The sequence below is a fragment of the Phyllostomus hastatus genome, unplaced genomic scaffold (assembly GCF_019186645.2).
Source record: "Phyllostomus hastatus isolate PE091 unplaced genomic scaffold, TTU_PhHast_1.1 phas_contig_1, whole genome shotgun sequence".
NCBI lineage: Eukaryota > Metazoa > Chordata > Mammalia > Chiroptera > Phyllostomidae > Phyllostomus > Phyllostomus hastatus.
In genome coordinates, this window is record NW_025333498.1 from 30,197,385 (window position 1) to 31,350,817 (window position 1,153,433).

The 1,153,433-nt window shown below is 39.0% G+C and overlaps 6 protein-coding genes, 1 long non-coding RNA gene, 1 other non-coding gene and 5 pseudogenes across 29 annotated transcripts; 8 read left to right on the top strand and 5 right to left on the bottom strand.

Annotated features, from left to right (window-relative positions):
- Positions 1 to 27,015: 27,015 nt before the first annotated feature.
- On the top strand, positions 27,016 to 27,205 carry LOC123814368. The gene has a single exon (XR_006784892.1). It is a non-coding gene; the product is annotated as a U2 spliceosomal RNA (small nuclear RNA).
- A 65,128-nt stretch (positions 27,206 to 92,333) lies between these two features.
- Positions 92,334 to 116,448, bottom strand: DAPL1 (death associated protein like 1). Of its 2 annotated transcripts, XM_045826434.1 has the most exons (5): positions 116,338 to 116,448; positions 107,351 to 107,438; positions 104,867 to 104,927; positions 95,956 to 95,985; positions 92,334 to 92,575 (listed from the first exon to the last, which is right to left on the bottom strand). In XM_045826434.1, exons 1-5 carry the CDS (start codon positions 116,393 to 116,395, stop codon positions 92,459 to 92,461), a joined length of 354 nt encoding a protein of 117 aa, XP_045682390.1. In that variant the 5' UTR covers positions 116,396 to 116,448; the 3' UTR covers positions 92,334 to 92,458. The 2 variants fall into 2 exon arrangements, with proteins under 2 accessions (XP_045682390.1, XP_045682482.1); XM_045826526.1 differs by lacking the exon at positions 95,956 to 95,985.
- A 42,938-nt stretch (positions 116,449 to 159,386) lies between these two features.
- Positions 159,387 to 159,904, top strand: LOC123817592 (annotated as a pseudogene).
- A 78,978-nt stretch (positions 159,905 to 238,882) lies between these two features.
- PKP4 (plakophilin 4) lies at positions 238,883 to 493,520 on the bottom strand. 14 transcript variants are annotated; one of them, XM_045839468.1, is made up of 22 exons: positions 493,391 to 493,520; positions 415,410 to 415,546; positions 351,007 to 351,119; positions 319,182 to 319,216; positions 303,054 to 303,185; positions 302,753 to 302,943; positions 299,444 to 299,996; positions 292,336 to 292,629; positions 290,651 to 290,870; positions 284,366 to 284,498; positions 283,043 to 283,256; positions 262,139 to 262,322; positions 259,004 to 259,121; positions 257,337 to 257,528; positions 256,970 to 257,143; positions 253,929 to 254,079; positions 250,537 to 250,732; positions 246,181 to 246,262; positions 245,940 to 246,057; positions 243,389 to 243,517; positions 241,709 to 241,782; positions 238,883 to 239,890 (listed from the first exon to the last, which is right to left on the bottom strand). In XM_045839468.1, exons 2-22 carry the CDS (start codon positions 415,539 to 415,541, stop codon positions 239,642 to 239,644), a joined length of 3,684 nt encoding a protein of 1,227 aa, XP_045695424.1. In that variant the 5' UTR covers positions 415,542 to 415,546; positions 493,391 to 493,520; the 3' UTR covers positions 238,883 to 239,641. The 14 variants fall into 14 exon arrangements, with proteins under 14 accessions (XP_045695424.1, XP_045695554.1, XP_045695625.1 ...); XM_045839598.1 differs by lacking the exon at positions 493,391 to 493,520 and adding an exon at positions 492,278 to 492,572 and having other exon boundaries at positions 303,060 to 303,185; XM_045839669.1 differs by lacking the exon at positions 493,391 to 493,520 and adding an exon at positions 492,278 to 492,572 and having other exon boundaries at positions 292,369 to 292,629.
- Positions 338,586 to 339,193, top strand: LOC123813421 (annotated as a pseudogene).
- Positions 372,141 to 372,293, bottom strand: LOC123814372 (annotated as a pseudogene).
- LOC123817657 lies at positions 445,259 to 460,246 on the top strand (annotated as a pseudogene).
- Positions 493,521 to 494,134: 614 nt separating the features above from the next.
- Positions 494,135 to 726,634, top strand: CCDC148 (coiled-coil domain containing 148). The gene is made up of 15 exons (XM_045819379.1): positions 494,135 to 494,226; positions 560,899 to 560,961; positions 561,879 to 562,000; positions 570,323 to 570,426; positions 576,294 to 576,376; positions 576,803 to 576,954; positions 578,100 to 578,195; positions 578,273 to 578,454; positions 601,489 to 601,627; positions 603,787 to 603,993; positions 653,505 to 653,645; positions 676,919 to 677,037; positions 719,970 to 720,087; positions 722,525 to 722,665; positions 726,345 to 726,634. Exons 1-15 carry the CDS (start codon positions 494,190 to 494,192, stop codon positions 726,489 to 726,491), a joined length of 1,851 nt encoding a protein of 616 aa, XP_045675335.1. The 5' UTR covers positions 494,135 to 494,189; the 3' UTR covers positions 726,492 to 726,634.
- Positions 652,066 to 652,958, bottom strand: LOC123806372 (ribosome biogenesis protein NSA2 homolog). The gene is given in 2 exon segments (XM_045819512.1): positions 652,066 to 652,812; positions 652,815 to 652,958. Coding segments are annotated over 2 exon segments (780 nt in total). The 5' UTR covers positions 652,945 to 652,958; the 3' UTR covers positions 652,066 to 652,162.
- On the top strand, positions 690,998 to 691,093 carry LOC123814363 (annotated as a pseudogene).
- A 23,016-nt stretch (positions 726,635 to 749,650) lies between the features above and the next one.
- UPP2 (uridine phosphorylase 2) lies at positions 749,651 to 784,615 on the bottom strand. Its single transcript, XM_045837610.1, is given in 7 exon segments — positions 749,651 to 749,805; positions 761,299 to 761,445; positions 764,815 to 765,021; positions 767,566 to 767,680; positions 770,363 to 770,521; positions 777,119 to 777,236; positions 784,551 to 784,615. Coding segments are annotated over 7 exon segments (963 nt in total). The 5' UTR covers positions 784,613 to 784,615.
- Positions 784,616 to 789,557: 4,942 nt separating this feature from the next.
- Positions 789,558 to 845,783, top strand: LOC123806113. Of its 3 annotated transcripts, XR_006783440.1 has the most exons (7): positions 789,558 to 789,911; positions 796,999 to 797,091; positions 807,144 to 807,204; positions 814,685 to 814,812; positions 837,898 to 837,965; positions 839,713 to 839,767; positions 842,839 to 845,783. It is a non-coding gene; the product is annotated as an uncharacterized LOC123806113 (long non-coding RNA). The 3 variants fall into 3 exon arrangements; XR_006783427.1 differs by lacking the exon at positions 796,999 to 797,091; XR_006783431.1 differs by lacking the exons at positions 796,999 to 797,091; positions 837,898 to 837,965; positions 839,713 to 839,767; positions 842,839 to 845,783 and adding exons at positions 831,038 to 831,288; positions 832,460 to 834,310.
- Positions 845,784 to 952,815: 107,032 nt separating this feature from the next.
- On the top strand, positions 952,816 to 1,091,010 carry ACVR1 (activin A receptor type 1). 6 transcript variants are annotated; one of them, XM_045861666.1, is made up of 11 exons: positions 952,816 to 953,102; positions 1,002,273 to 1,002,602; positions 1,025,441 to 1,025,514; positions 1,044,968 to 1,045,231; positions 1,047,307 to 1,047,518; positions 1,051,381 to 1,051,480; positions 1,055,059 to 1,055,205; positions 1,063,722 to 1,063,997; positions 1,067,833 to 1,068,030; positions 1,088,879 to 1,089,009; positions 1,089,794 to 1,091,010. In XM_045861666.1, the coding sequence occupies exons 3-11, from the start codon at positions 1,025,448 to 1,025,450 to the stop codon at positions 1,089,926 to 1,089,928; spliced, it is 1,530 nt and encodes a 509-aa protein (XP_045717622.1). In that variant the 5' UTR covers positions 952,816 to 953,102; positions 1,002,273 to 1,002,602; positions 1,025,441 to 1,025,447; the 3' UTR covers positions 1,089,929 to 1,091,010. The 6 variants fall into 6 exon arrangements, with proteins under 6 accessions (XP_045717622.1, XP_045672557.1, XP_045717574.1 ...); XM_045861618.1 differs by having other exon boundaries at positions 952,817 to 953,102; positions 1,002,273 to 1,002,486; XM_045816510.1 differs by having other exon boundaries at positions 952,818 to 952,904; positions 1,002,273 to 1,002,486.
- Positions 1,091,011 to 1,153,433: the final 62,423 nt, after the last annotated feature.

Here is a 1,153,433-nt window from a genome sequence, read left to right on the forward strand (position 1 = left end):
ATCCCTCGGAGCTGAGCTCGGGCCGCTCAGGGACTAGGACAAGATGGGTGATAGTCTTTTTTTTTTTTTTTCCCCAATCTCTTTGAAATCAGTGAGGTGACATGGCCTGTCCTCCTTACGGCCTTTTGAAAACAACCGAGGACATATGGGAGCAATTAACCAAGCTGTTTTGGTGAATGCTTTAGGGTGACTTTGTGTGGCTGTCTTGAATTTTCTCTGCCTCGCTTCTCTATTTCTCCCCCACACCCCCCCCCCCACACACACACTTTCTGGGGGCAAGAATGAGCTAGAAAAGGTGGAAGGTACAGGGGGGCATCTCTCCTGCAGTGTCTTTTTCTTTGCTGAAATCGTGTTAGTCATGTTAAGGGCGCGGAGGTTGCCTGGGCGTCCCCTGACCGGGGGTCTGCAACTTCCTCTGACCGGTCCAGGCTGGCCCTGTGCTGCCTGAGCTACAACCGCGGGGGGCCAAAGACGTGCTTCCAAGGGCGGGAGGAGGAGGTATGGAGCGAGGAGAAACACAAAGATGCTATTATTGTTTCAGTTAGTAGCAGCAAATGAAATTCCAGAGGCCCCAAGATGTTTTTGTTATTCCCCAGCAGCGCGAGAGCTGGGATAGGGCCCATGGATTTAGGGGGCCTGGGCTCAGCGGGTTCACCTAGGAATCCCAGGCAGCCGTTACAGGCTGGGGGGCTCAACCCACTCCACACCCAAAACTCGTTACACCCGCGTTGGTCAACGAAGGATCAACCAGGACGGCAGCTGCCTTGTGTGGCCTGCGGGGATTGTGCACAGGTCACCCCCATGGTGGGTCTGGAGCAGGGAATCCAGAAGTTGCTGTAAATGGATTTATTAGCAACCTCTAACCTTGCTGTGGCAAACCTGCCTTTAAAGTCAACTGTTTTAAACAAGTTCCCCCATAAAAACTTCAACCTCATGCAGAGCTTTCCAATATAAAGATATCTGGGGAGGGAAGTATCCATATTTAAAGTTCTTATGAAAAGGGAAAGAAAGCAAAATGCCATACAATCGCTCTACATCAATAAAAGATGAGTGAATTTGCGGATTTTTCACCCCTAGTTTCAAAGGCCTGATTATTACTGGGCTGTTATTTGAGCAGTGAGCAGCAGCAGCAGCCTTGAAATCTTCCTATAGCAAAACAGAATATGAGTACTTAAAATATAAAGTTATTAAACCAGAAAGGTTATGGACTCATTTCTTCACTCTGAAATGCCTCGTTGCTGGAAAACATGGTAATAGGTTTTATTTAATTTCTCTTGAAATGATATGCATAAAGTTACCAATCTTTCAACAACAGATGAGAAAGCCGGGCAGCAACCTTAATGATAAAAGAATGACACAAACAACAGCAACAACAAAAACCTTCACAGATTTTAATCAGAAATATTAAGATACAAAAGAAACAATGCTAGAGAAACAAACTGGTACAATTCCCTACCTGAGACTACTTTATAATGGGTGAAACGTATAGTGGATGCAATTTATCATTTGTATAATACCATGTTCTGTCTTTGGCTCTTCTAAGCTATATTCTCCAAGTTTTTGATGAAATTGCTTTGTTAAATTGGGCTTTGAAGACAGTGAAATTCATCCCCCACCCCATCTTCAGAGCTCCCTAAGTAGTAAGTAGAAAAACACAGAAAGTAATTATGTTAATTACCAGCATCATCTTTAGTTGAAAAAAAATGTCTTTATAGTTTCAGAAGTCACAGTCCCTAAAGAAGCAACTTCATCACTACCTAGTTAGGAGTGTTTAACATTTGAAACAAGCATACAGCTAGCAATCTGAAATTTGTACACAGACGGGCCCCATCTCCCCTTCCTCTGTAATGTTTATACAATACAAACTACACATGTTATTATGCATAATCTGATCTCCAGCTCTCACCGGCTAACATTCCATACAGTATGTCACACTAAGAACATCAAAGCTATCTGAAGCTGTGAGTGGAAATGCTACATTTTATAGAAGACAAGGCCAAAAAACACAAAGTTATAAAAATTTGTGGGTAAGAGAAAACGGGATACATTAAAATCAAGTCTGTAAGAAAATACTTGAACATTTTCTAAGCATTTAAATACAGGGCGGGGCAAAAGTAGGTTTACAGTTGTTTATATGGAAAATAATACAATAATTAAAAAACAATAATACAAGAATAAACTATTTTGCATACTCACAACTGTAAACCTACTTTTCTCCCACACTGTATATGAAGTATTAGCTGAGCACAGGTTCAAAAAGCGAATTTTAATGCTTTTTTAAAATCTGCTTTTCCCTTAAAAAATATGACGCTTTTAGTTAATTATTAAGTGATGGTTTATTTGTATTTTTAGGGGTAGGGGAAAGAAAGAATCACTTCTTGCTTTTCTTAGGGTACTTCCACTCACCCAATTCAGTATCAAAAGCTCACTCATTACATTTCTGTTGATTCCAGTTGGAAAAAAAATTTTTTTAAAGCCCTGACTGGTATGGCTTCATGGGATGGTGGGGGAGGGTCCTACCACAAAGCATAAGGTCACCAGTTCAAATCCTGGTCAAGGCACATACCTGGGGTTTTGAGCCAGGCCCCTGCTTGGTGGCGTTTGAGAGGCAACCAACCGATATTTCTCTCCCTCTCTCTTTCTCTTTCCTTTCCCCTCTCTCTAAAAATAAATAAGTAAAATCTTTAAAAAAAATAAGAGAGAAAGAGCACATAATATTCCATATTAAACACATTCACCAAACATACATACAATATACTGGATCCCATTTTTAAATTTTCTGTCAGTTTGCCAACAGTGTACCTTTTCTCAGCAGAGTGAAAGAAAACAACAAATAATAAACTGGTTATTTTACCTTATAATTTACTGCCCAAGGCAATAGGCTGAGGAAGATGTGAGAAAAGAATGTGGCTCACGCATGTTAGAATGCTTCTACCCTTGCTCAGATTCTTAAGTACTTCTATTTTAAATCAAGCCTAAGTTAGGATCAGAACCAGTGGTTACTATGGTGTGTGTAGTATAGAATACATAGTGAGAAGCGAAGTGTTTAAAACAGTGTTGCAATTAAAGACAAAAAGTGAGACAGAACTAAAAAGAGTTAAGACAAACTAGGAAAACAACTCAAAACAATTCAGCCCACAAATATTTTTCACCTAATTTGGGATGTCTTTTCACATTTATAGAATTCATCCTATAAACGTTGGTCCATTCAATCCTCCTTTCCCTTTTAACGCTTTGGGGAAGAAAAAAATGTTTTAAAGACATGGGGAATAATGAAATGGGTGCTAGTTAGAAATCACTTGGGAGAAGCAGGGACATTACAAACCCTACACAGTGCCTGTGTGTGTAATGAGCCACAGTCACACGTGCGTGCCCACACCATGATCAGAAGTGGACTGAGGCAGACACTCAGTTGTACACAGTTAGCCAGGCAGTTAAATTAAAAGAGTCATCTAATGAGACACAAAACCCCCTCTGCAGGTCTAGCATATGGTCTGCCAATATTGTAGAAACTCATCCAACAGGGGCTAGGCAGTGAATTATTTAAACCGATAAGGATTCCTCTGAGGGGAGGAAGTAGGGAGATAGATTCAGGGGTTCACATTTCTTTATAAGAATGTAGCAGTAACTAAAATCCTGGGAGAATCTGGTTTGAGATGGCATGCCACCTGACCAGCATTTTAAATATAGATTTAAAATTTCTATTTCCCATGTTCAGGAAGGGTGAGGGAATGCAATCAGGTAGTAATCCTTACAACAAACGTTACCAAGTCAAGACAAGATGGCTTAAAAAGAAATGTGCCGTTTAACTTTGAGTATAACAAATTCATTTTGATATCTCCACCCTGGAAGTGGTGCTTTCCCTTTTCTCGGTAGGTTTTCCACAAGGGCATTGCCACAGGAGTCTAGACTCCACTTCTGACTTTGGCAGCTGTTGTTTGCACTCCCTGGCAATTCTTCTAGACTTTCTGAGCCTCGGGCCCCTCGTCTGTGAAATAGGAGGATAGCATAGAATCTCTGCCTCATCTTTTGTCAGCAGAACTAAACAAAGTAAGATGAAAAGCAACTTAAAAATTAGAAAATACAGAAGCTAACTTTTATTTACTAGATAAGAAACTATGTTTTCCCCTTCCTGTTACCAGGGACCACTTTGGTTGGAATAACAACCTAAAGGCTTCGTTGGAGCAGTCCAAAATGCCATGTTCACCAAATGTGAAAGGCAGAGAGCCTTAAAGATGATTTAGTAGTAGATAACAACTCCAATTAAGCTCTCAGAGGCTCATCTGGGGGTAAATTGTCAGTTCTTGCCTCAAACAGTGGCAGTCAGGAGCCATATATAGAGTTATATTTTTCTCCCATGTTCATGTTAAAGAGGAAAAAATACACAAACAATTCAGGTGTATCTCATTTTATGCAAATCGACATACAAAAATTCCTAATTACTCAATATGCTAATTTAAAGGAAATGTTTTCTTTAAAACATTCTTGCTGACATTCTTTGCAATTGCCACTACAATCCTATTTACATTTTTAATTACTAACCCTCCTTTCAATTCTGTGAAATAGTGCTGATGACATTAATGAGCTTGAACCCATATATATCTTTTCTGTAAGATCAAGCACTAGTCAAAACTCTTTTGCTGCTGCATATTAATCTGAAGAAATATAGGCCAGACAATGGCACCTACAAAATGTTATGGCTTAAGAGGGTGAGGGGCATAAAAATGGAGGGCTTAGCCAAAACGGAAACTGTGGTTTTGTTTAAAAAATCAGTTTGCTCTTTCCCCTTTAATGATCAGACAACCTAATCCCGAAAAGGATGAGGAACACTGATACTATTGAAGATGATGACAATCAATTTCCTAGAAGGAAGAGAGGTTTCCCCACTGAAGAGTAATGCAGAATAAACAGCAGCGACTTTCAAGCCGAAATGTATGTAAAGCAGGATTCCTGCATCTAGAAAACCATTTTTAAATTAATCTTGGGATTTTAACACAATAATTAGAGATTCTGTCTAAGTCTATTAAAGATCTGAACTTTTTAGATTTGGGGCATAAATGTTTAAATATAAACTTTTGCTCTCTGTATCTTTTGTCATGTCTTACTTAATATTTCAAAGAATGTAACAGGAGTCGTGTCTGCCTAAGGGAAAATAGGGCACTATGTAATTATCAGGAGAAATTAAACTGCTGGACTTCATTAGAGAAGTCATCCCTTACCTAGAGCATTTGCTCTAAAAAGCAGCTACTTAGTAAAGATTGATTTGACTACCTAGTGAGCTGTAGCTAAGGCCCTGTTACCTTTCAGTGAATTCAAAGCTCTTCCTAAGCCTCCTTTTGCTTTTACAGCTAATCTGTTGCCTCTCACTCTGTAAGGGTTTCAGTGCCTTTGAAAAGACCACCTGAAGGGAAAGAAATTATGGACAATAGAAACAGGTTAAAACAAGACAGCAGGGACCCAAAATAAAACAGCAATCACTGGGGGTTAAAATTAGATGGTGTCCTCTTAGACTCTAATTTTCCATGCCCTCATTCTGCCCCTAGGAGCCAGAATGTTAGAGGTCTAAATCTTGACAAAGAACTGGTATGTGCAATTTTTAAAAAATGTTCTAATAGTTAATCTGGGAAACTACATTTAACTTATTTAATACCGGATGGCATCTGGAGAAGTTGGATCACTCATACATTGCTGGTGGAAATACCAAATGATACGGCCACTCTGGGAAATGTTTGGGCAGTTTAAAAAATATACATGCAACTACCAGATGACCTAGCACTTGGACTCCTGGACATTCCCTGCAGAAGAATGAAGACTTGTGTTCACACAGAAACCTACACACAAATAATTATAGCAGCTTTATTGGTAATCGCCAAAAAGTCAAAACAACACAGATGTCCTTCAATAGATGGATGGTCAAACTGTGGTACATCCTTGTCCTAGAATACTAATCAGAAAAAAAAAAATAGAATGAATTATTATGTCATACAGCCTGGTAGAATCTCCAGAGAATTATGCTGAACGAAGAAAGCCAATTCTAAAAGGTTATATATTCTATAATATATTTATGTACTATTCTTGAAGTGACAAACTTATGGAAATGGAGGACAGATTAATGGCTGCCAGGAGTCAGGGATGGTGTGGGGGTGCAGCCCACCGGGAGTGTGGCTGTAAAAGGACAACAGAAGGGATTCTTTTTTAAAAAATAATTTTTAAATATTTTATTTATTTATTTTTAGAGAGGGAAGGGAGGGAGAAAGGGAGAGAGAAACATCAATGTGTGGTTGCTGGGGGCCATGGCCTGCAACCCAGGCACATACCCTGACTGGGAATCAAACCTGCGATGCTTTGGTCCACAGCCTGAGCTCAATCCACTGATCTACGCCAGCCAGGGCTAGAAGGGATTTTTGCAGTGATGGAAATGTTCTGCTTCTTGACTCTGTCATTGTTGATATCCTTGTGGTCATGTGCTAAAGTTTTACAAGCTATTGCCATTGGCAGTAAAGTAGGTAAAAAGCATATGAGAGCTCTGTATCATTTCTTACAACTGCATGTGTTATTAACAATGATCTCAAGACAAAAAAGTTTAATGTTAAAAAATGAGGTAGCAAAAATACTCAGGAACCTGAAAACTAAAATAATAATAGATAAAATTTCCATTAAAAAAAAAGGTCCTGAGTATCATCACGTAGAATGACAAATGTATTGAGCAAAGATTTGTCTCTGGATGTTAAAACGTAATATCCAGAGGCCCTTGAGAGGAGTGTGATCTGTACGATAAATAGTGCCAGTCTCCAAATGGCAGAGTGGCATAAAAGCTGGTCACAGTGAGTCTGACAGCTTTTCCTGCTAGAATGTGAGCTCCATAAGGACAAGGAACATGCCATATGATTGAATGAATACAAATTGTGCCATTTTCCTCAGTTATCTATTGCTGTATATCAAACCACCCCAAACGCGGTGTCTTTACATAAAAATGTCCTAGGGCTCAGCTGGGTAATTCTCACTCGTGATCCGTCATGCAGGCGTAGTCAGACTGTGGCTCTGGTGGGGTCTGGCACCTGGACTGGGGACACCCAGAAAAGCTGTGGCTCCTTAGGGTAGGCATCTCTTTGTCTCTATGTGTTTTCTCCACATGGTGGCCCCAGCATAGCCCAAACCTCTTACATGGCAGCTGAGGGCTCCCAAAGTGAGTTCCCAAGAGCAACAGAAGACGCTATTTGACCTAGACTCAGAAGTCACACAGCAACCTCAATGGTCTTGTTGAGAGTCTCCACATTGTGATGAAAAGGCCTTGGGCTTGTGAGGCAGGGAGACCTGCATTCATAGCCCCACTCTCCCCTTCTTAGCCATGAGCCCTGTAAAGTGATTTAGCCTGTTTGCAACCCAGGGTGGAACTGTTATCTTAATAACCGGCCTCAGAATTTCCCTTAGAAGATCTTTACTGGGGAAACATTCATTGGGTAGGAAGTAAGACCTTGGGTCCTAAGTATGAGGTAGGCAGCAAGGCATGGCAGACAAGGGCCAGACTGCTCTGTGTGTGACAAGGAAAGGAATCTGTGTTTGCTTCTGAGGAGAAGAGGTAAGAGGTAACTGTAAGATAGCAAAAGTACAAAGCAATGTGTATGAAGGACCGCCCCTACCCCAGAAGGTGCCTGCAATGGGTGGCCCAAGGACATCTTAAGAATGAGGGAGTACCTTTAATTAAATTTAAAGTTGTTTGTGGTAATGTGTTGCTTCTGTGTGTCATTCTGTGCCATTCTCCCTCCCTCTGTGGTTGACATGAGTTATGCTTTCAGGACAAGGATTGTAACTACTTTTCAATATAATGGTGCAGAGTAGATAATAAATGGTAACAGGTATTATAATTATTTAGTCAAAACTCAAATTTACATATCTTAATAAAAATGACTTATTAATTATTACTTTATATATTAATTAACTAGAATCTAAGAAAACTTTGATTAAAGGGCTTGCCAATAACAGCATGTTATATTGACTCCCTTAAGTGGCAAGGCCACAGGTAGAACAAGCTTCACAACTGGACGATTCAGCAACTCAACAATATCACCAAAGATCTATTTTATTTTCATCCTCTACTCAGCTATATACAACATGAGTTTCATCCTTCATCTTAATGCCAATTCCCCTTGACAATGAAACACAGCTGCCACTTGCAAGTGGGCTATGTGCTTTCTTGTTTACATCCAATAGAATAGAATACACATTCTTGTCCCGACATTCTAAGCAAGAATCCTGAAATTCACCTTGGGTGGACCATCTGAGGTCCAATGTCCACTTCTAAATCAATGACGGTGAACAGGGGACTCAAACACGCTGATTAGCCCAAGTCTATCGTGTCCTGTCTCTGGGATGAGAAGTGAAGGTGATTAGTTTGCCTTGATATATGTGGCTACCCTAGGAAAGGGCATGTTCCCAAAGGAATATTTAATTAGAGAGAAGCAAACCAATAAATATTCACCACAACTGGCAAATAAGAGTTAGAGAGCGACAAAAGTCCTCCAAATTTGAACAATACAAGGGAAAAATCATCAGGGGATCTTTGGTGATTTTTACCACAATTAAAAAAAATAGGTTGGAAATCATAGATTTAATAAGAAGAAAAATAAAGGGAACAGAATAATAGATTGAAATGAAATAAGAAGGACTGGAAGGAAAAAACAGAGAGGCAAGGATAAATTAATTGTAAGAGTCTTGGCTCAATAAGAAACTAATAGGATTTTTTCCTCCTTGACCATTAATGACACCGAGGCCCAATTATAAAGCTTGTTAGAGTCATCAGGAAAATGGGAAAGAACAGAACAAGAACAACTTGTAATAAATCTCACCTAGAAAAAGGTGGAAACAAATACCAAATAAGAGATAGATGAATGCAAGTAGAGAAGTACCTGAAACCCAATTATCTAATGGCAATATTTATGTGATTCTTTTCCCTTTTAATGTATGAATACTTTAAATACTACACATGAAATAAAGAAAAAATGGTGTTTAACAATAATATTGAATTTATATAATATTTGTACTACTTTTTCATGACTGCTACCACAAATGGCCACAAACTTGGTGTCTTAAAACAGCAAAAATGTATTTTCTCACAGTTCTGGAGGCTGAAAGTCCAAAGTCAAGGAGGTGTCAGCAGAGCCCTGTTCTCTGCTCCCTCCGAAGGCTCAGAGCAAGAAGCCTTCCTTGCCTCTTCCAGCTTCTGAGGGCTCCATGTGCTTCTTGGCACATGGCTGCAGAATTCCTGATTCTGCCTCCATATTCACATGGTCTTCTCTTCTCACGGCTGCATCTTCCCCTCTTCTCTCTGTCTCAAACCCCCCCTCTGCCTTTCCCTTATAAGGACACTCATTGTTGGACTTAGGGCCCCTACCCAGATAATCTAAGATGATCTTATCCCCAACCAGGTAATGTAATTACATCTATAGATACCCTTTTTCTGAGTTAAAGTAACATTCACAAGTTCCAAATACAGTATTTGGACACGGACATATCTTTTGGAGGGCCACCACTCAGCCCCCTATGCTATTTTTTAAAGCAGAAAATAGCCTAACAAAGTTAAATAAAGATATTAAGTCTAGATCTAAATTTACTAATCAATTATATTTGTTAATGAAAGGTTTATGGTTCTATTTTTATTTTGTCCTGTTTAATACAAGTAATTTGATGTACTGTATTAAAATAATGCACATATAGTCATCTAGACATTTTATCCTTACCCTTACAGACATGCAATTAAGTTGATGAGAAATGGATGAAATGTTTACAGTTTAAGAAAATCCATTTCCACTAGTAATTTTTAAAAATGCAAAAATTGGATCTTGGGGAGGCATTACACACACATGACCCTGATAAAATACAGGGTCTGGCAGAAGTAATGCCTTCTTGAGTATGGTTGGTAGGGTAACAACATGGGTGTAATAATTTATAGTTTTAATTTGAACATTTCACCTAAAATGTCATATGGTGTGCTTGAGTGTGACATTGTTATGTTACAGAATTACATGCTTATGATTTTGTAATAAAAAGGGGGTTGTTTGTGCTGGACCCTATATATTAGGATTATAAGACCCAGAGTATAAGTCAGAGTCTAGTCAGGAAAATAGAAACCAAGTTAGGTGTTTCAAAGAGAAAACATTTAATACTGGAAACTATATTGTTGGGAGAGCCGAAAGGTCAAAAAGAGAAAGGTAGGCAACCCTGAGATCAGCAGGACAGAAAGACAGAAAGCAGCTGAGGGAACAGGAAGGAGGAGGCAACACTGTGACAGGACAGAAGTACACTTCCTACCGTGTCACTGGGAGTGCTGAGCAGGGTGCTGCCAACGAGGGGGAAAGGGCATCCAGAAATGAAGTCATTCCTAGAGCTACTGCCAGGAAACAGAAAGAAAGCAAACTATGACACCTCCCATCTTTCTTTTGAATGCCTTCGGATTCCCTGCTGGTACCTTCTATTGGCAGAACCTACCAGGAAACAGCTAGGAGTGAAGCCTGGCGAATGGGGTGCGCAGGCCCCTAGCCCCAGCCAGCATTTCAAAGCAGATTATAGCAGGGTTGGTGTGGAGCTAAGACACAACAGGTAAATAACCAGCACATCCAATGAAGTAGAAAAGCATGTATATTTCTACATTGTTGATGACCCTGTAAATTGGAACACGTAGGTAAGTAATTCTTCACACCCATTGACTAAATAATGCCGCTTTGTGGAACATGATGGAAAGAAATAATCTAAAGACAAAAAAGAAATGAAGAATTTATATAGAAATATTGGGCCCTGGTTGGTGTGGCTCAGTGGATTGACTGCTGTCCTGCAAACGAAAGGGTCACCGGTTCAATTCCCAGTCAGGGCACATGCCTGGGTTGCAGGCCAGGTGCCCAGTAGAGGGCGTGCGAGAGGTAACCACACATTGATGTTTCTCTCCCTCTCTTACTCTCGGCTTCCCCTCTCTCTAAAAATACATAAATAAAATCTTTTTTTAAAAAGCTATTGGAAGTGGCATCATGTATAACAGCAAAACCATGAAAAGAGTCCATATATTCAACAACAGGGAGATGAGTGAGCAAACCATGGCAGACTGATATAATAAAATACTCAAAAGTTTTAAAAAAAGGAATATATATTTCAAGCAAGTATGAAAATGCTCATATGAAAAAAGTTGACATGAAAAAAGTTGAACCCAGAATGTCTACTACAATAATTACAATTGTGTAAAAATGTGTGAAAGTATATGAACAAAGATCAGGAAGACATGGAGTGATGTAACTAGTTTAGAACTTAATGCTTTTTAGGCTTCTTCTATAAATTTACTTAAGTCCTGAATTAAAAAAGAGAAGTAAATGAGTAATTTCATTTTTAGATTCCAAACCAACTGAAAATTACATGTTTCATGTTAAGCTGCTTTGAAGAAAACCCAACACACACACACACACACACACACACACACAATCAAACCCCTAACCATTCCCAACATAGCACTTTTTACAACTCTGGCACTAATCACTGCTATGGCCCTAGGCCAGGGTCCGACTGGTCTAGAGATTTTATTTTACAACCTGAGAACACTGGCCGGCTCCCAGAGCCTCCGCTCTCCTGCCTTACCCTCAGCCTTTCTCCTCGCTGTACTTGATGTATTTTACTCTAGACCAGGAGCTGTTTAAAGTTAACTATAGCAATGAATAAAGATAACAGAGTGAATACAAAAAAAAAACCCAAACCCACAGCATTTTAATGACTATCTGAATCTTTATAAATACTTGTTGTTTCAATACAGTTTGTTCCTTCCCAGAGCCTGAAAAGTGCCTCATACCTCACCGCAAACAAAACTCCCTGAACCCAAAGGGCAGAAAGGCCACACCTTTGATCCACCCCTCCCCCATCCATGTTGCTTCCCTAAAACATAATGTGCCAAGTTTTTTGACTCATGAGCCTGTCTCATTAGCAGGCTCATACAGGTGCTTGTCACAGCTGCCTCAAGACTACTCGGAGTCTGAGAGTATGTGGTCACAGCAGGGAAAGCATGACAGCATAACTGCCTCCCAGAGGGGCCTGCTGGCAGATTGCCTGTGACCCCTGGCGGTGCCCTGGGTTGGCTCTCTGTGTGCTTGCTGAAGCAGTTAGAGGACTTACAGGAGCACCAGGCTTCCATCTTGGTCAGCTTTCCACTTTTTCCTTTTGTGACTAGTTGAGAATCATCTTCCAAAGGGTGCCTAGCTTCATATTCCAGTTTTACCACATACCATCAGTGTAATCTTAGGTTTCCTAACATGTAGAATGTATAAAACATAATGCCTTGGCTTCCTGATGTATAAAATGGGGAAATAACAGTAACTACTTCATAGTTTTGTTGCAAAGATCTGGGATGATGCTCTTAGAGTTTATTCGAGGATATTGTTAATTGTCTACCCAAGACCCATTCTGTCTTTCTTTGTTATTAACAGAAACACAATTTTGTTTGGTGTGGCAATGTGCCCAGCTAAAATATGCCCTCTGCAGACTCCCTTACAGCTCTGCTGATCATATAATTTTGCTCTATAAGGAGGGGCTTCCAGGAAAGTGACAGGTTCTGATAAAAAAAAAAGTACAGAGCCAGCCAGGATGTATATTTTGCCCCTTTCTCTTCTTTTTTCATTCTGCATAGAATTGGGATACCTGGAAGAGAATCAGCCATCTTGCAGTTAAGAACAAAACCACACCTGGCTGGCGTAGCTCAGTGGATTGAGCGCGGGCTGGGAACCAAAGTGTCCCAGGTTTGATTCCCAGCCAGGGTACATTCCTGGGTTGCAGGCCATAACCCCCAGCAACCGCACATTGATGTTTTTCTCTCTCTCTCCCTTCCCTCCCTAAAAATAAATAAATAAATAAAATCTTAAAAAAAAAAAAAGAACAAAACCACAAGATCAGGAAGCCAGGATGAACCTGGGTCCTCGATGACTTTCTCAAACAGCTGTGCCAGGAGTGGACTACCTACCACCACTGACTTCTTGTTGCAAGAGAACAACTAACTCCATTTGGCTACGCTGCTGTGGTCAGGGTACTGCTTTATGCAGCTGAATACAATCCTGATTTAAGCACTCAGCATACTGCCTGCCAAAATAATGCCTTATAAAGGTTACCCTTTTATTTTTCTACAAAGTATCGTAAGTCAGATGTCATTACACTGAGCATTAAGAAAGGTTCACAGTTACTGTTCTGAAATTTAGTTATGAAAAATAATGCATAAGGTTCTCCATTATCAACTAAGGCTGGTAAACATTCTCATTATTAAGAAGCACTGGCTGTAATAACATTTTTTTAAATAGAATTTGAAATTTTATTGTAAGTTTTGTTGCTGCTGCTAGGTTATATTCAACTAGCTCTGTAAGGAGATAATTTTATTGATAAATCTAGTACATTATTGAGAGAGAAGGGAATAGGACATTTAAATATTTTGACTGTTTCATTTTTTTTCCAAAATCAAATTTTATTTGGTGGACAGAAATGTTCATTTCCAAGAGATGGTTTCTTTATTTTTATTCATGAATATAATAGATTAGCTTATTGGAACTCAATAATATTTTAATCCTTTTTAAGTAAGAGTGGGGATGGAAGCCCTGGCTGGCATAGCTCAGTGGATTGAGCGCAGGCTGCGAACCAAAGTGTCGCAGGTTCGATTCAGGGTACATGCCTGGGTTGCAGGCTATGACCCCCAGCAACTGCACATTGATGTTTCTCTCTCTCTCTCTCTATCTCCCTCCCTTCCCTCTCAAAAAATAAATAAATAAAATCTTTTTTAAAAAAGCAGCAAAGGTAGAAGTCACTTCTAAAAAAAAAGAGTGGGGATGGGGAGGTAGGGAAAATAGAATGTCATTGACTTACACAAGAGTAAATCTGAAATATTTAAAAGGCTTAGGAGATTTCTCAAGATTATCCCAAGGGTGAGTATATAAAACCGTGAAGAGCTTGCCCTCACATCTGTTTCCTCAAGCTCCTATGCTTGGACTAAAACAGGGTGTATCCTCAACGCCAGAAAAGCTTCAATCTGGAAACATGACTTCACTATGGGACTGGATATCAGAAAACATATCTGGTGCCTCCACAGTCCACTAATGAAATTGTGTTCCTCTTCTCTCGGTGTTTATACTTTATTTTTCAAGGAGAGGAAAGCAACAGCATAGGTTAGATTAGACTGCAGTGATAAATAAAATCTCAGTGGCTGAGAAAAATAAAAATTTGTTTCTTATTTATTCTGCTCATTCTTCATGGGTCATCAGGGACACTCTCCTCATTAGAATAGTCATTGAACCCAAGCTGCGAGAGTGGCCCCCGTCCTGAATGTGGCCGGTCGCCATGGCAAAAGGAAAGGCCCTTGCATGGCCATTTCAAACGTGTGCTGTGTTTGCTCGCAGTCCATCAGCTGGAACTAGTCCCAAGCCCCATCCAATCAGAAGGGGGTCGTGAGGAGTAATCCTGCCACCTGCTGGGAAGGAGCACAGGGAAGAGTCGGCGGATCGCACCAGTGACTGCGTTAGACGGAGAGCATTACTGGCTGCCTGTTCTGTACATTGCTGTACGTCACATCACCTTATTCTCATAACAGTAATTCTTGTAACCGTTTTCACACTGTTGAATTTTCATACAGAAAATCTGTGATTTAGGTAGGCCAAGTAATTTGCCCACGAATTCCATCTAATATATAGATTTTATTTTAGTTTCATCTGATTCCCAAATCCATGCTTTTCCCATCATTTCCCCAAGCCTCCTAGCATAACATGCTTAGCTGCTCACAAACTCACAACCTTGGGAAGCCAGGTGGAGTAGGGGAATGGAAAGTGGAACCAAAGAGTCTGAAACCAAAGCCCACAGGACCAGAAACAAAAATGATTGATACGTGATTGTGGAAAAGGAGATACTTGGGACACCAAGTGAGTCCGACATGCAGTCCCATCAAACAGAGAGGCAGTAGTACACTATTTCCACTCCTCAAAAACCTTCAAGTGATCACTTCAGAACGTCTCCCATTTCCCAGGTTGATGCCCAACTTCTTCAAGAAGCTCTTTGCCACTATATAATGCTCACCTTTAATCCCTGATGTGTTTGAAATTTTGGGAAGTTCACTAGAAGCACTATGTATATATTTTTTATTACTGCTCTGAATATACTGATTCTGAGAGGGATTCCCATTTTGAAGTCAAGTACACACTGCAGCGTGCCAGGGAGGCTGATTCCATCTAGAAGTCTCAGGCAGAGTGCATTTGTGTGTCAGTGACCTGCTCCCACAAGGGATGTCATTTTTAACAACAACAAAAAAAGCTGACCTTTTAAGCTTTTAAAGTAGTCGACCAAAATTGAAGATGCCAATTAATGTAGCTATATTTTGATTTTTCCAAGTGCACTCTTAAAAAGTATATAAACCTGAAGAAATAGAATTCCTTCTCTTATGAACACTGTAGCTAAAACGGCTTGTGAAAACATGTCACATGTAAAAGGCTGTCTGTGTGCTTTCACAGCATCAGTTCTGGAGAGACTTGGCAGCAGCACTCACTGGCGGTAACAGACCAACCTGGGTGTGCTCAGAAGGGCCTGTGCCTCACCCCTGCCCTCTGATTAGGTCTATTTTGGCAGTACTTGTGTTTGAGTTCTGGGTTGCAGATGATTTCCCCCCTGTTTCTCAATTTCTTGAGCATTACTTTTATGATAAAAGCAATCTTTTATCTTTTAAACTTGAAGAACATTTACAATATGAGTTCAAGTATTTCACATAACACACTTCTATACTTCCATAGATTTTTTAAAAACGGAAATCACCTTGAAGATAGACTGTCAGAGACTCAAATAGTACTCTTAAAATAATCAGTAAGGCATGGAAGTCAAAACTCAATTTTAAGAGGAATGTCCTAGACTTGAGGGTCAACCCCTCCTTATAACAGCCAGAATTTAAGTCACCTGAACAAATAGAGACGAGAAGGAAAGGGTAAGCTGAACTCTGTGACCTCCCATGTTTAAAAGAAGAAACAGAAGAGGTAATGCCAATTGACCCTTTGTGTCTTAGGGGTTTTGCATCTCTGGGAAGGTTAAGATGACAGCCCATTCCAAATGCATGTTCATTTACACTAGCCGCCTTTTCTGTGGGTGACTTAAGTGCATATTTGAAACACTCCAACAAAGGGGGGGGAGACATCAAAGGACCAAGTAAGTCCACACAAGCATGAGAATTTCAGAGCCAGTTTATTTGGATTTAATCTCACTCTTATTTGCCCACCAGAATCCAAATGAGACCATAAAGCACTCGGCCCCCTAAAGACCTGCCTGCTTTCCGTAGTCAAAACGGGATAGGTCTTGACTCCCTTCTGGGAATGTTGTAGTGGGTGCTTTACCTGTGTCGGCAGAGGGGACTCAGGGAAGAGGCTGGGACAATGGTTTTACTAACATATTTTAAGAGAGTCAAATAGGTGTCAAATCCCTGCCTGAACACAATTAAGCCTGGATATTAAAACTGCACAGGAACGGGCTGAGGGCAGACTTCATACTACTTGGGTGGTTAGTTGCAACAGTCGTGACTGGAAGGCCCCGAACACCCCAACTTGGGCTGATGATGTAATGCCAGTGGAACAATTACTGTAACTTTTCAGACAGTCGGTCTAGGTCTAGATTCCTTTGTCTTAGCCTAACATTCTCTTTTTAATGACTTTTCCCCTTCTTGTCTTACACTCCTTCCTCCCTTGGTGGTATCATTTAGATGGAAAGTTGCAGATGTTTAGTTTATAAAACAGGCAAGATTAATACTCACTTTTTAAAAAATCTGGTACATGGATAAAATCCCTATAACAGCACATACAATACTCACACAAAGAACTCTGGGGCCCTTAACTTTAGTAAGAGCAAAAGAATGTTTTTAAGTGCAGAGGAAGAAATGATGGGAATATTTGCTACAGGATGCAGACATCAGTCCCCTGGTGCCATTAACTCAACAGGAATTAAATGTGACTATGAACAGGGGAGGTCATGAAGTCAACGGCACTTTTTAGAAGGCCCTGCACACTGGCTAGACAGGTTTGTCGGGTTTGCTCCAGGAGTGCCGAGATATCATGACTGGGCGCAACAGAAGAAATGATGTGAGCAGAAGACAAATGCTGCGGTTCTAATGGGCAAATCTCAGAGGAGGGCCATGGAGGGGGCAAGAAAGAAGCAGATGTTAAGTACTTCTTAATTGTGTCTCAACTTGAGGCATTACCATTAATCAGTACTGCACCTTTAAGTACTGGTTCTCTAAGGAAAAAATCAGAAAAGCGTTCTTTGTCCTTTGTTAACACAAACATAAACATTTGCACAACAGAAAGAAATATCCTTCTGTGGTTTTTCTCCTTTGCCAGTAGAGATGACTGGGTAATGTTCAGTCAGAAAAGCAATGATGACTGATGACTGGCAATGTCCTGTGTTTTATGTCACTAGGAGTAGATATTTCATATCTCCGTGGCCTGTTTCTCCATATATGCACTCAAAACTACTATTCATTGAAAGAGTTTCTTACATGATCTTTTTTTGAAATATATATTGTTCTTTCTAGGCCCCACAAATGATGAGCTAGTAACTTTTCTTTAAAGGTTGCCTTTTTCATTTTAACGTAATTTTTTCATTTAAAAATTGCAAATGCTAATTATAAAAATATAAACAATGAAGAGGAATATAAAAAATTCTTAAGTAAAATGTTCTCCCCTAACTCTTCTCCTATTCATACTCATGGTAGTTACCTATCGCTGAAGAACAAACTTAATGGCTTAAAACAATAAACATGTATTACCTCACATGGTTTCTGTGGGTCAGAAATCCAGAGTGGCTTAGTTGGGTGGTTCTTCGCTCAGTCTCCCACAGGCATCCATCATGGTGCCAGCAGGGACTGCAGCATCAGAAGGCTTGACTGGGGCGGAAGGACCCACTCCCAAGGACGCTCACTTAGACACTCACAAACGGGGCACGTCCGTACTGGTAGGCAGCCAGCCTCAGTTCTTGCCACATGGACCTCACTGTGGGACTCTTTTTCCAAGATGGAAGCTGGCTGTGCCTGGTGAATGTTTCAACAGACCGAATAAGGAGGCCAGGTGTCTTTTAAAACCTAATTTTGGAAATCTCACACACACACACACACACACACACACACACACACACACACACTAAATCCAGCCCACACCCAAGGGGAGGGAAATTGAACCCCACTTTTGAAGAGAGGAGTACTGAAATGCTATGAACATACTTGAAAACCACAACAGTGCTTCTATTCTTTAAAGGTAGCTACTATTTATTAATATATTTGTATATAACTTTCTAGGTCTTTTCATGTATATACAAATATATATGATATATATGTACTTATGTTACATGTTTTACATACATTTGTAGTTGCTTTATAAAAACTATTAGAAAATGCACATTTTTATTCATTAAATAATTAAGGACATAATTTCTCATAATATACACATTGTTCTCTTTAATTGCATTTTATTAGAACTTATAATTGGCTCATGTATTTCCCTAAAGATGTACATTGGTTGTCTACAGTCTTCTGTTACTATGACTGATATTGCAGTGGACCACCTGGTACATAAAACCTTACCTGCTTGTTTAAATATTTCTGTATAATACATTTTTTTAACTAAAACCATTTTTTTATCCTCACCCAAGGACTTTTTAAAATTGCTTTTTAAAAGGGACAAAGGGAGGGAAGAAGGGAGAAACATTGGTGTGAGAGAGAAGCTGTCAATTGCCTCCCGGATGCACCCAGACCAGGGATTGTACACGCCCAGACTAGGAATCAAACCCACGACCTAGTCATATGCCCCAAATGGGAATCAAACCCGCAACAGTTAGGCCACCAGACGATGCTCCAACCAACTGAGCCACACTGACCAGGGCTGTATGATACATTCTTATAAATGGAATTGCTGCATCAAAACATTTCTGCTTCCACTATTCTGAGAGGTCTTATCACATTGCCATTCAAAAGTGTAACAACATCCATTTAGTCATTACATTGGTTAGAGTAGGCTAAGCTGCAATAATAATGAGAGATAAAAATGGCTTAAAATAAGTTTCTCTTTTCTGTAACAGTTCAAAGCAGATTTCCCTAACAGTAGCAGTGGACCTGGGGTATGGGAGGAGTTTGCTCACACAGCTCTTATCTACACAGTCCTTCAGGGACCCAGGATTTAGCGTCTCTGCCATGTTTATGATGTTCCAATGTGACTCTGTTTGTCCCCTATCACCATTGTAAGCAATGGAGAAGGAGAAAAGAGCATGGAGGGATGAGCCTGGAAATTTTTATTGGCTAGGCCTGGAAGTAGCATTCATTACTTCCACTCACATTTCATTGATAAGAACTGCAAAGGGTGATGGGAAGCATGGAAAAGTTGTGTAACTATATGCTCATCTAGCTTTTTCTGACAGAGGTTTAAAAATATTTAAAATTGGTATGTCACTGATATCCAGAAATTTAAATGCATGTTAGTTGTAAATGACTAGAAGAGCCAAGCAGTACATACCTGCTAAATATTAACTCTGCTATACTACCATGAAAAATTAAAAATCAAAATCCCAATAATATGTTTTGTGGACTCAAAAGCAGATTTTTGTTTTGCAAATTAAGTTGTTTTTAGCTTATCCAAGAAAGCAAATTTTGAAAATGAAGATAATTAGGATGTTATACTACATATCAAAATATACTCATATATGAAGTTATAGTAATTAAAACAATAAAATGCATAGAAATAAATCAATGAGATATTATCCTAAAGACAGAAATTCTGCAAAATTCTCAAATATATTAACCATCATTTTTTTCCTGGAGACCACTCTCTCCAAACCCATCATCTTCGGGCTTCAACATGAAGCAGTTGCTCTCTAGGCTTCCTGCACTGCCTAAGATTTCCCTTTGTGGCTTTCCTTTTGTTGTTGTTGTTGTTGTTGTTGTTTTTGTTCTATACTATCTTTTTTTTTTAGTTTATTTTTAGAGAGAGGGGAAGGAGGGAGAAAAAGAGGGAGAGAAATATCAGTGTGTGGTTGACTCTCAAGTGGCCCCCACTAGGGACCTGGCCTGCAACCCAGACATGTGCCCTGACTGGGAATCGAACCAGCAACCCTTTGATTGGCAGCCCACACTCAATCCACTAAGCTACACCATCCAGGATCATATTCTATACTATCTGTTTTCTTGGTTTACTCAATCATTTTGCTGGAGCCCAACCTTTGGTGACTTCCTAAGTAAAGGGTCCTGAAAGGTAAATTTTTTGAGGCCTTGCACGACAAAGATATTTTTATTCCTCCTTCAAGCTTGAGTGACAGTTTAGCTAGGTATTAATCAATATATATTTTTTTCTCAAAACTATCTCCTGGCATTCAATGTTGCTGTTAATGGCTGGGGTGGGGGGTGTGGTAGAGGAAAATGGAGACAACTGTACTTGAATAACAATTAAAAATAAATAAATAAAACTCATATTAAAAAAAGAAAACTTCCTTTGTAGTAAAAAATTTTTTATACAAAAATATATTGTTGGATTTTATTGACAATAACAGAAGTTGAGATAAAGTATACTATTAAATAAAAGTATACTCAAATATATGAAAAAAAAGTTGAGTGTCGTTCTCCTAATATTTTATTTTATTTTATTTTATTTTATTTTATTTTATTTTATTTTATTTTATTTATTATTTTTAGAGAGAAGAGAAGGGAGGGAGAAAGAGAGGGAAAGAAACATCAATGTGTGATCAGTTGCCTCTTGCATGCCCCCTACTGGAGACCTGGCCTGCAGCCCAGGCATGTGCCCCTACCAGGAATCAAACCAGCAACCTTTCAGTTTGTAAGCCAGGGCTCAATCCACTGAGCCACACTAGCCATGGCCCCATTTCTTTATGTATCATCTGTTTTGGTTTCTTGAAACTTTTAGACTCTTGTCTTTCTACCTGGTGTTTTGGAATTATGTAAAGGTATGCCAATGGCTTGTTTGTTTGTTTTGTTTTGTCTATCTCATCTATTTTACTGAGCACTCAGTTGGGCCTTACCCTCTGAAGAATCACACCATCTAGTTGTGGAGACTTTTATTACTTCTTTGATAATTTCTTCCACTCCATTTCTTTCTGTTTATTATTTTTTTAATCTCTCTATTCTGTTAATCAGAAAATAAACTCCCTGGATTGATTTTTCTAACTTCCTCATTTTCTCTCTACCACTTTTCTATTAGTACTTTGAAAAAAAAGTTTTACCCTTGTCATGAGATAAGATATAATATTCATTGTCTGCAGGCTCAGTCTTTCTTGATCATTGTCTTTATAGCCTGGTCATCTGCTCAAGTTCATTTATTTATTTTAAATTTTTTTTTATTATTATTACTTTAATTGAATTTATTGGGGTGACACTGATTCACAAAACCATACAGATTTCAAGTGTACAACTCAACAAAACATCCGCACACTGTATCGTGTGTCTATTGCCCCAAGCAAAGTCTCCTTCCATCCCAATTCCTCTCCTTTATCCACCTCCACCTCCCCCCACCTCACTTTCCCTCTGGCTGTCACTACAGTGTGGTCTGTGTCTATATGTTACTTATATATGTTTTTTGCTTAATCCCTTCACCTTCTTTCATCTAGTACCCCAGTCCCCAAACTTAAAGAGAGAGAGAGAACTGAACTGCAGAGGCTGGACTAAGACCACTAAGCAGCAGGAGTGTTGATTCGCTGTCATGGGAACTTTGTCCCCTGAAATCTTTGCTTCTGGTACTGCCAGTGCCACTTAGATAACTCACCTTCTATTTATAGCAGATGTGTATTTACTGCTCACAGTTACCAAACTCTTACTCATATGGTTTATTGATGATTCTGACTGCCTTAGGGTAACTGTATATCACTTTCTCATTTCTGGTGTCTTTTAGCTTTTTTTGTTATAATGACAGCTTCCTTATAATTTTCACACAATGTTTCCAAAATAATTTAATCCCTAATCACTATCATTCCTGTTTGGGAAGATATGTTTCTCTAAGCCACCCAGTACATATCTCTGCTCTGTAACTTGGCTGCCCTTGAGTCAGATAACCACTCCTGACAAAATCACCTGTGGACGGGGTGGTGGGTCAGGAGACACCATGAAGCAACCCAGAGGTACTTTTCTGCCAAAAGGCTGTGGGTATGGCAAGTATTCAGAGTTACAGGTACCCCTTTACAGTGACTTTAGGTGAGGCATTCAAACCTTAGGAGCCTCAGTGGCCTTTATAGAAACTGAAAATAATTAGGTATCTTCTATCTATTCCATAGAATTGTTAGGAAAGGGAAATAAAATATTGTTATTTATAAAGCATTCCACCATGTAGAACAACTAGCACAATCCCTGGCATATAACACTGTTGATAGATCCTCCATCAACAGAGATATGACAGGATGTGTGAAGTGCCCAGTATCAAAATGGGCTATTCAGGCCCACTGCTGAGAACTATAGTGCTAAGCTCTACATCTTCTTAGTCCAGGGCACTGCCAGCACTGGGGCTGCCAGTCGGGCTTGCTGACAGTGCCTGTCAGAAGAGCCATCAGTCCTGGCTATTGCAGCTCAGTGGATTGAGTGCAAGCCTGTGAACCAGAGGGTCACTGGTTCAGGGTACATGCCTGGGTTGCAGGCCAGGTCCCCAGTAGGGGGTGTGCAAGAGGCAACCACACACTGATGTTTCTCTCCTTCTCTTTCTCTCTCCGTTCCCCTCTTTCTGAAAAAATAAATCAATAAAATCTTAAAAAAAAAAGAAGACCCATCAACACTATCATCATTCTTGACTGTGAGCAAGAAGTAGGGGAGAACTTTTGGGGGCGCTGCAGAGTTCTGGACTAGAGTCTATTCCCTCTCCTCCAGACTGGGAAGAAGAACAAAGGTTCTTCCTTCTGAAGCCCAGGTTGGGAAGCCCCACAAGTGTGTGTGTGTGCGTGCGTGTGGGCATGCATGTGTGACCATATCCACTCCTGCTCCACTGAGTCAGGGACATATGAGAGTCTCAAGTGTGAAGCTGCTAGTGCTGGAACTACCAGAGATCCTGCTGACACCCCATATGGAGAAAGGGGTGGGAGAGGGGTGATGGAGACGAGAAACAACAGATGTTTTTTTTTTAATAAAAGTTTCCCTAAGGCTAAACATTTTAATTAAAAGAACTACATTTTTTCCTTTAAAAATTCCTTTCTGTGGCAAAACCTAGCACACAGGTAGAAAAAAACATTAAATGTGACGCTGAAGCTATCAAGGCGATATCTGTGTAACTACCACTAAGGTCAATCAATAAAACACTGCCAGCATTCCAGCAGTCTCCTTCTGGTGCCTGCTCACAGTCAGCAAACCCTCCCTCCCCCAGAGGCAACCACGCCCAGACCTTTATAATAATCACATTTTCGCTCTTTATTGTTTTTAAGTTCTTCATCCAAGCATACATCCCGAAGCACTTACACTTTAGTATTGCTTGTTTGGGGACTTGATTTATATGGAATCATACAGTATGAATATACAACAATTTGTCTATTCTACTGTTAATGGACATTTGGTTTGTTTCCAGTTCAGGGCTGATACGGACACTGGCCCGCAGTGTCCGCGACATTGTGGATGAGACAGACAAATTTACACAGACTACTGAGTCCTGTGGAGGAAAAGGGATGGCACAGCCACTCTCTCAAGGGGAGAGTGCCTTGGAGCGCCTCGGCACCCTCTCAATAGGAGAGTGCGCTGACCCTTGCCTTGACAAGCTTTTATTGGCTTTCTAACAGCATACATCAAAGAAGGTTTTCATTCATTATACTTAGGTTTGCTTTAGGTAATTATTTTTTACAGATAGCAACGAAAGGGATGTTACTGATTACTTCTTACAGAAAAGCAAGGAAAAGATCCTGCTTTTGCAAATACAAGGGAACGATAAGAGTAATTGGTCTGGTTACACTTCAGTCCTTGGGAGAATTAGCACAGACTTCAGGAAGTTACTTTAAAGATATGCAGTAAGCATTTGCTTCCTCAACTCAGGGTGAGGGAGTTTTAGCAAGAGCAAGTCACAAAGCAGCCTAGGCATAATGCAGGCCTGATTTCCCACGGGAGAACCCATCTGTGGGTTTGGCATCCTGTGTGCCACCATGCGACTATGGGCTTTCCCATAGGGCTGAGCTACATTTGCCATGCCATGAGAATAGGTTCCCTATACAGGGCTATTATTAACATGCTGCTAATCACATGCTGGTGTGTGTGTGTGTACATTTCTTTAGGGTGTATACATAGGGTTGGAATTGTTGGGTAATAGAGTATGTGATTCCCCAACTTGGCTGCAAAACATTTTCCAAGTGGATTCCCAATGTACATTCCCACCAGCAGTTTAGGAGAGTTTTCATTGTTCCCCATCTAAAATGATGTCTCCATTTGGAGATCATGTATTTCTGAATGTAAAAGGTCTTTTTTAAAAAAGTGAAAAAATAATGGTAGTAGAATTGACAGGTTGGGTTTTTTTTTAAATGACTTTGCATGCCAAAATAAATATCTAGTAGTTCCAATTAGTTCCTATATTCCGCCCCCCACTGAAATTCTACTGGAGCCTCAAAATGCTATAAACTATTGTATAGATAAACTATCTATACATACCATGATATAGATCACCTCTACTTGTCTTTTTTTAACAGCAAAAGCTGCTTTAGTCTGGGTGTGGCTGAGTTGGTTGGGCATTGACCTGCAAAATGAAAGGTCACCAATTCAATTCTGATTCAGGGCACATACCTCAGCTGTGGGCCAGGTCCCTGGTTGGGGGCATGTGAGAGGCAACAAGTCGATATGTGTCTCATACATCTATGTTTCTCTCCCTCTCTTTCTTCTTCCCTTCCCTTCTCTCTAAAAATAAATAAATAAAATCTTTTAAAAAGTTAAAAAATCCTTATGTTAAAAAAAAGTGTTGCCTGATATATATAGTAACCAACCTCCAAGATGGCCTCCAACAAACCTCCTCTCTCTCAGCTGATCTGAAGGTTGTGAGTTATCGACAACCTGAACCTCCTTTCTTGGTATTCAGGCCCTTGTGGAGACTTCCCACATTGAATAGGGACTGAAATTGTGACCAATAGAAGTGTCAGTGTATGAATTCACAAGGTAGGTCATAGAAGACACTGCTGCTTCAGCACTGGTCTTTTAGATCAGTCACTCTGGGGGAAGTCAGCCGCCACACTGTGAGGATGTTCAAGCAGTCCTGTGGACAGGCTCACAGAGAAAAGAAGCAGCTTACCAACACAAACTGGCTAACCAAGGAACCCTTAGCTTCAGTCAAGACTTCAGATGATTTTGGTCCTTGAGCCTCCGGGGTTTCCTTCTAAGACTCCAGAAATCGTAAAGCTTAGACAAGCCATCCCCCCGCACCCTGTCTAAAGTCTTGGCCCAAAGACATCATGAAATGATACATGATTATTATTGTTATTTTAAGCCACCAAGGTTTGAGATGATTTGTTACAGAGCAGGAAAAAACTAAAATAATATAATATGACCACCTAGGAAGTATCCTTGCCAAAAATTTAAACCTGAATCTAATAATGCCTCTGTATTTAACTACAGCTTTAGAAGAAGTAGAAGTGACAGAGGAACATGTTAAACAAGTGTACCACAGGGATATAATTAGCAAAATGCAGAATACAGACAATTCTGCAGCAATAAATGACCCAGTTTTTTCAGCTAGTAAATTAAGGGAAAAAAGATGAAGGAAGGAACCTAAAGATTAAAAGGGATTTATGAGGTATGGTAGATTGGATTGCTAGTAACATTTGCTGCCCTCTCCTGTGGGAGAAGTATACTTCCCTTTTCCCCACTGACATCAGCTTTGGCCATGTGATTTGCTTTGACCAATGAAACATAAGCAGATATGATAGTTGCTACTTCTGAGCAGAGTTCTAAAAGTCTTTGTGTGTTTCAACCATTCTTCATTTCCATCTGCCAGGAAATAGGTGTACACCAAACAGGGACTGTTCATGCCCAGGAGTGAAGAGGTTTCGGAGCTGATTCTGTGGAAATTCACGTGAGCAGGAAATATACCTGAGTTGATGTAAGCCACTGTGATTTTCGAGTTCTCTGCTAATATAGCACAGCCTAGTGCAATCTGATTCATGCAAGAAATGTTTCAATCAACAATAACAGATAAGTCTGGTTTGTTAGGATCCCAGTGTATGAAACCATTGTAGAAATCTGCATACAGACTGGACATTTAATAATAATTAAGAATTGTCCTTTGTTTTTAGGTGTGTTGATGATATTGTAATTATGTTTAAAACAACAAAAAAAGTTCAGATATTTCAGGGGTGTAGTCTGGTGGGGAAGGAAGTCAACGTGAGGGTATGTTCATGAGTTGGTAATTGTTGAGCTGGGCCGTGAGTGCATGCCAGGTTATCACACAAGTGTTTCTACTTTTGTTTAGGCTTGAAATTTTCCATAATAAAAGTTTTTTAAGTTTTTTTTAAGCTTTAAAGAGTTTTAAAAAATCCACTGGGGTGGCTCAGTAGATTGAGTGCAGCCCTACAAACCGAAAGGTCCCGGGTTGGATTCCCATCCAGGGCGAGTGCCTGGGTTGTGAGCCAGGTCCCCAGTTGGGGGAATGCGAGAGACAACTGATCATCTCTTGCACATCGATGTTTCTCTCCCTCTCTCCTTCCCTCCCCCTCTCTCTAAAAATAAATAAATAAAATATATGTATTTTAAAGCTTAAAATAGTTTGTTGACATGAGTCCCGGAGTTGTTTCTGACTCTCAAAGGAGTATAGAAAATATGGAAGCTGGGAGAAAGGAGCTGACCAAGGAAATTTAGTGAGTACGAGTACACAGAAGTGTTTGGATCAGGCCTCAAAAAGAATGCATCAGAAATGACCACTTTCAGTGAGACTGAGAAAGATGATCAGCTCAGAACAATATCAGGGAGAGATCTAGGGTACTGGGGAGGGGTAGGGAGCTCTGGAGGTGTCAGCCTCCACATCAAGTGAGCTGTGTGGCCTAGGTGGGATCATGATCCCTTTTCTGCCTATTGGCTAAAGTCAGATGTGGTATGTTCTTACCAATTAAAGCATCTGTTGCATTTTCCATTTGTGTACTGGGCACTAAACTAATGTTTGGAATTAGGAAATGGATTGGGAGTTTACTTTATCTACTTGCTGCTTCAACCTATAATAGCTTTACTTCCAGGAATGGTGAATTCCTTTTGAGTTAATGACAGATTGTTTTCTGCTGTTCCCCTTGTCTCCTATAAAGTGCTCTATCTAATTCACTCTTACTGAGGCTCCAGAATGCATTTCTGCCATTTGCTCTGCTAGGACAGAACTTTCTCTCAAGGGAGTAGTAGACAGAGTAGCTGAGCTAGCGCCATCTTGCCAGTACCACACCCAGCAGGGTGTTGGACAAGGGGCCCACTGGGGTAGGGGCAGGCCTGGGTTCAGAGAGAGAAGAGGCTGAGCCTGAGCCAGATTCTATGTCAAAAGACTGTGTGCCAGCACACATGACCCAGAGGCATGGGCAGCTTGGAGGGGCAAGAAAACCTGTTGGTATTAGAGAGACTGCAGCAACATTGGTGGTAGCACCCACTGGCACCCCAACCCTCTACAAGAGCCAAGTAAGGAGACCCTGTTTCTCATTCCATCCTGTAAACTTAGGGTGGTTCTCTCTGGGAAATAGGGAGAAAATGGGTGTGTGAGACCAGAAACATCTCCCACTCCCACAAGATTGATGTCAAAGCTTAGTGTATTAGAAACTGGATTGCAGAGTTACAGAACTGGATGGAGACATCATTAAGATATTAAGTGAGCCCACTGCCCAGGGATTGCATCCTGGGAGGCTGGGAGCAGGTAAACAGCTTCATGCTTATGCCCCAGTGAATTGCTGTGCCTCAGTAACAATAGCATCCCTTCATTTCCCCTAACAGTGCAATAAAAACCCCAAAAAATTCTGTTCCTGTTTTTGGTGGTACACCACCCACTTCAAACTAGACAAAGCCTATCTTTGGCAATTGCCCTTCTGAATCTTCCCCTCCTCCTGCCTGCTGTCCCTCCCCTGCAGAAAAGCTGCCCTCCTGCTGCCCTCTGGGCAATTAGCTAGAACCCTGCTTATGTACCATGGAGGACACTAAAAATAAATATCTATATTTTCTTTTCATATTTTGCCTACTGTGACCTACTTTTAGTTCACTTTCAAAAACAAGGGGGTGAAGTGTGTTCTAAATAAACATGCCAATGAACTCTGTTCCACCATTCTGGCTGTGTGGCTTATAGAGCATAAACCAGAGTTGTTCTCTACAGACAGCAAAAGTTAAAAAGATCTGTGTGCATACCCTGATATTTAGGTTCCAAAATTCCACTTGCTTCACCAAAAAATCTGTTTCTTTGAGGACTGTTTCCCACTGATAACCCTGGTACTAAAGAGCCCAGGTGGGTGTTGCCTCTGATGTGTGTGTGTCACGTGTAGAACCACTGCCCACCCACCCACAAGTCTGAAGTCACCTTCTATAGCAACTAGGACATCCAGGGATTCCTTACAAAGAAAGCATGTGACCAACTGATGTTATTTTAACCACTCATTTTTAAAGTAATTTCTTTTTAAAAAATATTTTATTTATTTATTTATTTTTAGAGAGAGAAGGGAGGGAGATAGAGAGAGAAACATCAGTGTGCAGTTGCTGGGGGTCATGGCCTGCAACCCAGGCATGTACCCTGACTGGGAATCGAACCTGTGACACTTTGGTTTGCAGCCTACGCTCAATCCACTGAGCTGCGCCAGCCAGGGCCTAACCACTCATTTTTTATGAGGAATCAATGAATGTCTTCAAAAACTGGAATCCATAGGTAGGCTGTTGCCTAAAAAAATAAAATAAAATTACGATCTGAGGATTTCACCAGCCTTAGGTGATTATTGTCATCATTTAAATGCTTCAGCTTAGAGAGCAAGATATATGTGTGTGCTTTCAAAGTTAGTTTTAATATTTGCTCTAGGAGTTGTTAGTAAACTTTGAAGTGCTCTATGGGAAATACACACTCCAGGGGGTGGTTTGTGGGCACTGAAGCGTCCTAATCAGGACTTGGACTTGGAATCTGTGCCTACTACAGCTTTGTCAACTCTGTGTTTCTGCAGCTACATGAGAGGACTTTTTTTTTAACATGAGATATTAGAATACCTCTCCACTGGTGAAATGTGTGTGTTTTGAGGAATATGTACCACATAGGCACCTCACCCTTAGCAAATGGGGCATAAGCTTTGGGTGAGCCCAGAACAGTGCTCTAGGCCTGGGTCTTTGTTTAGTCCTGTGTCCCACAGGATTCTGTGACCTGATTCAATAAGAAGCATGGCTGGAAATCATGGCATCCTGCTCTCATTAACATTTCATGACAGGCCCTAGTTGTGAGCCTTGAGCTCATGGCACATTACAAAGCTGATTTACCTGTCTCATGCTTGGGCACATTGGCAGAGGCCCCACCAAGACTGACAATCATTACCATCCAACTGGTCTAAGCCTGTTAACAACCTTTGGTCCACAAATAACTACAACGAGATGCATTAAATGAAAAAAAAATTGAGGGCCAAACAGAAATAGAGAAAAAAATCTGCATACAATGACAAAGAGTCAAGGAAAGATTCATAAGGAAGTGTGGTTTTGCCTATGTAATAGTGCCATCAAAAATTAAATGGGGCTTACTATGTGTCAAGCACTACTCTAAGTGCTCACTCTCTCTCTTCATTTAACACTTGCCCCAACTGTATGAAGGGATACTATTATCATATTATTAACCCCATTTACTGATGAAGAAACTGAGGCAAAAAGTGCGACTTGTCCTCGTTTGTGCAGGTCAAGTAAGTGGGGAAGCAGTGACTTGGGTGCAGGCAGTCTGAGTCCAGAATCCGGGCTCTCGCTGTCACAGACGCCAGCATCCCCTTTAAAATGGCAGTCGGCGTGTGACCAGGAGCCACAGGAGTTCACAGAGTTAAAGAAAACTGAACTTGCTGTAAGAGCCCAGGGGAAAACTAAGGAATTCTGAGGTTTTCCTTGGCTTGAGAAAAGGCTCTTACCAACAAGAGATTTTTTCTGTCAGGCATCATTTGGGCAACAGGGCTTCTGTGATGAATTAAAAATAAAGACCTGTCACTTGGTTGATGATGTGTATAACAGTTTTCCTAGACGCAACAAAGCTGCCAAGCATTAGAAGACTTTAAAGAGAAACGCAGGCAGCAGCCAAGCTGCTTCTCTCTTTTCCATATTTGACTTCCTTCCTCTTACATTTCCCTGTATCTTCCTGTACTAGAACAATTGTTCACGTGTGTGAAGCAACAGATCTAAGTCACAGCAAAACAGCCCGTCATGAAACCGTATTTTTCTCTGTTCCTTTCATCCCTCCACTGAGGCCAGAGTGAGATGGTCTGATTACTAACACAGTTATTTGGTGACCTCTTTATCTGAGGCTACAAATGTGACTTGTATTTCCCTTTGCAGGGACCTCTCTGGGCATGGTTCTCAGAGGGGACAGAAACCACCAACCACTGGCCTACATCCTATGGCTGTCCTTTACCCATGTTCTCACTGTCATTCCTGCAGCATAATTTTACCCACACATTATATGAGCAAGTACTCAGGGTCTTTTTCCATTTCCCTGTCACTGAGGCAATATGGTACATGCCTCCGGCACTCCTCCTGTCTCAGTACCTCTGTGTGCACTCAGGATCCGGGCAAACGGCTCACTCAACAACGTCACAGAGAACTGCTGGAAACCGACCTGGAGCACGGCAGACTCACAAAGTGACTCCAGGGGCTGCCAGATCACCAAACTTTACAAGGTTCTAGGATTTGTTTTGGTTCTCATAACTTGGCAAATCACCGATTCTTTTTAGAAAATCTCCAATGTGTGCACATATTAGATTGCTTTTGTGTAAAAATATACTAATTAATTAATGTATTCATCAAACTTGAATTGAGTACTAGGAATAAGAATTGAGCCCAATGTTGGAAATTCAAGAAGATAAGACCCTGCTGATTTGTTGAAGCTGTTTTGGTTGCAGGTAGTAGAAATGCAAGTTAAACCAGCTTAAATGAAAAAGGAAATTTGACTTGTGTAACTGCAAAGTCTATAAATTTCAAGCATGGCTGGATCGTGTAAGCTCAAATTATTTCATCAAGATTCCCTTTTTTCTTTTCATTTCTGCTCATCTTTGTCTCTCTTTGGATCCTGGCCTCATTTTCTCTAACTAAAGATAGCTTTCTCCAATATGACCTGAAAATGGCTGTAAGAAGCTACAGCTTAGGTCATTCACAGAGCTCAAAATAGCAGAGGAATAGAGACCCTCTCTCCCTTAGAATCCATATATCAAAAATCAAGGAAGATTCTAATTGGCCCTAGTTAATCACATGTCCCTTTGACTGACCACTCCAGCCATGGGAGTGGAGTTTTCTGATTGGCCAGTCCCAAATTACACATTTCCCCCTCAGATGAAAGTGTTGTACCCTAGTTATACAACATAAAACGTGTTTCCCACACAAAGAAAGAGGCAATGGATAGAAACACACACACACACACACACACACAGTCACAGATATTCACTGTGGTTACCAGCCTCAAAGAGGACCCCAAGTGAACCTTACTTCTGGTATTTACACCTTAGCATAATCTTCTCCTACACTATGTCATGGCTGGCCTGTGTGACCAATAGAATCCTGCAGAAGTGATGGTGTGAGAGCTGCAAGTTTAGGTCATAAAAGACACTGCAGCCTTCACCTTGCTCTCTTGAATTACCTGTGCTAAAGGAAGCCAGCCACCATATTGTGAGGATGCTTAAGAAGCTCTATGAAGAGTCCATCTGAAGAGGAATGAAGGCCTCTGCCTACAGCTGGTACCACTTGCTAGCCACTCGAGTGTGCCATGTTTAAAGTGAACTTTCCAGCCCCAGTCAAGCCTTCAGATTGACTGCAGCCCTGACCTACATACACCTTGACTGCAGCTTCATGAGGGACTCGAGTCTAAACTGACCTGCTAAGCTGCTTCTGAATTCCTGAACTAAAGAAGCTGTGAGATAAGTTTATTGTTTTTCTTAAGACAATAAGTTTTGGGGATAATTTATTACTCAGGAACAGATGACTAAGCAACCATTATGGTTATTCTCAAGTAGCTTATTGCCCAGATGAAAGATAAAAATATTTAAATGACTAATTCTAACTGTGAGTTGAAAGGAAGAAGAAAGAGATAGAAGAGAAGCCTCTGTGTGGTTGGTAGAGGAGGCATCCTTTGAGGTGAGCTTTGGGAATGAGAATCCAGGCCAGTGAACAGCACCCAGGCTCTGAGACGTGAAAGTGAGCCACATGTTTAGGGAAATGTAGACAGACAAGTGTGGTCACAGTTAAGGCACTGATTTGTCAGCATAACCAGGAGAATTTAAAGGTATATAGATACAGATATTCTGACCCCATTCCAAGAGAATCTGATGATTAGGAAACATTAGGTTTCTTAGGTTGTTTTTGAGTTTTAGTTGGTTGGTTAGCTGGTTGCAGTGGAGGGATAAGGCTGCAACAGTGCTTCTCAGTGGCATCTTTGGACTACACGCTATAGAAATCAGGAAATGTAGGCTCTTAAGTGGAAACCAATCTTAGTGAAATAGGATCTCTGTGAGCAATCATTTCATTGGAACAGAATGGGGTCCAGGCATCTGAATTTTAATAAGTTCTTTAGGAGATTTTTTTGCACATTAGTATGCAAGTTTGGAAGATGGGTGGGTTGTGGAAAAGCCAGGAAAGAATTGTTTTTATGGAAATAAGGAGATTTTCAAGAGGAAGGTGTGAATTCAAAATTGGATATACATTTAAACCGTGATGATTTAAAAATATGCTTATGTTAGAAAAAAAAATAGCAGGAAAAAAACCTAACAGGAAATAGTCCACAATGGCCTTGGTTGTATTATGATAGTGGCATTGTAGATGATGGTTCTTTATTTTTTGAAGTGTAGGTACATTATCTTATAATGTAAACAGTGCTTTTCAGAAAGTTTAAGGAGTTGTGTCAGTGCTTTGGAGAAGTCATATTGGATGAGGGTTGAAAGAAGTCTTTGGCTTGGCAAGTGGGAGTCTCTAGGAGACGTTCGGAAGAGAGGGTGGAGGCCAGATTACAATGGCTGGATTCTGTGGACAGGGAGGAAGTGGAAGAAGCCACTATAGACTAGTTCAAGGAGTTTGGCAGCAAAGGCAAATTTTAAAATAAAATTGTTCTCTCTCTCTCTCACTTTTTTTTTACTGATTATAAGAGTGATATTTGTTTATTATGTACAAATTTGTAATAGAGAGCAAAATAGTAGTCACCCATGATCCCACCAGCCAATACCAGCCATATTAACAGTTTGGTATATTTGTTGAATGAACATTTCTCCTTCACAACAGTGGAGACAATCAGTCAAAACCATCCATATCATTATCAGCTGAGGAAAATGGGGCTCAGAAAGTGACTTTCCTGAGGCAGTGAAACAATCCATAATGAAGACTTTGGCTTCCAAAGTACTTCGCAGTTTCCACAGCGCTGTGACTTGCATTTCCTGATTGCTCTGCCCACAACATCCTAGCCCTTTCCTTGTGCTCTGCTGTGTTCTTGACAGACTTTATCTACTGCAGCTCTAACAGTTCATTTCACCTGTGGGGCCCATTCACTACGGTATTCCCAGCTTCCAGCACAGCCCTTTCCACAGAATCATTGCATGACACCTGTTTTTGGAACGCTGGGTAATGGGTAATGTTCTGGTGTAGTCACTGATGCAGTGTTTATTCCCAGTACTCCCCACTTCTTGGTCATATCTCCTGTATTCCAGTAGCAGGTAGGGGGTTCTGTGCACAGACTGCCTCATGGTAAGAATCACACAGTTGAATCAAAGTCAAATTCTTGGCTTTTGACTTTAAAGCTAGGTGGGGTATGAACAACAGACTTAAAAGACTGGCTCAAATGCTATTTTATCCATACCCTGACTAAATATTGTCTAACTGTGAGAAGAAAGAATGACAGTGAGGAAAAGAAAACCAGTGAGAGACTGGTGCGTGTTCCTGAGACAGGAGCGGAGGTGCTGCCTCCCTCCCTGCTGGACCCCATTCCAGAGTAGAGCTCGTGGAGTCGACCCAACATCAGAATTCCCACTGCATCAGTGTGGCGTGAAGTAGTAGGGAAGAAATAGCCACGTGGAAAATCTAGAGCAGCACACTGTCCAACAGAAACATAATGTAAGCCACATAGGTAATTTCCCATTAGCCACATTAAAGAAAAGAAAAAGAAACAGGTGAAATAAATTTTATGAAAATATTATATTGAACCTGATGTATGGAAATATCATACTTTCAACATGTAATCAAGAGAAACATTAATGAAATATTTTTCATTCTTTGTACTACATCTTTGAAACCTAGTATGTACAGCACATCTCAATTGGGATTAGCCATATTTTATTTTATTTTTTAAATTATATTTTACTGATTATGCTATTACAGTTAATCTGATTATACCCCGTTTGCTCCCCTTCCACCAAGCACCCCACTCCCTCAGGCAATCCCCTCACCATCGTTCATGCCCATGGGTCATACATATAAGCCTTTTGGTTACTTCATTTCAATCCTCTCACCTCTTCGCCCATTTCCCCACATCCCCTCCCATCTGGAAACCATCAAAACCCTCTCTGTATCCATGATTCTGTCTGTTCTTGTTTGCTTAGTTTGTTTTTTTAGATTCAATTGTTGATAGATTTGTATTTTTTGCCATTTTATTGTTCATAGTTTTGATCTTTTTATTTTTCTTAGAATTCAGGCGATTGTAAACCTTGTCCGCTGTTTTCTCATAGGCTGCCAGTAGATGTCAGACAAAAAGGGGAAGTTATAGCACTCTTCTACCTAAAAGATACCCAAGAGACATAAAAATCAGATGTAATATATTGAAGCATTATGTTGATTGGATCCTGATTTGAACAAATAAAACATAAAAGACATTTTGAGGAAATTGGAGAAATATGTATTTTGATTGGCTTATTAGATAGATCGTTAATTTGGATGGATTGCTAATTTGTGGCTATGTGGGGAAGTGTCCTTATCCTTTAGAGATGAGTATAAAGGGATAAAATATCAAATTATGTGTATACGAATGTTTGCAGAAGTCTCATTCATAGTGGTAAAAAAAAATGGAAGCAACCCAAATATCCATCAACTGATGAAGGGATAAATAAAAATATGGTATATCTAAACAATGGGATATTGTTCAGACATAAAATGTTGACTCCTGCCACAACTGGGATGAACATTGAAAATGTTATGCTAAGTGAAGGAAACCAGTCACAAAGGCCATATGGTATGATTCCACTGATAGGAAATGTCCAGAATAGGCAAATGTGCAATAGAGACAGAAAATAGATTAGTGATTGCCGAGGGCTGGGCATGGTGGGGGGTGGGGGGGCAGTGGGCTCAATAGCTAAAGGGTTCAAGGTTCTTTTGAGGGTCATGAAAATGTTTCAAAATTGATTGTGGTGATGGTTGCACATACTTGTGAATATTCTAAAAAATATTGAATTGTACAGTTTAAGTAGGTAAATTGTATGGTATGTGAATTATACCTCAATGAAGATGTTTTTAAAATGAGTGAAACGTAATGCTCTCTAATTTTGTTTGAAACTGTTTTTTTTTTTAAAAAGAAGCTAAGACAGAAAAGTTAATATTGTTAAATTTAGGTGATGGATATATGGGGGTTCATATACTATTCTCTCTACCTCTTTGTATATTTAAATTTTTTTAAAATTAAAGAAGCAGGGTGGCGGTTCTAGTTTAAGATCTATGCCTGTGGGAGTACACTGGAGAAGGTACTCCCCTGCCCTTCCTGACCGCAGACCAAAGCGGTGGAAGGGAGCCCCTCCTCTCTTTTGAGGGCGCCTGTAATATAAGGGACTGTCTGAGGGACAGTACATATTATTTCATTTCTTCTGCTACTGATAAGCTCTCTGGGGAGCAGTCAGGTGACAACTGGAGAATTAGGCCATGGGGGCCACTGACAAAAGGGACCCCTCATCCATCCTGGCCACCACAATGCTAAAGCAAGCCTGGCACTCAGTGGGGCAGCATCGTCAGGGGAAAGTGCAAAGAGGGGAGATGGAGGAAGGGAAGAACAGGCATCACAGCTGTGTCTGTGAGGGTTCAGAATAAGCCACCCCAAGATGTGCCTCAATGGTATACAGATTACTGTGAGCTAAAGGCAATTTTAACTTCAGGCTCAAGTGAAACTGCCCCCTCCCTTTAACTACCTAGAAGAATTTGAATCAGAGGCATTACTCATAATGAGAGATTATTAGAGATAACCTCTTTTGATTTACAGGGCAGAACCAACTTCTATTTACTAAACGTCTGTTTACTTATCATCCTGCAATGGCCCTTCAACCCCCAGGGTGACTTGCCTCATCCCTAGCCCCGGATGTCTTACATACCTCAGTCCAGCTTTCTGTCTCTGAACCTCTTGTGTGTGTGGGGTCTCTGACTCTCTCATGGACGTGGGGCTCCCACCCATATGGATGTATTAAATTTGATTATTTTCTCTTGCTAATCTGTCTCCTGTCTATTTGATTACTTAGAACAGCCAGAAAAACCTTGAGGGTAGAGAAAGTTTGTTCCTCCCCCACATGGCTAACCGTAGACAAATTTTATAAAAATAAAATCCCAGAAAACATAAAGAGTATGAGATAATTATTTGCTGTATAGAAATATTTCTGACTTATAAACAGAAACTAAATTATTTTCAATAATTAATGCATGCAAAATACATGTAATAATAAAAGCAATCGTCATATAGCACTCACTGTGTTCACTGTTCTGAACGTAGTAAAGTTATAATTAACTCATTTAATCCTCATTATAATCCCCATGTTAAAGCTGAGGCCATTGGGGGTTGAAAACCCACACAACCACCACAGGACAGGCCAACGCCTCCAGGGTCACGTTCTTATCAGCAACAGTGGACCACCCCCTGCAAAAAGACACAAAAGGGCTGCTCCCCTCCCCAGAAGCCACCACTGTTACCAGCTTCTTGGGGCTCCTTCCAGAAGTTAGAGAATTCAAGGGAACTTTTTTCTTTTGCAGGCTCATTCAAGACTGTTTTTCAATCAGCAGTTTGGAGAATGAATTAAGATGCTCCCCCCCATCCACATGACTAGTTCTGACCCATAAACTGTGAAGTCCCTGAGGCGCCTGCAGAGAGGCACAGCCTGTTACATTGCCACCTGTAAGCCCACAGACCCACAAACAAGGGGCCTCTGATTTACTAGGCTTCTTCCCGCTGGTCCAGAGAGCAGTTAATCTTCTGCCCTGGGGCAGAGTTTGACAGCTCCCAGAGGTCCCGTGAAACACTCTTTTCAAAGTGAAATTGTCAATCAAATAAACTTGAAACAGACTTGGTCTGGATCCAGGTACAGACCCGCTCCCCCATACCCCCAGGCAGCAGTTGGCTACGCTTCACTTCCTGGGTTTTTTGAGTCCTCTGGTGCAGGCTAGTTTCCCTTCAATAAAACAGTGATTTAAAACCTTCATTCTTCCTGTTTTAAAACTGTGCCAGGGCATAATCATTCTGTCTTCACAGCAGAGTACACAAAGATCAACCGGGCCCTGCAGCCACCCCCATGGTGCCTAGTCATGTAGACACTTTACTAGACCCATCTATCTGCTTTTTGAAAAATCTCTTTTATCCAGTTAGAACTAAATTTTCATTTCTCCTTTATTTCCTCACTTGAAAATGCTTTGGTTCTTTCTAAGTGTTCACTTTTCCCTTAGACATTCAGATTATTCCTTTGACACGTACCTTCAAAAGAGGGACAAGATGTGAGATAAATGTAAAATCAGTTGAGAGTTTGTATCAGGGGCAATTAGATCCCTTGAGCTTCTACCCCACTTCCTGAAGTCCTGTGATTACACGCCACCACCACCCCCGCCCCCCGCCCCCACCGCCCCCAGCAGGAATCCGGAGGTTTGATCCATGGGGACAGTATGCCAGAGAGACTCTGCACCCAAGCACCGTGGGAAGCACAGCTGAAGGTGGGACTGAGTGGAAGTCATGCCAGGCCTTCTCCCATCCTCAGCCCCCAGCATGCTGGCAGGAAGACCCCTTATACCCTTCATTCGGCAGCCTGGCCAATTCCCTGGAGAAGTTTCAAGAAAAGAGACTTATAGACCTTTAGGTTTGTCCAGTAAAGCCTCCCATGTTCCACTTGATTACCCCACAGTGAAAAACGGGTAATAATGCTCATGTACTCAGAGCTTCCAATCAGCCTTTTAGCACCTCACTTTTAATATGAATAGGCAGCCTTTTGAGGAAAGCCTCTGACAGGAGAAAACAGCAAGAAAACAAACAGTAAAAAAGGAACTCAGAAGAATCAAAGATTCTTCTGCGTGGAGCAGAAGAAAGTTTGAACCAACTATGAATCTCCTCGGAAGGATGATTCTGCATCCATGAAATAAAAACAGGATGCTCGGGCAGTGGAGGAGCAAAGGACTAAAAAGAGATCTAGAAATTAAAATAAGTTACCTTAAGTAAAAAAATGTCAATAGAAGTGTGGAAAGATCAAGTTGAAAAATCCCTCATAAGTGAAACCAAAAAGCTAGAGAAAGAAAAGATATAATTAGGGCAGTTCAAGAGGTTCAATATCTGATTAACAGGGACATCAGAGAGCGGACAAAACAGACAGGCAGACATTGTCAAATGTACTGTATTAGTCTGGGCTCTCCAGAGAAAAAAAATACACTCGGAGTAGCATATTTTGTAAAAATGAAGAAAGGACACCTAAATAAAAATGGCCATGAAGGGAGGTCCCCTCACATATCACTCACAGTGGCTTGAAGATTCAGCAGGAAGAAAAAGGATTTCTTTCGGGCCCAGCAACAAGCTGCCCACCACTTGCAGCCAATAAAAAAACTGCCACAGCCCTTCCCAATTTCCTCCAAAAACCTAAGGAAAGCTGGCCTGCCTTTTGTCTCCTCAGACTTTCCGATGGTTCACCATAGTTGCTGGTCCCGAATTGCAGTTCCCTATCATTCTAAAACTCATTTTGGCTTCCTAAAGACCTGTTGTATTTCATTTTTAAAGTCAATACGTAAATAATATAAATGGAGTCACTTTATTTTTTAAAGGGTATTTTACCAACTATGTTAGAGAAGGTAGTATTGGTACACACAATTCCCTGTTTTTGCTTTTTGTTTTTAGCAGAGAGCAGAAGGGACAGAGAAAGAGAGGGAAAATGCCCTGGCTGGTGTGGGTCAGTGGACTGAGTGCCAGCCTGGGAACCAAAGGGTCACCAGTTCGATTCCCAGCCAGAGCACATGCCTGGGTTGCAGGCCAGGTCCCCAACAGAAGGCACGTTGAGAGGCAACTACACATTGATATTTCTCTCCCTCTCTTTCTCCCTCCTTTCCCCTCTGTCTAAAAATAAATTAATAAAATCTTTAAAAAAAAAGAAAAGGAAGAGAGGGAAACATCCATCAGTTACCTCTAATATGTGTCCCAACCAGGGATGAAATCCGTAACCCAGGCATGTGCCCTCACTAATAATCAAACCGGCAACTTGTCTCTTTGCAGGACAATGCCCAGCCAAATGAGACGCAGCCGTCAGGGCTGGAGCCACTGTAAAATGGAGTCAGAGCTGACATCCCAGAGGAACTGCCTTGCGTGCCTAATTCCTCAACGCACTGGACTGGGTCTAAAACAGCACTGTATTTTAAGCAACTGTTTGTTACAACGACCAGACTGAAAATTAAAGACATTGCTTAGAATTAGCATCACCATGTTAACTTGCCTGCACGTACAGAAATTCTTTCTTTAGCTTATTAACATGCATAGCAATTCTTTCTTTCTATCCATGTAATTATTCCTCTTCTCCTTTTTGTAAATATCCCTTGCCTTAACCTCCTTATCTGTATACAATTTGAGTTTCTGCCTGAATCAGTGCTTCCAAAGTAGCTGTTCTTTTAGACTGAATAAATGCTTGTTGACTCTCACTATAGCCTTTTATTTCTATCTATATATCCCTTAAGAAATTTATTAATTTATTAATTTAAATTTAGAAGTATATAAATTTATTGTAAGGAATTGGCTCACATGATTACAGAGGACAACAAGGCCCGAGATCTGCAATCGGCAAAGTGGAAAACCAAAAGAGGCAATAATATAAGTTTCAGCCGAAATCCCAGTCTAAATGCAAAACACCAATGTCCTAGATGGAAGACAGGAAGAGAATAAGTTCTCTGTCATTCAGCCTTTTTGTTCTATTCAGGCCTTCAATGGATTGAATGAGGCCCACCCACATTGGGGAGGGCAATTTGCTTTAATCCCTTCCAGAAGAACCCTCACAGACACACCCGGAATAATGTTTGATCAAATATCTGGGCACCCTGAGGCCCTGTCAGGATGACACAAAAAATCAACCATCACAGATACAATGCAGCAACATATCCAGAATAAAGAATGAGAAGGTCCCCATTAGAACAAGAAATAAAAATGGCCCGTATTTTGGCACATCATTGTAACATTCCCTGTAAGGATAAAAAGGATCTAAAATCTTCCAGAGAGAGGAAGAGAGGTAATGAGGAAGTGGAATGGCTCTGGACTCCCCACACGAGGAGAGGAAAGCTACTGGAGCAATCAATGCCTTCAAAAATCAGAGAAACAATCTCTCCACCCCAATTCTTTGCTCAACCGAATGATTAAATAGGAGAATAGCAAAAAACATGTTGATGTTTTCAAACAGGCAAGACCTCAAAAACTTTGCTTTCTTTGTATTTTTATTTCAGGAAGCTTCTGAAATATGTGCACCACAAAAATAAATACATAAATAAATAACCAAGAAAGAGGAACATCTGAGTAAGGAAACAAAGGAAAGGAGCAAGTTCAATGACTAGAGTGATGATGAAGAAAAGTCCTAGCATGACAAAAGCTAGCAATTCTAGAGATCAACCAGTCTGGATAAAAACAGAACAATGGAAGGATCCATTTCGGGGGGGCGGGGGCGGGGGAAGAACTACTAACATACTTGAGGAGCTTGACCACAATGTTGGAAACAGAATTGGAAAAGTATGAGGAAAGTTTATATACATGTATATGAAGTATGCTATCTCACATACAAAATAAAATAAAATTAGTAAATAAGCATATTCAACTCTAGGAAAAACCAAAATATGGGAAAGAAATGTCAACAAAGTATTACTTACTTTTGGGCAATATTTGCATTATTTTATTATAAAAGCTGAATATTCATTTAATACAAAATTGTGATTAAAACACACGGGATGGGAAAAGTGAGTAGGGATGGTAAAAGTGTACTAAGTCCTTATCTTGCATAGTACAAAGTGAGTAGATATATCTAATATTGTTTACTCAGTATATGGCAGCATAAAATTATTAAAAATAAGTAGTTAAATATAAAGGAAGAAACAGCTAATCAAAACTGATGTGCCTTTCTACCTTTAGAGAATCTAATTCTGGGCCCAATCCTGTTATTTTCTTGTTTTCAGTGCCATTTATTTGTTTGTAATGATACATTTTGTAGTGTTAGTTGACTTTTCCAAACATGTCTGGGTATTTTTTGATTCCCCAAAATATTTTTATGACCAAAAGAAATTGTGCATAAGGTGATATAAAACACATTTGTGTTTAAGATTTTCTTTAATCATTCCAGAACAAGGTTGGGTCTAGATGAACAAGATATCTTGATGTTAATTGCCTACTAGGTGTTAATCACTATTTTTTTCTTAATTCAAATACTTAATTCAAGTGGCTAAATATACTATGGCATATAATTTATTGTATTAGTTAAAAAGTGTTTCAATCAGAGTAAAATATTTTCTAATATTGGGAAGAGCAAAAATCTTTTCTTCCTACCCTTCTAGATTCTTGTTTGGAGCTCTGTAACAAAAGACATATTAGGGAAAAAAAACATACAAATTTATTTAATATAAGTTTTATGTGAGCCTTCATGAGAAAGTGAACATCCCCCAAAATGGTTAAGCCTGAGTATTATTATACCAGGTTTGATGAAGAATGGAAAGTATTGAAAAAATGTAACTGGACAAGTATACAAGCTAAGGGTGGTAAACTGAGGGAAACTTGGCAAGACCTGCTTGTACAGATTCCTCACAGTATCTCTCCATCTTCGAAGATAAGAATGCTCTTTTTCTCTCGGTTTAGGGAGAGCCCTTCTTTCCCAAGGGTCTTATGACCGGCTTTAGGGGAGAAGGGAAGGTCAGAGAGTCCTTCCTGCAGCTGCTGCTTCTCACATTCCTGCAGCTTAAAATATTCAGTATGCTAAGTTGCCACAATCTGAAGTAGCATGTTCTGAACACTGTCACAATCATAAAGTAAATGTACTAACTCTTTTTGAAATATTACTGCTAAGAATCTTTATATAGAATCAGATGGTTCTGTAATTTTATTTTACTCTTGTATTAATACATGACTTTTCTATCACATTCTCTTAATAACCATCAAAGGAAACAACTCTAATACTTTAAAAGTTAATAAATTATTTACATATCCTTTACAGAAATTTAGAGATATCCTCTCATGTAATTTCCTCCTTCTAATTGGCACAGAAGTAGTAATATCCAGTGCCTATGTCTTGGCTTGAATTTCTTTATCCTCATGGAAGCAATGCTCTTAAGCATGTGTTGTGCAGAAAACAACTTCGAGGGGTATATAACAAACAGCTAACAGTGGATACTTGGGAAGTGAATGGGGGAGGGTTTTCAGAAATGTTTTACAGCCTTGTGTGTTACTTTTATAATCAAAATATATTTGTGTATATGTGTGTGTGTATATATGTAAAATAAAATATGAGGTTGTACAGAGTAGGTTTGGGCTCTGTTACTACAGTTTGTGATGGTCTTCACCTTCATCACAAAGGTGTTTCACTAGCGCAAACCTGAAAAGATTTTTTGTTGAACTTCAGGTGACATTTAAAGATCTAGTTCTCTATACTACCCAAAGCAATCTATGGATGTGGTGCAATCCCTCTCAAAATGCCAATGGCATTTTTCACAGAATTAGGACAAATAATTCCTAAACTTACATGGAACCACAAAAGACCACAAATAGCCATATCAATCTTGAGAAAGAAGAACTAAGTTGGAGGAATCATGCTACCTGATACTCAAACTATACTACAAGGCAATAATAATCAAAATAGCATGGTACTGGCATAAAACAGATATATAGATCAATAGAACAGAATAGAGAGCCCAGAATTAAACCCATGCCTACATGGACAAAGGAGGCAGGAACATACAATGGGGTAAAACCATCTATTTAATAAATGGTGTTGGGAAAATTGGACAGATACATGCAAAACAATGAAACTAAACCACCTTTTTATACCATATACAAGAATCAACTCAAAATTCATTAAAGACTTAAGTGTAAGACCCAAAACCATAAAACTCTTAAGGAAAACATAGACAGTAAACTTTCTGACATTGTTATTAGTAATATTTTTTTTCTGATGTATCTCCTTGGGAACTGGAAATAAAAGAAAAAAAATAAACAAATGACTACACCAAACTAAAAAGTTTTTGCACAGCAAAGGAAACTATTAATAAAATGCAAATACAACTTACTGATTGGGAGAACATATTTGTCAATGATACATCTAATAAAAGGTTAATATCCAAAATTTATAAAGAACTTATACAACTCAACTCCAAAAACCCCAAACAATCTAATTTAAAAATGGGCAGAGGACCTAAATAGATATTTCTCCAAAGAGGTCATACAGATGGCCAAAAGATGGAAAAGATGCTCAACATCCAGAGTAATGCAAATGAAAACCACAATGAGATATCATCACCTCACACCTATCCAAATGGCTATCATTGATAAATCAACAAACAAATGTTGGCAAAGATGTGGACAAAAGGGAACACCCATGCACTGCTGGTGGGACTGCAGATTGGTACAGCCATCATAGAAAACAGTATGGAGTTTCCTCAAAAAAATAAAAATAGAACTGTATGACCCAGTAATTCTACTTCTGGGAATATATCCAAAGTAACTCAAAACACTAATTTGAAAGAACATATGCACCCCTGTGTTCACTGCAGTGTTATTTACAATAACCAAGATATGGAAGCAGCCTGAGTGTCCATCAACAGATTGGGTAAAGAAGTGGTACATATATAAAAGGGAATATTACTTGGCTATAAAAAAGAATGAAATCTTACCTAAGGAGTATTGTGCTAAGTGAAATAAGTCAGACATTGAAAGATAGATATCATGTGATTTTCATTTATATGTGGAATCTCAAGGACAACATAAACAAACCTGTGCAGACAAAACAAACAAAGAACAGAAACGGACAGAAACGTGATACAGAGAACAAACTGATGGTTGCCAGGTGGGAGGGGCTGGGGGACTGGGTAGAAAAGGTGAGGAGATTGAGAAGTACAAACTGGTAGTTACAAAATAATCATGGGAGGTGAAGGACAGAACAGGGGATATAGTCAGCAATACTGTAATAACTGTATGGTGCCAGGTGGGTACTAGACTTACCAGGAGGTCACTTTGTAAATTTTATGAATTCTTACCACTGTGCTGTACACCTGAAACTAGTATAAAATAATACTGAATGTCAACTGTAATTGACAGATTTTTTAAAAAGATCTGGTTTACCGTCTTTGTCCAAATAACTCTGAACTGAAGTTCCCAAAGGCACCTGCCCTGCTCTCGACCATGAGGCCCAGGTGGGGTCAGCATGTTCACAGCAAGCTAGGTGAATGGACAGTCATTGGTCAGTCCCTACTGAAGGGGCCAAAGTTTGGCCACCTTGACGCTGCCTTTGGGGGATATTGATTTTAAGCAATCTATTAAGAAACAATCTTCAGAAAGAACTTTTGACCTTCCTCCCTTTTCTGCTCAACAGATTCAGACAGAGAAACCTGCTTCAGGAAGATTTTAGGATGCTGCCTTAGCCTGATCTGGATTAAGTGTGGTAAACAAGAGGGCCTCAGGCCGGGGCCTGTTGGCTGGGTTCCACTTTTTCTGAGGTGCCCAGTGAGGATTTTCTTGCCATGTGTATTCCCCTTGTCGTCAGCCACCTGTAAATCATCCCCATTCTCACTTCTGAAATCTAATACCCTGTACCTCCCCTTTTCTGCTTTGTCCAAATATTGCATTGCCCAATATTACCTCGCTGTCTCTTGAACATCATGCTTACATGAATTCCCCATGCACATGTATTAAAAACTTGATTTTCTCCTGGTAATTTGTCTCTGTAAATTATTAGCCCATCTAGAAGAACTTAGATGGTGGGAGGAGAAGTATTAAGTTTTTTTAGCCTCCACAATAATCAGCCAAAGTAAATACACTTGTAAGCACAGGAAATAAACTTTATAGAGAAAAACGTAATATAAATAAATTATAATGATTAGCGTTAATAATAAATGGAATGCTTTTCAGCCATGTTTTTCCCTCCTCTTTTCTTGCTAGGCCATTTTTTTTTTAATTTTTTAAATATTTTATTTATTTATTTTTAGAGAGGGAAGGGAGGGCGATAGAGAGAGAGAGAGAAACATCGATGTGCGGTTGCTGGGGTTTATGGCCTGCAACCCAGGAATGTACCGTGGCTGGGAATCGAACCTGGGACACTTTGGTTCCCAGCCCGCGCTCAATCCACTGAGCTACGCCAGCCAGGGCTGCTAGGCCATTTTTTCGATGGCCAGAATATACAAGTAACAGAGTTTCATTTTCTTGCTGTTGTCCTTCTGTGGTGGGAAGCATCTTCCCTCAGAAGGGCCCTTCTTATATGAGAAGACGTTGACCCAATTGGCCCTGGGACAAACAACAAAATGATTCTTGATCTCATATTCCCCAGTTTTCATGTTATTATTCTATTTTTAAAAGATTTTATTTATTTTTACTTTTAGAGAGAGGGGAAGGGAAAGAGAAAGGAAGAGATACATCAATGTGTGGTTGCCTCTCACATGCCCTCTACTGGACACCTGACCCAAAACCCAGGCATTTGCCTTGACTGGGAATTGAACCAGCCACCCTTTGGTTCTCAGGCCAGCGCTCAATCCACTGAGCCACACCAGAGAGAGCTGCATGTTATTATTCTACCCCAAAACACGTTTAGAGATTCTGCTGGAGGTGTGCAGGTACTTCACAGTAAAATTAACAACAGAACTGTTTGATAGTCTTTGCTTTACACTTGCTTCTAAAGGAATAGTGCTGCAGACTAAATATTTGTGTCACTCCCAAATTCATATGTTGAAACCTTATCCCCAGTGTGATGGTGTTAGGGGGGCACCTTTGGGAGATGATCAAGTCATGACAGTAGAGCCCTCAAGGTTTCAAGATCGGGATTTATCCCCTTTTAAAAGACACCCCGAAGAGCTCCTTGCCCCTCTGCCATATGAGGACACAGCAAGAGGATGGCTGTCCAGGAACCAGGAAGTGGCCTTCAACAGACATTGAGAATCTTCCAGTGCCTTGATCTTGGACTTCCCTCCTCCAGACTGTGAGAATTAAATATTTGTTGTTTAAGTCACCCAGTCGGTGGCATTCTTGTCATAGCAGCTTGAATGGGCTGGGACAAATAGGATATAAAACTCTTTGAAGTCCTGCTTTGATAACTCTAGGTCTCTCCTGACCCAAGTCCAGTCCATTAGCAAATCTTCCCAATTCTCTTTCCAAAATTTTTCTGATAAGCCTGCTTCTCTCCACCCTCCCTGCCACCACCCTGGTGCTGGATGGCAGGAGAGATGTCTGTCATCTCCCAGAACGCTTGTAACAAGCACACACAGGTTTTTCCTCTTGCTCAACCCAGTCTTTTACCACATAGCAATCAGAGTGGCCTTCCCAAAACAGAAATGTGACTATGTCTACCTTCTATTTATTATTACAATTTTTTATAAGTCAGGTTTGTTGAGATATAATTTACCTGCAGTAAAATTCACCCTTTTCAGTTATACAATTCCATGAAGTTTAACAAATACACTCTGTGTTAAACCTCCACCACAGTCACGATATAGAACAGTTCCATTAACCCCCAAATTTACTTGAGCCCCTTTATAGACAACCTTTCTCCACCTATAGCCTCTGGCCCCTGATCTGTTTCCTGTCTCTATAGTATGACCTTTTCCACAAGGTCACATAATTGTAATCATACACAACATAGCCTTTTGAGTCTGGTTTCTTTCATTAACAGAATGCATTTGAAAATGATTCATGTTGTTGCACGTATCAGTAGTTCATTCTTTTTTATTGCCAAGTAGTTATTCCACAATATAACTGTTTATTGACCAGTTGGTAGATATTTTTGTTGTTTCTAGTTTTTGGTGACTACCATTAAACTACTATGAATATTTATGTACTGTGCAAACTGGGTTTTGGCCACTTGGCTCCTTGAACCCACATGACCCAGTGGTTTGTGTTGAAGGAAACAGGTTTTTATTAACAGGGTTCCAACCTTGGGGGTGCTGAGAAAACTCCTGCTTGGAGACCTTTTCTCCCATGAGACCCAGAATTTTTGTTGTTCCCCAAAAAGCTACAAGCCAAAACCATACCCAGAAGTTCCCCACATCCTTATCTGTCCATAAACTGGTCACACAAACAGGTCTCCATCCTCTCTGGAATGTGTGCTTGTGGGTTTCAGAGTCATCAGGAACCTTGAACCTTTCTAACAGACCTACAGACTTACAGACCAAACTACAGACAGACAGGTAGCCCTCATGTTTATGGGTGCACTGAAATTTAAATGCTTGGCTCAGAAATTCCTGCAGGACCAAACATCTAGCTCTTCCTATAGTGTGGTAGTATCTGTCATTTTTGTCATCTCCCCAGTATCTTTGATCCTCTTTTGGCTGCCATCTTTAGTCAGGACAAGAGTGTCCCAGTCATGTACAGGTGTACCTGTATCTGTCCATCCTGGGTGGGGCATCTGGCCCCCATAGCTCACACAGGTGCTACTTGAGCTTCTACCCTGTGTACGTCATAAGTCACTCTGCCAGCACCTGTTCTCACAGTCACATCCGGAGTTTGCCCTAGGCAGCAGCCTTCTTCCACAGTGCCTCCCTTCAGAAAGGTACGGGCTGTCAATCTGCCTTTGTTGTGCAGTGTGCCTCAAACCTGTACTTTCCACTGCTCAGTAGACACTGCCCTCCCCACCCACCTTTTGGGGGTTCCCCTATTTTGTGGAGACCAGTGCTCCAACCTACACTGTTACATACAGGTTTGTTGGAGTTTTATTTTAGGGAGGACATATGGATCCATTTCTCTCAATTCAATATGTAGAAGTGGAATTGCTGGGTAATATGGTAAATGTATGCTAAATGTTACAGGAAGCTGATGCTCTGCCTTCCAAAGTGGCTGCACTACTTTGAATTCCAGTTGCTCCACATCCTCCTCAGCACTTGGTATTATTAGGTTTTAAAATTTGAGCTGTTCTGGTTTTAATTTGTGTTTCAGGAATGACTAATAATGTTGAGCATATTTTCATATGCTTGGTTACTGTCCATATCTTTTTTTGGTAATGTATCCAAATTTGTTACCCATTTTTAAAAAATTGGGTTCTTTTATTATTGAGTTCTACTATTACTTTAAATAAAAAATTCTGAATATGTAATACAGTCACATAGTTGAAAAAAATTATTTTAAAAATTGATTCATTGAGACAGCACCCATCTCTGTCCCTATCAGTCCCTGACAGTGCCGCCTCAGTCAGAGAACAATCTCATTAATTCGGGTTTTCTCCCAGTGTTTATGTAAATGCAAATATAAACTCCCATCTCCTTTCCATCTTTACACCAGAAATAACCTAGTTTGTACACTGCTCAGCACCATATATCCTAGAGAGCATCCCCAGACTTAGGAGGTTTTTTTGTTCATTTGTTTTTACAATTAAATGTGATTCTATTACAGGGATAAGGCTTACGTAACCAGTCCCCTATCCAAGGACATTTGAGTTGTTTCCAATTATTTCTTTACAAACAATACTATAATGAATTAGCTTGTATGCAGGTTTTCTGGTATGTGTGCAGTGATATCTGTAAGATATATTCTAGAAATGATTTTTTGCATAACTATTTATTAAAGCATGACCTCACTTAACTCCTATGCAAATTCCCTCTATTATTTCAACTTAGCTCAAGGGCCTTGTGTAAACCCTATTTATGAAAAAGAAAGTCGGTGTGTGTGTGTGTGTGTGTGTGTGTGTGAATGGGGTCAGCATGGGAGGCTGCAGATGGAGAGTGCCCCCAATTCCCGCTCTGCCCATCCAGAAAGGTGCAGGGAGAGGGCTGAGAGGGGCAGCCCAGCACCACCGGTTCTCCCGTGTTGGTGCCGTGCTTCACCCCACGTCCGACCTTCTTTCGGCTTCTGTTGCAGTGGACATGTCCTGCTTGTGTCTGTGTCTTTTGCTTCCGATCTCTATCTGACGAAAGGGAGACCTTTGTTTCTGATCTGTGTTTCAGTCTCACCAACAGTTTATGGAGCTTGTGCTTCTGAAGTTTTTCTTTTGATCATTGTTCACCCTCAGTTAATTTGCTCAAGCAAGAGCAGAATCTTGGGAGGAGATTAGCAACGGGAAGGCTCACATTTAGCTTTACCAAATGAAGTGTTTGTGAATTTGATCATTCACTTCTCACTCAGGGGGATATTTAGGATGTAGCAATGTAACCTCTTTGATATTTAACAATCTCATTGCTTGTCTCAGTCATTTATACGTTAAAGAACTACACGGACTTTAAATACCAATTATTCCTTTAAACTTTATTCATATGCTAAAAACATAAAGTCAAGGCAGAACACTACTGCTAATCAGACTGCCTTCTGATGAGTCCCATCCTACCTTTCATACTAGAGAGACCTTGTAGTTGTAGCCTTCTTCTCCACACACAGGTATTGTGGTAAAGGGGAGCTGCTTGTTTACTCTGGGGGTGGGGTGGGGTGGGTGAAGGTGAAGGTGAAGGCAGGGAGCGTTGCCTAGGCATGTGCCACTGGTTCAGCTCTCCTGCACAAGTTACTTTCAGAACAGAATGCTACAACAGAGACCATCATATTTCTCGTTTCACATTGTTTATTTCAAGAGACATGGGAACCATCATGAAGAAGATTCATAGGCTTAAAATGTAAACCCTGCAACTCTACTTTGATTGAGTTAATGAAGATGTGATTTTGGGGTCTCCTCTTCCCTGTTTCACCTCTGCCCTGAGAAATGGCAGGGACTGAAATTTATGGGAATTCTGACCTCAGGGGCCAAGAAGTGCAGGAGACTGGAGATGGTGGGGAGCAAGGAGACTGGCCCCTGCCTGATGGGGTGTATTTCCCAGAAGAGAAAATAATGTTACCTGCAGCTCTGGTTTCCACAGCGCTGTTTTTAAACACTGAGAGATTTGTTACTTCTCTTGAAATAGCCTAAGGCATGTGGAAGACACAGAAATTCATTTAAGTGACTTCCCTTCCTTTCCAAGTCTTTATAGGCTGATAACCTATCACTTTATCTGGAAAAAAGATATCTTGAAGCACTGAGAAAACCCCTACTCTTAATATTGTAGACACAAACTGCATGTGCCTAGTCCAAGCAAAGTTTTAGGGGGAAATGATCACTTTTTGGTTGAAATTTTTTTTGTGAAAAAAATTTTATTACAGAAATCAATTTTTGTCAATTCTATTAAGCTAACAGGGACAAGGCTAAAGGCTGAAAGAAGTCTTAGACTAAGTCATGAAAGCTCCAGATTAAAAAATATTTTTTAAATGGTCTCATTGAGAAATTTTTCAAATGAGGGTCACACTTGAATGAATGAATGCTGTATCAAATTATCTGGAGACAAAGAAGAGAAGCCATTCTACCAGAACAAATGCAGCCTGCTTTGTTTCCAGGACAAATCATTCTTGCAGCCAGTTTGGAAAATGTCACTTTTAAGTCAATGAGAGTTGTGTTCAAGTAAGAGGGGGATGCAAGACCTTATTATGTTCACTAGGATGTGATGTTTTGCCTCTGAATGGTTTTTATAGTGCATGAAAATTCCTCTTTTGTTGGGGAGATGTGTGTGTCTCTTTAATGTCTTAAACTGTTTTCAGGTTTTACAAAGTACTTCAGTTTTTGCATTGAAAGGGCAGACGTGATCATGCTGGAGCACCAGCTGTCCAGATACAGAACTTCTGACTTTTTGGACAACTCTTTTGAACTCTTAACCTGGTAAAAATAGATTCACTGGCTAAAATGGGGACGTTGTCTTCTGGAAGCGATCCAGGCCTTACCGTGGTCCTACCCAGCCATTTTCTCTGTCTTTCCGTGATACCAGCCCTGGAGCTCCGGCAGGATGGAGATGATCTGAGCAGGGACGAAGTTCAGTAGGGGCAGGAAGTTCAGAGGTGAGGCTGAGCAAAAGTGACGGAAAGTCAATCCAGCGCCCAGAATTGCCCAGAATTGCTGGCAACAGTGGATTCATAGGTCAGCTGAAGCAGTTTGGCCTTCTTGGTTCATTCTGGCAAATGATAAATCCTCCAATACTATCGGTAAACTCATGAAGTCAATTTGTTTTTGTTGCCAACATTAAAATAAACTTTGCGGGGGGGGTTACTAACAGAGATTACATATTAAGCAACAGTCCAAACTCATCAAACTCTTCTGGCAGATATAATAAAATACTAAAAATGACTGATGATTTAAAAAAAAATTGGGGGGTATGATTTTTCTTTATCTGCCACACATGGGTGTGGGACCAGCCAGCTCTGTGTCTCCACCACTCCTACCAGTTTCAGTTTCATTGTGGTTTCTTCTTTAATTCCATAGTTGTAGGACTCTCATTCAGCTCAATTTCAGGTGGTTCTGAATGATGGTTGTTCTGCAGTTCAGCTGTAATTTTGATGTGGTCATGCTAGGAGGTGAGCTGTGTTTACCTATGCCGCCATCTTGAGCAGAAGTCCATCTGATTTTTTTTTTAAAGACAAGTTTCTCCATGGAGATAGGAGGACGTAAACCAGGCTGCCAGTGTCAAGCCATCCTTGCTCAATGACAAGTACGACCCAGGCAGACACCAGCCTGGGCAGAAAGCCGACACTCACTTTGATACATGAATGTCTATCCAGAAATAAACAGAGGAAAATACCTTGTGCACAATTTCAGAGCAAAAACTCAGTTTCAGAATGATCCAAATGAAATATCTCCTTCTGAAAAGAAAGGAAGTTTTATAGGGGCACATATTATATATGTTGTTGACAAAAATCAAATTAAATACATGACTTTCCACTTCAGTTTTCTGGGAGAGACAAAGCTTTAGAGCAGCAGTGAGCAGGTTGTGGTCAAGAGCCTGCCCATCTTCAAAAAAGTCAGAAAATGCATCCATACTGCTGTTTCTTGAATATGCCAAGGCAAGAAATGGCACAAATATCAGTGCCAAGTTTTTGTTACAAGTCTAACAATAAAATCATCAGTAATGATAAAAGAATACTAAATATAACAATAGCAATATGTATATATTACATTTTACTATGTGCCAGCCACTCTGCTAAGAATATTTAACCTTCAAGCAGTTGCCACAGGATTGATATTATTAGCCTCACTTTATAGGTAAAGGCACTGAGGTGAAGAAAAGTATCAAGCTATTTGTTTAGCTTGGTAGGGACAGTATTGGAATCTAGGCAGTATAACTCTAGAGCCTGAAGACTTAACCTTTAATAAGAGCTGACAGTTTATGGAGCACGCTCACCCTGTGCAAGGCAGGTACTGTCCTAACTACGTTCTTACTATCACTTTACAGATAAAGAAACAGAGAGGTGGAATCATTTTTCCAAGGTCATACTGTTCCAGCTGGAGGTGAGATTTAAACCCAGTCACTCTGACCCTAGACTCTGAGCACTTAATGTCTAAGGTTGAGAATGTACATATTTTTCATGGAAATTAGTAAAGGTATTTTTTTAATGCAATTGACTGTTCTAATGAAGCAGTTGGTTACGATAGCTTAGGTGTTCTCAGGACTGTTGGAGCGAACTGAATGGTTGGGCTTTTTGCTGGTTTGTACTGCCCTCTGGTGGTTGAGAGAAAATTCTGATACTATAGCTATTTGATGACAGACAGAATGTTGTCCCTTGTGGATACTTTTTAAACATAAAGGTTAAATCATGAACCAGTATTAACAGTATTTGTACTTTTAGTATCTTTTGACTGAAAAATATATAGAAACAAAGAGCTACTATGAATTTAGTGCCTCTTTTATGTGAATATATTTTTTACTAATCTCAGAAGTATACAGATACATTGGAAATAAGATGATAAATATGTATATGTATCTATGTATTATATTTTCTACTGTGCATATGTATATGTATATCAACACAATTAATTAACAATTTAATACATATATACACACATGTGTTTATGTGATTTATTTATGTCTTGGCTATAAACAATGCTGGAGGTACACTGACAGGTTGGAAAGCCCTCACAACAGATTTCCCTTCTAGGCTCCTCAGCTAGAATTTCAATAAATACCCACGTCTAAGCCAATCACAGGCAAGGGAAACTGAATTAACACAAAGTCTTAGATTAACCCGTATATTCTCCTGAATCGGGCCTCTTCCCTGAGAGGCAGAGCCCTGAAGAACACTGGTGTTCTGTCCACCAGGAAGAAGTCCGGCTACGGCAGTACAGAGCAGGTTCCCCGGTGCTCTCGTGACCCCTATCTCCAGCCCTGGCAGACCGTGGAGATGGCGGCCTGCCGTGGGAGGGCAACGGGAACACCCCTTCTAGTGCGGGCAGTAAGGGGTGCATTGTCTGAAGGGAATTTAAAAACAGCAGAAATGCCAACTACAAAGGGGCCTGCTTTTCATTACCACCATCACCCTGAAATTCTAAACCATGACAGTGATAAAATAATGCTCCCTGAAATTTTTTTTCTGGTTAGTTTCTAAACAACCTCTTTGGTTTCTGCTTAGGCAAATAATATATTGCTCTCCAATTAACACGATTTAATGAATCACTTATCCTTTTGTAAACATTGTGCTCAACGTCGTGGAGGTTAATTGGGAGAACTTCGGTTACACAGTTGGCCTGTGACACACCCAGACTCAGCTACAGGCATTTGAAAAATACAAGCGTATTTCAGGAGTAAGTCCGTGAAACACTGGAATCATTAGACCTCGATTTGGGAACAGCTGAATCACATATTCCTGAGTCTAAACTGTAGATCCAAATAGTCAGTAACAGTGATTATAAAGAAAAACAGAATTCCAGCAACCTTAGTTCTGTCATTCTACGCAACCACGCGGACATGAGTGCGAGCAGCCAGACCAGCCCGGGACAATGCCCAGTGAAGTGCTAAGTTTTAGAATTGTCCACTGAAGACTGGCGCATGGAAACGGGGGAGAACACCATCATCTCCACAGAACCAAAGCATGAGAAAATGGATGTTTCAAAGGAGAATGCAGGAGAAAAGACAAAAGATGCAGCTCTCGCATTTCCAGGAGCAGTCAAAAGGACAATGTTCAAATGCCTCAATCACTTTCATCAGGAACCGAATCAGCATTTTAAGGTAAAGGATCAAACACAATTGACGTTTACTGTCATTTAGCCACCCTCTCTGATTTCTGCAAAAAAAAAAAAAAATTGAGTAAGTGTTTAACCAAATACAGTAGAAATTTATGATGAATTTTTGTTAAAGAAAATTTAGGGTTCTTTTTAACTGCAGAGACATTTGAAAACTGCTATAATGCATCCTGAAGAAACAAAGACATGGACAGTGTGACAAACTCTGGGATTTATTGTGAAATGGGATTAGTATGAATCTCTGCCAATTTCATTCTTATGTTGTTTTTCTTAACTATTTGTGCACAAATTGCTTCATCTGGAAAGCATTTCAAAATTAAAATAATTGAAAGTGTACTTTTCATGTTTAATACGAGTGGAGACAGCTGTGTTCTCTCTCTATGAGACACACGAAGAAGGTTGAATTTTACCGTCACTGAGAAATGAGAGGAGTGACGGCCTGAGAACGGAAACTGCAGTGTCAGTCATTTCCACACACTCTAAACGTAGGTACAGGGTTTTGCTCCTTCCCATAAAAAATTCATGTTCTTAAAAGTATTAATCCATTGCAGATTTCCTTTTGTGTCCTATAACTTTTATTTTATTTTTTATTAAAATTTTTTTTACTGACAATCACATTGATGACTGCTGATGCCCTGTGGATATCACCACCTCAGTGAAGTCTTTGTAGCATCTCAGAAGACGGAGGCAGAGGTAGGACATTCACAAGGTTTCTGGGGTCCATTTTAAGGTGGGTCTTTCAATGTCAGGTTTAATTGGGATTGGACAAAGTTAACAATATAATAGTATTGATTGATGCAGTGAAGTTAGGATTTTGAAGTGAGTCTTCAAAAAGTAAACAATTATTTGATAAGCACAGTTGAGCTAACTATTGCTTTGAGAAGGAGCTACTTACCTAGTGTTACGGAAGAAGTGTTTGTTTCCCCCCAAATTCATATGTTAAAGTCCTGACCCCCCAATGTGATGGTATGTGGAGGCAGGGTCTTCAGGAAGCAATCAGGTTTAAATGAAGTCAAGAGAGTGGGGAATCCCTCACTGGGATCAGTGTCCATATAAGGAGAGGAAGAGACACCGGAGCGCTTCTCACATGCATGCACCCAGGAAAGGCCACGGTGTGAGGACATGGTGAGAAGGCGGCTATCCACGAGCCGGAAGCGGGCTCTCACCAAGGACATAACCAATGAGCACTTTTATCTTGGACTTCCCAGGCTCCGGAACTGAGAAAATAAATGTCTGTTGTTTAAGCCACAGTCTATAGTATTTTGTTATAGCAGCCCAAATTAAGACACTCACTAAGGGCAAGTTGATAGTCAATTGTTTGGATAAATCAAGTTTTTCAGGAAATTCAACTTTATCTTTTTGATCAAGAATTTTCTGGAAGAGTAAAGTTATGTTACTGCAGGCTGTCGACAGTTTCAGTTCTCAACATTTGCAAAGTTCGATGAAGTAAAATTGACACTGTCTGAATTTCTTTTCTGGCTATCATCTTTACTTATTTCATTTCATGATTATTTCTGGAAATAATTTTGTTGTTTAGAGGAGGGGTGTTAAAAATTATTTATTCTGGTTGCCCATTATGCAAGGGAGGCCTGCTAAAGGGATCATGTAAAAGGAGCCTACAGCGGCCCTGCCTGGTGTGGCTCAGCTGGTTGGGCATCACCCCTCCAAGTGAAAGGTTGCCGGTTAGATCCCCAGTCAGGGCACACGCCTGGGTGGTGGGTTCACCCTCACCCCCCGTTGGGGCGTGTATGAGAGGCAACCAATCAATGTTTCTCTCTCACATCGATGTTTCTCTCTCCTCTTTCTCCCCCCACCTTCCTCTCTTTCTCAAAATAAAATAAATAAAATCTTTATGTAAAAAATGCCTACACTGGTTTCGGGTGGGAGCAGCAGGGTCCTGGCCACATACACACAAAAGGAAGTGAGGTTAAATGAATAATCCCAGAGGAGTTATTCACCATGCAACTTCTTTGGTGTGTTAAGAATACTAATTTGTACACCTAAATTCATAGCAGCATTTGTTCACAATAGCCAAAGGTAAAAGCAACCCAAATATTCACTGACATATGAACGGATAAACAAAATGTGTAGGAGACCATTCTGCATGGCATGGGCCCAGCTCCCACGGGGAGATGCACAGGACTCACGCCCACAGATAGGTTCTCCAGTAGGGAATCAGGCCTAGGCAACTTTGAGTCTTGCTCTTGCTAAAAAACTCCCTCAACCTGAATTGAGGACTTTTACTGCAAAGTAACTTCCTAAAATCCATGCTAAACCTTCCAAGGATGAGTGTAACCGGTTCAACCACTTTTGCCTTTTCATTTGCAAATATCCCTCTTTCTGTGATGTCATTAGCGGCATTGGCTCCTTTGTTTTCTGCAAAAGGTAACCACCTAAAGTGAACCTGTGCATAGTAAATGAGGATGATCATGTAATGTGCCCAGAGATAGAAATAAAGGCCTGTCATGGCAGAGGCCAAGGCTTTTGCTCCCCTTGAGAGAAAAGCCATGCTGTCCCTTTTCCTCCACTAGACTTGGTAGTCCATGTGAATGCCTCATTTCATCCATAATGATGTGGACACTGTGGGCTGGTGTCTGCATCAAAAATGTGTTGCATCCATACAACAGAATACTGTTCAGCCTAAAAAGAAAGAACATTCTGTCACATGCTGAGACATGGATGGAGCCTGAGGACACTGTACTAAGTGAAACAAGTCAGTCACAAAAAGACAAATTCTGTGCAATCCCACTTATCGGACATACCTAAAGTAGTCAAATTCCTGAAGACAGGAAGCTGAAGGGTGGTAGCTAGGGGAGGGGGGGAGGGAAGTGGGAATTGTTGTTTCATGGGTGTAGAATTTGTTTTGCAAGATGAAAAGAGTTCTGGAGATTGGTTGTACATCAATGTGAATGTATTTGACACTATTGAGTTTTACATTTAAAATGGTTAAGGTGGTAAATTTTATGTTATGTATATTTTACCACATTTTAAAAAAATATTAACTTTTACATGGAAACATTAAAAATTCACCAAAATGTGCATAACCTTATTTTGGCATCATTTCTTTTAAAAGGGGGGACCACCACTGAAGCTGACCTTGAAGTATCTTTGAATGAGTAAGAAAAGGCACCTTTTCCTCAGATACTTTGCTGCTATTGGCCGAAAAATCATTCCAATGCATGCACAACTCTACAGTGATCCTGGCATGAAGGGTGCCCCTGGAGTTGTGTAATGTGCTATCTGTGCAGACATTTGCAGGAGCTGACAGAGAACTTCACAAAATGCAAGAGCCCAGGCCTCTGCACCTCTGAGAGGCTCTGCAAATAGTCCAGGGTGTAAATGGTGGCTCTTCAAAACTTCAAAACTTCAAGACATGGGGAAACATGAGACATTTGTTGATACGGACAATATGGACCTTCTCTGTTGTATCAGTTGCAATGCTGTTGCGTCAAAGTGAATACGTCAAAAGCGAAGCCTCCAAGGTGCTGCGCTGGCAGCACAGGAGGTGGTTCTGGGTCAGAAGTGGTGGGAGGGACACACCAGGGCAGGAAGGCGTTATCACCAAGGGGACCGTATTCACTGGTAAACAGATAGGCATTACACGGAACACCAAAAATCCCTGCACAGAGAGGTAATTTTTTAATTTTGGGGGACTGCCTAGAACTCCAATGACTTTCTGTAGGACTTATAGATGGTTAGAACTACAAATAACTTTGGACATCACCGTGTTCAAACCTGTCATTTCTCAGATGAGCCTAGAATGTGAGGTGACTCAGCCACGGTCACATACCAATAGCTGGTATTTGGCTTTGCTCTCCCTCTGGCACCTGGAGGAGGGGAGGGTTCTCAAAGGAGGGAAAGGGCATCAAGAAAGGGTAGACAGAAGATTCTGGAGACCTGGGTGCCTCACTTCACAGTCATCATAATCCCCCTTTCCTAGAACCTCTAAGCCCAGGAAAGGTGAATGGGGAGGGAGAAGGAAGAAGCACACAAATATTGATAATACAGAGAAGCATATTAAAACTTAAGAAGAAACAACAAGTAGTGTATATTATTAGACTTTCTATCAACTCATTCACTGAATATATTGAATATCAACTTGTGGTAAGAGTTATGTACTTGCGGACTTACTTTGTAGTGGAGGACAGAAGTACGTAAACAAATTAGTTATAAGAAAACCTGAAATATGTGGTATTAGTTGTATGACATCAATGCAAAGGAGACCCTGAGAAGGGAACGACTCTTCTGACAAAGGTCTCCGGAGAGGACGGGATATTGGAGTGGATTTTGAAGGGCGAATAGGAGTTTGGCAGGTGGGAAGGTCCTAGGAACTCCGTGCTCTGGGCAAAGGCTGCAGAGTGGCTGCAGGTATAATGGCTTTCAGGGCTGGAGAATGACAGCATGGTCATGTGACAGGAGCCCACTGTGATTAGTAGAGCATGGGAAGTGTCAGGGACCAAGCCAAGGAGGCAGCATTTTATCCTGTTGCTTCTGTGCAAGTCAGTGGACCTGCGGGGACCAGCCTAGCAGGATGGGTGAAGGGTGCCTGGCCCCACCCTCTGCAGCCATCTGCTCCTTCACACACCGATGGTGCCTGCTGTCATTCCCGAGTCCCCAGCGCTGCTGCACTGACATCCGAAACAGTGGGGAAGGCTTAGAGAAAGGGAGGCCTGGGTGACGTAACCCCACGCAAACTCCTACCTGGTGGTTGGGTCTGAAAATATGATAGATTATGGTTTCTGCGCACAGGACAGGTCTCTAGCAGTAAGGGGGTAAACAAGGAATGTCTGTTCATCCCTCCCAGAGAAATGAACTGCATCAAAAAGCAGGAGAAACTGGCCATCTGGGTGCAAGCAGAGAAGACAGCTAGTGGAAGAGAAAAGGCTCGAACTTGGAAGTGGCTGGATACCAGGCAAACCATGGCAGGGTGAGCCTGAAGGTTGCTGTCAGCCTCTGTAGGAGCAGAGGCTGAGATGACCTCTTGGACCCTCCACCTTTGGGCTCAGGTAACATTAGTCTTACCAGCTAAGGATGCTCTCTAGCTCAGTTGAAAAGAGTTCCTTGTTTGATAGCCTTCAGCTCAATGTAATGCCAACTCCAGTAAATGATTCTTAAATGGAATCAGACTGAAGTGATTAACCTATGAGATGCTTTATTTATAACTGCATACACCTGAATATAGCCCCATGGCTTGCTGCAACATTAAGAAAAAAAAGCTGCAGATTATTATCCGGACAGGTTAATATCAGGAGAGGAAGGAGCGAAAAAGGTGTCGCAGGGGCTGGACCCCAGCACGCAGGTGGGGAGTCAGGCAGAGCTGCGCTGCAGGGCAGGCCTTGGAGCCCTTTCTAGAGACCCAGGAGAAGTGTTTACCCTTTGGCGGCATGACAGAGAAACCTGAGTGTCCCAAGGGAGAGGTGGTGGTGGTGGCAGTGGCAGGGACACTTGAGGAACTTGTACAACTGGATGGAAGTTTCTCAATATTTTAAATAACTACTGTGGCCATACTGGTGCACCTGCTTAAAAGTGTGAGAGGTGAGAGGTGAGGGGGCAAGTGTCACAGAAGGACTTGCTACGCTCTGGTTGTTCATGGCATAATAGGTTGCTCTGGAATCTGAGCTTGGAGAAAAGAGGAGGTAATAATACTGCAATAAAAACTGTTTCTAAGCCCTTCACACTTATGTAACTCATTTAATTCTCACAATAGTGCCATGAGGTAGATACACTGTTAACCCTGTTTTACCAATGAGGAAATCAAAGAGTACACTGGGTCATACACTTGATAACATGAAAGCAACAGATACAACATAAAGAGCACCCTACTGTCTCATAGAAATGTAAGAAATGACACCTATCTCAATCTGCCTTCATGGTCCGCAGTCTCCCAATATCTGTGACTCATATCAAAACCTTGTTTTGTAATTGATGGATTTCAAGGCAAGAGATTAAAAACCAAATTCACAGAAAAGAGATTAGAGTAGATTATGTGAGAAATTGTTGAAAAATTTTACAAGTAAATCAGTGAGAACTGAACAATAGTTCTCTGTCCATGAGCTGATCAGTGCTGAGGTAGAGCAGAGATAGGTCAGTTGCTTGCTCCAGGAAACTCTTACTCCTGAAAGAGGAGTACGAGTCAACTAAACAGCTTTCCAATCAATAGTAACAATTTGCTCATCAGGACACCCCTCAATACCCTTCCCCTATTGAGCCCATGAATGTAAAGCTATTGTATCATAAATTCTGCTTAATGCCAACCAGTTCCTCACTTGCAAGATCTGTTCAAAATTATTCAGTCCAGATCCTAAAAACTTGAAAATATCGTGTCATACAAGATGGTGTTTATCAACAGATTTTTCTGGTGGTTTCAGAGCAGTTAACAATTGACATTAGCATATATTTAATTATATGGCTCTGATAACATTGTGGCTTTCTCATTTAGACTACCAAGCCTTAGTGCAGTCTTATGGGTATGAAACATTCATTTGGATTCTTCCTGCTGCAGTGATGTGTGTTCCAAAACTGGAGCCAGAGATTTAAAAACTGGGGGGGCCCCAGGGGCTCTGCTTCCCTGAGATAGAACGTGGTCATTACAATGTCTGGCTCAGGGACCTCCAACTGCCCATCATCCACAGCCTTTTGAGTTCCTGCCTTCCACCATACCAACTGGACCTGAAATAGGGTTCTGCCAAATGAAAACACATGTTGCAGAGATATCTGCACCCCCATGTTCATAGCTGCATTATTTAAAACAGCCTAGTACACACACACACACACACACACACACACACACACACTATGGAATGTTATTCAGCCATAAAAACAAAGGAAATACTATCATTTGTGACAATGTGGATGGAAATTAAGGGCATTACGTTAAGTGAAATAAGTTAAGCAGAGAAAGACAAATACTGTATGATCTCACTTATACATGGAACTAAAAACAAAACCAAACCAACAAACCAAACTCATAGAAAAGCAATCAGATTTGTGGTTATTAGAGGTAGGTGGTGGGGGTGGAGGAATTGAATGAAAGTGGTCAAAAGGTATAAGCTTCTAGTCACAAAAATTAAGAACTGAGGATGTAATAATGTATATAAGATGACTATGATATTTTTGAAAGTTGTTAAGAGAGTAGATCCTAAGTGTTCTCATCACAAGTAGAAAAATATTTTTTCCCTTTTTGTGGAAAAAGAAGATGATAGATATTAACTAAACTTACTGTCAATTATATCTCAATAAATATAGAGAGAAATAGGCAACGGCAAATTTATATGTTATCAGTAAGGAGAGCAGAGCCTTCTGAGGTGCCTGGACATGAGAAATCCAACCCATATGGATTCAACAGAAAGCTGACACCCTGAATCTTATTCCTGCTGGGAATGAGAAAGGGAAGTAGGAAAAATTACAATAGGAGCCAAGAGAAGTAAAGATGGAGGCAGCGGAAGTCTCTCAGAGAGAGAATCTGTGTCGTGAGAGTGCGGGACCGAAGCTCAGCCTGATGGGACTGCAAAAGGCTGGAGTTTGCCCTGGCTGGTGTAGCTCAGTGGATTGAGCGTGGGCTGGGAACCAAGTGTTCCAGGTTCGATTCCCAGCCAGCGTACATGCTAGGTTGCGGGCCATAACCCCCAGCAACCGCACATTGATGTTTCTCTCTCTCTCTATCTCCCTCCCTTCCCTCTCTAGAAATAAATAAATAAAATCTTAAAAAAAGATGGAAGAAGATAAGCAGTATTTAAAAAAAAAAAAGGCTGGAGTTTTGTACATCTGTGGGTCATGTTCCAGTTCTCCCCAAGCCCTCAGCATTGCTGATGAGATGATTTGTTGTAACAATGATGAAATAAGTAACATACCTTGATGTTTTTTGCTGCTGTACAACTTAACACACTATCCACAGATCTTAAATATTCAGTTCAATGAATTTTAAAAATTGTGATATACCCATGTAACCAAACTTCGCTAGAACATTTTCATGACCCTGGAAAGTCCTCTTTTCTCCTCTCTAGTCGATCCTTCCTGCATCAAAGTTACTATAACTAAATGTGCCTGTTCTGGTGCTTCATGTACAAGTGCTTTTGCTCAACATCATAGTTTAGAGAGTTATCCATGTTGCTGCGTGTAACAATAGTTGTTTTTGTTTTCTTTAATCCTCACCTGAGGACATTTTTCATTGCTTTTGGAGAGAGAGAGAAAGCAAGAGAGAAACACCAATGTAAAAGGGAAACATCGATTGGCTGCCTTCTTGTGTGCACCCCAACTGGGGATCAAACCTGCAACCTAGGTATGTGCTGTGACCAGGAATTGAACCCATGACCTTTAGGTGTGTGAGACAAAACTCCAACCAACTGAGCCACGCCAGCTGGAGCAATAGTTTGTTTCTTTTCATGGCTAAGTAGTATTCCATTGTTGTGTTGTGCTATAATTTATCTTTTTTCCTGTTGATGTGCATTTAATTGTTTCCAGTTTGAGGCTACAGACATTCATGTTTAAGTCTTTTGGGAGATATATATTTGATTTTTTTTTGATAAATACCAAGGTGTGTAATTTCTGAGTCATCAGGTTAGTGTATGCTTAAATTTATGGGAAACTGCAGGCTGTTTTCCACAGAGACTACCATTTTACTCTCCTATGAGCCCCACACAAGAGTTCCAGCTGTTCCACACCATTGTCAACATTTAGGGGTCAGTCTTTTTGAATTTAGTCATTCTACTGGGTGTGAAATGGTATCTCACTGTAGCCTTAATGTGCATTTCTCTGAGGATTAATGATGTTGAGCATCTTTTTGTGTGCTAATGTTTAGTTGTACATCTTTTTTTGTGAAGTATCTTTTCAAGTTTTTTAAAAAATCGGGTGGTTCATCCATGTATTGTGGATGTGGAACAGTTCTTTGTATATTCTAGATATGGACACTTTTTTCAGGTAAACACGCTGTACATATTTTTCCTAATCTGTGGCTTGCTGTATTAATTTTTTAAATTTTGCATTTTGAGAAAAAATTAACACTGTTTTGAATGCTGCTTTTTGTGTTACTAGCAGTATTTCATTAAATCTCAAAAATTGTATAAGTTAGATATTAGTCCTCCCATCTTACAGATAAGAAATTGAAGACTAAAGGAGGTTAAACAGTTTATACACTAGCCTAGGGATGAGAGAGCCAGTCTCAAATCAGGCATCCTCCTGACTTTGCAGCCTGAGGTTTTAGCTTCATACCAGATGGCAGGTTTTTCCTTTCAATTTTTAAAAATTGATAAGAGAGAGATTAAATTTGTTATTCCACCTGTTTATGTGTTCATTGGTTGCTTCTTGTATATTCCTTGACTGGGGATCACACCTGTAACCTTGGTGTGTTGGGACGAAGCTCAAACCAACTGAGCAGCCTGGCCAGGGCTTTACATTTCCATGTTACTCATAAATGCCAGGTTCTGAAGGCCGGACGCCTGAGTCTTTGTCCAGACAACCCCAAAGAACCTCATGCTGGCAGCAGTGACCCCAACCCTGGGCCGTGCGGACCTGCTGCTGCAAACTACAATCTGTGCTTTCGCCCTTTGGACGGTGAACAGTGGCTGGGCACAGGTTCTTACCGGGACTCTCAGGGTGCTTTGCTTCACCTTTGATTGTTCTGATGGCAAGGGGTCCACTCTGTGCATGTAGGATTGTTGGCGCCATAAAATGCTTTGAAGGGAGGTTATAGAGTTCAGTGAAGAGAGGTTTCCTTCTGGGGAGTTGTTCACATTTGAGACTTACCTTGCCCCTTTCTTAATTCTCCCCCATTAATTACACATAATAACAAAGTTATCTACCCAGATAAGGTCCTCTGAACAGTGCTGACCAGTTTCCTACTTTGGTTGTGCTTACAGGGTAGCTATGTCACCACTGCTAAATATTAACGCTTCTGTTCTCTGAAGAATCTCTTGTGTCCAGTAAAACATGGTCATCTGAGTTTGCATTACACAGTTCTTCGCCACAATTCAATTATTTATAAAGGCTTGACTGTAGCAATACTTGAATTTGCATAATGACAACCAGGAATACCACTCGTGGTAAAGTGTTCCACCAGACAGAACAGTGGGCCAGAGCTGTACGACTTCGGAGGAGAAGGGGCTCTGGGAAACCTGAGCACCCAGGGCAGAACAGAACTCTGCAGTGGAGGGGTCACGGCACTTTTCTGAAATGATAGGTAAAGACAGAAATGTAAGCAGCAGGTCTGCAAAGGAAGGGGCTCCTTGCCCTGAGGAACTGTTTAGTGTGCAGCTGACAGAGGGGGAAGGGCGTCCTGGAAATGTTTACAGGAGTGTTCCAGCACATAACCTCCCACCGCCATCCCTAGAGCTCTAGGCTCTGGGCTCCTAATGGGTAAGGTAGAGGCTGGACTTTGTTTGCCTCACTTGAAATGACTCAGTGTTTATCTTGGTCTGACTGTGGTCTCAAAGTAGTCACTTCACAAAGGTGTGTGACGACTTTCACTATTTCCTCCAATTCATATTCCTTTTCACTCACTCTTAAATGCCAAGATTGGGAACCATTAAAGTCTATTCTTTCTGGCCATTTGGCCTTCTGCTAACATTATGATCCAATAAAATACCCCTATACCTTTTTTTCTGATACGGGGTGAACATCAAAGCATTTTATGGGTAACTGGTGAAGTCTTAGTTCAAGAGAGGAGATTAACAGAATCGTACAGCAGAAAAGCACACTTACTGGCTTTGTGACTGGAGAAATTATTTAACGTGTCTGAGGTTTCCTGGGGGTGATAATAACACCCACTTTGTATATTCACTATGGACATGAAATGAACTTATAAATGTATAAAACCCACCCAGCACATAACTGCAGTCACCCAATGTTAGTGCCCCTTCCTGTGTGGGCCTCACTTACCTCATCTGTGAAATGGGACTTGTTTCATCCTTGCCTCACAAGGATCAAAGGAGAAAACTGAACAGATACTTCCTTAGCTGTGAAGTGCTATGTGTGGTAGTTGTTATTGTGAAACAGTTCTTTGTAGTCTCATCATGTTTGAGAAAGTCGCCCTTCTGGGTTCCAGATATCCCTTAACATTGAAAAGAACAATGGATGAGAAGCTCTCTGCGGCCCCCTAAACTGCCACCAGAACATAAAGCAGCAGGTTAAGAGCTTTAACAATTAATAGAAAAGACAAGAAAAGAGCTTTAATGGACGGGCAAAAAAACCCTCCTAAACGTTCTTCTACACGAAAGTACTATTTTCAAAATTCAGCTTGAAGAGGTATTGGATTATGAAAATGAATTGTGCAATATGTACTTTACAATGTTGTGGAAATTCAGACCCAGAGGTTCTCCCCCATTGAGAATCCAGCTCTAAACTATTTGTTTTGAAATTATTCTTATTTCCACAGTCAGATGTTAAGATGGAAGTTTGCACTAAGGTGCCGTAGATATCACATGCCAGAGGCAGGCCCCAGTCACCACAGGCTGAATGAAGGAGAGCAGTTCCCTGACCCTTCACCCCTTACTCCAGGGAGGCGGGGCGGGGATGGGGGTGCTGCCCTGGGGAGCCAGGGGTTGAGGGGGCATGGCCTTGAGAAGGGAATGCATTCTGTACTTTCTGAGAGTTGTACCAGAGATTCCCAAAAGGGGAATCTCCCTGCCAAAACCACTAAAGCCCCCCCAAAGGAAAACCCAGGTATGATCAATCATCAGCAAGAAACTTGGAAACTGTTTTGAGCCTTTCCCCAAGAGCTGTCCCCACTCAAGGGAGCAGGCTGGGGCCCTGGTGGGACCTGGGGGAGTTGACCGCAGTCCTTTTCCTACTGCAGAGTCCCCAGCAGCAGCTCTAAATCCATCAGAGTTCTGGCTTTTGTATGGAATCAGGCATCCCAATTACTGACAGAGACTGTGCACACGACCTGAAGGGACCATAAAACAATTCCTCCCTGAGGGCCTGCAAGTGACCAGATCGGTCCTGAGCCTGCGGGAGTTCCCCCTCCCTAGGGGTCATTAGCAAATGTGTTGGGAGTGTTTTGATTGTCACAATGATTAGTGTGGAGAGTGCTCCTGGCATTTAGAGGGCAAGGGCCTGGGAGGCCAAATATCCTAAAAATTGTCCTGACTAAAATGCTAACAGTGCCCCTGTTGGGACCCAGTCATGGTGGCAAGGACAGGATGAACCCCTCCCTGAACAAAGTTTTAAAGGACTGTAAAAGGCAAAAATAAAAGTATATTTTGATTAGATCATCATTCAGGTTTATTCACCATATCCATTTCATTTGGGTTAAAATGATTTTGTGGGTTCTTTGCGGTGACCTGACATCTCTCTTCCAAGGCTGTTCACTCTGTCCTGGCTGCTCGGATGCGTTGGAGCAGGAGCAGGCTGCGTGCAGAGTGGGCCAAGAGTCAGGCAGTGGTGCACTGGCTGGGGTTTTGCCGACCCGCTGTGGTGGCTGAAGACCAAGGTCAGCCCCAGGTCTCAGGAAATATGGCCGGCCCTGCTGTGGGAGGCTGAAGAATGTCCATGTCCTAATCCCTGACACTGGTGACTATGCCACTTTACAAGGCAAAAAGGACTTCATTGAGGCGATTAATTTAGCATGTTGTGATGCAAAAATTAACCAGGATTATTGGACCCGGTGCATTCACAAGGTGCCTGATAAAAGGGAGGCAGCTGGATCAAAGCCAGATGGAGGAGAGATGACACAGAAGTGGGAAAGTTGGAGTGCTGTGTGTTCATGATGGAGAGATTCAGGTGGCCTCCAGAAGATGGAAGAGGCAAGAAAAGTTATTCTCCTCTAGAGCCTCCGGAGGAGCACAGCCTGGCTGACACCTTGACTTTGGACTATGCAACTCATTTTGGACGTCTGATCTCCAGAACTGGAAGATAGTCAATCTGTGTTTTTTCAAAGCCACTAAATGTTGTGGTAATTTGATGCAGCAGCAGTAGGAAAATAATATGCCTGGTGGAAAGTATAATACAAACCTGCCTAGTCAGGAGACCCTAGTAGTTCTCAGAATTTTCCTTGAAGAGCCTCCACGCCACAGTGCACCCTTCCCTACCGGTCTGAGGACTCCAAGGAGATGGGAGAGCAAGCCAGGCGACTCCCCTACCAGAACCTGTGAGTGCTTGCAGTCAGAGAACACCGTGGTGCGATGTAAGTGTAGGTGCATGAGGACAAGGGTCCAAAGAAAATACACAGGGTTTCTATATCACCTGTGGCTTTCCTCCCTACACCTGCCCTCTCTCTGCAGAGCTAACTGAGCCCTTAACCTGCTGTACTGAGGACATCCAACAGCTTGCTGCTTTTGTTTTCACAAGGACTTCCTCATCCCGCAAGTTCCTAGGCTAGATCCTCCGTGCCTCAGATCTTGCAGAATTGTAAATAGCAAAGAAAAATAATAATTAAAGAAAATATGTGGACATAATTGTGAAAAGAAAAAGAATCTCCTTTGCTGGCTGACCTGAGCTTTAAAATGGCAGTAATCATAACACCGTTTTCAAGGGTCTGATGGTGTGAGCAGAAATGCAGTCACCACAACCAGTGTGACTTTTGCCTCTTTTTTCAGACTGTAGATAAACATTTAGCTACAAACTTGAAGACAGACTTAAGCCAGACTTTTAGTTTATTTGACAAGAAATCTTAGTATCAGGTACTTACATCATGAAAGAGAAAAGACAGACTAATGTGTTGTAAAAACTAAAGATTAACTAGGGTCAACTTGTATCCTCCTATGGCCTGTTTTTTACTCATCCCAGTAGGGAAAATGTTGTTAATTCACTCAGAATTGGATACTATGGCACTAGTCTGGATTTCCCGAAAAGGTCTGTTTTCTCTCAGGAATACTTTGTCTGGTGCAGGCAACACGAAAACAAGTTTAAAAAAATCATTACTGGGCAGTAATTTCCTCTGGAGACTTAAAAAAGAAAAGAGGCATTTATGTTGAATAAAAAGTGTTCTTTGTAAGCTCATTTGGAATGTCAGGTAAAAATGCACAGAATGGGTTACCCTGGTAGCTTGGGTCCATCTGTAACTGCTTAAAAACATAATTAAAAAAAAAGATGTTTCCTTTCAGCAGCAGAAAAATTGGGAAGGAGAAGTTTATATGTGTGTTTAACAGGAGACAAAGTAAGTAGTGCAGTGCAGAGTTCACATGGTGCATCGACCCTAATTTTGCTAAACTCTGACAAATGAGAAAATAATCGATGTTATTAATCAATGTGTAATTACGTGGGTTTCTGTGTAAACATATTACTCAATGTAACAGGCCTATGGGGCTGCATTAGGTGAAGGTCCCATTATGGAAATGCACAGCTAACGGGTTATGTTCGGGAACCTGAGGCCTCTGACCTGGACAGCCCCCTCTGAAGCCCTATGGGGTTGTTTCACTGCTCACCACGGAGACCTTGGGGGCCAGCCTTCTCAGCTCACCTTCTCCATCTCCTCTGAGATCTGTGGAATTTCTGATACCATCTAGGTCTCTTGAGGGTCAGAGAGCCTTATCAGAGGAGAGGCTGGCTTGGGCCCCCTTTCTGTCTAGATTTGTCCTACCTAGGTTGCTACTGAAGTAAGCTGCCCAGTGCTGGCAAGAGGCCACCTCCTCCCAGGGATTCTGGAAGAAAGCAGGTCACAAGGGCTTCCAGCGTGTGCCACTCACCCCCAACCAAGTGGTCAAACTCTCTTTTTAAAAAGGTATGTTTTAAACATTACAACTGAGCAATGGTTATGAGTATATTTGGCTGTTATTCTGAAGTGTATCTCACCTTCCCCTAAAACAAGTCTGAGTGAATTAAAAGGTGTTGGGCTGTAAAACAGGGGAATAAAGAAATCCCTGGGTGATACTAGGAAAAAAAAAACTGTGCCCAATCCTTTCTCCTCTCCCCGCAGTAAGTTTTGGGCTATTAGGTTTTGTTTTGGCCAGGACAGCATCTAAAACACTCAATTAGTTGCCAATACTTGCAATTGGATGATTTTCTCTAAAAAGCTGCACTTTTGCTTTCTCTTGGAGTCAGGGTGACACTGGGCTGTGGTAGTCACCAGGACCCACACTGGATAATCCTGCCTACCCCATTTCTCTGAAGTCCCTCTTCCCCCTGCGCCACCCCCGCACCCCAACATTTGCCTCCTGGCCCAGTTCCTGAGGGCCTTTGTAGCCTCTGCCCTGACAGTGCTTTCCAGTGGGCCTCAGTGGCCTTCCTTGTTGTACCTCTTAAGTCACTCCCGACTTGTGCACCTTCCTCAAACTCCCTGTCCTCCCCAGCCCCCATTCCCATACATGCTCACCGGATGACCTATTTTACTGAGAAAATTGAGGCCAGCGTTACTGACTCTTTTCTCTATTGTCCAACATACACAGTTTTCTATGTCTGCATGGATCCTGCCTTCACTCTCAGGGGATGAACAGTTCTGCTTTTGGATCAAAGCAACCTCTTCAGCTATGCAATATAAAAAACAATACTTGTTATAATTATAGAAATGATATACCCTCATAACCCATTCAACCTAAGTTAAAAATAAAAGTCATCACCTCCACAAACCCACAGGGATACCACTTGCCAAAAGTCAATACTGTTAAATTATTACTAAGTAATTGGCAGATACCATCTGGTTTGCACACATGCACACATACTCAGACACAGAGACACCACATATATACATACTTTTATTGTGTTTTTCCCAAACTGTGATTGTATGTTGATGTATAATTTGTTTTTTCTACTTAACAGTGATTACGAATGCCTAGATGTGTTAGTAGATGTAAGTTTACTTCTAATGGCCGAATAGTGTTCTACTGTTTGAGCACGTCATACTTATGACACCTTTTCAAAAATTACAAAACTATTGTATGCTTACTAAAAATAATACAAATTACACAGAAGTATAAAAAGTGGAAGAGTCTTCCCTTTCCATACTCCCCCACTCCCATTCTCTAAGGGTAACTATTACTAACAGTTTACTGGGAACCTTTATGACCTTTTAAAAAAGTCAAATACATTGAAGTAAAATTCGCATACAATAAAATTCATCCTGTATAGTGTACAAATGCACATAGTGTGGAACAAATACCACAGTTGAGAAATGTAACATTTCTGTTGTCACGAAACACTTCATTTGTTCTCTTTCATAGGGACTTTTTTCCAGCCCCAGCCGTGGCAACCTGTTTTCTGCTCCTGTAGCTATGCTTTTTCCAGGGGGTCATATCAATGGAATCGCACCGTGTGCAGCCTATTGAGTGTGGCTTTTTCACTTAGGACAATGCCTCTGAGACTTGTCCACGTTGATGTGTGCATCACTAAATCCCTACTCTGTCTAGTTCATAGAAATAGTTTTTGTTTCAAAAATGGGATTGTGGGCCCTGGCTGGCATAGCTCAGTGGACTGAGCGCGGGCTGTGAATCAAAGTGTCGCAGGTTTGATTCACAGTCAGGGTACATGCCTGTGTTGCAGGCTATGACCCCCAGCAACTGCACATTGATGTTTCTCTCTCTCTTTCTCTCCCTCCCTTCCCTCTCTAAAAAGAAATAAAATCTTAAAAAAAAAAAACCCAAAAAACTGTCTTCAGCACAAAGTTTAGGTTTAAAAAAAAAAGGGATTGTGCTATACCTACTGTTGGGGACCACCCTGCCTGGTCTCAGGAAGCTGTAACCCCCCGTGACTTAGGCTGAGTGAGAGACCTCTGGACCAGGAGCCACTAAGGAGACAAAACTTATTTCCCTGGCATGAACACTGCCTATTCTGTGCCTAAACCTCCTAAGCTTGATCAGTTAGCCAATGACGGGTAAGATTTCCCATGGAGGGAATTATCTAAGACAGGCATGATCATGTGGAGGCTTCTGGGAAGAGACTAGGGGCTGTGGAAATGCAGGGGTGATGGACATCAACCCCTGCCTCCTCGGCTTTATCAAAGCCTGAGTCCTTGTTTTAGATGTAAGAAATCCAAGTCTCCTGGCTGCCTTTGTCTTCTCTGTTAACTCAGGCCTGCGGAAATAGCAGGGGCGGTGCAGCCCAGACCAGAGTCAGTGGACCCCCAGGGTAATCAGGCCTGGGACACAGAATATGCAAGATCCTGTGAGATCTGTTTGCTTGAGGATGTTATTAGATTAGAATTTGAAGGCACAGACAGGAAACCAAAACTAGCCCTCTGAGCCCTGTTAGACCTTTCAAATGATAAAATTCCAAGCTCTGCCCAGAATCACAGCGGGGGTTCTGTCTGCACCTTTGTAAGTCACCTACTTCTTTTGATCTTTTCTGCCAGACTGTGAATCCACAAACTAAGTCTGTATTCTCAATAAAAATCTGCCTGGGAATGGAGACGAGGTGCTCTCCACTAGAGAGAGTGGCCATTCTGTCCCTATTTCCCCACAGGACCTGGTTGTCTCTGTGTATGTTTTTCTCATGTTTCAATGAGCATCCGCAGCAGAGATGGATACTGCTGGCCGGTATCCGTCTCAACCTACAATTTAGCTGTATATATTTTTTAACTAAATATTATAAACCTGCTTTATATAATTTATTATATCTAATTCTTAGATAAAATTCTTTCTTTTTAATAGTTCCCCAGTATTCCATTATGTACTTGCTACATAAGGTATTTAACTGTTCTTCTCTTAATGGACATTCATGTCATGTCCAATTTTTCCTCATTCCAGGCAAATATGAAAATATGATCCAGTAAAATAGATACTTACTCATAATTTCTTGTGTATGTGTGAAAGTATTTCTATAAGAAAGATTCTAAGAAGTAGAATTGCTGAGTCAAAAGTCGGATACATTTAAAATTTTGATAAACACTCCAAATTGCTCTCTAAAATTCACATATATTTGAATTCTACTGACCATGCTTGAGAATGTCCTTTTCTTCATAATCTTACCAAGAGATTTCAATCTTTCTGATTTTTGTTGATCTTACAGGTAAAACAATGGTATCTTATTGTATATATTTCATCCCTATTGAGACTGATTATTAGAAATATTTTTATTAGCTATTTGATTTTTGTCTCCTATGAAATGCCAGTTCAGAGATTTTGTCCATTTTTCTGTTTGGTTGTTATTCAAAAATAAATTTGAAGTAATTCTTCATATATTAGGTAGACTTGAAATCTTTTTTCAGTCTTTACTTTTTTATGAGGTCTAAAGAAACTGTATGTTTGTCATCAGTTCTGTAGCACCTTCTTTTATGGTGTCTGGAAACCATATTATATATAGGAAAACCTTTCCACTCCAAGATTTAAAGGCTTTCTCAACTCCAGAGCTTAACTAATCTTTTGCTCATAACTATGTAAGTTGTTTAGAATTTACCCTATTATAAGCAACACTGCCTTGAACACTCATATGTATCTCTTTGCCTTTGAAGAATCCCATACATTTTTTTCTCTTATGTGAGCATTTTTAAAGATTTTTTTGATGTTTTTTTTTTCAGATAAATTCCTAGAAGCTGGAACAAAGTGAAGGCTTATTTCAAATTTTGCTTATCTTTGCTCCTGGAATTCATACCCATCAGCCCTTTTCAGGACCTTGTTCTACCACGTGTTCCTCCTCCTGCATAAATCTTTAACCACTCCCCTCTGTGGGCTCTTCCTTGCAGCCTACAAGTATGCCACAGACTCACACCTTCCTAGAAACAAATCAGAATAAAACAAAGTAACTTCCCTTGAGTCTGCTTTTTTTTTTCTAGTTGCCATCACCTCTCTTTTCTTTTCTTTTAGCCAACTTACTGAAAGGGCAGCCCACCCATCCTCATTGCCCAGCGCTGCCATCCACTGCCATGTTTCTCTGCCCCGTGGACATCACTGAGGCTGCCACGGAGACATACTGCAGGAGCACTATGTTCAGGACCTCCAGATGGTTTACCTGACTTCGTCTGTGGACCACTCCTCCTCCCTGGTATTCTCTACTCTCCACATCTGTGACACTAGCTCTTTCCTGGCACGCCCCTTCCTGTCAGGGTTCCTTCTCCACCTTCTTTGAATTCCCCTTCTATTGCTCGCTCCCTAACTTTGGTGTTGCAAGGGCTCTGTTCTTGATCTAACGCTCCTCTCTCCCTACACATGCACCCCATCAATTGCATGTACTCTAACTTTATGCAAACAGAGAATGCAGTAGGCTGAATAATGGCCCCCAAATACATTCAGGTCCTAATCTTTGGAACTCATGAGTATTACCCTATTTGGCAAAAGGGACTCTGCAGACATGATTAAGGCTCTAGAGATGGGAAGGTTATTCTGGATTATCTGCGTGGGCCCAATGTAATTACAAGTGTCCGTATAAAAGGGAGGCAAGAGTCTACAATGCTGGCTGTGGTAGAGGAAGAGCCATAAACTGAGGAGTTCAGGTGGCCTCTAGAAGCAGGAAAAGGCAAGGAGAGGATTCTCTCCTAGAGCCTCTGGGAGGGACCAGCCGGCTGCCACCTTGCTTTTAGCTCAGTGAGGTGGATTTCAGACCTCTGACCTCCAGAAATGTAAGAGAACAAATTTATGTGTATTTAAGCCACTTTTGGAGGTAAATTATTACAGTAGCCTCAGGAAACTAATACAATGCCCAAATCTGTGCATCAAATACTAGAACTCTCCTCTGATCGTCAGAGTCACAGCTGCATCTGCCTGCTCGCCTCAAATTCAGCATGACCCAACCTGAACTCATCATTGCCTCCCTCCTTCTCTGCTTCCCTGTTTCATGGAGTGGAGCCACCATTGCTGAGTCACACAAGTTTGAACCCAAGGGTCTTCTTGGTCTCTTCACACCCTCAGCCAGTAATCATCAAACCCCGCATGGCTTGCTACCCGCACTGTAAAAAATATGCTTCACCCTATCGATTGCTGTGGCCCTCTCACTATGGCCTGATCTCTTTCTCAAACTCATCTGCTACCTTAAAGCCATGATGAACCTTCTCAAAGGCAAACCTACCTGTCCAAACGCGTTCTTTTAGCAGCTGCCCAGGGTCAAGTACCAGCTGGCAGGCTGTGCAAAGCTCCCCCCTTTTCAGATATATCTTCTGCTGTTTACTGTCTTGAACTCAAATGATACTGAGCTGTTTGCCATTTCCCCACCTGTACTAGGTACTTTCATGCCTTCATAAAACTTCGCGGCCTTCACTTCTGCTGCCCCATCCTTCTATTTCTGAGCAGCTTTCACTCATTCTTACAATTAGATCATTTCCTCTCATGAGGCAGGGCGAGGTGTCCTTCTTTTGAGCTTCTGCAGTATGTGCAGTGCCTGATTACCTAGCATAACAATTCTCACACAAAAGAGACACTATGGTCACACATTGCATAGTGACGTTTCAGTCAATCAGGGACTGCATGTATGATGGTGCTCCCCTAAGGTTATAACAGAGCTGAAAAATTTCTATTGCCTAGTGACACTGGAGCTGTCATAACCTTGTAGCAAAACACATGACTCCTGTGTTTGTGGTGATACTGGTGTAAACAAGCCTGCACTGCCAGTCATGTAAAAGTGTAGTGCATGTAATTGTGTACAGTACATAATACTGGTTTATGCATTTACCACAGTATACTTTTCACTGGTGTACTCTTTCTACTTATTAAAAGAAGTTTGCTATAAAACAGTATCCCATGCTGTGTTGGCAGCAGCCTTATACATCACATGTTTACCATGTCTCTTGATTGTATCATTTTCTCTTGTGCTTGATTTAATTTCATGTTGTTTTATAGGTTTTGTGTAGCCTAAGTATATGGCGTTTATAAAGTCTATAGTCATATATAGTAATACTCTAGGTCAGTGATTTTCAACCATTTTCATCTCATGGTACAACATAAACTAATTACTAAAATCTGTGGCACAACAGAAAATATATTTTTTGATGACCTGACAAGAAAATAGGTATAACTTTGACTCATTCACACTGGAGGGTTATTGTTTTGCTGTCTGTTGTCATTTTTTATTTGACAATCTAAGGGAAAAGAGGTTGATGCCCCTGATGAAGTCATCAGGTACCGCATGCTCTAAAAGTTCTTGTGGCTCACTGCTTGAAAGTCGCTGCCCTGGGCCTTCACATGCACTCACCACTAACTCACTGATTCTCCAAGAGTAATTTTAGTCCTGCAAGATCTTCATTCATGGTAAGTGCCCTATGCAGGTGTACTGTTTTTACCTTTTATACCTTTTTTTTTTACTGTACCTTTTCAATGATGAGATAAGTTTAGATCCACAAATACTTACCATCGTGTTACAGTTGCCTGCAGTGTTCAATATAGGAACGTGTTCTGCAGCAATAGGCTCTTTCACGTGGCCGAGGTGTGTAGCAGGCTACACCACGCAGGTTTACGTCAGTGCGCTTTGTAATGAGCCACAAGGGCCACAGCTTCACCCAACGATGCATTGCTCAGGACACACCCTGTTGTTCGGTAGCCCATGACTGTGCTTGTGAGCATTTTGAGGCCAGAACCAATTTCCTACCCATCTTTTAAAGCTCAGTCATTTGCACAAGGCCAAGTAAGTGTTTGTTGAACTGAACTGAATTGCACTGCAGGCAGAAGAGAAAAAGTATTTCATTTGGTCATAATGTTTCAAAAATTTAGGGACTTTTCTTTCACAAACTTAATCTCCACTGACAGCTTTGTGCTAACTGTACTGACATGTATAGAAAAGAACAGGAACACAAAACGAACACAGTCTGAAAATTCCCAGAGCAAGACATTTAAAAGAGGGGCAAAGAAACTGTGAGTGAATTCTGTGGTCAATCCTTCTTTTCAGTGTTGTTTCAAGAAAATATTTGAAGTTTTATTGTTCCTTGATGTTCAAAACTGATCAGAATATTTAAGCAAGTATCTAGGTATTTTGAATTTGACTTTTGACATTCTTAGAAGTTGACTTTCTTAGTTATTTTTAAAATGTATATTGAAAGCACATTTAATTCAACTGATAGCCAAGTAGTAGGGTTGGGTGCACATTCTGTATAACTGCAAGAAGCAGCTATTGTATCCATTTCTTCAGAAACAGAGAGAGCACCCTAAAGTGATACCGGCATGGACAGCTCTATGTAATGTGCTGCTATGTGACCGAAGCAGAGCACAGAACGGTGTGTACAGCAAACCCCATTTAGCGTAAGGAAGGTGGAATGATATATACTCCTGTTTGCATAAATAATCACTGGGAAGGTAAGTCAGGAACTAATAGATGCAGTTACCTTCAGGGTGTGAGATGTCACTGAGTGGATGGGGATGGGGCAGGAGTGACATTTCTCAGTATCTCTCTATTTATAGTGTTCAGATTTTTCAATCATATAAATACATAATCTATATAAAATAATTGAAAAATAAAGTAATATCAGATATGGGCCAATAATATTCTGATGTGATGTGTTAACATGTGAGAAGCAACAGTGTATTCTTTGTCTGTGGTCTAGAGTATTTTTTATTTTTAACTTTGGGTTTAGAAATTACTTCAGATTTTAAAAAATATATAAAAAATAAAGATAGTACAAAAAGATATGTGTGTCCTTTATTAGATTAATCTATTGTTAGCATTTCATCCTATATGAACTCACCCTATTTATCATCCATCTATATTTATTTATACCTATCTATCTATCACTAATTTTGTGTCTGAACTATCTGAGGTTCATGACTCTCTACCTCTAAATATTTCACTATGTATTTCCTAAGAACATAACCATAGTACAGTATCAAGTTCACGAATTTATGGTGATGCAATATGAACTAGAAAGTCTTCCTGTGGAAAGAAATGTTTCCTAAACATAGACTCATCTTAACTTTTATATTGTACAAAATGGTCACGGGAGAAAGGCAGTTCAGTGTGTCACTGTGGAGCCCATCAAACACTCTAACTATTGTTCATCAGTCAGCTTCAGAAGATTTTTTCCCTCTTCCCTTTGGTAGAAATCAAGCTATTCATCCTTTAAGGCCTGCAGCTTCCCCAAAGTCCTAAATAAAACAGTTGTGCATGCTCCCCAGTGATGGACTTGGAAGAAGGAAGATTCCACAATTACATTTTGTTTAAGAGCAATTTAAAAATATAAATGGCACCTGGTTTCAAAGCCATCCATTTGCTTCCATATGCAACAGTGATAGATGCGCTCAGGCTACAGACCTTCCTTTTTTATTCCTGACTCTGAGCTGAGCTTGCTCCTGCTGGACAAAGAGGAGAAATATGCATGTGGGGTGAGCCTGAGAGCTCTAAAGATGTAAAGGGGGCTCACCTCACACCCCATACCCCTCACCAGGGCTTCTTCAAAGACCTCCTTCAACCTACTTAGAGATAGTGTTTTAAAGCCCCAGATCTAGGTAATTTTTTAAAGCATATTTCAGGAGCATTCCATAAACATCTTAATGTCAGATGTCATGTTTCAGGTACATGACATTGAAGAATGGTTCTGTCATTAAGACAATCCTCATGAAGACTCCAATAGTGGTAAGGCGACCTTCCCAAGTGTGACATGTCAACTTAGGCTGGGATTTTTGATCGAGTTTAGGGGCAGATTCTCCTCTTCTACTCCTTTATTTTTCTCACCACCTCTGCAGTCCCCAGTTACTCGCTGTGGGACATGCCCTTCCTGAGCTGGGTCACTATGGCAGAGAGATGTGTTTTGCTGTAACAACAGCACTCTGTGGATGGAAATACAGATTTTTCTTATTTTTTTTTTTACTATTAGTTTTTATATAGCACCCTGTTGGGAAAAAATATACGTATGTTTACATATGGTCCAGCAACCCCACTTTGAGAAATTTATTCTACAGAAATCATTGGACAAGTGGGCAAAGATATATTTCTATAGAATAAATTTCTCTAAGTGAGGTTGCTGGATTAAAAGTACGCCTCTTTTTTTTTCCCTTTCCTGGCCAGCGTGGCTCAGTTGATTGGAGCATCATCTGATAACTGAAACTTTTGTGGGTTCAGTTCCTGGTCAGGACACATACCTAGGTTGCCAGTTGGATCCCTAGTCCAGTCTGGTTGTGTATGGGTGATGACGAATCAATGTTTCTCTCTCTCCCTTTCTCTCTCTCTAAAGGCAATGAAAAAATGTCCTTGGGTGAGGATTAAAAAAAAAGTATGTATCCCTTTATGACTTTTGATACAACCTGCCCAGTTATCCTCCAGGGACACCTGTTTCCAGTCCCACTAACAGAGCCTGAGGAAGTGGTGTCTTCTTCCCATGAGCCACCTGGCCTCTAGGGGTTTGAAGTTAAAAATCCTAGCCATCTGGGCTCAAACTCTGGCTGTGCAACACACTAAATTCACTCTAAAAAATGATGTGACCTGACTAAATATTTCCTTTTTCTTCCAAGGGGAATAATAATAATACCCTCCTTGCAGGTCTGTTGTGACAGTATATGTGGAACATACATGTGATGCTTGCCTCTTGCTACTGTTTCCAGCTCCAGTCCGAGCTCCAACACAGCTCCTCAGCTGCCCTTCCTAGTCCCAGGCTGGTTGGGAGCAGGGCCAAGCTCCAGTGTTGAGGGTCATGAGACTGGGGATAGAGTCTCAGCTTTGCTGATGAGGGAGTTAGAATATAAAAACACTGCCAACCTGAATTACATTCTCTATGTGCTTCATGACACATGACTGATGGTTCAAAGCCAATTTTTCTCTTACTTTTTGTTGGTAACAACTTTTTAAAGATAATTTATGCCAATTTATCAATTTATTAAGATAATTTATATCAATTGTATATTGATATACAATTTACCTATTTCAGTGTAAAATTCAATAGTTTTTTAGTATTTTTTGAGTTGTGCAATTAACCATAAATGCAATCAATTTTAGAACATCTTCATTACTCCAAAAAGAAACCCCATATACTTTAGCCCCTCCATTCCACCCCAGCCCTAGGCAACATCTAAGCTACTTTCTGTGTCCAGATTTGACTATTCTGGACTTTTCATTTAAATGTAATTATATGCTATGTGGTCCTTTGTGTTTGGCTTCTTTCACATAGCATAGTGCTTCCAAAATTCATCCATGCTATAGCATGTAGCAGTAAAGTAGTCCTTCCTTACCCTTATCCTTATCCAGCAAGACCCTGTGTGTGCGCTGTTTTTTTCTATAATATATATCTATGATAAAGTTTAATTTATAAATTAGGCACAGTAACAGGTTAACAACTCACAAAATAGAACAATTATGACAATTACTGTAATAAAAGTTACGTGAATATGGCATTATTAAGTAAAATAAGGGTTACTTGAACATGAGCACTGTGATATCATGACAGTGGATCTGATAACTGAGAGGCCTACTAAGCGACCAATGGGGTGTGGAGTATATGCAGTGTAGATGCGCTGAACAAAGGATGATTCATGTCCTAGGCTGGATGGAATGAGATAGCAAGAGATTTCATCACATTACTCAGAACACTGCAACTTAAAACTTATGATATATTTCTGGAATTTCCCACTTAATAGTTTTGGACTGCAGTTGACTGCAGGTAACTGAAACCATGAAAAGTGGAACTGCAGATGAGGGTGGGCTACTGTATTTCAAGACAAGGGAAAGATTTCTGTGTCAAATGAAAAGCATAAATATAGGCCCAGGGGCACAGGTGCTTCAGGTTTTAACCTCTTTGAACAATCCATTCAGCATCTGTAAAATGAATTGTTGTAGAGCAGTGATTTTCAACAAGTGTTCCCCAATAATTTTTAAAACATGCAATGCCTGACTGTTTAGTCAGGGGGCACTGATCTATTTTCTCTTAGACTGTCAAGTAAAAAATGACAACAGCAAACCTCCGGTCAAGATGGAGGCATAGGTAGATACACAGTGCCTCTTTGAACAACCAAAAGAAGGACAACAACAAATTTAAAAACAAAAACAATTTGAACTGACAGAAAATCAAACTGTATGGAGTCTTAGAACCAAGGAGTTAAAGAAGAAACATTCATCCAGACTGGTAGGAGGGGAGGAGATGGGCAGCCAGACAGAGAGGACTCACAGCAAGGCAGCAACTGGTGGAGCAGGAGGTCCCACATTTGCGTGCAGATAAACTGGAACAACCAGGGCATGAGACAGACTACACAACCCAGGGTTCCAGTAAGGGAAAAGAAAGCCTCAAAATCTCTGACTGAAAAAACTTGTGGGGGTTGTGGTAGTGGGAGAAACTCCCAGTCTCACAGGAGAGTCCATTGGAGAAATTCACAGGATCCTAGAATGTACACACATGCACTCACCGACCTGGGAATCAGCACCAGAAGGGCCTGACTTGATTGTGGGTAGCAGCAGAAGTGACTGAAAGCCAGACCAGAGCTAAGCTAGCAGCATTGTTCCCTTTTGGACCCCTCCCACACAAAACAGTACCACTTCACAGCAACATGGGTTGCCCCACCCTGGTGAATACTTAAGGCTCCACCCCTTATTATGTAACAGGCATGCTGAGACAAAAAAAAAATGGCCCAAATGAAAGAACAGATCAAAACTCCAGGAAAAATACAACTAATCAATAAAGAGATAGCCCACCTATCATATGCACAGTTCAAAACACTGGCAATCAGGATGTTCACAGAACTGGTTGAGTATGGTTGCAAAATATAGGAAAAAGTGAAGGCTATGAAAAGTGAAATAAAGGAAAATGTACAGGGAACCAACAGTGACAGGAAGGAAAATAGGACTCAAATCAATGGTTTGGACCAGAAGGAAGAAATAAACATTCAACCAGAACCGGATGAAGAAATAAGAATTGAAAAAAATGAAGAGAAGCTCAGGAACCTCTGGGACAACTTTAAATGTTCCAACATCTGAATCATAGGGGTACCAGAAGGAGAAGAAGAAGAGCAAGAAATTGAAAGCTTATTTGAAAAAATAATGAAGGAGAGTTTCCCCAGTCTGGCGAAGGAGCTAGACATGCAAGTCTAGGATGCTCAGGGAGTCCCAAAGATGTTAGATCCAAGAAGAAACACAACAAGATACACATAATTATATTACCCAATATTAAAGATAAGCAGAGAATCTTAAAAACAGCAAGAGAAAAGGAGACAGTTACCAACAAAGGAGTTCCCATAAGACTATCAGCTGATTTCTTTTTTTTTAAAATATTTTATTTATTCATTTTTAGAGAGAGAAGAAGAGAAGGAGAAAGAGAGGAAGAGAAATTCCAATGCGTGGTTGCCTCTCACATGCCACATACTGGGGACCTGACCCACAATTCAGGTATGTGCCCTGCCTGGGAATCGAAGTGGCGACCTTTTAGTTTACAGCCTGTGCTCAACCCACTGAGCTACACCAGCCAAGGCTGCCAGCTGATTTCTCAAAAGAAATCTTACAGACAAGAAGGGGCTGGAAAGAGGTATTCAAAGTCATGAAAGGCAAGGACCTCCATCCCAGATTACTCTATCCAGCACAGCTATCATTTAGAATGGAAGGGCAGATAAAGTGCTTCCCAGATAAGGTCAAGTTAGAGTTCATCATCACCAAGCCCTTATTATATGAAATGTTAAAGGGACTTAGCTAAGAAAAAGATGATAAAAAACTATAAACAGTAAAAGGACAACAAACTCACAACTATCAATAACCGAACCTAAAAAACAAACACCAAAAATGAACTAAGCAAACAACTAGAACAGGAACAGAATCACAGAAATGGAGATCACATGGAGGGTTATCAACGGGAAGGGGAGAATGGGAAATAAGGTACAGGGAATAAGTAGCATAGATGGTAGGTAGGAAATAGACAGGAGAAGGTTAAGAATAGTATAGGAAATATAGAAGCCAAGTAACTTATATGTAGGACCCACGGACATGAACTAAAGTGGGGAATGCAGATGGGAGGAGGTATGCAGGGCAGAGGGAGATAAAGAGGGAGAAATGGGATGACTGTAATAGCATAATCAATAAAGTAAAGTATGTTGTCATTTAAAAAATTACAACAGCCAACACAACAATAGCCATCTGGTGTGAATGAATCAAAATTATACCTATTTTTTGGTCAGATTGGCAAAAAAAATTTTGGTGTGCCACAGAATTTTATTAATTAGTTTATATATGCCACAAGGTGAAAAAGTATGAAAATCACTGTTACAGATATTAGAGATGATATATAATGAAAAGTCCCCAACACAGTAAATTCTCAATAACTGGTGATTACTATTCTATCCTCTCTAAACTTTGAAGAAAAACTCCTTACAGGCCTACCCTCTTCATTTGTGTATACCATCCATATTATTGGAAATCCAATAATCCTGTTTTAGTTTAAAAAAATAATCCTATTTTTTCATCAGTAATTGCCTTCAGTAAGTGCCAGAGTGGTACCACCTGAGGAAGCTAAAGCTGAGCTCTGCCCGAAGTCAGTCATTTCCTTTCCTCTTTGCCTCTTGCTTCCAGCTGGATTCTCCTTGCTGTTAACTTCTTCCCTACCCCCCTTGCCCCCCCCCCCCCACTCACCCGCCAATGCAAGCACAACTTGAATATCCCTCAAGTCCTCAAGAACTTCAGGCCGTTGTGCAGACCCAAGGTGAAAAAAATCACATCTTGTATAAAATGGTGGTCTGTGGGCCAAATCCAACCCACAGCCCAGAGCCTGCAATTGTTTGGTCTGCACAGTGCACAGTAAAAAATATAAAAAGTTGAACCAATATATAAAAACCGGGAGATTTCACACAAAACTGTATTTCAGACTGCTTTTGAAAAAAATCAGACAATGTGCCAATATTTGGGCTTCATTTTTGCATGATAAATGTAGACTGGCATGTCCTACCCCGGTGTCTCCTTTTGGTGTGTTTCAGGGATACCCTGAAGGGGGAGAGAAGTGGCCGGCACATGGGGCCACAGCAAAGACTTTTTTTTTTTACATTTTTTTGTGTTCAGGCGTCACCTGTCCTCTCCAACCTTCACTCCCACTGCTGTTTCTCCCCTGGCATGTGTTGTGATTTCACACTATTCCAACTTTTTCTTTGCTTTGTTGAGTATTGTTATGTTGTCTCCTATTCCATGCTCATATAGTTCCCAGCATCTATTCTCTTTAAAAAATATTATCACAAGCTTCTTTTTCACCGCACAGGTCACTTTACCTTTGTCTCAAGTGTTTGCCGTTGAAAACAGTGGTTTGCTCAGTTCTTAAAAGCCTGCTAGAACGAAGCAGTGTGTGTGTCAGAGTGAGAGTGCTCCCTGGCTGCAAAACCCAGCTCGCATTGACCCACTTGACCCAGGATGTCTGCTGTCAGATCACTTGTTTCTTCATCAGCCCACAGCCAAGCTCATTGCTCAATCTTTCCTTGCACTTGATATATTTAGTTAAACCCTTCCATTATCTTAAGGCCCTCTTTTGGTGTCTTACTCTGCTCATTTTAATCTTGCAACAAGCCTCTCTCTTCTCATACACCTTAGATTTCTGAAGGGAGTGTTTTTGTTCCTGCATGACCTGTTTCTGCTCTCATCGCCTCTCTTGCTGTTTCATCTGTTCTTTGATTTTGCTATTTCTGCCCTAGTGTGTTCACCTTGGTTTTCTCTCTCTGTGTTCTCCCTTAAGTGCTTCTGTGGTAATATCTGTTTTATTATTGAAAGCCTGTGGCCATCTTTCTTCGGAAAGCTGTCTTTATGTCATTTAAAAAAATGTTTCATTATGCTAAAATCTTTACAGAGCACAACATCACAACTCCGGTTCTTTGCTTCTTCACCCACTTCCCTATGTTTTAAGAAATTAGTTTCAGTGTCTACCATTGCATAAATAGAAATGATAAAACCTTTTACTTTGCATCTTATGACCACTAGCATTTTTGCATATGATGCTCCTGATCCTACTATAGTCAAATGGCTACCATTGGCAACTAAATAAAGATCCCTCTCTTTAATCTATTGTTAAATTTTAATAATTGACAGACCCTTTAGAAACAAAAACAAAATAATTTTTTCTGGACCCGAACTGTTGATCTAAATTACTTTACTTAGAATCCTTTGCTGTTTCAACATAGATATGGTTTTGTCTAATTTGGGCTGTTTCTTGACTTTAGCAAGGCTAGAATGACTCGATTGTCTCACTGTTTTTCTTGTCTTTTGAAGCTATTCTCTAACTTTTGTTCATGAGGAACATCTATGTGTTGAGGCTTCCTGTTTCCTTTTCTCACAGGTCTCTGACAACCTTAGTGGCGATCTGATCGACCTCATTGGGGTTGAGAACACGAGCGCAAACTGGGGCCCAAGGTCCTGTGGCACGCCCATGAGATAGGCATTCAGGTCAACCAAAGGGTGCTTTTGCAATTATTCAGATCAATTGGAAAGCTTGTAGAAAACATTCACATCTCGGTTACGACATCTTACATCTGATAATAAATACCTCACTGCAGAGGTCACCTCTTGTTTATCTACTGCCCTTGTTCTTCCCCAAAGTGCACTTGGCATCTCCCCCAGCCTCATGCCTCTGGCTGTGCTCAGGGAGACATTCTGCACACATTTTCCTTTTTTAGCTTTCATTTTTCTTTTGAGAGGTTTTATCTATAAATTGTGTCTTTTCTCCCAACCTCATTCACTTTGATGATTTTTCAAACTTCAGTATTGTGTCCCTTAAACAAACATCCAAATATCTGAACTTGAATGGTTCTTCCCCTGTTGAGGAATTTGATTAGTCCCAAACAAGTCCTTTCACACAATTTCTCTCTTCATATTCAGCTCTATCTCTTATATAAAAATTACATCCAGATCCTCTGTTTTTAGAGATTTCTAAGCTCCAGCTCCAGCCTGCATTCTGATGGGATAACAGAGAGAGCTCTAGATTTGGGATTAAAAGATCTCGAGAAAAGTTTCTCAATTTAACAAGGTACAAAACCTTGGGAAACTCTTAACTTCTCTGAGATTCATTTTTCTCATCTGTAAAATGGGATAATGATAGCTACCGTCTAACAAGATTCTTGTGAAGATGAATTATTGTATGCAAAATCATGTTCACAATTCTACATGCATTATGGATTTTTAGTTGAAGCTCTGCTTACCCTAATTTTTTTTAGTCCTCACCCAAGGACATGCTTATTGATTTTAGAGAAGGGTGAAGGGAGAGAGAGAGAGGGAGAGAAACATCGATGTGAAAGAAACATCAATCATTTCCAGGGACTGAACCTATAACCTAAGCATGTGCTCTGATCAGAAACTGAACCTGTGGCCTTTCTGTTTGTGGGACGACACTCCAACCAAGTAAGCCACACTGGCCAGGGTCTATTTGCCCTAATTTTGTGTGCTTTTCTTTCAGTCCTTCATCATTTCCTCTAAAAGTTCTCTTTTGGCTCCTCATTTTTCTTGGTTCAGGTTCTCTGGCACTTCTTTCTTTTTAATTAATTAATGAATTAATCACTCATCCATTCTATAATATTTGAATGAAAATGTTGACATCCTGATAGCTGAGGTCTGACTTATTGGAGGAAGGGAAACTATTTTGGGATAAGGTGATTTCCTGAGGATGTGGATTTTCTAGGAGTCAAGACAACCTAAGAAACACTAACTGTTAACTTGGAACCAAACAGATATGAGGAGGAGGAAGAGAGGGGGGGAAGGGAAGGGGAAAGCATTGGCAAGATGGTGTGAGGAATGCGGGACTGCCGGGGTGCAATGAGTAGTGAACAAAATCCCGGGTGGGGGGCAATGGGAAGTAAGGGCATATATATAAAATCAGGGATATCTAATATTCTGTTATAAGTTGTCTGATTACTGTGATGTAAACTCTCTACTAAATCTTTGGTAAAGCTTATTACTTGCTGGAGTAGGCTTTGGGGAAATCATGGGAAAGGGCTGAGTCTAAAGCCTGGGTCAAGATGGTAGGACACAGGGACAGAAATTAATGAACGGATTTGTTGAAAATCAGAGGTGACTATGACCATGTAACCCTCCTGGAGATTCACAGACAAGTGCTCTTGTGGGGAGTACTTTGAACACCCATGACAGGGAGGAGCGGGGTTTGAGCTTATCTTACCTATTCGGAGGGGATGGTGGTTTCAGTTGACATATAGACATTCGTATTAAAACATAATATGTACCAAATGTCATCTAAAGGAAGCTGATCACACAGAAGGAACCAGGTGTTTGCTGAATAAATAAATTTTAGTTTTTTCTGTCATTAATTTGTCTTCTTTTGTTCCTTTCTTACACCACTTTTCCTCTGAGTGACCTCAGAACTAGGTATTTTTATGTTTTCTATATCCTTTTTCTAAGCAAGAATTGATTTCCCCTAGTGTTTTCTTCCTATATTTCTTCGTCTCCACCAATTTCATATTTACCTTTTTCTTTCTTTCAGCCTAAAAGGCATCTTCATTTTCTATTCCCCTGCTCTCTCAAATTTCCCAGTAGTCATGTCTGTGGATGTTGCTGGCTCATGTGTGTGTGCATGTGTATGTTGTTCAGTTTTGGCTTTGGTTTCTGGCTCTTGTGGCCAGCATAGCAATGCCAGTCTCTCTTTTATGGTGAAAGATACCTGAAGGTTTACATAAATGCTCCTTTTCGCTCCACAATGTTTATAAAATTGAGTTAAGAGGAAGAGAGACACAATGACAAAGATAGAGAGTGTGTGCACACACAAGTACTTATCTCTTGAAGTTAACACACTGAAGTATTTCTATGATGTTTAGGATTTGCTTTAAAATAATCCAGAAGGAGAGAGGAAAAAGAGCGAGCAGGTGAGGGGTGAGGGGCTAGACACCATGGATGGAATAAGATAGACCACATTCTTGAAGTTCTGTGATGGGCTCCTGAAGGTTCATTATAATATTCACTCAACTTTTGTGTATGTTTTTAAATTTCCATAAAAAGCTTAATTGAAATTTGTTTATTAATGTGTTGAACATACAATACAGTGTACAGATGATGTAGAATTGTGCACCTGAAACTTGTATAATTTTGTTAACCAGTGTCACCCCAACAGAACATTCAATAAAAAATGAATAAATGAAATTGGTTGTTGGGGACCACTTTGTGTGGTTTCGGAGACTGTAGTCCTGTGTGAGCAAGGCCTTGCCTATAAGTTTCGACCGGAAAACCAGGAATGCAGGTAGCAGGCATGATCTGATACCAACACCAAGGGTCCTCGTGGGAAATCAGCCCTGAAGTATATGTTGTATCCTTTGAAGCTTGCTTTTCTTTGCTATAGCCCTGTTGGTATAAACCAGATGTTTAAGTTCAAAGCATAAGGCGTGAACTTGTCTTAGGAAATACACCTTAACAACCATCTGGCACCAGCATGTCTAACAGACCCTGACCTGAGGCAGATCTCTGTGTTTCTTCAATTGTCATCTATAGATAGTATCCGTTTTTTATAACTATAGCCTTTGGACATTGATTGATGAGCTATGCATGTATTCTGTATATCCCTACACATACTGATCCCAATAAAAGCCATTTTGGAGAAAGGCTCAGAGCATTCTCCACTAGAGGGAATCACCACCCCCTTTCCTCCCAGAACAACAGATTGTGTCTGGGACAATTTATTCTAATCTGCAGAGACCTGGAGAACTCTGTGGGACAGCCCCTCCCACAATTTATTTATTAAGATCTGCATGTGGGTATTGATTTCCACACCCAACACATTTATAAGGTATATTTTTTATTGCTATTACAGTTGTGCCAAATTTCTCCCCTTTATCCCCCTCTGCCCTGCACACCCCCTCCCACCAGCATTCACCCTCCCACCCCACCCACTTAGTTCATGTCCATGGGTTGTACATATAGTTCTTTGGCTTCTCCATTTCCTATACTATTTTTAATCTTCTCCTGTCTATTTTGTGCCTACCAATTTTGCTTCTTATTTGCTGTATTATTTCCCCCATTCTCCCCCTCCCCACTGATAACCCTCCATGTGATCTCTATTTCTGTGATTCTATTCCTGTTCTAGTTGTTTACTTAGCTTTAGTTTTTGTTTTTTAGGTTTAGTTGTTGATAGTTGTGAATTTGTCCTTTTACTGTTCATAGTTTTGATCATCTTCTTTTTCTTAGCTAAGTCCCTTTAACATTTCATATAATAAGGGCTTGGTGATGATGAATTCCTTAACTTGAACTTATCTGGGAAGCACTTTATCTGCCCTTCCATTCTAAATAATAGCTTTGCTGGATAGAGTAATTTTGGATGTAGGTCCTTGCCTTTCATGACTTTGAATACTTTCCAGCCCCTTCTTGTCTGCAAGGTTTCTTTTGAGAAATCAGCCGATAGTCTTATGGGAACTCCTTTGTCAGTAACTGTCTCCTTTTCTGTTGCTGCTTTTAAGATTCTCTTCTAATCTTTAATATTGGGTAATGTCATTATCATGTGTCTTGGTGTGTTTCTTCTTGGATCTAACTTCTTTGGGACTCTTTGAGCATCCTGGGCTTGCATGTCTAGCTCCTTTGCCAGATTGGGGACATTCTCCTAAATTATTTTTTTCAAACAAGTTTTCAATTTCTTGCTCTTCCACTTCTCCTTCTGGCACCCCTATGATTCAGATGTTGGAATGTTGAAAGTTGTCCTAAAGATTCCTCAGCTTCTCCTCATTTTTCTGAATTCTTGTTTTTTCATTCTCTTACAATTGGATGCTTATTCCTTCCTTTTGTTCCAGATCATTGATTTGAGTCCCACTTTCCTCTTCACTGTTGGTTTCCTGTATATTTTCCTTTATTTCACTTTGTATATCTTTCATTTCTCCCTTCATTTTATGACCAAACTGAAATCATTTCTGTGAGCATCCTCACTACTAGTGTTTTGAACTCTGCATCTGATAGGTTGTCTATATCCTCATTACTTAGTTCTTTTCCTGGAGTTTTGATCTGTTCTTTCATTTGGGCCATATTTCTTTATCTCAGCACACCTGTTACATTGTAAGGGGTGGAGCCTTATGTATTTGTCAGAGTGGGATAACCCAGTTTGCTGCATTATGGCACTATATGTGGGGGAACAGTGCTGCTTGCTTTCTTGCTTGGCTCTCACACCTCTTTCTATGATTTCCCTTGCTTCCCACCAGCAAATTGGGCCCTTTTGGTGCTGATTCCTGAGTGGGTAGGTTTGTGTATGTTCTAGGACCCTGTGGATTTCTTCAATACACTCTCCTGTGAGGCTGGGAGTTTCTCCCACAGCCACAATCCCCACAGGTTTTTACAGCCAGAGGTTTTAAGGCTTTATTTTTCTGCGCTGGCACCCTGGGTTGCATGGTTTGTTAACACTCAAATGTGGAAAGTCCCATCTGCTAGCTGCCACCTGGGCTACCCAATCTGCCACCTTACCATGTGTCCTCTCTGTCCCTGGCTTCCTGTCTCTGCCCCTCCTACAGGTCTGGATGAATGTTTCTTCTTTAAGTCCTTGGTTGTCAGACTTCCATGCAGTTCAATTTCTGGCAGTTTTGTTTTTTGTTTTTAAATTGGTCATAATCCTTCTTTTGGTTGTGTGAGAAAGTGAAGAGAAAGTTTGTACCTATGCCTCCATCTTGACTGGAATCCTCCCAACACATTTTTTTTTTTTTACTGTACATGACCTTTGAGTGATTGCATAAGCCTCTTCCCCAGCATGTCCCCCACCCACCTACCAAGTCATTTCTAAACTTTCTCTTCATATTGATTTGCCAGCATGCCTACTTCCCTTTGATCTAAGAGCTCCTGGTGGCAGAAGCAGTATCTTACTCATCTTTGTGTTGCAGTGCCTAGCATAGAGCCTCCTGAACTGAAATGAAATGAGTTATAGGGGAGTGAAGTGGTGTTGGAAGGAAACTTGATGTGGGGTGGTGAATACACCATGCAGTGTACAGATAATGTATTATAGAATTGTACACCTGAAACCTATATAATTTCATCAACCAATGTCACCCCAAAAAATTAAATTAAAAAGTAAAAAAGAAAAGAGCTAAAGAAGAGGATCTGCCAGCAAACCCGTAGCCATACCCTTCTCCTGGTGCCATGGCTTTTCTGGGCCTGTGAACACGTCATAGGGGGCTTGCACTGAGTGGAGCCACAGCGCATCCATGTGGGGCTTATTCCTCAGGAGAGGTGGGAACGGCCCCTTTGACTTTCTATATATGCAGTTATCTCACCAGCAAGTTCTCTTACTGATCTATTTTGTTTTCTTCTGATACATTCTCCAAGATAATTCCAATTTCCCTTCATATATGAAATTCACATCAAACTTCTTATTTTCTATGATTTGGTGACTTAAGTGGCTAAAATTATGAACCTAAATTAATGCGGGGTCCTCGCTGCATAATCTCCCTTTGAGCAGCCTCTCTCCCTCTGTCACACATCTTCCATCTCTAGACAAAGAGAATGGTTCTTTCTTCTCTTCTAACGTCCTGTGGGTAGTTGGCCTCATCTTACCCTCAGGAAAGCTGAGTGTTGTAGTGCTGCCATCTTTGCTTCCCATTTCCCTTATCTTCCTCCCCAGCTCTCTGCTTCTGTCTAGCCCAAATCTTCAGTTTTCCTTTGAATTTCTCATTCTAGCCTCAGCTTATACTTATAGTTTTACCACTATAGTTCTGGAAGCTTCTAGAATAATCATCCTGGTAATAACTTGCTCTCACTACTCTTTAAAAGGCTTGTTGCAAATCCTGTTGTCCATTTTGTCTTCTTAGTGTGCCACTGGGAAAGTTAAATTAGGGGATCAGATGCTGTTGTCCTTGTTTGACAAGGGTCAGAAAGGTTGAGTGGCTTGCTTAAGGTTAACAACCTAGTAAGGGTCAGAAGTAGAACCCCAGTCTCCTAATCTCAGTTCAGTGGTCCAGGTAGTATCCACTGTCAGGCTTATACTTTGTTACTATATCCTGGGGAAGTGGTGGCTGACTTTGAGCTTCTGTGCATTTATTTGCCTGGCAACACTTACTATTCTGGAATATTCTGGACAACAATCCCAGAAGACTAGGAACTGAGCTAAGCCCAAGTTGGGTGTTTATGATTGCTTTATTGATTTATGCTGGCACTCACCAAGGCTTGATATTATCTCAAACAATTCTATTACTCCTGAAAAAGAGCCAAACAACACAGAGGAGGAGGTGGGATACATCATTTAGACCACTGGGCCTTAGCCAGGTGCCTTTGGAGTTCCAGGAACCAGAGACAGGCTTGGCATCAGGTCACACTCCAAGGGCTGTCAACCTATAAAATTATGGACTCGAGTGCTGACCTCATTTGGAGTAAAGAGAAGTGCTAAATGTTGGATAGTATTATAATGTAGAGGTTCAGCATGGTGAAATAGTGAGTGACAGCTAACCTCTGTGGAAAAAGAATGTACCTTCCCATCCCCTGAGGATGCCCTTGGTTAGTCACCTGTGAGTATATGAAGGGTGTGTGTGTGTTGCCGAGGATGGGAGAGCTAGAGCGGGTTTAGCTAGGGCAATGCTTTCCCTCTTGCCCCCACATCCAATTAAAATCAACTTCTACACCCCAATCACATACACTATAGCATCATAATCCCTTCAGTTCTAGAGCATGCACTTTCTGGGAGGCCCTAAGCAAATCTCCTGCTGAAACTATAGCTCAACCTCCCATCTTTGATTGCTTTGTAGAAGAAAATATGTTTGTAATAAATCTATTTTTTCTAATTTTCCCCCACTTAACCTTAAAAAAACATGTATTTATGTGTGAAACTGGAAAAGACATTTCACCTCAAGTGAAAACTTGAGCATCTTAAGACAAACACACTGAGAAGAATAACTCATGTTTGCATAGAATATTGGCCTTTACAAAGGTCATGGTACTCCTCTCCAACCTTCGCTTTCAGGAGCTCATGGTGGGTGGAATAACTCAGGGTCAGCATCAAGGATAAGAGAACTTGTCTAAGGAGGGAGAGTCAAAGAGTCAAGTGTTCTGGATTTTCCACTTATTCAACAGAATTACTTATATAAACATCAATGGGAAATGTCCTGGACCAAAACAAGGCCCAAGAATACACTGAATTTATAATTTCTGATGCTTTATTATCTAAAGTCCAAAGAGAAGATACAAAAGCTGTTTTATTTATTGAGCAAGCACACAAAGCCTAAGGAAAGTCTTGGTCCTTTTTGCTAAGCTGTCAGATGTTTGAGGCAGTTGGCCAGATGGCGGTGTTTTATGTTCCAGTTTAACATTTTCGAGGCTGTTGAATAATGTAGATCCTTCTCATTGGGGTGACCTTCTCCAGAGCAGGTCTGGGTTTTTGATGTGTCATGTGCACTATTGCTGGAAATTTATGGCTGAGCTAAATGTGAGAAGGAAAGAAAAAAGAAACATATTGGATCTTTTTGGCTATGAACTATTAAAGTAGCAGAAAGCAATACAGTTCATCAGGAAAATTTCAGTTTTGTTTACTTCCCTGATAACATCTCTTTTTTCCATATCGCTTCCAGCTCTGAGCCCATGGCGTGCTAACCTGGGTTTTCCCTCATTTGTTCATCTCTAATTTGTAAAATTACAAAATGTATTATATTAAATATACAAAATGCATATGAGCATTTGTATCTATCTCTTTTTTGAAGTGACATTTTTAAAGGTAGAGGTGCTTCACTGTTTCTGCATCAGTCTTCCAGTGTTAGCAAATTGATTTGGCACAACCAGCACACACATATGGATCACTATATTCTACGAAGGCTTCGGAAACATTTGGGAAAGTCCTGAGGGGGAAGAGCCCCCCAATTTTCAAAAGATTAGAAATAAAGAACCTATGAAAGAAGTTAGGAAGAGTTAGAGTTCTTTATCAGGTTGAAATACGTGAAATTGCTACTTTAATTTTTTTTTATTATTTTTTTATTTTTTTGAGGGAAGGGAAAGAGAAAGAGCGGGAGAGAACCATCAATGTGTGGTTGCCTCTCACGTGCCCCAAACTGGGGATCTGGCCCACAACCCAGACATATGCCCCAACTGGGAATTGAACCAGCAACCCTTTGGTTCACAGGCCTACAATCAATCCACTGAGTTATAGCAGCCAGGGTAAAATTGCTATTTTAATAGGTAAAAATGGTGCAGTATTAGTCATTTTATATGGTTCAACCTAAACAGTCTGGTGAAGAGAAGGCTGAGGAATGATAGCTTCAGGTACAAATTTCTCATTAGTCGTCTCCACAGAAGACATGTATGAGGAAACAGGCTTAACTAGATTGAAATTAACACAGACTCAGACTATTTGACAATAAGAGAATTTTCACAAGGAACTAAAAGACCTTATGGAACTTACATTAAGCGTGGCTTAAAATCAAAAGGATGTCCAATGCTGCAAGAACCTCAGATAAAATTTTCCTAGGAGGATAATTTGGACCCAGTGACCTTTTGGGTCCATTATAGTTCTTGGTTCTCAAGTCCATCAATATAAGCATGAAGGTACCTAAGGATATCCTCCTTAGCAAGCGAGGAAGGGATGCCTCAGCTCACTAGGAATTTAACTTAATCACTATTGCACCTGGATGCCCTTGCCTTGACACTCAAATTAAATAAAAGGTGAGATAAATTGCTCATGACCCCAAGCATCACCCTATTTAAGGTTTGTTTGGGCTCTTCTCAGCCAGGGAAAACATATGTGCCTTAAATCTCTTCTCAAACGAGCCTGAGCACTAGGCACACGGCCTTCCCTTTCATGTGAAACTGAGCACTGGCAAGACTTTTCTTCTTGGTCTTAAAAAATTCAACACATGGGAAGAACAGAAACTGAAATGTTAACAATGGTTATCTCCAAGGGATAGAATTATGGGCAATTCCTAGTCTTACTCTTTATTTTGCCTATCAGTATTTTTCTAAACATTTTCTTCTACATTTAGCAGGCACAAGTTACATAATAATTAAACCCAAAGCTGGCCTATGCTGGCATTCTAGCAGAAAGAAAGAAAAATCTTTAAAAAAAAATCCTGAAGAGTCTTTTTTTCTGTTTTGTCAGATCAGTTATCATCAGGCCACAGCACATCCATTTTAGAGTGTGGTAAGGACAGAGGGTTTTGTTTTGTTTTTCTTTTAACATTAGAACCAAAAGGAAACTTAAGAGGTCACTGACTTCAGTAGTTTTATTCCAGACTGGGTGTCTTTAGTGTCAACTAAAACAGATGGATTATTTCAAGTTAGCTCTAAATCATGTTCAAGAGATTACAGGTAGGAAGAACAACCAGTTGAGTTACTTAAAGTCAAATGTAAACTAAGGTAAAGGGGTTGGGGTGGGGGAGAAAGGAAATGAACAAGCAATTATGATATAACAGAAATCTGGGCCATTAGCCAAGGTGAGAGGGAGCCGGGTGACAAGGTGAGACGGAAGAGAGAGAGCCACAGTGCTGACGGCTGTTCTCACAGCGGGCGTGAGAGTGAGGACAGTGGCAGAGGGAAAGCAGAGGGGCCGGAGAGCCATGTGTGGGAACACACTGATTGCTTAATGTGGCGCAAATTCATTTTCGATAATTTAAAAATTGTGGTAAAATACACTTAACATAAAATTTACCACCTCAACCATTTTTAACTGCACAGTTTAGTAGCATTGAATACATTTACATGGTTGTGCAACCGTCACTACCATCTACCTCCAGAAATATCTATTAGGCCAAACTGAAACTCTGTTCCCCTTGAACAATAAATCCTCATTCCTTCCTGCCCCCCGCCTCTAGCAACCATCATTTTCCAGAGCGACTGCACTGTTTTGCATTCCCACCACTAAAGTGTAAGGGTTAGGGTTAGAACCAGGGCATCTAAGGTTCTGAAAGCTCTGCTAACTGCTTCTCAGAAGGGGAGCACTGTGGATCAGAACTAACAGGGACTACCTCTGGGGCCCACTGGACATCTGGAACTGGCTTGGGAAAGTTTAGGGGCAAAAAATCAATGGGACTGAGAAGGAAGTGGAAATTAATTCTAGCAAAGATAGTAGCCTTAAGGAAACTGCCCATAATTATTAAATTACAAATGTACATGGTGTGCGGGATAGTAATAGGGTTTACTAGCATCTCTTGTACAGGGTGGGGCAAAAGTAGGTTTACAGTTGTGAGCACGTGAAACATGGAGTTTAATCTTATATTATTATTTATTAATCATTCTATTATTTTCCATACAAACTGTAAACCCATTTTTGCCACACCCTAGTATTTACAATAAAAGAGTCAAGTTCTCTTTCTCAGATATCCACCCCCTTAATCAGGAGCATCCTGATGTAGAAGGACTTGGTGGGGGGTATGGGTACAGTGTTTATAGAGAGTCTTCCATTAGAATTGAAACTGTAAATAAAATAGTCAGTCCCTAAATGTCCTAAATTTGTGGTGTCGATTTTATGTCAGTGGAGATAGGAAGATTTTATCCTCAAGTCTGAATTAGAAGTAAGTAGGAACAGCTTTGTGGAGTATAACCTACAACCAGCTGTGCCTTTAGTCTGGTGTCTTCACTTTGGGGAAGCTTTGGATTTTTCATCATTCATCTTTGTAAAATGATAGGGTTTGTAGAATGAAAGGTATTTCTTGTCTGATTCATTAGGGTAAGAGAATCTAGGGTAACTCCACAAGAGAAAGAATTCAAGGCCAGAGTATGTGTAAGGATTCTGTCCTGCTGTGGCTCCATCACATAAGGGCCAATATATTGAACTTGAAAAGCAGATCAATAGAAACTCCCACATTGAAAATTTACCTTCATCTTGGGTAGCTGTGACCTCAGAACCTATATTTTTGGTTTCAGAGAAAAAGCAAAAGAGGTATGTTAAAAGTCTTTTCGATCGGACCTGTGGAAGAAATTCTAGATGCAGGACAATCAGCAACAGGTTTTGTTTTAGAGCCCGAAGTTAGGGAGTATTGCAGATGGGCAGCTCTTCCATTCATCTTTCCGGGGTGTTAACTTCCAACTTGAACACTGGCACTTAGATTTCCACACCCTGTTTAGTAAAGTGCTTAAAACAAAACATTCAGCTTGAGTCAATGAAATTCAAGGCTACTCCTACTGTGTTGCTAACTTACAAAACAAGAGAAACCTTTTCAGATTTGCAGATGCCTTTGATAGTTTCCACTCCCCTGGACCCCATTTCATATCATCTCACTTTCGCACCGGTGATGCATCTGGCAACTTGAAAAGCAGCCCCAACTTTAATTAGGCTTCAATATTCCTCCCCCCTCCATACCATAACCCAACCCTGTTACTAGTGTTTTAACTGGATACTTTCAAGTTTGGAGAAGCTTCATAACTAATGCCATATTTAACTGCCATAACCATCCAGAGAATTAATATTCTTGGCAGTATCATTCTCTCTCAATCCCACCTTTAAAAAAATTAAGTACATGAGCAATCATAAATCTCAAAGGAGCTATGTGACTTCTAATAGGTTAAACAATCTCTAAGGAGTAGGTGGAATTTGGTCTAAGACCAGGTCTCTCAGATATTTAGCCTAGAGAGTTTTCAGGGTTACATAACTCCTTTTCTTCCAAGAATGCCATGTCGTGTGGTCTGGCATTAGGCAACATGAATTCTCCTATTATTTCGGCAGGGAGAAGTGGAAGGGGCTGGCTGGAGAGGTGGGAAGGGAAGGGGAAACGTAGTAGGGACAGAGATCTGCGTGCAGGGAGGAGTGGGGGCAATAGTGGGAGGAGGAATTTTAGGCTGCTTCCTACTTAGATTTATAGAGTTCCAACATTTTTGGGATTGTTTTCCAATCTCCCAAATCTTAAACTCTAGGTTGGTTTTAACGTAGGGTATCTTGAAATAAATAGCATATGGATTGAAATTCCCATTTTCAGGGAAGTAGGTCTTTCTTTTCTAGGTCGTTTCTCTCTTAGCGACCGCCTATAATTGGGTAAATAGTAATTTAATTCTCAAGTTTGGGGAAAAAAAAAAGATTTGCCTTGAAAAAAGTAATCAGGTGATTTATTTTGGCCAATTAAAAGTAAATAAAAGTAAGCTTTTTCTTTAAAAAAAAAGAAGGGAGGTAAACATAGGTTGTAACTTATCTAAAGGGCAGAAATCTTTTCTGCGTATATTACAACAAGTTCTTAAAGAAGCAAAGTATAAGGAAGTATAAGAAAGTATAACAAAGTATAAGAAAGAAAAGCATTTGGTGCAGCTTTTGCAATCTATAAGAAAATGTTGTCCTTCATTTCCTGATAGAGGGACGTTAGACATTCATGTTTGGGAAAAAGTGGGTGAAAGGTTGAAATCTTTGCAAAACAGTGGTATATCTATTGGTGCACACACCTTTGTAACCTGGAGGCTTGTCAGGGACTCTCTTGAGTTCATTTGGACAAAGAAAACAGAGCTAGATGATGATGAATCTGATTCTGACAGTGAAACGGTGTGCAAATTGAGTGAGCAGATCACGGAGGCCCCACCTTCACCCCCACAGAGAAGGATGGATTTTGCTCTGTATCTGCTCTGAAAAAAAAAAAAATTGAGGATTCCAGGGAAGGTTGAAACTTCACACTCTAGGAATGTAAATGGGAAACTGTAAAGATAAATGGAAAAGTAAAAGTTTTAGGAAAGAAGTTATGTGATGTTAGTTAATAATTGAAGGTATAAGGCATGGAAATGCAATCTTGGTGAATATCAGAAGGAGTATGAAAGAAAGATTAGAAGGTTTGTGAATGTTTCAGAAAATCTGTGGAAGTAAATGTTTTAAGAAAGAATTATGTGGTGTGTGTTAGTAATGGAAGGTATAAGGCATGGAGATGCAATCTTGGTGGATATCAGAAAGTGTATGAAAAAGAATAGAGAGTTTGTGAATGTTGCAGAAGGTCTGTGGAAGTGAAAGTTTTAAGAAGCCTGGTAGGTAGCAGAAGGAAAAGGATTTTCCTTCACACTTTATATTTTTTCTCCCTACCTGATCCCTCCAGAATTTGGCATTCTAAAGGAGTGAATGATGACATAAGGTCTCTTTGCATAAATCTAACAAGATCAGTCGTTAATAGTGGTTATGATTTAATTGTGCCTTCCAACTCTTTCCAAATCTGTTATCTCCAGAATATGACCAGAAAAATGAATGAATCCAAATGGCATTATAGCATTTAACAATGCACTGCTCTCCTTATGAGTCCGACAGTTTGTTAACACCTGGTTGCACTTATGGTTTAATCAATGCTACTTTAGAATTAGTCCAACAGGCTCAAATAGATCAGGAGATCCTGACCCGCCTTTCTGCAGTTGAATCAGCACTGGACTGGATTGGCGAACGCCAGGACGCTCTCGTGATTCGTCAACACCTAACCTGTGACCCTGGTTTCTCCAGACTGTGTGTCACACCGCTACAGTGGAATTCCAGCCAACATACTTGGACTGATATACAACATCGCTTGAGGGGAGCTTTCTCCACTAACTTAAAAGGACAAATTGATAAATTGCAGTTGGAGTTACATCATCAGCTGCAGGACATTCAACGTTTAACCAAACAGGACATTTTTTCGAGCCCTTAATGAAAATATTAATTGGCTGAATCCTAAAACATGGTTTGATGGAATTAATTTGAGAATTTGGGTTTTTGGAGCTGCTGGTTGTTTACTGATTGTGATATTGATTTGTGTACTTCGGTGTATTTGCAAATTGTTTTCCCAGGGTCGTGTCAGAGACCAGCAGGTAGCCACCTTTATGGAACCCTTAGCAGTCCTAACTGAAAACAAGGGAGAAGGTATGAGAAACCACTCTGGCAGGCGTGAAAATTAAAACTCAACACCCACGTAAGAAAGTAGGTGATGAGTCGGTGCGCAGAACTGCACCTGTTAAGAAATCCTCTTGTAAAAAGTCAGGCTTGCATTATGCTCAAACTGCCATGTAATTTGCCTTTCCTGATATCTGTGTAATTTCTATCAAAGATTGAAATGTAATCAGACCTATTACTTTTGTTTTTCCCTTAATATGTTTTCTTGCACTGAATTTAGAAATTTAGGTATTCACCACCCATAGAATTTAGTTTCTGCTTTATATTTCTATTATTGCCTTTATGATGTATGTAGATGTTGCTTTTCTTCTGATTTGCATTCGAAAACAGCAAAAGTAGGTTTCACAGGCTTAACGACCACAATTGATTTTAAAAAAAACTAAAAAAGGGGGATATGTTGGGAACCGCCCTGACTGGTATTAGAAGCTGAGACCCCCGCCTAGGCTAAAGCTAAGGGAACGCCCTTGGAACCCGTGAGCCCGGCAAGGAGAAAAAAGCTTATCTCCCTGGCAGTAATGCTGTTTCTGCTGCTGAACCCCCAGAAAAAGCTTGGTCGGTTAGCCAAAGACTGGGTAAGATTCCCCACGGGGGGAACAACCCAAGCCAGGCACGATCACTTTTGGGAGGCCCCCCCCCCAAAAGAAGGACTTGGGGGGGGCTGCAGCAAAAGGGGGGTGATGGACCCTCACTCCTCGGCTTTGACAAAGTCTGAGTTCTCAGCGTCCGGAAGAAAATCTCCTTATCTCTCGGTGGCTTTAGTTCCCGCGCTCCACCTAAGCCTGAAACAATGACGGGGAAGTGCAGCTCGGTACTGGGAAGTGCGGATTTCCCGGGGTGATCGGGCCTAAGAAAGAACATGTAAATTACTGTGAAACCTTCTTTGTCCAAGAATGCTCTTAGTTGAATGAGGAGGGTCTTAGGAGGAAGCTAGTTTGTTCCTCAGCCTTACAGCTCTTTGACCCCCCAACTCAATAGACCGGCAGAGTTCTTTGTTTTATATGTTCCTTACTTCCCCTAATGAGTATTGTACGTTACCTGAGTTATTATGTAGCATGAGCCCAATAAAAGCAGGTATGGACGGTGAAATCAGCGCGCTCCCCACTAGGGGGGTGGCCATTCTGTCCCTACTTCCCCACAGAAACTGGTTTGTCTCTGTGCATGTGTGTTTTTTCTCGCGTATTGTCGAGCCATCCACAGTGTGCCGTGGTCACTGCTAGCCGGTGACCCACGCGCAACACCATGATTGAACGTTTATTGCGATACTGTGAATCAGGCTGCATTTTCACAGTCTTAGACTCTAAGTTCTTAAATGGGTATGAGAATTAACATGTGTTCTTGGAACTAGACAGAATTCTAGCTGAGGGCATGAATGAATGTTAATAATTAGATCTTCTACTACTGTGCTTCTTCTGGCCAATTGCTATTGTTAGGTCTTTGTGACAATATATTTTGCAGATGAAATCATTGTAATACAGATGAAAATTTATCAGTAGATATCAATATCTGTATCACTTTATCTTTTGTGTCTTACTTTTTTGGTATGTGGTATATAGTTTATACATATTTATTTTTTAAAAATTAAGGTATAATTTATCTACAGTAAAATATACCCTTTTCAGTGCACAGTTCCATGGGTTTTTTACAAGAATATGCAGTCTGTGACCGCCACACTCAAAACATACAACCGTTTCATCACTGCCCCATCTCAAAAAATTCCCTATTGTCTCTTTGCGGTCAATCCCTTCTCTCACTCCCAGCCCCTGACAACCACTCATTTCAGTAAATCTATTTTTGTAAATATATTTTATTGATTATACTATTACAATTGTCCCATTTTTTCCCCCTTTATTCCCCTCTGCCCTGCATCTTCTCTCCCACCAGCATTATCTCACCCTCTTAGTTCATGTCCATGGGTCATATATAAGTACTTTGGCTTCTACATTTTCTATATCATTTTAAACCTCCCCCTGTCTATTTTGTGCCTACCAATTATGCTTCTTATTCCCTGTACCTTATCTCCCATTCTCCCTCCTCCCCCTCCCCACTGATAACCCTCCATGTAATCTCCATTTCTGTGATTCTATTCCTGCTCTAGTTGTTTACTTAGTTTTTGTTTTTGTTTTTTAGGTTTAGTTGTTGATAGTTGTGAGTTTGTTGTCATTTTACTGTTCCTAGTTTTAATCATCTTCTTTTTGTTAGATAAGTCCCTTTAACATTTCATACAATAAGGGCTTGCTGATGATGAACTCCTTTAATTTGACCTTATCTGAGAAGCACTTTATCTGCCCTTCCATTCTAAATAATAGCTTTGCTGGATAGAGTAATCTGAGATGTAGATCCTTGCCTTTCATGACTTTGAATACTTCTTTCCAGCCCCTTCTTGCCTGTAAGATTTCTTTTGAGTAATCAGCTAACAGTCTTATGGGAACTTCTTTGTCAGTAACTGTCTCCTTTTCTCTTGCTGCTTTTAAGATTCTCTCCTTCATTTTAGTCTTGGGTAATGTAATTATGATGCGTTTTGGTGTGTGCTTCCTTGGGTCCAACTTGTTTGGGACTCTCTGAACTTCTTGGAGTTCCTGGAATTCTATTTCCTTTGCCAGATTGGGAAAGTTCTCCTTTATTATTTTTTCAAATAAATTTTCAATTTCTTGCTCTTCTTCTTCTCCTCCGATAACCCTATGATTCAGATGTTGGAACATTTAAAGTTGTCCCAGAGGTTCCTAAGCCTCTCTTCATTTTTTTTCAATTCTTGTTTCTTCATTCTGCTCTGGTTGAATGTTTATTTCTTTTTCTGCTCCAAGCCATTGATTTGAGTCCCAGTTTCTCTCCCTTCACTGTAGATTCCTTGTATATTTTTCTTTATTTCACTTTTCACAGCCTTCACTTCTTCCTCTATTTTGCAACCATACTCAACCAATTCTGTGAGCATCTTGATTACCTGTGTTTTGAACTGTGCATCTGATAGGGTGCCTATCTCTTCATCATTTAGTTCTGTTTTTGGAGCTTTGATCTGTCCTTTCATTTGGGCCACATTTTTTTTTTGTCTCAGCATGCCTACTATGTTGTAAAGGACAGAGCCTTAGGTATTCACCAGGGTAGGGCAACCCATGTCATTGCCCAGAGATGGACCAGAGAGGGAACAATGCTGCTTGCTCAGCTCTCACTCTGTTTTCAGTCACTTCCCCCTCTTACCACCAGCAAATTGGGCCCTTCTCGTGCTGATTCCTGGGTAAGTAGGTTTGTGTGTATGTTCTAGGACACTGTGGGTCTCTCTAGGGAACTCTCCTGTGAGGCTGGGAGTTTCTCCTGCTGCCTCAACCTACACAGGTTTTTATAGCCAGAGGTTTTGAGACTTTCTTTTCCCATGCTGGAACCCTAGGTTGCATGGTATGTCTTGCTCCCCAGGTGTTCCTCCTGGTTTATCCACATGCAAATAATGGACTGCCCAGTCCACCAGCTGGTGCCTTGCCTGCCTGGTCCTCCAGCTGCACCTTGCAGTGCATCCTCTTCTACTCTGGCTGCCATTTCCACCCCTCCTACTGGTCTAGATGAATGTTTCTTCTTTAACTCCTTTGTTGTCGGACTCCCATACAGTTCAATTTTCTGGCAGTTCTGGTTTGTTTTTGTTTTTAAATTTGTTGTTGTCCTTCTTTCAGTTGTGCAAGGAGGCAAAGTGTATCCACCTATGCCTCCATCTTGGCTGGAAGTCCCAGCATATCTATTTTTTTAAAGGAGCTGATCTTTTTACTCCAGGTTGAGCTTTATTATGAAATCCTATTACACGTCAGATGGAATTATGAATTCAGGGAGGACTTTTCTTAACTGTAAGGAAATATGTGGATCCCACTAACTTCCATATTCAAGGTAGTCACTATGGTAATCTTGGGACTTGTTTTTTCTGGCCTTTTAGCTTTTTCCCAGGATTCCAAATAATGTCCTATAGGGTATCTGCCTGGGAACAGGAACTAACACTTAATGAGGGCTAACTGTCTGGCTCTGTGCTAAGTACTTTGCATGTATTATATAATTTATTTTATTCTCACAATATCACTTTGACATGGATACTACTAATGATCTTCCCATTTACAGATGAGGAAACAGGCACAGAAAGGTGAAGAAATCTGCCCAAGGACAGATAGCCAGTGAACAACAGAGCCAGCAGCAGACCCAACGTCTCATGCCAGAACCTGGTTCAGTCAGCAATCTGTGTAGGCTTCGTGGCATTGTCACTTCAGGAAACACTGAGCTAAGTGTTAACGTTTTTCTTTTTAAATGTATAGTTGCTGTTAAAACTATTTGTAACAGTACACCATCTCAATGTTGTCTTACTTTTCCAAATATAACTTATTACTGTTGTTATTTGAGTCTTCTTTTATCTTTGAAATAAAGAATTGATATTTTTAACTGAAAGTGAAAGAACCCCTCTATGTCATAGACATATGCACAGAGGTGTGTAAAAAATGATATAAACTCTTGCATCATACCTAATGTGTGGCATAATAAACCTTTATTGACCTCTCTCTTAAAACAGTTTATTTTGGGTGAACATATATTCTAGAGAAACGTGCCATCCGGTTTTCTTACAACTATGACATTCTCTTTCCCCTGAGGAAGAGGCGTTTAGTGATCAGGAGCAAAAGAACATGAGATGCAGGAGCAGACATCATCCACCTCTGCCCTTCTTGTAAAGCCAGTAAGGGAAAGAGGTACTTATGACCTCACCTGACATGCACTTGATGGGAGAACAAAGACCCCCACAGGAGAAGCCTCTATAGCTAGAGTCTATAATCAAGATCTTGTCGTATACTATCTACTTTGTAACATCCATGGACTTCAGACGTATCTTTTTATTTCATTGCCATGAAACCAATGCTACTACCAGAACAGACAGTGCAAACAGGCAACTCTATTCCAGGCACTATTCTAGGAGTGGACTGTGTGTGAACTCATTTATTCCACACAACAAAGCTGTGAATGCATTCTCTTTCTTATCTCCATTTTACAAACAAGAAATCTGAGGCACAGGATAAGTGACTTGCTCAAGGTCATACAGACAGGAAGTAGAAGAGTCAGACGCTGATGGGGACTCAGAGGTCTAGCCACACAATTCTGCTCTAATTTTTTTTCAGACCCTTGATTTGGCAGTAAGAGAAAGCCTTTATTCTATAAAGGATACCCAGTTCTGTCCCTTTAATAAATGTGTACAAGCTGAAAGAGTGGTTCTTCATTGCCTTAAATGCAACCTATCTGCCCCCTAGAAATAAAGTAAGAACCTTCAGCTCACCTACATAATTCAAAAACAAATTCTTGAATACAAAAGCAAACCACTGTCTTTCTGGTAAGAGTTTTCTTAGTTTCTTGAGTGACTTGGAAGGAATTCAAGATATAGACATAAAAATAGCCATGGTCAACCACCTTTATAAAGAGACTTTACTGAATAAAGCCAGCCAGTGCCCAGCCTTCCCCAGCCCTAAACCGTGCAGACCTCCACCACCCACACTCACCTCAAATCGAGTATTTCCTTACGGGAATGCAGTGGTGAGGAGGAAGGTCAGAAACGGATGAATTCCCATCAGGCTGCCTTTTTGTAAAAGCATGCCAATGTTTCCGAGAAATAGTTAGGATGGCAAAGTAAAGTTCTGCCAATTTGGTGTCATGATTCTTGCTTTATTTTCTATCTTATTTTTGAGATGATTTATTAAGTGGACACTAGGGGTTTGGCAGAAACAGCTTTTCTCCTCAGACCCCTTTGTGTTTCTCAGACTGAGAGCAGATTCCTTCACAAGAACATCATACGTCTGAGCTGGAAAACACCTCAGTGGCCACTCGGCTCACTTGCCCATGCAGCCTTATGGCTAGGTAAATGCTGTCTGGAGTGTCACATGGTGTATCTCACCCATAGCTCACCTTCTCCAGCGTGTCATTCACAGCATCTGCCGTCTGTATTTTAGCAACATTTATAATGGCACTGCAAAGATGAAAAGAAACTTCATAGAGGACCTGAAAACTTCCCCACTTAAGAGGTTAAATGATTTATACAGAGGGCAGTCTACTTGGTTTTTAAGATTTCACTCTGTGTGGCTTCATGTAAAAGATGAAAAATCCTGCCTCTGTGTGCCCACATGCTGCCACAAGTTTGTAGGCCAACTTATTATTACCATTGCTTTTAAACTTTTCATTGAAGTATATATATATATATATATATATATGCTGACAAGTGCACATATTATCACTGTATAGCTTGGTGAAGATTCACACACTTAAAACACTAGTCTAACCAGCTGCCATACGGATAACTACTACCCTGACTTATAGATTAGTTTTGATGGGCTTTGAACTTCATGACATGAATCATATGGCATGCACTTTATTGTTTCTGCCTTCTTTTCTGAGGCCAAGTTATCTTGTAAAAGAGTTTCAATCAGGGCTGACCCAGCAGTAGTTTCTTGAAAAAAACTCTGTATTTGGCATATTTTTTTTTCTGGATGGTGTGTGTAGGATGGTACAAGTTAATAGGTAATGGACATAGATTGATAATGGCTAGAAACTTATTTTCCAGGTACATTTTTCAAAAGATATTCTCCAAGAAAATGGAAGGGGAGATGCTTGTCTATGCAGATGAGGCACTTGCATCCTATGCGAATGCTCATGAAGCAGATGCCAGCGGCAGAGGTGAGTTTATGGGGGAGCTAACGAAGCTCCAGCTCCTCCTGCACAGGCTTCTTCCACAGCCCTGGGAGGGGCCCTAGCCATTTCATATTGCTGATTTTTTATTGTTTTTCTTTAAAATGGCACTCAAATTCTATAAACTTTGGGTCCCACCTACTGGTATCTATACCTGGTAAACAGGAAGCAAGAGAGAGGGAGAGCTATTTCTTGCTGTTCAAGTTCTGTAGTAGTCAATACCCATCTTCTAACAACTACTGGAAAAAAATGATTTTTTTTAAAGAGGGTTCCAATCACCACTTTATTACTCTCTAGGCAACTCCCCTTCTGGCATTGTTCAGCTGGTGTTGGAACGAATAGTAAGCTCTCTTTTTCTGAGGTGCAGAGAAATAGGACTTGTCCACCAAGTGTCAACTAGAAAGTCATTTCCAAGCTATGACTCCAGGTCCTGAGCCCCTGACCCAGGCATGTGAAGTGTCACAACAAACAGGGCTTATGCTTAAGGCAGGTTTTAGTAACAGAATAAACTTTCGAAATAACCAGCTTACAATTCAACAACAGTCCGTTATCAATGACAGAGTGGTTTTGCTCTTCCAGCAGCTGTCCTCGATGCTGGGTCACAAGAGGGGAATATGTGACCCACTCTTGAGGACTCACAGCCTTACTTCCCTCATGTGATGGTTATTTCCTGGTATCAGGAGAAAGAAAAACTTAGGGCGAAAGGGGCTGATGAGTATTTTATTTAAACGTAGAAAAGATCCTCAAACAATTTCCTTCACAAAAATCAGAAAGAAAGCTTTAAAAGTGATCCAAAAATATTTTATATGAAATAGCCAAAGAAAGTCCATAGTACATTTCACTCTGAATTCTCCTGCTGAGACTGTTGCCATTTTAACTCTTATGGAGGCACCTTAGGCATCCTCTCATCGACTCCTTTTCAAATACTTATCGACTCACCTATGGAGACCATCTGAAAAAGTCTCTGAAGTGCCCCTCGTTACACTACTTGGAGGAGCCAGTTCCGTATGTTTATTTCTGTTTTGAACGTGCTAGTTTTCCTTAACTAAGGCATAGAGTGATTGGGCCCTTTTGCATATCTGATCCAGCCCAGATTTCTGCTTAATTCTGGGAATAGTGCTGTGTGTCAACGTTATGGTGGAAAGAATAGGGAGAAACCAGCCTCAGTATAGATAATAAGCCTTCCGGCCTTGTCAAATATAGTAGCCATTAGTAGTTTCTAAATAATTGAGTGATGAATTTAAAACAACAACAAAAACAGCATTTATTTTTAATTCAGGAGATTTGCTTCAGCAGAAAGCATATGATGAAAATAGGGCAGCCTAGGGATAATATTTTAAAGGCTAGTGTGAAAATAGGATAAAGGGACATCTGTCAGGTTTGAATGCAGTTAGGATTGTGTCATTTAAGTACAAGACAGCTGGGCTGGACTCAGAGAGAGGTGGAATGGATGGGGTTAGTGATGGAGGCCCAGAAAGAGTCCTCCAGAAAGTCTCTCACCTGAGTGTGCCTTTCACTTCCATTCTGCATCACCACCAATCTTGATCCCCCGCCACCTCATCTCAATGGCTGTCTCTAACCCTGCTTAGCAAAAGCCTAGGAGCCCTTGGTTTGTCCTAAAATACAGGGAGGCCTCTGACTTCTGGAAGAACAGTCACTCAAAACTCCTCAAGGTACTGAGGGGGTAGAAATTAAGCAGGCCCATACCTTGTTTTCTCTAACCCTGTTTTTCTGGTGTGTCTCTCCAAGATGCCAATTTCTTGTTTTTTGGAAATCCGCATTCCTCCAGCTTTCACTGTAAACAAATAAACATCAACATTGGAGTCCTGGTTAGAACAGCAAGGAAAGCATGCTTTGTTATTCAAAGTATGCATTTAGATTTGAAAAGAATTTTAGAACATATTTTTCAAAGATCTAAACTTTTATCGAAAACAACACAATATAAAAAGTTACCCTGAAACCACAGTAAGATAGGAGACAATATGTTGTTCTGTGCAAACAAGGTGGGGAGGGGAAGAAGCGCTGAGGTCTGCTTGTTTATGTTCAGACAGGGGGAACTGAGGTTCAAGAGGCAGCAGGTTACATCTTCGATTTGGGGAAATGAATAACCACATACTCCCTTAGGCATTTCACAGAAAAACATTTTTTCTTGTTATCAGACCAATTACATTCTTCATGTTAGCAACTGACAATTACAGCGTGACCCTCCTGTTTTCCCACAAGATTAAAGTTTGTGCAAGGATTGCATTTTTTTTTCAACCAAAGCTTTCAAAAAGCCACATTCTGAGAATGAGCCAAAAGTCAGGGCAGTGGTGATAACAGGCATTAATTCAACAGAGATTCTTCTGATCCCACTGGATACCTACCTTCCATTTCAGACCCGAACCTCGGATGCTGGCCAAACTCAGATATTGTAATGAGTAATTAAACTGCATTAATAATACTGCCATTCAGAAGATCAATTAGTGTTAATTAGGCTACAGATGGCCTAACAGCAATTCAAGTGTTTAACAATGTCAGATGAAATCAACTTTTAAAAAGGAAAAACCCATTTCAAATTGCAAGTCAAAGCAAATACTTTTTCCTGTTCCCAGGAAGTTTGCACATCTAAAATCTGACACGCTCAAATGAGAAAAAGCTAAATGGACATTGATTTGTTTGAACATGTTAATTCCTTTTATGGGAATGTCAAATGGATAGTTTTCTAAAACCAGATTCAATAAGGTAAAAAAAAACCCAAAACAATTCTGTTTCACTATGTCCAGTGAACTGACTTAGTAATTGTTCTTTTAAAATTATTATTTAATTTATTGGTTTGATTTTTTTTTAAGAGAGAGGGGAAGGGAGGGAGAAAGAGAGGGAAAGAAACATCAATTGGTTGCCTCTCATATGCACCCCAACTGGACACCAAACCTGCAACCCAAGCATGTGCCCTGACCAGGAATCAAACATGTGACCTCTCACTTTGTGAGACAACACCCAATCAACTGAGCCACCCCGATCAGGGCTTTACTGGTTTGATTTTAATACATGCATAACACACACAATTGAAAAAGCATGAAAAGGTCTGCAGTCTCCTTCCCACCACTGTTTCCCAGTCCACTGGTCCATCTCCCTAGAGACTGCTAATGTTCAAGATTCCTATGCATTCATTCACAGATATTCTGTATATCTACCTACATATTACTATTTTTATTTTTTAAATATTATTTTTTTCAAAAGATCTTATTTATTTTTAGAGAGAGGTGGGGAATGAACCTGCAACCCTGGCCATGTGCCCTGACTGGGAATCAAACCCAGAGACCTTTTGCTTATGGGATGGCACCCAAGAAACTGAGCCACGCTGATCAGGGCTCTTCTAGAACTTTTATGATTTCATTTTGCATAATCAATCTTTGATCATATATATGTATATATGGATTTTATATACACATATATATGATCAGAGATTGATTATGCAAAATGATATATAAATCCTTTATAAATTTAGATTGTATTTTGTGTAAGTCATTTGAAGCCATGATAGATTTTTTAGATAATCCCAATAAATTAAAAAATCCATCTTGTATATATTAATTTGAAAGGTCATTTTTATCACACACTAAGTTCTCATATATGTGTATATGTGTATATATATGCATATGTGTATACATATGCATATATATATATTTATATTTATGGCTATTTCTGGACTTCTATTCCATTAATCTCTCTATACATTTATATGTCATTACAACTCTATAAAATTATTGTAATATTATATTTTAATACTTGACAGTTTGTCCTCCTTTGTTTCATTTTCCTTGCAGAATTTTACTAGCTATTCTTATTTACTTTTCCATATGAACTTTAGAATCAGCTTGTTAATTTCCTATAAAATCCTATTGGTAATATTTTTTAAAAACCTTGCTTTGAATTTATAGATTTTTTAAAAAAGGAAAACTTTGTTGACAGGTTCCACTTAAAGGTGAGGGGAAAATGCAGACAACTGTACTTGAATAACAATAAAATAAAATAAAATAAAATAAAATAAAATAAAATAAAATAAAATAAAAATAAAAGGAAAACTTTGTATCTGTATATTCCTGGTAGCTCTCTTTTCAAGAACATGGTATGCTTTTCCATTGTTTATATCTCCTTTTGGGTCCCTCAGTAACCTGTTCACATTTATTAGTAGATTTATTCCCTAAGCATTTTATTGTTGTTGTTGCCATTGCTATTTTAAATAAGGCCTAGTCTTCCATGATAATGCTAACAGATTGTTCTTTTATTACTAATATTTATATACAAATCTTATTAAATTCTCTTGTTTTTTAAAATTATTTATTTATTTTTAGAGAGAGGAAGGGAGGAAGAAAGAAAGAGAAACATCAATGTGTGGTTGAATCTTGGGCACCCCCTAAATGGGGACCTGGTCTGCAACCCAGGCATATGCCCTGACTGGGAATCAAACTAGTGACCTTTTGGTTCTCAGACCACTGAGCCACACCAGCCAGGGCATTTGTCTTATTGTTTATAATAGTTTTAAACTGATTCTTAGATTTTCCAGGTTAAAAAAATGGCTAACATGCAAAGAATATTATTTCCCCAAAATAATGTTTAATAGTGATGATAGTGGACACCTTCATTGTTCTAATTTTTAAAGAATTGCTTTTAGTGTTTTCCTATTAAGCATAATGTGTACTTAGGAGGCTATATACATAAGTATGTATATTTTTATAAATATAGAATTTCATTATGTTAAGGAAATATCCTTCTAGCAGTTTTGTTGTACTTGAAAATTACAAATACATATTGAATTTTATCAAATGCCTTTTAGCATAAACAGATACATATGATTTTTCTGCTTATTGTGGTAAATTGTGTTAATAGATGTCTTACTATGAAACCAGTTTTGTATCCATGGAATAAACTCCGCTTGGCCATTTTGAATCACCACCAGCTTGTTTTTTTATTGATTATGAAAGCCTCTCACTAGAATTTTGTAATGTTAGATGTAGGCTACAGAAAAAATGCTATTCTTTTTTTTAAGATTTTATTTATTTATTTTTAGAGAGGGAAGGGAAGGAGAAAGAGAGAGAGAGAGAAACATCAATGTGCTGTTGCTGGGGGCCGTGGCCTTCAACCCAGGCATGTGCCCTGACTGGGAATCGAACCTGCGACACTTTGGTTCACAGCCCATGCTCAATCCACTGAGCTATGCCAGCCAGGCTAAAAAATGCTATTCTTATAATGGTTTCCTTTAATTGCATACATATATACACATATACATATACACATATATGTGATTTATGAAAAAAGGCATACAAAGTAATCAGCAGCAAAACTGAAATTATGTGGAAACATGTTCTGAACAGCCATGGACTACAGAGGTAAAATAAACCTTTTTGGGGGAAGACTGGTTGAGGAAAGTGTGTACCTGTGTGAGGGGTGGTAGTGTTCATGGCACCATTGTCTTGTCTATTAAGAGGAATCAGACAGGAGCTCATGTCTTCAGTGCCACTCCCAATGGTCCTTTTCATTCTCCTTATGACAAGCACTTTTAAAATAGGGTGTATTGTGATTATTTTCTTTTTAGTGTTCCTTTTGTTTTTCCTGATGCTATTGTTTCTATACATTGTCTTCCATCTGGACTGATTTTATCACCAACAATCAAAGCAAATTGTTATCATTTAATAAGCAATCTGAAAATGAGAAGACCTCCGGAATGCTAGATTTGTGCATGCATTTGAAAGGACACTGACAAACCAGAGAGTGTCCAGAGGAGAGTGACCAGTGCAAGGAAGGGAGCCACGTCACATGAGGACCTAAGGAATCAGGAAAGGTCACTTCTGAAGAAGAAATGACTGGGACCAGCTTAGGGTGCCAGGTTTCTTGGTGAGAGTATGTTACATAGGGTCAAAGAGCTCTATTCCTCCTGGGCTCTGTGCTCTTGAGCAAGACACTTACACCCCTCTGAGGCTCATTTTCTGCATCCCTCACCTGGTTGGTCAGGTTGTTCTACAGAATAGAGGTGATATAAGCACCTTCTATATGGTTGGTACTCAGCAACTTGTAGTTATTATTATTTCCACTTATTTTATGTTTTTCCAGGTGAGAGAATGAAGACCAAAGAATGGAAATTCCAGAAAGGCAGAGTCTGGCTATTTATAACTGTGTTATTCAAAGTGGAGTAGATCGCTTAGTCCATCAGTATGTCCTTTGCCCCTCGGTGTGATAAGGAAGTCTGCCTGCCATGATCTTAGGGGAATTTGGTGAATTTGGTAGAAGTTTAACTAGATGATCTTTATTATGAAATCCTTACTATGATTTGAACTCTTCACATCTACTGGCAAAAGAAAACCTATAATTTCCCTCCCTTTCAAAGGAATACAAGGCACTTAACAGAGAAACAAATGGCAAAAGAAAATTTAAAAAATGCAAACATGGGAGTTCTTTATTCTTAAAAACAATAAAATAGTGACATTTGGGTGGAAAATTGTAAAATCCTCTCAGAAGATTCCTACTTCTACCCAGGAGTGTTTGAATCCTCTCTGGTATAGGGCTATGGGCTGTAAATGAGTGATTTAGGAAGTACAAGTGAACCACACCTTGGATCTCCAGAGCACAGTTCTTTACCAAACTTGTTCTGGTAGGTACTCCCATTTGTCAGCCAGGTACAGCAGAAAAAAGCAGGAGATAATATTCCTATACCATAATGGACACCCTGGATATACGTAAGTTAAGGCCCTCACTACACTGAGGCGACTGAACCAGATGGACCCAATTTGTGGGAGGGTCATCTTCAAAGTTCTGCTGGGAACACTGCTTACACAGGTAGCCTGGTCTGTATAAACCCTTGTAAATAAGTACTTACGGACAGGTCAGACTCATGGGGACTCTTCAAAGCCTCACTGTAACCAAATTAATTCATTTACATTCGTGACATGCCCTTAGTTTCCTGTTTGGGACTATATTGTCTTTTGAACCTCTGTACAATAGAAGGATGAAATGGAGCTGGGTAAAGTGAAATATGAGCTGATTTAACACTTTAATGGGCCTTTGAATATAAATACATAAGGTAAAACTTCAGGCCCTTTCAATAAACAAAATGAACTACAGATAAAATGTAAAAGAGAGAGATACTCTTTTGGATAGTTTCATTAGAAAACTGAAATTTATGTAGGGAAAATGAAACTTTGTTTTCCTATCTCTGAGTAAGAGCTATACTCTTGTGGCTTCTTTTGTACTTTTTTTTTCTTTTTTTGTACTTTATAACTTTAAAAACAGACCTTTGAATTTAGAATGCTATATAATAATTTTCCAGTTAAGATTTCCAGAAATTTTGCAGTTTTTCATAGAAGGTAGTCAAGATAAAGAAAAGCCTGCCAGAAAAATTAAGTTTTTTTCCTTTACTAATCGGTGGAGAATGTGTGCAAAAAAAACTGAACCCAAAGGTTTGTGCAACTCTGCCTTATGACTTCGAGTTTTTATGTAAAGATTTTAATTAAAAGGTTAGATGTTTACAAAAATGCTTCCTTTGCATTTACATTTGATTTTTCAGAAAATTTTAAGCTGCCAATCAAGACCTAAAAGACCCTCATCAGGAGGCAGGGCAGTAAGAAGAACGGCTTGGGAGCACTGTGCGATGTGGTCCATTTTATTTTCAGGTCTCAGCCCCTCTGCCCTCCGGCTGTGGAGCTTCAGACAAGTTCCTCACCTTCGCTGTCAGCGTACTCCTCTGTGACACAAGCATGATGGTACATGCTCGGGCTTCAGGGGTGCTCCTGTGTCTAGAAGGTTCTGTGCAGTGCCAGGAGCACGGTTAGTGCTGAGGAATGCAGTTGTTGTTGTGGTCATCACCCCTTGTCCCTGGATGCTAGTGGTCTCCCACCCTCTCTCTCGAACCGCACAGACCAAACCCTATAAGTTGACATAAGCAGACTGAAGTTGAGAGAATTAAGCCTTTGCTTTCATTTTATTTTTCTTATGCAGCTATGGTTACTGACATTTTCTGCATTAGTTTCACACTTGGGGATATACTTCCCAAACCTCATTCTTTCTTTAATGAGCCAGAAAACTGATTCTCTCTGGGGGTTCAGTGGTGGCCCCTCTGATGTCTCTAATTCATTTGACTTAAACCAAATTAAAAAGTGCAGGGAATATACAGAAAAGTTATGAACTCCTGTTCTCTCTCGTCCATTATGCATGTACTTGGCTTCCTTGATCACCTCCTACTTACACATTTCTGGCTGTTGATGTCATGGGGTTCTTATAAAACTGAGAGTGAGGCAAATCAAAAAAGCAGAACATCGAAAGCTAAGCTTGCTAGAGTCCAGGCCAGCTCATGTTTAATGTAGTCTTGTTTCACAGCATAAATTTATAACCAGGGCTAATAGAGGTGTAATCTATTATATTAATATACATGAAAGAAAGAACATAAGCACTCGACATGTAGGTGGAAAAGAGTTACAGCTGGCTGACTTTTGAGTGGTTTTGTTTTTGGCTATGACAGGGCAGGCACGTGTGTATTTTCCACTGCAGTTTCCTTCTGTTCTGCCTCCTGCAATGGTGCCTAGTGTCAGAGCCCTCAGACATCTGGATGCCTTTCAAATGGGGAGGATAATTTCTTCTGGCAGCCATGTGTTGTATGAGGCCTGCATTTTACGGGCATTAACATTCATGTGCAGGGTACCTTACATCGGTAATCATCTTTAATCATCATAACAATCATATATATATATATATCATATATATATATATATATCATATATATATATATATATCATATATATATATATATATCATATATATATATATCAATGTTAATTATTACCCCCGGTTAGAGATGAGAAAAAAACTGATGTTCAGAGATGTGGAACAAAAGCAGAGTTTAAACCTATGTCTGTCTGATTCCAAAGGTCATGTCAGGACCTTCCCATTTTATCATGTCTGCTTCCCACTTTCAGGGATCTGTATATTGTTTATTTAAAAATCAGGCGAAGATTTAATGGAATTTTGCTGATAAATTATTGTTGTTCCATAAATTAAATTTTATACCATAGCATACTGACTGAGACTTAAAATGGTAGCAAAACCAGTTGAAGAATAAGGCATCTTTTTTTTTTTTTGCCTTAGTGAGGAGGCAAAAGTCTGCCTTCATCTCCATTTTATTATCCCAAACCTCTTATCCGTAGTGTCACTGTTTATAATAATTAATTGTCATTCCAGAGGCACTGTGACATGCTTGATGGATTCATGGTGTGCTATGTACACAGAGTAATTAGCAATCATTAGTGGTGGGGGCAGAAAGTTGTCAGTGGTTTCATTCAAACAGTCACTTGGTTAAGTTTATGTCTGTGTTCTTTGTGCATAAATGTAATTCAGCAAATCAGGTTTTAGCTTAACTGTTTTATGAAGGATTGGTGCAGAAGTAGTGGCAAGAGAATGGTGTCCTCTTTCCTTTTTTCTCTATCTCTGTAATGACTTCTCAATAATTTGCATATATAGTTCCTGACCATGAGGTAGCATCATTAACCTTAAATACGGATAACGTTAGATTTTGCTAAATCCAATTACAAATATAAAATGTTGAGAATCTGCCACAGGAGAGTAGGGCACAGAGCCCAGAACTGAAAACTCAAAATTCGTAGTAAAAATTCTGACTCTTTTCAGCTAGGCTGCTCACCAGAAAAACCACTGAACCTCTGGGGCAGTTTTTCAAGCTTTGCAAAGGTTATTATCTGCCATCATCCTCTGCAGCAACGATGACTGAATAACCTTGGCTTAGAGGTGCCAAATAAGTATACCAATAATAAATTTTATAAATGGAGAAAGGCAAGAATAAAGAAGTCAAGTTTTTGAGATCTTTCTTAAAAGAAAAAAGAAGGCATCCAGTTGAAAGTACATAAAACTGGCTAAAAATAGGGCTACATGCCTCGGTCAATCTATATGAATATATGGTTAAGTACAATAAAACTAATTTCCATATTCCAAAGAGATGATATATATAGCATATGTTTAAAATAAAGAAGGAGGGGAGTGGAGAGAGAGAGAAAGAGAGAGCGTGTGAGTGAAGTGAGGATTCTCTGCAAACATCTTGACAGCTACCGTTTCCAGTCATTCCTCCAGCGCTTGGGTCCTTATTACAAAGTGCTCCTCAGCCTGTTGACAGGCGAACTACATCACTGAGAATACTGCGCAGCCCAAAAGCCTGAGGAGGAGGAGAGAATGATGGCTGTTTTTGTTGTGGGATCTGGTTTGCCCGGCTATGATGTCAAGTGATGCACAGGTATCTTGGGGAGACTGAGTCTTAGAGCTGGAACCTCTAGGAAGGAAGGTTTCCATGGCAGTAAATCATCTTCCAGGTGTGGATGTGTCACTCCTAACCTACAGCCAGGAAGGAAAGGACGAACCTCCCTCCCTGTCTTTTTCTACAAGCACACAGTTCCTCCTACTCCCACATATAATTAGGTTTTAATTCATCTGCGGCCTGACAAATCCCCAGGTGGTTTTTACACACAAGCCAAGAAAGATCAAAGACAGAGGAGGAAATCAGGTTGTATGAAGTCAGAGTAACAGTGGGAGGCTGAGGATCTCTGCTTGGTTGGGGCGCCTCTGTTGAACGCTCAGATGGGAGAAGAAGCAGCAGCAGCAGCAGCAGCAGCAGCGAGGCCCTTGCTATCCACAGGACAGAGGGCAGCTGGGCAGCCTACCTGCAGGAGGATGCCCCCCTTTCAGCGGGGAGGGCAGGACTTGCACTTCGTTTGCCATAGCGCGTGCCAGTGCCAGTGCCAGTGCCGGTGCTGTGCTCTGGAGGGTGAGTGCCAGCTGTGGCTGCCCCACTGCACCCTGGCTTTATAAGGCTGGGGGCGGGGCCCCTCAAGGGCATTGCTGAGCAGCAACAGGGCTTGTCACCCAGCTCTTTGGGAACTTGCATCTCCTTGGCAGGTTTTCTCTTAGGAGAAAACATTCTACTTATTCCCTTCATCTGAGAGGGCAGGTAGATGGCTAAGGGAACTTTTACTCTCTTTCACAAAGAAAGGAGGGGAAATGAAGTTCAGTGGAAAATTTTTTTCTCCCCAACTATCCATCCATCAAATATATATGGTGAACCCACAATGTGATAGGCTCTTTGTCATGTGCTGGCATGACAAGGAGGGAAAGACTAGACCTTTGCTTCAAGACATCTGTAGTCTTTTAAAAGAGACAATTATAAAACTAAGTGCTATGCATTTCTCTGTCTTTGCAATTGTATGCATTTATACCAGGAAAATAACTGGAGATGTAAACAAAGATTTGTGATAAGAATGTAATCATATATTTCTTTTTTATATTCATTAGAATGAATATAAACACCCCTAAATAGAGATAGTTAGATAAAATATAGCCATGAGAGGATCAGGTGCACATTTACAAATCATGCTTTAAAATAATATTTAATGATACAAAAAATATTCATGATAAGACAGTTAAAAAGCAGGCTAGAAATCAATAGGTGGCAATTCTGTTAAAAAGAAAAAGTACAAATTTAATGTTAAGCATTATTGTATCTCCTGTGCTGAGCAACATTTAGCATATGGCACGTACTTAGAAATATCTTTGTTCTTCAGTACAATGAAAAACTTCTGCTCTCCAAAGGGCATTGTTACAAAAATGGAGACCAGCTGCAAACTAGGAGAATATATTTATAGAACACATTTCTGATAAATACTAGCATCCAGACTTTATAAAGAATTCTTACAACCCAATAACAACTCAATTAAAAAATAAGCAAAATATTTCTTAAAACTCCACAGCGATAATGACAACAAATAAGCACACAAAAAGATGCCGTGCATCATTAATCACTTGGAAAATGCAAATTAAAAGCACTCTGAAAGCCCTGATTAGTGTGGCTCAGTTAGTTGGAACATCATCCCATATACCAAAAGGTTGGGGATTCAATTGCCAGTCAGGGCATATACCTAGGTTTTGGGTATGATCCCCAGTAGGGACGCATATGGGAAGCAACCAATCTCTCTCTCTCTCTCCCTGCCCCTCCTTCCCCCTCGCTCTAAAAATCAATAAACACATTTTAGAAAACATACTGAAATATACTGCACATGTATTAGAATGGCTCAATTCCTCTCCCTCAAACTGCCCTCCCCCCAAAATAGAAAACTATGACATATTTGTGAAGAGGTAGAGCAACTGTAACTCCCATACGTGGCTGGTGGAAATGCAAATTGGTAGAGCCACTTTGGAAGGCAGTATGTCAATTTTGTATAAAATTAAACATATGCAACTAACAATTCAATTCCTAGAAATTTTCCCATGAGAAATGCAAACATAAAAATCTGTATACATCTGTTTATAACAGGTCTATTCATAATTACGAAGAGTTAGATACAACATAAACCAATTGTAGAATGGATAAACAGATTGTGGCACATCTATACTATAGAATGTAATCAGCAGTAAGAGGGAATGAGCAGATACATGCAACAACCTGGGTGAATCTCAAAAGTTTAAACTAAACGAGAGTAAAAAAGCTGCTTAATGTATAACTCCATTTCTATGTCATTCGTGAAAAAGTCAAAAACTACAGAACAGAAATCAGATCAGTGACTGTCAAAGGAAAGGGTGGGGAAACAGTTTGACCACAACAAAGCAGGAGGGGACGCTTGGGGGCTCCCAGAAACATTCTGTACCTTGACTGTGGTGGTGATTACATTCATCATGCATTCTACATGTGTCACATAAAAGTGGTGAGTTTTACTATAGCAAATTATACCTCAGTATATAGCTCATGATTTATCTCATTATACAATAAAAATATTTGTTAAATAAATGGATAAAAACACTCTAAAATGTTAATGGTTGTCTCTCTGTAGGTTGGAATATTACCTGTTGATTTTTATTACCTTTTCTCAGTTTTTCTGTATTACTTTTCAAATCAGTAAAAACCAATAAAATACCACAACCAAAGGCAACATAAGCAAAAATAAACAAGTGGGACCACGTCAACTAAAAAGCTTCTGCTCAGCAAAGAAAACCACTAACAAGAATGAAAAGGCAACCTAATGAGTGAGGAAAAAACTGCAAATCATGTACCTGATAAAGAATTAATATTTAAAATATATAAGGAACTCATATAACTCAATAGCCAAAAACAAACAGATTTTAAAAATGGGCAGGGGGATCTGAATAGATTTTTCCAAAAAAGACATTCAGATGATTAACAGGTGCATGCATCAAAGGTGTTCAATATCACCAATGATCAGGGAAATGCAAATCAAAACTACATTGAGTTATCACCTTATACCTGTTAGAAAGGCTGTTATCAAAAAGACAAGAAATCCAGATGATGGAGAGGACATGGAATAAAGGAAACCCTGTGCACTGTTGGTGGGGATGTAAATTGATATGGCCACTCTGGAAAACAGTATGGAGGTGCCTCAAAAAATTAGCAAAATAGAACTATCATATGATCCTGTGATACCACTGCTGGGTATTTACCCAAAGGAAAGAAATCACTAATGGGAAGAGACACAGCACCTCCATGTTCACTGAAGCATTATTTAAAATAGCCAAGATATGGAAGCAACCTAAGTGTCCATTAATGGATGAATGGATAAAGAAATTGTGGTATATATATACACAATGAAATATTACTATATTTTGCCATGTATAATGTACACTTTTTGCCCAAATTTTTTAGGGAAAAATAAGGATGTACATTATACATGGGTAGTACCTGAAATACTTTATATCTATTCTTGTGTTTTATAATTATTTTTTACCAAAAATGTCTTATAATATGTTCAAAAATACATGCTAAAATTTCTTTATAACACAAAAACAACTGTCTAAATATAAATAAATAAATAACTGAATTTAAAAATTAAAACAAAATTTTTTTTCTTGAAACTTTGGGCCAAAGAGGTGGGTGCATATGGCAAACTATGGGTATTTGGCCATAAAAAAGAAAGAAATCATGCCATTTATGGCAATATGGATGGACCATGAGGACATTATGCTAAGTGAAGTTAGTCAGATAAAGGCAAATACTATACAACCTTGTTTATATGTGGAATGTACAAAAAAACAAGTCATAGATACAGAGAACAGATAAGTGGTTGCCAGAGGCAAGGGGTTTGGAGTGGGTGCAAGGGGTGAATGTGGTCAGAAGGTACAAACTTTAAGTTATAAAATAAATAAGCCATGGGGATATAACATACAGCATAGTGACTATAGTTAATAATACTGTATTGTGTATTTGAAAGTTGCTAAAAGAGTAGATCTTAAACGTTTTCATCATGAGGAAAAATCTTTCAATTTATGTATGGTGATGGATATGAACTAGACTTATTATGGTGATTATTTTGCAATGTACACAAACATGAAATCATTATATTGTACACCTGAAACTAATAGGGTGTTATATGTCAAATATATCTCAATTAAAGAAAAATAAACAGTAAGCCCTGGCTCATGTGGCTCAGTGGAATGAGCAATGGCCTACAAACCAAAAGGTCACCAGTTCAATTCCCAGTCAGGGCACACGCCTGAGTTGCAGGCCAGGTTGCCCACTGGAGGCATGCAAGAGGCAACCAATGGATGTATCTCACACATTGATGTTTCTCTCTCTCTCTTTCTCCCTCCCTTCCCTCTCTAAAAATAAATAAATAAAATCTTTAAAAAAAAAACCCCACAAACAAACTCTTCTTTGCGGGGGGCGGGAAAGTGTGTTAAAGTGTTGTGACCAAGATAGGTGGATGCTGTGGGCACAAAGAGAAGGAATCGTTTGTGTCATCTGGCAAATATTTGTGAGTGGCCTTCTCTTGGAGAGCCCCAGACTGGGAGCTGGGGTTTAGAGGTGACGAAACCCCATTCCTGCTGTCAGCAAATCTCACAGTCTTGTTGGGATGTAGAAGATGGCATGAGAAGGCTAAGGGGATTCCTTCTATGGTTAACAAGGTTTACAATGAATGGTGTTCAGCAGAAATTTCTGTGATGATGAAATGCTCTGTATCTCCTCTGACCAACATGGCAGCCACAAGCCACAGTAGCTGGAGCACTTGCATTGTGGCTAGTGCAACTCAGAAACTAAATTTTAAATTATAATGAACTTAAATACAAAACTACATGTGGTTTGTGACTACTGTACTGGATGGCATGTGTCTGTAGCATAAAACCTAGGTGTATGATTGTTGCCCATGTTTTAGCAGAAATATGAAAGGTACAAATAGCTAGAATCCACAGGGCATCCCCTCTCAATTCAACTCCTCCCAACCCTACCTATTTAACATGAGCTCCATAGACGAATACATACCAAGTTAGCTTTTGCTTTTCTATTTACCCTCAAATGAAAAATATCTACAAGTTAATAACAGACCCGTAAATAGGGATATAATAAAAGAGTGGCATAACTTACAAAGAGACAACTTGTTTAACTGTAGAAATTTGAGAAGAGGGAGAAAAAGGAAAATGAGGCCGATGCAGTTTTCTTTCCTGGTTGCCTGTTCGCCACTCTGCTACCACCTCTGCTTCCACAAGAACAGGAGATCCAGAGTCTCGACCCTGACTCTCTGTACCACCACAAGGCAGCTCCCTCAGGGTGGCGGGGTCTTCCATGGCCTTATCTTATGTCAATCACCAAAAGCCCAGGCCTGTTGTGTGTACTGTGAGATGAGGAGAGCCTGGATTACTTATTTTGTGGATGTACTGTAGCCTCCATCAGGATGAAAGTCTCAACCAAGGAAGGGAACATATTATTAGCCTTTAACAGGGCTTATAAACCTCATTTGAAGAGTCATTTGTCCAGTTAACTGCAGTGGGAGAGTAGTTCATGCAGGACCAAAGCATTTGGAATTGTGCTGAGTAATGGTCAAAGCCTAGTAAAATGGCTTCTCACGACACTGAGGTTGCCCGACAGCTTTTTGTCTTTTAACTGAAAGGACAATTAATGACATTAATAATATTTCAAAATTATACAACGCTTCATCAGAGTACTTTCTTCTTTTAGTTTGTGTGTTGGCAGCCATTATTACTTTCTTCATGTACTTATAGTTTTGTAGTGTGTATCTCATTTATATATATCTATATATTCTTTCTCTTCACATACTGTATCTAATACCCATTTCTGAAAGTATGAGAAATCTGTGTTAGATCAGCAAGAAAGCTAACCAGGAGGGTAATGACTTTCATGTGATGGGGTGGTTTAGAGGGGAGCCCCCTGGTAAGATATTTCTGAGCTTCCAGTGCCTACCTGGGTTTACCAGCTTCCTTTGTCTGTTTATAAGATGCAGTATGCCTTCCTCTCCCCTTTCTCTTCACAACATCAGAATTTTCCTTTCTTCCAGGGACTCCTGAAATTCCTGGTATTCTTTATCAGCAAACTTGTGCTGACTTCTCTGCCTTTGTTGGACTCAAAATAAAGAGGTCATTAATAATTCAGAGACGTATATAGGGATCTTTCCTCTGTGTTATCACACAGACACACACCTTGGCAGATGGGGGATTTCCCCAGAAACAAAACAAGCCTCCACTCTGTGCGCAGGATGGTGTATAGGCATAGTTTTGGTAACAATGTAAACAGCGAACAGTATACTTTCTCTTGTCTTAGGCCTTGAAGTTTTAGTGGTGGGTGTTACAGCAAAAAGGCAATGTCTTCGTTAGAAGATAATAATAGTTACTTGTTTTTAAAGTACACTTGAGAAGATTAGTAAAAACACTAATTTCTCTGATCCCCTATCTTCACTATCTCCTATAAGGCAAAAACTTATTTACTCCACTTTACAGGTGGGAAAAGGCCATAAAAGGAGATAAAGAGAGGCAAATGAGCCATGAAAGATTATAAAATGGCAGAGAAATAATTGGAAGCTGCTATTGCTCCATTGCTAAACCAATCTTTAGCATCTGAGAAGTCACTGGAAATTGCATAACATATCAGTAAGAAAACAACATTCTTTCTAAGCAGCTGATGCAAATAGTAGGTTATATGACACAAGGATAACTGCTCCTTCAGTGTGTTGGAAAGTTTCTGAGATTCTGAAAGGAGTTCCAACTGGAACCAGACTGAGCCACTGGCCTTTCATGGACCAGTGTTGGACTGTATCTGCTGTGTTGATGGCTTCCCTCCCCTACTGCCCAAGGTCCTCTCTGCCTTTCCTATTAAAGGAAAAACTAGAACTGAAAATTCACAGTGACATTTTTGCTATTTCTTTAGTCTGTATCAGTTCATTTCAGTGCTTTGTTTTCTCTTTCAATTTTATTTGGTATTTTCCCTGTGGATTCCCCATTATATGTTCTCTAGGTGTGGTGTGGGACATGGGGGTGACTTTATGGAACTAATGTTCACTTGGGCCTTAAGGACTGACATATTTGCCTCTGGGGACCTTGTCGCTGCCACACAGGGTAGCAGGGTAGGTTTTTTTAGCCTGGGGATTCCTTTACATGAATCCTAGACCCCTGTAGTTGTGACGTGATGACCCCTTTTCGATCGGTGAGTTCCATCTCACTGTCAGGAAAACACTCCCATTTAGGTATGTACTGTGCATCTCTTTATTGTCAAAGCCCTGTCTTATGTCTCTTACAAATTCATCATCTAATTTAATATCTCTGAAGTTATTTACATTTTTATTTTTTAAACAGATAATATATTCATGTGATTCAAAACTTAAAAACTACCAAAGGAGACATTAAAGAAATTAAAGGAGACACCAATAGATGACAAGGTATTTCATGTTCATGGATTAGAAGTATTAATAATATGTTACAATATCCATAGCACCCAAAATAAGCTACAGATTCAATGCAATCCCTATCAAAATTCCAATGGCATTTTTACATAAATAGAACAAACAATCCCAAAATTTGTATGAAACCACAGAAGACCTCAAGTAGCCAAAGCAACCTAGAAAAAACACAAAAACCCAAAGCTGGGGGCATTATGTTTTGAATTTTAAACTATATTACAAAAATATAGTAATCAAAACAATATGTATGTGCATAAAAACAGATACATTGATCAATGGAACAGAATAGAGAGCCCAGAAATAAACCCACACATATATGGTCTATTAACTCATGACAAAGGAGCCAAGAACATACAATGGGGAAAGGGTGGTCTGTTCAATAAATAGTGATGGGAAAACTGAACAGCCATATGCAAAAGAATGAAACTGGACCATTATCTTATACCATACACAAAAATTAACTCAAAAATATTAAAGATTTGAATGTAAGACCTAATCCATAAAACTCCTAGAAGAAAACATAGGTGGTAGTTTCCTTGATGTTTGCCTTGGCAATTTTTTGGATCTGACACCAAAAGCATTGGCAACAGAAGCAAAAATAAAGTGAGGCTACAGCAAACTGAAAAGCTTTTGTACAGCAAAGGAAATCATCAACAAGATTAAAAGGCAACCTACCAAATGGGACAAAATATTTGCAAATCATATATCTGATGAGTGGTTAATATAAAAAATATATACATAACTCATAGAAATAAAAAGAAAATAATCAGGCAATCTGATTTAAGAATGGGCAGAGGATATGAATTGACATTTTTCTTTCTTTTTTTTTTTAAAGTTATGCTATTTTGCATGTCTGAATCTCGGAAGCTTTTTTTTTAAAGATTTTATTTATTTATTTTTAGAGAGGGAAGGGAGGGAGGGAGAGAGAGAGAAACATCAATGTGTGGTTGCTGGGGGCCATGGCCTGCAAACCAGGCATGTGGCCTGACTGGGAATCGAACCTGCAACACTTTGGTTCGCAGCCTGCACTCAATCCACTGAGCTACGCCAGCCAGGGCTGAATTGACATTTTTTCAAAGAAGACATACAGATGGCCAATAGGTACATGGAAAGATGTTTAATATCACTAATCATCAGGGACATTCAAATTAAAGCCACAATGAGATATCACCTCATGCCTCTCAGATTGGCTATTATCAAAAAGACAGGAAGTAACAAGTGGAGAAAAGGGAATCCTTGAGCATTGTTGGAGGGAATGTAAATTGGTACAACCACTATAGAAAGCAGTATGGAGGCTCCTAAAAGAAAAAAAAAGAACTATCAGATGATCTAGCAATTCTACTGCTGGGTATTCATCAGAAGAAAATGAAAACACTAACTAGAAAAGATATCTGTACCCCCCCACATTCATTGCAGGGTTATTTGCAATAGCCAAGATATAGAAACAACTTAAGTGTTCATCAGTGGATGAAAGGATCTACAAAGTATGAGATATATATACACACACACATATATACATATACATATATATATTTCCATCATATCCATTTATATGTATGTGTGTGTGTGTATATATATATATATATATGTATATATATATCTCCCATATATATAATGGGACATTATTCAGCCATAAAAAAGAATAAAACCTTGCCACTTGTAACAACATGAATGAACCATGAGGTCATTCTGCTAAGTGAAATAAATCAGAGAAAGACAAATGCCATATGACCTCATTTATATTTGAAATCTAAAACAAACAAACAAAAAAAACCCCAAGCTCATAGATACAGAGAACAGATTAGTAGCTGCTAGAGGCAGGGAGGAGTTGGCAGGGGGCAGGGGGTAGACAAAATGGGTGAAACTGGTCAAAAGGTACAAAATTACAGTAATAAAATAAATTCTGTGGGGATATTATATACAGCATGGTGACTCTAGTTAATAATACAGTGTTGTATATTTGAAAGTTGCTAAGAAAGTAAATCTTAAGGGTTCTCATCACATGAAAAAAGTTTTTTGTAACTATGTATGGTGATGGATGTTGACTTACTATGGTGATCATTTTGCAATTCATACAAATATCAAGTCATTATGTTGTACACCTAAATCTAATATTGGGTTGGCCAAAAAGTTTGTTTAGTTTTTCCTGTATGATGGTTCTAGTAGTGCTTAGATATCTCTAACTTCATTCAAAAGAATTTTGTTAGATTGTATTGTGACAGCCGTCATATCAGTGTACATTTAAAAAAATAAAAATTGGTGAATTTTTGTGTAGCCATTTTAATTTTGAAGATGGAAGAAGATACACAACATTCTTGGTATATTATGTTTTATTATTTCAAGAAAGGTATAACACAACTGAAACGCAAAGATTTGCGTAGTGTATGGTGAAGGTGCTATGATTGATCGAATGTGTCAAAGTGGTTTGCGAAGTTTCTTGGCACTATTGACATTTTGAGCAAATAATTCTTTGCTGTGGGGCTGTCTTATGCATTGGAAGATGTTTAGCAGCACCCCTGGCCTCTACCCACTAGAAGCCAATAGCGGGAGATAGCTGACATATTCAAGGTATCCAAATCAATAAAGTTAGTGGTGAAAGTAAAAATGTGTTTTTTATTTTAAGGAAAAAACTAAACAGACTTTTTGGCCAACCAATATAATGTTATGTGTCAATTTAAAAAAAACCAGTACAAAATGGTATATAGTGAACCTATATGCTTTTCTATCTCTCATTGACCCTAACACCCACCTTCCCAACTTCCAGGTAACCCTGTCTGGAGCAACCAAAGTTATGTTTTCCTAAGGTATTTTATACATTTAGAAGAAATGCACACACATATATTTTTATCCTTGCTAACCTGTGGTAATATATACATACACTATTGTGTGCCTAATGTTTTTCATTCACAGTATATCCCGAAGATAGTTTCCCAATTGGATATAAAAGCTTTGTTATTATTTAACCTCCCATTTTATGGATGGATCAGAATTTATTTTACCAGTGCCTTATGAAGAAGATTTACACTGTTTCTAACCATTTACTATTTCAAGTAACGTTGCAGTGAATAATCTTGTACACATGCACATTTGGCTGCATGTGTCAGTGTGTTTATAAGATAGATTTCTAGAAGATTGCTGTATCATAAGACACGGCATTTGTACAACTGATATTGACAAACTGGCCCTCAATTCCCACTAGCAACAAATGAATAGCTTTCCCCCCAATATGTCAACTTTTGATCTTTGTGGAGCTGGTCAGTAAAAATAGCATTTAATTTTATTTTCAAGTTTATATCTCATAGTATGAGTGAGGTTGAACCTAATACTTAAGACTTATTTGTATATTCTTTGTTGTAATTATTTATTCATAAATTATGTTGATTCTCCTATTGGTTTGTTGGTATTTTGTTATTGCTTTTTTGAAGCTTTTTATATCCAGATATCTGTGTAATAAAGGGTGCAGCAAAAATTGGTTTACAGTTGTTTACATGGAAAATAGTACAATAATTAATAAGTAGTACAAGAATAAACTGTTTTGCATACTCACAACTGTTAACCTACTTTTGCCCCACCCTGTATTATTACTGATATTTTCAAACATATAGAAGTAGAGAGAATAGTATAGCATACTGTGATGCACTCATTACCCAGCTTCAGAAATTATCAACACAAGGCCCGTGTTATTTCACCTATAACCTTCTGCTGCTCCTCACCCCCACACATTTCCCCCTCCTCCTTGGACTACTTAGATGCAAAATTGGTGGTATTATATAATGTCATCACACTGATTGCTATTGTTTTAAAATATTACTATAATATCTCTTAGGCAAAATTAACAGTCATTCCTTAATATCATTAAATATTTAATCAGTATTCAAGTTTGTTTGATTGTCTCATAAATTTTTTTGTTATAGTTTGTTCACATCAGAATGTACACATTGCATTTGGTTACTGTGTCTAAGTTTTTAAAAAAAATCTAGAGGTTCCCTTCCCTTATTTTTTTCTTGAAATTATTTATTGAAGAAGCTGCATCTGTAGTCCTGTAGAATTTGCCAGATTCTGGACTTTTTCCCTCTGGTCTTTGTATTTCCTGCAAAATGGTGTTTAGATCTAGAGACTTGATCTGATTCAGGTTGGGTTTCTTTATTTTTAGCAAGTATACTTCAGTGGTATTATTGTGCACTTCGTGTTCAGTCTTGTCAAGAGGCACATAGAGTCTTGTTGTTTCTCTTTCTGTGATGTTGAGGTTGATTTGTCAGCTTAGATACATATCAAGAATGCTATTAGATACAGAAAACAGAACTTCTCTCTACAGAAAATGAAGTGCCAAAGAAATCCACAATCTCATTTTGAGTAGAGAATACACAATGTGTTAAGCTCACTCTCATGTCTAATACAGTGAAAGATTTGGAGCAAAACTGGTCTTTTGGTTCACGTTTTGTTTAATCCCCAGTTTGGGTACTTGTGGGACATATATGTGGGTTTATGGTGTCAAAAGCATTTGACATTTAGTTATTTTTCTACCTTCTTTTCCTTTCATTTGTCTTAGAATAAAAATTTCTTAATCTTATTTATTATATCTCACTTTTAAAAGTACTTCTGCCAGCTTCCTGTGAAATGTTAGTGGAAGTTTAGAGATCTTGGAAAATGTCCCTCCAGGAGGTCTTGATGGCTGAAGTCTCGCCTGTGATCATGTAGGCTTTCAATTTCTAAGTGACTATTGCTCACTCCATCTTCCTGCCTCTGAAATTTCACTTTCCTCTTCTCTCTACACTCCCTTGCTCTGGTGGGCCCCCCAGCCTTCCATGACCACATGTCTAGAAGATATACCTGCAATCATCCTACTCTCCCCATTCATAATGCTTTGTGGGGTTGATGAATGAAATTTCATACTATACCAAATTTGAATCACTCCACAGGTCCTCAAAAGTACTTGTTTAAAGGAAATCAAGTTTCTTAGTTTGTGAATTGAAAACTAAAGTTTTCTCTCTTTTTTTTTGGAATTAAAAAATTTTTTTTAAAGATTTAATTTATTTATTTTTAGAGAGAGTGGGAGTGAGAGAAACATCAATATGTGGTTGCTTCTCATGTGCTCCCTACTGGGGACATGGTCTGCAACCCAGGCATGTGCCCTGACTGGGAATTGAACCGGAGACCCTTAGGTTTGCAGGCTGGTGCTCAATACACTGAGCCATACCAGCCAGGGCCAAAATGGCAACTTTCAAAGAAAAGAAGCCCACACGGTTTCTAAACAGAAAATGACTTTCCCCAAAGCCTTTCTGTGATTTTGCTAGTAGTGCTAACACATGTAGATGAAGTGAATATCAACTTCATGGCCATCTTGGATAACAGGTAATTCTGTTATTCAAATAAAGAAACAGAAATACAACTATGAATAATGTTATTTTCTGAATGGTTTTAAAATTCTCTCAATCCTATTAGTTAATCCTATTTTAACCATAAAAATTACTTTCCTAAACATATGATAATCTTGTTATGAAACACAAAGTAATAAACTAATGAAATTATAAGCAAAGTCTCTTCTTTGAAAGGTTTCTGCAGATGCCCCTGTGGGTATGAAGGAAATAATGATAATCTATCTTCAAGTAAAAGATGTGTGCTTGTGTGGGTTGAGGAATGGATGGGCTTGGAAGAGAGGCACATGTGTTCTGTTCTCTCTTAGATATTGTGCTGTGGGTGTATGCGGTGATTGATGTGTTTTAGAAATTGAAAATTTAATGAAAATCTAAAGATACCAACAGGCCTTGTAGAATTTGATTTCAACTGTCGCTGAAAAGACATTGTGAGAGAATATCCACTTTCCAAACATAATCTGCTCCTTAATGGCATTGGTTGGAAGTTAAAAAAAAGACATGTATATACAAAAAAGTTTATACTATATTATTAATAGATTTAGTGGATTGCATTACCTAAGAATCTGGTTTCTGAATAAAAAACCTTTTCATGATAGATGATATTAAAACAATTCTTTCCTATATGACCACGACTAAACAGAGATTTTAAAAAATAGTCCCTTCTTTTTATTTGCTTTACACTTTTTGAAATCCCTTATCTGTGCATAGGTATGGGAAATAGAAAGACCATAGATTTTAAGATGCAGAATAGCAAGGACAAGAACCTTGACTCTAGATTCTAGGCCTGGGTGTAGTCAGCTATGCAACATCAGCATTTTAATCTTTGCACGTGCTTGGTGTGGGGGGTGGGGTAGATGAGGAGAGTTAAATCTGTTTGTTATTCAGATCACATAGCATGTGGTTGGCACAAAATAAAGGGCATGTTATTGATGCTGGGAATACCAGGCAGAACAGTGGTGAGAGGAGTGGCACCTCTCTTAATAGTGCGGCACCAATAGCAGTCAGCAGGAAAGTTGGCTGCTGCAACTTCTAGCATTCTGCTTCAGAAAGGAAGGGCCATCAATCTAGGTCACCAAAAAAATTTACTGGTGCACCTGGAAGTCAAAATGACAAATAGTTGTGATAAACAGTTATTTTAATGGTTCTCCTCTGCAACCAGTGTGTATTCTATGAAAACAGAAGCGACGAGAAAAGGATTTTCAGCTTGTGAACTATGGAAAAGGTCAGAAAACAGCTATGCTATCAGGCAAAGAGTGGAAATGTCAAAATTAAGTGGGAAAAAGAAAGTACAAAAATGCAAAGAATACCTTGTATAAAATGAAAGTTGGGTGGTAGAATGTAGGTGTCAGGCAGTATAGGAGCTGATTTCAAGAACAAAGCCATGTAAGAACTGGTCCCTACTTAACTGACAACAGATAATACTTCAGAAATGCAGAATCCACTTTGCCAAAGCCCATTCCGTTTAGAGGTAGAAATGTCAGTACAGACTGTGTGCCTAGCCTTCTAAACCAGGCATCATCATATTTTGTGTTGCAGAAGAGAAAGTGGAGCCCCTAGGTCTCAACAAAATATTTCTTCTAAAAATTAAAAAAATTATTTTCTTGCGCAATTAAAATGCACTTCTTTAATGCACAATTAAAATGAAGTTATTTTCCTGGCATGCCAGATGCTGACTCAGTTGGAGAAAAAAACAGTTCCATTCTAAGCACCCTTTTCACCATTTTCTAAGCACCCTTGGAGTTCAATGAACTCCGAGAAGATTTTGTCAGCCAAACTGCATTAGATAAGCAAGTTATATTACTACTTTTCTTCCTCAACTGTATAGATCAAAACTTCGTATGGGCATTTTCTCACTGATGGTAAAATTCCAGCCAACATTCTATGTCTGAGCTAGCCTGGAGTTGCAATTTGGCCCTCTGACTGCCCAGATTAACTTGGAGTCTATTTGGGCAGTTTGGTTAAAATTGGATTTGAATATTTTTAGGTAGGATCAGTACTCTCCAGTTTGCCCAGGGCTATGCCATAGGCTATGGTGTTACTTTTGCTTCATCCATTTAAATGGGTGGCCTGGCTCCTGAGGGAGAGTATGTAAATTCTCCTCTTTAAAAGGAGTTCTGGATCCAGAATGCCAATCTCGTAGTCCCTGAACTGCCTAGAGATCCCAGAATGGGAACCATGTTGTTCCTACAAGGTAATCTGGGTGGTTTCTGGGTGGTGTGATCATGTCCTGATAGCATTTTAATCACCTGTTTGAAGAATGGGCTGTTTTTATCAACTTTTTCATATTTTGCTTAACTGTTGTACACCCATTTGGACCCAGTGTCCTCGTGGCTAACTATCACTCAGGCAACTCTTATTAGGCACTCAGGCACTCTTATTACAGGTCTTTCGTTCAGTGTTTGGTTATTTGGTTCTTATCCTCCTCCACTGATGTTTAGACAGAAACAGAGGAAAGGGCCAGCTCTAACCAGAAAGGAAATCAAAATAACTTTTAACAACAGTAATATCCTGCTCTGCTAGTGTCTCAGGTTTTAAAAAATAAAGGAAATTTGATCTGAATATTGGAGAAAAAATAATTTTAAAGCTTTGTCAAAAAAAATCACACCTATTTGATGCTGTGGTTACCATTTTACAATGAATGAAAATCTGTTAAAAAATAGAAAAAAGTTAGTTCCTATGCCATAATCTTAGTTGTTTTTCAAATAATGAAACTTGTTTGCTAATTACTCTGACATAAAATATATACCCCCAGTTAGGTATAATTCTGCCTGTATTCAAAATGAGGCAGAATAATATTAATTATATATGGGGCATTTATCACAAGAGGAAAGAAAATAGCAAGTAGCAAGAATGTGGAAGGAGAATCATAACCTCTCAGGACAAGAAGAGCCCTTAGAAGTCAATTAGGGTAACTGACTCATTTAACTTTTTTGGATTATAGTATCGTTTCCACAATACCTCTAAATTTCTATTCCCTAAGTTAATCCAAGAACGAAAATACCATATTTAAAAAATATATTAGTAAGAGTTCAAAGATTCAACTAAAAGAAAAGCTGACCCTCCTTGGCCTTAACTCTGTAAATCTGAGCATAATAACTTACGAGGGAGGGTATTTCATGGGTTTTGACACACGAAAGATCTGGATTTGAATACTGTCTTCACCACTTACTAGCTGCAGGAGTTGGGAGATAGTTTGCTACATCTCTCACATTTCTGCCTCTGTGAAAGCTTTTGTATCGGATAATCTTTTCTAGGATGTTTGCGCAGTGAACAGTCTTAGAAGATACCATGTCTCCCTCCAGGGCACTGGGCAGATTTGTTTACTACCCAAAGTGATAAAAATGTCTCTTTCTTGGACAAAAGTGGGGTAAGTTTACTAACAGCTTCCTTATAGATTGGCGGCTTCTTAAGCTTGGGGTGTCTCAGCTGTGAGTCAGACCTGCTGTGTGGGTACCATACCTGGGCTTCTTCTCATAGCCTTTGTAGGGCTTGGTGGACGAGGAAAACTAGAGGGACAAACTGCCCTGGCTTGTTTGGGACTTCAATGCTAAAACTAACTGTCCTGGGCAAACTGGGCGGTTGGTCATTCTAACTAGGTGGTTGATGTGTACATGAAGCTCATGCTGTCTGCTGTGCCAGGAAAATAAAGTCCTTTGTCTCTGACCCGGGAATTTGGTGTTTTCTGCCAGCATGCATAAAACAGTGGCAATCTGACTCATTAGCCAGCAAATAGGGTAAAATCTCAGACCCTTCAGAGTTCTTCACAGTGGGATATTTGACAAGCACTTCCCTAAGCCTCAGTTTTCTTAACTGTAGAGTGGAGATAATAACATCTGTCTCAAAGAGTTGTGAGGATAAAGGAAATGGTGCAGGTAAAGCCTGAGCACCCAGCCCAGGACAAAACAGGTCCTTAGCTGATCTCGACAGCTGCCACTTCATTACTGCAGTATTAGTCCTATCAGATAAACTGTTTCTGAACCAGTCATTTATGTGTTGGCTTGTGTGTGTGTATCTCCTTCGCAATGTTCTCACACAATAGAACACAGTAGATTTAAAAATGCTCAATTAAGTATTTTTTATTATTTTATTACCAGTGTCAAATTGATTTATGGCTGAGTCTAGTTACTGATTAAAATGTCCCCCAACTCAATGATTCAGTGACCCTATGTATTTATTGCACTTTTTGTAAAGCTCTTTTTAATCTGGTAAAGCTGTATCTAATGATATTTAACAAATGAACTTTGACTTCCTCCTTTAAAGATCTCTAGGAGACAATAAAATTAAAATGACAGGAAACACTCTTCAGAGATTATTTGCTTGGCATCATGTGGAAGCATTTCATCTGTCATATAATATAAGGTAAATACCACACACAAACCCATTAATCTAAGCAGCTATGACAAACAAAGCTGAAAATAGCATTTCCATCATTATTTGTATTTCCAAAGATTTTATACATTTTTGTGTGAATATATGCTACATTTATGGTTCTTTCTTCTATGAGTCAGGGAGTTTTCTTTAGAAGAAAAAGACTCCCAGGTTTTCTTTGATTTGGAGGATTCAGAATGCCAAGCAATGTCTAGGCAGTCTTCTGCTTGTGTGGAGACGTGGTAGTGCTCATGTTTTGTGCAACAGAGGAATGTAACATTCCTTTCATGGGTTACAAGGAAAGCATATTTAAACTGTGTGGTTTTGAGATGATTTGAAACTGTCTAGGCAAAAAGATCCATTTGGGATGCTATGATTATACCTCAGTTATCTGGTTCACTTATGTGTGGGTAAGAGAAGAATGACAAACAGAAATGAAAACCCAGTCAGTGCCTCTGCCTCCACTCAGATGTGATCAAGAGCGATAGAGTTCATGCATTATTCTATCTTTGTTCTGAAACACTGATTTCCATTTTACTTGTAGGCTCAGCTCAGTTCTTGTTTTGCAAATGTAAGCTGAGACTCAGTAAATTCATTCTCAGGCCATCAGGAGTTGTCTTTTCTGAACTGGCATCTGCCTTAGTATTTCCCTTGGTTCAAACATGAGATTTATAGCTTGATGCTTAACTGTAGGAAATATAAAACATTCAGAAATGCTGGTTAATAGAGCCAGTTAAGTTCTTCATGTGATGTAGCCATACAGAGACAGGGTATCCCTCTCTGGCCAGAGTTGAAAATCCAACAGTCTCAAATGTTCTGTTGGTTTCTGTACATGGTAAGGAAACTAGACCCACCAACAATGACCACTATGCACATTTTAATTTTTAATCTTATTTATTTTTATGGAGGTAAAATGGACATATCATAAACACATTTTTTTTTATTTTTGAAGAACCGTTTATTACTATTTTTCAGCCTACTTGCTTTGATTGGAGTCAGGAACTCCATTCTCTATCTCCTAATGGCTGGAGTCTCTTGGCTCTGAGTGTGCTTTTTCTTAATCCCAAAACCTTGTCTTCAGCCAAGGCCCTACATTTTATCTTACTTCTTTGCTATTGGTGAGATGTCTGCTGGCAGCTCTCTCCACAGACCTCGTGCCGGCAGCCCCGGTACCCTGATCAGGCCTCTGTGCACCCCACACCTTCCTCCAGAGTTGGCTTCCATCCCTCCCCCGTAGGTCTACAGTTCTACAAAACTTCCTTAGGCTCATTTTGTGCCTCAGCTATGTGGTGTCCACCATCCTGGGAGACAGCTTTGGGTGAGTGTGGCCGCTGTTGAATCCTGACTTCCTGGTCCAGGACACACGCGGAGGCTTTGCGCGCTGCTGCAACCCTGTGTTTGGCACTGTATTGATTTGCTAGGGCTGCCTTAACAGAGTACCACAAACTACATGGCTTATATAACAGAAATTTATTGTCTCATGATTCTGGTGGCCAGAAGTCCAAAGTCAAAATGTCAGCAGGGCTTCTCTCTCTCTCAAAATGGGAAGGAATGATCTGTTCCAGGCCACTCTCCAAGCTCCTGGTAGCCTCAGGCCTTCTTGCCTTGCAGATGACTGTCTTTTACCTGTGTTTTCACAATGGCTTTCCTTGGTAGGTATCTGTCTCTGTGTCCAAATTTCCCCTTTTTATGAGGATACAGTCATACTGAATTAGATTCTACCCTAATGACCTCATGTTAACTTGATTTTTGCTAAGAACCCTATTTTTAAACAAGGTCACATTTACGGGTCCTGGGCATTAAATCTTCTACATCTTTTATGGGGGACATAATGTAACCCATTATAGTCCCATTGCCTTTATACGTCAAAACTCTTCTTTTAGTGCTGGACCTGAAGAACCCAACAAGAAACTGATCTGAGGCTCAGGCCATGGGATGAGCCAGGCACCTAAATCAAGGTAGTGAGTGCTAAAGTCCACCCAGGACCCTCACCAAGACATGCACCCTGGAGTGTGGCCTCTTTTGCTACAATGCATAGCCATGTTCCCACCACGGTTTCAGCCACTCAAAAGGCATTGTCTTTTTTTAACTTGCGCATGTTGTTCTGCAAGCTAGCTGAAGTCCCATGATGTCAACTTCTGCTTTTTTTCATGGATATTAATTATTAGCTATACTGAACACAGATTTTTTCCAATTCTGTCATTTTGTATTCATTTTCATATATAAATTATGTAGTCGGTTTTGTTGAAAATGGCCGCAGTCTTTCAGCAGAAATAGCCTCACTGTCATCATTTTTATAGTCAGTCCAAACTTTATTTTCTGTAAAAGTTCAAGGTTCAGAGGAAGGAAGCACAACAAACGTATACTATGAGTCAGATGAATTAAAATACAGATAGGCCACTTGGCCTGGCTTCCTGCCTCCACTTCTATTCTGGTTTTACAAGTACCCCACAAGCTCAGCATATGAAAATATGGAAGAAAATATTATTGCCAGTATTTTTTCATAGCATCCAACTGTGGAAATGAAAATCGAGGTCTGGATCACTTATTATTTGACAAATTTCAAATATAGTTCATTAGTGGTTTGTAATTAAAAGAAAATTCCATCCTCCACAGTGAGAACTTTCTCCACTAAGATCATGACTGAGTGCTGAACACATTTAAATTACCTTCAAATCTTGTCATTGTTCATTAGATTCATGGGATGACAGTAGTCCAGACTCAGCTTTCTAATTCTGGAGTTTGGCAAGCATGGGCAGTACCCCGGGTGCTCACTGGGGATGGCAATGCCAGCTTCAAAGAGACCAGCCTGAATAGCATCTGCTTCTCCATTTACTGCTGACTCCAGGCTTGGTCTTCTCATAGATTCACCTGCCTGGGCATCTCTGCCAAACCAGTAGGGTACATCTGAATGGGACTGGAGATCATGTTTCCCTGCCCATGACCTCTCCAGAGAGCTCAAAGTCACAGGATTCTGAGTAATGACCTGCTGAATTAGCAAGGACAGTGGGTAATCTGTAAATCCCAGGTTGTACACTATCCTGAAGAGCTGGACAATGTCTATGAAATTTTGCTCGATGTGAGCCATAAAAAAGCCAAGGTACATCAAAGTCTACTGTGGGGATAGATTTAGGAGCAGACTAATGATTTTTTTTTGTCAGTATGTACTGCTTTTCTAAATCAATTCTGAGCATATTCTTCTAATGTGTTTAGATTAAACAGAGGATTTTTACATTATTTATCTTTACCTATAATGATGGCTTACAGCCTCACAAAAGAGCTTATTTTATGCTCATTACCTTGTATGTTCATACAAATATTGGAAGAGTGTTCCCAGATGGTGGAATCAGAGACCTGAGAGCTGCAATATGGATGGTAGAAGAGGTTCCAGGAGCCAGGTCCAAGATGGCTGCATAAACGGATACTGAGCTCACCTCCTCCCAAGAACACAGCAAACTGTACACCTATATTTAGAGCAATTCTTCCTGAGACACAACTGAGAGACAATTGAATAGCTTCTGTACAATAAGCAAGAGAGAGACCACATTGAGAAAGTTGGGAACTGTGAGAGCTCTCTGGGAGCTGAGGGAATAATTCAGGACTGGAGGAATAGGTAAATGCCACTTGTGTGTGTGTGTGTGTGTGTGTGTGTGTGTGTGTGTTTAAGATTTTATTTATTTTTAGAAAGGGAAGGGAGGGAGTGGGAGAGAGAGAGAGAGAGAGACAGAGAGAGAGAGAGACAGAGAGAGGCATCAATGTGTGGTTGCTGGCGGCTGGGGCCTGCAACCCAGGTATGTGCCCTGATTGGGAATCGAACCTGCGACACTTTGGTTCACAGCCTGTGCTCAATCCACTGAGCTACACCAGCCAGGGGCTAAATGCCACTGTTTTTATCTTCCTGATACTTGGATAGCTCCATCCAGGTTCTCTGGATGACCCATAGGGCCACTGTAGCATGTCTCCAGCCACCCTCCTATGAGCTAAGTCCATCAGAAACAGGAGGGTGACACAGTGTGCATACAAGGGGTCCCTCCACCATGAGACTGATCCAGTGGGTATGGCAGGGTGCTACTTCAGGCACCCACTGGGCTGTGCGTGCATGCAGGGTTGCCCCACCTGGAGAGAGTACTTAGCTAACAAAACACTGTAGCATCTGCCTGCAAGGTAACCTTGTCCAGAGAAAATGCAGAGATAGTGGGGTATTACTGTGCTCATGAGGGGCTGCCCATCCAGGAGAGAGTGTGGAGCTAACAAAACATTGTGATACCTGCATGCAGGACTGTCCTGCCCAGAGAAACTGCAGAAATAGTGGGGCACTGCTGTACCTGCATGTGGGGCTTCCCTGCATGAAGAAAGTATGGATCTAGCAAAACCATACTTTATGGTATCCACATGCAGGGCTATCCTATGCAGAGTGAGTGGGGCACTGCTGTGCATGCACACAAGGCTACCCCACCCAGAGAGGGTGCAGAACTAGCAAAGTGAGGCTGTGAGCATGCATAACTCTGCCCCACCCAAAGAAATGGTGGAGCTAGTAAGCATTGAGACATAGGCATGCAGAGCAACCCTGGCAACAGATAATTAAAGCACAGGACACGTTAAGTGCATGCACAAAGCAGCTCCTTACACAGACCAGGCTGTCACACTTGGAACCTGCTCCTTCAAGCCAGGCATTATACCAGGCACTGCATACACACACGCTGACTAAAACCAGTCTGCCAAAACTATCTGACATAATCTACACAGAGACTACTTTTCAAGACTGGGAGAGACAGTTATTCCATCTTACAGGAACAAACATTTAAAGTCAAACAAAATGGGGAGACAGAAGAATATGCCCTAAATGAAAGAACAAAGGAAACCCCAAAGAAAAACCCTAATGAGATAGATATATGTAATTTGCCTGATAAAGAATTCAAAGAAATGATCTTAAGAATTCTCAACAAACTTGAGAGTACAACAGAGGAACTCAGAGCACCTCAACAAAGACAAAGAAAATTCAATAAAGAATGAACCAGAGATAAAGAATACAATAACTGAAATGAAGACTACCTTAGAAGGAATCAACATCAAATTTGTTAATATAGAATGGATTAGTGACCTGGAAGGCAGAAGAGTGGAAATCACCCACTATCAGAACAGAAAACTAAAAAAAAAATTTTATTTAATGAGGAAAGTATAAGAAATCACTAGGATAACATCAAGCACCATTATATCTGTACTACACGGTTTCCATTAGGAGAAAAGAACGAGGAAGGGGTAGAAAGAATATTTGAAGGAATAATGGCTAAAAATGTTCCTAATCTGGAGATTAAAGTAACCTTCCAGGTCCAGGAAGCACAGAGATGTCCAAACAAGATGAACCCAAAGAGACCCAAACCAAGACATATTGTAATTAAAATAGTAAGAGTTAACGATAAAGAGACCATCTTGAAGGCAGCATGAATGAAACCACAAATCACATATAAGGGAAGCCTTATGAGGCTATCAGCTGATTTCTCAGAAGCAACTTTACAGGCCAGAAGGGAATGAGAGGAAATATTTAAAGTGCCTAAAAAGAAGAATAAACAAAGTACAAAGTAGAAGAAAGGAAATAATAAAAGTTCAGAACCAAAATAAATGAAATAGAGAAAGGAAATAGAATAGAAAAGATCAATGAGATTAAAAGCTGATTCTTTGAAAGGATAAATAAAGTGGACAAGCCTACAGCAATACTCATCAAGAAAAAGAGAGAGAACAAATAAATTAAACCAGTAAGGAAAGAGGAGAGATTATAATTGACATCACAGAAATCCAAAGAATCACTAAAGAATATGAAAACAATTATATGCCAACAAATTGGACTAGCTAGAAGAAAGGAAAATTTGTAGAAACATACAACCTTCTAAGACTAAACCAGGAAGAAACAGAGAATCTAACAGACTAATTACTAGCAATAAAACTGAAATGGTGATTGAAAACAAAACAAAACACAAAACCTCCCAACAGACTAAAGCCCAGGACCATATAGCTTCACAGTTGAATGCTACCAAACATTTAAAGAATTAGTACCCATCTTTCTCAAACCATTCAAAAAAAATTAAAGAAGGCACACTTCCAAACTCATTGTATAAGACCAACATTATACTGATACCAAAACCAGACACAATACAAAGCACAAACAAACCAACAAACAAACAACAACAAACAAACAAAAAGTACAGGCTTATATCTCTGATGAACTTAGGTCCAAAAATCCTCAACAAAATACTAGTGAACCAAATCTAGCAATACATTGCAAAGATCATACACCATGACCAAGTGAGACTCATACCAGAGTTGCAAAGGTGATTCAACATCTGTAAAACAATTAATGTGATTCATCACATCAACAAAACCAAGGGTAAAAATCATGATAACACCCACAGTTAACATCGACTCAATGGTACAAAGCTGAAAACTTATTCTCTATGATCAGCAATATGACAAAGATGCCCACTCTCACCACTGTTATTCAATATAGTGTTGGAAATCCTAGACACAGCAACTGGACAAGAAAAAGAAACAAAAGGCATTCAAACTGAAAAGGAAGAAATAAAACCACGACTATTTGCACATGATATCAAACAATATATAGAAAACCCTAAAGAATCCACCAAAAGTTAAGAGAGTAAAAGAATTTAGTAAAGTAGCAGGGTACAGAATTAATGTATAGAAATCCATTGTGCTCCTATACACTGAAAACAAACAATTAAGAAATTAAGAAAACAACCCCATTTACAACTGGATCAAAAAGAGTAAAATACCTAGGAATAAATTTAACCAAGGATGTGAAAGGCCTATACCCTGAAAACTATAAGATATTAAAGAAATTAAAAACAACATGAATAAGTAGAAGGATATGGTAAGCTCATGGATTAGAAAGATTAATATAATCAAAATGACCATATTACTCAGAGCAATCTACAGATTCAATGCAATCTCTATCAAAATACCAATGACATTCTTCTTAGAACTAAAAAAAAATCCTAAAACTTGTATAAGCCGCAAAAGACCACCAATAGCTAAAGCAATGTTGAGAAACAAGAACAACATTGAATTGCCCTGGCCCATGTGGCTTAGTAATTGGAAAGTTGTTCCATGCACCCAAAACTTGTGAGTTCAATTCCTGGTCAGGGCACATACCTAGGTTGTGGGTTCAGTCCCCAGTTGGGATGTGTGTGGAGGCAACGGACTGATGTTTCTCTCTCACACTGATCTTTCTCTCTCTTAAAAGGGAAAAAAAGAAGGTTGAAGTTATCACACTCCCTGATTTCAAACCATACCATAACTATAATAATCAAAACAGTATGGTACAAAAAAGGCCACATATATCAGAGGAAGAGAATAGAGAGCTCAGAAATGAACCCTCATTTATATGGTCAATTAATCTACAAGAAAGGAGGCAAGAAAATACAGTGGAAAAGTGATGGCCTCTTCAACAAGTGGTGTTGGGATAACTGGACAGGTACATGCAAAAAAAAATGGAACTACACCACTCTCTTATACTGTATACAAAAATAAACTCAAAATGGATTAAAGGCTTAACTGTAAGGTCTGAAACTATGGAACTCATAGAGGAAAACATAGGTAGCAAATTATTTGATATCAGTGTGAGTGAAATCTTTCTAGATATATCCCCTCAATCAAGGGAGACAAACACAAAAATAAACAAATAGAATATCATCAAACTAAAAAGCTTCTGCATAGAGAAGGAATCTATCAACATAACAAGACAACCTACTGAAAAGAAGAATATATTTGCAAATAGTATATCTGATAAGGAGTTGTCCAAAACACATAAGGAACATATTCAACTCAGTAACAAAAAAATAAATCATCTAATTAAAAAATGGACAGAGGACAGGAAGAGACACACAGATAGCAAACATACATATGAAAAGATGCCCAAGGTAAGTAATCATCAAGGAAATGCAAATCAAAACCACAATGATATAGCACTTCATACCTGTCAAAATGACTGTTATCAAGAAATAAACAGATTATCTCTTCCGGCCAAGATGGAGGCATAGGTAGACACACTGTGTCTCCTTGCACAACTAAAAGAAGGACAACAACAATTTAAAAACAAAAAACACCAGAACTAACAGAAAACTGAACTGTATGGAAGTCTAACAACCAAGGAGTTAATGAAGACATATTTATCCAGACTAGTAGGAGGAGTGGAGACCAGAGGCTGGGAAGAGGACTCATGGCAAGGTGGCAGCTAAAGGATCGGGATGGGCAAAGTGGTGGCTGGCAACCAGGCAAGGCAGCAGATTGCGGGCTGGGTGGTCCCACATTCATACACAGATAAACCAGGAGGAACAACTAGGGAGGGAGATAGACTGCATAACCCAGGGTTCCAGCATAGGGAAATAAAGCCTCAAACCTCTCATTGAAAACACCTGTGGGGGTTTCAGCTCTGGGAGAAATTCCCAGCCTCACAGGAGAATTCACTGGAGAGACCCACAAGGTCCTGGACTGTACACAAGCCCACCTACTGGGAATCAGCATCAGAAGGACCCCATTTGATTGTGGGTAGTGGGGGAAGTGACTGAAAACCAGCAGAGAGCAGAGCAAGCAGCACTGTTCCCTCTTGGACCCCTCCCCCACATACAGCATCACAATGCGACCACGTGGGTTGCCCTGCCCTGGTGAACACTTAAGGCTCCACCCCTTACTTCGTATAGGGCTTGCTGAGACCAAAAAAAAACAAAAACAAAAACAAAAACAAAAACAAAAACAAAAAACCCAAATGAAAGAACAGATCAAAGCTCCAGAAAAAAACACAACTAAGAGAAGAGATGGGCAACCTATCAGAGACACAGTTCAAAACCCTGGTTATCAGGATGCTCCAGGAACTCATTGGGTACTTCAACAGCATAAAAAAGACCCAGGCAGCAATGAAGGTTGCATTATGTGAAATGAAGGAAAATCCACAGGGAACCAACAGTGACAGGAAGGGAACTAGGACTCAAATCAACGGTTTGGAGCAGAAGGAAGAAAGAAATATTGAACCAGAACAGAATAAAGAAACAATAATCCAAAAAAGTGAGGAGAGGCTTAGGAACCTCCAGGACATCTTTAAACATTCCAGCATCTGATTTTTAGGGGTGCCAGAAGGAGAAGAGAAAGACCAAGAAATTGAAAACTTATTTGAACAAATAATGAAGGAGAACTTCCCCAGTCTGGCAAAGGCAAAGGAAATAGACTTCCAGGAAGTCCAGGAAGCTCAGAGAGTCCCAAAGAACCTAAGGAGGAACACATCAAGGCACATCATAATTACATTAGCCAAGATTAAAGATAAGGAGAAAATCTTAAAAGCAGCAAGAGAAAAGGAGACAGTTACTTACAAAAATAGTGTAAAGTTCCCATTAGACTATTAACTGATTTCTCAAAAGAAATCTTGCAGGCAAGAAGGGACTGGAAAGAAATATTCAAAGTCATGAAAGGCAAGGACCTACATCCCAGATTACTCTATCCAGCAAAGATTTCATTTAGAATGGAAGGTCAGATAAAGTGCTTCCCAGATAAGGTCAAGTTAAAGGAGTACATCATCACCAAGCCCTTATTAAATGAAATGTTAAAGGGACTTATGTAAAGAAAAGAAGATAAAAAATATGAGCACTAAAATGGACCACAGACTCACACCTATTAAAACCGAATCTAAAAAAAAACAAAAACAAACGAAGCAAACAACTAAAACAGGAACAGAATGACAGAAATGGAGATCACATGGAGGGTTATCAGTGGGGGAGTGGGAGGGGGAGAGAGGGACAAAAGGTACAGAGAATAAGTAGCTAAATGGTAGGTAGAAAATAGACAGAGGGAGGGTAAGAACAGTATAGGAAATGTAGAAGCCAAAGAACTTATATGTACAACCCATTGACATGAACTAAAGGTGGGGAATGTGGGTGGGAGGGGGTTTGCAGGCTGGAGGGGAATAAAGGTGGGAAATGGGACAACTTTAATAGCATAATCAATAAAAATATATATTTTTAAAAAGAAGTAAACAGAATCGGTATTGGCAAGGATGCAGAGAAAAGGGAGCACTTGAGCACTGTTGGTGGGACTTGAAAATTGGTGCAGCCATTATGAAAGAGTATGGAAATTCCTCAAAAAACTAAAAATAGATCTACCATACAATCCAGCAATTCCATTTATGGGTTTTTATTTGTAAGAAAACAAATACACTAATTCAAAAAGAAACATGCACCCCTATGTTTATTGCAGCAGTATTTATAACAGCCAAGATATGGAAGCAACCTAGGTGTCCATTGCTAGGTGAATGAGTAACACACACACACACACACACACACACACACACACGCACACAGAGGAATATTACACAGAAATTAAAAAAAAACACAAAAATCTTGCCATTTGTGACAACACAGGTGGACCAAGAGGGCATTATGCTAAATGAAATAAACAGATAAAGACAAATACAGTATGGTTTCACATACAGGTGGAATCTAAAAAAAACAAGGAAACAAAACAAAGAAAAATGACTCATAGAAACAGACCAAAGGGATGGCTGCCAGAGGAGGTGGGTGGGGCTGGGTGAAAAAGGTGAAGGGGAATATAGTCAATAATATTGTGATAAATTTGCATGGTAAGAAATGATTACTAAAATGAGGGAGGTGATCACTTTGTAAGGTATAAAAATGTTGAATCACTATATTGTACACCTGAAATTAGTCCCACTAATATGATATTGCATACCAACTATAGTTCTTAAAAAAGAGAAAAGTAAGGTTCCACAGAAGTGTAGAAAAAGTAAATATCTGAGATGTGTAAAAATGATCTGGGGAAGGGGTAACCCTGGAGCTCCATTTTGCAGCTTTTCTGCAATAGAATCACTTGATTCTATTTTCAATTTCCCAAGATCAAGTCAGTAATCAAGTCTGTTCTGCTAAATGTCCAGTTAGTTTTTTTCCCCCAGCAAATAAAGAGGCAGTAGCCATGGAGAGCTCTCTCAGGGCAAGTGCTGGCTACAGCAGGGTCAGGTCCTAGGGCCTGCAGTGTTGCCAGCTGGGGGAACAGGGAGGCACCTTACCACTCAAGGCCACAACAGTAGTTTCTGCCACCAGACCACTTCTGCAATGTGACCTTGGACATCGCCCCAAATGCCTAGGCTATGAGCATGCTTCTCCAGCTTTCCTGGCAATTTTAGATGATCATCCCCAATTTTTTTTTTTTGAGAGAGAGAGAGAGGGGAAAGAAGGGAGAAAAAGAGAAAGAGAGGAACATCTATCAGTGGCCTCCCATACATGCCCTGACTGGGGACCAAACTAACAATCTAAGCATGTGCCCTGATTGGGAATTGAATTGGCAACTTTTTGCTTTTCGGGATGGTGTCCAAGTAACTGAACCACATGGGTCAGGGTGACCCAATTCTTTAGTGAATTCCCTTTCTGTTTAATTAAGTCAGAGTTTGTTTCTGTCACTTGTAGTTTAGCACCTAACTGATTTGGGCTTTCTCGGGCGGGGGGGTGGGAGCTAGATTTAGACCCAGACCACTGGACCACAGAGCCTACACTCTTAAGCACTACAGGCACGACCTCTACTGCAGGCCAGTCACTAGGCTAGGAACTGAACTGCACGTGCCTCACCCATGTGAGATTATTGTCAAAAACTTTTAGATTATTGTCAAAAACTGGACATTTTTTGAGAAGAAAAAGGGCTTCTGTTTAAAATTACACCAGGGCTGTCCTGGGAAAATGAAATGGTCTTTGTATCTATAAGCCTTACTGAGAAATGCCTTTTTCCTTATGTTATGGCAGCTAATGGGATCTGCTGGAAATTATGTGTGTAGCATAAAGCCCAGAACTAATGGTCAGAATCACTTGGTTCTATTTTCAATTTCCCAAGATCAAGTCAGTAATCAAGTCCATTCTACTAAATGTCCACTTGTTTTTTTTTTTAACCAGCAAATATTAAAAACCAAGAGGAAGTATTTTTCTAGAAGAGTAATGTCTACCTGCCTTTAAGTGCATATGTAAAAGTGTTCTAGGTCATGGCTTACCATGAAGAATAATTTTAAGAAAAAATGAAGTAAAAGGGGAAGCACTGAATTCTTTTCAATGAGCCCATAAAATTAACAAACTATGAAATAAATTGGTAACTGAGGATATACCTGAGATAAAGTCAGTTGTTCTATAGAAATCCATAGGACAGAAGCATACAGAGACATTTTATTTTCTCAGCTGCTGGTCATTTCCCTTAAGAAGGGCATGATGTTTGTTTGGAAGAAATACACATGATAAGCTATAAGAGAAAGTGAGGTCCCAAGGGTCAAAGTCAGGCAACAAGAGAGAATGAGTAAGTTGTCTTCCAGAGAGGGCTTCTGTCCATTGACAGGTCTTTGGTTAAACTCCTTGGCAAATTTAAGTCTGCAGAGATGGGCTGTGCAAAAATGGGCTCAAAGCTGCAGCAGAGCTCAAATGCTCTGAACAGAAAAAGGAGTAGGGAGTAGGGAGGGAGAATAAAGGAGGGAAAATCGGAGGGGTGTGGAGCGGGGTGTGGAGCCCTGTGGGAAAGCCTTGGAGACAAAGGTACTCAATAACAATGCTCTTGGGGGCAAGGCCAGAGAGGGCCTTTAGGAAAAGGGAACTATCTAAGGTGCTGCTTGATTTGACCTCTCTCTTTGATCCACAAAACTTCAGTCAAGATCAGAAAAAAAGAAATCAAAGTTCTTGAAGTAATGGCGTTTCTGGGATAATTAGTGAAGGGTCTGTGTTCTGCCTCCAAGTTGATGTGGAGTTGAGATGTAATTAATACACTTGGATGAAGGGATTGCTGACCCCTTTTTTAAAAAATAAAAATAAAAATCTGCTTATTTTGCATTTTAGCAGAGAACCAGGAGAGGTGAGGGAGAAGAGCATAACTCTGGGAGAGCTGAAACTGATGAAATGAGAACAAAGGGGATAAAAAGGGTTAGAATTCTGGAGGGAATTTGGGCAGGGAACTCTGTCAAGATTCTAGCTAAAGTACAGACATGGGGTGACAAAGGGTGGTGAGGAAATGAGCAAGTAAAACAGATATCCCTGCATCACTGAAGACTGGACTAGCTTACACCATAAGTCTGAAAGAAACTAGGCCCAGCTAAGCAAAAAACTTGGGATACCTGGGTACAAATCTCAGTGATACTGTTGACTACTCTACTGAACTTTGGTGAGGCCATAAGCGATTTTCCTCCATCTCTTTTGTTTTTTTGTTCTTCAGTTATGCCAAGTAGATTAACCAAGTGGATGTGTGATGTGTGAGGTAGAAAAAGCCTGTGAATTGTCTTCTATTCCTACTTCTTCCCCTATTCACTTCCAATTTCTATCCAACCTCCAGAGCAGGGCATCCCAATATTTTTGAGAACAAAGATTATTTAACATCAAAAGTCTCCAGAAAACCTGCAACAGCAGTTGTTTCTCCTAATTAAAAAATATATACTGTTAAAAATATTGTTAATGCAATAACATTTTACTTGTATATTTATCTTATTAATTTTAACAGCATCAAAATACAACAGAAAAAAATAGTAACATATATTTGTTAGGATTAGGTCTCTTTGTAAGAGAGATCTGAAAAACAGTGGCTTAAACAACATAGAAATTCATTTTTCTACCACATAAAAGTCTAGTGTGGGGGATACTCTGTCACTGGCAACCAGGGCTATTTACAGATTTTGACTTTAGAGTAACAAGAACGTGGCTCTTGACATCATGTTCCAATACATAATTCCACTCAACATTTCACAACCCCAGAAGTAGGGTGAAAAAGGCAGGGGAGAAAAAGCAAAGGGCACAGTTTCAGTTGTCTCTTAAGGAAATTTCTGTAAAATTCCATGTGGTTGTTCTTTTTATATCCCATTGGTCAGAACTTAGTCACATGGCTACATTTAGCTGCAAAGAAGGCTGGAAAATGGACTTTTGTTTGTGGCTGTCACATGCTCAGATAAAATGTGGACAGCCTACAAGGGCAAATGCATATTTGGATAATTAGCACTTTTGTTCCAACAGATGTTTGTGATTTGCCCACAACCACATAGCAAGTTAGTGTAGAGTTAGGATTAGCTAGAGCTCAGTTCTCCCAGGCTTCCTGTTACTGTTGTCTGGTATCATTTTTATTCTAGCTCCTTATCTTGTCCACTGAACAGCATACATATCTATCATGAGTGGATGCCTCTCTGGTGACTTAACAGGTTTTCTTAAATTGCCATTTTCCTTTGTGTGTGTGACATTCTGGTAATGTATGTGATGCTGTGTTTAGTCCTCTTGCTACACTTAGTGCCACATGGCAGAATATTTTCAAGTCACAACAGATGAGTCATTTGGGGCTTAGAATGGTCTCTTGGGCACCGAGAATGTGTAGAGAAAGAAGGAGGCAGCAAAAATTGTTTTCAGCTCATGGAGGAATTCACAAGGTAATCAGGAGAAGCTGCATTTGGCAGAGACTGAAATGAGACACTTGGGAGTATGTAAGTGGGTGAAAAATGTGAATAATAACGGAAGTCAATGCTGGGGAGATCTCTTGTGTAATATACTTTCAGAAGGTGGAAAATATTTATGATTACTGTGTTGTTGTTGTACACAGCTCAAAACTAAATATGGGAACCTTACAATTTAAACAGGGCATAAGAACTATAGCTTCCCACATCCTTTTCCTTCGTGCATGACTGTGAACGAGCATGTAAAACTGGGGCCACAAGAGTGAAAGAAAACTGACACTGACTGTACTTAACGCTAACTTTGAAATCCAAAAGGACAATTGAAAACCAATAACTTCTTAGCCATTTTACAAGGTCAAGTCCTCCTTTTAAATCACAAGAAGATTCATATAGAATATTGCCTTAAATGGGTTATCTTTATTTCCCTGAGAATTATTAATAGATACTGAGTTTTACTCCACACCTTTCTGCAAGAACAAGTGTGGAGCCAACTTTTAACTAGGGTGTGAAGTCTCATTGGCTGGTTTACTGCTTCCAACATGTTGAGGCAAAGGACTCAGTCAGGGTTTAATCAGGGAAGCAGAACTACTGGAAGTGTTGTGGAGGAAGGGATTCATTATACAATTGTGGCATGGGTGGGGAAGTAAGGGCCTGAACGGAGCAGTTGGGGGAATCGGAGAAGAGTCCTTAACCTGCCCCACAAAGAGCTGGCATGCTGGGAAATTTGGAATTTGCAGGGGAATCTATCTGGGAATCCAAATATATCCAGTTGCCAGAGTAGGGCCACGAAGGAAAGCTAATGAGAGATATGGTTTCTGCATAACTACTGCTTCTGAAGGTCTGCAGACAAGCATTTGGTGGAGGGCCCTGGGTGCTGTTGGGCAGTAGGGTTGGCAGTTGGGAAAAGCTGGATACAAAGTGGGAGAGAGTGGGGATAAGCTGGATGTGTCTGCATCTCTGTGCCTGTCACCTTTGGAGAATAATGACTACTGCTTTATTCTTACCTTTCAAACCTCATTCAAATTTTTCTTTTGGCCAATTCTGTTTCAGAACTATAAGGGGATTCTAGGAAGCATAGTGCAAGCTAAACTAAGTTCTTAGTACACACATCCCCACAGAAAAATAGAAAGGGCTAAATCATAGTTCGTGCAATTAGAATAAAAATTCTTGAAATTCCAATATTAAATTAAGTTCTAATATCAATGAGTCCCCAGTCGACCTGATGCATATATTTGCAAGTACAGAAATGAGAAAGTCATAGAAAATTAACCAGTTATAAACTAGCATACAATATTTACATTTCATAAGTATAGAACAACTATAAAATTTTGCCCTTAAAGTTCCCATTAGCATTGTGGCTTTGTTTTCTAGTAGCTACAGGAGAAAATGTCCAGGAGAATTAGTTAAAATGCTGAGTTCTTTCCTGGGTTTCATAGAGTATCAAGAACAGAGGGCTATACTCTGTGGCCCACAAAGTCTTCTATACCATTTACAAAGACAATGTATCCCAGTTACACCCCCCACCCCCCCAATAGCTTCACACATGGGTATTGAAGCATTTCAGCGTCAGCACTCTTTCTGTTCTCTCTCAGGTGGAGGCCGGCTTGGGAGGCACCGAGAGGCGGTGTCCCTTTCCTGCTTCCATTAGCAATGCTCAGGGCTGACCCAGGGCCAGACATGGGCAAGGCCACTCCCTCTCTGGTGCCTCTGCTCCCACTCTTTTTTGCCTTTTAGATACCTCCTCCCCTGATGCCAGGAATCTTCATGAAAACTTTGGTTGCCCAAGGTTGGTTTACTCCTTAGGCCAGCTTTGATTGGACAATGCTTTATGCTTCAGATGTTTGATTTTCTCTGCCCCTATAAAAACATACCAGTCCAGTGTCCCTCTGAGACCTCCCCTCAGCTAATATCACAATACTGTTAATGGCTCCAGAAATAGTCAGCAAGAGTCTCTTTAGTGACAACAGTTGAGTGTGTGTGGCTTTCCATATTTCCCTGCAAATCCCAAACTGGGCACCTAACAGAAAAATAATCTGGGCAAATCTGTGGCAGTTTCACCAGGCCGCATACTCCATCTACATATAGGGTGATGGAGGCAGAGTATGTCTCTTTGGTTAATTATTAATGTGACTGATGTTTACTGATTGCTCAAACTCAAGGCCATAAATATTTGAATCTATTAGGTACTTAATAAGTGCTTGTTGGCTGAAGTGATCTTTGAATAGTGTTTGTGCAAGAATTTTACTCTTTTAAATTACAGGCGCAAGTGGGGCAACAATATTCTAGGAAAGAGCGAGGAAAGGAAGCAATTATAGATGGCAAGACTGAGTGTGCAGGTAGAATCCACAGCAAGGACATCTGAGGCTCTAGGCCAGGTTTGTCAGCATACCTGAGCTTGTGGCAAGATCTGGGGAAAAAAGGCAAGCCATTGTTGGGCTTTGTCATGGAAAATGTAGGGAAGCCCCAGGTGCAGCCACATCAGACAAGACAACTGATGGAGAACAACTCAGTCAGTGCCTGGAAGGGGTTCCGACCATTCACAGGAGCTCGTCCTTTTCTCAAGTCTCTTGGATAGCTCCAACTCCTTTCACAGGTGCTGTCAGGGTGTCAGTCTGAAAGGCCTACCTACTCTCCGACTGGGAATTGTTTGACACTTAGCCTGCAGCATTTACTGTCTGTAGGACATATGTGTTGATTGGCATATGCCATTTGTTATTGAATAAATTCTGCTGTTCTCACTGAACTATTTGCTGAGGGTATAGGAGCTAAGTTTTGGGCCTCTAGGATTAGCTCCAAATCCTGCACACAGTGGGAAGCCAAAAATGGTGGTTACTGATGATGTTTGGCTAATTGCTTTGACTGTACAGTATAGCAGAAGAAGTAGGCTTGGAGTAAGATATTTTGGAGTGAATCTTGGTTTTCTTTATTGATCACTTCTGAATCTGGGCTACATACAACCTCTCTAGGCATCAGTTTCCTCATTTATAACATGGAGGCTTAATGATCCTTCCTCCTAGGGTTCTTAGCAAGATCAAATCAGATCATCTTTGTAAAAGTGTGTGATCAACTCTAAAGCATTATACAAATGCAGGGTGTGTACATATTTATACTAGATGAAAATTTTTATTTTTATTTACCAAAATAGTTTTAGAGTGAGTACTTGTTTGAAAAGAATTTTCTGATAAGCCTGCTTGGGGAAGAAGTTAAGATTGCAAACGCCAGTGTTTCAGAGAAGGGAGTGAAGAGTCTTTACCTAAGTTGAATTATGTTTTGTTTGTTTGGAGGTTTTGTTTGTTTGTTTGTTTTTGCTAAGGAAGAGAAAGAATCGAGTAAAGAGGAGAGAGTGAGAAAGAAACATGGGAAGTTATTAACTCCAGGCTGTATTACTAAATCCATATGGGCCAGTCTTCTTCCACTAAGAATTTTTGAAAACACAATTTGGGAAATAAATTCTGCTCTCTCAAGTTCATTGTCATCCTTAGAATGGTATCTGCCAGGACAAGGAAATGAGCCCTTTATTTATTCTTTATAGAGTATGTTGGCATGCTTGAGGAGTTTTCAATGACAGTAATGGTGAGTATTGGTGCAGCAGAAGTGAGGATGAACATGCAGGGTTAGAATGTGAAGGGACCCATCAGCCAAAAATGGCTGTGCCTGGGCTAGTTAAGAAGAGGTTGCTGTGGGTGCTGGTTGTGGCTGAGAAAGACCGGGGGAGGTGCCAGCTGGTGAGAGAAGGGTAACATAGGCTCAAGATGGAAACTCATGAACCAGATGATATCAGGGAAAACAACCAGAAAAATTAACCAACTTCCAGAGTAAAAACAGATCTACTTGAGCATGAATCAGCATATATTTGTTGGACTTAATGATGCTCTCTATAACATAGTAACAGTCTTTTGAAAATTATTTTGTAAATAATAATTGTTATTACAATTATTAAAAATTTCAAATTTATCACTTTAGCCATTTTTAAGTGTACAGTTCTGTGGCATTGAGTGCATTTACATTGTTGTGCAATTGTTACCAGCATCCATCTTCCCAGACTAAAACTTTTTATCATTAAACACTAACTCCCCAGATCCTGGCAAGAATCTGTCTATTTTCTGCCAGTATAAATTTTACTACTTTGGTTTCCTCATATAAATGGAATCCTGCAATGTTTGTCTTTTGTGACTGGTCTATGGCACTTAGCACAATGTCTTCATGATTCATCCCCACCGTAGCATGTGTCTGAATTTCCCTCCTTGTAAAGCTGAATAATGTTCTGCTTGTATATATACCACATTTTGTTTATCCAGCTCCTTGCAGGACTTTTGGTCCTGTCCAAAACATCCATGGAGATATTGGTCCATGTCAAGAGGTCCTTGATCATGTGCCATTACCAGCTAGGCTACTGAGGCAAGAAGGGTTATTACTAGCAATACAGCCACAACACAATTATCAGACCAATAAAACATGATAGTATGTTTCTATGTATTAATCCTATAAACCACAAGTAGAAATAAACATTATGAGGTGTCTGAACCCAGGGGTCTTTCCTAAGCATGGGCATGTTTGACAGAACCAAGGGTTATTTGGCATGGACCAAATATCTCCATGGATGATTTGGACAGACCAAATGCTTGCTAATCATCCACTCAATCATCAATGGACAACTTGAGTTATTTCCACCTTTTGGTTCTTACAATAATGCTGCTCTGAACATGAGTGCACAAATATATATTTGAGTCCCTACTTCCACTTCTTTTGAGTATATACCCAGAAGTGGTATTGTTAGGCTATACACTTATTCTATGGTTAATTTTTCTGAGGAATCACATAATGAGGGAATGAATCATTTTATTTATTTATTTTATTTTTTATTTTAATTGTTATTCAAAAACAGTTTTCTGTCTTTTACTCCCATCCCAGCCCACTCCCCCAGTCCTCCTCACCTCCCTCCTATTTTCACGCCCCCCCCCCCCAATTTTTGTCCATGTGTCCTTTATACTTGTTCCTGTAAGGAATGCATCATTTTACATTCCCACCAGCAATGCGCAAAGGTTCCCATTTCTCCATGTCCTCCATAACAGTCTTTTATTAATGCATCTTAAAAATGTGACATGGGTTAGTACAGGTGATGGCTTACCAACGGCAGTGATAATATTTTGACTGCACATATATATTAAAAAGATTATGTAATTTTCCCTTTGAGTGCAGATATATGAATTCAGGTAACTGTTCAATAACATGGGGTATTCCATGTATCACGGCTGATCTTGTGTTTGGTAGTGTGTATCTTCCTTTCTTGGTGATGTCTGTAAATGGTGGCCAGATATAACTCAGCCCTGCTCCCAGAGAAAGGAGCATCTTAACTCATGGGTCAGAATTTCTAACCTCTGTTTAAAAGACGCCATTTTCCACTTCACTGCAGACTGTGTTTGCAGCATACCTTGGATCTAGACAACATAAACTACTCATAAAGCCCTTCTGATATCTGAACCTGGCCTAGAAATCTGATTTTAAACAAATATGTGCACAAAAATGAAGTAATAAAAACATGGAGGATGAAGACACTGTAGGGTGGCAGTGGCAGGGGTAGCCGGCCTTGCCCTTTGATGGGGGCGGTCAAGGATGGAGGTGATGGGGAGGCAGGTGAGCAGAAGGGAAGCTTCTCAGGCTTCATCTTTAGCAGTCTGCCCTTGCTGGTGGCAGGCGGGGTCCTTGCTGCAGAGCTGCTGGCAGTGTCACAGGACGTGAAGGAACTACCTTTCCTGTTGGGGCTGCCTACCACTGAGATTGGCATTTTCCATTTCCTGATCTTTAAAGAGCATCAAAAATATAACAAAGAGTATATTCTTTTCCAAATTAACTTTTATGTTGTTCTCATTTTATTTTATTTCTTAATTAAATTCCCCAAATGGGAATTCTTTTTTTTTAAAGATTTTATTTATTTTTTAAAGAGGGGAAAGGGAGGAGAAAGAGAGGGAAACATCAATGTGTGTTGCTTCTCACATGCCCCCCACTGGGGACCTGGCCCACAGCCCAAGCACGTGCCCTGACTGGGAATTGAACCAGTGACCCAAATGGGAATTCTTTATCTCTGAGCCAATTACGTCTTAATTTTTGTTATTTTTCTAAGGAGACTCTCAGGATTTATGCTCCTGATGGCCTCTCCCCAGGCAGACCAAGAGGGCATCTCAACCAGTCAGGAACCTAGCTCTCACTACAGGGAAAAAGCCCAGAACATGCATCACTTGCCTTTAGCACAAGGGACAAGCCAGTTTTATGAATTTCACGCTAACTTCTCTGGACTGTGATGAACTTGGGTTAATCTGGATAGGGTCAAATTCCCCATGAACTTGTAGTAAGTAATCCAGTGCTTGGTCTCGTTTCACAAGTGTCTTGCAGCCAGTGACTCCCATATTTACCATTGTGGTAACTCCCTTCTCCTACACACATTCTCCAGGCAAGTTCTTACCTGACCAGGGAGGGATTACAGGAAGAGGGAGGAGGGAAGGACTCATTTAGTCAGTTATCAGAGACTTGTACTGACTTGGTTAAGAGCATCTTTTGAAACTATGATGTCCAGTTATGCATGTTCACACACAGGCCTCGAAAACCTATTAAATATTGGGCTTCCTATGTTTGATCAATATGTTCAATGCTTTTTGAAGAAAGTTTTATTTGAAAATTAACAAGTTTATTTTTTAAAATAAACCAAAGTATATGAAAGGGCAAAAGATAAAATTCCCCATTCCCCTTTCTGTTGGGGCCTGCCCTGCATGGTTTCAGGAAGCTGTAACCCACTGTGACTTAGGCTAAGTGAGAGACCTCCAAACCAGGTGCCACTAAGGAGACAAAACTTATCTCGCTGGCATGAACACTGCCTGTTCTGTGCCTGGCCTACTATACTTGATCAGTTAGCCAATGACGGGTAAGATTTCCCATGGGGGGAATCGCCTAAGACAGGCATGATCACAAGAAGGCCTCAGGGAAGAGACTCGGGGCTGTGGAAATGAAGGGTTGATGGGCATCAACCCCTGCCCCCTCGGCTTTGTCAAAGCCTGAGTCTTTGTTCTAAATTGTGAGAAGTCCAAGTCTCCTGGCTGCCTTTGTCTCCTCTGTTGACTCAGGCCTGAGGAAATAACAGGGGCGGTGCAGCCCAGACCAGAGTTGGCGGACCCACGGGGTAATCAGGCCTGGGACATAGAATATGCGAGATTCTGTGAGATCTGCTTGCTGGAGGATGCTATCGATTTAGAATATGAAGGCACGGGCAAGAAACAAGACTAGCCTTTTAGGTCCTGTAGTGATAAAACCCCAAACTTTGCCCAGAATCCCAGCGAGAGTTCTGTCAGACCCTTTGAAAATTACCTATTCCTTTTGATCTTCCCTGCCAGACTGTTAATCCACAAACTGTGTCTTTATTCTTAATAAAAACCTACTGAGGCAGGGGCTTGGGGCACTCTCCACTAGAGAGAGTGGCTGTTTCATCCCTATTTCCCCACAGGACCCAGTTGTCTCTGTGTATGTTTTTCTGATGTTCCGACGAGCATCTGCAGCAGGGATGGATACTGCTGGCCAGTATCCTCCACACCTTTCCTCATCTCAGCTTCCCAGTGTTGGATGTGATCCTTTCAAGTTATATTCTAACAAGAGAAAAATTCTGAGGTATCCTAAATTAAATTACTGAAAAAGACCAGATGGTGGGAGAAGCAGGGGAAGTTAATCAGGCCAAGGCTGGAGCCAACAAAAGGCCACTCACATTCCTGAGTGCATGTTGAAACTGAATCAATTCCAGGCAGCTCCTTCAGCCGGTGATCTAGAAAACCAGCCTACCACCAGACACCATCACATCCTCTTACCTACAAACCTTCCAGATGGTTGCCTACAACCAATCCAGAAGCATCAGTACTTATTCGTGACGAACTAGTCACCTATCCCAGAACTTTCCCTGCTTGACCTTTTTTCCCTGATCCCCTTATCTATAATCACTGCAAGTTCTTTCAAAACAACTTGCATATTTCTTCTCCAAACTCATTTTACTAAGGAGCCTCGTCAACCCCAGGACAACGAACATTCCTCTTCTTCTACTAGCCCTGCTGTGGAGGATTTAGACTGCGAGTCCCAGGGCCTGCTCCTTTTCCAGCTAGCACATGTCTCCGTAATTCCTTTCTTTCAAAGCAACTTTTGCTTCGAAGGTTTTTGTTTAACACTACACGCACATACATATACTTTAAAAACCTTAAATAGGTCCTATTATAATACTGCTATACAGTATACTTCTGTCACTTACACTAGAAATATCTTTCCATGTTAATTCTTTTTTTTTTTTTTAAGAAAAGTGTATAACAAGAAAAGTAATCAGCTTCCTGATAGGTTCGTGAACCACAGCAAGACCCAAACATTCAGCTTAGAATCAGTGGTACAAATGGCACTGGGATATTGGCTCCCTGGCCACTGCTGCCTGCACCCTCAGCTCATGTGTGCCCACCACAAGGACTGCAGCATCTTATCAGGTGCCAGTGGAGAAGCAGGCAGGGATTTCTGGCAAGGGAGAGTGAGCACATGGCTGCTTTGGCAGAAAAATGAAAAGACCGGAAGGCCTCCTGGCTCCGTGTTTATCCAGGGGTTGGCAGAAGTACTTCAGATGTTATCTGGGTCAGTGGATGCTGATGCTATTTCTCCCTCTGCATGGGTCCAACATCAGCGGCCAGCCACAATCTCTGGAAGCTTATAGTTTGTTTGTGGCCCAGGCATGCCAAGGGGTCAAAGTACAGGAGCCTTGGTTGTTTTATCCCCACCTATAGTGCAGAGGCATTTTGCCACTACTGTTTTGGGGTTATGAGCATGTGGGGGAGGGGGGGAGTTGTTATAATGATTAGAAAGGACCTGGTGTATGACAAATTCCTTTGAAGAATCATAATTTGAACAAGTCCTGGCATTTCAAAAGTTAATTCTCTCAGTTAACACACTCTCTAACTGTGTCTCTGTGATCATGGCTTCCAGGCTCTCCTTTCTTTGGCTCGACCTCCTTCTTGAGCTCTGGTGTCTGCTGGATCTACTTCCTTCCATTCCACCCTGGATCTCCAGGCCCTTCACATCTAACATGTTCAAAACAAGGCCAATATCTTTATCTGGAAACCTGCACCTATTTCTGATTTCTAGCCATCTGGTCACCTAAGAGAGAGAAAGTTCTATATCATTCTTAATTCTTTTCTTTCTTTCCTCTCTAATTATTCAGTAAGTCCTATTGATTCTAGCTCAAAAATGTCTTTCAAATGTCTTTTTTCTAGTCCCACTGCTACTGCCACCATCGAGACTCATTGTCTCTCAATTCAATAAATATTTATTAAATACTACCATGTACATTTCTGCCATCCACAGCTTCATAGTTCACTGATCCCATTTAACCTCAGGAGGGATCTTACTAAATTAGAAATCTGTTCTTAACACAAAAACCTGCGTTAGCTCCTTCCTGCCTAAATTTTCTGACTCCTTGGCTGGATGAGCTCTTCTCTACCTTCTCACTCCCTCCTCTCACCATCCCCCTCACCAGCCTCTCTGAGGCAAGTCCCAGTGCCCACCAGGCCACAGACCTTGTGTTCCGTGGATCCTTGTTTTGCACATGCTCAGTCCTCAGCTGGGAGCACCACTCCCCATATCAAACTCCTGGGAAATCCCTTCTTTTTAAGATTCTGCTCAAATGCTGACCCATTTGTCAGTCCTTCATGCAGAGTTCTGAGCTCCATGGCAGCACGTAGGATCTTTACTGCATGATTTGCTCACATCTTTGACTGTCCCCAAGCCCCAGCTCCCAGGTTGTCAGCATCTTGAAGGCAGGGGCTGTGCATTCTCCACAGTGTCCTTGGCCCTCAGCTTGATGCCTGGCACATAACTCTACAGTATGTAGGTACTACATCGATCAAACCAATCTTGATCGATCAAACTCTGGGCTGAATACAGATTTATAGCAAACAGGGTTTATGAGAAAACCATATAATACCTGAAAATATTGGTTGTATGTATCTGAAATTCACTCTAATGAGTACAAGCACAAATTGCCTTATAGAACTGGTAAGTCCCAGGGTGCAGCTGGAGTTGGGAGCCCAGGCCATGCTGTCAGATCTCTCTTTTTCATTGATCAACTCTGGTTTTCTTTTCAGGTTAGTCTCATTATTTTCCTACTGGAACCTGGCAGCTTTACACTTATGTCCTTACAATTTATGGGGAGGCTCTCTCTCTCTCAGCACCCATATATGAAATCTCAAGGGAGTCTGCTTGGACCTGTTTGGTCATATGCTTTTACAGATCACAGGGGACAGGCAGAAGGGGTAGTGTGATTGACTAGGCTTGGGTCATGGGTCCACCCCATAGACAGGTGGCTAAGTGAATGACTAGCCCTGTGGGAAGTACATGAGATAGACCAGTTTTCCAACAAAAAAAGCATAGTGCTGGACAGACAAAAGCATCAGTTATCTACTCCAGTTACATGTTTTTGTAAAAAAAAAAACAATAAAAAAGATTTCATCTAATTTGTCTGTTAGCTCTCAGTGTAGCTAAGGTACATGAGAAACCCATTATATTGTATCGAAAACATAATAGAGTTTCAAGGCAGTAGGTATTCCTAAACAGTGCTTCTAAAACGGCAATGTACATGTCAATGAACCTACAATGTTCAAATGTAGATTTTCATTCAGTAGGTCTGGGGTGAACCTGGGATTCTGCATTTCTTATAAGCTTATATTATCTACTTGGATGGCCATAAAATACCAAAGACTGGGTGAGTGAACAAAATCTGGAGCCTGGAAGTCCAAGATCAAGGTTGATGAGAATACTCTTCCTGGCTTGCAAATGGCTGCCTTCTCACTGTGTCTTCACATGGCCTTTCTTCCGTGCACATGTGCAGACAGAGAGTGAGCCCTGGCATCTCTTTCTCTTCTAATAAGGACACCAGTCCTATTCAGTTAGGGTCCTGCTCTTATAACCTCATTTAACCTTAATTATCTCCTTAAAGACTTTTTTTCCAAATATAGTTACATTGGGGGTTAGCACTTCACCATACGAATTTTGGCAGGGACAGATTCTGTCCATGACAAAACTCAAAGTTGGATCTGTGTACCACAGCACACGTGCCACAGCAGTGCTGAAGAAGTCAGCTGGAGAAGGGCCAGGCATCGCAAGGCAGCAAGAACCAGTGGAGCGAGAAGCCCACACACTGGGGATTCAGAAGGACCAAACACTGTGTGATTGAGTCTCCTAAATTCTCTGGGTGTTGCTCTCTGAGTACATCTCCAGTAAATATTAAGACAAAAAGTGTCTCTAATGTGGTGATTAGTAGTTCAGTTTATTTTCAAATTGGTCTGAAAGTTTTATTTTACAAGAGCCTTTTTTCAATTTTAAGAAAGTAGGCCCTGGCTGGTGTAGCTCAGTGGATTGAGCACAGGCCTGTGAACCAAAGAAAGTGTGATTGTGTTGTAGAATGTCCTCTAAGTACCCTTAGAGCTCCAGCCCTGTTAGGGAGAAGCCTGCTAAGGGAGCTACTACCCTGGAAAAAAGGCTGGTCTCCAGTCTCAGTTTGTTGGGCTTTATGTTTATCATGATACCTAAATGGCAGCAAAAGGAGTAGGGGCAGAAGTGGGAATGTAAAACTATTACATTGCCCCAGGGCACCACCTATGCTGCTCAATAAGTTGTTCCAGACCTGTAATGGTCTGAATTGTGTCCCCTGAAAAAACCTATGTCAAAGCCCTAACCTCATTTGTACCTCAGAATGTGATTGTTTTTGGAGATAAGATCTTTAAATATTAAGATGAAAAGTGCTTTTCACGAAGATGGTGCCCAAAGCAAAGAAGGAAGCCCCTGCCCCACCCGAAGTCAAAGCCAAAACCAAAGCAAAGGCTTTGAAGGCAAAGAAAGCAGTGCTAAAAGGCGTCCACAGTCACAAAAAGAAGAAGATCCGCACGTCACCCACCTTCAGGAGGCCTAAGACACTGCGGCTCCGAAGGCAGCCTAAATATCCTCAGAAGAGCGCCCCAGGAGAAACAAGCTTGACCACTATGCCATCATCAAGTTCCCCCTGACTACTGAGTCAGCCATGAAGAAGAGAGAAGACAATACACTTGTGTTCATTGTGAATGTCAAGGCCAACAAGCACCAGATCAAACAGGCTGTGAAGAAGCTGTATGATATTGATGTGGCCAAGGTCAACACCCTGATCAGACTTGGTGGGGAGAAGAAGGAATATGTTCAGCTGGCTCCAGACTATGATGCTTTGGATGTTGCCAACAAAATTGGGATCATCTACACTGAGTCCAGCTGGCTAATTCTAAACATAAAAATTTTATACTAAAAAAAAAGAGTGATTAAGAGTGAAAAAGAGTGATTAAGAGTGATTAAGTTAAAATGAGGCTGTTGGAAGAGACTCTAATCTGATAGGACTAGTGTCTTTATAAGGACAGGTGGAGACATCAGGGATGCACACACACAAAGAAAAGGCCATGTGAGGACACGGTGAGAAGCTGGCCATCTGTCTGCAAGCCCAGAGACCTCAGGAGAAACCAAACCTGCTGGCACCTTGATCTTGGACTTCTGGCCTCCAGAACAGTGAGAAAAAAATTCCCGTTTGCTACAGCCACTGTGTCTGTGGTATTTTATTATGGTAGCCTGAGGAGACTAACACAAAACTTAAAACGGCTAGGTTCCATTGTATTTGGTAAGCATTTATTTGTCACTCAAATTTCAATTCACTGAAAAAACATTTTTTTAATTCACTCAACAAATCTGCACTAGTGCTCTTCTGGTGTGGAGGTTAAACTCAGATAATAAGACACAAATCCTGTTCTCATCTGGTGGTGGAAACAGGCCCAGAAAGAGCCAGAGCAGTACAGAAGGGTCTGGAGGTGAGAGAGGCTGGTGCACCTGGAAAACTGAGTCCAGTGGCCCAGTCCTGCAGGGTGGCCGAGGAGGGGCAGTGGGAATGACTAACAATGAGCCAGGGAGGAAGGTCATCAGAGCCAGATCATGACAGAGCTTGGACACCAAGTTGACTAGCGATGGCCTTTAGACAGAAAGTATAGAAGGATCATGGGGGAGAATAAAGAATTGACAATAAGCCCTGGCTGGCATAGCTCAGTGGATTGAGCGCGGGCTGCGAACCAAAGTGTCGCAGGTTTGATTCCCAGTCAGGGCACATGCCTGGGTTGCAGGCCATGACCCCTAGCAACAGCACATTGACGTTTCTCTCTCTCTCTCTTTCTCCCTCCCTTCCCTCTCTGAAAATAAATAAATAAAATCTTAAAAAAAAAGAATTGAGAATACATTGAGTGAGGAGCTGCAGTGATCTGGGGAGGGCCAGGGCGCCTATGCAGAGAGTAAGGCACATATTTAATAGCCATTCCTTCTAGGTGCCCATTGTAGTCACTGCAGGGAATGGGGTTCTTTAAAATAGGGCGCAGAGTTGCATTATGGTTGTTGGGGTGGAATGAGAGGCACACTGCACTGAGTTGGGCTTCCTCCTTCCTCTACCATGTGCCTGATAAGAGCAGTTTCTGGGTAGTTTTTCTACATAGGTGCTACCCCTACCCACACACACGCATATGTGCACAATGAAAGCTGCTTGAGCAAAGCTGTCATTACTAAAACTGCTCATTGGTAGTACACAAACGTCACTACCCAGAACTTGCTTGACTAGTTCTACAGAAAAAGCAGGCGGAAAACCTAAGGTCCATCTCAATGACCCCCCACCTCTCCACTGATCATGCCCCTTGACACCCCTCCTCTGAGTCCCACTATCCATCCCTCTTGCTATGCTTTCCTTCAGCTCAGCACATCTCCTCTCACCTGCTATCTCCAACTTGTTGACAGCACACCTAAGCTAATTTGGCAGTGTACTTTTTCCCTCATTTGTTGTTGTTGTCATTAGATACCAATGACAATCAATGAGTTTGTGGGATGAAAGTTTTAGCTACTGCCCCATATCCTCCCTTCTAGGTTGTAATGCACAGTTTCTTAAACTGGGCTCAGTGAAACATTCTTCATTTTTATTTGCTTCCAATGGAAATTTAGTATTTCTGTTGTATATGAAAAAAGGGGACATGTACTAAACCTAACAAGCTCAGGGGAGGCCTGCATGGAGCCTTTACAAACTCAGAGCTCAAATGTAACCTCATAGGATGGTCTGAAATTAAAACTTTCTAGCTAAAAGTGAATTGTGGTGATAGCCATGTCCTAGGCCAATACCTTTCATGACAAAGGTCAACCTTTACCTTAACTGAGCCTGTCTGTTGTCTTTTTGCATCTATAATAACAGACCTTTGGAAGGTCAGGGTAATTTCCTTTTTCCAGACCTGTCAGGGCACAATCTTCCACCAGAGCAGCAGATCACTGTTATTGTCATCATATTAATTGTTATACCCGCCAATGTAAAAGAAGTGTCTATTCATTGACTTTTTATCCAATCCCATAGATATTCCCCCTCATGCTTTGCTTTCTCCTGCCTCCCTAACCTATCACTAGTGAATTTCATGTAATCCCTTTACACCTCCTTCTTTGATTGTAATGTAAAAAATAAGGTGCAAAACTGCCATTCTTTGGAGTGTTTTCTCAATCCATTGAGTTTTTGCTTCCTGGCAATTCTTACAGGTGTGGGCATTTCTTATGTTGACACCTTCAGTCATGATCAGAGGTGACAAACCACCAGAGTGTTAGCAACTCCCATGACTTTTTCAGCAGTAGCCAAGGGTATTTTTATATCGCATTATACTTGGTGCAGACATCTCAGAATACTGTTTATTCAGAATATCATTTATCACTGAAGTGTGATTACTAGAACCACCCCTAGATCATGTTATTTCACAATCTGTTAATGAAGAAGCATGCAGGATCCAAGGCCTTGGAGTGTAACTTAAAGGTCTTAGAAGGTTCCTCAGTGAAGATGACTGTAGCCCTGACTCATGAAGTAGAAATCTGGAGCCTTGACCATTCATTTGTTCAAGTGATGATTAGAGACAGACCTAGAACTGATCGTTTCTAAGAAAAATCTGAGTTCTGGCCTCGGGTGAGGCCTGGTTTGCTCTGTGTAGTGCTAGACACACCCCCTGGTTGGCTCAACTCCTGCCTTCACTTGGCCAGTTGTCTAAACATTTGAAATTGCTTGTGACAGGACACACAGACTTAGCAAAAACATATCCGTGACCTATTTGCCATCTAATTCTCTGCTCCTTGGTAGAGCCCCCTCCACCCCTAACTCCAGTGAACCTGCAGCTGGCATGCAAGACTGCTTCCAGCAGCCCCAGACATGCCACCACGTCAGGTTTTGTGCTGCTTTCCTCTTACACGCGATGCTCTCTCTGAGTCAGATGTCCTCCTCCGGGCCATCTGTCAAGGCCCTGCTGTCATCCTGCTTCCAGTAACCTCTTGGCTCAAGCTTGAGTTTAAAAAAAACTTGTTGAGGTGAAATTCACACAGCATAAAGTTGACTATTATAAAGTACCCAATTTCATTGTATCGAGTGCAATGTTATATAACCATCATCTCTAGCTAGTTCCAAAACACTTCCATCATTTCAAAATAAAACCTCACACTCATTAAGCACTCAGTCCCTGTTCAACACTCTTCCCAGACCCTGGTAACTACCAATCTGTATTCTGTCTCTATGGATTTGCATATACTAGATATTTCATATAAATGGAATTATATAATATATAGCCTTTTTGTTTCTAGTTGCTTTCACCAGCCACAGTGTTTTCTAGGTCCATCAAAGTTGTAGTATGTATAGGTACTTCAGTCTTTTCGGTGGTTGAATAGACAGGCCACAATTTGTTTATCTGTTCATCTGTTGATGCACACTTGTGCTGCTCCCCGCTTTTGGCCATTGTGAACAGTGTTGCAGTGAACATGTGTGCACAAAGATTAGAGTACTTGTTTTTAGTTTTCTCAGACATATACTTAAGAATGTATTTGCTGGATCATATGATAATTTTATGTTCAATTTTTGAGTAACTGCCAAACTATTTTCCATAACAGCTGAACCATTTTACATTCAAATCATCAATGCACAAGTGTTCCAACTTCTTCATAATCTTGCTAACACTTATTATTTAAAGTTTTACTTTTGGTGGGGGTGGTAGTTTTTCTATTTATTTTGTGGTTAGTAAGAGAAACGGAGTTTAGTCCTCTCATCCAAGTTTATCAATCAAGCATAGAAAACATATAAGGTACAGTGATTTTGGTAAGTAGAAAGTCTGGTTTAATTAATTTAACTAATTAAAAGTGTTTTAATACTGTCTTTTGAGTTACTTCACTTACTATAATTTATGCTGAAGGTTTCTTTACTTTTTATTATTTTTATCTTTCTTTACTTTGTAAACCCTTCAATTATTCCCTCCATTTTATGTCCACCCCAGATTCTCCACAGCCATATCCATCCCTGCAGCATGGCTCTTACTACAGTATGTTGTAATTCTTACTGTAATTCTGCATTCACTTGTCTCTCTCCATTTTAGACTTGGCAGAGTAGCTTGTGGGCAAATGCTTGAGGAGGGCTCATGAGCTCCCCCTTGCGGTGAGTAAGAATAAATCTACCTATTCTCTCACCATCCCTGGTCCTAAGACCAGCATCATACCCTTTTTTTAAGCCCCACCCCTTTTTAAAGCCCCACCCATCATCACACCCTTTATTGACTTCATAGATGAAATGGAAGACAAATGAGATACCAGCTAAAGAGAAGAAAGGCTGTGTGAATCCAAATCTTTCTTTTACTGGAGAAACAAAGCAAATGACTCCAAATTGTGCTGACTTTATCATGGCTGCACAAATCACTTGGGAGGATAGAAATGGCATTTGGAAGCATCTGAATGAATCATCCAGTGAAATGTAAGAGTTTTGGGGGAACTGATTGCGGTGTGCAACTCTCTGGACTAGTGTTGAGGTGAATGTGTGCCCTGTATGACTTAGCTCTTTGTTGTCTCTAGCTGTAAAGCTGAAGTAGCATATGAATTCTTCCTCCTGCTGCCCATGTCAAAGCATTTGTCCACTTCCCATTTCTCAAAAGGTGCTGGGCCCTGGGAAGGCAAAGATAAATAACATCTCACCCTGTTCTCAGTGTGTCCATGTGCAAGGTGATGACCATTAAGATGCCACATACCTGCATCATTTTGGAGGAGAGAAATCTCAATGAAAAGAAATAAAAAATTTGTTTCTAGGCACACATGAAAAATATTGGGAAGAGCACTTATATGTGCTTTATTTCTGTTTTATTTGCTCAGTTGGGTCCCATCCTCAGAGGAAGAGCTAGATATTTTTCAGATGTGTTGGCAGTTTTAGGGCTGTTGTAACATTGATTTTTCTAGTACCTATAGAAAGGCAGTAGTTTAGGTCAGAGAAAAGGATTTGACTATGAGCTTTTCTCAACTGAAGTTATTTCACCATAAAAAACCAATAAAATGGGTTTTCTGTGTCAGAAAGGCAACATAGGATATGAGAAAAATGTGGAATCTGCAATTAAAGATGTGGGCTTGCTCCTGGGTCTGCAACTCACCTGTCATGTTCCAACAGAAAAGTCTCTGGACCCTGGTTTGCTCATCAGAGTCTGACTTCCCTCTCTTCCCCTGACCTCCTCCCCTGGGAAATTTAACTAAATCTGAAGGAATTTAATCAGCTTATTCCATGGTTTTAAAATTACAGGCATTGTTTCTGAACCCAAATATCACATTCTTTATTTCTCCATTGGCTTGAACCATTATCAAGGTATTTTATTGTTATAGGCTTCCCCTCCTCCACAGAGATCTGGTTAATCCTGGATAATTATGGTTCAATCCCCTCCCTTGATACCTGTGAGTTCCAGGGGCTTACTTCCTGTACTTCTCTAGGTCACCCCACTCCTGTGCTCACATGCTACTTTAGCTTTGGCATCAACTCTGACGCAGAGCTCAGCTCCCTTCTGAGAGGCCCAGAAGAATCTCCTCCCAACACTGATGGGCAGTGGAGAATCTCTCATCTGGCTTTCTCACTTTTTCATTCTTCCTTTTCATTTTCACATTTTTGGGCTGCAGTAAAAAACACAACACCTCCCCACCCCCCGCACCCCCACCGGGTCCAGCCAGGACCATTCTGTCCATGTAGGTCTCAGCTTCTTACCAAATATTTTCCCATCAAAAACAGCCTTTCCTTCTCAGAAGGAATTCTGGCAAGAGAGTTTCCTCTAGCTCAGTACCCTTGCTTCAGGAACCTGTCCAAGCCCATCTAAGACACAGAGGGCTCAATGCTGAGAGGCCAGTGCCAGGCAGCTTCAATAAAACCTGCCAGCATTTGTGGACAGCTCAGATGTCCATTTTTCCCACCCATGACTTGTAATTGATACTTTAAATAAAATTCTAAAGTTAGCTTTCCATTATTAAAATTTATTATTTAAGTGTTCTGAGGCATCCTGTCTTTCTGTCTCCACACTCCTGACTGATTTTCTCGGAAATGACCATCTGGCTGGGACTTCCTACAGATGACCACTAGAGGGCACATGATTTCCAGCCCACAAGCCCTCTTGTCAGCCAATTCCTGTCGTTTTGCTGCAGAAATGACACTTTTTGCCTGTTTCTTTTCCCTCAGAAACAGGAGGAAAGCACTTGAAATTCCCTGGATACAGCTAAGGCATTTTCTACTGCATTCATCTGTGAAATGCTGGCTACAAGAAGCAGACATTCTGGTGTGTGGAGGAAAGACTGTATTCCCTATTCTTGTCATTCATTCCCCTCAAGAGGCGGAGAAAAAGGCTACAGAAAGCTGAACAAATGAGTTTTGCTGTTTCTAAGATTACTAGGAGAATACAGTTGTAGGCTACGTGTGTCAATGCAGGCCTCACGGCATAGTGAATATAGTGTGTTTGGAATGAGACACATGTGGGATGCATTTCCCACACCCAAGCTTCCTGCCAAGATGGCAAACTAGTACGGGCTACTGGCAACCCGGGAGAACTGCAATCTTAGTTTGCTGGGAGGCAGGAGAAGAGTTAGGGAGACCAAGTGACTCTCATGTCACTTGGAAAGGCCCCTAGACCCGGCTCTCAGAAGATGGGTAGACAGAGATAGTGATGGGACTGGGAAGTAAACAGGAGTAAATAAACATCAGTACAGGTCAAAGGTTAGGATAAGATCAAAATTGGAATGCTCTAACTTCTAAACTAGCTGGTGAAAATTCAATGGTAAGTGGAAATGGCTGGCGGGGGTGGGGGGGGGTGGGGGGGTTTAAAAACCCTGTACTATAAATGAAAAGTCTCAACTAAGATGCTGAACTAAGGCCTCACAAAATAGTATTTTCCAGCTCTCACACTTGTTAACTTTGTGACTTTGCGGAGGATACATAATTTCTCTGAGCTTCAGTTTCCTCCTCTCTAATAAGGGTACAACTACTATGAGGTTTGCTGTGAAGATTAAATAATATGTCCATGAAATAGTCCTCTCCTTGGCTCTTGGTAGATGGTCCATGTTTTACTTCTCTCTTCTCTCCTTTAGCATGTTTAGCTCATAAAGACTTACTCATTCAAGAGTTTTTACTCAGTGCCTGCATTAGTTAGTTGCCTTCAGCTCCAAGTGACAGGAAACCTCACCTAAATGGCAGTTAACAATAAGGAAAAGGTATTATCTCATTATCAGTCCATAGGTAGGGCAGTTCCAAGGCTGATTAATGTAGGGGATCAGCAAAATCACCAAGGACTCTGATCCCTTCCACACTTCGGCTCTTGCCATCCTCAGAAGGTTCATGTTGTCCTGGTGCCTCTCTCATCATGGCTGCAGATGGGGCCACTCCACTCCCCTAGAGGCAGGCCTGGCTTTTTCCTCTCACACAGCTCCTTAGAATTTCCCTGGAACTATTTCCCAGAAGTCATCCCAGCAGCCCTTCCCTCATGTCTCATGGACCAGAACTAGGTCACACTGCCCATCCCTAGATCAGTTCCTGGCAAGATGAATGGGTTTCCATGTTTAAACAAAGCAATCATGATTCACCCTAAGGTGTCCCTTAGTCTTCCAGAATTGTTGATATGAGGTTCAATCAGGTGAAGAGATGCTACTGGTAGGCAATAAAGAGTGTTCTCCAGGCACTGTAGATGATGTTTGGCACACAGTAGTTAATAAGTCAGATGCCATTCCTAGGGAGCTTGTGGGGGAGGTTACATACATGTCATTAACAATATAGTGTGTGAGTGCTATGCAGGAAGAACTGTAGGGAAGTAACCCATAACTGGTGGTCCAGAAAGACTTCCTGGAGGAGGTGCTCTTTGACTGAGGCCTGAATGATACAGTGGGAGTTGAAGTCCTGGGAACAAGAGTGATTGTGACATATTCAGGTAACCAAAGTGTTCACTGAAGGTAGGGAGACTGCAATATAGGAGGGTTGGTGGTCAGCAGGGACTGGTCATGAAGGCCTTAGAAACCATGTGGGAGGGGGTTGAAATTCTATTATGACAGCAATGCATAGGTATATTTAAAGCAATGTCCTTAAAAATGTGTATATGATATCAATCCAGTGGTTTATATAACCAGCATATAAAAACAAAAATAATAATAGTAAATTCTTACATGAAAATTACTGTGTTAAAGGCACTGTTCTGAGAGTTTATATATTCTCCATGAATGCACTGATTATCAGAAATATTACTGTTATCTCCATTTTGCAGGTGAAGAAACTGAAGCACTAGCCCAAGGTCACTGTTATAGGTTGAATTGTGTCCCTGCAAAACAGGTATGTTGAAGTGCTAACCCTCTGTATGTCAGAATATCTCTTTATTTGAAAATAGGATTACTGTAGATGTTATGAGTTAAGACAAGGTCATACTAGAGTAGGGTGGGCCTCTACTCCAATATGACTGGTATGCTATAAAAAGAGGGATGTCTGAAGACAGAGATGCAGAAACAACAGTGTACGAGATGGAGGCAGAGATGAGAGTGATGCATCCAACAAGCCAAGGAACACCAAGGACTGCTGCCGTCACCAGAGGCTGGAGACAGACATGGAGCAGATTCTGCCTCTCCACGCTCAGAGGAAACAACTTTGCCAACACCTTGATTTTGGACGTTTAGCCTCCAGAACTGTAATAAAATAAATTTCTTTCATTTTAAGCCATCTAGTTTGTGATGCTTTGTTATAGCACACAGAAAATTAATACAACCACACAGCTAGTAAATGGGGAACTGGGATTGAAACCCAGAGTCGGGCCCCCTAGTCATACTCTGAACCACTGTACTTTCCTCAATAGTAAAGAGAATGCAGTGTAGGCAGTTGGGGAGATGGTTTTACTTACATTTATGTATGTAGGTATATGTATGTGTGCTGGGTCATAAGGCAAGATGTATTTCACTAAAGTTTGAAAGCCACTACTTGAAGGGGTTTGAATAGAGTAATAAGACCAATTTTCATTTTAGAAGGAAGAAAGAATCTTGTCAAGATTTCAGGACTCACAGTCAAGAAGGATAAGCTCTCGTTTATGAACAAGTTCAAAGGCCTCGTCCTTCGGTGGGTGTGATGGTAGGATTTCTGTTAGGTAGATGGTGCTGGGCAGGAGTACCACCTAATGGTGTGCAGGTCCAGTGGGTGATTATATGGGGCACTGTGATACCGTGCAGCATACAGTCTGTATGGCTGTTCTTGGTGGTCCTAGGACTGGATTGGAGATGTTCATTGCAGAAGAAGTATAAGCAGAGGGGGGAAGCACCTCTACTAGACATGAATATGCTTCAAAAATATTTTCTTTTCTACAGATCCTTAAAGATAACACATTGGTATTCTAGCTATAAAGTCTATGATGAACAGGCATCAAAGGCAGCAACACTGGGAGAGCCAGGTGTCAGAATGCAGGCTCCTCCCAAAGTCTGGCTCCCTCACCAGAATGTGACTCCATGAGGACACAAACTTCACATGTGACACTCACTTCTGACCTCCAGTATCAGAATATATACCCAGCAGGTGTTTCATGACTACTAGTTGAATGCATATTGAAGGAAACATAGTGAGAACATGAATGAAGGCTGGTGAAACCGTGGTTATTTTAAAGTCCTTGTTCCCCCGTCTGCCTCCACTACCCACTGCAGCGCCGGCCCTCTCCACACAGGACTCTGGCTGCACACCTCTTCCCATGTCCTCTCCACCTTTGACACCACAATTCCACGTCCTTCTCGCCTATTCAGTACACAACCAGAAAAAATGAACGCTGGTGGCAAGGTGTGTGGCCTCTGCTGAATCCTATCCCTTCTGACAATGAACTGAACACTATTAACAGCTCCAAGTCAGCTGCAGAGGTGCCTGTGACATTTGTGGATGCCCTGAGCCCTGTTCCACGGCAAGGGATTACAGCAGTGTGCACAAATCCTTGTCTGCCAAGAGCACAGTGCCGTCTCAGAGTGACTGACAGAATTAAACACGGTCTAGACTGATGCAAAGTCCAAGAGGGATTTATAACTCAATATAAAGAAATGGAAATTTTGTTCTCATTCAAACCATTCCTATGCCACCATTATTATTTTTTTCTAGGTGTCAGTATTAATCCAGCCTTTTGCATTAGGAAGTTAACTCCATCCCAGGCACCTCCCTGCTAGCAAGGCTCTGAGCGACCAGATCCCGTTGTTTCTTGGTATGTTCTCTGATAGGGGCTTGTGGCTCACAAATGTATCATAATGAACCAGCTGTCACCTGAGTTTTGTTCTGAGGGAGATTTTTCCTGCCCATTTAAGGTGATCAACTCTCCCAGTTTGCTTGGAACTTGCCCAGTTTTAGCACTGAAAGTCCTGTGTCCAAGGAAATCTCTCAGCCCTAGGCACACAGGGACAGTGGGTCACTAGAGCATGTCACACTCAAACAGGACCAGGAGCTTCTGCCTGCTTGTTGGCCCAACCAAACTGGTTCATGCCAACTGTTCCAAGGACCTCCCAAAATTAGGAATGTTTTTCCTTTTTGGTAAATCATGTTTTTTTTTTTATTTCAGTGAAATGGAAATGCAAGACACCCAGAAACAGAGAGTAGCCACAATGGGTTTCCTTTTCTCCCCAAGTGGGTGGTAAGCAAAAACTCCAGACTGCCTGCTTTTGAATTCTAATATGATCATTTAACTACAAGCTATTGAACCTCTCTGTGCCTCAGTTTCTCATCTATAAAATGGGGATAATGAAAGTATCTATCTCACGGGTTCTTTGTAAGGATTGGAAGAGAAAATATGTAATAGTCTTTTGACTGTAACTAGCCAGAGTAGGTGCTCAGAAAATATAATTATTACTGTCACATCTCCCCCTGCAGAAATGGGGTTCTTCCATTTTCCAGAGCCAGCTTTGCTCCCTTGGTAATGGGTGGAGGCAGTGGGGCAGAGGGACTCCCACAGCGATCTACAGGAGAGCATGACTAGGGATAGTCCCAGTGGGAAGATGTCACCTCTCCCCCCACCCCTTTTCAACCTCTTATGTTAAATATAACACAAACACAGAAAATAGCATAAAACAAGTGTATAGCTTCATAAATTACTAATAGCTATAAATTACTAATTAGTAAAACTCTTCTAATCAGTACCTTTGTGGGAAGGTAGAATTTTGCCATCCATCTGAGTTCTCCACTGCCTTGTCCAAACTCTACCCCCAGCCCCTTTCTTTGCTAAGAGTACCCTAATGTGTATTGTAACAAGAACTGATCCTTTTCTTCTTCCTCCTTTTTTCCCCTTCAGGGCGAAACAAAGAAACAAACAAACAAAAAAATGGCATGCGTGCTATCCAAAAGAGAAGGGCCTGGGTTTCCTCTTACTAATTGAGGGTGTGGGGGAGGGAGGATATAAAAGAGCAAAGAAGCCATGGTTTCTAAAAGAAAGTGTTTAAGCAGGAATTTGCAAATTTTACCTTCCTTTTTCTGACTATGCATCACATCTCCTGGAAGGGGCACCCAGATCTCAGTGTATGTTGCTTAAAGAAAATAGACAACTGTCACAGTTCATTAAAATCCCATCTGCTTCCTGCAAAATGAAAAAGTCATTCCTGGCCGAGTCAGGGGGTCTGGCTTCATGTGCAGGAAGAGATCACCTACACGTTCTCCCCTTGCAAGCTGCAGCTTGCACAGGGCAGAGCCACCCTCTTGTTTTCCTACCGGGGCAGTGCTTGTTATATCAAACTATGCTTCTCCTCAAACAGTGGTTAGTGCAAAGCATTCCTAATACTATTGTGAATGGTGCTCAAAAGAATACAGGGCCCAGATGTGTGGTTCTGGTATCAATCACTGGATTTAGAATGGGAGAGGCTGGTGGGTGTGGAAGAGGTTACTAGGATTTGGGACTTGAGTCAGACAGGGAGGGAGCATGCTTCCCAGGGGAATGGGGTGTGGGAGGGAAACAGGGCTTAGTGGAGGAAATTATTCATTGATGGGACAGGCAGTTTAGAAATTAAGACCAGGAAGCACACTTTGAAATACGGCTTGGAGATCTGCTAGAATTAGTTTCATCTTCATAGAATGGAAAACCCCAATAAACGTGGTTTAAATACAATAAAGGCTAATTTACTTATACAGTCCATAGTGAGTATGTTGGTTCCATGATTGGTAGGAACCTCTATCTTCCTGCATTGTCATCCTTTGTAAGTGTTGTCCACCCCCACGGACCTCAAGGTCCAAAATGACTGCTGAAACTCCAGCCATCACCTCTAAGTTTTAGCCAGGAGGAAGCAGGGAATGTCAACAAGGTTTGCCCTGCAGCAGAGTAGGCTTTTGAGTAGCATTCCCAAAAGCCACACTCAGCAACTTCTGCTTACATTTTATTGATTGTGACAGGCTGAAAGGGAGGCTTCAGAAATATGGTCTTGACTTTCTAGAATAAAAGATTCTTCTGGAAAGGTAGATACAGAGAATCAATGGGAAGACGAATCAACTAGCAATCTTTTCTAAATAGGATGAAGCAGTAAATCCTCGTGGGTTAGCATGAAACCTCTGCATTCTTTGGGTTAACACCTGAGATCAGGGCTCCAGCACCTTACTAGCTATATAATCAACAAGATACCTAACATTTCTAAGAGTTTTCTCACCTGCAAATGAAGAAAGTAATCAAATCTCTCCCAAAGGTTTTCTTTTGTGAGTGTGAGTCAGATAAAAAAACATTACTCTAAATGGTTCAGGGCAGAGCTTGGCACACAGAAAGCACTCTACAGTGGCAGCTAGTAGTATGACTATGATTTAAGAGGCTATAAAAGCAAAATTTTGACATACGTTTACATAAGATAAACCCCAATGAAATAAACGTGTCATCCAAAGAACATGATTGAGATGTCTCCAAGCCCGTGTTGATGGCTCCTTTTAAGTGCAATCCCCACAGGGCTAAATGATTTGCAGTGTCTGAATTCCCATGTGAAGGAGTTAGGCCACTTAAGGATATATAAGTTCCCATGGGTACTTAAGGGGATGTAGGTTTTCCCTGATCCCATTGCTGCTGGCCTAGTGGAGATGGAAGGACAGATGCTGCATTGACTATACTCAAAAGGGACAGACTACTGTGGGGAGATCTAGAGCTGGACCGTCTTGTCCTGTCCTCGCTCCAGGAGTAAGCCCCTTCCTCTGCTGCTCTCATCTGGGCTTCAGGCCAGCCTTCTTAGATCTTCAGCTCCCTTCCCCTCCCTGGAAAGCTCTTATTTCTGCCTGTTGGTGGTTCTGATCTCTCATTGGGCCGTAGGACACCATTCCATTATCAAATATGAGTGAGAAACATTATGTACTCTAGCCTCCCTCAGGGAAGTCACAATGCACATAACTAAATGCATACAACATAAAGGCCTGCAAAGAAATGTTAATACCATTTAATTCAACATTTCCCACTGACTAAAAACCCTTGGATTAGAGGTAAGCTTTGGGAGCCCATGTCCCATATTTGTTACTTTTACTATAATTTCCAGTCAAATACACTTTTTTTCAAATGTCCGGTTTTCTTATTCCTAGGGACCTCCTATATTTTTAAGGTTTTATTTATTTATTTTTAGAGAGAGGGGAAAGGAGATAAAAAAGGAGAGAAACATCTCTGTATGTGAGAAACATCAATCAGTTGTCTCTTGTATGTGCCTGGGTTGGGGACTTAACGTGCAACTCAGGCATGTGCCCTGACTGGGAATCAAACCAGCAACTTTTTGCTTTGCATGACAATGCCCAAGCAAATGAGCCACACCAGTCAGGGCCCTAGAGGACCTCCTAATGAGTCTCTCTTTTTAGCCAAGGATATATATCTGGTATGAAGCCCATTTAAAGATTTGAGATGATCACCACTTTTTTTTTAACCAATAAATGATGCATCCCTTTCTGGTGCCACTTATAAACTCTCCCTACCTCTTTACAGTCTCTGAAATGAGAAATGAGATCATGTGTGTGAAAAGTGCTTTATAAGCCATTAAATGCTATATAGATGTTAGTTGTTACTATTAGGATGACTCACTCCAGTGCTCTGATCTCCTTCTCCCAGGGAAGTGGCATTTTCAGAATTACAGCTTCATAATATAAAAACAACTGAAAACTACACAAATAGTAATAGCCATTTCTACAAGAGAGTTCTTTTTGTTAGTGCAGTAAAAAGCTGACTGTAAAGTGGGCAACCAGTTCTTCACAGAATGGAGAAAGGAAGTATAGGCATCACCCCTTTGAATCTTCAGACACACAAGAAACCATCCCACCAGCACATCCAGTCCCTCAGAGCTGCCTCTTGCCTCTCTGGCCCCAAATCTTCCAGGTCAGATTCTCTAGTTACCCATGGACTCTGCAGTGGCAAGAAATTTGAAGTCATCAGATCTTACAGTGATGGCTTTCTTGGGATCCATTGAAAACAGGACCAGGAAATTCCAGCCAAGTGCTTGATTCACATAAGCCCTCAAACAATGGACCCTTCCTTGTTTATTTTGTGATATGTTCTCTGGGGCTCCTCCTTTCCTCAGCACCACGGTGGTTTCCAGAGGCACGCCCAGCCAGAGAGCACAGCCAGGGTTGGCAGTGGCTCAAGGGCAAGGTTTATGTTCATTTTGCTGACTTCTTTCCCGACTTACTCCAGAGTAAACAGAACAGAGATCCAGGCCTCTAAAACCTAAGTAAATCAGCCACAACTGAAAATATTTGGCTAAGCCAGACACAAAAGGACAAAAATTATATGATTCCACTACCTAGAATAGGCAAATTCACAGGGACAGAAAGTAGAAGAGAGGTCACTCACGGGCTGGGGGGAGGGAGGAAGGGAAAGTTACTGTTTAATAGGTATGGAGTTTTTTTTTGTTAAGAATTACAAAAAAAAAAAGGTGCTGGCAATGGATGGTGGTGAGGTTGCCCAGCTTTGTGTATAAACTTAATGCCACTGAAACTACACTTAAAAGTGGATAAAATGGCAAATTGTGTTATGTATGTTTTACCACAATAAAACTTAATAAGCAGCAATGACACCAATAAAAATATTTGATATCAAGTTCCCCTAACGTGGCATCCATCCCTGGGGACACCCGCCTGTGCTGTGTGCTGTGTGCTACAGGTGTGACCCCAGGAGGCAGGATAAGATTCACTGGGTCTTCAGTCCTGGCCGCTGCACCCCACACAGAAGAGTCCAGCCGGAGGGCAGCTCAGAGTATCTGAGCAGGAAGCCTCACCTTATCTTTTCAAAGCATCTTCCTTAAGTCTTAAGACAGCCTGAAAAGTTCTTTTCCTCTGACAGGGACAGAGGCTATGACGTGTTGAAAAGATTTCCTGGTGGATCAGGCCTCCCTCAGGCTGAGAGCTCCGTGACAGAAGGTTTGGGATCACAGAGAGCCAGTTTTGAGGAGGCAGAAACAGAATGGAGTCTACTTAGCACAGACAGGTTTTTTGAAGTCTTTTGATTGACAAGAAAGAGAGAAAAAGAATGAGACGAGAGGTTGGTGGGGGGGAACTGAGGGTGCATTTAAGACAGTGGCCTCTAGGTGGCACACACAGCATAATAAAAACCCTGAGATGAGGCGATTTCATCTGTAAATTGATTTTCGAGGCTCATTCAGAAGCAGGCGAGCTTTTATAAATAAGTTTCCCCACCCACTTCAGCTGAAATACAACCCCCAGATCTAAAACCTCTGGATCCAATTTAAAGATGGCACAACTTTGATCATCTTGATGACAATGGGGGGAAGACATCTCAGTAGCTGAGCATCACGGAGCTGTGAGGTAGCATGTGCCCATGGAAATGTTCAGCTCTGAGAAGAACATTATCACTCCTGAGAAAGTGTCAACGGTGGCATTTGGTTTCCTGAATATAATGGTAGAGGGGATGATTCTCTCAGTCGTCAAGCTACAACATCTTCAGCCTGCTCAGCTCCAAGTGGTGTTTTTTTGTTTGTTTTTTGTTTTTTGTTTTTTTGGCTCAACTTTTCAAATGTGTATCATCCCAGCAAGTTCCCAAATGAGCAGGAGACCAGGATGGAGGCCATCAACTTGGAAGACAGGGACAGGAGCCAGGAAGATGAGGAGGAGGCCATTCTTATTTACACAAACAATTAACAGGCACACATTCAAACCAGACAGGGACAGACTTGATAATGACCTGGATAATGAAGCAAAACATTGCTGCAGAGAATGTAGCAAGCAGCACTTCATTCTCAGTGCCTGGGGATAATTTCATTTTTCTTCATTATATCACAGAGCTGTGAAGGGTCAGTAATTTCACCTTTACTGAAGAGTGCTATTCATGACTTTGTGCAAACTGCAATCGCTTAGTCGGTTAGTCACATGCAGTTATGGAGGGGCCTCCAAGGGCCCTACACCTGACTCAAGGCTATGGCAAGATATGGAAAAAGCAGAAACTTCTGTATCAGCTTTCGGGAAGCTAAAGTCTATGGCTGCATTATTCATCCATTACAAAATAGCCACTAGTCATATATGGCTATTTAAATTAAAAGCTACTAAAATTAAAAATTCATCTCCTCTAAATCATGCTAGTCACACTTCAAGTGCTCAATAGTCCCATGTGGCCAGTAACCACCATACTGGACAGCATAGAAAACACTTCTGTCATTGCAGAGGGTTCTACTGAACAGGATGGTGGTGTTTTGGACACCCATGGGAACAAAGGTAGGAGTTAACTAGGAGCCAATTAATAGGAAGAAATAAAGGCTCAGTCAGACAGGTTGTACCTCTCAGCCAGTACATGGTCTTGTGATTACTCCAGAGTTTAGAAGTGTCTGGAGGGTGGCCTTTTTTAAAATTTTATTTTTAATTTTTAGCTTTTCAATTAGTTTATATTCAGTATTTTTCTGTATTAGTTTTGGATGTACAGCATAGTGGTTAGATAATCATGTACTTTACAGAGTGGTCTCCCTGATATTTCAAGTACTAACCTGGTTCCATACATAGTTATCAGAATGTTATTAACTATATTCCATAATTTACATCTCTGTCACTATTCTGTAACTACTAATTTGTACTTCTTAACCCCTTCATTCTTTACATGGTCACCCCCTCCTCATCAACCATCAGTCTGTTCTCTGTACCTGTGAGCCTGTCCCTGTTTTGTTCGTTCCCGCACACATTCTTGGATCTGTCCTTCTGGAGGATGGTCTTAGCACTCATACACTACATGTTAGTGTTTGGGGAGTGGGGCTGGGGTGGTGGTTTAGTTATCTGAATAGCATTTCAACTAATTTAGAAACATGTCCTCTAACCTGTAGCCCCAGATATGTGAGTGGTTCATTATTCGTTTCCCTTCATCTGTGGTATTTTCCCTTACCTGTCACCTTGAGAAACTGAAATTTTACTGTGCCGGGGCTAAGGGCTTTCACACATCTCATTTAACCCTCACAATCTTCTGTGGAATTGGTTCTTTCATTTGAATTGCTGCCTACCTAAGCATCATCATTCAACCCTCTCCTCCAGACCCTGGCATTCTCAGTAAACAGATGCCACTCCTGCCTCCGCCTCTGGCTCTGGTTCCAGGTCCATCAGTGGGCCTGTTTGATCCAAGTGGGCCTGTTTGCCATCGACAGACTGGGGAGTCCAGCTCTTGGCCAGTCAAAGTATGTATTGCATTCTCATTGCTAATGCAATTAGTTTAGAGATGGCATGTGACTTCTTTGGGACAATAGGAAACAAGAGGACTTCTGGAAAAGCAACAAGCTCTCCCTTAAGAGATAGTTCCTGGAGAGAGTCTCTCTTCTCCTGATCTTGTGTGTGCATATAAGACCTGGAACTGCTGCAGCCATTTCTCCACTGCTCAGCACGTGACAGAGTAGAAAACCCAGGTACAGAGAAAGTGAGCAGCCCAGATTGAGCTGGTTCTAATCCTCAGTGATATTAGCCACTTGATCCCTGGATTGCTTGAGCATTAGGAGTTAGACTTCCCATGACCTCAACTGATAATCCCAATCTGCTGATAGTGAAACTCGGGCTAAGAGAACTTTAATAACTTGCCCAGTCACCTAGCTAGTAAAAGGCAGAGCCAGGACACAAATATAGATAGATGCTCTTGACCCCAAAACACATGCTTCCTTGTTTTTATCATGTTTCTTCTCTACATGAACTATGTGTATATTTCAAAGGATGTGGGGTAGAAACTGACAAGAACCAGGAAATGATATCTTTAGGGCCATAAGAATAATATTTTACCTTGGATACTACCTGAGCATGCTCTGATGGCCTGGTTTCTGTAGGCCCTTGCAAACCACATGCAGACTTTAAAACTTACCAGCAGCTACACTTGGTGGTCCTTTTTATTTACTGTTCTTTCCAAGGGTCCATAGGAAACTTGGGATCTTGGTGTTTTTTTAAAGAATGGGTGGGAAGCTTCCAGACAGAACTGTTGGAGCCCATGCCTTTTAGCAGCTGAATTAAATTAAGTATCTTGGCTTCTCCTGAGGGCTCAGCAAAAGTGAGCTCCAAGGCAGCCAGGCCTCACTTGACCCTTTGCTTTCATTTATGAGTGTATGGGGCACTTGCTGGTGAACCAACAGGTCACTCAGCATCCTCTAATGTTGGGAAGCTGTGGTCATTTCCAGAGAGACCTATTTCAATTTTTCTGTATTCATTTAACACCTGGATTGGGGCTGGGGTGGGGGGTGGTAGTAGGGATGAGGGGATGGTGGTGGGAGGTTTGTTGTGATTCCCTCCTCTCTTGTCACTCTTATGGTGTCTTTTGGCTTCCTCCTTCAATGGTGCCCTTGACCTTACCATGTCATTAAGGTCATTCTTCCTGTAAAGACCAGATTAAACATATCAGGAATGGATCAACTAAGAGATGTGCTAGCAGAAAGGCATCATTTTGCCCAGCTCCACTCAGCAGTGGCTCTGGAGGAGAGGCCTGAGGGAGGCAGAGATGCCCACTCACACACACACACGCATTGAAACATACTGAGCTAGTATATGCACACTCTTGCTGTTGTACTAAACAGGGGCACTAACTTCAACGATGCTGCCATCAAGAACTTGTAGCTTTGCTCTGGCTGAAGGGGCAGTCCACGTCCAGAGCCATCAACCTAGGAATATGGGTTCTTTTGATGATTTGTCCTAATGGTGGGGTTTTCAGACATCTAAAGCTGCAAGGAGCTTTCCTCTCTCATCTCCACTCTCCTCTGTGTTTGCTGTTTTGGAAACAGTTTCCAATTATTAAAGAACCACATGGGTTTAATTATTCTCCAAAAGAAAGACCAGGGGCTACCAACCATGATAGGCCACCAGGACGGCCAGGACAGGATGAACTGTCCCTAATCACCCGAGGTGTGGTGCATTCCCTGTGACCTCTGCTTCCCCTGTTGGCACCTCCTTGCACTCCAGCCTCACACATCCTGCCCCTTCCTTATTCTCAGCCAAGGTCCTTACTTACAGCCCAAACTCAGACCTCCAGTTTTTTGGCTGAGCTGGGGACAAACCTTATTCCAAAGACATGCAAAGAAGGGACAGTTTGGTCCTGAGGGGAGCAGAATATGTGACACCAAAATATGCCACTTTGGTATGCGGATTATTTTGAGCTGAAGAGAATCAAGGCCCAATAGACTCAGGAAGGGCTTTTTACCTGTCCCTTGACTGCTTAAAAATTTAGATAGAGGGTCTGGTCCAGGGGGAAGAAAAAAACTATCACTAGAGATAACTCCAAAGGGTATGGGCCAGATATGGTAAGCTGGGGAGAGCTCAGAAGGGCACTTGTTCAAAGTCCCGTCTGTGTCTCATTGTCTCTGCATGCCATGACAAACATTTCCTTACTAAACTGTGGCTTTTTCCATCTTCCTGTGAACTGTCGTCCTCCCCTTTGAAGCCTCAGATCCCTAACCCCTTCTCCTTAGCTCAGGATGGCATATAAGCCTCAATTATTTGTCTTTGAACCTCTCATGTCTATATGAGACTTTTGTACATATGAAATTAAATTTATTTTTCTCTTATTACTGTCTTATGCTAATTTAACTAATAAGCCTGCCAAAAGAATCTAGAAAGGGAGAGGAAAACTTTTCCTCCCCTACAATCCTCAGCAATGTAGAGATCTGCCATGTGGCTCCGTGGAAGTCAGGCATGAGTGAGGCCCAGGCTTTGAACATGTCCAGGTTGAACTGAGGCACCTGACAGGATAAGAGCGGTGATCGGCGGGGTGGAAGAAGTGAGGGGGAGCGTGTAAGCACTGGCTCCAGATTAGACAGACCTGGGTTTAAAACCTGGCTCAGCCACTTACTACGGTACATATGTGATTTGGGCAAGTTACTAGATTTCTCAGAGCCTTAGTTTCATCATTCTCACAAAGTTGATCTGAAAGAATGCAGGTTCCATAGAGACATAAAGTAGGTTAGGGGTTGGGGAAGTGGGGAATGATTGCTAAAGGGCACCAGGTTTCTTTTTAGGGTAATAAAAATATTCTGGAGTTAGACTGTGATGATGGTTGAAAAACCTTGTAAATATACTAAAAACCACTGAATTACATACTTCAAAAGGGTGAATATTAAGGTATGTGAATAACCTCACAAAAAGTGGAATAAAAGGAATACATATAAAACAGCACAGTGTCCAGTATGAAAATTTACTGTCAGTAAATGGTAGTGAAAGATGTTACTATTATTCCATTTATGGTGGTAACTGACAGGACCCACTCTCAAGTCCTATGGCAGGGAAGAATAATGAACAGCAGGCATTTCCCTTGGGAGTCCATTTAATTTGAAGACTTATGGGGGAAGGTTATTATTTAACGTGTAAGTAATTAAAACATTGTTTTTATATTAAACAAATAAATATGGAGAATGCAAAATGTGCATGAAGTAGGAAGACCTATGACTTTAATAGCTTCCTAGCTTGAGAAGGACCCTGGGATACATATTTATACTCGTCTGCCTTTAGGGTTACTTCTTTGAGTAAGTTTGGGTGGAGCCTACAAAGGGGGGTTTTGCATTAATTGCTGAGAATCTGAGGCTCCAGGGAAACATGACCCTGAGCATTGTGACATCCATCCCCAATAGTCTCAGAGGGGATTTCTCAGACCATGTGCTTCAGAAGGTTGGTCTGCAGACAGCTTCACCACCCTCTAATGCTACTGCTCCTTCTTCCTCATCTCAGACTCTGAAGGCTGGAATAGAGAGGACTTGCATGCAGAGGCTGACACACCCAAGCTTTGGGCAACACCAACTCAGAGATCCAGGAGTTAGGTGTTTGGAAGAACACAGTCCATCTCAAACACTGGGTTTCTCTACACCCAACCACCACAGGTGAAAGGTTAGCAGAGTACACGATGGGGTCTGCGGGCCACAGAGACTCGAGGCTTGCATGCCTTCCTGTGATTGTTGGACCAATAGTATTGGACCGTTGTGGTCTTCATTTGCTCTTCACAAATACCCCAAGTACCTGCCCTGCCCCTAGTAGAGATTCCACCATGCAAATATACCCTCAGTGGCCTCGCTATGTCTCACTATAAAGCAGCTCTGATGTGTATGAAGGAGAGAATCTGAAGAGGAATTGTGCTGGACCTAAAATGATGAGATTCGAATGAAAATTGATGCTTTAAGTAATGATAAATAAATAAAAGGCAGATTATGAGTTTGTTTCTAAACCACGTTATCATGTACCATTTCTACTTAAGAAGTTTTAAAAGATTTTATTTATTCATTTTTTAGAGAGAGGGGAATGGAGGGAGAAAGAAAGGGAGAGAAACATCGATATGTGAGAGACATACTCATTGGTTGCCTCCAGTACACCACCAACTAGGGATGGGGCCCGCAACCCAGGCAAGTGCCTTGATTGAGAATCAAACCAGTGACCCTTTGGTCTGCAGGCCAACACTCAATCCACTTAGCCACATCAGCCAGGGCACTACTTAAGAATTTATTGCTCTTCTGGGATTGGGATTGAGCTACGTCTTGCCCCCAGACAGAATTACTAAGAGGCAACTGTGATTGCTGGGGGTGATTTGGGTGGCGTCCTGCTGGTTCCCTCAGGCACTGACGAATCATTTGAGATGCTGTCTGGCTTTGTGTTTCTGTCTGTCAGCTGGAAATTCACTGCACCAGCATTAATTGGCAAATGGAGTTTAGAACAAGAAGGCTTCACTGGACTTGATCCTAAGGGGTGTAGCCACTGCAATTCTAAAGCTCTGGGCACCTAAAGTTCTTATGACTGCAGAGAGTCACAGAAGATGACTGCAGGAATGGGTCATAGCCTGATTCCCTGTGTGTGTGAAGAAAGAAAATCCTCTGCTGGCTGCATGTGGATGCTCACCGTAGAAGTTGTACTGAGACTAGGGACCTCTCCATTAAGCCTTAATTTGAAATGGGGCTTTAGCAATGTTGCCTTCTATTTTTTGTTTACCTCCTCTTCCTCGGTGAATGCCAGTTCAGGTGTGTTTGCCTCTGAGGGCCAGTCCCCATGCAGATTACCAGTTAAAGCCGCAGGGTAAAATGGACTACTTCATCTACCTCAGGACACAGCTCTTCCTGGGAGTTCTGTCACTGAGTTCTGGATTCCTTGCTTAGTTGATCAAGTCCAATTATTTCCATCTCAGGCCCTTCTTGCCCTGGTTCCTAAGAAGTTCCTATTCTCCCACCTCCACTCTGCAGCACACAGCAGGCCAGGCTACCTTCATACCTATGCCCTGCTGCCACCCGAAGGAGCAGCTGTGTTCCCACCTGCTCAGCCTCTGCCCCCACTCCCCACAGCACACTCTTTCAACTCTGCCTTCCTACTCTCTCTTCTCCCAGCCATCCTCTGATCCACCCACATGCCTTTGCTCTTTTGTTCCAGCAGAAACATTCAGTGTCTCCTGCTCACCCACTCAGTGTGGCAGGAGCAGTGACTCCTAACAATGCACTCGGCTTATTTTCCTCCCAAAGGTCTGCAGGGGAGGATCTCAGGGGCAGACACACAGGAAGATAGGCTAGATGGCTGATGAATTACACACAGAGATAATGCCAGCTACAGTCCTATGAGACAGGCTCTGTTTGGTTCTCCTCTGTGGCTCCAAAGCATGACACAGAGAAGTGACCCCTGCAGGTGGACAGCTGACTGAGGGGACAGAAGAGAGGGAGCCATGAATTCTTAGGACCATAGCAGTCACCTCAGATAGGGCCCTAAGTTGGTGGACCAGGGCATGCTCTTTGGAGCTTGGTTCTGTTTTCTTTCCCCTGATACAGGAACTAGAGTCTGGGAGAAGCAGAAGCTGGAGTTCCCCCAGCCCTTTGGGTGTCAGCACTCCCTCCGCTTCACCAGCTTCACCCTGTCCGGAACACTCTGATGGTGCCCTTTTTGTCACCCGATTGCTTATCTGTGGTATTAGTCACAAAAACCTTGACCCTGAGTGCTTAGACTATGCCAACCTAACCATTCTGTTAGGAGATGATGCCTTTATTACTACCTCCCTCCAGGTCTGATGGACCCCCCCGAACACTGACCTGACACAGTTACAGACCCACCTGGTGCCCCAGCCTCATATCCCCATCCTCTATGGAGAGCTCTGGAGGCAGAGTGGCTAGGTTCACACGCTCGCTCCTCGATTCACTCACCACATGCTCTCAGACATGTTACTCTGACTGTCCATCCCTCAGTTCTCTATCAAGCGGGATTTTAGTGCCTACCTGATAGAGCTGTAATGGGGATTAACAAACCGGTAACATGACGTGTTTACAACACTAGTTAGAAAGTGCCAGCAGTTATTGTGCACAGTAGAAGCAACACTATGGCTACACAAGTCCCAGCACAGCTGCAGTGAGTGCCTACCACGAACTACCTTCAGAGCAGACATGGTTGCCTCTTGCCTGGAGCCAGCTGGGCCAAGCGTGAAATGTGATCCTCACCATGAATAAACACATGGCTTGCTTCCTGTTCAACTGTGGCCAGCTGTTCCCAAAGACATCTCCCCTCTCCCTGCCCTCATCAGGACTGAGAGTGGCTTCCCTTTAGGGCAGTTGAGTCCCTTTGGCTTTGGGGTGGCTGCTGCTGGCCAACCTTCCTCTGAGGTCCTGACTGGGGGTCTAGATGCCTGGCTCCCTGACCATGAGGTGCACCTGATGGGCTTCAGGGCTTGCCTTTGTTTCCCGGGTGGCAAAAACTTGGCTCTCAAAGAGACAAATTATGAGAAGATTCCCATCTAGTGATTCCAGATGTCTAGTGATGTTTTTCCGGTGAAGGAGAAAATGAAGAAGGTGGGAGAAGCACGGATCACTTGCTACATTCAGCTCTGCAGCATGCGACATCGGCAGACCTTTAGCTGAAACCCCCTAGCCGATGGTCCGCTGTCTGGTGAGACTGTCTTCCTTGTCGATTGAGGTCCCCTCTCAAGTTTCCTTCTATCTTTCCTTTATGTTTATGAAATTCAAGGCTCCAGGGATAGGGAAATGTGTTGCAACCCTGTTCCAGACTCACTGAACTCACACCCCCACAGGGGGAGGCCAATCTCCCTCCCTGATTCTGAGGCACTTTCCTTCTGGGAAGCCCATGAAATTTGTGGGAATAATGAGGTCTAGGGTCAGATGGTCATTTATTATTTTTTAAAGAGTTTCTTTATTTTTTAGAGAGAGGGGAAGAGATGGAGAAAGACATCAATGTAAGAGAAACATCAGTCAGTTGCCTCTCATAAGCACCCCAACTGGAGACCAAACCCACAACGAAGGCATGTGCCTTGATCAGAATCAAACCAGTGACCTATTGCTTTTCTGGGTGACACCCACACCACTGAGCCACACTGGTCAGGGTCAGATGGTAATTTAGTGGAGCTGACCTTTTAACAACTAGGGGTGCCAACTGCCCATCTCTAAAATCTACGAATAACCTAAGTTGGCCCTCTGCACACACAGATTCCAAACTGCCAGTTGATGCTTGAACAACATGGGTTTAAACGGCAGGTCAATTGAACTAAGCGGGTCAATTGAAAAAAAAACCCGGGTGTAAGTGAATGTGTACAACTAACAGGTTCTGCCCAAAGGCAGGCAAAACCCAGCATTTTCTGTCCCAATTCTAGTTTTCTGAGAACTCTTTGAGGAAGTCAACACTTAGATCTAGATGAAAACTGTGTTCCCATTTTTATTAGCTGAATTTGGACCATGCTGCATAGCTTCCCAGCCCCACTTCTGCAGGGCCACATGCTGAGATGGGTGCCACCACCCACATGGGGGTCTTTGAGTGTCTGGGTTAAGGTGTGCCCTAGTTTGAATGGCAGAGCAGGCTGGAGCTGGGAAGGAACCCACTGGCCTGCCTGGGAGGCAAAGTTGGAGCCACATTAGGTCACCAACTCAGGCCCAGGAGAGGTCCCTGGTGGGCAGTTGAACATGTTGCCATGGATGAGTGGAGACAGCTCTGTGGGTCCCAGCCCTAAGAGCCCCGGGGCTTGGCAGAAGCCTGCAGTCTCCAATACACAGCTCACTGGATGCTGTTTAACAGCCTCGGGCATATGTGAGAACAGAAGGCTGAAATATTTCCCTGCAGGCTCCTTCCTGAGAACAGCCACCCGGGCAATCAGCAGGCTGCTGCTGGAAAGGCCTGAGGCCTAGGAGTTTGGTGGGCTCAGGATTCACACAGAATGAGCCCACCTCTGAGAATGAAGCTCTTACTGGGCGGCCCAACAAAGCCCTCCTCTGGGGATTCCATGGGAGAGAAGCCTGCGAAGGCTGAGGTCCACACATCTGTGACTCTTTAAAATATGGACTTTCATAATCTTACACACTATTGGTGGTGGGGGGGAGAGCAAATAGGCAATGAGGATTAAATATCTGTGAGGTGCCTTGTTACTTCACCAGACAAATAAGAGGCCTGTGCTGCTAATCCCAGACTCGGCCAGCCATGTCAGCTGACAGGGGTGGACACTCATTGGCTTCTAAGTTGGAGAACATCTGTTGCCATCGTTTGACTTGTTTCCTCTAGACTTGCTGCAGAAATGGTTTGTAATAGTTATTTGCGAAAGCAGGCAAAGTGCTGTGAAGAAAAGCCTGGTTTATACAGGGTGAACTTAAACAGCAAGTTGCTCTGCTTTGAGGCTAATCTGACCCCACCCAGCTCTGCCTGGTATCAGTCAGCTGCTGCCTTCCCCAGAGAATGGCCTTTGAGAGGGCCAGAGAGAGAGTACCCGAAGTGGCATTGAGGTCAGAAGACCTAAAGTTGAGCCCTTATCTGACTGTACTACCTTCGCTAAGTCACTCAACATTTTTTTTCCCTCAGCCTGTTTTGTCATCTCTGGAATATGGGAAGCAGAGCTACTCTGGTGTTCTGTGAGGATTAACTAGACAATGTGAAAGAAATGCATTGGCTGAAAAGCCCATAGAAAGTTCAAGTTTCAGTCATGGCTTCATTTAGAGCCCTAAAGATGCCACCATGTTTTACCCTCTTGGTCTTTCTTCCCCTGGGTTGGCCCTGTTCTCAGACATGTCTGGCAGCTTTGGCACCAGTGTCAGACTATTACAACACCTAGGGCAGCAGAAAAAAACTGTGCACTCACGCTCAGTATCCTGGTGGAGTCCTGAGATTCACTCTGTCTAGACCAGAACAAACCAATGTGACCAGGCCACTGAATGAATGATCGCCTCATTCACTTTCTTGTCACTCACCAGGTGTTTACTGAGTGCCTACTATGTGCTAGGCAGTATTGTATATTCTGGGACATTGCAGAGACAAGACAGATCAGACTTCTACCCTGAGGGCTTGCTTACTTACTTACTAGTAGATGAGACAGAAAACAAACCAGTACATTCTATAAAATGATACAAAATCAAAATGATAAAAGCCATTAAAAAAAGAAAATAAGAAAGCATATTAAGTGGGTAGAGAGTGATGTGGGTTAATGTGAAGTGGTGGTTAGGGACGTGCTCTCTTAGAGGGTAACATCTGAGTTGAGACCCAAATACAATGAAAACATAGGTTGGATAAAGATATAGATGTAGAACATTCTGGGCAGAGGGGCAAATGCAAAGCCTCTGAGGCAGGCTTCTTAAACAAGAGCTACAAAGGCCAGAGTGGCCAGAGCAGCATGGACTGGGCAGAGCCAGGTGATGTTGGACTCTGCAGGCCAAGTGAGGGAGAAAGAATTTTACTTAGATGGTGGTGGAGAGTCTGGAGACTTTTCAAAAGGGAAGAGATACAATATGAGTTGTTTGAAAAAGATGTTCACATACAAATGGCCAATACACACAGGAAAATGTGCTCAACATCACTAATCACCATGGAAATGTCCATCAAAACCATGATATCACCTCACACCTGTTGGAATGGCTATTATTAACAAGATGGAAAATTAACATTGGTGAGGACATGGAGAAAAGGGAACCTTCCTACACTGTTAGTGGAAATGAAAATTGGTGTAGCTGCTATGAAAAACAGTATGGAAGTCCTCAAAAAATTAAAACTTTAACTGCCATTTAATCCAGAAATCTCACTCCTGGGTATTTATCTGAAGGAAATTAATTCACTATCTTTTTTGTAAGACTTTATTTATTTTTAGAGAGAGGGGAAGGGAGAGAGAAAGAGAGGAAGAGAAATATTGATCGGTTGCCTCTCACACACCCTCATGTGGAGACCTGGCCTAAAATCCAGGCATGTGTCCTGACTGGTAATCGAAACTGTGGCCTTTTGGTTTCTGGGATGATTGCCCAACCCCCTGAGCTACACCAGTCAGGGCATGAAATCACTGTCTTGAAAGGATACATGCTCAATGCATGTCTGCATTTTTAAATGCACAATATTCACAATATTGTATTATTCACAATAGCCAAGATATGGAAACAACCTAAGTGTCCGTCAACAGATGAATGAAAATGTGGTATATGCACTCAATGGAATATTACTCAGCCATGAGAAAGAAGGACATCCTGTCATCTGTGACAATAGAACCTGTCCTTTAAGGCATTATTATAAGTGAGATAAGACAGACAGAGAAAGAAAAATACTGGTGTATCACTTATTTGTGGAATCTAAAAAACTGAACTTGTAAGAAGAGAGAATGACAGTTACCAGGGCTTGGGGGGAACTGCAGAAATGTTGTTTAGGGTATAAATTTACCACAGATGAGTAAGTTTTGGACATCTAATGCACAAAATAGTGGTTGCATTGTATTATAAATCTCGAAGTTGCTTAAGACACTAGCTATGGACTGTTCTCAGTACAAAACTAAATGACAAATATGTGACATGATAAAGGTGTTAGCTAATGCTACTGTAACAACATTGCAATACATAAATGTATCAAACCAAAATGCTGTCCACCTTACACTTACACAGTGGTATATGTCAATTTAAAGAGACGTACATATAAAACAGGTAAGAACAACAAAAGATCTCTTTGCTGCTGTGTAGAGAGGGCTGGGGGAAGCCGGGACAGACCACAGTGGCCCAGACAGTGGGTGGTAGCAGAGCTGGTGAGAAGGGCCTGAACTCAGGATATATTTTAGCTATGGGTTCCACTATCTAGAAGCAGAACCTTGTGATCAAAGGAAATGAAAATTGGGGGCTTTTGTCAGAAGTGGCAGTGAGGGCCCTGCATGGCTCAGTTGGTTGGAACATCGGGCAGTACATGAAAAGGTTGCAAGTTCGATCCCATCAGGGCTCATACAGGAGGCAACTGATCTGTGTTTCTCTCTCTCTCTCTCTTCCACTCTCTCTAGAATCCATAAACATATTCTCGGATGAGGATTAAAAAAAAAAGAACTGGTGGTGACAGACAGTGGTGGAGAAAAAGCAGGAACTTCTCGCCACTTTCACCACTTGTAGTTTCACACAGCTTTTTGTTTTGGACTTTTGTTTTCACCGTCAGTTGCTTTTTTGGGGTTAGGGACTGTATTTCCAATCTTGTTTCTTTCCTCTAAAGCCTAGAATTGCTGTGCAGGAGCTTGGAGATAACACAGTCCAATCCCAATCTCTTTACAGATGAGAATCCTGAGGCTTCAAAAAAATCTGGGGTCCTGCACAGTCCCCCTCATTAGGGAAGAACAGGCCACAGCTCTCCTCATTGTAGTTCTGGCTTCCTTCACTGAACAAGGGCTCCATTTAGGCTGCTGACAAGGTATTGTGGGGGTGACAGGTGTGGGTTTAACCCTCCTGCAGCCTCCATCAGCATCCTCCAAATAACCAGTGTGCTCAATAAACACCCCTCTGCCACCCTAATGCCACCTCTAAGGCCCCCATAAAGAAATATTGGAGCTGCCACTATGCTCTGTCAACCAGCTTTTTGTTAGCATCTCTGATGAGAGTCAAGCATCCAGGCCATAAAAGGCAGGCACACAGATGGGAAACACCAGGGTAGTGCCTTATTTTTATTTTAATTTTAGAGGAAACTTCAACTGAAGTGCAGGCTTTCTATTCCTGCTGGGAGAGCTGCCAGGGGACAGTTCATTGCTCCTGAGCCAGAGGGACATGCATTAGTCTTTGAGGCAGAGCTGGAGTTGTGCAGTCTATAAAGCAAGATGCACTTGGCAGCTCTGCAGGATGGACAGCAGGGAGAGCCGGCCTGAAATCCTCCCCCAGACACTCAGAGTGAGCTGGCCTGCCTGCCTGCCTGTGGGAGAGGGAGGCTGGGCAACTAGCTTTTGCACTCAGGGCCCAACATGGTGCCTGGCACTCAGGAGGAATGGATATATACTGGGTGAGCTGGCAGCTGTGCCCCCAAGATACGCACACTCACTGGGCAATAACATGTGTCTTCTGGGCATCTCCTGGATGGCTGGGGGTGCCAGATGTCTTGAGAACAGAGATGGATTAAGCAATCTGTGGCTTCTGGCAACAGCGCTATAGTGGAGGGCCCCCTCTTTCTCTTTTTCTGTGTGGTTTTAACTTCCTTTCAAGAAAAATAATCCAGCTCTTCTTTAATCAGTAACCACTATGGTCAGGAGAAGCCATCACAGAGGTAATGGGCCTGGTTAGTGGGTTTAAGCATAAAAATGGCCAGGCTGTGCTCTCTGCAGAGGGCAGGGAAGCCTTCCTCACCAGCTGGCTGCTGGCTGTGTGTATGTGTGTGGTGCTGAGGGGGCAGGCAGGGAGCATGAATAATCGGTATGAAATCCATGCAAGCACAGGGAGACATGAAGGAAGCTCTTCCAAGATGATACAGGCAAGAAGAGCAGTATCTCCGGTGTGAACAGAGAAGTAGAGAGAGCAATCTGTGTATTCAGAGAGAGGGAGGCTCAACTACAAAGCTGACCTTCCTGGACCAATCAAAGACATTTTTCTTGCAGGCAGGCTGATGTCAGCCAGCAAAACAAAACAAACATTACACTGGAGCAGGGTGCTCAGGTGGAGGAGGCAGGGGGAGGGGGAAGGCAGCAGGGGAGGCTGTTGTGGTTTGATTTGAGGGAACGGTGGGTGAAGGGAGCCTGGTGTCCTGATCTCTAGTTCTGACTTTAGAAAAAAAGAGATGGGGTCCTACACATACACACGAATTTCCTGCTCTGACCTTAAACAGAGGCGTGAGACTGCCACAGTAGGATGGCGCAAGCAATGGGCTTCAGAATAATGCTGTTCATGGCCGCTAGCAATGGGGAAAGTGTTCTTGCCATAAAGGGGGGATGTGGCATGGGTAAGTCACTAAGAGAGCCCAGGAGGCTTTAGCCAATGTATCCTTCAAAGGTGGTCAGCTGGAGGGGGTACAGTCCTGCTCTGACCTTTCACCTTTGGCATTCTGCCACAATAGTCCAGCCCCTCCAAGGTGCTCAGCCACCTGCCTAGTGTCCCTGCCCAGTGCCCCTGCCCAGCCAGAAACAAACTGGCTCCTGGACCTGCCCCCCACCCCCCCAAAGACATCTCAGCCCTCAGCCTGACACTACCTACAGCCTCCACAGCTACCAAGGACATCCTCCAGCACTTCCTCTGTGTGTGTGCTCCTATGCTTTCACTTTAAATTTTTCCTCTCTTCTTCTCTAGGTGGCAAACACATCCAGGGGAAGAGCTGGCTCACATCTCTCTTTTCCCCACCTGACCCCTGCACCCAGGGAAACTCTGTTTGAAGCAACACACCTCCTGCTCTATAAGGGCCATGGTTCTGAAAGAGGATGCCCACTTTTCCTTATATACAAACTGCTCACACATGCAGGGAACAGATGGATTTTTCTAACCATGCTGTATTCAGCATTCTCTTTAACTCAGAATTTCAGCTCTATGTGTGCTGGCCAATTTTTGCCCACCTTAAAAACAAATCATCTCTAATATCTCTGCTTGCATCACCATGAAATCTAATAGGCAGCATATTGAAGTCTTCCTCTAAAAGATGTTAACCTCTCCAAAGGTTTTTTGGAGAGCAGACTGAGATGTCTAGAAGTAATGGGACCCCAGATACAAGCACAAAGGGCATCTCTCCTGAAGGAAATCAGTTGGTATCACTTTGGTTCCATGCATGCAACATAGAAACCCCAATTGTGTTTCTCTGGTAACCACTCACATCAGAGGTACCTCTGTGGCCATCCCTCACAGATCAATTTAATTACAGGCATGAATGCCCACTGAAGGGTAAACTGGAAGCCTTGGGTTTCAATAAAGTCCAAGCTGCTTTGAAATCCAAATACAGCTAACCTTCAATTATCCACGCTAAGTAGAGGAAGCATGGATAATCCTGAATATCATATGATTAAAAAATCATTTATTTTGACTTTTGGAAGGTAGCATATGCTACTTGCAACAGAGCGGCAAAATTTCCTCTCTAGTTGTGTTTTGCTCAGATTAATATTGCAGTGAACTTGCATTTTTGCTTATGCACAAGCAGATAGCAGAGGGGGTAGGACAGAGCAGTCTGTGCAGAAGCAAGCTGAGTGGTGGGGGAAGCCACATGAAAGGAAGAAGGGATGTGGGCTGAAGTACTGATAGAAAATCAAAGGCTCTGACCTCCTCTCTTCTAACTTTAAAAGAGAATGGAATAAATGTAGGAGAAAGAGAAAGAGAAGAAGAAAAAGAAAGATTTAAAAACTGAATGGAGAGACCAGATACAAGCACTCCTGAAGCATCACCTTACTCCCATCAACCTTTCCAAGCATATGATTCTGTGACATGGACACCTACTTAGAATACCTGACCTATTTACTCTCTGTTTATGAAATGACTAGTGCTCTCTGCCTCTTCACCTTTGCTTATGCTGTACAATCTGCCCCAAAATCCCCTTATCCTCTCCTGTTCTATTCTAATTCCATCCACCTTTCAAGACCCAGCATATTTCCTAACTTTTCATAAAGCATTTTCCAATCATAAACCACAAAAAGCAACATTCTTCTTCTCTTCACTCACCTTCTGAATGCCCAGAGCAGAGTATTCTCTTTTCACCTATTAGGAATGTAAGCTCTGTGAGGACAGAGAAAGATGCTGTGGCAGACAACCTGATGTTCCCTTTAGCCCTGGCACAGTGTTTTTGGTTTGTGGTAGGTGCTCCCTACCTGGAGACTGATGGACTAAATCCTGTGTCAAGGTGCAAAGACCCTAAACCCTTGAGTGGTCCTGGGCTCTCCTGGAGGACTTGGTGAAAGAGTTTCCTGGGACTGGCTCCCAGACATGCTGCTTTAATAGGTTGGGTGAATTCAGTGTTAGTCATTTTCTGCAAGTGATTCTGACCACTGAGAAGTCAGTTGTAAACACATATCATCAACTCTCACACTGATAAACTTCCACCCTGTGTTCCATTTACACAACTGAAGCCAAATGGTTAAAAAACAGAGACACTGAGAAACTCACTGGGGTTATTACTGTTATCTCTCCTACTTTCTAATGCAGACTTCAACATTTTATTTAAGTGGAAAAAAATGAAAGGAGTAGAGAGCTAAAATAGGACAGAGGTTGACAGCAGATACAAAGATTTGTCTTGGGATAAAAATGTGGCTCTTTGCACTTTTTAGCATCTCTGACATTGGGGTGCAGCTGATAATTGATGGTACATTACAATCAGCATTAGGGTGTAGCAGCGACTGTATCCTTCCTCTTTAGTCAGCCATTATGTCAATGAATTATGTGCATCACTGGGGCTACATATGTTGATCTTCATTGCCATTTAAGTGACTTCAAAAAGATTATACACTAATTTGGTATTGAAATGAAAAATTGTTGTATATGTAGAAGACCATGACAACAGCACCAGGGCATGCATTTGATGTCAGTGAGACAAGCACTTCCTTACATAACAATGTTTCCGCATTTTCTTACAAAGAAGCAACCAATGTAACCAACAGCTTTATCGCTTTACTACTCAAACTATGGTACAGGGACCAGTAGTGTTGGCCTCACCTGGGGGCATGTGAGAACTGCAGAATCTAGGCTCTAGCCCAGATCTATTTTGTATCTGCTTTTTAGCAAGACCCCTGGGTGACTCGTGTGAACATGAAAGTGTGAAAAGCATAGCTTTATAGGATATAAGAAGGGAAGATATCCACAAGCAGATAAAGCTGAGTTATGTTTAGTTACTGAGACATACACAAAAGGATTGTCTATTATATGCTACAGAAAAAAAAATTTGCCCCAAAAGATGGCAGTGACCTAGAAGAAAACACGAGGAATCATAAGAGTGTATCACCAATTTACTTGAAATCCCAGAGGTCATCACTGTGGTCAACTAACATAGGTGTCAGTGACCAAAAGTGATTCAAAAGAGTTAAACTGAACATGAACGGGTTTTGTGGATCGCCTTGACCAATTTATTTCACTGTTTTCTTTTTTAGTATAAGAGTGACACATGGTAACCATAGATGTTTAAATTAATCTAAAAGGGCTCTTTTCAAAAAGAAAAAAATATATGAGGAAAGAAAGCAATGTCCTAGTTTAATTAGGAACATTCTTTTTCCTTAATGATACATACAATGACAGTATATGTTACAACTAAAGGCATCGCAGATTTAATGGGATGTAAAAGTCCCACACACTTCACCACAATTGGCTTTTACGTTAGAGTTTACATTTCAATAATCATTGTTTCACTCTGTTGATCCCTAAATCAAGATATTTGAAGTAAAAAACTAAGTTTTGAGTGTTTTGATTCTGTATTTTAAGTTTTACTCTTTTAAAAGTCCAACAATTCCATGCCATTGATCTTTTACTATGAGAAAAAGTTTGCTCTATTCACCATTTTTTTTGAAAGTTAAGTAAGAATGAGGAAAATGTCAGGCAAGAGATGGAAATGAGGCAGAGAAACATTGATCCAAACTGATTCTAACAGCTATTGTATTCCCTTTTCCTATTTCAAACATCAGCAATCAGAAAACATTAAAAAAAAAACCTATTAGCTGTTCTTACAGTATTACTGTATTTAACCCCGAGAAACCCATCAAACAGATTATTATCCTCTTTTCCACAAGTGAAGAGAGTGAGGTCAGAGAAATAAAACAACTCACCCAAGAAGAGCAGGATGGTCAGTGGTGGGACCAGAATTCGAAGGAGGCGTCCATGCAGCCCTCCTGAGCCAGCATCGCGTGCACTGGAACCCACAGCCTGAACTGCTTGAAAATCATTCCTCAGTGTTAATGAATAATCCACACACTGTTGTCCATGGACGTGAGGGCTTTTAGCTGAGTTTGTGTCCTGACATTGACGTCTGTTTAACAAGACTTTAGGATGCCAGAGCCCCTCAGCTTTGAACACGGTGTCAGCTGCCACATTTCTTGACTGCACTGAGTCTTCCATGACTATAGGTTTTCTTCCCGTGTAAAATGCCCCCATTTCTTGCAAAGTTTCTTGGAGCTCCTTTTTTTTTAAAAAAAGATTAAGTTCAGTTCATTTCACTCAGCTATCATTTAAGAGCCTACTGTGTGACTGACCTTATGCCTGACCCAAGGATGCCATCTCACTGCTAACCTCTGACCCTGCCTCACGGCCTCACCACAACAGCCTTCTTCCTGGATTCTCACTCCTTTCTAAATAACTCAAAATGCTATTCTGAAAGCGATCCCTCTTGCTTTCCTTTAGTGGTTTTCCATCTTTGCTGACATTAAAGTCACCTGAGGATCTTTAACAACTCTCCAGTCTCAGGGCATGCTTCCTGCCAACAAAATCAGGATCTCTAGAGGTGGGATCTAGGATCAGTACTTTGCGAGCTTTGCCAGTGATCCCAATAGTCAACCAAGTTTGTGAGGCAGTGAATCAGTTTCTCATTTCCTTCAGCTGTCCACTAGCTCTGTTACTGCCCTTGCCCATTAAGCTCTTCACTTTCAGTTAAAAGCCCTTTAATAATCTTTCCTCACTCACCTAGCCACTTCTGAAAAATAGCTTTGTTTTTATTACAAAAATAACATATTTATTGTACAATCTTTAGCTTTGAAAATACAAAGATAAGGAAATATAAATCCCTAGTAATTTCACTACAAAGCAATAACTACTGCTAACATGCTCACGTAGACAGAGCCAGTGTCTTTTCCTTCTATAAAGCCTGTGCATGTGGGTGCATTTTATTGTACATGTGCTTTTGTAGCCTGCTCTGCTCATCTGAGCATCTTTTCACTTGAACTTCTCAACCACTTGCCTTTCCCCTTTCTGTCCTGACCTCCATCACTCTAATAAGTCAATCTTTCTTGGGGCTTTCTGCAGTGAATTCTGAAGCTTCCTTTTATCCTAATGGGTGATTCAGGTCAGAAGCACTAAACGTGTTCCCTTTGGAGTCACTGTCTTTCCAAATGGTTCTACCATCTGGCTTGCCAACTGCTCAAGCCAGATGTACCTGAGGTCATCCTAGATTCCTTGGACAACTCACACTTCATTTCTCACTAATTATTAAACACACTCTTTTTAATATTTTTGAATCTGTACACACCTCTCCATCACTGTTTCTTTCCATCGAGGCCACTGTCGTCTTTGCCATGGCCTCCTAACTGGGTCTTCTTATCCCATTGCTTCTCTTTAGTCCACTCCCACACTGTCTGGGTAACTTTATAAAGTCATTCTCATTGTCTTTAAAATAAAGTCTATGCTCCTTACTAAGGCTTTCAAAACCTATGTGACCCAGTACCTATTTAAGTCAGGGCTCCTCCCCCCTCCTCCTACAGCCCAAAACACACCTGGTCAACAGTGCTTTCAGGAACACTGAACTCCTTCCCTCCTCATTCAGCTTAAAACATGGCTTTCCTCCTTTCTTCTGGTGGATGCCTACCCTTCTTGCACATCTGAGGTGGTTCCTCACTGCAGAAGTCTCCTCCAACACCCCACATCTGGATTAGATGCCCTTTTTGTTCTCCCATAATATCTCGTATCTGCCCTATCAAAGCACATATCTCACTGATTTGCAACCATCTTTTGGCTTGTCTGTATACTCTTTCAGATGAAATGATGTTTGCTCATCACTATGTCTGTAGCATCTAGCAACAAATACTTAGAACATTTACTGAATGAACAATGAATGACTGAGTCCCTTCACCACCTTTCAGCACAGAAGAAGGTCTTTTCTGGACTGTGACCTCAGTTACTACTTAGAACATTAGCAGGGGCTCAGTGATGTTTTTCTCCATGCTGTAAGGGGGGTCCATGAAAGGGGATGGCTTTCTCCTGTCCTACAGACCAGTCTGCCGATCTTCCCTGCTTCGTAGCCTTCTCTACTTCTTTTTTCCTCCTCTTCCTGGCTTCCTCCTGCTCTGCAACCTTCAAGTCAAATTAGCCCAGTTTTGTATGAGCTTAGTTCTGTTTTTTCACAGTGGCAGCTACTCATCTCTTCATTAGTAAGAGACACCATTATAACCCAAAGCTTTGTAGCCTTTCAAGTAGAATCACGTAAATGAATACCTATGGCTACCAACATCTCCAATACTTTAGTGATGGGGAAAAAAAGAAGTTGGCAAAAGTAGGGATAAGAACGTATGGTTTCCAGTCTTCCTCTCAAGAAGTTTGGGGTCCTTCTTCAAGATGTTGTGAACCTGAATTAAATCTGAATTCAACAACTCTGAATTAGCAACATGACACCATCTGGGATAGATGAGGTTTTGCAGAGTCTTAGGAATTTGTAATCTGGGATCTTTTTAAAGTAAAAGACGCAAAATTTTAAGTTGAGGGCACTGTAAATCAGCCATCATTAGGTAAATCTGTTCTCTTTTCTATTTTAATTTTTATAATTAGAGAAACAGAGGCCTAGAGTAATAAGTCCATTTCTGATTTGGCTTGAGGACTAACAGCTGACCTAACCATTCCTTCTGGAGGAACTGCTGCTCATTATGGAGTTAGATAAAGCCTCAGTTCCACATTTCATTTATACAGGTCAAGCCAGAGGGTAAAAACATAGGTGAAAAAAAAGTTTTTTTAATGAATTCAGGCTCTGCAAGAGCTATGAGCTTCTTGGTCTTGTGGGAAGAGTCATAAGCTGGGAGTTGGGAGGGACAGTTCTGTGGGATCTTGTTTATACTATTAAGCACCTACAAAACTGACCTATTTATGCTGATTTTGAAACAAATTAATCTTGAGTCAGTTAACATGCTTCTACTTCACATTAATAGGGAAAAAAAGCAGATTCTAAACCTGAGGTTGAACAATGTAGACAGCTATCCAGTTTTGTAAGAACAGGAAGCAAGAGCCATCATTCCACTGAAGCAACTGATGGCTGCAGCCCTGCCACGGCAGAAAGCCCTTTCTCAGGCCCCGCCTCCCAGCCTCGAAGCCTCGGGAGGCCTTGTGCCTCGTTTCCTTCTGCCTGACTCACTTCTTTAAAGACACTGGGATCAGTCTGTGCCTGTTTGTGACCACTTTTGCCTCCTGACCCTCTCCTGTAATCTGCAAGCTGGAATAATGTTACTGGGGTCACGCAATTTAAAAATTCACTCCCAGCTGTGTGCCTTGAAGGACATCCTTGCTCCAGGTCCATAATTTCTGTAGCTAAGAGCTGTGCTTCATACTTTTGAAGGTCCTTTGAAGCTCCACAGTCTGCAGATACTAAGTAAAGTTATAATTAAAAAAACCCACAGGACATCCACTTATGTGTTAGGAGTGGGTTTATTTATTTATTTTTGTTACTCATGTCATAGATCCAGTCCACATGGGTCATGTTGCTATGCCTGCAGCACTTTCTACGTTAAAGGAGGGTTTCAATGAAAAGAAAGACTGTATGCTGCCATGAGGGCTGGGCATGAGCCCTGGTGCCAGCGTGCACTGGCTGTTTGCACTTGGGCAAGGCCTGTGACAAAAAGAACTGTGCTTGGCAGTGAACTGTGCTTGGCAGTGAGGCACTGACTAAGTGCAGTGGAAGCAGATTCATCACACTGTGCTCTTTGAAGGGCTGGAGGGAGAGGCCAGTTACGTGGATTCAGGGTAGGAACTAGAGATACCAGGTAGGAGCAGGTAGGTCTGGCACTGAGGGTAGGAGGTTCATTTGGGAAAAACTCACTAAGACCCTGGGGAAGAACCATAGAGCATTTTTATATGCTCTCCTGGGATGGGATAGACAAAATTTAGTACACAATGGTACTCAATAAAGGGCAGATTCCCTCCTGACTGGGTGTCAGGTGTGCCTAGACTGTGGCTCATGGGAGTCAATGCCATCCCATTGCTCACCCACAGCTAGGTTCTGGGTGCCTGGGGCAGCTCAGTCATGTCCACAATGGTTTCCCTTGGGGCACCCTGGGCTAGGTTGCTTCCAGAGTCAATGTTAGACTATTGTTAGGTCAGTCATATTTGCTAAAATAATGTTATTGCTTTAAAACAACTTGTACAATCACGGGCCTCTCCTGCAACTGGATTCACAGCTCTGAAAGAGGTTCTTGTGCAGACAACCTCCCTGCTGGAAAGCCCAGGACAGGAGATGGGGTTGCCTCCTGCTTTTCCCAGTCTGGCTGCCAGCCCTGTGGTTGTAGCTGGCACTGGGGGTGAGGCTGGGCCTGCTGAAGTCCCCGAGTAAGCTGAACATCTCAGTCCTTGAAGCCCATCAAGACCATGTAGGCGATAGTGGTGGAGAACAAATGGGCATTTATCAGGCTTCCCTGTTGTTTGCTTTACTGAGGGTTAAGAATGGATTTGCTGGGGAGGCAGAAGGGCAGACCTGGAAGAGTACAGTTGCTGCAAACCCAGATGCTCTTCTGTATAGAAAGCCCCTTCCTAAGCAGATCAGCTCAGGGGCTGCATGCTTGCTTTGGGCCCTCCCGCCAGCCAGGGGAGGAAGGAGCCAGGCTGGGGCAGGCCCTGCTCTCTGTATCTGGGCAGGGGTGGGAATCTTAATATTGGTTATCTGGGCATTTATGTGCCAAACACCACACTCAACACTGTACTTATTTTAATAAGAGCTGAACCCATGGGGTAGATACTTCCTGTAGCAGTACCCCCCGTTTAGAGAAAAGAAAGCAGGTGCAGAAAAGTTGTGTCCAAGACCACATGGGCAGTAAGTACAGAGCCAGGATATGAGGCCAGATCTGTCCAAACTGAACTGAATTGGAGCCCTTCGCCTCAACAGAACACAGAAGATGGATGTGCTATGTAATTGTGAACAAATCACTTCACTTTTCTGAACTACAGGTGCCTCATCTGTAAAACCAGGGCTAATATACCCCCCTCCTAGGGCTGAGGTGAGGATTAGATTACTTTACCTATGGAGAGAGCCTGGCTCTGTGCTTGGCACACAGGAGCTAAACTTGGCTCTTTGACCTTCCTTCAGATCTGGGGTGCTCCAAGGTGAGCATGAGAAGGATTGTGGTCACTGCCTGCTTCCCTTCAGCCCCAGAGCATGTGATGCTGGGAGTGCCTGGGTACCTGCCAGGGCAGCCAGGGAGGATCTGTGAGTCTGGATAATGACCTTAGCCTCTGGCTGAATCCCAGCCACCCTTCCTTGACAAGGGATCCATCTTAAACTGCCCCTCCCCCAGGGTTGGGACAGCACCTCCAACACCAGGAAGCTAGACATTGGCGGTGCCCTCACCTGTCCAAGATGCCAGTCATTCCCCTGGACCTGCTTTTCGTTTGTCCAAAATCCCAGTTCTTGACCCTCTCTTTTCCTCCCCCATCATGGCCCCATTCCCTAGAATTTTGACAAATAGTATGATAGGCTGAGAAATGGCTCCTGACTAAGCCACACCTTAATCCCAGGAAGTTGTAATTGTTATTTTGTAAGGCAGAAAAGGACTTTGCAGATGTAATTAAGTTATGGATCTGAAGAGGAAAAGATTATCTGCGTGGGCCCTAAATATATAACCACAGAAGTCCTTATATATAGGAGAGAGGTGGAGGGAGATTCCAAACAGAGAGAAGAGGAGAAGGCAATATGAAGATGGGAGTCAAGACTGAGGTGAAGTGATTTCAAGCCAAGCATGCTGGCAGGCACCAGAAACTGGGAGAATTGAGGAACAGATTCTGCAGAGAGCTCTGGGAAGACTGTGGCCCTGCCCCCACACTGATTGTAACGCAGTGATACTGAGGTTCAACTTCTGGCCTCCAAATCTGTGAGGGAATAAATATCTTTTTGTTTGTTTGTTTGTTTTGTTTTGTTTTATTTTTAGCTTCTTGACATTCTGTTAAAATATACATAGTATGGCCCTGGCTGGTATAGCTCAGTGGATTGAGTGTGGGCTGCGAACCAAAGTGTCACAGGTTCGATTCCCAATCAGTGTACATGCCTGGGTTGTAGGCCATGACCCCCAGCAACCACACATTGATGTTTCTCTCTCTCTCTCTTTCTCCCTCCCTTCCCTCTCTAAAAATAAATAAATAAAATCTTAAAAAAAAGAAATACACTAAACTGCACACTAAGATATGAGCATTATTAAAAAAATATATACATAGTATAACATTTACTATTTTAACCACTGTTAAGTGTACAATTTTGTGGCATTAAGTACATTCACACTGTTGTGCAACTGTCACCACTATCCACTTCCAGATTGTTTCATACCCCAAACCGAAACTCTGTACCAACTAAACACTAACTCCCACTGCCCACTTCCCACTGCCCCCTGGCAAACAACCTTCTACTTTCTTAAATGTACTACTCTTAAGTCCTTTATGTAAGTGAAATCATATAATATTTGTTTCTTGTGTATATCTGGTTTATTTCACTTAGTATAATGTATTCAAAGTTCATCCATGTCATAGCATGCAGGAGCATTGCCTTCCTTTTTAAGGCGGAATTGTCCTCCATTTTATGTATGTATCACACCACTTTGTTTATCCATTCATCCATCCACAGACAGTTGGGTTGTTTCCACCTTTTGACTATTATGATTACTGTTGCAAATTTCTGTTGTTTTAAGCCACCAACTTAGTGGTGACTTGTAACAGCAGCTATGGGAAACTAAAGCAGATGGTTATTTGATCCTGGGCATCTCCAATTTCCTCTCCATAGATCAAACAGAAAAGCAGAATTTTTGTTTGTTTGTTTTAAAGATTTTATTTATTTATTTTTCAAGAGAGGGGAAGGGAGGGAGCAAAACATCTATGTGTGAGAGAAACATTGATTAGTTGCCTCTCACACACACCCCTACCAGAGACCAACCTGAAACCCAGGCATGTGCCCTTACCGGGAATCGAACCTGTGACCTTTTGATTTGTTGGATGACGCTCAACAGAGCCATGCTGGTCAAGGTGAAAAACAGTGTTTTTCAAGGTGTGATTCTGCATCAGAATCACCTGAGGGAGAGGTGGAGGTGGGACACTTTTTAAGCACACAGATTCCTAGGTTTACCTCAGCTCTTTAGTATCAGACTCAGGATAGAATCAGGGAAACTGTATTTTTAATCTGTGCACCGAAAGATTTTTATACACACTAAAATTTGAGATCTTCTAACTTAATGAGTAACTTCTAAATAAAATGTTGATTATATGTGTCTTCTGTATCTAATCCCTTCACCTGAAAAAATGACCTTTTGGTGGGGGTTTCAGACATGGAGGTGAGGCGCAGCTCTCTGAGCTTTCAAATCGTATGGCAGACAGAACAGACAGATGACAGAAAGCACCTGCTAGTTTAGGAGTTGAGTGCAATTTTTCTTTGTTGATCTAAGAGGAAGAATTGTTCTTAAGTGGGATAACTGCAATTTTGCTCCGGAAACAACTACAGGGGCATCTATAGGGCTGAGAAAGGAGGCCCCTGGGCCTGAGCTGGATGGGTAAGGATGTAACAAGAGAAAGCTAAACAGCTCTTGGAAATAACACATGTTGAAGTTGTGTGGGCATCTTCACAGGCAGATGGAAAGGTAGGTAGAGGGAAAAGAGATGAGTGGCTAGAAGCTCAGACCAGCAAGGAGATGGCTCAGTGGTCCAGAAGGAGGTATGAGGAGAGCCTGGGGCATGGTGCAATGGCACAAGCTGGAGCACAGAGGTGACAGCCAGAGAGAAAGTCCTGAGGGTAAGTATAGGCAACCAAAATTAGGAACAGTGATGTCTGTCTGACAGTGAATATACTTTCTGCCTTGTGCTGTAATTATCCTCTTTAGCCACAAAACCTTCAGTAAAATCTGTTACATGAGGCTGTGTATAAAGAACTTTGCAGGAAAGGAGGTTTTGAGCTGTGCCAGGACATCTTAAGAAAGGAGAGAGGTGAGCACTGCTGGAACTGAGGTGACAGTGAGGAAACAGCTGGTCACAAGAACTGACCAGAAGAAAATAAGCCCCTGCCCTGGAAATGCGTAGGTGTAATGGGGGATGCCAGCCTTCCTGCAGTAGGTGGAATGGGGACTTCGCCAATCCATTGTATCTGGCATTGGCGAAAGTTTCTCTGATAGAAGTTTTGTGAGTGCATGTTTGTATGTGCAACATGTTTTATCAAATTACTGAAAGGCTAATAAAAGATGTTCAAGAGGGACCTATTAATTTTAAAAAACCACTAACTTCTCTTTTTGATATTTTTTCTTCTTCCTCCTGAGTCAAATGCTCAAATATGTGGAATCTAAATAATTGTTTTTAAGTCTAATCAATTTTAGAACAGAGAGACTTAGAGGTTTATAGACTCCCTAGGTCGTCAGTGATTGCTGATTAATGATGCTGGATTCTGTAATTATACTGCTGTCAAGAGGCTGAGTGTCCTCAATAAATCCAGGCTCCTTTGCCTTCCCAAGACACCAGGAGAGGAGTATCTTGATTTATCCCCCAACTGGCACATATTCTCTTTACTGTACCTTAGAGAACTCTTGACTGCTTAATGGTTTGAGAGGTCATTTTCATCTTACTCCTATTGAACAACCTAGAATTTGTGTCCTTGCCCATGGCTGTGAGGACATAAATTGGACTTTTCTTCTTATTGCCTTTTTGATTCATTTTTTTCCTCCTTAACTACCTCTTCCATTCAGAAATCTGGGTGTGGTACTGTAAAAATGGTGACAACTCCCCACTTCTCTCTGAATCCATGCCCTTTAAAATGTGACATCTTCTTATTAAGAGATGGAACGATGGAGTCTATTTTGCTGTCCTTTGAATCTGAGCTGGCCTCAGGGCTTGCTCTGGCCAACAGAATGTGGCAGAAGTGACAATATACCAATTTCAAGTCTGGTCCTCAAGAGGCCTTTCATTTTCCTCTCTGAGAACCCTGCCAGCTGCCATGTGAGCAGATCAGGTCCATCACCCTGCCCCACACTTCCTGGCCCTCAGGTCACAGCCTATATGACCTACAGCCCATACCAGAACCACCCAGCTGAGCCTGGCTTAGCCTAATTGCAGAATTATAAGCTAAATAATGATTTTTTAAAAGTTTGGTTTGCTATGGGGCATTACTCTGGCAATAAATAACTGATACGCTGGGTACCTACTATATACTACCATTGTTCTGAAGTCTGGGGTTACAGAGAATAAGAGATATAGAGAAGAGTAAGGCATAGTTCTTACCTGTGAGGAGCTCACTGTCTAATGGGGTGGATAGGCTGACAAACATATGATTGCAATAGGAAGTGGCAAGAGGAATATTTTATTAAGCATTATCTGTATGCCAGGTATCGTGGTAGACATTTTATCTACATTATCACCTTACTGAGTCTTGCTGCAAGCCTATAAGGCTGACACTATTAGCCCATTTCAGAGATGAGGAAGGATAGTGAGACACAGAAATTAAGTCATGCCCTGCCTGACACCAAAGCCCACACTTTTCCTGCCAGCTCTTATGATCCTTCACAGTATGGATAGATCTTAAAAGAATTAGAGGAAGGGGCAATTGACACTAAGCGGTAGGAGGAAAAGCCTCAGTGGGGCCTGGCTGATGAAGTAGACTGGGAGCCTGGGGTCACAGGCCACCAAATCAGCCCAGGGATGAGCTGTTGGTGTGATGAGGTGGAGAAGCAGATAGCATGCACTCAGGCCAGGGACGTGCTGGGAAGCCTGGAAAGGTCTTTATTTCATTTTGCGGGGAGTTTGAAGAAAGCAAGATATAACATAGGGGAGGCAGGGATGCATGGGGGTGGGGGCATTTTATTAGCTCTCTGTATCAAGAAGCATGTCTGCATTTCTTTGCTGCAGAGTATTCAACTCCAGACAATGCCTGATTGGAAAGCTCTGCATGGAATGGACTTTTTTAAAAACCCACATTATTAATAATAAATTCAGTTTTTCCCTCTGTTGCTTTTCCTGCAATGTTATTTTCAGATGTCTGTTTTTAAATGAATTGTCCAGTTTCCTTCTGAGGATTCCTTCAGCTAAAGGGATTGCACATGGTGATGTCACACAATGTGCGATGCACCAGTTCTGGGTGGCTCCTTAACTTCTTGCTCTACCCAGCATTTCCTTCCCTCTACAAAATGTGCACACAGAGGGGCATGGAATAGACGCAAAGTGGGTCCTGACATTTGCCTGGGCTGACTCCTTGCAGGTAGCACTCAGGTCTATATTTGTGTTCCATTATTGTAAGTGGATGTCCACAGTAAAACTGCTGGCGTGTATTGGACACCATATATCAGGCATTGCTATGTATATGTTAATTCATAGTAACATATATACTATTATTGTCCTAGTTTTACAGATGAAGAATAAGAAGCAGGAGAGGACAGCTGTGTTCAAGCCCTGGAACTGGGAAGGAAGAGGGAATGGATTTGAAGCAGGCCATGTGGTTCTGGAGCCCATGGTCTTAGGCAATCTGCTCCAATTGTGAAAAAGTGAAATCCCAGGGGCAAGGACCTTGGGAAAGTGGGGCAGGGGAGATGGGCAGGGTCCTGTCCTTTTTACTGTATACACGTTTGTAATTTGTTACGGTGAATATGTAGTAATAAAAATGCAAATCAGGAGAAATGGAAGAAAGTAAAAATACCCCAAAACACTTTTTAAAAAATCATGTACTGTTAAAGCTAAATGTGACTTTGGAGATGATCCAGCCCAAGGAGGAAGTTGTCCTGAAGGGGAGGCAACTGCCCTGGGCCACACAGTCAGGTGGTGGTGACAGAATGTGGGGGCCCTCTGTCATGCCTGTCCTTGCTCCTTCCTCTCAGCTCCACATGCAGGACTGTACTTACATCAGGGCCCCAGGTTGTGGGGTTCAAAGTGGGTTTGCTGTGTTTTTCACCTGAGTTTTTACATCCCTTTCACCGCTGGGGTGTGGCCTCAGGGGCCTGGGGCCCTCATGCTGGCCCTAGGCTGACCACAGTGGCTTTTCCAAGCCCCTTTTGGGCCTACCATTGGAACATGCTCTGTTTTTCTGACCTCCCTCTCAGTTAAATCTGATTCATGGCCATGTCTGATTCCTTGAGCCTATCTGGTCAAGCTGGAAAAGCTAATCCAATCTGAAGAATAAACAACGGACACTATTTTTCCCTTTACAGATTATAGCTGGATTTTAACAGCAGCCATCAATGACTTAGGTAGGCAAAGGAAGCCTGTAACCATTGCAGCAGCTGGGTCTGATCAGTGGGGGAACAATTTAAGAATTTAATGCATTAGTTAATGTGCTTAGTAGCAAGAATTGCTAAGTAGGAAGGAAGAACTAATTGTAGGCAACAGTAAATTCCATTCTCTGGCAAGACCAGTCAGACAAGTGATGTGAACCACAAAATCCCTGTTTTCTCTCTCATCTCTTCCCCTACTAAAGAACTGTCCTCCTTTGTGACCATTAGCAGAGAAAAGGGGGGCTGTGACATTACCACCAAGGAAGATAAACACCTAGGGCTTCAGAGAGGGGCTCTTTTCTGGGACACATATTTAGTTTTCACAGCATCATCCAGCGTCTCACTTTATTCGGTGATTTTGTCCTCATGCTGAACCTTCTTCAAAATAAGAGAGTGCTCATTTCCTTCTCCTGATTCCCTGAAGGCAACGTGGCAGACAAGTCACTATTGTGTTAGTCTGGGAGCAGCAGGCATGCCACTTGGATGTTATGTTTATGGGGAACATTTCTTCACAGTTAAAATGCTTTCTGAAGTCCTGGCCACTTCCTCTCTCCAATCACACAGTGCGCTGTGGTGGCCAAAGAGGAAGTGAGGGTCAGGGAGCAATTTTGATCCTCATCCTCTATTTAGAATTCTAGCTCCCCCCCCCCAGAGGTTTAGTTCTGGAAAACAGCACTTGGTTTCCATGGAACAAAGATTTCTGGAAAGCAGGAAGAACATCCTGGCAGCGCTCTCTGTGGGGCAGGGGGTGAGGTTCTGGAAGCCCCATGGATGTGCTTCTGCAAGGGAGGCCCAGCTAGGATTTGGGGCACAGAACCCCAGAGGGCAGGCCCAGGAGGTCAGATGACACCTGTGTCTGGTGGAATAGGGCTGTGGTCAGGACTTGCAGAGACTCAGAAATTATGAAGGGTTTGTAGTCCAAAGGCTACACATCTAGATCTATCTGGCTCTTGTAGGAACATACTTTCATTTGTTTGGACCTATTTGTCACCTGCAAAATGGGGAGAGTAATACTTACCCTTCTTACCTTGTAGAGGTAATGTATAGTTAAAAATTTTAAAAAGCAAAAGAAAGTAAGAACACAGAGGTTCCCAGAGTGGGGAAAATGCAAAGGATTACTATGTCTTCTCCAGCTACTGTGTATGTTCCATCAAGACAGATGGTCCACCCTTCCCGAGACCTGGGAGGACAGTTCACTCAGTTAGATGTTAGTTCCCTCCCTTTCAAAGCCTGTGTCTTGAGATGACTCATCTGGATTATGGGTATAGCTCAATATTTCTAAAGTGGACACTATTACAGGATATTGTTAGATGTTCTGAAATAACATGTTTCAGTAATTTGGGAATCACTGGATTAAAAACTAATCACATTCTTTATTGCAGATCTTCTCAGAGCCTTTAATAAGCTAATTGCATTGCCAGTCCCGAAGTGGGGTGGGGGAGGACATAAAATGCACCCTTTCCTAGATGTTTTTGCTCACAGAGAATTTTTTTTTCATGGTACAACTGTTAATGTGTCTTAGAATAGTGTGGTAAATGCTGATGTTCATTCTTATGCCTTTGGTTATATAAAATATCTGTAGTCTTTATTGATTTTGGCTGAAGAAGATTATGCTATTCTTGATATTAGCTTCATTTTTGAAAAATCCACTGCTAAAAACAATTCTCTCAGACTCCTACTTCTGGGAAGATGGAACAGACATTCTTTCCTCTATTCTTTCTGCTAACAACAACTGAAAACCATGGACATTATATTAAAAGCAAATATAAGAAGAATTTGAAAGGTAAAGGAAAGAAGGAAGACCAGCTAGGGAACTTGGACCTGAGGAATCACACAGTCTCTTGATTTTCTTTTTTGCCTCATGTATCCAAGATTTAGAAATGAAGAAGCTGGAAATAGCAACAAGCACAGACAAAATAAAAATCTCCCACAAAAGTCTGTTTCCTTTAGCCAAAGGACCAGGAGAGGGGCTAACCAGATAGAAATCCTTCAGACAATAACATCTCCACTCCCACCAGACATCACAGAAAAAATTGTGACCCCTACATTCACTTCCACTAGCAAAGGCCAAGTAGGGAGTCTAGACTTCCATCCTCCTGAGGCTCTACTGAGGAGCTCCAACACTGCCACCAAAGTGGTATCAGAGAAGGTCTTTATCCCTGTTGGTGGATAATGATGCATCACCATGGTGTTAATGGAAACCACACAGGGAGCTTAGACTTCCACCCCATCCAAGAATAATGATGCATCTCCTCTGCATCCATCCCTGGCTGGGGCAGTGTCATGGAAGACCTGGTGGAGACTCAGGGCTTTCACTATTGCCTAGAGGTAATCAAGCCACCCCCATGGAGATGTCAGTGAAAATCATGTTGGGAGCCAGAACTCCCACCCAGAATAACCAGGAACCCCCTTAGCTCTGGGTATTAATGGAGGATGAATGGGGAACCTGGAATTCTACCTTCATGTAGTAAAAGTGAGGCAGCATGTCCCCTCTTCCCCTGCTTGTGCAGTGTCAAAGAAAGCTGGCTAAAACAGAAAAAAATATGAAAATGTTGAAGCTTTGCCCTGGCTGGCGTAGCTCAGTGGATTGAGCTCGGGCTGGGAACCAAAGTGTCCCAGGTTCGATTCCCAGCCAGGGTACATGCCTGGGTTGCAGGCCATAATCCCCAGCAACCGCACATTGATGTTTCTCTCTCTCTCTCTATCTCCCTCCCTTCCCTCTCTAAAAAATAAGTAAATAAAATCTTTAAAAAAATGTTGAAGCTTCAACTGGAGATCACTCATCATACCCCAAAACAAGGAGATCTCAAACTGACTACAACTAAAAAATTGTTAAATGCCATTACTGAAGTAAAAGAGATTTTGGAATTATCTGATGGTTATTTTGAAGCAACCAAAACAGACATCTGTCAGAGCTGAGGGAGTTTGGGAGGGTAAAAAAGGTGAAGGGATTAAGAAAGCAAAACAAAACAAAACACATAGACATAGACAACAGTACGGGATTCCCAGAGGGAAAGGGGGTGGGGAAGGGTAGAAGAGAGTAAAGAGGGGATAAATAGTGGTAGAAAGAAAGTTGACTTTGGGTGGTAAATGCAGTACAATATACAGATGATGGATGTTTTATAGAATTATACACTTAAAACCTATATAATTTTATTAACCAATGTCACCCCTAAACATTCAATAAAAATTTAAAAATGCTTCAACAAGCCATTAACATACTTGAAATAAATGCAAAATAGAAATTAAAAAATCAGCAATATAATAGATAATATAAAGAAAAACCAAATGAAATTTTAGAATTGAAAAACACAATAACCAAAATTTAAAAAAATAAAACAAACCCTCCATTGATGGGCTTAAGAGCAGCACCCTGGAAACAGAAAAGATTCAGTGAGCCAGAAGATAGAATAATAGAGATTACCCAATCTGAACAACAGAGAGAGACTATATGGAAACAAATAAACAGAGCTACAGGTACCTGTGGGACTACTATTTGCATCAAGGGAGTCCCAGAAAGAGAGAGAAAGACAAAAAGAATGAAAAAGTATTTGGAGGAGGAAGATGGTGGCGTGGTAGGAGGGAGCAGATTCCATTTCCCCCTATGCATGGGAGAGAAACTAACCGATCTATGGAGGAACAGAGCAAGGGGCCAACAATATCACATTTATAAAAATAGGACATCAAAAATTATAGCGGACATTGAAAAACCAGACAGTAAGGAGACTGCTTCTGCAACAAGCCCGGTGCTCCCGGATCTGCCTCAGGACACTCCGGAGAGAGCGGAGTCAACCGCTCCCCCACGGTGGGGGGGAGGCCTTGTTGCTTGAAGGCACAGAGAGGGGAGAGAGCACTGAGAGACAATCACACAGGGGCTGCGAGCACCCACATATAACCCAGGGAAGAGTGTGCGCCCCAGCCTGTGCGACCAAGGGTGGCCTGGCTGTGCGCCCGCATCCCCAACCCGGAGATAGTGTGGTTTTGTGGAAGACCCAGACCCCTCCACCCTGAACACGGAAAAGGCATGGGCGCTCGCAGGATCCTGGAGCCCGCAGCGGTGAACTCGGGGGAAGTGCATGCCCCCTCAGGATCCCCAGAGCTTACATTGTGAACCCGGAAAAGATGCAGGCACTTTGCGGGATCCTGGAGCCTGTGGCGGTGAACTCTAGAGAGCATTCTTGGGAGCACCCAGACCCACACCCCGGGGCCCTGCAGAGAGGCACCAGACTGGCTCTGGGGAGAGCACGTGGCTAGCCCTGGGGACAGTATGCAAGAGACTGACTGAGTCCTGACTGGGAAGGGTGAAAAACATTCCAATCACCCCTCAGCCTGCTGAAGCCAGCAAGATCAGAAAAACTGGTTGGACCACTTAGAAACCAACAGGTTTTTGTTGTTGTTGTTTGATTGTTTGGTTTTATCTTTTTTTTAAGTAACTTTTTATTTTTTAATTCTTATTGTTTTTATATCTCTGAATTCCTTATGCTTCTCTTCCTTTCATCCTAATGTTATTCCTTCCTTTCCAAATTTATCTCTTCTTCATTCCATTCTGCTTTTTTTCCTTTTTTTTTTTGAACCTGCAAGTTACTGCAAATTTTATTATCTTTTTTCATTATTCTTAAATTTTTTATTTTAATGGTATTTTGGTATTCCTCCTCTTTCTGTATAGTCTTCTTTGCCTGGCTGGTTATACTGTATCATTTGATAGGTTTCCCCTGTTATCTCATTCATAGTGTATTGATAATTTACTGTCCTTCATTTGTGTTCCATTAGTAAACTACTCAAGGTTCTATACTCCCTATTCTTGTTATCTAGATTGCATAGATTCTGCCATATGACTGTTGCTCTAATATTACTGTAAATAAGATCTATTGCATACAATTATAAATAGTACACAACACCCCTCCCAGATCTCAGCCTACTTTGCCGTTTCCTGAACTCTATTACTGTAGTGGTTAACTCTATTCTCTTACACACTACACCTATTTACTATTCTTTACCCTCACCCTACCTCAGAATCTGACCTCCCACAGCCTCACTGCTTTCTAGATCCAACTAACAATCCTTTCCTCCCCAATAAGAGTCTTATCTTCTTTCCATCCTTTCTATAAAACGTGGCAAGTGGGGTGGAAGATCATGGTTTACACTATACGTAGCCAAAGAATCTCCTAGATGTTTTCTACTGGCTGCTATTGTAAATATCATAGACTACTCTCTTGCTGTCTTAAACCATTTTTCCTTACTCCTCCAACTGATCACAAAAAAGAGTAGGGGGAAGCTGTGAATACCAGAATACTGAAGAAGACTGCACCACTGAATCTCACAGGTATTCTACGACAGAAGTTCACACCATAAATCCAGGGAACCAAGAACAGATCAATTTAAGAAACAGAGGCTAACAAGAAGAGTATCATGAACAGTGAGAAGACAAAGAAACAATCCCCAAATGAAGGGAAATGAGGAAGCCTCAGAAAAAATGCTAAATGAAATAGAGGCAACTCAACTATCAGATACTGAGTTTAAAGAAATGATTATCAGGAAGCTCAATGGGCTCACAATGAGCTACCAGAAACTACAGGGAAGCAACAATGAACTCACTGCAAACTATATTGACATGAAAAAGGAAACAAAAACTATCAACAAGGGACAAGAGCAAATGAAGAATACAATTCTGAACTGAAGAACACAGTAGAAGGAATGAAAAGCAGGATCGATGAAGCAGAAGATCGGATCAGCAAAATGGAGGACAAAGTAGAAAAAAACACCCAGAAAGAGCAAGAAAAGAAAAAGAGGCTCAGAAAGAATGAAGAAGGATTAAGAGAAATGCAAGACAGTATGGAATGTAATAATATCTGAATAATAGGGATACTGGAACAAGAAGAAGAGCAAGGGATAGAAAACCTATTTGAAAAAGTAATGATGGAAAACTTCCCTAATTTGACGAGAGAAAAAGTCACACAAATCCAGGAAGCACAGCGAGTCCCAAACAAGAGGAACCCAAAGAAGCCCACCTCAAGACACATCATAATTAAAATGGCAAAATTTCAAGACAAAGAGAGAATGTTAAAGGCAGCAAGGGAGAAACAGGAAGTAACATACAAGGGAGCCCCAATAAGGCTAGCAGCTGACTTCTCAATGGAAACTCTCCAAGCCAGAAGAGAATGGCAAGAAATATTCCAAGTAATGAGAACCAGAGGTCTGCAACCAAGACTACTTTACCCAGCAAGGCTCTCAATCAAGACAAAAGGCCAAATAAGAAGCTTACCAGACAAAAGAAGTCTAAAAAAAATACACCTCCACCAAACCAGCTCTGCAAGAGATGCTAAAGGGACTGCTTTAAGAAAAGGAAGGATAAGAGAGAGAGACAAAGGAACACAGGTACATAAATGGCAATGAATAAGTACCTATCAATAATAACCTTAAATGTAAATGGATTAAATGCTCTAATCAAAAGACATAGAATTGCTGAATGGATAAGAAAGCATGACCCACACATATGCTGCCTACAAGAGACACACCTTAGGATAAAAGACCTACACAGGCTGAAAGTGAAAGGCTGGAAATAAATTTTCTAGGCAAATGAACAGGAAAAAAAAGCCAGGGTAGCAATACTCATATCAGACAAAATAGACTTCCAAAAAAGGGCCATACAGAGAGACCCAGAAGGTCACTTCATAATACTCAAGGAAGAATCCATCAAGAAGACATAAATATTGTAAATATATATGCACCCAACATAGGAGCACCCAAATACATAAAGAAAATCTTAGAGGACTTCAAGAAAGATATTGACAGCAACACAATTATAGTGGGGGATTTTAACACCCCACTGTCAAAAATGGACAGATCTTCCAAACAAAATATCAACAAAGATATTGAGGCACTGAACAATGCCCTAGATGAAATGGACTTAACTGATATATACAGAGCCCTCCATCCCAAAGAAGCTAAATACACATTCTTTTCAAATGTACAAGGAACATTTTCAAAGATAGACCACATGATAGGACACAAAACAAGCCTCAACAAATTCAAGAAAATTGAAATCATACCAAGCATTTTCTCAGATCACAAGGGACTGAAGCTAGAAACCAACCCCAAGGAAAAAAACCCCAGACACTCAAAATCATGGAAATTAAATAGCATGCTATTAAACAATGAATGGGTCAAGAATGAAATTAGGTAAGAAATCAAAAGGTTTCTGGAAACAAATGAAAATGAACTCACAACAACCCAAAACTTATAGGACACAGCTAAGGCAGTCCTGAGAGGGAAGTTCACAGTGATACAGGCATACCTAAAAAATATAGAAACATTTCAAACAAACAACCTAACTGTACATCTACAAGAACTCGAGGAACAACAACAAAGACAGCCCAGAGCAAGTAGAAGGAAGGAAATAACCAAGATCAGAGCAGAATTAAATGACATAGAGACTGAAAACACAATTCTAAGGATCAATGAATCCAGGAGCTGGTTCTTTGAAAAGATAAACAAAATCAACAAACCTTTAAGCAGACTCATCAAGAAAAAAAGAGAGAAGACCCAAATAAACACAATCAGAAATGAAAGAGGAGAGATTACAACTGATACCACAGAAATACAAAGGATTGTAAGAAATTACTATGAAGAACTGTATGCCAAGAAATTTGAAAACCTAGGTGAAATGGACAAATTTCTAGAAAAATATAATCTTCTAAAATTCAATGAAAAAGAAGCAGAAAGCCTGAACAGATGAATAACAGCAAAAGAAATTGAAGCAGTAATTAAAAAACTCCTGACACACAAAAGCCCAGGACCAGATGGTTTCACAGGAGAATTCTACAAAGCATTTAAGGAAGAGCTGACCCCTATGTTTCACAGACTATTCCAAAAAATCCAAAAAGATGGAAGACTCCCAAACAGTTCTTATGAGGCCAGCATCATCCTAATCCCAAAACCAGATAAAGACACAACAAAGAAAGAAAACTTCAGGCCAGTATTACTGATGAACATAGATGCTAAAATCCTCAACAAAATATTGGCAAACTGCATCCAACAATACATTAAAAAGATCATACACCATGACCAAGTGGAATTCATTCCAGGGATGCAAGGATGGAACAATATTCGCAAATCAGTAAATGTAATACATCACATAAACAAAAGCAAAGACAAAAATCACATGATCATATCAATAGATGCAGAAAAAGCATTTGGTAAGGTACAGCACCCATTTATGATAAAAACACTCAGCAAAGTGGGAATAGAGGGAGCATTCCTCTACATAATAAAGGCCATATATGAGAGACCTACAGCCAACATCACACTCAATGGGCAAAAACTAAAATCTTTTTCACTAAGATCAGGAACAAGACAAGGCTGTCCACTTTTACCACTTCTATTCAATATAGTACTGGAAGTTTTAGCCACAGCAATCAGACAAGGAAAAGAAATAAAAGGCATCCATATCAGAAAAAAGAAAACAAAACTCTCATTGTTTGCAGATGACATGATAGTGTATATAGAAAATCCTATAGACTTGGCCAAAAAACTGCTTGACCTAATAAATGAATTTGGCAAAACAGCGGGATACAAAGTCAATATCCAGAAATCAAAGGCATTTCTGTATACCAACAATGAAACAGCAGAAGCAGAAATCAAGAAAAAAATCCCAATTGATATAGCAAAAAGAAAAATAAAGAGGTAAAAGATCTGTATTCAGACAACTCCATAACACTGAGGAAAGAAATCAAGGAAGACAGAAACAAATGAAAACATGTACCGTGTTCATGGATTGGAAGAATTAACATTATCAAAATGTACATACTACCTAAAGCAATTTACACATTCAATGCAATACCTATTAAAGGACCAATGGAATATTTCACAGACATAGAACAAACACTTCAAAAATTTATATGGAACCATAAATGACCCCGAATAGCTGCTACAATTTTGAGAAAGAAGAGTAAAGTAGAAAGGATCACAATACCTGATACTAAACTACATTACAAGGCCACTGTAATCAAAACAGCCTGGTACTGGCATAAAAACAGGCACATGGACCAATGGAACAGAACAGAGAGCCCAGAAATAAACCCAAGTCTCTATGGTCAATTAATATTTGACAAAGGAGGCAGCAACATAAAATGGAGTAAAATTGGCCTCTTCAACAAATGGTGTTAGGAGAACTGGATAGCTACATGCAAAAACATGAAACTTGAGCACCAATTTACATCTTACACAAAAATAAATTCAAGGTGGATAAAAGACTTAAATATAAACCATGGCACCATTAAAGTCCTAGAAGAGAATGTAGGTAGGAAAATCTCAGATATTTCACACAGAAACTTTTTTACTGACATGTCTCCTAGAGCAAGGGACATAAAGGAAAGAATAAACAAATGGGATCTCATCAAAATAAAAAGCTTCTGCATGGCTAAAGAAAACAGTATTAAAATAAAAAGAGAACCAACTGCATGGGAAAACATATTTGCCAATGATACCTCAGACAAGGGTTTAATCTCCAAAATATATAAAGAACTTACACAACTTCACTCTAAGAAGACAAGCAACCCAATTAAAAAATGGGCAAAGGACTTGAACAGACACTTCTCCAAAGAGGACACACAGAGGATCCAGAGACACATGAAAAGATGCTCAATATTGCTAGCTATCAGAGAGGTGCAAATTAAAACCATAATGAGATACCACTTCACACCAGTCAGAATGGCCATCATAAACAAAGCAACAAACAACAAGTGTTGGAGAGGTTGTGGAGAAAAGGGGACCCTAGTGCACTGTTGGTGGGACTGCAGACTGGTACAACTACTATGGAAAACAGTATGGAACTTCCTCAGAAAACTGAAAATGGATCTTCCTTTTGATCCAGAAATTCCACTGTTGGGACTATATCCTAAGAACCCTGAAACACCAATCCAAAGGAACCTATGCACCCCAATGTTCATAACAGCACAATTTACAATAGCTAAGTGCTGGAAGAAACCTAGTTGCCCATCAGTAAATGAATGGATCAAAAAACTATGGTATATTTACACAATGGAATTCTATGCAGCAGAAAGAAAGAAGGAGCTCCTACTCTTTGCAGCAGCATGGATGGAGCTGGAAAACACTATGCTAAGTGAAATAAGCCAGGCAATGAAAGACAAATAGCATATAATCTCACCTTTAACAGGAACCTAAACAACAAAACAAAAAAAAAAACAAGCAAAATATAGTCAAAGACATTGAAATAGAGGACAGGCTGACAGTGACCAGAGAGGTGAGGGGAGAGAATTTCAGGGGAGAATGGGAAGGATTTACAGGAACAAATATAAAGGACACATGGACAAAAACTAGGTGGAGGGGGGGTGGAAATGGGAGGGAGGTGGGGAAGGATGAGTGGGTGGGCTGGAATGGGAGTAAAGGGCAGAAAACTGTACTTGAACAATGATTAAATTTTTTAAAAAAGAAAAGAAAAAGTATTTGAAGAAACAATCATTGACAACTTCCCCAATTTAGCAAGAGATATAAAACTACAGATTCTAAAAACTGAGTGGAACGCAAATAGGAAAACCTAAATAAATCTACATTAAGACATATAATGATTAAGTATTAAATACTAAAGACAAATTAAAAAACTTGAAATAAACCAGAGAAAAACAATACCATACCTACAGGTAAAAACTAATTTGAATGAGTGTATTTCTCATGAGAAACCATGGAGGCCAGAAGTTATCAGCATAATTATTTTAAAGAGCAGAAAGCAAGGAATGGTTAGCATCCTATTGCTTACTGTAAAATATTCTACACAAATAAAGAGAAAATCAAGACATTCTGAGATGTAGGAAAGCTAAGAAAATTTGTGCAAGCAGACCTATCCTCAAAGAATAGCTAAAGAAAATTCTCTAAACAGAAAGGAAATTTAAAAAAAAGGGACTTTGTAATATCAGGAAGAAATAAAGAACATGTTAAGTAAAAATATTAATAACTACAATAGGCTTTATATCTTATCTTGAATTTTCTAAATTATTTTTGATGTTTGAAGTAAAAAATTACAATGTGATATAATGTGTTCTAAACATATGTGGAGGAAATAGTCAAGGAAGTGATATTATCAGTTCAAACAGAGGAAAGTAAAGAGTTATAAAAGGAAGAAATGTTTCTATATTCATTCAAACTGGTAAAATAACAGTACCATTAGACTGTAAAAATTTATGTATATGTAATGTTATACTTATATCAACTAAAATGTTATATAAAGAGATATACTAAAAATTATAGATTATCCAAATGTAAAAATTATTCATAAATCCAAATTTTCAAGTAATCCACTGGAAGTCAGAAAAAAGAAAAAATAATAAGAGAAAACAAACATAAACAAAAATAAAATGGCAGACTTAAGCCTTAATGTAGTATTAATTAATAATTTCTTAAATGCAAATGTTTAAAAAACACTAATTAGAAGGCAGAGATTGGCAGAGTGGATAAAAAACATGTTGTTATAAGAAACTCACTTCAAATATAATGATAAAGGCAGGTAAAAAGTAAAAGAATAGAACCACTTCACACCCATTAGTATAGCTATTATTAAAATAAGTAAAACAAGACTTCTGGTCAAGAAGTCAGTATAGGTAAACACAGCTCACCTCTTTGCATAACCACATCAAAATATAGACCACAACTAAAATAACCACAACTAAAATATAGAACAACCATCACTCAGAACTGTTAGAAATTGAGTTGAATGGAAGCCTGACAAATACGGAATTCACATCCATCTGGACTGTTAGGAGGAGTGAGATGTGGAAGGGGCTGGTCCCACATCCACAGGTGTGATAAAAATTTGGGAGGGATATCTTGGGAGTATATAGTCCCCAGCCCCACAACAGACCCTCCCCCCCCCTCCCCCAGCCCAGGGTACCAATGCCAGTTCCAGGAAGATAAGTTCCTGTAATTTCTGGCTGCAAAAACCAGCAGGTATTGAGTTGGTGGAAGAAACTGCCAGAATCCCAAGCAGTTTCTCTTAAAGAACCCACACATTGATATACTCAGACTCCCTCCCTCTGAGCTCCAGCACTGGGGTAGCAGCTTAAAGGCACCAGTGGCATACAGGGAAAAACTGAAGTGTATAGCATCCAGGTGAGACCTGGGGGACAGCTTTCTCCCAGATAGAAAGGAGGGCAGAGGCCATTGTCCCTTTTCTGAACTCTCCCCCTGCAGAGCAACAGACCTGGTGGGCTGGTGCCATATCTGAGTCTCCATCAACCTAGTTAACACTGTCCCATCATGGAGATCCCTAGAGATTCTGTCCCACCCAACTTAAGGGGCCACCCAAGCTGCTTTTCATATGGCTGTCTTGGCTCATACTTCATAACTTCCTAAATCCTATCAAATAAGCTACAGCCAGCCTCAGTAAACCCCCATCCCTAAAGCTCTTGCTAAGTGCCTTGAGGCCCAGCACTAGCAGCATCCAGCCTAGATTCACAGCTTGGCTTCCCCTGGGAATCTCCAAGTCCAATGCACAAGTAGCAACCATCTCAGATTGCTTTATAGCTCAGGCAGGGTGGCCCCAGACAGAACACAGGTGTGGGCTGACCTTGGTCTGTACCTCCGAGGAAACCCCAGAGCCTGTGTACCCAGTGGAAAGCTACAGACCACATCAGAGCACCACCATCCTGCTTCCACATAACTGATCCTTCACAGAGGTTGGTGGTCAGTGGTCATAGCCAGTCCTTGCAGCTGACTGGCCTCAGTAAATCCCTCCTATTGACCTGCCAACAGTAATCAAGGCTCAACTACAAAAGGAGGGTGTTCTCAACCGACACATAGGGCACACCTTGAGTACTTGACTTGGGTGATAAGGGATGCTGTGCCACTGGACCCTACAGGACACCTCCTATATTAGGCCATGCTACCAAGACACAGAGTCAAAGCACCTCTACTTAATACATAGAAACAAACATCGGGAGGCTGTCAAAAAAAAAAAAAAATGAGGGGAGAAAGAAACATGGCCCAAATGAAAGAGCGATCAAAACTCCAGAAAAGGAACTAAACAAAATGGAGGTAAACAACCTATCAGATTCAGAGTTCAAGACATTGCTTATAAGAGTGCTCAAGGAACTTAGTGAGGAGCTCAAAAGCATAAAAAAGATCCACTCAAAAATTAAGGATACACTAATTAAAACAAAGAACAATTTATAGGGAAACAATAGTAGAATAGATGAAACCAAGAATCAAATCCATGATTTGGAACATAAGGAAGAAAAAAACAATGAATCAGAACAACAAAAAGATAAAAGGATAAAAAAAAAAGAGGATAATATAAGCAGCCTCTGGGAAAACTTAAAGAGGTCCAACATCACATTATAGGGGTTGCAGAAAGACAAGAGAAAGAACCAAGGAATTGGAAATCTATTTGAAAAAATAATCAAAGAAAACTTTCCTAATTTGGTGAAGAAAATAGACATGCAAGTCCAGGAAGCACAGAGAGTCCCAAACAAGATGGATGTAAAGAGGCCCACTCCAAGACACATCATAATTAAAATCCAAAGTTTAAAGAGGGAATCTTAAATACAGCAGGAGAAAAGCAGTAAGTTACCTACAGGGGAGTTCCCATAAGACTGTCAGCTGATTTCTCAAAAGAAACTTTGCAGGCTAGGAGGGACTGGCAAGAAACATTCAAAAACATGAAGAGCAGGACCTACAGCCAAGATTGCTCTACCTAGCAAAGCTATCATTTAGAATTGAAGGGCTGATAAAGAGCTTCCCAGACAAACAAAAAACTAAAGGAGTTCATCATCACCAAACAATTATTGTATGAATTGTTAAAGGGACTTATTTAAGAAAAAAAGATAAAAATTATGAACAATAAAATGACAATAAATACATATCTATCAACAATTGAATCTAAAAAAAAAAACAAACTAAGCAAATAAGAAGAACAGAGACAGAATCATGGATATGGAGAGCATTTTGATGGTTGCCAGATGGGAGGGAGGTATGGAAGAGTAGGTAAAGAGGTAAGGAGATTAAGAAATACAAATAGGTAGTTATAGAATAGCCATGGGGATGTAAAGTACAGTATAGGAAAGGGAGCAGTCAAAGAACCTATTCGTATGACCCATGGCATGAACAATGATGTGGGGATTGCCTGAAGGAGTGGGGGGTGCTGGGTGGAGGGGGACAAAGGGGGAAAAATTGGGAAAACTGTAATAACATCATCCATAAAATTCAAAATAAAATAAAATAAATAAAACAAATAAAAAATAACAAATGTCAGTAATGATGTGGAGAAATTAAAACTGGTGCATTGCTGATAAGAATGTAAAATGGTATAGCCACTATGGAAGACAGGATGGTGATTTCTTGAAAAATTTAACATAGAATCAATTACTATATGATTCAGCAATTCCACTTCTAGGTATATACTAAAAGAAACAAAAGTGGATACTTGAATAGATATTTGTACATAAATGTTTATAGCAGCATTATTCACAATAGCCAAAAGGTGAAATTAGTCCAAGTGTCTATTGATGAATGAATAAACAAAATGTAGCATATACATACAATTGAGTATTATTCAGTCTTAAAAAGGAAGGAAATTCTGACATATGCTGAGACTTGGATGAACCCTAAAGACATCATGCCGAGTGAAATAAGCCAGTCAAAAAAAGATATATACTGTATAACTCCACTTAAATGAGGTACCCAGAGTACTCAAATTCATAGAGGCAGAAAGCAGAATGGTGGTTTCCAGGGGCTGGCAGAAAGAGGGCAATAGAAAGTTTGGTTTAATGGGAATGAAGTTTCAGTGTGCAATCATGAATAAGTTCTGGCTATGAAGAGTGGTGATAGTTGCACAACATGAATGTACTTAGTGCCACTAAACTATATACTTGAAAATGGTTAAAATGGTGAAAAAAGTAAAAGGATAGAAAAGGATATGTCATGTAAATATTAAAAGGTAAGCAGGAGACTTGGCCTGTTTGGCTGAGTTTGTTGGAGCATCATCCCATACACTGGAAGGTCGCAGGTTTGATTCCCAGTCAGGGCACATACCTAGATTATGGGTTTGATCCCCCTCAGGGTGTGTTTGGGAGGCAACCAATTAATGTTTCTCTCTCACGTTGATGTTTCTCTCTCCCTTCCTCTCTCTCTAAAATCAATAAATTTATTTTTTAAAAAAGGAAAGCAAGAGTGGCTAAATTAATGTTAAAGTACATGTCAGAGCAAAGAAAATTACCAGAGACATAGCAGGACACTTATCATGATAAAAGGATCAATTCAGTAAGAAAACCAGTATAGTAATACTCAATGTTTATCCACCAAACAATGGAGCTGCAAACTATGTGAAGCAAAAACAAATGGAATAGAAAGGAAAAATAGACAAATCCACAATTACATTTAATATAAACAGCATCTCTGCTCTATCTGAGTCTGGTTCTGATATTTTTTCTCTTCAAACTGTGTTTTTTTGCCTTTTAGTTTGCCTGGTAATTTTTTTGTTGAATGCCAGATATGATGTACTGGGTAAAAGGAACAAAGGTAAACAGGTCTTAAGTGTATAGTGTTAAGGTACAAAGGGTGCTGGGGTATTCTATAAGCCTATGATTAGGTCTCAGTCTTTTAGTGATACTGTGCCCCTGGGCTGTGACATTCACAAGTGGTTCTCAGTTTTTCTCCCACCTTAGGTTGAAGGGGATGGAGTTGGGTGGGTATTTACCTTTTACTAGGCTGTTTAGGTTTAGGTTAAAACCCCAGTAGGTAAGGCTCTGGTAAAATAGTTTATCTGCAGAGTAGGCCTTGTTAGGAACAGAATGCTCTGGTCTATTTTATTTTATTATTTTTTTAAAATATTTTATTTATTTATTTTTAGAGAGAGGGGAGGGGAAGGAGAAAGAGAGGGAGAGAAACATCAATGTGTGGTTGCCTTTCACACACCCTCTACTGGGGACCTGGCTGGCAACCCAGGCTTGTGCCCTGACTGGGAATTGAACCAGCAACCCCATTGGTTCATAGGCCGGGGCTCACTCCACTGAGCCACACCAGCTAGGACATCTGGCCTATTTTAAATGACTATCTTTTACCTCCTCCTGCAGGAAGTACAAGGGGATCTGCCAGAACCTGATAGGGCTCTGGGGGTTGAACTCACAAAAGTGTGAGGTCCCCCACTCTCAAGAGTAGAGCGCCCTGGAGTTTTTAACTCAAAGGTGAGATTAATGAATTATTAAGCCTCTACCAATTTGCCAATCACAGTTTAGGTTTTCCTATATCAGTACTGGTTCCTACAGAGGTTTCTGCTCTGCTGGCAGCAGTACACCCTCTTACCTCAATTCTCTGGCCAATCTGAGGAGGGTTGTTGTTTTTCAGTTTGTTCAACTTTTTCTTGATGTTAGGATGCAGTAGTGATTTCCAAACTCCTTACATGCTGGACCAGAAACTGGAAGTCTAAAGGGTTGTTTAATATAATAATATAAAGTTGTTTCTTTAATTTTTGATTTTATAGTTTACAGGTAAACAAGCTGCTTTCATTTTCCTTTCAGGAAAACTGATTTCAGGGGACCCGAGGAGAAAACACCAGGAAAACAGGACTCTGTCCCTTGCAAGTTTTCACTGTCAAGAAGAATATTTTCTGTGAGCTTAAAAGAAAACATCCACACAAGGGAGCCAAGTAAACATTGGTTGTGCCATCTTGAGGCAAAACATGCCCAGGAATATTTTAATTCAATTAATCCTTCCTGAGATGCGGTTTCAACAGTGCCCTAATTTAGTTTTCTCAAGAACATAAGCTTCCAGAAAGTTAAGTTGCCTTGAGAATATGTAGGTAACCAATGCAGACATGCTGTGCTTCGAAGTAACACAATGTAGAGGTTAGGAACAAGGGCCACAGATAAGCCCACACAGAATTCCTTTTTTCAAAGGCTCAATATTATCCCATTGTATGTATATACCACATTTTGTTTGTTCACTCATCTACCAATGGACATTTGGGTTGTTTTCACCTTTTGGCTCTTGTGAATAGTGCTGCTATGAACATGAATGTGCAAATTCCAATTTGAGATCTTGCTTTCAATCCTCTTGGATATACACTCAGAAGTGGGATTACTGGGTCATTTGGTAATTCTATCTTTAATTTTTTTGAGAAATCTTCATACTGTTTTCCACTGCAGCTATACCATTATCACACAAATGCACAAGAGTTCCAATTTCTCCAAACCCTTATCAACATTTGTTATTTTCTGTTTTTTTTATAGTAGCCTTCCTAGTGATTTTGGTTTGCATTTCTCTAGTGATTAGTGATGCTGAGCATTTTTCATATGGTTGCATTTGAATATCACCTTTGGAGAAATGACTATTCAAGTTCTTTGCCCATTTTGTGATTGGGTTATTAGATTTTTTTGTTGTTATTGTCTTTTTAAGTTCTGATGTGTTGTTTCCACAGTAGTTAGTAAGTAGCAGTGTATTCACAATAGTTGCACATGGTAATAGAGGAACTTTTGCAGCATTAATTTATGTTACTTTAAGTTTATATATATGATGGTCTAGAGGTAAAATGCATAAAGCATGATAATGATTATTCTGGTATCTAGGTGGACATGCATGCTGGAATTGTAAAAAGTTTCCTTTTTATCAAAATAAGGAAGAAGATTGAATCAAATTTCAAAAGTTAAATTAATGTCAATTTTATAAAAATTTTTAGATTTAAAATTTTATATTCATGAATTAGAATTTATATTTGCTTTTTATCATTTGAACATATATAAAAATATTTTGAAACATTTTATGTTTTTTGGTTTTTACCTGTGCTTTAGTTTACATTTTGATAAAAATATATTCCTGCACTTTGAATATATGGCACTTTAAATATAATTACATTTCATTTGAAAATTTTAGTATCAGTGGGACACAAATTCTGTAAAAATATTGACCATAACTGTATCATTTGATTTTGTTAAAATGAAGACAAAAAAGTATTATATGAAATAAGTATAATGAGAAATTATATTTATATTTATTACTTATCCAAACCATTTGACCCCCAGATTTGTGTAACAGTAATTAAATTCAGTAAGATCTGACACTTTGAAAACTTTTTGTCTTATGGAAATCATACCGTAAGGCATGTTTTAAATTGTTTGCTTTTATAAAGAAATATTTGTCAAGATAAATATATGAAACATTATAGGACTTCTGGCCAAGATGGAGGCACAGGTAGAAACACTGTGCCTCCTTGCACAACCAAAAGAAGGACAACAATAATTTAAAAATAAAAAACAACCAGAACTGACAGAAAACTGAACTGTATAGAAGTCTGACAACCAAGGAGTTCATGAAGACACATTCATCCAGGCTGGTAGGAGAGGTGGAGACCGGCAGCTGGGCAGAGAGGACTCAAGGCCAGGTGGTGGCTAGAAGACCGGGGCAGGCAAGGCTGCAGCTGGCCAGCAAGGCAGCAGCTTGTGGACCTGGCAAGGAGGTGGATTGCAAACTGGGTGGTCCCACATTCATACACAGACAAACTAAAAAAAACAACTAGGGAGCAGGATGGACTGTGCAACCCAGGGCCCCAGCACAGGGAACTAAAGCCTCAAACCACTGATTGAAAATACCTGTGGGGGTTTCGGCTGTGGGAGAAACTCCCAGCCTCATAGAATTTGTTGGAAAGACCCACAGGGTCCTAGAACATACACAAACCCACCCACACAGGAATCAGCACCAGAAGGGCCCAATTTGCTGGTGGGAAGCACGGGAAGTGACTGAAATCCGCAGAGAGTGGAGCAAGTGCCATTATTCCCTCTCGGACCCCTTCCCCACATACAGTGTCACAACACCTCAAAGTGGGTTGCCCCGCCCTGGTGAACACCTAAGGCTCCACTCCTCAGTATGTAACAGGCAGGTCAAGACCAAAAAAAGTGGCCCAAATGAAAGAACAGATCAAAGCTCCAGAAAAAACACAACTAAGCGATCAAAAGATAGCCAACTTATCAGATGCACAGTTCAAAACAGTGGTAATCAGGATGCTCACAGAATTGGTTGGATTTGGTCACAAATTAGATGAAAAAATGAAGGCTATGTTAAGTGAAACAAAGGAAAATGTACAGGGAACCAATAGTGACGGGAAGGAAACTGGGACTCAGATCAATGGAGTGGACCAGAAGGAAGAAATAAACATTCAACCAGAACAGAATGAAGAAACAAGAATTCAAAAAAATGAGGAGAGGCTTAGGAACCCCCAGAACATCTTTAAACATTCCAACATCTGAATTATAGGGGTACCAGAAGGAGAAGAGGAAGAGCAACATGTAGAAAAGTTATTTGAACAAATAATAAGGAAGAACTTCCCCAAGCTGGCAAAGGAAATAGACTTCTAAGAAGTCCAGGAAACCCAGAGAGTCCCAAAGAAGATGGACCAAGGAGGAACACACCAAGGTACATCATCATCACATTATCCAAGATTAAAATGAAGGAGAGAATCCTAGAAGCAGCAAGAGAAAGGGAAACAGTTACTGACAAAGAAGTTCCTACCAGACTGTCAGCTGATTTCTCAGAAGAAACTTTGCAGGCAAGAAGGGGCTGGAAAGAAGTATTCCAACTCATGAAAGGCAAGGACCTACATCCAAGATTGCTCTATCCAGCAAAGCTTTCATTTAGAATGGAAGGGTAGATAAAGTGCTTCTCAGATAAGGTCAAGTTAAAGGAGTTCATCATCACCAAACCCTTATTAAATGAAATGTTAAAGAGACTTATCTAAGAAAAAGAAGATAAAAAACACGTACAGTAAAATGACAGCAAACTCACAATCATTAACAACCACACCCAAAACAAAAACAAAAGCAGACTAAGAAAAACTAGAACAGGAACAGAATCACAGAAATGGAGATCACATGGAGGGTTATCAACAGGGGAGTGGGAGGGGGAAAGAGGGAGAAAAGGTACAGAGCATAAGTAGCATGGATGGTAGCTAGAAAATAGACAGGGGGAGGGTAAGATAGTATAGGAAATGTAGAAGCCAAAGAACTTCCATGTACAACCTATGGACATGAACTAATAAAGAGGGGGAATGTGGGTGGGAGGGGGTGTGCAGGGCAGAGGGGAGTGAAGGGAGAAAAATGGGACAACTGTAATAACATAATTAATAAAATATATTTAAAATATATGAAACATTATATAAGAGTTTATTAGGATATTTATATTTTTTACCTATCTATGTATCTAGATGGTATGCAAGCTTCCATTTATATTTCTCTGTGCTCTGAAAATGTTTAAAGTGTGTCTGCACGTTTGTGTCCCTAATTGTGTTAGAAGGTGAGCTACAGTGCAAAATAATGGCTAGCATTTATGGAATGTTAATTGTAGGCCAGACATTGTGCTATGTGCTTACATACACAATTTCAGCAAGCCCCACAATAACCCATTTTATAGATGACTAACTAAAACTTAGATGGGCCATGTGCTTTGTCCAGGTCACCCTGCTAGTTAGTTAGTGCATGAATGGGGACTATGTCCTAGCCACCCAACTCCAAAAACAAAACTTTTCTTGAATCTCATAAACACAGGTTCTTACAGAAGGAAAAGGGGTGTAACTACTGCCACGGTACACAGCAGGATCCTCGGGGTTTCGTTTTCTCTCATTTCCACCCAAGACAGAAAAGTTGTTAGCTGCACTTGACTGATCACCTGGAGATGCTACAGAACGAGGACCCACCCAGGTTCTACTCATCTAGACCCATCTCTCACTTGGTTTTAGGGGGTTGGCCCAAGGGAAGGGCTCCTGTGGTAGGCAGCACATCATCCTTGTGTTCACTTCTACCAGAGCTGGTGTCTTTCTTTACTATTTCCTTTGTGTCTGGGCTTCAAACCTCCCCAGGGCCTAGATGAAACACTGTTTCATTCTCCACGCATGTGTGAACAGGAATAAAATATAGCTTTTCTTGGCTCATTCACATCATGGGCCCACTCAAACCCCACAGGAGAACAGGGCATGGATTACAGATAAAGCTTAAATCCATTTTTGCAGGAATTATGCAGCTTACAAATGAAGGCAATATCTGTGTTTGGACAATGGCTACCTTGGGGCCCTTATGGCCTTAATGAAACTCTATACATCAAAGCTCTTCAAAAACCTCTGAGACAAGAACATGGAAACCGACCCCCTACTCCAGTGGGCTCCAGAAAGCACAGTGAGTAGTGGTGGGCTGCGAAGAGAAACAAGCATCTGCTAGCCTGGGCAATATTGGTTGATGGCTGCAGCTGACCTCTAGGTAGTCCTACCCCAGAAAACTCGGACTCCCTGACAGGCAGATCTCCCTGGTCATGGCTGTGTTAATCCCAGGACCAGGGAGACATATCCATTCCTCTACTCCTCTAGGTGCACAACGAGAAAGAAGGACCTGGGCTGATCATCTGAAGTAGTATTTCTCAAAGTGTGGCATGGGATCCTGGGGTACTAGTAACTAACACCTTCAGTGTTTCCACAAAGTCAAAACTATTATCATCACAATACTAATATGGTATTTTCTCTTTTCACACTTACCAGTGTAGAGTGGCACATTATGAAGACCACATGATGTGTGATAGTGAAACATTATGTGTGGAAGCAAATATGAGAATCCTGTTGTCTTTTATTGAGCCAGACATTAAAGAGGTTTGTAGAAATGTAAAACAATGCTATTGTTTCTATTGATTTTTTATTTTAGAAAATGATAGCTATTTTTTGGTAAAATGTGTAATTTATGTTAGCATGTAAATTTTTTAATGAATTATTAAAATATTTTTTAAACTTCTGAGTTTTAATTTTAATTTCATAAATATCAATAGCTATAACCCACATAAATGAAAGTTCTCTGAGGTTCTCAATATTTTCTAAGAATATAAAGGGGTCATGAGACCAAAAAGTTTGAGAATTACTGAAGACACTGAGGATACAGAACACCCCAACATCGTTTAGTCTCAGTGCCACATTATATGCCTGCTCCCTACCTCTTCAGAACAAATAAATGAGTCCAGCTTTTACTTAGGCTATCTTTGAATTTAAAGAGGCCTTATAGTCTAAGAAGATATATTTTAATTACAAAGTATAGACTGAAAGAAAAAGAATATTCATCTATGAGTGAAGAAAAAGAGCTTCTTTTTTTCTACTGTCATATTGCACAAAGCCAGTTCCTCTGAACACCCGTTTCTGAAGGAGGTGTCCCACCTGCCCTGAGCCCCCAAAGGGTTCTTGGGTCACATAAACTTGAGAAATACTGGGCTTCTGAATCCAGTAGTTACTGCAGGTTTCACAGCCTTCAACATGAGCATTAAAGGTACTGTGAATCTCTGAGACACACACCACTGTGTTTTCCACACCTACCTGACCATGAAACTCTTCTAGGGACGACTTGTAGAGCCAGTCTTCCAAGAACACTGGGAACTGCTTTACTCAGTGAGAGGACGTGGTCTCCTGAGTGTTGAGAGTGGCTTAGCAGCCTGAAACCCGCCGGCTTGCACCAGTGAGGACAGTTAGGGCTGGCAGCATGCTCACTCCGAGGCGGGCAGCTGGGGGTTTGGTTGGGGGTGGGACTGCCCTTTAGAGCACAGAGGAAAGACCATTCCATGGCTGGGGAGCATTCCACCCAACCTGAGGTGAATAATGTGGCAGTGGGGGTAGAGAGGTGATCTGGAAGCCCAGGGCAGGCCTGGGACTTGGGGGAGAGAAACAGAATTGGAGGCTTTTCCAGAGCTGGTGAGGACCAGATCCTGCGGACAGGAGAGCAGACCCCCCAAAGCAGGCACAGTGATACAGCGAAAGATGGGCAGCCCAGGACACGCACGTCCTACCTGCCTTACCCTTCAAGTCCGAGGACAGGAGGTTGGGAGGAATTCCCACCTCTGCCCATAAGGAAAGGGAGGTCCAGGCTCACTCCCCAGAGCACGTGGCTGAGGAGTGGAGCTCTGGCCCCTGGTTCCCTGCCCGCCAGAGGGCCCGTTGCTCATCTGAGAGGTGAGAGCCTGCTGTTCACTGGGGAGGTGGCCTCTCGAGTCTGACACAGCCAATATCACTGGGGTGAGTTTCTTAACCTCCCTCTCCTGGCCTTTCTCATCTGTAGAATGGAGTGATACACCTTCCTCACAACTTCCCAGTGAAATAATTGACGGGAAGGGCTCCGCTCTGTGCCTGAGGTGCAGCGTGCATGACGCGGCGTCGTCCTTCCCACGCCATATGTCACCCAGAGGTGGCCCGAGGGCTAGCCCTCAGTGTTTCTTTCCAGGAGGTGAGTGCGCTCACCCCCTGGGCCGCCCTGCGTTCACGCTCCCTCTGGTCTCCCTGCGGACCGTGACTCGGTGCGCAGTTGGCTCTGACCAGTAATAGGGCCTGAGTGTCAAAAACCCCACGCGCGGAGGGGAGGTGGGAGCGGGAAATCCAGCATATACTTTGGGCTGCACCGCGTTCTCCAGAGAGAGCTGACTGGAAGTCTTGTCCCTGGGGCCTCTGCGCTTGCCCAGGTCCGGAGGGTGGGAACGCAAACCCTCTTACCCATGCCCAGGGAGGGGGCCTGCTATACACCTTGAGGTTCAGCCTGGTCTCTGTGTAGTCAGGAGGCAGTCCACAGGTCTTGTCGTGCTTGGCATACCCCTCTCCTCTCTGAGGTGAGAACCATGGAGGAATATGCGCAGGGACTGCCTGTGTTAAAACACCCTTATCAGCGTTCTCAATTGGGAAGTGGGGCCTATAGATTGAACCAGAGCAAAAGTAGGCTTCTATGGCTACCTGGACGAACTGAACTCACCTGACCAGGATTTCAGGGGCCCTGAGCGCAGAGCCGGCCTGAGGCGAGGCCAGGTGTCCTGCCTTTCACCCCGCGCAGATGAGCATAATTCTACCCTCCTGTTTCCTAGTCTCATGGAATGGTCCTTCCTCTGTGCTCCAAAGGGCAGTGAGTGTAGAACGCAGGGAAAGATAAAAGGTTTCTTTCAGCATCTTCCCAAACGTCCATAGTTCCCTTTTTATAGACATGCAGGGCTGTGAGTAAGCCATTATTTGGGAATGGTCTTTCCTCACATAAGCTAGGGCAGGATGTAGGGCCCTTCTCTCCTATGAGGCTTCCCAGGATGAACTGCCTGCCCTGCCCACTGCTCCTCCTGCTGCCTAGGCCTCAAATGTTCCCTTCTGGCTGAACTGGTGGCAGTGGCCTGGCCCTAGATGGGAAGGTGCTCTCTTGGGTTCACTTGATTCTGTGAGGTCTGTCAGGACTCATCATAGTTTTCAAACAGACCACTTCAGAGCCTGCCTTCCCTCCTTCCTTCCTTCCTCTCTCCCTCCATTCCTTTCCTCACCTGAAGATATGTTTATTGATTTTGAGCGAGAGCGAGAGCGAGAGCAAGAGATCAGTTGCCTCCCATATGCACCCCCACTGGGGACTAAACTAACAACCTTGGTATGTGCCCTGACCAAAAATTGAATCCACAACCATTTGGTGTATGGGACAATGATCCAACCAACTGAACCATTCAGCCAGGGCTAGAGATTTCTTTTTTAAGTAATCAACTTTGATTTGAACCATTAGGATATTTTTCCAATATCTTTGCTAAGGCAAACATTAAAACTAGTTTGCATTCTTGGAGCCTAATTTGACCAGGAAGCTAGTAGGAAGCTCGATAGAGATTCCTGGCTGGGAGAGAGGTTGTCACACAGGCTTACCTTGGCATAAACAAAGATTATGTGGAGGCTGGAGGTGACTGTTATGCTCCTTCAGGAGCACTCCTGGTCTAGGTCTTCTAGTGCTAATGGAAGCTCTGGAATCCAACAGATCCTGGTTACAATCTCTGATTGCTATGACCTTGGGCCACTTACTCCCATTTCTGAGGACAATTTTCTCTTTTCTTGTATATTGAGTGAGTTAGGACTGTTGTGAAAATTAAATGGATAATATGGGTAGAGCACTTTGCACAGTCCTTGACACATAATATCCTAGTAAACGCTCAGCATAGGGTTAGGATGAGAAGGTTTGTCTTCACCAAAAATCAGTCAGAGAAACTCACTGTTGTTTCCTTCCTGCCTCTCCCCCTTGACCTCCTTTCAATACTTGGGTTGAACTGGTTTTCTCCAAGTCCCCTGTCATTCTCTTATTTCCAGGTGTCTTTGCTTAGAATTAACCTGAAGTAAATTAAATGGAGGTTAAGTCCTTTTCACTCTAGGAGGCTTTCCTTGACAGCTGACCTGATGGCTACTACCTGCTACCTGCTCTAACAAGGTCAGAGGGACTCCATATTCTTACAGTGATGGTAGCTTCATCAGCTTCCAGGATTACTCACAATGCCTAAGACTGTAGGGGGATGCTCCTTAGATGCACAATGAGTTGAAGTATCTCTTGCTTGGATAGCTGAAGGGTACTGCTGCTACTGTGACTCCATCAGGTTTGCCAATCAGGAGCAACCCTTGGTCACAAAATGGCCAGCATTACTTTCCTATATTTTTAGTTGTAGAAAATTTGCTAAAATAATCTTACATGGACATGTGATATAGAAAGCTATTCATGGTGGGCTATTCTTGGTGCAGTGGGGTAAAGGGCCCAGAGTCTCTCCCCTTGACTCTTGAGGAGCATTAGGGGACTGCCATGTCTCTGCCCTTTGGAGATTGGAAGGCCACCAGGAGAGCAGGGGTTCTGACCACAGATTACTGATGGTAACTGGCTGTCCATGGTTAACCTCTAAGCTATGAGATGGAGCAGTATATTGAACCTGATCTGCTGGGGAGTCTAGCCCCTGGGACAACCTGAGCTTGAGAAATTTCATCCAGCTTTGGGAGGGATGGGGACTGTGGCTTCTGACCAAGTATTGGATTAATACAACACAACTCTCTGACTTGGAGCCTACATTAATAGAAAGCCAAGTAATGGAATTGTAGGGTCACCTCATAGCATTATCTGTAGCCTGGGCAGAGACTGATAATACCATCTCCTCATTTGCCTTATTAACAGAACCTCTATATGAGCAGAGGTGTCAATGAGCCCAGATAAAAACTACTTTTCCAAGGAGATAGTTAGGTGAGGATTCCAGGAAAGGCCTTTTAAGAGGCTGCTTCAGTTGGCAGGATCCACTTTCCCAACTCTTTCCTCATTGTTGAGGAATGAGGAGGATGTGATGGTGGGAGCTCCAGCAGCCACCTAGGAAATCATGAGGATGAGGGTCATGTATAGAGATTAGGATAGAGCCTGAGTCCATGAGAACATTGTAGAACCACCAAACTAGCAGTGGTCTGCTTTACTCTGTTCATTTCAGAATGTGAGGAGAAAAAAGTCTCTGTAACTCATGTTGTTGAAGCTACAACATTGGGGAACTTTATCAGTCAAATATAATTCCTCAATGATGATACATGACTGCTAGAACCCAGTGATGTGTCCTTGGAGGACAATATTAGCAGCTCTAGGTGGTGTTGGACCAGCTTTTCTCCAATTAAGATGTTATGTGGTGACTGGTTTGATGAGTTTCAATGTCCCCTTACCTTTATTCTCTGATACCTTTTCTCCATAGAAGTGTTATCAAAAAAGTGATTAAACAGTAGAATACATGCAATAAAAATGGGGGGAAAAAGAGGCACCTGATTATTTGCAAATGGAATAAGCACACCATTATCTTTTGACCACAATTTAGAGATAAGGAGGAGAGTTCTGGTCACTGGGGCCTTTCATGATTTTAGTGATGTTGATAGACATGTAAATATTTAAATTATACAGCTATAGAATGTGCTTCCTGGTTTATCTTTATGAAATATTTTTTTTGTGAAGGCTAAAATGCATTCTTTATAAATACCAGATTTCCCTCCTGTGAGAGTAATTTCCAGTCTGGAGCCCATCTGGATTGAATCCTTTCCTCAGTCCCCAGGAAACTGAGAACACCTCACTGTACTCATTCTCACACCTGGAAAGGAGAGAGCTCCCTGGGTCTGGGCTGGGATGGCCACTGACTCTGAAGAACCCTGAAGAGAGACCCTAGAGGGTATCATCCTCCCTGAAGTCATGTTATTGGATTAGTACTCAGCAGACGGCAGTTTATCAAGGCATTGATGCCAAATATGTTACATTTCATCACCAGTAAATAAGGGCAAATTTCAGGGGGTGTTGCCTTTGGGGAGTAAATGAACAGTTTACAAGAGGTTTCTGAGGAACAAGTGGATATTTTCCCACTTGATCTCAGAATTACACCTTTGACTCAGCACTAATTGTATCTAATTTTATATTACAAGACAATGCATTGGTCAACTCTGTAATCATGGGGATGTGAATGGAGGGTGAAATAGCCCATCATGTCAGGAAGTCTTTATTAAAATTCCCCCAACTGTTGGATGGGGCTTTAATAATGAAACTGCTAGTTATGGCCCATGCAAATGGTTATAACAGCACAAAGTGCTTTTTAGTGATTTCTAGTTAGAATTTGGCAATAGCAATAGGCACAAACAGCCAATTAGGGGACATGCCAGCTACTTCCAGTGAAGCTGCTGACACAAAGGCAGGGAAAGGCACTACAAGAGATAAAATTCATGTCATAATTTGCTTGCTAATAATTTCCTTTTTTGTGTCTGAAGCCTTGAAGGATTGTCCTAAATTAGTGTATTCATAAAGACAGCCAGTTAAGCCATCACATAAGTGAGTTAACAGCAAACTGCTATCACAAGGGTGAGTAAGCCTGGAGACAGAAGTCAAGATCTTCTAAATCGAGGCAAAATTGACAAGTACCAGCTGAAAAGCGTTACTTCTGTGGGTGGCAGCTCAGGGCTGCACATAATCTCTGAGGCCCACTGCAGCCTCTGGCATAGGCCAGCAAAGGGCAGCTGTCCATCGGTGGAAACTGCCCTGTGAAATTCTAACAGGGCTTGCGCCATGTGCTCTCTCCTCCAACTTCTTCCACAGTTGCAGACTAATTAAGAATAAGACAGTTCACTTTCTCTCCTGCAAGGATTTCCTTGACCTACAGTAAATATCCTCTGTGAATTCAAATTCTGCCTTGCATTTGCAGTATTTAAAAAAAAATCCCATTAGTTGCCTGGTTTTATTGACTGTTTTTCTGCTACCCTCTCTGGCTGAAAATGCTCTTCATCCACATTCTGTCCCTGCAATGAGGTGAGTGAGGTGTTTATTTATACATCCCTTTGGATCCTTCCATGAAAAGAGTGACACACTTCTCTTGCTTGGCAACATGTTTAAACATGAGCCTGTGTTTTTACTTCTCAACTTACTTTCTTGTCAACACATGTAAATCAGTACAATCATAGCTCAGGGACACTCCCTTATAGTATTTTTCAAATACATATTTTCTAAGATTCTGTCTAAATTTAACGTTGGTAAGCTGTAAGCTTTTAAATAGACTTGTGTAACTATGAAGAATCTTGTGCTAAAATCTTCTGTGTGAGAAGCTACTCTGAGCGAATGTTTTGTAAGGTTTGAAATATGTAAATTGGATTTGTTTTCAACTCAGGGGAGACTAGTAATCATAGCTTTGATTCTAGGTCATAAAATTAGATCTCAGACAATGTCACTACCAATTTTTAAAGTATATTTGATTGATTATGCTATTACAATTGTCCCATTCCCCCCCCCTTTATTCCCCTCTGCCCTGCACCCTCCTTCCCACCAGCAACCCTCCCCACCAACCTTAGTTCATGTCCATGGCTAATATATATGTGTTCTTTGGCTTCTCCATTTCCAACACTATTTTTAATCTCCTCATTTATTTTGTACCTACCAATTATGCTTCTTATTTTCTGTACCTCCTTTCTCATTCTCTCCTCTCCCCCTACCAGCTGATAACCCTCCATGTGATCTCCATTTCTGCGATTCTGTTCCTGTTCTAGTTGTTTGCTTAGTTTGTTTTTGTTTTGTTTTGTTTTTAGATTGAGTTGTTGATAGTTGTGAGGTTTGTTGTCATTTTACTGTTCATAGTTTTGATCTTTTTCTTAGATAAGTTCGTTTTACATTTCATATAATAAAGGCTTGGTGATGATGAACTCCTTTAACTTGAACTTATCTGGGAAGCACTTTATCTGCCCTGGACTTCCTGGAAGTGTATTTCCTTTGCCAGATTAGGGAAGTTTTCCTTCATTATTTGTTCAAGTAAGTTTTCAATATCTTGCTCTTCCTCTTCTCCTCTTGGCACCCCTATGATTTGGATGTTGGAACATTGAAAGTTGTCCCAGAGTTTCCCAAGCCTCTCCTTATTTTTTTTTTGAATTCTTGTTTCTTCATTCTGTTCTGGTCTAATGTTTATTTCTTCCTTCTGGTCCAAACCGTTGATTTGAGTTCAGGTTTCCTCCCCTTCACTGTGGGTTCCCTGTATATTTTTCTTTATTTCACTTTTCATAGCCTTCTTCCTCTATTTTGTGACCTTATTCAACCATTTCTGTGAGCATCCTGATTACCAGTGTTTTGAACTATACATCTCATTGGTTGGCTATCTCTTCATTGCTTAGTTCTATTTTTGGAGCTTTGATCTGTTATTTCATTGGGGCCATATATCTTTGTCTCAGCGAACCTGTTATGTAGTGATGGGTGGAGCTTTAGGTATTTGCCAGGACCAGGCAACCCACTTCACTGAATTGTGGCACTGTATGTGGGGGAGGGGTCTGAAAGGAAACAAAACTGCTTGCTCAGCTCTCAGCCAGCTTTCAATCACTTCTCCCACTATCCACAAGCAAATAGGGCCCTTCCAATGCTTATTCCCTGGGTGGGTGGGTTTGTGTACATTCTAGGGCCCTGTGGGTCTCTCCAATGAACTCTTCTGTGAGGCTGTTTCTCCTGCTGACACAACCCCCACAGGTTTTTACAGCCAGAGGCTTTGAGGCTTTATCTCCCCACACTGGAACCCCGGGTTGTGCCGTCTCTCTTGCTCCCCTGTAGTTCCTCCCAATTTATCCACACACAAATGTGGGACTGCTCCATCTGCCAGCTGGTACCTTGCTGTGCATCCTCTTTGCCCCAGCTGCCTGTCTCCACCCTTCCTACCAGCCTGGATGAATGTTCCTTCTTTCACTCCTTGGTTGTTAGACTTTCATACAGTTTGATTTTCTGGTAGTCCTGTTGTTTTTTGCTTTTAGTCTTTCTTTTAGTTGTGTGAGAAGGCAAAGTGTATCTATCCATGCCTCCATCTTGGCTGGAAGTCTCCCAATTTTTTTAGTGACTTTTGAAGTATTAGTATTTTTTTTATTGGAGTAAATTTTACATTGTATGAAGCACCAACCTTATGTGCACATTTTCATAAGTTTTGATAAATCTATATATCTGTGTAAGAGTCACCCCAATCAAGATATAGCATCATCTCCAAAAGATCTCTAGTCAGTACCCCTCCCCATAGGCAACAATGGTTCTGATTTTCTATCACTATCATGAGTTTTGGCTATTCTTGAATCATCTTGTGTATGTGTGTGTAGATTCTTCTGTGTCTGTTTTCTTTCATGTTTTTGATCCGTGTTATTTGATGGAATGTTTTTATTAATGGTATTATATCTGTGGTTCATGTGTTTTTATTGCTATTATTACATCTATATATATCACAATCTTTTATTTTGGAAATTTGGGTTGTTTCTAATTTTTGGCTATTATGAATAATGGTGCTATAAACAATTTAAAAAAGTCTAGTAAGTGAAAAGTAATGGTGAGGTTTCCAAATTTTTTCTTATAATCTGGATGATCATGAAAATAAAACCACCATCCAGGGGATTTATATGTGTTCTTACAAATGTATCACTGAGGCCCCCAAATGAGAGGGTCACCTAGAGGCAGATTTTGTTTGAATGGGCCTACTTTCATAGACATGACTTACAATGGTGTTTTAAGGGGAGTTCTCAGGCCAACCAAATCATCACACATGTCAAAATGAATTTTGGTGTTGCAAGGACATATATATATATATATATATATTCATTTTTATGGTAACCTTGTGTTTATGGCAAGTAATGATGGTTTTTTCTTCAGAGTATTGATAGAGGTTCACTTGGCAAATTTAAGACAATGATGAAAAATTTCCAGGAAATATTTCAGTTGGAACTCAAATTAGTCAAGTTTCAAAACACTGGCATTGTAGTTTAGACTGTAGAGCTAACTCACCCTGCTTCAGCCACTTATTCACTGTGTCATCTTTAGCAAGTAACTCTCAAAGTTTGCCTCAGGATCTGTAAAATGGGATATTAATACAGACCATACACTGCTGTGAGGATTAAGTGATAACATATGTGATACTCATAGCACACAGTGAATGCTTGATAAACTATTCACTGCAGGAATCAGCAATCATGTGGACAACCAAACACCAACCAGTGACTGAAGGCTAGAACAGTTTTGGGTATGTAAGGTCATCATTTCTGACACTCATGAAACATTCATGAGCTTCAAAGGACATAACTTAAAAGGTATGCATCAGCAAAAGATACTCTGACAAGAAAAAAAAACTTCACTTCTGACATTAAAAAATTAAGATCTCAGTTACAACACCTCAAATCTCTATCACTCTCTTCCAGGCAAACTCCACACTCCAAACCCAAGCACTAAATTTTCAGGTTACAAGGGAGGAAGGAGTGAGGGCATGGTGTGCAGGCCAAGTGGTTCTACCCCGACTGAGCATTGCAGTCACCCAGGGAGCTTTTCAAGAATACTGATGGCTGGATTTACCTGTTGTGGTTTGACTGGTCAGGGTGGGACCCTCCTAGCTGTGAAAACTGCCCATGTGATTCTGATGTGGGATTGGGCTCACCAACATAGGCTCAGTTCAACTTCGGGCAGCAGGGTCGGGTGGAAATGTTTAAAGCTGGCTGAGTACAACCCCAGAACTCTTCCTGAGAGGTGAATTCTGCAGGCTACTTGGGGAGATTAGAGTAGAAATAAAAAGTCAACTTTGTTTTAGTAGATCTTGTTTATTCCTACAACTTAGAGGGAAGGATGGGCTCAGTTTTTTGATCAATGGTACAGCTTTGCATTTTTCAGGCTCCTTTTGCAGTTTTTCTCTGGTTATAAGAGAGGAACACTTGAGGGCACTCATTACCCATCCACAGGCCCCTTTCCTGACCCCAACTGGTCTGGCTGGAGGCCCAAGCAGTTCTTTGTGACCCAAATTTGGATGTTTCTGAAATGCTGTCAGAGTGGTGGACCTGAGTCCACTAAGCTACCCCAAGGACTAACAAGGTCACTAAAAGCAAGTTGGTCATTGTCAATCAGCTCAGGCCAGCTGCAGCTTCCCGTGTATTCCTGATTCCCCAAGGAAGGACCTGAACCCCATTACAAAATATCAGGTTCAGGGAAGTCAGTGATTCAAAGCTTAAGGGGTACCAGACATCTAAATCCAATTTGCCAATTTCTTGGGGGAAATCTGGCAGCTTTCTGAGCTCGCCCAGAGGCAGCTGGGTAGTCTGTGGGAAATGGCTTAGGTGTCATTTCAGAAAGCTTGTACATCAGAAAGGCCCCCAACTAGCAGACTTTAGGAAACTTCTTACTTATCCTCAATTTCCATTTCACTTTGCTTCCTGATCTTGGGTTGTAGGTCTATTTGGCAAGCAAGCACTTTTCTTTTGGGTCTCTTTCCATATACTCACACACATAAGCATGTACATTTTAATCTGATTGGTATCATGTTTGTAGAATGTACTAAGTCAATACCTCTGGATTTGATTTGCCATATGGGTTGTTTTCCAAGTAAGATCCAAGGTGGAAACTGCGATTTGGGAAGGCCTCAGACTTTGGGCCTTTTGGGGCTGGTGCCCCTCATTGTCTCCACTGATGAAGAAAAGCTTACAAATAATGCTGCTTGGGTACTGAGACTCCTGCCTACCCCCATCCTGTCTCTAACCCTGAAATTATTGTTGCCTGGAATTACTCAGCAAAATCATCATTTAGAATTATTTAGGTTCACTGCATTGGTGCCAACCAGTAAGTGCTCAACCAGTTTTTATGTAGTTATTGGTTCTTAAAAATGATGTCAAAAAGAGTCCATCAATTTAGTTAGGGCCAGGCTGCCAGATAAAAGTGAATACTTGTTAAACACATAGCAGCTTGGAAAAAAAAAGATAAAATAGTAAGGTGTATTAGATTCAAAACAGATCCCAAGAACTAAAAATACTAAGATAAAGAGGAGGAGAGTCTATAGCTTCAGTCTTTGGTATCATCCATCTTACAAAGTCTATTAACTATACAAAACTAGGAAAAGTCCAAAATAGTTGGATATATTTAAGCTGTTTTCAACATGTAATTAGAATTGCATATTAAATCTGCTTTTCTGTATTACACACAGAAACTAAAAAAAGAGCAGGAAACAAATTCCCAAGGATGAAATCTCCACATTTATTTTTCTTTCATGTGCATAGAAAATGGCAGTGAACTGTCCTATGAAAGAGGCAGGGAATGGCCATGGCGCTGCTATACCAGACTGGACTTTGTGCTTCAAAGGTACACTACTCATTGTTAAAAACAAAAGATGTAATTTGTTTTTAATCGCTAACAATTCATTGGATTCCCCATTTGTTTTCTCAGCTGTCGTTTTCTTCAAATCTCTTTTCAAATGACACACTGCATTACAAATGATGGCACTTAACCAATGTGGCATTTCCATATTTACACCAACAAAAGAAATTTACAAGACATAATAGCATACAATCTTGACATTTAGTAATAGCAATAAAACATGAAGGGCATCCATTTTATTTCATTTTCTGTACAAACTATCAGAACATAACTTTATTCACATTAAAAAAATCATTTTTAATTTGATTTGACCTACACATACCCCATTTCCTTTCACCCATTCCCCAAATCTCTCATCACATCGCCCACACCTTCACCAAACTATGGAATCTACAAGTAATTGGATCTGACACCTAAATTAGAGCTTAGAAAGTTCTCTGTCTCTCAAATGTTTCCTCACTTCCCTGATAATTCCTCAAAAAAGAAAAAAAAAAGCTCTTCACTCATTCCTTCCATTTCACTTTCACATTTCATCAGCAAATCAGCACAACAGAATTTTCATTTCAATCCAAACGAAGGTAGAAAGAAAGAGTTCCTCTACTGAGCATCTTGATGCTACACCCACGAGTCTGGGGACCCTGGGTACTGTTCTGCTCTATAAGAAGGTCGTTTAGTGGAATAGAAGTCTACGTAATTTGTGGTCGATTTCAGTCCATACTGTGTTGAATAATCAGTAGAAGCTGGAAAGTGAACTCGGTCATCAAAATAGGGATCTTCATAGCGATGAGGAGACTGCAAATACAATCTGTATGCATCAAAGTTCTTTCTCTGCGTGTCATCTTGACTGTAATAGAGCTGTTGATGCTGTTGACAAAATGAAAAAGCAAATAAATCAAAGCAATTTTTGAGAATACATGTTAAAGGAAAATTAATGTGGACTTCCTGCTTCATATTTTTAGAGCAATATTCAAATTTTTTATGAACTTATGTTTCAAAGTTGTTTCTGGTATACACTGTATATTTACTGATAGACTAAGTATTTTGAATTACAGTTACAGTTGGGCTTGCAGTTTGTTCAAGTCCTGTCCTATAACCTCTAGAAATTCATGTTTCAGGAAAGCCCAAGATAGCCCCAGGCTAGCTTCCTCTTCCTCCTCCTCAGAGGCCCAGTTTGTGCCCTGAGGTGGAAAGACCTGTTACTTGGGCATGCCCAAGGAAAGGATGGCCTTGATTATTGCGTTGACACAGGGGAATGATTAACACATGATGGATTAAGTTGGGGGTTGGCTTTTTGGGCTTTGGATAGTTGTACCATTGTAGAACCATCTTTTACCTTAATTTTTTTGTAGAACCATTTTTTAAAACAGGTACCTCAGAGAAGAACATTGACTCCATCCCTCACTTCCAGAGGAATATGTAGTCTGGTGAACAACAGTTACACTTTGGACACTCTGCTGTACTACTAAAAGAATAAGCAATCTCCAGGCACAAGAGCAGTAAAATTAGAAAGGACACATGAGTAAATCCAATTCTAAATGAAAATTCTGCCCCAAGCCAAGGCTAATAAATTTGCTTATAAGGGAGCAAGGTGAACCATAAGTGGGCATCCACACAGGGCACCTGCTCCTATTTCCTTTGGGGTTGTCTTTATCTCTGACCTCATATCAGTTTCTTCAAATATGTTTAGAGAAAAATTGTCATGTCTTTCTAATGTCTGTGTTTCCTCTTGATCTTGCCCAAATTCCCCCACTCAGTAAGATTTGACAAATTTACACACAGATTATCAACATCATATTCTGGAACTAAATGTATTCTAACATTATATGAATTAAGAACTAAATTCTTTGTAATTTAAGAGTTATGATTCTGAGAATATTTCTCCTGACTAAAAAACTATAGTATAAATTATGAGTAACTTGGGAAGTTCCTTTCCTTCCATCTACAGAGAAAAGGTGATGAAATAGAAGGAGGTTTTGGAGAATCCTTATCTGAAAGATGGGATACAGGCTTGCTTGCCAAACCCCACTTGCTCATGTGTTACTGGAAGGTGAGAGGAGACAGCAGATCCAGGAGACCCAGGCGGACATGACATCAGGAAGGACCACCCTGAATTTTAGGCCTCCCATGAAAGCAGACTGAATGGGTACAGTCTATGGGAGAGTGGGGTTCCCTCCAGCAGGGGTGAGACCACTTTCACTTCTGAGACTAAAGGAGACCTGGCCATGGACTCAAGCGTTTTCAAACCATGGGAGTCTGAGCGGGAGGGAGTCATGAAGATGGAGAATGAGGTGCACAAAGAAGAGAACCATGAGATGAGAAAATGGAGTGTGCTCATCAACCTTTCCCCACCCAGAGGGAGGAGGAGATTTTAGAGATTAACAGGGAAAACGACAGTGTGGAAAGGAAATTGTTGGATAAAGAATACGAGTCAAAGACTTCACAGCATGTTCCCATCAGTGGCATGGTGGTCTCAGCAGCACCAATTTGGTTATTCAAGGACATGAGGCTACTGTGCAAATGATTTGCTTAAACCATGATGAGCTTCCAAGGAGTGAAGACCCCCAGAGAAAGCTACTCAGCCCCTGCTGTACTGGCCCAGCTCTGGTAGGTCACCGGCGCTGCCCCCTTACGGTATTGATGCCTGCTAATCGGCCTTCTGTAAAAATGATATTGCAAATTCACCTGTAGCCGTCTATTTTGTTCTCTTGCTGGTGAGGAATAGGAACTGATGTAAATTGGTGAAGGTTTGCTGGAGCCTGTAAGAAAATATTTTATGAAATTAAAACTAGAGCTCATTACTCTGGTCCATTAAGCTGCATGGGCTCTCTTCACTAGCACTGACGAGGCCTGCCTCCCCAGGGCCAGCAGACTGGCATTGCTTGGGCTCCCTGGACCTGGCCTGGCTGCTGCCTACCCTGGTGCTGTTAGGAGCTAACGAACAGGCTGTGTGTGCTTCACCAAAAAGAAATGCCAATGCACAGCTCATCCAAAAAGGGTTCCTTCTCAACCTCTGGTCATCCTACGGACTGGTCACACCTGAAGATCTTCCTGGCTGGCTCTGAACAGCAGCCTTACTCCTTTAGACTGAGAAACATCACTTTTCCAAAGCTATGAGCTAGAACACTGGGGTCAGACAGCAAAAAGGAAACATTAGAGCAAGCTCCGTGCCTTTAAAACAGCTTTGATTCCAAATTCCAGGTCCTGGAAAGAGCAGGTACAGGTGTGCTCTAAGTAGTCTGGCTACATAGAGGCATATTGTGTTTGCCATATTACTACTTTTTACTTTTTAAAACAAAAATAACCTGGTGATTAATTGTCTTTAAGAGTCCACGGTAGACTCCTGATGCTGATGATGTCATAGGTTACCCTTCTATTATTGTTAAGGCTAGCAAAGATTTTTACCTGTTTTTTTTTTTTTAATGAGGAAAATGAAACATACTTGAGGCAAATTAGTTTATTGAAGCAAGCAAAGATTCAGAAGGGTGTGCATGCTAAGAAGGCAATCTTAAAATAAAGCAGGCTGCTGCAAATCTGAAGTAACAATGCATTTCTGTTTGAATGTGCAGTTCTTTTGCAAAGAGCCTGATGTTGGAAGTGTAGCATATGCAATTTTCTGAGCTATTAATTGCCATAGTAACAACAGTCGATTAGTAAACAGTTCTGTGAAATCACAATTTCAAAGACAACAGCACAACTGAGACTGCTCCCCCAGCAGTTAAGTTGCCATCAGCTTTTCTTTCTTTTTAATAAATAGGTCTTTTGAGGAAAGAGTACTTTTTCTGATAGCTCACACTGCCTTATTTGAAACCTCTAAAGTAGTTACAATATGCAAGATAGTTGAGAATAGGCACAATATGAAATCTTAGTAACCCTTCAGGTTGGCATTCTTTCAATCAAGTATATACATAGCTTTCAGAATAGGACACAAAATAGTAATACTAATAACATTATTTTTGTTATTCTTAAAAAATAATCACTCTGAGGAGAATCATATTATACATTTCATTATTCATTCAAACTTCCATTCGCAGGCCAGCCTAGGAGATATGGCCCTGCAAAGTGGCACAGAGCTTGGGTTCTCATGCGCTGGGACATACAGGGAGAGACCACACTGGAGCAGGCAGCAGGGGAGCCAGAAATCTTCTCATTTGGATGCAGTGCTCTATACCTCAGCTTATTTAACTTATAACAAGCAGAAAAGGCAACAGCCCCCCGAAGCAGGAAACAGAGAGACTGGAATGTGGTTTGCTGCTGGGGGACCGTCTCAGTGTAGGCACGGGTGATTTCCCAGGCTGCTGGCCAAGTGCCTGGGAACACACAGCTTTTCAAGGTACTCTATCACACACCCAACTGGCATCTTACCAGGGTACAGGCCTTTCTGTGTGGCATCCCCTTGGCTATTGTAATACTGCATAGGTGGCTGGGTCCTATCGTATTCAGAGCGAGGGTCTCTGATTCCTAACAGTGCTGGTGAGGAAGAGGTGCTGCCGACTGAAGGGAGAGGCAAAAGCAGGAGGGAGAGAGAAAGAGGAGAAGAAATAGAAATCAGATTGTCAGTGCCCCTGGAAAATCCTCTCTGAAAAAACAAAGGTCAGTAATTAGAAGTGCTGTGCAGCTGGTACTAAAAAGTCAGCTCTGAGCAGTGCTGAGTTGCACAGCAGTCAACCCTCAGTAACTGGAAGACGACCTGCAGGACTGCTACTGGGAAGCACTGTCAAAACCTGAGCTCACAGGCTGCCCAGCTGGGGAGGCACAGCACAGAGGTCAAGCAGGGTTCCCCAACAGTGGCCTTGGCCTAGATCAGGCCCATGACAATGAGCAAGAACAATGACTAGTCACACCAGAGTTACATTTTCTGCTGTATGGGCTCAGTTCATCTGCCTGGAAAACACCCATCTCTTATGCTTTATGTATAAGTTTTCAGTAAATAAATAGATTTTGGGGGGATATTTTGATTTGTAATTATTTCAAAAATATCTGCATTTTCAAATGTGTTTGAATAAGAGTACCCTGCCCATAAAATTTACAATTCTTTTTATGGTGATTGGCTGTGGTGATTAGGGAAATTATGTAAAATCAGTAAGCCCAGCTCATCCAGAATCTCATGGTGCTGAGAAGACTGGCTCACAAAGGCCCAGACTTTTTATTCCAGCTTGAGCTGAACACTCTATGGCTACATAGGTTTCTTCTTGGACATTTTTGCCTGAAAGGAAAATACTGCATATCTTTTTTTTTCTCATTAAAAAAAATCATCTTGCTTGCACTAGTTAATTATAAATTAGAGGTCACTCAGTCACCTGATCGACTTGAAAGCAGCAGCACCCAGACCCTGCCACCACCAGTGGGTTTGCATGCACCGATGCTTTCAAAGAAAGACTGATGTTGAAATTTTTCCCTTAAAACGTCTCTTCACTGCTGCAGGGTTGCTCTGTGTGCTTACTTTCTAGAAGGTGCTAGGACAGATAGCAGACCCACTTGCCTCCCACAAGTACGTTAGCAAGACATCGGAGGTGCCCACCAACAGCTTCCACACTAGTGCTCAGGGATGGGTAGTCAGTCCTTAGAGTAACTAGAGAAACAGTGTGAGTTACTCTACCTCTGAACAAACCCTACAGAGGTACCTAGGAACTTGGGTAGGGACTCAGCAACACTGATTGTTTTGTATAATCAAAACAAGTTCATTGTTTAGTAACGGTCTTTATTGGTCTGAAATTATTCTTTTGTCTGTATATATGCCTTCTTTTATGCAGCCAAGCCTCTTACTTCCCCTTGTATCCCTAACTGTGAGTCCCTAAAATAATTCTCAGCATTTTAATAAAAGAAGACAGCCTCAGGTGACACCTGGGAGCTGGGCAAGGATGTCAAATAGCAGGCACAGGTCTCTTTGAAGAGGACAACCCATAATTTAAAACTAAGATTAAAATATACACCATACACAGTAGGCACAGATAATTTTAAAAAATTCCTAGTACAAGTGGAGACATCCAGTTATGTGACAAAAACCACTGGTCACATATTAGTCTTCTTGGACACATATGTCCACATGAGAAATAATACTGCCAGTAGTAGCACAGTTGAATACAACTGATAATATTTATATGTCAGAATAAGAGATTTACAGTCAAATAAAAAATTACTTTCCCTGTTTCATTAGTTAAGAATTAAATTTATAGGACTGACTTGGTAGTAATATTCTGTCCTTACATGTAAAAAAAATTAGCCTGAATCTCAAAACATTTTTTCTACCAAATTAAACTCAACCAATAAGTAAGTAGCAAATCAAAGGGAATTCCTATAAACCTACCTCTAGGGTCTGCTCCCATCGGTCATGGAAGGAAGCTGCTGGTCTGGGACACAGCCAGGGGGTGGAGGTTTAACTGGTGAGGAAGGTATAGGAGATCACAACTCTCTCAGGCTGTGGGCATCAAGATCCTGTCTAAAGGACCTTGCATGAAAGAGTTTTCACCCAGAAAACTCAAAATCACTTTGGAGGAGATTCTAAACTTACAGCCAGCAGGCGGGCACAGCAACCACTTTCAGGCACAAATGTGGGGGTTCCCAAACTGTGTTCCTAGCTCTCCTGCACCTGCATCCCCAGGGCAGTTTGTCAGATGTGACTGGTGGGCCACTTCATAAACCTAGTGAAGCAGAATCTTGGGGGAGGGGTTGGGATGGAGGGCCCTGGAACACTTGTATGCATTGCAGTTGGTGTAAATTTGCATAAACTTTTAAAATGAAAGGATTCGTAAAGTGAGTTTGTTGCTTACAGTGGCAGTGATTCCCAGAGACTGGGGGAGCAAAGAGTGTTTGAATATGACAGGCTTAATCAGCTTATGTTCAATCTTATCTGGGTGAGAAACAAAGCCTGTCACACAAACATTCTCACCAAAAAAAGCAGAGTATACCCACTGACCTGACTGAATGATGGGTGACATCTGTTGGTTGGTGGTAGACAAGGAAGGATGTGATTTGAAACGGTCTCGTTCTAACGTTGATACAGGTGTAATAAAATGGTTCTGATTCCACCCATCCTGTGGAATTAAAGGAGAAAAAGAAACCTCTCAAAATGAATAATGACATTTCATTACAATAAATGACTATGGATGTGTGCTCTGATGAATGCTAATTATGCCAGAGCTATTCTTGTAAGTTACCTTTTTATAAATGCTCCGGAGATCCCGATATTGCCATAATGTATTCAAGACCTGGGCTGCTGCCTTCACCACTTTCAGAGATCTAGGGAGAGAGAGTGGATGTTAATGACTGTGCACGGCACAGCCTCAGGCTCCTACAACATTCAGGCTGCAAACCAGTGGCCAAGAGGCCGTCTCTCCAAGGACCAGACAGAGGGCATAGAAGCTGCTGGTAGAAAACACCACCAAAGAAGCAGGTGCACCTGGGAGTCGGTAAGTTCAGGGCTGGCCAGGGGTGGTGAGAACCAAATCGAGGCTCCCAGGTGGTCAGCTTGCAGTGAGAAGGTAGGTTTGGCATGAACCTGTGACCTTTAAGTTGAGGGCCTCTTTCAGCCTCCCTGTGAGAGAGGTCCCCAGCCACTCCCCTCCATGTCTCCCAAGGCGCTGACTTTGCTGGGGCTTTGGGATTAATGTGACCATGACCACACATCCTGAGTGTCTGAGGACCCTCTTAAGTTAATTTAATATGTCTCCCCCCATTATCAGGCCTTGATAAAACACCTTCATTGCCTTATCTTTTATACCTCTATGTAAACAAATGTACTTATGTGCTCTAATGTTTGATTTAGAAAATATGGTCAGTTATTACTGCCTTTCTCTGAAGACATGGTGCTGAAGCCAAGTGCTCTGTGTAAGCCCTGCTACCCTGAGTTACTGCATCTCACCCTCGGGCCGCTTCAGCAAAGGCCCTCAGATCCCCACGTTGCGGGTGGAGCAGTGCTCAGGGAGGCAGGAGTAAGGATGGCTGACTCCCTTTCTTCAGAATTCATTTTAACATTGAAAATTGACTTTAAATATACAACATGGATCCAAGATCTGATTTCCTTTTTTACTCCGTATCTTCCCAATTAAACACTCCTGAATACAGGAAGAGAGGTGAACAGGTGGTAAGCACCGTCTCCACCCCTCATAACAGGCCATCTGGGTTGCTAACGATTCCAAGGTCTTTGGTGAGGGCAGAGGAAAGGGAAATTCGGGGCTTCGCCCCCTCTGTTCCTGAAGGTAGGGCATTTCTGGATTCCCCCCCCTCCCACCAAGACTCCCTCTTCTCAGTGTTCCTGACAAGTGAAGGGCAGAACCAGGTCAAACCAACCCACTCAAAGCCTTTCTAAATTATATGTTTTCAAAATGGACCACAGAGCAAGGAGATACTTCAAAGAAATGAACAGAAATGAAACTTCAGACACCCACAGTGGACTCACAGGGTCTTAATGCCTCTCAGCCATCTCATTCTCAGGGTCCTGACTTTCCTGCATTTGTTCATCTCCCTGCCTTTAAGTACTAGGCAGCAGAGACAGAGGCAGAGAGGCAGACCCTGTGCCTGGCTCCCAGAGCTACCTGAAACACTCAACAAAGCAGGAGCATGCCAGGTACACGCCCTGACACAAACAGCTGGGCTACAGTATTTTTAGGGACAAATTCTATGAGCAGAAACCTGACTCCTGAGAAAAGCAAGGGAGTTTCTCTGTTCCCCTTTGCAGCGCAACTCCTAGAAAGAGTTACATATTCTCATCTCCAATTTCTCTCACCTTATCTTCTTTTAAACCTATGACCTCAATACTATTCCACTGGAGTCTCAACCCTCATCCCTATCGGACTGAGCAGGATCACATGGCATGTGCTCACCTTTGAAACACTTCCTTCACTTGGCTCTGGGATACCACTTGCTCCCGGTTTTCTTCTGAAGAATCTGGCTACTCATTGGGCTCCTCATCTCCTTGGCCTCTAACTAGGAGGGACATCGGCCCTTGAGCCTCTTCTGTATCTATATCTGCTTCTTTATTGCTCTCAGCCACTTCTCTGAGCATGCCATTTATACACTAATGCCTCCCCAAATTTGTATTTCTAGCCAGGACCTCTAATGCTGAACTTCCGCACATTCTCCTGCTGACCAGACACTCAGGTAGATGTCTAAAAGACACCTGAAATGTGACATGTCCAAAACAAACTCCTGGTCTTTCTGAAAACCTGCTCCTCCTGTAGGCTTCTCTATGTAGCTATGTGGCAATTCCATCCTACAGTATCTTTTGCCAAAGACCTTGGAATCCTTCTTTGACATTTAGCTCCTCTCACAGTGCTCGTGTAACCCTTTAGCAAATTCCGCTACCCTACCTTTCAACTGTGTCAGAACCAACTACTACTTCACCACCCCAACTGCTGCTGCCACAAGTTTCCAGTTGTGGGGACAGTTTAAAGGTATCACTACGATACCTTTAAGGAATGTCAGATCCTACCCTTTCTCTGCTCAACACTCCCAATGGCTTTCGGTTTTACTCAGAGTAAAACTCCAAGTCCTTATGCTGACTTTTCTTCCCCCTCCTTTCCCCTTGACTTGCTTTTCTGGTCCCACTGGCTTCATCACATGAGATACTCTCTGTCTCAGGGCCCTTCTTTTATAGTTCTCTCTGCCCGACATGCTCTTCCCTTAGAGACCATGCCACTCTCTCCCTTTCCTCCCCTAGGTCTGTGCGCAAAAAAGTCTCCCTGAGGCCTATCTGACCGCCTGTCTAAAGTTGTGATCTCCTCTCTCTACCTGCCATGCCCTATCACCTTCTCTGATTTTTTAAAAAGATTTATTTATTTATTTTTAGAGAGGGAAAGGAGGGAAAAAGAGAGGGAGGGAGAGAAACATCCATGTGCGGTTGCTGGGGGCCATGGCCTGCAACCCAGGCATGTGCCCTGGCTGGGAATCAAACCTGCGATGCTTTGGTTCGCAGCCTGTGCTCAATCCACTGTGCTACGCTAGCCAGGGCTACCTTCTCTGATTTTATTATTTGCCCCACCGCTCACCACCATCTGACAGGCTAAGTGTGTTTTTCCCTCAGTTGATGCCTCGCCTCTCTCACCCATGGAATACAAACTGGCTGAGGCTGGCAAACACACAGAGGCTGCTGTGTGCGCTGCTCACTCCTGCAGCACACAGTGGTAGGCAACACGTACTTGGCAAATATGTGATAAGGGAAGGTAAGTATGTGTTCAGCAGATAACTTGATTTGATGTAGGACTTTCTGAATCTCTTTGGAAAACAAGGATTAGATTTGGTGACTTTTTTTTTTAACTATACAAAGTTTTGGCACTGGTTTGGGATTTCTCCCAGCTTCTTTGTCTGCCTTTCACAAATGAAGGCTATAACAAAATTTTAAGAGCACAAAAAGTGATTATGGTACCTCTCCAGGGGAGGGGACTTGGGGGGGTGGGTGGGTTAATGGACTGAATCTTAGCTTTATTTGTAATGTTTCATTTCCTTTAAAATAAGAGTGTATGTTTTTATTATTAACGAAATAAAAATATACATAAGTAAAGGACTGAAAGGAAATATGGTTAATGTTGATAGGTATAGTTTCTGGAGGAAGAATAGATTTTTAGAAATTCCTTCAAAAGTATAAACTAAATGACAAGACTTAGTAAGTTCTAGAACTAATTGTCACTCAGCCAATTAATAATTATTTACTGAGCACCTATGTTAGGGGCCAGGCTTTGTTATAGGTGCAGAGAATGCAGTGGTGAACAAAAAGACAAAGTCCCTGCTACGGAGGGAGTCAGAAGCCAGAGGAAGCCATAACAACTTACAGGGGGAAAGCAGTGCTGTGAGGAACGGAGCGGGGGTAGGGGGTGGAGAGTGGGGCCATTTTACTAGGATCATGTGGCTGCTGTCCTCTTGTGTTGTGCGGGCACCAAGTAGCCTTCCTTTCCACTTTCTCCAAAGGAATCTCTGAGTTGAAACTAAGACAAATTCATAGCCATGCTATAGCTCCAGGACAAACACCTTCTATCTTTGCCATTGATTCTCTGATCCCTGCTTTTCTTGCTTCATCAATTAGGTGTTACCCAGAAGCAAAGTTAAACGCAGGAAGCAAACCAAGGGCACATCCTGAGGCCACAGAGCAGGCTCTGCTGCAGAGTGGTGGTTTTAATATTTTCTGGGCAGCTGCAGAGGAACCAACCCCTCTACAAAGGGCTGAAGATGTTCTTGCAGAACAGGCCTGGAGCAGAGCCAAAGGTGCAAGGGAAACGGGGCTCCCTGATTTTTCTCAGCATGGCATTTCTGATTCCTCCAGGGTCGGCACAACCAAATGTGACTTTAGAGACAAAAATGAATGTAGAGGTGTTATAATAAAGTAAAAACCAGAAAAAGGGCTATATGACTGTGAATGCCTGCCCCAGCAAATCCACTGGAAATGGTTAGCTTGTTGGCATATAAAAAAATGAAGAAATACATCCTTTCTGATAGGAAACATATCCTTGACAAAAGCCCTTCTCACAGGACCATCCCAGGAATTAGAGGCTTGTGATCTCATCTCCTTGCAGCAGACTTGCCTGTCTCCTCTGCCCTTGGTTATGTTCACCAGCTTTTCTATGCCCCCGGAGTCGGCCAGGGCTTTGGCGTTCTCCATGTTTTTGCTGGTGACCTCATGCAGAGCACAGCAGATGGCCGCCATGGTCTCATCAGACAGCACGCTGGGGCCGGTGCCTCCGGGAAGCCGGTTTACCAGGTCTCGCATGGCATATTTACCTGCCGGGTGCAAAAGATTTCATTCTACTTTTAGAAGGTTTTTGTTATTGTTCTTGATGAATTGTGACTGTGCAGTCTCTTAACAACAAAACCTCAAAAGAGAACATAATAGGTAAAGAAACCATGGCAGAGAATAAAATGAGAAATATTAACTGTAAGAAGAATGGTAACATTTATTGCAATGTCACTTGAAGAAGTTTCAACTGGTTTATAAGACATTACTGTAAATGGCTAAAATAAAATGTAAATCAGTGTATAAAATCAAGTTGCTTTAGTTCAACTATTTTCATTATAGAAAGAAAGAAAGGAATTATGATAGTAAATTTAATTCTTGATTCAATGTTTATGCATCAAAAATACCTCAATTTCCTTTCACAGCTTTTGAAAACTTTTTGTTGAATAAGGTTTAAAACTGGACAAAGTAAGACACCAAATAATACTTATCATTAAATCTTTCTTGATCTTACCATTTGAACTATGAACAGTTACACACTTTTATCAAGTTGAGAGTGTGTATCAGCTGTTCTGACATCAGTAATGATGACAACATGTTAGTTTCTTTTAAAGAAGACACAAGTAAAATTCTGGTATTATAATTATGGGTATATTGCTTCCCAGGACTAATTTAGTAATAATAATTAAAGTAATAATAAAGTTCTTGATAGGACAGGCTGGGGATCCACTAGCTACTGAAGTATTTCTTTAAGATACTCAATTTCTCTTACTCCTCTCTAAAAAGAGATTATCTCTCACTTTTTCAATTTCAATTACCAAGTGACAAACTGGAATAATTGCACTACAAACAAAAGAAATTAACTACAGTACAGCCCAAGTAAATATTTTCTTAGTTTTTTTCTTTCCTCAGTGAATACATGGACTTTTATTAAAGACCTATTTATACACGCTGGTAAGGAACAGAAGACAGGCCCTGACTGCATGCTGCAGAAGACACAGGGCTTCAAAGGGAAGACCAGCTTCCTCCCAGCGCACACTGTTATGAAGAGTGGAAAAACTGCCCTGATGCTGTAAGCCAGAAGATAAATGTGGTTTTTAAGATCAGATGGTAAGTTAGCACTGGTGATTTTGAATACTCACAAATGCCCAAAAGGTCCATGATGTGTAATTTGTCATTTTGCTAAGGTGTAACTTTAAGTTGTACTCCTGACTCATGGGATAAGCCAGCTCACTCTGCTGCTGAGTGAGCCCAGCGGTTCCCTCAGAGCCTGTAGCTCCAGACAGCTCGGTTGGCTGGAATATGCAGTAACTTTTGTGAAGGGACAAAACTTTGTTTACTTGTGAAAAATGGCTCTGAAGAGAAAGTCCACTGCTGGTGCTGGTAATGGACATGAGGAGAGAGTCAAGGGGTCAGAGAAGTGGATGAGTCACATACCGATTCCAGGAGGGGCTCAGACCTCTTAGGAAGGAAGGAATCTTTACAGAGAAACTAGAAAAAGTAATTCATGAAACAGGGCAAGAGTGCTCCAGGTGGGTAAAAAATAGTATTTGACAGTGGAGAGGGAAGAATCTCGTGGAAGTTTAAAAGGGAACTGGGATGTTCGGAGACAACTCAGGGGTGCACCAAGAGAAGGCTGACACTCTGCTGTTCATTTTCCCCAAAGATCTGGGCTCCAGAGTATTGGCCCTGCACCTTCTGCTCTCCTGTGTCTCCTCCCTTAAGATTTATGTTGTCGACCCTTTACTTCTTAGCATTAAGAACCCTCAAACTACATGTGCTCTTTTATAAAAAATTCTAATAAAGATTTAACAAAAATAACTTAAAAATATCTTTTTAGGGACCTCAGGTATTTCCTTGAAGGAAGTGTGGGGACTAAGAGTTCTGACAAATCTACTGGAATCAGGCATGCACTAGACTGTATGAACAGGGCAGGAAAGCTCCTTTCCTTTCCATGGGGAATGATTTGACTCAAAGAAATGATGTGTTAAGAGTAGGTTAACCCAGGTGATAATTTAAAATAGCAAGTGTGCCAGGCACTGTGTGAGGGGCTTTTCTGTAAGTTGCCAGTGAATCCTCACAGCAACTCTTTAAGGTAAACATTATTGCCCTATTGTCTCTTTCCCTCTCTTGCTATCTTCATTTTTGTCTCCCTCCCTCTCTAATGATGGGTATATTTTAATGAGTTCAGTGTACATATATTCACTAATGCACATAAAATCTTATGAACCACCCCCCAACCCACCTCCCCTGACCTGCCACAGCTGTGGGGCTGGCTGGGAACTTGGCAGTTTGTAAGCAGCTGCCTCACTCTCTCATTTTATTTACACAGCACACCCATCCATGGAAGGATGAGGACAGCAGGCATCGTCAGCTCCCTTCCAGAGACAGGCTGAGGAAGTTTTCTACTTAGATGAAGGAACTGAGCCCAGTGGGCTCAATACAGGACCACACTCCCCCTCCTCACACTCCCAGGTTTCACAGCCAGTGAGCAGCAGATCCAAGATTTAACCTGAGATCTTCTGGACTGTCTCTGGTCTTTTCCTCACTCTATACTCTGTGCTTGAGATGTGGCAATGACTGGAGACAAGCAAGCTAGGCTTCCCAGGGTGCAAAACTTGAAGAGGCACCTGCTCTCAGGTTCATGCAAGTGCCAGCCCTATGTCTGGGTGGACCTGAGGGTAAATGCCTCCTAAAATTTTGTATCCTGTGTCCCTCACTTGCCCAACCCTAGTCTGACACTGCCCTAGGATGGAAATGGCCTTGGGACAGTGAGTCTACTCTGTCTAGGGTTGAGCAATTACACAGACCTGAGGGGGGAAAAGGTACAAACTTTTTGCGTGGTTTCTTTTTCTTTAAATTTAGAACATTGTAGTGTTGGAAGCATCAGTCTCAAGAGTCAGAAATGAAGTAAACTTTTCTTGTTTCTCTAGAAATGAATCTCTCTTAGGAAATGGAGACATCAAATCTATTAAGTAGTGTTGTAATGTGTAAGTGAAATTGCTAACTTTTCTGAAAATGTACCTTCCTTAATCAAGATTTAATTAATGAATCTGCCTTTAGAGGAAAAGGACTGGTCATAAAGAACAGACAGCAGGGGTACCCAAATATGCAAAGAAAACAGGACCAGGACTCAGTTGCTAATAATTTTAAATGTCATATTTTTACAAATCAAAAGAAGAGTTTTATAAATGTAGTTGGTCTTATTCTCTCCTTATAGCTCACCTGGTCACCAGAACATACCTATGAGCTCCTTGTTGCGAACATCTAGTGCCATATTCCTCAAGGCAGTCGCCACAGAAGAAACCACTCTATCATTATCCATTCTCAGAAGTTCTACAAGGATGGGGAGCCCTTTTTCTTTGCGGACGGCTGCCCGGATGTACGCTGCAAACTAGTGAGCAAAGAGCAAAACAAGACATAAGTAACACAGAACAGAGTTCAACTCTCAGATGTTAATGTTGCCTAAAAATGATGTTTCCAAAAGATGAACTAATGGATTAAATGTTTTCTTTCCAATTGGAGATTAAATCTGTGGTGTCAGTAAAGAGAAAATCATAGTTTGGGATAAAGATAGGCTAGGATGATGGATTAAAAAAAAAAAATCCCAAAGTCTGAAAATCTTAAACCACCATCTGCCAGATATTTTTGTGCAGAAAAGAGAAGGCAGTGACTACTTTCTACCTCAAATACATTAACACAATTAAGGAAGAATCTCGTGTCTTTGCAGCTGGACCCATTGCAGGTCCAGAGGCTATAAATAGGATGGCGGTAACCGATCAGTGCACATTAAAAGGGAACCTGTCTCCATCAAGTCATTTTTCCCAACTTCTCTGCAATAATATTTACAGTACAAAACCTTTCAAAGAGATTCCTTGGAAATATCCCTTGCCTTGAAGAAAATGAATTCTCCAGAAACCCTGAGCAACATAACTCATGCACACTGGTGAAAAAGTAAGTATGTTTCTGTGTAAAAATGCTCTCTCATTCAAGATTAGTTAGCTGCTGCTGCTGCTGCTTTTAAAAAATCTGTAGTTAAGAAAGTCTTTCGTGATTATGAGGCAAGTCTGTACGATGAGTCAGTGTGTGTACTGTATGAACTGGAAATGAATGCTAAGTCATCAGGGAAACACCAACAGAATTAGAAAAAAGGTAACATTTGAAAATGGGTCTTTAATCTTGTTTTGAGCTTTCACTGACATTTTTACCAAGGCAAACTGTCTTTCAAAATTTAGGATAATTGAAAAATGTTGCTCATTAAACATCTAATCCTTACCTGCTGTGGTCAAGACATGAGGACAAAGATCTACTAGACCTTGGTACTATTTAGTTCATTAAAATATGTGATTTACCACTTAGCTTCTTGAATACCAAAAGAATAGATTATTTTAGTAATACAAATAAGAGGAAAGATGCATTTCAAAGATCCTATTAATATTTTTCAGATGAAACAAATACTCCTCTTTCTCAAATCAAATGAAATCTATAGCGGGAAATAGAATATATGACTGCTATAAGGCAGGCAACTGTATTGACCTTTCCCTCCCTGAAACCCGCAGCGCCCGCCACCCCCGTCCAGAGTACCGCAGTTGCCGATGCTCCCCAGATAGCTTCTGACTGGATTGCATCTGTGGCCATGATTATCTTGTTTTCTTAACAAGGGTCCAATATTTCAATTTACTATTTTAGACACTGTTCATATTGTGAATGAGCTTACCATCTAATTTTCATTCACTGGGTGATCCTGGAAATTAAATTCTAGACAACTCAAATCACATCTCTTTTAATTATTATCTTTTTTATTATCATCAAATGGCCCTGAAGTCACAAGCTGGAGGTGAACGCTGAGTCATTAGCAGAAATATTATGAATACTTATGTGCTGGGCACTGTCCCAGGTTCTCCACATTTATTGTCTCCTTAATCCTCACCACCACATCATGACGTAGGTATTATTTCCATTTTATAGATTAAGAAACTAAGTACAGAGATATCCAAGGTCCTAGCTAGTAAGTGGAGGAGCCAGGATTCAAAGCCAAGGGTTCTGACTCCAGAGACAGCACTTACAGGCGAAGCTATTAGCACTTTAATTAAAAAGAACAATAACAAAATGACCACACTGGCTTAGCGCTAGGCCATAACTGTCTGTATATATCCATTAACAGCAGCTGGTTGCATGAAATAAACCATACCCAGGCTTAGCAATGTTTTTTGCTCTTATGGATAGCACAGTGGCCAAAAGATTCTCATTTTGGATAGTGGTGGTGGAGGCAGCCAAAAACAAGCATTATAGTAATTCTACTAAAATACACTTGTCAGGAAATTTCTAGAGGTTAAAATCTTTCAGACAAGGATTGTCTGGGAAGTTGCTAGATGACATTTAAGTTTTGAGAACATGCTTAAAACAGTAATGGTAGGAAACCACCTTCAATTTTCATCAAGAAGTCACACACCTACAAGGGAATGTGGAAACTTGCACCATGTGTATGTTCTGTAAGTGTCTGAGAGGAGCAGTGGTCCCTTCTCCTTCCCTACGCCACTGCCCAACCTCAGCTCCAATTCAGGTCTTTGGCATTTCTCACATGGCTTCTCAGGGAACTCCCTGCCTCTACTTTCCTCTTCTTCGAATTCACTTTCTGCACTGCCATATCCAATAAGGTCTAACATTGGCCTGTGTCACTTGTTTGCTTAAACCCTTTCAGTGATGCCTCTGGTCTGTATTGCAGGTCAGGTCCCAGCTCCTGAAGCTTGTCCATCAGACCACCTCATGATGCCTGGCTCCAGTAAGGGCTGCCTCTTGCCCTGCCCTCAAATGATCCAGCAACCAGCCTGTAGTCTGTCCTCACTTTAAGGCCTTCCTTCTCTTGTCCCTTTACCTGAACCACTTCTTCTACATGCCCAACCTCAGACTCTGCTGGCTTAATTCTGCTCATTCTTAAATAGTCCATTTGGGCAGCACCACCCCTTGAGGAAACCTTGCCTACCTCTTCGCTCTCCCCTTTCCTTACCTTTCTCTCACATGCTGCTCTGGAATAGATGTGTCCTCTCTCAAGACCCCGCAGCACACACATCCTGTGTGTCTGCACTATAGTGACTTAAGCTGTCTGTTTTCCTCACTAGGCTTCAGGTGCTCACAGTGAGGGCTATGTCACACTCATCTCTGGATCCCCTGAGCCAACTACTATCTCCCCCTTTCCATTCTAAAACAACCATGTCTCTTTCACCACCACTGCTAACGTGAATGCGCAGATGGAAAGAAGTGTGGACAAGTGGAAGGCATCCTACCTTCCAGTTTCCAGCAGAGAGGTTCTGGAGAGATCCAGCAGAGCCTTCCAAGGTGGCTGGGTTAGAACTTTCTGCTAGAAGAGTCAGATATGGTTTTACCACTGACGGATGCCACAGCATCTCAACCCCTTTGGGGGACTTTGACAGCCCTGGGATAGGACCAACTCCATCCCACTGAAAGGCAAAGAGCACTCATTAAATGGGAGCAAATGAACACAATCTCCAACATCTGAAGACACCCCTCTATGATGGATTCAGCTGTTGCTATGAAAAGCTATATCATGAGAATTGTTTTTTTCTTGCAAATATGTGATTTCTTACTCCCAGAAGAATGAAACTTAAGTTTCATGTCAAATAAAATACTAACTTGATCCTCTTGTGGTGTTTTCTTTTTCTTTTTCTTCTTCTTCCCCCAGCAGCTTGGCTCTGAATCTTTGCTTGGAGACTCTTTTCCTAGTAAGTCATCCAATTCGTTCAGCCCCAGCAGCCGGGCCTGAGGGACCTCCAGTTCCAGCCGATAGGACAGGTTCCTCAGGGTGCACACGCAGTTCTCCACGGTCTGAAATCCAACACAGCATATAATTAAAACCACTGTAGCACATTCATGCAAAATGCTTCTGTACTGAATGCCAGTAAGATTAAATAAATGTAGAATATGAAAGAATTTCCTTTTTTATGGGAACATGAAACAATCTAAAGAAAATGATGACCCTAGAACTTTTATGGAATACCCGAATGAGAGAGTGCAGAGTCACTCTTGGTATTTCTGAGGATCTCATTTTATGCTAACTAAAATGTGCAAGGCCCTGGAAGAAAAAATGCCCAGTGCTTCTGCCTCAGGGCAGCTGCAATGGCAGAAATGCAGTCAGCTGCTAGAACCTCACTCCTCACCAGAAGGCCTTGCCATGAAAACAGGTGCAACCAACACCGCACCCCCTGACCCTGGGGACTGTCCATCCCCTCAACTCCCATCTTTGTCTCCTTCTTCCAACTCCCAACTCTCCCTTCCCTCTGGAAAGTACCATGATCTCTTTTCTCTGCTGACATTTTGACTTCTGTACATGGTCTTTTGCTCCTAAAAGTCTATTTCACACCTCTAATTGGGAAGCAAAATGTCATTTCACTAAGAGCATCTAAAGTCAAGTTCAGTTTTTGCTCAGCAAGCTCCTCTCTTTCAGCTTGCTTACCCTTCTCAATTGCATTTGTAGTTCTTTTGGTCCAATAAGGCTCAAATAAAAACATGGCTGTCATCCCGAATTCCTCCCTGCCTTTTCTTAGAGCCTACCACTCATCATTCTTCTTTTCTCTCTCAGACCCCTATTTATGACCCAAGGACTTCTTATGGCCTCTTCTGGTCCAGCCCATGGTGAACACCAAGTACCCTGCCCACCTTGAACTCCTGATATGTTTAGTCCCTCCTTCCTCGGGCCCTCCTCCTGGGATAATCCTGGATGGTTGTCACAGCTGAAAACTGATGAATAGATTGCCCGTCTGTCCAAGGCAGGGATGGAGAAAAGAGGAGGGGAGAAGGAGCTCATGCTGGTAACAGATCAGCATGACAACAGAAGGAGGGAAAGGACTGAAACTGGGGATGAAAAAGAGGCATTTAAAGCTGGTGCTGGGGTCAGGGCTGTGGACTGCTCTGAGGAATTTTGGTGTCTCAATTAGGAATTTTTATCCAGTAGAGATGCAAATACTGATTCTGGCAGGAGGAATACAGAACTGGAGAGAATAGTAGCAGGGTCAACCACCCAGACAAGGGGTCCAGGAGAACCACAGAGAATGTCAGGACCCTGCCGCCCTGCTAGGTCACAGTCACTCAGTTTTCATGGTTCTAAGACTATTTTCTTAAGTTGTCACATCCCTGTGAACTTGTAATTTTTAGAGAGACTCTCCCTTTAATCTGGGGTGTAGCCTAATGAGGAGGAGAAGCTCAAGAATTCCAGAAAGAATCAATGGCATGCAAATAGTGGTGATAGGCAGTTGGTGTCATTTGTCATTGTGCCTCCCTCACACAGCTGGGCAGGCACTGACCTTGCTGTCATAATCGGATGTGTTCACACATGTGTGGATCACGTACAGCAGCGAGTCCACCAGCCCTTCACAGGATCGCATTTGTTTCCGGGCTTCCTCCCCTGCGGAGCTGAGGTTCCTAAATGGGCAGAGACATGTGGTAGCTGCTAAGATCAACAATTCACTTGTTAGCCATGGAGCCTTACCTTAATGATCTGAAAAACAGACAAGACGGCAGCCATGCAGGTCTGCTTGGAGCAAGCATTCAGGGGGCTTACATTATAACATCCGGAGAGCTCACAAGAGCTAACTCCCCATTATGCACACAAAGAGAACAGCAAAAGCATTTCAGCTTTGTATCTCTTCCATGACATGCCACTTTCTAACCTCTTAAAATAATGATTTTGGGGCCTTTTCTCCTTAGTTTCCTCATATGTCAAGAGCAGAATAATAGTAACTACCTCATAGAGTTGTTGAAAGTGATGAGTAGCTGCATCATTTACAGCAACTAGAAAAGTGCATGCCACATAAAAGTCACCTGCTCGCCACACTTGTTCATTTTAGACATGCTTTATCCACCCTATTAGGGAACCTTAATGTTTTCCATGTAGTGGGTGTGGTCATAAATGCTTCTCAGATAAATACAGGAAACATAATTTCTTGTATAAACATTTAAGTTAAATATGGAAATTTGCTTATGCTGCAATTTTTAACATTTTTTCAATTATTTAAAAAAACCCTGAAAATTGTTTTTGGCCTCACCCACATTGAAATTTTTCATATTAGTATGTCTTCATGAATTGATACCAAATTATAAGGATCTATTTTATGCCCCATTAACAAGATTCTAGGCTAACTGAGATTTTTCAAATATTAAGATTTTTTGTCTCATCTTTATTTTTCTGGGGCCAGAGAATGTCACCTGCAGTCCCTCCTCTACTCTTTTCTTGTGTCACCTCTTAACACACTCCATAGCTGCCCTCTTCCATCACTCCATGAGCTCCTCAGCCCCCTCGCTCCTCTGGGTTTTCCTCCCACCTTGCTGCTTTTCCCTCTCAGCCTCTTCTGCTTCTGGGTCTCTCTGGAGTGTCCAGGGCTCTTTGGTCCATTCTTTACCTTTGCATTCTCCTAGGTGGCCCTTCCTTCTGTTCCTTGGCTTTAATACAACCTATCAACCCTTAACTTCGAAATGCACGTATTTAGCCTGACCTCTCTTCAGAACTTCAGACTCATTTCTCCAACTGTTTCTGTGACATAACCACATGGATACCTAATTAGACATCTCCAAAGGGATCTGGCCAACACTCAAAACTGCTCACCCCTCCCCATTTTGTCCCCCTGACTCCATCCATAGCACTTCTGTGCTCCTAGTTGCTCCAGCCAAAGATCTAGATGTTATCCTTCTTTCCCCACTTCCCCTCGACCCTGATATTCAGCCCACTAGCAAACCCTCCCTGCTTCACCTGCCTACTTGTGTCTCTAGTGCCTGGTCTAGGCCACTGCCTTCCTGTCTGGATTGCTCACTGCAGCAGCCTTGTCTTCTGTCTCTATTGTCGCCATACTCAGTTTTCCACATTGCAGCCAGAACCCAGTGCCATCACTCCATGATTAAAAACCTGATGGCTTCCCATGGCACTTGGAATAAAATGCAAACTCCTTTGACTTAAAAAATCCTACATAATATGATTCTGCTCCGACCCTTGACCATTCAACTCCAGCTGCAAGCTCATGCCTGCCCCAGAGCCTTTATGCTACCCATTACTGCTGCAGAGAACTCATGTCTCCCTGACACCCACCCTCAAATGAGTAGCTCCTATGGTATTTCAGGTCTATGGTTTAAATTTCAGCTCCTTATGGGAGACGACCTGATCATCAAAATAATCACTGAATAACTCTTATATCACCCTATTTTGATAGGTACCTATTGTTATTTTCTTATTTGTCTGTCTGTCTGTCTTCCCCAGCAGAACATGAGCAGGGACCTAAGCTGTACGGTTCATCATTGATTTCACAAGGAAGGGATTCACCAAATGTTTGTAGCCATGAATCACGGGTGAGCCTGAACATGTCCTGCCTCTGGGCTTTCCTGGAAGCCTGGCAGGCTGGCTGAAGAGTAATCACAGCCTCGCTGGATCCAGGTATGGGGAGAAAATGAGATGCTGCTTCCACAGATGATCAGTAGGTGAGCTGCCCTTTGATACAAGCACCCGAGCTGGGAACTGGCCTGTTTTCCAGAATCCTGACTCCCTCGCCCCGTCTTCAGGGCCAACAGTCACCTGTCACAATAGTGGAAGACTTCAGAGCAGCAGTCCAGGCTCCTCCCTCCCCCTCTTCCAAGCTCTCTGTTATAGAGATGTTTAGATGTCAAATAGTGCTCGCTGTGTGTCAGATACAACACTAAGCACTTTATATAAGCTGATTCTTCATGACTCTGAGGTGGTACTAATATCCCTATTCTAAAGATGAGGAAACAGGCTCAGAATGGGATGGGAAGCCAGGCTGTCTGAGGCCAGAGCCCACTTTCATCATCACTATGCTTCTCTGTTCCAAGACTTCCGCTTCCAGTTCCAGGGCATCTAAGCCTGGGAAATGGGATAGAAATTAAGCTGATGAGTGTTAATGGCAAACAATGAAAAATACTGTGTAAAACTTAGGGGAGGTTTTATAGATTATACATGCTAAAGATAATGACCGAAAATACTATTTGGGCTCACTTTCATTTATTTATAAAACCCAAACCCAATGATTGTTTGAACCACACACCTCTTTGTACTCTTTTAAAAGCAAAAATATTTTAACCTTCACATTTTGAACTTAAACAAAAACGAGGCTACAAGCACATCAGCAATCAGAATGTGATAACCAGAAAAATGCTCTTCAAGTGGAAAACACAGGAATTTTGGCACAGTTTCAGAATGAACGGTCTTCTGACTAAATCAAAGAAGAGTCATTTATATGATAATGTCTTTCAGGACACCAATCTCAGCTCATAATGTTTTCTTCACGGATAACGAAGTCCAATGGCCTCAATTTTGAAGCAAACTTGGAAATTCAGGTGGGTGTTAATAAAATGAACTAAAACTGCCCAGGATCAGCTTACCTATGTCATATTATTGAAGCACAGAATTAATTAGAAAGAAGAGATAAAGAATTTACCTCAGACAACCTGTTGTATTACGCAGAACGAGTGAAGTCTGAAATTTAATTTTATGATCATCATCAAAGGAAGCGTTATTCCATCCAGAATGTGGAACGATCACAGTGTTTGTTAGGGTTGAGAGAGCATCTCGAATGATTGTCATCTTTACAGCATCACATGAGGATAAATTCCAAAGAACTCCTAAAAATGAGATTTTAAACAGCAAATTATCAATTAAAGATCCTGCAGCTTCAGTAATAAAATAAACATATTAGCCCTAACTGATGTGAACTCAGTCTGTTCCAAACCTAATCTACTGCAACCGGGCTGGGCTGGACCTCTGGTAAATGTTGAGTGAACATATGTGAGCTTCTGGCAGTATTACAAAGTTGTAATAGTCCTTCGCTTAAGTTTTAGAGCCTACGTATCTGTCAAGCAAGGCAGCTATGGCTTTTGCAAAACAAATTAGTTACTCTGTGAGGGTAATAGGTCATAATGTAATGCATCTATGATTGCTGTCAAGCCATCATTCATTGAACTATCCCTGACATTCAATGTTCTATGAGACTAACGATTTTTAGAATTTGGAAAATTTCTCTTTCTCAAGAGCCTGACAAGTCTCTCCTCTTCTTCCTTTTGTTACTGGGAAGGCTCAAGCTTAATGCTGGCAGTAACTTTGCTGGCACAGAGGGTGGTTACACTTGCTTTATTCAAATAAGGCTTAGATATTTCTACTTCCCCTTTGAGAGTTTTATTACTATGTATTTTAGAGGCAGTGCACATTACTGCCACTCCTCCTTCTGGATACAGGTGAAACTCACAATAAATTAAAAGCCACTCTCACATTAGATTATCTTGATTTCTGTGTCAACTATGAGGTGGGTTATTGTTACAGTACACATTTCTAATAATTACTGGTTTGGAAATTACAGCAAAATCAATATTATACCTACTCTAATGTCATTTTCACATCAATTCATTTCCTAAGTAAGAGGGAAAGAGATGTTAGGGAGATGTTGCAGTTTCTCTGCGTCTGACGTGTCTCAGAGCCCTGTTTGCCTCACACCTCCTTGGCAAGCTGCTCAGAAGTCTGTATAGCACTCTTAGAACTGTCAACACACAGGAACACTTTTGGAGAATAGGTCGACAAACCTTCCCTCATCCATGGGAGCAGGTCAAGCTTGTGAACCTGAGAATAGTGCTGGGTCAGAGACAAGGAGGTGCACGTTGACCCAGGAGCTGGCATGGAAGCTGCTCAGCCTTCTTGGGGCCTGGAGAAAGTACAAGGCCCTTCATGAAGGACGGTGGTTAAGAGAGCTGATAGGAGCTTTTTACTCTTTTTGGAGGTAGGAGAGGTAAGAGCAAAGGACTAGAACAGAAGGTGGTGAAATAATGCTCTGATGATAACCTGAGAGGACCATCCCTTGCCCGAAAGCCTGCCTTGCTCTGTCTACATGTTGTGGAGGGATTGGTGGACACTGGGGGCTGATGCTTGGGCTCCAATCTGGGAAGGCGTCTGAGTGCTGTGTTCTCCACACTGTGCCTGCTCCTTTCCTTTTTCACTTGGCTTTGACGTCTGCACCTTGGTGACTGGCTTTTCCTTGTTCCCTAAGGACTTGCACCTTTCTCTGCTTGTACCCTTCTGCTGGGGCAGGGTGTCCAATACAACCCCAGCTTTTCAGGACCTCGGCCTCAGCAGCAGCCCATCCAGTCAGGCCTGGACAGGGAGGGAGATTCAGGCAGTTCTAAAGACCTTGGTTTGTCTCTGAAAGCTTGTTCTTTCTGCCATGATAGATCATTGCATATATATATATAACATATAAATATATATATATATATATATTTATATATATATAAATATAAATATAATATTTATTTATATAAAATATATATAAATATATATTTTATATATATAAAATATATATATTTAATTTTATTTATTTTCAGAGAGGGAAGGGAGGGAGAAAGAGAGAGAGAGAGAAACATCAATGTGTGGTTGCTGGGGGTCATGGCTTGCAACCCAGGTATGTACCCCATTGGGAATGAAACCTGCGACACTTTGGTTCGCAGCCTGCGCTCAATCCACTGAGCTACGCCAGCCAGGGCGTTCATTGCTTATATTATTAACTGTGGCTCCATACTTATCTATCCTCAAACTGGGCTTCAGTGTGTGTTTGTTTGAAAAAGGGCTTCATGCCCAAAGGCATTTGAAAAGCACTGTCTTAGTGGAAAAGTATTCGAGGACTAGTGACCACAGAAGGAACCTAGGAGCTAAGTATGAGTCTCTGGAGGTCTGTCCTGACCCAAATAACAAAAGGTGGTAGACGACACAGAAAAAAAAAAATGGGCCCTGGCCAGAATGGCTCACTTTGTTGCAATGTTGTCTGGTAAACCAAAAGGTGTGGGTTTAATTTCTGGTCAGGGCACATGCAAGAGGCAACTGATCAATGTTTGTTTCCCACATTGATGTTTCTCTTTCTCTCTCCTACCCTTCCCTTCTCTTTAAAGTCAGGGAGCATGTCCTCTGGTGAGAGCACAAAAACAAACAAAAAAACCCCAAAAACCCAAAAACAAAAAAGAAAGAATGGAATGAAGCATTGAATGGTATCATGAATAAGGCTTTAATACTTCCTGCTAACAAGGCCAACTACACTCATCCCAGGGCACCAACAGGACCTGCTGGAGCATGAGCCACCCACAGGGGTGGCAGTGGCTCAGAGCCCATTGGTGTGGACGGGTCATTTCATAATCATCTCTGCTGACAATTTTATAACATGTGATTCTTAATGCCACAGGAGCAAATTATCTTTCTGTCAAAGCTTTTAAAATTCCTCACTCTGCAAAATTCGTCACGTACAGGAAAAACTAGGGTTTCTAACACACAGAATAAATTCATCCCAGCAAAATTAATAGTAAGACAAGGTTTATGGAAAGCAATGCCCATCATAATATAGGCTACATGTGTAAAATTAGATAGCTCTCTAGAGAAAATTAAACAGTGTGGGTCACAAACCTTAGGTGAAAACGTGACTAAGAAGAGAGAAGAGGGCATTTCTTTAGAACATTGGATCTTGGAGTTGAGGCAGAGAAGTTCTTTGATGGTTGGCAGCAAAGCTTGTTTTTCATGGTTCCTAACTCTACTCCTGGCTACTGCTGAGACCTACTTTTGGTAAGAGGATATTTCCCAGATCTGCAAATTTCCTTGATTTTCTGTGTAGGTACTGGAATTTTATACTGCTTTTTATTTTTCTTACTAGGCATTTAAAATGACCAGTGGAATTATAGGGCGGGACAAAGTAGCTTTATAGTTGTGAGTACATGAGACAGAGTTTATTCTTGTATTATTATTTATTTATTGTAATAACTATAACATGCATGTCTTTTTGCATACAAACAACTGTAAATCTACTTTTGCCCACTCCTATACAGATCACCTTACAATTTACTATTGCCTTTAAGTCTACATGGGAATGAACAGGTCAACGCACATAAATCAATACAAAGAAGAGTAACATGAACATGTACTGTGGTGTTACCCTGTCCCAGGAATTGTGTGCTTTACACATAATACCTTAAAGAGCCAAGCTGCACAAAATCAATTAATTTCCCATTTAATTATTTTGTATGCTTGAAATTTTACATGTTGATATTTTAAATGATGATGAACATTTGTATTTCTAGATTTAATTTTAATTTCCATTTTATTAGCAAATATGTTGAGGAACAAAATTCTATCATCATCTTTTTATATATCTTGTTACACATATGTAAGAAACATAATAGGAACTCAAAAATATTTGTTGATCAATCCAACTTAAAGCTCCTATTTGTTTCTGGATTGCCTTTTTATTTCCTTGATGATCAGACTTTAGTGCTTCAGTGTTACCTCCCTTTCATGCCTTTTCTTAAGGCTCAGTATTAAGGAGTGTCTTTATGGCCTATAACTATGGGGAAAGGGTTAGAACAATATTCTGGATCTGTAAAGAAATTTGCCAGCATAGTTATGCCTGCCTTTCACTTGAAGACCAAACAGATGGTGGTTGAAACTACTGTTCTAGCTATGGGGATAGAAGAATCCCATTGCTGCTCTATGTCCTGAAAACAACATGCCAGAATTCTCATTCCTCCAATGCAAACAGAAAGGAGCAGTGTTGTCTAATTGTAAAATGTTAAATTATTAAAAATATGTAAATCCTCTAGGTTCCACCAAAAAATACTTGACATAATAAGTGAATTTGGCAAAATAGTGGAACACAAAGTCAATATTCAGAAATTGAAGGCATTTTTGTACACTAACAATGAACTATCAGAAACAGAAATTGGGGAGAAAAATCCTACTTACTACAGCAACAAGAAAAATAAGGTACCTAGGAATAAACTTAACCAAGGAGGCAAAATACTTGTACTCAGGAAACTATGGAACACTGAAGAAAGAAATTAAGGCAGGTACAAACAAATGAAAGCATATACCATGTTTATGGACCAGAAGAATTAACATCATTAAAATGTCCATACTACCCGCAAAGCAATCTACAGATTCAATGCAATCCCTTTTAAAATACCAATGACATATTTCACAGACTTAGAACAAGTATTTCAAAAATTTATATGGAACCAAATGACCCTAAGTAGCTGCAGCAATCTTGAGAAAGAAGAACAAGTAGGAGGGATCACAATACCTGATATCTAACTATATTACAAGGCTGCTATAATCAAAACAGTCTGGTACTGGCATAAGAATAGACACATAACTCAATGGAGGAGAATAGAGAGCCCAGAAATAAACCCATGTTTCTATGGTCAATTAATATTTGAAAAAGGGGACAGAAGCATAATGGTGCTGGGAGATCTGGCATCGTACGTGCAAAAAAATGAAACTAGACCACCAACTTAAACCATATACCAGAATAAACTCAAAATGGATAAAAGACTTAAACATAAGCCACCACACCATAAAAGTCCTAGAGGAAATCATAGGCAGTAAAATTTCAGATATCCCACACAGCAATATTTTTGCTGATACATCCTCTAGGGCAAGGGAAACAAAGGAAAAAATAAACAAATGGGACTATTTCAAACTAAAAAGCTTCTGCACGGCTAAAGAAAACATCATGAAAATAAAAAGTGGACCAACTGTATGGGAAAACATATTTGCCAATGATACCTCAGACAAGGGTTTGGTCTCCAAAATATATAAAGAACTCATAAGACTCAATGCCAGGAAGACAAACAATCCAATTAAAAACTGGGCAAAAGACCTGAACAGCCACTTCTCCAAGGAGGATATACAGAGGGCCCAGAGACACATGAAAACATGCTCAACATCACTAGCCACCAGAGAGATGCAAATTAAAACCACAGTGAGATACCACTTCACACCAGTCAGAATGGCCATCATTAACAAATCAACAAACAAATGTTAGAGAGGATGTGGAGAAAAGGGAGCCCTAGTGCACTGTTGGTGCAGCCACTGTGGAAAACAGTATGGAATTTCCTCAGAAAACTAAAAATGGAACTGCCTTTTGACTCAGCTATTCCACTGCTGGGATTATACCCTAAGAATCCTGAAACACCAATTCAAAAGAACCTATGCACCCCAATGTTCATAGCAGCACAATTACAATAGTCAAGTGCTGGAAACAGCCTAAGTGCCCATCAGTAAATGAGTGCATTAAAAAACTGTGGTACATTTACACAATGGAATACTATGCAGCAAAAAGAAAGAAGGAACTCCTCCCCTTCATGACAGCATGGATGGAACTGGAGAGCATTATGCCAAATGAAATAAGCCAGGTGGTGAAAAACAAATACTGTATGATTTCACCTGTAAGTGGAACCTAATGAACAAAACAAACAGCAAGCAAACTAGAACCACAGGCATGGAAACAAGAAACAGACTGACAGGGACCAGAGTGGAGTGGAGAGGGGGATAAGGGAGGAAAGAAGGGGAAGGGACTAGTTAAAGAACAAGTATAAATGACCCATAGGCATGGACAACAGGGTGGGGCAGGGAGAGCAATGAGGGGGCAGGAAATTGGGACAACTGTAGTACAACCACAATTTAAAAAAGAAAAGAAAGAAGAAAAAAAAACACCCATCTTAGATAAGCTGACTATGCTCCCTTTTGGTCAACTGAGTTGACTTATTGACTATAAAACCAATCTTACAGTATGAAAATACAGGCTTTCATTTCTGCAACTTCAAAAAATTTCGAAATTATTCTTGACCAGAAAAAAAAAGGGGAGATTCTATTTTTACTAGGTCTGTGGCATTCAAGGGACACACACAAAGGTAGCTTTATTATCTGCACTGTAAGTTATAACATCCCACCAATCCTGCACTTTACTGTGTAACACAAGGAGCGACAACATTTGGTATGGATTTAATTGGCCATTTCCAACATCAAAACAAGTCTCCAGATAGTGGGTTTTCTTCCTCACTTTCCATTTCAAAAATAAGGTTATGGAAAGCCAAAACAACCTGTTTTGATCAACCAATATTGAATGAAGAAGGTTCAATTAAACTTAAAAGCTTGAGCTATGGAATGATTAATTTGGCTTTTCAACTTGAAGTAAAAAGCACCATTCTTAAGACCAGCTAATAATACCTGTGTGCACTCCACCTCACTAAAGTAGTAATAAAACAATGTTCTCTCCACTTAGTCTGTCTAGGGCTTCATTTAATGGGTCAGGAAGAAGGTTGCTAGAGCAGTACGTAATGAATAGAAAATACACCAACTCCCAGATGTAGCGGGACTGATGAGAAAATACAGAGCTGCAGGATTAGCCTTTTCCATTAACATGATAAAACTCTAGCTCCAACATCCTAACACAAAATTTGCTTAAAAAATAGTTTGCAGCACACTCCACTATCTCCTGGTTCCCAAAGAGAAAGTTATAAATAAACTATATTTGGTTTTAGAATGCTTGAGGTTTTTATTTAATTTAAAGCAATTGGATGTTTGTTGTGAGGACTAAGAATATACACATATGAACTAATTTAGAAAATATTAGAAAGCTTTATGTATATTATTTGAGCAAATGCTACTTATTCTCTACCACAGGAAAAAGTATACACTAATCACAAAAGTAACCAATAATCACAATGAAATACTGCCATGAGATGAAAGTTCATTTTCCCCACAAAGAATGAATAAAGTAATTAAAATACCATTTCACATAAATTCTACACTGCAGAATTTTCAAAGAGCTCATGTTTAAACCTAACTTTATGGCTTATTCTAAAAGCCAACTGATAATTTTATAGTCAAATTAGAAATGGATTTTACTGATTAATTAAAATAATAGCATGATTTTAAAAATGTGTTTCTTAAAGGACATTAAAAACCAAACAAAGAACATTTGGAAATGTGATTTCTCTGGAAGGACACATACTTAACACCCTATACAACTACTTCTCTTCTGATATAAATCAAAAACCATTAATTTTACAGAGGGCTACATTCATTCCTTGTTTCCTAATTATAAAAACCCCCCACAAGTGTTCATTGACCTTGCAGAAAGAAAAATAAAATAACCCAAATCCTTAGTGCTCTTCAAATATCACCACTGGACAAACCCCTGCATTTTCTTCTATAAGTTACCCTAGTTCTCAGTGTCTGTTCTTGACATTCCTGTTTCAGTCATGCTCTTCACACGATGTCTGTGAGGTCAGTTAAAAAGACCCCCAGGCTTAGGGATGTGGAGAGTATGTATTCAGAGAACAGATGAATAGGTCTTGTCCTCACTGTTCCTGGCAGAGAGTGAGCATCACGACACGTCACCATCATAACTATGTTCAGCTCCCTGGGGTCAGGGACACTTCCCGGTAGATGCATCATGCCTCCTGGCAACTGTTCATCTATGGGCTCTTTGGAACAGACTGGGGCCATGGACACCCAACCCTGCAACATTCTTGATAAATTGGGGTAGAAATATCAGACTAAGTGTAAGACTTCAAGGCTGCAGATTGCACCTGAGGGTCAAGGTGTCTGCGCATCTTGTAAACTCAGAGTCTGTGGATAACAAAGCAAGACTGCAGGCCTTTGAACCGAGGGCCCTGCCTGATCCTAGCACCTGCCTCCAATGTACTCCCCAGAAGTCCCTGGCTGAAATCCAGGATCTAGAAAATTTTTCCGTTTCTTCTCTCTGTAGAAATGGAAAAATCTTTGCCATTTCTCTGAAGCTCTTCCTTAACTCCAGTGTGGTTTTTATAAACTTCTGAGACTTTTTTTTGGAAGCAAGTAATGTCAAGATAGTACGGCGACTATGTGCTGTCACAATATGGCCACCTGCATCCCTGTCCGTTAAAGCCATGCACCTCATGCCTCTTAGATAAATTTTTCCCAGGACAGTCCAGATCTGCACTATGCAATATAGTAGCTGTTAGCCACATGTGGCTGCTGAACAATTGAAATGTGGCTAGTCCAAATTGAGATGTGCTGAGTATAAAGAACTGGTACACACAAAAGATTGTAGAACATCTCAATAATTTTTATATTGCTTATAAGGTAATTTAAAATTATTGGATTAAAAAATTACATCATTAACAAAGTAACACCTGTTTCTTTGATGTGGTTACTAGGAAGTTCAGAATTATGCCTCCTGCATTATACTTCAATTGGAAAGTGCTGGTAGGGATGCTATTCATTTTATGCCCACTGACTCTAAGGGAGAAACATAGGTAGAATCTTTGGAAGGCCTTGTCACAGTTAACACAAGGCACCAGGGACAAAGCACTTGAGCACAGGAAAAGCAACAGTACAGCTCTTGCATTGTTTGTGCCAGGCACTCCACATCCATCTGCAAAAGACACTAAGCAGCAGGGACTGTTTCTCACCGGGAAGCTGATACTGGGAGAGGTGATTTGCCTGGGGCCACAAAGCTGCAAGGAAACATGTGGATCTGATTATGGCTCACACTTATTTATTCCCTGACACTAGGCTGCCTCTTCCTGGATGTTTTTCTGAGCACGGGAACCTCTGTTTGGTGGAACTGGAGACTACCACATCTGGTCTAGAGTGTGAAGGGCAGAAGCCGGGCATAAGCAGGGAGAACCTTCCAGGTGGACCAGCCCTGAGGGAGGAGCATGAGTCGGGGAGCCTTGAGGCAGTGAACTGGCCAAGAAGGTGAGCACAGGGGATGCAGGGTTGACTGATAGGTGGGGAAGAGTGGAATGACAGGTGTTATTCCAGGGATGACAGTGAGGCTGATGGAGCAGCAGCGGCAGAGCCTATGTCCCACAACAGCAGTTTAGGGGGAATATGATGAGGACCTGAAGGAGGGAGGAAGGGATGGGGAGGCAGAGAGTGAGGGGGAGTACTTGCTAGGAGAACTGGAGCCTGAGTGGAAGCTAAGAGTGCAAGCTAAGAGTGGAGTCAAAGATGAGCCAAGTGTTCAGCATGTGTGAGAATATGGTGCTAGAACAGGAATGAAGCAATCGGGGGGAGTGGGGAGAGAGTAGTGCAATAAAAAATGCCTGGCCTTTGTGGCTTCAGGCAAACCACTCAAGCTTTCCACCAGTACTGCAATTCTGTGAACAAATAATGAAACTGAAATGGAATTAAAGTAATGGGAAAGCAGTTATTATGAGAGTGAGACAAAGTATTGTGTTCAGTGATAGAAAAGCCTAGCTGTGGATACATTCTGAGGGAAACAAGTTACTGTGGTGTATAATTATTCCCAGGGTCCTAAGATGCTACCCTCTTAGCAGAGGTTCTTGAAACTTGCACAGTGACCCTCACAGAAGCGAATGTACAGTCCTGGTCCTGGCTCACAGACATGTCAGGCTTTTTTCTTCCTGCCCCTGCTGTCAGGACAGGCTTGCTCGCTGCATCCCCTGCTGGCTGGTGTAGCCAGCCTCCTTGGCGGAGGACAGCCCAGCCCAGTGGACCTCGCTTTGTTCACCTGGTTGCTCCCAGATATTTCCTGCACACAGCTAATGCATATTCCATGTCAGGCATGGGAGAGCTAACTCAGTCCCAGCTGTGATCATACGGGTCACTATCTCTAGTTTCAGAAGAGGAAGCGAGTGGGTCCTTAGGTGACCTGGGGGAAGGAAGCTTCCCAGGGGCTGGGTGTCTGGAAGTGAAGACCTGTGCTGGCCTCGAACGCTACACCCAGTGGGGCCCCAGACTACATACTCCATTTGAAGGGGGTTACCCCTGCTGTTTAAATTTTTCCTCAGTTAAAGGACATGAGTAATAGATCTTTAGAGTCTTTAAAGAACATAAATAAGGATTAGCCTGTGCTTCTGTGATTTTTCAGATACAAAGGTGGATCACAGCATCTTTGAAAAGATCTATCAATTTGCAGAGATTTCCTTATGGACGCACATTTGCATTTCAACATACTCTTCTTTATTCCAGGTAATTTTCCAACTTCATGGGTAGGCTGAGAGCATTAATGATATAATGTAGCACTACATGCCCTGAAAAGGCATTTCCACAGAAAATAAATGAACTTACAGTTCCAAAATACTTAGACTGCCCATCAGGCACATAAAGGACGGTTCTGTCTGTTAGGGAGAGTTTGTAAAAGTGAAGAGGTCAAAGGAGGGGAAATTCTCTGAGAAGATTGGTTTGGTCCAGAAGTAGCACAGAGGGCAGTGACCAGGCCTCCCAGGTTGTTCTTGAGGACACAGAAGAGAGTCATTTATACTGTTAGACATTTACAGAGACCAAGTCACTGAAGTTGCATGTTCCACAGCTGACTTTTACCTGTTCCAAGAATGTGCCTATTCATTTGTAATTGCACCAATCTTTAACCTAGTTGTTTGGTACCTGCAGAACCTTAGAGACAAAAGTGCTTCCAGTCCCAAGCCTTGGGAAATCAGACAGACTAAGAATCTGCAATGAACCTGAGGGACCTGAATTAGGGTTTCTTGAGCACTTTTTTAGATTTTTGTCAGGTGCCCACATCTTTCTTGCATTTATTGGCTTTCTGGTCTACTGAGGGAGTGTGCCATTACAGGACTATTCTTGTGCTGAGAAAATCTACTCTGACCGATGGCTGACCGCCTGAGTTCCACAGGGCCTCTGTGCCTGTCTCCACCCTTAGCTGCCTCATTTTGCTCAGCATTCGGAAGCCAACACACAGACAGCCATTCTCCACTTATAAGTTTGAATCCTTTTATACTCAGACTATAAATCTTGCACTAGTCACAAGACTGTAAAATCACATTTCATGTGCTTTCTAAGCAACCTGAAACTTTGATCATACCTGATCACTAGTCTGCTGTCACTGTGCTAGTGGCCAACCGAAACAACACTTTTCTATATTCCTGGGTAAAATTCAGAGAGTAAAGGAGATGCTGTGGGGCATTTTTTCCTTTTACCTTTTTGGTGAGAGTTTAAAAGAACAAGGGAAACAACGATTGACAACGGGCAGTTGCACCTAGATTCTGTGCCTGCTCAGCACTTCTTGGTGGCTGTGGTTGGGCCAGGGTGGGCAGAGATGGTGGCAGGAAAGGAAGAGCTCCCGCCTGCATGCCAGGAACCCAGCCTTCGGAACTCAATCTCCCTGGACCCCAGTGTCTCATCTTAGGTATGGGTAGTATGGAGGTAGAACAGAGGATTTATTTATGGTCCTTTCCAGTTCAAAGTTCTGTGACTGTGAATTAAGCGTTATCCCATTGATAATAAACTATTTTTCTAGTTACTATTAAATTTTTGTCATTTTATTTCTCGTCAATTTTTTTGATGGTTTGAAGTATTCAGTAAATAAGAGCACACATTTCTATTGCTATTAGTTTACAAAGTGGGCCAAGTGGTAAATATCCTACTGACTTGGGCTAGGAAGTGAGAGGGATGTTACCTAATTTGTGAAAACTACCCATGCAGCTCCTGATAGATCTAGTGACCCACAAAAAGCAGGACAGAAACGAACAGGCCAACTCCTCTCTGAACCACAGAATAAACAACTCTTCTAAAGGCATTATCAATTAGGCCAAGGAGTCATGTTTAGTAAATTATTTCATCCTGAAATGGCATGTAATAGTCCAAAAAGCTAAATGCATGTACACTGAGCTCCAGCTCTTTATGAAACGTCCTGCTGCCTGTTGACCTTTAGCCTGGCCCACCTACTGTTCCTTAGTGCATGACTGTCATTTTCTTATGAATTTATTGTCTAATTAGAAATATGAAGCCCACAACCAGGAAGAGAAAATGCCTCATTTCATGCTCTGTATAGTGTCTAGAATGCATTGCTGGCATCCAAAAATTTAAAAAGGGATGTGCAGAAATATTTTACTTAGCCATATGGATGAATAATCTCTTGCTAAATTGAAAGAAATGTGAATAGAGCTGTCACTGAAACAAAATCTATTATTATTCAAAAACGAAAGCTACTTTTGGTATTTTGACACCAGTGATGTCAAAATACCAAGATTTTGCACCTAGGTAAGGTAATAGACATGTGATAGTTCAGGACACCTGGTGCATTAAGAGGCAGGTCTCCCGATTCTGTGCAATATCTTCAATTTCTATAGTCTTAAAAAATGATGCTTTTAAGTTGCTCAAAAACTTGAAACTCATATTTTCTAACATAGGAACACTATTTAATTACCTTCAACAAATGAATTCTTTTGTTCAGTCAAGAACAAATGAGTTCTTTTCTGCTTTCCTACTTTCCATCCATAGTTTGTAGCCCAGCAGACATTCATCTTATAAGCCAACAGGAAAGCCACATGTCATCTAGCTTTCAGATGCCTTTGTTCTCTTTCTTTCTCTTTCTCTCTCTCTCTCTTTCTTTTTTAAAGAAAGCAACCTTACTTGAAGCACCTATGTATATCAGAAATTACTAAAATAAATTCATTAGGCTTCAACCTGGACAATGGTCAACACAATGAAAAAAACACAAGAATCATATTACATGTTGGAGAACTATTTTAACTAACAATGACAGCCCAACTGTCTTTTATTTCCCTGCACAAAGATGTGGCCAAAAATGAAAGCCCTGGACAGTTATTAAATTTAAAGCAAAGGAAAGCTATCTTTAAAAAAATAGCTAAAATTTCTTCATTTAAGTACATTAAAATGCCAAACTGAAACAAAGGGATTAAGAAAAAAGGCACTGAATTAATAACTAGGTAGAATTACCTGATGTTAAGGATAACAGAACACTTAACTTCAATGGGATAGTAAATTACTAAAATGTAATTTCGAACACATCAGTTCTTTGTGCTTTATCAGTTTATGATCCCAAGGTAAATGTGATTTGCACTGAAGAACTCTTAGGCTGCACCTACAAAGTCCGAGTATCATATAAGGCTGGCCAGGGCCATAGTAATTTGTAGGTGACTCTGGAAGATCACTGACATTTGGAAGGGTAATGTTCAAAGGGGATTTTATAGAGATGGGTAGCTGATAGGGAACATGGGGCAACATGGTCACATAGCACCCTGCTATCCATTTTGAAACAGACACACTTTAATGAAGATGGTTCAGATGGGGACCTACTTTTCTGTTTGGGAGAGAGATAGGAGGCTGGATTTGGGGCTAACAGGTCTTCTCCTATAGAACTATTGCTAGCAAAATGAGCTTCTGAGGGCTCATCTCCGTGGCCTTCACAAGTCATATTTAATGTCTCCTTATTGCTTTTGAATAACCCTGCTGCTCTGACTTAATTCCAGGAAGTGTTGAGCTCCTTGGCCCTGTGGGTCCAAGCACATGACGGGCAGTGACTTCGTGTGAAAGCTGTACAGGGCACCCATGGCTAATTGGGAAAAATGAATTCTGAGGTTCCCATCCAACCCTGTGATTCTACAATTTAAAGATAGTGTATGAGTATTTGGCTTGAGGAAGAGTTAATGAAAGAGCTCGAGGATCTTTTAAGGTCATGCTTTAAAACATATCAGGGATTAGTCACTCTTAAAATGTTACTGAATATTAAGGTTGATAACACTCAATTTTGGGACTGAGAAATGTGAATAATTTTTCTGATCTCCATTAATCTTGGCAAATAAGTGTAAACATACAACACACATATATGCAACTATGCTAGATTTAATTGTGACTTCGTAGTTTCATATTAGCTACATGATGTTTAATACCAGTTAAATTTGGCTGATATTTAGCCCTTTGAACCAGAACTCACTTCTGAAGTCCTCTGGTCCAGTTCCTTAACATGTGACAATTGAGTATTTACAATTGACCACACTCATTCCAAAGTAAAGACTACTTTTTGAAGACAACATTTCATAAGCAATCAGTTCACATATCAGACTGAATTATTAGGGGTAAAAGTATCTAGTTAAAAAGCTATTTATAATTTCCCCTACCCTACAAGTATGGCCAAAAAATACTTCTTAAAGCCTAAAAGCTATTGACAGCTATTTATAAAAAAGAAGCAGGAGGTTGTTGCTAGTTTTACACTGGAAATGATACAATCTATTCAGGGAAATAGCTCTTTTGGAATTTGGAAACACTAATGCCCTCCTTTCAAGGCTAGGTAGGGTCCATGTCTTAAAACATCTGTGCTTAGCAACTGGTACTGTAGCCACACAGAAACGATAAAATATGGAGGGAAGAATCTAAATTAGATTTAGATTTTGTTTATACTCATATCCAGAGTATAAACTAGGTAAATTAGTACATAAAAGCCCTTAATAGTGAAGTCTGGCTGTACTTCAAATAAATTTGATTTATTCTCAAATGAAAAAGAAATCACCAAACTCTTCATATACTTTTCTTCTTGTTTACCACTACATCTCACATTTTGCTAGAGCTCAGCTCAAAAGTCACTGCAGCAGTTCCTCCCAAGGAAAAAAACCTCAGAAACGAAACTCCAACAGAGACTCACTATGAGAAATAACGACAGAAAAAGCGAAAAAAGCTGAAGATTAAGAATATAAGGATGAAGTCATGATTAACCTGTCTAATTAATCAAAAGAGAATCACCATGAGCATGAAGCTATGCCTCTAAAACCAAGTGGTCTCCCTGGATCATTGCTGGAGATCCCAGGCATCATTCTTCAGCCTTTTTGGCTGCACAGGTCTGTTACTGAGAGAAGACTACACAGCAAGTTGAAAGTGATGGGAAAGAAACACCAAAAAATGAAAGAAGGCACTCAGTGACCACAATAGCACTGTCTTCTCTATGCTTCCCTAACAGGGAGCACAGGTTAATTTTGCAGGTATTGTCACAGGGATTATGTTGACTTCTAGGATGGATATTCTTAATTCTATTTAGCTTCTTCTAATTTTCATTTTATATACACACATATGTATGCATGTGTAAATACAGTAATTTATATTTTGGTGTGAGAGGGTGAGATGTCTCAAAATACTTTAGAAACAGAGAGCACATACTAATAAATCAGTATGTAATTTAGTTGTGTTAAAACATAAACATTCAGGGGACTTCTGGCAAGATGGAGGCATAGGTGGATGCACCGCACCTCCATGCACAACCAAGATTAGAACAACAACAATTTAGAGGCAGAATAACACCCAGAACTGACAGAGAATTTATCTGAATGGAAGTTGGACAGCCAAGAAGTTGAAATAGACCCATTTATCCAGACCGGTAGGAGGGGCGGAATGAGTGCGGGGAGAGCTGGGCGCCTAAGGCAACCCGGAGCATGTAAGCCAGCCGAGGCACAGCGAGTGGACCCTGAGTACGCAAGCGGCAACTGGCGGACCCAGTGAGGCTGTGATTGTGGACCAGGGCGGAGCTCGCAGCCCAGGATGCCAGGGAAGGGACTGAGATCCCAGGAGAGTGGGGCTGCCTCCATTGTTCCCTCCCGCCACCGCCCCCACATACAACGTCACAATCTAGTGACTGGGGTGCCCCGCCCCGGTGAACACCTAAGGCTCAGCCCCTCACCATAACAGAAGTGACCAGACCAAAAAAAAAAAAAAAAAGAGAGAGAAAGAGAGAGAGACAGAGAGAGATGGCTCCAATAGAAGAACAAATCAGTGCCCCAGAACTCATCCTTTTGAGTGACCAAGAAATAGCTAACCTACCAGATGCACAGTTAAAACACTGGTGATCAGGAAGCTCACAGAATTGGTTGATTTTGGGTGCAAATTACATGAAAAAATGCAGGTTACCATAAAAGAGATGAAAGAAGATGCACGGAGAACCAAAAGTAATGGGAAGGATGCTGGGACTCAAAACAATAGAGTGGACCAGAAGGAAGAAAAAAAAACAACAACAACAAACAAACAGGAAAGAATGAAGAAATAAGAATTCAAAAAAATGAGGAGAAGCTTAGGAACCTCCAGGACATCTTTCAACGTTCCAATATCTGAATTATAGGGGTACCAGAAGGGGAAGAGGAAAAGCAACAGATTGAACATGAATTTGATCAAATAATAAAGGAGAACTTCCCCATTCTGGCAAAGGAAATAGACTTCCAGGAAATCCAGGAAGTGCAGAGAGCTCCAAAGAAGTTGGACCCAAGGGAAAAAAAAACAAGGCACATCATAATTACATTAGCCAAGGTGAAAATGAAGGAGAGAATCCTAGAAGCAGCAAGAGATAAGGGGACAGTCACCTACAAAGGAGTTCCCATCAGACTGTCAGTAGATTTCTCTAAAGAGACCTTACAGGCAAGAAGGGGCTGGAAAGAAATATTCCAAGTCATGAAAAACAAGGACCTACACCCCAGATTCTCTATCCAGCAAAGCTTTCATTTAGAATGGAAGGGCAGATAAAGTGCTTCTCAGATAAGGTCAAGTTAAAGGAGTTCATCATCACCAACCCCTGATTTTATGAAATGCTAAAGGGACTTTCCTAAGAAAAGAAGATAAAGAAAAAACATGTATAGTAAAAGGACAGCAAACTCACAATTATTAACAACCACACCTAAAGCAAAACCAAAAGAAACTAAGCAAACAACTAGAACAGGAACAGAACCACAGAAATGGAGATCACATGGAGGGTTAGCAACAGGGGGAGTGGGAGGAGGAGAGAGGGGGAAAAGGTACAGAGAATAAGTAGCATAGATTGTGGGTTGAAAATAGATAGGGGGAGGGTAAGAATAGTACGGGAAATGTAGAAGCTAAAGAACTTATAAGTATGACACATGGACACGACTAAAGGGGGGGATATGGGTGAAGAGAGGGAGTACAGGGTGTAGGGAAGTGAAGGGGGGAAAATGGGACAACTGTAATAGCATAATCAATAAAATAGATAAAAAAAATTCGTAATAAATAAAAACAAAAAAAAAAAACAAAAAAAGAAAAAGAAAAAGATAAATGCAAAACATAAACATTCAAACTATATTAAGTCAGGCAGTCCAATCCAGAGTCTAAAGATTATACATAAAAATATATTCTACATAATATAGATAAAATATATGAATACGTAGTCTCAAAGTTTATTTGGAGTACAAGGTACTATATTTTGAACACTAATATTTTATGAGAAAGTTGGAGAGGCAGAGATGGGCAGCCAGGCCAGAGAGGATGTGTGGCAAGGCAGCAGCTGGAGGACCAGATGGGTGAGGCAGCAGCTGGCAGAGCAGGCGGACCCACATTTGCATGCAGATAAACTGGGAGGAAGAATTGGGGAGTGAGACAAGCTGCACAACCCAGGGTTCTTACGTGGAAAAAGAAAGCCTCAAAATCTCTGGCTGTAAAAATCTGCAGGGGTTGCAGTGGCAGATGAAACTCCCAGCCTCACATAGAGTTCGTTGGAGAGACCCACAGGGTCATAGAATGCACACAAAACAACCCACCTGGGAATCAGCACCAGAAGGGTCCAATTTGCTTGTGGGTAGCAGAGGAAGTGACCAAAAGCCAACAGAGAGCAAAGCAGGCAGCATTGTTCCCTCTTGGACCCCTCCCTGACATAGAGCACCACAATGCAGCCACATTGGTGGCTCCACCCCAATTACTTAATAGGTGAACTGAGACAAAAAAAATATGGTCCAAATGAAAGAACAGCTCAAAACTCCAAAAATAGAACTAAGCAATGAAGAGAAAGCTAACCTATGAGATGCAGAGTTCAAAACACTGGTAATCAGGATGCTCATACAAATAGTTGAATATGGTTGCAAAATAGAGGAAAAGTGAAGGCTATGAAAAGTGAAATAAAGAAAGCGTACAGGGAATCAACTGTGATGGGAAGGAAACTGGGACTCACATCCATGGTTTGGACCAGAAGGAAGAAAAAACATTCAACCAGAACTGAATGAAGAAACAAAAATTGAAAAAAATGAGGAGAGGCTTAGCCTCTGGGGACATTAAAAATGTCCTCTGGGACATTTTTAAATGTTCCAACATCTGAATCATCGAGATGCCAGAAGGAGAAGAGGAAGAGCAAGATACTGAAAACTTATTTGAACAAGTAATAAAGGAAAACTTCCCCAATCTGGAAAAGGAAACAGACTTCCAGAAAGTCCAGGAAACCTAGAGTCCCAAATAAATTGGACCCAAGGAGGAGCACACCAAGGCACATAATAATTACATCACCTGAGATTAAACATAAGGGGAGAATTTTAAATGCAGCAAGAGGAAAGGAGAGAGTTACCTACAAAGGCATTTTCATAAGACTATCAATTGATTTCTCAGAAGAAACCTTGCAGGCAAGAAGGGGCTGGAAAGAAGTACTCAAAGTCATGAAAGGCAAGGACTTACATCTCAAATGACTCTATCCAGAAAAGCTATCATTTAGAATGGAAGGGCAGGATAAAGTGCTTCCAAGATAAGGTCAAGTTAAAGTAGTTCATCATCACCAAACCCTTATTATATGAAATGTTAAAGGGATTTATCTAAAAAAAAAAAAGAAGATGATTAAAACTATAACAATAAAAGGAAAACAATCTCACAACTATCAAAAACTGAACCTAAAAAACCCCCTAAACTAAAACAATCTAAGCAAATAACTAGAATAGGAACAGAATCACAGAAATGGAGATCACATGAAGGGTTATCAGCAGGGTAGGGGGAGGAATGGGGGAAGAGGTACAGGGAATAAGAAGCATAAATGGTTGGTACAAAATAGACAGGGAGAGGGTAAGAATAGTATGGGAAATGCAGAGGCCAAAGAACTTATATGTATGACCATGGACATGAACTAAGGGGAGGGGAATGCTGGTGGGAGGGGAGTACAGGGTAGAGGGGAATAAAGGAGGATGGGAATGGGACAACTGTAATAGCATAATCAATAAAATATATTTTTAAAAATAAATTTTAAAAAAGGAAAGTTGCTTCCCTTTAATATTAGATTCATGATAGTTTGCTACATTCCCAAGTGTTACTGAATTATATCTGACAGAACCTGCCACTCCGATTTCACAGTGGAAGCCAGTGGGGAAGGGATTAATTTTGGGGAAAAAAAAGTTGTTAAAATATTTAAATTAAATATTTCAAGCATGAAAAATAGCACAGCAATCATAAAACACCCAGTTATTCACCATTCAGCTTTGTTAAATATTAACACTGTCTTGTTTCAAAATTATTTTTCTTTTAAAGAAACAGAACTGGATTATATCCCCCGATCCCAGTTTCTTCATACCATACACCCCAGATAGCCACTATCATGAATCTATTATGCTAATAAAAAAATTCAATATATGTGCATATACTAAGAAATAGTTTAAAGTGTCAATCTGCATATTTAAAAACTCTGTAAAAATAGTATCATACTGCACTTAATGTGCAAATGCTTCTAGGTATTTACCTATGTTACTACAGATAGCTCTAATGCACTTATTTTCATCCTTGTATATCCTTTCACTGTGTGAATGTACTATCATTTATTAATTTGCCTACCAATGAATACTCTTTATTTCCCAATTGTCTATCGGTAATAACGCTGTCATATATTTGCCCTCTGGCAGAATCATTCTTTCATCTTGACCTTAGGCACTTTTCATCCTACCCGATGGTGTCACAATGTCCAGCTCCTTGGACAAATCACTCAGTTCTTCCTGGTCTCTCACTCTCTACCCTAGACCACCATTCCTTGACCATGAATATTTCTCTAATTATTCCCTCTTCTCCATTGCCCACCTCTTCTTTCTATTATTGATAGAGCTTGAGTGTTATCTTTAGATGGCTGACGTCCTCATAGTCCTCTCAGATGTCCAGCTAATCTCCTTTCAATCAATCCTCCACTCCGCTGCCTGCTGGAAGAATATACTTAAAACCCAACCTGGCTATGCCATGCCCTAGCACCACTCCCACTGCATGCAGGACACAAGTTCCTTATATAAGTTCCTCAAACCAGGACTGCATTTCTCGCTGGTTTGGTCTTCCTTCAGTGTCCTCTTCTGACCAGTGTCTCTGACCCTGTATCCATCCCATGCTGGCTCTGAGCCTCTACTTATGACTGGAAATACCTCCCCATTTACCCAGTGAGAGCCTCCTCATCCTTTAGGACAACTTCAGTTTCACATCAACCAGGCAACTTCTCTACCCATTGATTCTCTGTGCTCCCAACACAACATTTAATGATTCCTCATATTTTGCATTTTTCACTGATACTCCCAGAGCTCTTGTGTTCCTCCTGAGTCTGAGCGCTACCTGAGAGCAGGGACTGAGTTTTAGTCATCTTTGCATCCCTAGGTCCTAGGAAAGCACCCGAGACACTAAAAGGCATTCAGACATGGGCTGAGCTGAAGTGGAAGGTAGACAGTCCATTAAGTGTGTTTTATTTTCATAACAAGGGAGAGCCAGTCTACTTAAAACAAGCCGATTTACTATAGAAGACATAATAAGAATGGCATCCAGCCCTCTATGAACAAGACACCTGCCAGCTGACACTTCTGCATCGGTAAGTATAATTGATCTTAGTAGCACTGCAAGTGCCTTCGGAATCATTAGATCAAATGACACTCAGCCTCCATCACAGTGTGAGCACTGCACCATCTCCTACCTAGAACTTCCAACTACTTTACAATGTACCATCAAGGGACATAGTCTAGACAGTTTTCAACATTTCCTCCGAGACAAGATCACATTCTTTACCCACCTGTAACAAGCTCCCTTACTTCTGCATCAATAGATTTTCTCAACAGTCTCAACAAGGCAGGTATCCCACCAACATTCTTCATTGCTATTTTATTTTCATCTGTAGACTTGCCAAAAACCAGATTTCGGAGGGCACCACAAGCATTCTTCTGAACTTCCAAAACTCTGTGGTCCAAAAGGTCAACCAGATGCTTGATCCCCCCTAACCTACATACCTGGAATGAAAAATATTAAGTACCAGGCCTAAGTGACATGTGATTCAGCAGTGATAAAACTAAAGTCTGCTATAAAAAGATCATGGGAAATGGACAATTCCAGATCATTTCCAAAGGTTACTTTTCATTCTACATAACACATCTTTTATAAATTTTAAGGACAATATCCAAGATGAAGCTCTTTTCCTGGGTTCATAGCTTAGAAAAGGGAAGGAAGACCAAGGTGGATGAATGTCACATGTAGGCAGCATGGTCCTACTCTGACCCTCGGAACACACACAGGGATTTACTTCTACTCCCACATGGAATGAACGAATACTCAAACACAACAAGGCTGTATGTAGGGTTGGAGATCAAACAGAAAAGGACTTTTGACCAAAGTCATTCGGTTTCTAGAAGTGTTTCTCTAAGGTACTTTCTCTAAAATTATTTCCACTTGTCAATTCATTGTTATGCTATATGCATATTTCTATATTTCTAGGTTTTTTTTTTAACTGCATCCACCTTTGGTCTGTAGCTGACATTTTGTTTTGCATATTAAATTGATGAGAAACACTTAAATTCTATATAAAATTTCAGGGGAAAATGGCCTAAAATGTTAAAAGAAAGAATCTGTATAGTATAGGACACTAGCCAATAACCAATGGCTCACTGTTTCTGTAAATGCCAAAAAACTTAAAAATGTGAAATAAAATGTTCCTATATGTTCAGTATTAGTAATGGTTATAAATTCTCTGCAACTTTACTTAATTGGATGTTGGCTTCAATCTTCACCAGAATCTCATAAAATACATGAGCTCACTCATTTCAAACATACTATAATTTTTATGCAACAAATTTTTGTAAAATACTTTAAAAATGCAGATTAAATTGATTTTTGCTTCATGGTTTCTATTTTTACAAATAACCTAATGAGTGGACACATAATTTGAAAATTCTAAAAGCACTCCAAGAAATATACTCATCCTCACTTTCCTTGAGAAATAATGAAATACAGAGCTAAGTAGTAAATGATTATCTGATATCAAAATATCCTTCTTAAAGGGTATCTGATAATTTAAGTGCACAATCATGTGACTGCCAAACGGAAAGGCACTGGGGTCCTGTACCTCCATCTTCACTTTGTTGTCGCCGAAGCACAGGTGCTGTAGGTAGGCTGCTGCGTTTGCCTGGACTGAGGGGAACTGGTGCTGCAGCATGTGAATCACTTCAGGCAACTCAGGATCACGCCAGGCAAACTCCCTGTATGAGAAACAGACGGCTTCAAAAATGAAGGCCCATGTTTTAACAATACATTGAATGAAACATTTGGCATAAGAAAAAAACTCAGCTGAGACCAGAATTGGAAGTTACAAAAATCCTAAAATACACACATATATAAATAATTTCTTTCCCTGATGAACACACACAGAGTCCAGATGCTTATGATCTTAAAGAACTCATGATGCACAGATACACAAAGATTCAAAGGAACAAAGAAGTTCTTAAAGTGAATAACTTTTTCATTTTCTTTTTCCTCATCTTGATTCTAATTCTATGCCTTTATACCTATGTAAGAAACTTGTAGGTGCAGGCTAAGGTAAACTCAGGTAAACAAGTGTACTTTAGCTAGGAGAGCTGTCACGTGGAGAAAGGGAAGGGCTGCCACGAATACACAGATCTGATGTCAGCCCAGAAACCGCAAAAGTTGCGGGCCTCATGATTTTCAAGAAACATCGTGTTTATGGTTGCTCTTGATTATAAGCAGTAAACATAGAAAATTATTTAAAAAATTTTTTATCACAAATATGCAGACAAAAAAAGACTGCTGACGCTTCCTGCTGGTCTTTTTTTTCTTTTTTTAAATCCTTACCAGAGGGTTAATGTTTTTTAAATTGATTTTAGAGAAAGAGAAAGGAAGAGACAGAGAGAGAGAAAGATCAATTGGTTACCTCCTGTATGTGCCCCAACTGGGGCTTGACCAGGGCTAGAAAGGGCAACCTAGGTATATGCCTCAACTGGGAATCGAACCCACACCTTTTGGTGTCTGAGACAATGCTTCAAGTAACTGAATTACCTGGCTGGGTCCTGCTGGTCTTTAATTTTTAAACATGTGTGCAAATGTGCACATATGTACGTGCACATTTTCCCCCTAAAGAACTGGATTATTATTAAATAGCACTTAAAATTTCACGAGTACGTATTCTGTGCCAGGCACTATTCTAAGCATTTTATCCATATTAATTCATTGATTCTTATAGATTTGGAGATTGAGACAGAAAGGCTAAGCAACTTTTCTCAAGTCACCCAGCTAGCTAACAGCAAGGCAACATTTGAACTCAGGCAGTCTGACTTCAGATTTCTTGTATATTTCTTGCTACCCTATTTTTGTATAACAAGCATACAATCAGACTAAGCGTATATAGTTTTACAGTTGTTCATATGAAAAAGAATACAATAATTAATAATGCAAGAATAAACTGTTTTGCATACTCACAACTGTAAACTTACTTTTGGCCAATCCTGTCTCTCCATAAGGAATAGAAAACTAATGCATGTTTCGAAGCAGAAGAGTAATAGAATGGGACATGGCCACATTTATAAGGAGAATAACTCTATGGCTAAGTAGAGAATGTACTAGAATCAGAAAAAACTGGTAATAAGGAGACTATCCACCATTCACATATTTGCTTGAAACAAAATACAGCCCTCCTTAATTTTTCTCTTTTCCTTATCCTTGTTATTCAATCCATCAGCCAACTCTGCTGACTATCTCCAAAATATTTAATATAAGCCAAACCCACCCATTCTGTCCATCAAGCTGGGACCACTCTAACAGACTCCTATATGTTCTCTCTCCTTCAAATGCTACCCCTTCCCCACTGATTCACTCTCTGCACAGCACCCAGATGTCTTCTGAAAACTGAAGTCAGCAGAGCTATCTGGTTTGGGGACAGACTGGATGATCGTGTTATTAATAGACACTAAGAATACCACAAATGCTGAGAGGCAGGATAACCCATCAGAAAAAGAACAGAATTTAGAGTTAGATTGCCTATGCTGAAGTCCCAGGTCCTTCATTTACTATGTGATTTTGAAAACCAGCTAATTATTTGGAGCTTCAAATTCACCATTTAGAAAATAGAAGCAATAAAACTATCATTTCTACCTCTTTGTTTGGCTGTGATAATTAAATTGTGATGATGTATATTAAAATGTTTCATATACTTCAAATTATGATACAGACATTTTATTAATGTTCATCACCCCTGAAAAATGATTATAAATAGGGGCATTTTCTGCAATAATAGATGTCCTTTAATGCACTGAAACTATGTTAACTATTTATGATGAAAATCTAAGACGATTATATAAATCTATGCTGTAATTAACAAAGTGCAAGGAATGTGATTTGATCTTTCCTTGAGGATTTAAAATTATTACAAATACACATTTTTGTCCCTTCTAAATGACACAGGGGTAGCCCAGATTTCCTGGCATTCCTGGGTGCCACAAGGGCCAGCCAATACAAAGAGTAGGCTCCAGCTAGAGATGGGCAGTTAGACTTGGTTGGCATCAAGGCCAACCTTGATTTTCAGTGGAAATTTACCCTAGAAAGACTGCCATCAGTTCATGGTCTGGCTAGATGGCATCAATGCCTGGCAGGATTTGCTTCACTGAAACCTAAGGCATGGTGGAGTAATGTACTGAATTTTACCCTTCTACCGTAACTAACTATGAAACCAGACTAAATGTATGAGGACCCTGTGGCACAATGGACTTCTAAATGCATGAGAACACTGTTTTCAGGCCCTGAACAACAGGTACCAAGACTAATAATCTCTGAGAGAAGGGAATTACCGGAGGTGCCTTGTATTCACCTGGTTTTTTGCCTGAGGGTACTTTTGGGGGCAAGGCATAAGAAGTAAAGCAATGACTACCTTAGAGAGCTGAGGGAGAGAGGCTGGCCATTTGGAGATGCCAAAGTGGTTAGAACTTGTGGGATGGGTACTGGAGAAAAGGGAGCTATGCAGAGGAGATTCTCTTAAGACAAATATGTGGGAAGATTACTCAGAAGTTTTTAGTTAAGTGCTGTGCATGTAGAGGGTACATGTATAGGTCTGGTGGGCAGTGGCTGCTGCAAAACTGACAGCTACGCATGTGCATGCTTTGGCAGTACATACACAGAAATTGAGACTGAATTTATGCCGGGCGATGGTGGACTTCCATCTCAGTCAGTGCAGATCTTAACAAGCACCTTAGCATTTAGAATCAACAAAGGCCATGTAAGAACCATGCTGCAGAGGGGTCATGTGCTAGGAGTAAAACAAATCGAAAACAGACCCACTCTAACAAAAACAAAGAAACAAACAAACAAACAATCTCAACAGAATCAAAATCACCTGTCAGTAATTTAGTTATCTGCCTCAAAAAATTCAGAACCCTAATGGGAGACAACATAATCCAGAGTGCCTACAATGTATCATCCGTAACAGTTCACACATCATTTAATTGCTAGGTATAAGAAGAAACTAAAAAATGTTTCTTACAAAGATATAACCCTCCCCAAACAACAGAAACAGACCCAGAGAAAACCCAGTTGTTGAAATTAACACAGGAGAACTTTAACGTACTCAAAGATTTAAAGAAAAAGATGTATATAAGAATTGAATAGATGGGGAAGATCACCAAAGACATTGAAACTATGTAAAATGACAAATTCAAGTATCTGAAATAGAAAAAATTCACTGGATGAGCTTAACAACAGATTGGATACTACAGATGAAAAGACAGTAAATTTGAAGACAAATCAATCTAAAAATCTAATCTGAAGAGTATAAAGAGATTAATACCATGAAGAATGTTTCAGTACCTGTGAGATAATGCCACATTATCTCAGAAAAGGAGAGTGAATTGGGGGTAGAAAAAATATTTAAAGAAATAATAGTGGAAAACATCCTCATTTTGGTAGAAATCATCAATCAACATTTAAACAATCTTAGTGAATCACAAGCAAGTTAAATGTAAAGAAAACTATACCTAGGCCTTTCAGTGTAAAACTGCTTACAGTAAAAAATAAAAAGAAAAATCTCGAAGGCAGCCAGAGAGAAGATACATTACAAGGAAAAGGATGGTATAAATGATGTCTGACTTCTCATTAAAAACAATGAATGAGAAGACAATAAATGACATCTTTTAAAACTAACCCCCCAAATTATACCTGTTAATCCTGAAATTTATATCTAGTAAAACTATCCTTTAAAAATGAGTGAAATAAAAACGTTTCCAGATTTTCAGCTGAGAGCATTTCTTGCCAGCAGGTATGCAACACAAGGAAGGTTAAAGGATGTTTTTAGATTATAGGGAAATGAGTTGAGATGGAAAACTGAGTTTATGGGAAGACAGGAAGAGAACTATAAATAGTAAATATGTACATGAATATAAAGACCCTCTTTTTTACTTCTATTACTTCTATTACATTGTCTTAAAAGACAATGGACTATTTATAGTAAAAATAGTAACACTCGATGCGTTTATTATTAATAAATTTTGCTTCCAAACTAGACAACTCTGAAAAAAACCTCATAAATTTCCTTTTATATAGAAAACATAAATAACTTCTTCAGACTTAAAGAATTTTTCAGGTTTAGTATAATATTAACATTAATGATGAAGTAGGTTTAGAAATAAATAAAAAATATTACTTAAAATTGCTATTTTCAAAACAAAATTAAATAATTATTATGAGCTTTTTATTTTGCTTTGAATATTTACACTTCAAAATCCTCTGGATTCTAGTTTCAGCTAGAATACACCTATTATTAAAAGATAATAATTTATTCCATTTTACAAAATGAATTATCAGTCAAGTTTCACATAATTGAAGATAGCTGTAACAGTGTTTTATGCATTAGACTGTGGAATTATCTATCATGCCTTGAATTGCTGAAATATAATCATACATAAAATTTTTGTTTATAGTGAATCAACTCACATCAGAGGTCAAAACTGAATTCTTCAGGGACACGTATTAAACTCAAAGCTCTAATCATACTTCATGAACTTTCTGGGTAGTTATTCTTTTCTTTGCAGGTTTAGCAGAAATTTGGTCTAAATTACCTATCACTCAAAGTCCTTTGGGGGATTTCTGCATGTATTAGGGTGCCCGTGTCTTTGTCATTTTGAGGTTTTCAAATAAAATCATGTAAAAGTATTTCTGAATTGTATTAGAGGTGCTATTAAACAAATTATTTTATGAAATCCTTAAAATGACAAAAAGGAGGCAAGGAAAACAGCCAAACCAAATGCATATATAAACCATAAAGAATTTTACACAAAAAGAGTGAATAGGTGGAGTGGTTTTAGTGAAGCAGGTGGGTTTCCCATTCAACTCAAAATTACCTTTAGTTATTTTGTTTTAATGACCAAAAAACCCCACTCATGCTTTTAATTCATTCATTAGAATTAGTTGGTAGGTTGCTAAAGATGAACTGATAACCATAACAATTTTTCAGTGAAATGACTATTTGTGGGCAAAAAGTGAATGAATTCTTGCTAATGTATATATGCCTTAATATAGCATTCATGCTGCTTAAAAGTTAGCAATAATTTCACTCTTACAGAAATTTAAAGTTCTCCTTTAGTTTCTAAATGTTTATTTCCTGAATATTTTAAGTGATTTTCATTAAAGAGGAGGCCAGTTTCTTAAAACCAAGCAAATACTAAAGGACTCACACTTATCTTAATAAAACATGTTTTCTACATGGTCAAGTAGAATTTACAAGAGGAAACATTTATTATTTGCTAAATATTTTTAGCTTATGAGATGAGAATTTTTTGTAAATGATTTTTTCCTCAAATGATAGGAAGCTTTTTGAAGGACCAACAAAAGGGGACTCACAGTAATGGAAAAAATATAACAATACAGATTATATATTTAAAAAAGCACAAAAGAGCATTGACCGGTATGATTCAAAATATACCACACAGGTCTTTTCCATTTTAAAACAACCATGTATATTTTCTGAAGTCCTCAAGTAGTCACAAAAAAGAAAAAGTGGTAAAATAGTCCTTTAAAAATCTACGATGCAGACACAGAAGAGGATGTGCCATGCAGTTGCTGTGGTGAAGGATTTTAATGATGAATGCTGCAGATGTTCACACAGGCCTGTGCATTCTCCAACTAATTATTTAAGCATTAAAAGAAGGAATCCATCTCCTTCTTTAAATAAATTATTTAAAATGAAGTTAACCTCAATGACCTACGTGCTGCAATGCAACTGTAAATATTAAAGATAAGAAGTTACTGATATTATAATAGCATAGTCTTGGCAACCTGAGTAAAAGTGAGGATGAAGGCACTGACTGACTTCTGGGATACTGTAGCATCCTGAACACACACAAACAGTACTTGCCTGGGGTCCTTCTGAATGCTATCTATTGATGGGGATCTTGTGGTGCCATCATCAGTTGGTGCCGTGTGCTGCAGCCTGCTATAACTGCACTCTTGCACTCGGTATTGTATTGGCCTGTAGGGATCCGCATAGGTAGCTGTTGTGTTCAGAGCATAATTATTTCTTTGGTATGTAAGGGTACTTCGTTGGCTGGATGTCCTTTGGAGATTTCCAACACCTACTAGAGAGTCAACATTTAAAAAAAGGTTAGTGTGTTCTCTATGAGGTGACACTTACCAAAGTCAAAACATGTTTAATTTCAAGGATTATAGTTTTTAACAACTGTTTAACTTGCTTACTTTTAGATTTTACCAATCTAGCTCACTAATGCTAAAAAAAAATTAAGGTTTTATTATACACTAACAATAAAAAACTAACAATATTTTGTTTTTATTAGAACAGCAAAACTAAAATTATAAATCTGATTCATAATAGGTCTTAATATGTTTATTAAGATTCAGCAATAAAACTACAACAGAAACATAGGGAAATAATTCATCTTAGAAATAACAAAATTTTATAATTTCATTTTAGCAATAAAATACAAGATATGTCAAATCTGTAGAAAATTAAAACTATCAAACTTTTAACATTTCGTGTATATAGGTTATTCATTTAGACATACATTTCATTTATAGGCCTGTGGATTTTGATAACTTGGAAAATTCATTTCACAAGAGAGAAGACTGATATATCAAATTCTTCTAATAGCTACTCCCTTAAATTACTGTGTAATGCTAAGTGTAAAGGTACTAAACACTGTATTTAACACTTCTTTCCTAATTATTGCAGTACTTCTCCAATGATTGTATATATACTATTCCTGCAATTAAAATGTTTTAATAACATTATCTGTTAATCCTATTGAAGAAAATAATATGCAGAACATAAGAGAAATATTTCTGGACTACCACCATTAAAAATTGGTATGTTCTACTAGAAAAAAATCTTGCAGTGGAACAAATTGTCAGTTTTGACAAAGAACAAATTCAAATACATTTTTACCCTCCCTGTGTCCTGGGAGTTACGTCTCCTAGAGTTATGCCTTTAGGGTGTTATCATTGCTACCTGGAGTTCATTTGTGGACATGTTAATAAACCTGCACTATTTTATACTGGTTTTTTTTTCTTTTTTAAAGAAGGGGTCACTGAAGGTTCTGTGAGCCAGGCTGGGAGCACCACCTGGCAGCTTACATGACCATGGGCTGCAGCTCTGCTCTGTCAGCCACTAGAGTGTGGCACAGATGTCAGGGTCGGGGGGTGTAAGGCTGTGACACACTAGCTCCCTGTTTTTATAAATGCCTTTATTGCATTCTGTCCCAGGTTGAGTTCATCATAAAGAACATTTATTTCCCATTTTACACTTAAGCATTCAGAGGATATCCATTATACAGAAAAGAATAATACCAAATACACTTGGACTCCACATGTGCTCAGTCTAAAATAGCCAAAAACTCATGTAGGGGTTTTCTAAATACATGTTTCAGGCAACAAAAAAGACAAATATTCCAACAAAGGCTTTCCTTTGTATATCTGATATGGTTCTAAACCCAAGGGCAGTCAGATTTATAGCTCTACAAACTTATTTGGGAATTCACAGTACACTCACTATATTGATTAGATTGAACTAAGGTAAAAATATATCACCTAAAATAGGTACAAAATGAATTTTTGTTTTACTGTTAACTGATGTGCTGTCACAGTTGCTTTTCTGACAACCAAATGGGCAACAGAATTTTAGCGGATGCCCACCCGAGCCTGTGCGATACAATGCTGTCTGCGATCCTTGGAGCTCCACAGTCCCGTGGTTTGGGCTGCGGTACACTGGGCTGTAGTAGGTCCTCCCCTCATATATAGGAGTGATGTGCAAGTCGGGAGACACAGCTGAACGAAGGTCTTGTCCAAGCTGGCTGTGCTGACTGGCATAGGAACTCCGTAAGCCTAGAGGCAGGAAAATTCTATCATTAAGAAATTAAGAAAACTGTGGTGAGGTCAAAAGCTCTAAAGAAACTCCTAACCAATGTGACCAAATGTTATTAACTCAAAATACCAAACCTAGTGAATTTTACAAAGGAAGGATGCCAGATATGAAAAGGACACCCCATACATTTTTAGAATAAAATTCTCTTTTTGGCAGCAAAGTTAAGTTTCTAAGAAAAAAGATAAGACATTATTAAATGGTTTGGTTTTCTGAAATTTATTTCTCCAACTATAATTCATTTTTTTATGATGACCAAAAAGAGAATATCCTCTTCTACCATCATATAATTTTCATAGTTAAAAATACATACAAACAATGGTTCATGCCAATCTCTTTTCCTGCCCCGCAGAAGGGCCTTATCTCCCCAAATAGACAATCAGCCCTTTGGGGGCGGGGCCCAGCACCGATATAACAGTGCTTAGTACAGGCTGATTGTCAAGAACTGTTTTTAAATGCCTTTCAATTCATTCATGATTTTTACAGAAAAATAAATTTTATGTTATACAATTTGGAATATTAGCAATGAATTAATACCATTTAGTAAGTATTACGCAGTATTATTTCACCATTTATCTCTGCATTTTTCATTTTTCTTAAAAAATAGTTATTTTTATAGAAACCCACATACCAGATTCTTGTTTACCTTCTTTCCAGTGTAAAAAAAAAGTACAAAGTTAGTATACGAATATAAAATCATTCAAAATATTCTTTCATTCAAATTGCTAATAACTAATGTTTACACATGGGACTCGTGATTTAAAAAAGGGTATTTCAAACACAAACATTTTATTTTGGTAATAAAAGTGAATTAGTGTATTCTTTATTATGATTCTCAAAGTTTGTGATTTATCCTCAATTTCACAGTATGTGAAATCTGTCATTTGGTAAGAATACCAACTATAGTTATATGAACAAGAGAAAGCAGAAACATATGAAGTCAGTCAGCATATATTTGCTTTTAAAAAGATTGCAAATAACACAGTAACTAATTACAAAGACAGCATCAGTCACATCCTGTTACCTCAGTTAATCATATCACAACTAAAATAAAAAAGGCCTGAATTGGAGTGATAATTTTATGTTGCTTACTGAGAGGTAGCAAGAAAGTTAATACATAAAACTTCTAAAATGAATGATTATTACCTACCCTGGACAGCAACATGACATGGAAAGAAACTAAATGCATTAATGTGTGTTTTAGTTATTGGCTCCCCACTTGCTAAAATGAAGATCATAGGTTTAAACAATCTTACAATTGGGGGATTATCCAGCCAAACCCTCTCATTTCAAAACCAAGGGAAATGACAGCCCAGAAGAAAATGTGACTTATCCCCTATTGTCATCAGAGGTACTTTCTGGTAGAGCTGAGAGGTACCTCAGGTTAGTGTTATAACATTCCACACTCAGCACTGGACATGGCTAAGGCTCAAGAGTCAATGAGAAGTGGTGGGAGAAACTTTGAACTCCACAGAGCCCTCTGCAAACATAAAATTAAAGAGCGAGAGCAAAGTTAGCTCAGCAGGGGTCCATGGAAGCCAATGTTGTTCTAAAGATGATATAATAATTGTTATTTGAAAGCTCTCACTTTAGGATTTGAGCTTTTTATTCACTGGCAGGTTTCTCATTTTTCTTAGCATAGTATAAGCTCCGTTCCTTTATGGAGTCCATGAGTATCTTGAACAAAAGTGCAGGCATTGTTTTTTGTTAATGGTGACATAAAGCCAGCAGGTAAATACAGCCAGTCCTTAGTAATCTTATTAATACAAGATGCTATGTTAACACTCAGCAGAGCCTCTGAACATCACTCACACTTGGGCAGAGGCAAGCCAAGCACAATGGTGGCCCCACCACCCCATGGTGATGTGAGGTAAGAACAAAGCATTCTGTACCATTATCAAATGTTAAGTGCTCATGGTGCATGGAATTGGCCGGACCCTTCACTGGAATCCAAAACTATTGTAAACATTTACTATAATTTCATAGGAAAGGTAACAATATGATCTTACTCAGAACTATTAAAAGTATCCAGTAAATATTTACTTGTAGGACTAGTACTGAGATGAAATTACCATATATGACAGATTATAATGGGAAATAAAAGACAGAATTATATTGAGACGGAGTAGTTTGATATTATAAATCTTTGTGAATAACCTAACAGTGACTGTTAACTATTTTTGTTTATGTTCATGCATGAAAAAAGGTAAGAGTCCTACAAATTAATATTAAAAAAATACAAAATTATATAGCCTCTACAGATTAAGTCAAATGACTATGTATATAAAACCCACTAAATTTACTACCTTTTAAAGTGGAAGATGAGTTAATTATGTTCTACACTTGCTATGAGAAATAATTTTTCCAGAAAAATTTCCATAGATTAATTTTAATCTCCCCCTCCAAATAATGGAAAACACTAATCTCCCACAGTAATATTGAACTACCCTATAGTTTCTATCTGCACTACACATATATATTAGTTTACCTATTACAATGGTTTATTACCTGTGATTTAAAACCTTTATATTTAAGACATTGGATTAACATAAAGTTATCTTCCAAATATGGATTCTTTGTATTCTGCAACCTTTTCTTGACATGATTAAACTGACACGAATATTTTAGGACAGATGAATTTTTTTGTGGTAGGTATTAATTTATGCACATATTTTATCATCATTTGTGATCAGCAAATATCCAAGTGTCGGAATCTGTTACAAAATATTTCTTCAGGCTTATCAATTAGCAGGTTATTAATCCTTTGAAATCAAGAACCATAGCAAATATAATCACAACACTTTCTGAAGAATACAGAAGGGAATTCACAAAATAGAATCCACATTCAGAGTAAGCGGGCAGGTAGATGACAGGAAACATTTTCAAGGAAACCTTTTACTTCTGAAGACTGTAGCAGGGAAAAAAAAATCTGTTGATAGGCTAGGTATAATCTTTTTTCTGTTGGAACATAAAGTCTAATTTCACCTGCATTGTCAAAGAAGCATACTTTTTGATTTTCAGGGCAGAATATACTATTTTTGTTATTTTTTAAAGTATATTTTATTGGTTATGCTATTAGAGTTGTCTCAATTCTTTCCCCTCTGACCCCGTCCACCTAGTACCTCCATCCCACCAGCATTCCACGCCGCCTTAGTTCATGTCCATGGGTTGTACATATAAGTTCTTTGGCTTCTCCATTTTTCACATTGCTCTTAACCACCCCCCACCCATCTATTTTGTACCTACCAATTATGCTTCTTATTCACTGTACTTTCCCCCCATTCTCCCCCTCCCCACTGATAACCCTCCATGTGATTTCCATTTCCATGACTTTGAATACGGTTTTTCAGCCCCTTCTTGCCTGCAACGTTTCTTTTGAGAAATCAGCTGTTAGTCTTATGGGAACTCCTTTGTAGGTAACGGGTTCCTTTTCTTTTACTGCTTTTAAGATTCTCTCTTTATCTTTAACCTTTGACATTTTAATGATGTCTTAGAGTGGGCCTCTTTACATCCATCTTGTTTGGGACTCTCCATGCTTCCTGGACTTGTACGTCTATTTCCTTTGCCAAATTAGGGAAGTTTCCTTTCGTTATTTTTTCAAATAAATTTTCTTTTTCTCGTTCTTCCTCTTCTGGCATCCCTGTGATTCAGATGTTGGCACTTTTGGAGATGTCCCAGAGTCTTATTCTCTCCTCATTTTTTTGAATTCTTATTTCTTCATTCTGTACATTCTGAGTATTTCTCCCTTATGTTCCAAATTGTTGACCTGAACCCTGGTTTCCTTCCCTTCACTGTTTACTCCCTGTGGATTTTACTTTATTTCACTTAGTGTAGCCTTCACTTCTTTCCTTATGTGTTTGTTGTACTCAATGAGTTCTCTCAGCATGTTTATCACTAGTGTTTTGAACTCTGCATCTCACAGGCTGGCTATTTCCATTTTGTGTAGTTCTTTTTGTTGAGTTTTGACCTATTTTTTTTTTCATTTGGGCCATACCTCCTCAATTTGGCAGCCTTCCTGTGTTTGTTTGTGTATGAGGTAGAGCTGCTTTGACTCCCTGTCTTGGTGTACCTGTTATGAGTAAGGGGAGGAGCCTTAGGCATTCACTAGGGAAGGGCAACCCACTTCACCACTTTGTGGCACTTATGGTGGGGAGGGTTGAGAGAGGGAACACTGCCATTTGCTCACTCTTGCCCTGTTTCCAGTTACTTCTCCCACTTCCTGTATGCAATTAGTGCCTTTCTAGCTGCCGCCCTAGTGCTGAACCCCAGAGTGGGTAGGTTTGCTTACATTCCAGGACTGAGTGGGTCCTTTAAATGGACTCTTCTGGAGACTTGCAGTTTCTCCGGTTGCCCAACCCCCACTGGTTTTAACAACCAGAGGTTATGAGGCTTTATTTTCCCAGTGTTGGAACCCTGGGCTGTGCGGTCTGATCGCTCACTCCTCAGGTGGCTGAGTTTGTGTCCACCACACGTGAATGTGGAACAACCTGTTCCACTGGCTGCCACCTTGCTGCTGCTACCTCACTGCCACCACACCGTGTCCTCTCTGTCCCAACTCCCCATCTCCACACCTCCTACTCATCTGGATTAATATTTCTTCTTTAAATCCTTGGTTATCAGACTTCCATACAGTTTGATTTTCTGACAGTTCTTGTTGTTTTTAGTTTTGAAGTTATTTGTGTGAAAAAGTGAAGTGTGTCTACATATGTCTCCATCTTGGCTGGAAGTCAGAGAAGCAAACTTTTTAAACCAAAGGGTTAATATGGTGACAATGTTTATGTGCTTGCTTCCTTCCCTGGGTTTCTCCTTCGCTCTTCAGAAACATAGTTACAGCATAGCCATTCTATACACATACAGCAAGGAACAGAGAAATCCTCACGACTGTTTATCTTTTAAGGTTTCCTAGGGAGACAGAATTTCATAAATGATTTCTACCTCACATTTCTGCATACTTTTCAGAGGCATGCCAGAAAATATCTAAGCCAAGTACATTTACTTCTCTGATGGCTGAATGAAAAAGAGATGGTTTCTCTACTAGGAATTTCTTTGAACTCAAAATCAAGTTCAATATTAATTCTTCATGCAAAACTATTCAATTAGAAAACCTTGAAAAGGCTTTACGTTTCCCAGAGGCCATAAAGAAAGGATATTAATTTTACTACATAAAATATTAAAAACTTCTGTAAATACAGCAAAAGCAAAGTAAAAAGACAAACTACAAAATGAGAAAAATACTTGAGAAGTATATTAAAAGAGACTAATTTATTTCAAGTATAAAAAGCTCTATAACTTACAAAAATAGACAAAAGACCTAATTTATATTTTGCAGAAAATAAATAAAATGGCTGATAAACATGAAATCTCCAACCTTCAGCACAACTCAGTACAGGCCATTTACAACAGTAAGGTACAGTGTTGCCTACTACATTGGCAAAAATAAAACATTTTGACAATGTGTAGTACTAGTGAAGGTATGGGGAAAACAGGCACACTCAAAACATTGGTGGAAATATACTTCTGTGCTACCTTCCTGGAGGACAATTTGACAATATTTCTTTAAGAACGAATAATAAGCCAGCAATTCTATTTCAAGAAGTGGATTCCAGTTATCTTTGTGTCTAAGTGTAAATATACAGGAAAAGCAGTATGCAGGGGTGGGCAAACACATTTACAGTTGTTCATATGGAAAAAGATATGCAGGTTATAATGATTACAGTAGCTCTACTGACTCAAAAGAATGTCACAATGCAACCGAAAACCTACTTTTGCCCATGCCTTTATATTGCATCGTTGTCTCTAATTGCCAAAAATGGAAAAGAACCTACAAGTCTTTTATAGGGAAGTGATTAAATTATATTTATAAAAATGAGGTCCCAGGCATCTGTTGAGAGAACAAAGCTCTCAAACCAATTAAAAAAAGATTCATATTGTAGAACTCCAACAGTATAACACAATGTGCATATTTGTATGGAGTGTATAGACTTGAGACACTTAAGCAAACATTCTGGAAGATACATAGAGTGGTAAGTGGGTAAGGAAAAAGAGGAGTTTGAGACTTTCATTTCCTATTTCATTGTATAGTTTCAATTTTTTTTTCCATTGTGTATATATTACATTAAAAATATAATTTAAAACACTAGTTGAAGATAAATTTCATTTTAGCAAGAAACCACGTCTATATATTGTGTGGGAAGCCCTCCATGAAAATAGCCTAAAGGACATGGTACACTATCAGGAACCTGGCTGATGTCTTTCGGATTTAATCTAAGTGGCATTTGAAGGTAATTCATTACAGCTTTGTGTTTTTCCCATTGGGTGCTCAAATCAACACTTTTGGTGAGAAAATCCATATTCTAGTCTATACTATAAAAGCAGTTAAAAATTAATATTTAATCAGTTGTTTTTATACTGCCTTTTAACATAAGTTATGTGTTTGAGTATGGATAGGCTAGCTGATGAAAAACCTTTCATTAAAAAAAAAAAAACAAGTAAAAAACAGCTTAGAATTCCAACCATTCTTCTAAAATGCAAAAAACAAACAAACAAACAAACAAACAAACAAACAACAACAAAAACCCCTTTATGTCCTAGTATTGTAAAAGGGAAAATGTATTCATTGTAGAAGAGTTCTGGTGACATGGATCACAGAGCCTGAAGTCTGCAGTATTAGTCCTGAGAGGAACACAGGAGCCTGCTCATGCTATCATGCTGTTTCAGCCAAGGCTGCAGGAAGATTTCCTCACTGGACTTTATGGAGTGCTGTCACCTAGTACTCACCTGTCAGGCTGTCTGGCCGAGGTGGAACCATTCTCTCGTAAATCTCATATTGCTGCTGTCCAAATTGTTCCATGTCATGAACAGTCCTTTGCAGTGAAGGTCCCAGATGCTGTGGAACGGCAGTCATCCCCGAGCATTTGGGGGATGACGACCCCACCTGGCCTTGGGTTGGGGAAGCTACTCGAGTCTGTGCATCCGTCAGGGTCAGTGGAGACCCAACTCTGGCGGTGGTTTGGTACTGAGGGGTTGGTCCGTTGGGATTGGAGGTCTGCCGGGAGGTGACGGACCCAATCCTACGCACAGCTGCTGGGGAGGCGGGTCTCTGTGCAGAGTACGGAGATGCTGCCCGCTGAGCAGGTAATGTGGTGGAGGAATATACACTGGGGTTCAGTGGTCGGGAGTCGGTCACTGATGGAGAGCCAAATCCACTACCCAGAGAAGTTCTCAGTGACCCCCTTGAAGGAGACACGCCTGTGCTGATAACATAAGAAGGAGACTGTGCTCTAGATGGAACTGAACTAACTCTTCTCATGGCCCGATTGGCTACTGATGGCTGATGAAAGGGGGAAAAAAGAGAATGGGTTTAACCAGGGTTTTATGTTCAATGTCATTACAGAAAAAAATGCACATAGCTCACTACAACATGATTATGTTAGGCATCCAAGTTGTTTCTTTTTCTTTTTATGCTTTAGAACTGGATCTTAATATTTCTTTATTCTACACTTTTTTGGTGTTATTATTTCTACCTTTCCCCTTAGAATACTAAAATCAACCAATAAAGAGAGATGTACAGATATTTAATATTCTTTTTTCTTTTGTCTTTACATTTTTTACCCTCTTGCTTATGCATTTTCTACAACACATAAAATGTATTGCAAGTATGAAGTGTCATTGGAGCAATGAACTTATTTTATTCCCTGTGAGTCAAAATTTGGCCAAGGTAATGCATTTCTGTTAAACAAAAAAATGTTTTTTTAACACATCAATCTAATGTAGCTAGAAGAGCATCTATAATTGTTTAGTCTTTATGGATTGGTCTCATTAACAAAAGGAATGTGTTCTTTCAGTGCAGAATAAAATGAATGTTTGGACAGAGCCTGGGGACCAACCCTTTCTTTTCTGAATTTACTCTCAAGGGATGGCTTGTTTGGACAGGTGTTAAAGCATAATCTGTGACTTCTTTTAGCTCTAGTGTGGCTTTTAGTGATTTCAGTCATTTCTACCTCCTTTACTATGTAAGCTCTTATCTTTAGCTGGTGAATTTAAAGAGATACAAACAAAGGTACCCCAAATCTATTCCCACAGAAGGAATGTCAAAGTCTCTGGTGGGTCCTTGGCCTAGCCAGCTGGAAAAGACCAGAACAAGAAATGAGAAACATTTCTGCCCAGGCTGGTCGTTCTGTGAATCTGTAGATTCCTGCAGACAGTGAGTCTCAGATCCCTTTCTCGATGCAGTACAACAATGAGGAATACTGGCTGGACTGGGGAACTGGTGTGAGAAGAACAGGGATGGGAAACAGACACTAGGGCACTGGGTTACTAGCTCAGGAGCAGGCTGCTCTGTATCTCCTTGGTGATTGTTGAAATACAGCTGCCATCAACCCATCACTTTTAGTTGGGGCAATATGGGAAGAAAATGGATAAGATAAGGACTTTGTACACTAGTAGATGCAATAAGAGTAAGCAGGTTTACTCTCCAGGTGTCACAAGCTATTGAGCTGGCGAAAGACCTGCTCTGAGACCTCAGGTGTGCCCAAACTCAATTCTGGAAAGGCAATAGCCATGGAGAGTAGAGGATCTGAGGAGGGAAGAGAACTGTAAATAAGCAACAAGGCAAGAAAGAGGGGGGTTAAAAATTAGTAGACAGAAAATTAAAATCTGTGCATGGGGTTTATTAATAGTGCTAAAAATAAGAAAATGCCAGACTAGCTCTTTACTACCAAAATGGGATAATAATTGGCCCAGATAGCTAGAAAATGTATTTTCCAAACTATATGTAAATTAACTTTTAGAGACCCCTCCCCCAACTTAATTCTTCAGATCTAGGAACAAAATCAACTCACAGCAGTTTTTTAAAAAGTAATAACCTTTTAGAGAAAAAAAGACATAATTTCTGTAGTTAATTATTATTCAAAAGTGTGATGTCTAACCTGCTGACACAGAAATTCACCTAAGCAGATGAACTCCTGTAAGCACTTAATCCAAAATGTCTCAAACTTTTCCATCAAAGCAATCCTGACAGCAAAGGAAAAAAATCTATAATCTGAGGCCTGGGGTGTAGTTTGAAGCAGATTGCTATAGACATAAGATTTCCTGTTTTAGCTTAAAATTTGATATTTGTGTTTAATATATAAATGTTTCTAATTACTTAAAAACTTCCTTAAATATCTGAGCCAAAGCTGTATTATTTCTCCTTTGGCACTGGGAACTCCGGCTGGCTGCTGTGGCACCTTCAGGGCTTCCTATATTGCATTATGGGAGGACTAGTGTTTCCCTAACTTCTTTGATCATCTTGCCATTTTTCAGCTCCAGATAAATCACTAAGGAACTTGGACAGATAATTATCCTCACTGATTACTGATACTCAGGACTCCTATGGCTTCTAATAATTCTTGAATATGCTGGTGAACTGATGTGAATAAATTCTGGAATATGCTGGTGGACTGATGTGGTAATGACTCAGGAGTTAAGAAGTTTTTATAAACGTGCATGCAGTATTATTATTTTTTGATTATCAAATTAGAAAACCCTATCTTAACAGAATGGTTATGCTTCTATAAAATGACTTTCTATAGGCAGGAATATCTATATTCTAAGCAAAGGAAAGAAAGGTGTTTTCAGGGAATAATTCCAATAAAAGGAAAAACTTTGGTTAGAATAGGCCATTCCCCCTTTATGCAGTTGTAGAAATAGTGTTCTGCCCTATAGGGCTCCACAGCATATTTTAGCTGTAGTATTTTTGGGAACTCTTAACTCCTCAGGCACAACATCCCACCCAGTTCTCTCTCACTCCTGCTGGGCTTCTCCCCTTATTCCAAACTTGTTGCTTTCAAAAGAATTAATCTCCTGTGTCTGGAATTTATCAGAATTCATTAATGGGAGCTAATGAAAAGAAAAGAATATGTACATTTTATGGCTAAAAATCCCTAATACCATAAACTTCCACAATGTAAAATGAATTTACTACTTTATCCATTCTATACATTCAAAATTGAACATATTGGTTTTACTTAAAAAAAAAATACTTATAACAGATATTCAATTAGGAGGAAAAAATATTTCTTTCCAAGGCTCTTGTATTTGGTTTACCTGGCCCAGTGTTTGTCCTTCGGCTCTTGAATTCCTCACCAAATGGTTATTAGTTGATCCTATGAATGAATGCTGTGGTCTATTATCTGCTTTACTCAAGTTCTGGCTATTGTGGAAACTTCCTGTTTCCTGGTATCCACTGTCGGAATAAGAATTCATTTGTGTTGAACTTCTTGAGTTACCCAATGATCCTGGAGGAATGAAACCAGCAGAAAATATCTTTATTTTACACTTCTGATGCTCATTTTTAAAAATAAAATATTAAAAGAAAATCTAATATGTAAAAGATAATATAACAGACCCTCACTTTCATGGAGGGATGTCTGTTCTGGTGAATAGAGGGCTCCTTGTTCTGGCTCTGTCCTGATGAGATAGTGGTTGGGATGGACAGCGTCAGAAACTCTAGGTTTGTTTACACCAGTGTTTGGCACATCTGTAAGAAGATGAGTTTAATTAGCTAAATCTAAGGACAATAATACATAAAAACTGGCTGAAAAGGTTCAGGTATTTATCAGTAACATATTATAATCTTTATGATAATAGAAGACTTTTTCACCTAAACTGTACAATTATTTTGATTCTTTTCTATATGAAAGTGTTCCATATACATAGCTTATTAACATATTTTGCTAAATTTCATGAATGTTGTTCATGAAATTAATTTACACATTGTATGAAATTAAAATCTGAACACTGACCTTGTTTTCCCTGGGAAAACTCACCTCTCAGGTGACTTCCTCCAAGAGGATTATCAGACTTGAGTGAGAATGGTGCTAAGTATTTAAAAAGACCCTCCCATACCTCCAACTTTTGAAATGAAAACTTGCACGGTGTTCATATTATTGATTGGTGATTAAAAAATCTGAAGATTGGGTTATAGCTTTTCATGTTATATTTCATATCAAAAATCAACAGAACTTTGTAGTTTTCAGAGTTACAAAAATGGAAACTATTTCAGATGCAAACAAAGGAGACTTTAATTTCTTATCCATTTTTTCCTTTTAGTCTTTTTCCAAATGAACACAGACAAATCTAACCTGATCACTGTCTCCTCTAGCTAAACCTGTTTCTCTCATTATCTCGTTTTATTGTCAACTTTAGCATTCTGCCATCTTGTATTTAAAAACAATATATCTCCCTTTCCCCTATTACAACTTCTGTTTTTTATGCTGTAAATTTACGTAAAATTTAGCCTTTTCCTAATTTCATTCAAGTATGTTCTCTTTTCTCTGTATCTTTGAAATATATTTGCCCATGTTGTGATTATCTTCTAAGTCTGTCTTTCCTCAAATTTAACCCTCATGCTGCTATCAAACATTTTTTCCCCACAAACGCTGCTGCCCTCTCATTTCATAGATTTAAATTAAGTTTGCAACAGATTCTGAGTTCAACACAGAATCTGAATAATTTCAATGTCTTTATTTCTCTTTCCTTTCTGACTGTTCAAAAAAAGATTATTTTAGAGAGAGGGGAAGGGATGGAGAAGGAGAGGGAGAGAAACATTAATTGGTTGTCTATTGCACTCCTGCAACAGCCCACAACCCAGGCAGGGGCCTGACAGGGAATGGAACCGGCGACTCCTCTGCTCACAGGCCGGCACCCAACCAACCGTGCCACACCAGCCAGGGCCTGACTTTTTTTCTTTAACTATTTATTAAGGCTCTATTTTATGCCAGTCCCTAGGAATGCAGTTATGAGAAAAGATAGTGTGTGTGTGTGTGTGTGTGTGTACAGGAGTGGGGGGGGGCAGGAAATGGGTGACTAACAGTATCTGGGGGAAAGGAGCTTAGGAAAAATTTCATAAAGGAAGAGGTAAGCAGTATGCACTTATCACAGGAGGCCGGCTTCTCCCTTCTTTATACCAAGTATAACTACTGCTCTCCGCTAGAACATAAGCTCAATGTAGGCAGGAACTTTGATTTGTAAACTGTTGTTGTATGTCAGTGCCCAGGATAGGTGCATAACACAGTCAGCAGGTGCCCAGTTAAGTATTTGTTGATAAAATTCCCAGCAAGACTAGCAGCTTTTCTGAGTGCTGAGGCTTTACCTTGCTGTGGTCAATAAAGTTTGTCTATGTGAAGGGAAGTACAACTTTCAGGCAGTGCTGATCAAGCTAGTTTGGAAAATGAATACAAGCTTTATGGGAGAACTTGGAAATCCTCCTATACTCTAACCCTTCAACTTGATGTCAAATTATCCAACATTTTGTTTCCTAGACTCCAGAAAGATGCACTGACATTCTTAATAGAGGTTTTTAACAACCTATCTCCTGATTTACCATTTGATGCTATGTCAGTTCTGAATTCTTAGTTTGGAATTTCAATAAAAATTACAGATTGTATATAGTTTCCCTGGTACATGTTGAAACGTGATCTAAGTATCTGTCAGGTTGATGGAGTGATCTGCTTCATTCAAAGTCTTCTCTCATGAGATTCCAGACTTGTAAAAATTATTATATAACAATTCCTGAAGGGCTTTTATTAAGGATTAGGTAAAATACTTAGTTTGCTAGGCTAGAAGACTTTTACAGGGGATTGGAGTGCCTGAGGAGAGCTACACAAGACAGGGCCTGAAATCAGAGCTATGCAGCAGTTCACCTTTTTGATTTCCAGGAATGTGACACTGGAAAATCAAATATGAAACTATAACAGACTATAGACAGAGAAGGGCCAATGTGGTGGATTTAAGAGCTGTCATACATGGAAAAAATACACTGTTACTTTTCAAAAGAAAACAATGGTTAGCTAGTTCCTAGCTTCAGGTTTAGTACAAGATAAAATCTGGGACATCAATATAGCAGAGCTTTTGGCTTGGAAACACTAGGTGGCATGCAGTGTCAGAATCTGAAAAATTATCACCATGGAAACCGGAAACCATTAGTGTGTGTATGCCTCCATCTTTTATTTTTAAACTATAGGGAGCTATTATTTAAATACAGAAAGAGAAAGAGACACCCTAAAAATCAGCAATTGTGTCTCTTTATCCAGTGGAACATTTTCTCAGAACCATGTGACAAATAATTGTGCTCATTTAAACTCTTCTTTAGGAGAAGCTGTTTAAAGTAATCATAAATAGAAAGCACAAACTGTGACATACACGACTCTATACAGGTCATTCTAATAAAACTTCACAGAACTAGTGCTGCAAAAAATACAAAAACAAACAGATCATCCCCCACATAATATAATCATGTGCCCTCCAGATGTTAGTACCTGCTTCTTAGATTTTTAAATGCAATACCTCTCAGTAAATAAAATATAGAAAAGGACATTGAGATGGTTAATGAGGACAGTACATTACTAAATGTACTGTCCTCATTACATGCCCCCCTCCCTCCAAATCAAATTTGCCCCCCTCCCTCCAAATCAAATTTGAGGATTTAAATAGCTGGGCTTACAGAACAGGCGTACATTTTGTGTTTTATTGTGAGTACCATGTTTTGCCGTGTATAATGCGTACCCACATTTTTGGCCCAAAGTTTCAGGAAAAAAAAATCTTTCGTTTTAATTTAATTCAATTGTTAATTTACTTATATTTAGAAACAAAAGTGATTATCATACTCTAGGGTATTATTTTACATATGATATTGTTATTGCTTCCTAGAGTTACACTTTTAATTCATAAACATAAATAAAAATTAAAAATATGTATATAGATATGGAATTAGCACGACCCACATATTTTTCCCTCAAAAATTTGGGGAAAAAGTGTTCATTATACATGGCAAAATATGCTATATATAAAAGTTTTAAAAAGTTGATATGAGAGATTTATTTAGTGAAACAGCCAAATTCTATACTATGAAAGAGGTCTTCAGTCAGTTTTCTGCCCAACAATAATGGGCATCTGCTAAGACCAAAAGATCCTGAAGTCTCCTGTGCATCATTAAAACTAAGTTAAGCTGTTTTCAAAATAGTTTTACTGTTATTTACTGTTTCTTTGAAAACTTATAATTCACAAATTCTATACACACACATAAATGTATGTACACCCAACCACCACACCTCAGATAAACAGAAGGCTAATTTCCTAATTAACAAATAAAGTGCTCCTTGCTGTAGTATGGTAAACTCACAATTATCAGTAGTATGGCAAGGCTCACAATTATTAACGATGCATTATTTATGCAATTTTACTTTAAAATAAATGTCTTTTAAAAGCATCTGCTATGTAGAATGCAAGAAGACACTAGCTTAATTTATTAGAGAGACTACAGATAGAATGGTGTTAATCACTTCGCAATCAATGCTATAACTATAATTAAATGGCTAGCATGTTATAGCACAATCAGAACATGAAATCAAGAGACATTTTTATGAGTAAAAATGACAAATATAATATGAATGCTACTTCTTTGATCTGTATACCAACGAACATATGTTCCTTCTTTAAGAAAATCACAAACATGTTTTCTGGAACACCAGAAATATACTACAGGGCATTTTCAAACATCAAATTAGCATCTTCCACGAAAATGCATGTCTAAAAATATAGAACTTGAACAAGCTTCAAGGTACTATGAAATAATCTCCATCAGTGTTTAAGACTGGAAGATTATTGGAAGCACAGCCCTTCTTGCCTATTACATTTCATCTGATTGCCCCAATATTTAACAAAAAAAAAGGCAATTAGGAAAAGTAGAAGGTTGCAGTTAACACAAATATTAGTGGGCAAGGAACAGTAATGAGTATCTGGTATGTACCTCCTAAATATATATACCAAGTCTGAATAAAAAATGCTCAGTAAAAAGTCTAAAGCTTCTCTAAAGAACTTCAAATTATATAAAATTATAGAGGTCTGTACTGTGTGTAGAATCACCATGGAAACAGGAACCTAGAGATCAGTAAGGCGAGTTTTAGTATATACAACTCTGTAGCTAGTCTTTCACAGTCCAGATACTGTGACCTTATGTGAAAAATTCTCTCATTGTTTGTGCCTGTCCTGAGTTGCTACACTGTTTAGAGATTTGCCCTTACATAAAAGACAGTATAGTGTGAGTTTTGGCAGACTCTTGGGATGGTCATAGCATGCATCATAAAGGCAAACGGATAGTCTTGTTGACAGTTAACTCATGAAGGAGTCTGCTTTCCACAGAGCTGTGGCAATATTGTAGTGTGTTCTATGGCTAAGAAGTGTAAGTACTGTGCCAAATCATGAAAGAACTAGAAGATGACTCTGAGAAAATGTCTCTTCAGTAACTTCTTTGACATACAAACAAGACTCAGGTAACCTATACCAGGTAACTTTTTACTGGAGGGAATGAGATTAGAAAAATACTGTTTCAGAGTGAAAATATATTTATAGTGATGGGAACATAAAGCATAAGAACATTCTTTGGCCCATAGAAGATATAGACAGATATTGACTGATACTTTAAGAATATTACAGATCATTGGAGATTGTTGGATCAAATATAAACTACCTACAAACATCTGATATTGTTGAAATATTGCGTTTTAATGGAAACAAAGACACGAGGCAGAAGACCATATTTCCTGCAACAATTTCTAGTCTGGTTCTCTTGAGTATACCTAGGTTCTTGGGTTTTAGATATGTTTATACTATCTTTTTTTAAAAAAAGATTTTATTTATTTAACTTTAGAGGTGAAGGGAGGGAGGAAAGGGAAAGACAGGAACATCAATGTGTGGCTGCCTCTTACATGCCCCTACAGGGAACCTGGCTCAAAACCCAGGCATGTGTCCTAGACTGAGAATCAAACCAGTGACCCTTTGGCTCACAGGCAGCACTCAATCCACTGAGCCATAGCAGTCAGGGCTGTTTATACTATCTTTTAAATATTAACACAATGGCTCTAAAATTTTTACTCATGGAGAAAATGTTATATAAAAAACCCAGGAAAATAGAAACCATTAATGAAGTATATTTTAGTTCACTTGAAACATTGCTTTAAACATCAGTCTACCTTGAAATCCACTGTGAAAGCTCATCTATCTGGATTCAATTTTATAGTTTAAGCAAATTTTTCAACTCTAAAAACTGGTATAAAGTATTTTGTTTGATTTCTAACAATGACAGATCTGAGAAATATTTTAGTTGTATATATTACTACAAAGACCTAGTCACAAATATTTTCAAATTCCTGAATTCTATTAAGGGATACAAAATGATTAAAAATAATTTTTAGGAAAAAAATAGTAACTTTCACAAATAGTTACGTTAAAATGAATTTTTACTAAGTATTTTTAGTCTGGGTACTAATTAAAATGTAGGTATCATACATACCTTAAAAAATTTATATTCTCTATCTGTAAGAGGAAAACTTAGAAAAACAATGAGTTCAAAAGTCACTGGTCTATGGAAAATTAGTGCTCAAAAGTTACTCTAAAATATTTTTTTCAAAGATGTATTCTATTCCTTTTAGGAAAAATGTTACTAAATATAGAAATGATCATATTTCATAGTAGGAGATACAAGACAGATTCCTTCTATTAAAAAAATTAAAACCTTCTTTAAAAAAAACTGTACACATATTTACCATTGAAAGAAATGAATGATCTTCTGAAACTAGGTTTCTCTATAATTTTCTACTGAATAATCTATTTTGGTAAAGATCATCAAGCTTAAAGCTAAATGCAGTCTGACTCTGGCATAATAAAATGTGGAGTTATAGATGGTTGGCTTTCTGATAGTCCCCAAAGGAACAATCTTGAACTGAGGAAGTGTGGCTTGGTGTGTTGAGAAGGTGGTAATAGAAAAAGTGGAGCTTTCTGACTTGATGATTTGTTTTATTTTTAGATAGTTAATAGAATATTTCTTCACCTATCACTAAAAGCATGAGAAATTTTAAATATTTGACATGTTTGTATCAAACATAAAATGTTAAAGGCTAAAACTAGATATTTGATTTTCATAAAGCAATAACCCATTTAAGCTTTTTGGGGATGTGTTGGCATATCATATGTAAATGGCTTAGAAACATTCACATACAAGTTTGCTAAAGCAAAATGCTAGTATTCTTATTTGGTAGCTGCCACCTATGCACAAACCCAGTGATAAATGTAGAGTTCTAAATAAACTACCAGAGAGGCCGATGCCCAGCACGTTGTAGATAATTTTGTTCTGCAAGGATTCATTTAACAAAATACCAACTTTGTGGAAATACAAATTAAATTAACATCCACTAGCTGGGAAACTCATGTCGTCTGTCACATAGCTGGCCTCATCTCATGCTAGGGCTGAACTTCAGAGTAGTTTGTTGGCTTTAACACATGTCACTCTGGTGTACTATTTTAAACCCAATATTTTGAACCCTTCGTTTAAAGAGTTTGTACTTAGATTTTTAAAATTAAAGTTGTCAAACATATATACAAGTAAAGAGAAAAGTAAAATTAACTCTTTCCCCAGACGGAATGATTATAATATTATGCCACTTTTTGTTTCATTTATCTTTTTCTTTTGTTACAGAATTTTAAAACAGATCCCTCACATTATCATTTACCTCTACATACTTCTGTATGTAGCTCCATAACATAAGCACTTCACAAAAATACCATTATTCCATTATGCTATATAATGAGTTCATACCAAATTTTCTTGATGTTTCAGAAATGTCTTTTTTTCAGTTGGCTTATACTTGTCAGGCTGAAATGAGGTTCAATGACTGTTTGAATGTGATTGTTACTTAAGTCCCTTAAACCTAAAAAGATTCCCTTATTTTCATTTTCTTGGCTCACTGATGAGATCACAATAATAAACTTACACAGGGTGATCTGTATTCTGAATTTGTGTGATAGGTTTCTCATGGTGGCATTTATACATCCTCCAACCTTAATATTTCTTGTAAGCAGAAAGTTAGAGCTAAAAGCTCTCAGGTAAAGCTTTTGTAGTAGGATACTTTATGGATGATACTGTGTACTTCACATCATGTCATATCATAACTTTTACAGTTACAATCTTTTATAGTTGCCAAGATTAAACAGCCAATTCACGTGGAGGCAGACTGGTCTTTCTCTTTTAAGTTTACCATCAACCTTTCTCCTAGAGCAATGGTTCTCAGCCTTCGTTGCACACTGCAATTGTCTTGGTTCAGGGTTGAGAAACTGCTGCTGACTGAGTCCAAGCCCAGATAGTCCAATTCAATCAACCTAAATTGTAGTCTGAATATGAGAAATTTAAAAAGCTTCCAAGGGGATTCTCATGTGCAGCTAGGAGTGGAAATACAAAGGTTTTTGCATACATTGACCATCTTTGCTTGAATCAATTGTTTCATTAGGGATGCAAATTGTGATTTTTCCCCCTAATTTTACTGTTTTTTCTATATTTATTCACAGGAATTCTTTTGGCATACTCTAGAAATCTGTATACAGTTAGTAATGACTAGGATTATTTGGTTATCCTGAAGTACAATCTATATAGGATAGACAGATTAATCAAACAGTTAACTCTTCTCTTTACTTACCTGTAATTAAATTAATTTAATTATGAGTAAGGCAGTGGTGCTCACACTGCAGAGCAGAATCACCAGGGGGATTTGTAAAGACTACCGATGCCTGGAGCAGGTCTCAGACTCTTGAACTGTGTAGGGAAGCCTGGACATCAAAATTTTAACAGCTCTACAGGCAATTCTAATGTACAGCAAAGTTTGGGAACCTCTGGAGATATTTGTACTCAAATTATGTTCACTAGTGATAAGTTTGTTTTTTTGACAGGTGTGAGATGGTACCTCATCATCAGTAAATCAACAAACAAGTACAATGGAGAAAGGGGAAACCTTTTGCACTGTTGGTAGAAATGCACACTGGTGCAGCCACTGTGGAAAATAGTATGGAGATATCTCAAAAATTTAAAAATGAATCAGTCTTTTGACTCAGCAATCCAATTTCTGGGAATATATCTGAAGAGACCCAAAACACTAATTTGAAAAAACACAAGCACTCCTATGTTCACTGCAGCGTTATTCACAATTGCCAAGATATAGGAGCAGCCCAAGTGTCCATCAGTAGATGAATGGATAAAACAAGTATGGGGCATTTACACAATGAATACTACCCAGCCGTAAAAAAGAAAAAATGTTACCCTTTGCAATAGTATGGATGGACCTGGAGAACATTATGCTAAGTGAAATAAGCTTGTAAGAGAAAGACAAATACCATATGATTTCACTCACAAATGAAATCCAATGAACAGACTGAACTAATAATAAAAATGGGGACAGACTCATACATGGAGGGCAGGATGATCACCACTGGAGGGGGCTGTGGAGGGTAGCGGGTGGAGGGATTGAGGAAAAAGGAAAAAAGGACTCATGGGCATGGACAAGTATGGTGATTGTTGGGGGAAGGGGAGTATAAGAGGATTAAATGGTAATGGGAAAAATGCAATGAAGATAAAAAATTGTATTTTGCTTGTTTTGGTAGTGGTTGTTGTACTTTTTTTTTTTGATAGAAAATGTATCTGATCATTTTGAGCCAGATATAAAAAGAGAAAAAAGTGAAACTGACAGGACACAAGAAAATTTTATTAAACTCCAAGCTCAGGGTGATTTGCAAGCTTCATAAGAAGTAGTCAAATAATATAATTATCACTGGTAATGCTGAAGCCTCCATGGAATATTCTAATTTAATAAATATTCAATAACTATTTCTTTAAATAATTTTATTGTTTTATCTGTCCAAGATTTAGAAGGAAATTTGAAACAAACGTTTTTAAAGCCTAATAACTTATTAAAATTTAAAACACTCATGAAGATTTACACTTCTATTCCTGGTAACAGAGTAAGCATTGGTAAGTATAGACAGGAACATATACTTGTGGGAACCCATTTGGACCTCAATGGAGTTGGCATGAAGATCATTTTAAACTGAAAACATTTGAAACTCAACAGATGCCTTCTTGGAGCTTCCCTTATTTCTTTTTCTTTTTTAATTTTATTTTTCAACCAAAGTCTACATTTAATACCATTCCACACCAGCGGCTAAAATTAGGGGCTAATAAGGGAGGAGGAGGAGAAAAGGTATCTAAAGGAAGAATGAATTGTTTCTAGGGAACAAATAGGAGATAAGCTAGTTTGTGATAATGTCTGTTTATGCAGGTGGTCTTTTCCGGGTTTTTTTTTTCTTTCTTTCTTTCACCAGGTCACAAAACTCCTCCAGAGGGGATCCGTGGCAGCCTCACTCTCAGTGTGTGGGGCAATGGCCATGGGATGAAGAGATGCAGCAATGAAGGAAGTTTTCCCCTTTACTTCAAATATTTAAACTTATTATATTTTAAAAATAAGAAGCATGCCTTACTTTTATAACAAAACATTAAAAAGAGACTCATCAGAGTGGTGATTGGGAAGCTACATCACTGTAATTGTGGTAACACGACTACCAAGTCTATGTGATGAAAAAGGCCTAAATATATGGGAGGCTGAACTTGGACTCTAAGGATAATTCAACAGAAGTTTGTATTTCTCCTGGTATTTAGACGAGAAACACTAAGGAATCCATAGTAAAATTTTGTCATCTATATAATTTGTAGCTATAATAAAAACAATCCAAAATCCTCAATAAAATAATAGACTTTATACATAACCGCTAATCTAATAGTCTATTTATAAACATGTATAACTTCTTCCTGTAGCTATTTTATAAATTCAGTATATTTCTACTGAGGCATAAAAGGTTCCCATTTAAGTTAGATTCTTATGATATGTTGATACTTTTTTGTGTTGTAAATTACTTGTTCCAGATGGAGGAAAAAAAGACAAATAAATTAACTTAGGGCTAGTCTCTCATCATTCATGTTTAGTATTATTATTATTATTTTTTAAACCCACCTCAGTGGAACAAACTTGTTTCTACACATTTTAGAAACAAAATTTAAATACATAAACAAAATACAAAACCTACCTCCTATACAGTATTAGTATATGTTAACTACTGTCAGTATGTATCACAAAATCATGATTCAAATGTACAGTATGTTAAAATTACAGCACTTCAATACATATTCTATAATAAACAAATATAGCACTGTGAAATTAAATAATCTGATCAGTTTAAAATTTGCTATTTCATTACAATCTTTTCTCATCTTTCTTCCCTTTCATATTTATTTTTCAACATCAAATATCTTAACTGCATGTAATTGTTACAGTTCTCTCTCCTATGCACTACATATCCTAAAAGACCCAGCTATGTCTATTGATCCTTTAATGCCTTCTGGGTCAACCAGAAATTTCCCCATTTATGCTCCTGTGTCCTTTGATAACTCACTGCTTTATTAGATACTGTCATCTTTTGATCTCTTCAATTTCTTATCTATGAGTAGTAATTCTCAATTACTTAAGTTACATTAATTTCTGCTCCTGCAACTATTTTCTGAACACTCTCTTGAAGTGAAAGTGGGCCCTCTCTGGTCTGGTGGGAACAGACAGTGCTCAGCTCTGCAGGCTGCTCTTCCTCCTCATCTACATGGGAGGTGGGGGGAAGAGGGAGGGGCAGATTCTCAGGCTGATGCCACTCCCCTCCTCTTATTTTATATATAAGTCGCCAAATTGCTTGGGCTCCAGTAATTTTTTCCCTGGAACAGAAATACAGTAAAATTGTGGCAAAGTTCACTTTACAGGATATGGCTGGAGTATTTAAGCAACAACCAATGATAACTTTGACAAAAGGATTCAATATATGGCTTCAACAGCTTCTTCCTGGTGGTAGCACACACTGTGTATGGTTATTTTTATGACTGCATTGGTATGCTTTTTCTTTTCTTTTTTTAAATTTTATTTTAATCATTGTTCAAGTACAGTTTTCTGTCCTTTACTCCCATCCCAGCCCACCTACCCACCCCTCCCCACCTCCCCCCCATTTCCACCCGCCCCAGTTTTTGTCCATGTGTCCTTTGTATTTGTTCCTGTAAACCTTTCCCAGTTTTCTTAAATGGTATGCTTTTTCTCAAAGAGGTAAGTCCAAGGTTCTTTCTTTAAAAGATATTCTGCACAATGTTTTCCATCATGAAGAAGTATAATTACATGTGCATGTATTTGCATTCTCATTTTCCTCAAGACCTATTATTATAATATGTATAATATTATAGTATTATAATATGTATAATAATAGGTCTTGATGTATGTATATGTTTGATTCTGGTGTTTATTTTTATTTTTTATTATATGTCTTCTTAAAAGCTACCTCAAACTTTGGTGGAACATAAGAGATTGTACAAATACATAAATTGTTGAGAACTATAGATATGAACATGGGAAAATGGCACACCAATAAAAGAGGGGGGAAAGGAACACTGAGACAACATTCCCTCTTCACCCCCTCTTAGAGAATATGCATGAAAACACAAAAATGCAAGTTTATAAAACAATGCAAGGCTAAGGAAAAGACTAACCCAAAACAAAAAATGACACTCTCTCTTCTTCATAAAAGACAAAAAGATGTGCACGTATGTTTTTAGAGAGTACGTATGCAATGCTGATGAGCTACACAATGCAGACTAATGAAGAGAGAAGGCTACAGGAAGGCAAGGTAACAACAGAGAATAAATGGGTCAAAACAACTAACTATTACTTCTAGGGAAGCTTCTCCTTAAGTCTCCTTCCCGGTTAGCCTAGGATAATAAAATGTTTGTAAAACGAACAGTTTTCCCCCACAATTTGGGAAGTTCTCTCTTTGAGCATCCAAACTTAAAAAGCTTTGGCTATTTTACTTTCAAACACCTTCCTATTCCTAATACAGGTTAAAAACCAACCAACCAGAAAAAAACAAGCAATCTGATTCTGTTGAACTGAGCCAGAAAGAAATGAAAATCTTTTCGGCTTAGGGCAGCCTGAGCCGAAAATGACTCTTGGAAAATGACTCTAAAGGAAGTTAGGTCTTTAAAAACAAAATTTAGCAGGTGGTTTCATTTTCTGTCACTTCAACGGAATGTAACATCCTGAAAACACCTGAGTAGGTAGGGCGCTCTCCCAGGTAGTGAGTGATTAAACCACTGCTCCATTAACAATTCACCTTACTGCAGACAAGCTTTAAAGCACTAAGCTTTTCAAGACAAAACTGTAATAAAAAAGACAGAAAAATTTACATGTAAATGTGCAAAATATTGAAGGAAAATAAGGAACAGTAACAGGCCTTCAATCGTAGGTCCTTTCATGCAATCTTTTCTTATTTAGGAAATCAAGAAAAGTGAATAATGATGTTTTTCTTGTCAAAACCCAGACAAAGACAAAGTAGACTGAAGACCTTTTAAGTATATATTTTTTTACATTTAAGTCACCCTGCTTCAGATTGCCAAATTCTAAAAAGGAGATGATTTTCATATTGTATTCAGTATCTCTGCATGCAAAGTGGTAATGAGAAGATAATAGTTAAACTTTACAATAAAAGTAGCAGCAAATAATTTTTTTTTACTTACAATCAAACTTCTAAAAAGTGCCTATTACTACTTAGATAAGGAGACATGAAACAAATTAGATTTTACTTTTATTCATACAATCAAATTTCAATTTTCTACCCTCATAATTATAGCTTATTGCCATGGCTGAAAAAGCAAGTCTAACAATAATGACAAGGAACAATTAATAGTCAAAATATTAGAAGGCAGAACAAATACCCAGTTGTGATTGTTGTGTTTGAAGGTTAATACACTTCCGCCAACCTCTCAAAAGAAGGAAAGCATAAGTAAATGTAATACCTGCCAGGTTTGAACAGGAGTTTGGGCAAGAGTATATTCCAACAAAAGGCATGAAGCACAGTTAATAGGTGTGAATTACAAATGTAGCTGTGGTGAGAACAGATGAATTACTGGAGCTGTATTTCCCTAATATTACAGTATTTCAGAAGCTGTTTATACACATACAGACACATGTAATATTACATTTATACATATAACATTTTATATATATATTTACTGCAATAGTAATTAGGGAAATGGTGGTCCAATGACGAGCTGAGTAAATGTAGAGGAGGGAACAGCAGACAGAAAGAATGCCAAGTACCCAGACATTTGATTGCCTATCATGTGTCTTCATACACTAAGATCATTCTCTCTGTATGTAAATCAACATAATTATGCACTGTGCCTCCCTGGCTTTTTCGGTAGTTAAAAATCTGTAACTGTCCATTCCAGCTCAGTTCAGCCAGGACAGACTGGTGTGGGTTAGGAGGAAGACTACACAGAAAAGCCAGGATGTTTCTGCAGCTCTACTCAGCACTTTGTGGTTCTAGCTGATCCTGGAACTGCCCCTGCCCCATCTCCAAAACTACCTAGCCTTTGGCCCCTGCAATCCTAGAAATGGTAGGAGCTTCCTGTTATGACCAATCTTCTGGGTGCTTCATCATGCTGTTTAATTTTCCCAAACCTTCCAACCCACACTCTTAACTATAACTTCCCCATATCGAATCCCTCATATTCAGCTACCTGGCATGGGCACAGTTTTCCTGACAGAGCCATAAATGATAGAACTATTACTCTTGGCCTACAAAGAACTCTCACCTATCAAACACTAACCCTCCAATAGAAGGGGACAACACAGAGGTATTTTAATATTTTGTAGATAGTTAGAAATATAAATGATGACACTAATGGGGGAATATGAGAAGATCAACCTCATATCCCTTAAGGGAAAGAGAATCAACACAATCTTTTCAGGAATGAAACTTGGTTACATACATTAAAAGCCTTGACAATGTTCCATATACATTACATAATTTTCTTCTTAAAAATCTAGCTTATGGTGCAGATACAATTTTACACATAGGGGAGTTTGTCGCAATGTTAAGAGAATGAAAAATGAGAAACAACCTGACAACTTGTACATACTTGTTTTCTTCAGAGCATCCCCACAGACCCCAAGTTTTAAGTGTGCACAGTTATATACTTTCACTAGACATGAAGCACCAAAGAGGGCAAGGATAATTGTTTTAATCATTGATGACTGAGCGCTAGACAACTATTAAAAGCTCTCAGGTAGTTCTGGAATAAGTTAATGATACAGTATTAAAATGAACTTAGAGAAGAATCTTATATTAAATGGTAAATTTTGGCACAGCCAAATAACAAATGCACTATGGTGTACTTAGCATTTTCCTTTAAACTAATTTTTCAAATCACTTTTTAATAGTTCATAGCTCTGCTATTTCTCCTGAGGAAAGTTTACATCAGATGACTTTTCACTCAAAGGAATTTCAGTGGCTCTCTAAAATCTGCAGGAGAGGAGTTCAAAGTCCCTGATATGTGCAGATATCTGTAATTTGGCCCGTTGTGGCTGTTCCTTTTACACACCTTGTCATCTCCCAAACCAGTTTTAAATTTTCCCATGTGACATTTCTGTTGTCTCTTCTGCCACCTAATGACAGCACCCTCTCCACCAGTCAAGCCCTAGGTTCCAGGCACATCTTCTCTCCAAAGCTACTTCAGAAGCAGGCTGTGCATTTATAAACACGTTTCCTCACATAACACTTATTTGTCAATTAACCACACATTACTAATTCATGGCATGCCCTGCATTAAACTGTTCTTTGTATGTCTCATTAAGTAGCTTTTCACATGTCTATACGTAATCAATGGCTTGAGTAAATACTACAGTTCTTGAGAATACCTTCTTTATAAACAGAAGAATGTCTTGTATGCGCTATAAGTAACACAAGACTCCTGGTATCAGGTTCAGGTAAACTCAGATATGAGGCATTTGGGGATCTGAGTTTTACTCAATTTAAGCCCTGTTTAACAATTGCCAAAGTATCTAGATATCAAAGCCTATTCTATCTAGCATTTATACATTGTTGGCAACATCCTTTACATTCTAAGCTCCACAGGAGGCGATGGGGCCATATGGGTGTTGAACCTATCACTGCCTGACAGGCAATGTATATAGTACTGGGTCTATGATGTGGCTGCTCAGCAAACACTGAATGAATAAAGACTAAGACATCAAATATTTGTGAAAGTGGCAAACACTCTCCTTAATTTGTCCTTTATATGAGATAAATTTAGGGAAAAAAGGAAAAATAGAAAGAAGCTTCCAGAGTATATTAGAAACTACCAGAAATGCTACATAAAGAAAATAAATTCAGGTAACTTCTGAGTATTAGCAACATTGAAAGAAAAGACCTTGACTTATATAAGTGATTAGCCAACTTTCCTAGGTTATACAATAACCTTTGTGGGGAAATCTCATGTGTTTCCTTATGATACAGAATTTTCTGATATTGGGTAGATATTAACAGTGTTGATGTCCAGTGCTTTATCTTTTTTTACTGTTGAAATATACAACTCTATTTAATTATTTTAAAATTAAGCATATTAAAAAGTACTACTTCAAAGCAAAATAGCTCAATATTGTCACCATTAAAGGCTTTGCTTGCTTAGATTAGTTTTACCGAGGTAGTAAATTAAAAAAGCAGTCTATAAAGCTACTTTGTGTGTATGTGTGTGTAAAACATAATAAAGATTTTTTTATGTGATAAAAACTCATACCTGTTGATCTCCAAGGAAATGACTTTTCAGTTGAGCTAGAGAAAAGAAGAAATAGCAACATTTACTTTCTTTGTCATAAAATTTAATTGTGGCCACATTTTGCATATAAACATTTAATTATCACATTTAATTACATTAAGTATACAAACCCCAGACAAAATTCAAAATTACTCTTCTCACTAAGTTAATTACTTAACCTTTCCCATTAATTTGAGACAAAATTGTATGTCTACTTGGAAATTAAGGCAAATTATAAAGTGACATAAGATTCTCCTTGAATGAGACGAATAAAATAGCACAACTATGTATGATAATCATGGTACTTATATGATGTACTATTGCTGCTTTCTGTGGTAAGATGCAAACTACATATAAATTAAAACATATACATTAAAAAGAACCAAGAAGTTTAAGAACTTCACTCACTTTACTTATTTTCCAAAGAAGCTCTAGATACAATAGACACAAAAGTTAATGGGATCAGTTCAAATTGAATGTTAACTTATAAAAGTTAAATCATAAAACTTTTATAAAAAATATAAGGCTTTCCAAGCCAGGAGAAATTTTTAGCTATACATTTTTCTTGGTTTATAGAGTACCAATTTCTGTGCCTCTCTGCCCTCCATCCCTTAATCAATACAAAAAAGCAAGGTGTGAAGGGGACAATGTGGTAGGAACATAGGAAAAAGAAGCTGGATTATTAAGTATTTACTAAATACTTTATTACAAGTGCCCCACATATATTATCTCCATTATATAATTCAAAAACAACCTTATGAGTAGGTACATTATCTTTATTTTATAGATAAAGTAACTGGCCAAAGATTTATTTATAACCTCAAGAGCTGGGATTCAAACCCAGGATCATTTGATTACAAAGTCAGGGCATCTCAGTACTGTGCTATATGGCAGAACAGCCTGTTACCCCATTTTTGCCGTAGTACGTACACATAAACAATATGTCTACAAAGAAGTCTAGAAAAATAAAAACCAAAGCAGTAAGCAGTTATCTTGGCACAATTCAAAAAATTGTTTCTTTATAAACATTTGTACTTTTTAAAAAATCAGAATAAAACACATATTAAAGTATTTGTGGACTGTTCATTAAATTTAAGGAAAAGATGTGTGACTTTAAGGAAACACTGTAAAATGAAGGACTTAGAACAGAAGAAGGGAACAATCCTTTTACTGCTATGGTTGTAAGATTTTAAGTTTTTTTAACCCCTTGATATCTCTCCAAGTCATTAAGCGGTGAATGAAACTCCCACTGGTTAAAAACTCTGGACGGCATAAGAACTCCCTGAGCTTTAATTTTGTGTGTGATTTGCCTTTTCTTCATCAGAGGCATAGCAGCTCACATTCCAGGACCTTGAAATCAGCTGCAAGTAGGGAGCATGCTCCCAAAGAATGGAGTCAATCAGTTAATGCTGATCTTCAGCATTTCAGTGATGTTCCTTTGTCTGTTGCAGGCCTGACTGACTTCAAAAGAGACTGATGAGATGAAAAAAGATGAAAATTTGGTTAAATACCAGTAAGGGCACATCTGTCTTGCTCCTGAAAGTGCTTTTTCACATTCGTATGACTCTAAAAGTGGCTCCCTAAACTCATTTCAACTTTTATTGAATCTATTTTTGTCATTTAGCTCTATTATCTAAATTAGTTTTCTAAGCACTGAGGTTGATATTATTTATTCAACTGTGTCCCTATCAAAATGCTCATATTTCTTGTCAATACTAAACCACATGATAAATCAAAATGCCATCCAGGAATGTTTAATACAGTTAAGTTTCTTGGGAATATCAAGAAAGTCTACTTATCTTCTGAGTTTGAAATTTACATAAACTTTAATAAAATACTTTTACAAGATTTTAATTCTTAAAATTATATATAATAGAATATAATTCATGTTAATTGCTCAAATTGGGCAAGGGCTATATCTGTTTTGCTCATCTCCTCTTATTAAGTACCTAACATATTGCCCGATACACAGCAGATGCTTTATACATATTGTTCTTGTAACACAAATTGTGAAAAAAGTAATACCGTATTCTTCATTGCTCTGAAAAAATCAGGCATATAAATGATTAGTTATTACTCTGTTCAAGCAAATCAACTTGTTCTCCTCTACCATAAGCAGAAAATTCCAGTAGCCTCATTGTGTAACAATCAGGCAAACAGCATTTTTCTGATGAAAAGACCTCTTTGGTCATCAATATAATAAGGCATTTCTAAGTGAAGGCAATGGAAAGCTTCAGTTCATATTCTTTTCCCCAACTCTACATTAGGTTAAGAGATATAAATCATTAGGAAAGTAAGCTAACATTACCATTAAAGATAAGCAAAAAGTTCCACAGTATATTTTGATGACTATACAGGGTGAGGCAAAAGCAGGTATACAGTTGTTTGCACGGAAAATAAAACAATTATTAATAAATAATACAAGACTAAACTCTTTTGTATAAACATACTTTTGCTAACCTCTGTATATTCAGCCCAATTATCTTGACACTAACCCTACAACTCTGTTATGACTGGCCACTGAATGTTATTCAGACAGTCTATTTCCTTTTGAATTACCACTCTGGAATTCAGGGATCAGACAATATATATGTGCAATTTTGAAACATTAAGTTGCTGAATGTAACCTGTTTTTTTTTAATTGAATTTATTGGGGTGACAATAGTTCACAAAACCATACAGGTGTCAAGTGTACAACTCAACAAAACACCATCTGCACACTGCATTGTGTGTCGTCCCAAGCAAAGTCTCCTTCCATCTCTACTTCCCCTCCTTTGCTCACCTCCACCTCCCCCTCAACCCCTATCCCTCTGGCTATCATCACACTGTTGTCCTGTGTCCATGTGTTTTATATATGTTTTGTTTTTGCTTAATCCCTTGAAATGTTAAGTCACTGGATATAACCTGCTTTAATTAGAAAAATTAAAGGCAGCTCCCTCATGAACTAAGTAAGGTAGGGGGAATGCTGGTGTGAGGGGGTGCAGGGTGGAGGGGAATAAAGGGGAGAAAAAAATGGGACATTTGTGATAGCATGATCAATAAAATATATTAAAAATAAAGGCAGCTCCCTATTATAAATATAAGCTCACTCCCTCCTTCTTCCCTCTCTCCCTCTAATCATCTATTCCTAGAAACACTTTGCCAACTTTTATTGAATGTCTACAATGTGACTATAGGCACAGTGCCCACAATGACTTCATCCCATTCCCTTCATTTCTCATCTGAAAATGCCAAGTAGCTTGTGTTCAGGAGCTTCCAGTGGAATGTGAAACACATTTTAATATACAAAACCTGAATCATACATATTAACTTAGTTTCAGTGGGAAGATGTATTCACATTTTTCAATAATTATTGACAACCTTCCAGAATGAAAGCCATTCATAAGTTTGGTATGAACAACAGTTAAAAGCAAATTCATTAGCAAATTAATAAATCAAGGCAATTTGTTTTAATGTGAATAATGTTAGTTTTAAGGAAGACACCAAGCCTTCATCACAACATTACATGAAAATATGTAGTAAAGTACTGTAAAATTGTACACACTTATGAAATTAAATATTTTTCCCATAAGTTGGAGGCAAATACATTTTTGTTGGATATTTATAGCTATGCAATGTCTTTGAAACCCTCCTTATTTTGGCATCTTTCCATGAGTCAGAAAATTAAGCTGTTCATACTCTTCTGCAGGCAGAGGACAGGCCAGCCTCAGAGGGTCTACAAGCAGCCACGTGAGGAGGTGACCATGGTATGGTGGGGAGCATCTGTGTTGGACCCAGCAGTCACAATGTTCATGGATACCCTGACTTAGAATCGGGCTCTCTGGCCTTCCTAGAGATTCCATAAGTTGACACCCAAAAGATTTTAATAAGTTTCTTGTCTGCTTACACAGGCCAGAGCAGATTCAATTCAACCAAAAGTCCTGATGAGTGTTACCATAAAACTAAGTATTATGACTAAAAACAAACATAAACAGGCCCTCTGAAGAAAGCCAAAACCTCACTCCTCAAATCTAGACAAATATTTCCAAACACATAGATATATTTCATACTCAACACATTCAAACTTTCTTCCCACACTAACTCCCATTTAATCATTACATTACTGCCTAGTCATTCAAATTGAAGAACATGAATCATTTTATTGTTCCTGACCTCCCCCAGCCCCAACTAGTGTGCAAACTCCACGAGGACAGTGAAGTCTGCCTTGTTCACAGATGTACCTCCAGAGCCTAAGACAGTATCTGGCACATGGCTGCCAATCAAAACATACATCTGATTTCATCTTTACCACCACAGACAAGTTCAGGCCTTCATCCTCTCATCACCTCTAGCTGGATCATTCTTTCAGTCTCTATCCTAACTTGTTTTCCTGCTTTAATTTCTCATCTTTTCAGGCTCTTTTCCATGCTGCTGCTCACAGTGATTTTTCATACACTACAATCCAACATTGTCCTCCTGATGCTAATGCACAACAGACCCACAGAGGATGACTTTCCAACATCCTAGTCTGGCACAGACTCAGACAGCTTAGTTTGGCACAGAAGGCCCTCCACAACCTGGTTCCTTCGGTTTGTCCTTTCCCACAGAAACCTACATTCTAGGCACTTTTAATTACTTGCAGTTCTCTCACATGCCATCCTGTTTCACACTTCCCATGCTATTTTGGGAATAGAACAGAAGTAGAGTCTGGAAACCCTTTCAAAATTATACAAATTCCATTCAGAATGGCATATGCAAGTACCATATAACAATATATATGTTAGATATGCATGAAACCGAACACTCTAATGATGTTTACCTTCACTATGTATCACTTAATAATGGGAATATTTTTGAAAAATGGTCTACTTAATTCTGTACCCAATTTTATCCTGATTCTAGTGTCTGATGTAAGCCAGCCTGCTTTAGCGGACACCAGTAGGTAAGCAGCAGGGGCGGGGGCAGTGGAAAATTTGATGGTGCCACACTGTAACTTTATTATGTCATTTCTCTTGTCTTCTCCCAGGTCTAGATGGGGCTCTTTCGATCACTAGTAGATTTAGGTTACTGTCATTACTCTCCAAGGGACACACTAAATTGGGATAGAATACCGAGTTATTCCCCTGTTGAAAAGGGAAGTGGGTCTTACCCTGAGACTATCACATAGTCAACTTATAACATTCACTTCTTTTTTTTTTAAAAAATTATTGTGTTAAGAAATTTAATATACATGTACATATATGTGTATATATAGAAACCTCATTAATAGGTAAAAAAATTTAAGCATAGCCAGTAACAAATTAAATTTCACTTAGTATTAGTGGAGAAAAATCACTGAAATGAATTATTTTAGAAATTTGTATTTATAAATAGAGGATAGGCATGTTCCACTGTCAAATATATCCTTTAAAGCATTGTCCTTGGTGACCACCAATCATTTCTCAAGAAGTAGCTCAACGAAAGTTGATCACATCCTCCTTTATGCTAAGAGTGTACCTAGTAATCCATTTTGATTTTTGGACTTTTCATATGATTGTAACCACAGTATTTGTTTACCTGTTTTCACTACCAAACTATGGCCTTCTGGAAGGTAAAGACTGTGTCTTAATTCTACCTGCATCCAGCCAGCACTGAGGAGCATACTAAATAAATAATAGCTGATCTTAACTCTTTGGATTGTTCTTTTTAATGCAAATTCTGTGCAATTTTAGAAATTCTTTGAATCACCTACCCCCCTTGTTTTTGGCTCTTTCTATATCTTGTAGAAAAGATGTTTATTGTTTCTATTATATTATTCATTCAACAAATATTTGTCGATCATCTACTGAGTGTCAGACATTGTTAGAGGCTGGGTTATAACAGTGAAGAGAGAAAAAGTCCTTGCCTTCCAGGTGCTTACAATTGTTTTGCAATTACTTATTACAGTATCTGTGTGGCTCCCCAAACTGGATCACATACCCCTCAAAACCAAAAGGGTGTCAAGAGACTTGAAAAGCTGACTCTAAAGCCAAAATCTTTTAAGAGGACTCTGATGGATCCAGCAGTGTGCTGAGTAAAGAAGCATTCACATAACAATAAAAAATGTGATACATTTATCTTTTAAAACACAAGAGCTAGCTCTCTTTCCACTCACCTATTAAAAGGAGGTAAATTGGCATTGATACTACCCAGGTAGGGATTAGTACATGAAGCCTCTGGCAGGAAAGATATGTAGCTCAATTCCCACAGCTCAAAAATTGTAAAGGGCTGGGAAACCAGCTTGTCTGGGAGACCACCAACATAATATTCTACATGTGCAGTAAACCTGACATTCCCCCCTTTATATTATGATAATCTCTTCAAATAGTTGTTTAAACCACCAAATTCAGGAGCATTATAGGATGTACTTATTTCACCATATTGGCATATTCTCCCATAATATTTTTAAATGATCCTTAGGTTTTGTTCCTTTACTGAACACAGATAATTAATGAACACTATTTGATCATATGATCACTAATCTTATTATAAAAGATTTTAAGGTACATTTATTTATACATTGCTGGCCTTACTCTTTTCTTTTGAGTTTCCTATTAGTTGTATTATTTTGAGCTTGTACCATAAATTCTGAGTTCCATACAAAAGTTCTATAATTCTACTGCATGTGTTAACTCTTTAATTCAACAAACTATCATATGTTTACAGATGAAATCTCAGTAGCTAGAGTAAATTCCAAGCTGCTTTTCTCTTTCTTTATGCCTTTATTAATGTCTTATCTTCAATATATGGTTTGCTCACTTAAAATATTACCCTTCAATTTTTTCATGGTACTGGTAGGCTTTACTATTCTACTAATTAAAATTACTCCATTAGCCTGGCTGGCGTAGCTCAGTGGATTGAACTCGGGCTGCAAACCAAAGTGTCGCAGGTTCAATTCCCAGTCAGGACACATGCCTGGGTTGCAGACCATGGCCCCCAGCAATTGCACATTGAAGTTTCTCTCTCTCCCCCGCTCCTTTCCCTCTCTAAAAATAAATAAATAAAATCTTTCAAAAAAAAAAAATAACTCCATTAGCAATTGTATAGGTTTTCTGGGTTCTAAATCCATTATGAAAACTTCTGGCAACTCCATTGGTTTGTTATAATTACCTTTGGAAACCTATTAATCTAGTATTTATAACTACTTTTAAGCTGATTCCAAGGTCTATTTTTCAGTTAAAAATGAAAAAAGTAGGTTTGTTTGGGGTTTTACTTTTTGGCAATGGATTCACACTGTAATTATCTAACACCTCTTATCCTCTAGGCATTACAAAATGCTTTTTAATGAACTGCTTCAGGAATCATAGATATGGGCTCCAGGTAATTCCATATATCCTACTAGGCACCTAGGATTTTTCTCCTCAAGAATTTAGCTGAGTAACTACTAAACATTCTCAAGTTTTAGTCTCTACTTGGAGTGTTATATGATATATTTAAACAAACTTCTTCATCTGAGTAATCCATTCTGTTGAACACTTCAATTTCTCTATCTTCGTTAATTATAATTAAATTAAACCTTCAGTTATAATGTAGAGATAACATCATAACATATTTCAAGTCTTATTTCTGCCTAGTATTGCTCTGCCTTCCCTTTTAGTTATTACATTTAAAACTTGACTCAGTTTTCTTAATGCATTTGTAAAATAGTCCACTAGTATCTTATGCGTTCTTAGCTAGGTAAAGCCACTCTGTGTCCTAGGCTTTCTTGAGTGCATTTGAATTTATGTGTGAGAATGCCACTCTTTGTATATAATGCCTGTGGAAATCTCGGGTCTTTTTATTCTCATATCAGCATGATGAGCAGTGGGGTCTAGAAGACTGAGATGGGATTGGGGGCTCTCTAATGCTACACACCGTCTTCTGATGTTCCAAGAACTCATACCACCTACCAACATCTAACTGTTAGGTTATAATTAGTTTTGTTTTTCCTGTGTTTGGGCATTAGACACCTCATCTCTGACTTTAATTACATAACAACTGACTAAGAAATATAAATCCTTTACATTAAACAGAGACTTAATTTCTATCTTAGCATCAGAACAAATAGAGCAGTTACACAAAATTAAACAATATATCATGATTATTCTTCTCAAGACAGGTGCAGACAGCTCTTCCTTCTTCCACTAGGCTATTTTAGTAAGTCAAAGTTAGAAAGACCAATATGTAGACCAGGCAACAGGGCTGAAGCAGAGGGGAGCTGGAAGGCAAACAACTATTTCTATCCACCACATTATCATCCCTAAGGGCTCTGAAGACCTGACCCTAGTTTAAAAACAATCACTAGCCTATGACAATAAGGATATTTTAGCAACACTCAGAAAGAAATCTATCTTGGTATTTAAATACATTTTTAGAGCTTCTTCAAACTTTAGTTATAATCTATTCACAATCAATCTCAACAAAAACAAAAGCTCTTCCTCCAATTCACAATCTTTCCAGGACTGAGGTTCCTTTCTGCATTCTCTTTACCAAGGAAGTCAGACCTTTGACAATTCTCTATTGGATGACGACTGGTTTCCTTCTTTGTAAGAAAGGACCACTTTATCTCAGCAGTCAGGAAAAGTGCAACTGTAACATGACAACATGTTCATAATTGAAGTTTATCACTATTTTTATGTGTCACGGGTTTAAATTGTCCTGAAAGTGGTATATGTATATAATTTGAACGAAGCAAGGCATGTGGGATGGGCAAAGGGTCTCTTTTCATTATTATTTATTTATCTGAGGGTGATATTGAAGTTATAGAAAAGAAAGGGCACTTGAATTGAAAATGATGTCCTTCACAGGGGATGCAGCAGCTCCTGACCTGCTGGAAACAGAGGATGGGCCTAGGCTCCCTCCCAACAGTGGGTGAACTTGTGCCAATCCAGCTGTACTCTAAACCCAATCACCTGTGTGACCAACAGAAGGAGCAAACAAGAGAGCCATAGGATGGTAGGCCTGATACTGCATGGAACAGGAAAGGTCAATGGTGTACAGTTTGACCCATACGTATACTCCCTCTCAATGACACTTTCCATTATTAAAAATATGCCCATGGTCTCACAAGTTGCTTTTAAAATTTTAGTTTTTTAAAAAATTAATAAGCAACAGGGGCAGCAAAGTATGGTGTAACAGGACCATCTTGGTTTCCATGGGGTGCTGGCAAGTGTAGAGTACAATGTATAACCAGCCACGGTGGTAGACATTTGTAATCTCATTACTGGCTCTAGTTTGTTCTCACCCTTGGTTTTGCAGTTCACTCCACTTTTCACTCATGCTACTCTACCATAATTTTGTACCCTCAGAACAGCTGCCTAAAATGAATTCCAGGAAAAGGAAAGATACAAATAAATAGTATTACAAGCAGTCTCCTAAAGAGAAAATTCATGCATCTGATACATAGCAAACAACATTAAAGGAATAGGAAATACTAGATAATAGCCCATTCAAAAATTCAAGCAACTTTTATAAGGATTGGAGGTGAACACATTTTGGAAGAAGCGTGACTTCCTGTTAAGCGCATCCCACAATAGGTTTTCCAACCAGTGAAAGTAGAAATTAGAGTAGAAGTGTTTTCTAACATTTCAGTTGACATTTGAAAGAGTGAAAGCAACTGAGATGAAAATAGTAAAACAGCTGAACACAGCACTTGACTCTCTTTCCTAAGTATTCTGTCATAACTCAGGATGCTATTTAGGCAAAGGGTCAGTCTTAGAATAGACTACTGCAAATTATATATGTCGATGGTCTATGAAATGTCAGTTTTCCTCATTTCTATTCTTCTACAACTGTCCAAAGGTGAACAAAGAAAAATTTTAGATTTAAAATGAAAAAGAACACACAAATACACTTAAAAAAAAGAAATGTATAAAACAATTCAAACCTTACACTTTCAAAATAAAGTTAGCATTGGTAAAAAGGAGGGCAAGGGTCCTGTTTATGCACTTGCTTTACATGAGACAGAGCACAGGACTAAGCTGGAGAGATCTAGACTAACAGATACCCTGGCAGACATCCAAATCTCTTAAATATTCATCATTATAAATAGCTTTATAATGTATACAGCATCACTTTGTACATTATGTAGAATTTAAAATGCTTTGAAACCCAGGAAAAATTTATTTATTTATTTTTAATATATTTTATTGATTATGCTATTACAGTTGTCCCATTTTCCCCCTTCTCTCCCCTCCACCCTGTACCCCCTCTCCCACCCACATTTCCCCCCTTTAGTTCATGTCCATGTGTCATACTTATGAGTTCTTTAGCTTCTACATTTCCCGTACCATTCTTGCCCTCCCCCTATCGATTTTCAACCTACATTCTATGCTACTTATTCTCTATACCTTTTCCCCCTCTCTCCTCCTCCCACCCCCCTGCTGCTAACCCTCCATGTGCCCTCCATTTCTGTGGTTCTGTTCCTGTTCTAATTGTTTACTTAGTTTCTTTTGGTTTTGCTTTAGGTGTGGTTGTTAATAATTGTGAGTCTGCTGTCCTTTTACTATACATGTCTTTTCTTTATCTTCTTTTCTTAGGAAAGTCCCTTTAGCATTTCATAAAATAAGGGCTTGGTGATGATGAACTCCTTTAACTGGACCTTATCTGAAAAGCACTTTATCTGCCCTTCCATTCTAAATGAGAGCTTTGCTGGAATGAGCAATCTGGGATGCAGGTCCTTGTCTTTCATGACTTGGAATATTTCTTTCCAGGCCCTTCTTGCCTGTAAGGTCTCTTTGGAGAAATCAGCTGACAGTCTGATGGGAACTCCTTTGTAGGTGACTGTCCCCTTGTCTCTTGCTGCTTCTAGGATTCTCTCCTTCGTTTTTACCTTGGCTAATGTAATTATGATGTGCCTTGGTGTGTTTCTTCTTGGGTCCAACTTCTTTGGGGCTCTCTGAGCTTCTTGGATTTCTTGGAAGACTGTTCCCTTTGCCAGATTGGGGAAGTTCTCCTTTTTTATTTGTTCAAATACGTGCTCAATTTGTTGCTTTCCCCCTTCCCATTCTGGTACCCCTATAATTTGGATGTTGGAACGTTTAAAGGATGCTCTTAAGCTTTTCCTCGAGTTTTTGAATTCTTATTTCATCATGCTTTCCTGTTTGGTTGATTCTATCTTCCTTCTGGTCCACTGTATTGTTTTGAGACTCAGATTCCTTCCTTTCACTATTGGCTCTCCTCCGCGTATCTTCCTGCATCTCTTTCATGGTAACCTGCATCCTTTCACTAAATTGCGCCCAAAATCAACCAATTCCGTGAGCTTTCTGATCACCAGTGTTTTGAACTGTACATCTGATAGATTGGCTATTACTTGGTCGCTCAAAAGGATGAGTCCTCGGGGACTGATCTGCTCTGTTGGATACATGTCTTTCCCTGTCTCTCCTTTTTTTTTCCCTGGTCTGGTTGCTCTTGTTACAGTGGGGGGCAGAGCCTTGGGTGTTCACTGGGGCTGGGCACCCCAGTCGCTAGATTGTGACATTATATGTGGGGGCGGGGGTGGGAGTGGGGACGGGAGGGAACAATGGCGGTAGTTCCGTTCTCCTGGGCTCAGACCCTTCTCTGGGATCCTGGGCTGCGAGCTCTGCCCTGGCCCACAATCGCTGCCTCACTGGGTCCGCGAGCCGCAGCTTGCATACTCTGGGATCACCGCTGTGTTCTTGCGCCCCGGATGGCTGTTGCGCCGATTTCACGCCCTCCACACAACACCGACCCGCGCCTGCCCCGCACCCGCCCGGCTCGTTGTCTCCTACCAGTCTGGATGTACGGGTCTACTTCAACTTCTTGGCTGTCCGATTTCCATTCAGATAAATCCTCTATCAGATCTGGGTGTTATTCTATCTGTAAATTATTGTCGTAAATTATTGTTGTTCTAATCTTGGTTGTGCAAGGAGGTACGGTGCGTCCACCTATTCCTCCATCTTGCTGGAAGTCTCGGAAAAATTTATTTAAAATAAATTTCAAGATATCATAAACCTAATTTTTTATTAACCCTGTATTCTCTTGATTATTTATCCTGTTTAGATATTCAAAAGCAAATGATTTATTCACATTCAATTATTTGATACTCATATAAAAGCACTATTAAATTTGTTGTGTTTAAAATGATATTATCCAGAGTAAGAACTTATTTTATAAACAACAGAGTTTCTTTGAGAAAAATTTTATTCTCATGATGAGTGTAAAAAGTACATAATATATTTCTTAAATTGCTGCTTTGCTTTTTGAAGAAAATTATCTTTCTTAAGGTATAATAGCATTTTCAGCTCTTGATTCATGAGCATACATCATAAAATAGCCATTTTAGTGCTGAAAGAGGAGTGAATTCACATGTGGGATAGAGTATAGACCCGATCAGCAACTGCCCTGGAAAAAAGAATAGACAAATAAGGATAAAGTCAACATTTGTCATAGCATATGCTACATTTCTATGTTGTAAGAGGTATGGAATCTAGGAAAGTGGTGCCAGAATGCTTTAAATCTCCCCCGAACACTCTTCTGGATTCCTAATTTGTCTCATATCTCCTTACTTCCCTTGTCTCCTTCTCTTCTCCATTTATCCCCAACACATAAATGTGTACATTTCCCATACTACTAAATAGGGGAATGAAAAGAAAAAAGCCTATAAGAATAAACGAGAAAGAATGATGATAACAATATTGGAGGAACAGGGTAAAGTCTCTCAAAAACACATTTTTGAGGTATAAGGGGTGATCCATAAACACTGTGCAGCGGTTGAATAGGCACCCTCCATGGCAAGTAGACAAGGGAAGTGGTTGGACAGAATTGCTTTAAATTCCTAGATTTCAGGTTCAGCATTCTTTGGAGAAATAAGAAAAGATCAACGGTTTGCAATGTGACAGAAGTAGAGAATCAGCTTTATCCGTTTCTCTGTCTCTGAATTTCCTATGAATTGATATTTATATCTAGATGGTTCGGCAATTTTGGAGCAAGAATGCGTTATAGGTGACGTGATGTACTTCCCATTGTATCACATCAGTAGACCACAACTTCTGTTTTGTGACATTAACGCAGGTAGATCAGTCGGTTCAGTTGTTTTTGCCCGATCCATTCACTGTAAAGTTTCTCATCATCTTTTCAGCTAATGATTTTAGAAGCTGTTGGTGATCACTGATCCAGATACATTATTTTGTTAGTAGTTGCAAAATGCACCCAAGATTTTTTAAATTCTAAACTTAACATACTACTAACATCAATAATATATTTTCTATCCTGGCCAGATGTCTCAGGTGGTTGGAAAAGGATCTCACACACCAAAAGTTTGCAGGTCTGATCCCCAGATGGAGTGCATATGGGAGGCAATCAGTCAATGTCTCTCTCTTTCTCACACATTGATGCTTTTCTCTCCACTCTGCTCCCTTCCTCTCTCTCTAAAATCAATAAAACATATCCTTGGGTGGGAATTAAAAATAATATAATTTCTACCTTTGTATTTATGTTCATATGGAATATAATAGTTGTACTCACTACTTACAAATAAGTTTTTACTGAAAATCATTTTACTAATGCAGAAAATAGATATAAATCTGTATTTTGTACTTTCTAACACCAGTTCTTGTATCATGGTCATTAAGATTATCCGAATTTTCTCTGTAGCTCAAACAGCACTATTACCGATAACAAAACTGAAGGTGGGTTGGTGATAGATCAACCTTTTATTGGCTTGTTCTGAAGCAGAGACTACACATCATAGGCTTCTAGAATAACTGGCTGTTTTTTGTTCCTTTTCAAAAAAATAAAGCTAGAAGAAATAAACATACATATATTCCCTAAAGACATTCCTTTTTGGATTATGTGCAAACCAAATGTTGTATCTAAACTATTTGACAGTGGTTAAAATGTACAATTGTTTAATATAAGATTTTGGTTTTTAGCCTTGAAAATCTGTAGCCTGCAGGCTTTTCTTCCAACTTTAGCATCAGAGTGCTTTTCCACCTATTTAATTGTGGAGTAATACAACAGCAGAGTAGAAAAATCTATGCAAGAAACAGATTAGATTGATTTGTTATTAAATAGATTGTGAAGCCTTAGGGAGGATGGCTATAATAACAATTCAGGCACTACAAAGTCTGGCAAACTCATCAGTTGTTTTTTCCTCTCTTTGGCAGATATGTCATGTTCATTTTTATAGCAAACTGATTAACTGCTGAAAATGCACTAATGGATGGCTCTCACATTTAGGTAAAAAATCACATTTCAAATTTCCCTTTCCATACATCATTGGATTAGAACTGTATAGGTAGTTCTCTGAAAGGTTAAGGAAACATCTCATGACACACATGAGTCTTTCTGCTCTGTCCTTAACCTGTCAAATGGTAAGGAGAATGTGAACTTAACATCAACCTTCCTTTATTTCATCATGGAGATTACAGTGATTTAATGAAGGAATAATGAGTCCCCCCTGCAAAAGAACAAACTGGAGAATATGTTTTTCAAGAGTGTTTTCCAGACTCTCTAAATTAATATCTATATGACTTCCCGTAACGTGCTTCTTACCAATCAAGAAGAGAAATGGTAGCCACTCCAGACTTTCCATAAAGAAAAAACAAAATAGTGGTAGTGGACATAGGGCTGTGGCATAGGAGTTTTACAGTTGTCTTTTCTAGTAAGCATGATTTTATACAAACTGTGTCTATTTGGGGTGGCAGAGTGAAGTTAGGTGAAACTTTCTCAAACCATTTACTGACACTCCAGTGGAAAACCAATAGAACAACACTATTTTCAAGGAAAAATATCATCCTCATGATAAGTTCAGGTATATAATAATTAAAACTGAAGCAACTAAAGGTCAAAATGAAAAAAAGTTCTATTAAACAGAAGATAATGGGTACAAAACATCTAGGATGAATATCTGTTATGCAATAGGTGCTGAATGAACATTGTTCTCCTCCCTATAATTTTAAAGAAGTATTTCACTTAAGGATATGAGAAACAAAGACACTAAAGTAAGGATTCCTGAAAGACAGTCAGGATAGCAAACCTAATATGCTCAATACAGCACTCTTCACAAAATTAAAAATGATAAAATAGAGACATATATTTATTCAAAGCACCTACTAAGGTGCTTTGTCATTTTGATAGTTAGGCATAATGATCCCTTATGGAACACTGAAAATTTTTAGACTTTTGTATCTTTGTATCTATCTCTACAATAAAGCAAAGGCATTGCATAAATTCAGAAGAAATCACAAACATTTGCAGGAAAAAAAAAACAGAGTCACTAAAGAAAATGAGGAAATAGTAATGTTAGTATCATCCCTTTGGGCTTTCACTTATACTAAGATGCATATCTGGATAATTTGGCATCTATTATATACCATGTATAGAAGGTGGTTTCTTCTACCTACTTGTCCTAATACTAAAATATTTGTATTCTAAAAATAGATTAATATGGTGTACTTTGTACTGTAATGTGCTGTGTTGTAAAATTTTAAGATACGCATCTCTCAGTTACTTCAGCTGAAAACAAAAACAAAAACAAAAAACAAACAACTAATAATAGAACCCCCGCAAAAAGAAGCAAAATTACTCATTTACGAAATGGATCCTATAGATATGAAAAGAGACTCATCCTGACTAGTCATCACCAAGAAAAAAAAAGCAAAGTAAAATGAGATAACATTAGATTGGTGACATTTAAAGAATCTGCCTAATATTAAATATTGGAAAAAAAAAAACAACAATTTTTTGGACCCTGGAACTTTTTCATGCACTACTTGAGAGGATACAATTGTTAAGTTACTTCAGAAAGCAATTCAACAAGATCTGGAAAAACTGAAAATATGCTTTCATTATGACCCAAAATATTTCACTTCTAATGACATATTTTCTAGAATCTTACTTAAGTAAACCAGAAGATATGTCTAAAAATATTCATTGTTGCATTATTTATAATATTAAAAAGTGGAAGTGGAATGTGCTTCAATGAGAATGGCCAAACAGTTTAATATTTTGATATATAATAGCAATTAAATAAAATAACCTAGAGACCATAACAAGAGACAAAGGACATTATATAATACTAAAGGGATCAATCCAACAAAAGGATATAACTCTTGTAAACATATATGTACCCAACACTAGAGCACCTAAATATATGAAGAAAATCGTGGTGGACAAAAAGGGAGAGGTCAACAGTAATACACTCATAATAGAGGATTTTAACACCCTACTGACAGCAATACACAGATGAACCAGACAAAAAAATCAACTAGGCAACAGCGACCTTAAATGACACACCTTATCAGATGGATTTAATTGATATTTACAAAACATTTCCTTCTAAAGCAGCAGAACATACATTCTTCTCAAGTGCACATGGAATATTCCCCAAGATAGGCCACATATTAGGACACAAAATAAGTCTTTAAACATTCATGAATATTAAAATCATATTGAGCATCTTCTCTCAATGCAATGGTATGAAACTAGAAATCTATTAAAATAAAACTAAAAAGACCCAAACACATGGGGGTTGGATAGCATGTTACTGAGCAATGAATGGGTCACAATGATATCAAGGAAGAAACCAAAAGTTACCTTGATACAAGTGAAAATGAATACACAACAACCCAAAATCTATGGGACACGGCAAAAGCAGTCCTAAGAGGAAAATTCATGGCATTATAGTCAGGCATATCTCAAGCAAGAAAAATCTCAAATAAACAACCTAACCCTATACCTAAAGGTACTAGAAATGGAACAAATAATGCCCACAGTAAGTATAAGAAAAGAAAGAATAAAGATTAGAGCAAAAATAAATAACAGAGAGACTAAAAAAATTCAAAAGAGCAATGAAATCAAGAGCTGGTTATTCAAAAAGGCAAACAAGATTGGCAAACTTTTATCTAGATTCCTCAAGGAAAACAGAAAGAAGACCCAAATAAATAAAATAAAAAATGAAAGAGAAAGATGTAACAACTGACCCCATAAAAATACAAAAGGTTGTAAGAAAATATTTAGAAAAACTCTATGCCAACAAATTGGACAAGCTGGGCAAAATGGATACATTCCTTGAAACATACAATCTTCCACAACTGAATCAGTAGGAATAAAAAAATTTCAACAGACTAATCACAACTAACAAAATCAAGGCAGTAACAACAACAACAACAACAAAATGCAACTCACAGCAGTCAAGTCAGTAAAAAACAAAAAAACAAAAAACCTCTCAGCAGTCCTGGCCAATGTGGCTTTACTTCAGTGGAGTGTCGTCCTGTGCAAAGAAGGTCATGGATTCCATTCCTGGTCAAAGCAAATATGTAGGTTGTGAGTTTGGTCCCTGATAAGGACACATACAAGAGGAAACCAACTGATGTTTCTCTCCCACACTGATGTGTGTGTGTCTCTCTCTCAAATCAATAAATGTATCCTGGGTGGAGACTGCAAAAAGAAAATCCTCAGCAAACAAAAGTCCTGGACGAGATGGCTTCACAGGGGAATTTTACTAAACATTCAAAAAAGAACACCTACCCTCAAACTCTTCCACAAAATTCAAGAGGGAAGAAGACTCCCAAACTCATGTTACAATGCCAGCATTATACTAATTCCAAAAGCAGATGAAGATACTACAAAGAAAGAAAATTACAGACCAATATCCCTAATGAACACAGATGCTAAAATCTTCAACAAAATACTAGCAAACATGATCCACCATCACATTAAAAAGATCATATGTCATGATCAACTGAAATTTATTCTGGGGATACAAGGTTAGTACAATATCTGAAAATCAATAAGATACACTACATAATCAAAATGAAGGATAAAAACCATTACGATCAAGTCAATAGACACAGACTAAGCATTTGATAAAACCCAGCACTCATTTATAATAAAAACTCTCAGCAAATACAGGGAATATAGGGAACATACCTCAACATAATAAAGGACATGTATGATAATAACACAGCCCACATCATACCCAATGGGAGAAAACAAAACCATTTCCCTTAAGATTAGAAATAAAACAGGGATGTCTGTTTTCACTACTCTTGTTCAAGATGGTACTGAAAGTATTAGCCACAGAAATTAGACAAGAAGAAACAAAAGGCATCTACATTGGAAAGAAGTAAAATGTTATTAACAGATGACATGATGTACTATCTAGAGAAATGAAATATTCCAACAAAAGCTACTAGAATTGATAAATGAATTCAGTAAAGTAGCAGGGTACAAAATTAATATTCAGAAATAAACATTTTATACACCAATAATGAACTATAAGAAAGAGAAACTAAGTAAACAATCCCATTTACAATTTTAACAACAAAAAAATTAAGGTACCCAGGAATAAATTTAACCAAACAGGTAAAAGATCTGTACTAAAAAAATTATAGGATACTGAAGAAAAAAATTGAGGAAGATACAAGTAAGTGGAAGCATATACCATGTTCATGGATAGGAAGAATTAACATAATTAAAATGTTCATACTACCCAAAGCAATCTACAGATTAGATGCAATTGTGATCAAGATACCAATGGCATGTTTTACAAAACAGGAATATTCCAAAAATTTATATGGAACCACAAAAGATCTTGAGTAGCCTCAGCAATCTTGAGAAAGAACAACGTTGGAGGTATCACACTAAGTGGCATCAAACAATACTACAAAGCCATAGTAATTAAAACAGCATGGTATGGCATAAACACAGGCATACAGATCAATGAAACAGAATAAAGAGCCCAGGAATAAACCCACACCTTTATGATCAATTAATATTTGACAAAGGAAACAAGAACATACAATGGGGTAAAATTCTATTCAATAAATGGTACTGGGAAATTTGGACAGCTACATGCAAAAAAGTGAAACCAGACCACCTCCTTACACCACACACAAGAATAAATTCAAAATGGATTAAAGACTTAAATGTTACTCAAAACCATAAAAATCCTAGAAGAAAAAAGGCAGCAAAATCTCAGACATTTTTATAACAGTATTTTTTGTGATACATCTCAGGAAAGGGAAATGAAAACAAAACAAAACAAAACAAATGGGACTACATCATAAATAAAAGAACCTTTTGCATAACAAAGGAAACCATCAGCAAAATGAAAAGAAAATCCACTGAATGGGAGACCATATTTGCCAATCATACATCTGCGAAGGGATTTATTTCCCAAATTTATAAGGAACTTATAAAACTCATCACTAAACAAACAAGCAATCCAATTAAAAACAGGGCAAAAAAGGGACCTGAACACACACTTCTCCAAAGAGGACATAGAGATGGCCAACAGACATAAGAAAATAAGCTTAATGTCACTAATCAGTAGAGAAATGCAAATTAAAACCACCATGAGGTGTCACTGCAAACCTGTCAGAATGGGTATCATCAATAGCCTTGCAGACACTGCCACTACTTCCCTGATGCTTCCCGCACCCAGCCATGGTGAACCCCACCATGTTCTTTGACATCGCTGCCAATGGCAAGCCCTTGGGCCACTTCTCCTTCAAGCTGTTTGCAGACAAAGTTCCAAAGACAGCAGAACTTTTGTGCTCTGAGCACTGGGGAGAAAGGTTTTGATTATAAAGGTTCCCTCTTTCACAGAAGTATCCCAGGACTTATGTGCTGGGGTGGGGACTTCACACACCATAGTGACACAGGTGGCAAGTCCATCTACGGGAGAAATTTGTAGATGAGCATTTCATCCTGTAGCACACAGAGCCTGGCATCTTGTCTATGGCAAATGCTGGACCCAGCACAAACAGTTCCGTTCCTAGTTTTTCATCTATACTGCCAACACCGAGTGGCTGGGTGGCAAGCATGTGGTCTTCAGCTAGGTGAAAGATGGCATGGATGTTGTGAAGGCCATGGAGCGCTATGGGTCCAGGAATGGCAGGACCAGCAAAAAACATCACCATGTGTACGTACTGACCATGGACAACACTAAAATATGTGACCTGTCTTTTATCTTGACCACCAGATCATTCAGGAGTGCACCCCTCACCCCCATGTGCTTGGAATGTTCTATAATCTTCATGCTCCCACTGTAGTTCATTGGATTCCATATTTTCCTTACCCTTCCAAGTCGAGATGGATTGCAGAGTTAAGTTTATGATTATAAAACAAAAACTAAACAATTGTCCAAAAAAAGAATGGCTATAATCAATAAATCAACAAACAGGTGTTGGCAAGAATGTGGAGAAAAGGGAACTCTTGTGCACTATTGGTGGGAATGCAAATTGCTATAGAGTCTCCTCAAAAAGTTAAACTCAGAACAGTAATCCAAAAAACAAACAAACAAACAAACAAACACCAAAACGACCCTATGTTCATTGCAGTGTTGTTTATAATAGCCATGTTTTGGAAGCAGCCCAAGTGTCCATCGGTAGATGACTGGATAAAAAAGCAGGTACATTTACACAATGAAACACTACTTGGCTATAAAAAAGAAGAAAATCTAACCTTTTGAGACAACATAGATAGGCCCGGAGAGTATTATGTTTAAGTGCAATAAGCCAGTCAGAGAAAGACAAGTACCATATGATTTCACATGTATGTAGAATCTAATGAACAAAATAAACTAAGAAGCAAAATATAAACAGACACAGATTGATAGCTTTCAGAATAGGGGTGTTGGAGGGCTAAGTGTAAAAGGTGAAAGAATTAAGTAAAAAAACAACAATCTTATAAACATAGACAACAGCATGGTTATTGCCAGAGGCAAAAGAGTGGTGGCAGGGGGAGATGAAAAAAGGCAAAGGGTGAGTAAATTGTGGCAGAAAGAGATATGACTTTGGGTGATGAGTGCACAATGTAGTATGCAGATGATATGTTATAGAGCTGTACACTTGAAACCTGTATGGTTTTATTAACCAATGTTACCATTATAAATTCAATTCAAAAAATTTACCCCCTGCCCCAAAACATACAGAAAAGAAAATATAAACACGATCTAGTAGTTGTTTCAGTGGTGGAAAGTATTTGCATGTCCCTAGTAAAAACTGATTATTGAGTTATTGAAAAATCCTGGTATACCATCAAGGTTGAGAAGTTGGAAAGGGTTAATAAATAAATATTCACTTACTATCACATGCACACACATGCACACACATAACCTAGATCTACACATATCAACATGGAGAGATCTCCAATACTTTGTAGAAAAATCAAGATACACAATGACACATAGACTGTAACATCTGTGTAGGTTAAAAAAGCAACAAAAAATATTGGCCAAGGATATACATGATATGAAAGAACACAAAATAAACCTGAAGACAACAGTGGTTAACTATTGGGAAGAAACCATGGGGAAGAGGGTGCTCAAATTTTATGTTTAATACATATATATTTTTTAAATAAAAATGTCAATGAGGAATTATCATAATTTTCAATTTTGTCAGGCACTTAAATTTTTGTTATTCTCTGTACTTACTACTTTTTAACATTTCTTTAGATACACATGAAAAAATACAGATAAACCCCAAAAGGATAGTAATAACAAAACATATGATTAAAGTAATTATTAATCCCTATAAATGAGTAAAGGTAAACTTTTTCAGGAAGCAACTTGAAATACACTATACAACTTATTTAAATTATAATTTATCAATATATTATCAGTGATTTAAAAAAACTAATGCGTAAAGGTAGGGTTATTCTTGTATTGATTCCATAACTCATCACTGTTACTAATTTTAAGAATAGTAATTATTGAATGTGACCTATGAAAAATTATACAATTAAACAATGTTATTTTAGTTAAAATAGCTTTTTAATAGAATAATTAAATTATGGCATGGCACATATTTTAGATGCATGGGCCTCTAAATTTTAACAAGTATTTTCCTCTTCACTAATTAGGAAAATTAATACAGCTGGGCTGCCTCCATATGTAAGCAAATGTATTAGAAAATGTTAAAACAATGTGAAACTTTGATGCTAACTATATAAACTTGATTTCTTCTTGTGGTTCTTTCTAACCAAATCACTCACTTAACATAATGAAATGCTCAGTATAAGAAACAGCCTAGCCCTGGCTGGCGTAGCTCAGTGGATTGAGTGTGGGCTGCGAACCGAAGTGTCGCAGATTCAATTCCCAGTCAGGGCACATGCCTGGGTTGCAGGCAACGGCCCCCAGCAACCGCACATTGATATGTCTGTCTGTCTGTCTGTCTGTCTGTCTGTCTCTCCCCCCTCCCTCCCTTCCCCCTCTAAAAATAAATAAATAAAATCTTAAAAAAAAAAGAGGCCTATAAAAGGACCTAAGTTAAAAAAAAAAAGAAACAGCCAATTCATTTTGAAATATTTGTTCACTATGGTTAAAACATTTTGTTGTATAATGTTCTAGGTCCAGAAAAGATTTTATTACTTATGAAAACTACTTGGTGCTTAAAATTCAAATTCTACACAGTAACATTCTTAGGTTAAAATAGGTTAGCCTAATGGAATACTAGTTCAGTTACCTTGGGCTCACTTGCTCTACAGAAGACTTAGTTATATGTTTAATTCAAATGTGTAGGGATAGTTGTTACTTGGATTTGTATATCCCAGACGAAACTGGCTTGTGACAGGAATGTCAAGAAGTAATCATTAAAATGCCTTCTGCAAGAACTGTGCTTGAGCAAACTGCTCCAGATAAATGACTTCTGCAGAGCTGCAGGTCAGCCACAGACCCATCCGTATCTTTGAGATATAGTACTCTTTACTGTTTACAGCAGGAGTTGCATTGTAAAAATTGAGTGTTACTGAATTTCCTGATAAGAGCATCCACTTAATAAATATTCACTGCAGAGATCCCCAAGAGGGTTTCTCATAATCACATTCAAATACCAAATACTTTATTCTTCATTTAGTCTGAATTAGAAATGAAACCAGAGAGTTTTATTAGTTTGACCATTAAGAGTTACTAGTGACCAACTACAACACTAAGAAAGAAAGTTGGGGGAACTATTGTACATTCTGATGACTACCATGGGACTCCCAAATAGGTGCATCTACTATGAACTTAACAAGTAACTCAACTGGGACAACTAGCTCCGAAATCTACAAGAACTTTCTGTAACAAAGAAAAGGAGAAAGGAAAGAAGACAAGTCCTTGTGAGGGCATGGGAAGGTGGGTACAGAGGCTAAAGGGAAATCTCTATGTCATTTCTGTGTCTCTCTCAATGCACAGAGCAAAACCCTTGGGATTTTCCCCTCTTAAAACCTGAAAGATAGTAGCATTATTCACAATAGTCAGAAGTGGAAATAAACCAAATGCTTATTAGATGATGAAGAATATATAAAATGTGGTATATATTCATACGTGGAATATTATTTAAAAATTAAAAATGGATGAAGTATTGATACATGCTAAATATGGGTAAGTCTTGAAAACATCATGTATGCTAAATATAAGAAGTCAGTCACTGAAGACCATATATTGCATTATATCATATAGGAAATGCTCAGAATAGGTAAATCCATAGACAGAAAGTGGAATAGTGGTTCCCAGGGGCTGTGGGGAGGGACGAATGGGGAAGGAGTGCTAATGGGCAGAGAGTTTCTTTTTGGGGTGATGGAAATATTCTAAAATTAAACAATGGTGTTGGATGTACAACTCTGTGAAAATACTAAATACTGAATTGTATACTTTAAAATTATGGTGACATATCTCAATAAAACTGCTATTTAAAGAACTCAGGTTTTGGCTGGTGAGAGTACCAGCTGGTCAAAGGGACAGAACTTTATCAAGCATCTTCCTCAAGTGGTACATTACATAAGGAATAAACTGTCAAGGCACAAACAATCTTTTGCAGGAGTCTTCATTTTTAAAGAACGTATCATTAAGAAGGTTTATTTCATAATGACTTAAAAATAATTGCTGAAGAAAAGACTTGAACCATGAAAAAGCCTTTTCTACTACTATCAGCGCTTAAATTAATCATTTTTAGAATTTTTATTAGTATCAACAGAAGCCTGATGGACACCAGAAGGGGACCCTATAAAGTATAAAAATATCTGAATGGCAGTGGGAAATCAGATCTTTTTATTAACAAAAATAGCACAGTTCTTTCCTTAAGGGGCAATAATAAGACTATTTGTCAAGATTGCATGACCTTCTTGAAACCATCAAGAATTCTATTTTAGCAGGGCTTTAAACTAACTGAAAAGGTAGAGATAATCTTAGTGAGACTGTGAAGTTACTTGAGTTCAACATTGCAAAACATTTTTCTCAGGGTCTAGAGTAACTTAGTAATACCAGCAGAAGCCAGTTAAAGCATGGACAATGTAAAGGGACTATCTGCTTCCAAATGAGGTAATCAATTCTAATGTACAAAATTCAACACAAAAACCTAAAACTGTGCTTTAATATTATGAGTTACCATTAACATCTAATGATTTCTATAATTATTAAAAGGTCTAATTTTCTCTTTTTGGTTTCAGTATAAATAAAAAGTTAATGCTCCATCTTAACGAAAGGACAAGCTATGATTTACAAGATAAAATATACAGGACTAATTTATGTAGCCCAAACAAATAAACTTTTTTCTTTATGCATCTACAACTTATCCAGAAGTAACTGACAAAGTTTCTCAGTTTCTGGGTAACAGTAAGATTTCAAGTCTACAATCATGAATAGCTTGGAAATTCGGTACAATAAAATTTCAGAAATAGTTTCTTGAATTCTAAGATGATCATATTTTCATTTACAGACTCTGCAACTCAAACTATATTCTCTTTCTACAGTGTTGGTACACAAAAAGCTGAACTATTAATACAGTTTCTCTGCTTGCATGAAACATGCAGCACTGGCCATACCGTGCACATTTGAAGGCTAAATTCACCTTGCCGTATTTCCCCTGTCCGAGCTTCCACTCACAGGGTGCAGCTTGTCAGTGTAAGGCTGTAGAGATCTCTAACTACTGCTAAATTAGCATCCCTAGGCTGCAGGTCTGGCCTTAAGTATCTGCCCCCTTGGGAATCCCTCAGGCAAATGGGAGCCACTAAAATTTAGGCCTGGTATCAAAGGACTTTAAAAAACAAGATAAAAATGTTCACCAGAGTAATTACCTCTAACCTGTATTTTTTTAAAATGAAGAGAATAATGTGTATTCAACTTTTATTATAACCACTTTTATTTTAAACCACTTATAAGTGGGTTGCCTTGTTTTGGAGAGTTAATGGAAATATTTTGTATGTTGATTGTAGTTATACAACTTCATGCCACAACTCATGTCAAAAAAACCATAAAACTGTATGCCACAAAGAGTGAATTTTGCTATAACTCACTCTTAATAAACCTGACTTAATAATAAAGCAATTATCTCTGAATGACAGAATTAGAGATTTTCCTCTACACTTTCTTGAACTTAACAAATAGTCTAAAGTGAACATAATGTAACTGTAGTCAGGAAAGGAAAGAAAAAAACAGGATAAGATTCCTGCTGTGGCCATCCTGTGCCCCGCTTCCATGCCCTTGGGGAGTGTAGGCGGGCAGAGGAAGGCCCAGAGTAAGGAGGTGGGCTCCTCACTGTGGGTTATTGGGTTCATTTATTGCCACCTCATCCCATGAAATCTAAACTAGTGTGAAAATAATATAAGAAGAAAAAGAATAAAGCCCATTTTCATCAAAATTTAGACATGAATGTTGGTGCTTAGCCTGTGGGAGGCAAGAGGTTTAAAGGGTATATTTCCTTCCAAGGTACCTGGGCTATTAGATTCTCCTGAGATTAGGTTTATATACCCTGAAGGTCATTTCTCTTCCTAAGGCATGCACCCTGTGCACCTGCACAGTGAACTGCAACACAGGATATCTCACATCTTGGTACCCATTGCCACGCAGGACTCTAAAAGGCTCGGAAGGCTTGGAGGATCTGAAGTTGAGTCATCCATCTATATACACTAAATATCATCCTTGAGCCAAACTGGAGTGTCAGAAATAGCTCCCTGGAGAACTACTTTCAGCTAAGGTGCTATTCTAGCCATTTACATTCTATTTAGTAATAGAAGAAAAAGCCAGATGAGCCTGATTTTGTAACAGACAAACTGCTAGGGATGCTGTTTGCTTCATCATACAGTGGGGTCTCTCAAAGGTGACTCACAGGAGAAAACACTCCAGTCTCAGACCAAGAAACAGCAGATTCTCCTGAGCAGCCTGGTTTTTATCCTCTAGACACTCTGAATCATGTAATTCATTAGTGTTTCTCTCTTTAGCATGGCTACTAGGACACTTAGAACCAGAGTGGTTGGCTCCCTTTGTATTTACGTTTATGGAGTGTTAACAACATATGGTACATTTTGTATACAATTTTAACCTTGGCTTCACCTTATTTTTATAATCTGCATCTTCTCTTTAAATTTTCTCACTCCATTTTCAATTTTCTTGTTTTTAAAAGATGTTTCAAATACTTTTGGAATGAGATAAAATGTTAAATATGTAAATAACTATAATATATACTCAGTAAAAATCTAGAAAGTTTGTAACCTTTCAATGAACTGATTCTATAGCCTACTTTCAATGAAGTGAAATATCAAATACATAACTATAGTATACTCAAAATAAATACAGATTAATATCTTCTCTATTAATTGATCCAACAGCCAACTTTAAATGAGGTAAAATATTAAATACATAAATATCTATACTGAACTCAGTATAAATGCAGAAAGCTATAACTTCTTTATTAACTGTTTTCATAGCCTACCTTCAATGAGGTGAAATATTAAATACATAGGAAATTATTAAATGCAAAGGTAACTATAGTGTACCTGGTATAATAGCAGAAAGTCTATTAACTAGTCCCACAGCTCACCCTCAGGGGTTTTCACAGTTGCAGTGATAATTTTTGGTCTGATATATCATCTTTGGATACAGGCTCAATCAATACCAGATTAGGGATCATTACATATTGATATTGTTTGTGGTATTAATGTTTTGCAGGAAATAAAACAAATGCAAAATCTTATCAGAAATGGAGTTTTTATTACCTTATTTAGAAATCAGTACTTCCACAGAGTCATTAATAGAAAACCAAGCTATCATTTTAATTAAGATTTTTTCAAGTTCTCAACAAGGCACGTTGCAAGTGAACTGCAAATGATAATTGTGCAGTTCATTTTTTAGGACATTTCCTAAATAATAACATGCAGAGGCCCAGTTTCTCTACGTAGAAAATGGGAATATCTTATGGTTTGGGTTAAAAATTCATCTTTGGTAGTGCAAATGTGAAAACAGGATTGCTCAGTTCTGGAGCTACTCATGTGGCAGAGGGCTCCACAGTGTATTATTTAGCACAACATAAGAGGCATTTGTTAATGGGACTTCATGCCACTGCCCCCTTATTCACAGGGTGAAGCCAATCATGGCAAGCTCTGGACAACTCTAGATAACTATAAAAGTAAATGATAATATAATTTCATTTCCCTTTGAGTTATTAATGCCATCTTTGATTTAGAAAAAGTAAGGAAGTCTTACTGATCATCTTACAAACTCTGACACAGGATCTAAATCAAACAAGATGAAATTTCAAATGTCCCATTTTGCTAATTAAACTCACTTCATGTAAGAATGAACTAGGAAGCTACATGACCATAAGCAACAAGCCCACTCTGAATTTCCTTTGAATAAATCAGAAATGGCTAACAGGCAAGGGGGGCTTCAAACTAAGAGCTAATTTCTGCTTTTCTGTATCTTTGGATTCTGATTCTGAAAATGAAAATTGGTGAGAACTGTAAGACACAAGGGAGATCTCTCAAGTCATAATAACAACCTGTACTCCTTTCACTAACACTGCTTTCTAATGGGTTCCTTGCCAGTGTGAAACCTGTTGTTCACATAGAGTAATGTCAATGGTCACCCTGAGGTCCACTGAAAAGCACACAGATAGGTATGAAGAAGGCAGAGGTAAGAATGAGTAGACAGAAACCCAAAGATGCCAGGTAGATTACCCTACCAAAAATGGTAAAGCACCCTTATTTGAACTCAGAACACCCTGGGCTTCATTAAGGGTCACTGTCCAGTCAATGAACGTTTGGCAGGGTGGCTGCCTGTTGAGCACCATGTACTGTGCCAGAGCTGTGGGGTGGGCCTTATCACCTCATAGGAGAGCTAATATAGACACAGAGGAATAGTTAAAGAGTTTAGATGACGACAGATGACTTTCTTGAAGAAACTTGGGAAAGGCTGTAAGAAAGGTTTAACACTTAATTGGGAGCACTGAGAATATACAGAAATCCACCTGTAATGGGAGGAGGGCAATCAAAGTAGATCAATTATCATTCATTGAAAGAAGAAATCCACCTTATTCATAACCCTTAAGATTCCATAACAGGTTCCCCTCTTGTTGCTTGGCCTCTCTTCATTCTGACCTATTCACGCACTACACCTCGGGGTGAATGCCACCAACTATGACCACAACAGCAACAGCAACTTCCGATAAGTCTCCTTTGTAAACTTAAGTAAGGTGAAGCTTACCATTGTTGGTTCCCAGTTCCCCACAACCAAATGCCAGCTTTACCTTTCCAACTTCGCAAATCACTAGGTCCTTTAAGGACACACATCCTAGACACTACTGAGCTACTTCACACTTTAATACGATAATAACATGAGATCATATACATCATTATACATGCTTTTTGTGTTTCTCTGGTCAGCTCAGCTCTCATTTCTGGAGGACCCATTCACTCAGCCAACATTCACTGACTGAGCCCCAGTGACATGCCAGGCACCATTCAGACACAAAGCACCAAACTCACTTAGAGTTAAGTATTACCCATGTTACTGACAACATTCTAGCAAACCTATGGATTTAGTAATTCAACTACGTAACCTTAAAATTACTTAATGTTTTAAAACTTAAAGGAAAGTACAGTAAATAATCTAATAACCATGCACATATCAATCACCCCCTCACTTAACAGATGTTACTACTTTGTCATCTCCAAATGGCAATTTTTTAAAAAAGATTTTATTTATTTATTTTTAGAGAGGGAAGGGGGGGATGAGAGAGAGAGAGAGAGAGAGAGAGAGAGAGAGAGAGAGAGAGAGAGAGAGAGAGAGAGAGAAACATCAATGTGCGGTTGCTGGGGGCCATGGCCTGCAACCCAGGCATGTGCCCTGACTGGGAATCAAACCTGCAATGCTTTGGTTCGAAGCCCGCGCTCAATCCACTGAGCTACGCCAGCCAGGGCTAAATGGCAATTTTAATAAATCCTAATTCCTGATAGCTTCCCCTTCCCTTACTCCCTAGAAATACCACTATCTGAAAATGGTGTCATTCCAAAACAATTTTTCTTTTACTAAAATTGCATACATTCACAAACAATAGCAAACATTGTTTAAATATTACACAGTATTGTTATATGTATTTAAAGAATGTTTATAATGATAACCTCCTATTCCTATTTTGCAACTCGTGGTTTTCACCCAGAAGTCTGTTTTGCAAGATGCCCATATTGATACATGTAGACCTAGTTATCTCATTTTAACTGCTCTAGAGCTGACTTTTCCAATTTATTTACCATTTCCATTCTGATGGACAATTATGTCCTAAGATTTTACCTTTGCAAATAATGCTATAATGAGCATTCTCATATATGTCTTCCTGTGTGTAGCACAAGAGCTCCAAACCCAAAACGGGAAGCTGCTTAAGTGTTCATGATATTCCAAAAAAACCACTCAGTGGATTGGCTAATGTGGACACGTTTTTTATTATACACACTACAGGGGAGAGCATCAATGGTGATGGGTCTGTATGAGAGAGATCGCACCTCCTCCAGTCTGAGGCTTGTTATAAGGGGTCCCAGACAAAGGTAGCATGGGTGTAGGTTGCACAAACCTATATGTGTGGCCCGGAGCTACATTACCTCAGTGTGTATGTGCAATAAGAAGCAGTCACAGGACACAAAGCTGCTCCCAAAAGGAGATAAGGAGGGAGAGTTAACAATCCATTCCCAAAATAATACACATTCCTCCTGGCCAGTGGCCCTCTGACCCCACTTGTGCACAACTGTAAGACTTTTCTAGTAATACCAAATTCTTTAAGTTTTAAATCTTACTCTTTTGTCTGATTCTCACTCAACTGTCGAGATTTTTTTAGCTTGAGTTTTATAACATCTGATTGTGAACTCATTTTTAGTGATGTTGGTTTCTCATCTGGGTATTCCTGAATAATGTGGAGTCACATTTAGGTTCCACACTCACATTTGGTGCAAAGCCTGGGGTTTGCGGGGAACCACCCTTTGAGTGGCATGCAGCAATCTTCCAGGTGACACGTTCAAACGTGTCACCTGGAAAACACACAAAGCCTCATTCTTGGTCCCCTGCCCAAGACCCTAAAGTTTTGGGGCTCTGACGGTCCCAGGCCTCCTGCAGAGATAGCTTAAAATGTTTCTGGTTCTGGCTCTGGCTCTTAAGTTCCTTTCTTAGTTCTTATGCCTGGCGACCTTCCTTTCTCTTTTGCCATTTCTAGGTAATGACTTGTATTCCTAGGACTTTATCAGTAGAATTTCTACATTAGTTTAGTTAGCTAAATTGACAGAATAAAAGTCCTAACCGAATTTTGTAAATGTTCAACTAATTCTTCTATTAGTGTAAAATTATATATTTTTACAATGTTGATCCACACTTTTTAGAAATATTTAACACAGTATTATTGAACTTATGAATTGCTCTTTTTGATGCTACACATACAGCTTTCAAAAATACTGAATATAATTAAAATTAATTTCTGATAATTTGTAACCTCTTTGTCAAATTATTTCACTATTAGAGAATTAGAAATTTTTTATTTACAATTTTACAATTGTCTTATAACTTTTCTTCCTGTAAACAACTGGTTGTATATTTAAAAATAATCACATAATTTGAAATTTGTATTCTTAAAGTTTAATTGATCTTATTTGTATACTTTAAGACTTACTAAGACTAACCAATGCAGAATTGGAGGTTCAGAGATAGAAAATTTCATGAGAACACAACTTATAAGCCTATTATTTTTAAATTCATAGCAATAATTAGGTAGAAAAGATAAACTACAGACAGCATTCTCTCCACTGAGAATTGTTCTGGCCATGGGTAACAGAAGACACTGAGAAGCAGAGTAATTACACTGTTAGAAATAACTGAGAGGCAAGTTACTGTGGGGACACGCCTACTTTGGAGTAAACAAACCAAGCTTTAAAATGCAAGTGACAGGAGTGTTTTATGGTAGGCTTTACTGGAATATATAATTACTACGAAAGAAATCCAAAGATAGGATAAGCCGGGATATCACCATTTGGAGCTTGTGGCAGTAATTTTTATAGCAATGATGTTTTAAAATGGTATAAAAGTCTATTTAAATATGATTAAATGTGGGTTTTCTATTCCATTAATATACTGGTTTTAAATTTACTATCTTTAAATATAATAAATTATTTCATACAGTAATTATTTCCTAGGGTAGTTTTTAAAAAATTAAAGGTAAATTGAAGGCATTTTCAAAAGCTAACTAAATGTTATCATTTACAAATATTTCCTAGTTTAAAAAAATCAATACCAGGTTTTCAAGCTAGTTAGATTTACCAAATAATTAGAAATTGTGGAAAACATCCATTAATTGTATTTATACATGAGAAAACAAATTTCTAAATGTAGCATACTAGCTTCTGCTATAGAAGCTTACTAATGCCATATAAAGCCTATCAAGCACAGGGCTGAAGTATAATCAATACCGTAAGAGGCTTCTCAAAATGAGAATAAATTGACATTTTTGGTGTCAAATTCAGGAAGGCAAGTTAATAGTGACAACACTAACAGAATCATTTGTTGCATCCAGAACAACTTAATAAGGCATGCATCTTGAAGGTGTGTAAAAAGCAAGAGCCATTGGCCTTGTACCTGGTGCTGGCGATGCTTGGTGATTCTGCTCCAAGCCTACATCTTTCTAGCTGACTGGCAACAATCTGCCTTTCCACTTCCAGTTCTCGGGTGAGTCGTTGAAACTGAAGCTCCTGTGATTCAAGGAAATAAAAGGCATATAAGGTGTCAAGTTGTGCTGCTCAGGCAGACATATGAATTAAAGTATGTCACAGGAAATGTAGGAACATACCATAACAACACCATAGTATGGCTTCACAAAATTAGCGTTTTTAATGGAATCATGAGCCTAATAACCTACTGATTTGTAGGTTTTTCAAATGTAAAGGCACTAGAACATAAGCCTTTGTTTGGAACTGAAAACAAGTAGATACCTGTCTTTCTTTTCCTTTTTTTTTGGTGCTAACTGAGGTTTTCCAACAGAACTTCTGCTACAGTGCTGCATGACACCCTGGGGTTGCAGTCATTACTTATATGTCTACAGTAGAGGCACAGCAACCAGTACAAGCTATTCATACTCAATAGCTAATTTTTATGTTCCTCATACTGTATATGTTAGCAAAGAATTAAAAAACATAATTTTCCATAATGAGAATCACTTTAGCATGTTTGATAAAGGCCTTTTTAATTGCTAAGGGGAAAAAATCACTCCAGTCCCACAGAAAAAATCTTGCAATATAAGCAACAAACTTTTTCTATTGCCACAAATATATTCATGTGTCACTGTATGAAGGGGAGGAAAAAAAGGTCTGAGCAACAGGAGCAAATTTAAAATTGTATTCAAAAGCTGAAAACATTGTTCAAGGAAGTTATATTCTTCGTTCTATGCTGTATCATGAGGGCAAGGAAAGTTCTATTATAGAAGAAAATATTATAACTTTCTTTGGTATTTATCTCACTGTTACCTTGACAGTATTTTAATCAATAGAAAGTATGCCATGCCCTAAAACATATACAGATCAAATCAAGTATACAGCAAAGGCTTTAAAGCCACAAACAACATCTCCAGTAACAACTCAAGCTCCTCTGTGCCACATTATTTCCTTACAACTACTCTACTCAAAGCAAATGCTGAATTTACAAGGTGTTTAATCGGACAATGACTTCAAGCTCAAAATACCAGGCACACGAAGCATAAGCCTAGAAACTAATCAGAAATAAAATTACCTGAAATATTTCCCTTTTACAATTTTTTCTATTTTTAAAATACATTTTATTGATTATGCTATTACAATTGTCCCATTCCCACCCTCCTTTATTCCCCTCCACCCTGCACCCCATCGCACCCACATTCCATGCTCTTAGTTCGTATTTATGAGTCGTTCTTTAGCTTCTACATTTCCTATATTATTCTTAACCTCCCCCTGTCTATTTTGTACCTAACGTTTATGCTTCTTTTTCCCTGTACCTTTTCCTCCACTTTCCCCCTTCCTCACTCAAAACCCCCCATGTGATCTCCATTTCTATGATTCTGTTCTTGTTCTAGTTGTTTGCTTGGTTGTTGATACTTGTGAGTTTATTGTCATTTTACTGTTCATATTTTGATCTTCTTTTTCTTAGATAAGTCCCTTTAACATTTCATATAATAAGGGCTTGATGATGATGAACTCCTTACACTGGACCTTATCTGGGAAGCACTTTATCTGCTCTTCCATTCTAAATGACAGCTTTGCTGGATAGAGCAATCTTGGATGTACTTCCTTGCCTTTCATGACTTCACATACTTCTTTCCAGCTTTCTTCTTGCCTGTAAGGTTTCTTTTGAGAAATCAGTGGACAGTCTTATGGGAACTCCTTTGTGGATAACGGTTTCCTTTTCTTTTGTTGCCTTTAAGATTCTCTCCTTATCTTTAATCTTGGGTAATGTAATTATGATGTGCTTTGGTGTGTGCTTCTTGGGGCCCAACTTCTTTGGGACTCTCTGGGATCCCTGGACTTCCTGGAAATGTATTTCCTTTGCCAGATTAGGGAAGTTCTCCTTCATTATGTTTTCAAATAAGTTGTCAATTTCTTGCTCATCTTCCTTTCCTTCTGGCACTCCTAGGATTCAGATGTTGGACTGTTTAAAGTTGTCCTGAAGGTTCCCAAGCGTCTCCTGACTTTTTTTTTTTTTGAATTCTTGTTTCTTCATTCTTTCCTGGTTGAAAGTTCATTTCTTCCTTCTGTTCCAAATTGTTGAATTGAATGTTTGAATTCTTCCTTCCTGTCACTGCTGATTCCCTGTACATTTTCCTTTATTTCACTTTTCATAGCTTTCACTCTTTCCTCTACTTTGCGACCATACCCAACCAGTTGTGTGAGCATCCTGATTACCAGTGTTTTGAACTGTGCATCTGACAGGCTGCCTATCTCTTCATCACTTAGTTGTATTTTTTCTGGAGCTTTTTTCATTTGGGCCATCTTTTTGTCTTGGCACACCTGTTACATAAGTAAGGGGCTGAGCCTTAGGTGTTTGATAGGGCACAGCAACCCACATTGCTGCGTTGTGGCACTGTATGTGGGGGAGGGGTCTGAGAGAGAACAATGCTGCCTGCTCAGCTCTGCTTGTTTTCACTCACTTCTCCTGTTACCCACAAGCAAATTGGGCCCTTCTGGTGCTGATCCCATGTGGGTAGGTTTGTGTACATTCTAGGACCCTTTGGGTCTCTCCAACGAACTCTCCTGTGAGGCTGGGAGTTTCTCTAGCAGGCTCAACACCCACAGGATTTTTCAGTAAGATGTTTTGGGTTTTATTTCCCCACGCTGGAACCCTGGGTTGCTCCATCTCTCTCGCTCCCCAGTTGTTCCTCCTGGTTTAGCTGCACACAAATGTGGGACCACTTGGTCCACCAGCTGCTGCCTCCAGCCATCATTTTGCCATAAGTCCTCTGCACCCACCTACCCATCTCCGCTCTTCCTACAGGTCAGGATGAATGTTTCTTCTTTAACTTCTTGGTTGTCAGACTTCCATATACTCTGATTTTCTGGCATTTCTGGTTATTTTTTGTTTTTAAATTTGTTGCTGCCCTTCTTTTGGTTGTGTGAGGAAGCACAGTGTATCTACCTATGCCTCCATCTTGACCAGAACTGTGGTTATTTCTACCTGAAATATTATTTATGACAATATATAGTATTTGCCATGCAAAAATAAAAACTTATTGAAAAGCAAATTAACTCCCTTTGGAATTAGGCAAACATGCAGTTACTTGACAGCCGTGGCTTTGCAAATTCTATAAACTGTTCCCAGAATTATTATTAAGAAACAGTTCCTGAACTCCTTAATTGCTTTCTGATGAGAATCCTTTTCTAATGAGCCATTGGTGTGGGCACATAGGGTATGACCTGAATGAATAATAGTTGGCTCCATAATGCTGTACAACATGATCATAGTAGATAAGCAGGACATTGTCTACCTTTACCTAACAATTCCTAGACTAGTGGTTCTTAATAAATGTAGTAAAATCTAGAAAAGACAAGATAGATAATAAGTATACAATATTCAGTATCTGGTTAAGGTAATAAATTATAAGGATACTCTTATTTCACACTTATTCTTTCTTTGCCCTCAAAACAGTATCATTGTGTGTGTGTGTGAAGCTCCTATTCTTTTAATTATTATACTCAATTGTTTATTATACACTTTTGTCAGAAGACTGGCTGCTTGTATCAAGATAGTACAGGAAAGGATGATCCATGAATCCTGAAGTATTCCTTGAGATATCCCATTACCTTTTTCTTCTGAGTTCAGTGGCTCCTAGAGATTAAGGGTTGGAGTGTTTTCTACTTTTGGGATTGCCAAAAGTTACCAGGGTAGGATTAAGGTATGTTCTGTCAACTCAGGACATAAAAAAAACCCACTTTAGTAGATTTTTTTTTACCATATTTGTGGCTGCCTAAGGTCTTTGAGCATCCTTTCAAGAAAATAGTTGGAAAATTTCCTGCTTTAAAAAGGAGGAAGTTGAGACATATTCTCCACATAATTCCATCCTTCAGAAATAAAGACAGTGACTTTGGCTTTGCCAAGATGCCAGACTGATTCAGGTGCTGAAACCAAGACTCTGACATCAGAAAAGACACAAAGCTCATTTTCTTTCTCTTCCATTTCCTTACTGCACACCCTGAAACAGGTCTCAAAGTCACATTCCTAAAAAGTAAATCACCTCCACTCAAACTCTGTTTATGTTGGTGGCAGTGTTAGTGGTTTCTTTATCTGACCAATTCTGTGGCACAGATTTGGACACTGTTCCAGGAAGCTTACTATCAAGGCTGTTTTCTGGTCCTTGCAACAAATCTGGGAATTCATTAATAACCATTTAATAAATACCTTTCTCTGTACAATTAACCATGTCAGTCTCTGTTTCTTGCAATGAGAATCCCTGGCTGATACCACTTACAGTTACTGAGTTGCTAGGAGAGCCTATGTATCTATAACGTAGCTAAAATTTTTAATTTAAAACTTGGGTAATTTCTTTAAATATTCATATGGATTGAGTAAACTCCATAGTCTTTTCCTATGGGTCATGGAGCACGTAATATTGAATACCAGAGTGCCTACTTTTATCAAAACCATTTTACCCTTTATTTGTTAACACTTTTCACAAGTAGGATGTCATTAAAGCCCCAAAAGGAGAATATCAGGAACCTATGAACCATGGAATTTGTTAAGATCACCTAATACTTGTGAATACCTATATATAACTAAAATACATAAATGTTTTATTGCAAAATTATTAATATTACCCTTACAGAATATAAACTGGGACACATATGTGACTGGGACCAAGATGGGTAAGTACTTAATAATTCTGTTTCTACTGGGATCATAGACTAATGAGGAAGACATTATTGATTTCCAAACTAATACTCAATAGGATGTTTATGCAGATACCATCTATAAACTTAGTGTTTTTTAAATATATTTTATTGATTGTGCTATTACAGTTGTCCCATTTCCCCCCCTTCATCCCCCTCCACACTGAACACCCTTTCCCACCCACATTCCCTCCCTTTAGGTCATGTCCATGTGTCACAAGTTCTTTAGCTTCTACATTTCCCATACTATTCTTGTCTTCTCCCTATTTTCTACCTACCATTTATGCTACTTATTCTCTGTACTCCCCCTCCCCACTCCCCTGTTGCTAACCCTCCATGTGATCTCCATTTCTGTGGCTCTGTTCCTGTTCTAGTTGTTTGCTTAGTTTGTTTTTGGTTTTGGTGTGGTTGTTAATAATTGTGAGTTTGCTGTCATTTTACTATACATGGTTTTTATCTTCTTTTTCTTAGATAAGTCCCTTTAACATTTTATATAATAAGGGCTTGGTGATGATGAACTCCTTTAACTTGACCTTATCTGAGAAGTGCTTTATCTGCCCTTCTATTCTAAATGAAAGCTTTGCTGGATAGAGCAATCTTGGATGTAGGTCCTTGCCTTTTATGGCTTGGAATATTTTTTTCCAGCCCCTTCTTGCCTGCAAGGTCTCTTTTGAGAAATCAGCTGACAGTCTCATAGGAACTCCTTTGTAGGTGACTGTCTCCTTTTCTCTTGCTGCTTCTGGGATTCTCTCCTTCATTTTAATCTTGGGTAATGTAATGATGATGTGCCTTGGCGAGTTCCTCCTTGGGTCCAACTTCTTTGGGACACTCTGAGCTTCCTGGACTTCCTGGAAGTCTATTTCCTTTGCCAGATTGGGGAAGTTCTCCTTTATTATTTGTTCAAATAACTTTTCCACTTGTTGCTCTTCCTCTTCCCCTTCTGGTACCCCTATAATTTGGATGTTGGAACATGTAAAGATGCCCTGGAGGTTCCTAAGCCTCTCCTCATTTTTTTGAATTTTTGTTTCTTCATTCTTTTCTGTTTGGTTGTTTCTTTCTTCCTTCTGGTCCACTCCTCTGATTTGAGTCCCAGTTTTCATCCCATCACTATTGGTTCACTGTGCATTTTCCTTCATTTCACTTTTCATAGCCTTCATTTTTTCAATCTAATTCGCGACCAAATTCAACAAATTCTGTGAGCATTGATCGCCAGAGCATTGAGTGCTTTGAACTGTGCATCTGATAGGTTGGCTATGTCTTGGTCGCTTAGTTGTATTTGCTGTGGAGCCTGATCTGTTCTTCTGTTTGGGCCATTTTTTTTTTTTTTGTCATGTCGTGCCTGTTACGTTTGAGGGGCGGAGCCTTAGGTGTTCACCAGGGCAGGGCAGCCCAGTTGCTGGGTTGTGACGCTGTAAGTAGGGGCAGGGTCCGAGAGGGAACAATGGCACTTGCTCTGCTCTTGGTTGGATTTCAGTCCCTTCCACTGCTTCCACCAAGCAAACTGGGCCTTTATGGTGCTAATTCCCATGTGGGTGGGCTTGTGCACATTCTGGGACCCTGTGGGTTTCTCCACCAAACTCTCCTGTGAGGCTGGGAGTCTCTCCCTGCACCTCAATCCCCACAGGTGTCCCCAGTCGGTGCCCCAAGGCTCTATTTCCCAGCGCTGGGACCCTGGGTTGCATGGTCTGTCTCACTCCCCAGTTTCCCCTGGTTTATCTGCGTGTGAATGTGGAATCACCCAGTCAGCCAGCCTCCTTGCACACAGTGCCTCACTTCACAATCGCTACCTCGATGGGCCTTCCTGTTGCCCCCCTGCGCCTAGGGTCTGCTGGCTGCAGTCTTGTGTGTCCGGGATGTGTTATGCACCCGGTGCCACAGCTGTTTGTGCTGCAACCTGTCTCCACCCAGCTGCCTGACTCCGCCCTTCCTACGGGTCTGGATGAATGTGTCTATTTTATCTCCTTGGTTGTCCAACTCCACCAAACAGTTTAATTGTCTGTCAGTTCTGGTTATTTTGTTTTTAAATTATTTTTGTCCTTATTTTGGTTGCTCAAGGAGGCACAGTGTGTCTACCTATGCTTTCATCTTGGCCAAAAGTCTCTAACTTAAAATGTTTCTATATTTTATCTTCTAAACTTAGATTATGAAGGCTGATCCCTAAATTAGTACCCCCAACTGGGCATCTGGATTATAAGGAGATCTTGTAGCAAAGAAAATAATGTAAAAAGCATGGACCAACAATTTAGAATATGACAATTTCCTCTTAAATTCGGTGACACAAGACCATAAACAAACTTTGAAAAAGTCAAGGCTACTAATATGCTATAAAAATGGAATCAGTCTACATTTGTTTGAAAACTTTCATTTTTACTTCATATATTTCATGTAAATATATTGTTATCCCTGACTGGTGGGGTTCCATTACTTGGGTGTCATATTACAAAGCGAAAGGTTGCTGGTTCGATTCCTGGGTTGCGGATTCAGTCTCTGGTTGGGCATGTATGAGAGGCAACTGATGGATGTTTCTCTCTCACATAGATTTTCTCTCCCTCTCTCCCTCCCTTCTCCTCTCTCTAAAAATAATTTAATGAAATATTTAAATATATTGTTAAGTATCCTCTGAGAGTCAGAAGAAAGCTGCACTTTTATGACCTTTGTATGGCCTTAAATGGTGAACAGAGAGCTGCACTGCCCAAGAAAGCCCAAAGAAGGATGTGATGCCCCAGCTCTCAGCTACCCTAGATGTGCCTCAGCTGCAAAGGTACAACCTTGACCAAGGGTACACCTTTTCAAGTAAGTTGCATCCAGCCACCGACTGGAGTGGGAATATAAAGGCTGGGCACAGACTTGCAGGACAGCTTCCCTTGGGCTTGGCTGCCTGTGTAGTCAGTCCCAGGACTTCTTCCCTGGCCAATCCTGCTTTTTGTTTCCCTCTCCATCTGGATTAGAACCCAACCTAAGATAGTACTGTAGTTTGTTTGTTTTTTTGACTTCCTTACATAGTAATAGAAATTTTCATTCCTAATTTTTTAAAAAATATTCTGAGATACTTCAATGTACAGAAAAGTATAGACAGTAACACAATAAGTTTTGGAGAACTTGATCCAGCTACAGCAAATCTTAATACTTTGCTACATTTGCTTCACGTGTTTTAAGAAATAAAATATTAGAGATACAATGAAATCCTTTGGTTTCTTTCTCTAATCCTATTCCTTTCTCTCCCTTCCTTTCCAGAAGAAACCATATTATTACTACTCCACATTAACAGATTCATAAATGATACATAGAATTGCTTTGCATGTTCATATAGTTTATATATAGCCTTTGAAGGTTGCTTTCATTCCAATGTGATTTTGAGATTTATCAATATCGGTGCACATAGATCTACTTCATTTTTTTCATTGCTCAACAGTATTCTGTTGTACAACTATAGCACAATGTATTTACATGTTTTCACCATGATGAATCCTTTGGTTATTTCCAATTTTGTGCAAATAATAAGCATTCTTGTATAAACTATCTTGTGCTCATGTGCCAGACTACTCCAGAGTAGAGATTCAAAAGTCGAAATGCTGGGTTGAAGACTATGCACACCTGCCACTTTACTTGATAATGACTACTTTCCAAAGTAGTTGTCCCAATTTACATGCCAGTCAGTAGTGTGTGAGGGTTCTCATTTCTCCACATTCTCACTGACATTGATTTGTACTCTGGGGCTAAAATTGCTTTTTTTCTTTTTGTGGGGGGGGATTAAATATGATAGGCACGGGATGCTATCTTGCATTCACTTTACTTTGTATTTCCCTGATAGCTAACATCTTTTCATATGTTTATTGGCCATTTAGGTTTTTGAATCTCATAGATGTGAACTCTCAGGAAAAGACTTTTCATACAGCCAGCCCCCGGGCTTGTCCTCTCCATTAAAACTGGTTTCTCATCACTTTTGTGCTACCACTGCAGATTTCTAAGGTTTTAGCTTTGGGCAAGGGGTCTTCCAGGAGACTCCCCACCTGGGGCAGCCATCCTGAATGGGCAAATAGCAGGCTCAGGATCATCTAGGTGTGGCAGATACTTTCAGGGTGAAAGCCAGGTGTACTGCTTACTTAGCTTAGGATTCTTTCATTTCGGTTTTGGTTTCTTTAAATTCCTTTCTTTATTTCCAGCTCTAGCCTTGCTTTTAAAAAGACAATTTAAATATTTTATTCAGCATATTTCTTTTTTTTCTCAGGGGAAAGATTGGTTAGGATAATGTGTAGACTCCCATTTCTGGCAGATGCCATTCAAGTACAACTGTCCAGCACTCCTGTTTAATTACCTCACATTATTCTAATTCACTAATTTGGGACTAGCTACAATAGTTGCTACCGCTGTGATGACAACAATTAAGAAATAGCAGTGGGCACTCCTATCAGGCCCTTAGAGGCAACACCTTCAACTTCCTGTCTCCACATTCACACTAACCCTCCCTTCTCTTCCAGGCTTAGTTCAGGGGAGTGTGGTCCCCTTGCTAAAGCTAGCCTTTCCACGCCCCCAGGGTCTAGCTTCCTTTTCTTGAATCTTCAGTATTTCCTCTCAGTTTCGTGAGTCTCAAATTCTTCTCATGAGAAAACACGTCTATATATCAGGACTCCTCAATCTCTGTTTCCTTCCCCTTTGATCTATACTACCTTTTACTAACTATTTGTCTTTGATTCCTTTTCAAGACAGTATTATTTCAGGCATGAAAATCATTAAAATCGTGATTTCTAATGCTTTATATAATCTTCCTAATACAAATTAAAATACATAGTAATATTTAAAAATTGTTCATCTGTGCACAAAAAAATCATTTCACATCAACATGCCTTTCCATGCCTATGTATCTCAGCAGGAAAATACTGAGTACGGATTAACTGAAAGAGGGAAACTGACATTGTCATTATGTGATGGATATTTTTAGTAGTTAAGAAAGTATTTTTATTTCAATCATTGTTGCTTAAAAATCTCCCCACCCCAATTTTACTTTTCTGTCTTAGTACACAGACAGAAAGAGTTTTACATCACTAAAAGATCAACTGTAATGATGTCAGATTTTTAAGGTGCACAGCCTTACGAAGTATATGTCCTAGTTTCAGGTATATCATAGCATCCCTCCCCCGCACTTCCCACATCCAAAAGATGAATAAAATATGGTCGTAATCATAGCTTTGAGGCTCTTAAACCAGGTATAGGAAACAGTTTAAAAAATGAATATTCAAGAGCTAATAAGAAATTTCCCCCAAACACTCCTAAATACCATTCTCTAATCTAGGCTAGCACTAAAATTGAAGTAGCCATATTTTCAAACTGCACTTGAACTTCCCAGGCTTAGGATAACCAGTCAGCAATGTAAAGGTAGGAGATCAAATGTCCTGACTTTCTATCAAAGTTTACTTAATAATTGACAAATTGTTATTACTCTACTTGGTAGTCTCTAAATCACTCACAATTAATTTTTAAAATGGTAGACATATGATGTATATCCTTTGTACTGGCTAGTTTCCTTTGTTAAGAAGAAATTCAAAGTAAAAAAGACTTGAAAAACTAACACTGCCTTTCTCAAAGTGTTTTTTCAGAACACCGGTGTCCCTCTGTCCCACAGGTATTCCCTTAAAGGAAGAAGTTTCAGGTAAAGTAGGTTTGGGAAATGCTGCCCAGACGATTCCAAATTATGAACTTTCACTAGGACATTTAAAAGTTCTAATGTCTACCAGTAGGACATTAACTTGCAATCCTTTAATCTAGCAATTCTTTTACTTATGTAAACTAAGCATGCCTTTTCTTTTTCAAGAAACAATAATGTCTTACAGGACAAAACTTACGCAATACTGGAAAATAAAGCTCATTTAATATATTTATGGATGGTTAAGCTAAGGGATACTATAATGTACTTTACATTTAATTTATTTTTAATACATTGAAAAAAAATTTTAATCACTTTGTCCAGACTGAATATTTACAAAGGGTAGAGGACTACAAAGCGTTGAACTTCAAGTGGAAGTCTAACTGCTGACCTCACACCACCCCCAGGATATCAAGGGTACACATTATTAAGACAACTCTGCTGCTTTAGTTGCCCTACACTATGCCCATTGCTTCTTACATTTAGATTTTGTCTAAGATAAAAGAAAAATACAAGATCCAACTATCAGTCTGAATTTTTTGTTACACTAGCTAACATTCTAATAGAAGGTGAATAATTTTAAGAGCTTTACTGTTTTATACCACTGCTAAACTACACAGAATTATAGCTGGTTCTAGCTTTATCTATCCTTCAGTTTTAATGAATCAGAAAAACAGAGCAAACCTTGCTAGATGCTCTAAATGTGTATTTTAAAGCTCAGGCTCTTATCTGCAACTGTGTCACCAAAGCTCTTTAATTAGAAATCAAAATAAAGGAAGAGAGGTTTACATTAAAATATAAAAGGAAAGCTTTTTGCTTAGAGCCAAGTGCAGAACAGCAAGGTAAACAGGTAAAAGCCTAAGCTTTTCCTACAGCACTATGGATGGCTTTTGAAAATACTGTCTACTTGATAGTAACCCAGTAACATTAGCTCTTCAGTGCCTCTAAACACTGAACCAGTCAACCTCTGACCATCACCTTTCATGTACACTGGTGATGTCCAAATTCACTATTTCTAATCAGACTCAAACCCCATGTTTTCAATGGCTGTCTTCTAAATAACTCCACTGAGCCACAACCTCCTACGTTTTCTGTTTCTCCACTGCAGTGGTTCTAAGGTACGGACATCATCTGGGAACTTCCTAGAATCAGCCACTTGCATTTGCACAAGTCTTCCAGGAAGTTCTCATTCACACAACACTCCCAGAATCCCAGTCCTAATGGAACTACCACTCCTCTTTGACTCAGGCTCACACTGCAAGGGTTTCCACCCTGTCATCATTTTCTTTCTTTCTCTTATCCCCCATTTCTGATAATTAAAGGTTACCCAAATCCTGTTACTCTGCCTTGCTAACACTGGTTTAATCAATCCATTCCCATCCTTGCATTGCTATCCTAATTCAGACTCAGTTTAGACTGCTACAAAAACCCCTCCTCACTAAGTCTTCTCCCCACTCTCGTGGGAGAGGCATCACCTATGCTTTTCACATTTCTTCAAGATGAATCTGTTGAAGGCACAATACTACTCATCAACAATCTCTATTTTTGCTGAGGTTTATGGGGCAAACCCAGTCAAGTCTTTGTGAAGTACTTCATATGCGTTACTTCACTTAACTCTGCAATCAGCTTGCAAGATGGTAAGGGTTTTATACTCCTTCCAGAGGGCTGACTTTCCTAAAGTCACTCAAAACTGGGATTTGAAATTTCATCAGTCTAACTCCTAACCCCATGGTGCTAATCAGGCTCTTCCAACTCCATAACAGAACTTACTCAGCTGTACTTTAAGACCCTTGGCAGTCTGGTCCCCAAATATTTTTCTTTGGTTTCTTGTAACCCCTCTTCATGCACCTAAACTATCCATGGTTCCCTATACACGCCACTCAAAGCTTTTTCTCCTGTTGTTCCATCGGCCTGAAATATCACCTTCCCGTGAGTGCCTACAGTCTTTTTTATTCAGCCCTTGGGGAGGGTGCTCGGCCCCTTACATGTACTAGATTTACTAAATTGGATTCTTCTTAAAGAAGAATGAAATTTTTATTTCATTCATCTTACTATCCTTTTGATTCCCTGCAAAACCAAAATAAGAAAACACTGCTAATTCAGTCCTGGTTGGCTAGCTCAGTTGGTTAGAGCATCATCCTGATACACCAAAGTTGTGGGTTAGGTCCCCAGCCATGGCATATACAAAAATCAACCAATGAATGCATAAGTAAATGGAATAACAAACCCATGTTTCTCTTTCTCCCCGCCCCCTCTCTCTAAAAATCAATTTTTTAAAAATTTGTTTTTAAAAAAATAACTGCTAATTCATTCAGGGTAAATTTATACAGTACATTTTACTTCACAGATTATAGTTGATTACATTGATTTTTAAATTTACTGATTCCTGAGTATTTTTAATCAAAAACAAGTATATATTATGGTCTGTCCTTTATGGGGCTCTTAAAATCATTTTAAAAAATCATATCCTCACAATATAGGTAAGAAAAATTAGAAAAACCAATGGTAAAAAAAAGTTCTACTTTTATTTAAAGTCACAGAAAGATGTGGAGGCAAAGCTAGGACTACATTCTGAGTTTCCTGAAATTTTGTTGGCTGCTCTTTAAACAACTTAGCTCCTAATGGGAATTTCATATCATTCATGGCAACATGGGCAAATAAGGTTTTCTTAAAAAATAATGTGTGAATAATTTCAGTGGCATTTGGCTTATTGCTGCTAATATGAATTATCCCATGACATCGTTCCCTGTCCCCAACTGCTTACACCTGTTCCCACCTGTGGAATTCCCCTCTCTCTCACATATCATATCCCGCCTATCAGAAACTCAGCAGTTTCCCAGCCTTGGAATGCCATTTTTGAAAACCTATCTACCAGTCCAATGACATTTTATATTGTTGAAGTAAAAATGCCTTCTCTTATTTTCATTTAACTTCTCTTTTACAAAGTAGAATGTGTGTATGTGTAGAATACCTACACATGTACTATATAATATAGTATGAATGTATGTACACAAATATAAATAATTCCACTTAAGTCTCCTATTAATTGAGGTTTTACTAATTTATGTTTATTTAGGAAAGTCCTAATAGCCAACTCCATACTGAGAAACAGAGGCCTGAAGACAGTGTCAGCTGCGGGAGTCAATGCTACTACTGTCATTTTCCAACAAGGTGGTTACTAAGAACTAACATCAAAAACACAAGAAGATTTTCTTTCAAATAGAATGTCTTGAATATTTGATTAGCCATTATTTTAAAATTCATTAAAAATTATAAAAAATGGCTTAATATTAACAATTTATCTGGTTTTCTAGTACACAAATACTTCAAAATCAGTAAGACCAGTGATGCATATCACCTAACGTTAGATGCTTATTTGGGAGTTAATTGACTGCACAGTAGATAATAATAATGCATACAAGTCATTATTTCCTGAAATGGAAAACTGAGAATAAATGACCATTCTAACCCTTCCTCTATGTAGACTAGTTCTTGTGAACGCAGCAAAAAATATAAAAATAATAAGAGAAGCAAAAACAATGCTAAATTTAATCTTTTTCTTCAGCATATCTAATAAATAGCACTAGGGGATAACAGGCTAATTTTAAAAATGATTAATTTAAGGTTTGGTTAGTACTCAGTGAAGTATCAATATAATGGGGAAAGAAAATAAATATCATCTAAATAAATACCATCTTTTTTAATGATTATACTTTTTAAAGAGCAGTTGTTTCTTCTGCTTTTCAGATATTTTATGGCTCAAGTGCATGGAGGCGAAAGGGTGGTATTGTAGGAGGGTGCAGCCAAAGGGGCCCCAAATAGAGATTTGGAATGGGGTCCAGAACTCAAGGTGCCTAGGTGATTTTAAGATGTCCTCATCCCCACCCACTAGGTGTGGGTTGGGGGAAGGGACAAATGAAGCAGGGCCATTGAGAACTGTTTCCCATAGCAACAGCCTTGCAGCTACCCTCTGGCGTGGTCTTTTAACATATCTATGGCCTTTGGCTGGTTATATAGATATGTTAAACAGCTCTGGCCAAGCTTTAAGCCAGGGAAATGGAAGTCACTTTCCCTAGTTACAGAGCCTGGGAAGCAACTTCCCCTGGTTACAATGCCTGTACCTGCGTGAGAACTTGGAGATGATTGGTTCCATGACATGGGGCCACACCTGCCCAGACCCACAAGGGCAGTCCACTAAAGCTGGAAGGCTTTGAGAGTTCTGGCATGTGAGGACAAGTGTGGGAAGAGTCGGAAACCGGACTGCAGAGGAAGATTGGCGCGGGGATTTAAAACCCAGACTTGGCAGCCACTGAAGAGAGAACCATGCGGCTTTAGCAAAGTGGGACTCCAGCAGCCGTGCAGACAACCCTCCGAGATGCAGCTGCCTGCGGCTCCTCTACCGCCCGGCTCTGAGCCCCAGCCGGCTCTGCAACCCTGCAGCCCTGCAGCCCTGCAGCCCTGCAGCCACGAGAAGGGGCCACCAGTAAGTGACTCGGGAGCACCGGGTCCCTGCCCAGCCACCGCCAGGCCTCTGCACACTGCGCCCGCGCTCTCACGGCTCGGGCTCAGCCAACCTTGCAGCCACCTGCTCTGGCCAGGACACGATGAGCTCCGCACTAGCCCTCTCGGTGCTGCTGCCGCGGTTGCTCTTCCAGAAAGGGGGATCACCTCCCCTCCCCGGCAGCCATGAGAAGAATCACCACGAGGCTTTAGCTGGAGATCCTGGCAACACAACCAATGGTGCTGGGAACTAAGGAAGGCCTGCCAGCTAAGCACAAATTACTAGTAAAAACCGAGAGCTGCCTAAGTCACGGACTTCTATTTCTTTTCCTGAGATACGGTACCCCAAACTGGGCAAAGGGGGGAAGGAAGGACTGTGTGTGTTTGTGGGTGTTTCAAGGGACTTTGGAATTTTGACAAAGACATTAAGTCATTACTTTTAGTCTGTATAACTTGAATAAATAACTCTTCTTTTTCACCAATCTCTAGCATGGAGAGCTATAATTCTCTGGCTTAGGGAAAGGTGAACTTAGTACGGGGGGACCCCAGCAGAAACAGGGATTAATTCCGTAGCATTGTGGGACCCTCTTCCCTGGTGGCCAATCGAGGAGGATCATGGGAAACCACATGCGCAATAGCTTTAAAGTAATGCAACTACTTGTATATACTCAGTAAAAGCCCACCAAAACTAGCCAGAAAGGATCCTCCCTATAAGAATAAAGTCCCTCCAGCCCATGAGGTCAGTCTCTGCTTGGAGTTGGCCTCCTCCCATGTTCTCTTCTATGAACTCTGGGTGTTCAGTTCAATTCTTTGTCCTGATCACTAAGAACCTGGTTACCTGTGCCCACCTGTGACAGTATTACTGGAATTAGAATGTATACCTGCAAGTTGTGCTTTAGCCACTTAAATGGTTCCTTGTGAAGGCTTGTTAGGTGGCTCACAGGTTTTCAATACTTTCTTCTTAATTTTTAAATTTTACATTTTATCTCTATGGATTCACTAACATTATCATTCCTCTCTAAATGAACCTCTAGAAACTGCCCTAGGAATCTTGAGAAATAAGACAAAGAAAAATCAATGTATTACTGATAAACACAAGGCATATCTAATTTACAAGGGACATTAAGGCCTTAAGGACAGAACTGGGGCATGTCTAGCTACAGGCTGAGTCTCAACGTGTCTGCACCCAGGCGCATGCCCATCCAGGCTTCAGGCCTACAAGTGTTTCTGTATTTTACGTCCCTCTGCTATCCTCTGACTCTGCTTTCTCCCCCAACATCCAGCTGTTTTCACTGGTTAGCTATATATAAAAGCAATTTTAATTTATTCTTTGTTACCCTTATTTAATAGCTGTCTGTTCCCTACTTAACCTAAAAAAAAGCAAAAAAAAGCAGACCAGTTAAATAATGTTGCTTTTTACTTGTGTTAGGCCTGTTTAACTCAGGAAAAGAAAAAGTAAAAAAGTTCTTAGAAAAAGAGAAGTTCCAGATTTCAATATATTATATTTTTATTTATTATTGTTCAGACTAATTTACTTTTATGAAAAATGTTTAAATCACCACATTTGGAATTCTTTTCCTTGCATATAATAAAAATTCATGAAGAAATATATCTGCTTATGTTTGGAACAGGTAAATTTAGTATCAAATATCTTAAGTTTTTATTTTGTGTTAAGTCATAACACTAATCATAATATTTGGTGCAAATGAATGAATGCTATGCACTCTACATAATTTTTTCCTCTAATTCTATAAAAGTACAGGCCACTATTGAGTTGGGCTATCACAGGGTGGAAGGGGCAAAACAAATGACTTGCTCAAGGTCATACAATTAGCAAGCAAAGAGCAAGAAATAAAATTCTAAATTGTTGCTCTTTCCATTATAGGAAGCTAAAAACAATTCAGATCTCATTTTCTATTCCTGAAGGTTATATTTAGAACAGTAATAGACATTACTGCTTTAAAACTTTCTTCCCAAATCAAACAAAGCCCTAAAAATGAAATAAGAATTTAAAAGCCAGATGCTGGTATACGTGGGAACTTACTAGTTACGACAAAGGTGGAATTTCATTCAATGGAAAAAAAAAACTATTGGCATAATTAGAAAAAACAAAGCTAGATTACAACCACAAACCATAAACACACACATTCTATAATAAATGTAGCAAAAATTCTCAAATATATAAAGTGACCTAGTAAATTATTTTTATAACCTTAGGATGATAGAGACCTTAAAGAATACAAGAAACCTGAAAATTGTAAGGCATAGAAGAGAGACACATTCACCTTTGTATGCCAAGATCATGCAAACGAAGTTAAATGGAAAAAAAATTAAATATTTGTAACACAGAACACATAACAGCCATTTAAAATCTCATGTAAACAAATTTTACAGAAATATAATAAAAGAGACAAAGGGTTATGAACAAGCAAAGTCATCTAAGATGGAATATAAATACTAATCAAAATATCAGAACAAAACACTCAATTTCACTCATAAGGAGAAAAAAATCATGACGAGATGTTATTCATCACACTGGCAAACATTCAAGGCTGGGGATGAGGCACAGAAAAGGGCACATACTGTGCATATGAGTGTGACTTGCTATAACCCTTTGGGGAAACAATCTGGTAACATCTACTGAAATCAAAAATACAAATTTCCCATAACCTTGGAATTCTTTTGGATATCTACACAAATAAAAGCAACTGTATACGTAAAATATTAACAGCACCATTATTATAAACAGCTTGAATGTCTATCTAACATGGCAATATTTCAACAAACTATGGAATCTCCATACTACAGGTACAGTTTAATAATTGTGTAGTTATTAAAAAGAATGAGCTGGATCTTTATCTGTTGCCTCAGGAGGACCATTATATATAATTAAGTGAAAAAGCCAGTTGACAAGCTGAATAAAACACAGTGAAATAACAAAATAAAAAAAGCCAAAAATATTTATATGGGATTGTTTGCGCATGGAGAAAATGCATAGGAACATAGCAGGGCAGTAGGATTGGTTACTGTGGGAGAATGGGACCAAGAAAGGGACTGAGATGGCATTTACATTTTTATATTATCTCTGTATTTCCACTTACTACAAGCATGACTTCTTAAATTAAAATCATTCATAAAATTAAGAAGAAATAAAAGAATAAAAGAGCTAAAGAAATAAAGTATTGTTTGAATACTATCAGGGCAGACCCTGCTAAGGAAACAGTCCCATTCCTGGAAAATGATATTCTGATTGAGAGATGAGCTGATATTTTTGCTCTTGTGAAGCTGTTCAAGTACGCTAGGGAGTGCCTTCTAGTTACTAGATGTGGTGCTGCCTGGTTCATGAATTGCCTAATAGAGTCAATTAGATCGTCTAAAAGGTAAATGAATAAATAAAGTACTCTAAATAGGTTCAATGACATTCTAATGTCCTGTAAAGGCGCATTCTAACAATGAGGAACAACATTTAGCAGATCTAAAAGTACACAGCATTCGTAAGGGTCTGGAGAAAAGGTGCTGTTGGAATATAAATTGGTGTTAATTTTTTGGAGAGCAATTTAACAATATCTGAAAAAATTAAATACGTACCTCCCCATAAGCCCATCAGCTCAAATGCTGAGAGTTTGGATATACTTGGAAAAGTACACAATACCAAATGATCACACTCAATTGAAAATTACCTGGCGTCCATCAGTGAGGACTAGTTAAATAAATACATTACATGCATCTATATAAAAGGACTCCACAGAATTGCTAGAAAGAATTGAAGTAAACCCACATGCACTGATGTGGAATAATCTCTAAGAAGTATTCAAGGAAAAAAAAAAGCAAGGTAGTTATTTTTAAAAAGACATATGCTGGAGCACGCAGAAAACTGTTTCCTTGATCTATACTCAAGAAACTTGATTTCAGAGAAAGTCTTAATAGTTGGGAAAAAGGACCAGACATTTGTAGGGTGGTTTACTTTATATTTTATACATTTCAGGTAAATATTCAATTCCTTTTACCTTGAGTAAGTATTCATTTGTTAGTAATTTTTGTAAATAAAACAGCTATTTATTCATATATACCATATTAAGGCCCTAATTTTTAATAATAGTAAGTGCTTCAATTCTAACCTATTAAAGAAGACAATGTTTTAAGAATTAGATTTCAAGCCCTGGCTGGCATAGCTCAGTGGATTGAGCGCGGGCTGGGAAACAAAGTGTCCCAGGTTTGATTCCCAGCCAGGGTACATTCCTGGGTTGCAGGCCATAACCCCCAGCAACCGCACATTGATGTCTCTCTCTTTCTCTCTCTCTCTCTCTCCCTCCCTTCCCTCTCTAAAAATAAATAAATAAAATCTTAAAAAAAAATTAGTTTTCATGAAGAGCAACTTATACTCAGTGTAACATAAAATCAAGTCTATATAATCTTTCTTACAAATTCCATATATCAAAAGTTTTTGGAAATAAAACACTGAAGAGGACCCTACTCTTTTTTTTTTTTTTAAGATTTTATTCATCCATTTTTAGGGAGGGAAGTGGGGTGAGAGAGAGAGAGAGAGAGAGAAACATCAATGTGCGGTTGCTGGGGGTTATGGCCTGCAACCCAGGAATGTACCCTGGCTGGGAATCGAACCTGGGACACTTTAGTTCCCAGCTCCTGCTCAATCCACTGAGCTACGCCAGCCAGGGCAGGACCCTACTCTTGACTTTACATTTTAAATCATATAGGGGGGAATCACTTACATACTATGTACCAAATGGTAAATTTCTCATGGCTTGAAAGGGTAGTCATTTATTATATTATATAATTATGACCAGGTATTCAAAGTAGAAATTATTTTTAAAGTAATAGCTGATTGTTTATATATTTACACATGTGTTTTGTGGCAAAATATACCTAATAAAATTTACCATTTTAACAGTTTTTAAGTGTACATTTCAGTGGCATTAAGTACATTCACACTGTTGTGTAACCATCACCACCATGCATCTCTAGAACTTTGTTATCTTCTCAAATTGAAATGTCACAGGCATTAAATAATAACTTCCTATGTCTTCCTCCACTCAGTCCCTAGCAACCACCATTTTATTTTCTAGCTCCATGAATTTGACTACTCTAGGTACCTCATATGAGTGGAATCATACAATATTTGTGTTTTTTTCACTTAGTATAATGTGTCTTCAAGGTCCATCTATATTGTAGCATGTGTTAGAATTTCCTTCCTTTTTAAGGCTGAATAATATTCCACTGCATGTGTAATGCAGTGGAATATTATATATATAAATATTGTATATTTTATACACACACACACACACACACCACAATTTGTTCATACATTCATCTATAGATGGATACTTGGGTTTCTTCATACATATATATTTTTTCAAAACACAAAATTCTGTAACAAATTTAAGCTAAATTCTCCAACAAAACATATCCTAAACTATACATTTCTATTTTCTTCTCTAGTAGATTCTTCTTCTGTTAAAATACTATTACCGTTCACAAAATTCTGTAGTCAAAGGTCTTATCTACAAGAATGCAACTAGAATTATGGCTTTCCCTGCAGCAGTTTAAAGGACTCACTTGATTATACATTTATTCGTTGTTTAAACTTTGAATGCCTACTATGTGCCAGGCACTGTGGTAGGCAGAAAGGGCAGAAGTGAAGAGAGGAGGGTGGGAGGAAAGAGATGCAGCAGGGTGGGGGTGGAGGAAGAGAATTCACTACACAGCCAGACTCAGGAAGTCTGTGTGGGGGCCACAGGAGCAGAGTGGTCTTACAACAAAGTTTTTTTCTCAGGACAGTAGGAAATTGAATTAAAACATTCAGGCTGAAATATCAAAATAAATGCCCATTTAAAGATGCCAAATAAGATTAGGTACCCAGTAAGTTTGGTAACATGAAGACCTGAGAGGTGCTGATGAGACCACGTAGCTCAGTGCCCATTCTTGTTTATCTGGAACAACAAGGCAAACACGGGCTGGCTCACTAGCTGCTGGGTCTCCAGGGTGTGTGAGCTTTAATGAACTTTCAAGTTCCATAAAAACTCCTAATCACAAATATTTTGTTCGAATATCCTAGAGTGGGTATTGGCATACTTTTTCTATAAAGGGCTTGATGGTAAAAATGTCAGGCTTTGTGGATAACATAGGTCTCTGTCATAACCACCTACATTTATTTGCTTTGGTAGTGTGAAAGCAGCCAGTCAGTCACATACCTGTAAATGAATGTTTGTGGCTGTGTTCAACCAGATTTTATCTATGAACAGTGAAGACTTGAATTTCATTTCATCTGATTTTCAGCCGTCATGAAATAGTTATCTTCTGATTATTTAAAACTGTAAGAACAGATACACTTGATCTAAGCCAAAAGGCCGAGAAGTGACTTTCTGATTATTTTAACCTATTAAAGAATGTAAAAATATTCTTAGCTTGCTGGCTATAAAAAAAAACAGGTAGAGGGCCAGATTTGATCTGTGGGCCAGAACTTGCTGACCCAGGTTCTAGAGTTTATAAACTTGTAAGCCTCTTTAAAGGCATATGATTTAAGGAACAAGAGAACAAAGATGGAAGCATTACAGCATCTGGGGTCCCAACGTGGTTCTGAATTGAGGCTTTGTCACTTACTAGCTGTATAATATAGGACAAGTCACTTTACATGTATAAACTCCAATGTATTCTGTAAAAGGGGGGTAACATCTACAGCACAGGGGTTGGTGTGAATATATTAACAAGATGCTAAATGCTGTGTACACTGTCAAACTGTTTTGATTTAGGCATTAATTATAAAGTTAAAAAAGATACATTAAACAAGGTATGAATTTATCCCTTATAAGATTCCCTTGCCAAAAATGTGGAGATACATTCATTTCTAATTCCTGGGTATAGGGGAAAAAAGTGAAGTAATTTGCACCATAGATAGATGTCCTGGATTCCACTTTTTACTAAGCACTTGGCATTGTATGATGTTATTATACCAACCAGTCAATAATTTACTTCTTTCACCTTCTGATTATATTCTGTTCTTAATAGCTCTGCTTTGTCATCTTTGTTCCCGCCTCTTAATCCTCATGTAAAGAGCAACCATTTTTTATATATAAAATCACAAGAACAAAATAGTGGCTGAAGTACCACTCATGACAAATGACAGAAAAAGAGTGTTTGCTTCTTGTTGCTATCATATGCCTATTTCCTATTTATTAAATTTCAAACCAAGTAATCTCGGCAAATTTAGAAACACAATATTAAAATGAATTATTTTTTTATACAATCAGCTTGAAAATATTAAAACATAAATGCCAATAGACAGGAAAGGGACTAGGGGCAAATATATTAAGTTATTCTTTAACATTCAGAAACTGACTAAAGGCAACTCAGAATCTTTATTGAACGTTTCTCATCATCTTACTCTATTAAGAAATTTATTAACTACTGTGGTGACTTCACAATATATATTATAATGTATATTATACTTATTTTGAATCACTTTGTCCTACATCTGAAACTAATATAATGTTGTATGTCAAGTATATCTCAATTATTTTTTAAAAAAGAAATTTTTTCTTATGTCTATTTTACAGAAATATTGAAAAACCACCAAGCGACAGGCATGAACAGATCCAGCCAAGTTCTGGAACTGTCTTATCTCCTAAAAGCAAGATGTTGATATGAGTATGTCACTTCTGAGGTAAATGCATGGACAAATGGTCAGCAGAGCATCGGGTTGGGTCAGTGTTCCTGTACAGACTGAGGCTCAGCTAGCAGAGGGCAGTGTGCTAGCCTGTACTCTTTTCAGAGATACCCCAGCCTTAGTGCCTGCACCAATTCCGCATGCACGTATGGGTGAGCAGACTGGGCTCCTTTCACAGGAGACTTTCTGAATCCATCAGCAGAGTGAATAAATGTCAGGTTGTGTCTACCTGCCACTATTCTGGAATCTGAACCTAAACTATCACTTTAAATACATATCTATGATACTTATATTTTAAAATAATGTATCTATAATGAAAACATAGAATTTTAATAGTCAAGTAATGAATGTCAAGAATATCAAATGGTAGGTAAAAATAAGCAATTTGGCAAACCTTGGCATTTTCTCAGCAGCACACACTAAGGTGGTTTGAATAACACAGTGTTTTAGAACAGCACATACTTGTACGTGGCTAGGCTTAAATGAAGAACAATGACATTTTCATTGCAAAGGCTTCTGGGCCAGTGACTCTCAATCCAGCAGTCTGGCACACTATATAGGATGGCTTGGATGTTTTCTGGCTCACAATCCCATCTCATTCATATGACTAAATTTGACCACATCAAATTGTAACCATTCCCTCATATTTCCTCCTACGTTTTTAATAAGACCATATCCAGCCCAGATTCATTTAAGGAAATTATAATGATACTAGTATTATTAACTATTATTTATTACGTGCTGTAGGGAAAATGGAGTCAGTCAGCCTCCCTCACCCAGATATCTGGGGAGTTGGAACTTAGCCGTGTTTCTACAACTGTGTTTAAGGGCCCGCATGTGCAGAATCAGTCTGTTATATAACCAGTGGTAGTCTATGTTGGCACCCAGCCAGCTTTGTGTGCACTTGGTGTATGAGGGAGTCAGGACTTTCCATGGTGCAACATGGCTTGCAGCAGAGGTGGACTGTCCTACCCTGGAATAAAGGCATGTCAGACATCCTGAGGGCTCCACGCATTTTTCTTCCATCTGCCCAAATCCCATGTGAACCTGCCCAGCCTTGAACGGCTGCAGGATAGTGCTGATTATAAGCCAGAAACTATACTAACACTTCCTATGTATCTTGTAAATGGTGAGTACAACTAATACCCAATGAATGACTTCTATGTGTTAATGACCTTTATTTAATTTCTACAACCACCCACCCCATGAAGGATGCACTATTCTCATTTTTGAGATGTTGATCATGAGTGTCCAAGGTCACACACCTGGAAGATACTGAGCAGGGAATATAAAGCTGAGAGGTGTGACTCCAGATCCGGCGTTTTTTAAAAAAAGATTTATTTATTTTTAGAGAGGGAAGGGAGGGAGAAAGAGAGAGAGAGAGAAACATGAATGGGCGGTTGCTGGGGGCCGTGGCCTGCAACCCTGGCATGTGCCCTGGCTGGGAATCAAACCTGTGATACTTTGGTTCACAGTCCGCGCTCAATCCACTGAGCTACGCCAGCCAGGGCTCAGATTTGGCACTCTTTATCACTGTCTTTCAACCTCTCATACCATGACCTACAGAGTGTGGCAATAAAATTGATTTCAAGGTGGCCAGAGGAAGATAATAATCTCTTAAAAAAATACAAGCCTAAGCAATCCATCAAAAGGTCATGCCACCTGGAATGTTATCTTACTTGGATGTGATCATGTCCTTCAATTTAATAACTGTGACTCAGAAGCCCTTCTTTGACATCACCTAAATAAGACAGTACTACTAAACAGTAAGTAACCTGATGGGCTCAAACAACGAACACAGTTTCTCAAGTTCCAGAGAAGGAGCTGTGGATGAAGAGAATTCAGTTTCTGGTTTTTTAGTGATGATCTTCTCCATAGTTTCCCACCTAATAAACAGTGTCTTTGATAACATTGAGCTCATTTTACAGTGAGACAATAATGACTCCAGTGGATCTTAAGACTCTTAAGATAACAAAAAAGAAACCATAAGTGCAAGTAGAAAAAGAACAGGGAGCCACAGTACTTCATTTACCTATTTGGATTTCTTCATTCCAAATTTTCTATGATAATTTCAGTTTTTAAACTCATCATTGTCAATATATCTGATTGAGAAAGAAGCTAAACAAGTCCCAGGTGAGACTGCACCATAGCAACAGGCTTGCCACGAATTCTTTGGGGAACAGAATTTCACAGAAGTATTTGATTGCCTATTCACACTCTTGATTACAACATATCAAGCTGTTAAACTAAATTGTATGCCATTAGTGTATTGAAGGAACTTAAAAAACTATCCTGTGAAGGTATTTTTCACACATATGTTCACACTGAGATGTTTTAATTGTATGTAGCCCATTTCCCTTTTATTTAGAAAACAAGAGATACATCTTGAAATGATTTCAGAAGTTGCCAATGCCACTGTAGTAATGTAATAAATAAGGCATTGCCCTATATCACATATGAAAACAGACTCTTTCTTCTGGTTCATAAATATTTGCTCAATTCTCCATTGTGATTACAACAATATAAATGTACAGTCCTTAGAATTTGATCAGGAGCATTGAAGTACCTTGAGTTAGATACACAATGGCCAAACTAACTATAGAAAAACAACCTGAGGTTAAAACAATCTCAGTCTCAAAGTAGATCATACTTGGACTTGGCCTATTGCTCAGTTGGGAAAACATATTGATAACAAAAATGCACCACAAAGAAAAAAAGTAGTTTATGTCTACAGATTATCACAAAAAGTCAGCTATCCTACAAATTATGTCATGACCAACAGACCAGGTAAGGATACAGGTGGTAGGGGCAAAATCTATCAGAGCCATCAGAAAATCAGCTCAAAGCAAATCCAGATGAATGTGAATTATTACCATCCATCTTCATGTCCAAATATAATATATTTAACCAATCTTTCCCATATTTGGCTATAAATGGTGCTGGGGACAGAGAAGAACATTTAACGAATACTCAAACAAAAGGACAGAAGAGCATTCACAAAGAGTTATTTTCATACAACCAATTCTGTTATTTATACCATTAGAGACACCCAATGGTGTGGACCTAATCTAAATTACTTACATTTGATTTGTAATGCATGATGTAGCAGGTGTGCCTTTCTAATTATGTTCTGGTCTATTACTAAAATCAGTTTACATGTCCTTAATATACACTTGCTGTATGGAAAAAGTAGTGTCTCAGAAGTCTGCTGGGCAGGAGGACAGCTGGCTCACAATTACAAAGTCACCAGACATGCTCCAGAGAAGAAAAAGTGACTGGACATTCTCAAACCCTAATTACTCTATAAGCACGTAAAGTTTATAAAAGATTGGCAAAAATAATTTCTTTCCTTTCTCCTATTTTTGCTGATGTTGTATGTGGCCTTCTTAGGAAAGCTCTTTGAACTACCTAGAGGAAAATTAGAAATTATCATTTCACTAAATAAGCATGTACTTATATTTAACTGATCAGATGTGGTTTTTAAGAGACAATTTCCTTAGAATCTATTCTTACAATTAGAATATTTAAGACTATTTATTTCAAGCAAGCAAACAGAATATAATAATACAAGGAAACTTGCAGTGATGCAAATATTATATAGTGGACACCTGTTGCTTTTGCCTCCTCTCATGTTTTTACCCTTCTTCTAGATATGGCATTCAGATTTTTCTGTGGGGAGACCCACCTTCACTATTCTTGAACAATGTGAACTTGGTATATTGAGTAGTATTGGTCAAGGTATAGAGCTAGGTGGATATTGGAGTCATTTTATAGACTCATGGTGAAGGTGATCTGGAGAAGTGACTATGAACTAGGAGTTGAAACTTCAGTGAATAAGACTGAGTAACCAGAAGCCTGCTGGAAGACAGCAATGAGGAAAAGGCATGGAAGTGGCAAAGAAGCAGGGACTTAGGCAGGCAAACATGTGGAAATGATTGGGGAGGCAGAAGAATAATGACTCTATTATCTTGAGTTCTAAAAAACCAGAGTTTAGATGATAACTAGATGTCCCTGGAGTAAGTTTCTGGGGATGTGGAGTCTCCTCAGGTGATAGCCAGACTGCTATTAAGAGGAGAAGTAGAGAAGGAAAGATATGAGGATGTTCAGGATGTGGGGTTAAAAACTGACCACCAAGGAGGAATTCCAGAGCACACAGGAGAAGAGTTTGGCAGAGCACACGGGAGAAGAGTTTGGCAGGGAGCATGGAGATAATGGGAGTCAGACTGGACAAGAGGAAAAACAGAAGGATGGGGATGGGAAATTGGCAGTTAAAAGGATCATCAGACAGGCGTGGATTTCTGGTGATGAAATAAATAAAGACAATGTGAGATGTGAGAAACTGAGTCTCTACAGAAGTAGGGCAGAAACTTGCGGATTGTCAGAGGGAGCGGTATGTGGCCAGCTGAGCATTGCTATCCTGTTGAGCTCCAGGTTTTAGAGGGTCTTAGGCCTCAGGGGGTGAACTGGCAGTCACCTGTCCCTCCTTGTGACAGATGTTACACCCAGTGTGCAGGCAGTCACAGCCTGGTACAGCAAAGAGAGCCCTGAACCACAGCGTAATCAGGCAAATGTCTGCGGATTACTGGACTTTGGAGCCAAAGAAACCTCTACTCCTATATTCCTATATGGCAGTCCCAGCCAGCAACACCTTTCTGTCTCCCAGTTTTACTTAATGTTCCCAGATAATACCCTGCAGAGATTACCAAATACATCACCACTAGAAGGAAGTGAGAAATTAAGACAGAAGGAATTAGAAGAAGACCATTATAGGCAGAGAAAAGGGCAGGTGCAAAGGCCACAAAATGTGCCTGGCAGGTTCACTGAGGAGACCTGTATAGCAGAAGGAGTGAGTGGGAAGAGAGGAGAAAGAACAGGGCAGAGAGAAACCATGGGTTTGTTCATGGAGGTTTTTGGAAGTCCCTACCATGGTCTTCTACCGTGAAAATGGGAAATCATGGGAAGATTTGGCAGAAGAGTGTTGAAATTTGATTTCCTTTTTAAAAGGGAAACCTTGAGACTAGTCTGTAAATGAGAAAGGGAAGATAGAAGCAGGACAAACAGTTAGGGGGCTTCAATGAATAAGGGTAGATGAGGGTGGTATAGGGACACAGTGTTACAGAGCAGCTGGATTCTGGATATACATTCTGGACAGAAGCCCATGGGTCTTTTTAGTTCAAAAAACTTTCCAACCTCAGCACAGAGGTAAGAGTAGGAAAAGAATATTTATTCTTCATGTTTTAGCTCCAATGTCATTGCATGTCATCAAGGGATGTATTTTTCAAAGGCATCCCTTGATATTTCCCTATAATATCCATTCTTTTCCTTTAATGCACTTCTCAAAGTCATATATATAAAATACACTTTTTAAAAAATGTATTTGTTTAATGTGTGCCTCCCCGTATCAGATTATTAGTTCAACATGGTAAAAAACTAGGAGATATAGGAAGAGAACCATCATTAAATCAATTAATGAGCTAAATTCCAATGATTATAATTGCTAAATTTGAGCTGCAAACACTTATAAGCTCCACGTGGGTAAGGACCATGTATTTTTAATTTTACTTAATCACTGTGTTCTCTCCAGTATTTTACTAAGCAAATGTTGAAAAAATGAATATAGTTATTTATCAACATATTTTGACATGAAACCACTGCCTAATAATTTCATTTAACCATAATTCATTTTTAAACTTTAATTCATTTTTTAAACTTTATAAATAACATATTTTATTCATCAAATAAAATTTCAATTTCCCATAGTATTTTGAACAATTTTACGGGTGCAAACACTGGAATCAGAGACCTGAAATCATATTCCAGCCTCAACTTTTGCTTGCTATGCAACCTCTAAGTTCTCAGACCCTCAATTTCATCAAATATAAAACAGGGCTAATACCACCTTCAATGTGATGTCATTGTAAAATTACAGTTAAAATGCTTAATTTGAGCCATAAAAAGCTCTGTACTTTTATCATCATGATAATCATCATTATGATTACTGTCAAATTTTTACTCTTCAAATATTAGTCCTTAAATTAGGAAAGGAATATGAAATGTGAAGGAAGAGATTGAGAAATAAGTCATTCAGTCTATCAAATGTTGGTGGAACAACTTGAACTGAATAGAGGTAACACTCACTGGTTCAGATCATGTATATTTGAGGGCAGCTGAACTGGGATGGTTTTTAGAGATGATGGTTTTAAGGAATAGATTGGGAAATCTACTACATTAAAGTTAACTAAATTGCTGCTTTAACAAAACAAAAGAATCACATGGACTTGCACATAAGATACAGACAGGGTCACATGGCATTGGCAGAGGCTGGACTTAAGCCCAAGTCTGCCAATTTCAGGTAAAGGTTTCTCAGGTGATCTTTATACTTATGATTCAGAGTATAATTTTACATCTTAAGTAAAGTCCTTATCTGACTGAAGCAGCTAAGATAATTTCAATGTCTTTTAAAGCTCTTTTGCCATATATACCTAAAGTCCTCACAGGGTAAATATAAATCAAGGTAATGTTAACAGTTATTTCTACCGAAGGTAGAATGGGCAGTGAATTACTTGAAAAATGAATAAACACTGTCAGATAAGGCAACATATGCAATATATGTATCAAAACCAGGCATCACATTTTTAAACCAATAAAGCAGAGAAATTACTAAATTTGTGACAAAAAGGGAAAAATATCTGAAAGTAGAATCAAGTACTTCCTCAAAATGTTTGGTGACTCCTGGCAATTACTTGGGATATGTCAAACTGAAATGGAAAATAAAGCAAACATTTAATAATGGCTAAAGGTAAAAGCATCACTGTATTAATTTCTTGCCTCTGTTGTGACAAATTACCTTAAACTTGAGAGTTTAAAACAATAAACCTTTATTACCTCACAGTTCTAAAGACAAGAATTTTTAAATAAATTTCACTGGGCCAACATCAATGCGTCCATGGGACCTCACTCCGTCTGGAGAATCCATTCCTTGCCTCTTCCAGTTTCTGGTTGCTGCCAGCAGTCCTTGGTTTGTGGCCGCATCCCTCCAGTCTCTGCCTCCACCTTCGTATTTATATTGCCTTCCCTCAGCGCATGTCAAATCCTACTCTGCCTCTCTCATGTAAGTACACTTATGATGGCATTTAGCCTTCACCTGGAAAATCCAGGATAACAGACACATCTCAAGATCCTTTATCATATCTGCAAAGACCTTTTTCCAAATAAAGTAACAATTACTGATGTCTTGGGGGTGGGCGGGGTGGCTGAGGCAGACACCATTATTATGTCTACCATAGTTCATCCTTTGGCTTCCAAAGATTCACATCCATCCCATGTGCAAAATACATGAAGAACTAAATCTCATGTAAATCTTGTCAGCTCAGAAGTCCAAAATTTCATCATCTAAACATCTAAATCAGGTATGGGTGACACTCTGGGTATGATCCATCTTGAGGCAAAATTCCTGTCCATCTGTTGATCTGTGAAACTAGAAGTCAAGTTATCTGTTTCCAAAGAATGATGGTGATGCACGCACAGAATAACAGTTATGAAAGCCCTATTCCAAAAGGGAAAAAAGAGAAGACAAAGAAGTTGCCCAGCCCAAGTAATTTCAAGATGTAGTAGGGCAAGGTTTCAGGGCCTGATAATAATACTCTCTGGCTGAGGCTCTAACTCTTTAAGTTACTTTTCCTTTTTCTCAAGAGGTAGCATATATTTATACCTGAGTAGTTTTGTAAGCTTGTTTTCTACCTAGAATTTTGAAATTCCAACTGCCTTCTTATATTCCATGCTGTCTCTGTCCCTTTCAGTTAAGTGGTTTCTGCTGATAAAATATTTTCAAAAATCTTGTGGGTCTCCTGTGTATTCATGCCACTAAACAAGAGTCCTCCACAGATCTTCCCTGGATAATCCCATCTCCATTTCAGTTTCTGCAAAGGTGGATGAGTGGATCCAAGAGTCACATACCCCATCTCTCCAGCACTAAAGATTGTCCAGTTTCACTTTTGGGCTTCTCTCCTCCAGGGCACACTTTACTAAGAATAAAGTTCCTGATTTTACTGTCTATGGCACAGGTGGCAAATACAAGGCCTGCACGTAGCCTCCCACCTTGTTTTATCCAGCTCAACACCTTGTTTCTACCTAGCGGCAGCACCGAGCTCCTTTCCCCTAGTTAAGGAGTAGTTACATTTATACAGTCCTAAAATTACATTTGGCCTTTTAAAGGCAACAGCAAGGCTGATGTGGTCCCCGGTGAAAATGAGTTTGACACCCCTGGTCTATGGTAGTCTGGGTCAACTCAGAATTTCCCAAATTATCTGGTTGTGATTCATTTTGGTTTGAAGAGTTCTGTCCTTAATGTATGTGTTTCTTCCCATGTTTCACTGCAAGCAGCAAGACGAAAACAGGCTGCTCTTTTAGCACTTTGGAAGTTTCTTCAGCTAAATATCCAAGTTCATGCTTTCCACACAACTATGGGAGACAACTAGACTTAAGTTTTCTCCCACTGCATAAGAAAAATCACTTTTCCTCTAATTTCCAACTGCATATTCCTCTTTTTCTTCTCAGCTCTCATCTGAGGTAGCTTTAATGTCTCTGTTTCTGCCACCAGTCTGTTTAAGATAATCTTGTTTTTTTTCCCAACCTGTGCCTCAAAATTCTTCTACCATTATCAAATTCCAAAGACACTTTTTCATGTTTTGAGGTATTTGTTGTATCCTACCTCCTGCTATTAAAAACTATTATTAGTGTCCTATGCCTGCTATGACAAATCACCACTAACCTTGTGGATCAGAACAACAGAAATTTATACTCTCACAGTTTCAGAGACTGGAAATTTGAAATTAGTTTCACTTGCTGAAATCAAGGTTGTAATCTGGAATATAATCATTCAGGAGGTTGAAGGGAAGAATCTATTTCTTTGTCTCTTACAGCCTCTGATGGTTGCTGGCATGCCTTGGCTTGTGGCTATATCACTGCAATTTCTGTCCCCACCTTCACACTGCCATCTCTTCTGTACTTGTGTCAAATCCCCCACTGCCTCTCTCTTGTATGGACATTTGTGAAGGCATTTAGAGCTGACCACAGTAATCTTCCCCTCTCAAGGACTTTAATTTAATCACATCAGTAAAGATCTCTTTTACAAATAAAGTAACACTCGAAGGCTCCAGGTATTAGGACCTCATGTCCTTAAAGAAAAGAATATTAGTTTGCCCACCACAATTAGAGAAGTGCAGCATATTAATTTACTACTAGTCTACCATGTCTATAAAAATGTGTTGAAACTTGGCTCTTTCAAAGTAACCATTTGTTACCTAATATTACAATAAAAAGTGCAATATTATTTTTCTAAAGCTATTGTGTTAATGTAAAATGCTTATTCTGGTTTCTACATTTACAGATAAATACAATTAGATTTATAAACATAATTTTAAAAGGAAGTTAATAATAGAGTGAGCATTGGTAAATTAGCAAATAATGTATAAATACTTGCAAAAATTTTTAAATAAAATTTCTGAAGAAAGTAAAAAAACTTTAGAAACAGGTATACCTTTATTTTAGAAAACTACTCTTTAGGAAAATATTTCCCCCCTTAGGAATTAGTTATACTCAGTAGACACTTTCACTCTCTGGAACAAAGAAGAGTGCAAGGTGATCAAATACCAGATGGCAGAATACTGGCTGGGATGGTTTTAGTAGAGCAGCAGGCAGCTAAGTCCCTGCCAGTTTGATCAATTATCCTGGGAGTGGCTTCACAGCTGAGAAACTGCCTCCCCACTCGAATTTGCTGCTGTAGGAAAGAAGGGAGCACTTAGAGAAGCACTGGTAGTGCTAAACAAATCACCGCCTTTTCTCTTAACTTAGAGGCAAACAGTTTGGGGGTCTCTGTCTACAGCTGTAATGGCCAAATAAAACCTGCGTCCTTGTTAATAGCTTTAATTACTTTGGAAAGGTATCCCAAAGACCACAGGCCTGGTGAGAATTTTAACACTAAGAAAGGAAATTGTTCTTTTGCATTTAAGCCTAGCCTGCAAACCTGATTTACATTAGAGAAGGATCATAAATACTTAATAGTGGAAAAAAAAAAAGATAACCATCAAGTAATTGTATTTGTAAAATGTTATTCTAAAAAACAATGATTCATACAAGTCACTTTGAATACATAGCTATATTTTTATATAAAAAAGCATAAATAAGCAGCAAAGCAACCTAATCTGTTTTCTGTTATATCTTTAAAAGGCAGGGTTGCCTACACTGTGAATTCCCCAGTAGGGCGCCCTATTTGTTTCCTAGAAGTATATATAGGCTTTCACTTAAAGTACTAATTTTGCAAACCTAAATTAATCAAGTAGCCAATAAATGTTGAATACTTAAAACGTAAGTGGCCAGTGCTGCATAAACTTTAGAAACTACAGCTAGAGAACTTTGGTGTGAATAGAAGTTTTGAACACTGTTTTTCACTGGAACACAGAGTGCCAGGAATTCTCCACTAGGTCTGAGAAGCAGACAGAGTCCATGAGTCTGTCAAATTGAAAATATCCCAAGCTGCCACCCTTGCTGACAGAGAAGACAAGAGGAGGGAGGACTTGAGCTTAGCCCATCAAGGACCCACAGCCATGGTGGCAAAGTGCTTGTTGTGTTACACATTTTGTCCAAAGACTCAAAACCACCTTTTGAAAAATCTTTTGCAGAACATTTCTGGGGTAATGAAAATGTTTTATAGCCTGAGTGTGGTTACATGACTGTATTCATTTGTCAAAATTCATAGAACTACTTATAAAAAGGATATCTTTTATTGTATATAAATTATACATCAATAAATCTTCCTTTAAGAGAAACATTAACACATATTTCCATATTTTCTTTTTAAGTCGTGACATTTTAATCTACAGGTGCCTTTCTTATAATTTTGGCAACACTGCTAAAGATTCACCCACTAATCCATCTTGATGAACACTATAAACAGAATTCTACATTTCAGACAACATTTCTCCACATGAATAGATTGTCCAGTTTAACTTCTCCTTGGCAGTAGAATTTTTTTTCCCTGTGAGACCTGGAGAAGGGGACTCAGGAGAGTGAGATTTTGATCCTCCACATGTGCCAGACACTTTCAGTGTTTTCTCTTCTGAAATGTTGGGACAATATTGTAACCATTAGCTACACTGCTCTGAGATGAAGTGCAATTTACATGAGGTTGAATCATTTAAAAACCCTTTTAAAAACCACGACCATACATATTAGGCATAATCGTAAACATTTTTTTACCACTTACATGTTTTGCTTCTATAAATTCATGTAATTTTTCCTGGCTGGCGTAGCTCAGTGGATTGAGTGCGGGCTGCGAACCAAAGTGTCGCAGGTTCAATTCCCAGTCAGGGTACATGCCTGGGTTGCAGGCCATGACCCCCAGCAACCGCACATTGATGTTTCTCTCTCTCCTTCTCTCTCCCTTCCCTCTCTAAAAATAAATAAATAAAATCTTTAAAAAAATTCATGTAATTTTTAAAAAGCAATGATTGAACAATATTAAGTTTTATCAGAGTAAGCTACTATAGCTTCAATAACATTACTGTAATTAAACCAAGAACACTTTTTAATTTAAAATTGTTAATAAATGCAAAATATGGGCATTGGAATATTAATGTCCCTTCCAAACTAATCAACACAAAAGATTAATTACTGGGCTATGTAGTTAAATCAATCTCCACCTTCTCCCTGTGCTTATTAATACATTACAAATGGGAAAAAGGCGCCTGTTTTCAATTTCAAGGTTGTCTATTTAAAATGGATGTTCTGAGGATAAAATATGTTTTCTACTCACAGATATCTAAAAGGTCATTGAATTAGCCTCTGAGATTTTGTCAACACTGTACATTCAGGGCCACCCATGGAGGGGAGATGCCCGGCCCTCACTTCCCTAGGAACAGGGAGCTAGCACACAGTGACTGCAGCACCGTGCATCAGGGCACTGGACCACTGAAGCACTAGCATTTGCAGAACAAGTTCACCAAAGAAACAGATCAAGTACTGGTGATCAACATATCCCAGGAGACATGAAGTCTTGTAGCGATAAATGGATAGTTGCGAGTTAGCCCTAACAAATCCTATGTGGGTCTGTATGGACATATTAGAAGTGTCTGTGCTCCTTCCAAGAGTTTCATCTGGGAACAAAAAAGTCATACTGTTAAAAACTTGAAAGCAGATATTTGCACAGAGAGGCTAACAGCTAGGCAAATTTAATCTTAGCTAGATAAGATTAAAAGTATGTTGTCATGGTACATCAGTAGATAGTGTTGACATATAACAGTGTACAGTGCAGTTGAAACAGCAACCAAAACTTTTTGGTTCGCCTTGTAAATCATAGCCCAGAGATAGTAGTTAGGAAATTTTATGCACAGAAAGGGCAAGAGGGAAGAAAAATATACTTAAATTCTAGCTTATTCAAATTTGTCTATGTACGTGAAAGTGAGGGGGAGAAGACACATACAATGATTTGTCCCACTGCTGTTAGTTTTAACTTAGATCATTTGTTTTATGTGGTCTGTGCCAGGTTTCTCCACCACCAAGCTACTTTCTTCCCCTTTGTAATTAATAGCATTTTGTGAGGAGATACTTTGAGACTATGTATATAGACTATCCAAATATCCTGTTTCTCATCATACTATCCACTAGTTTTAATAGCCATTTATGGTTATTGCCTGAAACAATTTTTACTTTGGTGATTGCCAAATGTGGTCCTGACCCAATTCCATCATTTTAGGATTAATTTTCACAAGAAAACACATTAGATGATTCCGAGGAAGGCAATCTATCGATCACATTCCACAGACTCCTGGTCTTGTTTTTACTACCTGAGAGTAAGGCTGCCAGAGGAAGGCTGGGCCAATCTCATTAAGAAAGAAGCAAATCCTGTCTCTCAAAATACCAGGTTTGGTATGTATCAATTAAGCAGCAACTAATTGCCAACATTCCATAGGAAAATTGTAGATGAATGTACGGTGTGGGGTGGGGGTTAATTTTCTTTTCTTTTCACGGAAATATCTATGTCCAGCTACAAGGGGTGTTATAAGTAAAAATACAAAGACGTAAGCCCTGGACTAACCACATCTATTGATTCAAAAAAGCCCACATCATTGAATGCATGCACTCTTCACAATACGGCAAAGATGAGCCAATGAGTTTATTAGAGTTAAAAAAAAAAGATGAAATATGGATGACTTACGAGAGGTGACTGCACCCAGTTACCTGCAGTCGCAGCAGCCCCCGGAGTTCTGAATCCCAAAGGGTAGGGAAAGAATCTAAATCTGATTTGGGGGTAGCATGGGAATTCAACTGAAGTACTCATTTCTTACAGAGAAGTCGATGTAGGGTCACTGAGAATTTTCCCCAAAGCAATGAAAAATAAGGCAGTAAAATTTTAAAGGATTAAAAAGTAGAATACACTGAGTCAAGTTTATTTTTCAGGTATGAAATAAAACATGATCCTCCCATGTAAAAGTATGCTTCTGGTATTACTGGAAACTTAACATTTATGGAGTTGTATTACCTAAAGCAATTTCTTCAGCATTACCACAGAGAAGCCAAATACAAATATTAAATTTTCCCATAGGGTTGAAGTTTTACTTATCCATCAATTCTGTTTCTTCATAAGTAAATATGAATATAACTGTTTCAATCTTAAAATACTCTTGCAGTATAAGATTTTATTGCCATAGCCTGGTCTTTAAGTAGATGAGTAAGGCTTGATTTTATTAAAACTATCAACACAGGCTTCCTAAGGTTATTTCAATAAAATTGCTTCCTTTATAAGGTAATCATCTGGATCTCTGTCTGCCACCCCAAAAGACTTTATCTGTAATTCCAGCTGTGGCATATTACATTACACATCCTCCTTTTCAGTAAAAAAAAAATTTAAAAATCAGGATGAAAAATAATGAAAACCAAAAACTTTATATCCAACTGCTTTACCCAGCCTCAGTTGGACTTGAACTCTTGCCCATGAGCCTCACTGACTGAACTCCCAGGAGCTTCTTTCTACGCCAGTCCATTTTGTCACCTTGTTTCCATTGTTTACTCAGACATTTGCTCAAAACTATTTTTTGGGTGCCTGGTACCAAGCTGAATGCTGGGAGTAAAACAAATGTCTACCAAAGAATCTGTGCTTTCCTAAAGCTTTCAGTCTAGTTTAAGCTAAGTCATATTGGGATTAGAATAAAACATGTTAATACATTTTATTTAAAATTAACATGGTTGAGAAATACCTTCCCTGCAATAAAACACACCCATTTTAAACATGAACCCACAACTTCAAAAATTACCTTACCTCCTCTGCAGCACTACCCCTCCTATATTCCTTGGTAACCATGGATTTGCTTTCTGTTGCCAGAGATGAATTTTTAATGTTCTAAAATTTTATATAAATGGAATAATGCAGTATGTACTCTCATGTCTGACCTATTTAATTCAGCAAATTTGAGACTCATCCAAGTTATATGAGTGATTTCTTTTCTCGTGTTGAGCAGTATGAACATAATATTTTTATTCATTCACCTACTGATAGACAATTAAGTTGTTCTTAATTTGGAGGTACTATACATAACGGTATTATGAACATTCATATGCAAGTTTTTGTGTGTACATTCATATTTCACTCACTCCTGGGTTACACCTAGAATTGCTAGGTCATACAACAAGTGTATACTTAACTTGATACAAATCTGCCAAGCTGTTTTCCAACATGGCTGTGTCCACCATATGTGGACAGGCAAGGAAAAAAAAAGTATAAAACCACCTTAGCACAGGTCATACAAAAACAGGAACAGGACCAAATTTGGCAGTATTTTGTCAACTCCTGCTCTAGAAGTTCCTACATATAAAATCATGTCTTTTGTGAAAAGACAGTTTTAATTTTCCTTTCCAATCATTGTCTTTTATTTATTTTTCTTCCCTTATTGCATTGATAAAAATCTTAAAAGGAAAGTATCTAGTCTTTCCTCATTATATTTGATTAGCATTAGGTTTTCCATTGATACTCCTTATAGCTTATTGAGAGACTTCAGGAGTGGGTGGTCAATATTATCAAATGCTTTCTTTACCTATTGGGAAGATAACATGGGTTTTTTCTTTTCAGTAATAAGGTGAACTACATTGCTTAATTTTCTTTCTTTTTTAAAAAAACATACAAAAATTTTACTATATTTTGTTGATTATGCGATTATAGTAGTCCTGATTTTACCACTATTGCCCCCTCCACTCAGCACCCCCCACCCACTCCCTCAGGCAATACCCCCACCATTGTTTCACATCCATGGGTCATGCATGTAAGTTCCTTGGCTATTCAATTTCTATACCACACTTTGCATCCCCATGGCTATTTGGTAACCACCTATTTGTACTTAATACTCTCATCTCTTCACCCATTTGCCCACATTGCCCTCCTATCTGGCAACCATCAAAACGCTCTCCATATCCATGATTCTGTCCTTGTTCTTCTTGTTTGCTTAGTTTGATTTTTAGATTTAATTGTTGATGGATATGTATTTATTGTCATTTTATTGTTCATAGTTTTGATCATCTTTTTCTTAAATAAGTTCCTTTAACATTTCATATAATAATGGTTTGGTGAAGATCAGCTCCAGTTTTTTCTTGCCTGGGAAGCTCTTTACCTGCCATTTGACTCTAAATGATAGCTTTGCTGGATAGAGCAATCATGGCTGTAGGTCCCCACTTTTTATGACTTTGAATATTTCTCGCCAACCCCTCCTAGGTGCAAAGTTTCTTTTGAGAAAACAGCTAACAGTCTTAAGGGAACTCCCCTGTAGGTATCTTACTGCTTTTCTCTTGCTGCATTTAAGATTTTCTCTTTATTTTTAACCTTTGGCATTTTAATTATGATGTGTCTAGAGTGGGCCTCTTTGCATTCATTTTGTTGGGGACTCTCCGTGTTTATTGGACTTGCCTGTCTATTTCCTTCACGAGATTAGGGAAGTTTTCTTTCATTATTTTTTCAAATATATTTCCAATTTCTTGCTCTTTCTCTTCTCCTTCTGGCACCCTTATAAAGTGAATGTTTGAATGCTTGAAATTGTCCCAGGGGCTGCTTATAATATTGTCACTTGTTTTGGATTCTTTATAATTCTTGTTGTTCTGATGAGTTGTTTTTTGCTTCCTTATGTTCCAAATCATTGATTTGATTTTTGGCTTCATCCACTGTACTGTTGTTTCTCTGTAAATTGTTCTTTCTTTCAATTAGTGTATCCTTCATTTCTGACTGGATCTTTTTATGCTGTTGAGGTCCTCACTGAGTTCCTTGAGCATCCTACATGCCTTGAGCAACCAGTGTTTTGAACTCTGCATTTGACAGATTGCTTATCTCTTCTTTAGTTATTTTTCTGGAGTTTTGATCTGTCCTTTCATTTGGACCGTGTTTCTTTGCCTCCTCATTTTGGCAGCCTCCCTGTGTTTGTTTTGATGTATTAGACAGAGCTGCTCTGACTCCGTGTTTTGGTAGCATAGTCTAATGTAGTATGTGTCATCTAGGGTGCAGTGGCACAGACTCCCCTATCACCAACCTTGGATACTCAAGACGTGCTCTTTTTGTGGGCTTAGAACACCCTCTTGTGCTAGAGCCTTGATTACTGTTGGCAGGTCAATGAGAGGGATTTACCAAGGCCAGTCAGCTGCAAGGACTGGCTGGGACCACTGACTACCACACAGCCCTCCATGGAGGATCAGCTGTGCAGAGGCATAGTGGTGGTGCTTTCACATGGTCTGGAGGTACCAATGGGTGCTCAGGCTGAGGTTTCCCAGGTAGTGCAGAATAAGTTCAGCCCCGACCTGTGTTTACGCAGGGGCTACCCTTCCTGATCTATAAAGAAATCCAGATGGCTGCTATTTGTACTGGGCTTGGAGATTCCCAGGCAAGCCAAATAGTGGATCTAGGTTAGCTGCTGTTAATGCTAGGCCTGGGGCTCACTGAGGCTAGCTGTTGCTTGTTTGAGAGGGTTTAGGAAGTTACAAAGCATGAGCCAAGACCAGCCATTCATACGGTAGAGCAGCTTGCGCAGACCCATTAAGTTGGGTGGGACAGTCTCAGGGGATCTCCAAGGCAGGGCAGTCTTAACCAGATTCCTGTGACACTAAGCCTGTCAGCAATGGCTTCTGATGGCCTTTGCTCACCTTAATGCCAGACATTTCAGTTTCTCCCTGTATGCTACTGGTGGCTTTCAAGATGCTACCTTGTTTCTGGAGCTCAGAGGGAGTGAGTCTAAGTAGGTGAGTCCATGTGTGAGTTCTTTAAGAGGAACTGCCTGGGGTTCCTGCAGTTTCTCCAACTGCAGTGGTTTTTGCAGCCAGAAGTTGTGGGGACTTATCTTCTTGGCACTGGAACCCTGGGCCCCTGGGTCTCCTCACTCCTGAAATATTCCTCCTGAATTTTTATTCACTACATGCAGATTTGGGACCAGCCTGTTCCACGTCTGTGACCCTCCCACCAGTCTGGGTGGATATACTTTAATTTCATAGTTGTCAGACTTCCATTTAACTTGATTTCTGATGGTTCTGAGTGATGATTGTTCTACATCTTAGTTGCAATTTTGATGTGGTTGTGGGAGGGGGCATGGCATGTCTGCACATGCTGTTATCTTGACCAGAAGTCCATATTGCTTGATTTTTGAAACCTAAGCCAACCTGGCATTCTTAGTATAAATGACATGTATTCATGGGAAATTAATTTTTACATGTTGTTGGATTAGACTTGGCAATATTCAATAAAAATTTTCTACATTTGTATTTATGAGACATATTGATTTGTAGTTTCTTGAAATATCTTTGCTGTTTTGATATAAGAGTAATATTACATGCACTATTTAAAGTTGAAGAACATTTCAGGTGCTTCTTTCCTCTCTGTTAGTCTGTTTTCCTTCTTTGAAATATGCAAATTACAAATTTGCATTTCACAAGTAGTTCTCTAGATAAAATTCTAAAACACATTTGCTATATATAACTTACTACACTGATTTAATAGTTGTCATTTAAAAGTGGGTTCAAAGTTCAAGACACATTGATAGATTTCAAACTCTGAATGGTATACCATACTGCTCCTGCCCATCCTGTCAGTAGGAAAGTTGGAATGCTCAGTCAGTAAGTGCCTATTCAAAAATGACTCAGTGTCTAGTTGACAATATTAAGATTTTTTAAAAAGTATGACTTACTTTAACCTTTTGCTTTGTGATTCCAACTCATGGCTTACAATTTATATCTAAACTTTTATATTTCAGCCATTTCTATATATACTCCGGGCCTATTTTTGTACTGTCTCTTTATCTGCCTTTTATTCATATTCTATGCTCACCTCAATTCTCAACATACTGTTTCTCTATGCCTATCTTCTATCCAAGAAGCTATGGTGCCTGAAAGGAAATATTCTCAAAAGTAAAATTAAGTTTATTTTGACACTTCACTTGGGCTGCCTACTGTAGCATTTTTTGGCTCATGCCCTAATGCTGATACTTGTCCCATCAAAACTTTTATTCCCCCTATATACTGACATCAGCTGAACTTCCCAATATTGTGTGACTACTTACTAAGGGAAGATTCCAAAAACATCAGGTTCAAATATACAGTGTCTATAGGTTTTACTATTTAACCACTTCTACCTAGCAAGAAGGTAGCTTCTAGCTACCCAAAGCTACTAAGCTTTTCTTGTTCGCAGGTTTCTCTGAGTTCAGTAATAAAAAAAAAAAAAGACAGGTTTTATAATATATCAAGGAGAGTAAAGTAAAAATCTGAATAAAAAATGCTGTGTGCATTAAAAAACTATGAAAAATAAATTGGGAAATGAACTTTATATGGTGAAGAAATCTAATAAGACTAATAGTTGAGATTGCTTTCTTATTTATTTTATTTAACACCATTTAGAGTGTATCACATAGAATTCTCAACTTCAACAAAAGTCAGTTCAAATAAAATCTCAGAACAGTGGCACAAATTCAGTATACATTTTAAAAATAATCCAGCAATCAAATGTACAGAGTTTGATGGGTAATATCCTTTAATGTCACTTTATTCCAGGAATAAATGACTAAAGAGACATCAATTTGAATATACAGTTCATTTTTTAAAAGACTAAAACCAGTAAGAATAAATCATTATCTATTTCAACCAAAAATGTGCTTCTCACTTTGAAATATTTTTAAAGGTACTGCAATTCTTCTTGATTGATCATGAGAGAAACTATTAATATATGCAGGAGAAAATGAGTCCGGGGAATTACAAGAAGAAAGCAATCATAATTCTTGGCATTTATGTAGATATTTTTCCTTCAAATAATTTCAATAAACATTAAACTAATCATTCAATGCATTTGTAAAACTTCACTAAGGTACAAGGTTTGAATCAAGCATGTCACTATGTGGTAAATATGCAGATACATATTAGTGAACAACTACAATTGTTCATAGATGTAATAAAAATGATTGGGAGCAGATTTAAATAAGAATGAATATTATGAACTAAATGCAGGCATTATTAGGAAAATCCTAACTTTTGCATCTTATGAGATGCCCTAATAGTTGTACTCCTTTACTGGAAAAGGCATTATGTTCATGAGATCTTATTAATGCTCTGCACAATGGATAATAAAGGCATTTGACCTTCAGTAGTTTACAACTTAAAGGAAGAGTCATATTTTAAATTTTTATCTCTTTTCCACCTTGGTTTCTTTTTATATAAAAAAAATAGAAAGCATTGTTGCTGGTGGAGGATGTAGGAAGAGGAAAAAGCATAAAGTTGTGGAAGCAGAAAAGCGAAATAGCTGTTAAAATAAGGAAACACAGAAGAGAGGCCCAGGCTCCTGGTGAAGAGATCACACCCTAAAAGGCAGAGGCAATGGAAGGTTTTCTCTTGAGGGAGCAAAGCTGATCAGAATTCTCAACTGTCTTGTGCCCAGTGGCTCTCAACTAAATGTAAAAGCTGGCCAGCTCTTTTTTATGCTTTGTACTCAAGACTGTAAGTTCTGGATCTTTAGGATCCCAATGGCACTGTGCATTTCTGTGCAGAGGTCAGAATGATTGGTCTTGGAGGGAGAAAAAGGTCTGGGTGGGACAGTGAGGTTTCATTAAGATACAGCTTCTTTAACACTTCATTGTTATCCCTCCCTGTTTCCACCTGCAAGTAAATAGAGGGCTCTCTTGACATGGTTTCTACTTTCATGAAGTCCCAAAGGACGATGAATGTGAACTTGTTCAAAAGTCAGTTACACATGGATAACAGATGTATATATACTAAGTTGGCTGAATGATTATATGAGAATACAGGACCTTCTAGTTTCTGGTAGCATTCAGACCATTCATTAATCATACAAAATGAACCACCAAACAAGATAAATTCCTATTACTGTCACTGTTTCCTTTATCCACCTATCAATGGAATGAAAGAAACAATACAATCAGGACTTTTTCTACTGTATTACAGGTGGGAAAGTGGGAATAAGAGTGAATTAAGAGAAAAGTTTTGGTAGGGAGGACCAAATTTAAATTTATAACTCGAAAATATTTGAGGCCTAAATTACATTAATCCTGTTAGTGCACAATGCTACATAATACTTTCTAAATAGAAATTTTATTCTTAGTTTGGTGTGTATAAGGATATCATAACAATGCTTTATAATTTTTATAATTTAGAGAATTCCTAACTACTTTTATTCTCATGAGTCTATCAATGCCTGTATGCAACAGGCAGTCAATAAATTACTCTTATCCCCATCATCCAACAGACAGGCTGAAGCTTGGAAACACTACGTGGCTGGTCTAGAGTCACATAGCTAGGAAATGGTTTTGCTTTATCTAAGCATGGCCCTCCTGAAATGGCCAAGAGCACAACCTCTTCAACTGGTAGAAGAATGGGGGGCCAAGACCAGCTATTTAATCTATTACACCTCAGTTACCTAATATTTAAAATGAGATAATCTTCATAATTCCTGTAATTTATTGGGGAATTAAATGAGCTATACACACTGCCACGGCTTAGTGCTTGGAGTCATAGTAAGTGCTTGTATACACTAGTTTCCTAACAACATTCTACCTTGCCTCTCTGCTAAGGATAACTAGATTGGTAGAACTAGTCCAGTCTCTCAGTGATGTTCTCCTTAGTTATGGTCTTTTACTGCATTCCCTTTTAAAATTGGCTACATGGACCCTCTGTACTATTTAATAAATATTTCATTCTCCATCACCTTAGAATGAAGAGTTGTTCCACAGGATTGAAATTTCTGGATATCCAAAGCTTATTCCTCAAATATCAACTTATTTTCTAATTTCAAAAACTCCTACCTTTTCCTGACTTGTTAAGTAGAATATACAGAACACACACACACTTTTTGGTGATTGAAAGCATCACTATGAACATTCACAACCATATTGGAGACATCATTGATCCCTCGGCCTGGCTTTCAGTTATTCTATCTCCTTCTATGGGTGTTATCATGATTCCCCTTCTAATTTTGATCTCCATCATTGCTTTCCTGCCCCGTGTGCTCTCTCCTCAACTTGCCCACATCCTCATGCCTTAGCCAAATTTACACACTTAAAACACATTCTATGAAACTACAAAATTAAATATTTTAAACTAGGGTGTAAAATGTTGACTGGCTAAATACCAAAATATAGGATCTTACTAGTTATTCAGAGGTATTTTCACTATAGTTTTTAGTACATTTCAAAAAGGTGAAGGTGCCAACAGCCTGAGCTGCAAACAAATGTACACCTGTGCATGCCTGTACATGCACCTTTCTGTACACACAACTGTGTGTGTATGTTGCATGTGAATGTATTGGGTATTTGTGGAGTAACATCTGTAGTCAAAGTATTTTATTTTAGAGTTTTAACATATTAAAAATGGGTATTTTTTTACATTTAAAAAGTTAAATATGATTTAGTCAACAAATATCTGAGTGCTATACATACTACCTGGCAGACACTATTCTAGGTACTGAGGACAAAAGGCTAACTAAGATAGATAACTTTGCTACTCTTACAAATCAAAAGGTTTGAATTAGAGCACTTCTGTTTTCCTAAAGGAGGAATGTTTTCATTTAAATTATACTTTGAAATTTATTATAAACTGTAAAGGACAAAGTTTTCACGTGGTGGCCATGGGGAAATCTGTGTTCAACCTGCTTACAAATGTAACTTGAGATCCTAAGTTTTATGGAGAGAAACCTGATGAGATTATAAGAAGTACATTTAAATTTAAGAACCTGGGGAAGTATAATTTTTTCAAATGCAGAAACTAGGAAGTGAAGAAATAGAAACAAAACATTTAGGATTTCAGCAACATTAATTACTCATACTGGGCATATTCAGTAATTTCCTTTATATTTTTCAACATGGCAATAGCATAAAAAGTTCAATATGAGAATTTAAAAACAAACTGATTTCTATTACACTATTTTATGAAATGACAACAGTATGAAAAGTTGAATGAGGACTTTTTAAACATTTATATTTGTAGAATTTTTCACACCAGGAAGGCAAACAACCCAATTAAAAAATGGGCAAAGGACCTGAACAGACACTTCTCCAAGGAGGACATATAGAGGGCCCAGAGACATATGAAAGGATGCTCAGCATCACTAGCCATCAGAGAGATGCAAATTAAAACCACAATGAAATATAATCTCACACCAGTCGGAATGGCCATCATTAACAAATCAACAAACAAATGTTAGAGAGGATGTGGAGAAAAGGAAGCCCTAGTGCACTGTTGGTGGGAATGCAGACTGGTACAGCCATTGTGGAAAACACTATGGAATATCCTCAAAAAATTAAAAATGGAACTGCCTTTTAACCTGGTGATTCCACTGCTTGGATTATACCCTAAGAATCCTGAAACAGCAATTCAAAAAAACCTATGAACTCCTATGTTCATAGCAGCACAATTACAATAGTCAAGTGCTGGAAACAGCCTAAGTGCCCATCAGTAAATGAGTTGATTAAAAAACTGTGCTACATTTACACAATGGAATTCTATGCAACAGAAAGAAAGAACTCCTCCCCTTCACAACAGCATGGATGGAACTGGAGAGCATTATGCTAAGTGAAATAAGCCAGGTGGTGAAGAACGAATACCATATACTAATCTCAAGTATGAGTGGAATCTAATCAACACAACATGCAAGTGAGCAAAATATAATCAGAGACATGAAAATCAAGAAGAATAATCTGACAATGACCAGAAGGGAATGGGAAGGGAGATAATGGGGAAATAAGGGGAAGGGTTAAGTCAAGGAATATGTATAAAGGACCCATGGACAAGGGAAATTGAGGGTCAGGGGGAGAACTGAATGTAGAGGGGACAGGGCAGGAGAGAGCAATGGGGGAAAATGAGGATGACTATAATTGAATGACAATAAAAAATTTTTAAAAATAAAATAAGTAAAACTTAAGTGGAAAAATATTTGTTGAATTTTTAAAATTGGTATATTAAGGCTTAAAAGGGAGATGAGCCTAAAGCATTTCAAAATAGGAGCTTATTGATAACCCAATGAAATAAAATTTTAGTTTACTCTCCATAGCACTGCTTTATTACAAATATTAAACAGAGAAACAAAACTATCTCCTGCAAAATTTAAAAATCAGTATAATGATTCTGATTCTGGTCATTTCTGGACCAAGGAACATTAAGAACAGCTCAGCTTAGCCTAACAGTAACCAAAAGCAGGGCACAATAAGGCACACAGAGAAGAGAAGAAGCACAACAAGGCCTGGGTACCAGGGCACTCACACTCTTTCCAAGTAGACTACGGCAGAAACTGCTCTCCAGGCTACTCAGCTGGAGGCTGTAGTCCCAAAAGCTGGGACAACTTGCTGTAGCCCATGTGACCAAGTTCCACATCTATGAGGGGGAACAAGTCTCTTCTAGACCACTGGCTCCCCTGGTTTCTTTACCCCAACCTGTTGGCCTAGACCTAATGAGAACTGAGAGCTGCCTCAGACTCAGATGGCAATAACATGGCAAAGCTTCCATGGCTAACTGGACCACTACTCTCTGGAATGTTTTGTGAGAGAGAAATATATTACCCTTTTTATTTAAGCCAATATATTCTGATGTTTCATTTTTACACCAATTAAAACCTGAAGCCCAATCAACAAATATTTACACAGAACTGTTTTAGTACCTAGCTGCCTCAGCTCTTATTCTGAAGCTTAGGAAATATGTTCTGAACACCTTTACTGATATAAAATCATCTTCACTAAAGTATGTAAATGGAGGGCAGGGATCATGTCCTCTATTTCTCTGAAACTGTCTAATACATAGCAGATTGAGAGAAGGCAGATTAAGGAAAATGGAGTAAGTTCAAATTTTAGGCTTTAGTATCAGAAAGCCCCCTAGAATTGAATCCTTTGTTAATCCCTAGATTTCTAACCAGATGTGTGACCTTGAGCAAGTTCAGTTATCCAACAAATAACAACTGAGGGCCCATTATGCAGCATGTCATATTCTAGGCATCTGTATGGATAATAGTACTTACATTCTGGTAGACTTAAGTTCCACAATCTCTCTAAGTTTCAGCTTCCTCATCTGCAAAATGGGTATAACAACAGCTACAGACTTACAGGACTGTAAGTGGATTACATGAAGTGATAAAGACAAAGTATCACGTATGGGGTTGGCCAAAGGATTCATTTGGTTTTAAAGTATGCCAATAAAAATGAAAGACAGATTTTTCACTTCTGCCAATAAATTTACTGAACAATGTATGCACCACTTTATTCCACTACTTGTGCCATCTTTCAGGCAACTTCATAATTCCATCTTCCCAAAACTTTTTATCTTTTTGAGCAAAGATCTGTTCCAGGTGCCTTTTTCAGTCTTCCAGGGAATTGAAATTTTTTCCATCAAGAGAATTTTGTGAAGATCAAAATGAATGAAAATCTGAAGGTATAATTTCTGGTGAATGCGATGGATGAATTAGAACTTCCCAGCCAACCTGTAATACTTTTTGCCTGGTCATCAAAGAAGCACAAGGTCCTGGGTTATCTGGATGGAAGATTATGCATTTTCTGTTGACTAATTCCCATTTCTTTGTGTGAAGTGCTGCTTTCAGTTGGTGTAATTGGGAGCAGAACTTGTTTGAATTAATCGTTTGGTTTTCAGAAAGGAGCTCATAATAGAGGACTCCCTTCCAATCCCACCATATGTACAATATCACCTTCGGATGAAGACCGGCCTTTGGTCTGGCTGGTGGTAGATCATTTTGTTAGCCCCACAATCTCTTCTGACCCACGTTATTGTAAAGTATCCACTTTTAATCACCCATCACAATTTGTTTCAAAAATAGAACATTTTTGTTAGTTTAAGTAGAGAATTGCCTGCATAAATACAGTCAAGAAGGTTTTTCTCACTTACCTTATATGGAACTCAAGCCATCAAAGTGATTAACATGACCAAACTGGTGTAAATACTTTCCAATGCTTGATTTGGATATTTTGAGTATAAATCCCATGTGGTATAATGATGGTTACTCTCAATTAATCTCAATTTGATAGCTATGAACTTCAACTGGTCTACCTGACTGTGGAGCATTGTCTAGTGCCATATCTCCAGGATGAAATTTCTCAAACCACATTCAAGGAGTCACAAGCACTTTCTCCACAAACTGCACAAATCTTTTTTTTTCTTTACATTTCAGTTTGGGTTTTTACCTTTCTTTAAATAATAAATCATATGCTGAAAATGTTGCTTATTTTCTTCCATCTTCAATATTAAAATGGCTACACAAAAATTCACCATTTGGTAAGATTTTTTATATGCATGCTGAAAACAGCTGTTACAATAAACTCTAATAAAACTGTTTAGAATGAAGTTAGAGACAACTAAGCACTACTAGAGCCAACTTATGGAAAAACCTGAACATACTTTTTGGCCAACCCAATACATTAGGTTCAATAATTATTAACAATAATTAAGAAATGTCAATAATTTGTACTTAGCATATAGACACTCACTAAATGCCACTGTATCATAGCACTATTCTTCAGCATCCAGTAAAAAAAGCAAATCAGGAATTGCTATGTCCAATTGGAATTTACTATTCATTTTATTTGTAATGTCTTATCTTTCCTTATCTCTCCATTTGATATGAATCCTACACATGTCACAGATAAATAAGAAGACTTATTGAACAATATATTACAGAGCACTGGGGTCCCAATATTAATATATTAAAAAGTTTCCAAGAAATAATTCATCTTCATAAACTTATTTAAGTAAATAAATGCATTCTTATCAATATAATTTGATAATCTTTAAGATTCAAAACAAAGCATTACTCTCTATGATGGAATTAGTACCTGGAAGAAACTAGACTGTTTCAGCATATCACCCTGCACTGTGAATCAGAACATACTACTTCCATCCAACCACTGCTCATATTCTCAAAACAACTGTTAGCTTCTCAGATCCACCAGAGAGCTCTTTCAGAATAATCATGCTACATTACTTTGACTACAGAATGTTCAAATGCATTTCAAAGTAGGAGGAGTCCTACGGCAGGTTTGAAAAAGAAAAAATGGGGGATTTTCTCAACTCACCAAATAAACAAAAGTAAAACACTGGGAATTAAAGATTTCTGGTAGAGGAAAATGAAAAATAAGTTTAATGCTTTCCAGGAAATAATCAGCAACAGACTAAACAATACTCTACACTAAGTGTGTCTTCATCTTGCTATAGCAATTTCAGGGGCAATGAGATTTGAATGCCAACTTTTCCACTAAAAACCCCAAAGAAAGAAAATTTTACTACTTATGAAACATCTGAGAAAGCTCTGCTTCTAAATTGAAACTTGACCATCTAATAAGTATCAAGTAATTAATTAGCATTTTAATTATATGACCTACAACAACCAGCAAACTGAGCACTATTATTATAATTTTATAGAGGAGGAAATGGGCTATGAGAAATTAAGGGGTCTTCCCAATACCATAAAGTTATTTGTAGAAGTCTGGATATGAACCAGGTTAGCTTGATATCAACGCCTGTATTCCTCCCACCAAACCAAGATAAATTTAAAAACTAAAGAATTCTTTAGAAGAATACAGTGAAACTCTGTAAGAGTTCACAAGTAAGTCTGGATTATCAGATTATTACTATAAATAATGACAAGAGTAACATTTAAAAGTATTCACTAGGGTACAGTGATGTCCTCAGGACAAACTAAAGTCCCCAGGGCTCTATGCACCTCTTCTAGAGGGTCCCAGGGGCTTTCTGGCTTTGAGAATGCCTTTTGATAAATATTTTTCTGAGCTGTCAAGGTGTTTGCCCTTCCAGTGCTAATCTGCTACAGAAATGGAAACTTGTTATTGGTCAACATGGTTTCCTTGAGATGTTTAAAAACCTATTTAGAACAGTGAAACTGCTAGCTAAAACAGCCACAGAACAGCAAACTGGATATTGTGCTTCACTGTAGTTTGTGGCCAATCTATTCTATTTTATTGTTCATTTCTAGTCTGCCTGGGATAAAGGACCTCAAAGCTGGGGCATTATTCTTCAAATACAAGAATTGTACTGGAAATGGCTACATAGTTTTTGTATACCTCTCGTCATAAAATATGACAGTCCTAATTACTAGATTTACCTTCTTCTGTGTAAGAATATATCATAAGGGACTATTTAGAGAGTATACTGATGTGAGCTCTGCCAGTTCAAATAAATCAGTCAGCGTGATTATAACTGGCTTTGGATTGCATCCAGGTTATGGAAGGCAGGAATAGATTATGGGTATGTGCCATCACAGCAGTGACAAATTCTCAACTTCTTTGTATTTCTTCAGGCTTAGACATGACTCACTAAGGCTACATTATAAATGAAGTATTGCTAGAAGCATTTAAAAGCTAGAAAATATAATCATGTCAGTACAAACCTCACCCTGACAAGAGAGATGAGCGATATCATTTCAAAATGTAGTCAATATACCGGCACTAGGCTGTTGGGTTTGAAGGGCTGATGTCTGCACAAGCAGAAGACAAAGTGTGGTGTGGTCCTAGTCAAGATGCAAAGACCACCATTTTACTTTAGAAGCAAACATCTATTTTTGAACAAATCTCTTTTGATGACTAATTTTGTTTAGAATTGATTTTTCTAATAGCCAGGAAGAAATGGATGGATATTATAAGCTGTTATATACATGTCATGAAGAAACTTTATATTTAAACCTTGGATAGCTCCCTCCTACTTTGTTTTGGGCACAGGAGGTTTCTTCCCTCACCTCCCCTAGGTAATTAATGTCAGTTTGATGTTGCATTGGAACACCTGTGTTTGTTTTCCTATTTATTTTCCAAGACAATGCAAACATTTTCAACAAATATGTATTCAACAAGTACTGAGAGCCGGTTAGTGCCAAATACTATTCTCAGCTCTGGAATATAGTGGCAAGCATCCTTAGAGTTTATATCCTGCAGTGGGGCAGTCTACAAAAGGGGTATTTTATAAACTCTGCATCTTCTTTCTCTTAATAATACATTGTAAAATTCCTGATAAATATATATCTGAGGAATCTCTTAATGAGATTTCTGAATATACTCTGTAAATATATCTACAAAAAGTCAGGATTTGCAGAATTACTTTAATATGACACAACTTCTATCTTTATGTGCCCAAACAGACATTGAATCCTCCCATAATCTTCATCAGCATGGCTGTTTACAAGCTCTTAGGCATATAAACTCTAGCTGGCTCACCTTCCTCAGCCTTTGAGAATTCCTTTATCTTGATCCAGGCTGCTCCCAAGTGGCCCCGGGATAGAACATCCTGCTTTTAGTACCTTTCTAGATACCATCTCTCAAGGACAACTGTAATAAATACACAGTGAGTACCTACTATTTTACTAAGATTGGAGCCAATATTCTCATCTTATAAATGAGGACAGGGAGCCTCCCTCCAAAGTAGGCTGTTCAAGGCCACCCAGAATACCTAGTGGTAGAAGTAGAAGCTTCTGCTCTTACCACTCTGCCATGATACCCTTCTGAATCTGAAGACTGCTACCATAGTCATGCTAAATTTTCTATTTCAACTACAATTAATCTAACAAGCTTTCCACATCTTGTAACCAATATAAACTACTTTTCCCCCCTTCTCTGTAAACCTTAGTTAATGGAAATACTATTTTTGTGAAGTCCCAACACCCATCATATTATTTTGTGGCTTCAGACTTTTTATTAAGCACTTATATCTCTTTTCTAAGAGATTTGGAAAATATCAGGGGAGAACCATTCAAAGGTGCTTCCTCAATATTTAGGAGTGTTTCCTGTTTCATTTATGAGTGCACTATTACAAGTACATATATACGTAAATGTGTATTTCTATAGCAAAATTCTATGCATATGGGTTAGATGCCTTAAATTTTCATTTGTATTGTGAACTTTCCCCAACACCATTAAAATGTCTTTAAAAATAATTTTTAATGGCTATGTAAAAACATGTAACTATTTTGTAATCATTCTACTTTCACTGGACAATCAGATTGTTGCTAAGTTTTTGAATACCGCGATGATGGATGTATTTGTGTTAACATGTACTATTTCTTTAGAATGGATCCCTACATTAGAATTCTGAATCAAAGATACATCACTTTTAAGGCCTTTAATACAGATCACTAAACTGATTTGCAAAATGATTGAGCCAATTTATTCTTACCAACACTAGATATAATTGCTAAAATCACTGCACTCACACTGTTCTATCTTTAACTGTTGCCAATTGAATATGTTATGACCCTTCAAATCTCTATATTTAGGGACTTATTTTCTGCTTAGAAAAACTTTTAACATTGTATTTAAATATTGTTCAAACTACTCTAAAGTCTTTCTCAATCAAGAATATCTAAAAAATTTTTTACTTTTTCATTATACTTTTCTAACTGAAAAGTACCCATATTCTCATTTTAATTTGTACTTCCATAATTATTAATGAGGTAAGAACATTATTTCACATGCATATGGGTCATTTATATTCTTTCTTTTGCCAACTGCCTATAAATGTCAAATACCTGCCTTTCATTAGGTAGCTACTCTTTTTCCTTACTCATTTGTAATTACTCCACATAGATTATATTTATTTTATTCATTCATTAGACAAGTATCTGCTAAAATATTGTTGCTTACCTTGTCCTGTGCTACAGACATAATTCTCATCTTTTACAGTCCAGAACACCGTTGGGAATTCCTTACAAGACTTTTTCTAAATGATCACATATCTTAACAAAACTAATACCATATTATGAATACTGATATTTTAAGAAAAATTAAAAAAATATTCACAGGTCCAAGAAAGAAAGAAACACGTATAAGACTTTGTTCCCAATTCAAACTGTGTATTTCTTGTCTTTGCATTTTTAAAAAGCCAATAAACCATGACTGAAGTCATTCGAAGTAAGTTTATAGGCTACAAAACATTTTAAGTTTGGGGACAATGAAAAATGCCACTGTATTACTAAATGTGACTCTGCATTGATTGGGCATTCTCCATCTGAGGGTTTAAAAGACGTAAGAAGTTTAGCTACTATTAACAAGAGTAAATCATAATAGTACCAATGGCCAATACTGAAAGTCATCAAATAGAGTAACATCCACCTGAACTACTTGAAGTAGTACGTAGCTTGCAGACCAAAAGAAGTAGGGGAACACAGGAGAAGAACTGCAAAATCTAACAGATAACATGTAGTAACCCTTGATTCCTACTCTGGACTATTAATTGAGTAAGATAAAATGCATTAGTTGCTTTACAACATGAATTTCTCATTCTTGAATTTCAAATTAAACTTATTATTATTAAGCTGATTATTATATGAAGAGAATATATTTTCAATTATCAAAAACAAACTAGTGTACAAGGTGGGACATACTACTTCATGAGCTCTGAGTATCTAAGAATATCATATTAATCTTTCACATATTAAAGACAATTTAGCCAGGTATAAAACTCTTCGATTATAAGCATTTTTCTTTCAACACTCTAAACATATAGCTTTATGATCTTCTGATACCTATTGCTTCATCAAAGCTAGATGTCAGCCTGATTTTACCTTTTGCAGATAAACCATTTCTTTTATCTGAATTCTTGTAGAGTTTTTCCTCCTTTATCTTTGTAAATGTAAAGATTCAAGGTTATTCCAAGAAAAAGTTTTTGTCTCTTTCAAAGTTGATGTCTGAAATGTTATGACCCTTCAAATCTCTATATTTAGGGACTTATTTTCTGCTTAGAAAAACTTTTAACATTGTATTTAAATATTGTTCAAACTACTCTAAAGTCTTTCTCAATCAAGAATATCTAAAAATTTTTTTACTTTTTCATTATACTTTTCTAACTGAAAAATCAAGACCCTGCCCTGGCTGGCATAGCTCAGTGGATTGAGCGCGGGCTGGGAACCAAAGTGTCCCAGGTTTGATTCCCAGCCAGGGTACATTCCTGGGTTGCAGGCCAGAACCCCCAGCAACCGCACATTGATGTCTCTCTCTCTCTCTCTCTCTGCTCTCTCTGTCTCTCTCTGTCTCTCTCTCTCTGTCTCTCTCTGTCTCTGTCTCTCTCTCTCTCTCTCTCTCTCTCCCCCTCCCTTCCCTCTCTAAAAATAAACAAATAAAATCTTTAAAAAAAAAAAAATCAAGACCCTACTCTTAACAGGATACATTAAACAAAAACAATATTCACTTCCTTAAACAATGAGAGGGGACTTCCAGCCAAAAGAAGGCAAAGATAGATACACTGTCTCCTCGCATAACCAAAAGAGGGACAACAACAAATTAAAAAAAAATAATAACCAGAATTGCCAGAAAACTGAATTGTATGGAAGTCTGACAACCAAGGAGTTAAAGAAATATTCATCCAGACTGGCAGGAGGGGCAAAGACAGGCAGCCAGGGTGGAAAGGACTCACAGCAAGGCAGTGGATGGAGGACCAGGGCAGGCAAGGTGGTGGCTGGAGGACTGGAGCAAAGTGGTGGCTGGCAGAGTGAGCAGTACCATATTCGAGTGCAGATAAACTGGGAGGAACTAGGAAGCAAGACAGACTGCACAACCCAGGGTTCCAGTGCAGGGAAATAAAGCCTCAAAACCTCTGAATGAAAAAACCTGTGGGGGTTGAGGCGGTAGAAGACACTTCCAGCCTCACAGGAGAGTTTGATGTAGAGACCCACAGGGTCCTAGAACGTACACAAACCCACCCACCTGGGAATCAGCACCAGGAAGGGCCCAATTTGCTTGTGGGTAGTGGAGGAAGTAACTGAAAGCCAGCCAAGAGCTGAGCAAGCAGCATTGTTCCCTTTTGGACCCCTCCCCCACAGACAGCACCACAATGCAGCTACTTGAATTGCACCACCCAGAATATCTAAGGCTCCGCCCCTTACTACGAAACATGCACTCTGAGACAAAGAAATATGGCCCAAACAAAAGAATAGATGAAAGCTCCACAAAAAGTACAACTAAGCAATGAAGAGACAGCCAACCAATGAGATGCATAGTTCAAAACACCGGTAATCAGGATGCTCACAGAAATGGTTGAGTATGGTCACAAAATAGAGGAAAAAGTGAAGGCTACGAAAAGTGAAACAAAGGACAATGTACAGAGAACCAACAGTGAAGGGAAGGAAACTGGGACTCAAATGAACAGTTTGGAACAGAAGGAAGAAATAAATACTCAACCACAACAGAATGAATACGTAAGAATTAAAAAAAAAAAATCAGGAGAGGCTTAGGAACCTTTGGGACAACTTTCAACATTCCAACATTTGAATTATAGAGGTGCCAGAAGGAGTGGAGGAAGAGCAAGAAATGGAAAACTTATTTGAAAACATAATGAAGGAGAACTTCCCTAATGTGGCAAAAGAAACAGACTTCCAGGAAGTCTAGGAAGCTCAGAGAGTCCCAAAGAAGTTGGACTCAAGGAAGCTCATACCAAAGCACATCATAATTACATTACCCAGGATTAAAGATAAGGAAAGAACCTTAAAAACAGCAAGAGAAAAAGAAACAGTTACCTACAAAGTGCTCTCATAAGACTATTGGCTGATTTCTCAAAAGAAACCTTGCAGGCAAGAAGAGGCTGGAAAGAAACATTCAAATCATGAGAGGCAAGGACTTATATCCAAGATTGCTCTATCCAGCAAACTGATCATTTAGAATGGAAGGGCAGTTAGAGTACTTCTCAGATAAGGTCAAGTTAAAGGAATTAATTCATCATCGCCAAGCCCTTATTACATGAAATGTTAAAGGGACTTATCTAAGAAAAAGAAGATCAAAACTAAGAATGGTAAAATGACAACAAACTCTAACGATCAACAATTGACCCTAAAAAAGAAAAACAAAAGTAAACTAAGCAAACAACTAGAACAGGAACAGAATCACAGAAATGGGGATCACCTGGAGTGTTATTAGCATGGAGCGGGAGGGTAGAAAATAGGGGGAAAGGTACAGGGAATAAGAAGCATAAATGGTAGGTACAAAACAGACAGGGGGAGGTTCAGAATAGTATAGGAAATGAAGAAGCCAAAGAACTTAAATGTATGACTCATGGACATGGAGTATGGTTGGGGAAAATTGGTGGGAGGTACAGGGTGGAGGGGAATAAAGGGGAGAAAAAAATGGGACAATTGTAATAGCATAATCAATAGAGTACATTTTTAAAAAGTGAGAAAATGGTGCAATGAGAAAACTCCACCAGACTCTCCCACTTCAAAACATTATAGCTTTAAAGGAAGAAACATGAGGTCCCTAAGGTCATGAAAAAAATGGAGGTGCTGGTTTAGTTCACACTTTGGCAGGCTTACTCTTTTTTTTTTTAACAAAACATTTATAAAATATTTTGCAAAGGGGAGAAATAATAATTCACATCAATTTTATGATGAAAAGAAGTTCCTAAAGGAGTAACAGAATAAAGAAAAGTTAAATATGGAGCAAACAGTAAGAATTAGTTCCCTCACATGCAGTGGCTAGGGACCTTTATCCTGTTTAGACTTTAGGAATGATTTTAGGAAAACTTACAAATCAGATGCATGCTTTTAGGATAGGTGATACCACATGAACAACATATTTTTTTATGTCATGATGCTTTACAGAAACTGTCATATGTAAAAATCTATAAATTGAATAGTCTATATATTGAAATGCCTTGGATTCCAAATTTTAAAAGAAAATATATTTTTTTATCAAGAGCCAAGAGAGATCAATTCTAAGAAAACAATCTTCCAGTTTATGATAGCCATTTTCATCTCTGATATGATTAATATAGAATTTAGTTATACAACATGCTTTTATCTTCAAATTTCAATTGTGTGCTCTTTCAATCAGCTTGCTCACTATTTCTATTATTTGTAAACCCTGTATTATTAAGATTTGAATGCATAAAACCTCACAGTTCTGTAAGATAAAACATAGATAAAATATGTGTCTTTGAACAACTTAAAAAAACTATCCATTTAAAATGATTTGTGTTAGGAATGCCTAAAACAAAGTTATCATAACCTAAACTATATGCAGATCTAATCAGTTTGGAAGCAATACATGCATAAAATACAAACACATGCAGTAAGACCATATGAACCCATTCTGCAGAAATAACAAAAAAGGCAATTTAGAAATTGGGAACACTTAAACAGGAAGATACTGTTTTGCTATAGCATGGAATAACTTCAACATTGTACCTGAGGGGAAAAATATGTTTCTGAAATATTTGTCTCTGCAGAAGTAATTCTAAAAAGAAAAATGATCATGCAGTGCAGAGAATTCAGTGTTGAATGATGCTGTCATCCATTTAATCTCACCAACTCAGCAGTCACTCATTTCAAATTTAATAGCATAAACTTTGCATGTACAGGGGAAAAATTATTCTATATATTCATAATTTAACTCCAAATAGGAATTGTCAGCAAATAGGGAAATTATTTTAAACATGCCAAGTCAGGGTTGGCTTTAAGTATTAATAAAAATATTCTATTATTTTCAAATGTGTAAGAAATGTAATGCTAATTCACTGGTATACTAAAGTTAAGATTGCCTAAGTTAACAAATTTACATAAAACTGATAATAAATATATTTCTATAGTGTGCTTAAATTAAAAAAGGGGTAAAAGTATGTTTTTGGATTTTGTATTTCAGATTAATGAATATTCACAATGTGCCAATTACTGCACATAAAAGTATTTCAAAGACTAAAAGTATCCAATATGGTTTGTGCTTCTGCATTCTTCTGAAGGTAGAAACTATGAAGCACATCATCTTTGTATGTCTCCTTACCACTCCCCTTCCCTACCCCCTCCCTTTCTTGAACAGAAAGCTTTGATTACAAGAAGCTGTCAACCAACGTAGTTTATTTAGTTAAAAGAAAGTATGAGTTAACTACAGGGGGACAGTGAGGACTTTTACATTCTTAATTCATTAACCCTATAAATATTTTGGGGAACCTACTATGTATTCCACATCCTGCATAAGTGAGCTAACTATGTGTGAAAAGCCAGATGGAATCTGTTCAAATTCCTGGAATTTGTCAATGCACCTAAAAAAATGTCTGTAATTGAATCAAATAGAATACTCATTTATTCAGAATGTATTCCTAGGATATGTAGAATTGGTGAATTTTTCTAACAGGTTCAAATGATCATTCATCAGTTTCTTAGGAAACATGGGCACATTCTAAATATATGTTAGCTATAATTGTCATCTGCTAACTTGGCAGTCCACTTTTTTATATTGCTGAGGGAATTTTTTTTGAAGACTCAAATATGGAATAAACCTATTTGCCACACTGTATTGCATTTTTTAATGCATCTTTTATTGTTTATGCTATTACAGTTGTTTTATTTTTTTTTCACCCCTTGATTCACCTCCATCACAGATACCTGAAGTGGGAGATACCTACATCATTAACACATGGAAGAGAAATATTACATTTGTTACCACAGAACACGCAACTTAAGAGAAAACTCATTTCTTGAGAACCAAGTATCAGGGTTCAGAATTCTTGAACGCTGGCCAAACAGTGTTGAAAGAAGTCTAGCACTTGTATTTGAGGATGCAGTTCAGGCACAGAATTCACTATAAGTACAATCACCAGGATAATTCAGTTACCAATAAAAAAATTACTAAGTTACTAATAAAAAAAAACTGTGAACTTTTAGGCATTGTACTTCCAGTACAGGGCTTTTAGCTAAGCTACAAACTACACTTGTTTATAGCTGAAATAAAAATTTTGTCTTCTTCATACTGTTGAGGTGTGTCAGTGAGAACTACTTCATTGTAAATAAACTTAGGGGCCGAATAAAAGGAGGTTGCAAAGGCAGGTGCACAACAGTTAAGTTGTTTCAGTTTCAGGGGAATAAAGTAAATAATTGTACTGGAATAGGTTCAGTTCTGGGCATGCTGCCATACAGGAAGGGTGTGTAATTACTGAGGCTAATATATCCATGTAAAAATGAAGTAATATCAATATGAGCACAGTTGGGCTCCAAATTTCCTTACTTTATCTTCAAAAAGTAAGGATCTCTCATGACACTCATTTTAGTCTTTGAAATTTAAATATCACAAGTTAATACGAAGGCAGAATTGTAATTTTCACAAAAGTTGGAAAATATTGTCTTGAAAGGTAGTGTTCTCTTTGAGAGCCTCACAAGTGAAGAACATTTCAATTTTCACTCAAAGATAACAAAAGAAGTACACATGGTATCTAATTTAGGACTTCACCAGAGTAAGAGTATATACTGATACAATCATTATGTTTTACGTCATCTATTCTTTGCTTACCATTTCATGCTATCTAAAATGGCCACGACCTTAAAACTGGATTCCAACTTCTAAAATCATAAACCAAAAGTAAGAAGTATGATTTGTGGGAGAACAGTGGAATGGAAATTAGAGTGGCTGAATATGGCTAAGTTCAAATAGAGATCTCAAACATTCAAGCAACATCATTACAAAAGATAAAAGAGTATCATAAGTAGTACATGTGTGATTTTACAGAATGTAAATCAACTTATATATTATAAAGAGCTAGGAAATATACTTGTTAACCTTATTCACGATTAGCCACATGGTCTTTTAAAAAAGAGTGTTTCTACAATCCAGGATCCTATCCTGTCAATTGTAAAAGTAAAGTTTACTCTCCCAAATGATAATAATAGCCTGCACATGGCCCTTGGTTTACTACTTCCTTTGTGCCTGTGAAGTGAATGTGTAGAAATGGGGGCAAAGTTCTGGATGAGCAGACGGTGTCTTACCAAATTCCAGTGCCTCTGCATCCAAAGACAACCTGTCCATTGCAAGAATGAATATAGCATTTTAGCCTAGGTTTTCGTAAGAGGAGAAAGGGAGCTTTGAAGGCATCACATTTGGCCACATTTCTTTATCTTGCTTTATCTTTCTTTAGCTTGTATAAGATATTAAGCTAGGCATTAGAACATTCTCAAATTTCCCAGATATTTGAAAATGATCAGAATACCAAAAAAAAATTTCCTTGTGTCCAACATCTGTATTCATCTTGAATTCCTGGACTCTTTATTAGGAGCTGAACTAAACAGTAGAACCTGCCAAATGATGATGCTGATTATAGCCAACTGGTAGCTTAAAGTTCACTTGACATTTCCTGTAATTTCAGGTTTAAGTCCAAGGATCACATTTCTTTGTTATTCCCATAGGCTGATTTTCTACTACTCTCAAAGCATGATCCTTAACTGAGAGACATTTCTTCAATGGTTTTTTATATTACCTGGTATAGATGATATTGGTAGATAATTCTTTGATATCACCAAGATAACCATATCCTTTTATTCCCTACACTTAATTTTCAGCTAAGTTAAGACAGATGGGACATGACTTTTCTAACCTTATGTCATTATTTGACATCAATATAAAATGAAATTTAGTTTGCTTCATGTGGAAACTGCATTTGATTCCTAGATCAGTATGGATATATGCAAGTCAAATTGTCTTCAGGAAAAGAATATACAGCTGAGTAATTAGTTTTCTAGGTGCTGAGATTCTCTTGCTTAGTAACATTTCTATCAATGTGGCCATAGGTCTCACGATCTTCAAAAAACGACCAATTGGAGACAAATTATTCTGATAGCCAGTATTATTCATCCATTCCTTTCTTGAATAATCATTTAAGTGTAGGCCTAATATATTAAAGGTTACCACCTAATATATTAAAGGTGGTAATGTGTGTGAAACAAATGTATAAAACATGGCTCTGTCCTTAGGTAGCTGATTATATAATCCAAAGAAGTGTGCAGTAAGTGCCACAGCAGTCGTTTAAAGTCCTAAGGGAGGTCAGGAGCTGACTTCAGGCCGAGTGACCATGGCTTCAGGAAAGAGGTAGCACTTGAACAGAAGTAGGTTCTTCCTTTCTATATGCACAAGAGCAAGGACTTCAAAACAAAATAATTGCATAGGCACAAACCTATATGACTGATGTAAATATGAAAGGTTATCACATTACAAAAGAGAGGGAATATGAATATCATCATTTTGTCAAAGAATAAGAAACAGCTTCTGGCTTCTAGACCCTAAAAAGGAGTGGTCCTGCAGAGGAAAATTCAATTGCTTTATGACACCCTAAAACCAATTTCAGATAGTAACAGACTACTGATTTGTTAACAGCTGCTCTGGCTGCCTGTCATTTCCTTCCCAACTTCTTTCCATAAATTGCCTAGAGAGAACATGTACCAACTACTTTAGTGGCTTGAATGTGCTTTATTCAAGAATCTACACCTTTCCTCTCAAAAGTTAGATGTGTGCTGAGATATACCACTTTCCAGTTCTTTAGCCAAGTGCCTTGATGTTATGTTTGGGGTTGCACAAAATCAGCATGCTAAAAAAATGATTTTCACGTGCTCTATTTCTTATAATATATACTAAAACTGTTCTGTGAGACCAACATGGTGAAGTTTTGAGAGTTTAATTCCACACAAAAGTGAAATACTGTCACAGCATAAATATGGCTCAATATTCTGAATGTTGTCTTGCCTTCAAATCAATGTCTAAGAAGGCTCACTGAACCCCTATATATATTTAAAAATAGAACCACCAGTTCTCCCTGAGAGCTTTTTCTTCTTATGTACAAGTGACGATGACAATAGTAATATTAGTCCTTACTATGAGCACTGCTGTATTTTACATGAGTTAATTTAATGCCCTCAATAACTATTATTATCTTTATTTCACAGAAGAGAAACTAAAGCATAGAGAAGTTAAAGAAATCTTCCCAATATCACACAGTAAGTAGTGAAGATAGGACTGGAACCTAGACCATCTACCCAGTTGCACTGAAAGTGCTCTCTTCCCTCTGTAGTGTAATGAAACATCCTTCTTGAGATACAGCTGCCATCAAACAAGGTCTGTTCTTTGAGATCAGTGGAACTGATACCATCAATCCATGGCTATGAGCATTGCACAGCAGAATGGCATATTTTGAAATAATCATGCATCCCATCCAAGAATATGACTGCTGACACAAAACATGATCAAGGACACAATATAATATTAACTATTCCATTTGAGTCTAACATAACTAAGAAAGTCACATTCTAATATTTTAAAGTCAAATATACAAGATAAATTTTAACTGATTTTCTTATTCCTAACTTTCTAACTTTTCTGTGCTCTGTCACATTGGGCAGATGATAGGGAGTGACATATTTTAGGAAAGTCCTAAGAAATTTTTATGTCATTATATGGAAATTAGAGCATCTTACCTGGTGCCACAAAAATCCTATGCAAGCTAGAGTTAGCTATTTCAAGTCAGGTGAGTATCTTGGAATAAGAGATAGATACAACATCTTAGGCCAAATAACTGAAATACTGACTGAGCACTGAACAAGCAACTTTAAAAGAAATTGAAAATGAAAACTATAAATGTATATTAATGAACTTAAATTCTTAGAACAGGAATAGAAGCAAAGAGTAGAATATATACTCTTACTAAAACAATAATCTGGGAGGTATAATTCTTCTAATAAATGACAAATATCAGTGGGTTTTTGGGGCTATCTTGAGAAACTGAAACCTTTCTTGCCATCTCCCAGACAATATCTATTCAGAACACTATTTACTGACAAAAGATAAAATTTTCAAGTCATCTGAAGCCATCAAGGCATTCCAGTGACAAAATCATGATCGGTTTCCAATTTTCTTCAACATGCAGGGTATCTGGTTTCAAGATACAAATACAAAAGTTCCTGTTGCTATGTTTATGAAAACAGTTTCTAGTTTTAAGTCAGTTCTGGGCCTTTTGATAAATTTACCATCATGTTTCACAAAGATGCAGTATACTTTATGAGTCCCCAATAAATCACAGCCTTTTCATTTTATAGCTCCTCAGGTCAAATCTTGACAATGAAGGAGTACTGTAAATAAAAAAAGAGTCCCCTTTTCTTCCCTAAAAGTGAGAGAAGCTTAAATAATCTATGGTTTGGTAAAAAATAAAAATAGTACTGACTATAATTTTCTTGTTCTCTTCTCAAATTCTTAAATTGTGGGATGTTTAAAAAATAATCTCAGGGAGGAATGGAAAATATTTTGACATCTTGATATTATAATATGTTGTGAAATCATTTTTTCTTGAAAACACAGCTCTAATGTCAGATATACCATATTTTTCAGACCATAAGACACACCTAGGTTTTAAATGAGGAAAATAGGAAAAAAAGAATTGAAGCAAAAAAATGTAAAATATTTAATAACATAAATAACATAATATTTCACCAATGTAAATGTAAACAGAACTCAACAGCAGCATTAACAACCATTATTCCTCCCAAATTTCAGGGGGTTTGGGGGAGTTGTGGTGCATCTTATAGTCCAAAAAATACAGTATGTCACAATTCTAATTCTTTCATACCACATACCTAGCTCTAAGGTACACCAAGCAGTGAAATAATGAGGTATTAAATATTCCTTTACTCTTTGTCATCGTTAGTCACTGAAACTACTGATATTGATTTTTAAAGAATATTCCAGCAAATATACATCTAAGTTTATACCTCTTGAGAAAAAAGGACCCAGGGTTTTAATAAAATTTTTAAAATTAATAATTAGATTATATCCAACCCAGTAACCCTCACAGAGGACAAATATTTGTGTTTTGTTTTGGAAAGAAGGGCAGAAAAGAAATCTATCCCTGTAGCTTTAAATTTAATTTTATTTTATTAAACTTTTAAACCTTAAGAAACTAAATTTAGGAATTCCAATTCTCTAAGCACAACAGATAAGATCTAATTTGGAAGGCTACTTGGGTTTGAAGGACAAATAGTATTAAGGGCTTTAAGAAAATCAACATAAACATGACACTGAAGCAAACTGGCACAGTTTGACAAGTATTAGAACACTAGTTCACAAAATGAATATACTTTGATTCAGACAAACACAACAAATATAGCCTTTAACCAAAAACAACAGAGACAACCCTATATAATACCTATGTTAACACTCAACACATCTAAGGCTATTATAGACCTCCTGGTAGAAAAGTCAGCAATGTGAACTATGCTTTACGAAGCTTTGCGTGCATGCACACACTCTGCAATGGGGGAGAGACAGAGACACCGATCACCATCAATATTGTCCTTACTTGCAGACGTACAAGTATCCTGCATGTTCCGATTCTGACTGGCACCTGGAGCGGCTCTACATGCCAGTCATCCCAATGTACTCAGGGATGTAAACACCTTATAATTAGAAAACGTGAAGGCGTCAAGGATGTTAAACAAATTTAAAACACATCCAAAGATTAATTTTTAAAGGCACTGAAGAAATAATTAATTGCAAATTCCAATAAGAGGATGTACCTGCTCCTTCACAGAAGCTAGAATAGTGGTGGCTGTGGTCTCGGGTTCCATGCCTGGGCCAGTGGAGGCAGCTTCCTGGCGGATCTGTGGTTGCCCCTCCTCCACCAATGAGGCCTGCTCAGGAGCTGGCATTCCTCCTGCAATCAAGCAGGCAAAGGGTTAACACTTTCCCAAGGGCTCCTCTATAAAAACAGGCTGGCTGAGGATTTGCAGACAGTTCCTAGGAAGTACTACACACTTCTACACACAATGATCCAAACTCCTGACAGCTATTCAATTTTTAGAAGGCAACTTCCAGAGTTGAAAGTATAGCAGGTACTACCAAATACTAAAAAATAAAACTAAAAGTAATGATAATAAATTCTAAGAAAATATTGAAACATCATAGTCAAAAATGGCATGAAGTATTGGGGAGGAGGGCTCTTAAAAATTTACTAAGGAAAAAGCTTATTAAATTGATGAATCTTATAATTGGAAGCCAATAAGCAAATATGATTATCTTATAACTGAAACAAAAAAAAATAAACACTCTATAATGCTATAAGGGCCAGTTTTCAAAAAAGTATACATACAAGGAAGCATCTACAAATGTTCGAATGCTTTAACGATTACAGAAGAGGTTTATGCAGAATGTCACTTTATCCTTAACATATTAATAAGCAGAAACAGGAAATGGGTCTGATTAGTTTCTGTATTTCCCCCTTCGTGAAGAGTCCACAAGCCTCCTCTAGCTGTTGAATTCTCCATTTCCTATTTCCTTGGTGCCCAAGGCTCAGGTGGGCACAAAGCTGCAAGGACGAGTTTCCTCAAGTGTGAGCAGGAGAAGCTTCAGACTTGAAGCAGGACTAGGATCAAAACCTAGGTGATCTTGGACAAGTTACCACCTCACTGAGCCCCACTTTCCTCACTTATTAAAAAAATGCACTTTACTAATTCTTTATGTAATACAATGGGATGATTTTATGGCAAACTATTTTTTAGTATGTGCTGTATGCCTACTGACATGTAAAATACTTAAAAATACCATCAACTGGATAAAATAACTCTTTCTGCATTTAATGAGTGCTCATTAAAGACATGAGGTCTATGAAGAAAAAAAGCCACACATAAAGATCCTAGATTAGTATGCAAGACATTTAAAGATATGAAAGTATTCTATGTCATTGAAAAATTAGACACCTTAAAATAAGAAGATGGTTGCAAGGAACAAAAATGTTACTATGCAACAGTGGAAAAAAATGCCAAAAAAAAAATTTTGAAAACATCGAGTATAATACCATGAAATAACCAATATGTTGGAAAAAGAAGCATAAATTCAGTGAACAAAGATAATTTGGAAAAAAAAATATAGAAACGTCATTGGCAAAGTACTTAATTCTTTACCACAAAGAGAAGGAGCCTTACTTTCCAAAGAAAGATACAGAATTATATTATTGTAATTATATTCCATCACTCTGAGTGTACCACACTTAATTTCATATTTATCATGATAACTTTGTTCACAATTGATGAAATTAGGTGAGCATTTTCTGAGTAGCACACTGTTCATGTGTTCGGCAGGGTAATAAGGGGATATAGGCATAAGGAAGGGTCACTGGCCATTAGAGTCATCATCTAGCTGAGGCAGCAAAATATGAATCAGATTAACCTACAGTATAGCAAGATGCAAGTGATGCGATATAACAACACTAAAGCTGATGAAAATAGGTTGGGAAGAATTTATACATTTGTAAAAGAAAATACTACTCAGCAGCCAAAGAAATTTTCATAGGCTGGGGTGATGTTTTCATTCTCTGCTTTCTCAAAGACTAGCAGGCATTACAAGTAATCACTAACACTCATGCAATGAAGAATGAGGGTGAGACAATCCCCTATCCTTCATCTTTGGAACAGTCCCAAAATAGTACAATGAATGCTGGACAGAAGAGGGAGAGCACAATTAATGACAAGTTATAAAACCTAACTAGGTTGTCTGTCCATTTTCTTGTAGTTCTCATAACAACTTAAAGGGTTGCAAGACTCAAGCAAAGACTGGAGTCACAGGATGATATTATGACTTGTTGCCACTAGCAAACAAAAAAAGCACTGAGTACTTGTGTAGCAGAGAGACTGAAACATTAGGTCTCATGCTTCCCTCAATTACCCCAACTTGCCTCACTTGAATGATCACATTGTCAGGACCTGAGAAAACTTGCAAATAGGTTGCTAGATCATATGGGGGCTCCCTGGAGAATCACAGGGAATGGAAGAGGTACCAAGGAACTGGAAGCAGGAAAATGCCATTTCTGTTTTTGGAAAGCAGAAAGTAGACTCTGTTCATGTTAGAAACTAAAGAGCTAGACACAGATCTTAGGTGAGATTCTTAAAAGGATTTTGTCCAAAAGACAATTTGTGAGAACTAAAAATGGGCACACCAAAGAAAAATTAGGTTACACTGGTCTAATTTCTGTCTTTGGCAGTGTAACCACAGAAATGCAGAGTGTCTAGACTCCGGTGAGGCATGTATGATGTTAGAGCTCCCCCACCCCGACATTATAAGCATCATATAAATGAGGCTGGCAAAAGGGCAACTGCTGACTTTCACAATCTGTAAATAGCTGACTGAAATCTATCACCCTATAGAGATTTCTAATGCAATGCCAGGGAGGTCTAATAATCACCCGCTCCTAACCAAAAACTATAGCTGCAATGTAAATAATAATATATAACGCATGTTCAAATTCTTCAATGACTAAGAATGCCGAGTTTACCAGATGATAAAATTAAAATTGGACTAACATTGCTAAGTTGCAGTAATGAGCCACCTCTATGAGATGAAACAATAAAAATAAATGTCTGGTCTTGTATTTAGGATATCTCAGCAGGACACAGGGGAAAAGATTTAGGTACCTTAACTTCAAGAGAGAATGAGTGAACCATGAATGAGACAAAGCAGCCCTGAAGCCAATGTGCTCTTAAGCTGTAATGGTATCAGTATTCAAGATAATAGAAAGAGGAGGACAAATGAGCATACACCTCTCCTTCAAGTTCCCTGAGACATATCTACTTTCACTTATGGGTGACACATTAACAGGAATGGACACAAGTATATCCATTCAAGAGACGATGAGTAGGATAGTGAAAGAATTGTCATTATTTCCAGACACAGGAAAGCCGATGAAATGAATGACAGCTCAGGTTCCTTATGAGCTCAACCCTTGGCAGGAGAAACAAAAAGAACAGTTAATAGATCAAAAAGAGAAATTCTGACCTCAAAAATAAAGGGACTGTGAAGACAAGAAGATAGCTAGAAACCTCTCAAGGACACACAGATAAACAAGGTTAGACCTTTTAGGCTATGATCCTCAGGGCTAGACCAAAAACTAATGGTCTTGTAACACACTTGTATTAGCCTATATTATTGGTGTCTTTATACACTGGATCAAATTTGGCTGCTTATATTACAGTTTTTATTGTTTATTCTATTACAGTTGTCCCAATTGTTTTCCCTTTTGCCCCCTAGCTCACCCCTCTCTCCCACAGTCCACCCCCTCTCCATTGTCTTTGTCCATGGGTCATTCATACATGTTCTTTGACTAATCACTTCCCCTTCATTCCACCATTTCCCCCACTCCACTCCTACAGCCATCAGTCTGTTCCACGTTTCCATGTCTCAGGTTCTGTTTTTCTCATTAGATTATTTTGTTAATTACATCCCAATTATAAGTGAGGTCATGTGGTATTTGTCTTTCTTCTACTAGCTTATTTGACATAATAGTCTCCAGTTCCATTCATGCTGTTGCAAAAGGTAGGAATTTCTTTTCTTTCTACTGTATAAATGTACTAGTTTCCTAATCCAGTCATCTAGTGATGAGCACTTGGGCTGTTCCCAACATTTGGCTATTATCAATAGCACTCCTATGAATATTGGGGTGCATAGCTTCTTTTGAATTGGTGTTTCAGGATCCTTAGGGTATAGTCCCAGCAGTGGAATTGCTGGGTTATAAGATAGTTTCATTTTTATTTTTTTAAGGAAACTCCATGCTGTTTTCCACAGTGGCTGCACCACTCTGCATTCCCATCAACAGTGCACTGGGGTTCCCTTTTCTCCACATCCTTGTCAGCACTTGTTGTTTGTTGATGGCCATTCTGACAGGTGTGAGGTAATCTCACTGTGATTTTAATTTCCGTGTCTTTGATGGCCAGTGATGTTGAACATTTTTTCATATGTCTATGGGCCATCTTTATTTCCTACTTAGAGAAGTATCCATTCAGCTCCTTTGCTCATTTTTTGAATTGGGTTGTTTGTTTTCCTGGTGTTGAGTCAAATAAATGATATAAAATGAGGTCTGTCCAGAAAAAGTCTAGCCATTTTAATATAATGAGGACAGTTTGCATGACATTGATGTAACCTGGCAGTCAAGAAGAGTGGCCTGGAATGTGCTTGAGTGAATAATGATGACATCACTGTACTAGTGGGGGGGAGGGGGAGACACCTTTGAGTTAGCTTCTGTACTGTGTGGCTGTCACACTCAAAGTGACTGAGTGGAACAACAAATCTGCATCAAATTTTGCATTAATCTTGAACATTCCTGCGAGAAAACTATTCAGATGAGTCAGAAGGCTACAGCTATGGGCAACTAGTGATTGGCAGTTTCATCACAACTGGCCCACTTGCATATCACATCTGGTATAGAGTTTTTTGGCAAAACATCAAATCACCCAGGTGGCTCAGTCCCCCTACAGCCCAAATATGGCACACTGCAATGACTGGCTTTTCCCAAACTAAAATCACCTTTGAAAGGGAAGAGATTTCAGGTCATTGATGAGATTCAAGAAAATATAAAAGGGCAGCTAGCTGATCGTGACTGTAAAAACTGTATTAGGTTCGAAGGTGCCTACTTTGAAGGGGATTAAGGGGTCACTGTCCTATATACAATTTTTCTTGTATCTCCTTCAATAAATATCTCTATTTTTCATATTACATGGCTGGATGCCTTCTGGACAGACCTCATATATTCAAGATTAAACCCTTGTCCAAATATCATTAGCAAATATGTTCTCCAATACAGTCAGTTCCCTTTTCATTTAGATGATGGTTGGGATCTTTAGCTGAGCAGAAACTTTTTAATTTGATGTAGTTCCATTTGTTTAATTTTCCCTTTATTTCCCTTAACCTAGGAGATATATTGACAAAAATATTGCTGCATGGGATGTCTGAAATTTTACTGCCTATGTTTTCTGATAGAACTTTTATGATATCATGACTTAAAATATTTAAGGCTTCTATCCATTTTGAGTTTATTCTAGTGTATGGTGTAAGTTGGTCCAGTTTCATTTTTTTTTTTTTGCATGTACCAGTTATCCTAATACTATTTATTGAAGACACTATTTTTACCACATTGTATGCTCACTGCCCTCTTTTTCAAATATTAATTGATCACTGAGACATGGGTTTATTTCTGGGCTCTCTATTCCCTTCCATTGGTCTGTGTGTCTGTTCTTACACCAGTATCAGACTGTTTTGATTAAAGTGGCCTTATAGTATAGTTTAATATCAGGTATCGTAATCCCTCCTACTTTGTTCTTTCTCAAGGTTGCTGAGGCTATTTGGAGTCTGTTTTGTTCCATATAAATTTTAAAAGTATTTGTTCTAGATCTGTGAAATATGCTATTGGTATTTTAATAGGAATTGTGTTGAATCTACACATTCCTTTCGGTAGTATGGACATTTTTTTTTTAATTTTTAGAAACAACTTGATATTTATTTATTTATTTTTAAAGATTTTATTTATTTTTAGAGAGGGAAGGGAGGGGGGAGAGAGAGAGACAGACAGACAGACAGACATCAATGTGCGGTTGCTGGGGTTATGGCCTGCAACCCAGGCATGTACCCTGGCTGGGAATCGAACCTGGGACACTTTGGTTCCCAGCCCGAGCTCAATCCACTGAGCTATGCCAGCCAGGGCAGTATGGACATTTTAATGATGTTAATTCTTTCAACCCATGAATATGGTATGTGCTTCCATTTATTCGTATCTTCCTTAATTTCTTTCTTCAGTGTTTTATAGTTTTCTGAGTACAGGTCTTTTACCTCCATGGTTAAATTTATTCCTAGGTACTTATTTTTCTTGTTGCTATAGTAAATGGTATTTTTTTCTTAGTTCTATTTCTGATAGTTCATTGTTGGTGTACAGAAATGCCACTGATTTCTGAATATTGACTTCGTATCCTCTACTTTGCCACCAAATTCACTTACTAGGTTGAGCAGTTTTTTGGTAGAGCCTGTAGGGTTTTCTATGTTCACGATTATGTCATCTGCAGATAATGACAGACTTACTTCCTCCTTTCCAATTTGGGTGCCTTTTATTTCTTGTTCTTGTCTGACTGCTGTGGCTAGGACATCCAGTGCTATGTTGAGTAAGAATGGTGAAAGTAGACACTCTTGTCTTGTTCCTGATCTGAAGGGAAATACTTTTATGGTTTTTGCCCACTGAGTATGATGTTGGCAGTAGGTTTCTTGTATGTAGCCTTAATTATGTTGAGAGTTTTGCCCCTTCAATTCCCACATTGCTGAGTGGTTTTTTTTGTTTGTTTTTGTTACCATAAATGGGTGCTGGATTTCATCAAATGCTTTTTCAGCATCTACTAATATGATCATGTGACTTCTGTCCTTCATTTTATTTATGTGTTGTTTACTGCTTTGGGAATAATGTACCATCCTTGCAACCCTGGGATAAATTTCACTTGATTGTGATGTATGATCTTATTTAAAGTATTGCTGGATCTAGATTGTCGATGTTTTATTGGGCATTTCAGTATCTACATTCATTAGAGATGTTGGCCTGTAATTTTCTTTATCCGGTTTTGGAATTAGGATTAATACAGGCCTCATAAAATGAGTTTTGGAGTCTTACCTCTTCTTGAATTTTTTTTTAATAATTTGCAAAGGATAGGTGTTAGTTCTTCTTTGAATGTTTGGTAAAATTCACCCTGAAGCCATCTGGTCTAGGGCTTTTTGTGTGCTGGGAGTTTTTTTGATTACTGCCTCAATTTTGGTAGTTGTTATTCATCTGTTTCGGCTTTCTGCTTCTTCCTGATTGAGTTTTGGAATTTTAGGTTTCCAGTATTTGTCTATTTTGCCTAGGTTGTCCACGTTCTGGGCATATAGTTGTTCATAGTAATTTCTTATAATCCTTTGTATTTCTGTGGTATCAGTTGTTACTATGCCTCTCTTGTGTCTTATTTTATTTTTTTGATCCTGTATCTTTTATTTTATCAATGAATCTGTTTAAAGGTATTGTCAATTTTGTTTATCTTTTCAAAGAACCAGCTCCTGGAATCACTGATTCTTTGGATTGTTTTTTTTAGTCTGTATGTCATTTAATTCTGCTCTAATCTTGATTATTTCTCTGTTTCCACTCAGCCTGATTTGTTTGTTGTTGTTTCTCTAGGTATTTTTAGATGTAAGGTTAGGTTGTTTATTCGAGTCTTCTTTCTTCTTTAGGTAGTCCTGTATTGCTATGAACTTCCCTCTTCAGGACTGCCTTTGCTGTGTCCATAGGTTTTGGGCTGTTGTGTGTTCATTTTCATTTGTTTCCAGATAGTTTTTGACATTTTTCATCGATCTTATTGTTAACCCATTCATTATTTAATAACATGTTACTTAGTCTTCATATAGTTGAGTGTTGAGTTTTTTCTTTGAGATTGGTTTCTAGAAAATTTCAAGCCATTGTGATCCAGATGATGCTTGATATGACCTCAATTTTCTTGATTTCTTAATGTATTCTTGTGCCCTAATATATGGGCACCTTTGAAAAGATCAATGTACATTTGAAAAGGCTGTGTATTTTGCTTCTTTGGGGTAAAATGTTCTGTAAATATCCACTAAGTCCATTTGACTTAGAATGTCATTTGATGCCTCAATATCCTTATTCTTTGTTTGATTATATTACTTTGAATCAAAATTAAATTCTAGAGTCCTGAGAACAAGTTTAGGAAGGTCTTTCCTTTTGCAGCAAACACTCAAATCTCCAAAATTTCAAAAATTGATTGCTCTCTAAAGGTGGTATATTCCCCATCATGAGAGGTCTTTAATCACAGATCTGAGGATCTAGTAGCAAGAATGATATAGAAGGGATCCTGCACTGGGTATGAAGGAATGGGAAACAGAGTTCTCTGACTCTTGAGACTAACACTAAGATAAGACAACTTTTACAGTCTGAATTGATATGAAAGCTGCACAGGAATTTTCAGAACAGATGCCTATCATATGACACTTCTCTGTAAAAAGGAAATTGAAGGCTAGGAAGCTGTGCTTTTCCTGAGGTCATGATGAATACTAGAAATTTTAGTGCTGTGTCTCTCTCTATTTGGCTGTAAAAAGGAAGTTCAGATCTGAGTTTTTCACCAACTCTACAAGTATGTTCTCATTTTATCCCAGTTATTAAATTTATTCTTTGCTCAGGTCTAATTTTATCATTTAGTTGATCTGCATTCTTTTGAGTCTTATAAAAACACCTTTTGAAAGAGTGTCTTTACATAATTTTTATTGAAAAATGAGAGAAAATAAGCATGAATATTTTAATTTGAGTAGAAGTAAGATATTGATAATATAGAATAGTAAGTTTGTTAAACAAATGGAGTAAAACTGTACTGCTTTAAGAATGGGTCAATCTTAAGTGGCCATCAACTTAAAATAGACTGGTATATACATAGATTGTTATATATGAACAGCAAGATGACCACAAACCAGAAGCCTGTAATAGGTACACAAAAGAATTAAAAAAAAAGCTCCAAACACTAAATAAAGTCAATAAATCAGAAGGGAAGAGAGCAAGAGAAAAAGAACAAAAAACCTACAAAATGGCTATTATCAACAAGATAAGAAATAACAAGTGTTGAAGAGGATGTGGAGAAAGGGAACATTCACTACTGGTGGGAATGAACCCTGGTACAGCCACTATGGAACACAGTACAGCGGTTCCTCAAAAAATTGAGAATAGAGTTACCGTATCACCAATCAATTTCCTCTTTTGAGTATTTACCTGAAAACACAGAAACATTTATTCACAAAAATATATGTATCATATGTTCATTCCAGCACTATTCATGGTGGACAAGACATGGAAACAACCAGTGTCCTTTGACAGATGATAGGATAAATAAGATATGGTACATATATACTTAGGAACACTACTCAGCCATAAGGAAAGATGAAATAACTGCCTTTGCAATAACATGGATGGACCTTGAGAATATGATGCTAAGCAAAATAAGTCAGTCAGGAAAAGCTAAGAATCATATGATATCACTCATATGTGGGATATAAAACTGAAACTCATAGACACAGACAATAGTATGGTGGTTACCAGAGGGAAGGGGTAAAGGGGACCAAATATATGGTGACAGAAGATGATTTGACTTTGGGTGGAGGGCACACAATGCAATATGTAGATCATATATCATAGAAATGTATACATGAATCCTATACGATCCTATTAACCAATGTTGCCCTAATAAATTTAATTTTAAAAGTGAAAAAAAAAAAGCAATAAAGCGGAGACAGGTAACATACTTCAACATAATAAAGGCTATATATGACAAACCCACATCATACTCAATAGTGAAAAGCTGAAAACTTTCCTCTAAGATTAGGAATAAGACAAGGATGCCCACTCTTACTTTTGTTCAACACACTATTAGAAGTCCTAGCCACATCAGTCAGACAAGAAAAAGAAGTAAAAAGCATCTAAAGTGGAAAGAAAGAAGTAAAACTGTCAGTAGTTGCAGATGACATGACATTATATAGTGAACCTTAAAGATTCCATCAAACAACAACACAATTAGAATAATGAACTAAGTTATAGAATACAAAAATTAATATACAGAAATCTATTGTGTTTTGTATAGCAATTAAGAAACTACCTTAAAAAGAAAATAAGATAACTACTCCATTTATAATTGCATGTAAAAGAATAAGTTTAACTATAGAGGTGAAAGACCCATAATTGAAAAACTATAAGACACTGACATGAAATTGAAGATGATACAAATAAATGTAATGACATACCATTTAATATCATTGATGGGAAGAATTAATATTGTTAAATTTTAATATATCCATACTATGCAAAGCAATATAGATGTTCAATGCTATCTCTACCACAGCATGTTTCACAGTACTAGAACCAATGACCCTGAAATTTGGATGGAACTACAAAATACCCCAAATAGCCAATGAAATGATGAGAAAGGAGAACGAAGCTGCAGTTATCTTGCTCTCTAATTTCAAACTATACCAAAAAGACACAGGTATCAAAAAAGGATGGTACTAGCATAGCAACGGACACATAGATCAATGTAACAAAATAAAGAATCCAGAAGAAACTCAAGCTTATATGGTCAATAAATCTTTGACAAAGGAGGCAAAAATATGCAATATGGCAAAGACAGTTTGTTCAATAAGTGGTGCTTAAAAAACTAGACAGCTACATAAAAAAATGAAAATGGATAGCTTTCTTATACCATATACAAAAATAAACTCAAATATAAGACTTAAATTTAAGACCCAAAACAATTAAATTCCTATTGTAGAAGAAAACACACACAGTAAACTCTTTGATATTGCTCTTAGCAATATATTTTTTGATATTGTCTCCTCAGGCAAGGGCAACAAAAACAAAAATGAACACATGGGAGTACATTAAACTAAAAAGCTTCTGCATAGCAAAGAAAACCATCAACAAAATTCACAGGCAACCTACTGAATGCAAATGGTATATATGATAGGGGTTGTATCTAAAATATATAAATAATTCATGCAACTCAACATAAAAAATTTGATTATAAATGGATAAAGAACCTGAATAGACATTTCTCTATAGAGGACACACAGATGGCCAACAGACTATGAAAAGATGCTCAACATCACTAATTATCAGGTTAATGCAAATCAAAACCACAATGAGATGTTATCTCACATCTGTTGGAATGGCTATTATCAAAAAGAAAAAATAAGTGTTGACAAGGATATAGAGAAAAAGGACCCAACCCCCATTGTTGGTAGGATTGTTAATTGGCACAGTCCCTATGGAAAAGAGTACGGAGGTTCCTTAAATATTAAAAACATAACTTCCATACAACCCAGCAATCCCACTTATGAATATTTATCTGAAGAAAGTGGAAACACTAATTTGAAAAGATGCATGTACTCTTATGTTGATTTGTTCATTATAGCATTATTTATAATAGCCAAGATATGGAATTAACTTGTGTCTGTTGATCAATCAATAAATTAGCGTGTGTATACAAATATAATGTTATATTAATCACTTGTAAAATTTTGCCATTTGTGACAACATGGGTGAATCTAGAGAGTATTATGCAAATTGACATAAGTCAGACAAAGAAAGACAATACCATCGTGTCACTTACATGTGGAATCTAAAAAACAAAACAAACAAACAGACTCACAGACACAAAGGTCAAAATGATGGTCTGGGGTGGGGCTGGTGGGAGGACTGGTGAAAAGGTGAAAGGGACTAAGAGGTACAAACTTCCAGTTATGAAATAAATAAGTCACAGGGAAATAAAGTACAGCATAGGGAGTATAGTCAATAATACTGAAATAAGTTTGACTCATCAGATGGTTACTACTAGAGTTATCATGGTGATCACTTGGTAAGGTATATAAATGTTGAATCATTATGCTGTATACCTGAAACTAATATAATACTGTGTCACCTATACTTTAAAAAATGTTAAATAAGCATTAGATGAACAAAATATCACAACAGTAAGAGCAGAAAAAATTACCGGGTATCTTATGTAACGTTAACTCTTTCTCAATTCATAATGCCATGAAATAACAAAAAAAGCATTTTCTTATGATAAGAAAATTAGTGCAGAAATTTAAAAAGTGCCCTCAGTCTACCAAAAAGTCAGAAAAATAATGGCTGCAGACCTAAGACAAAATAACCAGAGGACACCGTAACACAAAAGGGAAAAGGGTCTGCTTTAGAGATTGGAGCCTTTGGTGGGAGAGCTGCTTCAGTCTAGGTGAAGATTAGATAATCAAGGGTAGAAAGACAGTGCATCACAGTGGCTACCCTCTGTCCTGGACATGCTCAAACAGTTGCCATAGGCAAAGAAGGAGTGATCCATAGAGAACAGGGCTTTAGCCAGCTACTGGTGTCCAAGAGACCAAATTTCCTAAAAGAACAAGTGTAAAAGGCAGAACTATTGTACTATCTTTTGTGTTTAAATTAAAAGCTGTATGCATGAAAGAGAAAAAGTCAGAGACCTTGGTGGGGGGAGTTATGAGATAAAAACAAAACACTCATACAATGGCATGAATAACTTTTTAATTTTACTTATTTATTTTTTAAGAGACAGAGGAATGGAGGGATAGAGAGAAACATCGATTTGCTGTTCCACCCATTCATGCATTCACTGGTTGATTCTTGTATGTGCCCTGACTGAGGATCAAACCAGCAACCTTGGGACATCAGGACAGTGCTCCAACAAACTGAGCTATCTGGCCAGGACAATGAATAATTTTTTTAAAGAGTCTTTCATAAGAGTGTTCTAAATAATTTTCCCAGGGACTAAAAAGAAAGAAAAATAGTGATGAAAAAGATAAATAATTTGGAGACTATAGTATAATTATTAAGAGTACTAAGAAGAGAAAAAAGGAGAATGAATACTAAAAAATAAATGAAAATTTCTGACAGCTGAAAACTAATCCTTTAAAAATGGGCCAATAAGTGAAGAAAATAAATGAAAAAGATAAACAACATGCAGATCCAATCCACAAAAATTTCTTGGTTCCAAGAATAAAGAAAAGATTGTAATTATTACCATGGAGGACAAACAAACTACTTACAAAGAAATGAGAATCAGTTGGGCATCAGACCTCTTATTAAGAACAGCAGATAAAGCAAGAGCTTCTGGTACTGACCAAACAATATGACTCAAATATGAAATCAAAATAAAGGCACTTTAGGACATACCACAATTCAAAGTATGTGGCTTCAATAATCTTTCACAGGAAGTTCTGCAACCAAAAAACAATTATGATAAAGGAAGGATTAGGGCACAAGGTACAGTGCTAAGTAATTATAATTAATTCAGGAAGTTGAAGGTTAAGTCTAAACTCTACATGATACCAACATAAGCGAAATAAGGAACTGAAAAAAATAAAACTGTACTAATGCTCTTATTTAATTTAGTGGGAAGAAATACACACAGAGTAACTCCAGTCACTGTGTTTTCCCTGTCCTCTCAGGAAAAGGCAGATCCCACTGCCCACCCCTAGAATGTGGAGCTGGCCTCTTCAGACTCACAGAATGTGGCAGATGTGATCTTAGAAGGCCTTGCAGCTTTGCCTTCTGGAACCTTGAGATCATTATGCTATGAAATATGAAAGAGCTTGAGATTAAAAGATGCCACGGAGACAGAGGCCTACAGATCCTAGCCACTCCAGCCAACTGCCATCTCAGAACACGTAAGACAGGCCACCTTAGAAAGTGCCCTGACCAACTGCTGACCACAGCCACCTAAACAGGCCTAGGTAAGACCAGCAGATGATCCTCCTTGCATCCTACAATTGTGAGAAATTTAAAAATCACTGAGCCACTTAGATTTAGGATGACTTGTTATTAAGATGAGTAAGCGATACTAACACAACCACAAAGACAGGACATGAGGATGAAGAAAAAATAACGTTTTTAAGTATTGTAAGATATAAAAAATTAAATTTTACATGTTCAATTACCTTATAAAGATATAATTTAGTCAATGCATTATTGATATTCCACTTCTATACTACACTATGAAGTTTGTGCTATTGAAATTATAAAGATGAATAAGACCCTGACTTCTAATTCAATTTATAGTCTAAAAGGGAAGACAAAAGAAATGAACAAACAACTACAATAAAATGCAACGTGAGACAAACAAGGCACTAAGAGCTCAAAAGAGAAGGCAGGTGCTCAAAGAAGGGTTTCAATAGGCATGTATAAAAAGGAACACTATTCCAGGTGCAGCAGAAGGACCCAGGTGGGAAAAAGCCCACCAATAAAGCATTAATTAATTTAATTAAGATTTTATATTTTAATATTCGCCTTAAGTTCAACAGATTTCTCAAAAACATCCCCAGGCTATTGTTTCATATCATTTGCAATTAAGGACATGGTAAGTTGTATCAAATCTCAAGATGTTTAAATAAAAAATTTGTTTTTATCTTAGTTTTTCAAATCAAATGCTAGTGTTAACAAAGATTAAAGACTAATAAAATCACTAGCACCTCACATTTGGGGATTTAGAAATATGGTAATTTATAAGTGAATTACTAGGAGCAATAAAAATAAAGCAAAATTGTTTAATTAAGGACACTGACATTTAAAATATCAATAAGGGTGTTTTAAAAATAAAAGATACACAGTCTAGTAATAACCTGCTACCTTATGCAGTGGTTGTCTTTTTCATTCATGGTATTGATTTTTCTTTTTACATTAAGTGGCTAAATGATTTTTCTGTGTCTTGGGGTTTATAGTAGGCTATCTAGCACAAAATCACCTAGAAGTTCTGTATTATACTTTCTAGAATTCCTGTGTTAGACTTCTATTTAAGTTATAAATTTGTAATTTGAAGGGTACAATTTAAAATTTAAAGTTCTCAAAGTCATGATCATGGCTACTTCTAGTATGTCAAACACAAGGTTCCTGTGGTAAGTCTGGAAAATACTGTAGAGCACTCTTCCTCTTAAAAGATTCCTAAATACCTTGTTAAAATGTGATCTGTAAACCAGTTACACTGGCAGCAGTTTAGAGCTGGTAAAAAAATGCATAATTTCAGGCCTCACCCTGCCCTACTAAATCAGAATTGTCATGTAAATAAGACCCCCAGTATTTTTTTTCACATCTTTTTATTGTTGTTCAAGTTACAGCTGTTTCCACTCCCCAGCCCCTACAACTCCCCTCCCACAACAGCCATACCCACTTCCCACCCTTGATACTACCATGCTTTGGTTTTGTCCATGTGTCTTTTATTCATGTTCTGAAAACCCTTCCCCCTTTCTCCCCCATTAACCCCTCCCACCTCCCCTCTGGTTACTGTCAGTTTGTTCTTAATTTCAATGTCTCTGGTTATATTTTGCTTGCTTGTTGTGAACCTATGCACTCCAATATTCATAGCAGTACAATTTACAATAGCCAAGTACTGGAAGCAATCAAGCGCCCATCAGTAAATGAGTGGATCAAAGTCTATGGTACATTTATACAATGGAATACTACACAGAAGAAAGGAACAAAGAAAGACCCCTGGTATCTTATACACACCTTCAAGTTTGCGAGGCAGTGGTGTAGAGCATTTTAAAGACTTTAAGAGATCTTAAAGTGAACTTGTTTAATCTTATTTACCTCAGTTTCTCACTTGTTTGACCTCCACTCGTTTTGAGGGCCACCAATTAAAATTCTGAGGAACATACTTTTGGAAAACCCACAATATAATAATCACTGTTATAAATGAGTAAAAGTAGCTAGAAAAGAGGTATTGTTCTATCTTTCACAATTAAAATTTGGCTCTCCCCAGCTTTTCCAATGTCAGCCTATTAAAAGAAAAACACTAAGTACTTTTGAGAATATGACACAAAAAATTAATTTTTTTCAATAAAGATTCCTACCAACAAAATTAAGTGGAAAAGTGTTCTTGGGCTATAAGTTGGATACCAATTGCATGGAAAACTTAGTTTCTAAAATGAAGGAATGAATAAATGATTTTCCAGGAGGAAAAAAAAGGAAACCTGCACCAGGCCAGGTGCACATTTTAATTATATTTTTCATGCTTGTATCATGAACATTCATTAGAAACAGACAAAGAGCTTGGTACATACTAGTAATTTGGTTGTGGAAATCAACTCTCCATGTGGGTCTTATGTAAGAATTTGCCTAAAACATGTCCAGTTCAAGAAGGATGTTAAGCTGTAAATGGCGCTTTATTAAAAGCACAGGTAAAAGTTTTCAATTGGAGTATCATCAAAACCATTGACTTTATACCTGTTTAAACAACTTATTTTAACTATATTTTATTGATTATGCTATTACAGTTGTCCCAATTTTTGTCTCACCCTCCACCCTGTACCCCTCCCCCTACTAAGCATCCCTCCCCACCCTTATATCAGGTCCATGGGTTGCTCATATAAGATCTTTGGCTTCTACATTTCCTATACTATTCTTAAAATCTCCCTGTCTATTTTGTATCTACCACACCTACTCCTTATTCCCTGTACCTTTTCCGCCATTCTCCCCTCACCCCTCCCCACTGATAACCCTCTATGTAATCTCCATTTCTGTGAATCTGTTCTAGTTGTTTACTTAATTTGCTTTTGTTTTTCTTTTTAAGTTCAATGTTGATAGTTGGAGTTTGTTGTCTTTTTACTGTTCTTAGTTTTGATCTTCTTTTTCTTAGGTAAGTCCCTTTAACATTTCATATAATAAGGACTTGGTGATGATGAACTCCTTTAACTTGACCTTATTTGGGAAGCACTTTATCTGCCCTTCCATTCTAAAGGAAGCTTTGCTAGATAGAGTAATGTGAGATGTAGGTCCTTACCTTTTATCACTTGGAATACTTCTTAACAGCCCCTTCTTGCCCGCAAGGTTTCTGTGAGAAATCAGCTGATAGGATTATGGGAACTCCTTTGTAGGTAACTCCTTTTTTCTCGCTGCTTTTACGTTTCTCTCATCTTTTATATTGGGTAATTTATTTATGATGTGTCTTGGTTTGTCCCTCCTTGGGTCCAATTCCTTTGGGACTCTCTGAGCTTTCTGGACTTCCTGGAAGTCTGTTTACTTCCCCAGATTGGGGAAGTTTTCTTTCATTATTTGTTCAAAAAGTTTTCCATTTCTTGTTCTTCCTTTTCCCCTTCTGGTACCCCTATGATTCAGATGTTGGAACATTTAAAGTTGTACAGAGGTTCCCAAGCCTCTCCTAACTTTTTTGAATTTTTGTTTCTTCATTCTGTTCTGGTTGAATGTTTCTTTGTTCCTTCTGGTCCAAACTATTGATTTGAGTTCTGGTTTCCTTCTTGCCACTGTTGGTTCTCTGTGCATTTTCCTTTGTTTCACTTTTCACAGCCCTCACTTCTTCCTCTATTTTGGATCCTTACTTAATCATTTCTTTGAGCATCCTAATTACCAGTGTTTTGAACTCTGCATCTGGTAGGTTGGCTATTTCCTCTTTGCTTTGTTCTTTTTCTGGATTTTTTATTGATTCTTTCATTTGAGCCATATTTCTTTGTGTTGGTGTACCTGGTATGTTGTAAGGGGCAGAGCCTTAGGTATTTGCCAAAGAGGGGCAACCACGTTGCTGTGTTGTGATGCTGTATGTGGGGGAAGAGTCTGAGAGGGAACAATGCTGCTTGCTCAGCTCTTGTCCCATTTTCAGTCACTTCCCCCACTACCCAACAAGCAAACTGGGCCCTTCTGGTGCTGATTCCCAGGTGAGTGGGTTTGTGTATGTTCTAGGTCCCCGTGGGTCTCTCCAATAAACTATCCTGTGAGGTGAGAACTTTCTCCCAGTGCCACTAACGCCACATGTTTTTATAGCCAGAGGTTTCTGATGGTCCCACACTGGAATCCTGGGTTACACAGTTTGTCTCCCCCGCCCCCAGTCATTCCTCCCTGCTTACCCATAGGCAAATGTGGGACCTCCAGGTCTGCCATCTGCCACCTCACCCACTGCCTTGCTGCTCTCCTCTCCACCCTGGCTGCCCATCTCTGCCCTTCCCACCGGTCTGGATGAATGTTTACTCTTTAACTCCTTGGTAGTCTGACTTCCATACAGTTCGATTTTTGGGCAGTTCTGGTTGTTTTTTTGTTTTTGTTTTTAAATTTGTTATTGTCCTTCTTTTGGTTATGCGAGGAAGCAAAGCATAGCTACCTACACCTCCATGTTGGCCAGAAATGGTCTGTTTAAGTCACTTTTAACAATGCTGACTTAAACAATAATACATCTAATCATTTCCAACATCTTAAGTACCTCTTTGTGGAGAAAAAAAGAAAATTCTAGATTTAAAAAGGCATTAAAAAATAAAGTATGCAATCCTTTCTGTTCATGTCTTTAGCAACCTAAAGTTAGAGAAATGATGTTTATCTTTCAGTTTCCTTTAATCAGTTTAGATCTTGTATGCCTGATACCATATTTTGTTTTCAAAAAGACAAACACATTTTCATACTTAACATCTCCAAACAGCTTTGTAAAAGAAACACAAGAAAAAATATCAACCTTGCAATGCCTCTAGAATTTTGTTGTTGACAGATGGAGCATCTAGTGGACTACACTGCAATTTCCTATTCTGTATATACTGAATATTTCCTATACTGTTCTGTATCTCCTGACCATATACTGAAGGTTCAGTAAGGGCAGAGACAATTTTCATCAGGATCACCAGTGTATTTTCAGAACCAATAAATGTGACTGAAACATGATAGGTGTTCATTAAGAGTTTGTTCAGAGAAAGAATGAAACAAACTGAGGGAAGAATGACAACAAATCTGTGTTGCCATTGCAATAGCTTTTATATGCCAGGTAGTGTGAGGTTTCAGAACCATCAAGATACTGAAGGAGCTCAAAGTCTAGCAAGAACAGAATAAAAATAGTGTGAAAACTGCTCCAGTAAAGATGTGTAAAACACACCACAGTAGGAGAGTCATCAGAGAAGATGAGAGTTACTACAAAGACTGAGAAGTATAAAATATCACAATATGTTGCATTCAGAGAATACTAACAGTATAAACTTGGGGTTGGGAGGAAGAAGAAAAAAAGGGGAAGAAAACTTTGGAGATGAGAAGATGAAGGAACCATGAGGACAGGCAAAGAGATGGACTGCCTAATGTGATGGTGCAGGTTGAAGCAACAAATTCAACTGAATCAGGCCACTTCCCCAGTGAAGGTGATAACATGGCCTGGAGTTAGAGAACATTGGAGGACAATACAACAGAAGTGGTAAAACATATAAAAAGAACTAAAAAGCAACTGTGGGGAGAAGAGCACCTTCATTTAAGAAGACTTCAAAAAGAAGACATCATGCAAAACCTGTAATAGAAAACAACTTTGCCTCTATTATTTACATGTCAAGTTTTGGTGATTACTGTAATCCTAGGAAACCTTGTTCTTCATTTTCAGGTGGTCTGTTAAAGGAGAGTACAAAGAAGTCCTCTAGTATCACAACTCTGCTCACTTCAATATTTTCACAGGGCATATCCAGATGCAGCAGAGAGCTGCTTCTCAAAACCCAGAGAGACAGCAAACTGGACTGCTCCCAGAAGAAATTTAGAAAAATCAGTAAAATAAGGGTAACACTGAATATGGGTGGAAAAAAAACTGAGTCAGTAAATGCATTTCCCTAAAGAACTTTATAAAATAATCAAGGAAAAGGCTATAGCATCCAGAACAGAATCAGAATATGCTTCTGATCTACTGTAGTTACCATCTGAATAGGAGAAGGGAACCGTCAGTATGAAGCACAGGGAAAGAAAACCTAGATTCTGGCCCTGAGGAAGTAAAAAAAGTGTGATATTTTGCTACAAGGGACAGAGACAGTCTTGAAATGAAATCTATTATGAAAATATTTCTTTACCTTTGATAGGATTCTAGGTTCAACAGTTATCTAGATGCCAGGAGGGAGAAGCCTATCTGGCAAAGATGGACATCTTGGTTATTGTCAATTAATAAATTAGCAGTTTGGTTTATATATTAGTCCCACTTCTTAGAACTGTAAAGCTGAGGACAAGATCAGGGCTGCAGTGACTCTGAAGCTCTATGACGTTATTTTGGGGAGACCTTGTCTCCACCAATAGCTGTTCTCACCAGACAACAATCTAGCTGAATGGTAAGTCATTGCAATTCAGAAATTTAAGAACAAGTTAACACAAAACTCCCAAATGAAAAGGTTAGCCCCCATGAGTAACATACGTCTATTAGTCACTCTAGAACAGGATGAAAACAGCTCCATACTTAGCTGCTTAGGAAGGTTTGATGTGGCAACCATTCCACAATTTTCCACCACTGCTGTGCTTGCATTATGATTATACAATATGAACGTTAATTAGACTCAATTCTTTCAATATTCACTAGTTTAAACCAACTTTTGTAAAATCAAGCCTTAATTCTGGGATATCATTTATGTCTAATAATCTGTTTCAAATTTTTGCTTTCAGAAAACAGTGAATTTAATTATCTAAAGTGCAAACAATTTCAAAACCTCTTCAAGATAATATGGTTCAGTATTCCACACATGCTGTCCAGAAAGTACCTAGACAATCATCCCTATTTTTGAATAAAGCCTGTCCTCATTAAAATTCACAGTGCTTTGTGTGTTTTTAGTCTCAGCACCCCAGGGTACAGAGGCACACAAGTCCATATACAGGAGTGGGCATAGGTAGGTTTACAGTTGTTCATATGGAAAGCCATGCAGGTTACGATTATTACAATAGCTTTATTAACTCAAAAGGCTGTCACAATGCAACTGTAAACCTACTTTTGCCCAGCCCATAATAGTCTACAATTGTCTTCAAATTTGTAATAAGCAACTAGAAAACTTCTTCCCAACTGGTGAATCATAACACTTTTTTTTAATCCTCACCTGAAGACGATTCTTCATTGCTTTTAGAAAGAAGGAAGGAGGAGAGAGAAACATCAATGTGAAAGAAAAACATTGACTGGTTGCTTTCTCTTACGCACCCCAACCAAGAACCAAACCCTCAAGCCAGGTATGTGCCCTGACCAGGAATCAAACCTGCAATCTTTCAGTCCACAGGACAATGCTCTAGCCAGCTGAGCCAGGGAGAATTCTAACATTTTTAAAAATTAAGATATCATTCATACCATACCATTTCTTTTTTTTAGGATTTTTTTAAAAAAGATTTTATTTATTTATTTTTAGAGAGGGGGGAGAGAGGGGGAGAGAGAGAGAGAGACAGTGAGAGAGAGAGAAACATCAATGTGCGGTTGCTGGGGGCTGTGGCTTGCAACCCAGGCATGTGCCCTGACTGGGAATCGAACCTGCGATGCTTTGGTTCACAGCCCACAGTCAATCCACTGAGCTACGCCAGCCAGTATACCACACCATTTCTATTGGCTTGAACACAATCCAATTTTATGATTAAAAATGCTTTACTCAGGATTTTTTTAAACACCCAATGGAAATGATTCAGAGTGGGTATCTATTTTGATTAGCTTGCATTTACATATGCTATTTCACTTATAAAATTTAAGTGGCATGTCATACATAGTCAGATGAAAGGTAAATAAATATTTTCTGTATGAAAACTTGAACAAAAATAAAATTGCAAAACAGAAATGTTTCACTTTGAAAATGTCTTTGTAACTGTTCTTGGGTATCTCTCTCTTTGATAAATACAATTAGTTATTTATTAATGAAGCAAATGTTATTCATCAAACAGTATATTAAATTTTTCAAAGTTACAGCAGATTCTCCAAATTTAATAATTTCTTCCAAAGGGTAGAAGATGTGTTTGTTTTAGAGTATTGTTAAGTTTCAGAATTCAAATAAAATTGTGTATCTCAAATTAACCAAAAAGACACTTTTGATTACAACATCTATGGAAAATAAAGACCATCAACTTAAAGGTTCTGTGATGAGTGGTTATGTTGTAGAGACCTTTAACATGGGTTTTACGGATGTTTGGACACTATCTCCTATGTTTTCTTTCAGAGCTCCTCCCTCAACTCACTCCATCTTACAGAGGTGTTCTCTTACTGGACTCTCAAAGATGAAAAATGGCAGGGGAACAATGATGGTAAATATAGTAGTATAGATCACTAGAGAAATCGGAAGCAAAAGTTATGTGGAAGTTAGGGAGGTGCTCTTCTGAATGTATTTGTCCCCAAACTGTGGCCATCCTTGTTGGCAGCAGTCCCCTCTCACCATAGCCCTCCATATGGTACTAGGTTCATGTCTTCAATGAGCTGTTTGAGGCTGGAGAAATGGAACTGGCCCCTCCACCCACTTCCTCCCACAGCTGTAGCCCTGCACTTCCTGCAGCTTCCTGAGCACAGCCACTCTACTTCCTGTCCTATCAAACTCCACAAGCAAGCCTAAAACCAGGTTCACTGCCTCCCACTTCACCAAACCATTTCTTCCTTCCACACACATATACTCTGAAAGTGCCTCATCCTTAAGAAGGCACTCCTTGATGTGTTCTGCAATTGTCCTTTTTGGGGGGATGACTCACTCCTCTAGCCCCAACTAATCTAGTTAAAGTCTTAACAAAGCACAATGCTCATTTTCACCCACTTTTATCTGTTCCTTAAAATATCCCCTCATTTATTTACACTTAAATTACTTGAAACCAGAATCCCTGTCTTCTATGTCGGTATTTTCTTTGTTGTCCAACACATGTGCTGGGGCATGTCATATAATTCCTGCTGACAGAACTGGTTCTACTAAGTGAGGAGGAGCTGAAAATGGAAACCAGCACTCGACTGCTATGCTTACTGAAAAAAATGTTTAATATGTTAGACGGCTCATTTTCAAAGAACCACTGAACAAACTGCTTCCCTAAAGAAGTCTTTTGTTCAGTAGTTGGCACTAAAAATGTCAGAAAGAATCAAATTTCATTTTCAATCTTCCTAGTTAGGGAGCTTGTTTCTTATCAAGCGAGGATTCTGACTTACTTAAAAGAAAGAACTTAGGAAAATAACCACAAGTCAAGGAAGCTACATTCCAACTGCAGATGATAACACAATTTATGTCACAATGTAGTCGCACTGGTATTTCTAAATTCTCAGCTGCAGATCTAGTGTATAACTAAAGTGTCTTTTTAATGAGACCCAATAAATCAGAACTATGATTACCATAATAATCTAGAAAGTTTTATCAGAGTTTTGATTTTGTCTCAATATATTAAAACATCACCTAGTCAGATTAAATGGGCAGGAAAATGAAAGGACTGGATTACTCCACATTTGAATAACATGTTTTTATTATTTCTAATAAAAATATAGGTATCTGTACCCTGATTTAATGAATAGATCAAAAGCAGTATTTAGTGATTCTAAAAGTGTAAAATATTTCAAAGACGAACTATGTTTACATGTCTTAAAATTTTACTTTTTTATGCTTAACTTCATTTATTCAGAGTGCAAAGATAATTTGTCTATCAAACTGATTACAAATTCATAATCTATCAGAATGTAAATTAATGTGACAATTAAATCTTAAAAATAAATATTGAATATAAAATATTGTCCCTAGATGCATTTTTATGTCATGTTAATTGGAGGAAGAGGGGAGGAAGAGACTTGCTTTTATTAATCTAAAGATCATAAACTGTGATTTGAAGTTCAATGATGGGGTGATAGGGACATGCTCATATTTCTCTTAGATACTGCAGAGAATTACCTAATGCCATCTGAAAGGTGGAACACTCACCAAGAAAGTATGGCATTACAGATTATAAATAAGTAATGGTTGATAAATATTTAGAACCCTGGCAATGCAAAGAAAGAGAACACATTTTGGACGACTTCTCACAGCCATTCTAGAATCACTCTACAATTAAAGTAATAGCGTGAATATAAAATTTTGATGCCCAATCAGCCCAGTAGGATTATAAAGTCTGTGTCAAAAGTACCATCTGTTCACAAGGAAGTGTGGGCCCTCACAAATCCTAAGAATTACAGTGGCATATATAATTTTGAACATCAGAGGTACCATGATAAACAACACATTTAATTTAATTTAACATTTGGTGAAAATGGTTGAAAAAAAGGCAATATGCTCATTTTATACCCCAACAATTCTCTTTTTTCTGAGAGACTGCCGTTATTCTGAGAGCAGCTAGGTCTCTCAGTATCCACCTACGTATCAATTATAAACTACCACAAAACGCAAGAATTGTCAGTAGGAATTAGCAATTGCGTATGACATGCAGTGGTTTCTAACTCTCCCCTACTGGCATCTTCATTTCTATTTTCAGTGTCTCATATGCAATATTTAAAGGATAAAATGCGCTTTGGGTGGGGGAAACTGGGTGTGCCTGCTTAAGGAGAAAGCCAGTATGCACCCTGTGGTTTGGTGCAATAATCAGAGGTGGAGAAAGTCTATTATTGGGAATGGATCCAGGAAGTTTTCAAGAGGATGAAGCTCACCATGGAGAGATCTGAGCTCACATTACATGGCAGCATTCCACTGACAACAAAGATTTAGAGAGCTTGTCCCAGTAACTCACATTCAAGAAAATCTCTCAACCCCACAGCCCCAAACATCACTTTCTTATCACTTGTTTAACAAAATATATTTCCTCTGCTCTTTTGATATCTGTGAGAGAAACCAAAGAAGTTTGAGGGAGACATCAATGTTTTAAATTTCAATAATCTGATGGTTACCAAAAAATTGAAAAAGACTAAACTAACCAAAAAGCCAGAAGCCTGTTCCTCTGTCAAGACCTGCAATTCATTCCCCCACAAGGAGAGTTTTTTCAAATGAAGCAATTTAAGCAAGGGATCAAACTGAGAGAGTGTCAGATGAAACACATCTAAGTTAGTTTCCGGGATAGTGTCATGTTGCCATAACTGAGTCCCAGTTTCACAGTACTCTGTTGATCTTCACCATTGTGATACCTAAACCAGCTGGTTTTCAATTTACTTTCGACTAACAGCTGCCTTGAGCATCTACTGAAATTACATCACAACAAAGCCACTCCCATCAATAGCATAAACTCATTTCATACCATCACAGTGATCAGTCACATAGAAAGAAACACTGAGCAGCACAGGTCTCTCTGCAGACTTGAACTCATATATTCTGAATCAATAGGACATATCACCAAACATTTGTGGTATGTGTTGGTATTTATGATCAATGTGCAGCACAGCAAAATATATGGATTGTGATAAATGTATAGAATACGAAAATATCCAAGTGCTGGATATGTCACTTTGACCTTCAAGGCAAAAATGAACAAAATAATAATAAAGTAAGAAAGAAAAGAGCAAAATAGCCCATGACCAGATGGAACAGGCTTTATGTAGTCCAGAAAAACCACTCAGCCTTTCTTCTCTCCTGACTTCTGTGATTCCACACTGCTATTTGTGAGAGAAGTAGTGACAACACCTCAGCAGACTGTCCTCTACAGTGAGTACAACCATGAAGACCATGAACTAAATATGGTACTTTTAACACTTAGCCATCCCTTTACCTAAACACTTCTGATTTCTCTTCCCTGGTCAAAAATAAAGTATTTTAACAAGCAGTTGGCTGGCCCACCCATTCTGAAAGTATACAAGGTGAAATTATATCTACAGAAACTTCTTGGCAACATTTCATATTAGCACTTTGGTCAGAGGAAACAGGTAAAAGTTCCATTCTAGTGTTCCTCTTCTAATTCTCTTCCGAGTTTTAGAATATTCCAATTCATAAAGTTTACTAAAAGGTTAAAAATAGACAAGTAACAATTTTGAAAAAATAATGTCAATTCTCGAGCAGGTTTCAAAAATAATCACAAATAGTATTAAACATAGAAACTATAGCTAAGGAAGCCTTTACACCAAAGTCAAGAAGCACTTCTGTCACAAATGCCCAAGGTCACCAACACACATATAAACATTTTTGTTGCTAAATTATGTGGTAGCAACATATAATTGAGGAATAATAAAAACTGTGTCACAGAATTCTAGAAATGGGAAGGACCTCAAAACTCATCTAGTTAAATGCTTTTCCAAATTCCTTATTTTCTTAACCTGTTTTTTCTAAACAACCTAGAGTAACATCAATATACATAAAAAAATAAAAGCAGGAGCTATGCGCCTCCTGGGCCTTCATCTCCTCAACCACAGCCAGTCTGGAAGCTCCCCCGAGGAAGACTATTTAATATCAAGAATTGTAAATAGAGAGATGATGGCAGGCTATGAGCCAGGACACAACTTGCCCAGTCTTGCTAATGGGCCTGCTGGTTCTCAAGTCAGGGTTCTTTCAGTTGCAGCATGCAACCAAAGCAAGATAATCCTAAAAGAAAAATGAGTCACTTTCTTCATACTATGCAAACTTTTAAAAACTCCAATTTCACAGTATAGCTTTGAGGACAATAGTTCAGACTTACTCTTTTCTAAATGTTTTAGCTAATGTTTCAGTATGAGGAATGTTCCAACTCACAGTTAAAGGATGTGCCTCCTGAGTATTTCTGGTCTTCCCCACAAGTTACTCGGGGAGAGAGAAAGGACACAGCCACATGTCATGCCCCCTTGTCCCACACCTGTACTTTAGAGAACACAGCACCTTGACTTTCCCTCTAACTGACTCTGTACTTGCTGTGCCAGGCCTTGGCATGCTCCATGTCCAAGTCTTAGTCTCTTACCTCATACTGCTAAGTCACTTCATCTAACAGAACTCACTGACCTTGACCCTAACTATCCTCCTCCTGGTTATCTCGCGGTCCTCACGCCTTTCCCCCTCACCCACCCTGCTTTCTTTTTCATCTTAACACTTATTACCACCTGATCTGTTTATCTCATCCCCTCCTCATCTCAAATATAAGTTATGTAAGTACTATAATAAAGACCATGTTCACTAGTTATCAAAATCAACGGCCATCAGCAGGCAGCAGGGTGCAGAAGAAGAACCTGGGTTTTGGTGAAGCCCTAGTCATATAACTAGGGTTCAATTTTCTGATTCCCAATACTTCCTAAGTCCTAGGTGTTCCTAAGGGTTTGTCTTTGGGTTTTTCTTTTTGAAGATCTACTTTGGTGGTGGGGTTGGGGGTGAGGGAAGTGGTGGAATCTTAAATGCTTTAATGATCAATTCTAGGCTAACTACTAGAAATATGATTCTGGAGACCTGAGCTCAGTTCCAATTTTCATGTTTTGTGGCCACCAACATGGTGTCCTTTCAGATGCTAAAACTTAGCATGCCCACAGCCCATTTCTAAATGTGTGGCTTACTGAGTACCTTTCCTTTAAGTATCTTAAACCATTCAAAGTAGTTATCTAATTCACTCTTACAATATCCTTATGAAGTAAGCAGGAGCAGTATGGAAATGTTTTATAAGATGGAATCCATGAAATCATGGTATCAGCGCAGGACAGAAATGGAACTCTCTTGATTTCTACTTGAAAACATTCTTAAGCTCTTCTGTCCATTTCCTTCTGTGGAAAAGGCACCTTTGGGAACACCAGTATGATGAATAGGTTGTTTGGCAATCTATAGTCACTTTTAATCTGTTATAATAAATAGTGCAACCGTCAAAAATGAAGCTGAAACATCATTGAAATTACACTGAAATAATTGAAAAATGTAACACTGCATAAATATTCAATGTATTCATTACTTTGGGGACTATCGTAATAAATTTGGTTAGAATGCAATAATAAAGAATTGAAAATTTCTATGTTTTGTAAGACTATACAAATAATATTTAATTTGCTATATACTTACATTCCAGATTAGCTAATAGTTTTTAAATATATATATTTAGAAGATTGTAAAACCAGCTTAAAGTGTGAACCCAAATGATCCCCAAAGGAACTTTCTAAAGTTAATACTACTTATTCCTGCAAATAATTAAATGTTACTAACAAGTAAGAGAAAAGTCTCCCACTCTTTCTAGTAGAAGGACTAAACTATCAGTGGAATATCCATCACCCCCCCCCCCCACCCAAAGATAATAATGAGAAACAAATAAATGGTAAAGCTGATTAACCAGATAATTCTCCGATATTCAGTCAGGTCAGCCAAGTTTTCAAGGAGTAACTCTATTATGTTGTGGGGAAATGAGCTACTTGTACATTCATTTGCTCACGCCAACATTTATTGAATGTCCACTATGTATTAGGGACTGGGCCATGTGCTTACCAGGAACCTATTTGTAGTACTGAGTTTCTAATATACCTGCAGTTAATAGTTTAATAGTCATTGCAATGCTTCATTCACCACCTCTCGAATTATTAAACTAGTTAATGTGCACATGGTCATTTATCAAGTAATACCAGTCATACTGTTAGCACTATATACATTTAAATCAAAACAAGTAAACAGCAATATCCTGACAACAGCAAGAAAGGGAATGTGGCTAAAAGACAACTTGAATTTTGTGAACCATAAAAGCTACAGTAAGCCTTTCTTACCTTCTCTATGTTCCTTAAATCCATTATATTTGCAAATCATATGACTACTATTTTCTAGAATTCTAACCAGTGGTCCTGAAAGTGTAGTCCAGCAGAATCAGCAATACCACACACCTACTGAATCAAGAATGCTGGGATCAGGAACAGCAATCTGTGTTTTCTGTGCTTAACAATTCCTCCTGGTGAGTCCCATACACAATGAAGGTTCACAATCATTGTCTCAAAATAACAAATCAGAGGTAATATAAAAAAAACAAAGTGCTCCATAATTGTGTACATAAAAGTGAAAATGCAGTTTCACTTTAAGGAAGGAGGTGCATAGGGGAGGGAAGAAGGGGAAGGGCCTAGTTAAAAAGCAAGTATTAATGACCCATGGACAAGGACCACAGGGTGGAGGTTGACTGTGGAAGTGGGGGAGAGGGATTCATGGCGGGGGGTGGCAGGAAGGGAGCAAGAACGGTGAAAATTGGGACAGCTGTAACAGAAGAACAATAAAAAAGGAAAACTATTAAAGATCATAATTTCTTTTTAACTATGGGAATAATGCTTTTAGACTGTCAATAATTAACTAAAAATTGTCATTTATTGGGCTTGGGATTAAAAATAGTTCAAAGTACATGAGTGGAGTAAGATTTGCCCAACTGACAAGATATCCATTTAAAAAATAGGAGGTATTTAAATACTTGGAATGCCCAGAATTTGAATAAAACTTTAGTGAGAAATGTAAAATCTAAATTAAAAAAAAAAAAGTTAAAAAAAAACACGTTAAAAAATTACCCACTAAGTAAATATGATTTCATAAAATATTCCTTTATATTTAAGAATATGTCATTTTAATAAATTTATAAAATAACTTGCAAGATTTACTTTCAGTAGCAGGTTCTTTAAGTTGGCCATTATAATATTTGTTTATAGGTTATCACAATGTTTTTGAATCCTAGAAGGATGAAATTAGAGGTAAAAGGAGAACCAACGGAATGTGCAGCAGCTAAAGTGTTAGTTAGCTACCAATTAAATTAAATATGAAACACGTTAAAGACAAAGCACTGAAGTTCCTTTCGTCATGTCATTTACATTAACTGACGTGCATCCATGAAATATCAGAACCGTAGCAAGTACAGTTAACAACTTGGATATTGCTATCATCTGACAAATGTTTCCAGGAGCTGTTCCAATTCCTTCACATGTGTTATGGCTCAAACTTTTAATTAGGCTGAAAAATTCCTAAGAAGGGAGGTCAAACTGGATTTTGCAAAACAGATGTGAATAGCAAAAGCTAAGAGAGGTATAAGATAGGCCTTGAGTCTTTAACACTTCTTACCAAGAATTCACATGGCATTCTTAAAACTATACATAGAAGGCCACAGAGCAGAAAGTCTCAAGGATTTGTGCCAAAAGTTTATCTTAAGACAGGGACAGCTTACTATTCTTAGCTTTTATGAATGTCTACTTTCATTCTTACCCAAACCATCTCTAACACACTGTAGAGGCTGCACCATATGTAAACAAACCTTCTGAATCTCCACCAGCACCTATTTGCATGTGAAGTTAACACAATTTTGTGAACCACCTTCTGTCTCCAACTGCACCAAGTGCCTCTAAAGGGCAACAGTTTTATGTTTGGTATGAGACTAGAAGGGCTAAGGGACTGGAAAGCAGTCTGGTGGTGGCAGAAGTTCAGCTAAAGTGACTGCAGTGATCCACCTGGAAGGTGAGTGGGGAGAATGAAGAATGCTGAAGGTGATGAGAAGACACTTCAGCATCAGACCAGATGGGACATGGAAACTGGTAAGACGTCAGGGCAAGAGCAGAGGCAGTTAACTGAAGCTAAGACATTCTGTCACAAAATTTTAAAGCTCAAAGGGACTTTAGAGACAACTGAGACTATGGCTTGGGAATGACAATTCTAGTGTCTCTGCAAGCTCTTTGGAGAGCCTGCACACTAGGATTAGGAAGATATATCAATCTCAGAAGAGACTAGAACCAGAGTTCTTATGAACCATAAGCTACAAGGCAGCAAGCTGGGTTTTAATGGTCCTAGAGTCCAGACCCTTATTTCCAGAAACCACCATCAATACCAGATACCACTTACCAGATATCTGGTAAGTTCACATCATCAGTCAGCCTAGATTTTCCCAGTCCCTAAAATATTACTGCTCTTATATAATTCCTAGGACCTAGAGATTTCAGTCTTTTAGTCTTTTAAAATCCACATGGATGGTCAACTCTTCTTCATGAATGCAGTTAAGCGAAGTAAAATAAATGGCTTTCATTTTACTCTATTTTACTTTACTAATTGCTCTCAACCTTCAGAAAAACCTCAGCTAAACCGTAAGCACGATGAAATGTGCTTTACAAATATTGTCCAGAATCTGCCTAAAGCCAACATCCATGCTCCTGAGGTACATATTTGGGAAAGCCCCTGCGTGATCATACAAGTGATCCTATAGTCTCAAAGATAAAAAAGACTGAGAAGTAAGTGGATGCCCTAGCTGGTATGGCTCAGTTGGTTGGAGCATTGTCCTGTGGACCAAGATGTTGCGGTTTTGATTTCCAGTCAGGACACATACCCAGGTTGTGGGTTCATTCCTCTGTTGGGCTGCATAAGAGAAAGGAACCAATCTATGTTTCTTTTTTTCTCCCCACTGCCTCAAAGCAATGGAAAAAGAAAAAAAGATAAAGTGGAAAGATCAAGGTCACAACCTGCATAAGGCAAGAAAACCTCACCTAGCAGATGCCGTTCATGTGCTGAGAAGATCGTATGAAAATGAATCAAAACCAACATAATTTGGATGGATTGAAATAATCATGCACCTTTTTACAAAGTTAATGAAACTTGGTTCTGTCTTCACTGAAATATTTAAATCTGCCTCTTCAACAAAACACTGAACATCAGACAGCAAGACAGAAGTGGCAAAGTCCCAGAGCATAGCTAGTTCCCCAGCAACGAAGGCACATTCATTCCGGTTCAGCTCAGGTGGCTGGACGTGTGCTGGGGAGGGATGTCAGCAGGGTATGCAAGCAGCTGTTGCATGACAACCTCAAGCAGGGAGACTTTCCAGAGCAGGCTTGGAGAAATCTATGAAGATGAACTAAAACACACCTTTGAGTAGTGTGGCATCCGTGGAATGCTGAGAAACAGAAGCACATAAGCCAACTTGGCATGAAGCAATTAGAAATAAAACAGTTCATTTTAAATGATACAGTGGATACCCAGAAAGGCCAAAAAGGCAGAGGTGCATGGCAATGAAATGTTGGGGTATTTGTTGTTTGTTTTTTTACATGAAAGGTTATCATTGGTAATGTTGCCCTTTTTGGTTACACATCTCAGAAGTCAAATAGCCCACTAGAAGCCAGAACTCAGGAGGCCCTGGGACCTGGTACAGCCAAATCAGGAATCCTGCCCCAGGGAGTATAGTGTTCGCAGAATGCTGCTGAGTCAGGATTCTTCCTTGGGGGGTTTTGAAAATGCTTGTGGTTCCTGCCAAGTACAATCTAAAACCCATCTCTTCCCAGCTCTAGCAGCTATGATAAACTTTCCTACCTCCTCGGATCTCAAACAAAGCAACGGCTCAACAAAATGCCTCCTAGTCAGAGGTAGCCTCAAGCAGCAGAGTAAAAGCAAGGAGGCTGGACATTAAGATTTGGGGTGACCCTGACTGGTGTGGTTCAGTTGATTGAGTGTTGTTCTGCAAAGTGAAAGTTTGCTGGTTCGACTCCTGGTCAGGGGACATGCCTGGGTTGTGGGCCTGGTTCCCTGTTCGAGCCCATGTGAGGGGCAACTGAGCTATGTTTCTTTCTCACATCAATGATTCTCTCTCCCTCTCTCTTCCTCCCTCCCTTACCCTCTTTCCACAAATAAATAGGTAAAATCTTAAAAAAAAAGATTTGGGGGTCAGTCATAACCCTCAGGTGCACATTCTGTCCAAAACAGCAATTCTGACAAAGAATGACTAAAGGCACAATTGTCATAGTTGCTCAGAACATAAGTACCTTTTCATTAGTCTATGCCCTCTTGCAGATACCTACATCCCTCTGAATTTCTTTCCCTCTCATACTGGAATCTAAAATGTTCTCTTAGAGGAAACTTTTCTAATTAACAGAAGAATGGAAATGACTTCTCACAGTAGACTACCCTTACAATCTCTTCACCAATATACAAACTTCCATGGCCTGTTAAAAATATTAAAAATGTATTTAACACATGAGATTGATTTACAGATTTATACTGCAAAGTATGAAAAGACAGGGATGCCTCCATTCCACTTCTGTTATAAGAAGTCTATCTTTCCCCACTTACAAACAGAACATAAGTATTAACACAAAATCCTCATAAAATTGCCCAGATCACAAAAGAACATTATCTTTAATTAAAACTGGTCAAGGATTGTTTTTACCATTACTTCCTATACAACTTTATAAATACTACCAAATATCAAAGGCATTTTGTAGAGGAAAAAACAAAGATGAGTGGAAAGATTAAAAATCAAGATCTCTGGATACATTTATTGATCTATGTGTGGGGCACCATGCCCAGTATCATGCAAAACAGAACAGCGAATCAGAGGCTAATGCTGACTTTAAAGAAATTAAGTTCAGAAGTAAATAATAAGACATATGGCCATATACACACTGTTAAAAAGCATCTGAGGTAATTAAAAGAGGTACAAAGTGGGAAATGGCATGTATATGCACATGTGTGCAGGAGGAAGGAGGGTACTGGAGATCAGGAACATCTTTGTGAAAGAAATACCTGAGCAGGGCCTTGAAGGGTACAAAGCACTTCAACAGTGAGTAAAGAAATGGGAAGAAGATTCGAGGCAGAGTGAAAAGCACAGCCAGAAAGAATGGAGACAACATGCTGTAGATGTGTATAGAGATAATGATCATTCCATTTTGATTGAATGACAAGATTCCTGAATGGGGATAACGTAAAATCCCGGGAAATGCAAGGATGACTGTAGGCCAAGAAGTCTGACCCTGCATGAGGGGCATCAGGGCTCCAATGGAAAAATCTAAATGGAAGAGTAATGTCATGACCTTTGTTTCAGGAAGACCACTTTAGCTATACCCTGTTAGTCTGACTGGAAAGAAGAGGGGACAGGAGGTTATCCCAGAATTTCAGGCAGGAAGAAAAATAGAAGTGGGAATTACACTGAGAATGTAGGTTTCAGAAGTATTACAGAAATAAGTCAAACAAGTGAGTTAATAAGATAATAACTGGATGGACATGGGGACAAGGGAAGGAGAAAAATCAAAGATGAGTTATAGTTTTATGTCTGTTATCAAAATGAAACTAGGGAAAACAGGAGGAAGAACCAATGCTAGGAGCTCAGTTTGGCTACACCAGGGTTACAAGTCTGGTAGTTCACTCTTACAGAGAAGGCCAGCAGAAAAATTGTAAGGACTAGTCTGGAATCACAACTTCATCTACAGCTACAGGCTGCTTTTGTTTGGCTTAGGCTCAGGCCCCAAAGTGACAAGAGAAGTTGCAGTCCAGGGTGCCCTGGGAGGGCACCACAGGAGAGTTACCTCAACCTCATGGATGCTGACAAAGACTCCATGGCTGATGCCATAGACTCTGACTTGGAGGTACATCCATGAAAAAAATGGAGGCTATTCCCATCTGCAAGATTATATTTTTCCATGGCATTGCTGCCAATAACTGCATTTTCTGTTGCTCAGGGAAACAAAATATCTATATATAGAAGATTTTTGTGTCTTTTTGCTATAGAACTCAGGTTTTAGTGAGGATGAGTTATCTTTATTTCTTTTTGCTATTATGCATGTTTACCAAACAACAAAAACATATTTTTAAGGCAACAATGACTATTTATGAATGATTAATAACAGACCTTGACTGGTATAATCAACAAGGTTGTCATTACTGGCAGTTGGGATGATTGCTTTCTCTACAGAAGCAACTGAGCTGACTGTGGGCCTTCACACTTGCTACTGTGCTACAGGGGCGTGCACTGTTCTGTAGGTTAGGACGTTCTAGCTTACTGCAGAAAAGATAGCACTGCTAAAAATAGAGTAATTAGGAAACAAGCAAGCAAGATTACTTTGCAATGATTACTCATGAATGTAAAATATATTAAATTACCTTTTATACTGTACGTAAAAATGCCAAAAACTTATTATTGAGGATGACGTTCATGACTACATCCTCTAGCATTAGTATAATAATTAGAACTTTCTAACATTTCTGGCAGATTACAACCTCTCTTTCTAGTAAATGTGATACTACTGTGCATAGCAATAGAATCAGAAATTGCAAATTCAAGTGTGGAAAGGTGATACTTTGTTCAATTCATGAATCCTACTTCCTAACTCCCATTCTCCATTGTCTTTGTGCTTTAGTATCCTTCATTTTATTCAGTAAGTCTGAGAAAAAAATCTATGAAATAAGGGTAGCATATTACTTGGTCCAAGTATTACATTTTTCCCCCCATAAATAGTTGACTTTGTTTCTAACCAAGTGTATGAAGAATAAGTACTAAGACAATGGCATGATTTGTAACACATCAGGAAGTCAGGCCATGGAGCTTTCAAACTGTAGTAGGGGTAAGTGGTGCTGTGCTCTGCCACTCACAACAAATACAAATTTTCCTTCAGAGCAGTGGACATATGCCCAATTATCCTTCAGGATCATGAGAACACTGACCTCTGCTATTCTAACTTAAATACAGACATGTGTTAAATGTTATCTGGCCAAAACTCAGTGGTGTTACGGTTTCTCTAGAGCTAGAGACACAACGGGGTCATAAGGAAATAACTTCTCTTAGGAATAAGCTAGGAAACTGAGCAAAGGTGAGTCAGTGGCATGCCTCATTGATAGAGGTACAGAATGGGAGAGGCTACTCAGCAGGAGGGCTGTTGGGCCAGCTCTGGGTTTAACATGGAGGCTTTACTGAAATACTCTCCCCTTGGGTTGGTGGTTGTGTAACCTCATGCAATGCATGCATCTACAGTGCTAAAGGGGCCTTTTTTAATTAAAAAAAGTCCAATGGGTCATTTAGTCTTACATATTGAAAAGGAAGCTTCATGAGCTTTCCCAATTAATTACCACAATAAATTACTCAAACATGTGGGTAATCTAAAGTAATTATAATTTCAGACCCCTACCCCAGCCTCGTTCATGCAGAGTACTTTATTGTTCTTACTGTATATGCTTCCATACTTATGTTGGACTCAGGAGCACAGAACTGAAGTATTATCTCCATGGTTCCTTGGCCTCAATCTGTGGGTGATAAGGGGAGCTGTGCTCTCTTTTGTGGTCATAGACAGTGTAATGTCACCATCAACAGCTGTGCTGCAGAAAGCCATGTCTGGTGAGGAGAGGCAGAGCAACTGGATCTCCCCACATCTCCCACCTCCAAAGAAAAAAAAACACTCATCATCTTCCCACTGCAATCACAGGGGCAACAACCCTATCTGAACAAGAGGAGCAGAAGTGTCTATAAATCAAAGCAGACCACAGTCAGTTCTAGATAACCTAAGAGTGCCCTACCAACTTATCTTCATGGTTTAATGCTATGGGATCCCCAGACATTAGAGGAAGCATCCTGAAGAAATGACTATACAGTCACCGCCAGCATAATAAATCGGATCCCCAATGATTACAACCACTAGAGGAATGCTGAAAGGGAAAATGAGGCCCAAGAAACAAAATTACTTTTCACAACACAGTTAACATTTTTGAAACGCTATGTAAAACCAGTGACACGATAAATGTTGACTCTTTTAAAGCATTTCACAACAAAAATTCTGAAGCAAATTACCAAAATATAAGAGTTCATCATGAGAATGTAGTAAAGACCGTAAAAATGCTTTTTACATCTGGGTAGATTTTTTTTGCCCATTTCAAATGACCTTGCAACTTCTAATGTTATGTTCACATTCATTTAAAAACATGCAGAAAGCTGTGCAATTCAGAATACCCCCATGTGGTCCAATCCTCACATTGCCTCAAGGCAATCATCCATTCATTGTACACTGGCTTTTTCTCGTCCTCATTCTCTTTCTGCCATACTCCATACATGTTTACAGTACTCATAAAACATCAGATGAATCTCTGAGTTTTACCTCACAGGTAATATTTGTTGATCTGTTTGGGGCAGAGAGGCTGATGACCATACACTGAGAAAGCAATGCTTACTGAGATTTAAAGAACTGAAACAGTATTTGAAACATGATGTCTGGCTTGCATCTCATCTGTGAAAAGTTAATGCTGTAATAGCAACATCAGCAGCCATCCATTAAATATTTCCTATATGAGTCAGACAGTGCTGAGCACTTTACAAATATTATATCATTTAATCTTCAAGACAAAACTGAGTTATATTATCCCTGTTTCACTGTTAAGAACACAGAAGCAAGGAAGTAAAATAACGTGCCTAAAGGTCACACATCTAACAAGTGACAGTCTGTATTCAAGCCCAAGCCTACCTGACTTCTAAGCTCTTAATCACCACACTGTAAATTTCCAGAAAAACTGGGAGACCATTTTCTAAAGCCACATTTTAAAAAATTGTAAGACCTTTTTAAAAGAGGTAACTTCTTCGTCAGTATTTTCTGCATGTGGTTTATATCTAGCACCAGGCAAAGAAAACCAAGGGAATAAAAAGGAGTAGGAAATGCAGACGAGGGAAAGGGAACTTGGAGCTATAAACTAGGCAAAGAGCCAAAAGAAAGAAAGGGCACTCAAAAATGTAGCCCAACTCAGAGTGGCAAAAGTTAGCCTATCACTGTAGCCATTTAAAAAATATATTTAAAGTGATACAATTTACCACATTGAAAGGTTAAACATTAATACATATACCTCTCCTTTTATTTTTAACATATGACTACTTTAATGGCTACATAGAGGTTTACTGCATGATATATTAACATATTTAGATTTATAGTTTTTAATACTCTAAACAACTCAGCTGAAAACAATTTCTGTCCATGTGAGTGATTACTGCCTTACAACATATTAGAACTTGTAGAACAAATGCACCTTTTTTGATTTTTTAAGGCTGTTGATGCCTACTGCCAAATTCCTCAACAGCAGAGTTCTGGCAATGTGAATTCAACTATCTGACCTTCATCAGTATGGGGGTGCGGGAGGGGGGGAGTCCTAGCATTTTCAGACTTTCTCAGTCTTAAAAAAAGTACAATAGTGTTTTAACTGTTTTCTTTTATTACCACAAATGTAGAAGTTTAAAAAACAGAATAATCATTTATTTAACCTCATTGTGCTAAAAAGGAAATCTCCACAAAACCTGAGAGTTAGGAATTATCCTCACTTCATTGGAAAATAAATAGATTCAAAAGAGTTAAAATATTTCCAAGTTTATAGAAGCAAATAGCAACACTATAATTTCTAGCTGGTTTTTAATAAATGTTTACTTACAAATTACCACATTTTGCCATGTATAATGTGCTCCCACGTTCAGACCCAAACTTTCAGGAAAAAAAACCCTTCCGTTTTAATTTTTTAATTCAACTTTGTGGCATCATCTACTTTACCGTGTGGATAAAAACTGGCATCATATATATATCTTATTCTGTGGATAACAACACGCCACTCTTCATTTCATTTCATTGACTCACTGGCTGAAACTGCTTTCATTGCAATTTCATTGTAAGAACAAAACTGGTTATCATATTCCAGGGTATTATTTTGCATAAGGATATCATTAATGCTTTCTAGATTTACACTTTTAACACAGAAGCATAAACAAAAGAACTAAAAACATTTACACAGATATGGAATTAGTACTAGCCATGTATAATGTGCATCCTTATTTTTCCCCTCAAAAATCTGGGCAAAAAAAAGTACACATTATACATGGCACAATATGGTAAAAGAAATGTGAGATGCCCTTTATTGATAATAAAAATAGTACCTTGAAAAAGTCTTTGCAGTTGGTTCATTGCTTTTTAGAGAGGAAGGGTGAGAGAGAAACATCGATGGGAGAGAGAAGAATTGTTTGGTTGCCTTTCATAGGAGCATGGGGGTCAGAAATACATGAACCAGGGATCCCACATGCCCAACCTACACTGAACCTGCAACGTAGGTATGTGCCCTGACTGGAAACCAAACTGCAACCTTTTGGTTATGGGACAAAGCTCCTACCAACTAAGCCACACCAGTCATGGCAACTGGTTTAGGAAATTTCATATTAAAATTTCTAAATAAAAAAGAAATAACTGAATAATGAAAGTAACCCACTATCACACATTAAACAATTTTTTCTGTAACTGTCTAGTTCAAATACTTTATTTCAAAACAAATCATCCTTACTGTTATTAGTCATCACTTCAGACATATCAGGTTCATAACTTGCTCATCTACTTTCAAATAACTAAGGTATGTTTTAAAATTACTTATTCACACTATTGCAAATTACTTTCTAGTTCACAGTATGTTTTTGGCACAGATGATATTTCCACCGAATTTCAGGTAAGACTATAAAGGGTCACTTTTTTTTTTACTACTAAGAAATATTTCTGGTTTAAACTGAGCTATTTTCCCCTTCCACAGTTTAAAAACAACAACACAATTTTAATACTAAGGTGAAATAACTTTAAGAATGCACATGATGAAAATATATAACTGCCCTGGGTAGTGTGGGCCAGTGGATTGAACCAAAGGATTGCTCATTTGATTCCCAGTCAGGGCACATGGCTGGGTTACAGGCCAGGTCCCCTGGGGGGGGTGTCTGAAAGGCAACCACACACTGATGTTTCTCTGTCTCTTTTTCCCTCCCATTCCCCCTCTCTAAAAATAAATAAATAAATAAAATCTTAAAATATATATATATAACCTATTGTCCTAAAGTGCTGAAAACAGCAACATGCCTACAGTAGAATAATAGATGAGCATCTGGAGTTGAAGTATGAGAAATACACTAAGAGTAAACACCTTTTCCCCTTCATCAGGGAATCATTTGAAACAGTGGTCCCCAACCTTTCTGGCACCAGGGACTGGTTTTGTGGAAGACAATTTTTCCATGGACCCAGGTGGGAGGGATAGTTTCAGGATGATTCAAGCCCATTACATTTATTGTGTACTTTATTTCCATTACTATTACATTGTAATATATAACAAAATAATGATACAACTCACCATAATGCAGAAGCAGTGGGAGCCCTGAGCTTGTTTTCCTGAAACTAGATGGTCCCATCTAGGGTGATGGGAGACAGTGTGTTACTTATGTCCAGTCTACTCTGTAATCTCGTTTTGGTTGCTGTCACTGCAGAAAACTCTGCTTCCAAAGACAGGATGTTAGAAATAGAAGGTTTTTCAGTGCTTTTGTGGCAATCTCGGTACATTCCACCTTAACTTTAATCCAGAACATATGGAGATTTGAAGTTGTCTCAAACATACTTTTAAGGCCACCATCATTTGCGATCTCAAGTAGTTGGTCCTCTTCTAGCACGGACAAAGTCAGTTCACCTGGTTTATTCACAAATGGGCCTCGGATCCATTCCTTCCTAGTTTGGAAGTCTTTTCTGGTTGGGAAGTAATTCTCAAACTCTTTTGAAAGCTGATAGATTATCACACACCAGCTGGGAGGAAGAAGGCCCTTGCTCAGTTTCTTTCAAAATCTCTGCTAATGTTTGAAACATGTCAAATATCCCAATGTTCACTCATCGCCCCCATAATTCCAGTTTGGCTTTGAATGCAGCCACTTTATCTGCCAACTTGAACACATTGTGGTTTTCCCTTGAAGAGACAGATTGAGTTCGTTGAGCAGGTTGAATATGTCACACAAGTAAGCAAGTTTTGTGACCCATTCTGTGTCACTGAAATGTGCTGCCAGTGGTGACTTTTTCTAAAACAAATCTCTGGAGTGGCTCTCATTACTCAAAAACTCTGGTCAGTCATCTACCTTTAGAAAGCCATCTCACTTCTGTGTATAAGAGAAGACATGTGTGCTTTGCATCCATCTCCTCACAGAGCTGGGTGTGAACAGACGTGAGTTAAGGGCACGTACTTTAATGCGGTTGATAATTTTAATCACGTCCTGCAAAATGTTAGTTCAGGTGAAGTTTTTTGGCCAGCCAGCATTTCTCTATGGATGTCATAGTATGGAGACTCATATTCATAAGCGACTCTTTGACCCGAGTGTTGAAACAAGAAAGCTGTCCAGTCATGGCAGCCAATCTATCCACGCATACACTGACACAAAATGATCAATTCAGGTTCCTGATACGTAATCATTCAAAGACTTGAATAGCTCTCTAGCTGTGGTGTTCGTGGGCAACAAAAATGCACATAACATATCCTCATGCACATCCTCCTGAAAAATATATTGCAGAAAAACAAGCATTGTTGCCTTGTTGTCACCATTGGTAGACTTGTCAACCTGGATTATACACCACAGTGACTCACTAATCTTCTCTAATACTTGTGCCTCAATATCCTCTGCTATTTCACCAATTCGTCTAGTTATGGTGCTAGCTGAAAGAGAAACACATGCCACCTTTTGAACTGCAGCTTCTCCTAAAAGTTCACAACAAATGTCCTTAGCAGCAGGCAGGGTCAACTCCTCACCAATGGTAAAGGGCTTCTCAGCTTTAGCAACGCGGTTAGCCACTAAGAATGATGTTGTCAAAGTAGACACATTTGATGAAGTGGTGGTCTTCAGTAATTGCTTCTGTTCATGTTCACGTTTTTTTTTCTTTTGCAAAACTCCAAAGGCTTGTCTTTTAATGCAGGGTGTTTGGTCACCATGTGACAAAGCAGTTTTGAAGGCTTTGCTGGATAGCTGGCCGCCACATTATACAAAACAGGCTTGGAGAATGTGAATCATCTGTTGCAATGAACCTGTAATTTAAGTAGGAATCTTGGTCTTTTAAATGCAGCTTTCTTTTTGTTGGCAGTCTTATAGTCTTCTGCTGTATCATCATTGGGTCTCTCCCCTTTTCAAAGAAGCTCTCCAGCAGCGTTTGTTTACTTATTTTAGCTAGGGTTAGCTTGTGGGCTTACTGAAACTGTTGACTGAGACAAGTGCACAGTGTAGGAAAAAGAAGGGTAAATAAAATAATGGGTGGGCTATGGGTGGGCTATGTGTGGACTAAAATAAATATCCGATTCTGACTTTAAGCCTGCCACTAGATGCAGCTGTACAATTGAAGCACATCAACTCACTTGCCACTCACTGATTTTGCTATGAGTCCGCAAGTAACAGACTTATTATGGTCCCTGTGCAGTCAAACCTCTCTCCTAATCATAATCTGTATTTGTAGCAGCTCCCCAGCACTAGCATCACCACCTCAGCTCCACCTCAGATCATCAGGTATTAGATTGTCATAAGGAGCATGCAACCTAGATCTCTCATATGTGCAGTTCACAGTAGGGTTTGTGCTCGTATGCAAATACCTCAGCTGATCTGATAGGTGGAGCTCAGAAGGCAATATGAGTGATGGGGAATGGCTGTAAACGCAGATGAAGCTTCACTAGCTAGCTGGCCACTCACCTCCTGCTGTGTGGCCCAGTTCCTAATAGGCCATAGACCAGTATCTAAGAAAATGGAAAAATTAGGGAAATATTTATACTGGAGGAAAAAAAAACCTTGTATAAAGACCAGTGACTAGTTGGCTCACTGATAAATAATATTTAATAATCAAAATAAAGCAAATAATGAATAGAGATTTAATTTTTAAATGTGACATATAAATATTAAGAAAAGTGGAAAGAGAAGAAAGGGGTATAAGACATTTACACTTAAATAATTATTAGATGATGTCTAATATCTGTGATTCAAAAAAATACTATAACCATGTTATTTAAAAACAGATGAATATCAGAAAAAAACAGCAAACAACTGAAAGTATATGAGGCAAGTGGGATCAAAGGACTATTTATTATATGCCTTTTGGTATTATTTGACTTTAACTACTTGTATATTACTTATAACTGTTTTTAAAATTTGAAACAGTAACATTAAAAATCGTTTGGTAAATACATATTAAGTATGGAGAAACTAGAATGCTATGTATAAAGACTGTTTATGCAGCCTGATCCCATATCAGTAAAGAATGAAGGCCAAAATGTTGCTTCTAAGTGCTGAAATTTTGGAGAGTCTACCCTTTTTATTATTGCATATTTTCTATTGTAAATATAAATAACACTTTTATTATAGGAGAAAAGGTAACTTAAGAAAATAAACAGGAGGAAAATAGTCAGCTGAAAACAGAACTTAAGAAATGGAAGCCAGAAAGATAAAAGGAGATACACACACACACACACACACACACACACACACACACACACACACAATTATACCCTATTAGCAAGGAAGAAATTTCACCAAGGAATGGGTAGGCAATGGTGTCAAGTGCTGCTTGGGCAAGATGCTATGTGGAAAACTTTCATCAGGGGACTGACTTTCTTCACAAGCAAGGCCTGAGCAGAGCAATGGGAGGAAAACAGCAGGCTGTAGGGAGCTGAGCAGAGAACAGGGACTGAGGAAGCGGAGGTGGCTTATTCTGAGTTGGTATTTCCCATATCCTGACTTCAACCACCTATGACAGGTAAGGCACTCTCACCATTTAAAGCCCAACAGTATTTTTATAAGTACCCATTAAAAAGTGAGTATCTGTGATAGGTTCTTTCAAAGTTTATGAAAAATATATATAATTTATTTATGTAGGTTTTTTAACCCCCTCAAAAAATTCCAATAAATGCTTGCCCTTGAATATATCAGTTTTGTTTTCCCTCTGAAGAGTTTTTAAAATTTGATTTGCCAACTATGTCTGTTATCACAGAGGTACCAGAAGCCTAGCAGGGAAAAAAAGCCAGACAACTAATGCTCTAAATCCCCATGCTCACAGTGGCACCAACCAATCTGCTGGCACAGTAACTATTCATAAGCTAAATTCACACATATTGGCTACAGCTATACCAATTTCACCCTTCAAAAATCCTAGGTAGATACCATCTGGTATTAATTATTTGCACACCCTTAAACTGACGAAAAATAGTTTGCATAAATCCAATTGTTTTATCTAGTATCTCTTATATGCCTATTTAAAAATGAAATTAGAGGACAAGGTTTCCCCTAATTGTTTCCTTAATAATGACCAGCAGGTAAAGAAAAATGGTTTATCTTGTTAGTTATTTTTCCAAAGAAGGTTGATAATGGGGTGGGGTAAGGAGGGCTGTGGCCAGGGATTTAGAGCCATCAGCCCTAGAGCAAGGCCTGAGAAATCCAGACTCCCCTCACCCATTATAATGTCTTCCTCCTATATCTTGCTAATGTTTTGGTAGATGTTTTTGTCATATATACTTTTGTTTTATTTGATAAATATAACTTTACAAATTATCTCTCCTGATTCCAAATGGCAAGAAAACTTTATAAGCCACATTTGGCTTTGTAAGCCACATGAATAACGCACGGCTTAAATGCAGTAGTAGAATTTAGTTTCTGATACTCTGACATTCAAAATAAAAGGTTAATAAACTCTGAACCTGAGAGGGAAAAGACTCTTGGCAAAGAACCATCTGCCTTCATCCAGCTAATGCTAAGGCACAAGGCCAAGGGTCAGGGGAACCAACGTTTTGAGCGCCAGACACCAGAAACACATTAGAGTATAGAAGAAGGTTCCAGGGATGCCAGAGGAACTCCAGGTGGGGGGGGGGGGGGGTAGTGGGGGTATGGGATACAAGACATTCAGTGTAGAGAAAGGGACACATAACGTTTTCACCTAACAGGAATTTTTAGCTTCAGAAAACTTTGTCAAAGGTACAAGCTCAAAAAGATTAAGATAGTCTAATCACATTAAAACTGACTTCATGACTTTAAGAAGTATAAACTCTAGAAAGTCACTATAAATAATAATTCTAAAAGAGCTCAGATATGTGAATATCCAATCACAGAATAATGGAAGAATTAAGATGGTACATAAATTTCATACCCAAAATAATATGATTTCTGAAGGAAAGAAATAATTTCCCTGTACCTGGATGGAACTTTTTTTTGTTTTAAATAAAACTTAATTTAAAAGCAAAGTATTAGATTTCTAGATGTAGAGGAAGTAAACTGAAGAGATTTATCAAGAGCAGTGCCTTGGAGAGCTCTCCTTTCACCAGGCTCCAGCTTGGGTTGCTGTCCTTCCCATGGTGGGACACTGGCTTCTGACTTTGCTTTCTCGCCTCCAATGGCCTTAGAGTGGAGGCAATGGGCCAGGAGGGCAGAAGTCAGACTGGGTTGACCCTGGGAGCTGGATGAGCTTCCAGGGCTCTCTCAGCAGGTGAGAAATTGGTCTGCAGCTTGGCCTAGGGGCCATAGTGTGGAGGATTCTTCTGTGCCCCCCATATGAGTTCTGCAGGGGGATGGACTCCTGTGGACCTAAGGCTGGAGTGGCACTGGTACCCTGAGGTGGCCTGGAGACACCCCTAGCCCCTCGTACAAGAGCAAGGCAGGAGCCAGGGTGAAGAGCAAATCTGAGGAGACCTCCCCCAAGCCCTGGGCTGGCCTGCCTGGGGCTGTGAAGCTGGACAAGGGGAAAGTGGAGCCAAACCACAAGGACATGAGAGCTCTGCAGAAAGACCTGGAGCAATCTGCCAAGCTCCTGAAGCAGAAGAGGATCACCCTGCTATATACGCAGACCAATGTGAGACTAATCTTGGGGGTTCTCTTTGGAAAGGTGTTGAGCTGAACAACCACCTGCCACTTCAAGGCTCTGCAGCTCAGTCTGAAGAACACGTGTAAGCTGCAGCCCCTGCCATGGGTGGAGGAAGCTGACAACAACCAGAATCTACAGGAGATATACAAAACAGAGACCTTTGTGCAGGCCTGAAAGAGAAAGCAAACGAGTATCAAGAAATGAGTCAGGCGCAACCTGGAGAGCATGTTCCAGTAGTGCCCAAAGCCCATCCTGCAGCAGATCAGCCACAATACCCAGAAGCTTGGGCTGGAGAAGGACCTAATTCAGAGTGTGGGTCTGCAACAGTCACCAGAGGGCAAACAATCAAGCAGTGACTATTCTCAACAAGAGGATTTTGAGGCTTCCAGGTTTCTGTTCTCAGGGAGAACAGTATCCTTTCCTTGGCACCACGGCACCGGCACCGTTGTTAGTACCCCAGGTAAAGGGGACTCTCACTTCACTTGGCTGTAGTTCTTGGTCCTTTCCCTTGAGGGAGAAATCTTTCCCTCTGTGTCTGTCACTACTCAGAGCTCTCCCATGCATTCAAACTGAGGTGCCTACCCTTCCCAGGAAAGGGTGGAGTTAGGGAAAAGAACCTGAGAATTGTTCCAGGTCTTCGGGATTCAGTTCTTCCTTTGCCAATGAGCTGGGAACACAATCGGTGAAGGGCAGGGAGTTAGGGATACTCTTGATTTTAATCCCCACATTACTTATCACTTTGATCTTAAATAAAGAAGCCTGGGACACAGCAGGGAGATTAAAAAAAAAAGATTCATCAAAACCCTCAAGTTTGACTTCAAGAACCACAGAGAAGAGAAAATAATGGCTCAGAATGACATAACTTGTTCTCCAAGATCACTAAGGTAGTCAACAGGAATGAAGGCAAGCCTTCTTTGGAAGGCACAGTGGCTTGCTCCCCTGTTCCTACCTGTTTCCAGATATCCTTTGGACAGCTCTTTTTAAACAGTGACAGGTCTTGTCCTTTCCCTGGCTCAGGAGCACTCTAAGTTCTTTCACCACAAAGCTATCAAGAATCACAATATTTATAACAGTGTTGTGCTTGAAAGTGACATTATATATAATCCTAAGGAATATTCTATTACATTAGAAGTTAATAAATGTATGCCATGCTCAAGGGGAAGGAATTATACAAAGGCATGAATTCCAGGAGGTGAGGATCACTGGGGGCTATCTTAAAAGCTGTCTATCATATAGACACTGAATACCTGGATATAAGTGAGATGCTGAATGTCAAACAGTTGAGACAGATTTGGGGAAGATCCCATCTTCTTTGTGAATGCTTCTTCACATTCTTTAGAAGTGGGAGAGTACTACGTAGCATGGAAAGAAAAATAGGGAAAGTACACAAGGTATACATGAGAACGCAGCACAGTAGATCTCTAAAAAAGCCTCAGTAGTCCAAGTACAACCAAATGAACAGTCACTTTTAAAGGAAACAGAAAGTGTTGAGAAGGTGAAGAAATTCTAGCAGGGATAATGTGTACTAGTTAGTGAGTGCTTAAAAAAAGAGGGTGCCCCTAGCATATGCTAGGCTCAAAAAATTATTAAATTAAGCTTTCATACATTTGAAGTTTATACAGTACCTGCATTTTACAGCTCTCCCTCAAAAACATTTTCATAATTTGTCTTCATGAGAATGTAATATTTGCTTTGTAGTGCACATGTATAAAATCTACTGAGGGTTAAACACAGACGATGGTTAGAAGTTAGTAAGTAGAAGTGATCAAAGCTGGGTTTAGAGGGAAGAAATTAGGGGAAAAAATGAAGGGTCTACCTACTTAGACTATGGTCTGATTCTACAGAATGAATTCTTAAGTGAATGATTCCATAACTGAAGAAACAAATCAACACTTCATTTATGATTTAGGTACATCTCAGGAATTGTCTATTTAACTTATTTAATGATATATTTCATTGCCATATTTATTCTCAAGAGAGCTTCTATTACAAGACAAAAACACTTGCAAAATTAATTTTTCTTTCCTTTGCTTTCCCTTACCTTCTTCTTTCCCTTCTCATCCCATTCCATTCATTCGACACCACTCAGTCCCTATGAGCCAGGAGTGTGCCCAGCGCAGATATACAATGTCCTTATTCAGTAATCAGAAACAGTATAAAAAAATAGTGTGTAAATGTATTTGCAGAAACTATTCTAACATTCAAATTCTTTCAGCACAAGTGTATCTAAATTTAAATTGAACAATTATATAAACATTATACCCAAACAAACCAAAATTCTAAATTCACCAGTATTTTTACTATATGATAATTCTCGCAATAACTCAGAGCAAGAGCATGGCCAAACAAAGGCATTTCCTTTTCATATCCAAAAACTAAGGTTTGGCTTCTGATTCTATTATGCAACAGTTGTGAGATCTTAGGCAAATCACAGATTTCTCCTGGTGTGTAAAGTGTATATTTACTATATTATATACCTCCAAAACTTGTGGTGAAGACAACTAGTAAATGATAAAATATTAGAGAACTATTGAATAGTTTACACAAATGCACTTTTAACAAGGTTTTGTGCCAGTTGAAAACATTCTATTTAATACCTTAAGGTTTCAGTACATCATTTGTGAATTATTTTTAACTATCACACAAAGCTGACATGCTAGTGCTAAGGTCACTACTACAGGTTGGGTCATTGTGTGATACGCTCCATGCTCTGGCTGTTGTGCCCCTGCCCCTCATTTACATCTTATATAAGGATGTTGGTGTAACACTGTATAAGAAATATCACAGAGCTAGAAAAAGGCACATGACTATGAAGTTACATAGAAGTCACAAGGAAGATAATTCTCACCATAACCATTCTTTGCATACAGAGTTAGGATTAAAGTGATTGCTGCCCAAATAGTCTTATTCAACCTACAAAGGCTGACATTGGATTCCCATGTTTTATTGTCTATGATCCAGCTTCAAACTGTTCATGCTTAGGAGGAACCATCAGTCACATGACAACAACCTGTTTGTTGCTGGTGACACACAAAGGTACATCTTTTGAGTATCTTTCTAGACTGCTTCCCAAATCAGTTTGCTATGTAGCAAGGATTTATCTATCATGCTTTTAAAAATCAAACCTCTGCCTTATAGGGACAGGGTCATGAAGAGCTGGATTTGAAATAGGGGCCACTATGTTCCAAACCCCACAATTTACTTGACCGTCCAAACTTAGGTAAGCTGAAACAATGCTCTAAAAGCTGGATATCTGTAGGTCTTATGGATTTCATAGTCATTCAAATCTTCGTCTTTTAGTCTTTAGTTTTACCTAAAACTCAGTTTTACTGCCACTAGACTATTAACTTTCCTCAAAACCCATTAGATTTGATACAATGGAAAATGTTCAGTTTTATTGTTTAAATTTCTTGACTTCATCATGATTTATTACTTTAATAATAAGCTCCAAGGGAAAAAATTCTTTTATGACACAAGATTGTCTCCATATCTCACACAGCTTAATAAAGTTTTCTTCTTATTCAACATATATTCAAATAGGTAGAAACTAGTTTAATTTTAGTACATCACAAAAGAATATACAAATTGAGCTGCCAAGTAATTTTAATTACTGCAAAATAATTGAGCTTCAAAATAATTTAACTATAATTACAAATTAAATATTATAAAATCCAATTCTCCTTATCAAATCCCATATTTGTAATTATTTTAGTTTGAACTCCACTATTAATGATTATATTTAATTAAAAATAAAAAATTCGTGCCTTAGCTGGCATAGCTCTGTGGATTGAGCACGGGTTGTGAACCAAAGTGTTGCAGGTTCGATTCCCAGTCAGGGTACATGCCTGGGTTGCAGGCCATGGCCCCCAGCAACCGCACATTGATGTTTCTCTTTCTCTCTCTATCTCCCTTCCTTCCCTCTCTAAAAATAAATAAATAAAATCTTAAAAATAAAATGTAACTGTTTGGGGTAATAAAATTTAAATGAATGAATGAATGAATGAATGAATAAATAAAAATAAAAAATAAAAAACTCAATGTGGCCAAAATCAGAGTGCATATTTTCTTTCTGTAACAAAATATGAATGCTGTTTAAAAGTTTTAAATAAATTACTATAAACTGTATTTAGATTACTTATGCCAATGTATTTTTATTACTGACATTATGGATAGATGTTACTAAATAGAAGCTAATTAACACCTATTTTCATACTTGTAATCAAAACAAAAGTACAAAAACAAATCGTTAGCCATTACAAAGTTATATATATTTTGAATTAGAATCCAACATGCTTTACAGGAATTTCAGTATCAGTCCTTTATTTTACAGATGATGATAACAGAGAATTAAATATTTTTGCTTTTAAAAGAGTCTGGTCTCACGTTAAAGCACAGTGATGGGTCACATTAAATGACTTCCACTTACTCATTCAATAAATATATACTAACCACCTACTACATGTCAGATGGTTGTAATGAACTCCAAAAACACAATGACGAAAGGAGTAAAGACACAGTTCCTCCTTCATGGAGCTTACTCTTGTGGGGGAGAGAGACTTCAATCAAATAATCCTAAAAATAAATGTGAAATTATGAACAGTGGTATTGATAGTTATACTGACAGCCTATCTCAAGGAGCAAAGTGAGTGGTTAAGAGCATGGGGTCTAGGATTAAATAGTCTAAACTGAAATGCCAGTGCAGTTACTTCCTAGCTATGTATATTTAGATGACATGCTTCATTGTTAGGTATTACTACACACTCTCTTCTATAATATAGGACTAATAATATCTGGCTCGTAGGGTTGTAAACATTAAATGTATCAATTGACAGAAAATATTTAGAATAGTTCCTGGCCACACAGTAAGCACTCAATAAACAAAGACTATTATTTTAAGAGAAGCTGAAAATTGGAACTTGTGTATAGGCCAGGCTGCCAGTTTGGTAGTTGGATTGTAGAAGGCAGCAGGTCACACAAGGCCTTGTAGGTCATGGTCAGGCTTTGAGTCTTTATCACAGAGCAATGCTAAGCCATGTAAAAATACGGAAGTGATATAATCAAATGGAATTGTTTTTTCCTTTTTAAAGAACTAGCACTTGGGGACAACTGAGTTCCCCAAGTGAGAGGAGATATGAGCATGTTAGACCAGTTGGTTTACAGTAATAATATCTTACTATATTTTATTCTGATTGGCAGTTGTAGAACTTTCCTACTGTAAGCACTCCCTTCTAACAAGTCCATCTGGGCTATGCTGACACCCCACTTATCACAAGTTTTCAAGTGCTTACAGAAGTAGGCAATCTTTTGTTTATTGCACTTACCTACAACTACATTTCAAAGAATAGCTCCATAGCTAACAACCTGCTTATAAAGGAGGAAAGTGCACTTATTACAACTTTCTAAAAAGTCAGTTGATATAAAGTCAATTATCATCATCTTTATCACAAGAAATACATCAGAGGCTTAAGTAAGGTCCTCTTTGAAAAAGGAATACAGATGCATATCCAACATGGAACAGGCAGTTTGGTCATTAAAGTTCAACATGCACAAACAAAGGAAAAAAATCTTGAGACTAAAATACATACATATTAAGAAGAAATGCTAATCCTGAACTATAAACATCTCTAACATACTTGCCAAACCAAGAGAGCAGAACCTCAATGCTTTGGTTCTCAAAGGCAAGTAACTGATACCAAATTAGGTCAGTATCAAAAGGCTCTGAAAAATGTGCAACTATTAGTGTTCCTATTATGTTTACTTTTTAATGTTAACACCCATACCACAGATTCACCAGTCAGCTGGCAACAGATTAGAAAATAAAACTCAAATCAGCTGATAATAAATTTTACTGGCAGTTTTAAAATACTTGGCAGAACTCTTGATGAAAACCAGTAACTTTCAGATATGTTAATTTCTCTATCTCCTAATTTTACCCATATAAATTCTTAGAGTAGAATATAATTCCACAAATTCAACTGATTATAATAAGTGTTGATAAAAAAATACAAGAGTTAAAAATAATAATTAACTTTACCCACAGTATTTTTTTTAAATAGGACTTTGTAAGTTTCAAAATACTAACCAACAAAAAACACTCTTCCAGATAGTAGATTCCTCAAACAATACCTCTATGAACAAAATTTTACTTTCCAACCTGCCACACTGACAGTCTGTATAATAATATTATGATGTTATATACAGGGTGGGACAATTTGATTAACCAAATGTGGACAGTGGATACATATTAGCACAGACAGATAATTAAGGCATAACAGACCCCAGTTAACTAATCTATAAACTTTACTGATATTACTCTAAGTAGAATAAAATATCTCTAACATTAACAATGATGCTTTAATATCTGACACTGAGGCTATAAACTAATTTGGCACCATTTCAATAATACAGATGGTGGATAATGCTTATTTGTATAATCAGTTTTGCTGTTTTTATGTGTTATCAGGCAGTCATGTATTTTACTCATACATTATCATCCATTCCTACAAAATTTTCTTTCTGCAAAAGTAATTATAGTATTTGTAATAAAAATACTTGAAATAAAGCAATTAAAAATGGGCAAAAAATTTCAACATTTTTCAAAAGAACATATAAAAATGGCCAATAAGCATATGAAAACATGCTCGAATGACTAAATTAGGAAAATGTAAATCAAAACTATAATGAGTTATCACTTTACACTGGCTAGGAAAGCTGTAATTAAAAACAGACAATACCAAGTGTGGGTGAGAATGCAGAAAACTGGAACCCTCAGATATTGTTGATGGAAAAGTAAAACAGTGCAGCTGCTTTGGAAACAGTTTGGCAGTTTTTTTAAAATAGTTAAACATAGCCCTGGCTGGTGTGTCTCAGTGGATTGAGTGCAAGCCTGTGAACCAAAGGGTCAGGGCACATGGCTGGGTTGCAGTCCAGGTCCTCAGTAGGGGGTGTGTGAGAGGCAACCACACACTGATGTTTCTCTCCCTCTCTTCCTCTCTCCCTTCACCTCCCTCTAAAAATAAATAAATAAAATTATTTGTAAAAGTTAGACATAAAGTTATCGTATACCCAGCAACTCACTCCTGGGTGTGTACCTGGAAGAACTGAAAACATACCTACAGAAAAACACACAAAAATGCTCACAGTAGCATTTTCTTAATAGCCAAACATGAAAACAACCCAAATGTTAATCAGCTGATAACTAGATAAGCAAAATGTAATATATCCATAATAGAATATTACGTCATAAAAAGAAATTACTGATTCATGCTAACATGAATGAATCCTGAAAACATTATGTTACACAAGAGAGGCCTGGCACAAAAGTACATATATTGCATGATTATATGAAATGTCCAGAATAGGCATATCTATACAGATAGAAAGTTAGTAGTTCCCAGTGACTGGCAGGAAAGAGAAATGGAGACTGACTGCTAAACAGATACAGGGTTTATTTGGGGGTGATGAAAATGTCCTGGAATCATACAGTGATGCACAACTTTGTAAATGTTCTAAAAACTACTGACTTGTTCACTGTAAAGAATGAATTTTATGGTTTGTGAATTTTACCTCAATTTTAAAAAGCACTTAAATTTTTGCTTTTAAAATTTCATTACTTTGCTATTTACATAATTTTTGTTTAAACGTTTGGGATTTTTTTCTCTAAAGAAATACTGGCATTTTAATAAATGATCATATGTAAACAAATTATTTGTAAACAAAGATTCTACATAGCAGTGATTTTCAAATTTTTTCATCTCACGGCACACATATAAACTAATTACTAAAATTCTGCAGCACACACAAAAATATATTTTTTGGCCACCCGACAACAAAAAAATAGGTATAACTTTGACTCATTCACACCAGATGTCTATTGTTGTATTGGCTGTTGTTATTTTTACTTGACAATCTAAGGGAAAAGAGGTCAGTGCCCCTAACTAGTCAGGCATTGCATGTTTTAAAAATTCTCAAGGTACACCAGTGTGCCTCTTGCTGCATGCACACCAGTTGAAAATCACTGCTATTTCAGGATGCAAATTTTAAAGGTTGCTAGTTCCTTAAAATTAAGAAGGAAGCAATGAACAGAAATCAGGAAAACCTCTGAGCTGGCGCTGACTTCTGAGTAGAATAGGACAGGTATGCCTTCCTGACCTAGGGAGATATGGGATTAGTCTATAATTTGGTTCCACAGTGAAACAGTAGCAGTTCTGAGCTAGAGTTTGAGAAGACAGATTGAGTCCCTTTCTTTCTGACCTCCTCCTCAGCTGACAAAGGGCAAAGCTGAGAAAGAAAGATTTAAGCCACCTAGCAGCCCTGGTTGACACCAGAACTGATACAAAACTGGGAAGCAAAGTGATGGGCAAGCCCTGAGTTTTTGGCTTTCGACATTAAATCAAATAATCATGAGAAATGGACTGAAAAATTTTTCTCCTTAAAGATACAAAAAGAATTTGGAGTAACGAGCCCTGGCTAGTGTAGCTCAGTGGACTGAACGTGGGCTGTGAACCAAAGGGTCACTGGTTCGATTCCCACTCAAGGTACATGCCTGGGTTGCAGGCCAGATCCCCAGTTGGGGGTGCATGAAAGGACACCACACATTGATGTTTTTCTCCCACTCTTTAGAAAAAAAAGAACAAAGAAATTGGAGTAAAGAATAAGGCAACAAAGATAAGGGAAGTACAAAATTTGCAAACCTCTAAAAGAGAAATCATAGCCTTTAGAAGTACATTTCTATTTCATGTGTTGGGGATAAAAAGGATCACTTGTTTGGGTCACACAGTAAGTCAAAGACCAAATAATAAATCAAAGAGTAATTAATATTTGTAAACTCTTATTTTGCTGTCATCAATGACAGAAAAAAATTACCACCTGTTGGAAGTTAATGAAGTTTTTTCCCCTTAAAATGGTTGCTTTTTATTGAATTTCTTTTCCAAATTGATAAATATCTCAGGTCTTCTTTTAAGTACAAAAATTTCAAACTAACTATGGAAGCTTAAATAAAAATATATCAGTGAAAAACAAAATTTAAAATTTATACTGCATTTAAGTTAGCTAATGAATATCTAAATTGATGGAGAGTATATAGTACTGAAAAAAAAATAATGCTGCTTAAGTAACTCCTACTAATGGAAAAAGAAAAGTAATAGAAAACTCCTGGAGAATGCTGACTTGGGAGCTCAGCCCAGAAAAGTAATGGGAATAAGTTTCTTACGAAGTACTTAGTGGGTGGAATTTATTAACTCTAAAGGGGAGGGGGGAGGAGACATAAGAAATCAATCATAACAAAATTTTCAGCATTTATAAGCCCATATTTATAAAAATATATAAATGTAGTAAAAATAAAAATGTAATGAAAAGGATAAACACCAACTTCAGAAGCCCTAAGCAAATCTAGTAAAACAGGAGTTCTTAAATTTGAAGGCTAGTTTCAGGGGTATTCATTATATTACTCTCTCTACTTTCCTATATTTGAAATATTGCCTAAAAACCCTAAACAGAAAGTCTTATGATCATTAGTGATCACCAGTTTCAATTAGTCCAAAAGTCCAAATTATGTTTTGGAACAACTACCAAAATATAATGTGGATAATTCATATATTGTTTGTGTTTCACCATGCTGATCAAGGTTTGAACCACTGCTAATAGCTTAGGTAATTCAGCCAAAATATTTACCAAGTTACTTAATAGAAAAAGATAAAACACTGCCAAGGTAGAGTGGTGGACAGCAGTAGGCAGATGACACATACTAATGACTGCATTTGTCTTGATTAGTACAGCAACTCTAAAATGTGTGACTACCTTTCAGTAATGTTCAAAGTGTTTATTAAACTTTGAAATTCAAAATCAGAGTATGTTACTAACATAGTATGTTAATCATAGTATGTCATAGTATGAGCACCTCATTTTACAATATTCAAACTCACTGAGTGGGAGAAGTAAAACATACAACTAAGGTATAGAAGAAATTCTTTTGACTCCTTCGCTAATTAAAAACAAACTCAAAATAACCTAAGTAATGATGACGTATTTATAATCTGGGATAAAGCTAAAAGTCTTCTTTTTCTGACAGCCTCACATCTGGTAGGTAACATGAGGTTAAACTTCAAACCACACCCTTTCAAAAACAAAACTGCAAATTTAAGATCTCAAACCTTTGCCAGTCTATTTTAGAAGACTGAAAATGTTTTTGCTTGAACTAGAAACTTCTCTTTAAAACACAAGAGCTGAGAGAATAAACTTTGTCCCTGACTTATTAGTAACATATATGAAGCATTACTATGGTTATCAACTTATTTATTTGCAGTCCTCAGAAGCCAACCCCTACAGCTTAACAGTCATGGAACTTTATCCATTTTTTTAAATTGGAAATTATTACTAGGAAATTGAACCTCAGCCTAATCCCAGTTGATTGATATAACAACAGATTTTCAGGGAACCTGGATGTAAGACTGGTACTTCACTTTTCTTTAGTACCTTGGTCTGTCCCTTGTTGCTTCACTTTCAGAAAATCAGCCTGCAATTAATATTCCAAAGGCATGGGAGCTGATACTTCTGCTACAGGGAAGTAGTTCCTTTATTCTGACATGGTTTTCTTCCAATTCCCTATTTGTAAAAAACACATCTCCAGATGAGTTTGCCTAGATCATTTGGTTTTTAAATTTTTTGGAGGGGAAGGAAGGGAGGGAGTTTTATCTAAATTAGCTAATGGGAAGCATGATGCTTTGCCCCAGATGCTGCTATTGGAACAAAAGTTTTGAGAAAGCTTCCTGTGGCCTTGCAACAGCTGGGCTCACCATCAACTGCTGTCAAGAAGTTTTCTACCTCTTCTTGGTGCACATAATGGGGCAGATAGTATACTAAAAGCTTATGGAATGTAATGAGCTCTCATGTGTGTCTTCCCTATCAGGCACAACTTTATGCATGTAGACACCTAGGAGTTTGAGAGGTTCGAGCCAAACCAAGAGATCAAGTTCAGACTCTAGACCTAAAGACTGGGCTATTGCCAGTGCTCCTAAATCAGAGATACTGAACAAGCCCTCAAAGATATTTGTAGTTATTGATAATTTTATTGCTCTCCTTTAATATAATGACTAATGATACCAGCTGATTCCTATACTGAATTTGTTTCTGGTCACCAACAAATTCAGGATAGGAACAAGTCTTGTACCTTATAATAAAAAAGCTTTCTGTAACAACAGCAACAACAAAATACACCATAACCTTGTGATAAAGTGCCTCACAACTATACAAATTTGGATAATGTGAATTCATACATTTAAAAAATGTATTACATAACCATACTGGCACCCAAACTCCTAGAATAAGTGACTGGCTAGTTTTGTAGGCAGACTTAGTTTAGTGACTTCATTAACCTTGTAATGATCCAACTCCACATTTCACAGTACTGAATTTTTTTTTTGGTATCCAACTAATACTATCATGTCAGGGTTTGACTATGCCACCTAAGAGATTATTTTTCAATTGGTTAGTTAGGTAGCACAAACAACCCCAAGTTTAATTCATAGATGAAAATAAAATGACCACAAGATATAATACTCAAAACAACAAACTGACTGAATTACACCAACAGAAGACAAATCCTGATACAAATTTCTTTAGCACTTCATTCACTGCCACCTCACCAATTTCTTTTTTACAATTTCTGGGGCCTAGGATTTTGTTCAATAGTAACTTCTCATTTACTGTCAACATCGCAGTGCACCACTGGACCAACGCTTCAAGTACTAAGGTCAGCTACTAACACAAAGTAGAAGTGGGTTAGGTGTTTACATCAAGATAATAAACCCAAGAACAGAGAGAGAGCCATTGGGATAGTTTTGGTCACACAGTGAGAATAAATGATTTAGGGACCAACTGCTTGAGTGATTTTATATTGAACATTTGAATCATTAAGAGAAATGATTTATATTGCATTTACTTTCCAGAAAAAGGTATATTTTGAATATGTAAAACAGACTGATTCTATTTTTTGAAGACACTTGAGTGTCAAACTAGGCTACATCTGGATTCTATAACACGTGTATGTGAGTGTGTGTTTAGTACTTCCAAAACTTACAAGCATAAAGTAGCAATTACTATATAAAGTTTAAAAAATACTCAGCCTGCCCTGGTTGGTGTAGCTCAGTGGACTGAGCACAGGCCTGTGAACCAAAAGGTCACTCACTGGTTCAATTCCCAGTCCGAGCACATGCCTGGGTTGTGGGCTGGGTCCCCAGTAGGGCGTGCACAAGAGGCAACTACACATTGATGTTTCTCTCCCTTTCTTTCTCCTTCCCTTCCCCCCTCTCTAAAAATAAATAAATAAAATCTTTCAAACAATAAAAAATATTCAACCTAAAATCAAACACATAAAATGAGAGAAAGAGATGTTAATTCTCAATAAGCTCAATGTATCTTTTATGATCTGGCTGATAACTTTGAGATATTCACACAGTATCTGGTTTAGGCTTCAGGTCAAGACTTATTAGGTCTGTTTCTCAGCTGAGAGACAGACCTGCTTTGGAGACGAGGTGACAAAAATATTCATAATATGGATTCCATAGATGCTGCACACCTGTCACTGTTTCCTGACACTCAACCTGAAGTCAATCTCCCTAGTAACTCCCACAGTAACCTAAGGCAAGGTGATCACTGGAACAGAAAGCTGATTGTCTTAAGAAGTAAGGCAGAGATGTGGCCTACAGAGGGAATCTGGCACCCGCCAAGTGAAGGACTCAGCCTGCAAAGACGGTTCTGAAAAAGGATGACCAGACTACAGACACAACCACGGAGGAAAGTATCTAGCCTCCTGATCCAGGCATGCAGATGAATCTAAATGAGCACATCTCCAGACTTCAGGTTCTTCACATATAAAAAGAAGGGATAACATAAGGTGATTGCTAACATCCTTCCTTGGTCCAAAAGTCTTTGATTATCTAAGTATTAAGCTCACCAGCAGTATCCTCACAGTTATCCTCAAATAAGTGTGGTCATTATATCTGTGCTTTAACTTTAAGGTAACCATAAATTTTAAAAGGAATTTGATTACTTTCAACAAAATGCTAAAGGTGCTCACCTCTCAACGGAGGTAAATATAGTGGGTTTTACTTTTTTCTTTTGTGCTTCTCTGCATTTGAAGATTTTTCTACAAAAGTATGAATCACATAATTTAAAAAGTTATTTAAAAAGCAAATTTTTCTGTATTTAAGATAGCAGTTCTCGAATCCAAGACTAACATTATTTTATTTCAATTAAAATTTAGATGATGAGTCTCAATTCAAAAGTACAGTAAAGGAATGGTAAAATGTGACATGACAGCACATTTTTGCTATTCAAATGGATGATGATAACCAGTAACACAAATGTAAACCTGTAATCATATCTTTAAAAATTAGTTACTGAGATATGACCACATGAATACGTTCATGCACCAATGATTTCCTGATCTCATTTAAAAAGATTCAGTGTACGAGTTCTATGAAAGGAAAGTAAGTGCTTTAACGGGTTAAGTTAAAAAGAAAAGAAAAAAAGGCTTCAGGTCAAGATAGAGGTGTAGGTAGACACGCTTTGCCTCCTCATGCAACCACAGTGAGAATTACAACTAAACCTCAAAATAAGTAACATGCAGAACTGTCAGAAAATTGAACTGTATGGAAGTCCGACAACCAAGGATTTAAAGTCACATTCATCCAGATGAGTAGGAGGGGTGGAGACAGGCCAAGAGACAAGGGGATGCAGTGCAGCACAGAGAAGCAGCAGTGGCGGCAGAAGAGGTGGTCCCACATTCACATATGGTGGATAGCAATTGGGAGGGATATCTTGGAAGCCAGCAATCCCAGTTCCAGGCCAGACTGCACAGCCCAGTGTTTCAGTGCCAGGAAAATAAATCCCCGTGACTTCTAGCTGTAAAAACCAGTGGGGGTTGGGGCAGCCTAAGCAACTACTGGATTTTCAGGAGACTCTGCTTAAAGGGCCCACATGGTCTTAAAACATTTACAAACCCACTGGCTCTGGGACTCACCACCAGGGTGCAAGTCACACACAGGGAGTGGGTGAAGTGACTAGAAATGGGGCGAGTGCCTGGCAAACCTGCAGAAGCCACACAGTGACACTGTCCCCTCTCTGAGTCCTCCTTCCACACAGAGCCACAAGGCAGTGAAGCAGGTTGTCTGGTCCTGGCAATTACCTAAGGCATCGCCCCACACAATTTACCGGTGCCTTTTCTGTAACAGACCACACTACTAAGAGAGGGAGTCAAAGCAGCTCTACCTAATACACAGAAACAAACACAGGGAGGACGCCAAATCGAGAGAAAGAAATATGGCCCAAATGAAAGTACAGGACAAAAACCCAGAGAAAGAGCTAAATGAAATGGTGATAATCAACCTATCAGATGCAGAGTTCAAAACCTGGTGATTGCGATGCTCAAAGAACTCACTGAGTACAGCAACAGCACATAGGAAGAAATGAAGGTTACACTAAGTGAAATAAGAAAAATCCACAGGGAATCAACAGTGAAGGGGAGGAAGCCAGGATTCAAATCAATGATTTGGAACATAAGGAAGAAATAACCACTCAACCAGAATGGCAAGAAGAAACAAGAATTCAAAACAACAAGGATAATGTAAGAAGCCTCTCCAAAAGTACCAACATCTGAATCACAGGGATGCCAGAAAGAGGAGAGGAAGAGGAAGAAATTGAAAACTTACTTGAAAAAACAATGAAAGAAAACTTCCCTAATTTGGCAATGTAAATACATATACAAGTCCAGGAAGCACAGAGAGTCCCAAACAAGACGGATGCAAAGAGGCCCACTCCAAGACACATCATAATTAAAATACCAAAGGTTAAAGATAAAGAGAATCTTAAGAGAAGCAAGAGAAAAGCCACGAGTTACCTACAAACCAATTCCCATAAGAATATCAGCTGATTTCTCAAAAGAAACATTGCAGGCAACAAAGGACTGGCAAGAAGTATTCAGACGAAAAGCAAGGACCTACAACTTAGATTATTCTATCCAGTAAAGCTATCATTTAGAATGGAAGGGCAGATAAAATGCTTCCCAGACAAGATAAAGCTAAAGGAGTTCATCATCACAAAGCCATTATTATGTGAAATGTTAAAGGAACTTATTTAAAAAAAAAGATAAAAAATATGAACATTAAAAGGGCAACAAATTCACAACTATCAACAACTGAATCTAAAACAAACTAAGCAAACAACTAGAACAGGAAAAGAATCGCAGATATAGAGATAATTTGGAGGGTTATTGCCTGGGATGGGGAAGGAAGAAAATGAGGGACAAGGTTCAGGGATTAAGAAGCATAATTGGTATGTACAAAATAGATAGCGGGATGTTAAGAATAGTATAGAAAACATAGAAGCCAAAGAACTTACATGCACCACCCATGGACATGAATTAAGTGGGGGGGGTTGCTAGAGGGAAGGGGGTACTGGGTGGAGGGAGACAAAGGGGGAAAATTGGGACAACTGTAATAGCAAAATCAATAAAATATATTTTTTAAAAAAGAAAAAAAGGACTTTCTTTTTCCTTCATTTCAATTTGTGCTAACTTTTGGGGGGGAAGGGAAAAGCAAAGAACCATTTGAAAATCCATTGAAAGCTTCAGCTCCTCTCAAAAAAGTGTTAAGTCTCCATGATTTTGTAAATTGTACCTAATATATAGAACTATTTCAAATGTAGTGAATATTTATGTGAATTATAACTGTCTGTACTGAGTTGAAATTCCCCAGAATCAGAACCCAAGACAGGACTTGAGTGCAAGAAACTGACTTGAGAGGTGGACAAGTGAGATAGACCAGGGAAACAAGTCAATACAGGCTGCATTAATGAGTAAGTTACTGCTGTGAGCAATGGGTGTCATGCCCTCTGAGGACTCCTGGGAGCACACAGAGGGCAGGCCTCAGAGATGTCACAACTAATGGCTGAAGAAGTTGGAGTACCTGTCCAGCTCCCTCTAGTTAATGGTTAAGGGCTACTCCTGGGGATAATAACTTGGCACTTCTGACCCAAACTTTCAACTGTGGCAGGGAAGGCCTTCAGGCTCAAAGTCCCAGAGGCTTGCAATTAGGAAGCTATTGGGTCAGAAGACAATAAATTTGTGGTGAGTGCCATGGGATGTGGCCAGGACACACACAAAATATGCTGTCACCACTAAGTACCAATGAGAAACATGAAATGCCCTTCCTCCTTAAAGTACAAACTACAAATACTTACTGAGCACCCATTCTGTGCCAGGAGCTCTGTTGGGCACTAATGATTTAGAAAAGGAATGAAGTCAGTTTCATGACTTTAGTCCACAATTTGGAGAAGACAGCACATAGACAGGTTATCAAAAATCCTCTAATAGAAGGATGTAAAAGTGGGGCCCAGGGTTCTGGCATTTCAAGTGGAAAGATTACCCTCTTCAAAGCAGCTATAATAAATAGTACATAACATTTCTTCCAGGAGTAAAGAAAAGCAGAGATCTCACCCTGATGACAGCAACAAAAACACCAAACAATCTGCCAATTCACAATTTTTTCAACTCATTAGAGTTGGAAACTCATTATAACCAACCTGCATGAAACAAAGGAAAGAGAGGCACTTGCAAGGATGAACTTGCTTACCTGGGGCAGATGCTGCTAAATGCTGTTAAAAAGAGCTAGAATTTTTACCATATTGGTAAAGAGTAAATGTAGGCAAGCAAGAGAACATAGTACCCTTAAGGCCTGGGACAGGAGGTGAAATATACACTCAGGTTTTTCTCTGTGGACCTTCCCAGCTGCTAGCATAAATGACCGGCCACAGTCCTGAGGCAGTCTCCACTAGGTGCATAGAGGAAGAACAGCTACTGTAAGAAAGGTACGAAATTCCTCCACCATCCTTTTCTCACTTCTACTATGGAACAAAAGCCTTAAACTGCTGAGGGGAGGACACAAACGAAGCACCCTGTCTTCCTTAGAACACTGGTGAAAGCCCATGTATGTCACACCATTTTATGAACAGTCTTGGACTTAAAAACAGCGTTCCTCTTAGAACCAACTTCAAGACACCGGTGGTCTCAATCTTCTTCAGCCAGGCCACTGGCCTAAGCCTCTCTTCACCAAACACTATGGAGCCACTCAGTGTAGATGAATCTTTCAGAGTCTTGGAGATGAAGGACAGAAAAATCATAGCCAGCAAGGGGGCTTTAGCGGGAAAAAAAAGTTTTAAGATGAAGACTTGAGCATGGTTATGGATATAGCAACAAAGTCAAGTAGGATTGATAATACTCAATGAGTTAAGACAAGTTATAAATCACTTAGCATGAACTTCCTCCTGTATGTTACATCAGTGTAGCTGCTTAGACATGCAAGTTTAATTTTTGTTTAAAATAGGGGGGAGATTCCACCTGAATAAATTCCTGGATTAAATTTAGTATCAGATTTAATTTTTACAGTCAAGAACAATTAAATTGCTCCTATTTTCTGGATCATGAGAGCTATTCACACTGAAATGTGTAACATTTCGCTCATTGTCAAAAACAAAAAAACCTTTAAGTGCTGACATGAAGAACTGTGCTTCATTTCAAATTGTGCACATCACTGCAGTACCAGAAGCTCCTCACACATATGAGAGAACATACTAGAAGATTCATCTCCTCTTAGTTGATTTGACAGAAGCAGAAGCATCTAACCTAAATATCAATGAATTTTTAAAAATATTCCTTCAGTCTTATTTAGAGTTATGGAATCGGGATAATTTCCTTCTTCTATTAACTGCCATTTACTGAAGTAAGCATTATTTCAAAGAAGAGAAGCACTAGTCATCAAAAACTAATTCCATTTCACATACCACATTAAACTTAACAAAAGCATTTAAACACTTTCGATTACTGAAAAATTAAACATGTATAAATTATTCAGTATCATTTTATACATAGCCAAAACTTAAATATATCTTATCAAATGATTTCTGAAAGATATAGTGTGAAAATGTATTCTTCCTCAGTTCTTTCCCTACTCCAAAAAGCTTTAAGAAGCTTAACACAAAACTAAAAATTAAAATGAATCCAAAAAAGGTGAACAAAAGCTATCCTCAGACTGACTCTACCAGTTCTAATGTCTATACAACCAGATTGAATTTGACCTGCACACTAGATACAGCCTGTTACTTTCCCTGTGAGGGGGGTCAGGCACCTGATTTCTTAAGAGCAGTGAAAAATGTGACTATAAGCTATAGCATAGATTTCTGTTATATGTTAAATGATAAAATCATGAAATGTTAAGATATATGCACTTAAAGCAAGTCAAATTATATACCTCAGCTATGGTTATATACCTTTGGCTATGAAGCTAGCTTAGGGAAAAATTAAAATCAGATTTAATTTGTATTCTATAAGTTGGCATTAAAAAAAAAAAAAACAAGGGAAAGAAAAAAGCTCTGCTTTGATTTTCCAGTAGTTAGTAAATAAGGTGGTACTCTAAGTACTATATGAAATATATATTTCACATGTGCGTTAACTTATTCTGTATACCCAAGTTTCTGTGTGTTCCAGGAAGTTTCTCATTTTCATTTCTGAAATGAAAGTATGAATCAAAGATGTTCAGCCTAATTTTTTTGGTTCTTTACTCCCAAAATAATGGAAAAATTTTAATGTAAGTTTCTCGAGGACAAGTCTTGCTGCCTGTATTTTGGCATACAGAATGAATGGAGGATAGTATAAAGCTCTGACAGACTTAAAGTTACTACACAGATAAAGACATTAAAGCCTTTCTGAAATCATTAAAGATACTTCTGAAGTCTCTGAGGCATAGTTGTTACTATAATATCACTTCTAAGACCTTATGTACTCAGTATAAAATGTAAATAAAGGGACTAGGCCACATTCATTTCCATTACTCTCCCCACATCTAGTATTGGGCCTCAGAAATAAATGATTATTGAGTAGAATTCACTGAATTCCATTGAAAATTTCAAAACATAATGCCAATACAAAGTTTCATTTTTTAAAAAACAACTTGATTAGATTTTAAACAAAGGCAAAAATAATATTATACCTTTTCTTATACATCAAATGCTTTCCATATTTCATTAATGAAATATTTACTACTATTTCAATATATAGAACTGAACCACAAAGTCAACTTACAGTATATTTTAATACCCTTTAAGAGTCACTGCCTCTTTTTATTCCTCATGTTACTCTTACTTACAATTCCCTTGTTTGGGAAATAAAAGTAATATCTCACCTATTTTACAGAGTTACTGGAAAGACTAAGTGAATATCAATATAATGTGATAGAAACTGGACAGCTATGTTATTTAGCGTTGTTACTCTCAAAGCATCTACCATTTTATTATTTATAACTGGTCCCTGCTATTCCCTGCATTGGTTCCAATATAATTTTCTGCAACAGATATGTTCTGTATCTGCCTTTTACTAGAGCCACTTGCCATACATGGTTATTCAGCACTTAATATGTGGCTAGTGTAGATAACTTAAAATTTTAAATAGCTTATGTGGTCAGTGGCTACCATATTGACCATCACAACTTTGGGTATTTAGAAACATATAATTTTTCCATTGTTAAAATTTCATTTTCCCAACCAGTTTCCATTCTTTTCAATCTGGGACAGTGCTATGCAAAAATAAAAGACAACTTAGAGAAGCAAAACTCCACTTAAAATAGCTCATTTGGCAAATAGGGTCTTAAAAAAAAAATCAAAACTTCATTTCACCAGGAGCTCTTAACGCTGTGACCTAAGATTGAAGTTCTCCATTGGATGTAATAGACACTTAATAGTGCTGTTTTCTTATGGAGATATAAGAAATTAAAATTAAAATTAAAAAACCAACAAAACAAAAAACTTCATTTCAATTGTAGCTTATGTGGCAAATGAGGTCTCCAAAAATTCTAAATGACATATACCAAACACAGGGACATACTAGGTGCTTAGAAAATAACTATTAATAAAAGGACAAATGAGACTTTTTTTTATGCACATCTCAGTGTGTTTGAGTAAGAGGTTGACTTTGCCCTCCAACATCTCCAAAAGACACAACCTCTACTTACTGAGTGACTTTTACTTGAAATGTTTTAGTGCAATCAATTATTTCATATAGTAAGTGTTCAAGACAAGAATCCTTCCTTAAGAAAACTAAAATCTTGAGGGAGGAAAGAGACAAAAGTTAACCAGTAGATTTAACAGCCCAATCCAATGACGGAAAAACTAACCACCATGAAGAGTTTATCACTGTAAGCCAGAGAACAAGTAAAGACAATTGGGGAAGCAATGACCATCAGTTAACCAGAGTGGTCTAAGGAGGACACACCTACCAGGAAGGATTTGAATTAGGTCTAGTGGGACTGCAAAGACTTAAACATGGGGTGCAGGGGACAGAGAACAGTGAGTAGAAACTACTTTTACTGATGTGGAATGTTCATGAAGGAGAGTCATTAGGGTTTGATTGTGCAGGGCCTTAAATGCTAGGCAGGCTAAGGAGTTTGAAGCAATCCTGCAGGGTAAACAATGGAGAGTCACTGAAAGAGGAGAGAGGAACAAACTAAGGTTATAAACAAAGTATTTAATTATTCATTTACCAAAAGCAAGCATCCGATGCTTAACATACGTCAGACACATTGCTAGGTGAGAAAATTACAACGATGACTGTCACACAGTTGTGAACCATGCTGTGAACCTGGGTAGGGCTCACAGCATAGCCAGGAGACACAGACATAGAGACAACTATAACACAATGTGGCATGCGTTCTCAGCTGAGCTATGTGCAAAGTGCTAAGAAGCACAAATGGGAAGATTTAAATCTGGACAGAGGGCCAAGGAAGGCTTCACTAAAGAATAATTGAGTAAGAAGAAGAAAACCACAGGCTCAGCAGGCAGAGAAGGGCATACTAGTTATCTACAGAACCCTTCAGGAAATATACAACCTGTTGGGAAGATCGTATTTCTATAAAATTAAAGGGCTCTATGATTCTATCAATCAAATACAGAGAACAATCCAAATACTTAAAAGCAGTATTAAAGAAGAATGCTATTTTATACCTCTATTTTAATAGGGATCACAGCCATCAACTGTCCTCTCAGCTTATGATTTCAGAAGACTATGAATGCTAAAAGCATTGATAAGAGTATTAAACATAAGCAATACAGAAGAAGACATAAAATAAAGCCAATTAAATGATCTTGTATTTTAAACTATAAAAAGAAACAATATTTGACATTAAAGGTAAAAAAAAAATCAGATTATCAATTGTGAAGACTTTATTTGGGCCAGATATCATTTCAACATCTTCCTTTGGCAGGAACTGTAGACAATAATCACGCAAAAAGTAGGAAGAAAATTGGGGGAAAATGAAAGAACTATGCTTTATTGAAAATGCCTTCTGTTCTAGGAAAGAAAGAAGAGCCTTTGCTTATGAAAGTATCAGATGTGCTTGTTGGCTTCCACCTGACAACTGGATGGATTCCAATCACATACAAGGGTACTGTCTTCATATTACATCTCCACTTTGCCTGTTAGCATGGTACAAATAAACTCTTTTTACAATTGTTTACCCTATATATAGGTAAAATTCTGAAAGACCCAACATTAACAATTACATTTTAAAATAAAGTATTGTTATTGAAAATTAAATAGACCTAATATCTAAAACAAAACAAAATATAACAGGAAAAAAACCCCGAATAAATCCTAAGTCAAGCTACAAAGCAAACTTGATGAATTCCACTTAAAATCAATGATGGAATTTTGCTAAAAATAAACTCAGGAGGGAGTATTTGTAAAGCACACAGTAAAACAAAAAAATAAAAGATTTGGTTTTATAAACAAATTTTCTAATTTACTGAAACTATAAATTTAACTTTTATATTACCAAGGCCTCACGAATTCAGTGTATAATTATAGAAAAAGTTAAAAAAATTATAATTTAAGCCAGCAATTGCATTCTGGGGCATTTCCTCCAGAGAAACAGAATCTTATAAGTCAAAAACCTGTAGAGATATTTATAGCAGCTTTATTTGTAAGTTGAAAATTATTATAAATTGAAAATAAACCAAACAGATGTCCTTCAACAGGTGAGTAGTTAAGCAAACTGTAGTACATCCCTATTACGGAAATACTATTCAGCAATAAAACAGAAGAGAATATTGGTACATGTAACATCCTGGGTGAATCTGTCAGGATTATGCCGAGTGAAAAAGAAACACCTCCAAAGTTACAGTCTTAACAATCTTAAAATAACATAAGTATAGAAATAAAGGAAAATTAGTGGTTGCTAGGGATTAAGAAGGAGGTGAAGATGGTAGAAAAATGGGAGTGTAGCTATAAAAGGGTAACATGACCCTGGTATTCCTGTAGTGACAGAAATATTCTGCATCTTGTCAGTATCAATGTAAATACCCTGGTTGTGATACTGCACTACAGTTCTTTTTTTAATTGATGACACTATTACAGATGTTCCCATTTTCCCCTTTGCCCACTTCTACCCATTCCCATCTTCCCTTCCCTCTGGTCATCACCACATTGTTGTCTGTGTCTATGGTTTATGCATGTATGTCCTTTGACTAATCCCTTCATACTCTTTCATCTAGGGCCTCCTTGCTCCCTTCCCTTTGACACCTATCAGTCTGTTCCATGTGTGCATGCCTCAGTTTCTACTGTTTTTCAGTTTACTCTGTTCATTAGATTCCATATATAAATGAGATCACGTGGTATTTATCTTTTTCTAACTGGCTTATTTCTCTTAGCATAATATTCTCCAGGTCCATCTATGCTATTGCAAAAGGTAAGATTTTCTTCTTTTATATATAATGGCCACATAATATTCCATTATGTAAAGGTACCACATTTTTAAAAATCTATTCATCTACTGAAGGGGACTCAGGTTGTTTCCAGATCTTGGCAATTATAAATAACACTGCTATGAACATAGGGGTGCTTACATTCTACTGATTTGGTGTTTCAAGATTCTTAGGATATATTCCTAGAAGTAGAATTGCTGGGTCAAAAGGCAGTTCCATTTTTAATTTTTTGAGGACTTTCCATCCTGTTGTCCATAGTGGCTGCACTGCCACCAACAGTGAATGAATATTCCCCTTCTCCACATCCTCGCCAGCATTTGGTATCTAGCAGCTTCAAGATGTCACCACTCAGGGAAACTGGGTAACGGGTACACAGGATCTCTGTCCTACTTCTTATAACTGCATGTTAATTCAAAATAATCTCACAATATAAAGTTTAGTTTTAAAAAATTATAATTTACTCAAATTTTATCATAGTGATTATGTGAAGCAAGGATCACCAAAATATTTGAGTATTTCTAAATACACTGTTAAAATCAAAGATTTGCTAAACCTATTAGGTCAAAACAAGCTACAAAATATCCTATTTTATTATTTTAATGTTTATGTAATTTTATAGTACTAACTATACTTCTGTAATTTTAGTAACATTTCTCCTTTGAAAAACTTCGTGTGCTTAAAATCACACCTACATTTGACCTCACTTCATCAGCTAAGTATACAAAAGGTATTTATTAGTTCACAAAAGGCAAGGTCATGAAAAGTTTGCTCAGTGTCATACTGCCAAAGCCTGGCCAAGCAAGTGGGTCTTGGCCCTCGATAGCTGCATATGAACAGTCTGAGAAAGTGCATTATGTAAACTTACCTCATCACAGTTATAATCCAAGCAAATATGGTTAAAATGAATGACTCAATCTGTTTAAAATCTGACAATAATATTTTATTAAGGAATTTAATATAACAAATTATTTATCTAGTAAGTTGCATTACAAAGGTAATATTTTTGACAATGTGTTTTTTTTTCCACTGAAACATGCATGGTAGATCTTTTTGAGGGTCCTAATAAGACCAAGCAGTTTACAAAAGGAAAGAGGGCTCATGTTAGACAGAGAAATTTATCCAAGAGTAGTAGGTAAAGATATGCCAAGATACAATTCAACACTCATTCATTCATTTAAGGTATTTAGAAAACAATAGAGGCCAAGACAAGTCATGTTAAAAGACTAAGTCCCTGCAATAAAGTTAGTTCAGGGAAGGAGGCCATGGGAGCATGGAACCAATATATTCCATTTACATTTTAGGAGGATGGACGTACAGATCATGTTGCTTCTACGGAAATTGTATTCAGAGTTCTGAACAAGGGACTCTCAAAAAATATTTTGGAAGATGAACACTTGCAAAATTAATGTCCAAAAATTTCAGAATGACATATTTTTCATCTGCTGAGAGTTTGAGGTAGACTTTTACCAGCTGAGTTGTTTATCATAGGTCTCAAAATAATAGGCAGTTCTTGAGAAAGTCAAATTAGGTTTTCTGATTCCTTTTTCAGTGCTTTTTAAAAACTGACTTTGTTGCTTTAGTCATTGATAAATTGAAAATAAGTGGAAAATTCCCATCAGTGCATCAGTCTGAGAGTCAAGGTAAGATTCAATCAGATCATTTATTCTAGCAGATGTCACAGGAGATTTTCAAAACATTCTTCTGTTTGTTCATAACAACAGAAGAGAATGTTTGCAATAATAGATAATGAATTTGGACTTACAAAGGCACATAAATTGCATAAAGAAAAGCATAAAACACAATAAACCAAAGCACTGCTGTATGAAAATGAAAATAAGAACTTACTTACATGGCAAGTCTTGAGGTATAAATTAAGGTTCTCTATAAATAATTCATTTTCATTGCGATCAATTATTTTACATAAGCCATGTGGTTTTCTTAGTCCAAGAAAAATAACCAAAATAATCAAATTCATGATTAAAGCCTTTTCTGACATCACTATCTTATCACTGGTAAGGAGCACTTTTCAAACATAGGCTTTTTCCAAAGAAAGTCACTGACAGTTAATGCAGCTGTTTATCTAGAATCTGGTAATGTATCAAGTAACACACACATAAAAGTAGGTTTAGCTAAAACCTTGTTAATGTAAAATCATTTTACAGTTCAACCTTTAACACTTACAGAACAATTTTACATATTTATTAATACACCAAAGTTTTCTAGGACATTTTTTTCCAGTCCATGTGTCCTATCTTTCCCAACTAGATTGAAAAATTAATCAGATTCCTCAAAGGTAGAGACTCTCAATACTGCATCTAACAGAGACTGCAAAACTCCCTGGAGAAAATCATTTTTGTCCATGAAGTCTAGCACAATCCAATACAGAGCAAGGTACTAATGAATACTGTTGGACTCAAATGAATGACGTATCTTTTAAAATAAGAGTTATCTAATATATAACACAATATATTTCACACAAAGTAGGACTCCAGCAAATATATGAAACACTAATTGTTCATTCCCTAGCTTGGATGCCTGGAAGATTACTTCTAACTAGATTACTCTTTTTTCCCATTCAATCCAGGGTACAGGTTTCAGAAAACATGATGCACTTCACTGCAAAGTGGTTATTACGGGTTTCCATTTTACAGGAGTGTTTACAGTTCTCATGAAGGTATGGAAACTGAAGAGCCTGTTTGAGTACTTTGACCATGACTCTAAAAATTCATTTAATATTGTATACATTAGTAATATAATTGATTCTCGTCTTCCCAAAGGGAAACAGCCAATCTCAATGTTTTAAAACTACTCCTTATGAATGTACACATATGTAAATTCTATAGGGATTAGTTCCTCCTCCCATCCCCACCCTTGTAGGGAAGAGCAGAATCTAGGAGAAATTTTTTTTTAAAAAATAATACACACAAAAATCCAAGAGCACTAAATCTAGTAAAATACCATCTTATTGAAATCCATCACATTTTCTGAACATTTTCTGTAGGTTATCTATATATAACAAACGGAAAGTACCTATATGCTATAATGAGATACAGACCAGGGAATTTCTTTAAACATAAATACTCGTGGAAAAGTAACATGTTTTCAGAGGAACTGTTTCAGTCATTTAATTTCTTTGGGGGCAAATCAAACCAAAGCAAATGGTAAGTGGGTCTTTCTCATTTTAATGAGACTAGTCTGCTCTGACTACCACCTATGTTCCACTTCTACTTTTATCCAACTTTTGAAAAATTTAGCTTCAATCAAGGGCTAGGCCTCAAATGTGCAAAGCAGACTGGTTGTTAACACATGAATCCAAGAGGGTAGCCACTGTCTCAGCCAGTATGGAGTCAGTTTGTCTGGCTCCAACATATATTTTTAGGAGCTGAGCATTTCAGGTATACAACTTGAATTTTCCCCCTTATCCTGGAGGGTAAATTGCAATCAATTCTTGAGGAGAAGACAGTAGGTTCTTGCCCATGAAAAAAAAATGTAGCCAAAGGAAAATGCTGATGTTCTAAGAGTAGGGAAATATGAATACCCGAAGGAATCTAGACAGAATCTAGTCTAACTTGTTCATTTTACAAATGAGAAAACTAGAGTTCAGAGGAGTTAAATAACTTGCTCAAGGGATGCACAGCCAGGGCTAGAACTAGAGCCTCTTGATATCTATTAAACCACTGTCCGTTAGTTTACATCAATTATCTTCCAAACTTCTCTTGCAGTTTTTCTTGCTTTGGTAATTTCCTGACGATTTCAGGTGTGATTGATTTTGGACAGATAAGGGAGCTGAAAGAGTTACAAGCTGCATTTTAGTTCATAAATGATTGACACTTTCTAATACCTTCAGGGATTGACTTAGGAAGAGAGGATACAAAATGACTGCTTCTTAGAATTACAAATGCAATGGTTGTATACATGTTTAAAAGTATGTTACATTTTGCACGTGTTTCTACTTCTAGCTCTTGTAATATACTACCACCAGTCTTCACTTTTTAAACCTAGCAGTTTATTAAGGTGTGTTTACCCAAACCTCCCACACCTGAGGGTTCATTTTGTTTACATGCCTCTAAGTATTGCCAACACAAAGAAGCTATAACTTTCCTATTTTAAAAAAAGGGCCTCATTACTTGGGGTGGCGAACCAACAATACAATATACAGATGTTGTATTATAGAATTGTACACCTGAAACTTATATAATTTCAGTAACCAATGTAATCCTAATAAATTCAGTAATAGAGAAAAAAAGCAAATAAAGGCCCTTATTTGATTTATAGTATTTTGCTGGATTCTTATAGACACTTGTCTGTAAACTGTGAAGCTCATAATAACTTTTCTTTAATAGTTTATTTTTTCCCTGAAATATCCTGCTTAGCTTCATAATCATATTGACTAAGATCACAGAAAGCAAGCCAGTAATTTGCCTTACATATAGCAGATGCTACAGAAAGCATCATTAAGTACCACAATCATAATGTAAGAATAAAAATAATAACTTAAATGTACTAGCTCATTTAGTCTTCACAACAACCATGAGGTGGATACTTTTATTCTATTTTACAAGCAAAATAAGATCTAGAGAGATGATATAACTTACCAAGTTACACACCTAGTAAATAGAAATGCCAGAATTGAACTATGACATGACTGCTAACTATGACAGAAAGACCTGGAAAACATTACCTGTTTTAATCCCTTCCCCTCATTTCCTAAAGTGACATTTTAAAAAAATCTATTTAAGATGAATATGAAAGAGATTCAAAGTCTCAAAAGAGAACCCCAACTTCTTTTTTCGCTATCATTTGGGTTAGGAGGGGGAACAAGACTGATTATATATGTGAATGCCTAGGAAAATTTTTCTTAAAAAACTGAAAAAGACATGGAGGACACTCTGGGAACCTTGAGCTGAAATACATCTTAGATCAATGTAATCTAAACCCTGCATTTTTAAAAGGAGGAAACTATTACCCAATGTTAAATGGTTTGCCGAGGTCATAAAGGTTAGCAGCAGGTCTTCTAATTTCTGGCTTAGGATGCTTTTCATCTCCCTCGCAAGTAAAATTTAAGAGAGCTTATAGTGGACAGAATTTCAGACACCACCTACCCTGTGTTTTAAAAGTCTATTTGTAAATAGCTTGCAGGTGTCTATGAAAAACTATATTCCAACTTCCAGGCCAGGATCCCAAAGCCTGCACTGCACCCTGACTGCCCCATTTCAACTACATATTTTACCAACTTTCATATATAATTTTATGACAAAAAAAGCACAGCCACTCTAAATTCAACCTGGAACATTTGGCACCAACTTTTATAATCTATGTAAATAAATGGCACCCCAGAAGGGGCTCCTCTGTCTCGCCAAGCACACAGATGCAGTGGTGGTGGTGGTGTGCATGTGTGTGGTGGGGGTTGGGGGGACCAGACCGGGAGGGCCTCCAGGTTCTGGAAGATCAGGAAAACACCCTTGAATATTTGCAAATCACTAAATTTATATTTAATAGCTATATAAGTCAAACATGCCTTGGCTGTTGAAAAAAGGTTACTGGTGCTCCACCCCCTTCCCCACTTGTCATTCTCGAGTTCTGAACTTTGTGAAGACTATATAACATATGCCTACAGGGACTGGCATCTACCCAATCAGCAGGAAAAAATACCTCACAAAAAGGACATGTTTTAAAATAATTCAGACACTTCCATATTTTAATTTATATATTTTATAGTATTAGAAATTTAAATCCAAACTCTAATGACATTTTATGGTCTGCTATAAATCATTATAGGAGCCATAACAAACTATGATAGTATTAAGACTATGAAAAATAAAATGAGCAATATAGCTGACATTTATTGCTGTATCAATTAAGTCTAAATTAAAAAAAAAACCACTAAGACCAATGGCAAATGAAACATCTGCAACACTGCTAAGAAAAGTCCACCATCATGCAAAATCCCCAATTTAGTTATGATAACATAACACCCAAAAGATTAACATAATTCCACTGAATTATTAAAGTAGTTATGTGAACCTATGAATGCAAGCACATGAATTATTGCTCTCTGTGACTGAAGGCGTGATCTCCTTACCCTAAAAGAAGCTGTTATTTCTTACTGCTGGCCATCAAACTGACCTGCTGACTGCTACCATCACTTACTGGCAGTATATGAACCTTACATTTAGGTATGTTTATAGTTTGTTGGTTCCTTCCTTCATTCCTTGCTTCCTTCCTTCGTTCCATCCTCCCTTCCTCTATTAATATTTGTAGTCACAGTTTGGATGATAAAATAGTTACTTCATTTTCCAAACATATCCAGTCCACTGGTGTTATCCACACTCTCCTTCCCTCTTGAATGCAGAAAAGGCACTACAAAACTATTTTAACACACTGAAGAAGTAATTATCTCCAAATACACTGAAGATGTGAAGGCAACTCCCAAAGTGACATACAATTCCATGGATGTTTATGCCCTAGAATAACCTCTACTTTATCTTCCAGTGAAGTATGAAGGTATGTTGTCCATTTTAGAATTAAGCAATTTAGGATTTACCTTTTGATGGAAATAGGGAAAAAAACATTACAGAGCATTCTCAAAATATCTTAATATTTCAAAGCATTATAGTGAGAGACTGGACTTACAAAATAATTGGCATCATCCAGGGTATGAAAATTCTCTATTTAAATCAAGCCCACCCTTGCTGGTGTGGCTCAGTGGATTGAGGGCCAGCCTAGGAACGAAAAAGTCACCACTTCAATTCCAAGTCAGGATTCCAAGCCAGACAGGTGCCTGGGTTGCAGGCCAGATTCTTAGGTGGGGGCATGAGAGGCAGCAGATTGATGTATCTCTAACACATTGATGTTTATTTCCCTCTCTTTCTCCTTCTCTTCCCCCCTCTCTAAAAATAAGCTTTAAATCAATCTCTGCTCAACAGCAAGGAAATCATTCAGTTTTAAAATGGGCAATAACTCAATTTTTTAAAATTATGTGGATTTAAAGTTTTTAATTAAATATACTTTCCCAATTTGTATAGCTCAGAAAAAAAAAAGAAAATTGTTTTTCTGGCTTAATTTAAACTTAATCCAAATACTCAAAGTGTTACAACTGCTGAAGTTTTTATTAAACTGAGTTTGGTAGTAGATTCTTTAAATTCAAATTATGATGTTAGAACCAGTCATTGAATTACATTTGTTTTATTCAACTTGTAAATACAGCAATAACACATTTTTTCCCGTGGATGAATACTAACCAGGTGCTCCCACTTGCTACTCAACTTCTCTTATGCTTTCCATCACAACCTTGCTCCCCTATCTCCCTCCAAAAAAGGTATAGACAAGAATTAAGACAACTGGACACTCAGTTCCCCCATTTAGAATCTTCAGTATAACATATAAAATATGAAATGCCACACCTTTCTTCTTATATCATAGTGGAAGATGGGGAAGTAATGTACTTGTTCAAACACAATTTATGTTGTTTCTGACAGTGAATGATCATTTGTCTTAAAACTTTGTCTCTTCAAATATCTATAACTAGTAAAATATACTTCTAACTGAAAGCCTGCCTTCATTTGAATGGGTATAACAACTTGCAAAGTCAATCCTGTATATATATTATGTACATACTCGGAGAGATTATTTCAATTTCCAATGTAGCAGAGAAACTAAATGTGCTTTTACATTCTAATCTTCACATCAAATCAAATAAGCACATGTTAAACTCTGCTGTAATATATTGTTACATAATAAGTTTCCTGTTGGCATCTACAAACACCTCCCAATATCCTGCACAGCGTTGCTAACCAGAATTCAGAGCAGCGATTTTCTATCTTTTTCATCTCATGGCACACAGAATTACTAAAATTCTGCAGCACACACAAAAATATATACTTTGTCAATCTGACAAAAATAGGTATAATTTTGATTCATTCACACTGAACGGCTATTGTGCTGGCTGTTGTCATTTCTTTACTTGACAATCTAAAGGAAAAGAGGTCAGTGCCCCTGGCTAAATAGTCAGGTATTGCATGTGTTAAAAATTCTTGCAGCACACCAGTGTGCTGCTGCACATTAGTTGAAAATCGCTGATTTAGAGTTTAAACCTCTAAACTAGAAGGCACATTTATTAAGGACATACCTGAAAAACAAAACAATGTACCAGCCAAAAGACACAACCTTTCTCAGTGTAAAGGTTTTTCTCTTTCCCCTCTATTTCTCCTTTCCAGTGGGTCCTTAACTAAAAGGTGCTCACCTCATACTTTTCAATGCCCTTGATCCAAGCAAAGTAGATGCCGGAAGGCAGCTGGGCAATTAACTTATTACATGCCTGAATCTGATACAAAATAACCGAGTGTAGAGAGGCTTATAGTAAACTCAACTCCCAGGGCAAACTGTGTCACACACATAGTATGCTTTTCAACACCCAGAAACACTTATTTTTGAACACCAGTGGTTCTCATTTCATGTTGCCATTTTCCCTAACTGTTTCACAGGTACCAGAAATGAAGATATTTCTATAGCAATATACTGCATTCAAAAAGAAAAACAGTCTTCTACTTTCCCTTTTAAAAGAAAAGAATCTGTCAAAAATTTGCTTTTCTGCATTAAGAAAAATAAAATTTAATCAAAATGTATACTAATCATTTTACACATAATTACCATTCTTTAAAAGTTGTAGGGGCGTATTTATTATTTTTCAACTCAGTAACAAAAAGAGAAAGAACTGCGACCTCAACTAATAAATTACATCTTTAAATATGCATGATTGTGCTGTCCCCGTGTTACTTTCAATGGTAACTGACACGCCCCGAATTTAACTGTACCAGACAGTTCTATCTGTCCCATCGCTGACCAAACACTGCTTCTCTGTTTCTATTCATTATGTATTATAAGAGAACTAAACACAGCCCAGTATGACGAGGGAAAAAATTACAATTCTTATGATAGCAGAGTGATGCATTAAAGATCTCTTTCGCAATACATCCCCGTCCATGAGCATTAACAGACATTTTTTGATAGAGCTGCAGGCTCATTACTCTAAGAACCTTCCGCATCCTTTCCTGCAGGTTTTCAGAAACCCCTCGGAAAAAAACCAGGCACAATTCAAACCCTGCACACCAAACTTGCCAAGAACCTTGTGCAATGATCAATAACCTTGGCTACACTGCCATCGCCCCCAAAATTCACGGTCCTGGAGACCAATGCAGCAAAATCCGAGACGAAAGGCTAGCGGAAGCCAAACAGAACTGCCGCGCTTCCCCTCCGCCGCCCTCTCTGCCGCATGGAGAGAAGCAAGGAGAGGAGAGAAGTCGAGCGAGCCTCACCAGCTCAGAAGATGCTCCGGTGACCTCCGGCTGTGCGGCGGGCGCTGGGCCAGGAAGGCGCTAGAGCAGCCACGGCGGGCCCTGTGGACTATGCCCCTGGTGCATTCCTCGCATTCCTGCACAATCTGTCGCCAACCGAAGAGCCCGTGGCGTGCGTCCCTGCCCCCCGCCCGCACACAGACACCTGCCTACTGCTGCGCCCGGAGCGGCCACGGCTGCCGCGGCGCACCACTGTCGGCACTCGCTCTGTGTCGCACTCAGCCAACCAACATGCAGCCGAATCCCGGCCCCGCCGATCATCCCCTTGCTTCCCCAGTAGGAGAAAAAGGAGAGAGTGTTGGCCGGGCAGTCCCAACGCCGGGAAGGGACACCGGAGCCGCCGGGTGGGATAAGGGGGGGGGGGGGGGGCGGGGTGCGCAGGTCCTCTTCAACTCCAGGCAGGGAGAAGAGGAAGCGGTGGCACAGAAGGACAGGGAAGCTCAGGCTGGGGAACCAGGAGGGGTGGAGCGTGAGCACTAGCCGCGAGGAGAGAGGGGCACACTGGACAGAGCGGGGTGGGCAGGACTGGCAGGAGCGCGGGACTCTGGGGGCAAAAGCAAGACCGCGCAGGCAGAAGAGATGTGGGAGGAAGAGGAGGGGGTCAGGATGCAAGATCTGGGGCCAAACAGACGGCCTCTAAAGCCGGGAAAGGCGGGCGCCTCCGGGTGTTGGGAGCGCGGGGCGGCGTGCCAGGCGGGCAGCAGCGGGGAAGCCTCCGGGCTGACGTCCAGGAGGGCTCCGCGTGGCGCTCAAGTTCGGGGCTGAGGGCTCTGGATCCGAAAACGCCAGCATGGGTAGGGGTAGCGAGTAGAGGAGATCCGAGAAGAGCAATCATCGGGAAAAGCAAATGGAAGGTGAAACTTGTGCGCCTGCCGGGGGGAGGGGAGCAGGCAGGCGAGTGCGGGCAAGAACACGAGGCGGGGCAGGAAAGCCTAGGCGGCCGCGAGGCGGTGCGGCCGGAGTAACGGGAGGGAGGCGCCCGCACCCCTCTCAGGCAGGTCCGGAATGGGGCGCGAGGGCCGGGATTCTCGCGGGCAGGAGTCTCCGCGCCCTCCCACGAGCCCGCACACTTACTTTCTAGGTTAGGCAGTGGCCGTCGTCGCTCCAGGGATGAGGGACATCAGCGTCGAAGGGTCGCCGCTGCGGCACCCGAAAAAATTAAAAAAGTGCCGCGGCAAAGCGGCCGCCCGCCCCTCCCTCCCCCACCCGCCCCCTCCCCCGAAGCGGCTCTCCCACCACCCCCGGCGGCGGCGGTGGCCAACTTGCGCCACTACCCTGTGCCCATGGTACTGCCTCCGCAGCCGGCAGCCACCAGACTCAGCCCCGGAGCCCCCTCTACTGCCCAGAGGCGGCCGCCGCCGCCGCCGCCGCCGCCGCCGCCGCCGCCGCCGCCGCCGCCCGCCAGCCCGCCTGCCCAGTCAGCCCCGGACTCCCGGGAACGTCAGCACGCCGCCGTCTCCGGACCCGCTCCCAGCCAACCCAATTGGTCGGGGAGAAAAGGATGGCCCTTCCCATTGGTCCGGCCCGCTTATTGAACGGGCCAATGGGAACTGCGGTTTCAGGTCGCCATGGAGACCGATGCTGTTAAGAGTGAGAGGGCCTGGAGAAGGTGAGGAGTGAGGTTGAAGGTGTCTCTGGCTTTGTGCGCCGGAGGCAATGGGCAAAAGTACTGAGGGATTCCGGGAAAGGGCTCTGTAATCTGGCGCAGCTTTTGCTTCGCCTTCCTGTCAGCTCCAGCTATGAAAGGTAGGGTTTGTCCCCTGGCGTCAAAGGCAGGAACAAGTTGAGCCCTTAAGGCTTAAGTGAATACTCAAAGGTGAGAGCCTAGGAGTGGGCGTTTCACTTTTCCTGCTTCTGGGGAGCCCCTAAGGCTATGCCCATTGACATGTGTGCAGCTTCTGCTTCTCCAGGTGAGTTTCCACCTATCCCTTAAATTGCTGCTGCTTGACGTCACTGAAACGCCTGAATTTTACTTGTCACCCCAAACACTCCCCCTTCCCTGGGGTGGATCTTGCCAAAATTTTTGTGTCTTCAAACTTATAGCCTTACCTAAAGGGTGCTCAAAAAGGATTTCCTTTAGATGATATTTTCGTAAGGAAATAGGCTGACGTATTGTGTAATTGATGTCATCAGCTCAACACTTAAGAGAATGTGTTCCCCACTCCTCAAAGCAAACCTCTAGTCTCTCGAAAGATATTTATTAAACACCCATCTGTGTGTGCATTCTGGACTTGAACTTGACAGATACTTGCTCCTTCCCTTAAGAGGTTATAGGATGGGGAAAGACAGATGACAGAGTCAATCCATGATTCTAATGATTTCACAAGAGAGTAAAGGAAATAGATTACAGTTGATGGATTCTGTTTTCCGGGTATTTTCCAGTTTATTTCTAAATTTGATAAAGAATACTGAGCCATGGAAACAGTACACACAAAAATTTTGTGCTTTAATAATAAGCTTTTATTTAAAGTTACTTTGTGTAAGTTTATCAATACCTTTTTTTGGTAAATAACTTTCATATTTAGATACTGGCTATTAAAGTGGGACTTCATGAATATATTAAGCTTTCAAGCATTCTGTTGCTCTAGCATATAGCCACTGGTATTTTTAGGTTCCTTCTTATGGTGATTTTTCCATTTTTATACTAACCTATTTAGTAAGACAACCGTGTTTATGTTATGCCCCCCAAGTTGGAGGGACTCTATTGTCAGGAAAAGCTAATAGGATTTTGGACATTGTAAATATTTTGTTGAGAGAAACAGATTAATGTGCACCAGCTACATATGTCTAACTATGGTCCTAACTTTTAACTTGAATAATATGCTCTGTTTTTTGTTTTTTGTTTTTTGACCTTACTGTATTGGAAGATTATAAACATAGATAAGAATTATTAATGTGGTACCCTGATTGCAAAAATATTTCTCACGATGTGTAGTAAAATTTGAACTTAGTTAACAATTCTATGCAAGATTGGACTGCAGAACAAAACAATTGAATATGTGAATGTTCCCCCTAAATATTTCCTGAATTGGGAAGGAATCACCAGGAGCCATGGAATGCTGTCTGTCTCCTGCTTTGCCTTCATGGAAATTAGATCATCGTGCTTTTGATTTCTGGCTTTTTTAGTGTTTATTTATAGGAGAACAGAACAAGTAAAATGCAAATTTTTATAAGAATCACTTTTAATGTACTAACAAGATACCAATCATTTGGTTTTTTTAAAAAAATGGATGAAAGGAAGATGCACCTAATGAAAGGGAAAAAATGATGTTTTCTTGCCTTAGGCTAGTATGGAATGAAGAAAACAAGAACTAATTGATGTTTTTACTTCAATTGTCTTTTCTTTTTGTGTTTTTTTCTGAAGTCACATGTTTGAAGAGTGTTTTCATATTTTTATTTTGTGTTTGTAATTTAAAATGTTATTAAAATCCACCAGGAGTAATGGCCCCTAAAACGTTTTCATTCAACATTATTTTTTTCTTAATTGTTATACTCATTTGAAAAATTTCTTTTGAACTTGCTCCTGTACCACCAAACATTGCTGGATAAAATTAAAAAATGTTGTTCACTAAAAATTTATGCTATCTAGCCTTGGCTGCTTTGTTACTGATTCTCTAAATTTCTTTTCTCATCAGTAGGATGAGATGATTATCTAGGGCCCTTCTCCCAAACCTGTCCTATTTCTACCATCCATAAACTACACTATAGTTGATCTTCTTTCAGTTCTGCAAATGATTTTGCTTCATACTTGATTCAGGCACCCACCATCAGCTTCCTCAACACAACTTTCCTAAACTTTAGTCTCAGTTTTTTCATGTCATCACTTCCATCATTTCTGGCTGAGAAGGGATGTCCACCCTTCTCTTCAAAGCTCATATTCTTCTTGTGCTTCTAAACATGGTCATCCTTACCCCTCTACAATTTTGCTCTACTGATTATACTTTCTCTTAGGTCATGTATTACCTCTTTTTCCCTCATTTTTTCCTCCTATGCTTTAAATATCTGACCTTTTGTAAAAACAACTTTTTTCTATCCTACCTCCATATCCACCTATTGGCATTTTCTTTCACCTTTTGGAGTCTGAGGGAGTTTCTTGAGAATTCTACATTTTCACTTCCAAAGTTCTGACGTTTTAATACCGCCAAAGTGACTATGAAGATGGTGCTCTTTCTCCTCAAAATCCTAACTCATTTGCTGGTAAAGTTTTGTCCTGCAAAATTGCCCTTCTCTTGCAAGTAATGCTGAAATTCCAGATTTCCAGGGCAGGGTAGAAACCATTTTCTCCCACCCCAAGGGTCCATAGAAATGCAAATGATCTACTTGAGAAGGGGAAGATTTACCTTCTGGCTATACCACCTGGGTGGGTTTAACTATTGGGAATAAGTGGGAAGAGGATCCTAGGGCAAGTTAGAAAGGTTAGAAAGAAGGAGGAGGGGTGAGTGCTCATGCTGACTGGAGCCCAGAGCAAGTTAGAAACATTGGAAAGACGGAGGAAATTTGGTGAGTTCCATTCTCAAGAACAAATATAAATAGCACAAATCTGAGGGAATTTTTCAGTTACCAACCCAGAAAGAAGTCAGCCTGAACCTTGTATAACTTTCCAATGCTTGTTTTCATATTAGCAGAGGCAGCAAAAGGAAAATGGGGCAGCAGAAGCAGTCTCTTCTCATTCTATGGTGTGTATAGAGGAGGTGGGGGCAGTGAAGGTAATAATTCCAAAAACTACTCTGATCATTGATCGCTTTGTTTTTACAAAGGATATGTTAAAACGTAGGCAGGTTGCAAATGAAGGAAAATAAGCAGTGAATAAACTGGTCCTGAGAAGGAATGCTAGAGCTTAATAATAGTTATGCTCAGGATTGCAGAATTGACTGTGCCCTACCTCCAGCCCATTCTCTGAATATGTAAATCCTTCCCATCCATAGAGGCCCAGACCAATAGTTACCTTACCCAATAGTACTTTTGTGAAAATTTCCTCACCTTACCCGACTCTAGAGGGGATGATTTCTGCTTTAGTATGTTATTGTGGCACTTAACACTCTCTATCCCACCGAATACTTATTTGTGTATGAACCTTCTCCCTAGAGGATAGGATACATATCATGGTCATGACTATACTCTTCACAATGCTTTGGACTACTGAAGAGCTTCCTGCACTAAGGAGAGCTAATATTCATTAATCCTTTCTTTTAGTCCTTGGAAGAATTTGACTTCCAACAATGAAAAATTGGAATCAGTCTTATTGGGAAGTAATTAGAAAAAGATGGGACTAGAGGCTCAATGTGGAAAAAGTGAGGTAATATGTGGCAGAGTACAGGAGAAGTTTTTGCTATGTGGCCTCATAAGAGAGAAAAGGCCGTGGATCTCACCTCTACCAGAGCTTACCTGAAACCCTGTATGAAAGAGGGGACCTGTGTGATAAGGACTGGTTGCATGTACTTTGGCTTGAAGTTATATTCAGGACTAAGGCTATAAAATTCTGTGTATGGGGGAAAGCAGTTGAAACTCAGCTTTGTCAAGCAGGTTAAATAAGGGTCATCTACATTTTTTCCATTTGAAACATTCAGGTTGCTCAGTGTTTTGGAACACAGTAGAATCATGAGAATTTAATAACTTCATAAAATGAAAAAGGCTTCAACATCTGGTAAGTATAACAGACATGCTTCCAAGTATCTGTATCTGTAGCACTTGAGGTCGGCAGCCCTGCATGCTTCATGATCTTGCATCTAGCCATGGTATCAGCCCTGGTGAGGAGATGATTCAAGTGTAGTCACTTCATTGGCTGACCACTGACCCATAACCTGTAACAATGCCAATCAGATTTTTTATCTGGGAGTTTGGAATTGGGAGAACAAGTGAGCCATAGAGAGCAACTGCCTTGGTCCTGTTATTTTCTGGGTTGCTATTCTATCCATGAAGCCACAATATACTTCATTTTTTATTGTTCCACAAGATTTCCATTTCTTATAGTCATCCCTAAGCTATTCTCCCCCCCCACCCCATTTGCCCTTAGTGAGTCTCTTTTCCCTACAATCAAAGGGTTTCACTAAAGTATTATGGAAATACTTTATAAAAACAAATCAAAACATGTAATGGCTATCTTTTTGGACTATGAAGAGGAACAGTATAAAAAAATTCTAACAGGCAAAGACTAGAAAGTGAATGATCTGTCTAGTTCCAAATGTTGCCAACCTAAGTTTGGTAAAAGAGCTTTATTTAGGCCTACTCCACAACATCAGAACCTTATATTCTTCAACTCTCAGTTCTCCTTTGGAGTTAAGAGCAAGAGAAGAACTTGTAGAAGATTAGCAATATGATTGCTTTTTCAAGGTAGAATCATTTTGCCACATCATTGGTATAGGAAAAATATATTATAATTTATATTTACTTTATACATTTATTGTAATTTTTTTGGAACAAGAATAAAAAAAATAAAGTAAAATAGGAGAATTTATCAGAGACATCAGTGATCAGTGGACCCACAACTCAGGGGAAACAGATTATGAAGTTTAGGTTCCAACAATTTAAATGAAGTCTTTCAGGAGGAAAACCAGAGTTTGTTCAAAATTGTTATAACAATATTGTATCTAAAATACTCAATTTTCAACAAAAAAATTATGAGACATGCAAAAAATACATGAACGTATAACCCCAATTGAGGAAAATACGTTGTGAATAGACAAGCTGAATGGATTTGGTTAGATTTAGTTGACAGCTAATTCAAAACATTTTATGTCTACATAAAAGTGCCAAATAGAAATACTAGACCAACAGAAAATATCCAATCTGAAGAACAAAAAGGAAAAAAAGGTTGAAGAAAAATGAGCAGAGCCTCTGGAAATTGTGGTATAGCTAGAAGAACAAAAAGGACAGGAGAGTTGGAAGGGTATACAAAAATATTTAAAGAAGCAATGCCTAAAAGTTTCCAAATTAAAAAAAAATTTAATCCACAGATTCATGAAACTCAGTAATCCTAAATAGAATAAATATAAGAGGTATAACTAGGGGCTACATTACAGACTGCCGAAACACCAAAAATGAAAACATTTTGAAGGAACGAGAATAACAGCTCATCATGTACAAGGGAACTACGATATTCAGAAACAAAAGAAACTAGAAGGCAGTGAAGGACTTATTAAAAGTACTAAGAAAAAAAACACCGTCTCAATCAAGAATTCTATATCTAGCAAAATTGTTCAAAGTGAAGGTGACTGTCCTCATAAACCGATCTCTGTTGAAAGTGTGCTAATTACCCTATAGGACCCAGCTTTGAGTGAAGCCTAAAGCAAAAGAAGGCTGTCAGAGAGGCAGGGAATCTGGCAAGTCAATAATCTCCATTTGTAAAGCAGCTCTTGACTCAATTCCAGCCCTGGAGCATCAAATGATACCATACTAAATGTAATTTAAAATACTAGATTTGAAGTTCTCCCAAAAGAAATTCTTGGACAATATTACCTCATTATTTTTTTAACTCCAAAGCTCTCTGTCTGCTTCATAAAGATGGCAATAAGCTGACTAGGGTAGCAGAGAGGAAATAAATCACATGCAAGAAAGAGCCCTCTCTTTGTCCTGTGCTTCAACGATGGCACATGACCCTTTCTACTCACAGGGTCCTGTTTCCTTTATACACCAGGTCAGCTGTCACCACAGAGCTTCCACACAGCTGGTTATAGCTTCTGTGCAACTCTGGGGTTGGACTGGGGGAGCAGGTCAACAGCACCTGCTAGTACCTCACTTTGTCAGGAACCGGACAGTCAAGAACTGCTATATTTTTCTTTAGTTTAATAGATTTTTAAATAAAAAAGAAAAATGATAAAAATGCATGCAAAAAAGCAATTGACACAAATAGATATTCATGATAAAAACTTCCCAACAAGTTAGCAATAGAAGGGAATTTCCCCCATGCGATAAAGTATATCTACGAAAAACCTACATCTAACATCGCATTTGTGGTAAAAGACTAAATGCTTGCTTTCTAAGACTGAAAACAAAATGATGTCCACTCTCATCTTTTTAATTTAAGATTGTATTGGAGGTTTAAGCCAAGTAATATGGGAAAAAAATAAAGGCATATAGATTGGGGATGGGATTGGGGGGAGATTAAAGCTATCTTTATTTGCAGATAACATGATCCTATACATAGAATATCCTAAAGAATTTTTAAAAATTAGTAATACTAGGAGTAAGAAATGAATTGAGCAAGGTCACAAAATACAAAACCAATATACAAAAATAAGTTGAATTTTGATATACTAGGAACTAACAATTTGAAAATTAACTTTAGAAAATAATTTCATTATAACATGAAAAAGAATATGCTACTTAGGAATAAATTTTAGAAAAGAAGTATAAGACCTTTGATCTATAGATTCAATGTGATCCCTATCAAAATCTCAGCAAACACATTTTGTACAATACAAATTGACCATCGAGTCTTAAAATGGAATACATAAGAATAAGAATATCACCAAAACATGAAGTAGGAGGAATTACAATATTTAATTTCAAAGTGTACTATAAAATTACAATAATAGAATATAGTATTTACATAATTATGGCCCTTTAGATCAATGAAATAGAACAGAATGTATAGAAATAAGTCCTTAAATTTCTGTCAATTGATTCTAAACAAAGATGCCAAGGTATGTTAATGGGGAAAGGGATATCTGTTCAAGAAATATTGCTGGGATAATTGGACAACCATATGCAAAATAATGAACTTATACTCATACTTCACAGAGAAAACTTAACTCAATATTCATCATAGACCTAAGAACTAGTTATAAGACTTCTGGAAGAAAACATAGTACAAAATCTCTGTGACTTTGCAAAGATTTTTCAGATATGATACCACATCATGAAATTGATAAATGCGACTTAATAAAAAAATAAAAGTTTTGTTCTTCAAAAGACAGTAGGAAAATGAAAAGACAAGCTGCAGACACTAGCAAAGAATATTTGCTAATCATAATCAGTAAAGGGCATACCCTTCTAAACATCAAAGTAAGAAGGAAAGCAACTCAGTTAAAATGTACAAAATATTTGAATAGCCATTTTAACAAAAAGTTATGCTAATGACTAGTTAAACACATGAAGGATGCTCAACTAATTTATCATTAGGGAAATGCATATTAAACCACAATACAATACCACTACACAACCACTAAAATTCGATATAGTAAAATGGATATAGTAAAAGAGAGATAATACCAGTTACCAACAAGGATGTGGGAAAACTGACATCCCATAAATTGCTGATTGGTATATCCACTTTGGAAAACTATCAGACAGTTTCTTAAATATATAAATGTAAACATATGGCCCAGCAATTCTGCCCTTAGAAATTTACTAACATAAACCTATGCCCACACAAGACTTTTACATGAACAATAACAGTATTTTTTCATAATAGGAAAAAAACTAGAAATAATTCAAATGTCTGCCAGTTAATGATTAGATAAAATGTGGTACAATAGAATAATATTCAACAATAAAAATAATGAACTACCCGTACATGCTGCAACATGAGGAGGGGACAAGCCAGCCACAAAAGGCCATAGTGTACATAATACCATTTATATGAAACTTCCAAAAAGGGAAAAAAATACAGAGACAGAAAGCAAGTCAATGATTACCTTGGGTTGGGGTAGAAATATTGAATGCAAATAGTCATGACAGAAGTTTTTCAGTTATGGAAGGAATGATGGTGATGGTTGTACAATTCATTTTTTTACATTTATAAATATATACATTTATTAAAATAATTGCATTGTACTCTTAACAATAGGTATGTTTTTACAGAATGTAAATTAGATCTCAATAAAGATATTATAAATAAAAAATAACATAAGTACATTATCTTAAAACTCTCATATGAACACTCAGTAAATTTGTGGGGTTTTTAAAAATTAGGAAACAAATTTCTAATGTGATTGAAAAGCTTCCAAATGGCATTTCAGTGGATTTACACCCCATTTGTTAAACACTAAAGGAAAAAAAAAAACTTTGCAAGAAAAACTTATCAGGGAAGTCAGAAATTTACCAGAGAATAAGACTAAATTACAACCTTTTGATAATTAGTGAATGGAATTGAAATTTGAGTATCATGATTGAGTACATGAAGTCAATTTTGCACTACTTCCATATCTTTTTTGCAGTATCTATATTAGCATTCTAGCCTTTATAATCAAGATGGGAATAATCTGAACTTAGACTTTTAATTCTTCTATGATCGGGTATTAACACCAAGATTTTCAAGGTAATGCATTATTTTCCATCACTTAATCTCACTAAAATATATTTAAATTATCAATACTATATTTGTCAATAATAAATACTTTTTATCTACTTATAGATTTTTATGTATTTGTGTTTTATAATTTACATAATATTAAGATAATATTACTCTTAAATAATTAATAAATTTTAGAAGTGTGTGCTCAAAAATATTTAGTAATAGAGGTATGTGGTTGAGAATGGTTGGAGACCTTGGTTTTATAATATTTTTTAATTAAATATACTTTCCCTGTTGTTTTTGTTTTTTTTTAAGTTTTTCTCTTTTATCTATCCCAAATAGTAAGATTAAGTCTTTGAAAGACTATATTCTATGCTTTTTTCTTTTGTTCTTTTCTTTGTCTTGAAGATCACTTAGATCATTTATGTCCAATAAATCACATTTGAATCTCTAGCATCATCACAGACACTAATTATCATGATGCAACCTAAGAGAAGTCAGTGAAATATTGAGTGGTGTTGAGAAGAGACATCCAAATGATGTGAAAGTGAGACATAAATAACAAATATACAATTCAAAGAGGGCCAAGAACATAGTTATAAATGTAGAGAATTTGAGAAGAGAAAAAAAATCCACCCACACAGAATTAATGTGTATTTGATAAGTCAGTAGAAAACCTGACTTTAAAATCCTACTCTTTCAATGACTTATTATTTGGCCTTGGAAAAGTCACTTATATTTCCACTGTCTGCCCCACATCTATGACAATAAGGCTTAATATACTTTTCCAATCTCAAAAACAACTTAAAAATGTAAAAAGATGTAAACTTCTGAACTTGTAGTATGAGCATGCTACTTTTACCTATATCTGACCATAAACAAAGGGGTCTTTGGGATATAAGAATTTATCTCAGAAAAGGACTCATTTCTACTTTACATCATCTTTTGTTTGCTTCCTTCCATTTCTTAACATTAGGTAAAAATTTCTTTCTCTCTTTTTTTAAAGATTTTATTTATTTATTTTTAGAGAGGGAAGGGAGGGAGAAAAAGAGAGAGAGAAACATCAATGTGTGGTTGCTGGGGGTCATGGCCTGCAACCCAGGTATGTGGCCTGACTGGTAATCAAACCTGTGACACTTTGGTTTGAAGCCTGTGCTCAATCCACTGAGCTACGCCAGCCAGGGCTAGATAAAAACTTCTTTATTAACTAATATAGTCTGAACTACCATAGATAACATAACCATCAACATTTTATTCTTGTAAATCTCCCTTTTTTGAAACCATATAGTGGTTTTCTCATAGGTTTATGTTAGATGATATGTCATCAGCTCATTTGTCAAATATACTTAAATTTAGTGTTTTAATCCAATGTTATTTCAATTACCAGTTTTCTAAAATCACAGAATTATAGAGGTGGTAAAAACCTTAGAGATTACAAACCAGCATTAAAAGTAACCACATAACTACCAGCCTAAGTCTGTCCTTTTAACTATATCAATCTCTGTAATAACAAAAAAAATTAATATCATTTAGAAATTTCACTGTTTGTCAAATATATGTGTGACTAAATTTTCCAAAACAAAATAATGTCAATTAAAATAATTATAAGGATGAAACAACAGAGGGGAAAATTTTGCAGTTTATACCAAGAGTTCTCTTCCTTGCATGTATGACTCTTTTCTCTACACTGCTCTTCCACAAGTTGTTTGACTATTGAGAAGATGATAGCTTCAGGTATTTTGTGTTTAGTTTTCAATATGTAATCACTATAGTTATTTTTTATGTTTTTGGAATTGAGTCAAAACCTACTGACTACTACTTCTGTGTTTTAAAAGCTGATGCAGTTGGTAGAAGAACACTGAGCTTATGCTCAGGAGACTGGTTGGGTTCTAGCCGTACTCAAGCTACCCGCTTCTTCAAGTCTTGGACAAAGCATTTAATCTCCCTGGATCTGTAAAATGCATCAGTCAGACTAACACCTTTTCTGGGCTCAGAATAATTCATTTATAAAATGAAATACTGCATGATCTCATGCTAAATCTTGGCTTTGTTTCCTTTTGAAAGAAATTCCCCAAAATGTTTATCACTTTGCTATAGCCCTTAGGTCTATTTCCATCACTTTCTTTGTTTTCATTGTTATATAAACTCTTTGAAAAGACTTTTTTTCTTTTCTTTGTTCAAGATCTGACTCTCCCCTTAATTCCCATTTAGATCTTGCCTTCATTTCCCTACCTCTAGGACATTATCTTTATCTCTTTATCTTAACGAGAGAGCAGCTGTTTACTTAAAAAAAAAGGGGGGGGGCATGAAAGAGGTCCATCTACTTCTAAGCATGTTGAGGAGCTCCATCTGTGAGTTGTCACCCTTCACTGAAAGGGAGTAGAATAGAGACATTAGCCTTGGCTGTTGAGGTTCAGTGGATTGAGTACCGGCCTACCAACCAAAAGTTCACCGATTCTATTCCTAGTCAGGGCACATGGCTGGGTTGCAGGCCAGGTCTCCAGCTAGGAGTGTGTGAGAGGCAACCAATGTATCTCTCACACATTGATATTTCTCTCCCTCTATGTCTTTCTCCTTCCCTTCTCCTCTCTCTAAAAATAAATAAAATCTTTTAAAAAGTCTAAAAACAGAAATTACTTGCATGGGCTGTAGAACCAGACTGCCTGGGTATGCGTCTGGTCTCTCTTAGTAGCTGGACCTTGGACCTCAGTTTTCTAAATATTTGGTAAAATAGGAATAGCAGTGTTACCCAAACAGTATTGTGAGAATGAAATGAATCAAAATAGATAAAGCTCTTACAATAGTGCCTTGCTCATAGTATTTGATCAATAAATGTTAGCAATTATTGCACCCCTCTATATAGACCCTCATAAAATGAAAAGAGAAAATATTCTTTTCTCTTCTACCCTTCAGCACAGGGTAGAAGAGAAAAGAATAAAGCTGAGGCAAAAGACGGCTCTGAGTGAGTAGAATGTTGTGTCTTAATGTCAGGGGCCTTTTGGGACAACACTGTTCCTTACCCACTGTCACTTCCTTTCCATTATTTTGGGATGTAAAATGTTGGGCAAAATCATGATAAAGAGGGAGACTGGCATGATTTGTTGGTGAGGTGCCTTTCATTTAGTTTGCAGGAATGACTATATATGGCAACATTTTCTCCAAATAAAATTTCTGTTTGAAATGTGATTTTTTGTTTTCTGTCATAATTCTGTACTGGCATGCCATAATTATTATACTTTAAGACATTAAAGAAAAAAATCTCAGGAACTGTCCTGCGGGCAGGACTGTTATGTAATTAATACTCCATTTGAGAAATAGCACTGGAAAAAAATTGTTCTTGGGAAAGAATGTTAATTGATGAAAACATTTCTTTGCAAACAATCTAAGGGCTATTCTTAGCACTTTCAAACTATGAAATAGAATTCACCATTCATAAACCATTCACCAATTATTTATTTTAACTTTAACAAATTTTTATTTTTGATAATGAGGCTCTTATAAAATTGTTTATCAAAGCACGTTTTTACAATATAACAGCTCCTTTAATAAGAAAAAAGCAACCAGTTTTAATAGGCAAGATTAAAATTTGGGTACAAAGCATACTTTCTACCTCAATTTTTAACTATAACATTATTTCCTTTATTTATTAGTTTTAATATTATTAGTTTTATTTATTATTGTTTTATAATATTTAGTCTATTAATATATTAATTTTTAAAAGAGGGAGTGCTTATCCATTTTGATTAAGAAATACCATTAACCTAATGTTCCATAGAGTGAGCATAACAAATATGTCACATAAAAAGTAAAAGCATAGGAAAATATTTGACTTACAAAATGCCAAAATTCTATAACATCAAAAAAATTATAGTTGCACATACCTGATGAACATGGACAATATTGAATCTGGATAAATCATTGACTATTTCACATTTCCTCATACTTCTAGAATGGAAAGAAAATACAATACTAAATAATATTGACCAAAAGTTCATTAGCACATACACTTTTTTCAGATCATAAATATTATATTTGAAGTTCAAAAAGAAATACCCATATATCAACAAAAGTAGGAATTAAAATTCCTAAGCCATATGATCTCATAGCAAAGAATTTATCTTTTAAAAAAAAATTACCCTGGCTGGCGTAGCTCAGTGGATTGAGCGCGGGCTGTGAACCAAAGTGTCGCAGGTTCAATTCCCAGTCAGGGTACATGCCTGGGTTGCAGGCCATGAACCCCAGCAACCGTACATTGATGTTTCTCTCTCTCTCTCTATCTCCCTCCCTTCCCTCTCTAAAAATAAATAAATAAAATCTTTAAAAAAAGATTTAAAAAAATCTTCAGCCTGTTTTATTTCAAATACTAACGTAAGACAAAGGCACATATTATATGGTAATGTAAGAAATCAATAAACAACTTAATAACAAAAATATCAAATTAAAAATGGGCTATTGTTTTCCTCTGAGCACTGCTTTAACTATATTCTGCAAATTCTAGTACATAGTATTTTCATTTTTATTCAATTCAAAGTATTTTAAAATCTTTATTGTGATTTCTACTTTGATCTGTGAATTAAGTGTCTTGTCTATGTTAACCCAAATATTCATCAATAGATAAATATATAAATAAATTGTGTTATACACATATAATAGAATACTACTTAATAAAACAAGGAAGGGCTTGTTGATACACAATAACATTGATGAAAATCAATATAGGGACTTCCAGCCAAGATGGAGATGTAGGTAGATATACTTTGTCTCCTCGCACAACCAAAAGAAGGACAACAACAAATTTAAAAACAAAAAATAAGCAGAACTGCCTGAAAACCGAACTGTATGGAAGTCCACTAACCAAGTAGTTAAAGAAGAAACATTCATTCAGACCAGTAGGAGGGGCGGAGATGGGCAAGCAGGGTGGAGAGGACACACAGCAAGCCCTCAGCTGGTGGAGTGAATGGTCCCACATTTGCATGCAGAGAAGGAACAACTGGGGAGTGAGACAGACCACAAAATCCAGAGTTCCAGTGCCATGAAATAAAGCCTCAAAACCTGTGGCTGTAAAAATCTATGGCATAGAGGCAGTGGGAGAAACTTCCAAGCCTCACAGGAAAGTTGATTGGAGAGACCCATGGGGACCTGCAATGTACACAAAACCACCCACCTGGGAACCAGCATCAGAAAGGCTTGATTTGCTTGTGGGTAGCAGGAGAAGTAACTGAAAGCTGTCTGAGAGCACAGCAAGCAGCATTGCTCCCTCTCAGACCTCTCCCCCATATATAGTGCCACAAAGCATAACCTGGGTTGCCCTACCCTGGCAAATACCTAAGACTCCGCCCTTTATAACATAACAGGCACTCTGAGACAAAGACATACGGCCTAAGTGAAAGAATAGATGAAAACTCCAAAAATAGAACTAAACAATGAAGAGATAGTTAAACTATCAAATGCAGAGTTCAAAACACAGGTAATCAGGTGCTCACAGAAATGGTTGAGTATAGTTGCAAAATAGAGGAAGAAGAGAAGGGTATGCAAAGTGAAATAAAGAAAAATATACAGAGAACTCACAATGAAAGGAAGGAAACTGGGACTCAAATCAACGGTTTGGAGCAGATGGAAGAAAAATATTCAACCAGAACAGAATGAAGAAACAAAAATTCAGAACAGATGAGGAGAAGCTTAGGAACTTCCAGGACAACTTTCAACGTTTCAACATCCAAATCATAGGGGTACCAGAAGGAGAATAGGAAGAGCAAGAAACTGAAAACTTATTTGAAAAATAATGAAGAATTTCCCTAATCTGGTAAAGGAAATAGACTTGCAGGAAGTCCAGGAAGCTCAGAGAGTCCCAAAGAAGTTGGACCCAAGGAAGCACACACCAAGGCACATCATAATTACATTAGATAATATTAAAGATAAGGAGAGAATCTTAGAAGCAGCAAGAGAAAAGGAGAGAGTTACCTACCAAAGAATTCCTATAGATTCAGCTGATTTCTCAATCCAGTCCAGAAAGAATACTTCTTTCCAGTCCCTTGCAGGCACAAAGGGACTAGAAAGAAGTATTCAAAGCCATGAAAGGCAAGGACCTAATTCCAAGATTACTCTATCCAGCAGAGCTTTCATTTAGAATGGAAGGGCAGATGAAGTACTTCCAAGATAAGGTCAAGTTAAAGGGGTTCATCATCACCAAGCCTTTATATGAAATGTTAGAGGGACTTATGTAAGAAAAAGAAGATCAAAACTATGAATAGTAGAATGACAACAAACAACTGTCAACAACCAAACCTAAAAACAAAACAAAAACAAAAATAAACTTAGCAAACAACTAGAACAGGAACAGAATCACAGAAATGGAGATCACGTGGAGGGTTATCAGTGGGGAGGGGGAGCAGGGAGAATTGGGGTAAAGGTACAGGGAATAAAAAGCATAAAAGTGAGGTACAAAGTAGACACAGGGAGGTTAAGAATACCTATATGTATGACCCATGGACTTGAACTAAGAGAGAAGAATGCTGGTTGGAGGGGGCATGCAGGATGTAAGGGAATAAAGGGGAGGAAAAAAAATAGGACAGCAGTAATAGTATAATCAATAAAATATATTTTTTAAAAAGAAAATATAATCCTGAATTAAAGAGCTATACACAAATAGTACATATGATGTCTTTATATTTATATGTCTCTGGAAAAATGCAAACTATAATGACAGAATGCTGATCAGTAGTTTTAGGGTTAGAAAGTGCAGAGAGGCAGAGGGAATGATGACAAAGGGCATGGGAAATGTTTTGGGGATCATACATATGGTCAATGTGTTAATTGTGTGTGGTGATGGCTTCATGGATAATTACATATGTTAAAACTAATTAGCCCCGGCTGGTGTGTCTCAGTGGTTGTGAATCAAAGGGTCCCTGGTTTGATTCCCAGTGAAGTTCACATGCCTGTGTTGCAGGGAATGCCCCCGTAGGGGCCATTCAAGAGGCAACCACACATCGATGTTTCCCTCTCTTTCTCCCTCTCTTCCTAATGCTAAAAATAAATAAATGAAATCTTTAAAAAAAGAATGGCATGAAGAATTTTTAAAAAACTAATTAAATTGTATAGTTTAATATGTGGGGTGTACTACATATCAGTTATCTTGTTTTATAATAAAGCTGTTTTATAAAATATGTTAATTTTGAACTATGGGGGGATTTTCCATTAGCTCATCTGTTACTGATTTCTAATTTAATTCTGTTTAGGATTTTATTCTGGTCAGAGAACATACTCTATATGATTTAAAGCCTATTCATTTTACAAGACTTGTTGTAAGACCCAGAATATCTTTACCTTGGTTAATATTCCATTTGCACTTACAGTAAATATATATTTTGCTATGTTAGTTGGAGTGTTCTAAGAATGTCATTTAGGTCAAGGTGTAGGTTGACTGGTTTGATAGTGTTCAAATCTTACATATCCTTAATAATTTTTCTGTCTACTTTAATCAATTACTTGGAAAGCAATTTTGAACTCTCCAGCTATAATTGTGGATTTATTTATTTATTGTATAATTATTCCTGCTTTAGTTTCATGCTTTATAAAACTGTGTTACAGGGTACAAACATTTTTAGAGTTATTATCTATTATCATTATGTAACACTCTCTTAATCCCTGGTAATATATCTTATTCCAGTGACTTATTTGATATTAAGATAGCCACTCCAGATTTCTTATATTAAGTTTACATGGTATATCTTTTGCCACCCTTATACTTTTAAACTATATTTGTTTACATATTTCAAGTATATTTTTTGGATAACATATAGTTGATCTTTTTTAAAAAAGTCAATTCAGCAGCCTCTGCCTTTTAATTGCAGTGTTTAGATGATTTACGCTTAGCATACTCATCAATATGGTTGGACTGAAGCCTACCATCTTACTGTTTTTTGTTATTTGTACCATGTAGTCTTTGTTTATTTTCTTAGAGTTTTTCTGCTCCTTTGGATTAATTCCCTAGCTTTTAGTATTCCATTTTTTTATATAACAACATTTAATTATATCAGTTTTCCATTAATACAGAAATCATTTGATGATAATTATATTCGTCATTTCCATTAGCTGACAGGAGACTTTCACTAAAGCCTCCCATGGTTTCCATTATATCATCATTTTCACCAAACTTAGTTCATTTTCAGCCCGAAGAGTCAGCTCTTCTGTTTGGCCACCCTGAAGTTGGTCCCCTATTTTTTTAACATCTGGTTCTACTTTACAACTACCCAGCTTCTCATTTATAATCTGTTCTATATACTTTCTGTATGCTATATTTCTAGGGATTTTCTGAAGAACATCAAGAATTTTTCTATATGATGTTCTCAGCCTGGTGTATGGACTCTCACACACAGCCAGTCCCATAGAGCCAGTGGTCACATTTGGGAAGCCCGCCACCACAGCAACTTAGTATTCTATTTTTATTTCTACAGTGTTTTTTCAGTTTACCCATTATATATGGCCCTTATCATATCATATTTTTATTTGCCTTCTCTTACCATTTGTCATTGTTCTAATTCCTCTTTTACCCACATGTAACATAAACACCACTGTATATATTTTCCATCTAGTATATATTTTTTTTCCCACCTGGAAAACTTTAACATTTCTTGTGGTGCAAGTCTCCTGGCAATAAATTATTTTAGCTTTTGTTTTTTTTTTAATATTTTTGTTTTGCCTTTTTTCTTGAAACATATTTTCACTGAGTATGTAGAAGTCTAGGTTAACAGGTTGTTTTTTTTTTCTTCTTTCATCTAGCACTTTATAGAACTTGTGTCATTGCCTTCTAACATGTATAGTTACTGACAAGTCTGTGATCATTCTTATCCGTGCTCCTCTGTGTACTGTATGCCCCACCCCCACCTTGGCTGCTTCTAAGATTTTCTTTTTATGACTGGTTTTCAGCAATTTAATTATTGTGCCCTTATGTTTTATTAAAGTTTGTCATGGTAGCCTTGGGATTTGTTGCAATTCTTGAATCTGTTTTATCATTTTCTTCAAATATGGAAACATTTTAACCCTTAGTTTTTAAAATATTTCTTTCTGGTCCTCACTTTCTTCCAGGCCCCTGTTGCATGTATATTAGTCTTCTTGGGATCCCACAGACCATTATGGCTGTGTTTTATTTTGGATAATTTCTACTTTTATATCTAAAAGTTTACTGATTATTTTCTTTTGCAGTGTCTAATCTATTGTTAATAGCATGCAGTAGAATTCTCATTTCACATATTGTATTTTATCGTCTCTAGAAATTCCATTTGACTCCATCTCTCTTGCTTGTTTTCTTTTACTTGAGCATATTTTTAACATTTGTTAGAGCTGTTCTTTTCAATTCCTTGAATATTAATCCTATCATATTTGTCATTTTTTGTATCTGTTTGTATTTACTGTTTTTTCCTGCCTGTTGGTCAACTTTTTTTCTGCTTCTTGGTATTTCTAGTGCTTTTTGAGTGAATACTAGACATTGTGAATGGTATACTGTTGAGTATCTTGATTTTCTTGTCTTATGTTAAATTAGTGTTATGTCTTGTTTGGCAAGCAATGAAGGCTTGTGGATCAGGTCAAGGCTTGTTTCAAGCTTTGGTAGAATGAATGCTGAGTAGACTTTAAACAAATATTTATCCTTACTACAAAGGCACAACTTCCCGGAGTCTCTACTGAATGTCCTGGGTGATTAATAAGGGCTTTCCACTATGGCCGGTGAAAAGTAGAAGGAGCATCTCCCATCCCTGTGTGAACTCTAGTAGTTGCTCATCTTACATATTCCCATTCAATATTGGCTTGGACGTGGACTGTTTTCCCCTGTGTACCCATCTCTTAGTATTCAGCAAAGATTCAAGGAGAAGCCTATAGAGACTTATAGAGCTGAACTTTTTGCACTCCCTGCTTTTGGGAATTCTGATTCACAACTTCTAGATGTCTTAGCTTCCATGACTGCAAGTCTCTGCCTCCTCAATCCTACGAATGCTTCAGAAACCCTACCCTTGTTACATGGTCTAGAATGTAACTCATGGCAGAGAGCCAGGGAAATCATGGGTGCCATTCAGCATGTTTCTCTTTTCTTAGTGATCATAAACATGGTCTTCTTGTTCTCCAATTTGTGAAAATATGGGTTTAAGGTATTTTGGCTAGTTTTCTAGTTGCTTACAGTGGAAGGGTAAGCCTGATCCATGATACTCCATCACAGTCAGAAGTAGAAGTCTGGTTTGTTATTCTTAGTATTGTTATTACTGCCTTAATCCCTTAGAAAAGCCTTTCAACAGATTGCATTTTTTGTGTGTGTATGTACATTAGATATTGGCTGCTTCTTTCTTAAAAGATTGGTTCACACTGGCTTTTGGAATACACACTAATCTGATTTTTCTCTTTCCTCTCTTGCCATTTCCTTTAAGACTTCTTTTCAGGCTCATCATCCTCTTCCTGGCCATAATATCTTGGAATTTTTCAAGGCTTTGTTACAGATTTCCCCCACCCTGCCTTTTAAAGAATCTCTTATTCTGTCCCTGGGACATCTTACCTATAACAACATTAAAGTTTACCAAGGACCCTCAACCTTCTAGCCCCAGCCTAGATCTCTCTTACATACTCTAGATCCTCATCCTGCATGGATATCTTTAAAGCAACTCAAAATCAAGTTAATGAAATTGTGATCTTCTTACATGCCCTAACCACCACCCCTCCAAACATGGCCCTTTTCCAGTGTTTTATACTTTAGTGAATTACACCTCCACTTTATCCAGTTGTGCTGGTCAGAAATAAGGGAGAGATCTTGAACTGTTTCCTTTTCCATCCCTGAATGTGTCTCTTTGTTTATTTTCTCCATCAGCAAGTCCTGTTAGTTTTACCTTTTAATTTTTTTACTCCATCCTTTTCTCATTATTGCCACTGAATTAGTTCAAGAGAAATAAATATCACCTGTCTTCTGATCTAGCAACAGTCTCTTAACTGTACTTTATATATCCCCTATAATTATCCACTCAAATCTGTTCTCAGTACCTAAGTCTAATGTGATCTTCCAAAATGGAGATCTAAGTGTGTCACCTTAAATCCTTCCTTAATGGATTCTCACTGATTTTAACATAAAGACCTTAATCTTTAAAAAGGCCTGAAAGGCTCTAATGTTTTGGTCCTTGCCTACCTCTCTTTCTTCTCCTACCACATTACTCCTCACTCTGTTCCCCAGCCACACTAGCTTCCTTTTAGTTCTCGGAAGATGTCACCTTCCTTCTTGCCATAGGATTTCTGCATGTGCAATTACCCTTGTTTAGAATGTCCTTTCCCACCTGCAAATCACACTCTTCTCTAGGTTAGTTAATCTCATTTATCTATAGATTTCAGATCATATCATCTCTTCAAGAAAGTCTTCTTTTCCCTTTAAACATGGACTTTGTGTGTATTTTATAAAACTAATGATACCACTGCCACTTTGTCCCCAGTGAAAATAAGCTTCATGTCTTTATCACTAGGCACTACATAAATATTTGTTGAATGAATGAACAAAAATATGAGTCAATGATTGCCTTTTTATTTTTATAGAATCATGAACATGATAAATTCTAAATGAAATTTGTTGACCACTTTATGAATTATTGTCTAATGTGCATCATTTCATATATTCTAAATAGCTTTTTTAAAATGAGGATAATAACATGAAGATAATATCATAGAAGAATTTGATTTCAAGTAAACTTTCATTATAAAGGCAAATTTCTTTTTTTTTCATTGTAATTTTTTTTAATTATTTTTTTTAATCATTGTTCAAATACAGTTTTCTCCTTTTTACTCCCAATCAAGTCCCCCCTCCCACCCTCCCCTCTTCCCTCCCATTACCACCCTCCCCTTAGTCTATGACCATGTGTCCTTTAAGTTTGTTCCTGTGAACCCTTCCCACTGTCCCCCTTAAATTCCCTCTTTTCTCCCCTCCGGTCACCATCAGCCTGTCCTCTATTTCAGTGTCTTTGGTTATATTTTGCTTGTTTCTTTGTTTTGTTATTTAGGTTCCTGTTAAAGGTGAGATCATATGGTATTTGTCTTTCACTGCCTGGCTTGTTTCGCTTAGCATAATGTTTTCCAGCTCCATCCACGCTATTGCAAAGGGTAGGAGCTCCTTCTTTCTTTCTGCTGCATAGAATTCCATTGTGTAAATGTACCATAGTTTTTTGATCCATTCATTTACTGATGGGCATCTTGGTTGCTTCCAGCATCTAGCTATTGTAAATTGTGCTGCTATGAACATTGGGATGCATAGGTTCTTTTGAATTGGTGTTTTAGTATTCTTAGGATAGAGTCCCAGCAGTGGAATTGCAGGGTCAAAAGGCAGATCCATTTTTAGTTTTCTGAGGAAGTTCCATACTGCTTTCCATAGTGGTTGTACCAGTCTGCAGTCCCACCAGCAGTGCACTAGGGTCCCCTTTTCTCTATAACCTCTCCAACACTTGTTGTTTGTTGCTTTGTTTATGATGGCCATTCTGTCTGGTGTGAAGTGGCAAATTTCTATTTTTAAAAAAATAGGGTTAAAAGATTTACCTCCTAGTTGCTGTTTGCTGCTTGTCTTTGTAGGGCAAAAAAGGCCTACTTTCAAAATATTCAGTCAGTTTTCAACTGTACAGATTACTTATTTTCATAAAGGAGGCATATACTCTTAAACACCACAGACTTACATTGTCAATGAATTTTCATTGTCCTGCTTAGTCACCATTATTATCTCGTATGTGCCTAGTCCCACATTCAGTGCTTTAGAGCAGTATCATGATACCCCAAAACTAATATCACTAATGATGCAAAACATGTATTTCTAATCCTAATTTACAAATTGGAAATGGAGGCCTAGAAAAATTAAGTGAATTGCTCAAAGCCATAGTTAGTAAGTGGCAGAGGCAGCATTTATCTGCTACCTCTTTGTGAGTGAAAAGTTGACTCTATCATGGAAAATTGAGAGTTGTTTTTAAATTTGTCTGTTCCTTGGACTTTATGACATCAAATTCAGTGAAAGGACTATCTTGTAAAAAAGTTTCTTTAAATTTCTATGACTCATTCTTATATAACCTTTCTATAGTAATTAAATTTTCATAAAGCTATTTCATGTTTTATTATTAGGCATTTAGAATTAGGCATTGTGATTTTTAATTCTTTGGAAGTCAATATAATTATTTTGATACTTACTTGTTTCCAAAATAAAGTTAAGTAATTTAAGCCTTTTTCCTCGATTATTTAAAACATGATCTTGGTAGTGATCAGCACACAATTCTATTGACCTCCCGAAAAACCCAGCCAAAAGCTAATACTAATACTATTTCTGGCTCACATTTGAATTATTATCTTCTCTAATTGTGAAAAACAACTCACAGACCCAAGTTTATATTCTGCTTCTATATGACCCTGAATAGAAATCAAACAAGGGGTAATTCTTATAACTCCTTTCACTCTTCTAAATATTAAAATGTACATTTTCTTTAGCATGCATATATTTATTTGCCCAGTCATTTGTTCATGTGTCATTTACTGAGTGCATCCTACATTCCAGGCATCATTCTAGGGAATGTAATGAGCAACAAGACAGATAAAATATTTGCACCTAGAAATTTTAGTCTACTGTGGAGAAATGAATGATGAAACAATGAAATTGTGATAACTGCTGATAGGAAAAGAGTATTCTGATAAAGAAAGTTGTGGAAAGGGTAAGGTTATTTTGTCCTGACTGGGAATTGAACTGGTGACCCCTCAGTTCATAGGCCAGCACTCAATCACTGAACTGTGGTAACCAGCTAGGGTAAGTTATTTTGGACAGCATGATCATATAAGATCTTTTGCTGAGGGTGACATTTGAACCAAGACATGAACTATGAGAAGGAACAAGCCATTTGAGGAACTGACAGAACTACTTTCCAAACAGATGCAACAGCCCTAGAAGCAGGAATGACCTTTGGAGGAACAAGGAACACAAAAAAGGTACTGCTAAAATATAGTTTATAAGTCTGGAAAAGGAGTCAGGGGCCAGATCTTGAGGATTTCAAATAAAATTAAAGTTACTGTCAGTTTTTTCTGAAGTAACTATTGGTATTTTCATATTTGCCTTAGAATTAGTTTTTTCTCCCTAGCACTATTTATTCATTATGTCACACAGAGAAACATATATTATCATAAAATATTAAGAATTGAAAGTTTCCTTGGAAGTTGCCTAGTTCAGCGCCTTCATTTCATTCAGAGACAAGGCAACTTTAGCCCTGAAAGGTCTAGTGACTTGTCGGAGATAACTCAGCAAGCCCAGACAAAGCCAGGTGTTGACCTCAGGCTTTAGTATTACAGATTCCAGTGCTCTTTCTAGAAAACCAGTTTTTAAGAAAACATTCAAACATTAAAATAAATTATTTATTTGTTTCTGCGGCTTTCCTCTTTTCCATTAAATTTTTTTTAAATAATAAATTTTTATAATTTAACCAGTATTTAAATATAGTTAATTGTTTTACATTTGGATTATTTATGGGTTTTTAAAAAATCATTGGCTAAATTCTTATATGAGCAGAATAATGTAGATATTGACTTAGTATTTATCTCTCATTTGACTTTCATTGGACCATCTGCAGAGGTTCTTAGCCTGGTGTTCTTATACTCCAGGGGATTTACAAATGGACTTTGAGGTTCTACTAATCCTCTGAAAAAGTGCACAACATTTTATATGCTTGTGAATATTATTTCAGGTCCCCAAGAAACAGACATCAAGACAGGATTAGACAACCTTAGTTTATGGGGAAATGCCTATGGAGGATAAAGGAGAGAAAGCAGGAGTAGTTAGAAATGAGATCACAGTGCAGGTCTGACATCTGTAAAGGGAGTTTGGATAGAAAGTCTCAAATTTCAGTATAGTCTGAGAACATCTCAGCCCAGCTGATAGTGGGGATGTGGGCGGAGTCTCAGGGGAAGTGTGGTTTTGCTGTGAACACTCATGGATACAAAGGGGCGGCACCTGGGAGTGTCCATCAGCTCTGCTCGAGGCTACAGTTGCTGGGAAGGAGAGCTGAGTCATGTGCTTCCAGGGCCACCACACTGCTTATATGCATTCTTCTGGGGAAAGTATCTGTGGTTTTTGTCATATTTGCAATGTGTTTGGATCCTCCAAGAAGTTCACAACCACCAACTGTTCTGACACCTAAATGGTTAAATTGTGACCCCCAGAAACAATAATAAATTTGTGGACTCAAGTATGGACTCAAATTTATTACCAAAGGTCAATAAAGAGGGTTTACTCACCAAACCATTGTTTCTATTATTTCTTTATAAGTGACAGAGACATTCATACCTTTTATATTTTTATTTATCACAGTGACAGCAAGTAGTGTCAGAAGACTGACTGCAGGGTTAATGATAGAATGTACATGTACTTATTTTTCTTTAGGAAAAGCACTAAAGATTTAGAGCATGGATGATGGAGACAGAATTCCATGTTCATACCATGATTCTGCCACTAATTAACTACTTGATGTTGGGTAAATTTCTTCACCTTATTGTGCCTCAGATTCCTCATTTCTAACATAGATATAATAACAGTGCTTGCTTCTTCAGATTGTGGGGAGGAGTCCTTGAGGTGATCTCTAGAAAGCTGTTCACATGTGCCTGACACACACTCTTCTTGTGGTGAAGAACCTTGGGCACTGAGCAGTGCAGTGTGCCCCATGTGAGCAGATTCGGCAATGTGTAACATGAACTCAGGGAGTGAATTAATGCAAGAAAATAGGATCCTTCAAGCTCCAGAAGGATCCTTTGATGAGCGATTGCTTCTAACATATTTAAAAATTATTCAGTGAAAAAGTGTCTCTGGTTTGGTAGTATTTGAAGAGATATTAAATTTTTTTCTTTGTGCTTATTTGTATTTATAATTAAAAATGATTATGCCTGCATTTTAAATTTTATGCACAATTCTTTAATACTTCTGCTTTTTAAAGCAAGTTAGAGCTACAAAGGCAATTTTGTAAGTAGTGTATTATTCTGTGTATAATATTATTATAACCACTATTATTGCACAAATGTTTTAAAAGTTTTTGATCTTGTTCTGTAGAGCTTGGTCTTTGTTGATGAATCACTTTAGGTTTGGGTGACACTGCCTTTCCCTTCTGAACAACTTCCTTGGTTTCTGACAATCTATTTTTTCTATAATCCTTTAATTCTCCAACTCCTTGGTATATCCTCTTTTCACTATTCCTGTTCTAAATGTTTTTAGTAAGGCAAATATAATAAAAGGTTAAATAAGCATTTGAAAGGTTAAAATCACAAATTATTTAGTCCAGTGGTTGACAAACTGTAGCCTAAGGGCCAAGTCTGACCAGCAGCCTGTTTGTGTAAATAAAGTTTTATTGGAGCCATGCTTTTTAGATTACATATTATCTGTAGCTCCTTAATACTACACAATAGAATTGGATAAATACAAAGACTCTAGGTGATCCACAAAGCCTAAAATATTTGCTGTCTGACCTCTTACAGAGTATATTTGCCAATCCCTAATTTAGTTTGTCCAACATTTTACAAAGCATGAGAAAAAAATTTAGAATATCTACAAAAAGATAGCTTCTCCCCCCCCCAGGTGGTACATACCTTTATTTTAATTTTATACAAATCAAGTTTGGGAGAAATTAAGCACCTTGATTAAAAAGGTATTGTAAGTAAATGGTAAAGCTTAGATTTAAATTCATGTCTGTTTGGAACTGGCACCCAACCTCTTGATCAGAATAGCTTCCTGAGGGTAGGAATTGTGCCTTGCTCATTGCTTTATCTTTAGTAGCTAGCCTAGAGCCAGGCTAACACTAGATACTAAACAAACATTTGTCAAATTGAATTGATTACATTAATTTTAAAAATTAAATACTTAAAATTAGAAAGAAATTTCCTCCCAGTATGTTTGTTATTAAAGTTGGCACTGTAGAGGAAACTATCTGGGCTGGTCCGTTAGAGTGGCTATTATAAATAACTTCCCTGGGGTGGCTTTAATACATTAGAAAAGCATTATTTTTGTAAAAAAAAACCCCTATTAGTTTAATGGAATAATATGTTTGTGAAAGAATACTTGACCCCTGATGCTTCTTTTAATGTTTTGTTTTTTATGCTGAAATTCCTTTAATAATTTTTAATACTTTAGGCATCATAATTCATCAAATTCCTATACTCTCATGCTTAATGCCTTTCAAATATTTTCAGTAAGTGTATTCTATTACCTGATTTGGAAAAATTAGGTAGAAAACCTTTGTATCTGGTTATATATGAATTATGAAATTAACTGATTCTTGTTATATTGCTACAAAGGTCAAAATATTTTAAACTATTGTTATTTATTAATCATTTGTATTCAAAATTTTACAAAGAAAGAAATCTAAATTTAAATTGATGATACTTTAAAAGAATTAAACCATGAGTTTATGGTTTTCCTTCTTAGTCCATTTGTTTTCTTGTGATAAACAAGCGCATCAATTAATAACAACTTTGGAAAGTTACCATAAAATGCTTCCTATTGATAAGAATCATCTAACACACTTCTTAATACATTCCAGGGTGAAGAGATCAATCAATAAGAGGAACACAGAAGATTTAGGGGGTCAGTGAATCTACTTTGTTCAATGCTGTAATGGTAGATACACATCACTATGTATTTGTTCAAATCCATAGAATATACAACACCAAGAGTAAACTGTAATGTGAACTATAGACTTTGAGTGACAATGACGTATCAAGATAGGTTCATCAATTGTAAAGAATGTACCACTCTGCTGGGGAATGCTGATAATAGAGGGAGGCTTGTTTGTTTGCATGTGTAGGGGCAGAGGGTATATGGGAAATCTCTCTACCTTTCTCTTAATTTTACTGTGAACATAAAACTGCTTTAACAAAATTAAATCTTAAAAAAAAGCAATGAAAAATTCCTTGGCCTCTAACCTCTAAATTTTGAATCAGTATATGTGTGTTAGGGCCCTGGGACTCATTATTTTTTAAGTATAAAGCACTGCAAGTGATTCACATCATCAGAGAAGCTTAGGAAGTACTACTTTAAAGAATACCTTCACATTTTTCAATCGTGTATGAAGTGATTTGAATGGGGCTTGAAAAACTTACCTGGACCTATATATCATATGCTCCCGTCAATGATGAGACCATTTTAATATTTATAACAAAGAATTTAATATTTGTACTTAAAATAGGCTTAATATTAAATGATTTTATTGATTACTTAGAGTAAGATGTTTTTCCCTGATATTTCCATCCTTGACTCTCTTTTAATATTTTAAACTTATTTGGGTCACAGATTCCCTCTGAGAAGTTGATGAAATATGTGTAATCTCTCCTCAGGAAAATTAACACACCAAAATTTTGCATGTAATTACAAGGTTTTTACTAACCCTGACATGTAACAATGGAACCCAACCATGGACCAGTTTAAGATCTATTCTTCATTTGGGGCCTACTTTATTTTTACTTTTGCTCTATACCTAAGTGCCTTTACCCTTAATTTTTTTCTTTCAGATGTTCTACAGCCCCAAATTTAATAAGTATGTTATTTTCCTGAATGTATCTATCTCTCTCTCTAGTTAAATAGGATATATATTGTCGTTGTACTTCTTTTGCTTAAATGTCATTTTGTTTAAAAAAAATCTCATGTATACCTGTGGTCTGGGGGGTGTTATTTATGGAAAGAGCAAGAAGTTGATAGTTTGTTGGTGGGATAAATAGAGGAACAGATACCTTGAGACCAGGTGACCCCTAATAGAAATATGATAAAAGAAAGAAGAGGCCTACGGAAGGAACTGAGGTGGCCAGAGCCAGCAGTGAAAAACCTTAGGTGGACTGGAGTCACAGGGGTGAATTCAGAGAAAGCTGGCAGATAGGCCCTTTATTTCCCCCTGGTTTTAGAAATGGGAATTCAGTGAGGAATGCAAACAGCTTGGGTGGCAGATGGCTTCGGAAAGAACTGTTTCAACCCAGATTTGAGCACTATACCAAAAACTCAGCCAGAAAGAATTTTGTTTTCTTCAAGGTCTTAGGGATGAGGTCAGGGTGGGAGAGTGAGAGAGAAATATTGAGTGGGGAAGAGAGGGGAGTAGAAGGGGGGGGAGAGAGAGAGAGAGAGAGAAAGAGAGAGAGGAGTGAGACGGAGAAAAGCAAAGAGAGAGGCAAGTTCAAGAAAAAAGACATACTTGTATTAATCTAGACAAAACAGGCCTCACTGATTATACTGAAAGTGTTATATATGTAACAGGCTCTACTCTAAAACGTGGTACTTTAAAATGACTTCCTAAAAGTATACTGTAGCGTATATAGCGTCATTATGAGGGCAAGAATACCAGGAAACACAAAATGGCCAGTCTCTCACCTGTACATCAGATTATGGCCTAGGACTCATACTAGCCCACAGGACATTTCTGTATGAATTAAAAACAGTCAGATGCAGCCCCACATCAGGGCACATAGCTTAGAAAGCAGAGCACATTTGTGACTTCAGCCTCTATTTCTCCATTCCCAGATGAGCTTGTGCAGTGAACTCCCTGCCCAATGCTGTGTGTCAGCTCTGTTATATTACAAAGAATTGGATTTCTGATAGGCTTCAGGCAGTAGGGAGGATAGGGAGAGCCTTTGGATCTGTCAAGACTTTCTAGGTGTCTTATAAGCCGGAGCTGCTTCAATATTTTAATTTGTTCCTAGGATTCAAACTGTCCAAGTAAATGTGAATTGGAGTAAGAAGGTCACAAAGCAGGCTGGTGTGTGGGAGATGCACACACAGAGCTCGAGGAGGAAGGAGGTGCTGGTGCAAGATGGCACTATCACACACAACCACCCTGGCAATCAGTAAGGAGGCAGATGTTTCAGCCAAATTGCCTTCACATACAAAACCTAGTTATTTTTTATGTTTTCACAAATAACCATAGAAATAGTTTCAGAACTCATCATATTCGCACACAAACAACATCATATACATTTCAAATGTACATATATTTATTAATCCTAGCCATTTTTCCATCTGACGACTTTAAAGTATAATATCTCACAAACTATCCAATAATTATAATTATTGTAAATTATTCCTATTGTGTCTATTCTAATAAAATATAAAGTATGGTGCTGGCTGGTGTAGCTCAGTGGATTGAGCACAGGCTGCGAACCAAAGTGTCGCAAGTTCGATTCCCAGTCAGGGTACATGCCTGGGTTGCAGGCCATGACCCCCAGCAACCACACATTGATGTTTCTCTTTCTCTCTCTTTCTCCCTCCCTTCCCTCTCTAAAAATAAATAAATAAAATCTTTAAAAAATATATATAAAATATGTAAATATGGAAGTCATTCACTTATCTGAAGAATGTAAAAATCATGGTTCTGTCTTTCTGAACTATTCTTTAATGTTTAATGATAATTAACTAAACATCTAACACATTTTGTTCATGTAACTAAGTTGAAAATATTTGCACATATTTCTAATATTTTCTTCAGCTTTGTTCTCTGTTTTTATCTCCTTTTGCAAATTCTGTGAAAGTCTGGGTAATAAGATCTTGCTGATCAAATATGAGCTTCATCTGTGCCTTTATTTGTATCAGTTTAGATTGTCACTTTTTGTTTATATTTTATTGATTATGATACTACAGTTGTCCCAATTTTTACCCATTTGCCCCCCTCCACCTAGCATTCCCCACACCCTTAGGCAATCCCCACACCATTGTTCATGTCCATGGGTCATGCATATAAGTTCTTTGGCTACTCCATTTCCTACACTGTACTTTACATCCCTATGGCTGTTCTGTAACTGCCTATTTGTACTTCTTAATCCCCTCAGGTCTTCCACCCATTCCCCCACACCCCCATCCCATCTGGCAACCATCAAAACACTCTCCATATCCATGATTCTGTCTCTGTTCTTCTTGTTTGCTTGGTTTGTTTTTATATTCAAGTGTTGACAGATATGTATTTGTTGTCATTTTATTGTTCATAGTTTTAATCTTCTTTTTCTTAAATAAGTTCTTTAACATTAATGGGTCTGTAATACTTTGAGTTTCCCTTTTAAGAATGATTTCTTTGTGTCCCATATCTTTTGGGTTGTTGGGTTCTCATTTTCATTTGTTTAAAGGTGTCTTGAGTGTTTTCCTTGATCTCATTGTTAACCCTTTTTTAAATTTTTTAATTTTTCATTTTAATTGTTGTTCAAGTACAGTTTTCTGCCTTTTACCCCCATCTCAGCCCACCCCCACTTTCCACCTCCCTTCCGTCTCCACCCCCCTCCCCCATTGTTATTGTCCATGTGTCCTTTATACTTGTTCCTACAAACCCTTCCCCTTTTCCCCTGTTCCCTCCCCTCCTCTGGTCACTGTCAGCCTGTTCTCAATTTCAGTGTCTTTGGTTATATTTTGCTTGTTTGTTTTGTTAACTAGGTTCCTGTTAAAGGTGAGATCATATGGTATTTGTCTTTCACTGCCTGGCTAATCCATTCATTTTTTAGTAACATGGTATTTAGCTTCCATGTGTTTGTGTGTTTTTTAGTTTTTTTTCTTGTGTTTGATTTCTAGTTTCATACAATCATGGTCAGAGAAGAAGCTAAATATGATTTCAATCTTCTTACATGTAAGAGACTTGAGACTCTTGAGACATTGAGACTTGTTCTGTGTTTTAACATGTCTAACCTAGAAAATGTTACATGTGTACTTGTAAAGAATGTATACTCTGCTGCTTTGGGGTGAATGCTCTGAAGATATCAATTAAACTTATATGATCTAGTGTGTCATAAGGCCACCATTTATTGTTGATTTTCTGTCTGAAAGATCTATTCATTGATGTCAGTGGAGTGTTAAAATCCCCTACTATGACTGTATTACTGTCAATCTCTCCCTTTATTTCACTAAGATTTTTATTTACATATTTAGGTGTTCCTATGTTGGGTGCATCAGTGTTTACAAGGGTTATATTTTCTTGTTCGAGTGTTGCATTTTTCATTATTTAATGTCCTTCTTTGTCCCTTGCTATAGCCTTTGTTTTAAAGCCTATTTTGTCAGATATAAGTGCTGCTACTCCAGCTTTTTTCCCATTTACTTTTTAGTCTGTGTGTATCTTTCATTTTAAGGTGGGTCTCATATAGACAGAATATATGAGTCTTGCTTTATTATTCATTTAGTTTCCCTATGTCTTATTATTGGAGCATTTAAGCCATTTACATTTTAAAATTATTATCGATAGGTACATGTTTACTGCAATTTTATTCTTTTAACTTTCGTCCCCTTCTCCTCCGCCTTCCTGTCTCCCTCCAACTCTGCTTCTTCCTCTTCCTTCTCCTTCTTTTTCAAACAAGCCTTTAACCTTTCATGTAATATTAGTTTGGTGCTAACAAACTCCTTTAGCTTTTTCTTGCCTGGGAAGCTCTTTGTTTCTCCTTCAATTTTAAATCATAGCCTTGATGGGTAAAGTAGTCTTGATTATAGGTCCTTGCTTTTCATCACTTTGAATATTTCATGCCAATGCCTTCTGGTCTGAAATTTTTCTTTTGAGAGATCTGCTGACAACTGGAGCTATAAGTACCTTGTAGTTCTAACTAAGTTTCTTGAAACATCCTTATAACCATTTTTTGAACTCTATATCTGATAAGTTGCTTACCTTCATTTTGTTTGGCTCTTTATCTGGAAGTTTCTCCCGTTCTTTCATTCGGGGCCTGTTTCTTTGTCTCTCCATTTTGGTTGCCTTTTTGTATTTGTTTTTATACATATGCTACAGTAGATATGCTATGACACCCAGTCTTGGTAGTGTGGCTGTATGTAGTATTGATATGTGTTCTGTGGAATCTAGTGGTGCAGTTGACTTGATCAAATGAGTGGGTGCTCCAGGAATGCCTTTTGCGTGAGTTATGTCAGCCCTCCTGTTGTAATTGAGTCTTGATTGCTATTAATTCATTCTTGCATGTGATTGACCCTCAGGCTGGCTGACTCTGAGCCTCTACCCTGACCTGAGGTGTGGGAGCTGCTGTGCACATACTTACCACATGATGCATAATTAGACTCAGCAGGATCTGGTGCCTCCCAAGTGACATACCCTTTGGAAAAAGTATTTTATTGGATACTGCTGTGATATTGACTGAATCTGACCACTGGTGTGTTGGTTCTGGGCCTCTGGGAGTGACTTTGGTGCAGATTAATGTCAGGCTCTACCTGCGACTCACCTTGGGCAACCTTTTTGGAGCTACAAACTATCCACAGTTTTTAGCTGCCTATTCTGGGTCCGGATGTGTGGTGGGGAAGGATTAAACTGTGAACTAAGGCCATCTTTTACCAGCACTGGGTCTGGGAACAGATAGCAAAAGTCCTAAGGCGCTCAAGATTAACATCTGCCTGTCTCTGCTTTCTAGGTTTAGTCACTGAAAGAGCCTCTTTGCTACTGGAGTTGTATGTGGTACGTTTGCAGTGAGTCACCAGGTAGGGGTGAGTGGTATTCACCAGACTGATACTGGTTTAAACTTGGTACCAGTCCTGGATCTGAGGGCACTCAGCAAATGTCTCCAGGTATACCAGCTCTAGCTGCCACCCTGTGGGTGTTCACACACCTTTGTGGTTTGGCAGGGTCTCAGGGAGTCATCGGGGTGCTGCCAGCAGAGTTTATGAGACCTAACCAGGCCAAGATTTGGCTGTGTGAAGGGAGGGCTCTGCACTATTTGGGCACATGAGGAAAAACTGGGCCCTGTCTTAGAGTCACACAACTCAGTCTGTCCCAGATTGTGCTAGGCAGAGCCCAGCCTCAGCAGGGTGGAGCCTCTGGGGATTGGGAGCAAGGGCTAGTGGATCTCCCATGAGGGGCAAGTGATGATCTGGGAAGGTGGAGGTGTGACTCTAGAGCCACACAACTCAGTCTGTGCCAGATTTTGCTCAGCTTTCAGCAGGGCATAGCCCCCAGAAGTTGGGTTGGTGGGGCTACCAGGAGCTTGGAGGATGGGGCTAACAGATCTCCCCTGAGGGCTAAGGACCAGTCAGGTTCATAGGAAAGTGAGAGAATGGCCCCTGGCCCAAAGCTACACAACTCAGTCACTGATACCCCCTGAGTCTGCCCAGACCTCTACATCCTGGCCAGGACAGCTAACTACTCAGCAGGGCATGAGCTTCCCACAGGGTGGGAAAAGAGGGAGTCCAGAGGGTGGGGTTATTACTTTCCCCTGGCTGATGCAGGGGAGTGCTCCACCCAAGAAAAATGGCCTCTGAGGTGGGAGAGAAGGACTCAGCACATGGATCCTGGCAGCTGTCTCTTCAGTTCTCTCCCCAGAGCCACAAACCCCAGACTTTTCTCACCTGACTCTAGTCTATTCTATCCTCCCTCTGCTGGAGCCTATGGTGAGTGGCTGTGAACCAATTTTTGTGTGTTGGCCCTTTAAGAGGGTGCTTATGACTCTAGTGGAATTTTCGTCTCTCCCTGAGAGACAGAATCTCCACTGATTTTCACAGCCAGATTTAGTGTGGTTGCCCCTTCCTGCCTCTGATGCTCTGGGCTGGGGAGCCCAGCTTGGAGTTGAGACCCCAAGCTTTTCAGGGAGAATCACCCACAGCTGAGATATGGCTGCAGAACCTCAGCCCCTTCTAGGCTCTGCCCTTCCTACCGGTCTCAGTGTGGCTTCTTCCATAAGTCTTGGTTAGAATAAGTCTCTTCAGCTGGTTTTCAATTAGTTATTGAGGATGATTGTCCTATAATTTAGTTGTAATTCCAGTTTGGTTCTGGGAGAAGGTGAGTCCACCTTCGGCCTACCCTGGTGCCATCTTGGAGCTCTCAATGAACTTTATAATTATAAGAGGTTAGAGGTACTTTATCTTTGTCTATGTTTAAATGTGCTTGTAGGTTCCAGACAGTTTCTTTAGGACTTTTTAAAAATTAAAATTGGGAATTTAAAAATTCTTTGGAAATTTTTTGAATATCTAATACTTGATATGGTTCAAAAATTAAAATGATTCAGATTGTATGCAAGGAGAATTCTTACACCATTTCATCTCTGTTCCCCTGGTTCCTCCTGGTCTCATATGTAACAGTTTTTAGTAGTTTCTTGTTCATCTTGTTTATGTTTATTAATGAAAGTACAAGGCAACACAAATATGAATTCTTATTTTTCTCCCATTCTTTCAAAAAGTGGCAAAATTTAAAATTCTGTCCATAAAGCTCTTTTAATCTTGCTAGTGACTCATTTCTCACTTGGCAACTAACTCTTCTTTGCAAAGAGACTTAATTAAATCATCTACATATACATTCACAAGATCTCCCTTTGGTTATCAAAATTAGCAAGATGATTTTAAATAAACATCTATTGATTGCACACTTACAAGTTTCAGAATGAATTGGTTCATTTGCTGGAAGAACAATGATTGAGTTAAGGATGCCATAGGGGAAGCCTGGTTTTCTCAAGAGGCTGGAGTATTCTGGTGCACTCTCCAAGATATTCCCTTCCTGACTGGATGATTTAGATAACTGCTATGCTGTTTCTTCCATAATTTTAAAATTAGTTTAATTTCTAGTATAAAAGCTATGCTAAAGATACCACCTGGGAAAGTGTATATAGATCTAAGAAATGGTTGAGGATGTTTTATGATAAATGCAAATATGAAAATCTCTTAATTTCAAAATGTTTTATAAAGTGATATTGTTAAAGAGTTTGATCTTTTTAAACTTAGAATGCTGAAAAAATTTAAAAACTAACAGTGCTTTTGGTGTGATCATATTATCAACTGATTGCAAAAATGAAAGTTTCCAATTAACTTGAGCTCTTCCTTCTCGTTGCTAATATTTTTATTCGCACATGACTAGGCATCCTTACTTACATTTTGTGTATCACTGAAAGCTTGCTCCTGGTCCCTAGCATTCCATGTTACCAGGCTGTGCTGCACAGACAATGATTAGGGTGACCTTCCATCCTTGCTACTGTATTGTTAATGGAGCTTCCTTTAATCTCAAAAGTGTCCTGGATTGGATGAGAAATTATATGGTCACTCTAACTCTGAGATTTCCCAATAATAACAATGGCTAATCTTCACTGGGCATTTGCTCTAAACTAAGCACTGTGCTGAACTCTTTATATGTATAATTGCATTTATAACTGCATATAGCATAACTTGCATTAGGTAACTGATATTTATGGTACTTATGTCGCAAAAGACAGAAGTAAAAGTTAAGAAACTTACCAAAGGTCATGCAAATATAACTGAGGAACTAGGACCTGAATTCAGCCCTGTTGGATCCACACAGTGACTGTTTGTTGTAAAGACTGTGTTATTAGAACCAGTCTGTGACCACCAGTGTCCAAGTTAGTTTGGCAGCAGTTTGAGGATCCGAGGACCACTGAGTGTCCTTTGATTGCTTTAAATTTATTCAGTCCATTCATTTGCTAAATAAATAAATTAGTTCTGTTTCTGTTTTAAATAAATGCCTCTGCAAATGAGTTTTATTTATTTATTTATTTTTCTGAGACAAGACCAGTAATCTTGGCAGTGTTATGTTATAAAGGCTTTTTAAATTTTGTACTATCTGCCATTTTAATCTTTTTGTTTGATGGGTGTATTAGGGACCGTGGTTCGCTGTTTTGCTTTGGAAAAGCTGCTGTCTGTCAGATTTGTGAACAGCTTTATTGTTTAGTTCTCATAAAGGTCAGTAGAGCTAAAAACTTACACGTTAATTGGTGATGTAGTAGATATTTATGTGTGTCACAGGTGCTCTCCCATAGTGGTTGAAACGAGTACGTGTGGTCATATCGTATGTGTGGTCTGTGATGGTGTGTGTGTCTCTGTGCACATGCACATCTTGTTTGAAAGCCCAGTCTTACAAATATAAACATTGGATCCTTAAATCTCTATCTTATGAAATATCAACATTTCCTGTGAATCTATTGTATATCATTGGATTTGATAGGCATTTCATCTGTGTAAATTCAAAATGCAGACTTTGAGTCAGAAAAAAAAATATTTGGGGTGGGTTTTGTTTGATTTAAAAAAAAATGAAATCAGTTGATTCAGTTTGACTTGGCAGCCTTACAGGTAACTTCAGATCTATCTCAGCATTTTCTTGGCCTAAGAGACTATTTCTTTTCTTTTGTTTCTTTTTTTAGCTTGATGAAGTGTTAAGATTTGTTCATTTTAAAACAGACCACTTAAAAACGAACAAGCCACATTATTTAGTTCACTGGACTGGGAGCCATAGAGACATGTTCTATTCTCAGCTCTGGAAAACTTTCTTAAAGCAAAATCATATGACCCATTAAAAAAAGGTATTACTCTAGTTTGAGGGAGTACATTTTACTTTCTAATCAGTGTTGGAAGCATGCATTAATTGAAAAGTTCTTGGCAAAGTTATACTATCTAAACAGGCAAGTTCCGTATTCTGGAAGAGAATATTCCTTTGAGTTACATTTTTCAACTTTTTATTTTCTTCCTGACTATAATCCTCCATTCCTACTAGAATGGTACAAGATTTATTTATCTATTGGTGGGGGGAGGAGGGATGAAGATATTTTATATAAAGTTACTATGTATCTTTTATCAAAATGTTACCACATATATTCCCCAACTTTAGTGACCTGGGGGCTGAGATGGTGGTGGAGAAATTGGTTTACTCTAATCTGTAGCTGGGACTGTTGACGACTCAGTGCCTGACACCACAGAGAAATTGATCTGTTTTGTTATGGTGGTCCAGGTTTTGACATTCCTTTTCTTTTTGACTTTTTCCCCTCTATATTCAATGAAGGCTTATCTGCATTAAAAACAATAAAGGAAAAAGGACTCATGGACATGGACAACAGCGTGCTGATTGCTGGGAAGAGAGAGTATAAGGGGACTAAATGGTAATAGAAAAAAATACGATAAGGAATAAATTTAAAAAATAACAAAACTTCCTTAAGCAAATAAGGACAATTATTAAGGAAAAGACAAGTCTGAAAACCACATGGTGAACAAATGCAATTTCTGAAGACAGTGCAGTGCATAGTAATTCGTTTCAGAAGAATTAAGCTCTAGCAATCTTCAGCATATACGGGTTTTGTGTCTTTAAGCAATTGACTTAATCTCTTCTTCCACTATTCATCTGTAAAATAGGAGAATACCACTTCATATAGCTGGTCTGGGATCAAATGATAAATATGAAAGTACTTTGTAAAAGATGGTTGTTAGTTGTTGTGTTCAGCAAGGCTTGCCTTGGGGCTGAGCCCTAAGGAGAAGTGATTCAGACATTGCTGTCACACCTGGTGGAGTTCTCACCATCTGCCTGATCTCCCATCTCTTCCAGTCTCCTCTTTGGCTCCCTAGCTCACACTGGAGCTTGTCTGCTGTGGCCACAGTTTGTACTACATTTGTTCTTTGCAGTCACTCTGCCAGAATTCTCTCCTTTTCCTCCCTTGCTCTGTCCCAATACATCATTCCCAGAGAGAGAGCCTTGTTTTCCCTGGGTCAGCACCAACTTTGTTATACCTCCCTAGCCCCTTTGAAGTTGTCTAGCTTCAAATCTTTAGAGGTTTTATCTTCTCCCACTCAATTTCTCTCTGCTGCATTGGCTTATCCAAGACATATGTCTTACTGGAATTTTGAGACAGGTTCTTGCTTTCTTCACTGGGGCTTGAGTGTGAGGCTGAACTGCTAGTGGTTCTGCTGTCTGAGATTAGAAGCTTTTTCATCTTGCTCATTCGCAATGGTGGATAGAAACTAGCCTTTCCTGTGGGCTAGATTGGAAGTAAAAGGGAGAAAACTGTACTTGAACAATGATTAAAATTTTTTAAAAAAGAAAGAAACTAGCCTTTCCTACTTTAGAAAGGCTCCAGGTTACCTAGGGCTTTCTAAATGAGTTTCAGTTTCCAACTTGAGAAAGCAGAAATGAAAGTGAAGAAAGCTCATAAGTGCTTTTATTCTTCTTAACTAACAGTAGCTGTAATTATGGTGGTACTAGTACTACAAGTAGTTGTAATAGCAGCAGCAGCAGCAGTCATCATCATCATCATCATCACTGTTGTCCATGTCAACTCTGTCATTGTAGTAGTTAACATTTATTGCTCCTTTTTACAGGCAGGAATGATGAAAAATTCCTTATACGCATTGCAATATTTAAATCTCCTAACAACTCTGTGAGATGGGTCAGTTACTACTTCTCTTGTAGTGCTGAAGAAACTGAGACTCTGAGAGGTGAAGTAACTCACCTGAAAGTCACATAACTAGAAATCTGGAGAACCAGCATTTAAATCCTTGATTATGTGTTTTCAGAACCTGAATACAGTGCGATGTAGTATTGTGGAATTAATTCATTAGCTCTGTGGCAGAGGTCACTTACTCAAATTCCCATAAGAGGAAAACCAGAAATGAAAATTAGTGGAGAGAGCACATAGTTAGCAAGGCAACAGTACAAGCTAGATGACAAATGGCAACTGACATTCTTCCTTGATGTTGGAGTGCAGTAAAGCATGGGGAGGACTCTGGCTTACTGAAGAACATAAACCCTAGCTAGAAAGGTTGCTGCTGCTCACTCCATCAGTTATTCTCATAAGGGAATAAGCTATTGAAACATGAATTTTTAAAAAGATGATGAAAGTACAGATTTTATATCATATTTCCTGGTTTAAATGTTGACAACTCAACAAAACTAAACTAAACACTGTGAAGGTTAAAGTAATTATGTTTGGGGACCAAATTTGGTCTCTTTCAAGGTAAAAAATTTGCAACATTATAACCATTTCAGTGAGTGATGACAGTGTACAGTAAGAGATGGATTGTTCCCACTGGCCAGTAATTAGTTGGACCATCCTTCACCACTCCATCTATCATTGCTTCATGGAAGACTGGGAAACCCCCAGTTTATTAAATATTGTGCAAAGACAAAGAAATGACATAAATAATTCTTATTCTTGAGCACCTACTGTGTGTCAAGCACTTTAAATATTCTATTTTATTCATTTGTATCCCATAACCCTACTAACAGGCAAGGAAAGAGGTTTGAGAAGTTAAATAGCAACAACATCTTGTTAAAGGCATTCCTATAAGAGGCAAGATGGGTTTGAATCTGCATATCCATGATGCCAAAGTCCCCGGTCTGGCTGCCCAGCTCTCCTCTCCCGCCTTTACAGTGCGCTGTCGCTGGGAGACAGGCATCACGCTAGAACTCAAGTAAGCCAAGGCAGACTTTCCATGTTGTGATTTTAGGTTTCCTTGGGGAATAGTCCCTTGAATCAAAATTATCTCTGCACAATACTGGAAATTCTTCCATTTCACTCTAGCACCCAACCTGAAATTCTAGTTTTTAGAGATATTTTTGTGTTAACAAGTATACTGGGAAGGTCCCTGCTTAAGCAGCCTTTCCCTCTTTCACATGTTAACATGAAGTTAATCAGATCGCATCCTCAAACAACTACTTGGCATCATGGGATTTTTTCTGGGACAGCAGGAAAGAGAAACAGGCCATTCTAAAACATGGGTCCCCATTCATGTGGAGCGACTGGATGGTAGAACTTGGAATAGGCTCCTCTTGTCACATGGGCAGGCCTCCCGCTGCCTCAGAAGCAGAAGAGTGAACACACAAGTTTGTTAGCTACTTCATTTTTTGCATAGAGATGTCTCTTCAAATAGATGAGGCCACACTATCGCTTGGTGCTTTTTGGCCTGTTAATATTTACACTACAGGAATGCAGCATTTTTGCTTTGAAAAGATTTTAAACATATTTTGTATTTCTAAAGTAAATATGTAATCTTTGAAAAGTTATTATTTTTTTATTATCAGATTAAGAAACAGACCCAATGAATAATGAAAAAGAAAATGAAAATGAACCCTGACTGGTGTGTCTCAGTGGGTTGAGTGTCATCTCACAAAGGGAAGGTCACCAGTTCGACTGCTAGTCAGGACATATGCCTGGGTTGCAGGTTTGGTCCCTGGACAGGGTGCTTACAAGGGGCAACTGATAAGTGTTTCTCTCTCACATTAATGTTTCTCTCCCTTGCTTTCTTCCCCCCTTGCCCTCTCTCTAAATATAATTAAATAAAATCTTTTTAAAAATGTTTTTAAAAAGAAAAAGCTGAAAAAATAATCACAAAATGGTCATTTCTAATGGATAGGATTCTGATGGGCTTTTAAAATATTTTTAAAAATATATAAGATAACTCATTTTTAAAAGGAGAACAAACAAGAATTTTGTTACTGAAGCAGAGTAAATAAAAAAGTTCTTAGTTGTCAAGGTATGGTGAGAACAAGGTGGGGGAATTTTACTGCTTATGTGGTAAAATCTGGAATTACCTCTAGGAGAAGGGTCATCCTAGGATAGAGGATACATGAAAGGGAGCAGAGAAGGGGCTGACTCTCAAAGTCCTATTTGGTCTTTCTTTCCTTAGCCCCAAGGAATGTACTGTTCCCCAGATTTTATTTTCCTTCTTCAGGAGATGATGAGGTAAGGTGGAAGAATTGGGGGTGACTCAGTACTTATTTCCCTGACATCTGCTAAGCCTTTGTACTCACTGTTATTTATTAAACAGCTTTGCCCAAAAAAGCCCCTTAATGTTTAATGTGCCAACCTTGTGGAATGTACTCATGCTTCTGTGTAACATGAATCCCTCTCTCTCCCCTAACTACTTGGCTATTCCAGAATAGTTCTAATTTCTTCCCCTTTTCTTTTATTTTGGACACCAGTTATGAAAAAAAAATTATTCTTTTGTTGTGGTTCAGATGCAGCTTGAGATTCTCTATTCAAATCCCTAATTATTTGTCAATAGTAATTGTTGTTCTACCTTAAATATAGTATATTGTCTTTCTAACAGTATTTGTCTTTCAAACAAAAGTTTGAATTTTCCAGGAGTAGAAGAGTAGCATTGTTTCAGCTTTTCTGAGGCATAACTCACAATTGAAATTATTAGATATATAAGTTGTACAATGTGATTATTTGATATGAGTAGTATGAATGTATGAATTTTTTGTAAATAAACTCAAAACTGGTAGACAGTGATTGTAAGTGGGATAAGGTTCAATGATACCAACTTGGGTCCTTGTGACCACATGCCTCTCACTGATCAGTCTCCAGGGTTTCTTAGAGATATTGAAGAGTAAGAAGGCTGTAAAAAGAAATATCTGGGGCTAGGAGTTCAGGAAGCTTTTTGGTCATTCAAGGCAAGATGGTCATTATGTCCTTTAAAATCAAATTTGTTATATAATTATTTCATTTGTCTAACCCATAAACATCTGGTACTAGAAAGGTTTTTACGGGTAACTGCTCTATTCTCTATGATATTTTTGGAGATCAAAACCATTTATTTAGTTCAAGAAATCTGCTATACAGCAATGCCATTTAATATGACATGCCCCTCAATGATTTCTCTTTAAAAATCTATCCACTTCTGTGATCTGTTCTCTCGTCAGCTTATCTATTTAATTTTGGCTGCCCTTTTCTAAATTGAAGCCATCAGTGTTCTTGGTGCCAGCAGATTTCTGTCAATCCCCTTTTCATCCATTATTTCTCTGTCTATACCTAAGGCTGCCCACTTGGCACCCTAACATGCAGCTATCCAGAACTGCTTGCTTGTACTCCTCCAAACACATCCTGCTCTTGTGCCCCTTTGACTTAAATAGCTGTGTCTTCTAAGGTCTTCTCTCTCCCTATACATGATGAAACCAACCTCCTGTTCTTTAAGAGTCACCTTTCACATCACCTGTCCCTACTTTCTGCCTCAAGCAAACTGAGGCTGTCTGCCCCTTATGCTCCAATATCTCAAATTCCAGAGCCTTTGTATCACTCTGCATAGCAGTGTTCTTCCAGGGCGAGTGCAGGTCGGTCCTATGAAGGAAGGTGTGGAAAGTCAGTGCTAGCTCTTCTGTTTATATGTATTTCAAATCTAGGGAAATAAAGTAAGCTTTTTGAATCTTTAGTACACGGATTCATCCAGGTTCTGGCACCTAGTCCCTTGTTATACCAAGTTTCATCTCACTCATTTGCTCATATCCAGCATATTGTAAAATTTTATTACTTTTACCTGGTTTTAAGAGGATTTAAAAATTATGTTAACTTTTTTATTAAACCAAAGCTAACCTTCATAAAATATATTTCTACAAAGATCCCTGGATTCTAGATAATACTTGTAATGTAGGCACAACAAATGACAAGAAAAAGCCAGAGCTGATTCCTTTATGAAGACTTCATCAGCAGCGATATAACCTGTGATTGTGGGCAATAATATGAGGGGGACCTGTCATCAGACACATTATAGGTAAAAACAATCACAGTAACAATCTGATTGCATTTTACAGAAGATTTAAAGTGATCAAGAGTTGCCCTGAGATATTAGATGAAAGGAATAAATAATAGCAACAATCTATAAAATTATAATAATTTACAAACAGTAAATATTAATTATTGACAAAGCATACTGAAAAATGATTAGGAGTATGTAATGAAAAAGTTTAGAGACCACTGCCATAGGCTTAGAGCTGTGTCTTCATTTTTGTAGCTCCAGCACCTAGCACAGTCACCGGAACATAGTATATGCTCTGGAAATATTGAATGAGTGAATAAATCAACAGAAGAACCAATGCCTAAAGGTGAATGCTCTGCAGAGAAACCTAAGTCATTTTTTTCCTTTTTTAAGCTGGTACCTGGTGGAACCCAAACTAGAGTCAGGGAACCAAGATAAAAATCAGGTGACACAGATGTAGGAAGTGGGTCTGTGTCTGAGTACATGCAGTGAAATTGTGACCCTGTAGCGTAAATATGTCTGGTGAGGTCATCACTTCCTGTCACATAGGGAAAGAGACAGTGCTAGTTAAATGGAAGAATGTGGGATCATTCTCTTTGTGATTTCACCCTAAAACTGCACCTCATTGCACAGATTCTCATCCTTTCACTCCTTACACTTGCACCTCTGTTATGGTGGAAACTTCGTGGAACCTTGAAGTGCTCGCCTACGTTTCTGAGTAATTTATTTATCTCTAGTGTGATCAAAGTCCCAAAGGTATTTTTCTGGTAAATGATTACAACTTTACTCACCTAACCCTGCAAGCTCAGGCGTCATCCTTCAATATGGTAGCAAAAGTCTTTCAAATTAATGTCATGATACTGCACCAAATATCTCACCTTAGGACTGAATTGTTTTACTATGTAAGGATTATGATTGAAGTTCTGGGTTCCTAATAGAGGGACCCTTTAATCATTTCTATTCATAAATAATAATATTAACTGCTAAGGAAAACAATATGAGCTAACAACTTGTGTTTTCAAAAGTAAAGAAAGATACCATTCTCCCAATATTTTAAAGACACAAAACAATTTCAGTAACAAGTAGTATAAAATAAAGCCTCATTATTTTGCTAGCATATGTTTAATTCATCTATGTCATCTTAATTAAATGCTCCCTAAGATTTTGTGGTAGTCATAAGCTAACCTAGTATGTCTTAGAACTAATAATGTAGACATTTTACAAATAATATTGATCTTTTAATTAAATATTCATGGTAAACTAGAGTATTCACTTTGAGCACTAATATTTTTATTGTATTATTATGGTAGCAACCATCAATAACAAGGAGAGTCTGCCTTCTGTAATTCACTGCCAGTGAGTACACCAGGCCATTGGACAGTGAGCACCATGAAGGCAGAGAAATGTCTCTTTCATCCACCGTTGTGATCCCTGTGTCTAGTGCAGTGGCTAGCACATAGATGGAACCCAATAAATGTGTGTTGAATGAATGAGTGAAGTCCATGGAAGTTCATCCCTGACACCAGCCACATATTATACCTCTGCTATTACTTAGTGCGATGGCTTTCCATATCTGTTCTAGGTAACCTAGATGCTCTGCAGAGATGCTGAGGGGTTCTGCAAAAAATGAATTACTTCCTGCCAAAACTTTACATTGCCTGCCGATATTTTCCAGCATTCTTTGTCACAATGCAATGTAACTTAAGAAAAAAAATAATTATTGGCTCAGGAATACCAACAAAGGGCACAAAGGAAGCCAAGGAAAGGGCAGGGTTCAGTGTGGGCCTCAGAAAAATTCACCAGCTCCCTCACCATGTCAGCTTCATACATGCTCACTGCAGGCCTGCTTTCTTTTAGTGGAAAACATGTTCTATGACAGCTGTTAAGCCTTATTTATATCTTAGAACTTTAGTCACTGGATAAAGACTGACTTGAGGCTTTCTTTGGCCTGAAGTTGAAAATCCTGGAGAAGGAATTTTGTTTAGGAAAGAGTTTGGCTATTGAAAATGGTTCAAAATGGTTTCACTCTAAGCAGTTTATTTGCAATCCCACCACTCTTTTCTTACCCTCCTGGTGGTATCCCCATCTGCTTTTCCTTAGCGTCTTTTCCCTCATTCTGATCCTGTATCTCCCAGGCCTAGTCTTCCCCTGTTCTTAATTGCCTCCTGGCCTAGTTGGCCCTTAGGTTTTTTGTTCCTTGCGCTCAGTAATGCCTTTTTATTCCTTCTATCCTCTTGTCTTGAGTGAAGACTGTCCACCCAGGGAGTCTCCTTCCAGCTTTCTGTCTAGGAGGAATTGAGCCATGTAATATGCTCATTTCAAAATTGCATAAGCCATAGCTGTATTAAATTCTCCTGGTGCTTTTAAAAGGTTTTCACTTGAGAACAAAAGGCAGTTATTTCATACCTACTGTAGTCTCAAGCAGCATGTAAATAGGGTAGAACTTAAAATAACTTCTTTTGAAAAGTGGGCCATCGTCAATCATCAAACAACTAGAATTTTCTCTGGAACAAGTGCTAAGAAATGACCTTGATTAGTAAAATGGAACATAGGTATTGAAGCATGAGAATGATCAATACAGTTTTTTCTATCTCTTCTGGACAGTCAATTAAGGCTCCTTCTTCACTAGCCACAGCAGAGCTAACCTGAGTCAGGTTTGACAATGATATATTTGACTGTGAGCAAAGGTGGTGCCAGCCCATTTTTAGAGCAGGACATTTCGTCTTCACTACTCAACTTAAATGTTTGTGCTGAATTTACAAAATGTGAAAATCTTGTCCTGAAAACACATTTTAAATATTGGGAAAATAATTATGAATAAGTTAGAAAGTGGAATGGATCTAAATAGATAAGGTAGGGGTCCTACAGAGCCTTTTTCACTTAGTGTTATGGTGAAAATGTTGTAAAATGGGGAAAAATGAAGTTATACTTTAATTAGCGTATGAAATGATGAATAATTGCTTTTGAAAGAATAATGATCTAGCCCTTAAGAGAATGTAGGTTGAAAATTGGAGTTTATCTAGGATTAGCTCAATTAACTTTATCATAATCTTCTTATTCCAAGTTGATTAACATGAATTCTATCATACATGAACTTTCTTCTTTTGTATTTTAGGTTATTCTTATTTAGAATAATTTAAAAAGACCCACCTATTTAAACTAAAATCAAATTCATTAAAGAACTATTTATTCTTTATTTTATATTACCTCAAGTTGTAGAGAGAATGAAAAACTATTAAAACATAATAAGTTATTCTCACACTGCAGATCACCAACATATGGTAGGAAACTTATAAGTTCTCATGAGAATTAAAATATTTTATGTTTCTATTTCAAACACAATCTTTGAGGAAGTATAAAAATATACTGTCTTAAATCCGTTCATACAATTTCAATGACTGTTTTTGTGCATGTGGATTTAAAATGACATTAGTGCCAAGTGATCACCTAAGTGGCGGAGTCTACATTTTAATATATTGTTTCTCAAATCACAGTTTAAGAGTCATTGAGTTTATGGACACATTTTCAGACATTTGTGAATACCCCTGCAATAACATTAATAACTAATATTTTCAATAATATTTTTGATGACAGATGCTCTCCTAAGACATTTTTTAATGTTATCTGCCAGAATTCTCATGATTCTAGAAAGTACCACTATTATCCTCATTTTACAGATGGAAAAACTGAGTCACAAAAAAGTTAAGAAACTTGCCAAAGATTTTGAATCTAACATTCTAGATCCAGATCTTACACTCTTTATTGCTTATATTTTCCTTTCTTGGTAGGCATAATGGGTACAGTTCCCTTTATTTGTCATTGATTACTTAAAAATTAGTTACTTTCATTAATTGAAAGACTTTAGATTTCAATTTTTTAGAATAAAAAGACTTGCCTCATGTCCTTTTATAATCTCTCTTCTCTCTCTGCCCTTTATAGACCTCCTAATAACCATAGATTTACTTTCCATTAATATAGATGCCTTTGTATTTTCTAGAATTTTTATGATTAGAATCATTAAATGTTTACTCTTTTTCTTCTGGTTTCCTTTTTGTCACATAATTACTTTGAGATTCATCAATAATATAAATAGCTCAACTTTCTTTTTTTTACTATCTTTGAGTGTATCACTATTAGTTTATCCATTCATCCATTTATGGACGTTTGAATTATTCCCAGTTTTTTGACTATTGTAAATAAGACCGTACAAACATAAAGGTTGGCTGCTCCCTATTTTAAGATTATGGCTACTTATAGAAGAAATTAATTTATATATCAACTATTTTTAGAGTTGTCAATAGAAAACTGTCAAATCATAGCAGCAACAAAGTGGAGAATTTCTGTTGAGGCACACTAGCTATTTAAGAAGCTTCCTCTACTCAATTTCCTCTTAAAAAGAGTGACAGAGAAAGCTTTCCTTCCTGAAAAATCACTTCTAAAGCCTTTAGATGAGGTAGAACAATACTGGTTTCTACATTAGAAGAGGGAGGGTACCATAATAGCCCAAAGCATGGTATTGGAGCCCAAAGGGGAGGAAAGCAGTGCAGAGGGGATTAATTTGGGAGGGCTGACCTGGGCTGGTATCAGAGACCCATCTGGATAAGAACCTATATCCATGTGGAGGGATGTAGGTGTTAGAACTCAAGAGAAATGGGGTGGAAGCACCCAGTGCAGTGTGTCAGACTCCAAGCAGGGTGAGAAGAGCTTGAACATATATGGAGGGAAAGCCTGACATAAATTTTTCAAACTTAGCTGGAGGGGAAGACATATCCATGCAGTGGGGCAAAGGGCAGAATCAGGAGTCAGGGTGAGGAAGGAGTCTGTTTGGAAAGGTATAGTCTGCATGGTATGTTGGAGCTTATATGATGGTGGTGGTGGGGCATCTGCTGTGGGTTGTTGGAACTCAAGCTGGGTGAGGAAGACATTTGTGCAGAGGAGGATGGCATCAGAAATGGGAGATTGGTTATACGTGGGGAGTTCGTCAAATAAAAGATATTAAGGGTAATGAGAACTGGATTCCTTACTGTTGACATAAGTAGTTATGCATACATACAAGAAGAAAACTAGAGTGAGCTTTATACTGTTGTATTGGCAGCTAGAAATGTCAGTGTGCATGGTGCTCTGTCTACATATCTATCTACCTATCTATTTACCTGTCTTTCAAAGAGAAATGAAGGTAGAAATAAATGTAGGGGTATGTATGTCTGTGCATTTCTTAGCTTTGCCCATAGGGAGGGTAAGGGCTACTGGCACCTAATAGGCATGAGCACATCCGCTATCTAGATACCGACTTTGAAATGTTATCTCCCAAGGAACGAGAGGCCCTTGGAAAAACAGCTGATTTCAGAACTGTGACAAGTGACGCACAAGAGGAGACTTGAAAAATGTTGTTCTAGAAGTCAACAAAGTGCTCAAAGAATATTTTCAAAAGGACACAGCACTCCTTAACCATATGTGTTTTTTATACATATTTTTTTTGTTCCCTGGAAGGACACTGAGTATAAAGCTTGGATGTAACAATGGGTTTGAATTGATTAACAGAGGTAGATTGGCAAAAACTAGAACAGCAGTGGGGCAGATTGTTAGAGATGGATGCAAATTAGAGGTGAATGAAGATTAAAGCAGATTGAATGTCTGAGAAAATGAGGGAAAGTAGACTCTGTGGGAGGGAGTCTAGGAAGCATGGGGCAAATGGGGAGAGTCCATGAAGAAGAAATGGACAGTGGCTGACTTCAGAGGCCTAGGCATTGACTTTTATCAATTATGTCAGAGAAAAGCAAGAGATAAAGTAAACTATCCTGGGTTTTGTATCTGTGGAACACTGCTAATTCCAAAAATGAAGGGGTTTGGAGTATTTCTCTTGTTTGAGAGAGCAATGGGCAAAATAGTTTCAACCTGAACTTGTGGTGTTTCCACATAAAGGTGCATCTGCTATTTTGAAAGTTAAAGTCTTGGAGTCTGGAACTGAGAAGAGCTTAAGAGAAAAAAATCAATCTGCTTTGTAATTGCATTGCATATGGCTAATTTGCCTTCATGTAGAAGGAAGCAGTGAAGTGTACTGCAGTAGGTCTTAAACTAGGCTATCATTAACATTTCTTAGGAAGCTGCCTTGGCCTTTTAGAAAGAAAGTCATAGAGGCAGAAGAAGTGAGCCCGCTGGACTGCATAGACTCAAGAAACAAGGTATAGAGGCAAAAGAAGGGCCCTTGGACACAGAGTCAGGGGATTAGCCTGGATGAGCTGTTGCTGCCCATTGCTCCCCTGGTGAAAAGTCTTGTGGGAACCCTTAGAGCTTAGGAGAAAGAAAGCAAAGATAAATATCTGCAGAAAGAAGGCGCAGAGAGAGAACATGCACTGGATTCTTTGTCTTAAAGGTTTTTATCTGTTTTCTAGAGGCAGGAATTTTAGAGATCTTGAGAGGATCTCAATAGAATATTCATCCGTTTTCCATGTTTGTTCTTTAATAAGCTGATCCATCACAGTGAGCATGTATGGTCAGGGTCATGGTCTCTAGTGGTTGGTAGGCACTAGGGCAGAAAGTCATTGGTCTTGGCATCTAATCCTGATGAAAGCCATGGCATTGCTTTGTCTGGTTTTACTGCTTTTCTGGGCCTGGAGCTGACACACAAGTGAGGCCTAGATGTTATCTCTAGTTTGACAAAAACTGTCTCTGTGGTCAACAGACCGGAAGCTTTGCTCGTGAGATTATTTGATACTGATCAGAACCTCACTGTCCTGAGGGCAGGTGAGTCAGGGTGCTGGATGAGGCCGGTTTGAATCAGCTGTCTCAATTTCCCTATTCTACTTGCTAAGGAATTTCTTCTCACTATCCTGCCTTAATAACCTGAGCAAAAAACGGATCCATGCTTTCCCAGACTTCTAACCTAGATATCTAATAAATGGGTGGTGTTGTTTTTTTTTTTAAATATAGGACTCAGAAGATAATTTGAAGAGGTCTACTGGCCAAACTGAGCATAGTTTGAGCATCAAAATAATTACAGTAACAGAGTGCAACCCATGGAATGAAATGAATCTATACAGACATAGACAAACTCATACATTAAATGTCTAATAAGAAATGGGATATACTCAGTGTTTCAAAGTAACTGTCACAAAATACTTACTAATTAGAAGTAGAAAAAAAGAATATCTATAGTGGAGAAACCTGGCAGGTGCTGATTTAATTGTTTAAAATGAGTATCATCAGTAATGGACAAATAGATATTAGATTAGGATACAATGAGAACACAAATCAGTTCTGTGGTATTCCTGCCAAAGATGCATAACCTGAGTCTAATTGTGAAGAAACATCAGGATGGGAGTAAAAGTCAGAAAATTGTACTTGAACAATAATTAAAATAAAAAAAATTGTTATCTCCCCCCCCCCAAAAAAAAAAGAAAAGAAAAGAAACATTAGATAAATCCAGGTTGAGGGGCATTCCACAAAATAACTGGCCTATAATTTTCAAAAGTGTCAAGATTATGAATGTCACAGATTAAGCAGCAATTTCAGGTGGAAGCAGACTAAAGGGACATGATTACTTAATGCAGTACTTGATTCTGAACTGTAGTTTTTTGCTATAAAAAACATTGGAACAATTGGCAAAACTTGAACTGGGTCTGAGGATTAGTTGGTAGTAATGTTATCAATGTTAATCTCTTGTTGATAGGTATTTTGTATGCAGGAGAATGTTCTTGTTTGTAGGAAAGACACCCTCAAATATTCAGCAATAATGGGGAATTGGGGTTGCAACTACCTCTGAAATGAAACCTTCCTTCAGAAAAATAAATTTCTACTGTACTTGCAACTTTTCTGCAAGTCTGTCTGATCAAATAATCCAAAGTTGCAGGTATGATCCCCAGCAAGGGCATGTACAAGAATCAACAAATGAACACATAATTAATTAAGTGGAACAACAAAGTGATTTCTCTCTCTCTCTTTTCCTTTCTTTGTCTCTCTAAAAATCAATAAATAAAAATTTTTTAAAAAAATGTAAAAAAACGCCTTTTCTTAAAATTCTCTGTAAATTTATAAAAATCAGAGAAAAAAGAATAAAAATTGTTCTATCTACATTACTACTATTGCACTGTGGTATATAGCTTTATAATCATTGATTAAATATTCATGTGTGTCCTCATATATACACACACTTATAAAATTAAGTATTATTCCTTTTTTGTATCTTTATGGTTTTTACATTTATATATAATCTACATGTCATTAAACAGTATTCTTCAATATTAATTTTCATGGTAAGTTTTTTATATGTAAAATACATTGTGTTATCATTTGAAATATTCAGATTTGTTTTTAAAAGTAGGTGAGTACTTCTCATGAAGTCTGTCAACTTTATTACCATGTCAAATTAACCTCAGCTGGTAATTTATAAGTCTTGGAACAGTTTATTCATACTTCAGAGGTGGACACGGCCTAATGTTCATGTGCCCTTCCCTGATAAACAGTCCCCCTTGGACAGAACCAGCAGCATCATTTTCTTGACCTAAGAAGGCACTAGTGTTGCTGAATATTTCACTACTCTCTCCACCTCACACAGCCTCCTCCCCAATAACAAAAGTCAAAGAGTAACTTTATGAATATACCACAGTTTATTTATTCAACCACTGATAGATATTTGGGTAGTTTCTAGTTTGAGACAACTACAAATAGTGCTGCTATGAATATACTTATATATATCTTCTGATGAATATATCTGCACATTTCTGTTGGGTATATGTAGGTGTGGATTGGCTGGGTCACAGTAGCTGTCAATGAGATTTCTAAAGAAATTGTATCAATTTCTACTCCCACTAGCACTGTATGAATGTTCTGGTTACCAACATTTGATATTTTATTACCAACATTGGGTGTTTTCTTTGTCATGTCAGTTACCCTAGTGTCCAGGTATTGCATTGTGGTTTTAAGTTGGATTTTCCCAGTGAATAAAGATGATTCATAAAGATTCCCTTTTAATATGTTTATTGGCCATTTGGGTATTCTTTTTTATGGAGTGTCTATTCATATATTTTGCCCCATTTTCTGTTGGGTCGTCCACATTTTCCTTAGCAAATTGTAGGTAATTTGAAGTATCTATATTCTATACTCCCTTAATGGTGTATCTATATTCCCTTAATGGTATATTTGGATAAACAGAAGTTCTCAGTTTTAGTATTTCCCAACTTAGCACATTTTCCATTTATCATTAGCAATTTTTTGTGAACTGTTTAAGAAATTTTTGTCAACTCTAAGGTCATTAATATGTTCTCTTATATGTTTTCTTCTAAAAGTCTTATTTTTCATTTTTCACATTTAGATCTTTAATACATCTGGAATTGATATTTTTTAATGTTGGGAGGTAGGGGGTCAATATTTGTTTTTTCCATGTGGACACCCAACTCACTCAGAACCATTTATTGAAGACTGCTCATTGCACACAGCCCAGCAGTGTGCCTCAGCTCTGTCAGAAATCAGGTGACCAGATGTGTATGGATTTGTTTCTTGACTCCCTATACTGTTTGTTGTCTTGTTTGTCCATCCTTGCACCAGTAACACATTGTCTTAGTTACTACACCTTCATAATGGATTTTTTAAAAGTTTTACTTATTTATTTTTAGAGAGGGGAAGGGAGGGAGAAAGAGAGGGAGAGAAACATCAATGTGTGGTTGCCTCTTGAGCATCCCGCACTGGGGACCTGGCCTGCAACCCAGGCATGTGCCCTAGATTGGGAATTGAACTGGTGACCCTTTGGTTCACAGTCCCGTGCTCAATCCACTGAGCTACACCAGCCAGGGCTCATAATGGATTTTGATACATGGTACTGTAAATCCTCCAGCTCTGCTTTTTGCTAAGATTCACTTGGCTATTCTTTGTCCTTTGCATTTCTATACATATTTTTAAATTAGCTTGCCAATTTTCACACACACACACAAATCTTCTAGGAGTTCAACTGAGATTATAGAAATCATTTTAAAGAAGAGTTGACATCTTTACAATTCTTGTCTCATCCACCATTTAAGTAATTTGCTGAGAGTCCCAGTTTATGAGTGATGGAATTCAGTCTTTGGTAGCCTTATTCTAAGGTCCAACTACTCTAGAGTTAAGGCATACCTTAGCTTTGGGAATGTGCTGTTTTGATTTCAATGACATTTTAAATGAACTATTATGTTGGTCTAATATAATGTTTTCTATAGGAGTGTTTTTTTAAAACCTCCCTTTGCATGGATGTCTCATATGTCTCATTTACTCCCTTCCTATAAACTTAAAGATTAGCTCCTTTAATCTTTCTCTTTGTTTCTTGTCTTAGTTGAGACACTTTTTCCTTCACTGGCAATAACACACAAAAAATTAATATTTCTTACCTATTATAATTATTTCACTTTTTCAAAATGTACTAGTGTTACCATGTTTCAAATGCAGCCTTTTAACAGGTTTTGTATTCTCTTTTGTTACAGAGTGGTGGATTGCTATTTTTATTAAAAATTTAAAAAAGCTTTTATGTAGCATTAAAAAAAATTCTTTCTCTCATAATTGATCCTTTGTAGAAAAACTATCTTAGAGTATTGAAAACCCACAAATACCTTCTGTGTTACCTTTTGATAGTGAAATGAAGTTTCTGAGGATTTTTTTTTTGTTTCCACTTCCAGAACCACCTACACATCATTTTACCTACTCTCTTTCGACAGTATTGACACTGCAAATAAAACTCTATTAGAACTTTAAAATAAGAAGTTTTACTAGATATAATTTTCTCATGCTACTATTGAAGAGCAGCTACGTAATATTTTCTAATATTTTATCCTGTGCCTGTACTGATGGGTACTTTTCTAGAAGAATTTTTATACTGCTCTATATGGAGGGGCATCAGGATCTCCTGGGTGCTTCAGATAATTTCAGTCTGTATCTGTTGGGAATTTTGTTTGGCTGAAGGTTACAGAACCTGACTGCAGAAGCTCAGGGATTTATTTTTCTCATAACAAGTCCAGGGAGAAGTAGTCCATAAATAGCACAGCAGATTCTTGATTATCACCAGTGCCCCAGGCTCCCTTGGCTTTCTTCTCTGCAGTAGTGCATATCTTTAACTGTAGTACTCACTACATTGTCATTGACAGCTACTTATGCCTATTCTCACATCCACATTCTAGGGAGGAAGAAGGAAGGACAAGGAAGAAAGGGCAGTGCCTATATGAAAAAGCGAGTCTTGTCTCCAGATCTCAGCAGACCTCTGCTTGTATCCCTTTGGCCTGAACTGAGTCGCCTAGAGCCTCAGAGGTATCAAGAAAGACCAATATTTTAACCCTGGAGAAAATTGGATTCTGTTAGGAGGAAAACAAGAGAGAACAGATATTAGTAGCTAGCTGTGTCTGCCACATTTTAAAACTTTAGATGATACAATTTCCTTAGCAGTAATAGCGGAAAGCACATCAAAATTCAATTTAATTGTTGAACTCTATAACCTTACTTGTGGCCTTGATGGTAATAGTTTTCTTTTAATGAATATGCTTGTAATTAAAAGAAAGAGCATTGCATTTGTGACCATTAATCAGAAGCAAAAATACTCTGTTTTGGATCATTTTGTTAAAGATGTCAGGAGAAATTTCTTATATGAGGCACAACAAACTTGTATAAAATTATTTAATTATATTCAAAATTAAAAATAAAGTTAACTGGGTATTTTAGACTGGGCTTCACAAGGTTGTTGCTACTTAGTAGGGTCAGGGTGCTTCCAAATAGCCCACACTTGGCAGGTTCAGAAATGGTGTGACTGTCTGAGCAGGCTCTGGGGCTCTCACTGAGAACCCACTGGGTAATCACTTATGATCTCAAGTGGAATTGCGTTAATCCTACAATAGGTGATATAATGATTTATAAAGAAGACCTTTTGGACTAGTGTTTATTACTCTTAATTATATGTATGAATTTTGTAAAAATGCTAATATTTCATTACAGATAAAGTTAAAATGCCCTTTGAAACTACCCTCTCATTGCAGTATCCTCTCCAGTTTGTTCTATTGTATGTCCTTCAGAATATTTTCCTTTGTGGAGTGTGTGTGTGATATGTATATATTTCATGTCTGTGCATGTTTATGTAATGGTATCATATGTTATATATCATGGATCACCTTATTTTTTCTACTCAGTATTATGTTTATGTTGGAGGAAAGACCAGGTAATATGTCTATTATGCAAAGAATGTCCTTTTTACTCTTAAGCCCTTGGAGAGTAAGATATCCTTAGCTTCCTGACATTGCCCATGTTTCTGCATGTGGGGGGTTGTGTGCTGTGACTGGCAGCTTAAGACTGGCACCTTAAACTTCAGTTAATATGAATTTAGTCAGTACTGAAACTCACCAAGATTAAGTATGACTGTTTCTCCTTCCTTTTTGACATGCACATCAATCCACTGCCCATTTTGGGTTGGAATTTGTTGTTGATAATCATTTTTATCTCATACAGGCAAGCCTCAATTTTAAAAATTGCAGAAGAGGAGGTGAAAGCTATGTGTTTGCCTCTAATACTACCAAGCACTAGGGACAGGACTGTGGTCTGTGATGCAATCACTGAATGCTTTTTCAGCAAATATATATTAAGTGTTTAATATATGTCAGGCACGATTTTAGGCACTCTGGGGAAATAGAGATGGTCAGCTAAGGCCTCACTTCCATGGAGCATATATGCTAATTATAGAAGGAAACAATAAGCAAATAAACAAACTAATCAATACATGGTATAATGTAACTTAGATGTGCTATGAAGAAAAATAATTATACTGAAGATATAAAGAATGATTGAGGGTGAGGGGGGCAACCTCAGTTGAGATGGCCAGTGCAGGCATCTCTGCCAAGCCTGAATAAATCTATATCCCTTTGTCTAGTATATGATAGATGTTCAATAACCTTTGAATAAATGAAAAACGGCATCAGTAGGGGTAACACAAAGTACAAGAGAGGAAAAAAATAATCTCCACCTAGATTAAAAAAGGCTCCAGTAGCATGCATAAGACAGGAATGAAAAACAGGTAGGCATTGATTGGCCAGAGAGGCAAAAATAGGGAAAGCTGCTGCAAGTGTAGGAAACAGCATGCGCAAAGGCAGGGAGGTGTGAAAAAGCACTGTTAGTTTCCTATCACTCAGTAACCAGTGACCACAAACTCAGTGGCTTAAACAACATAAATTTATTATATCATAATTTTGGAGGTCAGACATCAGATTTGTTTCATTGGGTTAAAATCAAGGTTTCAGGAGGGCTGCATTTTGTGGGGGCTCTAAGGGAGAATATATTTCCTTGTCTTTTCCAGCTGCTAAAGGTTACCTGAATTTCTTAGTTCATGTTCTGATTTCTCCAACTTCAAAGCCAGCAGGGTAGCATCTTCAAATCTTTCTTTTCTGACCTCTGCTTCTTTCATCCTGTCTCCTCTGACTATGAACCTCTTGCCTCCCTCTTATAAGCATCCTGTGATTACATTAGGTCCATCTGGGAAATCCCAGGTAATCTCCATAGTTAAAGTCAACTGATTAGCTGAAACCTTAACTCTCCTTTGCAGTGTAATATAACATAGTCACAGGTCTAAGGACTAAGATGTAGACATCTTTGGAAAGTATTGTTCTGCCTACCACAGGCATTATGTATTTTTGGATTTGTGAATGGCTTTAATATGTTGGAATGTAACATGCTTTGGAGGTAATGGGTAAAGAAGGGACCAAATAGATAAGAGCTAGATTTAAAAGATCCTTCTCATCTATGCTGATGTTGAACCTTGTTCTAGAAAGCAGTGGGAAACCATTTGGTAGATCAGAAATGTTTTGAGTTTTTGAGGCACTTGAGAATAATATTATTCTTTTTAAAAAATATATATTTTATTGATTATGCTATTACAGTTGTCCCATTACTCCCCCTTCATTCCCCTCCACCCTGCACACCCTCTCCCACCCACATTCCCCCCTTTAGTTCATGTCCATGTGTCGTAAATTCTTTAGCTTCTACATTTCTATTACTATTCTTGCCCTCCCCCTGTCTATTTTCTACCTATCATCTATGGTACTTATTCTCTGTACCTTTTCCCCCTCTCTCCTCCTCCCACTCATCTGTTGCTAACCCTCCATGTGATCTCCATTTCTGTGGTTCTCTTCCTGTTCTAGTTGTTTGCTTAGTTTCTTTTTGTTTTTGTTTTAGGTGTGGTGGTTAATAGTTGTGAGTTTGCTGTCATTTTACTATACATTTTTTTATCTTCTTTTTCTTAGATAAGTCTCTTTAACATTTCATAAAATAAGGGCTGGGTGATGATGAACTCCTTTAACTTGACCTTATCTGAGAAGCACTTTATCTGCCCTTCCATTCTAAATGAGAGCTTTGCTGGATAGAGCAATCTTAGATGTAGGTCCTTGCCTTTCATGAGTTGGAATACTTCTTTCCAGCTCCTTCCTGCCTGTAAGGTCTCTTTTGAGAAATCAGCTGTAGGTCTGATGGGAACTCCTTTGTAGGTGACTGTCTCCTTATCTCTTGCTGCTTCTAAGATTCTCTCCTTCATTTTTACCTTGGCTAATGTAATTATGATGTGCCTTGGCGTGTTCCTTCTTGGGTCCAACTTCTTTGGGACTCTCTGAGCTTCCTGGGCTTCCTGGAAGTCCATTTCCTTTGCTAGATTGGGGGAGTTCTCCTTTATTATTTGTTCAAATAACTTTTCTGTTTATTGCTCTTCCTCTTCTCCTTCTGGTACCCCTATAATTCAGATGTTGGAATGTTTAAAGATGTCCTGCAGGTTCTTAAGCTTCTCCTCATTTTCTTGAATTCTTATTTCTCCATTCTTTTCTGTTTGGTTGTTTCTTTCTTCCTTCTAGTCCACTCTATTGTTTTGAGTCCCAGTTTCCTTCCCATCGCTATTGGTCCCCTGTGCATTTTCCTTCATTTCTCTTATTATAGCCTGCATTTGTTCATCTAATTTGTGACCAAAATCAACCAATTCTGTGAGCATCTTGATCACCAGTGCTTTGAACTATGCATCTGATAGGTTGGCTATCTCTCAGTCACTTAAAAGTACTGGTTGTGAGGCTTTCACTTCCGTTTGAGCCATCTTTCCGCCCCCCCTTGGTCTGGTCACACCTGGTACTTATGAGGGGTAGAGCCTTAGGTGTTCACCAGGGCAGGGCACCCCAGTCACTGGGTTGTGACGCTTATGTGGGGGTGGGGTCTGAGAGGGAACAATGGCGCTTGCTCTGCTCTCTTTCGGACCTCAGTCTTTTCTGCCGCTTCCCTGGAGCAAACTGGGCCCCTCTGGTGCCAATTCCCATATGGGTGGGCTTGTGCACCCCGTGGGTCTTTCCAACAACCTCTCCTGTGAGGCTGGGAGTCTCTCCCTGTGCCTCAACCCCCACAGGTGTTTTCTATCAATGTCCCGAGGCTCTATTTCCCAGTGCTGTGATCCTGGGTTGTGCTCAGTGCCTTACTTCTAAAGTCCCTGCCTCGCTGGGTCTGCCATTTCCCACCCCTCAGCCAGGGTCTGCCAGCTGCCACCTGCGTGTTCAGGGCCCACCTGCTGCGGTCTTGCTTGCCCCAGATGCTTTATGCACCTAGTCCCAACACTCTCCACTCTCTGCACTGCGAACTGCACCCAGCTGCCCAAGTCCGCCCCTCCTACCGGTCTGGATGAACGGATTTATTTTAACTTCTTGGTGTTCCGACTTCCATACAGTTCAATTTTCTGTCAGTTCTGGCTGTTATTTTATTTCTAAATTGTTGTTGTCCCTATCTTGGTTGTGGGAGGAGGCACAGTGTGTCTACTTATTCCACCATCTTGACCGGAAGTCTAATATTATTCTTAATTGTATAAATAGACCTATATACATTCTCTTTGTAAAAATGCAAAGATTTCATTATACATAAATCTAAAGTCCCCTTTGAACCTAACTTCCAGTTGCAGTATCCTCTCCAATTTGGTCTATTTATATCCTTTAGACTTTTTTCTTATGTAGAGTGTTTGTGAATATGTGTCCTTCTTACTTGGCTTGCCATTTTGGGCATGCTTAACCTGAAGACTTTGTCAACCTTGTTCTAACAATTTGTAATCCACTTTCTCATTCCACATATGTGGAGTTTAAGTGAATGTCTTTTCTGCTTCCTTGTGACTCCTTTTACTCTTCACCCCCTCATCAGTTGAGTGGTATCATATAATTCATACCCTCTAAATATTTGTACAGATTTCCACACCACCTGTAGAATATACAATGCCTGTGGCAGGTGGAGCAATAGTCCCCCAAAGATGTTCCCTTCCTAATCCTCAGAATCTGTGATTGTGTTATGTTGCATAATTAAACCAGACACTTGTGTGATGGTAGCTGGGGCCAGAAAAACAGATAAAATGATATTGCAAAATTCTACCCTGCCCTGCAATGCCTGGAAATCACCCCCTTCCTCCCTCAGTGTTTTATACTATGTCCTTCTTTAAACTAGGTATATATGTCTTTTATTTTGGGTTTTTTAAGTGATTGAAATAACTTTGAAAACATCATGGCAGTAAGAACATGAGAGACTCCATTCTGTGGAACTTCAATGTGTCTGAAAAACTTCTAGGTTGTCTGCCAGGATAGATAATCAAGTCATTAAACAAAAAGCAACTCATAGGTCAAGATGGTGGCATAAGTAAACACAGCGTGCCTCCTTGCACAACCACATTAAAATTGTAACTAACATATATAACTATCACTCAGAACCATCGGAAATCGAGTTGACTAGAAATCTGACAACTATGAAATTAAAGAAACTACATTCATCCAGACTGGTAGAAAAGGCAGAGTCATGGAAGAGGCTGGTCCCACATCCACATGTAGTGGATAAAAATTTGGGAAGGGTGTCTAGGGTGCAAAGAGTCCCACCCCCACACCAGGCCCCCAAGCCCTGGGTTCTAGTACCAGGAATATAAGTCCCTATTACTTCTGGCTGCAAAAACTAGTGGGAATTGAGTCAGTGGAAGAAACTTCTGGAGTCCCAAGTAGTTCCCCTTAAAGAATCCATACATAGACTTACTCAGATTCACACCCTCTGAGCTCCTGCAACAGGGTAGTAGCTTAAAAGGCACCAGTGGCATAGAGCGAGGAACTGAAGAGTCTGGCATCAAGGCAGGAGCTAGAGAACAGTTTTTACTCTGACAAAGGTGGGCAGAAGCCAGTGTCCATTTTCTGAGCTCTCCCCTCACAGAGCCAGCAGGCAGGTGCCATATCTGAGACTCAATCAACTTGGCTACACTATTTGTCTCATTCTGGAGATTCCCTGAGACTCTGTTCTACCCAACTTCTGGCCCACCCAAACTGTTAACCATGACTTTTTTTTTATGAGTGGCTAGTCTTGGCTCATGCTTTCCAACTTTCTAAATCCTCTCAAACAAGCAACAGCCATCCTCAGTAAGCCCCAAGGTCCTGTACCACTTGCTTAGTGGCCCCAGGCCCAGCACTAGCAGCAGCCAGCCTGGTTTCACATGTTGGCTTCCTCTGGGAATCTCCAAGCCTAGCACAAGTAGCAGTCATCTCAGACTGCTTTATAACTCATGCAGGTTGACCCCAGGCAGAATAGAGTTGGGGACTGACCTTGGCCTGCACCACCCAGGAAGTCACAGAGCCTACATACCTAGTGGAAAACTATAGACCACTTTGCAGCACTACCACCTGACCACTGCACAGCTGATCCTCCATGGAGGGCAGAGGGTGGTGGTCAGTGGTCACAGCCAGTCCCTGCTGCTGAATGGCCTGAATAAATTCCTCTCATTGACCTGCCAACAACAACCAAGGCTCATCTACAAAAGGAGGGTGTACTCAGCTCACATGAAGGGCATACTTTGAGTACCCAGATTGAGTGATAGGCAAGGCTATGCCACTAGACTCTACAGAACACCTACTTCATTAGGCCACTCTACCAAGACAGGGAGTCATAGCAGCTCTACCTAATACATACAAACAAACACAGGGAGGCTGCCAAAATGAGGAAAGAAAGAAACATGGCACAACTGAAAGAGTGGAACAGAACTCCAGAAAAAGAACTAAACAAAATGGAGATAAGCAATCTATCAGATTCAGTGTTCAAAACACTGGTTATAAGGATGCTCAAGGAAGTTAGCATGGACCTCAACAGCATAAAAAAGATCCAGTCAGAAATGAAAGATACACTAATTGAAAGAAAAAACAATTTACAGGGAAAATAAAACAGTAGAGTGGGTGATGCCAAGAATCAAATCAATGATTTGGAACATAAGAAAGCAAAAAACAACCAGTCAGAACAACAAGAAGAAAGAATCAAAAAATATGAGAAAGCAGCCTCTGGGACAACTTCAAGTATTTGAACATTTGCATCATAGTGGTTCCAGAAGGAGAAAAGAAAGAAATAGAAATTGGAAATCTATTTGGAAAAATAATGAAAAAAAAAACCTCCCCTAATCTCATGAAGGAAATAGACAGGCAAGCCCAGGAAGCACAGAGAGTCCAAAACAAGATGGATGCAAAGAGGCCCACTCCAAGACACATAATGAAAATGCCAAAGGCTAAAGATAGGGAATCTTAAATACAGCAAGAGAAAAGCAGTAAGTTACTTATGGGGGAGTTCTCATAAGACTAAGCTGATTTCTCAAAAGAAACTTTGCAGGTTGGGAGGGATTGGCAAGAAACATTCAAGGTTATGGAAAGCAGAGACCTACAACCAAGATTGCTCTACCCAGGAAAGCTATCATTTAGAATCAAAGGGCTGATACAGAGCTTCCAAGACAAGAAAAAATGAAAGGAGTTCATCATCATGAAACAACTATTGTATGAAATGTTAAAGGGACTTATTTAAGAAAAAGATCAAAACTATGAACAATAAAATGACAATAAATACATATCTATCAAAAATTGAATCTAAAACTAAGCACACAAGAACAGAGACAGAATCATGGATATAGAGAGCATTTTGACGGGGGAGGTGTATAGGGAATGCGTGAAGAGGTGAGGGGATTAAGAAGTACAAATAGATAGTTACAGAATAGACATGGGGACATAAAGTACAGTATAGGAAGTGGAGTAACCAAAGAATTTATAGACATGACCCATGGACATGAACAATGTTTTGGGGATTGCCTGAGGTACTGTGATTGCCGGATGGAGTGGGACAAATGGGAAAAAATTGGGACAACTATATACTGTAGTCAATAAAATATAATTAGAAAAAAAAATTTATTGGAACAAAAATAAAATGAACTCATAGAAATATATATTGCATTTTGTATAAAAACTGGATAGATACTTGTGTACGCATAGAAAATCTTTGGCAGAATGTAAAATAGAACATTGAAAATGGCTACCAGTGATAAATACTGCTACCAGAATGAAGGGGTCAGTTTGCCTGTGTACATCAAAGCCCAATCAGATGAGAACTGGAGTTTGCAGCCAAGGATATAAGGATTTATTAGTTGAGGAAATGGCGCCAAGCCCAGAGTCACGGGTCAGCTGGTGCTCAAAGACCTTGTTCCTGGCTGGCTTTCAGGGGTTGGATTATATGGGGGAAAATCATTAATCGTGGCTAAAGGAGTTGGGTTTGTGGGCTCTACTGATTGGTTGGGGCCAGGGAAGGGAGGACTTGATCATTTTTTTCAAGTTCTGATGTCAGCCACGGTGTTGTTTTGTCTGGGTTCATGAGGGTGTGGTCTGTAGAGTCTGTTTGCTTTCATGAGGCTGAGACTGAAGCACAACTGATGTCAAAATGTTATCTTTAGCTTGACCAGAATTCTGTTTCCGTATGCAAGAGACCTGAGGCTTTTTTCTTTAAGACAGCATGCTTAATGACTAAGTAAGGAAGTGGACAAAGAGAAAGGGAAAAGATCATGTTAAAGAAATGGCATTTCTGTGCAGTTACAATACCATTGATGAATTAGGACTAAATAGGGCTGGAAATGTTAATTTTACCTACATTTTTCTATACAGTTTGGTTCCATTAGTTTTTCCAAGACAGTCATTTTACCTTGTGCTAACTATAATGCATAATGTCTCATGATGGAAATAATGTGTGCCATTCTGTTTAAAATCTAAAAGAGAATTCTGCATGTTGGATAAGTACTGCTTAAGTTAGACACCAGCTATAATATTTGAATTTACACTTAAAATGTCTAGAGATCTAGCACATGAAAAAAGTTATAATTTTGGATGCCACATCTGAACTATTTCTAAGATTGTATTGTTCTCACACTGTTTAGCCTGGCAGAATCCCCATCAACTTTAAAAACATACTCCAATGGTAATTGGCTAATCTATATACATATACACAGTTAAAAAATTTAGAGGTAAAACTATGCATATGTTATACTGTTTTAAGCCTAAATACAATTCACATTTTCTTCCTCAGTGTATTAAAAGAGATTTTCTTAGGAAAGGGAAGAATGCAGATTTTAACACTGTAAAAATATTACCTTATTATATAAATGATCTCTGCTATTTTTTTCTCATCCCTAATGAAGCCCTGATTGTTTATCTACCTTGAGGAGACTAGTTGAAGTCATATATTTTTCCTAAAGTTTAGATTTTCTAGTAAATTTATAAAAATTAACTAAATTAAAATGTGTTTTCAACCTTCTAGCTACTGTGAAACTATAATTATATATCAAATGGTCTTTCTATACTATAAGAAATTTCTCATAAAAAGATATTATTTTAAAATATTTTCAGTAATTGAGTAAATATAAAGGCTTAACATTTTGGTAACACTCACAAACATTTCTAAAATGTCACACAATGTGAAAAATGGAATAATTTCTGAAACTAAGTGCTGTTAAATTATTTAACATGAAAAATTCTGTTCAAGTAGCCATTACTCAGCCAAAAATGTTTTAACTACAGGCTGAAGTAGCCACTTTGAATTTCTTACTAGTAAGCATAAAATAGAAATGGCCTAGATGACATATACTTGTTAGGGAATCAGAGAATGTTTTAGTTCAGTGTTAAATCCCTTATCTGTAGTCTGTAGGGTCAGATCTATTTTGAATTTTTCAGATGATTAGAAATGTGATGTGGAACTTACTACTTAACACTGGTGGTGACTGGGCAGCAGCCAGAAATTAAACACATTAACAGTTTTTCACAAATATCTGAGTATTCACATTAAATAGGATCAACTTAAGTTTGGGTCAAGTTTCCCTCTGATAGATTTCAGGTCAGATTGGATTAGGACCCATTTTGATTATGAAATAAAGTTTAATTTTCAGAGATTTTTATCTGATAAGTACAAGATTTTAGGCTTAAATTCTCTGTGACCTTGGTCATTTTGTGGGGGGACTCAATCATCTCAAATGCTAAAATGAGAAGTTAGACTGTATCATAAATTATTTGCTTTTTGTGGTAAGAACTTTTTTTATTAAGTGATTTGTCAATTAGTCAACACACAATATTACATTGGTTTTAGGTATACAACAGTGATTAGACATATATATATACACCTTCAAATGGGACACCCTGATACATCTAGTGCTCATCTGGCCTCATACACAGTTATTACCATATTTTTGACTATATTCCCTATACCATACTTTACATCCATGACTTTTTAAAAAATATTTTATTTATTTATTTTTAGAGAGGGGGAGAGAGAGAGAAAAAGAAGGAGAGAAACAGCAATGTGTGATTGCCTCTTGCACACCCTCTACTGGGGACCTGGTCTGCAACCCAGTCATGTGTCCTGACTGGGAGTTGAACCAGCAACCCTTTGGTTCTCAGGCTAGCACTCAATCTACTGAGCCACACCAGCCAGGGCCATCCATGACTATTTTTATAATTGGCAGTTTGTTAGACTAGTAGATTATATATGAACTTCTCATATTCCAAATTTGAATGTCTGTTTAATTCCCTGATAAATAAACACTAAATTAAGTCAGTTTTATAATATCTCATTTAATAATTAGTTCAGCAGCCCTCAACATTCTTGAATTGTGAGTAGTAGTTGTTTGTGATTTATATATAAATATTGTGTTTCCATTGGTCTTCTATATAGTTGAAAACAAGCCATGTTTTAAGTTTATGAAGACAGATTGGTTTTTATTTGCAGTTTTGATTACCAGAATATATTCTAGTGTAAGTGATGAAGGCATTCTGGGAGTCTGGGGACCCAAGGGTCCATAACCCACTGTGGGTTCTTGACTTTGCACAGAAAATAATTCAAACCTGAGCCAGCATTGAGTTTAACGTGAAAATGAGATATTAATGAAGCAGTGAGACAGAGAATGGGCTATTCCACAGACAGGGCAGCCCCCCTTTAGCAGAATTTGTTTTCTTTATTGAGTTTCATTTAATTGGGGGCTGGGCCGGATATCTTCCCAGGAAAGGGGTGGAGACTTCTCAGAGGAGGTTGGTGGGATATTTTGTGCCTTTATTCTGGCTTTGTGTTTCTGATCATCATGGTATGGGGTGTATTGTTTAGCATGCTAATACATTGCAACAAGTGTATAATGAGTTTATGGGTGACTGTTAAGTGTAATTAGTCACCATGTTAGATGGAGCTGCTCTGTGCCTTTTTTAAGCCATAAATCCAATGAGGGGATTTTCTTACTTTCTGATAGTTCCTGTAGCTTTTATTGATTGCAGCTGTTTTGTCATCTACCCTATCTCATAAGATCCTATGGTCATAATTAAAATTTGAACTATGTAAAAATGGTAAGAAACATTATGTGGACTTATTAATTTTCTTCTGAAAACCAGGAGGAAGAAATTAGATAGGATTAGACGTAGAGTAACCAAAAGGGAGTCTGCAAAATGCCATTTTGTTTGGGCCTCAATCTTGCAACCTAAACCCCAAGAAAAATGAGACAAATCTAAAGGGGCTAGCCTCCCAATTGAGGAAAGACTAAAACTTATCAGTTAGAGAACTGACGAGGTCTCTCCTGGATGGAGATGACAGACTTGGGTGGTTAAGTTATGGGTGGGAGACTGAAATGAAAACTAGAGGTGAGATGCAGTAGGCCAGACCTCACCGAGCTGGCTGCTGAGTGCACTGTAAATTTGTTTTGGAGACTTGCTTTATTGGTCTACTACCTTTATTTTTTTTTAAATGTATTTGATTATGTTTAGGTATGAAATGCTCTTTCATTTTCCATGTTTTCTGCTATTCCCTGCGGTTGTGTACCTTGTCACTTCCTGCTTTTAACTTACCTGGTCCCTGGAGGCATTTAAATTTGTCATTCCTATTTGCAGGTTATGCAATCAAAGCAGATTTTTAAAAACTGAAAAGTTGTTATTCATAAAGGGAGGCTATAGTATGGACTTAGGAATTGTTATCGCAGTTCTTATGAGGGACTAGAAGACATCCAGCTACCACCAGTTACTTTTCCTTAAATGATATTTATTGAGCATTTACTATTGTGTGCTAGACACTAGGGATATAATCAGAAATAAGACAAACATGGGCCACTTGTCTGTGGAGGGGGATATCAAAGCAGTAAACATACAAATATGAAGACTAATACAAATTATTATGGAAAGGAAAGAATAGGATTAGAGAGAAATAGGGAGTCTTCCTTTTTTAAATGGAGAAGTCTCTTTAGGTCTCTCTGAGGCTTTGACATGTTGGTCACACTGAAGGCTGAGTAGGAACCAGCCACATAAAAAGAGGAAGAGAGTGTATTTAAGGTAAAGGGTACAGCAAATGGGAAGGCCTTGAGGCAGAATGAACTTCGTATATTTGAGAAATAGAAGGACCAGTGTGATTGAAATGTGTGAATGAAATGAGGATGGAGAGATGACTAAGGGCAAGTCAAGAAGGGCTTTATAGGCCATTTTAGAAGTTTTGATACTATACTAAAGGGTAATGGGGAACCATTAAAGGAATTTAAGCAAGGTTGGATAAGGATTTTAAGAGGTTACTTGGGCTGCTGTGTGGAACATTGACAATAAGGGTACAAAGTGAAACTGCTGCTGCTGCCCGAGCTGGAGGCGATGGTGGCAGGAGGCAGTGTAAGTAGACAAGCAGATGTGTAGTACCTTCCAAAAGGAAGAAGAATCTTAATGGATAGAATGTGGGTATGAGTAGAAATAAGACTATAGGGAGAACTGTCAATGTTATTAAATGCTTGATAAAAGAATCTCTTGAGCAGAGACTCTTTAGAAATTACACATGGGAGTGTATTCCTAAATACACTCCTATATTCCTAAATTCCTATAGGAAATAGGAATTTACCTATTCCTATTCTTACCTATATTCCTAAAATTGGTAAGCAATCATCAGGGTTCTTGGTTAACCTGGTAGAGTTTCCAGAAGTCATGGACTTGTGCTACTTTTCCTTCCATTTTAGAAGGTGTAGGTTATTGAGAAGGCCACTAGACATGATAGTTCAAACTAGTGGATATGGAACAAAAATTTGTGAAAAGTAGGTAGCATTACTTAAGGAGTCAGTTGACTAGTCTGATGCCTGGAGGTGCTCAGTTCAGTTCAGTAGGTTCTCAGGAAGAAGATGTTGAGGCAGAATTTGAAGTGCTAGATATTTATCCAGGGATCCATATCTGTGAAAGGAAGAAGGAGGAAGCAGGATCAGACAGATGAAAATGTCAATTTCAATGCAGTGTGGGCCAGCCCTGCAGGGAAGTTTAGAATACATATTGCCCATCAGAGTGCCCACATTGGGTCCAAAATACTGGGTCTTTACAATCCCTGCCTTGCTCAGTCATTAGGTACAGGCTGCCCAGCAGTGGTATGCCTTTGGACTCTCTGCAGCTGAGTCCAACGCTGGAGGAGGTGACAGCGGGATGTTGAGTGCTTTTTTAGAAGTGGATGGCATATTCCCAGGTCCACCACAAGTGCAATACTGCTTAATAGAAATAGTGAGTAATTTGGCTAGCTGCTTTATTCTTTCTGTGGTTTCTTTCCTCCCAGGAGCTCGAAGGAAAACATACGTAAGTTTGTTTTTAATCACAAAGTATCAGTCACTATCCAAGAAAGGGGAATTACGAGGTTAGAAATTGGAAGGAGAGATCAAAAAACAGGAAAGAAACAGGGAGAAAAACTAACGGAAGAAAGTTTCTAGAAGCAAGGAGAATCAAATTTTAATAAAATACTAAGATTTATAGCACCCAGTCTTGGGCCTTATTTTAAAAAATACTACAATTAACACATCTTTTGAAGTGTTTTAAAAATCAGATTGTAAAATTTACCTGTCTCTTGTTTCTCTGACAGATGTGGAAAACATGAATAAAAGAGACCGACCATTCATGACAATGCAGAAAAACAATAGCTCAGGTATTTTTTTCTACTTCCAAGTCTGTTTTATGATTTATGGTGGATTATGCATGATATAAAATTGGAATGTTGATTTTTCAAATTTTTAATCATGGATAGCTCATTTTGAGGGGTCACATTGAAGTTTCTTCAGTTTTCATACAATGGAAGTTTTAGTCATCTTCAACAGTGGTTAGGACAACCATGCTTTCCATCACTGTGATTGTCCTAAATCACTTACAGCCTCCTTATAGTCATGTGATCCATGATATATTTAATAAATACTTTTACTCTACATGGCACATTATTCATCTAATTGAAGCAAAGTACAGTTTTTGCTTGAATTAATCAGGTTATTATTCTTTATACTACGTGACCTTAAAGTACCCTCTACTTATGTTTTAGTTTATCAAAATAGCTAATACATTAAACTAAGTATTTGTATGGAGAATGCCTGCCAAACACTTACATCATTTTAGTCTTATTTGGCCCACTGAATTTTTTAGATTTCAGTTTCAACCTTTTCTCAAATTTAATTGAAAATTTTTTTCAGTTTTTTTAAGAAATACAGCTATGACTTTAAAAAATCTATTTACTTAATTTATTTCATTATAATGTGATACTTAAATATGTACAGTTGCTGCTTAACATTTCTTAAATTACAGAAATGGTCACACTTTGTATCTTGACAGCTTAAATGAAAGTATTCTTTCATGCTCTTTTAGTAATAAGTTTATGCAAGTAATATACTGGCAATATAATTTAAGTTTCTATAGACATAGGTTCAATATACTATGAATGTTGTGATATATTACTTCTTATATTTACCTTAAAATATTTAAAAATAAGACCTGTAGTCAGTATGTTGTTCTAACTATATTTTGACTTCCAGTAACATAGTATTATTTCTCTCATTTTCTGTTTTTGGTGAAAAACAGATAATCTGGTATTCCATCTGAAAAATGGAATGAGAAGCATTAAGTATAAGCCAGTAGACTATCAGCAAATGCATGCATTAACTGAAGCAAAAAAATTAGCTGCTGCCTCCACAGAGCTAAAGGTTAGAAGTTGTGTGTGTATGTATGTGTGTTTTCTAGGTTTATAAAATTGAATTGCTAGCAAGTAAAATATTTAAATGTAAATATGAAAATAACATTCTAAATAGTTTTTTGAGTCTTCTAACTATTAATAATAGTGAGCAGCAGTAACATTTATTGAATGCTCTCAGAGTATTGTGTAGCTTACATTCATTACTCACTTAATGTTCATAACAGCCCAAGAGGTCTGGATTCAACTTTATTTTTAGAAAGATTGCTACTTAATTAGCTTTCAACAATTTCTAACTTAGTCTGAAAAATGAAAATTGTGAGTGAATGCTAGCCATGGATTATCATCTGATTTAAGGTCCCTCTGCAACACCATTCAAATATGCCCTCAGGTGCCACTGTTCTAGAATTCCCTTTTTTTGTTGTTGTTGCCATGACCTAGGAAAAGGTGAATCTAAACTGGATTCAAAAGGAGTTTACGTGCAAGTGATTGTGCATTTTAGGATCATTTATGGTTTAGGATTACCATGCAATATGTTTCCTTCTTGTGTAAAATAATAGAGTACACTATAAATAGCATTACCTTATAAATTGCTTGGTTGCATTAAAAATCTGGTTTGGCAAAGCAACATATTAAGTAATTTACAAGTCTTCATTTATATTTAGTATTTTTGTGTTACATTAGTTTTGCATGGCTTTTTATTAAGATCCTTTTTAAAAAGGCAGCTGTTATGAATCCAAAGTACAGCTGATATCCTATTCTAGAGACACTATCATATATCCATGAGTTATATTCCTTCTAACTAAGAGCACCACTTAAAAAGTAGGGCATTATTTGTTTGGTTCAGATATAACTTTAAGATAATTTAATGTTATCATGATATTCAAAGAAATTTTATGAGAAAATTACTCATAAACTGTCATCCTAATAAAACTATTTTCATATTTCTGATTTTTGTTCTGAGCCATTGTATATATACAACATATACAGATACATATATAAAAACATACACATACATATTTGATTTTTTCCATGGTAAACATAGACATAAATCCTATATAGATTTTCCCCTAATATTTTACTATATAATCTTGAAAATATTTAATTATTATATGATATTTAATCACTTAAGGAAATATTTTTAACTATTTTTTATTGTTGTTCAAGTATAATTGTCTCCATTTTCCCCCACCCCAGCCATCCCTACTTTCCACCCTTGACCCTACTTAAGTAAATAAATAATTATCATGTGCCTCAAAGATACAGTGAGGAACAAAATATAGCTCCTACCACCATGGAATGTACTGTTTGCAGAAAAGGGGAGGAAGGAAGTCAGTGTTTCTCAAATAAGCCCCCAAATAAAAATACTTTAAGTATATACTCCAATAAATACATGCTGTCTGGTATATAATAACAAGACTTGATTCCAATCAGGTAGGAAGGCTTTTCTGAGGGAGTAACAGGAATTGGGATCTCATGGCCAATAAAAATGAATTGAGCAAAAACAGGATTGAATAGCACTCCAAATAGAAAAGGATACATGCTTTATCACAGCAGTCCCCAGCCTCTGGGCCTGTTAGGAACCCAGACACACAGTAGGAAGTGAGCTTGAATGTAATTCAGATGAATCATCCCTAAACCATCCCCCACCCCAGTCCATGGAAACATTGTCCTCCAGGAAACCTGTCCCTGGTGCCAAAAAGGTTGGGGACCACTGCCTTATCACATCTCAATTTGGGGATATTTGGATTAAAACCAATCTTATATAGGAAGTTATACTTCAGTAAACGTCTTAATGCATGGACACCTTTCATGATTTAGAATCTACCCCCATAGGATAAATTCCTATGACTGGAATGTTTGAGCAAAAAAGTATGAATGTTTTTTAGCTCTTTCCCAAAGTATTGTTCTAATAAAGATGCCTCCACAAACATTTTTCTCTATACCCTTGTCAGGACTGGAACATGAATATATATATATATTCATATATACATGTAAAATACATATTCCTAATATTATCCTGTTATCCATGTGTTTCTTTTGCATCCCTTTTTATCTGTCCATTCATCCATCCACCATGCACCCAAAATACTACCATTTTGGCTGAACGTGGAATGGTTGAGTGTTAAAATCAGTATTTTTACAAAGTGAATTTCTCCTTGATAACAGAATGAGTATCAAAGAAAAAAATATTTAAAAATTTTAATAGTTAATGAGGTCTTTAAAGTTTAACCTTAAGTGCAGGGACAATAATTTCTCATCATTGTCCACTTCTAGATTACTTCTCTCATCATTTTCAAACACTTCTTCTTTTCTTTATACAGTTTTCATTTTTTATTATATTTGAATTAAGGAAGATAAATTGGGAATGTTGTTCTATATGCTTTGTGTAGTCTTCCCTTCTTGCTTAATTTAGAGATAGGAAGTTGACATTTTGTTTTTAATTCACTCTTGTAAGACTTGAACAATTCCCAGTTATAACTTATTTTTTGAAACACTCAGGGTTTAAGTAAAATTAGAGAACTGGAAATTAAAGTTTATTTTGTTTAATGTTTTGAATGCTAATATATCAAATGGTCGACACAAATTAGAATTATAAAATAATATCATCTCTGTTATTCATATATCATTATTTGAATTTTTATACAATATGTTTGCTCAAGAATAATATTTTATTCTTCTAAAAGTTACATAGTAAATATATTCTCCCTTAATATTTGCATTAATTATCAATCTATTTCCTTATTTTACTAATTAAATGTGCTCATATTTTTACACATGAAATTAGAAACTTTAAAATCATTGTTAACTGTCTACAGTACTTTGGCAATATTAAATGTAAATGTACTTAAAACTGAGTGATAAAATGTTAACATTTAAAGCACATAAGTAGATTTTTGCTTCAAGTTATGTCTAGATAACATAGGCAGGAAAATTTCAGGTATTTCATGGAGCAATATTTTCAGTGATATGGGCCCTAGAGAAAGGGACATAAAGGAAAGAATAAACAAAGGAGACGTCATCAAAATAAAAAGCTTCTGCCCAGCTAAAGAAGACAGCATTAAAATGAAAAGAGAAAGAACTGACTGTATGGGAAAACATATTTGCCAATGATACCTCAGACAAGGGTTTGATATCCAAAATATATAAAGAACTCACACAACTCCACTCTAAGAAGACAGGCAACCCAAATAAAAAATGAACATAGGACTTGAACAGACATTTCTCCAAGGAGGACACATAGAGGGCCCAGAGATATATGAAAAGATACTCAGTATCACTAGCATAAGAGAGATGCAAATTAAAACCACAAGGAGATACCACTTCACACTGGTCAGAATGGCCATCATGAGCAAAGCAACAAACAACAAGTGTTAGAGAGGTTGTGGAGAAAAGGGAACCCTAGTGCACTGTTGGTGGGATTGCAGACTGGCTCAACCACTATGGAAATCAGTATGTAATTTCCTCAGAAAACTAAAAATGGAACTGCTTTTTGACCCAGCATTTCCATTGCTTGTATTACATCCTAAGATTTTTGAAACACCAATCTAAAAGAACCTTTGCACTCCAATGTTCATAGTAGTATAATTTACAATAGCCAAGTGCTGGAAACAACCTAAGTGCCCATCAGTAAATGACTGGATCAAAATCTATGGTACATTTACACAATGGAATACTATACAGCAGAAAGAAAGAAGGAACTCCTTCCCTTTTACGACAGCATGGATGGAACTGGAGAATATTATGCTAAGTGAGATAAGCCAGGCAGTTAAAGACAAATACCATATGATCTCACCTTTAACAGGAACCTAATCAACAAAATGAACAAGCAAGCAAAATATAACCACAGACACCAAAATTGAGAACAGGCTGACAGTGGCCAAATGGTAGAGGGGAGGGGATAATGGGGGGAAAGGGTGAAAGGTTTATAGGAACAATTACAAAGGACACATGGACAATAACAAGGGGGTGGAAATAGGAGAACAAGGTTGGGTGGACTGGAATGTGGGGAGGGTGGGGCAAAAGGCAGAAAATTGTACTTGGACAATAATAAAAAAAGCAGAAACTAAGAGGGAAAGATAGGACAACTGATGAATATGAGTTTAGCCTTAATTGTTGGGCTTATGTGTGTAAAACTGTGACTGGATAGGATTCAGTATCTGCTCTTGAAATTTTTGCTTCAAAAAAAATGTTATATCTAGAATACTTAACTATATTTTTTAAAATTAACAAAAATTTGTTAATTAGCAATAAATTCAAAAGACTTGCCTGATTTGTATTGCTGGTATCTTTTTACTGAGTAGATGTGATAGTCACCTATATAATCCCTGTGTCAGTGATCATGCACAAGTTCTAGAATGCCAGATGATACACGGATGTGGACATTAAGTGATCTAGTCTTTCAAAGACTGAGATTGAACCTGAAGCCAGATAGTAGATTCAGGCTGAAAACTGAGACAAACATCTTTTATCCTCACTTCAGGACATGCTCATTGATTTCAGAGAGAGGGGAAAAGATGGAGAAAAACATCAGTGTGAGAAAGAGACATTGATTGATTACTTCTTGTATACATCCCAAGTGAGGATCGAATGAATCTGCAACCTAGGAAAGTGCCTTGACCAAGAATTGAACCCATGACCTTTTAGTTTATGGGATGATGCTCCAACCAACTGAGCCACACTGGCCAGGGTGAGACCAGTTTTTGATACATTATATGTTAACTGTTTATTCTCACTTTAAGTATAAAAAAAGTCTTCACAGTTACTTTTAATTGAATTTCTTTGCTTAGAAGAATGAATGTTTGTTCTTGTCCAACTCAAGTATCTATCTACAATTTCTGTTTTTAAAATGTTATATTATGGAAAATTGTGAGCATATGTAAAATTAGAGTGAATGGTACCATTAATCTCCATGTAACATTATCTAGTTTCAACAATGATTAACTCTTAGCTATTATTTCTTCTACATTCCCACCCACAATTTCCCCTTGTGACAGATTATCACGAGGCAAAATCTCAGACATAGTAATACTTGACCATAAATATTTTAGCATGTATCTCTAAAATAATTAGGGGGGAAAAAACTAAACCTTATCACAGCATTGTCATTGAAAATGTTAAAAATTTCTTAATAATTTCAAATGTCCAGTCAATTTTATGTTTCCCTGATTTTCTCCAATTTTTCTTAAAATTTATTTAAATCAATATCTAAACAAAATCCATATATTGCAATTTATTTTTATTTTTCTACTCACTCCTCTTGTGTTCTTGTAATTTATTTCTTGACAAAGTTTTATTGTTTGGCTTTTATAGTTTCTTACAGTTTGGATTTTGCTGATTACATCCTGGTGGTGTCATTTAACATGTTTTTCTGTCTCTTGTATTTCCAGTAAATTGATAGTTTTATCTAGAGACTTGATCAGATTCAGGTTCAATTTATTTTGGCAAGAATACTTATTGATGGAATTTTTGTGCTCTAGTTTCTTTCTATTACAAATAGTGCTGCATTGAATAGCTTTGTTCATTTATCTTTTTATGCATTTGCTATTACGGTTTTCAGAGAGATTCCTGTAAATAAAGGTAAACTCATATGAAATTGTGCTATACATCTCCAAATGTCCTTCTGATGGGGGAGGGGATTTGTTGCATCATTTTGTATTTCTATTGGCAACTTGAGAGAGATCATATTTTCCCATAGCTTCAAAGAGAGTTTTGTTAAACATTTGCATATTTGCCAACCTGATAGATGACAAATTACAACTTAATGATTGTAGGTTTTGCTTTTGATTTATTTAACAGTTCTTTATTGAGGTACAACTCACATATAATAAAGTGCACAAATCTTAAATATACATCTCAATAAATTTTGACAGATATGCACATGTAACCAACACTTAAATAGTCCCCTAGTGACTGCTGTTTCTTTCTGAAGGTGGACATCTGGCCCAACAGGCTGTTATGGCATTTCAGGGAGCCTGTTTAACTTTTATTAGCTTAGGTCATCACAATAAAGCACATAAGAAACTCTAATTTCTGGTTCTTTTATGAATTTACTATTTTTGTTATTTTAAATTCATCAGAATTCTGCATACATCATCATCTACCTTAAATATTGATTTCATGTGGCTCATTGTCCTGCAAAATGAACTGGAATCACCTAGAAATCTCTATATTGACAAAGATACAACTTTAAAACTTTTTGTTTCTTTAAGACTTTTTCTTTATTTTTGGCCTGAGGACAGAAATGAAGTTAATGAGTAAATTTACAAAAAAATTAGATTTCTGTAAAATATTGGAAGTGTCTAGTGAAAAATAGTGACTTTATTTTGACTGTTATAGTCTACTTAATTGGTCTTTCTTTAGGCCCAAAGGCAGCAGCATTGATTTTTTTTAGCTATAAAAATGTGTCTACATTTTTAACAATGTGTTTTTTTGTACAACACGGACCAAATATGTCAAAGAAATATAATTTTAAAAGTTTTGTCTGTTGTAACAAACTTTAGAGGCTATAGATGACAAATAGTTGGAATGAGTTTTAGGTATTCTGGAAGCAAACACCAGAGTGTCAGTTTTTAGAAACATTATGCATTTTATTTTTTTGGTAGGTGAAATAGACATTCTGAATGTCTTCTGGTGGTGCCTTGTTGTTGTTTGAATGAACTTTTCTTTTAGATTTCATGATTGCAGCACTCTTAAGACCTTCTTAAAAAAGATTTGACTTTGACTTTGTGTTTTTTTAAGTAATGTTGGGGTTATTTTGTTTTCTTATAGGCCTAATTTTGAATCAGTAGCCATTATAGCAGCAAGATAAAGTCAAGGTTAAAGTAATCAGTGAAAGCTAGAGATAGCATGCATTATGAAGAGTCTTTTTAGGACTTGTCGTCTGAAGTGTTTATATCTTCAGTATTGATCTGTTAAAGCTTTCAGGCTACTAAGTGTTCTAGTAGCAGAGAAGATGTAAGATATGCATATTTCACCAAGTTTCTGATTTGAATAGCACTTTTGTAGATGTTTAAAATCTAGTAGGGAGTACACGAGTTGAGCATAAACATGAGTGTCAGAGTCTAACCTGGAAACAGACACTGCTTGAGGAGGTTTTTAATGAGTAGAAGGGCCTTTAATTCAGGAAACGGTTACACAGGTGATAGAGGTGAACAGCCAAACAGGACTGTGAAGCAATACAGGGATTAACACAGCAAGAAATCATGCCATGCCTAAGTCAAAGGGATATTTAGAAAAAGCAAGGTTTGTACTCCATCTCATGGGCCAAGGTTATCCAGAAATAGTTGGAACCACAGTAAACTGTCAAGAAAAAGTGGAGCAAATGGAGAAGATGCAGATGGTCCCTGAGAACCCTCTGAGAGTAGAGAGGGCAACAGGAGTAATCCTTTGGCTTCTCCTTTCCTCCTTCCCTTCAATCTCCCACTGCTATTGTCTCCCTTCAGCTGAGCCAACCAGAAGGCAGCTGACAGAAGTGATTGAGACACCTAGGCTGCTGTGTGATAGGGAGCAGATTGGGGAGATGGCCAAGAATGGGTCCGTCAGCAAACAAACCCAAGCCTGACAGACCTTGTCAACAGAAATCCCAAAGCACTAATTATATGCTATGTTTTTAAGTCATAAAATTTGGGGAGAATTTCAATTTTAAAAATTGGGGTTTTAATGTATATGATTTTTAATGATTGCTTTAAATACCTTCAAATAAATATTTGTCTAAATTAAAAAAAATTATTTACAAAGTCATGGAGTTGAACAATTAAAATGGCCTGTTCAAGGTCATATGGCCAGGCCTCCTAACAACTTATCCAATGACTTTTTCCATCCTATGCTGAAGAATCAGATACAAGCCAATTCATACATGAAGGTTCTATGTATTCTGATGTTTATGAGCTTTATGATCTTGATCAACTCTTCTAATTTCTCTGAACATCAGTGTCTTCAGCTGTGAAATGGGAATAATGATGCTCATGATGCCTGGCAGGGAAATATGTCAAAAGGTGAGAAAATACATGGAAACTATTCCTGGGACTTTATGAATTAAAGTGTTATTTATTCTATGTATGGAAAAATAGAATCACTTCACCTTTTGTTTTTCATAAATGCTTTATACATCGTTCTTAAATTGGTCAATATTCCAAACCATCTTCTCTTTCACCTCCCTGGTTTTTGTTGAACATACCGCTTATTTTAAGCAGAATTTTGTGTTAGAAGATGCACTAATAGGATTGAAAAAGATTAAGTATTTAATGCAGAAAATACAGATTAAACATTTCCATTGTGGAAACACATTTTAAGAAACATTGAAATGGCTCGTCTTTTGTTTCACTAAATCTAGATCAGAAAAGCAGTGCAGACTTCAAAGGCATCTAAGGAACAAACACTGATAAAACAGCACAGACAGGTGTGGTGGCAGGAACACCAGAGGCTGAATGAAGTCAGGTAAGGACTGAGGGAAATCTCAGCAAGTACACAGAGGAATTTCTAAGTCTTGCACTTACTTAGTTAAATGTTCTATAGCTTTCCATGTTGATTAAACTACTGTAATCAAAATTAAAAGTTACAATTTGTGAGTCAAGTTAAAATAATTTTATTTCCTTAGTTTAATTTGGAATTCAGTGAATATGTTAATATGGCTTTTGCTTTCCTTAGGGAAAAATGTAGTCTTTATCTGCTAAGCACGTACTCTTTTACACTTCCAGTCTTAATTACTTACATTATACTTAGCCCTTTGGATTATGATACTTTGTTTACCTATTTGTCTTCCCTATAAAGTGGTAAACAGGGCAAGCATCCCATCATATTCATTTTTAGGTCACAAAATTTGGGGAGTCATTTTTTACTGTAGGATACATAGCAGTAGATATATAAATGGTTTCAATAAAAAATTAACAAATGGACTAAGGGACTCAACATACTAGTCAGTGATTTTTAGAGGTATTATATTTGGATTTTTGATTTTTGTTATTATTTTCAGCATTCACTTCAAGGTGAATTCAAACAAAATAATGATTCTGTACTTGATCTGGACTGTAACCTTTTAAAAATAAATTTTTTAGCCCTGACTGGTGTAGCTCAGTGGATTGAGCGTGGGCTGGGAACCAAAGTGTCCCAGGTTCAATTCCCAGCCAGGGTACATTCCTGGGTTGCAGGCCATAGCCCCCAGCAACCACACATTGATGTCTCTCTCTCTCTCTCTCTATCTCCCTCCCTTCCCTCTCTAAAAATAAATAAATAAAATATTAAAAAATAAATAAATTTTTTCCCAAAGGATAAGGCAAAAAGAGAAGGCACATGTTTTTCCCTTCCATTTGAGGCATATATACTATTTATAATGATGCTGGTATTTGTAAAGAAGTGTATATTTTATATCAAAATATATAAATTTTGTGATCTTAGTCTAAGTCAAAATATCCAAATACCATTAACTTTACTTTTGACAATTTTCTTATTAATAAGAGGTTTTTATTTTGGCAAGATATTCCTGTGTGAAGTAAAAGGCTCATGGTTGGAAATGATTTTACATCATTATATAATTTTAGACTTTGTCACTATGTTGCTCCTATCTTATAAGACTCATTCCTCATAACATCACCTTTCATGGGGAGAACATTTGGGCTTATTAGAAATTTTTTTGAGAACTTGCATAACTTGACACATGACAAAAAGGAGAGCCATTATGAGGTTTTAATATGGTGCTTGGTGATGGAAGCTCAAATGTAAAGGAAGGCACTGGTGAAAGTTTTTATCTAGGCTGGTTCATGTTCTTCTTAATGTGTTGTTTTTGAGCTAGATAGAAGAGGCATATATGTGTTGTTATGGAAAATAATCCTTTTTTTTTACTTGGAATGACACAAAGATTATGGAAGTGAGGAACACTCAAGTAATAACAAACTTAATGTCTTGAAACTTTTAAGGGCTGAAAACTGGACAAAAGGAAATCCAAGAAAATTTTCTTTGTTATTCTAGAAAGTAAGCTAATTTCAATAAGTGTTCAGTGAAATTGAAAAATACTAGCAAAAGTGCCCTAGCTGGTGTGGCTCAGTGAATTGAGTGCTGGCCTGAGAAACAAAAAGTCATTTGTTCGATTTCTTGTCAGGGTGCATGCCTGGGTTGAGGGCCAGGTCCCCAGTGGGGAGTATGCAAGAGGTAACTGATTCATGTTTCTCTTGTTTATCATCGATGTTTCTCTCCCTTTCTTTCTCCCTCCCTTTCCCTCTCCCTAAAAATAAATAACTAAGTAAATAAAATCTTTAAAAAAGTAATAGCAAAGGAGGAAAGTTAGAATGTGCTAGACTTGTGGAGAATTTAGGGACCACCAGAAAATCGGGAGTTTTAAGTCTATCAGTGTTTCTCAACCTTTAAAAATCTGTTTTCTTTTAACAAAAAATTAAAAGTAAAATGTTCTTATGCTACATCATAAGAGACTTCATTTGAGAATCTTAGGCCTTCAGAATTACCTTTCAGGCCTACAATGCCATCTAACCTTTGGGGATGTGATTCAATATGTGCTGAGTAATATGTTAAGTAATTTTTTTTCACTTACTCCTTAGAATGTCCCTGCAAAGTAGGTATCAATACGATCTTCATTTTACAGATGAAGATCTTGAGGTTCAAAGGATTAAAGTTATTTGCAGAAGTCAAATCAGCTGGTTTATTTGAAGGTGGTGTTGGAACAGTTGTGTTTAACTCCAGCGCTCCATGTACTTGGAGTTGAGCAGCTTTTTTTCCCCCACAGAGTTCCATTCACAACTCACCTAATTGGTCTAGCCTTGCTAGAAAAAAAGATTTTGCCAAACTTTAAATCTTTGAAATCTGAACTGAGGAAACTAGTCACATAAAGTTTCTAAAAGTAAAAATAATATTTTATATTTAAATTTATAACATTATATTTAATAATTAATGTTTTCTCAAACTACAGCTCTTGGAGGCATTGATACGCTTTCCTAGAGTATATTGCTCCCTTGTTTCAGAATGACTGGTTTAGAGGTTTAGAAGGAAGTTAGTTATATTGGCCATGCAGATTGGCCATAAAGAGTTGCAATTTTTATTTAAAATAAATGACTATGTTACTGGCTTATGTATTCACAGTACAATACTTTTCTGTCCTCACCTGAGGACATGCTTTTTGATTTTAGAGAGAGTAAAAGAGAAAGAGAGGGAGAGAAACGTAGATGTGGCTATTGCTTCTTGCATGCGCCCTGACTGGGACCTAACCCACAACCCAGGCGTGTGACCTGGAATCAAACTGAAAACCTTTTGCTTTGGCAGACAATGACCAACCAGCTGAGCCACACTGGTCAGGGCTCTACAAAGGATATTTTTATAACCAAATATCTGTTAGAAATGTATGTAGTCTCTTGCTCACAATTTCTCTTTAAAAGCATTAAAAGTATCACCTTTACACGGAGGATATCATGGGGTTTTACTAACAATTAAATGCTGTCTGGAAATGCATCTTTAAAAGATGACATTTCGACCAATCGCTATTCATACCATGTAACTCAGGGTACCTGAGAGCTCTCTTTGAGCCCAGCTCCTGAGCCCACTGTTAGAACTCAAAAACACCCTTCACCAGGCTGGTTTATTTTGTAGGTGGTTGCATTGCAAGTGGGCATATCTAGGAAATAATTAATATATCATCAAGGCAAATGGTCACACAAAAACTCAAGAGGGTTTTTTGTATTACTGTCGTAGTCGGTGGTACCAGAGGAAAGGCCAAATAGCATTAGGAGGCACCTAAACTGACAGATTTGGACATGAAAAGTTGCCTAACATTTATCAGTCCCCTCTTCAGACGTGGAGGAAGGAGGCTGCATGTACTGCAGAGTTGCAACTTGGTGAATGCCTGGGTCCTAGTCTGGCACATCAGTGATGAACCGGGTGGGGTTCTCTTCTCTAGAGTTACCGTTTTTAATGTCCTTGTGGTCATTACAAATTTTTATCTATATCTCCTAATTCATATTGTACAAAACAGAAATATTCTTTATGATACTCTGGAGAATAATGAATTTAATAGTCCTGTATATTAAGAAAATACTTTATATTTCATTCCCTTTTTGGATAACCTCAATGCACATCAGCATAGTCAGGTTTCTGGGAAATCGTGCACTGTAGAAATGTGTCTGGTTTTGTTTAGTTCACCATTTTCCATTTTTCCTAACATCCCATACCATTCCTGTTTTATAGACCATGACTTGGGAAATGTTAGCCTGCATTCAAAGCTAGTTCCAGATTCCGGTAGTTCTTGAGGGCATAAAAACTGCTTCTGGATTTTGTTGGGTACTCAGGACAAGTAGAAAAATGGGCTGGTCTTGTCTGATGGCTCGGGGTTATTAATCTCTGAAGCCAGGATGGAGCTTACTAGAATTATACATGCAAAGTAGCCAGTCGATCTCCTATATGAACAAATCCACTACTGTTGGTTTGGATGTTCCACTATGGCTTTCTGGGTGCTGAAAATATAAGGGAACTAAGCTAGCTGGTTTATAAATGCTGTGTTTGTTGAAACAAATCCATTATGAAACAATATCTGGATTTATTCCATTATTATGTACCCACCTTTCATTTAACAGTTTCCAACATAATCTTAAAGATACTTCTGGCAAAAGCTACATGCTGGAAAAATATGGAGTGAAGAGTCATCTGCAGTAGCACCCCTTTTTACACAAAACCCTCTGTCCCATGCAGGTGACTTAGCTTAAAAGATGATGGCACATATATAAACTAGAATATATGCAGCCATTAATTAAACAACTATGAAAATTATTTTAAAATGTCTTTAACATATTATTCAAAAACCTTTATAAAGTGGTAAATATGACATAATTACAACTATTTAAAATATATATGCATATAGACAACAGCTAGAAACTTATATGCAAAAATAATCAGTGTTAAAGTGTTATAATTGTTCCCATTTTTTATTTTATGCCACTTTTAATGTTGTATTTTTATAATAATAATAAATCAAAACTAGTTTCTATGATTTCATTAAATCTTCCATAAACAAAGGAGAGACTACATATTTTTTGAAAAGTTTATTTATTTATTTTTAGAGAAAAGGTAAGGGAAGGAGAGAGAGAGGGAGAGAAACATCAATGTGTGGTTGCCTCTCCCGCTCCCCCAACTGGGGATCTGGCCCACAACCCGGGCATGTGCCTGACTGGGAATCCAACTGGTGACCTTTTGGTTTGTGGGACAATGTCCAGCCCACTGGGCCACACCAGTCAGGGCGACTACAATATTTTTAAACATCCTTTTAAAGCTGGTTATGTTTTTACTTTATAATGACTATATATAAATAATACAGTGAAAGATCATTAAGACTTATTACTTGTATTAGTATATAAAAATAAAATATACGTTTACCCTTATTTTGGCAGTTCAAGAGCTCCGCTTCTCTTAACTTTTAAAGTAACCCTTTTGTTGGTGCAGATTTGCTTGACCCCCTCCTGTTCATCTTCCATTTGTATTGATCACTCCTCTTTCTAGCCTGTCCTTCATTTTGCCTTGGAAATGTTTTTCAAACACAGATCTGCTAAGCAGGTGAGGCCAATTTAATATCCCTTGGTGGCTTCTCAGTGCCCTGAGCTCTCTCTATAGAAGTAGTGCAAGGGCATGTCACATGTTTGCCTTTGTCTCACTGTTACTTCTGCCCAGGACATTCACATATGCTTCTTTCCCTTGTAGAACACTTGATCTTGTCTGAAATATCCACAGAGATGTCTGGTCCATGCCTTGATATTTGCCCTGTGCAAAACATGCATAGTTAATATAAATTCTGCTCTTTTGCAAGATTCCAACCTGAAACCATCTACCTAACCCCATTTGCCAATACCAGGTAGTCTACTGAGGCAAGAAAGGTTATTACTGGCAGTATAGCCACAAGGCAATTATTGGACCAATAAAACATTATAGTATTTTTTTATGTATTAATCCTATAAACCAAAAGTAGAAATAAACATTATCAGTTATCTGAACCCAAGGACATTTCCTAAGAATGAATATTGTTTCCAACCAACTGAGCCACCGGCCAGGGCAAGCATGGACATTTTTGACAGAATCAAGGACCATTTGGCACGGACCAAATACGCTTGTGGATGTTTTGGATAGACCAAATATCATTGGTATGGACCGACTGTCCACTGATTGTGTCTGGCAAATACCCAATCTATGTTAGGAATTTAGTATGTAGTCTGAATAAATAAACTGGTGAATAAAACCACATCAGATTAAATGTCTACTACTAGTTTTTTTTAACTTATATATGTTTATGGTTATAAAAATTGAGTTAATGTCTATTTCAGGGGTAAAGTGGAATCTGAAATAAAATCTTTTCTCAATGAAGAGAACCTTGGAAATGAATGTCTTTCTGACCTTAGGAATTTTGGTGAGATTTTTTTGATCCTATATTTAATGGGGTGTTTTGAAGATGAAAGTGGGCCACTCACTTCATGTTTGTTTAATATTAACTGCAGTTTGTTTTTCTCTAAAGGAAATCAAAAATAAATCTGTACTCTAAGAATCTGTTCTCTTTTTTTTTCCCAAGATTTATTCATTTTTAGAGAGAGGATAAGGGAAGGAAAAAGAGAGGGAGAGAAACATCAACGTGTGGTTGCATCTCATGAACCCCATATTGAGTGAGGCCCTGGCCTGCAACCCAGGCATGTTCCCTGACTGGGAATTGAACCAGCGACCCTTTGGTTCACAGGCCCATGCTCAATCCACCGAGCTACACCAGCAAGGGCTTAAGAACCTGTTCTTGAAAAAATCTTAAAATAATGTGTTATCTTGATTTAATTTTGCTTCACCATAGAACAAGAGTTATCAGAAAAATGGTGCATATATCTTAAAAATGTAATAAATCCTCTTCAGCAATTGAGAGAAGATCTAAAATACAGACAGTATCACAGTCCACAGCATTCATACTCACATACTGAGTTTAACTCAGTGAAAGTACTAGAAGAGGTCAGTATATTATCTTTATTTTTAATAGTATAATATTTTGTTTTTGTCCCAACTAGAACAGTTTGAGATAAGAAATCAGCATGGGTATCTTGTGTATTTTAATAGAAGGTATAGCAAATTCTGTTTATTCATTATCATAAACATTCTTGAATCTGCCGAAGCATGCTCATTTTGTAATTGGAATGTTACATTGGCCTCATAACTAACCTCTGTGCTTTCATTCTTGCCCCTCCTCCCATTGCATTCTGGGATCTACCTTCAGTGCAGAGGGATCAAGTCATCCCCCTGGTAAATCCCCTTAGGGCTCCTTCTGGCCCATGTCTTTCTCTTCTCTGCTTCTTTAGTCTCATCTCCTACCTGACACCTCTTTTCCTCCTAGACCTTGTCACAGCTCTGGCCTTCTTTCTATTTCTCCTCACATATACCAGGCTCCATTCTGTCTGAAAACCTTTGCGCCAGCTGTCTCCTCTGTCCCGCTGAGAACATTTTTTGTCCTTTAGGTCTTTGCTTAAACTTCCTCTCCTCTGAGTGGCCTGTCCTGTTCACTGGAGAGAAGCCACACTATCTCACTATTACCTTACCATGTTTTTACATTACTTACCTCCTACTGATACGTTCTTAGCTATTTTTGATTAGTTTATTGACAGTCTCCCCTAGCTGCAGCATAAACTCCATGTTTATAGTTGTACTAGATGTAGGCTTTTAGGTGTTTTTCTTCAGTTATCTGTAGTGTTGTTATATTGCTTTCATAAATAATAATTTTTTAAAAATATTAAAAATCCCATGCCTAGCTGGGGATTAGAGGCAAGGATGCAAGGGAAGAAAAGGGTGATTGAAACAGACACTCTGAAAAGCTCTCTGCCTTACCACGAACAAAATCAAAACATGGGTGCAGAGTGGCGAGGACCCCACTGTACTTCCCAGTTCAGTTTTGACTTATGTGTCTGGAAGCCTTCCCCACTCCGCCCATAAGCACTGCCTAGCTATGGCATTTCTTGAATCTCCTTCCACATGTCCTCAAAGGGACTTTCTCTTATCTAATTTTTCATCACTTACTGGCTTTTGAGATTAATTCCATGCATTTAAATATACACATTGAGAAAATAGCCATAATTTGCTTGCTACTGTTCTAAATGTTTCTATAGGTTGACTTTGTGAAGAAACAATTAAAAGCTGTCTTTGAAGAACTTAGCCTGGAGCAACAGAAATTCGAAAATGATCTTTCAGACTTGAGTATTAAAGTAAGTGCAATGTAGATAGCCATTTGTTTACCAGTTTGTCATTTGTGTTAAATAAAATAACCATAATTTTTTTTCAGATACTAGATCATTATTCAGAAGAAAGGAGTAACTTGCTTAGTGAATTGCCCCCAGAATTGGAAGCTTTGGAATGTCCATACCCTGATTTGAAATCTTCCATTTTTAAGGAGTTCTGTAACTTTACAGAGAAATATCAAAAGAAACTTCATGAATTTGATCTGCAGTTAGAAGATATATACAGGTAATAAGATAAAACTACTTGGATTATGTAGATTTTTGCCCCTACAATTTTATTTTTCTGGGAAGTTACTATACTTCTGATTTACCATTTTCAGAGTTACTGTGTGGTTGGAATATAGCCAATCAATAAATGTTTAGATCAATTATTTGTTGAGTGAAAAGGATTTTTCCCTGCAAAATAATTTCCCTGAAATAATGATTTTAAAGTTTTTATGATGTTGAAATATGTTGAAAATAGCCTTTTCATTGAACTCTTTACTACACAGGTAAAAAATCATTTTTTAAACATGAAATTTCAGTAACTATGAATTTTCATTTCAAGACATGACTCTCCTTTTCAGTAGATACTCCCAGATTAGTAGTAATCATTGGCCACAATGAAAAAATGTAGCCATGGAATTAGGTTATTTGTAGTCCACCGTGATTTTGTCTTATGGTGAACATAAAGTATACTTTGTAAATTTTTAAAAACATGCTGCATTTTTTTAAAAAAGTGTACTTTTGGTTGTATCCTGGGAATGATAATCCTCTTTTGAGTGACAAATGTTCTGTTAAATGATTTAAAATTCAGGAGAATGATCTTTCCTTCCAGATGACATTTTGTTCCCTTAGCAGAGGTGGCTAAGATTGTGGACTTTCTAGGTTAGCAGCTCCTAAACCCGTAGTAGTTTGCCTTATCAGCCTGTAATGCCTCCCTCCAACAAGATCTATCCTTCACAATCCATTTTCCTACCTCCCTTTTAATCTGAACTCAATTTCTGCTCCTCCTTTGAACAACCCAGTAGCACTTAGAAGAAGTTAAGATTTCATAGCTCCATTGATATGACTGAAGATTAATTGAAACTAAGATGAATATGCATCACATGCTAAGGGAAGAAACAAGGATTAGAATAAGAGAGAGAGGGAATAGGGAGGACGTTCCAAGAACAGATATTAAATGATGGCTGTAGATTCCTTGAAGACAAAGTAATTTATTAATATTTGTATCCTCAGCACCTAGCATATCTGGGCACATAGCAGCTTTTAAATAAAGGATTGTTCAACTGAGTTAAAGATGAAAACAATGAAAGTGAGAGTGACAAGGCATGTTATGGGGTCAGCAGGAATCTACTTTGGTGGATTATATGTTCACAAATCCTTGTTTAATAGTGTGCTTGCCATATATAATTATAAGAATAAATTTTATAAAACTAATGATATGGTTTACTTGGTGAATATTTATTGGGTAATCCTTAATACACAAGGATCTCTGCTAAGCTTCTTAATAGGGGGATCAACAGACTGACTAGATAGACTATGACTTTGCCTTTAAGAAGGCTTGGAATGTTTAGAAGATTAGGATTCACATGTATCCTAATCAAATACATATTACATGCACACATCAAGCAAGAGATTACTTTATAAATATGCTGGCAGTAAATGATAAAGCATCATGAAAAGTGAATGAGGTTTCAGGAGTAGCTTCATTATAGAGAAGAGAGGAAATGGGTTATTTTGAATTCATACAGAGGTGGTGGGCAATCTGGCTGATGGGCAGTAAGGCATGGACATACACTGTTCTAAACAGCAAATGAATATGTTCAACTATTGTATTAACTAGACTTCTAGTTTGCCCAGTATAATGCCGTTATTTTGATACATCCATTTCCTCTTTTGGTTGCAGTTATTAGCCTTTGGAAGAAAAAATACACACAGACTGTGCACATGTATGTGCACACCTGTATCAGTAAGTTTGTGCATATTTTAAACAAATGTGTACTACTATGACCTAAGAGTATTAAAATGTCTGGGAGATAGTTTTAAGTTATAAGTTTTGATTGGGCTAAAGGCAGTGGACACGATGGTTAATCCAAACATTTATTTTAAATGTTGCTGGTTTGGCTTGGAATGACTCCATCCCCAGATCCAAAGGTAGGTCCTGGTGGGATTGTGTACCAGTCAGTAGCCACATTTCCTCAGGCCACAGCTACTAGCTCATGGTGGCCCAAATCAGGACAAAGGTCAGAATTTGTTAGATACTTGTAAGGAATAGTGCCTTTTCTTCTTTGTGGGTGTATCAAGAAAGTACATAGTTGAGGTTGCTGCTGGCAGCCATCATGTAAATGAAGGAAAACAGTAGAGCAGGAGAGGACAGAGCCCAAATAATCATGGGGAACTGGAGCCTTCTTTGAACTGTGTGGAAAGCTGACAAATATTAAGTAATCTTGGAGCGGAAAGGCCTTTTAACATGTTAGCAGCAGTGAAATCATAAAGAAAAAGTTTGCCATGTATCCAGAGTAGTTGAAAACTTATGTCTACACAACAATCTGCACATAGATGTTCATAGCCACTTTATTAATTATTGCAAAACTTAGAAGCAACCAAGATGTTCTTCAGTACGTGAATGGGTGAATAAACTGTGTTGCATCCAAATAATAGAATATTACTATTCAACATTAAAAAAAATGATCTATCAAGTCATGAAAAGACATGGAAGAAACTTAAATGCATATTATTAAGTGAAAGAAACTAATCTGAAAAGGCTACATACTGTATTATTCCAGCTTTATTACATTCTGGAAAAGGCAAAACTATGAAACAGTAAAATGATCAGTGGTTGCCAGGGGTTGGGAGGAGAAAGGGGTGAATATGCAGAACACTGAAGATTTTTAGGAGAGTGAAACTATCTGTGTGTTACTACAGTGGAGGATCCATATCATTACACATTTATCAAACCCCCTAGAATGTACAACACCTAATGCAAACTGTGGACTTTGGATGATACTGTGTCAGTGTATGTTTACTGATTGTAATAAATACAGTCTGGTGCATGATGTTAATAGTGGGGAAGCTGTGTATGTGTGGGGACAGAAGGTATATGGTAATTTTTTTGTACTTTTGCTCATATTTACTGTATACCTAAAACTACTATAAACAATAAGTTTATCAATTTCAAATATAAATTAAAAATAGTAATTAATTGAATTGCTATTTAACTGTTCCAGAGCATAGAAGGAGGAAAACTTCTGAGTTATGAAGCAATTATTACATTGATAGAAAAGCTTGAAAAATATTGTAAAAAAGAAAGCAATAGCTCAGTCTCACTTGTTTCTATTAATAGAAATATCCTAAATAAAATATTTGCAAAGAAGATCCAGTAGCACATTAAAATAATGAATCTAGGAGACCCTCTGTGGCTTATCCTCATGAACACTACAGTGCCATTAGAAATTTTAGCATTTATTCTTTAAAAATGTAAAAAAATATTAGACAAATACTTACCATTACAAAAGATATAAACCCTTCAAAACTAAAAGGGAAAATACAGAAGTACTTTTATAAATGACTAGCATCTGCAGGTGCCACCAGATAAAAGATATGAGTGAAAAAAACATAGTGTGCAGCATGAACAGTAAATATAGATTGTCTAGAAACTCATTCAACAACTAATGTCAAAGATATATGCTATAGGAATGAAACTTTATGTTTTTTTATTCTTGTTTATTCTATTATAGTTGTCTCAATTTTTCCCCCTTAGACCTCCTCCATCCAGCCCACCCCTCACTCCCACAGTCTGTTCTCATACCAGTTTCCATGTTCATGGGTCATTCATACATGTTCTTTGAATAATCCCTTCCCCTCCCTTCCACCATTACCCCCACTCCCTCCTCTTCTTCTGCAGCTGTCAGTCTATTCCATGTTTCTATGTCTCTGTTTCTATTTTGCTTGTTAGTTTATTTTGTTCATTAGATTCTTCTTATAAGTGAGATCATATGGTATTTGTCTTTCACTGAATGGATTTTTTCACTTAGCATAATAGTATCCAATTCTATCCATGCTGTCGCAAATGGAAGAAATTCCTTCTTTCTTTGTGCTCTATAGTATTCCATCATGTAGATGTACCACAGTTTTTTAATCCACTCATCTACTGTTGGGCACCTAGGATGTTTCCAACACATGGCTATTTTAAATAGTGCTGCTATAACATCAGAGTGCATAAGTAGTTTTGAACTGGTGTTTTGGGATTCTTAAGGTCTATTCCCAGCAGTGGAATCACTTGGTCAAAAGGCAGTTCCATTTTTAATTTTTTGAGGAAATTCCACACTGTTTTCCACAGTGGCTGTTCCAGTCTGCATTCCCACCAATGGTATACTAGGGTTCCCTTTTCTCCACATACTCTCCAGTACTTGTTGTTTGTTGATTTATTAGTAACAGCCATTCTGACCTGTATAAGGTGACATCTCATTGTGGTTTTAATTTGTATCTCTCTGATGGCTAGTGATGTTGAGCATGTTTTCATATGTCTATGGGAAATCTATATGTCCTCGTTGGAGAGTGTCTGTTCAGGTCCTTTGCCCATTTTTAAATTGATTGTTTGTCTTCCTGGTATTCAGTTGTATGAGTTCTTTATATATTTTGGAGATCAAACCCTTGTCCAATGTATCATTAGCAAGTATGTTCTCCCAAACTGTCAGTTCCCTTTTCATTTTGATGATGATTTCTTTATCCATGCAGAAGCTTTTTCATTTGATGTAGTCTCATTTGTTATTTTTTCCTTTATTTCTCCTGCCCTAGGACATGTATTGGCAAAAATATTGCTATGTGAGATATCTGAAATTTTACTGCCTATTTCCCTCTAGGACTTTTATGGTGTCACAACTTATATTTAAGTCCTTTATCCATTTTGAGTTTATTCTGGTGTATTGTGTAAGTTGGTAGTCTAGTTTTGTTTTGGTTTCTTTTTGCATGTACCAGTCCAGATCTCTCAACACCATTTATTGAAAGGATGGTTTTTATTCCATTGTATTGCTCACACTGCCTTTGTCAAATATTAATTGACCATAGAGACATGGGTTTATTTCTGGGCTCTCTGTTCTGTTCCACTGAACTACGTGTGTCTGTTCTTATGCCAGGACCTGACTGTTTTGATTATAGTAGCCTTGTACTATAGTTTGATCTGGTATTGTGATCCCTCCAATTTTGTTCTTCTTTCTCAAGATTGCTGTGACTATTTGGGGTCTTTTTTGGTTCCATATAAATTTTTGTACTAGATCTGTGAAATATGCCATTGGTATTTTAATAGAGATTGTGGTTAATCTATAGATTATTTTGGGTAATGTGGGCATTTTAATGATGTTAATTCTTCTAATCCATGAACAGGGTAGATACTTCATTTATTTGTGTCTTCCTCAGTTTCTTTCCTTCACTGTTTTATAGTTTTCCAAGTACAGGTCTTTTACCTCCTTGGTTAAATTTATTCCTAGGTACTTTATTTTTCTTGCTACTATAGTAAGTGGATGTTTTTTCTTAGTTTCTGTTTCTGATAGTTCATTGTTGGTGTACAGAAATGCCATTGATTTCTGAATATTGACTTTGTATCCCCTACTTTGCCAAATTCACTTACTAGGTTGAGTAGTTTTTTGATAGAGCCTGTAGGGTTTTCTATTAATACTATCATGTCATTTGCAAATAATGACAGATTTACTTCCTCCTTTCCAACCTGGATGCCTTTTATTTCTTCTTCTTGTCTGATTGTTGTGGCCAGGATCTCCAGTGCTATGTTGAGTAAGAGTGGTGAAAGCAGACACCCTTGTCTTGTTCCTGTTCTTAAGAGAATCTCTTTTAGATTTTGCCCACTGAGTATGATGTTGGCAGTAGGTTTTTCATAAATGACCTTTGTTATGTTGAGGTATCCTCCCTCTATTCCCTCTTTGCTGAGTGTTTTTATCATAAATGGGTGCTGGATTTTATCAAATGTCTTTTCTGTATCTATTGATATGGCCATGTGAATTTTGTCTTTCATTTTGTCTATGTGATATATCACATTTATTGATTTGTATCATCCTTGCATCCTGGAATAAATCCCACTTGATCATGGTGTATGATTTTTTTTAATGTATTGTTGGATCCAGTTTGCTAGTATTTTGTTGAGGATTTTAGCATCTATGTTCATCGGAAATATTGGCCTGTTTTGTTTCTTTGTCGTGTCTTTAGCTGATTTTAGGATTAGGATAATACGGGCCTTGTAAAAAGAGTTTGGGAGTCTTGCCTTTTGTTGCATTTTTTGGAATAGTTTGAGAAGGATAGGTGTTAGCTCTTCTTGGAATGTTTGGTATTATTGGCCTGTGAAGCCCTCTGGTCCAGGGCTTTTATGTGTGGGTAGTTTTTTTGATTACTGCTTCATTTTCAGTAGTTATCAGTCTATTAAGAGTTTCTGCTCCTTCCTGATTCAGTTTTGGAAGATCATGTTTCTAGAAATTTATCTGTTTCACCCAGGTTGTCCAATTCCTTGGTATAGAGTTGTTTGTAGTAATTTCTTACAATCCTTTGTATTTCTGTGGTATCAGTTGTAATTTCTCCTCTTTCATTTCTGATTTTATTTATTTGGGTCCTCTCTCTTTTTTTATTGATGAATCTGGTTAATAGCTTGCCAATTTTGTTTATCTTTGCATAGAACCAGCTCCTGGATTTATTGATCCTTTGAATTTTTTTTTAAATCTCTGTCATTTAATTCTGCTCTGCCCTTGATTATTTCCTTCCTTCTCTTGTTTTGAGCTTTGTTTGTAGTTGTCCCTCTTGTTCCTTTCCATGTAGGGTTAGGTTGTTTATCTGAGATTTCTCTATCTTCTCTTGGTAGGCCCAGGAAGGAAACTTAAATGTTCCTTCAGGATATAAGACTTGAATAAGTAAGACTTGAATAAGTCTTACTTATTCATACCTTACTTTTAGAACAGAAGATTTAACAATTGCAGGTATTTTCCACCTCAGTCCATAAATTTAATGTAATTTTATTATTCAAAAAATAAAATTATTCACAAGATTTTAAAAATTAATCTGAATCTTGGTTTTATATAAAAAATAAGCATGAGTAGCTAGAATTTGGGGGTAGGAGAAGGCAATAATTAAGAGGGCTATTGCTGTAATATATTAATCATTTTGTAAATGATATCACATTGTCATTAATAGATAAGTCAATGGATGTGATCTGGGTTCCGACAGTCAGAAATACTTGCATAGGATTTGGATTCAGAATTAAGTTAAGGGGAAAAGAGGCAGGAAGTGAGACATTCATTTTGCTTCTGTTGATCATATTCTGCAGTTGTAGCTTCCTGAAGGGGTAGGGGAGGGCTTTCATAATCACAGCAGAGGCACTGTCACTTTCTGGGTTCTGGAAATTGCCCCTCTGGCCCTTGCAATCATACTGTAAGCCATATAATATATAGTAATGGATGTATTTATACTTAAAGACTTTGAATGATGAATGTCATCTGTCAAAAATTTAATTTTTTGAATAATTTTATTAAAATCACATTAAATTTATAGACTGAGGTGGAAAATACCTGCAATTGTTAAATCTTCTGTTCTAAAAGTAAAGTCTTACTTATTCAAGTCTTATATCCTGAAGGAACATTTAAGTTTCCTTCCTGGGCCTACCAAGAGAAGATAGAGAAATCTCAGATAAACAACCTAACCCTACATGGAAAGGAACAAGAGGAACAACAACAAACAAAGCCCAAAACAAGAGAAGGAAGGAAATAATCAAGGGCAGAGCAGAATTAAATGACAGAGATTTAAAAAAAAACAATTCAAAGGATCAGTAAATCCAGGAGCTGGTTCTATGCAAAGATAAACAAAATTGGCAAGCTATTAACCAGATTCATCAATAAAAAAAGAGAGAGGACCCAAATAAATAAAATCAGAAATGAAAGAGGAGAAATTACAACTGATACCACAGAAATACAAAGGATTGTAAGAAATTGCTATGAACAACTAAACCTAACAGATGTGTAAGGATGTGGGAAAATAGGTATTTCATATTCTGCTGAAGGGAATCTTAATTGGTATGACTTTGCTACAGAGAACATTTTGGTAGGACTTATCAAATCACAAAGCACATACCCTTTGTCTTAATAGTTTTCACATCTCAATAATATATCATACAAATATACTTGAATATGTATATAGTGATTTATTTTTAGTTATTTAAAACAGTAGCTAAAGACTGAGGAAAGAATCTTAATATCAATAGGGACTAGTTTTATAGATTATTATATAACCACAGAATGTATTACTCTCCAGATTAAAAAAAAGGAATGTAAATGCTTACATTTATTGACATGGAATAATTTCCAAGGGTTAGAGTTAAGGTGTAATATAGGGTTAAACAAACAAAACAATACACAGTTCAGATTGTATAAAATAGGGGAAATCAAATGTGTACTCACAGATAAACACATACACACATACATGTGTATGTGCTTTTATATGTCTGAAAAAATAGACAAAAAATGATAACATTCATTGCCTCTGAGGAAAGGCACTAGATGCCTGGGTCGGGTGGTGAGTGTGAAGGAGAATTTTTATTGTATACTCCCTTTTTATCATTCCTTTTGAATTTCATAGTGTGTGAACATATCTATTCTAAACACAAAGAATTTTTAAAGGCAAATAAGGGTAAAAATTAAACATCAACTGGGAAAACATTGGAAACATATCAGTCACAAAAGATTAAAATACCTAATACATAAACACAAATTAAATGGTTGATGAACCGTCAGAACAAAAAAAGAAACAAGGGAGACAAAGAAGCAATTTATCATTCATATTTTCAACAAACATTTATTGAGCAACTAATGGCATATTACTGACAAAAAGTCCTGTACTCAAAGCAAGATGAAGGTACACAACAACCTGTACACACAGTACTTAAGTAAATTATACACTAGTGTATTAGAAAGTGTATGTGTTATGAAAAAATAAAGATTCAAGTAAAAGAAATGTTGCTGAGGTTACGGGAGTGGGGGACAGAGTGCAATTTTGAATAGAAGTTTGGGGAGGGCCTGGCTGAGAAAGTGATACTAAAGTCAAATCATGGTGGGGTGAGAGAGCCAGCCATGGAAATGGGGTGTAAGTGTTCTAGCCAGTGTTTGATGAGGTGGTCAAATGCCTGGCAAGAGGCTCGAGTGGAAGGAACAGAGAGATACATGGGGAGAGTAGTAGATGTGGTCAAAGAAGTAAGAGTGGGGGATGGGACATTTACAAGCTTGCAGCCCATGCAAAAATTTTTAGATATAGGAAGCTATCGGAAGCAAAAGTGTGAGAGAAGTGTGCAGAATAACAAGACCTAATTTATATTTCAGGACCACTTTGGCAGTAGTGTTTAAGATGGAGGCAGGGAGGGGCAAAAGCGATTGAGTATTTAGGAAGTTATTAAAGTAACCCAGATGGGAGCTAATGGTGATCTGGATGAGGAAGTAGAGATGGTGTGAAATAGTTAGCTTTTGGACACATTTGAAAGGTAAAGCCAATGACATCTGCTGACAGATTTCATAAAGTATGTAAAAAAAAAAGAGAGAGCAAGAAGCTTTTGGATTAAGCAATTGGGATAGATTACCATCAAGTGAGATGGGGAAGACTAAGCAAAACAGGGTTTAGCTATGGGGAAGCTCTGGTGTTCAAGTTTGGACATACTGAGTTTGAGATGCTATCAGATAATCCAAGTACAGATATTTTAAAGACAATTATGTGAATTTGGAATTAAAGAGAGAGATCTAAACTGGTGATACATGTTTGTGAGTCATCAGCATAAAATTGGACATGATCACCAAAACAGTGAGTGAAGAGACAATGGAGAAGAGAAAAGACTAATATCTTATGTTCTCCAGTACTACAGATGTCAGCAAGAAGAGGGTTAACCAACAAAGGACACTGAGGAAGGCTGTGTGAGTTACGAAGAAAACCAAGAGAGTGTGCTGTCCTGGGAGGCAAGTGAAGAGAAAGTGGTCAGCAGTGTGAGCTGAGGAGGGGTCATTCACTGAACAAATGCAAGTCTAATAAAATAGGGCTGATAGTGCTGTGGCTCCAGGTGGAGGTCACTGGTAAACATTTGCTTTGAAGAAGTGGCAACAAATGCCTGACTGAGTTGGATTTGAGTGGATGGGAGTAAAACAATGAGAACAGACTACTCTTGAAATATTCTTCTGTGAAGGAGAGCAGGAAAGGAGGATGAGACATTGTTTGTTCTTTTGTTTTGCTTAAAATGGAAGGAATATCAGTATATTTGATGTTGATGAGCATAACCCAGTAGTGGGACTTTGTACACAAGCAGAGGAATAAGCAGAGATGGTTCATCTACAACTGTAACAGCTGGGGATGCAGATGCTGGGAGGTCAACAGGTGTCATGAGGTAGTCTGTGGAACTTGGGGCAGTAATTGTAAATACAAATGACAAATTTATGTAAGCCTCTCTACTCATCAAAATAATGAAAAATTTAAAAATACTCAGATTGTTACTTATAAAATGGTAAAACATAAAAGAAACGTATCCAAGGTTAAAAATATAGGAGAAACTGGCATTTTTTAAAATACACGATTGGTATATAAACTCTTTTGGAAGACAGTCTAGCAATATGACATCAAAAGTCTTTATAAATGTGAATAATCTTTGTCCTTTTAGAAATATAAGGAATAATTATAGAAGTGAAATAAATTCTTGGCTTGAAGGGTATTCAACAGATTAGCTTAATCAGTTACAATTATCATACAATGGAATATCATGCTGTTGTTAACAATTATTTAAAAGAATTTTTAAAAGATATTATTTATGTTTTAGAGAGAGGAGAAGGGAGGGAGAAAGAGAGGGAGAGAAACATCAATGTGTGGTTGCCTTTTGCACACCCCCTATGGGGACCTGGCTTGCAACCCAGGAATCTGCCTTGATTGGGAATTGAAACTCCGACTCTTTGGTTCACAGGCCAGCACTTAATCCACTGAGCCACACCAGCCAGGGCTAATTATATTAAATAATTTTTAATGACACAGATAGTTGCAACAGTTTGCCATGCAATTAAAAAATCAGGCCACAAAACAGTTTGTATAACGTGGATTCCCTTTTTTACCTTCCCCCTGAAAGTGTTGCATCTATGTCTATATAGCCACAGAAGAGAGACTAGAAGCTTATCCACCCAAATAAACAATAACAATAGTTATCTCCAGATGGTAAAGCTATAAATAATTTTGGCATACATGCTCTTTCTATTTTATAAGGCATAAATACATATTTTTAAATATCTAAGTTAAAGGGTGAAGAGCAAACCATTGATATTTAATGAGTACCTATTACATAACATGCCAAGCACATGTCACCTTAATCTTCAGTGTATCTATTTAATAAGCTCTATTTTACAGATGAAGGAACTGTGGAACCCAGAGGAAGGTGAGCAATTCCCCCAAAGTTTCTAAGTTAGTAGATGGCTGAGCAGGAATGAGTTTCTTCTGATCATCTGAATATAAAGCTTTTCCTCACATTAAACCACTTCAAACATTTACATGTACCAGGAGATGGACAACTACATCAGTGCTGTTTAATACAAGTATGATGTAAGCTGCAGATGTGAGCCACATATATCATTTAAATTTTAAGTAGCCATATTTTTAAAGATAAAATTTATTTTAATTTCTTTTATTTGATTCAGAAATTCCAAAATGTAATAATTCAACATTTAATCAATATTTTAAAGTTATTCATGAGCTATATTACTTTTTTCCATGCAAAGTCTTTGAAAGTTGGTTTACGTTTTATACTTACAGCACATTTCAAGTGCTAAATGTGTAGGTAGTGGTTGCTGTGTTGGACAGCAAAACTTTAAAGGATATTGTCTTTTACTAAAACACATTCTAAAATTTTTTTTGGCTACAGTTGAGCCTATTTTTTTATTCAGTATGTTTGTAAAACTTTAGATTCTCTTAGGGTATATTTTATTAGTTATATAATGGCAAGTTTAATTGCATATTTTATACTGAAATGAGATTGTGGCTTTAATTTTCTAACATTTGGGTAAATTAATCATGTAGCTGAGCAGATGACATGATGCTGTATGTATACAGAGGGCAATAAAGATTCCACTAAAACACTGCTAGAACTGATGAATTAATTCAGTAAAGTAGCAGGATGTAAAATGAATATCCAGAAATCTATGTACCGATAATGGACTATATTCTTTTACAACATACTTTTATTACGTGCATGATATTACAATATATGGTTGTGTCATAAAAATTCAACCCATCCATCTGCTGGTTTTACACAGTTATTTATTGCATATTTTGATATTTGTTTTAAAACCTTGGAACAAATAACTGTCACTATATTTTGAATAATCCCATGACTATTCTTTTAAGATAAATTCCTAGAAGTGGAATTGATAAGTGAAAGGGCATGAAAAATATTAAGACTTTTGAAAATGTTGAAAGTCCTAAAGTACAATAATTATTTTCAATGATGATATGTTGAAATATAATGTATTAAAAGTAGGTTAAACCTAGAAAAGTAGGTTTAACCATATTGCTTTCTAGGAAAGTAGAAACAATGTATACTCTCACCAACAGACTTTCTGTCATCTTGTTCATCTTTTAGGCATGTCAATGAGGGCATTGGATGTTACTGTCATGTGTGAATAGCACCAGTGTTGTGTTCATATTCTCTTCTTTTTTTCAAGATTTATCTTCACAGCATAGCTATGCAGCATTACTGTCCTTATGTGAAATTTTTGCCAACAAAATTGGCAAAAGGTGAAAAAGAAAAAATATGAAATAGATAAAACCATCACCAGAAGCCAGTACTCACGAAAACAGTGAGTGGCTTCTCATAATTTTATTTAAAAATATTTGATTGAACAAATACTTACATGTTTAACTGTTGCTTGATGAATATAAAATAAAGAGGGAAAGGAGCACAATAATTGCTGACTCCATGAACCCACAAGTTAAAACATTGGAGCTTTAATCACCAGGTGGCATTTTTCTCTGAGAATGTAGTTTCAGACTTTTGGAAAATATCAGTCCAGTCTCACATTCTCAATTTCTAGTCTGGACTGGTTGTATGTTAAGGATGGTTAGTAAGAGAATTTTCTTATTCTGTGCTGAGAAACAGGAGCACAATTATTTGAACACCAATGTGCTCAGTTAGTCACAATGGTTATATGACCCACTCATGCAATATTTGGGGTCACTCCTACTCCCATTTTCTCCTGGCATATTCCAGCAGAGGTTGTCCAATTTGACCTTGGAATTTATATATATAAATTCCACTATACACACACACACACACACACACACACACACACACACATATATATGTGTGTGTGTGTGTGTGTGTTACTGTCATGTAACATATATATATATGTTACTATATATATAGTGTGTGTGTGTGTGTGTGATGGGGCAGAGATAGTTGTAGATTAGATCTTATTTTTTGTCATGTATATTTAGTAGCTTTCTCTTAAAGTAAATACATCATTTAAAACACTTAATTACTTTATGACTTTTGACCCAAAAGCCATATTTTGATTGTTTAACCTATTTCTGGCTTGTTGTAGGAATATGATATATTTAAACTTCTCTTGGCTATGATAGAATACATTTTATTAAGGGAAAGCAATGGGTCTATTTTCTATAGGTTTTCCTCAAAATTGGTCTTAGAGTTTCCCTTCACTTAAGTTACTCAGTCTATATATCACCTTTGTGTTATGTTTGCTTTCATGTATTTGTGAAAAGTACATCTAAAAATAGTGGTTCTACATTTCTAAATCAACAGCCTTTTTTTGTGGGTTTTACTGCAACCCATACCTGCCTTCTTGCTATAAATGTTTGAGCTAGGAACTACACAGTGTAATGATGCATGAGGCTACATTTTTTAAAACTTTGGGAGACTAAAAATCTGAGTTTTACAGGATGAAGGAGTGAGAGTCATTTATGAAAGCTTTCTGTTTTTCACTGGGTGTGAAATCAAATTAATCTTGAGTAAATCAGATTGGAGAAAATAGAAACATAGCAGCTTGACAGATTTGTGTCAAAGACAATTGACATGTTATTTTTTAACCTGCATAATACAAATAGAATTTGTTATTAAAATAATAAAACCTATGTAGCTATAAGCAAACACAAGATTAAAATTTCTGCAGACAGAATTGCCAAATTATGACAAGAGAGGAATTAGAAAACCTATTTTATACTTAAAATCAATTGTTCTTAAGTTTTTCTTAGTACTTATACCTTGAAGTCCAGTTGTGGGTAAATATAATCCTTTGAGGAAACCCCATCATTAAAACTGAGACCATGGAGAGCTAGTCATATAAGAAATTATAATCGCCATGCTCACAGGTTTATGTTTATTTGCCATAGTAGTGCCTATAAAATAAAATAAAGTTCAACATTATTAATGTCTGAAAAAGAACTGAGAAAGAGTATCATCACTCTTCTAATTCATTCTTATAATTTCTTAATGATTTTTGGTGGTTTGAGGTGATATTATAGCATTTCTATGTGGTAATTAAAATTTTAGAAACCCTCATGATGGTTAATTGTTTACTCATGCTATTCCAAACAGGTAGACCGGTTTTATCATTCTTGCTTTTGAACATGGAAAATTGAATCATAATGTCTATTTAAAGTAACTTTATATAGTTCAACTTTATTGTAATTTAATATGTTCTTATTCTCCAAAAATGAAATATAAAATGAGGTAAAATGGAGCCAGATTTTGGCTCAGTAGAACATTTTAAAAAGCAATTAGAACAAATAATGTGTTTTTATTTATTTTATTTTATTTTTGTTCAAGTATAGTTGTCTGCATTTTCTACTCACCACTCCCCCAACCCCAGCCATTCCGACCTCCCTCCCTTGGTTTCACCCACTCCTTGTTTTGTCCGTGTGTCCTTTATACTTGTTACTGAAATCCCTTTCCCCCTTTCCCCTTATTACCCCCTCCCACCTCCCCTCTGGTTACTCTCAGATTGTTCTTAATTTCAATGTCTCTGGTTATATTTTACTTGCTTGTTCGTTTTGTTGATTAGGTTCCATTTAAAGGTGAGATCATATGATATTTGTCTCTCACTGCCTGGCTTATTTCATTTAGCATAATGTTCTCCAGTTCCATCCAAATATTTTTACCAGTATGTCCTCTAGAGGAAGGGATATAAAGAAAAGAATAAACAAATGGGATCTCATCAAAATAAAAAGCTTCTGTATGGCTAAAGAAAACAGCATTAAAAGGAAAAGAGAACCAACTGTATGGGAAACATATTTGCCAATGATACCTCAGACAAGGGTTTGATCTCCAAAATATATAAAGAACTCACATGACTCCACTTCAGGAAGACCAACAACCCAATTAAAAAATGGGCAATTGACTTGAACAGACACTTCTCCACGGAGGACATACAGATGGCCCATAGACATATGCAGATGCTCAGCATTACTAGTCATCAGAGAGATGCAAATTAAAACCACAGTGAGATATCACTTCACACCAGTGAGAATGACCATCATAAACAAAGCAACAAACAAGTGTTGGAGAGGATGTGGAGAAAAGGGAATCCTAGTGCACTGTTGGTGGGAATGCAGACTGGTGCAGCCACTGTGAAAAACAGTATGGAATTTCCTCAAAAAATTAAAAATGGAACTGCCTTTTGACCCAGCTATTCCACTGCTGGGATTATACCCTAAAGAATCCTGCAACACCAATCCAAAAGAACCTATGCACCCCAATGTTCATAGCAGCACTATTTACAATAGCCAAGTGCTGGAAGCAACATAAGTGTCCATTAGTAAATGAATGGATCAAAAAACTATGGTACATTTACACAATGGAATGCTTCTGAGCAGAAAGAAAGAAGGAGCTCCTACCCTTGGCAACAAATGTGTTTTTAGATGATCTCATCTTTATTGATTCTGTTCAACTGAGTATGAGTGGCTTTTGTTTAGTTTAGGGTGATTTTTTTGTCCTAAAAATGGTTCTTGGTTCTGAGCACCTGTCTTTTCCCAGTGAGCTGAGCAGAGTTACTGTAGATGCTGGCGTCTGGCCACATTGTGTCTACATCTCCTCAATCTCTACCTCCTTCATAATGCTTTCTTTCCAAAGCAATATTAGGGTGCTACTTTTTTTTGTATCCTCACCCAAGGACACTTATTCATCATTTTTAGAGAAAGAGAGGAAAGGAGAAAGAGAAACACTGATGTGAGAGAGAAACATCAATTGGTTGCCTCTCATATACACAATGACCAGGGATTGAACATATAACCTAGGTATGTGCCCCAACCGGGAACTGAGCCTACAACCTCTTAGTTATGGGAGGACAGTCCAACTAACTGAGCCACACAGGCCAGGGCAGGATGCTACATTTTTCAAAAGTCATTTTTCTATCCTTCACTTAGCTACCAAATAGGATATCTTTGTAAGTAAGAGAATATCCAACTCAAGTGAAAGCAACTTAAACAATAAGGGGTTTTCAAGTCCAAGTACAGTGAGGTCTGTTTTTCTGCATTTTCTTGCCCTGTCTTCCTGCAGATTAGATGACTTCCTACCAGATAACTGTTGTTCCACATCACAAAACTCAGAAGCAGAAAAGGATTTTTTTTCTTGTGACTTGTCTTGAGCTAGGAAAACTTTTCCTTAGAAGACTTTCCACATTCCATTGGCCAGAACTGGGTTTTTTTTTTTTTTTCCATGCTTATCCCAAACACTGGCCAGAGGAACAGAAAGCTTGTGAATGAGCATTTATAAATGGCTTAAGACTAGTCGAGATTCACTCCTGCCATGGCTGGCATAGCTCAATGGATTGAGCGCAGGCTGTGAACCAAAGTGTCGCAGGTTTGATTCCCAGTAAGGGCACATGCCTGGATTGCAGGCCATGACCCCCAGCAACCACACATTGATGTTTCTCTCTCTCTTTCTCCCTCCCTTCCCTCTCTAAAAATAAATAAATAAATAAAATCTTTAAAAAAATTCACTCCCAGGGTGGCAGGTGGAGCTAACTTTCTCTGGGGTGGGAGGACTTATGGAGGAAGGTAGATCTTGAATAAAATCAGGATTCTGGTGGACAACAGCAAGGGTAGGGGCAATGTCCTCTACAATTACCTTTTCCTTGTACTTTTTATAATGAATAAAGATTATTTAAAGCCTAGCATATGGGGTAGTGGAGTCATTACTTTTTATTTTTAACAGGCTATTATATCTTCATCATATTATTTCAAGACTTCTACTAGAAATTATATTGCCTCTTAAAGTTAGTGGTGGATAGATTTAGGGACAAAGAATGGTTTAGGAGTTTTGCCATCGTTCCCAAAATATGCATTCCACCTCCAAAAAATACACATTCTAAGCAAAAATTGAGCTTTGTACGCAAACTACTCTTTTAAAAAATGTAAGTAAAAACAGCATGATCACTATGAAAATAACAATTGCAGCTTCCAAAGCAATCACTTAGCCTTCTCTTCTGAACTGATTCCCATTCCTAAAACATCCTATAAGAAATTCTAGAGCCATCACTTTCAGAAACCTGTCATATTTTCACTTCTGTCTCCCTTCAGGAAAATGTGGCTTTGGATGCTTGTACAAGGTCTGGTTTTACCCTCTGGGCCACTTTGTTGTTGTTGATGATTTGGTTCAGTGAATTTTGACCATACTCCTGAGAGCCCACTTTATTCTGGCTGTCAACTCCCACCAGCATAGCCAGATTGAGCAGAACCTAGGGACCCTAGAGGTTAGAACTGCTAGGTGGGAATTGATGTGGTAGGAAGACAATGTACACACCCAGGCAAAACCCAAGGTGCAGGTTCTGTTGGTCAGAAATGAGCCTGAGGCCAGGGAACTCCCTGTAAACCAGGTGGAAAATCAAAGATAGATTTGTATATGTACAATGGACCTGTGGTTGGGTGGTTGAGTGTTGGGTGGGTGGGAAGACAATTTCAGGAACTAGGCTGATTAGATTTGGTATTTGGATGGGTCTGATTTGAAAAGACAATGTTGAGAAGTAAAGTCAAGTTATATTTTCTAGGTCAGACCCGGTGCAGCCAAACATGCAGATCATGTCAGAGCTGTCTTTAACCTGAATTAATCTACCAGGGGCTCATGCAATCATGCTTCAAAATGGAGGAGCACTAGTGTCCACTAACAACATTAAACCTGAACAGAGAAGAGTTTCTCTTTAGGCCATATTCACTATGGTCATTTTCCAACCTTGAGGCAGTCACAGATGCTGATAGCTGTGTTGGCTAGCTTTAGAAAACACTGCCATTTGACTGGAAAGCTCCCTTTACTCCAAGAAAATGTAAGACAACTTTCAGCCAGTTTGTAAACACAATGTTTCTTTTATAGATTTGTTTTTGTTATTAAAATACCTGCCACCCTTATGTATTTTATTTGTCACCTTTGGCTACCTGCCCCCCACAAAGGTATCTTATGTCATAGAACCAGATCCTAGAGAAATGGTTTATTTTTTTAATATATTTTCTTGATTATGTTATTATGCTTATCCAATTTTTTTTCTCCCCTTTACTCCCCTCTGCCCTGTCCCTGCTCCCCCACCATCATTTCCCCACCTTAGTTCATATCCATGGGTCATACATATAAGTTCTTTGGCTTCTTCATTTTCCATATATTCTTAAACTCCCCCTGTCCATTTTTTACCTACTATTTATGCTTCTTATTCCCTGTACCTTTTCCCCCATTCTCCCCTCTTCACTCCCTCCACTACCCACAGCAAAGTGGGCCCTTCTGGTGCTGATTCCTGGGTGGGTGAGCTTGTATATGTTCTAGGACCTTGTGGGTTTCTCCAACAAACTGTCCTGTGAGGCTAGGAGTTTCTCCTGCTGCCTCAACCCCCACAGGTTTTTTCAGTCATAGGTTTTGAGGCTTTATTTCCCAGTGCTCTAACCCTGGGTTGTGCGGTCTGTCTTGTCCCCCAGCTGTTTCTCCTGGTTTATCTGCATGCAAATGCAGGGCTGCTGTCTTGTCTGGTCCTTCAGCTGCTGCTTTACCTCAAGTCCTCTGTGCCCCAGCTTCCTGTCTCCGCCTCTCACATTGGTCTGAATGAATGTTTCTTTTTTAACTCCTTGGTTGTCAGACTTCTATACAGTTCAATTTTCTGGCCGTTCTGGTTATTTTTGTTTTTAAATTTGTTGTCCTTCTTTTGGTTGTGGGAAGAGGAAAAGTATATCTACCTATGCCTCCATCCTGGCTGGAAGTTCTGGGAAATGCTTTAAACATGACTACTGAGAAAACTGATAGCTAAATTAATTCTAAGTCAGTTTTGGATTTTTGGAATGTTTCAAATAGGTGAAAATAGGGAGACAGCTGGCCTTCATCTGGTTGAATTCTTAGAGCCCAGTCGTCCTCCATTTATGAATTACCTGTTTTATCTCACATGTTTTATCCTGGGAAATCATAATGAAATGATAACAGTGGATTTCAATATTTAGAGGCAGGAGACAGTGGGTAGGAGTTGAGTGGTAAATATCTCATACTTCTGCAGGCTAAAATTCCCTGAAGTGTTAAAAGTGCCCAATAAATCTGGAAACTGTGAAGCGTTAGTGTGCTATTTTAAAGATAAAAATTACAAAACAATTTAAATTAAAAAATTTGGATGGACAAAAAGAATACAAATTCCAGACAGTACTGCAATCCAAAGATCTTTTGTCTAAGGATATTTAAAAACTTGCAAATGTTTAAGATAATTGTAAAGTGTTTATTTTTTTTAATTATAGTCATTTTTCCCATATTCAGAAAGGAGATAAGTGATCAGAATATTTTTCAATATCTGTGTAGTTTAGGTCATTCTGTCATCATTATCACCAGTAAAGCAGTTAAATTAAAAAAAGAATTTTGGGAGGTAAAAAGCTAATCCTCATTATTTTATATAGCTAGGCTATATTGCTTAGATTTTTCTGTACAGTTGCGAGATAAAGGTTTGATTAGGAAAGATAAATGTCCAGATCTGAATTTAGAAGTGCAGATATATTAAATTTGCTTTTATTTTAGAGACTGAGTAAGAAATGATTGTTTAGAAGAGGCTATTATACTAGAATTTTACCATCCAGAAGACTCAGTACATATTACAGTGGGGGCAGTTTCTCCCTCACAAACAGCATCCTAATGGAGATGTATGTCTGTGCCATTAGCATTGCTGATGTGGATATTTGCCTCAAGATTTGAGCCTGTGGCTGTGGAAACTGCTATAAATATTCTAAAAATAATAATTTTGTGAGTATTTATATATTATTTCCTCTATGATGTTTTTATTCCATGTGTGCTAGAAAAATGACCGACAATTTGTATAATTGTGGTAATTGGGAAAAGCTGTTGAGATGTGAGGCTTCTAAAATCAATAAGAAGAACAAAATAGATGTGATCATTGTTCATGACACATTTGGTTTTAATGTTATATTAGCATTTCATACATTTAAATGGTTTTAGTGTTGTTGCTAAAATGGCACCTAATTAATACATTCACACAATGTATTGTATAAAAATGCACTGAGTGCCACAAATTCTCCTGCTGCTATATTTATTAATAGCAACATACACTGCTTAATGTGTGCCTTAATTTGAAAGGCATTTTTATAAATGTTTGCTATTTGCACTTTCTCTTTGAGAAAAACCTTACACCACCATTCAATATGAGGGCCATCAAAGAAATTAGCTTAGAAGTACTTCTTCATTTACCAAAGGATTTAAACTATTTTAGAAAATTATGGGTAGGATTGCTTATAGATTATCTTAGATCAGGTTCAGTAGAAGCAATGCTGAGAGTGAGATTGTAACAAGTGCTTTGTTGGGCAGTGCTCTCCAGAAAAGGGTGGTAGGGGAAGCAAGATACAGCAGGGAAGAATGTCTGCACAAGGTGGAGAACTCACTAGGAATGAGCTGCAGTTTGCTCCCACAGTGGAACTCTGCAGCACAGATGGTATCACAGAGTTGGACCCATCTTGAGGCAAGTGGGGTGGCCTTTTGTACCTCCACATCAGCGAATCAATCATTGGTTGTGGGTAGCCCTTGAAAGCATGTGGGAGACTTGCTTTCTGCATGAGGCAGTTTTCAGTTGGCTCAGAGCAATTCTCCACAGAATGAAGGTGCATTTGCGAATTATCAGCATCTTGTAATGGAAATTCTAGTTAATAAAGGTGATGTGTAATGGTTTCAACAACATCTGTTATATAGATGTATGACAATTCAGAAGAACAAAAAAAATATTGAACTTAGATCCTGTCACTTCCTCCTCCCCAGCACGCAATTCCACACCCATCCACCTACATTTGTAATCGCATAAAGGTGGAAATTCAAGCCATATTAAAAACCTTTTGCTTATAGAAACACTTTAAAAACATTAATGAGGACATGGACTGGAGGTCTTTTTTGCTGTTGTAGCTGTGGTGTAGTAATAGAGAATTTATGTGGCTAACTGCTATTAAATGCACTTTGTCATAATGAAAATGAGTTCCTTGAGAGAGGACCAGAGATATTGTTCTTGAAGACTTGAAGGTGTTTTAAATGCCACATACACTCAGGAAAGTCTTCTTCCAGGCTTAATACCCCTATTTGAAATGCTTTATTCACAGAAACCTTTGACTGCCCATACATGCCTAACTGATTTAGACAAAACAAGACACTCAAGTTGTTCAATGATTGAATTCATCTCAAATTCTTTCTCTGCAACAGATTATGTTATACTGAGGAACTATAAAGTATCCTTCCTGGTAGAATACCTTTAACCTTTTTCTTCCCATTATAGAACTGTTAGAGATTATCTTCTTTGAAAAAGAATTTCTATCTTTCTTGCTACTTACCAGAATAATGAAATGCTTTACAGACTACATGAACTTGTGTGAAGACAGTGGAATTCCCATGAGTATCACTGCTTTGAAGAGGTTTTTATTGTTTTAAGTTGTTAAATATTTTTCAAAGTCATAGAAGACATTCGAAAAAATTTTTAAATTGTACAGTTAACTTTAAAGTAGAAGATCATTGAATAGTAGAAATAAACAATAGCAAGTCTAGATCAAGAATTATTTATTGCTAATAATAATCCCTTTGATTGCATCTGATTTGATTATTCCAAGTTATTTAACAGGAGTAATAATATGCAAATAATCTCAGAATAATGAAGAGACATTAATTCAATTTAGACTTCAAGTTGATGTTGCAGCCTTTTCACTCTGCATAGGACCTTGCTAATATAGTTGACCCTTGAAACAACAGGGGTTTGAACTGCATGGGTCCACTTTTATGAAGATATTTTCAATAAATACAGTCAGTTCTTCCAATCTTCAGTTTTGTATCTGTGGATTCAACCAACTGCAATGGTATTTTGGGAATGGTATTCACATTCCCAACTATGGTTTCCCAACCATAGGTTGCCAGCATTCAGATCAAAAATAGGGTATTGACTCCCCAGTTGGTTGTATCTGCCAATGGGAAAAGCTGATTGCAGAGTCCAAAGCTATACCTGAATTTTTTACTGTGCCATGTAGGTGTCCAATGTTATTTAAAGGTCAAGTGTACTTTACATAGAAATGCAAACCAGGTCAGTGGCTAAGAGTGTTCTGAAGTGAAAAAGACATTTTGGAGCATGGTGGACAGGTTATTGGTAAGGTGACTTGAAGGGATCCTTTTTACAGAGGATTAATGATTTGAAATTTAATTTCATTGGTTATTTTTTCACTACCAATGTCTACTCTTACCTCCAATCCTAAAAACATGAGATGTTGAGAAGATAAAGTAAAAGGTAATTTTAGGCTTGCTTTTAAGGTCAAACTTTAAATGAAGTGCATTCCTCAGGCCTTAGTTTTCTTTGTGTAATTAGTTCATTTAACTATCTACATTTGCATTTTCCTCCAGTCTAGAAATAGGAATTTTGTTGAATAAGCAAAATTCCTTTTTAATCTGCATTTTTAAAAATTTATTTTCCAATATTTTAAAAATTTCATTTATCACTTATTATAGTTAAAATACAGGTAAGATAGAATAAATACTTTAACAACATTATGTTTCATTGTCAAACTTCTTCAGATTATTCTTGGAACTCATGGCAAGAATAAATAAAGAATTCACAGAACCCATTGTATTAGAAATTTTTCAATAGCAGACATTTAATTTGGCTAATGTGTGTAAAAAACTTTAACTTTATGTAATCATTATCACTTGCTAATAGTTTGAAGAGTTTGACATTCCACAAACTTTATTTTGCTTAACAATATTGTGTAACATTTTTGTTTCTTCCAGAAACTTCCAGTTAAGTGAAGAAGATCACTGGATTTACCAGTCTGTTTTGGATCAGTATCCTGGAGATCTTTGTGGCAGAAGGACTCTGTATCTTGACATGTTACAAAGATATTTTCCTCACAAATCTAGGCATGCTTTGGTGAGTACTAGCAAGTTAAATTGTTTTCATGGTCCATTATTATTAAGTAAAATATAACTTTTTTAATGGTGTTCTAAAATTTAGTTTTTCCTACATTCTAGAAAAGATTAGGATTATAGGTTGAAAGTCTGTCATTTTTCAAGTCTGTATGGTCCATAAGAGTGTGGGTGACCCCTTTGGCAACATTTATTCTTCTGTGCTTACTTGCCCCAGAGGTCTTCACTCTGGCTGTTCTGCTAGTAGTTGACCTCTGGGTGTGTATACAGTCACCTGCCCACCATCAGAGGTTTTTTCATCTGTGCTTCTTGCCTGAAAGTGGAATGCCTATTCCTTCATCCACAGAGCTGCCACACTTCAGTCCTTCTAGTTATGGGGAAACCAACAACTGCATCGGGGGCTGGTTCTTACCTGTATCACCCCTACCACAACCACCCTGCTTGATCCCTCTAAATGAGTCTGAAACACAAATGCTTCAAATTCAGAGTCACAACTAAAATTTACCTGAGAAGGGCCTAGAAAATTACTGTTTCATTCTTCAGATGACAAGGCAAAAAAACAAAAGTTACCATGGCACCAATTAATTTCAAAATAACTCACCTTAAAATATATATGTAAACAAGCACACATAGACTTTTAATTTTTAAATGGGTCATTCTATAAAATGTTATTGTATAATCTGCATTTTTGTAATTGTTTTAAGTTAAGCAAATGATAACAATACTAACATATGTATAGAATTTGCCTTATGTCAGTCATGTGTAAACTCCTGTAACATACATAACAGTAGGTGAGGGAAGTGCCATTGTTATACTCATTTTACAGATTTAAAAAAAAAACAACTGAAGCAAAGGCCACACAGCTAGTATAACTATCATCTATCCTCTCCCCCAGCCTGCCACCCAATAATTATTTGTTTTAATTCTGACCTATAAACAGAAGATACCTGTTATATAAAAAGTATGTTATGTAATAAATAATTCTCTCTAGAATTTTTAAAGTCTTAGTTTATTAAATTAGATTTTTCTTTTTATTCCCTGTTGAATCTAGTTGCTTCTGTGACCAGCTGTCATTTTTATCTTTGTAGACTTTTATATTTGCCTACTATTTACATAATAAGATTTTTACATTTACTTCTTACATTGGGTTGATTAGTATGCATTTCTGCATGATATATGTTTCCTTTCTTAATGTTTGAGAGGTTCTAAGTATATTTTTGGCTTTTGGGAACAAAGCTAAAAAGTTTACAGATCAGATTTTAGCAGCTGATGTTTGGTTTAAGTGAAGCCATAGGTACGTTTCATCACGTACCTCATTAACCAAACTAAATTATTATTTTAGGTAGGACCAACCTTATCCTGCATACTACTTTCTTTTTTTTTTCCACACCATTTAGAGGTTAAATAATGTATTAAATTCAGAGACATGGCCTCTAGTAGCAAAATAAAGATTATTCAGGTCAGTGACTGAATTTGAGACACACCATTTTATAATGAGCATTTCAAAATCACCTGCAGAGATTTTTTATCTCCATTCCTCTTCCTCCCCTCAAATCTGAGCTCTCTCCTGGTTGGGATTCATGCCAACAGGAGCTGCTGGTACTGATGTGATAATGCCATGTCCCTCAGGAGTGTGGGATGGGAAGGGCTACTGTCATTGCTATAATTACTTCAAGTTTAGACATCTTAACATCAAAATGTTTCAAAGATCAAGGCAAACTGAGTTTTCAGGGTTATTATAACAATTTTTTATGTTTATTCACACATGTCAAACTGAAGTTGTTAAAATACCAAAACTAATTTAAAGATGGAGTGTTTTTGAAATTATAGATAAGGGAAATAACACTTCTGCCTGTAGATTCATTGTCATGTAGAAATAGAAGTTACTTTAGGGCCGCCTGGCCTGACTCCATCCTACACAAGGAAATGATGGACTTGAAACATTAAGCGACTGGTCCTCAGTCACCAGTTAGGCATAGGCTCAGAACTCAGGGACTGGAACCTGGTCCTGGTTGCTATATTAACCATTAAGATATTTGCCCTCAGTTTTTAAAAATTAGTTGTTATACATTTTATTCATTTTTGGGACAATGACATAAGGCATAGGCTCACTTTTGTTATAAGTATAATAAGTGTAATCATAGCCATCTGTTATGTTTTCAGGTTGAACATGAGAAATGCTATCACCAGTATCGCTTCACTAGGGAGCAGCGAAGGATCCTAGTATCAAACTGGAATAATAATAGGAGACATTTTATACGGAAGGCTGTGCTGATGCTTGCTGAAGCCTGTGCAACTTATGAAATGGAGAATGCATTGGCTAAGGACAGAAAAAAGCAACAGGAACTGTGTGCTGACCTGAAATCTAAGGTGAGATGCTTTGCAGAAGGCATTTCAGTATTTGCCTGGGTATTCATTTAAGAATCCATGTTTCCCTTTTATTCAAATCCAATTTGAGTTCAGTTTCTCTAAAAAGCCTATTTTGAATAAAATTGTTAGTTTAAATGATATAAAATTGCACTTTTAGGTTAAACTAGTCAACAATCAACTATTTCTTATGGTTCAAGCTGGTTACTATAGCAGGAGGTTAATATTGAAGTCTTGGTTGGGAGATAGCCAACACCAAACCATAAATACTGTACACCAGAGTGAGGTGCTAGGGAAAAGTGCAGAGTGTAATTGTAAAGTACATGTCTGATGTTGTTTCAAAGACTCGTGAGCCTCTCATTCACATTAAAGATATAATAAAGAAGATCAAGTTATGAAGAGGAAAGAGGATCTGTGAAGAGATATGTTAGAAGAGCTTGATGAGCTCTTCCATCAAGCTCTTCCAACATATGAGTCCTCAACCAAGTGAAAGGGTGAGAACATGAGGTTTTCTTCCTTCCATGAGGTATGTGAGTCCTCAACCAAGTGAAAGGGTGAGAACATGAGGTTTTCTTCCTCTTCAGATCCATTGAGGGGCATGCATGTTCACTTGGAGAGTTTAGCGGGTAACCCTTGTAATTGGAGGCTTGAGGACTGGTGTCTGATGCTCACAGGGAAATATAGAGGAGCTGCTTCAGTGGCAGAACTGAAAACAAGAGTAGCTGCTGTGTCAGGAAAATGAGACAGGCTGCTGTGTTGGGAGTAACTGCATTCCCCAGACTGGGCACGGGTGCCTGAGTCCGGGAGGCCCCATGTGGATGTGGCCTCTCTGGGAGTGTTGGCAGGGCCATTAGAAAGAAATTGTATTGAGGTATAGCATGCACACAGTAAAGTGCACAAATCTTGATTTATTGATAAATGACATAGTGGGAGAATGATGATATGAGAAATTTTATTTTCTTGATAAAAGAAAATAACCTGGTAAATGTTACACTATAGCAATTAATAGCACATAAAAACAAAAGTCCCTATTTTAAAACACTAGAGAAAATTGCCTACTCTTCATTTTTTGTTGTTGTTGTTGTTTTAACAAAAAGATATTTCTTTTGCCATTACATAAAGCTGGGTGGTCCTAAAAGGAATAGAAGCTGCATCAGGTATGATCTGCCGTGGCCTACAGTGCCAATGGATGTTTTTTTCCCCATCTGTGGCAGATAAAAAGCATACAGGGGTCAGGGCCAAGACATGTCCTTATATACTCCTCACCTGTTAATAGTCATTTTACACATATTATCATTAGCCCTTGAGCTATGCTGTAGGTGATATTTTCTTTTTATTGTATTGCTTTGAGGTAAACATAAATGCAGGGAAGTACAGAGAACTTAAATGTACTGTTGAATGTTTTACAAGTATATATTACCCCATGGAAATACTTTTGAGATCACGGAACAGAATATTTCCTGCAGGTCAGAAAGCTCCTCATGCCTCTTTTTAGTACATACTACCCCCACTCATAACTACTATTCTGAATTCATCATCATAAATTAGTGTTGCTTATTCATGAATTTCATATAAATCAAATGATACGGTGTATATTCTTTTTTGTACCTCTTTTGCTCATCACATCTATAAATTTCACCTTTGTTGCATGTTCTAATTATTTGACTTTTTTTTTTTGCTTGGTAGTATTGCATTGTATACATATACCACAATCTTTATGTTCTCTTGTTAGTGAAAACTTATATTATTTCCAGGTTTTTGTTATAATTGCAACAGTGTTATATACATTCTCAAACACATCTTATGGTGGAGATATGCACTCATTTCTTTCTGTTTTAATTTACTTTTATTTCTTTTTATTCTTCAATTGCAGTTTACATTAATATTTTTTGTATTAGTTTTAGGTGTACAGCATAGTGGTTAGGTAATTGTATACTTGATAAAGTTTTCCTCCTGATATTTCCAATATCCTCCTAGTACCATATATAGTTATTACAATATTATTGACTATACTCCCTAGTTTGTACTTTACAACCTTGTATTTTGTAACTACCAATCTGTACTCCTTAATCCTTTCACCTCTTTTACCTAGTACCCCATTCTCCCCTCTGGCAACTATCATTCTGTTAGATACACTTTGCCTCCTTGCACAATCAAAAGAAGGATAATAACAATTTAAAAAAGAAAAAAATAAGCAGAACTGCCATAAAATTGAACTGTATGTAAATCTGACAAACAAGGAGTTAAAGAAGAAACATTCATTCAGACTGGTAAGAGGGGAGGAGATGGGCAACCAGGGCAGAGAGGACATTCAGCAAGGTGGTGGCTGGAGGACCTGGTGGGTGAAGCGACAGTTCATAAACCGAAATAGGCAAGGCAGTGGCTGGCAGACCTACGGTCTCACATTTGTATGAGAATAACTGGGAGAAACAACTGGGGAGTAAGACAGACCACACAACCCAAGTTTCCAGTGGGGGGAAATAAAGCTCAAAACCTCTGGTAATTAAAAACCTGTGAGGATTGAGGCAGCAGGAGAAACTCCCAGCCTCACAGGAGAGTTCATTGGAGAGACCCACAGTGTCCAAGAATGTACACAAACCCACCCACCTAGCAATCAGCACCAGAAGGGCTCAACTTGCTTGTGAGTCACAGAGGAAGTGACTGAAAGCCAGCAGAGAGCCAAGCAAGCAGCATTGTTTCCTCTTGGAACCCTCTCCAACTACAGCTCCACAATGCAGCAAAGGGAGTTCCCCCACCTTGGCAAATACATAAGGCGCCAATCCTTACAATATAACAGCTGTGCCGAGACAAAAAATACGGCCCAAATGAAAGAAGTGGTCAAAGCTCCAGAAATAGAACTAAGTGACAAAGAGACAGCCAAACTATCAGATACAGAGTTGAAAACACTGGTAATCAGGATGCTCACAGAAATGGTTGAGTATGGTCACAAAATGGAGGAAAAGTGGAGGCTATGCAAAGTGAAATAAAGGAAAATGTACAGGGATCCAACAGTGAATGGAAGGAAACTGGGACTCAAATCAACAGTTTGAAGCAGAAGGAAGAAATAAACATCCAACGACAACAGAATGAAGAAACAAGAATTCAAAAAAATGAGGAGAGGCTTAGGAACCTTCAGGACAACTTTCAGTGTTGCAACATCTGAATCATAGGGGTGCCAGAAGGAGAAGAGGAAAGAACAAGAAATTGAAAACTTATTTGAAAAAAAATAATGAAGGCTAACTTCCCCAAACTGACAAAGGAAATTGATTTCCAGGAAGTGTAGGAAGTCCAGGAACTTCCCAAAGAAGTTCAACCCAAGGAAGCAGACACCAAGACACATCATAATAACATTACCCAAGATTAGAGATAAGGGGAGAATCTTAAAAGCAGCAGAGAAAAAGAGATAGTTACCTACAAAGGGGTTCCCATAAGACTATCAGCTGATTTCTCCAAAGAAACTTTGCAGGCAAGAAGGGGCTGGAAAGAAGTGTTCCAAGTCATGAAAGCCAAGGACCTACATCCAAGATTGTTCTATCCAGCAAAGCTATCATTTAGAATGGAAGGGCAGATAAAGTGCTTCTCAGATAAGGTCAAATTAAAGGAATTCATCATCACCAAGCCCTTATTATATGAAATGTTAAAGGGACTTATCTAAGAAAAAGATCAAAATCTGTGAACAGTAAAATGACAACAAACTCACAACTATCAACAACCGAACCTAAAAAAAAACCCCACAAAAACAAACTAAGCAAACAACTATAACAGGAACAGAATCACAAAAATGGAGATCACATGGAGGGGTAACAGCAGGGAGGGGAGGGGAGAAATGGGGGGGAAGTACAGGGAATAAGAAGTATAAATATTAGGTATGGGGGAGGTTTAGAATAGTATAGGAAATGTAGAAGCCAAAGAACTTACATGTATAACCAATGGACATGAACTAAAGTGGGGCAATGGTGGTGGGAAGGCAGGTGCAGTACAGAGGGGAATAAAGGAGGGTGAAACGGGACAGCCATAATAGCATAATCAATAAATATATTTTTTAAAAAAACTGAAAAATAAGTCAGATTATACTGCCTATGTTTTCTTCTATGACTTTTATGGTATCAATTTTTTAAAAAGATTTTATTTATTTACTTTTAGAGAGGGGGAAGGGAAGGAAGGAGAAAGAGAGAGAGAAAAACATTAGTGTGTAGTTGTTTCTCTTTTACCTCCTTCTGGGGACGTGGCCCACAATACAGGTATTTGTCTTTGACTGGGAATCAAAATGGCGACCCTTTTTTGCACAGGCCAGCATGCAATCCACTGAGCTACACCAGCCAGGGCTACAGTGTCGATTTTTATATTTGAGTCTTCATCTTCAGTTTATTTTTGTATATGGTGTCAGAAAGTGTTCTGGTTTCTTTCTTTTTTTTGCACGTTATCACTCCAATTTTCCCAACACTATTTATTGAATAGACTAGTATCTTTACCCCATTGTGTATTTTTGACTTCTGTGTCAAATATTAACTGGCCATATAGATGTGGGTTTACTTTGGGCTCTCTATTCTGTTCCATTGATCTATGTCTGTTTTTATGTAGGTACCATGCTGTTTCAATTACTATGGCCATGTAGTATAGTTTGATATCAAGTAGTGTGATACCTCCAACTTAGTTCTTTTTCAATATTGCTGAGGTTATTTTAAGTCCTTTGTGGTTCTATATAAATCTTTGGATTTATCTGTTCTAGCTCATGAAATATGCCACTGGTATTTTGATAGGAATTATGTTGAATCTGTAGATTGTTTTGGGGAGTATAGGCATTTTAATGATGTTAATTATTCCTGTCCATAAGAGTGGTATATTCTTTCATTTATTTGCATTTTCTTTTTTCAGTATAATTTTCTGACTACAGGTCTTTTACCTTTTTAGTTAAATTTTATTTCTTAGTATTTTTTGATGCAGTTTTAAGTGGGTTGTTTTTTCAGTTTTCCTTTCTGATAATTCATTATTGGTGTATAAAAATTCAACCACTTTCTTTTTCTTTTATCATTGTTCAAGGTACAATTGTCTCCATTTTCACCTCACCAATGTAATCATACAATATGTGACATTTTGAGTCTGGCTTTTTAAATTCATTATAATGCGTTTGAGTTCAAGCCATGTTATAACATGTATTAATAGTTTTTTTTTTTTAAATCCTGAGTAGTATTCCATGATATGGTTTATCATCGTTTATCCATTCACCAGCTGTCTCCAGTTTTTGGCTACTTGTATCACAGTATTTTGTTCATGGTAGGGCTAGGTCTTAGGCTTTCCTGTGAGCCTGGGCCTCAGGGAGCAACTTGCCATTATTATTATTCCTTTCCCTACAGTAGATTCTCACTAGACACTTGCCAGACTGGTAGAGGAAGAAGCATTCTGCCTTTCTGGTCCAGCCTCAGCCTCAGTCAGGCTGGACTTAGGTTCCTGGGCCTTGGGGCTACAACCTACTCAGTGACCCTGACCTCTTTAAGGCAGACAAACCCTGGCTTGTGTCTGGGTGGTACCTGTGTGGGAGAGAGCTTCCCTCCCCTTCCCCAGGGGAGGAGAATTTTAGCTGCAATCTTTTCTGCTTCTACAATGGCCTTGTCTTTTTCAGGTGTTCTTCATTAGGTAAGCCAGTTCTCACATTGCTTCTCTTCTTGGAACCATCTCTTTTTCTTTAAATCTCATGTTATTTTACTGCCCTGTGCCCTCTGCTCTCTGATGGGTTAAAAAAAATTCTGATGTTCTAGGTTATTTCACTTTTCCTTATAGTTAATGTGGGAGCAACATTTTTCTGCTGGAATGTCGTAATGATATTGGACCTATCAATCTTTTATGTTCTCTATTTAAGAAATCATTGGCTAGTGGTATGGGCTCATTTTCAAAGGCATCCTGCCTGACATTTTTCTGTACATCAGGGTTCCCGCCAGAGTTGAGGAAAACCCCAAAACAGTGCAGTGGAAGTACAATAAATGGGAACCCGATAGGTGAAAGAGAATGAGTCAGTTAGAAGAAAATGTGTATGACCCACATCAGGGGAATTTTTCCACAAACAGTTCAGCTCACAATCATGGCAACAAAACTAGCAGGAGGGCAAGAGTCAGCAATTAACCAGCTGCCAGGTTTGCCTGGGACAGAGTCAGTGACCAGTATGATGAGAACTCTACTGTCCTTTCCTTGACCTCTCCTCACCTTTTCCCTCCCATCTGTAGACTGAAGATCTAAAATATACAGAATGAAAGGAGATATATGTTGTAAATAAAGAGGGAAGAGTTGATTAATCTTGGAACTGGACAATTTAATTTTGAATCAAGAATATTTGTGTGACTTCAAGTGACTCAGGTATTCTGAAACCCAAGAGGGAGTCATGGGTTTGGTCAGTAGTTTTCATCCAGTGACAGGAGAAACATCTGAATGGACAATAAAAATAATGCTGTGTTTTGAGTATCTCCCACACATGGTGCTATTCAGTGTACTGGGCATAGTCTACAGAGTATCCTCTGCATTGCAGACCTTCTAATAGGTGCATATTTTCTGATATTACTGTCAATGGCAAATCTAAGTTAAAATGCTCAGGGGCCTCTGCAGAGCACCCACCCACCAAAATCAGGGGCTTGGATCCAGGAAGCAATACAATATGGAGTCTCCTTAAGACCTCCTCAAGACCAGTGAGCAAATATCTGAATTTTTGGAGAGGAAGCCTGCAAGGATTAAATGTAGGCAGAGACTGGAGAAATTAGGACATAAATTAAACTACTAAAATGGATTTTATTTCCCATATAGATAGTGTTATCATTGGGGTTCCTGATCTAGGGCTGTGGTGCAAGAACTTATATCTAGGACCAAAAAATATCATAAAAGAGAAGGGGTAACCCTATCAGTTCTAATAGTAATTTAAAAGTATGCTCATGGTCATTTTTAGCCTGGAAGGAAACTTGGAGATTTATCCCTCTCCTACATTTTACAAGTCTGAAAGCTGAGTCCTGAAAGATAAAGTGACTTGCCTAAGGTTCATGCCAGCTCATTTGACTTGCAATTCAATATTGTCTCAGCCCTACAAAGCTTTGCATACAAGAATCTTACAGAATAATAGAAGATATTTATTATACTGGGAGCTCCAATGTGCTATAAAATAGAACCACAGAATGTGAAAAAAATATCACTTCATTATATCATAAATTTGACCTTTCTAAAACTAACATGCTAGCTATAATAAACATTAATTAAACATTTAACCATAATTTTGTTTTAGTCTTAGAATTTAAAAGGGCTTCTGGGGTTGATTTAAATTATTTGTTTCTTTTAAGAATAGGGTTAAAAGAATTTAAAAATAATGAGTTTTCTCTTTCTCTCTTTCATTCTTTCTCTGTTTTATCAATATTTTGGTGTTATATCAGTTACAGTTGCTATAGCAAATAGACTCTTAGGCTTCTCACCAGAGGTGTAAGGAAATCGGGGAAGCAGAACTCTCATTTTTTTTCCCATAGAACCTGCTCTTTGAATCCCTAAGCTTTCTCAGACCATCATCCCCTTCCCAGCATCCAGCCCAGACCACTCTGTTAGTTGTGTGCTTATTTCTTTAGCAGCCATGTTCACACCATGGCTGGGGAACCTCATTCCCAGATCTGTCTCACAGGTGACATTGTCTGCATACATGCTGGGTGGCCAGGTATGCTAAGGAAAAGTCAGCCTCATCTGGACTCTCAATGCCACATGAGAGGTCTTAGCACTGTCTTTAGTTTGCCAATTCTTCCCATTATGACTATGTGAAAGGTCCCCGCTCTTTACAAGACTCTTGCATAACATCATACACCTGTCCCACCAAACTCCCAGGAGACAACCCACCTCCTACTTTATCAATAAAAAGAAGTCATGGAGGTGTGAAATTGAGTCCTAATTCTTGCCTCCCCACTCTATGGTTTTCTGTCTCCTGCTAGACTCCTGCCTTCCTCCTGATGCAGGATGTGATGCTCTCTTCATGTTCATGTCCAGTTCTTCCCCCTAATGGTTGGGATTCTGATCTATATAAACATTTTAGAAACTTTGTTTTAATGAATATCCCCCTTTCTTATCTTTTTTTTCTCTTACTCTCTGGGGTTTTTCTCTCAGCTTATAAATATGGTTAAGTCTGTCTTATTCAAATCAAATATTCTCTTGACCGCATGTCATCCTCCAGCTCCAGGGCAGTCCATAATCTCTTTCCTTTTGATTGAAATCAACCTTTTGAAAGAATAATCTATATTATTTTCTTCAGGACTTTGGACCCCTTCATGCTTCCACAACCCTCCCCTCTTCCATAGTCACCAGTGTCCTCTGAGTTAAATAATCCAGTCTTCCATCCTGATTCAGTGGCCCTCTCTGCTTTGCTTCTCACTTTGGATCACTTGCTCTTTAACATTCTTCACTCTGTTAGCTTCTAAAGAAATAATTCACTTTACCATATCTTAAAGTGATTCTTAGTTTGTCTGTGTATTTGTCATTTCTCCTAAAACCCTGGTTGTCCTTGCTCTTTGCTCCTCTCTCCCTACTTCATTAGCTCCCAAACCCCCTTATGATTTTATCTGGCCATTTACCAATTTAGAACATTTTATTGCTTAACTATCTACTCCCTTCTTTCTGTCAGTGGGCCCTGGAACATTGTTCCTGAACTATTGAAGCAGTCTTCTAATAACTATATTTCACATCTTTCCCTTAAACTGCAGGCAGAATGCTTTACCTAAAATGTAATTTGGGTTATTTCAGCCTTTCATGACAACTCCTCAGTGGTACCACTTTCCTTATAATAATGGCTAACCTTCCTAGCATGGCTTTCCAGGTCCTAATAGCATGGACCCCAGCTCCCTTTCCAACCTTCTTTCTTGACACATTCCACCTCAGACTTTACAATTTAGAAATACCAGACTCCTTATAATCTACTCTCCCTCTCCTTTTGTACAATATTTTCTTTCCTGACTCTGTACCTTTGCTCATGCTATTGTTGGCTTTGCCTAGAATTCCTCTCCTACCTTCCTTTGTCTGGCTAAGTCCTATGTATCTTCAAGATTGAGCTCAAATGTCCACTATAGGAGAAATTCCTTGAGTTATTGGCTAGAGTCAATTTAATTTTGGTGCTCCTTGACCCCTTGTACATAACCTTGACGTGCCAGTGATTATTAGCATACTAAAAAATCTATATCCCTTGCACAACTGCAATGAGGAACCCCATCTTATACATCTTGATATAACATATACCCCCTCTGACTCCCCTATTCCCTCACACCCTTCTCCTAAAATAATAGATTTTTCAGTTATTTCTTTATAAAGAAAGAATAGGCTTGAAACACAATGGGTGCTCAGTAATTGTTGTTGAAATAAAGTATGTAGTAAGTCTAAGGCACTTCCCCCCTTTTTACAATACCTCCTGATATAGTACTATTTTCATTACCTTCTTTTTACCTTATTTATGAGGAAGCTTACTGTAGAAACAAGTATGTGGGTGTGCAAAGTCATTAAGAAGTGAATTACCCCCCAAAAAGAAGTTAATTAAATGTCTTAGTTGTCAGCAATGAATATGCTAAAATGTTACATGTGGTTTTAAAAATAAAACCTGGTAATCTAAAGCTGAGGTACATTTCAGGCATGAACAAAGTTACAGGCACTTGGTTTTCTTCTTCAGTTCATCTTGCTTTTGTGCTCCTTATCTCCATCTATAGCTAATTGTGTGTCCTAACCAAGAAGCCACAGTTGTTACAAAAAGTAGAAGGTACCTTTTTGAAAAATTATCTTTTGAACAACCTTTTCACACTTGGGTAGTTTCTCATAGCATCAACTCCTTCTATAACCTCCCTTTTCCACAGATTTCAGTCTCCTTGAGTGTTGGAGAATAGACTTAGACTTAGGTTTTACAGATCAGGTGGCAAATTGTACTTTAATTCAAAATAGAGGTTTTTTTTCCCCACAGTTCCAGTTCAAGTAATAATGAATAACTGGTATCATGGTAAACAACTATAAAAAATGAACAAAATGTTTTTTTAAAAAAACTGTAGGCATTGGACAACCAGTGATGGATAATATCACTGAAATAAGAAAAGCTTCAAGGGCAAGCCCTAATTCATTTTGGATTTCTTCCTTATGTCATTTTTCAGTATAGGGTGGGAAGAAATATAACCCAAGTTGAAAATTAATAGGTGAAACTTAATAGGTGAAGGAAGCAGAGATTGGAGTTTGGGATGTAAAAGTAGCTGGAATTTGGGGTTAGAGTACCAGAGATGAGTAAACAGCAGATAAAGAGCCTCTAAAATGCATATAAAAATACCTCATGAGTGAGTTCTTTGTGACTTATAAGCTTTGAATGCACAGGGTGAGATGCAAAAAGGGAACAACTACTGGAAGAATGGGGATTTAGTAGAGATTTCAGAGGTCACACATTTTCAGAGGTATAGGTAGTGGAGATCTAGCCCAGATAAAGTGTAGATATCTAGGGGAATACTCTAGACATTCAGTTTAAACTATGAAATGATCTTGCCTTAGGGGTATGGGCTGCACTCAAAGATTATGGACAAAACTGAAACAGATATAGCCTACACAAGTAAAAAATAAAGCATCAACAAGACCTAGATTTTCTTAGAAGGCAACTAGATAGGCAATTAAATAATTGCTTTTAAACTAAAGACTCAACACTGTTTAGAGAAAAATAAGATAATCTAGAACCTTTTTGATAGATCCTTCACAATGTCCAATGCACAATAAAAATTACAAAACATTCAAAGAGACAGGAAAAAATGATTGATAGATAGGCAAGAAACAAAACAAACTTAAAAATAATCTAGATATTGTAGCCAAAGAGACAAAAACTTCAAAATAACTATGGTTAATTATTAAAGAAAATAGAAGAAAAGATGGACAAAGTGGATGAAAATTTTCAGCATTTTAGTGGAGAATTACAATATATATATAAATAAATCAAATGGACATTTTAAAATGGCAAAATATAATACCTGACATTTTTAAGAAGTGATTCAATAAGCTTTAGAAGCTGACTAGACTTCACACCAAGATGGAGGCATAGGTAGATGTACTTTGCCTCATCACACATCTAAAAGAAGGACAACAAATTTAAAAATGAAAAGTAACCACAACTGCCAGAAAATCAAACCGTATGGAAGTCCAACAACCAAGGAGTTAAAGAAAAAGCATTCACTGAGACAAGAAGCTGGGCAGAGAGGACACATGGCAAGGTGGCAGCTGTGGACCACACAGTCCCACATTTGCATGTGGATAATCCCAGAGGAACCGGGGAGCAAGATAGACCACACAACCCAGGGTCCAACCATGGGAAAGGAAAGCCTCAAAACCTCTGGTTATACAAACCTTTGGGGGTTGCTACAGGAGAAGAGACTGCCGGCCTCACAGGAGAGTTCATTGGAGAGACCCACAGTGTCCAAGAATGTACACAAACCCACCCACCTAGCAATCAGCACCAGAAGGGCTCAACTTGCTTGTGAGTCACAGAGGAAGTGACTGAAAGCCAGCAGAGAGCCAAGCAAGCAGCATTGTTTCCTCTTGGAACCCTCTCCAACTACAGCTCCACAATGCAGCAAAGGGAGTTCCCCCACCTTGGCAAATACATAAGGCGCCAATCCTAACAATATAACAGCTGTGCCGAGACAAAAAAATACGGCCCAAATGAAAGAAGTGGTCAAAGCTCCAGAAATAGAACTAAGTGACAAAGAGACAGCCAAACTATCAGATACAGAGTTGAAAACACTGGTAATCAGGATGCTCACAGAAATGGTTGAGTATGGTCACAAAATGGAGGAAAAGTGGAGGCTATGCAAAGTGAAATAAAGGAAAATGTACAGGGATCCAACAGTGAATGGAAGGAAACTGGGACTCAAATCAACAGTTTGAAGCAGAAGGAAGAAATAAACATCCAACGACAACAGAATGAAGAAACAAGAATTCAAAAAAATGAGGAGAGGCTTAGGAACCTTCAGGACAACTTCCAGTGTTACAACATCTGAATCATAGGGGTACTAGAAGGAGAAGAAGAAGAACAAGAAATTGATAACTTATTTGAAAACATAATGGAGGAGAACTTCCCCAAACTGGCAAAGGAAATTGATTTCCAGGAAGTGTAGGAAGTCCAGGATACTCCAAGGGTCCCAAAGAAATTGGACCAAGAAAGTAGATACCAAGACACATCATAATAACATTACCCAAGATTAGAGATAAGGGGAGAATCTTAAAAGCAGCAGAGAAAAAGAGATAGTTACCTACAAAGGGGTTCCCATAAGACTATCAGCTGATTTCTCCAAAGAAACTTTGCAGGCAAGAAGGGGCTGGAAAGAAGTGTTCTAAGTCATGAAAGCCAAGGACCTACATCCAAGATTGTTCTATCCAGCAAAGCTATCATTTAGAATGGAAAGGCAGATAAAGTGCTTCTCAGATAAGGTCAAGTTAAAGGAATTCATCATCACCAACCCCTTATTATATAAAATGTTAAAGGGACTTATCTAAGAAAAGAAGATGATCAAAAGCTGTAAACAGTAAAATGACAACAAAGTCACAACTATCAACAAGTGAACGTAAAACATAAAGAAAAACGAACTAAGCATACAATAGAATGGAATCACAGAAATGAAGATCTCGTGGAAGGTTATCAACAGGGAGGGGAAGGGGGTAGAATGGGGGGAAAGATACAGGGAATAAGAAGCATGAATGGTAGGTACAAAATAGGGGGAGGTTCAAAATAGCATGGGAAATAGAGAAGCCAAAGAACTTATATGTACGACCTGTGGATATGAACTAAGGGAGGGGATTGCTCATGGGAAGGGGGGTGTGCAGGGCAGAGGGGAATAATGGATAGGAAGAAAATGGGATAACTCTAATAGCATAATCAATAAAATATACTTAAAAGAAATCTGACTATGTGGTAGAAAACATGATTATTGAACTTGAAGATATGTTAAGAAGATATACTCAAATCCAAGTACATGCAGAGAAAACTTTTAAAAAATGTAAAACAGAATAGAGTTTAGAGTATGAGAGATATGGAACATAGCAAAAAAGATCATATGTATATCTTTAATTACATATGTATTTATAATTATATTTATATATTATATTTATATATTTATAATTATATATTTATATAATATACATTATCTTTAATTGTGTATATTTATAATTATGTCTATATCTGTGTATTATATATAGCTTTATCTTTAATTATTTATATATAATTAAAGTCCCAGAAAGAAGTCAGAGAGAATGACATAGAGGCAATGTTGAAGAAATGACATCCAAGGACTTGCCATATTTGATGTACAACATCAATATATATTTTCAAGAAGCTCAGTAAACCCCAAGATATGTAAATACAAAGAAAATGATACAAAGGCACATGATTTCCAGACTAATGAAACAAAGGGAAGTAGAGTTATGGCCTAGAGATCCATTTTGCTGGTGTGGTCACAAGCAAAGGCAGCATGTTCTAGGATCAGTGGTTATGGCAGCAATTTCCGAATTGTGCCAGAGGCAGTGTGACTTTTACCACACAGCTCTGTGATGTGTGGTTCTGGATGGTATTCCTGGAAGCTTCTCTGACCCTTCCAAAGACTTGGTGAGCTTTCTGAAATCCTGTAATCAATGTGTTTCTTCTTAAACTAACCAGTGTGGGTTCTGTTGAGTGTAACTGATAACTCTGGCAGAGACGATATCTGGGCCCTGCTGTGGTAGTCTAACATGACTGCTTGCTGACTGCAGGTTAGATGAGCGGGAGTCAGAACCAGGAATGACTTATCATCACTTAGCTGGTTTAAGTTGGAACTGATCCTGCAGGCATAGAGGACCCTGTATAGGATCACTTAAAGAGACAAGTGACCCCAAAAGCTTACCCATCTGTAACATGTCCTAAGTGACCAGATGCAGGGCAAAGGACATTTGTTCACGAGTGTCTTGTTGTCGTCAACTGTGCCATGCACCATCAGCATAATCAGTGTTATTGCTGAACCCTTGCATTACTGGCTTCCCTAAAGGCTCTGCAGCTGGGGACATCACAGACTTCTCTGTGGTTAACCATGGTTATAATATTGGCAGAATCAAGAGAGCTCTGAGGAACCATAGGCATTGATACTAGAGTGATTTTTGGTCACAGAAGCAGATGGTAGTTCCTCTATACAGCTATATTATGCTATCCACGGCTCTTGGCAGGTAGCTAATTGAAATTCCTCAGGGCTTGGGGACTTGCTGAATCTATGTATTTGTTCCAGGTAAAATACAGAAAATAGCCCTTCTCTTAAAATGTCTGTTTTAAAAATCATATTTGTCTGCACTGGGGTCTGTTTTACAAAATTTAAAAAGAGGCCGTACTTTCTAATGTTCTTTATAATGAGAGCTTTATATTTCAGTGACAAGTCATTACATCATCTTATAAGATATTTTGCAAATGAAGATACATGGTGTGGCATATATTGTATTATATGTTTGTATTTTATGGTGATTTTATGCAATATAACTTCTGGCAACCATAATCTCAAGGACTGGGTAATTTAAGAGAGGAAGCCACAACTTGGAGTTGGAAAGGCAGAATTTTTAAAAAATTCATATTAAAAGTAAAGATACATTTACTAAAAAAACTTAAGTGTGCCCCATTTAACAGAATAGAGAATTCAGAAATAGACCCATACATCTATGGTCGGTTGATTTTCAACAAAGATACAAAGTCAACTCAGTGAAAAAAGGGTTGTTTTATAAACAAATGATGTGGGAACCATTGCTTATCCAGATGCAAAAGCAAATGAACCTCATATACATACATACAAAAATTAACTCACAATAGAGTATGACTTAAATGTAAAACTGAAAACTACAACACAAAGGGAAAGACAACATAGCAGAAAAGTCTTTATAACCTTGGGTTGGACAAAGATTTTTAAATATAACACCAAATGCACTATACCTAAACAGAAAAAAATTGATAAATTGGACTTTTTCAAAATTGAAAACTTCCGCTCATTGAAAGTCAGTGTGGAGACAATAAAAAGACAGGCCTTTGCAATATTTGCAAATCACATGACTGATGAAGGACCTGTATCAGAATTTATAAAACGTGCTTTAAACTTAATAATAAATAAACAAACAAGTCAATAAATAAAAGGGCAAAATGTTTGACCACTCACTTCACAAAAGAAGATATAGGGCAAATAAGATGTAAAAAGTTGCTAAATAACAACACTTAGAAAAATACCAGTTGAAACCATGATGGGATCTCAGTAGATACCTATTAGAAAGTCTAAAATAAGAAATCTGGCTATGCCAAGTATTGCCCAAGTTGTGGAACAATGAAAATTCTCATACATTGCTGGTGGAATGCGACATGATACAGTCCCTTTGTGAAACGTTTATGCTCTTAAATAGACACTTGACAAGTGACCCAACAATTTTACTTTGAGATGTTTACTCATTTAAAATGAGATCCTATGTTTACACAAAAACCTGTGAGTAAATATGTATGGCAGCTTTATTTGTAATTGCCAAAACCAGAAGCAACCCAAATACCCTCAACTGGGGAAGACAAAAATAAACCATGATACTTCCATATAGTTTGAATATTGATTAGCAATAAAAAGTAATGAACTACTGATACATTCAGCAACATGGACAGATCTCAAAAGTATTATGCTTAGTGAAAAATGCCAGACACAAAAAGCTACATACTATATAATTTCATTTATATGACCTTGCCAAGACAAAACTATAGGAACTGGGGAGGAGGGACTTCTCCAGTCATCAGGAAGAATTGAAGGAGAAAACTACCCCACCCTTTAAGTTTATTTCCAGGAATTGCACATTCTGGTCCCAACTAACCTCCCTTGAACCAACACTTACTCAGAACTTTCATACCTGGTTGCAAGCTGAACAGTATAGTTTATTTTACGTGGTTATTGTCCAGCTATGAATAGATAAGAGGGACAACCAGCAGACTCTATGGCTGTGGGTACCTGCCTACCTAAGACTCTCCCTCTGCTTCAGGCATTTTTGCAAAGAGTCTCTATGTCCTATTATTGCTAAGGATGAACACAGGATCCTTCAAGTTCTCTTACAAGGCTGATTCTATCATATTTTGTAGGAAAAACTTAAGGAAAAAAAAAAGACTTGGTGAAGAGGTAACTATTTCCTTTAGCTTCTCTTAGTCCCCATGATGGCCATCTACTCTTCCTCCTCTCCATTCCTCTTCTACCTGGCCTTGCTTTGTGATGACCAAATATTTGTAAAATAAATAAATAAAACTTTGCTTTGAAACTCATAGGCTAAAACATGTCAAATTGCTGTTTTGTAGGTCAGTAGTGGCTGAATATCAGCACTTTCATTTGGTGTGGCCTAGTATGTAGATAAGTAGGTGTGTTGGCTCCTTTCACATTGTATTTATAATTGTGTGTTATAATCCTCTAGACATCTGGTTTTATACATTATGCATTAGACAAATGTGCCCTTTTCCCAGCCCCCATGTTGTTCTCCCTGTGCTCCTGTGATCACCTTTCATGATATATTTATTACCTCTGATACAAAGCTTGTATATCTATTGCTGGACTCTAAACATATGAAGAGAAGGATATATATTTTATTCATCTTTGTGTCACTACTGTCTATCACCAGTTATAATCCATAACAGGTACTCAATAAGCACCACTATTAATTTCATTTACCTTGAGTAAGTCATATTTGTATGAAATGAACTTTAGTTTTTTAAAAAGTGCTACAGGAAGTGTCCTGTGTACTCATTTATGTCTTCTGATAATTTACTTGTGTTTCAAATTGTTCACATCAGGCTTTCATGTTTTTCATGGTTTTAAAAAATTGTATTTTAAAATCAGTTCATGGTACAAGCTCATCTGATTCTGGTCAAGGTAGTCCTCGTAGTTTTCATAACACCAGAGTTCATTCTGGTTTCTCGCTATACTTTTCTCCAACTAGAAGCTCAGAGGCAGATCTATTTGCATTTTGTACTTTGCCTTTTTACCCTGGCATTGTTTGGTTGTGCAAACTCCAGGGAGCAAATGAGAGAATACTTATGCAGAAACACTCTAGTCTTGATTCCTTGCTCTTAGCTTCATATGGCACAGGAAATCTTTTGTCAAAAGAATTTTAAGTTTACTATTGACAAGTTATAAGTAGACAGATGAGGTCATCTTTTTTTGGAGTTGTTGCACTCTTTTTCACTGAATTTATTAGGGTGACATTGGTTAATACATTCATATAGGTTTCAGATGTACAATTCTATAATACAGCAACTGTATATTGTATTTTGTATTCACTACCCAAGTCAAGTCTCCATCCATCACCATTTATCCCCTGATACCCTCTTCTACCTCTTCTTACCCCCCTTTCCCTCTGGTAATCACCATACTGTTGTTAGTGCTTATGAGATTTTTTTGTTTGTTTTTTGGTTAATCTCTTTACTTTTTTCACCTAGCCCCATAATCCTCCTCCCCTCTGACAGCTGTCAGTCTGTTCTCTACTATGAGTCTGTTTCTATTTTGTTTGTTAGTTTTGTTTGTTTGTTTCTCATTTTGTTAATTAGGTTCCACATTATAAGTGAAGTTGTATGGTACTTGGTTTTTTCTGACTGTCTTATTTCACTCAGCATAATGCTTTTCAGGTCCATCCATCCATGCTGTTGCAAAAATAAGATTGCCTTCTTTTTTACTGCGGAATAGTATTCCATTGTGTAAATGTACCACAGCTTTTTCACCCACTCATTTATTGATGGGCATTAGGGTTGTTTCCATAGCTTGGCTAGTGTAAAGAATGCTGCAATGAATATATGTACCCCAATGGGTACATATATGCTTTCAAATTAGTGATTCCCATATGTGAAATCAATCACTGGGTCATAAGGCAGTTCTATTTTTAATTTTTTAAGTAACTCCATAGTGCTTTCCACAGTGGCTGCATTAATCTGCATTCCCATCAACAGAGCATAAGGGTTTGCTTTTCTCCACATCCCTGCCAACATTTGTTGTTTGTTGATTTATTGATGATAGCCATTCTGACAGGTGTGAGATGTTATCTCCTTGTGGTTTTAATTTGTATTTCTCTGATGATTAGTGACATTGAGCATCTTTTGATATGTCTATTGGCCATCTGTATGTCCTCTTTGGAGAAGTGTCTATTCAGGTCCTTATCCCATTTTTTAACTGGTTTGTTTGTTTTTTTGATGTTGAGTTTTTTAAGTACTTTGTAAATTTTGGATATTAACCCCTTATCAGATGTATTGTTGAATATGTTCTCCTATTCTGTGGGTTGTCTTTATTTTGTTGATGATTTCCTTTGTGATGCAAAAAACTTTTTAGTTTGATGTAGTTCCATTTATTTTGTTTTTGTTGTTTTTTTATTGTTATTATTTGATTTATTGTTTCTTTTGTTTCCCTTGCCCAAAGCAATATATCAGAAAAATTATCACAAAGAAAAATAACTGAGATTTTACTGCCTGTGTTTTCTTCTAAGATATTTATGGTTTTAAGTCTAATATTTAAGTCTTTAACCCATCTTAAGTTTATTCTTGTGTATGGTGTAAGAAGGTGGCCTAGTTTTATTATTTTTTGCATGTAGCTGTCCAGTTCTTCCAACATCATTTATTAAACAGACCATCATTAGCTTATTGTATGGTTTTGCGTCCTTTGTCAAATAATAATTGACTGTATAGATGGGGGTTTATTTCCTGGCTCTCTATTCTGTTCCATTGATATATATGTCTGTTTTTATGCCAATGCCATGCTGTTTTGATTATTATGGCCTTATAGTATAGTTTGATATAAAATAGTATAATTCATGAGCTTTTTTTATGTGTTGTATATTTTAATAGAATTCTATGGATGATAATGAATGAATTAAATATATTAGTTATTGAAGGAAATCTCTGTTTTGATATCTATAGTATTTAATGATATTTCTACCTAGTGAAACATGTAGTACTCTGAACAAAATGACCACTTGGCACCAGGCTGATTCTAACCCAGTGAATTCCCACTGGGGTATTTCCCTTCAGACTACTCAAGAAAATCCCCATTTTGTAAATATCAAAAATAATGTATATCAATTTTATTCTATTTTATCTTCTTATAACAGATGTTACATTTGGTCATGGTTACTTGCTGGTAGTTTTTTGTTTGTTTTTTTTTGGTGAGTGAGAAAGGCAGACTAGTGAAGGGATAAAGTTAAACAAAAAATGAGAAAACTATTCTTTTGGTGCCTGAGGCATTTATAATAAAGACAATCAAATTGCTAGGCATGAAAGAACTGTAAGAGACATGTTCAAAGTGATTCATCTGGGCTCTGTGCCTATTTCTTTATTTTCACAAAAGATGGAATTTGTAAAAGACATATGTTGAACGGCTGAATATTTAAAAGTAGCACAGGTTGCTCGTTACTATTTACTTAGTGATTATTACCAAAAATTATGTTTTTGTATATAGCATAACTCATCCAGTTAGTCACCTGCCTTGTGCCAGGCACTAGGAATTCAGCAAGGGATACAATGCCATTAGGATCCAGATTCTAGGAGGAGACACAGACATGTGAACACACAGTTATTGTGGAGGGTGGTGAGGGCCATGGGAGAAAGATATATGAAAATTATGGGATCACAGAGTACATAGCCTACAGAGTTCATAGCAGTAATAAGCAATGCGAGAGGCCACCATCTGAACTAAGTCCTAAGGATGGTAATCATTAGCTCTGTAAAATCAGAAGTGGGAGGACATTTCAGCCATGGGGGTGGATGAGCCAGTCTCCCATAGATCAGTAACCAACATGTCACAATTCAAAAGCAGTTTGCTGTTTCTTCTTCATAAAGTGTAAGCTCAAGAGTAATGAGAGGAGAACTAGAGAGGTTGGTGTGTTTTGGATCTTGCAGGCCCTGTGTTCGACTTGGAGGACCTGGAGATTTAGACAACATGTTTGATAAGGAGCCATTACAGGGTTTTAGTAAGAAACTGACCAGTTTTAAGATCAGTCTGATAGCTTGGTAGAGGATGGATTTTATGGGGACAGGGCTAGCAGAGTGGAGGGAAGTCAGGCATCTATTGCCATGGTCTGCATGAGGGATGACAGTGGTCTGAAATCAAGTGATGATAATAGAGATGGAGAGGAAGAGATGGAGGGATATTTAGAAAGTTAAATAGACAAAATGTGGTGAGTGAGAAGAGAAAGCCAAAGATAGCCAGGTTTGTAGCTTTCCTCATTCATTTGATCTTTTGTTCATTCATTCATACAAACATCCATTCATTCAAAAAATATTTACTGAATGCTGAGTACATGCTGGCATTCTTCTAAATGCTAGAGAGTTTCATGAAAAAAAAATACAACCCTAAATCTCAACCCTCATGATGCTTACTTTCTAATGGAATTTAGGATGACTAACAGAATAAATATGTATAATCTATGGTAGAAGAGAGTGATAAGTACTACAGAGAAAAACATTAAGCAAACAAAAGGACACAAAGTGTGGGAGGTGTTATTAAAAATTTAGATAGATTAACTATGGAAGGCTTTCAGGAGAAGTTGACAATTGAGAAAAAGCCTGAAAGAGATGACAGAGCAAGCTGTGAATCTAGAGGGAGTGTAATGGGCAAATCTCGGTAAAGGGAAGAGCAAATGCAAAGGCCCTGTGGGTTGTGCTTCAGGAAGGGAAATTAGAATAGTGTGGTTGGAGTGAGCAAGGAACGACATGATCTGACTGATCCAGTTTAACAGGATCCCTATAATTTTTGGTTTGAGAACAAACTGAAGGGACAAGGGAAGAAGCTGACAGACCCATTCAGAAGCTTTTCCAGTTAGCCAACTGATAATGGAATGCAATGCTAGTATATAATGACAACATGCTCTGCCTGACACAGCACGCCCTGTGCCCAGTTCTTCCCAGCTGCTAGCCTCATGCCTCAGCTCCTTTTCCTCTGTGACTCACCTAAAACTCCAGATCTGCATTAAAGGTCCTTCCAGGTTGACACTCCACCATGTAACCCTTCTTTGCCCCTCCTCCCCTACACTTCTACCTCAGCCGAGCCCCCAGCCATGTACTTCTCTCAGCTCCTTTCTCTCAGCCTGTACCCACAGTTTTTACCCCTCAGGCTCTACCCTTTTCTCAGCCACTTACAATAGCTCCACTGTACCCCCAACCCCTCACCCTCAGAATAGTATAACATTTTTACAGTAATCATTTCTGGGGTTCTACCACTTGATATGCATTCCAATATAAGTTGGTTCTGCCTGTATTTGAACTTCTCTGAATGAAATAAAGTTGTATGTTATTGCATTGCATCTGTCATCGTTGCCTCTATATTTTGTTATTGTGAGTGACTGTAGTATACCACAGTTATTAATTCATTTTGCTATTGATGGACATTTGGGTTATTTGCTCATCAGAGATTTCAGGAATGTGTTGCTATAAACATTCTTTATTTTTAGATTTCATTTATTTATATTTTTTAGAGAGAGGGGAATGGAGGGAGAAACAGAGGAAGAGAAACATTGATTGGTTGCCTCTTATACACACCCTGACCAGGGACCAAACCCATTACCCAGGCATGTGCCCTGATGGGGGATTGAACCAGCAGTCTTTTACTTTGCAGGATGATATCCAACCAACTAAGCCATACTGGTCAGGGTGTGGTATGCATTTTAAAAACAGCTTTCCAAGTTCCAGAAAGAAATCCTGTTGAGGGTTGTTTAAGATTGTCATGAATATATAGATAAACTTGTCAAGAATGGAAAGTTTTGGAAAATGAGGAACACAATGTATGTTTTAATTTTTTAATTCTTCTTCAATTTTAATTTTGTTCATAAAATTTTCTAGTTTCTTTGCAAAATCCTATGCATCTGTTGCTAGAGTTAGTTCTGTGTATTGGTGTTTTTAATTCTGCTGAAAAGGTATCTTTAAAATTATATCTAATGTTTATTTCCTGAATATAAAATATAATTTCTACTATTATAACCAACTATAATATACTAATATTAATGTATTAAGTCATTAAGTCTAACCAAAAACACTGAAATAGAGAACAGACTAACAGTGTTCAGAGGGGAGAGGGGAGGGAATTTCAGGGGGAAAGGGGAAGGGTTTACAGGAACAAGTATAAAGGGCACATGGATAAAAAACTAGGGATGGGTGGAAATGGGAGGGAGGAGGGAAGGGCTGGGTGGTTGGGCTGGGATAAGAGTAAAAGGTAGAAAATTGTACTGCAACAACAATTAAAATTTAAAAAATAGCCTGGAAAAATGCAAAAAAAAAAGAGAGAATTGAACTTTAAAAAAAAAGAGTTATTAAGTCTAATAATTTATCTCTATTATGTTGTCTATGTATACATCATTTTTTTCTATGAATGACAATTTTGATTCTTTTTAATGCTTATTCTCTTTATTTATTTTTTCTTGCCTTATTGCACTGGCTAGAACCTTCAATACATTATTGAAAGGAGTGTTGATAAGAGACATCTTTATCTTGTTTCTGATCTCAAAGAAAAAGTTTTCAGATCAAGGAAGTTCTCTGTTCCTAGTTTGCTAGAAGTGTGTGTGTGTATATATACACACATGAATATATGTGCATAAGTTAATGTATTATTAAATGTTTTTTGTTTCTATGCTTACCTTTTCTATATATCACCTCTATTTTATGTCTTGTTTTTTTTTTCCCCCGAATAGTTTTTTTTTCTGACCCATCTTATGGCTTATTAATTCTCTCTTTAGTTATTTTTTATCTCTCATTAAACCCACCAGTGAATTTTTAATTTGGGTTCTTGTAGATTTCTGTTTTGCTTTCAGTTTTAGAATGTCTATTTTGCTTCTTTTTCAAAATTTGAAATGTCCATGTTCATAGTTTTTAATCCCTTGCTTAGGCTCTGGCTGGTGTAGCTCAGTGGACTGCGTGTGGGCTTGAGAAACAAAGTGTCACCTGTTCAACTCCCAGTCAGGGCACATGCCTCGGTTGTGGGCCATGTCCCCAGTAGAGGATGTACTAGAGGCAACCATACATTGATGTTTCATTCCCCCTCTTTTTCCCTCCCTTCCCCTCTCTAAAATTAAATAAATAAAAATTTTAAAAAATTCTTGCTTAAAAAGTTAAGTTATATCTCTATGAACATAGTAATGATAGGGTTCTACAGTCTGTTTCTTATGACTCTTGGAAATTTTCTGATGCTTTTTTTTCTGGTTCTAGCTCAAGCAGACTCCTGCCAGTGCAGCCCTTCAAAATCCATGCTTCTTCCTTGATCTTTCCAAAGCAATGCTCTTCTCCTCAGCACTTGGTGTATTCCCCAATGCTCACCTCTCAGTTTTTAAAAAAAGAATTGGTGATTTTGAGTAGCTACCCAAATTCCCAAAAGGAAATTCTCATTTGGTCCTTTATTTTTTTTACTATCTTGTTAGCTCTTTAAGAAGTTATTATTACTATTTTAAAAATTGGCTAGTTATTGTTTGGTTGTTCAGCTGAAAGTTTGTCCTGAAATGACTAATCTATCAAAATTGGTTTTATTTTCAAATAAGTTTAACTATGTTTATTTTTAAAAACAAGTTAGTTTAAATAAAATGAGTCAGATTATCTGTGGATCTAGTTCATGAAGGAACACTCCAGTGACTGATGTTGGTCAAACACTAGTGTGTAATGAGTAGGACTAGAGGTGCTGGTCAGATCAACTTTGTTCATGCCTCATCTAGATCACTTAGGAGCTTGTTAACCTGGAGGAAATTCCTTAACTGTACCCCCTCAGCCCCTGCAAACCTTTGTTTACTCATTTATATAACAGAGAAAGTAAAAGACCTTACTCACTATATTGTAGTATGTATTAAATGAAGCCATGTGTATAAATCACATGACATAGTCCCTGGAATTTAGTAAATGTCTCATAAATGTTATTTTTTTTTACTTGTGAGTCAGAAAGAGAAATGGTAATGGCATTTTTAGGTCAATAGTTATTCACCTTAATTATGACAAAACATTAACCTAATTTGGAACATTTTTTGGTAAAATGGCCATCAGTTCTTCAAAGAAGTGTAGGGTTCTTGAGAGTAGTTCCCTAAATCCTCTAAAGGACGTTTTGCCTGAAATAGTCAGTCCTGCTGCGAATAGCCTTTCAGGTTATGTACTGCCCTACTTTAATCTCTGAAAGTGGCACCACCCACTTGAGTTGTGCCCTGCATTCATTCTTCACAAATACTTGCAAAAGCCCTGAGAATATTCTTAACACATTTGCAATACTAATTTGCAAATCATAATTGGACTGCTGTAATCAGTCTTAACAATTTTTTGCTTCTTGAATTCTAGGTTGTTCCTGGCACTTTCTGTGTAGACTTGAAATCACTTAATATTCCCAGGCCTCAGTTTCTTTGTAAAAGATGAGAATTGGAATAAATTATCTTCACCTTTAATATTCTATGGTTCACACGTAAAATGCAATTTTATATTTCAGTAGTGGATTTGCATCTTTCCATGAATTTCTAGTATTACCTGGCCTGTTTGAAATTTCTATATAGGTTGTAATAAACAGGAAGCATCATATTTTCTTTTTCCATTTGTCATGTTAACAAAACAAACATTCTAAAACAAATGTGTGACCTTTAAAGTAATGAGGCTTAGTCTGACTTAAGAAACCTTTTAAAAGTCTGTTCCAATACCATGACTATCTTGTATAAATGACCATAGTGGATGCCTACTTAGTTCACAGTATTTTGTATAGATGAGAAAAAATCTTATCAGCAGTAATTGAAAGGCCATGGTGTGTGTCTGAATGGAGTTTCAGCTCACCTAACATAATACTTCATACTTCATCTTAAAGTTGGTTCAATGGTACAATTAGGCAGTTTTGAATTGAAACCCCATAAACTTCTCATGCCTCATCCCGGCCTGATAAGACTCTTGGAAAACTTCAAGTCATATAAATAATTTACAAGTAAATATTACTATTTTACATATTAACCTTTTTATTTAACTAAATCAATTTACCTTCTTTTTTTGACATGTTAGGCTTTTTTTTTTAAGAAAACAGAAAGCTTTTCAGGAATCGATAGATATAATGGTTATTCTTTGATCCAAAAGTAAATAGATGCTCAAACCATAATCTTCTTTGGGTACCAACAAGTACCGCTGCTGGGGATTTACAGGGCAGTTCTGCCTGCAACTTACACTGTGGGGAAAATGCTCACCATAGTACGTACCCTTTCAGTAATCGTGACTAACACTTCTCTAAAGTAATAATAATTTCTCCAGAGATTTTTCAATTTAAAATTTTACCATCAAGCATCTTTTACAAAATACTTTGAATAAATATAACCAACTGCAACTCTGACTTCCAGCTGTCACCAAATGTCTCTAAAGAATATACTTTGATTATTAAACTAGATTGACAGGGATTTGTGGGAAAAAAAAAAAGACTAAAAAGCCACAGAACTGTTAGGCACTTTTGTTCATATCAATTCCCTAGTATGAAGTCACATAGAAGTGTTAATATCAAAAAGTTCTTTCTTTCTTTTTTTTAAGAAAGGAGAAACCTAATTACTACCTAGAAATAAATGGCATGGCTCCCAATTGTGCATACAAATGCTCTGAATGGAAACTTATTATATTGTCAAAATATAAACTATATAACAATTACAATTTAGTTATCTTCCTTAATTTTTCAAAATACTTTGACATATATTTTTCTGTCATCAAAGCTATCTTATGAGAGAGGACAAATTATTATCCCTAAGCTACAGATAAGGACGTGAGCCACAGAAAATTGGCCTGCCAGAGTGATGTATATGGCATTTGATTTGGGATTGGAAATCATTCTGCAGATTCTTAGCAATGCCATTTTCTAAAGACTACAGGATTACTTCCAGGGACTTAGGAATACAAGGAAAATGCTACTCAGAGAAAAGCAAGAAAGCATTCTTTCTTCATTCTCCGTTCCCATGTTTCATTCCCTCAACACTCATGACAAAGCAAAGAGAGCTGGCCTTGTTGTCCCCAACCATGTAAGTATTTTGTGGCTACCTAGCCAACTAATTCTATAATTTATATAAATTCATTTGACTCTATTGACTTGCCCTTTTCCTGAAATCCTTTCATCCTTACTTCTGAGATTCTTCTCTGTCCAGTTTTTCTTCTAGTCTTTGGCCACTCCTGAGACTCTCTTAGATTGCAGAAACAGTTTCCACATTGATTCCTCTAACACTAATCTTATAACCCCAAATCCATCTTCCCAACAGGTGCCATAAAAATCTACCTGAAACAAAACATCCTGCTAAGTTACTTTCCTACTTAAACTTGTGGAGGGCTCCCCATGGACCCTGCAGTTGTTATCAATGCCCTCAGACCCTATTTGCAACAAATATTCTATAACATCTCAGTTACTCTCCCCAAATAAAGTCCATAGAAAATACTACCAACCTAAACACATAACTTGAAAATAAAATCACTATCATACCCTAACAATACTGTAAACAGGAAGTAAAGTAAATTAATTTAGCATAAAATAATATTTATTCCAGTGTTTAAATGTTTGGGTGTGATAGCACTGGAAGCCACAATGGTCAGATGCTGGCACCTAAATGTAGAATCACAGGGGCTGTGATGGCTGCACATGCAGATGGATACACACGTATGTATTCACAACTCAAATCTATGAGCAGTGTTGCCATGAAGGATGTAATCTTCTAAAATAAAATTTAGTAATATAGTTATAACACTATCTTTTCATGCTGTCATGTAAAATGAATCACCTGAAGATCTCCTTTGACTGCACATTCTGGGGTGCAGTTTGAGATTATGATTTTTTAACCAGCTCCCATGTGATGCTTATGCTGCTGGTCCATGGACCACATTTTGAATAGCCAAAGCCTAGACTAGATGGATTTCATTTGTAACCAGAGGCTAATAGCATCTATGGACAGTGCAGTAAAATCTTAAAGTTCTGGCAAGACTTCATGAATTTTAGTGTGGAGTCATCTATATATTGGAGTATATACAAATGCTATCTGATGTAGTATATTGCTGTCCTGGAACACAGCATGGAGCAAGGGCCAGGGAACTACAGAGAAAACATTCTTCCCTTCTTTGAGAAAGAGTCAGTGACTGAGGGTGGAATCCTCTCCAAGGGACTTGTAATATCTAACAAGGGGTACACACTGGAGCAAGATAGAGCCTGCCAAAACTATACTGATTCTATGATATTAGGCTATGTGTCTATTCAGGTATTCAGGTACCTGAGATGAACGCATGAGAGATAATAACGGAGGGATGACATGGCATCTGAATCTTTTGAAACAGGGAGAAATGTGCATGACTCCTTTCTGTAAGGAACCCAGAGTCACTGTGGCACAGAAAGACTGGAGAGAATACAGGGCTGGTTGGCAACTCTAGAGTTTGCAAGCACCAGCTAATGGCTTTCAAAGAAAGCCACTGTAAGAGCTTCAGACATAGTGCATGCAAAGTTGAGATGGCAGCTTCTCCCTTGAGGTCTAAGAAAGAGCAAATGCCCACCAGACTTGAACTTGTCAGTATACCTTCTGTTGATCCCTAGAAACATTTGAGGACATTTTAAGTGGGCTAAATTCCCATGGAAGAAGGTGAGTACCAGGAAGCAATAAAATTTGTATGCAAATCCTAATGTGACTTCATTTGTAGTCAATATTGAGATATCAATAGTAAATATAAATACTTTTTATTTACTATTGATAATCATCAAATACCTCCTTCACTATTCTCTGTATCATGCCTATTATCACCATAACATATACTTTTTACAAATCTGCATCTCCCTTTAGTTTGACATAGTCTATATCAGGTTTGTATGACTCCCCAAAACAATTTTCTTCATGATTTTATGAGATACTCATATCGAAGATTGCCACTCTAGAATCCTAATTTGTGGTGTGGAAAGCAAATCTTTTCTTGACTCTTTGTTCAGAGCCAGTATTTACTTTTCATATTTTCCAGCCTCCTCCAAAGTCATGATCTTCAATTAGAAGAAAAAAATTAATCTACCTCTTGTGTATCCAAGGCTTCAATTTCTGAGATAAATAAGTTTTTAAGGTCCAAGAGATACATTCTGGATTTCATTATTTCATTCTTCCCCAAAGAATGAGCAGAAATGTGGGGACTGGTGTGCATGATTCTAGGCCAGCTCTCCTCAAACCTTGACTAGAGTGTTGGTTTCCCACATCAGACTTGCATTCTGCTGCCCCATTCTGCAGTGAGCACCAGGCATCCATTCCAGCACAGCACTACCCTTCCTACTCTCTGGGGTAGGCCTGCAGCCACTTCATTGGAAGATCTGCGTCCACCCTGTCTGGGAAGGAGTTTCCTATATGACATATGGTGGAGGCATTATGGAGTGTCCTCTTTTTCTTATCTGTGTTAAAGATAAGAATGCTAAAGATTTGGTAGTGGTTGTGCTGGTTTTCTTTTTTACTTTAGTTCAAGGATGCTTCATTTCATTCATCCTTGACTATATATCATATTCCATAAATGAGAAGTGTAGAAAGAAAGTACCAAACCCTCATCCATCAAGGAAACCAACTTGTATTTAGTACCCATATATTTGTCTCTACCCCTGTCTCATGCTCTGCTTGTCCCTGAGATAGTTCCAAGGTCATTCATAAGTCTGAAGTTGGGCTACAGCTCTTGGTTGCTTTCCCCAGAAATTTTCACTGTAAATCACCTTATGAAAACCTCTTGGAATGCTGTATTTGTTCTTGTTAGGTAATTATTAGCTCAGAGCTCACTTATAATTGGTCCTGATATTAACCAGCTGAGTATTGGCCTAGATTTTTGGACTTGGATAGGAGGAAAGGGAATGGAAAAGAAGAATCAAATAAAACAAAGGATGATCTAACTCAATTTATTGTAGGGAGGCCAAAAGGATATACGATACCTTAAATTTCCAACCTGAAATGTTTAGGGCAATAGAGAAAAGAGAAGAGCAATTTACTTTTGTGACAAAAATCACTAAGTTCATTTTTAAGACAGGTGGTTTATGTGATAGTTATTCCCCTAAATAAAAATAGTCAACAGTTAACATTTTATCTGATTTCAGTATAATAAAATACACGTATTTCAAGCTACTCATATACTGGTGAATTTATTATCTGAGAGATTTGGAAGAGTACACATAAAACCCCAAAATAGTTTATTAACTTAAAAAATCTGCATCATTAATTCCATTAATTGGTGAAAGTGAAGGTAATGATGATTATGCTGAAACAGGATAGATCAATTCCATGAAAGCAAGATGATGTGAATGTTTATGATGCTTGATTATTATAAGTACTAGGCAATTATTTGTATAATTTTCTCTTACACATCAGGAATCACATCCAACTTCAGTTGCTCATTTTTCCCAGGAGCTTTTTCTCCAGCATTCATCTATGACACATATAAACTAAGAATGAAATTCAGAAACTGTCCTCTACTATAGTACACATTTGTGGCTTTTGTTCACAAATATGTCAGCTTTTGCCTTTTATGAAAATACTGAGAATGCTTTCTACAATAGGAAATGAACCCCCATACAAAAGTGCCCATAGATATAGTCAACATATGTAGATTATATATGTGTTAGAAAGATCTGTGCCAAAGACTTGATTTATACTTGTATTGTCATCAAGAAAATTGAGAAATCTGTTCTTCTGAATAGACTCTTTTGCTTGCTAACAGAATCTACTTTTATATGGATAACCAAAATATTGGTATCTATTGTCAAAACCCCTACAGCATTTCAAATTTACCTATGAATTATTCTCTGTATGGATATTTCTTAGGGGTAAGCTTTATCTAAGCCATTCGAGTATAGCTTTAGTGGCCACAGTTATCAGGAGCAAAACTTTACTCCTCATATGAAATAAAGTAATCCTTTCCTTGGCTATTTGATTCAATCCTAAATAACACAAGGGTTGCTTTCAGTCACCTCCTTTTTCTAGACCTGGTGTGAGCCCTCACACAGAGCAACACCCGCTCCATAAGATACCACACCTACACAAGCTTCCTCAGTTGTTTTTTTATGTCACTCCCATGAGGCTCTGTCACAAAATATGCAAGTAAATAAAACAATGAGAATTTACAAATTACTTTAGTGAAGAATAAAAGTTAAATATTAATATTCATCAAGTTGACATTAATATTTTATTTTCAATAAACCTAAAATACCATCTTCACTTATGTCCTTAAAATTTTAATTGAAAAAACATATTTAAATATTAAAAACCCAACAATTTAATCATATAACTTTGCAGTTTTATATCTAATGCTTGAAGACATGTCTAAAAATCACACTCACCAAAGAGAAAAAACTGGCCTTGTGTCCCTTACAGAGAGTATCAGCTTAGGTTCTGCTTTGTTTTGTAATTTACTTTCCCTTTAAGTTGGGTGACCTTCCAGGTGACTGAGAGGAAAGGTGACCCAGCTTGGCCTTCACCTAAGGCAAAGTCCAAGCTTGTATGCAAGTAATTTATTTTGTAAAGTGACCTCAAGGAAGAAAAGTTGGAGTTTTGAAAGAGTCAAAATGTAAGGATGGAGAGCCATTGCCATGATCTCTTATTTTGCTGATCCCCACTGTGGACAACATGGTGTTCACTCAGTCCACTGAGCCACACCAGCCAGGGAGCATGGCATTCTTGAAGAACTGCATTGCTTTATCACAGGTGAAACATGGTTGGGACGCAGGGAGGGCTAAGAAAGAAATATTCTTTTTCAGAAAATGGGGCACATGGGATGTGATGGTAAGAGCTGGAATTTTATCTATAGAGGAGAGGTTGAAAACTAATAGTCTAAATATTAAATTAGGGCTTTATGTATTTATTTTTAAGGATATGGGTGTATTTCCAAAAGTACAATTTTGGAAAATGTAAATACAAGTCCAGACTTTCCTGCTTCTCTTGAAAAACTGGAACATCTGGTGACATGGGACCTACATTTCTGGGTGGCAACAACTGGCTAGAGGCAAAAACAACTGTCTCCCTTAGGTGTCTTTAGGTGGAACATGTACCTGTCCACCTGGGTACAGTTGCAACCACCACCTGTTGTCTTACAGTCAGCCCCCTTCACTCATTTTTGACACTTGCCTGGCCCCAGCAGACATTTGAATTTGTGCCTCTGCTGGAGACAGTAGCAAGTCATTGAAAGGCTTGAGGCAGTGGAGTAATCTGATCAGATTATTCCATTATAAAAGGATGAGTCAGGTTCATGTGGAGGATAGACTGATAAGACATAAATCTGAAAGTGGGGAGCACAGTTAGGAAATAATTCTCATGGTCTAGAAAAGAGATGATGGAAGTTTAACTGAACTTTATAGCTTTGGGGCTGGAGGTGAGGTAAAGGAATCTAGACATACTAAGGAGAACTTAGTGGCAGAATGTAAAGACTAATGGAGAGAAAGAAGCTGAGAGTGGCTCCTGGCTTGGGGAGCTGGGTGATCTACATGCCTACAGGTTTTGAGTGAAGGATTGTGATTCTGATGTTCTGGGGCTTTTTTTTTTTTTTGGCTATCTTGTTTCATGAATTTTTATACTTAGGTATCTTAGCCTGCTTCTTTTTAATTTTTTTTCAATTATAGTGTATACTCAATATTATTTTGTATTAGTGTCAGATGTATGTTTGGGTTTGGAATGAAAACCCAAATATTAAGGACTAAATAATAAAAGAAAAGATGTACAGTACAGTGGTTAGTTTTTTAATGTGGTACTTTTAAAGGTCTGTGGGTTACCCAACAGGGAGTTGGATATGTGGATCTGGTGCTATGCATCTGGGGACTCTAAGCACATCGATAGTACTGGAGGCCCTACACGTTAAATGAAAAGGAAAGAGCTATAAAGGAAACCCTGGGAACATCAGAGGATACTTACAGGAGGTGGATTCAGCAAACCACCGAAGATATGCAATTAGTGTTATTAATTCTGACATCTTACTGATTCTTTAAAGATTATATTTGCCTTTATTTGATTATAATTTAGAAACATTTTCTTGTTAATTTCACAGAATATATCTTAATTTAAATGCTAATGACAATAGTGTTCAAGGATCAGAGAGCCTCTCCCTATGTGATCCATAGAATGTGCATGACATAGAGGAATCAATCGCACGTGGAGAAACCTGAAATGCCATAACTCATCTGACTCCTATGAAAAGACAGAGTACTTTTAAATGTTGAAAATCTGCAAGACATTTACACATAATGATGTATAGAATTATTGGTCAGTTACACTACCTCTGGTATTGCAAAGAGAGTTTTTATATTTCTAGCTGGTATTAATTATTTATAAGCAGGAAACTTGCAATAGAACATAGACTTCAAATACCTAATTCAAATTTCTAAATCTCCAAGTCTAAGTGGTAATTCTATTCACACCATCTTACTTTGTATGTTCTATTTAATATGATTTTAAGGATGAGGACAGAGTTGTCTCCCTTGACTGAATAGTATGGAATTTTGTTTAAGGGGTCATAGCTAGTCCTTTGAGAAATATTTGCAGAATAAGTAAGAAGAAGATGTGAAATCAGAAGAATGTATAAATGAGCTTCAGTGGAGTTGTCATTTAGAAGTAAAATGTTAAATCTTGAACATAAAACAAATGAACTAAAAATTACACACATTGTTCTAGTGTTTATCTGCTCAGAACATGCATTTCAGAGGTTTACTGGGACTTGATGGAAAAGAGTAAGATTTTCCATTTTCATGAACATGTTGTAATATCAGTATTGCATCCTGCCTCTTTCTTAGTGTCTATTTGGAAAAATTTTAAGACAATGGGATTTATCTTTTTGTGATTGCTTAGGGAGTAGATGTGTGTAACTTCCATTAGGACTTTTGAGGATAATCTAGGTGAGGACCCTGTGCATGGATGTAATGGTCCCTTGATTTTACATTTTACCTTTTGTCTTCCCCTCACCTCTTTTTTCCTGTTGCTTTATTTTAAAGAAGATATTGCTGGGGGGGGGGGGTGTTCCTTGTAAATGTTCTGACTGTTCTTTCTGAAAAAAAGCATTCAGGCAATGTGCACATATCAACCTACACTTTATCTAGTTTAGAATATTTATTGCTGAATAACATCCCAAGTGAAGGGGGTTCTGTTGATGATAATGGAAGTCACTGTCTTTTATTATTTTTCCCAGTTAATCTCCTCATGATCTCTGCTTGACTCCTTTTATTGGCCCCCCTATATAGCTGAGATGTAATGGCTTTGTGTGAAGAGATTAAAAGTGCTGCCAAGTTCTTTAAATGATCTGTTGTTGATTCTCTTCTGTATCTAGAAAGGACTTAGCTGATGGGAATTTTTTTTTCTCATTGAAGCCTTCCTGTTTGGGTCCTATGAATTAGGAAATCCATAAACTGTAATCACTTCTTATTACATTCCATAATCACTTTTCTTAATTTTTGTTCTCAGCAGTGGTCTCCATTTCATAGCTCCAAAAGTGTTTTATTCTCATTAAAAAAAAAACTGTTCCAGTGGCTACTGATCTATGGGCATTTCTCTTGAGGTTCTGTTCATTAAAATAATAACTCTAAGGGAAACAGCGGAGCTTTGAGGTGTACGACTATGCTAGTGTAAACTTGTGTATTTAAGAATAGCTTACTCATGCTTATTTAATACACAACTCCCACTTTCTCTCTCTATACATCATACTACCCTAATTACAGGAAAGGATTCTAGATAACTCTTCTCTGTAATCCATTTCACTTTCATTAATTAGGCAAATGTCTTGTTAGGCAAATGTGCTGGATATTTTATTGTACTTCATTTTTAATCATAGCCCAAGTAAAGAAGGCCCTGAATTGCAAAATCAAAAGTGGAGTCATTTCTGGGATTAGAGACTTTATGGAAAATTCCTGATACTGAAATTGAACTTAGGACTCCACAGAAATTTGTCTTACTTTCTTACAGGATGTTGTAAGATCATGGCTATATTTAATAATGAATTTTATAGAGTACCTTCTATGAGTTTAGCATTGTAGTGGATTTTATAAGTTACAAAATTGCATAGACAACCTCAGACTGCAAGAAACATATTCCAGTTGGGAAGTATGATATGCATGTGAAATGATTAATAAGCAAAACCATTTTTTAAAAAATTGAAATATAATCAACATACAACATTATGTTCATGTTAGGTGTACAGCATAAGGACTTGTGCAAATACTGAGCAAAATAATTACCACAGGAAGTTTAGTTAAAATCCATCACCACATGTAATTATTTTTCTTGTGATGAGAGCTTTTAAGATTTACTCTCTTAGCAACTTTTCAATATGCAATACATTATTGTTAACTATAGTCACCATGTTGTATATTGTATTCCCAAGGCTTATAACTGGGAGTTTTTGACCCTCTTCACCCGTTTTGCCCACTCATCCCTTCACTTCCCGCAACCACCAATCTGTTCTCTATGTCATGAATTCATTTTTTATGGCTTAAAAGAATTTCATTGTATATATGACACATCTCTCCATTCATTTATTGATGGACACTTAGATTGTTTCCATGTCTTGGCTACTGTAAATAATACTGCATTATACATAGATGTACATATATTGCTTTGAGAAAGTGATTTTGTTTTCTTTGGATACATACCCTGAAGTAGAATTACTGTATCGTATGGTAATTCAATTTTTAATTTTCAGAATTCCCTTCTACTGTTTTTCATAGTAACTGTGCCAATTTACATTCCCACCGACAGTTCACAAGTGTTCCCTTTTCTCTACATCGCCCCCAACACTTATTATCTGTTAATCTTTTTTGATGGTAGCCATTCTAACAGGTGTGAGATATCTCTCATTTTGATTTGCATTTCTCTGATGATTGGTGATGTTCAGCACCTTTTCATGTACCTGATAACCATTTGTATGCCTTCTTTGATAAATGTCTTTCCAGGTTCTCTGTCCATTTTTAAATTTGATAATTTGCTTTTTCTCTATTGAGTTGTATGAGTTCTTTATATATTTTGGATATTAACCCCTCATCAGATATGTAATTTGCACATTTTTTTCCATTTGGTAGCTTGCCTTTTAATTTTGTTGGTTTCCTTTGCTGTGCAGAAGCTTTTTAGTTTGATGTAGTCCCACTTGTTTACTTTTGCTTTTGTTGCCTGCACTTTTGTGTTAGATCCAAAATATCATCACCAAGACTGATGTCAAGGAGCTTGCCCTCTATGCTTTCTTCTAGAAGTTTTATGGTTTTATAAACAAAAGCTCTTTATATATAGGATAACAAAGTGCTAAATATGTTTTAACATACGCTGTTAAACACTTACTGTGTGTCAAGCACTGAGATAATTTCTATGGGAGATAAAAAAGAAAATAAGTCAATACCCTCTACCCACTGCGGGAGGATAGCTAACCTTTCTCAATATAAGTTTTTACATTCATAAAGTATTTACCCTAAAGCAGAGTCTTAATGTATTTTGAAATATTCTCTTGTCTTGCAGTCTAAAGCCCCCTCTCTTATGAATAGTTCAAAGCTCAGTTTAGGTCCTACCAGCTGTGTGAAACCATGATGATTTTAGCCTATCTTGTTAATAAAATACCAGAAAGGAGAGAAGAGATGGACAGAAGGAAGTATAGTGTGTATAAGGAATTGTTCAGCCTAAATTTTTCTATTGAAATTATAGAATTTCAGAAGTGACATGCTAGATGGCAGCCATCTGGACCCAAGGTTTAGAGACTAAAGAGGTATATGGTTGCTAATCTGAGTTTTAGACACTTATTTATCCATCCAAGAAATATTTATTGAGCACTTTGGATGAGGCACTGTTCCAGGAGCAGGGTTAGAACAGTGAATAATAAGGCCATGTCCCTGCTATCATAGAGCCTAAAGTCTAGTGAGAAACACAGATAAGAAAACAAATCAATTGATTAATGATACAATGTTTTTTTCTAGTTTCATTGAGGAATAGATGAATATCACTCTATGTTTAAGGTATATGGCATGATGGTTTGATTTACATATATTGTCAAGTGTAAACAATAAGTTAACATCCCTCATCTCATATAGATAAAATAAAAGAAAAAGAAAAAATGTTCCTTGTGATAAGAACTTTTAGGATAATATAATTTTATGTAGTGAAATGGAAATAAAGAAGATAGATTAAAGAGTAGGGGGTTGGTAACTATTTTAGACACTATTCATGGATACAGATTAGAGATGAAATAGACAAATGTTGAGTGAAATCATTAGGCAGGGGCCCTGAATGCCCTTGAAGGACAGATGAGCAGGAGTGCAAGCTTTCCAGGCAAAGGCCCAGGACAGAGATAAATATGGGTGTGTAGGAATGGGAGGAGAGAAAGAGGCAGAGCAGAAAGGGAAGGGCCAGCCTGTTTGCTTTGGAGAATAATAAGGAATAAGGTCATATATGAAGGGTAAAATCCAAACACACCTTATAAGATTGAGTCCCATTTCTGATCAAGGTAGTGTCCAAATAAATAAATAGCCATAAAAGCCACTTGAAATAGTGGCCACTGAAAAGTCATTACTGACAGAATCTTGAGCAGGGGAGCAAACATATTTTAAAATTATTCTCATAGACAAATGTGTACAGAATGGGTTGAATCAAAGACACTGAATTCAGGAAACTCAGCTCAAAAGCATTATAACAATTCAGGAATATGGTTAACATTTGTGTAGCATTTATGCTTTCTCATCTCATTTATTTATCTATTCAAAGGTATTTGTTGAGCATCTGCTAGGTGTCAGGTGGTGTGTAAGGCACTGGAGATACCATGGTGAGCCAATCAAATGCAGTCCCTGTCCTCACAGAGATCACAGTCTAGTGAGGAAACAGACACTAGCCATGTAATCAGAAGAGTGAATGTCTAATTTCAAACTATGATAATTACCTTGAAAGAAAAGTTAATGTTATAAGATGAAACTGGGGGCTTTACCTCATGTAGGGTGGGTGGGTAAGGATTCTTTGATAGACATTGGAGCTAAAATTTAGAACTGATTAAATAATAATTAGGAAAAAAGGGGGAGAAAGCAAATAGGAGTGAAAGAGCATTCCAAGTTAAGGAAATAGCAAGTATCACATCTATTTAGATCCTGCTCAGGCATCTGTAAGAATGCCAGTGCTCCTAGCAGTAAGCCCTGGCTGGTGTAGCTCAGTGGATTGAGTGCAGGCTGCGAACCAAAGCATCGCAGGTTTGATTCCCAGTCAGGGCACATGCCTGGGTTGCAGAGAATGACCCCCAGCAACCGCACATTGATGTTTCTCTCTCTCTCTCTTTCTCCCTCCCTTCCCTCTCTAAAAATAAAAAATAAATAAAATCTTTGAAAAAAAAAAGAATGCCAGTGCTCCTGGAGCACAGAGGGTGAGTCTGCCGTTGGGATGGAGTTTTGAGTTGGGATGCAAACATGGGCAGAGTCAACCTTGGAGGTCCATAATTGGGAGTATAGACTCTATCCCAAGCACAGTGGAAGCTGTTAAAAGTATAGGCAGTGAGATAAGGATGTGGGCAGGGAATGAAACAAAAGTGGATGCAGTGTGCATCCTTGTAACATTAGAATGGGAGCCATGAAGATGGGGAGAAGTGAATGGATCCAAGAGATAGTTAAAGGTATAGACAACAGGACTTGGTATGAATTATATGTGGAGTGTCAGGAACAGGCAGTGATCAGATCGTTCCTGAATTTCTGGCTTATGCAAATTAATGGTGTTTGAAATGCAACCCAGCATGGTGTATGTTATCCCATTTTACATTAATTTGAAGTTGTAAGTGGTTAAACAACATATTTCAAGGAGTACCTGTTTTATGATTTCAAATCCTGGGTTCTCTCTTCAATACCATGCTTCTGGTTCAACTGCAGAAGGAATGCCAATGGCTTAATGATGGAAAGACAATAATAGCTTTGGTCTTTATATCAGAGCCAAAGAATCTTATCTTAGAAAGGTTTATAGAGAACTTCCCAGTGCATTTTTCAAGTTTCTTTGACTGTGACCTACAGTGAGAAATGTATTTTGCATCAAAATGCATACATGCACACACAATTTATTGAAAAAATTCTTGAAAACGCATTACTATAGCCCTGATCTGTACGGCTCAGTTGGTTGGGCATTGTCCTGCAAAGTGAGGAGTTGCCTGTTCGATTCCAGTCAGGGCATGTGCCTGAGTTGTGGGTTTGGTCCCCAGCCTGGGGTAGGTCCGAGAGTCAGCTGATCAATGTTTCCTTCTCATAACAATGTTTCTCTACCTCTCTATCTCCCTCCCTTCCCCTCTCTCTAAAAATAAATTAATTAAAAAACAAATGCATTATTGTAAATGCTTTACTGTAATGATGAGATGCACTCTGATGTTTTCTTTTATTCTCTTCTGTAAAAACTACTAGTTCCCATCCACAAAACTAGTTTCATTATCCACTAATGAGTTGTGACTCTCTGTTTGAAAAACTGATCTAGTCCTTTACGTTTCTGAAAGAAGATTTGAAGCCCAGAAATGTGATTTCCCTAGATCTCATAGTCAGCAGGCAAATGATTTCCTGTTAGCCCCATTTTTCTGACTCTATTTACAGTTTGGCTTTGTTAGCTTTATAAATAAAAATGTAGGTTTCTAAATTTTGTCCCTTGGGAAAAAGTATCTGTTGATAGTTTTCTGCTTCTTGACATTCAGTTTGTTTCTTTCTTTACCAGTGTTATTTTATACTGAGATTAAGACTCTCTAGGACCCAATTAAATGCAACTTTATTTGAAAAGAAAAGGGCATGAAATAGGTAATAGTGCATAATCTTTAAGATTGAGAAAGACTAATAAAAAGCCACAGAAAATGGAAAGCCTTTATCAAAGAGAGGTGATAAAAATACTCTTATGAAGTCACCCAAGAAACCAAAGGGTGTTGTGAAACTAAGAGGAAAAACCAAATCTTTCTGTTAAGCAAAAATGCCAAGGAGAGAATAGAAAGCTTTAATAACATATGAAAAGTCATAGGAATGGTACTTCATGAGTGAAGTTTAAACATAAATGGAACATATAAGACTAAAAAAAGGCATAGTTAGGTAATACTGAAGAATAGTGGGACATTGAGAAAGAATTTAATGGACCTATCTATTAAAGATTCAATGAAATGAAAATTTCAAGGTTACTCAGCTGGACTGAATTTGGAAGCTTATAAGAAAATGCAGATAGAAGACAGAGGGATTTGCTTTCTACTTCTTTGTGCATGTCCTCCAACATTCCTAGAAAGCTGAATCAGTTGTTAAAATTCCTGACAAGGTCTCCTGGATAGCTGCCCTATCAGTCAGAGGTAGAGCACAAAAACAACTAGAACTGGGGGAAAGTAGAGTCCACAGACCCGTGATGGCAGAGTCAGAAAATGGTAGCATTTCGTTTGGTGAGGGTACCTTTTTTTCTCCCCCCTGAAGACAAGTCCAGCAGGGAGGAGAACTATTGTTCATCTAACTTCCAAGTGTGGCCCCAGAGCCTTATTTGTACCTCCACCAACAAGTGTTTTTTTTTTTTTTTTGAACCCTTACTAAGTGCCAGATACCTTGCTGTGCTCTGGACAGAGACTATGAATAAGACAAGCTTGGTCTTTGCCCTTAAGAAGTTTGTAGCCAAGTGGGAGATACAAGCAAATCCAAATGGTTTGATGCATGCTGTAGTAGAAGAGAGGGCCAAGGTACCAGGGAGGAGAGAACAGACACTTGTCCTGGACATGGTGAGTTAGGTAAGGCTTCCAGAAGCAAATGATATCTAAGCTTAGACTTGAGTAAGATAAGTAGAAGTTGGCCAGATAAAGTGTGAAGAAGATAGCGTGCTTGTTTCCAGGATTACATCACACTATGTGTTTAATGCCTTTATAAAGCATAGGCTGTCACACAAGAAGCCCTCATAAATAGTGGTTTTTAATATTTTATTATTGTCAGTTATAGGCACTGGTCAGATGGTAGTTTTCCTGTATGAAACAACACACGTGATACACTGTTTCCATAAATATGGCTGATAGAATTCAATATTAATGTTTAATTGCCTATTATTAAACAGATCTGTCAAATACTGATGTTTCTCATTACAATTCATTTTGCTTGCAGAAGAAAACTTCAGAGCATATCATATATTATGATTTCTCCATATAAGAAAAATATAAAATAGAATCAGAATAATAGAATTTAAAAACATAGGAAAAATGTGAAGGGAAATACAGTCAATATAGTGAAAAGTTTGCAGGTGAAAGATGGTTACTAGACTTAGTGTGGTGATACATTATAAGGTATATAAATATCAAATCACTATATTGCACACCTGAAACTAATATAATATTGTATACAAACTATACTTAAAATAATTTTTGGAAAGAAAATACAGAAGTCAGCTGATCCAATCCTTTCCATTAATACATGAGAAAACTGTACAAAGTAACAGGGCTGTTGGCTAGTGGAAGAAGTAAGACAAAAAGACAGGTGTACTCACTAACAGTAGTTCCCCCGCATCCTCAGTTTCGGTTTCACTTTCTGCAGTTTCCGTTATCCACAGTCAAGTGTGATCCAAAAATATTAAGTGGAAAATTCCAGAAATAAAGAATTTATAAGTTTTAAATTGTGCACCATTCTTAGTAGTGTGATGAGATCTTCTGTCCAGCATATCCATGCTGTATGACAAGTATAGGACAATTTGAGAGAGATACCACATTCACATTACTTCATCACAGTATATTGTTAAAATCATTCTGTTTTATTATTAGCTATGTTGTTAATCTCTTACTGTGCCTAATATATAAATTAAACTTTACCATAGGTTTGTACATATAGGAGAAAATAGTATACATATGGTTTGGTATACTGTCTGTGGCTTCAGGCATCCATGGGGGTCTTGGAGTGTGTACCCCACAGATGAGGAGACACCACTGTAACACATTGTCACTTTTGATAGAATTTTTTCAGAGCTCTCAACTTAGATGTAAAATTATGTTAATGTTGTTACCTTGATGTTAATTTTCACTATTACCTTTGAAGTTTTTATGGGTTTTGTTACTTGTTTTTCTGGTATGTTATCTGAAAATATGTATGTTTTAAATTTCACTTGAGCCATTTTACTTTTACATTAAGAGCATGGAATATATGTGATGCTACTAACCATTTTCATTTTAAACCCTTAATTTATTACTTGCAATAGATGAACATATTTTAAACTTTATTTGTTCTATGTTATGTTAAGGTTTCATTCAAAACCTGTAGCTGTGGCAGAAATATTAAAATATTAACTAAAGACCTAGAAAAATGTCCTGTAGATAATCTAAATAATACTTTCCTTATAGCACATTCCTGACTGCCACTGTGGTAACGTTATTTTTTGGTTATTATTGTTACACTGTTATGTTCCCATGCTCAGTTTAAAGCTATATAATTAGCAAATGCTTTAAGATAAAACGACTAAATTGTTCTTCTAGGCTATTCTTCCTTTTTGCTCACTGTTTGCTCAGAAGTCTGCTGTGCTTTAGCCTATTGTGCTAATATCGATTTCTTCGCCCAACTGCCAGCGTTCTTATTCTTGAACATCTCAAAAATACCATAATCGGTTGTCATTCTCTCCACATGGGAGCTATCCAAATCCCCTGGCTGCCTCTGTGGGCTTCCATTGGATAAGGATTTGTCAATAGCACCCTTTCCCCACTAGAATGTTGACTGTATATCCATTGTGCATTCTGAAAAGCCCCAGTTACTTTGCTGCCTGGATACTGATTGCTGCAGAGCCTGTTTCTTATTAAAATCTCACAACTTTAGCTACTTGGGATATAATGCTAGCTTCAACAACCTTTTCTCCTTTTCTCGTGTTTTTTTTTTTTGGTGGGGGGTAGGGTATGGTCATAATTACAGGTGATTTTGTGAGTTACTGATTTTAGTCAAACTTCAAACCTCTAAGGGTCTCTGACCATTGTAATGATACCAATATTTAGTTTCTGAAGGCTGATGCTGACTTGCCTGAGAGTTTCCTCCCCCAGCATTTCATATATAACTTGAGGGCTACAACCCACTGGCTTTGGTTGCTGAATTGGATTTGTTTCATTTTTGGTGTATGTGCCCATTTCATTTGTTTTTATTTTTATTTTTAATATGTTTTATTGATTATGCTATTACACTTGTCCCATTTTATCCCTCCCATTTATTCCCCTCCACCCTGCACCCTCCCTCCCACCAGCATTCCCCCACCTTAGTTCATGTCCATGAGTCATACATGTAAGTTCTTTGGCTTCTCTGTTTCCTGTACTATTCTTAACCTCCCCCATCTTTTTTGTACCTACCATTTATGCTTCTTATTCCCTGCAACTTTTCCCATTTTCTCCCCGCAAACCCTCACTGCTGATAACCCTCCATGTGATCTCTGTTTCTGTGATTCTGTTCCTATTGTAGTTGTTTGCTTAGTTTGTTCTTGTTTTAAGGTTCAGTTGTTGATAGTAGATTGTTGTCATTTTACTGTTCATATTTTTGATTATCTTCTTTTTCTTAGATAAGTCCCTTAACATTTCATATAATAAGGGCTTGATGATGACGAACTCCTTTAACTTGACCTTACCTGGGAAGCATTTTATCTGCCCTTTCGTTCTAAAGGATACCTTAGCTGGATAGAGCAATCTAGGATGTAGGCCCTTGCCTTTCATGACTTGGAATACTTCTTTCCAGCCTCTTCTTGCCTGTGAGGTCTCTTTTGAGAAATCAGCTGACAGTCTGATGGGAACTCCTTGGTAGGTAACTGTCTCCTTTCCTCGTGCTGCTTTTAAGATCCTCTCCTTACCTTTAATCTTGGGTAATGTAATTATGATGTGCCTTGGTGTGTGCTTCCTTGTGTCCATCTTCCTTGGGACTCTCTGGGCTTCCTGGACTTCCTGGAAGTCTATTCCCTTTGCCAGAATGGGGAAGGTCTCCTTCAATATTTGTTCATATAAGTTTTCAATTTTTTGTTCTTCCTCTTTTGCTCTGACACCCCTATGATTTGGATGTCAGAATTTTCAAAGTTGTCCTGAAGTTCCTAAGCCTCTCCTCATTTTTCTGAATTCTTGTTTCTTCATTCTGTTGTGGTTGAATATTTATTGCTTCCTTCTGCTCCAAATTGTTGATTTAAGTCCTGGTTTCCTTCCCATCACTGCTGGCTCCCTCTACATTTTTCTTTATTTCACCTTGCATAGCCTTCACTTCTTCCTCTGTTTTGTGACCATACTCAATCACTTCTGTGAGCATCCTGATTACCAGTGTTTTGAACTCTGCATCTGATAAGTTGGCTATGTTTTCATTGCTGAGTTCTATTTTCGGAGTTTTGATCTGTTCTTTCATTTGGGCCATATTTCTTTGTTTGGGCACACCTGTTATGTAGTAAGGGAACGAACCTTAAGTATTTGCCAGGGCAGGGCAACCCACTTTGCTGCATTATAGTGCTATATGTTGGGAAGGAGTCTGAAAGGAAACAATGCTGCTTGCTCAGCTCTCAGCCGGCTTTCAGTCACTTCACCAGCTACCTATGAGCAAATGGGGCCCTTCTGGTGCTGAATCCTGGGTGAGTGGGTTTGTGTATGTTCTAGGACCCTGTGGGTCTCTCCAATGAACTCTCCTTTGAGGCTGAGAGTTTGTCCTGCTACTACAAGCAGCATAAGTGTTTACAGCCAGAGGTTTTGAGGCTTTATTTCCTCACACTAGAACCCTGGGTTGCACGGTCTGTCTCACTCCCAGTTGTTCCTCCAGGTTTATCTGAATTCAAATGTGAGACCACCCAGTCCGTCAGCTGCTGATGTGCCAAAAGTCCTTCCCATCCTGGCTGCTGTCTCTGCCCCTCTTTCGGGTCTGGATGAATGTTTCTTTTTTAACTCTGTGGTTGTTAGACTTCACTACAGTTTATTCTTCTGGCAGTTTTGGTTAGTTTTTGTTTTTAAATCTGTTGTTGTCCTTCTTTTGGTTGTGTGAGGAAGCAGATTGTATCTACCTACACCTCCATGTTGGCCAAAAGTCTCCCATTTTAAAAAACAACCATAATCTTATCTTTTCTGGAGACAAGGAGAAGCATCATGTAGACTTGGAAATGATAAGGAAGAATAAATTGGCAGATAAACTTGGTTATTTGAGTTTTATTGGTCTGGTGATTTTCTTGCTATATTTGCCTTTGGAAACAGAAATCTTTTCCAGTTACAGATATTTATTTATGTGTTGACTTCTTTAAATTATATAATATCACTTATGCAAATGTCATTTAATTATAATTTTCATAAGTGACTCTCTCTTTTTTAAGATTTTTAAATTTATTTTATTTTATTTTTTTAGAGAGGGAAGGGAGGGAGATAGAGAGAGAGAAAGAGAAACATCAATGTGCGGTTGCTGGGGGTCATGGCCTGCAACCCAGGCATGTACCCTGACTGGGAATCAAACCTGTGACACTTTGGTTCGCAGTCAATCCCGCACTCAATCCACTGAGCTACACCAGCCAGGGCTCATATGTGACTCTTAAATCAAAAGGTGAAAAGAGTAGTTCCAAAGCCCACACCTCTTTCTGTTGAAATTTATAGAAATAGTCTCAGTACTCAGAAAGGCTGAATATACACTATTTTTCTTTGTATTAGTTCACTGTTTCAAATCTTCCTTACTACTGTCTGAGAACCTCGAGTCTACAGTATTTGATTATATAAATTTCTTTGGACATACATTATACTTTATGTTTTTTAAAAACAAAAATTTTAGTGTGAAAACATTTAAACATACAAAAACCTATTGTCACTTAACTTCAACAATTATCATCAACTCATTAGTCAAATTGTTTTATCTATACCTTTACCTACTCTCCTGTGCCTATAGGTTAATTAATAGTGAGCAAACCTCCAGACATACCATTTTATCTATTAGTATTTTAGTATATATCTCTAAATTGAAAAGGATTCTTTTAAAAAGTATAGCCATATTATAATGACCCCAAAATTGTTAACAATATTTCCTAATAACATCAGCTAACTAATCAATATTGAAATCTTAATTGTTTTATAATTTCCTTTTACATATAATTAATTAATTAATTTACTTATTTATTTTTTAATATAGTTTATTAATTATGCTATTACAGTTGTCCCATTTTCCCACTTCACTTCCCTCCACTGTGCACACTCTCTCCCACCCACATTCCCCCCCTTTAGTTCATGTCCATGTGTCATACTTATAAGTTCGTTAGCTTCTACATTTCCCGTACTATTCTTGTCCTCCCCCTGTCTATTTTCTACCATCTATGCTACTTATTCTCCATACCTTTGACCCCTCTCTCCTCCTCCCACTCCCCTGTTGCTAACCCTCCATGTAATCTCCATTTCTGTGGTTCTGTTCCTGTCCTAATTGTTTCTTTAGTTTGTTTTTGTTTTTGTTTTAGGTGTAGTTGTTAAAAAATGTGAATTTGCTGCCATTTTACTATACATGTTTTTTATCTTCTTTTTCTTAGATAAGTCCCTTTAACATTTCATATAATAAGGGCTTAGTGATGATGAACTCCTTGAACTTGACCTTATCTGAGAAGCACTTTATCTGCCCTTCCATTCTAAATGAAAGCTTTGCTGGATAGAGCAATCTTGGATGTAGGTCCTTGTCTTTCATGACTTGGAATATTTCTTTCCAGCCCCTTCTTGCCTGTGAGGTCTCTTTTGAGAAATCAGCTGACAGTCTGATGGGAACTCCATTGTAGGTTACTGTCTCCTTTTCCCTTGCTGCTTCTAGGATTCTCTCCTTCATTTTTATCTTGGGTAATGTAATTATGATGTGCCTTGGTGTGTTCCTTCTTGGGTCCAACTTCTTTGGGACTCTCTGAGCTTCCTGGACTTCCTGGAAGTTTATTTCCTTTGCTAGATTGTGGGAGTTCTCCTTTATTATTTGTTCAAATAACTTTTCTGTTTATTGCTCTTCCTCTTCTCCTTCTGATACCCCTATAATTCAGATGTTGGAACATTTAAAGATGTCTTGGAGGTTCCTAAGCCTCTCCTCATTTTTTAAAATTCTTGTTTCTTCCTTCTTTCCTGTTTGTTGTTTCTTTCTTCCTTCTGGTCCACTCCAATGATTTGAGCTCCAGTTTCCTTCCCATCACTGTTGGTTCCCTGTACATTTTCCTTTATTTCACTTAGCATAGCCTTCATTTTTTCATTTAATTTGCTACAAAATTCAACCAATTCTGTGAGCATCCTGATCACCAGTGCTTTGAACCTATGCATCTGATAGATTGGCTATCTCTTTGTCACTTAGTTATATTATTTCTGGAGCTTTGATCTGTTCTTTTGTTTGGGATATTTTTTTTTTGTCTTAATGCACCTGTTACATAGTGAGGGGCGGAGCCTTAGGTATTTACCATGGCGGGGCAACCCAGTTGCTGTGTTGTGACGCAGTATGTGGAAGAGGAGTCTGAGAGGGAACAATGGTGCTTGCTCTGCTCTGTGCCGGATTTTAGTCACTTACCCCGCTTCCCCCAAGCAAACTGTTCCCTCTGGTGCTGATTCCCCTGTGGGTGGGTTTGTGTATGTTCTAGGACCCTGTGGGTCTCTCTAACAAACTGTCCTGTGAGTTTCTCTCCCAGAAACTCAAGCCCCACAATGTTTTCAATCTGTGTTTTGAGGCTTTATTTCCTGGCCCTGGGACCCCGGTTTGCACAGTCTGTCTCACTCCCCAGTTTCACCTGGTTTATCTGTGCGAATGTGGTAGCGCCTGGTCCACCAGCCACCTTGTGTGCTGTGCTCCTCCAACATCCGCCACCTCTTTGGGCCCACCCACTGCCGCCTTCACACCTGGGGTCCACTAACCACTGCCTGTGCACCTGGGGTCCACCAGCTGCTGCTTTGCTGTGAGTCCTCTCCACCCAGCCTTCTGACTGTGCCCCTCATACCAGTCTGGATGAATGTTTCTTCTTTAACTCCTTGGTTGTTGGACTTCCATACAGTTCAATTTTCTGTCATTTCTGGTTATTTTTTTTGCTTCTAAATTGTTGTTGCCCTTCTTTTGGTAGTGCAAGGAGGTACAGTGTGTCTACCTATGCCTCTATCTTGGCTGGAAGTCTGTAAGTGTTTTATTGTGTTAGTTTCTTTGGTTTCTTGCTTATAAAGATAATACATGTTTATTATAAAAATATCATTCAGCACAGAAAGGCTTAATAAATTTTTAGTCCTAGTCAGTGTAACCCAGTTGGGTGGAGCATCATTCTGTAAACCAAAAAAGGTTGGTTTGATTCCCAGTCAGGATACATGCCTAGTTTGCAGGTTCAGTCCCTGGTTGGAGTATGTGAGGAAGGCAACCAGTAAATATTTCTCTCTTACATTAATGATCTCTTTCTCTCTCTCTCTCTCTCTCTCTCTCTCTCTCTCTCTCTCTCTCTCCCCCCTCACTCCCCCCCCCCTTCCTTTCTCTCTAAAAGCAATGAAAAAGTGTCCTTGGGTGAGGATTAAAAAATAATAAATTTTTGAAATTCCATGAAATGATGTTATTCAGAAATAGCCAATATATTATTCTGGTAAGCATCCTTCTAAATCTCTTTCTATGTGTAGATACACATAGATGATATTCATTTTAATGAGATCATACTGCAAGTGTGGTTTTGCATCTAATAATATGTTATGGACATTTTCTATGTCAGTGACTATATACAGATGAAAAGCAGTGCTTTCCAATGGCAGTCATCTCATGAAGGTGTCATAATTAATTTAAGCTGCCTCTTGTGCCAGACACTTAGACTCTTTCCAGTTTTTGCATTTAAGCAGCACATTCCTGTGGGAACATTTTTGTTCACCAGTCCAATCACCTTCTGAATAACTTTCTGAAAGTGGGGTGTGAGTCAAAGGCTATACATACTTTATATTGTGATACATATTTACATATTGCCCAATAATTGCTGTACCAGTTATACTTCTACCAATAACACCTGTCAGTACCCAAAAAGTTATTTTAAATCACTTGAAAAAAATTTTCATCCTCATTTGGGTTCATTTTCCTTACTTATAAAATAAAGAGGATGAAATAATCATTGGTTCTTAAACTTTTTAAGATCTTAGGACCATTTGAGAATTTTTTTTTAGTAAAACTGGGCCATTTTAATGTTCTTTACAATAAAACAGTTCTCCTGATGACTGCAAACATGTAAGCCATTATAATAACTGAAGTGTGCAGAAACATCACAGTCACATCTTCCTGATTGGTGCATAGTCTTCCAATAATTACAGGGAGTTACTTGTACGAAACTGCTGTCAAACCAGTAAGACTGCATTTATACATCCATCGTTCTCAGGATTATTGGTAACCTGGGCATATTTTCCCCAAATAACCTTGCCTCCTTGTGTCACAAGGCCCAACTTGCTTACGTTCACCTCGATGACAGTACCTTTGGTAATAACACCCAAAGTTGTATAAAGTGGGGATGAGGGATTCTTCTTTACACCAAGTATTGGCAGGCAAAAGGTGGCTTTCAGTTCAGGATGTGTTACATGGGCCTTCTTGAAACGTAAACCCATTGGTCTAATGAATCTTTCATATTTAGGTGGTTTTCTAGTAAAGCCATCTCCAACAAAGCACACTTTAGTAACCATCCTCTTCCATGCTTTTTTCTTTCTCTTTCCTGTTCGAATAACTTTTAATACCTCTGTTTCTCCCTGGGCACAAACTTTGAGCAGAGGGACTTCCCATTTTCCCGCTTTCTCTTTTCGTTTTTGTTTAATCATATTGGAAAGTACTTTAGCTCTGGACTGCCCCTCTCTGTCCAGTAGATAGGCAGGTACTGCTCCTTGAGGCGTCTTTTCATCATTCTTTTGTTTGGTGTTTCTCTTTTCATCCATCTTGATAGTCTTCTTCATTTGTATTTTCTCAGCATGGTGCTGTTTATGGTAGAGCTTAGCCTTAGACCAATCATCTTTTTTGCCTTCTTTGAACGTTCATGAGCCTCTCGACCTTCCTTTTTTCTCTTTTTCTCATGGTAATCCAAACGATATCCATAGCGCTTACGGTGTAACTCAATATACTCGTTTTGTGGCATGGTTACGGCAGCTGAGCTGCTGGGTGCAGTCCTCCACGCATTTAGAAGCGGTCAACTTTCGGGTCTCAGAGACCCACGATCCAACTCCACGCGCCCCGCGACAGGAAAGGAACACTTCTACGAGGACCGTCTCCAGTGAAAGCGCGGCATACTGGTTCCGAGTTTCCATTCTCCGCTTCTAGCGTGAAGGGCCCATTTGAGAATTTTTAAAATATGTTGAACAGAAACTGGAACTGTTATTTCAGAAAAATACACCTGTGCAAAAACACAGAAATTTTCATACACTATTCATGAGAATTCACGGATCTTCTGCAGCCAATTCACAAAGTCTTTAGGATTTCACTCCATGAATCCAAGTGAAGACTCTTTGAGGTAGTTTTAAAGTTTATTTCTCCTTTTAACACTGAACACACATACATATCACACTCATGTGCATACAGAATTTTAATGTATATTTGGAAAAACTTTGACATCTGCTTGTTACAGAACCTAGTCTTATTGTGATCAGTGAAATCACTGGAATATGTGTAGTTATTGAAATGAATTTCCATTTACTGCAGGTTCTTCAATGGCAAGCCCAGCAGGAAGAGGTAGCAAAACTGGAAATGGAAATTTCTGCCAGAAGAAAAGAAAAGGAAGAGGAGAAAGAGAAACTATGGAAGAGGAAGGAATTGTTGCAAAGAGAAGAGAAGAAAAAAAAGGTATAAATTTCACTATTACTGTGAATGTGTGAATGAATGTTTAGTTGCTTCATTGAACTTCAGTTAATCTTGGTGTTTGGCATGGAATTTTCATAGGCAGTTCTTAGGAAGATTCATAAGGTTCTAGTGGAGTTTTCCTTTAGTTTATAGGAGTTTTAAAGATTTGTGAACATGGAGGAGAACCTATTTTATTAATCTGCACAAGCACAAGTACTTGTGATTAAAAGAGATGCTATAGGTAAAGACAAGACAGCTTTCATGACTTGTTAAGTCTTGTACTAAGTAGGGGCATGGCAAAGACCAAGTGTACTGGGATAGCATTTTGGTTAACTTCAGTGCAGTAAATGATTGTCAAAAAATGTTTGTGTGAGAAAGCATTTTGAAAGATGGGACAGAGTCCTTTATCAGTTTGTAGAGGAGCTGCTGACATTTAGCCTGATACCAAAAACAATGGCAACAATAACAACAATAACCACAACTAAAGAATAGTGATGGAAGGAATAATTAAGCTGTAAGCCAAATTCATGGTCAATCTCTTGCAATTGTATAGGAAAAAGACATACATGTTATTTAAGTTCTTTTAAAAAATACTTCTTCCATTTTACAAATGTAAAAATACTTCTTATATTTAGAAGTATTTTTTAAAGTACAGAGAATGAAGTAATAAATGCATTATTATTCATCACCTAGCATTAAAATTGTTAATATTTTCATTCTGTTTCAGATTTATTAATTATACAGATAAAAGTAAAGTCTTCTTTTGTGGATGCACTCAGTACCATTTCCTTTCTTACCTTCTCAAAGGCAGTCTCGATCATGAATTTTATTTCTCTTTCTAGGCCATCTGTTGCTTCTGACATATTTCAATATGCAGTTTGTGACTTTTAATTTTTTTCATGAACGCTATCATACTGTATGATTCTTCAGATGTACATCTTCATTCAGCCTTACATTTTTGAGATATACCCATGTTTCTAGACAGAGACCTAGTTCACTCCTGCTATATGGTGTTTCATTGTAGAATGAGGCTATCATGCTACCACTTACGCCTTCTCTTAGTGGCTGACATTTAACTTTCTAAGTTTTTGTTCTTGAAACTATGCTGTAGCAGCCGCTTCATACATGTGCACTGGGGCATGTGTACATGGCTTTCTCTAGGGTGCACCTAAGAAGGAAATTACTATGTTGTCGGGTGTGTATGCTTTCAATTTCATAAGGATTTTAAATTTTATTTTATAAGATATTATAACTTTTCTTTTTGACTTTTGCCAATCTGATAAATGTGAACAGTATCTCATTGTTTTATATTGGATTCCCCTGACCACTTGTGAGATTGAAAATCTCCTTATGTTTATTGGGCAAAGTTTTCTTCGTCTGTGAATTGCTTCTTCATACTTCTTGTCTGTTTGTCTATTGTTTTCCTTAGTAATCTGTAGTTCTTTATGCATTCTGGATACTGGCTCTTTTTGTTAGTTATATAGGTTGCAAATGTTTTCTTCCAATAGTCATTTGCCTTTACATTTTGTCTGTAGTGTCTGAGGTTTCATGGAAATTTAAAATGATCAAGTAATTGAAGTTATTAAGCTTTTCCTTTATGAGCTGTGCTTTCTTTTATGAATTGTGACTTGGTAGTGAGGCCATCTCAACAGAGAGCTTTTTTTTATGCTTTCCTCTGCTAAGGGTCCTAGGCCTTTTATTGGCCCAGGACCAGTTGGTGTATCAACTTGGAGACCTGGGACCTGTGCTGGGAGCTGGAGAGGGTGCTGGCTTAGCACTGATGCACAGCCCCAGCCTTGGATCTACAGCTGACCCCTTTACTCCTGGTCCCAAGCAGAAATTCAGCCCCATTGTCACTTTCCTCAGGGGTGGTCATAGTGTATGCACCTCCCATTTCATGCATGGACAAGTCCTACATGACTTCTTGATCTCTGTAAGCTTGGTTCTACCTCCTGTGTGCAGAGGTCCTACAACTAATATTCAATGCCTGCCCACCAACTTCTCAGACCTATCTAAGATCCAGGTGTCCCCAAGAGTCCTTTGGCTTTGGCTCCCTCTCACTGTTCTGACTTTGAATTCTATTTATTTTTGGCCCTGGGACATTATTTGTATGTGTGTGTATTATATTACCATTTGCCTAAAATTTTTATGTATTTAAAGTGGGAAAGGAGATTTTTATGTTTATTCAGATGTAATCACCAGAGTTCTGGCTATTTTTATATATACTAACCAAAAATCTAGATTCTATTATTTTAGCTGTTTTATGTGTTGGTGACAGATTTTAGTACTTTAATGTTTAACATTAGGTTGGCAGAAAACTCCCTAAGGCAATTCCCCTGACTTGAGACTGGTTGCTTGGTCATGGTTTACTGTTTCACCTGCCTGGCTTTCTTATCTGATAAGAGAGCAAAAATAAAGATAAACTATGTGTAAAACCCCACCTTAGGATTTCTGAACAAGAGATACCTTTCTCCTACTTCTTATTCCCAGTGATTTGTCTTTTACAGAATAATACTGTCTTTTTGTTGGAATAACATTTTGATTTGTATTCAGTGCCAAACTTTACCTTGGTCAGTGCCCAGCTCCTTTCAAATCTACCTTTAAGTTATTAGATCACTTTTTTGTATGCTTTAAAACTCTAGATGAACACAGTATTCACAGTTTGTGTGGTTTTATCCAAGACTAAAGGACAGTTTTGATTCATAAGCTGTTAGGTGATAATGGTAATATTTCAGAAGCATCTTTGCACTTTTGAAATTATTGTCATGATAAAAACAAAAGATGATGCCCTTCTATAAATTATCCCTGGGAGCTATTGTAAGAAACAGAATTACTGGGGCTAGATGAATCTTAAAATTCTTGGTATATAATATTGGTTCCAGCACTACTTTCTCACTAGATGTGGCTCTTCAGGAGGCCTGAATAACAGAAAAATTGCTCTGCATCACAGTGTTTTAGGAGGTTTTGTTGCTGCATGATGCCTGGAGTTCTGTGGGGGTCCAAGGCAAGGGACATTTCAGCTTTGTTCCCAAAATGGAGATTTCCACCAAGGCTCACATGAAGAAGAGACTTACCCCTTTCTTTGTCTAGCATGCCACAATTCTTTTCAATTTTAGCCAACTTTTAATTCAGCATTGAAACCACCCATGTCGTATGATTGAGGGATGGGAAACATCAGGAAAATCACAGTAACTCCACCAGCCTTGTGGCCTTTGGCCTTACCTCAGAGATATTTCTGGGGAAGAATCTATCATTTTGTGATATCTTAGCTTCAAGTGACATCACACCAGTAAATACAAAAAAGAGAGAGTAGTAATCTTGGCCTTTGGGTGCACCCCCTTGTCTTCAGGTGACTTGGCAAATACTCAAAATTATATTCATCCTGCCGATAATATGGGAAATTCAGAAACAGCCTAGAACAAAAGAGGGTAGGCTATCATCAACAGAATGCAGGTTGGAGGGCTGGAATAGGGCTGCTTCTCAGATTTCAAGAAGCTCTGTGCTTGGGAGAGAATCCATAGTACTGTCACAGTTCAGATCAAGACCATTCTCTTAGTGTGGGATCTGTGGGTTCCTGTGAGAGCAATTCGTTATGGAATCATAAAGTCTCTTCTCCAGGGTTTCTTAATCTAATGATACACTGATCTAAAAAGCTATGGGTGGGGGAAAAAAGTCAACACAGAAATATGATAAAAAAACAAATTCCCAGACTTTAAACTCTGCTTCTTTAGGATTGTTTGGGACATAAATGGGCCAATGAAGAACATCTGTGATAGGCAGGCTTCTAAGATGGTCCTGAGGTGTCCTGTTCCCGTGAGGTACATGCCCAGTATAATACCATGGATTAGGTTATGTTATATGGCACAGACAACCTTGAGAAAAGGAGATTACCTGGGTGGGCTTCTCCTAATTATGAGCCCCTTAAAAGCAAAGAGTTTTCTCTGGCTACTCACAGGAGGGATAGTCAGAATTTGAAACATGAAAAGAACATGACCCACCACTGTTCATGGCTTAAAGACTGAGGAGGCCACATGGTAAGGAATGTGGGTGGCTTCTAGGAGTTGAGAGTGACGTTGAGTGACAACCAGAGAGAAAATGAGAACCTATAACCCTACAGTCCTCTAACTGTAAGGAACTGAATTTTGCCAAACACAAGAAAGAGCTTGGAAGCAGATTTTTCTCTGAAGGGTGCAGGTGAGAACTCAGCTTTCTCAACACGGCACCTTGATTTCAGCCTTGTGATGCCACAAGCAGAGAGCCCAGCCACACTGTGGTGGACTTCTGACTTAGAGGATTCTGAGCTAATAAAATGAGTGTTGTTTAAGCTACTAAATTTGTGGTAATTTGTTATACAACAATTTAAAAAAGCTAATATGGATTTTGGTACCTGGAAATAAAATGCTGTCAAAACAAATACCTAAATATATGGAAGTACCTTTGGAATTGGTAACTGGGACAGAGCTGGAAGAGTTTTCAGGAGCATGCTTTTAAAAAGGCTAGAACGCCATGAAATATAGGTGTTAGAGATGTGGCTGGTGAGGATTCAGAAGAAATCAGTGAACATATTATTGGAAACTAGAGATAGGAGAATCACTGTTATGTGGTGGCAGAAAGCCTAGGGATATTCTGTCCTGCAGTTAGGAGGAAATCACTCCTAAGTAATGAACTTCATATGTGATGAGCTAAACAGGATTTCTAACAGTGCATGAACTTTCTAGGTGATCTCAATCTATCCAGTATAATTTATGTGCCATCAATATGCTGACTAATACCAGTTAATATCTCCAGGCTAGTCTTCTCCCTTGAACTGCAAACTCACATATCCCACTGCTTCAGATCTGATATGCCCAAAATGTATTCTTGTTTTACCTTCTAAACCTACTCTTGGGTTGAGATTATTGCTGACAGCATGCAATGGAGAAAAGGCTGTGTGTGCTAATATAAAATGCTTTGTTATAACCTTAAAAAGATGAAAAGATCAGGGTATTCAGTCACATAAAAGACCCTTCCAGGAAATTAAGGATGTTTCTCATAGATCTTCTAAAACTAGAGGGCCTTTAGGAAGTTAAAGGACAGTTTTTTCTCAGCCACCTAACAGGAAGCCGAAAGAGAGAAGGGATTATCTCAAAAGTACCTGTGGGTGTGGCATTTGTCTAATGGAGTGAATCCCTATAAATCCACAATGGCTCACTTGATTCTTAAGAAAATTTTATTAGAATCTCTAATTTCCAATAAAACAAAATTTTATTAGAAGCATTGCCAGCTCCATCTGAAGGGACTGAGAAAAGATGAAGCAAAAGGAAACTCATGGACCACCAAATTCATTGGCAGAAAGCAGGCTGACATTCCTAATACTTCTGGCCTTGAATAAAACCCACCCATCTAGTCTCAGTAAGTGCTTCTCTTCCCTCCCCATCACCTTACACATAGAAGAGTTGTGTCAGCTCCTGGTAAGGCATATTGACAGTAAGATTGTATGTATATAATCCCAAAGGTGTCACTAAAGATCCAAATAGGATTATCATTTATTCATTAATTCATTTATTCACTTGTTTAATAAGTATGCCCAAGTGCCTTTAATATGACACATATTATACCCCATCCTTCATGCAATTGCTATAGGTCACTTTACTCAAATAGAAAATGCCCCTTTTCTGGTATCCTTTTAAGGGGAAGTGTTTGCCTGTTTTGCCACAAAGATAATATGCAATTCTTGGTTAGGTCAGTAGACACTCTTAATATTAAATTAAATATATCTGCACATATACATGGTATATACAAATGTATACATCTGTGTTTGCACACTCACACAAATAATTGCTGTGTGACTCTCCTGCCCCTCTCAGTGGGGACAGATAAAGACTTTAATTTGGGGTGGTTTGCATAGTACCTTTGCCCTCAGTCATTCATTCCTGGACCTCCTCCTCTCACATTTCCTGGTCTTGTATCATCAAACCGTACCTTTGACATCTATGCTCACACTGGCCCATGCTGGTGTGAGCTTCCTAGTGTGAATGCTGTTATTCCAATAAAGGTTATTAGTTTTGCCACATTTGATGAAAGTTTAGGCCTTAGAGTATAAACTTTTCACACTGACTCCACTAAGGTTCATCAACTCTCTTTTTACTCATTTTTTTTGTTTGGGCTTTTAATTGCTATTGTGTGGGTTTGTGCACCACAGGAACTGCAGGGTATGAAACTGTCTTCTGTAATTTCCTTCAAATGCCTGTGACTAATTGCCTTTCATTTCCAGTGAATGCCCCCCTGTTGCAGAGGGAAGATTACATAGATTTGGGGGATTCAGGTAGTGAGAAAAAGAACCTTTAAAATCAGAGCACTGTCTGAAAACATTGCCTGACAGGAAGCCCCCCCAGAAATAGCAACTTCTGGTCCAGATCCTGGTCTGTTTCTTCCAACTCCCTTTCCTTCATGCTGCTCATTCTCAACCTCGAGTAAAAGGGGGGTGTGTGTGTGTGTGTGTGTGTGTGTGTGTGTGTGGCAGAGAGATAAACAGAGAGAGACAGAGAGGCAGAGAGATATCTAACTGGATCCCATTTAGATGAAAATGATTCAAGATATAAATATTGTCAATTTGTGTAACCCAACAAGGTGTGTCCAGAAAGTATCCAGCTATATACTATGAAAAATAGAGACATTTATTGAAGGAAATACAAGATACAAACACATTGTACATAAAACAATGATGCCTCAGTCCCCTTCAAATTAGGCACCTTGGGACCTCACACAGTTCTCCCAGCATCTCTTCCACTGTTCAAAACACTCTGTAACAAAGTTCCTCTGTTCATTTATGTACTTTTCCTAAAAGTGCTCATAAATAGATACATATATATGAATGACTGACTATATGTATGAAATATCTGAGGTCTGTCCAGAGCTATCCAGCCATATAATATGAAAAATAGAGGCATTTATTGAAGATACAATATACAAAAAACACTGTACATATGACAGTAACGCCTCAGTCCCCTTCAAAGTAGGCACCTTGGGACCTCACACAGTTCTTCCAATCACTATCAGCTACCCTATTGTCTTTTTTTGAATCTCATTAACAGTCTGAAATCTCCTTCCTTTCAAAGGTGATTTTAGTTTTAGGGAAAGCGAGAAGTCACAGGGGGCCAAATCTGGGCTGTAGAGGGCTGAGTTACCTGGGTGATAAGATGTTTTGCCAAAAACCTCTGCATGAGACATGATACATGAGCAGGTGCATTGTCGTGATGAAGCTGCCAATCACCAGTTGCCTATAGCTTCAGACATTTTCATCAGATTGCATCTCTCGACCAATGAAGAACATTGAGGTAGTACTCTCTATTAATTGTGTGGCCTGGAGGAGCATACTCATGATAGACAACACCTTCCCAATCAAAAAACACAATTAACATTGTCTTGATCTTGCTGCAACTTTGCAGCACCTTCTTCCAGTGTGGAGAAGCAGGCAACTTCCATTGAGACAACTGGGCCTTCATTTCCAGGTCATAGCTGTAGACCGATGATTCATCTCTGATTATGACTTCTTGAGGAAATCTGGTTCATTGGTAGTGGTTTGAATCAAGTCACTAGGAATTGCAGCACAATGTTCCTTCTGCTCTGGTGACAAGCTGTGGAATGAATTTTGCCACTACACATTTCACACAAGATCCTTCATCAAAATCTTGGACACAGTAGTATTTGGAATCCCCAGACCACCTTCTAGTTCTGGCACTGTCAGTGGCCAGTCTTTGTTGTTGCAGGCCTTCCAAAACATGGATCACTTTTAACGGATTCTCAACCATCTTTGAAGCATTTTTGCCACACTCTTATTTACACTGCACTCATTGCATCATCCCCAAAAGCCTTCTGAATCATCCAAATAGTTTCCACAGAGGAATGTTCAAGCTTAACACAAAATTTGATGCAGATTTGTTGCTGTACTCACTGAATCATTTTGAATGAGAAAGCCACACAGTACACATGCTCACTCAAGGGCATTCATTTACCACCCCCACTGACTAGTACAGTGAAGTCATCATTGTTCATGCACATGCATCCCAGTCCACTCTCTTTGGCTGCCAGGTTACATCAATGTTACACAATCCATTCTCTTTATATTAACAATGGTGGACTTTTTCCACACAGACCTTGTATATCACTGGAGACTAACTGAACTGTGAACACAAACAAAAACTCTATGGCAGTGTTCAGTAATTCAGGGACATACCGATGACCTAAAATTGGCTTATAGAGCCTTTTTACAGTTCCATAAAATGGAGAATATAGAACATAAGAACTCTCATAGAGTGCTTGGACTCTGAAAATATGTATTTGAATGTCTCTGAACAGTTTGACCTTTGTTCTAACATCCACTCATCCAAATCTCTCACTTTTAATCATCCTCCTTACAGAGGAAGCACCTGCCACTAGAGCAGAGTATCCCCATCTGGCTGAGGACCAGTCTGTTGAATTATCAATACCCTCAGTTGTGAGGTTCTCTCAATTACTAACTCCTAGAAATGTGATCTTGCAGTCAAAGTTTGACAGAGTAGTTTTCTTTTAATTACTGGTCTTTTTACTTGAGAATCTGATGAAAAACCCTAAACATGGTAGCTGTAACACCTAATGGGTAAATTAACTCTCAGACTTTATAATGGTCCAAAGCAGAAGATTATGTAATTTTTATGTATAAATGATTCTAAAAACAATCAGATGTTTCAGACTTTATTTTTCTGAATATTTAATATCAGTACTCTGAATAGTATTGTGTGAGTAAAGAAATTAGTATAGAATGGGAAGTTTAATTGTTCAAAAGATCATATAATTTTTAAATATACATAATGTTCCTTGTTTCACTGTTAAAATCTGGGATGAACATTAAATAACCTTATTAATTAACTGATTCTAACCTTCTAATATGAGACTGACTGGAGAGTCACTTCTCAGTACATGAGTCAATAGGTGGCAGAAAGGCAGATGATAGTCCAGGGAGCTCACTTTTCTGGTTTCAACTATCTTTTAAAAGTGAAATTTCCATTAGAACTTCTTTTTAAAAAGTAGAAAAACTAATGATGGGATATTCCTACTCCTTGTCAGGACACAGTTTTTTATTTTGTTTTTATTTATTTATTTTTACTTAAAAAGTCAGATCGAGGGTGGGGAAAGCCCTGGGTGATTAAGAGCCAGGAATGTTTATTTTCCTGTAAAATGTTTCCCAATAAATACTTTTAAAAGAAAAGTCTTAAAAATTAACTTCAGGTATCAATCTTGGGCTATATTTTCTGGCTAGGTCTTGATTATTTATGGTGATTGAATTTAACAGAGTGCTAGCTATGTGCAAGTCACTGTTGTATGTTCATAATTACCCTAAGGGGTCTGTGTTAATATGATCTTCATTTCATAAATGAAGGAACAGAGATAGAAAAAGTGTATATAATTTCCCTAAAGTCATATAGCTGTTAAGAGGTACAGTTAGGACTTGAACCCAGGAAGGCTAAATCTATAGGTCATCATTTTAAACACTGCAGTGCCGCCCATCATTGATTTCTATTAATTTTTATGATTAATCGATTTGGAGAAATCTTGGTTTCAAACTATTTGCTTTAGGGTCATTTTCATGGCTTTAGTCTTGCCCTACTTTAGTCAGGACCATTAAATAGATAGGTAAAAAATAATTATAACACTTAGTAGTCTGCTTATTAGGAGTATTTCTTTTATGTTCTGTAGTACACACAATTTCACCCTATTTGTTTCCTTACTCATCTTAATATTCTCTCAGGATTTCTCTCGTTGGGTTAATAAACCACTACAACTAAACACTATAAGAAACTGGATTACTATAGTTTGATCACAATTGAAGTATCAGTTATAAGATGTGTGTAGTGAATGGATTAAAAACACCTTGATTGCCTCTTTGGTGCTATTCTTTTGTTAAATAGACTGAAGAAGATATTAACACTTTTGATGTGATTTTTTAAACCTATCAACATCTTACTTCACAAGAAGAGAATTTCTGTAGGCATCCTATATCACACCTACCAACCTATCAGAATCTGTCTGTACCCATGACCTACCCTCCCTCCTATTATAATGCATGAATTAGGTATCTGAGCTCCTGTCTAAATCCAGCCCCTTCATATACATACTGTATCCTATTCCCTCTCTGCTATTCAAGTTCATCTCAATCTCTCTCCCTCCACAATTTCTCCCTTTTCTTCTACAAAGCTTTCCTAATAACCTACATATGTACCATGATGACTTCTATTAAAAAAAGATCCCTTGACCCCACACCCTCTTCCCTGAGGATAATCGTACCATTCTATAGCTAACTTCTTTCTGCCCATTATCTCTTGTCCCATGTCATCCCTCCATTCAGCAAAGGTGTGCTTGCCAAGCTTTCATTGCCCTCTATGTTGCTAATTCCAGGGATCAGATCTCAGGCCTTACCACACTTGTAAATTAAGCTCAAAGTGGTTACTGCCCCCTCCTTGGAGAACTTGATATTTGGCTTCTAGCAAGTCAACTCTTTTTGTTCTTTTGTCTCACTGGTTTCTCTTTTTAAATAAACTTGGATAGATCCTTCTTGTCATTCTAAGTCTGGCAGTGGCCTGGGTGCTCAGTCCTCTAAGTATGTATACATTCTAGGTGACCTCAATCAGTCCAATATAATTTATATGCCATATATATGCTGACTAATACCAATGAATATATCTGGTCTAGGCTTCGCTCTTGAACTCCAAACTCACACAAGCCACTGCCTCAGATCTATTTTTCTTTTCCTTCCAAACCTGTTCCTTCCCCAGTATTTCTTTTCTCAACAAATGGAAACCTATTCTCCCAGTGCTCAGGCCAAAAGCCTTGGTATTATTATCTTTGATTCTTATTCTCACCCTGGCACTACAAACCCCATACCCATGACTTTACCCATTGTCATGAATAGAAGGCTCTACCTTTCAAATTAGAACTACCATATTTTTGCTGTGTGTAATGCGCACCCCCATTTTTGTGTGCATTATATGTGGGATTATTATACCCATGGTATGTAATCATTATACCCATGTATAATGTGCATTCTTATTTTTCCCCAAAAAATTTGGGCAAAAAAGTGAGAAAGTATACATACTTGGGCTAGAAAGTATACATACTTAGAGGACTGAGCAACCCAGGCCACTCCCAGACTTAGAATGATGAGAAGGATTTATCCAAGTTTATACATGGTGAAATATGGGTATTTTAATAACCTCTTAATCTTCTAATTAATTCCTCTGCCTCCTCCTTTTCGATTCCTACCCTTCCTGTCCACTATATTTTCCACATAAGAGTCACAGTTATGTTTTTAAAAGTCACATCAGACATGTCACTCCCTGCACTACACTCAATATCTCTTGGATCTTGTATCCTACCACTTTTCCCTCACTCATCCTGCTCCAGCCATGCTAGCCTACTTCCTCCTCCTTGAACACCCTAGCACATGCATCCTTAGTTTTTTGTACTGGCTGTTTCCTCTGCCTGGAATTCTTCTCTCCCAAAGCCCCATAACACACTCTCTTATCTCATTATCTCATTCAGAGCTCCACTCAAACTTGATTACCAAACTTAAGATAGCATGCTCCTCCCCTGTTACTTTGTTCATTTACCCAACTTATTTTTTTTCCTTAGCATTCATCATCCCCCTGACATGTGTCTATCTCTTGACTGCCTTCTGTTCCTTTTCCAGAATATAAGCACCATATAAAAGGGGGATATGTCTGTTTTCTTTGTTACTTTATCTCCAGTGCCTGGCACAAGGCCTTCAGTAAATATAATTGGTTGGATAAATGAATTTAATGAACAAGTAGTATATAACTATTCATTGTTGTTGAGGTATACAGGAAAATGTGCCAAAATAGGAGGCCCTAACAAGGTGTGTGACCTTGGGCAACTTATGTAGGCTCTGTGAGATTTTGCCTCCTCAATTGTAAGATAAGGTATTTGGATTGAGTAATTGCTAAAATCACCGAAGCTATAGGAAGTCATGATTGAATGACTCTGAGGTTTGATTACTCTTCACTCTCCCTGACATTTCAGGCTGTAAAATACAACATCTTCAGTATATATACTCCCTTCATAATGAATACTGAAAAGAGAGAAATTAAACAAGATTACAGACAAATTCATTTTAGTAATATCAATGTATGACATGATCATTATGTAATATTTCAATGTGCCTGCTGAAAATAGACCTTACTCCTAAAGAAGACATAATAGTTATTTTTTAATCCACCTGGCATTTCAATTAAGGGGAAGATAACTAATGTGTTTATCCCATTTCTTGGCTCATCATGTTCTAAGGATCTAAGACTACATCACAGCAGGAAATAGCTATTACCCATTTGAGTAGGCAGCTCTGTTATGAAAAAGTGCTCACATAAGTGACAAAGTTAAACAGCACCTAAAAGAGATTCATATTAATTACTTATGCATATAGACATTAGCTAACTCCAAATAATTTATAATAAAAGGTATTAGTACCATCATGCTGGGCATCCTCCCTTTGGATCATATCTACTCTCCACTGTGCTCTGTGAGCAGGGAGTTTTCTTACATGGTTCCCTTACCCTCTGGCTTCTGGTTTGGCTCAGTCAAAGTGGAACATTGGAGATGAGAATGAGGGAGGTCAGTGAGGTTGGGTGAATTGTTTCCCCAACTCCTTGCCTTGCAGAGTTGTGCTGACTAGCTGTGTCCTCTACCAAAGGTCTCAGCTCCTGTCAGGTGGCCCTCCCCATACCACCTTCTCTGACTCTGGTCTGGGGCTGTGAAGTGGCCAGGCTCCTAAATGACCCCTGTGATTGCCCTGCATTCCAACCCTCCTGTGTCATTGTCCCCTGGATTTATCCTACTTTTGAGTGTGCCATCTGTTTCCTATTAAGAATCATTAAAATAGAAAATCAGTAAGAGAATGAAACACAAAAAATTAAGAGGATGAGAATACGGTTGTCAGCAAACCAAGACTAAAAAGGGGTGCTATAATTGAACATGGTTAAAGTTAAAAGGAAACATTTAGCTCTTATTTGCTAATAATAGACAACCTCCCAGCATATTGGGAGCTGGCAGCATGTATTGGGGGAAGGGAGGCAAACCACCCAGTGGATAGCATTTTCAGTAGAAATTTTGCAGGAGTCTAAATCAACCCTCATATGATATTGCATCAACCTTTAAAAGACTTTTGGCGTGAAGTTAAATCATAGTTCTGTGAAACTTTTCTATAGAAAGTAAAAATGATTCCACGTACAAGGTGATGAAAAGTGAAAATGTTATATAAAAGGATGTATACAGTATTCTTGTCATCTGACTAGATACAGGAATAGAGTTTAGAACCTTCAGGAAGGAAAAATAGTCATGTCCCTTATATGTCCCTTCTAAATGTTAATTTTTCTTGATCAGACTTTTAAAAAGCACACTTTTGTAATTCTGAAGTGTTCTATGTTCATTGTGGACAGTTTGGAAAATACAAATGAGCAATAAAATACAATGAAAATCACCCAAAATCTTAAACCACTACCAAAAGGAAATTATTAACGATGTCCTTATATTCTTTTTTTGTGGCACAGGGACTTTGGCTTAACTATTGAATAGAATCATACTGTATACATTATTTTTAACCTAATTTTTCCACTTATCAATATATCATATTCATCTTCCCCTGTTTTTCTACCACATAGTGTTTGCACATAGTTTGCATAGTGTTTCACTGTGTGAAATATTGCATTTAAACAACTTCTTATTTTGGGGTGTTATATCATTTCCATTTTTTTTTACCATTTTAAAGCTATAATGGATATACCTGTATATAAATCTTTCCATATGTCCCTGCTTATTCTCAAATTTTATTTATTTCTTAATTCTTTTGCTAGTTTTTTAAAATAATTTTTTTTTTAGGTACAGTAGACATAAAGTATTACATTAGTCTTAGGGGTACAATCCAGTGATTAGACATACATAGTTATGAAGTGAGCATCCTGAGCAAACTACTGCCTGTCTGATACCATACATCATTATTACAGTATTATTGACTATATTCCTTCCCTATACTGTTCTTTACATCTTCATGACTATTTTGTAGCTACCAGTTTATATTTCTTAATCCCTTCACCTTTTTTCTTTTCTGTTTCTTTTCTTACTAAATTTATTCTTTAGCATAATAATTTTCTTTTTTATTGTATTTTTCCATTACCATTTAACCCCTTTATACCTGCCTCACTCCCCTACAATCACCATACTGTTGTCCACGTCCATGAGTCCTTTTTTCTTTTTAATCACTCCACCCTGTCATGGCCCCCATTGCTCTCACAAGAGCTGTCAACGTACTCTGTGTCTACAAGTCTGTCTCTATTTTGCTTGTTAGTTCAGGTTGTTCATTAGATTCCACAAATGAGTGAAATCATATGATATTTGTCTTTCTCTGGCTGGCTTATTTCACTTAGCATAATGTTCTCCAGGTCCAACTCATGCTGTCACAAAGGGTAAAATTTTCTTTTCTTTTTATTTTTTATGGCTGAGAAGTATTACATTGTGTAAGTGTCCCAGAGTTGTTTGATCCACTCATCAACTGATGGACACTTGGGTTGCTTACCATCTTAGCAATTATAAATAACACTGCAATGAATATAGTGGTGCTTATGTCCTTTCAAATTAGTGTCCTTTCAAATTTATTCTTTGGATAAATTCCCAGAAGTGGAATCACTGATTCATAAGGTCATTCCCTTTTTTAATTGTTTGAGGTATTTCCATACTGCTCTCCACAGTAGCTGCTCAAATCTGCATTCCCAACAATTGGACATATATGTGCAGAAAAACAAAGCTAGAGCACCTTCTTATACCACACACAAGAATAAATTCAAAATGGCTTAATGACATAAATGTTAGACTTGAAACCATAAAAACTGTAGAAGGAAATATAGGTAGTAAATTCTCGGACATTGTTCGTAGCAATATTTTATCTCATATATCTTCTCAAGCAAGGGAAACAAACAAAAAAAAAAAACAAATGAGACCAGCATCGAACTAAAAAATTTTTGCACAGCAAAGGAAATTATCAACAAAATAAAAAGCCAACCCACTGAATGAGAGAACATATTTGTTGATACATCTGATAAGGGGTTAATATCCAAAATTTATAATGAACCTATAAAACTCAAAAAACAAGCAATCCAATTAAAAAATTGGCAGAGGACATGCATAGATACTTCTCCAAATAGGACATGCAGATGGTCAATAGACTTATGAAAAGATGCTCAACGTCACTAATCATCAGAGAAATGCAAATTAAAACTACAGTGAGATGTCATCTCACACCTGTCAGAATGACTATCATCAATAAATCAACAAACAACAAGTACTGGCAAGGATGTGGAGAAAGGGGAACTCCTAACACCTTTTTCACCCATCCCCTCATGCTCCCTTCTACCTGGTAACATCAAAATATTCTCTGTATCTATGTGTCTGTTCTTATTTAGCTTGTTTGTTTATTTTGTTTTTAGATTCCACATTTAAGTGAAATCATATGGCATTTTTCTTTCTCTGTCTGACTTATTTCACTCAGCACAATACCCTCTAGACCCATCTATGTTGTTGCAGACGGCAAGATTTCATTCCTTTGTTATAGCCGAGTTATATTCCACTGTATATATGCACTGTTTCTTTCTTTTTTTTTTACTTTTTTTAATTGATGTTCAAATGCAACTGTCTCCATTTTCCCACCACCACTTTCCCCTGCCCTACCTGCACCCATCTCCCACCTTCAATCCCACCCTCCTTGGCTCCGTCCACGGGTTCCTCATACTTGTTTATTTACATCCCTTTCCCACGTTATTTCCCTCTCCCCTTCCCTCTGGTTACTGTGAGTTTGTTGTCTATTTTAATGTCTCTAGTTATATTTTGCTTGCCAGTTTATTTTGTTAATTAGGTTCTACTTATAGGTGAGATCATATGGTATTTGTCTTTCACCACCTGACTTACTTCACTTAGCAAAATACTTTCCAGTTCTATCCATGTTGTCATGAAGGGTAGGAGCTCCTTCTTTCTTTCTGCTGCATAGTCCATTGTGTAAACGTACCAGGTTTATTGATCCACTCATTTACCAACGGGCACCTAGGCTGCTTTCAGCACTTAGCTATTGTAAATTGTGTGTACCAATTTTTTTTATCCATTCATTTATTGATGGATGCTTTAGGTTGCTTCCATATCTTGGCAATTGAAAATAATGCTTCAATGAACATATGAATGCATATGTTGTTTTGATTTAGTGTTTTCATTTTTCCTCATCAATACCCATAAGTGGAATTGCTGTGTCCTTCTTTGTTTCCTTCTTTGTTATAACCTTTGTTTTAAAGTTTATTTTGTCTGGTGTAAGTATTGCTACTCCAGCTTTTTTTGTTTCAATTTTTATGAAATATATTTTTTTCAACGCTTTACTTTTACTTTATATGTATCTTCAGATTTGAAGTGAATCTCTTATAGACAGCATATATAAGGGTCTTGTTTTCTTTTCCTTCCAGCCATTCTATTTCTTTTGATTGGAGCATTTAATCCACTTACATTTAAAGTGATTGTTAATAGATATATACTTATTTCCATTTTATTATTCGTATTTTTGATCTTCTTAAAGAAGACCCTTTAGCATGTCTTGTAATGTTGGCTTGGTGGTGAACTCCTTTAGCTTTTTCTTGTCTGGAAAGCTCTTTACCTGTCCTTTCATTGTAAATAATAGCTTTGCTGGGTAAAATAATCTTGGTTGCAGGTCCTTGATTATCACTTTGAATATTTCTTGCCACTCCTTTCTGACCTGAAATGTTTTTTGAGAAATCAACTAACAGTATTACGGGAGCTCCCTTGTAGATAATTAACTGTTTTTCTCTTTCTGCTTTTAAGATTGTCTTATTGTCTTTAATCTTTGACACTCTAATTATGATGTGTCTTGATGTGGGCTTCTTTGTGTTCATCTTGTTCAGGACTTTCTGTGATCCCTGGACATTTGTGTCTTTTTCCTTTGCCAGGTTAGGGAAGATATTAGCCATTTCCCTTGCTTTCTCTCTTCTCCTTCTGATACCCCTATGATGTAGATATTGTAATATTTGATGTTGCTCCCAAGGTCCCTTAATACTAGTTATTTTCTTATTTATTCTTTCAAAAGAGTATGACAATTTACCCTCTTACCAGTGGTTGATGTGCTTTTTAGTTGGTTGGCAGGCCAGTGCTCAATCCACTGAGCCACTCCAGCCAGGGCTTGATGGGCTTTTTAAATCAGGTTGGAGATTGGTGGCAAAAATGTTCAAGTTTAAGATATTGATTAACAGCTAAAATATGAATAGTTTGAACTGTGGACTGAATGGAGATACATTACTGTAAGTTCAAATAACCAGGCAGGGTAGCAGCAAAACTGTTTCTGTTTTGAAAACAAAAGACCTAGCTTTGATTTCTTACTGATGTACAGAGTTTTTCTATCCTTGCCCTTAAAGAATGCCCTGCTAAGTAATTTTCCTGGAACCAAACTTATTCAGAAGCTTCAGAAAATCCTGGGTAAAGCTCACAGAGATATCTAAACCATAAATTATAGAAGAGATAACATTGGGTGAAAGGTTTTGAGGATAGAAGTGACTATGTCTGTCTTTAGCATAACCTAGCCTCCATGGACAATATGATTTAGAGAAGTACCATGTTCCAATGCTCTGTTAGGATTAAATGTACCTCTACACCCACATGACTAAGTGAATTGGACCACTGATGGTCTATGACCTATCATTATTGTGTTTCTGGATGCTTTATCAGTAGTTTGGGATTTATATGAGTTGATATAAGAAAACTATTGCATGAAATGTTCTTTCCATATTGTTCTTCACTATATTAGTTTGACAAATGCATACCTTGCACTACTCATCTATAAGGTGTGATACTAGATGGAAATAAATACTACTGTATAGGCAAGTTTCTTACCTTCCTGAAGTTCACACAAATGTGTGAAAAAAATTTGTGCAGAAATTTGGATGATTGTGAAATGATTGTATGGAAAGAAAAGTCATACTTCAATTGGTGGTGATTTTTTGTGATCTAAATCAAACAAACAGAAAAATTTAGAGTTAAATACTTTCTATCAAGAGGTTCTGTTATGTTTCTATATGTAATAACATCAGTTTTTGTAGGGGTATATATTCCAGGTCAAAAGTAGAAAGGAAATCTTTAAGATTTAAAAAGAAAATTAGCCAAGTGAATTAGAATCCAGAAAAAATAAAAAATTGCTTTATCTCAGTGATGTATGAGGAAAGGAACTGGGTATTTTGAGCTTTGTATTTAACATATTTTGTATATCTGGCCAAGGATTATGACCTCCTCCTAAATAAGTCACTAGAGCCATTGACATAATTACCTGGGAGCAAGGTACAAAAGCCTATTTGTTCAAAGATTCAGTATTATACAGATTTCTTGAAATCATAGACCAAGCTGTCCTTCTAATAATGCTTTAGTACTAACTTTGTGCTTTCTCTGTGTAAACAAGAAATTTTTATGTCATGCTGAGTTATAATAATTCTTGGGCTAAAGGAATAAAAATATAATTTAATGGTTGTGTAATATTAGTCCAAGTTTTAAAAATTAAACTCTGGTATATTCTAATACCATAAACATCATGTTTAATAGTGGAGTTTTTAATGAGAAACAAATTATTTGAAAGATTACAAAAGTAAGATGGGATATAAAAGTAATCTTAAACCAGTGAAAAGATAGCATAGAATTATTTTGGCTCATAAACCTAGATAGGAAATCGTTTCTTTGGTTTATTTATACTTTTACTGTCTTTACTTTGCCAAAATGAACAAAATGTGGAAATATGAAAGAGGAACATTCGATACAAATCAGAGATAATAGGAGAAGATGTAGGATAATGAGAGCCAGTATCAGTTTTCAGAAAAGCAAGCTTTCCCTAGAAACCTTAGCTGGAAGTCAAGAGAGAAGCTTTAAATTCAACTCTTATCACTTGCACTAACTTTCTGATCCCCCTATCAAGAATCATTCAAGAATTCTAAAAAACAAACAAACAAACAAAAACAAAACAATGTGTTTAAAATCTGTTTTAACAAATGTCCCAAAGGGCTAGTTAAATACACTTAGCCTTAACTTGGAGGCTTGAAAAGCCAATAATCCTTGACACACACTTCCTGTTCCTATTAATTGACAAAAAGTGAATGGAACTGTCCTTAGGGAAGTGCTTAGTTCAGACTTTATCATCCTGCAAATAAAATTGCTGGCCTGGTTCCCATCCACAGCTTAGTTATTCTCAAACCAGAGACCAGAAGAAGCTTCCACTCAGCTAACAATGATCAATTAAGCCCTATTGTGTCAGATATGATACAAGGTACTAGAGATGCAAAGATGAATAATGCAGATCAATATGGAAAGTGCTATGCTAAGAATACATAATAATGCCTTAGAAGGAATACCTAGCTATGTCTGGAGGAAAGAAGGAGGGGGAAAGGCTGAGAAAGCTATGCTAAAATTGAATCATAAAAGATGGACAGGAGGATTTTAGCCAGCAACAAGACAGAGAAGAGCTTGCCAGACATATAGCAAATGCCCAAATGTATCAGTTACAATCCACTGGAAGAGTCTCATGAAAATAAGTCAAGGAATACAAGATAGAACAAAGAATGGAAAATAATAAACCTTAATCAAAGGTCATTATGGATGGAGCTAACATTTTTACTGGAGGGTTCAGAGAAAGATTCAAGGAGGAGATGGCTTTTGTTCTGGATTACAGGTAGAGTAAAACTGGCAAGTGGAAGAAGAAAATAAAGTTATTCTAGTGGATAAAAATATGCAAAAGGCAGATAAGCATGCAAGTGGATGGCTACTCTCTTTCTATCTACATTCTTACCCTAGAGACCTCATTCAGTCCTGTGACATCAAATACTATTGTAAATAGATGTCTCCTTTATTTAGACCTCCAGCTCTGAATCCTCCCCTGAGCCACCATCTATACCTTCACATGCTTATGTGGAATCTTCACTTAAAGGTTTTGCAGTTATCTCAACTGTTTAATGATCAATACTGAGCTCCTGCTTGTCATTCTTTTCCAAACCTGTTATTTCCTATCTCCTTATCTCAGTTATTGGTACCATCATTCAACCAGTTGCTCTAGCAAAAACCTAGGCATCATCCTTGATTCCATTTTCTTCATCTTCATATCCAGTCCCTCAATGCACATGTGACTCCACTCAAAAAACATATCTCCACTTTGAGTGCTTTGTTTCCTATGATTGATCTTAGCCTAGAGGCCAAGAAGCAGTCTCACTTTATTTCCAGAATCCAACTGATCATTTTTGCCTCATTCTCCTATCTGGTCTCCTTCTTTCTTCTCTGGTCCTCTACTACCCATTTGTCATTCAATAGCTAGAGCTATCTTTTAAAAATATCAGCAAGATCATGTCACTCCTTGCTTTAAACACTTCCATAGCTTTTCCTTGGTTCTAGAACTAAATCCTTGCCTAATATCTAGTCCCTATCTAGTTTACTAATCTCACCTCCAATCTTAACTTTCCCACTTAGTGCTATCACACCTAAAATTCTTATTCCGCCAGTGGGAAGGTCTCCCTTCCTTTGTTCCTATGGTTGTGTCACTCATTCAAGTTTTCATCCAAATGTCATTGAAAAAATATGCCTTCTAATAGTCCTACCCACATTTTTCTAAATCAAAACCATACTTATTTCCTTCTTAGAACTTGAAGTGTAACATATTTTTTTCATTTCTCTATCTTTGTAGAAAGTCCCAGCTCAATGACAAACAGCCATTATTTCTCTTTCAATACCACATATCAAGTACAGAGTACAGTATCTGGTTTAAAGCATATGCTCAATAAATATTGAATAAATGAATGTCAAAGTTAATAATGCCTTAAGACTACAGATAAGGGTTGATAGAATCAAATACATGAACATATTATATAAAATAGGGATTAAAAAGGACCATTTGGTTTAATTCTTTGGATGTCATTGGTGGGAATATTAAAACTGGAGTGAAAAGCAGATGTCGGAGTATCATGGGTAAAGAGTGAAATAAGAGATGTCAAATTGGAGAACAGTAAGTACTATAAGATGCTTGTCCGAAAAGGTAACAATGAAGGGTGTGTTGCTACATTCTTAGGAGTCTAGAAAAGTTATTTTAAATTTTTGTTAATGGGTGGGATTTGTATATATTTTCATGCAAGGAAAAGGAAGCAGCAAAGACCAAAAGGCTGAAGGTACAAAGGGGAGATGGCCAGTGATAAAGACAACTAGAGGGTGATATAGCCAACTAGTGAAAACATCAAAGAAAGAAGGATTGTACATGAAAGGAGCAGTTAACAAGGAGGAAAATGACCAAACCATTTCTAAGTCTCTTGACACATGGGCATTGTAGCATGAACATCCTTCCAATTTGATTCAAAACCACATAGTAGTGTTCAGAAGGTTAAAGAAGTAGATTTAATGTATGATAGCACAGAAGTTTCAGAGGGCCTTGTAGAAAGAACTAGGATGGAGTAGAGAGAAAGAGAGAACTGACTCATGAGGATACCAGAGAGTCAAGAGTGAAAATAACTGATATTTAGATGTCAAAAAGTCTCAGATGTGACATACTTCTAGGGTCTGCACAGGACAGAGTACCAAATGGTGTCAGTGATCTTCGGATACCAGCAGCCTTGCATGGGTCCACTTGTAGTTAAGGGGTTGTTGGCAAAAGGCCCACTGAATTCTCTCCAAGGCCAATGCTGGGAGTAACGAAACAATTTATTGGTCTGTTGTTCCCTAAAGAAACATGCTCTTTAACCTAATATCTGTTCTGATTCAAAATTTGGTTTTGAAGTAGCTTCAGTTTCTCTGATTATGAAAGAAATATATACTCACAGCAAACAATAAGGTAACACAGAGAAGTCTTAAGAATAAAATAAAGATCACTTATAAATTGCAGATGGAGAAAATATAATCCCTGATAATAGTTCTATATCTGGCACTAATAGCATTCCCTGGCATTTGTCAGTTAGGACTCTGAAATGCACCTTATCAGTCAGTTTTCTTTCTCGCCCTCTCCTGTGCTCTCTTTCTTCCCCATCTTTGGTGCTGCTTTCTTTCTGGCTTCATCCCTGTTCTCCCCATATTCAGATCTCAATCATTTCTGGAGTAGAATCACTTTAACTTGAGCTCATCCACCATTTCAGTAAGTGCTGGATAATGTAGCTCCTGCAGCTGCTGGGTCACAAGCTTTGCCGTGGCTGTGGCCATGGCGCTCTGGGTGCTTCTTTTGGTCCTCCCAGGGTCAGAAAGCACGTTGCTAGGGCAAGTTTAAAAACCAGTTAGCTTTTCACTTCTAAAAAGAGAAAATGCCACATTGCAGGTGGGGCTAACCCATCCTCTATAACAGACCCTCTGTGGGGTACTGTCATTCACCTGTGAGGTACTCTGTTTTTTACTAGCAAGATCTCTTGATCAGTCTCTTGGTCCAGAAACAACAGGGTGGGCCAGACTGGTGAATGAATGTCAAATAAACATTCATTTCAGTTGCGCATCAGTGGGAGAACTCTGAAAAATGGTTTCAGCCCCCTGAAAACAGCACGTGCGTAATTCTGGTTTTCCCATTCTGCCTCCAGAGGAAGAAAGAAAAACAAGCCTAGCAAGAATAATGCTTTCACCTTTTTGAGCTTGATAAATTTGTCCTTTATTTTACCACATAAGCCCTAACTACTATACATCACAACACTGCTAATTTTTTCTTTCCTTCCTTCCTCCCACCTATCTCCTGCCACTTCCCCAGAAGCATAAAGCTTTCAACATCCTGCTGTCCATTAGCATAAATAAACTCATGCTTTTAAAGTAAAAATAGGTTAGTGCTATATTTGTTAGAGATTGCATTACCAGAAAAAGATAAAAATATTCTTGAGTAACAGGTAGATCATATACTTTAGGGAAATAACATGCTTTCATTGTGGTTCCCTGAAAGCCAATTTTCCTGGCTATAGATTAAAACCTTAGGTCTCTGCACAAGTTACATTTCCACTTCAAAAATTGTAAAACCATACGGCTTCTCAGGACATAACCCTTCGTGTTGTCATTTATTTTTCCTGCTGCCAATATACTATAAGCAGATCTAATAAATGAAAAAAGATGAAGTGCCATTTAAATTCAGTCCTTGCTATATGAACCAATGTTGGGTAATGTTGCTATAACTTTTCTCCTTGTTTTTATATCTCTGTTGTTAACTTAAATTTTATGTAACATTTATACAATAGATAAGAAAATACTGGGCTAAAAAAGAACGGAATTGGCAAGAAATGGAAATGAGAGATCTTCAGCATCTAGAAGAACTGAAGAAATTAATGGCTGAACAGTCGGCAAAAGACAGAGAAAGGTAAAAGAAAAAATTTAAATTGTGTAGTGATGGAGGTGGTGAATGGATCCTCTATCATGTGTTTGGATAAACACTATCAGTGGGGCATTTTTATACTAAATGTATACTTATATTCACAAATGGATAAGCTGATACTTAGAATATATTTTAAACTTTCATATTTATATATGAATCACTAGTTTTTAATTTTGTTCCTTAGACAGCTTCCTAGTTAAAACCCTCACAGAAGATTTCAAAGTATTTGATGCACTGTGTGCATGAAGTAACACTAGCTTCTGTTGCAACTAAATATTTTGGCCCAGAAAGAGGAAAGTATTATTCAGATAAGACGGGAGACCCACTTACTATGGCTGAAGCTGGAGTAAACAATATACAGTTATATGTGCTATATAGTATTCATTCTACTACACTAAATTTTTCTGTACCTATATAGAACCCCCCTCCCTGAACTTCCAAAGATAATATTTATTTTATTTTCTTTTTTTCTTTTTTTTCTTTTAATGGTTTTAGAGAGAGGAGAAAGGAGGTGGTGGGGAGAGAAACAATGTGAGAGAGAAACATTGATCAGTTGCCTCTTGCATGTGCCCCACTGGGGAACCGAACCCACAACCTGGGCATGTGTCCTGATGGGAAATTGAACCTTCTGGTTTGCAGGACAACATCCAACCAACTGAGCCACACCAGTTAGGATAATAATGTTTGGTTTTTTTTAGAACTGGAAGGGACATTTGTGATCAACTAACCCAGTTTCCTTATTTTATGAATGAGTACACAGAGTAATTAAAATTATTTATCCAACATTATTGTATCAATCAGGGTAACTGAAGAGACAGAGACAGCATAGTAATTTGAACAGGAAAAACTTAAAATAAAGAATTATTCATTCTAACAGAAAAGCTGTTACATAAAAGGATAAAGAACACCCCAGGGATAAAGGAGGGTTCCCATGGCAGAAATAAATATGGAAGTTTGTTTCCCATCCTTTTCAGTGGTTGGGATTCAGACCTTATTGTAGAAGGTGTGGCTGTGGCCCACTGCCTGGTGGAGAAGTTCTTGGATGGTCTTAAGAAGATCTTGTGTACAGCCAGCAGGCCAGCAGGAAACACCCTACCAGGGTGCAGGAGGCCAAAGATGGAAATCAGCTCATGATATGCTTGCAAGACTCAGTGGAAATCAGACTATGGGAGTGCCTCTGACATCTGATGAGAAACTATGAGGTGCCATTGGAACTCCACTGGCACAAGCACCACTGGGTGTCTCTCACACCTGCTGCCAGCAGCCATGTGGCAGGGGCAGGAAGGGTACATACTGGGACCAGGAAGAAAAGCTGCTTTCTCCTACATCATCCCTGCAGCACTCTTTTCTGATATAACATTGTGTCAGCTGAAAGGACAAATAATTACAGGGTTCAGCTCTATTTTCATAGAGCAGACAATGAAGGGTAGATTTGGAGCTGTGAGACAATAAACCAGTAACTGACAGTTATCTAGGGTTGCTAGCTCCTGAGTGGACTTTCACAAAAGATAAATTAAAGATAGTTTTTTCATTTCATAACATAAGTCACAGTAAGTTTTCCTTATAGTTAGTCAATGTAAAAAAAAGTTTTCCTAAAAACCAAAGGGGCGTAGGATCAAGGGTGGGAAATGAGGATGGCTAGGGTGGGGGGAATGGTGGGGAGAAAATGGAGACAACTGTACTTGAACAACAATAAAAAAATATGGGTGGGGGGGAGTCCAAACTCTGTACTTCCTGTCCAATTTTGCTGTGAACCTAAAACTGCTCTAAAAAAATAAAGCAATTTAAAAAATTGTCCCCTAGACTTATTAATAACTTTGGAGGACATAATCATTTTTCACAGTGAGGTTCATTTATATTAAGGAAGCTTTCTTTGTGAACTGTGGGACACTTATCTCAAACTCCAGTCGCAAGATTGCAGAGTGAACCTAGAGTTTCACGCAGATGCCAGGAAATTCCTAAGGATTTTCTGGATGAAATTCACATTATTTTTCAGGTATCTCAGGACTTTAGAGTTGAGTTTGCTCTATCATAAAAAAACACGGAATATGGTAAAGCCCAGGCTCAAGGCTAGGAGGTAAAACAGCCAGAGAGAAACCAATTAAACAAGCACAAAACAAGATATAAATGGAAATCATAAGATAGGCTATGCCATGGGTCAGAGACAAAACACACACACAACTTAATACTAAAGAACAAGGCAAAGGTGACTGGCCACAGGGCTAGTTGGATAGCCTGAAACTGTGCTGGGGAAACAAAAGCAAGCCACAGGAATTAGAGGGGGTGGGGAAAATGGAACAGATGTGAGGTTCCAGAAGTGAGAGGGACCTTCTAATTTAGTTTCTTCTAATTCTTCTAATAGAATCTCTCCTTATAGCCAGGGAGTTGAACCAATTTAGTCTTTTGCTTCCTGTCCCAAAAATTATCAAAATTAGCTGACTCAGAACTCCAGTTGAAAAGAAGAAAAGGAAAATCAGATTAATCTCAGGGGTGTCAAAATCATTTTCACCAGGGGCCACATCAGCCTCATGGTTGCCTTCAAAGGGCTGAATGTAATTTTAGGACTGTATAAATGTAACTGCTCCTTAACAGTTAAGCGAGAGCTTGGCTAGAAACAAGGTGCCAGGCTGGATAAAACAAGATGGAGGGCTAGGTTTGGCCTGCCAGCATTGTGTTTGCTGCCTGTGATCTACATTATATAACAGGATAAAATAAGCACATTATAAACATAGTAAAAAGATTACCAAGGACTAGGAACCAGAAGATGAGGGTTTTAGTGTTAAATTTTCCTGGAATAGTGTGTGACTTAGGGGAAAGTCATTCTTTTAGCCCCCAGGTGGCAAACACAAGGCCTGTAGACTGAATCTGGCCTTCCACCTCGTTTTATCCAGCCCAGCATCTTGTTTCTACTCGGCAGCAGTGCCAACCAAGCTCCTTTCCTCTAGTTAAAGAGTAGTTACATTTATACAGTCCTAAATTACATTCAGCCCTTTGAAGGCAACCGTGAGGCTGATGTGGCCCCCAATGAAAATGTGTTTGATAGCCCTACTTTAACCTCTACAACACTCTGTTTTGTCCTTTGTAAATTTGAACTGGATGACTTCTGTGGGCTAAGTGAATGATCCACTGTTAAGAGTCTATGATCTGTATGTTCAACTCATATGAAAGGTTATAATGAAGATTATTATGAATCTCTGCCCTGGCTGGGTAGCTCATTTAGTTGGAGCATTGTCCCAATATGCCACAGCTGCAGGTGTGATCCCAGTCAGGGAGAATCAACCAATGAATTCATAAATAAATGGAACAGCAAATCTCTCTCTCTTGCTTTCTCTCTAAAATCAATACATAAAATATAAATTAAAGGAAAAGATTATTATGAATACAATGTTTGCATGCCAGTGGAAAACCAGTGAGAAAGGCCATTAAAAAATCAGGATAATATATCAGGAAATAATTCTCAGAATATTTTGGGTGATGTTGTAGATAAAAGCACAGTTCTCATTCTGTGATTTAGGGAAATGAAGTTCAACATGTAAAAATGGCTGGTAGCCTTTGCTTCTGAACGAGAAGTTGTATTTTTTTTTGCAACCATCCTGAAACTAAGAAATTGGTTTACTGGCTAAAATGTTTTCCTCTACTATTGAAATACAATTCATAAATCTCATATCTGATATTATAATTGTAGGCACATTTTTCTCATGTCAGAATAAGAAGGCTTGCAACAGTTTCCAGATCTGTTAAAAGCATGTATACATAGCCTTGAGGATTTGGAAACTTCTGTTCTTTATTCTTTCCTTATATTTTAAATTCTAAGATAAAGTTTCTTGAAAACAATATTCATAAATTAACACATATATTAGGTTGAACCATAAGCAAATTACAGTTTGTGGGTCAAAAATGGTTTAAATATTCATAATTTCATGTGGTTCAATGCAATTTTTTAAACTTATTTATTAATTATATTTCCCTTCTCAATCTATTATAATATATTTTTGGCTCTTATTATTTTATTGAAATTTTTGCCAAACTTTTAACTACCCTGCTAATTTCCTGATGCCCTATTTTCATTTCTCAATATGCCATAGAGATTAAGAGAGAAGGCCCTACTCTAGGTTCTCAATATGAGAATCCTGGCTCTACCCTTTATAGTTGTGTGAACTTGGCTAAGTCATTTAACTTCTTTGAACTTCAGTTTCTTCATTTGTTCAGTGAAAACATAAATAGTATCTACTTCACAGAATTGTTGAAAGGAATAAATAAGATATTGAATTAACATACTACCTGGAACATAGTGAATATTCATTAAATACAAGTGATTACTAACAACTGACTTTTAAAAATGAGACCTTCTAACATATTTTTTACTTAAAATATTTAAGCATTTAAAATATTTTAGATGTAACATGTAATACAAAGACATTCTTATAACAAAACATTAAAGTTCAATCAAAAGTGACCCTTAATCACTGTCTCCATCCAATCTCTTCTGTAGAAATCATTTCTGTTATCAGTATGTGTGTGTGTGTATATGTGTGTATACCTACATAAAAATGAATTTAAGGACAAAAAAACTCCTGTACATTTTATAATAACATACTGCTGTATTAGCACTTTGGCTGCCACAGCTGGTGACTTAAACAATAGAACTGTATTTTCTCACAGTTCTGGAGGCTAGAAGTCCAAGATCAAGTTGCCAGTCCAGTTGGTTCCTGGTGTATAGACAGCTGCCTTCTTGTTTTGTGCTCATAAGATGGGGAGAGAGAGGAAGCTAGCTCTTTATGTCTCTTCTTATAAAGGCACTAATCCCATTATGAAGGCACATGCTCATGACTTCATCTAAATTTAGTAACTTCCCAAAAGCCCTACCCCCAAATACGATTGCACTAGGCATAAGAACTTCAACATATCAATTTTGAAGTGACACATTCCATCTATAGCAACCATTTGTGTAAAAAAAAGTTATGTACCTATGAATTACCTACTTGCTATTAACTATTATTTATTGGTTGCTGCTGGCATATAAGGTTTTCGTACCAATTAGAAAAGGTGCTTCCTTCTGATGATGAAGTGCATAGTGCCTCATTTGGAAGCAGACAAATTAGAAAAAGAAAAACTCCACTTCTGAATCATGGCACATGGCTTACGAGTACGGCCAAGCTGGACATCATTCCTCATTTCCACTCCTGGCTGGGTATCACTTTAGCAAAGTACAAACTTCAAAATGATACATGATGACCTTACAAATAGACCTACTTAATGGTTTTGAAATACTATACATATTGTCCATGTTTCTTCCAAAATTTAGGCATCTGGGATTTATTCCCATGAATGATAGGAGCTAAGTGTCTGATTTTTATTTTTTGGTCTAAATTGATAGCTAATCATCTAAACAATTATTTGATGATTCGCTCTCACCCACTGATTTGAAATGCCACCTTTATCATATATTACACTTCTAATTACGATTTTATATCCATACAGACTCTTGATTATATGAAATAAAAACTGATCTATATTTATATTTTCACATGGATACCATGCTGTTTTAGTCATTCTGTTTGCTATCTGATAGAACTCTCACTGTTTTTCTTTTCAAAAATATCTTAGTTATTGTGATCTAAAAAATCCTGTCAATTTTTTGCACTGGAATTTTGTTAGGGAGAGCTGATATACATACCAAATTTAAGATCTAATCTATGATCATGTTTCCCAAATAACTCTTCAGTTCAAGCCTTCTCTTTAGAAAATTTCATAGTTTTTTTTTTTCTGATGAAAGCTCAGATATTATTTTGGATAAGTAGAAACTGATGATCCAAAAAGCCGATTATAAATTTTCTTCAGTAGCTATGTCAGAAAAAGTGTCTGAAATAGGAAGTGGCAGTGGGGATGAGAGACTAGAAATGCTTGTGAAGTACTTAGACTAGGTAAGAGATGGTGGCTCATTTCATTAGAGATGGGGTTGGAGAGAAGACAGAGAAAGAAGCATGCTCCTGAACATTACCGAGCTTTTTTCCTGTCCTTTTTGGTTGAAAGCTTTAGTTGTTTTGTTTTCAGTCTCTTTTATTTTCTAATAAATTCATTCAATTATAGATTTTTCTATATATATATTTGGCTACATTATACAAGGTTTGAAATATGTTTTTATTGTATACTAAATGTTTACATTTCATTTTTAATATCCTAACAATAAATTGATAGATACTGGGGTGCTTGGTAAAGGCAAGATTGCTGATAGTTTTCATTTTCTACTTTTCTTCCCATGTCATTTCATAAAAATGTGCAAAAATTCAGCTTGCTTATAGGAAGTTACTAATACTGCTACTTTTAACAGTAAAAACCTTTTTATTGAAGAATAGCTCATTTCATAAATTCCCATTTTAAATGTGCAATTAAATGATTTTTAGTAAGTTTTCATTGTTGTACAACCATTGATATAGTCCAGTTTTAGATCGTTTATGTCACCCCAAAATAAGTACTTAGGCCCATTTGTATTAATTCCCACTCCCAGCCCCAATGACCACTGATGTATTTTTTTTCTGTATAGTTTTGCCTTATCTGGACATTTTATATAAATGTGATGCATCTGGGTTCTTTCCCTTAGCATTAAGTTTTATTCTGTTGGGAGAGATAACTATTAATGTATGCAAGATGATAAAAAATAGGTTCCAAATTTATATAAAGCATATCAATTCTATAAGAGACTTCCATTTGTACCAAGGTCAACTATTCACTCACACCACTCCCAAATGCATGAAAAATAGTAACTGATCCCAACTTCTTTATGAACCCTCTTCTTTAGGGAAAGATAGAAACTTTTTAATTAAAAGTATCTCAAGCTCTTTCATTTTGGATTATCTCTATTTCTTTGGGCAGTACAAACTCTCTCCTCCTCCAGTGGAAGGGTGGGGTAGCTGGGCAGCCTGCAGGTTCTGATGCCCTCAAGGTCCTCATTATCCTCTGAGATTTCACTTCATCCCTTCTCCTCCCCAGGGTACAAGGCAACACTATCCAATAGAAATGTTATTTGAATCACATATATAATTTAAAATTTTCTAGTACCTACATTTAAAGATGTAAAATGTAAAAGGTGAAACTGACTTTGATAATAAATTTTATTTAACCAAATATATCCAGAAACATTATCATTTCAGTATGCTATCAATATAAAATTATTGAAACATTTTATATTCTTTTTTTCATATGAAGTCTTTGAAATCTGCTGTATGTTTTACTCTTTCAGCACATTTCAGTTTGGAGTAGTCACACTCCAAGTGCAGAATAACCTGATGTGGTTAATGGTACCATGCTGGCCAGCGGAGGTGTGCAGGAAAGCTTAGCAGCCTCCTGGCAATGGAGGGTTGAGTGGGTGGTCTGCCTGCAGATTCTGACTCCCTTATAGAGTTGACATCATGTTTTATATAAACTTTGAACCCTGCTATAGTTTCCTTACTTTGCATCTTTCAAGGTCTTCACTACCCTTACCAGGATGTCCTTGGTATCTCGTGTATGGGGCATGGCTTTGGTCCTTATGCAATTCACTGGTAACATAACTGGACCCACTTAGTTGTAGGGTTTGGGCCAACACCTGCTGCTGCTGTCCTTGCTGTTGCCTCTGGTCCTGATGTTCTGCCCTCCGGGTCTTGCTAGCTTTGGTTTCCCCAGCACGTGCTTTCAAGAAGACCTTGTGCAGGCTGTAAGAAACAGATGTTTTCTCATATCATCTCTAAACGCTTCTCTCTGTTCCTGTGTCATACTGGACAGGATGCCATATGGAATGCAGGGCTTTCCTGGGAGGCATTTTATACCAGGAAAGTGGGGAACCAGTTCCATGTTCTTGGATGCTTTCATAGTCTATCTCAGTATTTCTACTTAGCCCCAGACATCACAGTTTAACCCACTAAGGGGTAGAAAGTGATAGAGCAGGTGTATGAGAGCTTCACTACTTCTCTTTTCCATACCAGTGGAAGGCCAAAGGGAAATATGATTTCCAGGAGAAATAATATAGATGAAGTTAATATTTTCAAAATATTCTTCCTATGATATCTATGCAAAGAAAAAGTCTGGAAAGAAACATAACTCTATGATAACAGTTTTTGTCTCTAGGTAATAAATTGAAAGATTGTTTTGATTTTCTTCTTTGTATTTCTGCATTTTCCAAAATTTCCACAATGGGTGTACATTTATGATAGTAAGAAAAACCCATGGTAGTTTTAAAAATAATAAATAAAACATACTTTTGCATTTTCATTGGTTGTTTGACTGTGTGCTTCAGACTGGTGGGCAAAGTGGAAGTAAAGTACAATGTATAGAAGTGAATATACTAATCCAAATACAAGAGTATTAAATAGAAGATATCATTTTCAGGTAACAGAAATCATCTTCAAAATAGACATAAGGACATATACTCCTGTTTTATTTTTTTTACCACAATGTTCATACTTTGTATCATTTACTTTCTCTAATTCACATTTCAGGTCCTTTTCTAGACATCCAACCTCCTTGTCATTTGACTTCCTCATGGCTCTCTTTCCAAAGCCTCTTTTCCACCCACAGCTGGAAGCTAACCTCTCTTCCTTTGCATACAGTGGTTCTCTCTTTCCTGCAGGGCTCTGAATGCACTAGCTCCTCACAGCCTTCCCGTTGGGGCCTGATGGGGCCAATGTCACAGCCCTAGTCACTGCAGTGTATAGCTCTGTGAGCTATGATGGCTCTGTGATATTTATGTTTCTTTTGTTTGGGGGTAATTTTAAATATATATACAGGATGGGGCAAAAGGAGGTTTATAGTTGTGAGTCCACAAAACCCAGGTTATTCTTGTGTTATTATTTATTGTATTATTTTCCACACAAACAACTATAAACTTGCTTTTTTTCTTTACTGAGTATTCTTTATGTTAGATATACAGAGGGAGGAGTAGAAAACAAGCACACTTAATGGTCATATCTCATTCTCCTTATCTTTTCTTAGCATCACTGCTTCCCATTGCCATTGAAAGTTGCAGAGTAAACAAGCAGAAATTAGATCACCCTTCTGAGCAAAGAGGCCTCTCTCTTATTATAACATTTTATAAATGCTTGTTAAAATATTCAATCTGTAACTTTTCTGAAGTTCAAATCTCTTGCAGCTAATATGGACACTCCTTTCTCTGTTCAATGATTGTTTTTACAAAGATGGATATAGTTGTGCATTTCAATTATATTAATTGCTGTTCCTTGTAATTAAATAGTCTGTCTCTTCCATTTACCTCCTTTGTAATAGTTTTAAGATATTAAAAAAATTTTAAACTATGCACTCTAGATAATAATTTTAAAGATTTCTAAAAGCAGATTTACTTGGACAAGAAGTTCATCTGGATATCATTTCATAACCAGAAAACTGAATAAAGTTGGGCATAACCAACAAAAGGAAGGGACGGGCTCTTAAGAATGTTATTGGCCAATAATGTTCTTAAGAGCCCATAATAATGTTAATGTAATAGTTGAGCAGTATTTCCATTCACTAGAATCACCTGGGAGCGTTCTAAAGCCCTAATGCCCAGGCCATTCCCCTACCAAGTCATTCAGAATCTTCAGCAACAGCTTTTGAAAATCATCAGGGAATTCTGAAGTTCAGTGAGGTTTGAGAATGAGTGTGCTTGAGTTCTTTGCATATTTTCTGAAGTATGGGCCCCAAATCACCTAAAATTCTTGAAAAGATCCCATTTTTTGTAGAAGTGCCCCTTATTTCTCTTTTCTTAGTGCTACATCCTCCCTGAATTAGTTCAGGTAAGTCATGTAGGTGAAAGTTTACATTCATAGAAGAAATCCTCCACAAGGACAAACCTTGGGCATTTCTCTCCAAGCAGGTGTGCATGTGCATGCATTTAATGGAGAAAGCATTGCTTTCTATTATAACAAACACTAGTTTTTAGTCATTGTTTTCAAAAGAAGAGAATTTTTCTGTGTTGTAAGATAGTCAACATTTGAAGTTTAAGATGGCAATGACCATTTGGGAAGGAAGAAACTAGAACCAGCTGCCTTTCTAATACTAAATTGACTTTGTTAATCTAGTGAGTATTTTGAGGTGCTTGCCAACAGCACCGGAATTGACAGTTATTGCATTTTCTAAGTAGTAAAACCAGATGTTTCCCTCTCTTTTCTTAACAATATGCAAAACACAGCATGTTGTATTGGAAGACATTAAGTGTGTTTAAAGTGGGTTCATAGTCTAATCTCTGAGGGTTTTAAAGAGTATGCTTAGTAAAGTGACATTAACAGAGACTTTACAAACATTTGTTATGTTTTTGCCTCTCAGCATGAGATTTCCCCACATTAGTGGGAGTGCTCTTGTTCATTAAATCTCCGACAACCAATCTCCATTCCAAGTAGAGGCGCCAACTGATGTTGACCAGGGATTACTGCAAGGCATTAAACAGATATAATTCTTAGTGAGTCTGCCTGTTTTGCCTTTTAAATGAAGTTAGAAGTGTTGGCAAATTAACATTAATTTAAAAGATTAATTTAAAAGACCCACTGATAGCCAACATGCCATCTTCCAACCCATAGAGGTAATCTTGCCAAATAATAATAACACTTAGAACCTGCTCATTAGTAAAACATAACTAACTATGGTGTGTGTGTCTGTGTGTGTGTTTTCATATGCTGAGGCATGAATACACAGATTATTTGGACATAATTATAGTGTCCTTTAATGGACCGTCCCTGAGCAAACATAATTGACAGAGGAAAGCTAAGAAATTCATGAACAAAGTGATGTACAGTTATTTTAATGTGAAAATGAATGAGCAAACCTGTGTCAGTGGGCAGGCGGAGCAGCAGCTGGGCAGACATGCCCAGCAGAAGGTCGTTCTAGGGACCTCGGGTGACAGTTTCTTTCCTGAGATACCCAAGTCCAGCTTCAGATCAGCGGTCTCTTCCAAACAACAGGGAATTAGAGAGGGTCTTTTGCTTAGTAGTTTGGTCTGCTCTTACTTTATTGTTTCCAGTTTTGATGTTTGATTTTAGAAATCTTTACTCATTAAAAAGCTCCTGGGTTTCTACTATTATATGACAAGTTGTTCTGTCTGTTACAATTAGTTATTTAGGATGCAAAATGGGATGTCATCATGTATATGTTTGGTAGAGGGCAGACAATATTTAGAAACTCTTTAAAATACATTTTTATACAAAATAAGCATTATTGAATCCTTTTAGTGCCCACCATTACTTTTCTTTTATATGTATGTATTAATAAAGTGACCACAGGTACTATAATTATAAAAGGAATAGCTAGATGCTCTGTTTTTTTCAAGAACTAATTATCTCATATTTTCTTCCTGGAAACACAGACTTTTATCTTGGAGCATAATTAATATGACAGATATTTGAAAATTTCTTTTTGGGCACTGGGGTGTTTGAAACTGTGTTATCTTTCTCCAAGTCATCATTTACACTGATATGTAGGGGTAAATGATCTGCTGCTACTCTTGAGCTGCAGAGGAATGCTGTGCTCCCCAAGACCACACACAGCATTTGTGAATGAAACAGAGGCAACCATTGTATACATATTGATATCTTTACCACAGACCCCTTAACTAGGGAGTTTTACTAAGCACTTTCAGGTAATGAAATATTGACCTTTTAGACATAAACTCCAGGAAGATTTTACAAAGCTACAGGGCTAGGTAGGCAGAAACTTTGCAGCTATGGTTAAATGAAGAAAGTATAAAGTCATGGATTAGGAGAAATATAATGACATCTTTCAGGAAGTGCCACCACTATACTGGATACAATATAGCTTCAAGAACTTGATGTTCATCCTTTGTTTAGAATTACTGCAAAACACACACACACAGAGCTATGAGGTAATATTAAATAAGAATTATTAAGTTAGTGAAGGAAACGTGCTTACATTCTTATTTTATATAGTTTATAGTCTTACTTTACATATTCTAACATGAGTTTTATAGAATTGTTTTAAAGCTGGAAGGAATCTTGGAAAGTATGCAGTCCAGCACTACTGTATTAACTAGGGGTCTGATCTGCAAACAACAGAAATCACTTAGTTGAATTTTGTAGTAAAATGATTTTATCAAAAGATATCTGGACAACATACAGAATCATCTTGCACAACCAAGCTTTGAAAATTGTTAGAATGTCAGAGGCTGTGAAGATAGGAGATAGTCATGACTGTACCCCAACTCCCTCAGAATCTCCCCAGTGAGTCCAACCACTAACCATTGGATGCCACGGCTTGCATCCATCCCTGCTGTCCTGGGACTCTGGACCTCACTGTTGGCAATGCTGTCTTTGTTCATATTCCTGCCATGCTGCCACTGCCCATGGGCAGCATCTCCACGGGCCCTGCTGCTTTGCACCACTGGCTTCCAAGGGAAGGATCTGAGGGGCTGCACTCAAGTCAAATGCTCATGTATTAGCTGCAAAGGAGGCTGGGCAAGCAAATGTCTGACATCAACTGGCAGTGTGATTTCTTCAAAAGAGGAAAGGACCTCAGAGCTATGGAAAAAAAAAGAAAAGGAAAGAGTCTCCTACAATCCACAAATTTACTTGACAAAATTAACGAATACCTTTCTTTCTATACTAAAACTACCCCCAAAAATCAACTTAACAACATTGTATAATTTTACCTTTTACAACTCAAAATATTTCACCCTGTTTCTAAAGGGAATCAACTCAAAGTCTCATTTGTTAAGCACCTAGCTCTTTTTTGCTCTATTATGCTCTTGTCCTGTTGTGATCCATCTCAATATTTTATGATCTATGAGCTATATTTTAAAGTTTACCACCAAGGAAGTCAGCAGAAAATTAGTTTAAGTGTGTGTGTGTGTGTGTGTGTGTGTGTGTGAGTGGTGTATATGGACACCTTCCTCTGGTGGACACCTTCCATCTGGTTAATATCACACAATAAAATTTATAATTTCCTTTCTTTACTATGCATTACCTATACGCTTTCCTTTTGGCCAGCAGCTTGGCAGGGTGAGGTCCTTCACTTAATGGGTTCACTTTTTTCTAACTTAGTTCCTGAGGGACTAGCTTACAAGTTGTGACTTTTATCACTGAGCATGTGATTCCAGAAGGTATCGTGGGGGTTCCTTGGATTCCACCTACTTTTCCCTGCTTCTTTTAAATAACAGCAGTCCTGTTTACTTTTGATGGGTCAGTTGTTCAGCCAGCACTGTAACCTTCTTTTCTACCTATTTGCTTGGTGGTTTGATAAACCCCAGAAGACAAGTACTTGCATCAGCTCCTGTTTTAATGTAACCATTGTTGTCTTCCTGATGAAAGTATTAGAAGTTAAAACCAGCAGAGCCTACAGTCTCAAGGATGGGAAACAAATTTTATGAATATGTCTTTAGGTTTAATTATGAGAAGCAGTATTCTCATTTGTACTTATTGGTCCACCTATGTACATATTCTGCTGGTGTTGAGAAACAGCGTCATGCACTGGTCACTTATTCAGAACAAAACCACTACCTGTAAAACAGCACCCAACTTCATGAAATATTATCTCTGCATCTGAGTCATCAATAGGCGATACCTCTGTTTTACAAGGACAGCCGCATACAGGTGATGTAGTGAGTCCTGGGTGTCAGCGCATTGCCCTTCTCCTTCTTCCTAAGGAAGAAGCAATATCCTGTAGGACACTATGAGTGCACAGATGATGATGATAGATGAATAGGGAAGGAAAATCCAAATTCTTTTCCTGTTCTTCCTATGATATAATGAGTGCAATATAATGTAACTAGCAAACACTGGCTAGTTTCCCCAGTGTATTTATACACTGTCAAGAGTTTGGAGTGACAGTTGGGTGATGCATAGCTTCTGTTCCTACTGCTGGGAGCATTTTTTCATAAGACCCTTGAGCAAGTACCAGGCTACTGGGGAAGAAGACATACATACATAACAGGTAATCCCTTCTACCGCAGTCTTTAAAATCACCTCCATGCATTGCTTCTCAGCCATTTGGCTATGATCAAGTGTAGTATTTGTTCTTATCAGTTTAAAATCACCTTCATGCAGTATTCCTATACTCTGGACCAATTCAAACAGGTCCTTCCATATAACTTCAATGAGGCTTCCTCTCACAAATCCTCCAATCATATTTTTTGATGTCCCTAACTAATTGGCCAAACCATTAACTACTACCCACAAAATATTATTAATTTCTCATTTATTAATGTACTCAAAAATATGTAGTGGGTAGCTAAGATGTGATGGTTGCTAATCCTTTACCTCTGGTACAGTGAACATTGAGATACTCTTCTTGAAATTATACCAACATGCAAAATTTTCCTTCTTTACCATCTTTCAGGCACACCTCAGAGCAGCATTGTCCACCATATATTTTGGGCTAGTGTGTGTGTAGACCCAGCTGTAAAACTGGCTCATCTATTTCTTCCTCAGTCAGCCAGCCATTGAGAATGCCTCAGGGGCCATAGGTGTGGGTTCAGGGAGGGATGTCAGTGTGGAAGGAGTGTGAGCCACCTGTTCATGGGAATCACCTATGTCTTCAGGTTGTGCTCAAGCCCAGTCCACTTTCACTTTATTAGTCTGTGCCGTTAGTCACACCCAGTTCATTTTGGGTAGCCAGAATCACTGTTGCCTGGTGTCTTAAAGGCAAATTCCAGTTGATACTAACCCTCATCTAGTTGTGAGGGATAAGATAAAATGTGAAAGCACTTACTATATCACATTGGATCTGCTTGACAAATAGCTACCAAAATAATTACCAGGGTCTAATAGTAAGTCAAGAGCTACTTGTTAAAAGAAAAATCATAATTTGAGAAGAAAGCATGAGCATGCTCCTGAACTCTGAGGGTCTCTGTTATACAAAAACCTGGAACATTTTATTGCAGACTGTAGATCCTTCTGGTCATCCAGAATACACAGTGCACCAGTAGTGCATCATCAGGCCAAGTGGCATTGCTGTCCATGCTGTGGCTTCAACCAGCTGGGCTGCTTTCTCTTGCTGTGGCCCTTCTTCAAAACTGTTAGCTTTTCAGGTCACCCATTACAGTGACCAGAGAGGCATTACCAAATGCTGATTTTGCTGCCATCAAATCCAAAGAGTATCACCTACACTGTGATTTTTTTAAGTGGAAAAGAGTACTTTGTGTCTTTCCCTTTAAACATAGAAAGTCTATATTAAATCTCTACACTACTCCATTCTGTCTCTGTGACTTCAGAGAGTTACTTACATTTCTGAATACTCCCACATGGCTGTTATCAAAATGAAGAGAAATAACATCTGTAAAGTACCTGGAGTAAAGTACAAACTCAGTGATATTAGTTTCTCTCTGTACTCTGCTCTCTGTCTACAATGTTTAGCCAGCTGTGTCCTGGCACTTCAAATTCTCCATGTCCCAGATGGAGCTATTCATCACCCACTCCAATCTGTTCCTTTGTTAGTGTTTCCTTGTCAGTAAATGACACCACCACTCACCTCACTGCCCACTCAGAAGCCCAGATGACTCCTTCCTTTTTCACTCTCCATTCCCACAGGCAAGGACTTAGCAAATCCCTTGAATTTACCTTTTAAACACGGATCGCCTTTGCTATCCTGACCATCCCACTATTCTCTCTCCCCTACAACTTCTCACTACTTCAGCATAGTCTGCAATGCAAACACATCCAATCACGTCATTCTGATACTGAAAACCCTTCAGTGGTTTATCTGTGCACTTCTGATAAAGTTCACAGGCCTTAATCTTGTTTATGAGATGAGTCTGGTCACTCTGCTTTATCTTTTATCTCCCACCTGACTCTTGCCCATTCCATTCCTCTCCAGACTACTACACTCTATCAGTTCCTGAAGGGTCCCAAGATTTCTCTTGCCTCCACTGGCTCTTCATACTGAATGTTTCTTCTAACCAGAACACTCCTGTGGTTAATTCCTACACTTTCAAGTCTCTGCTCAGCTGTCACTTCCTCAGAGAGGCCTTCTCTGGCCCCTAGACAAGGTTAGGTCTTCTTGATATGTTTTCATGGTACTTGTTGTGATGAACTGTTGCTGCATTACAAACCGCCCATAATTTATTGTCAGAAAACAACAACAATATTATTATTGTGCTTAGGGATTCATTTGGTTGGGAATGTGGACACGGCACAGACAGGATGGCTTGTCTCTGCTGCATGGTGTCTAGACTATCAGCCAGGAAAACTCAAATGGCTGAGAGTGAATGGTTGAAATAATCTGGCGACTTCTTTCCTTTAGACTGGGGTACATAGAAAGCTAGGTGTGGCTGGAGTTCTGCATGGTCTCCACATGAAGCTTGACTTGACTTCTTCAAAGCAGGAGGAGGACTCAGAGTAGTTGGGCTTCCTGCAGGGTACCTCAGGGCTCCATCAAACAAGGCAGAAACCTAATGACCTTTTGTGTCCTAGCCTTGAAAATCAGACAGTGTTACTTCTATTTTATGTATAGGTCAAAGTAGTAATAAGCTCATCCAGATTCCAGTGAAGGGAATTGAGGTCTAAACTTCCAATAGTAGGAGTATCAAAGGATTTTTAATTGTGTTTAAATACCCTCATAGTGCCCTGTATTTGCACAATCTCAACTACCATTTTTTAATTGCAATTGCTTGTTAAATTGTTATATTCCCAGTAAATTGTTAATTCTGTGAGAGTGGAATCTGTATCTGTCTTCACCACAATGCCCTCATATGTGGCACATTGTAGGTAGCTCAATTTCAATAAATGTCTGTTATGTGGAAGAATGAATATAACCAGAGTAAACCACTACTAGGCAAATGGTAGGGCCCTGGTTAGTTTTAGGTGATTGAGCAACACTTGTCTTTCTCTGGTTAAAACTAGAAGAATAAAGAATTACCTCACTCTTTTGGTTATTTATGTTTGCCTTTTTATTTGTAATAAAAAAATACCATTCTAAAATTGTCAAGCCTAATCATTAAAGGTCATAAGTCTTAAAAGTTATCTGGTTCAATGATTTTAATTTTTAAATCCCTTCTGCCTCTCTACTCCGAGGTCATACATCCCACATGTGTATGTACTTCCTGTTGCTAAAGTTGCTGTCCTCCAGGGCAGTCCATTTTATCTTCAGACAGCTAGTGGGTTTCTTTCCTTCCCTCTTTTTTTCCTTAGTTTTTGGTAGTAAGCCCAGATCTGTCCCACTAGCTTCCACACATTAATCCCCCTTCTATTGTGGAACAAGACCATGTGGAACAAGTTTGAACCTTTTTTCCCTTGACACCCATTTAAATATTGAGGATTGTCATGTATTTCTCTTCCCCCAAACATACCTCCATCCCTGTAAGTCCTTTCTTTTCTAAGCTTTTTCTGGAGAAGCATGTTTTCAACTCATTTGTCCTTTACAGTGGAGAAGGGTTTAAAGGAATGTCCTCACTGGACACACATCATGGTTCAGGGTCACTATGGGAAGAGTATTGTCAAAGAATATAAATTTTTTGTAAATAAAGGTTATTACTTATGAAGTTATTTGTACTAGTAGCTAAGATAAATTTGTTTAAATAAGACAGGTTCATATCTAGAAGCAAAATAATTTGATTGCACAGAGGTATTAATGTGAGATTGATCTGTCAAGGTAAAGGCCCCAGAGTGCACAGACAGTGGGCTAGGTGGCTTCACTTGCAGAAAGGAGAGAATGATGTACCTCTCTAGCTCCACGTGGATCCTGGGTTGATAGTAATTATTACCCATATTATGGCTCCTCCCAACTACACTGATTACAAACTTGGAATGAGCCTTTCTGTTTAGAGCAGCTCATGGACTTTAGTCTTGGATGTTTGGAAGGAGGCTGCTACCACCTGCTCAATGGCTGAGGGGCACAGAGTTTCTTAGACCGGGGTCCCAGTATCCAAAGGAGCCCCTTTCCTTCATCAAAGCCCAGTGAGGCAGCTAAAAGGCAGGCAAACAAAGGCACAATGGTGAGTTTTTCCCTTTTGTTTTCTTGGTTGAGCCACATCAACACCTCTGCCTATTTTTTTTTATATTACCTGCAAGCTAAAAATGTTTTTATGTATTTAAATGGTTGAAAAAATAAGAAGAAATGTTATGTGAAACTGTATGAAATTAAAATGTCTATGTCCATAAGCAAAGTTTTACTGGAACACAATCATGTCCATTCAATTGTCTCTGACTGCATGTACCTCAATGACACACACAGTGTGACACACACAGGGACCACATGGCCCACAGACCTGAAGTATGTATTATATGGCCCTTTACAAACAAGTTTGCTGATCCTAGGTGTAGTGGGATGGTAGAAGGGAGGGGCATTAATGCTGTTGCTTAAAAACAAAATGTTCTAATATGCTTGGGTTCTGGTCTTAGCTAGCCTCTGGATAAACTGAACTGGAGTGAAGGAAAGCCAGGAAAACTTGACATTCTCTTTAACCTAATACACCATTCTTTCCTGATTTTCTTTTTGTCTGTTCCCTTTCACAGTATAGCATTTAGGGCTCTAGGTGTGGTCAGACCCCTTTGCTAAAGCAGAGCAAGATTAAAAGCTTCTCCAAGATATACAGGTTAATGAACTTTTCCATAAGTGACAAAACATGTGTGCATGTGTATATGGATCACTTTTTAAAATCCATATTGAACTAATGACCATCTTTCTCTTTTTTCTTCACCATTTTATTTAATTTAAAGCTTTTATAAAATTTCAAGTCTAACAAAGAGTTACTAGAGTGATACAAAGACTTTCTACCAGATAGACTAATTTTTAGTATTTTGCCCTATTTGCTTTACTGTTTGTACTTTCTCTGTCTCTCTGTTTCTGTCTCTACACACACACACACACACACACACACACACACACAGTGTTTTGCCATACTATTTAAAAGAAAGTTGCAGACATCATGACACCTCACTACTAAATACTTTGGCATTAATTAGCTAAGAATAAGGCCAATAATCTACTTAACCACAATATCATTGTGATATCCAAGAAGATGAACCATAATTCCACAGTATTATCTAGCATTCAGTCCATATTCAAATTATCCTGTTATTAGAATGTTTTTATAGCCTCTCCAACTAAGATACTATTACCATATAAAGAAAAACTTATTTTGAGTAACCTTTGAAAATAATACTGTGTATATTCTCATTTGGATATATTCTAAGGAAAAAAGCACTGGAAAGAAATCCTAAACTTTTCTCAGTAGGCTTTTTATTGGTGGTGACATTGATTTTGTGAACTTAAAATGTTTTATATTCATAGTAATATAAAGTATATAACTGAACATTTTAATGATAACAGAACTAGGACTCGGTGTACAAGAAAGCATGGCAATATTAAATAAATTTTTACAATTATACAATTAAACATAAAGTGAAAATATCAGTCAAAATGTGACTATTTTTCTTTTTTCAAATAACTTTTTCTTCCTCTGGAAAGGGTCACTGAAAGGGCTTAGTAACAATGACACTTCAGGAGTAATGAGCATTCCTAAATATTGATTTCTAAATACCATTTTCACCTAAAAATAAAATTGATATCAGCTCTGGAGTAGGAAAATTATAAGGAGGATTTAGGCTATTATATTGTGTCAGCTCATAAATGTTGAAGAAATGATAGCTTTAGAAAACCACATTTTTCAAACCCTACTGTAACGATTTAGGCAAATTACCATCAATTGATGGTAAAACCTTCAGATGAAAGATTTTTAGGAAATAGGATTATTTACACAGAGGCAAAGTTTTGCTCTATGAATTACTTACCAAATGAAAGAAGAAGAAAAAACATGTACCTTTACAATTCATAGATCTGGCTATTGCCACATTAATCATCCAAGAGTACTTATTTAACATCACTAATAGTGAGCCAGCCTGACATTGATACAATATGAAAAACATCACCTTTGTGCCGAAAATATTTTATCTCAATCTAACCAATTTTCTAGTCTAGGAATTGACTACCATTAAAGGCAGACAGACAGCCAACAGATTGTAATTATTTTCGGCTTTGTGAGCTGTATAGTCCCTGTAACAATGGCTGCATTCTGCCTTCATATCAGGAAAGCATCCACAGACTATTGTACACAAATGGTTGTTCCTGTTCCAATAAATCTTTATTTACAAATGTAAGTGATGGATTGGATTTGGCCTCCTGGTTTGTAGTTCGTTAACCCTTATTTGAGACATAATAAACTGTTTACAGAAAATTCATATGAAAGAGGAACCAAAGAAAACAGATGCCCAGAGAATACAATCAGACACATCCAAAATGAGGAACATTCTACAATACAGTCTTTTCAAATGCTTCAAAAAAATCAGCGTCATGGAAAGAAATGATGACACTATTCAGACTTACTGTAAATCAACTGGTGAGACAGGAAAGCCAGTTTCAGCATGTGAACCTAGATAACAACCACCTTTTTCACGCATGGCGTCACTAAGCCCTGCCACCCCTCCCCTATCTTGTGCAGGTGGTATTTTATCTTTTGAATTTTTAATAATTTTTAAGTTACAGTTGACATACAATATCAGTTTCAGGTGTACAACATAGTGATTAGACATTTATATAACTTAAGTGATTACCTAATAAGTCTAGTGTTCATCTAACGCTGTACATAGTTATTACAGTATTATTGGCTATGTTCCGTATGCTGTACATGACATCCCCATGACTATTTTTATAACTGGAAATGTGCGCATCTTAATCCCTTCACCTTTTTCACCCAGCCCCCTCAACTCCTCTGCCATCTGGCAACCACCAGTGTGTTCTCTGTATCTATGAGTTTGTTTATTTTCCTTTTTAGATTCTACATATAAGTGAAATCCTGCATATTTATCTTTCTCTGGCTGAGTTATTTCACTCAGCATAATACCCTTTAGGTTCATCTATGTTGTCACAAATGACAAGAATTCACTTTTTTTTGTAGCTGAGTAACATTCCATTGTATATACATAACACCTCTTCTTTATCCACTTGTCTATCTTGGCTATTATAATACTACTGCAATGGACATATGGATGTGTATTTTTTTTGAGTTAGTGTTTTACGCTTCTTTGGATAAATACCCATAAGTGGAATTGCTGGGTTATATGGTAGATCTATTTTTGGTTTCCTGAGGCATCTCAATTCAGCATAGCATCTTTCAGTTATTTCCTTCCCTCCATGGGAATCGTTCCCTCCGTGGGAACAATTTGCATCACTACCAGGATGACTAGTTTGAGAGTGTCTTAACTCAGCTAAGCTGCTTTTCAAAACTTTGTGAAATAAAATGAATACTGTCTTTTTCTAAATTTTTATTAAAAACATTAAGAAAGCAAGTTTATGGAGAGAGGAAGAAAAAATGGTTATGCTTTAGTCACCAATCTTTAATTATCATCAGTCACAAACAGGTTGTTTGTATTATTTGACAGTTTTGTGCCCTACAGAAAAAAATTTGCTTCCTCCTAATAACAATCTACACTGATACTATATTTTTACTAAAAATTACAGTAAAGGGGTCTTCTTTATTCACCTACAATTTTCCTAAAAGACAGGACTTGGAGATAAAATCTCAACTTATTTCCAGAAATGTCACCAAGAAGTACCTAAGATCTGTTATAGGAAAATACTTTAAAATAACTTATAAGCTGAAAACTAGTTTTTAAATTAATGTCAATATATCTCTTTATTGAAATCATTTACAAGAAAGTTATTTTCCAAGCTTAAAGTATCATACACTTTAGAGGAAACTAATAAAGTCAAGTGAGATCTCTTAGAGACCAAGACATTTTTTAAAAAATTTACACTTTGTTTCCATGACACTATTCTGTTCTCCTTGTAAAGCCCACATACCACTGGAGGGTCAACTTCTTTGTGCTCAGCCAATCCTTGCTAGTCTGCTTGTCCCTGCCTCTGTTTTCCACTCTTGTTGTGGTCTTCTCCCTTAAGAACTCATATTTGTGAGGAAAAATGTGTTTCAAAGTCAGGGTTTGTTTAATTTCCCTCATCATGATGAAAGTTCTTCTGCTTTTGTTCTTTAGGAAAGAAGATATTCTTGAACTTTACTACAGTAGTTTTTCTGTTCTGCTTAACAAAAGGCAAAAGTGTGTGCTCCCAGTAACATACAAAAAAGAACAAAATAAATTTAAACTCAGTTCACTGTTTCTGCTTTTTCTAAATTATGAACCATGTTTGCAGCATGGTAGTTCTAAATGATCCTTTCCCATCTGAGAAAGAGATCTGGAGGCTGCAACAAGAGTTGCCTGAAGATAACCAAAAAGTCCAATGAAATCTAGGCATCACTAGGAAAGAAAGCAGAAGTGTGAAATGGCATATGCATGAAATAATCAGAAATTTGCATTTAGGCAAATTACATGATTCCTGGTATGACTCAGAAAATGATGACTTAATGGCCATGAAAATGGTCATAATGGCCATTTGTAGAGGGACAAAGGGGATCAACTGAGCCTTTTGTGTGGAAACCCAGTGTTGATGTTATTTTAAATTCATTAATTTTTATTTATAAATTAAATAATTGTATTGAACGACTAGTACTTGGCATAGAGTGATAAACAAAAAAGACACAATCTCTGTTTTTGAAGGTCTTGGCAGTCTAATGTGAAATTCAGATATTCTTGGTGAGGGCAAGCACTAAGTGCCAGGGGAACATAGTGCAGCAGCACCTGAAACAGGCAGTGATGGTGGAGGGGCAGCAGGAAGTCTCTGTGGTAGAAGGAAAGCACCTTCCAGAAATGGAAGATGTCTTCCTGCCAAAAATCCATGACAATTTTAAGGAACTGAGAATAATTCAGTGTAGTTGAAGCATAAAATTTGGAATAAGTGGGGAAAGTTGTCATAAGAGATGGCATAGATAAGTAGAAGCCAAATTATGGAAGTCCTTGGAATATTCAAATTTTATAGTGCCTGAGTAGGGTAATTTCTTACTGTTTTAATGAATTGATTATAATTAATTTCATTAAACAATTAATGAATGAATTTAGTGGTTTATACCCTTTGTATTTCCAAAAGAATTTCAATGCATGCAAAGAGATTTAACAAAATCCAGGCAACTAAAATAACCTTGTATAGAAATTATATCTACCATTAGAGTAGTAATAAAAACTAGGGAAGAAATTACCCTAGAAGGTGGCACGTATTAATACATAAAAGGGTTGAAAATGTGATTAGACACACAAATGGAACTAGTGGATTATTAAGGGAAATTTTTATTTGAAACCCTCATAGGTCCTCCCACAAAAAGATCTCATTGACATGATCAGAAACTGAGTTTCAAATGGAATTTTTTTTTGCCTTATTCTGTATTATGTGTCTTAGATATTTATACCCTTATCCTTTACTTATACATACCCATCTATTCGGGGTAGCCTTAGTAAATATGATCTTCAATTAAGCTTAGGTCTTTGGAGAATATTTAGAAAGCTAATGGCCATATCTGCTTGTGGGGAAAATCCAGACATCCCTCTTCCATTGACTACATTTTTGTTTGACTTTTTGGAAATAAGATTCTCTACCTTCACATTAAGCTTTTATGGGATCATTGATTAAAATGGCTGATTAAAAATGACTTTAGGGGGAAAAACCTTAAGATAATTTTCTCTTACTGAATTCTTTTAAAGTACTTTCTATAAAGTGCTGTAAGTTGAGTCCCTCTTGACTTATCCTGAGTGGAAACAGAGAACAATGACACCTCTGTATTAAATTCCCAATCATTCTCCAAGATCACTTTCAGTTTCCCATTAGCCTTATCGTTGCCATATAAGGAGTCTCACTTTCTTTAGATTTTCCTGAGTCAGTTTCCTGCTCCTTTAATAACGTTTGCTGACCTCTTCCTGAATTCCTTCTTAAGAATTCAAGTATTGATTCTAAGACATTTAATGATCTTCCTTTCTAGTATTTTAGTAGATGTTGAGCTGAGCTTAAATTGTAGCTATTTTAAGTTAAAGTTAGCCAGTCATAAGTAATACTGTATACAGCTACTATACAGTGTGTACAGGTAAGCATGCACAGACACAAACAGTAGCAAACATGTGTAAAAAGTCCCCTAGGAGATAATGTAGGTAAAAGGGCAAGGATTTTGAGCAGAGGAAAATTAGATATAAAATTTATGTAAAGGAACTTCAGACTTCATCTTAGGGAGGAAAACCAGTAAGTAAAGCAACAACTCAGTGTGAAATTATGCAAGTCTGTTGTTTGATATAGGTTATGCTTCCACAGGCTTTGACTTGGGAGATGTTAGGGAATGTGAACATTTTAAGTAAAGTTGGGGAATTTCACATAACTGTGTTGTACTGTTGTGTTTTACTGTCTTAATACTAAGTGGGTTCATAGCATTTATATACTTATAAGCATTTAACAGCTGGCTGGAGGTGAGGGGAGGGGACAATTACCAAATGTAGGTAATTGTCAGAGGTAAGCCCTGAGTTGCAGCATTTGCTAATTTCTGTGGTGTAAATATGCCATGGCTTATTTCAAACTACCAACTTGGTGTCACTAAACACAGAATTGGGGAGAAATGTGCGGTTGCACATCGTTATATATTATGTCTATCACACAGATATAATAGACATGAATTACTTCAAGAGGATAGACCATACTAAAATAATTGGGCAGTGATGAATTTTGAGTATTTGTTACCTTTGTTTTTAAATCAATCCATTTCCTTTAAGTTTATATAATTTAATGTTTGTCAATGGCTGTGTTTAACAACTAGCTTGCAAAGGTCCTAAAAATCAAGCAATTGGCTCTCTATAGTTGGTATAAAGCACCTCTGGCACTTGGGTAGGGTTCACAGGCACCCCAGCAGATGAAAGAAATCATATGACTAAGTCCTATGAAGAGACAATTGCACTTCCCTACAGATTGCTGTGGAGTTTCCTGTGTGCAGACCTGCTGTGCCCTGTCCCCTGTACTGCCTCCCCTATGAACTCTCCCAAAATCCAGAAGTGAGGTCCTAAACCGAGTGCACCCACCGGGCACTGCACTTGTTCCAACTTGGATGGCCACTTTGAAGAAAAGTGGAAGGTTTTCTGGAAACTTTGAGTCCTTGAGTAGCAGACTGGAGGCGGTGTTTTCATCTGGTCTTTTGCTAGTACTGGTAGCTTTGGAAGCAAAGTCAAACATAAATTTCTCAGGATGTGCCATATATGATGTTTTAAAAATGGTTTCCTAAAAAAAAAAAAAAAATGGTTTCCTGGTTGGTCTATGACCAGAAAGAGAAGCTCTGAGCTAGAGACAAAGGATACTTCTCAAAGATGGAGAAAACATTTTTGACATGAATCTTAGAATTCTAAAAAAAGAGGGGCAGAGTATTCTAAATTTTAAGATAAAAGGCAAAAATTTACACAATACAAGAGAAAATCTTTGGGGATCACTGAATGTTAAAAGATGATGAATTCCCAAGTATGTGACTGGAGGACTAATTACAGTGCAGAAATTAGGACCATACACTTTAAAGTCAGGATGTTGGATATACCCTCATGTGAAATTGTCAAATGTAGGTAACACATCTGAAGACAACAAGATAATGCAATGAATATATGGAGGAAAGTGGACAATAACAGGGGCAGTGACTGTGTCTAAGAGCATTTGGAAAGTAGGAAAGCATAAGACATGTACCTCAAATACAGAGAATAATCCAATAAGGCTCATGAACTGGAACTATTAAAGAGCAGAGGACAGATCATTCTTTATATCCAGGCCCAATTTTGAGCATCGATGGCCAGAAACTAGGGAGGGAGTGTCTCACATGTTCCCATGAACAGCAGTGGAGTAAATTGATACCACGTGAGACAAGTATAGGTTGTCTCATGTGCTGCAGATCTATCAAAGTGAGTTTAGGAGTAACTAGCAGGTGATGGAACACACACAGATATCAGGAGTCTGTGGCAGGAATAGAAAAAGAAATTGATGACTATGAAGGGGATGAGTTGCTGGAAGGAGAATAACCTCAGTGCAGCCAGAAGAGGCCAAACACACAGGGCCATTCAAAGTAAAACATCAAGCAGGCAATGCACAAGGCATTTGAAGTTTTATGAGAATAGTGCAGAAATAAGAAGGCATAAAGCAGTATTCAGGAGACTGATCACTAGGACAATTTTCTACCTTCCTGATTCTGGGTTTTCTAGTGTTCCCATGCAACAGGCACCAACACCAGAAAAGGAGTGGTTTCCAAACTTTAGAGAGCAAAAATATCACCTGGTGGGTGGTGAGTATGTGAAAATATAAATCCCAGAATCCTACCACTAGTGATCTTAGGGAAGGGACAGGAATCTGCATTTTTAAAATATGCATCATTGAAGATTCTAATGTAGTTTGTTTATCAGCCACTTTCTGGGAAATGCAACAGAATAATTAACTCAGGGGCCTTGCTGGTGAGACATGTCTGGAAACCTACTGTTCAGCAGTCCTGAGGTTCAGCATTCCCACGTGGTGAGCAAATGCTGACTCTCGTGTGAGGCAAAGGCATGGCCCAGCTGTCACAACTTGTTGTAGTTGCTTGGGAACCTCTACTTCTTTTACTTGTTTTTTTTTAATCTTCTTTGATTTTTAATGTTGATGTTTTACCTTGGGTTTAGTAATATATATCATTTCAAATCTTGCTTGGAAGCAGGTGGGTTATAAATCCTAATTAAATAAAAAATTAACTTGCTGATGCCCTCTCTCATATCATCAAGAAAAGTGGGGAAAGTGAGTGATGCTGATTAATTATAAGTTGAATAATAATAAGTTACTTTTATGCTGATTCTGCCTTGTTAATGTATATGGGAGTACCTTGAAAACTAAAGTTTTATACAAATAGGTAATTTTGAAAATATTATTAATTTATAAATACCAAATAAGTATATGTATTTATCTATAAAATTTCTGTAAAGTCTTTGTGTACTAAAATGTTCTTGTATTAATGTTGTTGGGGGCAAAGTCCAAACATTTCCACTAAATTCACCTCAAGACAAGAATACATCACTTTGTCACAATATTGTGGCTCTTTGTTCTTTGTAGCTCTTCCAAATCCCACAAACAGAGGAAGGATTATCAGTGCAATCTAAGCGTGTGTGGGCTTGAAAAGCTCTGAATGTTTCTGAAAGAGCAAGTCTTTTTGATGCTTAAAAAAAATACTGGTTGCTTCTGGTGCAAGTTAATCCTTATGATCGGTCAGACTATTGCTCCACAAACCATACCTTCCTAGGATGGTATTTCCTAGGATTTCCATGTTCTGGACATGACTAATCTGATGCTGGACCAGGCTCAGATAGTGTTTTGTTGTGGCCCATGTGTGGCAATTGGTCTATTTGCAAAAAGGCTTGTTTTCGTCTGCAATTATGTCAAGTTCTGCGAATGAGCATTTTCCTCCATAGAAATGAAGCAGTCTAAGCAAGACTTTCTGTTTTAACTGAAGGATACATGTATTGAATATGACAGAAATGTTGGCTGTGCCTTGCTAAGGTGATAAAATTATTTTCAGAGCCAAGGATCCAGGCAGAAGATATATTGATATGACAATCTTCAGGGAAACCAGAGAGACATGATCTCAGAAAGATGTATATTCAAAAGGGCGCCCCAGGGAATATCTTTGTCTCTCAAAATAACAGGGGATCTGGCAAAGAGGAGTTGTGACATCTGGGAGAAAACAATAATGACTAAAATTTAGAGTCACTTGGAGAAAAAAAATGTGAGTTGCTTTTCATGTATGTGACAAGGTTGGCTGTATCTCTAAGATATTAGAATAGTGTAGACTGTAAGCTCTTAGAGCTCTTAGAATAAAATAGCATTCTTTTTGCTATCCAGGCCATTGGGTTGACCACTAGCTTAGGGTTGGAGTAAATAATCTACCTTTGAGGAACAAGATTGATGTCCCTTTGTCAGCTTCATGTGGACTGAGTGGAGTTGCCTGTGTGTTCACTGTTTGGGGCATCATGATTAGGCTCCATGGGAGAGCCAGGTCTGTTTGCTTTCTGAGCTCCATTACTGTGGCATTCTTTTGGCAGGACAGAACTCATCTTCTTCCTAAGGAGACTCTCAGGCCATTGCTTTAATCTTTGTGCAAAATGTGAATGAAGAGACACTTTTGGTGTTCTTTGTTAGCCATGTCTATATAGACCAGCACGTGGCCATTTTAACTTTTATTAAAATAAAATTTCATAAAAATTAAATATCTATTTTGTTTATACAATGAACTGACTTGGGAAACTCTGCCCTATTTCTCTTTCAGCCTATCCATTCTCTCCCCAGTTGCTCCCCAAGTTTGGGATTTAATTATAATTCTCATATATTGTTAAATTGTACAAATTGTCCATTTTTATAAGTCTGTTTTGTTGTATTTCTCTGGCTCATAATTCTCTTCTACGAATTTCTCCATTTCCTTTGAAAGCCATCCAAAGAGAGGTCCCAGGGAATATGGGTGTGGACATCTTCAACTTAATTTAGGAAAGGAAAATACAGGGTTTTTGGAGATTTATTTCTTCCCATACCTAAATAGTACTGTTGAGAAACTATATGTATCTTTTTGAAAGGGGATTGAGAATATATAATTCCATTTGTATGAAAAGTTCAGAACAGGCAAACTCATGGTGACAGAAAGTAGATTAGTGGTTGTTTGGGCTGGGGGAGAAGGGGATGTGGGAGTAACTGCTAATGGGTACGGGGTTTCCTTTTGGGATAATAAACACACATGATGTAATTAGAAAGCGATGATGGTTGTACAACCTTCTAAAGATATTACAAACCACTGAATTGTATACCTGAAAGGGGTGAAGTTCATGATATGCGAATTAAATTTCAATTTAAAAAAGGGGGTGGGCTGAGGATAAGTGACCTAGTTATTATTTGTAAATTTATCTAGATCTCTGTCCAGTTTATTGTTATATCTTCTGTGAAGTTGTGTTTCTATCAATTTAGTCAATAATACAGTTTTCAACTTTACGTATTTGCTTGGGCTCTGGAGAAAGCTACACATCTCTCGCTTGGCCTTCAAGTAATGGCCTTTCTACAACATAAATTTTAGCATCTCACCTGACAAAACTGCAGTGTAGACTACAGAGCTTGTCAAGCTGGCACTAGAGATGGACCCCTTCCCCAGAGATCCAAACAACAGGGCTCACTTGGCAGAGCTTTCGGGTTTCTGCTTTGTGGAGCTGACTGTCGCTAAAGAAAAAAGGAGCAATGAATGGTTCCAGAGCTCAATCCTGAAGGCTGAGTTGAGACAGAAAGGAGACCGCTGACAGACGCGGCTTGGCAGCAAGTCACCAGAGAAGCGAGTTGAAACTTGAAGGCGGAAGCTTGGAGTGCAGCAGGAGTAAATCAGCATTTGAGGGAGCCAAGGAAAAAAGCACTAGGAATGTCACACCCAAAACTAAACATATTTTTATCATTGTTTTTTAAAAAGTATATTTAAAATGCCTAAGGAAAAAGTTTTGCTGAAAGAAATATCTTTATGTTTATAGAGGGGGTAAGAAGGGTTACTTAAAAATAGGAGAAAGAAAACAAGACCCCAAAGGTGTTTATGACAGTAACCTTTCTGTGACGCTGATTTTTTTTTAAACCTTGCATTTAAAGAGGCTGTTTGTGAAGTCTCTTTGCTGATGATTTCCTAGCCTGGAAGATAATCAGGGTTTACCTCAAGGCCATGGGTGGCTGACTCACTATGAAAATCTTTGGTCCTTTTGATGTTTGCTGTCTACAGAAGTTCTGAGAACTGGGAAGGAAGAAACAGAATGCAAGGGGGATCTTTCAAACAGTATTAGAGAAGGCTGGTCATATGAAGCTTATTTACTTAAGTCCTTTGTTTGAGGGAGAGGATTGAAGTTTCTTTTGTTGTCTCAGTGTCATCCCCTTGAGTCCTGAAGAAGAGAAACCTGTTCCATCAGGATGATATGGATGTCTGTCTCCAGGAAAATGAGGACCAGTTAAAATCAGAAGTGAAAAATAGATAAAACCAGACTGAAATATTATGATCTGATAGCACAGTGGTATATTTATTAACATGACTTTTTTTAAAAAAAGATTTTATATATTTATTTTTAGAGAGAAGGGAAGGAGAAAGATAGGGAGAGAAACATCAATGTGTGGTTGCCTCTTGCATGCTCCCTACGGGGGACATGGCCCACAACCCAGGCATGTGCCCTAACTGGGAATCGAACTGGTGACCCTTTGGTTCACAAGCCCGTGCTCAGTCCTCTGAGCTACACCAGCCGGGGCTAACATGACTTTTGAGATGAGATCAGGTGTATTCAGGGTGGTATGGCCTTAGACTAACTTGACTTTTTAAAGTTTCCTGCTGAAGCATTTGTGATTTTGTCAGTATTTGTGATTCTGAAAACACTCGCTGAAATTTTGTGAATCAGAAATTATAGTATTCAATGAGTTATTTAGAAAAAACTCTAACAAAACTACTGACCCATGCTTGTCATTTTCTTACTTTTAAGTCATTTATTTTTTCTTTGCAAACAAAAATGGGGGAAGAATTTAAAGAAAACTTCTAATATTATAAAGAAAACTTCTAATATTTTAAAGAAAACCCACAAGTTTCCCTCTTACATCCAATAAAATAATTCTATCACCTTAAGGATTTTTTAAATTTAACACATATTAATTATGAAGTTAAGTTTTATCTACCATAAATCATTTGTGAATTCAAGAGTCATAATGTAAATTACCCAGTTAGTGTTGGATAGCAGATAGCTTTTCTTAGTGAACATATATATGACATGTGGTAGTAAGCTCTTGTACATATTTAAAAACCCAGATTTAGGCTCTGCTGTTATCTACTTGATAGGTGTTTCCAGTTGCTCTGGGCTTTTATTATATTTTGCATAATATGATTTTTACACATTCATAAATATGGCACTTAATTATGAATATGTGGAATAAGTGAATGTATGGAGGTAATCAGGCAAATAAATGCTGATCTGCCTGGGTAGCTTTATAAATTTCAGTTCATAATAAACAATTCTGTAACGCCAACATGTCATTCCTGCCTGTGCCCCCCCCTCCAAAATCACAGTACTAGTAAGTTTGTGTCATGGATGCCATGTCTGATTTGCCTTTTAGCATCCATGGTTCCTGATTGTCAAAGGAACTAGACACCTGGTTTGTTCTTCAGTGATTCATCTTCTCTTTCAACTTCTCAACTGATTGAATATCTTACAAAGGAATACCTGCTGACTAGTTAATAAAAAAGTAGATATTGAATTTGTTCATAAATTTTTGTCAACTACCATGTCCTGTTATTTACCTATAACCTAAAAAGTATAATTGAAAAATTTCTGTAACTTTATTAATTCATTCATTATTTATTCTGTCTTTCATTTATTGCTCCATGCTTTCTGTTTTAAACACTATGATAGTTGTTGGAGATACAAAGGAAAGTAAGACATACCTAACATACTCAGGAACTGTAGCCTAATAGAAACAACACATGAAAACAAATAACGATGAAACAAACCAATAAGTGCACATTTGTTTATGCCCATTAGTTTATTTACTTAAATATCTCTGTTTGTTTATGGAAAGGCAAGCAACATTCCCCAAACTGGGTTCTATTGAAAAAGGTTTCTATTACCAGATAATTTTGGGATATAAACACACTAAGTCCTCCTTTTGGAGATTCATAATACATACCATCAATATTATAATGCATAGTATGAGAGATCCTACTGTGAAGAAACCTATTTCTTCCTCTGAGCTACACCAGCCGGGGCTAACATGACTTTTGAGATGAGATCAGACCTAAGATAAACTTTGTTTATCTTAGTTTTTCCCAGACTCATTTGAACATCCAACACATTTCTCATGGCACATGTTTTAACATCCTGTGAGATACTAACATTACATGGGCCATCGATTTTGGAAATGAACTGATTAACATTTGGAACAGTGTGGTATGTCCCTCTCCTGTTATAGAAGAGAAAAAGATAAGTATTCCCTTATACATAGGAGATGTGTTTATTAGTCAGGACTTCTCAGAAGTGACTGAAAGAAACCTAACTCAAACTAGCTTAGGCAGAATAAGGAGTGAGTTGATTTACATGAATGGGAATCCAGGAATGGGTCTTGCTTGCCTCAGGGATTCAAATGGCATTTGCAGGTTCCTGTTACTCTCTTTTTACCTTTTTACTTTGTAACTGTTGGTCCATTGATGACTTCCTCTTTATCTTCCTCCATATCTGAGCTGGAGGCCTGGAGGAAAGGGAAGCATGGATACAAGCAGCTCCAGGCTTAATTATATCAGTATATAGTTTAGCAACCTCAGGGAGAAGACAGAGCTTTTCTTCTTCAATATCTATACATAATCCCCAGGGAAAGATTCTGATTGGCTCAGATGAAGTCCTGTGTTCACTGAGGGCCAATTAATGTGGTCATATTCATAATGTACTATTAACTATATCTGGTCATAGGCAGCCCCTAATACCAGGAAAGGGGAGGAGAGGGTTCTTTGATTAAAAGCATTAACAGACCTACACAAAATGAGGTGAGGCAGTTCAAAGGTGGTTAATGTTGTTAGGCTGATGCTAGGGGATCAAAAAAAAAAAAACAAAAACAAAACAAAACCAACAACCCAGATGTCTACCACTATATGGTATAATTATTAAAATCTAAGTTTGGCCATAATAGGCAGATAGCCCTGGTATCCAATTACTGCCAGGAAGTAGGGGTAAAAAAAATCAACTATTCTAATATTAAAGTCATTATTTTTGTAAGACATTTCCTAATTTATAAAATGGCCTGTGGCTAATAATCACAAATGTCATAACCTCAGTCAATTTTCTAAGAACATAAAAGATTTTCTTGGCTTCAAGAAGTTGTATTGCTCAAAGTTAGACATTCTATGAATGTTTACCATAGATTTTTAAGTAGTTGAAGTGACTAATTCTACTACAAATATTTCAGGCTAAAATTGTTGCAGCCATGTTATAAGGTATTAAACACTGGGAACTTAATTGTCTGCCTTTGGATTGGAGCAAACCCAAGATAATTGACTAGGCAGATCTTTGGCTGATAATGGTACCTATGGTACCATGGTGACTAATCTCCAAGAGGATGTGGGTTGGCCTTTCTGCCTTCTCTTAGCATGTGTCATTAGGTTTGTTCCTAACATTTTACAGGGCAATGCCAACTCTATACCAAGCTCTGCATTTAACTATCAGTGCAATTTGATCATACTTGAGGAATTTGTCTGAGGTTGATCCTGAAATTACATAAAGAAAATATAGAATAAAAGATTAAAGGACTTGGGGCTTTGAAGGAGTTGGAGGCTACAGATATTCATGCCTTGATTGTAGCTGGAGTCAGGTTTTCCAGAAGATGTTTTTAAATGGAGAAAAGGAGAGGATTCATGTTGGAGCCTTGGGTGGATAGATGAAGAGGAGCCAGTAAAAGACAAGCATCTAGGGGTAAATAAGTGATACTGGAGGAGTGTTGAATATCTAATTAAGGCTTGACCTCATAAATGTGTAATAAATTCAATGAAGAATTAGGGCTGAGAACTGGCAAGGCAAGTATGGAAAGAGAAGACAAGATAATTAAAAGATATTGGTGATGATGCCTTTGAAGAGATAGACCCAGGGGGTCTAAAGCTAGGAAAGAATGAAGTAAAGTCTGATTGTGTCTCATAGCCTGGGAGAAAAGGAAGAGTTGGAATGGCAATAAACTTCATGAGGGAAGATCTAGCCTGGTGCCTGGTACATGGTTCACAGTTAATAAATATCATTGGAAAAAATGGAGAGCTTGGTAGGCTAATGTGGCAAGCTGAGTAAGGTTGAGTGAGAACATAGAACATAGAGGAGATCGGAGTCTGGCAGGCAATTCATTCCTAGAGTGGTGCAGTGAACAACCTTTATCAAATCTATGCAGTGACTTTCCAGATTGGAATCAGAACTGAATGCCCCAGTTTAAGATTTTGACAGGGGATCAGTTCTAGATGATGCCAAGCTCCAGGATTGATGTAAGGAGTGGAGGTAAAGCAGGGGAGAAGTGAATACTATTGGGGATCAAGGGACTGTAAGGGCATTGTTTTGAACAACCCTCAGTAATGCTAGGCAGCGTGACCTGGGAAGCTAGTAGTTGACCCCCAAAACCCTATTAGGATAAGGATGGTCTAATCCCAAAGTCAGTGGGTAAAACTTTTCCAGAAATGTCACTGGGGAGCCAGGAAAATGCCAGTGTCCTCCCCTAACTCTTCTAAAGAGTGGTGATGGAAGTAGTGTCACCTGGGAAGCACCAGTTTTCAAAATTAAGAAAAACCATTAAAAGGAGCAACAAAGAATGGAGTGAGAGAAGGTTGTATGTTCCAGTAAAGGTAGTAGTTTATCACTAACTTTGCTCAGACTTGCTGGTGCATGATAATTAAAAAACAACAACAACAAGATAGGTCTCTATTATTGTTTTTAATTTCCTATAGACAATATGCCTCTTATTGTCTAAACCCCACTTATGAAATGCTATTGGAAAGAACTATTCTGTGGGCAAAGGACTTGAACAGACACTCCTCCAAAGAGGACACACAGAGGATCCAGAGACACATGAAAAGATGCTCAATATTGCTAGCTATCAGAGAGATGCAAATTAAAACCACAATGAGATACCACTTCACACTGGTCAGAATGGCCATCATCAACAAAGCAACAAGCAAGTGTTGGAGAGGTTGTAGAGAAAAGGGGACCCTAGTGCACTGTTGGTGGGAGTGCAGACTGGTACAACCACTATGGAAATCAGTATGGGATTTCCTCAGAAAACTAAAAATGGAACTGCCATTTGACCCAGCAATCCCACTTCTGGGAATATATCCTAAGAATCCTGAAACACCAGTCAGAAAGTATATAAGCACCTGTATGTTCATAGCAGCACGATTTACAATAAATAGCTAAGTGCTGGAAGCAACCTAGATGCCCATCAGTAAGTGAATGGATCAAAAAACTATGGTACATTCACACAATGGAATTCTATGCAGCAGGAAAAAAAAGAAGGAGCGCTTACCCTTTGTGACAGACAGCATGGATGGAGCTGGAAAGCATTATGCTAAGCGAAATAAGCCAGGTAGTGAAAGACAAATACCATATGATCTCACTTTTAACAGGAACCTAAAAAACAAAACAAACAAACAAGCAAAATGTAGCCAAAGACACTGAAATAGAGAACAGGCTGACAGTGTTCAGAGGGGAGAGGGGAGGGAATTTCAGGGGAGAATGGGAATGGTTTACAGGAACAAATATAAAGGACACATGGACAAAAACTAGGGGGAGTGGACATGGGAGGGAGGTGGAGAGGGATGGATGGGTGGGCTGGGATGGGAGTAAAGGACAGAAAACTGTACTTGAACAATGATTAAAATAATTTTTTTTAAAAAGAAAGAACTATTCTAAGAAAATTTTGAGGACATCTGAGGATATAAAAGGAGTACAAAAAGCTAGATGGAAAGAGTTAGGAATACATCAAAAAGAGGTTCAAAAAGAATTAGGAATAGTTCAAAAAGAGGAATAGTTCAAAAAATGTCATTCTACACTGATTTGGGGAAAGGGCTAATATGATATTTGCAACCTTTCTCCAGTAGTCCCATCCTCACATGCGGTTCTATGCTCCTCTTTGAATTCCCAGGCTTAAGTCCGTAGTTCACAGCTGTTTATATCTCTGCACTTTCAACTCAGGTGAACTCAGACAGCTGGTTGGAGCTGATTATAACCAACAAGAAAATATACTTCACTCTCAGTTTTGGGTTTTCACATCCAGTGTGATAAAATATGCACCCCCTTGGAGCTTCCAGGACTATTCCCAAAGGGAAGTGCCTCACACCTCTGTTTTAAGGCTGGAATGCTTTTAAGTTATTTCTCCCTGCTTTGATTTCATTTAATAGACCTCTTAAATATCACCAGTAGCCTGAGATTTTCAAGTGTCATCAGGATATACCAGAGTTTTGTCTTTTGGAGAGAAAGAAGGAGGTTCGGTAGCAGCCATTGTTGCAGCTGCCCATCACCAACACTGGCCCAAGCCTGAGAGGGCCACTGTCACTGAGGAAACCTATTACCTATGTGTGTTGGGGTACGTGGGGGGCAAGGTTGAAAAATTCAGCTCTTGAATGTTAGTAGCACCAAAGCAGGAACTTCTACTTTGGAACAATCCTGAGGCATGTAACTGTGATGTTTTGCACATGCAGTCAGAAATAAGTCCAGTCTGGGTAGTAATTTGTACCTGGTTCTATTTTGATAACAATATTGGGATAGAGTCCCTCAAATCTGCATTATTTATCTATGCTGCAGTTCTCAAATTGTGGCCCCCAGATCAGCAGACTCAACATCACCTGGAAAGTTGTTAGAGGTGCAAATTTTTGGACCCCCTGCCTCACTACTACTGAATCAGAAACTCTAGAGGTGGTCCAGCAATCTGTGGTCTAATAAGCTCTCTATGTGATTTAGATGTGAGCTCAGGTTAGGGAACCATTTGGCCAAGTGATATTGGTCCTCAGCGCAGGCTCACTCATCTGAGGCAACCATAAATTTTAGAAATACCAATAATTGGGCCCCATTACCAGATTCTGATGAAATTAGTTTAGTGTGGTGCCTTGGTTTCACAAGTTGCAATGATGCTAATGATGGTCATAGTTGAGAACTATCCTGTTTTAATGTAAGAATGGGGTCTCTAATTTAGGGCTTTGCGATAAATGTAAAAAACAATTTATTGAGAACAACTTTATTCATTTTTGCTAGAGTGTTAATTTAGGCATGCTTATATAGAACAAACCACAGATAATGTAAGACTTAAGAGGGTGGGGATTTTTTTCTGTCCAGTTTTTATTTTTCACTATTATATCATAAGCACCTAGGGCAGTGCTTGGCACATAGTAGGTGCTCAAATAACTGTATATTGACTCATTAAATTAATTAATCCATTACAGAATGAAGTTCCGATAGTAACTTGATTGTATACCTCACAAAGGAACCAGTAAGCATTCTGGGCTGGAAGAATGGTCACTGTTTGAGGCTGGCATGGGTTAGTCTCCTTCTGGTTCTGGGAACTCTCTATGAATCCTCTTTGTTCTTGTTCCACGCTGATCTGTACCAGGATGTCACTGCCTGTATTAGGATTCACATTATCTTTGCAGAAATTGGCCTCTGCCTAGGCCCTTAGCTGGAACCCCCGTGGAGTAGGGCCTCATTGCACATTTCAATAGATAGCTTATGCCCTCTGATAGGAATACTCCATTTTTAATTTTCTTTTTGTGTTCTGTGGGCTTGCTTGTCCTTCTTTCTTTCTCCCCGACCTTTGGGGGTGCTGCACCGGGCCCACCTGTCTTTTGATCTGAACATTCTTCTTTGTTGAAATGCCCTGTAACTAATGGAGGGATTCTTTCTCCTTGATGGAAAGAACAACTCTCAGAGTGGGCTTGTGCTAAAAATGGATTTCCCAGCAGGCAGAACACCTCTGGCAGGAGCACTGTGGTCATGTGCCTGTTAAAAGATTTTGTATTTAATACTGAAGAAGCCATGTGACTCTAAACACTAAGTAGCAAGTTGTTCATAAAATTGTCTTTAATTCGGTAGGGCAAATTACTTCCCTGAAACATTTTGGGAGAGTTCAATACTGGTAAAAATACTCTAATTAAGAGATGTTTTTATGTTGCTTTACTTACTGCTTAAAGTATTTTTTTTAAAATGTAGAACCTGCCACTTTCAGCTATTCTTCAGAAGTCTTTTATTCCCTTCTTGGTTACAGTAGCTTCTTTTCAGACTGAAGTTACCTGTGGCTCCAGATAAAAAGAGGTCACGATTTTGTGCTTACTATTTTGCCAAGTCCTTAGTGAAGTTTCACGGAAGCCAAGGAAGGCTGTTACTAAAATTCGAGGTGTTTCCAAACCATTTGCATTTGTAAACTCATCTCTTAGAGTGCAGCATGCATACAAAGTCTCCTAAATGATGCGTAAATTCTCCATTTCTATATGAAAGCCTTCTGTCCCTTCAACCACACTCTGGCCTGGAGGCTTAAACAAAACTCTTTGCATATTATTGCTAATTCTGCGCCTGATTCTGCAGCAGCTGTTGCTTTTGAACAATATGATGCTTCTCTTCCCTGAAGAGAAGTTGAAAATGCCTCTTTGCAACACTTTGCACCTTTGTAGACTCAGGGAGCATGAAAACAGACTTGGAGATGCACCTAGGATTCTGTTTGGGAATTCAGGGCACAACTTAGAGACTATTGAGTTTAGGCACTTTCTGACATTGACTTTCATAGCAACAGTTTGATTTAGAGAAAATCTGCTACCCCAAATGGCCAAAGGTATTTACACAGAAAATATTCCAAATGATTGACTTCACTCTGTTGCTGTTTTCTTTCTCCACAAATATGTGAGTATTTGGCTTTGTTATGAAGTTTTTCTGCATCACTTCTTTTCAGGCAATGAAATTTTTCTATCCAGAGAGGGAGAAGAAAGAGGCAGCAAGAATTTCTCCCCTTTAAAGTGAATAACTATTTTAGTTTACACCATAACTTCTGTAAAAATGAAAAATTTGAGTGTGTCTCCTGTTTTCTTAAATTTTCCTTTGGTGAATCTTTAAGGTAGTCAGTCATCTTGATCGCTTTGGAGCCAGAGTCAGCTTTGTGCTTCCTTCAGCACCACCTGGTTCCCTCCCCGCACCTCAACCCCTTTACATCAGTCTAACTGAAGGAGTTGTCTCCACTCCTCTCTTCCTTCCTTACCTCCCACTGCTTCTTCAGCCTGCTCTTGTCAAGATCATCAATGGCTTCCTGTTATTTAATGCATTGACTATTTTGGATTACAATCTATCTTTGCATAGCATTTGACATCACTGATCCCATTTTCATTAGCTTCTTTGGCAGCATTTCTCCTCATTCTCCTAGAATTTCCTCTTTTTCCAGTTCCTTTCTTAAATGTGTCCCTGGGAATCAATCCTAGGCCAACTTTTCTTCCTAATCTACACTGGCATACACTGGGATGTTGCAGGTTCGGTTCCAGATCACCACAATGAAGCGAGTCTTTCAATAAAGTGAGTTGTAATGTTTTTGTTGGTGGGTGCTCTTGACTTCAATTTGTAAAATATGTAACATTTATGAAGCACTCTATGATGAGGTGTGCCCATACTTTCTTCCTGATTGATATTATTTGCCCATGGCCTCAATTCCATGCCAAGGATAAGATTCCCCATCTGTTTCTCCAGCCCAGATCTTAGTAAGGCAAGCCAATGTCCAAATTGAAATGCATTCTTTCTCTGTTTTTCTAAGTTCCCATTTTTAGTGAGGGACTCCATTGTTCATTGTGCGGGACAGAAACCTTAACTTCTTCCTGTCTTTTCCTTTCTCCCATAAAATAAACCAACAATTCCTATTTATTCTATTTTCTACATAAATTTTAAATTCATGTCATCTCTCTCTCTCCTACTAGTATCACAGATGTGCACAGGTAACCAGGTTTTTAGTGATTGAGGACAAAGAATTGAACCGAACACACAGAGTTTATAGCATTAAGAAAGAGGGAAGATTTATTAAGTGATAGTACACTCCACAGGACATGGGAGTGGGCCAACTCTGAGCAGAGAAGGAACACGTGGGCTGGGGGGATTCCTTTCTTATAGGGCAGAAGCTCCCTGGCTAGTCTTTAGCGGGCTTTTCCAGCACAGGTACAAGGAGTTGGATTTCAAAGCTACTGTGCATGTGTGGTTTCCCATGATATTCTTTATTGGCTACTGGAGAAGGGAGTCCCACAATGTTATTTCATTATAATGATATTATAATGAATCAGGGGTAGTGTGCAGGTGCATTCCATGATTCAGAGTTATCCCAGAAAACAGGAACAACCCGTCTTAGGGGGTCTTTGTCATGTATAGATGTTTTCTACCTCAGCCCTGCGGGTCCTCTGGAGTTTTCTTCCTGACTATCTCCTGCCTCACTAGTATCTCTCCCCCTGCCCTAGTTCAGGAAACCATCAATGTGTATCTGGATAACTCTCTCTGGTCTTGCTTCCTTATCAACCCATCCTCTATATCACTGGTGAGATGTTTCTGATCACTGCATTTCCCAGATCAAAACCCCTCATGCTTGCACAGCCCCCACAGTCTGGCCCAACTTGCCTCTCCAGCCTCAGTTCTTTGGACTCCCCACCTTGCATTGTTCATTTTGGGTCATACTGTGTTTCTTTGAACTTTTCCAGCATACAGTACTTTGTCATCTCTGAGCCACCTCCTCCTTCTCCTCCTTTTTTCTTCTTCTTTTCTGCCTGGAACATTCTTCTTCTTGTCTCCCCCTCTGGTGAATTTTTGCTTTATTTTGGGGCCTGAAATTGAGAGCACTTTCTTATGGATATTCTCCTGAATGTTCTAAACTTGGCAAAGGTGCCTCTCGCACGGCCTCTTCCCCACTGTCCTATCAGGGCAAGAGTCATCCTGTATCATTATCACCTGGGTCTTTGTATTCTCATTAGCTTGTCACTTCTGTGAAGACAGGGGCATGTCTGTTGTGTTGAAATTGTTTCTCCAGTGCCTCACCCAATGATTGATGCAGAGTGGGTGCTCAATAAATATTGAATGAATGAATGAGTCTCAAAGTAAATCACAAACCAGCCTTTTTTATTACACAGGTTCAAAGTACTTTACTCTCATTTGCAATTACTTACTCACTAGTCCAGTTCCCTTAACTGGAACAACCACCACTTTTCCAAGAAGCAAACAGAACTTTGTTGCTGAGAAAGCAACATATATATCCCAAAGGAAGAAAAACTTTCCAGAGGTCCTGAGAATTAGCATATGGTAATTGTCAAATCCCAGGGTGTCTTTTAATAGAACCTTCACAGTGGTTCACTTAGCTTGTACTCAGCGCTTAAATTGAGTAGAACCTCATTAGGGAGGTTGTGTCAAGCATTAGTGAAAATGGAGAGAATGAGATATATACTTTCCATGACATGGAGACATAGGAGAAAGGAGCAATCTGGCCTATGGGTTGTGTAATCTGTGTGTCTGACTCCACCGACTCCTGCAATGTGAAATGATGGGGAGGACTGCCACAGCCATTGACGTTGGTGAGGATTTTCCCTTTAAATCCTGTTCTGGGTTTTGTACTCTCTAGGGATTTATTGCATGCTTCCCACCTTTCTTCTCTCTGTACTTTTTTTATTCAATGCCACCCTCAGGAGCAACCTGGTTTTTATGAGTTTTCTGCCCCAGAAACAACTCTTCTTGAGGGAGAGAATGGACTTGGCCTTGCCAATATGCCCTGGGCTTCTCATTACCTATCACTGGTCATTTGCTTGCTCTGTTCTAGCCACTGTGAAGTCTCCCCTTCTCAGGGCTGCAACTAGGTGAGGCAAGCCAGGCTTCCAGGGACAGAGTTTAAGAAGCCACCCACTCTCGGATGTCAGCCCCCAATTTGCACAAGCCTGAGAGCTTCCCTTGACCCACCCTTGGCCTTCTCCCCTCAGCTGTAATGTCTCCTTGCCTCTCCAGATGCAATCCCCCAGCCCCTGCTCAGGTGCTGCCTCCTCAAGAAAGCTCTTGATAAATCCAACAGGCTTTTCTACAACCAGAAAGCAGTCACCTCACCTTTATCCAGATCCCCAGTGGGCCTTAGTTATACCTCTCTGGAGGTACTTTATATCTTGTTTAGTTCTTAGGCTTGCCTTTGTATCTCTATGTTAAGCAATAGATTTCTTAAGGGCAGTCTTTTTCTCAGCATATTCACATTACCTAGCATGGGGCTTGACATGGTGTAAGCATCCACAAGTCAGGGAGGAGAGTGGAGCCATCAAGAGGAGAAGGGAGCAGAGCATGCAGTTGTTAATTGCACAGAGGTGGGAGGAGGTAGATATGGGTGCTGGGACCAGCCTGCCAGGGTTTGATCTCTGGCTTTGCCACTACTGGGTGTGAGAACTTGGACAGATTACATCACCTGTCTATTTCTTTCTCTTGAAAATGGGATCAATAATGATACCCCAGCGTAGGGCTGTTGTGAAGTGTAAATGAGATGACTCATGTAAAGGATTTAGCACAAGCCTCATTGCACAGTGAGCACCTCACTAAATATCAGGATTCAGAACAGAAAGGGTCTAGTGAAAATACATCCCTGGAAAATGCAGGTGTGCACAGAAGGGCAAAGCATATTTAGGACTGATGTCACAAATAAAGTTAAGTCTAAATCATCAATGATGGGAGACAAGCAATGACCTCATACTCCCTGGAGAACCCAAATGACTACTTTTTTTTGAAAAGACAAATCTCATCTCTACACTTCAATAGAAGAGTAGCTTGGGTGAGAAGATGGTAAGAGAGGCTGCCCAAAAATGAAAACAGAGGAGGGCCAGATGAGCTTGGGGGTGTTAAAATGGATGTTTAAATGTGCCATGTTATCATAGCTGCTGATGCTAAGGAGGATGGAAGCATAATGCTAAGGAAAAGTCATGTTTTTGCTGCCATCTACAGTCAGAGTGCAATTTTTAAAGTTGCTTCACACACACACACACACACACACACACACACACACATCCACCTAGAAAGAACATTCTTGACAAAATGAGTGACGATATACATAGTTTGGTTTACATTGTAGTAATTGAGAAAATTTGGGCATCCTATGATAGTATTTAATTTATTATATATACTTACTATGTATATATTTAACAAGTAATATAGCCTTTTAAAATCTCAAGTTGTGTTAAAACTCATCAGAAGACAAAAATTAGCTGCAGGTGTGGCAGCCAGCAGACAGTTTAAGAGTTAATACATTGATTTCAAAGAATAAAGAGATGAGTTGGATTTTACCCCATGTTTTCCTGACCCATGACCTGTGGTTTCCCTGGTTGTTATTAGAATGGTTATACGTCACATTTTATACAAATGTCTTTTATTGTTTGGATATGAGAGATCAACCAAAGGCAAATGAAAAGCAAAGCAAGTAAAAACAAAATCTGCCATGGCTTTTGCCACCACGCTTTTATCCATATAATCTCCAATATTATGGTGATATTTTCCCAATTTCTCCTTATTATTTTAAAGGGTTAACTATAGACAACAATTGTTGGAAAAGCGTTTGATGGAGAAAAAAGAAGTGGCTCTTCAAGAAGCACTTGAAGAAGAAGAGAGAGAGAGGCGGCTAGAAGCCCTTAGGAGACAGGTGTTTTTAATTTGAAATTTTCATGGTTGGTTTAAAAAAAAACGTTTCTAAGTGCTCTTAATAACATTATTACTAGGGCTTAGTTTAGGAGTTCTGCTGTAAAAAATGTAACGTTTCCAAATTGAGACACTGATTTTCATTCCTGGAAACAATTAGATTTATGTTGAACCATTTCCAATTTCTTAGTATATTAAAAGAACTTTATCCTCACCTTTTAAAAGGCTCTCCCAAGATTTAAATGCATCCACACTACTTCTAGTTTAATAGCTGAGTAATATCCATTTACAGCAGTGAAACACTGCATCTAGCCAAAAGATTTTACTCTTTTCAAGAAACCTGGCAGAGTTTGAGCAAGATAATTTTCTTTGGGGTAGAAATCTGTTTGGAAATAGCCTACAATAAACAAACATGTTAAAAATCAGTTTTTTTTTAATTAACTTACTTTAGTCTTTTTTTTAAGATTTTATTTATTTATTTTGGAGAGATGGGGAAAGGAGGGAGAAAGAGAGGGAGTGAAACATCAATGTGTGGTTGCCTCTTGAACACCCCATACTGGGAATATGGCCTGCAACCCAGGCATGTGCCCTGACTGGGAATCAAACTGGTGATACTTTGGTTCACAGGCCTGCGCTCAATCCACTGAGCTATACCAGCCAGGGCCAAAAAAAATTGCTTTTAAAAATACTATTTTTTCTGGTGAAATAAAAGCCTCCCATTGTTTTACTTAGTAAAAGTAGGCAAAAGTTTTAAAATTAGGCAGTAGATAGCAACATCAGAATCTTAAGAACTTGGGAAATGTGATAAAATAGTTTTATTTGGTAATTTTTCAGAATTTTTAACCTGGAAGTAATGAGCTCAACTACTAAGCTCTGGAGTCTTCACTGACACCACTTCTGTTCAGTGCCAGTGGTAGCAACATAGAATCTTGGAAAAGAAGTTGGCCTCTGGTATCTTTCAAACCGGGTACCACCTGGTTTTGCTACTCACTGGCACAAGAAACGTAGGTGTTTTATTTAACCTTCCTACACTTTATTTCCCCCTCTGAAAAATGGGAATAATAATATTAGTACCTGCCTGATAGGTTCATAGTAATGTCCGTTCCCATTTTTTGAATATTTACTAAGCATAAAGTTCTCTTCTAAACACTGAGGTTTCACCTCATTTAATCTCTAGAAAATCCTGTGCTGTAGGTGTTATTAATATTGCTATTTTATAGTAGAGAAAACTGAGGAGACACAGAGGTTCCCAGGAGTCACACAGCTAGTAAAAGTCAGACTGACTTCAAACCAAGGAAGTCTAGTTAGATGAAGTAGTATAGACACATAGCATCTTCTTTGATAAAATAGTTTAGAGAAATTCAAAGCATAGGGATGTAAGTCCTAGTCATGCTAGATTCAACAAAGTTAAAATTACTCAGTCATTAGTAAATAACTATACACATATACCACAGCTTTCCGGGGACAAAACTTAATGTCATTGATACTGAACGCATTCTTGTTCAAAATACAACTTTGATAACTATGGAGTTCATCTGATTAGAATTCTTTCCATCTATGAACCCCTGGAAAGAGGAAATATCTATGTCCATTATTTGTAATCAATGTTTAGAAAGATGATAGTATAAGATTTTGACTAGGAAAACCTATAACAATTAAAGTATGTTTGACCCCAGTTATGTCATTGTAGTTCTTAAATTCATTAAAAACGCCATTTTCTCCATGACTTTAGAGTTAACAGACAAGTGTTACCAATGGTACATGTAATTTACAAAATTAGTGGCTTTATTTCATAAAGACGCAGGTTTAAATGATTCAGTTATCAGAAAGAACAAGGGCATTTGTGTTAAAGTAACACTGAGGTTTTTCAGCAGAAGTTGAAACACTGGCTTATAACAGTACCTTGAAATCCAGTTACCTGGAACAATGGAAATTCATCTATCTTGCCCTATCATACTACAGCACTCAACTCTGTCCATGAATAGTGTGCTCTAGATTCCATTTAATCAGGTCAAACTTTCTAGAAAATTTCATGAGGTTGTCACCATGGCCATAGATCACTAGTAGTTAAAAATTAATGTTCTTTTTTACTTTTGGTTATTTTCAAGGTGTTTGAATATGTAGGTTTTCTATATAAGTGTTCCTATGACTTTGTATCAGAAAGACAAATTTTTATCTAAACTTAGTCATAACAGTAATTTCAGACATTAGTAACTAATTACATTTCATGGCCTTTTAATATTATATTTTGTTTTAAAATTGTTAACTTCTTTATGGATCTCTAGGATTGGCCTGGTTTAATATTTTTTTTTACCCTTCCCTCTTAGGTTTTCTCTTTAATAAAATTTCTTAATTTTAATGAACTTTAAACATCGATAATATTGACCAGAAGTATTTAGCCTGTTTCTTGTTCCAAGTTGCTATGCTTTCGCTTCTTTTAGGTTGCTATTGTTGCTCAATTTGATCCTGTTAGAATGATGTCAGATACAATGGCATCGAAAGCAAGAATGGGTATTGGAATTGAGGAAGAATTTATTCTTCAAAAGCCACTCTTCACATTGAATACATACAATGAACAGCAGGTAATTATGGGAATTAGCATGATTAATGTAAAAGCCATGGTGATGTTAGGAACTGTAGAAGTGTGCATTTTGGTTATGAGCCATTTTCAATATTTACATTTGAATACTACACATATCAGCATAATTTTTACTTCCAAATGATAGCACATAATTACTGCACAACTCTTGATGTTATAAAATAGTTGACAGGTGAGCATAGAAAAAGCAGTTTATCTGGAAATGTTATGAATCTGTCATTGAAAATTATTTTTCAAATTTAAAAATAATTTTACAAAATTTTACTTTAAACTTGTGTTAATTTGTATTTTATTGGTGAATATTGCTCTGTCATATTCAGAATGTGCTTAAATTTATAACTAACATCATTCGAAGAAAGAACTGATGATGCTGATTACACAAAGCAGAGGGAAGCTTTCAGAAATTAAAATGAACAGAAGATAATATATCAGAGCTAATGATAAAACATTTTCTGTGGAAAAGTATTAAGGGGTTGTTTCACCATTTCTAGAGAGAGGGAGAACAGATGAATGAATATGTATCCCTGAAATTGAGGGAGAAAGTAGTTAATTTTGCAAATCTAAGCAGAGCTGCTTAATGCTTATTTAATTATTTAAACAGCAGGCAACTTTATCCACTCACCCATTGACAAATAAATCAAGTGTGCCTCTAGTATGTGCTGCATACTTTGCTAGGGATTAAAAAGATGAACAAATCATGTATTAATTGGACAAATATTGATGGAACATGTACAGCATCTGGCACTATGCAAGATGCCCTACTGAACAGGATAGACTTGTTCTGTGTGGAACAAGGAACAGGAGCCCTGAGTTGGGAGGGAGAGTAACACATATGGAAATAATGCCACTGGGGTGAGATCACCTCCGTAATGGAGGTGTAAGGGCTGCTGCAGACACAGGGAGAGAATCAAAGGTTAACCCAGATGGGGCAGTCAGAGAAAGAGTCAAAGAGGAATATTAAGCTTTGTCTTAGTTGAAGATTTTTGGCAGCAGAAACAAAATTCATTCTAGATGATTTAAGCTAAAAATGAACAAAAGAAAAAAAACAGCTTAGAGGGAGGGAGTAGGCATAGGATGAGGGATAAACTATGAAGATGCAAGGGTGTTTCCAGAAGCCAAAGTGGGTAGGGCAGCTGGGGCTTGCAAAGAATTGAAGTCAGAATCTGGAAAACTCTCTGGTACCTGGGCTGAAGAAACAAGGGTTTCACCAGTAGAAGAGGGTGAAAAGAGACCCTTAGTGGTGCATCTTCAGTGTAAGATACATGTTGAGGGTGGGTGCTAGGAGTTGACACTGGACACATAGGTTAGGGTCAGGTTGTGAAAAAGTATTATAGTAGGTGCTGCTTGCTAAGACATTTCATCTTTATCCGGTGAGCAGAGGCAAGACTTTGAAGCAAGTGAATTATATAACCAAATTCGTGTTTTAGCAATGTGTCTGGGCAGAAAATTGGTGAGGCTTTGGGGTGGGGGGCTGAAGGTGGGTGTGGGGTCAGATCCTTTCAAGATGGTGGAGCCATTATGGAAATGAGGAGAGGGGTAAGAATGGCTCTTGCTGAAAGGAGAAGAAAGGCGGAAGGAGGGGGTAACGAATGTGCGGATAATTCTAAAACTAGATACCATAGTTTGTTCTGTCCTTTACTGGCTGTGTGAAGTTGTGTAAGCCATTTAACATCTTTCTGTCTTGTTTTCTTCATCTGTAAAACATTAATTTGCAGGGTTCTTGTGAGGATTAAGATAATAAATACATGTCAATTACCCAGCATATTGCCTGGAACCTAATAGTAATTCAGTAAATTATAATCATTAGGTGTTGCTGTCATAAACCATGTAAGTGTATAGAAGGAAAAACAGACTTAGGGAGAGAGATATTTGTTCACATCATCTTTAGTGTGAAAATGGCTTGTACACATTTACAAGAAACTGATTGGCGCCTCTGGGGAGGGGAATTGGGAAGATGGAGATCAGCATGCTAAGTTCTCCATTTCACTTTGTTAATTCAAAAAATAGAATAATGAAAGAGTTTAACAAACCTCACAACCTCAGACCTGAAGAGATAGGTGAATGCTGAAGACAATTAGGGAGTGAACAGCACACAGATGGAGCACGAGTCACCGGAAGTTGATGTGACTGACCAGAGAGGCTGTATGGGAGCAGAAGAGGAGAAACCCAGGTCTAAAGATTGTGTACATTGGCTGTCAGACATATGTCTGTATTATTCTTGACTTACATGCATCACTGCCTCTAGTCCCTGTATCTGGCGAGTTGCTAAATTCTATTAATTTTCCCCTTTACAGTGTTTCTCACAGTTATCTCTTCCTTTTTACTAGCCAAGTTGAGGCATGTTTATCACTTCATGTCTAGACCATTGCAGTAGACCCCTAACCACTCTCCCTGCCTCCATCTCTTCTCTTCTTGCCACCTTAATTTATCCTGAATTGACAATCAGATCCATGTTTTTGTTCAATGGCAGTGATTACATTTCTTGTACTCTAACAACAGAGACAAATACCACTTCAGTAGCTCCCCGGACTCCTTGGCATTGGTATTAAGCCTTTCAAATTCAAGTCCCAGTCTTAGAAGTGTCCTTTTCCAGTGTTCCTAGTGGTGCTTTATCCAGTGTCCCTGATTCCAAATTGACCTGTTTGACCTCTGAGTTTGCATGTGCCATCCTTTCTTTCTCGATCTCTCTTCCTCCCTCCTCCACTTTATAGAAGGATAAATTTGGATGTTAGCTCAGGTGGTCCTCCTTAGCTGAGACCATTCTAGTCTCACTGGCACCAAAAGACATACTATTCTTGGGGTATCTATCCCATGTTACCACAAACTGTAGTTGTCTGTGTAAAATCTTGCTACCCCTATTAAAGAGCTCCTTAAAGGAGGGGCTGCTTTCAACAGCTTATTATCCAATCCTCTAGGGGAACTTCAAATCCTTGTAAAGAATAAAATGCTTCGTTAGCTAAAATCCATATGTGGCTACCTTCTTATCAATGCAAACAGCACTGTTGACATTTACTATTCATAGAAGGAGGAATAAAGTCCAATCAGCTATAAGTGAAAACAGAACTTGAACTACTCATATGTCTAGTCCTACTTAGAATCAGATTGATGGAAGCATTTTTTAGTCCTGCTTGAAATAGAAATCCGGCCTTGGAAGAAAAGTTCTATTGATTTTTTTTTTTTTTAGGTAGTGGCCATGTGTTTAAACTTAATTTACATATCATCAAATGATAGAGAAATTAAAATGTCTGTTTAAAGGCAGATGCATAAGATTTGGTTTAGATTTTATTTTGATCAATGATTATCTATATTTGTATATTCCAGCTGTCAATAAATAATGAATCAATGATAGTACTGAAAATAACCTTCTTTCATCTCATCTTTTAATAATTTTAATGTGTTGTATTTTTGACTAATCTACCATGCAATAATCTATGCATATTATGTTGGAAACCACTGATACAATGGGAATTGACAATGTTAACAAGTTTTGGATGTTTTCAGTAAAAATAACTGGGATGTAGTCATTATATACACAAAAGTTATTATCATCTAGTCATTTATCTAGCAAAAGCAAATTATGCAGCTTGGGGAAATGTAGAACTAAATGATACAATTTACTTAGTTCAGTGAATTGCTATTTACCTTGTATTTTATTCCTACAGATAATTTCTGACCCTAGACTTCGTTTTGAGTTAGCACTTCGAGAAGCTGGACTTCATAAAACCTTTTATGCCAAACAGATATTACCAAAAATCAGTCCTCAAAAACCTCCAAGAAAGGACATGGAGTCTACTGTGTTTAAAATTTAGAGTTCATCTTCAAATCCTATTAAATGTAAACAAAATTTTTCTCTGAATACATTTATATGGATAACAATAATTATTGCTTTGTAAAATTTTTAACTATATCAGACATAGAAATCATAGTATCTGTTATGGTTAGAGCTGTGGAAACTGTATTGACAGACCCAGGGTGAAGCGGTATGGGAAGGCAGAGAGCTGAGTCCTTCATGTTGCTCTAATGCTGAAACTGGGACTGCAGGGGTTGGTTTGTAAAATTATTAAATGTCTCCGTGGCACCAAAAAGAAAAAAAAAGAAATCATAGCATCTATTAAAGCAAACTTGCTTTTAAAAAAAGATTCTTAGAATTTTATTCACTATTTCCAATATCTTTGTTTCTATAATAGTACTAAATTCTTCAAAACAATGGAACTTAATTATGACACATATGATACATATATTAACATTTAGTAAATTGCAATTTGGATGTTGCATTATCCCATGAAAAGAGATCAAAATAACCATTTGTAAAAATTAAAATTTATTTTGCTGCTACCTGCTTACATTTATTTTTGTTTGTTATTTTCAGAATTTAACTTTTAATCATGGAAACTTCATTATCATTAATATTTCTATTATTTCTTGATTATTATAAGAAAAGACTCAACCTTTCTCTAAATTTAGAAGCCAATTTGGTACACTATGTTTATTGTAAACCAAAAATCCAACCAATTTCATTTTGCAAATTAGCCCATAAACATCAATGAGAAATTAGAAATAGCATTGCAAATGTGAGAATATCTATTTTGTCTTCGTAAAAAAATGTACATTGTTGTTTAGAAGGAATATTTTAAAATTTATAATACTTAGAATGTATCAAAAGTTCCACAAAATCTGTTGGGTTGGCCAAAAAGTCTGTATGTTTTTTTCCATAAAATAAAAGAGACATTTTTCATTTTCATCAATAACTTTATGATTTGAATATTTTGAATATGTTGGCTATCTCCCACATGGTATAACATTGATTGTTTTTAATGAACATCTTGATTTGATTGCTATCAACTTCAACTGGTCTACCCAACAACTATGGAGCATTATCATCCACCGAGAAATCTTCAGCACAAAACCTCGCAAACCATTTTTGACACATTCAGTCAGTCGCAGCACCTTCTCCATACACTGCACAGATCTGGTTTTACATTTAAGTGGTGTTTTTACCTTTTTTGGAATAATGAAGTATAATATGCCAAAAATGTTGCATATTTTCTTTCTTCTTCAATATTAAAATAGCCTCACAAAAATTCACCAATTTTGATAAGTTTTTTAAAATGCATACTGATATGACAGCTGTCACAATACAATCTAACAAAATTGTTACAAATGAAGTTAAAGACAACTAAGCATTACTAGAGCCATCTTACAAAAAAAAAAAACTTTTTGGCCAACCCAATGTTAAATATCTAGATGATTTTATAGGAAGGCAATGTTTCAAATAAACTCAAGCATGAGTTTTACTCTTTTTAAAGAACCACACAAAAATAAGCAGCTTGTGGTACCCAGCAGGAGGAAGTGCTGCCACCTTGAAAATCACAGAGTTGGTATTTGTGGATCTGCTGAAAACAGCTGTGATTTGGGAGCAGTGTAGCTGTTGGCTCTCCCCTGACTCAGACCTTATTCATTTTCTTTCTTTTTAAAAACAGTACTAATAATAGTTACCATTTGTTGAGCAGAACTGTGTGTTCAGTGCCGTGTATATAGTTTACATATAATGTCTTATTTGACCATAATAACAACCTTATGAGATTGTTATTTCCTTTTTTTTTCACATAAGGGAACAAGTTCAGAAAGGTAGAATAATTCATTCTAGATCACTTGTTTTTCAACTGTGAATTGTTAAATCAATTCAGTGAATCCTGCCCAGCATTTTTTAAATGAAAGAAAATAAATCTGAAATCCAAATGCTAATAAACATGTGAAAGGATGGAAATACCAATTAAAACCTCAATGAGATACCAATATACAACCACCAGATTGGCAACAATACCAAGAAATGTAACAATATCAATTAATACCATACAGGACAATGGGAGACAACCACTGGTGGTGAGAGTGTGAACTGGAGAAGTTTGAACTTATCTGGTAAAGTTGTAAATGTTCAAATGTTCATACACTCTGATCAAAGCAATATTGCTCTGATTGGAGCAATTCTGTTCCAAAATATATGCATTTGAGAAGCCCCTGCATATGTGTATAAGGAGACACAGACCAGGATTCCCAAATGAAACAAGCCAAATGTCCATCAACAGTAGAATGGATATAAAAATGTGGTATATTCATACATGGAATTGCCTATGGTAATGAAAATGAACATAATATTGAGTAAAAGGACCCAGATGCAAAAGCTTACATACTATGTTATATTTCATCTATCTAGAGTACAAACTAACCTATATTGTTTAAGGATACATACATAGGTAGTGGAACAATAAAGGAAAACAAGAAAATATTTAACACAAAATCAAGGTAATGATTACCTCTCGGGGATAGGGAGGCTGCTGGGGTGGGGGCTTCCAAGTTATGGGGTGTGATTTTATGAGGTTTCTATTCTTTAAAATGTACATATGTGTTTATATACTATTAGGGTAATGCTATAAATTCCCAATAAACTGAAAAAAAAATTAAGAAAGCAAGTTATTAGAAGTCTAATTTCTTAGTATATTAGTGCATCAGAAGTAGTTTTTTAGCCAGTTTCTGGTTAAACATTCCTAATTTACAGGAATTTTTGTGATAGCAATGACAGTCCCTGCCTGGGAGTCATATTCACCCCAACACAGGATAATATCCTTTTTATTTTCTGCTCCCCCAATCCTTGGGCACTGGTTCACTTGGGCTCTTGCCAGTCTAGTTTGTCAGGTGGGCATCAGAAAGAAAACAGTATGTACTGAGAAGAATAAGCACTGTGCCATGAAATTTTATCTCACTTATTTATATGTGTGTACATAGTGGATCACAACAAAAATGTATTTCTTAATGGTTCAAAGAAATTAAAAATTATTACCCTCTATCCCATTGTTAATAAATGGTGCAGTCTGATCAACTTCATGTCTTTGAGGGTGATGGGCTTATCTCAGACTGAATGGAAAGACTGTAATCAGTCCATCTGGTAGGAAGTCAGTTTTGTGCCCACCAGCAAATCTACAAATACATCCAAGTCTGCATTTTCATTTTGCTTCCTCTAGCAATGGGAGCAACTCTCTCTGTCAAACACCAAACCTTTCATATGCATTTTGGGTTTCATCACCTCTCAACTCCATGAGAATTCCTCTTTTTTCCATTAAGCTCTTTCTTACATCTTCCAGATCATGTACCATTTGTTTCTCTGTTCTGTTAATGTGGTGCATTACACAGGTTGATTTTCATATGTTGACTCATCCTTGCATTCAGGAATAAAACCCACTTGTTCATGGTATACAGTGCTTTTACTATGCTGCTGAATTCAGTTTACTAGTCTTTTGTTGAGAATGACATTAACATTTTTGAAGAATATAATTTCATTTTTAAAATAGAAAATTATTTTGGATCTTTGTTTTTATTTCTTAGCTTTAATTTTCCTTAAGGCTTCACCTGTTATGTCTTTCATTCATTTTTTTAATTTAGTCTCATTTCTGAAATGTTTTTCTTTTGTTTGTAATTATTTCCTAAGAATATATTACCTAATTTCTGAGTTTTCCCAATTATGATTAATATTCTCTCATATCTTGTATCATTTTGATTTTTTTAACTTTTAGCTTATAATTTTAATCTATGTTGTGGTAATGTCTCTCTCGTGTTTATTCCTTATCTATAGGGATGTTACTATGCTTCTTAATCTGTCTTTTTTATATTAATATTTAGATTTGACCCTTTTCTTTGCTCATTCATACTTGAAATTAACTTGCTTGAAATGAACTTTTAGAAGTATTTTGTGGCTTAAGAAGAACTATTCAGATTTTACTGAAAACTCTTTGTATTCATTCATTATTAGAAAGTAAAACTCTCAGTTTCAGCTGAAATAGTTTCCTGTAAGTGTTTCTGGGTTCCTTTAGAGTTCTCAGATCCATCTTATGCCCCTTGCTTTCCTCTGTCCTGCAATGATGTTGGTATAATCAGGTCTTATAGCTGTCAGTGGTTACTCCACCCATTCATAGTTGTTAGTGTATGGGAATACTTTGTCACCTACCGCTGAAGATCATCCCATGGGTTTTCAGTGGTGGTGTCCTGGTGGTTGTTGTTTCCTTTTATAGGCTGATACAAGGAGGCTCAAAAAGTATCACTTCTGTCATCTTTCCAGAAACCCTCCAAACTGAATCTGGGTCCTAACTGCCTTTTTTTTTTAACTAAACGTGCTTTTCCCTCAAGCCAATCTCAGTAATGGAGCAAGCCATCATCCACCTGTTATGCAACCTGAAATCTAGGAGTCACTCATTATGTACCCCTCTTTCTCACTTGTAACATCTTACCAAGATCTGTTGGCTTTCTGTCCTCTACACTGGAACCGTACTGCCAGTGGAGAATGGTTGTGCTTTGTGGCTTCTCAGCCATAGCATTCTCATCTTTGGAGAATTCCCCACATTATGCATCCATCTCCCACATTAGAAGCTAGATACTCAATTTCCCTAGTCTCTTGTGGTATATTCTCTGCTAATCAAGTGTACCCATTTGAGAATTTATTCATAAGAGTGGTATGTGAGAAGACAAGAATCCATTTTATGGCAAGGGTGGCAGTGCAAGCTTCAGCTTTAGAGGGTAAAAGTTGCATGGCTTTTAGTATCGAGCACTCAGGGTTGTGATGCAAGCAGAGGTGCCTGGGACTAGCAGAGCAGCAGAGTGTCTTTAGTGCAGCAGTCTCCTGGCCACAGTTGAACATTTCCCCATTTGGATGCCTGAAACATGAACACTCTGCACCTCCCAGAGATTCTAAGAACTACCTAACATCCTTCAATAAGTTACTTTGCTTTGTAAACTAGCTTAAGTGGGTTTTGTTGTTCGCTACTGTGGATAGAATGGTACACTAGCCTTTCTTCAGTTCCTTGAATGTACAAACCAGTCTCATGCCCTCTATATATAATCTCTCTGTCTCTGTAATCTGCCTTCTCAATGGTCATTTTCCCTCTCTTCAGAAAGTAGGAAGAAGAGAACATTTCCATTTCTTTTGGAAATTGCTAAATACCATTTTTATAGCAATGATTTTCACTATGGAAAGGCCAATTATAAGTTACTTTCTGCTCAGAGTTCAACCCACTTGTTCATATCCAAAGTCCTGTATAATATTTTTAAAAATTGTGAAAAGGATAATAGGGCTTCCTTCTTCTGACATATATTTTTTATTGGTTGTTTTTTATGAGGCTCTCATTTCTCGGGTTTTATGTTGCTCTCTTTAAAATAGATGTATTATTTCTTTAGCTGTGCTAGATTTTAAGTCCAGAACACAGAGGTAAAACATGAAATCATTTTGAAGGTAATAAAACATTTTGAATAAAAAGTGTGAAAATTGAAGACTTTTAAAAATCAAGACATTGCCTGGAAAACTCATGATGAGAATCTAAGATACAGACTTTTTAAGATCTCAGTCAAATCCCAAAAAGGATGAATTTTGACTTAAGAAAAAAAGATCTGAGTATTCTACTGTTTCTGAAATCTGATCAGTATGTTTTGGAAAAATTGTTGTATGCATTGCTGATGCATTTGAGGATTTACACTTGACAGATTACTGCAGAGTACTAGAGAGGTCCTAAGGGGGAAAATGGTCAGGAATTTAGACGCTGAGTATTTAGGAACAGTGAACATTTCCCTTTGAGATTCAATGAGGGACTGGATACTAAGAATAGAATTCACAAGCTCCTTGACCTCTTATGAAGAGTCTCAATCTTTAGAAAAGAGTGGGGCACCAAAGCTGACCTGTTCTTACCACATTTTTAAAATCTCCAGAAAGATATTTTCTGACCTCTGCAGGAGTTTCTCTTCATACCAACAAAGTGCCTGTATTCTTTTTCTTCTCTACTTTCAGTAGTATTTGAAGCTAATGTTTTTTACTGCTTAAACTAATTTGTTTTTGTGTTTTTTTAAGATTTTATTTATTTATTTTTAGAGAAGGGAAGGGAGGGAGAAAGACAGGGAGACATCAATGTGTGACTGCCTCTTGCATGCCCCCTACTGGGGCCCTGGCCTGCAACACAGGCATGTGCCCTGACTCGGAATCAAACTGACAACCCTGTGATTCACAGGGGTTCAGGGATTCACAGGGATTCACAGGTGGCATTCAGTCCACTGAGACACACCAGCCGAGGTGGTTTGTTTTTAAATACATGTTCTTAATGACTTTGTAGGCCTTATTAATCTTAACAAATACATTTTTTTCTCAGAGAATTTATTATTTTATATGTGAAAATATAAGTATAGCAAAGAGTAGTGGTATTAATTTCCTTCCATTTTGCACATTTTCCCAGACATGTCAATAGTACTTAGCACCCCATATGCTTAAAACTCCTAATATTTATGAACAATTTCAAAAACAATTTGCTTACATTTCTTTAGACATCTTATAAATATTGTATTAATTTGAAATGCTTACCTTCACAGTATATTTAAAACAAATGCTGCACAAGATGTCCTGTTACTGTTGAAATGTAAACTAACTTAGTTTGGGATGATTATTCTAAGTAATATTTATTTTTAAACTTACTAAAATGAAATAAAACTTTATGCGGAAGTGAAAACTCATGACTTGCTAAAGAAAATCCAGCACAATGCAACATGATGTTATGCCAACATAGGTTAGGGCCATGCTATCTGGGAAAAACCAACAAACAAAAAGACCCAGGTAATGTGAAATGACTATTTTCTCATTCAAGATGTTATGTCAGTATCACAGAGTTACTTAAAACTGTCATAAATGTAGAAGCCTCAGAGATTTTTTATTATTTGTAGACAATTTGCTTTCCCCCCTACTTTCTCAATCCAAGCCCATGGTTTAATTTAATTTTACAAATATTTACTGAAATTGTGGCATAAGATAAAGTCCCTGCAACTGTTAAAAAGAATGAGGATCGTGGTTATGGTTGCACAACTATGTGACAATTCTAAAAAACATTGAATTATATACTTTAAATGGGTAAATTGTATGGTGTGTGGATTATATCTCAATAAAGCTGTTTTAAAAAAAACAGGAAAAAAGCAAGGAAAGTTATTACATGTGCTAATGTTAAAAGAAAATTAAGATACATTGTATAGGTGAGGGTTGGGGAGCAAAAACAGAAAAAAACACATAAAATGGTCTTTTCTATGTTTAAAAAAGAATGTAGATTTCTTGAAGGCTATATAAGGCTGTATGTTATTTTGGGTAATTGGAATGGGAAGTTTTGGCAGAGTGGTGACAAGGAAGTTTAATTTTTTTTCTTTATATCCTTCTAAATACTATTTTAGTGTTTACCACAAGCCAGTAGTACTTTTATAATAATGATTTTTAAATCTGAATATAAGGCACAGTGTATTGGATGTTGGGGGATCTAAGAGTTCTAGAGCCTGCATACACCATCCTCTGTGGCGGGCAGCATCTAGTGGGGTTTGACATAGATAGGGTCAGTCAATAAAGGCTTTTGACTCTATGAATAGATGGATTAATGGATGGATAGATGGGTGAAATGTATGAATTTTGCCTTTGCCTATGGGATACGCAACCAACACTTATCGATAGCCAGTGTGAATATGGAGAAATATACTAGGTAGAAAGACATAGTTTAAAATAAATTCCTTTTCTTCCTAAAAGCATGCTCAGAATTTGACCAAAGAGATAAAACATTTCACATATTTAAGAAAAAGAACAAGTAAAAGGCAGTAGATAGGAGAGAACTACTGAGCAGGATACCTCTTGTCCTAGCTTCCCTGGTGGGCTGTGATCCAACTCCTGAGCTCCCTGGGACGCTGGAACAGCTTCATTCCTTCCCTCCTGTCTCTCTCTGCCTGGTGCATAGAAGTAAGAAGAACTAGGAAGTGAAGGGAACAGCAAGGGTTTGAATGGCTCCAAAGGTTTGCAGAGGAGAGGAGATTTATAGTAAACTTATTGTGTGGCATATAAGTCTGAAGTTAAAACATGAAATTCAGACACCATTGCAGAGGACTTCCTTGGAAGAGCATGACCATGATTATCCTCAGAAAACCTCTCTGGAGAAATGGAAAATCTCCTTGTCCTCTACACAGATTTAGATAAAGGAAATTGTATAACCTGTGGTATAGGCGCAGACCAAAAAAAGGTCATAGAACATTATGCAGCAAGAATATTGGGAACCAGAGCTCAAACACTAGGCATGGATGGTTATTCTGAGGGATGTGGCTCCTTGAGAAAGTTTTGTTTGTTCTGGATGATAATGGGGCCCTTCCAATAGGGAAGATAAATTGACTAGAAGCCCTTTTGTTTGGAATTGGCAGATTTTTCACCCCTGCAGGCTGCTGACCATTGGCACCTCCTCATCTGTGGTCTGTGCTGCTAGGAAAGAAATGACTCCCTACTCAGGTGTTTCTTTTGTGCTGTTTGGAGGCTTGTTGAAGCTAGTAAGTAGTACCTACTGAGAGCTCTGAGTTTCACCTCAATCATCCCCCAACCTTTTTTCTCAGACACAAGCCTATGGACCCTTGAATAATAGCCTGAGGTGTTTGAATGTTATCAGGTAGGCATTACAAAATAGTTAAAGCTTTCTTGGGCATAAAAACAAAGACAGTGCATTTGGAAGGCTAATATGAGAGCAGGGTACATGTTGGGTGTTATCTGGGAAAAGATGGGATCGGGGGACCCATTCTTGGTTATTTAGAATAAATGAGGTATGAGGTGACGTGAACGTGGGTATCAGTGGAGTTTCTGATCCTTATCACTTGAGAAAAACTAAATTCCAAATGCATTGTTTCTTTCTTACGAAGTTCCCCTAGAGGTTTGGAGGAGCAGGTCTCCGTGCAAAGGAAGCCTTGGACAAGTAGGTATGCACTCTCCTAAGCACACAGGTCTATCAACTGGCCTCGGTCTAGCTTCCCCTTTCCTCTTGCCCAAATTAAGTGTTTCTGAATACTAAGAAAGACAGCGTTCTTCCAGAATCTGTGGTCAATCTTGATCCCAAACATGGGTGAGAAGGAAGCTCCACATTAAGCCCTGAAGCTGCTGCTCTTTTTGTCATGCATCACGCTGTGCCCAGGGCCTGTCTGCTGCACCATATCCTGTCCATGTTTGTTACTTTTTGGATCTTTGGTGACGGTCTTGCTGCCTGTGGTATCCCAGGACATATAGGTTATGTTCTGTGATACCTACCTTCACTCATCTCCTGTCACCAGTCATCGGCATGGTGTTCTGCAAATCATTAGCATGATCCACCCTGGCTTAGATTTGTCTTTGTTCACTTCAGTCACTGGGACTCACGCCATACCTGTCCTTCATTTTGCAAGAAATATATTCTCCACACTCATCTCCATATGTCAACTTTGGTAGCTGTCACCAAAGATCAGCCCTGATGAACCATGCCTTCCAGCAGGCAGGCCACTCTGTAGTAGCCTCCCTCCACATTGAATCTAGATGGTCTTTAACCAACAGAAGGAGCAGAAGTGATACTGTGCCAGTTCTGGGCCTCAGCGTTAGAAAAGGCCTTCCCGTTTCTGCTGTTATGCTCTCAGAAGTCAATTGCCACGTGGGAAGTCTGACTGTCATGCTGGAGGATAGGCCACATAGGGAGCCCTGAAAAATGAGAAGCACTGTGGAGAGAGACACCATGAGGTGGAGCAAATGAAGCACCAGGCACAGGAAGCCGCCTAGGGCATGCTGGTACAGGCAGGCCTCCAAGTGATGCCAGCCCCAGCTGCCACGAGCACGTCACATGACAGCTCTGGTGAGACCGGCTGGGAAACCACCCATCTGAGCATCTGAGCCCCATCAACCCATGGAATTATGAGAAATAGTAATAAATTATTGTTTAAAGTGGTTTGTTGTGAAATAGCAGATACGAGAATCAAAATTCTCAGCAAATCCTTGACCATGCTAGTCCTTTGCCTTAACTTCTAATAGGAGCAGCCAACATTCAATGAACACTAACTACACACCAGGCACTGTTCTTGATGCTTGGCATGTATGAAGTAATTTGATATGCACAATGACCTATGAGATATGCACTACTGTTAACCTTGTTGTATATTTAGGGAAACTGAGGCACAGGAAGGTGACTTACCTTGTCCAACATTACACAGCGCATAAGAATTTAGATTTAAAGTCATATATCCTGACTTCTAATCCCTGAACTCTACTGTCTGCTAGTCTCAGGATTTGCCTGTCTGACCATCCCTCTCTTGTCACAAATACCTAGAACCATGTTGGATATCCTCAGAAAATGATGGGACGTAGCCACAAGTCAGCTACGATGACTCTTCTTTGGGTTTTCACCTGCATAGGGACTTAAATGTATTGTAATGGCGTGACTTAAGAAATGCTGAGAAAGTCCCCTAGCAATCCCACTACATGGCTCAAAGAAGTGTCCTGCTTGAAGCTTGTCATTTTAGAAACCCTCCTCACCCCACTACTCTGCCAGTCATTTTTTGCCAACTCATATGTAGCCTCAATTAGGCAGTTGCTGTTCTTTCTCCAAGCTTTTCTCCAAGCATGAACATGGAATTTCCTTAATTTCACACCCTAATAGCTATGATCAGCCTATGGCAATTCACAAGACTTATTGAAGGCTTAGAGTCTAAGAGGGGATTATGACCAGAAAAATAAAGAACTAATATAATAGATGTGACTATATGCCAGCTCTTCCACAGGAGGCCTGCCACCAGCCACCATTCTCCTTGGTGTCACCTGCCAGGGTGTGGTAGTGGCCAACCAGCCTGCCTCCAGGAGAGAACCCATGTGCCTTCTCCACCTGGAGGCCAGGCTCTGACTCTCTCAGGCTCCAAGGGATGAAATAATTCCCCTCTCCTAGAGTCTTCACAGGACTATTGATTGGGGCTAGAGAGGTAGTCCAGGGAAAAATGAGAGATCCATCCCTTCCCGATGAAGTTGACTTGCCCCCAAGTGCCACCAAAGTACCCATCAGAAGCCAGCAACCTTCTCCAGAGAACTGTTCATGATTGAACAATACTGTGTTGGGTACACCAAGAATTCACTGCCCCAAACCCAATCTTGTTTTTCCACCTCCTCTCCAACATGATGAGAACGGGATCCAATCCCATACCCTCCTGTCATTTCTCAGTGACTACCCCAAACTTCCTATAAGCAAATGCCCAGGCTGAAACACGCAGGGCTCTCAGGAATAAGAACAGTTCTCAGGCTAAGAGCCATCTAAATATGGATTTAGAAAAAAAAAATTAGGTCTTAGTGTAATCATTCTATGAAAAAAAATCCAAACACATTACTGTATGAAATACACTATTTCAATCCAAAGTATTTGAATTTGGGTGTTTCCCTTGCATTCAGTTCTTCCAAAAGGCACAATGGTGTGTGGGTGTATTAAAAAAACTGCACACTGTGACACTGTGCATTAAAGTAACAGAAAACAAGCAAGCAAGGGGTTAGGGACAGGTTACTTCGAACATATGCCACTTTGTTACCAGAACACTAATGTCAACAATAATTGTCACCTGGGGTGTTAACTTGGACCACACAGGAATCTACCACAATGAATGAAAAAATGCATGGAAATGAAAGGGAGGAAATGCTGGTAACACCTCATGTAGAGCACAGCTGGAAAGTGCTGAGAAAATGCCTCTGGGAGCAAACTCCTGAGCCTGAAGGCTGCTTTTATGGTGGGCAGTGTGAATCCAGGTGATGGCTGCCAATCTCAGAGTAACCCTAACCACAGCAGGGTCACAGGCCAATGGGTTTCCTCATCCATGCCCTTTACAAAGAGTTCAATTTCCCCGGAAGCCATTCTTTTATAGACAGTAGAGTCATTTCAAGTGTGCTGTCTGGAAGGAATCTCCATTTCATCTCACTGTGCACGGAACTAAAGGCCTGGGCTTCTATTTCTACACCTCACTCTGTGCCTCCCCGCCGCCCCCTCCCCCCCGCCCCCCCCAGCCAATAACCCCTGTGTCTCTAAGCCCCTGGAACAGGGTCAGCAAACTGATTCTATGAAGTGCTAGATCTTAAGGTTTTTCACCTTTTGGGGTCATAGGATCTGTGTCGTAACTACTCAACACAGCTCTTGCAGCACAATATGAGCCAGAGACAACATGTGAACACTGAGCCTGGCTGGTTCCAGTAAAACTTGACAGAAATGGGAGGCCAGGCTGACTGGCTCCCAGGCTGCAGGTTGCTGGGTTTGTGTTTGTCTGCCTCTGCTGTGGGCTGCTTCTTCGCTTTCTCTGTCTCTTAAAGATTTTCCCTAATTCTTTGTGAGCTAAATAATGCCTTTAAAAGTATCTTTAACTTTAGTAAAGTGGTTTATCCAGATGTGGGTGTCTGGGGAGGGAGGGCAGAGGGATTTTTCTAATACCTAGTTTTCCATCCTGTTGGAAATATGTGTGCTACATATTTTTTCTGTCTCTTTAATGTCAGCTTCTGTGTTGTCGTGTTTTAGAAGTTCTCCCATAAACAGAATATAGCTGGAGTTTGTTTTATTTTTCAACCTGATAGTCTCTGTCTTTTAACTACTATAATTATGGATGCATTTGTATTTATTTCTGGTAGTTTATTTTTCTAGTCTTTGTTTACCACATTATTTCTAATCTTTCTCTTTTTTCCTCTTTCTTCTTTCTACTACACTAATCAAGTTTTCCTTTATTTTATTTTTCCCCTCTAATTTATTTGGATATTCAACATTGAATTTCAATTCTTTTGCTGGTAGCCCTTAATATTTTAATACTAGCTCAATAAAACTGGGGTGGGGGAGGACATTTATATAAAGAAAATTTGAATACAGAAATAACGTAAAGTCTAACATCATTCCAAACCTCCATTCTCCTCTCCAATGATGGTGGGCCCTTAAGTCTCTTCAACTGACCAAACTTCAGTTTATTTTAATGTTAATTAGTATTGATTTTTTAATTCCTCCAAATTGATTTTTTTAATCAGTGTTTACCAAGTTTTTGCTCACCATTGCTTCTTGAATCCTACACATCCTTCTGAGTTTGAAATATTTTCCCAGAAATATTCTTTAATTGTTCTTTTAGCAAGAATTTAAGTGTAGAGAATTCTCTTCACCTTTGTTTTAAAAACTGTTTTTATGTTGTCTTCATCCCCAGTGATATTCTACCTGGATATAAAATTCTAGGTTGACAAAAAAAGTGAAAACTAGAAAAAATAAAACTGTAGGTTGACAATGTTTTTCCTCAGGACTCTGAGTATATTATCTTTTAGATAACCTAAAATCTTCTAGCTTCTATGACTGCCATTGAGATGTGTGCTATTGACCTATTCATTTGCAGGGACTCCCTCTCTCTCCTTTTACTTTTGCTTTTAGCATTTTCTTTTAGTTTTCTTAGATAATTTCACTGCAATATCTCCCTGTGTGATTTGCTTTTATACTGTGCTTCTTAAATATTCATATCTTGTATTGATTCTGGAGATGTCTTAGTCATTACATTTTTCAATATTGCCTTTTTATTGTTTTCTCTATTCTCCTTCTGGAATTTCTTTTAGAAATATGTTGGGTCTTTTCATTTTATTTTTTGTTTCTTACTCTTGCTTTTATATTTTCAGTCTCTTTTTCTTTTGGAGCATTTTTTTTCAATTCTGTTTTATACTTTGCTAATTCTTCAGCTGTGCTTAATCTACTATTAAACTCACAGACCAAGTGTTCTTGACAATTACAAATGTTTTCATTTTTATAATTTTCACATTTTGAATTTTTTAAATTTGGAATTTCATTTGAACTGTAAAATGTGGTCCTCGGTTTAGTGTAATGGTTAAGAACCCTGTATTTTGGAGCTATAGACTGAAAGCTCGTATCCCCCAAAGGACTTATGTTGATGAGCTCGGGTGTGCTCAGGGTGGTATGGCTTTAGACCAAAGTTCTTATGCTGAAATCCTAACTCCCAATGTGATGATATTAGGAGATGGGGCTTCCTGGAGGTGATGTGATCATAAAGGTAGAGCCAGAATATAATGGGGTTAGTTTCCTTGTAACAGAGGCCCCAGAGAGCAACCTTGCCCCTTCCGCCACATGAGGACCTGGTGAGAAGACGGCTGTCTGTGAATCTGGAAGTGGGCCCTCACCATATCAGCACCCTGACCTCAATTTTTCCAGCCTCTAGAATGGTGAGAAATACACATTTCTTGTTTAAGCCACCTGGCCTGTGGTACTTTTGCTACAGCGGCCTGAAGGGACTAAGATGTTTGATGAAGAATGGCTCCATGCAAATTTCAGCCCTGCACTTATTAGATCTTCGAGCTGAAACAAGTTAGTTAACCTCTCTGTGCCCCCATTTTCCCATCTATAAAATGGAAAAATATTAATACCTCAAATACAAGAACAATAAGGCTGTTGTGAGGATTGAATGAGTTAATATTCACAAAGCATTTAGAAAAATACTTAACAAGTGGTCTGTGCTGCACTATTATTATCACAAACATCATTCAAAGTAGCCTTGTCTTTTTGCATCTCTCATCCCTGTGCTTTAATTACTTCTGTTATAGTTTCACTCATTTTAAAGTTCTTTTTCTTTTTTTTTTTTTGGTAATCACTTTTTAAGTCCCATTCTAGTAACTCAAGTTTTTTTGTATTTAATCCTCTTGCACCTTGTGTCCACTGACTGTGCCTGACCCGCACAAAAAATGTTACTGGCTTCTTCTGTGACTGTGTATCATAGGTTCACCTTCAGTGAGGCTGGTTGTGAGAATCCCCTGCCAGCTAGGTGTGTCTGTGTTCCCCGAAAGAATTTTGCATTTACTTGTTCCAGTAGAGCCAGGGACATCTCTGTTCCATAACCAAATTTTCTGTTTACATCTTGAACTGGAGTTTTCTGGAATGTAATAAAAATTTGAGACTCTAAGCCTAAATAAGGATCAAGCATGGAGTTTGGATTTATTTGGAGAATTCTGTTTTTCTCCCCACTGGTTGCCTAGACAGAGACAGATGAGATTCACTGATGATCTCTTCAAATGATATTTTAAACAAATAAAACTTTGCTTCATAATTAATGGTGTATAAGAAACCCCCTCCTCTTTTAATAGCCAAAGGTACCTCTTCCCCATTTCCAAAGAGACATCATGAAGACTGTGTGGGCAGATTTTTTTCTCTTGGGTTTTAGTCCCAACACCTCACCTCAGCTCACCTCACCCAGTTGAGGCTTCGTGTCTACCTAAGCTTTGAACCCAAGACTTCAGGTTATCAGGTTGGGCTCAGGTTGCTACTCCAGCTTTAAATTTTCCTTTTTCTGAGCATTTTTTAAATTGTCTTCCAGAAATATTTCATGGAGCTTTGGTAGATGCTTCCAGCACTTTGGGGTGTATTGGCTCTCCACCTTGCACAACTCCCAGTGAACTTGGCCCTTCTCGTTATTTCTCAGCTATCTTTCTTCCTAGTCTCCCTTTCCTCTCACTGTTTACTTTCATTTTTTTTCTTATTATCTTCCTCTACTTCATGCCTGTAACTTTCCTCCTCTGGTAGCATATTTTGATCCTGAAGAGAAAAATACATCAACCTGAAAAGAAAAATAGCCTTATTAATTGGCCTTCTGCTGTCTACCCAAGCGTCTCTGCCAAGGGCAGTGCATATTGGGCTGATGCAAAAAATTTCATTTTAAAATCACAGACTTTGATTGTGTAGAAATATTCCCTGGTGTCACTCTTCTCTTTTCTCTAGTGAATATTTTAGATTTAATCATTCTTTTTTATAGCTTTGATATGTTAGTCATATTTTCTCACTGCATTCCTGACTGATGAACTGCGCTTTGAAAAAATAACCTTGCTTGGCTATTTTGTCTTGAGTAAGACTGCCCAGACTGGCTGATGCAAAGACTCAGGCCTCCTTGGCAGATATATTCCTATATTGAAGATGAGAACATTGGGCAAAATAGTCTCTCTGCTGGTCATAGCCACTGCCATACCCAGCTTCTTTGATCCCTCACTCACCAAACCATCTCCTTAGATCATGTCACTTCTTCTGTGGAACCAAAAAGCCCCTTAGAAATGCCAGCCAGCAGGCCTGCTTCTATCCAGCCACACTGTATAAACTTTCTCTCTAAAAGTTAATAAATTAAAATTTGCTATTATAAAAACTGCTATATAGACCTCATTGAGCCTTTACTCTTTTTAATTGTAGTAAAATATACATACAGTAGTTTTACCATTTTCTAAAATTTGATTTTTGAGACAGAGAGAGGGAGAGATTAAATTGTTGTTCCATTTACTATTACATTCATTGGTTGCTCCTTGTATGTGCCCTGTCTGGGGATTGAACCTGCAACCTTGGAGTATCAGAATCATGCTCTAAACAACTGAGCTACCTGGGCAACTCAGTAGTTTTTACCATTTTAACATTTTTTGAAAGTATAGTTTAGTGGCATTAGGTACCTTCACATTATTGTGTAACCATCATCACTACCCGTCTCCAGAATTTTTTATCATTCCAACGGAAACTCTATACCCATTAAACATTAATGCTCCCTTCTCCCTTCCCTCAGCCCTGGTAACCTCTATTGTACTTTCTTTCTCGGTGAATTTGACTTTTCTAAGCTCCTCAGATAAATGGAATCCTACAGCATTTGTCCTTTTGTGACTGGCTTATTTCATTTAGCATAATGTCCTCAAGGATCATTCATGTTGTAGTATGTGTCGAAATTTCATTAAGCCTTTACTTTTTAATGTATTGAATTGTATGCCCTTTGGGGAAGCTGACTTTCATTAGTCACAAAGCCATAAAGCATTTTATCTGCATCGATACTGAGATCATCGCTGACATCTCTCACTCACCAGCCCTTTAAACACCCTTCTCTCCCACAGCTACTGCTTTGGCTCTGTCATGTTTGAACTTTCCTTAGCCTTTTAACAAAGGAAGGACCTTGGAAACACATCATCTTCACATGAAAAGGGAATTTTTATTCCGAAATATGTAAGCTGCTTAACTTATTAGGTGAAAATTTGAAGGCACTGACCTTCACAAGCAGGAGAGCTGACAAGTCCAACAAAAAAATGATGTCTTTGGTGGCTTCATCTTTGCTTTAACCCATCTCTGCCCCCACCCCCTCCTTTACCTGGAACATTCTTGGTCATCCACACCCAGAAATGGTGTCTTGTTACTGGTACTTATTTCGACCTTCTTCCTTCTCCTCCTCCTCCCACTTCCAACAACTTCTCATCAGCCCCTCTCTCTGCCTTTCAACCCTTTGTGGAGGAGTAAGGTCCAATCTCTTTAACCTGACTTTTTGGGCTCCAAATAATGGAACCCCAAATTGCCTTTCCAGATTCAGCCAAACAGAATTCTTATTTCATGCTTTTCCCTTTGATAACAACACCATCCCTAGAGCATTTTAAAATTATGGCCCTTAAAGATCATCTCAAATATCTACCTTGTCCAAGAAACCTTTTCAAATCCTTTCACCTTAATATAATTATTCCCTCTATTAAATCCTCAAAACACTTTTATTTTCACCTCTCTTTTGGAGTCTACCAGATTTTTTTTTAAGTCATTGTTAGCCACACATTTGCCATAGTGCCTCAAACTTAGGCTATAAATTGTTTAAGGGAAGTGACTGCACCTTGCTCTTTCAGAACACCTAGCATTATGACTTGTATAAAATCCTTTATAAATATATTTGTTCTATAATTTGCTTGTTTATTTAGAGTGGGTCCATGGCCCACTCTAATCCTGGATAAGTAAAGTAATCTTTGTGACCTTAAATTAATACTGGAAACAGCTCTATACCAGGTGCCACCACAGGCATCCCCGTGGAAGGAAGGGGATGGGAGGATTCTGAAGGGCAGGAAACAGAGCTGAGTCGTGGGCTGCTGTTCACTGCTGATTGTTTACCCAGAGTAAGTGGGAGTTTGGTTACGTTTTGTTTGCTTCCTCATTTTGTTTCGTGTCGTTTTGTTCTGTTTTATTTTTTGTTTGTTTTTGGTGTGGTACCCAGAGGAAATATAAATGAAAAGGACCTTAAACTCAAATAAAAAATAAAGTGATGTGGAAATCCATATTTTTAAAGATCTATTTTTCCACTTCTAATCAGATTATCAAGATGGTTATCAAGAAATCAAGATGGTTTCTCTAACACTGAAATGCCCAGGGCTTCACAATGTTGATGAGTAAGGTACTGTGGAGAATGACAGATTTTCTAAGCAATTTAGAAAAAATGGACATACTCCTAAATTACTATCTTTTGTTGGGATGATTTTGACTAATTCTCTATGAAATATATGATATTGTTTTCTAGGTTTTTTTGCCTGATGATTTTTTAAAACTATGCTATATATATATACTAAAAAATAATATTTATTTACTTTTTTAAAAGATTTTATTTATTTATTTTTAGAGAGAGGGGAAGGGAGGGAGGAAGAGAGGGAGAGAAACGTCAATCTGTTGTTGCCTCTTGCATGCCCCCTACATGGGACCTGGCCCACAACCCAGGCATTTGCCCTGACTGGGAATCAAATAAGTGACCACTTCGTTTGCAGGCTGGTACTCAATCCACTGAGCTGCACCCACCAGGACATAAATAAATAAATAAATAAATAAATAAATAAATAAATAAATAAATAAATATGTTTAAGGTTTCAGAAGGAAAGAAGTGACTTGGTGGTGAGCTTTTGTTCTTAAGTAAAAATTTCTATGCTCAATTTTAGTAAAATAAATGTTAAATTGATTTTATATTGAGTGCCATCTATTTAAAAGTAGTAAAAAAAGGCTATGCAAAATGGAAAACTGTTAATAAATGATGAAGCACGTTGCAAATTCTAAGTATTTTCAGTTATACATCATAGGAGACGTTGGGTTATAGAGCCACTGAATATTATTTTAGGATTGTTAGAAAATAGAGGAAGTCCTTAGGATATAGAAAAGTACTTGTTTATTTATTTTTTAAAAAGAGACAAAGTGAGAACTAATAACTAAAGATTACTTCACTTATCTCTAATCTTAAATGAAGACTGTAGATCAAATCCTCGGAAGGTCTACTTGTGCTGTAGACATCTAGAGGCACACAGGGCCCTGAAGAGGAATGGTGTGTCAGACTATTTTAATTTCATTCCATGACAGGATGATGGGACATGTAGCTCGGAGGCAAGCAAGAGAGGCCATTTATCTGTCTTTTACTCAAGCTCTCAATTCTATCATACATGTGATACCCAGCAGCCAGCTAGGAAAATATGTCAAAAACCATGTTTCTCAAGCTGCAAGCCCTGGAGAATTCCACGAGAATTTTTAAATGCACAAATACATTCTTGTATGAATGATTATCTTTTAAAAAGTATTCTACCAGTTAAAAAGAAAAATACTAACTTCTATTTTGTGGTAAAGAAGTTGTATTGAAAAGATGTTCATATAGAATGACTTCAGTTTCTTAAGTCAGTGTTTTTCAAAATGGTTTTATGTTCTCCAATGTATTCCAGTTCCCAGAAGGAAGCAGATGGCGCCGCGGAACTGGAGGACTGAGAGAACATGCTGATGGAATTGTTACACAGACGTGAGCAGGTTTAGTGAACAACAAAAGATGGTGCAGCTGGGAACAGCTGCTACCAGCCCTGCTCTGAGGGGACTGGAGGGTGAGCCATTATAAGACTCTAGAGAAGACAGGAGCATGGCAGGGGCCACCCACAGGAACTGATGTTCCTGATGTCCAGGAGTAAGATTCAAGTAAAAGTAAGATTCAAGTAAAAGGGCTCTTTACATAACTGTTTCAATGGAGACACTGTCTAAGGACTTAGAAGTTCAGCTGGAGGAGGGTCTGACAGATTCAAGGATTATCCATTCTTCTCAATCAGTGGCTCTCAACCCAGGCTGCAGATCACCAGGGGAAATTTTTATGTAGGGCTTCCCAGGCCCATTGCCAGTGATTCTCATTTACTGTTGGTCTGAGGTCGGGCCCGAGAGGGTGTGTTTAAAGTCTTCCTTGAGGACCCCAATGTGCACTAGTGTGGAGAGCCACAGGGCAGTGTCCTGGGGGAAACACACTGACAGCACAGCCCTCTTCCACCCCTCCCCACACCCAGGCAGCTGGTCCCAGGGCCCACGCTCATCACTACCCTACTGTGTTCCCTCTTAGAATCAAGGCTAGCTGTTCTCCTGATCATTAATTCATATTTTATCTTTAAGATACAGTAAATTTTTTCTCTTTATGAAGCAACTGTGAGCTAGCCCAGAGCCAGTTCAGTGCAGAGACTATATGAGATTCACCTGGGTAGTAGCTTCAGGCTTAGTGCCCATGATATCCTTTCCATTTGCTTTTCCTTTTTCTTTCCCACTTATTCTAATTTATACTAATCCATTGTGCTTTTGTTTATCCCAGTAAACTGTTTCCAGTTTTTGGGGGGAAGAAGGAGGGACATATTTTTATATGAACAAATGAACAAAGAAAAAACACACAAACAATGCACCAAAGAGTTTTTGCAAGCACATCTGTTTCCTGAAGGGTGTTCAAGGAGAAGACTGGACAAGCAGAGAAGGTGGGGTTGGTGGTGAGGAGGGACGGTGGGTGGTGCCCAGACGTAGGGCAGTCAGGGTTGGTGAATGCCTACAGGGCACAAACTCCATGACAGTCTCAACAGTCTCGAGGTAGAGAGGAGACTTACACCTCCCAAATGAAGACAAGCTGGGCAGTTACCACCTAAGCTTATCAAAAAGAACAAATGTTTCTGACACAGCATATGAATGAGAACAAATTGATGTCTTCCTAGTGTAACTCTAGTTCTAAAGATATGAGAAGGGAAGGTTTGAAGGGCTAAGGAGAAAATAAACTTGGAGATCTTTGTGAAGGAGGTGAATGCAGGGCTTGGTTTTGACAGAGGGGAAGCCGTATGCTACATGAGAAAACAAGTTCTAGGCACAACTCTACTCTGATGGTACAGAGGACTTCTTCCCCACAGCGTGAGACATAGTGGAAGGGACAGGCAGGGAGAGCTGTGCTGACAAGGAACTGAATAAGGAAAGGATGAGCCTTGCAAAGGCTGGAGACATTTCAGTGAGAGTTTATAAGGGAAATACTAGGAAGAGTATTCTTCATTTAACGAGTATTTATGGAGCATCTTTTATGGGATAGACACCATGTTAGTGCTTGGGATACAGCAGTAAATAAAACAGGTACAATCTTTGCCTTCATGAACCTTACAGTCTAGGCACTAAACGTTCATTAAACAACCCAAATCAGAAGCTGTGATGGGTACTTTAAAAAGGCAGCAGAGGGCACTGGGGGAGGCTATGAGCAAGGCTGGGAGAAATCTTGTTTGAGGACCAGGAAGGCTTCCCATTGGTGGACAAATGCAGAAGCATTTAGAAGAATCAATTAATAGATCTTGGCAATTGACTGGAATAGGAAACAAGGAGATAGACATCAGAGGAGTTTCCCTGGTTTCTGGCTTGTGCAGCTGATACCATTTACTGAGACAGGAAATAGTAGTGGGAAACACACACACACTCCCAGTCAGGAGTTGAGAGGACAATTAACTAATTATTTCATTCTTCTGTCTCTTTCACAGCCTCCTCTTCTCTCAATGAAACAGGAACTAAAGATTTTTTCTAGGAGCAGACAAGAAAGAAGTTCAAACTTATAGGGTTTGAAGTGTGTGTAGGGGGTGTTAGGGGTAAAGGGGACAATGCTTGGTGATGGCAGAGGGTCTGACTTTGGGTGGTGGTGGTACACTTGAAACCTGTATGACCCTATTAACCAACGTCACCCCAATACATTTAATATTAATTAATTAGTTAATTTAAAAAGATACATTTGTACAAATGCAAAAAAGAAATAAAGAAACTTATGGATGACATTCTGAAGTTATTTCTACTTGGTCTAGAAAATATGGGATAAAATGAATACCCCACTACTAATGGCAATATTATTCTACTTTGCCTTTAGCTTTGATCTTTAGCTAATTATTGGAGTGCCTTAAAAATTGCACTCCAAAGCATATCTATTGCCAATGTAAGTTCCAAAACTGATGCACCTCTCATGGGATTGTTCATTGTTGTTGATTTAAAAGATGCAAATAATCTCTATCATGGTTGAAATTAAACATTATTTTAGTCACAGCCATATAAATATATGTACACAATATGACATACTGTACAAAATTGTCAGCCCTCCTCCACCCATCCCTGGCCCATGCTCCCCACCTCCTAAGTGTGTCAGCTTTAGAAGAACCCCAGCTCGGACAACTGGGTGTACCTGCTAAGTGATGCTGTGCCTCCCAGACAGTCTACTTGAATGGGAGTATGGGCAGGGTGTTGGCAAGACCTGCTTCAGAGTCACACAAAAGGATGACTTTAACATTTGAACCCAAATCTAAATCCAGTTGTTATAAATTCCTCAGCTTATTAGATAAATATTGAAATAAAATAAAAAATACAGCCTCCTCAAAATATACTTCCTTAAAAGAAAAAAACTTGATTTAATCATTTGTGATTTCCGAAGAAAAATGATAATCTTTGCACTACTGAGACTTTTCACTTGAAAATAAGTGTGTGGCTATATTTCATGATAAAACTGCAAACGAAGGCAAACTTCAGCCTCTAATTCTACTCTGTGGTATGCTGAAATTATACAGGGGTGGGGGGAAGAAGTATGGTCATATTTCCCATAGACCTGCATTATACTCACTCTTTTTTCTGTAAATATTTTGAGTGTGCATGAGCAATTTCTGTCACTTGTCCAAAACCTAGAAGTGCCTGACAACGTTCTAACATGAATTTCTGGATTGGTTGCAGAAACAGTGACTGGTAACCATGTCTACAAATGGCTGGTCTATTTTGATGTGAATTTAATGAATGCTGAATATGAAACTCCAAATGTCACAAGCCAGGAGTCTTAAATGTTTAATTATTAGCCTGACTTGTTATACAAAATTTGAATTTAATTTAATGTATACATGAAATTCTTTTAAGATAAATTTATTTTTTAGAAGAAATAAGTTTTATAAAACCACTCTATTATGATTTTAGCATGGGGATGGAAACTATATGAAAATGCCACAAATAATACATAACATCAATACCTGCAACTTGAACTATAAACTTGCAGGGAAGGCTTGGGCTGCCTAGTTTGATGTCTGGTCACATAGTCCAAGCCGCTGTTTGATGAAGCTGGTGATTAGGAGCAGAGGCCATTGCTGGTACTCCACCAGAACTTCGTGGGGCAAGTCGAGCTGGTCACATTCTTGTCTGTCCAGAAGTGTCATACAGATCACAGCAGCTAGAATAGCAAGCACCACCATTACTGCAAACTTTATCTTTTCTGTGGGAACATTTGCCCAACACCTCAATGCCCCAGCTCACCTTGTGTCATTTTCCATCATGTAGATGCAACCCAGGCAACCCTCTAGAAATATATAATAACTCATATATATATAACTCATATTTCTGTGGCCACTCAACAAACACTCTATCTAATTAAGTTAATGGAAATAATTTTAAGCATTTCCCCCCCTCCTTTCCCCTACAATTGGCTAGATTAAAGGAAAGCTTTATGTTAGGTTAAGAATAAGGAGGGATCTTTCCATTTAGGACACATAAACCTCCAGCTTTCTATCCTATTTCCAGTTAGATGAGGCTCTTCTTACTTGAGGATAGAACTGGAGAGATAGCCATTATTCTTGAGATGACATTTTACTCCTCTGTGCAATGTTTGAGTTTGCCTGCAGCATCCCTTGCTGAAGAGTAAAGTAAATATAAAAGATATGAATGCTGACCTCAGGAAATCCCATTAAAATTGAGTACTGGCCCTCATGAAATTTGAGAAGAAAAATATTAAATGAAATGCTTAAATATAAGAATCAACTCCATGAAGAAGCAAATTTATTAGCATTTAGTTTCTAAAGAATGGGAATAAAATCCTCTGATAGATGCAAAAGTAGGGGGAAAGAACAAACTTTTTTTCTAAAAGCAAACAAAGAAACTGCAACTTTCATCTTTGAAAAGTCACCGTGACTGGCAGTTTCTCTGGTTTGTTTCATCAAGAAGAACCAGAGAGAAAAACTGGGTCTCCTACAAATTCTTTTCTGTCAGTTTTACATGAAATCTTTCATTTCAAGGGATGTGATTATACACATGGAAATCAGTGTCAACCAATTAGAACTGATGGTGCAATAATCTCTACCTTCTTCTGCAGCATTTAAAAAGGGATTTCAGTGTTTATGGGACTATATGTGGTTACATTAACAGGCTTTGATGGCGTGGAGATAAAGTTGGATTGGAGTGCAATATTTATTTGTTTGACCTCTCCCCTATTTCAGACTTCTTTATAAGATCTGGGTTTGGGAAGGAGAAATGGATTGTACTTATAATAGATGCTATCTTTTCTCTTTGGTTCACTTCTTACTATCTGCCAGGTATTTATAATATCATTTAGTCCTTACAGCTGTACTGTGAGCTAGTTCTTATTTTTATCCCCTTTTGACAGATGATGAAATGAAGACTTAGGGAGGTCAAACAAATGGCCCAGGATACACACTTAGTAAATAGCCAACCAATTCCCAGCTTCCTAAACTGCTAAGAAGAGTTCCATACTTTCCATCCACCTGTCACTTGAGCTGGCACATGCTGAACCATTAGGCAGACCTGCTCTGACTTATCGGTCAAACTGACCCTCCTGTTCAGTGAAGTGAAAAGGAACGAAAATATTCAACTTGAGCTGAGTTAACTATTTCATCACCTGGGGCCCTTTTCATTCAAATCTCAGTTGGTTGTTAAGCAACTTGGCTGAACAGGTAAATAAACAGATGAAGGGCCAGAAACATCCCCAGCTTTTCAAGGTAATGATCAGCAAGTCTGTGAAGCCTGGCATGAGCAGGCGGTAGCAGGGAAATGTTGAACGTTGTTCTTTAATCCTTCCCTTGGAAGAAGAAAGGAAACCCATGCTCTGTACTGTTTGCAGAGCAGGAGCCGACTTGGCTAAACATCTCTTCAGGAGATTTCAAGGGTAATGCCAAAGATGGAAAAGAACAGGTCATAGCAATCTCAGTGGTGTTTTCTTGACCCTAGAGGCCCCTTGGACAAGCAGCATATAATAATCTTGTCACCTACAATTACTATTTCCACGAGCAATTAAAAGGAAATAATTGCCCAAAACAATTTGTCAAAATTAAGCCTGACAGCTTTGCTACCATAATCCTCAGATTGGGCTGGGAGGTGGCTCCTATGGAGGGTCATGTAGGGACCTAGCTGTCACCAAGGAGGTTGTCGGCAACTGGCGTCAGGCTGCACTGTGCTGGGCACACACGTGGGTGTGAACCCGGAGCTCAAGGCCTCCGAACACCAGGAACTCTTGGTGAGCCTCAGGTTTTTGGAACCATTTTGGTCCCCTTGAGAATCTGATGAAAGTTGTCATTGGAATCTCTTTTCACAAAATACGCATACCTGCATGCATATACACACAAAATATGTGCTTTTAATTTTAGGGGTTCAGGGCCTCTGCAGCCCACCCATGAATCCTTAGGACTCTATGGACCTCTGCTAACCACCCTCCCCCCAACCCCTGCCTTTCTGGTTCAGAATGGACTTCTAGGAAAGTTTTCCCATGAACCGTAGGCAAAGACAGCAAAGCTGGGCACAAATGCCCCTGTGGACAACAGAACCCGGACAGGGCTGGGCCTCAGAAAACGGCAAAGTAGCAAAGGGGAACTTGAGAATTCCCAGCCTGGCTCTTATGACAGCTCCTCTTCCACTTCTCCTGGCCCTTTTCATGGCCTCCTTCACCCATCAAGGTTTGAGTTTATCAAGCAGACCCCATCTTTACCCAATGTATGCCTGGTATATAAAGCACAGGGCTCTCAACAACCCAGAGCCTCTGTGCTGCCTCTGTCTCCCCTGAGACATCAATCTCGGCTGTTGGCTGTGAATCAGTAACTAAGTGGAGAAAATTCATATGCAAAGGGGCTGATCAAAACTAAGCAGCATAGAAACAATTTGTTCTTCTAGACTGGTGTCTTTCAAAATGTGTTCCACTGGCTACCTCCCTCAGAACCAGAACTTAATGATAACACAGAGTCCTGGACTCTATCCCTGACAGGCATGATTAGGGGGGAGAGGAGAGAGAGGGCAGTGAATCTGCTGTTTGTTGTGGTGGTGGTGGTGGTCGTTCTGAAGAGCGACTATGAACCTTGTATACCCACGGGAGGCTGGCTGGGAAAAGGCAGCAGAGCATGATGCAAAGGGGCCTCAAATCAGAGCTGGGTTCAAATCCCAGCTCCGCTACTTTTTAGCTGTGAAACCCTGTGGGAGCCTCTCTGAGCCACAGATTTTTCTCCTGTGAGGGTGAATAGAGCTATGGTCGGTCACTTTGCACCCTCGTGTAATAACATTTCAAAACCCTGACTTTTTTCCACTGCAGAGTTAAGAAATGTTACAGCTCCACACGAAATATAATCTTTAATCCTTGCTGTAATATCTTTTTTACTTTATCAGTGATCACCATGCAGCTCCCAAAGCCCAATATCCTTCATTGCTGGGACCAGCAGAAGAACGTAAAATGGAATTAAAGTCAAGATTCTGCTCCCTTTCATTGAACTGTAATAAAGTAATATTACGAAGACTAAATATATCCCCCAAGTTACCAGTATCTGTCAAAAGAAATAACATTGAATTTTTCCTTTACCCTAAAGAAAAACCATGGTGAGCACCACAAACACCAAAGACAAAGAGGATTTAAGCAGAAACTAGTCTTAGATAAATATTAGGTTTCATATATTGCCATGCAAGCAGGTGTATGTCAAAAGGTAGCACTGCCTTTTAAAATGGATACAAAGTGAACATACTTATCACAAGTTCACAGTGCAACAGGGTTATCACCTTTAATCAGAATGTTAGGGGTTGAATTAATGTAGCATTGCTCTAAGAGAGGGACGGGTGTAGGTGTATTATAAAGTCATAGATGAATGCATTTGTGCAGCACAGCACAGTGGGTTTGCAGTATTCTGAAGCCTCTGCCTTACTATATAGAATAATTTTGTGAATGCCACTATTTCCTTTCCCAAATCTTTGTTAAAGCAGCATTGAATTCCCACTATTCTTTTTTAGGATGATGAGATCAGGATAACAACAGTGACTTTTTGGTGTCTGTGGCCCCATTTCAAACAGTTTGTCCATCTATGAAATACCAAGAGATTCTGGGGCTACTGATAAAGCAGAAATACCATATGAACCTTATAGAAAAAAGGAGGCTTAAATTTAATGTGTTGTCTCTTCCTACCTGGACAGTTAAGAGGGACTCCAAAATCCTTTAGACAATTCCAAGCCACTAAGGAGGCTGGGGGATCAAGGAACCAGTTGCATTTGCTATAGCCATTTTCTACAGTAAGTAAGGGTTAAGTAGTCACTCTTTGCATTGTTCATTCATTCACTTTGCAAATATGAGTATGTACCAAATGCCCACATGGCAGATGTTATTCTAAGTGCTGGGGATATTAGCAAGAAAGTGACAAACAACATCCCTGTTCTCATGGTGCTCATATTGTAATGGAGAGAGATAGTAAATGCATACTTGTAGCTTCCAACATGAATACATGTAAAACAATATGTAAATTAATGTATAAATAAACTAAAAATATAGTTTATATGCAGAGAAATGAAGTAGAATGAGTGAGTGGGTAGAATGAATGTGAGTAGGTTTAGTTCAGGTAGCATTTCAAGGCTTGACAAAGTGAGAGTTATGGCGAGATCCCTTATTAACCACACAGGTAAGAAGTGGTAATCCATGTGGACCCAAGACCTCCTTGTGTCAGGTGGACACAGAGAGGCCTATTTCTGCATTGGCCCCAAATCAGTGAGTGACTCCTCTGAGTTAGGAGAATGGGGTCTCTAGAAGACCTTTGCTTAAATAAACCATTAGCCATCATCACCTCAGTTTGAAATCAGATCGGATTCAGTCATCTGGTAGTATCAAATGGAGAGATAGGCCATTAGAGAAAGCTGCCTGGAGAGACGGGGTCTGTTGAGCCATTATTAAAAGTGGGAGTGGGATGGAGGGGGATAGTGAGCAAGACTGAGAGGCCACCTGTGTTGCCTACTATTGCTGTATCCTCCCTAGATTCCTCTATGTTAAAACAGCTGCTTGTGAAGTTTCTCTCAGCCCTTCCCCTAAGCAAGCTTTTCTAGCTTGCACAGAGCTTTCCCAAGCCTCACTACTGTGGGGGAAGGATGTTATGAAGCGATGAAAGATCAGCATGTGGTAGCAGCATATGCATGGATGGGGCTTTTGTCTGTGCTCTTGGTGGTTGATCTTCCAGGGTGCAAATGTACCAGGAATTGAGGTTTCAAAACAGTGGAGTATTCACAACAAAGTAATTCAGACAGAAATACTCTGTAAAGAACTACACAATTAGAGAGCTACAGATGCAACCTTTAGTGAAAATGTTGGCAGCCCATAGGGTCTGCTCAGTAACAAGTCTGTGGCAGTGGCCTGAAAGACAGCTACTGGCAGGTCGAAATCAACTACTAACAGCAGCAGAAAAAAAGAAAAATGCAGCAGGTAGCTGGAATAGAGCACACTAGGAAGGAAGGAATGCAGGGGGGTGATGGTAGGTGGCAGAGAGAGCAAGGTTATGAGGATTTGCATCAAGCAGAAAAGTCCTTACAACAGAATTATTTCTCTGAAGTTTTGGCAACATCCTTAAAAAGAAAGACTTGGGTCAAGGGTACACAAGGTAGGGCTCTCTCTGGCTGCCAATTGGAGCCTCTTAAGAAGGAACTAATGGTCATCACCAAACTTACTCATATATCAGGATAGCATGTTAGTACTAGGCATTTTATGTTTAAACTGGTTACTAAATTCTGCTCTATTTGCATATTAGGTGGAGCTGGGATTCAAGGGACCACTTGTTATTTTTTATTTTTAATATATTTTATTGATTATACTATTACAGTTGTCCCATTTCTCCCTCTTCATTCCCCTCCACCCTGCACACCCTCTCCCACCCACATTCTCCCCCTTTAGTTCATGTCCATGTGTCATAAGTTCTTTAGCTTTTATATTTCCCATACTATTCTTGTCCTGCCCCTGTCTATTTTCTCCCTACCGTCTATGCTACTTATTCTCTGTACCTTTTCCCCACTCTCTCCTCCTCCCACTCCTCTATTGTGATCTCCATGTGATCTCCATTTCTGTGGTTCTGTCCCTGTTCTAGCTGTTTGCTTAGTTTGTTTTTGTTTTAGGTGTGGTTGTTAATAACTGTGAGTTTGCTGTCTTTTTACTGTTCATATTTTTTATCTTCTTTTTCTTAGATAAGTCCCTTTAATATTTCATATAATAAGGGCTTGGTGATGATGAACTCCTTTAACTTGACCTTATCTAAGAAGCGCTTTAACTGCCCTCCCATTCTAAATGAAAACCTTGCTGGATAGAGCAATCTAGGATTAGGTCCTTGCCTTTCATGACTTGGAATACTTCTTTCCAGCCTCTTCTTGCATGTTAGGTCTCTTTTGAGAAATCAGCTGACAGTCTCATAGGAACTCCTTTGTAGGTGACTGTCCCCTTATCTCTTGCTGCTTCTAGAATTCTCTACTTCATTTTAATCTTGGGTAATGTAATTATGATGTGCCTTGCTTGTTCCTCCTTGGGTCCAACTTCTTTGGGACTCTCTGAGCTTCCTGGACTTCCTAGAAGTCTATTTCCTTTGCTAGACTGGGGAAGTTCTCCTTTATTATTTGTTCAAATAACTTTTCCACTTGTTGCTCTTTCTCTTCTCCTTCTGGTACCCCTATAATTCAGATGTTGGAACATTTAAAGATGTCTTGGACATTCCTAAGCCTCTCCTCATTTTTTTTAATTCTTGTTTCTTCATTCTTTTCTGATTGAATGTTTTTTTTCTTCCTTCTGGTCCACTCTATTGATGTGAGAGCCAGTTTTCTTTCCATCACAGTTGGTTCCCTGTGCGTTTTCCTTCATTTCACTTATTGTAGCCTTCATTTTTTCATCTAATTTGTGACCAAAGTCAACCAATTCTGTGAGCATCCTGATCACCAGTGCTTTGAACTGTGCATCTGATAGGTTGGCTATCTCTTTCTCTTGATTGCTTAAAAGTATTGGCTCTGAGGCTTTCATTTGTTCTTCTGTTTAAGCCATCTTTTTTTTGGGGGGGGCCTGGTCATGCCTGTTATGTATGAGGTACGTATGAGGGGCAGAGCCTTAGGTGTTCACCCTGGTGGGGAAACCCAGTCACTGGGTTGTGACATTGTATGTGAGGGTGGGATCAGAGTGAATAATGGGGCTTGCTCCACTCTCTGTCAGATTTCAGTCCCCTCTGCTGCTTCCTGCAAGCAAATTGGGCCCTTCTGGTGCTGGTTCCCGGGTGGGTGGGCTTATGTATGTTCTAGGACTCTGTGGGTCTTTCCAGCAAACTCTCCTGTGAGGCTGGGAGTCTCCCTGGCACCTCAACTCCCACAAGTGTTTTCAGTCAGTGCTTTTAGGCTTTATTTCCCAGTGCTGGGTCCCTGGGTTGTGCGGTCTGTCTCACTGCCTGTTTTCACCTGGTTTATCTGTGCGTGAATGTGTGACTGTAGACAGGCAGCTGCCTTGTGCACCCCACTGGATCTGCTTGTTGCCTCCCCACACCTGGGGTCTGCTAGCTGCCACCTGTGTACCTGGATCTGCCAGTCACTGCTTTTTCCTGCTGAGACCCATCTCCGCCAGCCTCCGACTCCGTCCCTCTTACCAGTCTGGATGAATGGTTGTCGGACTTCCATACAGTTCAATTTTCTGTCTGTTCTGGTTGTTTTTTTGTTTCTAAATTTTGTTGTCCTTAATTTTAGTTGTGCGAGGAGGCACAGTGTGTCCACCTACACCTCCATCTTGGCCGGAAGTCCACTTGTTGTTTTTATAATAAAGAAATGTGAAGAGCATTTCCTGGGACAGAAATGCCTGAATCCAGGGGTTCCTGTGGGCTGTGTGCTGATTGGACTGCTCTTAGGCGAGGTCAAGGGGGCCTGAGCTGGTGTTCCCACTCTCACTAACTGTGGAGAGAAAATCAGATGCTATTGTTTCTCTGAAAGGGGGTGTTAATGATGACCTAAAGAGGACAAGGATGCATTTTCATCCTTCACTCATGTAGTACAAAGATTCGCTTGTACATGTACTCTGAGATTTGGAAGTAATTAAGGATAGTGCTTCTATAATTAATCTCTTCTGAACTATAACTTCTTTCTAAAATGTATTTTTAGAAAAATTACCACATATATTTTGTTTGTAGTTTTGTATATGCAAATTGCTTGAAATTAAAATTCCAGTTTTTATCAAATGAAGCATTATCATGCTATAATTCTTCACTGCTTTTTGAAGGTTTCTTTTCTGGGTGCCAGGATGCAAGACTCTCCAAGTGTTCTGCCAGTGGCATCGGCCTCCTGTCTTTAGTCTGCTTTGCTGGATCTTCCTCACCTCCCTTAGCTTTTAACTTCTAACCAAGGGCCTTTCTTCAACTGTTTCTATCCTCACTTGCTCTGTCATCTCATCTGTTTCTTGGTTTTAATTGTCATTTATACACTGTCCATTTACAATTTTACTTCTCTTGTTCAGACCTCTTGCCTAAACTCCACATCCATAAATCCACCTGCTTGCTCAGCCCCAAAGCCTCACCTAATTTCCTCTCTCCTAGTTATAGCTCCATCTTTCCAGTTGCTTGGGCCAAAAACCTAGATATCAATCTTGATCCCCCCCCCCCCAATCACATTGTCGATAAATCTTTCTAGATCTGCCTTCAAAATGTGCCTAGAATGAGGCTGCTCACCATCTCCACTGTGTTCACCCTGGTCCACCACCTCTCCCTCCACTGATGTATTTGCCCTCTACTTCCTTTCCCTGCTTCTACCTTTGGCCCCAGTAGGCTCTTCCAACTCAGCAAGCAATGCAATCCTATTAACCCCAAGTAATATCTGGTCCTTCTCTATTCAAAGGTCTCCAATGACTTCCCGTTTTGCTCAGAGTGAAAGTCATGCTTCTCACATGACCACAACACCTGCACTCCCATCTCTTCCCACCTTCCACTGCTGTCACTCCCCTCCTGGCACGCTGGTCTCCTAGTTCTGCCAACACACCCTGTATGCTCCTGCCTGATGGCCTTAGATTTGCAGTTTTCAGACTGCTCTTCCCCCGATGTCCACGTGGCATTTTCTGAAACTGCGCCTTCTCCATGAATCCTTCCCTGACCATGCTACTTAAAATTATGTTTTTTTCCCTCCATACCTTGGTCATCCCTGCTCCTTTCCCTGCCTTATTTTAGTCACAGCTCTCTTCAGCATCTAACATGTCACTATGTTACTAGACATTAGTCCTTTTGTTGTTCATTTCCTTCCCTAGATTCCATAAGGGCAGAGATTTCATCTGCAGTGTCCACTGCTGTATCCCCAGTGCTTGGGCACTCAAGCCATTTGTTGATGCTCAGAAGAAAGTCTTTCTTTGTTTAAGAAGAAAATGATGGAGAGAAACTTATGAACAAAAATCTGATTTAAAAACTAGCCTTCTTATTATGCCATGCACTCAGTAGACACACTATAAAACACATTTGAGTCAATAACATATTTTATGGATTTTTTCTGAAACAAAGAAGGATCATTGATGTGTGAAATGCAAAGCTGTAAATTCTGAAAAAGTTGCTCCAACATTTTCTTGGACATCATTATTGATATTGGGGTACCGTGTCCCACTCAAAACCATTATTGTAGATGGTGTTATTATGCTTTAGATCTGAGGCTTTCAAAGTCAATTAAATATAGAATATTTTATTCATTTTACAGCTGTACCCTTTTCCATTTATAAAATTGAAAAAAAATTAAGTCTAGAAGATGACTATGAAAATAATTTAAAGTCAGAAAGAATAGTTATACAGACTAGCGCCCATGAAAATTGTTTTACTTTAGTAGTTTTGTTGATGCTGGTCAAAGGTTGGTGTTACTCTTGAAATAATTTCACCAAAAATAAAAATGCAAGCTGCACCCATATTTGATTTCTTAATACAATTTTGCACTGAAAGGAACAAGAGCTTTCTGGAGAAACCGTTGATTCCAGATTTGAGGCAAGGAAAATGCAGCTTGTGCCTCAGAATACTGTTGTGCCAAGGAGAGAAAGTTCTCAAGAGCTAATACATTTATTTCAAAAGGACAAAAAACAGCGCAATTGAGGGGGCTCTTCCTGGCCAAATTTTGGATAAGTTGAGTATCACAAAAAAAATGACAGAAACTGTTTATAACACATTGATTTGAACAAAATCCACAATCCAAAAATGACTTTCCCCAATCGAAAAGAAAAAGAGAGGTAGAAAGAGGCAGAAAAGTGTGTAAGGAAGAAACGTTCTTCTTAAAGAAGAATTCCAGGTAATAAATGTAGGAGGAATGACGCAATGAGAAAGCCATCATTTTGCAGACTATGCTAAAATCATTGGGTGAAAGGTGGTTGGGTTACAAGATAGCCTCACAGTGCCAAATTATCTATCACCCCAGAGATTATTTGCTACTCATAAAGAGAAAACTTTAGCTTTTAAATGGAAGGAGATGGCCCTTACCATGTGAACCAGTGGGATATCCTCATGTTACATCTCCTTGATGCAGTGCAATGGAATGTTTAAATGTTTCTGAACTGTTCCTGCCATAGAGCTGTATCTGATCAAATCATTAGACTTCTCTTTCACTTTACAGGAAATATGCAGCATAGATGAGCAAGTGAAACCCATGATGAAACACACAGACAGATCTAGTCTAGAACATGGGCTCTTCTCCAAGATAACAGCCTTGACTATTAAAAAGAAATCCACTGTATTGAGAAAAAATAGTAAGAAGAATATTCTAGATATAAAAATTACAGAGATGCAACAATCAAATAATATACTGTAGAAAGTTAATTTGATATTGGACAAGAAAATAATGTATAAAAGATACTTTTAGGAAAATTTAAATATGGAATGGATAAATAATGTTATGAAACTTATTTTATTTTTTAAATTTTTTTCAGTTTAATAATGGTATTGTGGTCATTAGGAGAATATTTATTTTCTTAGGAAATGATGCTGAAGAATAAGAGTTAAGTGACATGATGCTTGTTATTCATTTATAGACAAATTCAGGAAGAAAAGCAAATAAGGCTGTTTTTATACACACACAGATATTTGCATACACATACATATATATGTATACTGTATATATATTTAAAGGGCATGCACAAATGTGGAAAAATATTAAAAAGTTTTGAATCTTGGTAAAGGGCAGATAGGTATTTATTATACTTGTATTTCAGTTTTTCTGTATTATTGAAATTTTTCAAAATAAAAAGTTGGGAAAAGCAAAAATGCATGTAACTTAACTTTTAAAAACACTATTACTCCACTGATGTTTTGTCCTTTGGTGGAGTACTTTTGAAGTATTCTATTTGTATCAGGTCTAGAGAAATTCAACTGTAATATAAAATAGCAGCCACTACCAGGATGAAGAAAACAGAATTTCCTATCAAGTTCTGGTTGCATAATGCACTAGCTAATGACCTTGGGCAACTTGCTTTTGACCCTTGAGGCTTAGTTTCCTCATCTGCATAATGCTAATAATGTCCTACCCACTCATAAAACATTATGAGATAATCTGTAATATAAATAATTGTAAGACATGCCTTCAACCCAAGGTAATACATAACTGGATTTCTTTTTCTTCTCCTGCAGAGTGAGAGTAACTTTGTGAAAGAAGAGCCTGTCACCCTAGGCATTTATAAAGGACTTACCTTTTATACCACAAAGCCCGCACATGGCTGCAAACACTGTAGATTCCATCTCAATATTCCTGACACTGGCTTTATATGCTCTCTTCAAGTAATCTACCTTTTCTTCTCTGAAAAAGCTGCACAATGCTCCATTTAGTCAACCCTAGCCTGAAAGAGAATGGAGAACATTTAGCAATCTGATACCCTCCCACAGTGGCAGTGGCATCTCTAAGAGGCCGGCTGTGGGTTGGAGTGCTCTGAAGCTGACTCGAACTCTCATGCCTGCACCCCAGGTAGGATAAACCCTGCTATCTGAGTCTTCCTATCATTGGACCAGGAGCAAGGCTGTGCCTGACTCCAGAGTCTCATATGTAGAGAACAGTCTCCATGTTGCTGAGTGCCCCAGACCCAGGGCAAGTAGCCATTGAGTGGCCACAGCAGCCAGCACTGTGCCCAGGGATAATGGAATTAGAAAAATCATCATTTTGCAATGTATGCTAGAACCATTGCATAAAAGACAGTTGAGTTACAGGAGATTCACACAGTACCAAATTATCACCTCAGAGATTACTTGCTACTTTCAAAGAGAAAACCTTGAACCTGAGAGTCACTGAGAGACTTGCCCTTTGAGGAAAATCTCAGGTTGCTCCCATGACTGAGGGATGGCCCAGGGCCAGGTGTTGGGGGAGAAGAAGAGACCTCAAACCTCACCATACTCTGAGCTACTTGAGGATCAGGACAGTGGTTTGGACATTGCAATTGTTCATCTGCCTTTCATGACAATGGTGACAAAAAACAGAAAACATCCCATTTGTCCACCTTCTCTTCCACACAGTTCTCAGGCTGTCTGCCGCCCTGTTGTGATCACCCTTCTAGGTTGCTCTTGGTGTTCATTTACCACTTAATTTCACCCGTATCAGCCAGTGGGGCTGGAAGGAGGTAGAAAAAATTCTGATGCTCTAACTCCTCATCCACCCTGCAGGCACTAGAAACAGACGTCTGTGCCCCACTCCCAAGGATGGCCTGGGTTGAAGCAGGGAAGCCAATAGCACTCTGTCACCATCCATTATTTGCTTCCTTTCCTCTTTTTTTTTACCTTTTAGGCTACTCCCACCCTAGCTGTCTGCTTCTCCTTGTTCCTTCCTCCTTAGGGCTGCCTGTCAACACCTCTAACATAGCATTATTTATGCCAGTTCAAACCCAGGTGTCCCAGAAGCCAAGCAGATATTGTCAATGAGGTCTGCATGGTCCAGTAGCAGCCTCACCTTGCCTTCATTGAATGTAGCCCTGGGTGTGAGCTGGGACTGGCCAGGCTGTCATGCATTATTTTATATTTTTTAATGTTATGTTATTTCAAGAAGCCAAAGCTATGGATTTCTATGTGAAATTTCAAGAAATTATAAATGTTGGCAAGAAAAATCACATTTTAAAAATTCTGTGAAAGCCAAAGTAAACACTGACTCCAACACACTGTCATGTTCAAACTCTGGCTAAAACCCATCGATGACCTCCCAATGAAGGGGCCAGAGGCTTATGACAGAGGGTTTCAACCTAATCAGACCCAATATACTCCCTATTTTATAATACATATGTTATAAAATAAAATGTTACTAACCTGAAGTGACATTTATAGATATTATAGCCTCTCTCCATACATAACTTAAAAATAAAAATATCCAGTTAGAAAGGAAGGATACACTAACTGGAATGAAGAATAATTTATGAGGAATTAACAGTAAAGTGGATGAAGCTGAGAATCAAATCAGCAATTTGGAATATAAGGAAGCAAAAAACAACCAACCAGAAAGAAAGAAGAAAAAAGTATCTTAAAAAATGAGGATAATGTAAGGAGCCTCTGTGACAACTTCAAGCATACCAACATTCACATCATGGGGGTGCCAGAAAGAGAAGAGAGAGAACAAGAAATTGGAAACATATTTGAAAAAATAATGAAAGAAAACTTTCCTAACTTGGTGAATGAAATAGATATACAAGTCCAGGAAGTACAGAGAGTCCCAGACAAGTTGAACCCAAAGAGGCCCACCCCAAAACACAGCCTAATTAAAATGCCAAAGGTTAAAGACAAAAAGATAATCTTAAAAGCAGAAGAGGAAAGTGGTTAGTAACCTACAAGGGAACCTCCATAAGGCTGTCAGACGATTTCTAAAAAAAAAAAAAAATTGCAGGCTAGAAGGGATTAGCAAGAAATATTCAAAGTTATGGAAAGCAAGGACCTACAACCAAGAATATTCTACCCAGCAAAGGTATCATTTAGAATCAAAGGACAGATGAAGAACTTCCCAAATAAGAAAAAACTAAAGTTGTATATTGTCACCAAACCAGCATTATATAAAAGGTTAAAGGGTCTTCTTTAAGAAGAAAAAGAAAATAAAAAATATGAACCATAAAAAGGCAACAAATACATATCTGTCAACAATTACATCTAAAAAACAAAGTAAACAGACAAGCAGAATGGAAACAATTGAAGATGTAGAAAACATTTTGATGGTTACTAGATGGGAAGGAGGTGGGGGGAATGGAAAAAAAAGGTGAAGGGAAGAAATACAAATAGGTGGTTACAGAACAGCCAAGGAGATGTAAAGTACAGTGTAGGAAATGGAGTAGCCAATGAACTTATGTGCATACCCATGGACATGGACAATGGAATGAGGATTGCCTAAGGGAATTGGGGGAGTGCTGGGTGGAGGAGAGCAAAGGAAGAAAGATTGGGACAACTGTAATGGCATAGTTAATAAAATATAATTTTAAAAAAGAAAAATAAAGTTTGCCATAAAGATTCACAATTTTTTAATATAATAGCCTAAGTTTGATCCAAAGGGAAAAATTGATTTAAAATGAAATATGTAGTTTGATGAACATACTACAACACAACCATGTTACAATATTTCTAGAATGCCCTCCAAGGAATGGTACCAACCCTGGTTAGAATCTTTTTTTCTGGAATGAGCAGGGCCTGCCCTTGACACTTTTTTTCTCCTGGCCCCTCACACCTTGTAGTAAAATGTGCTTAACAGTCACCTCCAGTTGTCCCTCAGCCTGATTTAGGAACAATTCAATCATTGCTGAGATGAAAAGGACCACTCTGATATCATCCATCCCTTCAGAATTCCTCCCCCAAATATATTTCCCCATTTTCTGGGTGCCACTCTTTCCAGAGTACCAGATCCCTTTACTGTACCTCAAAATGGCAGAAACATAGAATTAGCCTATTCACCTTCTCCAAGAGTCATCAGTTGAAACTAAAGGCATAAACAGAAATAAGATTTTGCTAACATCATTAATTGCATGTTAATGTTCAACTGTTCTTGGAGGATTGAACCCCTTCTCCATATATATTCACTATAAGTGTTTCTCTGCTACTTATTATGTCCTTATGTTCCTATGCTTTTGGAAGTTAAAAAGGCTGTTTCAGTTCCTTTTTAATTTCTAATTATTAATTTTCTAAAGTGAAGTTTTTAATATAAATCATGGGCTTGAAATACAGAGTTGCTTTTACAAGTTATGCATTCTTCTCACCTTCATAAAAATCATAGGTACACATTGTATATCCAATGAGAGCTGGGAAGTTGGGAATTTCTTTGCTGCAGTTGAATAGTTCCTCAGCCAGTTCCTTGTCAAGTTCAGTATTTCAGGTGACAATGTTGTCCAAGATTACCTGTTCAAATCTGGGCTTAAAGGAGTCTACAGCTATATCTGTTATTACCACAGACCCTGGTGCAATCCCTGTAAGGCAGGAATAAATAAGTGGTTACTTTTGACACATAGTATGTAATCTATTCTGCCAAATATTAATTAATGCTAGTTGCTGATGATTCTCCTTCTTTTCATCCTTTAAATTATTTTTTTCCAAGTGCAATTAAATAATAACATTCAGAACAGGCATTTACATTTGCTGTCTTTCCAGATTCACATTTACAATGTGATGGGGTTTAGATTCTAAGAAAAACATGACTCTTGGACATGCAAATTAGTATTGGCCTTTGGGCTCAAATTTGAATAAATTAGGTCAGGAATAAACTAAATGAGCCTGCCAGCAAGTAGCTTTCACAAAGTGATGTGACTACTTGATAGCTAATCTCTGCAACTCCTTGATCACTGTAATTTCTCTGCATCTCTATCCTCCCTTCCTTCTGATTCTTATATCCATCCGCCTCCCCTCTCCAGCCCCATGTAAATTAGGCCACTTGGCTGACCTTCTAGTGCTACAGTCTGGCTTGCTCATGGGACTTAGTAAGTCAAGTCACAGGGACTTGAGAAACCATCTTCTGCCAAGGTTATTCTCCCTGCCTGGAATGCTCTTTTATCCTCCCCCACAACTTCTCATCAGACTAACACTAACTCATTCTTCAGGAGTAGGCATAAGTCACTTCCTTCAAAAGGTCTGAATCCATGGAGGAGGAAAAAAATAAAAAAAAAAACACATTTAGGTTACATTAAATTTCTCCAGTCCCAGGTTTTGACCGAGTGTTTGACCCATTTTGATTTCTGTTTAGAGCCAAAATAAGGGAACATATAATGATAGTGCCCTATACTGTTCTAACATTCATCTTATTTTGTACCATTACTCATGTGTTTGCCTATTGCTCTGATTAAACAAACATAAGCTCTATAAATGCAGGAGCATCTTCACTGTTGTCTCCCCAGGTCTAGCATTATGCCTATTACATTATAGATACTCAATAAGAATTTGTTGAATGAGTGAACACTTCCATAGAGGTGCCACAGAACAGACATCTGCAAACTAAAATTAATGGGCCAACTTCAGACTGCTTTTGTAAGGAAAGTTTTATTGGATCACAGCCACATGCACTCATTACATACCTATGGTTGCTTCCATACTGTAAGAGGTGAGAAGTTGCAATAGAAACTGTATGACCTACAAAGCCTTAAATATTTACTATTGGGCCTTTTATAGAGCATAGCCATATCAGTCTGGGTTTTTATAAATTCCAATATTGATCAACGTGGGGTTAATTTAGGGTATCCACATAGCGACCCAAGGTGGGCTCTGATGATAGAGCTTTGGTGGGTCAGATACTTTTTAAATAAGTCAAACAAGTGGCTCCTTGAATTATCCCTTATGTCCTAAGAATAAGAAAATGATTGAGAAGAAAACTGAAAATGTGGGCATCAAAATGATGTCTTCCCAATATTTAGATGTGTTAGTTACAGTCTTTCCAAGGCCAAAAGGAGGGTATCCAGAAGGATGCCAAATCTAACAATGATTGCTAACATTCTCTTTCGGGATGGACATCCACAGATGTCCTTTTTTTTTCCCATCTCATCTGTGAGAGCCTTGGGTGGGCGTTATTCCTGAACCACAGCTTTGGAAAGGGCCTAATCTTTTCAAACACGTCTGTTTCTAGTGAATCATGTAGCTCTGTGATACTGGACAAGTCACTTCTCTAGTATTTTAGTTTGAGGATTTCTGAAGGTCCATTCCAGCTCCAAAAATGTATAGTTCTAAGAAAAATCTCAGCCCTTTTATAGTTCCTATTCAGTCCTGTCACTCTGTCAACCAAACTCTTCCAGTTACAATGCTCTATCTGTTTTTGCATTTGGAGACAAAGTACAATCACTCCCTCACAAAGTCTGCTCCTGAAGAAAAGATTGAAAAAGAAGGCTTCTTTCTACCTTGACCTCAGCTCAATATGGAAATATAAGCAAGGCCCCTGACCAGCCAGGAACCAGGGAGAAGGGAAGCTTTGGGAAAATCTTGAGAAGCATCAGCTGGCCCTTCCCTAAAGGTCCAGCTTGGTCTGTTCTGCTGTGTTGATGAGGAAAAGACACAACCAACGAAAGAGCTGTAGTCATCAGCATGAGCTTAAAGCAATGTTTTCCTAAAAGCTTTGAGGTCTGCTTAATTAGCTGACAAGGCAATTATTAGTAATTGAAAGCACTTATTTCTGTTATTTATAAATTCTTACATCTCAAAATTTAATGTAACCCTCAAAACTTACTCTTATCCTCAAAACATATTTCCTAGCAACTCTTTTACTCTTTCTCTTAAGAACATCTAAGTTTACCTGGGCAATAGGCGGTAGGATCTTTCACTCTAGATTTTCATGGAGAAAAGAAAGGAAGACGAAAAGGTGATATATTTTTTAATTTCTTTAAATTTCAATTTCTTTCAATGTCTTCAAGCCTAGACTCCTCACACTTTTTAGACCATCAGGTTTTCTGCTGGGCTCTGAGTATGTTGATATATTTTGGCAGCTACTTTGTATGGGACAATGACTAGGATTTAATAGACATCAAGCATCTCACCTATTCCCCCTGATGTACCAATTCTGATGATGGTAACTTCATAGCACTGGGCATGGTACAGTAATTTGATAAGTTCATGAAGCATGATAAACATGGAGGGAATCCCCATACCATGCTGTCGAGAGAAAAGAGAAAGTCATTACACAAACTGACACATGCACAGGACACAGTTTCTTCCTTCATTACAAGTTAACAGCCTTCAGATACATTTACATAATCATTATGATTTTGCCAAAGCTGAGGAAACCATAAGTCAGCTCTAGCTGACGCCTACATGACATGCTGATAGATGTGTTCATCTGTGAGGATCAGAGCGAGGCATCTCCCTGCCAGTTGAACTGAGCTCAGCCCTCACCATCAAGCACAGAAGCAGGCAATGGCACAGTGCACTGGGTTGTCAGGGCACAGCTACTTTTCATCCCCCACCCCCGGGCTCTTGACAGTGAGCCTTTGAAGTAGAGCTTTTTTCCAAGATTGACTTGATTTCCAGGAAATATAAATTTGACTGCCATGTAAATCAGCCCTTCCCACCATACGAAATGAAATAGTAAACCCATGTCATTGCTGTCAGGTGCCCTTGTTCATGTGCTGCCAATTCTGAGGAGCTCTGAAAGATGCGAGAGTGGAGATGTGGGTTACATCCACATGTAACAGTTCAAATCTGACGGTGAATGTGCAGGTGAGGTTAAGTTGCCATAATCCTGGTTTTCCTCAGCATTTGGAATGGCAAAATCAATGTCACCAGAAGAGGGGTCAACATGAGTTAAGGGTTTAGGAACTCCTGGTGGTCATATGTTCTAAGAACTCTCCAGAAAGATCCTTCATGCTGGAATTTGTAGTAGCTGGAGCTGAGTTCAGAATAAGTGGCTATTTTATTCCTAACATGATAACATTGGAGACTCAAATGTGTTCTTCATTTCTACTCTTGGGCACAAGGTTTGCATGCAGAAAATCATCAAGGACATCCTGGTGATTAGGTGATGACTGCCACCAACTCTCTCATTAACATATCTGGAAAACCACTGCAGCCATGACCATGATATTCTCTCCTGGGTTCCCTCCCTCTCACCTTCAAAAATATTAAACTATAAAAAGTTTGAAGCTCTAGGGTTCCCATTTTTGATTTGTTTAATATGTCCTGACTTCCAAACGCTTTGTAAGTCTCCCAGAGACACGAATCAAACCTGAATCACTTTGTATGTCCAAGATGAACAAATCTGGGCTTTGGCACTGACTCTGCCACTAATGAGTAAACTCTCTAAATCTCATTTGCTCAACTGCAAATTAAGAGAATGAACCACTATTTTATCTATTAGGTTACTTCTAAGTCAGATATTTGATAGATCTATAATTATCACTTATATATTACATGGTAATAAAATGACAAATGGGCTTGTATGTTTCTGCTAACATTCTTTTCCTCATGCATGTGCATGCATGTGTGTGTGCACGCGCACACACACACACCCCAACTGCTGGAGAGGAAGAATTTTCCAATAAGGGGCCCAAATTGGAAATCCTCTATCTGCCTAGTGAGGCCCATTTCTAATTGGCTGACCTCTGGGCATCATATTTATTTCAGCTCTTTTTCCCTAACAAGAAAGCCAAATCCATCTACTGCTGTTATTTATATCTTACTATTAAGTTCTACTGCTTGTTTATGATAATTTCACATTTTTATAAACCTTACTTTTGTGTCCTTACCCATTTTTGCACAAGAAAAAGTAACAGTTGTGGTCTAAATGTCAAACAAAAGTTAATGAGACAAAATTTGCCTACATTAAACAATATTCAGTTTCCTCTTAATGTAGATACTCTATGAACAGATGAATAAATGAATGGCTTCTTGCATTTGAGCCCAAAGCAAATTTCAGGCATTCTTGACACAGACCAGAGATCCACTTAGCTGCCTCACTGATGTTGCATAATTTTCTCTCCTGTGCTCCAGGCTTCCAGCCATGATCGCTATCCTTCTCTCATCAGGTACTTAGAGTACTGATGACTGGTGGCTCTTCCCTGGGTGCAGTAGCCACATACAATTCAGCTCCTTAGAACAGTCACACCTCTGCAGAAGATTCTTCCTCATACCCTAGTATGACTGGCTCTGCCCTTTGTGAGGACTGCAGTGTCCAGATATGTGATAGATAAGGGCTATCATTTTAGAGTACAGCCCTGTGGCAAAGACAAACTTAGAAAGGCAAGCTCGGTGCATACGCATACCCACTTTGCTCTGTGTGTGCAACCCCAAGTCCAAGAGGGAAGTGGGCTATGTAGTCCCTAAAATCACAAACTATTCCACTTTCATTTTGTCTTAGGGTACTGTGCATGACCATAGCTGTTAACATATTCTAAATACAGGAGAGCAGTTCACAGGAGCTCTGTGGAAAATGCATTTCCAGCTTTTCAGTGAGCTTATTGTAGTGTTAAATGGCAGCCTTTGGCAGTCTTAAAAATTGGCCCCTGTTTACTTAAAGTTCAACATTCCCAAAGCTGGAAAAGGGATGGAGGGGAGAAAATTACTGGTGGCTTAATCAGTTACAAACTAAAGAAAGGAAGTATGCTTTGAGGGTTTTTTCTCCTAAGTTGAGTAGCTAAGTGGTAACTAATAAACTAAAGGGACACCGAATGCTATGTTCTGCCCCTGGGACTTTTTCCTATGATGAATGTCACACCTGGAGACTTAATTTAATTGTGTGAGAAGGCAAAGCAAGAGGGGCAAAGAACTCCTGTCTTCAGAAGTTCTTTCTCTTTCTGAGAGCTTGTGATGACTCCCAGAGTGCAGTCGTTGGGGACTTACACTGACGGCCAGCACAGGGCTGGTTTTATACATACAGTATCTGTCCATCCCTTCACAGATGTCTCTTACATCTTCCCCACTTTCCTGCAATCGGAGCTCCTTATGCATAAACAGTGAAAACGCTTTCATTCTGTTGGAGCTCCCACCCACGCAGACAAACTGTGAATAAAAATAAACAATTACCTGCTGTAATGACTGTGATAAAAACCAAAGGTCAGCTTTCAACATCAATGTTTTTATTTTATTTTTCATTAATTTACTTAAGAGTATTTGCAGATATTATGGGTTATGCTCATGAGTTCACTAATTTGCATCATTAACCTGTAAAGAAGGCAGCCAGACACAAAGTTTTATGTACTTCATTAGTAAAGAAAAAGATCATCACAAAATCAAAGTGAGTGTTGCTTTTGGTCTAGTCGGTGTTTGCTGGGGTTTAGTTACAGTGAACACCAACCAGCTCTTAGCTGATATCAGCAGCTCATTGTTGGGCATTAACAGACTACATGCTTGGAATGTAAATACTGAGCACATGAAATGTAAGTAATGTGAGAACAAAAGGAGAACTAAGAGGCTTATATATGTTTTGTCATTCTGCATTCCCAATCACAAGTTGTCATTGTAAAATGTGCTATGCTAAGTTAAAGCTTCAAAAAGTTAATCAAAACTTTCCCAATCTCTCATTCAGAAGAAGTTCTCATGGAGCAAGCCTTATGGTGGACTCAAAATCTCACTACAGTACTTCATCAACTCCAAAAATTTGATTTTGTTTCTGTTTTGTTTACATTTTAACATCTCTGAAATTACAATAGGCATTTCAGTCAAGAATGTAAAATCTAATGAACAATGGTCATAAAATTGTCTGAGAGTTTCTTGTGCAAGAGCCCATCAGGGTACATCAGCCCCAGAGATTGGGGAGGTGGGAGTCAGAGAGGATCGGAATGGCCAACAGCAGCATGGATGAGCAGCCAGCCTGGTGAGTACCCGGGTCAGCAGTGGGGAGGATGAGCAGCAGCAGATATCAGAGATGTGAGGAAACAGAGCCCACAGAAAGGCATGGGGTGCAAAGCCATCAGGGAACCTAAGCTAAATGTCTGAGGAAGCTCAGTCAGAGATAAGGTAACACAGTGGTTAAGGGCCTGCCCTTTGAGATAAATCTGGCTTTGCACCCCAACCCCATCACTGGTTAAGTAACTTGCTAGTGTTACATATGCAGTTTCTACATGCCTCAGATCATCACAGCCAAAGTAGAAAAACAAAGTACACTTCGTGTGGTTCTGTGAGGATAAAACAGGATAGACAATGGCAGAAGACATTGCACAAATCCAGGCACCTTCTGAGCACTCAGCAAATGGTAACTACAATACTATTTGTCAGCTCATGTAGCAACTTCCTGGTGCTGCTTTTGAGCTTGTGTCATTTTTCTATATTGCAGAATTCAGTAGAAATGACGTTTATTCAAATCCAATAAGGAAAAGGCAGTTGGTGGTACCTGACTGATGTGGGCAGCAATAGGCAGAGGATCAGAAGGGCTGCCAGTGAGGTCCCACACAGGCAGAAAGAGTATCTGTCTAAGGAAGTTGCTAACTGAGGATGTAAAGTAGTACCCCCACTCACAAATGATTCACTATGATTATTCAGTGGTATGATTACATGATGCATTCTGTTTCCACTTAGCAATAATTCCTGTGTTACACTCATTTTCAATTATGAGATATAATTATCCTTTTATCCAGCCCCTCTGCTTCTCTTCTACCCCCATTACTGTTTTTCTGTGGCTTCTGAAGAGTTTCCCAGATGGGGATTAAAGTTGGTAATGAACTACATTGGAAGTTATCCGTACAGGCTGGGTAGCAGACAGAGTAAGACCATGGTCTAAAGTGAATTTTTAAATTATTATTGATTACTTATGAAATTTTTCTCTCTATTGGTATAGACAATTAAGACTTAGCTCAAGATCTAAGTACAAAGAGGGTTTTGCTTTGTTTGGTTTGATTTTTTACAGACTACAGTAGTTAGAAAATAATCTCATTGTGTGGTGCCAGTGAATGTAAATTACAACTATTTATATTGACCATAAAACAAAAACAGATGTTAGAACAGCTTACAGTTTGAATTCTTTGAACTCTAGATATTGCTGTAATCAACAGGAATTTCTGAATGTTTCTGCTGACATAAAGATGATAGGTACAGACAGATGCTTTTTCATTTTTGAAGCCTTACTCTTAAAGCAGACTCACTAAATATCACCACTAGACACAGTTTTAAGGCTGGCTGCTTTAATAAGAAGTAAAATATGGCTGAGGACCACCAAGCAATGCTGACCTTAAGTGACACTTACTGTGATTTATGTCCTAAACAAAATGATCATTTGTCTGGCTTTATCAAAGAAGATAAAAGTACATTGGGGAAGAGTCTGAAGTGTTGCAAAAGTGTGTTAAGGACTTTGCTGTATACTGCCAGAATTAACTCACTTTCACATCTGCCTACTGTCTTAAAAGACTTAATTTTGCCATCTTGTCTTAACCTGGTGCTATTACAGTTTATGTATGTTGTATATTTACAAAGGAGTATAAACAACTTTAAAATGCATATTACAGCCCTGGCTGGCGTGGTTCAGTGGATTAAGCACCAGCCTGTGAACCAAAGAGTTGCTGGTTCAATTCCCAGTCAGGGCATGTACATGGGCTGTGGGCCAGGTCCCCAGCTGGGGGTGTGTGAGAGGCAATCACACATTGATGTTTCTCCCCCTCTCTTTCTCCCTCCCTTCTCCTCTGTCTAAAAATAAATAAATAAAATATTTTTAAAAAATAAAATGCATATTACAGAGTGTTATATGGTAATGCTTTTTCATGTTACTTAAAATTTCTAGGGAGAAATTGGAGGATATGTTAATAATTTTATAAAAGACATATTTGAATGTTCAGTTTGAGTAAATAATGTCTAATGCTCCTCCATTATGTTTTTTAACTGCTTGATTCATTGCAGTCAGTATGACAAAGTCTGATTAGCTGTGTTCACCAAAGCTGTTTCTCCTTTCTGGGCACACAGCTAAACTGAACTTCCCAGCCTTCTCTCCAATTACATAAGTCTGTATGCCTGAGTCCCAACCACTAGAATGTGAACAGAAATGATGGGTGCCACTTCCTGTTCTAGCCCATGGAAATGTCCCATTGGTGATCCTGTAGATTGTCTTCTCCTGTCTGCTGAACAGGTGTTGACACTCAAAAAATCTTTGCAAGCCACTCCTCAAAGGTGACAGGGCACCAAGATGGTAGGAGCGTGGGTCCCTGAATCACCAGTTAGAGGAAAGTCACCCATCAATCAACTGGAAACACCCACCTTCTACTCAATGTAAATAAGACATAGACTTAGGTTATGCTAAGCCACTGATACTTTGCAGTATCTTCTAGTAAAAACTTTAAAAATATGGTAAGTAATAAAATAGGAATAATTGTCAAAATCTTCAACGTCTAAATTTCACACATCCAGAGTTCTCCTTTCCTTAGAAAATAATGTTGTTAATAATGATCATCTCTGTGAAGACAAGGCTGAATCCTCAGGTGATGACATCTTATGCCCTCTTTTTAGCTAGGATTACTGCCCTGGGATTTAAGGGAATCAAGAAATTGAACCTAGTGCGTTCTCATTCAAAGATAAGAATGTGACTGAGAAAGGCATGTTTCTGAGAAAACATCTGTGAATATAAATCAGACTTTACCTGCTGCCTCTAAAAGAATGCTTGTATAGGTCAGACAGCCAGTTCTGGTTATTTGGAATCACATTGCCTACTACCAACTCTGCACACACACACTTCTTCCTGCCATCCATCCAAATGGCCCACTCAATAGAGTTGCTTTCTGCCAGGACAAAGCAGGTTCTAAACCAGAGCATGCCATTTTATTCAAAAGAGAATTTACTGAAGGGGTTCCCACCAGGTACATAATGGGTTTATAAGGTTGGATAGTAGTTATGGCAGAGTGTGAGAATAGTGCTGATGAAAATTTAGTCAGGTGGAGAGGTTAAGGCCTGATATCTGGGATTGTAACAAAGATGAGGCAACTCTGCATGTGTGTATATCTGTGTGAGTATGAGAGATGTATATGAGTCTCACTATTTTCATGTCTAAAACAAAGATTTCCATCCCAATGATTTCCCAGAAACTAACACTTAGAGCACCAAAATGTAGTGCTCTACATTTAGTACATTTTTCTTTCAAATAGAGAAAAGCCATTACTTTTTTCATCAGAGAAGCCCTAAAGTTTAATCCCACATCTTTCACTTATGTGCTGTGTTATGCCTATTATAGATATAGCAGGATAGATAATAAATATAGATAAGTATAGGTGCATGTGCATATATATAGATATACTGCTATAACATTTATAACAATACACTTATATGTACAGATATATGTTATAGCAGTGTGTGTGTGTGTGTGTGTGTGTGAACCTCAGTTTTCTCATCTGTAAGATGGGGATAATAACAACTACCTTAGTTGCTATGGGGTTCAAATAATGTACCATGCACATGTTCCTAATACAGAGTCTAATACATGGAAAACACTTGATATGTAGATGATAGAAAACTTTCTGTCTTAAAAACATATCCTGAGTCTTTCTAGTTTATTATGATGAGTCTTTTAATTAATTGGAGTTATCCCCAAATAAAAGTCCTGGGAACATCACTGTGAGGCATGAACCTCAGACCTATCATTTGAATTCAGGTAAGGTCTGGTTAATGAGTATCAAGGATAGCCTTTTTCAATGACTCTTGGAGCATAAACATCAGAAACATCAGTGAGGAGAAACATCAATGAAACATCATTGAGAAGATGAAGCTAATATGGAGAGAGGCCTCTCTCTAAAAGACAAGGACCTGCAGACTGGAGGGTCCTGGGGAAAGGAAGGGACAGGTCATGTCAAATCAGCCCACACCATCCCACCTTGTGCTCTAGGAGAGATGAGAGGGGGCAGAAGCAATTTACCTCCCACTGTTAATGGACATCATCGATTTATTTCTTCTCTTTATCCCTCCCTTTCTCCTTCCTTACTTCCTTCACCCAATCTCTCTTCCCCTCCGTCTCTGTCTCCCTCTTTCTTCCCTTTCTCCTCCTCCTCTATCTCCTCCTTCTAACCTCCTTTTCTTCCTCCCCTTTTTTCAATGCCCACTCCCAATTAATGGACTATTCTCAGTTACTGTGACTCCAAGAATCCACCTAAGAAAAGCTTGATCCAAGTCCTAGCTCTGCCACTGTATGTTGTATACCTTGTTAACCCCCTTGCCTTCTCTGAACTCAATTTCCTTGTTCATGGAAGAAATAAATAAATATCTGCTAACCCCACCTAAAAGGGCTGATGTAAAGATCAAGGGTGACAATGGATATAAAGCTTGTTTGTTTGTTTGTGCTTGTAATTGCTAAAGAAGTGAAGAAAAGTTGGACGGAAGCTGCATGACACTCTTCTGGTGGGGCTGTGAATGGGCATAGGCCTTTTGGAACACAAAAATTCTTTTAAAAGTTTATTCCATTTGAGTATTTCTGTGAATCAGCCTAAGCAAATTGATTTAAATGTAAAAAATCTTCAGGTCTGAAAATATCAATTTTCAATCAGTGGTGTTTATAATAGAAAATACTTTTACCCTAAAAGTAGAAATTAGACGATCTAATATGTATCTTGACATCCTTAAACAATCTATTTCTTTTTTTTTAAGATTTTATTTATTTATTTTTAGAGAGGGAAGGGAGGGAGATAGAGAGAGAGACAGAGAGAGAGAGAGAGAAAGAGAGAAACATCACTGTGCGGTTGCTGGGGGTTATGGCCTGCAACCCAGGCATGTACCCTGGCTGGGAATCGAACCTGGGACACTTTGGTTCCCAGTCTGCGCTCAATCCACTGAGCTATGCCAGCCAGGGCTAAACAATCTATTTCAAAAAAAGTCATAATATTGGGAAAATGTTAATGACATCAAGTTAAGGAAAAATTCAGGATACAAAGTTATATGGTTCTAACTATTTAAAAATCTATTTATTAAAAGGATTAGAAAAAAAGAAAATAGGTTGATATCTATGATTAGATATCTATGTTTAGGGGTTTTTAAGTTGTATTTTTAATGATTATTGGGTTTTTAAAAATATTTTTCAATTTTAAGTAATGGACATAAGCTACTTTAATTATATGTAATCATATATACATATATATATCTTACATATCATTTAAAATATATGTGATAAAATAAATACTAGAGAAGTACAATTTTCCTAGCAGTATTCTATAAAGGATTTTCTTTTCATATTTCTTGTGAAATAACAGAAATCTTAATAATATGAAATACTAAATAGCGGTTATTTTCAAGATAGCATTGTTAATTTTGTTGAGCTATGGTATGCTTTAATAAAATGTGAATTAGTGAAGTTCTGCCCTAAATGCAGGTGTTAAACAGTAAACTGAATTATAATGAGTTCTCAGCATCCAGCAGTATTGTCAATGAAATTGTATTTATCTCTAGGAACCAGAACAGTCAAATAATCATGTATGAATTAGATTTAGTTTGGGAACCTTTATATTTTGTTGGGGTGGAAATGATTATTCAAGACATACACAATTTTAAGTTGTTTCAGAGAATGAGGATGACTTCAGTTCCTAGTGGGACCTCTGACATTTTGCTAACTGAATGGGTAAAGTTTGTGTTGGGAAGATAAGAAGGTATATCAGCAGAGGAAACAAGAGTTTTTTCCTCAAGTTAGAAATACTTTTTTACCTTCACATCCCCAAACATTGCTGGTAGGTTGTGTGTTTTTGTTCCTAAATCCAAGTGATAGAGAATGTCTTCATCCATAGAATCCAGGTAAGGATTGTTAACATGAACAAATCTTTTCCTGGGAAAAATAATATGAAAAAGATATAAAGAAATTTAGATAGAAATCACACAAAAGAGAAAAGATATCAGTCTATACCTATGATAACCACTAACCCAAATGCTGGACCTAAACCTTCATTTAGGATTAAATGATTTTTAAGAAGCAAATATTATAATAATATAATAAAACCAACACCAATAATAATACTGGCTAATATTTGATATGCACTTAGGCATAGCCTTAAGCGTGAAGATTGCATACTGCCATAAAAAAATGTATAATAAATACATTACATCATTTAACTCCATAACCATTCTATTAGGTAAGCAATACTAACAAATCCAATTTAAAAATAAAGGAACCAAGGCTTACAAAAGTTCAGAAATGAGCAAGATTTTACAACAAGTAGATTACATAACAGTCTGTTTTATTGAGTTCTGTCTAGCTCTCTTGGTCATTTTCTTCTCTTCGTGGGAGGCTGTGTGATATAAACTACTGGGATCGGTAGTCACATTGCCTGGGTTCCACTCCCAGTTTCCTTATCTGTAATGGGTATAGTGAAAATAACTGCCTTGCAAGATTGCCCAGAGGAATGTATGAGCCTAGCTGAGTTACTATCCTTCCTCTCTCTCAGCAAAATAAGGCAAGACAGTGAACTGTCTTTGATTATTACAGTAATGATTATGTACTACTTTAATTGTTAGTAATAAATTATCTATCCCATATCACAAGGGGTCAATCCATCTTTGCCAAGAACTATCTGACTGCTTTGCTCTATGCTCCTTCCATTTCTCTGTAAATACCTCTAAACATCTTTTAAAAAGTTTGTATTTTTCTATATTTCCAGTGATCTCCAACCATTAAAAAAATAGTTTAAAAACACTGGAGCCTAGGCTCCAATGAATTTAGACTCTGAAAGTAGGTTTTAAGTCTTCTCAGACGATCTGATAGGCAATCAAAATTGAGAATACCTCTTTAGGCCTTTGTTTCTGGAACAGCCTTCCCCTTTCCCTTCATTTTTCACAGTTCTGAGTCCTACTCACTGTTCAAGGTCAAATTCAAATATCACCTCCTCCAGGATGGCTTTCCCAAGCATCTTCCCTACCCAGTTCATATGAATTCCCATCTCCCACTGTGTTCCTAAAGCATTTATTTCACACCTAGGCTGAGAGATAAGATTTCACATGCTAATTTTCTGTTTCCCCAGAAAAATTGTGAATTTCCTCATGCAAGCTGTCTTATATATCTTTTTTTTAATCCCTAAGTCTTAACAAATTATATTTGTTGAATTAAATTTAACTGTTCAAGAAGTGGAACCAAATACTATTAATTTTTTCCTCAAAGACATTTAGGGTAACAGATTCTTAATTAGTTAATGGATCATAGCTGGTATCAAAAATAAAGCATTCCATGTTGTTATAAACTTTACTACTTCAGAACAAGACTCAAAGCCTCAAAGCAAAAGGATCCCTCCTTTCTTCTCCTGGTGAGGAGCAAGAAGACATTTACCAGTACTCCCTTGTCAGAAAAACTGTGGGCAATAAACCAGCAGTGTTGCAGGGGGAGCTTGTTAGAAATGAATAATCTCATCCCCCGTGCTAGACCTACTGAATCAAAACCTGCCGTTGAAGCAAATCTTATGTGATTTCTGTGCACATTAAAGTTTGAGAAACACTGCCGTCCACTTTCCTTCCAACTTCTGTTACCTTTTGTTTGACTCTGCCAAAACTGCTTTCCCTCTCAGGAGACTTTTCTTTGGATCCTAACTGAATCTATAAATCCTTACTCTAGAAAAGACTTTCCTTCATCTACTCCAGTGATTCTAAACCCTGACTTCCTATCAGAGTCTCCTGGGGTGCTTTAAAAAGTGCTGGTACCTGAGCCTCACACCTAGAAATTCTGATTCAGATTGTCAGGAAGTTATGGGCCTTGATATTTTATTTTATTTATTTATTTTTTATGGTTCCATATAAATTTTTTAAATATATTTTATTGATTATGCTATTACAGTTGTCCCATTTTCCCCCTTCTCTCCCCTCCACCCTGTACCCCTTCTCCCACCCACGTTTCCCCCCTTTAGTTCATGTCCATGTGTCATACTTATAAGTCCTTTGGCTTCTACATTTCCTGTACTATTCTTGCCCTCCCCCTATCTATTTTCAACCTACATTCTATGCTACTTATTCTCTATACCTTTTCCCCCCTTTCTCCTCCTCCCACCCCCCCCTGCTGCTAACCCTCATGTGCCCTCCATTTCTGTGGTTCTGTTCCTGTTCTAATTGTTTACTTAGTTTCTTTTGGTTTTGCTTTAGGTGTGGTTGTTAATAATTGTGAGTTTGCTGTCCTTTTACTATACATGTTTTTTCTTTATCTTCTTTTCTTAGATAAGTCCCGTTAGCATTTCATAAAATAAGGGCTTGGTGATGATGAACTCCTTTAACTTGACTTTATCTGAAAAGCACTTTATCTGCCCTTCCATTCTAAATGAGAGCTTTGCTGGAATGAGCAATCTGGGATGTAGGTCCTTGTCTTTCATGACTTGGAATATTTCTTTCCAGGCCCTTCTTGCCTGTAAGGTCTCTTTGGAGACATCAGCTGACAGTCTGATGGGAACTCCTTTGTAGGTGACTGTCCCCTTGTCTCTTGCTGCTTCTAGGATTCTCTCCTTCGTTTTTACCTTGGCTAATGTAATTATGATGTGCCTTGGTGTGTTTCTTCTTGGGTCCAACTTCTTTGGGGCTCTCTGAGCTTCTTGGATTTCTTGGAAGACTGTTCCCTTTGCCAGATTGGGGAAGTTCTCCTTTATTATTTGTTCAAATACGTGCTCAATTTGTTGCTTTTCCCCTTCCCATTCTGGTACCCCTATAATTTGGATGTTGGAACATTTAAAGGTGTCCTGAATGCTCTTAAGCTTTTCCTCGATTTTTTGAATTCTTATTTCATCATACTTTCCTGCTTGGTTGATTCTATCTTCTTTCTGGTCCACTGTATTGTTTTGAGACTCAGATTCCTTCCTTTCACTATTGGCTCTCCTCCACGTATCTTCCTGTATCTCTTTTATGGTAACCTGCATCCTTTCATCTAAATTGCGCCCAAAATCAACCAATTCTGTGAGCTTTCTGATCACCAGTGTTTTGAACTGTGCATCTGATAGATTGGCTATTTTTTAGTGGCTCAAAAGGATGAGTCCTGGGGGACTGATCTGCTCTGTTGGAAACATGCCTTTCCCTGTCTCTCCTTTTTTTTTTCCCCCAGTCTGGTCGCTCTTGTTACGGTGGGGGGAGGAGCCTTAGGTGTTCACCGGGGCTGGGCACCCCAGTCGCTAGATTGTGACGTTATATGTGGGGGCGGGGGTGGGAGCGGGGACAGGAGGGAACAATGGCAGCCGTTCCATGCTCCTGGGCCCAGACCCTTCCCTGGGATCCTGGGCCGCGAGTTCTGCCCTGGTCCACAGTCGCTGCCCCACTGGGTCCGCCAGCTGCAGCTGGCGTACTCAGGGATCACCGCTGCGTTCTTGCGCCCCAGATGGCTGTTGCACCGATTTCACGCCAAACTTTCCCCGACCTCCGCGCACCGCCAACCCGCGTCAGCCCTGCGCCCGCCCGGCTCGTCTTCTCCTACCAGTCTGGATGTACGGGTCTACTTCAATTTCTTGGCTGTCCGACTTCCATTCAGATAAATCCTCTATCGGTTCTGGGTGTTATTCTATCTGTAAATTATTGTTGTAAATTATTGTTGTTCTAATCTTGGTTGTGCGAGGAGGTACGGTGCATCCACCTATTCCTCCATCTTGCCGGAAGTCCGGGCCTTGATATTTTAAAAATCACTGATGTACTCCAACTTTCATATCTTCAAAAAGAAATTCTCCAACCATTAACTATATTCTCTTGTATTAATTATATGACTACTGTTAATTCATTAGTTTAGGAGACATTCTTTAGCTTTCCTTGATGATCTGTTCAATAGTTAATCCCTTGGTCAGAAAGTGGGGGAGAGGTCATGTCTGTAGATTTGTATCCCTCTGGGTTCCTCAAAGCACTTTTAACACTTCTGGCCAAGATGAAAACATAGGTAGATACACTGTGCTTCCTTGTACAACTAAATAAGAACAACAAATTTAAAAAACAAACCAAACTGCCAGAAAATCAAACTAAATGGAAGTCCGACAATCAAGGAGTTAAAGAAGAAATATTCATCCAGACTGGTAGAAGGGGTAGAGATAGGCATCCAGAGTGGAGAGGACTCCCAGCAAGGCAGTGGTTGGAGGAGTGGGGTGGGTGAGGTGGTGGCTGGTGGACCAGCAGCCCCATATTTGCGTGCAGAAATGAACAACTGGAGAGTGAGGCAGACAGTGCAACCCAGGTTTCCAGCATGAAAAAAGAAAGCCTCAATATCTCTAGTAGTAAAAACCTGTGTGGGTTGTGGTGGTGGGAGAAACTCCCAGCCTGACAGGAGAGTTTGTTAGAGAGACCCACAGGGTTCTAGAACTTACACAAATCCACCTACCTGGGATTTGGCACTAGAAGGGCCCAATTTGCTTGTTGGTAGTGGGGGAAGTGACTGAAAGCTGGCCGAGAGCCGAGCAAGCAGCATTGTTCTCTTTGTATGCCCCTCTCCAACATACAGCACCAGAATGCAGTCACATGGGTTGCCCCACCCTGAAGAATACCTAAGGCCCTGCCCCTTACTACATAACAGGCCCACTGAGACAAAAAAATATATATATGGCCCCAATGAAAGAACAGATCAAAGCTCCAGAAAAAATAGAGCTAAGTGATGAAGAGATAGCCAACCTATCAGATACAGAGTTCGACACATTGGTAATCAGGATGCTCATAGAAATGGATGAGTATGGTCATAAAATAGAGGAAAAAGTGAAGCTTATGAAAAGTGAAATAAAGGAAAATGTACAGGGAACCAACAGTGATGAGAAGGAAACCAGGATTCAAATCAACAACTTGGAACAAAAGGAAAAAATAAACATTAAACCAGAAGAGAATGAAGAAACAATTCAAAAAAATGAGGAGAGGCTTAGGAACCTCTGGGACAGCTTTAAACATTCCAACATCTGAATCATAGGGGTGCCAAAAGGAGAAGATCAACAGCAAGAAATTGAAAACTTACTTGAACAAATAAGGAAGGGAAACTTCCCCAATCTGGCAAAGGAAATAGAATTCTAGGAAGTCCAGGAAGCTCAGAGAGTCCCAAAGAAGTTGGACCCAGTGAAGCACACACCAAAGCACATCATCATTACATTACCCAAAATTAAAGATAAAGAGAGAATCTTAAAGACAGCAAAAGAAAAGGAGAGAATTACCTACAAAGGGGTTGCCATAAGCCTATCAGCTGATTTCTCCAAAGAAACCTTGCAGGCAAAAAGGGGCTGAAAAGAAGTATTCAAAGTCGTGAAAGGCAAGGAACTCCAACCAAGATTACTCTATCATTTAGAATGGAAGAGCAGATAAAGTGCTTCTCGGATAAGGTCAAGTTAACGAGTTCATCAACACCAAGCCCTTATTATATGAAAGTTAAGGGGACTTATCTAAGAAAAAAAAGGAGATCAAAACTATGAACATTAAAATGACAACAAACACAGCTATCAACAACTGAACCTAAAAAAACAAAACAAAACCACAAAAGCAAACTAAGCAAACAACTAGAACAGGAACAGAATCACAGAAATGGAGATCATATGGAGGATTATCAGCAGGAAGGGGGAAAGGGGAGAATGGAGGAAAAGGCACAGGGAATAAGAAGCATAAATGGTAGGTACAAAATAGTATAAGAAATGTAGAAGCCAAAAAGTTATACATATGACCCAGGGAAATGAACTAAGCGGGGAATGCTGGTGGTAAGGGGGGTGCAGGGTGGAGGAGAATAAAGGGGGGAATGGGACAATAATATAATAATAATAATAAATAATAATAGCATAATCAATCAAATATATTTTTAGAAAATTTTTTAAAAAGCACTTCTAAGATGATCACTCTATCATTAACCAAAGGAAAAACCACTTTAAAGTATTATGCCAAATTCAATCCAGTATGAATCTGGCAATAACAATACTATTTTTTTGTTTTACAATACTTCAATCTTCCCAAAATATAGAATTTTTACTAAAGAGGTCGCATGCGCTTTTTCTCCCCAACTTTGTTTTGCATTTTCTTTCCCTTTTCTAAAATGTGGGATGAAAGAGGCACTGGGAATACAGTCTTTCAGCAAACCATGCCACAGCACAGTCAGTGTGAGAAACTGGTGACCAAAGAAAAGTGCTGGCCAAGAAGTCTTTTCATTTTACCATTACCTTCATCATCATCATTTTTCCTTTTCTACTTCCTAGGTTTCCCCGAACCAATGAACATGGTAGGAGTCTGCTCTTTTTGGGATGGGTAAGTGGAAAATTTTCTGAAATACCAACAAGATGGAAGCTCTAAGCAAGGCATTGAATACAGCTCAGCCAATCAGAAGGAATGCGCAAAAATTCCTTAAGCCTCCAGAAGATTAATGCTCTATTATGTTCTGTGAACCTGGGGCAAGAATTGGAACTGAATTTGCAGACAGCTTTGGCAGATTTATGCCCACCCATGAGATGAATAACATACATGGTATTTTAGAAGTGAATTTTATGTAATGTCTATCACAAAGCATATGAAATCACTTCATATTATGCTGCAACACAGTTAAATCTCCCTGAGGCACTGGGAGGCCCCTTTAATTATTTCTCAGATGTTTCAGTCCATGGTCCTGGAATTAAAGACTGAACTCCAGTCTGAACTTTGAATTTCTTCACTCCTGCAGGTTAGTTAATCTTGCATGGTTTTTTTTTATTCACTTCTTTTTAAAGATTTTATTTATTTATTTTTGGAGAAAAGGGGAAGGGAGGGAGAAAGAGAGGGAGAGAATATGGATGTGGGATATATATTGATCAGTTGCCTCTTACACTACCCTAACTGGGGACCCGGCCCACAACACATGCATGTGCCCTGGCTGGGAATCCAACCAGCAACCTTTCGGTTCACAAGCCGATGCTCCATCCACTGAGCCACAACAGCCATGGCTTGCTTCACTTTTAAAATAATTGAGATGTAATTGGCATATTGCCCCACTTTCTTAGATGAGTCAGATTCCCCCAAGAACCAAGGAATAAAACTGTCATTGAAGAAACTTTGCATTGTATTTATTTTGTTTTATATTCTGAGCTGTGTTTCAACTATATCATCTCTAAACTTAAGAAATTTAAATAACTGTAGTGGTCTATCTTCTAAACATTTAATAGAAAATCCAAAGAACATCAATCTGATCAAAATAAATTAAAAAATTAAAATTACTTACTCAACATATGTATTCCTGTTAGATCCCATGGATTTATTGGAAGTAGGTAAAGTTGAAGCCATACTTTGTACTGTGTGGATAATCACTCTTAAATTGATGTCAGGAAATAAATATATAATCAGTTGCTATTCAATTATAGGGCAATCATAATAGCTCAGCTTCAAGTTAGCATAACACCCTCCCTTAAAACCTATGTCTTCTTCTAAAATCAGTAACGGAACTTTACTCTTAGCGTTCAAACTCCCTTACCAATTCAAAAAATATCCTCCTTGACATGGCCTTTTATACTATAGATCAGCTCTTGAAGCAGCACTTCCCTAAGAATATTGGGCCACTCGAAGGTGTAGCATCCTATCTCTCTGACCAGATTGGCTAGTTTGTTAACTGTTGACCAGTGTGCACCTTTCCCTCACTCTGACATTGGTCCCAGCATGGGTCTAGCATGGCACACCAACTTTCTTGGGACAACTGTATGTAAATCCAAGTCCCTCATTGGTTTCCATAATAACTCCACCACATGTTGTCTCAAAAATGTGACCAGTACATGTGAGAACTTTCGGTTCCATTTTATTTTCCTGCTCCATCCTACCCTTCACCAACTTGTTTTCATTCTGTGTTCACAAGTAAGAAAAACATAAAAGCCATGACCTCAGAGTGCCTCTTTATCTGAACTCTGCCCATTCAATTCACACAGAAACTCTGATAATTAAACAAAATCTGTTTCCCAGGGCTTCATTACACTAAACCCTAGGCTGCCCATAAAATCCAATCCAAGCAGCTGTTGGAGGTCAATCCAAGTAGAATAACAAAATAAGGCCTAATGTTTTCAGAAAACAGAGTCCCTTTTAAGAAATCCATAAATTCACTGTTTTTCTGCTGCTCCTTACTGTATGCTTTTGGGATGGAAGAATGTAGAAGCCTTTAAAGGAACTTTATCCTGTTTTTTTCTCTCTTTTTTTTTCTCAGCTTTCATGGCAATGAGCTAAAGTTCTATGCTGGTAAGAGCTTTGAGAACATTCGTCTCCTGGCTTGTAAGCAAACCAGAGCTTAAAATGTTCACAGACGCCCAAACAGCAGTGCATACAAGGCATTTCATAATGTGCATGAATTTCTCTGTAAGAATGTGCATCACAGTGAAGAATCAAATGCCTATATCTTAACTTTTAGAAGATGCTCCTCTTCCTGGTGATAGTCACTTTGAACAAACTCTTTGAACTCTGTGCTGGCCTCCTTCAGTCCATCTTGGCTAGCTAAAAATTTACAAAATGATAAGGAAAGAGAACAGGGAACTAATGCAGCACTCTAAATCTTGCTACTGCTACTACCAAATGGACATTTGTAATTTTGCCCTAAGGTATTCCAAAATCTCCAAGGTAATGACAATTTTGAGGCAAAATAAGTCTGAACTTCTGCATTGCTTGTGTAACTTGGGAGAGTAGATCCAGTTTTTGTTTATAATAAAACTTCATGGTTCTCCTCAAAGTTCTACCTGCTTCCCTTTCTCTACCACCATTGGCAATTTTGAGAGTCAACATACCCACCACCCACCTCAGGGTGGGAGAGTGTCACACTTTTATTTATTATTTCATGCTGTATTTCTAAATATTTTTTAGGGTATAATGAAGAAGACTACCAAATTCTAGTCTGGCATTTACCTCCGGCTCTGACAGGTGAAAGTGTTAACTAATTAGATGTGTTAAATAATTAATTGCTCCACTGAATTAATTAGACTAATTAACATGTCTGTTTCCAGTGCAAATTCTGTCAGCCAATGATCTTGATACCAACAGTGCCAGGGAACACCAGCAATGTTTTATGGACCCCATAGAACTCCTGATGACATTAAGGCAAGTGGTCATCATTTGGGTGAGAATAGTCTTGTAAAATCTATGAAAGTAGTGTACTAATTAAAGTCTTCTGGATAATCTGAAGTTATTTTTTTTAGTTATCAATTTTTTCAGGTCTTGATCCTACTCTTAGAATAGGTTGTTATTTAGCAATTTTTTTTCTTATTGACTGTGTTGCAAAAGGTCAGTCACCTGAATGGGAATGAAGAGATGTCACATTTTTAGAAAGTATGCAACACAGAAGTGCACAAGGCCAACTCAGGCCCAGCCACTGGGCATTTTGTGAATGAAGGCCGTGTGCCAGGCAGAGCCCCCTGAGTCAGCAAAGCCTGAAGATCATTAGGGCCTGCCTCAGCTCCACCAGGTCCATGCTCCACAGTGTCTGCCCTAAGACAAAACACGTCACTTCCTCCATCGTGCCAGCATTTTCATGTTCTCACTCCCATGAATTTTCTACTTGATGATTATGTCCTGGAGCACAACTGGGTGGTATTTTTGTCTCTTCCCAGTTGGCTTGCTTTCTGTTGGATCAGTGAGATTGACTTATGTAGGCTCAGAACCATACTCACCTCCTAAAACAGTGCTGCTGTTTCCCTGGGGGGCACAGCTAGGAATGTGGGGCTCCTAGAACCTTGCTGTAACCTGGGCATCTACTTCATGGTAGGTGCTGAGAACACAGAGGATGAGAAGGATGGTGTCTGCCCTAAAGGAATTTACTCTGTACTGGGGACAGATGAATGGTCAAGAATATGACAGGTGCTATGAAATGCAGAGGAGAGGCCATGAACCCAGACTGGCAGATACAGGGAGCTTCTGGAAGGGCCGGATGCCTGGGTTGCATCCTGAGGAAAGATATGGTCCTGAAAAATATTGCTGAGGGTAGGGGTGGGTGACTATGAGAGGCCTGTGATCCTGGCCCAGGGAAGAATGTATAAAATTCACAGAGGTAACAGAAAAGTCACATTTAGAGAACTGCTAGTAGCTCTATGTGATTTTACTTCCACATAGTTGTACCAAATCATCTCAGTTAGGGCTTTGTGGCTCTCAGTTTTTGAGATTCCTGTTATATTAGAAAATAAAGGCCAATACAGGGTTACATTAGTTATAACATACACATTTAGTCCATAATAGTCTGTTTTGAGGTAAATGGAGACTCCACATAGGAGATGTCACACTTATCACACAGTGATTATTAAGCACCTGCTATGTACTAAGTTTGTTCTGCCTCGAAGTTGCATGACGATGTAAGACCATGGTTCTTGTTTTCAGGGTCATTTTCTGGCAACTTACAAACAGAAAGGATTTAACTTACAACTGCCTGGGCCATGTTGATGGCCTTTATCACTGAGATTACAATCCATACAGTGTGGCCAAAGCTGAAATTTACTGTTCCCCAATGGCTGACCATAACCAACACCAGTGAGAAACCAGGGAAGGCCAGCAGTGCCTCAGGTGGATTGTTCAGCAGGAGCACTTGAGACTCAAAAATGTGTGGTTTTGAATATGCTTGACTTCAATGTTTAGAATCTTCCTGTTCTTCTGTTTGAGAAAAGGAAATGTGAGGCACAGGATATCAAACAAAAGTTCAAGAGATGTTATTTTATTGTAATGGAAGCATGATATTTTGAAACAATAGTGATAAGAAATAAAATTTAAAAGACTTAATTTTTTTAAAAAAGTATATTTTATTGATTATGCTATTATAGTTTTCCCAATGTTTCCCTCTTTATATCCCTCTGCCCTGTACCCCCAACCCTCTAGCAAGTACCCCCTTAGTTCACGTCCACAGGTTGTACATATAAGTTCTTTGAATTCTCTGTTTCCTATACCATTTTTTATTTCCCCCCATCTATTTTATGCCTACAGTTATGCTTCTTCTTCCCTGTACCTTTTCCACCCAATTCCTCCCTTCCCCCTCCCCACTGAAAACCCTCCATGTGATGTCCATTTCTCTGATTCTGTTCCTGTTCTAGTTGTTTGCTTAGTTTTTGTTTTTGCTGGGATTTTTTTAGGTTCATTTGTTGACAGTTGTGAGTTTGTTGTCGTTTTACTGTTCATAGTTTTTATGTTCTTTTTCTTAGATAAATCCCTTTAACCTTTCATATAATAAGGGCTTGGTGATTATGAACTCCTTTAAGTTGACCTTATCTGGGAAGCACTTTATCTGCCCTTTCATTCTAAATGATAGCTTTGCTGGATAGAGTAATCTTGGATGTAGTCCTTGCCTTTTATGACTTGGAATACTTCTTTTCGGCCCCTTCTTGCCTGCAAGATTTCTTTTGAGAAATCAGCAGATAGCCTTATGGGCCCCCTTTGTAGGTAACTGTCTCCTTTTCTCTTGCTGCTTTTAAGATTCTTTCTTTATCTTTAATCTTGGGTAACTTAATGATGATGTGCCTTGGTGTATTCCTCTTTGGGTCTAACTTCTTTGGCACTCTCCAAGCTTCCTGGACTTCCTGAAAGTCTATTTCCTTTGCCAGATTGGGGAAGTTTTCCTTCATTATTTGTTCAAATAAGTTTTCAATTTCTTGGTTTTCCTCTTCTCCTTCTGGCACCCCTATAATTCAGGTAGTGGAACATTTCATCCCAGAGGTTCCTCAGTCTCTCTTTATTTTTTCAAATTCTTATTTCTCCATTCTGTTCCAGTTGGATGTTTATTTTTCCCTTTTGTTCCAAATTGTTGATCTGAGTCCTGGTTTATTTCCTGATTTATGTCACTGTTGGTTCCCTGAATATTTTGCTTTACTTCATTTTGGGTATCTTTCATTTGTTTTTTCATTTTTGACCAAGTTCAATCAGTTCTGTGAGCATTTTGATTACCAGGGTTTTAAATTCTCCATCAGATAGGTTGCCTATCTCCTCATCATTTAGCTCTCTTTCAGAAGTTTTGCTCTGTTCTTTCATATGGGCCATATTTCTCTGTCTTGGGCAGCTGATAGGTTGTAAGGGGGCAAGGCCTTAGATATTCACCAGGGCGGGGCAACCCTCTTTGCTGCACTGCAGTGCTGCCTATGGGCAGCTCACCTCCTTGTCTCTAGTTCTACTTTCCAATGGACTCTTGTGTGAAACTGGGAGAACACCCACTGTGGTGACTGCCATAGTCTACAGTCAGCTCTGAGTTTCAGTTTCTCATTCAGTCAACCCCGCCTACATGGTCCGCAGCCTCACTTCGTGTTCTTACCGGTTGGTTGGTCTGGTTGACTGTTTCTTCAATTCCGTGGTTGTCAGAGTTTCATGTAGTTTGATTTTCTGGCACTTCTGGTTGTTTATTGAGTTTACATTGGTTGTTGTCCTTCTTTTGGTTTTGCAAGGAAGCAAAGGGTTTCTACCTACACCTCCATCTTAGCCAGAACTGAAAAAGCCTTTCTTTAAGTTCAAACTAATTGCTTTCAACTTGGAATGGAAATCTGAAGGACAAGAAGAAATTATGTAAAGAACATGAAGAAAAAGAATGTCAGTAACAACAGGATGGGCTCTGGACTATCGCATTCAATCCTTACAATAACCCTGTGAGGTAAGTATTATTATTTTCTCAATTTTCAGATAAGGAAATAAGAAACCAGAGAGATGAAATAAGGTGTTTGAGACCCTATAATGAGTTAACTAAAACCGGAATTCAGACCTACTTTTGCCCAGCTACAAAGCCATGGAAACTTTTTATATTTGATCACTGTTTTTATTTTTTAAATTGATTTTTAGAGAGAGGTAAAGGGAACCATCAATTTGTTGTTTCACTCATTCCAATCAATGCACTCACTGGTTGATTCTTGTATGTGCCCTGACATGGGATCTTTTGATTTTTGATTTTTTACTCTAGAAGAGAGAAAGGGAGAGAGAGAGAAAGAGTGAAATATCAATGTGTGGGAGAAACATCAATGTGAGAGAGAAACATCAACTGGTTGCCTTCTGTACATGTCCAGACTAGGCAGGAGCTCTGACCTAGAATCAAACCAGCTACCTTCCCATTTGGGGAAGGCGCCCAACCAAGTGAGCCATACTGGCAGGGGCAGATGTTGGGGTTCTTTAAAGAAGACAATAGTCCAAGGAGAATGGCATCAACAACAGAAGGGAATTTGATCTGGATCTTAAAGGTGAAGTAGGAATGGAACATGAAGAATGTCTCTACAATACACCTTTCTCTGCTGATTTCATTCATTTATGGGAAAAGGGTACATAGCTAAGCCACAGTGGGTGTGTATTATGGGAATGCTGCTGAAGAAAAATAGGCTCATTAAGATGATAAAAACCCCATTAATGCTGATTTTAAAATCACCTCCTTGCCAAAATTTAAAATGATCTTTAAAATGTTCCACAAACACATTTTAATTGACAGTTTAACTCATCTGAAGCTTACCATTCTCTGTGACTTTACCCAAAGAGCTGGGTCTGGTCCAATACCCCGCCTGCAGCTGGTGCTGTCTGCTCCAGAGTGGGCCCCTGAGCATAAAGTCACTGGGCTGAGAGTCTCCTAACTGCCTGCGGGTCGCCCATTCCACTAACTTCATGCCCTGGAGATTAAAGCCGTTTGTTTTTAAGCCCCAGATGAAGATGCCCCAATCAGAACATAAGGTATCCTGGGAAATCTGTTGGAAAGAAGCTCTGTGAGTTTGACAAATCTCACACTGAAATGAGAGAAGGGGCTGTTTTTCTTGGAACTCAGGAAAGGCTCAGTCCTAACCTCTAACAAAAAAAAAAAAAACAACAAGGTGGTGAATTCCAAGCCCAGAAAGTCATGAAATTTCAAAGTTGACTGATCCTGATTTGGGTTTGGCTAAGTGACAGAGAGCAGTGTACTTTATGGTACTCTCCTAACAACACTACTAAGTGCAGTAGTTTGAGTTAAACATTAATTTTTTTTTCTAAAGAAGTAGAAAACCTTGAGTACATAAACATGGTCACATTCACTTTTCTGTTAATGCCTTACCTCGGGAATGTCATGACTTTTCAAAAGTGTGATTCCTTTGAATACTTTACCTTGGACTTGTGTTTCATTTTGGTTGTGATGAATGGTGGTGCTTCTGTGAGTGTTTTATGTTAGTCAGTATTCTTTAAACTTTTAATTATAAAATATTTCAAACATATAGAAATGTGAAGTTGTAACAGATGTCTGTGTAGTGATGTCTGTGTAGTTGCCACACAAATTTAACAATTGCTAATGTTTTGCCATATTTAATGGACTTAAGAAAAAGGATATCCATTAAAGCCCTTTCTATCTTCTTTACTTTTAGATTACTTTTGCTTTCTCCCCAGAGGTAACCACCACCCTGGATATCCTTCTGGGGCACATTTAAAAACTATTACTTTTTTTTAAAACACAAATTTTTTTAAAAGATTTAATTTATTTATTTTTAGAGAAAGGGGAAGGGAGGGAGAAAGAGAGGGAGACAGACATCAACGTGTGGTTGCCTGTCATACATCCCCAACCAGGAACCTGGTCTACAGTCCAGGCATGTTCCCTGGCTGGGAACCGAACCGGCCACCTTTTGGTTCACAGGCCAGTGCTTAATCCACTGAACCACACCAGCCAGGGCTAAAAACTACTACTTTAAAAAAATTAAATGTATTGGGGTGCCATTGTTTAACAAGGTTAGGCAGGTCTTAAGTGTACAATTCTATGAAACATCATCTGTGTATTGCATTGTGTAGAACTATTACTTTTCAATACGTACTTAGTGTGTATGTATGTATAACTAGAGGAGCAGTTTCACAGGTTTTGGGTCCAATCCCCATCTCCAGCAGACCAGGACCATGAATGTGCATCCTGCAAAACCCAGCTGCCTTGGCACGAGGGTCTGCTCCAAGGTAGATCCTCTCTGGGCCATGATGACATCAGCTTGTGAGCTGACATCTTCATTTCTAAATCAGGGTCAGCCCTTTCCTACCTGAGAGCACACCTGTGTAACTTTTACACAACAGTCTTTTTGCTTCCTTTGAAACAGACATCCATGTGACTTAGTATTCCATGTTGCTTGCACATACTTTGCTTAATAAGCAAAGGTAATACTGTAAAAACTAAAAAAGGAGTTTTTGAATTAACTTGATCCTCAGGCAAAAGGAAAACATTGTTCAGTATAAAGAATATGGTAGAAGGCTCAAGTTTTTCTTTAAAACAGTCTTAGTTTTCATTAAATGCTAAAAATGGCATCTATCTCTGTTAAGTACTGAAGAATTGACACAAGCAATTTTTGGACTTATGATCATGTCTTCCCAATATCATCATTTCACACAGTTCTGCTATATTGTGTAATTTACTTCATGAGAATGTGTCGGTGCCTGGTAATGCTTGATTTTTATGTCTCTAACTCATTGGACATGCAAAAACACTGCAAATCAACATTTAGAATAGGACACAGCATGACACACTACATTATTTAACATCAAATTTTATTTGAAAATATTTCAAAATAAATGTCTTTAAGTCAATATTTTAAAAATGTTAAACATATGGTTTCCTAACAAAGAGCCCGGTTCCTGGACATTTTTCCTCTCTGCTCATTAGAACCTGGCTCTTTAGCCTTTGCTGCAATGACACAGGATCAGGGAAATGAAAAGCAAAGATGTTCCAAGCCTAATTCGAATCCTCTATTTCTTTGCCTTAATCCCTTCTTCTTTTCCACACCAATGAGAGCATAGTCTGGTGAATAAAATGCAGAGGCTGGGATTTTGGTATAAGTGTCACAATTCTGTTTCAAAGATGAAAAAAAAATCACAAAGTTTGCCAAGTTTTGATTTGAGTTGAACTAGCTAAGGAAGAGAACTATGGCCTTAATATGCTTGAAGAGAGTAAAGCATCAAGATTTATAAGAACAGACCAACAATATGCCAAATAATACATTGTCCTTGAGTATAATCAGTGTGTGGATAAATGGAAACTCATTGTATGTGGAGAAAAGCTACACTCTTGGCTCTGGAAGCAGAAAGAAACAGTAAACACAATTAAATCACAGAATATGGATGCTACTTTGTTTCAAAATGGTAGACTAACAAATTGCACCTACAGGGGCAATATGATATACTGAAAAGATCATTGTTTTTAAGCCAAATGGACCCATTTATCATGGGATAAACTCATCATCTTTCCAGACATTGCTTTTGTGAGTTTATTTTCTAGTAAAGTGGACATAATAGTAATGACCATGCAGGAGTGTTGGGAAGGTAAAGTGAGAAATATATTGAATACCTGGTTTAAAGGAAACAAAAAGGATGGCAATTAATATTTTGATACCATTTATTACCTTATTATCTTTACATACGTTTTTAAAAAATTATGGGCCATGCAAATAAAGAAAAGTGAAATGGAATCAAAACGTCTTTGTGAAAACAGAAAGCATTGAAAGGGAGATTCCAGGAGAGCTGCGGAGCTAAGGCAGGTGTGTTTGTTTATGTGTCTGTGCTGTGTCTGAGCGAGGCTCTGCCCCAGAGCCAGACTTCAAACACAGAAGGTAATTACACTGATCGTCCTGGATGTCTCTGTGCAGACAGTGCCTGGCAAACAGGAAAGCGATTCCCGTGATGCATTTTGCTGAATGCAGTTAGTTTTCCACTTATCACACTGATTATGCCCAGGAACAATGAATCAGGCAGCATGTAGCTCATCCTTCTCTCAATGGCTCTGACACATTCTAATTCATTGGGCCTTTCTCTGCTAGGTGCGCACTTGTCACTGGAGAGTACACACAGTCACAGTCCTGGGACAAAACATTGGAAAACCTTTTTGTAATTCCTTTCCTTAAAAAAATGAGATTCTGCATATATATTCAAAGGAAATAAAAATCAGGATTTGGAAGAGAGATCTGTACTCCCACATTCATTGACGCATTATTCACAATGGCCTAGAAATGCAAACAACCAAAATGTCTGGTGACAGATAATTGAATAAAATAAAGTGGGCCCTGGCCCGGTAGCTTGGGTGGTTGAAGCATCGGTCCAGACACCAAAAGGTTGTGGGATTGATTCCCAGTCAGGGGACATACCTAGGCTGCGGGTTCAATCCCCCTGTCGAGGTGCTTCCAGGAGGCAACCAGTCAATGTTTCTCTCTCTCTCTCTCCCTTCCTCTCTCTCTAAAATCAATGAAAACATATCCTTGAGTGAGAATTTCAAAAGTGCTAGATAAAAAAAGGGGTGTGAATAATATTAAGGCTCAATATTATTCAGCCTTAAAAAAAAGAAGGAAATCCTGCCATTTGTGACAGCATAGAAGAAATTAAAGGGAATTAAGCTAAATGGAATACGCATCTATGTAGATTCTAAAAGAGTTAAACTCAGAAGCAGAGAGTAGAATGGTGGTTACCAGGAAAGGGGGTTGAGAAATGGGGAGTTGCTGGTCAAAGGGATGAAGTTTCAGTTATACAAGACGAGTAAGTTCTGGAGATTCAATGGACAGCAATGCCACCACAGTTAACAACATTGCATTGTGTCCTTGAAATTTGCTATGAGGGGAAATCTTAAGTGTTCTCATCACATGCACATACAAAAAGATAGAAAGAAAACAGTAATTATGTGAGATGAGGGATATGTTAATTCACTTGAGTATGTGATTATTTCACAATATATATGCATATCAAAACATTGAGCTATATACCTTAAAAAGGTACAATTTTTATTTGTCAATTATACCCCCATAAAACTAAGGAAAAAAAAATAAAAAGGACCCTCATTCTTAAAGTCTTGTGTAGTATTGCTAATTTTATCTTAGTGTAACATCATGTAACTGTACTAGTGTAAATAAAATCATGACCTTTTATAATTCTAAAAATAAAACAAAATAGATGCAGGAGAAATGTGCAAGTAGGCAAATAATTGAGTGGAATGAAATGCATTCCACATGATTTAATTACCTTTTTATTGGTTTGCCTCTAATTGCATCTAATGATGATAGGTGATTCAGGGTGCAATCTTGTTTCCTCTTTGCAACCACCTTGTAATGTAGATATTTTCATTTCACAGTGATGTTATACCCTTTGCCCCAGGACCCTCCAGTGAGTGGCCCAGGTCTCTCTGATGCTAAATTCCCATTGTTTTTCAAATCCTGTTTCCTCTACCTGAGAAGCATATCTAGGATGAAATTTTATAATTTGAGTACCTTATAGGACCATATGGAAATAGTTGTTTAATTAATATTTTTGGTGAATAACATGAGTGTGGCAGAGAGGCAGGAGCACCAGATTGCGAATCAGGAGACTAGGGTTCTAGTCCCAGTTCCACAATTAACTGGCTGTGTGACCATAAGGAAACCATGTAACTTTTCTTGTTCTCAGGTATCTATTAAATGTGTTGGATTCCTTACTCAAGGCAAGAAACTTGAGCATGGATTGTAAGGATGTCTGATTTCTAGGTAGGGACAGGTAGGGAAATCTTATCTGGACCAGGGTGGGGTGTCCTGTGTGAATGGCACCAATGCGAATGGGAGAGCTGCTGAGAGCTCCAGGATAGCTCAGGTTTGGGTCCATTCATGAGACAGAAACCACACAGTCACTTGAACAAGGGACAGTTTAATATAAAGAACCGTAAACTATAGAAATAGATTAGGGTAACAAGAGATTGGCTAGAAAGAATATAAAATAGCAGATATGAGATCAGCCACTACACTGACGGCTCAGACAGAGCACCCTGCAAAGAGCCCCTCCAGCCAAAGCTGAGGTCCAGAGCTTGTTAGAGCTCACAGGATGCCACAGAAGTCCCTGTGGTGCCATAGCAGTGGAACTTGCTGGAAATCCTCTCTAGGGTATCAGGGAAAGCTGTTCACAGGGAGGTGTCTTGCCACAGGTGTTTTGCTATAAGAGCGCCAGACGGCTTCCAGGGCAGCTGCTGACCACTGAGCACTGCAGGAGCCCGGCGCTAGAGAAGTTATATGCACTAAGCAGAGAGATGTGGGAGAAGTCGCCCGCTACGTAGGAGCTGGGTGCCGGAGAAGCACGACACCCCGCAGGTGCTGGACACTGGAGAGGTGGTCATGCTGCAGGAACCAGATGCTTGAGAAATCACCCACAGTGCAGAGCTGGGCACTGAGGGAGTCACTGCACTGTGGAGAAGCTGTCTGCAGTGCAGGAACAGAAGCTTGAGGAGTCACAGACACTATAGGAGCCGGACAGGGGAGAGGCTGCCCCACTGCAGGAGCCCACCAAGAGGGCTCTGGGCATCAGGAAGCAAACCTCCTCCTGCAATGTCTCTCCAGCACCACTTATTAACATAGCTTCCCTTGTGCCAGCCGGCATGGGAAAACTATCTAAAGGGCCCAGCTCTGTTTTCATAGAGCAAGCAGAAAAGGTAGTCACTTGCACAGACTGACAGCAAAAGCCATTTCCTAAAAGAAAAGATTATAGTTTCATGGAACATGACTTCTTGTACTTTACCAATCACTCACTCCAGAGGCAGCCAGCCAAAGGTCTGATGGTCAAACCCAGGCCCTATGGACAGCAAAAAGTTTTAAAATTTTGAATCTAGATGCTTGAAGAAAGGCCATACACATTCAGGTTTCCCATAGTCTTCAGTAACTCCCTGTTAGCTTGGTCCCTACGGTAGTCTTCACACAAGTACATGCCAGGTCTCTGTGATCATTGGAATCTATGATCCCTGACCACCTATCTGTTTCATTTCACAGATGAGAAAACCGAGGCTTTGAGAAATAAAAGGTCATCCTTAAACAATCTACTTATGTCATCTCTGTCAGATTCAAACAAAATACAGATTAGAGGTAATAATAAAGCTATTAATATTAATAAAGCTATCTTTAATATTAATTTGCACTGGATTTGAGCTGTTTGTATTGCACAGACTTTTCTTATCTACATAAAATCAGGAGATTGCTGGAAGAAATGTGTTCAGGTAATTCTCTATGGCGGGAAAATAGCCAGGAGCTTGTGAAAGCTCATTCCTCCCCAGGTTAAGTACCATGATACTAAGTACACCCTCATTTAAAATCCCATCCAGAACCTTTTAAAACCAAATCAGCACTTCACAATCTATGACAAATTACTACAACAAAAATAATTCCACAGATTCCTATTTTATCTGTCTCCTTTATTGTCAAAGCCATTACTTTCCATGTGATGATATTATAGAGGTTCCTATCACTTTACCAGAATGAGGAATCTATACTATTTTCATCAAACTAAATGGTAGGTGATTTCCAAATTTTAAATAATTACACACTCTTGGCAAGGTGAGGGAAAAAAATCTTTATGAAAAGTTTTCTCAGGATTGCTGATAATGATGATAGTAGTAATGCCTTTCTAATAAAGAATATGTGTGGTATATGATATACTTCTCTATACATTTCATTTAAAATGAATCTTCAGAAATTTTATTTGCTAGCACTCATTTGGTTTTTAATAAAGAAGCCTAATTTGAGATACAATGCAGCTTAAAACTGTTAAGGTGAAACATAATTTTAAAAACATTCCAGTTAATTTCAAAGAGAAACTTAAGAAATTTCCACAACCTAACCACCCTATTAAAAAATGCAGGATATCTCCAGAAGTTTATAAGTATTAAAATTTTAATTAAACTTTAATTAAACTTAATTTCTGAAAATAAAGGAATTTCAGAAATTAATATGAATTATACTATTTATAACCAAACAAAGAATGGGTATGATAATAACTTGGAATTCAGACAACAGGATGTGTGGGTTTACATATCTTCTCTTCCAATAATAGGTCATCATTTCACTTCTGGAAGTTTTAGTTTTTTAATCTATGATGCAGGAAGGAGTCCATATTTCATTTTTTTAAAAGATTTTATTTATTTATTTTTGGAGAGGGAAGGGAGGGAAAAAGAGAGAGAGAGAGAAACATCAATGTGCGGTTGCTGGGGGTCATGGCCTGCAACCCAGACATGTACCCTGACTGGGAATCGAACCTGCAACACTTTGGTTCGCAGCCCGCGTTCAATCCACTGAGCTATGCCAGCCAGGGCATATTTCATTTTTAAAAGGTATAGTTTATTGATTATGCTATTACAGTTGTCCCTACTTTCCCCTTTTAACTCCCCCACCCAATACCCTCTTCCCTCCTGCAATACCCTCTTTAGTTCCTGTCCACGGGTGGTATGTATAAGTTCTTTGGCTTCTCCCTTTCTTGTACTGTTCTTAACATCCTCCTGTCTATTTTGTACCTACCACTTATGCTTCTTAATCCTTGCACCATTTCTCCCTTATTCCCCTTCTGACCCTACCCTAGCTCATGACCCTCCAAAATGCTCTCCATACTTATGATTCTGTTCCTGTTCTGGTTGTTTGCTTAGGTTTTTTGTTTTTTGTTTTTGATTCAGTTGTTGGTAGTTGTGAGTTTGTTGTCATTTTATTGTTCATAGTTTTGATCTTCTTTTTCTTAAATAAGTCCCTTTAACATTTCATGTAATAATGCCTTGGTGATGATGAATTCCTTTAGCTTTACCTTGTCTGAGAAGCACTTTATCTACCCTTCCATTCTAAATGATAGCTTTGCTGGATAGAATAATCTTGGTTGTGAATCCTTGCTTTTCATCACTTTGAATACTTTTTGCCAGTCCCTTGTTTTCTGCAAAGTGTCTTTTGAGAAATTAGGCGTTTCTTAATGGAAACACCTTTGTAGGTAAGTAACTCTCTGCTTTTCTCTTGCTGCTTCTTTTAACATCATCTCTTTATCTTTAACCTTTGGCACTTTAATTATGATGTGTCTTGGCATATTACTCTTTGGGTCCAACTTGTTTTGGACTCTCCATGCTTCCTGGACTTGTATGCCTATTTCCTTTGTCAAATGAAGGAATTTTTCTTTCATTATTTTTTCAAATAACTTTACAATTTCTTGCTTTTCCTCTTCTCCTTCTGGCACCCCTGTGATTTGGGTATTGGCATGTTTAAAGTTGTCCCAGAGGTTCCTACACCTCTCCTCATTTTTTTGAGTTCTTGTTTCTTCATTCTGTTCTGGTTGAATGTTTATTGCCTCCTTTTGTTCCAAATCATTGATTTGAATCCCAGCTTCCTTCCTTTCACTGTTGGTTGCCTGTAGATTTTTATTTCACTTAGTGTATCCTTCATTTCTTCCTTTATTTTGTGGCCATACTCATTGAGTCATCTGAGCATCCTGATCACCAATATTTTGAACTCTGTATGTGATAGATTGGCTATCTCTATTTTGTTTAGTTCTTTTTCTGGGGTTTGGTTTTGTTCTTTCATTAGGGCCATATTTCTTTGCCTCCTCAATTTGGCAGCCTCCTTGTTTTGCTTCTGTGTATCAGGTAGAGCTGCTTTTACTTCCTGTCTTAGTAGCATGGCCTTTGTAGCAAAGGCACTTGTAAATTTTGTGGGGCAGAGCCTTAGGTAAATGCCAGGGTGGGGCACTTTGCTTCACTGCTCCATGGCTCCACTTGTGGGGGAGGGGGCTGGAGAGAGGACAATGCCACTGCCTGGCCTCTGAAGAGCCACCTGGTGTTCACCCTGTTTCCAGTCACTTCACCCACTTCCTGTATACTATCAGCACTCCTCCAGCTGCTCCCCTGGGGTTTGCGTATGTTCTAAGTTCATGTGGGCCCTTTAATCAGCAAATAACCAGCAGTTTCTTTCATTGCCCTAACACCAACTTGTTTTTACAGCCAGATGTAATGGGGGTTTATCTTCCCAGTGCTGGAATCCTGGGCTGTGCAGTCTGGCCTGGGGCCATGATCTCTTGCTCCTAGGGTATCCCCCCCAATTTTTATCTACCACACATGAATGTAAGACTGTCCATTCTGCTGCCACTGCTGCTGCTTGTTGGTGTCCCACTGTCTCTCTGCCCTGCCTCCACAACTCAGCTCTCTTACCTGTCTGGATGAACGTGGCTCCTTTAAGTCCTTGGTTGTCGGACTCCGATCAGCTCAATCTTTTGACAGTCTGGGTGTTATTTGTTTTGAGATCTGGTTGTAATTCTTTCTACAGTTGTGCAAGGAGGCGAAGTGTGTCTACCTGCACCTCCATCCTGACTGGAAGTCCATGTTTCTTTATAACATTTGCCCTCACTATCCCCAGCAAAGATGGATGCTCTATGTAGCCTTTATCTCTTTCAGACTTTATCATCACCCTGGTAGGGAAGGACTTTTGTTTGTTTTTAACATCAAAGTTATACTATGATAGATAATCCCAGTGTTTTTATTCATTCAAAATTTTGTGTACTTTCCTCTGTCAGGCACTATTGGGTGTAGTACAAATACAGCTGTAAACCAGAGAGTTCCTGCTCTCACGTAGCCTCTATTCTGAAGGGGAAGACAGGAAATGAGTTAATCAGGTAATCACAGGGTTTGACAGATGGTAAGTGCTGTGGAGAACAGTGAAGCGAGAAGAAGATAGGAGGTGCAGTCACAGGTGGGCAAGGATGTGGTTCTAAGTAGGTGATCCAGAAAGGCCTTCCAGAAAAGGTGACAGTTCAGAAAACTGTAAACTATTCACGGGAAGACTATGCTTATATTGCAAGTATTTCCTCTAAAACTGCTGAAGCATATTCAAAAGGATGATTGTGAAGTTATGTCAGCTTGGGGGTGGGGGAAAAGGAAAGAAAAGAGGAAAAAAGCAGCTTCAGTTCTTTCTAATAATGGACTGAGGGCCTGGGAAGAATTAGGTACTCCACAAATGGGTGATGAATCTGACCAAGAGAAACTTATAAACTCATATAGATCAAGTTAATGTAGCAGTCCTATCCAGAATGGTATTTTGGAATGTCAGCATGATGACCTTCCCTTATAGTTAAGCCACTTTCTGTCTCTGCACCTCATCCATCTGGTGGTCCTGGGAAGGAAAAAGGACAGATGTGACCGCAGGGAGATAAGAATATAGTGCCTAATATAAGAATATAAGGGAAGTCCCAGACAAACATGAACAGACGGAACTCCTCCTCTCCCAGGACCAATGGACTATGAGAGAATGTTACAGTTTCCTCTTTGTAGCCTGTGCCAAAATCTGGGGTACAGTGGGTGGTGCTGAGTAGCAAACAGATGATAGATATGGGAGAATCCAGAACATCAGAAATCGCACATTTCTCTTCATGGCCTGAGGAAAACTGCATATCCTAGGTTAAAAACCTCAAATGTGAACATGTGCCCCAGAAGCAAAAATGTAGAAGCCAAGGGAAGTGGCCAGAGAAAGGCCTGTTCAGGGCATCTACAGCTGCACTGTCCAATGTGGTATCTACTAGACACATAGGCTATTTAAATTAAAATCTACAGTTATCAGAATTAAATAAAATTTAAAATTTGGTTCCTTGGTCTAGCCACATTTCAAGTGCTGGTGGCTATGGTAGTGAAAGGCACAGGCATACAACATTTCCATCTTTGCAGGAAGTTCTATTAAACAACAATGGTCCAGAGCAGTAGGCACAATGTTTTCTCCAAAGAGCCAGACAATGAATGGGTCTTTGACAGTGTGGACCAGGCAGTCTTGACCACAGCTGCTCAGTACTGAAGTTGGAGCATGACAGTTCATAGTTCATGTGTAAATGCATGGGCACGGCCATGTTTCAATGACACTTTACTTACAAAAACAGGCTTTGCCTGAGGGCCATAGTGTGACCATCCCCAATCCAAAAGTTCCCACATGCCTCTGTGAAGAGACAGGAGCTCCTGAGAGAACTGATGGACTAGACAATCCCTGGGATAGGGCCTAAATACCTCATCTGTGTACCCAAAGGTGATGCAGGTCCAGGCGCAAATGCAGTGGACAGCCACCAAGGACCAGACAGCACACAAACTTGCACACATAGACTCAAGGCCATCTCAAGAAAGAGGAGCGTGGATAACCTAAAAGACCAATCCTAGATAGATCAAACAATCTAGAACAGGGTGCTTAAGTGGAAGAGACAGTGATAGCATTTGTTGGCAAATGTGTCACTAGTCACTGTCCTAGCCCCACCACTCCTCCCCCACCCCCCACACTGGGGACTGGGGAACTTAGAAGGAAGTTTAGATACCTCCAGAAAACAAATAAGCCACCATTTCTTTGCATCTCTCAGTTAGAGTGCAAATCAAAATTCAACACTGCTGCACAATGTTTTCTCACATGCACATGAAGATGCCTTAGGAAAGGAAATCTGCACTCTTCCTAGGAGCTGTGGTTTGGGTAACTCACCTCAGCAGCTCCACCAGGGCCTCCCTGTGACTGATGACATGCAGGGAAGCATTGGGTAGAGAGAACACTGGGTTCAGAGGGTGAGAGTCTGGCCTCCAGTTGTGTGTCTCCTGATAAACTCTTTAACCACTGTGGGCCTCGGTGACTTATTCTGCCACAAGGGAAGGTGAATGAAATGATTCCTAAGTTCTTACCAGTTCAGAGAACAATTTTTGTGATTCACCTAAAGGACCTCTGACTGGAGTTGTAGCCTGTGACTATAATTAACATAGTGAACCAGATCACAGGTCAGTGGATAAAGTCTTAACTGTATTAGTAAGTTTCCACTGGTTCACTGCAAAGACATTCAGTACTGAGATAGTTGTAAGATCATCTTATCACTAAAATGGTGTTAGTCTGTTCAGGCTACCATAACAAAATACCAAAGAGTAGAGCAGCTTAAACAACAGACATTTATTTTCTCACAGTTCTGGAGGCTAGAAGTCTGAGATCAAGGTGCCAGCACAGTCACGTTCTGATGAGGACCCTCTTCCAGGTTGCAGGCACTGTCTTTTTGCTCTGCCCTCACATGACAGAAAGAGAGCCAGCTCTTGGGTGTTTCTTCTTATAAGGGCACTCAAATCATGTGGCCCCACTCTCATGACCTTGCCTAACCCTGCTTAACTCCCAAAGGCCTCATGTCCAAATACCATCACATTGGAGGTTAAGGCTTCAACAGGCAGTTGTGTGGGGGACACAATTTGGTCCATAGCACAAACCTTCAAATTGCTTTATGCAGAGATGCCACATTCTTGGAATTTTGCTCTCTAGCCATGGACAAAAAATAGAAAAAAACAATGCTCTTCTTGTCAGTAGGAAACTTTTGAGGAAGAAGTATCAAATCATGTCCCGCTTTTTCTAAGATTCAGAGCAGAGGTGGGTTGGGGGAATGACTGCCTTGATTATCAACTATTACAATAGCTAACATTCACCGGGCAACTTAGTGCTGTCTCCGGTAAATACATCATCTCATTTCACTCTACAAAAATCTTATTACACCTATTGTAGTAAGTGAAAACACTGATACATACTTGGAAATACTAAGTAGTGTGCATAAGGTCAAATAGCCAATATGAGACTAAATCTGCACATGAAATGTAGCAGACTAATTCCCGAGCCTGCCCTACTAAATACCATGCTCCCCAGACTCTCAGGCTGGACACAAATCTTGTGGAGAGTCCCTGTGAGTGCATGCGTGTGCACAAACATACAGCCCCCCAGAGATGTACTTGAACAAAAGAACACACATTAAAGTATTAATAATGTGTATTTAGTTAATGTATTAATGTGTATAAGCTATTTACACTTTATGATAGATGTCTTTAACCAGAAAAGCAAAATTCTTTCTCTTAACATCTGGTTGAGATAAGAATTTCGTAAAAAGGAGAAAACTGTATTTGAACAATGATTAAAAAAAAAGAATTTCAGACAAATGGGAGTTTTGATGAGTGGTGAAGAGTAAGAAGTTATTGTGGATTGGCGTACTTCAAAAGTAAGTACAAGAGGCTTGGATAAAAGGCTGACTTTAGGGGCCATGAACAACTAGGCATAGGACAAAGGCTTAAGTGCTGGAGGGGAGAACAAGGGTGTAGAGAGAAGGGAAGCCATATTGATGAGAAGAAGACGGAAAGATATTAAGAGTATGTGGAGTGGATAAAGTGACATCATAATCAGATTTGCGTTTTAAAAAAAATCACTCTGGCTGCAGTGTGTAAAATAATTTGACAGGGATGAGGTGGAGCTGGTGTACTAGTAAGAGAGCTATTGCAGTGATTCAGGTGGAGGCTGACGGTAGCATGAACCAGGGTGGTGGTGGAGGAGGGGATGGGAAGGTATAGGTACACTTAAGAGATATAGAAGATAAAATTAATGGGACTTGACAATGGATAGGTCGTGAGGCTAAGAAAAAGAAAGAGAAGTCAAGGATGACTTCTAAATTTCTAGCTTAACCAACTGGATGGATGAACATGTCATTCAACAAGAGAGAAACATGGGCAGCCTAGAATAAAACCAGCCTTGCCAAACATCTTGGCGTTTCTGAAATGCATCAAGCTAGTTCGTGTCTCATTGCCTTCCAACATTCTGTCCTCAGCACTTGGAAATCTGACTTCTCCCTTCTCTCACTTTGTGGGAACCATGTTGTCTTTCATAACATATACTCATCACCTAATACAATGCCTGGGCGTAAGGAGTTAGGACAACTATAAAGTTATAAGATATGGTCCCCAAAATTACTTTTACTTTTGACACCAACTGCAAGATGAGGAGGTTCCCAAACAAACCTCAGGTTCGATAATTTACTACAAGGAAGAAGATAACTTACTGAAAGCTATTATACTTACAGTTTATTACAAGGAATTGATACTGGTTAAAATCAGCCAAAAGAAGGAGTGCTTAGGGCAGAGTCCAGGAGAAGTGCCCAACACAGAGCTCCTGCTTTATCCCAGGGCAGTCAGGACAATTACTGCCCCAGCACCCAGGTGTGACAACATGCACTGAGTACTGCTAACCAGGGAAACTGGCCCAGTCCTTGGCATTCAGAGTTTTATTCAGATTCTACCATACAGAGTTGATTAACTGATTGATTGTCCACATGGTTACTGGTAATCCCAGTCTCTAGGTCAACAGCTATATCCTGACCCTAAGCCACAATGTTAATTTTTCTGGCCTGGCCAGCCCCATTCTAAGACTTGATATGGGTGGCACTCCCCTGCCCTAGGGCTACGTGAGTGTGGCTAGCACCCACCACATTGTTGGACTCTGCAATACAACCCAAAGATCTCAAGCACAGGCACTCTTATAAATTTCTGAAGATCCAGAGATGACCTCCCAAAAGTCAAAGGCAAAAGCCAGACCTTCTGTTTGGGCAAGCCCGAAACTTTTAACTACATACAAGTGCACAGTATGGCTCTCAATAAATGTTAAATAAGTAAAAGAACTAGTTGTTGGTTGTTGTGCCATATTTGTTGGCTAGATATGATATTACTTTAAAATAGAAACTTTCATGAAGCCACTTCTGTGTTTCCTCTGTACAGAGCTCAGCACAGTGTCACGTAAAATTCATGAGCCCAACTCCTGTTCATCGCAGCACTATTCACAGTGGCCAAAGGAAAGAAGCTATCTGAATGTACCTTGAGAGATAAGTGGACAAACAAAACGTGGTGCATACATACAATGGCATATCATTCTGCCTTAAAATGTAATACAATTCTGACACATGCTACAATGTAGGTGGGACCTAGGATATTAGGATAAGTGAAATAAGCCAGACAGAAAAGGCCAAATGCTATATAATTTTATTTACTTGGGATATCTAGAGTAGTCAAACTCTTGGAGATAGGAATGAAAATGGTGGTTGCCAGGGACTGAGAGGAGGTGGGAATGGGTAGTTAGTGTTTAATGGGTACAGAGTTTCAATTTTGCAAGATGAGAAAAGCTCTGGGGATGAATGGTGGTGATAGCTGAACAACATTGTGAATGTACTTAATGCCGTGGAACTGTACACTTAAAAATTATTAAGATGGTAAATGTTATGTTGCATGTATTTTACACTGTTCATTGAACCCTACGCTCATTGTTGAGTTTTCATTTCTTACCTGCTTTTTCCTTCAGGTTCCTCACTTTTGGCAAATGCCCATAACCTTCCCCCACACACCACTGGGTTGTCAAATAAAATACAGGACATCAGTTAAATGTGAATTGTGGATAAACAAATATTTTTTAGTATGTCCCATATAATATCTGGGACATTATACAGGGTGTCCTATTTTTTTTATTTGCTAAATCTAGCAGCCTTAACACTATCCCAATATTTTTTGTAGCTAGAAGATGAATTATCCACTTCAGAGTGGAAGGGTATTTTTTTGGAAGAATTTGTAGATTAGGAAAAAGAGCACATGATTTGTTGATACGAGATGCTTGTGCCAGGACAGCTGGGCAACCTACCCACATTTCAATACACCTGCTCACCACCCCCATGAGAAGGGAATGATAGCACACTACTCTCTGGTTTGTGAGGCTCAGTGAAATGTTGTCTGTGGATAGCTCGATATGGTGTAGTAATCACTGTCTTCTCTCCAGGTAAAATTTGTTAATTCATTTTAGTTATTCTATTCGATATTTTGGATTCTGAAAAACAGATATTCATTCCTCAGTGTGCTCTCAGCACCAGAGCAGTGTTGGATTCTGTCCCTGGTACCCCTTCCTTCCCCAGCATCTGACTAGAAATTTTCAATGATCATTGAGGTTGATTTAATCATGAAGTATAAAAAGCCCCCTGGGTTTATAAGTTCTGTAAGAGAAAAAGTTAAATTAAACAAATTAGGTTGCTATAAAATGAAAGATATTACACACACACACACACACACACACACACACATACAGAGTGTCCCAAATCAATTTTAATAGTTCACAGCCTGTTATATTATCTGCTTCTGTGTGCCACTCCATTTCACATTCATATTCAAATGGTAACAGCAAATTGAAACCCATATTTAAACATTCCTTGAATAATAGAACTTCTGTTCAATTTGTTCACTCAGTAAATTCCAGATGCTTCTTATCCTTAGATCTCTTTTAAAGATTGGAATTTTGCAGTTGGAGTTAATGTGGTTTTTCATCTTTTACCTTTTCAGGGAACAAGCACAGGATCAGGTACTATGTGGGAAAAAAAGAAAAAGAAGGAAACTAAGCCAGGTAATCCATGTACACAAATTGGAGCCACATTGTTTACTTCTCAGTCCTTTTTTAAGTGTATTTTATTGATTATGCTATTACAGTTGTCCCAATTTTTGTCTCCACTTTATCCCCCTTCCACCACATAACCCCCACCCTCTAGCATTCCCCTAATTCTTAGTTCATGTCCATGGGTTGTACATATAAGTTCTTTGGTTTCCCTGTTTCCTATACTATTCTTAACCTCCCACTATTTTATGCCGAGCATTTATGCTTCTTATTCCTTGCACCTTTCCCCCTCAGTCTCCTCCTCCCCCTCTCCACTGATAACCCTCCATGTTATCTCCATTCCTCTGATTCTGTTACTGTTCTAGTTGTTTGCTTAGTTTTTGTTTTTTTAGGCTTAGTTGTTGATGGTAATGAGTTTGTATCATTTTACTGTTCATAATTTTTTATCTTCTTCTATTTCTTAGATAAGTCCCTTTAACATTTTATATAATAAGGGCTTGGAATTGATGAACTACTTTAACTTTACCTTATCTGGGAAGCATTTTATCTGCCCTTCCATTCTAAAGGATACCTTTGCTGGACAGAGTAGTCTTAGATGGCGGTCCTTGCCTTTTATGACTTCAAATACTTCTTTTCAGCCCCTTCTTGCCTGTAAGGCTTCTTTTGAGAAATCAGCTGATAGTCTTATGGGAGCTTCTTTGTAAGTAATTGTCTCCTTTTCTCTTGCTGCCTTTAAGATTCTCTCCTTATCTTTAATTTTGGGTAATTTAATGATGATGTGCCTTGGTGTGTGCTTCATTGGGTCCAATTTCTTTGGGACTCCAAATATATTTTCAGTTTCTTGCTCTTCCTCTTCTTCTTCTAGAGAAGTGCTTAAAGTTTCCCATAGGTTCCTAAGTTTCTTCTCATTTTTTTGAATTCTTGTTTCTTCATTCTGTTGTAGTTTGATGTTTATTTCTTCTTTTTGTTCCTAATTGTTGATTTGAGTCCTGGTTTCCTTCCCTTCACAGTTGGTTCCCTGTGTATTTTTCTTTATTTCGCTTTTCATAGCCTCCACTTTTTCCTCTATTTTGCAACAATACTCAACCATTTCTGTGAGCATCCTGATTACCAGTGCTTTGAATTCTCCATCAGATAGGTTGTCTATTTCCTCATCGCTTAGCTGTTTTTCTGGAGCTTTGATCTGTTCTTTCATTTGGGCCATATTTCTTTACCTTGGTGCACCTGTTATGTTGTAAGAGGGTGGAGCCTTAGGTATTCTCCAGAGTGGGGCAACCCTCTTTGCTGCATGTGGTGCTGTCTGTGGGGGAGGGATAAGAGAAGGAACAATGCAGCTTGTTCACTCCACCTTAGCCCCACTTCCCAACAAACTTTTCTGTGAGACTGGGAATTTCTCCCACCTTCATGACTCCCACAGTATTTTACAGCTAGAGGTTTTGAGTCTTTAGTTGCCTGTTCAGCCAGCCCTGCAAAGCCAGCACAGTCCACTGCCTTGCCACGGGTCCTCTCTGCCTGACTGTCCATCTTCTCCCCTCCTACCAGTCTGGACAAATGTTTCTTTAACTCCTTGGTTGTCAGAGTTTCATGCAGTTTGATTTTCTGGCATTTCTGATTGTGTATTGTTTTCAAATTAGTTGTTGTCCTTCTTTGGGTTGTGCAAGGAAGCAAAGCATTTCTACATATACCTCCATCTTGGCCAGAAGTCATTCTTCTTAGTCTTGGCTAAAAGTCTTTGCCTTTATGCTTTTAGCAAAGAGTTGCTAATGACTCTCACAAGTTCTTAAAAGTAACAAAATGGGAAAATAATATGTCCCAGAGATGTTCTATGTCAGCATGTGCCCATGGAAAACCTCAGGGTACAAAAGTGTTTATTCATTGCTCATGAATCTCTTTAGCTAAACACTCTCTGCTAAATGTCTGTATGTGGAACAAGGCATAAAACCCCCTACTTTCCATTGTTGCCTATAATTCTCAACACTTCCACTTCTCCACTCAGGAAAAAACTAATGAAGAATAGAATGAGAGAATCAAAGAGATAACTTTTAGAATTTGAAAAAAATAAATCACCACTGTGAAGGAAGAACCTTAGAGCCAAAGGGACTTTTATTTTACATTGCAATGGGGCTTTTGGATCCAAATAAATCATATCACATAAGAGTCATTTTGACCAAGTTGCTTCCAAGGGAAAACAGTCCATAGGATTTAAACAAATATGTATAAATTCTAATATATCATCATAAAAAAATTAAAGGAAAATATCTAAAACTTCTCCTCCCTGAGTAATATTACTCAGTTCATGTTAGGGTTCCAAATGAAAGCTGGTGACTATTCTACTGCAGACTAAGATCTTCGCAATGGTCTTAGATCCCAAAGGCCTCATTCAGTTAAAGTGCCTATGGCCCTGCTTCCCGCAGAGCAGAAGAAAGTCTGATCGCTCCAGTCTGTTTTCCCCTCATGATGACTTGCATGCACCTGTTGTTCACAGTTGGGAAAAAGACTCACTAGTGTATCACCCCTTAAAATAAAAAGAAAAGCTGAACAGTCACTCTCTGCTGCTAAGAAATGAAGGCTCCCCACATATCTGCCCTCTGTTTCTCCCTGCACATAGCACATAGCACATAGCATCTCTCTAAGTCAAACAAGTATTTAAATAACCTTGACATGGAGGAATAACAACACGAAATATGTTTTAACATTCATGGTTACCAAAGCCAGCCCAATGGGCAATCAGTCTCACATTGCCCCATCCCAGTCCACCCTTCTGGTTCAAGTATTCCTTCTAACCACATACAGTGTAATCCATGAGAAGAGTTCTTGCAGAAACCTGTATTCTTTCTCATTTCATGTATGGTAATGCTTAGCGCCCCTTCACAATTGGGTGCTTGGGGATGAGTCCCAGCAACCTCTCCCTTAATCCATCTCTGGTTACACAGCTGGTTATGGGTTCTCAGAGGCCACACCCTTCTCCTACTCTGGACTCAATGCAGTTCTAGACTATTCAGCCTATATGTCTCATTTCTCTTCAGATTTTTAACTGTCCTGGGAGTAAAAACGCCACCAAATAAGCAAGTACTGTAATAAACTAGGGCCGAGGTGAGAGGAACACTGGCTGAGAAGATTTGTACCACAGCAGTTTATAGAGCCTGGCATATAGTAAATTCACTGCATATTTGTTAAATAAAAATAATGACTGAGCCACAGGGGCATTGGATAAAAACAATAAACTGTCCCTTGCCTGTAAATATAATTAAAGGTACATTTATGTATAATTTGGCTCTATCTTAATCTATTTTTCAACAATTACAGCTGATATAGCAGTGAATGTTATTTTCACATATGACACTAAGGAGTGGCACTGAATTAGAAAAAAAAGACCTCCTGGGCCTTCTCCTGTTCGTTGGTCTCCTGGTTTGGCCTTGGGTAAACCCAGGTTTAACACTGATGTCAGCTACCAAATCCTTATATCAGCACGGTCCTCTTGTCATTGACATGAAAATGTGAGAAAGGGCAGGTTTTAACTTATGCTGATGTTAGATGAATGAGTAAATCAGCAGCCACACAATGAATAAATCAGTATTTACTCAGTATGAGTAAATCAGTATTTCCAAAAACACTCTAGGCCCTCATGGGGTTTTTCCATGGCTCACCTGGCACACACTTGTGCTAAAGTGTAGATCACCTGAAATGGGCTTTTCAGCTGGGTTCCCCTTAAATGAACCTCAACACCCCTGCTGCGTGAACTTGTGGAATTCTTGACAAAGATGGTTATGAGGTAGGAGCTACATCACAGAATACCTCAAAGTCACTTTTCGATGAAATGAAACTTGGAATAAATGCAACATAAAATAGAATTATAAGCTGACTTAGACTCAAACAAAAGACTCTTAGATGCACATATAAAGAACAATGATAACTGATTTTCCTAATTATAACCCAAAGAAACTGAAAATACTGAACTATCTTCTGAATCTTCAAACAAAAATAGTATGTAGTGTGATTTTAATTTATCTCTTTCAATATATCTCAATTCTTTGAAAAATCATATTTTACTTAAAATATATAATGCCAACATTGCATTAACTGTAACATTTGAGAGCTAGAATATATAAATAAAATTCTGCATAGGAAAGAGTTGACTGACACCTGGTCCCCCTTATGGGAAAAGGAAGTGAAACTTACAGAACTCCCTAAGCTTTACCTGGCAGGGGAGAAACTCAGACACAATTAAGGAGAAACACAGAGAAAGGAATATGTTAAGGTAGAACATTTTTATACCTTTACTGGGCACTTTTCCCAATTCTCCTTTTGTTATGACTTTAAGCATAGGTGAAATAGTAGAGAATTAACTGTTTCTATTGATTTATCTACCTCAAATGCTTTCCTGGAACTTCTCCTAATTACGGCTCTCTCTCTCATTTCCTAACCTAAAGGTCAGCTCTCAGTCCAGACAACCTGGCTCAAAAAGGACAATCTAAGCCAAGTTGTTTCTCTGACTGGGGCATCCTTGAACTAAGAAATTGTGTGCAAATGAAGCACTTAACAATGAAAAATGAAACTGTTAGTAATTATTTGGAGAGCAATGGAAAAGTTGTCTGGAAACTCATGATGGACAATTTTTTTTTAATTGGGGAAGGGAGAGAAACATTGATTTGTTTTTCCACACATTTATGCATTTATTGGTTGATTCCCCTATGTGCCCTGACAAGGGCTCAAACCTGCAACCTTGGTGTATCAGGGTGATGCTCTAACCAACTGAGCTACCCAGCCAGGGCAATGGACCATTTTGAAGTGAAAGTTTTGATGGAGTGGAAACTATGAGCAAGCAGACACTCTAGTGGTAGGGTTATAAATGTATTTAAACTACAATTCTACTGTGAAGAGAGAATATAGCTCCCTCGTTGGATTTAAACTCCTTTATTTTGCATTATGAGCCTCATCCACTGGGTAACAAAAGGAACGAAGCAAAATGAAACAAAACATTTTAGTCCAGTTCTTAGCTTGAAGTAATAATTTTAACATTTCTTTAGGTATTAATCCATGTTTGAGAATTTTGTTTCCCTTTTTTCAATATGGCATCTGAGTCTTTGGAGCAAGTGGGACCTAAGTGACCCTGTGGCTCTGAAGAAAAAGAAGCCCAAAAGGCTTTTGACATCATTAATCTCCTCTAATCTCCAGCAGTGACCCTCCAGCTGGACCTGCTGGATCTCACAGCTGTGTTGGCCGGTTGTATCACTTGTGATGTGGTCCCTCTCAGGTTGGAAAGTGACTGGTGGCCCTCCCTGGCTCATGTGGCCTCATGCCGCTGTTGCTGTTGCTATCGAGCTGTGACTGCCCTTATCTGCTGCAGCATCAGAACATTCATGCTAAGAAATAGAGCTCCCCAAAGTTTCAGTTTCCTTGCTGACAAATCCCCATCATTGGAGCCCTACAGGAGCCCCATCAGGAAGTTCCTCTCTTCTGCCAATGGCACCACCAGGTTTGCTTCAATGAAGCTCTCCCAGAGAGCTTCACAGGGTAGGCAGCATGGGAAGTGACTGCCTTCTGCAGTCTCAGGTGTGGAGTGGAGCAGAGTCCTCAAGCTATTTAGTACCCAAAATTACCTAGGTGCTCCTGAAGCTACCCACTGACCTTCAAGTTTGGCTTCAAGGTGGTGGTAAGAGATAACAGGAAGAGAAAAATGGGTGTCTTTCCTTCACTTCAGCCTCCCTGCTTTCTACCACAGTCCTATGGGACAGAAGGGTGAGGTTTCCTATCAGTTTACCTGCATTAGATCATCCTGACACCATTCATAGTCAAGCCTTGGGGCTTAGCCATAGTATTAGATGCAAAAGATGTCATCTCCCTACCCTGGGAGGAATTCTATGATCTGACCCTTCCAGGTTAGTTCCTAAAGTGCTAAAGGAATTTAGAAAATCCTCTCTTTCATCCCAGCCTGGTTTTCAAACCTGTTATTTTCTCATAGGACAGGGGGCTCATGGCTGTGTTGCAGAGGCAGAAGTCTATGAAGAATATGAATTGAGAGGGGAAATAAAACATATTAGGTTAATATTTTTAAATATTATCCTCATTACACTATAGGTAATAAAATATGAATATATATATACACACAAATACACATACATATATGTGTGTACATATATATGTGTGTGTATATACAGGTGAGGGAGTTAGCCAGGAGTGAGAGAACTGAGATGCAGACAGATACATGGAGCAAAATTAAACCTGTTAATGGTGGAGCATTAGAACAAAACATACCATCTACCAGAGCCATTTGGGTTATAAAAGACTCCGGTTACCGCCTCCCCAAGGCCTCCTTTTGTTTGTTTAGTTTTTCTTGAGTTCCATGCTGCATACAACTCTTTAATTACTTGACTTAACTTGAATGCATTTCCGTTCCTTTTAGCCAACATATCTGAACAAACTTGTGGTTCAAGCTTTCATATTCTGCCTTGCATATGTAGTGCCCATGAGTGTCATTAAGTCTCATTTCAGGTTTTCTGTACATGTTTTTCTAATCCGTCCTCCATCCTACTTTAGACCCCAGTTGTCACACCCCCAGATCACTGCGAGGTCTCCGCAGCTGGTCGGCCTGCCTCCGCCTCTCCACTTCCTGGTATCCTGCAATCCTTGCCCCTTCAGTCTTCCTGAAACTCCGCCTTTGCCCCATCCTCTCCTGTGTGGAGATCTCACGCTCAACTTCTCACTCCTCTCTATCATATCCAGCTGGATCCACTTCAGTCCAGTTTTCAGGTCCTTCCCTTGTAAACTAACCTGAATTCCTTGCATGCTCACCACACCTCTACTCTGGGCAGCCTGATGTCCAAACTGGCCTGGGGACAGGAATACCAGTGCCTGCGCCTTCTCTCACAGTTTTTGCATGTCTGAAATGATTTTTGCCCCTTTCTACTGCTAATTTAATCTCAACCTATTTTTTCCAAACCCACCTTAAATTGACTTTATTTCCTGTTTCTCTAAAATATTAGTTATTCTTAGGCCACACCACACTCTTTTGGAGCTGAATTACATTCCATTTTTGAATAGTGGATAATTCCCACAGTTAATATTTATTGAGAACCTTTTATGGGCGAAGTATTTCATGGGAATGGCTCGTTGGACCTTCACTCCCTCCTTGTGAGGCGGGCACTCCGATACACACATTTGAGGAAGAGGAAACTGAGCTTCCTGACAGTTCAGCAGCTTTCCTCAGGTTACACAGCTAGTAAATTGAGGGAGGCAGGATTAGTGTCAAGAAATCAGATTCCAGAGGCTAAACTTTCAGTTAGTATAGACTACTTTCCTCAGAGAATTGTTCCTTCTAACTTTAAGTGTCTTCATTTTATCTCCCCAACTAGACTGCACGCACCTATGGGGCAGGATCATGACATCTGTGCCCTCTGGGTCCCGCTAAGCCAGTACATAGCAGATCCTTGAAAGGTATGGTACTTCTTTTCCTCCTCTGACTGGCCTTTCTCATTGAATCATTATTTTTCAGACATAGAGCAACATGGCCTATACATCCGAGGTTCACTCAGACTCTGCTGAGGTTATGAGCTGCATTTCTCCTCTTTCTTCCCATGGAGCTCAGGAGGCCCTGGATGGCTAAGGTGCCAACCACCACAGGTAAGAGGCATCTGATGCCCTCATGGAGGCTCCACTTCTCTCTCTCTGCTCATCTGCCAAGCGTGACTTCGGATGTCCCTAGACCCTGGCCACCACCTGACACTCTTTTGCAATGCCAGGGTTGCACAATGTTCCTAAATCAACCCTCCAGGCAAACCAGTCCCACGGGATTTTTACAAACAGAATTGTAGACTGTAGGAGGCAGTCTTGGGCCAACTTTCCTGAGGCTGGGCTTTTTGAAGTGTTTAAAAGAGACCCAAAGATCTCTCAGTGAAATGCTCAGCAGGCCCGTGATTTATCTGGAGAGAAACCAATTGCCCTAGTGAGAGCATAGAAATATGTGGTTTGCTAACAGATTTTAAACATTAGAGCTTAGGGCTTCAAAGGGGATTTCCCAAGGGTATTTCTCTTCCGTCTCCTAAATGAGAAGCTATAAGGATTTAGAGCTGTCTTAAGATGTGGTGAAATGGGGCTTTGAGATTGCCGACATTTGGCCTGAGTCTTTGTGGACTGTGTGCGTGAGCTTCGCAGGCCTAGGCCTGGCAGAGTTTCTGCGGTATGGTGCTTCCTTTCCTCTCCAGGCAGCAGAGCAGTCTCTCCAGTCTCTCCCTCTCTCTCCCTCTCTCTCTTCACCCCCCTCCAACCCCACCCCGTTCTCTCTGCCTCCCCTTCCCACCCACTGTCTATTTTGGGAGGAAAAAGAGAACAAAGCGCATTCAAAAATTCTCCCTAATCCCTGAGCTCAAGCTTCTTGTCATAACAAGGTCTGGCTGCAGAACGAGGAACAACATGGTCAATGATGACACTACATTCATGATTTTCAACCAGTGTGCTGCAAGAATTTTTAAAACATGCAATACTTGACTATTTAGTCGAGAGCACTGACCTCTTTTCCCTTAGATTGTCAGATTAAAAAAAATGACAACAGCCAACACAACAGTAGCTGTCCAGTGTGAATAAATCAAAACTATACCTATTTTTGTCACATCAGCAAAAGATACATTTTTATGGTGAGCCACATAATTTTAGTAATTTATGTGTGCCATGAGATGAGAAAGGTTGAAAATTGCTACTACATGATCATTTAGGGATCCCCTGAAAAGCCCTGTTGTTTGTTTAATTTTCTGCCCACAGCTGCCTGTTTAGGAAATCTAACAAAAGCACCATGAAATCCTGTTTGATCTCAGCTGTATTCACTGCTAATCCCACAGGATAGAAATGTGGAGTTTATTTCAAGATGGGGAAAGGGTGGCTTTTGTGATCATGATAAACATCAGACACTTCCCTTCCGGACATGTCAGGGGGTGTTATGAATTATGGAAGGTGCTCAGGAAGAGAAGGGTTGTTCTTTCCTGGCCTGCTTATGTCTTTAATCATCAACTCTTCTCATCTGCTGAGGACTGGGAAGAAAGACCTCTGCAGACCTATATTAATCGGGGCTGCAGGAAACAAGAGAGGTGCCCCACATAGGAATTCACTCTCTCTGCAAGTGGGGAACCTATTTCTTTGCCTGCCCTACCTGGGCTTACTTCAAAATGACCTTGAACGTGGCCCCTTGCCTGCAGAGAGAAAAATGAGGCAACATTTGACCCCCAACTCATCAAAGAAATGTGGATGTACCCTGCTCTAAGAGAGTGTGATCCCTGGAAATCCAGATTTATGAAAGTAAGATTAAGTCAAGGATTAGGTAGGGTTTTCATTTTACTTGAAAAACATCAAAGGATGTCTTAAAATAGTGTCTCCTATCCAAGGATTCAGTCTAATTCTTAAGAATTTGATGCCAAACCATATACAGTTTTAATGAGAGTAGGGGGACTCACTAACTACCTCTCTGCAGTTCCAGGATTGGGTGAGGAAGCAAAATTCTCAGGGCAGAACAAGATTCACTAATGAAGTGACAACTTTTATAATTAGTTTCCATTTAATCATAACTTCCCGTTTATGCCAGTGCCTATCTTCACACGTGGTGTGGAGATCTTTGTGGGACACTCCCAGGTGGTCAATAACACAATGCAAATCCAATGCAGATTGTTGCAACTGAAGTGAAATTGCATATCCTGCAAAAGATGCAGGCTTTCATCCAATTTGGACCAGAACACAATTGAGCTTCAAAAGAGAGTAATTTAAATATCAGAGGATTAAAAGAGGCCCTTGGGAGAACAGATAAAGTTTTTTAATATTTTTGCAAAAAGTGACTCATTCAATATTTGTGAAGCAAATGTCAAATATGAACTAAAGGGGACGTCTTAAAATGTTCTGTCAAGTTAAGCCCAAAAAAACATTTGATTCGTTTTCTGATTTTTTAAATTATCAAATAATTAAAAGTATTATATAAGATTCTGGTAAATGTAAGATAAATACTATATTATTTTTATACATTTCATATTTAACAATAAAATTTAAGCAATATTTTAACCAGTTATTGTGAAATTTTTGTTCTTGTTTAAAGTGATTTCTCTTTTAATATTTTTAATATCAACTATCCTTGGGTAATGAGGACTACCTGCAATTCTTTACCATTTCATGTGTATTATTTCATCCAATACTCACAGCCACTCTATTTGTTAGACTGAACAGCTGTTAGCACCGCTTTGCAGGTAAGAAAATTGAGGTCCTAGGGAGATGGTTTGAACAGCACTACAAAGTTAGTAAATATTAACTTCAACTGTGCAAGCAAAGCAAGCTTTCTTATTTTGTAAATAAGAAAATTATGTTTAGTGGCTAACCCTTGGCTACATGGCTACTAATATTAGCCATATTCACACCCGAGGCTACTGACTCTCAGATCAGGCCTTATCTCACTCTACCACCAGATTTCTTTACAGAGAAAAATAGATCATGATATAACCAAGATTTTGAGCACTTACTATCTACCAGGTACCGTCTTAAGTGTCTTATGTGTTCCTGTCATTTATTCCTTGCAATAATCCCCTGAGACAAGTACTATGCTTTATCCTTATTTTAAAACTGAAGAAACTGAGTCTCAGAGAGGTTAAGTGAATTGCTCAGTGTCAGACAGCTGGTAAAAGACACCAGCGAGCCTTTGAATCCCTTTATCTGCCTGCTCTTAATCCACTTACTACTGTGTCCCTTTTCAGGAACAGATCTGTTCCATAGGGTAGAGCTCAGGCTTTTTTCCCTCAGCCACTGCAGTTAGGTCCTCAATGTGCAACCCATTAAGTTTTCTCAGAAATCACCCTGGAACTCTTGTTCCTCAGCTGGGTTATTGGAAAGGAGAAGCCTGAAAGAATGACGGAGGACAGTTCAATTCACAGAGCTCTTTGAAAGCAGGGTTGGCAAATAGGATTCTTCTCTGACATTCATTTATGTCAAAGGGCAAACCTGCTTGTTGGTTAGCGACTTCTAGAATGCAGCCTAAGGCCTTAATCTGATCTCCATGGCAAAGAATGTCATGAGGCTTGAACAAAGCTGCTTCTGGAAAAGGGCCCATGGAGGGGTAGAGTATTTAATATTTTACTCTCGGGTGTAGGGCTGAGATTTGGTCACCTTAAGAATGAATGGACTCATAAATATGATGTTTCATGCCACGATGAGTACACAGGCTGCCCAAAGTGGCACATGGGAGCAGGAGGTGAGCATAAAAAAAAAATTGATACTCCCAATTCAAAAAAGAAAGAATGACGGCCTGTAATTACTGTAATGATTAACTACCAGATTGGGTTTTAAACCCTTCCCAATCAGTTAATAACAACTTTGAATTGCTAACCACCCTCCTAAAAGCCAGCCAATCAGCAGCAGCTACACTTCAGTAAGACTTTCCATGGCAGCAGGTTAGCTAATCCCCGGACACTTCTGCTTCAAAGAGGCCACCAATCTCTGAGTGCCATGCTGTCCCCAACCCCATGTAAGAGCAGCCACCGGCTCCCAGAGAGACTGTGGTTTAGGGACATGGGTGCCCCTTACTTAGCAGAACAGTAAATTCTGCTTCGTTTCAGATGTTGAGTAGTGGCCTCTTCCTTGTCCAGGGGCAAGAACAAAAAAGGAAAAAAATGGAAAAAAGCCATTGTAATTATATATCTGAAAAGATAAAAAAGAAAATTTTATCCAACATACATAATGGAAATGCAGAAATCCTTAGGAATTCTCTCTCTCTCTCTCTCTCTCTCTCTCTCTCTCTCTGCTTTTGCCCTAAAACTGTGAAAGGGGCACCTCTAGCATTTTCAGGAAATGGGATTCTGTTGCAGCCTCCATTGTGAGGAAGGAGTAATCACTGTGAGATTAAATTATATGTTTAATTTATTTTAGATTGAGTTAAATTGACATTGCAGTCCTGAATACAACAGGCTATATATTCTCCTTCTTCAGTAACCCATTTTCCCAAAGTACCACAGTGATTAAACAGTAAGCAAATGCATACATAGGTAAGATAAAAATAGCATTCAGGTGGCACAAACCTGAATTTACCTGGCACATTTAAATCTAGCCCAGCAAGACATCTGTGGGATCTGTTTTTATTAATGGATTTCTATTTCTGGCTTCTTTTTCCCTTCCTGCTTTGGTAATGCTAGATGTATGCACAAAAATCTAGATATTTATTCAGAAATAGGTACTTTCCTACTGATGAGTTGATACAAACAATATAACTAGGGCCATTATAATGTTAAGTGAGTTTTGAACAAATAGAGTTAGAAATCCAATTATGTTTTCGTGGAATGCTTTTGTGTAGAGTCATTGTTAAATAAAAGAGAGAAGCCAGTGGGAAAGTTAGAATAACCATTTCTCCTGCCTGCAGTAGGACCCTGGAGAATTCCATCCCACACATCCATTAATCTGTTTGTAATGGCCTACCCCTCTGTAGTCAGCCCACAAAGATCTCTTCTGGCCACTCGAAGCTTTCTTTTGGAAGTAGAGCAGAGTCAGGAGCCTGTGGCTCAGGTAAGAAATTAAAAGATGAAACATAGATCCTTGCACTGGGCAAATGGCTCAGAACTGACTTAAGGAGGGAGGCAGCAGCAGCCCTCTCCTGGCTCCCCGTCTGAGGCTCTCAGAGCTTACCAGAGGTGACAGGAAAGAGAAATCCCTCACGGTGGTTGGTGGTTTCAGTTCGGCTGGCCTTCGGGCAGCCTTAGATCAGCCCCTCTCAAACTCTCGTGTCACCTTGGTATCTGATTCAGCAGGTTCAGATTTAAAAACCTGGAATGTGAGATTCTGAATTTCCAAAAAGACCACAGGCAACGCCCATGCTGTTTGTCCACGGACTCTGAGTAGCAAGAATCTAAATTAACCTAAGCCTTAATTGGGACACAGTCTACCTCTGGACCCTCAGCAATGGTCATTGAAGTCAGGAGGGAGGTAGAGATCCACTGGTAAATTACTAGCCATGTGACCTTGGACAAGTCACTTGTCCTCTGTCTGCCTTGTTTTTCATACAAGGTTGGTTATGAGGATTAAATAAAAGAAGGCTTACTTCAGTGCCTTATACAGGGTAGGGCAAAAGTAGGTTTACAGTTATGAGTACATAAAACAGAGTTTATTCTTATATTATTATTTATTAATCACTGTATTATTTTTCATACAAACAATTGTACACCTACTTTGCCCCACCCTGTATTCATCATTTTCTTTGTAAGTGCAAACTAAAACCATCTGGATTCACACCATCATTTTGCAGATGTAGAGATAAGTCATTCTGAAGTGAAGAATCTTAAGTGACATAGCTTACCAGTGCCAGAGGCCCAGCGGAACACTGTCTCCCGACTTCTAGGTAACAGCCCTTTCTGCAGTTTTGTTAGAGCCCACTGCTAACAGAGGACGCTGGCCCCCGTGTGCACTCAGCACCCTTCTGCCCCAGCCCCAGCCACCTGCAGAGCGACTGTGCCTGAACCCACACACCCAAATATTTTTGCTACGGCTGGTCCTGATAGCTCAAGCCTTCTGCCAATGAGTATGAAGATTGCCCTGATAATTGATTTAATTGGGAACAGAGAGTACCTCAGTGCAACCAGCCAAAATAGACTGGATCTCCTTGGTGCAGTATGCAGAAGTTTTCCACTCTCAATGGAAGGCATTCCCTCCCTGGGGAAAATTGTGGATGTCCCAGAGGAACCTATGGTATATACCAGCAATTTGCAAGCTTTTTCATCTTATGACATAAACTAATTACTAAAATTCTGCAGCACCCACAAAGATATACTATACATTTTGCTGATCTGACAAAAACAGGTGTAGTTTTGATTCATTCACAGCAGATAGCTGTTGTGTTGGCTGTTGTCATTTTTCACTTTGGGAAAAATGAAAAATCTAAGGGAAAATCTAAGGGAAAAGAGGTCAGTGCCCCTGACTACATAGTCAGGTATTTCATGTTTTAAAAATTCTTGTGGCACACTGGTTGAAAATTGCTGGTGTAGACCATGCATAACACTAGTTTTGGTGACCTGGTCCCCAGGGATAAAGTTGAAGCTAGTCCAAGTGTTGGGCACAATCAGCCCTCTCTTCTTCCCTGCCATCTATAGAAACCCACAATCGAATTTTAATGCCTGCAGTTGACAGCGATGTCTTTGCAGAGATCAGAAAGCAGAGAGAGCAAAAAGTTCTCTCCCAATGTGGTTTTGCAGATGGGCATCAGCCAAAGGCTGGTTCAGCTCCCTGGTGAAGAGTAGCATGCACTCTTTGCTTTACAGTAAAAGGAACAAAATAAATTCTTACTACAGCAGTGCTGAGATATGAATAACTAAACTGGAAAAAATATGAGCTGCCTGTCTAGTGTGGCTGCATAATACAAAACACATCACTCTAGCATCTGCCCAGTGAAAAATCACAAACACACTGAAAACTTGTGCCGCAGAGTATCACGACTTCGGTTGTCTCATTACTGGTGCAGTCAAGCGGGGTTATCAGTCTGGTTCCTTGAAATCAATTATTTTAGTGTCCACCTATCCTAAAGACGCAATGCTTTTTAACAAATCAGCTTCACATTACTTTAATCTCTGTGAAATATTTTGCATGTTTATATGTGTACTGAAGCCAAGTTGAGAGCCTGGCAGGTAGAAAGCTGGTTTTATCGATAGAAATACTGGGAGATGTGCTCATGGCATCTTTGAGTTTGAGGATTAAAATTTAGGTGGTTCTCCCTGGCTGGGCATAGCTCAGTGGATTGAGCATGAGCTGAGAACCAAAGTGTCGCAGGTTCAATTCCCAGTCAGGGTATATGCCTGGGTTGCAGGCCATGACCCCCAGCAACCGCACATTGATGTTTCTCTCTCTTTCTCTCTCTCTCCCCCTCTTCCCTCTCTAAAAAATAAATAAATAAAATCTTTAAAAAAAAATTAATGTGGTTCTGGGGGTTGGTGATGCGATAGAGAGCCTGTATTTTTTAGGTAACTGTTGATATTCCAATCAGAGTGGAGATGGAAAAATAACAGAAAAGAAACATTTTTGCCTACTGTGGATACATTGTTGAATGTCTTCACTTTCTTCCCATGAACCTGCCACCACACACCAAACCTATCTCAGATGTCACCCTACATGCTTCAGTGACATTCATTATTTGATGGAGTCAGGTCATTTCTCATCTCCTACTATGGGTTGGATGGTCTCCCCACGCCCCCCAAATATGTCAAAATCCTAACCCCAGTACCTCAAAATATGACCTTATTTGGAAATAGGGTTGTTGCAGATGTGATTAATTAAGGTGAGGTCGTACTGGAGTAGCATGGACCCCTAGTCCAATGTGACTGGGTCACTGTGCAAAGACCACTATGTGAGGGTAGACACAGACAGAGAGCGTGCTATGTGGAGATGGCCGCAGAGATGGGAGAGATGGATCTACTAGTGCAGGAATGCCAAGTATTGCCAGCCGTCAGTCCCTGAATGTCACTAGAAGCTGGGAGAGGGAACCACCCTCCTGACCTTGATTCTGGACTTTTAGCCTTCAGAACTGGAAGAGAATAAATTCCTGCTGGTTTAAGCCACCCAGTTTGTGGTGTTCTGTTATAATAGCTCTAGGAAACAAATACATCCATCCCCCTTAACAGATTGTTAGGTTTCCACCCTCTCTGTCAAGTTAGACCCTGGTTGGCCCTTTGCAATAAGAATGAATCTGAGATTCTAGGAAAAAAATGAACTTGCAGGTAGGAAACTTTCTCAGCTTCAGGCAGGCTTTGGATTGGCCAGTGTTTCGTTGGAGATGTGTCCCTTTATTTAAAGAATTTGCAGCTGACTTTGTCTCTCCTTGACTGTCTCTCTGGATCCTGTCAGTGTAAAGAAAAACACATTTGGAAATATGTAATTTTGACTGCACCCCTTTCAACTCATCACTGTTCTTTGATTCAATGAATATTTATCTTCTGCCCACGGGGACAGGGAACTGACGTGCTGAGTACTTAGCAGTAACTGGTCTTATCTTCATTCGCCTTTTCACAAACAATTATAGTCACAGCATCGGTGCCACAGTCTATAGTTGATTGATTTTGAAGTTGTGCATTTCTCTGGGTTTTACACTAGTTTATGAACCAATAAGAGCTAGCAAAATTTCTGCTCAGGGTCTCCCCACAAACTTATAGCACTGGTTATAGTTTACCCTGGAAAGTACCCTTCATCTTTCACTGCACACAGTGAGCCAACACTAGCGGACTGGTAGCAAATGCCAAGGCCAACAGCTTTGCACTGAAGTCACTTAAACAAAGCCCCCAGGTCTCTGTAGGATCATGTGATGTCTCTGCTTAGCACAGGGGGTAGAGCAGGGGTGACTGGGCTGAATATCTGTACCACCTGCTCTTCAGGCTCAGGTGGGAAGACTTCAGGTTTGACTTTGAAAAGCCCAAATACACCTTTAATAACAGAGCTGTGACACTATGAATCTTGTAGAATGTCTTAAGAAGCTCAGCAAGCACTTTTCCTAGCCTCTCTGTGATAGTAATGCATTTACTATCTCAGACTGAAGAAGTAAAGCTGGTATTTGTTTTTTTAACCCATCACTTTTATTTTCCGAGCTAGTGAGCCTGGTTTCTCACAGGACTCATGCTCAGGAGACTTCTCCTACTGTCTGAGTGACTCGCAGTTCAGAGCTACAACAGCATCTCCAAGCCCTTGGAGACTATTGGTTAACTGTTTGACACAGTCCTTGTCCGCCAGAACTCACTAATCTAGGCTCAACGTGAAAATCAACTTCCTAGACATTCCTTATTCAAGCAGCTTGTGGTGATAATAGCTGCTTATATGAGGAAAACCAGTTTCATTGCCCACGTGTTTGAACAATTGCATCCCACTTAAAATAAAAACATCTCTGGGTCAGTCAACCCCATCCTTGGGGAATTTCATGCTGGTTTTTAGATGGTGTTAAACAGTTTGGCAGATCACATATCATCAATATTTGGATTAGTTTCACTCCTTTGTCTTGGTTTTAGTTTAGTTTTTCTTATCAGAGAAGGCTTCCCAGAAGAGGTGATGTTTTAGCTGAGATCTTAAAGATAAGTTGATTAGTCAGGCAAGGCAGAGAGTGTGTTGGGAAGAGAGAATGGCTAGTGCAAATATTCTACAGCAGGCAGAGGATGGCTCATTTTTAAAAAAACTGAAAGAAATGGCATTTGTCAGAGGTGGACAACATGTTGATTATGTCCCTATGCTTTCTCAAGTTAGGCTGCATAAGTTCAAATCCCATCTCTGTCACTTACATGCTGTGTGACCCTAGGCAAGTTTTTTTAGCATTATTATTTTTTTAATCCCCCTTCAACTTTTCACCCATGCTGATGAAACAGAGAAACACCCATAGAGTGATGCCAGCACAGACTCTGCTCAGCCAGCCGGGGCCACAATCCCACTCCTGGCTCTCAGAATGTGGTGAGCCCTTGATAAGCCTACGAAGGTCCTGTAACATGGGGGAGGAGTTCCTCTGATTGGAACGAGCACAATAGGGATAGGGTAGCACGCTTATCAATGAGGACTGTGAGTCCCAACATCCACTTGGAGATGCTGAGCCCCTTCAGTGTAGGCACCCAATATTGTATATCTATGCATCACCCATAGCACTTCACTTGAAAATAGCAGTCTTTCCATAAATGCCGATCAAAGAAAGACGCTGCAGTGAGCTACAAAGCTCTTCCGCACACCTCTGCCTCACTCCTGCAGGAGCCCAATCTGATGCCAAGCCAGAAATGGGGCCCTGATCCAAGCTACAGGCTCTAGGGCTTCCAGTTCGCGCTGTTTTATGTGGTGGCGGATCACCTCGGTGTACAATGGAGTCCACTATGCCGAGGCACTGTTACCTCAGTCCAGGACTCATTCACACGCATACGAAGCCTAAGGCTGGTTCGAACAGGCTGCCTCAAGTTAAGGCCAGAACTGGGTTGTGCCCTGTGCCCGGGAAGCCGGCAGAATGAGCCGCTGCCTGGTGCCTCCCGACCTTCACCTTGTCAATCAACGTGCGTTTCTCAGCCTGGGCTCTAGAGCACAGACTTCCTAGAATCCCCAGACACGTGACACGTCTCAGTTCTCTGCGGGGAGATGGGCTTCCCCTCCTTGCTCTCCGCTTCTCCACTCCTCGAGGCCGTGGGGTCACTCTCACTCCTTCTGAGGGTTTTGAACGCGAACTGGACTGGAAAAAGCGCCTTTGATTGATGTCTGCCTGAGCTCCCCTGTACAGCTTAGAACTTGCTGACACCTGCTGGACAGTTTCTCCCTCCAGGAAGCTTTTGAGCAGAAGCCTTTGCTCTGTGTGTAACCGGGATGGGGACCGGAATGGAGAACTCGCCACACCCTTGTGAGTGAGTGCTGTGGCTGCTCCGGGAAAACGTGCCTTCTCCCCACAGAGAGCAGACTGGAGAATCTCCAGCCAGGCTCAAAGTCAAAGCCGTGACACTAAAAATGAATGCAAGAATAGCAGGCGGAGCCAGTCAAGGGCAAAAGAGTAGAATTGGTGATTGTGGTCAAATCATGGATTTCTGTTTTTTCCTCTTGAAGAGACTGACAGTAAAGCTGGGCTTCAAAAGCATTTATTTTAGATCAGATGGGTACTAGACTTATTGGAGTGATCACTTCATACAGTATATTCATTTGTCTAATTACCATGCTGTACACCTGGAACTAATATAATATTGTGAGTCAACTGTAATTGAAAACTAAATTATTTTTAAAAGCATTCATTTTAGAGTGGAGAGGTTTACCCTGGGCTCTGGGTCCCCACAACTGAAGATGCTGCTTCGCTGGGTCTGTGTTGGTCCACAGCATATTCTGAAGGAAGTGAGGGTGGCCCTCGGTACTCTCTGCTCTCTCCATTCACAGCACTGGTCGCCGTTGGCTGCCTTCTCCAACTCCTAACCCTTTCAGGGCTGTGCACCCCTGTTATCAGGGAGGAAGGAGCCAGTAACTAATTTATTGTATCTTTGTGAAATTGTATTTTTTCATGCATTAAGTTTATTTACAAACACATTTAGTATGTTGAATTCACCAGTTTGACCCATTTTTCAAAGAGGTTGCACCTTTTAAACTACTCTCCTTCTTATCTGATTCGTGGATTAACTAAAACACCCTTATACTCCTATCTTAAGCAGTGGGTGTGGCAAATCCAGATGAAAAGGACCTAGTCATCACAACTGGTGACCACCGCTTGTTTTCCACTGAGAATGGCAGGTTCTTCCCCAGCCCCTCCTCGGAGTGGCTCCTACAGCCACAGAGGCTGTGGACCTCTGAGCGCCCTGTCCCGACGCAGAGCTGTGGGGAGCCCTGTGAAAGGCGCAGAGACCGACAGCAGAGGATATGGTGGTATCAACCCAGGTCTTTTTCTCTTGATCCTGTTCCCCTCAAAAAAACATTTTTAAAGAGAACCTAAGGGTGAGATTTATGCTAAAATCCAGTGAATCCATCCTAATGGTAGCATTTTAAACTGCAGACTAGGCTAATGTGGAAGCTATTGAGGGACTTCTGGGCCCCTTAAATCTGCAGGCAGCTCTCGTAGGGAGCAACATGGTTATTGCAGACACGTTGGCCACGAAATCACCCTGCATGGAGACCCACTGCAGGACCACCCACTTCCCAGCTTCTGCTCCAATCAGAAAGCAAACAAGCCCCACTGGCTGCTCACAGACTCACAGGCAGGTCCTGTCTGGACCAGCCCTCCCATTTGCAGTAGCAGCTCGAAGGAGCAGCCCTGAGGCTCCTCTGAGCTTTCCTCCCAAAGAGCCCAGCTAAATGCAGAAGAGGAAGAACAGGCCAGTATGTGCCTCGGAGGCCAGAGGGCCTCCCTAGGAGTGGAGCTACTGCCTCCCTTTGGAAGCACAGCCTGTTCAGGCCAACCTCAGAAACCTCACACCTTCATTTTAGGCAGGAAATACCAACCTCAAAGGGCCCCCCCACCTTTGGTACCCCTTCTATCTCCAAAATGCTTCAGGCCTGAATTTAAGGAGAGCTCTGAAATTTGAGTTCTAATAGCTGGGTGTTGCCTACACTTGCTGTTCTACATGACCCCTGGCCTCCTGGGGGTAATTATACAGTGGGCCTGGAGGGTTTAGGGGTGTGTAGGCTGATACTGGCAGATGCCAAAAGAATGTACTATTTCCCTTAAGAGCCAGTTAGGACTGGAGCCTCCAGTGATGAAAGAGGTCAGGAAAATGCCATGATATTACTTGCTTTCTACCCTTACATCTGGCCTCCCTGAGGCCCTACACAAGGAAGCCGGCACTGCCTGTCAAATCTGAAAGGCATCGCTACGGAGCTACTCAAGTACCAGTGGAGAATTGACTCCGACAATCTGGATTTCAAGGATTCCCAGAATCTGGCCTTTACAGTGGTCTCGAATCTTCGGCCTAGCCCTCTCCTCACAAACCCTCCTCTCTCCTAGGCATCCTCTTGTTCCAGCACAACCCTTTGTTCATAGTGCTCTCCGTAGCCCCTAGCTGCACCCCTGGAATCTTCCTCTCTGCCTATCCAAGTCTCAGTTACATTTCAGCACCCACCTCGCATCCCACCTCCTAATGAGGCCTCCTGCGTCCCCCACTTCCCTCCCCACCCGCAGCTCTCAGCGTCTCCCCGGACTGTGTCATATACGTCCCTGCGCCGTTACTGATATTTTTACTTAGGCACCCTTTCTTCTGGAGGACTGTGACCCTCACGGTGGTAGGGGTTTCATCATCCATCTATTGGTATCCCCAGTTCAGACTCAGCTTTCATTGCAGGTTACCCTGGAAGGGGTCCCCAGAATGGCCACCCTGGAAAAGGCTCACCCTGTCTCACCATGAACACTTCTGGTGACAGGATGCTCGAGGCTCCATCCCATCTCATTCCGCCACTGAATACCTCTACGTTTATTCGGCCCTTTTCACAAACCCACGTGAGCAATATCTGCTCCGACTCTGCACTGTGGGTGGCAGCTAGCTCTCAGTTTTTGAGGCTGGAGATCATCAGTTCTTTTGCGTGTTCATTTATCGTGGTTTCCAGATCCTTTACCATTCCAGCAACACTCTCCTGGGAACTTCGTGGTTTCCAATATCCTTAATGAAATGCGCTGCCCAGAACTTAATGAAATATTCAGCTGTGGAAGAGGTGCATTTTGTGTGAGGAGCGCAAAGCACAGAAGGAAGCGCCCGAGGGAGGATTTTGGATGATAATAGTGATGGTCATGATCACCACTGGGTTGCCATGGTCTTGGCTTCAAGCAAGAGGGAAATGCATTTGCAAGCAAGCAAGTATTTTACCCAACCCAGGGACTCCAGTTTTAACCCAAAGTGTAGGAATTAAAACTACATGGATGGTGGCAGACATGAAATCTACTTTGTCACTTTGGTCTCCTAGACTTCTGCAGGCACAGGTGTGGTTTGTATGAGTTCTACAAAGAGGTTCACATAACTAGTTATCCTGCTAGAAGTGTTACCAACCAAAAAGGTAACTAGAGCAAGTCGGGCTTGAAGGATGTCAAAGCTGACACCAACTGGCTGTTTAGATCCTGTTAGACAGCAGCCGGGTCATCCAAGCACTCTGAGCAGTCCTGGAGGGGCTCCAGCACCCTGGGCCCTATCCCCGTGCTCCTCACCCGTCCGAAACCTGCTCCTAGCACCTTAAAGTCTCTGAAGGCCCTCTAAGGGGCCAAATCAAGGGAATGGAGTCATCACATTTAAGAGGAAGGCCACCAGGAACACACGATTTTCTTTTCTCCAAGCCACTCAACATGTCAAATGATACTTTACCTTAGGGTTTGGGAGGTCAGATTATTTTCTTTAATTCTTAAAAGCTTTTTATGTATCTGTGTGGCCTTAAGGAAGTGAATTCTCCTCTTTGACCCTCAGCTTACTTCCTATTCCAAAATTTATAAAACAAAAAGTCCATTGCAAGGAGTATAGTTTGTATTGTAATTCTTTGGCCTTGCAAGGTATTCAACATACCAGCCACTGCGCAGGGCTTCTGCGAGGCTCACACGTCCATGGCCGGCAGGCAGGACTCAACAGCACAGTCACTGGAAATTAAATCAATGCAGCTAATTATCAAACGTGGTATTAAAATGCCTAAGATTCTGGTCATTTGACAACCAGGCAACACAGCATCAGCTTCCAAAGGAAACATTATTTTTAAAAAGAATAATTCTTTTCTAAAACATCTAATTATAAGAAATGCTCTTAATTACTGAAGAAGGGCTGCTTTCATTTGATGAATAGTGCATTTAGTTTATCACTAGCTTAAACTAAATATTTCGTTTAATATTTCTGAATATTTGGAGGAAAATTGTCTTTACGTCTTATTTCATGGTCTACCCATTCATCCTTACAACATGTCGCATCGAAGGCAAAGTGCACTTCACTGCACTGTCCTGGCAGTGGGTGTGCAGACCACGAGGGGCCCGGAGGCAGGCAGAGCGGCTGTGAGGAGCTCTGGGCCCCTGAGTTTCCCGCCGGGACTCCAGCGCCTGTGCATGCCTGGCTTTGGGTTGGGCTGACTGCCTGAGCAGGGCTGACAAGCTATGCAGAGACCAAAGGAGAGAAAGTGGACAAATCCATACAAATCTATCCCCATTGATCAGAAAATCACTCTGAGCACAAACCTCCCTCATTGTGGGTCAGACACTTCATCTTCAAAAATGAAACCTGCCATGCAAGGTAAAAACCAACAAGCAAAAACTCAAAAAGTTCCTTAGTATTCCTCTATGGTTCCCTGTTCTGACCTCTAAGAGCTGACTGCCTGGGTGTAAGTAAATCAGCACAGGTTGGTGACACAAGTTCCCCACAGATAATGCATTTACCACAGTGGCTGCAGGCTGTGGTTTTCCTCTGGGTTACCAAGTAAACTGCTTGCCTCAATCTCACCGACTGTGTTTCATGTTAAACACAACCCGGCACTCTCATGATCGTCAGCAGGATTTGGGCTCTTTCTAGGTGTCCAGCTTTGGACAGCCCATCTCCCTGGGTACAGATAATGCAATGGGAAAAGGGTCTTGCCAAGGGAACTGTCCCTTAGTACCCTCTCTCCTCAGCCATACAAGCAGCTTCTCCAGCTGCCTAGCTGCACAGGGAAGGTTATTGGAGTGGGGAAGGGAGTACACAGTCTCAGGGACACATTTGTTCTGCATAGAGAACTTCTGTCCTCTCTGCCAAAGCTCTCACTGACCTCCCAGCAGTGAGTGGGCCTGAACAGAGAATAACCGAAGGAGGGCTGTCCTCAAAACAGCCAGGGCTTCAAGGCCTCTGCCCTGGCCTCACACTGTGGGACAGGAGAGAAGAGGAAGGGAGAGAAACGTCTCAGGCCTCTTTCCTGCACTCTTCAAATTTCAGAGAAATGGCCCCCTCAGCTTTCACAAGAGCTTCCCCACTCCTACTAGTTCTTCTCCCAACCAAGAGCACAACTGGAAAAACAAGGAAAAATGAGGGAGGAGGGCCCAGCTGTGGAGGCCTCTTTCCTAACCACCTTTTATGTTCTGGTGGCCCCTGTGCCTCCTTCGGTGATGTCCTGTTGCCTCCCAAGGCAGCCTTCCAAGGTGGCTGCCTCTGGACGAGGCTGAAGCTGGCACGAGAGGGTAGAATGTGAGGTCACCTTTCCCACGTGCCCTTGGAAAGTGAGGATGGGGTTTTTCTCACTCCATTCCTCCCACCTATGGACTTCCTTTGACACGTTCCTATATTTGAGTATGTCAGGGACATCCTCAGCGTGAGGCTGTGGACAAAGGCTGCTCCCTGCACTCAGTGTGCCCAGATGTGTACACATGTGGTCCGAAGCCCACTAAGTGGTCTGCGATGCTGTCCCCTGCACTCTCTGTTGACCTGACTGACACCTTTGCTGTCTTTTGCAGCCTGTCCCTGTGGAATGGTGCCTCGGCCTCATTGTAAACCCCATTCACTGGCCTCTCTGTCCTCGAGGTCTCGAAAATGACAGCAGAGCTGTGGCTTGGCTGGTGTGGCACTGAACCTTGCTCCCAACAATGCCACTAATGCCCACTCAGAGAGGGGCTGCAGCAGGTGAGGGGAGCCAGCGGGCTGAGCAGAAGGAGGTCTTGAGGCTTCACCCCAGCACAGCTCCGGACGCCTGGAAAAGACTGGCAAGGTCACTGCAGGCCTGTTATTTTTGGTTCAGAACCTCTCCCATGTTATATGTTTATCCAGAGTCTCTCTCTCTTTCATTTTCTGACTACAGATCCTGACTAAACATCAATACAAAGAAAATTTTACTGATGATACTTTTTATTTTTCTAATGACCAAATTTCACCTGCTATGTCTCCAAAAAACCAACTTATCAGAAAGCTTTTAAGACACTTTTTTTGAGTGACATTTTTCATTTTGTGAAGCTATAGCCTTTTCTCAAACAGATTTTTATCTTTTTTTTCTGGGGTCTGATGTGGAAATCTCACTAAATTCCTCCATCTAGAGCATGTTAATATTTGATTGAAATGTGAGCTTAAGAGCTCACACATTAAACCATTTCTCCTTGTATCCTTTTAAAATTAACGCACATTTTTAAAACCAATGATGTGTTTAATATAGAATGTAAGATGAAATCTGGGAATGCTCAGTTCTTCAATAGATGCAGAAGATCGCCACCTTGTGGCCACTGTGGAATCTGCCACTTACACTTGGGCTTTCCCAGGGTTTCGGGCCCTACAGCCATTTAAATGAAAGGACTTCTAATACGATCTATTCCCATGCAGTTTACATACCAATTCTGATACTTTTCAGGTCAATTTGTTGATTGCCTGGCAGTTTTTGGAAAAGAGACTGTTCTAAGTGGCCTCAGTGTGTTAGTTGGAAGGAAAGCCTTTTGGTCTACAAACTTCATTTTAGTCTGGAGTGGAGACAACTTTTGAGCACCCAGGGTCTTTGTTTTACTCAAACCTTATGTGCTCTTACTGCTGTATTTCCCCAAATGTGCTCCAAGGAGATACATGTGTCAGCATTTTTAAGGAAGGTATTAAAAAGCCATTTTGTGAAGACTAGGTTCTCCCATTCTTAAAACCTAAGAATTGGCATGTCTGAGGATAGGTTCTGGGATTTGCATTTTATCACATTATTTAAGTGATTTTCATGCACATTAAATTTCTAACAGTGCTGCATTTTAGCCTATCAAGGAAGAGACAGAGGCCCAACAAATTAAATGGGGTTGACCCTACAGAGTCTCCCCCAGGCACCAGGAGGGAATCCGGAGCTGAGGGGAGCTCGAGACCCATGCTGCGAGTTGCAGAAGCGCCTGCTGATCCAAATTTTTGCTGCTTTAACACAGGAGATGCCATGGAAGACTTCGGTGACCCATTGCCTTCAGCTGAACCCTCTAAACAGGAAGCCGTCATCCACCAAAACAGCGACCCACTTGGGCAGGATGCCTCCCTCGGGCATGCCTAGGGGGCAGCGAGGGGCAGCGGGACAAACAGAGGCTGCTCCTGTCTGCCTGGTCCACCCCCTCCAGAAGCTCTGGTTCCAGGCCTCTAGTCCATGGACTTGCTTCCTACCCAAGAGCTTATTTTGTAGGGAACTGAGATGCCTGCAAGAGATTGTCTTGTCAGAGACTTCACACCGCCCATCCTTCCTATCCTTTCAAGCTCACTGCCACCACACGCCGCCACTCCTCTGCAATTCCTTTCACTGGCTGGGCATGCCTGCCTCTCTATTCTTAACATGTGACATTGTAATTATTTCTTTATATGGCCTTAGCTCTACTTCTAAGACCTGTGTCTGCCACATGGTAAATATTCAATGAATATTTCATTGAATGAATGAAACTAGCAATAAAAATGAGTGAATGAATAAACTTAAGAGTTAAGAGAATGGAGGCAGATTATGGTACAGAAGATATATTTTACACAAGCCTGAATGAAGGCAGAAGGACCCAGTGTGACCTTGATGGGTCCTGGGGTACTCTGGGGAGAACTTGGGGATGTGGGACTACGTGTAGAGTTGAAGAAATGTGGTGACTTATCATAACATTGCTTGTCAAAGTGCAAGTCACAACCCATGTTGTACAATCAGTTTAGTGGATTCAGACCAACATTTTAAATTAAAATAGAACGAAGTAGTAAAATAAATTAGAAAATATGTCTCTTAGTGAAAGCAAGTACTCTTTCATGAGACTTGTTTTTATAAATATGTATATATATATGTACTGTCATATATATTATATATATAATGCAAAAATACTTCTACATACAGTGGTCAAAAATGTAAAAGCCACTGGTCTAGAAAAAATAATCCCTATATATTTTATTGACTGTTGGAAAAAAACATTGCTGGCACTAAGGTGTGGCTTCCATTTATTGGAGTGTGGGAACCCATTTGTAAGTAAATATATATGAATGCTATGACTCTCTTGATACCCCAATATATTTTCTAATCATACAAAATGATAATTATTTGATCTTACCTACTTTGCATTATGTTCAAACAGGTAAAGGTCCTTTCTAGAGATTGTTGTTGTAAGAAATTGTCATTGAAACGAGGACTCTCCTGTGTGTTTTTCCTCTGCTGTCTCCCCGGGCTTCTCCTTTCGGCCCCGACAACCAGACACTTGCTCCCCTCTTTCTCATCAGGGTGAAAAACCCATTTTCTAAGAGTTAGTAGAAAAAAGTAATAAAAGTAAATTAAAAACCTCAACTTTCAAAGTCAGGCTTTAAAAAATCTATTTAAATATCTCAGTGGGAAATCACAGTGGAAGGTGGAATGCTAAAGTTAAAATCACAAAGGAAGGGAAACAATGACTGACCTTGTTATGAACTTGAATTCAAGGACACAGGATGCACACATCCACTCTGCCGTGTGTTGTCCTCTTCCACTGGACAAATGGCCACGTGTGAGGCTTTCCCTGGTCTGGTCATGACACTGTCCCCAGTCTTATCTGCTGACAACTAATGAGACTGTTACCCTTCCTTGTTTACAAAGACCCTCTGTGGCCTGGACGTTTCAAAGTGCTGACACCCCAATGCAGACATGAGCTTAGGTAGACTGGCCTGGTGTTTTTTGTTCTTTTTTTTTTTTAAAGTGATGTTGACACTTAAAAATAAGAAAGTTTCATTTAAAAATGTGGAACTTGGCTTGTCTTAAAAAATTTCAAAAAAATGGCACTACAAGCCCTATATTGCTGCACAGGGACAATTAGTCTTAGCCTAGATCTACAGGACCTCTGAATTTTGACTTAATTTGTTTCCTTTGTGATCCTATGTGTTTCACTTCCTTTAAAAACATCATCCTGAGAAAGGACTCAGAGGCTTTTCACCAGACTGCCGCAGAGGCCCGTGGCCCAGTGAAGCCCTGGTCCCTAGCAATTGTTCCCTGTACCCAGAACTGGCCGCAGTTATCATTCTTTATTTGCTCCGAGGCTATGCATCCGTTTCCATTTTCCACTGCTCTGACGCTTTTCCTAAAATCATAAAACGTTTCCCTGTAACCATGTCTCTTTCAAAAGTTGGAAAAAGGGAAACGAACCAAGAGACACTTAACATTCTTGCACTAAGCTGCCCTACTTATTTATGCTGCCACAATGGTTTCTACCCACGGGGTTCATGCTCCACATCCTTGAACATTGGTGGAGCACGTCCTGCAGCCAATCAAAGAATGTTCACCTTCTTCTGTAAACAGACGATTTGGCACAGGCCATCTGAACTGCAGCCCTGGGACTGGAGATTTTTCCATCCCTGCGCCAATGAGCTTCTCTAGCAATCTGGACATTATATTCCTGGCTGCACTGCCTCCTCCCTTCTTCCTGGGCTGCCAGGTTGTGTGAGGGGGAGGGGGGACGGGAGGCCTATTTAGTGTGGGCTTGGGAGTGTCAACCCTTAACAGTATCCTGGGAATGAAGGGAAGACCAATCTTCCTTTTCTCTTTCTCCTTTTCAGCAAAGGAGCAGCAATGCCACCTCAGTCCTGCCGTCAGTCCTTGGGCTCAATGGTACACAGAGCTGGTCCCAATAGTGCCCATGCTCATATGTCTCTGTGCAGTTTACACAGCTCTCTCCCTGGACCTCACCGGGGGATCCTCCTAGCAACGCTTCTGAGCAAAACACAAGAATGAACCCCACTTTGCAAAGGAGAGCCACTGACGTTCAAGGAAGGAGAGATGCAAAGTCAGGCAAACCAGACCTGCTGAACACCCTTAGGGGGAAACAGAACTCCCATTCCCCAAGGAAAGCAATATTTTGAGAATTACACAGCAAGTGTTTAACAAGTGTTATTTAATTGGATGCATTAATGTTTTAGTAGAGTAAGCCTGGAACTTTCAAGTAAATCTAGTCTCTTTTCAACAGCTACTATAGCCTTAATACTAATTGCACACACAGAGACGTGTAAAAGAAGCTGGGCATTTTTTTCTTGTGACAATAAAATGTCATATTTTATTTTATTTTTAAAAAATCATAATACAGTGAAATGGACTTTATTCTTTTGGTATACTGTTCTATGAATTTTAACATATGTGTATATTTGTGTAAGAATCTTCAGGATACAGATCCATCATGCCAAAAAGTTCCTTAATACTGGCCGTTTGAAATAATTTTTAAAATAATTACACTGGTGCACACAGTTGAAAGCTACAGGAATATTGTAAAATAGCCCACACAGGCCCTCGCTGAAGAGACTTTTCAACATTTTTTTTTACAGTGGAGGGATGGATTGACTATTTTCAGACTGTGAGAAAGCCAAGAAAGAAGCGGTGGGAGTGGTGGGACGATGCCTGCGGAGAGCGACCCGAGGAAGGAGGCTTGTGTGCATCCTCTCTTCCACACCCACCAGGGCGCCCCTCGCCTCCCCACGGCCAGCGGGCCCTACTCCAGGCTCTCCAGCTTTCGCTTGTCCTGCCTCTTTCCTTGTATGTCCCACCTTCCTTACCTCCTCTTTGCATTCTTCTCCGGTCTATCATGCCGCCTATTCCTCTGGTGAATACTCCAGGAATGGAACGGTCTATTGATATAAGGGGCAGGATTACCTTTGTTCCTCCACTCAGACTTGACCCAGTGCAGACACCTACTGTTCATCGAACATCCCCTGTAACAAAGGGCATCTGACGTCACTCTCTACCTGCTTTCCAGCCATGGACACTTCCCCCACTTCTGAAGTCACGTGGGAAACAGCCATGCTCACGCCTCCAAACCTGGCAGCGCTCTCCTAGACCCAGGTGGTTGACTCTCCCCTTGAAACCAAGATTGGGAGTTGAGAGAAGGGAGAAGGGAGGAGCAAATGAGTAGATAAAAAGGAAGCTAACGTCCACACAGTGGTTCCTGTTGAGGAAAAAAGACCCAGTGTGACATTCCTTGCCCTCTGCGAATACTGAAGCAGGATATTAGTGTAATCCAAATGGTCTGAAGAAGATCCCTGAATTCTGTAAATATTTTTACATTCTTACTAAATATTTTTGGAAGTATATATTTCATGGGAGTTGATAGAAAGCAGAACTTTTATTAGGAGACTAAAACTAGTGTCCTTTGGATAAGGCTTAATGGAGCTTCACATAAAAGACACTGTTCACTAAATGCTTTTCATTGGTTATATAATACAGTCCAGTTATTTCATGTGAGTTCAGTGGGAGGGGAAGACAGAAGCTAGATGGATCACTGCTTTCTCCGTTTTTAACACTATTGTTATAACCTCCCAATGGGGCCACACACACCATGTTACGCTCTATGTGTATGCATGTACTATAGTTAATAGACCACAATATTTTCTAAGTATGTGTGTTTAAAAAAGAAGAAACAAAGGAAGGAAGCAAATGAAATGTTTGTGCTTCACTGAGAAATCTACAGGAGCTCGATATAATCAGAGAATTGCAATTCAGTGATGAAACTGGCAGTAAATAAAAAGCACTAAAGTTTTTGGACTTAAAATTAGTTCTGCACACACGGAGTGAACTCATCCCGCAGGCCTAAGTCAGCTTTCACATGTCCCAAAACGGCACCTCCAAGCCCACCGCTGAGGGTGTAGACTTTTTACAGTTTCAACACTCAGGTCTAACAAATATTTGACTCTTCTCCAAGTGTCTTTAACAATTGGCTTTAGCTTTTAAATCCTCATTTTAACTTAGTGGCAGAAATTTTAAGATTACCTCTCTAAAGTACAACCTGGCCACTCCTAGAGTTAAAATCAGTCTGTTTTTAGGTAAATGGCTAAGTCAAGATTCTTCCCTGTTTCCACTGTCATCCAGGGATGGTGTATGAGGAAGGCTTATGTATTCTTCAGAGAGGTGAAGTTAATGGCTTGAATATGTTGTTCTATTATTCACAAGGTCCATCTCAGTCACCTTTACTATAAAAGTGGAGAATATTTTAAAAGTAAAGTTAAGGCACACGCCATAAAAGTTTTACAACTCACTTAAAATCGTAGAAGAGCTGTATATTTCAAGACGAAGATTTAAACTCTCATTATTTAGCAGGGGCTTGGGAGGTAGGAATTGCTGTGTCAACTAATGTCGTGCTCTGTATTTCACTGCTGCCTTTATATTTTTTAAATGCCTCAAGAATAAAGCTTATGTAAAATGTCACGATTTACAGGAACACCTAATATCCACAGCATATACTGACACCATTGCTGTTACTCTTAGTTAGTACTGTGGGTTAGTTATGGACCCTCTGCCACAATGTCTCCGCTCATTAACACACTGCACACTAAAAAGTGTAATGAACGGCCCCATAATGAGTAGTTACAAAGTCTACTCACTCATTTTTTTCTTGGCTCTCCATTTCAGGCAGAGGGAAAAATTGAAGAGTATTGGACGTATGCCTGAAACATCAACCGCCTGATTCAGCTTATGAGGTGAGGAGAGAAGGGGACCATCTCAACACTTAATTATTAAGAAATCCTTGGTCTCTCTCCAGGGTTACAGACGAAGGCTAGCAATCGTCAAGGTCACCTGCACTGAACTCAAGTTCAAATTCCACAAGAAGAGGACATGGGTTTAAAGGGGTGATCAAGACTCAGATCCACAGTATTTGTTTATTGAACTCAGTTTTTTTTTTTTTAAATGAAAGAGACACATCCACAGCGTAAAACTTCACAGCAGTGTCTGGTTCCTCAGAACTTTTTTTGGCTAACATAAATCACCCATCAATGTATGCACGAGGTGAGGCCTTTAAGAGACACCTTGACTTCTGCCAGGTACTCAGTTCACTCTAAGGACACTAACAGAGAGGCTTAATGGAAAGAACGGGTAATAATCTTTTCTCGATTAACATTTTAAAAGCAGGAGGAAGATCTGCTTTTTTAAAAAGTTTTATTAGTTTTATTAAAAATGACCATAACCAAGAGGAATTAAATGATACTCACAAGATTCCTTATAGGCTAAGAATGCAGATAATTGTATTACACTACTGCTCGGTCAAGCCTGCTGCCTGCTACAGATGAACCTGGCTAAGTATTCTAGTATGCTCCATGACTGTGGAGCCTAAGGATTCTTTCGGAAATAAGCATTTTTTTTTTCAAAAGAATTTGTGACCTTGCAGTTATCTGGTAATCAAATTTCCCTAAGAAACTCAATCATTTGGGTGTTTTGTTGTGTTGAGTTGAGAGATGTGGTAGAATTTGATGCGATTCTTTTTGAGGAACTGCTTGTGTGTTTTTGATCATAGAAAATAACTGTTCATCAGCAGCAAATTACGAAGGCACGTGTCTTCTGTTTCATTGCTTAGTTCTATGCTGTACACCAGCAATTTGCTAACCACAGTCCTGAGGAAATAGAGCTACGCAGCAAAGGGAGTATTAATTATCAGAAACACATTTCTTTGCCGACATTAGGAAAGAAGGGGGGGGAAAGTCCAGATTAACTTGTACTTGTAATAAGAGATGGAGTGCTATTGAAAAACTAAGGAAACAGTGGCTTCAGCTTGAATGCTGGGAAGCCCATAACAAAACTTTACTGCCTTCCACCCGGCTACTGCAGCGAGGCCCACTCTGCGGAGCCCGTACTGCTTGGACAGCTCTGGGGAGTCCTGCTAGGTGGTGGAGTTTTAGGAGGGCTGTCACCCAGTGATGGGCTCCCCTGTTTAACTCTGCTAACTGATTCCACCAGACACTCCTAGCAGACTCGTTGCTACCCTCACTCTATCCCAACTGTATGTAGTCTGGCTCTGAACGCGGGCGGAATCTTCAGAGACCACTTGCCAGTTCAAAGCTGGGCCTCAGAGCAGCAGTTCGGGCTTGTCAAGCAGATGCATAGCCAAGGCTGCAGCCAAGTGCACAGCACATTTTCCTAAGTGGAAAGACTGTGTTAGAGACAGAACATTACTTAACAGTAGGTGGGCAGTTCATTCCTAAACAGCTTGGTTCTTCCCCATCGGGCCCCTGCAGAAGCTTGCTTCTGCCAGCTGTAGGAGGGAGAGGCAGCTCTTGGAACTGGTTGGGGCAGACAGTGGCTACAGATGACAGTGACTTTGGAAGCCCCGTCTGTGACTTTTCTACCTAAACAGCATAAAACAAAACCTCTGGGCTTATCTTTCATACAAACAAGTGGTACAACACATTCCTGCGTGTGCATGCACTAGTTTGCTGTTTGTTCTCCCTCTAGGCTTGCCTGCTGTATAAAGGTGTTTTGTGTCTTCATACGTAAAGGTGCCTAGAAGGTAAGAACCTGATAGGTAAGCACCTTCTCTTTGTAGGAAAGAAAACTCATATTATTGAGTGCCTGTTACCATTCCAGGATCTGTACCCTTAATCTTGTCTCTTCTTTGCCAAACACCTGTTCTAACTGATCTGCCCAATATCACCCTGCTGGCTCCCCAGCCCAAGGTTATGCTGCTATTTAAATTCCCCCCAAGAGTTACAGAAGGTACACTGTCTTCTCACCTTACGAATTCCCCCCCGCCCCCAGCCAGGGCCTTGTCAGTTTTGGGACTACATACCTGGTCCTTGTCAGCCAGACCCATCCCTAACACCTGTGGGGTCCAGGCAAGGGTACAACCAGAGGCCACGTTCCATCTATCTAACTTTTAAAAGTTATAACTTGCCTCGAAACATGGGCACCTCACGCCTGCATCGGATATGTGCACCAAGATTTATGTGCAAGAACTAGTTAAAATGGCCTACGATGGAAACAATCTAAATGTTCAACAATGAGTCAGTTGATAAATTATAGTATCCATCCACACAATAAACTAACTATGGGCCATTATAAACTGTTGACAGTATAGAAAAATGTGAATTACTGTTAAGTGAATAAAGATGATCAAAGTGTCTTTGTAATTATGCTTTGTTTAAACTATATGTATACATGAAAAGAAAAATGTGCAACAAAGTTGTAATATTTACTCTGTCAGTGTTGTGAGCTTATTATAAATTGCATTTATTTTTTCTATGTATTTTTAGTATTTTTCTAAAATGTTATAATGGGGAAAAAGTGGAATAAGTTTATAAGAAAAATATTCATATGATTCAATCTAATAGTCCTATTTTCATGAATATCTTTTAAGGAAAATCAAAGATGTGGTTAAAGATAACAGTAGCACTCACTCATCACAATGTTCTTTATAATAATAAAATTGTAAATAACTAAAATTCTAAGAGCAGGATAATAGTTACATACTTTGGGAAAATACAATGGAATATTATAATGACTCAAAGTCATATTTTCAAAATCTAAGAGAACAAAATGCTCAAAATAAAATGTTACCTCGAAAAGCAAAAGTGAACCTCAATTATCTTAGCAACATAAATTGCTTCAGTATTTAAATAAAATCAAAGCAATGTCACAGGGAGGAAAAAGATCTTTTTGATTGTGTGCATCCTTTGAATATCCTAAAAGGAGAAACAGTTTGAGAGGATTATTCAAACATTGAAACTTGGTCATGTTCATTATTTTTGTCTCATTATCTTTACGTGGCAGGGGACGTAGGGGTGCCGGGGAAAGTGGGTGTAGACAAAGGCCAGAACTTAGGAGGAGAAAATAGCTGAAGGATAAAGATATTATTGAGTCCAAGGGAAAAAAAACCAGAATGTTTGATTTAGACTCTAACAAAGAAAGAACAGGCATGGCCATAGCTGGGGAGAGAAAAAAGCTCAAAGATTTAGTAAGGGAAGAAAACATGTGGTTTCTCCAGCTCCAGATTTTATCCTCAAACTTGTACCACTGATACCTACTCTGGATCTTCTACTTGCCTGGAAAATCTTTCATTTATCAAGCAAGTATATATTGGGTGAAATGATAGACAATGAGAGGAGAGGGGAAGAAGGAATCTTTCAGGTAGGTGTGTCGAGCTATTTGTCTCCTCCTTAAGAGAAATAGAGAAACTACTTCTCTTCCCCCCTACAGACAGATGTTCTGTTTGTTTCACACCACCCTGCATCCTTATCCACAGGGACTGGCTAAGCAGTGGTCCACTTACTCAAGCGTAGCCAATTAAAGTTTTTCATGGCCTTGGCCACTGCAGTTGGCCAAAGGGTGTTTGTTCATATGGCCCAAAAAAGAACAATCAGACCATCTTCTTCTCCTTCAAAACTTGTCTGGCAAAGGAGGGCTTCCTCCCTATAGTTAGAGAACTGTGAAGATGTGAGCCTGGAAGCTGCCAAGAGCCAGTTAATAAGCAGAGGAGAAAATGTAGCAATGAGCAAAGAGACTCAGAGACACAGGATGGAGAAAGAGTCCTGCTGGCATTCAAATCTTTCTTAGCTGATCACTTCTTCTGTCCCACTGGCTGTTTAGTTGCATGAGCCATTACCTTTCAGTTCTTCTAACACTAGTTCCTGTTGTATTTCTGCCCTGTGAGACCAAAGAGTCCACTCCATTGCAGGGACCTGGCCTGGCCCAGCTCTGTATTGAGTGGTAAGGATACAGAAATCAGCGAGAAAGCCTCCAAGGTCCAGCAAAGTAGACAGACATAAGATAACAAGGGAGCTGGTGGTGCTGCAACTGGAAGGGCCTTAGTGCACTCCCTCCTAGCCTCTAACACAGCCCTCCTTCACTCAACATTAATTCAGCCCGCATTTACTGAATACCTATCACATACTGCCCCCCACCCACCATCTATGGCCTTTTAAACTGAATTGATGCATGCTTGTTCTCCTTCCTTGCTTGACTTCCACTAGCCTAAAGAGAAAATTAAAGGAGAGGAAACCACTAATACCCCTAACTGTGAAAATGCAACATATCCTTAGTGAAAAGTTTACAAATAACCACAAGATGGGGCTCTTATGAAATGGAAGTAAAATTTATGGGGCGCATGGAGTGTAAGCGATATTCTCCAATATCCACAATAGAATTTTCAAATCTTTTCTCACCTTAAAAAGAAGAAAAAATATCTATGATTAAATATGCTTCTAAACTTTTTATAACATCAAAGCACTGCATATAATAAACTTAGGGAGTACTTTTAAAAACATAGCAATTGGGGGGCGGATACATGATTATTACATTAGGTGTTTTTTTCCCTCAGAAATTCTGCCCACATCAAGGTTGGTTGCTTGTCTTCCTCTCTGGTCCTTTCATCTTCACACTTCCACCTCTGTGAGTGAAAGGCCATACCGTGAAACAAAAATGCATGCATTGATTCGTTCTTGTTGCAGACTTGTATGTCCTCTGTATTCAATTTCAAAACAAATGAATGGCATTTGACATTTTCTATCAACATGCTCTTGTTTCCTGGTCTTTCTCACTGCCATCTAAATTAAATCACTTTGACCTCACTACTTTTCCCTTCAGGTTTACAGTTGGAAGATCTAGACAACTCGTGATTAATAATGGTAACATAAGGTCACCCCTGTCTCAGAAGATTTAAAAGAGACAACGGGAGGGAGAGCCCCAAGTGTGACTTGCCTTCTCAGAGGGGCAAGGTGACCACAGGCTGTGGCCGACTGGAGAGCGCCAACCACCACGAGAGGCACCAGGCAGGGAGTCTGCGGGCAGAGGCAGGGGGCAGCAGCGTTGTAGAATTCTTCCTCCTTTCACCGCACAATGCCCCAGTCCGTGAGGCGCTGACTCGAAACTGGGAGCATCCTGTTGAGAAACGGAAAATTAAACCTAGATCTGCAGAAAGTCCTTTGACCTTGGCTTGAAAGTCAGCTCAGTACTATGACAAGGAAGACCTTTTCCATGAAGATTACGCTCTTAAAAGCCATATTACATCTGCATGGAGACTCTCAGTAAAACCACATTCAGAAAATGTGCATCTTGGCTTTCTTTCAATTGTAAAATTATTGTATTTGGCTCTGGTTATTCTGGACATTAGATGTCTTTGTAAGGGCTTCTTTCTGAAACTCCTTGTACAAAATGTTAGAGGTTATAAACTGGATTAATAGTGACGGTTAAGCAAATCTGCCATTACTGTGTGTGTCCAATACTTGATGATTTTTGGAAAGAATTCAAGGACAAGGCAGGAAAAAAAGGTTGCATTCAAGTCATACAGAATGTTCAAGCTTTAGAACTGATTATAAAAACTAATAACTTTTGAAGAAATCTACCCAGAGTACCAAGAGAATTTTTTAAGTTTTACTAATTAAATCCAAAATTAAAGGGTATTGTCCTATAATTTCTTGCCTATGTTAGAGTTATAATATTTGAATTTTTCAATATCAAAGAACATCACAGGACCTCCGTGTGTATTCTATATATATTTCTAGGATAATTTGTGAACTGATTTTTAAAGAAAAGCAATTGAGGAGGAGAAAAAGTACTTTTCTATACTTAAGTGACTTTCTGAGGGACAGCTGCCACATATGGAACACACACACTTCTTAAGGACCCTTGGGTCCCAGTGTTCCTTCAGGGAACTGAAACTCTGGAAACATGGACTTCATTAGCTTCTGTAAAACTATTGAAAGGATATTTGAAATGGTGTTTAATACCTGCAAAGGCAGGAACAATCATTGATTTAAAGTTTCACTGTAAAGACTGGTAAATAACACTGATTACCAGTCTCATTCAAACAGAACATAATGAACATGTGATGGAAGGAGAATAATGATCCAAATTACTCTTAATCTTAGAATTGTGCCTATTGATTGGTCTAGAACTAACAGTGCTAATCACATGGTAAGAAAGCCAAATGCTTGAGAAAGTCATTAACTAGTACAATGAAATGGGTATTCATTGTACTAGTAGTGTTTTATTGCATTAAAGCCTCCAAACAACTCTGTGTTTATGAAAAATTCCAGTGTTAACCCAAGTCAAATAACATTCCTCTCCACTCCTCTGTACCTTGTAAAAGCTACTTAGGTACTCTTTATAATTCACCAAACATTTACTGAATAACTGCTGTATGCCTGGCAAACAACAGAATCAAACAAATAATTTAGCATTCCAAAAAACAATTGCTAATTGCACATTGGCTTATTCCCAGTAAGCTGAAGAAGTAATGACCTTCTCACAATAGTAAATTTACACTGTAGACCAACATTCCTGAAACACTCTTGCAAAGCTTTATGAATAAAATATACATAAGCAATAAATGATGTTAAAGAGTGAGAGTATTTATTTTAGAAATTGTAATTTCTCATCTCTAGGAAGAGCCTCAAAGGATTTTGAATTTGAAATAGGCTTACTTCCCGTCAACTTTTCTTGAGGACCCTTGTATCCAGTTCCAAGTTAAATTTATAATACCTTGTTTTCAGTCCTTTGTGAGACCGTGAATGTATTCTTAAATCCTGATCTTGAGAATTGATCACCCTTATTTTAATTTAAATGGTAACACTTATGCATTTGATTAATAGAACTAGAAACATGAAAAAGTCATGCTATTCTTAAGAAATGTGTTTGACTAAGAAGCTAGTCAGTGTTAAGTCTTGCCGGGTGGGGGCGGCAGAGAGCACTTTGCAAAGACACTAGTTAGCTGAAGACTTCAAGACCTGTTTGTTGCCAGGGAATCCTCAGGGCACCCGGGAACTGGGCAAGATCAATCTGTTGTAGGGAAGTTATCTGAATAGAGAGGCTAATAACAGGAAGCATGAGCCAGGAGAAACAAAGAAAGGGAACAAGAAAGGGCTGAATGCAAAGAGGAAAGGGCTTGGGCTTTGAAGTCACCGAAGCCTGACTTCAGACACTTACCAGAAAAGACCTAATTTGTCAGGCTTCGTGCCTCTTGTGTGTAAAATGAGTATAATGATATTATATTACCACCTGACAGAATTATTACAAGATTATAAGATGATGCTTTGTAAAGTGCTAGGCACATTGCTTACCAGTATACAGAAAGAGCTTAACAAATGTTGCAAGCTGTCGTTATTATTTACTTCTGCTGCTGCTAGAGAGGCTGGCAAAGTGGAGCTGAGCACCAGCCTCTGGGAGGAAAATGAATGGATACCTCATAGAAGTCCATGTCAGGGTGGGGAGGAGGTATAGGAGGCAAAGCCAAGAGACCCAGGATGGTAAAGACTTCTAATTACACTTTGAATTATGGTGATGGCTTTTTTGGACACTAAAATCTTGCACACAAATCTTTCCTCTAGAGATACCCATGTATCCCCACCTTGTTTTAAAAATACCTCCTGAATCCAGTCATATGCAGTAGCTGCTCTGGAAAGCAAACCTGGTGTTACTTCTGATTAAGATCCAGTTATGGAAATAACTCAAGTACTCATCAGTAGACAAGTGGATAAAAATGCAGCATGTAATACAATGGAATATGACTTGGCCATAAAAAGAATGAAGTTTTACCATTTGTGACAGCATAGATGGACCTAGAAGGTATTATGCTAAGTGAAATAAGTTAGTCAGAGAAAGACAAATACCATATGGTTTCACTTATATGTGCAGTCTAATGAACAAAATAAATGAACAAACAAAATTGAAACAGACTCATAGACACAGAGAGCAGACTGACGGTTGCTAGAGGGGATGGGGTGAAAGAGGTGAAGGGATTAAGAAGCATTTAATTACAAAATAGTTGTAGATATGCAGAGCGCAGCATAGGGGATATGGTCAATAATATTGTAATGACTCTATATGGTGCCAGGTGGGTACTCAAAATATCTAGGGGAACAATTTATAAAGTATGATGGTCTAACCATTATGCTATACACCTGAAACCAATACAAAATAATATTGACTGTAAACTGTAATTGAAAAATAAAAAATAAAATAAAAGAGAGGAGCAATTAAAAAAAGACCCAGTTATTTTACAAGTGCATTTATTTAATAAGAATGAGAAGGAGACGCTTGTGCCATAGAAAGGCTCCCTCGGGTACATAAGGGCAGGCATCCATTGGAGATTGGTTGTTGGCTTGTTTGTCCAAACAACTGTTCTTGGAAGCTGCTTTTATTTTAAAGCCATATGCATGACCTTTCATTTGCAAAAATTTGAAGCAAATAACTCTTCTCGTGCTTGAAAAACATACTGAGGTTCCCATACAACTGAGTACAGATGCCACAGTACATGAGATGTGAAGTGTTTCGCTTTGTAATGGAAATTATGGACACATGTAACAGGCTTTGCTCTTGAAGAATGCAAGAAATATTTTTCTGGACATAAAATGTTTGTAAGCTGCACTATGCCCAACTTCCTGTTCATACTTTACTCTGAAGAGCTCAAACTTTGGGAAATGCACTTTTGGGTGTTTTGCTGATGGCCTTGGCTAGGCACTGAAGCCGAGGCCATCCCCCAGCTGAGGGAGGATTTTCCCCAGCCTTAGTCATCCCATGGTGGAAGATGAACATGCCTCAGAATAGAAGAGGAGAGGAACTGCTTTGCTCTGAGAGGAATGATGGGTTAGGCATGGGACTGAGGCTTGCAGAGGCCTGGACACTTTGCAGGTGTGGTTTGAGCTGGTCCCGGCCATGGAGAGGCCTCCACAGGCTAGGCTGGGGCCCCTCAGCTTGTTTAGGGCCAGCAGTAAAACTCAAGAGTACCCACTGATCCCTGCAGTGTCATGCACTGAACTTGAGATTCCCTTAGCTCTTAGTAGACTTTGTATTAAATGCCATGAGTTTTTTTCCATTTTTAATACATGGCACAGCGATATAAATAAATTCACCCTCTTGTTTAAACTGAAAACTTCCCTATTCCTTTCCACTCCTACATGGATTCCACCAGCAGCACTATCAATTCTGTCTCCAAAAAGAATAAATCTCAAGCCTGTGCTCTCTACCTCTCTGCTGCTCAGACCAGCTTGGCCATTTTCTACCTGGATTACAGCAGGGCTGCACTCTCCTTGCTTATTCTGCTAACTCCTCTACCCCATTTTACACAGACTAATCTGAGGATTCTTTTTCAAACATAAATGAAGCAAAGTCATTCCCTATTTAAAACCTTTCGGTTTCCTTCGTGTTTTCAGGATGAAGCCCTAAATATTCAGTATATTCTGCAGGGCCAATCCGGCCTTAGTGTGCTTTGTAGAGCTGAGTGTGAGCCACAGCTTGAAATAAAGGCCACCTGGAAAAGCCAGCTGTGGGAAGTGCAAAGTGACCTTCAAAGTGTGGGCTGCAGTGCAGGTAACAGATTTCCTGGGATTCCTCTGGAAGGCAACCCAATAGAAGGATGGACTTCCTGTTCCTGTGGGTGGGAGGTGTTACAGGAAAGGACAGGGAATGTGACTTCCATATCAGAACAGGTTAGTAGGGTCTGGGGTTATGTCAGTGACATACCCAGCCTGGGGAAAGAAAGAGCTTCAATCAAAGCAATCCCTTTATCTTAGTCACACAAACAAGAAACAAAAATTATACAACTTACATGTAATAATGGCTCTGTTTATCAAGTACCTGCTAAGGGGCTGGCTCTATGCCAGGCATTTAACATACTTGATTACAACAACCTTATAAGATAATTATTATTACCTCCATTTTTGATATATGGAAACCAAGGCTCAAAAGGTTATTAAAAGTCAAATGATAAGTAAGGCACAAACTTTTAAAAATTATCCAATTATCTTTCTTCATGAAGGAAAGAGACTGATCTAATGTATAATTTATTACCACCTGTGTATCACACAAGACAGGGTGGTTGTTTATCATCTGTCTGCCAACCACTAGAATAAGAGAGTTCCTCCCCTAAAGGGCAGGAACGCCTGTGTTCACTGCTGCCTTCCTAGCACATCAGACAGTCTCTGGTCACAGCAGTCTTTATAGGGGTGTCTGTCCAGAGACTGAAGAAATGAATGAAGAAATGAATTTTGATAGCTGTTTCAATTAGCCAGTTCTTTTGCTTCAGAGCTTTCCAAAAGCAGAAAAAACTAGTGTGAATACCCCTGAGTCCATAGATTTGGCATTGTATGTTTTTGGTGTTACAGGTTTTTTTCATCCCCCCCACTAAAGAATTGCTATTAAAATACCACTTGCCTTGTTCAACCAGAGGTTTCCATTGGCAACAAGAATTAATTAAATTATGAGTCATCAGCAGATGACATACTAAGGCAGATTATCCCCCCATGATCATTGTTTTTTTCTAATTATAAAATATAGTAAAAAACCCAAGCTAGATTTATAAATTTTAAAAAACAAGGTATGTACTATTATGAAAAGATTTCAAAGATATATTTTTAGTGGAAAGAACCAAGATGCAGAACAGTGCTCATGATATGCTTTTATCCCAGGGGGGAATAATAACAGTTATTAAAAGCTCACTGTGGGTCAGGCACTAGGTTACACCCACTGCACAAATGACCTCACTTACTCTTTGAACAACACCATGTTGTTAGTGCTGCACCTCCATTTTTAAATAGTACTACTACCCTATACTAACTTTTTTTAGTATTTATTTTAAAAAAATACAAAAATAGATTACAACAACACACAAACACCTACATGTACATTTATGTCTGCGTTTACTTCTATATCTCCATGTATTGAAAACCATGAGATTTTACTAATATCTACAATTTAACTCTTATATTCCCATTTTAGTTTTCTCCCTTTTTATATGTGTATTTCTCTTCTCCAATCATGAGAAGCCTGACTCCAATTTTCCTCAATATATTTCTTATTTAATTGGTCGCCCTGTGTATAACCAAGTTACTGTCACCTCCACTGTCCCCATCCCCTGGCAGAGAAATCTTTCTCATTCCAGCAGTCTCCAACACTCCAGAGGGCCCCTCCTGCGCCTGCCTCACCCCTACATCAGAGAGCAGCCTCCCCCGACTCAGGCACCGACACCCCGTGCCAGCAGAGCTGTTACAGGGTGCAGCCAAGAGGGGGGACCCCAAATGGGGCATTTGAAATGGGGTCCAGAACTTAAGGTGTCCAGGAGATTTTAAGATGTCTCCCCCTCGCCCCCCGTGTGGGTTGGGGGAAGGGACAAATGGAGCAGGGCCATTGAGAGCTGTTTTGCATAGCAACAGCCTTGCAGCTACCCTCTGGCGTGGTCATTTAACTTATCTATAGCCTTTGGCTGGTCACTTAGATATGTTAAATAGCCGTGATCATCTCTGAGCCAGGGGAATGGAAGTAACTTCCCCACCAAGATGTGACTGGGGGCAGATCCCCCAAGCTACAGCGCCTGCATGGGAGCTCAGAGAAGATTGGCTCTAGGACATGGGGCCACACCTGCCCAGACTCATGATGGCAGCCCAGTAAAGCTGGAAGGATATGAATTCTGGCAAGTGAAGCCGAGTGTGGGAGGAGTCGGAAATGAGGCTACAGAGGAAGATTGGCCACGGGGATTTAAAACCCAGACTTGGCGGCCATTAGGGAAGAGAACCACGCAGCTTTGACAGAGTGGGGACTCTCCCTTCCCACAGCCCTGAGGAGGGGGAACCACGCGGCTTTGGCAGAGTGGAGACTCCAGTGGCCCTGGGAGAGAGGACCACGTGCCTGTGCCAGAGTGGGGACCCCCACAGCTTTAAAAGGGGGAACCACCACCTGGTTTTAGCAGAGGTCCCGGCGACTCAGCGGAGGGTGCCGGGAACCCAGGGAGGTCTCCCAGTCGAGATGGAGGACTAACTAAGAACCAAAGGACTGCCTGAGCCATGGACTTCTATTTCCTTTCCTGAGATACGGTACTCTGGACTGGGCAAAGGGGGAAGGAAGGAAGGACTGCATGTTTGTGGGTGTTTTTAGGGACTTTGGGATTTTTGATAAAGACATTAGGTCACTACTTTAAGTTTGAATAGCATTAAATAAACATTTCCTTTCCATTTCACGAATCTCTGGCATTGAGAGACGTCTTTCCTCTGGCGGCGGACATAACGGACCCGGGGCCTTCTTTCAATAATAGTATATCGTCCCAGGCCCCCTTGTTGTGTTCTGTAACAGAGCCCCTGCTTCCTCTGTGCCAGGGTGTCCCTACTCCACTTGGGATGTGAAGTTCCACCCCCAGCCCACCCTGACAGGACCGGACAAGGGCAGCTTCTTTACCCATTCAGAGGTAGCTATGAGAAAGTGGCTCCTGGAGTTGCGAAGTTTTAGAACTGGGTCAAGCAGCTAAGTTAGCATCGTTGGTAGCCCATTCTTGAAAAGACCGGAAACATGGCTGGCCATTTTGCCACTTATTAGCATGAAAATGAAACATGAAAGGTGAAAGAAGAAAAAAAAAAGTAAAAAGAATTGCACCAGGGAGGAAACTATTTCATGAGCTGAATCCCAAGCAGCAAAGTCACCACTGATGTCACAACAATGTTGCCGGCTAATAAGGGGCTGCTTCTTCACTGTCGGGAAATGCAAACAGCGCAGCGGTAAAATGTTCCTATTTTTCCATCCTTACTATAGCAACACCATAACAGAGTACTGATCTCTGAAAGATGAAGCTGTGAAAACAAACATGCACTTAAAAGCTAGAGGGCATTTGGAATGTGAGTTTTCTTTTGGGATACTAGATAATACAGTACGTCCAAAATACTCAAACCGCCATTGGGTAGGACCACACCTCTCCAGGCAGCAGTCTGAAATCACCCATCAAATGTCTCAGCAAAGCTCCTGCCTGATGCAGGCCTGCCAACCAGGTTTTCCCTTTTTCTCTCTTGGCTTGGCTGAGCTGCTTGCAAGGTGTTTCAGAGAGCAAACTGTGGGATGCAAAATAAAGAAGAGTCACTCAGGCCAGGCCTGCTTTTTCCTCTGACTGTGAATTGGCAGCAGCTTGGCCTCTGGTTCTTTCGCCACCACCAGAACTGGATGGAGACCTGCCCTTTCCAAGTGCAGGATCTCCTGTGGTGCTTGAGGTGAAAGTTTATCTTTAGCATCAATAATTCTCACTTACCATTTTGTTATTATTTCACCCGTTCCCTTGACTTTTATGTGGATATTTAACCAGCAACCTATTTTTTATCTCATTTCCTTCTCCTTTATTGTTATTAATAATAGTAATTATTAATTAATTTTATTTCCATTGCCTTCCACCCATGGCTTCCTCACTAAAGACTTTGAAAAATAAGGTGAATTTTGTGCCTGTGGAAAGTGCTGAGAGGCAGACTTCAAAGCCCTCCCCATCATTTCCTCCCACATGAGTCCACATAAGGTAACAGCTCTCCTTTCTTGAAGCAAATTCTTTCCAGTGAACCAGAAATGGCTTGATTTTGTTCAGAGCTAAAGAACAAAACCTCCTGTTACGAGGCCGCATACTTCCAGGCACTTGCAACTGGCACTTTTCTTTCTTAACTACCAGACTGTGGCTGGCAATCTTCTCCTCCATTCCAGGTTATAGAAGCTCAGAGTTTCCTACCCGGGGACTAGAAAAATCCATAACATACCAAGATTTTGTGAGTGTAACCAGAAATAGATGGCTCTCAGAACAGCGACACAACCACGAATCTAAAGGAACTGGAAGATCGACCCACAGGATTGAAGTAGATCTGATACACACACCCAGGGAAAAGTGTCCAAATGAAGTCCAAGGTCTAGAATACACTGGATGTTTCCCACTTGTCCCTCTAGCCTGATCTTTCTTCTTTGCCACCCTTTTGTGTGTCCAGGCAGGAGGTTGGCCTGTTGGACTGTAACCACAGGCTGCTTCGCCCTCTGGCTTCCTGTTGGATTCCCCCCATGGGGAGCACTACAGAACAGAGAGAGGTAAAAATCAGGGTATGCATTCACTGTCTGCCTTTCCATGGCGTCACTATAGGCTGGCTGAATATTTCAACCCTGTCAGCTGCCTTCTGTCTCTGATTCTAGTCACCATTTTGTCCTTTGTCCCTTCAGGTCTTGGAGGGTAACAGCACCCTTCTACTAGCCAGGGTCCTCCACTACCCTTCTTGATTTTCCTGTAACCTACCAACACCTTTGTTAATAATCCTTTTATTAAACTCTCTTCAAATTACCTAGTTTGAGTGGACCATCTGTTTCCTGCTGCTAATTCGATAGTTACACAAAATCTCTGCTTAAGCAAGGCAGAAACAGGTATATTTGAAAAAACTGCAATGGAAAATGATCAGGAACCCACAGGTAGAAATGTAAGTCACACTTGAATCAAAAAAATAAATTAACAAAAGGAGTAACTATTGAGGTTTATTGATGCAGAAACATGAATAAATTTACTGACACCAGGGGTACAAAAATCAGATTGCAAAAAATCTGATTGCACAAGATTTACCTTGCCTTTATTATAGACCAGGTACTGTGTTAAGTTCTTAATGAGGAAAGTTGGTAGCATACTCAGAAACATATTACATGAGTAGTAGAGGAAAAATATCAGTCTTTAACTTTCTCAGACCTGCATAACTTTAAAAACAAGCCGTAAAAGGGTCAAACTGTTTCTATAGTAAATTAACTATATCCTAGACCAAAGCTCAAGAACATGTATAAAAAATACAAAATATGCAACATCCTAAAATGGAAAATTCACAATTGCTAGCACCCAGTCAAAAATTCCCAGGCATGCAAAGAAATAGGAAAATCTGGCTTACAATGATAAAGAAAAATACATTAAAATTGACTCAAAATGACACAGAAAATAGAACTAAATAGTTAAGGGCATTATAAGTATAATTCACTTGTTCAAGACAATGGAGGAAACCATAAGTATGTTAAGGAAATAAATAATTGTATGAAGAAGACCCACATCAAACTTTGAGTTCAAAAAATACAATGTCTGAGATGAAAACGTACTGGGTGGGATTAAAAGCAGATTAGACATTGTGGAATAAAATATTAGTGAATTCAAAGACAAGTCTACAGAAACTATTCAAAATTGAAAACAGAGAGAAAAATGACTGAAGAAATAATTACCAGAGCATCAGTGAGCTGAGGGGCAACCTCAAGCAGCCTACTATACACATAACTGTAGTCCCCAAAGGAAAGAAGAGAGAAGAAACAATGTCCAACATTTTCCCAAAATTCATTGAAAACCGCAAACATCCAAATCTAAGATATTCAATAAACCCGAATAAAAAGAAAAATGAAGAAACCATACTAATGCACATCACAAGCAAATTGGGGAGCTTCTGTCAATGGCAGGATCCCTGCTAGTCACACCTGGCCTTCAAGTGAGAACAACCACAGAATTGTTTCAAAGACGAAGGTATTCCCTTCACTAATGTATTTCCCCATGGCTTAATGAAGGGAATATATTCTGGGTCTCCTAGTGGGACACAGTTGTGGGGATGGGTATAGAAATTGCACATGACAAATTTAGTACAATATTCTTATCTCCCTAAGCCTGTGGATTCTGTCCTCCACATCATGAGAAGAAAGCTCTGGCATGTCATCTCATTAAATGTAGGCCAACACCGAATCCATGTTTTAGTCAATTATCCAAGAAAGATGTTAGAGCCACCTCCAGCTGCATAAGCTGATACATTAGATCCAGAATGTCTAGGAAGTGCACCATATCAATGAGTTCAACCCAATACACTATTTTATCTTTTTTGGACAACTGCCCTTAGAATGCACCCTAGAGATGTTCCCCAGGTATCTTTTGACATATATTATTAGCAAGGTCTTGAAAGTCTTTTGGGGTATAAATTATGTGTAGCCATCCCCGCAGGAGCATGCTGAGATTTGCCCCAATTTAAAGGTCCATTGGTAAGAGGAAGTGGTTGTGGTAAGTCTCGTGGAAAATGTAAAACCCTTTCAAGGCATCTGCCCCAGGTGAGATTACCACCAAATTTCCCAGGGAAAAAAGTACAATCGTGGATTAAATGTTCATGAATGGAATCACATGGTCTTACCACAGACCCATTTCTCAGAAATGGCTGAGCTATTTAAAAACCTGAATGGTTTACCGAAGACTCATTCAGTTATGGTAGCAAATGAAAGACAGCCTGAAAAGATGTTCTGTTTTATTAGGTGCACTATATGCTTTGAATCAGAGACCATTAATGATGACATCTCCCCATAACCCATATGTATAGATCTGAAAATTAAAGAGCAGCAGTCAAGCAGCCATCTGAATCCCCTGAAAAGGGAGTTCAAAATTTTAACTCTAGAGAAACCAGAATATGCTAACAATTTAAAAAGCTATGCCCAATCCCTCATCCTGCTGTCTCCCCATTATTAGTAAACTGCAGGGTTCTAAAAAATATATTAAAATCCAATTTTAGTTACTTAAAAATATGGGGATCTTTATACATGTTCACTAGTATATTATAACATGATAACTTTATAAGAAAAGAAATGAGCGAGGATTCTCCAAATGAGCTATAAAGTGCCTGGCAGCAAAACAAAAAATAGGAAAGCCAGAAACAAAATATTATGTGGTGTCCCAAATATGTTTTCCTGATTCCCTGATAAGCTCTCTAGTTCATCCTCCAATAGGATCTAATAATCAGACAGATGCAATCCCCTAATGTTACAAGCTGACAAATTACCCTTAGAGTTTAGGGCACTATTCCAAAGAAATGTTATGAGAAAACAGTAGGAAAGGATTCCCACATGCAGCTCTTCCTTTAGCCTGCATTGCTTTCCTACTCTAGTGATGTGAGGACACACTCTTGAAGGTAAAAGTTCAAAGTCATGTGGGTGTTATTATTCTCTTGGTCCTTTCATGGATCTACTGAAAAATATTAGTTGATCTGGAAGCAATTAATGAAAAGCATTAGCTACTGAGCTTGGGCTTCTGACAGAACATTGGACAGACAGAGTTGTATGGCTATAGGACTGGGGACATTTTTCCCTTGCACAGCCAACCAGTGCAAAGCTGTCCTGTCACACAGCCAAATATTGGCCTTTTGAGCCTGATAAACTCTGCTGGCCTCACCCTAACTATGTAAGACCCCCTTACCACCACAAAGGTCAGCGGGCACCCAGTGAGTAGCAGCTAGACTTGGTATACCCTGGAACATTTGTTGAGTGGTCTTAGAACCAGCACTGGCACTAAATTTGAACTTATATCAAGCAGTGAACATCACTCACCCATACCTGGTGACTCACTGAGAACCTACATCATGTAACTAGAGTACCACCAGTGGCTCTTTGAATGAATGAGACTCCTGCAGCCAGCAGACAGAGGCAGGTGGAGCCAGATCTCAGGGTGCCTTGGGACTTTTGCAGACCTGCCCCTGGCCCTGGCCCTGGAAAAATCTGTCCTTGGTGTGCACCTTTGTGTTTCCCATGCACACCCAGCCTGACAGAGGCAGCCACAAACTTTGGATCACTTTGTATCTCCAAACAGGTTGCCCAGGGCCAGTCACAGGTAGTGTCTGATATTGGGCTGCACCAGAGTCCCTCCCAAGGGGTCCCAGGACCAACACACTCAATGGGCAACCTCAGTAAATATCTGAGCAGGATCCAATTAACTTCACAAGAGGCATATCCAAAGGGAGATCTTGACAGACATCAGACCCTGCTGAGACAAATTCTGCTTTGTGGGGTCAGTAACTGCACGACAGTTCATACATTGTGATCAAGATCAATCCTCACTTTTAGCCAGCCTGAAGGCTGACCTCACACATGAAGGGGCCAATAGCAGTTAGGACAAGACTCAGTTACAACAGGAGGGCCCACATAAACCACACAAAGGGCATATCTGGAGCATCCAGATCAGGTGATCAAGGAGACTGTGCCACTGGGTCCTACAAGACACCTACTATGTAAGTCCACCCTACCAAGACTGGGAGTCGTAGCAGATCTATCTAATACACAGAAACAGACACAAAGATGTAGCCAAGATAAACAGGCAAAGAAACATGTCCCAAATGAAAGAACAGGAGAAATCTCCAGAAAAAAGAGCTAAGTGAAATAGAAGCAAGCAATTTACCAGATTTAGAGTATAAAAAAATGGTTATAAGGATGCTCAAGGAACTTAATGAAAACTTTAACAAAGAGATAACAAGCATAAAAAGGACGTAGAAACCATAAAAAAAGAACCAGTCAGAAATGAAGAATACAATATCTGAAATGAAGAATACACTGGAAGGAATAAACAGTAAGTTAGATAAAGCATAAAATAGAATCAGTGATTTGGAGGACCAGATAGAAAACACACCCAATCAGAAGAGAAAAATTTTAAAAATTAAAAATGAATATAGTTTAAGGGACCTTAGGGATAACATGAAGTATAACAACAACATCCTCATCATAGGGGTACCAGAAAGAGAAGAGAGAGAACAAAGTATTGAGAACCTATTTGAGAAAATAATGACTTAAAACTTCCCTAACCTGGTGAAGGAAAAACAACATACAATTACAGGAAACACAGAGAGTCCCAAACGAGATAAACCCAAAGAAGCTCACAGCAAAATGCATCATAATTAAAATGGTATAAGTTAAAGACAAAGAGACAATCTTGAAAGCAGGAAGTGAAAGACAGTTATTTACCTACAAGAGAGTTCCCATAAAACTATCAGCTGATTTCTCAACAGACATTTCAGGCAAGAAGGGATTGGCATGAAATATTCAAAGTGATGAAAAGCAAGAACTTACAACCAAGACTACTTTACCCACAAAGTCTATCATTTAAAATTGAAAAAGAAATAAAGAGCTTATCAGACAAAAAAAAAGCAAAAGAGTTTGTTATCACATCAGTATCATAAGAAATGGTAAAGGGTCTTCTTGAAGAAGGAGAAGGAGGCAAACAAACAAAATAACAGAGGCACATAGTTAAAAGGAGAAGGAGGCAAACAAACAAAATAACAGAGGCACATAGTTAAAAGAATAAAATGGCAATAAATATGAACCTATCAATGATCACTTTAAGTGGAAATGCCTTAAAAACCTGGGGTAACAATACTTATATCTGACAAAATAGACTTTAAAACAAAGGCTGTAGTAAGAGACAAAGAATGACCCTACATAATGATGAAGGGAACAATCTGACAAGAGGAATAACCCAACAGAGAACACCTAAATGTATGAACTAAATATTGATGGACACAAAGAGAGAGATTGGCAGTAATACAGTCATATTAAGGAATTTTAATATCTTACTGATACCAGTAGATATATTTTCCAGACAGAAAATCAACAAAGAAACAGCAGCCTTAAATGACACACTGAGTCAGTTAGATTTAATGCTCACTAATTTAAATGCTGATATCTTCAGAGCATTTTACTCCTAAGTAGCAGAACATATATGCTTTCCAGGTGCACATGGAACACCTTCTAGAATAGACTACATGTTATGACACAAAACAAGTCATATTAAATTTAAGAAAATTGAAGCCATATCAAGCATTTTCTCTGACCATACTGATATAAGACATCAACCATATAGAAAAAAAAAACAAAAACACATAAAGACATAGAAGCTAAATAACATGATATTAAACAATGAATGGGTTAACAATGAGATCAAGTAAAGAATCAAAACATACCTTGAAATAAATGAAAATGAGAGCACAACAATCCAAAAATCTGTGGGATACAGCAAAAGCAACCCTAAGTGGGAAATGCATAGTTTTATAGGACTACCTAAAAACCAAGAAAAATCTCAAATAAACAATGTAACTTTACACTTGAAATAGAAAAAGAACAACAAACAAAGCCCAGAGTAAATAGAAAGAAGAAACTAATAGAAATTAGGGCAGAAATACACAAAATACAGCCTAAAAAATACAATATAAAAGATCAATGAAACCAAAACCTAGTTCTTTGAAAAGACAGACAAGATTGAGAAAACTTTTACCAGACTCATCAAGAAAAAAAAAAGAAAGGACCCCAATACATAAAATATTAAATGAAAAGAGGAGATGTAATAACTGACTACACAGAAATACAAGGGATTGTAAGAAATTATTACAAACAACTATCTGTCAACAAATTGGGTAATCTGGACAAATGGATAAGTTCCTAGAAACATACAGTCTTCCAAAACTGAATCAAGAAGAAACAGAAAATATGAACAGAAAGATTATAACTAATAAAATTGAGGCAGTAATCAAAAGCTCTCAACAAACAAAAGTCCTGAACCAATGGTTTCACAGGAGAATTTTACCAAACATTCAAAGAACAACTAACACCTATCCTTCTCCAACCATTCCCAGAAGTTCAAGGGGAGGGAAGACTCTCAAGCTCACTTTACAGGGCCAGCATTAACCTAATTCTAACTCCATTGAAGGACACTACAAAGTAAAAAAATTATAGGCCAATCTACCTGATGAACATAGATGCTAAAATCCTCAAGAAAATATTAGCAAACTGGATCCAGCAATACATTAAAAAGATTATGTACCATGATCAATAGGGCTTTATTGAAGGGATGCAAGGTTGGTACAATATCCACAAATGAAGAAAAGTGATATATCACATAAACAAAATGAAGGATAAAAATCACATGATCATATCAATAGATGCAGAAAAAACATCTGATAAAATCCAACGCCACTTATGAAAGAATTCTCAGCAAACTGGAAATAGAGGGAGCATATCTCAATGTAATAAAGGCCAAAAACCCACAGTCAACAGCACACTCAATGGGCAAAAAACTAGAAGTGTTTTTCTTAAGCTTGGGAACAAGACAGGGATGTCCAGTTTCCCCACTGTTATTCAACATAGTACTGGAAGTCATACCACAACAATCAGAGAAGAAGAAATAAAAGGCATCCAAATTGGAAAAGAAAAAGTAAAACTCTCATTATTTGCAGATGATTTAGAGAACCCTAAAGATTCTACCCAAAAAACCCCTATGAGAATTGACATATGAATTCAGTAAAGTAGCAAGACACAAAATAAATTTCCAGATATCAATTGTATTTTTATACATCAATAATTAACTATCAGAAAGGAAATCTGAGAAAACAATCCCGTTTATAATTGCATCAAAAATACCTAGTAATAAATATTTTGCACTCAGAAAATTGTAAGAGACTGAAGAAAGAAATGGAAGAAAATACAGATAAGTGGAAGCATATACCATGTTAATAGATAGGAATACATCATTAAAGTGTCCATACTACCCAAAGCAATTTTAGATTTAAGGCAATTCTTAAGAAGATACTAATGACATATTTCACATAACTACAACAAATATCCCAAAAATTTATATGGAACTCCAAAAGACCCTGAATAGCCACAGTAATCTTGAGAAAGGAGAACAAAGAAGAATCATGCTACCTAATATTAAACTACCCTACAAAGCCATGGTAATCAAAACAACATGGTACTGGCATAAAAACAGACATATAGATCAATAGAACAGAATAGAGAACCCAGAAAGAAACCCACATCCATATGGTAAGTTAATATTTGATGAAGGAGGTAAGAGCATACAATGGGGTAAAGATAATCTATTCAATAAATGATGTGGAGAAAATTGGACAGATATGTGCAAAATAATGAAAATAGACCACCTTTTTACACCATACACAAGAATAAACTGAAAATGAATTAAAGACTTAAGTGTAAAACTTGAAACCATAAAAATCCTGGAAGAAAACATAAGTAGTAAAATCTCAAATATTTCTCATAGCAATATGTTTTCTGATATGTATCCTCAGGCAAGGGAAACCAAAGAGCAAATAATCAAATGGGACTACATCAAACTAAAAGGTTTTTGCACAGCAAAGGAAATCATCAACAAAATGAAAAGATAACCCACTGAATTGGAGAACATATTTGTCAATGATACATCTGATAAAGGATTAATCTCCAAAATTTAGAAAGAACTTATGCAACCCAACACCAAAAAAAAAAATCCAATTGAAAATGGTCAAAGGACCTGAATACACACTTCTCCAAAGAGGGAAGATGGCCAACAGACATATGAAAATATGCTTGACATCACTACTCATCAGAAAGTTGCAAATTAAAACCCCAATGAGATATCACCTCACACATGTCAGAATGGCTATCATCAACAAATCAACAAACAAAGGGTGTCAATGAGTATGTGGAAGGAAGGAAACCCTTGTGCACCCTTAGTGGGAATGCAGACTGGTGCAGCCACTGTGGAAAGCAGTATGGAGATTCTTCAAAAATTTAAAAATAGAACTGCTTTATGACCCAGCAGTTCCATTTCTGGGAATGTAGCTGAAGAATCCAAAACACTGATTTGAAAGAATATAAGCACTCCTGTGTTCATTGCAGCATTATATACAATAGCCAAGATTAGGAAGCAGTCCAAGTGCCCATCAGTAGTTAAGTGGATAAAAAAGCTGTGGTATATTTACTACTTCTGAAATACTACTAATAAAATACTACTCAGCCATAAGAAAGAAAGAAATCTTACCTTTTGTGACAGCATGGATGGTCCTGGAGAATATTAGGCTAAGTGAAATAAGCCAGTCAGAGAAAGATAAATACCACATGATTTCACTTATATGTGGAATCTAATGAACAGACAATACAATGTACAGATAATGTATTTTAGAATTGCACACCTGAAACCTATATAATTTTATCAATGTCACCTCAATAAATTCAACAAGAATTTTAAAAAGAAAAGTATTATGGTTACATTATATATATATATATATTTATATATATATAAATATATATATTTTTATATATATATAATATATATATATAAATATATATATATAAACTGAATAAATGTCTTTTTAGAAAGCGATTTATCACTCAAAGTATGTCGTATTGCCCTAAAATCACTTATGCAATTTCTGTCCAGAGACGGATTCTTTAGAACAATTCCTTGTTCAACTTTTTATTGGTATGGTCTCTAACAAACATGGCCTCCAGTAAAGCACACCTAGAGTTTGGAAAAGTGTCTGAGCCCCTATGGCTAATATCTGAGCTTACCCAAAAGGATGTTTTTTAAGCTCCCTCTTCTATGCTGAATGCCAGAAAGCTCTAGAAGGATTTGATAGGCAAATGTCAAAAGAGTATCACTCAAGCATAACTATGGCTATCAAAAGCTTAGAATTAATTGAAATAATTATTTTCTTTAGGATCTAATTCTAACGTACAAATCATTTGTAAGGGCTTAACATTAGGCAACAATGTACAACAATACGACTAACTCTGACTCCACACTGGAAACCATCTACTTATTTGATAAGGGGAAAACAAGTCCCGGACAATATGTAAGACAATAAATTAATCATGAAATCCTTTAGCAAGAAAAGTAGAGCTCAGAGAAAATTAAGAACCTGGCTTTCAAAAACATATGTTTAGGGAATAGTCATGTCTCCCAACCAGAACTAAGGTAAATACAGACATAGCCAGAGCTATGGTAATTCGGAAGGAAAGCTCTCCCCTCCACAGGAGAGCGTGTCTCCACAGTCACGTGAGCCTGGTGGGGCGGGGCGGGGGCCCTGTGCGCCTCTTCCCCTAAGGTTCACAGCGTGTGTCTGGGTTTGACAAGCAGATAGAAGGAGAAAAATAAACATATTTAGATCCAAACTAAAAAAAATGTCTTATGCAAAAATATATTATCACACTAAACTCAAACTGTATATTGGTAAAACTAATCTGTTAGAGTAGTTTAGCAATGTATATATCAAGGGCCTTAAAAATGTACACGTCATTTGAACAGGATACTTTGCTGTAGCCTAAGAAAATAATCAGATTTTTTAACAAAAATCTTTAAAGCAAATAAATAAATAAATGCCCAACAAATCTATTAAAGTGTTTTTGTTTCTCAAAATTATTAGTTCTCAGTATGTGAAGTAGAAGGAAAGCACAGGTTATAACCCATGGTCCCATTATTTTTCATTTTGTAATTCTGTGTGCATATGCATGTGAAAAAACTGTAACAGAAAATAATTTTTCTAGGGGTTTTCTTTGTTGTATTTTCAAATTTTTCTCTAGTTAAGGAAGAAGAACTTTCTTTATAAAGGATATTAAGAGTAGCCAACAACCTCAGGGTATCGTTATGTCATGATTAAATGGAGTGATTGAAAATAAGGCACCAGTGCAGTATTTACTGCTCACATAGCATGTTCTTCTAAAATACCTTCCTTCATCTTCTACAATAGCTGCCTGACGTTCAGGGGGCCTCTCACCTCAAAAATGTTGTGAAATTGTGCCAATATGTGTTTCACCGTTCTTTAATTATTTGTGAAATATGGAAAACATCAAACAGATAACCCTAAATTAAGTTGTACTTGGACTTGGAATATGACCAGACACATGTGCTTAGACATGAATGTATTTATTCCCTACTAAATCTCAGACCTTGTCTTTACCACCTCTTGGCCTGGCTCCTGCCTGCTCTTCCCCTTGAGGAGGCCTCCAGGAAACAAACTAAAGCTGAGAAAGAATTGTTTGATGGCAGAGACTTGGCTCTGAATTGTGGATATTTATATGTATAAATGCAAAAACATCCCCACATAGTTATCCACATATTTATATTCCACCTATAGCAGTTAATTTTCCCTATTTCTTTGAGTAAAGGGTAAGTTTCATTTGTATAGAATCTTCCAGATTTGGTGACAGTGGTGAATGGGGCAATGCACAGAAAAGATGTCAGGACTAGCTACATAATTTAAAGAACCAAGTGCAAAGGAAAAATATGGGGCCTCTTATTCTAAAAGTATGAAGAATTTCAAGATGGTGACAGCAGAGCATTAAACTAAGAATAGTGCCCTTCCAAACTTAGAGCCTGGTGGGCAGGCATGGGCCATGCACCCATAAGGCCAGTCCTGAGTCTCAGAGTCAGGTAGATGTGAAATCAAATTCTAGGTTTTTCGTTTATAAGCTGAGCATCTTCACTAAGTTACCTAAACATTTAAAGCTTCAGTTTTCTTATCTGTAAAATCAGAGTAATGAGAATATAGTGTCATTCTCAAGATTGTTGTGACAATTAAGAGAAAATATTGTATTGAGTGTATGGCATAGTGCCCAGCTTATGGAGACTCTGCCTTCTTAAATATAACCTTCAGAATCTCTCTCTGACTTAAAATTAATTTTGATTATCCATTGCCTACCAAACAAAATGAAAATGCACATTATGGCATAAGACCTTTACTATTTAAGTTTTATCCCCTTCTTTTGACTTAACCATCTATCACTCTCCCACATATATCAAGTCCAAAATATAATTTGTGTTTTCACTTTTCCTTAAGGGTCAGTAATTATAATAGGCACAAGTGACATGTTAAACACAAGACAACAAGACCAAATGGAGTTGCTTATTCTAAGTATAATGCCACCAAACCAAAGCTTAATTACAGTTTTGCTTTGGTTCTCTCAGGAACTGAATCTCAAACCAGTCAATCATCTGATCTGCACTAGTTAGGCAATCTGCCTAAGAAACAGGTCCCTGCCACCCACTAAAGGAAAGCGATCTTGCAAAAACCAACTACTTTTAAATCTAATATAACTTGCTTGTTTCTGCGCCCTTTTGCCTATAAATCTTTCATTTTGTACAGTCCCTCGGAGCTCCTTTCTATCTGCAAGATCGGGTGCTGCCCGATTCAAATCGGTTCTTGCTTAAATTCTTAAATATTTTAATAGACCTAATTTATCTTTTAACACATATAATAACTATTTGTTTTCGCCAGGCACTGTGCTCAACATTCAATTAGAAGGAACACTTACTCTCCACTCCTGTTGTTTCCTGATGTGAGGGGGAGCTTCATGAGCCGTAACACTCCTGATACCTTCCTTCCCCTCTGCCCCCTCCACCTCAGCAGAGTGATTTATCTCATTGGTGGGTTTGGAAGAAACTGGTTGTTTATAATCCAGCTCTTCCTTTCTCTGTAGCAAATCTCCTCACAGGGAGCCTGTGCTCCCAATTGATCTCAGACATGCTATTAGCTTAAAAGAAAAGACCTTTGCCCGGTGGGAAACCTGTTGTCTAGGCCTGCTTGTGGTGAGGTGGTAAGTCTGTCTATTTCTGGTGTTTCGCATCAGGCAGCCCAAACTCTCCAAAGTCAGCTTTTGCAGTGATAATGGGTATTACTATCAGAGCTATGCAAATGCAGGTGTACCTTGTTATCTTAAGCTTCATTTTGTTGTACTTCACAGATTTTTTTTTTACAAATTGAAAGCATGGCCCTCCACCAGCAAAAATATTACAGCTCACTTTAGTGCAAGGCTCACTTTATCACAAATACTGAGGGGACGTGGAATCAAACCCACACAACTTCAACATATGCCTGTACCCTAATACAATGTATATCTGTTAGGTCCTTTAACCGTTATCTCTACCATATGAGATAAGCATATTGACACCAAATTTTTACAGATAAGGGAGAATTAGGGATCAGATAAGTGGCATAGTCAAGATCTGAACTAGGTCTAGTTGATGCTAAAGATTATGCCCTTAAACATTCCCATTTTGTTTTTGCATGAAAGTTTAATAATAAACAGTAAGAACATTCAGATTTTGGGTTGATATCGAAAATAAACCCAATGCAGGATTATATCCAGTATACTTATATTCTATTTGGCAGAAAAGTAAGCCAAGCTAAACTTAAATTCAGCAAATGCTGGATTTTATTTTAGGAAGAGCAAGCTGCAATCATAATAAAGAACTGTATTTACAGCTAACAGCAATACCCATGTTACTCCATAGATCTTACACTATAATATGAAACCACACTTTATGATTTACAAGTTCTGAGATGTAAACAGTAAAAGGTATGTTTTGGGAGATTTCCCATTAACTAGCAATTTTGTGTGGAATTGTTTTGTCTATCCTTTCTCAAAACATGTGCAAGATATCTCTTTGATGGTGAGCCCTTTTGATTTGAACATCTGACTATTTTCAACATTCTTGGAACTCCTCCACACCCCACCTCCCAAGGTTTGACTCCCTACATGCTTGGTGAATAAAAACAGGAATTTAGAACAATTTTTGCTGTAGCAGAATGCCAACTTATGACCACCTGAAGAATGAGTTCTGTCTACCCCAGTTCCTTCATGCAGGTGCGTGAATGAGTCATCGAAACTTCACTAATGTTTTAATTATTTATGCTGATGGCAGTTGTGCTAATAAGAGAAACAACAAAAGGGTACAGTGCCCAACAAGTTCTAGGTCTGACAGATTTAAACACACCCATCTATGTCCATAACTCACCCCCTTCTCCAGGATTCTAATTATTGGGTTTCATTAAAATTCCTACTAAGACTCCACCCTAGTGCACCCCTCTCACTTGTGGTCATAAGAAGGTCAATACTGGGCAATAATTTTTTCTTTATACATCTGTATCCCTCATACGTTGCTCTCCAAGATGTATTTTTCCCTCTGTCCTACTTGTTTAATATGTTGGTTTAATGCATCATAGTTCTACAAGGAAAGTAATGCATACAAAATATTCCCAAACATTTAACTATTTTTTAAATGTAGCTATTCCTACATTTCTCAGATATATTACCTGACCTGACATTTCTCCCTTCTTTAATACAATGCTGCCACACCCGACTGTCTCTTTACCATTCTGTATGAAAGTGACACTGAAAAGGGAAAGAAAGCAGATGGTGAAGGAATGTAATGTGTACTCCTTGTAACCTAACCTTCATTATTTATCAAATACACATGTTTTTAAATAACCACCTTTGCAGCACTTCAAGACCTGCCTGACAGCCAGTGTCCACTCTTTTACACACCCTGTGAATAATGTCAAGCCCGGAGAACATCAAGCTTGGAGATGTCAATCAGTAGGATTCGTGTGATGCTTCTCTCTGTTGGAGGGGCACTCCTTTCTTTGAGAGAGAAGGTGACTGATGGCAATCCAGAAGAGATTCTAGAGAGCAACATTAGGTTCGAAACATGGTTATTAGTCTGCATGGATGTAGCACTTTGTTTACAAAAAGTCTTCACTTTTATTGCCTTACTGATATTCATATAATCTGGTACCATAGGGAATATTTCGAGGTAAAGTTGCTTAATAACATTATATAAATTTCAGGTGTACAACATTATAATTCAATATCTGTACACTCTATTGTGTGCTCATGACCAAAAGTCTAGTTACCCTTCATTAACATAACCCAATCCATCCTTCCCCCACTACCTTACCCAGTTTTTTAATTGATAATTTGAGGTACAGAGAGGTAAATGACTAGCTCACAAACACATAAAGTGTGATCCAGTTAGTTTCAAGTTATATACTTTGAATCCAAACTCCCTTCAGTAATCTGATTGTGAAAAGGACTTCCAATCCCCAAATTCCTAAACTACATGATATAGAGAATTCAGGAATATGGCACTAGCTTACTTTGTCTTATTGCTCAGAAGGATATCCAAGTCAAGATTGAAAATTTCACATCAGAGTCTACAGACCTTTTATGCTGCCCAGTAGTCTTCAGTTGCCTACCTTCAATCTTCCTCTGTCAGCAGCAACACATACTTCTCTGCTTTAAGCACTTCTGAATAGTTAGTTGTTGGTGGTTACTGTGGTAACAGACGCTAAGGTTTTAGCTTGAAATGCTCCTTTCAATGAGGCAATTTCAAGAATATTTGTGATAAATTACCAGACCACAGACTTAACTGGGGGACGTTTTGCTTTGGAAAATCTAATAAAAAGAAAGCAGAAAGAATGAGCAGCAAATGCAATCAAGAAAATTGACCCAGATTTGGAAGGGATGCCAGGCCTCTGACTACCAAAAGCCAAATCAGAATCAACTCAAACCAGAGCTTTAAATTATAAATGGTCCCTGATGGGCTACCCAGCAGAATGAGCCAAGATTGCTCAGGAAGAAGAGTGGTACAGCGAGAGGTGGAGAAGGCCCTATGAGGATATCCTACAGAAGACTGTGTATTTTAAAGAGCTTCTGTTTTCCATTTATTGCTTACTGAGGTGTCTAAATATCAGCATCAGTCTTCCTTTTGTTTCCCCATTTGTGAAACCAAGAGACACTGTGACCTAGAGAAGACATAATGACTAGAATGTGGAATCTGGCAGAAGTGAATTTCTTAGAAACCTTGGTTATTCATAAATCCCAAAGACACAGCCATCCTGATAGTAATGTTCCAGAATTGTTATTAATCTCTTATCTACTTTGAAGAAAGATAAAAGGACTTTAGTACATTGCTACACTATTACATGAAAAGAACCGTACCGTAACTACTCCAAAGAAGACATGTCAATAATCCATGTTATGTTTTAATATAAAAGCATATCTCATCTATAAAGATAGTTTAAGTTTTTACCTGACTGAAGGCAAAAGGATAGCTTAAAGAGCTTTCACGGGCACCTTTAAGTTTCTGGCTGAGCTCCTTAGGCCGTTACGGGAATGTCTTACTCTTGATGCTCACGGAAAGCACCAGAGAACAGATGCATTACAGTTTGTGACAGGAGAACAGCCTGTGTGTGCCACCCACTCCCTCCAGTCCATATGGGAGGTGGGTGAGACAGGGAGCCCACAGAGAGGGGGGCTCTCCTGGGAATTCCTCAGGGTACCGTGGCTACTGGTGCTTTATTTTCAGTAGATGGCACTGTGTCTATTGAGATAAGCAAACGGAGAGTTCAGATGGGAAATCTAATTGTTTTTGGAGAAAACACACTGCATATGAGAATGGGTGGTTTTTGTTTTTTGTTTTTGTTTTATTACTTAGTAACATGATAACACAAATACTATTCAGTATTCATGTTAGCACCCTCTTTGGAGCTCAAGGAATGGCTCAGACGCAGGGCTGTGGTGGAGCCTAGGGCCGTTCTGTGAGGGATACAGCAGGGATAAGAATAAATCACTCGGAGAGTTCACCCACTTTATCACCCAAACACATACTTCAGCACCTGCGCTCCATCTGTGTCCTGGATTCCCACCCTGTGCACTACATTCCTCTCTACCCCACACTGGGAACTCTGACATCTCAGTTCCTGCCAACGCCCAGAAATCCTCACACACCCAGGGTCCCGGCAACCAAAAGTGTTTCTTGCACATCAGTGGTCCTGTACAGCAGAATTATTAGTTGCCATCCAGCCATTGTCCTTTCTCATAGATACTCAATTATTTTTTCTCTCTTCTGAGTGCTTTCAGAAAAATTGATTCCAATGCCAGAAGATAAATCAAGTTTATTTAAAGTGACTGTGGTCTTCCAAAGGAGAGGAGAACCTCAAGTTTGCTGCTAAGAAAATAAACTCTCCACACAGCGTGGAGGATGTAGTCAATGAAAGGAGCACTCCAAGCTAACACTCTGCTACACACTTTATAGGATACTCTTTTTTATTCCTTACAGTAATCTTGAGATAGGTACCATGCTACTCATTACACAGATGAGAAACTGGAAGCTCAGAAAGTTTAAATAAGCCACCTAAAATCACCCTGGCTATTGACTGCCTCATGATGAGACTCTAACCATTAGAGGAGACGCTGGCTATGGGGCTTCTGGGAAAGAGACATGCGAGGAGAAACCCTTAATGTTGTCCCTTGACATTGCCTTCAGAATGTGACCCCTGGGACTGCAGCAATCAGTTGGAGATAATCACAGGAGCCAAATTAAGACAACAAGATGAAGGTCTGAGGGTGACAGAGCAGAATTAAGGAAATAATTCCTGGGATCTTGATGATGCTGTTGAGCTGCTAAATTAACCAACCCACAAACTCCACAAACTTCAAATTTATGTTTCTGCCACCTTGGGAAATATATTTTCCGTTACTTGTAACCCAAAATATCCTAATACAACTTTAGACCCTAGCCATAGAGGATTTCTAAAAAGGAGTCGTGGTAAACCAAAAGCAGCTATCTGCAGAGTGACTGCCAGTGAGGGAGGGCACGAGAGTCCCGCATGACAGCCTCTGTACAGGAACGTGCCTAATGAACCAGAAAGAAATGAACCAGTAAGGTCCTTTCTAGGGGAGCCTGAATACGACAACATTTCCTCCCATCTCAGCAGGAAACTCTTCCCCTCCATTAACCCATCTCTTCTGTATCTGCAAAGTTATCAGCTTATACTAGCATCTTCTTAAATATCATTTAAATTTTTTTATATTAAAACTAAAATAACACCTTTGTCAAATACAGAGCTTCTTACATAAACCATTCTAAATAGCATTTCTCTTTCACAACCAACTTATTAAAATTGTCTTTAGTTCTGATCATTCAACCCATGGCAGTTGACACCTGCAGTACCCCCATCAGATACGGTTTCTTATAAATGTTACAAAATAGTAATAAAACCGGTTATCAATTAAGCGGCAGCCACCATCTATTATTTGTTATAATTATGTGGGCTGACTAGGCTTGCATGGATATTTCCACAGTTGGAGCTATGGTCACCTGGAGGCTCAAGTGGACTGGAGCACCCACTATGGCTCATTCACATGGCTGGCAGGCTGTGTTGGCTCTTGGTTGGGAGAACAGCTAGAAGTCAGTCCTCCTTTTAATGGCTTCGCCCATTGTGGGCTTCCCACAGCATGAAGCACAAACTAACAAAATTGAAGAGGGAACTAGACAATTCAACAATAATAGCTGGGAATGTCACTATCCCACTTTCAATAATGAATATGAACAACTAGACAGGAAATCATCAAGGAAATAAAACACTATAATTTAATTAACAGAAACCTAAAGAATATTCCATTCAACAACTACAGAATGCACATTCTTCTTAAGTAATTTATCAGGGTAGAACATATTAGGCCATAAAAAAAGTGTCAATAAATTTTAAAGACTGAAATCCAATAAAGTATACTCTCCAATCACATTGAAATAAAAATAGGAATAAATAGCAAGAAAAAATCGGCAAATTCACTAATGCATGGAAATTAAATGCAGTCATAAATAATCAAAGAGTCAAAAGGAAATCACAATAGAAATTACAGCCCTGGTTGGTGTGGCTCAGTGGATTGAGTGCCAGCCTGTGAAGCAAGGTGTTGCTGGTTCTATTCCCAGTTAGGGCACTGGAAATAGAACCAGCAACCAGGTTGCGGGCAAGGTCCCCAGGAGGGGGCGCATGAGAGCCAATCACACATTAATGTTTCCCTCCCTCTCTTTCTCCCTTGCCCTCTAAAAATAAACAAATAAAATCTTTTTAAAAAATTAGAAAATATTTTGAGATGAATGAAAATGATAATACACATACCAAATCTTATGGGATGCAATAGAAACAGTGCCTGGAAGGAGATTTATAGCTGTAAATGTCTATATTAAAAAAAGAAGAAAGAGCTCAAATCAATAACCTAGCATTCTACCTTAAGGAGCTACAAAAATAAGACCAAACTAAACCCAAAGCAAGGTGAAAAAAGGAAATAATGTAAGTTGGACTGGGAATAAATGGAATAGTGAATGAGAAAACAATAGAAAAATCAACAAAACCAAAGTTGGTTGTTGAGCAGATGGACAAAATTGACAAATCCTTACCTAGTCTAATTAAGTCAAAAAGAAGAAGAAGGAGGAGGAGAAGGAGGAGGAGAAGACTAAAATTACTAAAATCAGCAGTGAAAGCAGGGGCTTTACTACCAACCTAACACAATGTGATGGTGTTTGGAGACGGGGCCTTTGGAGGTACCTAGGGCTAGATTGAGTCATGAGAGTTGGGCTGTCGTGATGAAATTAGAGGCCTTAACAGAAGAGAAAGATTTCTCTCTCTTTCTGTTTGTACCTTCCCACCCTCTTCCCTTTCCCAAGTGGATACACAATTGAAAGGCCACGTGAGGGGACAGCAAGAAGGTGGCTGTCTGCAAACCAGGAAGGGAGCTCTCATCAGGATCCAAACTGATTTTAGAGTTCCCAGGCTCTAGAATGTGAAAAATAGATTTCTATTGTTTAAGCCACCCAGCCTATGGTATTTTGGTATGGCAGCCTCAGCTAAGACGGGTTTGAGAATCAGGAAATTTCGTACTGCTGTAATAAATTCCTAAATATGTGGAAGCAGCTTTGGAATTGGGTAATGGGTAAAGGCTGAAAGAGTTTTGAGCTTCATTCTAGAAATATGGATATTAAGGGCAATTCTGGTGAGAGCTCAGAAAGAAAAGAGGAGAACTGGAGAGAAAACTTCCATTGTGTTAAAGAATATATAATTATGAGGAGAACACTGGTAGAAATATGGGCATTGAGGAAATTCATGAGGTCCCAGATAGAAATGAGAAACATATTAAAAACTGAAGGCAAAGTGATCCTTGTTGTATAGATTTATTGAAGATTGAACTTGCAAGTGATAAAATTGGAAATTTAGCTGAACTTTCTAAGCAAATGTGAAGGAGTGTCTTAGTTCCTGCGGACTACATATAGAAAGGGCAAGATGAGAGACGTGAATGGAAGGAAAAAATTGTTAAACAAAAGGAGCCAGAACTTGAAGGCTTTGAAAACTCTCAGCCCATCCATATTGCAAAAAGTGAGAAAGCACGTATTAAAGAGAACGTCAATGTGTGGGTGGACTGTCACCTGATAAAGAGCTCGTGGGATACTATGAGCAGACACATGCCAGATCAAACTGATGGAGATGAGAGTAAATGAAGGAAGGCTGTGGGACTTCATGGTTTTAACAAGACTGGACAATAGTGATATTCCTCATGAACATGTGCTATTTATTCTTCTAGAAGAAAAAATGACCCCGAAGGTGATTCATTGTTCATCAAGGCCACCACCTTTCTTTCAACAGACCAGATGGAGGCCTTGGCCCTGGGACCACTATGTAGAGGTGTGGAGCCAAGCCCATTCTGCAGAGCCTTGGGGTCAGGGCCACTACCCAGCAGAGCCACAGGGTCACAACCCCTGCCCAACAGAGCCTCAGAGGCAGAGCCTCTGCCCCCGTAGGCCAATGTGCAGCACAAATCAAACCAAAAATGATGATTTCTCAAGGCTTAACATCTGATGGAATTTGGCTTATTGGTTTTGGGCTTGCTTGGGACCTGTAACCCATTCCTAATTTCCTATTTCTCCCTTTTGGAGTGGGAATGAATGTCTATGCCTGACCCACCATTGATTTCTGGAAGCACATAACTTGTCTGGTTTCACAGGTCTATAGCTAGAGAGGAATTTTTCTCCGGAAGAATCTTACCTCAAATCTCACCTGTATGTGATTTAGATATTGAGATGAAACACTGAACTTTAGACTTCAGAGTTTATGCTGGGATGAATGAAGACTTTTGCTGTTGTGCGATGGAATAAATATATTCTGCATGTAAGCAGGACATGAATTTGAGGAAGCCTGATATGGAATATTATGGACTGAATGTTTGTGTTTCCCCAAACTCACATGTTGAAGCCATATCTCCCACTGGGTGATGGTATTTGGAGAGGAAGTCTTTGAAAGCTCATTTGGGTTAGGTTCAGTCATGAGGATGGGACACACATGGTTGAATTAGTGGTCTTAGAATGACAGAAAGAGAGCGAGAGCTCTCTGCCTCCATGGAGGACAGGCCATGTGAGGACATCACGAGAAGGTGATCATCGCAAGCTCGGAAGAAAGCTCTCACCAGGAACCACATCAGCTGGCACCATGATCTTGGACTTTCCAGCCTCCAGAACTGTGAAATAAATATCTGCTCTTTAAACCACCCAGTCTATAGTATTTTGTTCTGGCAGCCTGAGGTGAATAAGACATAAGACGTACGATGAAAATATGTAGTCCAAAAAAGTAGATAACTCCGTGGAAATGGACACATTCCCAGAAACAAAGAAACCACCAAAACTGATTGACAAAGAAATAAAAACTCTAAAAATATACATAACAAGTAAATAGCTTAAGTTACTAATCAAGGAACTTATAGCAAAGAAAAGCCCAGGACTATATGGCCTCAGTGGTAAATTCTACAAAACATTTGAAGAAGATTTAATACCAATTCTTTATAAGTTTTTACAAATATAAAAAAGGAGGGAACACTTCGTTAATTCATTACTTGAGGCCAGTATTTCCTTGATATCAAAACAAGAGAAAGGCATCACAAGAAAAGAAAACTACGGACCAATATCCCAATAAAATAGAAGCACAACTCTTCAACCAAATACTGGCAAACTGAATCCAGCAGACCATATAAAAGGATTTGCACTGTTACCAAATGGAATTGATTGTGGGAGTGCAAGGTTGTCTCCATATCCAAAAATCTATCAGTATAATATAACATTAATATAATAATGGAAAAAACATGATCATTTCAACAGATGCATAAAAAACATTTGACATAATCCAACACACCTTCACAGTAAAAAAACAAACCTCAACAAATTGAGAATAAAGTGGAGCTTCTTCAGTCTTATAAAATGCATTTACAAAAATTCCATAGCTAACATTATCTCTAATGAGAAAGACTAAAAATTTTCTACCCCTCAGATCAGGAACAAGGTAATTATGCTGTGGTCTGATATTACTTTAGAATTTCAAAGCGATTTATGCTGTACTTCAAAATACTTTTTGAATAGTATGCTCAGTATGATCCAAATTTTATTCTTTAAGTAAGTACTTATGACACACTGAAGTGAGTTTGAAAGTCTGTTCACCAAGGTGCTAGCAGTGGTAATCTTGGGATGGTGGCACTGCTTGTGTTTATACATGTATATATATTTACATGCACACACACACACATATATATACACACACACACACACGTTTGTTTTTATTTTTATAACTTTATCAAGCTATAACTCACATACCATACAGTTCGCATATTTAAAGTATACAATTAAAAAAATAAAGTGTAAAATTCAGTGTTTTTTAATATACTTGTCTAAGCATCACCACTATAAAATTCTGGAGCATTTTCACTACTCCCAAAAGAAACCTCACACCTATTAGCAGTCATTCCTGCTCCTGTCCCACCATGTCTTCTGACATCCACTAATCTACTGTTTGTATGGATTTGCCCATTCTAGAGATATACCATATAAATGGTACCATACAATAATATGTGGCCTTTGTGTCTGGCTTCTTTCTGTAGCATAATATTTTCTCTTTCTTAAATTATTTTAATTTTTTTAATATATTTTATTGATTATGCTATTACAGTTGTCCCATTCCCCCCTTCACTCCCCTCCACCGTGTACACCCTTTCCCACCCACCCACATTCCCCCCCTTTAGTTCATGTCCATGTGTCATACTTATAAGTTCTTTAGCTTCTACGTTTCTCATACTATTCTTAGCCTCCCCCTATCTATTTTCTACGATCTATGCTACTTATTCTCTGTACCTTTTCCCCCCTCTCCTCCTCCCACTCCCCTGTTGCTAACCCTCCATGTGATCTCCATTTCAGTGGTTCTGTTCCTGTTCTAGTTGTTTGCTTTGTTTGCTTTTGTTTTTGTTTTAGGTATGGTTGTTAATAATTGTGAGTTTGCTGTCATTTTACTGTACATATTTTTTATCTTTTTCTTAGATAAGTCCCTTTAACATTTCATATAATAAGGGCTTGATGATGATGAACTCCTTCAACTTCACCTTATCTGAGAAGCACTTTATCTGCCCTTCCATTCTAAATGAAAGCTGTGCTGGATAGAGTAATCTGGGATGTAGGTCCTTGCCTTTCATGACTTGGAATACTTCTTTCCAGCCCCTTCTTGCCTGTAAGGTCTCTTTTGAGAAATCAGCTGACAGTCTGATGGAAACTCCTTTGTAGGTGACTGTCTCCTTATCTCTTGCTGCTTCTAGGATTCTCTTTCATTTTTACCATGGCTAATGTAATTATGATGTGCCTTGGTGTGTTCCTTCTTGGGTCCAACTTCTTTGGGACTCTCTGAGCTTCCTGGACTTCCTGGAAGTCTATTTCCCTTGCCAGAATGGGGAAGTTCTCCTTTATTATTTGTTCAGATAACTTTTCCACTTGTTGCTCTTCCTCTTTTCCTTCTGGTACCCCTATAATTTGGATGTTGGAATGTTTAAAGATGTCCTGGAGGTTCCTAAGCTTCTCTTCATTTTTTTGAATTCTTATTTCTCCATTCTTTCCTGTTTGTTCTTTCTTTCTTCCTTCTGGTCCACTCTATTGTTTTGAGTCCCAGTTTCCTTCCCATCACTATTGGTTCCCTGTGCATTTTCCTTCATTTCTCTTATTGTAGCCTGCATTTGTTCATCTAATTTGTGACCAGAATCAACCAATTCTGTGAGCTTCCTGATCACCAGTGTTTTGAACTGTGCATCTGATAGGTTGGCTATCTCTCAGTCACTTAAAAGGATGGAGTCTAGGGCTTTGATTTGTTCTTCTGTTTGAGCCATCTCTCTCTCTCTTTTGTTTTGTTTTTTTTTGTTTTTTTTGGTCTGGTCATGCCTGTTATAGTAAGGGACGGAGCCTTAGATGTTCACCAGGGCGGGGCACCCCAGTTGCTGGATTGTGACGTTGTATGTGGGGGCGGGGTCGAGAGGGAACAATGGCGGTTGCTCCATTCTCCGTGGGACCTCAGTCCCTTCTGCTGCTTCCCCCAAGCAAACTGGGCCCCTCTGGTGCCAATTCCCATGTGGGTGGGCTTGTGCATGCCGTGGGACCTTCCAAGGACCTCTCCTGTGAGACTAGGTGTCTCTCCATGCACCTCAACTCCCACAGGTGTCCTCAATCAGAGTCACGAGGCTCTATTTCCTGGCACTGGGATCCTGGGTTGCACGCACTGCCTTGCTTTACAATCGCTGCCTCACTGGGTCTGCCAGTTGCCACCCTCGGCCAGGGTCTGCCAGCTGCCGCTTGCCCACTCAGGGCCTACCCTCTTTGGTCTTGCACCCCCAGATGCCTTACGATCCCGGTCCCAACTCTCTCTGTTCTCCGCTCTTGCTGTGACCTGCGCCTGGCTGCTTGTCTCTGCCCCTCCTACCGGTCTGGATGAACACGTCTATTTCAACTTCTTGGTTGTCTGACTTCCATTCAGATCAATTTTCTGTCAGTTCTGGATGTTATTCTGTTTCTAAATTGTTGTTGTCCCAGTCTTGGTTGTGCATGGAGGTACAGTGCATCCACCTATGTCTCTATCTTGGCTGGAAGTGTAGCATATTTTCAAGGCCCATCCATGTCAGTATGTGTACCAGTACTTCATTCTTTTTTATGGCCAAATAATATTCCATTCTATGACTATACCGCATTTTGTGTATCCACTCATCAGTTGAACATTTGATTTCTTCCCACTTCTGGGCTATGATTAATAACATTGCATGCATATAACATGTACAATTTTTGTGCACAGATGTTTTCAGTTCTCTTAGAATTAAAATGTGCATGTAACATTATAAGAAATCATCAGACAGTTTAAAAGTGTTTGTAAAGTTTACATTCCCATTAGAGTGTATGAAGTTCTAATTGCTCCATATTCTCACAAATATCTGGTTTGGTTAGTCTTTTTAATTTTAACCCTTCTAAGTGTAATAGTATCTCATTGTAGTTTTAACTTGCATTTCTCTGATTAATGAAGTTGAGTACATTTTCATGTGCATGTTGGCTGTTAGTGTATTTTTTTAAAGTGTCTTTTCAAGACTTGTCCATTTTTTAAGTTGGGGTGTTTTTCTTTTTGATACTCATTTGTAGGAGCTTTTATATATTCTGAATATAAGTCTCCATGAATATTTTCTACTAGACCGTAGCTTGCCTTTTCATTTTCCAAGTTTGAGTCAGTCTCCACTCAATATATTTCATAAGCCTCATGCTTAATCTCCTCTCCTCCATTCCCACTTCCTGTGAAACCATTAAAAATAAAATAACAAGATGACTACAGTTCAATGCATATTCCTAACACAAAATGCATCCATAGTACTTTCTCACCCTTGTGGAGTTCTACATTCACTTCACTTTTTAGCTTCTTAAAATCTTTACTTTCTTGGAAGCTCAGTAATGTGTTTGCAAGGTTTGGTTGCCCGTTTGTTTATGTTTTTATATTTTATATGGCAGTATTATTGCTTTCAGTGGGAGGATTGTAGCTTCCCATTTGCAGCCAGCACCAGTCACATGACACAGTTCTGGCCAATAAGATAGAAGAAGTCTGTCAGTAATTATCTTTCCTCTTCCTTCCCCTTTTCCACTTTGAATACAGGTGTAAGACTCATGGATGATGCAGTGATCTGTAATTCATGAAGTGATAAAATAACAAATTTCCCAGCAATGGCAAAATGGAAGGAAAATAGAGTCATAAACACTAACAACATCATTAGTTGTGGCAGCAACCCTGGGTGGCCTAACTTTAAACTGCTTAGTTAAAAAAATGTTATAAACCCTATTGTGTTTAAACTACAGTTGGGTTTTCTGTTACTTGCCAGAAAAAGTTAAAGTTATTTTTAGAGATATAATATTTATACATTTTTTCATCCATTCAATCAATAAGCATCTATTAAGCATACACTGAGTGCCAGGTACTGCTTATAGCAGAGTTTCTCAGTAGGAATGATATTACTATTAGTCAGCATTTTAAACATTCGTGGGAGGTTTTGACAGTGTTACAATGACTGTGGGCTCCTAGCCTTTAGTGGATTGGGACTGAAAATACCATCTTTCTTAAAATGTATAGAACAGTTTCATGCAGTAAGATTTGTCCCCAATTCTGCACACTTTTGACAGCCACCAAGACATTTATTTAGGTGAAGATGGTGATTTCAATGATCTGAACTTAGAACCTAACTCCATTTTACAAATAAATATAAAGTATTCTCTATAGACGTCTAATACATGCAAATTTTCTAGAAATTTTTTGTTAGAAACTCACCATAAGTTGTTCCTAACATTTAGGAAAATCACCTCATGAATAGCAATGCTGCATATGGTTTATGAGTCTGCAATATAACACACCTGTGTCAGTCTACATTTACAGCAGTCTTATCCGCAATAATTCTACTTACAGGCACACACATCTGACTATGTTATTAGGTCTGCTAGTCACACCTAGACATTTATATATTGAAGTATATACACTTTATTGTAAACAACTTTGTTTTTATTATCCCTTTATATTACAATTAGACATTGAATTGCTTTTTAGAAATTAGTATTATACTTAAGTTATGGTAATGGGTTGGCCAAAAGTCCATTTAGTTTTTTCTGTAAAATAAAAGACACATTTTCATTTTTACCAATAACTTTATTGATTTACATATTTTGAGTATCTTGGCTGCCTCTGCACGGTAGAACATTGATTGTTCTCAGTTAATGTCTTGACTTGATTGTTATCAACTTCAACCAGTCTACCCAACCATGGTCCATGGTTCAGCAATAAATCTGTAGCACAAAACTTCACAAACCATTTCTGACATGTTCGATCAGTCACAGTACCTTCTCCATATACTGCATAAATTTTTTTTTGTTTTGCATTTCAGTTACATTTTTACCTTTCTTCAAACCATAAAGCATAGTATGCCAAAAATGTTGTATATTCTCTTCCATCTTCAATATTAAAATGGCTACACAAAAATTCACCAATTTTGATAAGTCCTTTAAAAATGTACACTGATATGATGGTTGTCACAATACAATCTAACAAAATTGTTTCAAACAAAGTAAAAGACATCTAAGTACTAGAGCCATCTTATGGAAAAACCCAAAAGAACTTTTTGGCCAATTCAATAATTTAAATATTAATTTAATGATAGAATTGTAAGCAGGTCTTATAAAATAGCGTAGAAAGAAAAGTTGGGCTTTGGTAAAGATAAGAATTACTGGGTTTAATAGTAACCTCATATCTTTAATAAATTGTTAAATGCCATTTAATATTTTTTAGTAAGATGATGAAAAATGTCTAAACAAAGAAAGCCCCTGGTCTGGCAAACAACTTGACTCTCATCAAGGACACCCTGCCTGTAGAAGTTGAGCGTCTGAGTTTATGTCCTATGGCTGTTTGACTCAGCTCACAGAAATTCCCTCCTTTCAATATGAAACCAGAAAAGACACCAGAGTTTGGGCTGCCTGCCACTACCAAACCCAATAAGCAATGACAGTGATTGAATCTTTACGGGCGCTTTATTCAGATGGCTGGCGATCTGAGAAGATGGCAGGTTCATACCTTAACAGACCATCTTAAATTCCATTTTAAACTATTCCTTTTTATAAGGAGAACAAAGTGTAGGCAAGGGGTTTGGAGTTCAGGGAAAAGTTAATCGGATTAAAAAAAAGCTTCAGCATTGTCACCCTGGGTGGCGGTCTTAAGCTATGCCCCAGGTGATGGTCTTTAGCTGTCTCCTGGGCACTGGTCTTCTCACCCTGGAGTACAACGGCTCAGATACCAGCTTGAATGGCTTGCAGTCCTCCTGAGGCACAAAGGTGGAACTTCTTATGGTCTCCTGGAGTCAGGGTGGGTCATACCTTCAGTTCCTAGAACAAAAGCTTTTACATGCATTGATTACTAAACTTACTAGCTATTACTTAAACTAAAATTTTCCAGCTCCAAGTCCCCTATCAAACCCACCACTCCCGTTTCTGGTGCCTGCTGGGAAAGGTTGTGAAATCACCTTTCTAAGAATTTGGATTTATTTCTCTTGAAGTATGACAGCTTTCTTCAGAAAGGGGAAACCCAAGTTAGGAGGACCTCCAATGTGTAGATAGAAAGAATGGCAGGAGAAGCGTGCCTTGCCTAAGATAATGCACAAGGCAGCAAGTGGAAAGAGCTAGGGCTCAAAGCCGAAGTTTCTAACTGCTGAGGCTAAATAAGATTTAATCCACTGGAGTATGAAAAATTGTGCAGGGAGTGAGAATATCTGCATATAGTCAGGAAGACCTCACTCTTATTGGCGCTTAATAACTTAAAAAGGTGGTTCACACTTCCATGTGAACACCTCCCATCAAGTCTTCCCTTTTTCTAAATAATTTCACATTCTTAAGTTCCTTTGAGCCTCCCAACAATCCCATTATTCTACTTTCTAAGTGAGGAAAGCGAAGGAAGGAAAATTTCAAAGGTTATCGAAATAGTAATTAATAAGGTAAGAACTCAGCTCTCTGAAGTCCTAGCCAAACTTCTTTATAGCAAAGCATGTAAAGGAGTCAGCAGCTTACCCCTTTTGTGGCTTTAGAATGCCCTCATTAGCCAATCAGACTTGGTCTTCTGTGCCTGTCAGCACTCCCCACTCTTTCACCTTCCTTTCTCTCATCAAGGTTTCTTCCCTTTTGTTCTGGGATCTTTCCATTTGCCTCTACCAGACAAATGTTATCTAAGCAAATTATCAGAGCCAGATAAGAAATTTCAAAAACAACAGGACACTTGGACTAGTCTAAGTCTTGGGCAAATGTATGAAACTCACCTTACTCCAGTTCATCATAGCTTCGTATCTGCAATCATTTGTTCCTAATAAACACCCATAAGAGGGTTATAATTGAGATGATAAAACTGCTTACAATTTTAGGTGGTGGAAAGAAGGTAGGGAATGGGAAACAAGAAGAAAACAAGTTATTTATACATTCTATAATTCAAAATGTAAAGGGGAGTGCTCAAATGGCATTGCTGAGCACCTGCGCTGCCACTTTAGCAAATAGGACCATTTTGGCTGTAAGTGACAGAACACTTAACTAAGGGTGGCTTGACCATAGGACATTCTTTCTCAGTTACTAGCAATCTAGAGGTAGGTGATTCAGTTAGTCTGGAAGCTCATGGTGTAGTCAAGCATCCTGGATGTGCCTGTTTTTTTTTCTTCTGGACCATTCTCAGCATTCAACCAAGTCTTCCATTGTAGTCATACAGTGGCTTCCATATACTGGAACTCCAAGTATAAAGATCTCACACATCACCTTCAATCCACACCTGAGCAGGAAGGAAGTAGAGTGGACAGAAGGAGACTTTTCTGAACATCTTGTGACCAAAAACACTAATTGTGCTCTTGTTCTGGATTATTTTTTTAAGGATGCTTATATAGCAAAGAGCTTGGAAAATAGAGTAACTTCCTCCAGAGTAGAGGTCAGTTTGTTTTTTGCCTAGTGCCATAAAGAAAGTATCTCCCTCCAGAACACAGGTAAGGCAGGTTGCTTACTGTTTATTATAAAAGTTCAGATTCCCTAAGCTCAGGGTTCCTCAATTGTCACAAGCCCAATGACTGTGCAGCATCCACCACCATGTCCCCCCTCATAGGGACTGGGAGGTGAGGGGGGACTGACACCACCATGACACTGTGCTGCTTGTTGTGCTGTGACTAATAAACTTCTCTATACCTGATTCAGGAGTTTCATGTCTTTTGTGAGCATCCTTGAAACCATGGCAGGCTAATTTCTTAGTTGGAAGTAGGGCAAACACTCTGACCTTTCACAGTTCTTGAGAAACACGTGCTTCCTAGAACAACAAGGTGTTTTTTGATATATTGTGGTTTTCCTACTCCACCTCTGGAATCAGCAACTTCTTCAATGAGCCCTAGCTCCTTTGGATGGAAAATGGCAAGTAAAGGCCACATCTGAGTGCTACAAGTGTTCCTTACTTTTCAAGTGTCACTGTTCCCAGGTCCTCTCAGTGGGCACAGCTACCTATGCATGTGGGAGAACATGCATGCACACACACATCTATTTTTTTTTATTTTTATATATATTAAAAGCCAAGCATTCACAACAATGCCTCCAATAATCCAAGATCAAGAGTTTGTTCTAATTTTCTCTTTTTCTGTGCTCATACTTACCTTCTCCATGAGCAAGAAAACTGGCTTCCACTATCTTTTAAATATTTACTTGTTTGATTAATTCCCTTGTGTGGAGGATGTCGGCCAGCAGTATCCATCTCAGCTGCAGATGCTCGTCGAAACATGAGAAAAAACATACACAGAGACAACCAGGTCCTGTGGGGGAATAGGGACAGAAGGGCCACTCTCTCTCCTGGAGGGTGCCTTGTATCCATTCCTAAGCAGATTTTTATTGAGAATACAGACTTAGTTTGTGGATTCACATTCTGGCAGAAAAGATAAAAAGAAGTAGGTGACTTACAAAGGTGCAGACAGAACCCCCACTGTGATTCTGGGCAAAGTTTCGGGCCTTTAACATATGAAAGGACTACAGTTTCCAAAGGTTTCCTGCCTGTGCCTTTAAATTTCAAGTTAATAACATCCTCCAGCAAACAGATCTCACAGGATCTTGCATATTCTATGTCCCAGGCCTGATTACCCGGGGGGTCCGCCGTTTCTGGTCTGGGCTGTACTTCCCCTGCAGGCCTGAGAAGGGCAGGAGACAGAGGCAGCCAGGAGACTTGGATTTCTCACATCTAAGAACAAAGACTCAGGCTTTGACAAAGCCATGGGGGCAGGGGTTGATCACCCCTTCATTTCCACAGCCCTGTGAGTCTCTTTCCTTAGGGCATTCCACACGATCACGTCTGTCTTAGATTCATTCTCTTTCTTAGAGAATTGTTGACTGCCGACCATGCAAAAGGGAAGCCAGGCATTAGAACAGGAAGCATTCATACCAGGGAAATAAGTTTTGTCTCCTTAGTGGCTCCTGGTCTGGAGGTCTTTCACTCAGCCTAAGTCATGGGGGGTTACAGCTTCCTGAGACCAGGCAGAGCGGTCCTCAACACACCTGTATGGTAAATCTCTCAATTCTGCTGTTATTTTCTCTTCCACCTATATGCTTTCCTCCCCCTGAATAACACTTACTCCCCATTCCACACTGATGCCACTCCTCACCTCTCCAGAGTGAGGGTGAAGGGTGGTATTATAGGTATTATAGGTTGAGTTCTCTAGAAGCACACTCTGAGATAGGGTTTAATGTGAAGACTAACCATTAGAGTTCAACACTCATGCAAAGAAGGGGAAGGAAGTATGATTGGGCAGAGGGAGAAGTTGAACTACAATGCTGTACTAAAAAGTCTTCACTAACCCCACTTAAAACTCTGGAATGTAGAAAGAGCCAGTCAAAATTGTTGCAGGGTAACCCCAATGGCTACATGACAAGTCATTGGATGTAGGCTACCCTAGAATGGGCGTGTTTTTGGACAAGACAACTGCCTACAGCTGAGACAAACTCTGTGGAGTTGACAAATAGGACAGCAACCTTTGCTTTGAAGGGTGATCATTGTAGCTCATGTCCATGTCCATTAAAGTCCACCCTGTGTGTCACTCAGATGCATTTTTTAGGTACATACATACGTACATACATACATACATATTTGGAGAGTTTTTCTTCCAGGATTCTGATGTATCTCTCTCCCCAAAAGAAACCTAGAAGAAACAAATTATAGCCCCTACCACTATAGCTGGTCTTAGACTCATTACTAATATTTATCATCTTTCTCCTCCAATATCCATTCTAGATTCCTCTTACTTCAGCAACTACTTTTGCTGGCTTGAGTAATGGTCTTACCCAGACCCTCACACCTGAGGGGTATGAGCCCCTGGACATCATGCCTCTTGAGTCCAGGGTGGCTGACATGTCTCTTTACCATCACGGTTGAGCAAAAGAGTACAAAAAAGCCCTCAAATGTATTAGCTAGGTACCACACATGTTTATTTATCCCTGCCTCCAATATGCAAGAGCAGCTGTACTGCTTACAGCAATCCCAGTGGGAAAACATTGGTATAGACTCCTGAGATACTGATGCAAAGAAGATTATATACTTAAAACAAACAAACAAACAAAAACCCCTTGGTATGTTATTGGCCATTGGTAGGAAAGAAAACACCTGATCACAAAACACCAAATGACCATGCCTCCAGAACTGCCTATCAAGGGATGGGTTTGCATGGAGCCTCAAGTGCCTATGTAGCAGTGTAGCCTATATTTTAGTGGCACACTTGCTGGGTCCCCCAGCAAAAGTATAGTCCCTTTACACACCAGGACCTCTAACCCTACCAGGTCTAGAAGTGTGAGGACAGAAAAAACAAAGTCTCTAGTGGGCCACTGGGAGACATGGTAATTGGGATCACTCCTGCTTTCATCCCTTGGTTTCTGGACCTACATAGTTATCTGACTAGGGAATACAGTGTCATATGAAGTTTTTCGATTCTGTCTTCAGGATGCCTTTTCTTGCAAAGTGTTGTCTCTAACCTAGCATTTAAACTGTGTCCTCAGTACATTTTAATGCTCAATCAGGCAGATAGCTTCTGAGTAGTATGGCATATGATATGATCAGTGGATCCAATGGTCATAGGCCCATCCCCATACCTCCTTTGCAGTAAAGTGGGCTCCCCACTCTGACACAATGTTATATAGGATACCTTTCCCATGGATGAAGTATTTATAATGGCCTAGGCCTTGCAGTCAGAAAAAGCAAGCACACTCCCAGAATATGTACTTAGTTATGGTAGAGCAAGCCTCCAGACTTTCCAAGGTAGAGGGAACTCAAATAGTTAACTTCGCACCAATGATCTTGAGGAATTGTACTATATCAGGGGTTCAGCATTGGTGTTTGCTGCTGGCATGTTAGGCGTTTGATGGCAGCAACAATATGTGATAGGCTTGATATGTGAAAACCCACACTGTCGGACCCGTATAGAGCATCCACCTCTCCCACCATGGCCACTGTTTTCATGTACCCATTGAGCCAGTGCTGGAATAGCTGATGACAGGGAACAGTGGAGTTATCTTGTCAACTTGACTGTTTAGATCTTCCTCCATGGTCAGTGCTCTCTGGTGGGCATTAACATGTGATAGAAAGATTTTCACACTTTTATCCCACTCCCATATGTTCATACACCTCCTTGTTTCATTCTTTCAATCTTACTCTTTCATGGGCACCTGCCCATTAGTCTGGGTATATTGTCACCCCAGGTCACTACTTTCACACAAAGTGGATAAACACGTGCATCACCCAACACTCTACTCGTTAGGAGAATTTTCCCTCACTACTGTCTTTCAAAGCCAATTCAGAATGAGGCTGAGTGCAGCTGCTTCCATTTTTAAGCACCCGCATAGTAAGCTGTTCTATTTGTAAACCAAGCTTAGTGTATTTGTTCTTCCATCCGCTTGTGATAAGAGATTCCTAATATGATCAAAATGACGTGAGCAAGAGGCACCAGAGTACAGTGATGAAGGTCATGGAAGTCTGGGCTACAGGCTTGTGCAAGCTATTTTGCTCTCTAGCCCCTGTCATGCTTGGAGCTCATGCTCAACTTACAACAAACTGCTACAGGGCTCAAGCAACCTTATAACTTGGAACTCCATGCAAACTCAGCTCTTGATGGGCAGTTCTGGAGGCATGGTCATTTGGTGTTTTATGGTCAGGCATTTATTTTCTACCAATGGCCAAAAATATGTCAGAAGTTGGATGTTTGTTTATTTGTTTGTTTTAAGTATATAATTCTCCTTGCCTCAGAATCTTAGGAGTCTGCACTGATTTTCCCCACTGGGGTTTGCTATAAGCACTGGCACCACATTGCATCCTTTCCAGCTACTGATATTTCTGATAACATAGGATCTGCAGGGTCTCATGGCCCCAACAGCAGAGCTGCTTACACTGCAGCTTGGATTTGCTGTAGAACTCTATTTTGTACTGTGATCTTCTCAAAGCTGACAACATTTCTTATCATCTGATATGTGTGCTGGAGAAGTATTCTCTAGTGTGAAATGTGTTCTCTTTAGAAGTAAGAGCAATCCATCAAGCATAGGAGTTCCTTCTTTGTAATTGGAGGTGCAAGATGTAATGATTGTCTTTTGCTTTGGAAGGTATGCCCTGAAATACCCCTGACTACAAGACTACAAAATTTACTTACACTAGTGTGTCAGGGCTTTGATTCTTTAAAGAGTTTATCTCACATGGAGCATGTGTGCCTTACTAATAAGTCTTCCAGTGTGCTAGCCACTTCTTATTCATTAGCACCAATTAGGATAATATTATTGATGTAATGGGTCAATGTGAAGTTTTTTTTATTTTTAAAGATTTTATTTATTTATTTTTAGGCAGAGGGGAAGGAAGGGAGAAAGAGAGGGAGAGAAACAATAATGTGTGGTTGCTTCTTTAGTGCCCCCTACTAGGGACCTGACCTGTAACCCGGGCATGTGCACTGACTGGGAATCGAACCAGCAACCTTTTGCTTTGCAGTCCACTGCTCACCCACTTAGCTACACCATCTGGGGCTCAATGTGAAGTTTTATGGGCCGTCTAGATGATCCACAACTCTCTGGAGAACATTGTTACAAAAAGCAAAGAATTAACACAGTTTTGGGAAAAAACTATAAATATATTATTACCCACTCTATGTAAATGCAAACTGTTCCTGATGCCATTTTTATTAGACTATAGAATAGTGCATTTGTCAAGTATGATGTACCTGAAACCATTTAATCTGCTCTAGTAAAGATATGAATCATATCTAGTACACGGATGCAAGTAGAGGGCAGTTTGTTTAAGTTTGAAGTGAACTATCATTTTCCAAGATCCATTTGGTTCTTCAGGGGGTCAGATCGGCAAACTAAATGGAGATACGATAGAGTCCATCATCCTTGCATCCTTTGTATCCTTAAAGGTGGCACTGATTTTTGCCATCTACCCTGGGTTCTGATATTGGTTTTAGTCCTTGGATGAGATTGGGAGGATAATGGAGTGTGGGGAGGCTCTGCTCATGGAGCCCCCCCAGCCACCATGGATGAGAATAAGTCTACCAAGACATGATCTGCTTGGGGAAGAAAGGTGGCCAATCTCTCAAAGGAGAAGGGCCTTGAGCCTGTTCCTCAGTGGGTGTTATTGGGTTTGTGTAGGAAATTAGGGTGTATACATAAAGCTCATCAATCATTGTTAGGAAGTAATAATCAAACAATAGATAATATTCAAAGAACTATGAGGGCTTATTCTGAGTCAGGGTTAGATAGCAAAGGGCCAGGAAACTTTGGGAAACAAGCTCATTCTATGCTTGGACCCTTATCACTTAAATTGAGAGCATTCTTAGCAAAGCAGTTTCACAGGATTTTATGCATTCTTTTCTTAGGCCTGACTGCCTTTGGAAACCACCCTTTCCAGCACAGGGCCACACCCACCTCTGGCATTGTTTCAGGCTTAAGTCAGGTAGGGGGAGTAAGGCAGCCAAGAGATTAGGAAGCTTCTTATAGACAGAATGAGGACTCAGGCTTTGTCAAAGTCAAGGGGTGAGGGTCCATCACCCCCTTTTCCTATAGTCCCCCAAGTCCTTCCCTAATGGCCCCTTCACAACTGTGCCTATCTTAGGTTGTCGCTCCCTTGAGGAATCTTACTGGTCATTAACTAACCAGTCATCCACCTAGCGCCAAGCAGGGTGAAGTAAAGGGGGCAGAGGCTGCACCTCTGCTGGGAGGATAGGCTTTGTCTCCTTAGTGGCTTATGGTCCCAAGGTCTTTTTACTCAGCCTTAGCTACGGGAGGTCACAGCTTCCAAAACCAGGCAGGGTGGTTCCCAACAATGGAGTATTTTCAGACTTCTCCTTGGACTTCCTCATTATTAGAGCTCTTACCCCAAAGGCCAAGAACCAAAGTTGGCATTGTATCAATTACTACATAAGTCAATCCCAATCATATATTTGGGAATCATGAAAATGACTGCATGGAGGATCAACAGATCCAGTAGGTTTACTGTAAGCAGGGCCTTGGTCAAGACTCCATAAGCCTCCATTCTAACAGGAACACCATGGTGATACTTTATATAACAGTTTATCAATATCAGATAAGAACTTCTCTGCCCAGTCTCTAAAATGTTTGGGATACCTAACTATAAGTGACTATCCAGTCAATGGGTGCTGTACTTGAAAACTCAGGTCTTGTAGCTCTAGTGATGATCCATTTTGTATTTCTTCTGACAATAGAAGCTGAGTTGTACTCTTGTTGGATGCCCAGCTATTTAGCTCTTGGGGATACTGAGTTCCATTAACCACCTCCATTACTCTCTTCAGGTTAGACCTCCTTGGCTATCCGATGACTCTGCCACTCATTAAGAAAATTGTACCTACCTTGCTCCTGACAGTTAAGTGCCTACTCTATATTGTTTTGAAGTCCTAACATCACCATTGCTATCATTGAGCCTAATCCTATTAACCCTGTTAACCCTGTCTTATAAAGGAGATCCATTACTAAACTTTTTAATGATACTGGTACCCTCTTACCAGTATATTATGTATGGCCTTGGCAATGATGTGTCCAGTAGTCCTTCCTATTGTATGTAGTCATCTAGTGTATCTCCCAGCCTTACATATACATACCTCATTTTATTGCATGTCACTTCACTGCACTTCACAGATGTAGTATATTTTACAAATTAAAGGCAAGACCCTCTGCCAGCAAAAAGATTACAACTCATTTTATGGCAAAACTCTCTTCATTGCACTGGTGTGAAACACAACATGGAACATCTCTCAGTTGTGCCTGTGTAGTCCACTCCGGCATGCCCATTTCCCTGACCCCTGTAATCCCTTCTTCACTGTCCACCATAGCAACTCTGACATCTCCATTTAATTTAACATGAAACATCCTTTTTTTCCATGCTTCTAGGATCCACACTAGTGGTGAGATCACATCATCTCCTTGGATCCTTGGCAGCATCTTATATTTTGAGAGTGTCCACAAATCAATAAACTCTCTTCCATCTAATATATTGTATCAGCCTGATTAATGGAGAAGCCTCAGATTCTAGTCCTACAGTCCTTCCGCCAGCTCCCACCAATCCATTCTAGTTAGGTCTTGTAACTCCTTTGAGTAGAGTCACTGTCCTTCTTTAATGAGCCCTCCATGTCTCCAGCTGTGTTCTGTTGGAACTTAACCCTAGTTATAGGCCTAATAACCAGGAAGGGAAATGGGGGCAGTTTGTGAAGAAGGTTCATGCTGCCCTGCAAGGAAAGGCTCTGCATTGTCTTCAAGTAAGGAAAGAGTGCTAGCTTTTCATGCTGAGGGGTGATTACTTCCACAGACTAGAATTCAGGAAAGTCTGGAGTTCAAAATCTTAATCATCTGTCCAAATGTTCCCAGCTTGAGTGTCAGTGTTCTCTTTTTCCTAACTCATCTTGGCATAACAGAGTTGCTCTGATTCAGCATTTATCCTTTTCCCATTCTTGTTATCAGGTTAAAAACAAAGGCCTCTGTATCTATTTAACATGACAGAGGTGTGCACAAGAACTTAAAGAAATTTGTGAAAGGAAGCATCAAACTTTTAACAGTGGTTACACATGGAAGGAAGTAAAATGGGAAGATGTGGAGAGAGGAACTTGAACTATTTACTATACATTCTTCCATGTTGGCTGCATCTTTTCTTTACAAACATATGTACAATAATTTAAAGTATTAGAAAAATTTAAATGGTTATTGCATTAGGGGGAGGGATCTGAAAAAAGGAAGACTTTAGCACTGTTCTTAATTTCCCCCCATGAGATTTTTAATGTATTTATTTATTGCCAAAAAAACAGTTAGATTTTCAGGTTTGACCAGCACTTTTGGAGCAATCCAAGAGTATCGTATTCTACCTTGCATGTTTGAAGTGGCTTTCCTGAGTCAGGTTTTGGAGAACATACTGACTTTCATTGTGTTCTTTTTGCCACTTTGGAAGGAATTTAGCTTTGCTTTGCTTTTCTGTCAGTAGGCATGCAAAGTCTGAGCTAAATTAATAGGGGTCAAAGAGACTGAAAACTTTACCTATCCTCCTCACCACTGATTTTTTATATTCTGCAGCTAAAACCTTGGTTGAGGAATGGGAACATAATAGAGTTCCAAGTGAACCTGAAGTTCAGAACAGGAATGTTCTCTCTCCTCCCCTCTCCACACGCAAACGTTATTTTATGCGAGGGAGAAGTGGTTTATGAGTAGATGTTTCCCCATGAGATTTGACCTCACTTGATCCCATCTCAAGGGGAGGGAAGGAATGAGTGAAGACCATTGTGCAATGAACTGGTCTCTGGCTCCTTGAGAGGGCAGAAATGAGGGGGAAAGAGCTTATTACCTGTGGTCAGCCACATTCTTTTATTCCTCCTTCAGAGGGGCCTATGTGGAGATCCAGAGGCAATGGAAGTGCCTCAGAAGCAGATCAGCCTGTGTGCCTGTCACAGAAGGGTGATCCAACCGGGGGCAGTCTCTGAGTGATACCACAGCAGGAACTGAACCTGTGCATCAACAACTCTTCTCCACTGTTTGGCAAATTAGCAGGATAGAAAGAGCCAAATAACCTATATAAATAGAATAAAGTTTCTGACTCTTACAGCATTTCATTAAACATATTTTCTATGTACTCGACAAACATATTTAGGATGGTGTATTAGCTTCTTGAACTTGTTGTAACAAATTATCACAAACTTTTTGGCTTTACAGAACAAAAATGAATTATCTCAGTTCTGCAGGCCATAATCCAAAACCATTTTCACTAAGCAGAAATCAAGGCATCAGCAGGTTCATACTCCCTCCAGAGGCTCTAGGGAAGGGTCCTTCCCTTGGCTCTTTCCATTTCCGCTGGCCTTCAGTATTTCTCGGTTTGTGGCTACATCACTGTGATTCCACCTCGTTCTTCACATTGCCTTCTCCTCTGTGTGTGGGTGGAATCTCCCTCCACTTCCCTCTTATGTGGGCACTTGTGGTGGCATTTAGGGCCCACTCAGATAATCCAGGATAATCTTTCCATCTCAAGATCCTTAATTAAAACACAGCTGCAAAGATCTTTTTTTGTGTAAGTTAACATTTACAGGTTCCAGGGATTAAGACCTGACATATTTGGGGGTCATATTCAGTCTGCTACAGATGGACTGATTTAAAACATGTAATGCATTAAATACATACATACATACACACTCTGGGTTTTCAAAGACCAATCTGCTTCTAGAACCCAAAATTGAGAAACAATGGCAGTTTTATATATCCACCAATCAGAAGAGAGACCCATGTAGATTAAGACAGCATATGCAGAGAAAACAGTTGGCGGTTTCGAATTTGAGCTGTACTCACTGCCTCCCTACCCCTGACCTAAGGAATCAGAATCTTTCCATCTGACTTTTACCTGCATTAAGGCATAAGAATAGGTACTGGTGTATCGGCTCCAGCTCACAGTCACACTGCTTCTCCCACAGGCAACTCATACAGCTGACTTATGGGTATAAAGAGGATCTGTTTGTTTAACTGTGTAGGATCCACCAAGTAGGTAGTCAAACTGGAATAATAATACTAGCTAACACTTATTAAGCATTTATTATATCCCCAATATGAGCAAATCATTTCATATGTAGTACCATATTTAATTCTCAAAACTAACTTTTGATGTAGATTGATCTGCAAGGTTTTTGACTGTATCCTATGTACACAAAGAAGATTTCCTGGAAGGCCCCTGCACTGGCTCATGAACCAGCAGAGCTACACAAACAGGGTCAGGCAAGACAGATCGGACTCTAGCTCTGTGGCTCTTGGTCACAGCCCTGGGCTCTTTCCTCAGCCTGTGGCACTGTCATCAGATGATTCTATCTAAACTTCTTTCCACCTCCACGGGTTCTCACTCTCAATTTGAATTCCAAGCAGGGTCCACCTGACTGCTGGGACAAAGGTACCATCTCTGGTCCTGCCTGGGACAAACACCCACCTTGCACCAGAGGGGTAGGTCCAGTTATGAGAAAAGGAGTAGGAAGAGGAACAAAGCAGACCAAAATGATAATTGCTTCATAAATATTGTTACCCTCATTTTTACAGATGGAAAAATATTGAACCTCTGAGGGTGTACAAATTAGTAGCAAGTTGTGAAGCCATTATGTGACCCCAATTTTCCCCAACACAGAGCCAGGAATTCTTAACCACTCTTCTGATCCACAGCCCAGGGATCTAATAAGACAGACTCCAAAGCAGTTTCTGCATGAAATTACCAGGAAGAACTGTGGCATTTAAGCCAATTTCGAGACCCAGAAAAAGTAATTGCACAGTGAGAACTACTTTTATTCATTGATTTGGTGGATGTGGATGCAGTGTTGAACAAGATAGACACATTTCATAGTTTAAGTCTGGTTGCAAGAAGCAAAACTCAACTCAAATGGATTTAAACCAAACAGTATTTATTGACTCAAGGGAATGGGCACTGTAAAGGAAAAACAGACTTCAACAAAGCTAGATGCAAGGCCGTCAACATTTGTCCCTTTCTCTCTTCATCCTCTGGATCTGTTTTCTTCTGTGTTAGCTTTACCCACAGGTAGGCTCCCTCTACGGGAGGGCAAAGATGGTCTCCAGCATCACCAAGAGCCAGCAACATCAAGGAAGAGAACCCCTTTTCTCTCAGCACTCCCAGCATTGGTACCAATTCTGAAAAAAGATTCTGGCTTGGCCCTTCATGGGTCATTTGCTGAACAACAAGCTAGACCAATCACTGAGTTCAGGGAAATGGTGTGTGCATTCCGACCTGCTCTGCTGACTCCTGTGTCTTTTTGTTACAGAACACAACAAGGGGGGCCTGAGACAATATACTATTATTGAAAGAAGGCCCCGGGTCCTTTATGTCCGCCGCCAGAGGAAAGACGTCTCTCAATGCCAGAGATTCATGAAAAGGAAAGGAAATGTTTATTTAATGCTATACAAACTTAAAGTAGTGACCTAATGTCTTTATCAAAAATCCCAAAGTCCCTTAAAACACCCACAAACACAGTCACAGTCCTTCCTTCCTTCCTCCTTTGCCCAGTCCAGAGTACCGTATCTCAGGAAAGGAAATAGAAGTCCATGGCTCAGGCAGTCCTCTGGTTCTTAGTTAGTCCTCCATCTCGACTGGGAGACATCCCTGGGTTCCCGCCACCTTCGACTGAGTCGTCAGGATCTCTGCTAAAACCAGGTGGTGGTTCCCCTTCTAAAGCTGTGGGGGTCCCCACTCTGTCCAGGCTGCGTGGTTCTCCCTCTCTCAGGGATGCGGGAGTCTTCACTCTGCTAAAGCTGTGTGGCTCTCTCTACAATGGCCGTGATCCTCTCTGCACCTCCACAGCCACATGGTTCTCTCTCTCCTAAAGCAGCACGGTTCTCCTCCTCAGGGCTGTGCATGGCTCTCCTTCTCAGGGCTGCGCATGGTTCTCCCCCAATGGCTGAGGTCCTCCCTATTCTACTAAAGCCGCATTGTTCTCTTCCCTCTCAGGGCTGTGCATGGCTCTCCTTCCTAAAGCAGCATGGTTCTCTCTCTCTCAGGGCTACGCATGGCTCTCCTTCCTAAAGCAGCATGGTTCTCTCTCTCAGGGCTGCGCATGGTTCTCTCTTCAATGGCTGCGGGAAGGGAGAGTCCTCACTCTGCCAAAGCCTCGTGGTTCTCTTTCCTAATGGCCGCCAAGTCTGGGTTTTAAATCCCCGCGGCCAATCTTCCTCTGCAACCTCATTTCCGACTCCTCCCACACTCGGCTTCATTTGCCAGAATTCATATCCTTCCAGCTTTACTGGGCTGCCATCATGAGTCTGGGCAGGTGTGGCCCCATGTCCTAGAGCCAATCTTCTCCGAGCTCCCACGCAGGCGCTGTAGCTTGGGGGATCTGCCCCCAGTCATGTCTTGGTGGGGAAGTTACTTCCATTCCCCTGGCTCAGAGATGATCACAGCTATTTAACATATCTAAGTGACCAGCCAAAGGCTATAGATATGTTAAATGACCATGCCAGAGGGTAGCTGCAAGGCTGTTGCTATGCAAAACAGCTCTCAATGGCCCTGCTCCATTTGTCCCTTCCCCCAACCCACACCCTGGCGGGGGGTGGAGACATCTTAAAATCTCCTGGACACTTTAAGTTCTGGACCCCATTTCAAATGCCCATTTGGGGTCCCACCTCTTGGCTGCACCCTGTAACATTTTCCTATGGTGGAATGAGTGGGACTACATGGAATACGACAGACCTGCCAGGATCACACAGTGAACTAAAAGCTCTTCCTAAAAATAAAAGAGAAGTGGTGTTCCAGAAAAAGGGGGAAAGGATAGCAGGCATAAAAAGGTTGTTTCTGCTATCTTTCCGAGCTTCTCCTATGTGTGCCAATCATAATTGTAGGTACTGGAACTGCAAGCTGATCTCCCCTCTAGTTGAGAAAGTAAAAAAGTATGTGAAACCCTTTCTACAGTTTGGCTAGCTAGAAGAACTAAAGCGCTGGTCTATACTATTACATTCAAAGTGGAATCTGCCAATCAGCTGCAACATTGTAACCTGAGAGATCATTTGAAATGCAAATCCTTGGGCCCTGCCTCATGTTGGGAATCAGAATATTTCTGTGTGATTCATACACATACAAAAGTTTGGTCTATGCTAGCCTGTAAAATGAATGAATTCCAGGAAATACAAGATTATGAGGTAATACAAGTAATTCAAAGCTAGAATGAAAAGTAGATAATAAAAGAATGAAATAAAGGGGAGAGAGAGAATCAAAAATATAAGCAGTAGCAGAAGTAGCATTTGTATGCACAAGGCAGTTTCTTAGGAGTCAGACACAGCTTTCAAGTCTATGAGGCAACTTTGCCTTCATATATTGGAGGGGTTTTTGTATAGAAGAGATGATTTCTACGGCATGATGCTAGAAAGAACACAAATTTAGAAGGCAGAAAGTCTTGGCTTTGAATTCTCATTTTGCCACTTAATGAGCTTTATGAATTTAGGTAGATAACTCATCCTCTCTGACATCAGTATTTGGATCCATAAATGGGGTATAATGATACCTTCCTCACTTTATTCTCCTGAGGCTTGAGAAATATGAATCTGTCCATAAAGTATTGAGCAATGTACTATGAAAACTACAGACATTTTTGAAGAAAATACAAGATACAAGAAATATTGTACATAGGACAATGATGCCTTAGTCCTCTTCAAAGTAGGCACATTGGGACCTCACACAGTTCTCCCAATCTCCATCACTCCATCGTATTTTCCGGAATCTCATCAATAGTCTGAAATCTCTTCCCTTTCAAAGGTGATTTTAGTTTTGGGAGAAGCCAGAAGTCACAGGGCACCAAATCTGGGCTATAGGGGGTTGGCTGAGTCACCTGGGTGATGGGGTGTTTCACCAAAAAACTCTGCACAAGATGTGATGCATAAGCAGGTGCATTGTGGTAATGAAGCTGCCAATCACCAGTTGCCCATAGCTTTGGCCTTCTGAATCCTCCCAGTAGTTTCCATGGAGGAATGTTCAAGCTCAATGCAAAATTTGCTGCAGATTTGTTGCTGTACCCGCTCAGTCATTTTGAATGCAACAGCCTCACTCAATGGCATTTACCACCCCCATTGACTGGTACAGTGAAGTCGTCATTATTCACTCATGTGCATTCCAGTCCATTCTCCTTGGCTGCCAGGTTACATCCATGTTGTGCAAACAATTCTCATTATATTAGCAATGGCTGGACTTTTCCTGGAGAGACCTCATACAATGAATACAAAACACCTGGTAAAATAGTTGTTCTTATGTTCGGTGCCTCCCATTTCTCTTCATTCTTTCTATAGAATGAAGACTAAGAAGTAGAACAAATTTAAGAAAATAAAAGTTTGGGTGTAATATGAAGAAGAGCTTCCTAATAATTTGACTCACTTTACAGCCCAATGAACTGTGACCTCCTATTATGAACTGCGTGTGCCCCCCTCAAAATTCATATGTCGAAACCCCAAACCCCAAAGTGACTGTATTTGCAGATAGGGCCTTCAGAGAAATAATTCAGGTTAAATGAAGTCATAAGTGTGAAGCCCTGATCCAATAGAATTAGTGTCTCTATAAGAACACCAGAGAGCTTGCGCCACTCTACTACAGGAGGTCACAGGGAAGAAGTCTGCAAGCTAGGAAAAGAGCTCTTACCAGAAACTCTTCCCTGCCAAGGATCATGGATTTTCAGCTTCCAGAACTGTGAGAAAATACATTTCTGTTGCTTAAGCCACCTACCGTACAGTGTTTTGTTGTCACAGCCTGAGCAGACTAAGATACCCCCTTCTCTGGAATCAATAAAACAAGCTGATCAGCCACCTCTCAAAGATACAGAGGGACTTTCTGCAGGAGGATAGTGGATTGAGAGCTAACTATCCTGATAAGTCTATCCCAAGGCTTCTCAACCGTGGCTGCACATTAGAATCACCTGGGGAACTTTTTAAAAAATACTGATGCCCAAGCTCTCCCTCCCAGCCCAATTAAATCAGGATCTCTGGATGTGTGCATTTTAAAATAGTATCCCAAGTGATTTTAATGTGCAGCCAAGGCAAGGTTGAAAATCTCTCCCTTAAGAGATCTGAGACCCTTTCCAGTTCAGAGTTATTATTAATTTATTGAAACTTACATCTGGGGACATAAGAAAGGAGTATGTGTAATGAACACCATTTTGCAAATATGCAAAAGAGAAAAGATAGAATACTGAAGTTCCCTAAGTCACTAACCAGTTAACAGTAAAGCCATAGTATATCTTTTAATCTGTGGCCTTTGGAACTCTCTGATAAAATGCAAACTACCTTTTTACTTGTGTGGTAGGAATAGGTTGTTTTTGCTAGGCCAGCATCCTACCCTCTGTACTGGAAGTAGCTTGTCTTTGGGGGGACTGCTCCTTCCTCATTCCATGTTGTCTTAAAAGGACTGTCAATCACAGGGCCTCCCCATATGTCCTAAACTAAGCAAATCAGATGCTTTCTTCACGAGGAATGACAGAAGGACTCTACATGGATGGAGCTGGATTATTCCCATGACAAGACATAAAAAAAGAGGATATATTTCTTACTAAGGTCCTGTAGCCTCCTGTTTTCCTTTTTTCCCAAGATCTGGCTCTCAGTATTTCCTTTACCTCTGTGAACTACAGAGGATGTGTCCCATACATTTCTTCCCCCCCTACAGGTGAATCAGAGTTTCTTTCCATTGCTTGAAGAACAGGTTCAAAAGCAGTATCTGGAAGTGAACACTTGCAAGCAACAGACTTTCAGCTGTGGAAATAGCAGAAGGTAAGTGCAAGGCAGTGAAAATTCCCTGATTCAGTTGAAAAAGTTGATTGAAACCAATTCTTTCTCTTAAAATTCCCAATTTTCACATGCACTAATAAACTCCCCTTTTTGTTCAATCTTGTTCTGTTTAAATATACCACTTCTGTCAAATGGAAGGACTTATGCTAGTAAGGTGTTCTGCTCTTTGTGGTTATTTGGGAGATTGGGTTGTGGCTCCCATTGGGTGTGCCTTAGAGCACTTTCTAAAAAACCCATTAGAGGAGCCTTAGTGCAAATCAAGACCTGGCCCAAACCAAGCCTTCGCTTTTACAGCCCTCAAACCAACAGACGAGAATTGGAAATTTAGGTGCCCAACCAAACTCTCCATCTTCCTAAGACTGTTGTGCTAGAAAGAGCCTTTGGAAAGGAAAAAAAAAAAAAAAAAAGCAGAGCACAGCAGGTAGGCATAGTGATAATGATGACCACCATTTGTTGAGCCCTTACTATGGGCCACACACTGGACTATTGTGTCATTTAAGCCTGAAAGAGCAACACTATTATATTTTGCTTTATTTTGTTTCTAAGGTTGAGTTTCAGATGCACAAAATTGAATTGATTCAATAAGTCATTCTTTTCCGTTACTGGCATGAAAATCATCTGTCTAGAAATGACCCCTGTTTTTTCCCATCTTCTTTATTCCTCATCCCTGACTGTATCTAAAGTATGTGCTTTTACTCTATTTTCCATAGATCTACTAATCCACAAAAATATGCAGTGTAGTGTCTGTTTTTAAAATATATGGATCATACTGCATGTCCCACTCTGCAATTTGCTTTTTTTTTCTTTGGCATTACGTTCCAGAGATCTATCCATGTTGATATATATAGTGAGAGCTAGTTCGTCTGTTTAAACTGTTCCATTGTATACTATCATATTGATATACTATAGCTACTATGTATTTTCAACCCAGATGGATTCTAGACTACTGCTAATTATTTTCTATTACCAAAAGTACTTCCATGAATAATCTTGCGCACGTCTCTCAATGCATAGGGTTAGAGTCTCTGTAAGATTTACCTAGAAGTGGAATTGCTGGGCCTTAGGTTTCATACATTTTCAGTTTCAGTAAATTCTGCCAAATTACAAAGTAGCTTTGCTAATTTATACTCCCACCAACAGTACATGGGTGTTCTTGAAACAGACACTATTACTATCCCCATTTTACAGATGAAGAAACACTGAAAATGTTCAAAGTTAAACACTGTATCTGCCTGAACCATGTCTATTTAACTCCAGATCTACACTATACAATGTCACTATACAATACACACTAACAGCTAGAAATGTAGTCAGCTTCAAGTGACAGAATCCCCTAACAGTGACTTAAACAGTGCGGTCATTTATCAGTTCACTTAATAAAAACCCTAGCAGGAGATTCCAGAGCAGTTCAGCAGCTCAACTGTGTTGTCAGCAACATGGACACTTTCATTTTTTTTTTTTTTATTTTGACATCCTTAGCTGTTGAGTTTTCACCCTTTTTTCCTCTCTTCTCAGCCCTAGAATGGCTGACACTACTTTAACACCATGCCTGAGTTCAGGGCAGAAAAAAAAGGGAGAAACAATGACACCATGAAGCTCTTTCTTTGTTCTTGTCCTTTTTATGGGAAAGAAAAATGTTTTCTTTGAATCTCCACTCACTTCAACCTATGCTTTTTTTTGTCTCATTGGTCAGAGCCCAGCATTGGCCCCATCTTCAGGCAGAGTGGAATTGTTACAGAACACACAAGGGGGGCCTGGGACAATATACTATTATTTAAAAGGCCCCCAGGTCCGTCATGTCCGCCGCCTGAGGAAAGACGTCTCTCAATGCCAGAGATTCGTGAAAAGGAAAGGAAATGTTTATTTAATGCTATACAGACTTCAAGTAGTGACCTAATGTCTTTCATCAAAAATCCCAAAGTCCCTTAAAACACCCACAAACAGACACAGTCTTTCCTTCCTTCCCCCTTTGCCCAGTCCAGAGTACCGTATCTCAGGAAAGGAAATAGAAGTCCATGGCTCAGGCAGCCCTCTGGTTCTTCCCAGTTAGTACTCCATCTCGACTGGGAGACCTCCCTGGGTTCCCGGCACCCTCTGCTGAGTCGCTGGGCTCTCTGCTAAAACCAGGTGGTGGTTCCCCTTCTAAAGTTGTGGGGGTTCCCGCTCTGTCCAGGCCTCGTGGTTCTCCCTCTCAGGGCTGCGGGAGTCTCCACTCTGTCAAGGCCGCGTGGTTCTCTCTCCTGAAGCAGGATGGTTCTCCCCCTCAGGGCTGTGCATGGTTCTCCCCCAATGGCTGAGGTCCTCCCCATTCTGCTAAAGCCGCATGGTTCTCCCTCTCTGGGATGTGGGAGTCTTCACTCTGCTAAAGCTGTGTGGCTCTCTCTACAATGGCCGTGATCCTCTCTGCACCTCTACAGCCACATGGTTCTCCTTCAGGGCTGCGGGAAGAGAGAGTCCTCACTCTGCTAAAGCCGCATGGTTCTCTCCTCAATGGCCGCTAAGTCTGGGTTTTAAATCCCCGTGGCCAATCTTCCTCTGCAACCTCATTTCCGACTCCTCCCACACTTGGCTTCACATGCCAGAATTCATATCCTTCCAGCTTTACTGGGCTGCCATCATGAGTCTGGGCAGGTGTGGCCCCATGTCCTGGAGCCAATCTTCTCCAAGCTCTGACGCAGGCGCTGAAGCTTGGGGGATCTGCCCCCAGTCATGTCTTGGTGGGGAAGTTACTTCCATTCCCCTGGCTCAGAGATGATCACAGCTATTTAACATATCTATGCGACCAGCCAAAGGCTATAGATATGTGAAATGACCACGCCAGAGCTTAGCTGCAAGGCTGTTGCTATGCAAAACAGCTCTCAATGGCCCTGCTCCATTTGTCCCTTCCCCCAACCCACACCCTGGGGGGTGGGGGTGGAGACATTTTAAAATCTCCTGGACACCTTAAGTTCTGGACCCCCTTTCAAATGCCCATTTGGGGTTCCCCCTCTTGGCTGCACCCTGTAACAGAATGAGATTGTTATGTCCAGTTTATATCAACCACGACTCAGCTACTGGGGCTATAGGGAGGGTTTACCTTCCTTCATCTCAAGCCATTTCTGTGTTTAAAATCTGTTCTGTCACAAGAAAGGAATGCAATGACCATTGGAGAGTGACTTGTCTTTTCTTCTGTCTCTCTGATCTTCTCATTTCAGAAATTTTGGCTGGCTTCTCCTCCCCATTCAGTTACATACTTGTTTCATCTTGGGCCCTTTCTCTTCCCAGGATACTTAAGAAGGCCAACAGATGGCCAACAGTCAAGTCTGAGTTCATGCCCCCTGCTGTAACTCTCTCCCTAGACTGGTAGCTTCCATTTTCATAGTTCAATTATCATTTACGTATTGATAACTCCTAAATTTGTATATCCAGCTTTCTTCTCTTTCTTGAGCTTCACGTCCATATGGACCATGGCCTACTTAGAGCTTCCTAAGACACATCAAACAACGTGTTCAAACTGAGCTTTTCCGTTGCCTTCTGTCTCACTGAATGCCACCTCCTTTCACCGAGTTGCCCGTGTCAGAGACCTATGAGACTTCCCACACAATAGCTCTCAAATTTGTCTGATTTTCCTCATTTGTGTGGCAAGCATCTTGTTTTAAAACTCTGTTACTGAAGTGTTTGTGAGGTGGGCCACAGTGTGGGGACCTGGATTTTAAATGCAGATCTCAGTCAGAACCTGCACTTTGACAGGATCTTCAGACAATTCATTAAAATTTGAGAACCTCTCATCTTGACTTTTGATTGTTCTTATTACCTGGTCTCCCTGAATCAGTCTCTTGCTCCCTAAAACTCTTTCTCTACACAGCCAACCTCTTATGTCATTCCCTCACTAAATCCCTGTAACTAGCTCTCCACTGCTTTGGAGATAGAAGACAAAAGACTACAGAATACAAAAAGCATTACAGAATTTCCCCTCCTGCCATAGTCCCCTCCCCATTCTAGCTTCCCCTCTGGCCTACAACCACATTAGTCTTCTTCCAATTCCAAGGCCAGGACTTATTTTTCCCAAGTCAGGGACGTTTTGCCTGCTGCCCCTATACCCAGCATGACCTCATCTTCCCTGGCACATAGCTAACTCCTACTCCTTCACTTCCTCAAAGAAGACACCTCTTTTACAGTGTATGTGAAGTCAGCCACTCTCATATTACATTCTCTTTGCACACCGAGCTCCTTCATGGTCGTACTTAAATAATAGAGTGTGTGTTTCATTGTTTAATGCCACTCTTCCCTCATTGAATTGAAGCTCTAAGACAACATCAGCTCTTATATTACACATCCTTCCAGCACCCAGCACAGTGCTTGATACATGTTATACACTCAAAGAGTTGCTGTTGACATGATGAGTATGAATGAATAGTCATCTCCAGGGAGTTGGGCTGGCTCAGGATGGCCCTGCTTTCTTAGTTCAGCTGTATTCAAGAATCTGAGTATGACTGAAGAGGGCCAAGGAAGTATAATTTGACCACCAGCAAGCTAATCGGAGATAAAAATGTCCAATTCTGACAGATGAACCCCTGCACGTGCTGAAAGGAAAACAGAGCAGCAGGCCAGAGAGCGATGGTAAACATTTTGTTCCCTGGGCCAGTGCCCACCTCCTCAATACACTCCCAAACTGACCTTGGATAGTGGGAGGTCTCTTTTAACCTCCAGTGAATGAGGGTGTGAAGTGCTGTTTGCTTTATTCCTTTTGTTCTCTAGCTGAGAAAAGCCTGGAGGCGGTTGAGTGAGGTTTAGTAATACAATTGCCTTCCCTTTCAAATGCTAAAGAGGGTTTTTGCTCTAGGTTTAGTATAATCTGAGAGTTGTAGACGTCTGGAAGGGATCCACTCTCCTTTCTTTTGCATTTCATTTCCTGCTGGCTATGGGCAACTTTACAATTAATGAAAAATACCAAAGTTGTAAAAATGTTGTCAACTTTGCCCTTCAAGAATTTCTGCATGGTGAACCAATGTAGGAAAGTTGAATGCTAAATTTACAGGGAGGGCTTCCAGAACTGCAGGACATTTGAAGTCCCCAGTTCTGGAGCTGGCCAGAGCTCCTACAGTTTGTGCCATTCTCTGCACCGGGAGGGAGCTGGAGCCAGAGATTGATTTCACCAAGATGACTGCTATTCGCCTTTTGACTCCCATACAGACATGGATCGGGTTTTGGAGGAGCATGGCATTTAGAAAATTTGGAGGGGATTCTTGCAGAAGGAGAGCACAAAACTATGAATAAAGTCAGATTGGGAGCTTTGAAAAGAACAACTGAAGGTTTTCTTTGGCTTTGTGATTTGATACATCTATCTCTGCCCCCAGCAGAATACAATGGAAAAGCTCAGGCTTTGAAAGTCTTGGACAAGTTACTCCCTAGAGCCTCATTGGGTAATCTGTAAAATGGGACCCTCCACCCTCTTCCACAGAAATGGTGTAAGGGAAAGAAATATGCAGGAGACAACAGAGAACAGAGGGTACCTAATGCAGAGGGCTTTTGGTATTCACAAGTTCCACATCTATGGATTCAACGAGACAATGCAGGTATTCAAGGGGTCTGGGGATAGGAGTACCCATGACCCTCTGTGGGTTCTTGGTTTCGTGCAGGAAAGAATTTAAATGTGATCCAGCATAGTGTTTAAAGTGAAAGTGAGCTTATCAATGAAGCAGTTAAACAGAGAATGGGCTACTCCACAGACAGTGTAGCCCTTCCCTAGTAGTATTTACTTCTTTTACTGAGATTATTTATTTATTTATAAATTATTTTTTGATTATGCTATTAGAGGTGTCCCAATTTTCCCACTTTTCTCCCTCCACCCAACACTTCTCACTCCCTCAGGCAATGCCCCCACTATTGTCTATGTCCGTGGGTCATGTGTATAAGTGCTTTGGCTACTCCATTGCCTATACTCTCCTTTATATCACCATGGCTATTCTGTAACTAGTAGCTATTTATACTTAATCCCCTAGCTTCTTCACCCATTCCTCGATACTCCCTGCCCATCTGGCAAACATTAAAACCCTCTCCATATCCATAATTCTGTCTTTGTTCTTTTTGTTTGCTTAGTTTGTTTTTTAGATTAAATTGTTGATAGATACATATTTATTGCCATTTTATTGTTATAGTTTTGATCTTCTTTTTATTAAGTCCTTTTACTATTTCATATAATACTTGTTTGGTGATGATGAGCTCTTTTAGTTTTGTTTTGTTTTTTTTTCTGTTTGGGAAACTCTTTATCTGCCCTTAGATTCTAAGTGATATCTTTGCTGGGTAGAGCAATCTTGGCTGTAGGTCTCTGCTTTTTATGACTTTGAATATTTCTTGCCAATCCCCTCTAGTCTTCAAAGTTTTCTTTGAGAAATCAGCTGACAGCCTTATGGGGAATGGCCCTGTAGGGAACTGACTACTTTTCTCTTACTGCTTTTAAGATTCTCTCTTTATCTTTAACCTTTAGTATTTTAATTATGATGTGTCTTGGAGTGGGTCTCTTTGCATCTATCTTGTTTGGCACTCTCTGTGCTTGCTGGATTTGCATGTCTATTTCCTTCAACAGATTAAGGAAGTTTTCTCTCATTATTTTTTCAAATAGATTTCCAATTTCTCGCTCTTTCTCTTCTCCCTCTGGCATCTTTATCACTCGAATATTGGACCTCTTGAAGTTGTCCCACTGGTTGCTTACTCAATCCTTGTTTGTTTGGGGGGGTTTTTTTGGATTGTTTTTTGTTCTTGTTCTCATGAGTTGTTTTTTGCTTCCTTATGTTTCAAATCATTGATCTGATTCTTGATTCTATACACTCTACTATTGTTTCCCTCTAAATTGTTCTTTATTTCAATTAGTGTATCCTTCATTTCTGACTGGATTTTTTGAGGTCCTCACTAAATTTCTTAAGCATACTTATAAGCAGTGTTTTGAATTCTGCATCTGATAGATTGCTTATCTCCATTTTGTTTAGTTCTTTTTCTGGAGTTCTTTCATTTGGGTCAGGTGTCTTTCTCTCCTCATTTTGGCAGCCTCCCTGTGTTTGTTTCTACGTATTAGGTAGAGCTGCTTTGACTCCCTGTTTTGGTAGAGTGGCCTAATGAAGCAGGTGTTCTGTAGAGTCTAGTGGCACAGCCTTGCCTATCACCCAGTGTGGGTACTCAAGGTGTGCCTTTCATGTGGGCTGAGTACACCCTTCTCTTGTAGTTGAGCCTTGGTTGCTGTTGGAAGGTCAGTGAGAAGGGTTTACCTAGGCAGTTCTACTGCAAGGACTGGCTGTGACCACTGACCACCACCCTCTGACCTCCGTGGAGGATCAGCCATGCAGGGGTCAGGTGGTAGTGCTCCAAAGTGGTCTGTAGTTTTCCACTAGGTGTGTAGGCTCTGGGATTACCTTGGTGTGCAGACCAAAGTCAGCCCACCCCTATATTGTGCCTGGGGCCACCCTGCATGAGCTATAAAGCAATCTGAGATGTCTGCTACTTGTGCCTGGCTTGGAGATTCCTAGGCAAAGCCAAGCTGTGAATCTAGGCTGGCTGATGCCAGTTCTGGGCCTGGGGCCACATCGCAAGCAATAAAGGGGCTGGAGGCTCACTGAGGCCAGCTGTTGCTTGTTTGAGAGGGTTTAGGAAGTGGTGAAGCATGAGCCAAGACCAGCCTTTCATATGGAAAAGTCACACTTTACAGTTTGGGTGGGTCATAAGTTGGGTGTGACAGAGCTTCAGGGGAGCTCTAGTGTTGTTTGTTATTTATGACAAACACAAAAATGTTGTTTTTAGCAGTAAAATTATTTTTTTAAAGATAAAGTCAGTTTTGTAATGATGTCAGCATATGTCGTCATTGATAAGCACTAAACAGCTCAGATGCTCAGTGTACCTTGCTGGGGGCTTACTGGTAATAACAAGTGGAGAAGCAATTATGCAAAGGGACATTAGACTGTAATTGTAAAAGTGAAATGCTTGTTTTTTGATGGACTTCAGACTATAGCTCCTGCTACAGATATGCTAAGTAACTACAGAAATTCTGCTTGAGGCTTGAGCAGCCTCTTTGTCAGGAAGAGGTGGGAAAATATGCACAAAGTACAGGAATCTCCCTCCAGAACTGACACAGATGTGTTGGTCCACAGGCCAGAAACTCAGGGATTCAGAAATTTTGAGCTTTTCCTTGGCTCCCTTTTTTTAGCCTGACTTAGTCTACAGTCCTCACCTCTTGCCTCACTGTTCCTCTCTTCCCTTGATATATAAGATGCCTGAATTTTTTAGTTCTCTTACAGTGGATTTGAGAATTAGTTCTCTCATCTTTTTGAGCTAAGCCTTCTCTATCAATAAACATTTCCTTGCTCCAAAGTCTGATCTCTTTAATATTGACCTGTCTTTTGAAGTAGCAGGCACACAAACCTTGTATCTGTGACATATTGGGTTGGCCAAGAAGTTTATTTGTTTTTTTTCCATAAGATGACTCTAGTAGCACTTAGCTGTCTTGAACACCATTCAAAACAATTTTGTTAGATTGTATTGTGACAGATGTCATACCAGTGTACATTAAAAAAAATTTGTCAAAATTGGTGAATTTTTGTGCAGACATTTTAATAGACAACATTTCTGGCATATGTGCTTTATGACTTCAAGAAAGGTAAAAATTCAACTGAAATGCAAAAAAAAAGATTTGTGCAGTATATAGAGAAGGTGCCGTGACTGAGATTGTGAAAAGTGGTTTATGAAATTCCATGCTAGAGATTTCTCACTGGATGTTGCTCCAAGGTTGGGTAGACCAGTTTAAGTTGATAAGGATCAAATCAAGACATTAATTGAGAACAATCAATGTAACACTATGTGGGAGATAACTGATATACTAAAAATATCTAAATCAATAAAGTTATTGATAAAAATTAAAAATATGTCTTTTATTTTACAGAAAAAAACATACAGACTTTTTGGCCAACCCAATAAATAGAGTTTGTGAGGGTTATTCAAGAGGTTTGGTCTCAGCTAGGCACAGTTGGCTGACCTACCTCTCTGAAGCCCTGGGGCTTTAGTTCCAGTCAGCGGAACTCCTCATAGACAGTGACAATGCTAAGCAGTGGCCCCTTGAAGGAGTCAGCCTGCCCACCATCTCCTGCAGCCATGTTCCTTCACAATGTGATGTAGCACAAAGGACATTAGTTTTTCAGCTGAAATTCAGCTCCTGGTCAGTTAAGTCAGCTTTCCAATAAACCAAACTTGTATAAAAAGTACACTCCCAAATTTGAACTTTATTCCTTTCACCTCTCTTGCCTGGAAAAATAGTGTAATTAATCTATCATTGCTATGGATTTTTTAAAAAATTGGCTTATTAAGAGATATTATGCTGTATGCTATTGTCTTATGGAATTATTATAATTTCCAAAACCAAATCCATGTTAATAAATTGCTGGTGAACACAAAATCAGTTTCTGAGTATTTTGCCACCTCTTCCCAAAATGAAACAAATCAAAACACCTCCTCTCTAGGAAGTTACAGATGCATTCTAGGCTACCTTCTCGTCCTCATCTGTATCTCCTCTAGCATTTGTGAAGTTTTCACAGGTATTTCTGTAATCGACCTGGAATGTATATTATTACTTGGAAACTTAATGGAAGTTGCCAAAACTGGTAACTGAAGTTAACACATTTTTTTGGACAACACAAGGATTTCTAATAAATTTAATTTGCTTTACTTTTTTTTTAAAGATTTTATTTATTTATTTTTAGATAGGGAAGGGAGGGAGAAAGAGAGAGAGAGAAACATCAATGTGCGGTTGCTGCGGGCCGTGGCCTACAACCCAGGTATGTGGCCTGACTGGGAATTGAAATTCTGCTTTACTTTTTAAAGAGCCCATACGAGGTTGTTGAGTTTTTGGTGTTTTTTTTTTCATTTTTTTCATTGTTTAAGTGATATGTTATTTAATTGTTTTGCCACTGTGCAAAAGGTTATCCAAAGGTCAGTCTGATGGTATGGTTTGGGGTGTGTGTGTGTGTGTGTGTGTGTGTGTGTGTGTGTACAGGCTGGGAATCATATTACTTACCATCCCTAATATTTGCCATGCCTCACCAGCTTCACATTTATAAACCCAAAGACATCTGAAATCAGCTAGTGATCCATACAGGAATGGAAAAAGAAGAAGGAAAACACAAAGATGATGATGTGAAATTATGGGTAGCAATTACATCAACAGTATCAGGATGAGTTGGGAAACTTCTGGCCTTGTACTATTTTGTTTAATTCCCAGTTTTGCCATCACCAGTTTTTAACCTGTGACTATTTGTATTTGAGCTTTCTAAATCTAACTTTGATCATTTATAAAACTGGAATATTTATAGGATTTTCCTAAGAGATTCACTGTGAGGATTATTATTTTTTTTATCCTCACCTGAGGAAATGCTTATTGATTTTAGAGAGAGGAAAAGGGTGGGAGAGAGAAAGAAAAACATCAGTGTGAGAGAAACATCAATTGATGCCTCTCCTATGCACCTAGACCTGGGACTTCTCGTTTGCTTCCCAACCAGGGATGGAACCACAGCCTAGTCATGTGCCCTGACCAGGAATTAAACCCACAACTTCTTGGTTTACCAGCTAATGCTCCAACCAAATGAGTCATACCAGCCAGTGCAATTCATTGTGAGGATGAGATGAGAAAATTCTCTCATTGTGCTAAAAACAGTAACTGGAACTGGGTACACCCTCAATAAATGTCATTTATCATTAAGAGCACCTCCTATCATCTGTAGTGAGCTTCCTGTGTGTCGCCCATGTTCACAATCCTGGCAGATTAAATGGCCTTCCCAAGATGAGGAAATGCAGAAGTTTAAACAGGAATCTTATTTCAGCCCTGGCTGGTGTGGCTCAATAGATTGAGTTCCGGCCTGTGAACCAAAAGGGAACTCTTTTGCTCCCTTCTCCTCTCTCTAAAATTAAATAAATAAAATCTTTTAAAAAAATAATCTTATTTTTAATGAGCCGCCATTTACTGCTGTTTACCACTTCAAAGACCCATGGGTTTGTAAGAGGAATGCCTATTTCAAAGTATTAAAATGTAGAGAAAAATATTTCTCAGAAATTAAATATACAGTGATCTCTCACCTGTCATGGGAGTTACGTTCCAGAGATCCCCACGATAGGTGAAAATCCGAGAAGTAGCAGCGTTATGTTTATTTTATTATTTATATGTATTTTAAGGCTTTATAAACCCTTCCCACACTCCTATAAACCTTTCCCACACTCTTATAAACACCTCATATGCTCTTAACCACTTTCTATACTTTAAACCTATGTAATTTTAACATATAAAATTCTACATGGGTACTCACCAGTGAAGTATACAGTTGTCCCTCGCTGTATCGTGGTTCACTTATTGCAGCTTCACTGTATTGCGGGTAACCCGAGATACACTGTAACCCGAGATACAGTGAAGCCACCATAAGTGAACTGTGATATAGTGAGGGACAACTGTAGTAGTGCTCTTTCCACTACACTATATCTTGCATTTCTCCCTCAAATTTCCCTTTATTAAAACTGTCACAAAATAAACTGAGGAATATTTAACATTTTAAGAGTTAATTTGAGCACAAGTAAATTTAAATCTAGCAATCCAATCTACCAGATAGAAAGGAGCTCCAAGGAGTTGTACAAAATGAAAGACTTTTTGTGCAAGGTCACTTTAATTCAGGGGAGGCAGGGGTCTTTCAGGCATATCACCTAACTATTGCTGATCAAGTGATTCCTGATTGACTGGTTTAATACTCCGTTTCTGGAAGAGCCATAACCTAAGTTAAGCCTCTGTTTGGTGCCATGGGGCTTAGCATGAGCAGCTCCATAGTGGGCCTGTTGTCTTTTTCTTTTTTTTAACAGCATGCTGTCCAATAGTGGGTGTGCCATTGCCAGCATTATTTATTAGCTGGATTATATTTAAAACCATCAGTGTGGGGTTCTGCAGAGGGGTTTGTTTATTTTTTTTTGTACCTTCCATTTTCATCACTTCAAAATGTGATCAAGGTACTTGGCAGATCAAGCTGGAAAGACCACCCATTTCCCTTCTAAGGAAAACTATTAGGCAACTGTATGGTGACGTTCAAAATTGTATCCTAATTTAAGTTTTGAGCTAACTACTCTGTAAAACACTTTAGCTGAGCTTGGGGAAATCTGGATGTGGAATCCCCCAGTGGGAAACAGTGTGATATAGGAAAAACACTTGTTGTTTGGTATGGAAGAAGCAAGTTCAGTCGCAACTTCTTTAGCAAATTAGCTTTGAGGTTGGACAAATTACAAGGTCTATAAAATGACACAAATAATCCCAACCTGCTTGCTTCTGAGCATCGGAGTGAGGATCCAGAATATAATGCATGTGAAATGTAATGTGTGTGGATGTGCTAACAAAATGTAATTAATGTAATTGTTAATTATTAATGTAATTGTTAATTGCTGGCATTTGTAATTTTTAGTGGAAGCGAGATGGTTGAAGTTGAGCAAGTCAAAACAGAAAAGATATATGCAGATACGATTGTGTATGTATTCTAAAAATGTCTAAAAGGTTATGGCCAAGTTGTTTACTATAGTCAAGCTTTTACATTTACTTCTATATTTGTGGATCATTTGAATTATTTTTATAACAAACATTTCTATTTATAATATTTTTATTTCCATTCTAATAAACTTCTCCCAAAACAACAAAGAACCCATGTGCTAAAGAAAAGTTCTGTTAAAAGCTGTGATTTTGTCAAATTGAATCCATTTAACACATCTTATTCCAGCCCCTCACCCTACCTGCAATATGTTATCAGATCATGTGAAAACCAGCCCTATTGAACTACATCCCTTCAAATTCTACAGTCTAATACTTGGTTGCTGTTGATTTTGGTTAGATTCCCCTATATAAGAATGGAATACCTCTTTTGAAAGAGCAATGACCAATTTTCATACTGCTAGTTATCAAGATTTATAATCAAAAGGGAACCAATTTGAGCAGAAAATCAGAAGTTTCCTCAAATCAGAAGCCTAACATCTCAGAAATTGGAAGTTTCTCATAAAAGTTTCAGGACCAAAAAAATTACCTTTTAGGAAAACAAAATATATAGTTTCACCTCGGTAGGCAGTCTTTGCCTGGTGTTTTTGATAGTCGGACTTCCTCATCTCACGTTAGAAATTGGTAACACGTTCATAGTTCTGTCCTCCGACCAACCTTCTAACAGCCTCTTCTCCAGAGATCTCCTTTATTCTTCTAATCCCCGAGCATCTGGTATCATCATTTGCATATAATTTCCAGATATTTTTCTCTAGCCCCAACCATCCTTTTCATTTTTGTAAGGCTTTTCAACTATGAGCTCAATTTGGGTTCATTACTGGTACCTCAACACAAATATGCTCAAAGCCATATTAATCTTTTTTTTCATACATTATAATTCTCCCTAGTCAAACGGGGCTGGCCAAGACTGTTCTTTTATCTTTAACTTGTTCCTTCTCTGTGTCCCTCATGCCCACAATGCTTTGCTTAGATTTTTATTACATCCTTTGCTTCTTCCCATGTCTACTCCCATCTCCCTGATTCATGCTCTTGCTTTCAAAAAAGAAAAAGTGACATGAGTGGAGGCAATCAATGGGAGGTCAGAGAAGCCCTCACAATGGGACTAGCATGTGACTCCAAACTTGAAAGATATTCTCCTTGAGTGGGAAAAGTTATTCTGGAATGTGCGGCATCCGTAGAGGCCCCTCAGGCACAAAAATGCCTGGTATCATTAAAGAAAGGAAAGGAAGCTGGTGGGCTTCCAGGCTGGGTGTGTACAGATGCTGTCAGTGATTAGGTTGGATTGGTATGTCCATTCCTGAATGACCTTGAATTTCATTTTGTAAACAGCAGAGAAATACAGACTTATGAGAAAATCTGTTTTAAAAAAACTATGATAGTTAAGGTAATAAAGCATGCAAGGATTAACTGTGACCATAGGAATCGATAAGCCACATATTTGCTCTTAGAATCCATTGTTTCTGTGACTAGTTGTTTGTGGGAGCAAGAAGGGTCAGAGATGAAGGTACCAAAAATGACTCTGACTTTGGTAGCCTGGATGTTTAAAAGCAAATTAACCAATGCTTAATTCGTGTTTGTGAATGACAGTAGAGTTCAGTCTTAGGCATGTGAAGTATGATGTGTCAGTGGGATATACAGGTGGAGGAGTGCAAAACACACTATTACCTCTGTAAGGATGATCTCCTAGGAAATCTATTCCTAGCTCCCTGCTGGATATATGGCTCTTGTTGATAGATTCCATCAACAGAAAGACAGCCTGTCTAGTCCTGAACCCATCATGATCCTGTACCATGAACCACTCTCACCTCCCTCCTGCCCCATTTTGATTAATGCCATTTTCCATTTCCCAGGCTCCTTTCCGATTACCTATAGGTTGTTTTCAATTCCTCTCTCCTTTGATGCTCGATTTACTTAGGCACCAAATCTGATTTATTTTTCCTTTACAGCATCTCTCACTCCACATATCTTTTGCTTCTTCTAGCTCTACTGCCTAATTCTGGTCTTTACTGTGTAGAGCTTAATACCATCTTCTAACAGGACCCGTGCCTCCAATCTGTTCCCTGTAACAACCTACCACCAGGTTACTCTTCCTAAAACCCTACATTGATCTTGTCACTTCCATTCTCATAAACTTTCATTGACTTTGTCACAAAAAAGAGGAAGTTCAAATACCTTAATATCATAAAATTTATAATACATCTTCTCTAACATTCTCTCCAGTCAAACTGATCTATTTAGCATCTAAAAACCTATTTTCTCTCTCCCAGTCTTGCTTCACTTCCTGCAGTTTTATTGGAGTATATAAAAGGTGAAAGGTAAGTTTATAGAATTATCTTAAAATCTATTATATCATCCACAGTAGAAGAAAGGGGTTTGGTATGCAGCCCACTAAAGTTTTGGGCAGGAAAGAAAAAGAAAAGAAGATGAAGAAATGAGGGAGGAAAGTAAGGAAGAAGAGATAAAAGAAAGAGAGGCATAGGCATTAGCCAAGAATGTCACATATATCAAAGTTCTAAATAATAGTCTTTATAAACTTAAAAGTGATTATCCTCTTATCTCTGTGCTTCTCAAGGGCAGAGACCAAGTCTTGGTTCTCTTTGTTTCCTAGCAGCGGCACAAAGGCTGGCACAGAGATGCTGCAAGAAAATAATTCTTAAATGAATTGTCAGCAATTGACTTGTCTTCTTCAATTAAAAATCTCAGCTCCTTCACTATTCCCTCTGGCTGTATTTGCAATCATAAAGATTCCTTTTGCTTTCTATGTGTCTTTTCCAAGATGTCCAGATCAATATCGAAGAAAAAAAAATCCACAGCATTCAAAAAAGAGTTTTCAAAATATAATGTCTAATGTAAAAATTGACTTTCCCCAAATAGTCTTATTTTTTTTCAGTACATTTCCAGACTCATACTTGACTTTCTGTCTTATTTGTACCTTATGAGCAACTTTAACCATGAACTCTTTCCAGAAACAATCATTGTTAGTCATAGCCCTTGCTCTGCTGGTATAATGTGTCCCTCTTAATAAATGTATTACCCTGTGCTAGTTCCTAATGAAGTTTATTCTTCTTGCCTCCACCTCTTCTCCATCTTGCCAGGCCATTTGGAATTCTAATCCTGTCCTGGATGCTAGCCTTCCTAACTGACGATGGGTGTCATCTGCTAACAGCATGTATCATCTGTCATCTTTAGAAGCTTATTTTCTGTTCTATCCATGTAAATCATTGATGAAATATTAAAGAATCAATCCCAGAATGGAGTCCTGTGGGACGTGATTTCTAATATCCCTAAGTCTGACACAGACACGAGGGCCACTGATAACAAAGACTACCTACCGCTGGGCCACGTGTCCCTGGTGCGCTGATTGAATGCAGCCCTGGGGAAGATCACCAAAAAGTCTTTCACAGAGCTATGGGAAAGTTTAGGGAGACACTTAACATACCGACTGCCCACTTTCTTATTAGATACTTTGTGAATGTTAATTTAACGAATCCTTCCACAACTCTAAGGCAGTATAACACTGTGGTTAACAACTTGGATCCTAAGATTGTATATACTGCCTGAGGTCAATTTAAAATAGAAATCATAGAATCTTGGGTTTGAAAAAGCTATAGGGATCATCTAGTTTAATTTACAAGTTAATAACAAATGCTTCTGGAGTTTTTTACTTTTACTTTCCCCCCTTAATTACTTAGTGGCAAGTGCTCAAAGCAGAAAACTTGGAAAACCCTGAGAAGCTCAGAAGAGAAAACTCACCCATAATTCAAACACTAATGGTAACCACTATTAGTGTGTTCATGTACATACTCTATAGTGTTATTTTTCCATACACAACTTTTCTTTATACTAAATATATATGTTCTATTTTAGTAGCCTGCTTTTTGAAACTTAGTAATAGATTTTAAGCATTTCCTATGTCATTATTTTTTTGACTTTCAACATCTATAAAATCGGTAAAAAAAAATAAATCATATGAGAGTACCATAAATAATCTAACTACCCTATTGTTGGACATTTAGCTTGGTTCTATTTTCTTTTCTACTATTATAAATAAAACTGTCATGAAGAGCCTTGTATTATGTTGTTGCATAATTCTCTCATTATGCACAAATCCTTTTTATCCTTAACAGATGGTTAGCCAGCCTCTGTTTGATCACTTCCAGTAACAGGGAGCTCACTTCTTTGCCAGATAGCTCATTCCATTTATGGACAACTCTAATTGTTAGAAAGTTCTTTATTTTTAACCAAAATCTGTTCCTCTTAACTTACACTCGTTGATTCTAGTTTTGTGGTCTGGAATTACCCAAAGCAATTTTTCCTTTTTGTATCTGGCAGCCCATCAAATACTTGAAGAATGCCATAATAAAACTCCCTGAGTATTCTCTTCCTGGAGATAAATATCCATGCTTATGAGTCTTATGATAAAAAAGGATAAAGAATTGGTAGCAGTAGGGGGTTCCTCATGAAAGATATAAATTTGGTAACATCATATGTCCCTTTTTGCCTTGGCCTCCTGGAAGCTCAGAGCCTAATTGGTTAACAGTATAACTTTATCAGCTGCATACATGTGCACTACCCTTCCCCTTAGGTTTGGTCATTCTCTTTTGTCTATATTTTTGTGGTTATTATTTTTTCCTAAAAAATTAATGAAGTATATCCTTGTAAGTTCTGTGCCTCTATAGTGCATGGTATATTGTAAATTTCTCTATTTCCTTTAGCCACTTTTATATGACATAATTGATCATTTTTTTCTCTCACTATTTCAGTATACATGCATGACTTTTACTCCCTGAAACTATAAGAACAATGGAATAGTTTCAATTCCCTGTAGTTTTTTTTCTGGTGAAGAAGCTTAATGGAATGGGAGGATGGAAAAGTAATCTCCATCCTCCTGAATCATTAGTAGTTTCTATCAAATTGTCAACATTTCCTCTATCATCCAGAAGCACAGCACCATTTTCTGCTCTTGAAAGAAATGAGAGCACATGTCTCACCAGCCCTCAGATGAACACACGTGGCATGCTGCAGGGCTAAAAAGCCATTCCACACCCCCATGAGCATGGAAGATCCTCCCCACAGCACCTCTAAGAGGATGGTCCTGTTATCCTCATGTTAAACTGAGGACCAGAAGCTCTGAGAGGTGAGACTTGAACCCAGGCCCTCTCACTCTGAATCTGAGAGCCCCTCCCCACCCCTAAAGTACACTGACTTCAGTAGAGCTCTGGACTGACCCTGGCCACAAGAATTCCACTACCAATGGACAGGAGGCAGGTGACTCTGCATGTTCCTCCTTTCATTCGGGAATCCAGCTCTGATTATCCTCTTCCCACAGAGAGAAGCGTGGTGGCTGCCAGTTGCATATGGCTTGACGAAGATAGGAGAGGACATAAAGACGGCCCCCCTCCTCTCTCTGCTCCCGGATGGGAATCAAGCAGATTGTTTCCTATTTGGAGGAAGTGGATGTGAGAAACCTAAGGCAGCAGGCAAACCTCAAATGGGTGAGAATAAAAACCACTCCCCCCACCCCCTTGTGAGGATCTGCTTAGAGGAGCCAGGGATGAAGGCAACAGGGCTGTGTGGGCCAGAGAGCTAGAACGGTTCTGCCCCAGGAGCTTCCTGCCTGAAGGTCCCCTCCTGGGGAGAGGCTGAGATTGCCCTCGGCCTCCCTGGAAGACCTCGCTGCTGGCAGGCTGGCCTGGTGTGACAGCTCAGAGTTGAAACCCTCTTAAAAATAGCTCTGTGCCTTTCTGGGTTTAGCAACTCACACTTGAAAAGCTCTTTATTCTTTATAATGAATAGAGAGCAGGGACTTTTCACTGAAAAAGAAGAGCTCTAACACAAAATAAAGACAGACTGAGGGTAGTTATTCTTTTGAAGAGGTGGACAGAGAGGGCTTCAGCACTCAGCTTTCACAGGTATCAACCCTTTCCTTGGATTATTCTTGGAATAGAGGTGTGGAGGGGCTTTGAGCGGCTCTTGCTGTCAAAAGCGTGTGTGTGGCGGGCAGTGTTTCTTTCAGGCGACAGCATCAGCTAGAGACCAGCAGAGCAGCCTGAAGCTGAAATTTCAATCTAATTAATTGACTAAAGAAGCCAAAGACCTGAAAAAAAGGCTTTCCCTTTGCTCCCCAGATTTCTCATGCTTGCACCCATACCCCAGAGGGTCCAAGAGGGGCTGGCAGCAAAAGAATGGGAGTGGGAGGTCAGGAAGCTGACGCCCACCTGCACTGGCAGGAACCAAGGTATGCTGAAGAATCTTATTGGTCAGAGAGGACAGATTCCTCAGTTTACATTTTTTTCCAGAAAGAAAAAGGAGTTCAGGTAGAGAAATGAGGTAAAACTCAGTCTATAATGTCAAGTCTTGTTTCAAAGTAATGAATTGTAAATCAAATGAAATACAACTCCCAGGATCCCGCTGAGTCAACAAGAAATTCAATCTCAGTTATTATTTGGGTCTCCTCTACTCCAGATACAAGCCCTGGGCAGCATCTGTGTTTGCATGAGAAAGTGGGGTAAAGCACCTGAATTAGGTGGGGTAACTAAGCTAGTTGTTAGACAAAAACAAAAACTACTCTAAGTCACAGTGTCTTAAGATTACACAGTGAAGGTTACTTCTAACTCACTCAAAGTCCAGTGTAATGATCCCAGTTCAGGAAGCCATCCTGGGCTTCATTAACTCAGGGGTCCAGTTTCCTTCCAGCGTGGACTCTTCCAACTATCCTCTGGGCATTGCAATCCTTGTTCCTGTCACTCAGACCAGAGAGAGCTTGGAGGTGGCAATGGAGAGATCATGAGGCTTCAGCCTACTTTTCATCAGCCAGACTGTCACTTGCCTCCACTTTAGATGTTGGGGCAATGGGGCTGGCAGAGAGAGTGTGCCCAGGAAGGAGAGGTAAAATAGATATTGATGAAACTTAGCCATTTCTACCAAACAGCTCATCTTCAGGTCACATGGGTTTTTTGTTTTGTTTTGTTTTTCTGTTATTATCTCTGTTCCCTGCCATGTAGTCCATAGGAGCCTGGTGCTCTCTATTGCAGTGAGCTTACATTAGGCTGATCACCCTCTGTGATCTGTCCACTTCTCCTGATCGGGGGCATCAAAAGCCCATCAGATTCTAACCCTTCACTATCTGGGGAAAAATCTGTTTCTCCTTCCCCCCAACCTTCCTCTAGAACTCCTAGCATAAGCATTTCAACACATTCAGCTTTTCACAGAAGATAAGGAAAGATACCCTGAAACAACTTCAGCTTCAGTCAGTCAATGACTCAACCACCTTCTTGAGATGAAAGGAGAAAAATATAGACAGCGCAACACAAATCAATATTTTAATTAATCATTATGCCACCAAAGTGCACGAGCACCCTGGCATTCATGAGACATTTGACTCAAGACCTTCACAAGTTTTCAAATTCAAGAATGCTGTCTTTTTTTTTGTTGGAATATTTTTAAAAAGATTTTATCTATTTATTTTTAAGGAGGGAAGGGAGGGAGAAAAAGAGAGAGAAACATCAATGTGCGGTTGCTCGGGGTCATGGCCTGCAACCCAGGCACGTACTCTGATTGGGAATTGAACCTGCGACACTTTGGTTCGCAACCCATGCTCAATCCACTGAGCTACACCAGCCAGGGCTATGAATGCTGTCTTTTTTTAGACCTGTTTTACTTCCATCACAATAGGAAATAACCCCTTTTTCAGCATCATTTTCATAAAGACAAAGAAGTCATGATCACCATGACGGTATAAAGAGTAATAATGTACATAGAGTAGAGATGGGGTGTTGGGCGGTTGACTAAGCTGTCACTGGCTAAGAAAGCTGATGCCATTTACAATTGTGAGGGTGGGCCTGAGCCACATGCATCAGCAAATAACAAATTGTTACTGACCACGGATTTCTGAATCTCTTCTAGATAGTTGAAAACTTGGAGTGACAATTGCCATTGTTTGTTTTAATTGTTCTAAGAAATAAGACTTGATAGGAGTTGACCTGGTGGCTTTAATGAGTGCAAGCCTATGGAAATTCAAGTGCCATTTCATAGCCACAGAAATCTCAGAGAAATTGTGGTTGATGGGACTGAATTCAAAAGACAAGCTATGGAGAAGTAGTCTGATTTTCAGAAGGGGGAAACTATAAATGTGCAACTTGGAGGGTGATTCATTTTCATACTCGCCTAAATTTTACTAATAGATAATAATTAACTTTTTAAATAAACATAATAATTGGTATGGACTGAATGCTTCTATTCCTACCAAAACTCATAAATGTCGAAACCATAATTTTCAATGTGATAGTATTTGGAGATTTGGCCTTTGGGTGGTAATTAGGACGCAAGGGTACAGCCATGATGATCAGATTAGTGCCCTTGTAAGAAGAGGCAGCAAAGCCAACGTTTGTTTGCTTGTTGTTTCTTTTCCTTTCCCTCCTTCTCCCCCACCCCTATGTGAGGATACAGTGAGAAGACAGCAAACCAGAAAAAGAGCTCACTAGATCCCAACCGTGCTGGCAGTATGATCTCAGACTTCCCTGACTCCAGAACTGTGAGAAATAAATTTCTGTTGTTTAAACCACCAATCTATGATAATTTGATAAAGCAACCTGCATTAAGACAGTAATCACTTCAAATTATAATCAAGGTGCTCAAAATAAGTCATACCCAACTCATTTCTTTTCCTGTTTTAGTTTTACTCTTACGTTATCAGATAAACCTGCTTTAATTTTGATTGTGTGGAAGGCCTCAATAGTAATATATTTTGATGGATTTGAAGCCATTGAACAATCAGAGTTTAAGATTGGGTGTGGGGCCCTGGGCAGTGTGGCTTAGTTGTTCCAAGCATTGTCCTGTACACAGAAATGTCTCCAGTTCAATTCCCTGTCAGGGCACATGCCTAGGTAGTAGGTTCAAATCTGATTGAGGGGTATGCAGGAGGCAGCCAATCCATGCTTCTCTGTTTCTCTCTCTCTCTCTCTCTCTCTCTTTCTCTCTCTCTCTTCCTTCCCTTTTCTCTAAAAGTCAGTGAACATGTCCTTGAACAAAATTTCAAAAAAAAAAAAGATTGAGTTTGGGGAACAGCTAATTAATAACTCATTGCTCTTATCTATCTAAATTCTAAAGCAATGAATAAGTAAACTTAGGTGTCAACCCAATAGAGAAAAAAAACCCTCAGCTTTGTTTTTGATAAAGCTGATGGGAGAACATGATTGATTACGTACCCACATCTGTCCCCTAGTCTAATATTTCAGCCCTCACACTGTTAACTTCCCCACTCAGTTATGGACACAGCTGTACTGACTACTGGGCAGGGGGGTGGGCCCCCCACGAGGGGGCATCTCAGTGCTTGCCAGGGGAGGACAGTTCACGGTCCTGCAGAAAGACAACTTCAAAGAACTTAGAGAGTACCTAGGCATTTTTAGTGCCTTCTCCAAAATTCACCAATCATCAAGCTTGGATGGAGATAGAGGAAGTGGACTGGAAGTGGTAGAATTACGATGGCGACATTTCTGGAAAGGCAGGTGTGATTACTTTACTGGCCAAGTTTGGAATTCATAGAGCAGGGTAGAGTGTCTACTTAAGCAAACAATGAGGAAACCTAGAGTCAGGCTGCTCTTCTTGCTGCTGTTTCAGTCAACATTTTGCTGTTTGATTCATATGAAGCTATAGAAGGAATATGTATCTTTTTTTGATGATGATATCAAAATAGGAAGAATAGCTGATGTGACAAATGGTGGAGCCACAATTAAAAATTACACCAACTGAATGCAACCTAAGCTGGAATCTTCTAGATACAACTGAATAGCAATAAATTCCAAGGCCTTTATTTAGGTTAAAATGCTTTAAAAAGAAAACTCCATACACGATGCAATCGCTCAGATATAGGGAAGAGACAGACAGCTGTGACATCAGTTTATATAAAGATGTTCTAGGGGCTTTAGTTTATCTGAACTTAATATGACAACAATTATCTGTCTGCTAAAAATGTTAATGCAGTCTCCAGCTGCATTTGTTCAATAAATGATTGCTTGGAGTGTATTCCATGGCAGGTACTGTGCAGGGTCCTGGGAGTTGATGGTGGCACAGTGTCTGGAGTGATCTTACCAGTCAAGTGCACATACTTTAAGAGCAGTATTAATGAATTAAAACAGAGTGCTGGGGGGGGTAAGGGCTTAGTTCTATTTTTTCAGGTTTCCATGAAGCAATTTCTACTAATCCATTAGAACAATATTTAATTATTTTATTAGTAAGAATTATTTTACCCAGAAATGACAAAAGTACTGACATCACTAGCTTAAACAATAAGAAAATTTAGTATTCTTTATAGTTAAATTATCCAAATGTAGAGCAAACCTGTTATCATGGGAGCTGGGGATCTATTTCTCTGCTGTTGTTTGAATTCTTTCTGCCTCTCAGTGGAGGCTTTTTGTTCAGACTGGCTCCTCTTTTGGTTAGGAGATGGTTACCAGCAGTCCTGGGACAAAATACTTCTTCATTAGAAAGCTTCTCCTCCAAACACTGAACACAAGTTCTCATCTTTAGTCTAATTAGGCTAATTTGTATCACATGCTCATCCCTGGTCCAATAGCAGGCTCAAGAATAATGCCATGCACTGATTGGCTTAAGCCTAAATTCTGGAACCAATCACTTGCAAGGAGATCAGAGTCACTATGGTTGGCTCAAGTTGGGAATAGGGTCAGCTTTCTGAGAAGATTGGGCAACATGGAAGAGAGGGGCTTGTCTAAATAATATCTAGGTTCTGTTTGAAAGGAGAGAAATTGTGGGAATGGATGCCAAATAGGCTACCAGAGAAGAAAGAAGATCTTATTGGATTGGTAGGCTTGGGGACGATATGCTAGACAGCTTTCTTTTTTCTATTTCAGGAAAACCTGTCGTGTCCTGGTGGTTGGTGAATTTCTCTGTGTGGTAATGGCTGTAACTCTTACCCTCAAAACCTTGCTCGGTGGTCTAGATTCAATTGTCCTGCTTCTCTGTATCTGCCTGTGTCAGATAAATTCATTTAGGTGGGGATTAGTGGGAAGGCTGATTGTGCTGAAGGTCGAGGTTCTACTCTCCAATCTATGTCTACTGAAAATAAGCATGATGTTTTCATCTCCATTTGTTGGGTTGCTAGGTCTATTTCTAATTAATTCATAACCAATAGGAGGCATGATTATCACCCCTAAAAATCTCAACAAATGTGCCCTCAGGAGCAAGCCAGTGCCTAAAGGATTCTGAGGACTCTGCCACACAAAGGAAATGTAGAGTTCAGTATTGAGACATTCATCTGCCATCAGATATCTAGATATATCAGATAGTCATAAAGTTCAAAGAGTGCAAATTTCCCCAGGCATAGCTGTGGAGAAGGCTGCTCTGCTAGTAATAAGAACCCTGTCACTGGAAGTATTCACACAGAGACCAGATGACAATCTTTCGTGTATGCTTTAAAATGGAATTCTGCACATTTGGAAAGTTGAGCACAGTTATTTCTATAGTATAATCCAACATTTAGTGCTATGTAGTCCTGCTTTGTAGATATTTTAGATTTGTAGTTTTCCAAGTGTGGTCCATGGAGCAGCATCAGCATCACCTGGGAAGTTGTTAGAAATGCAAATTATCACATTCTACCCTAGACCTCCTGTTATGAACTGAATTGTGTCCCCCTCAAAAAGATGTGTTGAAGTCTTAAACACCAGTATGTGAAAATGTGTGCTAGGGTCATTGCAGATATAATTAGCTAAGTTAAGATGAGGTCATACTGGAGTAGGGTGGGCCATTCATGCAGTATGATTAGTGTCCTTATAAGAAGTGACAGATACACAAGTGGAAAATGCCATATGATGATGGAGGCAGAGACTGGAGCTACTCAGCTTCAAGTCAAGAGTCACCGAAGACTGCCCACAAACCATCAGAAGCTAAGAAAAGGCAAGGAAAAAAATTTCCTTACCTAAGGAGGCTTTCTGAAGGAGCAAGACCTTGCCAACACCTTGATTTCAGACTTCCGGCCTCAAGAACTGAGAGACAGAATAAATTTCTCTTGTTCTAAACCGCCCAGTTTGTGGTAATTTGTTATGGCAGCTCTAGGACACTGACACACTCGTTGGATCATAAACCGTCATATTGATGCCCAACAATGTGTTCAGTGAGCCCTCTAGCTGACTCTGATGCATGCTAAAACTTGAGAACCTGATTCATATTGTAGAGCTAAACCTGTGCCTCTCACTCTGACATGCATGTGAATGAACTGGGGATTTTGGTAAAATGCTGATTCTCATGCAGTGGATCTGTGGTAGAGCCTGAGAGCCTGCATTTCCGATAAGCTCCCATTTGACGCCACACTGCTGGTCCAAGAACAAGCCTTTGAGTGCAAACATCTGGATCAGTGTTGTCCAACAGAACTTTCTATAATGATGGAAATGCTCAATATCTATGCTGTCCAGTAAGAAAGCCACTAGCCACATGGAGCTGTTAGACACTGGAAATGTTGCTATTCTGAGAAGTCAGCTTCTAAATTTTATTTCATTTTAATTACACATTTGTATAGCCACATGTATTAGTGCAGGTCATCATCTCCTTGCTCCTAGGTTTTAATACCATGTTTTGCAAAGCTTTCAGGGCTGTCAACTTTTGTTCACCTGAATTATCCATAATTTAGTAGTCAGGGCTGGTGGTGCTGTGCCCTATGCAATAATATGTGTGTTCAGTCATGTATTAGGAGCCACTGGAGAACATAAAATAGATTGCAGGGTCTTTGCCCTTAAGAGACTTCCGTTTATAACCAACTCTCATTGTATTTCTACCAGTTTCTGCCAAACCTGAAAGTGTTAGTTTGATGTTAAAGGGATGGGGGTGGGGGGATTAAGCAATAATTAGAAGACATGATGCTTGGCAGGGGCTTTTTTATCTCAAGGCTACCAGATTTTGTTCATGGAATTTGAGAACATGAGTGATTTGCATATGTTGCATAAATTTGCATCTTGTATCAAGAGCCCTGACTCCAAGTCTATGAAGTACAATTTAATTAATTAGTGGAACCTACTAGTGTTGTATTGAGAACAAAATTCAGGGCATAACACACATGAAATAGCTAGCTGTCAACTACAATTCAGTAGATTTCAGACCAGGTCAGGAAATAAACAAAAAAAAAGGAGCAGAAGATGTTCACAGCAGAAGGGGAAGGAGGTGTAAGGAACTTTATCATGCCTGACCCCTGCCATCTGTGCGCCTCAAGGCTTCATGTACTGGGTGGTTTATTTTCTACAAACAGCACTAGGTCAAATGAAGTTCTACAAGTGAATGGAAACATGCCTTTTGTGCCAACTAGTGTCTGTTTCCTTGTCTTTGGCATACACGCTCTTCTCGCCTTGTTTCTTTGCCTACCACTGAACTCGGCATGGGTGTGCAGACAGTTTTAATAGGAAAAAAATGGAGCAAAAGAGAAGATGCTAGGCCCTGGGGTAGAAAGTTAAAAAACACAGTATCCTTTCCCTGAATGGTGTGGCTAAGTGGGTTGGAGTGCCATTCTGTAAATGAAAAGGTCACCGGTCAGATTCCTGGTCAGGGCACATGCCTGGGTTGAGGGCCAGGCCCCTAATTGGGGATGTGTGAGAGAGAATTGACTGATGTATCTCTCCCACATTGATGTTTTTCTCCTTCTTGTTCTCCTTCCCTTCTTCCCTCTCTTTTTATTTTGTAAAAAATAAATAAAATATTAAAACAAAGCAAAACAAAAAAACCCACAGGATCCTTGTCATGAAGGAGCTCAGCACTGCAGCAGGGGAGAGGCACAGATGAGCAGTAACTACCACGCTGTTTGTAAAGAAAAATGATCTCCTAGGAAGACGAGGGCCCAGAGGAGGCAGAGCTAAACTCTGCTCATGCAGAGGGGTGGGAGGAAAGTTTTCACACAGGAGGAGCTTAAAGGAAGAGAAGGACTGTGGGTGGGATAGTGGATTCCAGGAAGAGAAAACAGCATGTGCAGAAACAGCATGGTGTGTTTAGCAAACTGTATCTCTAAAAGTGAAGGGGAGGAGGCAGGTCAAGGAGAGGCACCAAATCCAGACCAGTCTATAAACGTGTTATTAACTTGCTTTCAGGAGCAAGGGGAATGTAATTAAAATAGGGCACTTTAGTTCACCTCACCTATGAATGAATACATGCCAGAAATCTAAACTGAAAAGCTGAAAGATCTTTCCCCTAGGAACAAAGGCACCCCTCCTAGCATCTCCTGACCTATGTTTGCTGCAAATATGCCCTTAGCATTTCCTACACATTCCCCTTTCTAGGGTAACTGAAGTTCTTTCATGAGCCCAGTTGTCCAGAAACAAGCATCTATACAAGAGAAGATCTGTTTTGCTGCCCATAACTAAATGTACCCTCCCAGCTGGGTGGCCTGTACAGGTCAGTTAGAACTGAAGGGTTGTTCAGAAAAGATCATGCTAACCACCTGGAAGGTTCCCTTGATTACTGCACCTCTCCATTGTGTTGCTATCTGCTCCCTCTTTCTTTTGGAACCACATAATCAGATGCAACAATTGTGTGTAGTCCCAGAGAAGCTGCAGATTCATACAGTCCCCCTAGTGGCCTGAGAGCCACATGTCTCCCCACGGCTGCTGAGCTTAAGGATAGTTAGGACCTCCCCTTTCTTGGTCCCTGTAACTTGATGTTATGGGAGCACTGGCTTTCACTTCTCACTGATTTACTAAATATTTCAGAAAAACCCAGAGTACAGATAGAGTACAAAATAACTAACACTCATGTACCTGTTCCTCCATTTAGGAAATAAAACATTTCAAGACCAACTGAAGCCTTTGTATATCCATAATCACATTCCTTCCCTTCTTTTTAAGAAGTGATCACTGTCTTGAACACAGTGTTTATCATACCAAATAATAAACACTTTATGTAGTCTTTTTATAATTATTATGGTAAATTGTGTTTTAAATACTTTCTTAAAATGTTATCTGGTGGTACCCTGGTAAATGTTTAATGACTGGCTGTCAAAGGAGGGAAAATAACACAATAAAACCCTGGTTTAAAGTGTGTGCCAATTTCTATGGTGCACGTGTCCCCACCATGGCCACTTTCAGGCTACCACACGATGTCCGTGAGCATGGACTTGGGGAGAGACCAGCCCTGTAGCTGTGAGCCAGCTGTTCTGTTTTTCCCCCAGTAACTTGAAATTATTATATTTGAGATTTGTTCATACTGATACATGTATTTCTAGGATTTTTCACTTCTTCTACATAGGATTAATAGCACTAAAATGTAGTTTTCCTCATGACAGCCATTTAGGTTGCTCCCAATTTCTTGACTCTTAAAAATAACACTTAGAAATCTTAAAAACCGTTTTCTGCATGCACTGCATGGTGTGCTGGAAGAAAAGACTCTAAACCGCTTAGGACTTGGGTGTGCACTGATGCCGCATGACCAGATTTTGCCAGACTCTTCTCCTAAGGAGTGGGAGCAATGCTCTCTCACTAGCATGGTATGGGAGTCTCTACCCTCATTCTCTTCTGCTTTTAGTTTTGACAGAGGCTGTGAACTGAATTGTGTCCCCCTAAAATTCTTATGTGAAGCCCCAACTTTCAACATTACATTATTTGGAGGCAGAGTAGTTAAGAAGGAACTTAAAGTTAAAGGAGGTCATGAGGGTGAGGTCTTCATCTGGTGGAAGGGGTGATCCTATAAGAAGAGGAAGAGAGAGCAGAGCTCTCAGAGGACAGGCCTATGAGGCCGTGGTGACAGGTGACCATTGGCAAGCCAGAGAGCACTCCTCAGAAATCAGACTTGCTGTACCTTGATCATGGACTTCTAGCTGGCAAAAATGTGAGAAAAGAAATGTTTGTAGTTTAAATTACCAGTCTGTGGGATTTTTGTTATAGCAACCTCAAAGGACAAATAAACAGACTTAGATTTTTGCCTTTAAACAGATGCAGTTTTCTTTTCTTTTTTTTTTTTTAGAAACTCTGTTTCACCCTAATCAAACCACAACTATCATCCAGTCTGAGGGAACTCGAAACTGGACTTCCCTTCATAATTCACCTATTTTCTTCTTCCCAGCTTACTCCCTCTGCTCCACTCAGGTTGCTCTCAGAAGCCCCAAGCCTACCATGCTCATCTCATCTCTGGACCATGCCCAGAATAGCCTGTCTTTTCCCTAAGCACATCCAAATCCTACCAAGTTCTAAATACACAGTTCAAATTCCACTAAGAGTTATGACTCCTGGTTCAAATGGAAGAAAATCCACACCTATCCTCTCTAGGCAGAAAATGAAAATCTGGTTTCAGGAAGGACAGAAGAGTTTGTCTTGGGGATGCCAGGGACCCAGACAGTGCTATTGGGTCCCTCCACTCATGTCCAGTCTCCACCTTGCCCTGCCTTGAACTTAATCTCTCCTTCTTCAGATATCCTTCTTCTAGACTGAAAGGCTAAAGAAAGCTCCAGACTTATGTCATCCCCTCTAACGCATAACCCACAGGAAGAGCTTCACTTCTCCTTCATTTATAAAGTCTGGGTGGGAGGTGGGGATTCATCGGCCTGATTTGGATCAAGTGTCATTCCTTTGTTCAGTCATTCTGGCTGGATGGATGTGGCACAGTGACAGCTATGCCAGGGGCATATACCCACAGGGGTACCCAGGAAGTTTCTCCACAGGAGGCTTTTGTATTATTGGTATAATCACAGGATACTGTGACTGGAGAACCAGCTAAAACCATATAGAGTGCAGAACATCAAATCCCCTAAAGAAGGGATCTTTGATAAACACAAACAATATTAACAACATCCCCTGTCCATGAAGCCACCCTTATTTCTCTAGCCCTCACCTCTCCTCTTTACTTCTAAACTGGTATAGTATCTAGATTATCTATCACTGAATTACCAAGTATCTTGTGTTTCATGCTAATTTATATTCTCCTTAAAGTTAAGCATCATGTCTTCATTTCTGTGTACCCTTTGTAGCCCCTAATGGAAGACTAAGTATATAGGAGGCATCTGATTCTTACTGGTTCTTAGAGCCAGTAGCCTGTTATTTCCATGGGAGCACATTTTTATATCCATTCCTACTGACTTGAATTGTAGTTTTAACTCAGATTAGAATCTTGAAGTTATAATGAGATTCCAAGATAATACCACTGCCAAAAATGTATATGATGCATTGCAGTTTAAGAAACACATTCTATGATCCTTACAACTGGGCAGAAGGCAGGTGCTATCCCATTTTATTGATGAAAAAACTGAGGATCAGTGTGGTTAGATGTCTTGCCTAAAGTAGGCCAGCTGTTAAATGGCAGAAACAGATTAGCCACGTGGAGACTGGGCTTGGGGACGACTGAGTGTTGCAGGAAGTGAGAGGGGGGACTCGCCTGGCAGCAGCCCTCTGGGGGACTGCCTTCGGGCAGCTCTGATCGCCTTCCATCGTGAGAAGGGCTCCTGAATGGATCAGCCCATGGAAGCTACCTACATTTGGGCACTTGCCACCTGAAACATGTGTTTGAAGCCTGGAACCAAAGCATCTTTGTAGCCCTGGACGTTACTGAGGAGAGATTCAGCCCACATTTGACTGCCAGATGATAGAAGCAAGTGGCAAAGCAGTGCGGGCATTTTTGCCAAGTTGGAATGGGAGCGAGTGTGACTAAGCCAATGGGACTAGAGGTGGCAAACAATTCGTGTCTGGTTGGAACCAAGCGCTGTGTTGGCGATAACACTTTCAGAACAAGCAAGGGTGACCATAAACCCATGTTCCAAGGAGCCCTGTGAAGGAATGAACTGCACACACTTTCCTCAGTTAGCAGAAATTCACCACTGGGCCTATCTTTTAATCTCAGCAAAAATAGAAATGTCGGCAGTGTCATCGCCCGGCCCTCTCTGCCTGCCGCCAGCCCAGCGGAAGCTTGTAAAGGCAGAACTTCAGGGCCCAGACGTCTTGTTTCTGTTGCTTTTGCCAGAGAGTTGCTCCAGAGGAGGTTTGCATTGTGTTATAATCACATGGTTTGCAAAATGATAGTTAAGAGTCTGTTAGCATTTCCACCCCAAACCTCATATTTTCAGCTGCTCACAGTGACTCAAATATAAGAATTCTCTTTAGGCTGAAATTTGGCACACAGGGTCTTAGGCCCAGCTGGGGAGCAATTTCAACCTTTTTTGGGACCGGATTTCAATAACATCCATTTGGCTGTTTTTGAATAACAGCAGAAGCACAACAGAAGAGAAGTTAGCATTTTTATAGCAATGTGTTACCATTATGTGACTCAGAAACTGGTCCTGGGGGTAGGGGGGTAGCCTACCCTTGCAAGTCTCAAGAAACCCTAGCAGGAGATTAGCCTTTGAGTGGACTAAGCATGTATATGATTTTCTTAAATCTATATTTAAAAACCGAACCACTCATCTGTTGTTCAGAATAGAGGAAAGATTTTGTTTAATAACATATTGTGTTTTTGAAAAGCAAAGTTGACTCAGGAACAATGACGCGTACCAGTGGATATTGAATTTCTACTACACCCACTCCTTGGTGCAACTGGGGCAGTGGAAAATTATAGGATGCAACTCAGTTCCCAAATGTAAAGGGAACAATTGTGAGGGGGCAGGGGACAGGGAGACGAAGGCAGCTTCCTGGCTGTAGAGATGTGTGGGATAGTGCTGATGACCTAAGCTCAGGGACCTGTGATCTGGTTCTCCCTTCTGGAAGGAATAAGCCTGAAGAACTGAGACCCTCTTCTCCCTCTCTCTGCTCACTAGTGGCAGCTCGTCAGATTACAAATGACAGAGTCCAGAAAACCAAATGATACCAAACTTATTTTTAATGAAATATTTCAGAAAAATAAAGGAAGGCATAGAGAATAACATAATACATGTCCATGTATCCACCACTCAGTATATAAAACACTGAAAATAAAATTGAAATCTCTGCTCTGTATTTACCAGCATTTTTTTTTTTGGTGGTTTCCTTGTCTCTTAATATGACTGTTTATTGTTTTTCTCTTTATAGAGGATGTTATATATCCAGTTTGTATTTTATAGAAGTAATTATCTATGATTCCTCCTCTTCTTTCTTCTACATTATTAAAGCTTATCTAAATTCTGTTTAAATGTATGCTTCTCCCCCTCACCCCAGAAGTTCCCTGGTTGTACCTCTGTGAATAGTAGTCACCTATATCAAGGTTGGGAACTTGAGATTCAAAAGTACTTTTTTTGGTTAAAGTGAAATGAAGACAATTTTCCCTAACCTCTGTCAAAATGATGCCCTAACATATCCTAGGAACATTCTGGCTGTTCTATGGTAGGCACTGATCTCCAGAGCCTCTACATCCCACCCTCCTGGTGCATTCTGTCATATCACCTTCTTCTTCTGCAGTTCATGAAAGCTGCCTGCTGACATGGCCATCAGCCCCTCTCCTCCTGTGCTGATCAACACCTCGCGAAGAGACACCTTGACTAACAGGTGTATTGATTCAGGTTCTCTCCTGGTCTCCTAACCATGACTCCAGGGAGAGCTTCTAACCAAACTATAAAGTGGTGAATTCTGAGACTTGGAGATACATTTGACTCAAGAAACCCCAATGCAGCAGGCTGCAGAAATCCTGGTAGTTCCCTCTCTAGATGCCATACACCACCTGCTCCTGGCTCCCGGGCTTCAGGTACAAGGTAGTGATGTGCTTCAGGGAGGTTGGGCCCCTCTCCATCTCTAGGGCAAGAAGGAGCAGTGAGTGCGCACTGGGCAAGAATCTGGCTCATGATTCCTTCATTCAGTCGGTGTGTGGCTTTAGGTGAATTGCTGAAACTCTGTGTCTCAGCTTGCATCCTCTTGCCAGAGATTGTTAGAGTTGAAGTGCTGGGTTTGACAGAGTTTAGAAAAAAAAACAGCCTGGGAACTTGTTCATGTTGCTAAGTTATGGAATTTACAAAGCATAGGACATAAACTGCCTGAAGGCAGGAATTTTTGTCTGCTTTACTCAGACGAACATCTCTAGCACCTAAAGCAGCACCTGGTACATTATAGGTATTCAATGAATATTGATTAAATTGAGTTGACTTGAATCCTAGACTCATCAAATTTCAAATGGGACTTTTTATTGTATGAGGTAATAAGTCACCTTACTTGTAGTCAAAAGCTTCTTGGTACACAGATACTGTTTATGTCAGGGATGTCCAACCTTTTGGCATCTCTGGGCCACAGTGGAAGAAAGAGAGTTTTTTGGGGGCCACACATTAAATACACAAACACTAACAAAAACTGGTGAGCAAAAAAAAAAAGGTTTTAAGTAAATTTACGATTTTGTGTTGGGCTGCATTCATAGCCATCTTGGGCCACAAGCAGTCCCCGGGCCGCGGGTTGGACACCCCTGGTAGACGATACCAATACCATCCTTTTCTTAGATCTGTCCTCCCAACCCAAACAAACGTGGTTGTGATAGAAGCTAAGTTAATACTGTGTGACTCGAGGGCCATAGTTAACTCATTCAGGGTGGATGCCCGACTCAAACTGGACCAATGAGAGTCTTTCCCCAGGAATTTGGAATTAGCCTGAGAGGCTCAAGCTCAGTCTTGATGCTTTTTGAAATGGAAGAAACAAACTTGTAGCCTGTTGGCAGTTGTATTTCCTGGGTATACTCAGTGACAACCACAAACAGCGAGAGGACAGAATGGAGCAGAGGAACAGAGAAACAAAGACAAAGGCTAGAGAGAGAGAGTGCTTGTGGTATTTAAGTGTGGTTCCCATGGTTTTTGAGACCTATCTATATTTTAGGTAGGAATATCTTTGGATATGGGGAACACATGAATTTTTTTTAATAATCAAGCCTTCTTTTTCCTTAGGATATTTTGAGTTGGGTCCCTGTTACTTGCAGAGAAAAGATCCTGAGTTTTTTAAATCATAGTTGTGAATGCTGAGCTAACTATTCTTACTTTTTATAACTTATATGTATCTCTGAAGATGAAAACTTTTGTATAAAGTAGAAACACTAAGGGACAAATATATACACCAAAGTAAAACTTTCTAGACTTATACTATGAACAAACTGTATGAAGCCAAGTTGTCTCAAGCCTACTTTAAACCACCTTTTCCAGCCTTTTCAACTCTACTTTCTTTCCTTGTTCGTACTAACAAGGTGACTAATCTGAGATTCTTCAAGCTTTACAGTGTTGTGCTCCCCCACCGTCCCCTGGCTTTTCTACAAGGCACACTCCATAATTGGGAACACTTTTTACATCTAGCTGTTCAGTATTTAACTTTTTTTTGATTAGCTACAAATAACTGCACTGTCTTGCTTTTATTTATTTTTTTCCTGAGGCTTCACGTTACAATTCTATGAACTATCTCTATCTACCTGAAACTCTTGCAGTGTTCCATGTTGATAATTTTTCACTGGGCCACAAGGACCATCTAGTCTAAGGCCAGCCTCTGCTTCCATTTCTGCAACTGCCTGCACATCTGTGTGTTCTGGTTTACCCTTTTATTGCTGCCTGCTTCCCATTGCATGTTATCAAAGGCCTGAGGGCGGCATCTGTTTGAATTTTGTCTGTGGGGCCCCGAGCATAGAACGGTGTGTGGCTTGGAACACAGAAAACATTACTCTCAGAAAACTGGATTCAGGGAGTCATGATAAATAGAAATGATGAGAGCAATTTGAGTCCAGGAATAGGTACTGAATTCCATTTTCGACTTCCAGCTAAGAATGTTTCTTTTAAATATTCCCTCCTTTAAATGCTTTGATCTGCGCCCTACTCCCACAGTGGTTGTTTCCTTGCAAGTACTTGTTAGTTACCGGTAAGTTAGCTGTTTAAATATTAAGTTTTTATATAGGCTTTTTAGAATTGTTCACCATAGAGTCTTACTCTTTGACATATATTCCTTCCCTTTCTCCTTTTTAACTTCCCTTTTCTCTCTCTCTCCCCCGGCCCCCCTCGCGTTGTCTTTACACATACATGCTCATTTGAAAAATCAGGCCTTAATGCTGGATCTATACTTGGCCAACATCTTCAAGGTCACTGATGTTACTTGCCTCTGCTGTGTGGGAGCCAAAGAGAGTGAGTCATCAGGGTGAATAATACCTCTGTAATACTACCAGATTGTGTTTGTCTCCACTTCAAAGCTCTTAGTTTTAACAGAATAGTATTTCTTCATCCTGCCCACCCAAACAGCAGTCTGGGTAGCTGAGAGGCAATCGTTAGATGAACAGTAACATTGTTTCCACGGGGTTGACTATGCCCACCCCACCATGCTTGCCTCCTCCCCAATTTTCAGGGCAAGTTCTTTTCTTTCTTTCCTCCCTTCCTCCCTCCTTCTTTACCTCTCTCTCCCCCTTTTTTCCTTGCTTTCATTTCTTCTTTATTTTTGCCTCACCTAGGATTATAATTATGCCTTTCTTTATCAGTCTTCTGCCACTACTGTCTCTTTAACTCTTTATTTTCCATCCAAAAATGAGTTTATGACTTTCAGTTCATCAAACAAAAGGGGGGAACATGGAAAAAAGATAAGATGGAAGGATAGGAAAAAGGAAGGGAAAACAAAAAAAGAAAGAAAAAGAAGAAAGGAAGGAAGGAAGGAAGGAAGGAAGGAAGGAAGGGTTTTTATGCCCTAAAATGTACTCCCATTTCCAAAGCACCCTCACAATTCCTCTCACAAGGACCCTTTATTTTAAAAGTCGTGTGCCTTTGGGAGAACTACCATGCAGAGCAGCCATGGTGAAAAGAAAAATGGCAGAACTACCTCTATTAAGCACCTAACCAAGATGCCAGGTGCTTTATATACACTTTTCATTAAGTTCTCATACCTGAAATAAGCCTTAGAATCTTGTTTACACATGAGTAGAGTGAGGTTCTGAGACATTAAATAACTTGCTCAAGGTCACAGCCAATAAGCAGAAAGGGTGAAGACATCTACCTTTATACGGTACCAAGTTTTGCTTTGGTTTGGTTTGGTTTGGTTTGGTTTTTGGTCAGCTACTTGGATGAAAGAGAAAATATTGACCAGTCTCAAATTCCTAGTGTTTCCATGTCCTTCATTTGTAGATGCAAATTTATGAAGTAACTTGAAAAAGTAGTTTTTATTGATCATTCTTATGTCACTTCAGCCCAAAGCACCTCTTCATCGCTTCTGGTTGTATTTAGGAGTATCTGCTGGACATTGGTGAGTAACATAGCTTAGATGCTTCGCCATTCATCATTCATGTCCTACTTGTGCTAATCAAAGTTCCTGTAGACATAATGCAATGATATAATTAATTATCCAAGCTGGGAACTTTTGATAATGGAAAGGAGCACTATCAATAATTATGCTGGGCAACATATATGGCCAACCTCTTAGGACAAACTGTAAACATACTAATGCCTCCCATGGGCAAAGACTGTACGGACAGTCCAGCCTTAACTAAACACTGTGCAAAACAACAGAAGTTGTAGGGAGGGAAGCTAAAATCACCAGACCCACACCTCTCTCTCACGAGTAATTGCTGCATTTCTGGGCCTGGCTGTGTGTGGTGGAAGAGGGAGGACAGCTGGAAATGACTCAAATTTTGAATTATCATTGTCCCTCATCCTTAAGGAAGTGGTTCTCAAATTTCAGTGTGTTTAAGAATCACCGTAATTTTTATTTAAAATGAGGATCCCTGATCTCCATACCTTGGAGATGTTGAAAGTACTGTCTGAGGGAGGCTGAGGAAACTGCATTTTAACATCCCCCATAGGGATTTTGATCTAAGTAAATGATGAACTACCCTGGGAAGAAAAACAGTGTTTTATGATACAAAGACTGTACATGCTTACCCTACAAAGACAAGCACAATTTCAGAGGAAATCCCTGCAGGACTTAATAATACAACTATTTTCAATATGAAGATTTGATCCCAGATACCATCTGTATGACCTGAATCATCATTTAAATCAAATAATATAAACCATGTTAACTTCATAACTCCATGTTGCTTTCAACATAGACTCGGGGATTCACACACACACACACACACACACACACACACACACTCAGTATGTTTATACTGAACTCAAAGAAACAAGAGAGCAACAGTTTTTGTGCTTTCTGGTAATCACAGTAATAATAGCTGCCATGTATTGAGCAATGTGCTTGTGCCAGGCAGTCATACACATTACCTTGAACCCCCAAGCCCTGGAAAATAAGTCGTGTTAGTTCTGTCTTATAGACGATGAACCACAGGCTTGTAGACGTTAGGTGACTTGCCGAAAATCTCACAGTTAGTAACTCACAGGCCTGTTCTTTGAAACCAGGTCTGCTGCCTCGCCCTTGAAAAATTTAATGAATGCATAAGCAGCCTGTGAGTGCTGCAAAATACTTCTGGCAGGTCACATCATGCATGTAAGCTAGTAAGACCTTTGTAGAAAAATAATTTCTAGACAAGAAGAAGGCCTGAAAGGCGACTTTGAGAAATGCTGAGGCACGTCTTGGATCTACAAAGGCAAGCTAATGCTGATCGTTGGCTAACACTTCACGAGGGCACAGCTCACTATTTTCCAGGCTGGCCTTCGGCCGATCTCTTTTGTTGGCTGTGCTGCTGTTATGCTCTTTATTCATATTTTCAAGGAAACATAAGTAAAATGACTGTTCTGACATTGTGCTCCCTTCCTGCAGTCTGCCTGCTCCTTCCGAGTACCATGGGCGGGCTTGCAGGTCCCATTCGCAGAGCATCGTGTGGAAGGACTGGTGGCAGCTGCAAGTTGGTGTGTGACACATTGAGTAGTCATATTTCTCTTCTCTGTGGCCCTCCAAAGCCCTTTCCAACATAACTTTTCCCCATCTGTTCTCGTTTGCACTGCATAATAGGGGACAGGTTTTGGAACTTGGGATTCAAAAAAAAACATTAAGAGAAAATAAAAATGAGATGGAATTTGAGTAGAGAGAAACTCACTGGCTTTCCCCTCCTCCTCAGTTACTGGGATCATTACCAGAGTATTAAATTGATCAAGGTTTTACTCCAGTCTAGTTGATTCTCTGCATGTGAAGACATATGAGAACATTTAAAAATCTCTGTAAACTGCGTGCATAGCAGTGAGATTGACAGTCTGGCCAGTCATTAGCAGATACAACGTCACCCAGTACTGGACTTAAAGTTTTTCCAGAATCTCTAATAAGTTCCATTAATTACCTCATGCCTCAAGTTTATTCTCTATAAAATGAAATGTGTGATGTGAGTTTTAGAATCCTTAGAGACAGTGTTTGCTGACGTGCCATAAGCCCACCTCTGTGTGTGCAGTGAGTGATTTTGGAAATGATACAAATGATCTTTAATTTTAAAAGCAATAAGTTTCTTACCAAATATTAGGGGAAAAGTACAAATGGCACAATATACCTATGATTTTACAGGCATTTTTGCATGGAATGAGGCTAACCCAACAAAAGAGATCGGCCGAAAATCAACAAACTTAGAGAAGAGCACTGGGTTACAATAAAGGTGATCACAGCAGAACAAAAACAAGTGCCACGATGGCAGCTTAAGCAGCAGCCATAGGACAGCAGTAGTTCTTCCATTCTTTGTGTTCTTTTGGAAAGACTTTTTTGATGGGCCCCTGCTTCCGATGTCGGCTGAATCCTGACTCCTGTGTCACAGCACACTATCCTCGTCAGCCTTGAAGGGGCCTGTAATCCCGTTGTGATCACAGCCTTCTTTGAGAATCTGATGAAACTTCTGAATTCCCGCAGAAAAATGGGCCTTCCTATATACAAACAAACTCCTGAATACAATTTCTGGGTTTTCAGGACCACTTGGAATACATTTGTGGACTCCTGGAGATTAAATTCAAGGTTTTGTCCACTGGCTTGGCAAATTATTCTTTCTCTACTTTCTTAAGTTCATACATTAGTGAGGAGCACTGCCTTCCTTCACTGCACGCCCAGGGCAAAACCACCCAGCCTGCTGCCTGTGATCATGTAGGTAGTACCAAAAACATCCACTCTCTTCCCTCCCTCCTCCTGTTTTTAAAATCAGAAATACTGCAGAAAGCTCTGTAGCTGGAACTGCTGTTTCTTGCCCAGCAGACGTCCTCTCTCTCCCCGTGGGATCTGCTCCTCCCCACTCCAACAGTGTGGTCTCTGCGAGAGCTGAATTTCTTGAGGGGCCATTGAGGGCTGGCCCAGAAAGAGGCACCTGCCCCTAAGCCAGACCAATCAGTATTTTTCCATTTTTCATCAGAACCTGGATAGAGAGGTGCATGATATAAAGCTCAGGAGAGGGTGTTTATTTGTTAATGATTCTGCAGGTAAGAGTGCCAGGTGCAGAGAAGAGGTGATCTGTACATGCTTTTGATGATATGGGCTCCTTCAGGAGACCCCTTTGGAGCTGAAAGGGCACTGGTTTAGTAATCACTTCCATAACTCCCACTATCACTTTCCAACCTCACCCCTAAATACCCAGTTATTGGTGAGAGAATGTGGTGCTAATATTAATAAGAGGAGGAATGGTAAACCACGAGCATATACTGAACATACCCCAGGCCCTGTACCCCTCCCACTCCATGCCCTCTGTGTGTCCTCATCAAATCTCCTCAGCTCCCCCACGGGGAAGGTGGTATTATCTTCTCCACTTAAAGAAAAGTAAACTGAGCCCTGGTTGGTGTAGCTCAGTGGACTGAGTGCCAGCCTATGTACCAAAAGGTTGCTGGTTTGGTTCCCAATCAGGGCACATGCCTGGGTTGTGGGCTGGCCCCAGTTGGTGTGCAGGAGGCAACCAATCAGTGTTTCTCTCCCATCCTTCCCCTCCCTCTGAAAAGAAATACATAAAATCTTTTTTAAAAGAAAAGGAAATGGAGGTTATAGAGTCAGAAAGTGCTAGCTCCAGTGTGCAGAACCAGGGCTGCCTCACTCCAGACCTAGCATTTTTTTCTTTGAAACTTTGAACTCTTTCCTATTCAGAGTAGTGAAATATCTTATTCCTGTCTCTGCCTTCCACTTATTTCTGTCACCCACTCTCCACCCCTCCCTCCTCGCCACTACAAGAATTTTGTCCAATTATACTATCTAGTATAGATGTGTCTTCTTTTTAACTCAAATGGTAGCATATGACCCAATTTCTTGAACTTTGACTCCCCTCTACCCCAGTTACTGCTATATTGAGGAGCTCATATTAATATACTGAGAATTTTTGTATTTTTCTAAAGCTTCATAGTGTTCCACTGTGAGGATATATCAAAATTTGGGGACTCAGTATCCTATTGATACATGTAGAATGTTTTGAACCTCTGACTTTTACATATAGTGCTAGAATGAAAACCTTGTACATACATCATTTCACAATTGGGGGAGGGTATGTGCAGGGAATATTCCTGGAATGGAATTGCAAGGTCAAAGGGCATGTGCATTTGCAATCCTGTGATATAGTATCAAGTTGCCCCCCACAGACCATGTACCAACTTCCGACTTGGCCTTAATATATGAGAATAACTTGCAGTATTCTTCATGATTTCAAGTTCTTTTTCTATTCCCGCATCTGAAAATTTCAACGTCTTTAAAATGTCTTAACTTTATTTTTATTAAAATGAAAAACATCAGACTTATACTGAGTTTGTGGACCTAGTCACCTACACACACAGATAGAGTTGATTCTCCTCTACATTTTCACTTACTTCACTTAGAAGCACCCCCCCACACACACCTCCAGTTCCCAAAGGAGCTCGGAGGATAAACAGTTTAAAGGCTGGGTTACTCTCACTAAGGCAGTCTTACTTAACCACTCAACCAGCAGATTGTTGATCTCCAGGCCGTTTACCACTAAGCCTTTCCACGGGGTTTCCAATAACATCTTCCACTGTCAGGCCTGCCCACCACCAGCCTTCTTAATAGTTTGCACCAATTGCATCTTTGCTGCCATACCACTCTATTTATTTTTCACATTCTTTGGGAGGTTAATGACTTTGTGGAAATTTAAAACAGCCCCTCCTTAGGAAGTGGTAAAAGTCTCTTGGAATAACAGAAACAAGTCTTGAAAGAGCTCTTGAATTCATCAGCATTTTTGGTTAAAAACCCTGGGATATAATGATATGCATAAAAATTCAAGATGGTATAATGACCAGTGACCAAAATCTGATACATTAATATGGATACTGTCTTTTAAGTATGAACAATAAAAAAAATGTCTAAAGGAGGGACAGAGGACTCTTCCTCCATCTTCCCTCTTCACAAATTCACGCCCCTTCTCCTCCTTTATTTCTAGATATTAATTATTTAGCAAAGAGGAAGAACCAGAAGCAGTATATTCTCTGTAGTAAGGAGGCTTTGTCTTCTCAGGACCTCAAGTTCAGTTCAGAAACTTTCAAACATGGTTTTAAAGGCTTTTGTGAGCCAACTGTTAGTGAGTCGCACAAAGGGGGCCTTTATTAATAAGTATATTCTGTTCATTAGAGAGAAATGAAAGCCTCAGAATAATTCACCAAATGTTTAAAGAGAAAACAAAAAACAATGTGGTAAACATATCAGGACTTGATGAGCTGTCTAGGTAATTGGTTGTTTCTGTGCACCTGGTTCCAAAGACAATATTTAATGTGTAATCTGTTCATTTTGCTTGGGGAAGTAAGAGTAACTCTACCCCCTGGATCACATCTGCATTAAAATTAGGGGGCGGCAGAGGCTTGTTTTAGTGAGTGGAAATTTATGCACATGAGTTGTCTTTTACATGGAGACAGCAATTATACCCTAGAAATGCAGTCTGTGGGAGAAAATGACATATTCAAAGCTGGGGAACAAAAGCCTAATGCTAAGAGGACATTAACAAGGTTGGGAACCCCCTCTCAACAATTAACATGATCATTTACAAAATCTGCAATCTATAAAATTATTTTAAAAACATGTTTTTCAAAACAAGTGGCTTTTTTCCTTCTTTCTCAAAAAGAAAAAGAAAAGATTCAGCAGCAACCATGAAAAATCTATTCCATTGTAACAAAAAATATTTTTAAACCTCTTTGGATATAATAAAGGACTGAAATAAACAAACTCTGGAGAATGGTAGGTGACCCCTGGTTTTACAACCTTATAAGGACTGAGGGGAAAATGTGACCAAGAATTTTTCATTTTTATGTGAGGAAGTTGTGGTGTTTGAAAGCAACAATTTCTAATCAGAATTCTGGATCACAGGAGGATTGCATACAGCATATGCAAATAAAAGTCCCTATTAGCTAAAACTGGTTTTAAAAAACTGCTTTGTTGGCTGACTTGTTAAAAAGGACAAAGTTGGAGCCTCTGAAATGGATTGAAGGTTTTGTTCATTCTCTCCCTCTTCTCTGGAGAGTGTAAGAAATGGATTAGAAAGGATGTGTTTTCTGCCATTTTTTCCATGTCCTCTCCACCTTTGTGCTTCCTGGGGACATCAAAAGAGCCAATGACCATGCTTTGTTCCATGTACTAATTTTATTACCAATAGGAAGATACAAGCTCTGCTTAACTAAAATAGGTTACAGCAAGTGAAGTTGTTTTTGAGGTCTTCGAAGTTTTTAACATGTGACCCTAACTTTTGGGGTATGTGCATGTGTGTTTCTGTTTATTAGTTTTGCATCAAATTGTGAGTGAAAACACTAGAACTTCTTATTGATCTTCTATGAAATTTTCATGCTTTCTTTTGTTCTTGAGAAACTTGAGTTTTTCTATTAATTCTGGCATATTTTTAGAAGTAACATTTACAGAGTAACTTCAATGGGCCAGGCATTGGAGAAAAGCAAGCTATAAATTCTAAATCCACACTAACTTTGAAATAACTTTAATGTAAACAAACATGGAGAAAGTAGGGTATGAGGTTTTTGTGAAAACATTTTCGGAACCACCAGATTGCTAACATGATAGACATCGTCCAGCTACAGCAGGACAACAGGGTCCATGGTGAGGGGCCTGCCGGAATGGGACTCAGAGACTAGAATTGAATTGATTAACTACCTCTTTTGGGGCAATCCGCTCAAATTCTTTAAGCCTCTCTTTCTTCAGCAGTTAAAAAATAAAATGGAGGTGGCTCCCACGGACGCATTTTCACCAACAAATCAAGGGCATCGAATCATCATTGTCAACGACAACAACAAAAGTAAGCAGGTTGGGGAGAAAGAGAGGATTAAAGAATTTGATCTCAAAACTAAAGGAGACTTAATAACAGGTCAACAACCAAATGATATATATAGTCATTGTCTAGATCTTGATTTGATAAGAGACTTTTTCTGAGAAAATCTAGAAATTAGAATCTGAACTAGGGGTTGGACATACTAAATAATCAATCATTCATTTTGTTGGGAATCCATTAATTTTCTTAGGTGGGATAACAGCATTACAATTGGGTAAGCAAGTGTCCATGTTTTAGAGATACTTGCTGAAATACGCAGGAATTGAATGACATAATAGCTAAAGTTTACCTTTAAATACCCTCCTCTTCAAAACAGAAAACCCCTGCCCCATCATTCTATTTCAAAGGCTGATTAGTGAGGACTGTAAAAATATAAAGCAATTTGTAAATTTTTTCAGAATCAAATAGTGTCTGATTAAGGCTGTGATTGATAATTAAATTTTTACTGGTGCCTGGTACACAACTGACTGAAGACCAGGTGGAAGCAGGGAATTCATGGTGGCAGAACTTCTGAGGAACACTTGATTTGTAACAAATCTACCCTTTTTTTTCTCAACAGGGAACCTTGACCTTGTTCACTCAGATCAGTAAGTTGCCTTTTTCCTCCCTCTTTTCACCAAATCGGTTATGTGGCCACTTTTTATCCAGGAACAATTGCTGTCTTCAACACTTTTTCTGCACAGTGCACTTGTTATCCCTCCCAACATCCTTTCCACTGAAAGAGATTCAAATGTTTTCACATTTAATATTTTGAAACTCCAGTTTCTTAGATGTGATCAGTATAACGTCTTCAGCTGTTAAAAAGTGAGATGTTTACTTTTCTTCCTTCCAAATTAGATCTCTGTGTTAGAAACTGGAGGATTTGGTAACCTTTTGTACTCTGCGGAGGAACACTAGGAGGAACTGAGTCATACTTAAACTCCAGTCTGTTCCCTGGCGCACACACTCATGTTTGTCAAAGAGAGAAGTGCAGTGACACCTGGAGCACTTTATACACCCCTGTGCTGTTAGGCTCCGGGGTGATGTTTCCCTTTGTAGGGAGGGGTGAATTTTGTGGGACACAACTTATCGGGCTACTTAGGAAGATCAAAGGCAGTTTTAATATTATTGGTAGTAAATATAATACTATTTTGGGAGCTTTAGAATGAAACTGGCAAACAACCATTTTATAAAAATATAAGAAATTTCAGACTGCCCCCTCTTTTATCCCTAGTAATTTCTTTGTTACCATGGAAGTGAAAAGCCCCCTAGAGAAAGGGAGCCAGTTCCACTGCAAAAATGTGGGAAATAACAAGTGAAAACCATGTTAATCTTTAAAAGTTGTTTATAGATTAGAATTTCTACCTTCAGTGCTCTGCGGGAAAGATAAAAAGAAAGAAAGCTTTTATATTCTTATCAGTAAAAACAACACTAACATTCTAATGGAAAAAGAGGTAAAGGTTATTAACTGAAAAGAAAATTAGAAAAATACAAATAATTGATATATTTATGAGTAAGGTAGAACCTCACTAGCAATCAAATAAATGCAAATTAAAACACAGAATTTTTACAACGTCCACACTGGCAAGGATCAGAGGTATGGGGACAATGGGAGTGAAGGGTGTGCTGAGTAGGACAAGCCACTGGAAGCAGTTTAAATTACGTAGCAATTGAAAATATGATATAGATTCTTACTTTTAGAAATCTATCCTAAGGAAATAATGAGATGCTGTTAAAAGTTGTGGTATATACATAGGTTCAAATCCATCACAAAATCATACCCTGAACATGTTCACAATGTAACTGAGAAGAGTAAGAGGAAATGGCGTGCATTTACACATATGAACACGCATGGCAAAGACCAAGAGAACATTATCTAAAATGCATATGGCTCCTTACCCTGGGAAGAGTAAAACTGTGATTTTTACCTTCTTTGAAATACTTTTCTCTACTACCTGTGTATATTTATTTTATAGTGAATATTGGTTTAATTTTATCTATAATTTATATTTGTTTATTTTTATTATAAAAGTAACAATTACTGCAAAACTTGTAGAAAATACAACATAAGGATAAAAAGCATAAATGTGATGAAAGACTGCTAATGTCTATAGGATTTTATTTGGGGGGTGATGTTTTAAAACTGATTAAGTGATAGTTGTGCACATCTATGAATATATTAAACACCCACTGAATTTACACTTGAAATGAGTTCTACAAATGGTATGTGCATTATACCTCAATAAAGTTGCTGTGAAAATGAAAGATCACTGCATGGCCACCATCCCAAGATTACCATTGTCATCCATCTTTCCAAACTCATTTCTGTGCATCATACATTTTTAATTTAATTTATTTTTATTTCACTTTATTTTTTAATCTTCAGCTAAGGACATGTTTATTGATTTTAGAGAGAGAAGAAGAGGAGGAGGAGGAGAGAGAGAAACATCCATGTGAGAGAGGAACATCCATCCATCCTGACCCCTCTCTCATGCGACCCGCAGCCTAGGTATGTGCCCTGACAGGGAATCAAACCTGCAACCTTTCCATGTATGAGATGATGTTCCAACCAGCTGAGCCACCCAGCCAAGGCCATGCATACTTGCCTAAAGAATTTAAATCAGATTATACCATGCATACTGTTTGAAAAGTATTTTTAATTACAACATGTATAAGTTAATAATCAGAAAATATAATAGGACTGGAGGGTAATTAAGAGAACCCAGTTCCAGAGCCAGCTTCATAACTACCTGTGGTACCTTGAGGAGACCTTTTTAGAGATAAACTTTTTCACATGTAAAAGGCAGATTCTGGTACTGAATTTAAGATTATGGGGTGGGGGGGGGCAAAGAAACAGAATTAACTTCAAAAGGGTGGGTTCCTTGTAGTGTAGGTTTCCCTAGCTAGGTGAGTGTTCTAGGAACCCATCTGTATCAGTGTAATAGCTGGTGTTGTTGTGAGAGGCTGCGTTTGGCTTAGAGAATTTTTTTTGAAGACTGTTCCAGTGCATTTGCCCATTTCATGATGGGTGATTTACAAGTACACCTGCCCACACCACGCTGCCTGTTTAGCAGTTTTTGACCAAGACTGGCAACCCCTGTGCTCCACCCTCCCTAATCACCTGATCTCACCTGGAATGACTTTTTTTGGTTTCCCCAGATGACAAAAGTCCTCAAAAATAAACATTTTGCCCATGCGGAAGAGGTGAAACAAAAAAAGGAAGAAGCACTGAAAGGTGTCAAAATCAATGAGTCCAGAACTGTTTTGAGCAGTGGACATGATGTCTTAACAGGTGTAATGCACCAAACGGGGGTGACTTGAAAGTGACTGATGTAAGAATACACACTTATTTTTTTTAGATTTTATTTATTTATTTTTAGAGAGGGAAGGTAGGGAGAAAGAGAGAGAGAGAGAGAAACATCAATGTGTAGTTGCTGGGGACCGCGGCCTGCAACCCAGGCTTGTGCCCTGACTGGGAATCGAACCCACAACCTTTTGGTTTATGGGATGACATTCCAATCAACTGAACCACACTGGCTAAGGCAAGACTGGTAATCTTTAAGCTATACTGTTATATGTTGATTTAAAAAAAAGAAAGCACAAATGTACTTTCAATATCAATAAATGTGATATACCACATAAACAAAATGATGGATAAAAAGCACATGATCATATCAATAGATGCAAAAAAAAGCATTTGATAAAATCCAGCACCTATTTACGATAATAACTCTCAGCAAAGTGGGAGCAGAGGGAACATACCTCAACATAATAAAGGCAAACCCACTGCCAGCACCATATTCATTGGGCAAAAATTACAAGTATTCCCCCTGGGATCAGGAACAAGACAGGGATGTCCACTTTCACCCTTCTTATTCAACAAACTACTGGAAGTCCTAGCCACAGAAATCAGACAAGAAGAAAAAATAAAAGGCATCCAAATTGGAAAAGAAGAAGTAAAACTCATTGTTTGCAGATGACATGATACTGTACCTGGAGAACCCCAAAGATTCCATCAAGAAATGACTAGAGCTGATAAATGAATTCAGCAAAGTAGCAGGACACAAAATTAATATCCAGAAATATACCAGTAACAAACTAACAGAAAGGCAAATGTTTTAAAAAATCCCATTCACAATTGCTACAGAAAAATAACATACCTGGGAATAAACCTAACCAAGGATGTAAAAGACCTGTACATGGAAAATTGTAAGACACTGAAGAAACAAATAGAAGAAGATATAAATAAGTGGAAGCACATTTTGTGTTCATGGATAGGAATTAACATCATTAAAATGTCCACATTACCCAAAGCAATCTATAGATTCAACACAATTCTTATGAAGATTCCAATGATGTATTTCACAGAACTAGGACAAATATTTCAAAAATTTATATAGAACCACAAAAGGCCCTGCATAGTAACAGAGATCCTGAGAAAGATGAACAAAGTTAGAGGAATCACACTAATATGAAACTATACTGTAAGGCCATAGTAATCAAAACAGCATGGTACTGGCATAAAAACAGACACATAAATCAATGGAACAGAATAGAGAGCCCAGAAATAAACCTACACCTTTATAGTCAATTAATATTTGACAGAGGAAGCAGGCACATACAGTGGGCTGAGGATAGTTTATTCAATAAATGGTGTTAGGAAAATTGGACAGTTACATGTGGAAAAATGATACTAGACCACCTTTTTACACCACATACAAGAATAAATTCAAAATGGATCAAAGACTTAAATGTTAGACCTCAAACCATTAAAATCATAGAATAAAAACATAGGCAGCAAAATCTTGGACATTGCTCACAGCAATTTTTTTTATTGGATATATCTCCCAAGCTAAGGGAAACAAAAATAAAATATAAACAAATGGGACTACATCAAACTAAAAATTTTTGCACAGCAAAGGAAACCATCAACAAAATAAAAAGACAACCCACTGAATGGGAGAACATACTCTTCAATACATCTGATAAGGGGTTAATATCCAACATTTATAAAGTACTTACAAAACTCAACACCAAAACCCCAAACAACCCAATTAAAAAATGGGCAAAGGACCTGAATACACACTTCTCCAAAGAGGACATACAGATGGCCCACAGACATATGAAAAAAATGCTCAACATCTCTAGCCATCAGAGAGATGCAAATTAAAACCACAATGAGATATCACGTTACACCTGCAAAAATGGCCATCATCAATAAATCAACAAATAAAAAGTGTTGGCAAGGATGTGGAGAAAGGGGAACCCTTTGGCACTGTTGGTGGGAATGCAGACTGGTACAGCCACTGTGGAAGGTAGTATGGAGATACCACAAAAAAATTAAAAATGGATCTGCCTTCTGATGCAACAATTCTACTTCTGGGAATATATCTGAAGGAACCCAAAACACTAATTCAAAAGAACATAAGCACCCTTATGTTCACTGCAGCATTATTTACAATCACCAACATATGGAAGCAGCCTAAATGTCCATCAGTAGATGAGTAGATAAAACAACTATGGGACATTTATGCAATGCAATACAATTCAGCCATAAAAAAGAATAAAATTTTATCCTTTGCAACAGTATGGATGAACCTGGGCAACATTATGCTAAGTGAAATAAGTGGTCAGAGAAAGAAAAATACTATGATTTCACTCATATGTGTAATCTAATGAACAGACTGAACTAACAAGGAAAATGTGGACAGAATCACAGATGGAAAGCAGGATGATAGGTGGTGGTGTGGGGGTGAGAGGGTCAAGGGATTGAGCAAAAAAGAAAAAGGACTCGTGGACACGGAAAACAGTGTGGTGATTGCTGAGGGGATGCAGTGTAAGAGGACTAAATGGTAATGGAAAAAATAAGAAAGCAAAGGGTTAAAGAGTATGCAGCAGGTTACTAATCTTTGTTAAAAGAAAAGAGAATACACATATACTTTCACATGTCTATGATATTGCTGTAAGGATACACAAAAGTTGTTCTTAAGTAAAGGGAACTAGGTGTCTGGGGAAACCCCTGGTTCTGGAACTTACTTTTCACTATACAATATATCCTTTTGTACTCGTGCATTTTGTATCTTTTCTTTTCTTTTTCTTTTTTTAACCATCACCCAAGGATATGTTTTTAATTTGATTTTAGAGAGAAGGGAGGGAGAGAGAGTGAGAAAAAAACATCATGCTTTCCACACACCGTGACTGGGAACATGCACCCTAGGTGTGTGTCTTAAGTGGGAATCGAATCTGCAAACTTCTGGTGTGAGGGTGATGCTCTAGCCCACTTAGCCACTTGGCCAGGGTTGTATCTTTTTTTAAATGATAAAATAATTATTAGAGAAAAATTTTTTTAAATAAAGGAATATGGATGTCTTGGGTGTAATGATAAATGATCTTAAGCAAACTTATCACTCATTCCCTTGCTTAAGCCATTTTAACCCCACTGCCTTTGCCCAGTGCTTGTGAGACCCTCGTGACTGGGTCAGGTCACCTCAGTCCTCTTCTATGTCCATTTCTCCACACGCTCCTTTCACTCCAGTCACACGGCCTTCTGTCAGTTCCTAGAAATCTTAAGCTCCTCCTCAAAGGGGGTAAGAAGTTTCTTAGGGATTCCAACTCAAATCACAGAATTTCAAAATTGAGAGACCTCTGAAATGCAGCTCACTCCTCACTTTATACCTGCGAAGAAGCTAGGCTCTATAACCTGAAGTTACCTGCCTGAGGCCACACAGCAAGTCCTCAGCTATATGTAATTAACCTTAGCAGCTGCTCTCTGGAGTTCCACTCAACAAAAGTAAGTTAATAAAAAGGTAGGCTTTGGATTTTAGATATTGGTAGAGTGGGGCTACACAAGGACTTGGAAAATTAGTTTGATTTCTTATCCATGAAAATGTCTTCACGATGCCAGGACTCAGAAGGACCAATCAGGCATAAGAATACTCCCTGAAAATGAAAAGCCATTGTGATATTGGATTCTACCAAGATTATACTGTTTATAGTGTAGTTGCTTAATTTGTGGAAGAAATTAGTGTTATCATCCTGAGGGAATTCATCCATGGACTAGCTTTTGAAAATCCACATATCCACAATATAGCTAAGTAGTTAACTTAGCTGTAGTTAATTAGAAACTCAAGCAGCTTCAGAATGTGAGCAAGACCATGAGCAGGCCTGATGGCCATAGCTCTTAAAGTTACAAGAAAAAGGTCACAAAGATGCAGGTAAAGGATGAGTGAAGGCTGCGTCCTCTGATAAATTTTCTTCTGCAAGAAATGGACCTAGGAGAGTACAACACCAAATTCCAATCCTTTCTTCATACCTGACCTCCCACTTTGCATATACAAATCCACATATGTTCTTCACTAGTTAGGTTTTGTTCCATGACTGTCAGACGCTTTTAAAATATGTGAATTTCTACTTTATAATGTTCATTATTTCTGCTTATAAAAGTAATATGTTATAGAAAGGTTGGAAAACACCGACATGTGTAAAGAAAATAAGTCAAACATATTCATGATCCAAAGATAATTACTGCACATCTGGAACATTTTCTTACAGTCTTTCATCTTTGGGCATGTATGTATATATGAGTCATATGTTTATACATTTATACAGGTTATGGAATAGGGATATTACCTTTGAATTCTATTTTTTTTCAATTTATGCTTTATTGTTGGCATTTCCAACATTGTTAGATGATGATTATCTTTTTGTGCAATTGATGGCTATTTTCACAGCATAAATTCCTAAAAGATTAAAGTGTCAAAGGGTATATATATTTTAAGGCATTTGATACATATCACCTAATTATCTTCAAGAAAATTGTTTTACAGTTTACATTCTCCATAGCAACTGAATGTCCTTTATAGTCAGTCTTACCACTAGAGAGTATGTTCAATTGGCGACAAGTTGTGTGAAATATTTTATGTCAGCTTTATTTGCATTACCTTTCTTCAATTTGTAAACTTTTCCGTAATGTTCTTATGCAGTGGGTTGGCCAAAAAACTCATTTATTTTTTTCCATACAATGGCTTTAGTAGTGCTTAGTTGTCTAACTTCATTTGAAACAATGAAGTTAGATTGTACTATGACAGCCATCATTATCAGTGTGCATTAAAAAAAAACTTATGAAAATTGGTCAATTTTTGTGTAGCCAGTTTAATATTGACGATGGAAGAAAACAAGCAACATTTTCAGCATGTTATATTTTATTATTTCCGAAGAGGTAAAAATGCAACTGAAACGCAAAGAATTGTGCAGTGTGTGAAGGTGCTGTGACTAATCGAATGTGTTAAAAGTGGTTTGCCAAGTTTCTTGGTACTATTGACATTTTGGCCAAATAATTCTCTGCTGTGGGATTGTCTTATGCATTGGAAGACATTTAGCAGCACCCCTGGCCTCTACCCACTAGAAGCCAATAGTGGGAGATAGCCGACATACTCAAAATATCCAAATCAATAAAATTATTGGTGAAAATGAAAAATGTGTCTTTTATTTCATGGAAAAAAAAACTAAACAAACTTTTTGGCCAACCCAATAATTTGTCTTTGTCTACTCATGATGTCTGCCCAACTTTCTATCAAAGTCTGCATTTTATTGATTTGTAAGAGTTTTTTTCATATATTAAAGATTTTAACCTTTTGAGTATATATTGTAAGTAGTTTCACTACTTGGTTTCCACCCCACCTTTTTTTGGATTGTTCCTTTAAAAAATTTTAGGAAAACAATTTTTTTTTTCTCATCTGAGGACTGCTTATTGATTTTTAGAGAGAGGGAAAAGGAGAGAGGGGAAGGAGAAGGGAGAGAAACATTGATGTGAGAAATTGGATCATCTATTGGTTGCCTCTCACATGTGCCCTGACTAGGGAGCAAACCAGGCATGAGCCCTGACTGGAAATTGAACCCATGACCTTTTGGTTTACAGGACAACCAACTGAGCCACACTGGCCACAGCAAGGGAAAAATTTTTACATAATCAAGCCAACAAATCTTTACTGTTATTTTTCTATAACTTTTATTTAGAAAGTCCTTTTCCCATCCAAAGATAAGTATCTACCTATATTACTTTGAGTTAATTTATATATATAATTTAAAATAATTTTCAACTCTTTATTCCTCCTGGAAATAGTTTCAGGAAAGGTGTGAGAGGAAGTACTAACAGGATTTTTTCCCCAAGTGCTTCAACATTGCTTTAATGAATACTCTTTCCCTTCTGCAATGGTTTTGTAATGTCCCTTTTAACACATGGTTGGCCCATAGCCACACACTGGTTTGCATGCAACCTTCTGTGCCAGGAATGACTGGATTAACTTTCCAAGTGGTTAAACTGTAGGTAGTTTGAAGACTCATGTGGTGTAGCTCCCACAGTTCCTTGAATATGGTAGATAGCCAATTAAGTCCTGTATAAAATGAACAATTAATGAGTCATTCATACACCTGGGAAAGTTTAACTGGAAGGTAAATAAGTGTCTGTCCTGACTGGTTAAATGTTTACCTTTTGGGGAGAAGAGTGCCAGGCCTGATGGGACTTTCAGTAATCCTTTCAGGTCATGATTTTCTCTCCCACCCCCTACTATTCTGACCTAGTCACTTTGATCTTTGGAACATAGTACTGGATTTTTTAAGGGCCTCAATATTAAGACTAAATTCCAGATGTCCAGGCTGTTTAATTCATTATTCTCCAAAAATAGTTATGATGCAGCTGGGTCAGCATTTCTAATGCTTGATAATGTATAGACATCTTTAAAAGAAAAAAAATTCCCATAGACCTTTAGCAACACCTTAAATTATTATTACCACATCATTTGAATAAACTGCATGCTCCTATAGGTACCTAGCAAAAAAGGGTAGTGAGATGATGGCTGCAAGGTAAATATCCATAAGATCCAGAATATGTGTCATTAACTTCTTCAATATTCATTTCTTTGAAAAATATTGTGACTGAAGATAACTTGGAGAGCCCCTAAGGGTATAGTGTTAGTCCCAGTCTAACAAAATAGAAATATGAGAACCAGGTTACCATGAGCCACATCCAACCCTCAAACTCTGCCCATTTTCTAAGTAGTCTGAATGCCTACCTGGTCTTTAATGCTCAACTTAAATGTGAACAATCACTAAAGTAGATGTAAACTAATCTCCATATGCTTGTAACCGTTATGCAAGTACACAAAAACTGAGCATGAACAAAATTATAAAACCAATACTTCAAATAACTTTATTTAATGAGACAGATGATACTGTTTTGCTGAACAAAAATGTCTGCTCACATCAGAAACACGGTACTACTTCCTGCCAGGAGCAGGGTTTTTTGGGTTTTACATGCCCATACTGAGGAACAGACTTATCAGAAAATGTTCTTTCTGTCAACCATTAATCTTTATTTTTCTTCAAGAAACCTTTAGAATTTGAACAGCAGTACATTAATCAACCAGGATTCTCATCAACAACAGCTCTCATACACCATATCAAACTGCTGCTGGAAGTTGGTATGTATAACTAAGCTGATTTCTTCTTTATAGGTTTTAATAAACCGTGTTCTCTTATGCCATTATAAAACTCTCTAGAACCAAAAAGAAATGGCTTCAAGATGAAAGAAAATCACTCAATGTAGTTGCATACTTAAACATTTTAAATAAAATCATTAAAAAATTTACAGTTTATATTCTGTATCACATCTGTGTGCAAAGAAGCCATAGTTATTTCCTGTAAGTCTAAGAGCTTAATCATAACAACAAAGCTTTCTGCAAAATTTTATAAAATAAATTCTCCAAATTTTATAGGAAAATATTGTACAGGACTTTTAGGTTGCTCAAGACCCTGTTTCCTAATAGTTTTTGAAAGCTGTTGACTTTTAGAAATGAACATGTTGATCTGGGCGTAAAGGAGGAGGATATGCAGAAAACAGAAGAGATGCCAATTCACAATGCAGCAGGCAATTAATTAACAAGAATCCTGCTCCTTGAAACATATGACGGAGGAGATCTGAGAATCTTAGAATAACAGAAGATGTATTTCTTCCAAGTTACTTTAGTGGTATGTTTTTCACCAGAGTTAAATCAATGGGTTAGATGTTGGGGTAAGGCAGTGGATCCTAGCATGGAGCTATTTTGCCCCCAGGAGACATCTGGCAATGTCTAGAGACATTTTTTGTTGTCACAACTATGGAGGGAAGGTATTCTGTTTGCATCTAATGGATAGAGGTCAAAGATGATGCAAAATATCTTACAGTGCACCAGACAACACCTCCCAACTATTCAACCAAATATGTCAACAGTACCAAGGTTGAGAAACTTTGGATTAAGGTGTCCAAGCCAAAGGACAGTATCCTTGTGTGGATGAAGCTTGTGTCTTTCAATGACTCAATCAATCAATTTATGTTATAATGCCACAAGAACTACTGAGAATCCTTCCAGATAGACTCCTGGAATACAAGTTAGTCACAGGAGGGTTAGGGTTAGAGGATTTTTTGCATTGAGCCAGCCACACAATAAGAAACCACTGCTGAAGGAATAGATAAAAAGGAACAGTTAAAACCATAACAGAATTCACTAGTTCATTTATTCACTTACTCAGCAAACCTTTATTGAGCACCCACATGTGCCCCTGTGCTAGGCATGATTTTCCATGGTGAACACAACCAAACCTGGTCCCTGCCCTCATGGGGCTTCCAGACTAGAGGATACTATAGAGAAGGTTATCAACAAGAGGACAGTAAAATGAAGACTCTGTAAATGTACAAGACTGAGAAACATTAACATAGCAGCTTGAAGAGCTTCCACATGTGTGTAATCTCATGTGAACAGTACAACAAACCTCACAAGATAGGCTCTATTCCCTGTTCTTAGAGAGGTTAAAAATGGGCCCAAGGTCATACAGTTTGTGACTGGCCAAGTACCAATGAGGTCCCTGCTATATTTCTCTAAAGAGCAAGGCTATATCTAGGCACTCTTGTTTGTTCTGACCTGGAATTTCCTCTCCCTACCAATCACATAGGAACAATGCCCTTCCCCTTTTGAAAAAAAAAAATGTCCCCAGCCTTCTCCATATTCTTGCTCCTGTAATGCTTGGAGATTATTTTCTAGTTGTTTCATGTATATATCCCCTGTGTTCCTAATTCGATTGTAAACTCCTGACCTGCAGGGCCCACATCTTCCATTTCCTTTGCAAGCCTTTGCAGTACTGCAGGCAGTCACCCAACAAATGTCTGCTGCATAAATGAACCTGTAGAGATAAAAATACTTTATGGTATCTCCATTTATGGCTTTCATGCTCTTATTTTGCTCTGTGATAGGACTGTACATTATAAGCTTCTAGAGGGCAGAGAAAATGGCTTTCCTTACACTCGCAGGCACTATGCAAAATTTGATCCTTGTCTGCCTTTTTGATGCTCTGGATGATATTAGCACACTGGAGTGTTTTTGTGTATCTAAGGACCGAGGTTGTCAGCCTTTCTTCATCGGAGAATGTTTTTTCCTCTCTATTGTAAGCTCCCATGGCGCCTAGGACAGGGCTAGATTACTGCAGGCCACCCCTCGCTCATTTTTACTCAGGAGGCGGACTGCGAGAATGGCAAGCTCTTGCATAATCTCAGACCTCAAGAAGAAATGAGCAAAGTGGAAGGGAATTTTAAGGCAGATAAGAAATGGCTTGGATGAGAACGCTGAGGCTTCTCTCTGAGAAACCAGCCTGTCTGACAAGCAGAACTCCGGCCGTGCGCCACCCGCAGTCCCGGGGCCCGGGAGGGAGCCAGCCCGTCAGCCCTCCCGTCCGCTCGCCCGCCCGCCCCGAGAGCAGTCCAGACGGCCCCGCCCGCGCCTACCTGGGCACTCACCCGCGCCGCGCCGCCTCTCCTCCTCCCACCCCGGCCACGGGAGCCCAGCTCGGGCTTGCCCGGCCGCCTCCCCGCCTCCGAAAAGCCCCGCGGGCGGCGCGCTCGCAGCCTCCTCAGGGCCGGCGAGACAGCGCGGGGCGCGCCGGGGGCGGCGAGGTCAGGCTCGGCAGGGCTCGGCGGGCTTGCCCCAGGCCGGGCGCCTGCAGGGGGCGCGGGGCGGCCCCGCCCCGCCGCCTTCCTTCTCCCTCCCGGCTCCCTGGATCTGCGCCGGGAGGAAATGATGTGTTGCTGCCTGGTTAATCACAGCTCCAGACACTCATTGGCCGAGCGCTCCGTAGCCACTTCCTTCTTCTCCTCCTCCCGCTCCGGCTTCTGCTCTTTGCAGCCGCTGCCGCCGCAGCAGCCTCCCCCTCCGCGCCCGGGGAACTTTCCTACTCTCTGTGACCGTCTCCCCGTCGACGCCCGGGCAAGCCCCCACCCGGCCCGCCCGCCCCGCCTGCGGCCGTCTTCCCCGCCCGTGCCGCTGCGCCTCGGGAAGTTTATTCCGCCTGCCCTCCACCCCTTCCTTCTCCACCTCCTCCACTTCACCCCGCCTCTCCTCCCTCCCTCAGCTCTTTCCCCCGGGTGGCTGCCGCTGCAGCCGCTGCCACTGCTAGCCTGCTTCTCGGCCAGACGCGCTGGTCCGCTGGCTGGTAAGCCCTTGGCCCCACGCACCGCTCTGCCGCATTCGCCGCCGCCGCTGGGGGCCGGCCCCCGGTTCCCGGCCCCGCAGAGTTCCGGGCTCCCTCGCCGGCTGCACCGCCCCGCCCCGCCCCGCGCCGACCTGCAGCGCCCGGCTGGCTCGCACTCCGCCTCCCCCGGCTCAGCCCCCGGCCGTGGCGGGACTAGAGGTGAGGGCAGGTCGCCGGCCGCGCCTGCCGGGGCCGGGTGGATCCAAGGAGGTGGGAGCCTAGCGGGAGTAGAGACAGGGATTGGGGGTGGCTGGGTGGGCGTCTGCAGTGCCTCCCCCTCGCTTTCATTCTTTTTCCCCCCAAGCTCGATCCTCTGTCGGTGGGGGAAGCAGCCGCGGTGCAAAACTGCCTTGCTTTGGGCCTGAACTGCTTGCGGGAATGTCGGAGAGGGCAGAGGCACGGAATGGGGGTCTCTGGTTTGCAGTGTGTGTGTGTGTGTGTGTGTGTGTGTGTGTGTGTCTGTATGTATATGTGTGTAATGAACTCCTTCAGGATGTGCGCCTGTGACTTGTAAATTGATCTGGCAGCCCGGCCAAGGGGCTCACCTTCCTAGCTGAGCTTGGTAGGAAGTAAAGGATGGGGAAACACCCCCACCCTCCCAATATCCATCTCTTTCAAGAAGAATTTTCTTTTGGAGAGACAGCCAATAAACTCTGCTCAACTCCCTCCCTCCCTCCGTTCTTCTTAGCTGCAGTTTCAAAAAGCTTCAAAGCCAGGAATGTGGGATTCATCTTCCGATCCCCAGAAGGCAAATGTGGTTACAGATGTTGCACGGTACTTTGCCAAGTTAAAAACCCTTCCTTCAACACTGTAACCGAAACACTGAGGCTAGAACCCTTGGCGCGCTGGGGAGAGACGTGGGCCTCTGGGGCCGCCGGATTCACTAACTTCCGTCTGCTTCTAGACTGGCTCAGCTCTGTCCAGTTTGTGCCAGATACGTCTCTCACCCCCACCCCCTTTTCCCTGGAGGTTCGAACGCTCTTTGCATGGGAGAGAAGCTCTGGAGGAAGCTACTTCGGGAAGAAAGCATTCCATTTGGTAGTGGGAGAAACGCCTAGGTTAAAAAGTTGTGCTTAATTTGGCTTTTGGAGAGAGGAAGCAAAGTCATACAATGGATTTAGTAATTTTATTGGGCTTTCTTTGAAGTGTGTGAGATGGGAGTTACATGGTGAAAAAAAGGGCAGATCTCAGGCATATTTTGTATGTTTTTGAAAGGACGCCTCAAACTGAGACATAACCCGGTGGTTTTAAAGAACCCTGTCCAGAGATGCAGACTACTCTGACAGCCCAGGGGAAGGTGGTGGCAAAAAAATAGCACCTCCCTTTCCTCCCCAAAATTTCTTCCTGGAAAGGTGGTAAGAAATTTCAGAGATGGTCTGATCCAAGTGGCGGGCCTTAAATGGAAACACTATAGTATGTCCTGGCACTTGTCTCTGGAGGTGGGTGGCTGGCCAGGGGCCCAGGGTTGAGCAGCCAGCAGACACTAGACTTGTGCTGACCTCAGACACTGGGCTTGCCATTCAGCTTTACAGTATGCTTAAGTATGAAATATGGGCTTCACTCGTTTCACTGATGGGGACTCCGGTCAGGAAGTTATCTTAAGCCTGGACAAGATCTGGATCACTAGGCTTCTGACACTGAATCACTTCTAAAAAAATTCAGTTGTATTTGTTTTCTGTTCTGCAATGAAAAAAGTAGAAGTCTTTTGAAGCTGAAGTGCATAGGCCCTAAATTGATGGAATTGTGTGTTGGGTAATAGCATTTGTACTGTTACTCCTCATGCAAGTTACTAAAAGGCAGTGAATGATGCTGCAATAAACTCTAGAGACATGGCAAAACTCAAGGGCTGGGTGGATATAGATTAGGTTCATGTTCTCTTTTTCTAGCAGTATAGGTAAATTTTACTTGAAATACCTAAACTTGATAAAGTAGTAGCTCTACAACTTTTGTACTTTGGAAGAGAGATCATTTGGATCCAACAAGTTTCACATTGTCTCTAAGTAATTTAAAAGAACAGTAAGGATATGGAGTAAAGATGGAGGAGTATGCCACATTCAGGAATGTAATTACAGGCATACCTCGGAGGTATTTCAAATGCTTTTCCAGACCATTACAATAGAGGGAATATTGCAAAACAGTGGAAGCAGAGGGTCTTGCATTCACTTCATAAAAAACGTAACGCCTGTGAAACACAATAAAGCAAAGTACAATAAAATGAGGTATGCCTGTATTTAATTTCAAAAGTGAGGAACTTAAGTCCATTAATAGCATTGCGATGATTTTTTTCCAAAACAGTGATTTTCTAAATTTTTGTGCCTGTCCATGGAGCAGATAACTGATTGACTCAGTAAATACAAACTAAGTCTCTGTCTCACCTTAGATTTCACTGAACTAGTCTTGTGATGATCATGACAGGCTTCCAGGTAAGGTTGGATTGAGTAGTGAAGGCTTCTGGGAGAGGGAGAAACCAGGCAGAAATGGATTTGAAGAAAATAGAAAAACTATCCTGCTCTTTGGGGTCTTGAGGTGAAGATGGAATGAGTGCACGTACGTGGTACTTCAGACAAAGAGGAGCTGGGACCTGGCAACTGTCCTCTGTGCTTGTTCTGCTGTTGGGTCCTTACATCCTGATTGATTTTTATGTGAAGACATCAATGCACAACTTGTTAGAATTTAGGGGGAAGTAAACTGTTGATACTGGCAAAACCTTTTGACATGGTTTGAGTGAACTTGATGACCAATATGATGCCTGGTGGAGGAGGGCTAGGTATGTACCAGGCACAGTGCTTAGCTCTTTCTTTACACACACTTTTCCACTACACTTTATAACAACCGTATGTTTTATTATTTTTTTTTACTTCTTTACGATAAGAAATTGAGGCTTGTTAAAGTTGAGTGCCCAAAGTTGTAGAGCTCGTCAACGGTGGAGCGGGGATTTGAATTGGGAGTTTGTGGGATTCCAGAACCCGTGTTCTTGCCACTTTTGCCAGCGTTTTCCAAATTTCATTCATTCATACACTGTCTTCATGAGTTTATCATAGCTAAGTTTCATTTAGTCTATTATAAGTGTTTTTTTTAAAGCAACAGTCATCTTTTTAAAGACATCAGCTTTTAAGAGGAAACAATATATCACTGCCATACATAGAAAGACAGCTCACTTGTTAGGTATAGGAGGTAATTAAAAAGATGCATTCGTGCTTCTATTAACTCCCAATTCAGGATAGTAATTACCTGGTGTGTGTATGTAAGGGCTAGTGTTTTGCTGGGATGTGGGGATGAGGGTGGAGGAGGTAGGTAGATGATACATATTGGTGATATTCTGGTTTTGGGGTTGAGGTGCCAATTTTTTTTAGATTTTGTTACCTACATGCGCAATACATAATTTTTGTAAAAAAGATAAAATTAAACACATAACCGTTAACATAATGATTACTTGGGGAATATTTCACTGCACTCCTCTGACGGAGCTTGGTACTTGTTTGAAGTAGGCTCACAAGAACAAATGGCTGATTGACATGATCCTAGGTGACAGTTTAAAGCAAAGGTGATTGTTGTTAACCCAAGTAAGACTGAGGTATATCCCCTCCTCTGTTTTCTGCTGCTTCCACTCTCATTTCTGATACAGGTTTTCCCCACTATCCGAATTAAAGCATTTCTGTGAAAGCTTTTGTGAGCTGAAATGGCATAAAGCGAAAAGCAATTACCATTCATTTATATGGAAAAATTTTTGAGCATTCCCAGACCCCCAAAATAACCTACTAAATCATACCAAATAACACATAAAACCTAAAATAACATTAACATACACTAAAAAGTAGGAATGCACAAAATAAATGGTGATAAGGCACAGATGCTCACAGACACAATTCAAAGCTATGGCAGCTTGAGCTTGGTGGTGCCACTCTGCACCGCTCAGGGTGCTGCTGCCTCTATAAGGACTCCCTGAAAAGTGAGTGCTATTTTCCTTTTGGGCTTTTTTTCATAAAAGCAAAAATGCTCTGCAGGTTTCTTTCTGGTAGTAAAAACAGGTAGTAGTGTAGGTCTTTCATAAAAGTGAAGTGGCATAACATGAACTTTGAGAAGCAGGGGATTCCTGCATTGTGATTAAAATAATAGCATGGGCTGCAGCGCCGCCTCTCCTGACTGGGGTGTGGGAGAGCTGGCACTTCTCAGCATCACCTTGTCTTACACAGCAAGTGCGCCATCCGGATGGGGCAAAGAACGCTGTCATGAAGTGTTCAAAGGCTTTTGCTTTTACCCGGTGGTAAATGTGCCTTTCCCGACCTGGGAGCCTGTATTTAAGTTAAAGCATGGCCTGGGTAAAATGTTAACAGCATTAAACCGGTGAGGCTGGGAAATACAGCCATCAGCGATTTTAATTGGAGTTCACTTAGTCTCCTGTTTTATTTTCCCAAAGCAAGTATTGGGCACTGTGGCTTTATTCCTGGAAATGAGGATTTGAATTGCGTTTCCTGGTACAAAATGCCTTCTTTGATCTCTTGAAGTGAAAACTTTGTGTTTCTTTCTGTGGCCAGTTCCAGCTCTCAGAAGAACCAAGTGGAAGGTTTACCTCTTCTGTTTTAGCAGTTGGCCATAGACTGCTCTTGCTTGCCACACTCGTTCAGGAATCAGAAGTTCCAAACCAGGCTTTGGCTGTTGGACAGGGCATTCAAATTAAAGACTCCTTTTGAGAGAGCTTCATCGAGTTGGTGTGGTTGGCACATCATGGCCTTTGGTTCAGATGGGATGTAGTTTTGCTTGAACTTACACCCTCAAAAATTAATAAGAGATCCAGCAGCTTCCTTTTTAAAGTTAAAACAAATACTTCTCTTGCTCCCAGTATTCAAACGGACTGCACAGTTGAATAATATTCTTGTGTTCTTATATGTATTTCTGGAAATCTGAGCTTGTTTAAATGTCTAAAGACTCTTCTAGGATCCATGAGAGCTTTGTTTTCTAGAGCCAGCACCACTTACTTGTTTGATTTTGGGGTTTTAGTCTCTGACCAACATTCCACCTTGCCCATTACGGTTGCTTCATTGTTTGCTCTGGGTATTTGGTGGTTATTTCGGTGACTGGGAAAGTGACTTTAAATTTTAGTCTTTATGTATTGTGTGAAGCTTTTTGAGGATGGGGCAAGGTCAGCGGTCCCATTTAGCACACGTCCTGATGTGTTTCCAAGAGTTCAGGTCTCTCATCACAGGGCCAAGCCTGGGCTGTTCTGTCCCTCTGCCTTGCCCTTCCCCCCACTTTTGGGGTGAGCCAAATTCTGCAGGGCTCAGAATAATCTCATTGCAAGCAAGAATGCTTCCAGGATTTTGCCTTTTGACATTTCTCTAACATTTTACCATCTTCTCTACTTATTCTGGGGCTTGATTGATCTCTTTGAGGGCAAGGACTTCAAGTTATTTATTTCTCCATTTATTTGCTCCACACAATTCATTCCCCTTCACCAATTGAAAACCTTTTAAATTCTCTCACTGGGCTCCTTGAGGACAAGGACTGAGTCTTATTCATCTTTTTTATATCTTTTGCACCTAACACAATGCCTGACGTAGACCACACAGTCAATAAATCATTTTTTTAATTGTGGAGAGAATAAATGGATGGTTGCGTGAAGGAGCGAAGGAACCCAGTCCTCTAGGGAATCGGTGTCAGAGAAGATGGTATCAGACACAGTGGGTCTTGAGGGTGAGTTTGGGAAGCAGGGACGAGAGACACTCTAGGTAGAAGAAACTTTTTTATACCTCCCTTTTAAAACAATGTAATTGTAAGTTGTACTTAGAGAATTCAACAAACCTCTCTCTCTCTGTGTATTTTCTGATTGTTTTTGAATTTAAGGATGGTACTTTCTTTATTAGGAAGAATGCCACAACTAGTGTTTCATATCCCCCAAAGCAAGCAATCCCGCAGCACCATGTGGGGCTGGGACTTAAACACTTGGTGGGTTGACTCCTTTTCGCTGCCTTTCTTGTGTTGCACATGTTCTCAAACAGTTGACAGTGAAAACAGTGTGGTAGCCAGAGCTCATGTAAGGGATGGACTGTGGATGACCTCTTTGGAAGTGGTTGGGATCCAAAGTAAACTCCTCTTTTGATAGGTTTTAAGGGCTGATGTGGGTGGGCATACAACCTAGATCTTTTCCGCTCGAATACTGGATGGCCGGGTGTCTTGTTCTTCTGTGGAAGCCACAGAAGAATACTGGATGGGCCTTTGCTAGCCACCACGCAGCACGGATACCATGGAAAATAAGATTGCTTTAGGGTTTATTTTTAAGCCAGTTATGGAAAAATTATTGATTGAAGTCCTAAAAAGAAATCTTGACTTTGATGAGAAATATTTAAAGGAGAGTAGGGGTGGTCTTGGACAAATTGGCTATTAGGTATGGGATGATACTTGGTGATTAGAGAGAGTGTACTGACAAGAATATGCAATAAAAGGAACTCGAGAATATACATTTTTTGTGTAGAGGGGCTGGATTGAGGAGATATTTTAAACCAAGTTCTGAATCTACCACTGTTGGAGCTATTAATGAATGCTGTTACACTCTGGGTGAAAATGCAGTGTTGCTTGTTCACTCTCCTTAAGTGGTATGTTAATGCTTACAAGGAAATACCACCACAAAAGCTGGAGCCTTTGGACTTGTAACTTGATGTCAGGGACTTAGACCAAATAGAATTATATGTAGAGAGAAAAAGTAATAGGTGTTTATCTAGAGTGACCCTGACCTTCTTTTGTGGGAATAAGGAAAATGGTAGGGACACACGTGCCAAACCGTATTTTTTATATGCGTTTTTAAACTTGAAGGACTGAACTGTTGTACACAACAGGTGGCAAGAACAAATATTCTCTGACTTTATGAGTCGGACCCCGTAAGAAATGGAAAATCTCTGTCTCTGGAGACTACATACATATGAATGTTTGATTTCAGTGTTTTAAAAACATTTTTGACTTTCTGCAATCCATTTTACATAATGACTGAGTACACACACGTACATGCATATTAAAAATAAAGCTGAATTGCAAGTTTTATATTGCAAGTGCTTCCTAATTTCTATTCAGTTTTTATTAAAACTTTTTTGGTCTCTTTGACAACTTGCTAATGGGTTCTAACCAGCAGTATGAAAAAAAACAACTACTATTCTAGGTATTGTGGAAATAAGCCTTAATTTTTTTTATTGAACAGTTGCTAATCTGGATGAAAATTTTGTTTTTCTTTTTGTATGAATCTCATTCTACAGAGGGTCCACCCCCCCACCCCCAGTCCCCTACTTATCCCCTTACTTTCATTGTTCTTTTTTCAGTGTAGGGGTATTTGTTTGTTTCTCCAAATCACATTAAAGTGACTTCTGTGGCTTGGACCAGCTCCAGAAGTTCATCCTCATCTTGATCCCGATCAGCATCAAAGGTAGGGCTAATTAATTTAAGCTGGTGGCAGGAGCCACTTAGCTCCCTGTTTATTTAGATTGTATTTGAATGGGATGGTGACTTCCACTAATAAGGGGACAGTAGGAATGCCTGTATAGGTCAAGTGCACCAAGAGGAAGGGAGAGGGGTGGGAAAGATGACCCCATACAACTGTTGTTCAGAAAGGCAAAATAGGGGACAGCTCTTTGAATTCAAAGATGTAAACAAGAGTTGAATTGGTGGCAGCAACCATCATTGTCCTTATTTTTATTAAGGTTTCCCTGCCTTGCCACTGCCCCTTCATCTTTTCCCCTTCTTTGTCCTTCGTGTAGTCAGCGTTTATCAGGTTCAGGAAAACTGAGTTGAACTTAAGGTGCACATGAGTGAGAGACTGAAGAATCACACATCTAACTGTAAGTGGCAGAAGCTGAGTATCTTGGTCACAAGACACAGAGATAAAGATCAACCAACACCTTTGAGGAAGTGGCTGTTTGGTTTGCCTTGGAAAGAGGTAACATTTTGATGTTATCATTTTGAGAGTTATCTATATGTGTGTAGGTTGTAGAATAGGCAGCATTCCAAAACCAGGGAATGGGGCAAGTAAATATGAGTAGTTGGCTTTTGAATAGGAGCCAAGTTGTACAAAACGTAGTTGCACATATTTTTAATCACTAGAATCAGACACAGTGCCTTGAGGTGTAGCTTCTTGGAGAGGCATCAAGATGTGAGGAAACTGGAGGGAACAGCAGATTGATTTTGCACTAATTCCAGGGCCAAAGTATGCTGAGTATAGTGGCCAATACTATTTAAGTGGTTAGATTGCACACCCTCCCCCACTCTTTTATTTTGGGCTAAGCATGTATGGTAACTCCTGGAAGTTAAAAGTTCTTTGTGATGTAACAGGACTGTGTAGAGGACCTTAAAGTGAGCACTGCAAAAGAAAGCTTAGAAAGGGAGATTTATGGCCAAATTAGGATTTATTTTGAATGCCAGGCTAAAGGCAGACTTGGTTCTAAAAATAGCAGCTCTAAGATGATAAATAGTACACGTGAAGGAGGCTCCAGCCATGCGCCTTGCAATCCCCATTTAATGCTCACACCTATTTCTTGAAGTATCTACTCTTATTATGCTCATTTTGCAGGAGGAGAAACTGAGACTTAGAGGGGTGATGGAAAATGTCTTGGGCCACACATCTGAACTTGGGACCCAGCCCTACTATTCCCAAGTCATTATGCTCTATAGTAGAGGCTGGGAACTGGTGGTCCCCGAGTTGACTATACCTCATAGTTGTGTCCAGTTTTATAATGCATTTAAAACTTTTATTTTTGAAATGTTGCCAACAGTTAAATATGGGGAAGTTTCCCCACAAAAAGTCCAAATTTCCATGTGCTCCGCAAAATTGAAAGCCCTGGCAGCACCAGGCCCATATTCCTGCAGTAATCTGCCAGAGCTTTGTATTGCACCTGTGTGAAGGGACTCATACCCTGTATGAGGGGACACGTACACTGTGTTTGCTACAGCCCCAGCTCATTCCTGTTTTCTTCCAGACAGGTCCAGAGTCAGTTCCTCCTTCCTTCCTTCCTTCCTCCCTTCTTTCTCTTCCTTTCCTTCCTTCCCTTCCTTCCTTTCCTTCCCTCCTTCCTTCCTTCCCCTCCCCTGTGCTCTCCCCTCCCTCTCCCTTCCTAGCCTGTCTCCTCCTGTATGCTAACTGCATTGTCCCTATAGGAAAATGAGTTTGAGATTCCTGTCCTGTAGCCTTCTGTTGCTTACATATGATTAGTCTAGTGGTGAGGGTGGATGCCCAGCAGCTAAGATCACAAGAGAGTATGTGGAATTAGGATTTTGGCCTTGGGCTGGAATAGCCATAGGATGAATAAATTATTTTAGTGAAGAGAGGGAGGAATAGGTGGGGAGCAAATGTATCTGATAGAACCTGGGTGACTGGGAGAATGGTATTGATCCAAAAAACCCCCCAAAACAAAAAAACGCCTCCAAAAAGGGAGGTTATTTGGAGCAGCTGGTTTGAGATAGGGTATGGTGTTGAGCTTGGGCTTCTGGTGGAACAAGGACAAAGAGGGCTTACTGAGTCTAGTGAGGAGTAGAAAATATGGCACTGGAACCCTGGTGATAAGGATTGGATCTGTGGCTTTGTATTGGGCATTAGATCTGTGAGAGAGGATAAAAAAAGGCCATGTTGGGCCTTTGGATCTGGGGGAAAGGTCCCTTTTGGAAATGGAAGAAGTGAATGATAAAATGGTAAAATGAACCAGCTACAAACAGTTCAAAGTCTCTTATTGACTTTTTTAGGTCAAATGCCCTGTCTTGCAAATAATCAAATGTTTATCCTAATAAAGGAGTACAATAACAGTCTTACACATTTGAACATGGGAACTGATAGACATCTGCTCACAGAATCAAAGACCGCTATCCTGGTTGATGGATGGCATCCGTAACTTATGTTTATGCCTATTTCAGAGCCTTCCCCACTTAGGTGAAGGGGATTCTCACAGTGGATGTTTTTTGTATCACCGCTGATAGACAGAGTGGTTGCTGTGGCTCTGAGAGGGGGAAATATGCTAGAGGAGAGTGACTGCCTGGCGTTTATTTTGCCTTTAGCCAGTTTAGCATGGAATGTCCTTTTAAAATTCAAATGATTTTCCCCCCTTATCTTGGCCTGTTTGTTTGGGATCCTCTCCAACTCATTGTTACTTAATCAGCGAGGTCCACCCCCAGTTGCTCCCCTTCTTCCACTTGGTTCTATTTTGATCCCTAAAAGGCTTATTGTTTTAGGACATTCTCACAGGTGGAGCGAATCCTTTTCAGATGTGGCTGTTGAGCACTGAAAGCTTCAGGAGGGCGTTTCATTTGTTCTCAGCTGCTTTCGTCTTCAACGTTGGTCTTTTTTGAGGGGGCTGTACAACTTTTTAAAAAAAATTCGAATCGGTGTTTTTATTTATAATTCATAGGTAGCTTTATTTCATTACATGTGCATGTTAACATGTGTCCTGTAGTTTTTTCTTAAAATCATACATTTATTTTCATTATATTTTATGTTTTAGAAATGATATTTATATTATGTTACATGTGTTCAATTCAAGATTTGAAAGATAGGAAGGGTATATAGTTAAAGGTAACTTTTGTTTTCCAATGTTTTACTTTGCTTTCCTATAAAAAATTACTAAAAATAATTGTGTATTTTTGCTGTGATGCTCTTTACATTTACAAACATGTACTAATGTTTTTTTCCTATATATATTGTATCATATTGTACATCTTTCAGTTCTGTGCCTGGCTCTGTTCACGTAACAATGCACCTGGGATTTTTTTCCTGTCAGTATAAACAGAGTTTCCTTATTCTTTTAAAAGGGATTCCATTGTGTGGAAGTATAATAATTTATTCTTTTACTTGTTATTGTAGGTAATATTGTACATCACAGTATTGCAGTGATTATTCTTATATGTGCTACTATACCTATTTACCGATTTATATATAGATGTATATGTAAGACCTATCTGTCTTACCTCTTGTATATCTAGGGGTAAGTATTGAGGATTGGAATTGCTGAATCAAAGGGTATTGTGCACTTTAAATTAAACTATATTAAACTATATTTTGTACCATGCATTGGGTTTTTGAATGGTATTAATGAAGCAGTGTGACATGATGAAAACCAGAAAGCAACAAGACTCAAGCTCTAGTTTGATCTCTGGTGTAAACTAGTTTTGTGGCCCAGGCAAGTCACTTTCTTAAACTTGTTGCCATATTTTTTTTCTTACCTGTCAAGGAGGGAATAGACTCAGCTATTTCTAAAGTTTGATAATTTGTTGATTCTCTTTCAGTCTCCCATCTATGTGGTCCTTTCAGTAAATAGAGCTTGATGGTTTTTTTTCCCTTTGTAAGTTTTTAACTTTGAGGATCCATGGGCTTCAGAAGCCTTGCTTGCCACAGCTCTACTTTGATAGTTTTAAAGCACTCTATCTGGTTTGTGCTTTAGGTTAAAAGCAAAGCTTATATGGCTGATTATCTTTTTTTTTTTTCTTTTTAAATAGGATGAGTGGTAAGTGGGTATTTAGTGACCAAGAAACTCATATAGTCAGCATTTTATTATTGATCAAGAACAGAGGGAATGGATTTTTAGACTTAGGGAAAACAGTTTTATTTTTATAACAGCTTAAAAAAAAGAAATAGCAACATTTTATTTATGACTTTGGAGCAGACTGAAGCAGTCAGCTTTTGATCTTTCAAAGTATTTTTAATATGAAGAAGGTAAAATAGGGATTATTGGAAAATTTGAGGTATTTACCTGGCATAATTTAATAAGCTGGTTGGATTTCCTGGTGGTTACCAAATTAGATGTATTTAAAAATTCAAATTCAAGTAAATAAAACTTAATACAAAATTTATGTTTATTCCCTGTACTGCTTTTTTTTTCTTTAGAATTAGTCCCCCCAAATTAAGTGACATCTGTTTTTTTTTCATTTGAAGGACTTGGAAATTTGGGGCTGCTAATGTAAATGTAATTTTCCTGGAAAAGATTTTGAGTTCTTGGTTACTCTTAAGGAAAAAAAAACAACACTTACTAAAGCTTTTTAAGTATACAAATTTATTCATCTAGCTATAGAGTAGCAAAAAAAGGGAAACATTTTCTACAATAAGGTATATATATAACTTTTATATGTGTTATATGGTTAAACATAGAACATTATATAATCACAAACATATTACTTTAGATGAATTTGCAGGGACTGATCTCACCTTACAATTACCTTCTCAAAGAGACTTTTGTTGGCACTTTCATCTAGTTAGGTTCTTTCTTCTTTGATATAACTTGCATATACTCCCATACATACTGCCAGAACTCTTTGTTGGTAAATACCCAAAGCAGAGGAAATGTTTGTTCAGTTGTGTCTGAGTGTGTCCTGTGCCTTGTGTGCTGCCTCATCCACGGTCGGCATGTAGAAATTTTTGGAATGAATGAATGACCATGGGAAGTTTACAGAACATCATTCTGTAGAAAAAGCAGGACACTGAGACAGTACAATTTTATGTACATAAATTATGCATAGTTTCATAGTATAATTCCATAAACATAAACATAAAACATAGTACAAGTCTATCCAGATTTGTTGTTATACACATATGGACATATAGGGAAAAAAAAAGACTGATACAAAAGAATACCAAAATATTAACAGCTGACATCTCTGGGCTGTGGGTCGTGCATGATTTTGAAGAGAAATCTTTAAATACAAACGAGCAAAGTAAATACTGGAAGATTATGTCACCTTGATAATGTATTTTACCCTCTCAGTGTTAAAGGTGGTCACCGTACCTAAAATGATATATCACATTACCATGGCCTTCTCTCCTCTTGAGTAAAACGTACTGTGTCTCTGCAGTGTGACAGGTTTTATATCTGCTTCAGAATTAAATTATGATCTGAGAGTTGCACTTTTAAGAAACTGGTTTTAATTTCACATCAGTTGAAGTTAAAGGGTAGTGGAAGTATATTAGATCTATCTAGTACAAGTGTCTAATTATAATTATTGACACATTTTCAAATGCTCTCTTAAGTGTGATACATTGCCCATGATTTTGACAGCTGTGACTACATTAAACCTGCAGGAGTACTCTTTTCACAAAGGTTTGTTTAAACTTCGAATTGTCAGAAGGATTCTCTACAAAGTAGATGAATGCAGATTTAGAGGTCAAATGGTCTTTTATTTCCCACTGTGCCTGGTGATTTTATTCTGTTCAGTGTTAATCAGAAGATTATCTGGGTTTAGTTTTCATTTCCAGAAACTGGGGAATTTTATTCTATTTTTTTTTATAAAATATGGCTGATGATATTCCTTTATGGTTTGGTTCTCTGAGATCTGAACATAGATTCTACTTATTTTGCTTGGTGAAGGTCTCTAACCACAAACTTCAGACTAACAGATTTGATTCTGTGTAACAACGCTATTTTTTAAAAGTCTTCCCTATGCCAAGTTCATGCATTATGTCCTTTGCATGGCCACTCATTCCTTCTCTGAAGACTTGTTGGGTAGCTACAGTGTACCAGGTACTGGACATATAAAGACAGGAAGGCTGTCAGAGCTCAGCTACGGAGATGCAGAAAAATAAACAGTTAAGCTACAACAGAGCAAGCACCAAAATGGAGCTCTAAACATAAACTAAATCTGGGGTTTTGAGAAGGCATTGGAGGTCATCTTCTCTGGGGAATGAATGATGTTCTCGACCATCTGGAAGGTTGAGTAGGCAGTTGTCAGGTGGGAGAAGCACCTTTGAGGCACAGAGGCTTACAGGAAAGATAGTGTCCTGTAGACGTGAAGGTGGCCAGAACTGCACTGCTCAAGGGTGTCAGGTGGGAGAAGCACCTTTGAGGCACAGAGGCTTACAGGAAAGATAGTGTCCTGTAGACGTGAAGGTGGCCAGAACTGCACTGCTCAAGGGTGTGGTCCTGGATCCGGAGTGACAGCATCATTCGTGAGCAAGCGGAGCTAGAAATGCAGAGTCTCAGACCCGCCCCAGTCCTTCTGAGTCAGAGTGAGCATTTCAGCAGTCTCCCCAGGTGATATAAATGCTTCTACAAGTTAGAGAAACATTGCATTGGAGACCAGAAGGGATAAAAGATGAGAGAACTGGGGAAGTGGACAGTCCACCTGCTAAGCAGTCTGGACTTTTTTTAAAGCCTGTGATTTGATAATGAAGAGGTAATATCAGATTTATATTTTTCTAAAAATATCTGGAAGTACAGGCAAGGCAACATAAGAATTTTTGCAAAACCCACATGATAAAGTGCTTCACAAAAAACTGGACTCAGATATTCTGAGAAATGCAGGACACCCTGTCCTTCTCTCAGACAGTGTAAATGACTCTAGTGCACTGGAAGTGCTGAGAAGTCCACATTGAGGAAAACCATTAACTTGATCATTTATCCTGGGGTATCTTTGGGGGTCATTCAGATGTATTCCATAATGGAACCATTTGTAGCCACACAGCTGTTAACACCTCCAGGAGAGTGGATAGCATTCTGCTGAACACGTTTTGGGAAATGCTGGCACTTATCTCCAGACTTCAGACTTTGCCTTATCTGAGTAGGGTGGCCAGTTTGCTTGGGACTGAGGGCGACCCCAGCGTGATGGACTTTCAGTGCTAATGTCCTGGGCAAACACTTGGGTTCCCTTTATGTTCACCGTACATATAACTGTTTACTTAATTTCTGTATATGGGCTCATCCTTTCCTCTTAAATGCCTGTTTCAGGTTTATTCTGATCTGCACTTTGGGGAGATTAGAATAAACCTGAAACAGTCACTTAACCTGTACTTTGGAAGCATGTGGGGAGTTTGTAGAACTGATACCCATTCCCATCCCACGAGGTTGTGATTTAGTTGCTCTGGGATGTACCCCAGGTTATTCTAACGCACATGAAAGTTTGTTCAAACAATATAATTGTGGAAATACAGTCTTGATGTGTACCTTGGAAAGTTATTTTCATATACTATAATAGAAAAAAACATTAATCATGGGAAGAAAAAAATGCTTTAGAACCACTTAGCATCATGTTGGGAGACCACCAGCAGTGCATGCTTCACATTTCGAGAAACACTCATGTGGAAGCAGGGGGAGCAGTGGTCTGGCCAAGACCCAGTGACAGGTGTGGCCAGAGAGGATGGTGGCACTTTCGGAGCCATGGTACTGATCTGACCCGTGGGGCGGGGTAGGCGAAGGAGCACATCAGGGTACATGCAAGAGCACATGATGGTGACACAGAATAGGGAGGAGTGGGGGATTCAGGAAAGTGATGGGCTTCATTTGACAAGTCCTCTTCGAGAGGCCTTGGGACATCCAGGTGGGGATGTCCAGTGGGCAGTCAGGAGAGTTATAGCTTAGAAGAAAGGACTATAGCTTCAGGTCCAGGTAGCAGTGAAGTTCAAGGTGGGGATGAGATGGCCTGGGGAGAAGGGTGAGGAGGGGGTCTGCCCCTGGGTGGACAGGATGAGTGCAGGGAGAGGGACCCTGGGAGGAAGGGTCTGGGGGCAGCAGCCCCAGGAGTAGGAGTGTTGCTGAGGAGAGTGTGTCTTCCTTCACTCACCCAGAGGAAGGGAAAGCCTCCTTGCATGGGTAGTCCTGTGAACCCAATAGATAAGCTCAAGAGGGCAGTTTGTTTTGGCAGTTTACAGCTTCATTGGTCATATTTGTATGAATTTAGCTGGAGGGAAGAAACAAGGTTATAGTGGATTGAGAGGGAGATGGTGGCTAGAGCAAGTGACGCTTTCTGGAAGGTTTTAACTGAAGAAGAAGCCTGGGATAGCACGGGACCTTAGGGAATACGGTTTGGGGAGTAGTCATCTTTTGGTTAGTCATGGAAATTATTTCAACAGGGAATATTCATATATTCACAGAAAAATTGCCAGAGCCCTCTGGGGCTCCATAAAATTGCTTTACTTTCAAATCATAGCCACTCACCTTTTGTTCCCTTCTTCTCTTATTATTCCCTGGTCACATAGTGTCAAGTTCTGAATTTATGTGTTTATAAATGTCATTGAAGTTTTTTTTATGGTGATAGTAAGGCACGCATATACATAAGTATTCAACCTTTGTTCTTCTGTAGCTCACATTTGTGGAGGGCTTTGTAGTTTACCAAAGCAACTCCACATCCTTATGTGAGCCCCTTAGTAAACTTTAGGACTGAAAATAGTATTATTCCAGACTTGCCTGTGATTAGTGATTTAGTGATGGGTCCAGGGTGGAATCCTGGTCTCCTGGCACGAGGTTCTTCTCTTGTATTTGGGGAAGGGTGGTGGTAGAGAGCATGTCCTTTTTTTACCCCAAATTAGTTTGTCAGTTACTTGAAGGCAGAGACCTGTGTTCACCCCGGAGTTGTTTATTGATTCCTTGGCTCACTGCTATGTGGAGCCTGTGGGAGGGTGGTGGTGGGCTGGAGCGCCACCCACCCCCCGCCCCCTCAGCCCAGGCTTCCCACTTACAAAAGGCTTCACACTGGTCTTGACATGACTTTTGAATATTAGGGCTCCTGAAATATACCACCAGGACTGAAAGAAGGCATCATGGATCATACAACTTAGACCTTGTGTCTGATTATTGGACCATGAAATTATCTTGAGACAAGCCCAATAATGTTGCCTGGCATATTTTATAAATATTTAAAACATACACAATTTTTGCTGCTCTGTTTTGGTATTTCTTTATATTTTAATAGCAGGCATCACCCACCACAGAAGAGGCGCACACGTCTCTGGACTTCAGAGGGCCGTCCCTGATGATTGAGGTAGTCTGGTGCCTGTGTGGGGGGATGTGAGAATGGATCATCCCCTTTCAGGAGGCTCACAGTTCAGTGAGGCTGATTTGTAGCCCCACCATGTTTTGTAGCCCCACCACGGCACACAGTGGGCACTCAAAAACTTGTTACTTTGAATTAAGAGAGATGTTACTTGGGGTTACACATTCTCCATTTTATCACAGTGGGCTGCTGTTGATATTTTTTAAAATGATATTTCCCATGCATCATTAAAGATACAGTATGAGGATTTGGGGAAGGGGAATGATGAAAGAGAATAAAGAAATGGCATCAGCAAGTTTTAGGACAAGAGATGAGAGGTTTTGAGTGAGCAGTGAAAAGTTGAAAGCAGGAGGAAGTTGCTCAGGGGATACTGGGAGGATGTGGAGGCACTTTTGAAAGAGCACATGGAGGGGAGGTGAGAAAAGTAATTCAAATCTGATAATGTCTTAGAGGGGAAAACAGAAGGTTTTTTCAACCTTAATTATAGCCACAGGACAAAAGCACATTATAGCCCTTTTTTCTACTTCTACTAAGGGCTGGTAGTATATAATCTCTTGTAGAGTTATATCTAAGGATCTGTACTTCAGTCTGCATTAAAATTTATTGTTTTTTAGGGTGCTGTGGGTTGACGAAGAGGAATGAAAATGTAACTCTCTTGTATTTACATTAAAATGTCAAACTACTTTTTCATTATGAAGTGAGGAACTTCTTAGTCATTGAGATTTAGGCAGATGAGTTAATGTTTGGTCATCAGAAAATGAGCCATTAGGAGCTTGTTTTTCTTGAGAGGAGAAAAAGGCAAAACATGAGTCAGACAGCATAAAGTCATTTCCCTCCACTTAATTCAGCTACCCTCCTGCTGAAGGGGCAGCCATCAGCCCACGGGGGTAAGTTGGGCGGTAATGACCACTGGCTTCCACAGCGGGACTTTACAGAATACCAAGCGTTTTTCCCAAGACCACCCATAGTTTTGCTCTGACTCTTGTATATAAACTTGGCACTTCTGATGAGTGGGCACAGGTGAGCTGTTTTTCTAGGGAAGTTGCTTTAGTCAACTTATAACCATCTGCAAGTCTGAATAGGATAGAGTTTTCTTTTGTGAGGGGGGTCCATCAGCTGTTCATTGGCATATATGAAACATGTTAACGGCAGTAAACAAAGCCCTAACATTGGGAAGGTGCAGTTTGTCTTATGGATAAACACTTCACTGTGCATTTTGTATTTGTTAGTTCCATGGCAAAGCACCATCACCCTCTCCCTTTCTCTTTGCTCTTGCTTTTTTTGTGATTTCTACTGTGTTCCATTTCCCTGGTGATGGAGGGAAACATCAGAACTTTCTGCAAATTTCTAACTAGAAGTATGTCTGTGGGAGCTGGATGTGAAATGTGAGGGAAAAAATGCTTCCATCTTTTTCTATTTTCAAACTCTTGTATGATCTATTTGATTCATGCTTTTATCTGTTCTTTTTTTTTTTTTGGACAGTGATGTGTTAGGCCCTGTGCTGATAGGTGTTCCTGACACAGGGACCAAAGGTGCTGTTGCTGGCCTCGGGGAAAATTCACAGCTTAGTAAGGGAGACACATGAGTGAATCAGCGGTTCCAGTGCAGCTCACCTGGTGCTGTCACAAGGGTGTGCAGCAGTGAGTTCCGAGGAGGAACACGGAGCTTGGTTTGTGGGGGAGGACACAGGGAAGGTTCTGACCCAAGGAGGTATTAAGTGCACACTTGAAGACTCAGTGCAAATTAGCCTGGCAATGTAGGGGCGGGGCATTCTAAAGTAGGGACAGCCATTGTAAAGGTAGAAGGCAGAAGAAGGGGAAGGGTATGGTGCATGCTGGGAACCACAGGTAGTTTAGTTTAACTATAGCTGAGGATACATATGGGGATTGATGTGAGAGGTGGGTGAAAGCTACATTATGCGGACTCCTTATTTCATGTTGAGCAATTCAGATCATACTCCCAAACTGTGCCAGCTGTTAGGGAATTTTAGGTAGGAAAGAAATCTGATAAAAGCTGGATTTTGGAACGGTCACTGGCAGCAGTTTTTGAGGATGATCTTTATGAACTGATTTGTGTGTGTTCTCCTCAAATTCATATGTTGAAGCGCTGACCCCCAATGGGATGGTATTTGAAGCTGAGGTCCCTGGGAGATAATGAGGTTTAGATGAGGCCCTGAGGGTGGGGTCCTCATAATGGGGTTAGGGCTCTGTTAAGGAGAGATACTAGAAAGCTCACTCTTTCAATGCCCCATGTGGACACAGTGAGAAGGCAAACCAGGAAGAAAGTCCTTCCCAGGAACTGAATTGGCTGGCACCTTGATCTTGGACTTCTCACAGCCCAGCCTGCAGAACTGTGAGAAAATAAATTTCTGTTAGTTACGTCACTCAGCCTACAATATTTTGTTATGGCATTCTGAACAGACTAAATATAATCTATTTTATTACCTGGGTAATTCTGAAACTAGGAACAGGAAGGATATTACACTAATTCAAATAAGTAACAATCATTGGCTGCTGTGGTCTGTTTTGAAAAATATTTGAGCGTGGAACTATTCATTTTAGCTTAAACACTAGTTTTGACTTATTGTTAAAGCATCACTGCTATACTAAGTCTGTGTAAGAGCTTTCTCAAACATCTCTTTTATGTTAATCCACAAATACCCAGAGTCTTTTTATTGTCTTTTGTTCTACATCTTGGTACAGCGGAATTATCCTTCCCTAAAACCTCTGGGTTAAATCTATTGGACAGTCTTCTCCTTGCTTTATCTAACTTCAGCACTAGGACAGTTTGACTGTTTTAAAGGAATTGGCGTTTGTGTGGTTTTAGGAATTGCACGTAAACTGACTTTACTGAGGATTAATGCCACGGGGAGGGTCATGGGACCATAGCAGACTGATATTTGTCATAAACTTAGTACGCATCTTCTGTGTGTTTGCATAATTATGTAAAAAATAGTTCGAAGCACTTTGTGCATGTGAAGCTGTGTCTTAGACATGTCGTCCATCCTTCTTCTGTGCCAAATTACTTAGTTTCCTCTCCCAAGGCCTTGCTCATTGTTTTTTCTCTACCCTTTACCCTCAGCCTCTTCCAATTTATTCTCTTTGTTGTTTCTTCCCCTTGAGCTTGGAAATAGGCATATATCTTCTCTATCTTTAAAGAGAATGTTCTGAATGTTACTAGTTTCATAAGCTGCTTCGCAAGGAAACATTCCAAAAACGAGTCCACATGCATTGCTGCTGCGGCCTCTTCAGCTCCTAGTCATCTTTGAAACAAATTTATTTTTCTCCCCTTAGTTCTCTAAGTTGCTCCAGTTCATTAAATGTTTCTGAGGTGACAGGTTGGGACCTGGTGCAGTGCTTAGGGGTGTTCTTGACTTCCTCAGGGCCTCTTTTTAAAATAATTTTTTAATTTTTACTTTTGACTTTAGAGAGTGGGGAAAGAGGAAGAAAGAGAGGGAGAGAAACAGATGTGAGAGAGGAACACCAATTGGTTGCCTTCCATGCTGAGCGGGAACCAGGTCTGCAACCTAGGCATTGTGTGATATTGTGTGACTGGGAATCAAACTGGCGACCTTTTGGTTTGTAGGACCATGCCCAACTGACTGAGCCACGCTGGCAGGGCCTTCCTTTTAGTGGCAGAGTCATAGGATGGGAGGAGTTGTTTAGTCCCAGAGTCCAGGGCCTGCAGTTGCCCTGCCTTGTACCCCCTGAGTGAGCCCCCATGCTTTGCTGATATTCTGCAGTCAGGTGATGCAGTGTCCACTAAGACTCCACTCTTCTTTTGGACGACACTGATTGCTATAAGGTGGTTATTTTCTTTTTTAAATTTTGTCTATAGTAAGTTCAGCTTCTGTTTATCCTTTTGGTTATAGTTCTTTTTTCATCTATACAGACTAGAGTATAATACTATATTTACATGATTAGAGCTGTAACATGCACCCCAGTTTTCTATTATCTGAGCAAAATCTCTCCAGAGCTCCCGAGTGGTCAGCATCATCCTGCCCACATCCTTGCTCATGTTTCTTTCTCATTGAAAGTCTTTAGAAGTTGGAATCTAGAGCTAGTGCAGCATTCCTGACTGGATTTATCTCTCCTTTGATTGTTACATACAACCCAAACTGCTGTATTTCAGATAGCTGCGTCTGGCTCCTCGCTGAGTTGACTATCAACAGAACTCTCCACGTCTTTGTAACAGATGCTGCTGCTGGGTGCTGTTTCCCTGCATTCTTCTTGTCCCCTGGTGCCTTGTCTTTTATTCCCCTCACTACATGCAGGACCTTAACAAATTCACCTTGATTAATTTTCAGTGTGTCTGCTCTCACACACAGCAATAGCCTGTTGAACACATTTGATTCCATTTCCATCACTTTAGGAAGACGTGAGCTTCTTTAAACGCAGCAGCCTTTGAAAGCAGTAGCTTACAGATACATCAATGTATCATTTTGTCCATCTTGACCTTTCATAAGAGACTTTGTCAAATGTCTTGCTAATATCTAGAAGTGTATGTTTCCGTGAACTTCTAGTTTCAGAAAGTTATTGAAAAAGGAAATTTGGTAAATCTTATATAAACTGCTCTTAGTATTGGGGTCCCCAGGGATTATCACTTTCTAAATATTTAAAATCTATTCTCCAATCTTTCCTGGGGCTTTGCTCTCTGTTGCTAGTCTGTGTACATAACTTCCTCATTTTTATTTTTCAAAGCACCTATTGATCACTTAATCCTTTCTGACTTGGTTGTCTGCGGACTTTCTTGTTCCTCTCCCTGGGGACAGTTTCTCCCCCAATTTTGGAATTTTCCGAGATAGCTAGTTCCTCTCTTTTTCAGTTTTCATCCTCTAAGGTGCTCAGTATTTGAATAGTCCATCAAGATAGCCACTGGCCACAATTTACATAGAGATGTAATTGCCTCTAAGGAATCTACTGACTTCAAGTTGAAAGCCAGAGCCGGAATCGCTGACACATGGAGTAGAAGGTTAAGGTTGCCTATTCTGGGAATCAAGAGAGGAACACAGATGGGGGTCACAATTTAACTTGCTGTTGCTGTTGCCAGGTTATACATTGTATATTTGTGTCCCCGTCTGCTGGTAGCAGTGAGTCATTTTATAAGTAAATATTAATACATTTATGTGTAGAGTATTAAAAAAATTAAATCCTGTGTGTAGTGTGCCAAGAGAGAATAAGTTTTGAAAGCAAAATAAGTCCTTAAATTTCGACTTGGGATTCAGTGTAGGGATGCTATCTGAATAGTGCTAGGTGATTTGAATACTGTACAGTAATATTTGCTGTCATTTTCTAGTGTTTGAATATTTTCTGTATGCTTCAGTTTTTGTAACTACCACTACACATATTTCTTATTTATTAAGCAACTTTTTAATAAGGAACACATTTTTATTTTTTATTAATTTTAATTTTAATTTTTTTAAAGAGAGGTGGAAGGGGGTAGAAAGAGAGGGAGAGAAACATTGATGCAAAAGATGAACATTAACGGGCTGCCTCTTGAAGATGAACATTAACGGGCTGCCTCTTGTACGCACCCGATGGAAGACTGAACCTGCAACTTAGGCATGCACCCACACCCGGATCTAACCGGGGACCTTTTGCTTTGCAGGATGACTCCCAACTGAGCCACGCTGGCCAGGGCTGTTAAGCAGCCTTAAAAAAATATTCATAATAGGAAATAGTGAAGAATGTTGGAACTATTTAAAAAAAATTTTTGATTTCAAGAATTCCTAGGAATTCCATTTTCTTGCTCCCCAATCCCAAAGTTTGATGCCTGTGCAGGATTTGGAAACAGTAGTCCACAGCGCCTGCCCCAAGTACTGTTTGTTCCTGATCTGTAATGTGATAGGTACAGAAGTTGAGGTTAAGTGTTTAGAAACTGTTATGGTACTCGGATGTTGCCATGACTCAACATGTGATGAGTGGCCCCATCTCACTGGACGGATGGAGTGTTTTACAAAAGCTTTGGTCCATTTCGGGTAGTACCTTTAGTTGGATAAGCACTGGTCTAGGTGAGAGATACTGATAGCTTAGACAGGCTTGGGGGTATGAGACAAGGTTGGTTGACAAAGGATATACTTTGAAGATAGAGTCAGTGGTATTTGCTACCAGATTAACTGTCAGATTATTCCAGGTTGTCTTTCCCCCTTAAGTACTTGTGCAATGTGGACAGTTACGAGACCAACACTCAAGATTGTTGTGTCGACGTCCAGTATTTCTCTGAGCTTGCTGAAAACTTCTTTGTGTGGCGCTGCTAATACAATCCTCCAGTCCAATTATATGTGATTGCCTTGATCTTCAACCCGTCAACTGCTCCGCATTTTGTAGAGAAGGCTGCTTAGTTGGGTTGACTTTTAAGACATGTGGCACCTTCCTTCAGGCTCTTGTCCAGGGTTATCTTCTCCCATGTTCTCTTGACTACACTGTTCCAGCCAATGTATTGCTGCACAGTACACCATCCTAAATTTAGTGGCATGAAACGACAACCATTTTATTATGCTCACAGTTTAGTGAGTCAGGGATTTGGAAATGCACAGTAAGGACAGCTTGTCTCTGTTCCACAGTCTGGGCTTGGGGGCTAGAATCACCTGAAGGCTTATTCATTCACAGAGCTGGCAGGTGATGCTGGCTGTTGGCTGGGAGCTCAGCTGGGGCTGTCAGTTGAAACACCTACATATGGTCTCTCTGCATAGGCTATTTTGAGCTTCCTCAGAGCATGGCGGCAGAGTTCCAAGAGCAACTGTCTCAAGAGACAGGAAATGGAAGCTGCTCCTAGTTTCTTAAGGCTTGGTCCTAGAAACCGTTACAGTCTCACTTCTACCATGTTCTGGTCATGCTGCTATAGAGCCTAGATTAAAGGGGAAGAGATACATTCCACCTATGGGTGGAAGAGGGATGAAGAATTTTGGGGCCATGTTTTAAATCTGCCATAGCCTCCTGTTGGCCAGACTTCCCCTGTACTCTACTGGGTTAGAGTTCCTCTTTCTGTAAACCCCTTAAGCCCCTCTCCCCGCCTCTGCTCTCTATCCTGCCCCAGGTCAAATGCCATTCCTTTCTCCACACAGCCATTCAGGTCTCCTCCACGGGCTGAAATCAGGTTCTCCTTCACAGTGGTTCCATAGAATTCATTACTGTTTATAATTCTTCTGTAGTTATTTTACTCTTTTTTTATTAGTAGATTATAAACTCTTTGAGCGTAAGGACAATATCTTGTTTTCCTTTGCATATCTCATAGCTAGGTTCCTTGAATTGAACATTCAAAATTGAACCAGGTCTCAAGCTTGGGATGTAGATGGGTTGGGAATTGGCAGTGGTTAAAAAGAAATATTTAATGAGAAATTAAAAACTTTCCTTTTAATACAGATTGTTCTAAGCTTGCTTTTTTTTTTATTGGCTCTCTTTTGTAAAGTAAAATTTCTAAATTTTTCTCCCTTACGGTCATAAAATTAGAGATTAGCCCTTTTGATGTTGTCAACATCTTCGTGTCTAGTTCATTCCCTGCCCATGCTGTATTGTTTTGTAAACTGTGGTTATGATCTGTTACTGGATCAACTTAGTGAGTCTCTATAGCCATTAGAAATAAAAAGAAAAAAAGTTTGGAATAAAAACTCATGTGTTGCAAGAGTAAGAATTGCTTTATGAAAGTTTTGTTTTGGTTTTATACATGTATGTGTGTAATGAGTTGAAATGTAAGATATATATATATTTTTTTTTAATAGTTGATGGTTAAAAAATTTTGAAAGGTACTCTCCTATGCAACCCCTCCCCCAAGTTCTTAGTATTGTAGTTCATTTCTTTTGTTTCTGTGTTTTTAGTTTATTCCGTTTGATGTCCTTTCTAAGTGCATAACTGCAGACCCTCCTGGGGACCATATATATACGTGTCCTTTATGCTCAGCCTTTTCTTCACCTGTCTAACCTTTTATCATAAACCTCAGTGCCCCATGTGCCATATGTTGCTTTTCCTCTCCTCCCTTGGAGACTTGAAGCCTAATCTCCTTCCCTCAAGAGGAGAAGAGGTGGAATCAGCTTATTCATTTTTTCTCTCTTATGTTTTTATTGGGGTATAGCATGCATACAGTGAAATGCAGAAATCCTGAGCCTACAGCTGAATGGGTTTTGGCATCTGTATTCATGGGTAAGCATCACACAGATGAAGATACAAAATGTTTTTTTTCACCCCAGAAGGAAACAGCTTGTTCTTAAATCCTTTCTGGAGTAAGGTGAGTGGGTAAATTAGTAGATTCTCTCCAATTCTCTTACATGGCATATGTAGGTAATGTTGAATTTTGAAATGGATGGAGATCTAGAGCAACAGAGTTTGGAAGGGTTAAAACAGAGGTTGTCAAATGTGAACTTAGAAAGAATAAAACAGGACCAGCTATGGTGTACCAAGGGAAAAAGCAATAAAGAATCTTTCCTGGGAGAATTCAGAGGAAGGAAGGTTTATCTGAATTTCAGAGGAGAAAACATAAAACTTAGTTTATCTTTGCCACTGAACAAACTATGACAAACTCTCAGTATCTTGAGACAACACAAATTTATCTTCTTACAGTTCTGGAGGCTGTGAGAGGAGAGTCCATTTCCTTTGGCTTGTGGGCCCCTCCCCCATCTTCAAAGCACATCCCTTCCTTTCTTTCCAGTAGTCAAATGGCTTTCTTTCTGTAGTTAAACCTCCCCCTGCTTTCCTTTTAAAAGGACACTTACGATTCTGTTTAAGACCCACCAGATAATCTGGGATAATCCTCATATCTCAAGATCCTTAATTTAATCACATCTGCAGAGTCTTTGTCCTGTAAGGTAACTCACAGATTCTGGGGATTAGAATGTGGATACTTGGTTTCTGTTCTCCAAGAATCTTTCCTCACAAAAGAAAGGTCTGGATCTTGGCTTCTAATTTACTCTCATTTTTAATATTAGATTAATTTTCCTTAAACACCACATTGTGCATTTTATTCCCTTGCTCAGATGTCTTTGGTGACTTCCCTGTTAGCTAATAAAGTTAATATGACCTAGATACACATTCAAGTTGCTATTTCACCCCAAGTTACATTTCAGGCTTTCCTTTCTCTCTTTAATCTCTAGTTCAGCAGCATGCATATCCTCGTTGTTCTCCCATCACCAGCGTGTCTTCTTTCCTCCTATGATGTCTCTCTCCTGCCTGGTGAGCCATGTACTGCTCCTTGAAGACCTTCCCCCAAGCGGCATTTTTCTCACCATCTATATTAGTTTCCCTGGGCTTCCACGACAACTTTCCACAAACTGGGTGGCTGGGAACAACAGGAGTGTATTAGCACACAGTTGGGAGATCAGAAGTCTAAAATGAAGGTGTGGGGTGGTCTCTCTGAAGGCTCTAGGGGAGGATTCTTCCTTGCCACAGCTTCTGGTGGCTTCTGGTGGCTCCTGGCGTTTCTTGGTTTGTGGCTGCATAACCCCTTCCTGCTTCCATTGTCACATAGCCTCTTCTTTTCCTTTGTGTGTCCCTTAAAAGGACATTTGTCATTGGATTTAAGGCTCACCCAGATAGATAATCCAGGACTACCTCCTCTTGAGGTCCATGTTTAATTATATCTGCAAAGACCCTTTCCCCAAACCAAACCCCACTCACAGGTTCTGGCAGTTAGGTGTGGTATATCTTTGGGGGTGGGGGCACCACTCAACTCACTACACCACCTCAGCCAGCAGTCATGGTTTATTTCTTTGACCTTACGACATTACTTGCATAACTACATGAATCGAAGCTCCTCATCTCTGTCCTATTATTCTGCCCTTTAGTGGATAATTCCTGCATCTTCCTCTAGCCTGTAAGTCCTTGAGGGCCAAGAACGTTTCTTTTCACTATGCAAGCCTGAGCTCCTGGCTAGCCATGTGGTGCTTACGAAACTGAAAAATAAAACAAAAGATGGTATGGAAAGATCCTGGCATGGGGAATGTCAGGGCGCTATTTTGAAATACAGGAAGCGATCTTTCTCACTGCAAGGTTTCTGTTTATTAATTATGGGTAGTTTTCTTTTGGGTGCTTTTTGTTTCTCAGGAAGTTTAAGTGAGCAGTTGGGTGGGAGCAGAGCCGTTGTGGCATTGCAGAGCTGAAGCAGAGGAGAAGCCTCTGCAGGGAAGGGCGAACCTGGCAGGGACAATGGGCTTGGACGGCTGCCAGGTGAAGTGGAGAGGCTGGCAGATCCGTCATTGTTAGTTGGGAATTTGTCGTACCTGGTCTCTTGGAAGTCTTTATTTTCACTGGACTCCTTCCCAGTGGATTTTACAAACCTAGAAGATAGTTCTTGTAGGCACATGAACTTGATCTCCCTCTGCACAATGGGGGGCTGTGCCAAGAGCAGCCCCAACCTCGCTTTCCCGGAGGAGAGGGCCTCAGAGCTTCACCTGCCCCACGGGCTGGTGCTCCTTGGCCTGCCTTGGAAGCACAGATGCTCTTTAAAGCTTAGCTGGGAGCAAAGGTCTTAGGTTGTTTTCCCAATTATTTTCTGTACTTCATTTGGCTTAATTTCATGGTTATTTGATAATATCTTCCTTTTTCTTTTTTTTTTTTTTGTCTCACTCTTACTTTGGATGGATGCTGGCAGTCTACCCCTATTATAGTTGAAGTTGTGCTCTGATGTGCTTTGTACTAAACATTTGAAGGTGACAGATTTTTGGCCTTTTTGGTATTTTCAAGTTAATGATACCTTCATTGGGAGTTTTATTATATCCACAAATCCCAATGTCACTGCACGAGCCTGTGAAATGTAACCACCACTTAGAGTGACAGCATTCTATAGCAAGGTTGCTCCACAAGGTGTGTGTTAATCCTCTCCGATGATATGGTGGCTGGAAAGGAATGCAGAGAATGTATCATAATGGATGAGAATGGCTGATGGTGTTAGGCAAGTGTGGGTTTGAATTTCATTCTGCTGCTTTCCAGCTTTGTGATATTAGGAAAGTTACTTAACCTCTCTGAACTTCTGTTTTCTCACCTCCAAAGTATAGATAATAATTCCTGTTGTGTTGTTACCCGTATTGGGAGGATTAAGTGTGGTAATGTGCTTGCAAGTCTCCAACATGGCAGTATCTGGTACCTGAGAGGTGTTCAAAAACTGTGGCTGCTATTACTATTTATTTTGCAGAGAAGACTGGGCACTAGCAATATGAAGGAATATTACTAAGTCACCCACTCTAAGTATCTAACCTACAGGATTTAGTAAGTAGACTGTGAGTGTGTTGTGTAATGCAGTGTTGAATACATCATTCGTTACAGTCTGGCTATATGGTACTTATTTGGCTAATTTATAGAAAGATAGGAAAATGGCATGAATAAAAACACACCTATTGACTCTATTACTGAGCCTAAGCATTTATCATTTTTCAGCTGTGTAAGGTAACACTTCCCTATTAGTTCAAAGTCTCTGCCTCCAAACTCAATGAGGATAGAATTTAGAGTATGGTTTAATAGTGTGAAATTTGTATTATAGGAATAATTCAGTATTACTTGGCTTTATAATAGAGATGTGGTTAAATACATTGTTCTTTGCACTAGGAAACCTTGAATTCATATACTGCCTTTCTAGTTTTCAGATTAAAAGAAAAAAATCCTACTGGTTGAGCCTAAGAATAGTCCCCTGCCCAGAGTCAATAGTTTGGATTAAAATTACTTTCCCTAAGCTCCTTTATATATGAGATCTTTTCTGTTTTTTTTTTTTTTCAGGGGTAAATTATAAAAGAAAGGGCACAAAGTGCTAGAAATTTTGGCAATTGGGTCATCACGTGACCTGAAGTATTGGTGTTGTATGTGGATGCTGAAGACTTTTGCCAGAGTTAATTTGGTTTATGAGTCAAATTTCTTATACAGAGGCATGTGCTTTTAAAATGGAGGGTGTCTTCTGAGACTTGGGACCTAGCAGGAGACATGGTTAGATGAATGAAATAACTTTTATGGGGTGCTTTTTTGCCTGCATGTAGACTGCATGGGGGTAGGAACTTGGTTGCCAGTACCATTCCTCCAGGGCTTGAAATAGTGCCTGGCTCCTTATAGGTGCTCAGTACATAATGGTTAAGTACATGAATGACAACGGGAAGGAACGGCAGTGAACTTGGTACAGAATACCCTCTGTGCCCTCTGTAGTTGATTTCTGGATGGCTCTTTCCATAGGGTTAGGAAGTTGGTTGGAAGAGAGATCCATCCGTGCTGGGGACAGTTTCATGTTGGGACACCAGCTGTATGCCAGTGCAGTGCCAGGCCCTGGAGATGAATGGTATGGAAGACCGCATCCAGGGTCATCTTCAGAATTTGGATCGTTGTTATTTCTGTTTTTCAACAGTGGCTGTAACAAGGCTATTCCCTAGAATGACTCTTCCCAAAGAACTAAGGTGATCTCTGGGTTCAGGGGATTAGGTGGATCTTTAACCACTAAGCTTAAGTCAGTCCTGAGAATTTGGGTACACTTCATGGTCCCTGAGAAGCAGCTAGGTATATATGGTCATTTATTTTTTTAATATAATTTCTCTATCTGAGCAGTCTTAGGTGGTCTTCTTTTGCTTCTTTCTGTCCCGCCACTCCCCCACCCACTGCAAGTGAGGAGTCAGGGCAAAGTTCATCCACCCTGCTTCATCCTACGTCCTAATATCTGCATATAAAAGAATTAATATAAAGGTTTGAAATTCCTAATAGTTATGATTGAAAGGGGTTGAGAGTGAGTTGATCTCTTCATTCCCTCCCTCCCTTCTATCACAATTTTAAGACTGTGTTCTACAGTGTTTCCTAAGGACCAAATTGAGGTCTCATTCACATGATTTTCAACTTTCAAGTCTCTCTTTGATCTTTGGGGATCAGAAGCCAAGTATGGACAAGAGGAGGGTGAGAAACATGGCTTGCCAGGGCATGGAGTGAGCTTGTATCCGTATTTCATAATTTTTGCCATACCTGGTTGGTTGTGCTGAATTCCTTGGGGGAAGAGGCCTGCAGTTCTTCTACCAACAAGGGAGCAGGGATTGTGGTTGCTGTCAGGCAAGCAGCCAGGAGGATATTTATAGTGTAGTGAGTGGCTGCGAGCCCACCGTGATTCTGGATACTCCTTCTGCCTCAAAGTCCCTGGTGTTCTTGAACCAAACCCTGCCCTTGTTGGCCAGACAGTAGTTAATAATAAAGCAGAGAGGGCTGCAGGATGTGGCTGGCGGGATGGCCTTGATGGCTCTCAGCCAACAGGTGCTTGTGCTTTGGTTGACCTGAATGCCCTGCGGAAGAGCAGGTGTCCCCCTTCCTCCTCTGTTCAGGGCTGGGGTGGTTTCCTGGCCTTTCCCTGAGGTGGCTTCATTGACATGGTGCTGATGGACCACTTGCTGACCACTTTCTCTATGCCACGCAGTCCAGGTTGTGTTAAGCTTTATGACCCCAAAAGAAAATGTGGATCATTAATTTAGCTTCCTCATTTCTCCTTGAATTCAGGTTGGATATTTAGACTTGGCTGCAGAAGGGGCCAAAATCAGGTGATGGTTTGCATACTTTTGGACATATTAGCATATAAAGATTAGAGGAGAAAAGTGAAAGTAAGTTCTAATAGGAAAGGACCAAAAATGCAAATTTTTGTCTTAATTATGTGATAAGGTATAACATGCATTTGTGTTAACTGGTGAGTGTTTTTGGGATGGAATGATGCTTCCTCTGTTAGTTTGCATTTGCATGTGACAGAAAGTGCAGCCCAGATGAGCCTTAGGAAGATGAGAAAATAATGGTTGCCATATGTTTGGATGCATGTGTTTGGGTGCACTTCATGGTCCCTGAGAAGCAGCTAAGTACATAGGGTCATTTATTTTTTTTTAAAATAATTTCCTTATCTAAGCAGTCTGAAATGGCCTTCTTGTGCTTCTTTCTGTCCAAGCTCTGCCTACACCCCAGTTGATGAGTCAGGGCAAGCTTCCTCTACCCTCCCCATCCTACATCCTAATATCCTCATATAAAAGAATTAATATAAAGGTTTGAAATTCCTAATAATTGTCATGATTGAAAGGGGTTGAAAGTGAGCTGATCTCCTCATTCCCTCCCTCTTTGCCGCTTTTTGATCTGGGTTGACCCAGGACTCAAGCAGTGTCCTTGGGACCCTGTCATTTCCCCCCTAATTGTTTTTTTCTCTGTCAGCTCTTTTCTCAGGCAGCCTCTCCCTTTGTGGTAGCAAAATGGCTATGGCATTCTCTCAGGTTCTTCAAGTATAATAGAAAATCAAACTTTGTTTTTAAGCAGTTCCTGAAAAATCCTGACAGGTCCACTCTGATTGGACCAGACTAGGCTACATCCTACCCCACAGTCAAGCAGTGTGCTCATTGACCTAGCTCCCCCCGCTCCAGGGTTCAGGCAGAATAGGAGGGGGCGTATCCCCAGGCAGGAGTTGTTGTAGAGGGGTTGGTGCAGGGAGTGGTGGGTACAGAAGCTAGGGAGGCAAACAGTTCCTACAAAGCAATTCCACATAAAGCACATATTGGGGGCTTTTGATATTGGGGGCATCCTGATAAAGGTCTTGTTCCCGGACCTCCTACATTGTTGCTTAATGGTTACTACCTTGGTTTTCGGGAAGCAGGAAGTTCTGAGTGTGTTTTCTAGGTAAGTCTAGCATCCCTTGGAAGCAGAGGGCCAGTGATTTTGCTGATGTCCTGGGGATGCTTACTGCAGGGTATCAAATTGCAGTAGGTCTTAATGGCTGCCATGCTAGGTGGCTCTGGGGGGTGACATTAGCTCAATTAGCTCTCCCTGTATGCCATTACGTCAAAGATGGTAGCTGGACAGCTATTCTTGACATATGTTTTGTATGTTGCTGAAAACACGTGTTCTGTTTCTCTCTGGCCATTCAAATTCATTTTGGGTGACTGTCTTGTCGGCTTGGGGCCGGGGAGCAGGAAGGGAGGGCTGCATTTTGGCAGCGCTTCAAGCCTGGAGCAGCATCCTGCAGCCAGCACCATAAGCTGTATAATTTGTCCACAGAGGCCTATGCATTATAGAAATGAAAATTCCTTCTCTGACAGCATTCATTGCTTAGCACGCAGCAATTTGGCTGTCAGAAACAGCTGGCCCTGCAGGGTGGGACAATGGAAAGGCGAGACTGAGAGAGGCCAGTGCTTACTCAAGTCTCCCACTGTGAGAGGATCAGGTTTCTGAGACTGTCATTAACCACAGACTGCCAGAGGCTCTAAGGCAATGCTTCCTGGGAGCAGGAGCCTGTGGCTCAGACAGTTAGTGATTTTCCCGTGTTTTTTTTTTTTTTTTTTTTTTTTTTTTGCTGAATGGAACAAAAAGATAAATTAAAAATAAACTATTAACTTTTGTTGACTCTCCAGTTTTGGCTTTCCCTAAATGGTCAGTCCTGATTGGGTCCTCTACTTGGTGAGGATCATTTGTGGGGAAGTCAGTCCCTTCTAACCCAAGTGTTGCTGTTATTGGTACATTGTAGAAAACTCAGAAAGCAGTGAGGGTGAGTTGCCTGACGGGTTGCTTGACACCCTCACATTTGAGGTCTGCAAGTTTTCGCTTCTACTTAGGTAGAGGCGGTGCTGAAAGGACCAGTGTTGAGGGCCCATGGAGGCAGTTCAGGCATGAAGAAGAAAGCCCAGGTGCTTTCCCCCCGAAGCGTGTGCTGGGAGCTGGAGAGGGGTCAAGCCGCACAACAGAGGGTTGCCGTGCGGCTTGAGCCACACAGCTCTGCTATGAGTATCTGCAGTGTGGCTGGCTCTGTGCATTTCCCTCTATTGATTCCATGACTCATGGAGCATGATCTCAGCAAAAAGCACACTTAAACTACCGAGGAGACAGCTGTCTGTTATAGGAGGACATATTTTCTGGGTTCAGTGGCGCCAGTTCTTTCCTGTGAGTTTGTACACTAGAGATGTACTCACTAGTAAGATCTCAAAAGGGTCTTTTTTTTCTTTTTTGAAAAAAATGCATTTTAAAACCATATAAATAGTATTATTTTCTTTCACACTTGAATGTCCCACCTAGGAAAGCAATAATATTTTTTCTTAAAGCTGCATGTCAAAAGGGTTTTTTTTTTTTTCCTTTCATATAGCAAAGGTCTAGAGGAAGTTTAAAGCAATGTGGTGGGAAGCACCTTGCCTCCTTGAAGTGAACAGCGTTTCAGAGGTATCCGTTGTTCAAGATAAGTTTGGCTATTGGACTTTGGTTGTTGTTCAGTGTGGCTGGAACTGTATTTCACTCCTTTCCCTCTAAATCTGTTTCCCTTTTATATGATAGAGGCTGAAGTTCCCAGATGTTGTTTGGATTAACGAGTGTGTGTGGGGAGGGGAAAAAAAAAAGCTTTCTTAATGATAATAACAGAGTCAGACTGGCTGGTTCTGTACTGACAGGAAAATGGAGAGATAAAAACTCCATTAATGGTGTGTGCACTGACTAAGTAGCCAATAAAACAATGCTGTCCTCACTGGAAACCGGTCCCAGACTGGCAGCGCTCCGTGCCAACTGCGGGAGACAACAGCTGCAAAGAGGGGCAGAAGTATTCAGTCAAGAGTCTGTGTTAAATGACTGGCTGGGGGCGGATCTTTTGTTCTCCTCTTCCTCCTCCTCCCACTTTTGCCCATTTTTCTTGATGAGCCCTTCTTAATGCTCGATGTTCCAGAAATTGAACCACATCCGATTAAAACTTAATGGTTACTTGCAGAATGAAGTTGGCTGGTGGTTCCCAAGCCTATCTTTCTGGGTTAGTTTGATTTTGTGACAGTAGAAATTGTTAATTTATATAAAATGTATCTGAAGATCACTGTCAAAGTTTGATAGTTCTAGTTTAAAAAAACAGGAAAATAGTCACTTGTCAAAGATGTAATGCTGTAGTCTCCCCAAATATATTTGAATTTCTGTGCTCAAAATTAGTAACAAAATAAACATTTGTCACATCCCATTTGGAGCGTGGCAAAGTCTTGGTGTAGTCACATTCACTCTGTGTGTGCTGCCTGAGCCTGTTCTCTGAGTAAAGCCTGCTCAGCCCCTGGGCCAGTGCAGTTATGTGCGGGAGACCTCTCAGTTTGGGGACTTACTGTCTCCTGGCCAGGCTGGCCTCACTCAGGTCTCTAGAGAAGGGAAGGAAAGAAGCTCTGTTGGAGTGGTACAGGAAACCAGCTCTGAAAATTCAAGTCTTGTCCTTGTTTCCTGTGAGTGTAAAACCTTCGCTAACCTTTTACTTCATGGTATATGTGGGGGAGAGAGTCTTGAGGGTGTCTAGCCTGCGGCCTCAGGTCCACGGGCAGCCCAGGATGGCTGTGGATGCGGCTCAACACAAAATCGTAAGTTTACTTAAAACATTATGAGATTTTTTTTGTGATTACGTGTTGCAGTGTATTTAACGTATGGCCCAAGACATCTCCTCTTCTTCCAGTATGTCCCAGAGACGCCCAAACGTTGGACGCCCAAAGGTTGAATGCCCCTGGTAGGCATTTGAATGTTCACTTTTGTGCCAAGTTCTGTGTCACAGACTTTATAAGTATTTGGAAGTTGGTATCTATAGTCTTCATTTTACAGGTAAAATGGACAGAAATCTTGAGGAATTAAGTTTGTCAAGGCTGCCAAGTCTGTTCCTTCTGCACTTGGGTGCAGCAGGAATGAAACATTATATGAACCAACAGTATGGTATTTATTGCACATAATTGAAGAGGCCATCCAAAGAGGGGGTGTGGGGTGTTCTTTATCTGGGCCCATTAAGAATGCTGGCAGTGGAGGAGGTTGGGACACACACTGCTTTAAGTCCTGGAAAGTCCTGTGGAGGAGGAGAGACAGTCCTTTGTCAGCACACCGCCTTAAGCGCGTGCCTTTTGTCAGACATCATGACTGGGGCTGGGAACTCAGAGCTGAGGAGGACAAAGTCCTGCTGTTAGAGGGTCGCTGCCATTTCCTGGTGGGCAAAGCCAGGGGCTGGGAGAACAAGGATGGGTGCCCAGGCACCCTGGGAGAAGGGAATCTTGACAAAAGGACCTGGTGCTGGCTTGGTTGGGAGTAAGGCTTTTCCTGATCACCCTCTGGAAATGGAGGGCTTTGAGCACAAAGTGAAGACATTGGGTAAAAGAGTAAGGAAGAGTGAGTGATAAGTTGCTCTTTCATGAGTTGAAATGCAGCCCGTGTTTCCTTTTTGGAAACGACATGTGGACTGTGAGCAGTCTCCAAGATCCTAGCTGCAGACCTCTCTCTCACAAGCCATTTCCAGGCCACACTATGCGGCCAGTGGCCAGTGTCTCCCGCATGGTGCCTTCTCTCTTGTGACTAAAGCCGGCACAGTAAGATCCCTGGGGAAACTATGTCCTTGTAGATAAGGACTTTATGTCAGTCATTTTTTTTTAAGTATGCAGTATAATTTTTCTTCAGATGGCATACTAGAGAGACTGTTCTGCAGAAATATGATTCCTCAGTGATTAATATTAGCTATTGAATGGCCTTTAACCTGTCATACTTGCACGACTGTGCCAGCTTGTCTTTTTCTCAGTGTCAGGGCATCACTGTTAATTTCGTGTGTTTAAAGGACTTGGATGAGTTCTAGATGTGACACTTAGGTTTTCATGTTTGGGTTTTATAATATAAATTGTTACATAGTATTCTTTTTTTAAAAAAAGTTATTTTACTATTGTTCAATTACAGTCGTCTGTGTTTACCCACTCCATAGTATTCTTGATAGATGTTCACATGTGCATCCATGAGGATAAAGAATAGATACAGTATGCTGAATTACAGGTATTGTTTACTGGTTGGTTGGTGGTGACTTGTGTTCAGTTTTCTCTTTACTCTAGAGAACCCTTGAGGGATGGAAGCTATATACCTGTTATCAGTGTGAAAATTTCCCTTTATCAATAAAATTTACTGGTTGAGGGATCTTTGCCTTTACCATTGGCTTTCAGTCCTACTGTGGTGCAGAACTAGATTGCAGTCCATCGTGACGGTTGCAAGTGATTCATTATTCGTTATTGAGGTAAAGACATTTGAGATACTTCAGATCCAGTTCAGCACTGTATGCCTTCTATTATGTCTTCCAGAGTGACTATATTTTTTAGTTGTTACAGTGTAAGAACTATTAAGAAAAGGAAGGCAATGAGTATCACAAAAGTCAGGATTATGGTTCTAATATTAACTCTCAATAATAGTAATGGCTTACACTTTAAAGGTGGTTATATATCAGGTTCTGTTCTGAGTGCTTCACATATATTCACTCATTTAATCCTTATAATTATTCTGGGAGATAGGCACTTTTTATTAAATCTTAATTTTGCAGATGAAAGAAATGGGGGCACATTAAGTTATGCATCTAAGGCTGTAAAATTAGCAAATGGGAAGGCTTGAATTCTAATCCAGACAGTCTGGCCTATGTCCTAGGTTTTAACCACAGTGCAGGGCAGGAAGGCGATAGTGGCTGGGGACACCTTGGATTGGGGAAGTTCTTAAAAAACATTAGGGTCTTCACTAAGGGTTGTAGCTGCAATTGTAGTATATGTGGATTGAATATATGAATTCATACCGTAGTTGAGAAATGGCAGTAACTATGTGTGTAAGAGACTTTTCTTTACCATTCTTGCTGTTTGATGTACAGTAAACCTTTTATTTGGGAACCACTCATTTCCCTCTAGAGAGAACATACTCACATATGGAAGTTATGGAAGCTTCTCCCAACACTGGCCTGCCTCTACTTCTATGGAATATTCATATTTATTTGCCTGTTTTCCCCTAAATTACCTCACGTATTGGATCTTGTCTTAGCCAAAGGCTAAGGTGGAGATTGACTCTGGAGTAGAAGTTAAAGCATTTGTTTGTGTGTGCTAGAGAAGTTTATGTAAAATAAAATAAAATAAAATAACTTCTAGACATGTATCTGACTTACTCTTCATATGTCCAAAGTGAAAAACTATGGAAGGAAACCACAGTTGAGTTAAACCACTCTGAATTTGGTTATAAGTTCTAGGGGATGCAGTTGAATTTATGCCAGAATTTGTTGTCTGAAAATAAACCTGACTGCACAGCAGTGCTGTGGTAGAACCAACAAAAATGCTACACATGAAACAACTAAAATGGTTTTTAAAAAAAGGTTATTATTGAAGGATTTTCTCCTCCAGTACTTAATGCATTCAAAATAGAACTAACAGAAGCTAGCCTTTTCCTTTCTGCCAATTTTAGAAAATAAGCTATTCTTAAACTTATAGAATATTACCATTTCCCTCTGGGATTTGTAAAACTAAAAAGCAGAATCAGGGAGTCAAGTGTTTATGAAATGGATGAGAGTTTAGTGACCCAAAACTCAGTGGAATGTTTCTCAGAATTGTTGACAGTGTGAATGGTAAGCATAGGCACTTGCTAATGTTTTTATTTCCTTTTTATACTCATGATGCACTTTCATCGTCCTGTCTTATTGAAAGAGTCCCATCTCAGTGGTATTCGGCGCACTCTCCAGCTCCACTGGGGAGCAATCTCCAGGCGCTTTAATGTGTGCCTGAGGAAGACTAGTTTGTTAACCCATCGGTCTCTTGAGGGACTTGGAGAGAGAGAATGTAGCTGGCGTGTAGCCTCCACTTGGGGGATGGCAGGGCTGATAACTTGTTGGTCATTTTGGTGCTTGTCGAATTGCTTTTTGAGGCTAGAAATGTGTGGCATAAATTTCATGTGTTTATATTTGTGTATATGTGTGTATGTACACGTGTAATATATACATACATAAGTATTTTTAAAGGTTTTCTTTTCTCTTTAATTGTTGCTTGGATAAATAGAACATGTTTTCAGTGAGAATGGTGTTATTGAAACCTTGAGAAAGATTTAATTTCATATTAAATTCTGGCCCACTTGGGAATTTGGGTTATTGATGGTAAATATAGATTGTTCGTATTAATTGTCAGGTGAGTTGCTTCTTAAAAGTTGCAATATCACAAATGATGGGAAAGCTGATGTTTCAACTCATGCTGATGTAAATTAATCACAGGTGTGGAACCTTGAGGCTTGTGATGAAAAGACTGCTAACAATCAACTTTAGTCATGTTTTACTGTATAGAATTAATTGATAAAAAATGAATCTTGGTGCAAAACTATGTGTTCTAATTAATAGCAACTCAAATCAAGAGGCTATAATTCCATTAGTGGACTGAGTGTTTAATGACACTTAAGATTAAAAATATAGAAAATGGCTCTGCTTTGTGATTACTCATGTAAATTACTTGAGTAATGAATCCAGAGATTTAAATGTGACAGATAATGAAGTCTGGATATTAGCACATGCTTCTGGGAGCAGACGCAACCCTACCTTCCCACTCCATGTCACTCCCACCCCAAAGTTTCATTGGTCTGAAAAGAGGATCCTGCAGGGGTTTGCCCTGATTCCAGGTAGGCTGGTGTCTTCAGTCCTGATCTTCACTTGATATGCCCTTCCTGCTTCTGCATCTTCCCTTTTATTTTCTCCCCACACTTGATATTTCCTTTCTTAGAGCCCGCTCCATGTTAATTTTCTGCCATGTCACCCTCAGTCTGAGCGTGGTGATGATTTGCAGATTCTCAGTCTCCCCCTCTGATAGGTAGGTGGTGTTTGCCTGTTTTGGAGCTGGGGCCTGGGGTTCAGGCAAGTAAAGTGCTTGAGATCCCACAGACTGGAAAGTGACAGACGTAGGTTCAGTTCCCAACCTGTGTGATTGCAAGCCTTTGGCTCTTTCCACAAAAGTGAATTGAGAGATAGAGGATGTGCATGTATAACTAGCAGGCCCAACACGGTATGCACTCAAGGTCTAAGTTGTACAGAAAAAGGTGTAAGAGCTTTTGGACTATTTTGTAAAATAATGGGGTTACTGAATTAAGTTATATACCCAGACACCCTTTTATGGTGTACAATTTAGTGGCTTTTAGTACACCCAGAGTTGTACACCGTTATCACTATCTGTTAGAACCATCAGCATGTAAGACTAATGTTTAAGCTAAGAGTCACTGAAGGATAAGTCAGAGGGTGGGCTCCCCATCATCCTGTGATCTGAAATGGGATGGGAACCAAGTTCTTGGACCAACCCTGCAGTGAGTACGCTGTTGATTAACTGTCGTCATAGAGCCTTCCAGAACAGTAAGCTTTCAACCATTAAAAAAAACCCAATTTTGATAAACTCCAATCTCACTTTATTCTGCGCATTTGTATTATTGAAAACAGCAGGATTTAAAAATTTTTCTAAACATATTTGTGTTTTTGATTTTTGGAAAATACATCTGCCATCTCTATTATTTTGATTGGAGAATCATCTGCATCTCAAGACTTCTAGGTCATTTTATTGCAGGTTTGCTTGAACACATTAAGTGAATCCATACAGTCATGATTTGAAATGACTCATGCATTAAGCAATTTCATGTGTAAACTTAGTGATCCCAGCCAGTGAGTGCTAATAGCAGGGAAGTTTATTCCTTGGATCTTCCTCCTCCTTAGCATTTAATGCGGGCCATTGCCTCCTTTCTGTTACTTTCTTTATGCTTATTAAATTAAGTTGAATTATATTATATGGAAATTTATACATTTGTTCTGTTCTCTGTGTGGTATAAAAAGGCTGCGGTTGGGAAAATGGCTGGTGGGTTGGGGAAGGACCATTAAGAAAGTAGCATTGTCATGAGAAGAACTTATCTCTTTCCCACTCTGGTCCCTGGCACCTTGACTGATGACATCTGGAAGGAGGCCAGTGAGTTAGAGCTGAGCTGAGGGAATTGTAATGGGGCCTGGTGCCAAGTGACAATCTCGGGGATAATTTTCTGGGAAAAAAATTAGCATTTTTCTTATAAGATGAGGCATCTCCTTTCTTATATTTTACTGACAACATCTTAATTTCCAGTAATACTACAGTGTTAGCGTGGTATTTGAGTGTTGTCTCAATATAATTTAGAAAAAGATTATGTACTATAGTATCAGAGTAGGGAATACTTCCTTGTTTTATGTGAAAGTCATTAGGAAATGATGGTTTAGTGTATATACTTAGTTTATACATTGTCTTTTTGTAAGACACACTGTAGTTCTCTGTTATAATTTAGGATTTGGCAGAATTTTTTTTTGCTTTTAATTGAAAGCCATCACAATGCTAAAAATGGACTCTGGTAGGCCTGCCCCCTTTTTTTCCATTAGCATCATTTGTATTGTTCGTATTTCCTGTAGTGGGTTCTCTTATGCTTTGTATTTGTTATTGAGTCAAAGCATTATTAGGGTTCACCATTCAACCGTCAACATTTAACAAAGACCTTATGTTTACAAGACCATCCCTGATGTTTCAGAGATGAAAAAATACTACTTTGAGGAATCCATAGACTCACCAGGCAGTGAAATAAAAAAAAAATGAAATGTACTTGTTAGGTGCTGTGATAATTCAGTTTTGGAACAACAGATGAGGGTGTGTGTATCTCAGATGGTATGAACATGGGGATTTCAGAGGAAGGCTTCCATCAGGAGGTGATTCTTGAGTTGATCCTGAAACGTAGCAATTTGCTAGATGGAAAAAGGCATTTCAGGAAAGCAAGTGCAAAGGCAGGAGGCAAACAAGACTGTGGTGTCTTCAGGGAGCTGTATGGTGAGATTAGGGTCAGGGTACCTGTGGGGTGATACCTGGATGAGGTTGGAGAGGTCATGGGCTAGGTCATGGAAATCTGGAAATCTGCACATGCTAAGGAGAGCCATTGACAGCTAAGCCGAGGGCAGGCAGCTCAGTGGACGATGACTTCCCTGTGGGCAGGTACTTAGAGGGGAGCATGGGAGAGGCAGTGGAGTGCTGCGGGTGGGAAACAGTAAGGGCTGGGGCAAAGGCAGGGGTGGTGTTTGGAAGGTGAATGTCTCATTTTTTGGTTTGGTCATCAGTGGTTTCATGGCATGAGCTAGAACATAAAGATTGGCAGGTTACTGGGGTGGTAGGTGAGGTGGATATGCTCACTTTAGTTTTGTTAATCTAGATCCCTTTTGTGGGGGAACTGAATGTATTCTCTTGCCCCACGAGGGGCTGTTCTTGATAGACCCCACTGTTATTCTACTTCTTTTTGAATGTGTTCTTTCTCAATTATGTTTCAGTTGGCAAACAAATCATTGGTAGGTGAATAAATTTAAAAGCAGACTTCTGTGAGTTAATAACTAAATTGCTAAATAAAATGAGAAATGTTATTTTTACTTCTTTTTTCTTAGTGAATGGGCTGAGTGCTGTCTCAGTAGAGAAGTAGATTGGAAAACCATCTTCACTTGAAGAGGTAGTCTTTCCTGTTAGCATAATTCTTGAAGAATCCTGCTAGCAATTGTAAAAGAAAGGTCTAAACACAGACTCTTTGAGCTGGAGGGAAACTTAGCAACTTGGGCCATCCTCAATTTGTAGTTAGGAAAAATGAGTGCTAGAGAGGGTAAGAGATTTTCCAGGCATAAAACTAGAGTAAAGGGGTATGTCCAACTCGTTCGTCCAGTGTTTTCTCCAGTGTACCTTGATGAATCCCTGCAAGGAGCCCCACGAGGTGATAGGGAAGAATGCAAAGAAGTCTAGTGCTCAAGGCTGCCCACTCAGTGGTCCACCCAGAGTCACCCGGATTCTTGGCTTTCATCTTATTTTAAATCAATATCACTGTTCATCAGTCAGCAAATATTTGTTGACTGTCTACTGTGAAAGGGATGTTATTATAAAACTAAAAAGATAAATAAGAGGCTATTTTCCTCTTCAAGAAGCTTGCAGGTTAATTTTCCAGATGACTCATTACAGGATTGGCAACTACTTTTTATAAAATGCATTGCTTGTCTGGTATAATTACAAGTGTAGTGTAAACACAGACATACAATAACAACAAGAAAACAAAGCCATGCAATATATTGTTTACTTTTTTTTTTTTTAACTTTACTGGGTCTTTTTTTATTTGCTACCTTGTTCTGTCTGCACTGGGGGCAAGCTGTTTCCTTCCTAGCCAGGGAGTGTCTTTATGCTTTCCCCAGATAATACATTAGGCCAAACAATTAGAAAAAGAATGTTGATTGCCTTTTATTCAGTTTGTACTTGTTGAACCTTAATTAGGAAGAGTGATCTGGTGAACATTTTATTTAGGTTGGTAACTGACATAAATATTTGCAAGAGGGCATTGGAGGACTGGTTTTTAAAAGCTTTCATTCTCTGTTCATTTATTTTGGTACCTCCCTCTTTTGTGGGAGCCCCCTTCAATACTTCTGGAAATTTCTGTAGATACAGTTTTGAACAACTTAACCTAAATTTGGAGTAGTTGTTTAGTTAATAAATGTACTAAGAAAATGTATTGCCATTCTAAGGTAAAGAGTGCCTTTATGAAATAGTACTTTTTCTGTAATTCTTGGTATGTTTTTTATTTCTTGTATTAACCTGTTCCACTCAAATAAGAGTATTTGGTACTTTTTGCACCATTTTGAACCTAAGTCTAGGGCAGAAACTTAGCCATTTACTGATAGAGAAGTTTTCTTTATCAAGTTTATGAGCTTGACATTGTTAATGTGTTTGGTTTTTCTGTAATTTTAAGCTTCATTCACTCCACAAATATCTAAGTAAGTCTGGCATGATGCTAGAGCAGGCTTTGGGGATAGAGTGGGATGTTGGATATACAGAGTCCCTACTTTCAAGAAGCTTCCTATTGAATGAAGCTTTGCTAAAATTTATCTAGAGGGGGTATGTAGACCCAGGAACCCCAGAATAAAGGTTAAGGGTAACAAAATACCAACATCCTTTTAGAAAACCAGAACATCTGGTTCTGGCTCAAGTGGGTGGCATCCCTGTGAACTCTTACAAAAGTGCTTTGAGGTCATTAGATGGATGATGAAAGCCTTCGTGGCATTATGTGTGAGGATAATCATCAAGGGTTACCACATTACTGAGAGACAGGATAAAACACGGGTGTCTCATGGTGGTGGGGAGTGCTGCGGGAGTGGGATTTACACACATAAAAGCTGGACCCAACAGGCGGAGAAAGACCATCTAATTACCAGGGAGGTCTGGTTCTATCTTGAGAGTAGTGGGTTGGGAGGATGGAATAAATGATGTTCCGCCTTTCTTACCTCTGCCTATTCTCCTGCCCTCTCTGTGCAAGGTGCACTAATTCCTCACTCAGAGCCTTTTTGAGATTTAGATACAGCTTGGATAGAGCCACTTGGGTTTGGGCTAGTGAGGTGTCTTGAAACTCAGACAGAACTCATCCAGAAATTGACTTCATAGAACAGCCACAAACCCATGAACTGGGTGAGGACGTACAGAATTTGAAAAATTAACACCTAAGGTATGAAGGGAAGATAGAAAAATAAGGGGGAAATGCAAAAGACCCCTTGGATTTCTTTATTGAGCTACCAACTGCTCCACAAAGTCTACTGTGTAATTGGGAACATCAGCCGACGAGGAGGGAGATTTCCTTTCTACACTGGTTAACACAAGACACCATTGGGCATTCTGTAGGGAAAGAAAAAGGAGAGGGCAGGAATGGAGAAGGAAGAGAGAATGAGTGAGTTATGTGTGGTACCTAGGAGTGAGGTGTGTTTCTTTGTCTTCCTCTGTCTTTTGTGGAATCTTTTCTCTGAAGTCACACCTCCTGTCTAGTGGGAGTTGACAAAGGGGCATTCTATTTCAGTCTGTAGCCTACACATCTGGTGTCTGGATTTCTTCTGAGCTGCCAGCAGTGGGGCAGTGAGTATGGGGTATTATTAGTCTTTCATGTTCTTTCCTTTCAGATTTTCCTGCACAGACCTTTATAATATTTATTTTAAAATTACTTTTTAAAATGGGTCAAGATGGTCAAATTTTGGCCTTTCTATATGATTCAACCTGATAATTTAACCGTTGAGAGTCTCAGTCTTCATCATTGCTCCTTAATTGTTGAGTTTATAGTAATAGCTCCCACTTATTAACACCCACTGTATGTGATATACAGGATATGGCACAAATAACACCCCTTTTAAATGACAGAATCTTTTATTACAAAATCATGAGCATATAATTCTGTAACATGACAGTATCACACTCCAGAATACCATATGACATTGTAGGTGAAGTGTTAAAATTGCTGTCCATCTTGTGCGAGACATTCACGTACTTCCCAACCACACTTGAGCAGGCCTTACTTCTGCCGGACCTTGTGTGTCTCCTGGGGCAACTCTGCGAGGAAGTCTTGGTGGCCGTCTGGCTGGTGAGAGACTGTGGCTCGCACAGCGGCCCAACATTATGTGTCTAGTGATGGGCAGTGCTGGGGTTTATCCAGGACTTTTTAGTTCAAGCCTGGAACCCTCCTGGTGCCACAGAACCCCACTTTCTTTGTTCCCTTGAGTTTCCTCCTGGATCCTTGTGCTTATCTTTCTGGCACAAATACGCCTAAGTCTTTGGCTGGACAGATAAATGGATTTTTGTTAGTCACCTAACCACTTCAGACGTGGATGTTTGAGGTTTTATGTTATAAGCGGGTTATCTTCAGAAATATAATGTGGTGCTTCATTACATTCACTTCTATCATAATCCACAATGAATGCCTCTTATTTCAGCCAAATTATAATTTAAATCGTGGAGGAGAAAGGTGCTCTGATACTTGGGCCTTAAAGCCGTCCCAAGGGCCAGAGCATTAGGAAATCTCATTGTCATCCTATCTCCACTTTGGCTGGTCTCCTTGCTAGGCTGTGAGAGACCTTAATCCTTTCCTTAAAATGTCCTGGAGACTTTGTTCTTCCTCAAGCCTGCCTCTCCACAGTCTTTCCCCTTCATTCTTTAAAAGTTTAGTGAGCTTGACCCCTACTCAATATTTAAATATACACCTGAGAAAATAGTGTTTCTATGGTAGAACTCCTTCCCAGGATTTCTTGGAAAGTATCCAAATCCTGAAAAAAAAAATCAGTTAAGAAATCAGGTGAGTGGGAAAAAAATATTGTACATGGAGAGAGGCAGTAGTAGATCCAGGGAATTCACTGTTGTCAAGTTGAAAGCTATCCTGCGGAGTTGAAGGAGAAGATTGACGTTTCCCAGAGCCAGCACAGCACAGGAACACAGAGGAGAGCATCGGCCATGATTATTGGTAGATGTTGCTATGTTACAAATGTGTATTTGTGGTCCTGTCTGCTTCTACTGGTGAGTCATCCTGCAAATAAAATAAATATAAGTTTATATGCATACCATAGAGTACGCAAATCCTTATGAATAGTGTTCTAAGAAATATGTTTCTGAAGCAAAATAAGTCTTTAAAACGAGTTTCAGCATGTGATTCTGTGTAGTGCTCTTAACTTTGCTTATAGATCCAAATGCAAGTTATTGCAGGGGTCAACACACTTTTTCTCTAAAGGACAGATAGTAAATATTTTAGGCTTTGCAAGCCATATGGACTCCATCACCACTATCGGCTCTGCTGTTTTAGTGTGAAAGCAGCTATAGACTATACGTAAAATGAACAAGTGGGGCTGTGTTCCAATAAAACTTCTATTTACCAAACAGACTGCGGGCTGGACTTGGCCTGCTGTTGGACTACTACCCAGTAATGTTCACAGCATTTCCCAGCATTTGAATATTCGTTACAAGCTACAATTCTTTGTAAATTCTGTTCAGTTTTTCTTACTTAACAATTATTTTTAGATATCCGTAATAATGAGTAAAGAATGTTTAGAAGTATTTTAAGAATAATGTATAATTTGAGGAATTCCGGAGAAATTCCTGGGCGTTCTCATTTCTCATTCCCATGTCCTAAAGATTAATGACTGTTATATTGATATTTATGGTTTGGGAACACCCAGAGAAGAGGGTCTGCTATATCTCCGTGCTCCTCTGTACTTCCTGATTCAGTCAGCAGTTATCTTTTCTCAACTTTAGGTGGCCCTCCCTGTTCTTGGTGTTGCCTGGTGTCCCCTGAGTTTATCAGTTATCTGGGCATATGACCTGCTTTCTTTCCCACTGGGATGTTGGGAATCTTAGAAGCCAGCTGATATCCCCAGTGCCGTTCTCCAGAATTACTAATAGATCAGATCTGTCTTGTCCCTGTATTCAAGTGCTTGGAGTAGATGATTCTTCAAGGGCACTCAGCACCTTATATGCTTTGTTGTGGCAATATTATTTCAGAGCCGGCACAAAAGGACATTTGTAGAATCCTGCAGGTGATTTGTGTTATTATTTGAGATTGGTGTGCTTTATGCTTTTTTGCCACACTGTTTCAGCACTTTTATTATTCTCTAAGGGGCAGAAAACAGGGATGGGAACTAGGAATATCTGCTATGAGCGCTCAGTTCAATTCTTGCAAACAGTCAAGATGTAAATTAACTTACTGGTAATTAAGAACACAGATTTGAAAGTCAGAAAAACTTGAATTAATTCTCAGTTTTGCCACGTATTTAAAAAGTGTAGTCTTGGACAGTATTAACCTTTCTAACACTGTTTTCTTATCTTTCAAGTGGGAATAATGATATCCTCCTCTCAATTTTTTCATTGTTAGATTGTCAGGTAAAACAAGTAAGAGCTGGCATTATTAGTAACATTATAGGTGGGAGGTGTTTATTGTGTTTCATGGGAAAGGAAACTGAAACACAGAGGTGAAATGATTCTCATAAGTTCACAATTAGGTTGGAAAACTGTGTGGCTGTTTCCTAAGTCCATGTGCTTGCTAGCATGTGCTGCTGTTTAAGTTAACAGTTAAGTTGAGTGTTAAGTTAAGTTGTTTCAGTTAACAATAATTCTACGGCAAGATACACCAACATTTATTTGGGTTATGGGGTTTGGGTGGATAGACAGGGAAGGTATTTTTTTTATAGAGATATAATTAACACATAACGTTATATTAGTTTCAGGTGTACAACATGAGGATTTGACATTTGTGTATGTTGTGAGATGATCACCATAATGAGTCTAGTTAACATCTGCCACCATACAAGGGATGATGTCTTGAACGGCCAAGGATTTGGAGTATTTGGAAGCCACAATTTCTAGAAGCCAAGGGGACAGTCATAGCTAACAAGTTGAAAAAACTTGCTCTGAATTTTTTTTCCTATTGCTTAGCTGCTGTGTTGACTGCTAAGAACTTGTTTGACTTTAAGTACCTTTTATGCTTGCTTACTACTCAGGTTGCATCATATTACAATGACTTTTAAGATATTATGCACGGTCTTTTAGATTGGATTAAAGAAAAAGGTATACTGTGTTAAGCCTGCAATTGGAGATGGATTTTTCTAGATTCCTTTCTTTCCCGTTCCTCACACTCTCCCTCCACCACTTCACAGGAATGTGCCTCTGACCTTTGCGGGTCAGATTTCCACATGGCATGAGGCATGATTAGCTGCCAATAATTAAACCTCCATAGCCAAACAAATGAATTGGTTAAGGTTTTGGAAAAAACTCAGCTCAAGAAGTTTTGTGACAGGTTGCTGGTGTTTGCTATGTACCTACTTATTTTATAGCACTGATTTTAATTGGTGCATATATTTCCTTTAAAAATTATTTTTAAAATCATACTTGGGGCTTTGAACATAACTGCTTCACACTGCCTTATTGATGTCAAGGACATTTGTGGGGAGCTTGGTTCTGACTAGAACGTTTGGAGAGTTAACTGTCCAGAATTTCCCCTCAACCTGAGTTCCCATTGTACCAGCCTGAGTTCTTCCTTGCAGGAGACCACCATTCTGACTTAAGTTTATGGGTTGAGAGCCTGATCAATTTGAAAACAGATTGTGATTTTTATTCAGTAGCTCTTGAATGACACCTATATGCTAGGGGCTAGGTTCCATGAAGAAAGGATATAACAGAAGAAGAAGCTGTGATCCCAGTCTAGTTTAAATTGGTTTTGAGATAAACCCAGTTCAAGGCAGAGGATTAAGTGTCAGGTTGAGTCATATAGGATATAAATACCAGAGGACTTTGAATGGAAAGATCTGAAAAATAGAAGACTCATTAGAGAAGGCTGAACAGAGGCAGGAGGACCTGGACATGGTTTTGAAGGAGGAAAAGGAATTCTGTGCAGTGAACTAGGGAAGGAGAAGCACCTTTGTCATATTTTTTAAAATCAACCCTTGTTTTTATTTTTAATTTATTTTTAGAAAGAGGGAGAAAGGGTAAGAAACATTGATGTGTGAGAGAAACATCAATCGGTTGTCTCTTGCATGCCTCCAACTGGGGACCTGGCCTGCAACCTAGGCACGTGCCCTGACTGGGAATCAAACTAGCGACCTTTCGGTTTGCAGGCTGGCACTCAGTCCACTGAGCCACACCAGCCAAGGCGATTTCTGTTTTCTTTCTTTTTTTTTTAAAGAGAATCAGAAAAATATGCAGCAGTGGTTTCTTATTTTCTTGCTTATCTAAAGCTGCCCCTAAACAGTACGTACTTATAAATTAAAGACTTGGTTGGCTCTAGTCAGGACAGCTTAGCACTAGCCCCCTCCTAAAATACAGTCAGTCTTTGGCAGAGGGGAAAACAACTTCAGTTTGAATCTGCCAAATTTCCCTGGCCCCAACATCTTGGAAAATACCAGATTTCAACAGTTTGTTCTGAACTCAAGGTTTGTGAATGCTGCTTAGTTGATGAATTTGTTTTTAAGGATGTCCATTCTAGAAATGCATTTTTACTCTTTAACTTCACTAAATGATTGCCGAACATGGCACATTTCTGCTTGACCTCTGTACGGAGCAGGGGGGTGATGGTGATATTTATGTGTGTGTTAATTTTAGTGTGTCTTTTCGGGTCTTGTAATTTTACAATCAAATTGATTGTGAGTCTCAATTTAAACCAAAGTGAGGACAGGTTTGACATTATTTGCAAAGCACTTCCTTGAAATTCAAGGTTGATGTGATTTTCCTTCCAAATAATTATTGAGGAATGCTGTATTTTTGGGTTTGTTTTCTGCTTAGATGCAGTTACGTGAAAGTTTTCTTGGCAAATGTTCCTTGAAGTTAAAAAAAAAAAAGGGTGCTGTTTTCCGAAAGGAGTTTTTCAATGTTTTGTATCACTTAACCATTTGAATGGGAAAGTTTGGTTCTAATAAAAATTTCCTCTTCCTTTGACAATGTTGACATTTTAAAAGTTTTCCTAAAGGAAAAGGGAGCTTGGGTGGCCTTTTGTTTTTTTGTTAGTTATCTAGAGCCCCATTCCCTTCCGCTGTGTGCTCCTTTTCCATCATTGTTTTATGAGCCTTTGAACTATATCTATCTACAACTGAGAATGGTGCTTGAATGTGAACCAAAATCAGATTATTTGTGGGTGGATACACAAGAAACCAGTTACTCTGGTAAATGGAGTGTCTGAAGAGTGGCTGGGTGTCTGGAAGAGACTTACACTCTATGCTGTACACTGCTTGAACTTTACATTTTGAAACCAACTACATATAACAATGAACATATGCAAAGCCATTGTTTTTTTGTTTGTTTTTGTAGTAGACTAGAGTAAATGACGTATGAGATTTAAAGACACTTGATCTTGAAATTTGCCATCTGCAGATCTTACTGGGTTTTGAGTCTTGTGGAAAAATAATTTAAAGACCAGTGTGGATCTATGACCTCAACATACTGCATGTCAGTGTGTTTCAACCCTTTCCATGCTTGCTTTAATAGTAAATCGGCTTTAGTTTTATGGACTCAACTGAAAGGCTTATCAAGTATGTACTTCCTTTAGTCAGTACATTCACAACTGCAGAATTTCTTTTTGCTCAGATGGTTTTCCTTCTTTTCCTTTGCAGCCCTGAGCCACTCTTGAGCATCGCATTACTAGAGCGGGAACTACTGGAGAGCTACTGGAGTAGCGAAGCTACTGGGAGCATTGCTCATTATTCCAGGAAATTCCAGGGGTACCTCTCCCTCCCCACGTCTCTGGTGAACTAATGAGCGAAGCTCTGAACAAGAGCACTGTGCTTGAAGGACTTCGGGAAGATATGACCTGGAGCCACCTCTAAGGTAGCTGAGTCAGCTTTTCCCCAGGACCTCTCAGAGCAGCATTGCTGGAACCAGCAGTAGAGCCATTTCAACAAATCTCCTCTTTAATGTTCTTTGGCAGAGATCAAATCTACACGGTAATTTCTTAGCCACAATGGTCATTTTGTTGGTTTATATGAATCCAGTGTCAGAAAGTTAGGACTCAGCCGTCGTTCATGCATTGCCATGAAGGCAGGCTTTTTCAATGGAGCTACACAGTTATTCTGTAACTTTGACCAAGTTGTTCAAATGCTACTGACATTTCCCTACATATAAAATGCTTCTGCCATCCTTTTCACCCTACAGGGCCACTAGTTTTTGTCCCCTTTTAAATAGACTTTGTGTTTAGATTCACAGGAAAATTGACCAGGAAGTGCAGAGCGTTCTCATATACCCTGTCCCCATATATACACAGCCTCTCCCACTGTTAAGGTTCCCACCAGAATGGTGCATTTTTTACAGCAGGTGAACTTGCATTGACACATCATCACCCAAAGCACATTAGGGTTTGCTCTTGGTGTTGGCTCTATGGGTTTGGACAAGTGTATAATGACATGTATTCACTTTTATAATATTATACAGAATAGTTTCACTGCCATAAAAATCCTCTGTGCTCCGTTTGTCATTTCCCACCTCAACCATCGGCAGCCACTGAGTTTTGCTGTCTCTATGCTTTTACCTTTTCCCAAAGTACATTTTCATATTATGCTTCCTGTGGAATACTTTAAAATGTGTGTGTGTGTGTATGTATAATTTTTTCCCTTCTCTCTCTTTCACCCATCCTAATAATTTTGAACACGTACTTTTTCACATACAGTTTTTTCCTATACAAACAAAATATGCATGTTAATTAAGTTTAAAAATTGATGGAGAATTCTGGTTGAGATAGAGGTGTAGGTAAACATGCTTCACCTCCTTGAACAGCTACAGAAAAAATTACAACTAGACCTCAAAACAAGTAACACCCAGAATCACCAGAAAATTAGCTGTATGGAAGTCTGACAACCAAGGATTTAAAGAAGCCACATTCATCCAGATGGGTAGGAGGTGTGGAGGTGCTTGGAGACGTTGTGTGGTGTAGGGAGGTGATGGAACTGGTGGGTCCCACATTCACGTGTTGTAGATGAAAGTTGGAAAGGGTGCCCAGAAGCGAGGGATCCCATCCACAGGCTAGACCACATGGCCCAGGGATCCAGCACCAGGAAATTAAATCTCCGTAACTTTTGGCTGTAAAAATCAGTGGGGGATGCGGCGGTAGAGAAAACTGTCAGATTTTCAAGGTACTCTGCTTAAAGGACCTGCAGGACCTTAGAACTTATGCAGACCCAACCCCTCTGGGATGCAATACCTGGGCAACAAGTGGAAGGGTACCAGTTGCATTTGGGAAGTAACTGAAGTGACTAGAAATAGGGCAAATGCGGGGCAAACCTCCAGAAGCCAGGCAGTGGTATTGTGCCCTCTCTGAGCTCTACCCCACAAAGAACCACAAAGTGGTAAAGTGGGGTGAAGCGGGTTACCCTGCCCTGGTGATTACCTAAGGCTTTGCCCCACACAATATCAGGTGCTTTTCTACAGTAGGTCATGCTACTAAGACAGGGAGTTAAAGCAGCTCTACCTAATACATAGAAACAAACACAGGGAGGCTGCAAAATTGAGGAGACAAAGAGATATGGCCCAAATAAAAGAACAGAACAAAACCCCAGAAAAAGAACTAAATAAAACAGAGATAACCAACTTATCAGATGCACTGTTCAAAACACTGGTTATTGGGATGCTCAAAGAACTCATTGAATATGGCAATAGTGTAAAATAGACCCAGGAAGAAATGAAGTTTGTATTCAGTGAAATTTAGAAGAATCTACAGGGAACCAACAGTGGAAGGAATAAAGCTGAGATTTAACTCAATGATTTGGAACATAAGGAGAAAATAAACATTCAACCAGAACAGCAAGAAGAAAAAAGAATTTTAAAAAAAAAAACAAGGATAGTATAAAGAGCCTCTGGGACATCTTCAAACTTACCAACATTTGAATCATAGGGATATCAAAGGAGAAGAGAAAGAGCAAGAAATTGAAAACTTACTTGGAAAAATAATGAAAGAAAACTTCCCTAATTTGATGAAGGAAATAGACATGTAAGTCCAGGAATCACAGAGAGTCTCAAACAAGTTGGATACAAAGAGGACCACACTAAGACAAAGCATAATAAAAATGTCAAAGGTTAGATAAGGAGAGAATCTTAAAAGCAGCAAGAGAAAAGCAGAGAGTTACCTATAAAGGAGTTCCCATAAAACTGTCATCTGATTTCTCAAAGAAACCTTGCAGGCTAAAAGGGACTGGCAAGAAGTATTTGAAATGATGAAAAGTGAAGGCCTACAACCTAGATTACTCTATCCAGCAAAGCTATCATTTAGAATGCAAGGATAGATAAAGTGCTTCATAGACAAAGTAAGGCTAAAGAACTTCATCATCATCAAGCTCTTATATGAAATGTTAAAGGGACTTAATTTAAGAAAAAGAAGATCAAAACTATGAACATTAAAATGGCAACAAATTCACAACTATCAACAACTGATTGTAAAAAAAACCCACAAAAAACTGCAAACAACCAGAACAGGAACAGAATCATAGGTATGGAGATCATTTGGAGGGTTATCAGCTGGGCTGGGTAAGGGAGGGTGTAGGGGAAAAGGTGCAGGGATTAAGAAGCATAAGAAGCATAATAGGTAGGTACAAAATAGACAGGGGGTGTTAAGAACAGCGTAGGAAATGGAGAGGCCAAAGAACTTATATGCACTACACATGGACATGAACAAAGGGGTGGGGGTGTTGGAGGAAAGGGGCATACTGGGCAGAGGTGGGCACAGGGGGAAATGTTGGGATAACTGTAATAACAAAACATATTTTAAAAAATGGATGGAACATCACTATACATTTGTTTTATGACTTGCTTTTTCCTTCTACTTCATATGTTGTGGATATTTTCTTTTTTAAGCAGATTCTTTCTTTTAATCAGAACCTAAGTCTAAGTAATGACTGCTTAGTGTTCTTTATATTGCTGAAACATTATAATAACCAGTCCTCAAATGATGGGTTGGCCTATAATTTAAAGGTAGACATGGGGGGACCTTTCACATGGAAAGGTCCCTTTCACAGGGAAAAAACAAAAGTCATGACTGTTGACATTGGGATTTGATCATTAAGGATGTGAGTTTTTATTTTCCAAGGCAGATGATACTTAGCTTTGGGCTGCTGCTGAGGTGTCGTTTATGTCAAATTTTCATCTCTGGATGCCTGGAAGGAACTTTTCTGGCATTAGGCTGCATTAATATATTAACATAGTTGTTAGTTTTGGCTACCATCCTCGGAGCATTTTGAGATATTTTTATGCCCATTTAAGGTGGCATAAGGTTGAATTAGTTTTAAGAAGAAGTAATGAAAAACAGGTATGGAATTAAGAGACTGATTTTATTTTGCATATATGCTTAATTGAGGGAGGAGATGATAGTCTTAGTTAATTGCTTACCCTGTGATTCTTAATTATTAAACAGGGTTAAAATAGTTCAGCTCAGATTGTGGCTGGGTGGCTCAGATGATTGGAGTGTCTTTCTGTACACTGAAAAAGGTTGCAGGTTTCATTCCCAGTCAGGGCACATATGTAGGTTGTGGGTCCGATCAATCCCTAGTCCGGGCATGTGCAGGAGGCAACTGATAGATGTTTCTCTCTCACATTGATGTTTCTCCTCTCTCTCTCTGTCTGAAAATCCATAAACATGTCCCTGGGCGAGGATTAAAAAAATTGTTCAGCTCAGTAGTTTCATAGGGTAGTTGACAGAATCACCAGAGAAGTTTCAGATATCTAGGGTTGGGAATGAATATTTATTTGGGTTGTTGTTATTTTATAAAATATTTTTTAGGAAGGTAATATCAATATTCCTAAGATTAGAAAGGAAAAAAAAGTAAAAAGTAAGTCTCCCAAGTACCCAGTTATCTTTCCTGGAGGCAACCACTGTTTCCAGTTTCTTGTGTATTCTTCCAGAGATTTCAGGGCATTCGTAATATACCAGCATGAAACCTGTAAGTTATTGTAATTTCTTTTTTTTTTCTTTTACGCAAATAGTAATGATATGTACTGTTTTGTATCTTTTTTCATTGAACTACTATTTCTTGGAATTTTCTTACTAATTAATACTGCATTATTTTAAAATGGATGCCTAGTATTCCACTGTAGAGACACACTGGTTTATTTAACTGGTACTATATTAAGAGCCATATAGATCAGTTTCAGTTTTATTATCATTAACAAGACTGTTGGGAATAAGCTAGTTCATACATCATTTCAAACACATTGACGAGCGTATCTGTAAGATCCATTTCTAGTTGTGGGGTTGCTGGCTCAAAGGGTATGCATGTTTTAACTTTGGTAGAACCGTATTGCCAAGTTGCTATAGTCATAGAGCTTGCAAAGTTTTAGGTTTCACCAGCAGTGGGTGGGAACGGTGCTTCCTCACACTCGTGCCCATCACAGTGTGGTTGTCAAACTGATTGGTTTCTTCTTTGCCAGGTGGAGAGGTGAAAAATGACAGGGTAAGGTAGCTTCAGTTTGCATTTCTTTTATTTTGGTTGACATAGAATATCTTTTCATAGGTTTAAAGGTGATTGGTATCTCCTCTTCGGTTCCCTTTATGTTTGTCTGTTGTCTGTTTTCCTGTTGGGTTCTTGATCTTTTTCTTGTCAGTTCATGGGAGCTGCTGTGCATGAACAAAATCAGTGCCCTCACTTCTTGTGATATGTGATGTTTGGTCATTTGTGTAAAAATTATTTTGTTGAGCAGATTATTTAAAATTTTGTATCCTTAAATTTACCAGTTTATTCATTCAACAGATACTTATGGAATGCCTCTCTGGCACTTGCTTTAGGCAGCAGGCCGTACAGTAGTAAAGAAGATACCCCAATTCTGGCCCTGTAGAGCTTACATTCTAAGTGGAGAGATAGTCAATAAAAGATGTCCAAGAAGATTTATAGAGATAAATATGTAATCAGATTTTTTGTGGCTTCAGGATTTTGTATCACAGTTAAAAGACCTTTTCTGCTCCTACTGTTAAAAACCTACCTCATGGTTCCTGGTAGTGTCATGTGGGGTGTTTTTAATTTTAAATCTTTGTCCCACCTGGAATGTTAGGTTTGAATCCAACTTAATTTTTCTCTAGGTGCTCTATTAATTAGGGGAAGGCTGAGGTATGATAACCAAGGGACTAAAATATGCTATTGTTCAAAGAATATAGATGTCGAGTTTTTCCTCACTTACCAGTCCCAGTGGGAGCAAAGCAGGTCAGTAGAACAGCCCATACTCACAGGTCCTTTTTATTGTCACTGAGTTACCAGCATGCTCATAGCTGGCTTGCTACCATATCTGGGTTTCCTCAGTTCGAAGGACAGAGGAGAAAGCCCTGGTTAAGTGATCAGAGGTTGCACTCATCATTTCTCCTTCCATTGGTGAACACTTAGTCCTGTGGGCACTTCTAGCTGCCAGGGAGGGTGGGGCATGCAGGCTTTGCTGGTCAGCATGGGCCTGCACAAGAGTGAAGAGGGAATTGTAGTAGAAAGTCAGCATTCTGTCATTGGTTAGTCATTCTGGTTTTACTGAATAGTCCCAGCTTTTCTTCTTTGTTTTTTTCTGTTTTATAAATTCCCATATACATTTTGGCCTATTTTGGGGATATCCATCTACTTCCATTGATCTCTGTGCCTGTGCGTGTTCTAGGATCACACGGTTTCTTAACTCTTGGAGTGTAATATGATATTTTTCTTTTCTATAGGGGAAGCTCCATTTTATAGAATTTTTATGTTTATTATTGTATGGGATTTTAAAATTTATATGAACTTGAAAATAATTACATATAGTCACCACTCCCTCCTCCTTAAAACCTGTTACTATTACGAGGATTGGAATAACTGTGTGCATGTACTTTGTGAAGAGAAGGGTTCACATCCTTACGATGTTAATTTTTCTTACTTGGTGATAATGGAATATAGTGTTTTGGAAACATTGATCTGGACTGTACAGTCTTTCTGTATTCTTGATGCATGAAACATATATCGAAGTAGGCGAGAGGGAGGACCATGGTGATGGTGTCATACAATGGTATGTGAAGTTTTTCAATATTGAGGATAATGCCTGTTTCTTTAATAAAATTTAATAAACTTGGAACTTGAAAGGAAAACTTTCCTGTTTGAAATTTTAAAAAGTTTTGATATTTCAGAAGTTTATTATATAAACTTATATGTAACACAGACCTGGTAAATTTTTGCATATTCACGGTATGGAATGCTGTTACTTCCTCATTGAGTGTGTGTGTGTGCACATCTTTTTCAAAACACACATTCCATTTTCTTCTTCTTTTACGTTTTTATTATGAAGTAAAACACAAATACAGACATCCACACAAAACATACCTAGCTTAGTTCAGTTCTTATAAGGTGAGTATTTTTTGTGACCGCCATGCAAGTCAAGAGACGGAATATGAGCAGCCTCCCAGCCTGTTGGCATGCCCCATGCCTCTCACAGCACTTTTCTCCCCGTGCAAGTAACCACTTTCCTGGTTTCCACAGTAATTGCTTTGTTGCTTTTCTGTATGGTTTTACCACCTGCGTGCACATACCTAGTTGCTGTAGTTTAGTCTTGCACATCTTTTTCTGTCTTTAAGTCTCTTAAACTTCAGGTCCCCTCCCAGCCCTTTCCTTTCCTTGCAGCTAAAGTGTTGAAGAACCCAGTCATTTGACCTCCAATTTCCTATTGGCTGGCTTTGGTGATTGCAACCTTATAGTTTAATTCAGCATTTTCTCTTAGTAGGAAATGGTGTTTTAACACTGCAGGCTGGGCAGCAAGAGTGTTTACTGCTCTGGGCAGGCCATTGTTTCTAGGCCTTTTTAATGATAGAGGTTAAATATACATAAAATACTTCATGAGTTTGCACTGATATTTCCAATTCCAGTGCCGTTTATAAGGTTCTTACTTAACCTTTTCTGTATTGCATTTGAATCTCCTTAATTCCACACAGAGGATTCTGGTTCTCTGGAACAGCAGGGGATGATAGAATTCGAATATATCTTAGTTACTCATTTGCTTTCTTCCATATGAAATATGCAGTCTTCTCAATACTGCCGCAATTCTAACACTACACTGTTAGTTATGATAACTAGAAAGCAATAAAACAATTTCTTTTTGATATGCTGTTCCATTCTCCCCGAAATTTTTGGCAGGAGGGGATGTTTATAGTTGTTGAAAATTGGGCAGATTTAAACATTGACTAGCTTTTAGAAGATGTTTGGAGGAGGAATACTTTTAATTTTGTTAGGTTAGATGTTGGTTTTATATCTAAGTTTGGAAAAAAATTCTTAATTGTTAGAGAGGGACTTTGTGGGTGAAATGATGTGACATCTGGGATTCTTGTTAAAATACTCCAGGTATTTTACCCTCGCTGGTGTAGCTTAGTGGATCGAGTGCCCGACTGCGAATCAGGGGGCCGCTGGTTCAATTCCCAGTCAGGGCACATGCCTGGGTTGCGGGCTGGGTCCCCAGTGGGGGCCACGCAGGGGGCAGCCACACATTGATGTTTCTCTTCTTCTCCTTCTCTCTCCCTTCACCTCTCTCTAAAGGTAAATAAATAAAACCGTGAAGAAAACATACCCCAGGAGGAAATGGACAGAGTAGAGGAAATAAGATGGCTCCTTTTTGAAACAGTGTGGTAGGTAGGATGTTGTTTATTTTTGAAACCAGGAGGTTAGAAATAGGGCTCATTATATACTTTTCTTTCTGTTTCTATGTAACTCAAAATACCTGGAATAACATTTTTAAAAAATCAATTTTCTAAACAGTGAAGACAAAGACATATGGTCGGGGAAGGAGATGATAAGGAATAGATGATGGGGGTGGGAAATGGTAATGAATGGGTGATTCCATTCTTCACTCGGGTGTTTGGTCTTAGCTTGGTGGCCCTGATGCTAAGAAACTGGGTACCATCTTCAGTGAGAGGCAAATTTAAGGGATGAGTGGCAGCAGAGGACACTCTGTCCAAGGACACTGAGGAGATCTGAACCCTAGATGTAGATGCCAGGGAGAGTGGAGCCTCTGAATCCCAGCCAGGGAAGAACCCGGAGGAAGGAGGGGGTTATCAGTACCCATCCTGCAGAATGGATGAGTGAGATTGCCCTCGGCATTTTCAGCATCACGTGAATTACTGAGGGGCTGTGATACTGGGGGATTCCTAGGCCTCATCTCCAGTCAATCCAATCTAAATCTCTAGGGGTGAGGGTTGGGAATCAGAGTTTTGAGGAAACTTGCCTGTGAACCTGAAGGATACTGTTAGGTCTACAATAAATTAGGACCTTGGCAAGAGGAGGTGCTTCTGTGATGGACAGGATGGAGGAGAGGGAGGAGATGGAGGGAGCTATATAGATTGCTCTTTCTAGAAAGTGTTCAGTGGAAGGACGAAGACCTGATATGGGAGCGGTGATTGTTGAAATGGTTGTTGCTTATAATAATATAAGACAGGTTTACCTGTAAATGTGGAGAATGTGAATGGTCTCCATGTAGGATGACTGAGTAGTCCGGCTAAATGTGAACTTAAGTCTCCTGCCTGACCCTGAGAGATTATTTTTGGGGAAGAATTTGATTTTTTATTCTTTTTGTGTGTTATTATTTTGAATTCTTTTCACAGCCTCTGCTTCTCATGTTCTGCCTGGGCCTATGGCCCTCCTGCAGAAGCAGGCAGGGTGGGGTCCGGAGTGCGGACCTAGGCACTTTACTTGGTCAGTGCTCCCCCTGCTCCTCTTGACATTTCCCGTTTTCTCTTCTTCGGTTTCCTTTTCTCCATGTCACAGTGTGGATCTCATGTGTGTAGAACCTGTAAAGGGGGTTGCCTGGTACAGGGTGGTGTTTCCGTTATTAGCTCTGGGACTACTGGAGGGATTCTCGTATTTTCATAATTTCATAATCACCACTTGCGAAGGCTGTGGAGAGAGGACTGAGGTGAGAGTTTTGCTCCTTCCGTAGTCCTCTGCCTCAGGGTCTTTGTTTAGTTTTGTTTTTAGAAATAGATTGGATTCAGCAGTTCTTCCTTCCAGGATTTCTACCTCTTAGGAGCATCATCTGTTTCCTAAATTTTGTTTCTTTCTCCCCACTTAATAGAGCGCATTTTTTTTTTACTTTTACCTTGCCACTGTTATGTAGGTCAGTGAGTGTTTGGGGTGGGGTGGGTGGTTTTTGGGTCACGTCAATTTCCTGGTCTCTTTTTACCAGACATACATGCAAAGCCACTCCCCGCCTCATCTCCCCGTCTCCTCCTTGTTTGCTGTTGTGGTTACTTCGATGCAACCCATTCAACTGGGCACTGACCCTGTGTACACAGCTCGTTTTCTTTCTCATGGTCATATTTATATTTTTGATGGATATATTTAAATGAACAGCTGTGCGTTTGTTGAGTCATACTGCAATTATCTGATTCTGCTTTAGCTGCTCCTCCGGCAAACACATATTTCAAGCTAAGTTGTGAGAGAATTCCATGAATCACATTCTAGTTGGAGGAGGGGAGGGGGAAAGACCACTATGAAAAGTATTTGTAAAGATTAATGTTAATTAGTTATTCCATTATGTTAGAGTAGATTGATTCAGTTACTATTTAAGATGTCACCTGGAGACACTTCATAAAGGTGTAAATAACTATACAGGTTTAATGGTGACTCGGTAGACAAAATTCCCTGGAATCATTGCTGTGCAGAGAAAGTTAGTAGCTGGTGCTGCTCTATTTCAATGGATAAAGGGTCTTTGAAAGAGTTCTTTTCTGGAAAGGCTAGCGTTCTTGATTCAGCAGTCTTTGAATTCATTGGTTAAGTCTTTTGTTTTAAGCCTCCTGAACAGATAACAGGAGATACAGAAGATAGTACAGTTTTTTTTTTTTTTCTTCAGATGTATTCATTGCTGATTGTAATCTCTGATTGAGTCTTTGGCTTCCATCATCCAGATCTGTTTTTCTTTTGACACTTCCTGGGAGTTCTTTCTGAAGGTTATTAATAGGCATGGAATCATGGCTTTCCAAATAACGTCAATAACTGTTAGAAGACTGTGGGTAGAGGGAGGTAATGTGTCAATTTCTGACTTGTAGGAGGTATATTTTCAAGCTGTGGAGGCTGTCTCAGAGGTCACTGGGGATGGCTCTGGGCGGATCAGCTGGTGTCTGCAACTAGAGATCCAAGGAGTCCTTTCCAGCTGGGATATTGTCCACTGGGGAGTTGTCTGGCATACCCGGAGTCTGCCAGCCATCTTTTTGTTTGGCTGCGTCTCTTGGATGACACCTTTGAAAACTGAAATCCAAGTTACAAATGATATCTTTTAATTTATCTCAAATACCTGGTTGCTACTATATTAAATTGAGGACATGGAGTAACCCTTCCTCAAGTCATTTCCTTGCCAGGCATTGCAAAATTTCTAAAATCTCATCTTCTTCTTCCTACTGAAACCACAGTGTAGCATAGACTGAGAAGTTAAAATGAATGTGTTTTAATTGACATCAAGTGCCCAGTTGGTGCCAGGCCTGGGTGTGTAGCCATGAGCTCGGCAGAGATCTTACTCCCATGCTGCTTCTATTTTGGTGCATGGAGGAAGATGGGGTGGGAGAGGGGAAACATCATAACAATCAACAAACAAATAAACCACAAATTTCACACAGTTTTAAGTGCAATGGAGAAGATGGATAATAATGTAAGGGCAAGAGTGGGAGGTCTGAGGCAGAAATGGGTTTGAGTGTGGAGGGGAGTGTGGGTAAGAAGGGAGGCTCTGGTTAGGTTGGTGTATAAAAGGTTCTTTTTTCTACCTCCACAGAAATATACTCTAGTGTCTCCCATTAAAAAATGAGAGAGAGAGATGGTGAGGGGCAGAGGAGAGAGAGACACATGCACGAGGAGAGAGAGAGACCTCCCTGGTGTTGACATCCCTTTCATATTCACCCCCCTTCAAATTATGATGGGTTAATTATAGTAGCTGTAGAGTTGGGATGGTTGTGTCAGATGGTAGGTGCCATCACCGTTTCTCTGGTGATGGGAGGGATAGGCAGGTCTGCACTGTTTGGCTGAAGGGGGAAGTATGGGCCTAGTTAGAGATGAGCTAGCAGGCTGAGACAGCTTCTAACTGAGGACTTGGGGAGGAAGAGAGCTTTTAAATGGACTCTTTAGTTACATGTCTAGGAGTTTTGTGGCAGGAATAGTAGGTTTTAAAAAAATTGTTCCAGGCACAGCTTATAAACTGGAGGGCGAGGAGTGAGCTCTGAGTTGCCTAGGTCAATATAACAAAAGAGCTGGTTGATGATGGGGTCCTGTTAGTTGAAACAAAGCAGGAGAGCCATGGCTATTTGATATCGAGGGAATTAAATGGAAAATAAAGGACAGTTTGCATGTAGTCAAGTGTGTCGAAATAAAACCTAGTCTCGAGATACCAGTAAGGCATGGACTGGGTGACCGAAACATTGGAATCTCAGAAGCTTGGGATAGTTATTATCTGTGTATCTGGTAGTGTTGTAAAGTCAATTTTAACTCTGTAAACAATTAAATTAAACTTAGTGGGATTCATTGGTTCTTACATGGTAGCCTAACTTAAACTTTTCAACTTACTTTCATTCAATTAAGCCAGATCTTCCCCCAGCCACTAACAGATGAAATTGGTCTTTCCCTCACTTTTCCAAACCCTATCTTCGGTCCATCTGTTACAGCTGGAATGTTCGTAGTGTAACTCTTTCAGTCAAAACCCTTTCTTTCCTGAAATAACCTGTAATTATTTCCTCTAACTACAGGATGAACTGATCCAGGGGCTGGGTTTCAGTTCTATAGGACTTGTCCAAGAAGCCATTTGTATTCATCTATCATGAAAGATCAAATTACATGCTAATATTCTGAAAGCAACACCCACCAGAAACCCTCCAGCAGCAGTGAAGTCTATATAAAACCAAGCCCTGGCAACTTGCACATTGCCAGTTCAGACAGAGCGTGGTGTTAAAAATATTTCACAGGTCATTTGTGAACTGGAGAAAAGACCCTGACTTAACTTATATGGTATGATGGCTTTGGTTTAGCCTTTCTTTGCAGCTATAACTGACAGCCCATGTCATTTTCACTCCTGTTAAGGCCCAGGTAGTGTGAAGCAAGCTGCCCTTGCTTCCTCTCTCTGCCTTTTGAGTGTGGAAGAAGCACAGCTATTCTCACTTAATGGCTGATTTTTGTCCAACTTGGAGGTGGTTGTTGTAAGTATGCCTTCCTTCAAAGTTTTATGTCTAGAATTTGTCTTACTGTGTCTAGCTTTGTTCCAAAATGTGCCTGACACACATTTCTGTTTTTATTTTGAGAAGTTAGTTACAAGAGAACTGAGAAGTGGGGATGGGAGATGTGAGATTAGAAATCGCTTGATGTATTGCCAAGGTAGTTTATTTTTTCCCCACATCAACATCGTTTTGGAGGGTCGGAAGAAAAATCTCAGGTTACAGAGCATATGAAATTAATGTTGAATTTAGAGAAATAGAAAGAGGGCATGATTGAAAAGTGGTCCAAATAACCATGAGTAGAGATTGTTTCTAAGAAGAAAATCAAGGTGGTTAAAGTGCAGAATGTGTTGAGGCTTAGCTAAAACGTTAAGGACGACAAAAACAGACAAAAGCAGCTGAACTGTGGTGAACTAGTTTAACGAAGGGTGAGAGTGGTGGTTGGTTAAGACCTGAACTCTGATGGCTTCTCCCCACCCACTGAAAATTCTACTCACTAAATATTTACAGATTTTTAAAACATCTGTGAAATGGGACGAATAGGAGTATATACTTAGAGTGTTTGGGGAGCAATTGAATGAGATAATACACATGATCCCTACGCATAGTTTGTGGCTGGTTAGTAAGTGTCCCTCCTTGTTAGGATGATAATGATGTAATTTTTTCAAAAAGAGAAGTGGAATTACTCTCTTTTTCTTTGCCTCTACCATTTATATTAAAGAGAGTGAGGTTTGTCCCCCTTCCTGAAGGCACAGTATAGACTGTATAAAGAAATAAAAAGAAAAACCTGCCATGGAAGAGTAGTGACAACCCCAGCAGTGGTGAGTGACTTGAACTGGATGGTGTCATTCAAAATATGGCTGCGTGAATGTACAACCTGTCTTTCAAGATTCTTTCTAACTTGGAGACTGTTAGAAGTTGAATTGATAAAAGTGTCAACAAAGTCTCTGTTGAACGCGTAGAGACTAAATAAATTATATGTTGAACAAGTGGACAAACCAAATGAGTTTAGGTCACCTGCACTGACAAATGAACATTTCATAGAATTTTATGTTGGGAAACAAACATAGGGTTCATTTTACAACTTTCTCTTCATCTTCAGTATTACGGACAATAAGTTGTATTCTGTTCATAAGTCTAGGTTTTAGAAATAGCCTTTATTCTTGAAGTAGACTATCAACTTGATTGCTTAATAGGTCCTAAAAGTCAGCCGTAGAAGTGCATTATACCCTGGATTATTTTGTGACTGATATCAGAATGCTTTGTGATTTCTTTTATGGGTAATGTATTGCAGTGTATGTGTGGCCTTACCCAGCTGTAAAGTTGTGATGAGCCAAAGAAGTGCCAGACTTGGTTTCAAGCCCACACATGTTAGAAATTGAGCTAAACACTAGCCCTTAACTGGATATCAGTCTGATCTATAAATGGAGTTTGAAAAGTGCCATGGGATTTGGGAAGCAGTTCTGTTTTGCCCTGATGACATGCTGTTTTTAGTAGAAAATCATGGGAATACTGTTACCTCCCAAGAGTGTAGTCCTGAGACGTTGTACAAGATGGCACTGACTTGAAGAGATACCTTAGTTAAGTTGAGAGGTCCTTACAGTTGAAGTGTTAGATCAGTTCCTAGGGATAGAGGTCCTTATCCAACAACAGAAAGGAGATGGTGTACACTGCAGGCAAAAATTCATGCTTTGAACTCTTAAGATAATATTCTGTAATTCCCCAATAGCCTATGATTTTTCAGTTAGGGATTTTGGCCTTAGGACATTACATGAAGATTTGGTTGATCCTCAGCGAGATGACCAGTTGAGTACCTTCTTATCACACGTTTGTGTCTCATTCAAAAAATATTTAGTTGTGTACATAAAATGTTATTCTTACATTTAAAAAATCCAATGCCTTCTTGACCATAGATTTTGTTGACTTCCTTAATGTTGGAGAGGCTAATGAGATTTCTGAACGTATGGAACAGGAGTAGCATTTTTGTCAGGTAGTGGACTAATGCTCAACCTAAAATATCTGCTACCATCTTATCTCTGCAGTGGGAGGACTGGTCAGATAAGGAACGAGGCAGTGTTGTGCAAATTGTGACCCAAGTGGGGTTTCCACAACTGTCTCAGGGGTTCCAAGAGGTCCTCCCTCTTCTGGTGACATAGATGTCCAAGGCTGGATTTGCTATATGACCATCCAGTGCAACATGTTGCAACAGATTGAATGTAGAATCATCTATGAGAATCCAGTTGCTTTTGAGGCTAAACATGATGGAGATTTGCGAAAATGCAAAACAGTGCCATTTTTCTCACTATTTTGGGGGGGGGGTGAAGTTCCTTTTTTTAATTTATAAAAAATAGGGTAGCATATTACTTCTCTATTTTAGTTTCTAAGAGAGTAAATGCTGATAGACATAGCCTGCAGAAGGAAGCTCCTTAGGGGCTTTGATATAAAAATACTCTGAGACCACAAAATTTATAAACCACTGGAGTGAGGCATCCCTGAAACTGTTGGAATATTGCCACTCTTTTTTTACACTTCCAGTGCCTTTTTTTTTTGCCAAACCCCATCTGAAATTTCTTAGCCAAAATACTTGACATTAGGGGAATGGAAAGCTTACTGTTTTTCTTTTTTCTTTTTAAGGATTTTATTTATTTATTTTTAGAGAGAAGGGAAGGGAGAAAGAGAGGGAGAGAAACATCAGTATGTGGTTGCCTCTTGTGAGCCCCCTACTGGGGACCTGGCCCACAACCCAGGCATGTGCCCTGACTGGGAATCGAACCAACAACCCTTTGCTTTGCAGTCCGGTACTCAATCCACTGAGCCACACCAGCCAGGGCTGGAAAATTTACTTTTATATTTTTGAAATCAGTTTTATTTATTTATTTTAAATTGTATGTATTGATTATGCTATTACAGTTATCCCAGTTTTCCCCCATTTGCTCCCTCTACTCAGCACCCCTGACTCCCTCAGGCAATCCCCCACCATTGTTCCTGTCCATGGATCATGCATATAAGTTCTTTGGCTACTCCATTTCCTATACTGTACTTTACATCCCCATGACTATTCTGTAACAACCAAGTTGTACTTCTTAATCCCCTCACCTCTTCACCCACTCCCCTATACCCGCCTCCCATCTGGCAACCATTAAAATGATGTCCATATCTATGATGCTGTCTCTGTTCTTCTTCTTTGCTTAGTTTATTTTTCAGATATAACTGTTGATAGATATGCATTTATTCTCATTTTATTATTCATAGTTTTGATCTTTTTCTTAAATAAGTCCTTTTAACATTTCATATAATAATGGTTTAGTGATGATGAATTCCTTTAGTTTTTTCTTGTCTGGGAGGCTCTCTATCTACCCTTTTATTCTAAATGATAGCTTTACTCAGTAGAGAAATCTTGGCTATATATCCCCACTTTTTGTGACTTTGAATATTTCTTGTTAATTCTTTCTAGCCTGCAAAGTTTCTTTTGAGAAATTGGCTGACAGTCTAATGGGAACTCTTGTAGGTAACCAGCTACTTTTCTCTTGCTGCTTTTAAGATTTCTCTTTATCTTTAGCCTTTGGCATTTTAATTATGATGTGTTTTGGAGAGGACCTCTTTGCATCCATCACAATTGGGACTGTATGTACTTCCTGGACTTGCATGTCTATTTCCTTTACCAAATTAGGGAAGTTTTCTTTTTTTTTTTAAGATTTTATTTATTTATTTTTTAGGGAGGGAAGGGAGGGAGAGAGAGAGAGAGAGAGAGAGAGAGAGAGAGAGAGAGAGAGAGAGACATCAATGTGTGGTTGCTGGGGGTTATGGCCTGCAACCCAGGAATGTACCCTGGCTGGGAATCGAACCTGGGACACTTTGGTTCCCAGCCCGCGCTCAATCCACTGAGCTACGCCAGCCAGGGCTGGAAGTTTTCTTTAATTATTTTTTCAAATAGATTTCCAGTATTTTACTCTTTCTCTTCTCCTGCTGGCACCCCTATGATGTGAATGTTGGAACACTTGAAGTTGTCCTAGAGGCTTTTTACACTATCCTTGGTTTTTTTTTTGGATTCTTTCTTGTTATTGTTCTGATTGCTTGTTTTTTGCTTCCTTGTGTTCCAAATCATTGATTTGATTCTCGGCTTTATCCACTTTACTGTTGTTTCCCTGTAAATTGTTCTTTATTTTAATTAGTGTATCCTTCATTTCTGACTGGATCTGTTTTTGTGCTATTGAGGTCCTCAACTAGGTTCCTCAAGCATTCTGATAAGCAGTGTTTTGAACTCTGCATCTGATAGATTGCTTATCTCCATTTTGTTTAGCTCTTTTTCTGGAGTTTTGATCTGTACTTTCATTTAGGCCATGTTTCTTTGTCTCTTTGTTTTTGCAGCCTCCCTGTGTTTGTTACTATGTATTAGGCAGAGCTGCTTTGACTTCGTTGTCTTGGTAGTGTGGCCTAATGTTGTAGCTGCCCTATAGTATCCAGTGGCACAGCCTCCCTTATTACCGAAGCTGGGTGGGTACTAGAGGTGCGTCTTTTTGTCAGCTGAGTACACCCTCCTCTTGTTGAGCCTTGGTTGCTGTTGGCAGGTCAATAGGAGGGATTTACCCAGACCAGTCAGCTGCAAGGTCTGGTGTCACCACTGACCACCAACCTCTGCCCCCGTGAAGATCATTTGTGCAGGGGCAGTTGGTACTCTGGTGTGGTCTGTAACTGTCTACTGGGTATGTAGGCCCTCGTGTTTCTGGGATGGCGTAGGCCAAAGTCAGCCCTCACCTGTGTTCTGCCCAGGCCCACCCTGAATGAGCTGTAAAGCAATCTGAGATGGCTGCTACTTGCTCGGGGCTTAGAGATTCCCAGCCAAACCTACACTGTAAATTTAGGCTGGTTGCTCCTAGTGCTGGGCCCTGTACCACTTAGCAAGAGGTGCAGCTCACTGAGACTGTTACTTGTAAAGGATTTAGGAAGTTTTGAAGCAATGGCCAAGACCAGCCATTCATATGGAAAAACCCTTGTTAACAACTATAAGTTGGGTGCAACAGAACCTCAGAGGATCTCCAGTGTGGGGCAAACAGTGTTAGGTTGATAGAGTCTCAGGTAGGGTACCCACTTGCTGGCTCTGTGGCTCTGTAGGGGAAGGGTTCAGAAAAGGGACTTGGCCTCTGCCAACATTTCTGTCTAGAAGAATGCTGTCCCCAGCTCTTGCATTGATGCCAGACACGTCAGTTTCTCCCTTTGTGTCACTGGTGCCTTTCAAGCTGCTATGCTGAAAGTGGTACATCTGAGTAGGTGAGTCACTGTATGGGTTCTTTAAGAGGAACTTCTTGGAACTCCAGGAATTCCTTCCACTGAGTCAATCCCTGCTGAATTTTGCACCTAGAATATATGGGAACTTATCTTCCTGGCACTGGAACCCTGGGCTGGGAGGCCTGGTGTGGAGAGGCCTCCTGAGTGATCCCTCCCGAATTATATACCACACATGGATGTGGGACCAGCCTGTTCCATGTCTGTGCCCCTCCTACTAGTCTGGATGGATGTGGTTTCCTTAAATCTGTGGTTGTTAGACTTCCATTCAACCTGATTTTTGACAGTTGTGAATGTTGGTTCTGTAATTTAGTTGTAATTTTAATGTGGTTGTGTGAGGATTTGAGCCATGTCTGCCTACTGCCATCTTGACTGGAAGTCAGTTGACAATATTTTCTTTTTAGTATATTTTAAAATTAGAAATAGATCCTTGGTGCATAAAGTTGGGATGTTAGCATATTAATATTTTTAATAATTACAATATAATGAAATTTATACCAGAATATTCTCTCTACATTCTTTTTTCCCTTTCCTTTTGGAGTCAATGTATTTAATAGCTGAATTGACTGGTCGGCAGACACTCCAGATCATGAACCAAATAGCAACCAGGAAGTAATGCTGATGTTTTTTCCCCAAGATTTTTGGCAGATTTTGAGCTGTCTGTCTGTAAACAGTAGATTGGCTTGGGGGACAGAATTTATAACTTTTTTGTTTGTTTGTTTTCCATTCATGAACCTAAATTAATATTTTAATTTTGTTTGTACAGGTATGATCTGTTAAGGAATATTTGGGGGCATGAGCTTTTCTTGGCTTTGTAACAAAAATAGTCAGTAGTTATTGTTTTTCATTTTTTTTAATAGTGAAAGGATCCTTGATTTTGAAATTTGAAGCTTTTTAACTGCTAACTTGTACTATTTTACTTTGATGATATTCTATACATTAATGTTATAGAGATGGTAAATGTCTTAATACTGTTACTTCTTAGCAGGTGTTTATGTACTTGTGTGTAGGAGAAGGCTGGGAGAGATTGATAAGTCTTTAGAATTTAAGCTTAAGCCCTGGCTGGCATAGCTCAGTGGATTGAGCGCAGGAAGCAAAAGTGTCCCAGGTTCGATTCCCAGCCAGGGTACATTCCTGGGTTGCAGGCCATAACCCCCAGCAACCACACATTGATGTTTCTCTCTCTCTCTCTCTCTCTCTCCCCCTCTCTCTCTCTCTCTCTCTCTCTCCCCCTCTCCCCTCCTTTCCCTCCCTAAAAAGTAAATAAATAAAATCTTAAAAAAAAAAGAATTTAAGCTTAAAGTAAGATGACTAATTCAGGGGAAATTCAAATTCAGCAAGTATTAAATGTACACCTACTTGGTTCTGGTGTCAATGAACAAAATAGACTTTGCTACCATTGAGTTTACAGTCTACTGAGGCAAGCAGATGTTGAAGATTACACACAGGTATGACTAAGTAATTATTAATTATAAGTGCTATGAATGAAAATTAACAAAGTGTTATATGAGAGTATAATGAAGGTATATGAGGGTCTAGACAAGATTCTAGAAGGAAGCAACATTTGAGACTTGCAGGATGAGTTGGAATTTGCCTGGTTGGGTCCTGAAAGAAGGGCTCAATTATGGGGATCATCTTGTATACAAAGGCCCTGAGATAGGCAAGAAGCTGGCTGCTACAGTGCCTGGGAAAATGGGGTGTGGAGGGGCCAGCTGTGAGAACTAAGGGTAAGGGGTCTTGAGGACAATGATTATAGAGAGGTGAGTAGAGGACTTGCTAGGACTTACTGTGTCTTAACTGAGGTTCTTTTCTGTTTTTCACTTTTTAAAAAAGTATATTTTATTGATTATGCTATTATAGTCATCCCATTTTTTCCTTCCTTTTATCTCCCCCTCTGCCCTGCACCCCTTACCCCCAGCATTCCTCCTCCCTTAGTTCATGTCCATGGGTTGTACATACAAGTTCTTTGGCTTTTCCATTTCCTATACTATCCTTAACCTCTACCTGTCTACTTTTTGCCTACCAATTACGCTTCTTATTCCCTATACCTTTCCCCCCCATTCTCTCCCTCCCCTGTCTTACTGAGGTTCTAACCCTGGCCTACCTCTCCAGCTTTCTTGGATTTTCTCCTCTTTATAACTATTTTCTCTAGGTTCTCTGTGTCCTAGACTGGGTTTTCTTTTCTTTCTGACTATGTCTTAAGTCCTGAGGACACGCCTTGCTTGCCCTGACCACAGGGCCTCTATGAAAACTGAGAAGCTGTGCCTTTTTTCTTAAATGCTACTCTGTCTTCACCACAGGGTGCTACCCACCCTAACTCTCTGTCTCTCTCTTGCTCTCTCTCTCTCACACCCTCTCACCCACCCACACGCACACTCACACACACTTATTCCTTTGCTAGTACCTCCTAGTCATCTTTCTGGTTCTTATTTAGATATAACCTCCCCAGGGAAGCTCCTCCACCCTTCAGGAACTCTCAAGTTGTTTAGTTGGCAGTCTTGTTTAACCATGTTTTTTTTCCTAACATTTAATCCTGTTTTTAATTATGCAGTCTTTTGGGTGATTATTTCATTACCACCATAGACAGTAAGCTTAATGATAGTAAAGATCATGTTTTATATCTTTATTACTTTAAGTTTTTAATGTCTAGTACATAGTAGTCTCTCAGTAGTCATAGAAGGAAGGAAGGAAGGACTGGGATTCAAAGATAAGACAGATATTCCAGTAGTTTTCAAAAGCTTTTGATAACATATCTTATAAATTAACACATTTTTTGAGTATGCACTTTCAATATGTATGTTGGTTATAAGTTTTATATAAAATAAAACTGTATTATAAAATAGAAATTTTAAAAAGATTAAAGATGAGAAATTTAAGGGACTGCTGATGAATGACATCGATAGGCATTTCGGGTCACTGGAAATAATGGTGGTTGTCTGTGATACTGGGTGCAGATCAATTTTTGAAGTATTTTTGAATTTGGAAATTGGGGAGGCTTCTTCATGTCCAATTCAACTGAACTTTAATTGCTTTTTTGTAGTAATTTGACTAACAAAGAACCAGTAGGAATAGAGAAGTCAGCTCTACATTTTCTTACTCTTTTCTGGTGCTTTTATTAATAACATTTAATCTGTAGTTTTTAAAATGGTTTTAGAGCTCTTGCGTTTGGGGGAGGGCTCATTCCATTTTAACTAGCCAGTGCAATCTGTAATTCTACTTAAATGGAAACTTAAAAGTATAGTACATGAATGTTCTCTCCACATTTTCACATTATATATCTCACACTCTTTCTGAAAAATACCTCTTATTGCTGGACTGTCATAAGGAAGTTGAGACAGAGACTATATAAATGCTCAAGCTATTTATGGCTCTATTAGATGAAAACATTTTTCATTTATTTTTATTTTTTTTAATCCTCACCTGAGGACATTTGTTCATTGCTTTTAGAGAGAGAGGATAGGAGGGAAGGGGGAAGGAGGGAAAGAGAGAGTGAGAGAGAGACAGACAGTCAGACAGACAGACATTGAAGTGAGTGAGAAACATCAATTCGTTGCCAACTCTTACATGCCTTGACCTGGGATCGAAATTGCAACTTGGATATGTGCCCTGATTGGGAATTGAACTCATAACCTTTCAATCTATGGGACAATGCTCCAACAAACTGAGCTACACTGGCCAGGGTAGACATTTTTTATACGAAAAAAATTTTTGTATATTCATCCCATAAGTCAATGAAATTGTCTTGCATGACCATTGGCTACACGTACTCCATTTGGAGACAAGTAGGCTAGTGCTGGAGACTGACATAGACAAGTAGTTGTTTACGAGTGGTGTTAGATCAGTGCTGGGGGTTAGAAATCACTGCTGATGGAAAAATGTTTCACCATGTGTTTGTGTCCTGAGCTAGATCATGAGTGACAGGAAGAGGCAGTTGGGTAGCCTAGGGGTGGAGGAGGAAGTTCAGGGCATTTGAGGCACTTGGAACCACCACCATGTTCATGTTCAAAGGCACAGGGATAAGATGGTGTTGGAGGAATCCATATCTGATTGTGAGGGCCCTGGGTCCAAAATTAGGTAGCTTGTATGTCACAAATAGGGACTCACTATAGACAAGGTCTATGTGAGCATAGAAATAATAATAACAATAAAAGGAGCTCACTTAAGTTTCATGTTCTTTTAAAAATATAAAAGGGGGGTACATAAAAAAATCTCCTTTACCCCTCTGCCTCATCTTGCTAACAGAGAAGGGATTGGCTGAAATACAATTATAAACACATTGAAATGAGGGCTGGTAAGATAGGATGCAGGTGTGGGGAATGAACAATCAGACTCTCAACCTCAAAATTTGATATTAAGAATATGAATCAGAAGCTGTCCATTCTAAACTGCTTATGCAGCAATGGGCTTTTGTTCTTTGTTTGAAGCTATAAAATTAGGATAGCGCACTAACCTATTCATTAAAGAACTTGGCCAGTTTTCTTTTTCATTTGACCATCCATAAAATCACTGGACAAAAGTTTAATTTTTTAAAATTATTTTTTGTAATAATGAATTTGTATAACCAACCTGGCATCATATTCCTGAAATTTTTCAAGATTATTCAAATGGAAAAGTTCTTTATTGTAGTCTTTTAATTCAGAAGATTGAGATTTTACCAGTGTAGTTTCAGGGCAATATCAACTTGAAAGTTTTTATTTTTGTCAGGTATCTTATTTTTTCTCAGTTGTAGTTTCATATGTTACACATTCACGTGATTTCTTCCTGTCGTGGTTGTGTCTGCCCTCTGTTACACTTGAGGTTAATGCAGGAAGGCATTGCTTTGCCATAGATGAGGGGTATATTGTAGGTTTTCCCCTCTCCTCTCAGGCTGTATGAAGAGCAAGGAGAAAAAGTAAGACTCAAACATAATAATTTGGCTTGAGTGATTCAGCCACTTAATCTTTATCATATTGTAGGAGCCATCTATTCATGCTTCTCAGAGTTTTTAATTTAGTGCCAATTCTGCATTTAGTAGGATAAGATAAAATTCAAACCTAAAATCCTGTGGGAATGCCTAGCTGTATATAGCTGGGAAGTTGTCAGGTCCCACTGAAAGAGTATAGACTCAGAGAAAGTCACCTTAGAGTCGCCACCAGCAGGAGGTACATCTGATTAACTTCTTAAGATGATTTGTTTAGATCCATGTAAAGGGTATATGTTTAAATATACTAAGAAATAAGGCAACATATGTGAGGGGGATTTGTAAGAAAGGCCTTGAATGGCAGTTTGAAAATGGTAGGCTTAATTTAACTTGTCATCCTGTAGTTAAATTTTTTTGTCTTACTTATATCTTACTTTTTTCCTCCACAGTTGTACAATGGTAGATGGAGTGATGATTCTTCCTCTGCTGATGATGATTGCTTTCCCTTCCCCGAGTATGGAAGGTAAGAGACTCACAGCTGTTCGGAGCAGGACAAGTGTATAGTTGGGGCCATGCAGTGGCACTTTGGTGAGGACAGATGACACACCGCGGGGGTTCCACAAGATTATAATGAAGATGAAACATTCCTGTCACCTAGTGACGTCATAGCCATTGTAAGGTGACAGCACAACACATTACTCACATGTTTGTGGTGATGTTGGCGTAAGCCTGCTGCACTGCCAGTTGCATCAAAGTTAGCACACACAATTATGCATAGTACGCAATACTTGATAATGACAATAAATGACACTGTGCTACTGGCTTACGTATTTACTATATTTTCTTATCATTATTTTAGAGTATGCTCTTTTCTATTTATTATTTCTGTAAAACATGTGCCATATCCCACAGACAGCAGCCTCATGCATCTCGTGCTCACCACGTCTCTTGACTGCATCATTTTCTCTTGCACTTGATTTAATCTCATGTTGTTGTGTATAGTGACATGGTGTACAGGCTTGTAGCCCGGGAGCAACAACAGGCTACACCATGTAGCAAGGCTGTACCTTCCAGGTTTATGTGAGTGCCCTCTATGATGTGTGCACAACGATGAAATCACTTAAGGACAAGTTTCTCAGAATGTGTCCCCATCCTTAAGTGGTACATGATTGTATTGTGTATGGTTTGGCTTATTGTAAGCAAGTTTGTTCTTAGTCCTGTCAGATATAATACTCCTTAATACTCCTTTCTTCCCTCCTTCCCTGTGACTTTTTAAAAGGTTTTTATTTATTTATTTTTAAAGAGAGGGGAAGGGAGGGAGAAAGAGAGGTTGAGGAACATCAGTGTATGGTTGCCTCTCATGTGGTCCCCACTGGGAGCCCGGCCTGCAACCCAGGTGTGTGCCCTGATTGGGAATTGAACCAGCGACCCTTTGGTTTGCAGTTTGCGCTCAATCCACTGAGCTGTACCAGCCAGGGCGTACTATGACTATTTTTTAAGCCTTTTTTTAGGTTGACAGCAAATCAGAAGGAAAGTACAGAGATTTTTTCATACCCTCTTTTAGTCCCACATGCATAGTCTCCCCCATTGTTAATATTCTGCACCAGACTGGTGCATTTGCTATAATTGATGAACCTACATTGACTCATCATAATCACCCAAAGTCCACAGTCTACATGAGGGCTCACTCTTGGTGTTGCACATTCCATGGGTTTGGACAAATATGTATAATCACATGTATGTATCATTATAGACTATTGGTATCATACAGAGTATTTCACCACTCTGAAAATTTTCTGTTTCACCTGTTGTTCATCCCTTTCTCTTGCCACCCTTAATCATTAGCAACCACTGATCTTTTTACTGCCTCCATAGTTTGCCTTTTCCAGAATGTTCTGTCATTGGAATCATGCAGTGTGTAGTCTTTTCAGATTGGCTTCTTTACATTGCTGATATGCATTTAACATTCCTCCATATATTTTCATACTTATTTCTTCTTAGCACTGAATAATATTCCATTGTCTGGATGTACCACAGTTTATCTGTTGACCTACTGAAGGAACATCTTGGTTGCTTCCAGGTTTTGGCAATTATGAATGAAGTTGCTATAAACATTCGTGTGCACATTTTTGTTTGGACAAAATTTTCAGCTCCTTTGGGAAAACACCAAGGATTGTGATGCTAGATTGTATGGTAGCAAATGTTTAGTTTTGTAAGAAGTTACATACTGTCTTTCAAAATAGCGGTCCCATTCTGCATTCCCACCAGCAATGAATGAGCATTCTTATTGCTGCACATCCCCACCACTATTTGGCATTGTCAGTGTTCTGAATTGTGGCCATTCTAATAAGTGTGCAGTGGTGTCTTGTTGTGGCTTTAATTTGCACTTCCCTGATGATAGGATGTGGAGCTCCTTTTCATACATTTATTTGCTAATCTGTATATCTTTGTTTGTGAGGTGTCTGTTAAGGTCTTTGGCTCATTTTTTAATTGGGTTGGTTGTGTTCTTATTTTTGAGTTTTGAGGGGTTTTTTGTTTTTGTTTTTTGGGGTAATAGTCCTTTACAGATGTGTCTTCTGCGTGTATTTTCTCTTAGTCTGTGGCTTGTCTTCTCATTCTCTTGACATTGCCTTTCACAGAGCAAAGTTGTTAATTTTAATGAAGTCTATCTTATTAATTATTTCTTTCATGGATCTTGACTCTAAGAAATTATTGCCATACCCAAGGTCATCTAGGTTTCCTCCTATGTTATCCAATAATATTGCGTTTTGTGAATTACATAATGTGACTTACATTAAACTTCTGTTGGATGATCTGTTTATTCAGGTGTCTAGAGTGTAGGCTCTGCTGTAAGCAAGTTTGTTAAAAACATTCCAGTAACATAGCAGTGATTATAATTAGTGTCAAGAGGATATAAAGTAAAGATCCTGCACTGCAAATTTAAAGGAATTAGAGATATTTTAACCAGAAAAGAGGTTGGATCCTAAGTTGAAGGAATTAATGAGAAGAAATGGCCTGGAAAGATTTGATGGGTTAACAGTAGTTCCCCGCTAGTGGACCTGACCTTCCTAGGGACATTTGACAATGGGGACATAACAGGCAAGTGTCTAGAATTCTTCCTCTTTTTTTTAATTACTAAACACTGTGATCATTATAACAAAATCTAAAGAATGTCGTGGCGTAAAGTCCTTCCAAATTACATGCTCTTTTCTAGGTACAGTGTTAGTTCTACATGTTATTAAGAAATTCCTTTGGGTTTTACTTGATATCATGGGTGGTCCTGTAGTGTAGTAGTCTCAATAGAAAAAAGAGTGTGGAAAAGAAATTGAGGTGGAAATGTAGTATGAATAGAAAAAAAGTGGAGAAGGAATGGGTAAAAGAGAAGGAAAAAAAGGCATTTGTGGAAGAATATTAACAACCATTCCATTGGTTGATTTTTCTTGCTTTTAGCTCTTAAGCTGCCCAAAGAATCCAGCAACTATCTTCTTAATGTCACAGGAAAGATATATAATGAAACAAGTTAGTCTGGCTGAAGTGGAACAAGATTGCCACGAAGGTTTTGCTATTCAGTATACCACCACCAGTAGGATGTTTACAAGCAAGGAAAAGAACACAACATTCTTTAGTTGCCATAGCTTTTTTTTTTTTTAAACAGAATACCCAGTGAATGCTACAACCTAGCTGCTCTAATCGTAATGGCAGTTGCCTTAGTCCTGTCTTCCCTCCATGACTCAACGCCTTGTTAATTGTCAAGCATATTCTGTGAAAAGACTCTTTGTTTTTATATATTTACTAGGAATTTATTTTGAAAAGCCACTGAGAACCCCTAATTGTAATACACTCTAATATACTCAACAGAAGTCATAAAGCAAATGCCAAGTACAAAATACTTAACCAAAAGGTGTAAATAATGGGGCAGATAAATAAACTCTTTATAAAAGCCCCAATGTCTAGTGAAGAGCTTTCAACTACCAGGTTTAAAAGGAAATAGACCCCTGTTTGATATTGCAGAGCAGCCACGACACCTTATTCATTGTGCTTTGTTGGGGCTGATAGTGTTCTTGGGGTAGACATAAGAAAGTCATAGAAATTTTGTTCTAATGTATGTTGTGTGGTTGTTATTCTTCTTAGTCCATTAAAAAAAACAAACACAAAAATAAAACAACCTTTTTCCCTTTTCTTTTCTAATTGTTCCCAAATGTCTCTTAAACATTAAGTAGAAATAGTTTTATCATTTCAAATAAGCCTAAACAATAATTTTGATAGAATTTGGCTACTCAGCTGTTCTTGAGAACACTTTTTAAAAAAATTTTATTTTAATCATTGTTCAAGTACAGTTTTCTCCCTTTTACTCCCACTCCAGCCCTCCCCACTTCCTTCCCATTACCACCCTCCCCCTAGTTTTTGTCCATGTGTCCTTTAAGTTTGTTCCCGTGAACCCTTCCCATTCTCCCCTGAAATTCCCTCTTCTCTCCCCTCCGGTCACTGTCAGCCTATCCTCTATTTCAGTGTCTTTGGTTATATTTTGCTTGTTTCTTTGTTTTGTTGTTTAGGTTCCTGTTAAAGGTGAGATCATATGGTATTTGCCTTTCACTGCCTGGCTTGTTTCGCTTAGCATAATGTTTATCAAGATCTGTGGGATCCTAAATGCTCTGGGGCAAAAAAGACCAAATAAGTTTGGAAAACTGCTCACTATAACTACTTCTTTGATGATTAGGGGTAATATTTAGGGAGTGGTTCCTATGTGCCAAATGTTGGACTAATTGCTTTGTATGCATTGTTTTGCATAATCCTCTTGATTACCCTAATGATAGAGGTTTTGGGGATGTGCTTTTGAATTGGTTAAAATCCTTACGTACTTAAGGCTATATAGCCAACAGAAGGTATAATATACTTTGAGGAATAGTGTTCACGAGTTTCAACCCTTACCAGTCTTCTTCAAATTTTTACATTTTTCTGGTCCCCTGAATTAGCTCCATCCCACATTCACATTATATCTGGTGCATGTTACAATTCCACTTAATCCAGTCTGTTTGAAAGGCTGAGGTGAGATCTTGTAATAGCAAGTGATGAGAGGCTGCTTCACCTGGGCTTGTGTTTTCTCTCTTGTCTCTCATGCCAGTATTCATTTTTCATGCTCATTATATATACAACTGTAGCTGCAGGAAGAGTTTTATTTGCTCTCACAGAGAAGAGCACTTGAGTCCTAATTACCTGTATATCCTTCCTTTTCCTTCCCATTAATAAGACTAATCATGCTCTAATACTGTTATTATGCCACCTGGGAGAAGTTCATTTTTGTTCCAGAACATCCATGTTTGGCTTTCCCTTTGTCCCCGCGAGCATTTGCAGGTGTTGACCATGGCACAGATACTTAAAATGCAATATTGCTTCTTCAGAAATATCTCAAGCTAAGATGACCCACATTTTATTAAGTTAGTAAGCTATAGTTAGATTTCATTACAGCAAGGAAGGCTGGACTTTGCAGAGTTGTAAGCAAGAGGTGTTGGACTGTTCTAGAGAAGATTGCTAAATTATACTCAGGGTTGACTTGATTTTACTATTTCCAAAGCTATTGCCACTCAGACTTTCCAGCCCAATTGTCCAGTGAGGGAAGGAAGGGGATAATTTCAATAGATTTTTTTGTTAGGGGCACAGAGTTGCCCCCCTTTGCCCCTGGTGGGTAAGAATAGAATAAGCCTTTCTTTGAATTTCTCATTATTGAAAATTCAGGAAGTTCTTGAAGGGGTGAGTGAATGTCTCAGTATTAAATTTGTTGCTCTCATTTCTCGTTACTATAATTTATCCCTTTTGTTTAGAACAAAATATTTTTCATTGACACATCATCAAATGAGACTTTGGGGAGATAATTGAGATCTACTGAGCTATTACCACTATTTACCACTATCAGGACCTAAAATGTAAATATCTAATGAAGCTGTACTTTGAAAGATGCTACTGTTTCTTTTATTTTTTAATCCTCACTGGAGGGCTTTTTTTTTTATTTGCTTTTTTAGAGAGAGACAGGAAGGGTGAGAGAGAGACATATCAATTGGTTGCCTCCCTGTGCACCTTGACTGGGGATCCCTGCCGAGGCTAGGGGTCGTATGCGTCCAGACTGGGGGGTCACGCACACCTGCGCCTGGACCAGGGATCAAACCCATAAACGTGGGGGGCCCTAAACTGCAGGAGGACAGAAGCTCCTTTGTTTTGGACCTTGCCCTGTGACCAGGAATCAAACACAACCTTTCCTTATGGGCCGAAGCTCCAACCAACTGAGCCACACTGGCCAGGGCAAGATACTACCTCTTTATAGTCACATTTTCTTATCTAATAGAGTGATGATGTATTATCTGATGCAAGGTGAGCTGTGACAAAGCTTCCTTTTAGCTTTCCTTCCTGGGTAATGTTTGTTTCTTCTGTGGGGAGTTAAACTAAAGCCACATCCAGTTTTTTTTCCTGTGGATCTTAGAAAATGTTCATGTTCAGCGAGTATTTATATAAGAAGGAGTAGCAGTGGAGTGTGGATAGGACTCTAAAATTTCAATCAAAGTCAGGTATTGAACAGAAGAGAAAACAAATCCAAGACCCTAGCTCATGAAATGATTTCCTTCTGGTCATCAGTGAGTAGGCAGAGCAATAGCTGCTAAGCTTTGCTTTTATAGAGATAGGTTTCAAGGATTAGAGGGTGGATGCCATCTTTTCTGCTTGGAAGAACTAGTGAAGTAGATTTGTAGGAATGCCTTACATGCAGCTGTGATACTGTGATTTATAATCATTCTGGTGACCAGAGTATATTTCTTAGATATGTTTGGTATTCCTATGCAGATCTCAAACCCCTCAGAATTTCCCAAGTGATGAGAGCAACAATGGCATTTCTTGTTCTGTTAATGAGGTAACTTTTAGATTCCCCCCCACCTAAGGGGGAGGAGCCAACCTGGTGGTTAGAGTATCTGAACTTTGGGTTTCACTCCCTGATTCCATAGCAAGGAACAGGGAAATGGAGGTTGAACCAGTTGCTCACAGTCAATGACTAGGTCATGAAGCCTCCATAAAACCCCAGACAGGATAGTTTGTTGGTCCCTTTTTGGAGACTTTCTCTGTTGGGGAACGAGAATGTTTCTGTGTGCCACCATGGTGGGCCCTAGGCTCCAGGAGGACACATGCTCCTCCATTTGGGACCTTGTCCTGTGTACATTTTCATTTAGCTATTGATTCATATCTTTTAATATCCTTTGTAATAAATTGGTAATCTCATGAGTAAACAGGTTTTTCTGAGTTCTATGAGCTATTCTAGCAAATAAATTAAACCAAAGGAGGGGGTCTTGGAAATCTCTAATGTATAACCAGTTGCTCAGAAGCACAGGAACTAACCTGGGCTTGAGATTGCCATCTGAAACGGGAGGTGGTCTTGTGGGACTGAGCCCTTTACCTGTGGAATCTCATCCTATCTCTGGGGTCAATAGAGTCAGAATTGAGATGAATTTGCTGGTGTTTGAGAATTGTTTTTTGGTGTGGGAAAGCCTTCTCTCTCCCTCCCCCGCTCCCCACACATGCACATGCATGCACACGCGGGTGTGAATTGGGTCCAGTAACTCTTTAAGCAACTTTAACTTCTGAGTAGAAATAAACAGCAAAGAAAACAAAAGATATTTGAAAATTAATTTGTAACTTTCAAAACACTGCTAACTGTCCTCCAAAACTTCCCTCTGCAGTTCAGCATGACCTTAGGCAAAATTCCACAGATAATGATTATACAAAATAGTCATAATTGCTGAGATCTCATGTCAGTTTAAAAAAGATCACTCCAGTCTTCTCTGAAGAGCTCCTTGTCCCAGAAGTCCCAGCTGCCCTCAGGTGAAAGCTCTGTCAATTAACCTGTGTATTTTCCAAGGAAGCTGGCCTGGAACCTTTTGTTTTTTCATAACTTTATGTAGCCTGACCATCCTCTCTCTTGAAGTTAGTGGTTTGACAGGAAGAGGGAAGTTTACATTTGTACCGTCTCAGCCGTGGTCATAACACTGGAGCAGCTGCCGCCTGAGTGTAATCAGCTGAATCTGAGCTCTGCAGACCAGGGTGTTTACCAGATCCACGGTAATGCTACATCTAATTCTTTGTTATGGGTTACAGCAGAGCATGGCCTTTCCTAGGATGTGTGTGTTTGGGGGGTATGGGAAGGAGAGAAGGAATAGGAGGAAGAATGAGAAACTCCTCTTGGGGAGGGGTTGGTGAAATTCACTTCTTTTATTAATTTTTTTGTTGCAGTTGTTTTCCTTTCTGAATTATGGCACCTACACCAAGTCAGTTTGAATGGAAAAAAAAAACAAAACCCACCAGATTTACTCAGAAATGTTGTAAATTGAAGGACAGGGAAAAATACTCATAGTCCAGCTTAGAATGTGACTTCCTTGATGGGGAATGCCACGAACGCCATGTAGCTTCCTTTCATTTTTCATCTAGTTCATGTGCTTTGTAATGTCAGCTTTGCTAAGGTTAGGGTGGTTTTTGGTAGTTAATCGGTGTTGCTTGACAGAGTGCCTTTGGAAGGGAAGGCTCTTAGTCATGCAGAGGAAACAAGCCTTTTTCAGGAGAGACAAAGTCAAACACATGAGCTGTTGTCTTCCTCTTTCCTGTGACTCTGTGTACATGCACTTGACCTCTCAAGGACTGCTACTGCAGTGGCAATAACAGGGAAGCTGTGAGGAGCCATGGGGAGCACATGCAAAGTGAGCCCTGAGTGTGAGAGGCTGGGGCCTTGTGGTGTCCATTGTTTTATACCCCGTGTCTAAGACAGTGCCTGGCATGCAGTTGGTGCTCCATGAATATTTGACAAACAAGTGAATAAGTAATTATCATTATAGAATAAAAAAGATAATATAAGAGACAGAGGGACTGATCTAGGCTAAGGAGATAAGAGAGCACATCTTTTCAAAGCATTTATTCTTAAGTTTGTGGGAAGAGAATCAGTTATAAGACAATCTTATATTCTTTTTGGATTTTACTAAATTTATTGGGTTAAAATTATTTAATAGGATTATATAGGTTTCAAGTGTACGGTTCTATAATTTATCACCTGTGTATTGCATTGAGTGCCCACCACCTGAAGTCAAGTCTCCCTTCGTCACCACGTATATGACCCCATTTCTACCTCCTCTTCTGGTAATCCTCTTCTCACGCCTCCCACCCCCTTGCCCCTGGTGATCACCACACTGTTGTTGGCATCTATGAGTTTTTGCTTGTGTGTTTGTTTTGTTTGTGCATTGCTTTCTGTTTTATATCTCACATATGAGTGAAATCATATGGTTGTTGACTTTTCTCATCTAACTTCTTTTACTTAACAGGATAGTCTCAAGATCTATCCATGTTGTTGCAAATGGCACTACATCATCTTTTCTTTTGGCTGAGCAGTATATATGTGCCACATCTTCTTTGTCCAGTCATCTAGTGAAGGATTCTTTGGTTGTTTCCATGTCTTGAATGTGAATAATACTGCAATGAACACAGGTGTGCGTATATCTTTATGAGCAAATGTTTTCAAATTTTTCAGGTAGATACCCAGAAGAGGGATTGCTGGGTCATATGGTAGATCTGTTCTTAATTTTTAGAGGAACCTCCATGCTATTTTCCATAGCATGAAGGTTGTACCAGTTTCCATTTCTGCTAGCAGTGTATGAAGGTTTGTTTTTCTTTACAACCTTTCCACACTTGTTATTTCTGAAGTTGATCATACATTCTCTTAATTGATAAATTAGCACGAATACACTGGTAGGCACTGGTGATGTCCACATTACTAGAAGTGGGTCCTGCTAACGAGTCACAGGTTAACTGGGTACAGCAAAGGTTAGAGCACAGCACTAGGAGAGTCCATGGGAAGGGCCTTCATATCACGCTGGACTGGGGTCGGGGACATCAGCCTAGGGCAACAAAGTGGAAGGATGAACAGGCATTAGACTAGTGAAGGAAGGACTGAGAAGGATTCGTTAGGCAGGGGGAGGGCAGAGCCGTGAGAAGTGGGGTGCTGGAGATGGAGGATACCGCCAGGGCAGTCAGTCCAGCATGGCCGGAGTGGTCTGGGGAAAGGAGAGCTGAGGCCCTCCGTGATGGGCAGGGAGAGCTCTTGAAAGATTAAGCAGGGCCGTTTGTATGTTTTGGAAGAGTTGAGGGCTGAAGGGGTTCACAGGGTGTGGCAAGGTGAGAGGTAGACAGATGAGAAAGCTCGGTCCCTTTGCCGTGTTGCAGCAGGTGGGCCCACACGCTGCGTTTTCAAAGGCATCCCAACTGCCACCTCAGTGGTGGCAAACAAAAAGAAACAAAAAGCAAATCGTAGTTTAAAGAATAGACCTTTGTTACAGGTGTTTCACAAACAATAAAGCTGTGGTAAGCAACACTCATCTAGTAATAATTCTGCTGCCACTTTTATTATGAAAGCAGATGTCTGGGCTGCTGACTTTTCTAGCAACTTTCGTGAGACATTTAAATCCCTGTAGCTGGCCCTTTGTTCCTGTGTTGCCATGGAGTGTCAATAAGCCCAGCTCAGAATAACCCAGGCAGTGAGACGAGAGGTACAGCTTGCTCAGTGGCATGCTGGCTGGCCAGGTTACAGTGTTTTCATTGCTCCCGTCTTGGGAGGAGCACCAGGCAGCTGGTTGCCCTGGCAGCTGTGAAAGGTGTATGTCTCTTGGCTGCCCAGAGTTTGAAATGCAACCAAAACTTGCCTGCTTACTGAGCATGTGCAGCTCCCGATTGATCTGATAGCAACTGAAAATAGCCCACTGAGCACCTGTCCCCTGTACACCAGCCCCTGGCCGACTGCCATTTAAGACAGTGTGGGCTCACTCGGGGTAGGTGAGAGGTGGGTGGATTTTAATATTTAGGAAGATCTTGGGAACTTTGGCCCTGGCTTAAAAGAAAGAGGAAAAAAAAAAGGAGCAGGCTCTCGGAGCTATTCTGTTTGGCACTTCTGTGGTTAGTGGGTGGCCACAGTGGCTGCATATGTACATTATGTGGTGAAGATTCCATACAGTTCTCCTTGCTCAGCCAAACTGTGGTCCAAACAGACTGAGAGGTAGTGTTTTCTCTTGGAGTGAAACGCTTTCCTAAAAACACTCCTGGACGGTAGCCATGCACAGTTTATCTGTCTCTGTTTTAGAAAGGGGAGGCATTGGGTTAAACTGTTTGTTTAATTGTCTACCCTCTCTTTAATCCCCAATGATTATCAGTTGATCACTTTAATCCCCAATGATCACTTCTACGAGGTGTCTCTGTGCTAGATCATTTTTTCTCAGCAGTCCAAATATGGGTACAGAATAGAATCACAGCATGTTGGGAGCTGTCTGTTCCCCTTTGGGACTCCTTCCATTTCCTTCTGGGCTCTCATCTCTTCAGCGGGTTGCTGTTGTTGGGCATGCGTGGCAGGCTCTGGAAGGAAATGCTTCTGAAGTGACTTGTGGTATTAAAGCTACTATTTAAAAGTGACCCTTCATAGATACTTGGGTTATCTTTAGGCTGTCACCGCTCTGCAACTCCAGGGGCCAAAGAGAATCTGCGGAAATGCTGGCCTGTTGCTCTCGCCTTGGTTTGTGTTTAGATATTCTTGCTCTCCAGCCAGTGGCCTCGTGACACGTCTCAGATTTAGCTGCCTTTCTTCTGCCAGGGCCCAAGATTATTGTGGAAGCTGGGAATGGTGTGCTCTGCCACAGAGAATGTAGGTGAGGGAGTGTGTTTGAAAAGCCAGTCTCGTTCATAGCACTATGAAGAAATGCTTTCGGTTTCTACCTTAAGTGTTGGCACCTGGAGAAGTTCTGTGGGTTTGGGGATAAAAAAGTTCAAAATGACCCAAACTCAAGCTAATGGTTGGATCTTAAGTTTATCACTAATAAGCCTTCTTAAGGGTATTAAATTTGTGAGTTAATGAATTCTTGTGCACCATATTAATTAGACTGATAAGGGAGAGAAGAAATGCACAGCAAATATCAAGTTATAATGACGAATGCAGATGTACAAGCCTTATATTCATGGGATTGAAGGTGTGGGATTCCTTTCTTCATTAACCTTCCCTGGAGTTCTCCCAGGGCCTTGGGACCTGAGTTGGGAAATCAGGGGTCAGGGGAGCAGCAATATCAGAGAGGCTTGGGTTCTGTGAAGTTTTTTACCCTTGAGTATCTTATTCTCTGTTGCCTCATCTGAGCAAGGAAGAAAATAGTCTAGAAAATCCCTTGTTTCCTCTCTCTGCTTTCTCTGGAGCGGGGTAGGGTAGCGAACCAGGGAAGAGGAATTTGACTAATTCCAGACGTTTTTACCTTTAGCTTTTGGGTGCCACATGCCTGGAGGCCGGTGTTGTCAGACAGTTGTTCAACAAATTGGAGCCTTGCCCATCTTTTGAAGGGTTTATCTCTGTGGTTTGAAAGCTTCCTGAAAGGGTGTGGTGGCGGCTTACAGATGGTAAGCAGAGCAAAGATTGTCAACCTCAGAGGCCTGATCCCTGAATCCCAGAGAACAGGGGCTAGGAAAGAGTGCGGGAGAGGAAATAGGGGTGGGAGCTGGGCACTGGGGCTGCCTCGGTGTTCCTTCTCCACTGTCCTTTCCCATCCAGAGCCCTTGTATAAGGTTTCCTTTAAAACCAAAATTTTCCCTCTAGAGCCTGGCTAGGAAGCCTTCACGGGAACAGCCCCGTGCTCCCTAGTTTGCCCCTGGGGCAGGGAACAACCAGCCTCAGGAAAACCTCTTCCCATACTGTGAACAACAGACCTCGCCAGCACCATTCCGTAGAGGGTGTACCATAGCACTGGCTCTCTTCTAAATCTGAACTAGCAATGACTTATGGGAAATGTGTATAATCCACCAGGTGGGGGGTGGGGCAGGGTGGGGATCTTTTCCCCTTCTTCCTTTAGACTGCGGTATGCTGACTGTGACACAGGCATTGTCAATGTCTGGGGTGGGGTGGGGGTACTTTCCAGTCTCTGAAGGAATTCTGCAGTAGGTAATTTCCATTAGGCCTTGTAATAAATAGTTTGCTTCTCCGAAGCAGAGATTCAAGAAGTTTGAAGACTAAATGAAGAAAGTGGTCATTATTTTCTTCATATTAAGGAGTTGCTTCACAGACATGGCACATAAGTTAGAGGCAAGTCTTTGCTGTATTTGGGGAATCATAAAAAGCACAGAAAAGACAGACCAATATTGTCTTAGGTCCATACCCCATAATGTTCTTTAACATGTTAGTCACTTAAACATAGACCGAGGTTTTGGCTTTGAAATAGAAGGTGTGGCTGCTGCAATGGGCTTAATTTACAGGGATTATTTCACAGACAAGGAGTCAGCCCAGACACAAAATAAACAGATGGCACTTTTTTTTCTCTCTCAGCTTTAGCAGTTCAAATGTGGTATGACTTTGGAATCCTTATCACCTTCAGCAAAGTAAGAAGGGGAAAATGATGTAATTCATTCTTCCCCGCTCCCTGCTGGAAAATGCCATTATTTTCACTGATAGGAGAAAAATGGTAGCGAAGACCGGGGGCATCTTTTCCACTGCTGAGCAGGCAGCCCCGCATGACCCCTCTGAACTGACTGGAGTCAGGCACTTACTGCGTTTTGACCGTAGAAGCTAAAAGTCCTCAAACCAGCTATCCAAGGAAGGATCACTCCTAATAGCTCTACCGTTCTATAATGTACTAATTCCCAGCTTAGGAATTCTTATGTTTTACTTTCTTGTAGCAAACACACAAGCAAACAAAGAAACCTAGCACACCACAAGAAGGACTGATTTTCCCCAGTGTGAGCCCGAGTAGGCGAACAGATGTGGCGCTGTGGCGAGCCCCGCTAGGAAGAAGTGGTCTGCACAGACATGCTGGCTCGGTGACTAAGCCTTGCCTTAAGATCTCTGCTGACATTTAAAGACTTTATAGGCTCAGTCTGCTCTGAAAACCAGCATCATGTCTCTTCCCACCTCTGAATTCTTTCTGTGAAAAGAAAATCCATTCTGAAGCAAATACTCATCAGGCTGGTGATCCTGCCAAGTACTGAGGCAGCTGTAGGGCATAGAATGGTGAGCATGTCAGGCTCGGTCCTTACCCTCATAGTACGCACAGTCTGTGGGAAAGACTTGACCATTCAGCAGCCGCACAGGCATGTTTGTGGGTGTATACAGGTGGTTTCTGCTGTAAATTTGGGTGTGTGAACAAAGGCTTCTCTGAGAAATGACATGTAAAATCTGAGGGGCCGATAGGTACTAACTAAGGAGGGTAGGGGTGTTGACAGGGAGGGAGCTAAGCTTTCCAGGTGGAGGGAATTCCACACCTAAGGGACCTGAGATCCCAAAGGAGGAAGAGGCCTTCCAAGAACTGAGGGGATCTGGGGGCATTGGGTGGGGGGCAGGTGGAGGCTAAAGAGACAGGAGGAGATCAACTAGGACTTTTGTGGGCCAGATTAATGACTGTCTATTTTGAGAGGGATGGAAACCAGAGAGCATCAGGTTTGTACATCTGAATGGGGGCAGCATTTGCTGAGTTAGGGAACCCTGAGGAAGAACAAACACATTTGGAGTGCAGGCATCATGAGTTCAAAATCTTGGAAATCCTAAAACCATTGTTTTTGTTGTTATTCAAATTTAACGTGATCTCATTCAGATGTATCTATCCTCTCTCAACTCCTAGAACACGTTTTCTTCTTGGCTTTACAACTTTACCAAGTATCAGCTTCTCTGATCAGAAAGAAGTGTGCTTTGGATTCCCTAAATGAGTGTTTTATCATCAGAATATTTAGGCACTTAGTATATTTTAGCCTTGAGCCTGTAGCTGGCCTGCTTGCCAGACCATCAGATGCCCTTCACGAGGCATTCTGGATGGACCTTTGTGTTTCTGTCTTAGGAGCAGGTCTGCTGGCATTGCAAAATCCTTCCTTAAGCCTTTGTTTAATGCCAGAGACCTCAGATGCTTTCAGATTCTGGAGAGGTGCCAAACTGTACTTTTGGATTAGGAGACGATGGAAGGTCTCCCATTTCCATAAGCCTAATATAAGCTGTCTTTTTGAATGAATGAATCGTTTATACTGTTGGAAGGGGTCCAGGGGTGTTTGGGGTTCCTTTTTTAGCCAGAAAGTCCTGAGCTCTTGGACTTTGATAACAATCATCTAATAGCTGCCATGGTTTTTTGTGCTACTTTGAGGTAGAGCTGATAAGAAATTCAGGCTATTCCTTTTGCTGACCCCTGGGATCACAATTGGAGGCTGGTTTACTTGTAGCATTTTCTTGTTTGTTTGTTGTGTCAAAGACTTCAGTGGGAAACGTGGGGTTTTGTGCACCATTTAGAATGATAATTAGTTTAAATGCCTTAAAGTATTATGGAGTACATGGCTGGGCAGGATGGAGGGAGAAGGTTGGGGATAAGTCCATCCTGATGTGCCTGGATTGCTCAAGTCCCATTTAAAACATACATGTGAACAGTTTTACAGTGAAGTATAAGATTATCCCAAACTGTGGATAGTCTTAAAAAATGTCCACGGCCATCTTTGCTCTGCCTCTTTTTCTGTCAGGGTAGGATTGGGCCATGTGGAATAGGCATGAGTAGATGGTGAGGTAATACCCTGAACAAATAAAACATATTTTGAAAGATTTGGCCATGGTGAACCCCTTGGATTCAGAGCCTGTGCCTCTGGTTGAGGAACCCGCACTGCATCCTCCGGAGAGGCGCTCCCAGCCGGACCCAGGCTATGAGTGTGTTCACATGGCACCGGTGGTACAAAGGGCACATGGTGCCAGCCATAACACTGAGTAATGCTGGGAGGTGCCTCTGAGAACAAACAATGTGGGGAGCTCCTCAGAGAGGGAATACCTCTGGCTTGGCATTTAAACTGCTGAATTATTTAAACGATTGTCAGTTAGGTGGAGTAGACTTGCTGCCTTCTGCCAGGACACTTCCTGGTTATTTGCATAGGCAAGTATAAAATACTTCGTACCAGATATGCCGCCTCCCGTCTGTGCGGTGGGAATCAGTCAGAGAAGGTGCTCATCCATTCCTTGGTTTTCCTCGATGTGCCCTGTATTCATTGCACAGTCTGGAAGATTAGGGAGCCACAGAAACTTACCTTTGGCCCTATAAGAGTTTGTGATAACTCTCGCACCCCCACACCCCTCCCACCACAATCCTGTCCCAAATAAAATACCGCAGGCCCACACATGTTATGGTTATTCCTAAATTTTGACAAGACTAAAACAGTGAGTCATGGGCATTCTGGGACCTGCTGTGTTCCTTTGAATTGTGGATATTAAGATCTGAAAATGCTGTTACCTTGCTTTTAACTTTTCTTTGTTGAATTAGTAATCCTAGCTCGGAAAGTCCTTTTGGCACCTCTTTGACTAATCTACTTTGTTGGATAAAACTGCTGAAGTGGTGTTTAATAACATGTATGCGTGTGTACAGGCGTGCAATGAGTGCTTGTGGTTGCTTTTACGTTCTTGAGAATTTAGGGTTTTTATATTTGGCTGCATATGCAAAATAGGTGCATGAAGAGCCCTGCTAGTTAGTTATATGGGATTATGCAAATTAAGAGGATGAAAGCAAAATAAGAAAAAGTTGGTGAAGGTTTTATCTTTTCTGTTAGCTAACTGTTGGACTGAGCTCATGGCTCCGCTGTATCAGGGATTGACTTAATTATCACCGATCATTAACGGCTGTCTTTCTTCCTGTTTTTTTTTTTTTCCCTCTTTTTCCTGATTGTGGAGGGGAGGATAAGAAAACCCTGTTTCTTTGATATCTTACTGAGAAGAATGACCGAGTTAAACATGGTTAACCCTGGTCATCTGTACTCAACCACTCCAGGGATATACAGATTCAAGGAGAGTATTTGATAAGTGAATTTGAGTTAGTTTATGACCTTATAGTAGGTATAATGAGTTGAATTTTACTAAAGACCTTATTTACTTGAGGCTGTTCAGCTCTGGACAGAACTCTTTATGTTACAATCCACACCTCTGTCACACTGTCCCTGTGTCCTGTTAGAAACTACGGACCTTGGAAAGCAGTGTCCCTCCGTGCCTCCGTGGACCTAGATTTCAGTCTGGGCTGGATCTTTAATAGTAGACTTCACTCTGAAAGAGCACATTAGAAAAATTGTTACTGGGTTTTAAAAAATTGATTTTTATGGACAGAAAGGAAGGGGGGGGCCCTGGGGGCGAGAACATCAATTTGGTTGACTCTTGTGTGTGCCCTGACCAGGGATCAGACCTGCAGCCTTGGCGTAGTGGGACAACACTCTGACCACCTGAGCTGTCCAGCCTGGGCCTATGGTGTTTTTTCTTTTTTCACTTTGACATTTTTAATTAGAATCACTAAGTGTCATTAATTCTTTGGTTCTCTGGACCATCCATTTCCATAGGATCAATGATGAATGAGCCTTCTATGGTCTACAGTTACAGTTGTGCCTTGGTTGCCTCGGGAGATTGCTTCTGGGACCCTGCCAATCTGCAGATGCCCAAGTCTGTGATATAAAGTGGCAGAGTATAGCATGTGACCTGTGCCCATCCTCCCATCCACTTTAAGTCATCACTAGATTACTTATAATACCTAATACAGTGTAAATGCTATGGATAGTTGTTAACTGGAATTGTTTAGGGAATAATGACAAAAAAAGTCTGCGCATGTTCCGTACAGATGCAGTCATTGTAGGCTTAACTACATAGTATATCCACATCAACAACAATGTAACTGTTTTCCAAATGTTGTTTTCTGTCAGCAGTTGGTTGTATCCATGGATGCGGAACCCGTGGATGTGGAGGGTCAACTACACTGTTTATAGTTGTTCCTAGTGGACCATAGGTACAGCGAGTTAGGTGATGTGCACTCTTTAATCCATTATCAGTCTATGAACAGCTAATCTCCTATTTTATTATTTTACCTCTTTATCATGACGCTGACCCCTCAATCCCCAACCTAGCGTTGACCGACACCACCTCTTTACTGTTTTAGGGACCTATCCCTGGGTATATATGGTCCTTAAAAATATTTATGTTTTTAAAATAGATGCTTAGGTGTGAATGTGCATAAATTACATTATTGCATAGTTTAAAAATACAGTCTTTCTAACTCCCTTCTGTAGATCACAAACAAATCAGTATGACAGTGTTAACTCTTGCCCCTCCCTTTTGCCCATCCATTTCCCTCCGAAGAATCGTCACCTGTTGGGCAGCATAGTTGGCAGCCCTCAGCCAGCTTTGTGCCATTCAAGAGTGACAGGCATGTCTAGACTCTCTAGAAATATTATCTTTCAACTCGCTTTTGGCAAGTGTAAACTTTTTGCTGGATTATGTCAACAGATATATATGTTTCTCATCCTCATAGAAATAGATTGGTGCTGGAATTTCTCTTCGATTTCTTTAGGCAGGGAAAATAAAGACCATCTCTTGGCTCATTAAAGTTTTTGTTCATTAAAAATGTTTGAGGGCTTTTGATTCTCAGGGGTGAGTTGGTGACATACATATACTGTCAGCGGCTATTTTGGATTTTCAGCTTTCAGGCATGTCTTTACTTTGGATGAGCCCCTTGTGGTTTTCAAAAGAACTAGCAAGTCAATTATAAATAGCAGGCCGGTGTCTGTGTGTCTGCATGCACTTGCTCTGTGGGATGAGGCACCCACATTACAGTGGGCAGTGAACTATTTTCACCCTGAAGAGGGAAGACGAAGAATGCTTTTTTCTTTTTGAGATAACCCACATCTCTGCATGCACCCACACAGATCTGTGTAAATGAACTTGACATTTTCAAAGACCTTAACTTAAGGTCTCTTAAGCACAGCCACCCAACCTGTTACTTTAAGAAAAAAGTGGTCTCTCCCAGACCTGTGACAGAGGGTTCAGGATCAGAAGGCACTCTGTCTGTGCCTTAGACCTTCCCAGGAAGCTCTGAAAGCTGAATTTCCTTATATGAACAGTGCTTCGGTGAGTGGCCTCAGTTAGCTAATCAGTGGCTTCTAGGACCTGGCTGTCGATATTGTATCTTCACTTTCCTTCCCCACTCGTGGAAACTGTTGGGACCAGCAACTCTAAAGTAATCATTCTAACAAGGGAAGGGAAAGGAACAAGTGATTTGAAAAAATGAAGCTGCACATAAATGTTTTCAGAAAGAGACAGTTAGGAGGTCTGCTTGGGTGTGCTTCTCTGAGGATGCATATTTGCCTCTTTACGTTGTGTCTTGGATCCACCAGGTGTGGGCAGTTCCTTGGATGCCTTCTGTAACATCATTGTTCAGACATTGTTCTATTCCTTTTGTTTTCTTGTGCCCTCATCCTCAATAATTGGTGCCAAACTGTTTTTCAGTCAGTTGAAAATATGTAAGCAGCTATGTACTTCTATTGTAATTGATATAAAGACTTCAATATTACTACCATTGAAAATTAGTCTAGGCATCTAGCTTAAAATATTGATAATATGATTTGTAATTATAGCCTTGTAAACCCTTTTTATACTGGTATATTTCTGAAGCAGAAGGTAGCAGCAGCACCATTAACACTGTGTTACTGATTGTGGGAGATTTGTATGGAGCTAGCAGGAACTGGTGTTGACAGCTGCCATGCACTTAGTAACCATTCTTTTATTTTTTCCCTAAAATAAAAGGGATGAGCATAATTTTTAATGCAAGAATTGGGAGATGAGAGCCCATCAGGCCAAAGATAACATGAAAACCACAGTGGGAGAAGTTCATTTTCAGAGGCACGTGGACAAGTGATAACCAGTTTTTGGCTTAGCAGGATCTAAAAGAGTACACTGCTTATCGAAGTGCATTCATATATTGAGAACTGATTATTATTTGGTAGTTGGTCAAGTTAGAGTTACAAGATAACAGCATATGAACATCATGGCCAATGCTGTTGCTTAGCCTGACTTTCTATTTGGTTAATGTGTTTATAATGGTCTTGGAGAAACTGTATTATTCCCCCAATGGTGTAAAATCCATTCAGTGATTTTTTTCCCCTTCTCTATCCTCTTGCAGATGAGAAGCCCAAGGTCAACCCCAAACTGTACATGTGTGTGTGTGAAGGCCTTTCCTGTGGGAACGAGGACCACTGTGAAGGCCAGCAGTGTTTTTCCTCACTGAGCATAAATGACGGCTTCCACGTCTACCAGAAAGGCTGCTTCCAGGTCTACGAGCAGGGGAAGATGACCTGTAAGACCCCGCCGTCACCCGGCCAGGCCGTGGAGTGCTGCCAGGGGGACTGGTGCAACCAGAACATCACGGCCCAACTGCCCACTAAAGGTTCCTATGGACTTTTCTCTTTCTAGATAGAGGATTTTCGTGAGTGTTGTGCTGATTCTGTGTGGGTTAAAGATGTAAGTGGCCTCAAGGCTGTGCTCCAGCTCTTTGAACCAGAGGCAGTGGGCAACAAGGGAGATGGCTCTAGGCGAGGAAGAGAAAGGCACAGCCTTTGGAATCTGAAAGGATGAACCATGATGCCATTTATAATTTCCTGAAAAAATTCTGCCTAGTAAATGCTCATCTCTATGTTGAGTGTGTAGGGAGGACAAAGGGACATAAGACTCAGGTGCCTGCGTGGAATACCTTTTCCTCTTTATAAGGAAGGAGGCAAAGAAGAGCTCACTAACCTCTTCTGTCATGTCTGTGTCCCAATGACTGATCACTGAAAGTTGAAGCTGTGTGAGATTTCACACGAACTGGTAGCTGATGTGGAATCTTCTCTTTATTATATTCAACATGGATTCGATAGCCAGCAGAGATCAGTCCTACTCTGAAACTGGCTCCCCATAAAATGAGCCCAAAATTGCTCTCTCAAAGACCTTAAAAATATTAATGTACCTTAGTCTTCATAGATTAACTCCAAGCCAAATTTACTTTCCATATGTCATCCATTTTTAATAGGCATATTTATTTAATTTTGCACTGAGACATGAAGAAATGACCCAAAAAAAGTGGAGCAGGAGAAGCTATGGGGAGCAACCATTGCTAGAAATGTCAGCCAGCAAAGGAGGAGACAGAAAAGTGAAAAAACTAATATACCAGTCATGTTGTGATTTTTGAAGTTATGGTGATGACCTTTAGGTGTATCGAAGAGATTAAATTCTGAATAATAAGAGAAGGTTTTTAAAAGGGGGATCATTAAATGGTTAAAACTAAAAGGCTACCTGATGGAATACACTGCACTCTTAAACTTTTTGAGTTAAATTATCATTAATCGAATGGATAGACATGAAGAAAGGTCTGCATTCACACAAAAATTCTGTGTGTGGTATGAAAAGTTCCTACTCTGTAGAACACTCTGCTAGATTCTAGGTTGTGATAGAAAATTTATCTATTTTACTTAAGGAATTTCTAATTTAATTAGGGAGGCACAATATTTGTGACTTAATGTTGTATATAATTAGTTTTACACTTTATCGTACAAATGACATGTGCCATGGAGTATATGTGCTAAGTTGTTGATTAATTTGGATTTGGAAAGTTAAAAAAGATGCATCAAGGAAATTAGGTTTGAGATTGGATCTCTGAAGGGGCCAGGGACATGGAGATGAGTAAGTCACATGTGGGGAAGAACAGGCTTTAGTGAAAGAGTCTGAACTTCAGGGACAATTATAATTTTGGGACCTTTTGATTATGGACTTTCACTATCCAACTAAGAAACTTTGATTTAACTCACTAGGCAAGTAGAGAGTCTGCGAGTATTTGCTTGAGTGATATGCGAGTGTTTGAGGGAGGGCATGAATGTCTGAGTGGGTAATACAGGACATAGTGTCTGAATGAGGAGTGACTCAGGAAATGAATGTTTTGAGTGAGTGAATCAATGTTGAAGATGTTGAGTAAAAAGAACAGATGAAGGAATAGGTTCCCAGGCAGAAATCCTGATATAAAAAGATCAATGAAAATTTAGCAACAGACGTCCAAGGTACATTGGAGAGAGAAACCGCAGATTGGGCAATTTGGTTTTAACTCAGCACTGTCTCCTAGGGATATTAGAGCACAATGTCTGCCTGCACGGGACTGATAATAAAACACCCTCACAGATCAAATCCAAGTTAATACGAGTAGTACCAGAGATTTGTATAGTACTTAATATTTTAAAAGCACTTTCACACACAGGCATTAATACAGATGGTTCTCAATGGATTTTTTTTTCCAGTTGTGTCTAAATGCATAATAGTTAAAATGACTGGGCTATTGGCCAGGTGTTAGAAGGTATTTTAGTTTAACACTTTGTGACTTATGAGACTTTGTGGTCAGGATTTGGAGCTAACTTGTTAGGGCATTGGTTATAAATATTAAATAGTAAGTAAACAGTGATCCTTACAGCCAATTACCATTTTCTCCCCCATTTCCAGGGAAATCCTTTCCTGGAACACAGAATTTTCACTTGGAGGTCGGCCTCATTATTCTGTCTGTAGTGTTCGCAGTATGCCTTCTAGCTTGTCTACTGGGAGTCGCTCTCCGAAAATTTAAAAGGCGCAACCAAGAACGCCTCAATCCCAGAGATGTGGAGTACGGCACCATTGAAGGGCTCATCACCACCAATGTCGGAGACAGCACGTTAGCAGTGAGTTTGCTACCCTAGGGAATCCCAAGCATAATAAAAATGGCTGAGGATGCTTTTTTATTTTGAGCATGAAATGCTAAGCAGTGACTGGTGACTGAGCAGTGTGCACACATACCACTGGCCAGGTACACCCTGAGCAAGCATGTGCTGGCACCTGTCTGGTCTCCCCTGTGTGAGAACATTAATTGTAGACAACATTTACATTAAGTAGGAGAGGGGATTTACTTTAGCAGATTTTGGGGGAGTAAGGGAGAAGGAAGAGAAAATGGTTGCCTATATGTTGAGGGGGGGATCCTTGAAATTCATGTAACTCAGTTACTCTATTTTTAGCAATAAAAGTACTTTCATAAAAAACACCTTTAGTTTGATATTAAAAAATCACTTTCCCTTCTAGACTATTTTAACACCCTGTCATTTAAGACTTTAAAACTTGACATCCCCAAAAAGCAGCTATTAAATTTTTCATGCTCTTGTGCTGCCCCCTTGTGGAGTACAGTCATTTGGTTAAATGACTGATGTCCAGTAGAAATTTTAAATATTCTACTAGCCATCTTAAAAAAAGTAAAAAAAAAAAAAGAAAGAAAACCTAGGTGATATTAATTTCAACAATATATTTAACCTAATATGTATAATTATTATCATTTCAACATATAATCATAAGGAATTATTGAGATATTTTACTTTTTTAACTAAGTTTTCAAAATCTGGTATGTATTTTACACATACAACCTATAACAGTTCAGACTAGCCACAGTTGATTTGCTCAGTGTTGACATGTGGCTGGTAACTACCCTGATGGACAGCACAGGGTTAGAAACTATTGTATTTATATGTCTTAAATGTATACTTTTGTGTGCTTTTAAATGATGAAATCATGTTAAAAAGTAACTTTACTTTTACATTTTAAATTTGTCAAGTGTTAAAGAAACTTTAAATTTTAAGTAGAAATTCAGTCATTTGCTATAACTAGGTTACACAAATTGCAAGAGAAAAATAACATTCTAAAGGGATACTTTGCTGAGTCTGTTGCCTCCTCTGAAAAAGGCGAAGATTAGAGAGTGTTAGAGAGGTGTTAAAAACATACCAGTGCCAAATCAAGATGACTTTTCATAATCTGATGAAATAATCAAGGCAGTAATTTTGTAAAGGGATTCAACATTTTTTAATGCCATGATCGTGTATCACCTGAGATCATTTGTATTAAGCCTTGTTCTATGAGACAACAAGCCTGACAGTGTCTGAGTTCTGCAGGTAGGCCTGCCACGCAACTTCCTCTTTGCTGGAGAATACTTGTCCTTACCAAGCTTTGTGGTGCGGTTGCTACACCTGGACCATTTTTGGTGCACTGTTAAATCATATGGTGGCGGTGGATACAGGCCCGGAGCAGCCCATACTGCTGCCTTTCCCATCACCAGCCCGCCTTCAAGTGTACTTTTTGATAGAAAAATGGGAGAAGGACCTTGGTTAGCTTCCTTTTACCTACCTATTTAAATTGTGGTTCAGAAAAACTGGGAAAAGAGAAGACATTTCATTTCAAAAAGTAGAGAATTACAGGTGTGTTTTTTTGTTGTCGTTGTTAAAATGTACTTAGAAGTTTATTTAATATTTTGAGGAAAATTAAACAGTTTATTGAGTTAGGAGCAAGAAAATACAAGGCTGAATCCTGACAAAGCTCTAGCAAAGCAGGATTCTAAAATAGATTTTCAGAACTTTGTTCCTTAGAACAACTAACATAATTAATCACCATGGGCAATAATAGGAATATCTTGGTTAAATTACTGTTTAAATAGTCTCTGTAATTTTGAAAGAGGGCTGGGAATGTATGCTTAAATAGCCTTCTCAACTCAGCTATGTTAGATGACAGTATAGCACAATAGAAGGACACAGCACTATTTAAAACAGGTTGTCATTAATGACCTGCATACTTCCTCATGTAAGCAATATGATCATTTCTGATTCAACAGAGCACATCCTGCTAAACAGCTCCCCTATGTTGAAAAGAAGCCTCGGGGTCCCAGAGCTGACGTAGATGTTTGTCCGTCTTTGGTTGATTTCCTCCCCATTTCCCTTCTTAAGTCCATGAACTAGGTTAGAATGAGGATTATACATTCGGTTGGCCAAAAAGCCCATTTCATTTTTTTCTGGACATGGCTCTAGTAGCACTTAGGTGTCTTTAACTTCATTCAAAACAATTTTGTTAGATTGTATTGTTTATAAAACCATCAAAATTGGTGAATTTTTGTGCAGCTATTTTAATATTGAAGATGGAAGAAGATATGTATCTATTTTGGTGTATAATGCTTTACTATTTTGAGAAAGGTAAAAAGACAAGTGAAACACAAAAAAGATTTGTGCAGCATGTGGAGAAGGTGCTGTGAATGATCGAATGTGTCAAAAGTGGTTTGTGAAGTTTCTTGGTACTATTGACATTTTGTCCAAGTAATTCTTTGCTGTGGGGCTGTCTTATGCACTGGAAGATATTTAGCAGCACCACTGGCCTCTACCCACTAGAAGCCAATAGTGAGAGATAGCCAACATATTCAAAATACCCAAATCAATAAGTTATTGGTGAAAATGAAAAGTTTTCATTTAAAAATTAAAATGTTCATTTAAAAACTTCTGTAACAGACTTTTTGGCCAACTGAATATTATGGAAAAAATAACATAATAGCTTAATTTTCTGAATGTTTTTCTGGAAAAATTGAATGAATAAAGGGGAAAAAGAACATCAAATAAATGGTTTGGGAGATGTGAAAGTACTTCATCTACACTCAATTTCTGGTTGATTATCCATTTTGTGGTTTTTAAGGATTGTAAATTTCTTCCTTTGTTTGTTCAGCTTTTGGTAATTTTACTGATGAGCAGTACTTCCCAGTGGCGCTTAGAATAAGTTAAAAAAAAAAAAGTAGAGAATTCAAACAAGTGAGTGTTTTGCATTAAGAGGCCAGCTAAAATGTTTGGGAAAGGATGAACTTTGAGGAAGGTCAGCTCACTGGTCCTCCAGCCTCACCTCCGCCTTCACGGGCACAGTGGTTATCACGGACACGCTGTTTCTGGTGCAGAAACACCTCTGCTTCTTAATTGCTTTCTTCTTTTCCTAAGAAGGGGATATCTATGAACACGCTATTTGGTAATCTTTTTCACAATATGTTCTTTTTTAGAAGTAGATTCAGGGCATGGTTTTATGTTTTTGATGAAAGTTACAGTTTTTCTATCATGTGTGGCTACTTCACCTAAAAACGTGGCATGCAGGTGTTAATTTTGTGGCCCTTTTGTTCTACACTCTGCTTGAGTGTACTGGTTTGATGACTCATGTGGGCAGCTGTGCCTTTTTAATACAGGCAACATTCGACTTATCTGTTTCTTATTCCTAATTTGTGTTTCCTCTTTAGAGCCCCTTAGTTGGCATGTCAACCAGAGTGGATCCTTTGCTAGATACTGACAAGCAGTGTAGAATGTGGCCAGTTTTGCCCAGCCCTTGGACTCGAAGTTCCTTACTCTTCTTTTGTTCCACTTGTTCTCTATTCTCCTGCTTCCCCTGTGCTCTGCCTACTTCCTGGACTTTCTGATTTGCATCTTCAACTTTGTCCACCCAGCTTCTTTATATATATAATTCTAAAACTATGGGTGCATGAGAGGACCACTTATCCCCCAGGAAGACCTCTCCTGTACTAGAAAAAGGGTGAGCTTCTGGGTTTCCTAATAAAACCAGTGCTTCCAATAGTGGGGCTGTTCATGCACACCAAGGGGATGTGCATCCAGGGTTGCTGCCTCTGCATGAGTTAGAGTGACATGCATACTTATACTCTGCACTGAGAACTGTTTATCAATAGTTTTTTTTTTTCTCCTTGTCTTGAAACAGGATTTATTGGATCATTCGTGTACATCGGGAAGCGGCTCTGGTCTCCCTTTTCTGGTACAAAGAACAGTGGCTCGCCAGATCACACTGTTGGAGTGTGTCGGTAATTCTTTTTTGCCTTCCCTTGGGGGTTACATGCAGTGTTAGTTTTGGTTCTAGAAGTAGGATGGCACTTGGAAAAAAGTCTGTTTGTTGTTTCCTGTTACTCGTTAAACATCAGGAGATTCAGGGAAGCCATGTGGTGTGGCTCTGTCTCTGTTCTCCATGTGACTTGTGTTGGAGCACCTGAACTTGTATAAGTTGTTGTCAGAGGAATCTGACACTAGTTAGTAGAGAGGATACTCAGTCAAAAGTTTTTGGTTGCAAGTATACCCTTTGGGATGATGGGAATGTTTAAAATTTGAATTAATATGGCTGCTCCTGATTGTAGGTATTGAATGATATGAGGTAAGTAGGTTTGTGGACCATAAACTTGCTTATTGCAATTCTCTAATCCCTCTCATTCTTCTCCTGCCTTTAAAAAATAATAAAATAAATTTGCGAAAACTACCTTTATAACTGCTTTATTTAAACAAGAGCCATGCATATGTATTTCTCTATGGCCACTCACATTTTTTCCATATAGAAACATATTTATACATAGATATAATCATAGTGTGTATATAATTCAAGTTCCTTTTTTCAGTTTTAAGCTCACACACATTTCCCTGTATTTGTACACATCAAATATTTTTAAAGAGAGTAATAATTGTCTAATTTTTCTTTAACATTGCTACTTGAGAAAGATTTTGTACACATTGCTTCTTTCTTTTGAATCCCCAGAATAAATTCCCAGGAATTAGGGTTCATGGGTCAAAATATCTGACATGTTAATGGCTTGTTTTTGTATGGCCGCATTGCTGCCTAGAGAGATGGTACCTAATTCTTTTATTTTAAAGTCCCAATTTTTGTCAGGTTTACTTTTCTCTGGTGGCTCTTTGCTAGCCGCATGATATTTTTCATTATTTTCTCTTTAAGGCATCATGCAGGGATGGCCACAGTGGCCATGATGGGTTGGCAATGTCTCTGTGATCTACTAATTCTCCTGGTTTCTTTGGGCTGGACTTGGCAGCTTTGGGGTAGGTGGCTCCCTCTGCCACGTGGCTGCTGTGCTCTGGCTTCTCTTCCTGTTTCCATGGAAACCAGGATACCTCCCCCCAAACCCAGTAATGGAAAGGGGGATGGGCAGAGGTAGTGAGAGTGGCAAGTGTCCCTTTCAGGCACACAGGTGGCCAGCTAGAGCCTGTTGCCCATACCCTAGGTCTGCAGCTACTGTGACCGTTTCTGAACACCACTTCACGTTGCCTCTCCGCAGCGGAGAAGATAAAAAAGGGAAAAGTCCCCAAATGTGCTCATTGCACACAACCAGGGTTGTCCTTTTGTAGTACCTAACATCACTGAACATCCTATTTGATTATGAACCAGGGGTTCTGGGTAGTGGTGCGAAGCAGTGAAGGGAGACGCATACCTGTCTCACTTCTCCCATCCTCCTGTCCCCAGCCTCTCACCATTCCCAGAGCTGCAGGTCTCCAGATCTGTCCTTGAAGATTGACCTCAGAGTCCAAAGGGCAACATAACGTTGCACCTTTAAAAATATATACTGTTCCTGGTTGTATAGATATTCTTCAGTATTTTTTGAAATAATGTATATTCAGTTGTAGCACTTTGTTGGTTTAATGCTAAAGACTTTTCAAAAAAGCAATGCCTCTTTAGTAGCTTATAGTGTTCATATATTACAGCCTTAAATAAAATGTATCTGATGAATTGCTTGTGAATAGTACATTGTCATTTTTAGTTCAAAAATAATAGACATTGGACTACATCAGTCTTTCCCAGGCAGTGATCAGTGAATCCCCAAATTTCTGAGGCCCTAGGCATCTGTTTTGTGGGGATCCATGGCCAGGACTTCTGGGCAGCTCTGCTTCTGTTTTTAGGGAATCTTCATAAGGAGCATTTGCAAAAAGCATTTGACAATGTAAAAGCATTTGAAAACCATTGAAGTAGGTTTCTATTTTAATTCTATCTACTTATCCTGACATCCATCTCTGTTTTCTTGTATTTTCAAAAAAAAAAAAGGCTTTTAAGGGAACTTTATAGTAATGTCCACAATTCTCTGGGAAATTTTTTCTCTTTCCTGATGAGACTGTTCAGACAAAGGGCAACTAAAGACACAGAAGGGAAACAGAGAGGGGAAAAGATTAGCCTACCATTTTTAGCAGTCAGTTTTGTAGCATCTTCGCATCAACATTCTTGAGCTACAAATGCTGGGCATTTGCTTTATTAATTGACCTCATTAAAATTAATCTTGTACTAAATGAACACTATTTGTGTGACCTGACAGTGGCTCGCAAAGACCATGTACCACACTTAACATCCTTGGTATTAGTATTGGTATTTAACAGGGACATTAGTCATTGTTATTTAACAGGGACATTATTTATCATAAGGTAATCTAGATTGAGTGGTTTTGATTAAGTTTCAGGTGAGTCACTCAGACAGACATGCTCTCTCTCTCCATGTTTGGGTTCTCAGTGGCTTAGTTTCTCAGCAAAGAGCTGTATTTCTGTCTATGCAGGTGGTGCTACAGCTGCTTATTACCAGCCGTGATTTCCAGCAGCCACTTGCCCCACTGCACTGCCAGTTGTATCTGTGGCTGCATGGTTATCTGGTGCCGCATGTCTTTCCCCTTGATTATACCCTGTGTTGATCTGCAGAGTCTGTGGTAATTACCTCCTCCTCCCAACCTCCTTGCTCACCCCTACCTATAATTAAGGAGCAACATGGCAGAGGGGGCATGGAGCTGACAAGCTGAGAGTGGAGTTGCTGCTGCAGAAGGGGGCATGTACCCAGCAGACTCATCACAGCTCGTCACCATATTCTGGAGAATGTCTTCTCCAGTGGGTCTTTTCAGGGTCATCCACTTGTGGCATTACAGGGGCTAACAAGCAAATACCCGTGACCAATGTCAGAAATCAGAACTGTTCTGGGATCATGTGTTTAAGACTTTGCAAATCCTCTTTTGAAGTATATCCTCTACCAAGAAATCCTTTAGGGATGGCAGTGGCTGCTCGTCGATCTCCTTCACAGCATTGTTTTTTGTGTGCTTGTGTGTGATTTTCTTTTTAATCCTTCAGAACACACATTTCAAACTTACAGTCTCCATTATAAAACATATAAATGCGTATGGAAATGCACAAATTTGAGCTCTTAGAAAGTGCCTCTTGATCTTGTATGAAGGGAAAGAATCAGATGAGCTATTCAGTTTAGCCATATACACTTTTTCTCTTTCAGCACAACACTGAAATCTAATAATCTGTACCATTTTCTAAGTTTTACTAACTTTCATGTGCTTTTAAAAACCATGCGTGTTTCATGCCTTTTAATAGAGGACTTCAAATGTAAAACTTTGTCATTCACAGCTAATTGTACAGTGCAGTTACTGACGGTGTTTAATTTATTATCCCAATGGGGTGGCTGGGAGGGACAGGATCTCCCTTCACAGGCAAAAGGTTGTGGTATTTATATCTCAATCAAATTGAGTTTTCCCAGTAAATAGTGGGAGGGGTTAAGAGTTGCAGGCATGAACTTCATTGGCTACCTCTTTTGTTCTGTCCAATGTCACTTCTGTGCTGCTTTCCACAGGGAAGGGCAGGTATGGTGAGGTGTGGAGGGGCAGCTGGCAAGGCGAGAATGTTGCTGTGAAGATCTTCTCCTCCCGGGATGAGAAGTCCTGGTTCAGGGAAACAGAATTGTACAACACGGTGATGCTGAGGCATGAAAATATTTTAGGTAAGTACAAGGATAACTCCCCTCATTAATTTTAGCTAGAAAGAACTAATTTGCCTGCCTTTGCCCACTCTGATTTGGTGTATGTGAATTTGCTAGTCTCTCCTGAAAAAGCGATACAGGGATCTTGAGCATTTATATACTGTTTAATTTTTTTAACACCAATTTCTTGTTTAAATCTGCAGAGAAGCTAAGTTTGAAGGTTTTCTTGATGATGAAAAGAAAATTGTTATCATTCATTCCTTTTCTGCAGGTCGTAATTTAAACAGCACAAATTTGCCCCATATTGTTCACTTCCAGGCTCCATCAGTTGTTCTACTCATCCCACACCCTTTTTGAATATTTATTACTTGAATCAAACTAAGAAAGATCTTTGGACGATTTCCTAGATTTTCATAGCTCCCAGGGACATCGTAATTAAATGCACATTCCCTCAACCTAGGCATCGTTTTTAAAGCCCAGATTTACAGAGGGATTTAGCATACATTTTAATTTGGAAACTAAAAGCTTAAAAACATTTGTGAAATATGTGAAGAGCTCAGTGAAATATGGCTATGGAAGTATAAAGGGTGAGAATATTCCTTGTGTCCTTGGCTTATGTGTTTTTGAAAAATTTTTGTAAATGTGTTTATACTAATAAATCTATGATGAATGCTGCCTGGAGTGGTTTTTGTTGGTGGGTATAAACTTTGTATAGAATCTGACCTGTATAAGATAGTGTTGGCCACTTCATGGCTATTGGATTAGGTTTGGCATATAGAAAGCTGTTGCCAGGATTTATTTCTATTCCTGCAGATTCCTGTCAATGATGGACAGCATGTGTAACAGTGGTCCTATTGCCTGTGATGTTGTAGCTATGAAAACGTTGTAGCACAACCCATGTCTCGTTTTTTTGTGATGATGCTGATGTAAACAAGCCTACTGTGTTGCCAGTTGTATAAGAGTATAGTGCATGCTGTTATATACAGTAGGTAATACTTGATAATGAGGATTTACTGTACTTTTACCATTATTTTAGTATACTTTTTCTGTATTTATAAAAAGTTCACTGTAAAATAGTATTACTCAAGCAGCAACCTCATATTTCTTGCATTTACAGTGTCTTTTGATTGCATCATTTTCTTTTGTGCTTGATTTATTGTCATGTTTTCCTATAAATTTAGTGTGGCCTGAGTGTGCAGTGTTTATAAAGTCCGCAGTAGTGCACAGCAGTGTTCTAGGTCGTCACACTCACTGTCATTTCACTCATTCCCTGACTCACCTAGAGGAAATTTGCAGTTCTGCAAGCTTCTTTTGTGGTAGGCACCCTATACAGGTGTGCTGTATTTTATCTTTTACACCCATTTTTACTGTACCTGTTCTGTGTTTGGCTGTGTTTAAATACACAAATACTGTTGTGTTACAGTTGGCCATAGTATTCAGTAGAGTAATGTGCCGTACAGGGCGATGGCGTAGGAGCAAGAGGCTGTGCTGTGTAGCCTAGGTGTGGAGCCCTCCGTGCCATCTTAGTGCATTCTGTGATGTTTGCACAAGAAAATTCCCTAATAAGACATTTCTCAGGATGCATCCCCATCATTAAGTGGTGTGTGGCTGTACTGCCAGTTTAGTGTTAAACCCGAGTCAGGTTGTCTGCACATAATGGTCTGACAGTTGTCCAAAAGCTTTGCTTCCACAGTGTGGTGGTATGTTCCATCTCAGAAGGCTCTGTCTCTGCTGTTGATTATTTTCCCTTCCTCTTCCCTTTGGGCCCTAGCCATCACCTAATCCTCCTCACTTGGATTGTCGCTCTTGGTCTCCCCTTTCCAGTCCATCTCTCTGCAATGTTATCTTCCATTGGGGAGCTGAGATACTTGTGCTCAAATTGTCTTTTGGGCTGTCACATTGCTTGCAACAATTGTGACTTCTGGACCTGGCATGCTAGACTTCCTATTTTGGGGTCCAAGGAGTCTCTGAAGCATCCTGTACAAATATACCCACATGCAGCCGCTGCTGATATTTGCTCTTCCTTGGGATTGCCACGAACATCTATGTATCTGTACCTTTGTTCATATTGTTCTTGATTACCTACTATACCTGTCCCACCCTCCAGCCCAGCCACCTTTTCTTTCATTCAGACATCCCAGTTCCCTTTCAGTCTCTCCCAAGAGAGTTAACTGCGCTTTCCTGCACTCCCCACTCTGTACCTCTGCTGTTACTCTCACCACATAGTGCCTAGTGTTGCAGCTGGATGTCTGTGTGTAATAACAATAACAATGACAATGACAATAATAATGACTAGTTACCATGCAGTAAGCAGTGATTTAGGTGCATTTTCTCACTTACTCTTTATCGTAGCCATAAGAGGGTAGGTGCGCTTGTTTCCCAGTCTTAACTGCTAAGGTAAGTGAGGTACATAGAGGTACATCACCCAGCAGATTGAATAATAGGGCTGAGAATCACACTGGACTATCTAACTCTTAACCACAGTTCTGTACCCTACACTGTAGTTGGCTAGATGTTCATATACAGTAGTAGTCGAGTTGCTTCTTAGTCTGGAGTCAGGGTACAAGGTGAAAATTCATCAGCAGTCAGAATTACCCTTCAGTGTCCCAGTTTTTCCTCTGAAACTGGAACAGATTGAAGTTATGTAACAGATAAAGCATTGGCTGTATTAGAAGCTGTGAGGTCCAAGAAGCACTTGAGCTTTAAATGTTAGAATTACTCTTATGGGCAGATGCGCATATGCTAAGAAGCATGGGGGTCTGAGACTCACTGAGGGAACTGCATATTCAGGCATCCCTCTCATTCTCATGGGTTCACAGGCTCATTGAGCAAAGTGCTTTGGGTATCACTGTGCCATGAAAATAGTTCCTTTATCCATGCACTTAACTTAAATGACCTGTGATACCACTCCATTGTACAGTGCAAGGAGGACAGGAATTATTTCCATTGTTTTTGCTTTCATGTTCAGTACTGAGTACAGCATACTACACATGGTAGGTGCTTAGTAAATATTTATTAGATTGGATTGAATCACAAGGGGAATTTGAAATTCACTTTGCAATATGATTCATGTGAGAGAAGTTAGGTTTCCTTAGTGTGATCACAGAGGGCAAAACATCGTCTGTTTCTTATTGCCAGTGATCCACAGAAATTCTGAATTCATGAGCTGTTTCTCCCCTCGTCATAACTACAGCCAGTGGATTGATTATACTGTGTAGTCTTCTTAATTGAGAAAGCTTGTAGGAACAATGTTTTTTGTTAAACTTCTTGCCCTACTTTACCAGTTTTCTGGAAGGAGAGACTTTTAAGACTTTCTGTGATCATTTTCTTCTCCATTAAAAGAACATACTGTGTTTTGGCCCTGGCTGGCATAGCTCAGTCGATTGAGCACGGGCTGTGAACCAAAGTGTCGCAGGTTCTTCGATTCCCAGTCAGGGCACATGCCTGGGTTGCAGGCCATGGCCCCCAGCAACTGCACATTGATGTTTTTCTCTCTCTCTTTCTCCCTCCCTTCCCTCTCTAAAAATAAATAAATAAAATCTTAAAATAAAAAGAACATTGTGTTTTGAATATCAGATCATGATCCTGTCACCCTTGAGTGTTGCTAATTCTAGCCACCATAATACATAATTAAATTGTACACACAAATACATAAACACATACACATATATAAACATGTATGTGTATAGAACTCTGGGCCCTCATTGTTCATCCTTCTAAATAAGCTTGTAAAACTGTCTTTCAAATGGACTAGTTTGGACTTCAGCCCTTCCTTTTGCTGTGCCTGGTGTAGAGCCAACGGATAAGTGATTAACGGGAGGCTCTGTTGTGTCAGGGCAGAAAGAGTGGTCTGGAAATTTGGGAAATGGTGTCTCCTCTTACACTGTGTGACTCTGGGCCAAAGTTGTGTTTCTGCATATTCTTTTCTCCATTGCTAAAATCAAAGAGGTTGAGAATTTTACTCCAAAGTCTTATCTTACACTCTTTAAAAAATTGTCAAGTATACATAACATGAAATATACATTTTAACCATATTCAGTGTACAGCTCAGTGTAACAAAGGGGACAGTCACCTACAAAGTTTTCATCAGATTGTCAGCTGATTTCTCAAAAGAAATCTTACAGGCAAGAAGGGGCTGGAAAGAAGTATTCCAAGTCATGAAAGACAAGGACCTATATCTCAGACTACTCTATCCAGCAAAGCTTTCATTTAGAATAGGACAGATAAAGTGCTTCTCAGATAAGGTCAAGTTAAAGGAGTTCATCATCACCAAGCCCTTATTATATGAAATGTTTTTTTAGGAAGAGATTTTTAATCTTTAATAGAGAAGACATTATAAATAGGGACAGTGGCTGCTTGGTCATGCTCATGCCCATTATTTTAAAAGAAAAGTTTGCATTAGAAGTACTATAAAGTAAATTTGGAGAAGGGACTTGTCTAAGAAAAAGAAGATAAAAAATACGAACAGTAAAAAGACAGCACACTCACAGTTATTAATAACCACACCTAAAACAAAAGCAAACTAAGCAAACAACTAGAACAGGAACAGAACCACAGAAATGCAGATCACATGGAGGGTTAGCAACAGGGGAGTGGGAGGAAGAGAGAGGGGGAAAAGGTACAGAGAATAAGTAGCATAGATGGTAGGGAGAAAATAGACAGGGGGAGGGCAAGAATAGTATGGGAAATGTAGAAGCTAAAGAACTTATGACACATGGATATGAACTAAAGGAGGGGAATGTGGGTGGGAGAGGGTATGCAGGGTTGAGGGGAGTGAAGGGGGAAATGGGACAACTGTAATAGCATAATCAATAAAATATATTAACAAAATTGTCAAGTGTACATAATGTGAAATTTACATTTTAACTATATTCAGTGTACAGCTTGGTATAACAAAGTATGTTCACATCTGTAACCAATCACCACCCTCCATCTCCAGAACCCTCTCATACTCTTAAAAGGCACTGCCCAACATTGTAATCAATCAGTTTATGGAGATCAATGGGAAGTAAAGGAAACTACCCACAAGAGAGGTAAAGTTACAAAATTGTTGTGGTTTTAATTGAACCCCAGGCTATTTAAAATATTATAATAACCAACTGTCCTGGAACACTACATGTTAGGTATCGTATGAAATGTTTTGTATCTAATAACTCCTCTATTGTCACAATAACCCTTTATAAAATATATGCTGATGTCCTTGTCCTATAAATGAGGACACCAAGATGGAGATTTTATGTGACCTATGCAAGATCATGCAGCTGGGGAATTGTGGAGACAGCGTGGGAACCCAGTAGTTCAACTCTGGAGCCAACACTCAACCACCATGCCCCACTGTGTGGGGCCACAGTCCCTAGCCGGCAGAGCTGCGCAGCGCCTGCTTCCTGGGAGAGTCCCCAGTCAGAGGCTCCCAAGGGACTTGGATTACTGCACTTAAGATTTGGGGGGTTTTTGTTTAGCTTTTGAGGAGCTTGGGAGGATGACTGGCTGTTTAATAAAAGGCTTTTCTCCTGTTCACTTTCTCTTGCTGTTCTGAACATACCCAGTGGCTGTGCCAGAGTTCCAACTTATAGGCATCTGTTCAACCTCCACAAACAGTAGAGCTCCTTGACTTACAGTGCAAATATCTTATAACACATGCTCTAGCATTTTGCAGAAAATGTAGTAATATGATTCACACCTGAAAAATTGTTTGTTTGTTTTTTTTTACTGGTGATTTTTTTCTTTTAAATATACAAGAATTTTTTTTTATTCACTTTTAGAGAGGGAAGGGAGGGAGAGAGATAGAGAGAGAGAGAGAGAAACATCAATGTGCGGTTGCTGGGGGTTATGGCCTGCAACCCAAGCATGTACCCTGGCTGGGAATCGAACCTGCGACACTTTGGTTCGCAGCCCGCGCTCAATCCACTGAGCTACGCCAGCCAGGGCTGAAAAATAGTTTTATAAAAAATCTTGCTTATTTAAAGATTATTTTCCTGAAGTTATATAGAGCAGTGATTGTCAACTTTTTTCATCATGGCACATATAAACTAATTACTAAAATTCTGCAGCATACCAAATAATACATATTTTGTCAGTCTGACCAAAAATAGGTGTAATTTTGATGGATTTACAGAGCCAGTAATAATAATAGTAATTACTTACCCTTATTGCTCCAACGTGACTTTAAAAAAATCAGGTGCCTATATTTGTATACAAGGATTTCTAGTACCAAGAATTAACCAATCAGATGCAACCTTATATGATTTAAGATGGCATTTACACCATATGGCTATTGTTGTGTTGGGTGTTGTTATTTTTTTATTTGACAATCTAAAGGAAAAGAGGTCAGTGTTCCTGACTAAATAGTCAGGTATTGCATGTTTTAAAAATTCTTACAGAAGCCCTGGCCAGTGTGGTTGAGTTAGAGGATCCTCCTGTAAACCAAAAGGCTGTGGGTTTGATTCCTGGTCAGTGTGGTTAAGTTGGTTAGAGGATCCTCCTGTAAACCAAAAGGCTGTGGGTTTGATTCCTGGTCAGTGTGGTTAAGTTGGTTAGAGGATCCTCCTGTAAACCAAAAGACTGTGGGTTTGATTCCTAGTCAGTGTACAGGCCTAGGTTGTGGGTTTGATTCCTACCCTCAGTGCATGTAGGGGATAGGCAACCAATCAATGTTTCTCTTCCTGTCTCTTTTGCGTACTCTCTTTCTCCTTTGTGTGCTTTCTCTCTCTCCCTTTCTGTCTCTTTGGAATCAATAAATATATCCTCAAGTGAGGATTAAAAAATTGTTATAACTATTAAATAAGTGAATAAATAAATAAACAAACAAATAAATAAAATTCTTGCAGCACACAGGTTGAAAATTGCTGGTCTAGCCCATAATTAATGGAACAGACAAATCCTTTTTTAAGACCTAGAGGGTTTAGGGAAGGTAAGAGAATAAAAATTTGTTATTTATTTTTTTTAATCAAAGGTTGTACTCTCTCTGGCAGAGAATTCAGTAGAGGCTATATAAGTATACAGCAGTAACTTAATTTCTTTTGAGTGGTGCTTTTATATTTTGGGGTATTTAGTTTTGAGAAAGTCATTAAAGATTAATATTTGATTTAAAATGGCCAAGCAGGAACATTTCCTTGAGTAAGAACTATTAACGTTTACACATTTTGATTCACATTATGGTCAGCTAAGGGCTTCGGGAGAAACTGCTTTGTGGAGACAAAGACAGACTGGAGAGTGAGAGACTAAGTCCGGCTCGGGGAACTGTTCCAGAGGAAGAGGGAGAAAGGGGTAGGCAATCAAAGTGTAGAAATGTTCCTCAGTTCACTTCACAGATGTTTCAGGGATACAAATGTCAATTTGTCTTTCTCTGAGTAGAAGTCAGCCTGTTTGGGGCTAAGAGTATGTGTTGTAGGGTTAGACTGCCAGGGACCATTACTGACCTTAATGTCAGGGACGTAATCTACGTACTTCATGCATGAAGGATTGCATGTGAAGTGCTTGGTGCATTGTTTGCACTCAGTACTTATTACATATAATATACATTAAAAACACAAGAGTACTTTTCTAGCACTATTCTTCCTCTATGGTAATATATGGAAGAATATTGTTATATAATATATAGAGAAAAGTAAAGCCAGCAAAGTGCTTCTATAGCAAAAAGGACAAGCATGCATATCTCATTGTATTCCTTAGGTTAGGAAGTGCCTCTACTTCTGTAGTTCCTTCAGTTTGCTCAGAAGTTCCCAAAAAATATCTGGAAAAATTTCTCCCTACCTCTTTATCTGTATCTGTCGATATTTCACTTCTCTTCAAGACCAGTTGTCACATCGTGATCAAAGCCTACTATAACATCTGGTACAATAACTATCTGCCCTTTGCAGATATGTATTACAATACTTTTCATATTATGTTGTCATTTTTTTCTTTGTATGTGTGTCGTCTTTTCTAGCTAACAAACACTGTCGTCTTGGTTTTCCTGTGTGACTGACAAAGAGCATCATAGATGCTTGTTGTATTTCATTAGTTCCTTTTTTTATTTGATGAATCTGTCAATCATTTAACATAAACTGACCTTTTTATTTTACAGTTGAGCAGAGAGACCCCAAAGAGCCTAAATGAGCTGTTGATATTACACAGCAAATCACAGGCAGAGTCAGGACTAGAACATGGACGTTTAGGTTCCAGGGTTCTTTTCTTTTTGAGTAGTCAATGAAGGATCTGTGCTGGGAAAATCAGTGTAATGAAAGGTTTGACACTACCATTATGGGTAAGCACAAAAATATTATTCCTATTTGAATCTTAATGCCATGTAAAATGTTTTTTTAAAAGATATTTTACCATGGAAATGAATATGAAATTTTCCTATTCAGTAGCAGTACCCTTTTAAGGAATAGATACTATTGTTTTTCTTTGTTGATGCTTTTGTAAACCTTTCATGGCAGTCAGTTAGTTTAATTATTTTTTTGTTACAGAGGATGCCTATTGCATGGGTCACTATTTCTGGATAGTGAAAGTTTTGTGGAATTATCACATGTCAATTATGTTCTTGCTCTCTCCAGGTTTCATTGCTTCAGACATGACGTCAAGACACTCCAGTACCCAGCTGTGGTTAATCACACATTATCATGAAATGGGATCGTTGTACGACTATCTTCAGCTTACTACCCTGGATACAGTTAGCTGCCTGCGAATAGTGCTGTCCATAGCTAGTGGTCTTGCACATTTGCACATAGAGATATTTGGGACCCAAGGGAAACCAGCCATTGCTCACCGAGATTTAAAAAGCAAAAATATCCTGGTTAAGAAGAATGGACAGTGTTGCATAGCAGATTTGGGTAAATTTTTACAAATATTTTTTAATTACTGTTTTTACTTCGTTGTATTACTTTGTTAACAAGGTTGCCTCCTTTCCCTCCCAACAGTGTTGCTGTGAAAAATTTCAAGCATGCAGACAAAATGCAAGAACTCCACAGTGAACAACTGTGTCCTAATAGCCCAGATTCTCCCATTAATATTTTATTGTTCTTAAGCTTTATCACATATCTATCCCCCATTCATGAATCCTTCTTAATCTTTGATACATTTCAATGTAAATTACAGACAGAAGAGCTCTCCCCTCTGACAACTTCAGCATGTGTACCACTATATCATTCACTAGAGTTCATTATTTGTTTTTTTTTCTTTATAGGTAAAATTTAAATTTCCTGGGAAATGCACAAATCTTAAGTATACATTCTCAGAGTTTGACAAATGCTGTAAAATCCAAATCTGTATTGAGACACAGCCTTTCCCATTATCCTAGACCATTGCCTCCTGCTCCGCAGCCTGTCCATGCCAGCCCACCCTCAGAGGTGACCCTACTGTTGCATTCTGATTTCACAACCCTTTACACAAAGTAGACACACATAGGTAGCATATTGAATGAGTTTGTCTTAAACATAGTTCTAAAGTTGTTAATCTGTAACCATAGCAGGATTATCAATTGAGAAAGGGGGAAAAAAAATCCCCAAACTAATTTACCATTTGCCTTGCTAGGATATGTCATTCTTACGGTGTTAAAGGGTAACACTCAGTATAGCCTGAATTGCATTATAAACACAATTATTTTTATTTATAGTGACATTGTATGTAAAGCCATATTCATCCTAGGCCCATGAAATACTGGCTGAATAATTATGTTAATGAGAACTGACTTGTCATATTGGTTATTCATTTTACTGGAATATAGACACTCCTCACTCTACTTGATTAAAAATGGTTTCTATCCATATCATTGTAGTTATTGTTAGACTGGTAAAGGCATAGACAGTATTATATAAATGACAAAATTATTTTTGTTTATTCTTAAACACAAGGCATTTGACATGGCAGGAAAATTGATTTCTTTTGAATCCCTTTAAAGTCTTTTTTTTCATGATGAGAAATCATTTTATAATGTTTTCCAAGTATGAAAAGAAAACTCTTTAGGCTAGCACCGAAAGGTGCGGCCCTAATGGTGTCTGTGGACAGTTTTAGTTGTGGTGTAGAAGACGTTTATGGTTGGGCCATGGCTTTGGAACTAGGGTAACCTGGATTTCCTCATTATTCACCCTGTATTTCTCTGAAGGTGTTTTTCATCCATCTGTCTACATGCCCTAAGAGCTGGCCTGCTCACACTCCATGCAGAGGTGGGCAGCTTAGCAAGGGGGACCCCAGTGTTTGATGCTGTGCACTGTACGTGGAAACTTGCATAACAGTGTGCCTATGTACTGTTCAAGTACTAAATCAGTTATGTCTACCTCACAGGGCTCTGATGAGATTCAGGAATTATTATAAACGCTTGGGAAATAATAAGTATTTAAATGGTAGCTGTTGTTACAGTTCAGTGAAGTAAGGAAGATGGACAAGTTGACATTGGTTTATGAGACCTGATGGGGAGGCAGTGCAAGGAGTTTTGCAGTAAGTTTACGTAGTTAATTCTTCAGCTGATTCCTTTGGGTGGATCCATGCAGAACCCTGTGCGAAGGGGCCATTGTGCAGGGGAGTAGATCCACAGTACGGGACATAGCGCCCGTAAGACCACCCTTTGTATATAATTTTTACTTTATACCCAGAAATTAAGGGTTGCTTGTTAGAAATCATGCTCTACTAATACTGTAAAATACCAGTATTCTAGTACAAATACTAATTTTCTATTTATTTTTCTAACTACTATGCAAATATCTGAAAGTATAGAAAGTTTGAAAGGAAAGTATAATCACCATTCATATCCATAACATCGAGATTTGACAACTGTTTAAAATTTTGCCATATTTTGTTTATCTCTATGGCTGTGTATGTATTTGCTAATTGATTTAAGAGTAAGTTGCAGACAACACATCATTACTCCCAGTACTTCAGAATGCGTTCCCCAAACACTTTAAAGTATATCTCTTGCATCGTCACAATATATATCACACCTAAAAGTTAATAGTTCTTTAATATCATTTAATATTCATTTTCATATTTTTCCAGTTTTTTCAAACAAGAAGTTCAGGCATGGTTCACACATTGATTTGCTTTGTCTTTTTAATTTAGTTTAATAATTATCTATCAATGGATAAGAAATCACCTGTAAAACTTAGCCGCTTAAAGCAATATAGTCAGTCAGTGTCTCACGCAGTCCCACGAGGGAAGACTCGGAATAACTTAGCTCCAGGGTTCTGGCTCAGGGTCTCACGGGTGTAATGGTCAAGCTGTCTGTTGGGGCTGCAGGCATCCGAGGACTGGGTCGGGGCTGGAGGAACTTCTGAGGCGGCTCGCTCCAGGGCTGTGACGGGAGGTCTCAGTTTCTTGCCATGTGGATCTCCCCACAGGGCTGCTTTAGTGTTCTTGTAACCTGGTGAGTGAACCGAGAGAGAATCGGGGAGCCATTATGCTTTGTATGTCCTAATTTTGAAGATATACACACATTTCTGCCATATTCTGCTTGATAGTCCAGCCCACGCTCAAGGTGTGGGGAATTGAGCTTCATCTCTTGACGGGAGAAGTTTCAAAAAATCTGTGGACTTATTTTTAAATCAACATAGCTATTATCTCCATGCTCTATTTAAATTGCACCTTTTCGCTATCCTATTATTTTGACTCCTTGGTACTGGAAATGGTGGAGGGCATATATGATTTGGGAAATGTTCACAGTGGCCATAGAATTTTGGGGTTGATGAAAAAATAAAGGAAAGGGAACCAGTCTGATTTAGTCTAATGCAGTTGCCAGTATCTTTGCTAATTATTGAGGCTGATGTAACCCATGAGCTGTTCTCCCTGGCATTGTATAGTGTGATTATCTCACACATGCAGCGCCATGGACTGGGAGGAGAAGCATTCTCCATAGATGGCTTGAGGGATCCCCAAAGGATCATTGGGTTGTAAAGGTTTACAGGGGCTGCTTGTTCCATGTTGGCATTTTTTATTATTTTGAGTGTCACAAGAATCATTTTCAGTTGGTCTGCATGTGTATCAAAAAGTAATTCCCTTTGCAAATCTAATCCCCTGGTCTGGGAGGAGTGCCAAGTCTCTCTAATTGACTGTGGACTTCTGAAATGGGTCGTGGAATTCTGAAATGGGTCAAAACCATTTAACATGAATGTTGTGCTTTGAACTGAAGTCCAGCTTAGTGTTCTCTCCATGTGACTGTAGAGAAAGGTCCATGGGTTTGGTCAGTGTTACTGTTCAGGCGCGCAGTTCACCCTCTAGGGATGGAGCGGCCCTTTCTGTAGTGGTAAATTACCTCAAATTCTGTCTTGCAGTGTTTAAAATTTGTGTGTGTAGACTAGTGGGAGCTGTGGTGGAGCTTGAGAGTGTAATTTGCTTCTTGTTAAGCCAGTTTGAGGCTCCCATTGAAGATGTGAGCCTGTTTTTCTCTGGGCTTCAAACACCAGCCACATCTTGGTTTGGTGTATTAGTTCATTATTACCTAGAACTTTGTGTCTCAGACACTCATGTATATTTGTTCACCCAATCACCTCAGAATGTTTCTGACAACAGTCCATTTTCCTGCCCTCACAGAAGCCATCACAACGGGCATTCCGGAGATTACTCTGGGTGTAATGCAGCAGTGACCTGGGCATCACTTGGGGTTGGTTTACAATTCTTCAGCAACTCTCTCTGAGAAGGGAAGTGAGCTGATTATCACTGTTGTCCTCTCCGTTTTAGGCTTGGCAGTCATGCATTCCCAGAGCACCAATCAGCTCGACGTGGGGAACAACCCTCGTGTGGGTACCAAACGCTACATGGCCCCTGAAGTTCTAGATGAAACCATCCAGGTGGATTGTTTTGATTCTTACAAGAGAGTCGATATTTGGGCTTTTGGACTTGTCTTGTGGGAAGTGGCCAGGCGGATGGTGAGCAACGGTAGGTACCTGATCTAACGTAATACAATATTGTCCTTGTTCGAGTCCTGTTTACTCTGCTACCCTTAAAAGGGCAAAAGGACTATTTAAGTCCGCATTGTTCCTTGACTCTTACCTGCCAAGCTGTCGGCACTTATATTTAACTTATGACTGGTAGGTGAAATGCAATGGCATTGTATTTTCACTGTATAAGAGGAAATGATGGTTTGAAAAAGTAATATTTCTGATTTCAATATCCCTGGTTATATTTTGCTTGCTTGTTTGTTTTGTTGATTAGGTTCCACTTATGGGTGAGATCATTTGGTATTTGTTTTTCATCGCCTGGCTTAAGAACAAAAAAGGAGGTGGGAGGGGATAATGGGGGGAAAAGGGGGAAGGGTTTTCAGGAACATGTATAAAGGACACATGGACAAGACCAAAGAGGGGCAGGATCAAGGGTGGGAAGTGAGGATGGTGGGGCGGGGGGCGGGGGGGTGTGGTGGTGGGGAAATGGAGACAACTGTACTTGAACAACAATTAAAAGGTGGAAAGAAAGAAATGTAAGACCTTAAATAATATTTTCCACATGGTCTTATAAACAATGTCTTAATTAAACAAAATACAGAGATATTTGGAAACCATTTCCAGAATCTAACAAATAATATTTTCCTCAGTTAAGTAAACTTACCATGGTAGTCATTTCCCAGTACAGTATTTGTAAGTCATGTCATTACGTTGTACACCTTAAACTTGTACAGTGCTGCATGTCGATTACATCTCAGTAAACTCACAAGAAAGAGTATTTCTGGAAGAGACTAGTTATCCCTTGTTTTGTTCTTTTGATTGGTCCATATATCCTTTCTCCTCCCTCCCTTCTTCCCTCCCTTCCCTTCCTTCCTTCACCTGTTCTGCCTTTCCCTGTTCCCATGTTCTTTGCTCTTCTCACAAGTGAGGTTTAACATGAGAATGTTCAAGTAAATTTAAGGGTGATTCTGCTGTTTTAAATAGTTTTACTTAAGTGTAGATTATTGAGAAATGGCTCAGGTTGTACATTCAGAATTCACTCTTTTGTAAGAAACAGGCTGAAGTTTAACAGGCTGTAAGTGAAGTTCAAATACAGGAAACCTTGAATAGGTGGTTTATGCTGCTACTCTTGTAAGTTAAGTCTTGCAAAGTTGTCTCGCTTTGGCAGTTAGGGAAGCAAATGTCAGTCATTTTTACTTGAGTCCCCTACAATAAGCTCTTAACTCTTGTCTTTCATGTACCCAAATCAGTCACAAATACATTGTTGAACTTCACTTCAAGTATATTGTGTGCTCTGAAAGCACTAAGTTACTCTCAAATTGCACATGCTCAGTCTACCCACAAAGTGGGTGTTACAGCAGAAATCTTTTACGTTGACTAAGTCAGCCTCTTCACAACTGGAAATACCTTCATGACTGGAAATCTCCTTTCACAGAGGATGTGTCTGAAATTGTTCCAGGAAAACAGAAGGTGGTGCCATACATTGATGTTAATATTTCTTTCCAAAAGATACTTCACCCTCCTGTGACCCACTGGAACCTCGGATTTGAAGTGTGAGAGAAATACTGCGTGGTGTCTGTGACATCTCTGCGCTCCAGCCCCATCCACTGATCTTTTCTTATAAGGATTGAGATTCTTGGGGCAGTCATAATGTTCACGGATACATAGGCGGAGAACAGGAGGTTCTGAGAGGGAAGCGGGTCAGGGTAACTTAATAGAGTTTTAGTGTGCAATATTAAGATTGGCATGTCTTCATGTAGTGTTTTTTTTTTTTCCTGGCAGCAGAGTATTTACTTTTAACAAACTCTCTAAAGATCTCAAAGGTAGTGTTTCCGATTAAACATAAACATATGTGCATTGTAACCTGACAGCTCTTTTAAAGAACTTTTTTTTAATGGAGTGGTGAACATTTTTCTTGGTAATTATTTCTCAATCATTGGGAGCTACTGACTTGCATTTTGTGCCATTCAAGTGCCTTGAGAATTGTTTGCAACAGTGAGACTGTTTTGCTGATTTATAAGGTTCTGAACTTTGCCTGAAATTGCACATCGACTTTGTTTCCCCACCCCACTCCCCCAAGAATTCCTGAGCTGCTTGGAAGTGAAAACCTCATTCTAATTAGTTCATCTTGACAGACATCTTAGAGAAGGATCAGTGTCCTAGTAAACCATGTGATGGAGAACCTGCCCCAAACTAAGAGAAAGCTAATATTGCAGGGCCGGGGTGGTAGCAGTCCAGCTGCGGGTGCGCTGGAGCCGTGCTGAGCAAACCTGAGCGACAAAGGCCTGCTTGGCAGAAACTTGGGATTTGGGCTCTGCAAGAACTTGTGTTGCAAACTAGGTTCCTGTGTCAGAGGCATAAACCCAAATGGCTCCGAAAGATCAGCTGTGATTAATGTTCGGTATGAAATGAAGAGTCGTCAGTTTAAAGCGTAGCTCAGCAAATGATAGTTTGCTTGATCTATCCTGTGTTTCATGTGATTTTTTAAAAAAAATGATGAAGGGTAGAAGAGAATACTTCGGTTGTTTTTTGACTAATTGATCTGTCCCTTAATGTTATCATTTAAATTCTTTTCTGGTCCCTAAAATTTTGTGGATTAAGCTTCTGTTCTGTGGTGGGATTTGATTTTTAGGGGCGCTAAGGGTGTTCTGTGTCTCATTTGAAATCAGCTGCTCTCCCTTGGCCATGACTTTGATATTTTCCTTCTGTTTTCTCAAGTCCCTCTTCTCCATAAGTGTTCCTGTGCTCACATACACACGTACAGGAAATATTTAACCCTAAACTTGTAAGTTTTCCATGCTGTTTACAAGCTTATTTTATTAACATTAACATCTTAGTTATTATTACCCCAGAATAGAAAGAAATGAGTAGAGTAGGAAAAAGGGAAACTTTGCCCTTACATCCAACATTCGTGTTTCTTTTCATTTCCTTATGCACATGTTTTTGACCTAGTTGTAATAGTACAGGTACAATTCTAAGTCATCTTTTCCGTTTGTGTGCTTTTTCAATGTTGTTAAGTCGTCTGTTTACTTTTAAATGATATTTTATTAACCATTTCCATCTTGTTAGACATCCTGTTTCCTCCATTTGCGGCCTTTATAGTAAACATCTTTGTTCATATAACTTCTTCATTTATGAAATTAATTCTTAATTGAAAAAAAGTAGCTTTAATAGGTTAGAGCATATCGGTGTGTTTAAGGCCTGACACGCACTGCCCAATTGCTGTCCGTGAGAGCTGTTCTAATACCCAATGTCCTACTTGCCCCAGAGTGCTATGTATGTAGTTCGTTTTTTTGCCAGCTTTAGGAACTGTCATTAAGAATATATATTTTTGAAATTATTGCATGTAAAATAGACCTCATGGAAACATATGAATATCTTCAGAAGGTCATGATAATTGTGTGTCATTTAAGTTCTTGAGTCCATTATAAAAATTGATGACCAGATAGTGCTTCTGGAACAGTATGATCCTCAAGTGGCCCATGAATATAAAAATACGTTGCATTTTGTATTTATATTGGAATTTTACATCTATTTGCTACTCATAATAAATCTTATATGCTGTACTGGAAATAAGAGTTAAGTCCAGTTCACATCTGAAAATTTCTCAATAGTGTTTTGTGGATTTGACATTCCACGTTTAGTTTGATACTGAATTTGGATTGATAGGAAGGAAGTGGTTTTCTCACCTTTACTGTGTGGGTTTTGTACATGAATTTAAGGCACAGTTTGCTTGGCTCAGTGGTTCTTAAACTGGAGTATGCATTGGAATCACCCAGAGCACTGAGTGCTCACCCACCCCTGGACCCCCGGAGCTTCTGATTCTGTAGGCCTAGAGCTGGACCGAGAATGTCCGTTTTGGACAGGACCCCAGATGATGCCGATGGTGCTGTGTCGGGGACTGTACTTGGAGATCTCTTGTTGAAATACCGGGTCTGGCAGAAGTAAGGCCTGCTTGAGTGTGGTTGGTAGGGTAATAATATGGGTGTAATAATTTGAACATTTCACCTAAAATGTCATGTGTGCTTGAGTGTGATATTGTTATGTTACAGAATTACATGCAGCCCTGCCTGGCGTGGCTCAGTGGATTGAGCGCAGGCTGCAAACCAAAGCATCGCAGGTTCGATTCCCAGTCAGGGCACATGCCTGGGTTGCAGGCCACAGCCCCCAGTAACCGCACATTGATGTTTCTCTCTCTCTCTTTCTCCCTCCCTTCCCTCTCTAAAAATAAATAAATAAAATCTAAAAAAATTAACTTAAAAAAAAAAGAATTACATGCTTATGATTTTGTAAAAAAAGATTTTGTCATAAAAAAACAGGGGTGTTGTTTGTGCCACACCCTGCAGAATATGGTACATCAGTGTCACCCAGGCCAGGCAGTAAAGACTGCCCCAGGATGTCCACAGAGCCTGTCCAAGCAGAATGTCCATGACTTGAGTCCTGATGCTTTAGGTGAAACTACATTCTCTTTCAGGTTTCTGAGGGGTCGATTTCTCCCTTCAGAGTCTTAGGCGTTAGCCATTCTTTCTAGATCTTTGCTACTTCTCTTTTCCTCTTTTTATAGTTCTGCAGACATACCTGTTTCTGGATACCTGAGTTCAGTCCAGTGTGAGAAGTAACTTTATGTGGGGAGTCCGTATATAAGTGGGAACATTGCAACTGTGGGCTTGTGCCGTTTAGTTGTGGTCTGATCAGAAACATCTCCCAGTCCCTTCCAGCATCTTGACTTTGGGAGTCCTTTCTTCGGAGCTTCTGTCTGAGGTGTTAGACCTTATTTGGATCTCTGTACACTGAAACTCCGCAGTTCTGGTGCTCTGATGTTGTGGTTATCTGCTTTTGTATTTTAAAACTAAACAAAGTAATCTTTATTGTCCATCCTTAATGCATCTTTGCCAATAGCATAATCCAAGTAGCCTGAGCCTCTTACCTTTATGGGGCTCACATTCTACTGTATATTTTAACACAAAGTTTCACTGTGATTCAAATCTCATAAAACTTCTCATTTCTGTGACAGATACACTTCACTATTATCAATAACCCAGTTATTCTTAAAAGTGCCCAAAGAAAATTCAGTACTAGGGTTCTGTCAGAGTATGCAGCAGAACTCTTGAAAAGCCAATGTACCCAGATGGTACGGGCAAACACGTTTAGACAATAGGACACACGTGTTCCTTCATTGTGCTTGGTTGCTGCACTGAATGCAGTGTTTCTGTCTTTCCTTGCTGTGTTTCCCCTTAGGGCTGAAGCACCGCACGTGGACACCTGTGAGAGGGTGCTTTGGGCAGAGCTTCCACTGGGCCACCAGAGGCAGGGAAATGTCACCATTCACAGGCTCTGAGATCACACCCTCTGATTGATAACATTCATAAGTTTCATCATCCACAAAATATTGGTAAATAATAGTATCCACGTCAAAGAGTTCTGGTGATTAAATGAGATAACATATGTAAAGTACCCTGATGCGTGTCTGGCACGTGGTAAGTGCTTTGCATCTGTTCCGCTGGGAACAAAGGAAGGATGGAGGTCACTCTTGTGCTAGCAGAGCTCAGCTGCCCTTCCCCCACCTCTCCTTGTGCTAATCCTTCACTCTGATACTACATTTGTTTCCTGCTTAGTGCCCACAGAGGGCTATGCGGATACACTCCTGTTTCACTGTTACTAGCTTTATTTTATGATGGGATCCAGTGTTAAAATGTGTCAAAAAGTATTTGTATCTTACAGAAAAATCTTTGCTTGGCTAAACTGTATCTCTTATTGGGGTGGGGACTAGGAAATACTCATTAATAAGCTTGTGTTTGGCAATTTAGAAATTCTCAAAACTTTGAAACCCAAAAACTTTTTTATAACTTACTGGCAGAACACATGAGCTGAATTCATTTAGCAGTTAGACTCAGCCTGGGCTGACAGGAGTCTGCTCAGTGTCTTTATTTCCTTTAGTGTTACTGTTCATGTATCGCGCTGCAGAAGTGTGTTTGGTTGTGGAGTATCCCTCCGACTCTGCTAGGGCATCACATAAAAAGTAGTGTGGGCCTCTTAATTAGAAAACCATTTCTACTTTGTAATGTGTAAAAAGCCCAAAATTCTAAAAACACATCTAAACCTCAAGGGTTTGGATAGAGGATTCTGAACATGTAATCAATATTCACTTAACTAATATGTATTTAGTATCTATAATAGATTAGGTCCAGTGTCATGCTCTGGGAAGCAGTTAAACGAAAAAAAGAAATACTCAATTTAAAGGTGTTCATATTTTAGTTGAATACATTACTATAAACTAATAATATAAGCCACTATGCTTGCAGTGTACAAGGAGGTGACTCTGTTCAGGGAGGACAGTGAACCCTGTCCAGGGGCCTGGGGTTGTGGCAACAAGGTGAGAGTGTTCTCAGAAGAGAGAAAGCGTGACTGAGTTGTAAATGACAACAATAGGAGCTACTCAGCTGGACAAGCTTGGGAGCACATGTAGGTGGAAAGGAGAAATAAAGTCAGACAGTGGTGACCATTGAAGTTGTAAAGGTGTCGTATTGATGCAACTCTAAGTAATCCCTATGGCTGAAGCCCAGGTGTGTGAGGCAAGACAGTGATGTGGAATGGTTGTTCCTGGGCATCGAGCACCAACTGTTCCACGGGTGACACCGATGACACACATGTAGAGGAGGGACGCGATGAGCTTTTCACTTGGTTTTCTCCTGAAGACATACTGCTGGAGGCAGAGGCGGATGCGGGAGGGCAGGACTTGATGCAGGGAGACCCATAGGTCCCAGATGCAGCTGTCAGGGGGGTGGGACATGGGGCCTGGTCTGAGTAAGGCCTGGGGAGGAATCCGAGGAAAGCCTTGTTTCTGGAGACTTGCATTTTGGAAAGACCTCTCTGGCATGTCATGTTCTTTGAAGTACTATCTGGGGCATCCACCTGTAGCCTGGGGGCTGTGTGCACTGCAGGATGGCTATGAATGCGGCCCAACACAAAATTGTAAATTTCCTTAAAACATGATGAGATTTTTCAGTGATTACGTGTCACAATGTATTTAATGTGTAGCCCACAGACGCCAAAAGGTTGGACACCCTCAGCTCTTGTTTATCTGTGTATCAGCTCCCTGATGTGTATACTTTGAAGGTGTTGTCTCAGTCATAGCAGTGAGGTGTTTACTCAGAGCTGTGCAGCAAATTAATGGTAGGGATATTGTTCGGTAAAAATAGATTTGCCACAGAGAAGAGAAAACTTGCTATTAGACATATACCCAGGAAAAAAAATGATTGTATAAATCAGATACGCATACCAAAAGTTGTGGGGGAGTAGGCGATGAGTCATTTCTCTGCTTTCTTTCTCATGGCCCTTTGAGTCACACAGCAGCAGCTCTGCTTGGAGAAGCAGGGCCTGGCTCGCTTCCTCCCTACTTGACCACCATTGACGAGCTCTTCCCCACATTCCTGTATCCTTTGTACCACTCGTTTGGCACCCAAAGTGCTTTGTATTTTTAGTCGCTTTTCCAGAATTCACACTGTCCTCTTTGCTGGCTTGCAATTTGGCAGCTGTTCATTGGGTGCTGTCTTTCAGAATGTAGAGTTCACTTTTTTTGCCTGGCTATCCAGTAGTTGTCACTTTCTGGCAGAAACAAGGAACAGTTAATAGGAACATCCTGCTTTAAGAACACAAATCATTTCACAGTATGACCTTGACCTTCACCACCCAGGTGCACCTGGTTTCAGCCATGGAGGCTTCCCTCCATCTTTCCAACTATGAGGATGAGGATCATTTGTAGCTCCTTGTCTTTGCTCTGCTTCCCCCGCCCTTCCCTGCTCCTCCCCAAGTCCTGCCGCCCCAGGATGCCCCCCCTCCCCCTTTGTGTTTTCTCTCCCACATCCTCTTCTCTGCCCTGAAACTCATTCTCTTTCTTTGTCCAAACCTTAGCTTCTGGAAAGATGACTTTAGCTATGGTGACACCCAGTTGGTATCTGGTGCTTGATAAACCACAGAGGCGTTTTCCTGTCTGAGACCTGCTGAGTTCCCTGCCCCACCACTTCACCCTGTCCCTACCTCTAATGCTAGGGTGTATTTTTTCTCATCCCCCTTTTCTATTCTCCTGCTCCTCATCACCCACATCACATCTTTTTCATTTTTGTATTCCTAGTGCCAGACACAATCTCTGGTGCACACAGTTTAAGGGGTCAAAATGGTTATTGAGTAAATTTAGGAACCAACAAGTGAAAATAGAGTGAAGATTTCTAATCTAGCTCTGCCTTTCAAAACATAAATTAAGTAGTGAAATGAAAAAATTTTGAGACGTTAAAAGTAAGATTTCAGTTATCTAAAAAAGGGGTGGCCGGGCTTGTTCTCATTGCCCACTAGATGTGGAGTTCCCTGAAAACCAAGAACATGCCTTATACTTTCATCATCCTCAGTATTTAATATGGTGTCTCATACGTAGTAGGTACAGAGTGTGCTTTATGTGGATTGAAATAATTGCTTTCCCTCACCAGAGGGAGTTTCAGGGGCTGCTGGAGTTTGATGCCAGGTTTCCTTTATGCCGGAGAAGCATGACCAGTGTCAGAGGGAAGCAGTCAACAATTGACTGACAGTTGAAGAGGGGTGACTAAGTCCCCAGTGTAATCAGTTAAATGGGCTTTCTTTTTAAACTTGACTCCTTTTGTTAAAACATGGGGCATTTAATACGGCTAAAACATGGTAAATATAAACATAAAGGAAAACGTCAGCTTTGTGTAGGAAAATTCATTGTTGGGTATCACTAGATCTTATATTTTAAGATAAGATCTTAAATCTTATCCTTCCCAAGCCAGCCAGGCAAATGACCCCAAATACTAGCTATGATGCTAGAATTAAAAAAAAAAAAATTAAACCAGGTTATGAAATATATTTTCTTTCAGAAAAACTGAAAGATGGGGAAGGATGTATGTCTTATGTTTCCTATAAATGAATGTGGCCCCTGAAAATGTATACATTGTCTTGTGGGTCTCTGTCCAGTTGTATTTTAGGTAATGTCTATTAGTACTGAGAAAAATGAAAATGTTTTTGTTTGAATGCTTCTGGGGTTCCTTACAAAGACGTTCGTAAGGTCTCTGGGAGGAGCCGTCCCCAGGCATCTTCTGTGAGCAGGGGTTTATGCCTCATATGGGTAGTTTATAATTTGCCAGGAAAGGTTTCTAATCCATTGACCAAAATATATCATAAATGCAGTTATGCATTATGGAAAGGTTAATTAGACAATAGTATGAACTAGAAATTTACGTAATTAGAATGCATTCCATTTTAAAAGTAAACTTAGTTGGATCTGTGAAGTTTACCTAGTAATTTTTTAAGAACCTAGTAATTTTTTAACAGATGCTCCTAATCATGGCTAACCTTTGGTGTAAACAGTTTTTATTTACATGGGACATGTAAGAATGGATTCTAACTCTTAACGTAATTTAATTTCTTTGATAACTGAGAAGGGAATTGAAGCTATTCAGGCGGTTTGTTAGGAACTAGAGAACTTTAATTATAACTTTCCTCACAGCCTCCTGCTGTCTACCCTAACAACCTGCTCCTATTCACCCACATCACATCTTTTTGTCCTTTTGGGAAGGACTGTGTGAAAGTGAACAGTAATGCTAGCTGGATTTTTCTATAAATACAAAAGAAAAAAGCATGGCTAGATTTTTAAATATAAGATCTAGTGATACCCAACAATGAATTTTCCTACACAAAGCTGACGTTTTCCTTTATGTTTATATGTTGTTAGGTATTTAGGAACAGGAGAAAAGTTATGTGGAGGAAGAGAGAAGGGTAGTGAATCAAATAGTCAATGTTGTTGAAACCATTGATGATAGAAGGAAAGTAATAGATTTTCTTGGTTTCATCTGTATAAGAAGAAGAATCAAATTTTTTATTCCAAATGATGAAGTTTTTTAAATTAAAAAATAGTTGGCATACCACATTGTATTAATATTGAGTGTACAACATAGTGATACAACATTTATGTACCTTTCTGTGTGTCCACCACGATATGTCTAGTAACATATCTGTCACTGTGCAAAGTTACAGTGATGATACTGACTGTACTCCCTGTGCTGCACATTAGTGCATCCCTGTAACTTACTTACGTTATAACGGGAAGTTTGTACCTCCTATTCTCCTTCACCTTTTTCCCTCCTCCACCCACCTATCTCCTCTCTAACAACCATCAGAGTGTTCTCTGTATCTGCGAGTCTTTCAGTTTTTTTCTTCAGATTCCAAATAAAAGCGAAATCATACAGTGTTTGCCTTTCTGTCTCTGGCTTATTTTACTTAGCATAATACCCTGTAGGTCAGTCCATGCTGTTGCAAATGGTAAGATTTTATTCTTTTTGTTACTGAAAAATAATTCAATTGTGTGTGTGTGTATATATATATATGTATATATATGTGTGTGTGTATATATATGTATATATGTGTGTGTGTATATATATATATGTGTATATATATATGTATCTTCTGCATCCTAGATGCCTAGATTCCTTTCATATCTTGGCTGTTATAAATAATACTGAAAAGAATATAGGGGCATGTGTGTTTTTTCAAGTAGTGTTTTGGATTTCTTTGAATAAATACCTAGAAGTGGAATTCCTGAGGCATATATGGTAGTTCTTTTTCAAAATTTTTTTGGGACCTCTATACTGTTTTCCATAGTGGTTGCACCAGCTACAATGCTAAGTGTTCCCTTATCTCACCAACACTTGTTAGTGGTTGACTTTTTGATGATAGCCAACACTTGTGTGATTCTGATAAGTGTAAGGTGCTATCTCATTGCAGTTTTGATTTGCATTTTCCTGATGATTAGTGATGTTGAGCATCTTATCATGTGTGTGTTGGCCATCTGTATGTCTTTGGAGAAATGTCTTAATGTCCTCTGCCCATTGTTAAACAGGATTGTTCAGTTTTTTGATGTTAAGTTGTATATGTGATTCTTATAGGCTGTATCATTTGCAAATATCTACCGCCTTTCAGTAGGTTGCCTTTTTGCTTTGTTAATGTTTCTTTTGTGGAATGAAAACTTCTTAGTTTAATATAGTTTAATTTGTTTATTATTTATTTTTTATTTTCTTTCCCTTCCCCAAGGAGATATATGCAAAAAAATATTGCTAAGAGTGATGTCACAGTTTACTGCCTATGTATTCTTGTAGGAGTTTTATTGTTTGGGTCTTACATTTAAGTCTTTAAACCATTTAGAGTTTATTTTTTTGTGTGGTGTAAGAAAGTGATCTAGTTTTATTATTCTGCATGTGTTTGTCCAGTTTTCCCGACACCATTTATTGAAGAGACTGTGTTTACCCCATTGTGTATTCTTGCCTTCTTTGTTGTAGATTAATTGACCATATAAGCATGGTTTTATTTCTGGGCTCTCTATTCTGTTCCATTGATCTATGCATGTGTCTGTTTTTATGCCAGTACCATGCTGTTTCGATTACTATAGCCTTGTAGTATTTTTTTTGGTATCAGGTAGTGTGGTACCTTCCACCTTGTTCTTCTTTCTCAATATTGCTTTGTCTGTTGAGGGTCTTGTTTTGGTTTCATATAAACTTTAGGATTGATTTTTCTAGTTCTGTGAAAAATGTCATTGATATTTTAATATGGATTGCATTGAATCTGTACATTGCTTTGGGTAGTGTGGACATTTTAACAATATTAATCCTTCCAATTAGTGAACACATTATATACTTCCATTTATTTGTGTCAGCTTCAATTTCTCCAGTGTCTTATAGCTTTCTAAGTATAGGTCTTTTACCTGTGTGGTTAAATTTATTTGTAGGTATTTTTATTCTTTTTGATGCAGTTGTAAATGAGATTGCTTTAATAGTTTCTCCTTCTGATAGTTCATTACTAATACACAGAAACAAGAGATTTCTGTATATTAGTTTTGTAAACTGCAACTTTATTGAATTCATTTATTCTAACTTTTTTTAGTGCAGTCTTTAGCATTTTTTATATATAGCATTATGTCACCTGCAACTAGTAACAGTTTTGCTTCTTTTCCAGTTTGGCTTCTTTTGTTTCTTTTCCTTGTGAGACTCCTGTGCCTAGGACTTCCAGGACCATATTGAATAAAAGTGGTGAGAGTAGACGTCCTTGTCTTGATCCTGATCTTAGAGGGGAAGCTTTCAGTTTCCACTGTAGAATGTGTTAGCAACGGCTTTGTCATATACCAACTGTATTATGTTGAAGCATATTCCTTTTATCCCCTCTTTGCTGAGTGTTTTTTATCATAAATTGATGTAGAATTTTGTCAGATGCTTTTTTCTTTTTTTGCATCTGTGGAGATGATCATGATTTTTATTTTTGGTCTTTTTAATGTGGCACATCACACTGATTTATTTGTGGATATTGAACCATCCTTGCAGCCCTGGAATAAATCCCATCTGATCATGATGTAAGTTCCTTTTAATGTTCTGTTGAGTTCAGTTTACTAATATTTTGTTGAATATATATATATACACACACATATACGTATATAGTCATTCATTCATTCATTAGGGCTATTGGTCTGTAATATTCTTTTTTGTATTTTTTTTTTTTTTGGTCTGGTCATGTATTTGATGGTTTTGTAGAATGAGTTTGGAAAATTTCTTTTTCTTGAAATTTTTGGAATAGTTTGAGAGAAAGGTAGGAATTAACTTTTCTTTTAACATGTGGTAGAATTTACCTGTGATGCGCCTCTGATCCTTGACTTTCCTTTGTTGGGAGTTTTTTGCTTACTGATTCACTTCCATTACTTGTAGTTAGTCTGTTTGGGTTTTCCTTTTTTTCTTTTTTTAAATTCAGTCTTGGAAGGTTGTATGTTTTTATAAATTTATTAATTTCTTCTAGGTTGTCCACAATTTGTTGCCATATAATTATTTATAGTATTATTGTTTGATCCCTTTATATTTCTGTGGTGTCATTTGTAACTTCAGTTTGGTTTCTGATTTTATGTATTTGGTCCCTGATTTTATGTATTCTTTTTCCCTGATAAGTGTGACTAATAGTTTTATCTTTTCTATTTGTTAGTTTCTATTTAGTTAGTTTCTGTTTTGTTTTTTATTATTTTCTTCCTTTGCCGACCCACCCATTGGTTGCTCAATAAGTTGTTTAGTCTACACATATTTGTGTTTTTTCCAGCTTTCTTCTTGTAATTGATTTCCAGTTTCCTACTATTATGATTGGAAAAGATACTTGATAGGATTTCAGTCTTCTTTATTGAGGCAGTTACTTATCTCCATTTCATTAGGGATTTTTTTCTGTTTTTTTCTTGTTTCTTCATTTGGAACATATTCCACTGTCTGATCATTTGGTTTGGCTTTGTGTTTGTTTCTATGAGTTAGAAACAGCTATCTCTCCCAATCTTGAAGGAGTAGGCTTGTGTAGGACACATTTCTGTGTAGACTGCATGTGCCAGGTGGTTGTGACAGGCCAGCTGGAGCCAAAGAGGATACGTGTGACACTGGGGCTCCCTGGGGAGATAGCTGGCTGGGGCTGCAGTGGGTTTCAGTAGCACCCCGGAGGTCCGCTGGCTGGGGCTGCAGTGCTATTGGCCGAGGTGGCTCCGGGCACACTGGTGGCCTTACAGGCCAGCTGAGGCATCAGACTGAGCTTATGCCTATGCTATCTAGGTGGAAGGGGAATGTAAACAGGGGCACTAACAGGTACTTCAGATTCTAAAGAGTTTCTGCAGATCCCAGAGAGTCCCCACAGTTCCCCACCCATTTGGCAGGCACCTTGGAGTTAGCAAATTGATATTTTTACATATAGTCCAGGAGGCACCTTTTAAATCACTGTTTTATTGCTGTGTCCCAGAGCAGGTGAATCTGCCCATGCAGCCCCTCAGTGATAATTCCTTCTTCCTTAGGTCACCCTGCCTGGTAGAATTCCCCCGGTGACTATATCCTGGCTCCCATTTTTCTTTTGGTGGTTCCTCACTTGTTTGTTACACAGAAACTGTTCAGTCATCCCTTAGCCGTTCTTCAGGAGTAATTGCTCTATATGTAGGTATATGTTCGGTGTGTTTATAGGAGGACGTGAGTTTGGGGTCTTCTATGTGACTGTCTTGGATTCTCCCACCCTGAAATGATGACATTTTAAAATTTTCTATTTATGGGGTTACTCCTCCTTGTGAAAAATAAGGAGTTGATATAATTTTGCTGGAGAAACAAGGTCACTAAGGCATTAAAGCAGAAGCAAAAATTAGCCTCTTTCATATTTGCTTGGAGTAGAGTTTATCCTTTTTCATCATTTCTGTGTTTCCCAAATGACTATCCTTCTCTACATTTTGTGCTTCAATCTGAGAGTAAATAATTGAGCCATCAGAGGGCTGTATGTGGCAGTTAGCAGGCATTCAGTCCACATAGAATGAATGAATGAGGAAATTCATAATTTGTATTAATTCTTTGCATTCTCCCAATAGGAGGAATTATTTTATAGCATGGATGTTTTTCCTAATCATAACAAAAATGGATATTTCAGTGTTCTGAGATTATTTGTTTGCCTGTAGCTCTAGTTTGTGGACAACTTTTTACTTCTCTTATGGTCTGAAACTACTAGATTCATGTCAAAAGATGTTGTGTCTTTATTTTGATCACCAAAGGAATTTTTATCTTGGGTCTTCTTTGCCCTGTTGCGTATTACAGAGCTATTTATGTATATTCTTGGAGTATTTTGTTAGTAATTTTAAGTGTTGGATTGGCCAAAATGTCCATATGGTTTTTCCAAAGAAGACACATTTTGCATTTTCACCAATAACTTTATGATTTGGATATTTTGAGTATGTTGGCTATATCCCATGTAGTATAATGTTGATTGTTCTCAATTAATGTCTTCATTAGATCACTATCAACTTCAACTGGTCTACCTGACCATAGGGCATCGTCCAGCTAGAAATCTCCAGCCTGAAACTTTGCAAACCACTTCTGACATGTTAGATCAGTCATAGCACCTTCTCCATACACTACACAAATCCTTTTTTGTGTGTTTCAGTTGTGTTTTTACCTTTCTTGAAATAATAAAGCATATTATGCTGCAAATGTTGTAAATATGCTATAAATTTTCTTCCATCTTCACCAATTTAGATTTTTTAAAATTTAATCTTTATTGTATTTTTTTCAATTACCATTTAGCCCCCTTATACCTCCCTCTCCCCAACAATCACCACGTTGTTATCCAATCCGAGATTCCTTCTTCCTTTTTGCTCAGTCCCTCCACTCCCTAACTTCCCTGCCACCTCCAGCTGTCATTTGCTGTCTGTCTACGAGTTCATCTACAGGTGGGCACTTGGGCTGCTTCCATATCTTGGCAATCGTAAATAATGCTGTAATGAACATAGGGCTGCTTATGTTTTTTCAAATTAGTGTTTTGGGTTTCTTTGGATATATTCCCAGAAGTGGGGACACTGGATCAAAAGGCAGATCCACTTTTAATTTTTTGAGGTATCTCCATACTGCTTTTCACAGTGGCCACACCAATCTGCATCCCCACCAACAGTTCAAAAGGGTTCCCCTTTCTCCATACCCTCACCAGCACTTGTTATTTGTTGATTTATTAATGATAGCCATTCTGACAGGTGTTAGATGATATCTCATCATGGTTTTAATTTTCATTTCTCTGATGATTAGTGATGTTGAACATCTTTTCATGTCTATTGACCATCTGTATGTCCTCTTTGGAGAAGTGTGTATTCAGGTCCTTTGCTCATTTTTTAATTGAGTTGTTTGGGGTTTAGGCATGTTTTGTAAGTACTTTATATGTTGGATATTAACCCCTTATCAGATGTATTGGTGAATGTGTTTGTCTATTCTGTGGGTTGTCTTTTTATTTTCTTGATGATTTCCTTTGCTGTGCAAAACTTTTTAATTTGATGTAATCCCATTTGTTTATTTTTTCTTTTGTTTCCCTTGCCTGGAGAGATATATCTGATAAAAAATTGCTATGAGCAAGCAATGTCTGAGATTTTGCTGCCTATGTTTTCTTCTAAGACATTTATGGTTTTGGGTCTAACAGTTAAGTCTTTGATCCATTTTGAACTTATTCTTGTGTGTGGTGTAAGAAGGTGGTCTAATTTCACTTTTCTACACATATATGTCCAATTTTCCCAACACCATTTATTGAATAAAATATCTTTAGCCCATTCTGTGTGCTTGCTTCCTCTGTTGAATATTAATTGACTATAAAGGTGTGAGCCTCTTTGTGGGTTCTGTATTCTGTTCCATTGATCTATGTGTCTGTTTTTATGCTAGTACCAGGCTATTTTGATTGCTATGACCTTATAGTATAGTTTGATATTAGGCAGTGTGATTCCTCCAGCTTTGTTCTTCTTTCTCAGAATTGCTGTCACTGTGAGGGGCCTTTTTGGTTACATATAAATTTTTGGAATATTTGCTCTTGTTCTGTGAAATACGTTTTTGGAATTTTGATAGGAATTGCATTGAATCTATAGCTTGCTTTGGGTAGTATGGACATTTTAATGATGTTAATTTTTCCTATCCATGAACATGATATATATTTCTACTTATTTGTATCTTCTTCAGTTTCTTCAGTGTCTATAATTTACCACATATAGGTCTTTTACATCTTTGGTTAGGTTTATTCCTAGGTATTTTATTATTTTTTAGTCAATTGTGAATGGGATTGTTTACTTAATTTCCCTTTCTGTTAGTTTGTTGTTGGATAATAAAAATGCAACTGATTTCTGGATATTAATTTTGTGTCCTGCTATTTTGCTGGATTCATTTATCAATTCTAGTGGTTACTTGGTGGAATCTTTGGGGTTCTCTATGTACAGTATGATGTCATCTGCAAATAAAGACAGTTTTATTTTCTCCTTTCCAATTTGGATGCCTTTTATTTCTTCTTGTCTGATTGCTGTGGCTAGGATATCCAGTACTATGTTGAATAATGGAAGTGAAAGCAGACATCCCTGTTTTGTCCCCAGACTTAAAGGGAATGTAATTTTTGCACATTGGGTATAATGCTGGCAGTGGGTTTGTCATATATGGCCCTTATTATGTTGGGATATGTCCCCTCTGTTCCTACTTTGCTGAGGTTTTTTATCATAAATGCATGCTGGATTTTATCAAAAGCTATCTCTGCATCTACTGATGCAATTATGTGGCTTTTATCCTTTATTTTGTTTATGTGGTGTATCAGATTTATTGATTTGAAGATGTACCAACCTTGCATTCCTGGAATAAACCCCACTTGATCATGGTGTGTGATCTTTTCGATGCATTGCTGTATATTTTGTTGAGGATTTTTGCATCTTTGTTCATTACGGATACTAGGCTATAATTTTCTTTCTTTGTAGTATCTTTATCTATTTTTGGAATTAGGAAAATGCTGTTCTCATAAAATGAGTTTAGGAGTATCCCCTTCTCTTGAATTTTATGAAATAGTTTGAGAAGGAGTGGTATTAGTTCTTCTTGGAATGTTTGGTAAAATTCCCCTATGAAGCCATCCGGTGCAGAGCTTTGTTTATTGGGTGTTTTTTGATTACTGCATCAATTTCACTAGGTGTAATCTATTTATTGAGATTTTCTGTTTCTTCTTGATTCAGTTTTGGAAGACTGTATGTTTCTAGAAATTTATCTATCATCCAGGTTGCCCCTTTTGTTGGCATATAGTTATTCATAATATTTTCTTATGATCCTTTGTATTACTTTGGTGTCAATTGTTATTTCTCCTCTTTCATTTCTGATTTTATTTATTTGGGTCCTCTTTTTTTCTTGATGAGTCTGGTTAAAGATATGTCAATCTTGTTTACCTTTTCAAAGAACCAGCTCTTGGATTCATTGATCTTTTGTATCCTTGTTTTAGACTCTTTTTTTTTTTTTCATTTACTTCTGCTCTGATCTTTATTATTTCCTTCATTCTACTCACTTTGGACTTTGTTTATTGTTCTTTTTCAAGTTCCTTTAAGTGTGGAGTTAGGTTGTTTATTTGATCTTTCTCTTGTTTTTTGAGATAGGCCTGTAATGCTATGAATTTCCCTCTTGGGATTGCTTTCCTGGTATCCCACAGATTTTGGGTTGTTATGTCCTTATTTTCATTTGTGTCAAGGTATCTTTTGATTCCTCCCTTGATCTCATTATTGACCTATTCATTATTTAATGACATTGTTATTTAGCTTCCATGTCTTTGCATGTTTCTCATTGTTCTTGTCATTTGATTTCTAGTTTCATAGCATTGTGGTCAGAGAAGATGCTTGAGATGATTTTAGTCTTCTTAAATTTACTGAGACTTGTTTTTGTGTCCTAGCATGTAGTCTATCCTAGAAAATGTGCCACATGTACTTGAAAAGTATGTATATTCTGCTGCTTTTGGGTGAAGTGCTCTGAAGATATCTATTAAGTCCATTTGATCTAGTGTGTCATTTAAGGTTGCTGTCCCCGTGTTGATTTTTTGCCTGGAAGATCGATCCATTGAAGTCAATGGGGTGTTAAAATCCCCAATTATGACAGTATTTCTGTTGATCTGTCCCTTTATGTCTGTCAAGATTTGCTTTACATATTTAGATGCTCCTAGTAAATGTTTATTAGGGTTACATCGTCTTGATGGATTGTTCCCTTTATCCTTATATAATATCCTTCTTTGTCTCTTACTGTAGCCTTGGTTTTAAAGTCTATTTTGTCTGATACAAGTACTACTACCCCAGCTTTTTTTCTTTTCCATTTGCATAAATATCTTCTTCCAACTTTTTCCTTTTAGTCTGTGCGTATCTTTCAATCTGAGACAGGTCTTTTGGAGGCAGCATATATATGGTTCTTGTTTTCTTATCTGTTCAGCTACCCTATCTATGTCTTTTGGTTGGAGCATTTACATTTAAGATGATTATTGATAGATACTTAGGTAGTGCCATTTTATTATTAGACTATTTCTCTTTTTTTTCATCTTATTAAAGCAAGCCCTTTAACATTTATTTGTTGCAGTACTGGTTTCATGTTATCAAATTCCTTTAGCTTTTCTTGTCTGGGAAGCTCCTTATTTCTCCTTCAGTTTTAAATGATAATCTTGCTGGGTAAAGTAGCCTTGGTTGTAGTTCTTGCTTTTCATCACTTTGAGTATTTCGCACCACTCCCTCCTGGCCTGAAATGTTTCTGTTGAATAATCAGATGACAGTCCAATTGGTGCTCCCTTGTAGGGGTACTACCTGCTTTTCTCTTGAAGCTTTTCAGATTCCCTCCTTGCCTGTTTGCCTTGTCATTTTAATTATGATGTCTCTTTGCATAGGCCTCTTTGGGTCCCACTTGTGTGGGACTCTCTGAGCTTCCTGGACATGTGTGACTTCTTCCTTCACCAGATTAGGGAAATTTTCAGTCATTATTTCTTCAAAAAGTCTCTTGATCCCTCGCTCCCTCTGTTTTTTTTCTGGTATTCCCATGATATGGATGTTGTTATGCTTCATTTGTCCAAAATGTTTCATAAGCTCTCCTTATTTTTAAAAATTCTTTTTTCTTTTTGCTGCTCTGCCTGATTGTTTTTTTCTACCTTGTCTTCCAGAATACTGATTTGATCTTCTGCTTCATGTAACCTATTGTTTATTCCTTTCAGTGTATTTCCTTCTTATTCCTTTCAATGTATTCCTTATATTCCTTTCAGTGTATTCCTTTCAGTTTATTCCTTTCAGTGTATTATTTATTTCAGATATTACATTCTTTCTTTCTGACTGGTCCTTTATTATGGTTTCTATGTCTTTTTTCATGCTGTTTCGTATCCTTGTAGTCATTACTCAGAACTCTCTATCTGATAAATTGCTTGATTCTATTTCATCTACTCCTGGAGAATTCTCTTGTTCTTTCTTTTGGGGTCTGTTTCTTTGTCTTCCCATTTTGACTGTTTCTTTGTATATTTGTTAATCTAATCAAACTGTAATTAGCAGCCAGGCTTACCAACCACAGGGTGGGGCAGAGTAATTCCTGCAGGCTAGGTTACTGCTTCCCCTCAGACTGATTCTACTCAGAGAGGAGTCCTCTGCCTGAGAAAGATGGTTTCTGCAGTATGGGGAATGACTCAGGATGGGGATCCTGGTAGCTGTTTCTTCAGTTCTCTCCCCAGAGCCATGAGCCCCAGACTATCCTCAAGCATCTCTAGGCCATTCTGCCCTCCCTCTGCCAGAGCCCAGGGTAAATGGTTACAAACAAAACTTTGTACATTGGCCCTTTAAGAACTTCTCTGTCACTGGCCTTCTCTCCCTGAGGCAAAACCCTGCTGCTTTTCACAGCTGGATGTTATCTGGGTTCCTTTTTGGCTCTGTTGCTGTAGGCTGGGGAGCCCAGCTTGGGGTTTAGACTCCACACTTCTCAGGGAGAACCCCATGGCTGCTGAAATATCCCTCCAGCACTTCAGCTCCTGCCTGTAGGAGCCCAGCCAGCCCTCTCATGTCTCCATACTCCCTAGCAGTCACTTTTCGGTGAAGTGGTTTCTTCTCTCTGTCCGTTGTTATCTTGATAAATTTTGTTTTTAATGCGTGCTGATATGACAGCTGTCACAGTACAGTCTAACAAAATTGTTTCGAATGAAATTAAAAACAGTTGTGCTACTAGAGCCATCTTACAGAAAAATACAGGTGAACATTTTGGCTAACCTGATACATGAGAAGTAGTCATATTTTCTTTGAACAATTATTTTCCTCCAGTTTCTCTGCAGAGCTTCTATTTATTGCCTTGTTCTCCACTTAAAAATTTTAAGACCTACCTGTAGCTTTTAGAATCACCTTGAAATATAAGAACGGTGATGAGGAAGGGGATCAGTACTTTTTCTGTCACATTATAATGTGACACTCATCAATAAAAACCCTGCGGAAACCTGTACTCTTGCTGAGTCAACACAGTTTTTATCCATGTGTGCAGGTATTGTGGAAGATTACAAGCCACCATTCTATGATGTGGTTCCCAATGACCCAAGTTTCGAAGATATGAGGAAGGTGGTCTGTGTGGATCAACAGAGGCCAAACATACCCAACAGATGGTTCTCAGACCCGGTAAGATTGCCACTTCCTTGGTTTCACAGCTATCCTCAGCTGTTTGCTTGCTCTCAGGTTTCAGCTGGTATGGTTCTTAAGTGATCTGCCTCAACTATCTATTACTGTTTCTCTCTATTTTATGCAGAAGATCTTTAGACCTCATTGAGTAGCTTCAGAAAACTGTTTCTTTCTTGAAGGAGCCATAACTGATTGATCTTGCTAATGAACGGAAATATTCAGAAGAATTTCTACTACTGATTAGCTCCAGAAATTGGGAGTCTCATTATTATACAAACCCTAGGACTGTAGTTCCAAGTGTAAACTAAGAAACTGAGTGATGTTTTGAACCTTTTTCCCATCTCTGCATATGTGAAATTCTAAACATAAGTTGTTCAGCGCTGAACATCCTTATTGCTGCTCTTTAGTAGCAAATCTAAGACATTGGGAAATGACCCTTTTCTGCACATTTCTGTATTAATTCTGGGTCAGTATTGCCATTTTTACCACCCATAAAACCATCAAGGGGTAGCCTGGCCTATGTAATTGACCTGATAACAGTTATTCGGTGGTATTAGGAATCCAAAGGACAGATGTGATGAAACCCAAGAGTGGCTTCTTTATCTGTGGTTGGGGCCCTGATGATTGTTTTAAAACAATGGCAGTGATACCAGTTGAACTTCATAAGGCCTACAGAGTTCTGCAAAATGGCTGATAGATCTGCTCAGCTTCTCTGCTCCCTCCACTCCCCCTCCCCCCCTAAAAAAACCACTGTCACTGTGGTATTTGTTTCTTCTCTCCTCAGACATTAACTTCTCTGGCCAAGCTGATGAAAGAATGCTGGTATCAAAATCCGTCTGCAAGACTCACAGCCCTGCGTATCAAAAAGACTTTGACCAAAATTGATAATTCCTTAGACAAATTGAAAACTGACTGTTGACATTTTCATGGTCTCAAGAAGGAAGATTTGACATTGTTGTCATTGTCTAGCTGGGACCTAAGGCTGGCTAGACTGCTTATCAGAACAGAGGACATCTGTCTCCCTCCCCAAATGACTGCTTTGACAAGGCCAACATCCTACCCAGCCACGTGCTGGGGAGACACCAAAACCACCCTAACCTCGCTCAATGACTGTGAACTGGGCATTTCACAACTGTTCACACTGCAGAGACTAATGGACAGACACTGTTGCAAAGGTAGGGAACTGGAGGAACACAGAGAAATCCTAAGAGAGATCTGGGCATTAAGACAGTGGCTTTGCATATCTTTCACAAGTCTCCTAGACACTCCCCACGGGAAACTCAAGGAGGTGGTGAATTTTTAATCAGCAATATTGCCTGTGCTTCTCTTCTTTATTGCACTAGGAATTCTTTGCATTCCTTACTTGCACTGTTACTCTTAATTTTAAAGACCCATCTTGCCAAAACGTTGGCTGCGTACTCCACTGGTCTGTCTTTGGATAATAGGAATTCAATTTGGCAAAACAAAATGTAATGTCAGACTTTGCTGCATTTTACACGTGCTGATGTTTACAATGATGCTGAACATTAGGAATTGTTTATACACAACTTTGCAAATTATTTATTACTTGTGCACTTAGCAGTTTTTACAAAACTGCTTTGTGCATATGTTAAAGCTTATTTTTATGTGGTCTTATGATTTTATTACCGAAATGTTTTTAACACTATACTCTGAAATGGACATTTTCTTTTATTATCAGTTAAATTCACATTTTAAGTGCTTCACATTTGTATGTGTGTAGACTGTAACTTTTTTCAGTTCCTATGCAGAACGTATTTAGCCATTACCCATGTGACACCACTGAATATATTACTGATTTAGAAGCAAAGATTTCAGTAGAATTTTAGTCCTGAACGCTGTGGGGAAAATGCATTTTCTTCGGAATTATCCATTATGTGCATTTAAACTCTGCCAGAAAAAAAATAACTATTTTGTTTTAATCTACTTTTTGTATTTAGTAGTTATTTGTATAAATTAAATAAAATGTTTTCAAGTCAAAAAGTGAATTTTCAGTGTTTAAAAAAGATCTACATAATATAGAGCATGTTCTTATGGGAATAATAGGAAAACATAGTAAATTGAATTTGCTTTTCAAGTGTACTAATGAACTTGAGGGTTTTATGAGGACGTCTTCCAGCTTGAATTTTGTATCAGATAATTTGAATTTTGTTTAATTTTTTGTTGTGCGTTTTTTTTTAACTTGGTCAGCTTCCCCAACTTTGAAGTGAGGGTAACAGGTCTGACTGTCTTGCCTTCCTCACAAGATGGTTTTGAGTATAAGTAGGAGGAAGGTGTCAAAGCACTGTGTTTAGCATCTGGCCATGTATAAGTGGAAAGCCATCAGATGCATCTCACCTGGCTGTTTGAGGAGAGTTTGTGTTGGCTTTTTTTCACTTAACTCTGTTCAATGAGGACAAGGTAGGGTTTACAGTGGCCCCCAAAGAGAAGAGGTGTGAAGATTCTGAAATGTTCACCAGAGGTAAGCTAATAATACATTTATTTAGAGGTTATGTATTAAAGTTGTATTTGACTTTTTAAAAAATTTGTGGTAAAATATGCATAATGTAAAATTTATCATCTTAATCATTTGCTGTAATTTGACACATGTAATGTGCATCCACAGTTTTGGCCCAAACTTGTAGGAAAAAAATCTTTCATTTTAATTTTTTAATTCAATTATTTATGTATTCATATTTAGATTTTTTTTGGTATTATAAAGGAATTTTAGCATTTATTTTTGAACAAATTATGGTACAAGAAATTTTACGTAACAAATAGTTGTAAAACACAAGAACATATACCAGGTACTGCCCACATATAATGCATACCTTTATTTTTCCCTCAAAAATTTGACCCAAAAAAGTGCTCATTGTACATGCAAACTGGGGCAGAATACAGTAAGTGTACAACTTGATCGTTTTGTTGCCCGTCACTGTACAGCCCCAGAACTCTTCATCTTGCAAAACTAAAACTGTTACCTATTAAACAGAAGTTCCCGTTTCCGCCGTCCCCCATCCCTGGCAGCCTCATTCTACTTTGTGTCTTTATGAGTTCACTCCTCGTACCTCACAGAAGTGGAATCATACAATATTTGTCCTTTAAGGGGAGACTGGCTTATTGCACTTAGCACAATGTCCTCAAGGTTCATCCTGTTGTAGCATATATCAGAATTTGCTTCCTTTTTATAGCTGATAATGTTCCACTGTAAATATATACAGCATTTTGTTTATTCCTTCTTCTGTTGGTGGGTATTGGGCTTCTTCCTCCTTTTCGGGTTGTTGTGAATAATGCTGCCATGAACTGGGTGTATAAAGATTTTTTTTGAGTTTTTGCTGTCAGTTCTTTTGACCATGCACCCAAAGGTAGGGTGGAGTCCCATTTAACTTTCATTGAAGTATTACATATGTCAAAGTATATGTATATAAGTATACAGCTTGATGCATTTTTATCAAATTTTTAATTGGTTGCACCCCAATCAGGCAGCAGAACGTTGGCTTCTCGAGAGTGTCGGCCTCGTGGTAGCATGAGTTATCCCTTTTTTCTCTTCCTTTTGATGTATTACCAACTGGACAGTCATTACAGAACAAAAGCGCCTCTGCACATTACACCAGACACCTGGCAGTTTTTACCCACATATACGCCTGAACATGGGTGGATCAGACCTCAGAGGAGGGAGAATTTTTGTGGATCCAAAGGATTTGCTGAGCCTCCCCAACACCCACAGGCCGTGATCAGGAACAGTGGAACCTGGAGAGTGCCAAACTGGGCAGACACCCTTGGGAGACAGATTTTGTAGAGATCCACCAATATGACTGGAGAGCCTGGCATGCAGTAGGAGGGAGACAGAAACTGGTTTGGAGGCAAAGGAGAGGGTGGAATGGACTGAGGTGCCCCCTCCCCAAGGATACATTGCGAAGCACTGGGCTTTTGGTGGTGGTAGCCTCTACCCATCTACCAGAGGAGATGGCAGTGCAAGTGGCCTGGTGGCATGAATTGCAGCTGGAGGGATTCTCTCTAGCAATACCTGTGTTACTGAGGAGGACTCTCTGTGGGGGATTGGGAGCAGAGGGAGATTTGGGATTTCTGCAGGAGGTCCCCCACAGATCTCTGGGAGTACCCCACTCATGGGCCCTTCTGTTGAGCTGTGGGTACCCCCAAAGCCTCAGGCACAAAGTCTATACCTCCCAACATGCTGCTGCCAGCCCTCTCTGTCCTCTCTCTCGGAGCGCAGCCCTGAGAGCCTGCTCAGGTAAGAGAGACCAAAACTTTGAGCGATAGCACCACCTTCTGGAGTACAAAAAAAAAGGATTTTCAATTGCCAGCCTTTTGAACCTTAAAAGCCAAAGTAAACAAATCCTTCACGAAGGAAAATGTTTGGTACTTTAAGTATAAAAGCAGAGTGGATATCTTCTAACACTGGAAAATAATCAAAGCATGACTTCTGGTCTAGGTGGCTAAGTAGGTAAATACTGTGCTCATCTCCTCCCACAACCACATCAAAATCACAACTAAATTATAGAACGACCAACATTGAGAACCATGTAAAGACTAGCTGAACAGAAGTCCTGTAACTAAGGATATAAGGAAGCCACAGCAAGACCAGAAGGGGTGAAGATGCAGAATGGGCAGGTCTCACACCCATGGCATGGCAGCTAAGCATCTGGAGGGATATCATGACTGCTGAGGTCTCCCTGAGGAGCAAGATGTCCCAGCCCCACACTGGGCTCCTAGACTGCTACACCAATGCCAAGAAGAGGATTCCCCATAACATTTGGATGTGAGAACCAGTGGGAATAGCACCTGAGTGAGAAGGAAGGCTTCTGGAGACCTAAGGACCCTCTCAAGGGCCTGTGCATGGACTTTCTCATGGTTTCATTCCCTCTGGGCTCTAGCACAGGGTGATATAGTTCAGAAGGTGCCAGGGACATATGGGGACTAACTGAATTGACTAGCTTCAACACAAGGGTTGGAGGGGCTGGGGGCAGGGCAGCTCTTTGAGACAGGGTGTGGCAGGCACCACTGTTTCTTTGTTGAATGCTCCTGCAGGTGCAGGTAGGTATCAGATCTGAACTGTCCATTAACCTGGCTGACACTGTGCGTCATCTCACTTGGTGATTCCCTGAGATCTCGCCCCACACAACTTGCACACCTGGCCCAAACCTCTTCTGGTAGCAGTTCCACAAAAAATGGCCTACCTCGGCTTATGGTGTGGACATTCTCAAAGTATCTCAAAGGTCCACAAACCCCAAACAAGCATCAGCTGGCCTCGCATCCCCTGTACCTCTTTCTAAGCAGCTCCAAGCCTGAAACAAGTGGCAACCAGTCTTAACTTACAGTCTCAGCTTGTAAGTTAGCCAACTAAGTTACAACTCAACTAAGTGGCCAAATATCGGCACAAGTGGCAGCCTGCGTCAGCTCACATTGTGGTACCCACCAAAGGGTTCCAAGCCTGGCACTAGTGGCAGCCAGCCTTGGTTTACAACATGGCCTCTCCCAAGTGCCTCCAAGCCCAGCAAAAGCAGCACCAACTGCAATTTCCTACCTGGTGTCTCTAAATTAGATAAAAGCAGTGGCTAATCTTGAACTGCACTGGAGCCTCTCCCCAGAGGCTCTAGAACCAGCACCTAGTGGGTAGCTGTAGACCAAGTCAGAGCACCACCCACCAAGCTCCACAAATGACACACTCGAAGGGTGGACTTAGTTGGCACTAGAGCCCTGCTGAAATGACTACTGCTCTGTGGGACTAGCCCCCACAAAATAGCTCATCTGCTGTACTCACAGTAAGCCTTCACAGCCTGTGACACCCACAGAAAGGACAACCAAGGAGCACCTGGCTCAGGTGACAAGGGAGACTGCACCACTGGGGCCCACAGGACACCTACTACAGAAGACCATAAAGTAAGAGTGGGAGATGTAGAAGATCTAATACATAGAACTAATGCATACATAACTAATACATAACTAACTAATACATAGAAAACACACACACAAGAATTCAGCTAAAATGGGGAGACAAAGAAACATGTTCTAAATGGAAGAACATGACAAAACTCCAGAAAAAGAAGTAAAAAAAAATGGAGAGAAGCAGTCTACCAGATACAGGTTAAATATACTGGTTTTAAGGATGCTTATTGAAGTTAGGAGAAGAATAGGGGAACTTAGTGAGAATTTCAGTGAAGACAAAAACTTAAAAAGAACCAGTCAGAAATGAATAATAACTGGAATGAATACATTAGAGGGAATCAGTAACAGATTAGATGAAGCAGAGGATTGAATCAGCAATGTGAATGACAAAGTAGACAATCAGAAAGCAAAATGAAAAAAAATCTAAAAAGTTAGTCTGAGGGACCTCTGTGATAGCATCAAGTGTAACAACATTAGCATCATAGGATACTAGAAGGAGAAGAGTGAGCAAGTGATTGAAAACCTATTTAAAAAGTAATGACTGGAAACTCTCCCAAGCTGCGAAGTTCTGGATATACAAGTTCTGGAATTGCAGAGTCCCAAACAAGATGAATGCAAAGGACTCCATATCAAGACATATAATAATTAAAATGTCAAAAGTTAAAAAGAAAGAATCTTAAAAGTAGCAAGAGAAAAGCAGTAGTTATACCAAGGGCACTCCCATAAAACTATCAGCTAACTTCTCAACAGAAACATTGCAGGCCAAGAGTGATTGCCATGAAATAATCAAAGCGACAAAAAGACCTAGAGCCAAGATTACTCTACCCAGCAGGACTACCATTTAGAATTGAAGGAGAGATAAAAAGTTTCCCAGACAAAAATCTAAAGGACTTCATCAACACTAAATCAGTATTACAAGAAAAGACCAGAAATACAAATAAATACAGGAAAGTGCCCTGTCTGGTGTGGCTCAGCGGATCGAATGCTGGCCTGAGAACCAAAAGGTTGCTGGTTTGATTCCCAGTCAGGGCATATGCCTGGCTTGTGGGCCAGATACCCAGTATGGGGTGTGTAAGAGGCAACCACACATTGATGTTTCTCTCCCTCTCTCCCTTCCCTTATCTCTAAAAAGAAATAAAGTCTAAAAAAAAAAAAAGAAAATATATGAAAGGGGAAAAAACCTTATTGAAAAGGCAAGCATTTAGTAAAAGCAATAAATCACCAACTGTAATGCTAGTGCTAAGGTTAAAAAGCAAAAGTAGGAAGATCATGTATAATTACAACAATAAAGAAATACAAACAGAAGTAAAAAATAATGTTAAAAACAAATGCGGAGGAGTGAGTAAAAATAGTGGTGATTTTAGAATGTGTCAAAATCTAAATTAAATTCTAATTTAAGTGACCATCAACTTAAAATAAACTGTTATAAACATAGCTTGGTATATACAGAGCATATGGTAACTAGAAATAAAAAATCTGCAAGAGATACACAAGAAATAAAGAGAAAAGAATCCAAACATAACACTATAGAAAGTAATCAACATACCAGCGGAAAGAGCAGGACAATAAGAGAGTAACAAAGAAGTACAAAATCAGAAAATAGTAAAATAGCAATAACTACATACCTATCAATAAATATTTTATAAGTGAATGGTCCAAATGCTCCAGTTAAAACACATATGGTGATTGAATGGATAAAGAAAATAAGACCCATACATACGCTGTCTACAAGAGACCTACTTTAGATCGAAAGACACACAGACTGAAAGTAAAGGGATGGAAAATGTATTTTATGCATATGGAAGTGAAAGGAAAGGTGGAGTAATAGAACTTATGTCAGACAAAATAGACTTTAAAAGTCTGTAACAGGAAAAGGGGATTTCATAATGTTAAAGTAATCAACAAGAAGACATAAATCTTGTAAACATTCATATACCTAATGAAGGAGCACTTAAATATGTAAAGCAAATATTGAACATAAAGGGAGAGATAGACTAATACAGAATAGAACTTTAATATGATATTGATATAAATGGATAGATCATTCACACACAAAATTGACAATGGAGACATTGACCATAAATGATACATAGCTCTATGGACTTAAATATTTTTTAGAACATTTCACCTAAAAGCAGCAAAATATACATTCATCTCAAGGGCATAAGGAATAATTTCCAGGGCAGATCACATTTGGCCACAAAAGCAGTCTTAATAAATTTAAGAAGACTGAAATCATGTCAAGTGTATACTCCAATCACAATGGCATGAAGCTGAAATCAGTTAAAGTAAGGAACATGAAAAGCACAAACACATGGTGGCTAAATAATGTGCTAGTAAACAATAAATGGGTTAGGAAAAAGCTCACGGAAGAAATCAAAAGATGCCTTGAGACAAATGAAAATAAAATCATATTTAAAACGATGGTGCACAACCAAAGCAGTTCTAAGAGAGAAATTCATAGTACAACAGGTGTACCTGAAGAAACAACAAAAATCTCAATCTAAATATATACTTAAAAAAGCTAGAAAAAAACACAAAATGAGTAAAAGAAACAATAATATTCCAGTTAAAGGTGAGCTCATATGGTATTTGTCCCTCACCACATGGCTTATTTCATTTAGCATAATGCTCTCCAGTTGCATCCAAGCTGTTGCAAAGGGTAGGAGCTCCTTTTTTCTCTCTGCTGCTTAGTATTCCATTGTGTAAATGTACCACAGTTTTTTGATCCACTCATTTACTTAGGATGGGCACTTAGTTTGCTTCCAGCACTTGGCTATTGTGTGTTGTGCTGCTACGAACATTGGGGTGCGTAGATTCTTTTGAACTGGTATTTCAGGATTCTTAGGATATAATCCCAGCAGTGGAATTGCTGGGTGTTGGGAACCGCCCTGACTGGTATCAGAGGCTGAAACCCCCGCCTAGCTAAGGCTAAGGGAACGCCCTTGGAACCGTAAGCCAGCAAGGAGACAAAAGCTTATCTCTCTGGCAGGAATGCTGCTTCTGCTGCTTTATTCATAACTGAACCCCAAAAGCTTGGTCGGTTAGCCAAAGACGGGTAAGATTCCCCACGGGGGAACGACCTAAGCCAGGCACGATCACTTTGGGAGGCCTCCCAAAAGAAGGACTTGGGGGGGCTGCAGCAAAAGGGGGTGATGGACCCTCGCTCCTCGGCTTTGACATAGCCTGAGTTCTCAGCGTCTGGGAGAAAATCTCCTTATCTCTCAGTTGCCTTAGTGCCCTTGCTCCACCTAAGCCTGAAACAATGACAGGGTGGTGCAGCTCAGTACTGAGAAGTGCGGATTCCCCAGGGTAATCAGGCCTAAGAAAGAACATGTAAATTACTGTGAAACCTTCTTTGTTTAGAATGCTCTCAGTTGAATGAGAAGGGTCTTAGGAGGAAGTTATTTTGTTCCTCAGTCTTAGAGCTCTTTGACCCCCAACTCAATAGACCGGCAGAGTTCTTTGTTTTCCATAGTTCCTTACTTCCCCCTAATGAGTACTGTACTTTACCTGAATTATTATGCAAAATGAGCCCAATAAAAGCAGGTACTGACGGTAAATCAGCACGCTCCCCACTAGGGGGGGTGGCCATTTCGTCCCTACTTCCCCACAGAAACTAGTTTGTCTCTGTGCATGTGTGTTTTTTCTCGCGTGTTTATCGTCGAGCCATCCACAGCGTTCCGTGGTCACTGCTGGCCGGTGACCCACGCGCAACAGCTGGGTCAAAAGGAAGATCCATTTTTAGTTTTCTGAGGAAATTCCATACTGTTTTCCATACTGGCTTCACCAGTCTGCATTCCCAGCAGTGCACTAGGGTTCTGTTTTCTCCACATCCTCTTTAACACTTGTTTGTTGCGTTGTTTATGATGGCCATTCTGACTGGTGTGAAGTGGTATCTCATTGTGGTTTTAATTTGCATCTCTCTGATGGCTGGTTTAACTGGAACATAATCAACAAAAGAAAAAAACAAACAAAATATAAGCAGAGACATTGAAATTAAGAACAATCTAACAATAGCCAGAGGGGTGAAGAGAGGGGACAATGGGAGGAAGGGTTTTCAGGAACTACTATAAAGGACAAAACCAAGGGGGAGGGTGGAAGCAAGGGAGGGAGATGAGTTTGGTTTGGGTGGGGGGAAGTTGTGGGGGGGGGAAATGCAGACAACTGTAATCAAACAACAATAAAATAATTTTAAAAAATAAATTGCAGTTGAATTACGAACCTGACCTCAAAAACAAAACTATGAAACTATTTTTTTAAAAAAGAAACAATAATAAAGATCAGAGGAGAAATAAACCAGAGTCTAAAGAAACAATATCAAAAGCTGTTTCTTTGAAAATATAAACAAAACTGATAAACCTTTAGACAACTCATCAAAAACAAAGAGGGCTTAGATAAATCAGAAATGAAAAAGGAGAGGAGACAACAAGCACAACAAATATAAGAAAATACTATGTGCCATCAAATTGGAAAACCTGTTAGGAATGAATTTCTAGAAACATACAATCTTCCAGGACTGAATCGGGAAGAAGCAGGAAATCTGAACAGACTGGGATCTACTAACAAAATTGAATCAGTAATAAAACAAAACAAACCCCCACAACAAAAGTGGACCAGGTGGCTTCACAGGTAAATTTTACCAAATATTCAAAGAATTAATACCTATCCTTCTCAAACTATTCCAAAAAGACTGAAGAGGAGCAAAAGCTCCCAGATTTATTTTATGAGGTCAGCACTACCCTGATACCAAAATCAGACAAAAATACTAAAAAAAATAAAATTATAGGCCAATAACCCTGATGAATACAGATGTAAAAATCCTCCACAAAAATAATTAGCAAACAATTCAGCAATATATTTAAAAGATCACATGCCATGATTAAGTGGGATCTACTCCTGGGATGCAAAGTTGGTACAATATCTGCAAATCAATTAATATGTCACATGTGCATAAACAAAATGAAGGATAGAAATCATATGATCATATCCATAGATGCAGAAAAAACATTTGACAAAATCAAGCACCTATTTATGAAAGAAACTTGTCAAGTGGGAACAGGAAGCATACCTCAGCAAAACAAAGGCCACCTATGACAAACCCATAGTTAACATACTCAACAGTGAAAAGCTGAAAGCTTTTTGTTTAAGCATAGAAACAAGGCAAAAATGTCCACTTTTACCACTTTTATTCAACATAGTCTACTCTGAGCAACTTTCAAATATGCAATGTAATATCACTAACTATACCACCATGCTATATGTCCTCCTGATTTATTTTGTCACCGGAAGTTTGTACCTTTTGACCCCTTCATCCATTTCACTCACCCCCTATTTCCCACCTCTGGCAACCACCAGTCTGTTCTCTGTATCTATTAGCTCAGTTTTAGGGGTTTGTTTAATGATTTTAGGGATTCTACATATAATTAAGATCATGTGTTTGTCTTTCTTTGGCTTATTTCACATACCAAGGTGTACTCAAGGTTCATTCATGTTGCAATGACAAATTCCTTTTTATGGTTGAATAGTATTTCATATATTCACAAGTCCTTTATTCATTTATCCATTGTACTTAGGTTGTTTCCATGTCTTGGCTTGTGAATAGTGCTACAATGAAAATGGAGGTATATTTCAAGTTAGTGTTTTCATTTTATGTAGATAAATACCCAGGAGTAGAATGACAGGATCATACAGTAGTTTAATGTCTGACTTTTGAGCTACTATCACACTGTTTCCCACGGTTGGCTATACCAATTTACATTCCCACCAATAGTGCACAAGGCTTCCATTCCCTGTACATCCTTGCCAAGATTATCTCTTTTTGAAAATAGCCATTATAACAGGTGTGAGGTGACATCTCATTGTGGTATTGATTTGCATTTCCCTGATGGTTAGTGATGTGAGCAGCTTTTCATGTACTTGTTGGTCATCTATAGGTGTTCTTTGGAAAAATGTTTATTCAGATCCACTGCCCATTTTTTAAATTAGATTTTTCACTTTTGAGTTGTATTTCTTTATGTATTTTAGATAGTAGCCCCTTATGAAATATATACAAATATTTTCTCCCATTTGGAATGTTGCTTTTTTATTTTGTTGATGGTTTCCTTTGCTGTGCAGGAGAAGCTTTTAGTTTGATGCAGTCCCGCAAATTTATTTTTCCTTTAGTTGCTTTTGTTTTTGGTGTCAAATCCCAAAAAGCATGGCCAAAAGCAATGTCAAGGAGCTTACCCTTTATGTTTTCTTCTGGGAGTTTTATGGTTTCAAGTGTTACATTCATTTTGAGTTAATGTTTGTGTATGTGTAAGACAGTGGTCCTGTGTCATATTTTTGCATGTACCTGTCCAGTTTTCCCAACACCACTTATTGAAGACAGTCTTTTCCCTGATGTAAGAATGTTCTTGGCTCTTTTGTTATAAATTAATTGACGATATATGCATGAGTTTGTATCTTGGAAATTTTGTCCCATTGCTCTATGTTTTTATGCCAATAATCTATATCTGAACTTTCCTCTTGGCAATATTCTTGATTAGGAAAATTCTTTCTAAATTTTCTCTTCCTTCATAGCAGAGGGAGTTTGGAAGATGAGAGTGTTGTAGAAACTTGGGCAATGGCAGTAAGAAATCCTATTAGGTACATGAGGTTCTCAAGGGAAACAGTCTAAAGGACTCTGTACAGAGACCACATCCCCCACTTTGGGGATTTCTTGGTCCCTGATGCCATGTCTCATAAATAGACTTTTGGCTCCAGAGGGGAAGTTGGCAGCTGCACAAAAGGGGAGAGGAGTTCATGCCATAGGGCAGCATAGATTAGAGAAGAGTTGCAGCATTTTGGGCAAAAGCATTTATGTTGAGGGAAAAAAAAAAGGCCTTTCAACAGCAGCGGGCTAGGTTCCCGGACTGGCACATTTGCTGGTCCTGAGGGCCTCGCTCTGGCCTCTCACTCTGTCTTTGTTGGGCACCCGATGGCCTTGCCTCCCTCCACTCTGCCAGTCAGGAGTGAGACAGGAAGGACAGGGAAGGAGACAAAACTTGCTGCTCTTTTTGTTTCTGTAAGTAGTTTATCTCTTCCTTGCCAAAGGATAAATTTATTCAAATTTAAGTGTTCAGGTACTTTTTGAACAGATCATAATTTGGGAAGGAAGGATGTTAGTTAGCCTGAGCAACACTTGGGTAGTGTGAAAAAGTGATCCTATCTATTAAAGATGTTGATATTGCTGATGGCTGAACAGTATACACAGTTGATACAATTGCCCCCAAATTGTGAGTGCTAAGGAATTGTTTAAATCAGCAAGACATTCTTTTTTGCCAATAAAGCTGTTTAGTCCTTCATCTGGACCCCTTTATTACCCTCATTTCTAGGCTCAAACCTGCCAATGTCAAAGCTCTGCTATAAATCCTTAATTATTCATATACTTCTTTCTTTATATGCTTCTTTTGATTATGTTTTCCTGATCATCCATCTACTAAGAGGCAGCTCATTGGCAGTGCTGGGAAACATCAAACAGTGTCATTCCGCCTCCAGTGAAAACAGCTGTGCAGACATGCAGTGGGCACCTTCAGTGCATTAGGCATCCTGGGCCAGGAGCTTTTTATTGCTGCAAGATCTGCATAACTTCTTTTGCCTGGGTTACGTCACTGAACCCTGTACCCGTTCCCTGTCATTAAGTCTGCCTCGGCCTCCTATCCTCACACTCCTTCACCTCACCATCACCGTGGTTATCAGGTTCCTATTTAGAGCCCTGCCTTAAAAGTTATTAAAGTTACAAGTGTAACAATAATAACTAGCATTTGTAACCCATTTAATATGTAGCAACATTCTCTAAGGGCTTAACATTAACTCCTCTACTATATCAACTTAGCAACCTCTTGAGAGGCTATAATTATCCCCACTTAAAGATGAGGAAATGGAGGTACGGAGAAATTAGGTAATGTTCATTCCTGTCTTGCAGTGATGGTCTTTAGGTTTTGGAGTTCTGTCCTGAATACAGATTCTCACATCTGAGTTTAAACTTGCTGCTGGAATCCCTCAGTCGGTGCATGCCTAGAGAAGTGCCAGGGCAAATGAGAAGCCATATTTTTTAACCTGGGTCTTTGTGTGTATTCTGTTGTACGTGGGCTGTTAGTCTCCTTGGCTGTCTCTTTTCTCAAATGTGAGCCGTTTCATAACAGGGATTTCTTGGAATATACTTGATACCTAGTGAACATTACTTTTTCTCCTTCCTTCATTTTACAAAAGATGTTCCATAAGTGCTGTGAGATCTTCACATAGTACCTGCCTTGCTTGGCAGCTTTGGATAGTCTAGGGCTCTGTCAAATGAGGCCGGTTGAGGGTACTACAAGACAGAGTAATGGGGGACTATGGGAAAGCATGGGTCCAGTCATTGGATGCAACTATCATCCACTTCCAGCTGATGGCGGCCATACAAGAATGATGGCCCTTGGGTAGCCACAGTTTTTAGTTTTTCAAGAGAAGTCAGAATTCTGGATTGTTATGTAAAATTTGCTAGTTTTTAAATACTATCGAACCAAGAAAATCTCTTAGAGGTCCAGTGTTCTACATGAGTTTTACATGCTTTTTTTGGTAAAAAGCTGAATAATAGTTTTTTTTATCGATGATTTGTTTGGCATGCAAGAACACAGAAGCACATATGAGCGCTGAAAAAAAGGGTGGTTTGTGATGCTATCCAGTGACAGAGCCAAATCAGATGAAGAATCGTGAAGCTGGCAGACAGAGGCGATGATTGCAAAGGGGGGACAATACAGGTGGGAAATAACGGAGACCAATGAGAATAGTGTTGGGATAAAGGCGAAGGTTTAGAAAATCTAGTCACTGGCCAAAACAGGTCTTCACTAAATCTCTCAATAACGTTGAAGTTCTTAGGATATATAGCTGAGGAGTTGTGATACTTGATCATCATGTTATCACTGTGACAGGGTGGTGACTAAATATGTTTTGGATTTGGGGGGAATGTCTTTGCTCCATTGCTTGTTTAGGAACCTGTTGCTCTGTGGAAGAGTGTTCTAGGAATTCCTTTGGCCTGCAGTCATACCCAGAATCATTATTAATGTGTGATGTCAGCAAGGCTCCATAACATCACAAGGATAAACTTTCATACACACACACACACACACACACACACACACACACACACGCGCGATTTGGGAAATACTGTAGCTTCATATGGGATGTGTTAAGTATTACATGGAAGATGACACCATCTTTAGTAGGGTGAGTTGCTGATTTATGAATATTTCTTCAATATCTATTATGCAGCAGTTATAGTTGCAAAGCAACTTTCACTGAGAAATGATGGGTAATAAGAAACAAAAGCTGTGATGCCTGTCTGTTCAGAAATGCACAACTGGCTGGGGAAGACGATGGAGTCCACCACAGGGGAGGGTGTTCAAGGGGACTGCCAAGAGAGAAGAAGGAGGGAAGAGAAATCAGAAGAACACAAACATTCTGACTTTTGGCTGAGAGTCTCTCTGCCAATTTCTCCCCACACATAAAGACTTATTGTTTACTTTGCACACTCTTGCAATCTTCAGTATTTCAAAACAAAGTCAGATATTTTTCCCTTCTATTTTTAACTCTCAACAAGGGCTAGGCCTTTGTAGCTTTTGCCAATTACTACAAAATTTAATGTAGCCTCTGAATGTCTTAATTTTCAGAGCATGTTCCTGTGATATTGTACCTAAGATCAGTAGACTAGATGTTGGCCCATACATAAAAAGTGAGAATTATAACCAAATAAAAACCAGGGTAATGTGATCAAAGTAGCAACATGTTATTCCTGACTCTGCTTTTCCTCACAAGAACGACTGTTTATGGACAAGACACCACTGAGGAAATCCTAGAACATGAGGTGAGGCTGAAGTACCCCCTTGGACCAGAGACCAAGACAGACCGCATGAGAAGAATATGAATTGCATCTATGCACTGACTGCATGGCCCCTGGCCCAGGCCATCACATCGTCATGCCGAGAGGCCTCCTCTGAGCCTGAGGTTCCTCCAGGAGAAAATACCTAGGGTGGACATTTGCTTCCCTGGCATTGTGGGGTACTTCTTGGGAGCTCTGCCTCACTCTTGTCTCACTCCATGGGGATTGCAAGAAAATCTGTGGGGCTTGACTGACTGGGACCCTGATTGTGACAAAGAAACTGAGGAAGGGCTTATAACAACCAGCACTTAGATTCTGACAGAACAAGTTCCTATCTTCTGCACCCAGGTAGTAGGCCCAACCAGTGATTTTGCTCATCTGCAGAGACAAGACACTGGTACAATCCAAACAGAGAACTCATTGGAGTGCGTGTAGGTCTACCTGAATTACGTTCTCCAACAGTGAGCTTTGCCAGTCCCGGGACCTGTCTGCCCTCCTGAGTGATAGGGGGAAAGCTGAGTGATAGCCTGGCCTACTGCCGAGTACAGCTTCTAGCCTTTCATGACCAGAAAGGCTGGCCAGGACATCTACAATGTGCACAGTCTGGCAACACTTGATCAGAGAGTCTGGCAGACAGAGCTGATCATCCACAGAGCAAAGCCAGGGGCCTTGTTTAGCCAGAGACATTGAGGCATGGGTCAGCTGGAGTCCAGACCATAAAAAGTGCCATTCCAAGCTTGGAGTTGGTTATCCTGTTCTGCCTGGATGGGAAAGCTAATTTTTAGGCTCACCCATGGCTGAATACAGCCTCCTACTACCTAAAAAGGGAACCCAAACAGAGCACACACAGGAAGCTGTCTAGAATACCCAATGGCCCTGCATACAGTGCCACTTGAAAAGATAGCAAAACCTGTTGCTTTCTGCATCTACAGAACAAAAGCATTGGCGTTGTCTATGCAATGAGTTCAGTGCATATTCTTGCATGATTTGGTTCCTTAACAACAAGCCATGCAAGGCCTACTGCATGTTGCTGCCCTGCCACGGCAGGGAAGCTAATTCATAGTACCACCTACTACTGAATACAGTGCCCAGTCATAACCAGAAAACCCAGGTAGCCAGGGGGTCTATTCTATAGCCTGGCATGAGCATGAAATCAAGCCAGGAGGCTTCTCTCAGCCAACAGCACCTCACCCAACCTAAGAGCTCAGGCAGTGGCCTTGTCCAGTAACAGACCTTGATGGCAAGCCGCATCTTCCCAAGGATATTATCGGAGAACATGTCCTGTCCCAAACTGAGTTTCCTGGTTTAGAAGTGACTCTGCCAGATTGAACCTTTAAAGTCTAGAATAAGAGATTGCTTACAAAAATTCATAGGTATCAACATAAGGAATCAAGGACCATGAAAAAGTCAGGTAAACATGACAGCAAAGGAAACTAATAAACCTCTAATAAATGACTCTGAATGAATGTACACCTATAAAATGTCAAAAAATTCAGAATAATCATCCTGGAGTCCACTGAATGACAAGAATACACAGACAACTAAACAAAATTAGTAAAACAAAGGATGAGCAAAATGAGAAACTCAAAGAAAAAGAAACAAATCTTAGAGCTAAAAAATACAGTGACTGCAGTGAATAACTCAATAGAGAACTTCGAAAGGAGTCTTGATCGTGCAGTAACAAGCGTCCGTGGCCTAGAACACAAGACAACTAAGTTGTCCAGTCAGAGAAACAAATAGGAAAAAAAAGAGAGACCATGAAGAAAGCCTAAAATCTTATGAGACAATTAAGAGAAACAATACTCACATTATAGAAATTCAGAAAAAGAATAGAAAGAGGGAGGGACAGAAAGCATATTTCAAGCAATGATTGAAAACTTCCCGAACCTGGGGAGAGAAGCAGGTATCCAAAACCATGAGGCCCACAGACTCCCACAGGTTAAACCTGAATAGGACTACACTGAAACAAATGACAATTAAGTTGTCCAAAGTCAATGACAAAGAAAATATTTTGAAAGCAGCAAGAGAGAGAAATTCCATAAATGGGTACTCACATAAGAATATCAGAGGATTTCTCAACAAATATATTTCAAGCCAGGAGAAAATGAGATGATATATATAATATATTGAAAACATACAAAGTAAAAATTCCATCAGAAAAAAATTCTATACCTGAAAAACCTGTCCTTCAGAAATGAAGAAGAGATAAAGACTTTCCCAAAAATACAAAAGCTAAAGGAGTTCATCATCAGTTGATTTATCTTCAAATGAATGGTAAAGGGAGTTCCTCGAGTAGAAGTAAAGGAATAATAATAAACTTCACAAAAACATAAGAAGGTTGAATAAAACTCATCTTTGGTAATGATAACTAGATAGTCAAAGTTTGATTTTGTAATATGGTAATGATGCATAATTAATTTACAACTCCAGCTTAAAAGTGAAAATGTAAAGATAATAATGACTACAATAAACAGTTACTTGTATAATGTAAAAATATGTAAACTGTAATATTAATAACCTAAAGTGTGAGGGGGGAAGAAAAGTGTAAAGCTTAAGAATGCTAATAAAGTTAAGTTGTTATTGGTTTAAAATGGCGTGTTATAATTTTGATATTTTTTTGTAAGTCTCATGGTAACCAAAGGAAAAAACCTGTATTAATTACACAAAAGAACATAATAGAGATGTCAAGACAGCCTGATAGTAAAAGACACCAAAACATAACAAAAGAGAGGAGGATAAGAAACAAGAAACAATTGATCTACAAAACATCCAGAAAGCAAGATGGCATCAGTAATTCTTTACCTACAAATAATTACTTTAAATGTAAATAGATTAAATTCTCCAGTCAGAAGACATAGATGACTGATTACATGAAAAATCAAGATCTAATGATGTAGTGCCTGCTGAGACTCACATTAACCTTAATAGCACACATAGTCCAAGAATGAAGAGATGGAAAAACAATTTCAAGCAAATTATACATAAATATACCAACTATAAGTATTTATGCACCATCTTGGAACAACTACATATATAAAGCAAAAACCAACAGAGCTAAAAGGAGAAATAACAATGCAGTGATAACTGGGGACTACAATTGTCCATTCTCAGCAGTGGACAGACCATGCAGACATAGAATCCATAGGAAGCAGATTGTTTAAATAACACTATAGATGAAATGGGCCTAATAGAAATGTGCAGAACATTCTATCCCACAAAAGCAGAGCACATATTCTCAAATGCACATGGAACTTTTTCTTGAATAAACTATACGTTAGGCCACAGAACAAATCTTAGCAAATCGAAAAGTGAGTTGTCACAAGTATCTTCTCTGACCAGAGTGCTATGACAGGAAGAAAACTGAAAAACTCACAAACATATTGAAGTTCAACAACAGCCTCTTGAACAACCAATGGATCAAGGAAGAAATTAAAGGGAAAATAAAAATGTCTCTTAAAACAAATGAAAAAGGAAACACAACATAAAACTTACAAGTTACAGCAACAGCCATTCTAACAGGGAAGTTTATAGAAACAAATGTCTACATTAAGAAACAAAAATTATCTCAAATATACAACTTAACTGTACATCTCCAGGAACTAAAAAAAGAACAACAGAGTCTGATATTAGCAGAAGAAGAAAATAAAAATTAGTACAGAAATAAATGAAATAGAGAACAGGAAAACAATGGAAAAGATTGATAAAACTGAGTTGGTTCTTTAAATATATATAAAAAAGTTGATGTCAACAAAACTGTAGCTAGACTAACCAAGGAAGGAGAAAGGGTCCAAATTAACAAGATTATAAATGAAAAAGAAGACAATACAACAAAAACTACCACAGGTGTGCAAAGCATCATAAGAGACTACTATGAATGAGAGACTACTTTTAGGTTACCAACAAACTGAGTAACCTAAAATAAATGGATAAATTCTTAAAACAGACAACTTACTGATACTCAGCCTGGAATAAATAGAATATCTGAACAGACTACCAGAAAGAAAGCTGAATGAGTAATCAAAAATCTTCCAATAAGGCAAACCCAGGACTAGATGGCTTCCTTGGTGAATTTTACCAAACATTTGAAGAACAACACCAATTCTTCACAAACTCTTCAAATAAACACACCCATATTTATTTTAAAGGTCATTGCTACAATACCAAAGCCTTGCTACAATACCAAAGCCAGAAAGATACACCACAAGACAAGAAAACTACAGACCAATATCCCTGATGAAAACAGAAGAAAGCATTACCAATAAAATACTAGCAAACTGAATTCTGCAGCACATTCATAGGATCATTTGCCATGTGAAGGGAGACTTATCCCTGGGAAACAAGGATGGTTCAGCTCGCACAGAGGCAACACAGTACATTACCTTAATAGAATAAAGAAAAAAAATCACATGAATATCTCTATAGATGAAGAAAACTACTTTGACAAAATTCAACATCCAATCATGATAAAACTTCCTAAATTAGGTATAGAAGAAACGTACCTCAACATGATAAAGTCCATATATGACAATCTCACCATCAACATGACACCTAATGGTGAAAGGTTAAAAGCTTTTCTCCCAAGATTAGAAACAAGACAAAGTTGCTCGCTCCCACGGCTCCTGTGCAACATAGCACTGGGAGTCACAGCCTTGCAGCACTGAGAGCTTCAAGTAGTGGAAAAAGATCAGGTTTAGTACTGGGAGAGACTCCCAGCCTCACAGGAGAGTTCACTGGAGAGACCCACAGGGTCCTAGAGTGTATACAAGCCCACCCACCTGGGAACCAGCACCAGAAGGGCCCAATTTGCTTGTGGGAGGTGGCAAAGGAACTGAAATCCAACAGAGGGCAGAGCAAGCACCATTGTTCCTTCTCTGACCCTGCCCCCACATACCAAGTCACAACCCAGTGACTGGGTTGCCCTGCTCTGGTAAACACCTAAGGCTCTGCTTCTCTCATGTAACAGGCATGACCAGACACCCCCCACTCCCCACAAAAATGGCCCAAACAGAGAACAGATCAAAGCCACAGAGCCAAGAGATAGCCAATCTGTCAGATGCACAGTTCAAAGCACTGGTGATCAGGATGCTCACAGAATTGGTTGATTTTGGTCACAAGTTAGATGAAAAAAATGAAGGCTACACTAAGTGAAATGAAGAAAAATGCACAGGGAACCAACAGTGATGGGAAGAAAACTGGGTCTCAAATCAATGTAGTGGACCAGAAGGAAGAAAAAAACATATGATCAGAAAGGAATGAAGAAATAAAAATTCAAAAAAATGAGGAGAGGCTTAGGAACCTCCAGGATATCTTTAAACATTCCAACATCCAAATTATAGGGGTACCAGAAGGAGAAGAGGAGGAGCAACAAATGGAAAAGTTATTTGAACAAATAATAGAGGAGAACTTCCCCAATCTGGCAAAGGAAATGGACTTCCTGGAAGGCCAGGAAGCTCAGAGAGTCCCAAAGAAGTTGGACCCAAGGAGGAACACGCCAAGACACATCATAATTATATTACCCAAGATTAAAATGAAGGAAAGAATCCTAGAAGCAGCAAGAGAAAAGGAGACAGTTACCTACAAAGGAGTTCCCATCAGACTGTCAGCTGATTTCTCAAAAGAGACCTTACAGACAAGAGGGGGCTGGAAAGAAGTATTCCAAGTCATGAAAGGCAAGGACCTACATCCAAGATTGCTGTATCCAGCAAAGCTTCCATTTAGAATGGAAGGTCAGATAAAGTGCTTCCCAGATAAGGTCAAATTAAAGGAGTTTATCATTACCCAGCCCTTATTATATGAAATGTTAAAAAAGACTTACCTAAGAAAAAGAAGATAAAAAATATGAACAGTAAAAAAACAGCAAACTCACAGTTAACTAATAACCACATCTAAAACTAAAGCAAACTAAGCAAACAACTAGAACAGGAACAGAAACACAGAAATGGAGATCACATGGAGGGTTAGCAACAGGGGAGTGGGAGGAGGAGAGAGGGGGAAAAGGTACAGAGAATAAGTAGCATAGACAGTAGGGAGAAAATAGACAGGGGGAGGGCAAGAATAGTATGGGAAATATAAAAGCTAAAGAACCTATGACACATGGACATGAACTAGAGTGGGGGAATGTGGGTGGGAGAGGGCATGCAGGGTGGAGGGGAGTGAAGGGGGGAAATGGGACAACTGTAATAGCATAATCAATAAAATATATTTTTTAAAAGAGAAAAAGGATCAGGTTTAGTTGCACTGTGGGAGAAGGGATTACTGCTTCATTCACTTACTTTCCAAATTTGATGAAGAACCCAATGGCCAGGCACTGCAGTTAACCAAAACAGAGGAGAGAGCCATGCCTTTAAAATGCTTACAGTTTAACTGGGGAGAAAGCCATGTGTGTTAGCTTCTTAGACTGCTGTAACAAATGACCACAAATGCAGAGTTTAAAACAACATAAATCTGTTAACCTACAGTTATGGAGGTTGGAAGTCCAAAGTAGGTTTTACTGGGCCGAAATTAAGGTGTTGCCAGGATTGTGTTCTTTCTACAGGTTCTGGGGGAGGATTGCTGTTTTTCCATTTTTTAGCGTCTAGAGACCACATGGCTAGGCTTACACTCCTGCATTCCTCTGACCTTGGCTTTCACAGTCACATTTCCTCTGAGTCTCTGGCATCTCTCTTTCCCTTTCAAGAACCTTGTGATTCCATTGGGCACACCTGGATACTCTCTCTATCTCAAAAAATCCTTAATTAATTTCAGCTATAAAGTCCTTTTGTCACACAAGGCTGCATATTCACAGGTTTTAGGGATTAGGACGAGCACATCTTGGGGGAGGGGCACTATTCTTTCTATCACAGCATGTAATTAAATGACGAACATAAGGCTTAAGAAGAAGGCTGGAACCAAGACAAGAACATCTCTAACTTGCCTTATTTTCAGTAGTTCCCTAAGAGGACACTGTCACAATTGTGCAAAGGGCAGTTTTCTGTTATGTTTTAAATCAGACTAATTCTGGAATATTTTTATGTTTTAAGTGAAAAAATCTATGTACAATTTTCAAGTTATCACTACAAAGGGAAAAGATAATTATTTGTTTTTGTGGAATGGGAAATAGCAATTATCTTCTTTGGGTCTTTTTTTCTAACTCCTAAGTGTAAATTGATAGAGCATATATAGCAGCACCTCCTAAACTTTATCAAATACAAATTTGGTTAAAATGAAGATTATTCTGATTCATTGGACCAGGGATACAATCTGAAATCCTGTTCTCTAATCTCCTCTCTGGTGACGTGGTGTTTATCTGAGGGCCACACATTGAATAGCAAGGACAAAAATCTTTTGTCAAAAATCCTCCTGACATACACTCCTGAAGGACAGTGTACCTTAGGGGAGATACAAGTCATTTGCTCATGAAGAATTTAGTAAAGGGTATGTGTATGTGTGCGTGTGTGTAGATAAAATAGTTTATTAACTAGTTCAATTCAGAAGAAGAATGAACTTAATATTTGTACACTTTCTTGGAACTAAGGACCCAGAAATGGAAGAAAGTCTTTGCCTTGTGAGCCTACCTGGTTTGGGTTAGAAAACTGGGGGATTTCATTCCTCTAGGACTATTAAAGGTAACTTAATCTAAATTGCCACAGAGCTGGTGATGTGTCAGAGCTGGCAGGAACAAGTGATTGTGAAATTATCACCAGTTTTGTGAGCTGGTTATTAAATCATTGATAGCTTGATACTATCTGTGGTGGGAGTATTTATACCATGGAGACTGATAAACGCTACAAACAGGGCTGGCTTCCTCTCTTTCTTTTCTCTAGGGAGTCAGTTTAACAGCATACCAATGTAGCAAACCCACTGTGCCTTTCAATTTGTTCATTTCAGCAACTGACAGGTAGTATTCTGGACACAGACTCAGGCTTTCCCCTGAGCCTATCTGCCTTTGCACACTGTCAAAGGTAAATGCAACTCTGTGTACAAGTAGCTTCTCATGGCAGCTTCTAAACCAGGGGTGTCAAACTCATTTTCACCGGGGGCCACATAAGCCTCGTGGTTGCCTTCAAAGGGCCAAAATAATTTTAGGACTGTATAATTGTAACTACTCCTTAACAGTTAAGGAGTTGAAATTACATTTGGCTCTTTGAAGGCAACTATGAGCCTGATGTGGCAAGTTGGTGAAAATGAGTTTGACACCCCTGCTCTAAACCAAACTTCTAGTTTCCTAGAGCTGAGTTGCTGTTTCAGGCTATGAGTTTCTCAGAAATACTTTAATGTAGCCTACAAAGAATCACATAGTTCACTTGAATTTTTAGACTTTGTGAAATGTCTTATGGGCATCTTGGAATAATGTACTTATCAACACATCAAGCTTTTTAAAAAGAAAGTTGGGCCAGTCATGAAATTTATTCTGTATTAGTGGTCTAATCAGTAGAGGAACAGCTGAGAGGGAGCATGCAAAAATGAAGCCTGGTGTGTATGGTGAGAAAAGAGGGCTCTAGGGTACAGTTGCAGCAAATAAGAAAATAGTGTTAGGCCCTGGCTGGTGTGGTTCAGTGGATTGCATGTTGGCCTGCAAAACAAAGGGTCGCTGGTTCAATTCCCAGTCAGGGCATGTGGCTGGGTTGCAGGGTGGGTCCCCAGTTGGGGGCATACAAGAGGCAACCATGCATCAATGTTTCTTTCCCTGTCTTTCTCCCTCCCTTCCCCTCTTTCTGAAAATAAATAAATAAAATCTACAAAAAGAAAAAGAAAAGAAAGTGCTAGAGAGGGGCTGCTTATGGTGTGCATGTGCATGTGTACTGGAGGGTGTCTGAACAGGGATTAACAGGCAGGGAATAGGGTTAAGGGGTAGAAAAAAAGAGAAAAACATGATAATTTGTCAGGATGCCCAATAATATTTGGTTAAGCCTCAATGTTTGTGTACTATTATTAAATAATTACTCTGGCACTAGGCAGTTGACAAAGTGATTTTATGTAAATTATCTAATTTGATTCTGCCTTATATCTACAAGTTGAGATGGTAGCAGATCCTCATATTTACTGATGAAAAAAGTGGAGTTCATAATGTTTAAGTGACTTCCCCCAGGGTCACAGAGCTGCTATGAGGCCAAGCTTAGAGAAAGGGTAGGCAAACTACAGTCTTCAAGCCAAATATGGTCCACTGTCTCTTTTTATAATGACTTATTGGCACATATCTATTCCTAATTGTATACTCAAGTGCCCTACAGTCATAGTTTATTAGTTATGAGAGATTTTTGTTTTGTTTTTTTCCTGAAGGTAACTTTAGTAAGGGTTGACTCTTGCTACTTGGAGTTAAAGATCAAAGAGGAAGGGCATAACACCTGCTGGTCTCACGTGCTCTTGGATACTTCCCAGAAGCGCGGAGACCAAGGTGCAGTGTCCTCCTGAAATAAACTTTGAGAGGCATGAAGGAGGCCTGTGCTGACCCCAACCTCAGGCTGGCCCACACTTCCTCAAAGTTGTCTTGGAAGCAGGGATTGTGACAGATGGTATTCCACCAGACTTCGGAGCTGTTCTGAAAAAGGGGAAATGTCAAGTGAAACTATAGATCTGTTGCACGTTGAGGGTAGGAGTGGGAGGGTGGGGTTTGGGGTGGGAGGTTGAAGGGGCTGTTTCTTTTTGTTTATTTCTTTTTTAAATTTTATTGTTGTTCCCATACAATTTTCTGCCTACCCTTCCCCACTGCTCCCCCCCATCCCAGCCATCCCCACCTTCTTTCCCTGATTCCACCTCCCCTTGGTTTTGTCCATGTGTCCTTTATAGTTGTTCCTGAAAATCCTTCACCCTTTTCCCCCCATTATCTCCTCCCATCTCCCCTCTGGTTACTGTCAGATTGTTCTTAATTTCAGTGTCTCTGGTTATATTTTGCTTGCTTGTTTGTTTTGTTGAATAGGTTCCACTTAAAGGTGAGATCATATGGTATTTGTCTTTCACCTCCTGGCTTATTTCACTTAGCATAACAGCTACATGCAAAAAAATGAAACTTGATCACCAATTTACACCATACAGAAAAATAAATTCAAGGTAGATAAAAGACTTAAATATAAGTTGTGACACCATAAAAGCCCTTCAGGAGAACATAGGCAGGAAAATCTCACATATTCTATGCAGCAATATTTTCACTGATATGTCCCCTAGAGAAAGGGACATAAAAGAAAGAATAAACAAACGGGATCTCATAAAAATAAAAAGCTTCTGCATGGCTAAAGAAAACAGTATTAAAATGAAAAGAGAACCAACCGTATGGGACAACATATTTGCCAATGACACCTCAGACAAGGGTTTGATCTCCAAAATATATAAACAACTCATGTGACTCCACTTCAGGAAGACAAACAACCCAATTAAAAAATGGGCAAAGGACTTGAATAGACATTTCTCCAAGGAGGACATACGGAGGGTTCAGAGACATATGAAAAGATGCTCAGCATCACTAGCCATCAGAGAGATGCAAATTAAAACCACAATGAGATACCACTTCACACCAGTTAGAATGACCATCATAAAGAAATCAACAAACAAGTGCTGGAGAGGTTGTGAAGAAAAGGGAACCCTAGTGCACTGTTGGTGGGAATGCAGACTGGTGTTGCCAGTATGGAAAACAGTACGGAATTTCCTCATAAAACTAAAACTGCCTTTTGACCTGGCAATTCCACTGCTGGGATTATATCCTAAGAACACTGAAACACCAGTCCAAAAGAACCTATGCACCCCAATGTTCATAGCAGCACAATTTACAATAGCCAAGTGCTGGAAGCAACCTAAGTGCCCATCAGTAAATGAATGGATCAAAAAACTATGGTACATTTGCACAATGGAATTCTATACAGCAGAAAGAAAGAAGGAGCTCCCACCCTTTGTGACAGTATGGATGGGGGCTGTTTCTTAATGCCAGTCCAATTAGGTAGAAGTAACTGAGAGGGCCCAGCCCAGAGCCTCCCCTCCTGGCTGTTGGCTTGCCCAACCCTCTCACTTTTCTGTGGCTTTTGGGCCTCACTTACTTTTGGGTCATTCTGAATGAACATCAGGAAATCTACTCCCTTGTTTCTAGGGACTTCCACCTTAATAGTATGTTCAAATATAATAACTGATGCTCCTAACTTAGTAAGTCTCTTTCTAGTGAAGGGACAGAGCATTCTGGGACATACAGGAGAAACTAGGTGAGTGATCGGGAACTTATTTCACAAGTCAGAGATTCCAGAAACCATTTTGTTTTTCCTTTTCCTGACGCTCCTTTTGTAATTGCAACCCCTACCGCACAAATTGCCCTTTCTAGTGGTCAGTACAGAGTAACTGGCTCCACTATCCAGTAGAAATTTTACTGATTCTCCTTCTGAACTAGTCCATGGCCCTTCAGGGAAGACAATGATCTTCTTTCTCAGAGCCCTTCCCGTGGTCCTTGGCCCTGTCAATTTTCATCTTCAAGGGACATTTGGAGACTGGTGTTGCTTCACACCTCCCCTCTCTGGTACCATTGGGATATTCCCTCTTCCAGGGTACTTGCTGGTTGCAGTATGTGCATTGGTCCTGTTCTAGGGACAGGATATGCTTGTGGACCTGTCCCATCGTGGGAACTGGGGTTATGGTACTCACCTGATACATCATATTTTCTGGGATTACCTGGTCTTGAACAAAGGGCTACCTCAAACCAAGCTGTCTGGTTCTTTATCTCTGTATCTTTTCTTCTGCTATGTCTCTATTATTAAACACCTTAGAGGCTATTTCTATATTTTGGAAAGGTTCATTTCCAGCCCTTTTGCCAATTTTTTGAGTTTCCTCCTGCTCTCTGGAATGCTCTAAGTGATGAAATAGGTACTTACCACTAGTCTCCCTTCTTTCTCCTTCTCATTCCAGGAAATATTTTTGGAAGACATTCTCCTAATGGCTGCATAAAGGCAGAGGGGTTCTCTTTTGGGCCTTCTTGGACTTCTCTAACCTTATTCTGGAGCTCAAATCATTTTAGAGTAAAAATATATTTTATAAGAGTTAATTATCTCTTCTTTCTTTTTGTCGTTTGATCCTTTCTACTGGGAGGACACAGTTACCATCGAGCCTCTTTAAAATGGGGGAGATAAGTTGAGTCATGGGAGAACTATATTAGAGTTCTCTTCCAACCCTGGCTCTTCCCCCAATTCATGCTGCTTCCTGACCACATGTTAACTCTTTGGGGCTTGTCATTTATTTCAACATAGGAATGTTGAGAACACTGTTTGCTTTAAGAGGCTTATTATAGAAAGAGTAAATTGTGTCCCTGTAGTTATAAATCAGGACCCAGAAAAGCATTTCATGGAAGAACCATTTTCTAATGAAAACCTGTTAGCTCCTTTCTATGTTGAAGTCTTTTGTGAGTTTCCTGATTGATTTCTGAGAGTTACAGAATCATTGTAAGGGATGTTATTCAATCCAACCTGTGAAGTCTGCGGACAAGGAACTGAAGTGCAGAGAAACTGGGTGAATTGTCTAAAGTTACAAAACTAGTTAAAAGCAGAACTAGGAATGAAATCCTGGTTTGATTCCTATTCTAGTATGTTCCTAGGAACACTCAGGTTCCTAGGAAATTCTAGGCCCTAACACCAGTTACCTGAGTTGATGAGGTAGGCATGACTAAATTAATGCAAATCAATACTCCCACCACTGAATTTAGCAATGAATTTCAAGGCCCCACATCACAGCGTGGGGTGTTCAATTATCTCTATTTTTAAGTATTCAAGAGTCAGATTGTGTTACAGACCAATCTGGGCTTGATGAAAGCAGGGTATCAGCACCCAAAACCCTTCATTTCAAATTCAAAGTCAACTCATCCTAGTTTCCCTCAGTGTGGCTCTTCGCTTTGGCTAGAACTTTTCCCTCACAGCTTAAACTATTGTAAGAGGCTTGTATGTGCAGAAACATTACTGTAATCTTCAAGGCCAGTGTATCAGAACCAACTGCTTGAGGTGAAAGATATGTTTAATCAGAAGAATCTTCTTTCAAATATAAAAGCAATGTGAGAACTTTGGTTGGTGGCTTTTCTTTGAGAAGGAGCTATGGGAGTGCAGGTGGCACTTGATCATGTGTATCTTGAGGATGTCACTAGAAGGGCTAGGTGTTTTTGGATGCTAGGAGCACATAGTCTAGAGCCAAACTGTGGAATCCTGTCCAAGCATCTCTAGTTTCCAGCTATGTGGTCTTAGTTTAGAAGCTAAATCTCTCTCTTCCTTGGTTTCTGATATCAAGTGGAGATAACATAATGTCTACCCTAGAGGGTTGTTGTGAGTTTCAAATGGGTTAAAACACCATACCCGGCACATAAAACATATTGGTGACTTTTTGTTACTATAGTTATTGATAGGATTCCTTCTCCTTTCCTTTTGGAATCAGTTCAGTGGAAGGTTGCTGACCTCTAGGGGAGGACTCTCCGACATGGACCTTCATGACAGCGAATGCCACATGGAATATTCTGAGGGTCATATGCTCTTCTGTGACCCCCTGGTGTTGGCAGAGACTTTGTTGAACTTGCACTTGAGTGTGACTTCTCCCTCTGTCCAGTCCTGCTTCTTCCTCCTTCCCCCTTCAGAGGTTGATCTCTGATACTCTGCATGTAAACTCCTTTTCAGCACCTAGAGAACCCACTGTGTGAAAATTAATTTCCAAAGGATGTTAGTAACATGTAGTAGAAAGAGTTTGGCAGCCACTGACAACATATACAAATCTGAAAAACATTTGATTTCTCAGGGTCTCAGTTTCCATAGCAACAAAGTGAGGGCAATTATCTTTAACTTGTGAGGAGTAAGGGAAATAATAAAGTGTGAACCTCATAGCAATGAGTTCTGTAAGAGTTCATTTGAGGTTCCTTCCATTTACCTTCTTGTTTCCTTCTATTTTCTTTTTCTTCTTTCACTTCCTAAGTTGGTTGTAATTTTGTTTTCTCTTATTTCACATGTTCCCTTTCCTCTTCCTTTTCTGTCTTTCCATTTGTCATCCCCTTTTAATTTTAATTTAGTCCTTTAATCAATGTTGTTGAGGCATAACTTACATATAACAAATGGATGCATTTTAACTATGTGGAAGATTGGTGTTGAAAAAATGTATACACATATGGATCCACCACTACAATCAAGATACAGAACATTTTCATCTCGTACCTCTTCCCAGTCAATCTCTCTGCTGCAATCCAGTATAGGTAACTATTGATCTGCTTCCTATATCACCATAGAGTGGATTGTTTTTTTTTTTTTAGAGTTTCATATGAATGTAATCTGGCAGTATGCATGCTTTTGTGTCTAGCTTTTTTTCTCTCAGTGTGATATTTCTGACATTACCCATGTTGTGTGCAGTATTTTTATTGCTATACAGTATCTATTGTATAAATGTATTACAATTTGTTCCTCTGTTTACTAGGTGTTGGGCATTGGTTGTTTCCAAATTTCAGCAATTATAAATAAGTCTGCTAGGAACATTTATATAGAAGTCGGTGTGTGGATATATGACTTTATTTCTTTCGCAGAACTGCTGAGTCATACATTGTTTAACTTCATAAGAAAAATGCCAATATCATGTTGTATTCCACATAAAAAGTATGTAAATTTCTGTTGTCCCACATTTTCTCCAACACTGGGTATTGTCAGTAATATATGAGCTATTCTAGTAGGTGTGAAGTAAAAGTATCTCATTGTGATTCAATTTGCTTTTCCCTAACATACTAAGCATTATTTCATGCTTTAATCGTCTTCTGCATTTTTTGTTTGCAGCATTTGTTAATATACTTTTCCCTTTTCCAAACAAAATTTGCATTTCATTTATGTTGAAACAAACTATTTAAAATTTACTTTCTTCACCCAAAATAATAGCAACATATTCTGTATTATTCCTAGATAACTGCAAACACATTTTTGTAGGTTTTCTAAGTTTTGCTTATAAATCAAGACAATACAGTAGATAAAGTCATGGGAAAAAAGACAAAATAAAACAGACAAATCAGTTATCAGTATCCATGGGCTGTGATCATGTCCCGACTATGGAACAGAAGTGTTGAACATACACCTGCTAAAAAGCTGATGAAGATACAGACTCGACAAAGGCTTGGAAACAGTAACTGCCAGATGTGGAACAGCAATGGCAGGTGCTTCCACTCAGTCTTTAACTGTAAGTTGTTCCTTTAAGATCACTGCCTGAAGACACAATCTGCACCAAAATCTTTGCTTGGCAAGCTCACGTGCTTCTCTCACTGTCTGATAATTCCCGTAACTGTCCATTACAGATTTTTTAACATCAGACTTAAAACTCCTGTTATTCAAAGTTTAGTTGTGAGCGTCACTGTGCGAGTTTACAAAATGTACCCTTTCCTCCCACATCTGCTCAAAATTCATTTCTTCAAAGAACTGATAACTCAATACTCGACAACTGGATCCACAGTGATAATAAATGTTATGTCTAAAATGACAACTAAAACAATTCCAAAGTGCCATTAGCAGAGACTCGCAGAAGTGCAACATTATTTTGCTCATTTTTAATTGGGTTGCTTGTTTTCCTGTCACTGAATTTTCTAAGTTTGGTGTGTATTTTGAATGTCACTTCTTTCTTAGATATATGAATTGTGAATATTTTCTCTCAATTTGTGGCTTGCCACAATTTTGGGGGTCATTTTTTAAAGAAAAGTTTTAAATTTTGATGAAGGCAAATTATTATGATAATGATGATGATGATGATGATGATGATGATGCTCTTCATGTGTTACTTAAGAAAGTTTTGCCAACTCCAAGACTCCAAGTTTGCAAAGACTTTCTCATATATTCGTCCCTCAGAGTGGTACATCTTTAGGTTTCATACTTAGGACTATATTTCATTTGAAGTTAATTCTCTCACATGATGTAAGGTATAAGTCTCATTTTTTCCCTTATGGATACTCAGCTCTACTGCCATATGTTAGAAAGTCTCTCTTTTCTACATTGAATTAGTTTGGCACCTTTGTCAAAAATTGTATGACAATATAATGTGGCCTATATCCATTTCATTTCCTGTATGTTATGCCATAAACATACTCTCGTGATTATTGTGGCTTTATAATAAGTTTTGAAATCAGGTGGATGTAGACCTCAAACTTTTTTCTTTTTCCAATATAGTCTTTTGGCTACTTTAGGTTTATTATATTTCTGTATGAATTTTAGAGTCTGCTTGGCACTTTTAACTAAGATGCTGCTGTGATTTTCATTGAAATTACGTTGAATCTCTTTCTGAAGAATTGGCAGCTTAAAAATATTTTTCCTATCCAAGCATGATATATCTTTTCACTTATTTAGATCTTATTAGTTTCTTTAGTGATATAATTTAGTTTTTAGTGTAGGTATATAACTGATATATAACTCTTGAAAAAATTTACTCCTAAATGTTTTAGATGTTATTTTAAATGGTTTAATTTTTGTTAGAATTTCATATTCTAATTGTTGATGGCTAGAACGTTTAAGTAGAATTGATTTGTGTGTATTAATATTGTTTCCTGAGACCCTGCTAAATCCACTTATTGCTTGTAGGTTTTTTTTAATGTGGATTTCTTAGTATGTGTAGATAGACAATGGTATCATCTACAAAAAGGCAGTTTTATGTTTTTATTTCTAACATGTATGATTTTATTTGTTTTTCTTGCCTGTTTCCCTGACTAGGACCTCTAGTACAAGAATTGAAGAGAACTGGTGAGAGCAATACCCTGTCTTATTCCCAATCTTAAAGAAAAAACATTTAGTCTCTTACTATTAAGTTAGCTGTAAGGTGCTTGCAAATGCTTTTTATTTGGCTGATAAAGTACTTTTCTATTTCTAGATTGCTAAATTTTTATTGTGAATAAATGTTAAAACCTGTCAATTGTTTATTTTTAAATCTATTAATATGGTCATATGTTTTTTCTTTTATTCTGTTAAGATAAAGATATGTATCAGTTGATATTTAAATGTGAAGCATTTCTGAAGTGAATTTGTGCAATAATGTCACTTGCTCCTCTCCCAAGATGGAGAGGGGATCTTGGAGGCTGTTTCTAAAACAGAGTTGGAACCAACCACCCTGATTTTAACCCCACCTGCACACCATTTTTGGAATACCTAGTGCCAGTAATTCTTGAGTCACTGGGGGTTCAGCAGTGTGAAATGAATTGCTTCTCAGCTCTCCTCACTACCAGTTTAGGATTTAGCTTCTTGGGTCTGCTAAGTCATCCATCTCTTTCTAGCTTCTGAAAATTTTTGGCTGGAATCTCTTCTTCTGTTTTCCTTGTGGTGTTCTTTTCCAAATATCTTTTTCACAGAAGATTAGTGAACAGTGTTAGGTCTATTTCCTCCCTACTCTAACAGAGATACTGACCAAATTGAGTTTAAGGGTAATTCCACTGTTCCCCATGTCTTAGAAAAATTAGGTTTCCTCAATGGGTTTGTTGCATAATAGAATTTGTGTCTATTAATGTGTCAATCCTGGCTTACTGGGGGATTACAAAAAGCTACACTTAATATTCTATATAAAATAAGATCTCATTCATGAATGTTTACTCCTTTCAAATGTAGTGTAGACCTGCAAATCTTTCCATTAATTTGATTGTTTTTCTTTGCATTCAGCTTCTAGGTGAGAGGAATAGTTCAAATATAACAAAGCTCTCAGGAATTTAGTTAAAATAACTAAAGAAGAGCTGTGTGGCCACATTCTATACTTTCTATATCTAAATAACAAAAATAACTGACGTTCTGAATGACAACCTTAAGATACTATAGCATCTTCCATCAAATACAAGTTAAATTTATATTATATCTTTAATTTTTAAGGTAGAACTTTAGATATTTTGGAAATTTTTTTAACAATGACATTGAAACACAAAGAGATTTCAAGTTATCTGTAAGCCATTGACCAGAATGCTCAAATTCCCAAAGTTATTCTGGTTTTATAGCACATAAATTAATAAATGAACAATTGCCTAGAGTATTTGCCTAGGAGATGTCCTTAGTCAGAAGAAGCCGAGTCTACAGAATTGCAGGCTTGAGCCCGCATTTACAGCAACAAAGTATTTTTCACATAGAATTTGTTTTAGTAATTGCTTTACAGTTGCTGCCTCTAATGAAACTTCCAGAATCACAAAGAACAAGGGAAACAATCTTCTATGGAAAATCAATACTTCACATGAAAATTGAAGTACCTCAAGAAAACATTTTTGAGACAGACCTTCATCTCTGAGTTCTTGGAGACTCAAAGTAGTGTGAAACAGAGTCCTTGTCCTTGATGGTTTCAAAATTTGGTCAAAGAGAATGACTACATAAATAAATATAAGTTTAAGTAGGAGGGTGAATGCTATGTTCATGGTAGAGATGTGAACAGCTTTAGGAATAACATACAAAAGGTAGGAAGACTTCATTCAAGAGCCAGGTGGATCCACCAATGAGAGGAGGAATAAAGGTGATTCTTACTTTTTCTTCTCAGTTCGCCCTTAGGTTTTGAGTGGTAGGAATTTAGAAGGATTGTACAGATGCAGCAAGTTGGAATATAGTGGCAGCTCCAATGGTTAGATTTCAAAGTATAGTTTGGGTTTCCCAAATTTCATGAAGATCATATTTCATATATAATAATATATATTACATATATTTGTATATATTGACCAGGCTTATTCTGGTGACAGAAACCCATTTTAAAATACATTAAGCAAAAAAAAAATATGTTTATACATGAAAAAATTCTGTTGACCAATGTGATTGAGAAGGTCAGTGATAGAATGGATTAGATATGAATATACCTAGATGTCAGATAATGTCACCTGAAATATCTTTCTCTTTCTCTCTTGGTCCTGCTTTCCTTTATTCTGGCTTGATTTGGGTGCAGGCTTTCTCTACATGGTGGGAATTCCGAGGTCTTATGTGGCTGGTACAGCTTTCCACCTCAGATTAGAAAACCTTCATTCAGAGTCTAGGAGGGATTCCAAATGACTGCCTTGTGAACTAATCACGATGGACAGAGAATAATGGACTGAGTCTTAGACATGGGTAAAGTAATGGAGAGTTGCAGTTGGGGATATTATACATCTTAGATATGAATTATCCCATTTTAGGTGCTTCCTATCATCAAAGACCCCACTCTTGAGAGTACTTACTCCCTGGGGGCACAGCTCCTATCGTGACGGCTCACAGACTGGGCACTCATGATGATGATGTGCTAATGAAGACGACACTTGTTCAACAGCACCTCAGGATTCCTTTGCTTATGTTTCCCAGGAGTCTTCTAAGTGTTCACACTCATTTTTATTTTTATTTTTCTGGAGATTCAGAAGCTGAGAGGATCGTACTTACTGAAGTCCAACTGTAAGACCTTGAGTTGAAGAACCAAATACTCTGAATTCTATGTGAGGAGGAGAAAAATACTTATGGAGAGAGGAATGCAAGTGTTTCAAAGTTAAGGCCAAAAACAGAGGCCTTGAAACCTGCCAGAGCTGAAAGGGCATGGAAAACATCAAGACTCTGTGACAAGAAAAACTTTGATAACTGTTGTAGCTTTTTCAGATTCAGGGTTTTTTAGGTGGTTCAGATATATGTAAAAGAATGAGAAAGAGATACCTATTTTAGATACCTCATGTAAATGGAATTTTACGTCAGCTGTCCTTCTGTGACTGACATATCACTTAGCATAATGCCCTTCAGGTTCATCCATGTTGTTGTACATGGCAGGGTTGCCTTATTTTTTAAGGCAGAATTGTATTCTATTGTATGTGCATTCCACATTTTCTTTATACAGTCATCCATCAATGAACATTTGCATTGCTTCCACAGCTTGGCTATTGTGAATAACAGTGCAATGAACATGAGAGATGAGAGTGCAGATAGCTTCATGTCAGGACTGATCTTTACAGAGTGGTATGTCTCTTTCAGTAGGGACTGAGACTCTAGAATCTTAAAATATTGTCTATCATATGACCACATAAAGTCAATCAAATCACTTTCAAAGCCAGGCTCCATTCCTTTTGAGTGGCACTGCCACAGCATCTGAAATTTGAACCCGAGTAGCAACTGTAACATAGAATAAGAGAATATCAAGCTCAGTTTCTCTTGGGAGATGATCTGCCGTCAACTAAATTTGGATAATATGCTGTGTCTTCCCTCTTGGGATTCCCCTTGCACATTAGCATTTTAAGGGTACTCAGAAGTTCTGTGTTAAGAAATCTATTAACCAAATGTTACCCAAAGGAACTTCACCCCAGAATGTATTTTCATTTTTTAAACCCTCATTTCCAGCTTAACATTTGGAAAGTTGAACTCATTATTTTGTTCCATGAACAGGTTTCCCTCTTCCCTAAGTTTTCCAATATTGTAAAATTACCTTCTCAGTTCTCCAGGTTCAAAATCTTGAACCTTCTATTTCATTCTTCAAAATTCCTCAGGAGTGTTTTATGTCCTCATTGTTTCCCTCTATTTCTCAACAAAGCTTTAAAGGACTTGAAGGAAAAAATGCAATTAATTAATTTTGGATCTTCCTTGAACCTCAGAAAGATGCTTTACTCGTGAAGGTCAAGGTTGTCATCAATGCTCCTCAGCTCCTTCCATACCTTTACTGATACTGTTGCTTATTGCATTAGCTGTGGTAAAGGCTTAGCTAGTAAACAAAGAGACCCCCAGAATAGAGTGGGTTAATATTAGTTCATTCCAGTCTCCTGTGATAGTCTGGTTAGTCTAGGTTGGCTACACAAGTGTGGTCTGTGAGGATATTCAGGGTTTCATGTTTCTTCTAATATAACTAGGGCACGGTCCTCACCTACAAGGTTGAAGCTGAGTTACGTGTGGTATCTTCACGGGAAGAGGAAACACCAAAAACTAAGAAGACAGCTTGTCTTCAAATTAAAGATGACTTGGAAGTGGCACACATCATAGAAGCTGGCCAAAACTTGGTCACATGGTCACATTTAGCTGTGACCAAGAAGACTGGGAAATACTTTGTTTAGCTTCTTGGCCATGTATGCAGGAAGAGGAGTAAAATGGAGTTTGGAACAACTAATTTCTTCTATACCATCTGGCCACAAAATATTTTCATCTTTTATTCATTCATTCATTCATGTATTCATTCATGTATTCATTCATTCATTCATTCTGTCTGTCTGTCATTGTTTATTATGTATTTACTCAGTTAATATATGTTCAAGTACTTACCCTGTGTTATTCTGTTTTCTGAAAAAAAATCCTTACAAAGTTTAATCAATGAGGGGTGTTTTAAACTCCCTAAACTTGGGGGCTATATTCTTGGATTGGGGGCTTCTTAATCTTTCTTACGAAGAAGGTTACTTCTCTGGCAGTGCTCACTCTTCCTGCACATCAAAGGAGGCTCCTCTCGTGGATGAAAAAGGTTGTTTGGAGTGATACTTGCTGAATCGGTAGACAGAAGTGCTTCAGGTGCAATCTCTCTTTCCTTGTGAAATATGAGTAATCAGAAGAAAAAGGTAGGCCAACTTCTTTAGTAGCAGTGTCACAATTGTTGCTTCTATTTCATGTTCTAATATCCCATACCTAGTAAATTGCTATTTCAATTGCCTCCAGAATCTGTCATCGTTTGCCCAGGCTATGGGGAGCTCGTCAGTAGCTACACATGAATTAATGTAAAAAGATCTGTCAAGACAGACACCCAGATGTCTCTATATCAAACATACAGATTTTTAAAAAAAGATTTTATTTATTTATTTTTCAACAGAGGGGAAAGAAGGGAGGAAGAGAGGGGGAGAAACACCCATATGTGGTTGCCTCTCGCTCACCCACTACTGGGAACCTGGCCCACAACCCAGGCATGTACCCTGACTGGGAATTGAACCCATGACCCTTTGGTTAACAGGCCAGTGCTCAATCCATGGAGCTACACCAGCTAGGACATCAAACATACAGTCTTATTCTGTCCATTTTTGGTGAGAACCTCTTCATGAACAAAGAACAAAAGCCTCACATTCTATTCTCTAGTTCCTTGTTCTCTAAGATGACTTGGTAGTTTCTAGAAAATCTGCTAGCCTCTTGGAATCTACATTTCTGTAATGGAGAACTACTGATGATTAATTTTATGATGTTAGTAATATACTTTGAGCACACTTTCTCTCTTTTTTTAAGATTTTATTTATTTATTTTTAGAGAGGGAAGGGAGGGAGAGAGAGAGAGAGAGAGAGAGAGAGAGAGAGAGAGAGAGAGAGAGAGAGAGAGAAACATCAATGTGCAGTTGCTGGGGGCTGTGGCCTGCAACCCAGGCATGTGCCCTGACTGGGAATTGAACCTGCGACACTTTGGTTCGCAGCCCGCGCTCAATCCACTGAGCTACGCCAGCCAGGGCCACTTTCTCTCTTTTTTTGTGTCAAGGTTCAGCAAAGTCTGTGCCACATTTGATCAGCACTGAGCAACAGGCCATTATTGCCCTAACAAGTATAAAATGAGCTTTGTGTATAATGTCCCACATTTAAAACATGTTCCACATTAGTGATTTCCATTTGTTAGGTACCTCACCTTCATTGGGTACGGCCGTGATATGGCCTGTGTCATCATGTGATGTGATGGTGCTTTACATAGACCTCTTCCAGCCATTCTTACCACCCTGAAAGAGAATTTCATCTTCATTTCACAATTGAGGAAATTGAGGCACTGGCAGGTTATTCAGTGTGCCAAGGTTACAAGCTAGAAACATGCACCAGAGTCCCTGCTTGTGAGATTTGAAACCAAAGTAATTTTGTTGTTTGATGTGTTTCTTTCTCAGTAGCATTTAATATTCAGTGTCCACTGGACTTCTGTCAGTTAATGTTTTTGTCCAAATGAAAATTTTCAGAGATCCTGATACCACCTGCTATGACCTACACAGGATATCAGCACAACACTCTTAATCCAAAGATTCCTTTCACTTGGCGGTGTTCTTTTCTGCAAGCAGTAAGTACAAGGTTAAAAGCACGCCAGGAAGAACAGTGAAGAGGAAAATGCCATAAACGTCTCCTTTTCTTCCACCCACCTCTCTTTGTTTGACAAATATTTAAGATGTCTATTACCTATTAGGCACCATAGGTGTGGTCCTGGGCCACAGCAGTGAACCAGATACGGTCCCTGCCATCACAGCCTTCCAGCCCAGTAGAGAAGATGGCAAGGACACACATGATACAACACAAAGTGGCCAGTGGGGGGATAAAATGAAATTTGTGTTGCTTGGGAAACAGCTAAGAGGGCAACACCAATGTAGACTGTGGAGGAGGAAAGTTTCTGATCTTGTCCTTGCCATCACAGAGGTCACACCCTTTGCTTCATTTCTGCAAGAACAAACATTGGGGATCACTGCCTCAGTAAGCAGAGGTACCTGTGTAAGCATGGCTGGGTTCTTTGCTAGGAATCATACATGGTCTTGGTGTCTATGAGTATTAGAGGTACAATAAAGAACCTACTAAGTGCCACACTAAGTAAAGGCTTTTTGTAGAATATGCAGTTAATAAACAATAGCTGTTTATAAAGAAATTCATAGAACCGAACATGCATAATTTACATGAGGAAATAAAATGTAATACAATGTTCCCCAAAATAAAGGAAGGTAACATTTTTGCTTGGCTTAATCTGGGATCTGTGAAGCTCATATCTGCTCAGTCTTAGGCTACTTTCTTTTCTCATACTGAGCATTATATACTAGCAATTTATGGTTTCATTTACCACCTACAAGGCAATCATGTCTCCAATCTAATTTTTCTCCTGTGCTTCAGATATATATTTTTAGCTAATTGCCTAGTGGACATTTCCCCTGGGATATTCCATGGCCTCTTAAACTTGCCATGTACAAAACTTTGTTTATAATTATTCCACCAAATCCATAATGACTCCTGTGCTTCCTAATCTTATTGAATGGCAACACTACGAATTCACTTGAGCAGGGCGGAGGCCTGGAATTTATCCCTGACTTCCCATTTCACCTTGCCATGTTCTCTCAATAGCTAACCTACACTGTGCAGATATGAAGTCCCAAATAGCTCTCGACTTCATTCACTTATTTTAGGCTTACTGTCCCTACTCTAGTTGGGGCTACCATCATCCCCCATTGGATGTTGCAGTAGCTGCCTAATGATTTTCCTTGCTCTAATTTGGCTATAATACAGCCAGAATATTCATTTTGTAAAACAAATCTGGGTCATATCACCACTTATCCTAAATGTATAACAGCTTTCCATTGACCTTTATATACAGACCCATCTCCTCTATAGGATTCATAAGTAAGCTGACCATATGTCCCACTTTTCTGGAATAGCCTCAATTTATGCTTATTATTTCAGCATAATTATTAACAGGCTCTTCTTTCAATCACAAGTGTGTTCTGGATTAGTCAATAAATTATAAGGTCACCCTGTTTGTAAGGCTTTGCATTATTTGGGTTTTGTGTACTTTGCTAGTCTTATCTTTCACTTAAACTCTGTTCTAGGCTTACTAATACCTTTCAATTCTTCTGACACACACTCCTTATTTTGTTTCCAGATTATTGCCCATACACTCTCTCTTCCTGGGCCCTTTCATCTCTCAACCCTGGTCATGGCTGCTCATTCTTCAGCCCACATCTTAGTTTAGTTATATGTCTGACCTGTTATTGCTCAGAACACCAGCATTTTTGTCCTCAAAGTTTTTAGCACATTGAGGCTTAATTATTTATATATTTGTCTGCAGCCACTGCTCTACAATAAACTCTATGTTAGGGATGAGGTCCATTTTGTTTATATTTTCTCCAGGAGTTCCTGCTCTTCCAGTTACAAAACAGATGCTTAGTAAGTATTTGATGAATAAATGAATGAGTTTGGGCATATAAGAATGTCGATCAGAGTATCAGCATATCTACGCTCTCAAGTGCTGCTTGGATAGGCACAAGGAGCTCAACAGTCAGTAAGACAAAGGGGTGGGCTATGTGTGTTACCTGCACAGTGGACTACACAGTGCCCATCAGGAATATTTTTTCTCCTCCTGGCAGCTAGAATCCATTTTTTAAAGTGTGAATTTACCTATATCTGGTGGTTGAGATATAGACTGGTGGTTGAGGCATGAGATCTCAGGATATAAACTTGCCTTGTTCTCTTCCATCCATAGGCCCCTTATTCTGCTAGGAAAACCCCCAAACGAGCTCAAGGCATGTTGTACATGGTATCATGAAGTGGTGAGTGGTCTGTTGCTCTTGCACCTCCACTTCTCACATTCTGTCTCTCTAGGGCACCAAGCTAGGCTTCCAAAAGAAATTCAAAATTTTCCATGAAGATAATCAAACCCATAGTTTTGCTTCCTGGTTGCTCTCTTGGTTACATTCTGAACACATTTTTCTTTGTTCTGATTAATCGTGGGAAGAACAGGGATCCTCAAACTATGGCCTATGGGCCAAATCTAGTCTTCTGCCTGTTTTTGTAAATAAAGTTTTATTAGAACACAGTCATGACTATTCACTTACATACTGTTTATGAAACTTTCCTGCTGTGATGGCAGAGTCAAATGCTTGCAGTGAAGACCCTGTAGCCTGCAAAACCTAAAATATTTACAATCTGACCCTTTATAGTAAAAGCTTACTGCCTCTTGGTCTTGCATCCCAACCTAGGAGACCTTGGGAAGAGTCTAGGAGCTTGCTTCTTCAAGTGTGGTCTGTAGACTAGTGGCAACAGCATCAAGGACTTTACTGTGAATAGTTGGGCCAATTCCAGACCTACTGGACCATAAACTGTATCTTCACAAGATCTCCCGTGATTTGTGTGTACATCAATGTTGAAGCATGCTGATCCAAGTGCCTCAGGAGATTGAGGAGGACTGCTACCGAAGTGCCCACTCTTGGGAGAACATTGTGTCTAAGTCGTACACAAAGTTTGGTGCTGGGTGGCCTAGATTTATGTGTGTCAGGAGTATCACTATGAAACCAAGCCATACTTCTTAACACTGAAGAATAGAGCCTTAACAATAGAATTTTAGAACTATGAAGACTAAATATTTTTGGGTCATGGACACTCCAAATACTGTGCAAATCACACTACTAGGCAGCCACATACTTTGACTATGAAGGAAGTTGACCTTGAACATTTTTTGAGCCCAAGGGTGGCTGGGATTTAGTAGTGCTGGTCAGAAGCAGATGCTTTTTTATTACCTGGGTCGTGCTCCATTTTATGGCAATGACAAAAATACCTACTCTCTCTTTGTCCACCTCACTGTTTCTGAGCTCTTGTCCCCTATGACTGCAGTTGGTACTGCAGTTTTGAGAGGGTGAAGTTTGGTTAATTTTAAAAAAGTTATTTGCTCTTCATAATTTGTTTTGGTGGCTCTAAAGTGAAAAAAAAAAGCAATGTAAAACAAGGCTATTTTTCTATTGTTCTTGAGATATCACACAGGGGAAAATTCCTGGAACCCTGCAAGAATAACATTGAACAGTGGGACAGCGTGATTGCTCCTGTTCCAACACAAGAAATAAGGTGATTGACATCAAACAATGCTTTTATGTGAATACCAGCAAGAGCCATAGAATGTTCCATAAGCCACTTAGGTGGTAAGGCAGTGAATGTCTCCAACAGCACACGGTGTTCCTCTTTCGAGCAGGAGATGTGTTTGCCCTTTCCAAACAATCCAAAACAAAATCTGGACCCACAGACACAGTATGCTCTCTTCTATGGTAAATGAGTGGTTCCAGTGTGTCAATCTGGGAAATTTAATCAATCTCATCATCAGCTCCATCACCCTAACACATTGTCCCAGGGAGGAACATATAAAAAGTTTATTTTGTCTGTTTTGTTGCTGTTGCTCTGCTCAAGATTTTTAATTTCACTAACTTTGGGCTGAGATTCCTTTATCAAAGAGGAAGGAACACTCTAAATTTATTAGCTTATTGATTTGGATAATAGTACACTTTGTATCTGGGACCTGAGAAGAATAGTCCTATTCCCGCTAAATGCACAGCTGTAACAGGGAACAGGATGGTTTAACAGCCATGGTTTTTCTGTCCTTACTAAACCTATTTCTATAGTTAATAAATTCAACTGATTTTGATAAACTTTGTCTCACTTTACCATTTCCCTATGTAGATTCAAATGAGGTAGTTAAAATTAAAATTGGGTCTAGAAGAAAAAAAAAGGGAGAAACAGAAGAGACTTGGGTACAGCAGAATGAAGACTCATGCCCCACAACCACGAAGCTGTCCCTCAGGTGGGCGGGGTTGGTGACACTGGCTGGGGTGCTTTACAGACTTAAATTTCAGTTGTATTCCCTAGTTCCTCTGAATGACTCTTTGCCCAGTAGCTCAGGGAACATATATAGAGATTTGAGATTCCGGACTGTTGCAAATGCTTCTTGTCAAATCCTTTGCTGTTATAAATGTAATTTCTATATCTAGGGAATAGAGACTAACCTATAAATATTTCCCATATTTAGGGAAAATCCACTTTCTCTTCCTGCAGCAGGCTGTTCTGGTCCAAATAAACTCTGTGAATGGGTGGAATTGATGTTCTTTCCTTGCCTATATATTCATCTAACAGCATCTAAAATTCTAATTCAGCAAATAGTGCCTGCACGGGGCTAGGTTCTGTGTCAGCACTGGTTCTTTTGGTTGCTCCTTACAACTCTGTAGGAGCGATGTTGTCACTCAATGTATAGACTAGGAAGCTGACTCACAGAGGGTATTCTAGCCACCGCACCATGCTGCATTGTGTTTTGTGTGAGTTAAAAGACCTCCTTTATTCATTCATTGTTAACAAGTAATGATTAAGGCAACTACTATATAAAATGCCAGGCGCTATATTCAGTGTTGGGGATACAAAGGTAAATGAATCACTGTGTTTGTCCTCATGGGGCTATATACCAAATAAGATGATACGGATTTTATTTTTCACTACAATTTTGAGATGTTGTGGGTTTTGTTGTTTTAAATCTCCTTTATTGCTTACACTTGGCTTTAAGAGCATACTTGCTGCAGGGCCCATGCCAAGTTGCACCTGTGGGACAGACATAGGTGTGGGGGTCACAGAACAACTCTAAGGCAGTGACAATTGTGTTCATTAGCTACAACAGCTCACTAATTCAAGAATCTCAAACTTTGAAAAATAATACCCATCCGGTAAGTAAAAACGGGCCTTTGAGTTCCCCAAATGGAAGTCACTGAGTCTATTTACTAACACTCATATACTTTATTTGCAGAAAAAACATTTGGGTCCTCACTTGGAGCCAATTTACTCTTAACTCACACAGAATTTTAACGTGGTTTGTTATCTGTTTGCAGCCTACAGTAAATTAAAAATAGAACTTTATCCTTGGGCATTGAATGGACAAAAAAAAAGAAATTAGATTATCTTTTAAAAAAGTAACAATTTTGCTGAAGGCTTATTTTGTCCACCTGAACTGGGAGATAGCACAGAAAATGTGTTTAGCAACACAGAAGAGTTTAAATCTCGTGCATCTGATTTGACTCTCCTGGAAAGACTGTGATTGAGTTGAGCAGTGTTTTCAGAACCACCATGCATTTTACTGAAAATGACTGTATCCTTTACCCTTTTCTTCATCCCTGCTCATCTCCCATTGGTTTCTGTGCACTGACATGGCTTTAGTGTGTTGATAATGCCAGTCAATTATTAACTGTAAAGTTTCCACAAACCCAAAGAGAGTGGCTTTTAATCTTACATACTCACAGTTTAACAGGGACATGGACTTGAGGCGGAAAACGTCAAGCTGGAAGATTCACTGTCTTTTAGCAAAACAGTACTTGCTGGAAGTCTGCCCACGTGCCTTCTTGCTGTCCATCACTAGATGAGGCTTCTCCAGGGAATGGCTGTACTGGCTGTAATGGCTGTACTGATGAGAGAGGGGCCTATGAATAAGGGGAGCCAATGAGCACACCGAAGTCAAGAGTGAAATCGCCAACCATCTGAGCAGAGGGATTGTGGATCTTTGCTTACGAACTTCCATTTCTAGGTGGTGCAGCAATTATTTTGTTAATATGTAAAGAGTCTCTTTTTTTGTAGGAGTATGGTACTAAACATTTCTGAGAGCAGATTTATAAAACAGTATGCGATAGTGGTTCTGTTCTTGAGGGGGGAAAGAAGTAAAAAAGAGTATCAGGAGGACTTCATTTTGATATTTTGAAGAACTGTAATATGTTAGTTACCTAAGGAAATGTGAATATTTGAATCTGAAGATGAGATATCAACTATAAAATTTTCTTTTTCATTGAATGAGGAACAAAAGAGACATGTAGAGTTCTTGTTACTTTAAAGAATCCCATATGTGGACACAGAGCAATTTAGAATCTGAACTCAGGGTAGCAGAGTAAAACAAGATGGAAGGAATTAGAAATGAAAGGCAGATGTGTTGATTTGCACTTACATGTTCTACATGCTGGGCTCATGTTTTCATAACTCTTTTGGATAAGGTGCCCGCTCTTCAAAGATTAACGTTTTATGACCAGATGAGTGGGAAACACCTGTCTCTGGGTCAGGATGGTGAGAGAGGCATGGTGTGAAGGATAGACAAGGAATCATATGTTTAGTATCACTCTCAAAGAGTTTCTGTGTCTAATTTTGAAAAACCTTACATGTGACTCTTTTTTAGTGCCTATTCTTCAAATCAAATGATTAGGTTTAGGGTAATTTTGTATTTAAAGCCATTAAAAGAATTTGAGATTTATTTTCCTAGTGTCTAGGTTGTCTAAGGCACAAGTTGCCTTAAAAGGGATAAACATAGATGACATATTACAAAATTCCTCAACTAAATTTTTCTTTTGACTACTATATATAATAACATTTTGTATTTTTAGATACAAAATGTTATTATAGATGTTTTTAGATGATCCAAATATTTTTACCTCACTTTCTTATCTCATAATGCTCAATTCATAAGCTCATCGTCATTACTACCACCACCACCACTATCATCTTCATCATTATCATCATTATTGAGAATGTGTGAAGCTACTGACATGTATTAACTCATTGCTAATTCCCAATTAAACAATGAGGTAATAAATATCACTGAAGAAGGTAGTCTCTTAAACATTTTTCCATATTGCTTTAGACCTGATGAGACCTTAGGAAATTTTTAATTGTAGCCCTTTATTTTGCAAACTAAGGAAGCTAAAGATCACAGAAAAGAAATGACTTTCCTGTGACATTCAGCCAGTACTTGACAGAGCTTTGATTAGAACTTACATTCTCTGATTTTCAGGGCGTTGGTCTTTCTCACAGTGTATGTTGCCCTTATTTTCTAGGTCATACAATCTTCGCAGAATATGTACTTTGTGGGAGAAAATGCTGAAACCAAAGCCATTTATTCTTCCATAAATAAAATATTTGGTAGGAATGGAGACAGTCAATTGGTTAAAATAAGATTCTTGGAATATTTTTATATTCACTGCTACTGGTGAGGCCCTGTTAACCTGGATATTTCATGGACGGCATAGAATATTAACAATTTTTAACCATTAGAGAAGCCATTTTATTGCCAATGTCTTTAATTATGAAGGAGTATAGTCTGGTATTCTTACACTCATCCTCTTTAATATCATTTATAAACAAGTCATGTTTAGTTATATTATAAAAATAGATAGTATACATTCCTCATGTCTAAAATAATAAAGTGGAATACCACATTCCTGGAACAAAGTTGAACAGTACGTGAGTAACTTTGAATAGGACTTGATTCTTCTTTAGTCCTTGGAGAATTTCATTCCCATCCAGAGCTATTTCTTCAGGCCTATGTAAGATAAGTGACTTCTTTTGAAAATGTTAAGTACAATTAAAGATTCAAGTACACCAAAGAACATGTGGAAAACATGCTTTCTGCCCTTTAAAGCCGGCATTCTAAAAATCTGAAAGTATAGGTCTTTTAGTATTTTATGGTGCTCAATGGTATTTAATTGTAAAAACCAAACATGATCCATCTTATAAACTCTGTTAATTGCAGAACAGAATTTCTGTCTGAAATTGAATTAATTTTAATCCTTTGTGGTGAGGAATTTAGATTATGAAGCACCCAAAGGACTTCATTATGAGGAAGCTTCACTTATAAGCAGGACAGCAATTCACCTATTTTGCTTTTGAGCAAGATTCAAACTTATGGGTAAAATATCCCTTGGGGTGAAGCAGATGCCTTAAAAAGTTTCATTAATAACTACATAAAGTAACTGTTTATGATTCATGAGCTAAGTGAGGTTATTTTCCTGTGGCTCACCAGACCATCTGTAAATTGGCCTGACACTGGGCTTCAAAGGAATAAATACATAATAAAAATTCTGAGTTAGAATTGAGGCTATTTTCTTAACTTAATTTGAAATCCCAGAGCTTTCATGTTTTTGTTTTTAACCCAGTCAATTGCCTTTTATTTTAAGCTCTTTATCAAATATTTCATTAAGCTCTAAATGTTGACAGTAAGTTAATTTCAGCATATATACTTTAACATATGGTGAATAAGTAAATATTTCTCATTGATTTTATATACATTTCCTAATGTTTCAGTATATTAAGTAAAAAATATGCGTGTCTGGGGAACTCAGAGAACAATAATAAGCTAACTTAATATTACATAACCATCAAGTCTCCGATGTTTCCATTCTCCAAATACAAATAAATACTTTAATTATGAAGAGTATATATATATTTAATGATAAATGTAACACATGATATTGTACAATTCAAACAACACACAAGTTAATAAAAATGAGAGTGATCACCTGCCACTACCTCCTACTGTTTAGTTGTCTGTAGAGTACAAAATTCCAGGCCCTTTCACAAACATACTTAGATGTGTGTATATACATATAGATAAGTAATTTTTGTTTTAAACACATTGACACCAAATTAAACTTATTGTATGGTAACTTGTGTTTTTAACCTTAGAAGCAACAACCACATATAAAGAGTAAATTAATTTATAACAGCTTCATATTATTCCATGTATCACCTTTTAAAAAATCATTCCCTTGCTGATAGATACTGAAATTGTCTTCATTTCTGAAACTAAAACATGCTTCCTGTTGAAGACATCCTTGTAACAGTAATCATTGCAATTTTAATAGGTTATATTTATACTTGACTCAAAACTCAAAAGATACATAAATGTATGACAAAATAAATATCCCATTCTTATTTCAGAATCATTCAGTTTTTTTTTCTTTTCTTATAAATCATTCCAGGATTTTTCTGTGTGTGTGTGTGTGTGCATGTGTGTGCGTGTACAAAACTTCCCATTTGACAATTGCCAGAAGGGGGTGCGGCTAGAGGAATGAGGTGAAATAGGTGAAGGGATTCAGAAGTATGTATTGGTAGTTACAAAATAGTCACAGGGATGTAAAGTACAGCACAGGAAATATAGTCAATAATATTGTAATAACTATGTATGGTGCCTGGTGGGTACACGATTTATCAGGATGATCACTTTGTAAGTTATGTAATGTCTAATCACTAGGTTGTATACCTAAAACTAATATAATATTGTACATCAACTATATTGGAAAATAAAAACTTAAATAAAATATTTTAAAAACTTCCCCCACATATGCTGCCATGATCTATATACTTCTCTGTACCTTGCTTTTTAAGTTAATATAGATCAGTCTGTTTAAGCTGCTTACTTCTTTGCATTGACTTTGAAGTATCCCCCTATTCTGGGGTACTAGAATTTATTCACCCTATTGAATATTAAATAATCCCTTATTAAGTTATTTCCCATTTTTGCTATTATAATAAAGTGAAATATCTATATGTGCATACCATTTTCATAGGTGATCATATATTTGTAGCATCTTCAGTGTGGAATTGTTGAACCAAGTTTATGTGTAATTTCATTTTGAAAAACTTTTAATTTCAAGCATTCTCTTTAGAGGGGTGGTACCAATATGCTTTTCAACCAACAATGTATAATATATATTTTTATAATTTATTTTACATATGCATTTTTCCTTTAATGCTAACATTGTTCCTTCCTCTCTCTTCCTTATTATGGTAAAGTGGTAGATGAAAATGACCTCATTATGATTCTGTTTACCATTTTAAAAAATTATCAGTGAGGCTAAACAATAAGTCATGTGTTTAAGAACCATTTGTATTATCTTTTCTATTAATTTTCACTTCTTCCAATTTGATTATTGGACTTTTCTTACTGAGTTATGTGAATGCTATTTATTAGCATTTTTAATATGTGATGTTGATTGAAAATATCCACTGCTGTCCTCCCCAAAGTTGTCATTTGTCATTTGACTTTTGGCCTTTTTTTTTCAATTCAAAAAGCTTTAATTTACGTAGTAGAATTTATCATGTATTTTTAGTGGTTTCTGAATTTTGTTTGACATTTAGAAAGTTCATTTCCTCCTCCAAGCTGTTTTAAAAAATCATTTGATCTTTTTAGCACTTTTATGGGTTAAATTTTTCATATTTAGATCTTCTATCCATCTTGAAATTATTTTATTTCTTTTTCTGTATCAAATTTTGACTCTTCTTACACTTTTTTAACACTCAAAGTACATGCACAAACTCCCACTTACCAGATTTGAGAACCTCAGCCACTTCCTTAGTCTCCCTCAGTTGCTTTTTGGATATTCTCAAAGGGTTATTTCCCAAACCATCTGAGTATGAGGCAAGACAATTTCTTGGCTGTATTTATAGCTTCTGGAATCAAACAGACTTTGATTTAAATCCTGGCACTGCTATTTACTAGCTGTGGCACCTTCAGAAAATATGAGTAGATGCTGATGGTTATAGTAGTAGTAACACCTACATCATGAGGTTGGTGGGAGTATTAAATGAGATGGTGGGTGTCATCCTGGTGCACGGTTAAGTTCTTGCCAATGTTAAGCATGATTATCATCATCATTAATGCAGATGTTAATAGTTAATAATGTTATATAATTATTACTATGAAAGTCAGTTGGGCACGTGGAGTCCCATTGAGATAGCTTCTGCTGATCTTGAGAGGAGCCTGAGGGATGCCAAATGTACACCTAGTGGGGATGTCACTAAGATGCTATTTCTACATTCACCAAAGCCGCAAGAATTTATAATTTTTTCCTTTTATTGATTTCAGAGAGAGAAGAGGGAGGGAGAGAAGCATCAGTGTGAGAGAGACACTTGGATCAGTTGCCTCTTGTCCATGCCCCAAATGGGGACTGAACCTGTAACCTAGGTATGTGCCCTGACCTGGAAATGAACCTGCTACCCTTTGGTTTGCAGGACGATGCCCAACAAACTGAGCCACACTGTCCAGGGAGAAAGTCACAAGATTTTTAGAGCCGGATTATGTTGGTAGGTAGGGAGAGAGTGTGTTTCCTGACTATGCACTGCAGATGGCTGCCTGGTTCCTGAAAAGCCTTGCTCATGTCCAAGGTCCACCAAGAAGAAGGCTGTAGGCCCACATTATCTAATTACTAAACTGAAACTCAGGCCAATAGGTCTGGTGAGTAACAGGTATAAAAAATAAAGCTGAGTATATTTATTACCCTGGGGATTCACATTAGAAGTAATAAAGGAAAGCGTCAGTAGATTTTAATATTTAAAAGTTCAGAATTTTTGTGCAATAGATGTCAAAGGCAAAGTTAAAAAGACAATTTTCAATCTAACAAATTTTTAAAAAATATATTTTATTGATTATGCTGTTACAGTTGTCCCAATTTGCTCTCTTACTTTCCACTCCCCATTGCCCTCAGGCAATCTCCCCATCATTGTTCATGTCCATGAGTCATGAATATAAGTTCTTTGGCTTCTCCATTTCTTATACTGTACTTACATCCCCAGGGCTATTCTGTAACTGCCAATATATACTCCTTAATCCCCTCACCTGCTCACCTATTTCCCCAACCCATTCTCCCATCTGGCAACTGTAAAAATGCTCTCCATATCCATGATTCTGTCTCTGTTCTTCTTGTTTGCTTAGTTTGTTTTTTAGACAGAACTGTTGATAGATAAGAATTTATTGCCATTTTATTATTCACAGTTTGGATCTTCCTTTTCTTAAAAGAAGGTTTGATAATGATGAACTCCTTTAGTTTTTTGCTTGTCTGGGAAACTCTTTATCTGCCCTTCAATTCTAAATGAAAGCTTTGCTGGGTAGAGCAGTCTTGGCTATACATTCCTGATTTTCTTGGCTTTGAATATTTCTTGCCAATTCCTTCTGGCCTGCAAAGTTTCTTTTGAGAAATTGGCTGACAATCTTATGGAAATTCTCCTGTAGGTAACTAACTGCTTTTCTCTTGATGCTTTTAAATTCTCTCTTTATCTTTAATGTTTAGCATTTTAATCATGTTTTTTGTTGGTGTGGACCTGTTTATATCCGTCTTGTTTGAGAGTCTCTGTACTTCCTGGATTTCCAGGTCTATTACTGTCACCAAATGTTCAGTTGTAATTTTGATGTGATTATGCAAGGAGGTGGGCTGTATTTACCTATGCCTCCATCTTGACTGGAAGTCTGACAAAAAAAATTTATATGCATAAAAACTTCATGTAAATAAAGAAGAAAACAACCTAATAGAAATTCAAAAATTACAAATAGTTAATAGGCCTGTGAAAAATGTTCAAATGCATATTAAAACAGAGATATGCTTTTGCTCTTCAAAGAAATAAATGTTTAAAATATTTATAATAGGTAAAAGTCAGGGCGCATTGTAGGTAGAATGCAATTCGGAAGTACTTAAAAGATGATACAATACCTACATGTTTAATAGGCAGATGCCACATCTACATATCTTTTCAACATACATGTGTGCACTAAGATATATCGTTAAGGGAATTAATTGTTACATCATAAAGAAAAAGTGATAATAATCTAAATATTTATTAGTAGAGGAATGGTGAATATGAAATCCCAAATACTGGTTAAAATCACATATATTGTTTATTTTTATCTTTCAATTACAGTTACCATTTAATATTTCATGTTAGTTTCAGGTGTACAGTATAATGGTTAGACATTTATATATGTTATGAATTAATCCCCCTGATAAGTCCAATACCCACCTGGCACTGTGACAGGACATAGCTGAACAGTAGCCATTCTTAGGTAGGAGCTGACCAGCAGCCGTTCCCAGACAGCAGCGATTCCCAGATAAGCAGTTATCTCAAGGTCATACACTAACCTTCACTTTCTGCTTCTGTATGCTTGCTTTTAGCCATTATTTCCCACCCCCCTACTTTTTGCCTTGTAACAAGAATATAAGCAAACTCCAGCTTAAACTCGGGGACCAGAATTTGGAATTTATCTTCTCTGGGTCTGCATGCATGAATGAACCCCACTTTGCAAACTCTGAGGCCGTCTGAGTCATCTTTTCTGTAACAGCACCGTAATGGTTATTACATTATTATTGCCTATATTCCCTATGCTGTACTTTACATTCTTGTGACTATTTTGTGACTACAAATTTGTAATTTTAATACCTTCACCTCTTTCACCCAGCCTACCAAACCCTAAAATCATATAAATTCTTACAACGAAAGATTTCTCAAACATATTAAATGAAAAAGAAAGTTGTAGAACAAATCACAATATATAGTATGATTCCATAAGTGATAAGAAATATTCCAGACAAAAGTATGTATTGTATATATACAACTATGTAGAAAAATGCCTGGGAATATACGCACCTAAATGTTTGTTTAGAGCACTTTTGATAAGGAGAATGGGATCTTTTGATGCGGCAGGGTGCAGTGGAAGGTAGTTAGGCAAGTCAATATGGGAAATTTTCTCTTCTCATTCTCTACACAGGCAATCCTCAGAGATGTTGCGGGTTTGGATTGAGACCACTGCAATAAAGTGAGTATTGCAGTAAAGCCAGCCATAATATTTTTGCTATTTGTAAAAGAATGCAACATCTGTGAAGTACGATAAGGCAAAATACAATAGAATGAGGTATGTCTCTACCTCTTTGTTGTTTGAAAGATTTATGATTAGAAGGTATTCGAGTGCTTGGGTAATTAAAATTTTTAAAAAACTGTGTCATGGTTATCCTCACACACTACTAGCTTGCCATGAAGTTTAATAGAATGATTGTATCAAAAACTTACCTAAGATAGTTCATTTTTTCAGAATAGAGTTGGAAGAGCAATTATGAGATCACAAATAATCAGGGCATGTAACAGGATTGTTCACAAACCACTAAATTTAAGGCTGGCTTCACCACAGTGCATGTTTTAAGATAATGCTGAGGTCCTCATTAGAGTGGGAGTCAGGTATAATGAGGTGGTTTTGCTGATAAACTGCCCCCAAGCCCATCATACTAAATTCTGCACTGTAGCAAGTAATGTCAGCCTCTGGGATGGACTTTCTTTCTCTGTTGCAATCCTACTGAACTTTGGCTCTTTAACATATAAGAAAAACAGCAGCAGAATAAAACTTCCCTGGCATCATTAAGATTGTGAAACTGTTGTTTGGCAAAGCCATTGCACAAGGACATCATTAATCTTTCCTGAAATTTCATGAAAAGATCAGTGCCTGTCTATCCCTGAATTTTCTGCCACTAAGATTTGCCTTCTAGAGCTATTATTTGTTTCCCTGCTTTTTGACAAAGACAAGGGTCCACAAAACACTTCACTTTCCCCTTCTCTGCACACACTACCTGTATAAACAAAACAAGAGAGAAAACACAATGGGAATCAGCAGTGTTATTCCCCTCCCTAGCAGGGAGACATCAGGGAATGAAGAGGACTGTGGCAAAACACCTGGTACATGTCCTGTCCAAAGGAGGCAGCTCTGTTCAGTTCCAGCTGGCTGTTACCATGTCAGATGGGAACCCAGTGTTGTAGGTTTTCTAATTTTTAAAGAGAAGTGAAAAATCCCAATTTTATGGGATTTTCCTCAATTTTTAAATACTGAGAAATATAAAATATTAATACAAGATATAATGTATAAAAATCACTTATCCAATGCTGTACAACACACTGAAAGCCAAATTTAGCTTATGGACCACCACTCTGCAAGTTTGGACTTATATCATTCCTTTTGTCCTGAGTACTCTTCATTGTAGGCTCCCCAAAACATAGCAGTGCATAAGGACTCCCTGTGGAAGTTACAGAAAATATAGACTCTCAGTCCTCACTTGTGTACTAAATTTGAAACTAGCAACTCCCCTATTGTGTATCTACAGCAAGCCCAGCAAGAGCTTCTGGCTAAATGCCCATCAGCAGTAACTGGAATGGCAGATAGACTCCCTCTTGGATGTGAATTCCATCCACGAGGGGTGCCTAGAGCACTGATAGGAGAACTGCCACACTGTGATGAGATTTTGCGGGAAAGGATGGCAATCTTTTAGTGATGCCTACCTTGGGCATAGGTGAGGGGAAATGTCGTACATGTGTAGTTTCTTTGCTGACCATGACCCACTGGGTAGGATTTATGCTTTAAAAAATAATGTTTTGCTCCATGATGTGATATCCTCCCTTTTCTTTAATCTCTTCTTTCACTATGTCCTGCTTCATAGGTGAGGCTTCAGCAACATCAAAGTACTTGTTGCTTCCCACACACGTCATTGTGCTCTGTGTTCTGTGGCAGTTTTCATCCTCCACTCCCTTCTTTTCTGGCTGACTCCTACTTTCTGTTTAAGACTGGGCCTGGACATCTTGCAGAGGACAATTTTTCTGACCTTTTCTCTCTCCCCCCCGTTATTTCAGGCTGGATTAAGTGCCTTGTGTTTCCTTGTCACACTGTCCTAAGAATATCTCCATTTTAGTATTTATTTTGTATTATAAAAATGATCAGTTTGCACTTGCCATTTACTCTCTAAACTGGAAGCTTTCTAATTTTGAATATTTTATTTGTGTATGTATAAATATACAACATATTATCAATTATATAACTAAACTATATCGGGTAAATCCATGGTGCTGAAATAATATTTATTTAGTTGAACTTTGCCATTTTAAGCATGTATAGCCTTTTAGTCTGTATATTTGTATTGAAGGCTTAATTTTCTTGCTGACTTATATCTTGCTTAAGGGCAAGGTACCTGGAAAATAAATGTTAAAAATTTGTTAAAGCATAAAAATGCCTTTGAAATGATCTTATTAATATATTTCTCTTGTAATTATATACAAAAGGAAAATGAAGTTAAGAGAGGAGAAAGACTATGTGGTTAAGCTTTGTCTCTGGAATCAGACTGGGTTCAAATCCTGGCTCCATACTTCCTAGCTGTGAAATTAGATGTCAATTCTGAGCTTCATTTTCTGATGTGAGAATGAAGTCAGTAAGGTTATGTTATGTTCCTATTAGGGATTATATATGTTCGTTTAGTGACAAAACCCTTTTTTAATGCTCGGTGAAATTCCTACCATGTTGCAAGGACTAAACACATGTCAGCTATTATAGTAGGCTAAGTAGTTTGGTCCTAAAAACAGGAGTTAGCAGAAGAGCCAGAAGAAGAACCCAAGCTTTCTGATTTCCATTTCAGTTACTTGAAGAGTTTAATTGATCCTTTTCTGTGGCAGGCTGGGTGTTTCATAGTTTTGAATTATCTTGGCCCCCAAATGCCTAATACCTAGCCTGCTTTCTCAGAGGAAGGCTTTTCGCTAGAGCCTTCAAAAGTCAGTATTAGGTTAGGGGCAAGTGTTCTCTAGAAAAAACAAAACAAAATAGGAATAACAATATTTTGGACTAAGTAAATAGACAGATTCTTTCTCTCACATGTAGTGGATTATATAAAGTTTTCACATAAGTCACTGTATACATTTTGAGTCAAGGTTACTTATAGTCATTGAAAAAAATCATCGAAGGTGAACTACGGGGAAACAAGTCTGCCTGTGTCTTGTCAGTGACACTGTTTGTATACAATGGCAATAATTTGCAAGTCGTTGCTAAAATCACAACTATTTAAACAGTAATCACTGTGAATAGTATGAATAAATTATTTTTCTAAACATTATCTGTAGCATTTCATATTGTTGAAGCTTTTGTTTTTAAATCAGTTGTCTAGGATTCTCATTAATCTAAATAAATAAAAGAATATATTACCACTGAAGGGGGCAACCAATAGTGCATCTCTTTAGCTCCATGTAGAAGATTCTGTTTGATGTAACATCTGGCATCCGTTGCCTTGCCTTGCCTACAATATCCTCTATCAAGGTCTCCAGATAATATTTTCTATTAACTAACCATACTCACTAGAAACTGATCATATATATATATATATATATATATATATATATATATATATATATATATGTGTGTGTGTGTGTGTGTGTGTGTGTGTGTGTGTGTGTAAAAATACATCAATAATATACATCAATAACATACATCAATAATATATACATATATATGTATATATATATAAAATCAAATTAATCAGTTGTTAAAAGATACCCATTTTAAAATTAATCAGTTTTACTATATGTCATTCAATGTTCTCTGAATCATTCCAGCTTTGAGGTTGATACAAATAATTATGTTTTTACTGAAAATAATAGTGTTTAATTATGGATTTAGATCAATGTGTGGTAGGAACCTACATCCTTTTCAAAAATGGGCACATACTATTTATACAGAGTTTAGACTGGCGTGGGACCTTGGTTCTTTATGACAATGTGATGTACCAAACCCAAACTGAGACAGCTTGCCTCCAATTTTCTCATTAATGTGTAAGAACTGTGCCATATGCCATCAGTTGATTGGCAAAGCAGAATGATTTAGACGAATGAGAATTCATCCTGTGCGGTCAGACACACTGCAACCAGTAAATCAGAGAGAAAGATATAATGAGTGATGGAGAGATAACCAATAGTGTGTGCTGTATCACGTCTAAAAATTCAATGCAAAGAAAGAGCTTGGATGATGAATATTGTCTCACACTAAGGATGGCATTCTCAATGGTAAAGCATTCATGTTCACAGTCAAGAGGATAGAGGTGTACAAAAGCAGTAACTATTGTGAATTTCATTGTGGTAGTAAGACGTATCCTCTTTAAAGTCTGCTCTACTATCTGTTCACATATGAGATGTATTTAGGACAACTTTTATTATTTCAGGCTAACTGATGCTCATTAATAAAGAGGTTTTAGTTAATCAGTAGGACTAATATTACATCAAGAGGTTCAGGAATACTAGTTGTTCCCGAAGCTGGGCTTTAGAAATTCCAAGGGGCTATGGGATAGTTGAAGAACATTTGTGTGAAACATGGAGTGAATGGTCCACAGTTCTTATAATTTGAATAATAAAAAAACCTTACAGACATTTTGTGACCTCTAGAATTTCGAGTAATAATATATAAAGTAAACACACCTGCTGTGAGCATACTGGTATTCTTAAAGGAGGGGATAAAATGTATCAGGTGTGAGTAGAAACCTTCATTAAAAAAACTTGAATATACTGACTTGTGTTTGACTCCATCCAGTGGTTTTTAACTTTCTTGATTCAAGGCCCTCATTGAGAATCTAAACAAGATTATGGAACACTTCCCAGAGAGATGCACATTTGCATATTCACACAATGTTTTGAATATCAATACTTGTTCTCTAAAGCTCTTGGTCTTATTAGAAAAACTGAAGCAGCATAACTAATAGCTAACAATAGATCCCATCAACCAAGTCTTTGCTAATTTACTTGAAACTATGGAATTAGGAGCTTCAGGGTTTCAAAGAGACACAATTTTATAAAGTTCTATTATTGTTTCTGATGAAGTTATTGGACCACCCTTGATTAGTCAGAGAAACAAAGGCTTTAGAGTCAGATAAACAAGTTAAAAATCAAAACTTTATACTCATGAACAGGGACAAGTCACTTAAACTCTCTGAGCCTTAGTTTTCCTCACCTATAAAATGGGAAGGATAGCTGGTCTCATAAGAGTATGGTAAAGATAAAATGGGATATGTAGGACAGCTTCAAAGCATGTCCCTAGCATGTCAGAAGCTCTATAAATAACTATGCTTGATGGCAGGCACTCATAGGAGGCCTATGATTGTTTGCAATGAGAATATTGTCCCAATATTCAATAACAATTTGAACCAAGACATTTGTGGTTAAAATATTTACATTAAATGTTAAAACAGAAATTATGATACTAAAACAAAAATAAAATAGCAATGGCATAAGCTGGAGATGGCTCTTATTTAAACTACAAAGTATATAAATACATTAGCAAGCCAAAGCTTCGGAAATAGAAGCTCACTGACCCTATAGCCACAGGTCTCATCTATAACCCTAATTTCATAACGCTTTGGAAGGTTTCACATTCTTAAATCTTTTAAATTTTCACGCCAAGAAGTAAATTCTTGGCAGTGTGGAAAGAGACTCTTTCAAGTGTCCAAAAGGGTCCTGAATTGGGAAAAGAATAAAAGTGTTTTATGTCTAGCAACAAACAAAAAAGAATCTTTGAACACAATGCGGTGAACGTCAAGGAAAAAAGTTGAGATTTGAGATTTATTTTAATTATTTTTTGATCAATGAAAACAACAAAATTTTTATTGTAAGTGCTAACTTTTAAAAGGTCCAAAATGGGGTATCTGGGTTAGGCAAAAAGAGAGAGAGAGAGAGAGAGAGAGAGAGAGAGAGAGAGAGAGAGAGAGAGAGGGAATATGAGGGAGAGAATGAGGGAGAGAAAAAGGAAGAAAGGAAAAGACAAAAAGACAGTAGAGGCATCAGGTGAAATGACTAGGAGTGGAAAAAGAGAGAGTGGCCCAAAACAGGGGAGGCAGTGATGACTACTGGCACTTTTGGTTGCATTTTAAGGTAATTTACCTGGGAGGTTTTCTATTATTTCTTATGTTAATGTGTCTTTGACTCACCCCAAGTTTCTAGAGATTGGGTCTAGAGCATTAAGGCCAGTGATTGAGTGTCCAGAAATAGTTTCAGATCAATAAAAGAGCTTAATGACATTTAGTGACCCATGAGGCTGCTAATATTTTTTAGAAAAACAATATGCTACATAAATATGTGTTCGTAGCTCATGACTATCTCTCAAAATGGAGTGTGGGGAACAGTGTCTGTGAGTCAGTATATTCTTCACAAAGGACAGAGCCAATTTATGTTTGCCTTTTTGTAGTGGCCTTTACATTTTTCATTCATGGACCTCATTGAAAATCTGAAAAAGTTTATATATTCCCTTCCTAGAAAAATAGTTTACATTCACATACAAGCAGAGTGTCTTGTGGATTGATCACCACTTTTCTAATGGTTTTGGTCAGTTAGGAAAATAGAAACAACCTACTTAATAATAATAGTTTCAATTATTCATTTATTAATTGAGCTAGTGATAACTAATAGCTACTATTAATTTTTTATTCTGTTGAAGGCATTGTGCTAAGCCCTGCACATGTATTTAATCTTCACCTTGACACTATGAATTAAACAGTAATATTGACCTCATTTTATAGAAGGGAAAAATGAGGCTTAGGGAAATTAAGTAGCTTGCTTAAAGCTCTACAGCCAGCAAATGGCACAGTCTAAAATCAAATTTAGGTCTATTTAATGCCAGAGCATATACTCTTAAGCACTCCTTCATGCTACCTCTGATTTTTTATACATTATTTTATAAGCACTTAAGATCCCATATTCCAACCTAGGCTCTAAATGATTAGTGAACTGACCTTCTGAATTTCTATGCTACATTGTATGTGTGTGTATACAATATTTGTTTTTTTTCTGAAGATCCAGAGCTTTAATCTCATTCTCTCAGGCTGTCTCATTTAAAACCATAAGGTGTCAGTCATTTATCTAGGCCAGATTTTAGCTATGGATTAGGTCAGGCCATCACAAAGCCACCTATTTGGGCTACACTGACTGTCCTTCCTGTGCTTCTCTCACCTCACAGAATTGCTAATATTGAGTTATTTTTGGAATTAAGTCCTTTGCCTGAAATTGAAGAATACTACCAAAAATAGCTCTTTAAAATCTACTACTGTATTTACTACAGGAGTATTTTTTAGTGTATTCTAAAAAAATTATCTTTAGTGTCTTCTAAGTAAGATCCTAAGCCAATAAATTACTTTTGGAAGCAAAATATCTTCCCTCCACCAAAAAAACTCCTTGACCTAATAAATGAATTTGGCAAAGTAGCAGGATACAAAATCAATACTCAGAAATTGATGGCATTTTTATATACCAATAATGAACTATCAGAAAGAGAAATTAAGAAAATCCCACTTACTACTGCAACAAAAACATGAGGTACTTAGGAATAAATTTAACCAAGAAAGTAAAAGACCTGTATTTGAAAAACTATAGAACACTGAAGAACGAAACTGAGGAAGACACAAATAAATGGAAACATATACCATGTTCATGGATTGGAAGAGTTAACATCATTAAAATGTCTATACTACTCAAAGCAATCTACAGATTCAGTGCAATTTCTATTAAAACATCAATGGCATATTTAACAAATCTAGAACAAATATTCCAAAAATTTATATGGAACCATAACTGACCCTGAAAAGCCTCAGCAATCTGGAGAAAGAACAAAGTTGGAGGGATCACAACACCTGATATCAAAGTATGCTATAAGGCCACTGTAATAAAAAACAGTCTGGTACTGGCCTAAGAACAGACACATAGATCAATGGAAGAGAATGGAGAGCCCAAAAATAAACTCAAGCCTTTATGGTCAATTAATATTGTATTTGACAAAAGATGCAAGAGCATATAATGGAGTAAAGACTTTCTCTTTAGTAAATGGTGTTGGGAGAACTGGACTGGTACCCACAAAAAAATGAAACTAGACCACCAGTTACACCATACACTAGAATAAACTCAAAATGGATAAAAGACTTAAGTATATATTGTGATATCATAAAAATTCTGGAGGAAAACAGAGGCAATAACATTTCAGGTATGTTGTATAGCAATATTTTTCCCTATATATCTCCTAGGACAAGGGAAACAAAGGAAAAAATAACAAATGGGACTTCATTGAATTAAAAAGCTTCTGCACAACTAAAGAAACCAGCAGCAAAATGAAAAAGGAACCCACTGTATGGGAGAACATATTTGCCAAGATAAATTGGAGAGGGGTTTAATCTCCAAAATATATAAAGAACTCATATGACTCAACACCAGGAAGACAAACAATCCAATTAAAAAATGGGCAAAGGACCTGAACAGACACTTCTCCAAAGAGAACATACAGATGGCCCATAGATATATGAAAAAAAGCTCAACATCGCTAGTGATTAGAGAGATGCAAATTAAAACAACAACGAAATATGATTTCACATCTGTCAAAATAGCTATCATTAATAAATCAACAAACAACAAGTGCTGGCAAGGATATAGAGAAAAGGGAATCCTAGTGCACTGTTTGTGGGAATGCAGACCGGTGCAGCCACTGTGGAAAACAGTATGGAGTTTCCTCACAAAACTAAAAATGGAACTGCCTTTTAACCCAGTGATTCCAGTTCTGGGAATATATTAAAAGAATCCTGAAACACCAAGTCAAAAACATATATGCACCCCTATGTTCACAGCAGCCTTTTTTTTTTTTTACAAGAGCTAATATTTGGAAACAGCCTAAGTGCCCATCAGTAGATGAGTAGATAAAAAAAACTGTGGGACATTTACACAATGGAATATTAGGCAGCAGTAAAAAAGGAAGGAATTCTTACCTATTGCAATAGCATGGATAAAACTGGAGACTATTATGCTAAGTAAAATAAGCCAGGCAATGAAAGACAAATACCATATGATCTCATCTGTAAGTGGTATCTAAGGAATGAAATAAACTGATGAACAAAATAGAAATAGAGACAGAGAAACAAGGGAGAGACTGATAGCTATAAGAGGGGAGAGAGGGGTTGGGATTGGTTGAAAGAAGGCAAAAGGATTAGACAAAGAATATATATATGCATCATCCATGGACGTGAACAATGGTGTGGGGACTGACCATGGGAAGGGAAAAAGGAGCAAAGGGGGGAAACTGGGACAATAGTAATAGCATAAACAATAAAAAAATTAAAACAAATCAATGAACATATTCTCTGGTGAAGATTAAAAAAGAGTATTATGTAGGATTGTGCTAGAAGAGCCAGTGATAATTGCTTTATTCGCCTTTGTTCTGCTCATTCAGTGAATAATAGCAAGAAAATTGTGTGTGTGTGTGTGTGTATGTCTATTTCACACACAAGTGCCAACTACAGTGAAAATTTAAAGATGTTGCTTGAAGATACCTATAACAAATTCATTTAAAGTCAAATTCCTCGTCAATATCTACAAGGCCCTACATGACTTCTTTTATTCCTTTGACCAATTTACTACCATTCTATGCTTCATTTGCTTTATCCCATCTACCTTTAATTTCTTGAACATGCTAGTCATGCTTTTGCCTGTGGCCTTTGCAGTGGCTGTTCTCCTGAGACATAATTCTTCTAGTTGGCCTTATGTGTAATTTCCTCATCTTCAAGTCTTTGTTTAATATTATATTCTGAAAGATGCCTTCCCTATGCTGCAACCAGCCTGATCCTAGGTGCTCCTCATCACTAATTCTCTCTACTTTTTCTTTTATTCTCCCACCACACTGATTAGCTCCTAAGAAAAATGTGCTTATTTATTCTGGTTATTGATTACTAAATATTGAGTATTTATGGTCTTTTGCTAGCTACTAGATCCTCAAAGGCATAAGTGTTTATTTTGCTTTTCTAATTTATCTCTAGGTATCTAAACAATAAAAGGTTATGTGTCATATATAACCAATATCTGTGAAATTAAACAGAATGATATGTAAAAAACATATCTTCTTCATGTATAATAAAGAAAGTAATGGTGTATCCCTTTACTTAAAAGCTAAAATGTCAGATTCAAATCTACAGCAAATTTTGTACCTGTGTAGGGTGTTTTGGGCGATATATATGCATTTTACTTTTTCCTAAGTTATACCCATTTAATTTGTATTTTTGTTTGTTTTGAATATATATGCATATTTCTGTGTATTCTTATAAAGCATCTCAAATTTTTTTGTGGAACACAGAAGAATATAAATAAAAAAACTTTAACTTCTCCTTCCTTTTTTATCACACCATGCTTAAAAAGAGGCAGAGCTTTGAAATCTTGCAGAAACTTGTTCTTTAATACATTCACCTTCAAAGATACAGGGAGATGATTTCCAGTTAGGGCAATACAGCAAGCAAAAATGTCTACATGGAGTCAACATTTTTCTCAGGGAAGAACTTTGTATATTCTTAAGCAGTTATGATAAGGAATTGATTAAGAGCCTTGATGCCCTAGAACATGGTTCTTAACAACATTTTAAGTCAATTAAACCAATTGTGAGTTTTGCTGGCAGATTATGAAAATATCAGGAAAATCCTGAAGACAGCTTCAGTGGATGTGTGGTCTGAAAGCATGTATCTAGAGAATCTTATCCACAGCCTTGGTTTTAATTACCTCCTGCATATCAAGAAAACTTTTTTTTTCTTCTAGCCAAGATCACTCTTATAAACCATAGACCTGTGTAACTACTGGCTCCTCAGCTCTATTTGTGGTGTTTCACAGTCATTTCAAACTCATATCTGAGATAGGATTTGTACACATCTAATCTGACTCTTCTCAGTATTCCCTCTCTGAGTAAATGGCATCTTTGCCTGCCCAGTGCAGACATCAGAACCCTGGGGGACATCATGGATCATTTCTTTCCTTTCCTGTATCCTTCGACCTCAACACAGTTCTCTTCTTCCCATTTACCCTGCCAAAATTGGTTCCTGCCAGAAACCTTTTCTTCACCCGGATGACTGTTTAATTGTCCCAGCTTCTGACCTAGATTTCACTCTTGCCTAGGCACAGCCCGTTGTCCATATTAGATGCTGGAGTGATATTTTAACACTTCTGTCTGACTTTGTCATTCCCTTTATTAAAAATTTTCAGTGAATTCCCATTACTCTAAAAATTAGAACTGGTTTCAAATCCTTAATGTGATCTAAAAAGCACTGACCTGATCTGAATACTTCAGACTCATCTCTAGCACATTTTACATCTTGCCAAAGTAGCCGTATTCAGGCTCCTCTGAAACCAAGTGCCTTCATACACACGCACACACCACCTAACTAATTTCTGTTTTGCTTTCAAGTTCTACTCAACATACTTCCTAACAGAAATTTTCCTTGATACCTCTGACAGATCCACCCCATTATAATCTTTATAGTATCCTACATTTGCCCTTTTCTAATACTTACCACAATTTAATTAATTATGTAACTAGTTGCTTAAGATCTTTTCCTTTTGTTTGTCATAAATTTCATGAAAAGTGGATGACCTTTTTGTTTTTCACACTACCTACCTGGTGTCTGGTATAATGCATTGCACATGGTAGGTACTGAATGAAGTAACAATTGATGAGCCAGGTGCATGAGGTACGTGCAAAATGTTACTCTAAATAGTTATCTGGTTTACCATGTGGAAATTATTAAAAATTAATGTTACTAACTATTCCTAAATTATTTTGAGAGAAGTTAATTCTGAACACAATTTTTAGAAAAAAAGTAGGAAAGCAGAGGATGGGCATTTACATTTGCTGAGTGCTTCCAATGTACAAGTGCCATATTTTGCCATGTATAATGTGCACTTTTTGGCCCAAATTTTTTAGGAAAAAATAAGGGTGTGAATTATACATGAGTAGTACTTATTCCTTATCTATATAAATGTTTTTAGTTATTTTATTTATGCTTATGCATTAAAAGTATAACTCTAGAAAGCAATAACAATATCCCTATGCAAAATAATACCTTTTATAATAAAAAGTGTTTGAAATAAATAAATTAATTAATTGAAAAATTAAAC

Coding starts and splice junctions, on each gene's coding strand:
- DAPL1 (XM_045826434.1), bottom strand. CDS start 116,395: ATGGCAAACGAAGTGCAAGTCCTGCCCTCCCCGCTGAAAGGGGGGCAT. Junction 104,928..107,350: donor ACAGGGTTAGAGAAAACAAG/GTATGGGCCTGC, acceptor TCATCTTTGCAG/TGCCATTATAAATGTTGCTA. Junction 95,986..104,866: donor TGAATGACACGCTGGAGAAG/GTGAGCTATGGG, acceptor CCAAAAATATAG/GTTCTGAGGTCACAGCTACC.
- PKP4 (XM_045839468.1), bottom strand. CDS start 415,541: ATGCCAGCTCCTGAGCAGGCCTCATTGGTGGAGGAGGGGCAACCACAG. Junction 302,944..303,053: donor ATCCCTCCATGAAAGTGAGG/GTCTGTTATATT, acceptor TCATTCCTCCAG/GATCATTGGGTAACTCAAGA. Junction 284,499..290,650: donor AGCATTCAGAAGGACCCCAG/GCAAGTACTGTT, acceptor TTTCTCATACAG/GGAGTTTGCCTGGCGTGATC.
- ACVR1 (XM_045861666.1), top strand. CDS start 1,025,448: ATGGTAGATGGAGTGATGATTCTTCCTCTGCTGATGATGATTGCTTTC. Junction 1,045,232..1,047,306: donor GGCCCAACTGCCCACTAAAG/GTTCCTATGGAC, acceptor CCCCATTTCCAG/GGAAATCCTTTCCTGGAACA. Junction 1,047,519..1,051,380: donor TCGGAGACAGCACGTTAGCA/GTGAGTTTGCTA, acceptor GTCTTGAAACAG/GATTTATTGGATCATTCGTG.
- CCDC148 (XM_045819379.1), top strand. CDS start 494,190: ATGCCCATTGACATGTGTGCAGCTTCTGCTTCTCCAG. Junction 562,001..570,322: donor CTGCCTCCACAGAGCTAAAG/GTTAGAAGTTGT, acceptor CACTAAATCTAG/ATCAGAAAAGCAGTGCAGAC. Junction 576,955..578,099: donor CAGTGAAAGTACTAGAAGAG/GTCAGTATATTA, acceptor ATGTTTCTATAG/GTTGACTTTGTGAAGAAACA.